Source organism: Gopherus evgoodei, chromosome 4 (genome assembly GCF_007399415.2).
Source record: "Gopherus evgoodei ecotype Sinaloan lineage chromosome 4, rGopEvg1_v1.p, whole genome shotgun sequence".
Classification (NCBI taxonomy): domain Eukaryota; kingdom Metazoa; phylum Chordata; order Testudines; family Testudinidae; genus Gopherus; species Gopherus evgoodei.
In genome coordinates this window covers 102,157,106-103,284,339 of record NC_044325.1, presented here as the reverse complement: position 1 = coordinate 103,284,339, position 1,127,234 = coordinate 102,157,106, and the positions used below count along the sequence as shown (strand labels likewise).

General features: G+C 42.1%; 8 protein-coding genes and 3 long non-coding RNA genes across 31 annotated transcripts; 5 read left to right on the top strand and 6 right to left on the bottom strand.

The window, feature by feature from the left end:
• Window positions 1-8,968: 8,968 nt before the first annotated feature.
• Window positions 8,969-31,019, top strand: WEE1 (WEE1 G2 checkpoint kinase). 2 transcript variants are annotated; one of them, XM_030560390.1, is made up of 11 exons: window positions 8,969-9,496; window positions 14,591-14,799; window positions 15,433-15,499; window positions 15,582-15,754; window positions 16,982-17,103; window positions 18,773-18,919; window positions 19,319-19,414; window positions 19,507-19,592; window positions 19,846-20,016; window positions 20,108-20,253; window positions 29,660-31,019. In XM_030560390.1, exons 1-11 carry the CDS (start codon window positions 8,969-8,971, stop codon window positions 29,808-29,810), a joined length of 1,896 nt encoding a protein of 631 aa, XP_030416250.1. In that variant the 3' UTR covers window positions 29,811-31,019. The 2 variants fall into 2 exon arrangements, with proteins under 2 accessions (XP_030416250.1, XP_030416251.1); XM_030560391.1 differs by lacking the exon at window positions 8,969-9,496 and adding an exon at window positions 11,168-12,443.
• Window positions 14,673-58,454, bottom strand: LOC115650429. The gene is made up of 3 exons (XR_004000092.1): window positions 58,374-58,454; window positions 17,132-17,244; window positions 14,673-14,759 (listed from the first exon to the last, which is right to left on the bottom strand). It is a non-coding gene; the product is annotated as an uncharacterized LOC115650429 (long non-coding RNA).
• On the top strand, window positions 54,096-115,259 carry SWAP70 (switching B cell complex subunit SWAP70). 2 transcript variants are annotated; one of them, XM_030560393.1, is made up of 12 exons: window positions 54,096-55,059; window positions 69,350-69,490; window positions 78,714-78,887; window positions 90,992-91,216; window positions 95,577-95,723; window positions 96,186-96,294; window positions 97,750-97,931; window positions 104,870-104,977; window positions 106,986-107,152; window positions 108,133-108,331; window positions 111,369-111,465; window positions 112,446-115,259. In XM_030560393.1, the coding sequence occupies exons 1-12, from the start codon at window positions 55,054-55,056 to the stop codon at window positions 112,553-112,555; spliced, it is 1,665 nt and encodes a 554-aa protein (XP_030416253.1). In that variant the 5' UTR covers window positions 54,096-55,053; the 3' UTR covers window positions 112,556-115,259. The 2 variants fall into 2 exon arrangements, with proteins under 2 accessions (XP_030416253.1, XP_030416252.1); XM_030560392.1 differs by lacking the exon at window positions 54,096-55,059 and adding an exon at window positions 58,569-58,868.
• A 105,491-nt stretch (window positions 115,260-220,750) lies between these two features.
• SBF2 (SET binding factor 2) lies at window positions 220,751-816,600 on the bottom strand. 6 transcript variants are annotated; one of them, XM_030560381.1, is made up of 42 exons: window positions 816,401-816,600; window positions 688,176-688,261; window positions 533,118-533,255; window positions 509,385-509,501; window positions 507,827-507,937; window positions 494,382-494,487; window positions 433,207-433,339; window positions 431,073-431,181; window positions 428,982-429,095; window positions 425,288-425,365; window positions 422,967-423,080; window positions 422,052-422,180; window positions 420,995-421,093; window positions 405,920-406,124; window positions 403,837-403,946; window positions 397,429-397,578; window positions 355,034-355,102; window positions 331,472-331,642; window positions 331,108-331,134; window positions 323,851-324,113; window positions 316,614-316,786; window positions 316,250-316,323; window positions 315,683-315,878; window positions 311,484-311,611; window positions 309,734-309,909; window positions 307,244-307,389; window positions 298,030-298,228; window positions 295,700-295,896; window positions 287,858-287,995; window positions 286,505-286,600; window positions 279,035-279,219; window positions 275,328-275,504; window positions 265,628-265,729; window positions 264,175-264,360; window positions 250,776-250,902; window positions 249,200-249,327; window positions 240,819-241,052; window positions 239,304-239,408; window positions 229,720-229,913; window positions 228,694-228,781; window positions 224,273-224,404; window positions 220,751-223,973 (listed from the first exon to the last, which is right to left on the bottom strand). In XM_030560381.1, exons 1-42 carry the CDS (start codon window positions 816,453-816,455, stop codon window positions 223,875-223,877), a joined length of 5,664 nt encoding a protein of 1,887 aa, XP_030416241.1. In that variant the 5' UTR covers window positions 816,456-816,600; the 3' UTR covers window positions 220,751-223,874. The 6 variants fall into 6 exon arrangements, with proteins under 6 accessions (XP_030416241.1, XP_030416243.1, XP_030416242.1 ...); XM_030560383.1 differs by lacking the exon at window positions 286,505-286,600; XM_030560382.1 differs by lacking the exon at window positions 331,108-331,134.
• LOC115650426 lies at window positions 678,333-679,488 on the bottom strand. The gene is made up of 2 exons (XR_004000091.1): window positions 679,428-679,488; window positions 678,333-679,347 (listed from the first exon to the last, which is right to left on the bottom strand). It is a non-coding gene; the product is annotated as an uncharacterized LOC115650426 (long non-coding RNA).
• A 5,666-nt stretch (window positions 816,601-822,266) lies between the features above and the next one.
• ADM (adrenomedullin) lies at window positions 822,267-825,923 on the top strand. The gene is made up of 4 exons (XM_030560380.1): window positions 822,267-823,262; window positions 823,819-823,929; window positions 824,186-824,326; window positions 824,810-825,923. Exons 2-4 carry the CDS (start codon window positions 823,832-823,834, stop codon window positions 825,156-825,158), a joined length of 588 nt encoding a protein of 195 aa, XP_030416240.1. The 5' UTR covers window positions 822,267-823,262; window positions 823,819-823,831; the 3' UTR covers window positions 825,159-825,923.
• A 50,623-nt stretch (window positions 825,924-876,546) lies between these two features.
• On the top strand, window positions 876,547-925,061 carry AMPD3 (adenosine monophosphate deaminase 3). 4 transcript variants are annotated; one of them, XM_030560377.1, is made up of 15 exons: window positions 876,547-876,667; window positions 887,396-887,618; window positions 890,466-890,661; window positions 892,038-892,203; window positions 895,653-895,872; window positions 900,647-900,776; window positions 909,848-910,042; window positions 910,375-910,506; window positions 911,609-911,772; window positions 915,087-915,213; window positions 916,105-916,268; window positions 918,403-918,523; window positions 920,277-920,450; window positions 921,497-921,607; window positions 923,126-925,061. In XM_030560377.1, the coding sequence occupies exons 2-15, from the start codon at window positions 887,398-887,400 to the stop codon at window positions 923,336-923,338; spliced, it is 2,334 nt and encodes a 777-aa protein (XP_030416237.1). In that variant the 5' UTR covers window positions 876,547-876,667; window positions 887,396-887,397; the 3' UTR covers window positions 923,339-925,061. The 4 variants fall into 4 exon arrangements, with proteins under 4 accessions (XP_030416237.1, XP_030416238.1, XP_030416239.1 ...); XM_030560378.1 differs by having other exon boundaries at window positions 887,393-887,618; XM_030560379.1 differs by lacking the exon at window positions 876,547-876,667 and adding an exon at window positions 877,023-877,182 and having other exon boundaries at window positions 887,393-887,618.
• A 15,447-nt stretch (window positions 925,062-940,508) lies between these two features.
• Window positions 940,509-964,182, bottom strand: RNF141 (ring finger protein 141). Of its 3 annotated transcripts, none has more exons than XM_030560373.1 (6): window positions 964,023-964,182; window positions 956,830-957,035; window positions 954,048-954,156; window positions 951,346-951,527; window positions 945,031-945,138; window positions 940,509-943,402 (listed from the first exon to the last, which is right to left on the bottom strand). In XM_030560373.1, the coding sequence occupies exons 2-6, from the start codon at window positions 956,970-956,972 to the stop codon at window positions 943,252-943,254; spliced, it is 693 nt and encodes a 230-aa protein (XP_030416233.1). In that variant the 5' UTR covers window positions 956,973-957,035; window positions 964,023-964,182; the 3' UTR covers window positions 940,509-943,251. The 3 variants fall into 3 exon arrangements, with proteins under 3 accessions (XP_030416233.1, XP_030416232.1, XP_030416234.1); XM_030560372.1 differs by having other exon boundaries at window positions 956,830-957,032; XM_030560374.1 differs by lacking the exon at window positions 964,023-964,182 and having other exon boundaries at window positions 954,048-954,218; window positions 956,830-956,916.
• A 7,467-nt stretch (window positions 964,183-971,649) lies between these two features.
• LYVE1 (lymphatic vessel endothelial hyaluronan receptor 1) lies at window positions 971,650-987,014 on the bottom strand. The gene is made up of 6 exons (XM_030560371.1): window positions 986,772-987,014; window positions 980,785-980,947; window positions 980,533-980,672; window positions 974,368-974,649; window positions 973,031-973,109; window positions 971,650-972,308 (listed from the first exon to the last, which is right to left on the bottom strand). The coding sequence occupies exons 1-6, from the start codon at window positions 986,854-986,856 to the stop codon at window positions 972,122-972,124; spliced, it is 936 nt and encodes a 311-aa protein (XP_030416231.1). The 5' UTR covers window positions 986,857-987,014; the 3' UTR covers window positions 971,650-972,121.
• Window positions 987,015-993,654: 6,640 nt separating this feature from the next.
• Window positions 993,655-1,126,784, bottom strand: MRVI1 (murine retrovirus integration site 1 homolog). Of its 9 annotated transcripts, none has more exons than XM_030560367.1 (22): window positions 1,126,618-1,126,784; window positions 1,103,306-1,103,426; window positions 1,074,108-1,074,210; window positions 1,066,753-1,066,826; window positions 1,051,668-1,051,768; window positions 1,048,629-1,048,699; window positions 1,045,900-1,046,073; window positions 1,044,419-1,044,496; window positions 1,043,717-1,043,766; window positions 1,040,838-1,041,440; window positions 1,037,684-1,037,762; window positions 1,032,609-1,032,729; window positions 1,028,040-1,028,070; window positions 1,025,009-1,025,149; window positions 1,022,114-1,022,245; window positions 1,019,873-1,020,014; window positions 1,016,968-1,017,017; window positions 1,013,699-1,013,806; window positions 1,011,614-1,011,678; window positions 999,941-1,000,060; window positions 997,921-998,049; window positions 993,655-994,828 (listed from the first exon to the last, which is right to left on the bottom strand). In XM_030560367.1, exons 4-22 carry the CDS (start codon window positions 1,066,819-1,066,821, stop codon window positions 994,588-994,590), a joined length of 2,505 nt encoding a protein of 834 aa, XP_030416227.1. In that variant the 5' UTR covers window positions 1,066,822-1,066,826; window positions 1,074,108-1,074,210; window positions 1,103,306-1,103,426; window positions 1,126,618-1,126,784; the 3' UTR covers window positions 993,655-994,587. The 9 variants fall into 9 exon arrangements, with proteins under 9 accessions (XP_030416227.1, XP_030416225.1, XP_030416226.1 ...); XM_030560365.1 differs by lacking the exon at window positions 1,126,618-1,126,784 and adding an exon at window positions 1,121,328-1,121,660; XM_030560366.1 differs by lacking the exon at window positions 1,126,618-1,126,784 and adding an exon at window positions 1,121,250-1,121,318.
• LOC115650418 lies at window positions 999,289-1,011,893 on the top strand. Its single transcript, XR_004000085.1, has 3 exons — window positions 999,289-999,446; window positions 1,008,399-1,008,552; window positions 1,009,365-1,011,893. It is a non-coding gene; the product is annotated as an uncharacterized LOC115650418 (long non-coding RNA).
• Window positions 1,126,785-1,127,234: the final 450 nt, after the last annotated feature.

The window sequence follows — 1,127,234 nt, the reverse complement described above, 5'->3', positions numbered from 1 at the left end:
CCCTGATCCTGCAAATAGATGCATTGGTGCAAACTCTTACACTACTGGAATCCTGTGAACTTCAGTGGGACACTGCATGAACATAAAGGTCAACACTAGTAGTGTATCTGTTTGCAGGATGGGGGCCTGAGACTGCAAGATCCGCAAGGCCAAAGAGCTCAGTTTATCTGAGGGTAATTTATTTAATTGGGTTCACTGAATTTGGGATCAGTTTGGTCCACTGAGCACAACACAGTGCAAGCTTCCCCAGCACTGCCTCCAGCTCACAATGACCTCTTCAGGAAATCTCCATGGTTTAGGCCAGTGGTTTTCAAACTGCGAGTTGCGACCCAGAATGTAAAGCGCTGGGTTGCGGCAGCCCTGGTCAGCACTGCCAACCGGGCAATTAAAAGTCCTGTTGGCGGTGCTGCCTGGCTAAGGCAGGCTAGTCCCTAAGTTTCTGACACTATGCTGAGCCCCAGAAGCATCCAGCAGCAGGTCTGGCCCCTAGGTGGCGGGGCCACGGGGCTCTGCGTGCTGCCCCCACCCCGAGCACTGTCTCCACTGGCCAATGGGAGCTGGGGTGGGGGGGGAGACTGTACCTGCAGGTGAGAGCGCAGGGAGCTGCTTGTGCACCTCCGCCTAGGAGCCAGATGTGCTGCTGGCTACTTCTGGGGTGCAGCGTGGTCTGTGGTGCCAGGACAGGCAGGAAGTCTGCCTTAGCACCCCCACTGTGCCGCTGACCAGGAGCTGCCTGAGCCCGTGCCCCAATCCCCTGACCCAGCCCTGAGCTCCCCCCAACCCTGAGCCCCTTCTTGCACCCCAAACCTTTCATCCCTAGCCCCACCCCAGAGCCTGCACCCCCAGCCCAGAGTCCTGACCCTCTCTTGCACTCCAACCCCCTGCCTCAGCCCTGAGCACCCCCAAACCCAGAGCCACCTCCTGCACCCCAAATCCCTCATCCCTGGTACCAGCCCAGAGCCCTGACCCCATCCCACACCCCAACCCTCTGCCCCAGACCTGAGCCCCTCCCATACCACAAACCCCTCATCCCTTGCTCCATTGGGTCATGGACATCAACAGTTTTCTTCAACTAGGTCACCAGAAAAAAAGTTTGAAAATCACTGGTTTAGGCCATTCACTCTATGGTGCCTTTGCTGAGGCTGTCAACAGGGGTGCAAACTGTTGTAGTAGCTTTTTTGATGTGGAATCTATCCACTAGGGCAAGAGTGTCAAAACGTATTCTGTGGAGATGGCCAAATTCCATTTTTAATTATGATTAATGGGACAAGGTATATAAATGTAGGACTACATAGTCTCCTGAGCCGCACTGGGAGGGGAGGTCTGCACAAAGTACAGAGTGTCTATATATGACTAACATGTAGTAACAAACCTTCCATTATCATTATTTGGTTAGTACATCATCTCATTCAGCCTCACTCAGTGGAAAAATAAGCTTACTTTTAGGACCACTGCTATTTTTCCCCTTTATTTATCTTCCTTTCTCACCATTCATTCTTTTCCCTCTCACTTATCCATATTTTTTTGGGTCTCCCTTCTATTTTTCCTGCAGCAATTTCCAATTATTCACCACATTCCCTCTGCTATTCAGCAATTAAATAGTTAATGCTTACATTAAAGTAAAAATACTTAAATGGGATTAATGGGGTATGAGACCATTTAAACCTCTACAAGCTATTATTCCAGACTGCCTGCAGACTCAGGAAGGCAACACTGTATTGGTTACACTTGGGCCAAATTTGGAAGGGGAACTTTGCAACTGTGAGGGCTATAAACTTATTTCTTATTTTAATCAAAAAGTTAAATTCTGCCAAATCTGAAAATGTCACGCAGGTAAGATCTGGCATATGAGCTAGGTGTTTGGCCTCTGCACGAAGATCTGCACTGAGCCTCCTATTTTTTATTTCTCCCTCAAAAAAGAGCCTACACGACTTGCCCTTTTGAGTCATGATAGTCAGACCTTTTCTGTAAAGTGAATTTGAATATCTTGTTCCAAGTTATTACAGTGTAATTTCAAACCATTTTAACACAATGCAAGAACAGTCTTTGTTGACTGAATAAAGAATGGGAAAGAAAAATACAAGACTTTTAATTTAACAAAGGTATCATATGGAGAAACAATGCTGTTCTATTCAAGAATGTTGTTGTTTCTTCACTCTGACGTCCAAAAATCCAAAAAGCTTGTGTTTACACCATTTGATGAACTCTTTGTTTGCTGTTACAGGTTTTTCTGCATTCTCTATGGGGGAAAATCTTAGAGCACAAGATCATGCTTGTGGCCTGAACTGTTAAAGTGGATGAACAAACCCATGATCTAGGAAGTATGCAGAGCAGAATTTACTAAGATGTTATTGTTTTTATCAATCTTTGTTTTATCCAGTATTGTGATGATTTAAAAGCTGTTTAATCCAATACTGCTAATGGTTTCTTAGCAGTTAATATAGATTATCTTTTAAAACCACCTTTTACTTTGAGAAGGTAATATTAACAGGATGGGAAACTGAAGCAAGGAGAAGTGTGTCGACTTTCAGTGTATTTTTTTAATTTGATCAAATGATTCTTAGTGAAACAGAACTTTGGAAAATGGTTACATTTCTCACAATTTACACACACAAAAAAAACATTCTCAGTGAAATTAGAAGATGAGATTCTTTGCTTGGCAAAGAAACAAATGAATAAGCAATTGCTTTCCAAAGAAATTATTAAAAGCATTCACTGGTCTACAGTCATAAAGGAATGTAAATATGTTGGGTTGGATCCTGGGATCTGGCTGAGGAACATGTGATACAAGTTAGGAGTTGGGGACAGTACACAGGTGGCTATAAACAACCTTTGAACTCCCCCAATCTTGGGACCATTAGCATACAATTTGCACCAGTGCCAGCAGCCCCAAAAGGACACTCCAGCAGCCAGGGATCATCAGGTCCCTTATGCTATCTACAGAAGGATGTGGCATAGGAGCTGTACGCAGGAAGGTAGACTGTTTTAAACACAAATATGGGCACACAATACCCCTCACATATCAAGAACAGATTAAACTAATGGCCTAATGAATGGAGACAATGTTACTTCACTTCCTAGTACAGGATTTGCCCTTTTAATAGTACTTAAAATATATATATTAACAGGCAATTTTTATTTTGTTGTTGAAAGTTTACCTTCATATTAGCCCAAAGTTTCCATATTTTAAAGATTGTCCTTTGGAGGCTCTCTGTGGTTTGACACCACTTGTACTTTGCCTTTTGGTAAATAAAAGGAGGACTTCAGCTCTAAGCACATTAAAGAACATGAGAGGTATGTAAAGGTTTGATATTTTATGGAAGTGTTCCTGTTTATGACTTACAAAAGGAATAATTACCCTCTCATATCCTAGTGGATTTATCTGCTCTGCTGGCAAAGGAGGCCTTGTCTACACACAATTTGTGCACCATTTAACTAAATCAGTTTCTAAAACTATTTAATTAAATTGAAGTGACTCCTTCCCTAATATGGACACACTTAAATTGGTTTAAATGTCTTAAATTGGTTTAGTTTATGTCAGTTACAAAATGGCATAAGATGAGCTGCTTTAAGATGCTCTAAAACTGATATAATGGTGCCCGGCACAAAGTTGCACCCATTTACCTAAACGGGTGAAAAAAAATCACCTTTAGTTTGACATGTGCAGCTCTGCATGGGAAAGAAAGAGTCCCACTTCCTGAGTTGGTTGATTGACAAACTGATGCTCCAATGGGAAGCCTCTGTTCTTGGAGTTGGCAGTTACTGGCAGTTGTTTTGGCCCAAAGGGGATAGAGGTTCAGAACATCTCTAGAGAGAAGAAAAAGTAATTGAAGGAAAAGAAGAAACAGAAGAAAGGAGTAAGCACTCTTAGAAAAGAGAAGGAGGAAAGAAGCCATGTACATTGACCAGCGCTGGTCCTAGGATACGCTGGCCTCACCACCGACTTTTGTGGGATCTCAGGCCTCCAAAATCACAGGTGATACTGAATAGAAGAGGAATAGGAGCTCAGACCCTACGCTGATAGGCGCCCAATGAGAACCTGGATATGGATAAATACATAGCATAGAAGGATAGGCCTTGTTTAGAAAAAAAGAGTTCTTGAGCCTTAGATATTTGCTGTTGTCCAATCATTTAAAGTCAGGGAATATACCATGTTCTTGGTTTTAAAAAGACACACTTTCTTTATGCTATATTTTATCACATAGTAAAGGGGAACCTTGGGGACAGAACTGCAGGGAAGAGGGAAATCTCAGGCTTTTAAATTTTTCACTGTGCGTAGGTGCATCCTTGGGGCATTCAAAGGTTGTGCTTGTATATGGTGCCTCCCTGGGCCTGCTGCCTACTGCTGAAGCAGCTTCTTGCAAAGCACCACTCCAGCCGGTAGTAGGTGCTATAGTAAATCTTCCCATCTCCCACTTGCTGGCTGCCTCTGCTGAGGTGGAAGCTGCGGGAAAGGCAGCAATACTTGCTGCACATAGTTTAGAGCTAATCCCCAAGCGTGGCTGCTTATCAAGCTCAGGTCATGCCAAACCAGGAGGGGTTGCAGTAGGAGAGGGGCCTGAGACAGCAAATGGCAGGCAATGTGAGTATGTCAATCCAAAAGTGGGAAGCCAAGCAGGGCAGGGGCAGGAGTCTAATAGGGGGCCTACTGAGGTGAAACTGAAACAGGTGGGACTAGACTACATGAAAGAGTGCATGGGGAAGGAGGGAGGGAAGCTGGCAGGTCTGTGGTAGAGGTATCTTGCTGTTAGAGCAGTGCTGAAAGTAACTAAAGACGCTCATGTACAGTTGGAGGAACTCACACCCTAAGGATATGTCTTCACTACCAACATTAAAGCGGTGCCGTGGCAGCGCTTTAATGTGACTGTGTAGTTGTGGCACCAGCGCTGTAAAAAACCCACCTCCACGAGGGGAGTAGCTCCCAGCACTGGTACACTGTCTACACTGCCACTTTACAGTGCTGAAACTTGCAATGCTCAGGGTGGGGAGGGGAGTTCAAACCCTGAAGCAAGAAAGTTGCAGCACTGTAAAGTGCGAGCGTAGACAAGGCCTAAGATCTTCCTCAAGCCACCTCACTCTATATCACCAGCTCCTAACCTAGTGAAAGGCAAAAATATTATAACTGGTAAAACAGAAAACTACTTACAAGTAATGTAATTGAATTCCCCAATTGCTGAAAAGAGTGGTGGTAAGAGATGTATTTAGGAGAATATTCCTATGTGCGTGTGAAGAGAGTGCCAAGAGTGACAGTCTCAGGAGAGGTGACAATGGCTATCCCATTTCTGTGAACAGACCCAGTAAAGATCATGGCAAGTGTTATCTGACTTTCAAGACCTTGTGAGGTAGTACAGCCTGCAGACAATCCGGTTCTTGCCGTGGCTCTTGTCTAGCAGATTAAACATTTGTTTACTTTCCTTTTACAGGGAAGCCAGGAGTAATGGTGGTGGCTTCCAGATGGGGAATTTGGGGCAAAGCCTTCCATTGCTCTCTCTGTTATGTCCCCACTTATATGGCAAAGCTAACAATGGCACCCCCAGTTGGTGTGGCAGAGGGAAGGGGAAACAGGACGAGGAGAGTTGTTATAGGAGCCGGCTCCAATGTACCATTGAAATGGCTCTTTGAGAGGAAGAGGGTAAGGACAGTATTCAGTTAGGCTTGTAGAAAAGTGTTTAAAGTTTATGGTTTTAAGTTAAGGTTTCTGTTACTAGGATCCACCATTGCCTGGAATCATATCAAACAGCAAACAACTGGAGCATCTGGATAAGTACACATTTTAATTTCCCTTTTCTCTGTAGGCTGGATCTGGTCTATTTAATTCATTGTCTCCTAAACTTTTAGAAGCAACTCCTGCCCCTTTTTCTCTGGGTGCAGAGGTCCCTCGTGCAGCAGAATAGGTTTGATTTTGCTCCTCCAGGGATAATGAAAGCAGGATATGCCGATGCCACTAAAGGTGTAAAAAAGCACAGACATTAGTTATAATGGGGGCTGTCTACATGCTATCATGTGGAACTAAATAAGGGCCAGAAGATCTGCTGCTAGATAAATTCTGTATGCTTTTCACCTTACCAGAAGGATGCAGGGGCACTAGGACTGTGACAGCTACTCTAGCCATTAGCATCAGCCACAGAATGACTCTTCAACCCAAAGGATGGGGGGAAGAGATGTGTATTGTCTTGAAAATAAGGAGAAGTTGATGATAGGTCATGGGACATAGACGGAGCCAGCACTGGATTATTCTAGCTTTCTCTGACTGGGAAAACAAAGTTGGTCAGTACAGCTTTGCTCAAAAGATTAGTTTTAGTTAATATAATTTGATTAACTGATAAAGGACAGATACTTGATTGCATTATCAGTCCAGCAAGGGCTGATAGAGATGAAGTGGAGGGCCAAAGTCAAAGCGGTCATAGAGAGGTCAGTTTCTGTCAAATGGAATGCAGAGTATATAACACGTTCATTGTGAGGTGATTTTCTAGTTTGCGTAAGAAGTTCTTACTAAATGAGAGCTGCCAGTCAACCAATCAGAATACTGTGCTTGATGTTCCGATGTTCTGAGAGGTTTGCAATATTTATAAATCAAAGTAATTTGCATTTCTTTCAATGGTTAAGTTTAAATACTTAAAAAATATATATATAATTTTAAATTGGGCTAAGAGCCACTAGCCCTCCATTATGCATCCTAAAAGAGCAAAACAGGGCCCAGGTCTAGCACTTTCCCTCCCTGATAGGCATCCTTAATTCAAAGGTTTACTTATGCCACACATGAAAATGGGTTGAGTGGCTCTTCTCTATTGCCAACCTCAAACGTTCAAAATTCATGAATCAGGTCTCAAATATCATGAGAATAGTTTACAAATCATTCATTTAAAAGGGTGCTGCTTTTTACTGCAAACTATTTATTTTTACATGAGATTGTTACATCTCACTTGCTCTCAGACCACACTCTAGTTTCACATCTTGTCTCATAGGACCATAAAACTGAGTATTTGTTTAACAGATCTGAAACGCATCTGACGAAGTGGGTATTCACCCAGGAAAGCTCATGCTCCAAAACATGTTAGTCTATAAGGTGCCACAGGACTCTTTGCTGCTTTTACGGATCCAGACTAACACGGCTACCCCTCTGATATTTAACAGATTATGTCTATTCCACTTGTACTTAAGCACTCTGTACCATTTTGCACAGCTGAACATTTAGCAATTATTTTTTTTAAATGTGGGGCATTTTGCTATAAAACAATAAACATACTTACTCTGTGCTGAAACTAAAAATAATAATAAAAAAAAATCAATCACTTTACTTCTGGACCTGAAATCCCCATCAGAAAAGTTAGCAATGTATATATACCAACCAAATATACCTATCTTGGGCATAGGGTGACCAGATGTCCTAACTTTATAAAGACAGTCCAGATTTTTAGGTCTTTTTCTTATATAGCCTCCTATTACCTCCCCACCCCATCCTGATTTTTCACATTTGCTGTCTGGTCACCCTACTTGGGCGGGGAGCTACTATATTGGATTTGTTGATTTCGAGTGTTAGTAGAAAAGATGATCTAGCATCAGGGTTCCATTTCTTCTTCTGGTATTAACAGAGTTCCCAAGCTATGAGAAGCATATAAAAAAAAATCTGCTTAGATTTGAGCTGCTCAACCCTCCCAGTCTTTACAAGCAATCTTGTAATGATAGACTTTAAACAAAGAATAAATACACTGTCTTTGTTCTTAAGGCGGCAAAGATGAAACTTCCCGCCGCTAACAGCTATCAGCAAAGTTGTATTTTACTTTGGGGGGTGGTGTCAGACTTTGACTTACGATCGTGCCACATGTGCACAGAGCTGAAAAGCTCACTTGGAAGCGATCTCCAGAAAAGGGGAGCGAGCACTCGATTTTTTTGTTTGCCTTCCTCTCGTGAGAGACATGCAGGTTTGGCTGGCTGGAGGCGACACCATTAAAGGTGTGCGCATCTCCCTCCTCCTTGCAACTGCGACGGGCTTAACTCGCTGCAGTGCAAACGGATTCCTTTAAACAGGGCGCCGGTGAGGAGGGCATAGCCCAGCCTCTGCTTACAGTGCACCACCGCAATGAACTGTGTGTGCTGCGGGGTTACGGGCATGAAGGCGGTCGGCCCGGGCTGTGCCCCGCCTCCAGCACGAGAGCAGAGCTGCGTTCCTCTCCCCGCGTGCTACGTGTCGTTCAGTTAAAGGGACAGTTCCCGCTTGATGCGCGGGGTTGTGAGCTGGAGAACTAGCGCAGTACCCCAGCGGCGCTGGAGGAGCACGGCAGCCTGCGCGGCCACCCTGCGCTCCCGCCCCCGGCAGCAAGCCCCTCTGCGCCTTTCCTACAGCCCGTCCCTCTCTCCTCCCGCAGCGCCCGAGCGGGGATGGCGCGGTCGGAAGAGCAGCTCTGGTGACTCGGTCCCGGGTCAGACCGCTGTTCGCTCTACCCCACAGCCATCCCCGCCTCCAGCTCTGGCTACCGCCTGGAGCGCCTCCGTGCCCGCGCAGCCGGCCACCAGCCTCCCTCGCCCCCACCCCACACACCCAACGGAAAGAGACTTCTCCAGCCCCGCCCTTTTCAGCTCCCCATTCGCGCCAAACGAACGTATGACGTATTTTGTGCGTGGCCCGGCCTCCGTCTTCCTTGTTTTCAAACTGAGTGGGCGTGCGTGATTGGCTGGCGTAGAGGCCACGAGACTAACGGTCGCGGGAAAGCCGCGGAGTCTGAACGGCAAGAGCTGGGCTACCCTGGGCAGCGCTAGCGAATAAGTCCGCGCGGAGCCTGCGTTGGTGCGGGGCCAGGAGCAGCCTGGAGTGGCGCCTACTCAGCGCCGATAGTGGCAGCACCGGGGAGCGGTCAGCGCGGGGCTTGCAGCGTGGGAGCGGCCGGCAGGGAGCCAGGGCGTTGGGGGGCGTCTCCCCGTGAGCGGGGCCCGTACGGAGCTGGGAGCGGCCCGGAGCTGCGGTCCCGCCATGAGCTCTGTGAGCCGGCTGCAGGCCGCGCCGCGCCGCCTCTCGGTCCGGCCGGCGGACGCCCCGATCCGACAGAAGCTGCTGTTCCCAGCCGGCAGCGACGAGGACGACGATGAGGAGGAAGGGGGTAGCAGCGGCAACAGCACCGGCGAGGACTCCGCCTTCCAGGAGGCGGACTCGCCGCTCTCGGCAGCCCGCACCCCGGCGCGGGGCGAGCCGCCGCCGCTGGAAGAGGAGGAGATGGAGCCGGCGGTGTCCGCGCTGCCCGGGGATGAGGAGGACTCATGGGAGGAGGAGGGCTTCGGCTCGTCCCCGGTCAAGTCGCCCGGAGCCTACTTCATGGCCGGCTCGCCCTCGCCGCCCCTCAAGGGCCGCCGGTGTTGCGGGGAGTCGCCGACGCATTTCACTGCCGGCGCGTACCGGGTCCGCAGCGAGGAGCCCCGCTCCCCCCTGCCCGAGTGCCCCGGCACCCCGCCCCACAAGACGTTCCGCAAGTTGCGCCTTTTCGACACCCCGCACACGCCCAAGGTGAGGAGCTGGACTCGGGATGGGGATGGTTCCCTCTGGAGGGGCTGGGGCTGCTCGTGGCACACTTCCCCTTTGGTTCTTGATCCCGTGAAGGGAGGCTGGTTGTAACTTGTAGCACGTGTGTGCCCCGTGCTCCATCACAGATCTTGGCGCGGCCTGTGCACAGGATTCCCGGAGGAGCTGGCTACAGTGCTGGGGCTCTCTTGGTCTTCCAGCTCATCAAAGCACTGTACATATAGGGACCCCTATATCCTTTGTTGTTGGGAAGGTCTGCAGTATCCACCCCCTTGGTTGTGGTGTCTGTACGATGTGGGGGAAGGGTAGTGAGGGGCTTGGCTTTGTGGCTGTTTGTACAGCAGGGTAGTCAGTAGGCCAGGGGTGGGCAAACTATGGCTCGGGGGCTGTATCTGGACCTTCAGGTCCCACTGGGGAGTAGGGTTCAGGGCTTGCCCTGCTGCAGCCAGGGAGCAGGGTCAGGGTCTTGCCCGGCTCTATATATGGGTTAGGGGTACAGGCTCTGGGTGGCGCTTACGTCAAGCAGCTCCGGGAAGCAGCGGCGTGTATCCCCTCCATAACCAATGCAGAGGAACAGCTAGGGCCTCTGCATGCTGCCCCTGCCCCAAGCGCTATCCCTGCAGCTCCTGTTGGCCTAGAATCATGGTGCGGGGCAAGTCTGGAACCATGGCCAATGAGAGCTGCAGGGGTGGCGCCTGCTGACCAGGCAGTGTGCAGAGCCACCTGGCTGCCCCTCTGCGTAGGATATGGAGGGAGGACATGCTGCTGCTTGAGGTAAGCACCATCTGGAGCCTGCACCCCTGACCCCCTCCATCTGCCCTCTGAACCCCTCAGTCCCAGCCCAGATCACTCTCCTGCACCTCAAACCGCTCATCCCCATGCCAGAGCCTGTACCCCCAGCCAGAGCTCTCACCCCCACCCATACACCCCAATCCTCAGCCTGGAACCCCCTCACATCCTGAGTTTCTTGTTTTTGGCCCTACCCTGGAGCCCTCACTTTGCTGCCCGCCCCCGCACCCTAATCTCATGACCATTTATGACCCGCCATACAGTTTTCATACCCAGATGTGGCCTTCGGGCCAGAAAGTTTGCCCACCCCTGCAGTAGGCAGACCATGGACGTGATTGCCAGATGCTTTGAAGTGAATGGGTTGTAAAACCTCTTTATTCACTTATTTTCATTGTGGTGTGAAAAATGTTTCTCTAGAGTCTGGATCTTGACTATACCTTGACCAAGAAATTTGGGTCTTGTATTACAGTAAGGATTCCTGCTTAATGTGGGCTGGAACCAGCCCACCTGTGCAAGAGAAAATACTGTAGGGCACTAGAACTCTCTTTACTGGAAGAGCAATGTTATTGGCAGGCACAAAATGTTGGATGTCAGGAGGGTGGTGGGTTAGAAGTATTAGTAGATTTGCATTACACTTCCACTTGTTTGGTAGATTTGCAACAAGGACTAACAATACTCACTACAGAGATAAGGTGGGCAAGGTAATGTCCTTTATTGGACCAACTTCTGTTGGTGAGAGAGAGAGAAGCTTTCTAGCCACACAAAGCTCCTCTTCAGGTCTGGAAAAGGTACTCTGAGCTACATGCAAGGTGGAAAGGATTGTTCAGAAGAACTATTCTACCTTGAATATGTGTTAACTACTTAAAGCTAAACAATCCTTTCCACCACCTTGCATTTAGCTGTGATGCTTAGAGTACCTTTCCCAGACCTGAAGAGGCATTCTGTGTAGTTGGAAAGCTTGGTGTGTCTCACCAATAAAAGTTAGTTCAATAAAAGACACTTCACCCACCTTTCTCTCTAATATCCTGGGACTGACCTGGCTACAACCACTCTGTATAATATAGTTTGTGTAAGGGAAATGATGGCTCTGTTTCCTTTTAAGTGTAAGGAGTGAACTGGAACAGAAAATGGTGCTTTACAAACTCTTCCAACAGCATCTGGCTCCTTAAATATAGAACTGCACCAACAGAGGATAGCTGATGCAGTTTGACAGGGAACCTAAACACAAACAAAACATAATAGCCCATTTCATTCCTCTGTGCCTGGGATTAAAAACAACGTTATCATCTGTGTTTCCAGCACCACTGCCCATTCTAGAGCAATCGTTACATAACATACTTGGTTTGCCTGTAACAAAAAAAAGTTGGCATCTTTTGTAGGTCCTGCCCACAAATTGTCCGTTAAGATTATGTAACAGATGAATCTGGTCTGTTTGGTACTTTTTTAAATTCATATTTTAAAATAGGTGATCAGCCTGTTGGTTTGCCACTATTTTATTAAACATCAGAAGAGTTTTCCAGTCTCACTTTTTGATCTTAAAATTGTAGTTCAGTAATTGAATTTTGTCAGCTTACTTTGATTCCATTGTCATTGTAAATATGTATGAGCTGTTAAATGGACCCAGTTTATCCATTGTGGAATTTTTAAAAAATTAGATTTTGTAAAACAAGTTGTAGGAGTAATAGGCATATTTTCAGTACTTCTAAACACTGCAGTGGACATGTATTTTGAAGACACACTCAACTTTTCAGTCATGGTTGTCTGAATTTTATCTGTTGATGTGTGTAAATGTTCTATCAGTTCGTCTGCATGTTTGTTTGACAGCACCATGTAGTTTATTTCCATTGTTTCTGTTTTGTGGGTATTTGACACCTGAACAAAACTTTGGGGGGTGAGGAGGAAAGACATAATAATTACAAACTACAAATGGCTAGAGGGACTTGGGACTGCTGAAATATGATCAGTTTCAAAGGAATATGTAAGCTGTTTCATGCTTTTAAAACAATTCCCATACTAGACTTCCAAACAAGCTGTTGCTGCTTGAATACATGGAAATCAGAAAACTGTATTTATTTGGAAACATACTATATAAGTATGGAATTGGCTAGTCTTTTTAAACTTTCTGTGCTGAAAACTAATGTATGTAAGTAATTAAAAGTAAATAGTCTTACTTGATTTATTAATTGTTGATAAAAGTACACTTTTTGAAAAATACTTTTACTCTGAAAATGTCTCTAATTACATGATTGATCTCCTGTTACCATTAATGTGATTACACAGCATGTAAGTGTGACTTAAATGTCAGTGCTTGCTTGTATCAAATACCACAGGAAACATGCTTTGTGGGTGGTGTATGCCATTGAACTCTGATGCATTTGAAAACTCAGAATGAGAGCGAGTGAGAGAGCATGTGCCTGCCCAGGTCAGTTCTAGGGATTGCAGGTCATGACAGGCGCTGGATGAAGCCCTGGCAGCTTGGCTATAATCTGTTGTTCAATCTTTCATTTTCCCAATTCTCCCCTCCAAAGGAGGCTTGATGAACATACATAATTGGGAGGTTGCCCTTGGCTTCCAGAAATAGTATGTTTGGGATTATGGCAAGAGTGGTTTTACTTCATTTTCAATAGATGACCTTTCTTCACTGTGGAAAACCTCTCTTGGATTGAAGTAAATTCCGTTACAGTATCTGTGTGTAATAGGAACTTTTCAATTCTGAATATTGAGAGGACACCCGTATATTTTGTGCATTTCTAGTGCTCCATCAGTGTGGAACTGAGCACTAGTACTGCTAATCTTCTATTTATAGAGACTAACTTTTTTACAGGAGGTAGAAGAATGCAAATTTTATAGGCAAGTCATAACAGCTTTATTGTGCTGCTGTGTAGCTGAGCCAATAATGTGTGGTAATTTAGTGTTTAGTAGCTCAGAGTTCAGCGTGTTTTTATATAGTCATGCTTCATGGTCTTTCTGTTGAAAGAGAATCGTGTTAATTGTTCCATCCTTATGTATGGTCTTTTCCTGACTAAAAAGTGACTACTTTTTCTTGCCAGACTTTTAAAAAATGATGAAAGTGTTAGTGTTTATCTTTATTCTGGCAATTGCTGTGTCATACTAAAGCATAAAAATTCATAGCCAAGTGATTTACATTGGACAAATTCATTCCTATTAAGGAGATCTTATGCTAATTTTATGCTGATTAAAAAGCAGTCATTATTAATAACAACTTTCTGGAAAATCTAGCCAAATGTGCCCAGTTATGAGTAGGGCCCTACCAAATTCACTGTCAATTGTGGTCAATTTCACAGACATAGGATTTAAAAAAAAGAAAAAAAATCATCAGGGCTTCAGATACTTAAATCTGAAATTTCAGTGTTATAACTGGGGGAGCGACCCAAAAGCGGATCATGAGGGGGGGTCACAGTTTTGCCACCCTTCTGTGCTGCTTCTGGCGGCGGCACTGTCTTCAGGGCTGGGTGGCCAGTGAACAGTGGCTGGTGGCCAGGCACCCAGCTCGGAAGGCAGCACTACCACCAGCAGCAGCGCGGAAGAGAGTTGGCATGGTATGGGAAGGCCTTGGGGTGGAGGGAGGGTAAGGCCGGCATTACGGGTGAGTGATCACCCAAGGTGCTATGGTTATGGGGGAGGTCTCTGTGGTCACACACACAGCAGCTCAAGGCCCCTTTAACTCCTGAGCGCCAGAACAATGGGCACAGAACCAGGGGATGGGCAATGCTGGTGGTGCCCTGGCCAAGGGCTCCTACTGTATGCCAGGCTCCAGCTGCTGGTCCTGGCTGGGTTGGTGAGGGAATGGACTTCCTCTTCTCCTGCATGGGCCACTCCCTGGGCTGGGTCAGATCCATCTCCAGGAACATCCCCTAGCTCCAGGAAGCTCTGTGGCCGCTGACTAGGACCCCAGCTCTGAAGGCAGTGCTGCCACCAGCAGCAGTTCAGACATGATATGGTATTGGCACCTTTATTTCTGCACTGCTGCTGGCTGTGATGCTGCCTTCAGAGCTGGGTTGGCGGCCAGCATATGTCTCCAGCTGCCCAGCTCTGAAGGCAGCACAGAAGTAAAGGAGGCAATCCTGTGACACCCCCCCCCCCAGCCTTGTGACCACCTAGTTTGAGAAATGCTAGTCTTCCCTGTGAAATCTGTATAGGATAAAAGACCAGATTTCATGTGGAGAGACCAGATTTCACAGTCCGTGACATGTTTTTCATGGCCATGAATTTGGTAGGGTCCTAGTTATGAGTATCTAAAGTACTGATGAGCCTTTTTGTTTTTTGTAGAGTTTGCTTTCCAAAGCTCAAGGAATGGGCTCCAGTTCAGTTAAACTCCGTGTAGGATCCCTCTTCATGAATGTTGGGAAGTCAGAAAAGCGGGATGCTGTTATGAGACGGACACCACACGTGAACATTAATCCCTTTACTCCAGACTCGCTGTTCCTTCAGACTTCATCTGGACAGTGTCGTAGAAGAAAGAGAACACATTGGAATGAGTAACTCATACTTCTTTATCAATCTTATTTTAACCATTTTTAATTGTTTACAAAAATATTGTATTGCTAAATTCTCTAGTTAATTATTTCCCTAAAATCAACAGATGCAAAATGTACATTCTGGATTTAATAGCAATAGGTATCTTCAAGGTGAATGACACCCAGAAATATATTTTCTGTGTTGCACTGGGGTACGGTGTGATGTGCATGACCATAATCTGCAGTGGGATTTTTGTCAAATGGAAGGTAAAATTGGTTTAGTGAATCCTTGGATTAGGACAGGAATTAAAAGGTGAACTATATTGTCCAGACATGGATTTGAGTTGGGATGGGAAACTCTTGATTCTGGTAGTTAGAAACCAGAAAGGGGAGGTGATAGGGTGGACATTTAGCAGTGGGCATCAGCTGCAGCGGTTTTTAATCTCCTAGAAACAACAAGAAAATATATGCAAGAGAGCTAAATTTTGTAGGTGGGTATTACTTTGTGTGATTTCACATTCTAGACTTTTTGGTTTGGTTTTCCATTAGCTTGGCCTTGGTAGAATGTAAGAATTGGAATTCTTATTGTCTGTCTTTAAGATCATCAAGACTTATTTATTCAATAAATGAATATATTATGAATGTAACTTTCAGCTCTTGTGGGGAGGACATGGAAGCAAGTGATGGAGAGCTTGAAGATGAAACTATTAGACCTGCCAAGGTAACACACTTACAGCTTAGTGTTTAATTAGTAGTGTGTATTTGCGACGTAAGTCTTACTTTCCCCTTTTTAATCACTGCAGCGGATCACAATAACAGAAAGTAATATGAAGTCACGGTATGAAACAGAATTTCATGAATTGGAGAAGATCGGGTCTGGAGAATTTGGTTCAGTGTTTAAATGTGTAAAAAGGCTCGATGGCTGTATCTATGCTATAAAACGGTCCAAGAAACCCTTAGCTGGCTCAGTTGATGAGTAAGTATGTGTTTTTTTACCTAAAAACTAGATACTGACTTTTGGTTGCCTTTTTGCTTCTCCTACATGAAGTGTTCTGTTGTACGCATTAAAATGAGACTTTCAAGATGAATCTAAGTTTGCACGTGTTTATCTGCTTTACAGCTAATACCTTAAAATAGAAATCTAAAACTAACTCTTCATAGCCTTTCTGAAGTTAAAGGGTAGTGTTGTGGTTTATGTGAAGTGGGAAGAGAGACTTGGGTTCTCTTCCCAGATCTGTCACAGGGATTCTGTATGATCTTGAGCAAATTGCTCTAGTCATCTGTAAAGTAGCAATAATACTTCCTTCCATTAATGGTACATATGTTACACTTATGTCTGTAAAGCCCTTTTGTGATCCCTGCTGGGAAGGCTTCACATAAGTATTGCTCCATGTCCAGTTTGAGTGAAGGATAAAGTCATTAAGCAGGCCAATTTCTTTTTCTGGTTCTTTTGCACTTGCACAATGCTATTTAGTTTACAACACTCCAAGGGAATGCTTAAATCCAAAATACTGAAGTCTTTGTGAACAAACACTACCATAATTTGTTTCAATCTTAACTTTTTCGTCGAATGCATAAATGTTTAGTTCCCTTTTAAACTTTCGACCAAAAGAAGGGTTCCACAATTGTATCATCAGGAGCCTTTTCTGAAACTGTTCAATGGCAGGCCTTTAGAAATGATGTCAATGGTGCTTTAAAAGCATAGTGGATTAGCAGCCCCTTCTCTAGCCTCTCTAGTCTCTACTGGTGGTGAAGGCTCAGTTGTTCTTGAAGTGGAACCATGCAACCTCATCTACAACAAAAACTTGTATTTTGTCAGTGGTTAATCTTTTTATAGTATAATATAAATATTTTAAAACTTAAATACTCAATCACTGACATCAATGCAAATATAACTCCAGATACTGCCCAATTAAATCTGTAAAAGACATCAGCCTTAAGTTTATAATAGCAAGGTGATTTTTTTCTTCTTTCCACTGATGAATGGTGTTAGATCAGCTGCTTGACAACAAAGTAGTATTGACATATGAATACCCGTTTTTCAGGCTCAGTGTTAACATGGCTACTGCCTTAAAGACATGTGACCATTGTATAAAGATTGCCTGTATGTGTAGCAACTTCCAGAAGACCTAAATTTAGATATTCTGAAATAAACTTAGACTACCACTAAATGTTTTGTTTATTTGTTTTTTATTTATAATAGGCAGAATGCTTTAAGAGAGGTCTATGCACATGCAGTTTTGGGGCAGCACTCTCATGTAGTCAGATACTACTCTGCCTGGGCAGAAGATGATCACATGCTTATACAGAATGAGTATTGTAATGGTAAGAAAAAAAAACTGTTATCAGTCACCTTGCTATGAACTGTAAGTCTTCTAAAGTTGCCTGTAGGGTTTGAACTGGCAGGTCTCTCATGGCATTAGCTTGGGGTGGATGGCACTGGTTGGTTGTAAGAGATACTCTTTTCTAAATGTGAAAGAGATGGAGTTACATGTATGTGCAGTCCCTTTTGTAGGAGAGAGCATTTTTTATATATCTAAAAACCAAATCAATAAATTTGATCAAACAAAATACTCCAGTAAAACAAAACTCTGTAAAAGAGAGGACACAGCAAAAGGTTCCTCCCCTGGCACATAACAATTGGTGAGCTATGGGGCTGTTTGACTACTCCCTGGTTGACAAAGTAAATATTGCAGTACATAGAAACTATTTTTTCTAAGCAAATTCATGCATTCCTTATGGGGGAAACATTTTTTTTAGTTTATATATAATTAACACACTTTGGACATTATAGCGGTAGGCCCATGCATGCTGAAGCACAATAAAACAATTGTGTTGCTGCTAAACAAAAAAGAAAATCCCTCTTCACCTCTCAGAATTCCGGTCACCCTTTATTTAAGGGTCAGGTGAGAAACAGGTGTTCTGTGGGCCACCTCCCATTTTAATTAATAGCTCAGCCTTCATCAGGATCAGCAGCTGGTTCTAAGTCACAAACTAGAAGTGACTTTGATTTTAAACTAACTTTCTGTATTGCTTTTCATGTTAATATCAAAGTATGTTGACTCTGAAATATTACTTGTGTATAAAGATTTGAGGAATATTCCTGTACAAAATTGTTTTGGGACCATGAGTAAATCACTTAATTTCTGTTTCCCGTTTTATAGATGGAGGGGTGGGGGAGGGAGAGAGAGAAATACTTATCAACTGAGATAGTTCTTCAAAAAGTGCTGCTAGTGCAAAGTGTATTAATCTTCCACTTACAAAAGCAGTGGAAGATTAATACACTTTTTGGCTCAGTGCCATGAGCTGGCCTAAATGTGAAAAAGCCAACTTAAAGAACTTTATCAGGAAAATTCTGTGGTGTCTTACCAAAGTCCCTTAGAGGAGTTTAAAACAAAAAAATTAGATTAAATGACTCCCATGCAAAGAAAAAGTGGAGTGTGTCCAAGAAAGGTCATGTTTAAGGAGGGCATACTCAGTTTTCCTTATTTGAATTTTATACTGTTCCCATGTGGGTCGTCTCACTAGCACAAACTAAATCTACACCTTTGTGGTTTAGGGTTAGATATTCAGTGCCTTTTGGTTTTCCTTTTGCACAGAACTCCTGTCCTCTCTGTAGCCTACATTCTAGTCCCAAAACAGGAGGTTCCAAAAATTGAGGCTTTCACCACAATAGTAACATGGCCATATCTTCCTAAACTCTTATGCTGTAGAAAACATTCTAATACAGATTATATGGGTGACATGGCCCCCAATTCATGGATGTTTGGAACAGTTTCTTCACGCTTGGGATCCCTGGCAACTACAGCGATTGCTTACATTACTTTACATGTATTTCAGTGTAGAAGCTGGGAATAAGGGGAAAGAGACCACCAGCAATGTTCAGTGCTCCACGAACCATGTTTTGGGAATCTCTGATACATGGGAAACCTCATTCATTTTACATAAAACGCTTGTGGAGGAAGGTAATTGACATATTTTGGCTTTGTTTTAGGTGGCAGTTTAGCTGATGTCATAAGTGAAAACTACAGAAATATGCGCTATTTTACTGAACCCGAGCTGAAAGATCTGTTACTTCAAGTGGCTCGTGGCTTAAAGTATATTCATTCAATGTCACTGGTACACATGGATATAAAGCCTAGTAAGTATATAAACTAGTGTACTCTATTGAAGTTATATTTACAATTTCTTTAAATGGTTTAGTCTGTTGCAGAAAAATAAGCAGTCAGCCACACCTCAATAACTGTAAATTATTTGTGTTGCTACTCAGACGATCAGAGAGATCAATTTTAAAATTGGCTAGCATAATTAAAGTTCCTTTAAGTTTATCTTGCATCATTTTCTGTGGAACCAAGTTTGTTGACTTGCCAAAAAACTGGCTTCTGTCCCATGAGGTGGTTTCTGCTTTCTAGTTTGTCTTACTCTAGGCAATGATGTATATAATGAAACCAGTTTCTTTATAAATACAGTTGTCTGAGAAATCAAACGAGGTAAAACTTAGATCTGGAATTGTGTTCCATACAGTTCTTCTTCTTTGCAGGTAATATCTTCATATCTAGGACATCAGTTCCAAGTATGACATCAGAGGAAGGTGATGATGATGACTGGTCTTCTGACAAAGTTGTATTTAAAATAGGTAAGGAAAATACTGCACGCTTAAAGATCAAATGATATCATTAATTTGGTTTCTGAAAAATAACTTTTTTTCCCCTTAACTATTCCATGTAGGTGATCTTGGCCATGTAACTAGAGTATCTAGTCCACAAGTAGAGGAAGGAGATAGCCGTTTTCTTGCAAATGAAGTTTTACAAGAGGTAACAGCATTGTTTTGCTAATTGAAGCTAAAATAAGGTTTAAGTCTGCGTGATGTGTTTGCAGTTTTTTTATTTAACCACCCCCAAGTTGAAATAACTTTCAAATTTGTAAAACATGAGTTGTTCTAAATGGCTCACCTTTTTGGAGTGCGAGAAGATAGATACTTCAGATGTCTCCATTTCCAAATCAGTCGTATGTCTGGTTTCTATTCTGGTGTGGATATTCACAGAAAGTTTAATTTTTTCTTTGCAGAACTATACTCACTTGCCGAAAGCTGATATTTTTGCTCTTGCTCTAACTGTTGTGTGTGCTGCTGGTGCTGAACCACTTCCGACTAATGGAGACCAATGGCATGAAATTCGACAAGGAAAACTGCCTAGAATACCACAAGTTCTTTCTCAAGAATTATTGGATTTGTTAAAAGTAAGAATTGTTGTTGTATGCAGATGGCTCCTTGCTTATTCTGATACTGTAAGTAGTTAGTATTTTTAAACATAAATCTCTTTTCTTCAAGGTTATGATTAGTCCAGATCCAGAGAGAAGACCTACAGCAGTAGCTCTGGGCAAGCATTCAGTGCTGCTGTCTGCTGCCAAAAAGAGTGCAGAACAACTTCGTATAGAATTGAATGCTGAGAAGTTCAAAAATTCACTGTTGCAAAAGTGAGTGCACAGGTTCCTTGAATATCAGATATAAATATATTTCTAATAATTTGTGTTTTAGGGTGATGAAATGCATACTCTTATTTCAAATTTTAAGATTATTAAAGATAGGACATAAGAGCACAGTAACTGTACTTGGACTAAACCTAAGTCTACTCTTTAAGGAAACTCTTTAAGGAAACTACTTTAAGGAAACTCTGAGAGGCCAAATATACCATAGAAACCTAAGAACAATAGCAATGTTTGCATAACGTCTAAAAAACTAATTGTTTTTTAAAGAAAAATTTCCTTTGCAATATTTTGATATAATTTTTGCAGTATTGAGAATCAACATAAAAGATACTCCATTTGTTTTGTTTTTCACTGATATAAACGTAAAATAGCATGAATAGTGGCTAGCACATTGGGCAAGTTTTCAATTGTAATAATCAAAGGGTTTTAGTAAAGTGTGGCTTAGAAACTGAGATTCCCTTTAGGAAGAGTATTAACCTCCTTAATCCCTTTGAGCTGGCTGTTAGGTCATTCTCTAAATTATAGGCAGGAGATGGAAGAATTATGGTGACTGTTAGCATTTGAACCTCTTATTTCTTTAATTTTGTGTGTTTGTGCCTAATGGCTGGAAAGCTTAAGGTGTGGGGTATTGCTGCGTTTCTGTGCATTTGCGATTAATATAGATGCCCTTAGTCATTTTTTCTCATGCCCTCCATTTTTCCACAACTGGTACAACTGGAGGCAGACTTGCTCTTCTGGTTGGTTACACTCATACAGTCTCCTGATGAATGACTCTGACTGCAGAAAGGAGGAAATAAATCTAGCAGTCTGCAGGCTTTTATTGAAAGAAATTCTAGGAACTGAGACTCCCCACTTGCCTGTATGCATGAGAGAGGATGTGTTCCAAACTTCTCTAAGTATTATCAGTAATAAGAAATATTAGCGGTCTTTCATATCCTTCCCTCACCCCTCCTGGAAGCAACTTTTTTTCTCAAAAGTCCCATGGTGTCCTTGATATTCTTTAAAGGTTTCTCTAAATGTTAACATAGCCATGACAAAATAACTAATAGCTATTGCAAGTATTGACGTGATGTCTGTGTATACTGTACATGGCTGCTCCCTCTGCAGCATGTAAGAAATCATCTGTCCACTATATGCGACATTGTCCTTTAGGATGTCCTGGGTCAAAGATATATGTCTGAAACAGCAGTCAAAGGGATCTGGCTGCTGAATGTATTCAATGATCTGTTTACAGTTCTTTGTGTCCTTAAGTAGATAAGAGTCGATTGACAATTTACTTGGACTTTTGGGGGAAAAAACCTTTGAACCTTTCATGAGGTTATTTTTTAAAAAAATGTATTAATAGGGTCAGAGGTAAAATACTGTTCTGGAGCAGAAACACAACAAAGAGTAGGAGTAAATAGCTAAGTTTTATCATAGTGATATGTGAAGAGTTGGGTATTCCAAAGGTCAATATTAGGACTCGTGAGCAGCAGCTAGTATACTAAATAGTTTGGAAAAGGGGTAAGCACTGAGGTGTGAAAATTACATATTTTAGGGTAGTTGATGAGAAGACACTGGGGAACTTAACAAAATGAAGTGGATGAATAACACAATGGCATTTGGAATGTAATTTTGACAAACAAGGTAATGCGTTTTGGGATTCCTAGTCTGAACTATTTGTACACAATACCGGATTACATTAACTAGAACAATTGGGGGAGAGAAAGTTCAGTCTTGATATACAATGTAATGAAAAAAGGAAACAATATCAAGATGTGTTAAGAATGGGTGGAGAATAATGGTGCAAATATCTGTGGTATGCCCTCTCCTGGAATGTGTTCATTTATTTAGACTTCAGAGTCATAGAGGATCATTACAATCACTCGAAGAATGATTGTATTCATGTCCATTCCAAGCAGGGGCTTGCGTGCCGTGTGCATGCCATCCAAAAGATTTTTTCCCCTTAGCAGTGTCCGTAGGTTCGGCCTTGGCACCTCCCCGTGGAGTGGCGCCTCCATGACGTCCTATATAGGGACCTGCCCACCCTCCATCCCCTCGTTCCTTCTTACTGCTGGTGATGGCTAGCTGGAACCTTGCTCGCTCTTACAGCAAGATTAGCAGTGTCCCGTTGTCAGTGTATATAGTTTAGTTTTAAATTAGAGTTAGTTGTACATAGTTGTGGGAGGGGGCTTCCCCCAAAGTATTTGTCGCCCCGCTGGAGCATGCCCGGGTCCTCAGGGTTTAAAATCTGCAGGGACTGCGGGAAGTTTATGCCGAAGAATGACCCACATTCTCCCTGCTTAAGTTGCCTCAGAGAGAGCCACCAAAGAGACCGGTGTGATGTCTGCAGGGGCTTCCATCCCACGACTCTTAAGGACAGAGAGCAGAGACTCCAAAGTGCTCCTGATGGAGGCAGCCTTGCGGCCATCTTGCAACCCGAGCCGGCCAACTCGGCGCCCAGCACCTCCTCTTCGGTGCACAGTGCCCCGGCACTGGTATCAAGACACGAGGCCCAGGCCAAAGTCTCCAAATCCTGGCACCAGAGGGAGTCGGGACACAGAAAATCGGCCTCAGTGAGGCATTGTTCACCTTCTCCAGAGCCCGCTAAAAAGAAGAGGCCGGTGAGGGAACGATCACCCCACCAGGACCTTAAAAAGATGACACTGTCCACAAGTGTGAGTGGACAAGCGGGGCCACAGACTCATCCTCCCATTGCTCCGTCGACTCCCGCAGCAGAGAGGGGGCGGTCGAGTCTGGATTGGCCAAGATCCCCGGACCTTAGCGAGGATGTGCGTCTCCCATCGACACCTGAGGTGTTCAAGGTGGCCTCTGACTTGTTGAGCCTCCTAATGCCGGCCTCTCCACACTGACGCAAGGAGCCGCTGTCCGTGGCCTGACCCCCGATGTCTCCTCGGTCCCTGCCCCGCGCCGCCCCGGCGGCACCAGTGCAGAGAGAGTGTTCTCTGGCACCGCTCCCCAGCAACAGTGGGTACTGCTCCCCCTAGGTTCTCCTATTCGGAGATCTCAGACTTGGAGGCGGAGTCCTACTGCTCCAGTAGATCAAGCAGCAGGAGGCTGGCTTCGCAGGCGATCCATCAACCTTACCCGCCGCAGTGGCAACCTCCCTCCCAGTAGCCGTTCTGGACTCCCTGGGCCTACCATCAGTCTGTGGGACAGGCGTTCGGGCCTCGCTCCAGGTCCACATTGGTATCCTTGATGTTGGTGGCTCTGGCGCAAATACCTCTACCACTGGCACCACCATCCAGCAGGAATGTGCCGCAACAAAGTCCAGCGCTCCCTAATCATACACTGGCACCGACGGGGGCCATGGTTCCGGCACGCCTCGTTGTTCGGTGTCAACCCCAGTACCAGCCGCAGTGCCACATCTCAAATTCGCACTGGCCACGCAACCGCAGTACCGTGTGCCACAAGCCCCTGAAGAGATGGACGGTACAGAGGAAGGCCCGCTGCAGGTGATCGCCTCCTCTTCCTCTCCACCTGAGGCGGTCACGGATACTGCAATGGCACCAGCCCTAGATGACAACCAGGTGCTCCAGCAGCTACTTAAGCGGGCAGCTAATCCAAACGGAGGAGATTGAGGTGGACGTGGACCTGATAGTGGATATCCTGGCCCCCTCGGGCCCATCCAGGGTAGCCCTACCATTGATCAAAACGATAGCTAACACGTCCTGCGTTTTGTGGCAGACACCAGCTTCATAGGCCCCTACGTCCAAAAAGACAGAGAGGCGCTACTTCATGCTCTCCAAGGGCCACGAGCACCTCTATGCCCACCCTCCCGTGGACTCTCTCTAGTAGTGGATGCAGCCAGCCAAAGGGAGTGTCAGGGGTTCCAAGGGTCTATACCTAAGAACAGAGAAGCCAAAAAGTTGGACCTGTTTGGCAGAAAGGTGTATTCAACAGTGGGGCTGCAATTATGTGTATCCAACCAACAGTCTATAGTGAGCCGGTATGGACACAATACATGCGTGGCATTGTCTAAGTTCGCTGAACTTCTTCCCCAGGAATCGCGAACAGAGTTTTCGGTCCTGGTTGAGGAGGGGAAGTTGATCTCCCGAGCATCCCTCCAGGCAGTCCTGGTCATGAGGTGAGGAGCCTGGCTTCAGGTCTCGGGCCTTCCTCATGAGGTGGAACAGACCATCCAGGACCTCCCCTTCAAGGGGCCCATGCTCTTCTCTGAAAAGATGGACAAGAGGTTACATAGCCTGAAGGACTCAGGGGCTACCCTTCGCTCCCTGGGCTTGCACACCCCAGTAACCCAGAGCAGGCAGTTCAGACTGCAGCTGGCCCCACGACCTTACCAGCCTCAGAACTGCACGGACTCCAGGCGTAGGCAAGGCAGGAATGGCAGAAGGAGGCACCAACATCAAGCCCTCTGGCCAGTCATCCAGCCAGACAAGGCCACCATCGGGGCCTAGGCCCCCAATTTGATGGTACGGTCGGGGACGACCTACTGGTCAGGACTCTGGATCCTCCCAGCCCTACCTTTTGGGTCATGTCTGTCCCCCCTTTTATCGTGCCTGGTCCCGAATCACATCGGACAGTTGGGTGCTTCGCATGGTAGAGAGAGGATATTCTATCCAGTTCTCCTCCCTCCTGCTCCTCCAGCCCCCCCTCCCCATCCCTCTTCAGGGACCCCTCTCACGAGCAGGGGCTTCTAACTCAGGAAGTGCAGTCCCTCCCCACAGCAGGGGCAGTGGAGGAAGTTCCTCAGGAACTCAGGGGCAGAGGCTTCTCCCGTTATTTCCTATTACCGAAGGCGAAAGGGGGGCCTCAGACCTATTCTGGTCTTGTGGCCTCTCAACAAGTTTGTAAAGAAGCTCAAGTTCCTCAAGATCTCCGTGTCCTCTACCATTCCCTCCATGGATCCAGGGGACTGGTATGCCACCCTCGACTTGAAGGACGCGTATTTTCATATTGCCATAATCCCCCAACACAGGCGTTACCTCAGATTCGTCGTGGGCAACGCCCATCTTTGGTTCACAGTTCTGCCTTTCGGCCTGTCAGCAGCCCCGAGGGTTTTCACAAAGTGCATGGCAGTCGTGGCAGCCTTCCTGCGCAAGCAGGTGATTCAGGTGTTCCCCTACCTGGACGATTGGCTCATCAAGGCACAGGGGGAGGCTCAGGTGGTCTTCATCAGACGGACCTTCCTCGAGCTCAGCCTCCTGCTGAATGAGGCCAAGTCCACCCTGTCTGCCACCCAGAGGATAGAATTTATAGGGGCAGTTCGGGACTCGACACACACACCAGAGTGTACCTACCGGAGTTCAGGTTCCGGTCCATATCCTAAATAATTCTCGGTCTCCAACACATCCTGACCACCACAGCAAGAAACTGCCTCAAGTTACTGAGTCGCATGGCAGTGTGCCCCTATGTGGTGAGTCACGGCAGGCTCAGGCTGTGCCCTCTCCAGTCCTGGTTGGTGACCGTGTACCGGCCAGCCAGGGACACCCTAGACTCTGTGGTGATGCGCCCCTGAATGGTGCTCGATTCCCTCCAGTGGTGGCTCGACCTGCAGGAGGTGGGCATGGGGATACTTTTCGCCAGCCCTCCCTATCCTTGGTAACAGATGCATTGGATCTGGGGTGGGGGGCACATCCTGGGGAATCTCAGGACCCAAGGCCTGTGGTCACCAGAGGACCTCTCCTTGCACATCAGCGTCAGGGAGCTGTGAGCGGTGCCTCTAGCATGCCTAACCTTCAAAGCTCACCTGGCAGGCAGGTGCGTTTCAGTCCTCACGGACAATATATCAGCGATGTTCTATATTAACAAACGGGGGTGCACGCTCCTCTCCTCTGTGCCGGGAAGCCCTCGCGTTATGGGACTCTTGCGTATGGAACACAATTCACCTGACAGCATCCTGCCTCCCGAGGGTGCAGAACGGGGTGGCGGATGCCCTCAGCCGCTCATTCCGTGGTCACGGGTGGTCCCTTCGCCGAGATGTAGTATGCTCAATTTTCCGTCTCTGGGGCTATCCCCAGATAGACCTGTTTGCCTCGAGAGAAAACAAGAAGTGTCAACATTTCTGCTCCCTTGTGGGCTGCAGTCCGGGGTCTCTGACGGACGCCTTCCTCCTCTCCTGGGAAGATGGTCTGCTTTACGCCGTTCCCCTGATTCCCATGCTTCACAGGGTACTCCTCAAGATCTGCAGGGATCGCACTTGTGTCATCCTGATAGCGCTAGTGTGGCCGTGCCAATACTGGTACACGTCGATCCTGCATATGTCCACTCGGGCGCCCCTCACGCTGCCCTTGCTCCCAGAGTTGATCACACAGGATCGGGGCCACCTCTGCCACTTGAATCTGGAGTCACTCCACCTCGCAGCCTGGATGCTCCATGGCTAAACCCTGTGGAGATGCAATGATCTCAACAGGTCAGGAAAGTCCATCTTGGTAGCAGAAAACCCTCTACCAGGGTCACTTACATAGCTAAGTGGAAACAGCAGGGACAGGCTCCATTGCTCACCCCAGTCCCTCTTATCCTGGACTACTTGCTTCATTTCAGACAGCTAGGACCTTCCCTCTCTTTCGTTCGGGTCCACTTGGCGGCCATCTCAGTGTTCCACCTAGGAGAGCAAGGTGCTTCCGTTTTCGCGAACCCACTGGTTGGTCGCTTCCTCAAGGGCCTGGACAGACTGCTTCCACATATTTGACAATCTAGCCCCCATACGCTGTCTTCCATAAAGACAAGGTCCAACTCAGGCCACATCCAGCGTTCCTTCCCGAAGGTAGTCTCTCAATTCCACATGGGTCAAGATATTTTGCTCCGTGTGTTCTATCCAAAGCCACACTCCTCTGGCACAGAGCGTAGACTGCATTCCCTAGATGTCCGCAGGGCCCTAGCATTCTATATTGAAAGAACGAAACCATTCAGGAAATCAACCCAGCTCTTTATTGCTGTGGCTGACAGGATGGGGGGACTCCCAGTCTTGTCACAGAGGACCTCCTCATGGATCTGAGAATGCTACCATCGGGCTAAGGTCCATGCCCCACCGATCACGGCCCACTCCACAAGGGCACAGGCCTCCTCCGCTGCGCTCCTGGCTCAGATCCCGACACAGGAAGTATGCGGAGCTGCCATGTGATCTTCAGTCCACACATTTACATCACACTATGCCATCACGCACCAGGCCAGAGACGATGCAGCCTTCGGCCGTGCAGTGCTTCAATCCGCAGTGAACTCTGACCCGACTGCCTAGGTTCAGGCTTGAGTCACCTGCTTGGAATGGACATGAACAATCACTCAAAGAAAAAACGGTTATCCACCTTTTTGTAACTCTTGTTCTTCAAGATGTGGTGTTCATGTTCATTCCAATACACACCCTCCTGCCCCTCTGTCGGAGTGCTGGCAAGAAGGAACTGAGGGGGTGGAGGGTTGCCAGGGGGCGCCAAGGCCGACCCTACGGACACTGCTAAGGGAAAAATCTTCCGGCTGGCATGCACGCGGCGCGAACACACCTGCTTGGAATGAACATGAACAACACATCTCAAAGAACAACAGTTACAAAAACGTGAGTATCCGTTTTTTGTGTGTGTGGTCTCCTATGTAATTTGAGCAATAGAAATTGTGCATAAAGAATATATCTTGTTTGAGCTCCAGCAGTTCTCAAAATTCATTGCACCGCCACCCTCTTCTGACAACAAAAATTACAATATGTCCCCAGGAGGGCTGACTGAAGCCTGAGCCTGCCCCAAGCCCTGCCACCTTCAGGGGGGCAAAGTCTATGCCCAAGGGCTTCAGCCCTGGGCAGGGACCATGTAAACAGCCCTGCTGTCCAGGGCTGAAGCCTGAGCCACACCACCCACGGCTGAAGCCTTCGGGCTTTGGCCTGGGGCTGCAGCAAATCTAACACCTGCCCTGGCGACCCCATTAAAACAGGGTCGTGACTCACTTTGGAGTCATGACTCACTGTTTGAGAATCGCTGAGCTAGAGCATTTGAGTTCTTTCCACCCTGTCTCAAAGAGGATATAGCAGAAATAGAGGAGAGTTGGCAGTGGTTGAAAGTAATGACTAGAGACGTGAAAATTTTGTATGAAAGATAATGATTAAACAAAGGAAATAAAAAAATATACAAAATAATAAATAGTATAGAAGAAGTAGATGGAGCACTGCTGCTATTTTTTTTCCTGCAATACAATAATATGAGGATATGCAGCAAAACTGATAAGTTCTTTCACACAATGCACAGTTAGCCTGTGGAACTCATTTAGGCTGAGAACATAGCAAGATTCAAAAGCGTTGGACATTTTATATGGATAGTGAAAAACACTCGTTATCTTTTTAGGAAGTTGGAAATCTTCATCCTTCATGGCATAGGCCAACCTCTAACTAATGTAATATAGAATTTTTTTTTTCCCTATGATCAGGTTATTCTTCAGCTACCTGTGGGGTGTATATGTGTATATTTTTTGTTTGTAACTTCTTCCAAAGCATTTGGTACTAGTCAGTGTCAGAGATGAGATATGAGACAGACTACCAGTCCTATCCAGCATAGCAGTTTCTGTTCTCTCTTCAACTCAGTCTTGCAGCCAACTCAAGTTGGACATGTTAAGCAAATGAGAGATCCAGGATATAGTGTGTATATGGGCACATAGAAGGAAAAGAACTTTGGTAGTATTCTTGTGCTGTTAGTCACTGATACCTTTCTTCTGGGGGGCAGTCTGTTGAAAAGAAAACACTTTGTGGTCTGAATTTTTCTGCAGAGGTTTCAAAGGTAGCTTAACAAGGTTAGCTAGTCTTGAGGATGAAGTCTCTACACTTAGCACTCTAAAAGTTGGCTAGTTGTGGACATTTTAAGGTCAGCTCATACTGGCAATTAACTGCTAGTCTGTATTATTTTAACTGGAGTACAAGGAAGAATTAGATATGTTCTTTATTCCATCAATCCAATTAACATTAGTATTATGGGTTTCTTTTGGTTACCCTTTTCCATAGTAAAATGAAGTAATTTGTTCTTAGTTATCCATTGGTTGAAATGACACACCTCATGAGGTTAATAAAAGGCCCTTATGTTAATTATTTAGCTTTTGTGAATGTAGTGGCACTTACTGTTACTGTCATAGCTATATTTGGGAGTGTTGGCATTTATAAAAATGTGTTTTAAAGGTTTTAACAGCTACTGATTTACAGCTGCATATAAATTTTTAAAAATCTGAGCATCAACAATATAGGTGGTTCTGGAACCTCCTTTCTGGTTTCTCCCTCCAAATAAGACAATTCAGATGTGATACACAACTGGATCCTGAACTTTCCCTGTTATCTCCTGAAATGAGTGAAGACATCAACTAGGTGGTTCTGCAAATTGCTTTCATGTTGCTTATGCAAATCCAGATAGGCTGTGGCCTGAGACTGAGTCTTATATTGGATGGACATTGCTTGATTCTTCTCTTTCAGAGAACTGAAGAAGGCACAAATGGCAAAAGCTGCAGCAGAAGAGAGGGCGCTGTTCAGTGATCGAATGGCAACTAGATCTACGACACAGAATAGAACATCTCGACTCATCGGAAAGAAAATGAACCGCTCAGTTAGTCTTACTATATACTGAAATATCCATTCCAAAAAAAACCCGGGGAGAGACTATGAAATCTTCTTAGTGGATTGAATTTTTGAGGAGTTGAAGGAAGAATTCAATTTCTGGTTTCTTGCCCAGTCTTCAATCAGTGTCTCTAGTTTTACAGAAATAACTTCTAGGATTTTTAATTGCAATATACAGCAAATTAGCTGTATTAACAATTGAGATATTGGACTTTAATATCTGGTCTATTGAAAACGGATGTTAATCCATAAGCCTTTCAGTTACACTGTTAAATGTTACACCATCCCCAAGTTAACCACTATAGGGGTGTGCTGCTTTTTAGTGTTACTACTTTGTAAACAAAAAATATTTCCTTATATAATCTTAAAAGATTTCCCTTGGAACAGGAAAGGAATGCTGAGGAGACTGGTTTAAGGCCATTCAATATACCTGGTGTCAGGAAACTTTTTTTATTGTGAATTTTACTTGCCTGTTCAACTGGGAGCACTTTGTAGGCATTACTTAAACCATGGATAAATAAGCCTGTGGAAGTATATGCCGTGTGAAACTGCTGCTATTTTAGTTTTTGTCCTTGCTGTAAACTGTAGCATTAAAACAATCATTGTGTTAATAGGCTTTCTGTTAAAACAATTATGTGAAAAATATCTAAGCTGCCTTTAGTGAAAGCAGCATTTTTCTTTAAAGCTAGTGCATTGTGAACTAAATGCACCAATTTTATATTTGAACTTTGTATTAGTGTAGTGCAATTGTTAAATGTCTCAGCTATTAATGTGTTTGTAATTTTTTAATAAAGTTCTCTGAATGTTGGGGATTTTCCTCTTCCCTCTCTCTCCCTTCAGTTTCATGTTTGTATGGCTATTGTATATTTTTGTTGGGTACCTGTACATAATTGTGCTGTTTAGTGTAAGTATTTTGGCTGTTCAGTGTTCATGTACATAACTGTTTGATCTTGCTCATAGTATACTATACTAAACTGTAGTCTGGGATGCCAGAAGACTGAGTTGACTCTGTTCCAGTATATGTTCTGAACTGAATACAATTTGGCTGTCTAATCACTTTTTCTGATACTAGTTAAAAGATGACAGATATTGCTGAAAATGGAATTTGTTTATTACTGGCATGTCTCTACTCATTAACTTTGATTTAAACAATGTTCCCCATTTGTGTTTCACTTATTTGTATTAGTATTTAATTGGAATATTAAAAGTGAAAGGTTGAGCTTAATACAGTGTCTAATACCTGTTTGGCTTTAAAGTTGTGTAAATACAATATCTATACTGTAGTACGTCATGGCTAGTCCTGATGTGGCCTGCCTACTCCAGTGGTTCTGCCTCACTTAAGGAGGGCACATGGCTATGGATGCTTACCACAGGGGAGGAGTAGAGCAATGCTGTCCACCTCTCTGCTACCTGCTATAATTTGAGAAATAGCATCTGTAAGCTGTGCAGCCAGGATGGATGGAGAGAGGCTGAGGTGGCTTTTATAGCTGTGAAGCTGGTCCAAGCAACAAGTGTTGAGGTAATTACTTCAATTTTTAAAAAGCTGCTTCTTAGGTAGTAGACCTAGTGGGGTAAGGATGAGAATTGATGATTTAGGGGGGAAGAATGAATAAGAATCATTCAGGTTAATTGGGTGGGGAGGATGGGGGAAGGGTAAGGGAATAGCTGAATGAAAGGTAGGATGGGATTCTTTGTGAGACAGGAGTCTCAATCCCAAGGGGTGTGTGGCAAGGAGGGGAGAGAAGAGGGTATTCTGTATGTGTATTGTTATGGGTAAGGTAATAGGCTTATCGCCCCATGCTAAGTCTTTCTGGACAACTCTGAAACTGCCTTAATTTTAAGGAGTTATGGGTGACAATTTTTAACAATCTTGTCTATTAGGTGTTTGGGTTAAATAGGTATTAACAAGGAAGAGTTCTTAAATCTGAGAGCTAATTAGCTTTACACAATCATATTTCACAGTCCTAGCAGCAAATGCTTGTATTTATTTAATTGTCTTTACCAAAACTAGCATACAGAAATCTTGACTTTCTAATGCAAAGAACAATAAGATGACAAGCCTTTGACAACTTTTGTCATTAAAAGGCACAAACATTATATTCATTTTATTTGAATTTAAGAGTAGGACCTGGAAAGTAGAAAAATATCAGCATACATATCCTGGATTATATCATGTGTGTCTTTAACAAATGAAGCTGTCTTTATATAAAACTCTGTAAAGTTCTATACAAACTTCGGTACTGGATTTTAAAACAATATTTGGATTGGTATTGGATTTTAAAACACAATAGTTAGATTATACACCTTTGCTTTATGCACTTTATAACATTCTGATTATAAAAGTACTTGGAATGAAATTTTTTTAATTAATGGCTTGTTGCAAGTGACTAACTTTTTAAAACAGAATTTTTACATTAGCACAAAAATGTGTAGTTCTTCTTCGAGTGCTTGCTCATATCCATTCCAGTTAGGTGTGCGCGCGCCGCGTGCACGCTCGTCGGAGACTTTTTACCCTAGCAACACTCGGTGGGCCAGCAGGTCGCCCCCTGGAGTGGCGCCGGCATGGCGCCTGATATATACCCCTGCTGGCCCATCCGCTCCTCAGTTCCTTCTTACCGCCCGTGTTGGTCATTGGAGCTGTGGAGCACGCCTAGCCGTTCTCCACCTCCCTAGCGTTTCACTCTTCTGTAGTTTAGTGTATATAGTTAGTTATTATAGTGTTAGTTGTAGTTATAAAGTTAAGTAAGTATAGTTGTAAATAATTATACTGAGGATTGGGGGTTCGCCCCTGTTTCTTCCCCGCGGTGCCGGGGCCCATGCCCGGTTCACCCGGCTTTAAGCCTTGTGCCGATGCCAACAGGAGACCCGCACGACTCTTGTCTGAGGTGCCTAGGCGAGTCCCACCTTGTGGACAAGTGTCGGATCTGCAAGGCGTTCAAGCCCCGAACTAAGAAAGAGCGGGACAGTCGCCTGAAGCAGATCCTGATGGAGGCAGCGCTGACTCTCCCACCGTCGGCACCGACTCCGGCACCGGGACCAAGTGTCGCCTCTGCTCCGGACCGCCCGGCGCCGGCGAGGGCTCCAACTTCCCGCTCGGCACCGGCCCGGCACCCTAGCCAGCACCGCTCCCTCTCCCCGAGGAGCAAAAAGCACAGGGCTCCTGCGGTGCCTGCAACTACACCACAGTCAGAGCGTGCCTCAAAATCTGACCGCCCGGCACCGTCATCTGCCGTGGCACCGAGCGTCGCCGCACTGTCGACTCCAGCCCCTCAGAGGCCGTTGAGTCCGGTGCCATTCAGCTCCCCGGTGAGGACAGGGGTCGAGCTCGTCGCGCCCTCCACGCCGGAGACCTTCTCAGCGGCACGCGACATCATCGCATTGACAGAGCCCGAGCTGCCCCAACCCCCGGCACCGCCGGTGCGGGTTATACAATCGCTGGGCAAGCCCGCCATGGTACGGCCGCATTCGCCATGCACTACCGAGCAGCGGTCCCGATCTAAAATCGAGGGACCACTCACAGATCACTCGAGATCTAGACGCTGCTCGCAGTCCCGGGACCGCTACCTGCGGCACCGGTCGTACTCGCGGCACCGTTCGAGATCCAGGTCGCCGTCGTACTACTCTCGGCAGCGGTCTAGATCGTGGCACCGACGTTCATACCGCAGCCGATCCCGGCACGGCAGCGGCCGGCACCGGTCGACCTCCCGGCACCGAGCCGGTAGCAGGTCCCGGTCTAGATCACGGTACTGCCATGACTCCCGGTACTGTTCACCGGCACCGCGCAGCGAAGTCAGGATGCGCAGAGGCCTGCCACAGTCATCGGCGGCTCCTCCCTGGCCTTCGAGGCACTCGTCCGCTTCGTCCCATATGGACAGCGCCTCTTACGGGGGTTCAGATGTGCATGCCCACACGGACCAGGGTCCACCTCAATGGTCCTTTTGGACGCCCTGGGCATACCACCAAGCCCAGGGCGAACCTTCGGGTCAAGCTCGCTCCAACCCACCGGAGCGTCGTGCACCAGAGGCCACAATCAGTCCGCCCCCCCCATAGGTACGGAGGAAGACCCCACGGATACCATGGGGCAGCAGGATTCCCGGGAAACGGAGGCCCCTCTGCACGAGGTTTCAGTGCAAGAACCGCTTCTCCCTGGGGTGTCTTCGTCCTCGTCCCCGGATGAGGCGGTAGCGGGCTCGTCTTCATCAGGGCCCCCGCCGATCGATCTCCGGGCACATCAGGACCTGTTGAGGCGAGTGGGCCAAAACATAAACCTTCCTGTAGAGGAAGTCCCGGAAGTAGAGGACCCGGTAGTAAGCATCCTCTCGGCGGAGGCACCGACCAGGGTAGCCCTCCCCTTCATTAAGTCGATCCAGGCAAAGGCGGACACCATCTGGCAGTCTCCGGCCTCCATTCCACCCACTGCCCGAGGCGTGGAAAGGAAGTATATGGTACCATCCAAGGGGTATGAGTACCTCTACGTACACCCCGCTCCCTGCTCCTTGGTGGTACAGTCAGTCAATGACCGGGAACGCCACGGCCAACAGGCTCCTACTCCAAAATCCAGGGAAGCCAGACGCATGGACTTGCTGGGACGTAAAATTTATTCTGCTGGAGGCCTTCAGCTCCGTGTGGCGAACCAGCAGGCCCTCCTGAGCCATTACAGCCACAACACCTGGGAGGCCGTTGGCAAATTTGCAGAGCTGCTCCCTCAGGACTCACGCCAGGAATTTCATCTCTCCTGGAAGAGGGCAGGAGGGTCACCAGAACCTCGCTACAGGCGTCCTTAGATGCCGCAGATTCAGCAGCGAGGACTCTGGCGTCGGGTGTAGCCATGCGCCGTATATCGTGGCTGCAGTCTTCTGGACTACCACCGGAGTTGCAATACACGATCCAGGACCTGCCATTCGACCAGCAGGGTCTCTTCTCTGAAAAGACGGATCCCAGGCTACAGAGCCTAAAAGATAACCGGGTCATCATGCATTCTCTGGGAATGCACACGCCCCAGACTCAGAGAAGGCCATTCCGCCCCTACCATCAGCGCACTTACCCCCCGCCTCGCCCCAGACAAGACTTCAACCGGAGGCGAGGCCGGCCAAATCACAGACGACAGTCAGGTCTTCAAAGGGGTAACACTTCCGGGTCCGAGAAGCCACCGCAGGGACCCAAGGCGAACTTTTGAAGGTGCGCCCGAGAGCAGCTTACCAATGCCCTCTCTGGATCCACTCCATTTCCTCAACCGCCTCCGCCACTTCCTACCGTCTTGGTCCCAGCTGACTTCGGATCGTTGGGTCCTGAGCACGGTGCAGTTTGGTTACCATCTTCAGTTTGTTTCTCCACCCCCCTCCCATCCTCCCTCCTCGTCCCTCTTCAGGGACCCCTCTCACGAGCAACTTATCGTCCAGGAGGTTCACAAGCTCCTGTCCATTGGGGCTATAGAGGAATGCCAAGGGAGCTAAGGGGCAAGGGGTTTTATTCCCGGTACTTCTTAATCCCCAAATCAAAAGGGGGCCTACGACCTATCCTGGACCTGCGAGGCCTGAACAAATTCATCAAAAAATTCAAGTTCCGCATGGTAACATTAGGAACCATCATTCCTTCCCTGGATTCAGGAGATTGGTACGCCGCTCTCGACATGAAGGATGCGTACTTCCACATTGCGATCTTCCCCCCGCACAGACGGTATCTCCGCTTTGTGGTGAATCAGGACCACTACCAGTTCACGGTCCTCCCCTTTGGGCTCTCATCGGCCCCCCGGGTGTTCACCAAATGTATGGCGGTCGTCGCTGCTGCCCTGCAAGGTCGTATCCATGTCTTCCCTTACCTCGACGACTGGCTCATCCGAGGCACGTCGGAAGAGCAGGTGACCGGACACATCGCCATAATCACGGAGCTGTTTGCGAGCCTAGGCCTGACCATCAATCCGGGCAAGTCCACTCTGGTGCCTACGCGGAGCATAGAATTCATAGGGGCAGTGCTGGACTCCAACCTCGCGACAGCCAGCCTCCCCCGGCACCAATTCCAAGCCATAGTGTCCATGGTCACAAGCCTGCGGGCCTTCCTGACCACATCTGCTCGAACGTGCCTCGCTCTCCTGGGGCACATGGCCGCATGCACCTTCGTCACCAGACACGCAAGACTCCGCATGCGCCCGTTGCAGACCTGGCTTGCGTCGGTCTATCGACCACGCAGGGATGCCATAGACACAATTGTAACGATTCCACCGAATGTTCTAGGCTCTCTAGGCTGGTGGACAATGCCTTCCCAAGTGTGTGCGGGCCTCCTGTTTCATGCCCCACAGCCATCAGCGTCTCTAACAACGGACGCATCATCGCTGGGCTGGGGGGCGCACCTGGGGACCCTGCGTACACAGGGCCTGTGGTCACAGAGAGAGTTGACTCTTCACATCAATGTGCGAGAGCTACGGGCCGTTCGCCTAGCATGCCAGACATTCCAATGCCATTTGCATGGTCGTTGTGTTGCGGTATCCATGGACAACACAACGGCCATGTATTACATCAACAAGCAGGGCGGGACTCGTTCCTCCCCGCTGTGTCAGGAAGCAATACGTCTGTGGTACTTTTGCATAGCCCACTCTATTCATCTAGTGGCCTCCTTTCTCCCGGGAGTGCGGAACACCCGGGCAGATCACCTGAGCAGATCCTTCCTGTCCCACGAATGGTCCATCCGTCCGGACGTCCTCTATATCATTTTCCAGAGGTGGGGGTTTCCCCAGATAGACCTGTTCGCCTCCAGATCGAACAGGAAATGCCAGGTGTTCTGCTCTCTGCAGGGCCACTGCCCAGGCTCCCTGTCGGACGCGTTTCTCATACCGTGGACGGGTCGCCTTTGCTACGCCTTCCCACCATTCCCTCTCGTCCATTGAGTCCTGATCAAGGTCCGGAGAGACAAGGCCCGCCTCATCCTGATCGCTCCGGCGTGGCCGCGGCAGCCTTGGTACACCATGCTGCTCAATCTCTCCCTGGCAAATCCGATTGCCCTACCTCTTTGGCCGGACCTGATCACGCAGGACTTCGGCAGGATGCACCATCCGGATCTACAGTCCCTCCATCTGTCTGCTTGGCTTCTGGCTGGTTAAGCTAAGCCGAGTTGCGCTGTTCCTATGCAGTACAACAAGTGTTGTTGGGCAGCAGGAAGCCTTCCACGCGTTTCACCTACCTAGCGAAATGGAAATGCTTCTGCTGCTGGTGCAGTCAACACGACCACGATCCACTCGCCGTACTAGTCCCCACCATCTTGGACTACGTGTGGTCTCTCAAGCAGCACGGCTTGGCGATCTCCTCTCTACGCGTCCACCTCGCGGCTATATCCACCTTCCACCCAGGCGAGGCTGGCAAGTCCGTCTTTTCTCACCCAATGGTGTCAAGATTTATCAAGGGCCTGGAGCGGCTCTACCCCCAGGTCAGACGGCCTACCCCTACTTGGGACCTGAACCTGGTTCTAACTAGGCTCATGGCGCTCCCCTTCGAGCCCTTAGCCACATGCTCGCTGCTGTATCTATCCTGGAAGGTGGCCTTCCTAGTCGCTATTACATCAGCCCAGCGAGTCTCGGAGCTTTGGGCTCTGACCGTGGACCCTCCGTACACGGTGTTCCATAAGGACAAGGTACAGCTGCGACCGCACCCGGCGTTCCTCCCTAAGGTCGTTTCCGCCTTCCATATTAACCAAGACGTCTTCCTGCCAGTCTTTTACCCAAAGCCGCATTCATCCCAAAGAGAGCAACAGCTCCACTCCTTGGACGTCCGAAGAGCTCTCGCGTTCTACATTGAGAGAACAAAATCCTTCCGGCGTTCACCACAATTGTTTGTGGCAGTAGCAGAGCGCATGAGAGGCATGGCAATCTCCTCCCAGCGTATCGCATCCTGGGTCACGTCCTGCATCAGGGCATGTTACGACTTTGCTAGTGTGCCAACGGGACCCCTGACCGCCCATTCTACCAGGGCTCAGGCTTCCTCGGCCGCGTTTTTGGCTCATGTCCCCATACAGGAAATCTGCCGTGCGGCCACATGGTCTTCTGTGCACACCTTCGCTTCACACTATGCGCTGGTACAGCAAGCTAGAGACGATGCCGCTTTTGGCACAGCGGTTTTGCAGTCCGCAACGTCTCGCTCCGACCCCACCGCCTAGGTAAGGCTTGGGAATCGCCTAACTGGAATGGATATGAGCAAGCACTCGAAGAAGAAAAGACGGTTACTCACCTTTGTAACTGTTGTTCTTCGAGATGTGTTGCTCATATCCATTCCAATTAGGTGTGCGCGCGCCGCGTGCACGCTCGGAGACTTTTTACCCTAGCAACACTCGGTGGGCCAGCAGATCGCGCCCTGGAGTGGCGCCGGCATGGCGCCTGATATATACCCCTGCTGGCCCATCCGCTCCTCAGTTCCTTCTTGCCGGCTACTCCAACAGTGGGGAAGGAGGGCGGGTGTGGAATGGATATGAGCAACACATCTCGAAGAACAACAGTTACAAAGGTGAGTAACCGTCTTTTATAAAAAGACATGCAGACACCAAGAAAACTGAGTGCTGGAGCCTGCAATGTGTAAAGTCTTAACATCATGTAATGTTTGTTTTTGTTTGGAATATTTTGCTGGCAACAAACAGTGCTGCTCTTCAGTATGATTCATTCGGAGATATTTAAGGAAGGAACACAGGTCACTTTAATGTGCACACTTGCCAAAGCACTGCACTGCAACTAGCTACCAGTACTTGTCTAAATTATTAATCTTACATATTGTTTACATTTAGGTAGAATTATCTAATTAAATAATACAGCTATTGGAGGGATGTGCCACTGGCTACTTTGTAAATCTTGCCTCAAACATCTTTTTGCTGGACAAAACTGTTGGGTGACTTCATGTCAAATATGTAAATAGTTTCAAGTTGATGGCACTGATTTCCCCCTCCCCCCCATGCACTTGTCTGACATAGAAGTGTCCTCTGCTCCCGGATCTCCACTGCTTGGCACCAGCTGCTCACCGGTACTGGACCAACTAGAATCTCCCACTGCTCCACCCTTTTGGAGTGATGAGGATGACAAGAAGGGAATTTTCTCATCTGGACATTCCTCCCCAGCAGGTAAGGAATCTCATTATAGACCCAGGGAACAGAGCACCAGGCACCAACCCCCATTGCTCACCAACCCATGGATGTGTGCTCCCATGACATTTCGTATTCCATGGCCACAATAGTACCTATGGGCAGCATCTATAGGTCTCAATTCCACAAACCTACTACTTCTCACAGAAAACCTATATACTTTGCAAGGACATCAGTACCCAAGCCTTCTGAGGTAATAGAGGAGGTGGAGGAAGACCAGGGATGAGACCACAGAACACAAAACATCCCCTGATGACACCACCTCTTCCCTGATGAGGCAGTAATGCCTCTGTCTCCCACCACCACCACCGATTATTTCAAACACTTTGAGGAGTTATTCTGGTGGCTGGCACAGAGCCAAAATATTCCTCTTGAGGTACCAGACACACAACACCAACTCCTCAAATCTGACACACTTTGTCCATGATAAAAATAGCTTTGCCCATAAATGACACCCCGGAACCTGCAGAAACTGTGTGGCAAACACCAACCAGTAAATGTCATTTACCTTTTAAAAGATTGGTATATTTTTTTTCGAGTCCTCTCGAAGTTCCCTGTTATCTGATTTGTTAACTATTAACATCAGTGTTTCAGATTGTTCCTCAGCCAGCTTTTTAAAAAAAACTTATGGTTACTGTTCTGTTCCTGCATATTTTAAAATGTTTAAATGTAATAGTCACTGTTAAACATTGTGCCTACTTCCGGTTGGAATATAAAGCATTTCATTATCACTATAAAATGTGAATACATCATCCAGGTTTTTCCCAATTGCAAGATAGAAATATTTATTGAACACGTCCCCCTTTTCTGCATTATTACTGACAACTTTATCATCCCTATCTTTGAATGGATCTATGTCATTGTCTGGATTTATTTTGTTCCTGATATATAGATGGAATTTTTAAAAAATAATTCTTACTCTATTGACCATACGTTTTTTCGCTACCTTTAATTTCCCTTATGGATTCTCTGCAATTCAAAGTTATTGCTACCAACTTTCCCCTTTTTTTTCTATTTGTTATGCATAAAAAATAATTATTTCAGATTTCATATCCATTCTTAACCCACTTTCTTTTTTATACTGAAGAAATCTTGTTTTGTGATTGCAGAATTGCAGTTTTTGGGGGGACATCTAGTAAAGAGTTTTGGAACAATTCTCTATTACCATTCACACTGTCTTGTAAAACTGATTCTGAGAACATTAATTCTCAGAATATTTTCATTTTTGTGAAACTGGTCCTGTGTGTGTGTGTGTGTATTTATACTTACAAAGTTATACTTAGAAAATGAAAACCAGCAGGATCTTATTCAGGAGATAAGGCAATATGCCGTGTTTATTGTAAATGCAGAAAGAATTAATCAGTTATAGCTGTAACATTACACAGAGAGAGAGAGAGAGAGTGTTCTCATGCCAAATCTCTGGCCTGGACACGAGGAGGGAGCCAAGTCTTGTCAGATGCGCATCCAGTGCTCCTGGAGGGTGGTTGCAGAACCAGACTCAAAGTTCTCAGTTTTTAGTCTGTCTTTATAGGAATTCATCCTCATTCAAATCCATAGGGTTTGCTTCGTCATGCTGTTTCCACATTTGAAGTGATAACCGGTCACTGTTCTCACATTTAAAATGATAGTCCATCATGCAGATGGCACAGCAGTGATGCCTTGTTATCATCTTGTTCTTCGGTTCTTTGGCCCCTCTGTCCTTGGGGTAGTTGCGGGTGGATTCCGGTTTGCCCTGTGGGGTCATCCAGTTATCTCCATTCTGTGCATTCTTTGGCCGAATGTTCCCGGGTAGTTATTTATTTATTAGGCTGGCACTTCAACCTTTTATTACTCATTCAAACACATTTTCAATCACACCCTATTTCATTTAACATAACTATTCTCAAATCGTTGGAGTCTGTTTTATGGGTCAAGACAGACTCCAGTGAATCTATCCATACCACTTGTCACACATGAACAGAAAATAAGCAAGGTAGGAATGTAAGAGTGGAGGAACAACAAATCTTGTTCTTGAATTCAGAAAAAAACTTTTGTAACATGTTATTTTATCACTTTTTGGACAAACCCTTTGTCTCTGAATGTTTTTCTACAGTTAGCACAGACCTTGCAAACTAACAGGCCTGCTTCACTTGGCACAAACTCAACAGGCTGAGAGACATATTTCTTTCCAATAATACAAGCCAAATCTGGGGTCTGTACTGGATCACATTTTCCTGAAAATAATTAATGTATTAATTATTACTTTTAATCCAACACACACACACACACACACACAGAGACAGAGACAGAGATTAGGTAGCCTGCAGCAACACCTGCTGGTCAAAAGACTGGAGGGCATTTGGGCTGAACTATAAAGTTTTTCTTTTTCTCTCTAAAGGAAACACTAAACAGAACTAATGGGCTTGAAACAGGAGACTTTCTATAGCATGTTGAAATGGTTTTGTCCTGTTTACAGTAGCAGATAAACTTTTTTCAGAACCAGGTTTGGGGACTCAATGACAAGGGGGTCAATTTCTAAGGTGAATACGGGGTAATGGGTAATATAAGATTACACCATTTATGTGGACTTGCATATAAACTAAATGTTTTATGGATTTTTTTTTCTCCCCAGAAATATTCCTATAACTACCCTTGATCTACAGCCACTGCTCAAAAGGAGAGTGAGGTCTGACTGGCAGGACTAAATCGAAGTCGACTGGCATGAGAGAAGTCCAGGTTAAAATACAGAACCCTCATTCTTGGCTCCAGCTGGCGTCTGGGGAGAGACAATCTTAAAATACCTTTCTACTTCCCTGATCTGGGGGCTAATTCAGTCTCAGGTGTAACTTAGGTCTGGTCTACACTTAAAATTTAGGTTGATATTGCTATGCACCCATCCACCCCTTGATGGCAGAACTATGACAATCTAACCCACTGTGTAGATGCAGCTAGGTCAACAGAAGAATGCTTTCATCAAGCTAGCTACCATCATTCAAGGAGGTGGAATTACTGCACCAATGGACAAACCCCTTTTGTTGCTGTAGTGTAGTCTGTGTCTACACTATAGAGGTTATGCTGGCACGCCATTATAGTCCCCATAGTGTCGACATGGTCTTAGAAACAGTCTAGGGTCCAGAGCAGTGGTTTTCAATCTGTGGTCTGCAGACCCCTGTGGTTCTGCAGACTATGCCTAAGGGGTCTGTGAAAGGTTGTCATTACCATAGAACAGTGGTTCTTCTTCGAGTACTTGTTCATGTCAATTCCAATCAGGTGTGCGCGTGCTGCGTGCATGACAGCAAGAAGATTTTTCCCCTAGCAGTATCCGTAGGGTTGGTGTATGTCCCCCCTGGAGTTGCGCCTACATGGCATCCAATATAAGGCCCAGCTGACCCTACCCCCCACCCCCCAGTTCCTTCTTACTGCCAGTGATGGCTAGCTGGAACTTCCCTCGCTGTTGTTTCAGCAAGCTCCTTTAGCAGTGTCCCATCATGATTTGTATATAGTTAATTAGTTTTAGTTAGTAGTAATGTTAGTAGTCCTTTCTAATAAGTTTCTATGATGGGGGCACCTCCACTTTCTTCCTTGATACCAGGGCATGCCCCAGTCTCGGGTTCAAATTTTGTGAGGACTGCAGCAATCTTATGCCCAAGAGTGACCGACACACTTCTTGCTTGAAGTGCTAGCAAAAAAGACAAGTACCTCATTTGTAAAGGGTTTCGGCCAAGAACCCTTAAGGATCATGAGCAGAGACTCAGAATTATCCTCATGGAGGTAGCCCTCTGCCTGCATTCCAACTCCGGGCACCAAGAAAGGAGGCCAAGGGCTCCCAGCTCTGACACATTGCCGAACATAAGACTTCTGGCAGGCACCCATCTTTATCCCTGGTACCACAGAAGGAAGGGAGGCAGGAGAGAGGACACTCTTTCCACCCCCCTCCAAGCCTAAGGAGCCAGTGGCAGGGAGATCTTAGCCCACCCAGCCTGCTTTGGGCCCGGTAGCTCCCAGGGGCTCGTCGACTCCTGCCCAGCAAGGGGTCCAATCGAGTCCTGCCCACTACCGTTCTCTGGATCATCATGGCCGGGACATTCAACTCCCCTCCACTCTGGAGACCTTTGAGGCAGCACAAGACCTTATTCACCTGATGGCATCGCCTTCTCCAAGGAGGGACGAAGTACTGGTGATAACCCAACTACCTATGCTATTTGGGGCAAGTGCCAGCCGCCCACGAGAGGGAACCGCACCATTCCCCAGAGGCTTCGCACCACTCATTGGCATCAAACAGTACTGCTCTTGTATGGTCATCTTTTTTGGAGTCCGAGACCAAGCCCTATTGCTCAGATAGCTCCAGCAGCATGATTTCTAGATCTAGGTGACGCTGCCAGTTTCCTCTGGCGCCATAGCCACCTCAGTGGCAACCACCAGTTCAGTGGCCCATTTAGACTCCTTGGCCTTACCATCAGGTCCAGGATCAGAGCCAGGCATCAAGATCCAGGTTTCGGCATCCTTTGCCCCTGCACAGCAGCTGGCTCCAGGACTATCTTCGGTGATGACACGGGGCCTCCACCTACCGCTCTGATCTCGGCACTGGCGATCTTAGCAGTGGCTACTTTGGCACCACAGGCACGCTGGCCCCACAAACAACCTAACCCGCTCGGCACTGAGGGCAGTGACCAAGGCCTTGTTCCAATGCTCTCATCCTTGTCCTCCCCAGATGAGGCCGTTGCAGGCACTTCAATGGCCCTGGCCTTGGAGGATAGCAGGGTCCTGCAACAGTTGTTGTGCAGGGTGACCCAGAATCTGGGGATCCAGGCAGAGGAAATGGTAGAAGATGCTGATCCATGGTGGACATCCTCGCCCCCTTGGGCCCTCACATATTGCACTGCCACTCGTTAAAACTATAAATGAGAAAACCACAAACTTTGGCAGACTCTGGCCTCTTTGCCCCCTATAGTGAAGAGATATGGGAGATGCTATTTCATTCCCTCAGAGGGGTATGAGAATTCCTTGGCGATAGATGCAGCAAACCAAAGAGAGATCCAGGGACTTCAGGGACCCTCCCCTAAAAGCCAGGAGGCGAGAAAGGAAGACGAGTTCAGCCGAAAAGTTTACTCCACCATTGGTTTGCGGCTCTGCATTGCACACCAACAGGCCATCATTCGTAGATACTCCTTTAACACCGGGGGGAGAAATGGACAAGTTTGCCGAGCTGCTACTACCAGACTCTCGCACTGAATTTACTGCCTTGTTGGAGGACCTAGCAAGGCAAACTTGCAAGGGCCTCCTTGCAGGTGGCTCTTGATGGTGCTGCTGCCCCAATCATAGCTACAGGAGTGTCCATGAGAGAGAACTTTTTGGCTCCAGGTCTCTCGACTACGTCACAAAGTCCAACAGACCATTCAAGACCAACTCTTTGAAGGTCTGGCCCTGTCCTATGAAAAGACGGACAGGAGACTGTACAGTTTAAAAGACTTGAGTCCCTCAAGTCCCTGGGCGCAAACGCCCCGCACGCAGCATAGGCATTTCAGGCCGCAACCTCCTCTGCAGTTTTACCAGCAAAACTGACAGGATGGTTCCCGGAGGAGGAATAGGAGTGGCAGGAAGAGGCCGCACCCGTCCTCAGGCCAGGGCTCTGGTCAGAGCAAGCCTTCCTCAGGGCAGAAACAAGCCTTTTTGAAGGTGCACACGAGGATGGTTCACCAACTTAGGAACTGGATCCACCCCATCTTATCTTCTCATCATGACTATCCCCTTTCTACCCTGCCTTGGCCCGTATTACTTGAACCGTTGGGTGTATGCATTGTAGAAAGGAGACACTCCTTCCAATTCTTGGCCCTCCCACCTTTTTACCTCCCTTTCCTGTCTCTCTTCAGGGACCCCTCTCCTGAGACACTCCTCATAAAGGGAGGTGCACTTGCTCCTATTGCTGGGAGCAGGGGAAGAGTCTCCTCAGAAGCTGAAGGGCAAGGGCTTCTATTCCTGGTATTTTCTAATATCGAAAACCAAAGGCAGGCTTAGGCCCATCCTAGACCTGCAAGAGCTCAACGAGTTCATGAACAAACTCAAGTTCTGCATGGTCTCTTTGGCCTCCATCATCCCTTCCTTGAATCCAGAGGACTGGTATGCTGCCCTCGATTTGAAGGATGCGTACTTCCATAAAGCAATAACTCCATCCCACAGAAAATACCTCATTGCCCCCAGGTGGAAGGCTGAAATGGCAGCCAGGTGTACCTTGAACGATGATATTGCCAACCCCTGCTGCTTGAGGTACAGTAAGTAGTCCAAAACAAGGAGAATTGACGCTTGCTGAGACCAGATGGAAAACCGCTTCCACTTTGCCTGGTATGTGGCATGAGTGGAGGGTTTCCTATTTCCCACCAGAACTTCCCTAACTGAGTCCGAACACTGAAGCTCAAGCGGGTTCCACAATGGAGATTCCATGCTGTGAGATGGAGGGACTCCAGGTTGGGGTGCTGTAGATAGCTGTGGTCCTGTGTGATGAGGGTTGGGCACACGGGAACGGCTACTGGTCTGTCCACTGAGAGGTTCAACATCATGGTGAACCACTGCTGGTGGGACCACACTGGCACTGAGGATAAAGGAAGCCCTCTCCTGGTGAGCATTGAGGAGGACTTTGTGTATGAGAGGGAAGGGCAGGAATGTGTATAGCAGGTGACTCGTCCAGGAAAGGTGAAAAGTGTTCACAATGGAGCCTGGGCTGTGGTTCAGAAATGAGCAGAACCACTGGCACTTCCTGTTGCTCTGCGTCATGAACAGGTCTATGTGGGGAAAATTGAGAGTGCGATGTCCCCTGAGGGACCATTCGTGACCGATAAACGAGCAGCTGAGGCGATTGGCTAGCTTATTTTGTGCTCCTGGAAGGTACGATGCCTCTAGATGTATCAAGTGGGCGATGTAAAAGTCCCACAGCCTGAGGGCTTCCTGGCACAGGGGAGAGGAATGAGCACCACCCTGTTTGTTTATATAGAACATTCCTGTGGTGTTGTCTGTCAGCACTGACACACATGCACCCTGAAGGCAGTCCTGGAACACTTGGCATGCCAGATGAATTTGATGTAGTACCTTTGAAGATGGTTCGATATTGATCTACTGATTCTTTGAGATTTTGGAGGGAGCCAGCTATAACTTAATGTCTGTTTAATGCCATTTTTTTTCTACCTAGACTACAAGCCTCATCTTACAAGATCACATGCTTAACTTTACACACTAGATTAACCTCATTGATGTGAGTGGGACTACTTGTGTATAGGGCCTAGGCTACACACTGATTTTGTACTGATTTGGCTTTTTTAGTTAAGGGACTAATTTTTTTTACTGAAATAATTAAACCAGTACAGCGCCTAGTATGGATGCAGTTATATTTGTACAAAGTAGGGCTGACAAGTGATTGAAAAAATTGATTGCGATTAATTGCACTGTTGAACAATAATATAATACTATTTATTTAAATATTTTTGGATGTTTTCTACATTTTCAAATATTGATTTCAATTACAACATAGAACACAAAGTTTACAGTGCTCACTTTATATTTTCGATTACAAATATTTGCACTGTAAAAACCAAAAGAAATAGTATTTTTCAGTTCACCTAATAGAAGTACTGTAGTGGAATCTCTTTCTACATTTGTAAGTTCAACTTTCATGATAATTATGTACAAAAAAATTAACTGCATTCAAAAATAAAACAATGTAAAACTTTAGAGTTTACAAGTCCACTCAGTCCTACTTTAGCCAGTCACTCAGACAAATAAGTTTGTTTACAATTTGCAGGAGATAATGCTGCCTGCTTCTTGTTTACAATGTCACCTGAAAGTGAAAACAGGTGTTTGCATGGTTGTAGCCGGCATAGCAAGATATTTACGTGCCCGATGCGCTAAAGATTCATGTGTCTTTTCATGCTTCAACCAGCATTCCAGAGAACATGCATCCATGCTGATAACAGGTTTTGCTCGATAACGATCCAAAACAGAGTGGACTGATGCATGTTCATTTTCATCATCTGAGTCAGATGCCACCAGGAGAAGGCTGATTTTCTTTTTTGGTGGTTTGGGTTCTGTAATTTCCGCCTCAGAGTGTTACTCTTTTAAGATTTCTGAAAGCATGCTACACACCTCATCCCTCTCAGATTTTGGACAGCACTTCAGATTCTTAAACTTTGTAGTACTGTAGCTATTTTTAGAAATCTCATTGTTACAACCTTTGTGTTTTGTCAAATCTGCAATGAAAGTGTTCTTACAATTAACATGTGCTGGGTCATCATCCGAGACTGCTATAACAGGAAATATATGGCAGAATGCGGGTAAAACAGAACAGGAGACATACAATTCTCCCCCAAGGAGTTCAGTCACAAATTTAATTAACGTATTATTTTTTTAACAAGCTTCATCTGCATGGAAGCATCCTCTCTGGAATGGTGGCTGAAGCATGAAGGGGTATATGAATGTTTAGCATATTTGGCACCCTGCAATGCCAGCTAGAAAAGTGTCATGCCAACACCTGTTCCCCTTTTCAGGTGACATTGTAAATAAGGAGGGAGCATTCTCTTCCGTAAATGTAAATAAACTAGTTTGTGTTAGCGATTGGCTCAACAAGGAGGACTGAGTGGACTTGTGGTTTTACATTGTTTTGGTTTTAAGTGCAGTTATGTAACAAAAAAAAATCTGCATTTGTAAGTTACACGTTCACGATAAAGACTGCACGACAGTACTTGTATGAAGTGAATTGAAAAATACTCTATCATTTTTACATTGCAAATATTTGTAATAAAAAATAATAAAGAGAGCACTGTACACTTTGTATTTTGTGTTGTAATAGAAATCAATATATTTGAAAATGTAGAGAAACATCCAAAAATACTTAATGAATTTCAATTGGTATTCTATTATTTAACAGTGTGATTAATCATAATTAATTTTTTTAGTTAATCGTGTGAGTTAACTGTGATTAAATGACAGCCCTAGTGTAAAGGTGTCTTGTACCCAGTGAAGCTTATTCCCCTAAATTTACTGGGGAAAATTTACCACTTCTAATGAATGTAATGTCCTATTTCTCTGATACTGTACATATTAAACACACAAATTGTTTCCTGATTCAAATGAAAGCTACCGCACCTAATCTTCAAGTCTTGTATGTTTCATTTTATTTCTGTTGTGGAGAGAGGAGGAAGCAGAGCTGAGGCAGTTAGGAGTTTGAGAAGGTTGTGTATGGGTGATATCCGTCTGGGACTCTTGAGTTGTTGGAGTGTCTGAATTCTTTCCTTGATGGCAATCTAACCAGCCAATGCCAATAAAGGGAGCTGCCTCACAAATATTTATTATTTGGTTAAACAAAGAGTAATTAAGCTTCTAAAACAAAGTAATTGTGACCTCCTATGGCTGAGCTCAGCAGGGTCTAGTCAGAGCTTCCTCCTGAAAGTCTGAGTCACTGTAAGAGACAATGAGCCAGTTTTCCCTCCCTGTACCCCTCTCCCCATCCCATTTTTAACCACTATGAGCAATCTTCTTCAGAATAAACACAATTTTTTAAAAACTCCTCAGAAACTGTCACAGAGCTTACTACATACATAACATTATAACAGCAGAGTAGTTTGTGGGCCAAAATTATTATTTTTAATTGTTTGCATGTGGAACTTTACAGACATTGTCAAATGGGCTTCAATGTTACCTCTAAAATTTTCACATCTAGATTTTTGGGTGCACCAAACAGATTAGTGAGCTCAAACTGAATTTGCATGAGCAAAACCTAAGTAAGAGTATGTGTACACTACAGGATAATTCTGATTTTACATAAACCAGTTTTATAAAACAGATTGTATAAAGTCGAGTGCACGCGGCCACACTAAGCACATTAATTCGGTGGTGTGCTTCCATGGTCCGAGGCTAGCGTCGATTTCCGGAGCGTTGCACTGTGGGTAGCTATTCCGTAGCTATCCCATAGTACCCGCAGTCTCCCCCGCCCCTTAGAATTCTGGGTTCAGAGCCCAGTGGCTGATGGGGCAGAAATCATTGTCACGGGTGGCTCTGGGTAAATGTCGTCAGTCATTCCTTCCTCCGGAAAAGCAACGGCAGACAATCATTTCGCGCCCTTTTTCCCACAGCACGGCAACCATGGAGCCAGTTCAGCTTTTTTTTTTTTTTTTTTTTTTTTTTTTTTACAGTCACCGTATGTGTACTGGATGCCACGGACAGAGGCGATACTCCAGTGCTACACAGCAGCATTCATTTGCTTTTGCATGATAGCAGAGACAGTTACCAGTCGTTCTGTACCGTCTGCTGCCAGTGTAATTTGGCAATGAGATGACGGTTATCTGTCCTTCTGTACTATCTGCTGCTATCATGGGTGCCCCAGGCTGAGATCGGGCACAAAAGCAAAACTGGGAATGACTCCCTGAGTCAATCCCTCCTTTATGGTTTCTAAAAATAGTCAGTCCTGCCTAGAATATGGGGCAAGTGTACTAGAGAAGCAGTGAATCAGAGAGCACAGATGCTCCGTGTCAGATCCCGCAGAAATGAGGAGCTGCATGCCATTCACGGGGGGGTGCCCCTGCAACAACCCCACCCATTGCTTCCCTTCTCCCCCAACCTTCCTGGGCTACCGTGGCAGTGTCCCCCCCATTTGTGTCATGAAGTTATAAAGAATGCAGGAATAAGAAACAGTGACTTGTTAGTGAGATAAAATGAGGGGGAGGCAGCCTCCCTGTGCTATGACAGTCCAGGCAGGACAGAATCTTTCCATTACACAGGAAAGGGAGGGGGCTGATGGAGCTCAGCCCCCAGTGGCTATGATGAAGACAGTTACCAGCCGTTCTGTACCATCTACTGGGAATGACCGAGAATCATTCCTATTTTCACCCAGGCGCCCCCTGCCAGCCTCACCTGAAGCCAGCCTGAGCACTCACGGGTTGATAAGGACAACGGTTACCAGTCCTACTGCACTGTCTGCCACCGGGCAGGGAGAGGAGCGGATACTGTTCTTCACTGCTGCAGCATCGCGTCTACCAGCAGCATTCAGTAGACATAGGGTGACATTGAAAGAAGTCAAGAAACGATTTCTTTCCCTTTTCTTTCACGTGGTGGTGGGGGAGTAAATTGACGAGCTATTCCCTGAACCATGCCAGACAATGTGTTTGAACCTACAGGCATTGGGAGCTCAGCCAAGAATGCAAATACTTTTCGGAGACTGCTAGGGACTGTGAGATAGCTGGAGTCCTCAGTACCCCCTCCCTCCCTCCATGAGCGTCCATTTGAGTCTCTGGCTTCCCGTTACGCTTGTCACGCAGCACTGTGTAGCCTGTAGATTTTTTTTTCAAACGCTTTGGCATTTCGTCTTCTGTAACGGAGCTTTGATAGAAGAGATTTGTTTCCCCATACAGCGATCAGATTCAGTATCTCCTGTACGGTCCATGCTGGAGCTCTTTGGGGATTTGGGACTGCATTCCACCCGTGCTGATCAGAGCTCCAGGCTGGGCAAACAGGAAATGAAAATCAAAATTTTGCGGGGCGTTTCCTGTTTACCTGGACACTGCATCCGAGTTGAGATTGCTGTCCAGAACAGTCACAGTGGTGCACTGTGGGATACTGCCCGGAGGCCAATACCGTCGATTTGTGGCCACACTAACCCTAATCCGATATGGTAATACCGATTTTAGCGCTACTCCTCTCGTCAGGGAGGAGTACAGAAACCGATTTAAAGAGCCCTTTATATCGATATAAAGGGCCTCATAGTGTGGACGGGTATAGCGTTAAATCGGTTTAACGCTGCTAAAATTGGTTTAAACGCGTAGTGTAGACCAGGCCTAATCTGTTTGCTCACAAATTGGGGTTTTAGCGTGCCAAATATTTAAATGCAAAAAGGGTCCTTGCAATTTTAGAGGCCTCTTTTGAAAATGTCTAAAGACTTTCTCTACTACAGACCTACACTGTTTTAACTAAATTTATTTTATTAAACTAGTGCAAGATTGGGTCAAGACATACTAATTTAATTTTAAGAGTGTCTTAGTTCAATCCTATAAAAAAGTGATCAACATAATTGAAGTAAACCACTCAACCTGAAAGTAGTGCATCCAGATGCAATCTTGTACCAGTTTTAATAGATTTAAAAATACACCTTTAGTTAAACCAGTGCAAGTTTGTGCAGACAAAACCTTAAGTATGCTATAGCCCAATTCAGCAAAGCACTTAAACATGGGCTTAAATGTAATCATATGAGAAGTCCCATTCAATGGGGTTATTTATGTTCTCAATGCTAAAGATTTGCTCAAATACTTTGCTGGATTAGGGCCTCTTTAGGTTACAGTTAAGGACAAAGAAGCCAATACAAAATTTTGGCACAGGCTGCAAAGATTTTCTCTAAACTGACTTTCTCTGGGGATTTTATTATTTCATTTTTTATTATATTGTTTGTTTTACATATACTATGCCAAAAATTACCTCACCTTTGTGCAAAACATGAAAAAAGATAAAGTTCATGCCATGAGGTGATTCCAGTCTAATTTAGATAAGGCAACCCACATTTCAAATGAAACACATAGCACAATACTATAAATTCAGATTAGATGAAGGGGAAATGCAATGGGCATAAGATCCTGGTGAGGAAATTGGGAAACACAAGAGCAGAGCTATGTTCACAATAACTTACAGCCATTTTTATATTTTAATACCAGGTGTGACAGTAATACTGAAGTAGAGTAATTCAGTAGATGTATTTGTTAGATTATTCATTGACCTGGCTTGGCTGCTCCTCGTGGGTCATCTTTGACAAAACCCACACTGTGGGAGTCTAACCTATTTTAGCTGATGGCACTGTAAACCTCATTTACCTATGTGCATTATCAGCAATCCAGTTAAGATTATTTCGGTAGACAATCTGCATATACAAAATTTGCAGCTTGATTCCTGTTTAAATAAGTAGAACAGCTGTGCTCAGCTACACTGGAGAAATACATTAACTAAAATCTAGTTACTAGAGGCTTCTGGTATCAGCAATTAACAGTGTTGGTATTTAAATTGTCATAATTAAATTAACCATTACTGTTAACACCTATTGAGATTCATAAAGAACTTCACACTAGTGATCCATCCATCCTGGGGGCAGAGCCTAATCACCAGAATTTGTGGATTCCAAGACCTTGGATAAAATAAGCAAAAAAGGTATTGCAAACAAACAAACAAAAAAAAATGTTTTATATTGCTTTTTGAAGGTATTAACCCCTGCATCATTTACCATGTTACAAAGAGAGAGACCATTGCATCTCCTATTTAGTTTAAAAACAAAACCCCCCCAGCAAAACATTAAACTGTACTTTGCTTTTAAACTGCAAAGCTAGTGAAGGACAAAATTCTCTTTTCAAATCCACATGGTGTATTTAGACGAGGGGAGAGCAAACTGCGGCCCATGGGATGGATCTGGACCATCAGGGCTTTCAATCCCACCCACAGGATTGCCAGCCCTGTAGCTCAGCAGGGCTAAGGCAAGCTCCATGCCTGCCTTAGCCCTGCGCTGCTCCCGGAAGCAGCCAGGACCAAGTCCCTGCGGCCCCTGTGCAGCTCCCACTGGCCAGGAACGGTGAACCATGGCCAATGGGAGCTTTGGGGATGGTACCTGCAAGTAAGGGCAGCTCGTGACAGAGCCACCTGCCCCACCTCACCCTCAGGAGCCACTGCTGGACATTCTGGCCACTTCCAGGAGGGGCGTGGGGCCAGGGCAGGCAGGGAGCCTGCCTTAGCCCTGCTGAGTGCTGCTGCCACCCTGGAGCCGCTCGAGGTAAGCAGTGCTGGGCCAGACCCCGCACCAAAACCCCTCCTCCCGTACCCTAATCCCCTGCCCTGAGACTCCTGCCCCCTTACCTTGAGCGCCCTGCTACACTCCCTCCTGCACCCCAACTCCCTGCCCAAAGCCCCCTCCTACACCCTGACCCCTTCCCTGAGCCCCATCCTACACACCAACCCCCCTCCCGCTGCCCCAGCCCTACATTCATGGCCCTGCATACAATTTGTCCATCGCTGATCTGGACTCTGACAGTTTGCTTTCCATTGTGATTAGAGTTAGCACATGCAAATCTTACCATGCTGGGAGTTACACCTCCCAGCTGCAGTGTCACCTCCCATAAGAAATGTGCCACTGTTGAGAATATTCAAGGTCATGCTTCCTTTAGTTTGAATGAGCATTTTTATGAGAGATCCTCCATCTGAAGACAAGCTCTGTATGGCTTAAAAGCTTGTCTCTCTCACCAACAGAAGTTGGTCCAATAAAATATATTCCCTCACCCACCTTGTCTCTCTAATCCTCAGTTACTGGAATAGGTGCAGGAATTCAACACAATAGTGGTATGCGTACAAATAAACCAAGGTCACTTTTAAATTCAAGTGAGTATTTATGACAATTTGTGTCCAATATTCATCCAGTTCTGATGTGATATTCCTCCTTTCATTTTGTTCTACTGTTGGTATCACGAGCCAGCCAAAAATTATTTGTTGGCTTTGATAACAGACTAAACTGCCCAGTAGGAAAATATACCCTATGGCTGATACTTCTTTTACCTTGCTGAATATAGCATTCATAGACTTTAAGGTCAGAAGGGACCTTATAACTCTTGCCTTCTAAAAAATATACAGATTAATTATGCAGATCTTGGTATCGTTAGTGACATTGCTTTCATCTGTACTAATGATGCACATAGCTTTTGTTCTTTCACTGGAAAATTCTTTTTTGTATAAACTGAATCTGGGAACATTACTTTGAGCTTTGTGAAATGATCAGTAAAACAAGTACGAATTTCATGTTTTGCCTAATGATGGCAACATGAAACTTCAGCGGCAGTATCTTTTTGGTTTACATATTGTTTAATGCTTTTTTAAAATCAGTTTAAGAAAGAAAAACCTGCTCCTGCTCCATGAAAGTCAATAGGAGTTTTGCCATTAACTTCAATTACATTAGGATTGGTCCCTCAGATTACACTGGAAAAATAATGGTACCACACATCGTGCAAGTTTTGTCATCTCCAATTGTTTTTTATGTGGGTGTCGACAGGATTATCGACATAAATATCTTGCTATCAGATTGGACAGAAACCATATTCTTCTACAGCTTTGTTCTTTTATTGCATGTACATTTCACAACAGTTCATCTTACTTTGTCAAAAATCAAGTACATTTTCAATTTGAAATGATACGTCTCATGTCTTTGCCACACTTGCGCAGGAAGGGGTGGGCACACAGATGTCATACATCTTTTCTATCTTCAAATTCAATTATACTTTATTGGCATGAAAAAAGAGACAGGCTTTCCCAAGTATCTGTCAGAAGTAAATTAGAACTGGTAGTGTTAGGGCTACTTGCTTGAGGTTTGATTCCCTGTGTCAATTTGTCAGCAAGGTCCATTCTGGATGTGTTGGCTGATTGCTACACACAGCAATGCCACCCCTGCCAGCACCCTGTGATCCGCACATACCTTGTTTTATAAGACATGGAGTCAATTTCTTAGGTACAATGAGCTTTTTTACAAGAACAAAACTGCCCCCATTGTAGATCTTTCCCCTGACTTTGTGGGAGAAGATTCAGTGTCTGTTTTGCCCCAGAAGTAGCTGCATTTTAGCTGTGGGAAAAGCAATAGCATGAGCCCTATTTACAGTTTGTATTTCAGTTTATTAGGTGGTTTTAGACCCTTTGGAGTGAAATACACTATCTCTATAAGTTGTTTGTTTATTTCTGTGAGAATGTTCTCGGCTGCGTTCATTAATTTCCAGCAAAGAAAGTGGTTCATTGTGTAAATATTTGGCAGAGGCCAAGTGCCATTAGAGAGGGTTCCTTAAATATACTCATGCATAGCCACAATGTAACAAATGGATAAACATAATAAATGAGTTCACAGAAATTATATAATAATGCTTTCCCCTATTCCTTTGAAGAAAATAAACAGAACCTCTGCCTTCTTCTTTGACTCACACTTTCTCAGCTGTCTATACCTTGGCATTATTCCAAACTCTCAGCATGCCTCATCCTTCTTTGTTTGCAGTTCTGCCTATCATCCCCTCAAACAACACTGCATTGTTGCCACAGAGCTTCATCTCCATCCATGCCTTCATTTCCTCCTGCCAGGATTATTGCAACCCCCTTCTCTTTAGCCTCTGCAAATCCAGTCTCTCCAGATGCCGGTAAGTGCAGAATGCTGCTACCTCTCCCTTTAGACATTACATTTTTTTTTTTAAACATCAAACAATGCTATTGGCTTCTTGTTTATTTCAGGATCCATGTAAAAAATGTCCTTATTTTAAAACCACCAATGGATTTATTTCAGCCTACCTCACTGACTTTGTCTCTTCCTACTGTCCCCTCCTTATACTCCATTTACCACTGGCTTCCTCAGACAATATCACTGTTGTCAATCCAAAAGCTTGTTTTGCTAAAGCTGCCTGGAACTGCCACCATATTTCTCATTGATTTGCAATCTCATTTCAAATGCCACTCAAGCCCATCTTCAATGACCACTCATGAGACTAGCAAAAATTGCATGCCCTATACAGATAGTCCGTATGTAAAGGTCAGACAAAGACATGTGGAATCATCAGGGCTGTTTTAAAATAGTAACTTAGGAGAGGGAGTTGCCTGTTGGGAGACGCACTGAAATCTGTATAAGGCCAATTTGAGACAGAGCATTAGGTGCTCATCACTTTTGTTAGAGGGACCCCGGTGCTAACATTACCATGATTTATTTTTAAATTCCACTGGAAACACTTAAAAAAATATAAAAATTCCTGAGAGTCAGGCCCCAAAATTATTATATTTCCCCTTATTAGCTTGAAGGCCTTACTCCTAAAAACACTTCCACATATGCTTAAATTTACTCTCTTAAAAAATCCTACCCCCCTACTAACAGTTACACATATTGGATCAGGTGCTTTGTTGGAGCAAGTGGACTAGGTGAGTAAGGATGAGTCCCTTTACTCCCTTCTCTGAAGAAGGGACTCCTTACCTTAAGTGACCAACTGAGGATCTCTGAGGCAACGGCCAGGGGCAGGGTTGCCTTGTTCAATTTTAAATTCTTAACCTCAAAATGTGCTGTCTTCTGTAAGCTAGAAAGAACATTTTAAAATACAGGTATATGCATGCACACAGGATCCATGCTTGTATGTGCTGCAGAGGGCATGAATGGAGGACACTGGAACACCTCCCTAAGGCCTGGTCTACACTATGCGTTTAAACCGATTTTAGTAGCGTTAAACCGATTTAACCCTGCACCCGTCCACACAACGAGGCCCTTTATATCGATATAAAGGGCTCTTAAAACCGGTTTCTGTACTCTTTCCCGACGAGAGGAGTAGCGCTGAAATCGGTGTTGCCATGTCAGATTAGGGTTAGTGTGGCTGCAAATCGACGGTATGCGCCTCTGGGCGGTATCCCCCAGTGGACCACTGTGACCGCTCTGGAAAGCAATCTGAACTCGGATGCACTGGCCAGGTAGAGAGGAAAAGCCCCGCGAGCTTTTGAATTACATTTCCTGTTTGCCCAGCATGGAGCTCTGATCAGCACGGGTGGCGATGCAGTCCCAAATCCAAAAAGAGCTCCAGCATGGACTGTACGGGAGATACTGGATCTGATCGCTGTATGGGGAGACAAATCTGTTCTATCAGAGCTCCGTTACAGAAGACAAAATGCCAAAGCATTTGAAAAAATCTCCAGGCTATGATACAGAGTGCACAGCACAGTGCTGTCTGACAAGCATAATGCAAAGCCAAAGAATCCAATGGATGCTCATGGAAGAAGGGAGGGGGGACTGAGGACTCCAGCTATCCCACAGTCCCCAAAAAATATTTACATTCTTGTCTGAGCTCCCAATGCCTGTAGGGTCAAACACATTGTCCGGGGTGGTTCAGGGTATATCTTGTCAATTTACACCCGACCCCTCCCCCCCCCCCGTGAAAGAAAAGGGAAAAAAATAGTTTATTGACTTTTTTCAATGTCACTCTATGTCTACTGCATGCTGCTGGTAGACGGGGTGCTGCAGCGCTGAACACCAGTATCCCCTTCCTGATGGCAGATGGTACAATATGACTGATATCCGTCTTCATCATCATCCCATGAGTGCTCGTGGCTGGCCTCAGGTGAGGTCGGCCGGGGGCGCCTGGGTAAAAATAGGAATGATTCCCAGTCATTCCTGGCAGATGGTACAAAACGGCTGGTAACCGTCCTCATCATAGCAACTGGGGGCTGAGTTCCATCCGCACCCCCCTTTTCATGTCTAAAGAAAAGATTCTGTATTGCCTGGACTATTACAGCAGTGGGATGCTGGGCTCCTCTTCCCCCCCCCCCACCGTTTAATGTCCTGCCTGGAGGCTGCCTCCCCCTCATTTTAGCTCACTAAAAAGTCAGTGTTTCTTATTCCTGCATTCTTTATTACTTCATCACACAAATGGGGGGACCCTGCAACAGTAGCCCAGGAGGGCTAGGGGAGGAGTGAAGCAACGGGTGGGGTTGTTGCAGGGGCACCCCCTAGAGTGGCATGCAGCTCATCATTTCTGCAGGTTCTGACACGGAGCGGCTGTGCTCTCTGGTACACTGGTTCTCTAGTACACTTGCCCCATATTCTAGGCAGGACTGACTCTATTTTTAGATACAACATAAAGGAGGGAATGACCCGGGGAGCCATTCCCATTTTTATTTTTGCACCCCCGGCCAACCTCAGCAAAGATTAGCCAGGAGCACCTATGACAGCAGTAACAGACAGTACAGAACGACTGATAACCATCATCTCATCACCAATTTACAATGGCATGGCAGACGGTACAGAACAACTGATCACCGTCTCTGCTATCTTGCAAAGGCAAATGAATGCTGCTGTGTAGCACTACAGTACCACCTCTGTCAGCGGCATCCGGTACACATACGGTGACAGTGACAAAAGGCAAAACGGGCTCCATGGTTGCCATGCTATGGCATCTGCCAGGGCAATCCAGGGAAAAAGGGCGCGAAATGATTGTCTGCCGTTGCTTTCACGGAGGAAGGAATGAGTGACAACATTTACCCAGAATCACCCCCGACACTGTTTTTGCACCATCATGCATTGGGATCTCAACCCAGAAATCCAATGGGCAGGGGAGACTGTGGGAACTATGGGATAGCTACAGGATAGCTACCCACAGTGCAACGCTCCAGAAATTGACGCGAGTCTCGGTACATGGACGCACACCACCGAATTAATGTGCTTTGTGTGGCCGCGTGCACTCGACTTTATACAATCTGTTTTACAAAACCGGTTTCTGTAAAATTGGAATAATCCTGTAGTGTAGACGTATCCTAAGGCACCTACTACCAGTCCCAGGAGACAAGGCAGAGTACTTGCAACGCAGGTACTTGTGCCCTAGGAGGGGTCAGTGTTAGACCCTGTAAAGCAATTGGGAACTACATGCTTCGTTTTAAAGACATTACAGAAAACAAGGCCCGGGGTCTCACGTTTCACTGTGATACTTACTGTGGGGCTGAGCCTGCCAGTGCGGCCCTGCGGGGAAGCTCGGGATCGGCGGGCAGGTGAGCAGGGCTAGGCGGGATTTCGCCTTTTGGGGAAGGTTCCAGCCCGCTGCCGGGGGCGGGGCGCTGGGAGCAGGGGCTGGCCCAACTCTGGGCTACTTTACGCGAGGGGTCAGTGAGAGGTGGAGCGAGGCGCGCACGATCCTCAGCCCGCGGCTGCCCAGGGCTCGGTCACTTCCTACTGCCCCGCGCCTGGTTGGCTGCCGGCGGCGGAGAGGGGTGGGGTGATGCGATGCGATGTGATGCGAGCTGCAGCAGGGGACAAGGCGGCTGGAGCGCAGCGGTGCTGGAGCTAGCGGAGCGTGCGGCTGGGGCGCAGCAGCCTGGGGGCAGGCTGGCCATGGTGGGGCTGAAAGAGGAGCTGCTCAAGACCATCTGGCACGCCTTCACCGCCCTGGACCTGGACCGGAGCGGCAAGGTCTCCAAATCGCAGCTCAAGGCAAGTGCGGGAGGGAGCCTGAGGGCATCAGCCTGGCTGGGGCCTGGGAGGCAAGTGTCCTCCGCCCCACCCCGAGCGCAGGGCTGCTGCTGGCGAGAGGCCCCGGGCTCGGGGCAGAAACGGGCTTTGCAGGCTCTTGCCCTGGGGCCTCCTGGCAGTGATCCCTTCCTTCTCTCTCCCCCCGCCGAGAGAGAGCAAGAGGAAGGAAGCACCTTGTGACTATCCCAGGGTTACCGCCGCTGGGGAAGCAAAATCAGCAGCCTCAGTCTTTTGTTCCTGCTCTTCACAGGGATTGCGGTGGAGAGCAGGAGCCTGTGAGCCTCCCACAAAGCCCTGGGACAGTTGTCTCTGGGAGGCTTGGTGTTTTGGCTCCATTGTGGCGCTGCAGGATATTCCAGTTAGGACAGCGGATACTCTCTTGGGAGGGCTCCAAAATGGTGGGGCTGACTTTTGTACACAGGGAGGGTCTTGAAACCTTATGTCCAGATACACACTTGGTCTGTCCTGGAGATAGTACTTTGGTGTCCATCTTTGCCACCATATAACTTTTTGTAATGTCACTGGAGACCCTGGGAATAAAGCTATTGATGCAGAATATTACCCCCCATGTCACCATCTTCTCTGTGAACCATCAGTTTCCATCCTATTCACTGGGCGAAACAAGGGTAGAGTAGAGCCCTTTCCAGATTGTTTGAAGTGCTATGTAATCCACAGTGCTGTTCCCTAGTCTGATGTGCAGTGCCCTGGGTCTTGAGTTGTTACACGTGTGCATGTGGGTCCTGAAGTTAAAGCAGTTCTCTTGTCATGGAGAAGGGTGCTGAAGCTTATTTGATTTCTGGCCTGTAGGTGCACTAACACAAACCCATACCTCCAGTCATTTGCCTTGAGTACCCTTTTCTGCATGGCTCTCTTGTAGACTAGATGCAAGGTCCCAGACAAAGGAATTGACCCCATTCAAGTGGAATTTAGAGTCTGCTAAAGGGAGAATGGGGTTTTACAGCGCTCTCTTACTGGAGTGTAAACAGGAGAAATAGTCAAGAGGCTCCAACTGTGTGATTCTTTTCCAGCTTATGCTCTGAAGTGATGTGTGTTCTTAATAGAACTCACACAGCTTGTGGAATCTGATTCCATTCTGGCCATGTTTCATAGGACTATCTTGGGCTGGGAATAATGGAAAGAATCTGCCTAAATATACATTTCAAATAGGACTCTTCACCTGTTGGCATTTCAGACAGTAGATCATTGTATTGATCACCAGGTCAACTTTAACCTCTGTAGTCACTGGAGAAAACTTGAGGACTGTCTCTCTTCTGAAGGACAGACTGTCTGTCTTTAGTACAGTGGGAAACCCACAGTCAGCTTGAGTAGGTTGGGGATACAAACATTGTAATTTATCAAGGCTCTCATTTAAAAAAAAAAATCTTGTTTGTTTTCCTGCCACCCTACCACTCCCTGCTATGTTATTTCTTGATTTGCAGGCCCTGTGCAGTCTCTATTTCGTTAGGTTTTGCAGTAATTGTTCCCCATTACTGTAATTACTCTGCCTTGAGGGTATGAGGAAAGGTTGACGCTTGAGAGGTTTATGAAAGAAATGGTTGGTGGTCAGCTTTGACAGTTCCCTTTAGTGTCCGTGTGTTTGCTGTGGCTTAAGTTAACTTTAATTCTCTGCTGTGTTACCCCTCAACCACACAAAAGATTTTCCTAAACCTTTTTGGTATTTGTAATACTTCTGGAATAATTTTTTTTTAATTATAATTTTAGTAGTTCGCTAGATCACTGTTTCCCAAACTTGGGATGCTGCTTGTGTAGGGAAAGCCCCTGGCAGGCTGGGCTGGTTTGTTTACCTGCCGCGTCCGCAGGTCTGCAGTTCACTGTTCCAGGCCAATGGGAGCTGCTGGAAGCGGCATAGAAGCGGCATAGCCCGAGGGACATGCTGACCCCCACTTCCAGCAGCTCCCATTGGCCTGGAGCAGCAAACCGCGACCGGACCTGGGGACGGGCCAGGTAAACCAGCCTGGCCCGCCAGGGGCTTTCCCTACACAAGCGGTGTCCCAAGTTTGGGAAACAGTGATCTAGATGATAGGAGCATAGCACTGATCTGCTGTTTTGATTGCAAGTGGATTACACCACCATTTCTGAAGAACTCAGGTTCTAATTTCTTTTCCCAGCTGGTCTGTTTGCTCCACAAAAGGGACATTTTTTTATTTTTTTCAAGGCAGTACAAACCTAAAAATAAACAAGCATAAGAATGAATGTGGCCCAATTCCAAAGGGATTTACTTTCTGTGCTGGTCTTAATTTAGCGGAAATAGAAAGTGATAGAGACAGGTATGTGGGTCCTTTCTTTCCCCTGTGCATCATTTTGGAGAGGAGTCAAGCCCCTGGGAAAAGCTGGGACCCATCAGGACAGAGGCAGTTGTGTGAGATATCCCTTATCCCTTTTGTCTTAATTGCTTAATTCCTTTGTACGATATCTGTACAGCCAACAGGTAAAGACCCTAGGAGTGAGTGGGGTTGATATGAGGAATAGCCACACTATATGGGTGCTACTGCCTAATTTAAGCGAAATCAGCCCTCTTTTGTATTTTAAAGTATTGTGCATTGATTTATTTGACCAATATTTTCTAGTATTTCTGCAGTTATATTGATTAACCCATTCTTTTACGCACATCAGCCAAAATTGTAAACATTTATGATGCTTGTCTGTTCATAAATTACACGTTAAATATAAACATTGCTCTTGTTTTGTTTATATATTGCACCACACTCTTTCAAATGCCACTATAGCAAAATTACAGTATAATTTTTGTGGAAGCAATTACAGCTTTATTTTACTACTGTGGTTTTAGTATGAGCTCCATGCAAGCATATGTTGCACTATTTTTAAATCTTCCTGTTGGTTTCACTTTTTTGTACTCTTCAGTTTCTAAATTTTTTTTATTTAAATGGTGTGTCTTGGTGGTGTGAATAGTAAAGATACTTTCCAAAAGTTTATTGTAGCCTTTGGACAAATATTACAAATGCTTACTATTGGATTTTTAGAAGACTGCTTACAGCGGTAAGCATTAAATGTGGTAGTATGTTTGAGAGATTGGAATCTTAGCGATTGTGCAGGCCAAACCCATTTTTACACAATATATGAAAACTTTTTTGTGTTTCTTCCTAATTTTCTCTGTTTGGTAGTGGACTTACTTAACTGTTGACTATTCACAGTTTTGCTGTTCTTCTTTGTTTGCTCCTTGCGGCCTACATTTTCAAAAGTGGTTTGGGCATCTCAATTCTTGTGTCCTCGACTTGACTCCTTAATAGGGCCTGATTTTTCCGAAGGTGGGATGATCGACACTCTTGGAAAATCTTGCTTTTTTTCAGGTGTGTCAAAGTGTGTGACCAAAAAGTGAGGCCACCAAAGTCTCTAGTCACTTTTGAAAACTTTGGCCAGTGTGCTGATCTGCAGGGTGATACAGGGTTAGGCTAACAGGGCAGAAACGAGAGAGGGAAATGTAAATTATATAACTTTAGTTTAATATCCAAGTGGAGAAGATAAAGGTGGCTCATCTAGAAAAAGTGAGCAGTATGTAGTCAGTCATTATAATGAGAAATTGTTACTTTATTATATTAACTGGAATGAATTACATTATTTATTTTGGTCTCCCTTGGCACTGGAAACATCACTGCAGCCATACCTCTACCAGTACAGAATACCCTTCTAAACTCAAGTCTCCGAACTGTCAGCATTATACTCTATATTGAAACATTTTTTTATAATATATTATTTGCATTAATATAGTACCTAAGAGCCCTAGTGTGCTGTACAAAACCAGAACAAGGAAGATAGACCCTGCCTCAAAGAGTTTGTTAGATTGTAATCTAAGAGACAACAGATGGAGACACAGACTGATGCCAAAATACAAGAAAACCATGAGACGTTTTTGGTCAATATGATAGGCAGTGACCTTACTGTTGTCAGTTGTTTTGTAGGCATCACAGAGTGCTTAGAAGGAAGATAATGAGTTAGTTTTGTCAATGTTTATGGAGTGCTTCTCCCAAGGATGAGATGCATCCTGGGAGAAAGTACAAAAGTGCTTGAAAATTTAACAAGTGGGTAGTGGAGGCTGTCTCATCATGGCCGATTGAAGGTGAGAGTTTGACATTTTGATAGTAAATGATAGATGATAGGTAAGGTGGTCATAGGCTGTGAAAAGCTTTGAATATGAAGACAAATAGCTTATGTTTGATAGAGAAGGGGGAGCCAACTTAGGGGTTAAAAGAGAGGGTGGAGTGGTCAAAGTGGAGAAAGTCATGGTTGCAGCGGCACTCTGAATGGATATGAGCAGGGCAAGATTGCGTTTGTCAAGGCCAAAGAAAAGTATGTTTCAGTAACTGAGACTGAAGATGATGTTCAAACTCTCAACAGTTGTAGCTGTATGGACAGGAAAGGCCGTATCTTAGAGATGTTATAGACTCTAGGACTGGAAGGGACCTCGAGAGGTCATCGAGTCCAGTCCCCTGCCCTCATGGCAGGACCAAATACTGTCTAGACCATCCCTAATAGACATTTATCTAACCTACTCTTAAATATCTCCAGTGATGGAGATTCCACAACTTCCCTAGGCAATCTATTCCAGTGTTTAACTACCCTGACAGTTAGGAACTTTTTCCTAATGTCCAACCTAAATCTCCCTTGCTGCAGTTTAAGCCCATTGCTTCTTGTTCTATCAGTGGAGGCTAAGGTGAACAAGTTTTCTCCCTCCTCCTGATGACACCCTTTTAGATACCTGAAAACTGCTATCATGTCCCCTCCCAGTCTTCTCTTTTCCAAACTAAACAAACCCAATTCCTTCAGCCTTCCTTCATAGGTCATGTTCTCAAGACCTTTAATCATTCTTGTTGCTCTTCTCTGGACCCTCTCCAATTTCTCCACATCTTTCTTGAAATGCGGTGCCCAGAACTGGACACAATACTCCAGTTGAGGCCTAACCAGCGCAGAGTAAAGCGGAAGAATGACTTCTCGTTTCTTGTTTACAACACACCTGTTAATGCATCCCAGAATCACGTTTGCTTTTTTTGCAACAGTATCACACTGTTGACTCATATTAAGCTTGTGGTCTACTATGACCCCTAGATCTCTTTCTGCCATACTCCTTCCTAGACAGTCTCGTCCCATTCTGTATGTGTGGTACTGATTGTTCCTTCCTAGGTGGAGCACTTTGCATTTATCTTTATTAAACTTCATCCTGTTTACCTCAGACCATTTCTCCAATTTGTCCAGATCATTTTGAATTTTGACCCTGTCCTCCAAAGCAGTTGCAATCCCTCCCAGTTTGGTATCGTCCGCAAACTTAACAAGCGTACTTTCTATGCCAACATCTAAATCGTTGATGAAGATATTGAACAGAACCGGTCCCAAAACAGACCCCTGCGGAACCCCACTTGTTATACCTTTCCAGCAGGATTGGGAGCCATTAACAACGACTCTCTGAGTACGGTTATCCAGCCAGTTATGCACCCACCTTATAGTAGCCCCATCTAAATTGTACTTTCCTAGTTTATCTATAAGAATATCATGCGAGACCGTATCAAATGCCTTACTAAAGTCTAGGTATATCACATCCACCGCTTCTCCCCTATCCACAAGGCTCATTATCCTATCAAAGAACGCTATCAGATTAGTTTGACACGATTTGTTCTTTACAAATCCATGCTGGCTATTCCCTATCACCTTACCACCTTCCAAGTGTTTGCAGATGATTTCTTTGATTACCTGCTCCATTATCTTCCCTGGCACAGAAGTTAAACTAACTGGTCTGTAGTTTCCTGGGTTGTTTTTATTTCCCTTTTTATAGATGGGCACTATATTTGCCCCCTTCCAGTCTTCTGGAATCTTCCCCCGTCTCCCATGATTTCCCAAAGATAATAGCTAGAGGCTCAGATACCTCTTCTATTAACTCCTTGAGTATTCTAGGATGCATTTCATCAGGCCCTGGTGACTTGCAGGCATCTAATTTTTCTAAGTGATTTTTTATGTTATGCGGAAAGAATCTGAAGGGAGGACCTAGAGGGAGAACTGCATTGAAGATGATGCCCAGGTTATGGGCCTGAGTGATGTCCAGGATGCTGGCCTTGTCAGTGATTAAGAAAGGAGACCGAGGGTGGGAGCATGTTGAGCTGGAGCTGATGGCAAGATGTCCATTAGGAGATGTCAGAGAAGCAGTCCAAGAATATCTCGAAGTGACTCTGTACAAGGCTAGTAAATGGAATTGTACAGTTCCATAACTGTTTTAAACTCTTAAAGAAAAAACCCAATCCCACCCTCTCCTAAAAGGTGAAACTAGTACTGAAGAAATTATCAATATCCTGTGCAGTGCAAGGTTGTTACTCTTAATGGTCCCATTATTATTTTGGCTGAAATATTCTTTTATACGGGGCAGTTAGTATCTGTTGAGTAACTTGCTGGAGTGTTCCTTCCCTTTCTGGGGGACCGGGCACTCTTATGCTTGCAGTTCAGCACATGTAAGGGTTTGTGGGATCAGGGGCTAAGTAATTCTAGGAGTTGGAGGAATAGCACAGACAGAGCCGTGTTAGAGACATAAATGCCAAGTAAAGCAACTTTAAAAATAAAAATATGATTCAGAAGCATCTAACAAAGTCTCATGAAGCTTTCAGAACCTTAGTGATCCAGCCTGTGGCTTGTGTCAGTTACTGCAGGGGTTTGCAGCTTGCTCCACAGCATAGCAGAAAGATGAGTTTCTGGCATAGAGCAAGAGACTGGTTCTGGCATGCAGGTGGATTGTTAATTGTGGCAACAAGAGCATAATAAATGCTGAAAGAAAAAGTTGCTTAGCAACCATATGGGCACTAGAAGAATGACCCTACTGGTGGAAATTTTCTTCATGGTTTAACTGAGATTCTGCAGTACAAGGGGCTTTTTAGTACCTTAAGCTTGTGCTCAGCTATTTTTTTACTACTGAGCGTCAAAGTGATGCTTTAGTGGATAGGCATTTTTTTTTTAAAAAAAGGAAGAACTCATTGCTGAGTTTTCCAAACTTACTCTAGATACCAAGAAAGGCAGTTGGCTCTCTGCCACTTCAAAGAATGGAAGACTTTGGAAGGCAGCAAGGAATTTCTTGAACTATGAAAAGAAGGAACTGAGCATAATAGAGTCTCAGATAAGGCAGATTTTCAAAAATGGTTGAAAGTAGAATTCTTTCGTGGTATCTGGTTCCAAGTTGTTGAAACCATCCAGGGTTTCCTTCAGCCTTTGGGCATCAATAAGCCTTCAAGGGGGAGAGCAGGAGTGCTAGACAGATGACAACAAAGTGCTGCTTTTATTGAATATTCTTTAGTTGTTCTTAATAGTAACCTTGTAAATGAGCAAATTTTTTTGGAATGTTCTGGTTAAGTGCCTTCTAGCTGAAAAATTCTGATCAATTTATTCCTTTCCCTTAACTGTCATAAATACATAGGTAACAGGAGGGAAGCCTTGATCAGGGGATGAAGGAGCGCTCGTCTCTTACACTGCATTAGCGGATGGGGGCTTTAGTGTTTGGAATAATTTGTTTGGTGAAGGTAATTTTTAAATTGGAGAACAAATGTGTCTCAGGTTTTGTTTTTGTTTTGTTTTTTACATCATCGTCCCAATTCATAGGGTGTGGTGAAAAGGGTAGAGTGAAAGGAAATGTTTTTGTTTTAAAACTTCTCATTACTGGAATGGGTGGGTATTTTAAGAAACTCCAGAGGGCCATAGCATCTTCCTTCCAGCATACTGTACTTCAGTACAGTATAGCCAGTGTGAGGCATTATGCTTAGAATAAAATTTTCAATAGGATCTCAACCTTTCAACCAAAACTATATCTCCGATATTTATTCATCTGAGTTCTTGTACATAATCTGAGACCTGGCTTTGCATGTGTATTTGCAACTTTTGCATGAATAGCTGAAAAATGGTACAAATCACAGTCTGAACACAAAACGTTGTATGTACAGTTTTATTACCTGCTTTGGAAAACTTGGCAGTTAATTAAAATGGCAGGCAATAGAGAGCAATACTTATTTCTGTTCTCCTTAGATGTCTTTGTTACCTGACTAGTCAGATTAAATTATTTTGTTTAATTTTAATGTACATGTGTGAATATTTTGTTTTCTTGGAAAAGTGTGCGTGTGTGCTTTTGTTAATTAAAAAGTGGTCTTGGTAGGATTTCATGATAATGCTGATACTTTGCTTTGTTTTTTATCATAAGAGCAATGGAGTGAATTTTAATATCATCGGATAGGAAAGAAAACAGAATGACTGACCATTGAATCTGCAACTTAGATACATTCTTCTCAGTTGTCAAGTCTGAAGACTTCAAACCTTTTTTCATTTATTCTAGTTTTGCAGCTACCCCATTTTCAACTGCTCTGTGCTAACACGGATATATTTAGCTGTCTATAAATAGCTGTACATAAATTTGCAGACTTTCTCCCTGTCTTGCTTTGTTCTGTTTTTTAGATGTTGTACTTGCCCAATGAACAAAGAGGACCATTACATACATACATACATCTCTCTCTCTCTCTCTCTTTGTATGTATATATTGTGTGTGTGTGTGAGAGACATCAAATAATTTCAGTTGCTATCTTTTCTCACAACTGGATGGTTAGCTTTCTTTTATGTAGGCAGGATGCATTTTTTTTTTTAAATGCAAGCTTTTTTTTTCTGTTTAATTCCTCTTCTTTCCTTTTGTCTTTATATTGTTTCTCCTAGAGGACACTGGGAAAAGAAATTTACAGTTGCAGTCCCTTCATAGATAAATAAGATTAAATGCTTAACCCAGTTTCTGTAACTGTATGGGGTACATAATCCTTAAGGGCTTGATGCTGTACTATATAAATCAATGGGAGTTTTCTCTTTTCACTTTAATGGGTGCAGGATCAAGCCCTAATAAGCCATGTTCAGGCATGTCTCCCCTAGCAACTTTAAAGTGCTGACATGGCAGCGCTGACTCATCAGCACTTTAATATGGCCATGTAGTTGTGGCACCAGTGCTGGGAGAGAAGTCTCCCAGTGCTATTAAAAAAACCCACTTCCATCAAACAAATAGCTACCAGCGCTGGTGCACCGTCTACACTGGCACTTTACAGCGCTGAAACTTGCTGCACTCCAGGGGGTGGGTATTTTTCAACACCCACAAGTGAAAAAGTTGCAGTGCTGTAAAGTGCCAGTGCTGTAAAGTGCCAGTGTAAGCTCTTAGATTAGCTGAGCAGCATGCTGTCTGGTGCTTGGGAAGGTATGTGAGAGAGAAGAGAAGGAAGAAACCACACTCTTTGTGGCTGGGAGATGCGTCACCTTTCACCAGGACTCTTGGGATATGCCTACAGTATGAGCTAGAGATGTGATTGCCTACATACGCTACTGCGAGTGTAAATAGCATCATAGCTGTGGTAGCAGAGGCAGCGGTGGCATGGCTGAACTGTGCTGCGTACAACCCTCTGGACCCCCATATGTATTTGGCATGGCTAAGCCAATTGCCATTGCCCATGCTACCATGGCTACACTCATGCTAGCAGGTGTACACAAGCTGAGAATCACACCCCTAATTTGTAGTGTAGATGTAGCCTTAATGCTACTGGTTTCATGGCATACAAGTAAAAATGATCTAGGTTCTTTGCTCCATAGTTGGTAACCAGGCATATGTTTTGCTTGTAAAATGCTGCATACAGCGGAGCGTTTTAGATGTATTTATTGCCACTTAGTTTTCATAAACTCTGTACTTCCTTAAAACTAATGAAGCATGTAGCCTCTCACTGAAGGTCATTTCTCTAGATAGGTTATGCGGGGGCTGAAACCGATGAAGTAATACATGCAAATGTGTTGTTTTAAAATAAAATAAAATAAAATAAAATGTTAAGAATTTCTTCTGAACTCTTCCCTTCCCTTCCCCCAGGGCCCTCTTGTAACATTACTTGCCTCTTACCAGTTGAAACCTATGGTAAATATAGAAAAGTAACGAAAAAACAAGCAGATGAAAGAAATTCGAAATCCATACCTTTATTTGACAGTTAGCATTTCCTATAAACTCAAGATGTATATTGAAATACGTTTCATGAGTCATGTTAGTCACATTGCTGAATTTTTATAACTGGAGCTGGTTATTGCTTATCATTTCCTCCCATTAACTAATTTCTTTACAGAAACATGAGTTTCGTGTTTCCACGGACCTTCCCTTACTTTCAAATACATGAGTTGAATTCTTTGTGTAGCTGTTTTTGTGTTTGTTTGATAACCACCACACTGTAACCATTTTATCTTTGTAATAGTGTTACCATTTGAAGGGTTTGAATCCCTGTAACTCAACTACTAGAACTGTATTTTCCTCCAACAAAAATCCCCAGTTTACAACTCACCCTGACATGAATATGTCACATTCTTTGCAGACTTGAGTGAATCACAGCACTGTCATTAAGGAAACTGACCTCTGATCTCATTGATTTGTTTTCCGTTTTTAGGTCCTTTCTCACAATTTGTGCACAGTGCTAAATGTTCCACATGACCCAGTGGCCTTGGAAGAGCATTTTCGGGATGATGATGAAGGACCAGTTTCCAATCAGGGTTACATGCCTTATTTAAACAAATTCATCTTGGAAAAGGTAGGTTTTTAGTTCTTGTGTTCTCCCTTCAAGTAAGCAGTTTTAGGATTAGATAATAAACTTAAATGTTCTACTGCAATGATAAATTCCTACACTGAGGGAAAGGAGAGGAGGGAGAGAGAGAAAGGGACAGGGAGGAAGGGAAATGAAGAAATGTTGATCCTGATTCTGTACATTGGGACATAATAGAGAAATGCTCTGCGCAGAGTTGTATGCCTTAAAATTGCAAGATGCAGTATTATGTTTTGTTTTTTGTTTTGTTTTTCCTTTTTACCCGACTGCCTGGGCCATACTTGTGCAAAGATATGTTCGTGTACATAGTGAATCGTGGTTAAAATTATTTTAAAACATTTGGAACTGTATATTGACCTGTATTCTATTATAGTACAATAGTGATATGTATACTCAGTTACAAACAGGAAGGGCAGAAATCCCTTATATTGAAAGAGGGTATTTTAATTTGAAAATCCACAAAAATAGTAGTCTAGTGGGAGTCAGTAGGTGGTACTGTTAGTTTTAAAAGTTCTTTCTCTTCGTGCACAAGTATTGTGTAGTCTTTGAAGAAATGCATTGTTAGTTTTGGGATGTATTTTCTTTTTTTGAGGAACTGTGGCAAGCAGCAGGGTTTACTCTCTACCTCAATCTACCTAACCAGTGGCAATTCTTGAGGCAGAGTTGCCTTCTGGGAACTGGGCATTAGTGTTTTGTCTGGAATTCCTAAAGAGGGAGTAGTCTGTGCCATTCGTGACCACCTCTGTTCAAGGCATGGTGTCTGAAAGTGTAAAGTAAACGGCAGTAAGACTATTCCCAGTTTCCTCATCACTGATTTCTACTTCAATGAGAAACCGACCTGCAAAGCTCCAAAATCTGCTAGTACTCTGCAGAGGGGTGACAATAGCTATGCAGATAGTGGCTCCTCTTTTATAGTATTAATGAGTTCCTTCTGATGGAGTCCTGTACCAAGGAATAGCTGAAAAGTTTTTTGTGCAGTATCATGTGTCACACTTTGTTTAAATTATGTAATGAACCAATTTGTCTTTAATGATAAACTTAAAAATAGCATATGCATTTAATACTGGTGAGTGTTACAGAGCTTTGAGGTGCATAACACCTGGCAGGTCTGGTTGAGGTATCATACCAGCAGTGAAGCTAGGCCTCATCAGGAATGCTGGAAGCTCCCTAAAAGTAAGGGGGCCACTGGTGCCCAAAGTGTGGCCCCGCTCTCTGTCCCTACCCTGGCCCTGTGCCCACTTCCCCTTTTCGCCGCCCCACCCCCAGCCACTTGCTCCTCGTTGCCTGCTCCCCCTTAAGGCAGGTAAAAAATGGGGAGGGCTCACTTTTAAAAGTGAGGGGCCATGGCCCTCTAGCCCCCCTCCCCGTTCTGGCACCACTGAGCCTCATCCCTTCCTTTAGTTTTAACCAGTCAGCCACATCTATCTCTCCTGACTTTGGTTCTCCCACAGATTTCACACTCTTCCCTCCTTTTGTGTGTGCGGCGGGTGGGGGTGGGTTTTTGGTGTGTAGCCATTAAAGCACATCAGGGTACATCATGATACTGATGTACCCGCTACTCTGTTGGCCATTCTGTGGTGAAGCATTCTGCTGTGTTAACTTGTAAATGTGAAGGCATTTTAGTTTAAAGAGACTGTTTGTTTGTTTATTCTGAAATACAAAAAATCCATCAATTTTTTCCTACCAAATCTTCCAAAGAGAGAGAGGGCCTTGTTTTTCCCAAAATGAAGAGTTGTAGGTGGAGAGCCTGAACTGTAGTGTCAACTTTTTACAAATGCCTTTCAAAGGCAGTGGGCTTGGCTGCACTCGAAACTCCAAAGCGCTGCTGTGGGAGCGCTGCCGTGGCAGCACTTTGAAGTGCGAGTGTGGTTGCGGCACCAGCGCTAGGAGAGAGCTCTCCCAGCACTGCAGGTACTCCACCTCCTCATGGAGATTAGCTTACAGTGCTGGGAGCCACGCTCCCAGCGCTGGGGCACTGTTTACACTGGCGCTTTGCAGCGCTGTAACTTGCAGGGCTCAGGGTTGTTGTTTTTTTTTCACACCCCTGAGCGACAAAGTTGCAGCGCTGTAAAGCGCCAGTGTAGCCAAGGCCAGTATGAAGTCATTAAGTCAGTTGTCATCTGCACAGAGAGACTAAAAAAAGGGAAATGGAAAGCCTCGTAAGTGCTTAAATGAAATATGCTTTCATTTTAAAAAAGTGTGCATAAGAGGAGTGGGCAATTTGGGGGAGGAGGGAAGGAGTAGCTGCACTATTACCATTTAATAGCACTTTAATTTGCAAAACCTTTTCATTTTAAAAGGAAAAAGTTGAGAAACCCGGGTTCAGTTGCCCAGAATCTCTTGCTTTGTAATGCTAATTAAATGTCAGATATTTGAAAATGTTTGTATCTTAGATACAAATTAAAAAGGGTTTTTTTGTGCTGCTCGAGAAACTTTTTTTTATTCCTTTTTTAAGATCTGAATTGTGCATTGCTGCATATACAAAGCTGTCTTTGTGGATAGTAAAAATCTTCATTGTAGTCTGTTTTCTTTGGCAGTTTAGGAGGTATGAACAAGTGTCAGAAGAGAAGAGAGATGCACTGGGTGAAGGCACAGATGCATGCTATTTCTCCCTTGGAAAAATGAATTTTTGCTTTTCCCCATTTCGGTAATTTGTGCCTTAGTCTGGATGATTTTAAAACAAGTGAACAAATACCTCTCCAGAATCCCCCCCCCCCCAAATCTGTATTCCTAAACGAAAAGTCACATATTAAAGACTGCACGGTCAAGTCCTTAGCACTCTATTTTTCCTTATGGTAAGGACACTTGATTTCCAGACATGCAGTTTCCTATGAATTCTTCTGGTGCGGTGATGGTAAAACTGTCCCTCCTGTTGTCTTCAATGAGAGCAAAAGCAGCCTGTTTCGAGGGAGTTCTTAAACTCACAGGGTATTTTGCTTTTTGAAAATTACCCAAACTTTCTCCCTTTATTTATTTAAAATAATAAATCCTTGCATTTGAATTTTAATAAGATTCAACATTTCTTAGAGAGTAAACATTGGTGTTAGTATATGGCATAGACACTCTTATGTTTTAGACGGCCTTCAGACTAAAATTAATTATCAGCTTATTTTTACTGGAAATTAGAAGCTTTTGCATTAGTTTTGTAGTGCAGTGTATTGTTTCTCAGTGTTCTCAAACTATCCAGATCATTTTATCATCAGCAAACATGCCAATCTGTATAGAGAAATCACTTTGAGGTGCCAAAGCAACAACTCATATTATCCTGCCTCACTTCTAGAGTAAATCTCATTAAGGCCACGTCCAGACTAGGTATTAAAATCGATTTTAGATACGCAACTTCAGCTACGGGAATAACGTAGTTGAAGTCGAATTTCTAAAATCGAGGTACTCACCCGTCTGGACGGCGCGGCATCGATGTCCGCGGCTCTCCGTGTCGATTCCGGAACTCCGTTCGGGTTGATGGAGTTCCGGAATCGATGTAAGCGCGCTCGGGGATCGATACATCGCGTCCAGACTAGACGCGATATATCGATCCCCGAGCAATCGATTTTAACCCGCCGATGCCGCGGGTTAGTCTGGACATGGGCTGAGAAAACTGTTCAAGCTTTTAAAATCTTTCGTCTTGTACTCCTGAATGTAAATGAATTATTCATCTAAAGTACTAGGGAATGAGTTGCCCTGCAACAAAGCCTCCATTGTTGAACCAGGGAAGCATGGAGAAATGCACAAATTGGCAATTTGATGAAGGAAGCGAGTAGCAACAAACTTTCTTTATTGGTATATGGAATTAGTATTACTAATACCTCCACTTATATTTTCATTATACCATCTTTATAATTTCCTGGCAGCTGTCTTGATGCTTTTGCATTTCAGACGCCTTCAGTTCAACATTCTTCCTCTTTAATTACACTTATTTCTGTTGCCTGAAAAATAAATAGAGAGAGAAAAATATGTATCTTGCCAGTCTGATTTTTTTCATACTGTGTTTTTATCTGCACTTATTATTGAGTTGTCAGTAATATCTCACATGGAAATCAGCCAAAATTATAATAGAAGAGTTACATAAAATTTTACCAAATCTCACTTCCTTTCACTTATGCTGGTGGTAGCATTTTACCCGCTTTTCGTATGTCTAAAGAACTATAAAAGATGCAAACCAGTGAAGAATCAGACCCATAAACTTTAAGTTCTTTCAGCTCCTTGGGGACTGTCTTTGTGTATTTGAATTTCTGTACTTAGTTGCACGTAAGGTTGTTTTGTTTGGTTGAATGGTGCTAGTGGGATATTATGGTGGCAGTTTTTTTGTTTTGTATACCAAGAAAACAAACAAACAATCCTACTGGATTCAGAGACTTAAATCTTTTGTAGTTAACAGTGTAAAATTTCTTTTGGAGGAGATGGAGGTGTTCTGTATTTTTGTGTTTTTTATTATACTTCATTGTTTTAAGTAAGAGAGAGTGCTTTTTCAACTTCTCTGTTAGTACATCTGGTATCTTCCTTTGCACAAAAGCACAAATAATAATCTGATAGTTTCTTTATGGTTAATAGCATAGAATACTACAGAAGTTTCTAAGCAAAATGGTGACTTTTGAAGTAGATTGCACACATTCTACAGAGAGTAGAGTAAAAAGCATATACTGGTGTATGGCATCATTTAGTTATTAAAACTAATGTTAATCTTTAAGTATCAGAGGGGTAGCCATGTTGGTCTGGATCTGTAAAAGCAGCAAAGAGTCCTGTGGCACCTTATAGACTAACAGATGTATTGGAGCATGAGCTTTCGTGGGTGACATGCATCCGACGAAGTGAGTATTCACCCACGAAAACTTATGCTCCAAATCATCCGTTAGTCTATAAGGTGCCACAGGACTCTTTTTTAATCTTTAAGAACATTATTCAGATAGGTCACAAGCTGGATGAGACTCCTATAAAATGTATGAATAAAATTCAAGATCAGACTCTGTCTGGGTTTAAAAATTCTTACAATATTTTGGAGTTCAATCAAGTCAGTATCTCTTAGTATTTTTAAAGCTAATTTTGCATCTTCTTTTAAATTAAAAATCCAAGATGGCCTCTGCTCCTATCTGATTTTATAAATGGTTATTTGTTTGTCACAACAAGAAGCTTGTGTGTGTATTTTACTGACTTTCTGTCCATTTGCCGACAGTTATTCCTATCCAGAAAGGTAGTTTTGAAAATTTTACAAATGCCTCTTAATCATTTTAAGCTCATCTTGTGTAAATATCTATAATTGTAACTTGAGATCCCATTCAACTGACTTGAACTGTAAACATTATTCAGAGGGCTTAAAATATGATAATGGTAATAGCTTGTTTATTACTTAACCACCTGGAGTGAAGCTTTGTTAACTGTGCATCCCAGATTAAAGCAGCCAAGATTTCCATGGTGTGGATTTAGCTCTAGAAAAATTAGCTGATGATTTGGGGACTTGGATTTTTTCCTTTGCAGTTTTATTTGAAGAATGTCCATATAAGAGAGGATTATGACATCAGCTATACAAAACTTGCAAGAAGGCTATTAGGCATTTGCTTTTTTGGTAAAAATGATCTGTTTAGTTTCTCTTTCCCTTGGATTTCGACATCATTGTGTTTGTTGTAATATGTGGACATTACATACCCTTTTAAGATCTTCATCCCTTTCTAACAATAGGCATAAGGGTTAAAAAATGTGACTCAAGATGACTTGCCTTTGGAAAAGGTTTGCGGGGGGGGAGAGCGGGGCTGTCCAGTCCACTCACCGCAGAATTATATACTAGCTGCTACATAGAGTTAGCAAAAGAGGACCTATTTTAGGGCCAAGTCAGAGTCCTGCAATAAACTCTGTATGGAGCTCATTACAGGATCAGGGCTTTAGTAACTATTTTTAATTGCAAATAAATAGAGCTTAGAATAATTAGCAAATTGATAAGACTGAGAAATTATTTTCTAAACTGTTTTGTACATCGCCATTTCCCCAGTAAAAATGTTAAGTTTCCTACACTTATTTGATTTGGATTTTATAAAATAAAATAAACAAAACCTGCTGTTTGAAAACAGGAGAAGGAAAATAACACCTGGATCTTCAGCTGCTATGAAAGTAAAGCTTTTTAAAAAGTGCCGTAGTATGTTGGTGAGCAAATGGGAAGTACTTTCCTGATCCAGCAACTTCAACATCCCAACTGTTTGAAGGATCTGGCTGAAAAAAGGAAGCCTTGTCCAGGACAAAGGGCTGGTCCAGACTAGGGGGAGGAAATCGATCTTAGTTACGCAACTTCAGCTACGTGAATAACGTAGCTGAAGTCGAATATCTAAGATCGGATTACTCACCCGTCCAGATGGCGCGGGATCGATGTCCGCGGCTCTCCGTGTCGATTCCGGAACTCCGTTCAGGTTGATGGAGTTCCGGAATCAATATAAGCGCGCTCGGGAATCGGTATATCGCGTCTAGATTAGATGCGATATATCGATCCCCGAGCAATTGATTTTAACCCGCCGATATGGCGGGTAGTCTGGACGTACCCAAAGGAATGGAAAACACCATCGATCTATGCTAAATCAGCTGTTTGAGAATCATTAACTAAATACCTGTATTATAATGGCAGTGTTACCTGCACCTATGGTGTCGCTTATACATTTATATAGTTAAATAGTGTCCTAGAGGGTGCTTAGCACTTTACACAACAGATTTAGGCAAGTCCCTGCCACAAAACGCTGTTTAGTCAAGGAAGACAAAAAACAGAGGAGGAATGGAGGACAGTAGCAAATGTACAAACAAAGGGATTGCAGTCATGTTTAGCATATGTCTTATTAGGGCCATGATTTGTGTAGACTTTGTTTTAGATATTTATTTTCTAAATGTTCTTTAACCTGTCTTTTGACCCCCTCCACCCTCCCATCTCCATTTGCATGATAGAGGTACTGTAACAGACTCGACAGGTTGTGGCCCTCTTTAATGATCCCCTCCTCCCCCAAACTTTAGTCCAGTATTTACTTTTTAGTATGTTGGGTTTTTTTGTTTTTGCTTAATCCCTGTGTGACCTGGGTCCTAGCGGGGAGCCAGTTGTGGTCACTCAAGTAGGGTGAACTGCAAAAAATGAGGCAGACAATCCCCCAAAAGCTCAGAAGTCCAAACACAGTTCCCTTAACGTGATCCAGCCTCAGGCCTCTATCCAGGTACCCATGTCAAATATGATGAAAATTTCTGTAAAGCTTATTTCATCATATAAAAGAAAAGGTTCTGCCAACCCCAAAGGATTGGACACATCATCTCCCAGGTTAATGACTGTTTCCCAAATATACGCTACAGGCAATTCTTATTAACTAAACTTTATTAAAAAGCAAAAGACAGAGTATGGTTAAAAGATCAATATACGTACAAACTTCCCCAATGAAGCCCAAGTAGATTTGAGATGACAGAATCAGGACCCAAGGATCTTTTATACAATTTCATGTCTTTTGACAGGGTGGCATTCAAAAGGTAATTAGGATGACTTTGAAGAAGATACTTAGCTATAGAATTAACATAAGGCCATTTTCTTGTTCCTCCACCATTCACAGTACATTTCAAAGTGAGATGAATACTGAGATATCGTGTGTTTACAATTCATTTAAATGCCAGGATCTTCTTTTGACCTCAGAATACAGCATAGACAGGGACTGTTGATTACATTGTCAGACCCTACTCATACATATGTAAATACACAGAAACACAAACATTATCTCCCCAGATATCTTTTGAGGGTTATTTATTTTGCAGGATGTTTAACCCTTTCTAGCCATATGTCACACCCTGATTCTCTATCCTAGTCAACTCACTCACTTTCTTGTTTTAGCCCTTAGCTGGCCGCTGTTTATAGTCATTTACTCCGGAGGGAACTTTGTACAAAACAATAAATAAATAATTCTGTGCACAATATTTTAAAATTCTTCAAATTTTATTTGTCAGTAAATGTGGAGGCTCCAGCATGGCAGTGGGGAGCACAGGCCTCTGGCTGCATGGAGGTGGGAGATCACCCTGTATCCCCCACCCCTCCCAGGACAGGGAGTGTGCAAGGGCCAAGCCTTCCCCAGAAACAGATTGGGGGGTGGTGGTGGTGAGAGGGTTCTGTGTGGGGTAATCTGGGTGTGGGCAGCTCTGGAAATCTGGATGCACACAGGCTCTTTTGGGGATTTCTGGGTGCAGGGTTAATGGGACTCTGCAGGCATATCCAGATGAAAGTGGTTGGGGCTCAGTGGGGTGTGTATGTCTGTATATGGGAGGATGGGCTCGATGAGGGACTCCCCACATCCATGTTCTGTACATACTACAAAAAAGCAAGTGAAATCCTGTTACAATGCAAAATGTGTCTTTAACTTCTGTGTAGGCAAAGAAACAGCATTACAAAGCCGTAGAGTTATGAGCGGTGAAGTAGGTTTTAAATCTAACATGAGTGAGTGCATAAAATTATTATGGTATGGGAAGATTCTTTGACATCTGGAAATCATTCACAAATTATATACACAGATAATAAAGATGGTACAGGACAATGAAGACGAAACTGGAAATTTTCAAAGTTATTTCAAAATAAGGAAAATGTATGAGTTTAGGAGGGAATTACAGGGGTATGTGAGGGTTGTGTGTTCAAAAATAAGTGATTGCATGTATTTATGAATGATTGTGATTTTGACTTTATTACAACAGCAGCACATGTAACATTATAAAATAGTAAAATATATTACCACAAACCTTTGACAGTTATCTTCTGTCTATCACTTTTAGGGTTTTCTTATATGATGATGTCTGGATTCACTCCATCTGAGTAACTCAGCGTAACATAAGGATCTTTGTCATTAAGAAGGTGATAGTTATAGAAGTTTAGCAGTGTGTTTAAACTAGACCACCGGAATAAATGTGAAATGTGGTGAATTCTCATTCACTGAAGCTTTTAAATCAAGATTTGGTGTCTTTCTAAAAAATGTGCTTTAGTTCAATCAGAAAGTGTGGGCTTGAAGCTGGTTGTACTGGATGAGAGTCCATGACCAGTGTTATGCAGGAGATCAGACTAGATGACCATACTGGTTCCTTTTGGGCCTTAAAGTTTCTGAACTTATTAATTAGAATTTCCTTGGTGCTTTAGTGTCATTTGATCAATACATTCTCACTTATGTTTATCTATACAATAGCCTGTGCTGTTTCATGTAGATTAATTTTTTTTTCCGTTTCTTTTTAGGTTCAAGGGAACTTTGACAAAGTTGAGTTCAATAGGATGTGCTGGACTCTCTGCTTCAAAAAGAACCTCACTAAAAGTCCTTTGTTCATTAGCGATGAAGATGCCTTTAAAGTTTGGGTTATTTTCAATTTTTTATCTGAGGACAAATACCCATTGGTCATTGTACCTGAGGAGGTAAGAAACAGTGATTTTTAAAATGCTTAACACGCTTTCCTTCAGTGTCCAAATTGACCTCTGTTGCTGGTACAGTAGAACCTCAGAGATACAAACACCTTGGGAACGGAGGTTGTTCGTAACTCTGAATAAAACGTTTTGGTTGTTCTTTCAACAGTTTACAACTGAACATTGACTTACTAACTCTGAAACCTTATTATGCAGAAGAAAAATGCTGCTTTCCCTTTATTATTATTATTATTATTATTATTATTATTATTTATTTATTTATTTATTTATTTATTTATTATTTTTAGTTTAATATAGAACTGGACTGTGTTTTTTTATTTGTTTATTTATTTATATATATTTATTTTGGTCTCTGCCGCTGACTGGTTGCATACTTCCAGTTCTAAATGAGGTGTGTAGTTGACTGATCAGTTTGTATCTCTGGTGTTCATAACTCTGAGGTTCTGCTGTATTTGGTGCTCTTTTGAAATGGTTAAGGAAAGTCTCTAGGACCTGTGGAAGAGAAAAATATCTTTTGACATGAATACAATTGTTTCCTTTTTTTTAATGACTGAGGTTTTTTTCTGAAACAAACTGCAGAGTCTGTCTTTAAAAGAGCATTTGTTGTGAGGAACTATGGTATGGCAGGAGTGCTGGCTGGTTCCTGGTAAACTGCTGAGGGACAGGCTATAAGAATGACTCCCTGACTCTGGACAGAGAGGAAAAAGTTGCTTTTGAAAAGGGAGGCTCCACCCCCAGGGCTCATGGTACTGGACTGAGCCCCTAGGTGTGAAGTTGCTTTATTCTGCTTCTGTTAACTTTTTTCTTCTTGCAAATACACATTCTAGCCCTCATAACATTTAAATCTTGAGGATCAGACCTTGTTTGTTTTGTGTGTGTGGTGTTTAACCAGTGCACCTGTTCACATGTGGTTAAGTTGAATTCCTCAGAACCACCCACACAGTCTCACTCTAAAGAAACTTCTCCTCTTATTTCTATCCCAGTGTTGTAATGTTTTAGAAGATTCCAATCTTTTCTTTCCCATGCCAGAGAGCAGAAGTTTGAAGATTTTCACTAACCACCTTGTTTTAGTAAAAGAAGAAGAGGAAGAAAAAAAAAAAAAGAAAAAAAATCTGCTTGAAACAGTGGCTGGTTGCTGTAGAAGCGAAGAGTTGTGCTGTGAATGAAGCACCAGAGATGAACTGTCTGTAATTTAAGAACTTGAATAAGTATAGGCAGGCGTCTCACTTAAACTAGAACAGAATTTTTAAAAGGTAAAAAGTAAGAGCTTATCGTATGGCGAAGAGGAAAGCCATAATGTGGCTGCTCCTGTATGATACTATATAAAATCCAGTTGAATGGACTGGTCAATATGACTCTTCAGCACTTTTGGGGCTTTGCCAATAAATGTTTAGAGTCAAAGATCAAAACAGGGTGATTCAAATTCCACAATATCACGAATAAAAATGAATGTAAATTGTTTATTATGCTAAGTGGATTGCATGTTTAAACAGTGCGATGAATGCTCCTTATTGGCTGACACATTTACTTCACACATATATCAATCAAAGACCATTTTATTCATAAAAATAATGGGCTTGATTGATTTTTCTCAGTTTTATCCTGAGGAGTGTGTTGGGTGTTTTTTGTTTTTGTGTTTTTTTTCACACTGGTGCAAACTTCAGTGATTCCAGTGGGAGGGTATTCCTGATTCTCACTGGTGTGAGATTAGAAGCCCCCTTTTCTATACATCACTCTGAATACAGCAATGTCACTTGGTGTAGTATGGGGGAGAGTCTTTGTGACTATTGTCGCTGGAGAAACATCTCCTCCATCAACATAAAATGAACCTCTGTGTTTTGCCAGGGCAGTTTATTTAGCCGCAGGGCACTTTCACCCTCTAACAGTGTTTTAACAGTGCTGGGATTGGTGGTGTCTGGGCTAGAACTAACGGGGTTCTTTCTCCATTTTTTTTCTCTATGTTTGGAGTACCTGACAGTGACTCTTCTGTAAGTCAAGAAGTGAGTCAGTATTGGCTAGGATCGCTCAAGAGCAACGTATGATTCTCTCCCTCCCCAGAAGGTGCCCTGAGCCCCTAATGAAGTGTAGAACTTGGGACAGAGATTCAGATCCCTTATCTAGTGGTTGATTGGGCTGGCTGCTAGACAGCCTGGCTGGCCTGAGAGTAAATATTTGGCATTTCGTTAGGTGTAGAATTTTTTTCTCCTCTGAAATCTCATGCTGCTACGAACATCTATTGCTGGGTGCATAATCACAATATTCCTGAGACTGCCAGACAGGCTGCATCATCAGCTCCAAAGCTAAAGTGCACACTACATACTCCAGATTTTGGGTCTCTTTCATAGACAGTCTTTGTTCATTTCCTCTCCCCACAGACATACATTTCATTCAGGAAAAAGTGCGGCATGTCAGTTAGTATCTCTCATTTTCACTCTTGATTTGATTTATCATCCTTTAGAGCAGACACCATCTGCATCTTCTTTGTTATTGCAAAGTGTTTAAGTTTCATATGGTCTAAAGAAAGTCTGTAAAGTTATTTGCAATGTTGTTGTAGCTATATTGGTCCCAGGATATTAGAGAGACAAGGTGGGTAAGATAAGCTTGAAAGTTTCTCCCTTTCGCCAATAGAAGTTGGTCCAGTAAAAGACATTACCTCACTCACCTTGTCTTTATTAAGTCATTTGGACTACTCAGTTCTTATGCACAATGCATGTATTCTGTCTTTAACTCTTCACTTTGGGTCAATACAAGTCATGTAATTTACCACAACCAGAGCAATAGAAGATAGAAGTGTTGTCTCCTATTTGACACTATATTTTGTGTTTGCTTTGGATCTATCAGTGTGGAGGTCTCTGTCTTCCTGAAAGACTTGTTTTAAAACCAGATGTATTCTGAACCAAGAAATAAAATTAAACAACTTTCAACTTATTTTAGAGTTTTTGTTTTGTTTTAGCTTTATGGACTTCTGATATTTTTACCTTTTAAATACTTACTGTCTAACTTTTTAATATCACATCAAAAATCCTGATGAGTTCTCCTAAGCATTCTTTAATACAAACTTGTTGATATCTCTTTGGGAAGGGAGGCTTTTTTGGGGGGGGTGGTGGTGAAGGAGGGGAGTTGGAAATCTCTCTAGCTATTTTAAGTAGCTTCTTTTAGTTCCATAGTAATATTTAACATAACAGCTAATCAAGCTGTTTGTCTGTTTTTTTGAAACCTATACTACCTCACTTTGCTTTAGGTTCCATTTTATAATGGAGAAGAATGATTAATCCATCAAGTACAATCTTTCCCCTATTTTTTGCTATTGAGTATAAGAAGAGGTTTGCTTGTCAGGCGTAGTGTGATACATAAAGTGCTTATTTGTAAGATACAGTGCAGTTTTGCAATCAAATGGATAGACTGTTGTGAACCTTCACAGCATTTCACTACAGCCTACCAGTGATTTATTTGTAAAAGGGTGATTTACCACTGTAATCATTCACTATAACTTCCCAGCGAGGGAATGATGTTTTTCCCCACCTCTCTGTTTCTATGGCTTGCATTATCATTTAAGTATAGTACAACACACTATCTACCACAGTCTCCAGCTCTGAGTCCTTTGTGTGACCTCCAGCTCTCTCTCCACACTCCAACTCCCACAGGAATTTCATAAATTGGTGGGGAAATTTAGCCTAGTGCCTATAGATAAGAATGCCCGTCACTTCAAAATTCCTGCTGTTCATCACACATTTTAGATCTTTCTACATTGTTGACGATCAGAAGATCTGACTGTTACAAAGGAATGGAAAGGAGCTTCTTGGATCTCTAATGACTGCAGTGGACTAGTTTTTGTCCAAAACCTGGGTGAATATGTAGAAAATATTTGCAGAGTCCTAGGTTCCATGTGAGCTAGCTGAATGTTGATGTTTCCATTCTCTGGTGTGTATGGATGCCCTCTCAGCTAATCTATTCTCTGCTGTTGCCCACTCTTCAGAAGTGGCACATTAGAGTAAAGAAGGACTGAAGTGCTCTAGAAGTAGTCCAGGGGATGAGTGGCAGGTCTGTCTAATATGTTTCCCCTTCCTGGGTCAGGAGGAGAATATTGGGTAGTGGGATGGAGCTGTTCAGCGTGGCATACTCCCCTCCACAACCAGTAGATTTCTGTGTAGTAGTGCTGGAAAAAAGTCATTTGTAGGCTCTTCTGCAGCTTTTAAACCCCCTCAGAGAGAGTGGATGAGTTAGTATACATCCATAGGACAGCTAGAAAGCAGCAGCATGTCTGCTTGGAGGGGAGATGCGTAAGGGGGGGTGCTCTTGTGGATGGCCCAGAATTCACAGGGATGGAGCATATTTTGCCACTGAAGTCTGAGCATAGTGCAGTTAAAGGGTTCTGCCCTCTGCCACTTCCACAAACTTTTCCTCCTGGTGAGGAGAATGGGTTTGGGTTTTGTGCAGCTTGAAAGCCACTGGCACTCCAGGGTACATTTCCCCTTCTTTTCGTGATGGTCTGTCCTAGGCCTAGGACTTGAGTTTGAAATTTTCTCACAGGGTGATTGAGCCTGTTTTATGCACTCAATAATTTTGCACCTATGTAATTCCATTGATTTAAATGGAGTTGCACCTCAGTTGCAACAATCTGAATGAAGAATCAGGACCACTAACTTCCTGGCTTGTTAATGTTTTGTACATTTATACTTATGCTGCTGTGTTGATCTATGATAATGGAAAGTGAATATGGCTTTAATGGACTTCTACTGGAGGATAGGAGAGGACATGGTCCCATGAAAGGATCTTTTACAAAGGGATTAGCAGAATAAATCTATTGAAGAACCACTTCCTTAATGTATTGTCTTGGAGACTGGGGAGGTTAGAAGCAGATACTAATTCTGGGAAAGTAGGCATTCTCTCATTTGACAGTAAGAATCTTTGTGGTACACAAAACAAAATGATCCTGTTACTGACATGCAAGCTTTTCCTGGAAGGGAAAGGATAAATCTGAGCAGAGTGGTTGTGCCAAACTTTGTCTTGCTGTTGTTGTCTCTGCCTGTTTTAAAGAGAGCTAGATTGGAAAGCGCAGCTCTCTGGATTAGTGAAAAAATTAGTCAGAAATAGCCTCGTCTTCTCTTATGGCAGGAAAACTTTGACAAGTAGGTAGGTATTGCAGGGTGCTCTGAAAATGGTCTAGCTATGTTGTATGGCATATTATGTCCTCCACTACCTCATTCCTGTTAGGCACCCAACAGCATTCTCTCCAGCTGTCACCAGGAGTGGTTCTGCTTTTTGCCGCCCCAAGCACAGCACTCAGACGGTCACGCAGATTCGGTGGCATTTCTGCGGGTGATCTGCCAGTCCCATGTCTTCTATGTACCTGCTGCTGAAGCTGTGGGACTGGCAGACCTCCCACGGGCATGCCGTCCTCACGGCAACCAGCACGCCGCCCCCCCACAGCAAGCCGCCCCAGGCACACACTTGCTGCACTGGTGCCTGGAGCGCCCCTGGCTCTCACAGATGTCTTCCTCGCTTTTATTAGGTGCCTAGTCGGATGGGGGAGGGATAACTGAAATAGAAGAGTGGAGGAGAGAATTGTAATCATAAGCAAAACATTTCCCGCTGCATCTCCAATTTTTAATGTTGCTTTCACTGCCCTTCTTATCTGTTAGACTTGGTGTATGTCTCACCGTTCTTTAACTGAAACGTGTCTTATCTTTAAAAAAGATTTCCAAATGTTTCCCCCTTCCTCTGTTTCAGCACATGTGGCTGTTACCTTGGAAATGCTTTATCATCTAAATCTATGGTGTGTGGTTAGTAAACAACCATATTCTTGGGCCAGCCTTAATAATGAAATGTGCAGAGCTATGTAATGCGAATCACTATATAATGTATTGTGTTATGTTCAATAAACATTTGAAAATTTTAAAAATAAGCAAATATACATTGTCTTTTTATTTATTTAAATGTTCCCAGACCCTGTTTGAGGCCAAATTGTGTAAGTAATTACATTTTTTAAGATAATTTTTTTTTTTCTAAATCTGCTTTGCTTCAGACCAAAAGTGTGGTGGTGATGCATGCAGTATGGCGAGTAGTACAATGAAGCACTATGCTCTGCTCTATCTCATATCAATACAAGTTGCAATGAAAAAGTCTGTTCTATAGCAACCAGGGGCGGCTTTAGCTTTTTTGCCACCCCAAGCACGGCAGTCAGGCAGCCTTCAGCAGCTTGCCTGCGGGAGGTACCCGGTCCCGTGGATTCAGTGGCTTGCCTGTGGGAGATTCACTGCTCCTGTGGCTTCTGAGTACCTGCCGCCGAATTGCCGCCAATTCCGCGGGACCGGTGGACCTCCTGCAGGCAAGCCGCCGAAGGCTGCCTGACTGCCGCCCTCACAGGGACTGGCAGGGTGTCCCCCCACAGTTTGCTGCCCCACCTGGATTAGTGAAACCCAACTTGGAGCGCTGGTGCCTGGAGCCACCGCTGACGGCAACTCTTCTTTGACAAGCTATTTCGGTAAACAGCAAAACAGAAATGGCTTCTTCTTTGTGTGTCCATGCCTCATTTTTCTTGTAAAAATGATATATTTTCATGACTGCACAAGGAGTGTGAATGGAGTTGCATGTTTGTGATTCTGAAAAATTGCTCGGAGAAAGCATTTTTGATTACCTGACTTGCACTAACTGTTAATGTAATGGCTGCTGTCTTGCCAGACATGCCAGGGGTTGAACCAGGGATCTCCAGAGCCAAAATCTTCAGATTCTACAGCTTGAGCTAAAGAGACAAGGCTCTTTAGTGGGGGCTGTAACAGACTGTCATGCCCTGTGTGTTGGGAACAGAGTGGAACTTGTATCAGTAGTAAGTTACATTAATTCTTCCATTTAGAAACCACAGATTTCTTGCTTCTTGAAAAGAACAAGGGTAAGGTTCAGAGTAGCAGATTTCTCATCTGGTTCTCCATATATATATAGGTCCTATCTTGACGTGCATCTTCACAATTTATATCAAATTATTAATTAAATTAGATTAATTTTGAAGAGAGTAGATAATGGTTTGCATTGTATGATAACCACAGTCTTTGTACTCTGTTTACCCAAATAGCTGTATGAGCTACAGTAACATAAATTTTTGTGTGGGGATTATTTTGTGGGTAGGAAGGAAGAATATTTGACTATAAAGGGGACTTAATTGCTTAGGAGATTTGTAGTGGAATATAGAGCTTTTCACCTGTTGGCTGACCGTTCAAACTCTGCCCAGGTATGTACCAGACTGGCAGTTTCATTTCAGGGCTCTTTGGTGGCATTTGTGAAATGAGTCCAATGATCAGATTCCACAAAAACCACCACTACAAGTGAAACCCTTGTTATCCGTCTCAGCAGAGAGGCCAAGGGTCTAATGGAAATGAAGCGTGAGCTATCCACCTAAACCCTGGGCAACCCTCTGTGGCAGGGTTGAGTCACTTTGAGCACTGGGGAAATGATGAGGTGATAGCACCATTGTCATAGGTCATAGCTGCTCTTGGGTACCTTACCAGTTGGCCTAGACATCGCATCTACTTCATATAAAATGATGGCACTGCAAGTCCTCTACATATCTACTGGTGGTCCACTGCAACCACTGTTTTGATAAGAGTGGACTTGGCAGAATAGCCTTGAACGTCTGAGGTGTGAGAGGCGCCATCTGGTGGGCATTATGGCTACCTTGATGTGTTTGTTAATTTTTTTTCATCCTTTACACACATGGGTTCATCCAGTTGTGATTGGCAAAAGGTCATGTAAAACTGATGTCAGTACTTTCATATGGAATGTGATAATATCCAAAAGGTTGAAACCAATACAGGAAAAACTGCTGATGAAATAAAATAGCATCAGAAAGGGAATAGGGAACTATTCCACTGAAAGAAGATGCTAAAGGCACTTTGTGTCTAGTATTAAAACAAAAAACTCTTTAATACCCATAAGTTCTTAAAAGTGACTCTTGGTGAAATCCTGGCCCCACCGAAGTCAATGGGAGTTATTCCACGGAGTTCAGTGGGTCACAATTTCACCTTCTTAGTAGAGCATTGATCATTGTTTAAAACAAGACAAACAATCCTTTAAAAGAAAATCTTACAACTTTATCACAGAGAATAATTGCACTCAAAGTAGAGCAAACATTGAGTCATAGTTACTTCTTAACTCTTTCAACTTATTAACCACAGGTATAAACTGTTTAAACCAGATTTAATTAGTCATTTATTTTGATGTGTTAACGTGTGGAGGGGTGGGGGAGGGGGAGAGAAGGGAAGTACTCTGTTCTCAGAAGTATCAAAAGTTCCTCATTTGAGCATGCAAATGAAGTGTTTACGTCCATATTTGACCAGATGGAACTATTGCATTACGTTGATCACTCATTGTTTTATGCTAATTTCCCCATCTCCACAGCTGTAATGCAGCTATTGTAGAAAATATTTGTATATGCCTGCCAGAGTAAGAAGAGTAAAGCCTGTAAAATTCTATTGTTTAAAAGTTTAACTAATACATAAGCCACTTTTCTTGTAAGAAAATATCTAAATATTGCTATTGATACACTTGAATGGACTTTTAGAGAGTGATAAGTGTAACTCATGGAGATTAGTGTACTTGTGGGCTTGTCTTAAGATTAAGTATTCATATATTTTAATCACACACACACACACACACACACAGAGTAATACTTGGTTTATATAGAACTAATGAAAGTAAATCCCCTCGTTTAGTGTCTCTTTTACTAAAACATCATTAACAGTTTTGATGTATTCCCTTCTCAGCCCATTAGTTTGATTTAAATTCATGATTGCATGCTGTGGGCAACAGTTAAAATCTGTTCAAATACGATTTCTAGTCCCTCTCTGTGTGAGCCCAATCTTGTAAAATGATTAGCAAAAGGGATTTGAAGGTGCTTCACACCTTTCTTTAAATAAATAAAAAGCCTAAAGTTAAATGCCAATAAGAATTCTTAATTCTTTTACTATCTTGTACTTTGGTAGGCTGAGATGACACATGACAAACAAAATGAAGTGAATGGTATGGCTTACATTAAGTGCAGAATATTGCAAAAGGGTAGCATTCTGCCCTGGTTATTTTAACTTCCCATCCTGCTAAGGGAAATACAGTGAGCTCTGTTCAGAGGAATTGAATTGATGGGCATAGTGCATTTTAAACCTGAAATGAGAGACTTACTCTTATCTTTTATTAAAGAAAGGATAGCCTGTCTTTAAAAGCCAGTGTTTGTTTATTTCAGGTCATTAAGGTGAGGCCTTCTGGAAATTTGTTTCTAAATTGGGGTCATCTAACATTGCAGTTCATGTACACTGAAGTAGCATTCTTTGTTGTTGGCAGTGAGACTTGCCTGCAAGTGGGAAGTAAGCTGCTTCCTGAATCTTACTGAATGCTGAGGATTTATGGTATCTGTTGTTGGAAAGCCCTGGCTGCACATGTTGTGTATAAGAGTTTGAAAAGTGGAAATAACAAACTTAGTTTTTGTGAATTATTTATATAAATTAAAATATTTTAATTATTTATTCAACATGAAATGTAAGTGATTATAGCTTTAAGAAGTGCTAGGAGCTGACGCTTCTTACCATCAGATTGGCTTAACCTGAATGACCTTAAAGTGAGTAATTCAGAGCCATGAACTGAACTTCTAAAATGCAAAGTCCAGGGGTGCATTCCTGCAAAAGCCTACTATTGGCCATACTGCTTACTCTTGTGAGTAGTCCTATTGAAATCACTGCACTAAAATCAGCAGGGCTACTCACAGGAGTAAGCACTATGGCTGGTAGTAAATGCTGGCAAAACTAGGGCCTTCAACTTAGCATTCAGAAGTACAGTCGTTGTACTGAGATCAATAGGAGTACTCTCAGTAATAGTCATGATATCCAGTTTGAAACGACATCTACTTAAACATTTTCTTCCCTAAAATTGGTTGGCTGTTAGTGCCATTTATGTATGAATACATCCCAACTAAATTCAATGTCAGTTACGTGTAGGGAAACAGAGGTAAAAAATACTTTACTGTTTTTTTTTTGCCCCCCTAAACCCATCTGCCCTGCAAGGCTAAATACATCTTTGCTTACAATAATCTTTAAGAGGACAATAAGTCTTTACAAAAGGCAAACATCACAGGAATGTAGAATTAGCTCAGAAGCATATGAATTGGGTACTTTTTCTTACGTGTGTGTTTTTTCTTTTTGAGACAAAGTGATTATAGTTTACTTCCTCATTTTTCCTTTAGCATTAATTCCCATTTAGTATTACTGAAAAGGAGACTATTTAATAACTAATCTCAGTGTTCCAGAAATCCCATTCCAGTGTTCCAGAAATCCCAGTAAAAATCCCATTTCTCTAAGGTTCAGCTCAGGTTCAGTAATTAACTGCTTTGTCAGACTTGTTATAGTCTGTCACAGATTTGCACGTATTTCATATTTATTTGCCACAGACTTGGATGCTTGCTCACATCAAGAAGAAGCCATAGAAGCCATATTAGCCAGAGTATTAACATACATACTGTGGCTAACATCAGATACTTGAGACCTGGTAGTCCTTGTAGGATGAATGTATGGAAGAACACTTCCTCATCCCCCTTTTCTCAAACCTCTGATGAGAGACGGGGATGGCTGCTCAAGAGCCTGCCAATTCAATCCCTTATATACACCAATCAAAAAGTGGCCCAGTACTCATGCTAAAAGGTTAGACTGGTCTGTAGTGAAGCCTCATTTGGCCCACACTGACTTTTCTGTAATCCATGGAAGAAATTACCTACTTCCTGGTTTCTCAGAAGCACTAGGGTAATGGAGATTGCACAGCATCAATGACATGGAGGGGGGAGATTTTCACAAGTGCTCAAATAAATGACTTTCATTTGAGGCAGTGAGGACCCTGTTGCTTTTGAACATGAGACGTTCTAAGTCACTTAGGTGCTTTTTGAAAATTGTACCTATAATTGGTCTACTTTACACAATTGTTCCAACCCTCCATCAGGACTGTCTACCGGGGAGAGCAGGCCTAAAAAATAGCTAATCCTGCATGTACTGAAAGGGGGATCTGAAAGGTACCTTGTAAGACTCAGTCTGATGATGTCCACCCCTAAGCCATTGTTGTAGCTTATGACCATCACGTGCCCTTTCAGCAACATCAGCTCTGCACACAAAGACATTCAGTGATTAAGAGGAACTGCATCTAAGAGCCCTTGGCTTGAGAGAGTTGATGCAACATCTGCCATAGGATGAAGGCCAGAGGCAGGATTCATATGCCTGCTTTTATAGTCACCAGAAAGATGGTGACTTTTATTGTATAGATGTGATTGTGGAAGTAGGAATTCACAAACTGCCATTGGTTAAAGATTTGTAGGGTTTTTTTTTTATTATTACTACCAGATGGATTCAGTTTGAAATAAATCTAGTATTAAATAAGTTCAATTAGTGATGTAAGACAGATAGTCAAGACTTAAGTCTTGACTAACCTCAGTAGAAGTTATAGTTATAGTTGTCTGACACATGATCTGGAAAGTATTAGGAAAAGGAGAATTTGTTTTAGGAATGAATACGTTTTCATCTTCACTTTCATTTCTTTTATGCCCATCCTGATATCATAATATCAGATTTGAGGGGGAGGTGTCAGGGCTCAGACATGTGACTAGCATGTGACTATTGCTAATGTCTTTCCTCATAAACGCTATTTCCTTTACTCTCTCTGCTATATTGTATTGCTTTACTTTTATAACATTGTAATGCTTTTGAAGCTTTCCTCTTTCTCATATTTAATTCTGCATAATCTTGATGCTATTAAAGAACAACTTCCATGTGTATCGTTCGTGGGCAGAAATCCCAAAACTGAGTGTCTGAAGTTAGAAGTCTAAATCCATATTTAGGCTTCTGAATCTGAGTAGTCAGATTTTCTAGGGATGATGAGCACACACAAACCCCGTTGTAGCAAATAAGAACAGTGGGAGCTTGGAATCTTTGAAATTGAAGCCATTTATCTTTAGGTGCCTAAATGTGAATTTAAGAGCCTAACTTTAGGCATGCAAATTTTGGCCTAGAGCTTTTAAGCATTTGAAAAAATTCTTTGTTAAAAGTGATGTAATTTTTGCTTCTATTTCTGTACAGATTGAGTACTTGCTTAAAAAACTCACTGAAGCAATGGGGGCAGGCTCGCATCAAGAACAGTTTGAACATAATAAGAACAGTCTCGGTGCCAATCAAGGTCTTTCTGCATGGGAATTGATTGAGCTTATTGGAAGTGGACAGTTTAGCAAAGGGATGGACCGACAGACTATATCAATGGCAGTTAACGAGGTCTTTAATGAGCTCATATTAGATGTACTGAAACAGGTAAGAATTGCATGGAATGAATGTTTGAAAATAGTAGGCTGTATGAGTTATTGGATAATGAGATCATTTGCCCATGAATTCTGCTGCCATGAATAACAGTTTCTTTAGCTGATGGCAGTGAACAAGCTTGAGGGGTCTCCTTAGTGCTCTGACAGTTGGTTTCTGTTAAGAGTTTGTGAATGTGGTTTATTTTTAAAAGAATATATTTTGTAAAAGGGAAGCTGTGCTATGTAAAAAGATCTATTTAACCTTTCTAGAACTGAAAAGGAGATACTTGTCCTTGGTGAGTTGTACTTAGGAACTGAAAGAAAAGTGGCCCTTGTGTTTCTGACTTAAAATAGGCCCTCTCTTTATACCAGTAATTCATTAGCTAATAGAATAGCTGCAAAATTTTATTTATTAATTCTTGAATTTGTGGTAAGTCTTTAATATGTTAATATATTAACATTTGCAGTTGGCTTACAGAAAAAAACCTCTGATAGGTATATATCAGTCTAACTGTGCCCACACAAGGGCAATGCACCGAGTTAACTATATCTGTTTCTAAATTGATACAGTTAAAACAGCATAAAAATTGTGTAGAAAATGCTATTTAACTCTGCATAGCAGACTATGGAGCATTAGTGATTTACTAAAATGAAGTCAAAGCTAAAAAGTAATGGTTTTATCTTAAAATTCATAGAATATTTGTCAACCTTCTTCTCATTTGGAGTTCCCGTAGAGGGCATGATTACCGTCAGGGGACTCCTCAGTTGTTCTAGATGTTTCAGAAAGTCCCAGAATGGCTTTAAAGGACTGTATATTTAAAATAGGAAAAATAAATCCATAAAACCCCAGTGAAGTGTTTTTATTCAGACAAACTGCACTTACCTAGGATTTTAATTCACACTCATATGTACTTTATGGGGAACTGTTAGTGGTTTTTAATTGTTTCTCCTTACGAAGAAAGCAAGCAAAGGCTTTTTTGGCTGCCCTTCCAAATCCATTCAGAAGTTATCAGAAAATCTTGGCACAGGAAGTTCTTTCAAAATAGCCAAAGAACAATGCAAAACATCAGTTTTTGTTAACTCATTGGCAGGATGAACAGTTGAGGACAAAATTTAAGCCATTCTGCTAATACCATTGAACATCATAACTGGTGTCAGCTCAGTCCATCCACTTGATGTTTGAAAGGAAATCTCTGATTTCTTTAGATGTTTCAAATGCTTTCTATCTGATGCTGTGTTGCCTCTCATAAAAGGATTGCTGCAGTGTCTTGACTGTCTCTTCTTTAGTGACTGTGACTTTGTTCGGGGATGTCTCCCTGCTTCTAAAAAGACGTTTTAAAAAGTTTTCAACCTGGCCTCCTCCCTCTTCTGGACAGTCACCTGTCTGTTGGAAAACAGAGTTCACACTTTAATTCAGATATAACTAGTATTGATGGAATTATTAATTTTTTTTGCAAATTTGAAAATATTGATTTTTATTTTTAATTTTGTGTGTGCAAATATTAACTTTTTATTTTTACAGTTGTGGGAAAGTAAGGGTGGGGTAGGGCTGGGGTTAGGGTGGGGCACCGAGGACAGCAGGACTGCAGGGTGCTCCAAGCAGCCCAAGAGACTTGGGTGGAAAGCGGTGGTCCTGGCACAATAGAGCACAGACCCCCAGCCAGGGCTGCAAGGAGGAAGACAAATCCCCAACTGAGGGGGAGACCATCCTGCTGCTGAACAATTACTGCCCACACACTCCTGGCTGGTGAGTGTGTGAGAGCCCCCAGCCATGGAGGAAGACACCCCACTGCTGAATGGCTGCTGCTTGACAGGATGGCAACAGGACCAAACAAAAAACAAACCCAAACCACCAAACAAACCCAAAGCACATAAGAGTTGGGGAAAATGAGATTATAGAAATTAGCAGAGGAAACGGTAACTTTTTAAACTAATTTTTTTAATTGACTAGCCAGTAAATTCAAATGTCTGATAGAACATTCAATCATTTCCATCTTTCAACATGCATCCTCTTTTTCTGTGAAGCATCCTTTTGACTAGCTCTAACCACACTGGATAAAACACTGTAGGTGGGTGCTTCTGTTAAAATTATTGTTTAATGCAGTAGTTAATATATCTAATTATGTTTTCATCATTAGATTTCAGTGTTAACAGCTAATTGAGATGAATGGGGGCACACGACTTCGCTTGAAGTCAAATTCTCCCCCCTTGTGCAGGAGTAAATAGGGTTTATATGGAGGACTAATAGAAAACAGAGGGATGGAATTCTCCCCATAACCTGGAAAGAATGCACCATGTAGCTGTGTAGCTATCTCATGGCGGCTGCTGCTGCCTCATGTTTATGGTGTTCTTGGGCAATAGGGAGCTTAAATTGGTCTTTCCCATTGGCTAACAGCAGTATTTATTAAAAATAATGTATTTGGTACTATAAGTGTACCTGGTGTGTTGTTTATGCATTATTGAAGTTTAGGGGAAGGCTGCACTATATTCTTCACTCACCCTATACTTGGGTACATTTGGAACTGATGAGAGAGGGACATGATAGTCCAGAATAAGGCTTGGGTAAAAGCCAACTATGGTTAGTCCTTTCTGTGTGGATGTGAAATGTAGAGGCTTAAGATCCTGGGGCCAGTCTACTGGACTCCACCACCAAAGACATGTAGCTAGAACAATTGTAGTTTTACATCTTTGACATTTTAATATTTCCTCTGTGTGAAATACAAGTTCTGTTTTGGACTGGGTACTTCTAGACCTCCTTCCCCCACAGAAAAGAAAAGGGAAGTGATCCTGATCTCATTCGGCTTCAAAGCAAAGAGAAATGTGGTATTTCTTTAATTCTATCAATTTTATTTATTTTCCACATAAACTGAACACAGTTTAAGCAAAGAACTATCTCCACATCCCCTGGCTCCTCCTCCTCTTCACCAAGAGACAAAGGATAGAAATACATTTCAAAGAAAGTTCACTAGCTATCTAAAAGGGGAAAAATATGTAAGAAATTCTGATTTATATCACAAAGGAACTTTCTTACTGCTGGCCTACATGGTGTTAGGTCTGCAGTAAATATAAATGATTAGATCTAAGATCCCACTAATAGTTCCACTTCCAGTTCAGCTGAGGACAAATTGATCAGACTAGTTCTTCTTCTGTGTGCGGATTGGAAAAGGCATGGATTGGAAAAGGAAGGAGAAGGGAGTTTGAAATCTTTCTGATGATAATTAAGGTGTGGTATTAGGACATGTCTGTATAGCTATTAGTGCACAGCAAACTGCTGTGCAAATCTAGCCTGCCCACTCACTGGCCATGCGGAACTGCTACAGGAGCTACAAGTGTCATAATGGGCTGTGATCTATGTGGTGGCACACTACTATAGATCAAAGCACACTACAGCACTTTTTAGTGTAGTAGCAGCATCCTTGCAGCCAGTTAGTGCCTGGCAGGCTAGAGCAGGATAGATTTACACTCAGCTTGCTGTGAGATAACTGTTTGTAGAAACAAGCCCTTGGAGACGCAATGTTTTTCTTTTATTTAAAGCAGATTAAGTAAATGTAAGGAAAACTAAAATACTATGGATGAAATCTTGGCCCCACTGAAATCAGTGGAAAAACAGCTGTTGACTTCAGTGGGGTCAGGATTTTGCCCTAAGCTCCCCAAATAGAGTATACTAGCCAGAAGTATAGTTTTCATTCTCCCTTTCTCAGTCCCGCTAACTGAAGTTTCTAGCACACTCTCATTGGGATCATTTCTTTAAAAAAGGCTTTGGACTTTTTTTGGGTGCAGCTAGAAGAGCAAGGCAACAGAAGATATTTTAGGAGACAAGAAGAACCGCTTCCAGGAGGTGGAAGTTTTATCCCCAGGGTTACGTGTACAGTAGGGAATGGAATATCTAGCTAGAATATCTGTTTAGCTCTAGGCCCTGCATATACCGCTGGGGTTCTTTGTTGTATGAGGTATTTTGTTGTTGACATTTCACAATGTGATTAAATTAATAAAATCTCTGTCATTACACACCATGGATGACATGTCCAGCAGAGTAGTATGGTAGCACTAATATTAATAATAAATAATAAAAAAAGGAAGAGGGGTAGTAAAATATTGTCAAATAGAATCCAGAGAGATTGCAGTATTATTTCTGTTTGTCATAAAGATGGTTTTATCATTTGCAAATCGGGAAAAAGGAATCACAAATTACTTTCATGAACTAAGTAACAGCTGATGGAATTGCAAGTTACGATGAACGGAAATGTGTAAGAATCAGCATTTAGAGCCTGGTCTATTAATCAGTCTTGGATCATAACCTTAGGGTACACAAGTAAAAGGCAGAGCAGTACAATCGAGGGGACGCAATTCAATGGGTCATCCTTTTTTTACAGGGGTACATGTTGAAAAAAGGTCACAGAAGGAAAAATTGGACAGAACGTTGGTTTGTGCTAAAACCAAATATTATTTCATATTACGCGAGTGAAGACTTAAAAGACAAAAAAGGAGACATCATCTTGGATGAAAACTGTTTTGTAGAGGTAAAAATAAATTCAACTCTCTAAATTATAGAAATTTTAATATCATCTTTTGTGGTGGACTCCCAGTGTCTATTCAGTGATGGTGAGATATTCTATTTTTTTCCTTTTTGCATCAGTGGGTCACTCTCTGTTGGGCTGTGTCTCTAGGTTTTATTTTCACGAAGATCATTTAATGAAAATATTGGATTTTGTACAAATATGTTAATGAGTGGAAAGCAGTAACAGTAAAAACTTAACTATTTTATAATGTTTCAATTTTCCGTAAACAGCAGTTTTGCACCTCTATGTAAAATGGCATTTATATCCCAAACTATAATATATGATAATGAAATATTATACAGTTGTATGTCTTCATAGCCTGTACATGTGACTGATTAGTGCATAGGTGGGATGCGATATGATGTGCTGTTCAGATGTGGTATTTAGGTTCACTGGAAACTAATATTTTGTTTTCCATTCCAGTCCTTGCCCGACAAAGATGGAAAGAAATGCCTTTTTCTTATCAAATGCTTAGATAAAAGCTTTGAGATTAGTGCCTCTGATAAAAAGAAGAAGCAGGAGTGGATTCAAGGTAAGGTGTCTTAAATCTTAGTGATGATGTGCAAGTTAAGTGCTTTGCAAAAGCGGAGCCTTAAACATGTGCTTAAGAACAAGATTTTCACAGTGACTAGTGATTTTGGGGTGGTTCCCCTTCGAGTTCCAAAATTGAGACATCTCAAAGGGGCCTGATTTTCAGAAAGAGATAAGCAACAAAACGCTGAAAAATGGGCTTCTTCAACGTGTCAAATTGAGGCACCCAAAATCACTAGTCACTTTTGAAAATCTGTGCTGATGAGCTTTCATAAATTTTATCTTGTAGGAAGAGCTCATATGGAACTCTGCCTACCAGCAGTTCACTTTCAGTAACCGATTTGCTGCATGTTGTGGGATGGCTAACACAAAACGAAAGATGATTTTTATTTGTTTACTTTTTGTTATTTCTTTCTTTACAAACTTGATCTGTGATACAGCCACATTTTTAGGAAGAAAATAAAATTGTTCAGTAGGTTTGATTTGTTTGTTTGTTTGTTTTTTGTTGGGGGTGGGCAAGCTTGTTCATCTTAAAACTGTTTTTTATTTTTGAGATAATATTGTCAAGTGGATACAGCAAAGGGCTGGAGACCAGGACCTCTTGTTCTCTAAACCTGGCTCTTCCACGGCAATGCTGTGTAGTGCGGAAAAGCCAATTAACATCTGTACAGTACTTTGAAAATGCAAAGTGCTAAGTATTGTTGTTCATACTTTCCTCCTAATTTACAGTATCTACTTAATTAGGCTGCACAAGGGACATGTGCTTAGCAATTACACAATGCTAAAGCTAGACATTTCACTCTTCTAAATAGTTTATTTCCTCTTTTGATAATATTTCTAGCACTTCACTGCTTTCCTTTCTGGGTGCTTCAATCACTCTAAATATATCCACTTTCTTGCTGAAAGAATTTACCTTTCTTTTACTAGTAAGATGTACAGGCCAGATAGAATGCTGGTCCTAGGAAATAAAATGTGAGGGTACTATTTTTGAAGTTCTATCCGTCAAAATGTCCCTGAGAAACAGCGTGGTTATTATCTGGATTAGAAACACTGAGAAAATTGTCTAAGGATGTGGAGAGAAATTTGCAATTGATTGTCGTTTCCTTAGACTTTATCTCTTTCAATAATTTATATTCACACCATCTTAATCTTGCCAATGCAGCACTAGAAATTGACGCTGGGTATGGAATAATCGCTCAGGGTATTAGAAGTACCTGACATTCCTCTCTTTGGGATACAGATGATATTGCAATGTGTAGAAATCCAGCACACTTACTTTTTTCATCTTATTAGTTAACGTAGTAAGAGAGAGTGGGGATGAAGAGAGACAGTTGTGTGCGATAACAGAATAGCTGTTTCTCACCTACCCAGGCTATCCAGACAGTCTAGCATTTCTCCTAACTGAAGTTCTCTTTTATTGTTGCTTTTCCTTTCCATCACATGGACTCCTTTACAGCCATTCAGACCACCGTAAGCCTGCTGAGGCTTGGCAGCCCTCCACCTCACAAAGAAGCGCGCCAGAAACGGAAAGAATTACGCCAGAAACAGCAAGCTGAGCAAGAGGAATTGGAGCGGCAGATGAAAGAACTCCAAATAGCCAATGAGAACAAGCAGGAGGAATTGGAGACAGTGAGAAAGGTGGGGACAGGTTGTTAGTCTTCAAGCTTTTACATTGCACTGATCAGACCAGAATTTTGCCTAGAGAAGTTTCAGTTTGGTTGAGATTGAGTTTCTTGAAATATTGATCAGTTTTACACGTGTGTGCTTTTTGTGCAGGGCCAGGACACACTGAGTCAGGCTGAGCTGTGCTTAGAGCAGGATCCTGGGTGAGCAGAGAGGATGGGAAAAGAGGCAGGCATGCAGCTGTTCCAACCAGGAGTTACTGGCAAGTGAGCTAGCCCCTAGTTAAGTTAGTGCTGTCTGCAACAGCTCTCCAGAGGCCGTTCTGCTGGAGGAACAGAAAGTGCTCTGGGTGTGCCTCCTGTGCCAGAGGGGGAGAGAGGTGTAGCACAAGGGAAATCACCAGCTGTCCACACAGGTTAGCTTTACAGCACTTTGTGCCATGGATGCTTCTCAGAGGGGCTGCACCATGGCCTGGGGATCTAGCCCCTTTAATTAATTATTAAAGGAGCAGGCTGGCGTTTAACAGAGTTTCCATTAGGGTTTTCTTAGTTTTAATGGATTACTAAAGTGACATAGGTCACAGGGACTGAGAAAGAGAGGAAAAAATCCTGCCCTAGCACACTTCCAACAGTATGCGTAAAGTTCAGTTTCCAGATACACATTGAAATATGCTGCAGAATCCTTGTGTGTGTTTGTAATCTAATGGGAGCAGTTTTGGGCAGATTCACAAAGGTATTGACCACATGTACTATGCTCAAACACGTTTTCTCATAAAATTTGCATCGACTTTGCAGAGCAACAGATTCAGACAGCTCGAGTGTGACTGTTGGAAGAAAAGCTTTAGAAATCAATTTATCTGAAAAGCTCTAAAGGTGTTTAAAACTTGGATTAAGGAAGCTTGGCAGAAGGTTTTATGAACAGCACTGAAGAGCATTGCCGTTAACTTGCTGATCACTGCAGATATTAGAGTTGCCTACATCTGTGTGATTGCTCCCCTGTGAGGCTTGGTGAAAGTTAAAAGATCCATTCTACCTAATTTAAGATTTATGTATCAAAAGCTCTAGCTGTTTTCATTGTAGAAAATGTTTTGTAATTTAAATGTTCTTGGACAAAACGTACAAACCTAGTGAACTTTTCCCTTAAATATCATGGGTTATTCTTGGATTTCAACCCCACCACTTGCCATACCATGTCTCAGCTGCAACCTAAAGTGCTTCCTGTCAGCAGCCGGCATCGCTTCCTTACCTCCTGACCCCCATGCTGTAAAATGGAGACAGCTGCCTTTTCTGTTTAAAAAAATAAAATAGGCCAGAGAAATATGTTCTTCATTTCCTCAGAAAAGAAGGAATTTCTGTCTCAAAACTACACTGGCCATTTCAGGACTAGTGATAGGCTTACACTGTGATTCTCTCATGATCCATCAGTGCTGAAAGCATCTTATGCTGCTAGAAAGGGGAGCGTCCCATCTCCTTAATGGGACACCATACTCTTCTGTAGTCCTGGTCAGTTCAGAGACAACAGAAGACCTTAAATTCATGATGATACCATGTACGTAAACTTCACTTTAGGTCATTTTCAGAGGTTTCAAAACATGTTAACCTTAACCTTATCTCCCTCTGAGAGCTGGCTTTCACAGGCAGAGATTAAAAAATAGTACCAATATAAAAAATATGTCTAAAGTAGTTTTCTAGATGATGTGTAGCATGTAGGGGAATGTGGGGTGTTGTATAATAGTTTTATTGGCATTCCTTTGGGAAGACATATATATCAAATGAACTCACTTGTGGATAGGCAACTCATGAGTAATTAAGCCATTCAGAACTCTCTTGGCTCTCCATCATCTGTTCTGTCCTTTCTTCCCTCCCTCCCTCTACGTTGTTCCTCCATTTTCCACTTCATGCTCCTATTAACTCCTCCCCTCCCCTTGCTCATACCATCTCCAACTACATATATTTATTTGTTAGTAATTTGTGTACTGTCAGTATATACCATGCCATACAACGTGTGGAAGGAGACTTGGTCCTTGCCTCACTGTGGTTGCAAGCTATTAAAATGACATTCTTTAGCCAAGTAACATGAAAAGCAGAACTGATCTGCTCGTAACCTTGTCTTAAATTTCAGTTGGGTTTGTGTTTCCCGTTAGAGCACACTTGTCTCACTGCTCATGCACCTTCATAAATAGAAAATATCTGATTTGTTACCTATTAAGCTCTAAGAGCAAGATTAGATCCAAATATAAAGTAAACTAGAGTGACTAGACGTGTACTGCAGAGAGTCACCCTGACTTTGAATCCATTACATGTATGCAGTCTGAGGCCCTGATCCTGCAAATACATAGAGAAGTTTAACTTTAAGCATGTGAGTAGTCCCATTAAGTAATGTGTTTAAATTAAGCTTGTCTGTGTTAGTAGAATATAATTGTTGTCAATTCTTGTGACTTTAAAAAACTCAAAATTTGAGACTTATAATAAAGTCCCAGCTCCTGGAATCACGTGAATATTTTAGAATCTCAGCTTTCATTTAAAAAGTGAATTTGCATCTCTCATGGTTGTGGAGAGAAGCCTAAAAATGTGATCTGAGTGCATGCTATAGGCATAGAAACTAGAAGGCAAATGTAAAGAACTTAAATGTATTACTTTTAAAATCTTGTAATTCTTGTGAGCCCGATTCTTGCTTTTTTTGAACACATCGGTTTGGTAATACTGGGATATGGGGTTTTAGTTTCCTTGCCTTGCTCTGAATCTGATAATAGAAGGTCTTGTTCTGATTTGATTCCTACCCTATAATTTTAAACATGGTAATGTGCCAAAATGCAATGCCTGCCTTAGCTCATATCTAGTACTACCTACTCATATCATTTGTATAACTTACCAGGCAGCAAAAATCCTGGGCGTTGACTTCTGTTTGCTATAACTTGAGGAGCAGGTGCACAAGAGGAAGAAACATGGGATTGTTCTCACAGAAGCTGTATGTTTACTGAATTGTAACAGATTTCTGTGACTCTTGTAGCAGAGATGGCAACTGGCAAGAGTGTTGAAGCAAGAAGCTCCTTTCAAATAGGTCTGGATGATTCCTTAATTTTAGAGGGTGAAAAGAGAACAATTTAGGCTAAAACATGAACTCCTGCATTTCTACCACATGAAAGTGTTGTGTATTTGGGGTAGAAGAATTAGCATCTTTTGATCAGTTAGGAAAATATGTTTAATGGAAGAAGCTACATAAACATTCCAGGAAACTGCATTGTGCCGGAAAGCTTGGAGCTCAGTTTGCATCAGGCTGAGAGCCAGCGTGAGTTCAGGGAGAGCTCAAGTACACTCTGGGAATGGCCTGGGTGCCAGGAAATCTTTAGAAGTGTGGGTGAGTTGTTGACATTTGTCTAAAATAACATTTTTTTATGGAATGTTGAGATTCCCCTTAATTTAATTAAAGGATGAAATTTACCCCCATAGTGAGGCCAAGCATAAGGCCTAGAACCTGTTAGGTCTGTGTTTTGAGGTCATAAGTGGGACTTAAGTGATGCAGAAGGCCAGGATGTGGTCTGGGTAACATGACATAAGTTTCACACAAAGACCCCCCATACTTTGTTTGCCTCAGTAACTTTTCTGATATCTAACGCCCTTCTGTAACTTCTTCAGACCAGGGTATTTATGCATATATTCTTGGACATGAGGGACAGAAAGCTCAATGTAAAAGTATCTATCCTCAATCTATAGCAGCGGGAACAGGATCCGATAGTTCAAGTGACTCGGCGTGGGTGGATCTTGTCCATCTGGAGCCCCCAGATGTCTACAGGGATCCACATGGATGCAGGGCTTAGCTGATGTGGACACTTGAAAAATTATGACCTTAGATTCCAATTTTTATCTTTCTGATTTGTATTTGGCCCCTACATTCATACTGGTGCTGCTTTATTTTTATTTAGCTTAATAAATGGGGGGAAGTGAACAGGTAAGGTGCCCTTAAATTAGCATATTGAATTTTGGATGTTTTTAAGATGTTGCTCCCATTCCCCCAGAACACTTTCCAAAGACGCTGTTGTAAAAACCTACATTTGAGGACTAAACCAAACACCAGACTTCTCTCGTGCTATTTAATACTGAAGTTATTCTTTTTTTTCCCACTTGTTGCTTCAGTGCTGGTCAGCTGGATCGTTTTTGTCAGTTACTTGTGTTTGTTGCTGGCTTGTAAAGAAATGAAAGCAATTTAAAATGAGCAGGTGTTTAACAGAGGAGGTGTTCGGTTAGTGAAGTTGTGGGAGAGAGAGAGGAAATAGAGCAGCAGTTCAAATTTGGGATTTTCAAAAGGCAGTAGAAGAGATAGGTGTCCCATCTCCCACTGAAAGGTTATGGGGGCCCTGTAACGGGGCGACAACTCACCGCTGCGGCGCCTCCTGATGGTTGTTCAGGGAATTAACTCTTTCCACTCACGAGCGCCCTCTGCAGGCCAATGTCTTGCCTTGCCGCTGGCTCCAGTGTCCCTCCCAGACCCTGCTGCCCTTACCTCGGGGTTCTGCCCCTGCAGTACCCCACAGTCTCACTGGGTCTCCCGTCCCTAGGGAACCCCCAGTCCCCACCTCGCCTCAGTCTTTGGCTACTGCCAGTCACTGTCTAGCCCCCATTCACTGGGGCAGACTGCAGTATAATGGCCACTCATCGCTGGCAAGGAGGGTTTGGACCTGCTGCCTACCCATGGGCTGCCCCTCTGCAACCCCAGTACCTTCTTGGCTTTTAACAAGGCCTGCAGCCTGAGGGTTTTCTAGGCCGGAGCTCCCTAGCTCCTCTGGCCTTTCCCCAGCCCTGCTCCACTCTAGGTTCTCTGTTCAGCTCCCTGGCAGCCAGACCCATCCCTCTCAACTCTCTAGCTTCTGGCCCACAGCCCTATTATAAGGGCCAGTTGGGCCCTGATTAAGCCAGCCACGCTTCCAGGGCCAGAGCGGGGTGATCACCCCACTACAGGCCCTAACTCCCTTCGGCACATTTGAATATTCCAGCCTAAAATGTCATTAAAATAGTCTTACTTTGACAAGATGCTAGTGTCTCAAGCTACAGATGGGTTTCCAAACAGGGGTAACGTGTGAATTAGCTCATTTGAAGGAATTATTGTTGCTTTTAAAAGAAATGGAGCAAAATTCCTAACTCTTCCCTGTACAGCACTATCGGAGCATTTTACAAACACCAATGCACGCACAGACCTTGTGAAGCGACTATCCTCCACATTTGTGGAACAGAGGTGAAGAGACTTGCAAAGGCCGTAGAGGGTGCTAGGGTCAGACTTGGCACTTGATTCTAATCTCTTTTGTCTCTCAGTGCTTTGCTCTGACCATGTCTCACTATTATCTTTTCCTTTATAATTTCAAGTGATGGTTATTGGCTCCATTCTTATAAACCCTGTATGATATAACCTGGTGGGCAGTCATGTGGATGTTAATGGGACACAGTCAAATTACATCAATCATTTTCATTTTTTTGCTGTTATACTCCATTATGTTTAATAATCTCGTAGAAAAAATCATTTTCTTCTTATCCTCTGAGACAACTTTGGCTTTGTCAGGCGCTGTGTGGAAATCCTCAGGCCCTTAGAGCTTCTCCCTCAAACCATCCACTGCTTCCTGCCCTCCACAAAGCCTATGACCTCCTGTCCTCTTCCTCTATGCATTGGTATTAGCAGCAGCCAGGAGGAACTGTCCTCCAGCCTCCTGACATCATCATTCACTCAACTCTGAAATCTAGATTTCAGATTTTTCTTTTTCATTTGCTCTGTCACTGACTTTTGGTCCCTTTCATCCCTCCCACAGGTCAAACCGCAGGGCAAATTCATTTAGTTATATGAAATTTTAGATCAAGGTGGTATTTTGGGGAATGCATATGGGCCCAAAGATGAGACTCTGCTTCTCAGTCAGTTTTTAATTATTGGAAAACTGATTATAAAACAGACATCCCTGTTAATATCTGTAAAATCACAAGAATTGTGTTGTACTCCTGTTGTCCACTCACTCACTGCTGCCTGTTGTTCAGTCCCCACACGTGCACTTGCTATTGCAGGAATCTGCATAGTTTTGCCCAGAGCTGGGGAGAAAATGGGTTTCCCACCCAGTGAGAATTTTCAAGAATTCATTTTAGGACAAAAAAAATTGTAAATTTTTGTGAATCAAAAATTGGCAACATTTTTGGATTGGGTTAATAGAAATAATTCATTTCAGTTTTTATCTCAATTGTTTTAAACTATAAATTAAATTTAAAAACAAGAAGCCATTTTGAAGTAAAAAAACTTTTTTGTTTTGAAACAAGACTTTTGGACAATTCTGAAAACTCACCTTTTCGTGCCAACAGTTTTGGGGCTGATGAATTGGCATTTACAAAAATAATTAATTTGAAAATATTCCCGACCAACTGTAGTGCGACCCACAGCTTTTTCAGTGAGATGTCCCATTTGTATGAATGGGAGCTGAGAACGTTGTATCCATCTAGTAAATGAGACTGGATGGGAGGAGGTTACATGGATGGTAACAGGTACACAGACTGACTGAAGGTAGGGTGACCAGATGTCACAATTTTATAGGGACAATCCAGATATTTGGGGCTTTGTCTTATATAGGGACCTATTACCCCCCCGCTCCCTGTCCCGATTTTTCACACTTGCTATCTGGTCACCCTAACTGAAGGTCATTGAACCACTTCTGGTCAGCATGTAATCCATGCATGTGTGAGATATATCGGGGTAGGGGTGTAATGCGACCCGATATAACACGAATTTGGATACAATGTGGTAAGGCAGCGCTCCGGTGGTGGGGGGGGAGCAGGGTTGCGCACTCCGGCAGATCAAAGCAAGTTCGATATAACGCGGTTTCACGTATAACGCGGTAAGATTTTTTTTTGGCTCCTGAGGACAGCGTTATATCAAGGTAGAGGTGTAACTGTCTCTCACACTGTTTTACATGGTGTCTTTCTTTACAGCAACTGGAAGAAGCAGCTGCTCGAGCCGCAGTAGAAGAGAAGAAACGTCTTCAGACTGAAATGGAACTGCAAGACCGATTCAGTATGGAGCTAGCAAGAGAGAAAATGGTGAGTGCTCGGATAGCCAAAAACATTTTGAATTTCCTCAGTGAGCTGTGTTTCCACCATGACAATCATAGGCTTTTGCTGAATAGATTCCAAACAGGTTTTGAATGGTAGCATACCAGAGTAGATGTACTGTATCCTTATTTGCAGTGCATTCATTTTGAGTAATCTATATATGATTGATGTTTGTACAATTCTGCGACGACATGAATTGTAGTATTTGAGTACAAAGTGTGTTTCTTTGTGCTTTAAAAATAATTTTATTAAAATTTTGAATTTTAGGAGCTTTGTGTGTGCATAGATTATAAATATAGTAGTGCTTCCCACTTATGTTGTAGTTTTAGCTGTAGATCTCAAAATCTTAAAGATGAGGAACCCATGGCTGACCGAGGTTCCTTGTTAAAGGTCACAAAAATGAGTCAGTGGCAAAGTTAGTACAGAACCCAGCTTTCCTGATTCCCATGCTGCTTTCCTTAAAATACATCTGCTATTCCTAAAGCCCTTATTATTATATAGCACATATCTACCTATTAAACTTTAGAAGCAGCATGTCTTACGTCGCAGCCTTGTAATGCGGACTCACAGTTAGTAAATCAGATCCCAGGATGAATTTTATCATAATTTTTCATCTGGGCTTTGTCTTGAATAAAATTGTATATTACTAAAGTTATCTACTGAAAATAAAGGACAAGTATTGACTGTCACTCTGGTACTTCATTGCATAAAATCTTGGGACATAAAGTTACTGTGCTAATCCAGTTGGGATGGCTGTGCATGTGGGGGGGGTGGGCTCTGTTTTGGAAAATGATCTTGTTTGCTGGAGCAACAGAGGCTTGAGATAGTTGTGGAAGTAGAATGCTTAATAGCTGCAGGAGAGGAAAAGCCCTCCTAGCTGGTTAAGGAATGACCGTAATGAGCATTGAAACATGTCCTACCTGGTCTTCAACAATGAGATTCAGGGTCATGACTTGGTGCCAAGAGTAAGACATAATAGCTTATCTTCAAACAGTGACTGGAGGGAAACTTAGATGTTTGTCTCCTGCTTTACCTTCCTTGCTCTCTTTCCTCAGCCTTTCACCTTGCCAAAGATGTGAGACAGCCTTCTACAACTGGCACTTACTTCTTCCCAGTCAGTCCAATGACCTTTGCTTCCAGCTCTGCCTGACACATTGTGAGAAAGGGGAGCCCAGCAGAGGAACAGCGGTACAGCAGTTCTGTCAATTCTGCTTGGTCCCCTGCTCTGGCCATGTGAGATCTGAAGGAGAGGGCGTGTGGAGCATTCCCATTCATCTGGCAGGCTGGAGGAGTGGCAGGCAGTTGTCGTCTTTGCCTCTCTCCTTGATTTCCATAATTCTTCTGCTTTCTTTTTGTTTCCACAGCCAACACCCTTTGCTGTAGCTTTCTCTCTGCTCCTTTGATTTCTCTGCTTTTCCAGCCTCACATCTGCCCCCATATCCACAACTGCCGCTCCACCACTATTCATTGCCTACCATACTGGATTTCACAGTGTGAAATTTATTACAGGGTTGTCTATACACTGCTGTTGAACCAGTTTAAACTTGTATGTGGACTCTTTTGTCTGTATAATACTGGTTCCAGCCGTTTAGCTTGTGCCTATAACTTGCCTGATCTGAGCCAGGTTTAAACCACTTTAAGCGCATCCCCACAAAGCTGTACCAATTTAATTAAGTCAATATGAAACCACACAGTTAGTTATAAAGCTACAACTCTGTGTGTAGACTAGGCCTAAGTTTAACTACAACGTCCTGCTGTGTGGACAGCACAGAGGGTGGAGAAGTTAAGCATCCTGGGAAGAGTACAAGCAGATGAGCAGGGGAAGTGAGCTGCATGTGAGAATCCTGCCTGAGGTGGGAAACTTGACAAGTATAGTGGAAAGGTTCTCTCTCTGAAAATTGGATATCCTTGAGGGCTCCATCCTGGGCTAAGAAAAGCCCACTACTGTCATGGGGATGCTGAGCTAAAGTGTGTCGTCTTCACTCTATGTTGTCAGGTAAGACAGCAAATGGAAGAGCAGGTTGCTCAGAAATCGTCTGAACTTAAACAGTATTTGCAGAGAGTATGTGAACTCGAAGAAATGTATAAAAAGCTACAGGAAGCCTTGGAGGATGAGAAACAGGCACGTCAAGATGAAGAGACCGTAAGGAAACTTCAAGCCAGGTGTGATTTTTAATCTTATGGTAGCAGTGGAAGTAAATCGATAAAACCATCCCTGACAGGCATGGTCTAAGGTTTACTTTGTCCTGCCTCAGTGCAGGGGATTGGACTTGATGACCTCCTGAGGTCTCTTCCAGCCCTGCATTTCTCTGATTCTAGGATATTGGAGAGGAGATTTAGGGGTGAAGTGAGGGACTGAGGTGCTGCTATTCACTGGGTTCTCTCAGATACTATAAGGTTGAGGAACTTATCACTACGATTATTAATCATTACTATGTATTTGTCTTTAATAAGATATCAAAGTTGAATGTAGTAGACACATTGGGGGTTGAGAATAGATTTGGATGTTTGAGTATCTGACACTTGTCTCTAAGGCCTAAACATTCAAAAGTGACTAATGCTTTTGGCTGTCTGTTTTTGGGTTCCCAGCATGACACCGTAAAGAGGCCTGATTTTCAGGTGTGGCGCTCTGCACTTTCAGAAAATCAGGCACCTTTTAGTATGTCAAATTTGGCACCAACAATGTCAAGTCACTTCTGAAAATGGAGGCCTACATGTGTACTATTTTGCTATTACATGTTTTCACAGAGCAATAATTATTCATATCAGCTTGTATTTTATCCCAAATTAATTTCATACTGATAATGAACTGCGCTTTCATTTTCTACTGTGGATTTCAATCCTCCCTGCTAGTGACAACTTTATGTGCCCATTTTTCGTGTGATTTCTCAGTGTTGGGCAGTTACACTACAGGCTGAAATAACTCCCTGACCTGCACTTTTTGTGACTGCGTTGTTTGTGCTCTTGAGTGACTGGGTATGGGTTCCACTGTTGTTAAAACTCCTCCCTTTCCCATACTTTCCAAGTTAATCATCAGAAAGTAATTTGCTTGATCTCCTTGCTTGTTAGCACATATGTGCTAGATAATGGATTAGACTTAGTTTTCAAATGCAGCACAAAAGTCATCACAATCTCCTCTCTAGGTTACTGGAGGAAGAGTCAGCAAAGAGAGCCGAACTGGAAAAATGGCACTTGCAGCAACAGCAGGCCATTCTGATGACAGAAGCAGAGAAGCAAGAGTTAGAGACCCAGAGGATCATAAAGGAACGGGCTCTTCAGGTTGCTATGCAACAATTGGAACAGCTTGAACTAGAAAGGAAGCAGGCACTTGAACAGTATGAGGTAACTTAATGTATGCCAGGTGTGTTCCTAATCTGCCTAATACCTATGCCAGGTGTTCAATGAGAGCCAAATTAAAACAAATGTAGAGGTTGGTAATGAGGATATTGTGCCATTTTAATTCATGTGTATGCATTTGAATCCAGCCAAGACAAGAAGTTATCTCCAGCTTTTTCAGTGGCCTCTGTGGCACATGTTATGGCCCCTGTGACTTCACAACTTAGACTTCACAATGTATTCATCTTCTCAGCAGCATGTGAAGAAGGGAACTGCGTTTATTCCCATTGTATGGATGGGGAACAGAGGCTCAGTGTCACACAGAGCAAGGAACTGAACCCATGTCTTCTGAGTCCCAGGCTAACAAGGACCATCCTGCCTCTCATGTGAGAGCTTCAGTCCAGTTCCCCAGGATAAGTGTTGATATTGCACAAACCACCAGCACAGCTAGCGCTAATCGAAAGCCTGTAAGCAGTCGGAGGATGACAAGTAATGATTATGGGGACTGGATTGTCCTCTGACACCTAGAACTGGCCTTTCTGTGCATAGCTGAGTGACACATAGTGGCCAACTTGCTTTCTTGATGGTGCTGCAGGGAATACATTAACATTGAATGTCCTGGCTTGCATGGTTTAAAGGCAAAGATGCAGTGGTTCTGCTCCCCTTATTGTGATTGCACCTCAGTCATACCCTGTTGTGTCTTGGAACGTTACAGAACATCTAATTGTTCTGGGGGGTTGCAGTTGAGTGAAACGATGTGTGCGCCCGCTCAGGAGGGGAAAGTGGAATTAAGTGCAATATCTTGAACAGATAATTCCCAAGGATCTCTTAGACTTGTATAATTGGTGCTAAGTGTGGCATTGAATGGGAGTTGCTTGATTTTCTGATAACACTTGAGCGATCTTTGATTACACATGCACATGTATGTACATCCATAAACAAGACCACATTCCTACTCCAAACAGCAGCCTCTCCAACCCAGATTTAAATCTAAAAACAACTCTAAACTTTAAGATACTTGTTATCCTTTTTAAAGTTAGTGCAAATATTTTAAATATTTAACAAAGTTTCTTTTAAATATTCAGATTTCTGATTATATAGTCTGACAAATGGGGCCTCTGGGAATTGTCTGGCATTGATTCAAAAGACCAGCTGAGATTAGCAGAAGGAAGGCCTGGTTTTTAGGCTTCCATTTCACCCATTCATTCTGATGCTCTCAATTTGTTCATGTTCCCCTAATGCCCTGACAAATGGTCCAGGATGCTTGAGCTGCTTTGCATGTGCCCAAGACGAACACTCTCCTCACAGTGTGTTGCTTTATGAAGTTACTGATTAGTGTAGATGGACTCTCAGTGGCATGGCCATCCAGTAATGGTCTTAGCCCACAAGCAGAAAACTCTTGCTATGTGGAAATTGTTCACCCTGCAAGTGTCACTTCAGCCTTACCTCTGCTAGTGCAGAATACCTTTCTGAACTCTGTTCCTGCAACTGACAGCATTATAGGCTAGACTAAAGCACTTTGTTATGTACTTCACTGTAATACCTGTGAGCTTTAGTCATGGACCAGGACCTCACTGTGCTGTGCACACTGTACAAACAACAAAAAGATGGTCCATCCCCCTGAGAAGCTTACCCTCTAAGGGTAAGATGTAAGGATTCCAAATGGAGACACAGACACATGGGGGAGTACATGGAAATAACGAGGCATATGGGGTCAGCATGCTAAGCAGTGTCGTAGCACATTGTAAAGTTTCTTTGTAGGCATCATGCAAAGCTGGATAACAAGATGGCTTTGCAAGTGTTTATGTGGAGCTCCTCCCCAGCATGAGGAGGAGTGTGTGTGAAAGTACAAAGGTGCTTGTTTGAAGATTCAGCATGTAGGCAGTGGAGGCTGGCTGGCCTCATGGGCTGACGAGAGGCCGGTGCTGACAGCTCAATAGCTAATTGGGGATAGGGTGTGAAGGGCCTGGAAAGTGAACACAAGCAGCTTTATGTTTGATGCGATGGATAACAGGGAGCCACTGGAGGCACACAAAGGGAAGGGTGATGTGGGTAGAATAACAGGTTAGGAAATTATCTTTGCTGCAATGTTCTGAATGGATATGAGTGGGGCAAGACTGCATTAGTCCAGGCTAGAAGGATGCTGTAGTAATCAGGACATGAGGTGATGGCTTGTATGGATAGGAAAGGACATAAGAGAGCAATATTAAGCAGAAAAAAAAATCAGCAAGATTTAGACATAGCCCAGCTGTGAAGACCTAGACAGAGGTGTGAATTGAAGATAATGTGCAGGCTATTGGCATGCAGAGTGGTGCTGTTGTCTCCAAAGTGATAGAGAAAAGAGGTAGCAAGGAGCGCTTGGTTGGGGAGGGAGAATATTAAGAGCTCTGATTTAACCATGTTCAGTCATCAGCTCAAGCTCGACATCCATGAAGAGATGTGGGGGAGAAAGGCTAAGACTTCAATTTGGACAGAAGGAGACCGGTCTGGAGCAGAGAGGTAGATCTATGAGTTGTCTGCAGGGAGATGGTAGTTGAATTTGTTTGCAGTAGGATTATTCGGAGATAAGGTGTAAGGGGAGAAGAGAAGGAGACCAAGGACAAAGCCCTGTGGAGAGGATGAAGCAAAGGACAGATTGGAAGAGCGATTAGCGAGGTGGGAGGAGAAGCAAGACAGAGTCAGGGAATCCAAAGGAGGACAAAAATTTCAAGATGAGTCTGGTTGACTGTGTCAAAGGCAGCTGACAGGTCAAGGAGGATGAGGATGGAGTAACGTTTGAGCTTTAGCTAGGAAGAGAGACATCATTTGAGACTCTGACTTGAGACTAATTGAGTTGATGATTAGTAAAGAATTGTTTTCAAAAAGTGAGTAGTCCTAGCTGAACTGACGACCAAGGATGCTTTAACTGGCTTTTGTGGGAGGTAATCAGTCTTTGAAAGATAATGTTTGAGAGGGAGTTTCATCTTCCTATATATTCTGTGTGTTGTATCTGGAACAGGCCAGACCCATTTAATTTTTTTAAATGTGCTGCATCTTGTTTCAGGGGGTCAAAAAGAAGTTGGAACTGGCAGCTAACAAGACTAAGAGCTGGAAAGATAAAGTAGCTCATCATGAAGGATTAATTCGATTAATAGAACCAGGTGCGTAATCAGTACAGAAAATACAAATTAACAGAGCTGATTGTGCCTTTATGATGTGTCCAAGAAAGGACTTGCAGCTCCTGCCTGACTTATCCAGGGCAGCCTTTCCCTTTACCTCATCAGGAATCACTGCAAAAACCACATTTTAAAATAAGCAATTTTAGTAAAGAGGTGACCCTGCAGAATCTAGGGACTGTGTTTTTTTCTGACTCAACATATAGTGGATTGTGCAAAATCTTTAAATTATTTTGAGAACAAAGATTATATCACAGTTTCATGTTATCCTCTGTTTCTTTGCTTCGGAGCCAAGTAAACAGTGTCATTATGACGTACTAGAGGGTACTGTCAGCAGTGACAGCCTTAGAGCAATCTGATCTCTCTGCCAGCTCCTTTTTTTGTGAAACCAAAATTTGAGTTAATAAGCTTCTGGCTCTCTGAGGTCCTACTCCTTCTCTAGCAAAAACATTATTTCTGTTATCCAACTGCCTAGGAGCCCTAGTCATGGTCCAGAAGTCATTGTACAGATACAGAACAGTAAGATTGTCCCTGCCCCCAAAAAGAGATTACACTAAGTGATTGGTCAGTTGTGCCGCAGGCATGGACAATTACAAAGAGATGGCTGGTGTCCTAAAGGAAGGGAGAAAATCTTCGAAAAGCTGACCGAAGTAAGTACTTGTGGGTTTTGGACACGTATGCAGATACACTTCTTGTAGTAGTAGGTACGTAAATTGCCTTTAAGTCATGACAGGTATTCTGAAAAAAGCAATTTGGTGAGTAGAATGGGATCATTTGTATTGTATCTCTGCAAGAAGTACATAAAGAAGGTAACCATGGATTTTTAAAAACTGGTTACCTTCCTCTAGCCAACATATGTTTGTTACCTCACTTCTAGCTGTGCTCCATCTAGCCTGATGTAGCCAACAGTAATTTTACCTATGGAAAAATGTCTATTTTATGTCAAATATTCTAATGTCTTCCAGGGTCTAAGAATCCTCACTTAATTACTAACTGGGGACCCGCAGCCTTCACTGAAGCTGAACTTGAGCAAAGAGAAAAGAACTGGAAGGGGAAAAAGGCAACTTCTGAGTAATGAAGGCTGCTGAAATCTCACTCCACAGCAATAAAATGTTTGATCATTCCATTTTATAGTTCAAATATGGCTTACTGCTTGTAATGATTGAGTATGTTCAAAGCAACATATTCTGCAAATGCTGTCTACAAAAGGATCTTTTATCACAACAGTATCCAGGAGCTGTCATGTCTGCAATTTTCCCTCCAACGCTTAGCTTTCAGAAACTGCTTTATTTATATGGAAAACATTAGATAATCTTTCAGCTGTAGATTTTTATTTAAAGAATAACTTTGGTCATAGGTTATGTCATAATTTTTTTCACAGGTTATTCTATCAAATGCAGTCACATTGTTAAGTGCTGTTATTTTGTGTTTCTAAAGTGACGGAACTGCTTGACACTGCCTACCTAAAGATATAGGCATTTAAAATAGGAGGTGGGACCCATATCAACCCTCCCCTCTCCTCCCACTGCCAATCATAATCACCTTTTGCCCTTCATTTCATGTCCTACATGACCAGTGGAGGAGATGTCTACAGTGCAGTAGGCTCAGACTCAAGCCTAACCCTCTACACACAAATCATACTACCCCAGGATCCCAACTTGAGTCAAGCTGGGACCTAGCCTTCAAACCCTGTTGCTTTGCAGTATAGATGCAGTCTCACTGAACTTGTGCTGAAGGAATCTGCCAAAAATATTCCTTGCGTCAATCAGGTGTTCCAACACTGCACCATGAACAAAGGGCTAAAGCAACCACATGTTAGGAAGTCTGGGATATGGGTAGTTAGACTCTGGATTGGATCAGGAAGTATCCAGAATGGGACCCAGGCTTCAACAATTCCTATTATGCACTCAAGCCCTAGAGTAACAAACCCAAAACTGGAGGATGAAATTTCTTCTAACCCTGAGCTTACATTGCAGTGGAGACACCCTTATTTTCCTCTTTGTGGCTCTGTGACAGTACAATGGCCCATTTCCTTCTGCAGCACTGGCCCCTGCTGAAGGCTGGCTTCTCTTTGCACTGATGCCTCTGAGCCAGCACTCTATTGACCTGACAGCTCTCTGTGCACCACCACTGTGTACTTCATAAATCACAGTTTGAGAAGCACTGGTCTAACACAATGGGGAAAAGCAGCACTTTAGGATTATGGTTATAGTGCAGTCTCTAGGTGGAAAAGCAGCTGCTGCCCCAGCTGTCTTAAAGCTTATGTCTTCAGTTCATGGACTGTGGTTAAAGTCTTTAAATCATAATTGGAGGTCTTTTAAAAAGCCATGCTATACTTCAAACAAACCATGGCCTTGATTCAGACATTACTGGATGAGGTTCTTTGGCCTGCATAATACTAGAAGTCATAGTAGTCCCTTTAAGCCTCAAAATCTGTATGGCATGTACAGGCCCCAGCTGAAGGAGACATACTCCCACCTGTGTACCTCTTGGCACTGACATCCTATGCTCAGGGCAGCTAGTTCCTCACACTGCTGCAGCCACATTCTGTTTTTAGTACACGAGGGAGTATGGCTCTGAGCTGGGAACAACAGCCCCCACTTGAAGTGTAGCCATGTTCTATGAGAACTATAATGAAATAGGTGAAATGTTAAAAACTCTTTATGGACCAGGTTCCACCAATTAAGGAAGCAGAAAAACTTATAGGATTAAAAGAACAAAAATCAAATTAATTGGGATGAAAACTTCATTAACCCAACATTCAGATGCCACCCCCTCACCTAGTATTATTCCCTTTAAATAATAACACAAACCTTTGTCACTGAACACTATGAATCCATTCAATTATACTAAAAACATTCCAAAGAACTCTAGAACACGGTGGGTCTCACAGCAGGGAAAGCCATTTGTTTCTAAAAGTAATATACTACATGGTTCTGCTTTGTAGACATTCTCCCACATAAGGGAAAGATGTCAGTCAATTCCTGAGAAATAGTTCCCCAAATGCCCCATACTCATGCATAGGGCCTGCTAGTCAACTTTTGTCTTGCACCGCTATGAAGCATACAACTCTCAACTTCAAATGTTTAGTGCAACTAAATGTTAAATTATTGCATAGTTAAATATGAAAGTGAATGTTTTATAACAAACCATATATTTGTGTACAGAACAGTATTACTAAGTGAGTCAGTAAAATAACAGAAGCAGAAACTGTACAATGCTGAACAAAAAACATCCTTCAGAACTGGAACGCTCCTGTTTTTATTGGCTGGAGAATAGAACACCAGGGGGATCTGAAATCAGACATTTTTATGGGTAGTTATATTTTTATACTAATTAATTGAACTCATAATGTTTCAATAAATGGGAGATACACATTTGAGTGCTAGCAAATCCTAGACTTTCATATTTGTAATTACTGTACAGTAAACTAATATTTCTTTTAGTTTACTAATAGGACTACAATTGTTTACATAAGAACCATGTGCTAATAGCAGAAATACTATCATAGCTATACATTGTTAAACGGGTAAAGGAAGAGCTGGAACAGTATAACTTACAACCATCTCCCCACCCCCACCCCCACTTTACTTTACTTTTTTTTTTTTTTTTTGCATGAACAGTGGAAGATGTATTGGGCCAACTAATTTTCTGCTGTCTTTTTTGTTTTTTAAACTTGTCCAAAATATTTTAAGGAAATACCAAATGATTCAGACCTTTTTTACTGTTCTTTAGAACTGGCTTTTTAATAAAATGCAAAAAAGTAATTTACACTTCTAGAGGAATGTGTACACTTTTCTTTGGCTTCTTGGAATGGGAAATTAGCTGTACCACAACAGCACATCTATTGTGCTGAGCAGATGAAAAACCAATTTAGTCAGCATGCTATTGACCACATTCAGAGACTATCCACACTAAGAGATCAGGTTACTTTGGGCTTTAAATCTTACTATAAGCAATAAAACAATTTTAGGGACATTGTATGAAATACATTTGTTGTAGCCCTTGTCTTTGTAGTGGTTTAACTTGTCAACACTACTCTGCACAAAGTGCTCTTTACAATAGTAGTTGTACCTCTGTATTCTCAGCTTCCAGGACCAACTCTCCCATTCTGCCTAGCAGTGTCGCTAGAAGTAGGGCCTTTAGATTAGCTTCCAAACACAAGGTGCAGCAATTTGGCAAGGAGTTCAGGCTAAGTGGATCACTGCAGCTATATTACTTTGTAGCTTCCTGCCACCCTAAGGAAAAAAATGCTGCCAAGTAGCTGAGCTCTGGTGGAGCTGAAGACTAGTGTTGCGAATATTCAGTGCAATCAGCTCTTAAAGGATTCCTGAGAGGGATGCAGGGGGATGCAAGGTATTGTATAGGGACTGTAACCTCAAACAAACAGTCTGCCCATCCCTCCATTGCAATGCTTCTTTGTCTAAGCACAGGGAAGACCAACATACTCCCAAGGCCTTTTCTACATTACAGCTGAAACTTGGTTAGTGAGAAAATGTTTTATAATAGGGTTGGTTCCCTGACCGGGGCCTTTTTTCTTAAGAACTCCACTCCCCCTCTGGAGAGCATTTACTAGGGTTGAAAACAGTTTGGCTGCTACTACAGCCCCATGGAGACCAATACCTGTTTCAGAAAATGAGGCAGTTGTTTTAAGTCATTTTCCTTGCAAGGAGTCTACTTCAGATGGATTTGGCACACTTTAAAAACAAACAAACAAAAAAAAAAACCCCACTATGGCTAACACCAGTATGGCACCACCATGGATAGCAGGAATTGGGGGCTCTAGCATAGATGAGGCTTCTCCTTCCACAAGCAATTTTTACCACCACATTTTCTAAGCAGTTTTAAATGCCACTGGCCACATACACTGTCGGCACCACTAATAGGAGCAAAACCAGTGGTAGCAACAGTGGGAAATGTCCCTCCTCGTTTGGGGAGGAAAAACCCTAGTGTAGATGTCTAGCAGGAAAGGCGTTACTATACAGCACAGTTCTCAGCATCACCGTGGATGGTAGTTTTATTCAGAATGAGGAGTAGGGCTAAAAAGAACTTGGGCCAGTTTCTTGGCTGCTGTAAATAAAACATAGCACCAAGGGATTTCTGCTTTGCATTTAGGTCACACATTTAATCTGTCTGGTGTGAATTTAGTCAGAAGGTGCCCCCCCCCTCTTCTTTCTTCTGCTCCCATCTTTTATAGACTCCTCCTTTCCAAGTCAGCTTCCCCATCCTACAGATTGCTTTGACTACACCATCTTTTTGTGCATCTCCCAGGAGCATCTCTAAACCCTTCCTGGGAGTTGGTTTGGCACAGCAGAAAGCCCTCAGAGTCCTTCAAAAGATGGGAAATTATGGCCAAATATCACAAATTTCATCTGTCCTGGAAGCTGTACCAAACATATTCTGATTCTAGCAAATACCTGTATCAACCCTCTTCATGGGGTTTTAAAATAAAATTACAATGTGGCATCTTTCTAAATAAAAAAAAAACTCTCATCAAATCAGATTTCTGTTTTGCTGCCCCAGTTGATGAATAGTCACTACATTACTTCATTGGCTTTGTCTGCTTTCAAATGTTAAATCTTGCGAAAGATACTGCATATTTTTAAAAGATCCCCACCCTCCCATTTCAAGCATACTGAATAGTTGCACTTTGAATCAAGTCCACTTAAGCTGCAACATCCACATTAAGGATATGTTTGAGTCAGTCAGTGTATTGGGTCATGAAACATTGCAGCCTGGAAAACCACACCAACCACCAACCCTGCTGTTTCCTGCAAGCCCCAGATTTACAGAAGATTATAAGAGAAAATGTTTATAAGGCAGTTCTTGGTGAAATGCTATATTGGGCAAGAGTCTGGTCTGGAGATCTCAGTTCAAACATTGCTAAGGAAACGACAGCCCTGCTCCCACTGAAGTCAATGGCAAAATGCCTGTGCCCTTCAATAGAAGCTGGCCTGCTGCCCTTACATGGTGCATTCCAGAGCACCCTGAGGGCGAGCTGAATGGGTGCCTTTCGGAGCAGCATTTAGATGCAGAAGTGAGCTTATTCACTAGTGTCTCCTTGATCCCTCTAGGCCTTAACACAGCATTGCTCCTTTCCCCCAGCCAAGCTGTAATACACAAATGTCCCTGTATAACTTGTGGGTGTCTCCCACTAGTATTCCTCCTCAGAGCTGGTTTGGCAGCCCTCAAAAGATGGAGAGGCATGGAACAACACTCACACTGCAACAACTTTGTCTTCCTTGGTAGCAGTCCCAACTCATTTGCCTATTACAGATTGAAGACGTCAGCCCTAACTCTTATTTCTCTTCCTTAAGCCCATATCTACCTGCAGTAACACACACATAGTTTCTACCTGCCAACTGTGAATAGATTTTTAACTTGGGTCCTGCCAATGTTACATACACAGGTGGGTCTCTGTTTTCCTAAGCAGACAGTTGCAGCGTTGAATCAAAAATCCACAGCAGCAAAACTAAATTTCTCTCATCAGTTCAGGCTTTGTAGCATGCAAAGCTTCCTTCCCCTAAGAGCTGTGGTGTGGCAGCAGGGTGAGAATGTTACAAACCGCAGCATTACAGCCACCAGAGTTACAAATTGACCAGTCAACCAAACACTTCATTTGGAACTGTAAGTATACAATCAGGCAGCAGTGAGACAAAGCAAATACAGCACAATACTGGGTTAAACATAAACTAAAGGGAAAGCAGCATTTTTCTTCTGCATAGCAATGTTTCAAAGCTATATTAAGTCAATGTCCAGTTGTAAACTTTTGAAAGAACAGTAACAGTTTGTTAATTGTTATGAACATCCTCTAGTCCCGAGGTGTTTGTAACGCTGAGGTTTTAATGTAAATGTGGCTGTGAGTTCTATACTGTCATTGATACAGAACAAGTGTGATCTTACCGTGCCATCTAGTGGTGATTTAGAATAGTGTCAGCAATGGGGAGAGCTTGCCCACGGTTCAACCTCAGTTGTAGCCAACACACCTCAGCGCAGGCTTTAAGCATGGTTTCCCAAAGACACTCCACATGGTTTGTCTATGCTAGACAAATAAGGTACAAATCATGAACAGGTTTGAAGCTAATAGCAATAAACTATTGACTGCAGGTTCAGTAATTCTTGAGATTGTGCACAACTAATTAAAATGGTCCATTTTAAGAAAGAGGGCCCAAAACTATGTAACCAAATCCAAACCTGCATCCAGAACCTAATTATAAAAGTGACTCTTCTCTCCATAAACCACAGCCTCCAAACTGCTCTGGTTCCAACACAGCCCCTATTTACCACTGTTCCCTCTGTGTCAGGAAGGAAAAATTAGCTTTTTGGATTGGAGTAGTTTACAGCTGAGACTTTTAGCTGCAGCTGGCTGCAAACTTCAGCTATTTTGTGAGATGAGGCGAAGAAATTACTTGGCTAACACAAGTGCTGAGGTTGTACAGACTATGTCCCTCCCCACAGGGACTATGGTGTGGGGTAACATATTTTACATCAGATTAATTTAAATTAATTATTAGGGTGGGTGTTGCTACAAACATAGATGTGAGGTTGATGGAAGAAGGGCAAGGAAGAATGAGGTGGATTCCAGCAGATACTGCCCACCTCCAAAAGAAAATTAAACTTGGAACAATATGGTCTGATACAAAAAATCAAAAGGCTGCTAACACCATTTTCTAAAGATAGGAGAGAGTGGTATTTAAAGGGATAGCTCTTCACACCCATGTGCTCTTCCAGGAGGTCTCTTTAAACCAAGACACCCCTCATTGTCTCTGAAAATGGATACAAGGACGTGGCCTGATCCCCAGGGATAAGGAAAAAGGCTTTATGTTAATAGCAGTGGGTCAAAAGGCAGTCCCATGACAGCTGTAACAACATGTTAATAAAAAGGCAGCAATGATTCCCACAAATACCAGATACTGTAGGAAAAACATTAAATATAATCAAGATTTTCACTGACACAACAGAGGCAAAACTACTCTCAGTTATGCATGGGCAACATTTTTTTTGACCAATGCTTTTTTTCTGCTATAAAATACAGACACAAAGATAAACTTTTTGTGAATGTGTGTCAATTTAATTTAATTCCAAAAATGCAAAACATTTTGTTTCAACATTTTAAATGAACTATTGCAATTCAAAATGACTTGGTTTTTTTGATTTGCTGAAAGAAGTTTTATTTTTAGGTTAACCCACAATAGTACCCAGCACACCCCGCCCCCCACCGCACATTGCCAACAAACTGAAATATTGCTTATACGCTCGACTCACTTACTCACCTTCTACTAGCCATTAAATCAAAGTTTTAGGTTGTGTGACAAAAATTGAGCCTGCCTCTTTGAATATGCCCACTACTTACTGAAAGTGCATATATTTTGCCTCTGCAAACCAGATAAGGCCGCCATTTTACAAAGACTTTCACAAATATTTTACTTTATGCACTTTGTGTAGTTCTTCTGATGTTAATGTGTCTACTCCCAAGTTAAGCACATGTGCAAATCTTTGCAGGATTGGGCTATAACCAAGCGTGCAACTGCCAGTCTGCACATATAGTATTCACATTTGCCTCTCATGTGCATGCCAAGGAGATGTGCTCATAAAATAGATTCCATTAGGGTGGCTCTATACTTGAATATTTAGTAAATGTTTGCACACACTATGATAAGATCTAATGTAGATAGGATACGTTTGTTGCTAGTTATGCTAAACCATGGCTTATATGACTAGCAACACATGCTTATATAGACAGGACATTACACTTTATACATCACGTTAGTGAATGTATTACTTAGCATTGTTTAAATTATTAAAAGTCAAGTGCAGACAGCTGCTTTTGCCCTAAGTGATATAAGAGCCTAATCTCCTATTTAAAAGTGGTTTAGGCACAAAGGCACAGATTTTTAAAGATATTCAGGCACCTAGAGTGCAGATAGGCTCCTACTGGGATCTGCAAAAGCACCTACCCACCAGGAATTAGGAATTTAAGTACTTTTGACAATCCCACTAGGGGGCCTAAAGAGCTTTAAAAATCTGGCATTAGGGAGCCTAAATTGCATTGAAAGTCATTGGAATTTAGGCTCCTAAGGGTGTGAATCCCTCTCCCCAAGAGCATAAGTCATGTTTGAAAATGGGATTTACTCTCATAAGGCTCTTTGGCATGGTTTGAAAATTCTAACCCGGCCCTTAAAGGATCCAAGTTGAAAATTCAGGTAAGAAGTGTTTGGAGTAAAACCTGGCAAACTGAGTCTTCTATTAAGGAAATTGTCTGGCTAGTTTCAAGAGTATCTTTTTCCATATAGAAGCCAATGGAGGCAGCCACCTGAAATGGAGGACAGCCCATAACCCTTTTCTTGGGAGCATGTTACATGCTCAGGAATTTCCAGCCTTTGCTGTGCGCATCCCCACGCCCAAATGGAATAGGCTAGGAACTGCGTTAGTGTGCCTGCATATAGACTGATGATGAATGTGTTTCTTTTACCCTGAAATCTAAGCAGCCTGCCAAAGACGTCTGCTGGGTGATTGTGTTCTGTGTGGGCCTGGGCCTATAAAGCAGCTTGTTTGTTTCCCAGTGGGACTCCAACACAGACTAAAGGGAGGCAAGCTTACGAATCTGCCTTTATTGAAATGGGTCCCATGAGAGAGAGCCCATAAATCTCCGTGACTGAGACAGAGAGCATCTCTCCGTTTGCTGTATTACTCTAAAAATGGCTCTAGCATGGCTACTTTAGCTCTCTCTTTCACTCTATTGTTCATGCTTGGCTGTGTTTGCCTTTCTGTGATTAGTAGCTTCATGATGTAAAGAATGCCATTCTCCAGTCAAACACAAACAGCAGCAAAGTCTCCCAGATCAGTGATCCTCAGAGGCAGTTAATTATGGAGCACATTCAGAAACTGGCAAGATTGACTCCCACTCTCTGGCTGCAGGGTGCAGAGCAGATCTGGGTAAAAGGGCAGCTGAGCTAACACGTTTGGCATGTTCCTTAGGAGGAGTCTAACAACAACATGTTTTCAAGTCATGTTCTTACTTCTCCCCTCAGCCATTAGGCTGACTCACTCTGGTAGATACACTCACATACTCACCAGAAAGCAACCACAAAGCTTTCTCGGGTGCATCTGTGAGCAGCCAAAAGAATAGTCAGGGGGACAACTTCATGTCTGACCATGAAATACACACAGAATAAACACTGGACTCTGCCCAGGCCACTATCCTTTTACATTGCTTCTGAGGAGTAAAAAGGAAGAAAGCAACCACTAGAGAGTTTGCCTAACTCAAGGATTCCCCTCCAGCACAGAGCCAAGAAAGTAGCTCTATGCAAAATTCCCTTTAGGTCTGGCATGGGATTATGTCAGGAGTGGGAGGGACCATCATCAGAGTGTAGTGTGCTCCAGCTCTTCTACACCAGGGAGTCTCCCCAATGCAGCATACCGCACCCTTGGAGCTGGGAGCAAGAGATTCTCCTTTGCCGCTCTGTGATCAGTGCAGAACGGGAAGAACAGAAAATCTGGCACTTGAAGGCTGCCATACTGTCAGACAAGTCAGTAACACCACTTACCACATCTATAGCAACTTGGTGAGCTCAAAGCACTTTACAGATATATTAATGAACTCAGCTTCTCAACATCCCTGAGAGGCAGATAAGTGGCATAAGCCACACTTTGCAGATGGGGAAACCGAAGGACACAAAGCATGAGGCACTTGCCCCTGGTCTCATGGCGAGTTCATGGCATAGCTAGGAATAAACCCTGCCTAGATCTTATATTGCTTCCATTACTGCAGAATCTCCTGTCATTCCTGTACGTTAGCCACAAACTCATCCTTCCGCCTCTGTTTTACAGTCACTCACCCCTGGGCTCCTGCACTTCTGCCTTCATGTGTGATGTCACTATCCATCCAGGTGGCCACTGTGAGCATCAGAATGCCAGTCTGTGCGGCTCACAGTGGGAAATCTTCCTGTTGAGCAAAATGGAGCAAGTGTTCCCCAGAATAATAAGTCAGCTGAAGGTGCTTCCAAGTGCAGGTCTCATGTCATGGGCATGGAAGAGAGAGAAGCAGGTATGCATACACACCAATGAGGTGATTTGCCTGCCATGACTCCTCTTAACGAGTAATGGTGTGAAAGCAATCGAAATGTAACCATGAATTAATTAAGCCATGTCTGTAACAAATATGAAGTAAAAAACCCAGCCAGTGTATTTGGCACTGGTGTGCCCACTGCTGGAATACTGTGTCCTGTTCTGGCGCTCACAATTAAATGAAGATGTTGAGAAATTGAATAGGGTTCAGAAGAGAGCCACAAGAACGAGTAAAGCATTAGAATCTTGCCTGCTCGTGTTAAACTAAATAGACTAAGCTCTGAGTCAAACAAAGAGAAGGTTAAGAGATGACTTGATTACAGTCTCTAAATACCTACACGGGGAACAAATATTTAAAAACGGGCTCCTCAGTCTACTAGAGCACAATCTAACGGCTGGAAGTTGAAGTTAGACAAATTCAGACTGGAAATAAGGTGTACATTTTTAATGATCAGAGTAATTAACCAGTGGACAATTTACCAAGGGTCGTGGTGGATTCTCCATCACTGGCAATTTTAAAAATTGCGATTGGATGTTTTTCTAAAAGATCTGCTCTAGGAATTGAAGTTCTGTGGGCTGTATCATACAGGAGATCAGACTAGAGGGTCACACTTGTCCCTTCTGGCCTTCTACTCTATAACGCTCACCTAGGAAGCTATTTTAATATCAGCTCTTGGGAAAGCGGAATAGTTAAAAGTTGCCGCCCTTCGAATGAGAACTATTTGTGCTGTTTTATGTGTAGTTCTGTGACAGGCAAGGTGATGATGTGCAGGGGCCAGTGTCTCATTTCTTGAGGACAGGTGGTTAGGAGATGTGCACCTGCCTCATGACTTGCCACTCTAGTAACTATGTGATACCCATTGACCTGACCCAGATGAGCCTGGCACAAAAACGTATTAAAAACACATCCAAATGGCTGCTATGATGATTGAGGCCATATAAGTATTCAGATAGACAGACAGAAATGAAACTCTGCATGTGGGCAATGGTATGACGGTACCAACAAATCTGGCTTTAACGCACTAACATCCCATTCATAGAGGCATCCTCTTCCAAGGGTATCATAAGGCACACACTCACCCCACCTAGAGAGGAGTACATACACTCATTTTTGATGAGTCATGCCATTTAAGATGCTATATGAGTACTACTCTCCTAGTTTTCTGCTTTCTTCCCGCCCATTATCTTCTCCCTCCCCGTCAGTCCTGAACCCCTACCTAGTGCCAGAGACGTGCCACAGTAAAACAGAGCAATTTAAGTGAAACATTCCTTAGCAGGGATTTAAACAATGCTTTGTGATTAACATACACTAGATGGCAGACTCGCACCATGGGACAAGCCCCAGACCAGCAATGCTGGGATGGGGGAGGGGGGTGGTGCGGACTTCTCAGCAGAGCCACAGTCAGGTTTTGAAAAGGAGAGCAATGAACACTTTCAGTAACTCATACTTTATTTTTTAAGGCTGCATTTGAGCAGCTTTTTGTTTGCGCTACGTACAGCATATTTTCACTTTACAAAAATCACTTATTAAGCAGCAAGGAGATACGTTCTATACTTTACATCAAGGTTTTCATTAGGGTACAGACTAAGTGATATAGCAAGGAACAGGTGAGAATGACCAATACGTCAGGATATTAAGGCCACAGGTAAAATCCAAGGTCACACTGAAAATCTAGAGAAAATTCACTTTCCATCGTGTTAAAGTTGGTACCTTAATATCCCAGTAGCCTGGAGACCCCTCCCCAGCATCCCTTTATTGGCACACCAAGATCCATGCTTATTTTAATCTAGCATCCAAAGAAATAGAGTTCTCAAAAATAAGTCAAAGCCACTATGATATCTGTAGGGAATTTACTCCTCTGCAGAAATGTGAAGCTACTCATATAGTTTAAAAGCAACCCAACATCATGGGCTTTCACATTTGCCACTTTCTTCTCTTTCTTGTTTGGGTTTGATCTGCTGTCCATAGATCAGTGGATTTGAACTGTTCCAGTCATGAAATCCTGTTACCACTGAGCTACTTTTGATTTAGGAAACTGTCATCTATTTGTTGAACAGCTGTATAATTCCAGAGGGTTCTGGCCATATATTAGCAGAACAGATACTGAATTGCAGGGCTGCCCAGAGAGAGGGGGCAAGTGGGCCAATTTGCCTCAGGCCCTTGGCCCTGGAGGGGCCCCCACAAGAATATAGTATTCTATGATATTGCAACTTTTTTTTAATGGAAGGAGCCCCTGAAATTGCTTTGCCCCAGGCCCCCTGAATCCTCTGGGCGGCCCTGCTGAATTGCGCTGTCATCTTGGTAAGTCACTTAACTTCTCTATGTCTCGGTTTGTCCATCAGTGACAGGGGGATGATGAGTTTCACCAATCCCACAGGGGAATTGTGAGGCTTAGTTAATGTTTTAAGTGTTTTGACAGCCGTGGAAGAAGAGTGCTGTTAGCAGCTACCATGGCCCGCTGGCATGCAGACCAGCCTTGTAATTGATGGAGCTGGCTGCTGGAAGGTTCTCCTACCACCATCAGGATTGCTGCCAGGGCTCTTTTACACCCAGCAGATCCCTGGCTGCCAGAAAGCCTCTGGGAGCTGCTTGGCAACCAGCTTCAATTACAGCAGTCTCCAGTTTGCTCTAATTAAACATGGTCTAATTAAACTAGGCCATCATGCAGACAGTCCTAGGAGCAGGGACTGCAAAAGGTAGCTTAAAGTCACCTATGCACACCTCGCCTTCTTAAGCTGGTGCTGAGCCTGCCTTGGCCATATCAGAGAATCAGGACCAGTAAGTGAGAGAGCACAGTGGGAGTGTGGAGAAAGTATTGCAGAATATAGAGCAGAGTTCTCTGGACTCAGTTTTCCAACTTGCCTGCTAAGTCAGAGCAACCAGTTCTGCAGCTGGGCATTCAAATCAGTAGTTAGATGCCCAAGATTCCATTTTAGGCATATCAGGGCAAATGTGAGCTTTCAGTTGTGCCCAGTTTTGAAAACTGATTTAACGCCCTGCATTTGTTAGTTCTTTTGTTCCTTGCAGTGTTACTTTTCACTGCTCTTTTCTTTAGTAGCAGGGTCATTTAGGATTTACCAGCTGTTCAAACACTTTAGAAGCACTAATATTTAAATGCTTCCTTGTGTTACAGAAGTTCCCTTAAATTGTCAAATATACTGTATTACAAAAGGGGAGAGTCATCCCTTCACAAGCAGTTTCTTGGTTTGCTGTGCTGGCAGAAAATGATCATTGGCAGCTTCAAATACATGGACAATACTTATTGCCCAGTTTCTGTAAACAGAGTCAAAGCTACTTTAGCAGCATGGTAAATAGGCCCTCTTAGCTCAGCAATAGGCATTTCCTGACAGCAATAGAGCTCACAGAACTGGAGCAATTTTATCTATATATTAAATTCCAGCCCTAAGTGTTAAGAGGTTCCTTAAATTGATCTGATAAAGATGCTTGAATCACTCAGAACATGGAATTCTTCTGATCCCACCTTACTAACATGTTCTAACCCCGTAAATGAGTGTTTCATAGAATCTCTCAAAAAGACACTTTGTGGAATCTGTCTTGCTCCTAGTGACTGTGAGCTCTCCCTGGTGAGCTGCACTTTCTTGGCTGGAGGCTTCTTTTAAAACCCAGCTCAGATTTTTCCCTACATTGCACAGAAGAAGCCTATGAAAAGAACATTCTTCTGCCCAGAGAAGTGTTCATGCAATTTGAACAGGTCTATAGCTTGCAACATGAGATGTCTCTGTTGTTTTCAGAAATACATTGTGGCTAGGGACACAGAAAATGTATTTTGGTTTAATAAGCTAATTTTTTAAATCACATTTGTAAATGGATTTTTAAATGAGCTTATTTCATTATCAGGCTGTATTCACTGCTCTATTTTATCTAGTTTTGCAGATACCATAGGTATGCTTACTTCTGCTATGTAAGCACAAAATGGTGGTGGGATGTGAATATAACGCTTTCCAATCAAGGTTCTCAATTGGTGAAGAGGTAAGGAAGTACCCCCACACCTCTGTCAGACAGCGAAAATTGTTGTTACATCCACCTTAAAGGTACAGATTATTTCCTCATGGTCACACAGCAAGCCAATGGGAGAGCTGTAATGAAACCCAGATTTCCTGATTTCTGGTCCCTTTCAGTGGCACTTGTGCTCATACATCACATTGGCATTACTGAAAATCCCACTGCTAATGAGAATTCCTTTAAAGCCAGATCCTGAAAAAACATGCTTATCATTAACCATGTGGGTAATACCACAGTCTTTGTATGTTTGGTGGGAGGGGGGTCTCACTTGGTCTACATGTCACTGTACATGTCACTAGCTGAGTTGCCATTCAAGGAAGCAAAGTATCAGGGAGGACAAGCTACTTGACCTATACTTGCTATTTTTATTTCCAGCATTGGGGCCTTGTTGAGACCTGTTAAGAATTAGCTGTGATATTACACCCCAGACGAGTTGAAACAACAGATCTCAGTGCAGACTGTCTACATGTAGCGCAATGATTTAGTTACTGCTTTCCTCCACCCAACCTCTTTCTTATTCCCATTAGCGACACGCTGGCTGTAGAGAAAACTTATTCATGCTCTAGAAATGTAATATTTACTCAAAACAATTTTTATTTGGTTTGGCTTCTTTCCAGTGCCATAAAGTGATAGCCAACCCCAAGTGCTTACATAGACAACATGTGCATCTGAGTCATATCTATTATCCCAGTTATAAAAAAAGCACACAGTTTTGTTGTTTGGTGCAATCGAATGGGACTCAAGGAAGCCGCACGTCTTGAGCATAGCTTTTCTCTGGAATCTGCAAAAATTTGCCATGCTCCAAATTTAGAACTTGTGGGTGGAAGCTAAGCAGGGAGCCAACTGTTTATACCATTACATCACAGGAATTGAGGGCTTTACTCTGAAGGATCCAAGAAAATTAATGAAGAGCAGAGGCTGTAAAATTCCCATCTGTTTAAATTTAAGTCATAGTAGAGAGGTAATTATTAATAAAAGTGGCTTTATTCTCAGCATGGTAATCTCATTGCTTAAATTAAACATATCCCTTTTCAAGTGCATTTTACTAGTCTGTTGGAACTTCTAAGGGTAATGGTTAAGGATTAACATTTGTAAAGGACAGGCTCAGTGAAGTTCTGAGATCATTCTAGTTAAAATCACACTCCACTGAAGAAGCTTTTAAAATATATCTATATCTATATCTATATTAAAAAAGCCCAAGTAGCGCACTTATCAAAATGGCAGCATTCTTCTCCTGGCTCAAGAGGGTGACTGGATGTGGCTCATACTTTTGCTGCAGAGAGACTAAGGATCTCAAATGGACACTGATCAACACTGCATGTAATTAATATGAAAAGTGTTTCAATTTGCTTGACCTTCCCGGTTTGGGGCAGCCAGTATAAACTTGAATGTCTGTATCAGTCTCTCCGGAGTAGACAGTGAAGCACTAGGGCAAGCTACCAACATGCAGGGGGTGTGCAGATTAAGTGTGCACAGATTGTCTGATTCCTTCCTCCTACTCACTGTGTATTCTCATAACTCCCACGGCAGACATGCTTTTATACACGCTACGGTCACAAGCTTCAGGAAAGATTGTAATTCAAACCAGTGCCTATACTGGGGAGGGATTGGTAAAGAGACACTGAGCTATGCAGCCACTCCCAATGGCATTGTGCCTGGAGCAGGCGTAATGCCGTCTGGGGCTTGGTGGTGGAGCATGGGTCTGGTGTCCTTGTCTCTCGATACTTCTCTCACAGGATACACTACACTCTCCATTCCAGATCCATCGGCAAATGGCAAGAGGGAGTCAGGGTTAAACTCACTTGGGAATGCAAAGACCGAGACTGTGGATGGAAAGAGAGACTTTGGGCCTAACCAATGCTATTATGTATCCCAAGGATTAGGCACCCTCATTTTGCCATAGGAAGTACAGCTAGAAAGATATACCAGTGTGCTTAAAACAAAAGAAAAAAAGATGGAAACTGCTCCCCATCTTAAACTACATAACTGTTTGCATGCCTAAGGACATGGTCTTTGAAGCATTATACTTTGCACCTTCCATCTGAGGGTCTTCAAGTACTTTACATACATTAATAATTTAGCTTCACAACCTCAAAGACAGTAGGTCCTATTATTCCTATTTGACAGGAAAGGAAATAGAAGCTGAAAGACAATAAAGACCTGCCATTTTCAAATGTACCTGTGTAGTTCTGGCAGATCAAGTAATGATCACTTGCATGTTTGGCTGGCTATTTGCATGTACAATTACCCCATTTGCACATGCATTCACCACAACAGAACACACATTCAGGAAAATCATGTTTGTGTTCACAGGGTCAGAACTAGAATCTAGATCTGCCACCCTCCATTCCTATGGACAAGCACAAGCTCAACCTTCTTATCCTAGGGGCAGTTTCTTAATTTCCCTGGAGAGCAAATAGTGTTTTTCTGGAAACTGGGACCCTCTGATCACCTTCCCACTATGTGGAGCAGTTGTAACTGTTGTAAAAACTTGTGGGGTGGGCTAGAAACCAAATATCATCCTCCATCTTGGAAGGTGGGTTTCCCACCTGCAGGGACATCACAGCACTTAATACTGCTCTAGACCCCAGGTTCTGGTTACTGTATTCTATCACCTTAAATAAAAATAATTTAATTGTTACATATAAGTTCCTTGTGCTTTATTGAGAAGAACATACCCACCAGAGAAGACTGGTGACCCTCTCAGGGTCCTTGGACAATAACTCAGACCTTCTACATTAGCACTAAGTTTTACCATACTTTTTCACTTTTGTTTTTCATTGTGTTGCTTGTTCATTGCAATGTGCTTTGTCTTTGCACTCTCCGCCTCTCCCCTCAGTGTGAAAAATAGGGACAGGGGATGGGGGGTAATAGGCACCTATATCAGAAATAGCCCTGAATATCGGGACTGTCCCTATAAAATCAGGACATCTGGTCACCCTACCTCAGTGAGCAGTTAGCACACACAAAGACTATCAGGGTTATTTAACTAACCATACCCCTAAGCTGTTACTGGTCACCTCAGAAAAGACAGTTTCGGGGGAGTTCCTATGTATGGGTAATTGGAAACACAAACTGAAAAGGACCATTGCACTATAGCATGACTGACAAAGGAGAACTAAAGCAGCACTGGGGAGCCCAAGGACCTTCTGAGATGAGAGCGACACACCTAGTTTTGATTCCTGGACCTGATTTGGTGCTCCTCCAACCAGCTAAGATTGAGAACACTGCAGAGGAATCACCTTATGTTTCTCTGCAGCTGAGCAAGTAATGGTACTCGTTGGCTGTGGAGGGAGTCCAATCCCAGGGGTAGCAGGTTTGTATAATTTTTGGTGGTGCCCAGAATGGGTCCAAGTTGCACCCCCCCATCTCCCTAAGGATCTGGAAGGAAGTTTGAGTGTAGGAGGGGGGGAGGGTGCTTGGATGTGGGCTCTAGGCTGGGGCAGGGAGTGGGCTCTGGGAAGCATTTGGGTGTGGTGGGTAGGCTCTGGGAGGGAGCTAGGGTGTGGGGTCTGGGCTGGGGCAAGCACTTGGGGTACAGGGGATGGGCTCTGGGAGGGAGTTAGGGTGTGGGGTCTGGGCTGGAGCAGGGGTGCAGGAAGGGGCTCAAGGCTGGGGCTGAGGGTTGGGGTGCAGGGGGCACAGGCTCTGGGGTGGGGCAGGGCTGGTGATGAGGAGCTTAGGGTGCAGACAGGCTGCCCCTGGCTTAGGGCCAGAGAGGCGGACTTCCTCTCGACCACTGCAGCTGCCCCTCACCGCAACCTCATTGAGGGTGGGGGATGAGGCTACCCCATGTCCAGTGTGGGGAAGAAGCAGTGACTGTGGGCGGCAGGGTGCAGGATGTCACTACACTCACCCAAGCCCCAGCTGCTCAGATCCAGGAAGCCTCCTCACCTCCCTGATGGTGGGTGGGTGCTGGAGGGAGCTGCCATCACATGTGGCTGCCTTCTCTGCTGCAGCCTGCTGCCCAGGTCCAGTGTAACCACTAAGTGAACTAGGTGGCCGCCTAGGGTGGCAAGATTTGGGGGCACCAAAAAGCGGTGTCCGGCGTCATGGGAGTCAGCTGAGCGAGGCAGGGCAGGGAGCCAGGCTTCCGTAACAAACCCACTCCCGCAGTGAGGGGCGCCGTGCAGGACGGTCAGTGGGAGCCTGTGGTGGAGCAAGGAGGAGATAGCCAGCTGGGCGCAGCGACCAGCATGGCCAAGGGACAGAGCCGTTGGGGGAGGCAGGACGCAGTCCTGAGCTCAGGTGAGCTTCGCCCTCCAACGTGATGTGGCTGAGGCCGGGCGCTGCCAACTCCTGGGGCGAGGGAAAGTGAAACTAAACCCTGCAGCATGACGGAAGGGAAAGGGCCGGTGCAGGTGCAGCTTCCAAACACTGCCCGCCCACCTCCGGTGACACTTGCTCCCTGGGAGAGCCCGGCTCTTCCTCCTTGCCCCTGGGTCCCCCCCGGAGGGTGAAGTACTCAGCCCCTGGGAACGTTTAGAGACTGGGGGCATTCTCAGCCTCCTCCTTGCTCATAGGTTCCCCTGGGCCAGAAGGGACTATTGTGATCATCTCCTCTGACCCCCTTGTATTAATTCTAATGAACAATGCCACATTATGCAGTATTCATTTTTGAGAGTTTATAATAAGCGATGCTCTGAGGGGAGGGAGGGGGGAGGAAAGGCGCAAGGTGGAAGTTTCGTCTAGGGCGCAAAATATCCTTGCACCAGCCCTACTGCTGCCCCATACCATAGCCTCATGGGGTGGGGAGGCAGAGGGGCTGTCCCTTGCTCCATGGCTGCAGGGGGTAGGATCACAGGGTCAGACACTCAAGGAAACCCCAGAAGTTGCTCAGGTGAGTGAGGTCCAGAGGTCTCTTCCAGCATCTTCTCCTGGTAGGTGCTGGGGGAGGGGAAGGCTGCCAATCATGTGTGCACCTCCTCCGGTGCAGCAGCAGCCAGCTGCCTCAGCCTGCTCTTGTGCTGTAGCCTAGCCTTAGGGAGCAGCACAGGCAAAGGAGAGCAGTGTGGAGCGTCAGGGCAGCCATCTGGTTTTAATCAGGCAGGGATGCTCTGGGGCCCAGGGGAGGCACACGGGGGGGGGCAGCAGGTGGGGGCCAGGGGATGCTCCAGGCCAGGGGAGAGACCTGGCTCCAACCATTGGTGGAGCTGGGCCCCCAGCTCTGAATATTGCTGGAGCCCGGGCACCATGGGCCCATGTTACCCACCAGCCTTGTCCAATCCAGACCTTCCTTGATTACAGCAAATCCCTAAAACATAGGGCTTAGCAGGAGGAGGTTATTTAGTATATAGAGACTTTTCAGAGTGACTGATTGCAACTGTTCAGAGCTGATATAGAGGAGTGCTTTGTATCCATGTAACTATCTCCAGATAGGTGACACGTTGTCAATGGTGGAACTTGAAGTTACGGTGGCAGCAAAGTCATCCAACAGAAAACAGGTTTATTATTTTATTATTTAAAATTTGGTTTACTCTGAAAAGACAAGCAGACATCCCAGAAACTATCTTCCTACTGTCATCCCATTTGCATTCAATGTGCAAGCATCCACTCTCTGTACAGTCAGTGTGTGTGTCTGTCAGAAGCATCAATGTGAGTCAAAAGGGGAAGAAGTTACAAGAAAGTGACAGGCATGGAATTATATAGTGACACTGGGGCCAACAAGCACAAAAACTCCTGCCTATCAGACCCAAGACAATAAGCCTGAGGTGCTCCTGTGAACATCTGCAAAGCGACCTCATTAGCCTTCTTACAAACTCTTCTTAAAACACCTTTCCCACTATGCATACAAAAAACATTGACAATGGTTATGCCACTGCTGTACTGAGACCACAACCTATCATGCTGACTCACCGCATGTCTGTACCATCTGTTGTCTCTTTTCTTACACTTACATTGGAAACTCTTTGGGGCAGGGACTGTCTTTTTGTTCTGCGTTTGTACAGTGCCTAGCACAATGGATTCTGGACCATGACTAGGGCTCCTAGGTGCTACAATAATGCAAATAATAAATAACCCAGCCCTATTGAAAGCTGCTACTCAGGCGATTACCTTCCAACAACAATGGGGGATTAAGTTTGTTTGCTTGGTTATTCGACCTACTAAGGAATTCAGAACCATGAGCAGACTACGTAAACTAGGATCGTTTTGAAGTTAGAGAAATAAAGGATCTGTTCTCCTTCCAACATCCTAGTCTTGTAAAACCAACTCAAACTAGTAGCACAGAGGTTAACATTATTATATAAAATAACAGGAACAATTTTATGAGAAGATGGGACTTTTAACTTTAGCTCCTCCTTCACTCCCCTGCCCCTGACCTACTTAAACCCTGAAATTAAGGAATATTGATGACAACTTCCCCTGCAGTTTCTTTAAGGATGGAACATTTGACAAGCATGGAGAGCATTACGGTCATAGCTTGGAAGTGTATAATAGAAATTTGGAATAGATTTGAAAAGAATGGCATCCTGAAGGGACTGGTACTATTAAAAACAACATGCTCAAAAAGCACAAGTCTTAACAGCGGGCTTTGGAACTTTTTCTGTTAAAGGCGTTTGCACAGCTAGATCCTAATGGGATCAGCAAACAAACACTTGTGTTTATTATAACAGAATGAACAGAATGTACTACACAGAATATGACTCACTTTTCCATAGGAGGCCTGTCTATTCTCTGGCTTTAAAATAATGAAATATTGTGTCTTTTTGCTGCAGTTTCTTGTACAAAGTTTTAATGAGTTCATCTCCAGGAGCTGCCTGCCACATAAAAGCTGATTCATTCGGTTGGTGAATAATCTGCCTTTTGATAGGACACTTTGTACTAGGTCTCACTAAATAGGCTGGAGGGCGCTCGAGTTTTCACAGGTGTTTTTAGTCTTGAGTGGTTTCAGGAAGTGAAATTTTGCAGGCAGTTGCAGTGAAATGTAGGCTGCTTTTGCTGAGTGACATGCTACCTTACTGTCTCTGGAATATCCTCTTCTTATCTTTATAGAGTTTAATTTTTAAAAGCTCTATTTTAAAGACTTTCTATCAGACAAGGCTTTATTTAAAAGCTGTTGGGGATATTTAACAAAATGTTTACTGTCATTTTTTTAAGATATGCAAAAAATTCAGTCAGTGAGCTTAATGGGTTGGAAATTCTGATTAGGTTCTGGGAAGGGTGGATTTTCTTACATGACCCTGAAAGTAGTTTCAAGTGAAAGAGGGATGGGGTTTGGAGAGGGAAGGCGAAGGTTTGAAGCAAAGAAGTAAAAAAAGAGCCAGGGAAATTATGAGCAAAGCAAGAATAGCTTTAGAGGGTTAAAAGACAAAAATATTCCTGGGCTCCTGCTGGTATTTATAATTGTCGTGAATTTGCCAAAGCCTTGCATCTCAAAGTGTTTGCAAACCCAAATTCTGCCTCCTACCACACCATCTAAACAAAAGAGCTGCTCAGGTATATAACTGAGGGCAGAATCAGGTCTAATAATTAGTTAAGCCTCACATCATCTCTGTGAGACAGATACATATTATTATATGCCAAAGGTAGTCTATTTCTTTGTCAAGATCCAGATTTCTTGATCAAGGTATAGCCAAGGTCCAGACTCCAGAGAAAATAATAATAAAAAACCCAACAAAAACATTAATAAGTAAATAAAAAGATTTTGGAGTGTATTCAAAAACATCTGGCAGTCCGAGTTTGGCCTGCAATCTGCCTACCGCTGTTATATGCAGTGTTGTTGTAGCCTGAAGAAGAGCTCTGTATAAGCTCAAAAGCTTGTCTCTCTCACCAACAGAAGTTGGCCCAAGAAAAGATATTACCTCACCCACCTTGTGTTTCACATATGATGTCCATTTTATAGAGAAGGAAACCAAAACAGAGGGAAGTAAAGTGACCTGCCCCAAAGTTACAGAGCTCAGGAATAAAAACTAAGAGTTCTGACTCAGTGACTTTCAATCACTAGATGAGAAGGAGCTTGCAAGTAACAGGTTTGGGAGATGGAAATCCCCAAACCTGGATTAGTTGCCATTAACATCATGAAATGTATTATTAAAAGGATGTGGGGGTGGTGGAATCTTGTGGTTTTCTGTGCTCATTCCTGCTGAGTCATGGTATAATGTGCACATTTATATGGCTGTACAGTGCACTATATCTGCCGTCACCCTGACAGGGGTTTATTGTGCAAAGTTTCTCCAAATTATTGAACTCTGCTAATAACTCAGTGTGTAACAGCTCATCATACAGTGAGGAACTATAAAATAATTTACTAACAAACATCTATTAGCACCAGAGTATAAGCCCAAGGATCTCATATTTTAAATCACACACACATCTTTAAATACTCTTGCTGGAAGTTATGACTTCATATGAATCTTAATATAGTCTTCACTCCAAGTTCTTAATAGCTGTAGTCCACTCATCCTGAGGGAATAATAGTGATTCTTAAAGGGACGTTCTCTTCATTTCTTTAACCTTCTAATTCTTCACGTTCCTGTTTTTAAAAAATCATGCCTATGTCACGTCTTAACTATATAAATTTTAACATTCCAATGTAAGCTAAGATTATCTTCTCTCTTGCCCATTGAGACATGTGGGTTTGGCTTTATAAACTCCATAACCGGCCTGCTTGAACCTTGTCCAGTAAGTTTTCATCTAAATTGATTAGGATTTGGAACGTACATTCTTGGACAAATTGTATTCTAATGAACAGAACACTCCCTTCACAGCTGTCCTGCCAGAAAGCCAAGATTTTTCTGTCTAGAAATCATCCCAAAGTGACCCTTAGATAAAGTTCAGAATCCAGTTTCATTTTTTAATTAAGAAAAGGTTTATCTAATCTCATTCCATGCATTTCAGCACCAAGCAGTCGCAGCATGATTTACCCCAAACATTTAACATTGAAGAATTTGCTTGTGATGTTGAAGAGTTTCAGATGCAATGTGTTTCTTTCAAAGTCATCTTTACAATAAGTGCAAGATACGAGGATGGCATTGAGGGGGGATGCCTCTCTTGCTCATTCAGATACCTGTAGATAGAAGGTACATGATCCCTCAGCCTGACTCACTCCCATGCCAGAACAACTCCAAATATACCTAATGAAGACAGCCAGGTGACGTGGACAACAATCCTACAGCCTGATCCAAAATCCACTGAAGTGAATGGAAATCTTGATTTGACTACACAGGGTTTTGGATCAAGCCCTCCCTCCTAATATCTCAAGAAACCAAGTTCCTAGTCCCTCCATTCTATGAGTAAACTGCCTGAAAAATCATATGTGCTAATTAATGTTGACTACATGTGGAAGGCATTTACTCCCAGTAAGAGCCTGTCTACTTCTTAGGATAAGAATTGTGCCAGCAGAATTGCAATATGGCTTCCCAGCTTGGCTTGAGATGGATGTATTATCTTAATACTCTGCCAGAATTTTCTCTCAGATGCCTGAGCCCCACACATTGTGTTTGCCCTCCTGATCTGTCTAGCAAGGATTTTAGGACTATGCCCATCCCAGTATCACAGGAAGATGCTATCTGATGCAGTCTGAAATATCTAATTGAGGCCCAGCTTTATACCACAGAGCTGCAAATCCTCTTTATACCACAAATCCAGCTTTATACCACAGAGCTGCAAATCCACCTAAAAGAAGGTGACCTCCTCAGAACTGGGGATCCAATTCAAACAAACATTATCCTGTTTGGCTCTGTCAATAAGGATCTGCCCATAGTGTGCATGTGTTAGTAACATGCCTACAAGGATGGTGTGAATAGTAAACTCTCTTGAAACAGTGCAGCAGAAATGAATGATGGCATTAATTTAAAATGACGACAAACATCTTTGCTCTGCTATGGCACCTTTTCTTAAGACATTTCCAAGTTCTTCATCCACCTTAGTTAATGAAGTCCCACAAGTTTCTTAGGAGGTAGGGAAGTATTATCATCACTGTTTAGCAGAGCAGAAGACTGAGGCAGAGACGTTAAAGGATTTGCCGAACACCACTCATTCAATGGTAGAGCAGGGAAGAACTTGAACCCCTCAATGACCAGGCTCATGCTTTAGCCAGGAGAGCAAGTTGTTTCTTTCTGATAATTACATGACTCCAAAACTACTTAAATGAATACAGTGGTAATGCTGGCACAAAACAGATTACAGGAAATAACGGAAGCTGGGCACTTAATGTCCTTGGGATCTTAGAGAATTTTCCCCAGGCAAAGAATTCAAACCACTGTCTTTGAGACGTCTTGGCTCTAAAGATTGTGGCATCTGGGGAAAATCAGGGCAAGCTTCCTTGCTGTTAATATACAATGCCCCCTGTACTCCATCCAAGTCAGATGTCTGTCAGGCTTTTCTGAATGGTTAAAGGGACCTCACCTTCAAATACACACCTTTGTCAGACTGACACAGATGGAAGAGTATCACTTAAGAATAAAAAAGGTCTTTATGATGAGGGTTCACCCCTTTGCGAGGTACTGTGTTAATTGCTTTTCATGAGCTTCAGCTTCCAGAAACTAAAAGACTCATTTATCCCTTCAGTGCAGTTAAATGGCTCATCTCAGCTCTTATGAAAAAGAAAATCTAAATATTAAAGAAGACAGGAAACAGAAACCGACCATCCTCTCACATCTTTGTTGCACTGTGTTCCAAACTCATGCTATTGTCTGGAAAACATGGTTCTAATAAGAAGACTGTAAGATACAAAATCGCTCTCCAAGCAGGTTAAGGAAATGGATAGCATCATGCTTGGAATGATTATCTTTAAATCCATTTGTGGGTAGCATGGTTTTCTGCTCAGTATAGAGAGAGGTAAATGGAATTATGGGCCCCAAGGCAAAACAATGATACAGTGCCAGGAAACGTCCTCTACTTCTTGGTCTTTATTGTTGTTTTTTAAAGAGCTATCCCTAAAATACAATTAGTTGGTAATATCCAGATGAGAAAATGGAACATGTGATGACATGGATGAAATTTTAAACACAGAAGGATCCCTTTCATCTCCTCCATGGGATGCTTTCATTGTAAAATAAAGAGGTAGACAGAGGAAAAAGTCATTTCAGGGTACATGTCTAGAATGAAAGAAGACTGTTGGAATTTTCTGGTAGTCACTTATGAAAGCTCTTTATTTACACTGTACATTTTACAGTACAGTCCGTTTCTCTGTTTGAAGCTCTGTCAGTCAATGAGATAAATTGCATTCTGACCAAGAAGTAGTGTGATTTTAGAACGTGATGGCATTTTCAGTTCAATATCCTAAATGACCAACTCATGTGCTCACTAAAGACAATGACATTTTCACTGAGTTAAAGGCTCACTCAGGTCCTAAGTCCACACAGGATTATTAGATGGAAGATGAAGGATAAGAGGGAAAAAAAAACAGCAGCAAAAAGTCAGGCTGAATAAAACAACCTACATATTAGGTGGTCTCTGTATGTAACAGAGTTAATTCACAACCTTTCAGTATCCTGTGGTAATCAAACTTGTTATATTCAACCAAGTTCCTCTTTTTGTTTATCTGGTTTATTATTGTGTGTATGTTCATTGTTATTGTAGAAAGTTACATAAAGCTTTTAACCAGGCAGCTAAAAGAAGTTCAGTGAAAGAAAGGCAAAGCTGAGACTTGAGCCAAAGAGGAGATTTCAGGTCAGATCCCAGATGACAGGCTAAGGCCCTCTCTGTGCAGTTCTAGCAGCAGAGAGGGGGTTTAACTAGAGCTGGGTGAGGTGTTCGCTGAAATCTGCAATTTTGGTCAACATGAACCTATATTTGAACCGAATACTTTTGGCTAATTTTTTCCCGAGACTTAGGCACCATGGAGATGGTGCTGCTCTCTGTCTTATAACATTTAGCCCAGTGGTTAAGGCACTCACATGGAAGGACAGGGTTCAATTCTTCCCCTGTGCCTGCCCTCATCACTGGGCTATTGGACATTATGATGTTGGTCTCCCTCCATCTCTCCTGTGGCAGTGCTTCCACTTTGTATAAAATACATGAATAGTCATTTGGCCATAGAGAGAGAATGATTCTCTAGCCTGGTGATAGGGCTCTCTCTCGGGAAGCTCAAGTTCATGTTGCTGCTCTGAGTATTATTTATACACAGTGGAATCAATGCTTAATTTGTGCCATGGCTGAGCCCTGGCACCCCTGGGCTTGGCAGTTCAGAGCCCCGGCACCACCAGGTGCGGCGGTTCAGAGCCCCAGCACCCCCAGGCCTGGCGGTTCAGAGCCCTGGCACCCCTGGGCCTGGCAGTTCAGAGCCCCGGCACCCCCGGGCCTGGCAGTTCAGAGCCCCGGCACTGCTGGGCTTGGCAATTCAGAGTCCCGGCACTCCCATGCACTTGCCATGTCAGTAATGAAAGAAAAAAAAATTGCTTGAGCTCCAGCACCTCTTTCATTACAAATTAATCACTCAGTGGAACAGTTTCAATGGAAGATATTGAGAAATAATCACCTCTCCACCCCCACCCCAAACAGCCCAGCAGTTAGAGCTCTCCATCCTAAGTTCAAACTCCTTCTTTGCATCACGCATCATTTGAACTACCACATAACAGGAGAGTGCCCGAACCACGAGACCAAAAGTTATAGAGGGTGGCACCACCATCGCCCCCATGTTTTTTGAATCTAGCCTTTCATTTCATTTATGTTCCACAGGCTTTTCGCAGACAAGACTCCCACTTGTAATTAATTGAAGTTTTGCCTGTGGGCTCAGTTAAGCAAAACATTAATCACCCTCAATGAGACTGGAAGTCACTAAACGTCTTGGAAGATCCATCCTCGCATGAGGGCTACAGGTTTATACCCTTAGTAGTTAAATCCAGGAGCAGAAGGGTTAGAGAAAAGAACGCCTGACCTCTGTAACCAGGCAGAGAGCTTTAGGAAAGGAGATAAAAGGTCAATGCTCAGAAGGAAGCATAACAGAAAACTGAAAAAACAAACCAACCCAAGAGAGGAGAAAAATCCAGGATTACAGAGACAAGACTAATGAATGGCAGTACTGGGACTGGGAACAATCTGTTGCCAGGGCATTATCTTCTATGGAGTACAAAGTCATAATTTCGGCTACTCTTTATACAAATCAACACAGGTAGTAATCTTGTGCACACTGCTTTAATTTAGGCTCTGACAATTAATCTAATTTTTCTGGTATTTATCATCTAGAATATCAGCTATAAAAACGTGATCCATACTGAACACTGGCCTCGGGTACAAGGTCTCAGCTCTAGAAAGGTTGCCTTTTAGCATTACGAGGCATTAGGGAGCGCCCTACTTACAGCCTTGATATCTTTAGCTAGCTGCTAAGAAACTAATTTACAGCCCAATACTGCCTTCCTTCCCAACCCAGTGCTCCCACTTTGCTTCCCTAACATATCCACCATTCCAGACAATATCCCAGCACACCCAATGCTGAAGAATATTGCTCTGCAACATAGGCAAATTCCTCTAGCCCTACATCACTGGTGGGTGACTTTTATGCTGGGGATATCCCTGGTGGTGCAGTCAAGAAGCTTTGCAGTTTCTGGATGCCAGCTATGCTATTTCAGTGGGCTGACTCCCAGAATAAGGTACTACTCACATTGAGTAAAGAATTAATTCTGACACCCTTAATGACTACAGTTAAATGCCCAACTCTCCCAGAAAATTCTCTGTTCTGCTGTCATTATAGCTTCATTAGTAAATGGAAAAAAGAGATCATAGATTTAGAATGTAATTCATCTTGATTGAATTAGCCTTCAGGAACAGTAAGGGAATTGCCAGAAAGTAGAATAATTGTTCAAATATTGTCTTCAAGACAGGATACACAATCCAAACCCCCTCTCCACTGTCCTCCTCCCGGTAAAGATAATAGTCAAATTCATCCTAGATCAGTCAACCAAGAAAAAAAAATCATCATAAGAGACACAAGGGGGGTGAGATGATGTATCTTTCATTGCACCAAGTTCTGTTGACGAAGGAGACAAGCTTTTGAACTTCACAGAGTTCTTCTTCAGGGCTAGGAAAGGTACTCCGAGTGTCACAGCCAAGCTAATCATCAGAAGCAAGCTTCCCACACACAAGTGGCACCAGGCCCTGCCAGAACAACAGATGCAAAACCTGCAGCCATATCTCCACTGCTACAATGCTCAATAACCCCCACAACACGCCTTTCAAGATCTACATATGCCTTTCGCCACATGTGGTGTACTATCCAGGGCATCAAATATCCCAACCTCTGTGTGGGTGGATTTTAGACAATCACTATGCTCTTAACTGAACTCTCACAGAAAAATTATAAAAGACCTCAAAACATTCTCTCTTGGGGTGGAGTGGTAGGAGTAGTGCCGTGGCCCCAGATGCCATGTGGAATGTGCGTGTAGGGAGGTCCTGGAATGCAGTTCTTTTTGGGCTGCAAAGGAAGGTCTGTTGAATGTGAAGGTCAAGAAGAGTCTCCAGCATGTCTGTTTGCTGCTTGAAAAGCACTAGCATCTCCTGCTGCACCTCTCTCTCCTTTTCCTGTGCTTTTCTCCTCTCCGCTCTACCCCTGTCCATTCTGTTTGTGAGGGTGATCCTTCAAGCACCGTGCTCAGTATCCAAAGCATCAGAGGCTTGCAAGACCTCATGGAACATATCACCCTGCATCCTCTTCCTTCTTCTTCTCATCAGGTTGAGTTGCTCCACTGGTCATATTTCCAGCAGCAAAAGATACAATGCACAGAGATAGTATTGTGAATATTCACAAAACAAATGAAAACTTGGTATACTGAACTCACTCCCCTTGGTCCACACAAGTTACAAGCACTACATTCTCACTGATTCTTGGGATTCATAGAGCATAGCAGCAGTCCCAGCCATGGTGAATATGGTCGGGGGCCAGGGAAGAGCTCATGGGCATGAGTATATGTGGATAGGACAAACATGGCCCACACCCACAGGGATGACCATGTTTTCCAAATCTTTGTAGTAGGAAGAATATTTCCTAGGGTCTGAGGTCAAATACTAGTATGTAATTCAGTCAATATGGGACAAATTCATCCATTGTGTTGCTACTCCATTGTGATCTTCCATATGAGAAACTTGAGCATGTGACAGTATTGACAGCATATCAATCCATAGTACTGGCCAAAGAAGCAGTAACTAACTTTAATTGTCAAAGTTTTGAGGAGTTTTGGTATAGAAAGAATATAGTATTGTCATAAACAGATAAGTAAGGGTTAATAGAACAGAAGTACTTTATATCTCTTTTGCCTGTAAAGGGTTAACAAAATCAGTGAGCTTGGCTGTCACCTGACCAGAGGACCAATCAGGGGATAGGATACTTTCAAATCTTGAGGGAGGGAAGTTTTTGTGTGTGCTGTTAGTTTTTGGTTGTTGTTCACTCTGGGGGCTCAGAGGGACCAGATGTGCAACCAGGTTTTTCTCCAGTCTCTCCGATACAGGCTCTTATAAGGTCAGAATAGTGAGTACTAGGTAGATAAAGCGAGTTAGGCTTATGGTTGTTTTCTTTATTTGCAAATGTGTATTTGGTTGGAAGGAGTTCAAATGTGTATTTGGCTGGAAAGAGTTCAGATTTATATTTTGCTGAAAGGATTTTAAATTGTACTTGAATACTTAGGCTGGGAGGGTATTCCCAGTGTCTATAGCTGAAAAGACCCTGTAACATATTCCATCTTAAATTTACAAAGATAATTTTTACCTTTGTTCTTTCTTTAATTAAAAGTTTTTCTTGTTTAAGAACCTGATTTTTTTTTATTCTGGGGTGAGACCCCAGGGAACAGGGTCTGGATTCACCAGGGAATTGGTGGGGAGAAAGGAGGGAAGGGGGGGAGAGAGGCTAATTTCTCTCTGTGTTAGGATTACTGTGTCTCTCAGGGAGAATCTGGGAGGGGAAGAGAGAAGGAGGGGGGAAGGTGCATTTTCCTCTCTGTTTTAAGATTCAAGGAGTTTGAATCACAGTGATCTTCCAGGGTAACCCAGGGAGGGGAAGCCTGGGAGAGGCAACGGTGAGGGAAAGGGTTTACTTTCCTTGTGTTAAGATCCAGAGGGTTTGGGTCTTGGGGGTCCCCGGGCAAGGTTTTGGGGGGACTAGAGTGTACCAGGCACTGGAATTCCTGGTTGGTGGCAGCGCTACAGGTTCTAAGCTGGTAATTGAGCTTAGAGGAATTCATGCTGGTACCCCATGTGTTGGACGCTAAGGTTCAGAGTGGGGAATTATACCATGACAAGTATATTTGTGTGATTCTTCTAAATGTGTTTAATTTAACACTGTTTGTTTGAATTCAAGCCTTGGTACTCAGTGAAATGTTTGCCTGTTCTCTTTTTTATTCATAGAATGCAGGTATGGAAGAAAGTGGATGGGACTTGCTCTGCACGCACAGTGGCTACTTTTAAACTTTAAAACCTGGGGTGTTAAAAAAACAACTTTGGAGCTGGCAAAGAGATTAGTCTCCTTTTGATTCACAAACCACTTGCAAAGTTGTGTGTTTAAAGATTAATATTCCTGCTGCTCTAAAGCAGCCTGAAACTCCTCCTCAAACCCAAGAATTACATGGTCAAAACTGATATAAATCATATATGGTAAAAACAAATATCTTGCATTTAAATTTTAATGCCAAATTTCAGCCTTGACATAGATGTAAAACAGCCAAATCACTCCTCCAAAACTGGAAATGTTGACAGACCCTTAACTGTAGAAGTGCTAACAGTAAAATATAGACATGTGTGATTTGGCTTCATAAAACAGATGTCATGAGATGCCACTATGGAATTATTTATGCTACACACAGCAAGCCTAATGGGAAGGTCATTAAAATCCTCTTAATGCTGTACACACCTGGCTGCTGTTATATACTGGAATGCAGAATTGGACTGGATGTCTCAGTAGTGACGCACTGTGCTGCCATGCAGAGGATCTCTCTTTGAACCTAATACCTAGTTCCCTGACCCCAGGAGCACTCTGGATGCTGTGCACACCACGCCTGACAGGAGGGAATGCTTCTCATTGCTCTTGAGCAACCACTTTTGAGCAGGCCAGGAGCAGAATCCAGATCAGCTTGGCTAGAAGGATGGGATGTCCCAACACGGGGCTTTTTAAAAGGGAAGGGAAAAAGAAGAGAACTCAGAGGACCGTCCCGATTCCAAAGGAAACAATATGAAGCAATGGGATAAATTCCTTGTGGTAAGTAGGTTACATGTTTTAACACAGCAAGACTCAGATGCCCCATGCCAGCATAGGCGATATTGGGCTTAGCTCTTCCTCAGATAGGCGCTGTCATCCCTGAGTACCTGGGTGACAGAGCCTTGGCTCAGATACTCTCCTCCTGGGATCTGATGGGACTGGATCAGGGCCGGCTCTAGGTTTTTTGCCACCCCAAGCTCCAAGAGCGGAACTGCCCAGAATGCTGCCCCTGGCATTGTGCTGCTCAAAGCACATGCTTGCTTTGCTGGTGCCTAGAGCTGGTCCTGGATTGGATCATCCCGAACGAGGCTCATAGGTCATCGAATCGTAGAAGACTAGGCTTGGAAGAGACCTCAGGAGGTTATCTAGTCCAATCCCCTGCTCAAAGCAGGACCAACCTCAACTACATCATCCCAGCCAGGGCTTTGTCAAGCCGGGCCTTAAAAACCTCTAAGGATGGAGATTCCACCACCTCCCTAGGTAACCCATTTCAGTACTTCACCACCCTCCTAGTGAAATAGTATTTCCTAATATCCAACCTAGACCTCCCCCAGTGCAACTGAAGACCATTACTCCTTGTTCTGTCATCTGCCACCACTGAGAACAGCCTAGCTCCATCCTCTTTGGAACCCCCTTTCAGGTAGTTGAAGGCTGCTATCAAATCCCCCCTCACTCTTCTCTTCTGCAGACTAAATAACCCCAATTCCCTCAGCCTTTCCTCGTAAGTCATGTGCCCCAGCCCGCTAATCATTTTCGTTGCCCTCTGCTGGACATCCCTTATGTAGTGGGGGGACCAAAACTGGACGCAACACTCCACCTGTGGCCTCACCAGTGCCAAATAGAGGGGAATAATCACTTTCCTCAATCTGCTGGCAGTGCTCCTACTAATACAGCTCAATATGCCGCTGGTCTTCTTCCTCCAATTTGTCTAGGTCACTCTGGACCCTATCCCCACTCTCCAGTGTATCTACCTCTCCCCCGAGCTTAGTGTGCTCACTGCACTTTGGGTCCCCACTGCACTTTGCTGGTTTCAGTTCCTCCCCACTGCTGCTTGGATCCTCTGGGCTCAGCTTCCGCTAGGCTTGGCTTAGATGCCTGTCTGGGCTCTGCTTGGTTTGATTCCTCCTCTGTAGATATCCTCTGGGCTTCTCTTCATCCTTGCTGTGCTGCAGGTGTTCCCTGGGCTTTGGTGGGCTCACCAGGTTTGCTGGCTTCCCCGGTGCTAGGACACTGGGTTGCATTGTGGCCTGTGCAGTTGTTCCCACTGACTGCTGGGGAGGCAGTCACTACTCTGCCACCTCTCTCAGACGGGCAGTGGCAACACTGCACTTGCAGCTATCCAGCAGTATGGCTCTGAGGCAGCTAGTGGAACCCTACCTTCCTGCCCACTGAACTGGGGCTGCAGGCAGCTGCTGGGGAGGGGAAGACTCAGTGGTAGCCAGGGGACTGGGGATACAGGGAGCAATGTAGGCAAGAGTCTGGAGCTGGAAGGGTTCTTGGTGGTGGCTGCTGTTTGTGGGAGGCAATGGGGATAGCTGGGAGAAACAGCCAGTATCTCTCTGGTCACCACTGGGACCCTCAGGTAGGTGACAGCCGGGATAACCATCAGGATTCTAAACACACTAACGTCACTTTGGTGATGCTGAACTGCCCTGAGTCCCTTAAAAAAGTTCTGAGCAGGTTTCCATGGTTATTTCCACTCTTGCCCTCTTCCCTCTTGAATTGCAGTGTGCAGGGAAAACCAACTGACAACACAAAGTGCTCTCAAATGCAGTCATTTCACATACTGAAATAATGGAGGAAAATTACCCCCCCATAGGTGCCAACTGAGCACCCACCGGCAGCCCCTTATCAGCAACTCCCACTCCCTCCCAGCACCTCAGCCTGCCCTACTGATCAGCGCCTCTCCGTCAGCTGTTCCTTGGTGTGCAGGAAGTGCTAGGAGGGAGGGTGGAGTGCAGGGGCAGGAAGAGGCAGGGTTAGGTTTGGGCAAAGCCCCCTGCCGGCACATTAGAAAGTCAGCACCTATGGCCCCACCCGATTTCTTCCTGTTCTAATCATCTTAAGTTTTGCTCTTTGACAGTAGAAAGTGCACAGTCTACAGCTGCAGCTTGATGTTTTCAGTTAGTGGCTGAACTTTAATTACAAATTGTGCATAGAATATCTGAATGGTGTGTTGGGACGTGTAACAATGAGTGGCATGCCCTCTCCTATGCTGTGCATGTAAAATTGCCCTCATTGATAATTCCCCCTTCCCCCTGAACACTTCTATCCACCCATTTCTCTTGCCATTCTCCTTCCTCTCACATCCCACCTGTACACAGATGGCATCACAGAGTGATTTAAGAAAAGCATTTTCTCTTTTGCCTCCCTCATCCCCTCTTCATATTGTTTCTTACTCTTGCCCCCTTCCCTCTCCCCCAGGTTTACTGCCATTGACAACAACTCCTTTGCCTCTGGTACTTTCCCAAACCATATAAGATATGCCACATTCTGTCCTTCCTGGACAGTCTACATGATTTTTGCCCTAACTCAAACCTTCCCTTTCTTCAAAAGGATATGTGCATCTCTTCAAGCTACTTTCACATGCACTATTATCCTTCATCATAGGTGCTGACTGCGTGGGTGCTCTCGAGATCAAGCACCTACCAAAAAAGAAAGAGTGCTCAGAACCTGCAGGGCCAGATTAATCTGTTGTGGGCCCCACAGCCCTGCCCACTTTTCGCATGGGGAGGGGGTACAGAGAGGAGCACCCACCGGCAAAAACGAGTCAGTGCCTGTGTTCTTAATCATTTTCAGCCTTGATTTCATTCTGGCCAAAACATGGAAGCTGTTCTCCTTCATGACCTCCTTTCTGCTAATGAAAGCTTCTTCTCCCTTTTTGTTCTACTAGACCTCTGGCCACCTTCAACTCTCTGGACTACTCAGTCCTCCTGAACCACTTTCATTGCTCGGCAGGCATTCCAAGTTCTGTCATGGTTCTACTTCTACCTATCAAAGTGCTCTTCAATTCCCAGATGATGGCTTCTTCTCATGGCATTTCAAGAGTTCCTGACCTTTTAGCCTCTTCTCACTGTGTCACCACATCATTACTTTTAATATTCTTAGCTCTGAAAGGGGTGAGGAAGCATTTCGGTCCCGACTTTCAGCCTGTGATGCAGGAGAAGCCAACCCCAGAAATTCTTCTATGTGCAGCTTCAGAACTTCTCCTCCCTCCTCTGTGGAACTGTAAGGGGGAGGTAAGAGCGCCACCAGCAAAAAAGACAGTGACTGAGGCAGCCAAAGGGAAGAGTGCAGTTTCCTTTTTGCTAGCTGCACACACAGGAAGGGGAAAGAAGAGTCCCTTTCCCACCAGCTGGTGGCATGCTGAAAAAGGCAGAAAGGATACCCACCAACTCCCTGTCCTGATGGAGCTAACATCAGCTAGGAACACGAGGAGACAGAAACCACAGCTGGGGAGAGAAGACCCAAAGAAGAGAAAAGAGCATTGAGTGTAGAAGCATATAGTGCAGGGAAGGCTGCAGGAAGACAGCACAACATACACCAGCATGAACATGCATGCACACCTGTATGGCACAGATGTAGGACATGGTACTACTGGAGGCTTTTTGAAGAAGGGGAATGGAGCTCACCTATGGAACCAGCTCCTTGCACCCTTCCTCCCAACTGTTGGTTCAAAACTATTCCCTTGTTAGCTACTGCAGAGTGAGCACAAACTCAAAGTTTTACCTTTAAAAAAACCGAAAACCTGCAGAGTAGCCATCAGCTCCCATTATTTTCACTGGGAATGAGGCCACAAACTACCCTCAGTTAAGATGATTGCCATTGTACTACAGCCTGTACAGATAGAAGTTTGGGCCATCCTTAGTAAAGGTGGCCACCACCTCGTATCGTTCCTAAGGATAGTGAACCGAAGCTGCTCTCAGGGAAGATGGCAGATCTATGTGGCAGGCTGGGAAGGTCACTATAAGGAGTAGGTGAATAAGGGCAGACAGGAAGGGACACTGTGGCAAAGCAGGTTAATACAAGGAGCAAGAGAAAAACATACTGAAGGCAGGAAATGTGGCAGAAGGGGAAGACAGGAACCTTGTGGAGGGCAAGAGTCTGCATAAGTGAATACATACGAATATAGTGGGTTACAGGAGGGAGTCTGAGGGGATTAGTGGAAAAATGTGAGAAGTACAAGATTGGGAGGCAAAAATAGATTAAATATGGGGGGAGGTGGAAGACAGGAGACTGGGTAAAAATGGAAGTAGTACAGAAGATTGGGTAGGACAGCCTGAACTGCTGTGCAACAATTTTGTTCATTACTACACCTAATAAGTCATTTAATATTGAACTTATTTTTGCGCTTTTGTGACCTAAGCATAAAGATGGCAAACAGTGCTGCTGCTCATGCTCCTCTCTGCTTGGTCACATTCCAGAGATCCAGATGCGCACCCATCCACCACCTGGAGTAAAATTTCATGCCCACCTCCTGGTTTCCCTTGCTCATCCCACCAGGATGGTATAGCTCCAGAAGCCCACAGTGGGCATAGCCTATTTTCAACTAGAATTGATTCCCACTTTTGACTAAACATTTCCATTATTGTTCGCAATCCTGAAAAGTAAATTTCACGCACACAGGAAGGGGGTTCTCAGTAAGAGTTCATCATATTTTCAAAGTCAGGTAAGTTCAGCAAAGCAGCAGTTGATAGTTTTGCTCTCTACTAGGGATGAGGTTAGAAACACTTGCCTATCTGGCAAAGAACAAATCTTTAATGGAGGAGTTGGTACTTGTTAGACTCCTGCAGAAAACTCCCCTCCCACCAACCCACTCCTTTCTCATGGTTTATCGTCATCTTCCTACACATGCCTGTGACTTGCTTGCCCCCAGAATCAAAGAAATTTAGAAGGCAAAAGTTTTCCTCCAGAGGTTGAACTTTGGGCTTTGTTTTGAAACCTTATCCTTTCTCCTACCTAATGTGGATCATGTGGTACAGTAATACCTTTCCTCACGCCAAAAGTATAGAAGATGCCTGTGATGTTCTGCCAAGACTTTAACATGGGCGTCCTAAGTATCCCACTCCAGCACATCACTGGAAGATAGCCCATACTAATGATCTTACTCTTACTTCTTGGAAGATGCTTGGAGAGCACATACTGATGTCAAAACTACAGAGTCTTGGAGGCAGAATGACAATATCCATGTAGCTTGAAAGCTTGCCTCTTTCATCAACAGAAATTGGTCCAGTATAAGATATTACCTCATCCACCTTGCCTCTCTAACATCCTGAGACCAACACGGCAAACAATATCCATATAGCCCGTTAGCCTGAAAGAGAAATGGACATTTTACTTGGTTGTCCCCAAGTCCTTAATGATCTCCTCAAATCAGTACTCCAAAGACTGTAAAGATGTTCATTTTAGCAAGAAAGAGGCTGGCCGTGTGTTGACATGAAATATTTTCATGCTCCATCTTGGTCTTCACACATGAGAGCTGCCACTTGTTTAGCGCTATAAATAATCCAAGTAAAATTTAACTGATTTTTTTCCAGATTTGTGGATATAGCACCTCATTTAAGAAAGCACTTAAGCACATCCTTACATGGTAAGTGCATGCTGAAATGACCTTTTTGATTATGGATGATTTCCTGAATTAGGGCCACAGTGGAAGTTTACAACGAATACATCCAGCTCTACAGACAAGAGCTCAGTTGGCATTGTACAGCGGACGCTCACCTGTTTCTTAGTGAACTAGTGGAACAGCTCTGAAAACCCATTTTACTTAGGACAGGCCAAAGACAGTGGACATGATTCATGCACTGTTTCCATACTCTACGAAAGAGGCCACAATTTTTCAAAATCCTGCTAAAATTCAAACTGTGCTTTTTGTTGGCTTACTTAGATCTGGAACAATGTCAATTTTTTGGCTACAATTCTTGACTGGGCTCCAACAGACTGTATGTATTTTTCAGTTGTTGTTTCCTAAAATTCTTATTGTAGCATTAATATTTCCCACATTCTTGCAAGCCTTGGGGAAAGAGTTGCGGCTAGTACATTTTCTATCTTGTCTTTTTCTGAATTATTTCATAGGCTATTAAGAGAAAGTCTGGGCCAAATTTTACAGTGCTTCTCAGGCAATACTCCTATTGACATCAATAGAGGTTTTGCTTGAGTAAGGACTTCTGGGTTTGGACTGGGGATTATAATGACTTGCACAGGAAGATCCACAATAGGCGATGGAGAGTGCAAGTATGAATTTAAGCCAGCTTGAAACTAGTGTTATCTGTGGATGTTGCAACAAAATACTTTGTGCATGACACATTTCCAAACTGCTGAAATTAGAGGCCAGAACAAATGAAATAAAAAACCCCAGGCTGCGTCAAGCCACTTCTGCACCTTGGTAAGCCAAAACCAGGTGCGTGTTGTTACATGAGTGAAGTGCACTGCCAGTTCATTACCAAATCAGTTCTTTGTTAGGAAGGCATTGAAGAAATCCTCATGCAGAGAGAAGAGCACTGACATAGGAAGGTGAAGAAAATACAGTTAAGTCTAAGAGAAAGGGAACAGTAAGGACTCTGTTTAGCTCTGGAACTTAACGCTACAATAATTTATTGCCAACTGGAGACAGATATGACATGACACAGCTTTTGTTCTTAGACTAGGTGTTATGTATTATGTGTGCAGACTGGAAAGATCTGGGATCCCCTCAGCTGTTCCAATCTATCAGTCTCAGTCTGGTTAATCTCGGTCAGCACTGAACTTGCCAACCCTCCTTTTCTGTCCCCCTCTAACCACTGCAAGCACAAACAAAGATCAGGATCTGAAAACAACAAACAAAACATTTCTTCCTTATGGTCAGAGAAGACAAGACTTCAGCATGTCTGACTATTCAGAGTGTGCATTCTCCAGTAAAAGGGCTGGATCATCAGTATCAGTTTGCATTTACATGGCAACTTTCACCCAATCTCAAAATGCTTTAGAAACAAGCCTCACATTAACCCTATGAGGCAGGGAAGCACCAGTATGGTCTCCATTTTACAGAATGGTAATCAGACACAGACATTGAGGGATTTGCCCAAGGTGTCATAGTCAGTGGTAAATCTAAGAGAAGAGAACTTCATGTTGCCTAGTAGATTGGATTTTCAGCTTAATACAAAGCTAGAACTCCAAGTTAACCTCAAGGTCTGTGATTCCAGAGAAGTAAACAAACCAGCATAATTTTACTAGCTCAATATAAAAACTGCCTAGTCAAGGATGTGTATATTCCTAGTTCTGACACAGACAGTATGTGACCTTGGCAATTCACTTAGTGACTCTTTGTTCTATCACTAGGTCTTTCCACCTGTTTAAAAAAAACATGAGCTACCCAGGCAAGCCTTAAACATTTAAAATAATTGCTTGGGTGCAGGAGAATTTGTACCCAGCAAATTCCAGCCCTGCCTTACTTATTTATATGGTAGGACAGTGTCTCTGCCGTTGACTATTTGGGTGTCCTGAAACAGTAACAGTCTAGATCCAAGGGTAAAAGCAGAGGCAGGCACTGCTTATAGAGGGCCCATTATTAGCATATGGCTATAGAATGAGAGACTTCCACCCCAAGCTCATACAAAGACTGTCCAGAATAGGAAGAGCTAAGTGCAACCTAAAGAACCATAGATTAGTAGCTGGGGATGTCTAGTCCTGTGGATTGCCAGGACATAAATTGCCCCTTAACAGGTAGATCACAGAATAGCATTTGCTTACTCCTGATAGTCAACAGTAGCACCATCATGCACTTTTCTGGTTGTGGGGAAAATGTGGGTAGGAGTGAGGAGAACTGGGAGATGAGAGAGCAGTCTTGGGATTTGCTGTGAAGTGTAGCAGGAAGAAATGGTATAGAAACAATAAGTAGCCAGAAGCACAGTGTAGGGGTGAGCAAAAACCCTCAAACTCAACTGTCCATCTCCGTTATCAGTTTATATGAATGACTTTTTTCTTTTGTAACTGCTACCACCATTAAATACTATTGATCTAGTTATGGGACATTCTGAGGTTGAGAGAAAAGGGACGGATCTTGCTTGCAGTAAACAAAGGATTCTGGAGTTTGAACACAATTTCCACACCTGCCATAACTAAGATGGATAGGTTGTATCAGGTGCTGCAGCAAGGCTCTGACACCAAAATCCTTGGTAGTCTTGGTGGCTTTGGAGAAGGTGAAGGGATCTCAGGCTTCTCACTGAGAGATAGAGTCATGGAGAATTACTATTCTGGGGAAAGAGTGATCACTTTTAGCACCTTAGCAATATCAATGTTGGACTGTCAAAACCCTTGGCTAAATATCAACAGCAGCATGTGAGAGCAGATCCTCCCTTTGTTACATCCTCTCCCACAGAGGCTGGAGTTTGTGTAGTGAACTTTTCCCTAGCACTAGAACCTGCTGCAGTTTCAGTGAAGAGGGGTAGTGTTAGGCCTGGTCTACACTATGCGTTTAAACCGATTTTAGCAGTGTTAAACCGATTTAACGCTATACCCGTCCACACTATGAGGCCCTTTATATCGACATAAAGGACTCTTTAAATCAGTTTCTGTACTCCTCCCCGACGAGAGGAGTAGCGCTAAAAGCGGTATTACCATATCAGATTAGGGTTAGCGTGGCTGCAAATCGACAGTATTGGCCTCCGGGCGGTATCCCACAGTGCACCACTGTGACCACTCTGGACAGCAATCTCAACTTGGATGCAGTGGTCAGGTAAACAGGAAGAGCCCCACAAAATTTTGATTTTCATTTCCTGTTTGCCCAGCCTGGAGCTCTGATCAGCACAGGTGGCAATGCAGTCCCAAATTCAAAAAGAGCTCCAGCATGGACCATACGGGAGATACTGGATCTGACCGCTGTATGGGGAGACAAATCTGTTCTATCAGAGCTCTGTTACAGAAAACGAAATGCCAAAGTGTTTGAAAAAAAAATCTACAGGCTACAAAGTGCTGTGTGTCAAGTGTAACGGGAAGCCAGAGACTCAAACGGACGCTCATGGAGGGAGGGAGGGCTTATTGAGGACTCCAGCTATCCCACAGTCCAGAGCAGTCTCCGAAAAGTATTTGCATTCTTGGCTGAGCTCCCAATGCCTGTATGTTCAAACACATTGTCCAGAGTGGTTCAGGGAATAGCTCGTCAATTTACTCCCTCCCCCCACCACATGAAAGAAAAGGGAAATAAATCGTTTCTTGACTTCTTTCAACGTCACCCTATGTCTACTGAATGCTGCTGGTAGACGCGATGCTGCAGCAGTGAAGAGCAGTATCTGCTCCTCTCCCCTCTGTGGTGGCAGACAGTGCAGTAGGATTGGTAACCATCCTTTTATGAACCTGTGAGTGCTCCTGCCTGGCTTCAGGTGAGGCTGGCCAGGGGCACCTGGGTGAAAATAGGAATGACTCACAGTCATTCCCAGTAGATGGTACAGAATGGCTGGTAACCGTCTTCATCATAGCAACTGGGGGCTGAGCTTCAATTAGCCCCCTCCCTTTCATGTGAAAAGAAAAGATTCTGTACTGCCTGGACTATCATAGAAGTGGGATGCTGGGCTGCTCTCCCTCACACTGCTTAATGTCCTGCCTGGACTATCATAGCACCGGGAGGCTGCCTCCTCCTCATTTTATGTCACTAAAAACTCAGTGTTTCTTATTCCTGCATTCTTTATTCATTCATGACACAAATGGGGGGGACACTGTCATGGTAACCCAGGAAGGTTGGGGGAGGAGGGAAGCAATGGGTGGGGTTGTTGCAAGGGCACCCCCCGTGAATGGCATGTAGCTCCTCATTTCTGCGGGATCTGACGCAGAGAAGCTGTGCTCTCTGATACACTGCTTCTCTAGTACATTTGCCCCATATTCTAGGCAGGACTGACTCTATTTTTAGAAACCATAAAGGAGGGATTGACTCGGAGAGTCATTCCCAGTTTTGCTTTTGCGCCCCCGGCCGATCTCAGCCAGGGGCACCCATGATAGCAGCAGACAGCACAGAAGGACAGATAACCATCATCTCATTGCCAAATTACACTGGCAGCAGATGGTACAGAACGATTGGTAACCATCTCTGCTATCATGCAAAAACAAATGAATGCTGCTGTGTAGCGCTGGAGTATGATGACTGTAAAAAAAAAGCTGAATGGGCTCTATGATTGCCGTGCTATGGCATCGGCCAGGGCAATCCAGGGCAAAAGGGCGCGAAATGATTGTCTGCCTTTGCTTTCCTGGAGAAAGGAATGACTGACGACATTTACCCAGAACCACTCGCGACAATGATTTTTGCCCCATCAGCCACTGGGCTCTCAATCCAGAATTCTAAGGGGCGTGGAAGACTGCGGGAACTATGGGATAGCTATGGAATAGCTACCCACAGTGCAATGCTCCGGAAATCGACGCTAGCCTCAGACCATGGAAGCACACAGCCGAATTAATGTGCTTAGTGTGGCCGCGTGCACTCGACTTTATACAATCTGTTTTATAAAACTGGTTTATGTAAAATTGGAATAATCCCGTAGTGTAGACGTACCCTTACAGTCTGCAGCTATGAAAGAGAGAGGCTAGGAGAGGGCAGCTTGAGCTTGGGAGGGGGCTTGGAGCTGCTAGAGAGGAGGCAGCTAGAAAGTGATTAAAGAGGATGGAAGCAAAAGAGGTGGTGCTGGGGGAAAAGAGGATTTGCTGGGAAGTGACGCTAGAGAAAACTTGACCTTGAAGAGCAGTGTGGAAGGAGTCCAGGCAGAAGGGGCATGGAGCGTATGAACAGTGAGATTGGACCATTCTGCTGCTGACAAAGGGAATACAGTTTGGGTGCTTGGGTCAACAGGTGTAGCTCTTCCAGTGAGACACTGTCATTGGCAGATGAACCTTTTGGAAAGAGGTGTGGTCACTGGAGCATCGAATCGTAGAAGCATCACAAACCAGAGAGAGGCAAAGGCAGGAGTACAGGGATGAAACTAGACTTTGCAGCCAGGCAGAGGAGGAATGGATTCCTTCTTGGAGATGAGACAACATGTTGAAGACAAAATTCCTTTCATTGTGATGGTAATTTACAGTTTTCCTAAATGAGTATTTTATGTTACCTTGTATTATTTATGCTCTTACCAAATTCTGGGTTTTCCTTTATAAAGTGCAAAAATGTAAGGTTATCTCCATTAGATTTGTTTGCCTGTCCCTCTCCTTACAGTAGGCATTGCTGTTACCTTTCTAATTGCTGGTAACTGGACCCTGAGGCCCCACTGCTGCCCTGCCTCTTCCCCCACCCAAAGTCCCTCCTTGGCTCCACCTCTTTCCCCATGGTTCCACCCCATCGCTTGCTCTTCTCCCCCATCCCTCCATTGCTCACTGGATCATCTCAAAGAGCCTACCTGAAACTAGGACGTGGCCCCAGCTAAGCTCGGGCTGGCATGGTTAATGACCCAGCACCTCCCCCAGCCCCTTGATAACCCGACTTTTGGTTCAGGTGCTATTTAGGGTTGCCAGATTCCCTTTTTGACTTGACTTTCCAGTCAAAAAACAGGCATCTGGCAACCCTAAATGGCACTCAGACGCAGAAGCCAAAAACTGGACGATCTGGGAAAAATCCCCTGGATGGCAACCATACATAGCCTAGCTGAGGTCTGGGTCACTGACATGGCAGCTAAGGACATTGATAACATTCAAGTAGTCTTCAGACACATTGTCTTGTGATGCCTCTGTGGCAAGAGCCCTGCTGTTGGGTATTCCACTAAGGAGATACTCCTGTTTCCATGCCTTGTGGTTCCAAAAAACTCAGCACTGGAGTTTCCCTACAGCGTGAATATGCAGAAGCAGCACTTTCAAAGAGCTAGAGTTATCAGTGAGTAACCTCTTTGTACTTGAAACTGGCCCCAAAAGAAAGGGTATCCAAAGACACCCTCCCCAACTCCTATAAACTTTTGAGATGAAATCCTACTTCCACTTTAAACAATAGCAAAACTCCCATTGATTTCACTGGGGCTTAAATTACACCCAGGTTTGATGAAAATATAAATCTTATCCAACTTCTACAAACAGCCCCCACATTTTTATAATGGGCCAAACTAAAGTTCTGGATCCAAAACACCCAGGAACTATGGAGGTCTTCAAAATCCACATTTTGTGGCTTGAGACTACCTCCAGCAGACACTTGAGAAGAAATGGGGAAGAAATGGAATTATCGGTAACTTAAAGCTAGAGAGAGAGCGCACACCTGGGAGATCAGAAATCAAGGGTTCACTCACTGATCTACTTCATCATAACTCTAAGAGACAGAAGTAAATAAAAGGAGAGAATTCATCATTCACTAGGATGTGCAGCAGTGAATCAAAGTTACTCAAAACCAAGTAGTTCTGGAATTACTCAGGTCAAGAACTGTTTGGAGTGAATAGCACCTGAGAAGGGTGGAACATAAGTATTCCAACTTCTTGGTCTTATGATCCTACAGTCTCAAAGTCAGAGAAGTTCCTAAGGATTTGGCTGTCCAGCAACACAAAGACCTATTTTGTGACAGAAGTCCCTTCTGCCTTGCACTGCTTTGAGAAGGTTGCGGACTATAATTAAATACAGAATGAGATCTTACGTCACTCCACAGCTTCTTTCCACAGTATCTCTCAGAGAAGCTATAGAAGGGAATAAACATGACCCTGACTGCAGAAGTGAGAGCTGCTGCAGTTGATGCCAATGGTATTGGGAAATAAAAACAAAACAATTAAATAAATATGGGACTACAGACCTGGGCCTAACCTATCCACATGGGCATTAGAGGAAAGAGCAGGGCTGGTTTTGTTTTTATTTTCAGCAACAGTAAGTGAATGAAACACAGAAATAAGCTGTACCAAAGCTTACCACAAACAAAAATGAGCTCAAGTATGTATTTTGCCTAAGGCAATAAATTTCCTGACAGATGATGATATCTGAATCCTCCTTCTTGTTGTTAATTCCATCTATTGAATAAATAAGGTACGTCAGGAATATTACCACTATGGACACCTTCCATCACAGCTGTACTAACACTGGGGTGCCTCTTCGCTTTTTTACTTGCCCATTCTCCAGTAGTGGCAATACTCATGATAGCTGCTGACACAGAGGTGGAAAGAGACATATTCAGGGCCTTGAGCTCGGTTATGAATGGCTTGGCATGCACATGCTGCAGTTGCACAGGAAGAAGAATGTGACACTCTGCTATTATTTTTGTACTATTGATTCTACTTTTACCTTGAACACATCTCATGTCACAGCAGGTATTAAAACACTACAGATTACAGCTACCTATGTATTCAAGACAGTTTGTTAAAATGACAAACATTGTCCAGTTAGTTCAAGAGCCCAAATCAGAAAAAGTGTCATCACTTAATCATGGAGGTTTTGTTTGGATTTTTTGTGGGTGTGGCTTTTAATGTTTCGCATTTTTTCCTCCCTAAAAAATTTGTTTACTGTATCAAAATGACTTCTATAATCATGGCACGACTGGCTTTTGTTTCCCTTATGTGAGTTGCCTCTCCTCAGTGACTGCTGCAGGAGTTTTGTTATTTGTATCTATAGCAGAGTAGCTGCAAACAACAACTAGAAATTGGTCTGAACTGCAAAATTCAGATTTAGACTGGAACTTTATCAAAGTCTGTGGGTGTTCAAATCAGCGGTTTTAAAATCGTTCTGTTATAGAGATAAGGAGGACAGCTGCAAGGATAAAAAACAAATCAAATGTCTCAGTTTCAAGAAGATGATCTAGGGGGTTTAAAATTGATAGATCTAGATTTGGGTTTGGTCTCATTTCTACAAACAAACAGTTTATAAATAGAACTGGAAAAAAAAAACCCCACCCAGAATTTCTGTCCTGTGGGAAATTCCATTATTTTAAAGTTATCTTTCATCCTAAATTGAGACAAAAGATTGAAATACTGATCTTTTTTTGCCAAGTGGAAAGTTTTAAATCAAAATAATTTGGAAATGTTTTGTTTCAACATTCTCAAACTGAGACATAGACAGAAAATTCTCAACCAGTTCTATTTATAAACATACGAAGAGAGACCATTCTTAAAAAGGCACGCGGAAGCACTGTTAAGGGCTTTCAGTCTTCTGTATCTCCTGACTGTTGTAAACTTCTCAATTGTAATTGTACTTCCAGGCTATTTTTAAGCATGGAGCAGGCATAATATTACTGAAACCCACGAAAGCCAAATTCATGACCCATAGCTACAGCATAGAGTGAATTTCTCCCCATGGCATAGGCCTGCACAAGACCTTCACACCACTTACACTCCAGTTAAGGTCATAATATTGGCCTTAAATCACGGTTCTACTATGGAAAGATACTATTACAATCGCATTGTGTGGTTCCATGCTTATTGCATCTCAGCAATTTCCATTTCAGTTTGCAAGTAGTATGTTTTTTTCCTTAAATGCCAGCCCTGCAAAATCAGCCTGAGATCTGAGAGTCAAGCTGGGTTCTTTCCTTTGGGGGTGGAAGGATAGCTCAGTGGTTTGCACATTGGCCTGCTATATCCAAAGTTGAGAATTCAATCCTTAAGGAGACCATTTAGGGAACTGGGGTAAAAATCTGTCTGAGGATTTGTCCTGCTTTGAGCAGGGGGGGTTAGAGTAGATGACCTCATGAGGTTCCTTCCAACCCTAATAGTCTATATAGGCAAAACTACGACCTCAGTGACATGTCTGTGCCTTCAAAAGGTTTGCACAGGCATCAGTGCCTGGAATTCAGTAATCAAGTCTGTTGATAATTCACAGGAAGGAGAAGAATGCAGCTTACTCTCAGCACTGCAGAGCTAACAGAAATAAAAAAGTAAACACTTATATTTGTCACTAATACACACATGGAACAGATCTACTGAGTTGGAAAGTCCCATTTTTACATAGTTCAGAGTAGAATTGCACCCATTTGGAATAATTAGATAAAGCTGCTCATGCGGAGAGCTTATCACATATGAATAGACTCACACCTCTGTGTCCCTCCTAGTCTCATACTATTAGTGAAATTTAGCCCACACAGATGGCACCGAGTCCTCCCCCGCCCATGGACAGAAAAGCAACACTGCCACCCTGTGGGATTTAGGGCAGGGCCTTTTGCATTCTTAATCCTCTTTTTGCAATCACCCTATGGAATACATGGTGATTTTGGAGATCTCCTTTATATTAAAAATTAACATATCTATATTAAAGAAAACCAAATAAGCTAACAACAAACAACATTTTTATTGAGAGCCAACAGAGTTCCTAGCACTGGATATAAATTAGAGCTCTCACCAATTCCTGATGAATTTTAAAAACAATAATTTCTTACTGATGCCCTGATGTGGGTTTCTCCTTTCTACATTCTTTTGTATGTGGTCAACATGTATATAGGTTTCAGATAAAACTAACATATAATGTAGCAAACTCTGACCTTTGAGCTCAAAAGCTTCTCCCTCGCCACTCTGATGCAGAAAGTGTGAACATACGCAGGGACGAAAAACAGGTTTCGTTTTGCTTGTTGCAAAATATGTCAGAGAAGTTGGCCATTAACCCCCAAATGTATCAAAGGCAAAATTTGCCAACTTACATGTTTGTACAATTCTGTTTGCATACATGTTCTGAAATTGGTATTGAACAGAATGTGTATTGAGCAATAGAAGAAAAAACACCCCAATCAATTCCTTATGGCATTTCATCATTTTTAATACATTTTTAGAGTTTAAATATTTTTTGTATAGCTGATTAAAATATAAAGTGTCTTGGTTTTTCCCAGCAGCATTTTAAATATATGCACAATGTATATGTTTCTACCAGTTTTTAATTTCCATGCCAATTTTCAAGCAAAACTGCCCATGCATAATTTGCCAAGTCTTACAGTATTTTGGTTTCTTTCAGTCTATGATTTTTATTTAATGGAGATCACATTTATTAACATTAGTGAAAAAAGTATTTTCTCAGATTGTCTTGCATTTCCAACAGAGGGAATATGATTAATTCATTTTGTAATTTATAACATATCATTTGAAAACAGGTTTCAGTTCCTCATAGTTATTTGCAGGTTTGTTTCTCTCAGTATGATCATCCTTATGCTTATCGTCAGACTGCCCATCCCCACTAAAATATATCCAGAAATAAACCTATTGCTTAATACTCAGTCCTATTTACTTACCAGAATTAATTTAGTGCTGTTATTTCTTATAAAAGTGTTCCCCACTTCCACATTTGATGTATCTCCCCATTTGGTTTAAAGTTTCAATTTGTATCAGTCAGCCCACCACAATTCAAATATTTGCATGACAGGAAATTCCAATAAAGCAGTAGGGATCAGTCAACTGTTAACAAAAATGCAGTTTGCAATGGTGCAGTTTATAAAAGCGTGTACTTAGTATGGCTCCAGCGACACAATTCATGTGACCATGGACTACTTGTGTGAATTAGGGTTTACACTTTAAAGGATCAAACCCTAAAGCTAAAGTTGGGTATATCTAGAACTCAAGTCCACAACAACTACTTATGACTAATCCTTGCTTACTTTGGGCCTGGATTCTGACCCACCTCCTCCCATACACATTGTGTAGTCTTTTACTATGCAAGTAGTCTCAGTGAAATCATTGTGAGGTAAGCCACAGTACCGCAAGCCCCACTTTAGAGTAGTGCAGCAAATGTACATTCAGGACAGCAAAACAGCATGGCCAAAGAAAAATGCCATTAGTGTCCTGGCCCTGAGAGGGGCCTGTAAAAGGGGAAAGTTGGGTAAAGTTCTCCAAAACACTGCAATTCACTTGTAACTTTTATTTTTTTAAAACTTTATTAGAGTTTTGATCATCTCTGATTATGAAATGCTTTGAAAGCTACATTGGACAGACACTATGTAAACAAAAACTTATTACAACATCAGCAGAAAATATGCACCTTGGCATTCTGTGGCTGAACAACTTGAGACAAAAAACAAAAACAATAACCATGCATCCATGATCAGTGTGATTTATAGCCTACAATAAACTCTGGGATGGATGAAGAGCACAAAAACTACAAAGAGAATGTTCCATACATGTCGCCAGTTTTGCAACCACTTTGAAGGGGGGAGGAGGAAAATTGGAGAGAGAAGGGAAAAGTCATGCTCGATTCCCCAAGGGTCTCGTCCAAAGCTCATTGAAGTTTATGGAAAGATGCCCCTTGTGGCTTCGATCAGGCCCCAAGAGATGATTACAAAGCTGCTGCACAAGGAAAACAAAAAATATTAAAGAAAAAAATGTGTTTTTCTGGAAGGAAAATGTTCCCCACAGGGCCCAAGACAAGATTAATAATTTGGTGCATCCAGCCACCAGCACTTCAGGGTGAATTAAAGGAACACTATCTACTATATATAAATAAAAACATCACATTTCTATTAATGTTTTTCCACTTACTGTTACCTGTCACATCTCAGAGGACTAGAAAAGAGAATTATATATATTTTTCCCAGGTTGTTTATTTTGCATGTTTGACAGCACGGTGTGTACAGTTAGGTCTACCATTTAGTCTGTTTCCCCTATTTGGCTGGGTTTTTCACACAACAGCAGGAGAAAAAATATTTTAAAGAGAAATATGGAAAATGCCAAAAGCTGGCAAGAGGTCTCAGAAGCAGGTGTGATACCTGGAACCATTCTTATCTAGTCCACTACAGAAAATGAGTTTTCAAGTTGATGATGACCCTTTAAGCTTGAGTTTTGCTTGAAGGATTCTACACATATGAGCAAGCGTTTGCAGGACTGTACCCAGAACACAGCTCTGAATGACAGTTGGAAACATTACCCTTTTGTGTTAGACAAACCATGAACAATTTCTTTCTTTGAAGGGCCAATCCAGTGAGGTATGCTGAACACCTTTAACTGGCATTACAATCAAAATCTTGCACTTGGAAGTGTTGTTCTGTTTTCTAATGCAAGAAGCGGGGAAGAGTTTGACTGCTTCCCCAAAATGAATTTACTGGGTCGTTACTTATACACACTTAGGTTCTTCTGCAAAGGCCCTTCTATATAACCCTTTTCATGAGAGCTTCTTATTGGTTTAGCTCTTTAATGCACTTCACTGCCCTTTTTTTTAGAAAACAAAACAAAACAGAGTAAAAGCAAGTGGAGAGGAATAAGGGAGAGGACACCAAAAACTTCTCTCTTCCCTTTCCAGGGGCAGCAGGTTTATATAATTATTGGTGGTGCCCAGAATGGGTCCAAATCCTGCCCCTCTATCTGCCTAAAGCTCTGGGAGGGAGTCTGGGTGTGGGAGGGGGCTTGGGGTGCAGGCTCTGGGAGAAAGTTTGGGTGTGGGAGGGATGTGGGCTCTGAGACAGAGTTTGGGTGCTGGGTGCAGGCTATGGGGCTGGCAGGGCCGGCTTTAGGAAATGCGGGGCCCAATTCGAACACTTTCGGCGGGGCCCTGGCAGGGATGACTTAAAAAGAAAAAAGTGTAAAAAAAAAAGCCTTCCATTTCTTCCATGTATTATTTACTTTCCATAACTATATAAATAATAAAATTGTATATTATGTACATTGCATCATACATGCTGATTGGTTATTAATGACTGCCGTTTCACATGTGTGGGTCTCCACCACTCCCTGGGGGCGTGCACGTGTGGGTTCCCGCTGCTTCCTGTCCCCCTCATTGAAGCAGGTGTGCAGGTTACTGACCTGGGAACTGCAGGGCAGCAGTGGACATGGGGCTGGTTCGAGGCAGGGCAGCGGCTGACTGGAGGTAGGGTCTGGCTGCAGGCAGGGCAAGGGGTGCGGGGATGGCTGGAGACAGGGGAGTGTGGAGCGGGCTGGCTTCAGGCAGGGCCACAGGGGGGTGCAACAGGGGTTGGCAGGTCTGGAGACAGGAGCATGGGACTGGCTGGCTTCATGCAGGGGGGTGCAGCAGGGGTTGGCTGGAGACAGGGCAGTGTGGGCAGTGCAAGGCTGGTGTGGGCAGGGGTGTGTGGCAGGGGTTGGCTGGAGACAGGGCAGGGCGTTTGGTAGGGGCTGGCTGTGGGCAGGGGGTGCAGAGCTGGCTGCAGGCAGCGGGGGGCGGGGCTGGTGAGGGCAGGGCAGGGGGTGCAGCAGAGGCAGCTGGAGCTCCGGCCCTTTAAAAAGCCCCCAAGCCCCCTGCTATCCCAGGGCTCTGGGGGCTATTTAAAGGGCCCAGGGCTCCCCTGCTTCTACCCCGACCCGGACCTTTTAAATAGCTGTGGGAGCCCTGGGGAATGCACGGGGTTGGCAGGGCTCCAGCGGCTATTTAAAGGACCGGGGTGGCAGAGGCAGCTGGAGCCGTGGCCCTTTAAATAGCCCCCAGAACCCCCTGCTACCCCAGGGCTCTGGGGGCTATTTAAAGGGCCCGGAGCTCCAGCCGGGGGCATGGGGCTTGCCGCGCTCCAGCCGGAGCTCCAGCCAGGAGAGCGGGGCCGCAGATAGAGCTTGCGGCGCTCCGGCCGGAGCTCCAGCCGGGGCCGCGGGGCTTGTTGCGCTCCGGCCAGAGCTCCAGCCGGGGCCACGGGGCTTGTCGCGCTCCGGCCAGAAGTCCAGCCAGGAGAGCGGGGCCATGGGGCTTGCAGCGCTCTGGTCAGAGCTCCAGCTGAGAGAGCGGGGCTGTGGGGCAGCTGCGCTCCCGCTGGCGCTTTGGTCAGGGGAGCGGGGCCATGGAAGACCCCGGAGCAGATCGCAGCCGGGGTAAAAAAATTTAAAAGGCGCCTAAAGCGCAGGGCCCTCTTAGGCGCGGGGCCCAATTCCCAGGAATTGGGCGAATCGGCCTAAAGCCGGCCCTGTGGGCTGGGGCAGAGGGTTGGAGTGCAGAAAGGGGTGCAGGCTCTGGGACGGAGTTTGAGTGTGGGAGGGGTGCAGGCTCTGGGAGTAAGTTTGAGTGCTGGGTGTGGGCTCTGTGCTGGGACAGAGGGTTGAGGTGCAGGAGGGGGCTTGGGGTGCTGGGTGTGGGAGGGGGTTTGGGTGCAGGCTCTGGGGGGGGTTTGAGTGCTGGGTGTGGGCTCTCTGCTGGGACAGAGAGTTGGGGTGTGGGAGAGGATGTGGGGCTGGGTTTGGGGTGCAACAGTCAGGCTGCCCCAGGGTAGTGCAGGGAGCCAGAGAGGACTCCCCCGGCCCTCTCCTCGCCAGCAGCAGCGAGCTCTGGGGGACGGAGGAGCGGGGGGCCTCTCTGGCCTCCCCAGCAGGACACTCACCTGGGCAACCCCAGGCTGCTGCTCAGGAGGTCCAGCCAGGATAACCCCTCTCCCCCTCAGAGTTGACTCGGAGTCACCTGCTGGGGGTGGGGGGGGCATGTGCGTCCTGCCCTCTTCCCTCCACAGGTGCAGCAGCCACCTCAGCCGGCCCCTGGCCTTTCTCCCTTGTAGCCGACTGCAGCAATGACCATCGAGGGAGTATAGCATGGAGTTGCAGGGGGCAGCTCCCCACTGCCCAGGATGGACAAGGATGCTTGGGGGAGGCACATAGGGGTGGCAGACAGGGCAGGAAGACATTCCAGGGGAGGCGTGCGGGGGTGGCAGGCAGGGCCAGGGGAGAGACCCAGCCCTGAACATTGGTGGAGCCAGGACCTGATGCCCTGAATTTGTTGGAACCCTGAGCACCACAGGCCCCTATAACTCACTCACCGTCTCTGTTCCTTTCTTCATGGGATGTAAAGTACTTAAACTAAGCAAATGGTATGCATAACAGGCAAGAGTCTCCCCTTTCTTACACAGTAAGTGTAAGTCTGCCAACTTCAGTGGAGTTACTCCTGATTTACAATGGTATTGGAAAGGGCTGAACCAGGTCCTTTGATCTCAGTTACACTAGCGGAAATCCAGAGTAATGTCACTGAGTTAAATGATGTTACTGCAGATTTACAAACGTGAAACGGAGATCAGTACCTCTGCCATTAAGCTGCACACTCTCTGTCTATTCCATGTGCATCCTAGAGCTTCCTAAATCAAGCTTGATCTCATTGTTGTCTGAATTCCGAGTATACCTACAAATAAGCATACAACTTTTCCACTTCTGTTGCCCAAATGCTGAGCAACACAACATCCCTCCGAGAGACAAACACAGCCAATGAATAGACTACAACATCCCCTGGGAGCCAGACACAGTCAATTAAAATAACTTACATTTTTGTTTTGTTGCTTTGTTATTTTGAGGAAGGGAAACTTCTCTCAAATTGTTTTTTTCCTTTTGGGGCTGGGGCATCCTGTCCTTCCTCTGATCTCGCCCCCACCCCTTGCCCCACTTTTCTTTTCCCCATATATAGGTGATTTATTTGGTCATTTTTGCAATACTTTTAGGACTGTTAAATTATCTTCTTCATCCTTTATGTGGTTATGAATGGCTTGAGTTGTAAAGGGCAAACCACACGTATACTCACAACCTGTTCTTAGAAACACTGACATTTATGGAGAGAAGGAACTGTCTGTTCATTTAGTCAATCCCCTGCCTCGCCGCTAGACAATCTATGCATCAGCAAGGAAAACCAGAGACCTTATCACTAAATCTTTTATTCCCTTTTGAATCCTAAACCTAGTGCTAATGCCCACTGTTCAGGCTCATCCTCCCTGTTCCATTTGGCCTGCCCCACAAAGAAACAGTTACTTACCTCACAGTAAGCCTGCCTCATGTGCTCGAGATTAGCCATCCAGGTCTACTGGGACTGCACCTATGTCCATGCCCTAATGGGTCCAATATCCAATACCAAGGGCATAAACAGCAGAGCAGGCCAGCCTATCCTTCAGTTCCTTCACTAATGCAGGTTCCAGGTGTTATTAGATTCCATAGCAGTGGGGAGGAAGGCGGATCATGGATTATACATTGACAATACATGTCACAGAACCACAGTTACTATAAGGTAACCATGTTATAGCACATCCTTACCAGAGCACTCCCTTGTGGCATTGTGCAGTATAAGAGCCACTCAGCCTCAGTTTCCCAGCTGGTCTTTCATTGCTCTGTCCAGCCTCTAACACTTCCTAGATTGCACAGACGTAGCCCAATAAATTAGATAACTCTTAACAGAGTCCAATACAGCTAGATACCCACGTTAAACATCTCTGGGTTGAAATAGCTTGTCCTTTCAATCAGTCTGCATACACTATAAAGAGTATCAGACTCTAAATGGTCTAGTTGTATGTAAATAGAATAATATTCCGAGGGCAACCAATATATGTCATCTAGCCTTTCCTCATTGGTATGTATGGGGTTTGAGAAAGACCGTACATTTCAAATGGAAATCAGTGACTATCTTCAGCAAAAGTTTGGGATGAGGCCTAAGAGTTACCTTAGTCTCATGAAAAAAATCATAGAGGGACTCAGACGAGAGCCTGTATTTACTCAGTTTTTCTGGTTGATATAATTGCTACTAAAATTCTGTTTCCTGTATAAATGCAGTAAAGAGCAAGTTGATATGTTCAAATGGGAATCTCTTTAAACCCACTAGGGCCAAATTATGATCCTAGGGAGACAGCTCCCTACATGGGAAAGCCATATGAAATACCATTTAGGAATCTAAGGGCTTTTCTATGTGAATTTGCGCTCCGTATGTTTTATGAAAATATGCTTATGAGTGTCAATATGATGTAACTGGAATATGTTTTATGCAAAAGGTCTCTTGTAAGGTATCATAAAGATGATAATCTACTGAATATATTCCTCCTATTTGTACGTATGTATCATTCTTGTATCTGAAGCTAAAAATATAAAGTATAACTCTGGGGTCCTATTGTAATTATGCAAAGTGTGGGCCATTGATGGTGGTTTAGAATCTTGATGGCTCCCATTGACTAGGACAATTGGTTGTAAATGGCTCTGTTTACTTGCAAACCTTCCTGTGTTCCTGTAAGCCAGCCCAGGAAGAATGGAGGCTGGGGATGGTCTCACAGAAATGTGACCGTGTCACATGATGCTGAAATCCATCTTAAATCTGATACTTTTCCATTTTGAAGGAGAGGTGGGGACCCAGAGAGACAAAAGATTCCCACCTTGGGCCAAAGCTATAAAAGGGACTGGAACAGAAGAAAGGTGGCTGCTAGTAATGAGAAATCCCTTAGCTACCACCTGAGCTGGAACTAACAAGGACTGTACTGGGGAAAGGATTGGGCCCAGACTAGGAAGAAGTTTAGTTTTTGAAAGAAGCGGATTGGAACATCTCTCAGGGTGAGATTTTATCTGTAAATAGTTTCTTAATATATTAGGCTTATACTTACGTGTTTTTGCATTATTTTGCTTGGTGACCTACTTTGTTCTGTCGTTCCTTGAAACCACTTAAATCCTACTTTTTATTCTTAATAAAATCACTTTTATTTATTATTGAACCCAGAGTAAGTGATTAATACCTGGGGGAGCAAACAGCTGTGCATCTCTCTCTATCAGTGTTATAGAGGGCGGACAATTTATGAGTTTACCCTCTATAAGCTTTATACAAAGTAAAACAGATTTATTTGGCGTTTGGATCCCATTGGGAGCTGGGTGTCTGGGTGCTGGAGAGAGGTGACCTGCTGAACAGCTTTTGGTTAAAGTCTGCAGCTTTGGGGGGGTGGTGGACCAGTCCTGGGTCTCTGTTGGAGCAGACTAGAGTGTCTGGCTCAACGAGGCAGGGTTCTGGAGTCCCAAGTTGGCAGGAAAGACAGGCTCAGAGGTAATTCCAGCATGTCAGGTGACAGTCCCAAGGTGGTCTCTGTGACTGAACCCGTCACAGTCTAAACTTCCACTTAAGTCGATGTAACTTATATTGCTCAGGGATGTGAAAAAACCACCACCCTGAGTGCACAAATTACATTGACTTAAAGCGGTAAGTGCTCTCCCACTGGCATAGTTGCCACCTCTCGGAGAGGAGGCATAATTATGCTGATGGGAAATCATGTTCCTGCCGGCATAGCGCAGTTTCACCAGATGCGCTACAGTGGCGCAGCTGCGCCAATGTAGCCTGTTAGTATAGACTAGCCCTAATTAGTTGGGTGAGAGAAGATTGTGTATCCCTGGATTGGGGGAACAGCATGTCAATATAGTTGCTAAGCGCACGTGAGCAGAACTAAGAGTTACTCCAGAATTCTTGAGTATTGGCATGTAATCTCGAACAGCTGGGAATTTGGTAACCATAGGAAATAACTGACAATGCTTAGTCCATACTGAGAACCTCCTCCATTTGGCAACAGAAGTTAGCCTAATGGAGTCTTTTCTATTTTGGAGTCAAATGTTTTAAAATGTCCAGGAGTCAGTCATCCAGCCAACATTCAGACTGTGAGGCGTGGATGAAGGAAGTTGCCATCATCCTGGGAGATAAAGTCTGATGAAAGAGGTAAGCGTTCTGGAGGACAAGTGGACAATTTTGTGAGGTCTGTATACCAAAACTGACTTGGCCAAGTGTGTGCTATATGGTGACTGTGGCAGAGTCTTGTCTGACCTTCCTTAATGCTCTCAGGATTTGGGGAGTGAGAGGGAAAGTGTAAGTCATCCCTAGAGACCATCGTATGAGGAATGCCTCTCTTACGGATCCTGGGGATAGGCTTCACCTGGAGCAGAAGACGGGCCATTTCTTGTTCCTGTCTATTGCAAAGAGGTCTGACTGTTGACCCCATTCTTGGAAGATGTCTCTTGTAATGAATTCCTTGTTAATCAACTTGTGGACCATGGAGAAATATCTGGCAGTCTGACAGGGTATTTTGAAGACCTGGGAGCTATACCGCTATAGCCAGACTCAAATGACAGATGCACCAGTTCCAGAACTAAACCGCCTCCTGAGACTGGGGTTGGAAGGGAACACCTCCTTATCTATTTACATAAAACAGTCATGTCTGTCATAAGCAATTTGTGTTACCACTCCTTGAATCATTGGGAGGCAAGCAGCACAGGCTCGACTGATTGCTCTGAGCTCAGGCACATTAACGTGAATGGAAATGCAAGTCCATAGCCCCTGTACTAGATAATAGTCAAGATGGGCTCCTCATTCTAAGAGAGTTGCATTGGTCACCAGTATCTTATGGGGAGAATAGTACTTTCTTGCATACTTTATCTCCATCAAAGTGCCTGATGTTAGCCAAGAGTTGAGAGTGGCTACGGGTATCTGTTGATTCATCAAGCTGCTGTGCAATGTCTGCTGATGTTATTAATGTGACTTATATTATCTGAAAGGGGAACTTTTGTGATTTCATTGACTGCATTTGCACCTAACATTACTCGCATCATTTCTTTGCATGCTAATAAAATTAATATTTCTGCAACTGTATGCGTTTTTTTGGCCTTCACTACAAGTTCAGCAGTGAAGTGGCTTACCTTCTATGGTTTATCAGAAACTGTTACATCATTTGCACTTGTTTTTTATTTTGATCCTTCACATGCTCAAAAAAATATTTGCCCTTGTTGGCAAGGGATGGATGTTTGCTTGTAAGGTATCATATTAACTTACTTGTCACCACTGCATGGTTTGAGAGATTCTCCCCACACAAAGACATCGAAGAGAGCCAGATGATTCACTTGTAAACAAAAATCAAAATTGCAAATAACTCTCACAGTAGCATTAACTTACCAGTTGGACTTCATGTTCAGCTTCATCACTGAAAGTAGATATGGCGGTGCCAGAATCTCTTTTCTTCAAATATGTGTCCATTTTTGGAGTCTTCAATTCAAAATTCACCACTGTAAATTAATGGATGATAAGAAAACACAGCTACCACGTGAACGGCAACATCATTGGAGTGTAGTTGTGTGACATCTGTCTTACACATGTACATCCGAAGAGCAACAGCACAAAAATGCAAATTAGTTAAGACACGAAAATAGAGAACAATTTCTTTTCTCATCAAAAGCAATTTTTCCAAAATTTCATAGCACATCTGTTCATGTCTGATGGCCTGTGCTCTGGCATGCTGGTCTCAAGGATGCCGGTTTGGTAGGTATGGAGAGTAAGGTACAGGTTCAGCCAGTCCTGCGTGCATCAAAGGTGAAGTCTGGCATGCTGCATGATGAACATGCAGGAAACCATATGTCTTAAAAGACTCAGGCAAGTTCTCACCAAAATGTGTGGTTGATAAGGGCGGTTCAGGATTCTAAACTGCCCTGGGGCAGAAACTCTGGCTCTATTCTCTGTGTTGGAGTCAACAATTTTTCTTTGTTCATTTCTTAGGCCCAGCTCAAGAAAAAAGATGGAGAATTTGATTAATAGACTTCTTCATCTGCTGAGGTGACTTTCCACAGATCAGCCACTCGAGTACATTGTTTCCTGTTTTCTAAGATAAGCTGCCACCACCACAAGTCATTTGATGAAAACTCTTGATGTTGTCAACAGTTCAAAAGACAGAACTCAGTATGTCCTACCTGAAACCTCAGATACTTCATGGGACAGAAACATAGACGCAAGCATCTTGTAGATCAAGAGCCACAAACCAGTCCTGTAGATCTAATAATAGAAATATGGGTACAAAAAGGGTTTACCATTCTGAATTTGAAGCTGTGAATGAAAGCTATTAGTCTCCTCAAATCCAGGATGGAGCACAACCTTTGCCGCCCATTTGGAATTAGGAAATGGTTTTTATTCCAACTATTTCCTCTGTATTGAAGCCAAACTTCTTCTATTACCCCTAGAGAGAAAAAGGTCTTCACTTCTTAAAGAAACAGTGTCATGACAGAGATCCCCGAACAGGGAAGGTATGGAACTGAAAATAAGATTTCACACAGACTCTCTCTAGAAGCAAATGGTTTGATATTATGAGGTTTCATGCTTCCCAAAAGAAATAGAAGAGGTGCCCAAGCAGAGAGGAGACGGGGTAAAGATCCTATAGACTCGAAATACTGTAACATGGACTTGACGGGTTGGGTGGCCAGGGTAGAGGTTGAAAGTCTTCTTCTTCAAAATACGGTCTCTTCCATGAAGGCTTCATGTGCCTTTTATAGTATAAGACAGTGGGTGAGGTTCTTTGTCTAGAATAGGATGTATTTTCCCTGCTTCCTTCTGGTGGATAATCCTAATGAACACAGAATAGCCCAGAAGTCCATTAACAAGAGATCCTACCGAGCCTGCCTGTTCTCAGCCTGGGCCTCCTTTTACTTGTCTTGCTGAGCCAGGCTCTTAAGCCTCCTCTAGCACAAACACAGGCAGGGCCATACCCTGCTGCAGAAACACATGGACACTGAGATCAGCTCTGGGAAGACTTAGCTTAAGGGACTTGCCCCAGCACTCAGGTGCCCACCTCCCTTGGAGTGCAGACCCAAAGGTATACTGTCTTGTGCTGCATGGAAAAATCTGCACAGCACAAGCTCATAAAAATTCGCCCTCTTCCTCGATGTGAAGAGAGAGATGCACAGTTTCTTGCCCCTACTCAGATATGAATTGCACAAACTGGGTAATATTATAAACAAAACAAATTGATTAACTATAAAAGGCAGATCTTAAGTGATTATAAGAGATAGCAAACAGAACAAAGCAGATTACTAAGCAAATAAAACAACACACACAAACTAAGCTTGATTCACTAAAGAAACAGGTTACAAAATATAATTTCTCACCCTAAATGCTGAATTAGGCAGGATGCAGATTTTCTGTAGCTCAGAGTTCCAGTTATTTCTTCTTACAGACTGGACTCCTGTCTTAGTCTGGACTCATCCCTGCCTTTCCCTTCAGGTTAGTTCCTTTGTCCCTTCAGGTTCTTCCAGTAGTCCTTTTCTTGGGTAAGCAATGGAGTAGAGTCCTGTTTGCCTTCCTCCCCACCCTTGAATAAGATTTACATAAAGCAGGAATCCTTTGTTTCCAAAACTTGACGCCCCCTCTCTCCTTTTAGTGGAAAGTTACAAGAAGTCCAAGATAATGTTTAGTATCAGGTGACAAGACCACCTGACCTAGTGGTGTCACAGTTACGTCCCAGGACGCCTCCCAGGAAGGAGAGAGATTAGTAGTCCCACCGTCTTCTTGTTTTTTCCTAAGGGCTCATCAAATCTGATGGCCTGTTGTCTGGTGGGTGTCTGCCCAATACAGACCCAGTTGTAATTGTTACATAGTCCATAATCCTAACTTTAGATACAGAAATGATACATACATACAAATTGGATAATCACATTCAGTAAATCATAACCTTTTTATTATATCTTACATGACTCATCTTACATAAAACATATCTTAGTTATGTCATATCCATATCATATTTCCATAAAGAATATGGAGTGTAACATCACAGCAGGGGTGAGATCACTGGCTCATCAAGTGCTGATGGAGAGACAGCAGCTAGTATAGCATGTTCCTCCCTGGGAGGATATTCTTCATCTGAAGATTAACCAGTCTGATGGGAAGTTGCTTGATCACCTGTCACTCCCCAAGAGGGAGGTGGGACGAATCCTGGACAGGGTGAAAAGCCTCTCTTGCATGATGAAATATCCCCACAGGTTCCTGTAAGGCCATGATAGCATATTGTATGCCTAGGGACCTGAAGGTCAATGTGGGGAAACGCTACAAGGTGCAACTATCCCTAGAAATCTTACCATGAGGTCTATAGGAGGCTCTCGATTCTCATCTGATTCAAAGGGCTCATCAGCATGGGATCTGAAGTCATAGGCAGGGGATCCCTCCATGGAGTTAGAGTCACATGAAGAGAAAGAACACATGTAATGGAGGTGCTGCCCTCACAGCTGCCCCAGGATTCACTGTTGTATGAGCCTTTATTAGTGATGCAGATGATCTCAATACTGATGAAGCTGAAGTTGGTGCCACTACTGAAGTTTTCAGCACCGTGGATAGTAACAGATTTTATTTCTGTTGTACTACAAAGGACTCCTGGCACCATGTATTACTGCAGCACCAAGAAATGCAATGTGGGGGTAGATTCTGCCAGAGCTGCCAGTGCCAAGTGAACTGTGCTGAGGAGCTTGGTGCCGGTACCATAGACTCAGTACTGGGGATTGTAGTACCACTGCCTGAGATACCAGACTTTCAGCACTACCTTGTCCTGAGGGCTTCAGAAGTACTCAATTTAGGCTGTGGCTCTAAAGAGACTCAGGATTTATGAGGTGATTTTGGTTCTTTCTTGCATCATTCAGCAAAGGTTGATCTGTCCCTGTGTTTCCCAGAGTGCTACTCTTTCTACCTCACTCCACACAAACTTAGAGCAGTTTTACTCTGTCCTACAAGAATCAGACAGACGACCCTTAGCCATAGAGAGAGTTGGGAGATGGAGATGCTGCTGAGATGGAGCTCATGTCAGGGCATTTCTGGACTTAGAACCCCCAGACCAGCAATGTCTTTCTTGCCTGAATCTGAGGCAGGACACATAGCCATATCCAAAAGAAATAACTTGAGGCAACTTTCTGTGGATTTGTCTTTTCTGAGAAGGACTTATGTAGTTACATCTATTGGGGATGTGCCCCTCCCTTAAAGGAATCTACTGTGTCCGCTGCTGAACAGCATACCCATTTCATAAGAGAGGCAGTTCTTGAACTCAGGAGACTTAGGTTTCATCGTGATCTAGTTCCAGCATCAGGGGAAAATTTTCCACAAAAAACCCCAATAGTTTTATCCTGCCAATGGGCACAAAGGAAAACTAGTCTAACTATACTAAGCCTGCTGCTCTCCAAATGAATAAATAGCTACAAAAATATTTGCTGTGTTGAAATGTAGACATTGCTGGTGTTCCATCTCATAGCCACAGGTGGTAAGAAGGAACTAAGGGTGGTTGGGACCACTCTGGTCATGGTACAGACCACAAGGACACTTAGGGCACAAGCACGGCCCCAACAGAGATCTCTGGCCAAAAGATTCTGATCTTGAGCATACACATCCCAGGAGTGGAACACGTATAGACAATCACTTGATATAGTGGCCTTGCTTTCTAATTGCTGTCACAATGGATCAGATAACTCACAGCCTTGGCTTGAAATCCCCTGTGCCTTATTTCTCATAGGGAGATTAATTATCTGAACATGCCTCATTTTTCTTCCCAAGGAAGTCTCACCCGTCTACCTTAACCAAGAGAAATTTTGCTAGACAAGGCTTGACTGGATCTGGTGGCATTCTGAGGCTGTGTGCTGAGCACTTAAAGCTTACATTTCTTGGACCAAACCCTTTAAGCAACTCCAGGTCCCTGTTTTCACTGTTCAAGTGGGAGAAGGAATCCAGAGAAGTAATTTCCTGCTGGATTCATGCCTGCATACTGCAATACTACTCCCTCACAAACTTCCACTCCAGAGAAACTCAGAGCTCTTTTTACCACTGAGAACAGTAATCATGTCCTGGGCAGAGCATAGAGAGGCATCTACGGATTAGCTCTGCTGGGCCAATGTCTGACAACAGCTTCTGGAGATGTTAACAACTGAATCTATATGTGGCCTTTGATGAGTTCTCAGAAGAGTTCTTACATGGCAACCTCAAGGTTGCTGTCCTTGAGAGGAAGTCTACTCACCTCAATGGCCTCCAACGAATCTCCCCTCTTGCTCTCAGTCTGCTCACCCTCCCAAATCTGGTCACTTCACCTTATAGTCTCCCTAACTATTCTTTCCCACTGTGGGTATAGTATCTGTAATCACACCCATACAGTCACATCACAGAAAAACAAGACTTCTTATACATTGTTAATTGTTTGTGATGCAAACCCACCAGTATGAGCAGGACACCCAGTAGAGGCACAGGGCTCAGGCAAAGGGACTAGACCAGGGGTCGACAACCTTTCAGAAGTGGTGTGCCGAGTCTTCATTTGTTCACTCTAATTTAATGTTTCGCGTGCTAGTAATACATTTTAACATTTTTAGAAGGTCTCTTTCTATAAGTCTATCATATATAACTAAACTATTGTTGTATGTAAAGTAAATAAGGTTTTAAAAATGTTTAAGAAACTTCATTTAAAATTAAATTAAAATGCAGAGCCCCTGGACCAGTGGCCAGGACCCAGGCAGTGTGAGTGCCATTAAAAATCAGCTTGTATGCCACCTTTCGCACCCATGCAATAGGTTGCCTACCCCTGGGCTAGACAGCCAGTGTAGCACTGACAAACAACAATTTTTTTTCCAGCTCTAGAAGTTCTGAGAGGGAGAAATCTGTCTGCACCCAAAGGAACTGTGGAGGAATTGGGCCCAAAAGTCCTATCACTTCCCTGACTGAGGACTCACCCGTTTTCCACCAGTATGGACATCCCTTCAATGCTTTTCCATGAAGTAAGTTATTATATCCACTCTCTTCCTCCTGTTTTTGGCTGTGAGCTGCTAATAATGGATGGACACTTCCCCTCCGGGGGCTCTGGTAAGCCCATGTGTTGGGATTTTTGAAAAGCGATTTAGGAAAACAAGTCCCATTGAAAAGTCAGTGATAAACTTGTGAAAAGTCCCACCTGTAGACTATGATCCAGTCCTGTCTATGTTGTCTGAGGTGTTACTGGTTACTTGTTCTGCACTTGGTTCTCCATTCTTTGAAAGTTCTGTACCTCAGGCAGTATTGATGTTGTTCAACACTAACGAATCCTACATTTTGTAAATTCACAAGGATGCTTGTCAGGTTCAGTGGAGAGATACTGTCCTATATTGCACTTACCAGTGTACTGATCTATGCAGAGGTTCTCAAACTATGGTAAATGGCAAAGAATCTATCATTCCTTAAAGTAGTGATGACAGTGTCTGCCACATGTCACCCTGTCCAGGCCACTTAGGAATTCCAGGGAGTTATTTTTTTTTTAAATAAACCAGTTAAACTAAACTGAAAAAACCCCAACCTCAAACCAACCACATTCCTTTTGTGACTTGTGTGTCTGCTTCCTTGTCAGTTGTTTCTTTGCTGTAAACACGAGCATGTTAGCAGATGACACTAATACCAGAGAAGTAGCAAACATATGAAAGGACTGAACCAAATTGCAAAGTAACTTCTAGAGTTTAGCACAGTAGTTTAGGGCAGTAGGGCATGCAAACAATGAATGGAAATTCCATACTACTAAAATGTGCAGTTCGGTGCAGAGAGGAAACAGATACAAAATGCACTAATGTAACCAAACAGCCTGACACACTTCATTAAAGCAAATTTATTTTCATCTACTTTCTTTAATAGTACCCCTACTTTTCCTTGAAGGCACTTAGTGACTTCAAGGAAGGGAACCCTGAACCCTCAGAGTTGGGAGTAAAATGTTTGAGATGCTCTCTCTCAACAGGCATTCCACTATATGATGATGTTTGAAAGCCACTCAATTTACATCTTCCCAAGAGCACAGTTGACAGAGTGGGTGACAAAGGGTACTTTGCCATAGATTGTGTGTTATGTATTAGTTGTGACATGCCCACCATTGCTGTTCCCTTACTAGGCTCCCACACGTAATAGCTGATCCATCTGATATTTTTGGATTTAGCCAGCATGCAATTTCCACCTCAAAAACGTTACGCAGATGCAATCAGGCAACCAGTCTCCATGGCCTATTTGTACTTTTTGCTTGCTTAAATCCCACTCACTTGCAGATAGAATTGCAGGGATGTATGGAAGCTGTATTTTAAAATTGCCCTGGGAATAAATTTCAAGTCCTGCATGGAAGTGGTCTGTCCAGCCACCAAAATAATTTTTATCAGCCAGATCTGATGTGCATTTCCTGTTAAATACATCTTGCATAATTAAGATTTAGGAATCTCCAGATTTCCTTTCGGTGTCACATGTGGGTGCTTGAGGGACAAGCAAAAGAAATACCTAAAAGCAAATGACACACAGAGACACTGTGATTGTTCACTCTGCCTTGAATTACAAAACAGCATTTTTCACATGGTTAGAGTCCTAGGTCATAAGAAATGTCACTTGAGAAGAATGCAGAGAGGAAAAGATGTAAAATGCTAGCAGTTTGTCCGATGGAACCTGGCTTTAGGAATGACTTCTCTGAAAGGAGAAAGGGCTTTAATAATAAGCAAGTGTATCAGATTTCTGAAAACACTGTCTTAAGGTCCATAGAGCAGCTGGCAATGATATGAATTCTGTGACCTGCCTCTGAACCCATCAAATTCATTTCCTGTCAAGCATCAGACCCAAGAGGACAAGCAAAAAGCTGTTAAATTATTTTCTAGAACAGTCTGAGATTAGAATTCCAGTAATGTTTTGAATTCCATTACAGTTGTCCTAAACTGGCCACTTCCAGTTCCTAAGATTGTTATGCGTATGGCAGTGCTCTCCTCCTTTGGAGGGAAGAAGTAGAGAGCAGGAGTGGAAGGGAGAAGGAAAATAGGTTGCAGCTTTTCAGAGACTGAAGAGAAGAGTCAGACACAAGATTATTGAAATAAATTATACAGACTTTTAGTAGATTAAACTGGACAGTGAAAGATTCATTTTGTCCTTAAGAGTGGAGGTCAACTTGATTGTAGTTTATTGAGTGAATGCCTCTGATCTCTTCTTACATCTGTGTGCTCCAAGATCAAGTGGAGGCTGGTGACATCTGAAAGTGGATAGGCAAAACCAACACACAACAGCACACCGATAGAGTAATTTACGGCAACAGAGAAAGACCTTGTGCCTCAAATCCATCTAGGGTAGGCAAGCCTTCTCCCTCTACCCCCATGATCCGCCACTGCCATAAGAAGTGATGGAGAAAGTTCAGAAAAGTACTCAACATTTTACATGCTTATCCGAAGTTGATGTGAGTCATGTAAGAGTTAAATCGGGATTGAAATTCTGCAAGACCTGACTCTCATGAGATAGCAGGAAATTCCCCTTTAGGTTTTTCCAATTTCCAGCCAAAACTTGATCTGAGTAATTCAGAACCATCCCAAAAAGCTAATTTAAGTTTTATTATAGAACTTGTTTTTCCTGCCCTGGTTCACCCACAGGGCCCAAGTTCACAAAAGTAGAGACAGAACCAAGCCTCTCATCCGAAACCCCTTTCCCTCTGAATGTTTGGACTTGGGGCCAGACTGTGCAGTGCTGGATCATCTTTACAGAGAGGTGAACCATGAAGCCAGGAGCTCCCTTTCTTCTCCAATTTAAGAAACCTGAAGGGAATCTTTTAAAGATTTCACTCTTTGCCTTTTTGTCAGCTCTCCTGTCAGCAACACAGACAGAGGGCTGCAAAATGGTTACTGTGAGGTCTAGAATAACAAAACGGGATGATGAAATGTGGTGTTGCTGCCTTTCAAAGCTAAAGAACACTAGGGATATGAAGGCAAATTCAGTAATGGTTAATGTATTTTTTCAGTAACTATCTTCTATTTCATCTATAATTGTTTCTAACTGGTTTTATTTTCATAAGCATATTACAACAGTAGAGCTAGATACATAGCAGATTGTTAATATTAAAACGTAAGTCTACTGTTAAAGGAAAAAGTTAAAGTAAACGAGAGAAGAAAACTTGCAGCAAATTAATCAAAACATTCTCTTTCAACAGGGATGAAAAGGTGCATAAATCATTACAGACACGTGCTTGTGATTTTGCTTTTCTTTCTTTTTATTATTCTCTCTATTACCCAGCTGTTTAAATTAGCCTCAGTGACTGATCCAAATTCCAGTAAAGCACTACTCCAGCAGGTGTATAAACTGAACAAATTCTATCATCAACAAAACCTTAAAGATGAAGATCCTGCCAAGCATGAAGTCTATTTCCTCTAATCACCTCATCTGACATTTCAGTTACACCCTCCCCCGCACCCAACTTCTAGTCATTGGCTTGTGACCCAAAGTCACAGTACACAACGGCCACCATCTGATCCTTTGTATCAAAAACTGACTGGAGAACGTTTCAGTGGGATTAGGCATATTTTCCAAGTCAAATTAATGGAAGTTCCTGGTAATACAAGAATGAATTAACAAACTAATGTTTTCTTGTGACTCTTTGAACTGGCCATTACAGCTGCTGGCTGAGCAGAAACTGACCCACAGCCAACCCAAAAATACCAGGCTAAACTATGAACAAATAGGAAAAATACCACCCCTTGAGTTTGAACTTTGGGCCCATCCAGACAAGCAATAACTTAATGAGAGAATCACCTTCCTAGTGAAAGGATAGAGCCAAACTGTACTTTGAAATCACTATGCCCTGGGGACTGTCACCCTGATCTTTTGTGGGAAGGCTATTGGACCCGTTGGAGGAAAAAAGATGTTAAACAACATATATGAAACAGGAGTGGGGTTTCCAGTTTCCTTTTTTTGAAAGTAAACAGAATGCCTTATTTAGGAGGAGAGATGTGACTTCTAATTGTACACACAACAAATAGAATAAAGGGAACAAGGTGAACACATTTGCTTTTCTTACATAGTCATTAATATTGAAGTCCAAACAGGAAATAATTCTGTATTCATGGTATTTATTATAGCTCCTATGAGATGGGCCTGACCTTTCAAAAGTTTGGATCTGGATCCAAACTTTGCAGCTGCCTCCTTTTGACAATGGACCAAACTTGAAGCCCTACATCTGAATGCTCCTGAACTTTGAAATAATTTGGGTCTAAATCTGGATCCAAAGTTTGCAGCTTGGGTGTATTTTGAACATTCATTGTAAGTGGCTTAAAGAGAAAGCTACAAATGTGATTGCTATTCCTGCTGAAAAAGATCTTTATAAGCAGATGTCTCCCTTTACGATTTACTCCTTTCAGCATTATTGTAATTAATGCATACAGGATGGTTATAAATCCTTGTCTCTCTGAGGTACTTTTAGCACACCAAGTATGTATTCTCTAGGTGCTAAACATAGCGAAGTAAGAGAGGCATAAAACCTCTAACAAAAATGAGCTCTGCTTTCACTTATCTGAGGTTCAGCTGCTCATAGTTGGGTTAGGATGTCTAGGTGTCCAGTTTTTGACTGGAATGCCCAGTCGAAAAGGGACCCTGGCAGCTCCGGTCAGCACCTCCGACCTTGCTGTTGAAAGTCTGGTCGGCAGTGCTGCAGCGCTAAGGCAAACTAGTCCCTACCTGTCCTGTCTCCATGCTGTGCCCTGGAAGTGGCCAGCGGACCTGCTCCTAGGCAGGGGGGCAAGGGGACTCAGCACCCTGCCCCCACCCCAAGCACTGGCTCTGCACTCCTATTGGCTGCCTTAGCCCCACTGCGCCGCTGACCAGGAGCTGCCTGAGGTAAGCCTATGCCCCTACCCCGAGCCCCCCAAACCCGGAGCCCCCTCTCCTGCACCCCAAGCCCCTCATTCCGAGCCCCAACCCAGAGCCTGTACCCCTAGCTGGAGCCCTCACCCCTCTGCCCTCCAACCCCCTACCCAGCCCAGAGTTCCCCTCCCACACCCTGAACTCCTTATCCCCAGCCCCAACCCAGAGCCGGTGTTCCAACCGCCTGCCTCAACTCACAGCCCCCTCTCACACTCCAAATCCCTCAGCCACACTCCCCAGCCTGAAGCCCCCTCCTGAACCCCAAACCACTCATCCCCGGCCCCACCCCAGAGCCTGCACCTCCTCCCACATCTCAACCCCCTGTCTCAATTCGCAGCCCCCTCCCACATTCTGAACCCCTTGGCCCCACCTCCCAGCCTGAAGCCCACTTCTGCACCCCAAACCTCTCATGCCCAGCCCCACCCCAGAGCCTGCACCCCCTCCCACACCCCAACATTCTGCCTCAACCCGCAGCCCCCTCCCACACTCTGAATCCCTCAGCCCCACATCCCAGCCTGGAGCCCCTCCTGAACCCCAAACCCCTCATGAACAGCTCCACCCCAGACCTTGCACCCCTAGCCGGAGCCCTCACCCATTCTCCCTGTCCCAGCCCATAGACTCCTCCCCACACCCTGAACCCCTCATTTCTGGCCCCACCCCAGAGCCCACACCCACAATTAGAGCCCTCACACCCTCCTGCACCCCATCCCTGCCCCATCCCAGTGAAAGTGAGTGAGGGTGGGGGATAGCGAGCCACTGAGGGAGGGGGAATGCAGTGAGCGGGGGAGGGAGGCTCGCGAATGGGTGGTGGGGGCTAGAACCACAAGGAGGGAACTGAGTCCTTCCCCCAGATACAACTTATTTTGAAATCAGAGTGAATTAATATTGAATATTAACAGTTGCAGAAAGCAACTACTGTCTCCCTTTATTTTATTTAAAACAAAACCAAAAAGCAAAAAACACACCACCACAAAACTACACATTGATTGAAGTAGTCTTGAAACTATTGAAAATGGTTATTTGAGCTTTCCTTAGAATTATTATAGCAGTGGGAGACTGTACCCTTTAGCACTAACAATTTTTAGTGAAATACTTTGAAGAACTATTGTGCACACAGTAACTGCATTATCCTCACAACACATCCATGATGTAGGGTATGGTAAGTATCATTATGCCCACTTTGCAGATGCAGATTTTCAAATGATGGGCATCTCAAAGCTTTTGGATGTGCAACTTGAGACCAAAGTTCTAATTTGCAGAGAGGCTGAGCATCTGCAGACACTAATGACTTCAAATTGAAGTTGTGGGGCTCCCCATCTCTAAAAAAGTTAGGCCTTAGCTGTCTCCTGTTGAGTAATCTAATAGGGAGGAACCCAGATCTAGTGGGCATGCATTTTAAAATATTGGCCTAAGTTATTTGTTCAAAGTCATACAGGGAGCGGTGGCAGACAAGGATTAGGAGTTCCTGGCTTCCTGTTCTGTATGTACCATTGTACTCAGAGTGGGTGCACATAGGTTCTGATGCAAGAAGCAAGCAGACTGGTTTGGGTGATTTGCCTTTAAACAAAAGATAAGGAAGAAATGTTTGTACCAAAGAGTTCCCTGAAAGTTGGAAGGGGCAATAAATTTGAGCAGTCAAGGAGATGTAGTAACAGCAACAGGGACCCAGAGAAGAGGAGCCTACTTAGAGCAGAGGTCCCAAAACTGTGGGGTGCACCCCCCAAGGGGTTGTGGAGGAACGTTCGGGGGGCACAGCAGGGCCAGGGCCAGTCCCCACTGAGGGCAGGGAAGGAGTGCTACCCACCCCTGCTCTGCTCCAGCCCCAGCCTCGGCCCCTGACAGCGGCTCTGCCAAGGCTTCTACCCCCAGCCTCGGCCCCATTCCTGGCACCAGCCCTGACATCCTCTTTATCCCATTCCCTCTTCCCCCTCAGAGCCATGGCCCCACTCTGGCTCCTGGGGGGGGCATGACCATGAAAAATTTGGGGACCAGTGGCTTAGAGGGTTTTGCCTGTGCACCTTGGATGTCAGTACAGAGGCACTATGATGAGCCTTCTCAGGCTTGTGGCCCTTACATGTAGGAGCTGAGATGAGTCACGTAGCTGATGATCTGTCTGTCTTTTGCCCAGTGCTGAAGACGGCAACTTTGGCAGTCTGGGCTCATTGGAGCAGTGCTCTTTCTGCTCATCACACATTGATGTCAGTGTAGCGGCTGATGACTGGGGCCTCTTTGAGCTGCTGGGCCATATCTACTGAGTGGAATCATGGCTCACCAGGGCACTGACAGAGCAACTGCCAGATGTCTGAGGCACCGGCATAGCTCCCTTCTCAGAGTCTGCCGAGGCTTGCATTGAGTTCTCTAACAGAGAAAGCTTCAGCCTTGCCTTCCCCCTAACTCTCTGGCTACTAATTGGAGTAAGAATGACAGGATTGTCCTGGAGTCTCCAGGAATTAAAGATTAATCTTTAATTAAATATTATGTCATGATGAAACCTTCAGGAATACATCCAACCAAAATTGGCAACTGTAAACATCACTCAGATATGTCCTTCTCTCAGACAAAGCAGGCACCAGGACTACTTGTTGTCAATGGGCATCCAAGTGTCATATGTGGAACAGGTCTTAAACCAGGTCTTTGCCAACAAGTGTAAAAAAACAAAAAAAACAACCAAAAAAAACCAAGCAGCCCAAAATCCCCAATACACTACACCATTATTTATAAGAAAATGAGACAGCATGCAGAGCAAGCAGACATTGTAGGGGTTCTATCTCACAACAAAGACTAAGAAGGAACTGAAGAATGGTTGGCTCTCACCTCATCCTATATGCCCTCAGCGGAGGGGGGGAGGAGGGCATCCAGAGCCAAAACACAGCCCCAAACATTGCTAGCCAAACAAATCCAGTCTCTCACATGTGGCACGTGTGTGCCAAGAGTGCAATCTGTCTGGACAGTCATTCAAAGAAAAAGGAAACTCACCGATTGTAGCTCTCTAGAATGTTGACAAAGTTAACTGAACAAAGTGTACTGAAAGGAGGTGAAAAGGAAAAGCATGGGGTTAGAACCTTGTGAAAATGAACTCTCTTCACTCTTCAATGTGTGAAGAAATAATTCCAGTACAAATTGAAAACAAAAAATGGAATTACACACAGACTGTTTGCTCCCAAATAAACTATGTTGGGAAAACTTTCACAAGGCACTGTTACATAAGAGAATATGGAGTTTGGACATTTATAGAACAGTCCACTGCATCTTTGGATGTTTTAATGAAATAAGAAAAAAAACCCAAACCCAGAAATAAGGCCTTTTACATGTGTTTAAAGAGGGTTGGCCCAGCATTACCTGGTCCAGATGAGAGCTAGATTAATTTTCCAAATCAGAAAAACAGGAATTGAGCCAAGTCAGCGACTCTATACATATAAGTAAGGCATTTGAAACAAATGAGATTTGTGTAGATTAGAGCATAAATCAAAGTTGAGAATAGAAACTAAAATGACACCAACATTTAGCCAGTGTTCTAGTCATTGAAAAATCCAACATGAGAAGAAATAGTTATGATAAAGAAGAAAAGAAATTCTGAGAAATTCAGTTACTTAAATTGAGGAGGCCAAACATCATCTATTTCTCAAACATGGGTTTCTGGAAATTCTAAATGACAAATCTGGAAATCTTTCAGTACCTGTGTCCAATAAACAGTGCTCTGCATTTATTAATTTCACTCTCTAGTATAAGTAGTATTGTTGGACATATTACAAAAAAAAGTGCATAAATGACATGGCCAAATAAGATTGTTCCTCAAATTTGACCTAATTAAAAATATTATAATGTTTGGCAAATATCTTCTAGTTTCCACAGTATTTAGAGAAACCCCAAATCCAACCACTCCTTAAAGTTAAAAACAAACACCCTCTCCCCGACCATTTGTGAGACACAATACCAACAAAGTTTGAGCAGCAGTAACAAGATTCTACAGAAGTCAAACAAAATGAAAACATTTCACTTAAAAACACCCCAACACAATAGAAACAGTTTCTTTAAGATGATTAACAACCAAGCCAAACAAAGCTGAATTCTGAATTCATGAAAATTAGGAAGTGAAACCCGATCAAAGAGGCAAAGCTGGCCAGTCTATTTCCCCAAACAACCAAAACACCACTAGATTAAAAAAATCATTTCATTGTCAATTGCCTGAGCTTGGAGTTGTCAGTAACAAAGGCAAGGTAGCGCATTAAAAAAAATAATGTAAGCTAAGTGTCTTCCTAAAGTTTAAAAAATTAACAGTTTAAAAAAATAAAATAATGGAAAAGTGTTTGGGCGTACTAGATACTTTGGGATTATTTTGTTATTCTCCATTTCAGTGGATACAATTACTACATGTTGACTCTCTTGTATTGAAAAATCTCAGCTGAAATAACCAGCTCCCACACAAACATGTTTTTAAATGGCCTATCTGGTATGTTTTCACATACACAAGAAGCTAAACATATTTTCAGATGAGAAAAAAAAAGTTCATATTAAGAAAAATACAAAGAAAGGACAAATATAAAGTCTCTTTGAGAGACAGAGTGAAGAGCAAGTCACTGTGTCTATGGCAGCTGCATTTTTAGCATTTAAAGTTGAAATATACAAGGAGGACACCATCTTCATTCAGATGCAGTTGTGCACAATGCTCTCTCATATTTTGGTTTTATTGTATGGGAAATTAGAAGGCCCACACCCAAGCCCTCCATGAACTATTTTGGTGTAATGTCAAGTCTGAAAGTTATGGAATCAGTCATACATTGTGTATATCAGAAAAATAAAAGGGCTACAGTATGTGTTTGCACATCAGTTAAATGGAGGACCTTACTGAGAAATGATGAGCAAATGGATTACGTGATTGTACCTCAAAATTAGGACACACGAGCCCAAATAATGAGGTAGTGATGAAGGATTTTTCTCCCAGAGGAACCTTTCTATGTGCAAGAATTAGTCATGTCAATAGCATGGAGATCCACAGACACCTTCTTCCAATCAAGCCAGGGAACTGGCAGCTCCTGGGACAACAGGATTTCAGATTCCAAAGATCATCAGTCATAGAAGCAGGGACCTTGCCCAAGCTGTGAGAACTATGCAACATAGTTTGTTATCTGAGGTCTCAGTTATCTTCATCTGTATTTAAGAAAAGGTGTAGACATTGCATGTACATCTTAAGAAGGCATCTGTCATCATACAGGCATTCCTACTGAGAAGTGTGTGTGACAATGGACAGCTACAGGCGCATATGTAAGGTGTGGCAAATCCTTCTTATTTACAAGCAAGTACTGTTGTGGTTTCAAATTCTTGGAATCTTAACTTGGGATACAGATGTTGTTGGTAACGGTAACTGTGTAAACATACTGAGACAAAAAATTGACACGATAAAAGGTGAAGGATACTTGACTATTTTGGATGCTCTGCTGTTTATGCCTCTTGATTTATAAGGTCTTTTCTTTAAATTGCATTATGGAGTATGTACTGTTTGCAAAACTCTAGTTTAGGATGAGTCAGCAGTTCCAAATCAACTTCCTTTTCAGGGGTTAAATAAGCACATATTTTAAAATATTTTCCAAGCTGAATCTTGGCAGAGGCATCCTCAGGGTTAGAGCGAATTCTTTAGAGAAGCCTGATGATGTGTTGTTTTCCTGTATCCCTATAAGTCTGGGGGTTTTATGTTTCTGTGTTGTTTTTTTTTTAACTCTATAAAGTTGACTCACGGTGCTTTTGGGTTTAAGTCTTTGGAGTGAAGTGCAAAACAGCTGGTTTATTTCTTCTAGAAGATCTAATTATTATAATTGTGCACTGAATTTCCCCCCACTCCCCCCTCATCTTGTTTCCAGGACTCAGAAAAGTATATGGATTTATTCTCTCTTTGGGAAGCAGATAGAGCTCTCATAGATGCTAGATGAAGGGGACAAGAAACTCTGACCTGTGGGCATATTTAGATAAGCTGTGAGTGATCATTGGTCTTCAGTGCATATCAATAGAATTTTTTTGTGAAAATCTGGAGGAAGCATTGTCTGCACGCTCAAAGATTTAAAGGATGCCAGAATACCAATTCACATGACAGACAATTTCCCATAGCCCTAGTTGTGCCACAGCTGCTTTGCACTGGCCCTCAAGCACAAAGCACTCTTTAAGACCAGTCTAACCAACCCAACAGGATCACTCATGCTACAGCAGAAGAGGTATAGCCAGGGTAATGGGTCATGTTTGTGAGACTCTACACTCTGCTGATCCTGACTATGACAGGCTCCCCATCTGGGAACGCTGACAGCCCATATAACATAGAAACATTTTAGGCAATCTAAAGGCGGCTGTATGTTTAAGAGCTTTGAAAGTTCTTCCAATGTTTATAAAACACGTGTTTCTTTTATGTAAGAGAATTTGAAATTTTATGCAAAAATGTGACTTCACATGCAAAAATCTTTCCGATGGGTAAAACCACAAATCCACTGGGGACAGTGTATGTCAACCTCAATAAAGACTGGGTTAAAAGCAGGAGGTGTAATCAGTCACTCAAGGAGGCGGTTTTATCATCTCCACTGAACAAACTATGGATGTTCAAAAGGAAAAACTGTAAGTTAAATACATACATCAGACACATAGAATATTGAAGCCAAACACAGAGGAACATTTTTGCATTGTCCTCATCACCACAACTTTATTTTGATGACACATTTATGAAGACAGACTAGATTTTAGTGGGACTGTAGGATTGACCAAAATAAATGCAAAACAGTTCCAGACCAGAACTGGAAGCCAGACTACAAGAATCTCTCTGTCCTTTTGGGCTGAGTTTAAGTTAGATATTGGCAAATTTGACTTGGGAAGCGTTATTTGCTGTTTAATTCCCATACTAGACACGCCATTGGCAAACCACATTATCAAAGTCTGAATCAGGACACATGATATTGTACAGACTATCTCAAAACTTATGTAAGCACTAACAAGCTTACTACAATATTTTGAATACTTATTTTCTGATGTAAAAGACGGTTACTCACCTTTGTAACTGTTGTTCTTTGAGATGTGTTGCTCATATCCATTCCAGTTAGGTGCGCGCGCACCGTGTGCACGTTCGTCGGAAGGTTTTTACCCTAGCAACACTCGGTGGGTCGGCTGGGTCGCTCCCTGGAGTGGCGTCGTTATGGCACCGGATATATACCCCTGCCGACCCAATGGCCCCTCAGTTCCTTCTTGCCGGCTACTCCGACAGAGGGGAAGGAGGGCGGGTTTGGAATGGATATGAGCAACACATCTCAAAGAACAACAGTTACAAAAGTGAGTAACCATCTTTTCTTCTTTGAGTGCTTGCTCATATCGATTCCAATTAGCTGACTCCCAAGCCTTACCTAGGTGGTGGGGTTGGAGTGAGATGTCGCAGAATGTAAAACTGCTGATCCAAATGCTGCATCATCTCTGGATTGTTGTACCAATGCGTAATGTGATGCAAAGGTGTGAATCGATGACCCGGTAGCTGCCCGACATATCTCATGGATGGGAACATGGGCCAGGAAGGCGGCAGATGAAGCTTGAGCGCGAGTAGAATGGGCGGTGAGGTGGCTAGTCAGAACGTGAGCCAAATCATAGCAGGCACGGATGCAAGATGTCACCCAAGATGAAATTCGCTGGAAGGAGACAGGCAGGACCTTCATCTGGTCTGCCATCACTACAAAGAGCTGAGACAACTTTCGAAAGGGCTTTGTTCTTTCGATATAAAAGGTGAGAGCCCTGCGGACATCAAGGGAGTGCAGCTGTTGTTCCCGATGCGACAAGTGCGGCTTCAGGAAGAAGACCGGAAGGAAGATGTCTTGATTGACATGAAAGGCGGACACCACCTTAGGGAGGAAGGCGGGGTGTGGTCGCAACTGCATCTTGTCCTTATGAAACACTGTATACGGGTCCGCTGTCAGGGCCCGAAGCTCGAATACTCGCCTTGCCGAAGTAATGGCGATGAGGAATGCTGTCTTCCAGGAGAGGTATAGCAGCGAGCAGGTGGCTAGCGGTTCGAAAGGAGCACCCATAAGCTTGGCTAGAACCAGACTGAGGTCTCAGGTAGGGGAAGGGCATCTAACCTGTGGGTACAAACATTCCAAGCCCTTGAGGAACCTTGAAACTATGAGCTAAGGGAAGACTGATCGTCCGTTCTCCCCTGGGTGGAAGGCGGAGATGACTGCCAGATGTACTTTTATGGAAGAGACTGCTAGGCCGTGTTCTTTCAGGGACCAGAGGTAGTCCAGGACAGTAGGAACTGGTACCTGCGTGGGGACAGTGTTACATTGAGCACACCAGCAGGAGAAATGCTTCCACTTGGCCAGATATGTCAACCTAGTGGAAGGCTTCCTACTGCCCAAGAGTACCTGTTGGACCGAGACAGAGCAACGTAACTCGGACCGGCTTAACCACACAGCAACCATGCTGTGAGGTGAAGAGATTGTAGGTCTGGATGGTGAAGTCTGCCCAAGTCCTGAGTTAAGAGATCCAGCCAGAGTGGTAGGGGAATTGGGTCTGCCACTGAGAGGTCGAACAACATGGTGTACCAGTGCTGCCTCGGCCACGCTGGAGTGATAATGATCAGGTGGGCCCTGTCCCTGCAGAGCTTGAGGAGGACCCTGTGGACCAACGGGAACGGTGGAAAGGCATACAGTAGAAGGTTCCTCCACGATATCAGGAATGTGTCTGAGAGGGAGCCCGGGGAGTGCCCCTGGAAGGAGCAGAACACTTGGCATTTTCTGTTCTCGTGGGAGGTGAAGAGGTCTATGTGGGGAAAACCCCACTTCCGGAAAACAGAATGGATAACATCCGGACTAAACGACCGCTTGTGAGACAGGAAGGATCTGCTGAGGTGATCTGCCAGAGTGTTCTGAACTCCTGGGAGAAAGAACACCACCAGATCGATTGAGTGGGCTATGCAAAAGTCCCAGAGCTAGATGGATTCCTGACAAAGGAGGGAGGAGCGTGCTCCGCCCTGCTTGTTTATGTAAAACATGGCCGTTGTGTTGTCCGTGAACACTAAAACACAACGGCCTTGGACAAGCTCTCGAAACACCTGGCACGCTAGACGAATCGCCCTCAGCTCCCGCACATTGATGTGTAAGGTTAGTTCTTGAGCTGACCAGAGGCCTGAGTGCGGCGGTCCTCGAGGTGGGCACCTCAACCCAGAGATGACGCGTCCGTGGTTAGGGCCATTGAAGGTTGCGGTGGAATGGCATCCCTACACAGACTAGAGTGGGGGTTAGCCACCAGGTTAGGGAGCCTAGAACATTCAGAGGAACAGTGAGTATTGAGTCCAGGCTGTCCTGGTCCGGCCGGTATACTGAGGCAAGCCAGGTTTGGAATGGATGGAGGCGTAGCCTGGCGTGTTTGGTCATGAAGGTGCAGGCAGCCATGTGACCTACTAGGCTGAGACAAGTGCGAGCCGACGTTGGGAAGGTTTGGAGGCCTTGAATAATTGTAGCCATCACTTGAAAACGAGGCTGCGGCAGGCAGGCTCTGGCCAGATTGGAATCCAGAATCGCCCCGATGAAGTCTATTCTCTGTGTGGGTATCAGAGTAGACTTCTCTATGTTGATCATCAGGCCTAGGCTCCTGAACAGGTCTTTGATGATGTACAGGCGATGTCTCACTTGTGACTCGGAGGTCCCTCGAATAAGCCAGTCGCCGAGATATGGTTAGACGTGCACCCGACGACACCTGAGGGAGGTGGCAACTACAGCCAAGCATTTTGTTTATACTCGCGGAGCCGTAGAAAGGCCAAATGGAAGGGCCGTGAACTGAAAATGTTGATGGTTGACCACAAAACAGAGGTACCGTCTGTGTGGTGGGTAAATTGCGATGTGGAAATACGCGTCCTTCGTATCGAGGGCAGCATACCAGTCTCCGGGATCCAAAGACGGGATAATAGTCCCCAGGGACACCATTAGGAACTTCAACTTTATCATGAATTTGTTGAGTCCTCGCAGGTCTAGGATCAGTCGTAGACCTCCCTTTGCCTTGGGGATTAGAAATAGCGGGAATAAAACCCCTTGCCCATTAGGTCTTTTGGTACCTCCTTTATGCCTCCAATGGTTAGGAGCTACTGGACCTCTTGTAAGAGGAATTGCTCGTGAGAGGGGTCCCTGAAGAGGGAGGAGGAGGGAGGGTGGGAAGGTGGGGTTGAAACAAATTGAAGGTGGTATCCCAACTCCACCATGTGCAGGACCAAACAATCTGAAGTTAGCTGGGACCACGCAGGGAGGAAATGGAAGAGGGGGTTGTAAAAGGGAGGGGAAGAATCCAGGAAAAAAACTGGTGGGCCATCCTCGGTCGTCCCATCAAAAGTTCTGTTTGGGCCCCACCGGTGGTTTAGGGGGAGCCTGATTTGGCCCCCCTGTAGGCCAGACTGCCTCCGTCGATTCCCTCGGCCACGCCTTCTGCTGAAGTCCTGTCGTGGCCTAGGTTGGGGGTAAGTACGATGAGGCTGGGGATGGAAGGTCCTGCGTTGGGTCACTGGTGTGTGGATCCCCAGTGAGCACATTATTATGCGAATATCCTTCAGACTTTGTAATCTGGGATCAGTCTTGTCTGAGAAGAGCCTCTGGCCTTCAAAGGGCAAGTCCTGAATGGTTTGTTGTAATTCAGGAGGAAGGACTGATACCTGGAGCCAGGAGATATGCCTCATCGTTACTCCTGATGCCAGAGTCCTGGCAGCAGAGTCCGCTGCATCCAGAGAGGCTTGGAGGGAGGTTCTCGCCACCTTCTTACCCTCCTCAAGCAGGGCCGTAAATTCTTGTCGGGACTTCTGGGGAAGAAGCTCTGTAAATTTCTCCAAGGATGTCCACATGTTATAGTTATACCTACTTAGGAGGGCTTGCTGGTTTGCCACCCTAAGTTGAAGGCCCCCAGCCGAATATATTTTGTGGCCTAGGAGGTCCATGCGCCTAGCCTCCTTTGACTTGGGAGCAGGAGCTTGCTGGACATGACGCTCCCTCTAGTTCACTGATTGAACTACTAGGGAATAAGGAGGTGGGTGTATGTAGAGATACTCTTACCCCTTGGAGGGAACCATGTATTTTCCCTCTACTCCCCTGGCTGTGGGGGGGATCGAGGCTGGGGATTGCCAAATAGTGTCCGCATTTGCCGGTATAGTGCGGATAAACGGCAGAGTCACTCTAGTAGGTGCGTCTGCAAATAGGATGTCCACTACTGGGTCCTCTATTTCAGGGACTTCCTCCACCTGCAGATTCATATTCTGCACCACTCGTCTCAAGAGGTCTTGATGGGCCCTTAGATCTATTGGGGGAGGGCCGGAGAGGATGTTCCTGCCACAGTCTTGTCTGGTGAGGAGGAAAAGGAGAGGCCAGGGACAAAAGGGTCCTGTGGGGGCTCCTGTTCTTGAGGAGCGGCGTCAGACTCAGCTAGGACCTGGGTGTCTGCAGGTGGTACCGAAGCCTCAGTCGTACCCACGGGGGAAGGGAGTTTACGGTTGTCTCTGGTGACCGGTGTTCTGACAGGGCAGACCATGGTGCAACTGAGGGAGCATTTTGGGCTTGGTGGTACGCCCACAATGTCCAGAAAGACCACTGATGGGGTCCTTGCTCATGGCCCTGGCTCTCAGGGAATACATGGCTGGGACATTGGAGTCATGATCCTGTGGATAGGAAACGCTACCAGCCTGTGATGACACCGAAGTGTGCCTCGACAGCCAAGGTGGTGCTGATAGACCCTGAAAGGGAGCCACATCTCGGGTTGGTCTTTCCCAGGACGGCACCGGGGAGCGGTACCAGGAACTGTAACGGTACCACAAGCGAGACCGGGACCTGCGACCGTAGCGGTGCCAGGAGGTCGACCGGGATCTCGAGTCCCTTCGCCTGAAGCAGCTGCGAGATGTGCAGTGCCATGGACGGTGCTGGGAGTTGGATCGGTACTGGGAGTATTTGCCAGGCGAACGGGAGGCCGAGCGGTGCCGCGAGTGCGACCGGTACTGCAATGGAGAGCGGTGCCGGGACTGCGAGTGGTGCCAGAAGTGGGATCGGCATGATTGAGAGCGTCAGTGAGACTGAGATCTTGAACGACATCTCTCTGTGGGTCCGACAGAGGGCGGCCTCACCAAGGCAGGTTTCCCAATGGATTAGATGACCCGCACCGATGGTACCAGGGGTTGAGGCCGTGCGGTCTCCATCATGGCTATCAGCTCTCTTGCCATGAAGAAGGTCTCCGGTGTAGATGGGAGAGGAAGCTCAACCACAGCGTGAGCTGGGGAAATTTCAGGCACCAGATTCAACGGCCCTTGCAGGACCAGAATCAACAGCGCCTCACTCAGCGGTGTCGCACTCGGCAGTACTGCAGCAGATGACGGTGCCGGGCGATCCGTCTTCGAAGGGCGCTCCTTTTGCGGTGCAGATGGTGCCAAAGCAGCTCAAGTGCTGTGTTGCTTCTTGGGCCATGGGGACAGAGAGTGATGCCGAGCAGATGTCGGTGCCGGTGAGGGTTGGTACCGTGGCTCCTTCGCAGCACTGGAGTGGTCCAGAGCCGAAGGAGCACTCCTCACCGATACAGGCTGCTGAGCGCTCGGTACCCACGTTGCAGGGCTAACTGCTGCCTCCATGAGGAGGCGTTTCAGTCGAAAGTCCCGCTCCTTCTTCGACCTCGGTTTAAAATGACTTACAGATGCGGCACTTGTCAGGAAGGTGGGATTCCCCTAAGCACTTGAGGCAGGAGTTTGAATCCCGGTGACCTGGGCATGAGCCAGGCACCAGGGTGGAGAAAAGGGGTTAATCACCGATCCCCTCTCAACTATATACACTAACTATATATACACAACAACTAACACTGACTATAACTGTAAACACAAACTATAAACACAACTAACAGGAAAGAACTACGAGTAGCTAGGGAAGTGGAGATCAGCAAAGCCGTGCTCCACAGCTCCAACGACCGTCACGGGCAGTAAGAAGGAACTGAGGGGCCGTTGGGTCGTCAGGGGTATATATCCGGCATCATAACGGGGCCACTCCAGGAGGCGACCCAGCCGACTCACCGAGTGTTGCCAGGGTAAAAATCTTCCGACAAATGTGCACGCGGCGCGCGCACACCTAAGAAATTTGTGTTTTATGGCACAGAAGCTTTGACTAGAATTAGGATTGAACCAGAACCCCAGAGCTGAACTCCCCTGCATGGGATCCAAACTGCACAATTGGTCCTTATCTCTAGAACAGGTTGAACCAAAAGCACAAACACCAGAACCTTGCCCCATACCAAATATGTGAAGAATTCAGACCCAGACCCATATTCTGTGCCTTGGGCCAATCTCTTGTTTTAACTAGTACACAGATGTTCATCTTATTAGAAAACATACGGTGGTTGTGATACCAATACTGGAATAGTGCAGCCAGCTCTGGTATCCACACTTAAAAATGGTATTGAAAAATTGGTGAGGATGCAGAAGACAGACACCAAATTGACATGGGGGTTGGAAAATTGCCTTTCAGCGAGAGACCTCAATCTGTTTAGCTTATAAAAAAAATTCAGAGGTGATTACAGTGTATAATTTATCTTAACTGGGAGAAAAATACCAGGTACCAAAGGACTCTAATCTAGTAGACAAAGGCATAACAAGAATTAATGGAAGGAAGCTGAAGCCAGTCAAATTCAAAATAGAAATAATAGTTTTTTTTTAACTGACAGAGATATTAACCATTGGAACAAACCACCAAGGTAAGTGATGGAGTTTCCATCTCTTGATTTTTTTCAGAGCAGGACTCCATGACTTTCTGAAAGACGTGCGTTAGTCAAACATACACTACTGGGCTTAATACAGAGCTAACTGGGTGACATTCTAAGGGCTGCAACATACAGAAGATCAGACTAGAATCACTAGATAATTTAATGTCTAAATTGCAACTAGGTGCCTGTGGCTGGCCTGTGCCAGCTGAGTCGGGCTTATGCTAAGGGGCTGTTAATTGCAGCATAGACATTCTGGATCAGGTTGCAGCACAAGCTCTGGGACCTTCCCACCTTGCAGGGTTCTAGAGCTCAAGCTCCTGCTCAAGCCCCAATGTCTACATCCCACTACATGCATCCTACGAAGTGGGTATTGACCCACGAAAGCTTATGCTCCATTAAGTCTGTTAGTCTATAAGGTGCCACAGGACTCTTTGCTGTAATGTCTACATTGCAATAAAACAGCCCTTAGCCTGACTGCCTGAGTCAGCTGGCACAGGCCAGCCATGGGTTTTTAACTGCAGTTTCTGAGTAAGGCTCAGTCCTGCAAAACTTTACTCATGTGAATTATGTCGGCTTAATTGAGTAAAGGCTTCACAATGACATCTTTGATTTGTGAAGTTTCTAAAGAAAGTTCAGAATCCTTTGGGTGGCAAAGCATTATATGCATAACTATTATTACATTCGACTATCATAATGTGTGGTAGGGGAGTACCACAATTTTCTATTGTGTTGTGGTATTAAGAAAGCAAAACATTAAGTGGATAATCTTGCAAGTAATTCCTATATATTACATTCATAATTTGCTCATATTTGTATGAAGTCACAGTAAAAATTCATAGGGTATAACAGATGGGCAGCAGTGAGATACAAAAAAAAATATGTTTGGTGAAATCACCATCCTGCAAAATTTATGGTTTATGATGTCTCTTACATCTCCAGATGCAATTTTCTCCATCATGGCACTGCTGTTAATATGTATTGTTTCTAATGAGAGAAAATGAAAAGATTTCTCTTCCTTGGAAGAAATTAATTTGGAGCTAGCTTTCCTCCTAGGTATCAGATTAAGATCACTTGATTTCTAATTGATAGTTATGCATATGCAGGTAGCAAAAGCCTTAATGGGGGATGATTTCCAAATGGGGGTTAGGTGCCCAGATGCCTTTGAAAATCTAACTGTCAATCACATTCCTGTAAAAGCTATGTATTCTGCTTATCACATACACCCACACAGTGGCGGCTCCAGGCACCAGCGCTCCAAGTGCATGTCTGGGGTGGCAAGCCATGGGGAGCGCACTGCCAGTTGCTGTGAGGGCGGCAGTCAGGCTGCCTTTGGTGGCTTGCCTGCGGGAGGTCCACCAGTCCCGTGGATTCGGTGGCGGGTACACCGAAGCTGCGGGACCGGCAGACCTCCCGCAGGCAAGCCCCCAAAGGCAGCCTGACTGCCGTGTTTGGGGCAGCCAAAAAGCTAAAGCCGCCCCTGCACCCACAGCAGAATATTTCTTATTGACCTACCAATCAAGTCTCTTTTCAGATGGCTTTCAGCTCAAACATGGATCATCAACAAGCAGAAAAAAAAAGTCAGCTAAAAACTATGTTCCCCTCTTCCTTCCCTCAAAAGACAGGGTAAATTATGAGCTTCCAAAATTTTCTAGTTTTCTTTTTCTATGTTCCTCTTAAAACAGCTTATCTGTTGGGGCTGGTCTTCCAAAACTAAGTGTCCTACTGCTAAGGATAGTAAAACTCAAGAGGCTGGAGGAATAGTTCCAAGATATATTGCTAAAAGGAACGCAACTACAATACGCCACTGGGCATTAGTTTTGAATGACCAGTTCTTATAACTAGACTTAACAAGTAATATTTCAGCAATCTTCAGAAAGAATTGGGGTGAAATCCCCACCCCACTAAAGTTAAGGGGAATTTTACCATGGACTTCAGCGATGTCAGGATTTTACCCAAGGTATGCAACAACTGAAGTTCATTAAGGAGAGTAATTAATAGAGGAAACCATTGTTCCCACGAGAATAACCTATTTCCTTGTCCCATTGGTAATTTGGCAAGTTGTTACTCAGCTTCCTGCATCTCTTTCCTGGATTTGCTACCAACAACAGAAAGCTTCAAGGAATGAAATGCAAAAGACAGCTGAGCAGCTCCTAACATTTTCAGCATCGACACCATCATGCGGAACTTAGTGATAAACCAACTCTAAAGCCTAATATATGAAGTATGTTGGTCATGTGCACGTAGTCACCAAGACACAGTCTAAATGGCTGCATAAAAGGGACCTATATTATTTGGGAGTTAAAGATCTGCTTCCTCACTTCATGGCAATACTTTTATATGCAGATGTTATTTGGGGCTCAGCCACATTTGAAACTCTTTTGCTACATCTACTAAGATATATTTACAATAGTGCAGACTCTCCCCCTCCACCCTGAGATTACCACAGTTTTACATGCTCCTGCTGCATTAAGGAGTAGTGGACCGAGCTCTGTGTTCTACCTCTACGCAGAACACAGCCCTGTCTTCTTGTTCTGCTGCTGCCATATAAAGAAACAGCTACAAACTGTACTTGGGAGTTACAAACACCAGAATTACGAATTGACCAGTCAACTGTACACCTCATTTGGAACCAGAAATACGCAACCAGGCAGCAGCAGAGATAAAAATAGACAGTAAAGACAGTACAGTTGTGATAAATGTAAACTACTAAAAAATAAAGGGAAAGCAGCATTTTTCTTCTGCATAGTTAAGTTTCAAAGCTGTATTAAGTCAATGTCCAGTTGTAAACTTTTGAAAGAGCCACCATAATGTTTTGTGCAGAGTTGCCAAACAGCCTCCATTTCTGAAGTGTTCGTAACTCTAAGGTTCTAGTGCAGCTAGCGAGCGAATAGTGGCATTGTGACTTGAGTGGCAAGTCAACCAGCCTTTCCAATTCAACTACATTAGAAATGAGTATACCCCAAAGTCTCCACATGTGAGTACTTTCCCCTGATGAATTCTGGGGAAGTTTGGATCTCTGGCTCCACTTTGTGGTTGGACTCAACTCCAAATTTGCATACCACAGTCCTATTTAGTGACATGAAGTAGAACCTTTTTTTGAGGTCACAAAACACCAATTCACTAAATTGCTAAAAAAACAAAAAACAAGACAGCAAGACCTTATTGTGCATCTTCTGGTCACTAGTTTTGCAATAAATCTATGGCCATCAAAAGAAGTGCAGAACTGATAGTACCTTTCTTCTGCAACACATACAACAGACAGACAGACTGACTTTGGGAAATAATACAGATAAAAATGCACCAAATCATATTATGGTTTTATTGCATGAGTAATTTGAGTGGACAGTAAGGTCCAAATATATAAATCCTTCAAATATGAAGACATCACCTTATGAATGTATTTAATATGTTACCCACTCTCAGATGATAGAAGTTAGAGATGAACAAAACCTACTAAAACATAGAGACCTTACCCCATGTGAGAGCCAGGGCCCTTTAATCACTCATGCAGACTGAGATTTTTCGAAGTAAACACTCTTAAATAAAAAATCTTTTCTGCAAAAAGACAAGAGGCAGTTGATTCTTTGGTTTACTAGCCATTTGAAAAGCTGAGTTCTTTTTTGGGGGGTTACTTATGAGGAAAGGCTGAGGGAATTGGGCTTATTTAGTCTGAAGAAGAGAAGAGTGAGGGGGGATTTGACAGCAGCCTTCAACTACCTGAAGGGAGGTTCCAAAGAGGATCGAGCTAGGCTGTTCTCGATGGTGGTAGATGACAAAACAAGAAGCAATGGTCTCAAGTTGCAGCAGGGGAGGTCTAGGTTGAATATTAGAAAACACTATTTCACTAGAAGGGTGGCGAAACACTGGAATGGGTTCCCAGGGAGATGGTGCAATCTCCATCCTTAGAGGTTTTTAAGGTCCATCTTGACAAAGCCCTAACTGGAGCCATGGCTACACTTACAGTTTTGCAGCGCTGGTAGTTACAGCTGTGTTCGTACAGCTGTGTAGGGCCAGCGCTGCAGTGTGGCCACACTGACAGCTACCAGCTCTGCAGTGTGGCCACATTTGCAGCACTTGCAGCGCTGTTGGGAGTGGTGCATTGTGGGCAGCTATCCCACAATGCACCTCGTCCCATTTTCGCGCTGTGGCTTGTGGGAAGGGGAAGGAAGTGTGTGGGTCTTTCCGCTTCCTGTTCCAACGTCCCGTGGTGCTTTGCTACACATTCCGAGCAGTTTGGTGGCATTGTGAGTCTGCAGCGCGATTTCTGAGATTTCTGTTACAAATGGAGCCTGAGCTGCTGAGGACCTTGCTGATGAATGTTGCCAGCACATCACGCACGGCAGTGGAGCTATTCCTTCAGCTGCAAAGTGACAGTGAGGAGTCAGACGATGATATTGAAACGCCTGACGCTCAAGACACTCAATTGCTTGTGGCAGTAACAGACGTGCTTAGCACCGTGGAACGGCGCCTTTGGGCTCGGGAAACCAGCACTGAGTGGTGGGATCACATCGTCCTGCAAGCCTGGGATGACGAGCAGTGGCTGCAGAACTTTCGGATGAGAAAAGCCACTTTCATGGGACTGTGTGCTGAGCTCGCCCCTACCCTGCGGCGCAGGGAACAAGATTGAGAGCTGCCCTGCCAGTGGAGAAGCGGGTGGCTATTGCAATCTGGAAGCTGGCAACTCCAGACAGCTACCGATGGGTGGCAAACCAGTTTGGAGTGGGAAAGTCCACCGTTGGAACGGTGCTGAGGCAAGTTTGCACAGCCATTAATCGCACCCTGCTAAGAAGAACTGTGACTCTGGGGAACGTGCAGGACATTGTGGATGGCTTTGCAGAAATGGGTTTCCCTAACTGTGGAGGGGCAATAGATGGGACGCATATTCCTATTCTGTCACCACCCCACCTGGCATCAGAGTACGTTAATCGCAAGGGGTATTTCTCCGTGGTTCCGCAAGCGCTTGTGGATCACCGTGGGCGTTTCACTGACATTTACTCAGGATGGCCTGGAAAGGTGCATGATGCATGCATCTTTCGGAACAGTGCCCTGTTCAGGAGGCTGAGGGCCGGGACTTTTTTCCCAGACCGCAAGATCACAGTAGGGGACATCGAAATGCCCACTGTGATCCTTGGAGACCCCGCTTACCCCTTAATGCCATGGCTCATGAAACCGTATACAGGGAAGCTTGACAGGAGCAAGGACCGGTTCAACTACAGGCTAAGCCGGTGCAGAATGACTGTGGAGTGTGCTTTTGGCCGTTTGAAAGCCCGCTGGAGGTGTCTTTATGGGAAGCTAGATTTGGGGGAAAGCAGCATCTCCGCTATTATATCTGCGTGCTGTACCCTCCATAATATTTGTGAAGGGAAGGGTGAAAGATTCAGTGAGGAATGGACCTCCGAGGTTCGACGCCTAGAGGATGAATTTGCACAGCCAGAGAGCAGGGCTGCTAGAGAGGCCCAGGAAAGGGCTTCAAGGATTAGAGATGCCTTAAGGGAGCAATTTGATGCTGAGAGCCAACAGTAATGTTTGGTGCCTTTGCTGTGCTCCTTTCTACCTTGGGGTACAATATTTACCACTTCCTGCAATAATAAAATGTATTGTAAAAGCCATAAAATCCTTTATTCAAAGTACAGTACATAAAAGGCCAGGGGGGTTAGGATAGTGGACTGTACATTCAGAGGTTTGAATATGTCCTGTTTGGATTACTGTTCAATGTCTGCTGCACTTCAGGATTACTATGCTGCAGGGTAATGGGGGTGGAGTGCACAGGGTAAGAATTGTAGTTATCAGGGCTGGTTGGTGATCGTACAGGTGTTGGGGGCAGCTGGGGGTAATAAGAAACTGGCTGCTGGAGAAAGGTGTTTTGTGCAAATACTGGGGAACAAGAAAGAGAGCTTTGGTAGGGGTGTGGGTTACCACGGTACAGATCTGCCTGCATGGCTACAAGAGACTCGAAAGACTCAGTTTGGCGAGCCAGGAGGCTTATCATCTGCTTTGAGGTTTTTTTGGTAGCCAATTCCTTTCTCCTGCTTTCTGTTTGCCTCCACTCATACATTTTCTCTCTCCATTTCTGCGTCTTCCTACTTTCTCTGTTGTAGTGAATCATAACTGCTTTGATCAATTCTTCTTTTGATTTTCGCGGATTTTTTCTCAAGTTCTGCAAGCGACGTGAGGCCGGTGATCCGGCTGCATTAGTCAAGGTCACTAAAAAAAACATAGATAGAAACATGTAATACACAGAGGCTACATTGTTTATTATCACACAGTGAAGGAGTTTTTAGACTTTTTGTAGCATCCTTCCCACATACCTAACATAACACAGAGAGGTCAGGGAAGCGAAGGCATGGTGAGCAATGGGGTGAGTGTTTCTGCCCCAACTGCACCTGGGAAGGGGAATTGACTGATGGGTCACTGGGGTTTATCTGCACTGGGTACAGGAGGTAGCTGGTGTCCCGCACAGGGGACAGTAGTGAACAGGAAGGTGGCGAGCTGCTGGCGGGGGGGGGCAGTCCGCGTAACTGCCGGCCTGCTGGTGGGGGGGGGAACGCACAGCTGCGCTGGCTGCCTGCTGGGAAGGGGGGGGAGAGACCGGAGCGCACCGTGGGGCTGGCAGCCTGCTGGGAAGGGGGGGAGAGACCGGAGGGCACCGCGGGGCTGGCTGCCTGCTGGGAAGGGAGGGGAGAGACTGGAGGGCACCGCAGGGCTGGCTGCCTGCTGGAAAGGGGGGGAGAGACCGGAGCGCACCGCGGGGCTGGCTACGTGCTGGGAAGGGCGGGGGGAGACCGGAGCGCACCGCGGGGCTGGCTGCCTGCTGGGAAGAGGGGGGAGAGACTGGAGCGCACCGCGGGGCTGGCTACGTGCTGGGAAGGTGGGGGGGGGAAGACCGGAGCGCATCGCGGGGCTGGCTACGTGCTGGGAAGGGGGGGGAAGACCGGAGCGAACCGCGGGGCTGGCTGCCTGCTGGAAAGGGGGGGGAGAGACCGGAGCGCATCGTGGGGCTGGCTACGTGCTGGAAGGGGGTGGGGAGACCGGAATGCACCGCGGGGCTGGGGGGGGGGACTGCGAACAAGGCGCCCTGCACTCAAGTATCCCTAAATTCTCAAAAGGTTTCCTACTGCCAGATATATCACTGCTGCGTGTTACCTGGGAAGAGCGGGAGGGTCTTCTACAGCAATGTGGATTCCACCCTGGCCCCTATGCAGCTTGCCTGTGTGCAGCCATGGTCCCCCCACCCTCGCTGCACAGTGGATCGGACGAGTTAGCCTGACCGGGACAAGGACCACGGTGGCTCTCCCTATAAACTTGCGAAAGCACATTGCCCACGCTCTGGCTGCAACTTTTCAAGAGATTACCGAGGCAGATTACAGAGACGTGATAGAGCAAATCAATGGGCTATTCCACGTTTAGGCATGCATGCAGGCAACCATAACCCAAACCCTCCTCTCCCAAAACATAAAAATCTGCTTACCCCGAGCACACTCCTTAGCTTCTTCCTCACCAGCAACTTCCAGCTGCTGTGACTGGCTAGCCTCCTCCTAGCTTGAGAAAAGCTCCTGGCTGCATGCCTCCTGGGACTCCGGCGTGTCTCCCTCCATGCCAGTAGCCTCACTGTTGGCTTCCTTTACACCCTCCCCCACTTCTCCCTGTTCTGAACTCTCCATCGTGCTCCTAGGATTGGCAGTGGGGTCACACCCAAGTATGGCATCCAGCTCCTTGTAAAAATGGCAGGTTGTGGGGGCAGCTCCTGAGTGGCGATTTCCCTCACGGGCTTTGCAGTAAGCACTCCTCAGCTCTTTTATTTTGACCCTGCACTGCAACGCGTCCCGTTCATGGCCCCTTCTCAGCAAGGACTGTGATATCTGTCCATAGGTATCATAATTTCTCCTTCTGGAGCGCAGCTGTGCTTGCACAGCTTCCTCACCCCAAACACTGATGAGGTCCTGCAGCTCGGAATTGTTCCATGCTGGGGTTCGTTTGGGGCGTGGAGGCATGGTCGCTGATTGATTGAATGATTGATTGCACTCCACACCTGGCTGAGCAAACAGAAAGGGGATTTTTAAAATTCCCGGGGCATTTAAAGGTGGGGTCAACTGAGCCCAGGGCAGTGGAGTGTGCATGATTACCAGAGAGGCTTCTAAGATATGCTGGGATACCTCCTTATACCCTGGAGGTCAATAAAAGCGCTGATGGGTGTCCACACTTGCTGACCAGCGCTGGATCACCAGCGCTGGAATCCCTACACATGAGGCTTGACCGGGTGTACAGCCAGCGCTGCAACCAGGGAGTTGCAGCACTGGCCGTGCTTTGCAAGTGTGGCCACATCCTAAGTTGCAGCGCTGTAACCCCCTCACCAGCGCTGCAACTCTCTAGTGTAGCCATGGCCTGGGATGAATTAGTTGGGGTTGGTCCTGCTTTTGAGTAGGGGTTGGATTAGATGACCTCCTGAGGTCTCTTCCAACCCTAATCTTCTATGATTCTATGATTTTAATGGAAGAGAAAAAGAATGGGGGGGGCATAGAGAAAAAACATATAGTACCTCTGAGCAGCCCTTTCCCCTTAGTGTCTCACACAGCAATTAGGATTCAGATGTGAATAGAGAGGCCATCTCGCTATTCACTATGATTTCGACTTGTGGCCTCAATTCCCATGCCAATATCTAAGATTGCTTCTGCTTTAACAATTTCAACTTGCTTGGCACATGCTGCTTTGCTGGTTTGGCTGTTTTACTTCTCAGGGCAGTGGAACTTTTATACAGAAAATAGTTAAGTGTACTTAAGAGTCTATATGAAACGGTCTGGGAAATTGGAAGCAAAAAAGAAGCACTGTTGTAATGCAGGAATTTGATGCAGAACTAGGTTTAGCTGTACTTCCTTTCCCCTGTTGACATAATTTCTGCTCTCTGCTTGTTTTGAAGCATCTCTTGTCCAGAGACACACAACAAAAATGGGCAATAGTGTGGTATACAACAGCTGCAGGAGCTTTTGGGTTACTTCTATTTCTACAGCACACATAGATTTTGTATTGAGTTTTGCTGGAACTTGGTCATCACTATGAAGATGAAATGCAAAAGAGCCCTTCACTTTTGTTTCAAAGCTGGATATTTAAGGGCCAGTTCCTGAGTACTCTCAACACCAACCTGACTCTCTAACAAACATTGTTTCCATGTTACTTGAGATATACAGCTGCACAGCTGATATCTGATCAGCCCCTTTAATAAGAAGCGGAGTCTACAGATATAGTCATGAGATCTTCCTGAAACAGTTGTTAGCTTTTCTATGGAAAAAAGGGAAATACAACACAGTATAGATAAAATGCTAGCTTAACTTCATGCATTCTTTACTGGACTGCATAAAGACAACATAACTCCAAAGACAACATAACTCCTGATCTCTCCAATTGCTTTCCCAAGAAGAGTCTGCTCCAGAACTTCTATTTTGAGTGAAGACTCTGACTTATTTTACACAATACATTGTCCATCTCTTTCCTTCACCCTGTTGAGCAGAATAAACAGCAAATTAAAAAAAGAAACCCATCAAGAGAGCCCTTAGCTTCCAGCCCGTAGGGCTCAATCTTGCAAGCATTTTAATGTCTCCTGATTGGTGCTCAGTACACTCAACTTCCATTGAACTCGATTGCTCATTTACCATAGTTACAGAAAAGAGAAGCAAGTTGAAAACAGAAATAGAAAATCCTTCAGTGACTGTTTCCAAATACACAATCGGCTGGCATCAGAGCCAGAGTAGAAAGCAACTACACTTTACAAAAGAATGTTACAGCAATGCACCATTTTTTGTACCAGCGCTGTTGCAGGCTATTAGTGTGTTGAACGACGGTCACAGAATGACATTTTCTAATGAGAGTCTCCAGGTAACTGTAATTCTGGGAATCATGTCACAGCATCAGACCTTCAAGTACTGCCCTCTGCTGGGGTTCCTTCCATATGATATTTGGTAACGGACATGCCCAAAAGTCAGTCAGAGAATGGACAAACATACACAAAAATTCACACACATGAAATTGCAGTCTCTACCCGCTTCTCAGGAAAGAGACACCAACAAGTTCTCACATCACTAAAGTTTCATCACTTTTACAAAATGTATTTCATTGCACCAATGTAATCATAGACAAGTCGTGTAGCAGCACCACTTACCCAGACTGCCTTCAGACCAGCTGGTGCCTCAGTTTCCCCTCACATTGGTTAGATATTCCAGCCTTCGTGCACAGTTTGGTTGCTGCAGGGACTTAGCCCTCTGGTTGTCAGAAAAGTCCACCTCTTCTAGGGTATCAAAGTTCAAATGGATTCCAAATCCACAAGAATTTTCTGCTCCCACCTGAAAGGTGGAGCCCTTCCTTCCTGAGAGGCTGTCTTCTTTTTCAAAATAGTCTTCCACTCCTCCCCAGGGCCGTGCTCAGTCTCTCCCACTCCTTTAGAGTGTGCTGACTCACAAGGCTGCTCTTTCTGGACTCAGTCTCCATCCAGCTCACACCCCCCCCCCCAAAGTTAACATAGGGAATTTCTGTCAGAGCCTTTCCATTTTCCCCTCCCTGGCCCTATTTGGAGTCAACATTCCATTTCACTGAGCTCTTGCTGGCCTTTATAAAAGCCAAGCGCTCTTCATCTGGCCCTACCGCTCAAATGGAATGCTGCTAATCAGTCATAGGTGGGGCTAGGTGCTGTGACCCCACGTGCCAGGTTCCAATGCCACTCCCTGAAATGTGGCCTGGCTGCCCCTCTCTCATAACAGAGGGGTGGCTGGGCGAAATCTGAATGGTGCTGTGATCCCATGTGCCAGGTCACAACACCTGGAGTGGGGAGTCTGGCCCAGTCCTGCAGGACAGGAGCTGCAGTTTCAGGGGGAAGTGCTGAGCAAACATGCCCTCCAGTCCCCCCCATGCTCTCCTCTGCACCAGGCCGGGATTAGGGTTGCGGTGCCAGAATGAAGGATGCTGCTGCAGGCGGTCAGCAGGGCAAGGAGGTGGCAGTGTAGTCTACAGCAGAGGCTCTCAACCTTTTTCTCTCTGAGGCTCCCGCAACGTGCTATAAAAACTCCATGGCCCACCTGTGCCACAACTGTTTTTCTGCATATAAAACTCAGGGCCAGCATTAGGGGATATCAAGCAGGGCAATTGCCCAGGGCCCCACACCACAGGGCCCTCAGTGAACCTAAGTTGCTCAGGCTTCAGCCTCAAGTGGCAGGGCTCAGGGGCCTGGGCTCCAGCCCCATGCAGTGGAGCTTCGACTTTCTGCCATGGGCCCCAGTGAGTAGGTGACCAGACAGCAACTGTGAAAAAGCAGGACAGGGGGTGGGGAGTAATAGGCGCCTATATAAGAAAAAGTCCCCAAAAACAGGACTGTCCCCTTAAAAATGGGACATCCGGTCACCCTATCGGTGAGTCTGATGCTGGCCTTGCTTAGTGGACCCCCAAAACCTGATAGCAGCCCCCCAGGGGGCCCCAGACCCTGGTTAGGAACCACTACAGCACCTATTGAGTAGGGAGGTACCATCAATGACCCATTGTTCCCCTGCAAAACCTTTTGTTGCAAAACCTTACTCCACTACTGGCTGGGCCTCACTTTAGCTTCTTCCTTCTAGCTGCAGCAGTCCCTGCTTTGGTTGCTTCTGTTCATAGGGCTGGAGTCTCTAACAGGCTCCACTGTGCAGTTTTGCTCCAACGCCACATGGTGAAGGGACAAAGGAAGGCAGCACCTGGGTCTTAGTGCCCCCAGAGTTTGTGGGTAAAGTCTCCCCTGTACAGCTCTGGATCCAGGAGAAGCTGGAGAGAGGCGTAGCCCCAGCTGAGCCTTGTTACACACACACACACACACACACACACACACACACACACACACACACACACACACACACACACACACACACACACACACACACACACCGCAGCAGTCCTACTGGCTGGATTCTCTGCCTGACTCCTTTCTGCAATGCACAGATACTGTGCTTCTTCAGATTCAGAATAAACACAAGTAGGTTTGATGTACTAGGACCTTAGGAGGTAGGATCTTGGATTCTAAAATGGGAGTAGTGCTGTAAAGTAGATATGATTCATTAAATGACTGCAGCTCCCTCCCCCATAGTCTATGATTAACCTGTATGTTTATAACAATATGCAAGCTAAATAATTGTAAATTTAAAGTAACATAATTAGTCCTCCAAAAAGAAAGATTACCCAGCAGGGTTTCATACTAACTTCTGACACTAGTTTATTTTATAGAATTTATAACTTCAAACACCCAATACAGTGTCTCTGTCTGGCTGAATCATACTGCAAATGCTCATGTGGGAGTGCAACAAGTGCAAAATCTAAACAGAACTCATGTGGCTGCTGACTCTGTTTGAACAGAGAAGGGGAGAAAGAACAAATGGTTCAGCAAAGCTTGATATCTGTCAACGTCAAGCTAAACTTCTCTAGCTTGCTTGCTAGCATATATATTTCTGCCCCCTGGATATTTCCACCACATGCATCTGAAGAAGTGGGTATTCACCCACGAAAGCTCATGCTCCAAAACGTCTGTTAGTCTATAAGGTGCCACAGGATTCTTTGCTGCTTTTACAGATGCAGACTAACACGGCTACCCCTCTGAAGCTAAACTTTGAATTTCCAAAAAGCCCTGTTACGTGAAACTCTGGAACATCCCCGGCTCTGATCTAATTGTCATTGAAAGATTCCCATTGACTACACAGAGCTGAGGGTGCTCATAGAAACTGAGAATCAGGTTAACATCAGCAGTATAATGGCGACTTCATGTAAATGAGAATGTGGCCCATAGCTCTGCTAAGTATCCCCATGATACATCAATGCACTATTGTTAAAAAAGCAAATAAAGATAAGAAAATGGGCCAAGTTTACCATTGGCATAAGCAGGCTTCAACAGAATTACCACCATTTATGCCAGTGGCTAAATATTTTTAAAGTAAAAGCAAAACAAATACACACCATAAATGCACTATACAATTGGATAGCTGTTTTGAAATACAGTGTAGATACTTACTTAAACTTCCGGCATGGTCAGCAGTCTAACTCAAATAACTCAAATCAGAGCATTTAGAAAGAAAACCATATTAGTAGAGTAAAATATTAATACTCCTTCCCAGGATTATAAATCCAGCCAACTGAGCCCATAAGTGTTTTTGACCATGTTAATACTATCTGTAAAAATGCATAAAGTAGTTAATTTATGTATAGAACTCCTTCCAAGAGATAGAAAGGTGAAATCCTTGTGTAATATTACTCTCATGGAGTGTTTTATTAAAGCAGAAGAGAGACAGAGAGATTTGGGCCCAATTGTTTTTTTTTAAAGTTATGGGTGCTTCTCTTTTCATTTTTGTTGCTTCCCTGGGTGTGTATTAGAACAGATCTATTGGCTGCATGGTTCATGGTTTGAAAAACATCCAAAATACACAATGGGAGGGGTTTGGTTCTAGGAAAACTTGAACGTGCATTTCAGACCCAACACTGGAATTTTCTTCGTAGCTACAGATAGGATTGGGAATAAATATTATGCACAAGACTGTAACATAGGCATTGCCATTCTAGATCAGATCATTAGCCTATTGTGACACAGAGGGCTCTTGGGCAAAGGGTCCCTTGTTCCACACAAGCTCATTACTAATGTCTCAGATCTAACAAATTCACTACACCAAATAAGTCTTGCAGGGTATTTATCTATAGGAAGTAATATGTAAGGAATTCACAGAAAGCTCATAACTATCGAGACTCAATCACTATGAGATGTACGTATGCGTAATATTTAAGGAAGAATATAAACTATACTGAAAATATATTTTTGATCTTGGAGTAAAAGTTAGTCACCGGGGGATTTTGGGAATGTCTACACAGCAAATAAAAACCCATGGCTGGGCCATGCCAGCTGACTCAGGCTGGAGGGCTATTTCTTGCTGTATAGACTTCTAGGCTCAGGCTGGCACCTGAGCTCTGGGACTCTCATCCCGCATAGTTCTAGAGCAGCATTTCTCAAATGCTACCACAAGGGTTTTTTCCTGCAGCTAGGACAGTCTCCTGGGCAGAGATGGAGGAGGGGCCAAAGCAGAGGCCCCTCACTGCAGCGCCCAGAAGCTCCAAGGGTGGGCTTCAGCCCTATCGCCACCTATCTTCAGCCACGGAGCTTCGGGGGTGGGCTTCAGACCTCCTCCCCTGGCTCAGCCAGAGGCTCTGGGGGTGGGTTTCAGCCCACTTCAGCCTTGGGGCTCTGTAGGTGGGCTCCATGCTCCAGCCCTCCTCCCCTGGCTCCAGCTGTAGATCTCTGACTCTGGGCTTCATTAGAACTGTCCTTACCGGGCGCCATTGTCAAAAGGCAGGGAGTGGGGTGAGCCTGGGGTGCGAGGCCGCAGAAGGGAGCTTAGGGCAATGGGGGAGGGAGGGAGGAGCAGTGGGGCCTAGGGGGTGGGGGAAGCAGCAGAGGCCAGGGCACCAAAATACAACCTTACACTATTTTTATTATTGAGTCTGCCAAAAAACCCCTTACATAAATAAATTACGATTTGGACATGGATTTGTGCATATTTATTTGTTTTTTCCTAAAGTTAATTAAGTATTTTAGGAAAATTTGTCAGAACAGCCACCAGGAAGAATTAGTGGCTGCACTCTGAGGCCACCCAACATTTTGTTGTGCGAACCCCTGTCCTACAGCCTGTGCTTCAGCTCGAGCCTGGAAGTCTACACAGCAATGAAACAGCCTTGCAGCCCAAGCCCTGCAAGCCCAGTTCAGCTGTGGATGTCTAGTTGCTGTGTAGACATACCCAATATGTCTTGGCAATGGCCCATTCAAACAGAAAGGTGCTGTCACTCTCTTCCCTGGTTACCCAGTCATGTAATGCAAGGCTCAATTGTTCAGTGTTACTCCATCCTAAGACTATCAGTGGAAAACCAGAAGAGACAACTGCAAACAATCAAAGCCATTAGGAGGTTAAAAAAAACAAAAACAAAAGAACAGGGGACAGGGATTGTCCTATTAATAGAAATGATAGACTGTTTCCGTATAACACTGAGTGGGAAGAGGCATTCTGCATCTATTCACTGAGGAAATATCTTGTGGAGAGGAGGTGTTTTTCATGAAAGTTTGGATGCTGGTTCCTGTGAAGCCAGACAGCTCTGCAACAGACTGAACTTAGGGAAAAAAAACTAATCTATTAGATAGGAAAGGTTTATTAATAAAATGCAGGCTCTAGTACACATTTTAGGATTTTGTTTTGTATTGTAACCATTTGTTCCCACCACTCTCTTTTTTCCTTGTAGAATCTTTCTTAAATAAATCTTTTATTGTAAGTGCTCACAATCGCTGTGTGATTTTACAGGAGCAGAGATTTAAGGTAAAATTAGTAAACTGGTACACTGGTCCTTTATGGGTACAGGGTCTGGGATTTCTGTGAGCAGCCAGTATCAGGGGCTAGATATCACAAGGGAATGCTTTAAAGGGACCCAGGGGCTGGGATAGGCCAGAGAAGAGTGTCTGAGTGGCTAACAGTCTGGCGGTGTTAGGGAGCTAACACTTAGGGCTGGTCTACACTATGGAGGAAAATCGATCTTAGATACGCAACTTCAGCTACGTGAATAACGTAGCTGAAGTCTAAGTATCTAAGATCGAATTACTCACCGTCCTCACGGCACGGGATCAATGTCCGCGGCTCCCCCTGTCGATTCCACAACTCCGTTCGGGATAGTGGAGTTACGGAATTGATATAAGCGCGTTCGGGGATCGATATATCGCGTCTAGATGAGACACGATATATCGATCCCCGAGCAATCGATTGCTACCCGCCGATACGGCGGGTACTGAAGACGTACCCTCAGACACCATGAGCAAAGCTACTTCTTGCTAGAGAGGCAAGAGGTAACGAGGTGACTCGCAGTCCTAGGTACCGTGAGAATGGTCATACTCATATAGCCCCGTATCCCTGTCCTTGACAGTGTCCCACACAAGCTAACGTGGAAGAAAGTGCAAGAAAGCCCATAGTGAAACTGCTATTGAGAAGGGCAATATTATTACTGTTAGACTTATTCTTAAGGCATCCACTATCCTGGAATATGGGTTCAATTACATATTACCAACTGACCCACATTTTGAGAAGGTGGAAGGAAGATTCCTATAACAGACACGCATGTAGCATCTTGGAAATAGCAGCTCCAAATTTGGAAATTAAAGTAGAAACTTGACAGTGTACCCACCTCTGAAATATAATATAGCTGAAAATAACTTGGCTGTGTCTGATAAAGGGAACTGTGATATTCAACTTGAAATACACTCAGAAATATTAACAATATTTTAAGTGGTTGGAGTTCAGCCTACCTTCTGTTGGTTTCCTGTTAACCTCTTTCCTCTAAACTGTTAATCTAGTTTCTAATAGAGATAATAATATGTCAAACCCTGAGAGTGTTTGAAATCCAGACTCAGATCCCAATTTTACAAAACAGCTCCTTATCTTTATAATAGACCAAACTAAAGCCCTTAATCCAAACATCCCTGATCTTTGTGTCACTTATGATTTGCAGCTTGAGCTGGCCACTCATTTCACAAAACTTTTTTAAAAAATTAATGACGAATATTACCTTTCAGCTTTTATTATGCCTGAACAGCTGAAAGTGTTTAGGCACCTTGCAGAAACAAGCCAAGGCAGCCCAAAGAATATAGAATCTAAATTCAGATATTACAAAACAAAGTCATAAACAAAACAAGGTGCAGACAAGGAAAGGAAGGAAAATGGTTACAGTAACAATAGGGTTACAGTAACAACATAATATAGTTACTCAGAGTGAAGCATGTACACATGAAATCATCATCACCTACAATCTGAGTAGATTAAGGCTAAACAGGCCCTAGATTCCTCAAAACTTGGTTAGACTTTTCCTCCCGGTCCACTCCAAGATATGTGTCAGGGTGGATGGGAAAAAACTCTCTCTCTCTCTCTCCAGTCTTTGATCATCTTCACAAGAGATGAGCCAGCTCAAAATCACTGGTTTGCTGTTCTGACACCTGCTTCATGCCAGCACTGACTCATTGTTCTGTTTGGGTGCTGATTATCAGAATCAAGGCTTAATCTGTCAGTGGCTATATGAATCTGTCTGCCTTTGATCTCCATTGTCCACTTTCACTCAGCAGTGTTGGTAAGAAGAAAAACAGACACAAAAAGTGAATTTAAACTCTGTTTCTAATATGGAATAACTGGGACCACCACATATGTGAAAACACAACAAATTAAAGCCTCCTCCCCAAATCCCCATGTTACTCTGACTGAAATTAGTAAAAATCAGGAGGGCTGTAGCCAACTGATAAATGGAAAGATCACTGTTTTCCCTGTAGCAAGTTTCAGAAGATGGAAGAGAAACTGTGTCTGAGACAGATGATATGTATTAAATATATATGTGTCACTATTTTTAAAAGTCATCAAGTGTTCCTGGCATTGTACAATCAGATAAGGAGACACTGTTCCTGCCTCAAGGATCTTATAAGTCTAATTCAGACAGACAAAACAATTCAGGCATGCAGAACACCGGAAGACATTTCACCATGAAGTACACGTCCTGGGAAAGGGGGGGAGGGCTGAGAGGGGGAGGAGAGGAAAGGAGGGAAAGTCCTAGGACAGAGGAAGTGCACATTTTCGAACTGACTCCTTTGTTATAATAGTTAATAAAGTTTTGTTGTTTGTAGTCTATAGGCGAATTGCTAGGGTATAGTTTACCTTATTGACTGTGACAATGTTCATTATCTTTGGTAGCAAAAATGGAAGAATTCACTGACATGACAAAAATCTGAGTACAAGTATTCTGTGGATTAAAACACATTAAATATCATAGGAAATAGCTGAAGCTTTTTTTTAAACTTACGCCAACAGAAATGTGTCTGATATACCAATATTTGATCAGCCATGTGGTAGCTAACAACAGTTGAAATAGCCATTGATGTTCTCTAATACCTTTTTAAAGTTAATTTTTCTAAGTCAATCACAGCCTGAGTACATGAACAAAAGTTTCAAATAAATATTTCCATCAATAAGGGAGTGAGTGGAAGGAAAAGCTATTTCAGGGTTAAACCAAATGTCTGACTACTCTAGCAACTGCATGTTACATTTTGAGATTGTTACATGACCTTTAGCCCATGTTGACACTGTCAATGTACATTACACACACAGTGGTCAATGACATGACTTTTACATACCATAACTAACTCTTCAGTTTGTTCTTGGCGCTGGTGCATTATCTCTTGATGGGATATTTTCCAGGTTTTCAGGCATTGATGCATACCCATACCACAAAAGGAGACAGACTGGAGGCTTTAATTTGAGTCAGGAGTCTGAAGTGTTAGATTAAAGTCAAGTTAATTTTGACAAATTTTATCAAACATTTTAGATAAGGAAGGGAAGTCAGCTGCTTTCGTGGTACTGAAACATGCTCCGATCTCTCTCTCCCCCTTGCTCCTACTTGCTGGGAGCCGATTAAAAAAAAAAAAAGCAACAAGTTACAACAAGCAAAAAACTACAAGCCAAAAACTAGCCAACAAGCAACTCACAAGCCAATTAAGCCAAAAACAAGCCTAATTTCCACATTTCTTCATGGATTTGGCATGTCTGGTGTGAATGTTTGCAGAATCGATGTGTATAAACTGCACGTTCCTTATAGGTGTTGAAATCCAAAGCAGCTCAGTCTTCCTATAAAAGCGTGATGCTGCATCCAGGAACAACTTGGGGGAGGGGGACGTTACTGTGGTGGAGAGGGGGGCTCTTAATACAGGTTCTGGAACAGTAAAATGCCAGGCAATACTGTTGAGTAGTCATTTAAGGAAGGTAGTGACTTAACGAAAGAGAGCTTTAAATAAAGGTTTTGCTGTGATAATATTGAGCTGAACAACAAGAAAGAGATCTGTTAAATAACAAAGCAGAATACAGTAGAATCTCAGAGTCATGACCTGATTGGTCAACTACACACCCAACTTGGAACTGGAAGTATGCAAGCAGGCAGCAGCAGAGACTTCCCCTGCTCCCAAAGGCAAATACCGACTGTGTTAAATGTAAACTACTAAAAAAAAAAAGAGAAAAATTAAAAAAAGATTTGACAAGGTAGGAAAACTGTTTCTGTGCTTGTTTCATTTAAATTAGGATGGTTAAAAGCAGCATTTTTCTTCTGCATCATAAAGTTTCAAAGCTGTATTAAGTCAATATTCAGTTGTAAACTTTTGAAAGAAAAAACGTAATGTTTTGTTTAAGAGTTACGAACATTTCAGAGTTATGAATAACCTCCACTCCCAAGGTGTTAGTAACTCTGAGGTTCTACTGTACCATTATACAATCTGGAATAGTTGTCTTGTCTTACATAAATCTTACTTTATTTGAGACTGTTCTTTTTGCTCTTTGGTGGGGTGGGAAGGGGGAATTCTACTGAAAGCATCACATGATGAATAGCCAAGTACAACTATATACTATAAAATCTCATCTCTTGCCAAACTGATATACTGTAGCCTTTTGATCACCATCAGTTTTTATCATGTCACTTCTTATTAAACTGACAAAAGGAAAGGAACTGAAATTGTCTCCTGGAGGACACACAAACAAGAAATATTGGCATCAAAGAGCAGGCACCAGAAAATAGCTCAAGGAACATATCACCTGTTCCCCTCAATGCAAGAACATTTTCAATATGCTCCAAGTAAAAGAAGGCATTATAACATAAGACTGGACAAAACATGACTTCAGATTAGAACCTGTCAGCAATTATTATTTTAGAACAAAGCTCAAGCTGCTGTCAGGGCACTGTTAAAACAAAAGAGCATGTGTGAGACTAATGCAGTGGCTAGAAATGTGGAATATTACTTCAGTTCTTAATAGTGCAAACGTCAAGTTGGGGGGTCTGCTTGGAGATCTAACTGTAAATTAAAGTGTCTATTATGTGGGTGAATCTGTATTTCAATCTCATCTTTAGTCCTTTGCTGCTATTCTATCAGGGTTTGGGAACTGTGTAGAGGCAGCGTACTTAGACCAAAGGTGAGAGAGTCTCTCACTGCTTTGGGAAGACTCTTCTGGGTTTCTCAGTAGTGGCAGTATTAGGGCTCAGCTGAGAGCCATGACCGTCAGCTGCAACGATAGTTTTCACATATTAATGGTTGCATATACATTGTGGTTGCCAGGTAAACCACAGATATGTGGAATCTAGGTCAGAACTTTGTTCCATTAGCTCCAAAGGGACAGGCCTTTAGCTTTCAGTAGTAAAAGACGGTTACTCACCTTTGTAACTGTTGTTCTTCGAGATGTGTTACTCATATCCATTCCAGTTAGGTGTGCGCGCACCACGTGCATGTTCATCGGAAGACTTTTACCCTAGCAACACTTGATGGGTCGGCTGGGCGCCCCCTGGAGTGGAGCCGGATATATACCCCAGCGGACCCAGCCACCTCTCCGTTCCTTCTTGCCGGCTACTCCGACAGTGGGGAAGGAGGGTGGGTTTGGAATGGATATGAGCAACACATCTCAAAGAACAACAGTTACAAAGATGAGTAATCGTCTTTTCTTCTTCGAGTGATTGCTCATATCCATTCCAGTTAGGTAATTCCTTACCTAGGTGGTGGGGTAGGAGTGAGATGTGGTAGAGAGCAGAACCACTGAGCCAAAGGCTGCATCATCTCTAGACTGGTGGACCAGAGCATAGTGCGAAGCAAAGGTGTGGACCGAGGACCAACAGGTAGCTGCGCGACATATTTCCTGGATTGCTACATGGGCCAGGAAGGCAGCTGATGAAGCCTGAGCTCTGGTAGAATGTGCAGTGAGATGGCCTGAGGGAACATGAGCCAAGTCATAGCATGTGCGGATGCGCGCCGTCACTCAAGACTAGGACTAGGCTGAGGTCCCAGGTAGGGGCAGGGTGGTGTACTTGGGAGTAGAGGCGCTCCAGGCCCTTGAGAAATCTAGTAACTAAAGGGTGAGAAAATACGGAATGGCCACTCTCTCCTGGATGGAATGTGGAGATGGCCACCAAGTGCACCCTCAAAGAAGATACTGCCAGGCCCTGCTGCTTAGGAGACCAGAAGTAGTCCAAGATAGTGGGGATCGGGACCACAGAGGGAGTAGCATTCTGTGTTTCACACCAGCAGGAGAAACGTTTCCACTTGGCCAGATATGTTGACCGAGTGGAAGGCTTTCTGCTACTCAGGAGTATATGTTGTACCGGAGCGGAGCAGCGTAACTCCAACTTGTTTAGCCATGCAGTAGCCACACAGTGAGGTGAAGGGTCTGCAGGTCCGGGTGGTGGAGATTGCCGTGGTCCTGCGTTAGGAGGTCTGGGTGGAGAGGCAGGGTAATTGGGCTGGCTATGGACACGTTGAGCAGTGTGGTGTACCAGTGCTGTCTGGGCCACGCTGGCGCGATCATGATTAGGTGCGCTCTGTCCCTGCGGAGTTTTATCAGGATCTTGTGAACCAGTGGGAACGGTGGGAAGGTATAGAGCAGTCGGTGCTTCCATGATATGAGGAATGCGTCCGAGATCGATCCCGGTGAAAGACCCTGGAAGAAGCAGAACGTTTGGCATTTCCTGTTCGTGCGAGAGGTGTATAGGTCTTTGTGGAGAAAGCCCCACTTCTGGAAGACCAAATGAATAACGTCTGGTCTTATCGACCATTCGTGACACAGGAAGGATCTGCTCAGCTGATCCGCCAGAGTGTTCCAAACCCCTGGGAGAAAGGACACTACCAGGTCTATCGAGTGTGCTATGCAGAAGTCCCAGAGTCGGATGGTCTCCTGACAGAGGGGGGAAGATCGAGTCCCTCCCTGTTTGTTTATATAATACATGGCCGTTGTGTTGTCTGTAAACGCTGAGACACAACGGCTGTGTAGATGCTGCTGGAATGTCTGGCATGCCAGGCGGACCGCTCTCAGCTCTCGGACATTTACGTGAAGGGCCAGTTCCTGCGATGACCAGAGGACCTGAGTATGAAGGTGTCCGAGGTGAGCCCCCCATCCGAGAGATGATGCATCTGTCATCACGGACAGTGAGGGTTGGGGCAGATGGAACGGTAACCCTGCACAAACCAGGGAGGGGGTTAGCTACCAGTCGAGGGAGCGTAGGGTGCTTGGGGGAATGGTGACTATTATGTCTATTGGGTCCCTGCCCGGACGGTATACCGAATTGAGCCACGTTTGGAGAGGTCGAAGGTGGAGCCTGGCATATTTGGTCACATATGTGCAGGCAGCCATGTGACCTAGGAGACTGAGACAGGTGTGAGCTGAGGTCGTCGGGAAGCTCTGCAGACCGCGGATTATTGTTGCCATTGCCTCGAACCGCGGCTGAGGTAGGTAGGCCTTGGCTAGAATGGAGTCCAGGGTAGTTCCTATGAAGTCTAGCCTTTGTGTGGGGACCAGTGTGGATTTCTCCGTATTGAGCATCAGGCCTAAGCGTGTGAATAGGTCCCTGACAATGCCTACATGCTGTGTGACTTGTGTCTCGAAGGTCCCTCTGATGAGCCAGTCGTCCGGATTCTTGTATCCAACGTCGGCGGAGGTGTGCGGTGACTACGGCCATATACTTTGTAAACACCCTTGCGACCATGGAGAGGCCAAAAGGAAGGACCGTAAATTGGAAATGCGGACGGTTGGCTACAAAGCGAAGATACCTCCTGTGCGGAGGAAAAATGGTGACGTGAAAGTACACGTCCTTCATATCGAGGGCAGCATATCAGTTTCCAGGATCCAAGGACGGGATAATGGTCCCCAGGGAGACCATGCGGAACTTCAACTTTATCATGAACTTGTTGAGGCCTCGCAGGTCCAGGATAGGCCTGAGGCCTTCTTTTGACTTGGGGATCAGAAAATAACAGGAATAAAACCCTCTGCTCTTCGTCCTTTGGTACCTCCTCTATCGCTCCTATGGCGAAGAGCGTCTGCACCTCTTGCAGGAGGAATTGCTCGTGAGAGGGGTCCCTGAAGAGGGACTGGGTTGGAGGGTGGGAAGGCGGGGTTGAAACAAATGGGAGGTAGTATCCTTGTTTCACCATGCGTAGGACCCAGAGGTCTGAGGTCAATTGGGACCATGCTGGGAGGAAGTAGGAGAGGTGGTTGGAGAAGGGAGGAAAAGAATCCTGTCCTGAAACTGGTACTCTGTCCTCGGGCGTACCTTCAAAAGGCAGACTTTGGTCCCGCTGGTGGTTTCGAGGGATCATAGTTTTGGCCCCCTTGGGGTCCTGACTGGAGTCTATGCCCACCCCGCCCACGCCGTTTGCTAAAGTCTTACCTGTGTCTGGGCACAAAGTACGGGCGGTGAGTCTGGGGACGGAAAGGTCTATGTTGGGTCACAGGTGTATGCATACCCAAAGAACGCATGATGACTCTATTGTCTTTCAGGCTTTGCAGCCTGGGGTCAGTTTTCTCCGAGAACAGACCCTTACCATCAAAGGGCAAGTCCTGGATGGTATATTGTAATTTCGGAGGGAGGTTGGAAACCTGTGGCCATGAGATGCGTCTCATGGTGATACCGGAGGCCAGAGTTCTGGCTGCTGTCGGCCGCATATAGTGAAGCCTGGAGGGAGGTTCTGGCCACCTTTCTCCCTTCCTCCAGGAAAGCAGCGAATTCCTGGCGGGAGTCCGGGGGGAATAGCTCTGTGAATCTACCCACCTCTGCCCAGGGGCTGTAGTTATATTGGCTCAGTAGGGCCTGCTGATTTGCCACCCGGAGCTGTAGGGCGCCTGCCGAATACACCTTGCGGCCTAGCCTCCTTGACTTTGGGGCTGGCGCCTGTTGGCCATGGCGCTCCCTCTCGTTGACCGATTGGACAACTAGCGAGCAGGGAGGAGGGTGGATATACAGATACTCGTACCCCCGAGAGGGTACCATGTATTTACGCTCTACCCCCTTTGCCGTAGGGGGGATGGAGGCTGGGGACTGCCATAAAGTGTCGGCATTGGCTTGGATGGTCCTGATGAAGGGCAAAGCCACTCCAGTGGGGGTATCTGCCGACAGGATGCTCACTACAGGGTCCTCGACCTCCGGGACCTCCTCCACCTGGAGATTCATGTTGAGTGCTATCCTCCTGAGGAGGTCCTGATGGGCTCTAAGGTCTATTGGACGCGGCCCCGAGGAGGAAGTCCCTGCCACTACCTCATCTGGAGAGGAAGAGGAAATGCCGGGGATGAGCAGGTCCTGTATGGCCTCTTGCTCTTGCACCGGTTCCTGCTCCAGTGGTACCAGGGAAACCGGTGGGTGGACTAGCGCTTCCTCTGTCCCAGGTGGAGGAGGACAGCTAACTGTAGCCTCTGGTGCTCGGTGCTCTGATGAAGTAGAGCGGGCCGGAACTAACGGAGCACCTTGGGCCTGGTGGTACGCCCAAGCTGTCCAAAAGAACCACTGATGAGGTCCTGGGTCCTGAGACTGGGCTTCTTGGAAAACTCCGGTGGGCACATCCGACTCGTGGTCTTGGGCATAGTAGCTGTCCACGTGGGACGATACCGAAGTGTGTCTGGATGGCCATGGAGGAGCGGAGAAGCCTTGGGCAGATGTTCCAACAGACCTCACTCCATTACATATCAGGGACCGGTGCTGGGAAAATATTGGTACTGGGAGCGAGATCGGGACCTGCGACCAGATCGGTACCGGGAGGTCGACCGAGATCTCGAATCCCTGCGTCGTGAACGGCTTCGGGAGGCACAGTGCCTGGAGCGGTGCCAAGATCTGGAGCAGTGCCGTGAATAGCAAGCCGGCGAACAGGATACCGACTGGTGCTGCGAATCTGACTGGTACCGCGTAGCGGAATGGTGCCGGGAGTGCGAGTGGCGTCGAGAGCGGGAGCGCCGTCTGGACCTGGAGCATCTGTGAGACCACGATCGTGAGCGGTGCCAGTCCGCTGTGCTGACGGAGGGTGGTCTAATCAAGGTCGGTTTGCCTATGGATTGAATTACCCGCACCGGCGGTGCTGGGGGTAGAGGCAGTGCCGAGTCTGTCAAGGCAATCAGGTCCCTTGCCGCTGAGAATGTCTCCGGTATGGACAGTATGGTGAGATCTACTGCGGCACGCGCCAGGGAGCTAATAGGCGCCGGACTCGACGGCCCTTGTGGGACCGGAATCGACGGTGCCGACTTAGTCGGTGCCGCGGTGGACATCGGTGCTAGGCGATCTGACTTAGGCGCACTCTCTGGCTGCGGTGCGGGCAGTGCTGAAGCAGCAGGAGTCTTGGCCTTCCTCAACCTCGGGGAGAGGGAGCATCGTGGAGCTGACTTCGGTGCCGGCAATGTCCGGTGCCGAGAGGCTTTGGCCGTACTGGTGCGGTCCGGTGCCGAGGAGGTGCTTATGCTAACCGACTGACCAGCGCGGAGGGGTGAGAGCTGCCTCCATGAGGAGCTGTTTAAGCCTGATGTCCCGCTCCTTTTTTGTTCGTGGCTTGAAAGCCTTGCAAATGGGGCACTTAGCTGTCAAGTGTGATTCCTCGAGGCACTTCAAACAGGAGTCGTGCAGATCTCCTGTCGGCATCGGCTTGTGGCAGGCTGAGCACGGTTTGAAACCTGGTGAGCCGGGCATGGGCCCCAGCACCGGGTGTGGGGTTATTTCTTATATATATATATATATATATATATATATATATATATAACGAACGAGAAACTACGAGTAGCTAGGGAAGTGGAGGTCAGCTAAGCCGCGCTCCACTGTTCCAACGACCGACACGGGCGGTAAAAAGGAACTGAGGGCTGGCTGGGTCGGCTGGGGTATATATCCGGTGCCATAGCGGCACCACTCCAGAGGGCGCCCAGCTGACCCACCGAGTGTTGCCAGGGTAAAAGTCTTCCGACGAACATGCACGCGGTGCGCACACACCTAACTGGAATGGATATGAGCAATCACTCGAAGAAGATGTAGGGCTTCTGTTTTTTGGTGGTCAGTCACTAAAGTGTAGTAGTGCACAGACACTAATCACACTATATTACAACCACATGATTGCTATGACAAAAAGGTTTTGGAAGTGAGGGAGTAAAAACAACAAAGGCTCTAGGGGAAGAAGGGGGAAAGTAAAATAGGGAGAAGGCAGAACCATGGTTTGTTGAAACACATGAACAAAATTAATGCTAAACGGAAATGCTCCATTTTTAATAGCATTTTGTTCTTTTCACATTCATTTACTGGAAAACATTTCCACAACTTCCTGTTCAATCTGCAAATGTGGATGAAAGCAACAAATCCTTCTCTACTATGCACAGTGTAGCTGCTCCACGGCCCTTATGCCTTTCTTGGATCCCTGCAACTATCCTGCCAACATCTTCAGTGCATACACCCAGGAAAAGTTATGGAGGAGCAGCTGCCATAGATCTGTCATCTCCCCCTTTAAACCACGGAGCCAGAATCCAAAGCTCAGAGTGAGTCTGAATGTGCAGTGACACAGAGGTGGTAGCTTCTGCCAGAGAGCAACCTAAACAGAGTTGCTAACTGCTTATCGCTTCAGCATGAGCGCTTTTTCTGTTGGGGTGAGATCCCTTAGCCTTTCTTCAACCAAGAAGTATCCTCAAGGCAGTGGAGGATGCAGTTTAACATCATGCCCAGGACTAGCATCCAAAGTAAGGGAGAAGTATTGGTGTCTGTACTGTTTGAAATCAAACATGAAGATATACTAATGTTTGAGCCACATGTATACCAATATTCTACCATCCTGGAAAATCAAATATAGAAAGGAATTAGGAAGAAGAAATTGTTACTTTGGAGGGTCTTTATTTGGCTGTTGAATTAAGGAAGAAATGCAGCACACAAACAAAACGATAATGTGCTGCCTGAGAACATGGACACCAAGTTAGATACTGGCTCACACAGTGGCCAAAATTCTGGAAATAGCCAACACCACATCGGCAACAGCCAGAAAGCAGGTGCAATAGTGATACTCAACATGAACTTTAGCATTAACTGGGGAACTGATGCATCCATGTGAGCAGTCTGATTCTTGAAAGCAACCTCAGGGTGATCATAAACAGCCAAATATTTGGATGATCATGGATGGGAAAAATGAGAGATATGGCTCAGAGTCCTTACACAGAGTCCAGGGACACTGAGAGAGGAAAAGGCAAGACAACCATATTTGGACAGAATCACAAGATTTGTGTGGTGTTGTTAAAGTATCAGATACAAATAATTAGGAGTGCAGAATGTGATGCCAGATTTTGAACATCTGGCCCTGCATCTGATAGTTGTTTATATTTTTATTACATAAGTACTGACCCAGAAGTTTGGGATTTCAAATATTGACCATAATTCTGAAGTTCCATAACATGGGACTGCTTATTTTTATTATTAAGGGTTTCTGTAACTCTATCCTCCAACCCCCATTGTGTTTTGGATATGAAGGAGAGGTTAGTAATATGAGAGAGACAAGGTGTATGTAGTAATATCTTTTATTGAACCAAAATATGACACTGGCAATATGACATTCAAGTATCAATGTTCACATGTTCTAAACATCTTTTTTTCAAAAAGCAAGTCATCCTATCATTTGTTATGGGAGATGGTGTCAGTAGAGAAGAAATGAGGGCAAGCTACCCTCTGCACTTTAAATATGACCCTTGATAATATGTCTCCCTTCTCCAATGGGCAGGGCTCTTATAGATCGTAGCAGGAGAGTACTGATGGTGCATAACAGAGGTGGTGCTCTTCCATAGGAAAGTGCTGTGAACTCTCTCCTCTTGCCTGGGTGGGTTTCTCTGTGCTGAGAATCCCCACAGAACAGTTAGGGATTCCCTCAGCAAAGGGAAGTTCTGCCCACTGTGGGGAGAGGCTTCCATAGCCTGTGTCACTGTGTCTCAACACTCCCTTTTGCCTACTCATCTCTGTTGCTAACCTCCACCAGCTCCATGGCTCCTAAATCTTATGCTACATCAACACCACCATATCTACCCTGCCCCCACCCCCAGTTCCTCTCTTTCTTGACTCTTGCTGAGGCTAACAACCTCATGGCTGTCCCATCAACCAACATCCGTTGACCCTGCCTCTTCTATGCTCCCATGCCTACCACCCTTCATGCCCTCCTCTTTAACCACATCCAACATTAAACTTGGAGATTTATACTTAAAACTTAGTGTGTTTTACTTAGAATTTTTTGATTTAAGTGCATTTTCCATCGATGCAGATGCTAAAAACTGAGATCACTTTAAGAAACCTTAATAGCCACACCAAACTCAATTTACAAACCTTACCTCCCAAGCTTCACAATACCCAACTAGAGTCACTGACTGCTCACCTCTATAACACTCCTTTTCCATTCCAATTCCTGCACAAATACATATGCATACAGTAAATAAGGACCAAATTCAGATGCACATTTTCAATTCTGACCATTTAATTTCTTATAAACAAGTTAATTTAAATATAAAATTGTATAAATAAGTAAGATATGGCTTTGACATATGGCAGAGCTGTGTTGAGAAACTGTGCAGTGAAGGTTCTGGTTTCTTTATACCTAATGTTAATATTTAATTACTAAGCGCAATAATTATGTATTTGGTCTCTGGGAAAGGTATGTAAATTGATACTGAATTACGGATGATACTGTTGCTTTAAATTCAAATTTCCTTGGTTTATAGCATTTTTGCTGATAGATGTTTAACTTTCAGCTAAGGTTTCTCAATGTGCATTTTTTGTATAGGAATATATACAAGTATACACAAATATCCACTCATTTTAATACCAGGTAATTTGGGATTTTGTGTTATGGTACAAGATATAAGAAGATCTTTATTCTGTGGGTATTGCACTACACTGATATCATCTTTCACAGTAAAGAAAGGATTTTTTTTTAAAAAGTGTATTTATTACAAGATGGTTAGCATACATAAGTCATGTAACATACATAAAATAGTTAAAATAACCTAGTTACAAAATAAGATGTGTTGTGTACATTTTCAAATGACCTTAAAAACAGTGGGATCAGTATTTTACAAAGTACATATAAAAGTACTTCATATACACAGAAAAATACAAATGTGCAAACACCATTTTCACAGGTGGAGATTTATCAATTGAAAATGCTAAAAAAAAAGGTCCTTCATTCCTTTAAAAAAATTCCATATGTAATAAAACAGCTGCATTTCCTATTCTGTGTGCAGTGTGAAATTGAATATTATTTAGTCAAAAAAATGAAAAGTGGTTAAAAAAAGGGGACAAACTATTTAATAATTGAAATCCTATAAATGAAGTCAGTTAGGTTAGTCTGATATTAATAATTATAAGAAGAATGCCCGGAAAAAATCAGAAAATACCAAATCATATATACAAACTCTATGAAATATTAGTTGGATATTTAACATATTAACATTAAAAAAACCTCACAATGTTTTTTATCTAAAGACTCTCCTCCATGTCATCACAAACTGTAGCAAATAAAACCTCTAGCAATTTTAGGCTATATACAAAAATAACCCAACAACATTCCTCAAAGATTTTAAGATGAACAAACACAATGTTACTAAATGTAAAAATCTAAAACAGTCTTCCAATTTATGTGCAAAAATGTTTTTAAAGTATCAAATCACATCAAACCAAATTATGTACATATTTAGTATCTGTAAAAGTTATCTAGCTAGCATTGTTCTGCTATAAATAACTTACCTCTGTCCCGCAAAAAGTCTGCATTTCAATGATTTCAGTGCAAGTGTTTGCTTTATTGTTTAGTGCATTTATCATTGTGTTTGTTATTTTTAACTTTACAGTGAGCAGAACAGAACATAAACAAACATACACAACTTTTCATACTCAGAGATTTTTCTCCTATAAATGTCTTAATTTGTGGCAAGTTTCTTCTTGTTATTATCAGCCAGTTTTCTTTCCATTATCCTATTATAATGGGCAAATAGAATACCCAAAAAGCATACTCTTTAGCTAAACAGTGGAAACTTGAAATGCCATACATTAACAGTAAAATTGCAGAAGCATGATTTAGAGTAAGAGGTTAGAGAGCAGCAAGTAGATTTGAGAAGAAACCTTTTTTTGAAAATTAAGGATTTGTTTTTCGGTCTTTAAAAATATTAAGTGACATTTGTCAATATGCTATGCATGTCACTGAATTCACAAACCTAAACTTTTCTTAGAAACTGTAGAAATGTTCTTCCACAACTAGCTTGAAAATTTGGACCACTTTGTTTAAATATTAAAACTCGATGAAAACAGAACACTATTTGAGGAAAAATGTCCACAATTCTAGCTAGACAGTTTTTCTGATGCAACTCTGATTAGAAAAAACAGTATTAGAAGGTAGCATATTTCAGGATCGTTTAGCTAGGAATCATATTGAAAAGATTTATATTTCAGGCTAAATAGATTACTAATTTGAAAAGTTCTCCTATCAGGAGAAAAGGAGTAGTTATAGTGGTTATAATACTTAAACAGAGAAGATGCTTCAGCATATATTGAGTATTTATGACTGAAATGAAAGGAAGGTTGCTTGTTCTGTAATAGCATTTCAAAATGTATCTTCTTGCAACATGAACTGCTGAAAGCATTTCTTTTCTGCAGTTGGCAGTGGAATGGTATTCTCTGTTACGCATCTGAAATACAGCTCTGGATCCTGTCCATCCATTGCTGTGCGCTCTGTGCATCTTGGGCACAGAAATTATACACACGCTTACTTGTCTTCAGCTGCAAAATGAAAACAGAAGTGTATACGATAGAAAAATAAACTTAGAAGATACAGCTCAGGAACTTTCAAACTAAGTTTTGATATCTGAAGCATTTCATTTTGCTTGAATATACTGATGTTCAGAATTTTCACTTTGGGCTGAGAATGTGGATCACCGGTTAGTTGTGCAACTGGCCTTGATAGTGAGTTAACTTGAAAACTCTCAAGTGACCGTCCAGCAGGAATGGCTGTGATAGGAAGAACATAACAAAGGAAGAAAAATCTCTAATGAAGGTCAGCAAAGAATAAGTATACTTACATCAAAGAATGCTTTTTCACTAGCATGCTTTGGTGCGCCAATTGTTGGAGATGCAGGAGTCACTGTTTCGACTTCTGCAAGATCAATGTGTCCCTTGCAGCTTGTGTCCTCACCAGAATCATAATACCTCAGCTAGAACACAAAAGGGAAAACAAACCAATCAAATGCAATATATAAACCAATACACAGACAAATGCACTATTTGGGGCCAGATCCTTGTGCTCGTCCTTTCAGTACCTGGCATAGCTTCTGGAATTTTGAGAATCAACAAAAACTTCTTTTAAGCCTCCTTGTGTGCCCTTATCATGGTGCATTGGATGTTGGGCTGGTTCTGAGGAGCCACTTGCAAAAGCCTGAGATCTGCTATAAACTGAACAAACTGCTTATGACTACAAATGGACAATGTAATAGCTGTTCATCAGGCAGTAGGCATGTCCAAGCAACAGCTTGTATTGGGAATGGGCACAGTGCCATCTTGTGATTGTCCAAACTGGGGGAATCCTCATGTGACCAGACTTGCTGCCTTTACGGCAGCTTTGCACTGTGGGACAAGTGTGAAACTGCCCCAGGGAACGACTTATGTGAGGATTCCGGCTATCCTGACATAATATTCCCCTGTCCATTGCTTGGAAACTAATGAACATGTTTTGCACCAAAGAGTTAACAAAAGTTTTTATTTCCTGTATTTTAAATTGAAAGCGATCAGCAAAAACTCAGGTATAATTTAGGTAATTACAGATTACATATAAAACTGACATTTTCCTATACTATACTTAGTGGTTTAATGCAGCTTTTCTACAAAGACACTCTGGTTTCAATGATAACCACTCCACTAAATTACTTTCAGTATTCAAACAATTCCATAAAAGAAAATCTGGTATTTGCATATTAAAAACAACAACCCACCCTTGCACACTGGATGCAAGAAGTAAAGACAAACCCTTTCTTAAAGGAAAGTAAAAATGGAGTCCTTCCAAATCAGATTTACTTTCTTCTGTTGTCCGCCCCATACTGTTTAAATGTCTACCTTTCATGAACAATGTTCCGTAGGAGATTTGGCTATAGAAACAATTTAGATATTAAAGAGGAAGACCTTGTACATACTGGGAGAAAGTATGTCTTCTTCTGCATGGAGGGACACCAGTTTTAATCACAATTAGTTAACATTTTAAAAGATGACTATCCTTGTCCACACTCAGGAGAAAATAATGTTTAACATTGTGTTAAGTAAAACCTGTTAACTAACATTTTCTATCACAATTTTCTTCTGTAGACAAGGCCCTACTGGCTATTTAAAAGCTAGTCCTTAGTTATGCACCCCTGAGGAAACTTATGTAAATAAGGTGTATTTGCATGAGTAAGGGCTTGTGTGATAATGACCAAAATTATTTAAAGTTCATTAGGCCATAATTGCCATCACTGGGTGTGCATTGCAAGCAGGGTTCAATGTCTAAAGCAGTAAATAGATTTTCTGTGCTTACCTCCTGTGCACTAATTTGTTAGTATATACATGAATGGTCATGCAACTCAAAGTACTGAAACCAGTAAAGACAGACTTCACTAAGGCCTTGGTGACACTGGCACTTTACAGCGCTGCAACTTTCGCGCTCAGGGGTGTGAAAAAACACACTCCTGAGTGCTGCAAGATACAGCGCTGTAAAGCCTCAGTGTAATCAGTGCCGCAGCGCTGGGAGCGTGGCTCCCAGCGCTGCAAGCTAAACCCGTAGAGGATGTGGTTTACGTGCAACTCCCTCCCACATTCTGAATCTCTTGGTCCCACTCTCCAGCCGGGAGCCCCCTCCTGCACTCCAAACCCCTCATCCACGGCCCCACTCCAGAGCCAGCACCCCAAGCTGGAGCCCTCACCCTCTCCCGCACCCCAACTCCCTGCCCCAGCCCGGAGCCCCCTCCTGCACCCTGAACCCCTCATTTCTGGCCCCACACTGGAGCCCACACCCCAAGCCCCTGACCCAGCCTAGTGAAATTGAGCGAGGGTGGGAGGGAGAGCGAGACACCGAGGGAGGGGGAATGTAGTGGGCGGCGCCTCAGGGAAGGGGTGGGGCTAGGGTGTTCGGTTTTGTGTGATTAGAAAGTTGGCAACCCTACTCCCAACTCCAAAATTATCCCTCAGAACTCTACTTGAATACTGGACAGTACTTTCTGGCTTTTTGGACTGTTCATATCTGAGAGCTCTCTCCCAGCGCTGGCGCTCCGACCACACACACACTTCAAAGCGCTGCGCGTGTAGCCATACCCTAAGACAGACCAAAGGTTTCCCATATACATCTGTCTGCAATGGCTATTATATCAAGAAACTGGAATTTCAGGGGACTTTAGAAATAAACTTTGTGGGTGAAATCTTGGCTTCACTGAAATCAGTGACAAAACTCCTATAACTTCAGTTGGGCCAGGATTTCACTTTTGGGTCTCGTGATCTGAAGATATTTAGGCCAAAAAATTCCACTGAAGTTATATCATACATGGGTTGTTGCATTATAAACATTGATAATAGGTTAATGGACCTTTGTATTATGGCAATCCAGATTGATAAATCTACAATGTATACTGGACTCCAATTTATCTGCATAGAATAGGCTTCGTGAAAATAAATATGAAAAGGAAGTGCTCCAAGAACGAATGAACGAGTGAAAAAATGCATGCTTGGAATGTATCATAACCACTACAGTTTGGACAGGGATGATTGAATTAACTCTATTCTCAACTAGGGTAACCAGGTGTCCAGTTTTCGACTGGAACACCCAGTCGAAAAGGGACCCTGCTGGCTCCATTAAAAGTCCGGCCGGCGGTGCTGCGGATCTAGGGCAGGCTAGTCCCTACCTATCCTAGCGCACCGCTGGTGCCCTGGAAGCTGCCAGCAGGTCCCGCTCCTAGGCTGGGGGGTGGGCCACGGGGCTCCAAACTCAAACTGGCAGAGCTAGGGGGGCAGTGCCTGCAGGTGAGAGCAGCACACGCTGCTGAGCCTCATGCCCTGCCCTGCCTAGGAGCCAGACTTGCTGACCGCTTCTGGGGGACAGCACAGAGCCAGGACAGGCAGGCAGCCTGCCTTAGCCCTGCTGCACTGCTGACTGGGAACTGTCCAAGGTAAGCCCACACACCAACCCCGAGCCCCAGCTCCCTTCCCAGCCCTGAGCCCTCCCAAACCTGGGGGGGGCAGTGCCTTCTGCACCCCTCTTGCACCCCAAACCCCTCATCCCCAGCCCGTCCCCAGAGCCAGCACCTCCAGCCCACAGCCCTCACCCCTCCCACACCCCAACCCCCTGCCTCAACCCACAGCTCCCTCCCACATTCTGAATCCCTCAGCCCCACCCTCCATCCTGGAGCCCCCTCCTACACCCCAAACCACTCATCCACGGCCCCACCCCAGAGCCAGCACCCCAAGCTGGAGCCCTCACCCCCTCCCACACCCCAACTCCCTGCCCCAGCCCGGAGCCCCCTCCTGCACCCTGAACCCCTCATTTCTGGCCCCACACTGGAGCCCACACCCCAAGCCCCTGACCCAGCCTAGTGAAAGTGAGCGAGGGTGGGAGGGAGAATGTAGTGGGCGGCACCTCAGGGAAGGGGTGGGGCTAGGGTGTTCGGTTTTGTGTGATTAGAAAGTTGGCAACCCTACTCCCAACTCCAAAATTATTCCTCAGATCTCTACTTGAATACTGGACAGTACTTTCTGGCTTTTTGGACTGTTCATATCTGAGATTGTTTGGTTTCTTAAACTGCTTTGACTGCTGAAGAGTTCACATGGCTCATATAGAAAGACTAGGTTAATGCCCAACACTGACCAACAGGCTAATGCCCTTCTGAAGACAGGAAGTTTTAATAAAATCACTTCTGAGTTGGCCAATATACTGCCATTTTCAACTGAAAACTCCTTGATGCTGGGACTGTCTTTCTCTATAAAGTATAAAGCAACAAACAGCGTTCGCACTCAACGAATACTAGATTACCACCAGGTCATGGAGTTTCTTTAAAATTATATACTAGATGATTATCTCTGTTTTAAAAAAAACAAAATGATTACCTTCACATTGACTATAAGGTATACCAGCCACACAGATAAATATCTGTATTGAAATACTATGTACAGCTGCATTTGCAAATAATCACTACTAATCATTTCTAACTATAAGGTCAGTTAAGGACTGGAATAGGTTACCAAGACAGGTTATGGAATCCTTGTCACTGAAGGTTTTTAAGAACAAGTTAGACAAATGCCTGCCGGGAGGGTCTAGGTATACTTGTCTTGCCTCAGAGTGGGGGGTTGGCCTTGATGACCTCTCAGGATCAAGACATTTCTATTGTTTTATGATTTCTTGTACTATTTGTCAAACTATTTCTATATGCGTATTAAGTAAAACTCTAGTAAGTTATTCACATAAAAATCCAGTTTGCTAAAAATGTTTTACCTGGTGTTTTGTCACGTCCAGTACAAACCAGCGAGGTTTCCAACCTTTTAACAAAGCTCCTCTTTTGTAAAGTGTACCTTCAAAAGACCTTGAACAGAAGGAGCATATGTATATCACCAAAAAGGTTTAGTACGTGCATGTTGATTTAATAGCCTTAATACCATGGCACATAAGGCATAGACTGGTCTATAACTATTTAGGAACCATTTTTACTACAGAATGAAAAATAAACTTTAAACACTTAGAAGATATATCACCTGGAGCTGTGGGACCATTGATCAGCACCATAATTTCCCACTGTATCCAGGCACTGAAGCAGACTTAACAATACTATGGCTGCCGCATTTCATATGCTTTGTTTTGTTTTTATGTATTAACGGTAAGATTATTCTGACTGTACACATTACAAGCTAAAGTTTCTTAATGACCAAGTGCTAAATTTTTTAATAATTGTTTAGATAGTACAGTGGTCTAATGCACTACCATACCACCTCTGGAAAACTGTTTTCAAATCTTGGATTAAGGCACAAATAAAAATGAATTTGATGATCTTATCCTAGCACCCATTTACCCATGTGACTAAACTGTCACTCAATTTGATATAAGGAGAAATGTCTGCACTCAAGGAAGGCCCAGGTCAGGACTGAGATAGCAGATCTAACGAGGAAGTTTGTGTGATATCTTCTCCCTTCATCCCTGATTCTCAGAAGCACTATTAACTCCTCACTTGTATGAACACCTAATTCACCCAAAATATTTTTAAGATAGAAGAATAAAAAGGCAACTAAGTAGAATTAAAAGCTTTGGAAGAAACAGTAAAAATGCAGTAGAGCGTTCCATGTCTAGGAAAATTCTACAGTACTTTTTACTTCTAGGGCAGATATATGCACCATTCTACTATATTCATCATTACTCTATCATCTGTTTGACTCCCTGGAATATGACACACAACAGTGATGCACTCTTGTAAATCACTTCCCTCCTGAAAATGAGGTTTCAGTAATACCCAGCAATTAGTCAGTTTACCTATTCTCATCATTCTTTGACGTGAACTGATTGTATAGTGTGGTTGCTCGTCTGTTCACTCCATTAGAGGGAGAGATGCTGGCACTCTGTTCTTCACCCAGACCACTGTCAGGTAAGTGCAGGAAAGACCTCTTCTGATAGGAATGTGGATTAGGAGACATTATCCTTGATGAGCCAGAAGGATGTCTTCGTGGCTAACAAGGAAGATAAATGACAAAGATTGAGTGAGAGGCTTAGCTAAGTTTAGAACTAAGAAATTTTCTAAAATGTGACTACCTGCTGAATTAAGTAGCAGAACTGCCAAAATTAATACATTGTAAATAGTATTACAGCAAAACAAACAAAAAGCCACAACCACAAAATTTATAACTCCCTCCACAGAATCCATAATGTAAAATGTTAATAGCAGAGAAAAGACGGTTACTCACCTTTGTAACTGTTGTTCTTCGAGATGTGTTGCTCATATCCATTCCAGTTAGGTGTACGCGCCGCGCGTGCACATTCGTCAGAAAACTTTTACCCTAGCAACTCAGTGGGCCGGCAGGTCGCCCCCTAGAGTGGCGCCACCATGGCGCTCCATATATACTCCTGCCGGCCCACCCGCTCCTCAGTTCCTTCTTGCCGGCTACTCCGACAGTGGGGAAGGAGGGCGGGTGCGGAATGGATATGAGCAACACATCTCGAAGAACAACAGTTACAAAGGTGAGTAACCGTCTTTTCTTCTTCGAGTGATTGCTCATATCCATTCCAGTTAGGTGAATCCCAAGCCTTACAAAGGCGGTGGGGTCGGAGTGAAAAGTGGCAGAATAAAACTGCTGAGCCAGAGGCTACAGCCTCTCTTGACTGCTGAACCAGGGCATACTGCGAAGCAAAGGTATGGACTGAGGACCAATGGAGCTTCGCGACAGATCTCGTGGGTAGAAACACGAGCCAGCAAGGCGGCAGATGAAGCCTGAGCCCTGGTAGAATGCACGGTGATGTGGCTTGGGGAAATATGAGCCAAATCATAACAAGTGGGGATGTCCGCCATCACCCCAGATGAGATCCTCTGAGAGGAAAACAAGCAAGCCCTCTCTTTGGCCCGCTACCGGGGCAGAGCTGGGGCACCTTAGGAAATGATTCTGTCAGCACAATATAATGCGAGCACTCCACAGATGTTCAAGGAGTGCAACGGTTATGCCCATTGCGTTGAGCTGTGGGTAACATGAAAGGCCAAAACACCTTAGGGAGGAAAGCCGGGTGCGGTCATAACTGCACCTTGTCTTTGCGGAACCTTCGTAAGAGCTCTGATCTCAGAGACTCGTCTGGCCAAGACTAGGTTGAGGTCCCAGGGCGGGGCTGGGCGGCGCACCCGAGGGTGCAAGCGCTCCAAGCCCTTGAGGGACCTCGAACCCATAGAGCGTGGGACACTGAACGTCCATTTTAGCCTGCTGGAAGGTAGGGATGGCTGCTGAGAGTATCCTCAGCGATGATACCGCCAGATCCTGCCGCTGAAGGCCAGAGGCAGGCCAAATAGAGGGATCGAGACCTCAGCAGGAGCAAGATCGAGCGTACTGCAGCTGTAAAGGAAACGCTTCCACCTGGCCCGGTACGTTGACCAGGTGGAAGGCTGCCTGTCACCCCGACTCAGGTACGCAGGAGCCACCGTGAGGCGAAGGGGCTGCAGGTCCGAGTGACGAAGCCTGTCATTGCCCTGAGTGATGGGGTCTGGGCTGACAGGCCGAGCAACGTGGTATGCCAGTGCTGCCTGGACCACTCTGGAGTGATCATGATGATGCGCACTCTGCCCCTGCGGAGTTTAAGCAGGACCTAACGAACCAGTGGGAACAGTGGGAAGGCATAATGCAGTTGGCCGTTCCACGGCATCAGGAATATGTCCAAGATCGATTCCGAGGAGAGACCTTGGAAGGAGCAGAACACCTGGCATTTCCTGCTCTCGCGGTGAGCGAATAGGTCTGTGTGAGGAACCATCTCCACTTCCGGAAAGCGGGACGCCTCACATGGGGCAGAGTGATGACTCGTAAGACATGAAAGACCTGCTGAGTCAAAGAGTTAAGACGTTCCGAACGCCTGGGAGAAAGGACGTCGCCAGCTCCATCGAGTGGGCCATGCAAAAGACCCGGAAATGGATGGCCTCCTGACAAAAAAGGGGGGAGGACTATGTCCCCCCTGAATGCTTATGAAGCACCTGGCCATTGTGTTGGCTGTAAACACCGAGATACAACGGCCTCGCAGCTGCCGCTGGAACCCCTGGCATGCCAGGCGGACTACTCTCATTTTTGGGGCATTAATGAGGAATGCCAGCTCCCTAGAAGACCGAAGGCCTTAAGCTCGGAGGTGACCATGAGCACTCGAGCAGAGAGATGATGCGTCCGCCGTCAGGGGCAGTGAGGGCTGGGGCGGATAAAACCGCATCCCTGTCCACACCAAGGAGGGAGTTAGTCACCACTCTAGGGAGCCTAAGGCGTTCGAGGGAACGGTGACTACCATGACCATTGGCTCCCTGTCCAAGCGGTACGCCGAGGTGGACTGGACTTGGAGAGGACGGAGGCGGAGCTTGGCGTGTTTGGTTACAAACTTGCGGGCAACCATGGACCCAGGAGACTGAGACAAGAACGAGCTGAGGTCGTTGGGAAAGCCTTCAGACCTCAGATGATTGTTGCCATCGCCTAAAACCGCAGTTGTGATAAGCAGGCTCCGGCTAGGTAGGAGACCAAGATAGCCCCTAGGAAGCCCAACCTCTGCGTGGGAACCAGAGTGGATTGCTCTATAGTAATCATCAGGCCTTGACCTGTGAATAAGACCGTGACGATGCCCACGGGCTGAGTGGTTTGTGTCTCAGAGTCTCCTCGGATAAGCGAATCGTCCCAATACGGAAAAACGCATATCCGACATCAGCGACGGTAGGCGGCGACTATGGCCGTAAACCGGGAATATTCACTGCTGGCTATAAAGCGGAGGCATCTCCCGTGCGGAGGGAAGATGGCATTGCGAAAGTACGCGTCCTTCCTATCCAGGGCGGCATAGTAGCCCCCAGGAGGCAAGGATGGAATAATGGTTCCCAGGGATACCCTGCAGAACTTCAACCTTATCCCAAACCGGTTGAGTCCATGCAGAACCAGGGAGGTCTGAGACCTGTGTTCGAGTGGGGGACTAGGGCATAACGGGAGTAAAACCCCTTGCCCCTTTCGTCCGCTGAAGGGGGACAGGGCTGGAGCAATTTAAAGGTGATACCTATGCTCCATCGTGCGCAGGGCCCAGCGATCTAAAAGTAACTGGGGCCATGCCAGGAGAAAGCGGGATCGGGATCCCGTCCTGCGACTGGTACGCCGCCCTCCGGCGAACCTTGGAAGGTCCGTCTTTGGTCCCAGTGGTAATTGCGAGGGACCTTGACTTTGGCTTTTTAGGGGGCCTGACGTTTGTCTGCGACCACCTTGGCCTTGCCGTTTTCCAGAGTTCTGTCTCTGGCTAGGCACAGAGTATGGCGGCTGGGGCCATAAAGGCCTACGTTTGGTCGCTGGCGTATACATGCTAAGACGCATTAGGACCCTATTGTCCAGCAGGCTTCGCAGTCTGGGGCTGTCTCTGCCGCGAAGATGCCTTTACCAACAAGGGGTAAATTCTTTCCCCCGTCCCCCAAGACGGCAGCGAACTCCAGGTGGGAGGTTTGAGGGAGAAACTCCTTCACCCAGGTGCTATAATTATCACAGCTAAGCAAGGCTTGTTGCTTTGCTACCCAGAGCTGCAGGGCCCCTGCAGAGTACACCTTGCATTCGCCAAGGCTCTTTCTGCGCCGGGGCTGGCGCCCGCTGGCCATCATATCAGGATCGTGGTCCTGAGCATAAAATCTGCGCATATGGGATGACACGGATGCGCGTCCGGACGGCCATGGAGGTACTAAAAGAAGGCACGGGCCGAGTCTCTGACTCACTCGGACCTTGCCCAACTCGGCACCGGGGACCGGCATCGGGAGGCGTATCGGTACCTGGAACGAGATCCAGACCCGCAACCAGAACGGTGTCGGGAGGTCGACCGAGATCTCGAGGCTCGGAGAAGAGCTACAGGAGTCAAGGTACCTGCCCCGGTGCCAGATGTCGGAACGGTGCCGATAGCGGGTCGGCGAACGGGATACCGACCGGTGCAGCGAGTGTGACCAGTACCGAGGAAAACAGCACCGGGACTGCCAGTGGTGTCCGGCGTGCCGACAGGACTTGGAGTGTCTGCGGGACCGTGATCATGAACGGTGCCGCTTTGCTATACTGACAGGGGACAGTCCCTTGAAGAGACTGTATTACCCGTACTGGCGGTGCCCGGGTCAGGCAGCACTGACTCTGTCATGGCACTGAGAGCCCTCGCCGTTGGTAACATCTCCGGCGTGCAGGGAACAGCAGGCTCAACCACAGTGCGTACTGGGGAGCTGTCAGGCACCGGATTCGACGGCCCTCGTGGGGCCGGGATCCACGGTACCGAGGTCGTCAGAGCTTCGGTAGGTGTCGGTGCCGGGCGAACCGAGTTAGATAAGCTGTCTGGCTGCGGTGCCGTCAGCACTGAAGCAGCGGGAGTAATACGCTCAACCACGGCGCGTGCCGGGGAGCCGTCGGGCACCGGATTCGATAGCCCTTGTGGGACTGGAATCGACGGTGCCGATGTTGTCGGTGCCTCAGAGGCTTCGGTTGGCATGGAAGCAGCCGGAGCAGGAGCTCAACCACGGCGCGTGCCGGGGAGCCGTCAGGCACCGGATTCTACGGCCCTTACGGGACCGGGATCGACGGTGCCGACGTCATCGGTGCCGCAGCAGGTGTCGGTGCCGGGCGCTCCGATTTAGACTAGCCCTCTGGCTGCGGTGCCGTTGGCACGGAAGCAGCCGGAGCCTTAGCTCGACCACGGCGCGTGCCGGGGAGCCGCCAGGCACCGGATCCTACGGCCCTTGCGGGACCGGGGATCGACGGTGCCGACGTCATCGGTGCCGCAGCAGGTGTCGGTGCCGGGCGATCCGACATAGACGAGCCCTCTGGCTGCGGTGCCGCTGGCACGGAAGCAGCAGGAGCAATACGCTCAACCACGGCGCGTGCCGGGGAGCCGTCAGGCACCGGATTCTACAGCCCTTGTGGGACCGGGATCGACGGTGACGACGTCATCGGTGCCGTAACAGGTGTCGGCGCCGGGCGATCCGACTTAGACGAGCTCTCTGGCTGCGGTGCCGCTGGCACGGAAGCAGCAGGAGCAATACGCTCAACCACGGCGCGTGCCGGGGAGCCGTCAGGCACCGGATTCTACGGCCCTTGTGGGACCGGGATCGACGGTGACGACGTCATCGGTGCCGTAGCAGGTGTCGGCGCCGGGCGATCCGACTTAGACGAGCTCTCTGGCTGCGGTGCCGCTGGCACGGAAGCAGCAGGAGCAATACGCTCAACCACGGCGCGTGCCGGGGAGCCGTCAGGCACCGGATTCTACGGCCCTTGTGGGACCGGGATCGACGGTGACGACGTCATCGGTGCCGTAGCAGGTGTCGGCGCCGGGCGATCCGACTTAGACGAGCTCTCTGGCTGCGGTGCCGCTGGCACGGAAGCAGCAGGAGCAGTAGCTCAACCACGGCGCGCGCTGGGGAGCCGTCAGGCACCGGATTCTACGGCCCTTGTGGGACCGGGATCGACGGTGACGACGTCATCGGTGCCGTAGCAGGTGTCGGCGCCGGGCGATCCGACTTAGACGAGCTCTCTGGCTGCGGTGCCGCTGGCACGGAAGCAGCAGGAGCAATACGCTCAACCACGGCGCGTGCCGGGGAGCCGTCAGGCACCGGATTCTACAGCCCTTGTGGGACCGGGATCGACGGTGACGACGTCATCGGTGCCGTAACAGGTGTCGGCGCCGGGCGATCCGACTTAGACGAGCTCTCTGGCTGCGGTGCCGCTGGCACGGAAGCAGCAGGAGCAATACGCTCAACCACGGCGTGTGCCGGGGAGCCGTCAGGCACCGGATTCTACGGCCCTTGTGGGACCGGGATCGACGGTGACGACGTCATCGGTGCCGTAGCAGGTGTCGGCGCCGGGCGATCCGACTTAGACGAGCTCTCTGGCTGCGGTGCCGCTGGCACGGAAGCAGCAGGAGCAATACGCTCAACCACGGCGCGTGCCGGGGAGCCGTCAGGCACCGGATTCTACGGCCCTTGTGGGACCGGGATCGACGGTGACGACGTCATCGGTGCCGTAGCAGGTGTCGGCGCCGGGCGATCCGACTTAGACGAGCTCTCTGGCTGCGGTGCCGCTGGCACGGAAGCAGCAGGAGCAGTAGCTCAACCACGGCGCGCGCCGGGGAGCCGTCAGGCACCGGATTCTACGGCCCTCGTGGGACCGGGATCGACGGTGCCGACGTCGTCGGTGCCGGGCGAGCCATCTTAGACGAGCTGTCTAGCTGTGGTGCAGCTGGCACAGAAGCAGCAGGAGCAGTAAGCTCTACCACGGCGCGAGCCGGGGAGCTGCCAGGCACCGGATTCCATGGTCCTGGGGGACTGGAATCGACGGAGCCGAAGTCATCGGTGCCTCTGCAGGTGACGGTGCCGGATACGCAACTTAGGCGAGCTCTCTGGCTGCGATGCAGGTGGCACGGAAGTAGCGGGAGCAGGGGGCTCAACCGCGGCGCGTGCCGGGGAGCCGCCAGGCACCAGCAGGAATCGTAGACTCTCTCGACCTCGGAAGAAGGGAGCGGTGCCGAGTCGACATTGGTGCCGGCGATCGGTCGGTGCCGAAAGGCCTTGGCGGTACCGGCGGGGTCCGGTGCCGAGGAGGCGCTTCTGCCTGCCGCTTGAACATCGCTCCGCGCCCAAGGTGGAGGGGTAAGTGAAAGTCCCGCACCTTTGTGTTCTCGGCTTAAAAGCCTTGCAAATGGGGCACTTATCTGTCAAGTGTGATTCCCTGAGGCACTTCAAACAGGAGTCATGTAGATCTCTCTTCGGCCGCGGCTTCTGGCAAGCCGGGCCCCTCTTAAAACCCGGTGAGCCATGCATGGCTCCGGCACTGGGCTCATGGAAGGGGCTACTTCCTGAACCCCGCTAACTAAACTAACCATGTTAGCAAAGGAAACACGTATAACTATACAAATATATATATATAAAAGTGTTATAACTGCATAATTATATACGAGAAAACGAGTAGCTAGGGAAGTGGAGGTCAGCTAAGCCGCGCTCCACTGTTCCAACGACCGACACGGGCGGTAAGAAGGAACTGAGGAGCGGGTGGGCCGGCAGGAGTATATATGGAGCGCCATGGTGGCGCCACTCTAGGGGGCGACCTGCCGGCCCACTGAGTTGCTAGGGTAAAAGTTTTCCGACGAATGTGCACGCGCGGCGCGTACACCTAACTGGAATGGATATGAGCAATCACTCGAAGAAGAACTGTAGTTTATCTCATCAGAAAGACTTCTTCATTTTTGCTAAATATAATAGAGAACATTTATTTATACATCCATATTGTGAAATATTAAAAAAATAAACTATCCATATAAAATAAATTAGCAAATTACATTTTGTAATGCCATTGCCTTTTTAAAAAATTGTGCTAACTAGGAAAAGTTGGTCATGAGCTTCCCAGTCATTAATCCAAATGAGTGAGAATCTATCGTTTATTCCTTCCATCATTCTCCACAGTGGTAACTCGAAAGTGGTCAGAAGAGTTCAGAGGCTGATGTTTAAATTTTAATTGCATAGTATTAGTTGGACTGCAAGTTTTAACACAGTTAATTGTGTTGATTATTGCATCATTTTAGAAATATGACTTAGTTTTACATAAATCTACATTTAAAAGTCATTGTACCCTAATATAATAGATCCTTCAGTTTAATTCTTAGATGGCAGCACCAGCAGCAGCTAGACAGTTGAGCACTTGAAAAATGAAGATTTGCTAAAATATTTGTTTTTATTCCTGATAAGGATAAAAATGACCACAAAAGGTATGGAGCTTTTTTGTTACTGATTTTTTTTACTTCACATAAACCACACATTAGAGATGACTCTGAATATAATTTAAAATAAAGAACTTGCTCTCAGAGATTTGGCTTTCTAAAAGAACTGTTTTTGCTGAATCTCCAAGTAAACATTTTAAGAGATAGGAAAATTACTTACACATAATTTTGCTTCTCTGATCTGACAGGTTTCTCTTGTTTGTGTTTTAGCTTCTTTGTGCAAGACTGGCAGAATGCCAGAAACTCTTAAAGAACTGACTCCCCTGAGGGCAGTAATAGTAGCAGAGTAGAGCACTAGCTAGGCCCCCTACTGGATGTTTTGTTCTGTCCCCTGAAGGATATAAATATTCCAGTCTGAGTATCCTGTGTGATGTCAAATAGGGGGCCTGGCATGTGCTCTGTTCTGTTCCAGCTGCCCTCAGGGAAAAATACTTTAGTGGATCTCCCACTGCTCTCAGTCTTGCACTGGAGATCTAAGAATGAAAACTGAGAATCTGGTGCATGGTATCTTTACAGAGAAAGATTTTGTGGTGTTATGCTTACGTGATGTGCTAAACATTATCTAAAGAAATAACCTGATTTTCAGATTAGGGTATGCTCCTGAACAGCAGATACGCAACATGAAATATAAGCAGTGATTGAAAGTAACAGTAGGTCTATAGTAAATGAAATTTTGTATGGTGGATAAAATGCTTCACTATCTACAATTTATATTTATAATCAATATTCCCACCCAAATATTCAACATTTCCACCTAAAATATATATTGCCACTGCTTGACCTGGCTTTTATTACTTGCAAAACTCTAAAAATATGCTCAGGAATGTATTCACAGAGGATCAGTTCCTCACCTCATGTAAACAACCAGTTGTAAAAGATTAGGCCCAGAGTATTGAAGGCCTGATTATAAAGTATGGATCCAAAATTGAATTTACACATCTGAATGATCCCATTGACGTCCAGGGAACTACTCCCATAAGCAAAGTTACTCACATGTGTAAATGTCTGCAGGATCAGGCCCCAAGAAGCTTTATAAATATCTAATTTTACACCATTGTGTATTACTAAAATACTTATCTTGCTCTATATTTATCAATCTACTTCAAGATACAAAAAAAGTAAATGTCATAGGAATACGTATTTTTCCACATGCAGCAATGCAAAGCCAATAGCATGGGTTAGAAAAACACATTCTGTTTTTTAGAAAGCAATACTTTATTCCAACAAATACAGTGATTTTGTCACTCTCCCAGATAGCCTATATATCTGAGATTGAATTATTATTAGACTCCTAGACTTTAACAGACCATCATGAACATCTAGTCTGACTACACATTGCAGGCCACAGAACATTGCCCACCCACTCGGTAATAGATTAGACCCAGAACGTCTCACTGAGTTACTGAAGCCCTTAAATCATGATTAGAAGACTTCAAGTTACAGAGGATCCACCATTTACTCTAATTTAAACCTGCAAGTGACCCATGCCCATTTTGCAGAGAAAGACAAAAAACCTCCAAGGACTCTGCCAATCTGACCTGGGGGAAAATTCCTTCCTGATGTCAAATATGGTGGTCAATTGGACTCTGAGCATATTAGGTGGTCAACTGAACCCTTCCACCACTTACATTGTCTTGTCTTGTGTCATCTTTAAGATTCACAGTGACCCTTTCCCACAGGAGCTGCCACCTTTCTGAGCTCTGATTTAATTTATTCTCCAGTCTTTCGATTTCCTGAAATCAATAAAAAAGTGTTTTCTTGAGGATATACATTTCAGGCTGGTTGCATCTAAACACATAAATTCCATTTTCACTTGCCATAAAAGAAATACGATAATGATAAGGATTGGATATATTTTATAAAACAATTTAAAAAGAGCAAATCCAATGCTGTGACATTAGCATTGAACATTGCCAACATTTACATAACATGGTTTATAAGAAGTGATAAAGTGATAAAAGGAGGAACTGAAACAAAGACTTATTTGATTTAGATTCCAAACTGTAATAACATGTTCTTGTCGTGAAATTTGGGAATATAACCTTTCTTGGTAGCTTCCAGTTAGGAGCCCCTTCCTAGCCCCACCCCAGAGCATGCACCCCTAGCCGAAGAACTCACCTCCCTCCCACACTCCAACCCCCTGCTCCAGCCTGTTGAAAGTGAGTAAGGGTGGGGGAGAGCGAGCGACAAAGGGAGGGGGGACGGAGCTATTGCGGGGCAGGGCTTCGGGACAGGGCAAGGGGTGGGACAGAGGTGTTCGGTTTTGTGTGATTAGAACGTTGGCAATCCTATTACTACTTCTGCTTGTTCTACCTTTTGTATTGTCTTCCTTATCAGTGCTGGGCTGGGGAAAGACAGAGAAGAGTTTGGGCCATTTGCACAAGGGGCTTGGCAATCTGTTGGTTATAATTTAAAACTTTTTGTTAAAAGCCCAATTCTGAGGGGTCTTCTCTGTTGTTGGAGGCAACCTTCTGGGAGCCAAAAGGAAGGGATGAGGCCTACTACACAGAATTACTAAACACCACTTTTTAGCTGCCTTCAGATTCTGTAAAGAGGAGACACACCCAGAAGCTGGGACTAATGGACATGCTATGAGCTAGGCATAAAGATTTGGACACCTTATACTTCATTTGCTTTAAACGATATGGTGAACAGGGACAAGAACAGGGGGGTAAAGTACTGCTGCAATCCAGAAAGAATCCAGAGTTTGCCCGAAATGAGATAACATTCCTTGCAAAATATGAGGTTACAATTTTGACAACTCTAGGAGAAGATAGTTAGAAAATCTATTATACAGGTTACTTTTTTATTTAAAAAGGAAAGTGAAAAAATGTATTAAGACTTTACTTTTAAGGAATAAAAGTAAGATATACCTAAATTGCCTCATTATCGGCTGCAGTTCACAATGTAAAATAGGTAAGTATTAAAACCTATTTACAGAATTGAATTAATTCAGAACAGCATAACCTTTTGTAAGATGTTTGACTGACTTTCTGACCCCATATTTCTTTGGAGAGTAAACCAATTATTTTTACCTAATATTTACTTTTATAGCACATCTATAAGGCAATGTCTTGAATGGCTATGAATTTGATAAGTGTAATAAATTGTGGTTTTCTGTCTTTGTTAGCATCCATACTTACATTTAAGAGGCTCGTGATTGCATCAGGTTGCACTTTGCTAACATCATCATAGCATGGCCACACTATTTTCCTCTTACTCTGGAGAAATGAACCATCCATTTGGTCAACTTCCTCTGAAGTATTGCATTTCACAGTAACCATGGTCCAATCATAGGAAGGGCCTGTGGCCAAGGTCTCTTCCATATAGTAATCCCATGTTTTCAGGCTGGACATATTTACACTTGGTTTTAATGCCTGTTTGAAACAAAGCCCAATAAATTAGTGTCACACGGAAATTTTCAGTTTCAGAGTTTTCCCCAACACAAATCCAATACTTTACATTTTACAGACTATCCTCCTGAATTTAATGTAGCACTGCTACTGGTGTGTGCTGATCTGGAATTACAATTTTCAGTGCATGACTGTGGGATAAAATAAAATATGTCAGATCAAGGGAAATAAATAGTTACTTACCTCACAGTAACTGTACTTCTTCAAAATATGCTGTCGATATATAAACCACCGGTGGTGTGCATATGCCCCATACTCTTGAATTCTGATTCTTTTGGCCAGCAGTGTCCATTGTGGCCAGGCCTGCACTCTGAGTGTTTTAGTGCCTCCGATCTGAGGGCATAAAGGGTGTGGCAACCCAAATGTCCCTCAGTTCCTTTGCCAAAACACAATTTAGATATTATAGGACAATGTAGTGGCAGAAAAGGAGGACTGGTTGTGGAGTATATGTGGACAACTCGTATCAAAGAACCACAGTCACTGTAAGATAAATAATCATTTCTTCTTCTTCAAGTGCTTGTCCACATACATATTCCACTATTGGTGACAAGCAAGCAGTGACCTAGATCATAGAGGTGGATGCTAGGAGTCTTACCTAAACAATGATTGTCAGACAACCTACTGAAATGGACATCTAGAGGGTTGACAATCATTGTTTAGGTTGCTGAAATGGACATCAGATATTGATGCTTCAACTGTGGGTAATGCTGTACTACTTGAGCGCTGTCGTGGAAAAAGCCACCCTGGCAATAATTTGATCAGAGACTCAAGCCTGAGGCCCGTTTACTGTATGCACACCAACGTGTTGGGAGGTAGCAGGTTGGATACTGTGCCCCCGATATGAAGCATCACCCAAGTATATAAAGCTCAAAACCGCAAATACACCATACATTTAAGTAATAATCGCCCTTATTTGGAATTAACATCTGACAGGGGTTAGAGTCTTTTTGGGTCTTTTTGGTACTTTCCAATGTGGTTGCTCGCATACCTTTTATGGAAGTAAAGAGGGTTAGGTCTCAGCTGGTACTTTTCAGTGTTTAGCAACCATTCCTTTTATGGGGTACCATTACACTAAGTAGGTCACGGGGTACAGCAATATCACGGGGCAGTTACACAACAGGCATAAGGGAGGGCATGGGTGATCATTATAAATGTTTCATACTTGTTACAATCTTATCTCACCCAAGCAGTTTTTATATTTCATAAGCATTAGGCACATATTACAAATAGTTCCTGCTTCTGGAACTTCTCATTTGCCCCCCCTCCCCCAGCAGCCAGGGGACACAGCTAGTTTGGTTCAGGCTTAGGGCCTGTTAGAAACAAGACAGGCCCATGTTAACAAATCAAGGCCTATGTAGTTGGGGGCGGGGGTGTCTTTTCCTCACAGTGCTAAGTTGGCTATTTCATAGCACAATGTATTTAGAAATGTGTCTGTATTGAGACTGCCGGACCTGTCATCTTAAACTACAAATAATCTGGGGATACCCTAAATGGCTTAGTCCTAGTCATGTAGAAGGACAATGCTCTGCATACATCTAGAGTGTGAAGCTGAGCCTCCCCTTTCCATAAATGGGCAGATGTATTATTTGGTTGAAATAGAAATCAAAGACTACCCTCAGCAAGAATTTTGGTGTAGGTCTCAAAGTGACTCCATTTTTATGAAAAACTGCATGAAGGTCTGGACATGCGAGCTGATAGCTCCCCTACCCTTTTAGCAAATATTATTGCAACTTAAAAAGGGATATACCCGCATAAGGTCATTCAGGAATCTAGCTACTGTAGGGTGTGAAAATGTCAAATAATTCTATGTTGGAGGTTGGACTGCTGAGATGGCTACTAAATGGATCCTCAGGGAGATCAGAGATAGTTCAGAGCTCTTTAAGGGCAGAAGGTAATCTAGTATGTCAGGTATTTGGGTGTTCAGTGGAGACAATTGGTACTGTTGAGCCCAGACAGTGAATCTCTTTCCTTGACTGAGCAGATAAGCCTCACAGAGTCCTTTCTACTGCGGATAAGATTGTTTTGTATCTCAGTTGAACAGGTTTTCTCTACTTACGTTAACCAGCCAGTATTTGTGCCATGCAGTGCAAGAAAGAGGGATCTGGATGGAGAATCTGTCCTCAGCTTTGGCATACCACATCTGGGGGCAGAGGCAACTGACTTGGAAGTTGAATGAAGAGATTCATTAGGTCTAAGAACTGGGACTGCCTTTGCCATGCTCGTGTTATTATGATGATCATCCTGGCTAAATCTTGCCTGAAGCTCCTGAGAACTCTTAGGATCAATGGAATTGGAGGATAAATATATATGAAGCCTGAGAACCAGTGGATCAGGAATGAGTGGGACAGATATCCCTGACTTTGCCCTCCTCTGGACAAGTGCTTTTTCTTTCATTGGTGGCAAAGAGGCCTATGGTTGGATGAACCTACTTGATTGATATGTCTTGGATAACAGTATCCTTTACTGACCACTCATGGTCCCTGGCAACTGTCTGCTGAGGTGGAGCCATCAGCATATTTTGCAACCCTGGTAGGTGTAAAGCTATTGGAGTAATCTTGTAATTCCATGGATTTGCTGTTTCTTGACACAGAGCAAGTCTACATTATCGCTTAAGTTGATCTAACTTACATTGCTCAGGTGTGAAAAAGATCCCCCCACTCCCGCCCCCTGAAGTGATGCAAGTTTCATGTTGTCCACGCTGGTGTTGTATCAGCAGGAGACTCTCTCACCAACATAGCTTCCCTTTCTCACCGAGGTGGAGTAATTATCTCGACAGAAGAGCTCTCTCCCGTTAGCACAACGCATCATCACCAGACGCATTACAGCGCCCCTTGTTTGTTTATGTAATACGCTGCTATGGCTTCATCTGTCATGACCTGAATTGTTAGACACTTCAGAACAGAAAGGAAAACTGTGTGTGCTATACAAATCTTAGTCCTCAAATGTTTATGTGAAGCTGGTTTTTTTGAGGAGTTGATAGGTTGAAAGTTGTCTAAATGGGCTTCCCTTCCCACCAGTGGAGGTATCTGCCATCAGAGTATTTGATGGCAATGATGGAGAGGGACCTAGTACAGGAGTCCTGGTGGGACCTGCATTCTCATATCCAAATGATGTTTGTTGGGCTGATGTACCAACTTTAACCATCCTTGCCTGCAACATAGGTGTAGTCTGGCATGCCGAGTTACATATGTGCAGGAGGCCATGTGCCCTAGGAGTCAGAAAAATTCTTACAGATATCTCGTGTTGAGCTAGCAGGTGGTTGCCCAGATCTCCTATGGCTTGGAATCCCTTGGGGCAGATAGATCATTGCTGTTGTGGAGTCCACAACTTCCCCTACTAATGCTATCATTTGAATAGAACTAATATGGGCATCTCTTTGCTTTCTTTTAGTCCTAAAGAGGCAGAAAGGTCCAGAGGTTGCTGTATGGAGTCAGTCATCTGTTCTTGAGACTTCCTGCAAATGAGCACGTCCTCTAAGTATGGATGAACCCAGACTCTGTTTCCTGAGATAAGCTGTCACTACTACTAGGAATGTTGGCCCAGATTTCTGAAGGTATTTAGGCATTGCAAGATCTGTCCGACTTAGAAACCTAAGTTTCATTTTCAAAAAAAGTTTCACATAGGCACTTAGGACCCTAAGTCTCATTGATGTTCAATGAAATTTAGGCTCCTAAGTCACTTAGGCATTGGAACACTGAGCAGACCAATGCTTAAATACTTTTTAAAATCTGGGCTTTCATGAATATGGCTTGCCACAGGTGCTGGCTTCCTCCTTGCCCCGGGGGTGCTCAACCCCTGCTCCACTCCAGGCCCTGCCCCCACCTCGCCTCTTCCTGCCCAATTCCACCCCCTCCCCTGAGCACACTCCATCCCCGCTCCTCCCCCCAAGCACCTTTTGCACGCTGTGGAACAGCTGAGCGTGGTGGGTGGGAAGCGCTGGGATGGAGGGGAAGGAGTTGATCAGTGGGGCTGCCGGCAGGTGGGAAGTGCTGAGGGAGAGGAGGTAGGAGCAGGCTACCAGTGGATGCAGGCCTGGAGCACCCACAGAATCAGCACTATGCTGCTGTCGCTCTTCATAGAGTGAATGATAGGACCCTGTATTGGTAATAGGAATTGCTTATCTGAAAACTTAGATATTTTCTGTAGGCAGGATGAATTAATATATGAAAATAAGCATCCTGGAAGTTGAGAGCTGAATACCAATCTGGTGGATGTAGGGTGGAAATTATCGAGGCCAGGGTTACCATCCTGAACTTGAGCTTGTGAATGAAGGTGTTCAATTGTCTCAAGTCCAGAATAAGATGCCCTCCACTCTTCTTCTCAAGAATTAGAAAGTAACGGGAATAAACCCTGCTACTCTCTGTATTCTGGAAGCACTATTTCCACTGTTCTGAGATTTGGGGTGTGTTTACACTGGAGCTGAAACCATAATGGCCAGCTAAGGAAGATATATCTATGGTAAGTGTGCCAAGCTAACATTCTAAAATAGCAACATAGCTGTGGCTGTATGAGCAGTGGGATGGGCTAGTTATCCCAAGTACAATTCTGTCTGAAACTCTAAGTAGGTACTTGGATCAGTTGGCTTGTCCTGCTGCCTGTGCAACCACGGCTACACTACTATTTTTAGAATGCTACCTTGATCAGAGCTAGCACAGGTATATATATACCTGAGCTCGAATTATATCTCCAGCACCAGGGTTGATATATCCTCAGAAGTGACTGCACCTCCAGATGTAGCATGCTCTCATGAGATGGGTCCCTGAAAAGTGATGGGAAAAATAGGTGGTGGGTGGGGAGTGTCTGGAATTGGATCGAAAGTCCACCTCTATGATTTCCATGACCCAGCAGTCTGTAATGAAATTCCAGACCACACAAAAATAAAATAAATGGAGGGGATATAAGTGGGAAATCCAAGAGAACTGTACACTACCCCCAACCAAGGAGCCTGCTGCTTTGATGAAGATCAGGGCTGGTGAGAAGATGTGATAGTAGAGGCACATGATTTCCATTTCTTACATTTCCGTTGCCTCTTGGGTGGTTCAGGCTGTCGATGATGAGTACAGTATTGGCTGCCTTCGATGCGGTTGAGGCTTAAAGAACTTTCTTTTTGGTGCACAAGTATAGACTCTCAGGAACTGCAGCGTCACTTGAGAGTCGTTCCACAGAGCATACAAGCCTCATCAATCTTTATATTAAAAAGTCTGCATCCTTCAAATGGAAGATCCTCAATTGTAACTTGTACCTCTCATTTGTAGCCTTGATGATAAATAATATTTGCAGCCAAATAAACTGAATTTCTTGCATCTGTCTTGAGGTGTAAATTTTTGCTGACTGTGTTTTTCATTAGCCATTGTGACAACCAGAGATCCTGTTGTAGGATGTATGTAAAATTGCTCAAAGCCTTAGGAAGGCACTTGGCAGCAATGATCTACTGATTTTGATGTTGGTGACAAAGAAGCAGGCATCTGCCAGAGTAACTGCCTGTTCTAAGAGCCTCTCATTCAAGGCATTACAAGACATCCAGGCCACAGAGGTGTATGGGATGCCCTTGAAGTTTGTGTGATGTCTTCCGGACAACTACCACTGGACTCTCCAGGGTATCAGCCAGCCTACAGAGCAAGTCATGGAATGCTTTGAACTTGTCTGGGAGTGAGGTAGATGTGGCTACCATAGCGTCATCCAGATACAACAATGAGATAGTCGCTTGTATGGGGGTGGGTCCTCTGCCAGCAAGTCCCCATCAAAGGTCTGACCAGTCTGTCCAGTCAGCAGCACTGTAGTCATGGTTGGCTGTAGGCCACTTTGTGAGGTGGGGGAGAAGGTGATCTAGCCCTGGACTAGGCTGCATCTCTCTCAGAGTTCTATGTCTAAGACATTAATAATGAGTCCTAGACTCCCTCTCTGAAGTGTATGGATTTGAATAGCTAGATCCCAGGGACTGAACTGGTAATGCCCCCTGCTATTCTCAGAGCCTGGGAAAGCGAAGAAGTGCTTCTTTTGCAGGGTTGCAGCAGTGCCAGATGGAATATTGGGAGCATCACCAGACTGCACTCTGATTCGTTCTGCTGATGTGCTCAGTACCAGAATGGGGGCAGCTGGTTGTGGAGGAAGTACCTTCTGTACTGATAATAATGGTGAGTCCAGTAATGAGGAAACCGTAAGGTCCCTTGGAACTGAGTATGCTGGAGCCATGGGTAAGTGTATGGACAGTATTGGTAAGGGGGCTATTGGCATTGGGGCCCTCAGGGACAAAGGGTTGGTAATGGGTAATTTTTGGAGTACTGAGGAACCTGGTCTTGATGCACAGTGATGGGTGCCAAGAAACCCTCTCTGGGCCTTGAGCTACCTTTTTCCAAGAAAATTTGAGGGGATTTCTGGTTTCTCACAGAAGGATCTGATAAAGGAGACCTGGATAATTTTCCTTTGTGGGCTTGGTGCTCTTTTCTCCCCTTATCCTCTTAGGTTTTACCAGTTAACAAATTGTGAAGTAGCTATCTGTTTACAATACAATGGGTAGATTGCACAGTGTGTGAGATGCTCCGATACTGCAAATTCCAACTTGTAGCCACAGGTGGTGAGAAGGAACAAGCAATCATAGAAGAAATGGTTACTTACCTTACAATAACTACGGTTCTTTGAGATCTATTGTCCATATGTATTCCATGATCTGCCCTTCTCACTACTGTGGAATCTTTTAACACCTGGATTTTTTACTGGTGAAGGATTTGAGGGACAGTTAGGGTCACCTTGCCCTTTATGTCCTCAGGTGGGAGACACAAGGATACTCAGGGCTAAGGTGCAGCTCCAATGGATGCTGCTGGCCAAAAGAATCTGAAATTGAGTGCATGGGACACATGCACATCAACAGTGGAATATACATGGAAAGAATGAGCCATTCTTATCTGTCCATCTTTTCAGTTAACAAGATAATAAAATGGAGGCACACTGTGTGTACGTACGTATATACTTACATACATACAATTCCTTTATGTCTCAGTTGGAACCCTGATAATCTCTCCCATTTCCCCTATTTTAAAAGAAATCTGCAGTCCAGGTTCTGCATCATGACTATGATTCATTTAGCTGAACAGGAGAAAATCTCCCTTTGTCAACACTAACTGATCAGAGGTGCTAATTTCATAATGATAGAACACATGTAGTGTCAATGAAACAGATATGGCTCACCTAACTGAAATATTTATACGTTTTGTTGATCAAAGATTAGACTAGTTTATAAATAGCATTAAATCACAGAATATCAGGGTTGGAAGGGACCTGAGGAGGTCAACTAGTCCAACCCCATGCTCAAAGCAGGGCCAATCCCCAGACAGATTTTTGCCCTAGATCCTAAGTGGCCCCCTCAAGGATTGAACTCCCAACCCTGGGTTTAGCAGGCCAATGCTCAAACCGCAGAGCTGAAAGCAATGCATCAATAGTATTAATCTGTGTGCTGCCATGCATACCTTTAATATTTTACTCAATGTTTTAATTTAAAATGGACAAGTATTGTTCATGACACAGTACTTTATACTTAGAAAATAATTCTAAGTAGAAGGGATATGGGTCATGGTACATGATAAATATTGACACTATAAAATTATTCAAGATACAGCTAAATGTGATCAATATATGTTCCTTTCAGGAAATGATATGACATGTAATGCAATGTATCAGGATCTTATGAAATGTGTCTCACTACCAATGTAATTTATATTTACTTTTAACTTGCTTCCTCATAATTTTTATTTAGATTTACTCTTTATGGTCATGTGCAAATGTTAACACTCCTCCTGCAATCATTACTCACATAATTAATCTTTTGTCATGCACCTAAGTAGTCTTCTTTATGTCAGTGGGACATACGTGGATGAGTAAATGTTCTAGGACTTGACCCTTTACAATTAATCAATATGAGTCATAAATAATTTGCATGACTAATGATATAAACTAGTGAGAAATTGCAATGATCTATTAATATTTCCTAACATTTCTTCAGCAGGGTTACTTAGAATAATAAATGTCTGAAACTGGTCTAGACCAATTCAACAAGTTGCAAACTAATTAGAGAATCATTCAGAATAACAAACAACATAAAAGTTTCTATATCATACCTCTGTTTCAACAGATGCATATAGGTAATTGAAGAAAATAGGGCTCCTTTTATGCATTTTTTCAATACATTCCCAAATACAGATTCCCTTTTTGGCATGTCTGTCTCCTTTATCTTCAAACAATGTCCCTATAGGAAAAAAAGGTAAAAGAAGGATTTATAGTGACACGTAACAAATGGTAAAGCATAATCAGAAGGATTTTGTTTTATGATATTTAGCAAGGAATGAAAACATTGCAAAAATGACCAATACTTATGAGGTCTGAATTGATGAAAATAACATTGAAGAATTTTGTGTGGTGCAGTGTAATTGCCATTCTTACTGCCTGAACACCAACTTGATATGAAAACAAACATTCTACAATGTGACATTTGCATTCTTATTCTGAAGCCTACTGCAGTACTTGAGGTGTTGCTAATGAGGTTTGTTCTAAATTTACTTTTTGTTTTCGCACTTCAGCTGCCACTTAGTGTACCATATATACACATTAAAAATGTTGTAATTATTCAATAACTTGTGATATATTGTTGTGCTATTGTGCAATATTACCACCTGAAATGTGGACTGGGAAGTACAAGTCTGAGAGCAGAGACTTGGGGTGAAATCCAGGCTCCATTGAAGTCAACGGTAGTTTTGTCATTGATTTCACTGAAGCCACTATTTCCTTCTTGGTGTGGTGATATTTGAAAGCATCACCACCCTGCTGGGAGTCTCATAAGTCATAACTATGATAAAATGACAATAGCTTACAAAATATACAAATCAGTATTTTGTGCAGAAATAGAATGTTTGCTCAGTGCCATGATTAGTTTCAGGGTGGTTTGGGCTTTTACAGAACGCGTTAAATTGACTGCTTGCCATGAGAAACCTGATTTCTCTGTGAAAACTGTTCATTTCAGAGTTTGCACTAGCGCTTTGCTTCTTGCATATGGTCAGGTACAAGCCTGAGAAAGGTGGATGTGACTGAGTGATCAGTCTGACAGAGGAAGGGCTGAGAATGCAGAAGGGAGGTGGGGCCTTAGATGAAGCAAGGTAGCCTGCAAGAGACAGAGGAAGAAAGTAAAACAAAAATACAGGCATTCATGAGGAAGGGGAAACAGACTCTCCTTTATGGAAATGCCATATAATCTCATGAATCCCAGGACCTCTTTTTTGTAATTAAAAAAAATATATATACAATAAAAAACAAAAGTTCTTTAGAGAACAGGCAGATGGAAGGGGAAATTGTATTAAGTGAATGGACTGGAAAGTAAAGCAAGGTTCTGGCAATTATAACTATTCTTTCCATTTCTCTTACCCTTTTATTCTTTCCCTTTTAGCATGGTTCAGGAACTATTCATTCACCAAATATAACTGTCAATGACTCTGTACGCAGAATTAATTCCAGCACACCTCTGGCACTTACATAGCACTTAGTAAGTTTTTCTATGTTTCTAGGTGGTTGCAATGTAATCATTAGCACCATCTCACAATGGAAAGACTCCTGTGAACTAAATATTAATTAAAGGCAAATGTGTAAAATAATAAAGAAATGAAAAAAAATGAAGGAGCATCAACCACATTCTTCTACACATACCATGTTCTAGTCTTTCATAGTCTGAATCCAGAAGAAATGTTTTAAATCTATTTGAAACGTAGTGGAAAGCTAAGAACTTCAAGAAATACTGATTGAATTCAAACTCTGTTGGATACTGGTTGTGAATCTACAAAATATATACAGAAGAGAAAAAAGATATTGACTACAGTAAAACAAGAATGTTTAAAGGACAGTAAGGTAAAATATAATGACAAAGTAATAACCCTGTGAATGCTGATAACAAATATGTACTTAAAAGCTACTGTCTTACCTACCCTCCTTATGGATCCATTTATGCAGGTTCTTTTCCTGGTATTTTTATTTAAGACATTTTGCAGCTGAGTTAAACCATAGAATGTCTGCTCCATCAAAATGCTAGAGTATAGATAGTGTGATCCTAATTTTCAATTTAAAAGCACAGAAGTTTTTCTGCATAAACAGTATAGCTATCTTTGGCTGCTTTAACAGACACCATTTTCACAAAAGCTATTTAATATTAGGCTTAGTCTCCATTTTCCGAAGTATTTGCAAAGTTTGATATATTTCCCCCTAATATCAAATTTGGTTCATCTGCAATGAGCATCTAGTATCCCACATCCAGCTATACTCACGTTAGGCCAAAGTTAACTTGGATAAATGTGACATTGCTTTATATTGGAATGATAGCTAAGTAAGTAATGATAGTTCAGCAGACCTGAAGAAGAGCCTGTATATCTTGAAAGCTTGTCTCTTTCACCAACAGAAGTAAGTCCAACAGGATATATTAACTTAAGAGACAAGTTGGATGAGGTAAATAAATAAGTTTTCAAAATATAGAAAGTTACAAGGACATTGTCACAGTATGTTTCATAATTTTGAAAATAATCCCCTTTTCATTCTGTACTGTTTATGATCACTGTGAATCTTGAGATGGAGATTTTCTTTAATGATATTTTCCTCTCTATCACATATGGTTTGTTTTTTAGACTTGCCTATGACTGCTAATATGCTAACAATTTATAAAGAATTACATGGGCTTTTCAAATAGACAAAACAGAAAAAAAATTGAAGCTCCAAATGTGCTAGGTCATCATCCAAGACTGCTATAACATGAAATATATGTCAGCTATCAGGTAAAACAGAGCAGGAGACATACTGTTCCCCCTCAAGGAGTTCAGTCACAAATTTAATTAACACAACATTTTTCTAACGAGCATCATCAGCTAATTTATATCTTACCTATCTAGCGTGTTAAGCTCAGTTTGCATTTTTTGTTTATTTATCGGCAATCTGCTTTGATCTGTTTGCTATCCCTTATAATCACTTAGAATTTATCTTTTGTAGTTAATAAACTTGTTTCTTGTTTATAAAATAACCCAGCTTGTGCAATTCATATCTGGGGGGGAAGGAGAGGGGAGAAGCTATTCATCTCTCTTTCCACATTGAGGGAGAGGGAGAATTTTTACAAGCTTGCGCTGTGCAGATCTTTCTATACAGCACAAGACAGTATTATTTAGGGTTTATCCCCCAAAGGGCCTGCGCACGTGAGTCCTGGGTGAGTCCTCTCACCCAGAGCTGACTTCAGTCTGTGTCTGCTCTACCTGTGTGTATGTGCTGCAAGAGGCCGGGGAGCCTAATTCAGCAAAACAGGGAGAGGGAATCGAGGCTGGTGGAGCAGCAGAGGGTCAGTGAAACCCCAGTACAACAGGTGGCATCCCGGACGGGGGAGGTCCAACCCATCACACAATCATCGGCATGGACACATGTCCTGGGGAATTATGGTTGAAGCATGAAGGGACATATGACTCTTTAGTGTATCTGGCACGTAAATATTTTGCAACACTGGCTACAACAGTGCCACGTGAATACCTGTTCTCACTTTCAGGTGATATTGTAAACAAGAAGCGGGCAGCATTATCTCCTGCAAATGTCAACAAACTTGTTTGTCTGAACGATTGACTGAACAAGAAGTAGGACTGAGAGGACTTGGCTCTGAAGTTTTACAGTTTTATTTTTAATGCAGTTTTTTTGTATACATAATTCTACATTTGTAAGTTCAACTTTCATGATAAAGAGATTGCACTACCGTACTTGTATGAGGTGAATTGAAAACTACAATTTCTTTTTGTTTTTTATAGCACAAATATTTGTAATAAAAAATAAATATAAAGTGAGCACTGTACACTTTGTGTTCTGTGTTGTAACTGAAATAAGTATATTTGAAGATGTAGAAAACATTCACAATATTTAAATAAATGTTATTCTATTATTGCTTAACATCGTGATTAATCATAATTAATCTTTTTAATCAATATTAATTTTTTTAATCGCTGACAGCCATAATATATATATATATATAAAAAAAATTGGAGAAATCTGATTCATGATATGCTGCTCTCTGGGCTAAACTCTCTCTATTAGTCATTATTTCACACTGGATGCGGGATATCTTTGTCACACACAATATCCGAGGATGCACCTTTTTGAAAAGGAAGCATAAAAACAGTTTCTTTTCAAAGTTGGCTGCTTACTCAGACCCCACCAATTTTGAGTATTATCCTAGTAGAAGCAGCAAAGAATCCTGTGGCACCTTATAGACTAACAGACGTTTTGGAGCATGAGCTTTTGTGGGTGAATACCCACTTCCTCAGATGCATGTAATGGAAATGTCTAGGGGCAGGTATATATATGTGTGCTAGCAAGCAAGCTAGAGATAACGAGGTCAGTTCAATGAGGGAGGATGAGGCCCTGTTCTAGCAGTTGAGGTGTGAAAACCAAGAGAGGAGAAACTGGTTCTGTAATTGGCAAGCCATTCACAGTCTTTGTTCAATCCTGAGCTGATGGTGTCAAATTTGCAGATGAACTGAAGCTCAGCAGTTTCCCTTTGAAGTCTGCTCCCGAAGTTTTTTTGCTGCAGGATGGCCACCTTAAGGTCTGCTACAGTGTGGCCAGGGAGGTTGAAGTTCTCTCCTACAGGTTTTTGTATATTGCCATTCCTAATGTCTGATTTGTGTCCATTTATCCTTTTCCGTAGAGACTGTCCAGTTTGGCCGATGTACATAGCAGAGGGGCATTGCTGGCATATGATGGCGTATATTACATTGGTGGATGTGCAGGTGAATGAACCAGTGATGGTGTGGCTGATCTGGTTAGGTCCTGTGATGGTGTCGCTGGTGTAGATATGTGGGCAGAGTTGGCATCGAGGTTTGTTGCATGGATTGGTTCCTGAGCAAGAGTTATTATGGTGTGGTGTGCAGTTACTGGTGAGAATATGTTTCAGGTTGGCAGGTTGTCTGTGGGCAAGGATTGGCCTGCCACCCACCAATGTAATATACGCCATCATAGGTCAGCAATGCCCCTCTGCTATGTACATCGGCCAAACTGGACAGTCTCTACGGAAAAGGATAAATGGACACAAATCAGACATTAGGAATGGCAATATACAAAAACCTGTAGGAGAGCACTTCAATCTCCCTGGCCACACTATAGCAGACCTTAAGGTGGCCATCCTGCAGCAAAAAAACTTCAGGAGCAGACTTCAAAGAGAAACTGCTGAGCTTCAGTTCATCTGCAAATTTGACACCATCAGCTCAGGATTGAACAAAGACTGTGAATGGCTTGCCAATTACAGAACCAGTTTCTCCTCTCTTGGTTTTCACACCTCAACTGCTAGAACAGGGCCTCATCCTCCCTGATTGAACTGACCTCGTTATCTCTAGCTTGCTTGCTAGCACACATATATATACCTGCCCCTAGACATTTCCATTACATGCATCTGAGGAAGTGGGTATTCACCCACGAAAGCTCATGCTCCAAAACGTCTGTTAGTCTATAAGGTACCACAGGATTCTTTGCTGCTTTTACAGATCCAGACTAACACGGCTACCCTCTGATACTTGACATCCTAGTAGAAATACACAAAGAGCGCAATGGCAAGTATTTTGCCGTAGGCCTTGCCTACACTACCATGGTAAGTCAACCTAAGTTATGCTACTTCAGTTACAAGAATAATGTAAGTACCAGAGTTGACAGGAGAGCACTTTGCCATCGACTTAGCAGGTCTTCACCAGACCTGCTAAATTGACACCACTGCATCAATTACAGCAGTGCCGATCTACTGGTTTGTTTGTTTTTCTCACTTTGAGTCATCAATGTTACAATTACATTAAGAAAGAAACATGTTAGAAAGTTGTCTTGCCATGACATATATATAATTCTATATGTTTACATGAATGAACATAATATAGACTCTCAATTAGGAACAGAAGATTTGCCATCATGGATCAGTCTAAAGGTCCATCTAGTTCAGTATCCTGTCTAACAGTGCCAGATGCTTAAGAGGAAGGTGCAAAAATTCCTCAGTAGACTGACGTGGGATAATCTGCCCCCGCGATAAAAAGTCTCATTCTGATCATTAATATTTAGAGACTAGCTTAAGCCCTTAAGCATGAGCTTTAATACCCCTTCCAAAATTTGTTAGCATTAATTATAACAACTCTGGATATACTTGTTATCCATTTCAATGTCTAACTCCTTTTAGCGCTTGCTAAGTTCTTGGCCTGAACAATGTCACATGGCAATTTCCTTTTATTACCTTTTAATTTCATTTTCAAAATTAAGAAAACTGTATGTAAACCTTCAGATGAAATGAAGATAAATACACTATTTTAAGAACACAAGCAGAGCTACCAATTAAATGGATCACTTGAAATATAAATCTCATGGGGCTTTGTCTATCATAACACTAACACCTCCATACTCATTTATTCTTGCAATATTCCCAATATTCTTGCATTTATTTCTCATTTCCTTCCTTTCTTTTTCATTTTACATCTCAACTTTTCTTTCTGCTCTTTGTTCCGCTATCTCCCTTCTTTCATCCACCTCAGGGAAGAAATGTTTATCATTAATCACTACAGTTACAATATATCAAACTAAATGGAAACCCCTGAAGATCATGGGAGTATGCTCAATTGGCATTAAATACTCAAATCTGCTTTTATGTGGTTCAGGTTTAGATTTTCAGAAATGCTAAAAATCTTGAGTGACAAGGTGGATGAGACAGTATCTTTTGCTGGACCAACTTCTGTGGGTGAAAGAGACCTGCTATTGAGCTACAGGGAGTCTTCTTCAGGTCTGGGAAAGGTATTGAGAGTGTCACAGCTAAATACAAGGTGAAACAGATTGTTTAGCAAAAGTAATTAACATATGTTTTAAGGGACCATTCAAAGTGAAGTGGCCAGTTAACCCCTCTGCAGTCATTCATAGGTCAAAAAAGGGATGTTACTAGGTTACAGATTGTTGCAATGTGCCATACATCCAATGTCTTTATTAAGACCATTATTTTTAGTGTCTAGAAAAGTTATGAATTTAAGCTCCCAGGCTTGCCTTTTGAAGGTGTGTAGGTTTCATTTGAGGACAAGGACTGAGAGGTCAGATACACTGCTTGAAAAACGTTTGTCCAAAGTGACATGCTGTTTGTCTATGATTGTTTTTCTGCGAGAGCTGATTTGGGAGCATAGTATCAGATGTGTTAGTTTAACAAATTTCTGAATCTGAATCCATCAAAAAGAAATTAGGTACCAATGTATAGCAGTGATGGATCGGAGTAATATAGGAAAAATCCCTATAGGAATAGATAGGCGCATATACAGTATTTCAGACAATGAATTCTCATTTGAATGTTAGCTACTGGGCATATATCTAAAATATTATGCCACCGTAAAAACTTCCAGTTCGGTGCATACTTCCTTATTCTGTCCCCTCTATTTCCATAATGAAGACTGCTAAACTCTCATAGCTTTTGTACTGATACAGATGTGTAAGACATAATTTTCAAAAATGTAATTTTCTCAATAAAAAAATTGTGGAAGACCAAGTTTATGAAGGAAAAAGCTTTTCAGATTTCTTTATAAAAAGGAGAAGAAAAAGATTGACAGAATTATAGTGGGATTACAATGCTTCTACTGGAATGCACAGATTTAAAAGTGGTCAAATACTTTAATTCTGGATAGCAATGCCATATGTAATAATAAACTGACAGATCACAAAAAGCTACATTTACAAATATACACACTATATGTAGTTTCATACATTTTTTCCATGTTAAGAATTTTTAGTGAATTGTACAAAGGATGGATATTTTTATAGATCAACAGATTTGCTGTTTGTCATGAATTTTACAGCATCCTAATTTCTGCCTAAGTGCCAATAAGTAGTTTACCAAATTTAAAGGGCAATAAAAATAAACTGTTGTTCAAATCCTGGCTGGGATGTATGTGTAGAGAATGAAATAATTTCTCAACCAGATCCCTTTTCTGAAACTTCTGGAGCTAAAGTAACTGTAGAAATTATTATAATGCAATTTACTTCTGCAGGAAAACAATTAGCTTGACGTCTGTAGTATGCAAGGTCTTGGAAAAAATGTTAAGGGAGAAAGTAGTCAAGGACATAGAGGTCAATGGTAATTGGGACGAATTGCAACACGGATTTAGTAAAGGTAGATCGTGCCAAACCAATCTGATCTCCTTCTTTGAGAAGGTGACTGATTACTTAGATAAAGGAAATGCGGTAGATATAATTTACCTAGATTTCAGTAAGGCGTTCGACACGGTTCCGCACGGGGAACTGTTAGTCAAATTGGAAAAGATGGGCATGAATATGAAAGTTGTAAGTTGGATAAGGAACTGGTTAAAGGGGAGACTCCAGAGGGTCGTATTGAAAGGTGAATTGTCAGGCTGGAAGGAGGTCACTAGTGGAGTCCCTCAAGGATCGGTTTTGGGACCGATCTTATTTAACCTTTTTATTACTGACCTTGGCACAAAGAGCGGGAATGTGCTAATAAAGTTTGCGGATGACACGAAGCTGGGGGGTATTGCTAACACGGAGAAGGACAGGGATACTATTCAGGAAGATCTGAACCACCTTGTAAACTGGAGTAATAGAAATAGGATGAAATACAATAGTGAAAAGTGCAAGGTTATGCATTTAGGAACTAATAATAAGAATTTTGGATATACGTTGGGGGTGCATCAGTTGGAAGCGACGGAGGAGGAGAAGGACCTTGGGGTGCTGGTTGATAGCAGGATGACTATGAGTCGCCAATGCGATACGGCTGTTAAAAAAGCAAATGCGATTTTGGGATGCATCAGGCGGGGTATTTCCTGCAAGGATAAGGAGGTGTTAGTACCGTTATACAAGGCGTTGGTGAGACCCCATCTGGAATACTGTGTGCAGTTCTGGTGTCCCATGTTCAAGAAGGATGAATTCAAACTGGAACAGGTTCAGAGACGGGCTACAAGGATGATCCGAGGAATGGAAAAACTGCCTTATGAAAGGAGACTCAAAGAGCTTGGCTTGTTTAGCCTGGCCAAAAGAAGGCTGCGGGGGGATATGCTTGCTCTATATAAATATATCAGGGGGGTTAACGTTAGGGAGGGAGAGGAATTATTTAAGTTTAGTACTAATGTAGGCACGAGGACGAATGGGTATAAACTGGATATTAGGAAGTTTAGACTTGAAATTAGACGAAGGTTTCTAACCATTAGGGGAGTGAAGTTCTGGAACAGCCTTCCGAGGGAAGTAGTGGGGGCAAAAGACTTTCCTGGCTTTAAGACAAAGCTTGATAAGTATATGGAGGGGATGTTATGATAGGATTGTTAATTTGGGCAATTGATCTTGGATTACCACCAGATAGGTCTGCTCAGTGATCTGCGGGGAGATGTTGGATGGCATGGGAACTGAGTTACTGCAGAGAATTCCTTCTTGGGTGCTGGCTGGTGACTCTTGCCCACATGCTCAGGGTTTAGCTGATCGCCATATTTGGGGTCGGGAAGGAATTTTCCTCCAGGGCGGATTGGCAGGGGCCCTGGAGGTTTTTCGCCTTCCCCTGCAGCGTGGGGCACGGGTCGCTTGCTGGTGGGTTCTCTGCAGCTTGAGGTCTTCAAACCGGTTTTGAAGATTTCAATAACTCGATCCTGGGATAGGGGTTGTTATAAAACTGGATGGGTGGGGTTCTGTGGCCTGCCTTGTGCAGGAGGTCAGACTAGATGATCAGATTGGTCCCTTCTGACCTATGAGTCTATGAGTCTATGAATGACATAGTTGCTATTATTTTGTGTTTTAAGAGTTGATTTCTGCATACTTGGATATGGGAGAGGTGCCAGAACTGGTTTAGGTGATCACTGCATTTATTTCTCCAACTACAGTACAATCTGCAAAGTTCAAATTAGTGGTGAGCTCCTGAGGTCAAAAGTCCCTGATAAAATGTAGCTCAGACAATCAGAAATGAGAGAATTGTGTGCCCTGGAAATCTACTGTAAGAGAAGGTAGTTGGGATTATTTAACTGATTACAAATAAACACAAAAAAGATGTCACTAGTCATTGCAGGTTACTTAACCCCATTAAAAGGTTAAGTATATTTAGTTATAATTTATCGGCTTTTGTCCCCCTTGCAGTCAATGGATTTGAAAGGGATCAGACCCTAAACTTGTATAAAAGGTTGTAATATTGGTTAACGATGCAATTTTCACATAAGCAACCCAGAAATGTAAATCAGGGAGTGAGTGTTTAGCACCATTAGATTCCTTTGAAATTCCTATCCTAAATGATAACACATATGTAATGGATACCTAAATTGGCTAAGTAAACATACAGATGTTTCTGATACTGTAACTAAAATAAAGACTAGAACAAAGACTCCTGAACAGGGCCGGCTCCAGGCACCAGCATTCCAAGCAGGTGCTTGGGGCAGCAATCTGCAAGGGGTGGCAGTCCGTGCATTTTTGCCCCCCGAACCTGCGTGCTGAATTGCCGCTGAGGACGACGGGGGCAGTTTGTGTGCTATGAGAGCGGCACGCATGTTTCTGCGGCGGCGGCAATTCAGTGGCAGCTTCTATGTTCAGCTGTCGGTGGTGGCGCAGCTTCTGTCTTCTGACTGAAGACAGAAGCTGCTGCTGAATGGCTGCCATCGCGGAAACGTGCGTGCCACCCTAACGGCGCACGAACTGCCCCTGCCATCCGTGGTGGCAATTCGGCTTGCTGCTTGTGGCAGCCAAAACAGGAGAGCCGGCCCTACTCCTGAAGTTCCAGAATTTATTCAGTTCTCTTCAGAATACTATTTGTAGATTTCCAGTTTTATAATATCTTTTAATTTTGTAATCCCAATGCAAATAAATATTAATTTGATTTAAATGAATCAAAAAAATTTCTAAATATTCTATAGAGTAACTAGTAATCGCCAAGAAGCTGTCGTTGCAAATGCATGAACAGCTGAATAACTTCATGGGAGTAGTCATACTGAGTTCATTGTAACTACTAATGTAACTAAAGTATTTCACATATGTAACTCTTTGCAGGATTGGACCCTAAAATTGATGGAGAATTTTATTTAAATTCTGGAGCATCATTTGTTCAGTATACAGTTGAGCTATATTTATCAAAATACCAAATAGATATAGCTGAAGTATAAAATAAGGGGAGCTTCCTGTAATGACATCATTTTAACTCATCCTATCTTCTTAGAAGCAATGAAACTATCTGCCAGATGTTTCTATTGTGAAACAGGATTTAGTATTAATAATTTAGCTGACACCTGGAGATACTGGCATAAACAATGACTTTTTAAAAGATGATGCAGTTCTAATTTAGGAATCACCGTTTCATATGTTTTCTTTGTAACTTTAGCTCAACGACTGACAAATTTATGCACATTGGCTCTAAAATTTTATTGCACTCAAGATGTTAAAACTGAAATGAATGGTTAAAAAAGAGATTTGAAGAGAGACCAAATGTTTCTCAGTGTTTATTTATGGGCTATTTGCATAATAGATTGTAATATATTAAATTTTAGGATCAAATTCCCATCTGATTATAATATGTAATAATAATAATAATAATAATAATAATATATCTAGCTGCACACAAACTAACATAGGGCACTACTCATAGAAACACCATGGTATAAATATTTAGGATCAGATTCTTCAAGACAAATTTCTATATAAGCATACATATTAACTTGGACGACTTTCAAAAATCATACCCTTGAAATCTGTAGCAATATTGTTAGAATTTGTTAAGTCAACAATATATCATAATGGACTAAAAGACTATCTTCAGAAAGTTTTATGAACTACTCCTAGATAATTTATTCATAATTATGAGTCTATATCATATACTTAGCCTACAACCATTGTGTAAAGTGTGTCTGTTCAAAATATTAATAATTTATATCACTTCCTAAACATAAAATAGATAAGAAAGAAATTCACAGTACCATATATGGGAAGCTGCTACTGTATTTTAAAAATACCCTCACATTAGTTATAAAGATAGTTTTTTCTAAATAAAAACAACGAGGAGTCCGGTAGCACCTAAAGACTATCTAAATGATACTCTTTAGCCCTAGCAAAAACAAATAGATAATTTACTCTTATTTTTTAAAGGACACTATAAAAATATTAATTCTGGTAAATGAATGGCTTATCCTAGAAAAAAATAAATAGCTGATTTTACAGAGAGAAATGTAGTTTGGAGTGTAATAGAAACACTTAAATTGGCCAAAAAAAGATGAGAGAAAAGGTGGGTGAGGTAATATCTTTTATTGGAACAACTTCTGTTGCTGAGAGAAATAAGCTTTAGAGAGATGAAGAAGAGCTCGCTGTAAGCTTGAAAGCTTGTCTCTCTCTCCAACAGAAGTTGAAGATATTACCTCACTCACCTTGTCTCTCTAATATTCTGGGTCAAGATGGCTACATCAACATTGCATTCGAAAAAGATGGGCAGAATAGGAAACTTTATCAATGCTTACCTGAAAATTTCCTTTTTTTGAGTAATAAGGTCCACAGATGCGTTACAATGGGTATTTCATCCTGCGTGCAGCTTGGGGCAGAACTAGACCTCTCAGTCACTGGCAACAGGAGAACATGAAGTTCCCTCCTGTTGAGACAACTTCCCTGGCCAGGATAATTCAAATCTAATTTCTTAAATTACAGATGATGTTACATATACTTGGAGGAAAAACATCTTTCTCCTACTGTAGAGCAGTCTACCTAATGATTATAAACTTAAATCCTTGGATATCAATTTCCATCTCTATTCTGGATGATCTGGTTTTCTGCAGGGTGAGACAGATCTGTGGACCTTATTACCAGAAGAAAGGAAATTTTCAGGTAAGCATGGATACATTTTCCTATTCTTTGTGCTAAGGTTCACAGATTCCTTACACTGGGATTTCATAGCAGTCTCTCTCCAAGGTGGGAAACAGGATCATTAAATATGGAAATTCAAAACAAGACACTTTATAATTACATAAATAAATACAAGAAGAACAGGAGTACTTGTGGCACCTTAGAGACTAACAAATTTGCGGATACAGACTAACATGCCTGCTACTCTGAAATAAATAAATATACACACTCTCTTAATAATAGCCAGTGTTACTGGCCCTGCCTGTAATATACATCTTCCTCTGGGCATTAAGGTGTGGAGAATATATCTGCCAAAAGAAAGGAAATGGCATTGGCTTAGATTGGATGACCAATATGCAGAATTTGGTGAACAAATGACCACCAAGCAGATCTCAGTACTGGAGTCCTGACTGCTCTGACCTGAGATTATTAGTGCACTTAAGTACTGCTTAACCAAAAGAGGAATATTTCTTAGATTTCCTTAGGGAATTAATGCTAACACAGTTGGGAGGAGTATGTGTCTGAATTAAAAGTACAACAATGGGTCATTTGAGAAGGCTCCCAACTTCAAATTTAAAAAGCTCATCTGATTGTAGATAGTAGCCACTGTGAACCAAATGAGAAACCGAGCAGAGGGGAAGGAGGGTGGGTCATGCAATACCCACAGGGGACACACACCTCAAGGAACTCCAGTTACTATAAGGTAAGTAACTTTCCTTCTTCAAGATCTGGTCCCTATAGGTATTCACTGTTGATGACTTCCCAGCAGTGTACGTTGAGGAGGAGGGGACAAGGAAGTGTTCTGCACACTGACTGTAGGATCACTGAAACAAAGAAGCATCCTTGGCAGAAACTCGAAGCAGGGCATAATGCTTAGTAAAAGTGTGAATGGTGCCCTAGTTGCTGCTCTGCAGATCTCTAAGAGGAGAATCTACTATGACCTTTGGTAAATTGTTCAAATGGTTAACTACCCTCCCTGATAAAAATGTATGTATCATTTCCAGGCTGACTTGGCTAGCTTTAACTTGCAGCCATTGGATTGTTTCATACCTTTCTATGCTAGACTGAAGATCCATTATCAAATATTTATTCTCCACATAGGTACTTGAAGACTGTAATCAAGTCATCCCTTAGCCTACTCTTTGTTACGCTAAATAGATCGAGCTCCTTGAGTCTATCACTGTAAGGCATGCTTTCTAATCCTTTAATCATTCTCATGGCTCTTCTCTGAACCCTCTCCAATTTATCAAAAAACATTCTTCAATTGTGGACACCAGAACTGGACACAGTATTCCAGCAGCAGCGGCACCAGTGCCAAATATAAAGGTAAAATAACCTCTCTACTCCTACTCAAAATTCCTATTTATGCATCCAAGGATTGTACTAGCTCTTTTGGCTACAGCATTGCACTGGGAGCTCATATTCAGCTGATTATCTACAATAGAGTTGCCCATCCTATAAATACGGCCTAAATTCTTGTTCCTATATGTATAATTTACATATTAAAACATGTTGTTTGCTTGTGCCCAACTTACCAAACAACTCAGACTGCTCTGTATCAGTGACCTATCCTCTTAATTTTTTTATCATTCCCCCAATTTTTGTGTCACGTGAATATTTTATCAGAGATTTTTCTGTTTTCTTACTGGTCATTGTTAAAAATGTGACATAGCACAGGGACAAAACAACTGATCCCTACAGGCCCCCACTAGAAACACACCCAATTCAATGATGATTCTCCATTTACAAATACACTTCAAGATCTATTGGTGAGCCAATTTTTATTCCAAAACCGACGGAGTGAAAAGTCTCCCCACAGTTACCTGCAAAGAGGAGAGCTGGCTGCCACATATAGGACAGCTGACATTCTCTTTGTAGAAAATGAATGTACTGTCTGCACCTGATCAGTAAAGCCTTCTTGTGATTTAAGCTCCTTTGTGTACTATGTGGAGCTTGCCTCTAACTCACAGAGCTTCTATTTGAAATCCCTCTAAATCACCTTACATGATACACAATACCAGCTACTACTATTTAGCATGGACAGTGTATGTTCTACCAATAGCTTCACTATTTTCCCTCCTTTTCCTGAAAAAAGGGAAATCTTATCTCATAAGAGTGAAAGGGAAGTCCCTATTTCTTTTTCAATGCATTATCTATTAATGGCTCTGAAATGATGGCCCTATGCATCCATTTTCCAAACACTGAATAGGCATAGATTTGTTACGCTTACCTGATGCACACAGTCCAGGAACTGTAAGAAAATGGGAGCAAATCCACTACCCTGACAATTGAGGGTCACATTACTACGCTGATTGAACTTATGACCAAAAGAGAGCCATTCTTTTTCCACTAACATTTGGAAGCCTTCAAGCGTCCTGTAGAATGGATCACTGAGTAATTGCACCAGAGACACTACCTAGATCACAAAACAGAGTGCGCTGGCATTAATATTAGATATATCATATTTAAATCTAGAGTTTTGTTCAACAAACTGAAATGTTCTAAACTTGTTTTTATGAAATACTGCAAGGCATGAAAAGCATTAAAATATATTAAGTTATTAATTAGGAAAGTTACTAGATAAGTGATTTACAATGGCAGAAATAATTCAAATTTGGATAAGAGCAAGTTTCATATAAGAGAGCTTCAACTAAAGTGAGGTTTTACTGAATTTGAGGGGAAACAGGCAAATTCGAGTGATTACAGAATTTGGAAATCACTACAATATTTTTAATTAAAAAAAAATTAAATTAAAATTAAAAACATTTTCTCAATAGACAAGAATGACAAACATTTAGAAAATGGGTGCTGGCCATCTCAGTTGGCAGAGGATTTCAGAAAAGGACCTGGAAGGTAGTGGACTATACCCTCTGGAGTAATGCCATGTACCTGCAGTCCTTCCTTTATCAGTTAGCAGGTAGTGGCTAAAAGGCAGTACTGGGTCTCTTCCTGCTCTGTCTATATCCCTCCACTCCTCCCTTATAATTTAAAAATGGCGGAGTGGACGGTGTTAAGTTTCATTTGTGCTTTTGTTTGTACAGAGCTATGAGTTATGTGTCAGGTTCTTAAATGATCTGACAGAATTACTGATTTGCTGCATGTACCTTTTGGATTATGATGCATTTACACAGGCACAATCTACTCACTGAATGAGCTCAGCTGTCGCTTTCCATTTAATGCATGATTTGTTTCACAAGATCTATACTTTAGTAATTTGTCCTGGCAGCAGATGCTACAGGGTCAGAACTGTGAGTGTGCATGGGAAAGAGTCTCTCGAACACATAATGGTAGAAATAAGGGTGTAATGCCCACCAACTCACCTTGTGTGCCAAAATGTGTTTCAGCCACAAAGTTAAGCAAGTTCTTGTGGGGAATTTTAGCCTTTCCTCATGCAGTAGTCTACACAGGGCTGCAAACCTTGGTTAGGCCCTTGAATTGTGCAGGGCCATCAAGACCTTGGGTGAAAGCATACTGTTTTGACTGCTTGTTTGGGATTTGAAAATCAAAATGGATGAAGAGTGGGGGCAGATCCAGGTAGCCCTTGCCTTTTCCCTGCTGCCACGACAAGCTGTGTTTAAGAATTTGTTGTTTAAAGTTGTAAGAAAATTACAGCTACTTGGCCAAAATCCAATGCTTGGTGTTTACTAGCTCCCACCATTCACAAATTTGTAATAGCAGCTTACCTGTGCAGTAATATCCCAACCATCTTCCAAACAAACCATAACTGAAGAACCATTCTCAAGGAGCTCTGATATCACCACACTCAATTGCATTATCCTGTGAAGCTACATAACATAAAAAAATAAGTAACATACTAAGAGTGCAGAATTAATCTGTTAATATTGCCAAATGCTTATAGATTCATATCATACCATACCATTCATGATTTAAACTATAAATATTAAATACATTTTATTTCTATCTGTCTATCTAAATATTAAACCATTTATTTTATTTAGGAAGTTTTAACAGGTTTACAAATCCTTGCCAGGTAAATAGAGACAAAACAATAATCATCATATCAGTGAAACACAGTAAGATAATCACCGTATCATTCTATTTAACAAGATGTTACTATATTATTAAGCATCTATATACTACCCATATCATATTTCCAGTGATTTTATTAAATTGTGTGAAATCTCTGATCACACATATTTAATAAATCCGCTGTCTGTCAAATGTTAATATTCAAAAAAGTTAGACACGTGTGCTGTTTTTTCTGCAGGTGAGTGTACTTTGTGTATTGAATAAATGGTAACCAAAAATTTAAGTATATATTTGTTGTCTGTCTGTTTTACTGGGTATGTAACTGATGAGTTAATTTTTCTTTAACCATATCTACAGAGAACGTCGATTGTTCAAACTCTTCAGAATTTTAAATTTATTCATTTAGAAAGCAAGTTTCTGTCTTATGGAAATAGATCAACTCTTTTTTCTCTTATATTTTGTTTTTGGCCAGGCTGGCTGGGATGTGGGCAAGTATATGTTCAAGTATTCATTATGGTACTAGCCCTACAAACACTTAAGCATAGTTGTAACTTTACCCTCATGAACAGTCCTATTGATTTCAGTGTGACTCTTTATGGGATTATATTTACATGTGTGCTGAAAAGTGTTTTGTAGGATTGGAGTCTCTTTCTTGTTATCAAGCTCATATTTTGTGAGCATCTTCCTGATTTATGTAATGAATAACAATTTTATTCCTAAAAATGAGAAAGTCTCTGTTTTTAGTTTCTACCATTTGTATGGTGTATGGTAATCCAAGATCAAATGTCACAGTAGAACACATTCATGTAAGCAACTTTAATGTAGGCCGAACATGGCTATTTCAGTTTTCAACAGTAGGAAGAAACCCATTGCGTGTTGTATTGGACACAATCCAAACAAGATTAAGATTAACAGTGAAAAGTCTCAAAGCTTGAAAGTGAGGAATGGAAAAGATGTTGACTATGTTACAGGAAAGAAAACAATGTAGGTGAAAAGACACAATATAGGACAAATCTAGGTTCATGGATGCAAAAAAATAAAAGAATCAGCTGCAAAAGGAGAGTACAAGAGAAAGGACTCAGGGAGAACAGATGGAAGGTGGAGAAAAAGTGAAAGACAGTCTGCCTTAGAGACTCCCAAACAAAACATAACTTTAGAAAATTCATCTTTCATATTCTGAGCCTTTATTAAATAGCATTTATTTTGTTACCAAAAGATGTGAAAGGGAAAAATACTTATACTACAGAAGTATTTAAAATACTTATGATACATAAATACAAAACTGTTACTTACCTCCTTGTAATTGTTGTTTGAGATGCATTGTATGTCTATTCCACTGTAAGTGTGTACGCATCTCATGCATGGGTGCTGGAGAGTTTTTCCTAGCAGTACCTGTAGGGGCAGCTACACACGCATCTTAGCTTCCCCCTGGTCGGACCCAGGGATATAATGGGTGGAACAGACCTACCCCTCCTTTCATTTTTTCATACCAGAATCTTAGAAGATAGAATCTGATGAGTTGGGGAAAAGGTTGGGTTGTGGAATGGACATATTCGAGAACAAGTTACGAGAAGGTAAGTAACCATTTTTCTTCTTTGAGTGATTGTGTATTCCACTGTAGCTCCAAGCTGTTTCTCAATGGAGGTGGGCCTAGGAGTCTCTTCTGAAGAAGGGCTGTAGGACTGCTTTCCCCACATTCACATCATCCTGTGATGCTGCAGTAGTTGCATAATGGCTAGCAAAGGTATGTACAGAGGACCACATCACCACTCTACAAATGTTAACAATAGGAACATTTAAAGAAAGGGGGAAAGGAGGAGCCAGGGAACTACAGACCACCTGACTTTGCTCTAGTAGCTTCCCAGGTATTAATGTATAAAATATTCAAGTTGTGAATACCTGGAGGATGAAGGGCTAATCACTAGCAGCCAGCACGGATTTACTAAGAACAATTCATGCCAAACCAACTTGATTTCCTTCTTTGACAGGGTAACTGGTTGGGTCAATACGGAGAATATGGTAGACATATTATACCTGGACTTCAGCAAGGCTTTTGACACAGTCCCGCATGACATGCCGATAAGTAAGCTGGAGAAATGCATGCAAGTCATGGGAGATGATAGAAACACTTTACTGGGCAGGCCTCAGCTGGAATACTATGTCCAATTTTGATCACCAATGTATATAAAGGATTCAGAGAATCTGGAAAGGATATAGAGGCAAGCAACAAAGATGATCAAAGGGATGGAATGTAAGCCATATGAGCAAATGCTGAAGGAACTGAGTAAGTTTTGTTTGGAAAAGAGGAGATTAAGAGGGGACATGACAGTGGTTCTCAAATACTTGAAAGGCTGCCATAAAAAAGATGGAGAAAAGTTGCTCTCTCTTGCCAGAGAAGGCAGGACAATAGGTTCAAATTACAGCATAGCAGATTTAGATTAAATCTCAGGAAAAACTTTCTACTGATCTTACATGAACCTAGGGAGGTTGTGGAAGCTCCTTCAATGGAGGTTTTCAAAAGGTGGCTGGAGAACCATCTGTTTTGGATGGTTTAGACACAACAAATCCTGCATCTTGGCAGAGGGTTAGACTAGATGACCCTTACAGTCCCTCCTAACCCTATGATTCTCATGACAGCAGAAGCCAAATGTGCCCTAATTCAATGTGCTGACAATTTCACAGGAGGCATCAAACTTCAGCAGTATAGACCATAGCAATGCAGCTGGCAATCCATTTAAAGAGTTATTGTGCCAGTACAATAGGATCTCTCATTCTTTCCACATAGGAAACAAAGAGTTGGGAAGAAAGGGCTTAGTGCTATTTAGGTAAATTTCGCATATATCCAGAGTATAGAGCTTTTGTTCATCTTTATGAGCACGTGACTTACGGTAAAAAAAGACCAGTAAGTATATTGGCTGATTTAGGAGACCGTCAGATAGTACGTTGGACAGGAATTTAGGATGAGGCCTAAGCTGCACCCACTTCTTGTATCTTATTTATAGCATTTCTTGTTTTGCTGAGCTGAAACCAGATCCGCTGTAGGAATTCCCTGCACCCAAAGTACTGATCTTACTACTTGGGTTGAAACACCACTCGTGATCAAGGCTGAATGATCTGCCTAGCTGGTCTGCCAGGTAAGTCTGAACTCCCTGCAGGTGTGAGGCCTAGAGTTCTATATACAAAACTTCCACAGCTTTAGAGCCCCCTGACAAAAGCTGTGTGACCTGATAACCTCTTGCTTGTTTATGTAAAACATAGCTGTGGTGTTGTCCGTGAGCACCTGTGTAATCTTGCCCTGATTGTATGGCAGGAACTGTTGATACTTTTGAAATATTGCATGCAATTCAAGAACATGTATGTGTAGTTTGACCTGATGAAGGGATCACATGCCCTGAGCTTGCAGATCCCACAAATGAGCTCTTCAGCCCAAAGAAGTAGTATCCATTACCAAAATCACAGAGGAGATAGTTGGTAAGAATAGGACCTCCCCTGCACACATTGTTCTGGTCCATCCATGAATCCAGAGATGACGACATTCTGGCTGTGATGCATACCAATTTGTTCAGATGGTGTATGTGAGGGCAGTAGCCTGACTTTAGCCATGTCTGCATACCCCAGAGATGGATCCCAGTATGCTGGGTCACATATGTAGAGGAAGACATGCACCATACAAGCTTGAGGCACCTCTGTATTGTGATTGTTCTTTGAATGCTGCACAGAGGTCCTGTGCAGCCAGAAACCTTGGTTGGGGAAGATCAGCCCAGACTGAAGTTGAGTCTAGGGCTGCAACAATAAACTCTTATTTGAAATGGAGATTAAACTGATTTTTCTGTTTATTATCAGGCCTAAGCAGCTGAACAAATGGAGGATTTGATATATGCTGCTTTCCCCCTGTTGACTGCAGCAGCCCTGTACCAACCAATGTCCAAGTACGGATACACCTGGACAACTCAATGGCAGAGATAAACTGCTGCTCCTACCATGCACTTGGTACAAACCATCAGTGCTGACAATAGGCCAAAGGGAATTATGGTGAACTGGTTATCTCCTCCTATTACCATGAACCTCAGAAACCTTCTGTGGCCAGGGTGGATTGCCAAACGGAAAAAGGCATCTGTAAGATGAGGGCAGCATACCAGTCACCTGGATATAGAGAAGTATAACTGACACAATGGAAACCATGTGGAACTTCAACTTTCTGATGTATCTATTCAGGTTTTGAAGGTCTAGACTAGGCCCAAGAACCCTCTTGCTTTGGGTATTAGGGAAATACCGGGAATAAAACTCCCTGCCTTGATGCAGACAAGGCACTTTCTCTGTAGCTCCAAATGAATGTAGAGTCTGAACTTGTTTTAGAACACACTCATGACATGGGTCCCTGAAAAGGGACAGATGGTGTGGGAGGAAATAGAAAGACATTGCAGGATATATATGCTGAGTCTATTGTGCTTAGTATCCAGTAGTCTGAAGTGATGGTGTCATAAACAGATGGTTAAGGGTTAATGCCTCTTTTACCTGTAAAGGGTTAAAAAGTTCACCTAGCCTAGCTAACACCTGACCAGAGGAACCAATGGTGGAACAAGATGTTTCAAAAGGAAGTAGGGAAGTTTTTCCTTTGTTTGAGAGTTTCAGTTTCAGCCAGAGTGAAAAAGATCAAAGAACCAGCCTCTTATCAGAGTAGTAAGTTTCAGAAAGGAATAAATAGGTTTAGGTTTATTTCTTTGTAACTTGTCTTACACAATTAGAGGTAGAATCAAATTGGGTATTTGGGTATTTTTTTGTGTAACTAAATTTGTGCCTAGGGGAACATCCTCTGTATTTTTAATCTGTTGTCTGAGAGAGTAGCTGGTATGCTAATCTCTCCCAGAAGGTTTTCCTTTACCTTTCTTTTCTTTAATTAAAAGCCTTTTTCTTAATATTTGATTGATTTTTTCCTTGTTTTTAGATCCAAGGGGGTTGGATCTGGATCCACCAGGAGTTGGTGGGAGAAAGGAGGGGGGATGGTTAATTTCTCCTTGTTTTAAGATCCAAGGGATTGGATCTGGACTCATCAGGGAATTGGTGAAGGAGTCTCTCAAGGCTACCCAGGGAGGGGAAGGTTTTGGGGGGAAAGGGAGTGATTCAGACACTGAAAATTCTGGATGGTGGCAGCGATACCAGATCTAAGCTAGTAATTAAGCTTAGAAGTGTCCATGCAGGTCCCCACATCTGTACCCTAAAGAAACCTTGACAGATGGTTTGCTATGCCTATAGGACATGGAATAACTTGCTCCCAAAGGAAGGGAAAGGAACAGTGAGATCCGAGATGGCAGATATGCTGTTCTTGACAGAGGACTAAAACATGTTGCTCCAAAGCCTGAGGTTGCCTGGAAAAAGCAACTGAGGAAGCAGTAGGTGGAGGGGCCTCCTCCTCTGTGCTCTGTGGTTGCATCTAGACTGTAACCATGATGAATGGTGCATAGTTACTGCCATCATCATGACCCTCAAAGCAGAGTCTTCTGTGTCCAAGGAGGCTTTCAGCGCCAATCGGGAGACCAGATGACCTTCCACTAAGATGGACTGGAATTCATCCCTAGAGTCTTCTGGCAACTTATTTATAAATTTAGACATTGCCTCCCAAGTCAACTGGGCATGGTGGCTGACAATTTTAAGTTGTAACCAGCAGCTGAATAAACCTTCCATCTAAAAAAGTCTAGCTTTTCTGCATCCTTTTCTTTTGGGGTAGCCTTAGCTTGACTTTGGTGATGCTTTTCAGCTACCATCAGTGAACCTGGTACAGGATGCGACTAAAATTGTTCAAAACCTTTGGACGGATCCTGATATTTCACTGGGTATACTTGGCTACAGGGGACACAGAGAATGAAGTTCGCAGGAGTGACTTAATGAGCTGCATTATTGTCTAGTTTACAGAGAGGGCTCCCTTCCCTGCTTGTACTTTGGTGTACAATACAAACAAGTTTGTGAAGATTTTCCTCCATCTGAATACCTAAAAGTGGGATCAAGATTCTCAATGACACCCTGGACTGTTTACAGTGGGAAGTGTAAGAACTCACTTCTGATTCTGATTAGGAGTACGAGTAGTCTGAAGGCCAGGGTGCAGCAGCACTGGGAAGAGTCACTGGAGACTGGTACCAAGATCTGCACCAGGACAACAGAACTGGTGGCAGCATTGATGTCTTCCTAGTTATTGGTACCAAATATTGCTGACTACATATTGGAGGCCTAGATACCATTGTTGACAATGCTGACAAGCCGGTACCATCCCTGAGACTAAGGGTATTGAAGCAGACACTAATGCCAGTGCCAAAGTCTACCCAGTTTGCACTGATACTGATAATGGACCTCCCCTTAGAGTAAATGGGAATCCAGTACTGAAAGACAGCTGCACAGGCCTCTGGCATTGTTGATACTAAGGGCAGGTCTGCCTTAGAAGCACTACATCGATACAACTGCGCCACTGTAGTGCGTCTAGTGAAGATGTTCTATGCCAATGGGAGAGTGCTCTCCTGTCAGCATAACTGCTCCACCTCCACGAGAGATGGAAGTGCATCTTCCGCTGACATAACACCGGTGTAAACAGTGCTTACATGCTGTAACTTGAATAGCTCGGGGGGTGGCTTTTTCACACCTATGAGTGACATAAGTTGCATCAACTCAAGCGGTAGCATAGACCTGCCCTAAGAGAGGAGGTTGTATGACACTCAGAAGAGATGCTGGATCCTTCACAGTCCCTGAAGACAGCAACCTATCTCCATGGCCCCATGGTAGGCACTGGAGCCAACAACTCCAGTCTATGACGGCCACGATGAGATGGTCCCAGGCTGAGGCTAGCCAGAGGGCACTTGTGCTTCCTTAGACACAGCTCTGGTGAAGATCTCTGTCAGATGGCAAGGCTCATTGAAGGAGTGCTGGATGAGCTCCTCTGCAGAGACCAAATGAGATCTGATGCCAGGCAAAGAGTGGATTCCATGCAATAGTGTTGAAGATGCACTTCTCTGCTTCTTTGTCCTTGATTTAAATCTGTGACAGACCGGACACTGGTCCCTTATGTGGTCCTCAGCCAAGCATCTCAAACAGTGAGAGTGAAGGTTATTAATGGGCATCACCTGTGACACTTGGACCAAGGTTTGAAGCCATGAGATCTTGGCATAAGCTCTCCTACTACCGAGACAACGTTTGCTTGCAAAACTAGTACAATTAGAATATTGAAACAAAATTAAATAAAATAAAGAAAAGTCCAAATGGATGAATGAGTACCACTAAATACTATGAACTATAACAAAGTATATGCAGGGCTTTTGTTTTCTTTAACGACACAAGGGCATACTAAATGCATAACAACAATGTCCAACCACCAACAGTAAGAAGGAACTGAGGGGGGCGGCTCCACCCTTTACACCTTGGCTCTGGGCACAAGGAAAGGCAAGATGCATGCATGACAGCCCCATAGGTACGCTAGGAAAAACTCTCCACACCAGTGCACATACCTACAGTGGAATAGGTGTATGGAATCACTCAAAGAGGATTAAAAAGTATATTCATCCTCATTATAAAATGCCCAACTTCTTTCAATGCTCACATAGTCATTAAGGATTTAGAAAATAATTGCAACTCAATTATAACTGTAATTGCAACTGAAAGGTGTAATAGATACAATTGAACAGCCCATCAAACAATAAGCAGTACGGTAGCTGTCTGGAAGCCTACGTTATCTTTGAATTAAAAGGAGCCACACAGAAAGCTGAATATATTTAAATGAAAGCACAACATTATTACTTTAAATTTCTTAATTTGAATCTAAAGTGCATTATGCTAACTTAATAAAATACTGCAGTACACTTAATTTTTTCTTATTCATGTACTTCCATTTAAAGAATCATTCAGCCTTTTTAAACAGGTTTAATACACAAACTGTGTAATTTATTTCTCTCTTCTCCGGCCGAGGAAAATCCTGTATACTAAAAACAAATCTACAGGATGAAGATCTGAGTTTTCTCATAGGCATGGTCTAAAAAATGGCAAATTAAATATAAACTCACACTAGCTTTCCAGTTTGTATTTATAACCATACTGTATATTATTTTAGTTTAGCACATGAAAATGTCTTAATACTGAATTATATGTGACATTATCATCTAGTCCAAAGCAAGAGAAGCACATCGTTGTTGTGCACCTGGAGCACTGCTGAAGGGACACTGTGACTCCCACAATCTCCCTATCTCCCTGTTTCCTCAAGGAGGGAACATCCTCTGACAAATCTATATCCAGTGCATATGCACCCCAACATGCTGGTGTAACTATGCTACTGAGCATGTTGGCAGGGTGGAGGAGTCAAGGCTCCACGCCACTCCCACATTTTCACCCATTTGAGCAAGGGGGTGGACACAGCAGCTCTATGAAGCCAACTATCTCCCATACATTGGAAGTGCTGGCATAGTGCAAAAACACAAGGGATTAGGGAGGTGTAAGGAATCCCCCCGTGCACTGCTACACAGGACAGGCAAAAATATGGGCCTTGGTGTTTAATTTCCAGTGAATTATTCACTCTTTTTCTGTTTAGTGCAAGTGTTCTCCTTGAGAGGCTATCATAACAAAAAGGATCTATCCTGTTTTACTATATTTTTAAGAGCATTTGTTCAACAACAGCTTCTTAACATAACATCTAGTTGTCCAAAAATGTTCATACTTATTATGATTTACAAAGAGCTTAATTTATCACAACCCCACTCACTTGAATCCTGCAAAAGACATCCCTAAACATATTTTTATTTGGCTAATCTCTGTGTGAATGTGTGTGGGAAGAGGAAGGAAAGGGAGAGATTAGTAGACAATTTCTCAAAATATCAGTTGCACTGAAGGACTTTTATAGGAGAACTTCTCAATGTTTGACTATTAATAGCTCACAGATAGACTAGTTTATCTATTAAATGAAGGTATATACAGAAATGCAGAATGGGTGTATGAGTTAAAATAAAATAGTCAATTTATTATTCACCTTGCATAGTTATTTCATTGTTCTACTTTTGTATTTTTATCTAACTTTAATGGGAAACAGAAGAATTAAAGTTTATGCAATCAAGGCCATAAAAATTAATATAGACAGTAAAAAAGCTAATTTGTATTCTGGCATTTTGTTCCACATTATAAGGGACAATGAATTACACTGTCTAGTTGTCAAATATATCTCACATCAGTAACTCCTAATGCTGTATTAAAATAATAGTTAATGTCTGTATAATGATATAACTGATTTAATGCAATCTAATTACAAGGAACAAAGAGAAAGGTTTGTTGGTTAGAACAACACATATTTCTCTGTCAGCAGAGATCAGAATTTATTCTGGGTAAACAGTATTACATATACATTTTAGAAGCATCTGCCATATGAATTACCTGTGGGAACCACTCTGATTCAGCAAGTGCCTTAAGGAACGTTACTTCAGAATCTGTAGGAATAGTACTGGGAACACAAACCCGCATCATCTTTTTAAAACTAGTTTTCACCTGTCGGATGTCACTGAACTCAACAGCCACAAATTCACAATTCAAAGCAAAATCAAGTTTGAAGCCCTGTGAACGAATAAGACAATGACACATTACTCATCGGACAAGCATATTCTTCATGCAAAACATCTATGTGAGAAAAGATGCTTTCAAAGATATTGCTTTAATGCTAAGAATTTCCAAACACAAATTACGTTTAATTTTTTCCATAAGAAACTGCCTAGTACAAAATGATTCTTACAACACTCTTGCAAAAGATACCAAAATATACTCCCTCCTTCACCACCCACAATAAAAATGGATGTTAAATACTTCTATTCTATTCTATGCGAATAGTAAAATAAAGTTGGCATTTAGTAGACCTTCCTAACTCTTTTGAAATGAGATTGGACTTCTGTGAACAGTTACAGTATCATTAAAAAATAAAATTATTTGATAAATATGAACTCAAGAGCTTGATGCTTGATTATACAGTAATTGTTTCAATCAGAATGGGCAATTAATACTTTTTATTTATTAAGTTCAATTGAAGGTTTTGACTTAAATCACCAAAGACAAGGGAATTTAATGGTAGATGATTGTCTGTTAGAATACCTAGACATTTCACTTCTAACTGATGGTATGCAATATTATCTACTCTTCTTGGACTCTTCTGATAGAAAAGCCCAAGACCTGCAGTGTGCGGGTACAGAGAACATCTGCAATAATAGTAATTGGTATTTACAATGCACTTTCCAGCTTCAAATTTTGATGGGGAATTTGAAGAAAAGATATTTTTTGTCAAAGGCTACAAAGAGACTAAGTATCCAAACCAGAATAAATATTCAGAAGTTCCTAGGTCCTAGTCCTGCCCTCACACCACAATTCTCTCTCAATATATAAACATTGAGTTTTATCTCAATCTGATCTGAAATGTGTGAGTAATAAAGTTTAGGGTTCGGGAGTGGGACATTTTGGTAAGAAGGCTGCCTCATTTTTTTAGCTCATCCCACACCAGTTCATTTGAAAACTTTTTTTTAAATAGACAAGAAAAGAAAGTTTCTGTCAAGCTAAAACTAACTTCCTGAATAAAGTAAGAAAAATTAGAGATGGATTCCTGTGGTTAAAAAAACAACAACAACAACAACAAAAGATACAGAGCAGCTGACTCACGTAAACAGTCATTGCAAGCTGAGGTAGCTACATCTATACAAAGCTTAGCTCAACACACAGCAGAACTGAGAGAATATCTGAAATTCGGACTTGATACAATTTCGGAAGATATATGTGGCCTTTTTAGAGGGATGCCTAATGTTAAATTTCACATACCATACATAGAAAATGAATTACCCAAAAGTGGTACTGAAACTAATGACTTTATGGGTGAAATTATCTCGCTGAAAAACAGATTGGAGAATTATGAAAAAAATCATGATGACCTGGAAAATACAACTAGAAGAAATAACTTTTACCAAATAGGCATTACTGAAGGCCTTGAAAGGAAAAGTCTGATTAATTTTCTTTAGAAGCTGCTCTGACATACCTAAAATAGGGCCTGGAACTCTCTACACTTGATAAATAGAGAGGTCTCACAGGGTGTCAGGCTGAAAAAGCTGGGACAATGAGAAACCCAGACCCATTAGGCTAGCTTATCAGATGGTGTAAATTGGTATAACTCCACTGTAAAGTCAATGGAATTTGGCTAATTTACACCATCTAAGGGTCTGGCTTGACTTTATGCTGCTAAAATGTAATGATAATATAATGATACTGAGAGGAAAGCAGGGAAAATGAGATCTACTGGCCATTTTTTCTCATTTTTCTGCTAACCTAATCAAACTAATGCTGTATTTAATGGAATAAAGCAGATTCTCAGGGGAACTAATATTAGAAATGGCATCTAGTACTTAACTTTACTATGGCCCTGGCAGCTTCTACAATATTTTGCAAGTAACCAACAAAAGCTTGGCAAACACTTGAAAGTCTAAGGCTAAATGTGACCAGCAGTAAAAGTATGTTTTTTTTTAAATTTAAAAGCCGAAGTCAAACAGCTCTCTACTCACAGAGACAGATAAATGACAGTTGGCCCACCATAATCTATTAATCACTGTAGGACATTAAAACCAGGACAACTGTTTCTATGAGTTCAATATCAAAAGAACATGTAGTGGATGTCCTAAAGATCCAAAATCTGAAGAAATATATGGCTCATGACATGTCTAAAAGATAATTCAACATAAATAATCTTTTAAGTTAAGTGATTTTATATATCATGGGATGTACTTTAGTTCTCCTCAGATTTACTTTAATATCATGCTATATTGATTCTTATAATAATTATATCTGTTTATGTATAATGTGTCACGACTGCTTACTATGGTCAACGGCCAGTCTATAATTTTCATGATTATGTCTTTTTAAAATGTACTTCTAAAAAAGAAAAAAAATTTAAAATCTCAATATCAGAACAGTAAAACTTTTTCCAAAGCTTAAAAAAAAAGGCTTTTCTCACTAGCATTAATCTTTTAGCTTTATTATTGAATGCACTGGATTGCATGCTGGTATACAAGTTAGATGAATGGAAAGTAGGGACAGTGCTATGGAAAGTGAATTGTCATCAAGGTGAAGGAGATGTAGAGTGGTATACCAGTATGTGTTTAAGTGAGGATACCTGAGTTATATTCATGATGAAAAGTATGGATGAAAAATATGCAGGTGGAGATTTATAGCTACCAGAAAGGTGACGCTACCTAGATCTTCCAAACATTACTGTTTGCCTCAAATTTCTGGGGATAGCAGTGGAATTTTCTGTTTTTTCATGCAAAGCTTTCCATTCCTCCAACATTGTGCATACTCCCAAAGCGGGCTATTTTGAAATCTATCAGCTTTCTTCTATGTCAGCTTTACTTTGTATTTCAAAATCTCTCAACTTGTCTGAGTTTGAGTCTTAACCTTAATGATTCTTAAATATAAATGAACACAAAGGGAAATGCGTTACTCTGATCCACTGCATCATTGACAATACACATTGGATTACCTTATCCTGTGCTGGGTTATATTGTATTAAATATTAATATATTGTACACAGCAACCTCGTACATAACAAGACAATAAAAATGTGGATGTGTGTCTACGTAGCCAATACTATTCTGAATCTCTATGAGAGTCTACACGTTAAGAAAAGTTACCTAGCTGTTGTATCTAGAACAGTGGTTCCCAAACTTGTTCCGCCACTTGTGCAGGGAAAGCCCCTGGCAGGCCAGGCCGGTTTGTGTACCTGCTGCGTCCACAGGTTCAGCCGATCGCAGCTCCCAGTGGCTGTGGTTCACTGCTCCAGGCCAATGGGAGCTGCTGGAAGCATCGAGGGCCGAGGGGCTTTCAGCAGCTCCCACTGGCCTGGAGCAGTGAATCGTGGCCACTAGGAGCTGCGATCAGCCGAACCTGCAGACACGGCAAGTACATAAACCAGCCTGGCCCACCAGGGGCTTTCCCTGTACAAACGGCGGAACAAGTTTGGCAACCACTGATCTAGAACATTATTTTGTTATTTATCTATAAAAAAAATTAAACCCAACGAAACAAAAATTCTTTTAAAGCATAAGGAAGATAGACATTACCCTTAACTGAGATTTTTCTCCAAATATGTAGAGGGCAGCTTGGCGTTTCAGAAGCTGGTTTTGCAAAAATGAACTGTTACTGTATGACGCTGTGTTATCTTTCCCTGCTAGTCTTGCACCGACATCAATGAATGGCGCCTGAGTGCTGATAAATCGATTGCTAGAACGAAGACTTGCCCATACACCTTCACAAAGATTAAAAATGTTACAAAACAATCTCTCTCTCATACAAATGAAGTTTTGTAGAATACACACACTGAAACATGCATACATAAGTATACTTTTTAAGGTAAGGTGTTTGCAGATATCATTTGGATTATTTATAGAATGGAACAAATATCATGCACTGGAAAGAAATAATCCCAAATTGGAATAATTTCACATTTAAAATTCTCCAAATTAAACTACAGTACAGTAATACAATGTGAGATCCTGATCAAACCTAGTCAAACATTTAATAGTCTACAGACTGATAAACATTGTGCTGTATTAATAGTGTTTGCTATAAAATCTATACATGCTTCTGAAATGAATTAGAATTTGCTAATAATTAATATGCATTTAATAAAAGTGCTAAGTGATCTTTTCAGTACTATGGACAAATTTCTATAGCTTTCCTTGCTTCAGGACTGTTATTTTGGGAGCTTATCTACTAGGAATAGCCTGATATCACATTAGGTTTTTCCTCAACAACTGAAAGTACCTCATATGAAATAATAGAGTGCCCCATTACTTCTTACTGTAATTAAAATTAATATCAGCACAAGCAATCAAAATATTAAACTTCATGATGTTATTTCGTATTTGAGCTTGAATAATAGTAATTACAGTATTTAAAGCCACAATCATGGATTATTTTATGAAGTTTAGTATTTAAATATTCATGCCTACATTGATTTTAAGCACGTCCTTTGTTTTGGCATATGCCCCACAATTACATTTTGACAGACGTTTGAATGGTCTAGTGCAGAGGTTCTCAATGTTTTTCTTCCGAGGCCCCCCCAACATGCTATAAAAACTCCATGGCCCACCTGTGCCACTATAACTGTTTTTTCTGAATCTAAAAGCCAAGGCTGGCAGTAGGGATAGCAAGCAAGGCAATTACTCGCGGCCCTATGCCACAGGGGCCCCCATGAAGCTAAATTGCTCAGGTTTCAGCTTCAGCCCCAGGCAGGTGGGCTCAGAGCCCCCGGCTGCAGTCCCATGCGGTGGAGCTTTGGCTTTCTGCCCTAGGCCCCAGTGAGTCTAATGCTGGCCCTGCTTGGTCCCCTGAAACCTGCTTGAGGCCCCATGGGGGCTCCGAACGCCTGGTTGAGAACCATTGGTCTAATGGTTAGGTGATGGTGGTGCCTAGAAGATCCTGGGATCATATTTCAATTCTCTCTCTAGTTCACTGTGGAGCCTTCAACGAGCCATATCACCTCCATATAAGAAAGCAGCAATAAATATACAGTAGTGATCAACCTTGCATTGGCAGAGAGAGGGACTAGATAATTTAATAAATATTTTCTCTCACTAATTTATGTGATTCTGTGCCTCAATGAACCAAGCTAGAAATCTGGGACAAGATTTTTAAAAAATGACTAGTAATTCTGAATGCCTTAATTTTTGCATGCCCAACCTGAGGTAACTTAAAGGCATCTAATTTTCAGAAGTTGGGTAACTCAGCACTTTCTGAATATTCAATCCCCTTCAAGCGTCTCAAGTGTCTTCAAGCGTCTGATGTTCAAGTTAACAAGTGAATTCTATGGCCTATGTTATGTAGTTGATCAGATTAGATGATCATAATGGTCCCTTCTTGCTTATAAATCTATGAAGCAGAACACCTATAAGCTGAGGAACTGAAAATATCTAGTCATCTTTGAAAATCTTGGTCCTGAGATACAAAGAATAAAAAAAGAAGGAAAAAAGTCCTTCCTGTATAAATAAAATGATAAAAACTGTATATAGTGGTGAGATCCCATTGAGATATCTGAAGCAGGTCAGAGTTTTTTTTAAAAATAGCACAGTATTTCTACTCAAACAATAATACTGTAGAGAAATCTCAGACAGGGACTTGCCTGTTTGTACAGCATAGTCTGTCTGTTTGTCTGGATCACAGCTTTAGATGTGAACAAACAGGTAGGAACAAATGAGAAGGGTTTGTTAGGAACTTAAAGTTGATAACAGTCACCCTTTAAACAGCTCCTCCTTCATAAAAAGCTAGTTGTATGAAGAATCTCGCCTATACAAAGATTATCTTTAATGTTAGCTTTTGTTCCATATCTAATATATCACTGAAGCAATAATAATGAGGTTTTCATTACTCAATAAAGAATCACAGCAGTCATTTAATAATAGAAATAAACTGTTGTTCATTTTTTGTATATAAGGTTGTAAATTCCTACAAAGAAGATGGACACAGAGACTATCTACTAGTAAAATCCCTTAGGATATCAGTCCTATTTTGCAAATGTCAAAGCAGGCCATGATTATAGCTTGTAGCACATCAAAAGCTAGAGCCAATTACAAATACATGCAGACTAGTACATTTACCAGTGATGGGTAACAGTGATTAAAAAGATAAAGTTAATGACTTTCTGTTCTATTTGCTATCTAATTTTTGTGCCTTATTATTTGTAGAAGATGTGTATCTTAGAAGATATGGGTTTCCTTATTTGGTATATATTATGTTTTTACGTATTTCTAGTTCAGCAGAAGCCATTGCTTCTCTGTTTACCAACATTATTCATGATGTTGGCAGGAAAGTTCATAGACTGGATAATAATATTTCTTAAGTTACCCTGCTACTGAGTAGTAAAAGTAGCAAATGCTATTTTGGGGAATGATTTTCTGCTATTTAATTTTCTGGCAAGGGATTTTTAAAATCTGGAGGCCATTCTTACTAGACAGTAAAAATGTTAATGCAAAATTTGCTAAATTGTGTGGCTAACCACAATCACAAAACTTTGCTAACGTAGTTAAGGTTGCCTAACATTGACACTTGAACATATATGAAAACATAGCACTAGCTATGGAGATGGTAGAATAGAATATACTGCCAGGATAGAGAATACAGTACCTTGATGGACTCTTCCCTTAGCTGCTGATTTGGAATTTAACTGAGTGAAACATTTATCTCTGTACCCAAGCACTGGTAGATAACAGTACAGACAGAAGGAGGAAGAATGGAATGCACATTGCAGCGAGACAGTCACAGCAAATTGAATAGGAGAGAAGAAAAAGGTTACTTGTCAGTTTCCACTGATGTAGGATTATATTCAAATAATTTCCAAAAGTACAAGATAACAGATAATGCATTTCTTAGCCATTACAAAACAGAAAACTAATACCAAATAGAAAAGCAGTACCTACTAATCAAAATAAATAATTTTCAAGGCATTGCAATAATTCCAAACATGCAGCATAAGAAGATATGTCATTATATGATAACTATATCAAATGGAAATTGAGCCATTCAATCAGATTGCTGGATACCTTATTGAAGAACATTACTATTAACATTACTCTGTCAGAAGCAAGTTTCATCATAAAGCAACAGGATATTTGTGTAATGCTGTGTATGTTCCTCTCTGACTGGCTTAAGCACATAATTATTCTGTTCTCCAGGTCTATCAGATGCAAGACAGCAGTCCTACCTACCTATCTACACTTCTAAAACATAGCATAAGGTGTATGCTGTTTAGGAAAATTATCACTCTAAACCACTAACATTCACCATATCAAGGGGCAAATTCTTCCTTCAAGTGCACACTCCTGACTTCCAGGGGGAGTCATACATATGCATCAAAGAGCAGGATTTGGCCCCAAGTGTTTTAATCTACACAAACCATTTGGTATAACAAAAATGTTATAACGGAACATAATTACAGTAACAACATCTCCTGCTTTTTCAATAAATGTCTTGGCTTTGACTCCACATTTATTTTCCATAAATACATCAGTATCTATCTAGTAGCAAGAGACCATTATCCTGTGACAACGTTCTATTCCACTCACATTGCCTCTTAACTGTTTAAATGCTTGGGGATAAAAACAGATGACAAACACTGTTTCATATTACTAATTATGCACCACACCATATCTGAGCCAAAGTTGAAGACAGTCTGAGACACAAAGGTCTGTACTTTGAGTAATACCATGTTTGTTCTGAAAGATATATAAAAAAGCCAAGTAAGCCCTCGTACTGAAAAATTACAGCAAAAATGTAACTGAATGTCCATCTACTTTACAACAGAATCACTCTGACTGGCTTTTATGTAAACACTTTGTTCTGATATATCTAGAGAACATGATATTGTACAGACAGTGGATGAGCACAGGTCTGACTTGCATAAATTCAGGAGGGCCTAATATTCATATTCAGAACTGTTCTGATTTCAAAAAGTGTGCAGAACATTAGGTTAACCCAGCTATATTTATTCATTTTGATTTAAATAACAAAAAGATTACTATACACGCTGACATGTAATTAATATTGTGTGCACATACACAGAAAATAAAGGAAACATTTCCTGCTGGGTCACATCATAGTAAAACTCAGCTTTTGGGTCCCATATGTATGATGTCCAGGAAAAATAAGGAAATGGAAGAGGGGACCAAGCTCAGAAAACTCAGCAATGCTGCTAATAACAGAAGTGTATTCACCTACAATTCTGGACAGTATACAGAATAATCTTATTATTAAATGGATGCTGCAGTGCTTGGGCTGTTGGCGGAGACAGACTGACTCACTGTTGACTAGTATTATATGATATTTATTATTGGGTTACCCAGTGGAACATAAGAGAGGAAAAGGGACAGAGATATTTGCTAACATTTGCCCCAAAGACTCTGGAGAGTTGTGTGCATATTATGGTGAATCTTAGTTTTATGTATTTTTAATTAAATGTCTTAATTATTAGCATCTCAAAAATACCACCGTTTTCTGACTGCCTTCCTAAGGTAGCCTGCTCTTTTAGTCAGCCAGAAGTCCACTGAATCTTACCAATCTCTGCCCCACACCCACATATTGCATTAGGACATTGCTTCACAATGGTGCAATCGTAACAAACCATGAAAGAGCATATAAAACTAGCAACAGCAAAATTACATACAAAATCACTAATGGGATAATTTGGATGTTTGTGTTATCTTGTGGGAGCACAGTAGCCTGCTATCTGGTATGCCTGTTTTTTAGTTCCTTATTAGGAGATATTCCCTTTCTCTCTCCAGAGCTTCCTGCCTTAACTGAGACAGTCATCATTTGACAAACTTGTCACACATTCCTGCATTTCAACTGGATTCCCATGTATCCTGCTGAGCTGTGAGCAGACTGCAGACACTGGCCTGCAGTTACACTTTCAGACCATATAGGTCAGCTGTTGTGCTTGTTGGGCAGTAGGGTGACCAGATGTCCCGATTTTATAGGGATAGTCCTGATTTTTGGGTCTTTTTCTTATAGAGGTTCCTATTACCCCCCACCCCATCCCGATTTTTCACATTTGCTGTCTGGTCACCCTATAGGGTAGACAGTCAGATGGCCCCTCTGTCTCCTCTCTGACTGTTCCCTCTGCTGGAACTCAGAAGAGAGAATAGCACAAGGTGTGTCCCAATACTGGCCTCACTGGCTCACATACCGTCTAGAGAGTAACCCCAGGCATACATCCCCACTTCCACATACATCAACCAGCAACCATCCTACCTTCCTGGTTATATCAGCAACTTTCTCACCTGTCCCCCTAACACTTCTCACGCATCCCAGTAACTGCAGACAACCAGCCAACTCCCCCTCAGCCATCCAAGACACCTCAGTTTCCACCCTTTAGGAGCCTTATGCAACCATCAAACAAGCACCCCCAGCTAACCCAACATCCCACCCTCGAGAACCTTATCTACTTAGACATCCTAGTGCACACTCATTTACCCAGCATCCTCAAACAGAAACCATCCCACACCCATCCATTGCAGAACCTCTAGATACTCTCCTACCTACCCCAATCTCGGCTGCCAGGTTCTGTGCAGCTCCATGTCCTACCACTGCTTGGGGCAGGATGTATTTACCAGAAGCAGAAGTTTATGGTTATATGAAAATCATTAGCAAATATGCAAATTCGCATCATACATATTTTACTATAAATGATCATGTATGGAGCTGCATAAAACGTCCTCTCCCTAATTTTCGTCCCATTCCTGTGAGGTTTCTTTTCCTAGTCTCTCCCTCTGCTTTTCTTTGCTGTGTCCCTCACATCACTTCCTGGTATACAGCTCCATGTTTCTTTTCCCCATGTAGGTTTCCCTTTTCCATTTACCACAGCACTGTGAGTCTCCTTCTTCTAATCTCTTCCTCTACCACTTTTGAGTATCTCTCTCTACTGAATTCTCTTTTCTTTCCCTACATAACGTCGTTATTTCCCTATACTACACCTTTGAAGTTCTTTCCTCTACCAGAGTCTGGTGCTTCCTCTCTCCTCACTCCTGCAAGAATGAGTTGAAGGAACTATTGAGTGGCTGTTTCACAGGCAGGTGACTGGGTGGCTATGGAGACTGGTAGAAGACACAAGGAAGAATAATACAAGAAAAGCATTCTCTGGTTTCCTAGCAGCAGTCTTTAGTGGCCACAGGTGGTAACTGAAACACAAACGTTTTTCCAATACCAGATACTTGGGATGGAATTGAGACTATTAGCAAATATCCTTGCATCCTTACCTCTATCCTAAAAACATAAAATGAATTTCAGTGCACTGATTTATGCAAGGGTTGTTCAAAATAAAATCATAACAATTGGCTCAAAGTAGAAAAGTCAAAAGGTCTGATTTCACTCCCGACAAATGAAAGAAGTCTGTCTCTGCCTCTTAGCGGCAGCCCAAGGCCAACTTCCAGACATGCAGACTCAGAAAGCACCAAATTAGTATGGCTTTTTATTGTACTGTATTAGTATTTTATTTAAACAAAGCTCTCTGCATATATACATCTCTCTTTCATACACTCATCCCACAAAGTAAAAATGGCAGCTGCAAGTAACTTCAGACTCAGTAAGCTCTCCTTCAACTCTACGTGGCCCATTTGTACAACCCTGTCCATTATTGGCTTTCCTGCTCTGTCCTTAATTTCCCTGGAGAAACATTCAGATGCATCTATTTGTATATTCATGAGGCATCAAATAATTTTCACCCAACTATTGTGTTGATCTGTAATGTTAGGATTCTAAAGAATTACTCATTCACAACTCTAATGCAAGCCTGAACTTGCTTGGATGCTAACAATATTCTGTTAACAATTAATGACCATTTACTTAATTAAGGAATATAAGATACATGTTTTAACTCCATCTGTGGCTGATGAATTAAAGAATTCTAATATGTGTTTTATTATTTTATAATGCAATTAGTTCATATATGAACTAATGGTTTTTATTTCACTACTAACATTTTATTATACACTTTATTTCAGATTACATCAATGCTTAGTCTTTGAGCTAGTCTTACTAACCTCCTCGAGCAAAGCTATTGGACAGATTTACATCCAAATGTCCTGGCACTACCTGCTTAACCACAGTGGACATTCTTGAAGCCCTCCTTTCAGTGCCTAAAGTCAGTCAAAAAGAATAAAAGATTAAAAACTACAATGTCATTCAGACTAACATTACTCAAATGACAAAAATGTTCTTTTCATGCTGAATGTTTTTAATTGCTGTCAATTTTTTACTTTCAAAGTTCCTTAAACTTGTTTTTAGAGATAATGCGTACATTTGCAATGTTATGGAGGGTTAGGTATGGCTAATGCAATCAAAGTATTTAATGATAAATGAAGCAAAAGCAGGCACAAATTTGGGATGTTGTTATTTTGCAAAAAAAAAAAAAAATTAAGACATTTAGATACACTAAGTCAGTTCCACCAACTGATTAAGCCAAGTAGACAAACTTTTCAAATTGCATGCTCCTGTTTCTAAGACATTATTTGAATTAACTTTACATGAAACCTATCAGGTTTCCTCACATGATAACTGAAATAGAATACTGACAAATTTCTTAGTGATTTTACTGAGATCTAGCTAAAGTAGAGTGTACTGCAAGAATTTTCAATGTAACTGAAATTTTACCTGGAAAAGAAATGAAAATTCATTCTGACTGTGTAAAAGATGGAAATAACCACTGCTTATGCACCTTCCACTACTTTTATAGATAAATACTGTATATGTTCATGTAGCATCAACTTCCAACAACCTTTACAAATTTTCACATAATATAAAATAAAGCAGTGTTTCTCAACCTTTTCAGATTGGCGACTCCTTATCTGAAGCAAAAATATTCTGCAACTTCCTTACATTTAATATAAAAAGAGCAAAAAATATATTAATGATAACTGTGATAAACTTGAATAATACAACTACTATTAATACATTGGACCTTACAAACTTTGAAGGCATTGGCCACCCTGAAATGAATTTGGAAAATTTATTTGCTTTGTTTTAGAACTGTAACAACATTTTGAATGCCTTGCAACTCTCCTGATTTCCTTCTGTGATCCCTCTGGTGCAACTTGTGGTTGAGAAACAGTGAAATAGTGTGCCAAATAAAAAAAAATTATGATGGTCCAAATTTAGCTACAAATTTGGCATGACTGAAACTGTTCTGGAGAATAATTTAGCTTTCACCATTCTTGACACTATGGAAAATTCATTTGCAAAAAATTGGAGTAAATTAGCTACCCAGAAGCTGTAATATTAAGAAGTCACACTGAAGGAGTAACAGAAATCAGACTGGGGAGTCTAAGACGCAGACAATCACAGTGGTTTTACTTTTCATCTTAGTTACCAAAAAGAATAGTGCAGCGTATTTTTACCTGGAGACAAAGCAATTGTTGGTCTTACAGTAAGAGTATTATTGCCATTCATTTTACAGTGGATGGAAATTGCATTCAGTAAGGCTTGCAGATATTTCTCCTGTTCTATGCTGCTTGAAGATTCTAAATTAGGAGGAACTATATAAATACAGAAAAGTACAAAACAGATTAAATTATTGCTATATTTACATAGATGTGTAAAACAAAAACAACATAGATAACAATCAGATGTAAAAAAGGTGACTGAGAATGAGAGCAGAGAACACTTTGCATTCTGTCTTTAATGCACATCAACTGACTTGCAACATTTCTTAGATTCATAGATCATCAAGCCAGAAGGGATCACTGTGATCATCAAGTCTAAGCTCCTGTATAACACAGAACTTCCCTAAATTTATTCTTGTTTACTAAAGCCTATCTTTTAGAAAAACACCCTATCTAGATTTAAAAACTGCCAGCGATAGAGAGTCCATCACAATCCTTGGTAAAGTTGTTGCAATGGTTAATTACCCTAATTGTTAAACATTCATGCCTTAATTCCAGTCTGAATTTATTTAGCTTCTCCTTCCAAACACTGGATCTTGTTATGCCTTTGTCTGCAAGACTGAAGAGTCCTCTATTATCAAATTTCTGTTCCCCAGCTAGGTACTTACAGACTGTGATCGAATCACCCGCTTCACCTTCTCTTTGTTAAATTGAACAGATTGAGCTTCTTGAGTCTATCACTATAAGGCATGTTTTCCATTCCTTTACTCAATCTTGTGGCTTTTCTCTGAACCCTTTCCAATTTATCTACATCTTTCTTGAATTGTGGACATCAGAACTGGACGCAGCATTCCACTAGTGGTGGCACAAGTGCCAAATACGGAGATAATACATTAATCATCCTACTACTCAAGATTCCTGTGTTTATACATTCAAAGTTTGTATTAGCCCTTTTGGTCACAGCATTGCACTGGGCGTTCATGTTCAGTTGATTTATCTTTCTCGGCATCACTGCTTCCTAGGACAGAGTTCCCTATCCTGTAAAAATGACCTACCTTCTTTGTTCCTAGATGTATAACTTTACATTTGTTTGTATTAAAATGCATATTGTTTGCTTGTGCTCAGATTACCAAGCAATCCAGATAATTCTGTATCGGTGATCTGCCCTCTTTATGATTTACCACTCTTCCGATCTTTGTGTCAGCTGCAAATTTTATCACTAATGATTGTATATTTTCTTCAAAGTCACTGATAAAAATGTTTTGTAGCACAGCACCAAGAACTGACCCCAAGGGGATCCTCTGAAAACACACCTGCTCAGTGCTGATTCCCCATTTACAATTACACTTTGAAACCTGTCACTTAACCAGTTTTTAAATCAATTTAATACATGCCATGTTAATTTTGTATTGTCTCAGATTTTTTACACAAAATATCGTGCAGTACCAAGTCAAATACCTTACAGAAGTTTAGATGTGTTACATCAACACTACTACTTTTATCAAACAGTTCATCTCGTCAAAAGGATATCAAATCATTTTTACAAATACCTGTTTTCCATAAACCCATTTGATATGCCTGAATTGCACCGCAGAAAAAAAATCAGTAGCTTTAAAAAGCAGCACAGTGTACATCAATTATTACTTTAAAAATCCCCATCTGCCAGTGGTCCCCAGTGATAGCAGATTAACATCAGTTTTCCCCTATACTCAGAATGGGAAATAGCACAATAACTTTGTAGTACCTGTTGGCAAATTTCAACTTTTTTTCTGATGACCTTTTTTAGTGACTGCTGAATGTACAGAATAATTTCTTTAACATATTCAATTTTTAAAAAATTCAAAAAGATTGACTACTTACTTTAAAGCAATTGGGGTTTTTTGAGATGTGTTATCCACACAGATTCCACTCTTGGTATGAATGCACCCTATGCATGAGTTCTGACTGATCTCATGAGTTGTATCCCTGCAGTGGCCTCAACCATCATTGAGACCTAGTTTACACTAGGAAATTGGGTTTGTATAACTATGTCATTCAGGAGTGCGAAAAATCCATACCCCGAGTGATGCAGTTAAACTGACCTAATCCCCAGTATAGACCACGCTAGGAGGATGGGAGAATTCTCTGTTGATCTAGCAACTGTGTCTCAGTGAGGTGAATTACCTATGCCAATGGGAAAACCCCTCCCACTGGCAAAGGTAGTATCTTCACTGAAGTGCTACAGTGGTGCAGGCTGGGCCACTCAGCGTTTTAAGTGTAGATAAACCCTTTTTGAAAGTCCAAGTACACTATATCAACTGGATCACCCGTGTCCACATGCTTGTTGACTCCCTCAAAGAATTCTAATAGATTGGTGAGGCATGATTTCCCTTTACAAAAGATGCATTGACTCTTTCCCAATATAACATGTTCATCTATATGTCTAACAATTCTGTTTTTTACTATAGTTTCAACCAATTTAGCTGAAATTAGGTTTACCCATCTGTAATTGCCGGGATTGTCTCTGGAATCTTTTTAAAAAATCAGTATTACATTAGCTATCCTCCAATGATTTGGTACAGGGGCTGATTTAAGCAATAGGTTAAATGCAACACTTAGTAGCCCTACTGTTTCATAATTTAGTTTTTTCAGAACTCTTGGGTGAATACCATCTGGTGACTCATTACTGTTTAATTTATTTGTTTGTTTCAAAACCTCCTCTATTGACACCTCAATCTGGGATAGTTCCTCAGAACTCTCACCTAAAAAGAATGGCTCGGCTGTGGGAATCTCAACAACCTTGTTTTCTTTGAGTGCGCCTTTAGCACCTTTATTGTCCAGAAGCCCCACTGATTGTTTGGCAGGCTTTCTGCTTCTGGTGTACTTAAAAAAAAATGCTGTTAGTTTTTGTGTCTTTTGCTAGTTGTTCTTCAAATTACTTTTTGACCTTCTTAATTATATCTTACATTTGACTTGCTAGAGTTTATGCTCCTTTCTATTTTCCTCAGTAGTATCTGACTTCTAATTTTTAGGATGCTTTTTTGACTATAATCGCCTCTTTTGCTCTGCTGTTTAGCCATGATAGTATTTTTTCGTTCTCTTGCTATTTGTTTTTAGTCGGGGTATACATTTAGTTTGAGCCTCTGTTATGCTGTTTTTAAACAGTCTCCATGCAGCTTATAGGCCCTTCACTCTCGTGACTGGTTTCAGTGGTAGCTGTGTTAGCCTATCAGCAAAAAAACAAACAAACAAGGAGTCCTTGTGGCATCTTAGAGACTAACAAATTTATTTGGGCATAAGATTTCGTGGGCGTAGAGCTCACTTCATCAGATGTATGAAGTAAAAAATACAGGAGCAGGTATAAAGAAATGAAAGGATGGGGGTAGCTTTACCAAGTGTTAGGTCAGTCTAACGAGATAAATCAATTAACAGCAGGATACCAAGGGAGGAAAAATAACTTTTGAAGGAGAGTGGCCCATTACAGACAGTTGACAAGAAGATGTGAGTAACAGAGGGAGAAATTATTATTGGGGAAATTAAGTTTAGGTTTTGTAATGATCCAACCACTCCCAGTCTTTATTCAGGACTAGTCTGATGGTATCTAGTTTGGAAATTAATTCCAGTTCTGCGGCTTCACGTTGGAGTCTGTTTTTGAAGTTTTTTTGTTGAAGAATTGCCACTTTGAGGACTGTTATTGAGTGACCAGAGAGATTGAAGTGTTCTCAGAGCCGGCTCCTGGCACCAGCAAACCAAGCAGGTGCTTAGGGCAGCACATTTTCAGGGGCGGCATTCCAGCCAGTCTTTTTTTTGTGTGTGTGTGTGCTTGTGGCGGCAAAAGCCTAGAGCCGGCCCTGGCAGCAGCAGCGCATCCTGCACGGGGGGCACCCTGAGGCTGCTGTAGTTTGTATCGGGGAGCAGCGCCCGCACCTTATGGCCTGGCAGGCTCCGAGGGCGGGACACTCGGGTTGGGGGCCGCCCCGCGGGGCGCACGGAGACGCCTGCAGGTGCCAAAGAGCAGCCGCCTCCCCGGTGCCACAGCCGGGGCTGGGCAAAGCAGCCCGAGCTATCCAGGGACTGTGGGAGCGGGAGCAGCAGCAGCAGGGCCATAGTGGGGACCACTGCCAGGGGTGCTGCCGTGCGGGGCCCGCGTCCCGCTCTCCAGGGCTCTGCTCCCCTTGGGGCTGCCCTTCCCCAGCTCCTCGGACCTCTGCCAGGCGGTCCCCTGGCTCTGCCGTCCCAGATCCCAGCCGGTCCTGGAGGCAGGAGCTCCAGCTGGAGGGACTCTGGGCTGAGGCGCAGCCCGCGAGCCCCGCTGCTTACCTCGACTCTGCCAGCACCGTACCGGCTGGAGGTGAGGGAGGAAGCAGGCGGAGTCAGCACTGGTGGGGGGACAGCCCAGTGCTGGGGCAGCAGGGAGTGCGGGTGGGGTGGGGGGGGGAGAGTCCAGGGCTGGGGCAGCAGGGGTTTGCGGGGGGAGAGCCCAGGGCTGGGGTGGGGGGCAGCCAAAAATATTTTTGCTTGAGGTGGCAAAACACCTAGAGCCGGCCCTGAGTGTTCTCCTACTAGTTTTTTAATGTTATGATTCCTGATGTCAGATTTGTGTCCATTTATTCTTTTGCGTAGAGACTGTCCGCTGTGGCCAATGTACACGGCAGAGGGCCATTGCTGGCACATGATGGCATATATCACATTGGTAGATGTGCAGGTGAACGAGTTGTGACTGTTCCTTTTAATGTCCATTTAACTAGTTTCCTCACTTTTGTGTCATTTCCCTCTTTGAAGTTAAATGAAACTGTGTTGGGTTTCTTTGGTATTCCCCCACACCCTTGGGATGTTTAATTACATTATGGTTGCTATTACCAAGCTGTACAACTATCTTCACCTCTTCAACCAGATCCTGTGCTCCACTTAGGACTAAATCAAGAACTGCCTCTCCAGTTGTGGATTCCAGGACAGCTGCTGCAAGAAGCAGTCATTTAATGTGCTCTACATCCCTTCGAGAGGTGACATGTACCCAGTTAATATGGGGATAGCTGAAATATCCCATTATTGTTGTGTTTTCTGATTTCGTAGTCTCTAATCTCCCTGAGCATTTCACAATCACTGTCACCAGCCTGGTCAGGTGGTCAGTGGCAAATTCCTATGGTTATTCTCTTATTATTCAAGCATGGACTTCATCCCTATGGGGTGTGAAAACGTGATGTGGTCCTGAATAGGAGATAGATTTCCAGAGTTCACTGCCAGTTGCACTCTTACTGAGCTGAGAGTCCTGATTGCTTCAGAGAAAGTAAATAGTCCAATATTGCTGAAACTAGAACTGTCAACACTGAACTGATGCTGAACTGCTCAGATAGAAAGCTTCTTCCATTTGGCCTCGTATGATTGAAGGTTTTCTGCGCTGAAGAGAGATGTTTTGGGCTGCAGCAGAGCAGCATTGCTCTGTCGATGTCATAAAGCCAGCATCCAGGCTGCAAGGTGTAATGAGGTCATCATTCTGAGAAACCAGGTTGGTTTCTGTATTGTTAGATTAATTAGATCTGAATACCTGCCTGGTTCCTTCTGGGACTATCATGATCATACAATCATCTTGCCTGAGTTTCCTTCAAATGTTGCGTATCACAGGTGTTGGTTGAAAGGCATACATTAAATTTGGAGCCCACAGGGTGAGATAGGCATCCATGAAGATGCCTCTTTTGGAGCAGAACATATGGCACTCGCTGCAAACAGTTCCAATTTTAGAAACCTCCATAAGCAAAAAATGACATGAAGGACTGAGCTCTTGAGGGATCATGTTTCTTTCAAATAAGTCTCTGCTGAATTGATCCGACAAAGTAGTCTGGAGGCCAGGTGTGGTATGATTACAGATACACCAATCCCAGAAATGCATGGCTTCCTGGCAGTGAAGAGGATCTGGCTCCTCCCCACCTTGCTTGTTGATATATTGTATTGCTGTGGTGTTGCCTATGAACATGTGGATAGTTAAGCCTTAAATAAGAGGTAGAAAAGCCAGCTGAAATGCCCTGACTTCTAGAATGTTTATATATAGGACCATCTCCTAAGGAGACCATCTCCCCATAATTTGTAATTGGTGGAGCTGAATGAATGTGGTGTAAGTGCATGCTGCCATGTGCCCTACGAGTTTGCGGTGGGTCCTCAGTGGTGTTTTTGGGTATTCCTGGAACCGTCTGATGAAGTCTGTCACTGTCTGAAATCTCTGAAGGAGCTATGCTCTTGCTGACCTAGAATTTAACATGGCTCTGATAAATTCTATGCTGTGATTTGGGATCTGTGTGGATTCTTTTTTTGACTTGGAATCCCAACGATGCAAAGAGATTTAGAATAATTTAAATGAGTTGGTCACTTGTTGTGGGAATTTCCCTTGCCTAAATGGTTTTCTAGATAGTGTTATACCTGGAGTCCTTGCTTTCTCTTATGGGCCTGGCACCATTGCCAGAACTTTGGTGAAAGGCCAAAGCACAGGACTCCATACTGATAGTATGATGTTCCTTCCTCCTGTGAGCTGGATGTATCAAAATGTGAAAATAGGCATTCTTTAAGTTGAGAGTCATGAACCAGCCCATAGGAGCCAAATCAGGGATTACAGAAATGTAGCAATACAGAATTTGAAACAATGGATAAAGGCATTGAGATGTCAAAGATCAAGGAACGGTTTCAAGCTTCTTTCTTCTATATTGTTAAGCAGTAAAAGCCCTTGCCATTGAACTCTAGGGGCATTCCCTCCGCTGCTCCTGGTTGTATGAGGGAATTTATCTCTTGCTTCAAAGTCTCTTGTGAGAAGGGTCCCCGAAGAGGGTCAAGAACGGGTTGGAACAGCTTGAAACCAGATGGGATACTTTTTGCTTATTATCTCAAGGACTGACTAATAAAAAAATAAAAAATATATGGAGATATACCTATCTCATAGAACTACAAGGGACCTTGAAAGGTCATTGAGTCCAGGCCCCTGCCTTCATTAGTAGGAACAAGTACTGTCCTTGACAGGTGTGTGTGTGTGTGTGTGTGTGTGTGTGTGTGTGTGTGTGTGTGTGTGTGCGCGCGCGCGCACCCCAGTTCCCTAAATGGCCCCCACGGCTCACAACCCTGGGTTTAGAAGGTCAACGCTCAAACCATTGAGCTATCCCTTGAATTCTACTTCTAACACTATATGCCTAAGAGATGCACCAGTCCTGTTTTCTTCATACAGTCACAAGTATTCCCAGTACTTAGACTTTCCTTATTGGTTAGCATCTTTGAGGTATTAACTTTATTCAGTGTCATTATCTTATCCTCAGAACAAATCGTCATATACAACTCACTCAGGCCCTCTCAAACGCATAAAACCAAGACAGTAACTATGAGAAAGAATAAGAATTAAAGACACACAATGCAGCTCATGTGGGAGGTGAAAGTTGAGAGTAATGTGTGCTTCATAATTCATTTCCTTCTAAACATGCAATTCACTTTCCTCCAATATTCTCTTCAAAGATACTCCATTATGACAGATCTTGCATTGTTCCAGTGGTGATCATGGGAAAGATGAACCTTTATCTCACCCAAAGAACCCAAGCATCACTCTGGAAATCTCTCAGGCCTTGGTTTTATAAAAAGTTCTCTCAAAGTAAAACTAAAATTATGCTCAAAGCCATCATAGAGTCAAATGGGTAGAATTTGCTCTAACTATTGCTAGATCCCATAAATCGTGTGTGATGCAAGAAAATAAGGTGCAACAACAAAACCAAATTAGAAGAATATTGTTTAAAGCAGGTGGAGTTGCTGTAAATTAAATAATTTATTCATGGGAACACCATATCTCTCTAAAGGAAAAGAACCTCTTTCACTGAAACAACACATGCAGGAAGTCCAGCAACATAAGCTCACCTGCAGTATGTGTGTTTTGAGATTTGAAGAGGCCAACAACTCCCTTTCCATGGAAGCTCCCAGCTCTTAGAAGCAGAGTACTGATTTTTGAGTTTTTCCAGCAGACAACTGGTAGGCGATTGTGACGATAACAACGAGCTACCCTCTGCAAACTGCTGTCCTGCACAGACTGAGGTACTACCAAAAGTCCAGGATAGCTATATTAATCAACAGAGAGAAAATTAAAAAGATAATCAGAATTATTTTCAAAAAGATTCTTCCTTTTCCTTTTAAAAACAGGATATGTATATTTCTTAATCTGCAGTTTTCACTGATATATGCACTTTTATTTATCTTGGAGTCATTGAATATTAGGGTTGGAGGAGGTCATCTAGTCCAATCCCCTGCTCAAAGCAGGACCAACACCAAGTAAATCCCATCACCCAACACCAAGCATCATCCCAGCCAGGGCTTTTAAAGAATAGCTAATTTTTGTAATGCAGTATAGTTCTGATTATTATTTTGATAGGATGAAAAGTATTAGAATTTTTAAAAAGCAAATTTCATTGGAGAAAATGTAAATGACTACTTCCTTTTTTTCCTTTCATTTACAGTCTTATTTGTTGATAAATCTCCTCGCTCCCCATTTATTCCTAAAATTCTCTCCTCAATCTGTTATTTGAACAGAGTCAGGTTTATGAGAATGCCATATAAAACAGATCACTGGGGCTCTTCAAAGGAAACAAACTTTATTTTTATATTTGACACCAGTGATTGTGTACAGGCGCTGACATTTTAAAGGCAAGAATGTTTAGACGCTTTGAATTAAAACACAGGACTTTGGCATTGACCATAACTGGCTCATGTCAAAATGCATTTAAATATTTTAGTAAGAAACAGTTTTGGAACAGCAGATTACAAATTGCTGGTTATATAATGTTAAAATAACAAAACAAAGACAGTTTGGAAACTTCCATGATATAACAGTTTTGAAAACGGAAAATCAAGCAAAAGTGTTGTCTCAGGTTATGTAAGTGGAAGAAAGATTCAAGGTGTTTGAAAGATTTCTTCTACCTCCTAGAAAGAGGATTCAATTAAAGTGTCGGTTTTATTTTGAGAGAAAACTAATTAAAGAGAGCACTCGGGAGATTTTACATTTTACTAAAGAACCCCTCTTCTTCTATAATGCACAGCATAGGATTGTTTGTGACACAATGTAAGTGAACTTATTTGACATTTACTGAACTTTATCTTTAGGGAATGAATGTCTAATCCATTCGATGGTCTACTTCCTAAAATACAGTACCTGAACCAAAATCACATGATATTAAATAACCACTCCTATCCCAAAATTTGAAAACCAATTGGATATTGACTACTTTTCTCAAAATAGTGACAAAAATTCAAACAGGTATTTTTTGGGTACGGATAAAGTATGAAAATAATTTTAAAAATATAGTGATTATGAGCAATTTAAAAGCATAGTTAATATAATGCAGTGATATCTTTGGTTCAATTTAACTAATATTTACGAGTGATTGAATAAAAGTATTCCTGTCACACTGGTGCTTTGGATAAGAGACAAACAGCCTGGATTTAATATTCTTTTGTGCTCTTTCCACGAAAGTGATGGTAATTTCATTTTTCCATAATGAAAACAACTTTTAGCTTGCAGTGTCTTTGTAGGATGTGAGTGCTTCAGTGATGAAACTTCTGCAGATTTGCTGTTGTGTTAAACAGCATTTTTGTAGGCACTGATAATAAATATCAGTGAACTTTCACAATAGAAAGGGCTTATGCATTAACTTCTGACTGACATCTAGGAGTTCACATATAGTATATGACAAACATTTAAAAGGAAGTGCTCCAACAACTGCTTCATGAGTTCTTATTTGCAGTTTCTGGCTTGAACTGTATTAATAAACATGCACGTCTGGGGCTTGTTTTCCTAGACACAAACAGAAGTTTTAGGTCTGTAACATCCAGCAACTTTAAAATGAATTGATTGTATGTAGCTCCCATGCACTGACAGGAGAATAGGCCTTTAGGAGCTTTCAAATTAGGATTTTATAACGTACAAAAAGGACATCATAGATCCAACTAAAATACAAGTCTTAGTGGCTGAATATACAGAGCTGCTAACAAATATGTTACAACAAAAAGAGAGAGAAAATCAGCACTGTTATGTTTTCTGTAAGTTCAGTGTTACTGGATTTGGGTTTATGACAAGTACCATTTTCTCAGAATACTTTGCTCTCTACATAGATGTGTTATATGTAATGGATGTTGTGGATGATGTATAATATGGCAGATACACATTTCTAAACATAAGAGTGAACTGATTAACTCACCTTCTACAAAGTGAATACATCCTGTTCAACGCAGTTATTCGGAAGTATTCTGTTTTGGAGCGAGAAGAGCTACTACTGATGGTCCCCAGACCCAAACGCTGATAGTCTCTAAAACAGGCTCTCTCTACTAACTGCTCCATTGTTGACTTTTCTGACGCTTTCAAAGTACCACTTGTGTGCAATTCACTGTCATCTGAAACTGAAGTTAAAATACTTTTCTAGCTTAGTATTTAGAAATGCACTAGTTATAAAAAGTAGACTGAGATGCTTCATTCTGAGCAAAACATTACATTTACCAAATCCAGCAATTGCTGATGGCAGGGACTAATGACAACTGATACCAATTTATACAAATTATATCCAACAGGTTACAAATTTTATTAAAGTAATTTAAGATAAAGGCTACAATATCCTGGAACTGATGGAAGGGAGCATATGTGATGCAGAAGCACTCTAAAGCTGTCACCAGCATCCCAGTGGCATGCAAATATTACTGATGACCTAAACAGTTCTATTTAAACCTAAGGCAAAGGTGAGCCCATATAATTCCAAAGCTAGTAGTTCAGCATAATCTATGCTGGCAAAGTTGATATGTGATCTTCAGTTACTTCCATGGATCTAACCCACATGGTCCAAAAAAGTTGGAATTATGAACATTCCACATGCCACCCACCACAGAAACATAGAAATTACCTCACTAGATCAGTATCTAGTTTAATATCCTGTCTCCAAAAGTAGCCAGCACCAGATGCTGCAGAGGAAAGTACAAGAACCCCCTAGTAGGGAGATACTGGATAATCTGTGCCCCACATTAAATAATTAACTGATCTCTAACAGTTAACATGAGACATGAAGTTTAATATCTCTTCTACAAAATTTATCATTAATTATGATCATTCTAGATCTCGTTATACATATAAATGTCCAATCCATTTTTGACCCTTTATACGTTCTTGGCCTCAACTTCCTTCGGCAGTAAGCTCCACAGTCCATCACGAGGTCAGGAGACCAACCCAACCCTTCTCTACCCACATCACCAAAACAATTTAAGCCTTGCCCAGAAGAATAATGTACCCTGTTGCATAGAACACAAATATTGCAATCACATGAAATATATTGGAGACCACACTGTGTTAAGTCTATGCATGGTTTTACATATCACTGTGGCCAGGGATTGTATGAAACTCCTAGGGGGCAGGGCTACAACAGTTACTCCAGGAACCAAAAACAGTGGAGGGTGATTAAGGTGAATCACTTAGGCTGTGAACACCTCCAGAGAGGTACCACCTGGGGGGGAAGGGCGGGGGTTATGCATATACTGGTTCAAAATGGGTTTTCCGGAGACCAACAGACAACAAAAGAGATTTTGGTATAAAAAGTCTGGGTATAAATTTCTTTTGACTCAGCAAACGGACAGCATCTTCTGTCCAATGGGGGCCCCAACCCTTGAGGAAGAGTTGAAAGGACTTTGGCTTACTAGATTCCATTAGACTGATGGGTACCTCTAATCCGCTTTCAGCATGTGCATAGAAATTTTATTTTTTTTAAATATATTTTCTCTGTAATGCTTTAACCCTAAGAATAAATGTATTTTGCTTTGTGCAGGCTGGGTGGTAACTGGTATACACTGGTATAGTCTCTGGAGAAATGTTAACCTCAGATGCTGGACACGTCAGATCTGTTGGAGAAACCACAGTGAGGTGTAGAGGAACTGCAAGCCTAAACCCTCAATGTACAGGGAGAGAGAAATGGGCCAATGACCCAGAGGGATGTTGTCTGGGAGCCTGAAATCTTACAAGGGTGCTCTCAAGGAAGATGGAGGGTGGAAGAGAGGGCAAAGATGCAGTTAATTCTGATATTGTGACACACATTTCCAAAAGTTGTAATCCTGTGAAAGGACAAGAAACAAAAATTTAACCTGGATATAATCCTATTCTTGTTTTCATAGTTTGTGGCTCAGAAGTGAGCTGGAATGATTGGCAACCCTTTTTACTGCTTTAAAGTTATTCTGTGTATTTAACTGAATTGATTGGTGGTAATCTTTTTTTACCAGCATATCTATTAGTGAAAAACTGTTATGTTTAGAACTACTTTACAAAAGGGGTACATAGTCTATTGATAATGGAAGATATATTTAAAAATTCCTCATATAGCCACAAGGAAATGGACTACACACTCTCTAACTACCTTAATAGGCTCTGTTCATCTATCTAAAATTTTAGTGCATAGAATTGTCTCTTATGTCACAGGTTAGCAACAGATAATGTTCTGAGTTTAATTTGTGCTTCAATATCAATATCAAACAGCCTTCTTCAGCAGAGTATTACTGTCAGTTGCACTTTCCCAAAGTAGAAAATATTTCAGTCATGAGAGATAAAAACCATGTCTCAAGTTCAAGCTACAGTGAAATTCAAGTAAGGCATGGCCTTTATACAAAACCAGCCACCCACCTGCTATCACCACTTTACTTCAGTTCTTCCCAAATATTTCTGAAGGCTATTGTTTTACTGTTCATGGTTTGTCAGTTCCCTGCTCCCCCATTATTTGGCCTTTATAAAATATGTGCATACGAAGAGAAGGAAATTATTTCTGCATGAATTTTTGGCTAAAGGCACTGGGACAAGTGCACATTTTGAAATTAAAAATAGTTTAGTACAGGTCAATTTTTTGTCTACCTTACAAAGCTTATACTCAACTTGACATCATTTCTCTCTTAATGTGTAATACATTCCATCTGTAATACAATAACTTATAATCAATTCAAAATTTCAGGACATGCTCGAGGCATCAATGCGCAGAACCCTATTAATGTTGAAGAAAACTGGAAAACTAAAAAGAGAAAAATTGGGGACATATGGAGCCTTTGCCATCTAATTCGCACAGCCACAGTTTCAAGCACCTCTGCAATTATCTACAGATCAAACAACTGGTTGATGGCATCCATTATGCTTTCCAGCATAACAATACTCCATCTCATCTCATCTCATCCTCCCCATGACACCCTGAATGTCTCACCTCCAGACAGAAAGACTGGGGGGGGGGGCGAGGATGGGGGAAGGGAGTAAGAGAGACAGGCACATAGCCCCTGGCATGGGGGAAGAGGGTAGTGGGCACACAGAATGCCTGGCCGGGAGTGGCGGGGAGAGGGTAGAGACTGGGGACCATGATCTGGGGGAGAAAGGAAGGAGCACACACAATCTCTGGCTAGCGGGGGAGGAGGTGGGAATTGGGGGCAGATAGATCCCCTGGCATCAAGGTGCACAGTGGGGGACTCTGGTTTGGGAGTAGGAGATATGGGGAGAAAACCTGAGAACCTGGAATGAGTGGAGGGTGGAATGGGGGCCATGCACATTCCCTGAAGGGAGAGAGGCTAGGGGTCCTGCTATTGGGAGGAATAGTGAGAGAGTGGGGAATGGGATGCGCACAGAGTCCTTGCCATTGGGGGAATCAGGGTGCACACAGAGCCACTGACATGGAGTGGGGAGAATAGGGAACCCTGGTATGGGAAGAGGGGCAAATGAGGGGAGGGACACAGAGTCCTTGGAATGGTGGAGGGGATGGGGGAACTACAGGAAGTCCCTGAAATAGAGAGGGGTGGGAGGGTGGCACACAGGGAGCTTGTGGACTGGAATGGAGGAAAGCAAGGAGCCCCTTGTAAGTGCAATATGGTCAATCTACACAAGCTATGAAGTATGCGACCCTCTTGTACGGAGAGAAGTAACTTATGGGACTAGACTCTAGATATCCTTTCCTTCAGGCACTTGTTCTAATATGGTTTGAAAAGGATTGTCTTATTAGGACCCCTACTGCACTTCAGGCTAAAATCAATCAATGTTATTCTTGGACAAACTCTAGACAGGTTACATTATGAACCTCTCACTTTTCTTTGTATGTTTATATGCTTCTCAGAGTGAGACAACTGACAAAGCAGGCTATGAGAGTTTTTTCTAGGTGATAAGAAAGGTATATTAAAAGCTACAAGCTATATAGGCTTTAGAAATAATTTTCATATTTTTTTTGACTATATCAATTCTATACTTAACATTTCTGAATGGAAATAAATGGTTACTTACCTACAATAACTGAGGTTCTTCGAAATATACTGTACATATGTGTTCTACTTCAGGTGCACATGCACCTCATGTGTTCAAGTTTGGATACTTTTGGCCAGCAGTGTCCACCAAGGCCACGGCTGTGGCCGGAGTGTTCTAGTGCCTGCCTTCCAAGGGCATAAAGGGTGAAGCAGGCCAAATTGTCCCTCACTTCCCTCATCAATATAGAATTTAGCTGTTATAGGACTCCACACTAGTGAGGAAAGATGTTGGACATGGAATACCTGTGGGCAACATATCCTGAAGTAACCATTTCTTCTTCTTCAAGTACTTGTCAGTATGTATTCCAATTTTGGTGACTCACCAGGAGAGATCTGCTCTCCTTTTCCTGCCAGTGGGGCCAATGCCACAGGAGTTGCATGCATACAGCTCAGCAAGGTAGCAGCAGCCAGCAGGGCATCCACCTGTGCCGATCCCGTGGGGCAAGAAGAGGTGAGCCAATCTGACCTGAGAAGGCTTGGTTGTTTTCACACCCAAATCAACTCGGACCCAACACTTGCAGTTGGGTCCCATCAGGTTTGGGTCAGATTGCAGCACACAGGCAGTGACCTGGCATATAAGAGAAGGGTGCTTGGAGTCTATCTGAAGAATGACTTGAAGAAGTGCTCTGCTAAAGTGGTATTCAGTTCTTGATACCTCTAACAAAGGAGTAATGTTGTGGAAATGTATGAACCCAATCCCAAATAGTTGCCCTACAGATCTCAGAGATTGGTACACTTTTTAAAGAAGCCATAGAATCTGCCTGGGTCCAGGTGGAGTGGGCACTGATCTAAACCAGCTAGCTCAGTATACTCTGATGCAACTGGAAATCCATTTAGATATTAACCTATCCAGATATACTTATGAAAACTATGAATAATCTTGAAGAATTCCTGAAAGTGAATGATAGTGCCCTAAGCACATGCAGGCTATGCAGTATGGCTTCCCCGTAGCTGGAGAGGGGCATAAGAAAAAAAGACAGTGCCACACTGGTACTAGACAATCAGGTATTACTTAGTTAGACAGAAGTCTGAGACTACTTTCAGCAAGATTTTAGAGTGAGGCCTAAAGGCCACCTTATCCTTATGTAATATATGTATATTGTGTAATATACTATATTGTGCATCAGTCATAGCAATAGTAATACGTGCCTATATTTCTATTTCTCTTTGAGTAGATGTTATTGCCACAAGGAAGGCTATCTTCATGGATAAATGATAAAGTGAGCACATAGCTAGAGATTCAAAAGGGTGGGCAATCAATCCCACTAGAACTATCTTAGAGATCTCAAGCAGGAGAAGGCTCCTTAACTGGATCAAACAGATGCATATGGCCCTTAAGGAATCTAGCTACTGTCAGTTGGGAGAATGCTGTATGACCCAGAATGAGAGGGATGGTTGGCTACCCAGTGTACTCTTAAAGAGCTTATAAACAGTCATGAATTTTCCAGCAATAAAAGGTAATTCAAAATAGCAGGTATCTCAGTGTCTAAGGGAGCTAATTGATGTTGCTAGGTCCAAATAGGAAATCTTTTCCACTTTGCCAAATATGTAAGTCTAGTAGAGTCTTTTCTATTGTGGATTAACATACATTGGATCACTGCAGAGCAACTCCTCTCAATGATGGTTTGCTAGTCTTCATCTAGGCTGTCAAGTGTAATGAATCAGAGTCTTGGAGATTATGTCTGGAAGAGAGAAGGGTACTGGATAGATTAATCAGGTCTGAGAACCAGAACTGTCTTGGCCAAGCCAGTACCAGCATGATCGTAACAGCTGCAGGCTTCCTTGGGACCTGTGCTCAAGAGTCCAAAGGTCTAGGGCCTGGAGATGGTCCAGGTGAAGTTCCAACTCGAGTGTGGAATCATTTGTCACTAGTGTCTTAGATGGCAACGGTGAGGAAAAGGATAGTCCTTCTACCAGTTTAATGACAACAGGACTTCTGGGGGACCTGCATCTTTATGACTATATCATCTTGTGGGAAGATACAAAGATTTCAACCATGTGACATAGGTGAAGACTGGCATACTGTATTATGTAAGTGCAGGAGGCCATGTGATCTAGAAGTCTGAGGTATGCTTGTCCTGAAGATTGAGGATGAGACTGTAAATGATTGTTGAGATCCATGATGGTGTTGAATCTGTCCTGAGGCAGATGAACCTTTGCTGTGGCAGATTATGAATTGTATCCTCTGGGTTGGTACTAATGCTGACTTTTATATGTTGACTTTGAGACCTCAGGCCTTGAAAAGCTGAAGTATTTGATGATTGGAGTTGGTCACATGTGGTGTGATTTCTCAAGAATAAACCAATCGCTGAGGTATGATACACCTGGATCTCTTGCTTTCTCAGGTGAGCCATCACCAGTGCCAAGCATTTTATGAATACTGTTGTTGCTGCTGGTAGTCCGAATGGAAGAACTCTATATTGATAATAGGAATTTCCCACTTGGAATCTCAGGTAATTCTAATGAGCTCGATCGATTGTTATGTGAAAGTAGTGAACTTGGAAGCTAAGAGCTGCAAACCACTCCTGGGGATCTAAGCAGGGGATTATAGGGACTAGTGTTACCATCCTGAACTTGGGACAGCTAAATGCCTTGCTCCAAATCCAAACTTGGGCACCAGCCTCCCTTTTTCTTTGGAATTAGAAAATAATGGGAGTAAACCCCATTCCCTCTGCATTCTACAAGCACTTCTTCCACTGCTTCAAGACTTAGAATTGATTCCACTTGTAGCTGTAACAGTCTCTCGTAGGAAAAGAGATGAGATGGGGGGTAGGAAGGGTCTGAAATTGTATGGAATATGATGATCGCTAAGACCCAATGGTCTGTGGTGCTGAGAAAATAAAGTAAATGGTTTCCAAAAGGAGAAGAGGAGTGAAAAAAGATCCTAGGTGTTATAAATGGCTCCTGACCAAGGCATCAGATCAGCTGCCTTGAAGCTGTTGCAGTGAGTGGCTGACAAAGAGGAGAGAAATGGCATCTCTTTTTTGGCACCTCTGCTGAATATAGGAGCTCTGCTTGGAGTAGATCTGGTGCAGATGTGGTTACTTCGCAAAGATCTTAAAGGTACTTGTGAGTTGGCTGAAACTCAGAATTTCTGGTTCATGGGAAATTCTGACATTTTGAAATTTGGTTTCAATCTGATTCTATGGCTGTTTGTACTTCTCCAGGTATGCCAGAAACATTAACCACAAGGACTTCCTCACAGCAATAGATGTGGCCATGGACTTAACTGTTGTGTCTGAGATACAGCCTCAGCTCTCCAGACTAGTACAGCATGGTAAGAAGGGTGTGCTGACTTCAGAGACTAATGACTTGCCTTAAACTGCAGCGAAGAGTGTAAGCCTTGCTGACGTTTTGCTTTCTTGAACAACCTGAAAATGCCCATCATTAAGTGGCATCACCACATCACAAGAAGACTGTTCCTAAAACCAGGAGACTCCAGTTCAGCCATAAGGGTTGGAACCCAGTACTGAGGAAGCCTCACAAATTAAAGAATTTTTTTACAATTTTTTTTTAAAGGGGTGGGTGGGGGGGGGGAAGACAATAATTAACCCATTAACACTAAACTTACTAACATTTCCTGCCTTTTATGCATTCCAGGCAGCAGGACATACAGGGTGCAAGCACAACCCCAAAGAATCCAAGCTTGAGCACAGGGAGTGGACACGGAAAACAAATCTACATGGACAAGGACCGAAGAAGAATCTGGATTTTCACACAAAGAGTTATTTCTGACTAATGTGAGGATATTTTTCCTCTAATTTCTTTTCCTTCTCCCTCAGATGAGTAACGAGCATTAGGTATTTTTAACCTTTTCCTCCAAGGCTTTGTTCATTCTTTTTGAGAGCACACAATGAGCCAAGCTTAAGAGTTCAGTAGGAATGAGCTTTATATACATCCACATATTTTGTCCCACTCACACTTACCAACCAGTCCAATAATTTTATTAATGAAAAAAGTATTTAAAAAATAAAACAAAAGAAAGGGGGGAAAAGATTAGTCTCCTTTTCCTACTTTTGTGTGTGTGTGTGTGTGTGTGTGTGTGTGTGTGTGTGTATATATAATCTCCAACACGAGTGCTGTGATAAATAGGAAATATTTGGCTTGTGTAATGTTTTGAAGAAATAATTAATTTTTGATACACTTCATTATCTGAAATAGTAAATAAAAAAAGTGAAGAATGGTGGGACAAAACAATACCTATTTAGGTATAGGAGAATCTGGTTCCCTCTAGTGGTATATTTTATAGTAGCATTGATCCAGATTAGGAAAAAATGGATGTAGTGACAGCAGTTGTATGCAGTGTTGTTGTAGCCATGTTGGTCCCAGGATACTGGAAATATAAGGTGGGTCAGATAATATATTTTATAGGACCAATTTCCATTGGTGAAAGAGACACGTTTTTGAACTTGTTTCCTTCACCAACAGAAGTTGGTCCAACAAAAGACATTACCTCACCCACTTTCTCTCTGTAATGAGAGCAGCACATTTTAGAAACTGAGATATTTAGGAAAAAAACAAAACAAAATGAACAGTTTTTTCTGCCTTCAGCACCAATACTTTCCATTGATGTCTGGAAGTGTGATATTTTCACATGTAATACTTTTTGTTAATTGAAGAAATCCCCTCATTTTATACTTTCACATCTGTTGATAGAACTTATGCTATTTGCTTCTTCTTTACACTTGCCTTTCTAGAATGAGAATCAACCATTCTAGATTAATGGCTCATGACAAACTGTTTAACAATACTGTACATGAATGCTGCTGAGTTTGCCTTAATGCTGTTAGCCAACGTTACTCTTGTCTACTCCAGGGTGTTATACACGGTGGTAAGCAAAGTTGTACTGAGCACAATTTGGTGATTAAAAAAAGGATCTGAAATTTGAAAATTTCCTCTGCAAATAAACTAAGTTAAAAGTTTGTGCTCCCCCTTATTTCCTACAAACCTGGGAAAGTAATAGAAGTTCAAAGTCTTCACCAAGTGATGACATTTGAAACCTTTCAATCTAATGTCTGAAATAGACCCTTTCTCCAATTAGTTACTGTTTGAGAATCTTTTGACAGGTCACTGTATTTGAATGGATGCATAAGATTATCTGACAATATGAATATATTTTACCTGAGATGTCATCATCTTCATTCCAGCCTGGACGATTCCCTCTTTCTTCCACTATTGTGCCTGTCTTCTTCTTTAATAAATATTGACGACCAATTGTCATCTTCCCTGCACGTTTGGCTCCTTTCACAAGTGTTTTTGAGAAGGTGCTAGAATTTAGAAATAAATAACAATGCCTGATCTCAAAATGTAGGTAAAATACAACAGTTATATTTAACTCTCACTAATATTCAGTATCTGTGTCGGTATACCAAATACACTTTTAGGATGTATCTTCTCACTCACACAAAGCATGCTTAACAATTTTTCATTTAATTTCAAGAAAGAAAAGTGAGGTCAGGACCTCAGAAAATGGGCTCCTAAAATTTTAAATTCCTAGTCCTAGGATTTAGGAGAATGTACTGTGGCTACACTATGCCAACTGTGTCCAATAGTAAAGAATAAACGACCATCTTCTGTTTGCAGGTTTTAATTTTGTTGGAAATATAACAAATAAATCTTCCTGGTTAACAGACTGAAGACATGAAAAAAGAAGCCCCCTAAAAATCTCTGTATTCCAGAATTATGTTGGGATTCTAGTCCACTGAGCCAACAAGACACTAATCAATAGAAGAACACATGAATTGCCACTCTGTAACAGACTAATAATCTACCTAGTCTAGTAAGGTTCCTAATAATGGAGTATAACATATTCATAGACTCCAAGTCCAGAAGGGACCATTGTGATAATCTAATCTGACCGCCTGTTTAACACAGATCAGAGAACTGCCTCAAAATAATTCCTAAATCGTATCTTTTAGAAAAAAACAAACAAACAATCTAAATTAAAAATTGTCAGTGATGAAGAATCCACCAGGATCCTTGGTAAATTGTTCCAGTGATTAATTACCCACACTGTTAAAACCTTACACCTTATTTCCAGTCTGATTTGTTGAGTTTCAGCTTTCTGCCATTGAACCATGTTTTATCTTTCTCTACTATATTGAAGAGCCCATTATTAAATATCTGTTCCCCATGTAGCCACATATAAACTCTGATCAAGTCAGCCCTTTATCTTCTCATTGTTAAGCTAAATAAATTCAGCTCCTTAAACCTATCACTATAAAGCATGTTTTCTAATGCTTTAATCATTCACGTGGCTCATCTTTGAACCCTCTTCAATTGATCAACACCCTTCTTGAACTGTGGACACCAAAACTGGATGCAGTATTCCAGCAGTTCTGAATTTTTTTTTCCCAGAGTCATTGCTTCCCAGGATAGAGTCCCCCATCCTGTAAATATGGCCTACATTCTTTGTTCTTACATGTGTATGTTTATATATAGCTGTAGTAAATATATATTATTTGCTTGCACCCAGCTTGCCAAGTGATCCAGATTGCTCTATTTTTGTGTTGCCTGTAATTTTCACCAGTGATAATTTTAGTTTTTTTCCAGGTCATTGATTAAAATTTTCAATAGAGTAGGGTCAAAAACTGATATATGTGGGATGACACTTGAAACACATACTCAATCACAATTTTCCATTTGCAGTTACACTTTGAGACCTAGCAGTTGGTCAGTTTTTAATCCATTTAGTGTTTGCCATGTCATTTTTACATCATTCTAGTTTTTCAACCAAAATGTTGTGTGGTACCAAGTCAAATGCCTTACAGAAGTCTAAGTATTAACACTATTACCTTTATCAGCCAAACTTGTAATCTCAAATTAGTTTGACAAGATTTATTTTCCATAAAATCAAGGCATTAATTATATTATCCCTCTTCAATTCTTTATTAATTGAGCCCTGTATCAGCTGCTCCATTATCATGCCTGGGCTTACAATTACCCAGGTCATACTTTCTATCTTTTAAAAATATTGGAACAACATTAGTTTTCTTCCAGTCTTCTGGAAATACAGCAGTATTCCAAGACTTACTGAAAATCAAAATGAATCAATCATTCAGTTTGCTCCTCAGCCAGCTCTCTCAGAACTCTTGAATGCTTTGAATGGACCTGCTTCAAAGGAAGACTAAAAAACCCAAACTCTACATTACAGATCTCTAGAACAACTGCATAATACCATCCCATGAGCATACATTTCTTTTTACCTATATTGGTAACCAATCCATACTCTGAAGTATGAGGAGCCTCTTTATATGTTGCCATAGAATTAATATAACTGCAGATGTTATTCATATAAATTCCCAACTGTATGCTTTGAATCTTATTACAGTAATTTCTTCCATAATTTCCTAAGGCAAGTATTTCAACAGGTTAATTATACATTTTTACTACCAAATTCATACATATTTTTACACTAGGTAGCTTTTGTTTGGCATACCTATGTACCATACTTGACAGAAACTACATAATTCAGCTTTATTGAGGACTACTTAAATGAACTTGCAATTTTGGAAAGCCATAAAAAATGACACAGAATTCAATGCACTGAACTAACAATAAACAAGAATATCAATAATAAATTCATATTAAAGAAAACAGATTATATCTTACCGAAAGGAAGTATTCTTTTCTTTTTGCTTTGGCAAGATTATCTGCGGTGCAGTTTGCCCAGCTGCAAAAGCAAAGGTGCTAAAGATGGACTGGGGATAACGGAACTTCATTAGCTGTTTCCTAAATATTTCTACCACTTCAGGACTCACTTCCTCATCAAATGCTACTTTAATTAACTGCAAATAAAAATATATAACATGTTAGAGACTGGAAATAATTTAATACGGCAACTTTTGAGATCAAAGAAAATGAAAACAATCCCACAAAGGAAGTAAAATAATATATTAATAAATAAACAGAAATATGTATATGTTACTGATTATGGCAATTCATTTTATCCATTTTTACTTTATTTTTAAAATTTTATATTCTAATGCCAAAATACTTCCACTTCAGGGTGTCTGGAATTCCCATAAAATTAAGACAAAACATCTGAGCAAATCTAAGTTGCAGCTTTTGCACTAACATTTATACACTAGTTAAAACACTACCCATATTTTCTTGCTACTGGGATGGCAAGGGCTGGAAGAGCTCTGGTGGGCCAGGTCCTTGAGGCTAGACAGGACGACACTGGTAAAAGATTGATACTCTAATTTAAAGACTCTTTCATTATACTATAAAATTCTAGCATTCAAAAATTGCCACAACTATCCTTCCATATTCCATTCGTTTCAATTCATTCCTTACCTTGCAAAGCCTAGAAAACTGTGCTAGTAGCAAAGCATGATAACCAAATCTGACCCTTGAAAAAGGAAGTGCTTTGCACTATCCACACCGATCTCTTTCCAGTCAAAATATGGCTTTTATACAGTTTAAAGGGAGCCCTGTCCCAAAATCCTTAGGCAGAGGGATGATGGGCAACTTTTATATCTTGAGGATGAGTAATAAAGGAGAGGGAAAATGAGGGTATGTAAAAGGAACAAAAATAACTTCAATGGTGGGGGTAAACAAAATAAACATTTCTGAGGTATTTGTTATTTTAAAAGTCACAAGATTAAGTTACTTTTTATATGTCTTTTGTTTGCCGTATGCAAGGCATATCTGGTCCTTCGTTTTCATTTCACTTACTTTAGTATTTTCTCTCCAAATGGCTAATAATTCTGTTGTTCTAGGACCTCCTTGAAATGAGGTCTTGAATATTCAGAGGTCACCCTGATATGACATTTTAAATACATTAAAATAATATAGCTGCAGCCATTCTCCCTCAATAGTCATAATTAATACACAAAGCAGAGAGGGGGTCTATTTCATATAATATTGAACACTGGCTGTTAGAAAAGGACAGAAAGTAAACCGTTTGCTGGTTGGTTTTGTTTTTATAACCTAAAATGAAACTATATTAAACAAAAGCAGAGATTATATTTGACCAGAGTCCAGAACCAGAAACTTTGAGTTGTGTCTGCATTTAGCATACTATTGAAGGGTGTTAGAAATTTTATTGTTACTGTTAGTCTCCAAAAAGAGCTTTGGAAAACAAAAGGCTTCACAGTTACTGATTTACTTGAAAGGCATATGAGAGTGACTCCTTAAATTGTTAATAAAATCCATTCATTTGTATAGGTTAATGTATATGAGAGGAATATTATGTTACACAGTGTCTTGAGACCCCTCCAATACCATGGACTTCACCAAGAACTGGGGACACTCAGCTGCTCCCAGGGGCTAGGATGCTAGTTGCAGCAGGTTATTTTGATGACATCATAATTTCAGGTGTTTTACAAAGCATAAAGAATAAAGCACTCCATCCTACCTGAAATGATGATGAGGTGATCTGCAGTCCTTCGTGCATATTCTGTTGCAGCTGGTTCTGTATAGTAATCTTCTTCTCCTTCATAATAGATGAAATGGGAAAGCTCCGGATCACTGTCTGTTCTCCAGCTAAGTACCATAGAATCATTTACAGACATATTAGGTCATGGAATCATATCTGATTTAGTTATATTTTACTTTGAACAGGTGTTAATGAATGGGTGCAAAGAAATGGAAAATAAGGAACATGATCTTGGCCAGAAGGCAATAACAATCCAGAATTTACTTTAGACAAAAGGCTCTAAAGCAGGTGATAAATTCCCAAAATATGACATACAACCCAACATTCAGTTAACTAACACTCGTTTTTCCTATTTGACATTAATTAGGATGATTGGAAAAATATTTTTTCATTCTCTCTCTTTCTAAATGGTGGAAATGACAGAAAAAACTATTTGGCTGCAGTCCAAAAATCTGTCTCTAACTACTAGTAATCTGTCATTACATTCTGAAGTTTATATATAATTGATATGCATTAGTTTTGTTATATAAAAACTATGAAATTTATGTATTTACATTTTTGCTTGATAAATGATTTTTTTTAATAAAGTAACTAAAACAGAGATTTTAAAACAAGAAAATCTGATCTTTAGAACTACTACACTTCCCATGACATAATTAAACACAATACTTAATCCAGTAATGATTGTTGATGGGAAAAAGTAAACTCCATTACACAGGGTTTTCAATATGTCCAAGATAATTGCTTTTTCAATTTCTACCATTCAGAGTCACTCCTTAGTTTTTGATTACTGCACTTTTATTAGTCTGTGCTATTTTTAAAAAAGTTTGAACATATGCAGACCTTTGAGTTCAGGAATTTATCTCCCCCTCACTGTTAAAGTCCTCAACTACAAGCCCCCATCCTGACATGGCTCATCACTTGACATATGACTCCACTAAACAAGATATTAATCTTTAGCCATTAATGATATTTTTGTACTTCTCTAGTACAGAGTACACTTCTGTAGGTTTCACAAATCCTCCATAAAATAGCATTTTACAAATGAGGATAGTGAGACACAGAGAAACTAAATGACTTGTCCAAACCAAACAGCAAGTCTGTGGGAGTGCCAGGAATATACCTAAGTGTCCTGACTGCCAATCTTCAGCTTTAACCACTATACAACATTCCCTCACTCTTGTGATAACACTACTGAACTGTTTCATCTTGTGCATGTGACACCGTAAATGACTGCTTCTGTCTGCTTCTTGGAGCAGCTAGTCATGGTACCCACAAGAGGAGAGGTAATTCTTGATTTAGTCCTAAGCGGAGCACAGGATCAGGTCCAAGAGGTGAATATAGCTGGATCGCTTGGTAATAGTGACCATAATATAATTAAATTTAACATCTCTGTGGCGGAGAAAACACCATAGCAGGCCAACACGGTAGCATTTAATTTCAGAAAGGGGAACTACACAAAAAATGAGGAGGGTAGTTAAATAGAAATTAAAAGGTACAGTACCAAAGATAATATCCCTGCAAGACACCATAATAGAGGTTCAACTTAAATGTACACCCCAAATTAAAAAACACAGTAATAGAACAAAAAAAGAGCCACCGTGTCTAAACAACAAAGTAAAAGAAGCAGTGAGAGACAAAAAGGCATCCTTTAAAAAGTGGAAGTTAAATCCTAGTGAGCAAAATAGAAAGGAGCATAACTCTGGCAAATGAAGTGTAAAAATAAAATTTGGAAGGACAAAAAAGAATTTGAAGTGCAGTTAGCCAAAGACTCAAAAAGTAATAACCATTTTTTTTTAAAGTACATCAGAAGCAGGAAGCCTGTTAAACAACCAGTGGGGCCACTGAATGATTGAGATGCTAAAGGACGATAAGGCCATTGTGGAGAAACTAAACGAATTCTTTGCATCAGTCTTCATGGCTGAGGATGTGAGGGAAATTCCCAAACCTGAGCCATTCTTTTTAGGCAACAAATCTGAGGAATTGTCTCAGATTGAGGAGTCATTAGAGGAGGTTTTAGAACAAACTGACAAACTAAACAGTAATAAGCACCAGGACCAGATGGTGTGAAACTGCAGGACTACTAACTGTAGTCTGTAACCTATCTTTTACATCAGCTTCTGTACAAATGACTGGAGCACAGCTAATGTGATGCTAATTTTTAAAAAGGGCTCCAGAGGTGACCATGGCAATTACAGGCTGGTAAGCCTGACTTCAATACCAGGCAAACTGGTTGAAACTATAGATTATTAGGGTTGGAAGGGACCTCAGGAGATCATCTAGTCCAACCCCCTGCTGAAAGCAAGACCAGTCCCCAAATGGCCCCCTCAAGGATTGAACTCACAACCCTGGGTTTAGCAGGCTAATGCTCAAACCACTGAGCTATCCCTCTGCCCTATAGTAGGAAACAAAATTGTCAGACACATAGATGAACATAATTTGTTGAGGAACAGTCAACATGCTTTTTGTGAAGAGAAATCATGCCTCACCAATCTACTAAAATTCTTTGAAGGGGTCAACAAGCATGTGGACAAGGGGGATCCAGTGGATATAGTATATTTAGATTTTCAGAAAGCCTTTGACAAGGGCCCTTCCCAAAGGCTCTTAAGCAAAGTAAGCAGCCATGAGATAAGAGGGAAGGTTCTCTCATGGATTGATAACTGGTTAAAAAATAGGAAACAAAGAGTAGGAATAAATGGTCAGTGTTCAGAATGGAGAGGTGTGTCCCCCAAGGGTCTGAACTAGGCCCAGTAGTATTTAACAGATTCATAAATGGTCTAGAAAAAGGGGTAAACAGTGAGGTGGCAAATTTTGCAGATGATACAAAACTACTCAAGATAGTTAAGTCCCAGGCAGAGTGCATAGAGCTACAAAAGGAGCTCTCAAAACTGGGTGACTGGGCAACAAAATGGCAGATAAAATTCAATGTTGATAAATGCAAAGTAATGCATACTGGAAGACATAATCCCAACAATACATACAAAATGATGGGGTCTAAATGAGCTGTTACCACTCAAGAAAGATCTTGGAGTCACTGTGGATAGTTCTATGAAAACATCCACTCAATGTGCAGCGGCAGTCAAAAAAGCAAACAGAATGTTGGGCATCATAGGAAAGAGATAGATAATAAGACAGAAGATATCATAGTGCCTCCATATAAATCCATTGTACATCCACATCTTAAATTCTGAGTGCAAATGTGGTCACCCTGTCTGAAAAAAGATATATTGATATTGGAAGATTCAGAAAAGAGCAACAAAAATGATTAGGGTATGGAATGGCTGCTGTATGAGGAGAGCTTAATAAGACTGGGACTTTTCAGCTTGGAAAAGAGATGACTAAGGGGGGATATGATAGAGATCTATAAAATTATGACTGGTGAGGAGAGAGTAAATAAGGAAGAGTTATTTATTCCTTCTCATAACACAAGAACTAGGAGCCACCGTATGAAATTAACAGGCAGCAGGTTTAAAACAACCAAAAGGAGGTATTTTTTCACACAGCGCACAGTCAACCTGCGGAACTCCTTACCTGAAGGCCAAGACTATAACAGGGTTCCAAAAAGAACTAGATAAATTCATGGAGAATACGTCTATCAAAGGCTATTTGCCAGGATGGGCAGGAATGGTGTCTCTAGCTTCTGTTGGCCAGAAGCTGGGAATGTGCGACGGGATGGATCACTTGATGACTACCTTTTCTGTTCAATCCCTCTGAGGCATCTGGCAATGGCCACTATCGGAAGACAGGATACTGGCTAGAGGGACCTTTGGTCTGACCCAGTATGGCTCTTCTTATCTTAGGTATGAACAGAAAACTCAAAGTATATTTTTATTGTATTTTAAGTAAATAGGACCCCAAAGGCCTACTGTAACATGGGAACAATGCTAAATTCAGTACCTAAAAACTCAGGTGGATATTTGAATTGCAGATAAATTAAAATGTAGCATCAAAAATAAATATAATTATATTTAGAGATAAAGTCAAGAATCTAGGCGCATGGTCTATTTCTGCATAGATGATCAACATGAATTAAATTAATACTTAACTGAATTCTTAGCAGTTTTTTGTTGGGTAGATCTGTTTTGATGATCTTGCTTAAATAAACTGCAGGGCCAGTTCAAGGTCTCATATACCTGCCAGACCATAAATTATTCTGATCTTAGTAAGAAAGCCCATACCTAATTGATCATGAGGAGTGCCTTTAAATATAATTCTGTATGTGGTAAGGAACAAGGCTCCTTCTGCTGGGAGAATGTTGGGACCTCCAAGCAATCCTCCTGTTGCTTCCTCTCTCCCATCAGGATCCAGCAGCACGCGGAGACCTTCACACACAAACTCTTCTCCTGGCAGCAAAGCAGGTCGCAGAATCTTAGGCTGAGGCCAAATATAAGAATTTTAAATGTAAGTGTAATGTACAGTATAACACTGGAATCTACCAAAGTGGTATTTGACATGAAAAATTTAAATTCAAAACTGTTATGAGACTGACTCTGCGAGAGGCTGAGTTTGGACTCAACTCAGTGAAATGGGTCTTAACAAGTAGTTGGCATGCAAACACTTTATGTTCATATTTCATGAGACCAAAGCCAATCAATTTATTTAACACTGGTGGAAAATTTCTTGATTATACTGTTCAGTGATCAGACGTCTCTTCATAATATTAGAAAAAGGAAGGTTGAAGCCATGCCAAACTGTGTATGATTCCAATACGTGTAACCAATACAAACACCTTTTATAATACTTACCTTCTGTATTGGTGGTAGTCTTCTACTCTCTCGATGGACGGCCTCCAGAGTCTCAATGTGCATTGCTACAATCCCTGGGAATCAGTGACACCATAAATTAAACCTCACACAATGTAAGAAAGAGTAAAACAAACTAAATATAACTCCACCATTTTGAAATCCTACAGTTAAACTGTCAAGGAAAAACAGCATAGATGTCATCAATGGCTATTTGGAATTCATCAATGATTACAGTCTAGGAAACAAACTCATAAATTATACTGAAAACAACAAACCAAAAATACACTTCCACTGGAAAATATCAGTTCCCAGAGAAAGAAGTGACAATTTTGCAAATTTACATTTTTTTTTAACCAGTTCTCACCTGGTATCATGCAATGAAGACTCTTGATGTGATCCTGTGTAACTCCACTCTCTGTACATACTTTGTCTATAAATCTGGTGATGAAGCGCACAACTGCATTGGCAATATCATTGTTCTCAGAGTCTTCAAACCCACTTTCGGTGTCATAGCTCTCCGCAACACTCCCGGCAATACTACAGAAAAGGAAAAAAACTGCTAGTGTAAAAAAATCCAGTTAGCTAACTATAATACACAGAGAATAACTACCATATAATTTTTGTCTGAGTCTGCTGTATTCAGTGTAGCTAAATATATAGCCCACTTTGCCTCTACACTTCAAGCACAGTTTCAGATACTAACAATATAAACACCAGTGTATGCTGGTGCCACGTCTACAATAGCACTCCCACTGCTGGAGCTGCACTAGTGAATAAATAAGGTAGAAAAAACTTTCCTAACAAGTCTAGTATAGAAAGGAATAGTTCCTCAAAAAGGAAAATCCTTTAAGTCTGGTCCCATGTCTCCTCTTCATTATACTTAGCATCACTCACAGTCTATAATCCATGCTCAACAAAGAGAAGGATACTAACCCTGTGCAGTAACTGTGGTTCTTCAAGACGTGCATCTCCATGTGTGCTCCATCCTAGCTGTGCATGGGTCTCATGAGCCTCAGATTGGAGATTTTAGTTAGAAGTGCCTGTTCAGCCCACACATGCAGCCCATACAGTCCCATGCTCTGCACCGTAGCCATACAGAGCTGTGCAGGTGAACTGCCCTCAGTTTCTTCTGTACTGCCAAATTCCATCACAAAGAACTCGGGAGCAGAGGAGATAAGGGCAAGTAGTGGAGCACCCATAGGGACAGTCTGCTTCTCGAGTGTTTCTTGCTCTTTCTTGGCTGTGTGTGATGCTCGAACACCAAAAAATACAGTGGTGTGTAATGGGCTCTATCTCCCATTTATGATCTTGTGAGGAGTGCCTACTGAGGGTGATGTTTTGCATGCCAGGAAAGTAAGCTGCTGAGATGCTGATCTGATTTAGAATGCACCAATTCCAAAGCCTCACTGCTCCAGAGCAAAGAGAGGATGATCTCGCTCCCCTCTTGATGGTTGATATAAAACATGCATGACATGTCTGTCATAATCTTCATGTATTTCCTCTGTTCAGTGGAAGAAAATGGAGACAGGCATTTCTGACTGTTCAGAGTTCCAGTAAGATGAAGTGTAGCATGGACTCAAGAGGTGACCACTTGCCTTGAGCAGTGAGTGTTTAGATGGGCTTTCCATCCCAAAAGGGATGTGCCCATTGTTATTATTGACATTGGAGATGACTGAGAAAAGGGGACCCATGCGAAAAATTTTGAGGGTCCTTCCACCAGTTAAAGGATTTTTTTCACGACTGAGGGCATCAAGAGTGTTTTGTTCAAACTCTATTTGATTGGTGAATAAACAGTTCTGAGCCACTCCTCAAGGCAGCACATACGCTTTATCACAAAGGTATCAGCTGCCACATGTTCCATGGAGAGAATCTCTAGATCATATCTGGGGGCTGATCTAGATTGTAGTGACTAAATTGGCTAGGGCTTTGAACCTGTGCGAAGGGAGGTATGTTTTGCCCACTACCACACTGAGGTAAGCTTCTATGAACTCCAGACTTTGCATTGGGGTTAATGTGGACTTTTGGATGTTTAACTGTAGTCCCAGTCTGAGAAATAGGTCTATGGCTCTCTGAGTGGCCAGTGAGACTTCATTGTAGGAGAATCCCTCGAGCAGCCAATTCATCAAGGTATGGGAAAATCAGAATTCCTTGTCTGTGAACAAGAGGAGCCATCACTGAGAGAAATTTTTAGAATACTTTGGGTGCAGAGGAGAGACCAAATGGGAAAGCCTTGTATTAAAAATACTCTTGACGGACAGCAAAGTGTAGGAAGCTTCTGCGGAAGGGGTGAATCACTGTATGAAAGGAAGTAGGTCAAGGGCCGAGAACCAATCTCCTTTCTCCAGTGATAGAATTATTGCTGCAAGAATTATCATCTTGAATTTTGAATCTTTGCAAATCTGTTGAGTGATCTTAGATCCACAAAAGGTTTCCAGCCACAATTCTTCTTTGGAACCAGTAAGTACCTGGAATAAAACCCCATCCCTCTGTGTTGAGTAGGAACTGGTTCTATAGCACCCAAATTCAGGAGGAAGTCTATTTCCTGTCATCGGAGGAGCTTGTGAGAGGAGTCCCTGAAGAGGGATGGGGAAGCGGGGTGGGATGGCTGGAGGGAAGTAAACTGAATGGAGTATTCTGTTGATATGATCTCCAAAGCCCTCATGCTCACAGGGATATGTTCCCAAGCTCAGTGGAAGTGAGAAAGATGGTCACTGAAGTGAGAGAGACGTACAGATTGCTGAAGTAGGTATGAGTGGGGATGGTAACTGAACACTTTGACCACCCTGTCAAAATTGGTGTGTCAAAATTGTGGGTTGTTAGATCAATGCCTGAGAAATAGGTGGACTCTTCTTTTGGAACTGTTGTCTGTTAAGGTACTTGGGAGGCAAGTAGGGTGACCAGATGTCCCGATCTTGTAGGGACAGTCCTGATTTGTGGCTTTTTCTTATAAATGCTCCTATTACCCCCCATCCTGTTTCCTCCTGTGGATTGGGCACCCTAGAGACAGGTTGGTGGGGATTATCTGCCCTTCTCCCAGCGAGAAACACTAGGGGCCCTGTAGAATTGTAGTTAAGCTGCTCAAGGGTCCCAGTATAGCCAATGAGATGGTGCAGATGGCGTGGGTGGGAGGTGCCCAAAGGTGTCCATGCCAGTGGGATGGAGTATGAGGATGTCTTTCAAGAAGATGTTCTGATTCCCTGTAGGTCTCAGGAAAGAAGGTCCCTGATAATGGAAAGAAGAGCCAAGGACAGAAATCTGAGAGACTGATGAAAAGTTCCTATCATCTTCCTCATTGTCACTTTGTCAGGGAGGGACACCCTTAGAGATAGGTGTAGACTTCACTGGTACCAGGCAAATGTCCAGAGAGCAAGAGGTCCTTGTGAAAGTAGAATGAATTATATTGTGAAAATAGAAAGGATTAAAGAAATGCTGTCTGTACCTTTAAGAAAAACTGTTGGAATGCTGCAATCCAGGTGTCAGGAATACAGACATTCACATAGAACAATTGCACCATTTAAGGGCAATTGGTGAAGTATTAGCCTCAGATCCATAAAGAGTTAGTAAGGAAGTAGGATATGCATGCTGTGCCCCAGGTGAATTTTACAGTTTTGCTTTCTTTGTTCTTTTGTCTGATTCCCGCTCTTTTATCTGTATAAATAAGACTGTTTTGGCCTTGTATGGCCGCTCACATATTCTGAATGTTATTGGCAGAGCGCTGTGCTAATAAAACAGAGTGGTCTGACAAATTGTGAGTCCTGATTCTAACTTTGACATCCTCAATATCAAGAATCGGTGGGTGCCGAACAAAGGAGGTTCAGATGTTTGTGTTACTGCCAGGTCCCCCAGGAATCAAAACTCTTGCAGTACTGAAACATTGGTTGGTGCCAAAAAGGCAGCCTAGGTAGAAGTAACTGTGGCAGAGGGAGTTAATGGTACTGAAGGTCTTATGCAGTATGATGACTGACCAGTAGGTGTTGTCTGGTTTTCTGCAGTGCCAAAATGCTAGATACTGAGGGCCTGGTAGACTCTGTCAGTACCAGAAGAGCTGATCATCATCTTCCTGCTGCTCCAGTCAACAGACAGTACTGATCTTCTGGAGCTAGAATCCTTAGAGTCCTTGGCCATGCTGGTGCTCATGGTACCTAAAGAACCTGCAGCCACGTGGAGCCTCCACCAAGCTGGAGACCGATAGGTGTCAAAATGGTTGTCTGAACCAGAGACAATTTCTTTGAGGTAGATTTTCTACCCAGAGAGCATGAAGACTGCTTCCTATAGTCCTTTTGAGACAATTCCAGAGACAACTTTTTTGATGCTCAAGGGGATGCACTGAGGAGGTTTAGGCAGCTGACTTGCTTGAAGTTCATTGTACAGGGCGGGGTCCCTTGGTTGGGGTCAGAAGCTGGCCAGAGAGCTCTCTCCGTCATGAGAAGACATAACTGAGGTTCCTGTTCTTTCTTGCTCTTAATTATAATGCCAAGCAGGAATTACACTTTTGGGGAATGCACAACTCCCCAAGGCAATGGACATGCTGGGGATGCCTGTCACTCACCAGAAACACCTTCCAGCATGAAAGACAGCATTTCCAACCAGGAGAACTGGGCATGCCCTCCAGTGTTTAAGTTCCCCTGAGAGGCAAAAAAAGCTAAAAGGACAACGATCCTTACACTTATAATTAACTCTCTCCCCTGCCCCCACACTCCCCTCTCTCTCTCTCTATAATATATATATATATTTTAAAATTATATAATTACAACTAACTAATACAAAGCTAACACTAAGGACTAATGTTAACTAACTAATAGATAAGAGAAAGGTAAGCTCAACTTGGACACTGTTGAGGTGCCATCACAGGCCGAGGTGGCTGAGAAGGAACTGAAGGTGGTTCACCTGCACAGCTGCATATATACATGGTGCAGAGCATGCGGCTGCATGGGCGCATGCATGGGCTGAATGGCACTGTTACCTAAAATCTCCAATCTGAGGTGCATGTGCACCTAGAGTGGAGCGCCCATACAGACACTACTTGAAGAACAATAATAAATTACATTAAAAAACCCCCTACCTTCAAAGAACAATTAGATTGCAAAGTCAAATATTCAGAAATTATTAAGTGCCAGAATGAAGGTGGAAACATAATTCACTTCCCTTGTAAATATAAATTACATTCTTTAATCATATAATGTTTTTTCTACTGGACTCCTGCTTCATTCAGTGCATAGAATGGATGGTGCTCAGATAATTCAGGGTTGTATAGTGAGTGAGGCTGTTTGTAGGACCTCAGATTCGGTTGTTGTGGAAGTTGGAAGGTGTGTACTGACTAAGGCAAGGGATTGCAGGAAGAGAAAGAATCATCTCCTGGAACAGTCAGTTGACTACTACCTTGGAGAATTGGATTCCACCTCTGACACTGCTCTACAGTTCCTGTGAGATGCTAGGCAAGACACTTACACCAAATGTTTCACTGGTGGTCTCAACTTGAGAGACAGCAGCGGCTTAATTTGCAGAAGGGCTGAGTACTCAAAACTGCAAGTGAAGATAATGTAATGGAAGCAGGTTTTCAATATATAAAGAACTCCTTTGTCTAGAATGATAATATTAAGTGTCCTAATTTACCAACAAGTCTGACTGCCCCTATGAAATGCATGTCATTTTAAGTGGCAGTAAATGATCTCTTATGTGTGAGAGGGTTGCCTTTCCCCAAGAAATGGCATGCAAAATAATAATTCAAATAATTTGCATTTCGTAGCTGTTCTAAGAAGTTAAGAAGAAAAGGAAGGTAGAGTAAGTGAAAAAATTAGAATGAAAATTGAACTTAAAATTTCTACGTAGACTGTAAGCAACTATGCAAATTTTAAAGTAAAACTACATTCTCTTCAGCAGCTACATGGAGTTGCCATTCAGGTTTATCTCCTTTAGTATCAAACCACCACATACTTACCACACAATTAGCAATCATTTAAACCATGCGCAAAGGACAAGTACTGCATACAGATTTAATTATTCTCATTGAAGTATGAGATGATTACACTGGAAAGACACTGTGAAATAACTACTTATGTTTCAGCCTTTGGATCATTCAAGATCTGTGACACTATCATCTCACTATCTCCAGTCATTAAACAAAAACATTTGATAGTGTTGTCATATTTATGGTGATACTTGAGAAGAGAACTTGGTTTTGTTGGTCTGGGCATTTTACAGAATAAACAACAGAGACACCAACAAATATTTCCAGACCGGATGATGAATGTGAAACTGATTGTGAATTTCTTAAATGATTGCAAGTTACATGATTTCTATAGCCAGCAAAACAACAATCTACATTTCTATTTCACTAGTATAGAAAATGTTACTGGTTTTCTCCTAGTCCTGTTGAAGACAATATGAATTTTGCCGATGACCTACTTCTTAAAGTCCATTTAAATGTATATGGAATAATTTTCAATATTTGCTAGCAAAAAGGCAATTTAATAATTATTACACTCTTTTGGTCAAATTTTGATCAATTCAAAGAAAGGAAGAAAAGAGAGTAAGGGTGAGAGCATTTTACCTAAATAAATACCTAAATAGGTATTTAATGTATTTTCAGTGTATATTTCAGTGTATTTCAGACTCCCTGTCACTAATGGCTACTCCTGACTCCAAAATCTATTATAACTAAGGAGCTAATTGCTACTTCTAAAGGATATGATTTTATGTTGGTACTAAAGTGCACAAAGAAGGAGCTTTCTTCCTTATTCCTCAATACAAATGAAAAAGTATCATGTTACATGAGAATGACCATGCTAAGCGTCTGGCCGCCTTAATATATTGCTCCTGAATCAGTTATCCCAGAAAGAAAAGATGCACACAATAGAATTTCTCTGATGCCTTTGAGATTATTTGAAAACAATGTTTTAGGTACTTGAGACAGGGCTGAGCCTTGTTATATCAAATTCCCTTTATTTCTTGCACAGTTTTATATGCTCTGTGAACATTTATTATAATATTTTACATAACACCTGTTACTGAAAAGGTAATAAAATGCTTTACAAATTTTGACCAGCAAGGTGCTCTGTGAAGGTGGACCCCTGTGCTTGCAAAGAACTTCACTTACTTCACCAGGACTTTGTGCATTTAGAGCAGTTTGCAGGATTAGAACCTTAGGCTAACGTACAAAATGCACAGAATGATCACATCATCCACTACTGAATTGACTTACAGCCTTAACTACTACCAAAGGAAATATTGCTTTGCGGGCATACAATTTTTAATAGCTCAATACTCTGGAACTGCTTAGAGAAGTAAGGATTTCTGTGCATTGCGTCAAAGGAGAAAATGGCACTTTTTGGAGGATATTAAAACATTATGTTGATATTACTGGTATTATGAATACAGAGCACTGCAAACTGAACATTAAGTTAGAAAGAATATCAGCAGGAATTACAATTTCAAAGGTCCTTACTTTTACATTGTTAAAAAGGTTGTTACCATAGGACATGAACTTCCATTACTGTAAAGTACTCCCGTGTTTAATTTTTATAATACAGTATTTTTACTAAAAGGACCGAGTTACATTTCACAATTGCTTACTACCAAACCATGTCTTTTCATTTACGCACCTATTTGTGACAATGCTATTGCTTCCACTCTCCCAGTCTCCTGTAGCTGATGTTCTCAATAGTTTGTTTTTACTTGTGTCCAGTGGCACTAGCAGATAGACCATGAGGTTAGCAAAATGAATTGCCTGACTGAAAACTGTACTTTCCTCATTCTGTATCAGCTCCTGCTGAGTTTCTTTACTGAGTGTTGGCCATAAACGCAACTGCTCAGCAGCCAGATCCATGGCTGTTTTATCCTGGTCCAGACCTACAGAATTTTTCTCCTAGAACAAATATTACCACAAACAATAGATGACAGAGTTATATTACTAACATTAAGAAAAGAGATATTAACATTAATTCCAAAGTGTTGAACTCTTCATTTCATTATATAAAACGTAAAAACAAACAAACAAACAAAAAACCCTAACACTTATATCCACTTACAATAGGACTTAAGGATTGCATCCTTAAGTGAATTAAGCTATTGTACTGAAATAATGCAAATAGCATAGTATAGCCAAGTTAAATTTAATAGTTTAATTCAGTTCTAGTGTTTTCTAGCCCATACCATCTTTGCGTAATCATTTTTTGCTGAGTTGGGTTTAACAGTCTATTATATAGCTTTTCCTTTCAGCTTGCAGAGTCTTAACTCAGGCAGAGATCAAGCTTGAATTGGATGGAGAAATAAGATGCAGCTAATTGCCTGACAGATAATTTTGTCCAAAGTCCTATGGCGTTTAGCTGAGCCTTGTGTAGATATAAATAAAAAATCGTTACTCGCCTTCCTGTAACTGTTGTTCTTCGAGATGTGTTGTTCATGTCCATTCCAACCAGGTGACTCACAAGCCAAAGTTCAGGAGGTGAGGTCAGAATCATCCACTGATTGGATCACAGCTCATCCAAAGGCCGCATCATCTCTGGCCTGCTGTGTGATAGCATAGTGTGTCATAAACGTGTATAGAGGACCACGTCGCCGCTCTGCAGATCTTCTGGGTGGGGACCTGTACCAGGAATGCAGCTGAGGAGGCCTGAGCCCTGGTGGAGTGAGCGGTGATCGGCGGAGCTGGCACTTTCGCCAGTCCTGAATGCAAGACGTGATTCACGACGAGATGCGCTGGGATGAGACGGGGAGGCCCTTCATCCTCTCCGCCACCACCATGAATAACTGGATGGACTTTTGGAATGGCTTAGTTCTCTCTATATAGAAGGCCAGCACTCTGTGAACATCCAATGAATGAAGCCTTCACTCCCTGTCACAGAAATGTGGATTAGGATAAAACACTGCGAGGAAGATGTCCTGGTTCATCTGAAACTGGGAGACAACTTTAGGGAGAAAGCCGGGTGTGGCTTGAGCTGAACCTTGTCCTTATGAAATACTGTGTAAGGGCGCTTGGATGTAAGTGCCCTGTGCTCCGACACTCTCCTAGCTGAGATTATCACCACCAGGAATGCCATCTTATAAGGAAGATAAAGCGAGGAGCATGTCGCCATTGGCTCAAATGGGGGTCCCATAAGTCTGCTGAGGACCAGGTTAAGGTCCTAGGCTGGGGCAGGCTGATGAGTTTGCGGGTAGACCCTGTCGAGGCCTGTGAGGAAACAGGTAACTATGCGGTTCGCAAAGACCAAGAAGCCATCTGTGCCCGGATGGAAGATGGAGATGGTGGCCTTGTTATTGACAACAAGGACAGCGCCTGTTGTTTAAGATGGAAGAGGTAGTCCACTAAGAAAGGGACGGGGGCGAGCGTTGGAGACTGATGCTGCTGCTGCTCCAACCAGAGAGAGAACCTCTTCCACTTGGCAAGATACGTTGCCTTTGTACAGAGCTTCCTACTGCCAAGGAGAACTTGTCTGACTTGATCATAACAGGACAGTTCCAGAGCATTTAGACATGGAACATCTAAGCTTTGAGGTGGAGGGACTCTAGGTCTGAGTGTCGGAGGCAGCTGTGATCCTGCATGATCAGGTCCGGGACCAACAGCAAGGTGAGTGGGGTCACCACAGACATTTCTGGGAGTGATGTGAACCAGTGCTGGCATGGCCATGCTGGAGCTATCAATATGACCTGGTCCCAGTCCCAGACCTTGAGGAGCACCTTGCAGACCAGCGGTATTGTTGAGAAAGCATAGAGCAGACGGTCCCCACACAGAAGGAGGAAGGAATCCACGATGGAACCTGGCCTGTGATTCATGAAGGAGAAAAATAGTTGACACTTCCTGTTGCTGCACGTGGTGAACAGGTCTATCTGGGGAAAGCCCCAGAGATGGAAAATTGAGCTCACTATGTCCGGCAAGAGAGACCACTCATGGCTGTGAAAAGTTCAGCTGAGGCTGTCCGCCAGCTCGTTCTGCACCCCGGGAAGGTATGAAGCCTGCAGGTGTATCGAGTGCTCTACACAAGTCCTACAGCATGAGGGCTTCCTGGCACAGAGGAGAGGAGCATGCACCCCCCTATTTGTTGATATAAAACATCACTGTGGTGTTGTCCATGAGGACTGATATTCTGAAAACCTGGCATGCCAGATGCACCACTCTCAGCTCTCTGATGTTGATATGCTGAGTGAGGTCTGCCTCAGACCAGAGGCCCTGAGTTCTGAGGTCTCCCAAATGTTTCCCCAGCCCAGATTCGAGGCATCTGTCACTAATGAAAGGGATGGCTGGGAGCTGGTGAACGGTACTCTCACACAAAACACTTGTGGGTCGAGCCACCAAAGGAGAGAGTCCAGTACAGGGTGGGGCAGGGTTACAATGCTGTCCAGAGAGTCCCGGGCCAGTCGATAAATTGACGTCAGCCATGATTGAAGTGGGCAAAGTCTGCATCTGGAATACTGTATTATGTAGGTGCACGCAGTCATGTGCCCCAGCAGTTTCAGGCAGTTCCTTGCTGTGGTTGTGGGAACTATCCGAGGCCCCATACGATGTCCCCTAGAGACTGAAACCTGGTTTCCGAGAGGTACGCCCTGGCTTGGGTCGAGTCCAGCACTGCACCTATAAACTCTATCCTCTGCACAGGGGACAGAGTAGATTTGGCATCGTTGAGAAGGAGACCTAGTTTGAGGAAGGTCCTTCTTATGCAGCCGACCTGGTCCTCCACTTGGGATTTGGAGTGGTCTTTGATCAGCCAGTTGCTGAGGTAAAGGAAAACCTGAATCCGGTGCTTGCTCAGGAACACTACGACAACTGCCATGCATTTGGTGAAAATGCGAGGTGCTGCTGAGAAGCCAAAAGGGAGGATGGTAAACTGACAGTGGCTGTTTACCACAAATCTGAGGTAGCGTCAGTGAGGAAGAATTATTGCTATGTGGAAATAAGTGTCTTTAAGTCAAGGGTGGAGTACCAGTCTCCTGGATCCAATGAGGGGATAATGGAAGTCAGCGAGACCATGACACTCTTAAGTTTCTTTATGAACTTGTTGAGTTGCTGCAGGTCCAGGATGGGTCTGAGGCCACCCTTGGCTTTCAGTATTAGGAAATACTGGGAGTAGAAACCCTTGCCCCTGAGGAGTCTCTCCCACTGTCCTTACCGAGAGGAGGGAGTTCACTTCCCGAATTAGAAGTTGCTTGTGAGAGGGGTCCCTGAAGAGGGATGGGGAAGAGGGATAGACGGCACAGAATTGGATGGAATATCCCCTCTCTAGTGTGCGGAGCACCCAACAGTCTGAGGTGATAAGGGACCAAGCATGGTAGAAAGGGGATAGATGGGATGAGAAGCTAAGAGGGGATAGATCCAGATTCTGAACTGGTGAGCTGTCCTTGACCACACCTTCAAAGGGAGAGTGGGTCTGGGGCTGGCCGAAGGCTTGGGCTGACCAGAGGCTCTGCCCCGAGGAGGGGTGCCTCCTCCTACTGCTCCTATTCCTCTTATGAGGAGCGTCCTGGCGGTTCTGAATCTGATAGAACCTAGGGATAGGCTGAGGTCTGAAATGCCTACACTGAGTAGCTGGTGGTGATCAGAGATCATAGGCTGGCCCTCGAGTCCTTCAGACTATGAAGTCTCTTGTCCATTTTATCAGAAAACAGGGGAGGGGAAGGGGAGGTCCTAGATCATTTGTTGGACCTCATGTGGTAATCCAGAGACCTGCAACCAGGAGATCTGCCTCATTACCACCCCGTTGCTAGTGTGCATGAGGCTGCATCCGCCGCGTCCAAAAGCCGCCATAGGAAAGCCTGGAAGATCAGCTTTCCCACCTCCACTAGTGCGGAGAACTCTGCGCAAGAGTCTTGTGGCAGGAGCTCCACAAATTTGGCCATCGCAGTGCAGGTATTGTGCGCATATTGTGCTTACAATGGCCTGCTGTTTTCCGATGTGGAGCTGTAGGTCCCCCGTTGAATAGACCTTTCTGCCAAACAGGTTGAGTTTCTTTGCCTCTCTATTTTTTGGGGTGGGACCTTAGAAGCCCTGAAGTTCCCGCTGATTGGCTGCATCAACCACCACCGAGTAGGGGGGTGAGTGGGTATATAAGTGTTCATATCGCATATATGGTACAAAATAGTGCCTTTTGTTTCTCTTGGCCGTAGGAGCCAGAGAAGGAGGGGTCTGTCACAGGGATTTAGTGGTATCGACTACTGTCTTTATCAGTGGCAGGGCTGCCTCCAATGGACCCGAGGGTGTGAGGATATCCACGACTGGGTCCGACTCCTCCATCACCACCTCCTCTGCCTGCATGCTCAGGGTTTGGGCAGCCCAGCGCAGGAGCTGCTGGAGAACCTGATTATCCTCCAGAGCTGATGATGTTGATGCCCCCACGACTGATTTATCTGGCAAGGATGATGAGGAGATAACTGGCAGTGGACCTTGTTCACTGCCTTCGGCACCCTTTGGGTCTCTTGGCATGCGGTATTCGATGAGATGCGGTACCAGGGTCACTGGAGGTGGGAATCTCGGTGCCACGGTTGGTGCAGGAGCTGCTAAATCCGGTGGTGCCAACCTCGTCGACACTGATAGAGTCAGAGCTGAAGCCATCGGAGCTGTTGTTGGTAACACTGGGGCCGGCACTTCGGTCGGCAGTGCCACTGCAGGTGGTGCCGGCATTGCTTGAGGTGGAACAAAGGATGCCGAAGACACCGACGCCAACCGGGATCTTGGACCTGACCTTGGTTCTGGTGGTACGCCCAGGGTGTCCAAAAGGGCCATTGGAATGATGCCTGCCACTGCTGCAGCCACAGTGCCAGGTAGGGCTGGTGGCTCCAGTAGGATCTGGATCTCCTGCTCCTGGACCTGTTGGAGTGATAGGAATCCACCTCCGACTCAAAGATCTCAGAGTAGGAAGACCACAGAAGAGCTGTACCTTGGGCTGCTGGCAAGCAGTGCTGAGAGGCCAGGGATTGGTGAAGCTCCCCTACGTGTATGAGCCGTGCCAGGGAGAGGTGTGCCGGAGATGGAGATCGGCACGGCATTAGCACTGTTTTGCCCCTAGATTGGAAGTAGGGCTGCAAAGTGACCGGTGACTTGTCCCTCCTCTCTGGGGAGGTCAGGACTGAGAAGCACATCAGGTCCTTGGCCGCCTCAAACACCTCCAGTGTCGATGGGAGCTGGAGGTGGTCGCCTTGGCAATCTGGGGACCGTGGGGGGTTCGGACTCAACTGGATCCCAGCGTATTCTTCTTTAGCAGAACTGGGGATTGAGAGTGGTGCCGCACTGTGGATGGCTTCTCATGACCTTAGCCGAGGCAGTGCTGAGGGGGCTTTGGGTCCTTAGGTGGCACCAGTTCACGCACCATCAGCACCGGAGTACTGCGTACCGACGAAGAGGTACTTGGCGCAGGTTTGGCGGATCCGGGGTCGGAGTGTGGTCGCAGCGCCGTCTCCATTAGCAGGATTTTAAGTTTCTGCTCCTGGTCTTTAAGGGTTCTGGGGTGGAATCTATTACAGATCCTGCACCCTTCTCTCTGGTGGCTCTCTCCGAGGCACCACAGACAGGAAGATTGAGGGTCACTCTTGGGCATAAACTTGCCACTCCTCACAGTGTTTAAACCCTGGAGGTTTGGGCATACCCCAGAGCTGGGAAAAAAGTTGTCGGGGGGAAAGCCTCCCAAACAAAGCTAAACTATTAAAACTGCATCTAATTACTAACCAACTAAAGAACTATTTACACCGTATGTATATAAAAGCTACAGAAGACACTGTCAAAACGCTTGCCACAAGAGCGAGCGATGTTCCAGCTAGCCATCACTAGTGGTAAGAAGGAACTGAGGAGGTAGGGGTCGGCAGGGTGCTATATTGGGCATCATGAAGGCGTGACTCCAGGGGGTGCCCAGGCCAACCCTACAGATGCTGCTAAGGGAAAAATCTTAAGGCTGGCGGGCACACGATGTACACACACCTGGTTGGAAAGGACGTGAACAAGCACTTGAAGAAGAATTTATAGTATAGCTTAAATGTTCATGTTTTCACACGCTGGATTCCAATTCAAGCATTTGCTCTCTGTAAACTCGGTAGATGGCACGTAGGCTAATTATATGATAGCCTGAGGAAATTCAAATAAAGACATCTGGTAGCTGATATCACACATCCTCATTTAGCTGAGGATAAAGAATTAAAATAGCAGGGATGTATTCTATGTGGAAAAATTTTTCCAAGTAATTTTCAGTACAATTATGCATTATTTGGGAATGTGAATATAGGTGTCTGCATGTGCCTCCCCCTCTACAGCACCTTCCTGCCCTCTGCAGCTTCCCACACACTGCAAGTGGACAAGCGACTTCCTCATTCAGCAGCTTTTCCCATCCCCCTGATAAACCACATGACTGAGGGTGCCTTCTCTGCATCTCATTCTTCCCAAGCCCATATGGTTATGTGGAGCTACACTCTGCAGCTCTCTCTCTTCTCATCATATGTCCCTGGTAGTACTTCTCTCTCAAATCACATGATTAGGAATAGTGGTTCTGGGAAGTTCACATAACAGAAGAGGATAGAGATGGCCCAGTAGGTCATACCTGGCATGCTGATACACAGCTTCGAGGAACATTCTTATTTTAGTATTTTCTGAATGCGCACATCATTCAGCCATTCTTCCACCCGCTTTCCCCCAGCTGGGGACAGTAAATTATGTTGTTTGGGAGATACAAATGATCTGAAGCTAAGGGAGCTGAGTATTGATCAACTGATAAGGCTAAAACCTTTTTCCTGCTTGGCAAAATGTCTCTGGAATACAATATAAAGTTTGCATACTATACATTCCCTAAAAAGGACCTTTTTTTGCTTAGGAAATTAAAGGAAAATATATGTTAGTGGAATGTTAAAGTTGAAACAGCAATGAAATTCAGAACTTTCCTTCATACCTGGGCAAAACTCCCTGTGATGGAGACCTTTGGGTATCAGGGAGTAAAAAAAAATATTAAAGTTTGATTATTTGTCATTAATATGCACATAAATCAAGGGCAATATACTGTAAAGTATGTCCACAAGTTATATTTCACAACTTTTTTTCCATAACTTAGATAAAATTCAGATGTAGATTACAGAACAAAGTTAATAACATATCTATTTAATGTGGCAATAGTAACAAGAAAACACTAGATTTGTAGAAGTGGTGAGAGCAATAAACTTACATTTTCATGACTTTTGTTGCATGTAAAATGGCAGCCATTATACTGCAGTAACGTTGGTTTTTTTGCACTTCATTTATTTTATATTTTCTCTTACCTTTTGCTTCAAACGTATTGTATGATTGTCTTCCCTAGCTGTGAGATAGAGGGAACGAACTTGATTTTGCACATCGCTATAAAATGTGGTTTCCCAAAACTGTTGGTTAGTCCATACAGAATGGTCTTGTACACAGGTGTAAGCAAACTGACTAACTCCAGGTGCCAGTTTCTGAAAGCACAGAAATAAGAATATCAGCTAAAATAACCATCAATGTGTATATTGATATATTTTTACAATAGTAGAATATGCAGGTTCAGTACACTTTATCTATCTTAGAGTTTTGTTTACTTTAAAAGTTGTAGTCAGATAAGATCCATTGCAATGTATCCCCCTTCAGATCTATAGTAATACGGGAAAAAAAAATTATTTACATGTAATTGTGCTTCTTTGAAAATATCATCTCAAAGGATGATTCTCACTCTAGAGTCTCGATCTGCCAGTACAAGACAGGGCCTGCTTGGGTTGCACTGGAGGCAAGACTCATGAGTGAAAATCCTGTGATGATGGTAGCTTTAAAGAATAATTTTTTAATATAAAATATAGCTTAATTGCCAAACAGTATGTAATCTTTCACTTTTTATTACTGATATTCTAAAGCCATACAGTATGAATAATGGATCAAAGAAGTGTTAGGACATTCCTTCATCCATGTAAAGTTTATTCTGTACTTTATGTATTTCAGAGTAAGAAATGCAATCATGTAATTTCAAAAAACAATACATTAGCAAAACATGAAATTTCCAAATAAAAATCATGGGTTTGACATTGAATCCTATTCTCCTGGAGTAATGTGATGAAGAGCATTTGGCCTTTAAGGCTCCATTCTGGGGGCCCTGTGGTACTTCCTCACTGTGCTCCAAGAAGCAACGGGTTGAGAGGAAAAGAGCAATGAAGATGGGTCCTCCAGATTTGATTAAAGAGGACTCTTTAGAGCAGGCATTTTGAAAACCACAAGAGACCTGGTCCTCAAAGGGCCAGAAGAGCTAGAAACACTTAAATCAGGGTCCTGCTGGACCATTAAAAAAAAAAGAGCTGCTTGGCCTTAGCAGTTCAGTTTCTGGCTGGGACCAGAGGAGTGAAGGAGGGTTCTCCTCTCGGTACAAAGGAGCCAACAATTAGACAGATTTATAGCTGGCTGAACTTACATAGCTAGGATTAGAGAGAGAGAAGAACCAGAAGACACTGGCCCTGAGAGAGGGCTGGAGTTAAAAGGGCCCGGTATGAAGCCCAAGGAAATATCAGCGAAGGATTTAAGTAAGCAGAATGTGGACTGCTGTGTATAGGATCCCTGGCTTGGAAACCGAAGTAGTGAGTGAGCCTCGATTCTCCTATCAACCATGGGTAAAGTGTCATAAACCCTAAGAAGGGGAGAGGGCTTATATGGGAGCCTGAACAAAAGGCTGAATTTAAAAGGCCTAAAACTGGGGTTAAAGACCATCGCAAGGCAAACAGACTAATACCCCAGAAGGGGTTCATTTGGACTTTGTGATTTAGCTGGCAGCCCCCAGGGTGGGACCAGGGTCAAGAAAAGGACTGTGATACAGCACCCAGCCGCTCAAGAGGTGAGTGCCCATTTACACGTAACTTGTCCATTTGCCACGAGGGACTGTTAGTTGGAAATTCTAAACTGGAGGCTGGTGGAAGTAAATATCTTTCTCACCATAAGGTCTAAACTCTTGGCTTCCTTATCTGCAAAGGTAGCTCTTGCATATTGTTGTCACAACTTTTCCGTGGCTGGTTGGATAACTAGGGAGTTTGGGACAGGATTGGAGAACAAGAACTCTGCTCCCTTAGCTGGGGCAAAATACCACTTTTCTGCCTTCTTAGGGGTAGAAGCAAAGGTTGTTGGTGTATTCCACACAATTCTTGTAGGTTCCGGTATGGCCTCGTTGACTGGGAGTGCTGTTTGGCTAGATCCCATAGGTGGTAGAATGTACACAAGCTTGTGTTGTGAGTCCTGGACCTCATCTAAAGGGATTTGGAGCTCTTCTGCTACTCTCTGAAGCAGCTCTTGAAATGGCCTGTGGTCATCTGAAGGAGATGGCGAGGCAGGAACAAATGCCCCTTTGGGGGAGAAAGGAGAAATACTTGCTGGTACTGATGGTACCAAGGATCCAGTTCATCTTTTTCCTTTTCTGTAGGCTCAGGAGGTTCTGACTGGCCTCTTGGAGAGGAGGTGGAAAGACTTCCTATTGGATCTCATGGATTCTGAATGCCATTCATACAGGTCCCTTAGTCCCCAGTAAGGCCAATTTGAGGGCTCAAATGTAAGTTGTGATTCGCAAGACATCGTTTCTGAGGATGAGGTCGCCACTTGGATGGATGAGACTGGTAGAAGATTTTCAATCCGCTTTCTGGGCTGAACTCCCTTGGTGGAGAGAAGATGGTTCCATCAGTTTGTCTGACTCTCCCGATGATGAGATGATCAGATCTGGTTCCATCAGTGGTGCTGTCAGTACTGATGTCGGGAAGCTGCAGCTAATGGACGGATTGGGAAATGGGTTTTTCCCTGGTCTTAGAATCTCCCTGTTGAAAGTTGGTCCTAACAACAGGGGAGATTGCGGCTCCAGGAGGATGAAGATATCACCTGGAGTGGTGTAGGATGCTGGAGCCTTGGAAGGCTGCAGCTTGTTGTTTTGTGCCACCAGAGTTGGTGTAAAGGGACTCTTAGTAATTGGTGGTTCTTTTTGGGGCTGTGAAGGTACTGCCTGCAATGGAGCCTCTGACTATGTGATCATGGTTGGTCCTTCAGCTCCTGGGGTTTAGTTTTAGTTGGTACCATATTCAGTGTCAATGGTGACGCACGGAACAGTACTGAAGGAGCCTTCTCCTATGCACCTTCTGATCACTGTCATGAAACTTAGGAGGACCTAAATCTGTATGTCCTGGGTGCAAGGCGTTGCCCAACCTGTATGGAGTGGGGAGCGATCTTTTCTCTTGGAAGATCTAGGAGGCGATCTATTTTTATGCTTTTGAGAGTGCCTCTTATACTAGTGAGAATGCCCAGACAAAGGGTCCTACACTCTAGTCCTTCCCACTCCTGAGTCAGACACTGAGCTAGAAGGTGTACTCATTGATGTTTCAGCTGATATGCAGGGGGCTCTCCCTGGCTTGGATTTGACTGCGGCCTCATGGAGCGTTCCATTTCTGAAGCTGGAATTCTCATGCCTGCCACATTTGGTTGGGAAAGGAGTGCAGATACTGCACTTATCAGAAATGTGAGCTTCTCTGAGGCAGTAGAGGTAGCGCTGGCAGTTGTCCCTGATGCATGAGATACAATTCTTAATGTCTGGAAGCCTGGGCATAATTAAGTCCTGCACTGGGGGGATCAGAGGATTATCTAAACTAATAAACTATTAACAATAGCCACTAACTTTATAAAACTCTGAAAAATAGTTATGGGAAAAAACACTGAAGAGTATCAGTTCTAGACATTGGAGATTCCGACTCAGGCTATGAGAAAGAACTGGAGAGGTGTCAGTCTTACAGCCTTGGCATGGCGCACGAGGAGAGCAGGGGTAGAGGCATGGACCAAAGCACAATACTTACTACAATTCTCCGGTGTCAGGTGCATGCATACCCACAGGGGAATATATATATAGGAACCGGCACTCAAAAAAGTTGTTATAGCTACAGCAGCAGTAAGTCTGGATGATGAAGGATAAGCTAATTTACATCTAGTTTAGTAGCATACCACACTAACCATTCTTAAACATCACATAAAAGATAATCTGCACCTGAAAGATATATTTTACATAAACTAATATATGTTGCAAACTACTTTCATTCATACTCAATTTGATATTTTTAACTATAAAAACATGCAGAACAGCCAGTGTAATGTTTCAATACCAGACAGAAAGGCCCTTCCATACCAAAGAGTAGCAAACTACTATTCAAATTTCTGAAAGATTAGTTTTGAAGTCCTCTGAACAATTCTGTTTCTACACTGTGTTTTCTTCCGAGAACAAGTAATGATGAACTAAAACTTCTGATCACTTTCCATGTATTTATGCACAATCACAGAACAGATATTTTGAAATGGAACACTCCAGAAAATGACTTGTAATGTTTTGCCATAATTTACCTTATTGAAGTATATGCTTGCGATTAACTCAAACAAACATTATTCTTGTTCTTATTCAGTTCTCAAGAATTTCACTAAAGCCTCTGAACTAATAAGTCTTAAAGGTAAAGCTGTTTGTCTGATGTCTTTTGAGCAGTAGGAACACTCATAACATGAGCTAACTTCTCCTGCAAGGTATGCTGTGATCTCTCAGCAGACTAATATTACTAAGAAGTATATATGTTACGTAAGAATCAAAACAAAGGCAGATTTTGAAATCACTATGGACCTCTTACCTGTAAATTCATTCATTCTCATGTATATTCTTACATACCTAGAATTTACTTCTCACATATCCTCTTACTGAAAATGAGTACAAGCAACTTTACATTTTAAAATAGTCATTAAAAATACTGATATTACAGAAAAAAATGTATTCTCACTTTCCACATCCAAAACTTTCCATGTGTGCACACGCACACACACACACACACACTCATTGTATGGCCCTGATTCTGCTCTAAGATCTGTACTGTGCCCACACAGAGTTCCATTATGTTCAGAGGGACTACATATAAGTCCTGTCATACAGATCAGATTGCAGGATCCTTAGTGTATGGGTGCACATGCATATTATATTGTGTGTACATATATCTCAAACATATATATATTTACTTGTGTTTATAGGTATAGTCTTCAATTCTATGGTGGGCTCTATATAGGCAAACCCTTGTGCTCTTGTGGAAGCTTGTTGACGTCAATGGAGGTCCTCCCATCTGGAGTTCACTGTAAGGTTGGGGCCACAGACATTTATATACACAAATGTAAAGGGATATAGTGCACGAATGAGAACTAGCTGTGTTGGCTCACTGCTGTTAGGAAAACTATTTATTTTTGCATTTACTCTTGGATACAAAATAAAAAACATATTACAAAATAAATAAAATTAAAACATTCAAGATTGTTTAGATTCTTATTCAATTTTAAATGTGAATCGTACACCGAGCCCTCATGTTGTTTGTCTACTGTTATTTCACCATGAAAGCCATAAAAGGTCATCAGATATTAGTCAGCATTACCAAATCACAACTGTTTACAGTGAACCAGTAGAGGGCAATAGAATTCCGCAGAAATTGTATGTAATCCTCCTAGGATTTATTTATCATATACATTTTCTGGCAGAAGAAACTCAGCATCTAAGTATGTATTTTCTTTTGTCCAACATTCTTGAAAAAAACTGTATACAGTACACTCTATTATACATTATTTTTGTATTGCATTAATTCCCATTAACACTCCCCCTCTCAGGATTGGGGGCTCTTAGAGCCGTACAAGCACATAGGAAAACACACAGTCCCTGCCCTGAAGAACTTATCATAAGAGTGGTCGGTGGTGACTAAAGACCTGAATCACCAAATCCTAAAATTTCATTTTCAGTTTCCTATTTCCCCTTAAAACTTTGCCCTTCTCAGTAACAGCTGCAATCCATTAACATTACAGCTGGCATGACAGGTAATCTTGATTTAGATTTAAACACTATTCATCATTCCCTGCTGGGGGAGAGATTGATAAAGCCTAATAAAGAATGCTGCCTTCTCCTGGATACTGAGAGCATCACCTGCTGAAAGGAAGGCATTCCCAAAATGTGTTGCCAAATACAAGCCTGCACTGTGGCTCCACAAAATAGTATTTACGTCAGTCAGAAAACTGCTGATGCCAAATGTTATTTCCCTCCCTCCACCCCCCGGAAAGAGAAATGAAATTATTACAGTTCAGCTTTTACATATGTTGTCATATATTAACAACAATTACCTTCTGGCACGAAATCTGATAAGGCAAGCACAATGACTGAAAAATTATGGCCAATTTGGATTATAATATTAAAAATCACATGTAGCACCATAAATTTACAGAATACTTTAAAATCAGAGAGCAAGATACTACTTGAGCAGGGAGATTGTCTTAATATTTATTTTTTGAGGTATCTAGCAGTACGAAACTATACAACATATTAAACAATGCATAATATTGAACCATATGATCCATTCCTTCCACAGAGAGTCTAATCCTGCAATGTGCTGAACACCTGAAAAGCACTGAAGTCAATGAGAGATGAGGGTGCTCAGTACCTGAAATGAGCTGACATGAAGTTACACAAGACAAACACAAACCAAGACACAGGACAAGAGTTCAGGCAAGGGAGAGAATGGAGATTACGGATGATGAATATAAGGTAAGAAGGATGGTTCAAAGAAGTGGGTAAGAAACACAGTGGTGCCTTTCCTTTACCTACAGTAAATTCATATGCTTGGTTACATTACAAAAGGTAAAGATGAAGAAAAATTAAAAAAAAAAAATCTAAATTCATAGCACAGCTTGTCATGTGTCCAACCGAAAAGAAGATCCAAGTCCTCCAGTTAAACACATATTTCACTGACCTTAAGTTTTGGATCATTTGACCCCTCCTCTTGCTGAGTTCCTGAGATTTTGACACTATTACTTTCAAAGAGCTTTTTTATCTTAGCCATTTAGTATCAAATGTCAAGATTTACAAAGCCAACTGTATTTGGGTGACTGTATGCACTATTAGTTTTTGGAAAATCCCAACTGCTTGCAGATAGGGATTAAAAATAATTTCACTTTTCCTTATGTAATGTGAATTCTGATCTTAATACTGATAATAGGGCAAAACCACAAAATATTTTAGGATAATTATCTCTAAAATTCCCCCTATTTTTGAAAGTACATTGGAATAAGGGAAATGAGATGTTATACTGCAAATTTTAAACTATTTATGGTCTGAATATTAAAACTAGATTCTGAGTAGTGATCGTTTATAGGCCAGCAATGAAATTCAGATCCAAATCTCCAGTGTTTTGTGTCCAGTTATTGGTTCAGGCTTGTCCCCAGTGCTGAGAAAAGAAATGTAAAGCCTGGTTAATATTGCATTTGGTATCTAAAGTGAAGACTGAAAAAATTAGGTAGTAATCCAGAAAAAGGTACGGAAATAAGTGAATGAAAATAAATATTAGATAATGTGACAGTAAGACTTTATACGAATAACTTTTTTTTTTGTTTTTTTGTTCTCTTTTGCTAACATCCTCCATCTTTGGTGGTGGAGTTCTCTTTGTACTCAACTTGTCAGGAGAGACTACTGAAATGAAGAAAAACTGGTAGCTTCAAATAGGTAGTCTTCAAATAAAAGAAGAGCAGAATTGTAATGAGTTTATTTGCGTATTACTTGGGATGGCCTCCTAAGACAGGAGATAGCCCAGTAAGGGTATTCTTTTGTATTGCACTAAAAGCTTTCTGAACATGAGAAGGCATGGTGCCAGCCAGAGACTCCAGCCAGTAGAAACAGAAGCAACCAAAGCAGGGACTGCTGCACTGAGGTGAGGGGGTAAAATTGGGCCCCAGCCAGGGCCAACCCTGCCCTCAGCACCTTGCTGAACCCAGAATGTGGTCTTGAGTGGGGGGAGGGGGAACTGCAGAGAGAAGTCAGTCATAGACACCAGCTGGTATGGGAAGAGATAGCCATGGCAGGGACCCTCTGGACATTCAGGGAACTTTCTAGTTTTGACTGGACTTTCTCTGCCCTGTGCTGATTGGCTGTTTGCTCCAACCCCCTCCCATCTGCTCCCTCACAGTCTCTTCACCTCTGCTTTACTACACACCTCTTCTCCCCTGCCCTGTTCCCCTCAACCCCCTTCTTGTCCCTTTTTTTTCCATTTAGCTTATCCCCTCCTAAGTAGACCAACTTCCTAAAAAAATCATGGAACTAACATGATGTTTGCTGCCGTAGTTCTTGATATACCCAGGACTGAGTCACGCTGCCTCCAGTGTGGGGGAGTCTTGCCTGTGAGTGGTTGGGTATCAGCTCCCTAACACCACCAGTCTTTCAGTCACTTAAGCACTCTCCTCTGAGCTGTGGAAGCCCTGTCTTCATCTTGCAGGTGAACAATAGGTGCACCCCAGTCCCTTTGAATCTCTTCCCTGTCATATCCAGCCCGACACTGGCTACTCACAGAAATCCCAGATCCTCTGCCCCCAAAGGAGTGGTATGCCCCAATTTATTATTTTGACCTGAAATCACTGCTCTTGTAAGAATCACACAGCACTTGGGAGCATGTATAATAATTAGTAAAACAAAAGTAGGTTTACTTATGTAAGACTAGAGATTCTACTAGAAACAAAAAGAGTGATGGAAACAAATGGTTACAATACAAAACAAAACTGTAAAATGCAAACCTGAGACTACACTTATTAACAGTTACCTTTCCTGAATAACAAAGTAGGTTCACCCACCCCCCCCCCGAGTTCAGTCTGTTGCAGAGCTGGCCGGCTTTCTGTGAACACCTTACACGTTACTCTTTATGAATAAATTTCCTGTAAGTCATGTGTTTGGTGTACAGGAGACCTTTTGCCTAGGAGCCTCTGCTTGTGTGTTATACCCTTTCCACCAGCCTCTGTCTATCTTGTTTATTTAGACTGTAAACTCTTTAGGGCATAGACCATCTACTATTCTAGATGTTAGAACAGTGCCAAGCACGATGGGGATATACTCCTAGTTGGCCCTCAGGCACTACAGTAATAAACATGATTAATAATAATAAGGGTCCCTGTTTCAAAGAGATCATAATTTAAAAGTGCTAAATCATTATAATCTGTGCTATGTTACATCATGATAATCTATGCCAACAGACTTTTTGAGGTCCACCGTAGTGGTGCTCCCCTCTTGCAGCTTTAGTGAGCCAAAAGGAGGGGTTCTAGAACAATTTTTATAGTGGGGGTGCCGAGAGCCATTGAAACAGACTGTAAAACTTGTATATAATGGAAACCACTTCAATCCAGGAGGTGCTGCACCACCCCCCACATCTCTAGTCCCAGCACCTATGATCCAAAGGAGAGCTGTGGAAATAGGAAGGAGTTATAGCTAAGTCAAATAAGGAGGTAGTGGACAGTACAGTGTAGCGGAAGGGGAGAGGCTCTTATCCACATTGAAACTTCAGGTGCTTAAAATTATATATCAAACTTCATACGTTTAAAGTTAAATAGATATAAAAGACTCAGCCATTCCTTAATATGCATCCTGGGACCCTATATCCATTATTCTTCTAATTGCTTCAGCCACCACTGAAATTCAGCTGTCTCTGGGGTTTTAACAGCATGCTACAACACTACATAACAGTTTAGATCAGGAAATGAAGAATACCATACCCAATTTATTGGACATAATAAAGTATACCTTTAAAGTATCTATATACATGTTTGCAGAAAACTTCATGTTTGGAAAAAGTTCTGGGGCAAGGGGACAGAATATGCATGTAATTTAACAACTCTGCTTTGTCCTGGAATAAAAACAACGTAAAGAAACATCATTTTCCTGTAATCCAATGCCGTGGGAGTAAATGTGAGTCTATTTACCTAAACAAACAGTGGACTGGGTTCTTAATTACAGAACCAACCATTACTGAAAATCTTCTCATTGCTTCCTATTCTATTATTTATTTTTCAACCAAGCACCTCCTTTCACAAGCCTCAGAGGGCTGGAACTGAAGAATGCAGGCTTTTCTCAGTGTCTTTCATGACTATCATTCTGGGAAATTATGCTACTTCTGAGAAAAGTTATTACCATAATCCTTCTCAAAGGTCCCTTTACGGGCAGAAGTTAATAAAATCCTCTCTTTTGTCTCTCCTTCTGATGTGTGAAAATATGTACGGTATATCTTTACTAGGTCTTGACTCCTTTCACTTTATAACACATAGCAATCAAAAATGCAAAACTGATGCTTTCCTGTAATGATGTTACCTGTGAATGACCAAATCCCTCTTTTAAACCCATATTGTTACTCTGATCCAATATAACTACACTAATCATCCAATAATTATTTTAAAAGCAGAAGTGAGCTGCACAGCACCTGCAAATTAAATGGAAACTAAACTGACATGTCCTGCATACTACATTCAAACATAAAATGCTGCTGGTAAATAATATTAAGGGACAGACTGTCATTTTGTTATCTGTTTTCCAGCACACTGGGGTCTGAGTGGGGCTTGCAGGTACTACCACAAAAAACCTACTACTACTGTTGAGCATCTGAGATTGGATTCCTAGTTTCATGCTCTAACCTTAGAACCACATCATCTTTCTGTACAAATAATTTGCAGGTTGAGTCTTTTTTCCAAGTCGATTTTTAAGGCCACAGTATAAGCCTTGAAATAAGGGGGGAAAAGTGGAAACACTGATAAAACTATCGCATTTTATTTTCTCCCATGCTGCCCCTCACTCTTGGAAGAGTTCTCCATTAACATCTTCAAAGCTACCTCACAGTATCTTCCTTCAAAACCCTCCTTAAAACTCTCTCTTTTTTTGTGATATCTAAAAAAAACTTGACAGTGGTAAGGCTTCAGCTGTGCTAAGGCCACTACTTATGCTGACCAAGATTGTCTGATTGTTTCCTTGTACTCTTGCATCTGTCTGTATGCATCTGTTGTTGTTATATTTTTCCATGATGCTTATAAAGAGCTTGAAATTGGCTAGGCCCTAAGTGTGCTGAGACTACAACCCAGCATGCTAACCAATGCTGTCTCATTGTTGCCTTGTACTTTTCTGTCTGTATCCATCTGTTGTCTCTTTTCTAATACTTAGACAGTAATTTTGGGAGGGCACAGACAGTCTATTTGTTCTGTGTTTGTACAGTGCCTAGCACAGTGGGGTCTACTGCATGAGTAGGGCTCCTAAGCATTGTAGTAATACAAATAAACAATAATAATATGTATAGTTAAGAATACAGGTAAATTACTTAATCATTTTTCCTGTGCCAATTTCAACAGGTTTAAAATGGGTAAAATCTCTAAATGGAAAATTACTACCTGAGACCCTACACACATACACAAAACATTTTTAATTAGGGCATTTAGAAAACCACTGTGATTTTCCAAAATATTGGGATTATGATGTGGATAAACATTTCTCATATTGTTGAGCTTGTGGTTACTCCTCTTAGGACTGACCTCAGTCTTAAGGATAAACAAATACCCAAGAGATTTTTTTTCCTGTAAAACCGAATATCCTCTGAAAGGATAACAAATTAAGAGCAACATTCAGCAGATATATTATGTCATCTTATCGCCTCTGCCCAAAACTACAAAAAATCTTTCTTTCCAAACCAGATTGATAGTCTATATTAAGATGCAGCTGAAACATAACAGTTTTTTCTAACATGAAGCAGCATCAGGTTTTGATAAACTAGACAGAGAGAGAACAGCAAAATCCAATAATGGAAATGCTAGTAGAAATCTTAGTAGTATTTTGCTAACACAGTGCTTATTTAATGGAAACACTTAAGCCGTAAATAATATTACTGTATACCGTAACTCCTCACTTAACATTGTAGTTATGTTCCTGAAAAATGCGACTTTAAGCGAAACGATGTTAAGTGAATCCAATTTCCCCATAAGAATTAATGTAAATGTACATATATACACACACACAGAGAATAGGTTTTAAACAATGTACTACTGGTACACAGTGATGATGATTGTGAAGCTTGGTTAAATTGTAGGAGTCAGAGGGTGGGATATTTTCCAGGGAATGCCTTACTGCTAAATGATGAACCAGCAATTGGCTGAGCCCTCAAGGGTTAGCTCTCACAGTCTACAAGGCAGCAGGAATGGAGGGAGGGGAGAGAGCATCGCAGACAGAGACAGAGACACACACTATGTGTGTGAGAGAGAGATGTGCATTTCCCTTTTAAGTATACCACTTTGTTAATTAGATCAGCTTGCTGAGACCACAGCTGCTGCTGCCAGCAAGCTCCCTCTGTCCTGAGCCCTGTTGTATGTCCCCCCTGCTCTATGGAAGATGGGGTAAGCGAGGTGCAGGAGCAGGGTGGAGGGGACACTCTGACATTAGAACCCATCTTCCTTTCCTCCCCGACCTCCACAGCAAGCAGAAGTCTCGGAGAGCAGCTCCAAGGCAGAGGGCAGAAGCAGCACATGGCAGTGGGGGGAGGGACAGCTGTAATTGCTAGCCTGCTGGGCAACTGCTGCACAGGGAACTTAGCGGAGCATGGGGCTGATACGGGGGCTGCCAGTCCACGCTGGTTCCAAGCCCTCACCAGCTAGCTGCAATGGGCTGCTCTTCCTGCAAGCAGTGGACAAAGTCGGTGGCTCTGAAACAGTGGCAGAAGAAAGCATTGCACAACTTTAAACCAGTATGTTCCCTAATTGATCAACAATGTAACAATATTAACCAGGATGACTTTAAGTGAGGAGTTACTGTATTTTAATAGATTATAAAGCCAAGAATTTATATAACAAATAGGTAGCATTAAAAGTTTGTCAACTTTTCAGGCCTACATAAATCCTCTTATCTTCGGTTCAGATTTTTTATATCCCACCCATTATGTGATTTGAGCACCTCTTATTACTGTTTTTCATTTTGTTGACACTAAGAGTGTCCACCATTGCAGAAATTGAGAATGGAAAACACTGGTACAAATGCCATAAAATGCAATATTATAATACCATGTAATTCATAAAAATCATCTCTGTGGAACAAAATGGGTTCAGAACTGGTAGGATGAAGTTATAAAGTCTTGGACTAAACAAAGATGCCGCAAAGATGACATAAAATTTTTTAACAGACATCTTTCATGATAGGGATGATGTGAACTTATGAAAGTGAGTAGGTGTGCCGCAGTACTCTGATTATCATAGAATTTGGATGTAAGTGATTTTGGTGGTCACAGAAGAGGGAGCTGCAATAATCAAAGCCTACACTGGAAAATGCTAGAGTAAATAAATTACCTAAGTGTCAAATCTGTGGCAAATGTGAACTATAATGGAGAGGCGATTGTAGGTGGACTTGCAGCGTACAGTATAATGAGGTATAAAACTCAACAGAAAATTGAAGACGACTCCAAGCAAAAGGATATTAGATGAGAAAGCGGATGATTAGATGGAGAGACACAATCACATATCAGATTGCTTACACAGAATAACCAACATCTTGGTTACATTAAAATCAAGAAAGACAAATATAGATGCCGATATGCTGATAGGGAGGGCTTAAAAGAGAGGCGGAACATTATAGAGTGAATGCTGAAATTAAATTGTGAAATAATATACTAGTTTTGATTTCCAAACTTACTGTACTCGTAATTAATTCTATATAACTGGCTGAGGTCATAAAAATTCTATAAATAAAGATGACTACAAACTATTCTGCATTTCATATTAATGGACAATGTGTTAGTTCCAAATCCTTCAGTCTTTTCTCAAGACTGATTCAAGAAAAACTCCCACTGACTCCAGCTGACGTTAACTGAAGTCACTTTGACTTTTGCCTGAATAAGTCTTGAGTAAGACTACAGGATGTCTCTAGTTTGTTCTCAGTTAACCCTTTACCCATCACCAGAGTATTCTAACATTCACATCCATTAGAAATTTAGCCTTTACTTTCCACAACAGGCCTTCATGCTTTTCAAATAGCAATTGATACAGATGAATAATTAATCTTTTATTTAATAGATTCTGTAAGAAAGAGATAACATACCAAATGGTTACATTCTGGTTCCTTGAGTGACTTGGAACTGGGTACCTCTTTGAGAAAGTGTCTAAGATGACAATATAGATATATGTTTAGAATGTGATATAGAGCCCTGGCTGTCCTGAACGTTATAATTTTTGAACTTCTTAGAGGTCCTATACCGTTATAACAAAAAGCTCCTCCGCCACAGCTGAATTGAACTGGTTATTTATTAAGGTCCATAAAGGAGATAAACTTTGTAAATTCTTTCAAGTTGTAAGGACTTCATGCCAAAGAAATGCTGTGTATAAGTCCTTACTGAAAGTCTTTAGTTCGGAAAAGTATATTCTTGTTCTCGTTTGGTCTAACAGATCCTATGCTATAAAGAATATGCTCTCTTCACTTTGAAAAACCAAAACCAAAACAGTATTGCTAATCTGTTATGTAACTATTGTTCTGGGAGATGTGTTGAACGTGTCCACTCCACTTCTGGTGTGGACATGCCCAGTGCACCAGAGTTGGAGATTTTTCCCTTAGCAGTACCCGCTAGGGCCTTTGCTGGCTCATGCTGCTGCATTATGGTAAAAAGGGTGAAGCCTCCCCAGGCCCTCCTCAGTTACTTCTTACCAGACATACTCCAATATAAAGGGATAGGGAGGTGGTTTGTGGAATAAACATGTGCAACACATCTAGAACAATAAGAGTTACAGAACAGGTTAATAATTTTTTTTCTTCGAGTGATTGCACAACGATTCCACTGCAGGTGACTCACAAGCAGTTCAATCCGGACATCAATTTTGGAGTCTACCTGAAAAATGAATGAAGTACTGCTCATCTGAACTTGCATTATCTTTGGAATGTTGAGCTATAGCATAGTGAGTTGTAAAGGCATGTATCAATGACCAAGTTGCAGCTCTACAAACGTCTATTATATGTACGTGAATCATAAGAGCTGTGGAAGTTGATTGAGAACTTGTAGCATATGCTACCACACTGTTTGGAGTAGGGACATTGACAATGTCATAGCACAGACATATGCAGGATGAAATCCAGAACAAAGTTCTGTGCATCAAGACTGGAAAGCCTTCCATCCTGTCTGCATCTGACATAAACACTTGGCCAGGGTACGAGTGCCAGAGTTGATGCTCCATTGCGTGATGAGATTGGTACTGAATACTCTACCTTGCCAGCAAATCCCCTTCTCTGATCTCCTCAGGGTATACGGGTATATGGTACCAGGAACCTCAATCATCTAGTGGAGCTAAGTCTCAGCTCCTTGGACTATTCCAGTCTCTTGTGTTTCTTCCTTGGCCTCAGGGGATCAGTGCTGATGTTCCCAGGCAGTGACTGGAGGGGCACTTCTCAGTGATGCTGAAGCACTTGTGTGCTCCTTGAACAGGAAGGCTCAGAAGGCAGATGCCTGGAAACCTCCATAAGGACGTAGCACGCTCTTGCCTCTCTTTCTTTGTTTGGGCTTAAAGTATCTATAATGTGACCCCCATCGAAGCAGCTTAGGCAGGTGGAAAGAGGTTGACTTACTGGTATCTCTTTTGCAGGTCTTTTGCAGCCATCACAAGGCTTAAACCCTCAAGACCAAGGCATATCCAGGTTCTGATTGTCAACACCCCACAACAAGAAGGAACCAATGCTCCAACAAAATAACAAAGAACAACAACAAATAAAACATATACTAAACAGTTAACATCTAACAAGAACCAACTATTCACAGAATGATAGGATAAATTCCCCATAAGGGGTGAGAATTTGCAGAAGCACAATGACATGCTCCGACTACCAATCATGGGCAGTAAGAGGAAACTGCAGGGTGGATGAGGTGGCTCTGCCCTTCATACCATCATACAGCAGCACAATGCCGCAGAGGGTGCAAATACTCCAACGGTACTTCTGAGGGAAAAATCTCTGACTCTCGTGTACCTGAAGTGGAACAGACTCAAAGAACAACCATCATAATTATTTATCTGGTGTCTCAGTATGCGTACTGTTTGTCCCATATCTAATAATTTATCACTACCCTTTTCTTCCTTCCAGCTCTCGTTTTACTTCTCACATTATGACTGATTTTGATAGAGCGATGTTTCTTTAAAATGCTTTCACTGAACTTTAATAGGCTACCCTTCTTGATCCAATAAGGAACCACCAGTAAATCCCTTCCTCAAATGCTCTGGAAAAAAGGATCCATGTTCTATAAAAGGTACCCACACATGCCAACCGAATACTTCTTTTGTACATTTTAAAAAGACTGTATCAGTGAAACAGGAAGTCTGTTTTACCCAATTCCATTACCAAAATACCAAAGTAAGCAACATCATGACAAAATACCTTGCCTGGGGACTCAATATAAAAATAAGAGTGGGTGGATGGGAATGTGGATGTACAAACAATGGTTCCAACTAAGAATTAACTTGCTAACACCAGTGTCCATCTTTGCAAAATATTTTTCCAATGTTTCACTATGAGATCTAGATTCAAAATTGTCATCAGTATCCAATTTAATTTTATTGGTGACTAGATGGCTCAAAAGTGGGAAAAAAATCAACAAAACTTAAAATGATACATTTGGATGAATCTGTTACAAGTAAACTTGTAGCTCTCTTGGCCAAGTGAACAATTGTTCAGGAGTGACACAAAATCTTGAACCACAAATGAGGTCAATTGCATAATTTAGTCATGTATTTCAATCTATGAAGTAATTAGTCACTGAAGTATCTAAATGTGTTACCTTAAATGGTATATGTTGATTTTTATGTAACATAGCCGAGACATGAGATAGCTTACTACATATCTCGTTTGCCAAAACAAGATAATCACTGACAAGTGCTTTAAATCAAGCCATTAAAAACATTAACTGATTCAGAATTCTAGATGGTACACTTGGGATACTGAATAGCAAGATCATCCTAGTCATCAACATTTACAAGAATACGCACTACAATGGAAAATTTAAAGCCCTAAATTTTCTATACAAAACAGATACATTTGGTTTTCTAAAGGGGAATGTTTTTCATTATGTTATTTTCTTTAATCATTTATGGGTGAATTAATATTCACTATTATGAATGCTGAATAATAAACTTCAAAATTAGGTCAATAATCTGTCATGTAATGTAATTTTCCATATATAGATGGTGCTATACAGGCTACTGCATATAATTCAAGATTAAATTATTTTAATTTAGAAGTCAAGCCTACATGAAATTCAAGCTTCTATTAAAAAAATTAAAAATCTGTTTTGTGGAAACTAGAAAATTCTTACTGGATTTTCATTGTCAGAATGTAGCATCAAAATGCCCCTGAGCCCCATCTCAGCAGGGGTAAGGGGTTGAGGGAGTAGGAGGATTGTTTGATCAGACTGCCAGGTGACAGACAAACCCTAAAGTGCTGAGAAAAATAGCCAAAGACAACATAGTATTTGCAATGGAACTTCTTACAGTACTTATGTTCCTAACTCATAGGAAGAAAACCCCATACAAATAGGAAAAGTATAACAGAAATGAGTTAATTACTTTATTAATCAATTGGGGCCTTATTCCTCTTGACTTCTATGGTTGCTTTGAGATCTTTTATGTTTGTAAGGAACTTTGAAGATAAGGTACCACACAATGTTAAGGATTATTATGAAAAAAGTAAAGGAAAATGTCCCATATACTGAAGCATTCTTCATGCAAGTCAGTTAAGAGAAATACTTCTTTGTATATCAACAAACATCTACCAGGAGAACACTACACCTTTTTTTGTTTTATACAACTCTATATTAGAAAACAAATAAAGAACAAATAACAGAGGGCATCTGCAAACCTTGGGCAATACATTTTTATCTTCAGGCATAAATAAGTTTTATTTATTTATATTGTTTAAAATTTAAACAAAATTCCGTAAGTATTACTAATGGTAAGTAAAAACCTTTTCTGACCCAGAGGCAAAAGATTTGTTTGCTTACATGACATTACAGTACACAGTGAAGAGGACTGCTGTCACAGATAAGTCACATTCTGTTAATAGCTTATGGTCTAGTGTGTTAAATGCTTTTTAAAAAGTATTGTGATTTTTTGTAGAAAAATGTTAAACCATTTTTCCAGCTCGCAAATATGTACTGACTTGTTGTCTATGAATTGAATACTATCACGTTTCACAATAGCTTAGTCTTTGGGCATTAGCTAGTGAAATTTTGGAATTTTACTGGACATCCCAAAAGCCAAAACCAAAGCCATAGCATGTTGCAAGTTGAAATTTTCTGTCTTATTATTTTAATTAAATACATGTAGTAACCCCCTAGAGTAAACGTCTCTTAGTAAGAGACATTAGGAGATTGAAAAGACCTAATAGATCACTCTGTTCACTCGATGCCAGGGCAAATTTGTTCTCTCCAATATATTTTTAATGCTTTTTTCAGTAGACTGTTAAATGTCTCAAAGGATGGAACTTTTAACACTTCATTGGAAAACATCCTATAGTCTAACAAATCACACCATTAAGTAAGTTTTGCGTGTTGGTCAGCTTAATTTTTCCTCTTCTTGTTTTCATTTATGATTCCAACACCTCTTTATGCCTATTTGGACTATCCTAAATAATGCTTCTTCTGCTGCAATATTTATATACTTTAAATACTTGTAGCTGTACAGCATTCATATATATACAGTAATGATTCCTGGAAAGTAAACAGAACAGTTACTGAGGAGTTGTCATCACTTCTGCTTTATGAACTAAACAAAGAGATAGCAAAGTAAACTTCTGGCACACTTCCAAGTAAATGCCTCTCCTGTAATAAGTTCAGCTCATCAGGTAATTCAAATGGATGCACATTATGAATCCTAATATTTCCTATGCACAGTACTTAAGATGTGGAATTGAGATGTTGGATTACTCCTTTTTACTGTTTGATCTGAAGGAAATGATGTTAATGATAAGATTATAATAGTTAAAGATGGAAAATTCCATTCCACTGCAATTTCAGGATATACTGGTATTATGGTCTCCAGATCCAGAGATAAATCAGATATTAAACTAGTACATTTGAGTTTTAGTTATAAGACTGAGAAGATATTTAGCAGTTTTGTAAATTTCATGTTTTTGAATTAAATTTTACAGCATCTCTAGATTTATTGTAGGGATTGTCTCACTGGTAATTCTTTTGGGATCCAGCCCCTTTGTGAACTAGTACAAATTGCACGAGACACAAAAGGGTACCTCTGGAACATGGCATAAAGTACAACAGATACCCATAATAAATCTAAGAATCCTGTTTACTCCTGGCCTCAGATTCTTCAACTATCATTAAGATTGTGCTGCTTGGATGGACAATTTCAAAGTGTATATAAAATACTTATTATATTTTATACTGAGGAGTGATAACAAAAACATTAAAAGAAGCAAAAAATTACAAGCACTACTATAACTTCCTTTATGGAAAATGTAAAAATAATCATAGTTCTTAATGGTAAACAGTGAACGTTCAGTTCAGGTATGGATTTTCAGCAAAATGTGTGCAACAGAATTAGAATGCTAATGGCCTCTGTATTAGTTTTTCCTGAAGAGAAATAAGATAATGAGAAAAAAAATCTATCCTATAAGAATAGTTAATAACACTGATTAGCAATATAGCAAGAAAAGCTATGACATATATTTGGTTTTAACAACAAATCTAGTATGTGTGTGCCAGGATACATTTTAATAAAAAAAAACAAAACCCTAAACAATTTTTCTAGCTTAGTTTGAATTTTGTACATCCCTTTGGGCTAATCACAGATAGCAACATGTCTAGCAGGAACCTGGAAAGCTTTTATTCTTCTAGCTAGGGCCACTATAAAGGGAAGTCCAGATGAAGAGAGGAGAGAATTTTTCAGCCTACCATCCATTAAGATATGAGGTCCTTGACAGGAAAACTCAGGTGAGGAAATAGGATGAGCAGCAGTATTTGTGAGCCAAACCTGCAGCCAAACCAGGGTTGCTTGCTCACCTGCCCCTCCAACAGAGCTCTGGGGAGTCACCACTCAAGCACGCAGCAATACCTTAGCTGCACTAATTTACTCTTCCTACAGAGCCTGTAATGACAGCCTTTAGGCATGCAGAAGCAGCCTATCCTGTAATACAGCATGGGTCAGATGACCTCCATTCCTAGTTATTTCCCAAACTCTGTCTGTCAGAGTTCCCACCCACTCTGAACTCTGGGGTGTGGGGACCCACATGAAACACCCCCTAAGCTTAATTCTACCAGTTTAGGTTAAAACCTGCCCAAGAAACAAATTCCTTTCCTTGTCCTTGGACTGGTATTGCTGCCACCACCAAGTGATTTACACAAAATTTTCAGGGAAGGGTCACTTGGAATCCCTATCCCCTCCAAACTATTCTTCCAAGCCCCTTTGCCCCCTTTAATGGGGAGGCTTGAGAATAATATACCAACCAATTGCCATAGTAATCTGAGCACAGACCGGACCCTTTGTCTTCAGGACACTGAAATCAATCAGGTTCTTAAAAAAGAGAATTGTATTTAAAAGAAAAAAAGTAAAAGATTCACACCTGCAAAATCAGGCTGGAAGGTAACTTTACAGGGTAATAAAAGATTTAAAACACAAAGGATTCCCCTCTGGGCTCAGCTTTACAGTTACATAAAATGGAATAAAACTACCTCTGTAGCATAGGAAAAATGTATACAAGCCAAAACATAATTTCTTGCCCTAATTACAATTTTTGTGGTTTGAGATGGATTATTCCAGGTATATTTTTAGATGTTGTATCTGCTTGGCTTCTCCCTCCGTTGGGAGAGGGAACAACAAAAGAGAACAAGAAACAAATCCTCCCCCACCCCAGATTTGAAAGTATCTTCTTTGGTCCTTGTCATAAACAGATAAGAAAAGTTAATAGCACAGAAGTACTTTATATCTCTTTGACTGTAAAGGGTTAACAAGAACAGTGAGCCTGGCTGTCACCTGACCCGAGGACCAATCAGAGAACAGGATACTTTCAAATCTTGAGGGAGGGAAGTTTTTGTGTGTGCTGTTAGTGTTTGGTTGTTGTTCACTCTGGGGGCTCAGAGGGAGCAGATGTGCAACCAGGTTTCTCTCCAATCTCTCCAATACAGGCTCTTATAAGTTCAGACTAGTGAGTACTAGGTAGATAAAGCGAGTTAGGCTTACGTTTGTTTTCCTTATTTGCAAATGTATATTTGGTTGGAAGAAGTTCAAATGTGCATTTGGCTGAAAATAGTTTAATTGTGTATTTGGCTGAAAGGAGTTCAAATTTGTATTTTTGCTGAAAGGATTTTAATTTGTACTTGTATACTTAGGCTGGGAGGGTGTTCCCAGTGTCTATAGCTGAAAGACCCTGTACCTATTCCATTTTTTTTAAATTTACAAAGATAATTTTTACTGTTTTTTCTTTCTTTAATTAAAAGCTTTTCTTGTTTAAGAACCTACTTGGTTTTTTATTCTGGTGAGACCCCAGGGGACTGGGTCTGGATTCACCAGGGAATTGGTGGGGAGAAAGGAGGGAAGGGGGAGAGAGAAGCTGATTTCTCTCTGTGCCAGGATTACTTTCTCTCAGGAAGAGTCGGGGAAGGGGAAAGAGAAGGAGGGAGGAAGGTGAATTGTCCTCTCTGTTTTGTGATTCAAGGAGTTTGAATCACACAGTGATCTTCCAGGGTAACCCAGGGAGGGGAAGCCTGGGAGAGGCAATGGTTAGGGAAAGGGTTTACTTTCCTTGTGTTAAGATCCAGAGGGTCTGGGTCTTGGGGATCCCCGGGCCAGGTTTTGGGGGGACCAGAGTGTACCAGGCACTGGAATTCCTGGTTGGTGGCATCGCTACAGGTTCCAAGCTGGTAATTGAGCTTAGAGGAATTCATGCTGGTACCCCATCTTTTGGACACTAAGGTTCAGAGTGGGGATTATACCATGACAGTCCTTCTGGTCAGGTGCCAACTAGGTTATTTGACTGTTTAACCCCTTACAGGTAAGGCAATTCAGTACAGCTGCCAAGGAGGGATTTTATGCTATTCATACATAAAGGTTGCTACCCTTCCCTCTATATTTATGACACCATCAGAGCTGCAGATCAGTTTGCACAACAATACTATACCACCAGGAACTCTCCTGCAGCCTCACAGTGCATCAGATGCTTGAGACTCCAAGCCTGCTCTTGATCCTTTTCCTCTTTATTCCCCAGCCTTGCCTGAGCTCATTCCAGTCTTGTCCTTGCCCTACTCTGATCTTGCTCCAGCCCTGTTACTGACCTGCTTACAGCCTTGCCTCTGCTTCCTGATTCTTCTTGGACGCTATCTGGCTTTGACCTTTGGCCTGCACATGGACCCCTGCTACAGTACTGTCCCTGGATTCTGATCACCTGGCTTTGACCCCTGGCTTGTACCTGATTTCCAGCTACAATACTGATCCTGATCTCGTTTCTGACCCTGACCTGTCCCCAGATCTTGATTCCAGTGCCACCCTTGGCACCGTCCCAACCCTACATACAGCTTTGACCTCCACTCCAAACACTAGGAATGGCTAGGAAGAGAAGCAGTGCCTGACAGTATTTGATGGTGTCCTCTCCTCAAAGTCAGAAATGGAGGACCACCACCAGGTTCCTGACACAGTGCAGCTCTCCAGAAACAGTATCAAACAAGTAATGGAGATGAGGAGGTTTTAAAAAATATATAGGTACCATTTTCCTAGGAAGAATGCCCATACACAGACCATGAGAGGTTAAGACCTATTTGTTCCAGTCCAGCACAAATTTTGAAAGACTCTAAAGAAATGGAAATATATTCTAAAAGTTCTATTAATCTTCCAACTCCAAATGGAATCCCTGTACTTAGACCCTCCAAAAGTTCCCCTGATGATCTGGCATACTAAACAACATTTTTAAAAAACAGATTAAATCTTAATTTTGTATAAAACATATAACCAAAATAAAAACTGCTTCTGCATTTTTGCCAAGGAATGTGGGTCTTACGAGGCATAAAACGGGGACAGTCACTTAACCTGAAGGTTAGATCTGGGAATAACAAAATTCTTTTTCTATTATGCAGCAACATCTGGTTTGTGCAAGTGACAGTCAGATTTCTTAGTTTTTCTCTTTAGGTCTGAAACATGGAAAATCATCATCCTTTCAACTTCCATACTCCGAAAGCTGGATAACTGTAGACCTATGCAATAAATATGACACTGACCAGAATAAAACTTTTTGTACAACCCAAAATAGATTTTTCCGATTTGCTGACAAATTCCACATAATTCTGGAAATGAACTGAATATTTTTTCTGATTTTTCAGTCATCTGGCAGAACTGAAAAATCAATTTGTTCTGCTCTAGTCAGAACCCCCATTACCAATCATCCCCCCTCATTCTTGGCCTGATGCACAGCCCGCTGAAGTTCACTGAAAGAGACTCATTGACTTCAATGGGCTTTTGCTTCCTACCTTTTAGGTTTTCTTCTGTTATCACTTCCATCCTTTTAGTGATCTAAATCAGTGGTTCTCAAACTTCATTGCACCACAACACCCTCCTGACAACAAAAATTACGACATGACCCCAGGACAAGGGACCAAAGCCTGAGCCTGCCCAAGCCTTTTCACTTGAGGCGGGGAGAAAGGCTTGAGCTCCAGGCGAGCGGCCTGTAACCTGATCCCCGCCACTCAGTACTGGAGCTGAAGCCTGAGCTCTGCCGTCCAGAGCTGAAGTCCTCGGCTTGGGCCCTAGCAATCCCATTAAAACAGGGTCCCAACTAGGGTGACCAGACAGCAAATGTGAAAAATCGGGGTGGGGGTGGGGGGTAATAGGAGCCTATATAAGAAAAAGACCCTAAAATCGGGACTGCCCTATAAAATCAGGACATCTGGTCACCCTAGCCCCAACCAACTTAGGGGTCCCGACCCAGAACTGCTGATCTAAAGAAATGAAAACATATATAAGAAAACAGTAATCAACTTAAATTAAGACCATTAAAAACTTACTCTGTAGAATGCAGTTGTCAGGGGCAGTAATGCTGCAGCAATGCTGTATTCTTCTGAAGTTGAACAATCCTTCAAGAAAAACATATAGAAAATAAGCAAAGTCATGATGACTAGCTGACAGCGTGAACCGCATTTATACATAATAGACAGACTGACCTTTTCCTTTTTGCTGGGGATGGGTGGATGCTCAGACTATTCTTTTCCAATTATATTAACTTTTGATTAGTCAGAGTTAAATAATTACTTTTACTTAATTTCGGCTTTTTTCTTATATATCCCTTTCTGCTCTTGTTGTTCCAACAGTGGTACCTTAACTGCTAGTCATAAGGGTAAGCCAATTCTACTCCACATATCAGCAACAAGGATGTGCTTTTAGAGATGGGTAGTCCACACATCCTTTTCTTAGGGGTTGAATATCATTCTTGTTGCACACTCCTGAGTAATAACAAGGCCATTAACTGACCTGAAGCATATTTATTAGGTTATTGCCAATGGTGAGTCTACAGCATAGTAGCATTAGGTTTCAACCACAACAAAGTCTGGTAATAATAACTGTAAACATACAGAAAAGCATTTCTATGAACTTTTGGTTTCAACTTAATTTTATATAATCATTTTGAAATTTTACATTGTAGAAATACAGTAAATAGGTGCATGTAACATACTTTAATTCAAAACTTACACAAGGAAATAAACAAGTACATTGTTCATAATCACTTTTATGGAATGAAAGTATGAGTCATTTTAGAGGGGGTTATTACTAGTCCATTGTAATTTAAATATTTTTCACACAGTTGATGAAAAGTTATTTCAAGAAACCACTATTTAAGCCAGCATTCATTTAACATGCTGGGACTGATTCTGATCTCACAACTATTTTATGCCAATATAATTCCACTAGCTTCAGTGGAGTTACACCTGACATACATCAGCATGAGAGATAAGAATAAGCCCTATCACATTTAAATCTATGACATTCAATTAACTATCATCATGGTGAGTCAAATGATAAATACTGAAGTACATTTACCAAAAACAAACTATACAAAAGAAAAATAGTAACTGTAAGTCTTCAAGGATGAGCGTCTTATATGTTCACATGTCCTGATGCCTTGATCCCATAAGTGGTGATATACAGAGGCTATGTGAAGAATAGTTTAAATTCTGAACTATGAAGCTTCAAGGACGCTTTATTTGAAAAAGGCTTATAACTACAGCAAAGATAGTTCACAGAATAAACACAATTAAGAACATAAGAATGGCCATACTGGCTCAAATCAAAGGTCCATCTAGCTCCGTAACCTGTCTTCCAACAGTGGCCAATGCCAGGTGCCCCAGAGGAAATGAACAGAACAGGTAATCATCATGTGATTCATCCTGTTGTCCATTCCCAGCTTCTGGCAAACAGAGATTAGGGACACCATCTCCAATAGCCATGATGGACCTATTCTCTATGAATTTATCTACTTTTTTGAACCCTGTTATAATCTTGGCCTTCACAACATCCTCCGGTAAAGAGTTCCACAAGCTGACTGTGCAATGTGTGAAAAAATACTTCCTTTTGTTTGTTTGAAACCTGTTACTTAGTAATTTGGTGATTCCTAGTTCTTGTGTTAAGAGAAGCAGTAAATAACACTTCCTTATTTACTTTCTCAACATCAGTCATGATTTTATAGACCTCTATCATTTCCCCCCTTAGTTGTCTCTTTTCCAAGCTGAAAAGTCCCAGTCTTATTGATCTCTCCTCACATGGAAGCCATTCCATATCCCTAATAATTTTTGTTGCCCTTTTCTGAACCTTTTCCAATTCCAACATATCTTTTCTGAGATGGGGTGGGCACATTTGCACAGAGTATTCGAGATGTGGGCGTACCATGGATTTATATAGCGATAATATGATATTTTCTGTCTTAGTTAATTGTATTTGATGGAGAAGAAACTCAAAAGATTTTTGTTTTGTAATGGAATTTGGATTTGTTTCTTTTGTTACCGCTAAGTTGTGGCAGAAGATGAAGACAATCCTTATGGATTGCATATTGTATTAACGAGAGAACATCATCTTTCACATGACAAGATCTTAGAAGATGAATGACACCACTGCAATGAATAGGGGCAAAGGTGGGAAGAAGGGTTTTTATAACTAAGTGTCAAATCCAACTCTCTTTACCTACACATGCAGAGCCAACAAAGTGAAACAGACTTTTGAGAGTAAGGTGAGCAGAATTTGTTTCAACCTCCAAAACCTCTTAACTTTCAGTAGAAATTTACTATGGAATAGCAGTATTGCCAACTTTCTGCTCAGTAGATTAGAAAAGGTAGGCAATTCTACTGCAGACTTCTACATGTGTAATGGCCACAAAACACTTTTAATGAATAGAGTCTTCTGGTACAGAATGTGATGCAAAGTCTTAACTCCCTTCACTACGCTTATGCCTGTGAATTGAAAAGGTCAGAAATTCTATTTTGTATAATACAATTAAATTAAATTGAAGCTCCTTATGTGAAACAATATAAGCAGACCTTATCCTGAACCCACTGGAGTGAATGGCTAAACTCATATTGACTTTAATGTGAGCAAGACTGGAACCAAGGAATTCTCTTTCATAAACTGTATTTTTAAGATATGCAAAAATTGACTTTAACCTTTAAGAAATTATTACCTCCAGGATTTTTCCAAAAGCTTTGAAATGACCTATTTTAAGAGAGGAAAAAACACTAACTGTATATAGTCTGAGAATGGCTGATTTAACAGTAAAATGTGACACTCAGATCTTTCAAAATAAGGATAAAGCAAAAGATGTCATGTCAAAGTAAATCAATCAGTGAGTGGACTGAAGAAAATAATGATCTTGTAATGGAAATCAACTTAAGGGAAACTAGAATTGATAGGTAGCTTAAGATTTAAAAAACAAACAATTTGACTTTTTAAGACTTTTTTTAAAAAATCATTAACAAACAACATTCAGTGAAAAAATAATGTGAAAGCAGTCCATGATACCCTCCCCAGTGCAATCTATTTCTGAAAGGGCTCTCTCTCTCTCTTTTTCAATTTTAAATGGACTGGATATTTTTCATTGGTCCTTTTTGCCAAAGTTGGAGAACCACGATAATACAACTATTTTTATAAGACAAATACACAGTTATATACTGGATAATGACTGGCATAAACATAACTTCCAGTAGCGCTATCTTTCTCAACTCGTTTCATGCTGACCATTACTGTTGAATACCTTCAATTCTATCCAAAGACCAGAGATCTGCTTATTTATTATTAATCTCTGATTAATCACCCGAATCCAAAATTATCTGAACTGTTCCTCTGCCAAATTTTTTATTTATACCTTCTTCCTGACACATTTCCTACCTTACAATTTGCTCTCAAATCAAACTTTTTGCAATTTAATCTGTACTACTAAATGCAGAATTTCAACTCTTCATCTGTATCCACAACTAGGAAAGCATTCTCCTCATCCCAGTAATCCTATTAACTTCATTGTGACCGCTTATGGGAATTGTTATGCACTTAATTGTTATACCTGACACGCACACATATCAACAGAGGACCGCTGTACACTGTTAAAGGGCCTTATCGTGCAGTTCTTTCTCACATAAGACATCGTAATTTAGTCAATGGGCCTATCAGTGTTAAGAACCACAGGACTGGGTCCAAAGTTGATAGAACCAAAAACTAATCTTTCAGGTAATTTTTTTCTAGTTGTTTGAAAAGTCCATGTGATTTTTAATACTTTTTTCATAACAAATACTTCAGTGCTATGTTCTCAATTCAAGAAGCCCAGTCATCCTGAGTAACACATCAATGTACACGCAGTTAAGAAAAAAAACAAAATTTGACAAAAGATTTAAGAGACAGATTTTAAAGGTGGTATATAAATGAATGCACACTTGTAAGCCTACATTTATGCACAGTTACCCGAGTTGTACTTGTAAATGAACTTCTAGTTGTCTAGATCTGTACCCTGTCTGAATGTGAACATGGCAACTGTGCATGGAAATATGGTTGTGTAAATATGTGCATTCTGCATACGCATCTCATACCAATTGAGAAAGTGGTCTTCATAGACTGAAAAAAAAAAAAGGATGCTGAAAAGCATGATAGATACTAAGATGAAGTCTTTCATTACTGTGATATGTGTCTGAGAACACTATGTAGTTGGTAAAATTATACACTGGTCCCACTCTTCCAGTGTCTAGACATAATGGAGTTCAGAAAGGAAAGTCTGGTGTGCCTTTCATTCTCAAACTGTGAATTATTTGCTATTTTGTTCTTGCACATACCTATAACCTTACTTTATCAGAATGTTTTGTGGTTTGACACACATATTTATGCAATGGTATGTGTATACGATACATGTCACATTTTTACCATTTCCAATTTAAGTTAATAAGATGACTCTACATTTAAAGTGAGACTATACATTTAAAAATTCTCAGTGCTTTACAAAGAAATACCTATTTTCCTTTTGTATATTTTATGGATGTGTGTCTAGATGCAAAATGATCTATGCTGATTGTTTCAAGTTGTCCATTTAATCTTTTGGCTCAAATTATTTTGTTGGAGTTTTGGCTTTTACCCAAAACATACACAAAAATATCTTTCTAAAACTGAGCAGTCTTAGAATACTCACCTAGAGAGCATTCAGTATTCCAAGAGCTAACATATGTCTAAAAGATATATATCACCACAGCACAGACAATATATGGTGCTTTATTTTTGCATTTTTACTTACAAACATGCAATTCCCCACATCTGGTATGTCAGCAGTACCCTCTACACTTCTCATGTAGTGGTATAATCAATATATATTTCCTTGTCCAGAATGTGATGAAAACATTAGACAATACAAGTAAAATGATCCCATTCCATGGTAAATTTTCCCCCCAGATACCTTCCTAACACTGCTGCTCCAAGTACTGTAAAATCCATTAACTATTCACTTGCTTTGTCGGAGCACATTAAAATGCCACAACTTAATGGAGATTATATTGGAAATTTTAGACACTCTTAATTACCTACATGCAGGTACTGTAAATGTCACCTAAGTACTGGTATTGTATGAAATGAATTCAGATTTGTGAGGGCCAGACCATCAGCAAAAAAATCTCCATGTGGTTTATCAGTGACAAAATATATGAAATGTTACTGATCATAGAATATTGCCTTTACCATCACTATATAAGGGGCTGACAAAAATTCCTGATGAGATGTTGCAAAGCAATGAAATTTTCTTTCTTAATTTTCATAGAATGAAGATGAGTGACATGGGGAATCAAGAATTATTCCTAGCACACAAATAGCCTTCCTATAAATAATGACAATTGATAATGAGATACGAACTCTTGTAGAAAACTGGTTTGATTCCATGCCCTGTTTAGTGAGAACCAAAAGTTCACTTTGTGGACCACAAATTTCTGAAGCTGCATCTTGACAGGAGGGTTAGAGTAGATGACCCTTGTGGTCCCTTCTAACCCTATGATTCTACGAAGCAAACTGGAAATTCAATGGCAGTTTCAAGTATATTAAAATGGAAGTCTTTATTGAATTAAATATGAAAATACTTAATAAAATCAGTACTGTATTCTTCCATTTACTTATTTTTTACATTAAATTTAATGTATTTTATGCTACCCTCAGATTTTCAATGTGCAGTACATTTTTTTAATGACACTATCTGTTTTGTAGAATTCACAGAGGGGAAGTTGGAGGTTTTGGCAACTTTCTGTAGGCAGCTGGAGCTTCTGAATCCGGAAGAAGGCAGGAGACAGTTTTGGCTTTTGGAACTTATTGGGAATTTTAGGCTTTTGGCGCTGGGATGGGGAGGCATCTCTTTTTCCCTCACCCTTATAGTTAGGGTCAGAGTTGACCTGCATTTTTGGGAGGCTTCAAATGCTACTTCCTCACTTCATCAGCCATTGACAACAACCTGCTAACCCCTCCTATTCTCAGTGGAGAACAGTTAATGAACAACCACAGGAAGGAAAGAGTTCCTGCTTGAGTTCAGGGGAAATACACACTCTAATTCAGCGAATCCTTTAAGCCTGTGAATAATCCTACTGACTTAAACAGGATAACTCATATTCTTAAGTGTTTTCCAGAACTTGGAGCCACAGTAAGCAACAATAAACTCCTAGGGATGTCAGTTCCCTTTCAGTCACATGACCTATAAAACTTAGGAGGGATATCTTCCATTGATTGGCCTATTCCTGTCTTTTTAAAATTCACTAACTCTATGAAGTTCTTCATTATCCAGCCATCTTAAAAAGTGTGGTGTTTTTAATAAAATAGGAAAATCTACACCACATTGAGATTTTCTATCACTGAAGGCAATTTTTGTCTCGTGTAACTATAAACTGTATCTACTTTAGACTGTATGCTCTTTGAACAGGAATTGTTTTCTCTACATTCTGTATAGAGCTGAGCACAATTTTGCTCAAAGTTCTGAAACAGTTTAAATAAATGCAATTAGCTGCAGTCTACATTGTTATATAACAGGGGCAGGTAACCTATGGCACGTGTGCCAATTTTCAGTGACACTCACACTGCCCGGGTCCTGGCCACTGGTCGGGGAGTTCTGTATTTTAATTTAATTTTAAATTCAGTTTCTTAAACATTTGAAAAACCTTATTTACTTTACATACAACAATAGTTTAGTTATATATTATAGACATAGAAAGAGACCTTCTAAAAATGTTAAAATGTATTACTGGCACTCGAAACCTTAAATCAGAGCGAATAAATGAAGACTCGGCTGAAAGGTTGCGACCCATTATATAATAAACATAACATATACAATATAAAGCCACACACTAATGAGCTACATGCCAGTTGTTGATATATGGTAAAATGTGTGTGTATAATAGTACAGTGTGTACACCTATACAAAATACTGGTACAGATCCTGCCGGGTGCTGATCACCTTTGTGATGTACCAAGTGCCTTGAATATCTATTGATTTTAATGAATGCCAAGAGTGTTCAGCACCTTGCAGGATTAGGCCCTTAATGCATAAAGACAGAAAAATGTGTGTAAGATTAAAGTGAGATATGTTAACCAAAGGAGTGAGGAAAGAACTGATAACTCACCATGAGTAGTGAAACCACAAGTGATGAGGACATACATTTCTGCAACATTGGCTATACATTCAGTCTGAAATCCTGGTCCTAATCAAGTAAATAAGCTCCCTCTAAGCTCCCCTCAATGATGTCAATGAAGTCAGGATTTCATTAGTCTGTACACTTTACATTGTTTAGCTTCTTATTGGTTTACAGCATTGATATTGTCAGTACAGTTTACTTTATGGGATTACTTTATATTGTCCAACACAAATTACTACAGTATTTTCTGTCTTTTCTTCCTCTAAAGTAATGACAGAGCTCATCAGGGTGGATTAGAAAGACTGCTTTATTTTATGAACTGGTACTATGTTATTAGAAAACAATGGGACTACAATTTTATTGATAAGTAATTTAGAAAATATTTTTAGTAAAATATTTCAAAACAGATTAACCCATTTTAATATTCCAAACTTTAGAAATATATTTTGCATCTACTATTATGAGATTGGTTAAATAGAGTTTCTATGTTCATTGGCACAGAAAGTGGTTTGTAAACAACAGGAAACATCTTTTATACAACAAGCAAGTAAGTGTAAGATGTAATTTAATTAAATCAAGCAATGAATATACATAAAACAGCCAACATTGTTACCTAAGAAAAATGTACTGCAGATTTACCCTTTTCTTAATTATATAGATTAGAAACTCTTCTAGTCACCCTACAAAAATATCTCTTATCCTCCTAAAATACAAAATATTATAAGATTTAATTATTTTAAATATAGACAGTCATGTTATCTATTTTACATGAAGCAATGCATCTAATGGATTGTATAATCTAAAACAGAAAGACTTGAATACACATTCAAGGCTATGATTCCTACGTTCCCCAGAGTTAAAAATATATTTCACATAAAATAACAATTTTATGAGACATTAACAATCATATAATATCTGTTATATCATCTATTCAGGTGCTGCCTCTAATGAAATGAAAAAGCATGTGTTCCTATATGGAATTTTATTACAAGAACCTTTAAAAACCCTTAAACATAGGTTTTTAACCCTATAGATAACCTAATCTGCTATCCTACTAGAATGATTGCACAGTATTAAACACTTGTAATTCCTATAACCCAAACTGTACAATAGACTTCAAAATACAGCATAGAATCTAACTTTTCTTAAATTAGAGTGAAATCCTAAGCCCCACTGAAATCACCAGCAAAACTCCAACTGATTTCAATGAGGACATGGTTTTCAGCCATTAGGTCTTTCAGGGAAAGCTAACTTCATGGTTACTTAATTTATAACCTTCAAATACAGATCGGTTTCACTTATGAACTCAGTACCAGACTCTGTGTTCCTCTCCTTCACAATGGGGTGAAGAAGAAGGAATTCTTCCTCTAGGTTGTAATAGTGTTTACATCCATTCCACTGAGGCTTCCTGGACATATTACCTCTGTGAGGCATAGAGGAAGACAATGACTGAATGATCCACACAGAGGACCTGTGCCCTCACCTCTTCAACTACAGGGCTATCAGAGTCGTTGTGAAGCCTCCAAGGAGCTGTCTTTTCTCACTGTTGTGGGGAAAATTGCCCTGAGTTGTTCTTAAAACCTTTGAATGTGGATATGACAAACACCCTTTTGCAAGGATACATTTTATTCTAAAAAAGTTTAAAATAATTCAAGGTTGTTTTTCATATAACAAATGTATAATTACAATATCTGCATGCAGCACTCTGTGTGTGTATTGCAATTTACCTGGGAAATCGAACGGTTTTGTTGTAGATGGGGTGGAAGGAAGACATGATGCAGGGTTAGAATGCATCACACAAAGGGGAAAAGGCAAAGAAACACAAAATAAAGTTGCATGATTTTGCACAATAAACACCACATGCCTGATAATGCAAAAATGCATCTACCTATCTTTACTAATGTGCTTCATTATTTGCGTATCAGGGCTTAAGTGAAATATGCATATTTGGCATTGTGTGCCATTTGTACTTCATGTATGACATTTCTGACACTAGATTTTTGGCAATATTGCAAGGTAGTTTTTCCCCACTATGGAAACTACTACTTCTGCCTGCAATCTCTCCCCAATTTATCTGGTGTAACCATATGTGGCCCAAGCTCTATAGGTGCAAACTCCCCACCCCAAAATGTCATATTTTATGAAGAGAAATTTTACTGAGGGGAGGGTGCAATTCATCAAGTCATGTCTTCACAAGTCCCCTTAAGTCCCCTTGAACATCTGTAGTTACACCTAATCAGGTGATACATACTTCTAGCTAGTGTTCTGTGCAGGATGGAGTTCCAACGACCTTCAATAACAACAAGTGAAGAGGTTACATTCTATTGCCACCTCTTGTGAGGTTGACCACTGGCTGGAAAGATGCTATGGGCTTGAACTACAGCTGTGTGCGCTCAGTACAATGCAAGTCAAGGGGCAAAGGTGGCTGCTGTGACTCCATGATCTTATGGATGATTCAAGGTAAGATGCAAATTAGACCAATCTCACCTCTGCCCTGAGATACACTAGGTGCAACACCCACAAGGGGACATTACACTATCCTGGGATCACTGGAACAAAAATATACTCCAACCATGCCCCATAATAGGCATTATTAGGGGGAAGACTTAGAGCTGTCTACCTCACCCCAGGAAAATCCCCATAGCTGGTTGGTGAAGATGAGTTTCTGGCCCCTCTACATCACTAAAGTGGTGTAAAGGAGCCAGGGCTGGAACCAAGAACAGGCCCTACAGATCATTTCGCTAGCCAATGAGAGAGCTGGGAGCCTACAAAACAGGCAAAACAGATCTCTGGTTTGAAAGGCTGCAGAATGCCATCCCAGATTATAGGAAGTTCTGCCAAGACTGTTTTAACTTTATAAACATTCTTACACTTGGCTGTACTAGGTTCTGGCCTCTCATAGGTTTGTGTGGACTTGTTGAGGGAGAGTGCAGGGGAGAGAATGTCATGAATGCAAGTTTCGATAGATGCATTCAAGCACCTAATTTTTATTAAATTTTAAAAAGTTTAACCCAGCTATACTCTGGATGCAGAACTTTTCCGCTTGTGGTCTCACAGCCCTTCTGGTCTAGCAGCAAACCAACACTAGCAACAGCAGTTTAGTAGAAAGAGAACTCTTGCGCGCCTATCTCACAATGCATGCATTTTTCACAATCTAAGGTTATGATTTGTTGTTCTATCCTTTTTTAATAACAAAAATATTTAGGGAACAAGGAAACAATTCCTACATGCAGAAGTAATAAATTCTTCAGTATTTTTACTGTACCCCATTATAGTTCTTTTGTAATGAGTGTAAAATTTGTTTTTAATTTTGCTGTTTAAGACACAGATAAATACAAGAATGCCATCCCTTGTGTTTGAACACATCTGAGTTTCTTTAACAAAAATGCCATGCATGTTTCTGAATACTGTCATGAGGCCCATGGCAATAAAGTTCAACATACTCAGGCTGTAATCTTCTCCCAAGGAAATGGTTGGGATGCCAAGATGCCTTTTGACTTTTATTTCACAGCAGGGCTTCATTCGCAGTGACTCTGTCCAAACCTTAAACGACACCAGCTGTGATATGAAGTCCTGCACAATAATTTCTAAAAGTATTTGACAAATATTTTTTTAATTAAACTATGGGATACATTACAATTCATGACAAAGTAGTGATCAATAGCCATTAAACATTCAGGCAAGAAGGGTTATTAATTTACAAGATGTTTATATACAGCAGAGCTTGTCTAAAATCTGTGGTGCAGTAAAACATTGCTGTAATGATTGCAAAACATAAATACAAAATACTTTGCAAACCACTTTACAGCCATTCTAGTTAATTGAGTTAAAAAACAATGGAAAAAAATCCCTAGCATAATGGAAGGGCTATTAAAATAGCTGCAACATTCCAGTCCCGTCCAGTTGTTATCTATTAGGGAATCAGTTCATAAATACACAATGTGTATTCTAATATCCCGTTGCTGTGCAGCAGCATCTCAGTTCCCAACATCCTGAAGAATTTACTAACTTTCAAAAGCATAAAAAGTATAACACATTGAAATTCCTTGAATAATTTATATTTCATTGTTTTTCTCTCAGTGAAATGGACCTTAATTTCCTACCAATATTTTATACACTTCATTTTTCTGTATTTGTATAGCACATCATAGTTGTCACTAGAATTTCCTGTGTTTTTTGTTTTTAAGAAAACCTGTCTCAGGGTCTTACTTTACATTACATTTCAAATTTAATTATCAGCTTCTATTTTGGTTAACTGAAAAGTTCATTCTTCACTTTTTCAAAAGATTTTTTTAAAATGTAGGATGGAGCAATTTTATATTTAAATATCAGTATTTGGCATTTATATGAAATAAAACTCATCAAAAGATTCTGGGCCTGATCCTGCAATCCCTACTTAAGCCCTGACTTTTGAAAAGAGTCTGCTTTCCACAAAAAAGTCAACTTTTTGTTAAAAAAACTGAATACCTAAAAGAATCCTCCCTCCCTCCATTTTTTGGCCAAAAAAATTTAAAATGTTGATTTGAAAATGTTGCAATTGTGCCTCATGCCCACTGGTTCCTCTATGGGCCACTGTTCCCACCCAGACTACATGTCCCATAATGAACCACAATCATCAACCATAATAAGGGAGGGATAGCTCAGTGGTTTGAGCACTAGCCTGCTAAACCCAGGGTTGTGAGTTCAATCCTTGAGGAGGCCACTTAGAGATCTGGGGCAGAAATCAGTACTTGGTCCTGCTAGTGAAGGCAGGAGGTTGGACTTGATGACCTTTTGAGGTCCCTTCCAGTTCTAGGAGATAGGTATATCTCCAATTATTAAATTAAACCACTCAGCGAGAGCCGGAAACTGTGGTGTATCACAAAAGATATAGTCAGACGACAGAGCTTGGCCACAGAGAAGACAGGGGCACGGTGCAAATATCTACTAGGGTGGCCAGGTGTCTGGTTTTCAACCAGAAAGCCCAGTTGAAAAGGGGACCCAAAAGTTTCCAGTCAGATCTACTGATCAGACACCCAATGTCTGGTTACTGCGGGGAAGGCAAGGAGGTGCCAGGTCATCATCTGTGCCAGCAGGGGCCACCTCCTACCTGTGTCAGGCATCTGTAGCTCTCAGCCCAGGTTCTGCAGATGAGTGCCTCCTGACCCAAGTAGGGGGGTAGGAGGAGAAAAGCAGCAAGTGATGGGGGGAGGGTGGCAGAGGAGTGGCTGGGGTGCGGGCCTTGGGGGAATTGGTGGGGTAGGGGTGAGGCCTCAGAGGGAAGAGGCAGTGCAGGAGAGGTTTCAGCACTTCTGCTGGAGAATCCGGTTTTTAAATATTACCAAGTTGGCAACCATACTATCTACAAGCTCATGAGGCTTTGTGGGCAGCATTTCCAAATCAAAATATTTGGTTTTCAGTTGAATGTTTTGATTTTTCACTGAAAACTCTACATTTTCTATTAAAAATCACATTTTTCTGACAGTTCTACATACATGATTAGGCACAATGTTTGAAGTTGATGTTTTAAGAGAGACTGAATGGTTTTTCACCACCAAAGCAGAGTAAGGATGGGAAAATCTGATAATTCAATTTTTAAAATTATTTTTTTTAAATTTTGTATGCATTTTATCTCTCATTCTCAACACCTAAGTTCTCTCCCCTTTCCATATCTTCCATCCTCCCAAAGGCTGTACTGTAGCCCTTAATCCATTTTGTTAGATTATACCTAGTGCAGAGGAACAATTTACACAGGGAAAAATGGAGCTTGGGAAAGGACTACTGGCCAAAATTCAATTCAAATAAAACAGAGAATGTTTCTAGAACAGAAGAGACAACCAACAGAAATGGTAGAGATAATGACCAACGTTTGCAGCTGTGCTATAACCACTTTTCTCTGATGTATAGCTGGCAGAGGCTACATAGCTGGCTCCTGTGCCAGTAGTCCCTCCACCTCTAGTGCAGGAGCCATTAGGGATGCATACTGGAGACAGGCTGTGGAAAGTGAAACTCTGCTACCCCTACCCTCCATTGGTGCATGGTCCCTTAAGGATCTTGTGCTAATGGTGTAAGTTAGAGCAGCTGCTCTAATTACATATACTGTATTCCAAGGCCAAAAGGGACCACTGTGATCCATCTAGTCTGACCTCCCACATAACTCAGACCAAAGAATTTCACTGAAATAATTCCTGTTTCAACTAGAACATATATCTTTTAAAAAACATCCAGTTCTTGATTAGATTTATGCTAAGACTAGGCAGCACAGATCAGGGAGTCACAACTAATTTCCTATTAGGTGCAGGGCTCACTTGCAGATGAAAATCTACTCCTATATTTGCACTCCTGATAAATGGATTTGTATGCTCTTTGTCTTTAAAGCTCACACCATGATGATATCTTATTCCCAAGAGTTTCTGAATATGACGATGCTGCAGTTGTCAAGATGCTTCTTATATGAACTTAGCAAGAAAGTTACATCCACTGCAGCTAATGTCATGGCAAACCTGGTGGCAGAACTTTGTGACTTTGTCCTCACCCGTAACTATTTCACATTTGGGGACAACATATACCTTCAAATCAGCGGCAGTGCTATGGGTACCCGCATGGCCCCACAGTATGCCAACATTTTTATGGCTGACTTAGAATCTTCCTTAGCTCTCGTCACCCAACGCCCCTGCTCTACTTGCACTACACTGATGACATCATCATCATCTGGACCCATGGAAAAGAAGCCCTTGAGGAATTCCATCAAGATTTCACCCCACCCCACCATCAACCTCAGCCTTGACCAGTCCACACAAGAGATCCACTTCCTTGACACTACAGTGCTAATAAGTGATGGTCACATAAACATCACCTTATACCAGAAACCTACTGACCGCTATACTTACCTACATACCTCCAGCTTTCATCCAGACCACACCACATGATCCATTGTCTACAGCCAAGCTCTATGGTACAATTGCATTTGCTCCAACCCCTCAGACAGAGACTAACACCTACAAGATCTCTATCAAGCATTCTTACAACTACAATACCCATCTGCTGAAGTGAAGAAACAGATTGACAAAGCCAGAAGAGTACCCAGAAGTCACCAACTACAGGACAGATCCAACAAAGAAAGTAACAGAACGCCACTAGCCGTCACCTTCAGCCCCGAACTAAAACATCTCCCGAGTATCATCAAGGATCTACAACCTATTCTGAGGGATGATCCATCACTCTCAGATCTTGGGAGACAGGCCAGTCCTGGCTTACAGACAGCCTCCCAACCTGAAGCAAATACTCACCAGCAACCACAGACCACAGAACAAAAACACTAACCCAGGAACCTATCCTTGCAACAAAGCCCGTTGCCAACTTTGTCCAAGTATCTATTCAGGGGACACCATCATAGGACCTAATCACATCAGCCACACTATCAGGGGCTCGTTCACCTGCACATCTACCAATGTGATATATGCCATCATATGCCAGAAATGTCCCTCTGCCATGTACATTGGCCAAACTGCACAGTCTCTACGTAAAAGAATAAATGGACACAAACCAGACGTCAAGAATTATAACATTCAAAAACCAGTCAGAGAACACTTCAATCTCCTTGGCCACTCGATTACAGACTTAACAGTCAAGCAAAGACTTCAAAAACAGACGCCAACGAGAGACTGCTGAATTGGAATTAATTTGCAAAATGGACACCATTAAATTAGGCTTAAATAAAGACTGGGAGTGGATGGGGTCATTACACAAAGTAAAACTATTTCCCCATGTTTATTCCCCCCCCCCCACACACACTGTTCCTCATAACTTCTTGTCAATTGCTGCAAATGGACCGTTTTGATTACCACTACAAAAAGTTTTTTCTCTCTCCTGCTGGTAATAGCTCACATTAACTGATCACTCTCATTAGAGTGTGTATGGTAACACCCATTGTTTCATGTTCTCTGTGTATATATATCTTCCTACTATATTTTCCACTGCATGCATCCAATGAAGTGGGCTGTAGCCCATGAAAGCTTATGCTCAAATAAATTAGTTAGTCTCTAAGGTGCCACAAGTACTCCTGTTCTTTTTGCGAATAAAGACTAACACGGCTGCTACTCTAAAACCTGTATTTATTCCGCTGCTGCAAATATTTTCAATGTTGTGACCTGTTCACATTATCTTTTTCCATTAATATAGTCAAGGACATGTATTTTCAATCACGAAATAGTGATCTTATTTTGAATATTCCTTTTCCTATTCCATCAGGCTGATAAAGGCCAAAGCTCTTATTGGGAGACCATATGCGTTGAGAGATGGACTATATTACAGAAATTCATCCTTCCAATTATATACAGGTAGTTGCTAACTCAAAAATGTTTGCACGGAACTTTGCAAATTACCGTATATTACTTTAACATACGGTTCTTAACTTTTTTTCCTAAAGTCATTTGGCACTACTATACAATACATCACTGTGACGTGGCACGGCCACGGTTTGTCCCGCAGCAGGGCTGTGGGATATCCCACTGCCTCGCTATCAGTAGCCTTAAGCCTGGGCCCTGGTCCGGGAGGGGCAACAACCAACATGACTCACTACGCTTGAGCCCTTAGGCAGGGCTGAGCAGCAAGCACCGTAAATCAATAGGCTAAGGCCCTTAGGCAGGGCTGAGCAGTAACAGTTCTAGGCCCGGCCCTTAGGTCAGGGCGGGGCAGCAAACACAGCAAGTCACTAGGTGGCTTTTGGCCTCCTCAGAGCAGGGGTTAAGGGGGAGCCTGCCACCCAAGAGTGGTGGCAGGCTCCCCCTTGCAGCGGCATGGAGTCGCTGCTGTCAGTGGGGATCCAAGCCTCAACACACTGACATTGGTTCTGGCAGTGTTGCAGCCAGACTGGGGTCGGCTACCCCCGGGCCACTTCCACTCTCCCCCTCATCAAGTACCTGAGTCGTCGTGGTGTCAGTAGAGAGGTCAACCACCATCGGCTCCTCGGGTTAAGTGTTCACGGGTGGGCTCAGTGGGTCCTCGGGGTAGCTGGAGCGGGTCAGTCCCGGCCAGTCCTCTGTGGGGTCGCTGGCATGGGGCACACTTGGCTCTTCCTCCGGGTAGCTGGAGTGGGGTGGTCCTGGCCAGTCCTCCTCGGGGTAGCTGGCATGGGGCAGGCTCGGCCAGTCCTCCTCAGGGTAGCGAGCGCAGGGCAGGCTCAGCTGGTCCTCCTCAGGGTAGCGAGCGCGGGGCAGGCTCAGCTGGTCCTCCTCAGAGTAGCGAGCGTGGGGCAGGCTCAGCTGGCCGGGCGTGAGCGTCGGCAAGCAGGGGCTGCAGGCCTCTGGCCGCTGCGGGAGCTGGGAGCCTACTGAGTTCTGCGGGTCAGCTTTTGTACTTCTGGGTCTGCGCCATGACCTCTGAGGGGCGGGCGCAGGCTCCGGTGGCCCCGCCCACAACTGGGTTGGGAAAGGTTTGTCCCACAGCGGGGCTGTGGGATATCCCACCGCCTTGCTACAATCACCCAGAAAACAATTTTCAAGAAGCATTCCTGAAAAGTCACTAATTGACTTTAAAAGAGACAATTAATGACATGGTGAATCAGATCATATACATCTTTGCTAGGTGTCAGCCAAAACCTAGCATGGCTTTAACACCACATTGGATTTCTCTGACAAATCCCTGGAAACTGGCTTCTTTCTAAATGTAGTATATGCATCCTCAAAGATCTTCAATGAGCTGAGCAGAAAGATAAACTATTTGTCTGTTTTTAGTTTTATTACTGTTGATAATGGTTTCATTTTATTGGCTGCACTAATAGGATAGGGATTTGTTTACTTAAACTACTACAATAGATAACTTCTATTTCTCTATTTTCTTCCATAAGTGTACTAGTGTTATCGCATAACTAAACCACTATGGGCTCACTTCAACCAGGCACATTTGCAAATAGTGTAAAAGGAAACTAAGATTGTTCGTTAAACCTAATGCATGGCAACTTACTAGTATACCAAAGACCACTGATGCAAGAGGAAAAGCAAACTGTACAACACACTGGATGACAATAGTAATGAGTTGTACTTTGCAATACCAAAACTCTCTTTGAATAGTATATAAAAATCCTGTAGCATTTGGAGAAACTCACTAAAGAGGTAAATGAAGAAATATTTATCCGTAATTAAGCAAGCACTCTGTGTTCCAATTCTCAGTAATAGTAAGAAATTTCAGAAATGACAATTTCTACATATGACTTATACAACAAATGCTAATTTTCCTAACATGGACAGAGACTCAACTGAATTTTGCAATGATGCTCGGTTAAGCTGGTTGTCTGTCATGATAAAACTATTTGAAAAATCACAACTTAGTCAAGGCCCCCCAAAAAAAGAAGAATTCCAGGAGAGGTATAGACAGTGTGGGCCCCTGTTTCAGCCTCACCCTTACTGAAGATGCTGGATATCTGGTGGTGCTGGGGGCCAGTCTGATCGCCAATTTGGAGCATTGGTGCCCTCTCCAAACCCGTTTCCCTTCCCATACTCTAAGCAGGAGGAAGGGAGTGTGAAGAGAGAAGCAACAGGGGGACAAAAGGGAAAAAAAGGGAGAGGAGCACAGTTGCTCCCAGTTAAGACCTCAAACCCAACCTATGGCCCAGAAGATGTCTCTGCTGCTCCTGGAGCTATCAAAGCTACAACTTGGCCAGTAAGGTGAGGATTTTCATGTGTTACCACTAACACTGATAGCTTCTTTCTACACATCAGACAATCCAAGACTAGTTTCTGTTAAAGTACTTAGCTTTTTATTACTTCAAAAAAGGTTGCATACTCATCTCAAATGTTCCAGTCATGTTTTCTGAAAGTTTCCCAAACCCTTCCCACAGAAGCTTTGAATTTAATTAAAATTGAAAATCAGTAACTGAACCTGAAAGTCTCCAGTATGTCAAGGAAACTAAACCTATCGACAAAAACAGAGTTGATTTAACCTGAATTAAATCAGGTTTAACTATATAGCCCAGGTGAATTGTGAAAACAGAAAATAAGTCAACTGTTATTGTCACATACTGAAACTGGCACTATTCATTGGTGTATCTGAAGATTATAATTAACATGATTCCGTCAGAAAGCACCAAATTTTCAGAGTAACTTGTGGGTTTTGCATAATTGTGGTGGGTGTCAATAGCAGATACAAACTCTGTCTGTTCACAGGAATGGCCTTCTCTCAGGTATCCCTGTGGAAAAGCATATCCACCAAAAAGTACAAAGATCTCCCCAATGCTCTCCACCTTGTTGCATCACTTCCATGTGGCCTCATATTTGACAAAAGCCAAGTGAGTTGTTGGTAAGTCTGACTTTTGATACAAGTGAATCAAAATATCTCATATGGTTGAGTATGGCTAAATCCTTCCTCACATGCATAGTATGATCCAGTCACCATATTTAGAGTCAGGAAGGAATTCTTCATCTACAGGATGCTGAATAAGTTTCAGTGGCGTTCTTTCACTCTGGATCATCCTTCAAGAATCACCCAATATGTTTGGCAGGGTTGATTTTAAGTGAATCAGTTCTGATGGCATATTGATTTCATGTTTGCCCCAAACTGACTTTAATTTTAGATGTTTGACAAGACAGTAGATGTAATTCACATCTTGGTTACAGAGTGGTTAGTTATACAGTCCGTTTATTATTGAAATTTTCCAGGAGCAGTTCCTTGCAGTGAGAGCGGTTGTCCCAAAATGAGATTGCGGATCTTATAATTGGTCACAGTCATAAGGCATACCCATGAGCGTACCTCATTTTCTTTAGAGGATTACTGACTCCGAATGGCATTGAGGCTAAATGGATAAAAAGTGGGGATGCAGGGTCATCTGTCATGATTAGGCACAGAGTCAAAGTCTGCTACATTAAGAATGAAGAGCCTGGGTAACAATTTGTGTTTATATTACTAAAGTTTGAGCCTGTTGCTTTTAAACTGAAACCTTGTGGTTAGAATTTCAGCTGCTTGTATTCTCAAATGGCAGTAACATTACACAATTATCCATTAATAACAATATCCTTCTTTATATGTATTTTATGGAAACAATTTACCTTTGAATAAATTATGTAAACACAATGGGCCTCATTCCAATGAAGTCAATAGAGCAACAATGTGGCTTGAATTTGGCCTGAGAACTGTAAATTGCCTGATTTTTGAGTTGTGGCTTCACAATTTTGACTTTAAGCCTGACATATATTTTCCTCCTTACAATTAAAAAGCAATTACCGGTAATTGTTCTGCCTAAGTTCTAATAGCTAAAAAATGTTTTTGATTAATTATCAAAATGGTCATTTACTATTAGCAGAACAGATTACTTGGCAGCCCACAATATATTTAAGTAAACTTAAACTTAAAATTTAAATTCACAAATTAAGTCATATCTACACTTCAGACAAACATAACAGGTTATAAATTAAACCACGGGTATGCTTCATAATTGGAATACCGTGACCTCAGCCTTTTCTGAGATCAAAAGGCTACACACTAGTGTCAATCTGGCAGGGTTTATACATTAACTTAACTCATGTCTAGATAATCAACCAATATTTTAATCAAAGCTCCTGGGGAACTTTTACATTTTGTAAATTAATTTTTGCAAGCAAGTACCTAGAGTGACTTTTATTCTAATCTCTTCAGAGGGGAAAAATTATTTATTCCAATACTTCATTAAACATCTCCTCTGGGTCACTAAAAGAGAGACACTAATAATTTTCTCCTGATGACTGTTGTGGCTAGACTTGGACAGCTCACTGTATGAAAACCTGAGGACTGTAAATGCTGGGATTTCCAGTGCAGTTTGTAAATAAACAGTAATCAACAGTCAAAATGTATTCATCTGCTTATATTCCCAAAGAACCAGAGTGCCCCTGACAGCTGGATTTCAAAGAAAAAAATACTGTTTCCCCCTGAAGCCTGGTCATGGCACTCAACAGGGCATGGAAGTGAGTAGGCTGAATTTAAGTGTAACTTTATCATAATATGGTACATGAGGATTTAATTTAGGCATCTCAGGTTAGGGTCTTAATTTAAGAGGACACACTTAAAAGAGCCACAGAGAAGGCAGATGGAGAAGGCTACACGAAGTTGAGGTAACAGTCAGAAGATGGTGGGGATTATGAAATGATTTCATAGTCTCTCTTTCTCTCCGTACTTTGTCTTGACAGCTGAAGTCAGGCTATTCAAGGTAACTGTCCTCAGAATTTGTAAAGGAGGGTGGAGCGCAGCACACACAGCATCTGCTGTGCCAAGCCATCATCTTTGGAACTGGATTCCTCAGTTGGACGAAAAGAAAAAAAATTTACTGACCTACAGGGCATGCTGCATGACTTATTTATTTACACACATCTTTCTGGAGAAGGTAGGTTGAATAAAAAGGGTTTCTCTTATTTTTCTTGAAGGATTTTGTATGGGGAAAAGTATTGTCATTGTTTTGGTGACATTTTTATATTTTTGTTGTCTTAATGCACCTAAACAATTGTGATAAGTATTACACACTGGAATAAGTCAGGGAAAGAAACTAACTATCCCCTCTCGACTTTTCATAACCTTTTTAATGGATGAATTTAGGATTTTCCTCTCCTCCATCCCCAGTGATAATGTTGCAGGCTCTGTTGAACAATGGTTGTGACATCATTAAAAAGGCCATCCAGCCATTAAGAAAACTGCTTACCTAGCCATATTCTAATTAACTTTCTATAATACCAACTTCCCTTCATCCATACATCTGGATATTGTGATTGAAAGTTGGTTGTATGCAACTTATTTTGGTAGGCCAGAGTGGGCCCAGTTCACTGAGTGTCTCATCTATCACTGAAAACAGTGAGTATGGAGGCTGCTCAGCACCTCAGAGGAATAAGCCCAATGGGGGGGAGGGTGGGGGTGGGGGGGCTACCATTAGTTCCTTCAGCATGCGTTGTTCTTTTTCTAAAGGTTAAAGAAGCCAGAGAGGAAGCTATTTCAGTTTGCAGTCTTGTTAAACGTACAGTCAGAAACACCATTCTGTGCTAGAGTTACTGCACCTAAAACACTGCTGTTCAGATAAAAATCAGTACCTAACAGTTGAGTACAGAAAAATCAGGAACTAGGTTCTTGAGCTATTGTGTGTTATAGGTACCAAGAAGGGATACAGAAGTAGTAAATCAAGTTTCTCTCTACTATTTTGTTGTATTAGCTACATTTAAGAACCTACCACTGTGATAAGGATTGCGGATAAGGCTGACATACTACCAAATCAATCATCAATATGGTGCACAAAGTGTTTTCCCCATGCAGCCTAGCAACCAATTAATAGAACTCTAAATCTGGGCTGTAGTAACAAAAACTGATGCCAGGAGTTCTATGAAATTATCACAACATACGCAGATTTTCAAGTAGGGGTTGTTTACACCCTTATTTTCTACAATTTGTTATAAAAAGTCATACGCCTCTTGCACAGCATTCTTTCCTTGAAAGGGCTAAATATAAGTCTGCCATTCTAATCAAAGTTATTTTTGGCTCATCACCTTAAAAATTTGTCTACCTTTATGGCTTTGTACAGGTTCATACAAAAAGTTGACAAAACCCAGAACTTGGCTGAATTCTTTATAATATTTATCTCAACACCACACTTTATTATCTTCAAAGACTATGTTGCCAAGATTTCAGCGGTTTGAACCAAAGGTTAACCAAATGTTATAGCAACCAAATGACTAAGCAACTATCATTCTGTTTCTGGGCTCTTTGTTGCCATTTTAGAGATGACAGCATGTGAAAGATTAATAAAGTACTTTATATTCTTGTGGCCATTCTACTACATCTTTCATGCAAACTCCCCAAATGAAATAAAACATTCAAAACACAGAGTCAACATTATACATTTCCTATCCAAAGAAACAACAATCCATGCTGCTATAAGGCACGATTCTTTTGGCATACTGGCCAGTCAGTCAATTATCATAGGACCAACCCCTGCCTTTACATTCATAGCAGAAAAGTATCCCCAAGCAGCTGACCTAGTGTGGTTGTGCTGCACAAGAAAAAGAGGGCAGGATTTGCAGGCAAATATGCAAAGGGTTCAGAGCGTGGGGCCTGAGGTGAAACAAAGGTAGCTGTTTCTTGTCTTCCCTTTCAGGATATGTCTACGTAAGAGATGGGAAGTTGCAAAGATCAAACCAATGCCCTAAAATTAGCAATCTAATCGTGGCTACATGGGCAGTGGCATGGGCTAGCCAACTAAGCACAATCCTGCCTAAGCTCCTGGTTACATACTGGACAGCTAGTCCAAGCTGCTGCAGCAACACTGCTCTCTTCAGGCACTAGGTTGAGCTGAGATGCATTTGTATGGCTATCCAAGCTGGGAATTACACTTCCCTGCTGCTGGTACCCAGACCCTGAAAGGTGGGAATCTGGGGTAAAGGCTGCATAAGCAGTCACAATGGTTCATTCACGAGATACATTACAGTGTACCAATACTGCAGCATACTATAATATACAGTGAATTCAGCAGAATCACATACACAGTATCAACTGGTTTGCCTTGTTTTTTTTATATTCTATATATATGATGACAAGAGTTTTTGTAAAAATAGACATTATTAGTTTCACATTCCTTTGCACTATTCTTAAAATAGTTTTTTGGTCCCCAAAGCCACAAAGATCTTATATTTTGCTTTTCCTTTTTATCAGCCATCTCAGTTCTTTAATGGATAAGATAGAGAGTAACTGCAGAGCAACATGACATGGCTTCTGAACCCAAGTTATTTTATTTACAGTCATGACTATTCTAATGCACGTCTGCTTTTCATCAAAATGGCCAAAAACCTATAGTACAGAGAGTTAAAGGGAATATTTGGCAACCGCCACAATGAATGATAAAAACACATACAGAGCAGTTACAGTCTACGCTGTCAATGATCCAAGAAGCCCTATACTTTCAATAAGAGATGTTTGTACGTACTGTGACAAAGTTCCTCCTCTACCTTGGTGGATCCTGCGCTTATTGGCAGAGTTTGCTCACCTCAGTGATCTTCCCCACAGTCTGGGTCAACTTCTACTGTGTCCGATCAGGAGTTGGGAGGTTTGGGGGGAACCCCCTGCCCTCTACTCTGGGTTCCAGCCCAGGGTCCTGTGGACTGCAGCTGTCTATATTGCCTCCTGTAACAGCTGCATGACAGCTACAGCTCCCTGGGTTACTTCCCCATGGCCTCCTCCAAACACCTTCTTTATCTTCACCACAGGACCTTCCTCCTGGTGTCTGATAATGCTTGTACTCCTCAGTCCTCCAGTAACACACCCTTTTACTCTCAGTTCCTTCCACCTCTTGCTCCCAGCTCCTCTCACACACTTCCTCTCCCCTCCCTGACTGGATTGAGCTCCTTTTTAAACCCAAGTGCCCTGATTAGCCTGCCTTGATTGGCTGCAGATGTTCCAATTAAGGCAGACAGGCTGATTAGTTCTAGCAGGTTTCTGATTACTCTAGTGCAGCCCCTGCTCTGGTCACTCAGGGAACAGAAAACTACTCATCCAGTGACCAGTATATTTGCCCTCTACCAGACTCCTGTACCCCACTGGCCTGGGTCTGTCACAGTACACACACAAAACACTATGCTAACAGCAATATTAAGGGGTGGACTGAGGCCAAAAAAAAAGGAAGGAAATTCAAAGTTAAGACTGCTCTTGTGCACAGATGTTAAAGTTTAGTGAGTCTAGTATGTTTGTGCTAATCACATTATTTCCTGCTACCAGGCAATTTAATATACCACATGAATTAGACATACTTTTTAGAAATAATTTTATTAGTTTGGTCCTATTAAGATACATACCAACCCACTGAACTCAAAGTATGACCATCCATCACGTACAATTCTGCATATTTGTATCCTGTAATGTCTTTTCTTTTGAAAGTACTTGTATACTTTATCTGTGGATATATTCACTCTAAGCTACTAATACAGCTTTAAGTACTCCCACTGTGTGAAGACATTTTTGTTAAATTCTCCTATGCTTTCCCTCTTAGTTTCTGTTCATTTATGGTCAATTACTGAAATAATTCAGATTATTATATAAAGAATATAGGTGCCACAAACTATTCAAGATAAGCAATGTTCCAGTGTGACTCTGATTATTACAAATTGCCTCTTTTGGAGTTCCACAACTATTATCCCTATAGCTCACCCTGTTGTACTCTTTACATATATTCCATTCATCTCCCCCACACCTTTTCACTATTTGCACCCTGTGAAAGAACATCCCTGCGTCCACACCTTATACACTATTATAATAATCTTTGTACAAAGTACACCTTTGTGAGATGTCATTTAAGAACTCAGTTTGCTGATCAATAATATCACGAAAAAATGCACATAGCAGCATTATATGTGAAATTATAAACATAAGCTGAGATCATGTCTAGAAGTATGTTTTCCAGAGAAGTCTGGGGACTGCCCAAACTGGTTCCTCAGATACAAAGAACAAACTGACGCTTCAGCTCGGTGTAAACAAGGCTGATGGACCATTACCTGCTAAGTGGCCATTCTTTGGAAGGAAAGGGAGCAGAAGCAAAAAATCTACAGCTTAGCAAAGAAACAGCATGGAGTTCCCTTCCACACAGACTGCTTGTCGCCTTGCTTCCAGCTGGAAATGTTTCTCAAAGGGGGCACAAGACTACAAAAAAAATGGGGGGGGGACACACTAAGGCACCCTCCTGTCTCTCTGCCCTATACATTCATCACACCAGAAGGGACAAAGGAAGCAGCCATTGAACTGGGGACCAAATCCCGACTTAAGAAGTTTGGTCAATGAGACTGCTGAAAGCATGGGGTGAGAAAACTTTGCTTTGAATTTAATGTAGTTTGTTAAGCTAGGCACCAATTGCATTTTATCTTTATTTTTCTTGTAACCATTTCTGACTTTTATGCCTCATTATGTGTACTCACTTAAAATCTCTCTCTTCATTGTTAATAAACTTATTTTACTGTTTTATCTAATCCAGTGTGTTTGAACTGAAGTTCCTGGGACACTCAATTTGGGGTGGCAAGTTAAGTGCATATTATGTCTATTAAAGTAACAACACACTTTATATAATTTGTATTGTCCAGGAAAGGGCTGGACAGTACAGGACATGCATTTCTGGGGGGAAATCTAGGACTGCGGGTATGTGGGGGTCACCTTGCAATATAACTAAGGCTGGTAAGGAGCCAAGATGTGGCTGGCTGCAGCACACACACAGCCATAGCTGGGAGTGACTTGAATGCTTGAGGCTGTTTGTGAGCAGTCCAGACTGAAGGCTAAAGCAGTGAAGCATTGCAAAGGGTACCCCAGGTTAGCAGGCAAGGTGACATATCAACTCATTACCCTGGATATGTCATGCATCTCATAGCAGATATCTCACCAGCCCTTTGCACATATTTATTATGAGCTCTTTTGATCTATGGTCAATTTTTGTACTCATACATCCTCAGTATCCTGTAATTTAACACTTATTTTTCACTTTTTGATACAAAGGAAACCGGGTGGCTTTTTTTGTTTTGTTTTTATTTTTCCCTGGATGTGTGGACTCATGAGCAGCTGAAGATATGTATTCAACAGCATCTCTTTCAGCAACAGAGATAGGAAAAGCAAAAAAGTAGCAACAGTAGTGTCTTTTAAGAGGGACTTTGCTAAGGTATTTTTCCCTGGAAGACATCAAGCAAGCAGAATTCAGGTTCAACATGAATTCAGAGAAAGAATATGTGGTCATTCAAATGTCTCAACTGTTTCTTGTGCAATAGATACTATAGCTGGATCAATGAGAAAGCAATATACTTTAGCAGAAGATTCAGGCCTCAATCCTGCAATTACATTGATTTCAGTGAGGCGTCATGATTTAACATGTTTATTCAGTATACTATAGATTAAACACCTGGCTCAGAATCTTTGAAATTTTCAATCTGGAGTTTCAGACCTTGAAATTAGGGCTGTCAAGCAACTAAAAAAATTAACTGCAATTAAACGTGCTGTTAAACAATAATAGAATACCATTTATTTAAATATTTTTGGATGTTTTCTACATTTTTTAATATATTGATTTTAATTACTACACAATACAAAGTGTACAGTGCTAACTTTATATTTTCTATTACAAATATTTGCACTGTAACAAAAAATTCACCTAATTCAAGTACCATAGTGCAATCTGTTTATCATGAAAGTTGAACTTACAAATGTCGAATTATGTACAAAAACACCCTGCATTAAAAAATAAAACATAAAGCTTTAGAGCCTACAAGTCCACTCAGTCCTACTTCAGCCAATTGCTCAGACAAACAAGTTTGGTTACAATTTGCAGGAGATGATGCTGCCTGCTTCTTGCTTACGATGTTACCTGAAAGTGAGAACAGGCGTTCGCATGGCACTATTGTAGCTGGTATCACGAGATATTTACGGGCCAGATGTACTAATGTAGGGCTTGGCAACCGTTCAGAAGTGATGTGCCTAGTCTTCATTTACTCACTCCAGTTTAAGGTTTCTCATGCCAGTAATACATTTTAATGTTTTTAGAAGGTCTCTTTCTATAGGTCTATAATATATAATGAAACTATTTTTGTATGTAAAGTAAATAAGGTTTTTAAAATTTTTAAGAAACTTCATTTAAAATTAAATAAAAAGGTAGAGCCCCTGGACCAGTGGCCAGGACCCGGGCAGTGTGAATGCCACTGAAAATCAGCTCACAGTAACAACAAATATATGTTTTTATTGCTTTTAGGGTAATATAAAGCTGCCCAGGTAGGGCAGCTGGAGTTTTCTTTACTAAAGGAAAATCTTTGGGTGGGGTAAAGCTGGCATGGCAAGCTCTATGTCACTTGCTACTGCCCCCTTCAGGTAGGAGGTAGCAGAATGGTCCCTAGTGAAATACTTCTGCTGGTGTCATTACAACAGCTGTTTAGTCTGATTTTAGTTACACTGGGGCCAAAGCAGACCTCCACTAGGCTTAGGACTGAGGAAGAGGAAAGGCAGTTTACACCTAGTTTTCACTCCATCAGGTCTTGCCCTGCGCTAGCTTGACTGGACTCAAGGATCCATTTATCAATGGCCCTAGTTGTTTTAGGACCTGTCTACACAGGCAAGTTTCTGCGCAGTAGAGCAGCTTTCTGTGCTGTAACTCCTGAGGTGTACACACTGCCAAGCCACTTAATGGCTTGGCAGTGCACAGAAATTGTGCAGTTGTAGCGCTTTAAAAAGGACCACCCTGGGGCTACAGCACTGCAGTGCCAGTGTATATACCATGGTCGATTATAGCACTGCAACTGGCCTCTGGGAGGTGTCCCACAATGCCTGTTCTTGCCTCTCTGGTCATCAGTTTGAACTCTACTGCCCTGATGTCAGGTGATCAGCGACCATCCTACCCCGAACATTCCTTTGGAATTTTGAAAGTCCCCTTCCAGTTTGCTTGGTGATTCTTGCAGTGGTCTCAGCACATCCTTCCAGGTGCCCATGCCTGCTCCATGCACCAGGCGATCCCCCACTTGGAGCAATGCTGAGCTGCTGGACCTCATCAGCATTTGGAGAGAGGAGGCTGTCCAGTCCCAGCTGCACTCCAGCCATAGGAATTATGATATCTATGGACAGATTTCATGATGCATGACAGAAAGGGGCCATGACCAGGACACACTGTAGTGCAGAGTCAAAGTGAAGGAGCTGTACAACGCCTACCACAAGGTGCGGGAGGCAAACTGCCACTCTGGTGCTGTGCCCACAAGCTGGCGCTTCTATAAAGAGCTGGACACGATACTCGTTGGTGACCCCACCTCCACTGCGAAGACCACTTGTGGATACTTTGGTGACTCGTGTGCCAGTTGAGAGTGGACTGAACCAGGAGGAGGAAATCTTGGACGAGGATGTGGAAGAGGAGAGCTACCCAGGCAGAGGATGACTTGGAGGTCAGATATGCATGCAGCCAGGAGCTCTTTTCTACCATGGAGGAGGTTAGCCACTCACCACTGTCGGATGTTGGCGAAACGCAAACAGGAGAGGAGGCTCCTGGTAAGTGGATTTGATTTTGGGAATCGCTGAAGAGAGTTGTTGGGGGCAGGAGGATTGTAGAAAGCAGGCTTGTCTCCCACCACATGCCTAGTGTGAGCAGCAGAACAGGCTGTTGATTGACTCCCTCACTTCAAGGGAATTTCCTGCAGAGATCTCCAGGAAACTTTCGTGGAGATACTGGGCAATCCACTGTGGCAAGTTCTTTGGAAGAGTTGTTTTGCCCCATTAAGGAGGGCTTTCTGCGTGATGTTATGATGTACTTCATCACCGAGAAACAGGAACTGAAGAAGTGGTGGGATAGCGAGAAGAGGGACTGAAAGGAGAATGTGGCATGCCAGAATGAAGCCACAGAATGACTCTTAAAGGTTATGGAGTGCCAAGCAGATATGCACCAGGTGATACTAGCCCTTCAAACCGAGCAGCTCCATGCCCAGCCTCCCCTGCAGCCGCTGTCGTAAAACTCTTTCCCATGCTCCCCCCAGATACCACCAACCCATTCTTATCAACCTCCTGGTTCCAGTCTATACCTGCGGCATTCCACTCCTCCCCCCTTACAGTCCAGCACTGCGGACTCCCACTGCACTCAACACCCATCCCTCTGCAGTTTGGCCCTGCTGAAGTACAGTACCAGCTGTACTGTACTCCAAAGGATATGAAGGTTGGATACAATCCCTGAACATACACAAGTTCTTGGCCGTCCTGGGACCCCTTCTCCTCCTGAGATCTTCCCTTCCCTCATCCCCCTCAATGCTGATGTTTTTTTTGTTTGACTCTCTCCTCCAGTTGTTTTTTTTTAATAAAAGAATTGTGTTGGTTTGAAAGCGATCTTTATTCTATTAACTGAAAGCAAAAAGAGCCCTGCAAAGCAACATACAATTATGTTAAACCCACATATTGCATCGTCTACACCAATTACCTCCTAGTATTACAAGCACTGCACTCCCGAGCATACCAACAAATATTAGTGTCTTTCAGCTTCAAAATGCTGTCTCAAAGCATCCCTGATCCTTATGGCAACACGTTGCGCCCCTCAGCCCTAGTCCCTGGCTGTTCAAACTCAGCCTCCAGGCATTGAGCCTCTGTGGTCCAGCCCTGAGTGAAGCTTTCACCCTTCCCTTCACAGATATTATGGAGCGTACAGCACGTGGCTATAAGCATAGGAATACTGTCATCGACCAAGCCCTGCTTCCCACAGAGGCAGCGCAGTGGGCTTTTAAATGGCTAAAAGCACACTCAACAGTCATTCTGCATTTGCTCAGCCTGCTGTTGAACCACTCCTTGCTGCTATCAAGTTGCCCTGTGTGTGTCTTCATAAGCCATGGCATTAAGGGGTAGGCGGAAGTCTCTCAGGATCACAATGGGCATTTCAACTTTCGCTACAGTGATGATCTGGTCTGGAAAGAAAGTACCTGTGTGCAGCTTCCTTAACAGGCCAGCGTTCCGAAAGATGCATGTGTCATGCACTTTTCTGGACCAGCCTGCGTTAATGTCTGTGAAAAACCCATGGTGATCCACAAGCGCCTGGAGAACCATTGAGAAATAACCCCTAGTGTACTCGGCAGTTAGGTGGTCTGGTGCCAGAATTGGAATATGTATGCCATCTATCGCCCCTCCGCAGTTAGGAAAGCCCACTTGTGCAAAGCCATTTACAATGTCAAGCACAGTGCCCAGAGTCATGGTCTTTCGGAGCAGGATGAGATTATTGGCCCAGCACACTTCCATCAACACGAGTCCAACACTAGACTTTTCCACTCCAAACTGGTTAGCGACCTATTGGTAGTAGTCTGGAGTAGCCAGCTTCCACAGTGCAATCGCCACATACTTCTCCAATGGCAGGCCAGCTCTCATTTGTGCGTCCTTGGGTAAGCTCATCATACAGTCCCATGAATGTGGCTTTCCTCATCTGAAAGTTCTGCAGCCACTGCTCATCATCCAAGACCTGCATCACGATGTGATCCCACCACTCAGTGCTCGTTTCCCAAGCCCAAAAGTGGAATTCCACTGTGGTCAGCACCTCCATGAATGCCACAAGCAATATCGTGTTGTAGCTACTATGTGTGGCGAGATCGATGTCACACTCCTCTTGCCTTTGTAGTTTAAGGAATAACTCCACTGCCACTTGTGATGTGCTGGTCAGAGCGAGCAGCATACTCGGGATCTATTCCTGCAGCTTGAAGAGGCAGGGCGTGCACTACGCAAACCATTGAAAGATGGTGTCAAATGCGGATGGAAGCACAGGGATTGCTGGGATGCGAAGCAATGCATTACAGGGCATTGGTACAGGACTCTGGAGGACCCGTGACCCCCTCCGCCTTCCCACAACTCTTAGTGGCAGAAGAGAAAAAGGTGCTCTGTGGGATAGCTGCCCAGAGTGCACTGCTCTGAAAAGTGTTGCAAGTGTGAACACACTATTGTGAACACAGGCAGCTGACAGTGTGAACACACAACACTGTTTCCCTTCATCTCTCTCTGAGTGGCGCTGTAACTCCTGGCGCAGTAACTCTGCCAGTGCAGACATGCCCTTAGTAACAATACTGTAAAGCAAACCCAACATACTACCAATTTACTATCAAAACAGATGAACAGTTAATCAGAAATAGCTAAGCAAGAAATAAAAAGACATGGAATGAAGGGACCCACTTATGTTACAACATACACAGATGTGAACTTACCAGTCCAATTTGTAAAGAAAACAAATTGCAAAGAAATTATGAAAGAATTCAACAAAGTTTAATTGGCTAGAGAGTAAAATAAATAACAAAGAAAAATGCATAAACTAACCATAACTTTCAAAACCTAAAATTTAACAAACAGAAGATGTGGAGTGCCTTGTTCTGATATAAACTCCATAAGACAGCCAAGAACTAGTAATGGGAATTAAATCAATTTGTGCTGTAAAATATAACAAAAGGCCCACTCCTGCCATCTTTTGAATGCAAAACTTCCACTGACTTCAGTGAAAATACATGAAACGGCTGCGAGCCTTTTACAGCTTTACAGTGCTTCACAAACATTAACAAAGCAAACCTCACAACTCACCCAGTACTAAGTAAGTATAGTTTCCCCAAATTACAGTTGGTGAAAACACTCAAAGGGATAAGTGACCATTCCTCAGGGATTCAGAGTGAGTAAACTGAAAAGCCAGGTTTAAAATTGAGACGTTCCTGCCTCTCAAACCTCTGCCTAGTCCATTAGCCCATACTGCTTTGTTAAGAGTGTCTTATTCATGAAGTTCATTTTTAAAATATTTTTAGACAGTCTCTTACTGTAGGTGTATATATAGAGATAAAAAAACCCATACTTCTGTGATTTGCCTATCTAACATACTCATCTCTCTCTTCTACCATAATATCTGAGCACCTCACAATTTTTAATGTATTTATCCTCACAACACCCCTGAGTGGCAGGGAAATACTATTATCCCCACTTTACAGATGGGGAACTGAGGCACAAAGGACCAGAGTTATCAAGGTATGTAGGTGTTGTTCTGCTCAATATTACAGAGCCTAGATGATTCAGAAGCCTGAAGGTACCTCTACACAGCCCTGCAGTTTGGACTACGCAAGTGTGACTTGCAGCATGTATTAGAGAGCTGCACTGTAACTCGCATATGGATGTTGCGGGTGTGAACTAAAAGGTAAGTGGTTCACATTAACATAATGCTCTACACTAAGTTAATGTGAACCATGTATCTTTTTGTGCCTGCACCATCTGCATGGCGGAGTTACAGTGCACATGGCAATTCTCACCCCTGTACTCTGAACTGTGCGGCCATGTGGACAAACCCTATGTCCCATTTTCAAAAGTGAAAAGTCAATGGGTCTTAAGCTCCGAAGTCAACCGGGCATTGCAATGGTGAGCAGAGCAACGCCTAAGTACCTTTAAAAATCTAGGCCAAAGAAACTGAATGACTTGACTAGAGTTTGTGGAAGAGCAGAAAATTAAACCTGGGTCTCCCACATCCCATGCTAATGTCCTAATCACTGGATGATCTGCCCTCCGACTCCTATCACATCATGATCATATCTAATAGCATAAGAAATGCTAGGAAAAATAGTTCAAGCTACTAAACACGACTACATTGCTCTCCTTGAGTGAGAGATTTTCATACTCTCTACAACAGTGGTTCTCAAACTTCTGTATTGGTGACCCCTTTCACATACCAAGCCTCTGAGTGTGACCCCCCCAATAAATTAAAAATACTTTTAAATATATTTAACACAATTAAAAATGCTGGAAGCAAAGCGGGGGTTGGGGTAGAGGCTGACAGCTTGCGACCCCTCAGGTAATAACCTGGCGACCCCCTGAGGGGTCCTGACCCCCAGTTTAAGAACCTCTGCTCTACAATCAATTATTTTCCACAATGAAAGTCCATGATACAGAAACTAATATTTTGCCTTCTCCTCTTCCCCACTCATTTCTTCTTTCACTTATTTTCTCAAGCGGTAGTACTGGAATAGTCAGTGGGCCCAGTAAACTTCCATAATCTTTCTTCAATATCTCTTCTACCTCTTAAAAATATGTTTAAATACTTCCTAGAATTGCAGCTGTCCAGCAGTACTTCCAAGAATCCTTGCTTACAGAACTGCTAATCAAGCTGAGCAACAGAGAGGTGAGCCAATGAAAAAGGTTGGAAGGACAAGCATTTCAAAGACATAACAACTTCCCAAAATAAAGACATCTGGCATACACTGCTTCCAATCTAAAATACGAAGAGTGCAGTTTCACTTATGTTTACTGTGCCCAATATTCTGAATCATATGGGCATAGTAGTTCTCACTCTTTTGGAAATAATAAAATCTTTCTAGTTATTAGACAGTATTCCCTGGACGCTTAGATTGTAAGAGTTGTTTGACAATTTTTAAGCTTTATGGTTGCAGAAGACAAATTTGATGGCACCAAAGAAAAATATTTGCATGAAGAAAATTGATTTAATTCTTATGTGCCTAATCTGGACAAAAATAAATGGTATTAATTATTATACAATCAACCCATTTCTACCTAACTCATTTGGTTGAATATTTAATAAAATGCCATTGCAAGGATGCTAAAATAATCTAACTCCGACAAAAAGCATCCTAATACAGAACAATCTTTCCTTATATGTGTTTTCCACATATAATTTTCCAGCCCCTGAAGGCTACGAACTTCATATTGGTTCCCATTTAAACTACCTGTCTTTTCCTTGTAAAAACTATTAATAAATCCTAAAAATGAAAACTAAGGACTTAATTCTTCAAATACTTATACCAGGCATAGTGCTTCCCACTGTGAGTAGACCCAAATAACTCAACAGGATTACTCAAATTTTAATTATATAGTTTTCAGCTCCTCCAACCTCAAAAAAAGCTAGACATAGTGCCTATACTATATATCTGAAGCAGAAAAAGCAGAAAAAAAAAAGCATCTCCTGCAAAACAGGATAAAGCATCATTTTAGGATTGCGTATTTATTTTAAGTCAATATTTTATGCACTCAGGTTTGTTTGAAATATATTCCCCACAATCAAAACTGCTAATTATTCTAAGTTATGATTAATCAAGGTATTGTACAGGTATATAACTTGGAGTACACATGCTTTTCAGATCCAATTATCTTTACAACTACTGTCAATCTTCACTTTCAAGGCAGAGAAAAATATTTCTTATGGAAAACTAAAGGGCTAGTTAAAGAAAAAACAGAAGAGAAAATAAAGAATGCTACCTATGGAATTTTACATGACTGTAAATGCTAGCCAAGCAACCATAGCAGCAGAAAATAAACATAATTGAAACAGTTTGTAAATGACGCTTGTACATGTTGTAGATTACAACAGTCCATATGGAGATATCATTTAAACTAATATACAAAATGTTATAAACACTGCAGAATACTATAAACAAAGTTATCTAATTAACCTAGGTAAAACGGATCATAATACCTATGATAGCAAAGCATCAAAGTATTAACCATTATTGTAATACTTTTGCTACTGATATACTTGACACTACTTTAAAATCTCTTAGGAGAAACACCCTTACTCAGGGAATGGAAAGAATGTTCTTAAGGAGTGTGGAGGAAAAGTATTCTTAAAGTCCATTCCCAAAAGACCACATGATGATGTGGGTAGATAGAGACAAGTATTTTGAGGATTTAGCTCTGATATGCCCCTCATTAAAAGATATCTGTCCTCCTGTCAATGTGTCCCACAATGTCCAGGCCCTTTTGGATTGCCGGCTATGAGTGGTGATTATATCTTTCATTTCTCTTTTAGCAGATTATGACATTACTTCTCAGATGCAGATACAGACACAGAAGCACATACTTTTGGCACTTCAAGACTGACCTACTGCACATTGCTCTATCATGACCTGACCCTGAAGGTAACCTAAAAACTACAACTGGATTCATCATGCAATTTCCTGCCTGTTAAGTAAGGCAGACAAGCATGACCAGTTCTCTATTCCATACATTGTCTGTCTATCCAATAAGGGGCCATTTCAAAATCCTTGACTCCTTTACTTCAAGCTCTAAATAGGCTAAGGCAAACCCTTCAGAGAGAGAGAGAAAGAGAGAGAGTTTTTTGCTTCACACACTGCCGCTGACAATGTTCTGACTGAGAGGCTGAGACAGACAGAGCCCAAAGATCCAGATAAGCACAAGTCTTGCCACTTTGAGAGAATGTTGTAAAATTTCTCTTTTCAGCAAAACTGAGTTGCAAAATGGCTTCAAGCTAGATACTCTAGTAAACAAACCTCTAACTTTGATTCTTTAAAAACATAACTGGCTTTAATCTATGGCAGGGATTCTCAAACTTCATTGCACAGCGACCCACTTCTGACAACAAAAATTACTACATCACCCAGGAGGGGGGACTGAAGCCTGAGCCCGTCTGATTCCCACCACCCCAGGTGGGGAGCCAAAGTCAAAGCTTGAGCCCCACTGCCCTGGACAGAGTAGGGGTCAAAGCCTAAGCCCAAGGGCTTCAGCCTCAGCCAGGGGACCTGTTCCCTGAGCCCAATCCCTCAGGCTTTGGCTTCAGCTGCAAGCCCCAGTTTGAGAATTGCTGATCTATGGAGAAGGGCATAGGGACTTTGTTCCTTTTCCTTGAGGGAACCGATGTATTCTGCAAATATTATTGTGATGGACACTTTAAAAATATGCCAAGTAATACTGGTGATAAAACATATAGGATTATTAACAGGATACTATACATCTGTTAGCTACAGCAACTCTTTAATGACCTATATAGCTGTTTTGGGAGTGCAAGATATGCAGTATGTGACCTAAATTCTTATGCAGTTAGAAATAAAAGGGAAGGAGTTATTTAGTAAAAGTGTGTTTTTCTGATGCCCTTAAATTATCTAGTGGGAAAGAATTTGGGAAGTGCTGGTGAGATTGAATATCACTTGTTGGAAACTAATGAAAACTCCTTCTGATTTCATTATACGTGTGGCATTTTTCACAGTTGAAGATCTTCTCATTTAACCTCATTAATGGAATTTCTTATTCAAAGAAGATCACTGGACACCTCTGTTAGAAACAAAATATAACCACTAAGAAGGAATTCTCAGGATCACTCCAATGATGCTGTGATGCACTGTAGCTCAACATAGCACCTTGTAATCCCCATATTCATCATTCATATGTGGTTGAGATACTTCAGACAAAGCATGCTTGTAACATAACATATGAAAGACCATGATCTGCTGAAACTCATTGCTCTGTTAAAATATGTATATCATTATTGAGTATGGAGTTATGAGATTTTGCTATATGGTTGTTGTTGAAATGTTGAGAGCTTGGGAAACACTCACTGGTAGCTCTCCAGTGACAATAAAGGTGGTGTGGGTGTGTTAAGTGACCATGAGCCATTGATCATCAGGGGAATTGTAAACAAGAGATTTAAAATTCTGTAAGAGACAGCTGAGCACCACACAATGGGGATTGCTCGATACTGTGACTCAGAATGGCTCAGCAGGACATACCTGGGCCATTATCTTTTCTGGGACATGAACTGAGAGTACAAAATAAGGAACAGTGGCATCATGAGTCCACCACTCTCCTCTTTCACCCATGCTGAAGGCAACAAGAACGCTGGAAAGACAAAGAGTTTGAACTGAGAAGACTGGTCCCAGGCTGAAAAGGAAATTCAGCCTGTGTATTAAGAACTGTAACCTGCCTGCAATATCCAGTGGTGTGATAAAAGCTGTTTGATTCAAATCTTGCTTAGTTTGAACATTTAGGATTTAAAATGCATGTTTACTTTTTATTTTCTTAGGTAACTATCTCTGATCTTTATGCCTACCACTAATAAACACTTAAAATCTATCTTTCTGTAGTTAATAAACTTGTTTTAATGTTTTATCCTTACCAGTGAGTTTGTCTAAATAGCTTGCGGAATCTGCTCTGATTACAAAGATTAGTAATCATGTCGACTATCCTTTGACGAAGTGACGCCATTTGGAACTACCATATATACTTGTTCATAAGCTGTATATCTTTGGTAGAACAGTGATGCATCAAAAAGAGCAGGGGTCGGCTTATAAACGGGTCTACACCAAAATTTGATGATTTTAAACTCTATGGAATCATTGAATTGAATATCTAATACATTGTCGTTTTGTTTTACCTGGAGTGTCTGCAGGCATGGAGCCCCTCAGCAACCTGTGGCTGTGGTTCGCCATTTCGAGCCAATGGGAGCTGCGGGAAGTGACGTGCCACTTCCCGCAACTCGCATTGGGTGGGAACGGTGAACTGCAGCCAGAGGGCACTGAGGGGCTCCATGCCTGCAGATGCTCCAAATAAACAAAACGTCCTAATCCATCAGCGGCTTACCCTGACGGGCCGGGAGCCAAAGTTCTCCAACCCCTGAAATATAAGGTTGGCTTATGAAAGGGTCATACAGTTTTTGCTATTTTCACCTATCCATTTTGGAGGGTCTCTTATAAACAAATGAGCTAATGAACAAGTATATACAGTAATTAATGAGCTTGCATTGTTCAAGAGATGATTCTGAGTGCTGGTGTTTCCCTGTGTATGATTCATGAGTGGCTTAGAGAACATTCATGTAACTAAGCTGGGTATGTCCCTGAATGATGCTGACTGAGTGACCACAGCACCTTGAGAGGTTTGCTTCTTGTCACTAGCAAAGCATCACGGTGGAGTGTTAAGAGGCACAGCGATCCCACAGTTCAATGTTGTACCACAGGAATCCTATCATAGATGCATCTATAAATGCTTTGGTGTGAAATCACTTTATACATCTTGATTTTATAGGTCCTTTGTATAAAGGAGTGTAACATGTCCTCTTAAAAAGTTATCCTTTCCACCCATTAGCTGATAAAGGAAATCAGTTAAATGCCACTATATATATTAAGAAAAAAAAGTTCCAAAACCCAAGGTGTGTGGACAAATAGAGAGACACTTAAATTATGAATTACCATTTATTATTTGTGTTAGCATAGCACTTTCGAGTCCTAGTCATGGACCAGATGCCATTATGCTAAGTGTTGTACAAACACAGAGCAAAAAGATGCTCTGCCCCAAGATGTCCCTGCCCCAAGATGTCTTCAGCTTGAAAAAATAATAGTAACTGTTTTCCACATGTGGAGCAACAAATGTTATCGATTACATCTCTAACTAACTGTATGAATGTCTGGGAAAGAATCAGAAAATCTTGCAAATTGGCCAAGCTTGCTACTAAGAAATGGATGGCTCCACTTTATGTTTTAAAAAAGTATGGAGATACTCAGAGATCTTCTTATTCAATATATCTTCTCCCTCTGCATATTCTAAGTTAGGTGTGCTCTACCTCGTTTTGAGAATTTGAGGAGAGGGCATTTACAACAACACTGTTCCTCTAGTCACTTCTGATTATTAAGCCCTGCTCCAAGGACTCAGAAAGGCCATGCGTCTTAATCCTCCCCTTGCTGACCGAATATCATAGCTCCAAACTAAGATGGCCTGTAAATACTGTCAAACTTTTGTCACCATGTTATTCTAGATAAGAAAAGTTCATGAAACCTTTACAGTATTTTAGCAATTAGTTCAGAAGACTTCAAAAAAAAGTTTACATTGAAAGGCTGCACCTGAATGCCTAGTATTTAACATCTACAGACTACATAGGATGAGCGCAAAAGTAATGATACTTTAAAAAAAAAAAAAAGGGTATTGGGTAACTCCAATCAGAAAAGGTTTAAGAATGCTACTAAAACGTGCAAGGTAGCTTCAAATGCTATTGCTCAAGAAGGCCAGACAAATTAAAATAAGTCCTAGCAGAAAACAGTGTGTGCGTAAAATAATTTCACTATTTACATAGTATGCCTTTTAAAAAAAAAAAGTTAATTTAGTCAGTGCCACTTGGAGTACTAACAATTTGTTTTGGTCAGCTCTGGACAGTTTTACTAGTTTTGTTTTTATTTCTGTAACAGCACATAAATAACTGGGCCAGGAATATTTCTGAAGGGCCAAACTCACGTCCCCAGCACAAAAGCTGGGTAAATGAATGTTACGAGGGGGATATACAGGGAAATGTGGGAAGAAAAGGAATCCTTCATAACTCAGAGATAGGGCATAAATCAGTTTTGTAGCCAGTTTGTGTCTGCTTCTGAAGCCTCTGAGTCACAGCACATTATGTTCCTCCTACAGAGACCACTGCCCCAGATCATTTGCATGGTTTGTCAGTGCACTGGCTATACCTTTTCCCCTTCCTCAGCCAGGAACTTGAGGTACGGATTCTCTTAGGCAATATTCTACATCCTGTCTCCCTCATGAAGCAGAACTGTGGTGGATTTGCTCTTGAGAACATATTTGCATGAGACTAAGACAGAGGTGGGCAAACTACAGCCCAGGGGCTGCATCCAGCCCTCTAGATTTTTAATGTGGCCCTTGAGCTCCCGCCAGGGAGTAATGGCATGTCCTCCCTCCAGCTACTATGGGTAGGGGCAGCCAGCCAGAGGACTCTGAATGCTGCCCTTGCCCCAAGCGCCACTCCCACAGTGGAAATGCGGCCAATAGGAGCTGCAGGGGCAGCACCTGCAGACAGGGCAGCACACAGAGCTGCCTGGCTACGCCTCTGCGTAAAAGCCGGAGTGGGGACATGCCGCTGCTTCTGGCAGTTGCTTTAGGTAAGTGCCACTTGGAGCCTGTACACTAGAACCCCTCCCACACCCCAACCCCCTGCCCCAGCCCTGATCCCCCTCCCGCCCTCCGAATCCCTCGGTCCCAGCCTAGGGCACCCACCTGCACCCCAAATCCCTCATCCCCAGCCCCATCCTAGAGCCCACATCCCCAGCTGGAGCCCTCACCTCCTCCCACACCCAACCCCCTATTTCATGAGCATTTATGTCCCACTATACAATTTCCATACCCAGATGTGGCCCTTGGGCCGAAAAGTTTGCCCACCCCTGGGCTAGGATGTCTACCAATGTGATATATGCCATCATGTGCCAGAAATGTCCCTCTGCCATGTACATTGGCTAAACTGAACAGTCTCTACGTAAAAGAATAAATGGACAGAAATCAGACGTCAAGAATTATAACATTGAAAAACAGTCAGAGAACACGTCAATCTCCCTGGCCATTCGATTACAGACCTAAAAGTCGCAAAAAAACTTCAGAAACAAACTCCAATGAGAGACTGCTGAATTGGAATTAATTTGCAAAATGGACACCATTAAATTAGGCTTAAATAAAGACTGGGAGTGGATGGGTCATTACACAAAGTAAAACTATTTCCCCATGTTTATTCTCCCCCACACACACTGTTCCTCAAAACTTCTTGTCAACTGCTGGAAATGGACCGTTTTGATTACCACTATAAAAAGTTTTCTCTCTCTCCTGCTGGTAATAGCTCACCTTAACTGATCACTCCCGTTAGAGTGTATATGCTAACACCCATTGTTTCATGCTCTTTGTGTATATTATATAATATATATAGATATATATAGATATATATAAATATATATCTCTTCCTATTGTATTTTCCACTGCATGTATCCGATGAAGTGGGCTGTAGCCCACGAAAGCTTATGCTCGAAGAAATTTGTTAGTCTCTAAGGTGCCACGAGTACTCCTGTTCTTTTTGCGGATACAGACTAACACGGCTGCTACGCTGACACCTAAAAACTCCTTATTTATATAAACAATGGGTGTTCTTACCGCTCTTGTGGCAGTTTTAATAAAGTCAGCATTACAGAAAAACAATGCGACAAAGTAGTTATTTACACTAAAATATGAATAAGCACAGTCCTACACATATACCTGTCATTTGAACAGACATCACCTCATAACTGCTTAAACAACCTCAATCTCTTCAAACTTGGAAAAAGTAATATTTCTCAAACACAGCTATTTTCATGTAATTACTTCCATATTCCAAGCAAATGGAACTATTTAGACAGGTTTATGAGCTGATCTTGCTTTTGAGTGACAGACAAATGGACAGGAGGAGGGCTATGTGTTTTGCCAACTACTTTTCACTGCGTCGGCATAAAAACTGCTTGATAAAGGAAATAAGCAATCTCATTGTGGTAATTATACTCTATCTTATGCATACTGGAAAAAAATCTTGCCATCTTATGTATAGGAAACAGAACTTCTCAAGGTTAGGAAAAGCAATAATAATTAATTATTTATTGATAAAATCACTGTTATCTAGATTTGGTTCATTTTGACCAATACTGCTTTTCTAAAATAACATTACTGATATTTGGACACATGGCCATGGAACTTTCATTGCTTTAAAAATGTTCAGACTTAACTTAGATCCTGAAAAGCACATAGGTCTAAGAAGAAATATGAATATTAATAAATCCCATGTTGACCATAAATAACAAATTCAAGGCTAGGCTTTCACCTTTGGGCCTATTTGGAACATTCAATATCAGCATGAGTCTAAGATGTGGTGAGTTTTTACTATGAAAGATACAATGCATCATATAGCCATGCACAGTTCATATTCAAATAATCAACGGACACATCTATGGCTATTTAAATTTATTACAAATTGAAGATAAAAGCCATACTACTTTTAGTGTAACAAATTATATACAACATTACAGAATGGTATCAAATTATGGGGCTGTATTCTTCATTATCTAAACGATTATGGGGCTGTATTCTAAATTATGAGGCTGTATTCTTCATTTTCTTCTAATCTGCATGACAATACAGATGCTATAATGATCTTTCTGAATTTCTTCTCATTACACCATAATGTACACTATACACCACAAAAAGTTAATATTAAAACACGGAGAAACATCTTTAAAACAACTAGCCAGATGTATTAAAATGAGTAAATTTGCTTGCCCCTTTGTTTTAAGAATGGAAATCCGTAAAGAGCTGATATTCAAAGATCTTTCTTTTATATTTTGCAACGTAATTCTTAGAACTTTAATGGTTTAAAGGAAAAAAGGTTAGAGGTACAAATTACCCACTGCAAACATTATCACACTCTAAAAATGTAAAATATTTTAAACATATTCATGTTAGGCTGAAACCCTGCAGATTTTTAGATCAGACCTCCAATTTCTGACAAGTACTTGCCAGTATATAGGCAGACCAAATAGTTCAAATGAAGGCCAAAATGATCTGCATGGTTTATTTTATTTTAGTTTGGCTGAATAGGCTGTTTAGACTTTGGCTACAGAAAGTAATTTTTTGCTATGTAACATACAATATCATTAATTAGATAAAATAAACTATTACTGTTAAAATTGTCTTTGGCACGTGAGACAAGTAAATCCATTTGTGTGTTGATGGTCTACAGTGAAAGGGGACTCTCTAACTGATATTGTACCAATCAATTGGCACCACTTACTGGATAATGGATGGTCTATGCTTTTGTCCATATTGGTGGCACTTCTCAGAACCATTGGATTTCATCGTGCAAAATGTCAGTAAAGAACTCTCAAGCTAAGTTTCTCAACAGAAATAGCATAAAATAAACAGATCCTGAGCTTCAACTCAATTGAAACAATTTTAAAAGGCAATTTCTTTAAGGATAGCAATATGCTCAATGGAATAATTAATATTTTTCAAAAGAAAACAAAAATTTGAACATCATATTACAATATGAATGGAAAGGAGATTTAACACTATGGTACTGAATAGATGTACTTGGTTGGCCAGAGCAACGTGGATCTTGGCTTGTTATCTTTTCAGCTCTAAAGAGCTCAGAACTCTATGGACAGGTAACACTTGCTTGTTTGATCGAGGACAGTGCATTGCCCCCGATCAAACTCTATTTTGTTTCCCCACCATCACCATCAATGCTGTTTTAAAATAACCAAGGAGGAATGGGAAAGGAGGCCAAAAGAAGCATAAATTACCTGTAAAGTACAGTTCATCATCCGCACTATGTAATCAAACTGCTGGTGATCCAGTATTGCCCGATTCTGCTGAACATGCAGGCTTAGTTCCTGTGTGAGGCACTGTCGAGCTGCCTTTCCTTTTAGCGCCCTCAATGCAGCGGGAAGGGTCTGCAGAGAAGAAATCCTAACCTCATTAAAATGATCTGAAATGCCACTTTGTCTTTAATTCTTTGTCAAGACACTTCAAATAAGAACAGTAAATTAAAAGTCCAAATGAATCCAGAGCCAGAACATCAAATTATCATGATAACTGATTTTTCATTAATCAGGCACTGACTTTCAAGCTCTGATTGTTCTTTTTATATACATCATTAATAAACTGCAGAAATTTTCTCCGAAATCCCAAAGTGGGAAAAATGAATACAGATAATGCAGAATACAGAAGGTTTGAAAGCTAGAAGCCTCTGGTAATTGGCCGAACCTTAACCAGTGGGCGGGGCATTCACTCAGGCCAGGGCTTTATAAAGCTGCGCACAAGCGACCAGGGAGCTTAGCGAACAGGAGCTGCTAACAGGGAGTTTTGCAAGGGAGTTTTGGAAGGAGGTAGGAAGGGAGGGGGGGGTCCCTTGTCGGTCTCATCTGTGACCCATTGGTCCCCTGAACCCATAACCTGAGCCACATCGAAAACCTTTCTGTTTACAGCAGAGAGGAGTGGATAGGGAGCTGTAGACAGGAATTTGAGAGTGTTTGACAGAGGGAGGCTTACAATGGTGAGGAGGACACCTGTGCCAGCACTGCTTCTGTCTCCTCCACCTGCGCCTGTAGCCAGACAGATCACCAAAGCATGGATGCTTTTACCCAGATTCTGGTGTGGGCTTGCAAAGACTGTAATTTGCAATTTCCACTTACTGATATCCAGGCTGGGGGTGGCATCCAATGTGAAAGGTGCCTACTGGTGGAATCTCTCATGCAGCAGGTGGGAGAGCTACAGGAGGAGGTGGCCAGGCTGAGGAACATCCATATCCATGAGCAATTCCTGGACAGTATCCATGTGGAGACAGCTGATGGTGCTGTCCCAGTTGACAGGACTACTGACACTCCAGTGGAGGAGGAGATGCCTCAGGGTGTGTCTGACACACCAGTGGAGGAGGAGGCTCAGGGTGGACACAGCCAGCTGGTTACTTCTAGCAGCAGGCAGTGCTCCACCGCTGCTGCGTACCCTCCTGTTGTGGTAAAAGATAACCGTTATGCTCTTCTTGATACAGGAGAGAAGAAATCACCCCCAACAGTTAAGGGGGTGAAGCCTCGTACCCCTAAGGCTGGGAGGTCTGCTGCCACCGATAAGAAACGTAGGGTAGTGGTGGTTGGAGACTCTCTGCTGAGGGGGACGGAGACACCCATCTGTCGCCCTGACCGTTCATCCCGGGAGGTATGCTGCCTGCCAGGGGCCCGTATCCGAGATGTTACAGAGGCTTTGTCGAGGATTATCCGGCCTTCTGACTACTACCCCATGCTACTCATCCATGTGGGCACAAATGATACTGCGAGGTGTGATGCTGAGCAGATCAAGAGTGACTACAGGGCTCTGGGAGCACGGGTTAAGGAGTTTGGAGCGCAGGTGGTATTCTCTTCGATTCTTCCTGTTGAAGGTAGGGGTCCGGGCAGAAACAGATGCATCGTGGAGGTGAATGCCTGGCTGCGAAGATGGTGTCGCCAGGAGGGCTTTGGCTTCCTCGACCACGGGATGCTATTTGAGGAAGGACTGCTAGGAACAGATGGCGTTCACCTTTCGAAGCGGGGAAAGGCCTTATTTGCGCACAGACTGGCTAACCTAGTAAGGAGGGCTTTAAACTAGGTTCGACGGGGACAGGTGAGCAAAGCCCACAGGTAAGTGGGGAACAAGACCTGGGAGATGGGTTGGAAACAGAAGGGAGCATGGGCTATAATAGCAGAGAGGAAGAAGGGTCAGGGCAAAGCTGGGAGGCAAGATCAAACCAGTATCTTAGATGCCTTTATACAAATGCACTAAGTATGGGTAATAAGCAGGAAGAACTGGAAGTGCTAATAAATAAATACAACTATGACATTATTGGCATTACTGAAACTTGGTGGGATAATACACACGACTGGAATGTTGGTGTGGATGGGTATAGTTTGCTCAGGAAGGATAGACAGGGGAAAAAGGGAGGAGGTGTTGCCTTATATATTAAAAATGTACACACTTGGACTGAGGTGGAGATGGACATAGGAGACGGAAGGGTGGAGAGTCTCTGGGTTAGGCTAAAAGGGGTAAAAAACACAGGTGATGTCGTGCTGGGAGTCTACAACAGGCCACCTAATCAGGCAGAAGAGGTGGATGAGGCTTTTTCAAACAACTAACAAAATCATCCAAAGCCCAAGATTTGGTGGTGATGGGGGACTTCAACTATCCAGATATATGTTGGGAAAATAACACCGCGGGGCACAGACTATCCAATAAGTTCCTGGACTGCATTGCAGACAACTTTTTATTTCAGAAAGTTGAAAAAGCTACTAGGGGGGAAGCTGTTCTAGACTTGATTTTAACCAATAGGGAGGAACTTGTTGAGAATTTAAAAGTAGGAGGAAGCTTGGGTGAAAGTGATCATGAAATCATAGAATTTGCAATTCTAAGGAAGAGTAGAAAGGAGTACAGCAGAATAGAGACAATGGATTTCAGGAAGGCGGATTTTGGTAAGCTCAGAGAGCTGATAGGCAAGGTCCCATGGGAATTAAGACTGAGGGGAAAAACAACTGAGGAAAGTTGGCAGTTTTTCAAAGGGACGCTATTAAGGGCCCAAAAGCAAGTTATTCCGATGGTTAGGAAAGATAGAAAATGTGGCAAAAGACCACCTTGGCTTACCCTTGAGATCTTGCGTGACCTACAAAATAAAAAGGCGGCATATAAAAAATGGAAACTAGGTCAGATCACGAAGGATGAATATAGGCAAATAACACAGGAATGCAGAGGCAAGATTAGAAAAGCAAAGGCACAAAATGAACTCAAACTAGCTATGGGAATAAAGGGAAACAAGAAGACTTTTTATCAATACATTAGAAGCAAGAGGAAGACTAAGGACAGGGTAGGCCCACTGCTCAATGAGGAGGGGGTAACAGTAACGGGAGACTTGGAAATGGCAGAGATGCTTAATGACTTCTTTGTTTCGGTCTTCACTGAGAAGTCTGAAGGAATGTCTAGTATAGTGAATGCTTACGGGAAGAGGGTAGGTTTAGAAGAGAAAATAAGGAAAGAGCAAGTAAAAAATCACTTAGAAAAGTTAGATGCCTGCAAGTCACCAGGGCCTGATGAAATGCATCCTAGAATACTCAAGGAGTTAATAGAAGAGGTATCTGAGCCTCTAGCTATTATCTTTGGGAAATCATGGGAGACGGGGGAGATTCCAGAAGACTGGAAGGGGGCAAATATAGTGCCCATCTATAAAAAGGGAAATAAAAACAACCCAGGAAACTACAGACCAGTTAGTTTAACTTCTGTGCCAGGGAAGATAACGGAGCAGGTAATCAAAGAAATCATCTGCAAACACTTGGAAGGTGGTAAGGTGATAGGGAATAACCAGCATGGATTTGTAAAGAACAAATCATGTCAAACTAATCTGATAGCGTTCTTTGATAGGATAACGAGCCTTGTGGATAAGTGAGAAGCAGTGGATGTGATATACCTAGACTTTAGTAAGGCATTTGATACAGTTTCGCATGATATTCTTATAGATAAGCTAGGAAAGTACAATTTAGATGGGGCTACTATAAGGTGGGTGCATAACTGGCTGGATAACCGTACTCAGAGAGTAGTTGTTAATGGCTCCCAATCCTGCTGGAAAGGTATAACAAGTGGGGTTCCGCAGGGGTCTGTTTTGGGACCGGTTCTGTTCAATATCTTCATCAACGATTTAGATGTTGGCATAGAAAGTACGCTTGTTAAGTTTGCGGACGATACCAAACTGGGAGGGATTGCAACTGCTCTGGAGGACAGGGTCAAAATTCAAAATGATCTGGACAAATTGGAGAAATGGTCTGAGGTAAACAGGATGAAGTTCAATAAAGATAAATGCAAAGTGCTCCACTTAGGAAGGAACAATCAGTTTCACACATACAGAATGGGAAGAGACTGTCTAGGAAGGAGTATGGCAGAAAGAGATCTAGGGGTCATAGTGGACCACAAGCTTAATATGAGTGAACAGTGTGATACTGTTGCAAAAAAAGCAAACATGATTCTGGGATGCATTAACAGGTGTGTTGTAAACAAGACACGAGAAGTCATTCTTCCGCTTTACTCTGCGCTGGTTAGGCCTCAACTGGAGTATTGTGTCCAGTTCTGGGCACCGCATTTCAAGAAAGATGTGGAGAAATTGGAGAGGGTCCAGAGAAGAGCAACAAGAATGATTAAAGGTCTTGAGAACATGACCTATGAAGGAAGGCTGAAGGAATTGGGTTTGTTTAGTTTGGAAAAGAGAAGACTGAGAGGGGACCTGATAGCAGTTTTCAGGTATCTAAAAGGGTGTCATCAGGAGGAGGGAGAAAACTTGTTCACCTTGGCCTCCAATGGTAGAACAAGAAGCAATGGACTTAAACTGCAGCAAGGGAGATTTAGGTTGGACATTAGGAAAAAGTTCCTAACTGTCAGGGTAGTTAAACACTGGAATAGATTGCCTAGGGAAGTTGTGGAATCTCCATCACTGGAGATATTTAAGAGTAGGTTAGATAAATGTCTATCAGGGATGGTCTAGACAGTATTTGGTCCTGCCATGAGGGCAGGGGACTGGACTCGATGACCTCTCGAGGTCCCTTCCAGTCCTAGAGTCTATGAGTCTATAAGTAACAAAACGAATATGAAATCAGTCAGAAGATTATTGTGCATGAGAGTGAGAGCTCTCTGACACTCTGGTAGAGACAGAACATATGATGGGCTAGTTATAGTGAATTATAAAATTTTTCAGCATGAGATTGGGATGGACATATTATTCACAAGCAGTGAAGCCACTAGTATGTTATGCAGATCATCCCAAACAAGTGCCAATAGAATCTTTATACCATGCCATGATGTATTCTAAATAAACTACATATTTTATGGAAAAACTGTTTTTAAAATGTTTGGAAAATTATTACTAATTTTAATGGGATTTTTTTTATACCCCTCCACTACTAAAGTCAAGTGATTTACTACATGAACTCATCTATACATGTCTCCATGGAGAGCAAATTTATAGCTAAATTTTAGAAATCTCCACAAATTTCCTAAAATAACTTTTCCAGACTTAATATCTAGAATTCACTTCTAATATATGTCATTTTACACCCTTGATGAGTTCTGACATAATTAAACTACATTCCTATTTCAGGATTGAATACTGTCTGGCATGAACCACAGATCTGTGAAATTTGAAAGACAACTTCCTCCAAATCTAATGAATGGCGGGCGAAATAACATTTCTGGATCAACTTTTCCCCCTCCCTTTAAATGTGGCCACTAGAAGTTGCTCAGAGGTTTGAAGTGTTGGAAATAGTCTCAAAAGAGGTGGATTTGTGGGCACAATGCAGGTGAGACAAAGACACTTAAGAATTCATTTTATCACATGGATTTCACCACTACATATGCGATATATGTACAAAACTGAAAAAATAGTAGAATTAAAGCTCTAATTTGTTTTCTGAATCAAGTTGACAATCCACTTGGTTTTCTGTCCTGAGCTTTTTGTTGTAAAAAGAATAAATAAATGATATGCTGTTGAATTAATAGTTGTAAAATTCCATGGACGGAGTCCACAAAAGCTGGCCATATCTGAAAGGCAGAAATAATAAAACTATCAAGGATAACAATTGTGGCAAGTTACCAGTGGATTTTACCAAAAATAAGTCAGTCAAACAGTTAAGCACTGTCCTGTGTTCTATACATTGTACTAAATTCTGTTATCACTTTTAAAACAGACAAGAATTAACTTAGTTGAAAAGTTCAATAGAGCATCTGTTGGCAAACAATGAGATTAAATGACTATGCCTATATTTTGTTTACATTCCTCACAACTGGAACAATTAGGCTGAAACTCTCAATGATCTTTTTTGTAAACCCATGTGGAAAATAATATGTGATGAATAATCTCTGGATGGTTAGCCAAAAATTGAATGATCAGACTGAACATTAAAAACAGGTCTTCAGAGGGAGCAATTGTGCACTACCATATGGTACTGTATTTAGACCATTTGGTGCTTATACTGCTTACCATTATCACTCATTTAAAGTGACGGAACAGATAATGAACATTAAAAAACATGACAAGAAATGTGACAGAGTTTGTGAGGAGGTCACTCAGTCACTTACCATGTGCTAGTTTAACTTGGAGGCAGTAAATGCTTATTTAGGAGAGTTAACTTTATTATTATTATTATTATTACCTTTTCAGTCTCCAAATTTTTATTTTCAAATATGAATGAGATGCAGTTTCTAACAACTTCCAGCCTCTGTGCACTGTTGAAAACTGTACTGGCCTTTTCCATTATGGAAACTAACAAAGAAAGAGAAGTACACACAGATGTGAAACAGTTTCTCTGTAAAAGCCACAAATAGTAATTACACAGTACTTTTAGAAAAATCCTAACATGACTTCAAGTTTGAATTTTATTTTGCTAAGTTGGTTGTCATTATTAGGCTTATACAAGAAGGAATTTACAAACTGTTAAGTAGCCTTTAAAAACAAGTTCTTGCTCAGTCTTGCTTTTCTTCAGTTACCCTTATGCAGGACAGCCTGCTGCTGGCTTGCTGGTGGCCGTGCTCTGAATTTTAAGTGGAGTCTTTATTTGCTTGTTTTGGTTGTCTCTTTCATATGGACAACCAGACTCCAACCTGTAAAACTAAATTAATAGTATTAACATACTAATTGAGTCTGGATTTCAAGATCACTATCTTAACCAATATGGCGTGAAAAAAGTGAATTCCATGATCCCTGTCATTTATTTTCATCTTACTGCACAGGGATGGAAATCACACTTACATGAGCACAACAGTTTAATTACTTCAACTTGTACTTCTTTTTTTTAAATTTCTGCCCTTCCTGGCTCCTCGTCTTAATCTCTCTTCTTTGGTTTGTCCACATGCACAGATTCATGTTGGAGTTGCTACCAGGCCAGTTGATAATGAACTAGTGGAGAACCTTTCTTCGGCTCCATCTCACAATGCTAACCATATCTTTTTTTTTTTTTTTTTTTTACACTCACCAAACTCAGTAATACAGAAACACATCAAATTTCTGTTGTAATTTCACTTTCCTAAGTTATACTCTCTCTCTGACAACCTCTTTGTTATGCATGTTTTGCATCTTTGTTTTGCCTTGCTGCAAAAGCATATAACCATATTGGTTATCTCTCCTAAGTTTTAAATCCAACAAACTGCAGTGGCTAATGAAAATAGGTCTTATTTTTTAGCCGGCTGTAGGTTAAACAGCTGAATAGTTTCATAATTGCCTGGTTTTTAAAGAAACAAAACACAAAGCATTTATTAAATAAATTGATAGTTCACTATCCATTACTTCTGTTATCATGTACGCTGAAACAAGTGTAATGCAGACACTCAAGTATTGCAACTTGATGTACCTCATTCTTCTACTAAAACAAAGGAGGTAATTCATCATTTTCCATGAGGAGTCTTACACTCAAAAATGTGCAAATCAATGAACCATGACAAATTTCAGGTAGCCAGATTTTTCTGTTGACAGTCCAATGAACATTGTATATATTGTGCTAAGAATCATCCTTTTTGATAACCTGATTAAATAATACATGGTTCCTTAAAGTAGACGAACCTAGAGCTGTTTCAAAGAATTTACAAAACTGGATCTTCTATAATAAAAATCCTCAGAAGAATCAAGTATTTAAATGATCTTCTGACTTGAAAAGCAAGTTTACAACTCAGTTCTCCTATCTAGAATTTGCTGAATTCTAGAGATTATTTGATAAAAGATTATTCTCTTGCTTTCTCTCTCCCCCTCCCCCTTATCAAAAACAGAGAGAACGCCACGGATGTGACAGCAGAATATGCCTTTCCCCCCTACACACACATAAGAGCTCCTATGTGTGCTGACATAGCCAACATGAGGAAGGGGAATTAATATTAAAAAGATGTACACTGGAAAATCTACAGTTCAATCAGATAAAGGCAAGTTCCTCATTACTTTGGGAAACTTTCTACCTGCATTTGTTCTGAGAAAGTTTATAATACCTAGCTCTTATAAAAAAAAGGTATTGAAATGGCACATTGATCTTACATTAATTCTGAAACCAACCCACTATATAAGTGCTGAATTGGGAACAACAAATTTGATACATTAATGATATGTTCAATTCATTATGATAGGAATTCCCTTCTTGCCTTCCCTCATCTCTCAGTAAAACGCCCCATTAAAACACATTTTAATTAAAGTAGATGTTTTCACTTATGCTAATGTGGATTCATAAATATACAGCAGATAACAATGCAACATACCAACAGGTGGACCAGCAGGAACCACACATTTTTTTTCTACTCGAGTAGCAGGTGGTGCACTTTGGTTCTTAGCCAGGCCTTCTTGAATTAGTTCCTGAACCCGACTATCCTTTATTTTGGGGAATGGAAGGATATGAACTCGTAAATGGGATCCCTCTGTGGGTCGTGGAACTTTCTGGAATGCCATGTGAGGATTTGGATTCTCCTGCAAACAAAAACCACAAATCTTACACTAATATAGTTATTTTATATTAAACACTTCATATAGAAGCAGCACAATATCTTGGAACACAGACAAAGAGTAATCACTGAATTGTCACTCAATAGGTGAAGTTGGCAGGTGCTCCTTGCTACTGAAAAAGGCCTTAGTCTTTGTAATAGCACCAGAACATTTTAGATTAAAATAATCTTTGCACAAGCCCAAAAAATTCTTCTACATTTTGCAGACATTGAATGTTTGGCTTGTTGAAAAAGCGTAAAGCCCAATTTCATGGACAATTTGTGTGCCCCTCATGCTTAAAGAATAAAAACTCTACATACTCAAAATGACACAATGTTATGTTCCAAATTCTCATCAATCCAATCCCCTTAACTGTGACTTTCTCAACTTCACTTCTATGATTTTGAAGGATTTTATGAACTGTTTAATTCCTGGGTAAGCTCACATGATGTTGAAATGACAGAGAAACGTCACAGTATGCTCCTCAGCCACACAATTTATAAAATGAGTTTTGTTGGCATTCAAAGCAACTCAGACCTGACTGGTGGCCAGGACTGAGCAGTGTGAGTGCCACTGAAAATCAGCTTGCGTGCCACAGGTTGCCTGCCCCGGGTTACACCACGGGAGGTTATGAAATCCCCATCGCTACTGGTTTTTACGAAAAGGTTGGACAAACAATTGTCAGGGATGGACTAGCTATACTTGGTCCTGCATAAGCATGTAGGGATGGACTAAATGACCTCTGAAGGTTGCTTCTAGCCCTACATTTCTAGGATTGTATGTGCCTCATGCCTTAGTGGTCACTAAGCAAGGTCCTACAAAAGACATCACGTGTCAACTCCTTTTAAACAGAGAGGATAAAGAGTACCAAGACCAATGACAGTCCTTCAACCAATAGACTGTGATGAAATTAAAATTATTTTTAAAGCCTAAGCTATAAAGTAATCAATTTAATTAGAAAAACATGCTTCAAAACATTAATTATTTCAAAATTGTATTAGAGCTTTTTATGGAACACTGCAACTTTTAAGAACTGTAGACATTTTTTATTCTAAAAACCTTTTAAGTTTTCCCCACTCTTGATCTGAAATGCTTTGATCTAAGAATTATTTGTCAAGTAAAACTAGTTTAAAGCATAACAAATTCATCCTCTCCATCTGAAGAAAACAGAAATTGGCCTAATCTTCCAAACATTAATTTGGATACTATGTAAGGTCCTTAAAGCAGTTCAGCTGAAGAATCACTGGGACTCAAGTGATTTTATTTTTATACAAAAGGTATCTAAATCGTCCCTCAGTTTGATAAGCGATACTTGCAGGAATGGTGATATGATATTAAGAAAAAAATGGTGAAAATGAGATTTGCAACCCTGGCTCAATGTAAATATTAATATTTCTGTATTAATAGTTTCTGCCTGGGTAAAAAGCCTTGTGCTAATATAGAGGCATTTAGATTGATCTGGAGCATTATGCATAGCTGCAAAGATTTCTGAATATACTCAGTCCCTGAAAAGAATGTTAAATTATTCAGGAATGCTGGACTCAGAAAAGGTAGTTAAAGACATGATAATTCACATCCATTCATATTTCATTCACCATTCTGTGTTCTTTATTACTTACTTTTTAGTCCAAAATACCCATTTGCCCCCACTGCAAATTGTAGGTAAAAGATCCTTTCTAAGTAAAAGAGAAAAAAATGTGCAACCTTAACTTCAGAGTGGGGCAAGACATTGATTTATTTGTTCTATTAGAATGATCTCTACATTAGCTGCTATGTAATCAGTATGAGGCTGGCTCAGTCTCAACACTTATGTGCTGTGCTGCAACGGAATCATGTAATAGGCTTCTATAACTGCTGGATCTACTCAGGATATCTGGTTGGTTTGCTGTGGCTCTGTAGGCTGTCTTGGGATCTCTCTGTACCACTATCAATGCAGTGCTTCTCTTACCTGCAGACGTGTGTGTTCTGCCTCTTAGTAAATGTAGCAGAAGCCTGCTTTTTTCAGGAAGACCTCTCCCATGGTTGGTATTAATAGCATTGTATCTCACTGCTACTGGGGGTGGTGTGAATGTCAATCAGATTGATAAGAGATTTACTCTTCAATCAGCTACTTTCTGGGATTCATTGTTAATCATGCCAGTAACATTCTTACATTATTTGTAGTGAGGTTCTGCCTAGGAGCCCAGTCACAGATCAGAGCTCCACTGTACCAGGTGCTGTGCAAACACAAAGAACTCGAAGTCTACATATAAGACAAGAGAGAACTGGTGGATACACCAAACGAACATGGGAGCACAAGGTAGTAACAAGACAATATTGCTGAGAAAGGGAAAAGCAGTCAAAACACACCAGTTGCCTAATTACTAACAAGTTCTTTGTAGACATCACAGCAGAGGAGAATTTTAAGATGGGATATTAAGGAGGGCAATGAGGTGACTTTATGAGTGTTTAAGAGGAGCTCCTTCCATTTATGGGGGAGCAGAGGAGAGAGAGGTAAATGCTTGTTTAAAATTTAAGAAATTGGCAATGAAGGCTGGCATCATTAGCAGAGCAGAGGTGGGGACTGATATCTCAATAGTGTATACAAAATAACTCGTGGTATGGGGAATAAGCCATGAAGGACTTAAAAATGAAAAAGACTACTTTGCATTTCATCCGATAGAGAAGGGGTGAGCCACTGTAGGGTTGCAAGAGAGGTGCGGAATGGTTGAAGTGATGAACCACGAAAATGAAGTTACAGCTGTTTTTAAATGGATACAAATATGCTAGAAGTTGCATTTCTCATGGACAGAGATGACAATGTTGCAGTAGTCAAGATGAGAAATGAGAAGGGTCTGGAGAGAGATTCAGCTATGTGGACAGAAAGAAAGGGCCACTATTACAGCCCTGGCTGAGTCCCCCTCTCATTGCATGGTCACCAGTCAGCTTTATTGAGCCTAACCCTTGATCGCCTGTGCTTTCAGCCACTTGGTCTGTGTAGACTCAGGATATAAGAGGGAAGGTCCTCTCTTGGATTATTAAAATATAGGACAAAAAGGTAAGAATAAAAGGTCAGTTTTCACAGTGGAGACAGGTTCCCCAAAGATCTATACTGGGACCAGTGCTGTTCAACAGATTCATAAATGATCTGGAAAATGGGGTAAACAGTGAGGTGGTAAAGTTTACAGATGATACTAAATTACTCAAGATAAATCCAAAGCTGACTGCAAATAGTTACAAAGAGATCTCATAAAACTGGGTGACTGGGCAACAAAATGGCCGATCAAATTCAATATTGGTAAATATTAAATAATGCACATAGGAAAACCTAACCTCAACTATATTCCTTGAAGAGTCAGAGCCAAACTCTACCTTCATGTATATGATATACAATCTCACTGAGTCCAATGGTGTTGAATGGGGCATGAGGAAAGAATTTGACCCTTTGCAGGGAAAACAATAAAATTCAGCCTTTAGCTTTATTGAGACAAATTCTCAATGAAATCAAACTAGGGAGTGTTGGGCAAGCCTGAGATGTCTAGAAGGTAATAAGCGATAACATGGAGCATATATGTGGGGGTATTCTAGCCAAATCCGAATCTCGCAGATACTTCCAAGAGAGGTTAATACTTACTATGTCAGCAGGAAAGTCAAAAGACAAATTTATATCCCATATCATTTTTTCAGAAGATGCCAGTGTATTTCATATCATATTAAAACAACATGTGTGTCATGTTATAACTCTGGTAAAGAAATGTTAAGAGAATAACATCATGAGGTCAGCCTTTAAAAATTTTAAGTTTTCACATTTCCAGCTAAGTTTATCAAACTTGGCTGCATTGAGAATATTGTTCCAGTGTAGTATCATTAGTCTTTCATTCCTATAGTCTTCTACAATTACCATGACAGAGGAGGTCCTGTTAAAAGCTGCAACAAAAAGTTTTTAAAAAATGAAGAAGCGGAACTAGATGGCTATGAATTTGGGAAGTGTGATATCCAGTTCAGTTGTTCACCGCTTATTCACTAGTTTTAAATTCATCCCAGATAAGTAGTAACCAAATGTCAACACAAGCTGATGTTTATGTATTTAATTTTACAAAAGATACAAGAAAGCTCTTCTGTTTTCTGGGTAACAAAATTCTATCTGTAAAGTTTGTCAATACAGCATCAGACTAAATGATTGAAGGTATTCTTCCCTAGCACTTCAATCCTGTAGCATGCACCTTGAAAAATTACATCTGAGATGGCTTTTCAAGCCACAGGTTTTGCTATTATGCAATGTGGAAAATCAGTGCCAGTGATTAATCACACTAATGCAGATTCTCTGCTTCTAAAAAATAAGTCCTGAATAGGACCTGCATGCTGATAAATGTAGATGATGTGCAGCACTTATTCTGTAGAAAAATGTTCCCATCTTTCTAGCTACTTAAAATCAAATAATCAAGATTTACATTATGACCCCCACTTAAATTATGGGGAAAATCAAGCCTTATACTACACAAATTCCTCAGAATAAGTGCCAGTATTATGCCATTCCAGGTGTGAAATCATCAGGAATGTAAGTCTAAACTGATCAACCTCACTACATAAAAATAGTAGGGAACAGTTGTCAAATTAACCCCTTCAATGTCTTGGGCGGTTAAGCATGATTACACCAGGAACCCTTTACATAACTTTTGGAATGCATGTTGTGCAGCATGATGCTCTTTATTTAAATAGATTCAGATTTTAATATATGTGGCTGTATGCATGACAGTCTGAGGAATATCACTTAATTGTTAACTATAATTTGTCACTGGTGGTAACTTAGTTTTCAAGTAATTTTATAAGGTCAGTGATTTAAAATATTTATGCTCTTAGACTAAAATGAATTAATATTGACTCTCCATTTTAAGAAACGTTAACAATATTGTCTAAATAGTCACATGCGCTTAGTGTTTCCCAAATGTGGCCACCATGGCCACATGTGGCCACCATGGGTTTTTCTTGTGGCCACAGCCTCCTGGGTAGTGATTGGGAGGTGGGGGAGCAGCAAAGCATTAACCCTTCCCTGAGGCCACCAGTAGGAGTTGGGCCCTGCCTGCCTCTGGAGCCACAAATGCCAGAGCAGCAGGCAGCCTGTGTGAGTTCCCCTCTTTCCCAGGGGCAATGGGGCTCAGGCTTCAGCCATGGGGATTCTGGTTCCGGCTGCGAGGCTTTGGGCTCTGGCCTCACCACCCTCCCCTCTATTGCCCATGGCCACCGCCTTCCCCAGCCCTCCATTGACCTGGCCTCTGCTGCCTCCCTACCCACCTCTCCATTCAGAGCTTGAATGGAGAATGAGTTACCAGGGATGAGTACGTCTGCTGTGAAAAGCGATATTAACAAATGTACAAATATCAGTTTTCACAGGAGCAGGCTAGCAAGTCTAAAAAACAAACAAACCAGCAACCAAAAACCCCAAAAGTAACAACAAAAAAGAAAAGAACTCGCAAAGCACCTTATTTTGTTTCTATTCTGTTTAGGTCCAGTAAAGAATAGTGACAACGGTACATTATTTTTATTATTGAGACTGAAAAAAAAATATAAATAAATTACAATGATTTGAACAAGGATATGAGCATCTTTATTTGTTTTTCCTAAAGTTAATTAAGTATTTTCGGAAAAATTGTCAGAGTGACCACCAACAAGGGTTGGTGGCCGCCCTCTAAGGCCACCAAAATTTTTCTTGTGAGAATCCCTGGCTTTGGGTTTATCTACGCAGGGGTTTAAAAGAGGATCAAATGCAGTGAATGCAGTCTGAAAATGGTTTGCATACACACAACATAATTCATCTCTGTGCAGTCACTCCAGATTTGCCATGAGCTCTGGAGTCCTCTTGCCAAGCAGACTAGGTTTTGCTGCAAATTGAATTAGTGTGGTCTAATGTTCATGTGGACAAAACTGCTGCATACCATTTTTTCCCCATGTTTCCAACAGTGCCTTGCAAGTCAACCATTACTGACCTGCCTGTCCACCAGTGTCCCTTCCCCGACTCTGATGTCAAGTTCCCAGGACATCTCCTCCTCCCCATAAAGGCTGGCACAGAACCAGAATTTACCTATTTGTTCCTGGATCTGAGTGTATCAGCATTCTTGTGATGCAACCACGATAGTGCTCCAGAGGTCCCACAACATACTTTGCCCAGCTGTTTAAAGCTGTGCTAGAACCTTGGATCTCATTGCTATCTGGGGAGAAGTATTGGGGAAGAAGCTCTTGTGGTCAGTCACCTGAATAAAAAATCTTTTTATGGACATTGCCAAGCAGATGTCTGAGAGGGGCCATGACTGGGATGCCAACCAATGCCAGATAAAGATCCAGCAACTTGGGAGTAAGTACATTGAAAGGGGGGACAAAAGGATACAATTCAGCAAGGGGCATGTGACCTGTCCATTTTATGAGCAGCTTGCAGGATCCTACACAATTATAGCACAACCTGTCCAAGACACCATGTGGAGCCTGCTGGCCACACTTTCCTGCCCACTATGGACAACCAGCAAGACCTGCTGGAGGATGAGTGGGAAAGGCTGCCAGAGAGGAGCTGTGCCCTGATAGACAATGATCTTTTTGGGACCCAGGACCCTGACACTGATCAACTGGAAATGCAGCCACAATAATATCCTGCTGCAAAGTACCCCAATTCTTGCTTTGCATTGGCTGAGGTTAGGTCCCAACCAGAAACCCAGTCCAGAGCTGAAAGGCCAGATTCTCTGGAGGGAACTTTGGAAGGGAAGTACCTATCCTTCCAATTTTTTTTACTATTATTGTGTTATATTGTTTTTCAACATTCTATTCTGGGGGCCCCATGGAGGTAGCCATTTCAGATGAACGTGAGCTAGGAGACCTTCCAAATATCCAGCCCTTGTGCCCTCCCTCCCTCCATCAGCCCACGCTGTTTGGCATACCCCCCACCAATGTTTCCAAAATGGCGGCTGTTCCACATGAGTGACTGGCCTCTGTCTCATGCTAAAGCCATGACTATTGACAGTTTTCAAGACCGTGGTATAGAAGGTGCTTGCTCATTTGCCTGTTTTCCTTTCCCATTCCCTTATCTGTCCTGCCCAGCAAATGCCCTTCCTGCCTTATTCGCCTCCTTGAAATGGCAGCAGACAGTATGGCACAGCTGCAGCCTCTGCCCCACCCTCTCTCCTGCAGCACATTCAAATAATTTGTGCGAAGTGCAACAGTTTATTGAGACAATATTTAGAGGGAAAGAAGTTTGATTGTGTTGTGTACATGAACATCACACACCCAGTAAAGGTGCAAACAGAACTCTTCCCTGATGAGATTTAAATGTCCTGTAATGTACATTCTAGCTGGCAATCACTGCAGGACTCTATCTATTTTTCTTTGCACTTTATGTCTGCAACGGAGATAAAGCAGAACTTAAGACTAAGAAACGACTCAATTTTGGTTCACACATTATAGGGAATTGGCTGCATGCTCATTCCCTCAATATAGTTCACAAGCCCCTTCCACTGTTGTAGCACTTCTGGGAAGACCATCCTGGTGAGCAACTTCAATGCATATCTTTCTGATTTGCCCTTTGGCTTTTTGAATAAGACTACTCTCTGCTTTCTAGTCACTCACCTCTGTGTAATGTCATCAAGAGTCAGGGCAACCTAAAGCAGATGCAGATGGGATTACTATCTGGCCTGACACCCCGATGCCCTCCATAACCCCTCCAAACCCACAGATGCAACTCAAATGCACAAACAAAACCGCAAAACCAAAACTGGAGCATAATTCCACCCGCCACGCCACTAAGGCACGGTGGCAAATTGCATATGCAGCAGAGAGTAAAGTCACATACACATACTTTAAAAAAAAAAAAAAAAGTCCTATCACAGCCTGTTTGGAATATGAACAATAAGTGACTGTTTCCCCCACGCACACACTACCACAGCACCTGCAATAGCCAGACCATTAAGGACAGGGACTCTATCTACTGTTGAGAAGCTGGCCCACCTGAGGGGGCAAAAAAAAGACTCAGGAAACGATGTTTGGTCAACTCATAGCAAAGTCCCGGAGAAAAACTGCATTGACTGAGAGGTGAAGGCAGTACATGATGACCCAGAAACAGAAAGAAATGTAGCTCTCCTAGGAGATTGTGGCAGTAGCCAAGGAAAACAATAGCCATGGCCAAAGAGAGCATGGAAAAAGACCAGCAGATATAGAGGCAACTCATAGACATTATCCAGTAGCCAGTATTGTCCAGAGGCTGAAGGACATGTTCCTGCTAGACCAGTAAGCCATGCAATCCCATAAACTGGGACCCAGCATGTCCTTCAGCCTTTGGACAATACTGACTACTGGGCCCAGCAGCAACTCCTCCCCATAAAACACAAACAACACATGTCCCAAATGCCATTCTCCTCTCAGGTCCATCATCTGCCCACCAAGAACACTGGCTCTTGGGAGCCAGCATTTTTGAGCCTTGTAACATACATGAAAATTTTGAGCAATAGTACTCAACCCCAGTGTCCTTGCATACAAGAAGAGGCAGAGGGAATATGAGCCTGCAATTTTAAACCCTTCTTCCAACCTTGTTATTTTTCTAGTTTGAATTGTTTGGTTTGCACTGTCATTTTATATAAAGGTTTTCTTTTTTATTGTTTTGGTAAATGTATTTTCAAATAAAAAAAGTATTATTTATCCATCAGTTCAATTAAAACTTTATTTTTGGCTTTGTTACTGTTGTTTCTAATAAAAATTGCTAAAAATCCATTTCTGGTCCACTATAACTCATCATGGTATGTAACACACAAAATCCTTTAAGTAAAGCTAAAATAATTCATTTGGTTTTACAAAAGTTTCTAGGCAATATCCCCCTTCCTCACTACTCACAGCTATCCCAACCTGACTCCACAGATTAGCAGCTGAATGTCCACACGTGTTCAACCTTGCAATTAAAACATGAACAAAGGGGGAGGGTTAGTTGGGTTTGCGTTGCATGTTAACCCGGAAACCACAGCCCCTCCTTTTAAATTGCCAACCCATTTTAAATGGCCCAACGGCTGCTTGGCATGGGAAACGAGGGCTGTTTGAAACCATTCCCACATGTTATGAAGGTTAAAGAAGCCAAAAGACTGCCTGCATGCCGAATTCTGTTGCCCGGCCCTGCGTGAGTGATCTCTCATACCAAACTTGCATACCCTCAATAAGAGGCAAAATGTGACCTTGTAAAGAAAGCACATGTGCTATGTAATGTTAACAGCAAGGTTTACCATGAAAGAGTGTACTCATTGTTCTATAAAATGCGTCTTTTTAACTACCACTCTCCCTTTTTTTTCCTCCACTAGCTGCATATATTTCTCCTTCGCAGAGGCTAGAGAAGATCAGAAGGCGAAAAAAATGCACTCGGGATGAAATGTTCTCTGAGCTCATGCTGTCCTCCCACACTGACAGAGCACAGCAGAATGTGTGGAGGCAGACAATCACAATATGAATGCGACGAGAGGTGGCGGACTGAAAAGAGTAAGCAGCAGCCTGAAGATGATTGGTGGGTCAGCTTGCTGACAGAAGGCAGAAGTCATTGCTCAGGCTGCTGGAGGATCAAACTCATATGCTCCAGCATACGGTTGAGCTGCAGGAAAGGCAGCAGGAGCACAGACCGCTGCTACAGCCCCTGTGTAACCAACCACCTTCCTCCCCAAGTTCCATAGCTTCCTCACCCAGACATCCAAGAACGCAGTGCAGGGGCCTCTGGCCACCCAGCCACTCCACCCCAGAGGACTGCCCAAGCAACAGAAGGCTGGCATTCAGTAAGTTTTAAAGCTTTTAAGTTTTAAAGTGCAGTGTGGCCTTGTCCTTCCCTCCTCCCCGACCCCACCCAGTGCTCCCCTCCTCCCCCACTCCTCCTGGGCTACCTTGGTAGTTATCCCCCTATTTGTGTGATAATTAATAAAGAATGCATGAATGTGAAAGAACAATGACTTTATTGCCTCTGCAAGCAGTGATTGAAGGGGGAGGGGAGGGTGGTTAGCTTACAGGGAAGTAGAGTGAACCAAGGGGAAGGGGGGTTCATCAAGGAGAAACAAACAGAACTTTCACACTGTAGCCTGGCCAGTCATGAAACTGGTTTTCAAAGCTTCTCTGATGCGCAGCACACCTTGCTGTGCTCTTCTAAACACCCTGGTGTCTGGCTGCGCATAATCAGTGGCCAGAAGATTTGCCTCAACCTCCCACCTCACCATAAATGTCTCCCCCTTACTCTCACAGAGATTGTGGTGCGCACAGCAAGCAGTAATAACAATGGGAATATTGGTTTCGCTGAGGTCTATCTGAGTCAGTAAACTGCACCAGCGCGCTTTTAAATGTTCAAATGCACATTCTATCACCATTCTGCACTTGCCCAGCCTATAGTTGAACAGCTCCTGACTACTGTCCAGGCTGCCTGTGTATGGCTTCATGAGCCATGGCATTAAGGGGCAGGCTGGGTCCCCAAGGATAACTATAGGCATTTCAACATCTGCAATGGTTATTTTCTGGTCTGGGAGGAAAGTCCCTTCCTGCAGCTTTTGAAACAGACCAGAGTTCCTGAAGATGCAAGCATCATGTACCTTTCCGGGCCATCCCATGTTGATGTTGGTGAAACGTTGGTCCATCAGTGCTTGCAGCACCATTGAAAAGTACCCCTTGAGGTTTATGTACTCACTGGCTTGGTGCTCCAGTGCCAAGATAGGGATATGGGTTCCGTCTATCGCCTCACCACAGATAGGAAATCCCATTGCAGCAAAGCCATCCGCTATGGCCTGCACATTTCCCAGAATCACTACCCTTGATTTCAGCAGCTCTTTGATTGCATTGGCTACTTGGATCACAGCAGCTCCCATAGTAGATTTTCCCATTCCAAATTGATGCCCAACTGACCGGTAGCTGTCTGGTGTTGCAAGCTTCCACAGAGCTATCACTACTCATGTCTCAACTGTGAGGGCTGCTCTCATCTTGGTATTCTGGTGCTTCAAGGCAGGGGAAATCAAGTCAACAAATTCCATGAAAGTGCCCTTACGCATTAGAAAGTTTCGCAGCCACTGGGAATCGTCCCAGATCTGCAAAACCCCAAGTTTAGCAGGCCGCTGATTTCGTGGAGGGAGGGAGGGAGGGAGATGGGGAGCAAATGAATACAAAACAAAATCTGGTCTATTTCTTGTTTTGATCCACTTCATCTATCTTACACATCTTAGGCTGGCAGCAGATGGTGCATTACGATTGCTAGCCATCGTCATCTCCTGGCTGCTCACCAGAAGACGGTGCAGTACGACTGCTGGCAGGACTAAGTCTCCATGAGGTGAAACTTGAAAAGGGAATGAACTGGCTGAGTCACTCCCATGTCAGCCAAGGCGCCCCTGATCGACCTCACTGAGGTCAGCTAAAAGAGCACCCAGGAGTATGACGACAATGGCTACCAACTGTAATGCGCCATCTGCTGCCAAAAGGCAATGAGCTGCTGCTGTGTAGCACTGCAGGACCACGTCTGCCAGCACCCAGTAGACATACGGTGATGGTGAGCTGAGCTGGCTCCATGCTTGCCGTGGTATGGTGTCTGCACAGGTAACCCAGGAAAAAAGACGTGAAACAACTGTTTGCCGTTGCTTTCATGGAGGGATGGGAGGCGGGGCCTGATGACCATTGTTTTGACCACCCGCAACACTGTGTTTGCCCCATCAGGCATTGGGATCTCAACCCAGAATTCCAATAGGTGGCAGAGACTGCAGGAACTGTGGGATAGCTATCCACAGTGCAATGCTCCGGAAGTCAATGCTAGCCTCAACACTGTGGACGCAGTCTGCCAACTTAATGCACTTAGAGCATTTTATGTGGGGACACACACAATCGACTGTATAAAAACCATTTCTAAAAAACCGACTGCTATAAATTCGACCTAATTTCATAGTGTTGACATACCCTAAGTTACTTTGTGTGAATTTCCATGTTTTAGAAAAAGTGTAAAAATGGAAAGTAATTCTGGGAAGGGGGATGTAAAGGAGATCATAGAATCATAGAATATCAGGGTTGGAAGGGACCTCAGGAGGTCATCTAGTCCAACTCCCTGCTCAAAGCAGGACCAACTCCCAACTAAATCATCCCAGCTAGGGCTTTGTCAAGCCTGACCTTAAAAATCTCTAAGGAAGGAAATTCCACCACCTCTCTAGGTAATCCATTCTAGTGCTTTACCACCCTCCTAGTGAAGAAGTTTTTCCTAATATTCAACCTAAACCTCCCCCACTGCAACTTGAGACCATTACTCCTTGTTCTGTCATCATGTACCACTGAGAACAGTCTAGATCCATCCTCTTTGGAACCTCCTTTCAGGTAGTTTAAAGCAGCTATCAAATCCCCCTTCATTCTTCTCTTCTGCAGACTAAACAATCCCAGTTCATAGATTCTAGGACTGGAAGGAACCTCGAGAGGTCATCGAGCCCAGTCCCCTGCCCTCTGGCAGGCCCAAATACTGTCTAGACCATCCCTGACAGACATTTATCTAACCTACTCTTAAATATCTCCAGAGATGGAGATTCCACAACCTCCCTAGGCAATTTATTTCACTGTTTAACCATGCTGACAGTTAGGAACTTTTTCCTAATGTCCAACCTTAACCTCCCTTGCTGCAGTTTAAGCCCATTGCTTCTTGTTCTATCCTTAGAGACTAAGGTGAACAAGTTTTCTTCCTCCTCCTGATGACACCTTTTTAGATACCTGAAAACTGCTATCACGTCCCCTCTCAGTCTTCTCTTTTCCAAACTAAACAAACCCAGTTCTTTCAGCCTTCCTTCATAGCTCATGTCCTCAAGACCTTTAATTATTCTTGTTGCTCTTCTCTGGACCCTTTCCAATTTCTCCACATCTTTCTTGAAATGCAGTGCCCAAAACTGGACACAATACCGCAGTTTTGGCCTAACCAGCGTAGAGTAGAGCGGAAGAATGACTTGTCGTGTCTTGCTCACAACACACCTGTTAATGCATCCCAGAATCATGTCACCTTCTCCCCATACTGTGCTGCCCAGCAAAGCAGTTTGGGAGCTGACCTTGTTTGTGAAGACAGTGGCAAAAAAATCACTGAGTACATTAGCTTTTTCCATATCCTCTGTCACTAGGTTGCCTCCCTTATTCAGTAAGGGTCCCACACTTTCCTGGACTTTCTTCTTCTTGCTAACATACCTGAAGAAACCCTTCTTGTTACTCTTAACATGTCTTGCTAGCTGCAACTCCAAGTGTGATTTGGCCTTCCTGATTTCACTCCTGCATGCCTGAGCAATATTTTTATACTCCTCCCTGGTCATTTGTCCAATCTTCCACTTCTTATAAGCTTCTTTTTTGCGTTTAAGATCAGCAAGGATTTCACTGTTAAATCAAGCTGGTCGCCTGCCATATTTACTATTCTTTCGACACATCAGGATTTTTTTTTCTGCAGCCTCAATAAGGAGTCTTTAAAATACAGCCAGCTCTCCTAGACTCCTTTCCCCCTCATGTTATTCTCCCAGGGGATCCTGCCCATCAGTTCCCTGAGGGAGTCAATGCCTGCTTTTCTGAGGTCCAGGGTCCGTATTCTGCTGCTCTCCTTTCTTCCTTATGTCAGGATCCTGAACTCGACCATCTCATGGTCACTGCCTCCCAGGTTCCCCTACTAATTCTTTCCGGTTTGTGAGCAGCAGATCTAGAAGAGCTCTGCCCTTAGTTGGTTCCTCCAGCACTTGCACCAGGAAATTGTCCCCTATACTTTCCAAAAACTTCCTGGATTGTCTGTGCACTGCTGTATTGCTCTCCCAGCAGATATCAGGGTGATTAAAGTCTCCCATGAGAACTAGGGCCTGCGATCTAGTAACTTCTGCTAGCTGCCGGAAGAAAGCCTCATCCACCTCATCCCCCTCGTCTGGTGGTCTATAGCAGACTCCCACCATGACATCACCCTTGTTGCTCACACTTTTAAACTTAATCCAGAGACTCTCAGGTTTTTCTGCAGTTTCATACCAGAGCTCTGAGCAGTCATACTGCTCTCTAACATACAATTCAACTCCCCTACTTTTCTGCCCTGCCTGTCCTTCCTGAACAGTTTATATCTATCCATGACAGTACTACAGTCATGTGAGTTATCCCACCAAGTAGGGACGGTAGAGCTGCTGGTTGAAAAAGACATGCTGGAGGCAGAGAAGACTGCAAAGCTGTCATGTGGTGGGTGGTTTGGAGGATCACAGGGTAAGCCAGAGACACTGGTGGCTAATGAAGAAGAGGATATGGGTAGTCTTGGGTGGGAGGTCATGAGATATATCAGACCAGCCAAAAGCATAGGATGTTAGGGCAGCAGCATGGAGGTGGAGTAAGAATTATGTAGTATAACGGAGGCAGGAGGCAATGGAGGATGGTGTCCTGAAAAACATACAAAGTGCATGGGACAGCTTGGGGTGGGAGTGAGAAATGGACTAGATAAGACTTGGTAGATGGATGCAAATTGGGAAGCAAGGTTCCCCTGGGGAAGCATACACTGAGAAGATAGAGATTGTGCTGAATGGGGGGCACAGGGTTAGAGGAGCATAGAGTTGTTGGGAGGCAGTGAGTTAGTGGGAGATGTGGAGATGCTATACTAGAGGTAACAAAAAGAAACCTTAAAAGCATTAAGTGATATACGTTAACTAAGAAGTGTGCTATAGTGCACCGGCTGAAGGGAAAGTTAACAATAATATTGAGCTACTTCAACATGTGTTGTAAATTGCTGGAGTATAATACAATTTAATGTTTCAAAGGCTTTAGCCACCAGGAGTCATTTGTTTCAGTTGTTCAGGCTATAAATCATGTTAGTATAGTGAAGAATTATTGAAGCATTCTATAGTACAGTACATACATGGCTACAATAAACTTACATTTTTGAACAGCTGTTCTGCAAGCTCTCTGACGTGCTTCATCATTTTTGGTGGATTACCTTCCTCAGCTTTAATTCTTTCCACTTCAAAAGCTACCAACTTAAAAAAAAGTATCAAAATGTTTAAAAATCAACTTAAAATAACTTTGCTAATATACAAAATACATAATATTAATCTTAAACTGAAAGATGCACAGAAAATTGGACACTGAAAAATCTCATATGCTTCTGGGAAGCAGTGTACCATTTCCTAGGTGAATTATCAGGAATATTCACTTTCCTCTGAAGCTTTAGGCATAGGGCAAATCACAGCTCCAGGGGCAAGACAGCAGACTTGATGGAGCTTAAGATTACTCTGGTGCAGTAAACTTCTGTTCCTGTAACACTGATTTAACATTTATAATGCAGCATGCTGTGTTTCTGAACTTTCCACATAAAAGTAATACAGAGCTATATCAGTATTGTATAAAAAATTCAAGTTTAAACAGCACAGCAAGTTTGGATGAAAAATTTACTGTATCTGGTCTTTTTAGACAAGAATTTAAAAACTGCAGCTCTAGCAGTGGCAACATTGACGATTCCATTACACTCTGCACAAGAGAAGATGTTTGCCTCAGTTTCGTTTGCCAAGTGTGTATTTAATTTATTAACATTTGTCAAAAATTTTATTTCTGCAAGGTATTTCTAAAAATATAATTAAATTATTCAAAATAATTCTATACTAGCAGGTATTATCAGTATACAGAATTCCAAATGGGACCATAAAACATCAGGCCACAATCTTACAATGACTTACATACATGGTTATTTAAGTAGGTGATTGTCCCAATAACTGTGTGTGTGTAAAGTTACGAATGTGCATCCTCATTAAAGCATCAGGGCTTAAAAGATCATATGCTGCTTGATAATTTATAAAATATGTTTGTAGCAATAATATTTATTTGAATATAGTAATATTCAGAAGTTTATCAATTACCATTCTTCTACATACAGAAGCATCTTATCTATATTTTAACTGTCTTTTGAATATAACGTATCTTACACAAGAGAATTTTTACCTCATCAAAGAGATCACAGGATCTGTAGGGAGGACCTCTCTCAGATACAAAACCAGCAAATGCCATTCCATTGAGAATTTTGGTGAGAAAGTCATTCTCAATTAAGCCTCGCTGGCCCAAAAAGGCCGCCTGCAATGAATGTAAAGAGAGATTGGTCACTGTATAATTGAAAAGTTATGGAAGCAAACAGAAAATTTAATCAACTCCAGGTATATTAATAGCTTAAGCCTTCTTCTGCTTATAATAAGTGCAAAGCGTTTTAAGACACAATAGCTGTAAATGATCATTGTTAAGTATAATAAAAGGTATTGGAACTGGAACATTCTTTCCCCTTCTCTCTCACACACACTTTTAAAAATCATTCAAAAATCTGTTTTCTTTGAGCAATAAAACTTCTGGGAGGCAAAATAGAAAATAATTCTAGTACTATTAAGTTGATTCTTTTAACTATAGGTAAACATTTCTTGAAATCCATTAATTACTTCCAAAATTGTATTTTTTTTAAACTTTATATATTAACATGTGGTCTTTGTTACAGATTTCATCTTAGACAAATCTGTTTGGAAATGCAACAGTAAATGAGCCTGTTAAACTGTACTGTACAGTACCACCTCAGTAATATCAGAATGATATGATTTTACCATATCATATATAAACTTTTGTATATCAGACACAAAATTACATTCCAAGATTGTACATTTGAAGCTTGTTCAGAAGCTATATGAGACTGATATGAATTCAAATCATATGTGAAATATTCATAGGGTGACCCGATTTTATAGTGACAGTCCCAATTTTTGGGTCTTTTTCTTATATAGGTTCCTATTACTTCCCACCTCTGTCCTGATTTTTCACATTTGCTGTCTGGTTATCCTAAATATTCACTAAATACAGACAACCTTTTTTCTCTTTTACCTTGTGAAAATGTATAACTGGCTCAGCATGAATTCTGATCAGCTGAAGGCATGACCTGTATCCTTGGAAAAGCTGTGCGAACAATCTCAGGAAAATTGCTCGTACTTCTTTATCCTGTAAATGATGATCAAATATGGAGTAAACAATTTTGCTTCTATAACTTCCTCCTCCCTCCATACCCCCTCACAAGTATAAAACTATGTCACAAACATTTGTAAAACAGAAAAATCAATTTTCTCAGACAATATCCAAAACAGTACAGCAGTGTAGCAGCCCAACTAGAAAGAGAGAGAGAGACAGAGAGACAGAGAGAGAGAGCGCGCTAGTAATTTAGTTTGAGCATTATGCTCATCACTACCGATCCCTTTTGTCACTTCAGATTACTACATTTTACCTCAGCTAAGACCAGACTCTCAGTACAATCACTTTTCTTGCAGTCAACCTGCAGGCTACTCTGGGACTTCAATTTTACAATAAGTCTCAAATGCACTTTCAAATATGACCTTTGATTTGCAAAATACAAGCATAAATGAACTCCAGGCCACAGTGAATCAAATTAAGCTATGACATCAAGATTTAATCTTTCAATAGATTGTTTTGGAAGCAGACTTTTATGTTTCACTAAAGATTCTATAAAGAACAACTATTTTTTAGATGATGGCCCTGAATTTCATTAAGAATGTGCTCAGTGTTGTTCTCTCCTCTTACAAATTAATTTAGGGTTTAATAAAAGCTACTCTTATTGGCAGATACACTATTTATTTCAGGGACAGGCTGCTCACCACAGTTAGTACCAAATAGTTCATAGCAACTTGTACAAATTATAGAAATCATATACACAGGTGTCCACCACAAAACATTTATCAATCTTCTTCTCTTATGTTAGACAAAAATTATACAGGATTGAAAGCAACCACATTCTAATATGCACTACACCAATTTAAGACTACCCACAGAGGGTGAAATCCTGGCTTCAATGTTCAATGGAGCCAGGATTTCACCTCGACTTCAGGACTGAAAAATCTTTTAAGGTGAAGCAAGAAATATAGAAAACCAGGAAAAATACTGCAGCATTTGAGTGAAGTTATGCTATTCTTATCTTTACTAAAGATTTCCATTTTGTGTCTTAGATAGCATTACATACTTCTCCCCACAAGTTTATGTTCACCAGAGCCCAAGGGAACATTAAGAAGCTAGAATTCTCTTTGCAGTGTATAAATATACCATGTGTATTCACAAACATAAAATATACTCCTAGTTTTATAATAAAAAAGGAAACTAACGAGTCCCATCTCCATTTCTCATACAGTCAGACCATTGCTGTAGCTGCTAGATAACCTACAGCATCATATTTTTTTTAGACACAGAATGGCTCTCTTAAAGAGTTGAGCTGACAGTGTTTTCCAAACAAAATTCTCTTTTATTCACTGTTCTAATTGTGTTTTTGTCTTGCAGTAATGGCTTCCTGAGATGGTGGTATCAAATTTCATAAGTGAGTACAAGTATGTTGATTTCCAGGTTTATTCCACCTCTTTCAGACCATCACTAGAAGCCTGCAATCTGGAGCACACTCAATCTCTTACTTCTCTCTTCTCCTCTATATTTAGTTCTCATTCACTTCCAACAGCACTGATTCTTCCTCTTTTTTCTTTCTTTCTTTTTATTTGTGAACTACTGGTCTTAGGAAATCTTAGTGATGCACAGTAATTTCTGGCTTGGCTCTCTCTCACTGGTTTAACACAGTCTCCAGCTCAAGCTGCCAAACCTGTGGTGAGTAGTTTATGGGTCTGTACAGTGCCCTCTCATGAACACCCTTCCCCCCACCACCTTATATTCTGTGGAATTTAAGTTTTCATTCAAAAAAATTCTAGTCTACAAAGTAATTCCATAACTGACAACTAGCCATTCTTTGCAGGTTTAACAAATGTTAAGTAGGGGAAAAACACTCTTTACCTCCCAAGCTTACATTTAAAGAGACCTAGTCTAGTTCAATAATAGTTATAATACTTTTCACTTCTATAGTACCCTCTACCTGGGCAACACTGATTTAACTCAGTAGATCATTTCTCTTTTAACCTACTGAAATAATGGAAAATAATAAATCTGTAGATTACTTTCTAACTTCTACTTCCTATCATTTCTGTTTAAGAGAAAGAAGTGAATATTTATAGTATTTCCTTGCTAAAGAACTTGTTCCTCCTCATATATACTGTAGAAGAATAGAGAAAAGTAACTACAGAAATCTAGCTTCTTAAAAAAAGCTTATTCTAAAAACTTCATATTTTTCTATTTATTACAAAGTCAGAAATAATGTGGCTTACCAGCATTTTTGAGTGTGATAAACCTGTTCGTGGTGGAGGGAATGCATAATCTGCCGTTTCCAAATCAGGGTGTAAAACCTATAACATTTTTTAATTAATGAAAATAATTGTTAAACTTGAGTATAAATTAAATTGTTAACAAAAAATAAATAAGACCAGGAAAAAAGTTAATACTCGTACTGTAAACACTTTAAAAATGATGCACACACAATTAAACCCTAAATACTACACAAAAATTAGGAATTTAGTAGGTGTTGAAAGCCAGGGTTGTCACCTTAAATGTCATAAGTAGCATTGTTAAAGTTTGTGCCATCACTATTATTTCTAACTGGTTTTGATTTACAACTCCTGTATTGCAGAGGCTTGTAACTGCAAAACATAAATACCTCTGGGATGAAAATCTGAAAAAATTCTAAACCCAGAAAGGAATTTTTTGGAGTATAATGTAGCAAGGAAAATGTTTTAGGTTTTTTTGTTTATTTTGCCTTTTTAAACGGTAATTCCTGATTTTTCTGTTCCTTTGTGTACAGCATTCTCTTTCATAGAATTCAACAGAAATTTTATATAAACACTTGCTGGTAGGGTCAGAACAGAACTGAAGGTACACTCATTTAAATTACTTTTGCACTTCTGTATCTAGAAAATGGATTACATTTTCAGTGAGATTTGTCAGGTCATTAGTCAATAAAGAAATTATTTTTATTAGTAACAACAACAACAACAACAACAACTACTACTACTACTACTTGCACTCCTAGAACATCTTTTGTCCAAACATCTCAAGCATTTAGTAAACATTAAGCAAGATTCCAAAGTCCTTGTGAAATAGGTACAAATTATTATCCTGATTTTACATTTGTTTAGCTGATGCAGAGAAGGTTAAGATATTTGCCTAAGGTCATACAGGGAGTCAGTGGCAGTCAAGAAAATAACTCAATTCTTCTGCAACTATATCTTATGGTACAAGCAATACATAAATTGACTCTCTACTGCAGAGTATAATCTAGATTTTCAAATGTGACTAGTGCTCAAACTGAGACCCACATTAAAGGGGCATGATTTTATACAATGCTGAGCAGCTGCTTTCTGAAAATCAGGCCCTTCCAAGGTGTTTTGAGTCAGAGCCCATAACCAATGATATTGGGTGCTTTGGTTATTCGAAAATCTTGGCCTATTTGCTTACTCTGTTTAAAAGTACTGATAATGAGGCTGTACCTTAGCCCTGGTAACTCCTCAGTTTACATTCTGGTGCTAAGCCACTACATTAAAAAAAAAAATCTATTGTCTCACACAATCTGTAACTCCATCCAATTTTCTTTCATTTGTTTTCCTTTCTTCTTAGGGTTAAAATTTTTGCCTGAACCACACAGCAAAGCATGCACATGAAATGACCATGGATGAGCTCCAGTGTGGTCAACCCTATAAAAGAGAAGAGAAAGGAAAGATGGACGGAATGAGGAAAGAAAAGTGAAATAACCCAACCATTATAAAAGCTGTGTCGGGAAATCAGTCACCATATGAGGTTGGCCCTACTGGTCAGACCAGAAATGTTTGAAACAGCATTTTTCAGTTTTTGATAATGCTGGATAAAGGCAGTTCCTTTGATGACAGGAAGCTTGTGGTGATTCCTCAATGTGGAATGATAATCAAGCATAAAAAAATATTTACTGCAAAACTGCAACTGGTCAACTCTTCTTTTACAATTCTTTTGCCAGGCATCACGGTAATTTAAAATTAAAATGGATTCTTGGAATTGTGCGTTCAGCTGAAAAGCCACCAAGGTAAATCATAATAAAGCAGATGAATTTATAGTAATAATTGTCAAAGCACAATATTAAAACTGAGATGTATTTCCAAATGTATTATTAGGGAGAAAAAGGTCACTTTCCCCTTTTCAGATGTTAAGAAGTCATAAATGAATGAAGTCGTAGGATATGTGATAAATGGAATTAGTTACAAATCAAGACAGATAATAGTTCTTTTAAAAAGAGTTTTGTTAACAGAGTATTGTGTGCAATTCTAGGCATAGAAAGGTGAAAGGCATTTTTCGAAAAAGAGCAGAGAGAAGCAAAGAGTTCTTTATGAGGGAAGGCTTAATGAAGTGAACATGCTGGGTTCAACTTAACCCTGGCATAAGCTTCAATGGCTTCAAAGAGTTGAGCCCAATTACACCAAGGTAGGTTTGTATGTAAATAAATTAGGGAAATACAATCTAGATGGAGCTACTATAAGGTGGGATCATAACTGGTTGGAAAACCATTCCCAGAGAGTAGTTATCAGTGGTTCACAGTCATGCTGGAAGAGCATAACAAGTGGGGTCCCACAGGGATCTGTTCTGGGTCCAGTTCTGTTCAATATCTTCATCAATGATTTAGATAATGGCATAGAGCAGTGGTGGGCAACCCGTGGCTCATCAGGGTAATCCGCTGGCAGGCCACCAGACGGTTTGTTTATATTTGCATGGCCACCCGCAGCTCCCAGTGGCCGCGGTTCATCGTTCCTGGCCAATGGGAGCTGCGGAAAGCAGTGCGGGATGCAGAGATGTGCCGGCAAGTAATTTGGAGGATAGGATTATAATTCTAAATGATTTCTACAAACTGGAGAAATGGTCTGAAGTAAACAGGATGAGTCAATAAGGAGAAATGCAAAGTACTCCATTTAGGAGGGAACAATCAGTTGCACACATACAAAATGGGAAATGACTGCCTAGGAAGGAGTATTGCAGACAAGGATCAGGAGTCATAGTGGACCACAAACTAAATATGAGTCAACAGTGTAACACTGTTGCAAAAAAAAAAAGTGAACATCATTCTGGGATGTATTAGCAGGAGTGTTGTAAGCAAGACATGAGAATTAATTCTTCTACTCTACTCTGCACTGATCAGGCCTCAACTGGAGTGTTGTGTCCAGTTCTGGGCACCACATTTCAGGAAAGATGTGGACAACTTGAAGAAAGTCCAGGGAAGAGCAGCAAAAATTATTTAAAGGTCTAGAAAACATGACCTCTGAGGGAAGATTGAAAAAATTGGGTTTGTTTAGTCTGGAAAAGAGAAGACTGAGGGGGGACATGATAACAGTTTTCAAGAACATAAAAGGTGGTTACAAGGATGAGGGAGAAAAATTGTTTTCCTTAACTTCTCAGGATAGGACAAGAAGCAATGGGCTTAAATTGCAGCAAGGGAGGTTTAAATGGACATTAGGAAAAACTTCCTAATTGTCAGGGTGGTTAAGCACTGGAATAAATTGCCCAGGGAGGCTGTGGAACCTCCATCATTGGAGATTTTTAGGAGCAGATTAGACAAACAACTGTCAGATAATAATTGTCCTGCCACGAGTGCAGGGGACTGGGCTAGATCACCTCTGAAGGCCCCTTCCAGTCCTATGATTCCAAATCTGAGATGATGTTTAAGAGAAAAATATATAAACCTCCAATATCATATCTGGGTACACTTGCATATAAAAAAATTGCTTGCCAAAGTGTAGACTGATGGGCCTTTAGGGCCCACTATAACCTCCATCTTTTAAATTCTAAATATTTATGGTATTCACATACAGTGCATTTAGGAGTTAATTCATCTTGCTTTTAAATCTTCATAAGTCATTTTCAAAATGTTTCATAATATTCAGTGATTTTATTTCTTCTTTTTACATTTTTGAAAAGATCTGGACAAGCTGATCAGGAAATGAGACGTACTAAAGAAAGAGCTGTTTGAGTTTGATGTAGCAGTGGCTCTGGGAGTTGAGATAGATGAATACATTCAGGAATTTTAATAGTGCCTCCATCCAGGTCTGCTATAATTACATCCAACTGAAAAAGAAAAACAAATATATTATATATAGTATATTCTGTGATGCACATAGTTAAAACACCAAACAGACATTTCAGATTTTACATATGATTTAACCCAGGGGTCAGCAACCTTTGAGAAGTGGTATGCTGAGTCTTCATTTATTCACTCTAATTTAAGGTTTCACATGACAGTAATACATTTTAACGTTTGTAGAAGGTCTCTTTCTATAAGTCTATAATATATAACAAAACTATTGTTGTAGGTAAAGTAAATAAGGTTTTTAAAATGTTTAAGAAGCTTCATTTAAAATTAAGTTAAAATGCAGAGCCCCCCAGACCAGTGGCCAGGACCCAGGCACTATGAGTGCCACTGAAAATCAGCTTGTGTGCCGCCTTCGGCACTCGTGCCATAGGTTGCCTCCCTTGATTTAACCTAAAATGAGTGAAGATAATATTACTTCACAATTCTATAGTGCCATTAATGAAGGAACTTGGGCACAAATAATATTAATGAATGTAACCTCAAAACACCTATGTGAATCAGAGAGAAAGGGACCAAACTTTCAAGAGTGGCCTCTAGTTCAGGGTGCCTCAGTTTTTGGATCTCCAACTTGAGATAGCTTATGACTGATTTTCAGAAATGCTGAGCAACCACAACTCCAAAAATAGAGGACCCCCAAAATTACCTTCGCAAATGTTGGCCTAATTGAATTGCTCAAAGTCACAACAGAAGTCTGAAGCAGAGTTGGAAATATATCCCTGTCTTGATTTCACATCCTGCATCGTAATTGCAAAATCATTCTTCTGAGTTTTTCCCTCTTTCACCCTATTTCTCTCTAACAGGTTATATTGGTATTTGTAGAAGAATTTACAACAGGTTCAATTAATTGGTGTGTAAGGGTTTTTTTGTTTTTGCCCATTACTGATTGTCCTGCTTTATCTACTGGTACTTTTATTCCTGGGGGAATTCTGTGTCAGTGTGTGTGCGCAGAATCCATGGCTCCTGCAGATTTCTTTGCTTCCCCACAGAAAAATGACTTCTGATGAGGAAGCAAAGGAAAGCTGCAAAAGCAGTCATGCACCCCCATCTGCTCTGTTTGGGCACCTGGTGCAGCCAATAGAGACATAAATCACCACTGGGATGGGAGGGCTGGGCAATCATGTGTTTGAGAGAGAGACAGAGAGAGATACTCTGTCCCCTCTCAATCGGCATGCTCGGTGTGGAAGGGCAGGGCTTTGGGGGTGTTTCTGAGGAGGTAGGAGTGTCTCCTCAGGCAGAGCAGAATATAGCAGCTTTCCTGCTTAGTGAAATGTTCCTATTGTTTTTAGTGAATTCCCCTAGGAGTATAAAACAGGTCTAAAATTTTTAAGGCTCCTTGCATAGTCAAAATGGTGTAAAGGAGTCTTACTGTAAAGGACAGTGTGTCCTTATAAATGCTTATAGTGCTTTAGTGATTAGAATTGTTCTAAGTTTTTGGACTGAAAAAATTTCCTATCAAAATGTGAATTGTTTGCTACTGATCTTTCTGGAGATGGTCAGTAGCCAATATAAATTGTGAGTTTGAGTCCCCAGCCCTCGCTTATTTTTCAGTTGCCTATGAAGTAACACTGAGTATATGGCTGCATATATATGTTGACTAATAACTAGCTGTAAAGGGTCAATACTAGTTACATTACTATTAAAGAGGAGGCTTGGGGGATTTCCTCTAGTGCACCCTACTCCCTTTCTTCATCTATTGTATTGTAGTTTAAATAAATTACCAAAATAATTTAAACCAGTGCGATTATATTTTATTTTTTAACAAATAAATATGCAGAATTTTAAAATATTGTGTGCAACATTTTTTATTTTTTGGGGGGCACAGATTTCCCCCAGGAGTATACTTTGTATGGCTATGAATAGCTTAAACTAATAATGCTTGAAGCACAAAAATTCTCTACACAAATAACATATTTGACACCATGACTGTACATATTCTTTTTAGGCATACTTACAAGCTCATGAATGTCAGAACAAAAGATGGAATGTACACCAATAATGAAAGGCGTTGGTGAACTGAGAACTTCTAGCAGCTGCGCAGGGAGAATTGGAATATAGGGATAACTGTGAAGAGAATTAATAAAAAGTTATGCTTTTTGTCTGCCCCATTACACAAAGTCTTTCTTCACCTTCCTGCCACCTATTATAACTACTTCATAATTTGTCAGTTAAAATTCTGGGGCATTCAGTACACCAATTATAAAGTGCCATACTCAAAGTTATGAAGACATTCTGTCATGAAAATATAAAGTAGTCCATTATCCATTATCCTTTATAAAAATCTATCACAAATAGATAAATTGTTTTTGAACATGCACATAAACTAAGAAAAGACAAAAAAGGATATTGATAGTGTGGAGGAAAAAGGGTCTAAGGCCTAAAACTTTGGTCAAGTGACCTGTATGTAGGGTCAGGTGAACTGTATGTGTGACCTGGAGGGAAAGGGGGAGGTAAAAGGAGAAAGGTAGACAGAAACTAAAGAAGCAGAAGTAACAATTTGTAATTAATCGCTGTCCGGGGGCAGAGCAAGGGACCGCAAAGGGCAAAACTATTGAAAAACAGGAAAAGGTTCCTTTGCTTTGTCCCTTATATGGATGTAAAATGTTAAGGAAGTATATGTAATTTTGTGGTTTTATCCTATATAAGCTCTTTTATTAAATCTCAAGTGGGGGGAGGGGTTCGGCTGCCTTGGATGACTCCCCCACGCATGCATGTTTGATTGATCAATAAAGGAGCCTCAGGCTGTCTGATCCAAAATCAATCACGTGGTTAATTTTCGACAACAAAAGCAATCTAGGTTCTTATATGTTGCCCATTAATGTGATAAATGGGTAAAAAGAAATTATTATTACGCTAGAAACATTAGATGTTATGGAGTGCACACCAAGTTTTTAAAACATAGCATGTTTGAAGCAAAGCATGCAGGACAATATACTAATTACTGCTTTTGTACAGTGTCACATAATAATGGAATTCCCAAATGCAGAGCTTAGTGATGCAGAAAATGTTTACTTAGGACCAAACTGAGAATACTGTACTCATGTTACCTGTCATCTGAGTCATATTTAAACATGATCTGAAGTAAAAAAAAATTGTAATATCACTGACACATGACTCCGAGGTTGATTTTCACATGGGAAATTTCACAAATATTTTAACATTAAGGAACAATATTTCAAAATCCACTTTCAATCTGTTACAAAATTTTTCTATTTTTGTATAAGATACAAACCTGTCTTTGAAAGATTTTGAACAAATACAAGAACTCTGCATACTCCAACTTAGAAGTATTTTTTGCAGACCCTTGCTTTAGAATTACACTTCTTTCATTTGTGCAACTAAGAATATATATACACTGCAGTTGGAGGTGGGTCTGCAAATCAGGTAGGCATACTCGCACTACCTTTGATCTACCTAATCTACCTAAAAATAGCAGTGAATATATGGTGGCACAGATCCCAGGATGGGCTAGCAATGCGAGTACATTATTGAGGGTTCCCAGTGAGCATGTACAGCCTGCACTGCTGCATCTTCACTGCTACTTTTAGCCATGCTAGGTAGATTAAAGCTAGCATGGATATGCCTACCCCAGCTGTGATGGCACCACTGACTGTTGCCCTCAGAGGCTGATACACTAGCTTTTGACCTAAAAAATTGGGTTCAAATGTGGCTTTTTGCACAAGGAATTAATTTGTTGATTGCAGTGTAGTCCATAGTGGACATTTGTACACCTTACAAAACTATTACACAAACTGGCATAAGTGTCAGCCTCTGCTCGTGGACCATGACTGCATTAGAAAAATAAATTTATAACCAGGTAGTATTGCTGGCAAGGTGCCTACACCATATTTTTGTTAAATTACATACAATTTACATTGAAACGGATTAAATGAGAGTCTGATCGATGAAGTACACAAACCGTAAGACCAAATGTTTGATCTGGAAAGCCTTTCCTCATGTGAGTAATCCTTATTCATGAAAACAGTTCATTAACTTCAATGGCACAAGTTGCATGAGTAAAGATAACTTGTATAAATACAGGTTTTCAGCATCAAGTCCAAAGTGTCAAAGTTGTCTAACAAAACTCACCTATATTTGAGAGGAAACATTAAAGACTCCAGTGCTCTACAGGCATCACTGAGCCTCTGAAAACTTGCAGAGTGAAAGAGAACCTTATTTTCCGTAAGGACCGCACAGAATAAGCTCAGCACATTTTGGATTCCTTTAAACAAAACAAAACAAAAAAAAGTGTGCTTTACAAATGATAAACCCATAGCCAAAACAGAACAAAGAATGAAAATGAAAAATTATTAAGAATTCTTGGAGTCACTGGAGGAAAATTTGCAATAAGTATGCAAATACCTTACCCTGTGATTTTTCTGCCTTTTCTTTGACTGTCAAGTTTTGTTTTCTATCAAGTTGGTATAACAGCCAGTGAATATTTTCCAGTAGTTCAAATATTTTCTATTACACCTTCTTTTCTATCCCATTTCCAAGGATTTTCTCTTCTGAAAACAATCCTAACAGTGCTTAACAATGACCTCAAATGGTAGTATACAAATGGTAAACATGATTCTAGAGCCCGTTATTGGTGGTGGATCCAGGCTCTACTTCTGAACCTTTATGTAATATCTCTGTGAGTATTGCTGATCATGGACAAAATGCTCATGAGGTTTATCTAGTAAACCATTCATACTTTTATCTGTAAAAGTGTTTTCTGTGAGTCATTAGGTTAAACAAAGGCCAGTAAGACCTAGACACTACATTTGTGATTGGAAGGAGTTAAAGAGGAGCTGACTGTCTAAACAAGCCCTGCAAGACTGAGGACAAGACACATGAATCTGATTAAACTGGTTTTGGTAAGATGGTATAATGAATAACCTGTTGCATATTACAAAGTAATGCATTCCTGGGGAAGACCAAAAAAATGCATTTCCTTTATAGCAAAACAGTCCCATCCTTTCAAATAAATGCATCTTTGAGATATGCCAGAAATAATAAAATTTCTTGAGAAATGCTGAAATTCATAGAATTGCCTGTTTCAGAGTAGCAGCTGTGTTAGTCTGTATTCGCAAAAAGAACAGGAGTATTGTAGCACCTTAGAGACTAACATTTATTTCAGCATAAGCTTTCGTGGGCTACCGCTCACTTCTTCAGATGCATAGAATGGAACACACAGACAGAAGATATTTATACATACAGAGAACATGAAAAGGTGGAAGTACCCATACCAACTAAGAGGCCAATCAACTGAGATGAGCTATTAGCAGACGAGAAAAAAAAACCTTTGAAGTGAAATCAAGATGACCCATAGAAGTGTGAGGAGAACTTAACATGGGGAAATAGATTCAATTAGTGTAATGACCCAACCATTCCCAGTCTCTGTTTAAACCGAAGTTAATTATATCTAATTTGCATATTAATTCAAGTTCAGCAGTCTCTCTTTGGAGTCTGTTTTTGAAGTTATTTTGTTGCAAAATTGCCACCTTCAAGTCTGAAGCTTGAAGTGTTCTCCCTCTGGTTTTTGAATGTTATGATTCCTGATGTCAGATTTGTGTCCATTTATTCTTTTGCATAGAGACTGTCTGGTTTGGCCAATGTACATGCCAAAATTTCCTGAGGACATAGACTGTGTTGTCACTAAGAGGGCTTGTATCACATATGTAGGATTTCTCGTTAACTTCCTAATAAAGATGGGGGGCTTGTTTACAGGCAATTTTCTGTAGTGATCTTCTAAAACACCATAGTTTTGCCTAACTAAATTTTATTTACGCTTCTTAAAATCAGTTTATATTTTTTGTACAGCCAGAAAAAATTAGTTTCTCTTTAAAAAACTGGGATTTGGAGCCTGTTACATTGGGGTTAAGAACTGTTGCGGTGTCTTGGAGAAAAAGAACTTCATTCTGACTTCTGAGAAGGCTGAGTCAAAAGTAACATAATGGTTTGTGGTTACAAACTCCATCCACGTAGTACCAAAAAGGGGCTAGCATAAGCCAGTGTAAACATGGAGAGATTCAAGCAACCTGAAGGATGGTAACGATTGTTGCAAATATGAGTGCAGAACAGTTTACTTTAAAACATGGGTTATACCCTCCAACTGTTTGTATCTAATGCGTGCACCAGCAATGTCATGATTATATTCTGAAGAGTTAGATCTACTACTTTTCTTTCATCTACCTCTCGGAAGTTAATCTACCATCTCACCCACTGAGAGATGGAAAAAAAGATTAGACAAATGACTGGGTTGGCTGGAAGTTTATATTGTCCTAGTTGAAGAAATAGTAAGTTATGAATCTGTAAGTCTTATTGGTACTAATTCTCCAAAGAGCTGTTTTATTCAGGTCTTCAAAATATTTTAATGACAATCTATAGCACTATAAAATAATAAGAACCCATTTATTAATTGTGCAGCACCTTTAACAGACCATGAAATCACTGGCTCAAAAAGTTCTGAATAAGCTACTGAACCCACGTCTTTTCTCAGGTGGTTCTACATCTGTAAGTGAAAGTTCAGACAGCATTCCTTAGAGAGAGCAAGTATAGACCAATATTCACACACTTCTAAAACTGTTTATAGGCTCCAGACTCCAGCACAATCACTAGCAATATCTAGGCCTTTATGATACATAAATATGAAAGGTTCTACAGAAAATCAATTTTTTTCATCTAGCTAAAGCAACTTCGAGCAAAAACCACTTTTTAGGAATAAACCTGAAGTGGATGATAACAGGCTGACCTGAAACTTCAAAATCCATCTTATTACAACAAAAGTTACAAATATATATATTTAGATAGCTTCATCATATTCTTGTAAGAATCTGACATAGCAGCTGACTATAAGTATATCTGACTCACAAACCATCCTATAAGAGCTTGTATAGTTCTACTAACTATGTTATAATAAAAAAAAAGGCTACCGTGCTCAAAGTATTCTAAAAGGACAGGAACATCCATATTCCCTTATTAGAAAGTTTTGGTGTACCAAAATTTTCTTAATGCTTATCTGATCAATATCGGTAAAGAAAGATTCATTAAAAAGGTAATTTTTCTCCTCCCAACCCCATGTCACAATATTTGCCTTCTAACATGAGAGATCACAATAGATCAAAGATTTTCCTGATAACATTGACTACAGCTGTGTGACAAATAGCAGGGGGTGGAGGGGGGGGTTAAACAAAGTACTCTGGTGAAATCAAGCTGTGTCAGACAAAAAGTCCTATTTTTTTCTAGCTGTGTGACACAAGGGGTTGCAGTGGATTATGATGAATGTAAAACTTTAAAAAGTATCTTAATTCAAATACCTTGGATACTCAGTAAACTATTACCTGGGATCAATTTTCTTTTCTTTATTTGGAAATCATTTTAAGTACATGTTCACAATTACATATCAAAGTAATACAGAGTTCTAAAAAGTACCAGCATAATTAAGCTACTGTTGACAAAAACATTAATAAGGAACAAAATTTGCTGTTATCATAAATTACAGGTATGTTCAATTTAACTAATAAAGGAAAAGGACTGCCATGTCTCAATATAAATTGCATATCTCTTTCAATATTTATACAATGTATCCATGCAGCTTATTTTAAGATATAATAAACTTCTTACTAACAGGATTATTTTGGAAGATTTCCAGTCTGAGGCTAGTTCTACAGTCGCTTTAGGAAGTCGCTTGAGTGATTAAAAGAATCAATGTTCAGGCCATCTTCACAAGCAGGTAAATATTTTAACGGATTACTTGTCCAGAACTAAATCTTAGGAAACTTTATTTCCTCTGAAACATTTGTATTTGTCTGTCAAACTCTTTCTAACCCTGGCAGGTCATTCTTGTTACAAATTCGCTGCACCCTTTTCCTCTCCTACCTTGAATCCTGTTACAAACAACCAGTATATCACAACTCTATGAAAAAGATCAAGGTCCCAATTTAAAATGTATTCACTATATATATGCACCCAGAGATATATATTTTTACACATATACCCACCTACTCCCCCACATATTTTGTATGTATATACAAACTGCATAAAAGTGGGTGTTTTAGCCCACTTCTGCCACATATACTATTATAGAAGTCTGAATACAAAATTAGGTGAGCACTAAACTCCAGCTTTTTAAAGAACTGGTCCTACCTAATATTTTATGTCATTAGAATGTTGTATTCCAAACAAGCAGACAGATACAGAAGCAGCTTGAGCCTCTAGTTCTAGTAACTGCCTAGAAAGCAGCAGAGAATCCTGTGGCACCTTATAGATTAACAGACGTTTTGGAGCATGAGCTTTCGTGGGTGAATACCCACTTCTTCAGATGCATGTGGTGGAAATTTCCAGGGGCAGGTATATATATGCTAGCAAGCAAGCTAGAGATAACGAGGTCAGTTCAATCAGGGAGGATGAGGCCCTGTTCTAGCAGTTGAGGTGTGCTACAGAACTAGTTTCTCCTCTCTTGGTTTTCACACCTCAACTGCTAGAACAGGGCCTCATCCTCCCTGATTGAACTGACCTCGTTATCTCTAGCTTGCTTGCTAGCATATATATACCTGTCCCTGGATATTTCCACCACATGCATCTGAAGAAGTGGGTATTCACCCACGAAAGCTCATGCTCCAAAATGTCTGTTAGTCTATAAGGTGCCACAGGATTCTCTGCTGCTTTTACAGATCCAGACTAACACGGCTACCCCTCTGATGCCTAGAAAGCAGTCATTAATTTGCTAGAACTCAAGTGGGAGAGGGGTGGCGGGGGGGAGAAAACAACACAGCAGTGAGAACAAAGTAGTTGCACAATACAATATTACACAGTGTGCCAAGGCAAACACCAAGAGTATACTGTTTTACAGTTGAGAATCACTGCTTGCCAGCTCACTTCTGATAGTTTATGATACCAGACTAAAAATGCTTTTTTTTCTTCTTTTTAATATATTGGTCCGGGACTGACTACAGGAAGTTTTGAACTTTGGGTCAGTGTAGTTTTCATTCCTTGATTGTTTTTCTGTTAGACACTCTCTTAAGAATATCAAGAATACAAGCATATTGGAAGCTAAACGGACTATAACCCTATGCTGAAGTTTAGATGAGTGAGCCCTTTTCTACCTGTTGAATGCAAAAATGTCCCATAAGTTTTTCATTTGCAAAAAAACCCTCTGAAACAAATGGTAGAATAAGTGATTAGGCATTTGAATTCAACTACACTGAGTCTGGAGTTCATCAGTTTTGTCTTCATCACTAGGTGCTACCATAGATAACAAAAATAATTTTTTAAAAAGGCCAAATATAATAGGATAAGATGTAAAGAAAGTATGAACGAATTAAATTATTTATTTGCAACGTTTTAAATTAAAAGAATGGGCAAAATCTCTCAAGAGCATCAAGCTGTATTGATTTTAAACACACAATGGAATCTGAATGTTGTGGTCAGTGTGTAAATATATACCATACATACAGAAAGCACACATTTATATATGTAGTACATATATATCTGTGATAAGTGTGTGTGTGTAGGTGGGGGTGAGGGGGGACGGTATGAACATCAAACCATCACCACCATTTCTCTTTGGAAAAGAAAACCTAGCCACATTTTTTTGATCAGACTACAGCAGTAACAGAAGAATGCAGTTTGAAACTTGGCTTATAAACAGAACTCAGTGAGGAGTCTTCTGTGCTTTATTAAAATTGGAAAAAAATGACTTTCAAAAAGGTCTTCAATTGTAAGATATGCACTCTATGCTATACTGGAAGAAGGACATGAGACACTGGATGTAGTTTAATTAGGCCACAATTTTATTATTAACTGTCTGGGGCTACCTAACAGAAAAAAAAGTGTACGGTGCAGGTAACTCCATGATCATTTCAATATTTACCGAGGGGGGCTTCCCACCCCTTTTCTATCCTGGTTCCCAACCAGCCCACTGCTGGGACTTTACAATCCCCCTCCACTCTCAAATGAGGATTAAGGTGGGTTATAAAGGAGAGGGAGGTTGGCTCTCTGCTGTGCCAGTCATAGGAGCCTCCGTTTTCTGCTCCTCCAGTTTCTGCTTCTTTAACAAACATCTCCTTAAAATCCTTCACCAAACCATTTATCTGATCACTGTATCACTTCCCTATGGAGTAACTAAACATCTGCTCAACACTTACATAATGAGTTGCGACACCATATGTTCACCTCAACTAAGTCCCCATCTCTGAAGCCTGTGGGGAAGGCAACTGGCCTCTCCAGTCTGCCTTGGTCAATCTGGCAGCAAGGGAAAAATTCCTTCCCAGCCCCCTAGTAAAGGAGTGGCTTGCACAGTGCTCACAGCAGATCCTGACCAAACCTGGTATTTTGTGACTTTCAAGGGTGGGAGAATGGGTGCTGCTCCACTTGGTCCAGGAGAAAGAGGGCTTCTCCCACCTAGCTGTGACCTCCTCTCTTTCCAGTCACACTGGAGGGATGAGTCAGCATCCCCATGCTGACCTCCTCTGCATCTGCAGCAACATCTGGGCCTTTCTGCCCTTAAAGTGGTATGCCCGTCATAAACAGATAGTTAAGGGTTAATGTCTCTTTACCTGTAAAGGGTTAACAAGCTCGGTGAACCTGGCTGACACTGACCAAAGGATCAATCGGGGGACAAGATACTTTCAATCTTGGTGGAGGGAAGTCTTTGTTTGTGCTTTTTGGGTTGTTCTTTGCTTTCTATCTCCATCTCTTTTTCTCTTATTTGTATCTTTTTGTTTTATCCCCATCTCTTTTTCTCTTATTTCTATCTCTTTTTGTTTCCTCTCCATGTCTTTCTGTGAGCAGCTTCTTTGGCTTGTTCTTCTGCATCTGGTCTTGCCTGTTCCTTGGAACTCATTGTTCCTGCTTTCTTGTGCTGGCTGTGCCTTCTGCAGCTTACTGCCTGGAATGCTGCAGCTCTGGCTGCTTCCTCAGGGTTGCTTGGTAACAGAGACTTCTAACTATTACTTTGCCCAAAGAGTTAGAAAGAAAAAAAAACAATTCATTTGCAAATGCCCTTTGCTGGTGTCTGCTAGCTCACAGCTTGAGCCTCCTTTTTAACAAAGACCTTTGTTAAAGAACTTAACACCTATGCCTCCAGGCTACCTTCCTCAGCCAGAAAGGAGAGAAGAAAAAAAAATTCCCTGGCTCTGGTTTTAAAACCCACTCCCCTCAGCCTCAAGCAGCTAGCAGGAGAGAAAAAAAAATCCTACTGGCTTTTGGTTTGAAACCCAATCCTTTCAGGCTGCATCCAAGCAGTTAGAAAGGACAGAAAAAAAAATCACTGGCTTTTGGGTACTTGACATCCCACTTCTCCCACCATGTCAAGGTCTTATTCCCACTTTGAACTTTAGCGTCCAGAAAGTGGGGACCTGCATTCACCCCTCTAAACTTAATTCCTAGCTTAGATCTGATAATGCTGCCACCAAACAAAATATAGTGTTTGGTACACTTGCTGTCCCCCAAAAGCCTTCTCTGGGGAACCCAAGACCCAAATCCCTTGGGTCTTAAAACAAAGAGGAATAAACCATTCCCCTTCCTTCCTTTCCCCCCACCTAGCACTGGTGAGTTTACTGTGATTCAAATTCCTTGAATCTTAAAACAGAGAGGAATTCACCTTCCCCCATCCTCCTTTCCCCCACCAATCCCTGGTGAGTTCAGACCCAGTCCCCTTGGGTCTTACACAAGGAAAAAATCAATCAGGTTCTTAAAAAGAAAAGCTTTTAATTAAAGAAAGAAAAAGTAAAAATTATCTCTGTAAAATCAAGATGGAAAATGTTTACAGGGTCTCAGCTTTACATAGACCAGAGGGACTCCCTCCCCCCAGCCTAAGTATAAATTACAGCAAACAGAGGTGGAGGGATGAGTCAGCATCCCCATGCTGACCTCCTCTGCATCTGCAGCAACATCTGGGCCTTTCTGCCCTTAAAGTGGTATGCCCCTTCCCCTGGAAAGCCAGACAACAGTCCTCTGCCCGCTTCCCTCCCCTCCCCTCGCTTAAGATGCAGTGCAGACATAATCTGTGCATACCTTTCAAAAGCCAGTTTAAAGACACATTTCCTAAGCTCTTTGGCTTTGCACTCCAGAATGAGACATTCAGAGTTTGGGAAATATGAAATCTATGCTTAGGGACAGGTTCTTCAAACAGTACGCAAGATGGGGAGTTGGTCCCCAGACATCTCTCGGAGCTTCCAGTTTTTTGGTTAGTGATACGGTCCTGAAGCTATCTCATGTCCCAGTGAGAAGCTGGTCCCCAGTCTAAACCCAAATTTCCTCAAAGGAGTGTGGTAGGTTTACTAAACCTACATCAGTAAACTTCTTGGACTAAACCTTCTTGGACTGATTTTGAAACCTGTGTGGCTCTGCTCTGAAATCTTCATATTGCATTATTTTATTTATTTGTTAAACAACCAATATAACACACAAAGCAAGATTTTAAAATTGGGTGTTTCAAGTTAGATTCCTAAGTCCATGTACAGACCCGAAGAAGAGATGAACAGCAGCTTAGTACAAAATTATGCGTTTATACATATATATTGCAGCATATCTTTACAATATATTTTTTCAAAGATATCATAAGTTCAGTATTATGTTTCTGAAATCAATCCATATCTGATATCACAGCACTAACTCTAAAATTTATTTTCTTATTTTTCTTCCTTTCTTAAATCATTTGACTAATCAGACAAACCACCAAAATGTCATTTCAAGCCCAGAGAGATATTATTGCAAACAAACACTGCAGAACAACAACTTTTGAGGACTTTTCATGCTACAAAGCATAACCATACTTGTTTGCAACCTTGAACTGCTTACTGACTTCAGACTTCACGGTACATCTGATATTAAACTGTCAGGACACAAACAGACAACACAAAAAACAACAAACAAGTTGATTTTCGCAGATTACTCATCTAACAATCCACAAGCAGACATACATCCTGTTGAATCTTACACATATACTGGAAAATTTTAAACAAGGCTTCCTGACCTTTGCTGTTTTCAAGATTTAAAGGATTTGTAATATGTACTAAAATATCTGACATCCTACCCTGACAAATGTATTAATCTGTTTCCTGTTGTTCTACAATACCAATTTAAGCCCTGTGCGTGTGCGCACACAGAGTTTGTCAAATGGTTAACTTTATTTCACAGTGCAATCTTTCATGAGATTAAATTACTACTGCTAACTTTTTAAAAACTTTTTTATAGTTAAGGTTTTAAACATAGGATTTGGAAATTTACCTAGCACTACAGACTCAAATCAATATACTGCAACAGGTTTCTGGCTCTTAGAATAGTGGGCAATAAGGAAATGCTTAACCGAAAAAAATCACACAATTTGGCCTGACTAATCCAGGAAATGGGTCAGCAATGACCAAAAAGCTTCTCTAAAGAACACTGGAGGTCGACGCAGCCTGTTACAAAGGTTTTACGATTTGTACAGTGCAAAATCTCAAGATGATTAGGAAACAAACACAGTTGAGAAAAAACACAGAAAACCTTTCATTTTTATTTTTAGATGTTACAGACCGTAACTACAGAGGCACTTTGCTGAAGTATTGCTAATGAGAAGATAGAAATGCTTGACTAATAAATAAAAGGCAACAACTTTACTCAAACCAACTCTCAAACAAGTAACCCTTGCCAAATCTAATTTATTTTCCCCAGCTATCATCATAAGATATGGCTATCATCAACCTCTAGGAACATTTATAATAAAACTAATAAAACTCTGTCACCCAATTCAATGTCAGTTCACACATGCAAAATTACTCAGTCCCTTCAGACAGAAAATGGGTGAATTGAGCATCCCTAAAGGTTAATTTATTTGGGCTTTGCCAGACTAAAGAGTAAAGGAGCAAACTCTAAATTCCAGAGCCTTCAACAGATCATCCTGACCAATCAAACATATCACAGGAATCAAGTGTCCCTGATGATTTCAACTACTGGGATAAAGCATAAAGAAGTGATATTCAAGATACATAGAACCCAAACCAAAAGGGGATTTATAGATAAAATCAAAACTTTGAATTGGACCTAGAAACGAACATGAAGCCAGTTTAGTCTTTGGAGCATAGGTGTAATGTGTTTCCTACAAGGAGCACCATACAGTAAGTGAGACATTGCCTTTTGAACTAATTGAAGTTTCTGAGAGAGGCCTTCAAGCGACAGCTCAACTGTTGTGTACTACTAGGATTCCAATACAGAGGTGACAAAAAGAATGCATCAGCAGTTGAGTGTCCAACAGGACATCAGGTTGTGAACCTGAGTCACCAACAGAGGCAAAACATCTTTATTTGAAGGGACAGATATCACCTCTGTTGATTCTTCATAACCTATTAGCATTACCTACATATATTTTATCCAGGTTGAGCTTCAGGCAGGTAGTTCTCACTCAACTTCAGTGTTGTCTAGTCACTAGGAAACAGTATCAGCAACAATATATGGCACAATTAGAGAGAAAGAAAGAGCTGACTGTAATCTTCATGCTGATGCCACTGCCACCCCAGTGATTCCATAAGCACATCAGCAATTGCCCAGCTATACTAAACAACTTGCAGTCTCCGACAGAGAAGACACTAAAGTGCACCTCTGCCAAAGTCCCCAGGGAACATCAACACAACACTATGTCCAGGCTACAGCAGGTACAGCTAAAAAAAACAATAATAAAATAATTAGATAAATCAGTCTTCATTCACTGCCAGATAGAGACCATTGATCAATGAGACCAGTACAATCTCTGTGCCATATTCAAACTTAAAACCAGAGATGAAGGTGTAAATCAGAGGGTGTGATGGAATACATCCCTCTGTTCACAGCCTACACACTATTGTAATAATCTTTGTACAAGTTTGCCTGTGAGATATCATTTGAAAACTCATAACTTGCTGGTCAGCATTGTCATGGTAAAATTTATGTAGCATCATTATGTGAAAAGTTATGAAATTCCCTATATATATCATAGCCCATGTTCAAAACCCCCATAGCCCTGTCCAGGCAGAAGTCGTCAAACAGATCTGTTTTGAAGAAAGGAGTGTTTGCTTGTCTTAATTTGCATTTAAGCAGTAAACAAAGTCTTCAAACAGGAACAGGGAGGAAGGGAAAACAAAGGAAGCTTACACAGAAAAAAACAAGCAGGGACATCCTTCCACACAGACACTGTCTCCCGGTTCTCAGCTGGAAATGATTTTCAAATGTTTTCATGATAATATGAGGTAACAGATAATGGGAGGCATTACAGAGAAATAATAGTCCAAGATACCTAAACTACACTGAGTATTCATGTGGAAAAAGTGTCAAACATACATTCCATAATATATCACCTTGAGGTATGTGCATTTAACTTACACTGGCAATTAAAGTCTTGTATGTATCAATTGTATGTTCTGCCCAAGATGATGTTTTATGAGGTATAGTACCATTTTAGTCTCAATTATATAAATTGTAAAAAGACATGTTTTATAGATACCGCTTAAAAAGAACAATTTAATTACTCTTATTGTAATAATATTTTCCAAGACTTTATTCTTTGTGTAGATTTTACTTTTAATCTCAAGACTATAAACTCTCCTTTGTTTCCTTTGAAAAGATAAATATCAAATTAAAAGAAATTAGACTACAGCAAAGAATAAATGCCAGAGGGATGTGAGGCAGTTAGGGCTGTATCTAAAAACTGAACCTCAAGATTGTGATTTTAGGAGGCAAAGACTTTTATTGTGACTACCTTTCTCCCAGCTGTAGAGCTCAACCAAAGTGTAAAATGGGAAGTAATAGGTATCTGTCAGTTTGTCCCCCTGTCTGCATGGCTCAATGAATGTGTAATTGCTATTTTCTTAAGATTTCAGTTCCAACATTTTGCTAGCCTTAAGTTTTTTAAATCGTTTTTGAGTCAGGAGTTTTACAGGATGGTTGAGATAATGTCTATGGACTCATGATCTCTGGACCTGCTGACAGACTGGATATATTTTTCGATCCATGGACTTCCTGAGTCTTAAATAATTGGAATGGTGAGATTCTGTATTAGCATAAAAGTGACCTTACTGGGCCCCGCTGTGTGATGTCAGTGACCTCAGAAGGAGAGTGCTCTATTCTGATTTGCCAAGGGACTTCTGAGGAGGAGTTCTCCAAGGGGAGGAACCAGACAGGGCCCTCCATGTTCAAAAACTAAAGGAAAGGAAGATAATGTCAGTTGTTGGCACTCTGGCTTGTTGGTCTACATTGCCTGATGCTGCAGCCACTGGCTTCTGGCCACACAACACTACCATGCCTGACCAAGAAGTCTGTAGTTCCTCACCCTCCCATTGGGCCAGTGAGGGATAAGAGTCCAGCAACATGCTAAATCTAAGATCTGACATCTACAAGTATGTAACCTTTAGTCAGCCAACAATTTCATCAATGTTAAAACATCTGAACCAATAAGACCACCAGCTAATCTTTTCAACCCTATGCCAATTTCCTGAAGCTGAATAAAATCACAAGAGTCATGAGAACCTTCCTGTATTGTGTCGGTATTTTTGTTTTCTTTTCTAATTTTTATCAGTAGGACACATTTGTATTCAACATTCTTCAACTTTTTTTTTAAAAGTCTTGAAGATGGCTGGCAGAGTGTGTGTGTGCGTGCGCGCATGTGTGCACGCATGCACAGAAATTGCAGACTCCGAAAAGGTCTTATGGAATAGCTCCTAAAATACCTAAAACAGCCCTAGGTTAAACAATCAGCTGTCTAAGAAATCACACATACATATATTTCTTGGGCTAGTAGTTATATCTTTAACCCTGAGTAATCATGCATTTTCACCTCAATTGTCATTTGAATATTAAATGTAACAAGATGTGTCATCTTGAATTGTATTAGAATGTTAAAAGTAACCTTATATTGGGAGTAAGAGACTGGCAACTACTACCTAACTACTGATAATTTGGGCATGCTGCCTTAATTAACATCAGCTGTAGTTTTAACATTAGCTTCAACCGGGAAGTGATTTGGCCCTTCCTGTATCAGCTATTTAGCTAGAACATAAATATAACTATTGGCACTGTGTTTGGTAATACCCTGTTATTTCTGAAGTTGATAGCTAAACAAATCATTACACAGAGCTTAAAAAGAATGGTTGGTCTTTTTGACTTGGTTTAATCAGCTGGCAATTAGACTAATCTGAGGTTTGATATTAACCTACTATGTCAAGGGTTGGCAACCTTTCAGAAGTGGTATGCCGAGTCTTCATTTATTCACTCTAATTTAAGGTTTCACGTGCCAGTAATACATTGTAACGTTTTTAGAAGGTCTCTTTCTAGAAGTCTATAATATATAATTAAACTATTTTGTATGTAAAGCAAATAAGGTTTTTAAAATGTTTAAGAAGCTTCATTTAAAATCAAATTAAAATGCAGAGCCCCTCAGGCCAGGACCTGGGCAGCGTGAGTGCTACTGAAAATCAGCTCAAGTGCCGCCTTTGGCACATGTGCCATAGGTTGCCTACCTCTGTACTATATTGTAATATGCTCTGTTTGTATGTATTTTATGATTTTGATTAGTTCACTGTAGTTTAGTTAAGCTAATAAAATATTGTGACCTCAGAACACCACAGTGCCGTGGCAAAGGGCTCCTTTGTATGTAACAATAAAACTTAGCTGGCCTGACCAGCTCAAAACACTCACACACTGTTGTCAAGATATTGATTTAAAAGGTGTCATGTAATATACCCTTTGAAAACAAGTAAAACATTTGTCATTAGTATCACTGTGAAACATTTGTAACACTGTACATGAAATTACAGATATTCTCTGATATTATGCTTTGGAGCCTGTAAACAGATAAAAGATGCAAAAGAGGTTTTTTCTAGATAACTGGGCAGGCAAACCGAGCCAGGTGTGACCAGAGATGTGGACAATGGACTATTCATTTGCATCAGAAATTACAGGAAAATTATTTGCATTGTAACGTCACAGGAAGCAGAGCCATCCATCTTGAATCATCAAAGCCATTTTGAACAATCCATACCCCTGAGCAACATAAGTAAGCTGGCATAACCCCTGGTGTAGACAGTGCTAGGTCGATGGAAGAATTCTTCCATTAACCTAGCTACCACCTCTCAGGGAGGTGGATTAACTACAGCGATGGCAGAATCCCTCCTCTTGCTGAAGTGCATGTTTGGGTCACCTTTCAAGAAGTAAAAAAGGCTGGTGGAAGCCACAGTAGGATTATTGTGCTGTGAGGTGGTCCACAGAACTTCCTTAGGGTCCTCCCATGCCTGGTGCCTGAACAAGAACATTCAGTTTTTGAGGGATTTTGTGTTGATAATTTCTTTCAATGTGGGTTAACCAAAGACTGACCACTTTCCAGTAACATGTGGTGAGAGGAAGAAAGAGAGTCTTTTATTAAAATATTTAAAATATGGAAATACTGAAGGCTTTGAGTTTCCTCTGTCACAAAATGTCATTTTGAGCAGTGCAAAATTACAGGTTTTGGCAAATATTTTGTCCTACAGTGTCAAAACTTCTGAAAAAATGGGCAACTGCTACAAAAATGATTTATGACAAGTTTAACCAGCCAAAACATTTCTTTATTCATTCTCATAGCAAATCTAAAATATTAATTTGATGTGAAGGAGGAATCTTAAGTGACTGCTCACCTGTTCATGCAACTCAAAAACAGACGCTGTAGCGTGCCAGCATGTCAAAATACTTTCAAACTGTTTGGTATGTCTGAATCAGACAATAATGGATTTCTATTCACCAAACAACAACTGATGTTTATAACTTTAGAAGTGTCCTTTTAAGAACCTTACAACCACTCGATTTTTTTTACAAAAATAATCATTACTATTTTAATATAGCACTCACTGACTTGGGGATTGATAGGAGCATATGGAACATTAAACTGCCTATGTTACAGTCTCAAATCAAAACTGGGTCAGTAGTGATATGAAGTAACTGGTTTGTGATCTGCTGGAAATTCGTTTTGAGGACTCAGGATTGTTGCTAGTAGGCGTGTGTTCACATCACAAAAACCATTACCACAGCTAGCATTCGTCAGCAACTGGACAAAGAAACTGCATAATCTTTTCACACCTATTGATAGCTTCCTCCAGATCAGGACTGAGGCACACTGACAGGATAGTGGGAGGAAGCTGGTACAGCATCTGCTTGTGTTGAATTTAATACATACAGAAATAAAAACTACAAGTCTCAAAAGGCCGGATTTTTAAAGTTTTAGGTACCTAAAGATGTAGACTGGAGTTAGGTGCTTATAGCCAAACCAGACTGAATGCATTCAATCTCATTTGATATGTTGGAAGTTAGACAGCACTACGCCTGGGAAGCACTGATATTGAAAAAGACGTGTGCATCGTGGTGGATAATCAACTCAACATGTGTTCTCAGTGAAACATGTCGTCCAAGAGAGCAAATACTATCCTTGGATGTATAAAGAGGGAATACTGAATAGGAATAGGGAAGTTATATTACCTTTGTACTTGGCACTGTTGCAGCCACTACTGGAATACTGTGCCGAGTTCTGGTGTTCACAATTCGAGAAGGATGTTGATAAATTACAGAGGTTTCAGAGGAAAGCCACAAGAATGGTTGAAGGATTTCAAAAAATGTCTAATAGAGAAAGGCTTAAGGAGCTCAATCTGTTTAATTTAACAAAGAGAAAGTTAAGGGATGACTTGATCCCAGTCTGTAAGTACCAACAGAGGAAACAGAAATTTTATAATTGAGGGCTCTTCAACTTAATAGACAAAGATAAAGTGAAGATTTAATGGCTATCAAAATTTACATTAGAAATAAGTAATTTTTTTTAGTAATTAAAAGTAATTAACCTTTTGAACAACTTACTAAGGGTTGTGTTGGATTTTGTATCACTGGCAATTTTTAAATCAAGACTGGATGTTTTTCTAAAAGATATGCTTTAGTTCAAACAAATTAATTCAAGGAAGTTGGATAGCCAGTGTTCATACAGAAGGTCAAACTAGATGATGACCATGATCTCTGCTGGCCTTATAATCTATGACTCTATTAAAACACCACTAGGTGGCTATTTGCATCTTTAGGTAGCCCAAATACCTTTATAAGTCTGGCCCCAAGGTTATAAGGTTTCAATAGCACAAAAGTCATAGAAAAAAATTAATTACTAATTACTTTGGTAATAGTTACTTTAGAAGTAAATCAGCCCTCTGTAAATTGGCATAGCTACAAAGACTTCAACAGAACTATATCAGTTACTCCAGCTGAGGATATGGCTCAATATGTGTGTGGATCAAATGTTACGCGTGAGTACTTTTCTTATAACTAAGAACTGGGGATCAAAGGATATTTGGCAAAAAGCTAAGTAAGATATCTCACAACTTGTAGGGTAATGCCAATATGAACACATAGTAGATCAATGCCTGAAAGAGATTCCTGCATATCTTGTATTGTACATATCCTCCCAGGAAAATAATAATAGAGAACGTCAGAAATAATCTGGTAATTTGATTGGGATACCCAAAGGCAAAAAAAAAAAAAGCTTCAATGAGGTGACAAGACAACCTATGACTGGGATACAATTTATGTTCTCTCTCTCAAATAATAGAAACAGAAACAAATTCAATGAAGAGAAAATTGTTATTAAGATCATAAATTATTTCTACAACATAAATTTTTTTAAAGAGGCACAAATATTTCACAATCACCAAGAGGCAGAAAAAGGCAAAATTAAAAAAATGAACAAGTGACAAGAAGATTAAGTTGAAAATATATTCCTGGGGAAGAAAATTTCAGAATTAACAAAATTAAGAGAACTCAGAAGTAGAAAACTAACAACATAAACCATGACTTTTATAAAGAAAATATCTAAGAATGAGAATAGCATTACTCTTGTATTGCATACAAGAAAGTATATGGTTACAAAAGAAACTGCAAACTTGTCTGCTTCCTGTCTACAGACTACAAAGTTTCCCTAGGGTACTTAACTAATGACAGAGTGTAATAATGGAATCAAACAAAAGCAAAACACACAAGAACAGAGACAGCTATCACTCTGCTCCTGGATAGGCTATCTTTATAGAGGTCCCAATTCAGCGAAGTACACAAACATAATTAATCTTAAACACTGCCCAAGTATTTTGCTGAACAGGGATTGACATAAGCACGTGGTTAAAGTTAAACGCCATCTTAAGTTTGTTGAATCAGGACAATATAATGAAATTATCATTGAGCAGATGGACAAAATATAATCTGTTTTTAGTTGATGTTCGTCAACATGAAAAAACAGTTGGTTCTGTTAAGAAAGAGATAAAGGTAAACCACTAAAATAAAAATGAAAATTGAGTAAAAGCTTAGTTAAGTGTGTTGTATATTTCCTCAAATAAGACTATGGGGTACTATGTTCAGAAACGCATTTTACCTATCTCTTAAACTATTCTTTTCCCTCATTATGAAATCCTCTTAGTACTTTATGGCTCATTGATGATATCCCAAAATAAGCAATAAAATCTAAAGAAAGCTAAATCCAACCTATATAATCTATAATATTTGTGACATCACAGAATGCTGTGTTTGGGGATACCTTAAGCGAACCATAAATTATCTAAGTAATTTTGAAATACTAATTTTAAAATATAATGTTTAAAAGGAATTTTTAAATGTTAGTACTATCTGTGTTTATTTAAGCTACAGTGTGAAGTCTATCTTTGCCATCTTAAAAGGCTAGGAACTTCATTAATTAAAATGGAAAATTAGAAAACTGGGCATACAGCAAAAGCCATATGAAGACGTCAATTCAGTGATTCTAATTTCATCTCTACTGGCCCAGTCAATGTCCCTGTTTAGTATGGTTATATAAAGAAAAGAAAAAATACTATTAATTAATACTATTAATTTAGTCATTATAAGATTATGTCATAGGCCCATCCTGCAAGGAGCTCTGGACAGGAGGACCACTGTGCCCAGGCAGAGCTGTTTGCAGGATCAGTGCCTTAAAAATTTTGAACATATTTTACAGCTTCTACAAAATAACTATAATCTGGCTAGAAGGGCATACATCATGCAAACAATTTAGTGTGACTCAGTACAGTGAAACGCCTATGAGTTAAAATATTTATAAATATATATATATTACATTAACACCTACAGGCCTCACTCAAGGACTCCACTGTGCTAGGTGCTATAAAGAGACAGTCCCTGACCTAAAAAGGTTACTAAGTTAATGATAAGACAAAAAAAGGGGTTGAAACAAAAAAGACTAGGGTGGGAAGGGGGAGGGATGAGGACTGCGGAACAATACCACCAAGTATATTTTCATGTCACTGTAGCGTAACACTGGCTAGCCATTGTAAACCAGTATTGCTCTGCTGGAATTATGGCAGAAGTGAGGTTGGATTTGTAGGGGGATAAGATGCTGGCTTCTGAAAGATTTCCAGTTTGATACCATGCACAAACGAAAGCATAAGATAAAACACTGAGGTACTTGAGGGAAAAATTACCCAATGAGTGGCAAAGACTAGGAACGCCAGTATGGCAAAGACAGTGGTTGACAATGCAAAGTAGTAATAAATCTGACAGGAAGGGCAGGGCTAAGTCATGAACTGCTCTAGAGGTGATATCTTGAGGCTTACATTTGATTGGATAGTGAAGGGCTCAAAGAGGGGAGCTTACATAATTAAAAGGAAGATAATTATGAGAAAGGAAGATAACACTGGTCTACAATTTTTGAGAAGTCATCTGCTTCAGAGATAAAATGTGATATTTATTATGTATTTTGATGTGCTGAATTTAAATATGACAATTAAAACAACTGATTGGCTACTGTTTCTAAGATATTTAAGTTTTTACATTTTATGTCTATGTATATTGTGTAGATAGAGTTTTAATCATAAATTGTAAACCTAGGTCTTTTCATGTGTTTATGGTTGCTTTACATGATAATATTTCACCTGTCCTGCTTATGTAACCCTTTAAAAATCAGCAAAAGGGTCATATAAATACAACTGATTATGAAACAAAAGGCAAAAAAACTATTATGTACATAGTTTAGTCCTATTCAGTGTCTACTCGGTGCTTCTTGGCTTGTCTCTTGTATTCATTAAATGGAGCATCTCTTGTCACTGTCCAGCAATAGTCTGCAAGCATTGATGGGCTCCATTTGCCCTGATAGCCTGCCAGGAGATTCCACTGCTGTAGTCTGGAGCCCAACAGCTCTGCCTTACTCTTGGGTAGTTCCAAATCCCTGACAATGTCATTCAGTTCACCTTGTGTTATGAGGTGTGGTTCAGAGGAGGAGGATGGGAGAAAATGTGGGTCCTGTGACATTGATGGTTCAGGACCAGAAGTTTCATCCTCTTCCTCGTCCAACTCAAGTGAGAATGATTCTGGTGCATCAGGAACCGGCAGTCCTTCTCCGTGGGGTACTGGGCATATAGCTGATGGAATGTTTGGATAATGCACAGTCCACTTTTTCTTCTTTGACACACCTTTCCCAACTGGAGGCACCATGCAGAAGTAACAATTGCTGGTATGATCTGTTGGCTCTCTCCAAATCATTGGCACTGCAAAAGGCATAGATTTCCTTTTCCTGTTCAACCACTGGCCAAGATTTCTTGCACAAGTGTTGCTGCATATGTGTGGGGCCCATCTCTTGTCCTGATCTCCAATTTTGCAGCCAAAATAAAGGTGATAGGCTTTCTTAACCATAGTGGTTATACTGCGCTTTTGGGATGCAAAAGTCACTTCACCACAAACATAGCAGAAGTTATCTCCACTGTTCAAACAAGTACGAGGCATCTCTGCTCACTTTGGCTAAACAGAAATGTGTCCCTTTGCAAAATCAAACACTGACAAAGAAGAGAGCACGACACTGTATGTTTCTAGAGCTGATATAGGGCAATTTGTTCAGCAGAGTGATGTAAGCTTCGTTATGATTGCATCATCCATGACTTCTAGGAATAACATGATGTAATTCATATCATGTATGACGCAATACCAGCTTCAGATTGCAGCATTCATTGTTTTGCCTAAAAAGCAAGTACTGTCCAAACCCAGTCAGATTTATTCATAGATCCAGTCAAAGATGTATTTTAGTCATTTCTGGTTTAAATTGAGATCCCTTCCCTTTATAACTATCTTAACCTCCACCATTCCCAAGTCAAGGGTCATATATACTGACCCAATACCATATCTTGAAAACTAGAGCCAATCAACAATTTTAAGCATCATTTTTGTTTTCAGTGACCCAGAATTAATAAAGTTGGACTATATTTATTTCAGAAGCATTTTGGCTGTAGAGCAGTGTAATTTTAGCAGCAGCTTTTTGAATGCGCTTGAGGGGTACAAGATGACAACAGCCAATGCCAGAGAGGAGCTGATTACAGTAATCAAAACATGAGCTGATAGAGACCTGGGTGAGAGTTTTGGCTATCTAGACAGAGAAAAAATGTTTGAGATGTTATGAAGGAAAAAGAGGTAAACATTACACAGCCTGAATGTATGGTTTCATGGAGAGGATAGAAACAAAAATTACTACCGATGATAGACCTGAGCAACTGGGAAGATGACAACGTTATCAATGGTTATAAAAATGGAAGCAGTGGAAAGGGCTTGAGAGGCAGACAAGATGCTCAGTTATACCAACATTTATTTTAAACTACAGGCAGTATATCCACAGGTTGATATCAGAAAGACAGTCTGAGATACAGGATTATATGTAGGAAGATATTTCAGCAGTTGTGATATAGAGTAATCAGTATAAACATGATATTCAAAGCTATGAAAGCAGATATAATCACCTAAAGATAGGGGAGGGAGAAGCGACCAATGAATAAACCTTATAGGACGCACGATGAAAGGAGAAGAGGTGAGGAGTTGGATCCACCAATCAAGACATTGACAAAATTATCAAAAAGGTACAAATAATGAGAGTACGGAGTTGTGAAAGTCAGTGGATGATAGGATTTTACCAGTATGGAGTGCTTGACATTGTTATAAGCTGCTGAGAAGTCAAGGAAAACAAGGATGCAATAGAAGCCATAGGAGTTAACTATTTGTTCTGTCTCTTGATAACATTTAATCAACAATTTTTAAATCAATTTTTGTTCTCTTTTTATGTAGAGCTTGCATATTTTTTATGTTTATTTTGTTTTGTTTTGTGAAGGGCCAAAATCCATTTGCTGTGGATGTAGGAGCTTAACTGCAGTTTCTGCGAAGAACTTTTCAGTGAGCGGAGTCACCATAACTCCAAACGTAACTGGGCGCCCTTATCGCGAGTTATAGACACATGAAGTGCTGAGGAAGGCCTCATGGTTACGCCCTAATGCGGGGAGGAGATAGTGGTACAATACCCATCAGATTCCAGACAGAGTTCAGGGAGAGGTCTAATATAACTGACATGAGTTATGACACCCTCCCCTCACAGATGTATGCCAATCCTAGCCCCAGAAATGCAAGGGTAAACTTATAAACAATTGCTATTGTTAGGTACTAATTACCTTTTTAATTAAAGCTTTTTTGCTTTAAATCTCCAGGAATGTACCTGTTGGTCAACTGGGAGAGCTGCTACCTCATTCCCCTGGACCTCAAAGTTAGGATTCAACCCATACACTTTAATAGACACAGTTTGGAGTAGTTACCTGTGTGTCAGCAATATGTTAATTTGAGCCTTGAGTGGAGCCATTATGTAATATTTTAGACCATTGGCTTATTGTGCTTATCTCATCTTGCTGCTAGAACCTATCCAGGGGCTTGGGAAACCCATCCCTGTTGCTTCTCTCTGCCCAATGAGCACCCTATATAATCTATTGTAATTAATTGTTCTGCAGTGTCTCTGAGCCTAATAAGCAAAGTGACGCTCCACCAGCGCTGTGTGTAATAAACTCCTGTGCTTGACTTTACATGGTGTGGATTACTGTTCCTTCAGATGGGGGCTTGTACAGGATTTTGCATTACTGACACTCCATCCTGCAGGATACTTAAATAAGCCATTACCTTAAAAAGAATGGATACTTACCTTGTAGTAACTGTGGTTCTTCAAAATATTGTAGTTAGTGTGGATTCCCACTGTAGGTGTGCATGCATGACTGGGGGTTCTTTTGAAGAGTAGTGTCTGTCAGGACCACACAGGTGCCCTATGCCTCCTCATACCCCCATATGAAGATATAAAGCATGGGGTGGCCACAACTCTCCCTCAGTTACTGTGCAATAAAAGCCCATGCTACAGAAGAATCTGAAAAGTAGGGATGCAGGGTAGATTAAGGAATCCACACTGATACAACATCAAAGAACCACAGTTGTTACAGGATAAGTAACAGTTCTTTCTTCGAGTACATTTCAGTGGGGATCCCGCTGGAGATGACTGGCAAGCAGTGTCCTCCGTGGATGGTGGGAATGAGGCTTTCCTGCAGTATCAAACAGTGACTGAATGCTGTTTTCCAAAATTTGGCATTGATCTGGCTTTCATGTCCAGTGCATAATTTTTAATGGAAGTTAGCGTGTTGCTCTGAGGCCTTGCAGATCTCAGAGACTGGAATGTTACTGAAGCAGTCAGAAGATGCTGCCTGTGCACTGGTGGAGTGTGCCTTGATGATCAGAGGGAGAGACTCACCAGCCATTTGATAGCAGGGGAAAATACATTGCATGAGCCACTTCAAGATTCTCTATAATGAAATAGCTTATCATTTGGATGAGCCAGATATGGCCACAAAGAGCTGGGAAGACAGACTGAAAGGCCTGGTCCTGTTGGTAATAGAGAAAAGCTCTGGATATGTCCAAATATGCAACTTCTTTTCTCCCAGCAGTGTGGCTTTGGGAAGTAGACTAGTAAAAAAACTGATTGGCTTAGGTGGAATTCTCAGACCACCTTAGGGATTGACATGAGGTGTGGCTTCACTACTATTCTGTCCCTGCAGAAGGATGTGTAAAGCGATCTGGCTGCAAGGTCTTGGAGTTCACTGACTCTCCAAGCTGAGCAATAGCCATGAGAAAGACCATCTTGACAGTAAACTATATTGAACACTGACACTGGTTCAAAGAGAAGCTTCATAAGCCTTAGAAGGATGATGTTGATGTCCCACATAGGAGTTGAGTCACTGACTGGGGGTCAAATATGAAGGAGGTCCCTTGAGGAAATTCGAAATGATAGATTGTGAAAAGAGGGTAAGATGATACCAGAGCATGACCACACCAATATTGTGGCAAGGGAGTTTTAATGCTGGACCACTGCACTTAAGGCGACAGCATATAATCCAGGGTCTTCTGTATCGAGCCTTGACAAGGGCAATATTAGCTGAGTTGCCCAAATATAGAGATAATTTCCATTTTTAGGAGTAAGTCAGTCTTCCTGTTCTGATAAAAATCGATTGACTGCAGGGAGCGTATCGTGTCAGTATTGCTCAGCCAGCCCACATCCAGCTGTCAGGTGCCACAACTGTAGGACTGGGGGGAGTATCTGATTTTGATTCCGAGATATTATATCTGGGCAAGCTGGGATGCTGTCTGGTTATCTGTAACTAGTACAACAGCCAAAAGTCTCTCTGCCAGTAAATGATTATCAAAGCCTTTTCTTGTCTGAGAGATATTATTCGGGGGATTAGAGAAATCAGCAGGAAAGCATATAGGAGTTGTTATAAACAGATAGTTAAGGGTTAATGCCTCTTTTACCTGTAAAGGGTTAAGAAGCTCAGTAAACTTGGCTGACACTTGACCAAAGGACCAATAAGGGGACAAGATACTTTCAAATCTTGGTGGAGGGAAGTCTTTGTTTGTGCTCTTTGTTTTGGGTGTTGTTCGCTCTTGGGACTAAGAGGGACCAGACGTCAGTCCAGGCTCTCCAAATCTTTCTAAACCAGTCTCTCATGTTTCAAAATTGTAAGTAATAGCTAGGCAAGGCAGATTAGTTTTATTTTTGTTTTCTCAACTTGTAAATGTCCTTTTTTGCTGAGAGGATTTTACCTCTGTTTGCTGTAACTTTGAACCTAAGGCTAGAGGGGGTTCCTCTGGGCTATAAGAATTTGATTACCCTGTAAAGCATTTTCCATCCTGATTTTACAGAGATGATTTTTACCTTTCTTCTTTAATTAAAAGCTTTCTTTTTAAGAACCTGATTGATTTTTCCTTGTTTTAAGATCCAAGGGGATTGGATCTGGACTCACCAGGGATTGGTGGGGGAAAGGAGGGGGAAGGTTAATTTATCCTTGTTTTAAGATCCAAGGGGTTTGGATCTGTGTTTACCAAGGAATTGGTGAAATCCCTCAAGGCAACCCAGGGAGGGGAAAGTTTTGGGGGGACAGAAAGTGCTCCAGATACTGAAATTTCTGGATGGTGGCAGAGTTACCAGATCTAAGCTAGTAATTAAGCTTAGAAGTGTCCATGCAGGTCCCCACATTTGTACCCTAAAGTTCAGAGTGGGGAAGGAACCTTAACAGGAGTCCTTGACACCACTGAAGGAAGAAAGTTTGGTTAGACACTCTATATCTGCTTAGGAAGTCTGCCAGGTTATCGCAGAACCCTGGAAGGCATAGAGCCAGTGGAGTTTCCCCATGTTGTTGACACCATACCTAGAGCTTGATAACTTCCCGACTAAAAAGAGATAACCGAGCCCTCAAACTGCACGTTTATGTAGTATACAGAGGAATGATCACGTCCCTCGATCTGCTGCCAGTGCCCCTACTTATATAGCCCAAAATGCCGTTAGCCTTCTTGGCAACAATGGCACACTGTTGACTCATATCCAGCTTCTCGTCCACTGTAACCCCTAGCTCCTTTTCTGCAGAACTGTTTCCTAGCGATTAGGTCCCTAGGCTGTAACAGCGAATGGGATTCTTCCGTCCTAAGTACAGGACTCTGTACTTGTCCTTGTTGAATCTGATCAGGTTTCTTTTGGCCCAATCCTCCAATTTGTCTAGGTTCCTCTGTATCCTATCCCTACCCTCCAGCATATCTACCACTCCTCCCAGGTTAGTGTCTTCTGCAAACTTGCTGAGAGTGCAGACCATGCCATCCTCCAGATCATTAATGAAGATACTCAACAAAACCAGCCCCAGGACCGACCCTTGGGGCACTCCACTTGAAACCAGCTGCCAACTAGACCTGGAGTCTTTGATCACTACCCATTGAGCCTGGTGATCTAGACAGCTTTCTATCCACCTTATAGTCCATTCATCCAGCCCATACTTCTTTAATTTGCAACAAGAATACTGTGGGAGATCATATCAAAAGCTGTGCTAAAGTCAAGAAAAAACACATCCACTCCTTTCCCTCATCACAGACCCATAGAAGGCAATTAGGTTAGTCAGGAATGACTTGCCCTTGATGAACTCATGCTGACCGTTCCTGATCACTTTCCTCTCCTCTAAGTGCTTCAGAATTGATTCCTGGAGGACCTGCTCCATGATTTTTCCATGGATTGAGGTGAGGCTGACTGGCTTGTAGTTCCTCAGATCCTCCTTCTTCCATTTTTTAAAGATGGGCACTACATTAGCCTTTTTCCAGTCATCCTGGACCTCGCTCGATTGCCATGAGTTTTCAAAGATAATGGCCAATGGCTCAGCAATCACATCTGCCAAATCCTTTAGCACCCCCGATGCGGTGCATCTGGTCCCATGGCTGTCAAACGCTTGTGAGATTCTCTGGAGATTGAGATGTTGGTCATATCAGAGTCCTGGCAATCCTGACAAGTTGTTCTCGAAATGCTGAAAGGGCATGTCCACACTGCCCTGCAGTTCAGACTAAAAGGATGTGAACAATAGCTCACACCAAAGTGCTGTGCTGTAACTCCTCCATGTGATGCTGTGGGTGCAAACTTAAAGGTCTTGAGTTTGCATTAAACATTTAAATTTGTGCCTGCAGCATCTACATGGGGGAGTTACAGCGCAGGACTTCAGCGTGCACTGATATTCACATCCCCTTACTCTGAACCATGGGGCAGTGAAACAAGACCAAACTCATCCAGTTCTGGTATCAGTGATGAAAGTCATCCCCAGTGATGAAAAGGCAAGACCTGCTGGTGATGAGGCAGGATGCTGTTGTGGCTCAGCCCCGGACCGAGTTCCTTCTGGTATTTTGGAGCTGGTGGCCTGGGGAAGAAGGGATGCCTCTGGGGAACGAGATCTCTTCCTTTTCCTCAGTGGTGAAGACTGACTTCTCAATGACTGCCATGCTGGGGCCCAGTATAACCAATAGACTATGGTGACACTGGTAGACTCACTGGGTGTTGGCCAGTCTTAACAGGCCATTAAGTGGTGCTGAGACTTGTAGAGAAGCCCATAGGTCTCTCAGTGGAGTTGATCACAGGGGAAAGGGTTCTTTATTCAATATGGGAAGAATGTATGCCCTAGTAATAGTGAGGAGTAAGCCTTTTCTAGGGGTGGTCTTTATGCGTAAAGCACTCTCAATATCGAGTCTGTACTGCAAATGTCTTGTCATCAACCGTGGACCTGAATCTGTCCTATCAAGTCAGTATTGATGCCAAGGGGCATCATTAGAGCCGGGATCAGTGCCAGCCAAGTCTGCTACACTGAAGGCTGTTTCTCTCTGGAGGTTTACAGTGTCTGTCCTTATAAGAGGACACTGAGCTCCTTCAACTTCTGCCTCCACGTTTGGAACAGCCTCTCTCAGTGCCTGACCAACACCACAGGTGTTGGTGCTGGCTTAGAATACTGAGATTGAACCTAAATTCTAAAGATTTTAAATTGTATGGGTATCCATTAAAAGACAGTTTTTTTTTCTAGTCTTGGCACAGAAATTAACACAAGTTATGACTGTTAAAGATTTGCAAGGACATATACTAGTAACGTTTGCAGGGTATAATAGGGAGAAAAAAACCCACAAACTTATTCCTAGATTCACCCCAATAAAAACACAAGGGAAGGCTATGTATTCAAATTAAATTGTATTTTTTAGTCTGCTTTATCACCAAAGACAAGACTACTTCATCTTTTCAAATGTTTTACAAGCTAATTTCTTGTTGGGAACTTAAACTGTTACACAGCTGGAGAACTTCATTGTAATTCTGACATGTATATTACTATAGTTCATTTATAAAATGGAAAGTCTAACATTCCAGTTTGGAATTCACCTGAAAACAGATGGCAAGCATTAGCTAAGAAAGTATGTACTAACTTCAGATTTCTCCAGTTGTTAATTAGCTTAGAAGAAATTATCTAAACTTTTCACATAACAGTCAGGAAGTGAATCTCAGATTAGACGTTTTATGCCTTTCCCATCATATTTGAAAGGTCACCTTCCTTTTAATAGAAAAATAACTTAGCTACAGGTATAGTACTTTATCACGTACGCAGCTTGCAGTTTATTTTCTTTAATGTCAGTATTTGTTTGTTCCGGATACCATTTCCTTGCATGCTTTGTATTTCACTTCCAGAATCATTGTGTCTCCTAGTCTACTAGAACCAACTCATCAGCTGGTAACAGGTTCACATTAGGTCATAGGTAAGTCAGCATCCTGTTACACGTGTTTCCTGATGCTATCATAATATAAAGGGTGACAATACTGGAAATCTTGATCATAACATCCTGACACATTTGAGAATGTAACATGTTAGCAGATGACACGACACAACTGGTATTATATGTACTGAAATCAGATCTCTCAGCGTAGCCATACATGCCAGAGAAGTGTGTGCCAGATAACAATTTTGCGAATGATCTTCTAAATCTAAACTGAACACAAGCAGCAACAATTGAGAGTCTGTCCACAAAGTGCTGTTATTTTATAACAAAAGAATAGCATTAAAGAAGCCTCTTGCACTGCTAAGACACTTGTTGCTGCAATACCCCTTTAGTTTTTCCTTTACTTCACAGGGCATCACAACCCCCTTTTTGTTCTGCTGCTCCAGCAGCAAATTCCAGTTAGCAGTAAATGCCAAATCAAATCTCTGGGGAATCTGTAGTAGTTCTTTTTACAGCCTACACAAATCTACTTGGAAAGCTTAAATAGCAGATTCTCTCTCTCTTTAGTCATTAAAGCTCATCACAGAACACTAGCCACTGAGATTTAACCTAAAACTACAATATACGTCTGCAGCTTTACTCATGCAAGATGTAGCATCAGTTTCCATAACTGAAAAGGATATAGTTCAGCAGGATCAAAGACTGATATGGGTTGACTTGAGCTTGCATACTGATATTACTGTCACTCCTGATCTCACTTCACTGGGCATACTTTTAAACTTCAACAAATTTCAAGTACAGATTTTGCCCAAAGTACAATAGGTCTATTGAGGTGAGGGGAAAAGGAGTGGTTTGTGGTGAAAAGTTTTCAAACAATTTAACAAACAGTTGAAAATATCCTAGTAAAACCGAAGTAAAAATTGCCAAAGGGTTTGTATCACTGCAGCTTCATGACAAACTTGAGGTTGAGCAATTCCAGACAAAGCCACGCACCAGGGATGTATTTAATGCATCCTGCAACTATGCACGTTATTGCATTCAAAACAGTGTGGCTGGCCATTTCATATAACATGGTTTGCAGATTAAAATGCACAGTTTAATTTCCTATAAATTATTTCTAAACAAAATAGAGTATTAAGGACAAATAATTCTTCTGATCTGTGTTGAAGACATTAGAATATTTTAGTCAGCAAGCTGAAGGTAGCTAACATACTGGCTGTGCAGTGAACCTTAAATAATGTTTCCCAGTAATACAAGTATGGATATATACATCAGGATTTTAGCTGGATGTCTTTTCCGTTTAATACTGTAATTTAATATAGACTTTTGGGTGCATAGGATATGTTATCTGGGAGTTTGAACATTATAATTTTCCCTTCCATAGCTGAATTAAAACAAAGAAAAAGAGAAATATTATATTATTAAAGATATTCCCCAAAATGTTAACAAACATACTCAGGAGCAAAAATTTATTTCTTTAAAAATATCCTTGCTAATTCAGTGGTAAGAGCCTGATTCTGCACCTAGAGCTCAATGAGTCTACTTACAGGAGTACTTACAAGCACACTCAGCTGTTTTAGTTATGCAACTTATTATAACATACAACTTTTGGAGTAATTTATGTGAAACATTTTCCTACATATTGAACTAGTTCAACAAAGCAGAAGGTTTCTTGGCAAGTATGTAGTGCAGTGCAAGTATATAAACACTCCTGATCTCAAAGCTGGCACTAGTTCTTCAACTTTTGGGGATATATATACTTCCTCCAAATGCTCTTAAACAATTACTGGGGAAAAAAAAGAGCCCCCTGAACTTCTATACAAACCAAAAATGCAAGAAAAGCTAAAGGGATTTTGAGGTTTACTAATGAACCTGTCACGATTCACTTTGCATAGGTTTCTCGAAGTGAAACTGTCACATTTGGCACAGCTCTAATGAGCATTTGTGTGGGCAAATTGAAAAGACGGTTACTCACCTTTGTAACTGTTGTTCTTCGAGATGTGTTGCTCACATCCATTCCAGTTAGGTGTGCGCGCCGCGCGTGCACGTTCGTCGGAAACTTTTTTACCCTAGCAACTCCAGTGGGCCGGCAGGTCGCCCCCTAGAGTGGCGCCGCCATGGCGCTCTATATATACCCCTGCCGGCCCGCCCGCTCCTCAGTTCCTTCTTGCCGGCTACTCCGACAGTGGGGAAGGAGGGCGGGTGTGGAATGGATGTGAGCAACACATCTCGAAGAACAACAGTTACAAAGGTGAGTAACCGTCTTTTCTTCTTCGAGTGATTGCTCACATCCATTCCAGTTAGGTGACTCCCAAGCCATACCTAGGCGGTGGGGTCGGAGTGAGAAGTCGCGGCCCGGAGCACCGCAGTTCCGAAGGCCGCATCCTCCCTCGACTGCTGGACCAGGGCGTAGTGGGAAGCAAAAGTGTGGACCGATGACCAGGTCGCTGCCCGACAGATTTCCTGGATGGGCACACGGGCTAGGAAAGCCAGCGATGACGCCTGCGCCCTGGTAGAATGCGCAGTCACACGGCCCGCAGGGACATGGGCCAAGTCATAACAAGTCCTGATACAGGACGTAACCCAAGAGGATATCCTCTGGGAGGAGATAGGAAGACCTTTCATACGATCTGCTACCGCCACGAAAAGCTGGGGGATTTTCGGAAGGGCTTAGTCCTGTCTATGTAGAACGCGAGAGCCCTACGGACATCCAGCGAGTGGAGCTGCTGCTCCCTGCCTGAGGAGTGAGGTTTTGGGAAAAAAACCGGAAGGAAAATCTCTTGGTTGACATGGAAGGCTGAGACCACCTTGGGCAGAAAAGCAGGGTGTGGTCTCAGCTGCACCTTGTCCTTGTGGAAGACCGTATATGGGGGGTCTACCACAAGAGCTCGGAGCTCCGACACCCGTCTAGCTGAGGTGACAGCCACTAGAAAGGCAGTTTTCCAAGAGAGGTAGAGCAGGGAGCAAGTAGCTAACGGCTCAAAGGGGGGCCCCATGAGTCGGGACAACACCAGGTTAAGATCCCAGGTGGGAGCAGGGGGACGGACGTTAGGGAATAAACGTTCCAGCCCTTTAAGGAATCTCGACACCGTCGGGTGAGAAAAAACGGAGCGACCGTCCGCACCCGGGTGAAAGGTGGAGATAGCAGCTAGGTGGACTCGCAACGACGATAAGGCCAGACCTTGCCCTTTGAGGGACAAAACGTAGTCTAATATTTCGGAAACCGAAACTTCCATAGGGCGGAGATTTCTCTCTACGCACCAACAGGAGAAGCGCTTCCATTTCGCTGAATACGTGGCTCTTGTGGACGGTTTCCTGCTACTCAAGAGCACCTCTCTCACAGGCGTGGAGCATCGCAGCTCTGGGCCAGTCAGCCACGCAGGAGCCACGCCGCTAGGTGCAGCGACTGCAGGTCTGGGTGACAAAGGGTCCCGTGGTCCTGGGTAATCAGGTCCGGATGAAGGGGCAGGGGAACTGGGTCGGCTATGGCCAAGTCCAGCAGCATGGTGTACCAGTGCTGCCTGGGCCACGCCGGGGCTACCATGATCACGAGCGCCTTGCCCCTGCGCACCTTCAGGAGGACCTTGTGGACCAGAGGGAACGGGGGAAATGCATAGTACAGGTGGGTCGACCACCGGATGAGGAAGGCGTCCCCTATCGACCCCGGTTCCCTGCCCTGAAAGGAGCAGAATGCTGGGCACTTCCTGTTCCCCCTGGACGCAAAGAGGTCCACCCGGGGATAACCCCACCTCCGGAAAATGGAGAGAGCGACATCCGGGCGAAGGGACCACTCGTGCGACAGGAAGGATCTGCTCAGTCGATCTGCCAGAGTGTTCCGTACTCCAGGGAGGAAGGAAGCCCTGAGGTGAACGGAGTGGGCTACGCAAAAGTCCCAGAGACGTATCGCCTCGTGGCACAGGGAGGAGGACCTGGTGCCGCCCTGCTTGTTGATATAGTACATCGTCGTCGTGTTGTCCGTAAACACGGCGACACAACGACCCTGAAGCTGATGACAAAACGCTTGACAAGCAAGGCGGACCGCTCTCAACTCCCGTATGTTGATGTGGAGCCCCACCTCCTCCTGGGACCACAGGCCCTGTGTCCGCAGGGTCCCCAGGTGGGCCCCCCAGCCCAGATCTGAGGCATCCGTTGTCAGGGATACCGATGGCTGAGAGGGGTGAAAGGGAAGACCCGCACATAACACGGACTGGTCCAACCACCAGCCGAGAGAGTCCAAGACCTTCTGGGGGATTGTGACTAACATGTCTAAAGGTTGCCTTTGCGGCCTGTAACGGCTGATAAGCCACAGCTGGAGAGGCCTCATGTGGAGCCGAGCGTAGCCGGTCACAAAAGTGCACGCTGCCATGTGGCCTAACAGGGTTAGACATGTCCTTACTGACGTCAACGGGGCTGACCGCAAACGCTGAACGATCGCCGCCATGGTCTGGAACCGTTGCAGAGGCAGCGAGGCCCTGCCCATCGTGGCGTCCAAGACCGCCCCGATAAATTCCACCTTTTGCGTGGGCCTCAGAGTGGATTTGTCTGTGTTTATCAGGAGGCCCAGACTTGCAAATACGGCGGTGATCAGGCGGACATGGCTGCTGACCTGCTGCTCCGACGTGCCCCGAATCAACCAGTCGTCCAGATAAGGGAACACGTGGACACGGTTGCGTCGAAGATGCGCCACGACAACTGCCATGCATTTTGTAAACACCCTTGGGGCCGTGGACAGGCCGAAAGGGAGGACTGCAAACTGATAATGAAGAGCCCCCACAACGAAGCGGAGAAAGCGTCTGTGGCGCGGCCAAATGGCAATATGAAAATACGCGTCCTGCATGTCGAGGGCGGCGTACCAGTCTCCCGGATCCAGGGATGGAATAATGGTCCCCAGGGATACCATGCGGAACTTCAACTTCACGAGGTATTTGTTGAGTTCTCGCAGGTCGAGGATAGGCCTGAGGCCCCCCTTGGCCTTGGGGATCAGAAAGTAGCGGGAATAAAACCCCTTGCCTTTCTCGTTTTCCGGAACCGCCTCTATGGCTCCTTTGCTGAGGAGCGTCTGCACCTCCTGAGCCTCTGATCTCTCTCCTTTTTTGTCCTCGGCTTGAAAGCCTTACAGATGCGGCACTTGTCAGACCTGTGCGATTCCCCGAGGCACTTCAGGCACGCTTCGTGGGGATCGCTGGTGGGCATGGGCTTCTTGCAGGCCGCACACTGCTTGAAGCCCGGCGAAACAGGCATGAGCCTGGCGCCGGGTGCCGGGAAGGGCTAAGCCCCCGGCCAAGAACTATTTAACAACTATTGACTAAACTATTTACTTAACAACACTAATTAACACTATATAGAACTAGAGATAAGCGATTGAAAACTAGGAGAGCTAGGGACGTGGAGGACAGCTAAGCCGCGCTCCACAGTTCCAACGACCGACACGGCGGTAAGAAGGAACTGAGGAGCGGGCGGGCCGGCAGGGGTATATATAGAGCGCCATGGCGGCGCCACTCTAGGGGGCGACCTGCCGGCCCACTGGAGTTGCTAGGGTAAAAAAGTTTCCGACGAACGTGCACGCGCGGCGCGCACACCTAACTGGAATGGATGTGAGCAATCACTCGAAGAAGAATAGTTGGTTGAGATATAGCTATTGGCTTGTGTTCTATCTTATAATACAATTTCTTTTTATTTATTTTGGTATAAGGAAATTATATATTGTATTTGTTTCCCCCCTGAAATATAGATGTATAAATTCTAGTGCCTTTATTCACTTTCACGGACAAGTATTACCATGCAAAAAAGTAAGTAAATATTTTTGAAGAATAGAAAATATCCTCAGAATCCTGAAAAACAACATTGCACATGTTAAATATGTTTAACTCAGACGTGCTAGAACAAAGACCTAGACACTCAGCTGGTCTAAATCAGCATAGTTTCCTTGAGTTCTAATATTTTATACAGGTTTTATATCGTTTCCCATGCAGTTTTTATAATGTCCAATTTTTTTCACTTCTGTTTTAGATCCATGTTCCACTACAAAGACAGACCCACCATCAAACTGATCCATCCACAATTGCCCTTCCTTCCTTCAATAAACTTGAGAATACTCACATTAGGGTGACCAGACGTCCTATAAAATCGGGACTGTCCTGATATTTAGGCGTTTGTCCCGCATCCTGACTAATGTTTGGGATGCAATTTGTCCCGATATTTCCCACTCCCATCTGGTCACTAACTCAAATGCAGAGGCAACAGTAACAGGATCATAAAATACAGGCCCTAGGGAAGGAGCTTCTCCTGGTCAAAGATGTGCCTTTAGAAAGGTCTTTTATATAATCTGTACTTCACAGTTCTCAGATATTGATTCCCTAGGATTCTTCTGATGTTTTACAGGAAACAGTTGAAAACAGAGTGAATGGAAATGGAAATATAATATAGAGAGGATTCTGTATGCAATGAAAAATGTTTTCAAAGGTTGCCAGGTATCAAATACTGAAGAATGCATGTGAACAATTGAGGAGTGCTAAGTTCTTCTTCGAGTGATTGCTCACATCCATTCCAGTTAGGTGTGCGCGCCGCGCGTGCACGTTCGTCGGAAACTTTTTTACCCTAGCAACTCCAGTGGGCCGGCAGGTCGCCCCCTAGAGTGGCGCCGCCATGGCGCTCTATATATACCCCTGCCGGCCCGCCCGCTCCTCAGTTCCTTCTTACCGCCGTGTCGGTCGTTGGAACTGTGGAGCGCGGCTTAGCTGTCCTCCACGTCCCTAGCTCTCCTAGTTTTCAATCGCTTATCTCTAGTTCTATATAGTGTTAATTAGTGTTGTTAAGTAAATAGTTTAGTCAATAGTAGTTAAATAGTTCTTGGCCGGGGGCTTAGCCCTTCCCGGCACCCGGCGCCAGGCTCATGCCTGTTTCGCCGGGCTTCAAGCAGTGTGCGGCCTGCAAGAAGCCCATGCCCACCAGCGATCCCCACGAAGCGTGCCTGAAGTGCCTCGGGGAATCGCACAGGTCTGACAAGTGCCGCATCTGTAAGGCTTTCAAGCCGAGGACAAAAAAGGAGAGAGATCAGAGGCTCCGAACTCTCCTAATGGAGGCGGCACTTGACCCGTCGACTTCGCGGACCGTGGTCTCGGCACCGGCACCGGATCGCTCCGGCACCGAGAAGACTCCTCGGCACCGACCTTCTCCGGCACCGGAATCACAGCCTAGGCCGTCGAAGTCTGCTACTCCGGCCAGGCAGACCCGGCTTGAGCGCCCGGCCTCGACATCGGCCGCGGCACCGCCGGCACCGTCAGCACCGTTGACTCCGGGCCTGGCGGGTCCGTTGAGTCCGGTGCCGCCGAGCTCCCCCATGAGATCTGGGGTTGAGATAGTGGTCCCGTCAACACCGGAGACCTTCGCCTCGGCTCGGGACCTTATTGCCCTGACGGAGCCCACTCGGCTGCCACCCCCGGTACCTCCGGTGCGGGTCGTGTCCAGGGGCAAGCCCATGATGTCGGCGCCGCCCAGAGACAGTCCTTCGCCATCTAGGTCCCGACGTCTTGGGCGCTCCAGATCCCGACGCCGCTCGCAGTCCCGGCACCGCTCCCCTCAGCGGCACCGGTCGCACTCGCGGCAACGGTCGACCTCCGGACGGTCGCGGTCAAGCTCCAGTCGGCGTCACCGGCACCGCGACTCCAGGAGCAGGTCCCATCGCTACTCGCCGCACCGGTCGACCTCCCGGCACCGAGCTGGTGGCAGGTCCCGGTCTCGGTCGACCTCCCGGCGCCGAGCCGGTGGTAGGTCCCGGTCGACCTCCCGGCACCGAGATGGTGGCAGGTCCCGGTCTCGGTCGACCTCCCGGCGCCGAGCCGGTGGTAGGTCCCGGTCGACCTCCCGGCACCGAGCCGGTGGCAGGTCCCGCTACCGAAGCGACACCCGGTACCGATCAGGATCCCGGCACCGTGACAGATCCCGGTCCCGATCCCGGCACCGATACGACTCCCGGCACCGGTCCCCGGCACCGAGACGATCCTCCGTGCCGGCCCGCGCCGGCCCGTACCATCCGGGGTCGGCCCCGCCGTGGCCCTCGAGACAGCCGTCCGTATCTTCGCAGGCGGACAGTGCGTATGCGCTCGGCACCGACCGGCAGGCGGCGCTCTTCGGGGATCCGCCGCTGGAAGACCAAGGCCCACCACAGTGGGGATTCTGGACACCCTGGGCATACCATCAGGCCCAGGGCCCCCAGCAGCTCCCTCCCACACCGGCGAATGCGGAGCGTAGGGCCCCTGAAGCCTCCTTGTCTCGCCCCCCTCCCTCCCCGGAGGCGGAGGAAGGGTCCAAACAGCAGGACTCCGCTGTGGCTCCGGAGGTAGAGGCGAGGGCTGAGGAAGACCCTCAGTTGGACACTATCGTGCCTGGGGTCTCCTCATCCTCCTCCCCGGATGAGGCGGTGGCGGGTACCTCCTCCAACAGTCCCCCCCCGCTGGATCTCAGGGCGCACCAGGACCTCCTCAGGCGGGTGGCCCAAAACCTGAGTCTGCAGGCAGAGGAGGTCTCGGAGATAGAGGACCCGATTGTTACCATCCTCTCTTCGGATGCTCCCACCAGGGTCGCCCTGCCCTTTGTACGGACCATTCAGGCCAATGCCAATACTATCTGGCAGTCCCCGGCCTCCATCCCTCCGACAGCGAAAGGAGTCGAGAGAAAGTACATGGCCCCTTCCAAGGGGTATGAATACTTGCACGTTCACCCGACTCCCGGTTCACTGGTGGTGCAGTCGGTGAACGATAGGGAGCGTCACGGCCAGGAGGCTCCGGCCCCCAAATCCAGAGAGGCCAGGCGGATGGACCTCCTTGGCCGTAAGGTATATTCGGCTGGGGCCCTGCAGCTCAGGGTCTCTAATCAGCAGGCCCTGCTGAGCAGGTACGCTTTTAACTCCTGGGTGGCAGTGGACAAATTTAAAGAGCTGCTGCCACAGGATGCTCGCCAGGAGTTTACGGCCATCCTGGACGAGGGCAAAAAGGTCGCGCGCACGGCCTTACAAGCATCCTTGGACGCTGCGGACTCGGCTGCCCGTACCCTCGCGTTGGGAGTTACGATGCGTCGCATCTCCTGGCTGCAGGTTTCCGGCCTTCCGCCAGAGCTCCAGCACACGATACAGGACCTTCCTTTCGAAGGCCAGGGCCTGTTTTCGGAAAAGACAGACCCCAGACTCAAGAGTCTGAAGGACAACCGGGTCATTGCGCGGTCCCTCGGGATGCACACCCCCGTGACGCAGCGTAGACCCTTTAGGCCACAGCAGCAGCCGTACCGTAGGCCGTTTTCCCAGTTCCGCCAGCGGCAGGACCCTTACAGGCGCCGCGGCAGGAACGGCAGGCGCAGGCAGTCTGGGAACCAAGGGGGGCAGAACCAAGGCTCCTCGAAACCCCCGCCTGGTCCTAAGCCTTCATTTTGAAGGTGCGCCCGAGGGCGCTGTAGCAGTTTCCCCTATGGATCCTTTCCCCCCGTTTTCAAACCGCCTTTCGTTTTTCCTCCCGGCGTGGTCCCAAATAACATCGGACCGCTGGGTCTTAAACCTGGTGCGGACGGGATACCGCCTGCAGTTTGTTTCGTTTCCTCCTTCCCGCCCTCCTTCCTCGTCCCTCTTCAGGGACCCCTCTCACGAGCAATTCCTTCGACAGGAGGTGCAGACGCTCCTCAGCAAAGGAGCCATAGAGGCGGTTCCGGAAAACGAGAAAGGCAAGGGGTTTTATTCCCGCTACTTTCTGATCCCCAAGGCCAAGGGGGGCCTCAGGCCTATCCTCGACCTGCGAGAACTCAACAAATACCTCGTGAAGTTGAAGTTCCGCATGGTATCCCTGGGGACCATTATTCCATCCCTGGATCCGGGAGACTGGTACGCCGCCCTCGACATGCAGGACGCGTATTTTCATATTGCCATTTGGCCGCGCCACAGACGCTTTCTCCGCTTCGTTGTGGGGGCTCTTCATTATCAGTTTGCAGTCCTCCCTTTCGGCCTGTCCACGGCCCCAAGGGTGTTTACAAAATGCATGGCAGTTGTCGTGGCGCATCTTCGACGCAACCGTGTCCACGTGTTCCCTTATCTGGACGACTGGTTGATTCGGGGCACGTCGGAGCAGCAGGTCAGCAGCCATGTCCGCCTGATCACCGCCGTATTTGCAAGTCTGGGCCTCCTGATAAACACAGACAAATCCACTCTGAGGCCCACGCAAAAGGTGGAATTTATCGGGGCGGTCTTGGACGCCACGATGGGCAGGGCCTCGCTGCCTCTGCAACGGTTCCAGACCATGGCGGCGATCGTTCAGCGTTTGCGGTCAGCCCCGTTGACGTCAGTAAGGACATGTCTAACCCTGTTAGGCCACATGGCAGCGTGCACTTTTGTGACCGGCTACGCTCGGCTCCACATGAGGCCTCTCCAGCTGTGGCTTATCAGCCGTTACAGGCCGCAAAGGCAACCTTTAGACATGTTAGTCACAATCCCCCAGAAGGTCTTGGACTCTCTCGGCTGGTGGTTGGACCAGTCCGTGTTATGTGCGGGTCTTCCCTTTCACCCCTCTCAGCCATCGGTATCCCTGACAACGGATGCCTCAGATCTGGGCTGGGGGGCCCACCTGGGGACCCTGCGGACACAGGGCCTGTGGTCCCAGGAGGAGGTGGGGCTCCACATCAACATACGGGAGTTGAGAGCGGTCCGCCTTGCTTGTCAAGCGTTTTGTCATCAGCTTCAGGGTCGTTGTGTCGCCGTGTTTACGGACAACACGACGACGATGTACTATATCAACAAGCAGGGCGGCACCAGGTCCTCCTCCCTGTGCCACGAGGCGATACGTCTCTGGGACTTTTGCGTAGCCCACTCCGTTCACCTCAGGGCTTCCTTCCTCCCTGGAGTACGGAACACTCTGGCAGATCGACTGAGCAGATCCTTCCTGTCGCACGAGTGGTCCCTTCGCCCGGATGTCGCTCTCTCCATTTTCCGGAGGTGGGGTTATCCCCGGGTGGACCTCTTTGCGTCCAGGGGGAACAGGAAGTGCCCAGCATTCTGCTCCTTTCAGGGCAGGGAACCGGGGTCGATAGGGGACGCCTTCCTCATCCGGTGGTCGACCCACCTGTACTATGCATTTCCCCCGTTCCCTCTGGTCCACAAGGTCCTCCTGAAGGTGCGCAGGGGCAAGGCGCTCGTGATCATGGTAGCCCCGGCGTGGCCCAGGCAGCACTGGTACACCATGCTGCTGGACTTGGCCATAGCCGACCCAGTTCCCCTGCCCCTTCATCCGGACCTGATTACCCAGGACCACGGGACCCTTTGTCACCCAGACCTGCAGTCGCTGCACCTAGCGGCGTGGCTCCTGCGTGGCTGACTGGCCCAGAGCTGCGATGCTCCACGCCTGTGAGAGAGGTGCTCTTGAGTAGCAGGAAACCGTCCACAAGAGCCACGTATTCAGCGAAATGGAAGCGCTTCTCCTGTTGGTGCGTAGAGAGAAATCTCCGCCCTATGGAAGTTTCGGTTTCCGAAATATTAGACTACGTTTTGTCCCTCAAAGGGCAAGGTCTGGCCTTATCGTCGTTGCGAGTCCACCTAGCTGCTATCTCCACCTTTCACCCGGGTGCGGACGGTCGCTCCGTTTTTTCTCACCCGACGGTGTCGAGATTCCTTAAAGGGCTGGAACGTTTATTCCCTAACGTCCGTCCCCCTGCTCCCACCTGGGATCTTAACCTGGTGTTGTCCCGACTCATGGGGCCCCCCTTTGAGCCGTTAGCTACTTGCTCCCTGCTCTACCTCTCTTGGAAAACTGCCTTTCTAGTGGCTGTCACCTCAGCTAGACGGGTGTCGGAGCTCCGAGCTCTTGTGGTAGACCCCCCATATACGGTCTTCCACAAGGACAAGGTGCAGCTGAGACCACACCCTGCTTTTCTGCCCAAGGTGGTCTCAGCCTTCCATGTCAACCAAGAGATTTTCCTTCCGGTTTTTTTCCCAAAACCTCACTCCTCAGGCAGGGAGCAGCAGCTCCACTCGCTGGATGTCCGTAGGGCTCTCGCATTCTACATAGACAGGACTAAGCCCTTCCGAAAATCCCCCCAGCTTTTCGTGGCGGTAGCAGATCGTATGAAAGGTCTTCCTATCTCCTCCCAGAGGATATCCTCTTGGGTTACGTCCTGTATCAGGACTTGTTATGACTTGGCCCATGTCCCTGCGGGCCGTGTGACTGCGCATTCTACCAGGGCGCAGGCGTCATCGCTGGCTTTCCTAGCCCGTGTGCCCATCCAGGAAATCTGTCGGGCAGCGACCTGGTCATCGGTCCACACTTTTGCTTCCCACTACGCCCTGGTCCAGCAGTCGAGGGAGGATGCGGCCTTCGGAACTGCGGTGCTCCGGGCCGCGACTTCTCACTCCGACCCCACCGCCTAGGTATGGCTTGGGAGTCACCTAACTGGAATGGATGTGAGCAATCACTCGAAGAAGAAAAGACGGTTACTCACCTTTGTAACTGTTGTTCTTCGAGATGTGTTGCTCACATCCATTCCACACCCGCCCTCCTTCCCCACTGTCGGAGTAGCCGGCAAGAAGGAACTGAGGAGCGGGCGGGCCGGCAGGGGTATATATAGAGCGCCATGGCGGCGCCACTCTAGGGGGCGACCTGCCGGCCCACTGGAGTTGCTAGGGTAAAAAAGTTTCCGACGAACGTGCACGCGCGGCGCGCACACCTAACTGGAATGGATGTGAGCAACACATCTCGAAGAACAACAGTTACAAAGGTGAGTAACCGTCTTTTACTACTTGTTAGTTAAAGCCCAACTCATGCAAAAAAATTAGATAAATCATCTTTGTTTCTTCTTTAGTAAGTTATCAAAAGTTCAAAATATGTTTACGGTACAGAGTAGGGTAGAATAACCAGAAAAGTTTTAATATACTTTAATAGCTTATCTACACACAAAAGTTGTAACTATACCAGTATCAAGTGGTTCAACTGCCCTAGAGCGGATGCAGCTATAGCATGATAAAGGTGCTATATATCAGTATGGCTATTCCCACATGGGAAGAGGAGTTAAGTCATACCAACATAAGGCACTGTGATACAGCATGGCCAGAGGGCAGCAGGAGAGGGTTAGAAGGGAGCCTTATTCCCTGTAAGGGGAAGAAAGTTTGCTATAGATTAACTAGAGCATCTGAAGCCAATTAGAGCACCTGAAGCCAGTCACATGATAAAAACCCCTGCTTCTACAGTGTGGGAGTTGAAGCACAGAACAGTTTGAAGGAGTTGGAGCAGAGAGGAATTGGTGTTGGAGCAGAGAACAGTTTGAAGGGAAGCAGAGGACAGTTTGGAGAAGTGCTGTGGTGAGCTAAGAAGTCCAAGACCCTAGGTAAAGGGGCGCCTGGCTTGTACAGAGGGAGGGCAGGAAGCACCCCCCCCAAGCTGAAGGGCAGGAGAGGGAAGTAGCCCAGGGGAAGGAACCATCAGTTCAAGTGGTTTCCACTATCCTCAGGGCCCCTAGGCTGAGACCTGGAGTAGAGGGCGGGCCTAGGTCCCTCCCTCTCCACTCCACTCCTCTAGGACACTAGTGGGGCAGTTAACATTCCACTGCAGGGAAAAAAAATGATGCCCTGAACACACCCGCCCCCCCGAAAGAAGAGAAAGCGCAAGACCCATCATAATAGTGCCGGCAATTTGCCACAGCACATTTATATCAATGTAACTGCATTCTCACAAGGGACTGTACTAGCAAAACTATTTTGGTCAAAAAAATCTGGTAAAAAAATCACCAAAACAGTTACACAAGTACAAAATCTGTATGTAGACTAGGCCTAAGACTATTTATTGTAAATCAGTGTTAAACTTGCAGTCTTCTGGAGACCTGTAGTCTATACTCACATTAAGTATACATTATTAGGATAGCTCCAAGATGGGAATGGAAAAAGTAGTGAATTACAGTCATGTATGGTAACTGTAAATGTGACCTGAAAGGGTACAGGAGCCACAAACTCTTTGAAAACCAAAATAAAGATGAAAATTAGATCTATCAAGATATTCCTAGCTCTTGCATTTGTTTGCCACATTTTTATATCTATTTATATCTATCTATATGCCAAATTTGTCAGACATTTTATTAATTTTAATTATTATAATAATTATCATCATCAGCATGTCTATTACAACAGTTCCAACCAGTAGTGGGACACCCACACATTCTCTATTGTAGCACAGTATTAGGTCCACAAATCCTCAAAGTGGGATTTTCTTATCAGTGAAAAAGTTCCTAGAGAGGGTACAAAATAATGCAATGAGAGAAAGGATTCCTCTACTCTAAGGAACCACCACAGCTTGCAGGACCCACCTGCCACAGGCTGCATCGGATGAAGAGTGAGTATTTTGTAAAACTCAGTAAATGTACACAGGGATGACCAAGCTGCAGCTTCACAGATTTCATTGTAAGGGACCTGCTCTTTCTCAGTCCATGGCATTGCCACTGTTCACACTGAGATAGTTCTTGCACCCACTGTATGATTGATAACCTTTTTCTTTACACCTCACAATTCAGACACTCTTTTTGCAATCAAAAAGGTCATTCTCGCACTCGAGTAGTACAATGAAGCTAATTTCACAGGTTCAAGGGCACCTGCATTAAGCTCAATGTCCAATCCCTACGACGGAGCCCTACACACCTTAAGAGGATGCAATAGCTGAACTGTTCTAATCAAGTGACATGTCCTGATGGTGGGAAACAGATGACTTGCTGGATATACTCAAAACTGCTGAAAGTACAGAAACATTCACTTTCCAGGTATGAACCTGCAAACTGAAATAAAAATCATCTTCTAAAAATTCCAGAACATGAGACATTTTGGCTACACAATGTTACATACTTCTCCCTCTGCAAAAAAGATCTGTTTGTCAATTTTATCCTAGGTGTCAACGAAGTTTCAACATGATCCTTTCATTCTTAGAAATTTCCTTTCAAATGTCAAGTTGCTAGATATAACTTGCTTGGATCTTGGTGAAGAACTGGTCCTTGGGATAACAAATCTGCTCTGGATTCAGGAAAAATGGTGACTCCACTGACATGTTCACAAGATTGGGAAAGCAAGGCCTTCTGGGTCAATAGGAGACTTCTAAGATCACTTTAACTTCGTCCTTCCTGATCTCCTGTATTACCCTAGTGATCACAGACACTGAAGGAAAGGTATAAGACGGTTACTCACCTTTGTAACTGTTGTTCTTCGAGATGTGTTGCTCACATCCATTCCAGTTAGGTGTGCGCGCCGCGTGTGCACGCTCGTCGGAAACTTTTTTTTACCCTAGCAACTCCAGTGGGCCGGCAGGTCGCCCCCTAGAGTGGCGCCGCCATGGCGCTCGATATATACCCCTGCCGGCCCACCCGCTCCTCAGTTCCTTCTTGCCGGCTACTCCGACAGTGGGGAAGGAGGGCGGGTGTGGAATGGATGTGAGCAACACATCTCGAAGAACAACAGTTACAAAGGTGAGTAACCGTCTTTTCTTCTTCGAGTGATTGCTCACATCCATTCCAGTTAGGTGAATCCCAAGCCATACCTAGGCGGTGGGGTCGGAGTGAGAAGTAGCGGCATGGAGCACTGCAGATCCGAAGGCTGCATCCTCTCTTGACTGCTGGACCAGGGCGTAGTGGGAAGCAAAGGTGTGGACCGATGACCAGGTCGCTGCCCGACAGATTTCCTGGATGGGCACACGGGCGAGGAAAGCCAGTGACGACGCCTGCGCCCTGGTAGAATGCGCAGTCACACGGCCCATAGGGACGTGGGCCAAGTCATAGCAGGTCCTGATACAGGACGTTACCCATGAGGATAACCTCTGCGAGGAGATAGGAAGCCCCTTCATGCGGTCCACTACTGCCACAAAAAGCTGGGGGGATTTGCGGAACGGTTTAGTCCTCTCCACATAGAACGCGAGAGCCCTACGGACATCAAGCGAGTGGAGCTGTCGCTCCCTGCCTGAAGAGTGAGGTTTCGGGAAAAAAACCGGGAGGAATATCTCTTGGTTGATGTGGAAGGCCGAGACCACCTTGGGGAGAAAGGTAGGGTGTGGCCTCAGCTGCACCTTATCTTTGTGGAAGACTGTATACGGAGGGTCTACCACGAGAGCCCGGAGTTCCGACACCCGTCTAGCTGAGGTGATAGCTACTAGAAAGGCAGTCTTCCAAGAGAGATAGAGTAGGGAGCAAGTATCTAACGGCTCAAAGGGGGGCCCCATGAGCCGAGACAACACCAGGTTAAGATCCCAGGTTGGAGCAGGGAGTCGGACGTTAGGGTATAAACGTTCCAGCCCCTTCAGGAATCTAGTCACCGTAGGGTGAGAAAAAACGGAGCGGCCATCCCCACCCGGGTGAAAGGTGGAGATAGCTGCCAGGTGGACCCGCAAAGACGATATCGCCAGGCCCTGTTGTTTGAGGGACCAAATATAGTCTAAAATATTGGCCACCGAAACTTCCATAGGGCGGAGACCTTTCTCCACGCACCAACAGGAGAAACGCTTCCACTTGGCCGAGTATGTCGCTCTAGTGGAAGGCTTCCTGCTGCCCAAAAGTACCTCCCGTATCAGGGTGGAGCAGCGCAGTTCAGAACTGGTCAGCCACGCAGGAACCACGCCGCTAGATGTAGCGACTGCAGGTCCGGGTGACAGAGAGTCCCGTGTTCCTGGGTGATCAGGTCCGGGTGAAGGGGCAGGGGAACTGGGTCGGCTATGGCCAGGTCCAGCTGCATGGGGTACCAATGCTGCCTGGGCCACGCCGGGGCTACCATGATCACGCGAGCCCTGTCGGTCCTGCCGTTGGCAGAATTGGGGGTATGGCCTGCGCTGCTGTTGCTGCTGTGGCCGGAAGGGTCTGCGCTGCATTCCCGGCGTGTGCATCCCGAGGGAGCGCATAATGACCCGATTGTCTTTGAGACTTTTAAGTCTGGGGTCTGTCTTTTCTGAAAACAGGCCCTGCCCTTCGAACGGGAGGTCCTGGATGGTGTATTGGAGCTCCGGTGGAAGGCCAGAGACCTGCAGCCAGGAGATACGGTGCATCGTTACCCCCGAGGCGAGGGTGCGGGCAGCCGAGTCTGCAGCGTCCAAAGAAGCTTGCAACGAGGTTCGTGCAACCTTCTTGCCCTCGTCCAGAATGGCCGCAAATTCTTGGCGGGCCTCCTGTGGCAGCAGCTCTTTGAATTTGTCCGCTGCCACCCACGAGTTAAAAACATATCTGCTGAGCAGGGCTTGTTGATTTGAAACCCTGAGCTGAAGGGCCCCAGCCGAATAGACCTCACGGCCGAGGAGGTCCATACGACTGGCCTCCTTGGATTTGGGGGCTGGAGCTTCCTGCCCGTGGCGCTCCCTCTCGTTCACCGACTGCACCACCAGGGAACACGGTGTCGGGTGGACGTGGAGGTACTCGTAGCCCTTGGAGGGGGCCATGTACTTCCTCTCGACGCCCCTCGCCGTAGGGGGGATGGAGGCCGGTGACTGCCAGATTGTATTGGCGTTGGCCTGGATCGTCCTAATGAAGGGTAGGGCGACCCTGGTGGGAGCATCAGATGAGAGGATGGTGACGATAGGGTCCTCGATCTCAGAGACCTCCTCGGCTTGCAGGCTCAGATTCTGAGCTACTCGCCTAAGGAGGTCTTGGTGCGCCCTGAGATCCAGCGGAGGAGGGCTACTGGAGGAGGTGCCAGCCACCGCTTCGTCGGGGGAGGAGGATGAGGAGACCCCCGGCAAGAAAGTGTCCAGTGGGGGGTCCCCCTCAGCCCTCGCCTCTGTCTCAGGAGCAAGAGCAGGGTCTTGCTGCTTTGATCCTTCCTCTCCATCCGGGGAGGGAGGGGGGCGAGACAACGAAGCCTCTGGCACCCTGTGCTCCGCCGTTGCAGGCCTAGCGGGAATCTGTTGGGGGCCCTGGGCTTGATGGTATGCCCAGGGGGTCCAAAACCCCCACTGCTGCGGACCCTGGTCTTGTTGTGGAGGGTCCTGAAACAATGCCGCCTGCCTGTCGGTGCCCAGCGCATACACGCTGTCCGCTTGAGACAACACCGACGGCTGCCTAGAAGGCCATGGCGGGGCCGACCCCGGCTGATAAGGGTCTGCGCGGTCCGGCACCGAAGATCTTCTTGATGCCGGGGATCGGTACCGGGAGTCAGGGCGGCGCCGGGATCAGGACCGGGTTCTGTCTCGGTGCCGGGATCTGGATCGGTACCGGCCGCTGCTTTGGTGCCGGGATCGGGACCGGGACCTGCCACCGACGCGGTGCCGGGAGGTCGACCGGGACCTACCAGCAGCTCGGTGCCGGGAGGTCGACCGGCGCGGTGAGTGACGGCGAGACTGGCTCCTCGAGTCACGGTGCCGGTATCGACGGCTGGAGTCAGACCGCGACCGTCTGGAGGTCGATCGGTGCCGCGAGTGCGACCGGTACCGCCGAGGGGAGCGGTGCCAAGACTGCGAGCGGCGGCGGGATCTCGAGCGACCGTGGCATCGGGACCTGGATCGCGAGCGCGAGTCCCGAGACGGTGCCATCATCATGGGCTTGCCCCTAGATGCTACCCGCACCGGAGGTACCGGGGGTGGCGGCTGAGTAGACTCAGTTAGGGCGATAAGGTCCCGTGCCGAGGCGAAGGTCTCCGGAGTGGATGGGACCAATAGCTCAACCCCAGATCTTATGGTGGAGCTTGGCGGCACCGGACTCGATGGACCCACGATGTCGATGCCGGGCGCTCCATTCGGGTCTGCCTGGCTGGAGTAGCAGACGTTGACGGTCTCGCCTCTGCACCCGGTGCCGGGGAAGGTCGGTGCCAGGGAGTCTTCCCGGTGCCGGTGAGATCCGGTGCCGGTGCCGAGATCACGGCCTGTGAAGCTGCCGGGTCAAGTGCCGCCTCCATTAGGAGAGTCCTGAGTCTCTGGTCTCTCTCCTTCTTTGTCCTGGGCTTAAAAGCCTTGCAAATGCGGCACTTGTCCGACCTGTGCGATTCCCCCAGGCACTTCAGACACTCATCGTGGGGGTCGCTGGTTGGCATAGGCTTTTTACAGGCCGCACACTGCTTAAAGCCCGGCAAACCAGGCATGAGCCCAGTGCCGGGAAGGGCTACAGCCCAGACCGGCGATACTTAACGACCTAACTAACAACTGTAATAATAACGGTAGTTAACAAGGAGAGCTAGGGACGTGGAGGACAGCTATGCCGCGCTCCACAGTTCCAACGACCGACATGGCGGTAAGAAGGAACTGAGGAGCGGGTGGGCCGGCAGGGGTATATATCGAGCGCCATGGCGGCGCCACTCTAGGGGGCGACCTGCCGGCCCACTGGAGTTGCTAGGGTAAAAAAAAGTTTCCGACGAGCGTGCACGCACGGCGCGCACACCTAACTGGAATGGATGTGAGCAATCACTCGAAGAAGAACAAGTAATTCCTTTGGCCACTTGAGTGACAGGGCATCTATGCCTACTGCTTCTGGCTTGCTGCTCTTTGCAAAGTATTGGCAAGCATTATGCTTTGCCTTGGATGCAAAAACATCCAGAATCAGCTTTCCAAAAATTTTGATGATCAAAAGGATTCATTGTGAAGACTCTACTCTGCCTGATCAATTTTCCTTCTGCTCAACTAGTCAGCCTTCATACTGCTTGTGCCTTTGATATGCAAGACCCTGAGAGACTGTAGATGGGGCTCTGCCTACTGCATCAGTGATATTGCTTCCTTCTATATATCCTTTGAACTTGTACCTCTCTGATGATTTACATACACTATTGCCGACATGTGGTCCATTGTTATAAGGATTTTACCATTCAGCAATGTGGGGGCCAGTTGTTGAAGACAATATTTAAATGCCCTCACTTCTAGAAAGAATTATGATTTTCTTTCGCTCAGAGAGGGACCATACCCCTTGAGTCACCAACTTCTTAGAGAACACTCCCCATTCTGCCAGACTTCCATCTGTTGTTATGACATACCTCTGTGTTTCCCCCATCTCCATCCCTCCCTAGAAACTCTCTGGACTTTTGTGAACACTTGAGGCGCAGGTAACAGCCCCAAAAGCAGCACTTTATATTGCAAATTATCAGTCCCATGAGTAAATTGCAGAAATCGCCTGTATTCCTGGTGAACTAGCAAATGAAAAGTAGGCCTCCTTCAAGTCCAATGATGTAAAGTAATCCCCCTGGCAGATGGCCACTGCTGTGGATTTCAAGGTCTCCATCTTGAACAAGATCCTCCATATGAACTTGTTCAAGTGTTTTACTTCCAACTCTGCTTTGTCCTCCTTGAATCTCCTGGGTACCAGAAACAAGGCTGAATAGTGGCTGGAAAACATCTCCACCTCAAGAACTCTTTCCATCATGCCGATTCTCAAAAGATGATCTATGGCCTTCTGCACATTTTGCATAGTTTGGGGATTTGAGAATAGTGGAGAAGGGAGAAAATGATGATTCAGAATCTTTGAAAATTCGTATACCTTCGTGGGCACGAAGTATTTGCGCTCTGCCTTTTTTGATATCAGGGTCAGGGCGGCCGGTGTTTGCCAGAGGGCATTGGAGATGTTGGCCACCCCTTCATGGAGCAGGAGGGCCACTCTGCCTGGTGCTGAAGAGAGCACATTAAACAGTGAGTCTGAAGGTCCCTCCATCTCCTCAGCTTGGAGATTCATAGATTCTAAGACCGGAAGGGACATCGAGAGGTCATCGAGTCCAGTTCCCTGCCCTCATGGCAGGACCAAATACTGTCTAAACCGTCCCGGATAGACATTTATCTAACCTACTCTTAAATATCTCCAGAGATGGAGATTCCACAAACTCCCCTGGGCAATTTATTCCACTGTTTAACCACTCTGACAGTTAGGAACTTTTTTCCTAATGTCCAACCTAAACCTCCCTTGCTGTAGTTTAAGCCCATTACTCTTGTTCTATCTTTAGAGGCTAAGGTGAACAAGTTTTCTCCCTCCTCCTTCTGACACCCTTTTAGATACCTGAAAACTGCTGTCATGTCCCCACTCAGTCTTCTCTTTTCCAGACTAAACAAACCCAATTTTTTCAGCCTTCCTTCATAGGTCATGTTCTCAAGACCTTTAATCATTCCTGTTGCTCTTCTCTGGACCCTCTGCAATTTCTCCACATCTTTCAAGAAATGTGGTGCCCAGAACTGGACACAATACTCCAGTTGAGGCCTAACCAGCACAGAGAAGAGCGGAAGAATGACTTCTCATATCTGGCTCACAACACACCTGTTAATGCATCCCAGAATCATGTTTGCTTTTTTTGCAAACAGGATCACACTGTTGACTCATATTTAGCTTGTGGTCCACTATAACCCCTAGATCCCTTTCTGCCATACTCCCTAGATCCCTTTCTGCCATACTCCTTCCTAGACAGACACTTCCCATTCTGTATGTGTGAAACTGACTGTTCCTTTCTAAGTGGAACACTTTGCATTTGTCTTTGTTAAACTTCATCCTGTTTACCTCAGACCATTTCTCCAATTTGTCCAGATCATTTTGAATTGATCCTATCCTCCAAAGCAGTTGCAATCCCTCTCAGTTTGGTATCATCTGCAAACTTAATAAGCATACGATCTATGTCAATATCTAAGCCGTTGATGAAGATATAGAACAGAGCCAGTCCCAAAACAGACCCCAGCAGAACCCCACTTGTTATACCTTTCCAGCAGGATTGGGAACCATTAATAACTACTCTGAGTATGGTTATCCAGCCAGTTATGCACCCACCTTATAGTAGCCCCATCGAAGTTGTATTTGCCTAGTTTATTGATAAGAATATCATGCGAGACCATATCAAATGCTTTACTAAAGTCTAGGTATACCACATCCACCGCTTCTGTCTTGTCCACAGGACTCATTATCCTAATCTTTAAACCATGATTTGAGGACTTCAATAACTCAGACATAGGTTGGGGGTTTGTTGCAGGGATGGGTGGGTGGGATTCTGTGGCCAGCGTTGTGCAGGAGGTCAGACTAGATGATCATAATGGTCCCTTCTGGCCTTAACGTCTATGAGTGTTTCAAAGAAAGCTATCAGATTTGTTTGACATGATTTGTTCATTACAAATCCATGCTGGCTATTCCCTATCACCGTACCACCTTCCAAATGTTTGCAGATGATTTCCTTAATTACCTGCTCCATTATCTTCCCTGGCACAGAAGTTAAACTAACTGGTTTGTAGTTTCCTGGGTTGTTTTTATTTCCCTTTTTATAGATGGGTACTATATTTGCCCTTTTCCAGTCTTCTGGAATCTCTCCTGTCTCTCATGATTTTCCAAAGATAACAGCTAAAGGCTCAGATACCTCCTCTATTAGCTCCTTGAGTATTCTAGATGGAGACTGGATGCTACTTGCTTTAGCAGCTCCTGATGGACCCTGACGTCCTCCTGCGGTACGGAGAGGGGTGGAGCTGCGATCTTATCATCCGGTGCGGGGGAGGGATCCAGTACCGGGCTCCGCACATTGGCCGGTGCCATGGGTCCACCCCTTGATCGGACTCCTCATGCAGTGCCAAGGAACTGTGACCCGCCAATCTATTCCTCGGAGGTTTGGATAGCACAACTGATGGAGCATCCAATACTTCCATTATCAACTGAGGGCCTTGCTGGGCGTGCACGGGGGTCCAGGGAGTTCACTGGCACCACTAGCTCTGCCACGGGGGTCCTTGCCATTGGCTGTGGTGCGGCACCAATGGCACCAGCTGGTTGGGTTGGCTGGTTGGAGCATAGGGCGCTGCATGTGGGTTGAGGTCTGGGTTACCAACGACCTGTCGGTGCCGTGTGAGCAGTACGCGCGGTGGTACCGAGCATGGCATCTGCTGCGGGACCCGGATTCTGATGTTGAGGAACAGTACTGCCTTGAGCTGCTACTCCTCGAGATGCTTCAACGCCTGGATCCATGATGACACGGAGCTGGTGATCCCTGCTGGGAGTGGTGGGGGCGGTGCCTCCACATGCGAGAGCTGGAGCGTGACCGGCGCCGGCATCTGTGCTGGGTGCGGCTCCAGTAACTGAGGCGAGAGCGGGAGCACCTACGGCGTCAGCGCCTGTCCTGCCGATATTCTGTACTCGTTGTGGAGTGGTGCCTAGAACTGCACTCCGATGGCACCCTACCAGACAACCTGGAGGGCGATGAGAATGGAGGCTGGGAGCTGTGTCCTGACAGAAAAGGGGGACGAGCGGTCCCAACAGCAATCTCCTGACTGGGATCTGTTCGGTTGGCATCGGCTGACGAGACTCCACCGGCGGCTTGCCTCTAGTGCGGGGTCTGGGTGCCGGCAGTGCCCCGGGCACCTGCAGGGCCATATCATCTTTGGCCACCTGCAGGGCCTCCAGTGTCGAAGGCATGTGGACTTCAGCCAGAGAGGTCTGGATCAATGCAACTGGGCTGCTCCGCTCGACCTGAGTCGGAACTCTAGAGCCCAGGGATGGAACTGGGGCTGCCCGACGTGGGTCTAGCCTCCCCCCGTGCCTTCTCTCTATACTTCTGAGACGATGAAGCCTTCCTCCACTTTTTCGACAGAGAGCGGTGCCAGCCACCGGAAGGTGCTGGGGGGATCACCATGCACTGAAGACAAAGTTTCTGGTGAAGATTCCACTCGGCACACCAGGGTAGGAGCTGGTGCCAACTTCATGAGAAGGGCCTGAAGTCTAACGTCTCTTTTTTCATTCTGGGTTTGAAGGACCTGCAGATTGTACAGAGGTCGCTGATGTGGGATTCGCCCAGGCAGCAGAATCAGTCTGTGTGCGGGTCACTCCTGGGCATCGAAAGCCAGCAAGACTCGCACGATTTAAATCCTGGGGCCCAGAGCATGCCCTGTCCCAAAGAATAACTAACTAAACTAGAACTTTTACTAACTAATTGATACAGGTACTACTGAACAACCAATGAGATTTGAGATGAGCTGCAGCAAAGCTGGAGCAAGTAGTTCCAATGCACCATCACTGGTGGCAAGAAGGAACTGAGCATGGGGGGGGATCATGCGGCTCCCCTTATAGCACACAATAGCGGTGCCACTCCAGGGGTTGCAGCAGTGCTCCCCCTATTGGTATTGCTGAGGGAAAAACTTCCGGCACCGATGTACGCACACTTACTGTGGAATGCACATGAGCAAGCACTCAAAGAACTGTCAGCCTGAATATTTTGAAGCTAACAACATCAGTTTGGCTTGTCACTGGAATACTTTTTGAGCCAAATAGTGTTATGCATGGGCACAGCCCTTCATCCCATTGAACTCCTTAGTAAGCCAGGCTGAGCTACAACAACCGCATGGCACAGTCTTTGTCTCACTTGATCCCTTGGTGAGTCAGTCATAGCTATATACTCGCTGCATGGCACAGCCCTTTTTCCTCAAGAGGCCCCTTTTAAGTGAGCCAGGCAATGCTATAGCAGAGTTGCATGGCACTGCCATGTCATCACATTGAATCCCAAAGTGGGGAAGGCAGGATTCCCTAAGGACAGACTCATGCCTTGTTAAAGTGGGCAGAGTAAGTTAGTCAGAAATAAGTGGTGGGCCAAGAGAACCCTTTTTCCTGCCTGTTTCTCCATCTGGGCTGCTCTCTCTCACAGCCTTGCAGGGTTCCATTAACCCCGCAGGTATGGTATGGCTGATGGGCAGCATGAGCACGGTTCAGTTAGCCCAACAGTTGTGACATGGCCGACTGCACTATAAATGATGTCTGGTTAGCTGAGGCATTTTGGCCTGCTTTTCTGTCAACTCCTCTATTCCTCTGATCACCTATGAGGTGTTCCACTAGAGAGACTTGCCCAGACATGTCATGCTGGAAGCTGTTGCAGCCAGTGACTTCTGTATCAGAAGTTTACAGTGGTCCTGATGCAGAGCCCCCCACAAGGCTAAGTAACAGCCCAGTCATTCTTACAATTCTTTTGGTTGTTTTGTATTCTTGTTGCTCTGAGCAGGAGGCCTGGTAACATCCTCCAGCAGTTGCTGGAGGGGAGTTGGGGATTGGGAGCCTCAGTTAGATGAGGAGTCCTGTGAACTCATCAGCTAACAGGCATCTTTCTTCCCTTGCCCTTGTGAGAGTGGATAGAATGCCTGTAGGTGGACACTGTAGCTACTGCCTGAGGTTCACAAGATGGCAGCTTCTGAGGGGAAGGTGTTTTTTTGCGCCAAATTCAGGAGCTCCCTAGCCCAAGAGAGGATTTCTTCCTTAGGGGGAGATTCCCTTCCTTTCACATCTGTGCACAATTCCTGACTTCCCCTGGGGCTAAGGGATCAAGACTCAACTGCCCAACAAGGAAAGGGAGGGGCAATGATGAGACCAGCAATGCGGAAGGGCTATAGGTGTGCATGCTGAAACAGTTTTACCAGCTGCTCCTTGCTCCATCTGTAATGGTTTTATCTGATCTTGCTTATAGTTTCCCTGCAACAAGTAACTCTCCTTTGATGAAACCTCCTCCAGAAGCCAAAACAGCTCTTTTCATTTTTCCTGTTGTCCTTCCAGGCACCAACAGTCTGGATGTCAAACTCTCCCTCGTTGGTGGGGAACTCTAGTGGAGCTGGCTCTTGGGTTGGAGAAGGGGGCCAAAAGCAAATCCTTTCCAACCCAGTCATATGAGGATACTGGAGTGCACAAGGCACAAACTGCTTCCTCTGCACTCTGTGGCTGGGGCATACAGCAGCACAAAACCTTGGTATCCTCTTCTTTGGACCCTTCTCTGCCATCCTCCCAGCCTGTTATCGGAGTAGTGAGTGTGAGTGTGTGTGTGTTGGAGTGGATGGGACTTCCCACTGAGGTAACTCCAGGAAGGAGACAAACCAGCTCTTCAAAAGTTCTCTCTCACACTAGGTGCTGCATTTCATCACCCTGCCATTAGCTATAGGAGGTAGAACAAACTATGGGGGTGCTTCTAAAGGTGTTAACTAGTCCCTCATCAGTTGTCCACTAAACTTTAATTCTAACCCCTAGACATACAGATAGGTGACGATCCACGCTGAGAATCCGTGGACCTAGCCCCGAGAGGGAATATACAGTCTCATGAGGTACTTTGGGTTGCCAATTCTGCCCTAGAGTACTTTAAAGTTTTTAAAAGGCAGACTAGTAGGAGCTAAGGAAAGGGACAGCTTCGTGTTGCTTTAAAGGGTATAAGATGGCCACCCTGACATCCCCTGGAACGGACTCTCCCTTGCAAGGTAGAAGGCGGCTGTCACCAGAACAGGACGCAATCCAGATGGAAGGCAAGTAAGAAACTCTTTCCTGGAGGAGTGCAGAGCCACTTCTTATAGGGAAAAGTTTCCTGATTTTCCTGAAACTTCTAAAACATTATTGTTCAGTTTGAGGGACAGGCAAGGTTTGGCTTAACATATACACTAGTGATATTAGTGATAATCTGTCAGTAATACAGACCAAACAATCAGTGCTCTGGTATGATGTGAGAGAATGGAGTCTTCTAAGGAAAAACTGAGTGTAATGTACTCATTTCTTCAAGATAACATGAATCTCTTTAGTAACAGTTGTAGGATTTCATCCTCTCTAAAAATGCTTGTAAATAAGCTGTTGCAGAAGATTACACAAATAAACAGGATAGCAATTCACTGGAGACAGGATGTAAATAAGTAAAAGATGTAAATAAAAAATTTAAATACATACCATTTATTTGATAAAGGTCTGTAATAACATGTTTTAGACTTGTTTAGATACAGAAAAGTACATCAGGAGTGGTCATTCTCAGTGCTTCCAAGACTGTGAAAGGTTCAATAACTAGAGCACCTACTTGTGTTTACTTAATGGTGAACACAAATATAAGAATCCATCAAAGTGCTCTGAAGTCAGTGAAATATATAAGTGACTATTTCAGGAACCAAACACAAGCAAACTTGCCTTTATTGATATTCTAATAAAGGAGGTGAAGAGTTTCACTCAAGGACCAGATCCTGGGATTCATTTGAACTGCCTTTAGTGCTGACATAAAAAGCTTACCTTGGTACTCTCCCCAAAACAAGGGTTGCTGTGCATAGGGATGATTCTGCAGCATATGTTAGGCTGACTACTGATGACCGCTCTGACCTATGCCTTTGCTAAGAGACCAAAATCACAGTGTGGCTGTATAGGAGGCTCTGTGGATCTCTGCACTGCTGGAAGATCCCCCTGCAGCTCAGATATTCTGCTCTAGAACTTGAATCTGCTGGCAGTAAGATGAAAAGCTGTTGCATCTCCCCAGAGATTCTGGTTCAGTATGTCTGAAGATAACTTTGGGGCAATCTGTTAATGTCAGAAGCTTCCTAATAAAGGTTGGTTAAAAAAAGTAAAACTGACATACGACACGACCAACAACTATATATAAAAGCCTTATGGTATTTTTTGTTGGGATTTCATTCTTCAGTGCCTACAAGTCAGCCTGCATTAATAGTAATTCTTTCTTCAGCCTTCTCTTTTTATTAGAATGAATTTCTTTCTATGGACTGACAAATATTTCTTATAGATTTTAAAAGAAGACGTCAATTTTGTCTATTTCACTTTACAAATGAAAATTGCCCAAGTAAATAAGGGGTATAAATGAAACTCTGCAAACCACTTAAACTCAGGGCTTAATAGAGAGGGGGGCCTTATACAGAGCCCTCTAGACTACTAAATTGTTACACTGGGAGAGATTTCAAACAACGTCATTAGTTTTGAATTTGTCGCAGGTCCACTGTGTATTAACAGCAAGACATTCTTTCACTTAGACTAATATATTGTTGTGGTTCAGAAAGAATGGTCAACATACTCATACTGCCTCCTCTACATAAGTACTTATAAATTCAACAAACACTGGCATGTCATGATCTATTACATATACAAAGAAAAACAAAAGGCTTAAATACAGGCTATTTAGTCTGAAAATCCAAGACCAGTTATTCAAGAAAATTGTATGACAAACAAAAGGCTATCACCACCAACTACACCACTGACCATTTATGCCTTCTTTTTTTAAAACAAAAAAAGAGTTGTTTTTTTTGGAGAAGGCATGTTTTCTGAAGTATTCTTTTTTTTTTTCTAGGCACTCTGTCTACTTTTTGTTTAATTCAGGGTAAGATTGTATGGCATCACAAATACTATATCAGAGTGCTTGTTTGTCTGAGTGATTGGCTGAACAAGAATTAGGACTGAGTGGACTTGTAAGTGCTAAAGTTTTATATTGTTATATTTTTGAACGCAGTTATTTTTGTACATAATTCTACATTTGTACATTGAACTTTCATGATAAAGAGGTTGCACTACAGTACTTATATTAGGTGAATTAAAAATACTATTTCTTTTGATTTTTTACAGTGCAAATACTTGTAATCAAAAATAAATATAAAGCGAGCACAGTACACTTTTAATTCTGTTTTGTAACTGAAATCAATATATTTGACAATGTAGAAAACATCCAAAAATATTTTAATAAATGGTATTCTCTTATTAACAGCATGATTAATTGCGATTTTTTAAACGCGTGATTAATTGTGATTGATTTTTTTTAATCGCTTGACAGCCCTAGAAATAACTGAACACCACACTGAAGACTGGACTACTTGAACAATATTACTTGTCCCCAGAGTGGGAGAGGAAGAAATACTGTATGCCTCTGCTAAGGGCATAGGACTGGAATAGGCCATTCTATGAGCACTGTTAACAGCTGCACAAAAGTCTTCAGCCAAGCTCAACTATGTACTCAAGGAGAGGATTAGATTTCAGCTTAGAAAAATAGTGGCCCTCTTCATCAGACTGCATAAGGGAGGATGAAGGAGAGAATTTATGGAAACGTTTAATTTTTTCCAGTGCTCTTTTATCATTCATATTCATTGTGAATACACAGACATAGCTATCATATTAACATCTGGGTTTTATTAAAAATAATCAAGAACTGAAAGTTAATGTTAGTATAAACAGATTATTATTGTAAAAATGGCATCAGAAATATGGATCTTTCCCTTGGCCATAAAAAGAAGATAACAGTTCTTACGATGAGAGACACAACCCACATTTGAATGGACAAGTTTACCTCATTTTAGAAAAAGTAATATGTCACATGATCTCAGAAATATAGAAAAAATGTGCATCTTCACATTATGTAAACTATAACCATCTCCCACCACAACCCTTCTGATGCTTAGAGACCAGCGAATAGGGAGAGGCCTCAGCTGAGCGCCAGAGTAACATACAGAGATAGGTATCGGGGGGGTAGCCGTGTTAGTCTTTATCCACAAAAACAACAAGGAGGCCAGTGGCACCTTAAAGACTAACAGATTTATTTGGGCGTAAGCTTTCATGAGTGAGGTTTTTTACTCAGAAAAGCTTATGCCCAAATAAATCTGTTAGTCTTTAAGGTGCCACCAGACTCCTTGTTGGTTATACAGAGACAAGGTGGATATCATTGTGCTTTGGGAAAAGGGTGTTGGGCTGAGACAGGAGGGGAGGAAAAAGTGAACTTTTCTTCCACAGAGCTGCAGCCACTGCTAGGGAATCTACCTGCAGCTTCTTCAACCTTCTGCCTCATTGTTTACTTCCCCTCTCACCCTACAGTAGGTAACAGTAGGAGCAGCTCTCTGTCCTCGGTACCACCTAAGGGCTTGTCTACATTACCCGCTGGATCGACGGGCAGCAATCGATCTAGCAGGGGTTGATTTCATGTTTAGTCTAGATGCGATAAATTGACAGCAAAGCACTCTCCCGTGGACTCCAGTACTCCACTAGGGCGAGAAGTGCAGGCAGAGTCAAGGGGAAAGCATCAGCCATCAACTTATCGCAGTGAAGACACTGCGATAAATAGATCTAGGTACGTCAACTTCAGCTACGCTATTCACGTAGCTGAAGTTGCGCAACTTTGATCGAGCCCCCTCTCCAGTGTAGACCAGGCCAAAGAATGGAAAGGAAGAGCAAGAGATGGAAACTACGTATTGAATGGGACTTTTAAAATTAGACTACACAACGTATTAGAAATTCTGTAGGATTAATCTTGCAGATTTTTTCCATCATTAATATCTCTGAATATATTATTTATTGTGGCTTATATAATATCAATTTCTCACGTACAAGTAAACAGCCTTGCTATACTATGCTTTATACTGGACAGTATACTATGCTTTATAAGTGGACAGTAAATGTTACAACAGTTACCATAGATCAATTATCATGGAAAATGGTAGTAATCACAGATGCCATTGTGTGGTAACTTGTTGGAAAATGATGAATTTTAAATTTGGACCATGGCACTACAAGCACACTACTTTATACTCTATACATAACTTGAGATTTTAAACTAGAGATAAAATAAGAATCTACCCCCAAACCTTTGCCAAAATAAATCATATCAGAAATGAGGGGTTTTTAATATTTAAAAAAAGAGATTTTTCTTTTTAGTACTATTTGTTACTGTTTCACACTTCCAAACCTTCTGGCTCCATCTAGGTGTGATAGTATTTCAGTATAAAAAAGAGATGTCTCTAGCTGTAACAAAAGTTTCAACTCATTCTTCCAAGAAGAACTGAAATATTGTAACTTCTGAGAAGTTATGAGAAATTCTCTTTTTTACTTTTCCTGCTGGCAAAAGGCCAAATTTTTCTTTATAGGGGCTCTTCTTGTGCAAGGGACTCCAAGTTCTTCAGCTTGTATTTCCAACTGATTGCTATCTAATGGGTAAGGTTCTCCACGTGGAACTGGCAAACTAGAGAAATGTTGGGAAGCTGCTGGTGGCATTCTGCATCCCACCATGCTCTCTGCACCCTCTATGGCAACAGGGTGCCCCTGTGGCAATAGGGTCCCCTGGCAGGAGTGCCACACATCTGCAGTGTCTCTGCCCTCACACCTGGGGATCACTCAACAGTAACTTGAGTAACAGTAATCTAAACTGAGACTCTCTATGGATCTGAAGAAAGGAATAGGTTGAGGGTGAGTAGGGGACTACAATTCAGAGTGGACAAAATCTTCAGGCTCATCCCTGCACCGTGTACTGTGCCTAGGGGTTTTCATAGGAGTATGCCCATATCCACAACATTTTGCTCCCACTTAATTCACACAAACAGAGTAAGAATTTGGCCTGAAGTTCTTGATGACCTTGCTATAGTCAAATTTATCAGCTATGCAATTTTCAGTGGCGATTAAAGCAAATCCAGTCAATTTTTCAACAGTCTCAGTCAATGTTAGGGGAATCATCCTGAGACATTACAGGTCCAAGATCTCTGCATTTCTGTAACAAGTCTTCCTTTCCACCACTTCTAAGTCCACAGATATTACAGTGAAACTTCAAATGGCCCATCTGATCAATGCATACCACCCTGCGTTTGTTCAGAACTGAGTCACTGTAACATTCTATACAATACCTTGTCTTTGGATGCTGAGGTGATAAACTGTCACGCTTATATGTGAATGCTGTTATTTCTTTACATACACCACACCTTGTTATACCCCTTATTGGAAACTTAAGAGTGGCATATAGCAGTGCATTATTTTTCTGTAGTATATTTGACCCATTGCCTGAACACTGCCCATAGTCATCTTAAAGGGATTCAAAGCTGACAAAACTACCCAATCACATCAGTAATGAGTGATGTCCGTGATATACAGGTCATCCAGAATATGGTTTGGAATTTAGACCAGCACTCCAGTGTCAACAAATTGTAGTTAACAATTACTCCTTCTGCAGGAAAGGGATAAAATGTAATATCATTGAACAGCAGGTAGAAATATATGTATCAGTGCCAATATTTTATATTTGACTTTCTGTGACATAAGAGCTATACATTCCTTCTGAATGTTTTACCTGGCATAATTGTCTGAAATTTCATAATAACTAGTGTATTTCCTGTGCTCTTAAATTACAAGGTCATGTGTGAAGTTCGATGAACTAGGTGACGAAAGTTGCCAAGCTTGTTTTGCTGCAATAATGTATCCAGAGAAGCATTATAAAAGAGGTTTCATTCAGCAAAACTGAACCATTGCAAAGAGTCTTGCCAAACACTTTAGAATATGGCTTCATACAACAGTCATTTTTGGTTCTCTTTGACAATGCTGTGATCTGAGCATAGCTAGTTTTCCAACTCCAACCACTTACATGCATTTTCTGTGGCTTGGGAAGCGTTCATGCTGGCTGAGAACATGTGTCATATTATTCCAGTCTTTCATTCCTGAATAAGTAAGGTTTATTTTAACATTTGAAAACAATCTGTAACAGAAGCAGAACGGCGAATCGGCTATGACAGAGTAAATTCAATATTTTCTGTAAATTTGGTTCCCATTACAAAGGATCTGCTTACAGTTCTTTAGCGTACACTAATTTGTCTATTATCACTATCCTTAGAATATCAAGGGCTATTATTCTTACCAGCCATACCCCAACCAAAGCACTGAACTTTATTATCAAATATCTCAGGACAATTAATGGGAATGGAAAGCATTTTTTTCACATATTGATTTATAAGGTGAGAACAATCTCGAGTTGAAAGTGCAGCAACAAAATCTCATGCATAATTCTGCAGTTGTCCCAATTCTTAATCTGACCTACATATGAGGCAGAATGCTAATCAGACTGTGAAATGGAACATTCTTCCTTCACAAATAATAGAATAGAACAGAATCCAGTGTCTTCAGTTTGTTAGTATTAATCAACACATTTTAATGGAGTTGAGTACTAGATAGATACAGAATCCCGTAGTGTATTTTTTTTTCAGGGTTAGTAGTTAACGCTTTTCGTACAAGTGGATTTCCCTTAAAGCTCTCGCTTTGATTATCCCTACACATATTTTTCCTTTTCAGTGGTATATCCCAAAGGGGGCAAGTGTCTCAGGCTGATTTGCCCAAATTCACAGGCTTTTCTTCCCCCTCCTCAGTAAAAATCTTTCTATTTTCATTCTACGTTTATGCTGTTGCCTCACTACCCACATGTATCCCTGGCCCTTTTATTGTTGAATACTTGCCCAGAGGCTCAGAAATTTAGAGAGCAGAATTTACTGATTCCTTCCAGCTCCCAAACCCACACCAAATTTAGGTAGGAGTTTTGCAGTTCATATTTCAGTAACGAAGACAGGGGAAGCTAAATGGTCAGAGTCAGGAGTGGTCTACTGGGTGAAGTGGGATTATAGTTAAAGATGCAGTGGTCTTCATCATTCAATTTGGAACCAAAATAAAGAGAATGGGCCAGCGGTTCTTTGCAATTACTATTGTAATAAGTTAGAGAGATATTAGCAGCAAGTACTATGGAATCCACTAAACTTTTTGATCGGAGTACGATGTGTGATTTTAAGTTATGCTAGTTTCAAAATTATCCTCCTTGGATATGTAGAGGGCTGCTATGGTGGCCAGGGAGGAAATTCTTTATATGATGCAGGTGTAATGAAACACAGCCAGGTTTAACTCTATCTACAACAGGCTTGCAAGTATTGCATAATGCCAGAGAAAAATTCCAAGAATGGGATTGCAGAAAAAAATCTTGTGGCACCTTATAGACTAACAGACGTTTTGGAGCATGAGCTTTCGTAGGTGAATACCCACTTCGTCAGATGCATCTGACGAAGTGGGTATTCATCCACGAAAGCTCATGCTCCAAAACATCTGTTAGTCTATAAGGTACCACAGGATTCTTTGCTGCTTTTACAGATCCAGCCTAACACGGCTACCCCTCTGATACAAGAATGGGATGTGGAGAAAGGAAGTTTATATGGTCAGATTAGGGTGACCAGATGTCTCGATTTTTAGAGACGGTCCTGATATTTGGGCCTTTGTCTTATATAGGCGCCTATTACCCCCACCCCCAACACTGATTTTTCACATTTGCCATCTGGTCACCCTAAGTCAGATATAAACGTAACAAAAGCATTATAGCTATTTCATTCAAAACAAATAATCACTATCATAGCATTAATGCAGGCTTTTTTGATCCCTGACCTAACTCAACTAAATTAAATGAGAATATTTCATTCTATAACATTTTGTAAAACACCATAAGAAACTAAGAACAGACTTACCCAATTGCTGAAAAAGAAGAGCCACACTGGTACTGGTAACAGGAAGGCTATCATGTAAAGGGGTTTGTATCAGTTGTCTGTCTCCTGCTCCCAATGAAAACAATTTCTGTAGATAGAGATATTTCAATACATACTTTAATCTCATTTGTACATAGTTTTACATATTTGCTATATATATTTAATCTCTTATTCAGACCAAGCACACAGTATAAAATGTTATATTGTTATTTACCTATTTCAATCTCAAAGACATTACTATTTCTATTACACACTAAAGTTTAAACTTATGTTGGAAATCAGTGTTCTCCGCAAAGGTTAGCAGTGACTTTAATGGGACAGCAGTTACGACCGAAGCATCTCCAGAAGAAGTACCACTCAACAATACTAGCATCTGACCAGCATTAATCTCTTCATTCAAGGATGGTGATGATTATTAACAATTATAACTAACTGTATCCCCTGGATGTAATTCTTTCAGCATTATTTAAACTAAAAGAACTCCTCACATTTTTCATGTTAATACACTTTTCATTTTATTAAAAAATAGTTTTGGTACATCATTTAACAAAAAGATGTCTGGAAAAGATGGAGAAGTAAAATAAGGGCAATGGAATGACAGTTTGAATGTGACAACTTCCTCCCTCAAGAAACATCTGAATTGAATTGTTCAAATAGTTATTAATTGGTTTCCATGAAGATATGCAACACCATGAAAAACATTAAAGAACTGCAAAGAACAGAGTAAAAATGGTTAAAAAAAGCACTGACGACAGAATAAGATGTTAGGTTAATAACAAAGAAGTGAAATAACTTTGAGACTGGGATTACCAGGTCATGAAGTTTGTGGAAATTATAAAATAAGGAAGGCTATAATAGCAGACTACTTTATCATCATCATGTTACAGAAATGGTTTAAGGTCTGCTACCAAATATTTTATTTACAAGTGTGTTTTAAAACTGTGATTAATTTTCTTCAGTAGTTTAAATAAGAAAAAATTAGAAAAAGATGACCTCGCTAATCTTAATGACTCTACTAATCACAGTAATAATTTTTCTTTCATATCATTCATCTTCTCTGCAATTTTCATGTGCACAACTACTGTGCAACAAAAATTGGTGCCACAATAAGGCTCAGTTTATGCCCAAGATCCTTTCTACAGAAAAAAATCACAGTCATGAGTGTCATTCAAAGTTCAACTGATACAGCAATGCTTACACCTGAACTTCTGAAATGTTAGTTTTAGTCAGAAGTCATAATAATAGACCTTACAATATCAAGCTGTTTATATCAGATCCCAGATAAAATACATCTGAAATACATTATCTGCTGTTCTGTTAAAATTTGTAACAATTATTCTGTTGGTATGCAAAGTAATTTATTGCTGGAATTCTACCTATTTTCCTGTCTACAATATTTAAAGCCTAGAAAAATAAATATGGCAAAGTGGAGTAAAGACATAATTCTGTCCTCGAAAGCTTAGCACAGCTTTCACTTACTGGTAGCTTTCATTTTCCTAACTAAAGACAGACTGCATTCATAACATACCATTTCAAAGATTCATATCACCAGCTCTGATACAAAATTCATATTATGTTAACCTAGTTGGCTTTTTAATTTACATCTGAGGTGCAATGCTACTTTGTTAAATCTAATAATACAAGAGTTAAAATCTGTTGTACAGCTAAGTCCACTTTTCTAGAGACTTCAATAGCCCTACAATAAAGTTTAGTGAGATTGTAGATTGTAGATAGTGGGAAAGATATTTGATTTTCTTCAAAGCAAACTGGTGGAAAGTCAACCATACACACCTGAATTCTCCTTGTTTTGTACTTGTGTTTAAAAATATTAGAGAACTCTACAGTAAATCCAAAAGTCTGGTTGAACCATATTATTGTACATAAAATCAAGAGGAGAATTCCTATGGTGAATAATTTCCTGAGAATTTACAGTGTGAACTTAATTATATTTCTGCTGCTTTCTAATTTGATATTTTTACTTCAAAGAGATTGTCATTTTACCTATCTGAAGAAGAGAACAAATGGTTACTTACCTATTCTGTAACTGTTCTTCTAAGTGTGGTTCATATGTGTATTCCACTCAGGTGTGCATGCACGCTCCTGTGACCTGGAGCCAGAGGGTTTCCATAGCAGTACCTGTCAGGGCATCACATGCGCCGCACACATCCTTGTAGCCCCTTATAAGGTTATTTAAGGACTGCACCACCTCAGCCTTCCAGAGTTCTTTTGTACCAGAATATATGGTGTGACAAAGTTCCTCCTCTACCTTGGTGGGTCCTGCGTTTATTGGCAGATTTGCTCACCTCAGTGATCTCCCCCACAGTCTGGATCAACTCCTCCTGTGTCTAATCAGGAGTTGGGAGGTTTGGGAGGAACCCGGGCCCGCCCTCTACTCCGGGTTCCAGCCCAGGGCCCTATGGATTTGCAGCTGTCTATAGTGCCTCTTGTAACAGCTCTGTGACAGCTACAACTCCCTGGGCTACTTCCCCAAGGCCTCCTCCAAACACCTTCTTTATCCTCATCACAGGACCTTCCTCCTGGTGTCTGATAACGCTTGTACTCCTTAGTCCTCTAGCAGCACACCCTCTCAGGGCTTGTCTACATCAGAAAGTTGCAGCGCTGGTGAGGGAGTTACAGCGCTGCAACTTTGAAGGTGTACACATCTGCAGGGCACCACCAGCGCTGCAACTCCCTGTTTGCAGCGCTGGCCGTACTCCCGTTTTGTCTCGGGTGTAGAGGATCCAGCGCTGGTGATCCAGCGCTGGTAATCCAATGTAGACAGTTACCAGCGCTTTTCTTGACCTCCGTGGAAGGAGGAAGCCTCTGGTAATCAAGCTGGTTTCCTTTCCCGGTTTGCTCTCTCGGTCCCGGAGCCACCCAGCAAACCGCAGGGAAGGAGACCTGCTTGCTCGGGGTTCCGGGACCGAGAGAGCAAACCGGGAAAGGAGACCAGCTTCGCCGCGGTTTGCTCTCACATTCCCGGAGCCACCCAGCAAACCGCAGGGAAGGAGACCTGCTTGCTCGGGGTTCCGGGACCGAGAGAGCAAACCGCGGCGAAGCTGGTTTCCTTTCCCGGTTTGCTCTCTCGGTCCCGGAACCCCGAGCAAGCAGGTCTCCTTCCCTGCGGTTTGCTGGGTGGCTCCGGGACCGAGAGAGCAAACCGCGGCGTTCCCGGTGTGCTCTCTCGGTCCCGGAACCCCGAGCAAGCAGGGCGCCGTCCCTGCGGTTTGCTGGCTGGCTCCGGGACCGAGAGAGCAAACCGCGGCGTTCCCGGTTTGCTCTCTCGGTCCCGGAACCCCGAGCAAGCAGGGCTCCTTCCCTGCGGTTTGCTGGCTGGCTCCGGGACCGAGAGAGCAAACCGCGGCGTTCCCGGTTTGCTCTCTCGGTCCCGGAACCCCGAGCAAGCAGGTCTCCTTCCCTGCGGTTTGCTGGGTGGCTCCGGGACCGAGAGAGCAAACCGCGGCGTTCCCGGTTTGCTCTCTCGGTCCCGGAACCCCGAGCAAGCAGGGCTCCTTCCCTGCGGTTTGCTGGCTGGCTCCGGGACCGAGAGAGCAAACCGCGGCGTTCCCGGTTTGCTCTCTCGGTCCCGGAACCCCGAGCAAGCAGGGCTCCTTCCCTGCGGTTTGCTGGCTGGCTCCGGGACCGAGAGAGCAAACCGCGGCGAAGCTGGTTTCCTTTGCCGGTTTGCTCTCTCGTCCCGGAACCCCCCTTGAAGCCGCCCAACAGCGCTGCAGTGTGGCCACATCTAACACCACTTGCAGCGCTGGTTGCTGTAAGTGTGGCCACTCTGCAGCGCTGGCCCTATACAGCTGTACTAATACAGCTGTAACAACCAGCGCTGCAAAATTTTAGATGTAGACATGGCCTTAGTCTCAGCTCCTTGTGTCTCTTGCTCCCAGCTCCTCACACGCACTTCCTCTCCTCTGGCTCCTCCCCATCTGACTGGAGAGAGCTCCTTTTAAAACCCAGGTGCCCTGATTCGCCTGCCTTGATTGGCTGCAGGTGTTCTAATCAGCCTGTCTGCCTTAATTGGTTCTAGCAAGTTCCTGACTACTTTAGTGCAGACCCTACTCTGGCCACTCAGGGAACAGAAAACTACTCACCCAGTGACCAGTGTATTTGCCTTCTACCAGACTCCTGCACCCCACTGGCCTGGGTCTGTCACAATGGCTCAAGACTCCAGTGCAAAGGGGACAGAAAGGGAGTCAAGGAATACATGTATAAACTACATCCTGAAGAACAATAGTTACAGAATAGGTAAGTAATAATTTTTTCTTCTTCACATCTGTATTCCACTCAAGTGACTTCCAAGCAGTTCAGGTAAGAGGTGAGGCCTGAAGTCTATTTGAAAAGAAACAGCAAGATTATTTTTCTAAAGTTTGCATCAGATCTGGGAAGCAGTTGTGATAGCATGATGCCAAGTAAAGGCCCACGCAACAGCATATATGCCCAGAATAGATATGTCTTGTAAGATGGCCACAGAGATAGCTTGGGCTCTTGTGGTATGAGCAAGGAGTCTTTCCAGTGTGGGAAAGGTTTGCTGCCCTGCAGGCTGTTGTAATGCAGGCTGTAATTCATCTAGAGATAATCTGCACTGAAACTGCCTGACCTTTCATTCTATCATGATAAGAAACAAAAAGGCAAGGAGAGATGCTTGAAATGGCTTCATTCTATCTAAACAGAATGCCAGTGCTCTTCGCACATCTAATGTATGAAGACACTGTTCATCCTTTCTGGACTGCAGCTTCTGAAAAGATACAGATAAGTATATCACTTGTTCTAGATTAAAGCCCTAATACAACTTTGGCCAAAAACTTTGGATGTGGTCTTAAGGTCACCTTATCTTTAAAGAACTCTGTAAATGGAGGGCCTGCCATCCAATATTGAAATTCTCCCACTTTTCTGGCTCACATTGTTGCAATGAAAAAAGCAATTTTCTGAGGAAGATGAGCTAGAGAGCAATTAGCTAGCAGCTCAAATGGGGGGCCCATAAGAGCTGCCAGCACTGTATTTAAGTCCCATATAGCAACTGCATTCTTTATAGGGGGATAGAGAGGAATAACACCTTTGAGAAATTACTCGGTCACCGGGCTGAAACTGACGAACCTTGGCTTGACGGTTGTAGTGGGTTTGCTGGGCCTCTTGGGCCTTCTCTAGGTATTCCCTCACTATGGGAGTGACCCAGGCTATCCGGTCCCTCATCTGTAGCACATGCTCTATTATATTCTTCCCCTCACTGGATTCCTCCTCTCAAATTTCCTTGGCTATGTCTAGGATGCCTCAGGGGTTGCGCTCAGCTCAAAGGGGGAGAATCCAGTTGAGGCCTGAGGTACCTATTGGATAGCGAACATAAGGTAAGGTAGGAAGGTGTCCCAGTCTTTCCCGTCCCGACTTAACACCTTCTTTATCATAGCCTTGAGGGTTTGGTTAATACTTTCTACCAACTCATCAGTCTGCGGATGACAGACTGAAGTTCTTAGGGTATGTATATGGAGCAGTGTACAGAGGTCCTTCATTAGCTTCGACATAAATGGGGTTCCTTGGTCTGTTAATATCTCCTTCGGTAGCCCCACTTGGGCAAGATTCCCACCAGCTCTTAGGCTATCGTTTTAGCATCTGTGTTCCACAAGGGGTAGCGAGTAGCTTCTCGGTAGCGAGTAGCATAGTCCAAAACAACAAGTATATATTCATGGCCCAGAGCTGTCTTCTCCAGGGGTCCCACTAGGTCCATCGCTATTCACTCAAAGGGGACCTCTGTGATGGGAAGCAGTACTAAAGGTGCCCTCAAGTGGGGACAGGGACTGCGCAGCTGACACTCTGGGCAGGATACACAGTACCTCCGCACTTCATGTACTCCGGGTCAGAAGAACCGTCGTAGGACCCATGCCAGGGTCTTCTTTACCCCCAAATGCCCCCGCCCCCAAAATGACTATGGACAAGACTTAATACAGTGTTCTGGTGTTTTTGAGTTACTAGGATCTGCTGTACCTTCTGCCCCTGTACTGGTGCACCAGATAAGAGATCCTTCTTCATTATGAAGTAGGGTCCTGGACCCTGGGTTTTCCCTTCCACGGGGACCCCATCCATCTATTTCAGTCACCTCCTTCCTGATGTTGTCATACCTTGGGTCTTCTGCCTGGTCCCATCCAAAATTTCCTCTCCCGGGGCTAATCTGCCTGAGATCTAGAGGCCCCGTCTCTGTCACCTCTACTGGTTCAGAGGCATTAGGGTAGGGGGTCAGACTCAGGTGCTTCTCCCTCCTGGGCAGCCTCCTTTTCAGCTGCTCGGGTCTGCCTACCTATGAGAGCGACCCTCTGGCTTTGGGTCAGTTTTCGGGTTCCCAAGGTCTTAGCTGCCCTCCTTTCCCTTTTCATCTTTCTACCCTGTCTGCGAGTGGAGAAAAAATCAGGGGATATTTCATAGAAGATTGCGGGTTGATAGTCTGCTGTGGATGTCTCACTAATTTCAGGGTTTCCATCTTTCTCAAATCCCCCTACTGGGAGTAAGTCTCCAAACCCTGGGAAGTCCCTCCCTATCAGCACTGAGTATGGGAGTTTAGGGACTACACCTGCTGCTACCTCAGTAGTGTTCCCTTGGATCTTGATATTTTACTGGGATGGTGGGGTAGTAACTAACTGTCCCATGGACGCCTGTTATCCCCGTACATTTAGCCTGCAGCAGCTGACTACGCTTCACTGAGATAAGCATGATAGCACTTCCCAAATCAACCAGTGCCATGGTCTCTACCCCATTTAGTTTCACTGGTCTGGTGTACATATGTGGGGTTAGTGAGCATGGGTCTGCCCACTGCATAGGCTCCTCAGCATTGGGACATTGTGCAGCTATATGTCCCCACTCCCCGCAGGCATAACATCTGTATGGAGCCCTAGGCGTTCTCAGGTCTCTTGGTTTGCGAAGTCTAATATCATGATTCTCTTCTCTCTCAGTGCTCTGATTCTTTGTGGTCTCTGGTGGGCCTTCAGCCCTTCTCTTTTTCCACCCAGGCACTCCTGGTGGCCCAGTCACCCGATCTTCAGGGCTTAGTGCTGCTGGTTTAACCCAAGGTGCCTTCCTTAACTGGTCGGGTCAGCTCCCTTGCTGTCCTTCGCCTCACTACCAGGGCGACAACCTCGTCATAGGTGGAGGGTTCGTTCTGGCTTACCCAGGCCAAAGGTCTGGCAGTAGTCCCCTCATGTACCGGTCGATGACCAGAATCTCTAGTATCTCTTCCGGACTCCAAGACTCCGTTCACAACCACTTTCATGCGAGATAGATGAGGTCATACAATTGGGACCGCGGGGTTTTGTCTTCCTGGTACCTCCACTCGTGATACCGCTGGGTCCGTGATACCTTCGGTCGTTACCCCAGTTCTGGCCAGGATCTCTGCTTTCATCTAGGGGTAGTCTGCTGCAGCCTCTTCAGGCAAATCATGGTAGGCCTTCTGGGCCTCCCCACACAGGAATGGGGCGAGGATGCCAGACCACTGATCTCGAGGCCAGGCCTCCCGTAGGGCTGTCCTCTCAAAGACCAGAAGGTATGCCTCTACGTCATCCTCCCACGTCATTTTCTGCAGCCAACGGCTGGCCCGTATGAACTGAATCCTATCATGGCCGCGGTTCAGCTCTGTAAGGGTCTTTACCTGGTTTACCAGTTCTCGCAACATAGCTTGGTCTTGAGAAGCCTTTGCTGCAGTCGCCCTGCTTCCTGTTGGGCGGCTGCCTGGACACAGGTAGGCTCCTGCTGGGCCGCCGTAACTTGTATCAATGCCTGTACTACGTCATCCATTGTGATGAAAAAAAAAAAAAAACCCTCTCCCTTTTTTTTTTTTTTTTTAAATATCTCTCTTTCTTCCACTGCGCTGTGCACACCAAATCCCACTCCTGATACCAATTGTGGCAAAGTTCCTCCTCTACCTTGTTGGGTTCTCTGCTTATTAGTGGATTTGCTCGCCTTACAGATTTACCCGGTCGGTCAGAAAACTGCCCAGAGACATTCCCCTCTGGTAGAAGCCACAGTCCAGGTCAATTCCTCCTGTGTTTGATCAGGAGTTGGGAGGTTAGGGGGGAACCTGGGCCTGCCCTCTACTCCAGGTTCCAGCCCAGGGCCCTGTGGACTGTAGCTGTCTAGAGTGCCTCCTGGAACAACTGCGCAACAGCTACAACTCCCTTGTCTACTTCCCCATGGCCTCCTCCCAACACCTTCTTTGTCCTCACTACCGGACCATCCTCCTGATGTCTGATAACGCTTGTACTTCTCAGTCCTTCAGCAGTATGCCTACTCACTCTCAGCTTCTTGCATGCCTCTTGCTCCCAGTTCCTCGCATGCACTTCCTCTCCTCTGGCTCCCTTTGGCTGACTGCAGTGAGCCCTTTTATAGCATCAGAGGGGCCTTAATTAGAGTCAGGTGCTTAACAGCCTCACCTGACTCTTAGCAGGTTAATTGGAGTCAGGTGCTCTAATTAGCCTGGAGCAGCACCTGCTCTGGTCACTCAGGGAACAGAAAACTAGTTATCCAGTGGCCAGTATTATCTCCCTTCTACTACTCTGCTGGCTGTTCCCAACTGGCCTGGGTCTATCACAGTGGGAATAGAAATACTCACAGCTATGCATGGAAACATGGTAGTGTTTTTCTGTATGTGGAGTTGTGGAAGCCAGCGTATTTCACAAGGTTTTAGTGGGTGCCAAAAGTGCTTTGTTCACTGGAAGAGCAACCCTCCCAGGGGCTGATGATTGCAAGGTGTCCAGAAGGTTATGCATACTTTCTTGGACACAGTCAGCCTGAATGCCAAATGCTGCTGCCATCTTCCTTAAAAGGTCCTGGTACAACTTAAATTCATCTGGTTTCAGAGTCCTCAGACAAAGACGACGACAATGGTACAGGAGGAATGGGCTCTTTCTGCGACACAACTGAAACCTGGGCCACAGGTTCAGGGTGATGTTGTGGAAGCTCAGTAGAAGGTGCCTATGAGTTCTGCTCTGAAACCAGCAGCACTTCAGAGTAGCTTATGGCTGGGGACTTTCCTATGGAACAGGTCTACAATCAAGGAACTCCTCAGAAGTGCCCATAGGTTCACAGATACAGTGGGTACGGAATTGGAGGCTAATATGGACTCAGCCAAAGCAGTCTGTTCCCAGTACCAAGGTGGTTCTGCTCTTAGTACTGATGCTCCCCTTCCACAAACGTGTCAGAGGCTCTTTTCACTTTTCACCTAAAAGGGGAAGGGGAAGAGGAGCATGATTCTGAGTCATAATTGGAGGAAAAAAACAGAGGGTAGTGGAGAAGCCATGCCTGGAGTGGCTAGCAGGTATCCTATTGACTCAACAGTCCAGAGGGAACTCAGCAACATCAGTACCAAGGTTGGTACAGTGGTTGGAATCCTAGATGCACCCCCATATGTTAAAGGGCCCCTCTCAAATTTTGGTGCAAGGAAGGGGCCTTTCAGGTGGCGCCAGTGTCATAGCAGATGAATAATTTGGTGCCAAAACTTGAGGTGCACAATAAACCATTGACACAGATTTCAAAGTCAAAGATTATACCAATCTGGTAGAGAGCAAGACTGAAGTCGGTATCAGGGGAACATCTTTACTGCCTCTCCGAATCACAAACCAGTACTGGTACAGTCATTGTATTCCATTCCATCCCAGAATGGCTGAAGGTATATCTTCAATTAAAGAGCCTTGTGCCATTGGGACAGAAAAGCTAAGGAGGTTAGACACTGCTTTAAAAGCCTGTAGCATTCATAGACTATCAGGGTTGGAAGGGACCTCATGAGGTCATCTAGTCCAACCCCCTGCTCAAAGCAGTACCAATCCCTAACTACATCCCCAAATGGCCCCCTCAAGAATTGAACTCTCAACCCTGGGTTTAGCAGGCCAATGCTCAAACCACTGAGCTATCTCTCCCCCAGCATTGATAGGTCCAAAACGACTGGTGTGTTGGCACTGAACTCAATGTACACCCTGCCATGGTGCTGAAGGCAACAGCACAATAGCAATACAATCTCATCTTTGTACCAGGGAGAGATAGGATGAAGGCCCAACTCTAAACTGCGTTCCAGACAAGTCCCAGAGAAGTCTGGAGTCCTTTTTGGATTTGGAATGTCTCTTGTTTGTTTTATGGGTTCTTATTCATAGTGGCTCTCTAGAGGAGGACCAACCTCTTCTCATCTGTTGAGAAGAGTGAGTTCAGAAACCTGTCTGAGACTGTGGTTACCTCAGAGCCCAGCTCTGGGGCTGGAGGATTGGGCAAAACAGGCTACCTCATCTGTTCCATACGGTGCTATCTGAGGCATAAATCTCTAGATATTTGTATTTTCTTTTTAAAAGAATGAAAAATACCACACTTCTCTTTGATGTGCCCCTCACGGAGGCATAAGAAATAGCATGTGTGGGGATAACTGTTTGGGAAATCTAACCCACACTAGGAACAATGTTTGAAGGCTGGTAATGGCAAGCCTTCAGACTCTATCCTAATCTACTAAAACTATCTAAACTATTGCTAATTGCTAGCTACTACTGCTAAACTACAACTAACTTCAGAAAGCTAAAAACAAAAGCACATATGGGAAAAATTTCCAACTGCATAGTAACCATGAGATACACCACAAGGAGACCTCTGACTCAGGCCCAGGTGCTGAGAATAAAGTGAGGAGAGTCGGGGCGCTGCCACCCTTAAATAGACTCAGGAGGGGCCAAAAGGAGGCATGTGGCATGTGCACTGCCCCACTGCGCACTGCATGGAAAAACTTTCCAGCTCTGCTTGTGCTGAACATGTACACACCTAAGTAGAATACAGGTGTGAACAAGTCGAAGAACACATTACATTAGTATATCTGAAAGGGAGGCACAAGAGTTTCTAGGCATGAGGAAAGAAATTAATCTGTATGGCAGTGCTGGTGGGGAAATCCTCACAGATATTGTTTGTAGTTTTCTGTTTGAGCCAATGTTAAAAGGGCTGTGAACAGGTATGAGGAAAAGACACTGAGTTTATGTCCTTTCCCCTTTAAACTAAGGAAAGTATCTAATAGTCTCCCAGACCTTTTTCTCCCACTGCAATAATAAAAAAAACTCTCATGGCTTAGCTCCAGCAACCTAGGTAGTGGTAGTTGTCTGCACTGTCATGTTAGAACAGAGGTCGGCAACCTTTCAGAAGTGGTGTGCCGAATCTTCATTTATTCACTCTAATTTAAAGTTTCACGTGCCAATAATACATTTTAACATTTTTAGAAGGTCTCTTTCTATAAGTCTATAATATATAACTAAACTATTGTTGTATGTAAAGTAAATAAGGCTTTTAAAATGTTTAAGAAGCTTCATTTAAAATTAAAATAAAATGCAGAGCCCCCTGGACTGGTGGCCAGGACCCAGGCAGCGTGAGTGCCACTGAAAATCAGCTTGTGTGCTGTCTTCGGCACCCGTGCCATAGGATGCGTACTCGTGTTAGAACCTAGGCTCCATAAGAATTCCTTAGTGTAGTCACTTGTCCCTACCAAGAAAGGAGAGAATGCTGGGCAAGCGCAGATCTCTACTGTTTTGAATTAAAGGAGAAGGGAGCATCTTACATCAACAGCGACCCTTTCATCTGATTAAGGAGTGGCGCTGGCAAACTGATGAAATTCCTATTTAATAGATGATGCCTACAAAGTGGAGCATGGAATTAAAACGGGAAAGAGCTGGGAGTCTCCAGGGTTGCTTCAAGGAAACTAAGGGCCCATAGGAGAGCAGAGGGGTAAAGTGTACAGAACATGCATTCTATATTCAATTTATAAAACTCTAATATGAAATTGATAATCTAATTTTCAGGGATGCCTCACTATTTAAGCTACTGAACAAAGACCTGGATTCTCACCCAAGGAAAACATATGTAGATTATAGCTTCTCCACTGTTCAAAAATGCCCATTTCTGCATATTAGAGAAATGTAACATCAATATTTGAAGATTTATTTTTTTTTAATTTCTAGATTTTATTTTGTGAGAGTGATTTTGGTGTGATGAAGGTTAAGGACCAAAAGCACTAACTGAAACAGGAACAGTACAGCCAGGATCAGCTGTAAGCTTCTCCACAATGATGCATATGAATTCTGACTTCCCACTTAAAGATGTGTGGCTAAAAAAAAAAAAGATCAAAGAGAGTTACTTTATTTGAATCAGACCTTGCAGTGCTTGTTAGCTTTTTGTAATTTTGTCAATAGTTTCAGATACTATAGTCAATATAATAAATGTTACTGAATGAGGTTATGTTAAATCTATAGGAAATTAGTATAACATCAAGAGAATTTTAGGTCCTGAAGAAACTCTAAAATAGTTAAAATAGTTAGACTGCAATTTTTCTTCATTTAGAAAAGTCCAAAAACCCTGAAAAAAACTTCCCAATTATCCTTGGTGAAACTAGAACTAGAAAAATGGACTATCCACTACTCTGTTTAGCTTATAGTGTACAGATCCCATTTCTGTAAAAACGATTAGAGATTTTTCGGTTAGTAGATACTGTAGATAACCAGGCCTGAGAATGTCAGTTATCAAGAATCTATAATCTTCATGGCAACCTGACTTCCAGCTACAATATATTACTCACCAATTACATTAATCAGCATAGGAGTTACTTGTAGTTCAATTCACATGAAGATTTATTTATTCTTCCAGTTAACTTTGATAATTCTATAGCGTTGTGCTTTGACAGAGAGAGATTGGTGGCACTCGTTATCTTGGCATAATATGCTATTCCTATTTTAACTGCATGTAAGAATGACTATCAAATAATTTATTTCTTCATTAAATAATTGTTGTTAGAGAATCACCACATATTACATTCCTGCAGTTTGGACAACATCTGTATTGAAAGTAACTTCTTCCTCTTTTTGTTAAGACTGCTGAGGACGAGGTAGATATACTTATGGACACCCCTTTGCTTATTCTGTAATTTTTAGTTTCTGGAGTACTTTGGACACCTTTAGTTGCATTTTAGAAATCTGAATAAATATATTGTTACTTCATAATCATGTTTGTATGTCATAAAAATGAGAGTCAGAAACAATTAGCACTGAAGTAGCAATTGTATTAAAGGGGCAATGGAATCTCGAACTATACCATCACACATACACAAAGTGAATGAAAAAGGAGGGCAACAGAGCCCCCAAGAAAAATAGCAAAAAACAAAATTATTTTTGAACACATAGTATTAAAAAAAAAGTTGAACTCATAACAAACTGCTTGATTTGTTACTATGCCTTGTAAAAAGCAAATCTAGTAACAAAATTAACCCTTTGACCTTAACCTGGAATGGAATTTTTTCTGTCTTTAGAAGGCAGGCTACAGGAACAACACTCAGCTGAACTATGATCCTTTTTTTCAATGAAAATATTTAAAGAATTTATTTTTTGTTTTCTTCATAAATTAAATTAACTGGAAAAATACTTTTTTCCACTTACCTGAGAGCCTCCAGCCGCAGGGACAAGGCATGAACAGAGATTTGCAATGAGACTCTCCAAGGACACATTCAGGCTGTCCACATGCACAGTGTAGATCAAGCCAAGGCAAGCCTAAAAAGTTGAATAATAAATATATAAAATTGTTATGTGGTAAAGACAAACAGTGATAATTGCTGACAAATATACAAATAACTTTAAAATAAACATGTCATAGGACAATCTTAATATGGTGAAGTACATTTCAAAAGGAGAAAAAGTAATTTTCTGCAAAAGAATTCACTCGGTTGAAGAAACGTCACATCAACCCCCCTGAATTCTTGTTGGACTTCCCAAACTCTACAGAGTGTGTGTATCCATATTTTAAAAAGAAATATAATGCTTAATCTGAGTTCCCTTGCTCAAGCACTGAGATCTCCTTCCATAAATCTCCATGTTTATGTAAAGTACCACTAAATCATTGGGAATTCACGTCAGTGCAGGGATCCATGCTCATAGAATCTGATTTTGGACTTATGCCTACAATTTTACCTCTATAATCCCAATATTGTTCTGAGCATCAGTGATTCACATTTGTATGTCTTCTCTATTTACAGTTTGTATTTTTGTTATTTCAGTAAAAAGACTATTGTAAAATAACCAGCACTGACATTTTAGCATTAGTATCTTTATTTTGCATCTCTTCAGTTTTGATTAAGGGTTCTCATCATAAGTTTGACAAAACTGATAAAGCTATTTGTTTAGCAATAGATGATACAATATTGGTTCCCAATAAGTCTTAGAGAAGGAAGGGATATAGTAAATTACACTGCTCAGTAATAGCACTTTGGCTGCCTTCTATTTTTAGCTGGCGAAAATATTGAAAATTCTGAAAAATGGATCAATTTGTTAGAAGTTATTCAGATACAAACAGTTTCAACACTATGGCAGCAACTTACTATTAAATAAATTATTCCTGCATTACTAGGCTGAACTATTTTTGCTTCAGTTAATATAATAATTTTTTTAAACACCTGAAAGTACAAGAGGCCTGATAAAAATTTAAGTTTTCTGTTTACTTCAGGTCAGTCACAATACCAACTGAAAGAAATCAGATTCCTTAGAATCTTTATGTAGCTTAAATTGATCTGGAAGAGTCACTAATTCACTCACTTTATAGGTAGGAAGATAATTCATATACTATAATCCTTGATACTTATTTAATTCTTAATATTCTTAAACAAATTGTATCAGTTGAGATTAATTTTACCTAAAAGAAGTGGTTTTGTCATGAAGATTTTTTTCATTAAGCTTTTAGCTGAGCTCAGTAAGACTTTATTTTGTGGTCTATGCAGATTTAAAACTAGGCCCTCTGTGAGTAAAAGAGCACTGCATTAACCCAGAGGGGCATTCTGTCTCCTAGACATTGATTTTTATTTAGTACAGTCTAATTCTACTTGTGCTGGTAAATTCCAAAACCAATGCGGAGATGTTTTAAATCAAAACTACTTGTCACTGCTGCTCATTAAAAACAGATTTGTACACTGACACATATTACAAATGGCAGCTGGGAGTTCTTTACCCTGAAAATTTCTGGATAATCTAGTCTGGACACCAACACCAGGCTTTTGGGAGCAAACACTTCAGCAGGCTGAATTAAACCAGACTCCTCTTCTTCACCTTCAGTCTCTTTTGTTCCCTTGAAAACAGATACACTTCAGTTAATTAATAGAAAGAAGCGACTCTTATAAATAAGGCTAGTATTCCTACAAAGAAATATTTTTAGAATGTTTAAGGACCAAGATCACTTAGAAATTTTTTTTAATGTATTGCATGGAATCTGTGAAAGAATAAAACACACATTATTTTTAGCTACCTATACGAAAATCCCAACAGCTGTATAGAAGACACTATATGCACAGACACTCTGATGATGTAATTATTAAAAAGGACCAAAATACTGACTAAAACCCCTCACATTGCCATGAAGAAGAATAACTGTTTCCTCATTTTCATATAAAAAATGTAGTGCTGTCAAACTGTATGAAAAATAAATAACAACTGGTTTCTGTTTAAAAGAAAAAAGGACCTGAACCTAAAGCTGTAAATGGGTACACTCCCTGAACACATACAGAGATCCTCTGAAGTCACCTGCAGGAGCAGGGCCAAAGTCTATTCAATATGGATAAATAGGATGCCAAACTAGCCATTTATCTTCTGCTTAGTCTTTCACAAAAATTATGCTACAGCACTTTAAAGAGACTGAAAACTGGTAAATACTTTTATTAATGCACTATTATACATATATTGTAGGTATGTTTGACTCCTTCTAGTATGTCAGAAGTCTGATGTCACTAATCACAAAGTTTTCTTAAACTAACTGTGGACCTGGCAGAAATGAATAGGATCACATGTGGTTCAATTAATACCTTTTAGTGAGATCTCAGTAATTGGTGTTGGGTGACTGTATCTGCTCTGAGGGTCTCACATACATCTAGCAGTGGCTAAACAGTAACTTTTTCATCCTTATTTAGCTCAACTATTCTCCTGAATGTGTATCTTGCTATTGTCACCCTTGGTTTTTTTGTGTCTAGATGAGAGTCCTGTAATACACTCTACATGGCATTACACCTGATGACTATGTAGAAGCTATACCTGCTGCTGAGTATAGCAACTCACCCACTTAATGAGGCTAGCCAAAGGGATCACATTACACCAGACTGCACTGGCTCCCTACATGCCTCCAGGTGTAATTCAATGTGCTGGTTTTTATTCTGAAAGTTTGGCAGCATGCCATTTGGATCTTAGTTACCTGAGAGACCAGATCTTCTTCATTTTCCAATGTAACAGAGTCAGCTGTTGTTCAACAGATCCTAGATTTAATTATTTGGAGACCCTGGAAGTCACATCCCCTGCATGACTAAAGTTTGTTGACCTTCAGAGCACAATGTATATCCCATCTGTTTTCTCAGACTTTTACCTGAATAGGTTAAAGCAGGAATTTAATTGGGATTACATATACTCTAGGTTTGAAGGATGAAATATAATGCATGTTTGAATAGCACCAGTTAACTAATTTGGTGGCATTTTTAAACTGTACATGCACCCAGACACATGAGAAGTGGATATATTTTTGTAAACCAGAAAAATAAATAAATAAAATATTTTTTATTTTATATGGAATTCTATTTAAATAAGTTTCCACTGTTGTAGGTACATTTGACTGTGATATAAAGGTATGCAGTCCAAGCCATCACTTTGCCAAAGTATTTAAACAAATCATTAAAAACATGCACAACATTGGAACGTGCCGTGCTTTAACAAATCATGCTGTCAGTCATACATTTTAATAAGACAGTATTTCATATTAATGTTCCCTGTGTACATCTGTAGATAAAGATAGGAAGACAGTCTATATCAAATGGAGCTTTTACAATCTGATAAAATACTTCATTAGTTAAAATAGTTTGGGTTTTCTGCATGGATTTACTACTATACATCTTCTATATACAGCAATACTATTGTAACTAAGGCAATTTTAGCAGTCTTTCATATTCAAACAAAAATGACCATATAATCTCAGACAAAGTTTCAATCCATTTTGCAGTTGAAAACCACAGGGTTGTTCACCACTTTCCCTAGAGAATCCAGGAACTACAGGAATTTCTTCACAAGGAAACCAGCTGGGATTTGCAAAAAAAACCTTATTAACCTATGGAATGCTGAATTTCTGGAGAAGAAATAGATCACTCAGATAAACCTTATAACCAATTACTCAGCACATTTCACAAGTAACCATACTAAAAAAAGACTCTATACGTAATAAAGAATAAGTATTGTTAATTCACAAAGATTAGTTTTGATCATGCCTGTTATTATTCTAACAAAACACTAAGCAGTCTTTCATTGGTGCCATTCTTCACATTCTTTGACAAATTCATTATCTGACATACTATAAACTGTAGAAAATGTGCTGTCTTTCCAGTTTTTGAGTACCGCCCCCAAACATGTCTAATCGCTTTCTTTGTGCCTCTGACCCAACATTCTTCTATGCAGATATCACAAGATCTCCTTAATTATGAGTGTGGGGAGGCTACTTCCTTTAGCTCTAACAGCATGAAACAGCAGCTTCTTACTGCTGGCATGTTTCTGAAAAATATAGAAATAGGTAATATATTCAGTCATCACTGTCCTACAAGGAAGGAGTCTAGGCACAAATTCTCTTAGTTGACAGGAATGCAGCCACTTCCATTTTGCTACTTTAATTCAGAATATATGGCTTCTCTAAACAAGCAGTAAATAACAATGCCACTAAACCTCAAGAGTTAATTTTATAAATGCATTAATTGGAAAACAATTGGTTTTTTTCTAATTCTAGGGAGAGTTTCACAACTGATGGAATTTACTTTGATTCAATATATAAGGACTGAACCTAAGGCTGAAAATATTTACAGAACTTATCACAGTAAAAACACCTGGGAACATCTTTCGGAAATCCTACAGATCCTGTCAAGCAAAGTTAAAAATAGCTTGGACTTTCATAGCAAACGACAGGGCCAGTTTCGCTCTCTTTAGGAATCTGTACCCAGCAAGTAGAACCACTCTTCTAGAGATATTTTAATTTTCAATATACCCTAAATACAAAACTTTGTTGCTATTTAGTTTCCGCATATTGGTACTGCTCCTTCTGAATACAAGAGACTACAGACTATTGTCCAGCTATACTGGAAGAAGGACAGAAGACACTGGATATGGCTTAGTCAGGCTACAACTTTATTATTAGATGTCTGGGACTATCCAACAGATAAAAGTGTACAGTGCAGGTAACTCCATGATCATTTCAGTATCTACCTGAGGGTTTCCGCCAGCCCCCACTTTTTACACCCTGTTCCCCAGCCAACCCATTGCTGGGACCTCACCATTCCTCCTCCCACCCCCAAATGAGGGTTAAGGTAGGCTATAAAGGAAGAGAGAAGTTGGCTCCCTACCAGGCCAGTCATAGGCAACCCAAACCACTCTCCCACATTCTGCTCCTTTAACACACACCTCCTTTAAGTCCCGTACCTAACTATTTATCAGATCACTGCATCCTTCCCTATGGAGTACCTGTACTGGAGGTCCACCCCACACTTACCTAATGAGTTGTGACATCATAGCCTAACTCCCTTCCCTAGTCACTGTAACAAAGCCTCCCCCCCCCAACCTGCTGTGGTGGAGACTAAGAAAACTCCACTCCACCTTGGCCAATCTGGTGGCAAGGGAAAAATTCCTCCCCTCAAGAAAGGAGTAGCTAGCACAACAACCACAGAGGGTCCTGACCAAAACCTGGTATTTTGCCATGGGTAGGAAGGTGGGTGCTGCTTCACTTGGTCCAGGGAAAAGGAGTTTCTCCAGCCAGGCTTGCCCTTTATCAACTTCCCATCTCCTCTAGTTCCTGGGGGATGAGTCAGTCTCACCACACTGACCCACTCTGCTTTTGCAGCAGCATCTGTGCCTCTCTCTTACCCCCACCCTTAAAGAAATATTCTCCTTTCCCCAGCAAGCCAGATAATGCCATCACCCTCCTTTAAGGTGCGATGCAGTCATTTTGTGGAGCAGCCAAAAGATTTGGGGAGGAGGAGGAGAGTCTCATTGTACAACTCTAATTTCAGATCATTCACTTTATGAAGATGTATTTTGAGAATTGGTTACACTCTGAATAACCTTGCAGATTATTTAAAATATTTATTTTATCTCAGTGTTCCAAGATGGTTTGTCTGGTTAGTAATTGCCACCTTTGGACTTACAAAAAAAAAGTCTTTCTACAAAATTGCTATCTGTCCCATTTTTAAACAAGACCATGATCATCTTTTGTTCTTTACCTTGCAGAAGAGTCTTATTCTTCATATGAAATGACAAGACAGAAAACTAGTGGTACAGGATTTTCATAAATGGAAAGCAGCAGCTGTTGAACATGTATTCAATTAAAAGGGGAAATCTCTGTACTTCAGTGATCCTGCTACTACTGAAATCAATGGAATTTTTGCCACTATCCTCATTGAAACAAGGAATAGGCACCAAGAATTAATGTGTAGCTAGAAAGGTGTAAAATGAAGGCCATAGCAATTCTTTTGCAGAACTGAAGCTGAAAAAGCTGATCAATTCTAGGGTTTTCAACAGAAGAACAAGCAATTTCTATTTGTCGGTCAGAGAAGATACAAATACTAAAAAATATTATGTTTTTTATATGCCAGCTAGGTTTGGTCCTGCAGCTCCTGGAAAACTGCCAACATGAACACTCATGGTGGAAATGTTAGGAAACACCATTTGATATCTATCCAGAATTTAGTGTTAGTGTAACTCATATAATTTAAAGTATTCAAAAATAAGCCCACAGATAAAAATTGAATAATATAAAAACCAATTGGTTTTGTGTTATTGTTATTGGATAGCTAACCTGATTTAATTTATTATAAAAGGGAATTATATTAAATATTTTAATACTACAGCACAAACACCTGCCACAGAGAAAAAACCTACTGCCATCTGCTGGACTGCTGCACATTGATTTTTGCTATAAGAAGAACAAATATGTAGGCAGTGCATACATGTCTAGTTTAATCAATCCATTTGTACATCTTATATTAGGGTGAAAAAGGTAATGATCCACAACTTGACAAAAAGACACAATGTTATGATCTTCTCTTTCATGATCAGTAACATATAGCATAAAGGTAAATTTATTCTCACTTTGTAATTTTTACATCAACAGTGGGTGAGAAAATTCATTGAGGACATGTTTAAATATAGTTTGACAGTTAAGAATTAGTTTCTTTCAAACAAAAATTTATTCTATCAACTAATCTAACCAGCAATCGCTAGTTTTAGTTTTAAGAGCACCAAATTCCAAATATCCGACAAGTTTTGTTCTGTCACACAATTAGAAAAAAGATCACTTAAAATGTATGTTTACAGTGACCTTGACGGCAAAAAGGACATGGAAGCTTGTATGGATTAACATGGTTTCTAACAAAGAAAATGGAGGTCATAATTTTTTTTTTTAAATGAACTATTTTAATTTATGTAATTGCATTAATTTTCTATATAAGCCTTCCATTGAAAAGAATTCACATCTACAGCTTATTTAAACTTTAAGAACCTGGCTAGCAACACAGCAATGAGTATATTTGTAATACACATATGTAATCATATACTTTGTAAGCATACTGCAATTTCAACTTAATAAAGTAACCATGGAAATTCTTAGAAGAAATAAAGCCAGTCATGATCTGACTAAAGATTTTGACAAACACACAGGCAATATTCTTAAATTCAGGTTCCTAGTTTTCACACTGAATGTGCTCCATAGCAAAACAATACATTGCACAGACTGAAATGTATTTGTGTTTGGGCCAACTAGAGGTGATACAATGGTGGTTTTGCTGCAGTTTATGCATTTTAAAAAGCCAAAATGATCACTGTATTTTTCCTGCTGCACAAGGGCTGTGAGGGTGGCCTGGGATACTACTGAGCACTCTCCTCACTGTCTTTCCTGACCCTTTTCAGCTACATTATTGCCTTTCAGCTTCCCTTTATACCATACAAGAGAAGAAAGCAAATCGGCCTTGACTTCAGTTCAATATTGAGGAAAAAGCATATAGATTCTTATGCCTAAATTTCCTCACATACAAACTTTGGTAACTGTAAAGATAGCAGAAAATATGCCATTCCAAGGTAAATTAGAATTTCAACTATTTAAAAAAGTGAAGTGTTCCTAAACTATTATTAGAACCTAAAAATAGATTCCAGTTTGGGAAATTTGTAAGTTTTCAGAACCAGAAATACAAAGGGAAAGCACACACGTAGGTACCTGCTGAATAGAAATGCATTTCAGCACAAGCTTAAGTGTTTTGCTGAATCAGTGTCTAAGTTTTGGGCAAGTCTCAAATGTAATTCATGTGAGCATCTGTAGTTGAACAAACTATCTAAAACTTGCAGTTATTCCACGTGATAAAGTTTCCATTACCTTCACCTATCAAGGTGAAATTTTGATAAAATCTTTTTATTTCACCATATGAAAACCCTATATAAACTAGTAATTTCTTATTTTTGATGGAAACCTACCCCCTCTCTATTCTCTGTACTCACAGTCACTATGTGGCCAGCCTCCTTTGGTTTTCTTTCTAAACCTGGATCTTCTAGGACCCAGGAGCCCAGTCAGGATGTAGAAACTCAATACCTAGCAGGGCAGCAAGGGATACTGTGCTGAATCTTGGATTTTTATGAAAGACAGAACATTTTCTCTGTATGTAAATACTTCCCAACCAGGCAAGAATCCTTCCTGACAAGGTAGTAAACGTACTATCTACCAGGAACATTTTTTCTAGCACAAGGCCCTGTTCTCAGTTGGTTCATAAGTATTATGGTAATAAACATAATAGTTACACTCATTATTGACCCTCTAGCCAATGCCCCTCCAGCAAAGAAAAAAATCTCTCCATAAACATGGCCTGCAACTCCTCCTCTTTTCTGCCCATAGAACTGTGAGGGTCTCCTGACAACACTTCCAGCCGTAGCCATTTTGTCTCAATCGTCTTAACAGGTGATAAATGAGAACACTTTTGTTGTTGTTGTTCAAAATACCATCTTTAACTTTTGTTTTTGTATCTTCCCACTGTAAGTAATTAAGCGGTGGTGCTGGAAAATTGTTAGACTATTCCTCAGTCTGTTCAAGACCCTAAGCTCACTTCATTTCCTGGCATACAAGCTGTGGCTTAAGTGCATCTCCATATATAAATATGATACCTGTAAGGGTGCATAGTGTGAGTGGTATTGCTGGTGTAAAATAAATTAGGTGCAGTGTTAAGTCATCCATGGGTACATGTGGCCTGATTTCTAAAATGTGTTCACACAGCTAAGGAATGTCTAGTGATCATTCTTCCACACATGACTGCAATTGTTAAGAGCTATACAAGAACAAGTGTCACATTTTCACTCTAAAGATGCATTTATAAAGCCAGAGAACATTTCTGTGCTGCTGCTTGCCAGCTGTGAACAACTAGTGGAGTCCAGTGGTGTCATATGGTGGGATCACTGATAATTTTGTCTATCCACTTTCACATTAATGCCCCAGCCCCTCATTTTGCATCATGTCCCTGTAATGGCTGTTGAGAGACAAGTGCAATGCTGCTTGCTGCAAATCTTTATATCTGACCTAGTGCAGACTGTATGCACCGCCTTGAAAGCAATGGACAAAGTATGCTGTGGAAAAGAATACTTTAGACTATACACTTAAATTGCATGAACACAACTGCCAAGACGTATTGATAAAGCTCTATTTGCCTTTGGCAGGAGTTATGGTCTTTTGCTTAAGAGTTAGGACATTACTACTTCCACTATTCTGCCCACGGAAAGTCACCCACTAATAAAGGCTAGATAGAGAAGCAATTAGGGATAGCTTATATTTAAAAATCTATGGCACTAACAAGGCACATGCTAAATTTCACTCTCCCTTTACGTGTATTTTAGACAGCAAGCTCTTTGCAGCAGAGAATTAATCTTTTTATATGTGTATACAATTAGCACATCGTGGGTGCTGATGCAATAAATTATTATTATTATTATTATTATACTATAAATAATACTATAAACAAAAAGCCTTTTCTGGACTTGCACTTTTCCATTCCTTCACCCTAATCCTGACTAAGGTTATTAGACTTGGATTACAAACTAGTAATGGGTTCCACCAGCATGCACATTACATTTTCATCTCACTTACATGTCCCAGGTGACTACTTTGCCCTTGTCTAAATTGTTGCAGCGCTCTTTACACTATCACTTAATCAAGCCCCTTATGTGTGTCACTCAACATGTCTGCCTTAGCAAAGTAGTATTAACTTAGATCAGTTTCCAGATACCAACTGTAGTGCACACGGAGCAGAAAATTCAAAGTTAAGATTGAAGAACAGAAGAGTTGGACTTTCAATGTGTTTGAACACTACAGACAATGAAAAAACCCACAGTTCTAAAGCAGTGTAATGCTTCAATGTCTAGACACCCAAAGGGCACAAACACACAAAAAAGAATTCAAACTGTGCTGGAAAATAAACTACATTAGACATTCATCACTGAACAAAAACAACCACCTTCAGAATATATTTTATACTATGTATTCAAAGGGTGGGAAAAAAAACCCCTCAGAAAATGGCAAAGTTCCTTTAGAGGGACTTTTGATGGAATTCACATCTTGTTCAGACTGTCTGCTGTAAGTTACCACACAGCCTGCATAATTTCTTGCTCATTATCCTCATATTATTATTATTTGTATCATCACAATGCCTAGTTCCCTTACTGGTTGTTCATAGCTACTGTGTCTTAAGTGGCTTTTTAATGTGGTTATAGTTCTCAACTGATTACTTTTGCTCTTGTATGAGAACAAGTAAATATACACATCTTTCTCAATACTTTTCATTATTTGTTATACTTTTGTCAAAACAAAAACCAGAATCCCTAAATATGTAGCACACATACAAAAGAAGTAACAAAGCTGCTAGTTTATTGTTGAGATTACAAATTTGGTTGATAAAGATAATTGTATTGACATACTTAGACTTCTGTAAAGCATTTGACACATGATATCCTGATAAAAATGAATACTATACAAAAATCAATGTAGCCTATATAAAATGGATTAAAACCTGGTTAATTGATAGATTGAAAAAAGTAATTGTAATGAGGAATCGTCATCAAATAGGGAGTTTCCAATGGGATTCTGCAGTGATCTGTCTCAGCCCAATTCTGGTTATATTTGCAGATGACACAAAAACTACTGGACTGGTGATGATGGAAATAGGTCAGTTATATAGACTGACCTGGCCTGCTTGGTAAGGTGGGGTCACTTGAACAACATGCATTTCAATACAGTCAAACGTAACATCAGACATTTAGAAATAAGAATGTAGGTCACATTTATAAGATGAGGGACTGCATCCTAGAAAGCAGCAACTCTGAAAAGGAATCGGGGTAATTGCAGATAACCAACTGAACATGAGCTCCTAGTGTGATGCTGTAGCTAACTAAAAACAGCGAATGCAATCCTTGGAGGTATGAGCACAGGAATACCTAGTAGGAGTAGAAGTAGAAGTAGAAGATAGATAGATAAAAAGCATTAGTGAGACCATAACTGGAAAACTGTGTCCAACTCTTGTGTCTGCACTTCAAAAAGAATGTTGAAAAATCTGAAAGGTTTTTAACACTGAGGATAATTAATCACTGAACCAAGAAAGGGCTGAATTCTCTATAACTTGCAGCAGAAGTCAAAACTGGATATCTTTCTCTAAATATTATATAGCTATAACTAGAACAGAAGTTATGAGCTTGATGCAAAAACTGTTAGGTGAAGTTCTATAGACCGTGTTCTGCATGAGTTCAGATTAGATGATCATAAGAGCCCCTTTAGGCCTTAAAATAAATAAATCCATGATGACATGCAAAGCCTGCTGTGCAAAGTTTACTGCACTTTATCAAGCAACAAATATTTTAATGAGATACTAGTACTGAATTTGGGGTTAGACTAAAGAGCATTTCAGAGGAGCAAACAACAACAAAATTATTTTTTAAAGTAAGTATATCAAGGGTTAATCAAATGAGCACATGTCGATAGGTCAAGAGACCACAACTTTCTTGAGACTGGCATTTATAGTATAATACATGTTTCATACATAACACATATGGCAATGATGTGCCTCCCTTGGAAAAATGTGTAATTAGGCTAATTCAACAAATGGACAGAGAAGAATCATTCATACAGCACACAAGCTTTAGTAGTTGTGCCAAGTGATCTGTGATGACATTAAAGAGATTGTTAGCAACCACTGGAAATCTATAAATACATTCAGTACATAGAGCCCCTGTTAGACAACTCGTGATGTGCAGCACTTCTAAACTATGTTGCAACCCTCTAATATTCCACTGTGTATTCAGCATACCACATAAGCCAAGGAATAACCTTCTGATACAGACAGAAGGGTAAATACCAAATTATTCCGCAATGATCTTTTTCCTCTAATACAATTTGTTTAGTTTATAGCACACATCTTGATCCACAGTTGAAAATCAGTATCGGGTTCAAATGCCAATTTACAAGTGTTAAGAAAAGTACAAATTACTGTTAGTATTTCTAGTTTCCCAGAAGGGTTATTTTTGTTATTTTCTGTTTGCCAAAGTAATAGTAAATATCTGATCTCCGTTGTACTCAGAGGCCAAAATGGAGTCAAATAGCTGAGAGGTTCTAATGACCAGATAACTTTCTTACTGCTCAGCTTCCAACTACTCTTTATAAAAAATATCACTGCAGAACCGAATAATCTCAGACAGAAAAACAGAAAACTGAAATGAGATTAGGCAGGTACTTTGTATCCAATTACATTAATTTTATTAACAATTTTTCTTCCACTACACCTAGGGCAGAAAAGAAAGATAATGGCAAATTGATTATGCTAACAAAAACATTTTATTGAACATAACTTACTAGTGAGATGGCTTCACTATATTTGTAGATTGGGCAACAGTGTCATGCATTCCAAATTTTTCCCTATATCGCACCATATCCCACCATAATATCTTGGATTTGCTAACAGGTTAGATCTCAGTTTCATGATCAGATTAATTTTCTACTGGGTGCTTTGTCCATAAAATTTTAAATAGTAATAAACGTGAGAATGAATGGAATAGTTTATTACATTCAAAAATACAAAGATTTTTCAAGCAGATGATTAGTTACAGACACATTTTGTGAGTTTGTTGGTTTCTTGTTTTTATATCTGTTTGATATAGTTTTTGAATAAATTAAGGGCACCCAAGATTTAAGGGCACCTATTTGTTATTTTTATAAATCTAAATAAATAAAATCAATCAACTTAATTTCATTTAAAGCTTGGGCTTTATTTATGATTGCCTCTCATAAAATAGTCTAAAATCTTCCACTGCCAAAACCAATCTTAATAGAAAGAATGATAGATTAGGTGCTCATCTGGTAAATTATAGTAACTGGTTGTAGACAACAGGTCAGACAGTGAAATGCGACAGTGAAACACACAACATTTAAACTCTTTCTCCTCATCATCCAACACAGATTCATTGTCCTGAGTTAGCCCTGGGACAGTAAGCTTTTTTTTTTTTTTTAAACTAGCATGTTCATTTGGAAGCATGCTACCATCAAACTATCTTTAGCAGTCAGACTTTCTGTTAAATATTCTTTCTGCCATTCATTTCAAAATGATATCAACATAGGCAAAATTTTCAACATTAGGAACTAAAGTCAATGATCAGACAAAGTAATTTTTAAATATAGTCTAATGTAAGTTAGTGATAGTCAAAGCAGGCGGAGTCACAGCAATTAAACAGCCCCACATCACAGTAAGATATGGTGGAACACCTGTTCAGTCTGAACGCAGTTAGATTTCATGGGGCCATGATTTTTTGCTCATATTGAGAACTTGAAAAGTTTTATCTGACACCTAAGAATTCAAGAAGTCGTTCTGATAAACTGGATTAAGAACATCTGCATTTCCACAGCCTTCCTGCAATTTAAAGGAATAAAACCAGTCACTCACATTAAGATCATACCTACAGCTTATGGGCAAGGAAAAGGGTTAAAGCATTAAAAAAGCTATGTATTAGAGGTTGAAAGAGGTTCTCTTGCTGAGGAAGTTGAGAGTGGAGGGGAGAGAGGACAGAGAAAGGGGTCAGAAAAGAAAGAGGGAAGAGGCAAAGGAGTTCATTCCTGCAGGAATTTAGAACAATATACCTCACTACTTTCTGGTCTAAATTTAAAAGTTCTCTCTTCAGTCTTGCTTTCCCACTAAGAAAAGCAAGCAAGCCAGTAAGCAAGCATGCATGCACACATGTGTACCCACCCACCCAATGTTATATACATATACATACACACGGACACATTTAAAAAAGGAAAATACATATGCAACTAGTCTCTCTGGTAGGGAGGAAAGGAAGGGAAACTTCACATGACAGCACTAGTATCTCTATTTATTCCTCACCCTGGAAAGTGCTCAAATACCATGAAAATGGCCATGACATAAAAGCCTTAGTAGAATCTACTTGAATGAGAAGAGGAAGAGAAAGAGCCTTGGGGAAGAGACAGAAAACCTGGAGCTCTTCACTGGTCCTGTCTCATTTAGTGTTTGAGCCCCAGATGGCCCAAAGCTCCCCTGCTGGTCTAGCTCTGGTTTTCAGCGCCTGGCCTACTTAATATTTTTGGAGCATGAGCTTTCGTGGGTGACATGCATCTGACGAAGTGGGTATTCACCCATGAAAGCTCATGCTCCAAAACGTCTATTAGTCTATAAGGTGCCACAGGACTCTTTGCTGCTTTTACAGATCCAGACTAACACGGCTACCCCTCTGATACTTAATATTTTTGCATTCCAATGCTAGCTCTTTAGACTGTGACAGTCTGTACCCTTATAGTATCAGAGGGGTAGCCATGTTAGTCTGGATCTGTAAAAGCAGCAAAGAATCCTGTGGCACCTTATAGACTAACAGACGTTTTGGAGCATGAGCTTTCGTGGGTGAATACCCACTTCGTCGGATGCTCATGCTCCAAAACGTCTGTTAGTCTATAAGGTGCCACAGGATTCTTTGCTGCTTGTACCCTTATATTCGTCCCATTTACAGGATTATGGTAAACGTTATACAAGTATGCCTTGTGGGATGCCATTTGAAAACTCATGATTTGCTGATCATTACCGTCCTGGTAAAATATGTGTGGCAATATTGCATATAAAGTTATAAGATCCCACTGTCTGATATTACTGGAACATGTTCCAACATATTGTGGAGGGCAGCCACAAACCAGTACCCTAGAGACAAAAGGTTAGCCCATGCCTCAGCCAGGTGTCAACAAAATCTAATGGACAATAACTTAATCAAGTGGCCACTCTTTGGCAGAAGAGGGTGGGGGGCAAAAATCTATATCTTGACCAAAGAAACAGTTTGAGGTTTCCATTCACACAGACTTTCTGCTTCTCGAACATCAGCTGGAGATTATTCTTGTACAAGAGAAAGGGTTATAAGAGGAAAGAAAAACACCTCAAATTATCTCTCCCTTTCTCTCTATTAATGACACCAATAACACTTGAAGAAGAAAGGAAGCAGCTTTGAATTCCCTTCGCTTATTCAGTTAGGTATTAGTTGAGTTTTACTTTTCATTTCTTTGTAACCAATTTTAATTTTTGTGCCTCAGTACTTGTGATTACTTAAAACCTATGTTTCCGGAATTATTAAACTCATTTTATTGTTTTATCTAAACCAGTATGTTTGGATTGTGCTTGTGAAACTCCATTTGGATAACAGGATTTGTACATATTATTTTCTGTTAATAAAATGACGGACTTTATATGAGCTTGTGTTGTCCAGGTAGGTGCTGGGCAGTACAAGATGCACATTTCTGGAGGAAATTTGAGACTGGTATTTGCTGCTGTTGCCCTGCAGTGTAATGTATGAGCGGCTGGCTATAGCACTCATACAGTACAACTGGGAGTGATTTAAATGCTGGAGGCTGTGCGTGAGCAGACAAGGAATGGTTGCTCACAGTGAAGCACCTCAGATTGGAGAACTGCACCCCAGATTGGAGAATTGAGGGGACACAGCTGTCTAGACACAGTTAAAGATTTCCTCTGTTATTGCCACCGCTTACATTTGGGCATGAGGACAACAAGGGTACACTTCAGCCTGATTCTCCTCTCATTACATCTTTTTACACTGATGTAATTCTATGAAAGTCAAAGTGGAGTTACTTCTGACTGACACCGATTTAAACCGAGTAAAAAAAATCATTAAAAACAGTTAAATACCATATGGCTCTGCAGAATTGAAGATGGAATCAAACACACACACATTTGGAATAAGGTCCCGCAATGAATCACGGTAATGGAAAACTGAATGTGCATCAACAGAACTCAAACATAGGTAGGAAGCAAAACTTTAATTGCATTGTTTACAATAAATGTTAATTGTCCAAGAAGAGAGAACATCTCTCATATACAAAATCTTTGAATTCCACTGAATACTATAAAAAAAATGTACAAGAACTCAGGGAGTAGCCATGTTAGCCTGGATCTGTAAAAAGTGACAGTCCTGTGGCACCTTATAAATTAACAGATGAAAGCTTATGCTCCAATATATCTGTTAGTCTGTAAGGTGCCACAGGACTCTTTGTCGCTTTGTACAAGAACTGTTTGACCATATGTAAGATTTTTCCTGAAACCTTTCCAAGGTTAGCAAGACCTTTGGTAATCTACTAATTGCCAGTAGACGCAGATTTAGAATCCACACCTGACTCCTTATTTTAAAATAAATGATCTAAGTTTTGCCTCAGTTAACTCATTCAGGCCAACTCTTTCTTTCCATGTTAATGTCTACTGGAGCTGAATACAGCCCAGTTCACACAGAACTGGTTTACCAATCAAAAACAAAGAAAACAGGCAGCAGTAATTCATTTTATTTATGTTTCAGTATCTAAAATTCCAATTCCAAATGCATGCAGTTTTTGTTTAACACAGTACTGTATTGTACTTTGTCTGCATACTTCTCATTCTGAATGAGGTGTGTGGTTGACCAGTCAGTTCGCAATTCTGGTGTTTGTAACTCTGGGTTCTACTATATTTAAGGTGCTTATGAGACAGATAGGTACCTAAGTTTAATTGATTTCCACGGGAGTTAGGCATCTGTATGTTTTTGAAAATCCCAGTAGGCACTTAGCTGCATTTTTAGGCACATAAATACCTTTAAAAATCTGGCTCTAGGAACTTTTGAAAATTTTACCCTCATGATCACCTCTTTGCTCCCAGTTCAGACATCTCACCCTAGGCCAATGGATATTTTCCTGCTGCCACTTTGGCTGTGTACATGTAGGGTGTTCTGCACAACTGACATGCAGAAACTTCCTGGGGTTGGAAGAATACTCAGAAAAGTTGGTACATAGGGAGCTCTGGGGAGCTACAGAATTATCAGTGCAGAGGGATAGTTCAGAAATTTTAACAGCAAGCCTCTACCTAAAGCTGTACTAAGCATATGCAAATGAGAGTTGTCAGAATTTTGCTTGCCAAATCCTCTTGCATTTTCAAGTAGGCAGGAAAAGGGATCTCCTTGGCCCAGGACTATTATCTTTTCAAGTTTCAACTCCTTGCTTCAAAGCACAGAGACGCCAGAGATCTTTAAAGAAATGGTTGGACTCAAAACAAGTTGCATGAACAGATGAACGTAAGAAGTAAAGATTTTATTTCACACACAAGTTGTTAGAAAAGAACAAAAATAGTATATACAGTACAGTAAGGTATATGAATAAATATGTTTAGATGGTGTCTTGCAAACTTTTTTCATAACATATAATCAGCTCTTTTAGAAAACAGGTATTAAATTCCTTTGAAATGTATGTTTAGGAAAACATTTTTAAAATGTTTGCAATAAAATGCAATATTGGAAACGTTTATGGTTGGAAAGTCAGCTATGTGGGGTCTACTGCCAGGATTAAAGTGTCTTCTAAAATTTGTAATCTCTTACATCCGCCGAGCCAAGAAAGCTTGGGGACATTAAACTCACAGACTTTAAGGCCAGAAGGGAACATTATAATCATCTAGTCCGACCTCCTGCACACTGCAAGTCACAGAATCATACCCACCCACTCCTACAATAGACCTATAACCTTTGACAGAGGTATTGAAGTCCTCAAATCATGATTTAAAGACTTCATATTGTGTAGGAAGCACACAGTACTGGAGTGACAGGAAAAAAGGAAGCAGTGCCTCCAGTTAGAAAATGGAATTGTTGGGACCTGAAGATAGTCCTGCCTAATCATTTTAGCTAGAAGGATCTTGGCTTCAACCATGAGAGGCAAGGAAGGGGAGCGAAGCTAGAAAAAAATAGCTGCACGTTCAAAATTCAACTGATGCTGAATTCCCTCCAATTTTCTCAGAAGGGGGAACATTTTAAAGTATGTTCTTGTATGGACATTTCAAAATCACATATTGTCCAACCCAGTATGATCACAGTACTTAAATAAAGAATGCAAGTGAGAGGCTTTACCACTAAATAATTTCACTAATTCCCTCATTTTTAAAATTCTGTATCAGTTTAAAAAAAGTTTTCTATTTTTGTTCTCTAACTTGTTTGTCATCAAGTAGCATAAATTATGGTAAAAACACTATTGGAACACCACTATTAGGAAGACAGAAATTTGTAATCTGTCTAGTTATTCTAAACTTAACCTTTAACCTTTGGTCTATAACAGACCTTCAGATTTATAATAAAAAGAAATAACTTTTTTTTCAATTTCAGGAGTTTAGAACATTAACTATAAAATCTTCCATTAATATAAGGAACTGAAAGGAACCAGGGCATTGTTCAATCATTGTATGACATTAGGCTATCTATTTTTCAGAATATTTAGAATGTGATGATAGAACACAGTAAACATTATGAAAAAGAACATTCTTCCAAAAGAAACATTTTGGGACAATACTTGTAAACCAACAAAGACACAAATGCATGTCACTTTCATGCCAAGTTTAACATTTGGGACATTCACAGCATACTTGAATGTCTTAAAAACAAAATACACATTAACATACTGCCCAAAAGATGTTCAGATGTCACGTTCCAAAAAGGTATCACTGATTGACCTCATTGTCTGCTAAAACAATACCACAGATAGTCATTCATTTTTTTCATGATATACATTTTAGCTCAGTAAGATTATAAACATTATGATCCAACCAAAGAAGATCAATTTTCTGAAGCCCAATGAAGTTTAATTGGTAGTATTACTTTGACTCAAGAAATATCAGTGAACGTTTTTCATTCGAAGTCATTTTGTGAAGTTTTTGGTTGTGATGTTTTCAGTCAGATGTATCTTCCAGAATTGGGATCTTTAACATATTTACAGACACTGGGCCTCCAATATTTTAAAATGTATTGTTCAGTGTAAATGCCTGGGCCGACATAAACATTTATGCATATGCACTCCTTCATGTTCAACCAAGTGCACACACATTTTTTAAAACAGATGTTTCAGATGTCATTGAATAAAGTTAGAGAGATTGCACAAATTCTACTTAATGAGGTAAAGTACAAAGAAAAAAAATCAAAAATTGAACTCTATTTGTTTTATTGCTTTGTTTTACTTGTCTCAAGGGTCGGGGTGGTTCTTCTTTTAAAGTATAAGAACACTGTAAAATTTTAACATTTATCTTTGACATTTGTCCCATTTGGGAACTTAACAAAAAGGATGCCATCTCCGGGCCCTCTTCAGCAATTGTCAGTGAAAATTCTAACCGAATAGTTGGTACAGAGCACTGTTGAAGTCAGCTGAAGTTTTGCATAAGTAAAGAGTGCGGATCAAATCTCCATGTATTCTTATTATTTGTATTATAGTGGTATTTAGAAGCCCCATTCAGGGATAGGGGTCTCATTGTGCTAGACACTGTATATACATTTAACAAAAGTGTTGTTTTTATTAAACCACCCCTTGCTTGGCTATCATATTAAAGTTACACAAGACAACAAATGGAGTTTTGAGAGTGAATTTTGTAGAATTAAATGATGAAGACTGCAAAGAAAATGAGGTGGAGGGGGATTGCTCAGTGGTTTGAGCATTAGCCTGCTAAACCCAGGGTTGTGAGTTTAATCCTTGAGGGGGCCACTCAGGGATCTGGGGCAAAATCAGTACTTGGTCCTGCTAGTGAAGGCAGGGGGCTGGACTCAATGACTTTCAGGGTCCCTTCCAGTTCTATGAGATAGATATATCTCCACATATTATTATATTATGATGAATGCATGGGAAGAAAATCTAAGGGGAAAAGAAGTTCAGGAGAGCTGGCAGTTCCTCAAGGAGACAATATTAAAGGCACAACAGCAAACTATTCTGAGGCATAAGAAAGATCGGAAGAATAGTGAGAAGCCAATATGACTCCATCTGGAGCTCTTTAATGACATGAAAATCAAAAAAGAATTCTACAAAATGTGGAAATATGGTCTAATTGATGAGTACAAAAGAGCAGCACAAGTATGTAGGGACAAAATCAGAAAGGCTAAAGCACAAAATGTGTTACATCCAGCAAGGGATATAAAAGGCAGTAAGAAGACATTATTTAAATACATTGGGAGCAATACAAAGACGAAGGAAAGTGTCAATCCTCTACTTTGCGGGGAAGGAGACCTAATAACTGATAAGTAAGTTGAGGTGCTTAATGTCTCTTTTGCTTCAATCTTCACTAAAAAGGTTAATGATGACCAGATGCTCAACACAACTAATATTAACAAGCAGGGGAAGGAATGAAAACTAAAATAAGAGAAGAACAGGTTAAATAATATTTAGATAAGTTAGATGTATTCAAGTTAGCAGGGCCTGATGAAATTCATTCTAGGGTACTTAAACTAGCTGAAGCAATCTCAGAGCCATTAGCAATTATCTTGAAGACTTCCTGGAAGATAGGAGAGGTTCCAGAAAATTGGAGAAGGGCAAACATATTATTTATCTTTAAATAGGGAACAAGGAGGAATAATAGACCAGTCAGTCTAACATCAATATCCAGAAACATACTTGAGCAAATTTTTAAACAATCAGTTTATAACCACCTGGAAGATAATAGGATTATAAGGAATAGTCAGCATGGATTTGTCAATAATTCATCATGGCAAACCAACTTATTTTCCTTCTTTGGTAAGATTACTGACCTAGTGGATGGGGAGCAGTAGATGTGATATACCTGGATTTCAGTAAGTTTTTTGAGACAGTTCCACATGACACTCTCATAAGCAAACTAGGGAAATGTGGTCTAGATGAATTTACAATGAGGTGGGTGCACAACTGGTTGAAAGACGGTACTCAAAGAGTAGTTCTCTATGGTTTTCTGTCCTACTGGGAGGGCGTATTAAGTGGGTCCCACAGAGGTCAGCCATGGGTCCAGTACTATTCAATATTTTAATTTATGACTTGCATAATGGAGAAAAGAGAATGCTTAAAAAATCTGTAGATGACACTAAGTTGGGAGGGGTTGCAAGCACTTTGCAGGACAGGTTTAAAATTCAAAATTACCTTGACAAATTGGAGAATTAGTCTGAATTCAACAAGATGAAATTCAATAAAGACAAGTGAAAAGTACTTCATTTAGGAAGAAAAAAACAAATGCACAACTACAAAATGGGGAATAAGTGTACTACGTGGTAGTACTACTGAAAAGGATTGGGAGCCATAATGGGTCGTCAATGTGCTGCTGCTGCTAAAAACACTAATATGATTCTGGGGTGTATTAACAAGACTTTCACATTAAGACACAGTAGGTAGTTGTTGGCACAGGTGAGCCCGAGCTGGAGTGCTGTGTCCAATTCTGGGTACCACAATTTAGGAAAGAAGTGGACAAATTGGAAAGAGTCAAGAGGAGAGCAACAACGATAAAACGTTTAGAAAACCTGACCTATGAGGAAAGATTTTAAAAACTTGGCATATTTAGCCTTAAGAAAAGAAGACTGAAGGGGGACCTGATAACAGTCTTCCAATATGTTAAGGGCTGTTAGACGATGGTGATCAATTGTTCTCCATGTACACTGAAGGTAAGAGAAGTAGTAATGGGCTTAATCTACAGCAACGGAGATTTAGGCTAGATATTAAAACTTTTTAATGATAGGGGGAGGTAAGTTCTAAATAGGCTTCCAAGTGAGGTTGTGCAGTCCCTGTCATTGGAAGCTTTTAAAAACAAGCTGAACAATACTTGTTATGAATCGTCTAGGTTTACTTGGTCCTGCTATAGTGCAGGGGTCTGGACTTGATGACTTGTCAAAGTCCCTTCCAGCCCTACATTTCTATGAATCTTCTGAATACTACTCTCAGGGCTTATCAACATATTCCAGTGACAGTGGCAGGGGAAAGGATAAGTTGAGTATTTTTTTTCCTCACAGACTTTAAGGTCTAGTCTGACCCCCTGCACATTTCAGGCCACAGAAACTCACTCATTCCTGAAATAGACCCCTACCCTCTGGCTTAGTTACTGAACTCCTCAAATCATAGTTCAAAGACTTCAAGTTACACAGAATTCACCATTTACACTACTTTAAGCCTCCAAGTAACCTGTGCCCTGTGCTGCAGAGGAAGGCAAAAACTCCCCAGGGTCTCCACCAATCTGACACAGGGAAAATTCCTTCTCAACTCCCAATATGGCAATTAGTTAGACCCTGAGCATGTGGGCAAGACCTGCCAGGAAAATACCTGGGAAAGAATTCTCTGTAGTAACTCAGAGCCTTCCCCATCTATTCTCTTACCTCTGTTTGGCTGAATGTGGAACATTCAACAATGAAGGGAAAAATTGCCCTTGTGTGTTGGATGGTCAAAGGGAAACAAGTTTTCTGCACGGTTGAGAAACTAATGGAATTCAGAAAGGGTTTTTAAGGAGTTGTATTTGAGGAGGAATCTGGGGTGTTTTAATACTTTTTTTTTTTAATCTGGTGCTAAGATCGCTTTTGTAGATGGCTGTGGAAACCCTTATTCCAGCACCCATTCCAGCAACAGTACACAAGGAGCTCTGACTTCCAGAAACGGAAGTGAAGAAACTGAGGGAGGTACAGGGGGCTTCATCCTTTGTACCTCCTGCTGGGTACAAGGAGACATGCTCCATCCCAAAAGGTACAAGTACAAAAAACTCTCCAGTTTGAATGCCCTAGGTACTCAAACATCTAAGTGGAATAGACATATGAAGTCATTTGAAGAATATATATATTCAACTAACTAAACAATCTGGTGGATATATGCTACCTATAAGTGGTCATGTAATTTAAAATGCAATCTATATTTTATATATTTTATATTGAATACATTTGGTCATACACAATGTTACCCTGGGAAACAAGGCTGAACGTGGACAATGGGAACTTACTTCACAAGGTTAAATTCAAGGTTCTCAGTTAATTTACCTCAGTATCTAGATGCAAGATTGTCTATTTTAGAGCCAATGAAAGGCTGACAAGTGAAATGTGAATTTATTTAATACTAGGTTCCTACTGTATTACAGCTGCTAAGCTTTTAGGTATAGTGTTCTGTTTCCACCGTTGAGTTACAAGGTATTTAGAAAAAATACTTGTTACTGGTCTCTATCTCACCGGGAAACAATGTACCATGAAACAATACAATACAGATTGCTGCTTTCAGTGTTTAAATAATCTTTTCATTGAATCAGCATTAGGTCCATGTAGACTTGAAAACATTATTTGCTTTTTCAACTAAGTATTTTAGAAACTCAACCCTTTTAAAGTCTTTTTGTGAGTTAGAACGGTAAATACAAATCTGCATAGTTCTCAAGACTATGACACAGAGGTTCACAGACTCATTTGTTTAATGAGGCATAAAGCTGATGGTCAAACCTATATTACTTAGTTACATAGTTCAATGCATCAACAAGATTATCTTTCATTAGAGTTGTATGTGTGTTGAATTCTTGTCTAATGACCATGTAACACAGCACGTCCACTTATTATCTTTGGGTTTCATAAAGAAACAGGAAGTTTGGCTATAAACAATGCAGTCATGGAAAAAGGTTCACCAAAGCAAGTTCATCTGAAAAATATGCATCCTTCAGAAGATGGGCAGGAACAACATTCTATGGACCAAGAACCTGTTATTTTTTTGCACGTGTCTAATTATTAAGCAATATTAGAAATAAAGTTTTTAGTTAATATGGGACCAGTTGTTTAATGAGTATTTCTTGCAAGAAGTTAATTAAAAGCAGCTGTTGGAAACTGGCCGTATTATGAAATCCACAATGATGATCAAGAGTACACGTTTGCAAGCTTTAATTAGCCATGGAAGAATTGCTATGGAATATTTCCTTCTATACTTTAAAACAAACGAAGAGTTGACAGACATAAGGCCTTTTTTCTTAGTTTAATCTATGAAAATCAGTACATCTTCAATGAACTGAACTGAAGTAAAGTCTATCCAGTTTTTTGGTTACATTTCTACAATTCAACTCCATTAGTTTATTTGACAGTAATTCATCCTAAAAAACTGTAGCATTTTAGAAATGGAGTGCCCCCTGCATTACTCCTGCTAGTCTTAAAATTCCAATTGTGTCTAAAAGGTACAATATAAAATTGCAACTATTCAGCAAACTTCCTTTTTTTTTTTTAATTATTCAGTAAAGTTTTCAACAGCAGTATACAGTAATATTTCAACTTCAGGAACATGGAAATCATACTAACAGAATATTTTTTTTAAAAAGTCAACTGAAATAACAGCAGTGTTTTTTCAATTAAATCTATCTGCTCTTAAGGAACAAACAATTTTAGATCACATGTAGTAGATGAGTAACTTTAGAAACACATTATTGACAAACAATACCAAGATTTATTTATTTGTGATAATTTATAGTGATATTATATGTTGGAAGGAAAGTTTTCAGACATAACTAAATTTTATAATTATGAATTGCTCTAAGTTTGTCCTTGGGTTCTTCCTACTAAGGATACAAAATAATATGTCACAGTATAGACCATTTGAAGTAATTTAGGCCAAATGGGAAATAAAGTGCCTTTTTTGAATTGATTAAAATTGTCCAAAAATTAATAAGAATTTTTAAAAGGATCACTGCCAAATAGTTAATACTCGAAAATCTAAAAAAAACTGCATAATTGGAGAACTATTCTTTCACTTCTAAAAATCTATTGTTTTATTAATCCATTAGTTTGCTAATAAATGTAATTAAACAAATGAGAATAACCATAAAAAGATATATACAGTACAGAGACACATAAAACTTAACATTTAAAACAACACTTAGATCTACGATATTTTGTTATTCTGAGAGAGACAGCCAGCAGAGGGAGCAAAAGTTAAACTCTATTCATGAAGCAGAGATGACAATCACTATGCTAATACACAAACAAGTAAGTAAATTAAAAAAAACACCTGGCTTGCCCTGCATAAAAAAATACACGCAAAAAATAATTGCTAGACAGAAAAAGAAAACAAAAGACATTATGGAGTAACACTTTTATTCTAATTCTTCTAAGTGATTTTTTCAAATAGTGGAGGGTAAAACAAACAAAAGGATCCCAAGTAAGTACTTTGAGGAGTCCTTTCAATTAAATAAAACAATACACAAAACAACACCCAAACCAAATGCAGACTTAACATACAAAAATCCCCTCATCTGAATATCAAGAATATAGGAACATTTTCTGTTCTAAAATTATTTAGTAACACTTTATTATGTGTATTTATTGTTTTCCAAATGCCTCTTTCCTTGCTCTTTATTTTTGGTTCCAAGAGATTTACCTGCAGGTTGATCTCTGCTTCATAGAAAGTTAAACATGAACAGAAGTGCCGTTCTGAGTCTATATCGGTCAAAACCACCACAAAGAATGTAGGCTGCTTTCTCTCTCTGGACAACTGCCATCCTCCAGGCTGACAAAACTAATTAAAGAAAACAAGAAAATGCAAAAATATAGTTTAATAGCAATAATACTATTTTAGAAAAGCATCAAATAGTTTCTAACAATATAGCAGAAGTTTTCTTAAAACATGAAATGTAAAAAATAAATACAAGAAATAAAAGTATCTGTGCCCAACACTATGTAGTGATACTCTGCCAAACAAGGACAGAGCTACATATCAGGTCTTAGGGCCAATCATCAGCTGGTGTAGACTGCCATAGCTTCTTAGATTTCAATGAAGTTATGACAATTTATACCAGCTGAGAATCTGCCCCCCCTCTTTAATTCAGTATTCGGGTCTTTCCAAGTGCATTGATCAAACACAGATGGCAACAGGACTTGTGCACATGTAGGAAGATAAAAATATCTCAGTCCAAATTCTAATGTGGACCTTACAAGAGATTTTGCACCCTAAAATTATTTTTATATTCCCCTGTAACATCTCTTAACAAAATAAATTGAGACTACAATCATATGAAAGATGAAACTGGTCTTGAAATTCTGGTAAAATACTTTTAACATTTTGCAGGTTGGTGCTTATTAATATAACTGGATAGATGTCTCCAGCAGTTTCCCTTCCTGTTGCCTATTACAGAGCATGAAAGTACCCTGAAGTCTGAAGATTATTCATCAAAAGAAATCCAAGCAGACTAACCAAAAAATATGACACACTTGCATAACAAGGACTATTTTGGCTGCCCCCAGCAGGTCCCAAGTTGGTACAGTGCATTTATAACATGTAAATTGCTAAAACAGATACTCTAATTGCTACTTTGACCAGAATTTTTGTCTTTTAAAACAGCCACAGTTTATTTTCTATACAATTCCTTATGAGTCTTGTAATTAAATATGAATGAAGTAGTCACACAAGTTGATCTTCTGAACTACAATGTAACATTATAAACTGAGAAATCTGAATAAATTAATTCATTTAAACAGAATACAAATTTATTTATTTTTTCTACAAGTAATTCAAATTCAAGCTGAGCCTTACTTATGCAAAATTAATTGTTAAAACTCTAACATGCAACTCATTTTTAATTAAAAGACATATTATCAATTACAAAGTATTTTTGCACATTAGCTTTCTGCAACAGTGAAAAAAAACCTTTCCAAGTGACACGGGCTGGAATGAATGGCACGGAGAAAGTGAAAATGGAAGTGTTATGTATTCCTTTATATAACACAAGAAACAGGGGTCACCCAATGAAATTAATAGGCAGCAGGTTTAAAGCAAAAGGAAGTACTTCACACACTGCACAGTCAACCTGAGGAACTTGTTGCCAGGGGATGTTGCGAAGGACAAAACTGCAATAGGATTTCAAAAAGAATTAGATAAGTTCATTGAGGATACGTCCACCAATTGCTATCAGTCAAAATAGTTAGGGCTGCAACCCCATGCTGTTAGTGCCTCTAGCCTCTGACTGCCAGAAGCTGGGAGCGGACAAGGGGAAAGACCATTCTATGATTGCCTGCTCTGTTCATTCTCTCTGAAGCACCTGGCATTGGCCACTGTTAGAAGACATGATACTGAGCTAGATGGACCAATAGTCTGACCCAGTATGGCCGTTCTTACATTCTAAACATTTAGGCTGAAGTATCCCATGCTGGATGCTTGTCGCAGGATGATGATGATGATTTTTTAATTTCAGTTAAAACAGTCCAAAATTTTTCAATAATGAGGTTAGGAAAAAGTACATGTTAAAAAATGTTTATACAGATGTTTCACGGGAAGCTTTGGAATCTCCCTGCTTCGAAGAAGGGATCTGAAATATGGCAAGGGGCTGTTGTGGTTTCAGGGACATATGCTTTGCCATCACTGTGAAAATCTGCCCAAGTTACAAGACTCTAAAAAAAATCACAGTTCATACATGCCCAGTACCTCCACAGAGCATGACTTTAAATGCAAATATCATGCTATTAGAGGAGGGATGCTGGGTTGGGGTATTTAATCCTGTCTCTGTCCCGGGTCAACCGGTCAGAGAAGAGCTAAATCCAGATGCATGGGTGCACAGATACCTGGAGAATATTCAGAAACAAGAACTACCTGGGCCACTTGGGAGCAATCAGGATCACCAACGTTCCCTTGTTTAATCTTCTTCAGAATACGGGGTAAGAGTGGGATGATTAAAAACTCATACATCAGCTGTCCAACACCCTCTGGAGTCATAGCCTTGAGCCGTTCTGGAGCAATAGATGAGACATTTCTTGTTCTCTTGACATGTAAAGATATCAACACTGGGTATCAACACTGTTGAAGGATGCTCCATACCACGGAATCATGTAATTTCCATTTGTGGTCTCTGGAAAAATGTCTGCTGAGGCTGTCTGCTAATACACAATGTACCCCTAGGAGGTGCATTGCCGAGAGGCTGGTCTAGTGCAAAATACACCAGTTCCAGATACTAATCACTTCTTTGCAAAGAGGGCTGGACCTTGCTCCCCTGTTTATTGATGTAGCAACGTTGTTCAACATGACTTGGACATGTAAGGATTGAATAAATGGTAGGACTGCTTGCAGGCTTCGTGTACTGCACCACAGTGACATCTGAATAATTTTTGTAGTGGGAATGCTGAAGGCCATTGAACAAAAGCGTAAACCCTGTATATAATGGAAACCACTTCAAGGCAGGGGATGCTGTCACATCCCCATCATCCCTAGTTTCAGTACTCCTGACTGCACACAGCACCAGAAGATTTATGTGTAACTGGAATTCTTGGTGATCCAGGTACCCGGTGCTACATGATCATCCCACCCTAGTAAGAAAGCATCTGTGATCAGTCTTTTGAACCCCAAAGCAGATCACCTCTCTGTTCTCCCACTGGGAAAGAATAACCCAGACCCCATGGGAGACTTTGTCCAAACATTGTTAGTTTGGCCTGAAAACTGCCATAACAGGCCTGTAGACATTGAAGGTGAAACCTTGCAGAGTGTCACATAGGTACAGGAGGCCATGTGACGTAGAAAATGAGGCAAGTTCAAACTATCATCATACGTCCTGTAAAGATTTGCCAGTGAATGGGGATTTCTCAGTTGTCAAGGTGAGGATACATTGGTTGAGCCCTGATCACTGAGACTAGTTGTCACTACAGACAGCTCCTTTGTGAACACTCTTGGTGCTGTCAAGAGGCTGAAAGAGAGCACTCCATATTGGTAGTGGCCTATGCCCACGCTGAATCTCAGAAATCTCCTGTGTTTAGGACAGATGTCTATGTGAAAATAAGCATCCTTTAAATCAAGGGCTGTGAACCTGTTTTCTTTGTTGAGTGAAGGAAAATAGAGGCCAAGGTGATCATTCTGAGCCTCGGGCAGCAGATAAACACATTCTGACGTCTGAGACCTAGTATGGCTTCCAGCCTCCTTTTTTCTTGGGGATGAGGAAATATCTTAAGTAAAATCCTTTCCCCTGTGTTGAAAGGGTTATCAGTTCTATGGCTCCCAGATGGAGCTGGGAGTCTACATCTTAACTGAGAATGCTCTCGTGAGAAGAGTTCTGAAGATAGATAGTGTTTTGAGTGAGGAGAGAGAGGAACTCCACTGGTGATTAGCTCCAGAACTGATCCTAACTGATGTTAACAAGTGATAAACCTGAGAAAAACAAACTAGGTGGTCACCAAATAAGGTACTGGAGTCCTGAACAGGTAGATGTGACCGAGGAACTGGTTTGCAGCTCTTGAACGTCCCATCAAAAGGATTTCTTTTTAGGTATCTGGGGCTGGAAGAAGAATGAAGATGAAAGATTATGCACAAAATGCTGCACTCTATGTCACTTCATTGGTGGCTCATACGACCTCTAGTGGTAGAATGGCAGAACAGCTGGCCACTATTTGTAGTATTGCAACTTGGGTTTTTTTCTCTGCGGTGAGGAGATATAGATAGCCAGTGAACAGAGGGTTGCTCTTGAGTCTTTTTAGGAAAGTAGTGACTCCTCTCTCTTTTTGTTGAACAGATTATTTCTCTTAGAAGCTCTATGGTGGATTGAATCTACTCAGAAAATCTGGACAACTGCTGCCACAATGCATGATTACAAAAAAGTCACCATTTAGTAGGAGGCTGTATTTGCTACATCTACTGAGGTTTGGGGTCTGATCTAGCCAACAATTTACCTTCATCAATAATTGCCAGGGACTGAAACCTATCCTCTTGTGAGAGTTTGTTGGTAAACTCCAAGAACTTATCATAATTAATAAAATAATATTTTAATATTAACACTTGGCAGTTTGCCATGCAGCACTGTAATCATGCCAAAGTAAAGTCTTCTTCCAAAGATCTAAAGATTTCACCTGTTTCTCAGAGGGTGCAGATTTAGGTTAGTGCTGCCTGTTTCTTTTAGCTACAGCTTGCACCAATAGCAAGTTAGAAGTGGGCTGTACGAGTAATTATTCTGCTCCCTTGCATGGTATGAAGTATTTCTCCTCCATTGTCTTTGGAGTGGGACCACAGGTAACTGTTGTATGCCAGAGACTGTCTTGGTCAGTCCTTGATAGTGCCACTTAGTGGGACCAGAACTCTGAAGAATGTCCAGTAGCTTGTGTGGACGGGTCCTGTCCTGTACTTGTTCCATGGGGATCTGGGGTGTATCTGCAATCCTCGTCAGGAGGTCCTAGAACTGCCTGCAGTTATCAGGTGGTGATGGCAAGGCTGGTGCGACTGCCTTGTCTGGAGACAAAGATGAGAATCCTATTGGTGCGGGCACTTCTGTCTCATCTGGTTTCTCCTCCTCCTCCTCCATTTGTCCTTGGAGTTGAGGTTCTTCCCTGCATGTAGAAGGTTTCCTTGATTCCAAATGTGATCTAGTGTATTCAGGGTGACTTATGTATGGACCCCTAATTTCCCAAGAACCCCAATAAGGCCAGTGCGAGGAGTCACAGGGAAATTAGGATAGTCCCCATAAGGGAGGATATGACTCATACTGAGTGGGATGGCACCCATGATATCCAGGAACCTCTATCTGAGGGTGATCCCTTGTGTAGAGAGGAGTGGTGAAGCTCTCCCGCTGACACCAGACTCGTCTGAGATGGTTTCAACATGAATAGGCAGTGCCAATGATACCAGGAGTCTTATTATGGCCCTGCTGGTCAATGGTACTGGTGAACAGCTTTGAGGACCTCTCTGGTTAGGTGTGAGAACCTGTCTGGTTAGGGTCAGATCCAACAGTATCGGAGATTCTGTACATGGTACAGAACACAATACATGTTAACGTCCCTAATGTGAGGGAGCGGGCAGGGCTTCTTTCCTTCGATGGTGTCAGTGGTGTTGGTCTTGCCGCAGTCTCCAGCACTGATAGTTCCTTTTCAGGCTGCATCAGTATCTACGCTGTAGGAGGCATCCACCACCTTCCATCCCTTTCTGATAATGAAGACAGCTGAACTCCTTCATTGTGGGCCAGCTTCAGGATGCTCTTGGTCTTTGGTGCTGCGAAGCCAGTACCGTGCTCCTTGCGAGTTTCTGATACCCCCGTATTGGGGGATGGAGTCTCAGCCTACTTGCAGATGTTAGAGAAGGGGTCCTCTTTTAGGATGACAATTTGGGAGGGGGATTTCTCATGTTTCTTGTAAGACTATTTGATCTTACCTTCTTCCTGCCTTTGTTGAAGAAATCCTTCATTGTACTCCATTCAACTCTGAACCGGAGACCACTGTGCTTGTAGGGACACTCTCGGGGACCTCAGCACAACGTACAGCAGGGTCTGACTGGCCAGGTTCAGACTGGGGCCTCATCGCATGGTCTATGAGGAAGCTTCAGAACCTGCACTTCTGGGCTCGACAGGTTCAGCTTGGAAAGGAATGGTAGATGCTGCACTGGGAGGAAAAGTGAGCTTCCCTGAGGCAATGGAGGCACTTGTTGTGGTCATCAGTGACCAGAAAGGCCCTGGGGCAAGATACACAATTCTTGAATTTGGGAGCCTCAGTACATTAGGCACTCTGTATGGGGGGGGGAAGGACCCCCAAATCATAACTATTAACAGTTACTAAAACTAAACTAACTATAAAACTAACAAATCTTAAAAGCTATTTACAGATAAGCACAAAGTTTGAACAAGAGGAATGTTAGCTACTGTGGATACTGAAGTTCTGGCTCAGATCAGGTGTGGCAGAGAGCAACTGGGGAAACAGTCCATCTGCTTTGCCCCTTATGCCCTCAGGTTGGAGCACATGGAGCTGAGGCACGCAGGTGCGGATCAATGGACACTGCGAGCAAAGTCTTCCGGTCTCAGGTGCATGGAGCACGTGCACATCCCAGAGTAGAATACACATGGAGACCATAGCCAATGTTCCTTCTAATTTTTCCCACCCATGTGCAGAATTAACTTTGTTACATGCACCGCTATGGAGTTGATGTGTGACACATCACTTCATATTGGTGCACATAATAAAATTCATGTGGTGGTGGGGGGCTGATGAGTTTGGAGTGTGGGAGGGGAATTAGGGCTGGGGCAGAGGATTGGGGTGCAGGGAGTGAGGGCTCTGCGGGGGGAGCTGGAGATGAGGGGTTTGGGGTGTAGGAAGGTGCTCAGGGGCATGGCAGGGGGCTAGGACTCCCTTCAGCTCTTTCCCCACATTGCAGCAGCTCTGAGGTTGGGAGGAGGAAGGGGAGAGGCGCCTCTCCCTGATGTGGCAGCTCTGGGGTTGGGGCTGCAGGATCGGTGCCCTTCCCCCAGCCACGGCAGATCCCTGGAAGGGTTCCTTGAGTGCCTGCACAGCACTAAACGGGCTGCTGCGCAGCCCTGCAGCTTACAGAGAATTTATGCCATAATCCAAAGAAGAAACACCTATTCTGTGTGCAAGGTCCAGCCTGTGCACTGATAAGACTGGGATCCTGTGGAAAACATAGTATATGATCATATAATTAAAGCCTGTATCATAACAAACAAGGGGGTTGAATTAAGTTTGCATTGGCAACCTTAATTCTGGCATTTCCCAACTTCTGAGTGCTTGAGTTTACAACCTTAATGTTCTTTTAATATAGTTTTTTGAATGTATATTAAAACAAGAGTTATTTATATGCTAATTGTATTAGTCTAACCTGAATAAACATTACCAGAGGGGCTACTATAAATGACTGATTAATGAAAATTACACCTAGATTATAATGTAAAGGGGAAAAGGATGCTGCATAGGCAAGTGCAAAGGAAATACAGTCTGCTAGGTTCAGAATATAACCAAAGGTGTGCAATGAACTGAGAGCAGTGAGCTATCAATGCCGATTTCACAGTCCTTATGTTTATTGAATTCCCAGTGATGTCAATAGGAACTTTGCCCAGGTTAAGATTAGAAGATCAGGAATATAATTTATTCCTTCTAGATCTGCTTATTTTACTAGCAACAAAAATACGTCATTTAGTAAAGAAAATGTCACAACCCTGGCTAAAATGTCAGAGCCCTACTGGCTGACAGGGAAATTCCATGTTTCCAAATAAACTGGAAAGGAAGTAAAAAAAATAAAAATTGAGGAAAATGCATGCTTCAAAGGAATTAAAATAATGAATGACATGCAGTTTCCATAAAAACACTAAGAGACTTTAGCGTAACATTTAGCAGTGAAAACAACACCGAAAGAAACTTTAAAAGTCAATACAAATATAACTTACTAGACAGTAATGAGAGGCTGATTAAGTCAGAACAGTAGAAAAATGTTTTCTTACTAAAATTCCACACTAGACAAAAATCACTATTAATAAGAATGTAATCGAAAGGTCATGTGGGTTCTTCTGTACAGTAAACAATGAGAAGCAGAAGTTTTAAAAATAAACATTTTCATATTGTTTCACTTATTTGCAGAATTCTTGGAACTAGAACATAGTTTCTATCAAATACCAAGCCAGACAAGATGGTTGTGTATTTATAACATTCTGAGTCTAATGGTAGGTGACTGCTTCATATACCCTACAATTTATGAAATAGAAAAGAACTTTATTCCTAACAATCCAACATGCATACTCCAGCAGCTGAGCTACAAGAACAGATAAATAAAGCTGCTCATATATTTCTAAAGCTATGGAATTACGTTCCATAATTTAACTAAGGAGGCAAATAAGTTTCCATTAATTACTCTCAACTGCTTTCTTAGGCCAGGTTTAAACTAGAAAAATGGGTAACTAAAAATGTATTAGCTACTACATTGTCTAGTGTAGAAGGGGTTTAATACCTTTAAAAATGTATTACCTGTTCATGCTCAACCCTAGATGCCCCTTTAGGGTTGAGCATGACCAGCTAACATGTTTTTAAAGGTGTTAAGCTTCATCTAAACTAATGTTTATAAACTGCTAGTTATAACTTGTTGCCTTACATGTTTTTAAAGATACAGCCATTTTCCCAACTCTGTCCCTGTATCTTTTTATGAACGCATATCTACTTGCATAGTTCAGTATAGCTCCAAATCTTAAAGGAACATTAAGCTTTGTCATATAATTTCTTTCCAGGAGTTACACCACTTGAGATAAAAATATTGTACTAGAATTAAACACCTAAACCTTTTCCAACATCCCTTTCAAATTCACAATGCTGAAATAAACAAACTGCAAATATTGCAGGGGACATTTATGTTTAAAAGTTGACTTGAAAAGACTACTTAAAAAACCGAGTTTGTACCTACTTTATTATTTATTTGTCCCTGTTCCAAAGAGTTTACAATCTAAATATAAGACAAGAGAATCAATAGATGGATACAGACAGATGGGAGAGCAGAAGGAAAAAGAAATGTGGTCAGCATCGTAGGCAGTGGTCTTAGCACACCAGCAGCCTACTTGTTTTTGTAGGCTTCACAATGGCAAAGCAGAGTCTTAAAGAAGATTTTGAAGGCCAAAAAGATTTTTCTCAATGACCACATAGTCCCATGGACTAATTTGGGTTTTATAGGAAAATATTAGGAAACCTAAATCTGATCCTCTCTGGTTTTGCTAGTGAACGTCTTGGGGATCTCAGGGCATATGTACTGTTTGCAACTTCTCACATCTTAAATGGAATTTGAAACTTTCACAAAGCCATCCTTTCTAGCAACACATTACGCATTGTTGTAAAGTAGGTATTACCAAACAAACACTAATTTTAAACAGGCTGCATAATATCCCTTCTCTAAATTGCCCTTTTTTCTGTCTCTCAACTCATCAGATCATCATTTCACTAGTTCTTCAGGTCAGACCACCATTATTACTATTTGTACTGCAGCAACAGCTAGAAGCCCCAAATAAGATCAAGACCATGTTGTCCTATATAGGGACAATCCCTGCCACAAATTACTCACAATCCACATATACACAAATGTGTATTCACATCTGATCCGCAAAAGTTATCTACACTGGGGGCCAGGCTAAGACTCCAAGGCACCCCCGCCCCGCCTAAGCCTGGTTGAGGTGAGCTTGCACGAAGTCGCAGACCCTCCACCTGCCCTCAGCTGGGTAGGGACATAGCCTGGTGGGGAGGGACATGGCCTGGGACTGTTCTCAGCCTCTCACCTGACCCCACAGGCAGATGGAGGGTCCACCGTGGCTCCCTACAGATGCCTGCCCAGCTCTTGTCCGTGGCCGGGCTGGAGCCGTGTCTAGGAGAGCTGCGCTGGCAGCTGTGGGGAGCCTGGGTCTCTGCACCTGCCCGGGGAGGGGGGCCCGAGCAGCCCCCAGACCATGTCCCTGCCCCCCAGTTGCCCCAGCTCCAGGCAGGTGGACAGATCCAGGCTCCCCACAGCCACCAGCGCTGGGCGGGAGGGATGGGGTTGAGAGAGAGCAGCTTGTGTTGGGTGAGGAGCCGTGGTGGACCCTCCACCTCCTCTGGGCATGCGGCCCAAGAAGCCCCCGCCCAGTGTCCCTCTCCCACAAGTCTCTCACCCAGGGCAGGTGGAGGATCTGTGGCACAGATCATCACAGCTGCTTGCCCGGCTCTTACCGTCAGATATCTGCACGGATACAAAAGTATGTGTACATACGCAGGTGAATCACACCCGTAGCTCATAGTGCAGACGTAGCCTTCGCTGCAAGCAAACACTGAGCTTTAGGAAGACATGCTGTGCTGATCTGAGTTTACGTTACAAAGGGTCTGTGTATAGCAGTAGCGGTCCCAAAACAGGGAACCGCGCGAGCAGCCCATGGGTTTGTTCTCTGTCGCATTCTCTATTTAAAGTCAGTTCTTAAGGCAGAGCTGCTCTCTGGAAACCTGGGCACTAGTGTGGAACTGAGATCCCTTGGAAAATGGGTTGCCCACATGCTGTTTGACCACTGCAGCACCAGGACTGGTATATGTTGTAACTTTCTTTATTTACATTTAGAGTATACCCTGATTGTACATCACTGATTTCTCTTCCAATGGGAAAGCGAATTGCAAGGACTTGCACATCCATTAGCACACAGCGCAGTGGCACTTCTGATGTAAGGGTGGGACACTGGTGTGGGAAGAAGGGGCAATATTACTTTAAAAATTAAATATTTACTATAGCTAATTTAACAAATGAAAACTGGTACTGTAGTATTTAAATTATGCACTGTTAAGTTATTTTGGAAAGTGGAATTGATTGCATTCATTCAGGCCTGTCATATGTATGCACGTATATTATACAGAATTTTAAATGATAATTTATCATTAGTTAATTAGTGTCAGGGTGCTTTAAAAGTTAGGAGTAAAAAGTTTAAGTTTAATTGAAAATCAGCTTCTGGCAGCATCAGCTAACATTAATTGCTGTGTTGCAACCATATTTTACTATATTGGTGATATATCTTTTTGGCAATGGCAGAGTTTAACTAAATCTGTATTAGTACGATTCCACCTTGCACAGTATTGTTGGCCCTTTCTGTGAAGCACATTCAATAATATTTTATATTCATTGGAGGAAAATCTTCACTGCTGTCAAACAAGCCAAACATTGGACTCATTCTTAACACAACACCATTTTAAACCCCTAATTTGTGTTATTTTTTGGTAGATGCTTTATAATGTCACTGTGAAAATGGAGAGTCACACTGTGGCCACCAGAATCAAGCACCAGATGTGGACTCTTTTACCATTTCACTATTAATGGAAAAAAAGGAATTTTGGCACAGCTTTTTATTTTCTTTAACTGCAAACTTCAACTTTAAAAAAGTTACTCTAATGCCCACTAGTATAATAAAACTGGATGTTATGAAGCTGTAAGTATGAGGAAATGTGTGAAGCTCCTGGGATACCTATGAATGCAAACACTGTACATAGAGTTTTATAGCATTTTAAAGCCTTTCAGCTTGTAACTAGTAACCTACATATTTACCTTTCAGTGATAGTAGTGCACAAAAAGAGGCTTAAATTGGATGCATGCGCACACACTTCCCTTGAACAAGTGAAAAGCTATTTTCAAAGTACTTTAGGCTAGCTTTGTGGGAGGGCTATGCTGACTATTTGTGAAATTATAACTGGTCAGGAAAAAGTATTTGTAATCATAACAGGAATTAAAATGTCTTTTTCCTGTTCCAGATTGCAAGTAAATAAAGGTTACTTAGAGCTTGTCTACATCACAAAGTTGCAGCGCTGGTGAGGGGGTTACAGCGCTGCAACTTAGGAGGTGTACACATCTGCAGGGCATCACCAGCGCTGCAACTCCCTGTTTGCAGCGCTGGCCGTACTCTCGTTTTGTCTCGGGTGTAGAGGATCCAGCGCTGGTGATCCAGCGCTGGTAATCAAGTGTAGACACTTACCAGCGCTTTTCTTGACCTCCGTGGAATAAGCAGGTATCCCAGCATACCTGAGGAAGCCTCTGGTAATCAAGCTGGTCTCCTTCCCCGGTTTGCTCTCGCGTTCCCCGAACCCCGAGCAAGCAGGTCTCCTTCCCTGCGGTTTGCAGGGTGGTTCGGGGAACGAGAGAGCAAACCGCGGCGAAGCTGGTCTCCTTCCCCGGTTTGCTCTCGCATTCCCCGAACCCCTGTGCAAGCAGGTCTCCTTCCCTGCGGTTTGCAGGGTGGTTCGGGGAACGCGAGAGAAAACCGCGGCAAAGCTGGTCTCCTTCCCCGGTTTGCTCTCGCGTTCCCCGAACCTCCGTGCAAGCAGGTCTCCTTCCCTGCGGTTTGCAGGGGGGTTTGGGGAACGCGAGAGCAAACCGCGGCGAAGCTGGTCTCCTTCCTTGGTTTGCTCTCGCGTTCCCCGAACCCCCCCTTGAAGCCGCCCAACAGCGCTGCAGTATGGCCACATCTAACACCACTTGCAGCGCTGGTTGCTGTAAGTGTGGCCACTCTGCAGCGCTGGCCCTATACAGCTGTACTAATACAGCTGTAACAACCAGCGCTGCAAAATTTTAGATGTAGACATACCCTTAGTTGTAATCAAAGTTCTTCATGATGAATTGTCACAATTGTAGGATCAAGATAACTGTGCCATGAGCTTAAGGGAATCTTATAAAAAACAGTGTCCATCTGAGCCACCCGCCTGTCCCTCTTCGTCAAATCCTGTATGGCTTCAATAGCAGAAAAGTGGGAGTTGGCCCCAAATGCCTTTTAGTTTCTTCTGTTAATCTGGGAATTTCTAGCCTCTGAAGAAACAAGGAAGATGTGCCGGAAGTGTGAATATGCAGAGGCTCATCTCAATGAATTCCCGGTTACATGTAACTTAATCTGAATCCTCCCCGTGCTGTCAGATGTTGCTTAGGGCATGAACAACACTCCATTATCCCTGTTTATCCTGGCCTGCTCTTTTCATTTCTCTATGTTGCTATGTCCCATAAGTTGGTTCTTTTTGCAAGTTTTTCCCAATGGCATGCCTGCCATGGCAGATGCTCTGCTTCATCTCCAAATATTTTCATCTTCTTTTCTGGATAAATTAAAAGGTAAGGAGTTAATGAATTGTCTGTCAGATCTCGGCATTTATTATAAATTCATTCCATTTAATACCTATTATTTCTCTAAAGCATTTGATTTGAAGGCATTTATATGTCTGTCTGTACCTTTAAAGGTGATAAATGTAGCTGCTGCCTTGCCAATTGTAACATTATTTCCTATTGAACATCCACCTTGGCTGGCATGTCACTGCCATGGTATGTAAATTGAGTCTAAAGTAATGCTTGAGTTCAGAGTTACTGGGGTTTTCAGATTTTTTTTTCCATAATTGATCATTAGCCCCATCTTTGGACAGTCTTTTGGTCTTTACTTGAATGTTGGTTGAGCTATTGGTTATATTTCCTGCAAAATCTACAATACCAAAACAGCAGAGGTGAAATAATGCATCCTTGTTTGACCCCAGAGTCTATACTGAACCAGTCTCTCAAGCCTGCCTTTATTTTAACTGTGCATGCTTCATCTTGACATAAAGCCTTGATGATAATTATTTTTGTTAGTATACCATAAAACTTCAAGATAATCCAATGAATCAAAATGGAGTGTTTCAAATGCTCTCTCAAATCTATTAAGTTTATGATGAGTGCTTTTTTCAATTCAATGTTCTCTTCAATTATTTATTATTACTGTGAAAATCTGGTTGAAACATGATCTTCCAGGTCAAAATCCAACCTCTACTTTCCCCTTAGCTTTGCCTCAACCATTTCCATAATTCTGCGTGAGATAAAACTGCAGAAGACTTTTTCTGTCACTGAAAGGAATGTAACATCTTGCCAATTTTTGCACAGAATGTACACACTTGTTCAATTCTTAGATCACAGAATCATAAAAATTTAAGTGTCGAAGGGATCTGGAGAAGTCACCTAGGCCATCCACCCTTACTGAGGCAGGATCAAGTATACCAAGCAGACCATCCTTGACAGATGTTTGTTTAACCTGTTCTTAAAATCCTCCAGTGATGGGGATTGCACAGCCTCTCTTGGTAACCTATTCCAGCATGTAACAGAGAACATGAAAAGGTGGAAGTATGCACACCAACAGGAAGAGTCACTTTTTTCATGTTCTCTGTATGTATAAATATCTCCTGTCTGTGTGTTCCATTCTATGCATCCGAAGAAGTGAGCTGTAGCTCACGAAAGCTCATGCTGAAATAAATCAGTTACTTTCTAAGGTGACACAAGTACTCCTCTTCTTTTTGCGGATACAGACTAACACGGCTGCTACACTGAAACCTATGATTAGAAAGTTTTTCTTAAATATCTAACCTAAATCACCATTGCTGCAGATTAAGCCCATTACTTCTCGCCCTATCTTCAGTGCACATGGAGAATAAGTGATCACCAGCCTCTTTAAAACACCTTTTTAACATATTTGAAAACTTGTGTGTCGTTATCCTCACCCCTACCCCAGTCTTCTTTTCTCAAGATTAAACATGCCCTATTCTTTTAATCTTCCCTCATAGGTCAGGTTTTCTAAACGTTTTATCAGTTTTGCTGGTCTCCTCTGGACTCTGTCTAATTTGTCCAGATGTTCTATAGTTGCCTGGCCAGATCTCCAGGTATGCTGCGGGCCTAGCCAAGTCACCTTCTTAGATTCAGAAAGGAATTTTTCAACTAGACAAGATGAGCAGATATCTAGTGGGGTTAATTTTCAATCTTCCCCACAGCATCTTGGAGGCCTGACCAGTTAGTAACCAGTAGATTAACAGGAAAATACTTTTAAAGACATTTTGTTACAACTTGCAGCAGGTGACCAGTGGAGACTAAATAGTAGTAAGTGCCCAATCCTGGAATGAATAGGACCAAAGAAGCTACAGGCACCAACTCAGATTGGTTTTAGTGTAGTGGATAGTCCTGAGGTCTCACACAGATTAAGCTACTCTTGTCTTCACTCTCATCCCCTGCACAAAGCGACAGTGCTAGGGATTCCATCCCCAGTGCTAAATCTGTTTGAGGACTATTAGGCTGAAGGTCAACCTTCCTTTCACTCTTATTCAGTTAACTGATCTTCCCCATACTGGATTCAAATAATTGCCTGGCAATTCAAGGAAGTAGTAAGGGGCCATTCTGTTTAAGAAAGTTGTAGCCTGCTGCTCTGTATCAATTTGTTGTGTCTGTATAATTTCCTGTGTACCCTGATCACAGTAGAAAGAGCAAAACAACTATCTGCAACTATATTAATGCTGCAGAACTTAACTACAATTCAATGCAGAAATACAGATATAAAGCCCATATTCCTTGCAAAGTTACTACCCTATCTGGTAGATCCAAAATTTTCCACTAATGCCCCAAAATCCACTACCAACTTTCAAAGGGTATATTACACATTATGTATAAATAACAAAAAAATAATAAAGAGTCATAATCCTTTATCCATAATCCAAGCATGTGAGAAGGAAAGGTGCTACTACATATATAGGAGGGAAGAGAGGAGAGATGCCATGTACATATGCTGTATGTTGAGGAGATTTTGGCAACATTTGAACCAACATGGCCTTCAATATGACCTGTGTCTCACAACAGGTTAACCCAAACAAGCTAGTTCCATCCCCACAGCAAGTCAATTAATGTCAGAAAGATGTATTTCTGACCATATTCTCTTTGCCACTTACTCTTCATCAAGAGACAAGCAAAACTTCAAAACAGTAGCATGACTACTAAGGCAACAGCGTTTAATGGCAGTTGAATGGAGGATGTGGTTGTATACATGCATGAATAGCCTACATTTTCCATAGAGCAGCAAAACAACCCTGGAATCTCTGCTGTGAGTAGAACTCAGGAAGTATAGCTTTCTGTATCTCAACAAGCTGAAGATTTCCAGGGATAATTCTCAACTAGACAAAATTTACTTCCATCACACATACACAGGCCTGTTTAATCCAACTGTATGTTACTGAAATTCATTGTAATAAGAAATCATCAATCTGCAAAAATCAGGGTACAGAAGAGAGAGAGAGAGAGAGAGAGAGAGAGAGAGAGAGAGAGAGAGAGAGAGAGAGAGAGAGTGTGTGTGTGTGTGTGTGTGTGTGTGTGTGTGTGTGTGTGTGTGTGTGTGTGTGTGTGTGTGTGTGTGTGTGAGATATTATTCTCACATAATTTTTTACAGACATTTGTTACCAAGTTTGAAGGCTAGAGTCACACATTCAAGTGTTATATGTTTCTGGACCTTGACAAGTAGAGCAACAACTTTGCTGAATACTTCTGGAGACTAAGGCAAGAGTCATTTGCCTTTCTGAGGAAACCTTAAAGTAGCAATTCAGATGTAATTAAAATTTTATGCATCATAAAAACCTGTTTCTTTTTCGAATGCCAGTAACATTCCATCCCATGTACCTTCAAAACATTTAATATCCATGCCAGTAACTTAGCAGCTTAATAGAAAAAATATTAAAACTAAAGTAATCATTAAAGTTACAGTTAAGAGATTGTCAGCAGGCCTGACAGACAAACATACATTTATATTTAGTTGTAGTGCAGTAACAGCACCATTCAGTAGGTGATCAATTCTAGCAGTCTAGAACAGGGGTTCTCAAACTGAGGGTCGGGAACCCTCAGGGGGGTGATGAGGTTATTACATGGGGGGTTGCGAGCTGTCAGCCTTCACCCCAAACCCAGCTTTGCCTCCTGCATTTATAAGGTGTTAAATATATTAAAAAAGTGGTTTTAATTTATAAGGGGAGAGTGTCACACTCAGAGACTTGCTATGTGAAAGGGGTCACCAGTACAAAAGTGTGAGATCCATTGTTGTGCTTTAAACACAACCACCAGATGTTATATGGTTTAGGACATTTTTGTTCTACAGAAGAGAAGGGTCAATTAAGACATTTAAATGGGGAAAAAAATGAACTAGATATACTTGTGAGGGTAATGAGTTTTCTTCTCCACATTGCCCTCTTTTTCTCATCTCTGCCCCCTTTACATATGAAAATACTCTTAAGGCAATGTTAAGAATCTGAGACCGGGAATCTTAAAAATAACTCTGTATAGCTTCAGATAAAGAGACTGGCACAACTATGGACAACAAGATCAAGATAACAAATCAAATTCAAATATGTTAAATGAGATGTCTGTGGCATTATGAATAAGATTTTCAAGTACAAGACATTTTCTTTAACATAGACAGTCAAAAAGATGTTTTAATACTTCCAAGACACCCAACTAAAAATCAAAACACAGCCTGCCTTCAAAATGTGTCTTACCAAGAGCTCTTTTCTGCTATTTACCAAAGCTTACAGATGAAGACTAAACTTAAAACAGAAAAAAATGGGAAGTAATATATACTGTAGACTCAGCAAGAGCTAACAAAATACAATTTGGAATATAACAACATGAATTTAAGTAAACTCCAACTCCTAGTAAATTATATTTGATTTCGTTCAGTAATACATGCCTTTCCCAATTAATTGCACTAATTTGGTGGCAGAAAAATCTAAAGCATTTTCACATACTGCATTTCATTGCGTAGATCATTTCTCAAACGAGCTTTTTTGAGTAAAAATGAAAAGGAGTTCACTGCTAAATATTGCAACTCTGCATTAACATTTTGGTTGTTTTAATTTAATATTAAGTGTTACAAAACTTTCTAGAACTACATTTTTTTAAAGCAGCAATTTAATCTGAAAATCTCTTCACCAATTTCCTTTCCTTCTTTCTTATACACCATTCTACAAATGATCAAGAAATATAATAAAACCCCCTGGGCTCTATTAAATATAAAATATTTTTACTATAAATAAATTAAAACCAATAGGCAGGATCTCTTGATAGGAGATATTTTCAAGGCAGATAATGTATTCATTCATAGTTTTAGTTCCACATTACAGTAGTACTGGTAGTTATTAAATTAGAGAGACAACAGAAAAGCTAATTTTTAAATCAAGGTTTCTAGCTGCTTGGACATCCATGTAAAAAAAACCAACAACCAAAAAAATCCCATCCCAAAATCTATAATCTGAAATATAAATTCCAAATAAAACTTGGATATAAGCATGGCCAAGCAAAGAAACAGCACCATCATCTCCAATGTTCAACTGACTTACAGATGGAAAAAGAGGAAGAGATATTGACCAGAGCTTATCATGAACAAGTAACTAAACTGGCATGACATGGATGCATGCCCAATGTTCTGAAATTTGTAAATGTTATGTAAATTTAATGTTCGTGAATTAGAGGTTCTTGAAGATGTGTAAGGGTTGGACAAACTTTCCTACGCAGCTTAAAAATACACCACTGTAATGAGAATCTGTGCCAGTACCAAGCATATCCTTGAAAGAGGACTCTAAACTGTGCTTATTTGTGACACTATGTGTTTGGGACAAATATGTCTGGGGGGAAAGAATGAATCTTGTAAATATTCATGTTATACATGTATTTGTTAAATAATTTGCATTTGAACACTTATATTTTGTGACACGAATGGAAGACATATGTGAGTTTTAGGGGTTTGGAACAGGTCCCATATAAGGAGAGATTCAAGAGGCTAGGACTTTTCAGCTTGGAAAAGAGGAAACTAAGGGGGGATATGATAGAGGTCTATAAAATCATGAGTGATGTGGAGAAAGTAGATAAGGAAAAGTTATTTACTTATTCCCATAATACAAGAACTAGGGGCCACCAAATGAAATTAATGGGCAGCAGGTTTAAAACAAATAAAAGGAAGTTCTTCCCACAGTGTACAATCAACTTGTGGAACTCCTTGCCTGAGGAGGTTGCAAAGGCTAGGATTACAACAGCATTTAAAAAGAGAACTGGATAAATTCATGGAGCTTAAGTCCATTAATGGCTATTAGCCACGATGGGTAAGGAACGGTGTTCCCTAGCCTCTGTTTGTCAGAGGGTGGAGATGGATGGCAGGAGACAAATCACTTGATCATTACCTGTTTGGTTCACTCCCTATGGAGCACCTGGCATTGGCCACTGTCAGCAGACAGGATATTGGGCTAGATGGACCTTTGGTCTGACCCAATATGACCATTCTTATCTTCTTCTGTGTGGATGCTTTGATGACCTACACTAGTTCCATTTTTCTTAACTCCCTTTATTTTCCATTTATAGTATCATCCCACTGAAGTTTAGTGGCGTTATTCAAAATGTCATGGCACATGGAACAGCTATGAATATAGAACATTTCTAAAGGACTAGAGGGAAGGTGATCCTGCCCATTTTTCCCCATACATTTTCCCCCAGCCCCAACTTCCCCTTTTTTGATTCCTACAGTAGTTTGCCTGGATAGTTTCCTAAAATAAGAGCTGTCCTTCAATTTATAGTATAATCCTGGCAGACTATACAAAAGAAAAGACAGTGTAATATTCAAGATTATGGGCATAAACATTCAAAGATTAGGATTCTTGTAAATTTAAATTACCTTGGCCTCACAAGAATAGAGCAGGCAGGCATTCCCACTCTGTGCTACAGGTATATAATTGTGTTATTATCAATCAAAACACAATTAACATAAGAGCTCAAGTTATTGGCAGTGACTGTCTCCCATTAGATGGCAGTAAATAGCATGTGTTCATTTTTTACCTCTCTTTCTTATATTCTGCATTATGTACATTACATCAATTACTGAATTGGCAAATAATGTGTGAATAAAAAAGAAAAGGAGAAGACATATACAACTACCTGTGAATAGCATCATGGTTTGTAATAGACCAGCAGACACACATCTAACTGCATGCTGAGATGCCTCTATTATCAATTTCCCCAAACTAGTAAAAATGGTTTCTACAATACTGTAATGCCACTTCTTAAAACAGCTATTAATTTTAACATTCAAATTATTATACACAATCTCACCTTTTTTTACTATGGTCTGGGCAGTCTGATATGAGTGAGCTAGTTATATTTTTGAAAAGTACATGGGAGCTGTATACAATTTCAGATTTTCAATCTGAGTAACAATCAGATTCAGCAGGGATATTGCACTGGTTCTCTTCCCCCCTACACCAGACTAGCTTCACGTTATGAAAGCAGCCATAAATTTATTTAGCTTATTCAGTCTGATGTTTCCTTCCAATTTATTTTTCACAAAGGCTATAAGTTATCTTTCAAAAACATCTATAGTGTGCACAAGTGTTTTTATCAAAATAGATAAATAAATGCAGAAATAAGTAAATATAGCAGAATTAAAATTAAACTAGATCACACAACTTTTACATTTAGCACACCGTAAACTCTATATTTAGTAGTAAATTTTGATTTGACATTTTAATGACTACAAATCCCTCCAGAGCAGCTGGTCAATCTCTTATAAAATACTACTGTAATTCATAAACTTTATTTATGGGATTTTAAAAACATATACCTCCACATCCAGACACTAAGCCACACTTTCAATATCCTGTCCGGGCAAGTTATGTTGGGTACATGTCTAGATATAAAATTAGTCAGTAAAGAGACAATAAAAAACCATATCCAACACATTTGTAGTACAGCTGTATGTTCATAATCTTGAAATGATGCCTTTCCTATAGGAGCTCAGTGACTCCCTACTATATATATAAACTTGTTAATAAACTGAATACTGAAAAAAATGTGCATTTGAATCAACAGAAGCCTCAGAGATGTGAATGCTGAAGCACAGTAAACAGAGAGATATTAAAGAGATGCCAGATAAAATGCAGAACAGGAAGTCAAGAAATCTGCAAGTGCAGAAAATTCATAGAATTTGGCCCCAAAATGCACAGAAATAGTGGAAATATACTATATAATTAAATTACAGCATATGTTGGTAGCAAAGTGCAAAGTATAAACAGTTTAACTAAGAGTACATACTTCATATGCTCAGTCCACCAAAAGACAACATGAGTTTTGTGCTTTCGCAGTCTAAGCTGATAAAAAGGTTATCTTGCCTTTTGGTTCCAAAGCAGTTTACCTTGCATGACAGAGGTTTCTGGCATAGTGTCCTGTGCCAGAAACCTTACTCACATAAAGGAATATTGTAATAAACACACTTCTGTCCGAATATTTTTATCTATGCTTAGTACCTGAAAGCCCATGCTGTTGCACACGTCATCTGTGAAGTTACACATGTAAAAAAGCTGAAAATGGCAGGGAACTTAAAACTGGATGGTAACAGACCTTGAATATCAGTGATGATAGAACCTGGTGATATTCTAAGCAAAAAGAGCTCTCACCCAGGCTTATAGCGGTTTACACTGCTTCACATTGACACAACAGACATTCTAGCTTCAGGGATGTTTGGGGTTATTGTGTTGTTCTGGTTGTGTTGCTGGTTGGGTGGTTTTATTGATCCGTGACTAGGGAGAGTTGTGCTGAGACATTTGTGTGAGTAGCAAATGAGGGGTGTCTGCTGTGAAGGCCCCTGTGTTTGAGGTTACTGTGTGTGCTGGTTGCTGTTGTGTGGGTGGTTTTGAAGAACTGCAATGTTTGAGCCAAGAAATCCACCATATGGGTGGTGATTGGCTGAGTTACCTCTTTTATCACAACGTTCTAATACTCTTGGCAAGGCATATATACATTCCTTTCTGTTACATACATGTAATTTGTGAAGTCAAAATGGCTGAGAACTTGAAAGTTGGACGATCACTAGCAAATATCAGTAATGACTGAACCTGGTGATATTCTGAATAAAAGAGCTCTCGGCTGTTCTCATCTCTTCACTATGACTCAGCAGACATTCTAGTCTTCAGAGTGATACACAGGCAATGACAATTCTGGAGTCTTATTATACAGATCGTTACAAGTAACATATAGGATTGTTATAACTAAAAAAAATATGGAAAAAAGTCACATTTTTATCTGTTCTTTTCATATGTTTGTTTGTTTTGTGTATCTGACAATACTTTGAGTACTTTTGGTGCAACTGTTTCCCATTTAGAGTCAGTTTCCCTTTTCGTTTGCAAAGAAAAAGAGGAAAAATATTTAAACATAGGAATTTTTAAAAAAATACAAACAAAAAAAATCCTTGCAGCTGAAGTATGAGTGTGATAAAACCAGAATTTACTTTTTTTTTTTTTAAATTCATTAGATTGTAATTTAAGGGTATCCCTTTAAAACAACAGAATTTTCTATACACTGAATCCTACTGTTAACTTGGGAAAAAAACAAGTGCATTTCATTTCAGCTCAAACACTGAGAATCAAGTAAATCACCACTTAAGGCAGCCTTAACATCCACCTCAACCTACATTTATATGTGTTGTCACCCAAATATTGTAATATCAAATACACTCACAGATTTCTCAGCTCTGCCACAAAACTTTTTTCAGTACAACATATATCCAACCACAGCCATCTAATTCTTCACAATCACAGTCAAATGCGCAACCTCAGTTCTGAGCTCAGATAGATTAAGATATACTGCCTACAGAAATATGAAGTGGAATATGTAGAGATAAATGTATATGTTATGTGCACATGAACAAGTGTCGGTACAGAGTTCAGGTTTATGTTGTTCCATTGAAAGAACATTGTCAATTTCCTCATCAAAACTAAATCCTCTTGGTTGAACGTTCTTTACATTCCAAGATGAAAAAAAATACGTTGAAGTGGAGTTAAGGTTGAGAGTACATATCAGTAACTTTAAGGTAAAAAATATTATAGACATATAATTATCCCAAAACCAAGAATTACAAACCAAGGACAATCAAAGTTAAGGTTATATTTGAAAGAAATCCGAACTTGTTTAGATATGGAAATGCACAGTTAAGGTATCCAAAGAACCTTAACTCTGCCCTCTACTGACATGATAAAGTGAAAAAAACATTGTTGGGGGGGGCCTTGAATGTGCCTTTAAAAATCATTTTAATCTATTCTGGGACCACAAAGATGAAAATGATATAATAATTGCAGAGTTACTACAGAACGAATCAATAATCATACAATGGATCTCAACAGGTCAGCTAGTCCAATCCCCTGCACTCATGGCAGGACTAAATATTATCTAGACCATCCCTGACAGGTGTTTGTCTAACCTGCTCTTAAAAAAATCTAACCTGCTCTTAAAAATCTCCAATGACAGAGATTCCACAATCTCCTTAGCCAATTTATTCCAGTGCTTAACCACCCTGACACTTGGGAGGTTTTTCCTAATATCCAACCTAAACCACCATTGCTGCAATTCAAGCCCATTGCTTCTCATCCTATCCTCGGAGGTTAAGGAGAATAATTTTCTCCCCTCTCCTTGTAACAACTTCTTATGTACTTGAAAACAGTTAATGTCCCCTCTCAGTCTTCTCTTCTCCAGACTAAACAAATCCAATTTTTTCAATCTTCTCTCAATAGGTCATGTTTTCTAGATCTTTAATCATTTTTGTTGCTCTTCTCTGGATTTTCTCCAATTTGTCCACATCGTTCCTGAAACATGGCACCCAGAACTGGACACAATACTACAGCTGAGGCCTAATCAGTGCAGAGTAGAATATTAGAATTACTTCTCATGTCTTGCTTCAAACACTCCTGCTAACATATCCCAGAATATTATTTCCTTTTTTGGCAACAGTGTTACATTGACAACTCATATTTAGCTTGTGATCCACTATGACTCCCAGATCCCTTTCTGCAAAACTCCTTGTAGGCAGTCATTTCCCATTTTGTATGCGTACAACTGATTGTTCCTTCCTAAATGGAGTACTTTGCATTCGTCCTTATTGAATTTCATCTTATTTATTTCAGACCATTTCTCCACTTTGTCCAGATCATTTTGAATTTTAATCTTATCCTCCCAGCTTGGTGTCATCCACAAACTTTGTAAGTGTACTCTCTATGCCATTACCTAAATCACTGATGAAGATATTGAACAGAACCAGACCCACAACTGATCCCTGTGACACCCCACTTGTTATGCCCTTCCAGCTTGACTGTAAACCATGGATAACTACTCGCTGGAAATGGTTTTCCAACCAGTTATGCAACCACCTTATAGTAGCTCCATCTAGGTTGTATTTCGCTAGTTTGTTTATGAGAAAGTCATGCGAGACAGTATCAGAACCCTTAATAAACTCAAGATGTAGTATATCTACCACTTCCCCCCATTCACAAGCTGGTTTGACACAATTGTTCTGGACAAATCCATGTTATTACTTATCACCTTATTATCTTGTAGGTGTCTGAAAACTGACTGCTTAATTAATTGCTCCATTATCTTTCTTGGTACTTATGTTATGCTGACTGGTCTATAATTCCCCTGGCTGTCTTTATTTCCCTTTTTATAGATTTTATAGATTTGCCCTTTTCCAGTACTCTGGAATCGCTCCCCTCTTCCATGACTTTTCAAAGATAACCGTTAACGGCTCAGATATCTTCTCAGATATAGAAGACAGATAGCTATAATACTATGGCACCCAGTGGTTTGAAATAACAAGATACTGATTTCATGCATGCTATTTTTGACTAATATATGCTGCTAGCACATATTTATATTATGCCAATAATACTATCTTCAAAATATATATTCTAAGCACGTAAGTACACATATTATTAAATACGAATATAGCTGTTATATAGCCCAAACCTTTGTCAAAAAGAAGCATTATCTCTGTTTGCTAAAGCCATCAACTTGCTGACAGCTAGAAATGGCCTTCGTATTTTTTGTCAAGGGAAACACTGAATAATGCATAAAATTGTACTAAAACTTTGTCATTTAAAAATATTGAATTGGAAGCCTAGAGAGTACTTCACTTCTGAAAAGTCACCAAAACATTACAACTAACATGAACTACTCAAACATGATTACGGGCAATTATATTTTAGATTTCTTGATTTTAGATTTCATGTGCCTGATGAAAAAAATATTTGGTATGAAATGCTAATGTTTTTGATAAGACCTATCTAATCAAGATTAATAGATTACCATAATGTATGAAAACTAGTTTTAGCATGATCTGGCCGATTCTACCATTTATTAATCATTCAGAGTATTCACTATTTATTTATTTAACACATCCTTTCTTGCAGAACAATCCTTGGCTACCAAATGTTATTGCAAAAAACTATTAACAACGATTGCTGTTTGTTTAAGCCATTTATTGTATAATATTTTCTGGGAGAAAGTGACAAAGAAATGCAGAAAGCATAATAAGTTCCAATGAAGAGGAACATTAAAATATGCGGTATACCAGCCTGTATGATTCATGACAACAGCAATTACTGGCGGTTTATAAAGAAAGCAGCATTAAATACACCTGCTGGAATTCCCGGATTTTAACTAGTAATATTAGCCAGAGGATTATCCAGGAAATTATATTTTAAAAATACGTGTAAGTTATGTGTCAAAGGACAAACAACATATGTTGTAAAGACAGCTGAAAAGTACGGTGCTTTCCACCAAGCTCTACAGCTTCCAGTGCAAAAAAATTCAGGAAACAATGCACGGTACTCTTATTCTCTATTGTTGCAAAACTTTATCGCAAACTACGGTCAGTGTTTTTCCAGCATAGCTATATTTATTGGGAGTGTGAAAAAAACACTCCACTAATTGACATTGCTATGCCAGCAAAAGCCACAATCCAGACACAGTTCTGTCAAAAAAGTCCTTTCGCTGGTATACCTTACTTCATAGGGGAAACTAGTATAATATGTACCAGGAAAAGAACTCTTGTCGGTATAAGCTGCATCTCCATTATGAGACTTTGCAGATAGTGTAGATGAGGCCTTTGAGTTTCTGATGCTTCCATCAAGATTAAGACTGCAAAGAGAGTTGACAATGAGAGAGTTTGAACCTTTTAGTTCCCATGCATCCTGGTGCACCAATCTTCTGTTGTGTGTGAGTGGTGGTGGGAAGGGGATGGAGGCAGCTTGGAGTGCTTCTAAAAATGGACCTCTTCACAATCTCCAGGGAATTGCAACTTGTACAGTTTACATTCTCCACTGTATGTGGAAATAGGCTAAAATAAAATATTTTTAAATTGCTAATTCATGGTCAACAAGCACCCTGTATGTGAGTAGCATCAAATTCTGCGGAATCAGAGTTCATGTTTAAAAAAAAAAAAAAAGCCTTTATAGTTACTACTATGAAGTAAACCTAGTGATGTGAACAGAGGGCTTGTCTACATATGAACGTTAGGGCATAGCAAACTAGGTTTGAGTTTTCAGTACACTAAACTCCCTATGCAAATACTCTTACTGACCAATAGAAGTGCCCTCAGGTGGTTTAGTTTAGTACACTTTAAAGTGTACACTGTTAGTGCTCAGCAAGAGAGTGCATACAGGGGGTGAGTGCAGAGGAGCTAGAAAGTTGTAAATTCCTACTCTAGCTTTCTGCACACCAACTTCCCATGTAAACAAGTCCCAAGAGAAATTAATGAAATGCTGAAGCATAGTGAAAGCTAAATGAAGGCTAGTTGTTTTTCACTACTATTATTCAGAACACTGAGGGCAGCCATGAATCTGACAGGAATTACATCAATTTAGTCTCTTACCACCATCTGAATAAGGCATGAGAAGCCACAGGCATTGGAGCAGTTCGCCACAGGAGGGCAAGCCAAAAGCAGGGGATGGGGAACAATATAAACAATGCCAATTGCAGCAGCCAAGAGGCTTACACTTAGGAGCATGGAAACAAATGAGAATGCTGCTCTCATCCAGAAACCAGAGTGAACTAGGTGTTGGCATCAAATTTATGTGCCTCTTAGCATCCCCAAATAGGGTCCCCTGGATGGCACCAGGATGCATTCTCCCCTTTCCAGCAGGAGAAATGCATTGGTTTAACTTCTGGGTAATAGCTCTGGAAGGGGTCACCCATGCTGTATATCAGTCTAACTGTTAAAGGTTTGGGAAAAGTTTCAAACCCTGACAACAAGGTGATGTGGGTAAGAGGATGTAGGTGCTAGAATGAGAAATGAGATGGGCAAAGAAGAGACTAAACGAAATCATGGGAAAAAGAGATTGTTGGGGAATGCTGAGATGTGAGAGAAGAGAGAAAGGTCAGAAAACATAGAGGAGCATGTATAGAACACAATCTAGGAAAAAGTCATAAAGAAGTAGAGAGTGAGAATAAACAGAGTAAACATACATCAGGAAGAGAGCTTATGATCTATGATAGCAAAGAAAAAAATGTGGAATGAAGCCAGGAAGGCTTAACAAAAGCAAGACACTAATAGCAAGATTTTTTTTAAAGTATATTAAAAAGATAGTTGAGTGACTGTGTTACTAATAGACATAGTATCACAAGTGTTTTAATGCTTCCTATTGCAGAAGCATAGTTGCTGAAGGGAGACTAGGAGGAGGAGGCATGGCAGAACAAGTATTTTTTCACTTGGATTATTAGGTGTCAGATACATCATAGAATCACAGAATCATAGTGCCTAATATTTTAATAAAACACAAAATTGATAATACATAGAACTTAAAGTGCTTTTCATCTTCAGGGTGCTTAACAAGCTTTAAATAATACATGCTATGTACGTACACTGAAGGAGGAGAGCAGCGATGAAGATGCATACTTAGATCTTAATGACTGAAACAATGTGAAAAGGTTCTTTTTCTTTTTGTTTTAATTAATGCAAAGAAAAACCCAGTATTTCTTTCTTTTCTCCTGGAAAAAAATAACCAACATGGGAAACTACATTCAAGAAACAAGCAGTCCCTCACAGAGAGGAGTTCTACTTCAAAGATTGAGCTTTCTGTTATTCTTTCACTGTTATGTTAATTATAATATATTTTCTGAATGAACTCTCTCAGGCCGCTCTTATAATCTAATTCAAATATTGTAGATAACAGTACCGAATATTACAAATAGCATCTTATAGGCTATGCAGTGTTGTAGCCATCTTGGTCCCAGGATATTAGAGAGACATGGTGGATGAGATAATATCTTTTATTGGACCAACTTCTATTGGTGAGAGAAAGAGAAGCTTTTGAGCTTACACAGAGTTCTTCTTTTGGTCGGGGAAATGTACTCAGAGGCCACGTCTACACATCTATCAGGGATCAATTTATCAAGTCTCGTATAGACACGATAAATCAATCCCCGAATTGACGCCCGCACTCCACTTTGGCAGGAGGAGTAAGCGGAGTCGACGGGGGAGCCACAGCGGTCAACTTGCCACTGTGAGGATGGCCAGGTATGTCAAACCAAGATACTTCGACTTCATCTACGCAAATAGCGTAGTGTCACAGCTAAATACAAGGTCGAACAGATTGTTTAGCATAAGTAGTTGCCATATTTCAAGGAACCATTCAAGGTGAAGTGAACAGTTAACACCTCTCCAGTCATAGAGGGGAAAGGATGGGGGGAGGAATGCTGGGGGGTGGAGGGGCTAATGGGTTATAGATTGTTGTAATAAGCCATAAATCTACTGTCTCTATTCAGTCCATGATTTTTTAATGTCTAACAAAGTTAGGAATTTAAGCTCTAAGCCTCATCTTTTGAAGATGTTGTACAAGTTTCCTTTGAGGATGAGGACTGATAGGTCAGATATAGAGGGATCGCTTTGTGAAAGAAGTCTTTACCTACAGGTGACATGGTGTTTGTCTTATTTTTCTGTGAGAGTTCATTTGAGAGTATAGTGATTGTCTCATTTAATCCACACAGTTCTGATTGGGTCATTTAGTGCACTGGTTGTGATAGGCATGTGTAGGCTTCTTTATATGCCAACCTCTTCACGGGCTATCTGAAGGAAGAACTTCCGAGCAAATTCACCATGAAACCAATGAAATACCTGGGATACATCTATGATATTTTCATCCTCAGAATGGATGATCTAAACTCCCTCACAGATTTCCACCACAACTACAACCACCACCCATCTGTTGAACTCTCTCTAGAGCTCTCCTATATGAGCATCAATTTCCTGGATACCACGATCAACTTCAATAATGAAATCCTACAGACAAATGTATACAAGAAACCCATGGATCACTGCATCTATTTTCACAGATCCAGTAACAACCCAAAACACCAAGAAATTTGTTATCTGTAGCCAGGTACTTAGTTATCAGAGAGTATGTTCTGAGGAGAACGTCTGGGATATACACCTTAACACTTAAAAATGTCTTCACCAACAAGGACACTACCAGAGAAGTGGAAGAAGAGGTCCTCAAACTTTTTACCTCACGCCCGCCTCCCTCAACCTCTATCTGCACCTCCTGCCCAGAGCCAGGGATGGGAGAGGGGATGTGGCTCCAGGAGGGGGAGATGCAGACGAGGTAAGGGGGTCGAGGCTGGGGCCACAGCTAGGGATGGGGCCAAGATCAGAGCTGAGACAAGGGGCTGGCGGCAGAGTCAAGGGTGTGGAGTGTCAGGAGCAGAGCTGGATGGCACTCCCTCCCCAACCCTCATGAGGGCTGGCCTGGGCCCCAGCCAGGTCCCTCTGAACATTCCTAGGGGGTGTGCCCCACAGTTTGGGGACCTTTGCTGTAGACATATCTCCACTGCTACTTTAATCAATATCCTCCACAACTCATCTTTCAAGATCCATGGGTCCTAGATATGTCTGTCACAACATATGGTGTGCTTCATCCAGAGCACTAAATGTCCCAACAACTATGTGGGTGAAATCAAAATCACTACACTCTCATATGAACTCTCACAGAAAAATTTTATAAAACAAAAACACCATATCACCTGTTGGTGAACACTTTTCACAAAGCAATCACTCTGTAGCTGACCTCTCAGTCCTCAACCTCAAAGGAAACCGTCACGAACACCTCCAAAAGACGAGCCTGGAAGTTTAAATTCCTAACTTTGCTAGACACTAAAAATCACGGACTGAATACAGACACTGCATTTATGGCTTATTACCACAATCTATAATCCACTTAACCACCCCCAGCTTCCTCCCCCACCTTTCCTTTCTATGACTGGAGAGGTGAACTCAGCTACTTCACCTTGAATGGTTCCTTGAAATATGTCTTAACTACTTAAGCCAAACACTTCATATTTAGCTGTGACACTAAGTAAATTTCTCAGACCTGAAGAAGTGCTCTGTGTAAGCTTGAAAACTTGTTTCTCTCACCAACAGAAGGTGGTCCAACAGAAAATATTATCTCACCATCTTGTTTATTTTATGGGATAGTTGGATTGTAAACAGGAACTATATCAAATTCTATGTCTTATAAAGCACAATATATGTTGATGGTGATATAGAAATAATAAATAATAAGAATATTCCCAAACAAACTACTAAGGAATGGAAGCTATTAATGATCAATTATTTCATGTACATTTAAAATAATAAGTCCACATTTTTTCTGGTTGAAAAAAGTCAAAAATAATTAAGATATGTCCTCTAAAAATGCCTCAGAAATTAGTAAAGTGCCTATTTGTAAAAAGTAGCAACATTAGTCAGCATGGGGGAGGGGGCTTTCTTCTTTTGTCCCGTAAGTTACAGAGGAAATAGAAATACTTCAGGACATTTGTAAAATCTTACATACTTTGAATACAATAAAGCAGACACAGTACTAAGTTCTGAAAAATCTTCCAAATTATACCCAAGAGGAAGCCAACTGCAGGAAAAGTGAGAAGTCAAGAAACAAGGAAACTTTTATATTGCATGTTATTTGTGCAATACAGCTTTCCAATGGACAACATGTTCTTATTAAAATAAATACTTTATACCTTTGACATGAAGCAACAGAAAATCACCTGGAAACGCTGTTTTTTAATAACAAAGTTTTAAAATGCTCATATCTAAAGTAACTAAAGCTGGATAGTTTACTTAACTAAACAAAGAGTATGTCTACACTACAAAATTAGGTCGATTTTATAGAAGTCGATTTTTAGAAATCAATTTTATACAGTCGATTGTGTATGTCCACACTAAGCGCATTAAGTCGGTGGACTGCGTCCTCACTACCAAGCCAAGCATCAACTTACAGAGCAGTGCACTGTGGGTAGCTATCCCACAGTTCCCGCAGTCTCTGCCGCCCACTGGAATTTGGGGTTAAGCTCCCAATGCCTGATAGGACAAAAAACATTGTCATGGGTGGTTTGGGGTACACTCTGTCAGTCGCCTCTCCCTCTGTGAAAGTAACGGCAGACAATAGTTTTGTGCCAGACACTAGGGCGATTAGAAGAGCACAGCAAGGCATGCTGTGCATCAGAGAGGTTTTGAAATCCAGTTTCATGATGGGCCAGGCTTCAGTGTGACAATTGTGTGTGTTTCTCCTTGATGCAAACCCACTCCCTTTGTTGATTTTAATTCCCTGTAAGCCAACCACCCTCCCCCCTTCGAAATAAAGTAACTATTATTTTGAAACCATTCATTCTTTCTTTATAATTAAAAAAAATGAGATAACGGACAAGGTAGCCCAGGTGGGGTGGGGGAAGAGGGAAGGATAAGGCCACATTACTTATTGTAGCCACACTAAAAATCAAATTGTTTGAATGACAGCCTTCTGTTGCTTTGGCCATCCTTTGCAGTGGAGTGACTGAGTGCCAGGAGCTTCTCCCTCTTTCCCCCACTTCCCCAAGTTCTTGGGGGTCTGGGTGAGGAGGCAATGGAATATGGAGATGAGGGTAGGCGGTTATATAGTGGATGCAGCAGGGGTCTGTGCTCTTGCTGGGTTTCCTGCAGCTCCAACAGACGCTTCATCATCATCTCCATTTGCTCCCCCCAACAGACGCTTCATCATGTCCTTTCCTGGCCCCTGCTACTGAATGCCTCCAGGCATTAAGCTGTGCCCTATCAATGCGGGAGGACTGCATGAACTCAGAAAACATGTCATCGCAAGTGAGTTTTTTTCACCTTCTAATCTGTAATAACCTCAGGGACAGAGATGATAGGGGGAGAGTAGAAACATTCTACACTCTACGATTCTGGGGGTACTGCATGGTCACCTGTGCTGCTGAGTTTGCCACGCTGACCAAACAGGAAATGAAATTCAAAAGTTCCTGGAGCTTTTCCTGTGTACTGGCTAGTGCATCAGAATTCAAAGTGCTGTCCAGAGAGGTCACAATGGAGCACTCTGGGATAGCTCTTGAAGGCCAAAACCGTCGATTTGCGTCCTCACTACCCCAAATTCGACCCCGCAAAATTGATTTTAGTGCTACTCCCCTCGCTGGGGAGGAGTACATAAGTCGATTTTAAGAGTCCTTTAGGTAGACAGAATGGGGTTGGTTGTGTGGATGCATTCATTTTTAAATTGACCTAGCATGGCTAAATTCGACCTAATCCCGTAGTGTAGACCAGGCCAAAGACATTACATAATTATTACCGATACAATGTCATAAGCAATCTCTCGACAGTAAAAGCATTGTCAGGTAATGTTTTCTCAGGCAGATGACAACATACAGTCTACATATAAACTGGTTGTAAACCTGCGATCAACTTTGCTACAAGAGCTAACTTTAAAAGTACTGCTTGAATTCATCAAATGTGTGTACATAAAATACTAACTACATAATGTGCATAACTCGTCATGCATTACTTTGAAACTTAGACATAATAGTTTTGTCTGAGCAAATCAAGGTATCAAGCATTGCAAAGCTGCTTACAAAAATATTCCACTTTGGTATTTCGTCTCAGAAGTAATGGTACAAGATGAATAGAAACACTCTCCTGCATATACCAATTTGTGATACAACATTTCCTAGATTTTCTTAAATATTTCAGAAGGTAACAGCCTAAATATCTCTTTATAGGAATTAAATATAAAACACAAAACAGATCAAGTAGGACAAAAGTCAAATGAAAAATATCTTCTACAAATCCAAAACAAATTAAATGAAAATTTGAAAAGAATTATGTAACACTGGAAAAACATGAAACAAATAATACAAGTGCTTCGACAAACTGTGGGGGGGGGTTACATTTAAGAAACATTCAAGTCACATACCAGAAACATATGTTGACCCATGACATTTGAAAAACTAACAATACTGTTACAAACTCTATCCACAACAGCACAAAGGAAGAGCAGGAGCTTTTTCAGAGCATTTGGAAAAAATGTTAAACACATTAGTAAATATGCAGAAAATAAAACATTTTCACTGACAATATGCAATTTTATCATCTTCTTTTTCTGAAGTTTTGTGCTGTACAAAATGCCTGAAGTTCTTAGCATGCATGCAGGTTTTCCTATATAAGCTCCAAAAACATTGTAAAATTGTATACATTATATAGATTTTCCATTTACACAACATACAGTAATTGATTGAAGAAACTGTTAGAGTGACTCTCATCAACACTCTCACACTTACATGGTCATGGCTATTTCCCCCCACTCTTGGCATCACAGTCAACTACCATATTGTACCAGACTACCCTCTCTCAGCTATTCAAGCTATGCATCCAATGTTTTCTCAACTCAGAAGTGTTTAGATCTCCACTTTCTACTCCTCCTATACCTATCACAGGCTGTAATCTAGCCAGGAAAATCCTCTCTCAGCTACTCATTCCACTCTGATTTCCATAGCTACCTCAGTCACTTCAGACAGCTCTCTTTGCTACTCCTTGCCACTTTTCTCCATTCTCTGAGTTTCTGATCGTCCCTCTGGTCCATCAGCATTTCTGAAATCTCTCTTCCCTTTCCAGATTGCGCTCTATTTCCTCCTCCTATCCCCACATGTGCTTCAAACTGTTTTTTCTTCCTTTTTGCTCTTCATGTTTTTTCCACTCTCTCTCACCAATCTCTTTGAGCTCTTTCAGATGTTCTCAGCTGCCTTCATGTTAGTCTCTGTTTTCCAACTCCTACTTGTATTTCTTAACTTCCTCCCTACAAGTCACCTTTAATTGTTTCTGTTGTGTCTGTCCAATTTAATTGGTCAACTCCTTCTCTATGTATTTTATAAAGTGAATTTATGGTACTATATAAATAAAAAAGAATAGCCCCAGTTCAGGAAAGCACTTAAGCATGTTCTTAAATACTACTGATTTCAACAGGACTTTGGCATATACTGAGGGCTGTCTGAACAGAGATGCTTTTCTGAATCTGGGCCAATAATAGCAATAGGTCCTGCACTGTTTCTGTAGACATAAGTAGGTTTCTACTGTAAGTGCCTGAATAAACTGGCTTCTAATTTTAGCACACAACCTTCTGTGACTATTTGTCAGTAAATTACTACAGCGGTTCTCAAACTGTGGGTTGGGACCCAAAGTGGGTCATAACCCATTTTAATGGTGTTGTCAGGGCTGGCATATTAAGTGCCCAAACCACCTCAGCGGGCTCCTCTCTTTCCAGAGGAGTAGCAGCTCTACTCCAAGGCTCTTCCAAATAGCCAAGCCTCTCACCCTACCTCAAAGAGTAAGCCCAGCCACGCTGTGGAGAAACATCTTTTCTGCCCCTTTATACCCCAATCTTGTCCTTTTGGTCATTATCCAAAATTCATGACCACAGGTGAGGTCCTTCACGGATCGGTACAGCGTCTGCATCACTGCCACCGCCGCACCAATCCGCCAGTCAATCTCACACTCCCACTTAACATCACTCATGAAGAAGACCCCTAGATACTTGGGCTTTTCCGCTAAGGGCAGCTGCTCCCCCTTCACTTGGAGAGAACAGTCCACTTTCTTCCAGGAAATGACCAGGGCTAATCTTGACTAAGAATCGTCTGATGTTGAAGATTAGTCAAAAAGATTGAAGTTGAAGATTAGAATAAAAAACAGCATGTGCACTGATTCTACTCTCTAACCCACAAAGGCTGATATTAGACCTCATCAAAAAGTTCAGGTGCTTGTCCAGATATAAGATTAACTGGAACAAGTCTGAGGCACTAGGATCAATTAAATATACATACTGGGCGTCACTCACTTACTGGAATTTCCAGTGCCAATTAACACCAGTAGAATATCCAGAAATTCTAATCCCTAGAGATTTAAAGCAAATAGTTAAAATCAATTCAGACTCAATTATCACACAAGTCATTAATGATCCGGATATTAAGTTATGCCCTTCAGTATCTGGGGAAAAATAAAGTCTGATAAAAATGAATGCACTACCCTGATTAATACATGCACTCAGGGGACTCCTACTCCAAATACTCCAGCACTATTTTCAGAAAGTCAGTGATAACCTTAAAACATTCTTATGAAGAATGGAGATCCATCCGTGTATCTCTTTTAAGAGACTCCAGCCATGAGTTGAGCTACATGGGAGTTTAGATTCTCAAATTTAAGGCAATACCATAAGGTCTTTGTAATAGCATATGTCCACTGCATGTCTAGTTCAGGGGTGGACAAACTTTTCAGCCTGAAGGCCACATTAGGTTTCAGAAATTGTATGGAGGGCTGGGTAGGGGAGGCTATGCCTCCCCGAACAGGCAGGTATGACTCGGCTCCCGTCCCTGCCCCCATTCGACCCCCCCTGCTTCTAGCCCCGATGGGCCCCCAGGACTCCTGCCCCATCCAACCCCACCATTCCCTGACAGCCCCCCCAACCCCCTGTCCCATCCATCCCCACTGCTGCCTGTCCCCTGACCGCCCTGGACCCCCCCCGTCATCCCATCCAACACCCCCTCTCCTTCCTGACTGCCACCCTGAGGACCCCTGCCCCTGACTGCCCCCCCACCCCATCCAATACCCTCTCTCCTTCCTGATTGCCCCCGGGACCCCTGCCCCATCCAACCACCCCGTCTCCCTGTTCCCTGACTACCCCTGGAAACCTTGTCCCTGACTGCCTCCCATCGCCTCATCCAACCCCTCCTCTCCTTCTTGACTGCACCCCCCCCCCCCAGATCTCGGCCCCATCCAACCACCCCTTCTCCCTGAGCACTCCTGGAACCCCTGCTCTCATTCAACCCCCCCATTCCCTGCCCTCTGACCGCCCTGACCCCTATCCACAGCCCTGGCCCCTGACCATCCCCTGAACTCCCCTGCCCTCTATCCAACATCCCTCCCCTGCTCCCTGTCCCCTTACAGAGCTGCCTGGAGCACTGATGGCTGGCAGTGCAGCTGCACCATGACAGGTAGCTGCGCCAAGCAGCTAAAGCCAGCCACGCACCACGCAGCACAAAGCACCGGGTCAGGCTGGTCCCTGCAGCTGCGCTGCCCCAGGAGCTCACTGCTCAGAGCATTGCACTGGTGTCTTCTCTCTCACTCCATTTTCGCTCTTAACTTTGTTTTCTTTAATTTTTTGTTTGTTTTGATGTGTCATAAAAATCCATATACTGGAAATATTGTTGTTAATATGCAGGACTTCAAGCATTGTGTACATATCTTGATCTTTTCTTGTTTCTCACGTAGAGTATTTTTGTATATATTCTATATGGTACCACCTAGAAAGTATGTGTTTTGTTATAAGAAAAAAGATTGAAAAAAATCAAATAATGTGTGTGTGTACATAACACACACACACACAAATATATATACTTGGCTGTCAAGCAATTAAAAATCATGATTAATTGCACAATTAAAAAAATTAATTGCAATTAGTTGCACTGTTAATAGAATACCATTTATTTAAATATTTTTTGATGTTTTCTACATTTTCAAATATATTGATTTCAATTACAACACAGAATACAAAGTGTACAGTGCTCGCTTTGTATTTATTTTTATTACAAATATTTGCATTGTAAAAAAAGAAGAAATAGTATTTTCAATTCACCTAAATACTGTAGTGCAATCTCTTTATCAGGAAAGTTGAACATACAGATGTCGAATTATGTACAAAAAAATAACTGCATTCAAAAAGAAAACAATGTAAAACTTTAGAGCCTACAAGTCCACTCAATTCTACTTCTGCCAATCGCTTAGACAAAAAGTTTGGCTACATTTGCAGGAGAAAATGGTGCCCACTTCTTGTTTACACTGTCACCTGAAAGTCAAAACAGGCATTGCATGGAACTGTTGTAGCCTGAGTTCCAAGATATTTACATGCCAGATGCACTAAAGATTCATATGTCCCTTGATGCTACAATCATCATTCTAGAGAACATGCATCTGTACTGATGCTGGGTTCTGCTTGATAACAATCCAAAGCAGTGCAGACCGATCATGTTCATTTGCATCATCTGAGTCAGTTGCCACCAGAAGAAGGTTGATTTTCTTTTTTGTTTGTTCGAGTTCTGTAGTTTCCACATCTGAGTGTTGTTCTTTTAAGATTTCTGAAAACATGTTCCACATCTCTTCCCTCTCGGATTTTGTACGGCACTTTAGATTCTTAAACCTTGGTTGGAGTGCTGTAGCTATTTTTAGAAATCTCACATTGGTACCTTCTTTGCATTATTGTCAACTCTGCAGTGACAGTGTTTGTAAATCAACCAATATGTGCTGGCTTATCATATAACATGAAATATACGGCATAATACAGAGCAGGGGACATACAATTCTCCCTCCAAGGAGTTCAGTCACAAATTTAATTAACGCACTTTTTTTTAACAAAAATCATCAGCATGGACGCATGTCCTCCAGAATGGTGGCTGAAACACAAAGGGACATACAAATGTTTAGCATATTGGCACATAAATACCTTGTAATGCCAGCTACAAAAGTGCCATGTGAACGCCTGTTCTCACTTTCAGATGACATTGTAAATAAGAAGCAGGCAGCAGTATCTCCCTTAAATGTAAACAAACTTGTTTGCTTAGCAATTGGCAGAACAAGAAGTAGGATTGAGTGGACTTGTAGGCTCTAAAGTTTTACATTGTTTTCTTTTTGAGTGCAATTATGTAACAAAAAATATCTACATTTGTAAATTACACTTTCACGCTAGGGACTGCACTACAATACTTGTTTGAGGTGAATTGAAAAATACAAATATTTGCACTGTAAAAATGAGTAATAAAAATAATAAAGTAAGCACTGTATACTTTGTACAGAAATCAATATATTTGAAAATGTAGAAAAGCATCCAAAATATTTAATAAATTTCAATTGGTATTCTATTGTTTAATGGTGCAATTAATCACAATGAATTTTTTTTAATTGCAGTTAATTTTTTTGAGTTAATCCTGTGAGTTAACTGCAATTAATCAACAGCCCTAATACACACACACACACACACACCCCTAACATAATGTAAAATCCTGGTGAAGATAAGACAGCTTTATCGGATCCCCACTACTGTTTACTTTAACCTGTGTGATAGACCCAGGTCAGTTGGGAACAGCAGAGTAGTAGAAGGGAGATATACTGGCCACTGGATAAGCAGTTTTCTGTTCTCTGAGTGACCAGTGCAGGGGCTGCTCCAGGCTAATGAGAACATCTGACTCCAATTAACCTGCTAAGAGTCAGGTGAGGCTATAACACACCTGACTAATTAAGGCCTCTCTGATGTTGTAAAAGGGCTTACTCCAGTCAGGCCAGAGGGAGACAGGGAGCCAGAGGAGAGGAAGTGCGTGCATGCGAGGAACTGGGAGCAAGAGGTGTGCAAGAAACTGAGAGTGAGTAGGCATACTGCTGGAGGACTGAGAAGTACAAGTGTTACCAGACAGACATCAGGAAGAAGGTCCAGTGGTGAGGACAAAGAAGGTGTTGGAAGGAGGCCATGGGGAAGTAGACCAGGGAGTTGTAGCTGTTGCGCAACTGTACCAGGAGGCACTCTAGACAGCCGCAGTCAACAGGGCACTGGGCTGGAACCTGGAGTAGAGGGCGGGCCTGGGTTCCCCCCTAACCTCTCAACTCCTGATCAAACACAGGAGGAATTAACCTGGACTGTGGCTTCTACCAGAGAGGAAGATCTCTGGGCTGTTTCCCAGCCCACAAGGTGAATCTGTGAGGCAAGCAAATCCGCCAATAAGCGCAGCACCCACCAAGGTAGAGGAGAAACTTTGTCACGCCTGTTAACATGTGAAAACTATAATCTGCATGTCCACACTAGGATTTTAATTTATTTTAGTTACTATGTGGTAACCAACACATGGTACTCACTCACTCTCTCATACACGCACACTTGCTTGGCAATTTTAAGATTTAAAGGAAAGTTGCACAGGGGCAGAAGCAAACATATCTTGTCACACAGAACAAAGAAAAGACCACAATGATTTTTTTACAATTATTATTATTTACTACTAAACTTAAAAAGCAGTAGTATATATTTAAACAAAATGTCCTGAAAAAAACTGCTTCTACAGAAAGAATAGAACTCTTAAATTAAAGATAACTTTATTATTGGTTGCCACTGGTCTCTCTTGACGTATTCAATCATTGTAAAGCAAATCTGGTTTAACTTCACAGAATTTCCTCTGCCTGTAAACAGTTACACAAATTCTAAGACACACCAGGAGACCTTCAAGTTTTTAAAGGGGAAAAGGGGTTCCTACATTTGTTCACTGAAACAGCAAGTTTTTCCAAGACACAGGCTGGACTATTTGTGAATTACAGATAAAATAAGGGATAATATATTTCCAATATATTTTGAAATTAAGTGTCATTAACCAGACATCCTATCTTAAAATTTAGGTAATAAGCAAAGATTTTATGATAATATGGTGCTTTGCAGATGAAGTGCTTTAGAAATGTAAAGCACTACATAAATGTTAAGTAGTGTATTATTATTAAAATTGTAACTTGACAACTAGTACTTTATTTCAAAAGTTTGTTTTGTTTTATTTCTCATCAGACCCTGCTCTGATGACATAGAAGGTGGAGCAGGGACGAGTTCAGAGAAAACAACAGACCCAGACCAGGCTATACTTAGACATAGTGGCCTCATCTACATTAGGAAAAAAGGTCTGCTTTGACTACATATTGGCTAACACCTGGTAACTAACATAAGGTAAAATCCTAGCGAAGACAAGACAGGATTTTAATTTGGGTTAGTTACCATGTGGTAACAAACACACAGTAAACACACCCCATTTTTCTCAGTGAAACTACCCACTTTGTGGTAATACTATTCTCTTCTGTGTGCCTTCCCTTTAAACAAGTCAGTGAGAGAGCAGAGGGACTGAAGCAGATCCTCAAAATACATGCAGAAGGAGAATATGTTTTGATACCCAAGTCAAAATTATTTCCAGGAAACAGCAAGAGTAGTTCTAATAGGATTTATATAGTAACATCTCATACTATACGTTTTAAGTGCTCCTTGGCTAGAGTTCTTTATTTGCAAGCCACGATATAAACAATATATCCATGTCACAGCAACCACCCTCAAACGTTTTACTTTTGGGAGACCAAAAGCCAAATGAACAATGAAAGTAATGAAACAGACACCACCACTGTTTCACACAGGTGATGTGCATGCCTGTCAGTAACAGAAAATGTGATGTCCCATTGTCACCAGTTCACCATATAAACCATGCACTTTTATGCTGCATGCATTAACTATACTTTTTGCCTCAACTTCAACTTAATTCAGTACATATGAGCTAAGCCAAAAAATAAATATAAATAATATAATATAAATATTTGAAGATATACCAGAGGGTGATATATAAATATGTGTATAGTAACTTGCAGACCAGAAATTGAATCATTATTCACAAAGTCCACATCTAAGATGCAATTTATTATCTTTCCACCACAACCCAGGAGACGATTCTTGCCTGCCACAGCTGACTAGCATTTCTGTCACCCATGTTCACAGCCATCTCAGCAGACTCTATAAATGGATAACAAAAACATGACTGCAGATGGAGACATTAGCTTAAACAGCAGCATACCTACATGAAGGGAACTTCCTCCCTTCTGTGGATCCAGCAGATACACATTTCCACATTTCTATACAAACATGCCACCACCAGATTTGCATACAGCATGGTCCACTACCAGTAACAAATACTCCCATCAGCCCACAGAGTCTTTACCAAGATGCTGATGGTAATAATAGCCAGACTCAGGGAACTCACCTGCACCTCTTCCTAGATGACATTTGGATCAGAACTCCAATCCAAGCACTCTGAACGAGTGCTACAATCCGATGGTTGACATGGGCATACTTTGCAGGGCAAGAGGGTGTTGCCTCTCCAAACTGCAAGCCTTGGGGAGGTGTGGAACTTTCCCACCCCCATGTGGCCCCATTGCTCTGACAGGAGCGTTCTTCCCCTCTCCTCCCCCAAATATAGACGTCATGATGGTAGATCAGCTTAAAGCACCCAGATTCACAGATTTGTGATCAATCAAGAAAAGCTCTTTGACTCCTTCCTCAAAGACAGGAAGTGGAAATAGACACTTCTGTGGCAAAGATCTATCCATCATTGGACAGATTCTACAAGATCCAGAACCTGATATCCATGTTGGTAAAGTGTACAAGGCTGACCATAGCTCAGTGTCTATAGTTACTGGGGCCCCTGTGTCCATGTGTAGGAATCATCCAATGAAGAGGTCCCATATTGGGTACCTTCTCTGGAACCACTGATCAGAATGCATGCCAGATCAGGTACTGGTTCTGTATTGACCTTTCTCAGACAGTGGACAATCTCACAGAATGCCTGCTAGGGATTTCGCACATGCCTTACACACCCACAGGCACTCACAACTGATACAAGCCTAATGGGATGGGGACTACATCTGGGGCACAGGACAGTGCAATATTCCTGAAACCTCAGGGAAAGGGACAAGAGCAACAACCTACTGGAGCTCAGAGCAGACAAGTTAACCTACAAAGGTTCCAGAACTACCCGAAAGGCAAATATGTTCTTGTCCAGCAGGACAACATGACCACTATAGTGTATATCAACAACCAAGGAGGAACAAGAGTGTAAAGAAGCAAGGAGATACTGGAATGGGAAAGAGGACTCTACTATCCATAAGAGCAATACACACAAAAGGAGAGTTGGATCAAAAAGCTGAATAGCTCAGCAGGTGCACAGTCTACAACTCAACCTAAATCAGAGACTTCACTTTGATTTTGCAGAAGTTTGGCCTTCTGGCAGTCAACCAGATCACCAGTCACAAGAACAAGAATGGCTGAAGTATTTCATCAGAAAAATCAGACTCCAAATCCTAGGAGACAGATGTTCTTTTGCAAAGAGACCCACAAGGACTGCTATATGCATTCCCACTCTTTCCACTTCTAGGAAAGGTGATCCAAAAGACAGCAAGAAACAGCACAGGTGACACTGCTAGCTCTGCACTGGCTAAAGAGACTGTGGTTCCACTGATCTGATAGAACTGAAACTAGGATCACCAGTGCTGCTACCAGGGAGAACAGACATTCTTTATCAAGATCCACTTCTCCATAGAGACTCAGACCATCTACAGCTGACAGCCTGGCTATTGACAGAGTAGCATTAGCCACACTAGGACTAGCCTCTAAAGTGATTTGAACTGTAGTCTTGTTCAGCTGAGCTTCAAACACTAAAGGCCTACTCTTCCATCTGGACTAGGTTTAGCTCATGTTGTCCAGAACACAACAAATATCCCAAGGAACCTGGTATTCCAGTTATCCAGGTCTTACTTCAGGAAGGCATAGATAAGAACTGTAGTACTGTTCAGCAATTCCAGCACTGTAAAGCACCAGGTGTCAGCAAAAGTAGTGTCCTCTTTGTTAGATCCTCTAGTTTCTTGACAAAGAACCATCAAGTGTTATCCAGGGTTTTCTGAAGTCAAAACTATGGTAACTAGTCTTGTTTTCAAGGCAGTTTCAGGACAAAACCAATGGGGACACAGCTCCTAGTCTGATAAATGATTGGTACACATGAGAGCTTTCACACAAACAAAAAATCCTTTACAGAGTCTAAAGCACATATCTAAAACAATAATAGTCTAGAGCAGATATAATTACCCAAAGTCTAACATGGTGTTGAGTTTAGCTGTAGGTTTCTGGTGGCTAGCCTGCCTCCTAGCCACTGGAGAAGTGTATGTCAGTCTCCTAAAAATTGTCCTCACATTAGCTATCCTCCAGTCATCGGTACCAAATCACTGGAGGATAGCTAATGTGATGCCAATTTTTAAAAAGGGCTCCAAAGGTGACACCGGCAATTACAGGCCGGTAAGCCTGACTTCAGTACCGAGCAAACTGGTTGAAACTATGGTGAAGAACAAAGTTGTCAGACACGTAGATGAACATAATTTGTTGGGGAAAAGTCAACATGGTTTTTGTAAAGGGAAATCATGCCTCGTCAATCTACTAGAATTCTTTGAGGGGGTCAACAAGCATGTGGACAAGAGGGATCTAGTGAATATAGTGTACTTAGATTTTCTGAAAGTCTTTGACAAGGTCCCTCACTAAAAGCTCTTAAGCAAAGTAAGCAGTCATGAGATAAGAAGGAAGGTTCTCTCATGGATTGGTAACTGGTTAAAAGATAGGAAACAAAGGGTAGGAATAAATGGTCAGTGTTCAGAATGGAGAGAAGTAAATAGTGGTGTGTCCCAGGGGTCTGTACTGGGCCCAGTCCTATTTAACATATTCACAAATGATCTGGAGAAAGGGGTAAACAGTGAGTGGCAAAATTTGCAGATAACGATCTTGAGTAGTTTTGTAAGTCCCAGCAGACTGCGAAGAGCTACTAAAATATCTCTCAAAACTGGGTGACGGGGCAACAAAATGGCAGATGAAATTCAATGTTGATAAATGCAAAGTAATGCACATTGGAAAGCATAATCCCAGCTATAAAACGATGGGATCTAAATTAGCTGTTATCACTCAAGAAAGATCTTGGAGTCATTGTGGATAGTTCTCTGAAAACATCCACACAATGTGCAGCAGCAGTCAAAAAAGCGAACAGAATGCAGGCAAACAAGTAAGAAAGGGCTAGATAATAAAGAAGAAAATATCATATTGCCTCTATATAAATCCATGGTACGCCCACATCTTTAATACTGAATGCAGAAGTGGTCTCCCCATCTCAAAAAAAGATATATTGGAATTGAAAAAGGTTCAGAAAAGGGCAACAAAAATTATTAGGAGTATGGAACAGCTGCCGTATGAGGAGAGATTAAAAAGACTGGGACTTTTCAGCTTGGAAAAGAGGTGACTGGGGGGATATGATTGAGGTCTATAAAATCATGACTGGTGTGGAGAAAGTAAATAAGGAAGTAGTATTTACTACTTCTCATAACACAAGAACTAGGGGTCACCAAATTAAATTAATAGGCAGCAGATTTAAAACAAATTAAAAAGTATTTTTTCACACAAAGTGAGATCAACCTGTGGAACTCCTTGCCGGAGAATGTTGTGAAGGCCAAGACAATAACAGGGTTCAAAAAAGAAAGTAGATAAGTTAATGGAGGATAGGTCTATCAATGGCTATTAGCCAGGATGGGCAGGGATGGTGTCCCTAGCTACTGTTTGCCAGAAGCTGGAAACAGGCAACAGGAGATAGATCACTTGATTACCTGTTCTGTTCATTCCCTGTGGAGCACCAGGTATTGGCCACTGTCAGAAGACAGGATACTGAGCTAGATGGACCTTTGATCTGACCCAGTATGGTTGTTCTTATGTTGTTCCTAGCTCATCAAAATCCATTCCGAACTTCTCTAAATTACACACTCCAACTAATCTTTTTATAGGTTTCTCAAAACAAAGCACATAATTCATAATAACCACCGTGAGCTAACAATTTCCCTAATATCTGCAAATGGTAACTCATAATTCTACTTATCAGCAAAGCAACTCCCAACAAAAACAGAAAAAAACCTCATGGTCATAGACACCTAGATCCAAGATCAGCTCTTCACACGTCCTCCCATTCTGATGAATAGGTCTTGTTATCTATCCTTATTAGCAATTCCACAGCTGTGCAGCTGTTTGCTCTGCTTAAGCAACGGCCAAATGATTCCTCACTACATGGTGTTCTCGCTTCTAGTTAATGGTGGCTAAGCACACAAAACAGCTGCTTATGTCAAGGCCAGTTCTTTCGTAACACTTATCTAGATTTCTCAGAGAAGTCAGATTGATTAAACCAGTGGTTAGACAATTCTTTCTTAAGTGGGACCAACCACTTCTGGAAAATCCTTAACCATACGCCTTTTTGAGCCATTGACATCAGTTTCTCCATTCTACTGATCCAATAAAATCTGTTTTCTGGTCGCTATCATGTCTGCTAGACAAGTTTCTCAGCTGACAGTTTTATTCATGCAGAAACCCCACTTTGTGTTCCTTGATGACAAAGTGGTGCTAAGAATTCTAGAAAAAAGGAGGAGGAATACTTGTGGTAACCTTAGAGACTCACATCTTCTTGTCAACTTTTGGAAATGGGCCATTCTGATTATCATTACGAAAATTTTTTTCTCCTGCTAATAATAGCTCACCTAATAGCTCACCCTAATTAATTACTCTCGTTACAGTTAGTATGGCAACACTCATTTTTTCATGTTCTCTGTGTATATAGATCTTCTTACTGTATTTTCCACTGCATGCATCTGATGGAGTGGGTTTTTGCCCACGAAAGCTTATGCTCAAATACATTTGTTAGTCTCTAAGGTGCCACAAGTACTCCTGTTCTTTTTGCTGATACAGACTAACACAGCTACCACTCTGAAAGAATTCTAGAGTCATTCATTCTAGAGGTTAATTCATCTCTTCATACCTCATAGAAGATTGTTCTCCCTTTAGTCTGTCCAAAGCCACTGCATCTGACATAAAAGCTGTGGCACACTCTAGATGTTCAAAGAGGACTAAAAATCTATATCAAGTACATTGAATCAACAAAAAGATTGGGCTCCTTATTTGTCTTCTTTCATCTGAAGTGCCAAGGGCTCACGTTATCCAAGATATCACTAGATAGATAGAATAAGCTCTGCATCATAGAGGCATACAAGATGTCAGCTGCTCCTGGTCCAGATGTCATCAAGGCACATTCCACAAGATCTATGGTGATTCTGTAGGTGGAAAGAGCTTGTGCTTCCACTACAGAGATCTTCAAGGCAGCGATGTAGTCATCAGTTAACACCTTTACTAAATACTATAAAATGGACATTCTGTCCTCAGCAGAGGCTTCCCTCTCATTCCGCACTCTATTGTAAAGGATATTTAACACTAAGGCCTCTAAAGGTAACAATCATAGTGAGACCTATTAATCCCTATTAGGCAGAAATTTTATCACCATCATTTTGTTACACATTTATGTAATCTTGATCAAATCAAGACACACCAACACAAGCAGTAGAAAAAGTAATATTTTTACTATTAACAGGTGGACAAGAAACTAAAATGTTCTATCATTCTCTAAACAGCATTTTTCTTAGCCACGGAGAAAGGATGAGTATTTTATTTCTAGGACAGCTTTTGGGACTGGTATCAGCATTTCTGTCACAGCATTACCAAAACTAATCACAGTAATTTCAGCAGCATACTATTCAGAAAATTGTGCTCCAAGTTGCAAACATAAATGCTGAAAATATTCAAGAGCCGCTGGAACGTCAGGTTATTGTTTCGATCAATTTACACGGGGTTGTGCTCAGCTGCTTCACTGCTGACAACAGAAGCAATATGACAAGAGTCAACTCTAGACATGCATTCATTGCTTCACCCATCATCTTAACTTGATCATATGTTTGGCATTTCCTTGACAGTTAATGGAAGGTATCAACTGTGCTTAAGTATGATAAACCAGGCTTGAATTCACATTAAGTACAATACAGAATAAAAGCTCATGACACTCTTGTCCAAATCCAGCACCGTAAAGAATCTTCAAGTGCAAGAAGATCATTGAGTACACACAAATTAGATGGCATTATTCCTAAAAAATGACTATGTATATTTGTCAAAACTTTTTCTGGTAGACACCTATTATAATTGTCACCAAATAAATCAGTGCTGAAGAGCACCCATAAGTTAGGTTCTCCCACTAGTAAAGAATAATATTCCTGTATTTTTTTAAATGTGTAGTGTTTTTCATCTAGAAAGTTTCAAAAGTCCGTTATAAACTAGGTCAAGGCACCTTATTTAAGCAAAACTCTAGGGGGTTATGTAGGCAGAATATAATTACTCAAAATTAGAATTTGCAAAAACACTGGCGGCTAACACGCCTACTCTCGTGCTACAGTTGCTTTAATAATCACCAGTGGTCAGGACATGGTTTTATGTCTCATCAAAGGATACCTAAAACACAATGCACCCCAAAAACCACACTGAGGCAATGGTTCACTTCTGACTCATTCATATATAAAGTCACCAACACTTCCCCTGTAACATCCTGAGTTTTTCTTGGATGTTTTCTTTCCACATATTGATGAGGATCTAACCCTGCATAACTTGTGCGATAAGACAAATTCCTAGACTGAAGTTGTATTTGCTGGAAACTGGAAACTGGTGGATTACAGAAAGCAACTCTAGGCTTTGTTTTACAATAAAATTCTCCATAACCTCTAGGTCAATGATGGAAACATGGTAGAGTTATGAAGAAAAAAAATGAACTGTATATTAGTGATATTTTTATACTCTGCATCAGTACATGCTTCTGGACAGTATTGACTCAAAAAATGAGTACAGTAAATTTTTAAGCTGATGAAGTTGAATTACAGCATACTCTCGACTATATGAATAGCACAGAAGACGTGGATTTTATTTGGATAATTGGGAGTTCGGACAATCAAGAGGATAGGAGTCATTCAAAAGCTGGGTAGTCTCCCCCGCAGCCAGGGACACATTCTCATCTTCCTTCTCCTTCTCACAGTCCTGGCCAGGAGTCTTTCCTATATTATCTGAACCTCTGCACTATCTAAATCCCTTCCTTGTCCCTCAGCATGAGATGCATGTATCTCATGCTGGAGGACAAGGAGGGATTCGGGTAATGTGATAAAAGGGTTTCAGATAAACAGGAGTATACTGTATTACTTTCCATGAACAAACTTTCTCCCCTTCTGCACCTATATCTGCACAAAGCCAACATAGTAACAACATCCTACCTATTGGTATGTTGTTTGAAGCATTGACCAAATCCCATAAATAACCCATCAGGCATTCTGAGAATGATTATAATAGACTATTATAATTTCTTGGATCATTTGACTCAGCGATGTAAACAGGTAAGTGTTTACTACTACTCTTTCAACTATCAGTATGGACATTTACTTAGGGCTAGTCTACATAACTGCACTACACTGGCACAGCTGCACTAATGTAGCTGCACCACTATAGCGCTTCTGATGATGACACTATGCAGACAGGAGCGCACTCTCCTGTTGGCATAATTACTCCACCTCAACAAGAGGCGGAAGCCACATAGCAGTGTGGACACCACTTTAAGTCCATGTAACTCGAGGCTGGCTGAGTGAAGTAAGTTACATCGACCCAAGCAGTAATGTAGACAAGCCCTTAGTAAGAAGTTAAACTAATGTAACAGCTTGCCATTTCAGTTTTTCAAGACGAGTATTTGGCCAATATTTGTGGCTAAGATAAATCAATATCTTGGTGGCTTATTCATTAGCGTCTGTTCTGAAAGTCTTTTTCATACCACAGGGGATGCAGTAAACAACAAAAAAGCACACAACACTAGCAACAAAAGGACTGACAACACAACGTGAAACACATACTTTCCTCTTATGTGAATTTATGGTTAGCAGTATGTCATCAGTGAATCAGACATCCAAACATGGAGGATTTATGTTCTCCTTTCCCATACATCAGGCTAATTTACTTCTCTGTATTACAATGTACATTTCTCTGTATCAAGATATGAAGACTGGTATAGGGACTGAAGGTTTGGATTTTTATATATATATATATATATATATATATATATATATATATATATATATATATATATATAGCTATCGATATCAATATCAATATCTATATCTCTATAGATATCTCTTAACATCTATAATCTTATCAGATTCCAAAACTTGAAGCTTTTCCATCACTAATTTCAAAACTATTTTTCTCCCTCTTCAACCACTTCATTACAGTCACAAGTGCAGCAGATACAGTCCATGCAACAAAATACAGCTTTGATTAAGCAGAGCTGGAAGTACAGTGAAAAGCAAGAAACAGGAATTAACCAGAGAACAAGTGTCTTCAGATAAGTGAAAAATAGCACATCACAGAAGTGACTCCTTTGATTTTCCAAGGATGGAAGTTGATGGTAACACAACAGACTACAGCAACCCATATGTGGAATTATATTTGGGAACATGAAAAGGTAGTTCAATGTATTGTCCCCTGGTAAGGAAAAATGTCCTGTACTGGGAAAAAGGATAATTGTTTAGAAAAGTGAACACAATTTGATACTGAGAATTTGATATGCCCAGAATAATTAAGTGACCAACATTAATTTATAATTTGCAACTCATGTTCCATTTTGTAATACATCTTGCTAGATGTAAAATAAAGTCCACAGACACAAATCCTGGATCGCATCCATATGATTCTATTAAGTGCATGACCTGTTAACATTTACAGACATCTGTAATTACAGGGCCTGCTACATAGAGAATATTAATGAAATGCAGATCTAATAATGTACTGTCTGTGATTCAGTGCCAATGTTCTCAGTATAAAAAAGTCTTCAAATGAAATTCTAGAATTGTTCTTTGCAGAGAATTCATAAACAAATTAGCCATTATCCCTGAAAAATATCTTGTCATCACAAAGGTAATGGCTACAATTTAAATAACCGTGAAGATACTCCCAAACAGAGAGTTAAGTGTAGAAGGAAAAAAGTATGCCATGATATTTTCACCTTAATATAATTGTTTAACCAATCAACTTTGTATGTAAAACATCATGGATCTATTATACCATTCCATTAAAACAGAGGGTTTGGAGGGAGAGCAGAGGTTAAAGTTGTTTTTAACTAGCATCCTGATTTTTTAAAGTAGGGATTTCAAATCATTACAAAAACATAGAATGTCACTGTCTCCAACATCTTTCTTTTTTAAACTGCAACACACCAAAATATGCTTTTATTGCTATTGAGTTTTGCTAGCATTCAAAGTCTGCTTGGAGTGGACAAGATGGACCCTTGCAACACCTCAAGAGATCCTCCAAAGAATTATCACAAAGCTAACCATATTTCCAAATTAATTTGGAAACAGATTCAGAAGAAGAAAACCCAGTTATAGACAGCAGTGTAAATTGGGACCGCTTTCCATAACTCACAAGGGAAGCAGAGACTGAAGAGGAGGAACTGGGATCTCATTAAACTATTGATTTGACTACACTCTGCACAGGCCTTTCCTACATAAACAACACAGGGCCCAGAGGAGGAGTGTTCAGCCAGGGCTGGCCCCAAGCAGCACGCCGAATTGCCACCGCGGATGGCAGGGGCAGTCCGTGTGCCATTAGGGCGGCATGCGTGTTTCCGTGGTGGTGGCAATTCGGCGGAAGCTTCTGTCTTCAGCCGGAAGATAGAAGCTGCACTGCCGCGGACAGCTGAACATAGAAGCTGCCGCTGAATTGCCACTGCCACAGAAACGAGCATGCCACCCTAACGGCCCACTGGATGATCTGAGCAACATTAAGAATATAGATCCAAACTATGCAGCTAAGGTTATCGTGATAATGAACAGATTAATGGCCATATTATTATTTATTGAATACAAGTCTGTTTGGTAATGCAAAACACATGCACAAAAACCTCAACAACCCAAAGGCACCCTGTAACAATCTCTGCTCTAAGGCATTTATGATCTAATTGTAAAACAGACTATAAACACACAACTTACACTTGGTGTTGTCATTTCAAGGTTCTTTTCTGCATTTCAGTCTTCATTAGATAAAAGCTTTGAAGAAAATTCATAATTTTTAAGAGGTAGGCTGTTTGGGCTAGTGGAAGAGGAAGATGATTCTAAGCAGAAGGGCAACTAAGGAACATGTTCACAGGTGCGACAATACCTTTGTCGCCAGAATCTTTGGGCCAGAATCTCAGATTATATGAACAGTAAAATCATCTCCTCAAAACGAATACAATTACATACAGTCAATGTTGAAAGAACATCAAAGTCAAGGTTTACTGCTCTGAATTCCAATCCCCAAACCTGGGATGGGCTGGAACAAATGGAAACTACAATTGCAGTGAAAGTCCTACTCATCCATAAGCTGGAGCATACTCAGTGCAGACAGTATCTTTGGTGAAATAAGCTCCAAAGCTCTAGGAAGTCTCTACTGAATAAGTGCAAATTCTTAATTTTTAAAGACTTATAACTTGACCAGATTTGGGCAAATTTTCATAGTGAAAGCACACAGCACATCCCTGACACAAAGGTTACACCCATGTCATAGTTCAAGTTCCTTCTCCAAAATATGGGAGCATTAGACAGTTAAAGGTCACCAGAAATTTTTTAACACAGAGAAAAAAAGACGGTTACTCACCTTTGTAACTGTTGTTCTTCGAGATGTGTTGCTCATATCCATTCCAGTTAGGTCTGCGCGCCGCGCGTGCACGTTCGTAGGAAACTTTTTTTACCCTAGCAACTCCAGTGGGCCGGCAGGTCGCCCCCTAGAATGGAGCCGCCATGGTGCCTGATATATACCCCTGCTGGCCCACTCGCTCCTCAGTTCCTTCTTGCCGGCTACTCCGACAGTGGGGAAGGAGGGCGGGTGTGGAATGGATACGAGCAACACATCTCGAAGAACAACAGTTACAAAGGTGAATAACGGTCTTTTCTTCTTCGAGTGATTGCTCATATCCATTCCAGTTAAGTGAATCCCAAGCCATACCTAGGCGGTGGGGTCGGAGTGAGAAGTCGCGGCATGGAGCACTGCAGATCCGAAGGCCGCGTCCTCTCTGGACTGCTGGACCAGGGCGTAGTGGGCAGCAAAGGTGTGGACCGATGACCAGGTCGCTGCCCGACAGATTTCCTGGATGGGCACACGGGCGAGGAAAGCCAACGACGACGCCTGCGCCCTGGTAGAGTACGCAGTCACACGGCCCGTAGGAACGTGAGCCAAGTCATAGCAGGTCCTGATACAGGACGTTACCCACGAGGATAACCTCTGCGAGGAAATAGGAAGCCCCTTAACGCAGTCCGCTACTGCCACGAAAAGCTGGGGGGATTTGAGGAAGGGTTTGGTCCTCTCCACATAAAACGCGAGAGCCCGACGGAGATCAAGCGAGTGGAGTTGTTGCTCCCTGCGTGAGGAATGAGGCTTCAGGAAAAAAACTGACGTGAAAGGCTGAGACCACCTTGGGGAGAAAGGCAGGGTGCGGTCTCAGCTGCACCTTATCTTTATGGAAGACCGAATACGGGGGATCTACCTTGAGCGCCCGGAGTTCCGACACCTGTCTAGCTGAGGTAATGGCTACTAGAAAGGCAGTCTTCCAAGAAAGATAGAGCAGGGAGCAAGTCGCTAATGGCTCAAAGGGGGGCCCCATGAGCAGAGTCAGAACCAGGTTAAGATCCCAGGTAGGGGCAGGGGGTCGGACGTTGGGGTATAGACGTTCCAGCCCCTTAAGGAATCTAGTCACAGTCGGGTGAGAGAAAAAGGAGCGGCCATCCCCACCCGGGTGAAAGGTGGAGATAGCCGCCAGGTGAACCCGAAGGGACGATATCGCCAGGCCCTGTTGCTTAAGGGACCAAATATAGTCCAATATATTGGCGACCGAAACTTCCATAGGGAGGAAACCCCTCTCCGTGCACCAACAGGAGAAACGCTTCCACTTGGCCGAGTACGTCGCTCTAGTGGAAGGCTTCCTGCTGCCCAAGAGTACTTCACATACCGGGGTAGAGCAGCGTAACTCGGATCCGATCAGCCACGCAGGAGCCACGACTAGGTGCAGCGACTGGAGGTCCGGGTGACAGAGAGTACCGTGGTCCTGGGTGATCGGGTCCGGGTGAAGGGGCAGGGGGACTGGGTTGGCTATGGCCAGGTCCAGCAACATGGAGTACCAATGCTGCCTGGGCCATGCCGGGGCTACCATAATCACGCGGGCCCTGTCCCTGCGCACCTTCAGAAGGACCTTGTGGACCAGTGGGAACGGAGGGAACGCATAGAACAAGTGGGTCGTCCACGGAATAAGGAAGTCGTCCACTATAGACCCGGGTTCCCGGCCCTGAAAGGAGCAGAACGTCTGGCATTTCCTGTTCCCCCCCAGACGTGAAGAGGTCCACACGGGGACAACCCCACCTCTGGAAGATCGAGAGGGCGACGTCTGGGCGGAGGGACCACTCGTGCGAGAGGAAGGATCTGCTCAGGCAGTCTGCCAGCGTGTTCCGTACTCCGGGGAGGAAGGAAGCCGTGAGGTGAATGGAGTGGGCTATACAAAAGTCCCAGAGTCGCATCGCCTCGTGACATAGGGGAGAGGATCTGGTGCCGCCCTGCTTGTTGATATAGTACATGGTCGTCGTGTTGTCGGTGCATACCGCGACACAACGACCTCGAAGCTGGTGACAGAACGTTTGACAAGCAAGGCGGACTGCTCTCAACTCCTGCATGTTGATGTGTAGATCCACCTCCTGCGGGGACCACAGGCCCTGTGTCCTCAGGGTTCCCAGGTGGGCCCCCCAGCCGAGATCTGAGGCATCCGTTGTTAGGGACACCGAGGGCTGGGGTGGGTGAAATGGGAGCCCCGCACACACGACGGACTGGTCTAGCCACCAGCCGAGGGAATCCAACACCCCCTGGGGGATTGTGACAAGTGTGTCTAGCGACTGTCTGGCCGGCCGGTATTGCGCGATGAGCCAAGATTGGAGGGGCCTCATGCGGAGCTGTGCATACCCTGTCACAAACGTGCAGGCCGCCATGTGGCCTAACAGGGTTAGGCATGTCCTTATAGAGGTCGGGGGGCCGCCAGCAAGTGCTGAACGATGGTCGACAGCGACTGGAACCTGGGCAACGGTAGAAGGGCCCTGGCCAAGGTGGAGTCCAGGACGGCCCCAATGAACTCTACCCTCTGCGAGGGGAGCAGAGTGGACTTGTCCACGTTGATCATGAGGCCCAAGGTAGTAAACAGGCCAGTGATCCTGCGGACGTGGCTGCGCATCTGCAGCTCTGAGGTGCCCCGAATCAGCCAATCGTCGAGGTAAGGGAACACGTAAATGCGACTGCGTTGAAGATGTGCGACAACGACAGCCATGCATTTGGTGAATACCCTCGGGGCCGTAGAGAGGCCAAACGGGAGGACCGCGAATTGGTAGTGATGGCGGTCGACCACGAACCAAAGGAAACGTCTGTGGTGTGGCTATATGGCGATATGAAAATAAGTGTCCTGCATGTCGAGGGCGGCATACCAGTCTCCAGGATCCAGAGATGGGATAATGGTCCCCAGGGATACAATGCGGAACTTCAACTTCATCAGATATTTGTTGAGTTCCCGCAGGTCGAGGATGGGTCTGAGGCCTCCCTTGGCCTTGGGGATCAGAAAGTAGCGGGAATAAAACCCCTTGCCCTTCTTGTTCTCCGGAACCGCCTCTATGGCTCCTTTGTCGAGGAGCGTCTGCACCTCCTGGCGGAGGAATTGCTCGTGAGAGGGGTCCCTGAAGAGGGACGAGGGTGGGGGGTGGGAGGGAGGAAAAGACAAACTGCAGACGGTATCCCGTCTGCACCATGCGTAAGAACCAGCGGTCCGATGTTATTTGGGTCCACGCCTGGAGGAAAAACGAAAGGTGGAAAAACGTGGGGGAAGGATCCGTGGGGGAAACTGGTACTACGCCCTCGGGCACACCTTCAAAACGAAGGTTTGGGTCCAGGTGGGGCTTTAGAGGAGCTTTGGTTCTGCCCCCCTTGATTCCCCGACTGTCTGCGCCTTTCATTTCTGCCGCGGCGCCTATTGAGGTCCTGCCGCTGGCGGAACTGGGGGTTCGGCCGGCGCTGCTGCAGTTGTTGCGGCCGGAAGGGTCTGCGTTGTGTCCCGGGCGTGTGCATCCCAAGGGAGCGTATAATAACCAGATTGTCCTTCAGACTTTTTAGTCTGAGGTCTGTCTTCTCCAAGAACAGGTCCTGGCCTTCGAACGGGAGGTCCTGGATGGTGTATTGGAGCTCTGGTGGAAGGCCAGAAACCTGAAGCCAGGAGATGCGGCGCATTGTCATCCCCGAGGCGAGGGTACGAGCAGCCGGGTCCGCAGCGTCCAAGGAGGCCTGCAACGAGGTTCTTGCAACCTTCTTGCCCTCGTCAATAATTGCCGCAAATTCTTGACGCGCCTCCTGTGGCAACAGCTCTTTAAACTTATCCGCTGCCACCCAAGAGTTAAAGGCGTAGCGGCTAAGAAGGGCTTGCTGGTTGGACACCCTGAGCTGAAGGGCCCCCGCCGAATAGACCTTGCGGCCGAGGAGGTCCATACGCCTCGCCTCCTTGGATTTGGGGGCTGGGGCTTCTTGTCCATGACGCTCCCTCTCGTTCACCGACTGCACCACGAGGGAGCACAGTGTCGGGTGAACGTGGAGGTACTCATAGCCCTTGGAGGGGGCCATGTACTTCCGCTCAACGCCCCGTGCAGTAGGGGGGATGGAAGCCGGCAATTGCCAGATCGTATTGGCGTTGGCCTGGATCGTCCGAATAAAGGGCAGGGCGACCCTGGTGGGAGCATCAGAGGAGAGGATGCTGACGACGGGATCCTCGATCTCGGAGACCTCCTCAGCTTGCAGGCTCAAGTTCTGCGCTACGTGCCTGAGGAGGTCCTGATGTGCCCTGAGATCTAGTGGAGGAGGGCTAGAGGAAGAGGTGCCTGCCACAGCCTCATTGGGAGAAGACGATGAGGAGACCCCTGGCAAGAGAGTGTCCAGCGGGGGGTCTGTCTGAGCCCTTGCCTCTGACTCCGGAGGGAGCTCAGGGTCTTGCTGTTTTGACCCGTCCTCTCCGTCGGGGGGGGGGGGAGACAGCGACGCCTCCGGCACCCTGTGCTCCGTCGTCGCAGGCCTAGGAGGAAGCTGTTGGGGGCCCTGGGCTTGGTGATACGCCTAGGGTGTCCAGAACCCCCACTGCTGCGGGCCCTGGTCCTGTTGAGGAGGGTCTTGAAAAAGGGCGCTTGCCTATCTGTGCCCAGTGCATAAACACTGTTCGCCTGCGACGACACAGACGGCTGTCTGGAAGGCCATGGAGGGGCCGACCGCGGCTGGTAAGAATCTCCTCGTCCTGGCGCCGAAGATGTTCTCGGTGCCGGGGACCGGTACCGGGAGTCATACTGGTGCCGGGAACGGGACCGGTACCAGCCGCTGACTCGGTGCCGGGATCGAAACCGGGACCTGCCACCGACGCGGTGCCGGGAGGTCGACCGGGACCGGGACCTGCCACCAGCTCGGTGCTGGGAGGTTGACTGGGGAGCTGATCGACGGCAGGAACGGCTCCTAGAGTCCCGGTGTCGGTATCAATGACTAGAGCCAGACCGGGACTGCCTGGAGGATGACCGGTGCCACGAGTGCGACCGGTACCGCCAAGGGGAGCGGTGCCGGGACTGCGAGCGGCGCTGGGATCTGGAGCGACCACGGTGACGGGACCTCAACAGCGAGCGTGAGTCCCGAGACGGCGCTCTCATCGTCGGTTTGCCTCTGGACACAACCCGCACCGGAGGTACCGGGGGTGGAGGCTGAGTTGGCTCAGTCAGGGCAATTAGGTCCCGTGCCGAGGCGAAGGTCTCCGGCGTCGATGGGACCAATAGCTCAACCCCAGATCTTATGGGGGAGCTAGGCGGGACCGGACTCGACGGACCCTCCGGGCCCGGAGTCGACGGGATCTCTGTCGGTGGTGCCGCGGCAGAGGCAGGTGCCGGGCGCTCCGCTCGAGTCTGCCTGGATGGAGTTGCAGACTTCGAGGGCCTTGTTTTGGGACCCGGTGCCGGGGAAGGTCGGTGCCGGGGAGTCTTTCCGGTGCCGGCGCGGTCCGGTGCCGGTGTAGAGGTGACGGTCTGTGAAGCTGCCGGGTCGAGTGCTGCTTCCATAAGGAGAGTCCTCAGTCTCTGGTCTCTCTCCTTCTTTGTCCTAGGCTTAAAAGCCTTACAAATGCGGCACTTGTCCGAGATGTGCGATTCCCCCAGGCACTTTAGGCACGCGTCGTGGGGATCGCTGGTCGGCATCGGCTTCTTACAGGCTGCGCATTGCTTGAAGCCCGGCGAACCAGGTATGGGCCCGGTGCCGGGTGCCGGGAAGGGCTATGGCCCAAACCGGCTAACAAATATTTACACTATTATTTACAACTATTTACTATATTACTACTTAACTAACTACACTTAACTACTAACTACAACTATAAACAGTACAACGAAGGAGAGCTAGGGACGTGGAAGACAGCAAAGCCGTGCTCCACAGTTCCAACGACCGACACGGCGGTAAAAAGGAACTGAGGAGCGGATGGGCCGGCAGGGGTATATATCAGGCGCCATGGCGGCACCACTCTAGGGGGTGACCTGCCGGCCCACTGGAGTTGCTAGGGTAAAAAAAGTTTCCGACGAACATGCACGCGCAACGCGCACACCTAACTGAAATGGATATGAGCAATCACTCGAAGAAGAATATGCATTTTACCCTAGCGTCATCTTTGGAAATGGCTCCCTCATTTTGGCTGAAAGTTTACAAACAAATTTAGCCTGTGGCAAACACCCAGCATGGGAACTCTCAGCCCTAACAGTTACAGTTCGGCAAAGCCATACACAACTGAAAACAGGATATTAAAATGGCAAGTGTTTGGCAACTTTAATTAATAGGAAATGCAATCAGCCCTGCCTATAACAAAGGTGAAGTGGAAGTAATAAAGGAAAAGCAGCAACAGCTTCGCTCAATAGTCTACTGCTTTTAACTGTATCCTGTAGCCCTTAGCATCACACTGGATCTCTAGCTCCTTTATTTATGCTCTAGCATAAGGACAAAATTTATTTGTAATCAATAGAAAATCAGAATTTCACTGACACACCTTTTCAGAAAAACATCCTTAAGACAGAATTATTATGGAGTGACAGCAATTATTTCCAGGACCAGACGAAGGCACAGACATGTGCCTATGTCCCCAGCTGCTCCAGTAATGATAACAACAACAGAATATTACCTTTCATTGAAACTGTTTCAAACCCTCAGGATTGTGAAGAAAACTGAAAATATGAGCCAAGTGTAACCGATGCAGTGATGCCTGCCTGAGTCTGCCGATAACCTGAAACAAGAGCTCTACAAGATATGAACCATCCTTCCATCTCAATTAATTATTAATTTTGAACCCAACTGTTCTGAGGGACCACACCTGTTCATATGATACTGGTACTGCTCCCCTCAGAGTCTGAGTCAGACAGTGAGCAGTTCCCTGGGGAGCATGGCGGTGCAGCAAGCCCAATGAGATGTGGTGGTGAGCCCCTTAGAAGATGAGAAGATGGCTCCAAAGCAGGACTGAGTCATTGGATCCCACATAGGTTGTGTCTAGTGCTCTGAATGACCTTAATCTGTTCCTCTTTGCTCTACAGTTGAGATCACAACTGATTTTCCATTATAAAACTAATTTTTTCCTCTCCTCTAAAATCCATACACAATCAAAAGGAGTAATTCATAGATTCCAAGGCCAGAAGGGACCCTTGTGCTCATTAGTCGACCTCCTTTATATCAGAAGCCATAGAACTTTCGCACAATAATTCCTAGATCATATTTTTTTAAAAATACATCCAATCTTGATTTTAAAATGGTCTGTGATGAAGATTTATAATAAGCCTTGGTAAATGCTTCCAATGGTTATATCTTCACGGTTAAATATTTACACCTTATTTCCAGACTAAATTTGTCAAGCTTCAACTTCCAGCTTTTGGATCATATTATACCTCTTTCTGCTAGACTGAAGAGACCATATTTAAATACACCTCTACCCAGATATAACGCGACCTGATATAAGGTGGGTTCGCATACAAGGCGGTAAAGCTCTGACATGCTGCTCTGAGCAGCGTGTTAAGGGAGCTGGGCCAGGCAGGGCTGAGGGGTTTGATAAGGGGCAGGGGGTCTTGGGGGAGGTCAGGAGCTCACCCCCCAGGGTCTGGGGGGCAGAAGCTGTGGGAGGGCACTTTTGGGGGCCCTGCAGTCCCAGAGTGGTCTGGGGGGATTAGCAGGAGGCCGAGAGCAGCCCGCTCTGCTTCCCTTGCCCCAGCCCTAGCCATGTCGCTTGGGGGAGGGGGCTTGTGGGAAGAGATCCCCCCACACTCACCAGCAGCAGCGGAACTGGAGCAGCCTGGGCAGAGCCCGCTCCACTCCATCAGCTCCCAGCCACAGTGCTCCACTTCCCGCCGCAGGTGAGCATGGGGGGGGGGAAGCTTCCTTTCCCCAACCTCTCTGCACTCACCTGCGGTAGGAAGCAGAGCGACGCAGCCCCAGCCCGCTCTGCTTTTCTTGTCCCAGCCCCAGTCATGTACCTGGGGGGCGGCTGGTAAAAGGTCCTGCACTCACCTGCCCAGCGGGTGATTAGGGACAGGGGTCTCTGGAGGGGGCGGTCAGGGAACAAGGGGAGCCAAAGCAAGTTTGATATAACGCGGTCTCACTTATAACAGTGAGATTTTTTGTCTCCCAAGGATCATGTTATATCGGGGTAGAGGTGTATTTGTTCTACAAATAGGTTCTCAAAGACTGTAATCAAGACAAGGTTAAGGGGTTTATGCATACCTCTTTTGGCCACAGTGTCATACTGGGAGCTCATATTCAACTGATTATCCACTATGACCCCCAAATTCTTTTCAGAGACGGTGCTTCTCTGGATAGTCTCCCATCCTGTAAATATGGCCTACATTATTTGTTCCTACATGTATATATTTATATGTTATTAAAATGCATATTTTGTGTACTTGAGCTCAGTTTACCAAATGTTCTAGATCTCTCTGTATCAGTTACCTGTCCTCTTCATTCCTTAGCACTCCCCCAATTTGTGTGTCATTTACAAACTTCAGCAGTGATGATTTTTTTTTTCCCAAGTCATTGATAAAAATGTTGAAAAGGTTAGGTCAAAAACTGATCTCTGGCGGATCCCATCAGAAACACACCCACTCAATCATAATTCCCCATGTACAACTACATTTTGAGACCTATCACTAAGCTCATTTTTAATGCATTTAATGGATGCCATGTTACTTTTATAACATTCTAGTTTTTTTAATCAAAATGTTGTGCAGTACCAAGTCAAACACTTTACAGAAGTCTAAATATATTACACCAACACTATTACCTTTATCGACCAAATATGTAATGTCATAAAAAAATACCAAATTAGTTTGATGAGATCTATTTTTCATACACCCATGTTGATTAACATTAATTATACTACCTTCCTTTAATTCTTTATTAATCAAGTCCTGTATCAGCTTCTCCATTATTTTGCCTGGGATTGATGTCAGACTGTCAGGCCTATAATAATCCAGGTCATACTGTTTGCTCTTTTAAATATTGGTGTAACATCAGCTGTTTTCCATTCTTCGGATGGAAGTGTTCCAAGACTTAGTGAAAATCAACATTAAAGTTACAGCAAGATCCTATGCCAGCTCTTTAAAAACTCTTGGATGCAAGTTATCTGGACCTGCTGATTTTAAAAAATGTCTAATTTTAGTACCTGCTGTTTAACACCCTCATGAGATACTAGTGGAATGGAAAAAGCGTTATACTGTATGACATCATTATCTTTTTCTCAAATACAAAACAAATATTTATTCAACACTGTTGCTTTTTCTGCATTATTATTGATAATTCTACCATTTTAACCCAGTAATGGACCAATATCACTGTTACGATTATTTTTGCTCTTAGTGTATTTTAAAAGGTCCTTCTTGATGTCCTTAACATTGCTGGTCATAGATTTTGCCTTCTATCCCTTGCTTCCATTATCAATTTTCTATAATTCCTAGCTTCTGATTTATATTCATTACCAGTTCTATCAATCACAAAACTGGTGATGTGACCTGAACAATCAATTGCAGAAATATGAAACTCCAGAAATACAGCTGTTAAGCACAATTACAAAAGTACATTAATTTTCTTTTTGTTACTATGTAGCAAACTCCATACTCTTCCCCCCCCCCTTCTCACCCCCAAAAAGTGGCAATGAGATAAAGGGGGGGTACCTTATTTTACTGGATTCCTCTGTCTTAACTCTATTGCCCAATACCAAAATTTGATCAATTAATAATATTATTTGCCATTTGACTTTTTGTTTAGTAATATTACTAGGGTATGTGGGTTCCTAGCATGCTCCAGGATATTAATGGCTGCTGGAGACTTAAGCTCTCATTTTTCAATTGGTTTAGTGGTTTTCCTTGCAGAGACAGACCTCGAATGATAACTCAAGCATAAAGAAGGAGTGTCAATGAAGAATTTTTTTCTATCAGAATGCTTCTGTGGTGGACCACCAAGTTGCCTAAGGCTCATGAAATCGTATGGGAGACCAAACAAGCCTCCTAAGCCTTGCTGAAAGTTCTTCCCCTCTTGCACAAGTGGGGATTTTCCATGTGACAAAACCAACTAACATTTGTGCAGTAGGGAAGACAGGAAAGCTAGTGCTTCCCTCCCTCACAATTTTAGCTTCTGTATCCCTTAGCAGCTCTTGAGTACCACCCTCCTTACTGGAACCTGTCTACTCCTGGCAGTCTCTTCATCACCTACAGCCACACATCTACTCTTCCATACTTTCATGCTTCTGCACCTCCTCTCCTATTCTACCCACAATATCCCCTTTTCCACTTTTCCCTCTCAAGACCCATGATGTTCACTCAGGAGCAACTCAGGGGAGCAAATGGAGAAAGGGTGAAGCACTATCACTTCTCCCCTCAGCAAACCTATAGAGTAAACAAATAATTGAATCCAGAGTCATTAAACGGATTTGGCAATCCAGATTGAGACCTTATCAAGTGCCCTGCCTAGTGACTGAGCATAACATGGAAGGAGTACTCAGGAGAATGGCCATCAATTCTTTAACAACACTTGCACATAACAATTAAACCTCTTAACTCTGATTTTTAAACACTTGGAACTGGTAGTAGAAGTTCCACTTGAACTTGGCATTTAAATTCCTGGCCAATAAATCGTTTACAACAAGCTGATGACAACTCAGTGAGTTCCTGCTGCAACCAAAGATGCTGAGATCTGGAACAAATGCCAGTTACTATTTAAGAGAAACAACGTGGATGAGGTAATATCTTTTATTGGACCTATTCCTGTTGGTGAGAGAGACAAGCTTTCGAGTGTGAACAGAGCTCTTCTGCAGGTCTGAGTAACAGACTGTCACAGCTAAATACAAGATGGAACAGATTGTTTAGCATAAGTAGTTAAGACATATTTCAAGGGGCTATTCAAGGTGAAGTGGTCCATTAATTCCCCTCCAGTCATTGGGTGGGGATGAGACTGCGGAGGGGAGTGGTTTGTGGGTTACAGATTGTTGCAATAAGCCATAAATCCAGTGTCTATATTCAGTCCATGATTTGTAGTGTGTAACTAAGTGAGAATTTAAGCTTCCAGGCCCATGTTTTGAAGGTGTTGTGCAGATTTCGTTTGACGATGAGGACTGAGAGGTCACATATAGAGTGACCACTTTGTGAAAAGTGTTCATCCACAGGTATTAGGTGAAACCAGACAATCACTACGCTCTCGAATGAACTTACACAGAAAAATGATAAAAAACAAACACATCATATGACCTGCGGGGGAACACTTTTCACAAAGCAGTCACTTTATATCCGATGGTTCAGACCTCATCTTCAAAGGAAACCTGCAAAACATGAGCCTGGGAGCATTACCCTGGATTTGATGGATGTGTGTACCCCAGATTTTGATCAAACAACCCATGTTATGTGCATTCAGACACCATAAATTAATAAAATAAAACAACACTTAGTTAAGGGTTAATTGCAATAAGCAGAATTTCTGAAGGCAAGGACAAATACACTTGCAGGCTTTCAGTCTCTGCTAAGCAGAATGGTGGGGGGGGGGAATCAACTATTCGAGACTGAAAGAACATAAGTGGACAGAAACCTTGAGTTTTGGTGCTTTTGATATAAAAGCTTATTATGACTAAGATTGTTAGGAAAGTTTGTTGATAAGTAGCTTATTGAAGCGAGGAGAAAAATGATGACCAAGTAGGGGTCACTATGCTTTGCGTGTTTTGTAAAAGTTAATTATAAAAAGGACTTGTAATACAGAGTATTTGGGAACTGTCCTCTGAAACTATCCTGAGAGATGTTTTTTCCGACATCTCACTCCCCAGCAGGGAAGCAACTGACCATTGCTGAACTGTAGAAATCTATTCAATATCATCCCAGGTTTTAGGTAAATATTTGGGGTGTTCTAACCCTATTGTTCGTGTCTGTGCATGCCTAAATCTAATAAATTGTAGTTTTAGATAAGAGCACACTTACTTGTATTAATCTTTCATCAGTTGGAGTGGTGTATTCCGCCACTGATTTATTCCTGACACCGCCTGGAGTGAAACAGTTAAGTTACCAATGCTGTGGGTTCTGAAAACCCTGGTAACGGAAGCTTAAATTCATAGCTTTGCTAGACACTAAAAATCACGGACTGAACACAAACACTGGATTTATGGCTTATTACAGCCAATTATAACACATAACCCTCCACTATGACTGAAAAGATGTCAATGGGCCACTTTACCTTGAATCATCCCTTGAAATATATCTGAACTACTTCTACCTTGTATTTAGCTGTGACACTGAGTACATTTCCCAGACCTGAAGACAAGCGCTGCATAAACTTGAAAGCTTGTGTCTCTCTCAGAGGTATTACCTCATCCGCCTTGTGTCTAAAATATCCTGGGTCCAACATGGCTATAACTACACTGCATAGTTACTATTTAACTAGGACAATTTAGAAACACTAAGATAAAACTATAGTTGGCCTTTACTTGATCCACAAATAAACAACATCCCTTTGAAATGCCTGATTCATCTCTAGAATCTCACTCTACAGGCCCACATTACGGTATAACAAAACTAATGGTGAACTAAAGAATTAAGTATTTTTAATAGGATCTGTATTCAATAGTTATCGGTTATTTCTTAACATATATGGTAAAACTGTGCGCCTTTTTATTTATACTGAAAGAAATCTCAACAGGAAGTCCTTCAAAGGAAGTCTGTGCTGTGATTATAAACCTATAAGGTTTAAATTATTGTAATCTAACTACAAATAAATTCAGCCAAGATGTTTTTCTGTGTCAATCTGATTGTGATATCACTACATGATGGCTAAAACTTATAATTAAATTTGTGCCCATCACTGTAAAGGACTTAAATTATGAAGCAAGAACTGTCGCAAGATATTACCGTTTAAGACAGACATACAAAACAAGAAGCATTGGAAAACCCAACATTACCATAGTTTGGATCAATGTAACAAGTGGGAAAAATATTTCGTATTTAAAATTAAAGGAATGAATATTAAGTTTGATGGGGTCTAGAGCTTTGAGGCTTCCTGAAAGAAGTAGGTATTTAAAACAGATTTGCATGAGGAGAGGGAGAGGAACAAAAGACTCTAAAAAATTAGCCAAGAATGTCATTCTAGCTCTGCAGGGAATTAAATGTTCTGCAGTGTTGGATTTTCATAAATCAGTTTGGATTTCCACATCAGTTTACATCAGCAAGCCATGTTTAAGTCATGTTATTTGTAGTCTGTGATTTAGCATTTAGTGTAAGTGCAAAACAAGGGATTCATAAAAGTTTGAAAGACAAGCAATTTTGAGCTTGCAAATGGCCTTTTATTGGGCATGCAATTTTTTTCTTTATCTTGCTCAAGAGACCTCTTTCAGATATAAATGCTTTTGTTAACCATTACTACAAAAGAAATTATTTACCAGATATGTACAAATTTAAAACAAATCAATAGTTGATATGTCCTAAGTACTGGAAATATACTTATCAAATTTTGAAATTCCATTCTTAATAAGTAACATTTTGACAGATGAGATGATCTCAACTAACTTGGCAACTTCTTTCAGATGAGAACCTTCTGTTATGAGGCACTCCAAAGAATGTTTTTTGTGTATTTCCACTATTTAAGCAAGTGCATTTTGAAATCCCAAGGTACAAAGTGAAGTATAACACATATTTTAAAATTAGAATACAGACAAAAAAATTTCAAAATTAGGACATGAACAAATACTTTTGAGATAACTGATTTGTCTACCACTCCCAAAACACAATACTTTGAATTCCAGTCCAATCCTGAAAACCCATAATGCTTACACAAGTCTTGACATTGAATTTGGAGTTTCTCCATGAAGGAAATCTGCCAGCCAGATGTGATTCATTCTAGCAGATTTATTTTGTGTTTTAGGAAAAAATAACTTTTTTTCCTCTGGTAAACACACTAAAACAGACTATAGAAATAAATCCTCTTCTTCATTCTGATTATATTTATGATTACAAACAAGCAAATTGATGGATAGATACAAATCAATAAACTAGCTATTCCTGAACCCATTATACAATACACTCAAAAATTTGGAAGGAACTGTAAGAAAACTAAAAATAATCTATTTCTAATGCTAGATTACTAATTTTATATTGCTACCTCACCCATGTAATTCTTCAAACTGATGACAACATCAAACACAAATAGCTCAGCTCAGTAAATCTATTAACCTACACGTTTAACCAGAAAACAGGAATAGAACATATTATGTAAGTTGTTTTATGAAAATAAGTGGCTTCATGTTGAAACCTGTGTTTCAGTTGCTTGGATCTAGGATTAGAATATCAAAGCCAGAGTTACAAAACTTGAGTTTTTGACTGAAGGTGTTCAACAGTCTCAAGTCCAAAATAGGGCTCAAGCCTCCCTTAACTTGAGTATAAGAAAGTAATGAAAATAAAACCGCTTTCCCTTGTATTCTTGAGGCACTTCTTCCACTGTTCTGAGATTTGAAAGTAACTGCACCTCCTGGTGTAGCATGATTTCATAGATCCAAGGCCAGAAAGGACCACTGTGATCATCTGACCTACTGCATAACACAGGACACAGAACTTCCCAGAAATTATTCAGCTTAACTTTTAGAAAAACACCCAGTCTTGATTTAAAACATTGTTACTGGTGAAGAATCTGGTAAATTGCTCCACTGATTAGTTGCCTTTAGTGTTAAAAATTCATGCCTTGTTTCTGAATTTGTCTACCTTCAACTTTCAGCCATTGCATCTTGTTACACCTTCGTCTGCTAGACTGCAGAGCCCTCTAATTATCACCTTTCTAGTCCCCATGTAGCTATTTATAGACAGAATGATCAAATCACCTCTTAATCTTTGCTTAATAAGCTAAACAGATGGAGCTCTTTGATACTTTCACTAGAAGGCATGTTTTCTAATCCTTCAATCATTCCCATGGCTTTTCTCCTATCAACATTCTTCCTGGACTATGGACACCAGAACTCAATGTGGTATTCCAGCAGAAGTTGCATCAGTGCCAAATATAGAGGAAATATAACCTATTTCCTCTGTTGAGATTCCTTTGTTTATGATGCATCCAAGTATCATATTAGCCCTCGTAGCCACAGTGGGAGCTCATGTTCAGCTGACTATCCATCATGACTTCCATGCTATTTTCAGAATTGCTGTTTCTCAGGATTGAGGCCCCCGTTTTGTAAGTATCACCTACATTCTTTTGCCCTAGATTTATACCATTACCTTTAGCCATATTAAAAACACACATTGTTTGCTTTTACCCAATTTATCAGGTGATCCAGATCATGCCATATTTGTAACCGGTCCTCTTCGTCATTTACCAATGCTCAATTTTTTGTGTCATCTGTAAACTTGATCAGTAATAATTTTTTGTTTTCTTTCAAGTCATTAATAAGAGGGTGTTGTAAGAGGGATCCCTGAAAAGGGACAGGGAAAGTGGGTGATGGTTGGGGAGGATCTGAAACTGGATGGAGTAACCCACCTTTACAATTTGAACAATCTGTAGTGATGGTTTTCTAGACCCCATGAGAATAAAATAAATTGGTCCCAAATAGAAGGGGATATCAAAACAGAGGTCCAGCAAATTATACCCTGCTCCTGACCCAGGAGTCAAACCTGCTGCCTTGATGATGAGGACGACTGGGGATAAAGACATGGTAGTTTTCTCCTCTGAAATCTCTGGCTCTTCCTGGGTGGGTCAAGCAGTCTATTATAGGTATAGTATGACTGCCTTTGGTATGGCTGGGGCTTAAAGACTTCTCACTGGTGCAGGACTCCTAGGATCCCCAGTGTCACTCAAGAGTTCTTTTAGAGAAGATAGCCTCATTGGTGTTTACATTAAAGAGTTAGCATCCTTCAAATGGAAGATCCTTAACTGTAATTTGTACCTCCTTTGGGTTTCCTGAGGATTAGAACCAAGAGGATGTCCTTTTGGCATTAAACGGGGAAGGTGATCCTGGCAGGCCCAGGAGTTGACAATACGACAAACAGTTTGTGAGACTTTTTTCCAACTCTCAACCTCCAGAGTATCAGTAATTGACACAAGAATCTCCTGGGATGCCTTAAATTTGACTGGTGCTGGTACATTGCCAAGGATACTGCTTCATCCAGCAATAATGAGGAAAGATCCCAAGGAAAAGAGAAACAGGGCACTGATGATGCTGTGGCTCTAGACCCTGCTCTTCTTCGTATACTACCATTTGTGGTCTAGTACACTAAGCTGCTGGAGAGGGAGGCCTCTTCATCTTAATTGATGGTGGAGAACAGCTTTTCATTCCTGTTAAAATAGGCCCAGTATCCCCAATGGGGCCATGTGGGCATCCCAAGTGCATATGGATGACTTGAGGCTGTTGAGTGGACCACTGCTAGTCTTGGAGAGTTTGTGATGGCTGGGGTTAATAGAACTCTGCAGGCCTCTCAGGAGCACCACTTGCAGACCTCAGAAGTAAGAGCTCCCTGCCCCTACTGGAAGATGGAGAAAAATTGAACCCTGGAGATGGTGAGGAAAAATAAATCTTCTCTAAGGGCTGTGCAGACAATTAAGGTGTTTCTAGTACTGGAGACAGTGCATAATGTTAGTTCTAGGAATCACAGAATCCTAGGACTGCAAGGGATCTCGAGAGTTCATAGTCCAGTCCCCTGCACTCATGGCAGGACTAAGTATTAGCTGGGCCATCCCTGACAAGTGTTTGTCTAACATGCTCTTAAAAATTTCCAGTGACAGAAATTCCACAACCTTCCTAGGAAATTTATTCCAGTGCTTAACTACCCTGACAGTTAGGAAGTTTTCCTAATGTCCAACCTATACCACCCTTGTTGCAATTTAAGCCCATTGTTTCTAGTCCTATCCTTAGAAGTCAAGGAAAACAATTTCTCTCCATCCTCCTTGTACCTTTTATGTACTTAAAAACTTATCTCTACCTCGGTCTTCTCTATTCCAGACTAAACAAACCCAATTTTTTCAATCTTCCCTCATAAGTCATGTTTTCTAGACTGTTAATCATTTTTGTTGATCTTCTCTGGACTTTCTCCAATTTTTCCACATCTTTCCTGAAATGTGACTCCCAGAACTGGACACAGTACTCCAGTTGAAGCCATATCAGCATAGAGTAAAGCAGAAGAATTACTTCTTGTGTCCTGCTTACAACACTACTGCTAAAAGATCCCAGAAAGATGTGCGCTCTCTTTGCAACAGCGTTACACTGTTGACTCGTATTTAGCTTGTGATCCACTATGACCTCCAGAAATCTCTTTCTACTGTACTCCTTCCTAGGCAGCCATTTCCCATTTTGTATGCATGCAACTGATTATTCTTTCCTAATTGGAGTACTTTGCATTTGTCCTTATTGAATTTCATCCTATTTACTTCAGACCATTTCTTCACTTTGTCCATGCCATTTTAAATTTCAATCTTATCCTGCAAAGCACTTGCAACCCTTCCCAGCTTGGTATCATCTGCAAACTTTATAAGTGTACTTTCTATGCCATTATCTAAATCATTGATGAACATACTGAATAGAACCAAACCCACAAGTGATCCCTGGAGGACTCCACATGACTTCCAGCTCGAATGTAAACCACTGATAACTACTCTCTGGGAATGGTTTTCCAACCAGTTATGCACTCATCTTATAGTAGCTCCATCGAGGTTGTATTTCCCTAGTCTGTTTATGAGAAGGTCATGTGAGACAGTATCAAAAGACTTCCTAAAGTCAAAATATACCACATCTACCACATTCCCCCCATCCACGAGGTTTGTTACCCTGTCAAAGAAAGCTATTACGTTGGTTTGTCACAATTTGTTCTTGTCAAATCCATGTTGTTACTTATCACACTGTTACTTTATTATCTTCTAAGTGTTTGCAAATTAATTGCTTAATTATTTGCTCCATTATCTTTCCAGGTACTGAAGTTAAGCTGACTGGTCTGTAATTCCCAGGTTGTCCCTATTTCTCTTTTTATAGATGGGCACTATATTTGGCCTTTTCCGGTCCTCTGGAATCTCCCATCTTCCATGACTTTTTAAAGATAATTGCTTACGGCTCAGATACCTCTTCAGTCAGTTCCTTGATTATTCTAGGATATATTTTATCAGGCCCTGGTGACTTGAAGACATCTAACTTGAAAGACCTAGTTCAGCCTGAGTCTCCTCCTGAGGTTAGGACTGATGCTGACCAGCGCTGGTGAAGTCTGCCACATTGCTATCTGCTCCCACCATCCACGAAGTGTCCATGTGGACTCTGCTAATGCACACTAACTTTTCCCCATTGCACTTTGATCTTCCCCACTTTGAAATGGGAGGACATCAAAGTGCACTAAGCAACTATTAGTGCACTTCACACGGGTGCACATGAATACTTAGCACAAGGTAGGGTAGTGCAGGCTAGATTCACACCCAGCTTCCTGTGAACTAAGCATTCATGGAGACAATCCCAAGGAAGAGGTGGGTTTCCCCTTCTCACACTCTGCCACAGAGACAAAAAGTTTAGGTGAAGATCTAAAAGATTCTGTTCTCTGTAAATAAAATGCTAAAGAGTTTCAGACATCCAACATATGAAGCATAGCTTCTGCTTTAAAAACATGTGCCTTAGGGAAAAATATAAGCAGATAAATCTTCTAGTCTAAATGGAAGCCTGTGACAGCCTTTGGTAAAAACTTAGAATGAGATCTAAGAGACACCTTGCCCAGACAGAGCACAGAATAAGGTGAGTGTGTCCACCACCAAAGTTTGAATTTCTTCAATCCTTCTTGCCAATGTGATTGAGACTAAAACGGATGTTTTCATAGACAAGAGTGGGCTCATTACACCAGAATAAATACACTGAGATCCCTTGCAGAGATTGGTTCTTTCATTAATGGAAAACACTTTGATGAGACCTTTCAAAAACTTTATCACAGTCAGGTGAGAAAAAACTGTGTCCACTCACTGGAAGCTGATGTGTAGAAATAGCAGTAAGGTGAACCCTGACTGAGCTAACAGAGAAGTTCAGAGGTTTCAAACAAGTAAAATTTGAAACAGAATAATGAATAAAAAAGTACCTTGTAGAGTTGAAGACTTCTGGAGACACCAAGAAGGAAAACTTGTCCATTTTGCTAGGTAAGTTTGTCTTGCAGAATCTTTTATACTGTTTAACAAGATATTTAGCACAGGAAAGAAGCATGAATTCTCTAAGTCTAACATCCACCTAACAGGCAGGGTGTGAGATGAAGGGACTTCAGATCTGGACGAAGATCTGGGCATAGCATCCTCTTATAAGGGGCAGTACTTAAACCCAAGGGAGCTCTCCCCCAATACCAGGGAGAAAATACCGAATTTCCTGGTAAAAAATGAAATTTACACTTAATTTTTTAAGTGCCAACAGGCAAACTATTTACAAATTTGAAAAGTGCAAGCAGTTCATTAAACGACATACAGCAAGCAGCTCTGTCTTGAAGCCAGAAGGCAATAAGACAAACTGAATGGTAGTTGGACCAATCCACCCTTTTCTGCAGCACGGGGCACAAGGACACTCAGGGTGCACACAACAGACACTGCTGACCAAAAGACTCAGAACTCAGGCACATGAGGTTCATGAGGACCAAAATGGAATATGCATATGGTCAATCACTTGAAGGAGAACTTTTGACACTACCAACAGAGGAGTGTGCTAGAATCTCTAGCAAAATGTGCCCATCTCAACTTTCCATATAGGAATGCTGAATTACTCGTGTGCTTATGGCCTGACCGAAAGCCCTTGAAGTTTTTCCACTGGTAACCATGTATAAAATGGGTTCCTACTAGATTACTAGTCTATAATGACAGATGCCCCATAAAACTGTGATCTCAACTGCCACAATGACAGTTTCCAGTATGCATAACAAAATATTTGCTCCTTGTGTTTCTTCAAGTTATAGCCCCTTACCTTAATTACCTTACATTAATGAAAAAAAGTTCTTTTACTACCATTAGCACTAAAGAGTTGGTACAGCTCTGAAAGACTCAAATGGACTGGATTATAACTCATTCATCAATAAAACTATGCAAAGTTCTGGTTTCAGAATCATTAAAATTGATGACAATGTAAGAAGTAGAAAATACTTCTAAATTTCAGGAGTGTGCAGGATTGACAGAAAAATAAACTGCGTTATAAACCGAGCAACTATATATGGAAGTAATTTAAAGAACCTGAAATATTCTGAACACTACAACACTACCTTTCCAGAGTCACTTTCCTGAGTACAGTCAAACTGAGGCAAATTGTATCTTCAAAAATGATGGAATCTCTTGTTCTCTAAGAACAGTTTATTAGGTAGTAATATGTTGCTTCTAGTCAAAAGTTCTTTCTGGAATATGTTGTAAATGAAATCAATCTTGGCAATCAGCACTTTACTAGCAACGTGCAATTCTACATGTCACTGCTGCTTGCTTACTCACTGAAACAACAGATTTCATTACAAAACAACTAAAAGAAACAAATACAGCCGTCTGAAGTTCCTGCTTTGGTTCATTATTAGCATTCACCTTTCCTTTCCTCTATCCCCACCATTGACTGCCAACAGCTTGTCTCATCACAAGACAGGAAAACAAGCGAATTAAAGAATTGCTAAACTGAATTCATTTATCCTTAGTCACTGAGTGATGACTCTATTCCTATTTGGGCATTTTTTATAAAATAACATTTAAGCACTTCCCGGAAGGTCATACTGCATTCCACATTACAACTGGGACTGCAATATAACAAAGAGAAAAGTTTAAAAAGTCAAGCAGTCTGACAGGCCAAGAACTCCATGCATAACTATCTATAACTAAGCCCAGGTCACATTTGCCCTGCAATCCCCATACAAAACAAGGAAACCACAATCTGATAGATTTCCAATAATATTTTATATAGATTCCAAATTAACCTTATTATACCTTACTTTTGTCTACCTCACATTTACAACTTTTAAGTCTTCGCTTCTGAAATTATACGTGTTCTCCAAAACAATTCCTTTCAAATATCCACTTCAAAACAATTGTTTTCTTCAGTTATTCTATTTTCCTTGTCTGAAAGCACAAAAGTCAATACTGACATATAGATTACGCCCTGAAGTGTCCAGATTTTGTTTATTGCTTCTTACAATAATTTTTTTCTGTATAGATTATGTTTTGTCTCTTTTTTCCAAATAGGGGAAAAATATCAAAATTCCCCAAAATGTGAGAAAACAAAATGCTGAAAAGTCACATCCTTAAAAAGCCTCTGAATTGTTCTATCATTTTTATTTTTTTTAATCTTCATTAAAATCCACATGAATCTTCTGTAACCAATTTGCTAACATACAAAAAAGACAGACCATCAATGGCCAAGAGAAGAGAATAAAAGGCACACAATTAAGTAGAAGTTATACTCACAAAGTCCATTTTTCCCTAATAGGCTAGGGGAGTGAAAATTCTGACACTTGAGTAATTAATGCACTTACTTAAGTCTTGAGTGTTCCTATTTGGTTGTATGAAAATGAGTTCTGTCACTAAAACAAAATTTATCTGAGTGTTAGTGGACAACTGAAAATTGATATTACTAGATCTGGAAGATATTTGTTGTCAAAAGAAAGAAGTATATACCCCCACCAAGAATATATTTTTAAAATCAATGCTTAGGAATCATTTGTTTATTAAAAAGTCTTGCATATATTCCATTTATTTTAAGAGTATCTTCCTTCATTTTTACCCCAACTACCTACACTCCTTTCAAGTAGTTTTCTAGCTCCAACCTGGCATTTTACAACTAGATATGAGATATTTTTGAAGGGGAAAACAAAACTAGTGTTTTTCCCCCCCATTGTAATTTGTTTTTCTAAAATATTTAAATTAATTTATTCTTGACTGGCTTTTGATAATAGAAACATCCAGCTCTAAATTCAACCTGTGATTGAAAAACTAATTAGTCTAAAAGGTTAAAAGGAAAAAATGAGAACATTTTGTTGTGCTTACTAGGCCTATTAGGAAACAATGTAGAACATATACAGAGCTATCTACAAGCCTGGATTATAGAACTGTCCAAATATTTGTGACTGGGGAGAGGAGTGTAGCTAATCAGTGGAATTCAGATGCCAATGGACACTGGCAGTGGGGTAGATTTCTAAATTGGTAGGGGGTTGATTTCCTAAAATCTAGATGTTTTTCTGAGACACTGAGGACATCATATAATATGATAGAGATGACTAACTTATCTCATTTTTCTAGACTTAATAGTGTTAAGTTCACTACTTAACTGTTTAAATTCTAATTGTAGTAAATATGACCAATAAGAGTGCAGATGATAGAACTTTCACAGGAGCTGGAGAAGACTATGACATTCACCCTCACAGGAGATTAAAATGCTAAAAGAACAATGTCTTTCAGAACAAAATTAATCTATTTAACTTTACTTTCACTCAGTTTCTTTACACAGCCACACATTCATGCACTCGCACATACAAAGAAAACAAACATACTTGTAACCTAAAGACTAATCAGACTACTTCTTCGACAATCACAGAAGGAAGAGAGAAGTATTGTTATTTTTTCTAATTTTAAACACTAAGGAAGTACTCAAACACTATGGTTTGAGGCAACACAGTCTTTCCACCTCCACATGTCTAAAGTCAGATTTCCTCCTCCGTTATGGTTTGTTTCCATGACACCAACAATTTTCTCAATGGTTTTATTTTATGTCATCTGTTGTACTCCTCTTTTCCATTTTTACAAGGTGGTATCCAAATCAAGGGCTTGTCTGGAAATACAGTTTTTTCACACCCATACAATATGTCCAAACCACTTCAGTCTTCTCTCTTGAATCATTGTTGGCCAGGCACTTGCAACACATCAGCATTGGTTACTTTTATTCCAACAGTGGACACCAAGTATTCTTCACAGCATCTCTGATGGAATGGATTAAATTTCCTGTTGTGGGTTTCCAGCAGTTGCCAAGTTTCAGAAGCATATACCAAAGTGGGCGTCACAATGGCATTGTGTATCTTTGGCTTCCTACTTGACTTCCCAGTTCTTGCTTCCACCCCTTATGGAGTTGGCCATCAGCATCAATTATGTTTCCAAGATATACAAACTCATTAACCATGCACTATGACATCACAGTCAGGGGGACAGATATGCTTAAAATTAAGATAAAATATAGCTGTTAATCAGTACTACAAGTGGGTGTTTTATGCCTCTTGTCCCAATTTGAAAGTGGTAGGACTGAATGGAGTGGTGAAATGAAATTGGATAGTTCTTCTAAAATACAATGTAAAGATAATATGAAGAGTATTAATAGAAGGATGGAAAGGACTTGTGCTTATTTTTTAAAAGTGCAGAATTACTTTTTCTTAATATCATTCAGTATCAAAAAATTACAATAAATGAAATGTTGTACAGCGTGGAAGAGCAGAACACTGGTCAGTTTAATGATTCTGCAAGTGAGACATTTTCGGGGCACCTTCGTCATTGAAATGTAGCTATGATGATAATTTAAGTCCTTGTTTCTAGTCTCTCAGCAGCTGTTCAATATCAGTTTCAGTGAGAAGGAGTCTCTGTCTTTAACAGACCAAAATGGCAAAGATTAATCAATGATCACAGCATAGAAACTACTGAGGGGCAAAAACTTGAGCTTGATAAGCAAGTTGCATTCTTCTTTTACACTGACATTACCCAGAATGTAGCAAAAAAAACAAAACAAAAAAACCTGAACAATTCAAAGAAATGATTGAATCATTTCACACTGGACATATCTCAAACAGATTTAAACTCAAATTCATTACCAGAGGTTGTAAATGAAGAACAAAGGAAAAATTAAAGGAATACCTAAAAGAATGACTGATGACATTAAAACAAGATAGTTAACCAAACAGGAGGAAAGACCTGAAAATGGTCGCAAACAAGCATACTGGGGAAAATACGCTCCTACTTAGTGCTAATGATTTGATATCTGAAAAGAAAGCTACAGAATTCCAGGTCCAAATTGCTGAAGGTGATATCCTAGAGGAAAGTATGACAAAGAGGTTTTTCTATATGCACAGACAATGAAAATAAAATTAAAAAAAAAAAAAGAGAACATCTGAGATGCAATCATCCTAAATGTATCTCTGGATGTTAACAATACACTATTTAAACCTTCCTGAGAAAGTAGTACACCAACATGCACCTAAAGAATATTGCAGATCTTGAAAAATTCTTCTGCAACAGCCTCAAAGACACTTGCACAGAAATTTCAGTATGGCTGAAGCTCTACACGGGCATCCAACTTATCATTAGTATGTTGAATTGCACTGAGCACAAGGAGAGCTAATCAAAACATCTAAATCTAGATGACACTAAGGTTACAAAAGCAATTTAGAAGGCTTGGAAGGAACTTGGCAGATTACTGCTGCTCAGTTAAGGCTGTTTGATCTAATAAGCAAAGAACTAGAACCACATATGGACAAAACTAAATAATGATTTATAGTGCTTAAGGAACCTTTCCATTATTTAGCAAACATGACTGACCCCAAATACAAAGGTTATGGGATGAATCCAGAACAGGAGGAAATGGCTGAAATGTGTCTAGTGGAATGAAATCCTGAGCTCCTTCCTTGTCTTCTGGCATTTACAATTAAATGATCAGATTTCTACCCAAAATATATGTCTGCGAAGCAGGATGTAATAGTTTGTTGCATCGAAGTGCTGGAAAAATGCAGAAACGAAATTATCAAAGACAGAACAGTTAAATTCAGAATTCTTTCAAATGTTTAAAAGACGTGCACTCTGTTCCAACAAATTCCTGTATTAACCAAGTGTATTTTCAGCGTAAATAAATTGGTCTTGTTGAAGCCGAGTGACAGGCAAGGTGTTGAAAAGTAAACACTGTAAAATTTGGGAAAGTGTAATATTAACTAATGGCAGATACAAAAGAGTGTCAGGTAACATTTGTTAATAAACTGAGGACTCCATTTATGTTGTATTGTGTTCATATTACAGAAAATCAAGCTTATTATTTTGGAAAATGTCTGCTTTTTTTAGTGTGACGGATAAATAAGTTTACAAAGTTAATCATGCAACATATGCTGCGTGTTTCACGTCATAAGATCTTCATTTCTGTGGGTGAGGGAGGTGTCAGGATCTTTCTCCATGCCCTCCCTCGCTGAAAAAAACTTGGTTCTAATGGGCTGAGAAAAAAACACTACAAACCTGGATGAAGACTAGAGAACTGCCACACTGCCAAAAAGAATAATTAACAACCATTTGCTAAATAATTCATTTTCCTTTTAGCTTCAAGTTACTTGTTGTGACAAAGCCAAGCAAAAAATAGCCTCTTCCTTTCTTTAACAGCAACATTTGCAGAAAAAACCTAACAAAAGAACAGCCTATAGTTCCATGTTAACATCCTACCAGTTGTCTTTTTCATTGCTTTTGACAAAACAAAAGAAATAATTTGATACACACAACACAGTGAGTAAAATTAAATTTAGAATTTGACAGAATTAATGTATTTAATAGAGATTATTAGCATGATTAATTCATTTAATTAAGAAATATATAGACATCATCCACTAAGCCCCCTGCTGTGGTTAGAATAGGAACATACAGTATAGTCACAGTCAGTCTACAAGCTTGACGTGGTTGTGTGTCAAAATTTCATGTTCCTCACTTATTAACTTCTAGGATTTAATAAGAAAGGAAATATATTAAAGTAGTTGCGTAGGAAAGTCTCAGATTCAAGCAAAAGTTAAAATAAAAAAAATCCATTTTCACACTTATTTGATCTTAGGAATCCCACTATTATAGACTATGTTGAAACTGCAAGAGTTGAAAATATATTGTTCAATTTCAAAACTTTCCGCACATAAGACAGCATTAATTACAAGTTCCTGAGAAAGCTTATAACTTTTTCTCCTAGCTAAGTTACTTCATTACCTAAGGCGTAAAACAGGCTAAAAGAACAGATATGTACATAGTGCAGTTTTGTTCAAAGACATCTGCATTAAACAAAATCAGAAAATCCATTATTTTCAAATTCAAGTTTAAAAACCTACATTCAATACTTACTACCAAGTATAGCATTTACAACTAGAGAGTTTTCCCTAACTACACTAGTGTTTGCACTTCACACATCAACTCAAATTTTAGTCTTAAATGTTGCTATTATGAGGTTAATCACTATGCATTTATTCAGAGCTTAATAAAGCACTGTACAGACATTAGCAAATGTGGACAGATTTTCACAGAGACGGCAAAAGTCATCTCCTTGTTCCCAGATTTCTAGTTCCTGCTTCAAAGTATAAAGGCAACAGAACTTTTCAAAGAAGTGGTCTGAAGAACTATTTAACATTGGCAAAACAATATATTTTTCCTTAACCTTTTCTCAGAAGTGGCTAAACCACTTTTGCTAAAAACTTCCAAAAATTTCAACCAGAGGCAGAGACCTAGCATGCAAAATTTCAAACCAAATGCTTAGAGCTTGGCAAAGTTCTATAACAATGGAAACTAGGTGCTTATAATGAAAACATCAGACAACCTTAGCTTTAAGCATTGTCACCAGCTCCATATGCGCAATAAAAACATATTACATACACAGACACACACACAGAGCTGAGAGTGTATGATAGTTGTCTATGAATTAGAGGGGGGAGTTTTCAGGTCATAGAAGGGCCTGGTGGTGTAGTACAAGGGGCCAGGAATGTTAGGCTAGGGATTTGGGGAGCCTGTTTAGGGAGGATTTGGGATGGAAAAAAGGATGGAGAATTAGGCCATGGGTGGGGGAGTTGCTATCTGAGGGTGGGGAGTCCCTAGGTTCTTTGATAAGCTGGGAGTTTCCCATGAATGAGAAATGTCTGACAATCTATGGGATATGGGCTTGTTGGGAGAAAATTCAAAAGGTGGAGTTAGCAAAGGGATATGAAAAATGTGAAGGAGTACCTAGGCACACCATAACAGGTTCCCAAGGGCTCCATCCCTCACTTGAAATTGTGGTGACAGAGGGAAAGCCTCATTTGGGGAAGAGAACAACAAGATCACCAAGATAGTATCCTCTTGCTCATCCTCCTCCTCATGCTAGGGTAGCATGTCTTGAGGAGGCTCTTCCTCTTCTCTAGGGGCCCTGGATCTCCTTAATCTCTTCTCTCACAAAGTGAGTACAGAGGGCAGTAGTCTCAGAGATCTTCCAGGCCCCAATCATTCTCCCTCAGTGCAAGGATGTATGGTGCTGGGAGTAATAGATGGGAACAGTGAAGGTACTTTCTCACATGGAAATAGTGAGATACTCTGGAGACTCCCAATGTTCTGTTTTGGCTAAATCCATGGTCCAGGATGGGTGCCAGCCATAGTCCTCCTCTGACTAAGGATTCAGAGGCCAGATCTAAAGGGGAAGCTTTCTGTACCAGAAGAGACAGCAATAACCTATCTCTACTGGTTGACAACACTGGCAAGGGGCTGGCTTGACTTCTGCCGGAGGACAGGCACCGAGAAGGATACCACAGGGAGATCAGCACTGGCTGAAGTACCAATACTGGGGGAGGGAGTCTGGAAAGCAGTGGAGCACAAAGCTCCCAATGACTTGAAATGGAATGTGGACTCCTGCCTCTTCTTAGAGGACTGGGGCAAGAAACCTCCCTTCTTGTCCTTCTCTGCTCTGGCTCTGCTTTCCTTAGTGTCTTAGAGCTGGAGGCAGGTCGTGGAACCACCTGGGACCAAAATAATTGCCATTTCTACTTTCTTCAGTTTGACATACCAGGGATATTCCCAGTTAGAGGTTGTTCCAACCATCGTTTCCACCATGAGGATCTTTCAAAACTGAAATTTGCTGAATTGCTTAGCTCTGCTCAGAAAACCTCTGCAGATACTGAACCTGGAAGGGTGTAGGTTCCCCCCAGGAACTATAAACAGTCATTGGGGAAGTCCATAACTGGAATGTGTTTATAGCAACTAATGTAGTTTTTAAGCCAGGGATCCTAGGCACACTCACTCGCAACCACTGGAAGGCCAATGTGTGTGCAGGGAAGGAAGGTATGTACAGGAACAGGACCCTGCCCCAGAGGGGGTTCCGAAATTAAGAAACCAAACTTGTAAAGTTAACTCCTCCTCACTAACTATACTATAAAAGTAGCAAATTATGAAAGCTTTTAAAAACTATTTTCAGAGAGAAGCTGAAGTAGTCAACACAAACACAAAAGCTCCAGTCCTAGAACACTGAGCAGTAAGAAAGAACTAAAAGACAGTTACTCACCTTTGTAACTGTTGTTCTTCGAGATGTGTTGCTCATATCCATTCCAATTAGGTGTGCACGCGCTGCGTGCACGTTCGGAGACTTTTTACCCTAGCAACACTCGGTGGGCCAGCAGGTCGCGCCCTGGAGTGGCACCGGTATGGCGCCTGATATATACCCCTGCTGGCCCGCCTGCTCCTCAGTTCCTTCTTGCCGGCTACTCCGACAGAGGGGAAGGAGGGCGGGTGTGGAATGGATATGAGCAACATCTCGAAGAACAACAGTTACAAAGGTGAGTAACCGTCTTTTCTTCTTCGAGTGCTTGCTCATATCCATTCCAATTGGGTGATTCCCAAGCCTTACCTAGGCGGTGGGGTCGGAGCGAGACGTTGCAGACTGTAAAACCGCTGCGCCGAAAGCGGCATCGTCTCTAGCTTGCTGGACCAGAGCATAGTGTGATGCGAAGGTGTGCACAGAAGACCAGGTGGCCGCACGGCAGATTTCCTGTATGGGGACATGAGCCAAAAATGCGGCCGACGAAGCCTGAGCCCTGGTAGAATGGGCAGTAAGGACCCCTGTTGGCACGCGGGCCAAGTCGTAACATGTCCTGATGCAGGACATGACCCAGGATGCGATACGCTGGGAGGAGATTGCCCTGCCTCTCATGCGTTCCGCTACTGCCACAAACAATTGTGGTGAGCGTCGGAAGGGTTTAGATCTCTCAATATAGAACGCGAGAGCCCTTCGGACATCCAAGGAATGGAGCTGCTGCTCTCTTCGGGATGAATGCGGCTTTGGGTAAAAGACTGGCAGGAAGACGTCTTGGTTAATATGGAAGGCGGAGACGACCTTAGGGAGAAACACCGGGTGCGGTCACAGCTGTACCTTGTCCTTATGGAAAACCGTATACGGAGGGTCCACGGTTAGAGCCCGAAGCTCCAAGACTCGCCGGGCCGACGTAATAGCGACTAGGAAGGCCACCATCCAGGACAGGTACAGTAGCGAGCATGTGGCTAAGGGTTCGAAGGGGGGCGCCATGAGCCTGGTCAGGACAAGGTTCAGGTCCCAAGTAGGGGTAGGCCGTTTGACCTGAGGGTATAGTCGCTCCAGGCCCTTGATAAACCTAGACACCATCGGGTGAGAAAACACAGACTTGCCAGCCTCGCCTGGATGGAAGGTGGATATAGCCGCGAGGTGGACACGCAGAGAGGAGATCGCCAAGCCCTGCTGCTTGAGAGACCACACGTAGTCCAGAATGGTGGGGACTAGCACGGCGAGTGGGTCGTGGCCGTGCTGGCTACACCAGCAGCAGAAGCGTTTCCATTTCGCTAGGTAGGTTGAACACGTGGAAGGCTTCCTGCTGCCCAACAGGAACTGCATCGGAACAGCGCAACTCGGACTGGCTTAGCCAGCCAGGAGCCATGCAGACAGATGGAGGGACTGTAGATCCGGATGGCGCATCCTGCCGAAGCCCTGTGTGATCAGATCTGGCCAAAGAGGTAGGGCAATTGGATTCGCCAGGGACAGATCGAGCAGCATGGTGTACCAAGGCTGCCGCGGCCAAGCCGGAGCGATCAGGATGAGGCGGGCCTTGTCTCTCCGGACCTTGATCAGGACTCGGCGGACAAGAGGGAAGGGTGGAAAGGTGTAGCAAAGACGTCCCGTCCACGGAATGAGGAACGCGTCCGACAGGGAGCCCGGGGAGTGACCCTGTAGAGAGCAAAACACCTGGCATTTCCTGTTCGATCTGGAGGCAAACAGATCTATCTGGGGAAACCCCCACCTCCGGAAAACAACATAGAGGACGTCCGGACGGATGGACCATTCATGGGACAGAAAGGATCTGCTCAGGTGATCCGCAAGGGTGTTTCGCACTCCCAGGAGAAAGGAGGCCACTAGATGAATAGAGTGGGCTATGCAAAAGTTCCACAGACGTATTGCTTCCTGACACAGCGGGGAGGACTGGGTCCCGCCCTGCTTGTTGATGTAATACATGGCCGTTGTGTTGTCCGTGAATACCGCGACACAACGGCCGTGCAAATGGCGTTGGAATGTCTGGCATGCTAGGCGAACTGCCCGCAGCTCCCTCACATTGATGTGAAGAGTCAAATCTCTCTGAGACCATAGACCCTGTGTACGCAGGGTCCTCAGGTGTGCACCCCAGCCCAGCGATGATGCTTCCGTCGTCAAGGACACTGAGGACTGAGGGGCGTGAAACGGCAGGCCCGCACACACTTGGGAGGGCGTTGTCCACCAGCCTAGGGAACCTAGAACAATTGGTGGAATCGTTACGATTGTGTCTATGGCATCCCTGCCTGGTCGATAGACCGACGCGAGCCAGGTCTGCAGCGGGCACATGCGGAGTCTTGCATGCTTGGTGACGAAGGGGCATGCGGCCATGTGTCCCAGGAGAGCGAGGCACGTTCGAGCAGACGTGGTCGGGAAGGCCTGTAGGCTTGTGACCATGGACACTATGGCTTGGAATCAGTGCCAGGGGAGGTTGGCCGTCGCGAGGTTGGAGTCCAGCACTGCCCCGATGAACTCTATGCTCTGCATAGGCACCAGAGTGGACTTGTCCGGGTTGATGGTTAAGCCTAGACTCGCAAACAGCTCCGTGATGATGGTGATGTGCCCAGTCACCTGCGCCTCCGACGTGCCTCGAATGAGCCAGTCGTCGAGGTAAGGGAAGACATGGATACGACGATGGCGCAGGGCAGCGGCGACAACCGCCACACACTTGGTAAACACCTGGGGGGCTGAGGAGAGCCCAAAGGGGAGGACCGTGAACTGGTAGTGGTCCTGATTCACCACAAAGCGAAGATACCGCCTGTGCGGGGGAAAGATCACAATGTGGAAGTATGCATCCTTCATGTCGAGAGCGGCGTACCAATCTCCAGGATCCAGGGAGGGAATGATGGTTCCTAAGGTTACCATGCGGAACTTGAACTTTTTGATGAATTTGTTCAGGCCTCGCAGGTCCAGGATGGGTCGAAGGCCCCCTTTTGACTTGGGGATTAAGAAGTACCGGGAATAAAACCCCTTGCCCCTTAGCTCCCTTGGCACTTCCTCTATAGCTCCAATGAGCAGGAGCTTGTGAACCTCCTGGACGATAAGTTGCTCGTGAGAGGGGTCCCTGAAGAGGAACGAGGAGGGAGAATGGGAGGGGGGTGGAGAAACAAACTGAAGATGGTAACCAAACTGCACCGTGCGCAGGACCCAACGATCCGAGGTTAGCTAGGACCATGATGGCAGGAAGGGGCGGAGGCGGTTGAGGAAATGAAGTGGATCCAGGGAAGGGATTGGTAAGCTGCTCTCGGGCGCACCTTCAAAAGTTCGCCTTAGGTCCCTGCGGTGGCTTGTCGGACCCGGAAGTATTACCCCTTTGAGGACCTGGTTGATGTCTACGGTTCGGCCGACCTCGCCTCCGGTTGAAATCTTGTCTGGGGCGAGGCGGGGGGTAAGTGCGCTGATGGTAGGGGCGGAATGGCCTTCTCTGAGTCTGGGGTGTGTGCATTCCCAGTGACCGCATGATGACTCAGTTATCCTTCAGGCTCTGTAGCCTGGGATCTGTCTTCTCAGAGAAAAGGCCCTGCCCATCAAATGGCAGGTCCTGAATCGTGTACTGTAGCTCCGGCGGTAGTCCGGAAGACTGCAGCCACGATATACGGCGCATGGCTACGCCCGATGCCAGTGTTCTTGCTGCTGAATCTGCGGCATCTAAGGACGCTTGTAGGGAGGTCCTAGAGACCCTCCTGCCCTCTTCCAGGAGAGATGAAAATTCCTGGCGTGAGTCCTGGGGAAGCAGCTCCGTAAATTTGCCGACAGCCTCCCAGGTGTTGTGGCTGTAACGGCTCAGGAGGGCTTGCTGGTTCGCCACACGGAGCTGAAGGCTTCCCGCGGAGTAAACCTTGCGGCCCAGCAAGTCCATGCGCCTGGCTTCCCTGGATTTTGGCGCCGGAGCTTGTTGGCCGTAGCATTCCCGCTCATTGACTGACTGTACCACCAAGGAGCAGGGAGCGGGGTGTACATAGAGGTACTCATACCCCTTGGATGGTACCATATATTTCCTTTCCATTCCGCGGGCAGTGGGTGGAATGGAGGCCGGAGACTACCAGATGGTGTCCGCCTTCGCCTGGATCGACTTGTTGAAGGGGAGGGCTACCCTGGTCGGTGCCTCCGCAGAAAGGATGCTGACCACCGGGTCCTCCACTTCCGGGACTTCCTCGACAGGAAGGTTTATGTTCTGGGCAACTCGCCTCAGAAGGTCCTGGTGTGCCCGGAGATCAATCGGCGGGGGCCCTGATGAAGATGTGCCCGCTACCGCCTCATCTGGGGACGAGGAAGAAGACACCCCAGGGAGGAGTGGTTCCTGAACTGAAGCCTCGTCCAGAGGGACCTCCACTTCCCGAGCATCCTGCTGTGCCAGGGGATCCATAGGGACTTCCTCCATACCTGGGGGGGGGGGCGGCTGACCGTGGCCTCCGGTGCACGATGCTCCGATTGGCCGGAGCGAGCGGGGCCCGAAGGTTCGCCCTGGGCTTGGTGGTATGCACAGGGCATCCAAAAGGACCATTGTGGTGGTCCCTGGTCCGGGTGGGCCTGCACATCTGAACCCCCGTAAGAGGCACTGTCCATTCGGGAAGAAGCGGACGAGTGCCTTGAAGGCCATGGAGGAGCCGTCGATGACTGCGTCAGGCCTCTGCGCACTCCGACGTCGCTGCACGGTGCCGGCGAGCGGTACCAGGAGTCATGGTGGTACCTCGATCTGGACCGGGATCTGCTACCAGCTCGGTGCCGGGAGGTCGACCGGTGCCGTACGCTGCCATGCCAGGATCGGCTGCGGTAGGAATGTCGGTGCCGCGATCTAGACCGGTGCCGAGAGTAGTACGACAGCGACCGGGATCTTGAACGGTGCCGCGAGTACGACTGGTGCCGCAGGTAGTGGTCTCGGGACTGCGAGCGGCGTCTGGATCTCGAGCGGCGTCGCTGAGAGTGGTCCCTCGATCTGGAATGGGACCGATGCCCAGTAGTGCCCGGCGAACGCGGCCGCGAATGGTGGGCTTGCCCATCGATTGGAGAACCCGCACCGGCGGTGCCGGGGGTTGGGGCAGCTTGGGCTCTGTCATGGCGATGAGGTCGCGTGCAACGGAGAAGGTCTCCGGCGTGGAGGGCGCGACGAGCTCAACCGCTGTTCTCACTCTGGAGCTGAGATGCACCGGACTCAACGGTCCCTGAGGAGCCGGAGTCAACGGTGCGACGACGCTCGGTGCCGCGGCGGATGACAGTGCCAGGCGGTCAGGTTTGGAGGCACGCTCAGACTGCGGTGCAGATTTAGGCACCGCAGGAGCCCTGTGCTTCTTGCTCCTCGGGGAGAGGGAGCGGTGCCGGCTAGGGTGCCGGGCTGGTGCCGAGCGGGAAGTTGAAGCCTTTGCCGGCGCCGGGCGGTCTGGAGCAGAGGCGACACTTGGCCCCGGTGCCGACGGTGGGGGAGTCATCGCTGCCTCCATCAGGATCTGCTTCAGGCGACTGTCCCGCTCCTTCTTCGTTCGGGGCTTGAACGCCTTGCAGATCCGGCACTTGTCCACAAGGTGGGACTCGCCAAGGCACCTCAGGCAGGAGTCGTGCGGATCTCCTGTGGGCATCGGCCGATGACAGGCCACACAAGGCTTAAAGCCGGGTGAACCGGGCATGGGCCCCGGCACCGCGGGGAGGAAAAGGGGCGAACCCCCGATCCTCTGTATAACTATTTACAACTACACTTAACTTACTTTATAACTACAACTATTACTATGATAACAGAACTATATACACTAAACTGCAGAAGAGTGAAACGCTAGGGAGGTGGAGAACGGCTAGCCGTGCTCCACAGTTCCAACGACCGACACGGGCGGTAAGAAGGAACTGAAAAGCGGGCGGGCCAGCAGGGGTATATATCAGGCGCCATACCGGTGCCACTCCAGGGGGCGACCTGCTGGCCCACCGAGTGTTGCTAGGGTAAAAAGTCTCCGACGAACATGCACGCAGAGCGCGCACACCTAATTGGAATGGATATGAGCAAGCACTCGAAGAAGAACATGGGGATCCAGCAGCCCCCTTTATTCCCTCAGTGCATAGCATGAGGCAAGTAAGGGCAATGAGCAAACCAGACAGATGTTGCTAGGAAAGAATCTCCAGTCCTAGTTGTATGCGCAATTTGAAATGCACTACACACAGAGACAATCACTCAAAGAAGAAATGAAAATTAGTGGGGCTTATTTTCAGAAGTACTGATCACTTAATAGCTTTATTTTTCCATAACTGAAGTTTTGGGTTCTCAGTACCTTTAAAAATTAAGCCCAACATCAGGAAAATAATACAATAGAGAGGAAAAATCTGGAAAATAAAGGTTTTCAGAAAGACTAGTTATGTTTACAGGCAGCAAATTAAATAGGAGTTGCCATAAAAAGAACAAGTTGTGGGTGCTGCATACTCAGAACTGTGAGGTGTTGTTACACCCTTATCAGTCCCAGGATATTAGAGAGACAAGTGGGCGAGGTAATATCTTTTATTCAACTAAGCTTTCTAGTTCTCTCACCAACAAAAGTTGTCTCTCTCACCAACAGAAATTGTTCCTACTCAGAGGTACACCACAAAGTATCCAGATAATAATCTCTATATTTATATAGAGACCTGGAATCTTTCACGCAATTCTGGATATCTCATTATCAAATAGGAACACATACTGGAGGAACTTCAGAGAAAAGCATAAAAAATTATCAGGGGGCTGGAAGAGGCAGACTTACAGGGAAAAGAATAAAAGGTAGCATGTTTAAGCACGATTATATGGTTTTTGAATGAATACAATGTAAAACCATCCAGACTGCTAAACTGTATAAAATCAAGGTTGATATTTTGGACTTCTAAATAAAATGCTTTAGGGAGCCCGCTGACCCAGTTCAAATGCTCTGTTATAGCTGCTTGTTGGCTCACTTATGAGTTACACACATTAAATAGGCCCCTTAACAGGAAAGCAATGTTCTCTCCAGAAATGATAATTTTTAGGAGATGGAAGGGAAGTGAAGTTTTAAAAAATTAAATGTGTTTAGCTTTCATCTGTGCCAAAAAGTACATTCTCGTGAACTAGTGCTCTCATTCCATTCATAACAATATTGGCTATTTCCCTGAAAACCCGGAACTCACAGTATAACATAGTGCCTCATTCATTTTCAACTTTTAAATTTTTTCAAAATAATTGCTTGTTTGCATGGAACAATATATATAATATAAATCACACTAATATTAGAATCTCTTCTATATCAACAACACAACTAAAATGATCCCTGACAGTGCAATAAGCAGGTGGACACCTAAGCCCATACTGAATCCCTCTGACTTCCATGCTGATAATGAAGTAAAAGTCCACCCACTAGGATCCCTTTGCAAGATTAGGACTTCTGCTACTTGCATACTGATGTACTCCTAACATAAGGTACATAGGCACTAAATATCTTCTCATGAAAGAGGTCTGACTGTTAATTTTCTTTCTAGAATCTTCTATGTCAAAGAATGTCTAATAGTGGAGAAATTCCTTTCACCCCAGCAACTGAAGGTAGACCACCCAAGGAAGAACTGTGCAAAATGATAGTATCTTTAAGCTTTACAATCTGACTATATACATGTTCGTATTCTTTAATTCAAAAGATTTGCAACTGATACTTGACAAGAAATTCAAGGATTTCTCTGAAATAGGACTGTTGAGAACAAAATTAATCAAGGAGCCAAAGCACATGAAGAGACAAAATTATTTAATTACCTATACATCAGTGCTAGGAATCTGGGTAACCAACAAGAAGAACTGGAATTGCACGTTTATGAGCATAAATTTTGATCTAGATTATTGAAACCTGGTGGGATGATTTCCATGACTGGAATGTTAAAATCAATGGTTATAATTGCTTTAGGAAATATCAAGTGGGCAAAAGGGGAGCGGGAGTGGCACTTAATGTCACATATGGCATTACCTATTTCTGAGCCACTGATAACTCAGAAGAAAATTATCTTGAATATTTATGGAACAATGTCCAAAAAGGGAGAAAAAAAAAAACAAGATGAGGTATTATTCATTGGTGTCTGCTACAGACCATTGAATCATACTAGGGAACAGGATGACCAGCTTCTTATGCATTTATCCATAATGTGCAGGAAATAAAAGCTGTGTGATCATGGGTGATTTCAATTTGAGTGACATATGCTGGAGGTCTCATGCTGCTAGTACTAAAACATTCTTAGAATTCCTAAACATTATAGATGACAACTTCCTAACTCAAAAAGTGTTGCATCCAACATGGGGGAATTCTATATTAGTCATCTTGACAGATAAAGAGGCAATCATCACAGAGGTACTAAAAACTAATGGTAACTTAGGTAAAAGTAACCATGACTTGTTCACATTTACAATGTGCAAAAAGAATAAAAGCCAGACCAGTGATAAATATACTGGATCCTTTAAAAGGACTAATTTCACTAAGCTGAAAACAATTATGAGAAATCAGCTGGGAGGAAGAATTTAATCAGAAGATTCTGGTTAGTTCTCTGAAAACATCTGCTCAATATTCATAGCAGTCAAAAAAGCTAACTGAATGTTAGGAACAATTAAGAAAGGGATAGATAATAAGACAGGAAAATATCATAATGGCACTACATAAATCCATGGTGCAGCCACACCTTGAATACTGTTTGTAGTTCTGGTTGCCCCATCTCTAAAAAGATATATTAGAATTGGAAAACATACAAAAACAAACAAAAATTAGTAGGGGTTTGGAAAAGCTTTCATATGAGGAGGGATTAAAAAGACTGGAATGTTCATCTTAGAAAGGAGATGACTAAGGGTGGATATGATAGCTGACTATAAAGTCATCAGTGATGTGAAGAAAGTGAAAGTGTTATTTACTCCTTCACATAGCACAAGAAATACGGGTCACCCAATGAAATTAACAGGCAGGAAGTTTAAAACAAACATCAGTAAATATTACTTCATGCAATACACAGTCAACCTGTGGAACTCATTGCCATGGGGCATTGTGAAGGCCAAAAGTATTACTGGGTTCAAAAAAAAATTAGATAAGATCATGGAGGATATGTCCATCAATAGTTATCAGCCAAGATCGTCAGGGATAGAATCGCATGCTCTCGGTATCCCTAAATTCCTGACTGCCAGAAGCTGGGACTGGATGGCAGGAGATGAATCACTTGATAACTGCCCTATTCTGTTTATTCCCTCTGAAGCATCTGGGTCTGGACAATGTAGGAAGACTGGATACTGGGCTTGATGGACCATTGGTCTAAGCCATTATGGCCATTCTTACGTCCTTGAGAATGATAACTGGCAATTGTTGAAGAATACTTTACTGGATATCTCAAAAACCACATTATCAACAGCTGAGGAAGAAGGCTGCACTGACTACAAAACCGACCTGGTTCACAGGGGAAGTGAAGGCAGCTATAAAAAAATAAAACTATTTAAAAAAAAAATGGAAGAATGGAGAAGTTGACAGACGTGAATATAAATCAGAGGCTAGATATTGGGAAAATTGATAAGGGAAGAAAAGGGACACAAGGAGAAATCTATGGTAAGCATAGACAATAAGGAGGTTTTTTTTAATATATCAGAAACAAAAAGAATCCTAACAATGGTACTAATCCATTACTAGATGGAAATGTTACAATTATTGAGAATAATGCAGAAAAGACAGTGGTAATTATAGACCTGACATTGATCATGAGCAACATAACAGAATGACTGATATGGGACTTTATTAATAAAGAACTAAAGGAGGGTAATAAAATTAATGACAGTCAATATGGGTTTATGAAAAATAGATTCTGTCAGACTAACTTCATTTTTTTAATGAGATTATAAATTTAGATGATAAAGATAATAGTGTCGATGTAATACATTTAAACTTCTGTAACGTATTCAAATTGGTACAAGACAACATTTTGATTAAAAATCTAGAAAGACTAAAATCAACATGGCACATGCTGAATGGATTAAAAACTAGCTAACTGATAGGTCTCAAAACATAATTGTAAATGGGGAATAATCATTAAGCAGGTGTGTTTCTAGTAGGGTCTGCAAGGATCGGTACTTTGCCTTATTCTATTTAACATTTTTATCAATGAGCTGGAACACAACACAACATTATCACTGATAAAGGTTGCAGATGACTAGGGCCCTACTTAATTCATGGTCCATTTTGGTCAATTTCATGATCATAGGATTTTAAAAATCATAAATTTCATGATTTCAGCTATTTTAATCTGAAATTCCACAGTGTTGTAATTGTAGGGGTCCTGACCCAAAAAGGAATTGTGTTTGGGGGGGGGGGGGAGAGGTCGAAGGGGAGGAGGTTGTGGTACTCTACCCTTAATTCTGTGCTGCTGCTGGTGGCAGCTCTGCCTTCAGAGCTGGACAGCTAGAGAGTTGTGGCTGCTAGCCAGAATCCCAGCTCTGAAGGCAGAGCCACCACCAACAGCAGCATCCAAGTAAGGATGGCATGGTATGGTATTGCCACCTTTACTTTTATGTTGTTGCCAGCAGAACTGAGCCCTCAATCAGCAGCTGCCACTCTCTAGCTGCCCTGCTCTAAAGGCAGTAGCGCAGAAGTAAGGGTGGCATGGTATGATATTGCCACCCTTACTTTTGCACTGCTGCTGACGGGGTGCTGCCTTCAGAGCTGGGTGCCTGGCCAATAGCCGCCACTCTCTGACCGCCCAGCTCTGAAGGCAGCACAGATGTAAGGGTGGCAATACCGCGACACCCCTCCCCAAAAAAAATATCCCTGCGACCCCCCTGCAACTTCCTTTAGGGTCAGGACCCCTAACTTGAGAAACACTGGTCTCCTCTGTGAAATCTGTATAGTAAGATAAAAACACAGAAAAAAACCCAGATTTCACGGGGGGGAGACCAGATTTCACGGTTTCTGACGCATTTTTCATGGTGGTGAATTTGGTATGGCCCTACAGATGACACAAAAGATGGAGGAGAAGGGATAAATAAGGAAGAGGACAGGTCACTGATACAGAATGATCTGGATCACTTCGTAAGCTGGGCCTAAGTAAACAATCTTCAAGATGTGTTGTCCATATATATTCCATTTCTGGTGCCTTACACGCGCTAGACCAGAATCTTTTTGAGCAGCATCATCCATCGGGGCCATGCCCTGCATCCTACACACCCTCCAGCACTCTGTAGCCGGAAGCATAAAGGGCAGGCTGTCTACAATTACTGTCCAGTTTCTTCACTAATCCAGCCCAGGAGATTTACTGAACGGCTTCGTTCAGTTTAAATACTAAGGGAAGCACCAGACAATGTCCAGAGTATGAAGTCTGACTTCCCCCAGATAATACGAGGCTTGGGGAACAAGACAGGTAGTTGAATTATTTGATTAAGATGAAAATCAGAAACCCCTCTAAGGTAAGAAGTTCAGGTTAGGCCTCAGAGTCACTTTGTCCTTACGGAATGCTGCGTAGGGAGGTCCTGTCATCACAGCTTGAATTTCCCTTATTGTTCTCGCCAAGGCAATGGCAGCTAAAAGAGGTGGTCACTATAGACAGGCAGTACAAAGAACAGGATAACAGTGTCTTGAAGGGAGTACCCATCAGACCTGCTAAAACAATACTGAGTTCCCCAGGAAGTGGGGCCTGAGACTGATGGCATGGCATGAATAAGTGCTTTGAGAAATCTAGTTATGGTGGGGTAGGAGAAGACTATGTGATCTTCCCCTGGAGTGTGGTAGCAGAGATAGCCACAAAGCATACTCTATTGATGCCAAGGGAAAGACCTGAATATTTGATGGTTAGTAAGTAATTGAAGAGATTGACAAACCTAAAGGACTATCCTGGAGTCTCCAGGAATTAAAGATTAACCTTTAATTAAGATGTCATATGATGAAACCTCCAGGAATATATCCAATCAAAACTGGCAATCCTACTGGAGATGGCAGCAAGTGGAGAGTCAAAGGCAATAACTGGCTCTCTACAGCCAAACAGAGAATCTCTTCCATTTAGTAGCATAGGTGAGTCTAGTGGAGTTCTTTCCTGCTGGAAAATAGAGTGTTTTGTACTGCTAAGGAACAAGATCCATCAATAGTTGTTAGCAAGCCGACATCCATGCAGTGAGATGCAGAGCAGCAGGGTCCAGCTGCAGAACTTATCCTTGTGATTGTGTGATCATGTCTGGGAAGGTCAGAAACATGACTGGAGGACATACTGACAGGTTCATGAGGTCAGAACTGCCTGGGCTATGCTGGAGCTATCAATATTACCTTGGTACCAACACCGTCACATACAGTTAAGAAGAAACTGTAAAGTGGTTGCATCCATCCTGCCCTTTATGCCCTCGGCAAAAGAGCATCAGAGAGCATGCGGTGTTCAGGCATAGCCCCAATGTGCACTGCTACTCAAAATAATTCCGGTCTTACATGCATGAGGGACATACGCATCAGAAGTGGAATGCATGTGTACAATCACTCAAAGAAGAATTTATGGGTTACTGACACAAGATGTTCTATAAAACCAATGTAGCAACTGCTGAACTGCTCTGTCTGCTAAAGTGAAAATGTTGATCTTCCAGAACAAAAAAAAAAAAAATTAAGATGGCACATTGAAGTTACAGAACTATTTTGGTTACCCAAATAACTAGAAGAAGGCCATTGAAATTCATAATTAGAGCTAATTTAATGAAAACCCAGACACTGGATTGCAAATAAATTCATTGCTGAAGGAACCCAACCTACTTTTAATTTAGTCTGGCTATGCAGACTCTCTCCTCAGGCCCTACGCTACCAGCACTCCCAGCTATCTTCGAGACACCACTGATTTCCTGAGGAAACTACAATCCATTGGTGATCTTCCAGAAAACACCACCCTAGCTGCTATGGATGTTGAAGACCTCTACACCAACATTCCACGGAAAGATGGACTACAAGTCATCAGGAAAAGCATCCCCCATACGATCACAGCAAACCTGATGGCTGAACTTTGTGACTTTGTCCTCACCCACAACTATTTCAGATTTGGGGACCATTTAACCTTCAAGTCAGCGGGACTGCTATGGATACCCGCATGGCCCCTTAGTATGCCAACATTTTTATGGCTGACTTAGAAGACGCTTCCTCGGCTATCGTCCCCTTATGCCCCTACTCTACTTGCGCTACACTGATGACATCTTCATCATCTGGACCCATGGGAAGGAGGCCCTTCAGGAATTCCACCAAGATTCCAACTATTTCCACCCTACCATCAACCAGTCCACACAAGAGGTCCACTTCCTAGACACTACAGTGCTAATAAGCGATGGTCACATAAACACCACCCTATAGTGGAAACCTACTGACTTCTATACTTACCTACATGCCTTCAGCTTTCATCCAGACCACATCACACGATCCATTGTCTACAGTCAAGCTTTAAGACGCAACCGCATTTGCTCCGATCCCTCAGCCAGAGACAAATACCTACAGAATCTCTATCAAGCATTCTTAAAACTGCAATACCCACCTAGTTAAGTGAAGAAACAGATTGACAGAGCCAGAAGGGTACCAAGAAGTCACCTACTACAAGACAGGCCTAACCAAGAAAGTAACAGAACACCACTAGCCATCACCTACAGCCCCCAACTAAAACCTCTCCACCGCATCATCAAGGATCTACAACCTATCCTGAAGGATGATCTCTCACTCTCACAGACTTTGGGAGACAGGCCAGTCCTCGCCTACAGACAGCCCCCCAAACTGAAACAAATACTCACCAGCAACTACACACCACAGAACAAAAACATCAACTCAGGAACCAAACCCTGCTACAAACCCCAGTGCCAACTCCACGTATATATTCAAGGGACACCATCATAGGACCTAATCACATCAGCACACCATCAGGGGCTCGTTCACCTGCACATTTACCAATGTGATATATGCTATCATGTGCCAGCAATGCCCCTCTACTACGTACATTGGCCAAACCAGTCAGTATGCAAAAGAATAAATGGACACAAATCTGACATCAGGAATCATAACATTCAAAAACCAGTAGGAGAACACTTCAATCTCTCTGGTCTCTCAGTAACAGACCTCAAAGTGGCAATTCTTCAATAAAAAAACTTCAAAAACAGACTAATGTGAAATTACAGAACTGGAATTAATTTGCAAACTGGATACCATCAGATTAGGCCTGAATAAAGACTGGGAGTGGATGGGTCATTACAACACTTAAAACTTAATTTCCTCATTACTATTTCTCCCTACTGTTACTCACACCTTCTTGTCAACTGTCAGTAATGGGCCACTCTCTTACCACTTCAGAAGAGATTTTTCCTCCCTTGGTATCCTGCTGTTAATTGATTTATCTCATTAGACTGACCTCACACTTACTAAAGCAACCTACCTGCTCTTGTATTTTTCACTTCATGCATCTGATGAAGTGGGCTCTAGCCCACAAAAGCTTATGCCCAAGTAAATTTGTTAGTCTCTAAGGTGCCACAAGGACTCCTCATTGTTTTTTCAATCCCCACAGTAACTCCAGCCTCCCATCTTCCCTCCTTGCAGTACCTACTGCAAGATATCTTATATTCTGATCAAGCATTTTTTTTTTAGGCAGTAAGAAATCCAAAGCAAGATTACATTTTGTGAGACTGGCTAACATTCAGAAGGGGATGGCTGTGATTTTTTTTCTACTTTCTGCAAGATCTTGAATTGATATATTTACATAATATATCTTGACGTGTGTGGCAGAGATTATCCCCCATTTTACAGACTAGTATCTGAGACACTGAAAACTTAAGTAACTTGCCTAAAAAAAAAAAAAAAAAAAAAAAAATCAACACAGCAATTTCGTCCTTAAAGCTACATAGAATGTAAATTACATAATAAATTTTCTGTCGTTGAGCACTTTCCAATTGGATGAATCTGGTGAAAAAAAACTATATTATGACACATTGTAAAATTAACTTTAAACAGTTAGCATTTTCTGTGACCAAATGTAATTCTTTGTATACTGGATTTTGGGGGGAGGAAGGGGTCCTTGGATTGACAATCTGGGTGACCAGAAGAGTTTTCATCAATAGAACATACAGGTACAAGCTATGCTCCTTAATCTGCTGGAAGGAAATTACACTGAAGCAGAAGATTTCTAGTTCTGCAGTGGAATCCACACGGGCAGATGCTTGTGCCCATAAAGAGACCCAAATATATCAATGAATGAAATAAATTCTGCAACGAGTGAACTGGGGCTAAAGAAGATCCCAAGCCAAATTTTAGGAAGGGTTCTAATTTCACAGGGTGCGGGGAAGAGAGAGAGAGACAGACAGACAGAGTGGAGGAGAGAGAGAATAGGTATTTAGAAAGCTCTTCTGAGAGAGAGATGGGAAACAGATGCTGTTTCATTGATAACAGACAGTAAACTGGTCACCAGGTGACATTACTGCACCGCTCCAGAAGGAGGAGCTGAAAGCAAAACAAATATGAATATAGACAAGCTTCTATCTTTCCATTAATGTACCTTCACTTTGAAACTAATGGTGAGAGAATAGCTCATTTTGCAGGTCTAGTCTACCCTTGGCTTCTCTGTGGAGGACAGCTGCATTTTCAGTTGTGCTTTATGTATATATTGCAGTTTGTTGAGCCTTTGAGATATTTAGAGGTGAAAAGCACTAAAAAGAAAGAATATTTAATAGTACATATATGCCTTCCTCACTTTCCAGTGGCTATCATTTGTAGCAATGGAGGTGATTTCTCTCTCTTTTTTTGGTGTTGAGGTGAAGATATGAGGGCTAGTTGGTGAAGGAGACAGGACATGGGAGTATGCATTACAGCAGGCCAACTGTTCTCCTGAACAGATTTACCTATTGCTTTCCTGGGATCAATGGACTTGCACAGGGGTGCTGGAACTAGGAGTGGGTATGCTATCTTGAAGTAGTTTCCATCATATATAGTGTTTACAGTTTTGTTCAATGGCTTTCAGCACCCCCCCGCCTCCATAAAAATTGTTCTAACACTACTGGGCTTGCATGGTTCAGAATCTGTGAAGGATTTTTAATTCATACAGCCCACAAATTTGTTTCAGAAAAGAAAAGGAAAAAGAGATAGAACTAGTCATTTTGCGTTTACTGATTTAAACTGATTACTCTGAAAATATGCTCTTACAAAACAGCATGTGTATTTTTAAAAATTATTTCTTTTAAAATGATAGCGCACTTAAATTATTCTATAAACAGTAGATATTATTTAGTTGCCCAAAACATAATACTACATACATTTGCTAAAAATAACGCATCTGACACTCAGAATGCTTCTGATTTCTCAGTGCTTTTTTTTTTCAAGTTAGTTTTTCAAAGGTAATCCACCTGACAAAACAATCTACAATACCACTACACTGATATTTTTGTGGTTCTGAAACAATGTTCTAGATCTGTATCTAATCAAACGTGCTTTTGCAATTTTGTCATAAATGCTGCCTTTTAAGTCACATAGACAGATGCTATGTTCTCTGTAAGACCCAGAGGGAATAGAACTCATTACAAATATCTTAACATTAACTATATCAGCAAAGTTCAGTTGTAAAAACAAAATCTAAACCAGTTGTTTTTTTGTTTTTTTAAATAAGAAAAACTATAAGTCAGCATAAAAAAACTTATAAATGGGTTGTCATCAAAATGTGCATAGAGAACAGTGGTGAAATAGAGTGGATTTTGTACACAGCCATGTGAAACAGAATGATTCCATTATTTTTAGTGAGTTTTAAACAGAAGACACTGGACCTGCATGCAAGAATATTTGCAATCAGAACATGACTTCGAAACAAAGCACAGTTAATATGTGAGAATGAATAGATTTTCTTTCTATGAATGCTAGTAAGAAAATGTACCTACATACAATAGCACCTTAATTACCAGTATAATTCAAAATCAAGTCTAAGAAAAAGACGGTTACTCACCTTTGTAACTGTTGTTCTTCGAGATGTGTTGCTCATATCCATTCCAATTAGGTGTGCGTGCGCCATGTGCATGTTCGTCGGAAGATTTTTACCCTAGCAACACTCGGTGGGTCAGCTAGGTCGCCCCCTAGAGTGGCGCCAGATATATACCCCTGCCAACCCAACAGCCCTTCAGTTCCTTCTTGCCGACTACTCCGACAGAGGGGAAGGAGGGAGGGTTTGGAATGGATATGAGCAACACATCTCGAAGAACAACAGTTACAAAGGTGAGTAACGTCTTTTCTTCTTCGAGTGCTTGCTCATATTGATTCCAATTAGGTGATTCCCAAGCCTTACCTAGGCAGTGGGGTCGGAGTGAGATGTTGCAGAATGCAGAACTGCTGAGCCAAAGGTTGCATCATCTCTGGACTGTTGAACCAGAGCATAATGTGGACGGTGGACCAGGTAGCTGCACGACATATCTCCTGGATGGGTACATGAGCCAGGAAAGCGGCAGATGAAGCCTGAGCCCTCATAGAATGTGCGGTGAGATGGCTCAAGGGGACATGAGCCAAGTCATAACAAGTATGGATGCATACCATCACCCAAGATGAGACCCTCTGGGAGGAGACAGACAGGCCCTTCATTCGGTCTGCCACCGCGATGAAGAGTTGGGGCGTTTTATGAAAGGGTTTTGTCTGCTCAATATAAAATGCCAGCGCTCTACGGACATCTAGGGAATGCAATTGTTGTTCCCGTCGTGACGAGTGTGGCTTCGGGAAGAAGACCAGAAGGAAGATATCCTGGTTGATATGAAAGGCCAATATCACTTTAGGGAGGAAAGCCGGGTGTGGTCGCAACTGCACCTTGTCCTTGTGAAACACAGTATACGGTGGGTCCATCGTGAGAGCCCTAAGCTTGGAGACTCGTCTGGCCGATGTAATGGCTACGAGGAAAGCTGTCTTCCAGGACAGGTATAGTAGTGAGCAGGTTGCTAACGGCTCGAATGGTGGAGACATAAGTCTGGTTAAGACCAGGTTGAGGTCCCAGGTAGGGGCAAGGCGGCGTACTTGGGGGTATAGGCGGTCCAAGCCCTTGAGGAACCTAGAAACCATAGGGTGTGAGAACATGGAGCGGCCACTTTCCCCTGGATGGAAGGTAGAGAGGACCGCCAAGTGCACCCTCAATGATGATACCACTAGGCACTGTTGTTTGAGAGACCAGAGGTAGTCCAAGATGGTGGGGATTGAGACTTCGGTGGGAGTAACATTATGCGTTTTGCACCAGCAGGAGAAACACTTCCACTTGGCCAGATCTGTTGACCGAGTGGAAGGTTTCCTACTATCCAGGAGTACTTGTTGTACTGAGGCAGAGCAACGTAACTCGGACTGGCTTAACCATGCTGTGAGGTGAAGGGACTGCAGGTCTGCGTGGTGAAGTCTGCCGTGGTCCTGAATTATGAGGTCTGGGCGAAGAGGCAGGGTAATTGGGTTGGCTATCAACAGGTCAAGCAGCATGGTGTACCAGTGCTGCCTGGGCCACGCTGGAGCGATCATGATCAAGTGAGCTCTGTTCCTGAGGAGCTTTATCAGGACCCTGTGAACCAGCGGGAACAGTGGAAAGGCATAAAACAGCTGGCTTGTCCACGGTATCAGGAAAGTGTCTGAGATCGAGCCCGCGGAGGGGCCTTGGAAGGAGCAGAACATCTGGCATTTCCTGTTCTCGCGGGAAGCGAAGAGGTCTATACGGGGAAAGCCCCATTTCCGGAAAACAGAATGAATAATGTCCGGACGAATCGATCACTTGTGAGACAGGAAGGATCTGCTGAGTCGATCTACCAGAGTGTTCCAAACCCCTGGGAGAAAAGACACTACCAAGTCTATCGAGTGGGCTATACAGAAGTCCCAAAGCTGGATGGCTTCCTGACAGAGGGGGGAGGACCGTGTCGTTCCCTGCTTGTTTATGTAATACATGGCCGTTGTGTTGTCTGTGAACACCGAGACACGACGGCCTTGCAAATGCTGTTGAAACGCCTGGCACTCAAGGCGGACTGCTCTCAGCTCTCGGACACTGATGTGCAAGGCCAGCTCCTAAGATGACCAAAGGCCTTGAGTGCAAAGATGGCTGAGGTGAACACCCCAGCCGAGAGATGACGCGTCCGTCGTCAGGGACATAGAAGGCTGAGGTGGATGGAACAGCATCCCTGCACACACCAGGGAAGGTGTCAACCACCAGTCGAGGGAGCATAGGATGCTCGGGGGAATCGTGACTATCATGTCTATGGTATCTCTGCCCGGGTGGTATACCGAGGTAAGCCAAGATTGGAGGGGACGGAGGCATAGCCTGGCGTGTCTGGTCACGAACGTGCAGGCAGCTATGTGACCCAGGAGACCGAGACAAGTGCGAGCCGAAGTTGTCGGGAAGTTCTGTAGGCCTCAGATAATTGTTACCATCACCTGAAACCGAGGATGTGGTAAGCAGGCTCGAGCGAGATTGGAGTCCAGGATGGCCCCAATGAAGTCTATCCTCTGTGTGGGAACCAGAGCGGATTTCTCTGTATTGATCATCAGGCCTAGACTCATGAATAGGTCCTTGACGATGTCCACACCATGGATGACTTGTGCCTTGGAGGTCCTTCGAATAAGCCAATCGTCGAGATACGGAAAAACGTGTATCCGACAGCGGCGGAGGGAGGCGGCGACTACAGCCATGTACTTTGTCAATACTCTTGGGGCTGCAGAGAGGCCGAACGGAAGGACCGTAAACTGGAAATGTTGACAGCTGGCTACAAACCGGAAGTATCGTCTTTGTGGAGAATAGATGGCGATGTGAAAATATGGATCCTTCATATCAAGGGCGGCATACCAGTCTCTGGGATCCAAGGATGGGATGATGGTTCCCAGGGACACCACGCAGAACTTCAACTTTATCATGAACTTGTTGAGTTCTCGCAGGTCTAGGATAGGTCTGAGTCCTCCCTTCGCCTTGGGGATTAGGAAATAGCGGGAGTAGAACCCCTTGCCCCTTTCATCCTTTGGTACCTCCTCTATGGCTCCTATGGCAAGGAGCATCTGCACCTCTTGTAAGAGGAGTTACTCGTGAGAGGGGTCCCTGAAGAGGGATGAGGATAGGGGGTGGGGGTGGGGCAAAATAAACTGGAGGTGGTACCCAAGTTCCACCGTGCGTAGGACCCAACGATCCGAAGTTAGCTGGGACCACGCAGGGAGGAAAAAGGAGAGGCGGTTGTAAAAGGGAGGGAAAGGATCCTGGAAAGTCACTGGTACGCTGTCCTTGGGCGCACCTTCAAAAGTTTGGCTTTGGCCCCGTAGGTGGCTTGAAGGGGCCCTGATTTTGGCCCCCTTGGGGTCCTGACTGCCATCTACGACTGGCTCGACCATGCCTTCTGCCAAAGTCCTGCCTCTGTCTAGGCAGAGGGTAAAGGCGGTGAGGCTGGGGACAGAAAGGCCAGTGCTGAGTCACAGGCGTGTGCATGCCGAGAGAGTGCATAATGACCCTGTTGTCCTTCAGGCTTTGCAGCCTAGGGTGTCTTTTCAGAAAAGAGGCCTCGACCATCGAAGGACAAGTCCTGTATGGTATGCTGTAGTTCCGGCGAGAGGCCTGACACTTGAAGCCATGAAATGAGTCTCATGGCAACTCCCAAGGCCAGAGTCCTGACTGCAGAGTCCTGACTGCAGAGTCTGCTGCATCCAGTGAGGCCTGGAGGGAGGTCCTCACCACTTTCTTTCCCTCCTCCAAGAGGGCAGCAAACTCTTGATGGGAGTCTTGAGGGACTAACTCTGTGAACTTGCCCACCGCCGCCCAGGTGTGGTAGTTGTAGCAGCTAAGTAGGGCTTGCTGGTTTGCCACCCAGAGTTGGAGGGCCCCTGCAGAGTATACTTTACAGCCCAGTAAGTCCATGCGCCTAGCCTCCTTCGATTTTGGAGCCGGAGCTTGCTGGTCATGGCATTCCCTCTCATTGACAGACTATACGACAAGGGAGCAGGCAGGAGGATGGACATACAGGTACTTGTATCCCTTAGAGGGCACCATGTACTTGTGCTCAATTCCCCTGGCATCGGGTAGAATAGAGGCTGGAGACTGCCAGATGGTATCAGCATCGGCCTGGATCGTCCAGATGAATGGTAAGGCCGCTCTTGTGGGGGCGTCAGCCGATAGAATATCCACCACCGGGTCCTCTATCTCCAGCACCTTCTTTACCTGGAGATTCATACTGAGTGCCACACGTCTCAGGAGGTCCTGATGGTACCTCAGGTCAATTGGAGGAGGGCCCGTGGAGGATGTCCCCGCCACCACCTCATCAGGAGAGGAGGAAGAGGAGAGGCCAGGGACAAGCGGGTCCTGTGTGGACTCTTGCTCTTGGACGACCTACGGCTCCAGTGGAATCTGGGAGTCTGGTGGCCGAACAGGGGCTTCCTTCGTACCGGTAGGAGGGGGGCAGCCAATAGTCACCTCCGGCACCCGGTGCTCTGATGGAGCAGAGCAAGATGGGACTGGAGGTACACCTTAGGCCTGGTGGTACGCCCAAGGTGTCCAGAATGATCACTGATGGGGGCCTTGACCTTGGGCCTGTGTCTCCTGGAAGATCCTGGCGGGCATATCGGAGTCACGGTTCTGTGCATAGGAACTGTCCGCATGAGAGGACACCAATGCGTGTCGGGATGGCCAAGGAGGGGCTGAAAACCCCTGGGAAGAGTCTTCCTCTACGACTGATTTCGGTCTGTGCGGCCCCGGGGATCGGTACCGGGAGCCATACCGGTACCGGGAACGAGATCGGGACCTACGACCGGAGTGGTGCTGGGAGGTCGACCGGGATCTCGAAGCTCGGTGTCTGGAGTGACTACGAGAGTCACGGTGCCTGGAGCGGTGCCGGGATCTGGTTCGCTGCCGAGAGTATTGGGCCAGTGAACAGGACACTGATCGGTGCCACGAGTGCGACCGGTGCCGAGAAGGGGATCGGTGCTGGGACTGCGATCAGCGTCAGGACCGAGAATGCCGGTGGGCAGTGCCGCTCTGCGGTGCCGACAGAGGGTGGTCTCATCAAGGTCGGCTTGTATACCGATTGTATGACCCGCACCAGCGGTGCCAGGAGTTGAGGCAGGGCAGACTCTGTCATTGCGATCAGCTCCTTCGCCATGGAAAATGTCTCCAGCGTGGAGGGAATAGTGAGCTCAACCACGGCTCTCGCTGGGGAGCTTTCAGGTATCAGACTCAATGGCCCTTGTGGGACCGGAATCGACGGTGCCAACGTTGTCGGTGCCACGGCAGGTGTAGGTGCTTGGTGGTCCGATCTAGCCTGGTGCTCTGGCTGCAGTGCAGGTGGCACAGAAGCAGCGTGAGTCTTATGACTCTTCACCTGCGGGGAGAGAGAACGGAGCCGAGCAGATGTCGGTGCTGGCGATGGTTGGTGCCGAGAGGCCTTAGGAGTACCAGTGCAATCCGGTGCCGAAGAAGCGCTTCTGCCAGTGGATTGACCAGCGCTCGGTGCCGAGGGAGGAGTAAGAGCTGCCTCCATCAGGAGCTGTTTGAGACGAAAGTCCCGCTCCTTTTTCATCCTCGGCTTGAAGGCCTTGCAGATCCGGCACTAATCGGCAAGGTGGGATTTCCCGAGCCACTTAGGGCAGGAGTCGTGGGGATCTCCTGTTGGCATTGGCTTGTGACAGGCTGAGCACGGTTTGAAACCCGGTGAATCGGGCATGGGCCCCGGCACCGGGTGCGGGCAAGGGGCAAATCCCCGAGCCCCTCTTAACTATATACACTAACAATGTTACAAAAACGAATAAGAATTAATTGCAACTATAGAAATTTCAACTATATACACAAGAATAACGAGAGAACTACGAGTAGCTAGGGAAGTGGAGATCAGCTAAGCCGCGCTCCACTGTTCCAACGACCAACACGGGTGGTAAGAAGGAATTGAAGGGCCGTTGGGTCGGCAGGGGTATATATCCGGCGCCATGGTAGCGTCACTCTAGGCGGCGACCCAGCCGACCCACTGAGTGTTGCTAGGGTAACAATCTTCCAACGAACGTGCATGCAACGCGCACACCTAATTGGAATCGATATGAGCAAGCACTCGAAGAAGAAAAGCCTACACCCCCCACTGTTGAGCTGCAATTTTTGTAGGAATAACAATTTGTGGTCTGGAGGTTAAATAGATGGGATTGTTTTCTAAAATAGGATTATTTTTGCAGGAATGTGCTCTCTTACACATAATAAAGATGGCTATGACAAAGTCAATATTACCATCCCACTTCAAAGCAATAGTATCTTCCCTGCATTTATAAACATATATATTTTTCTGTAGTTAAGTAGATGATGGTCCAAAGATTTGAAGACTATGAAAAAGGTTCACTTGCAAATCTTTACAGCATCAAACTCCTTATGCAATGTTCAGGCTTAGCCAGACAGACTTATACCTAAGAATATTGGAACGAAACAGAACACTTAACTTAAATGATGTTACGACAACGCTAACTGGTTAGTTATCCAATAGTACAGAGATCTTCTTTTCTGTCAATTCACTTCAAGGAATATTAGCATACAATGCAGCTCAGAAAGCAGGATTCTTTGAAAATGTCACTTTTTTGCTTGTGTACACAAAAAGGGCAGGCAAGTACAGCACAGAAAAATGCCAATTCCTAGAAAAATTATTACTACTAAATTTGTAAGCATCTAACGCATAACAGGGTTATAAGAATAACCAGCATGGATTTGTCAAGAACAAATTATGCCAAACCAACATAATTTCCTTCTTTGACAGGGTCACTGGCCTAGTGGACAGGGAGAAAGCAGTAGATTTTTTTATTTTAGTAAGACTTCTGACAGAATCCCACATGACATTCTCATAACCAAAGTAGGGAAATGTGGTCAAGATGAAATTTCTATAAGGTAAGTACATAGCTGGTTAAAAGAACATGGTCCAAGAGCAGCTATCATTGGTTTTTTTTCAAACTGGGAGGACATATCTAGTGGAGTCTTGTGGGATCAATCCTGGATCTGATAATATTTAATATTTTAATTAATGACTTGTATAATGAAGTACAGACAAGGCTTGTAAAATTTGCAGATGACACCAAGCTAGGAGCAGTTGCAAGCACTTGGAAGACAGGATTAGATTTCAAAACAATCTTGACCAATTGGAGAATTGGTCTGAAATCAACAAGATGAAATTCAGTAAAGACAAGTGCAAAGTATTTCACACAAGAAAAATCAAATGAACAGCTACAAAATGAGGAATAACTGGCTGGTGGTGATACTGCTGAAAAAGACATAGTGGTTACAGTGAATCACAAACTGAAGTAAATGGTATGAAATTCAATACGGACAAATACAAAGGAAGGAACAAATCAGTTGCACACATACAAAATGGAAAATGACTGCCTAGGAAGGAGTACTTGGAAAGGGATCTGGGGTCATAGTGGATCACAAGCTAAATATGAGTCAACACTGTAACACTGTTGCAAAAAAAAGCAAACATCATTCTGGCATGTATTAGCAGGAGTGTTATAAGATACAAGTAGTAATTATTCCACTCTACTCCATGCTGATTAGGCCTCAACTGGAGTACTGTGTCCAGTTCTGGAAGCCACATTTTAGGAAAGATTTGGACAAATTGGAGAAAGCCCAGAGAAGAGCAACAAATATGATTAACAGTCTAGAAAACATGACTTATGAGGGAAGATTGAAAAAATTGGGTTTGTTTAGTCTGAAGAAGAGAAGAAGATTGAGGGGGACATAAAAGTTTTCAAGTACATAAAAAGGTTGTTACAGGGAGGAGGAGAAAAATTGTTCTCCTTAACTTCTGAGGATACAACAAGAAGCAATGGGCTTAAATTGCAGCAAGGGTGATTTAGGTTGGACATTAGGAAAACTTCCTGCCAGGATAGTTAAGCACTGGAATAAATTGCCCACAGAGATTGTGGTATCTCCATCATTGGAAATTTTTAAGAGCAGGTTAGACAAACACCTGTCAGGGATGGTCTAGATCAGTAGTAGTCTATTTTTTGTCAAGATCTAAATTTCTATTTAGTCAAGGTCCTGACTTCAGAGAAAATAATGAACAAAAATAATAACAATGATAATAAATAAATAAAAAAATTTCCACTGTCTGTTCAAAAGTGTCTGGCAATCCAGAATTGGCCTGTGGTCCTCCTATTGACTACCTCGGTCCAGATAATGCTTAGTCCTGCCTTGAGGGTTGCCAGGTGACCAGACACCAAAAGTCCAGTTACCATGGTGCAGGAGGAGGCAACAGTCGTCCCCTGCTCAGCGGGGAGCTGCCACCTACCTACTACAGGCAGGTTCCTTGTCAGGCTGCAGCAGCTCTCATCCCAGCCCCAAAACACAGGGAGCAAGCTTGGGGGAGGGGGATAGGTGCTGGAATTAGGGGTGCTGGGGGTGCTGCCATACCTCCTTGGCTTGAAGTGATTTTCATCATATACAGGCTTTACAGTTTGGTCCAACTGCTCTCAGCAACCCCCACTATAAAAATTGTTCCAGCACCCCTAGGGCGGGGGAGGGGTGATGGGGATCCAGTGAGTGACAGGGGGAAGGGGAGAGGAGTGAGCTATGGGGGCAGGACCTTGGGGTGAAGAGGTGGGGAAGGGTCTCAGGAGTTCCATTACCAGCAATTGGAAAGGTGGCAACCCTAGCAGGGACTGGACTAGAAAACCTCTCAAAGTCCTTTCCAGTTAGAATCATAGAATATTAGGGTTGGAAGAGACTTCAGGAGATCATCTAGTTAAACCCCCTGTTCAAAGCAGGACCAACACCAACTAAATCATCCCAACCAGGGCTTTGTCAAGCCAGCCTTAAAAACCTCTAAGGATGGAAATTCCACCACCTCCCTAAGGAACCCATTCCAGTGCTTCACCACCACCCTCCTAGTGAAATAACGTTTCCTGATATCCAACCCAGACCTCCCCCACTGCAACTTGAGACTATTGCTTCTTGTTCTGTTACAAGCCACCACTGAGAACTGCCTACCTCCATCCTGTTTGGAACCTCCCCCCCTTCAGGTAGTTGAAGGCTACTATCCAATTCCCCCTCACTCTTCTGCAGGCTAAATAATCCCAGTTCCCTCAGCCTTTCCTCGTTAGTCATGTACCACAGCCCCCTAATAATTTTCGTTGCCCTTCACAGGACTCTCTCCAATTTGTCCACATCCCTTCTGTAATGGGGGAACCAAAACTGGACGCAACATTCCAGGTGTGGCCTCACCAGTGCTGAATAGAGGGAAATCATCATAGAATAGTTCTACGATTCTTTGAATAAGAGCCAACAATGTGATGCATTTGCAAAAAAGGCTAATACTCTGGGGTGTATTAACAGGAGGATCATACGTCATACACAAGAGTTAATTGTCCTGCTCTACTTGGAATCAGTGAGGGCTCAGCCGGAGTACTGCATCCTATTCTGAGTATCACAATTTGTGAAAGATGTGGGCAAATTGGAAAAAGTCCAAAGGAAAGCAACAGAAATGATAACAGGTTTCGAAAACCTGACCTATGAGGAAAGGTAAAAAAATGGGCATGTTTTGTCTTTGGATATGTTAAGGGTTGTTATAAAGAGGTCTGTGATCAATTGTTCTCCAGGTCCACTGGAAGTAACATAAGAAGTAACGGGCTTAGGATGCAGGAAGGGATATTTAGGTTACATATAAGGGGAAACGTCCTAACTATAAAGATAGTTAAGCTCTCAAATAGGTTTCCAAAGGAGGTTGTGAAATTCCCATCATAGGAGGTTTTGAAGAACAGGCTGGACAAACACCTGCCAGGGATGGTCTAGGTTTACTCAGCCGTTCGTTGGTCCTGGGGGCTGGACTTGATGTCTTGTTGAGGTCCCTTCCAGCCCTATATTACATGCATACGCACTCTCACTACATTCTGTACAAGAATTAAACCGTGACTGACTCTCACCTTGGCCTACCAGTCTAAAGAGTGTCTTGTTTAACATTTTGCTGAAATAATTTTGTATAGTACATCAAAATATTAAGTTATATGTTTATCAAGAGTGAAGGTTACTTTTTAAAAAAAGTTTCATAATTTCTATATGGTTCTAATGACTCATTTTGCATCATTTAACCTTAAAATAATCATTTCCAGAGACAAAATATTTTCACTATGAAAAAGGAAAAACTGACAAAATGACCTTCGAAATTAGCACCGGCATAGTAAAAGCAAAAAATGAACAAGTGACTATAATCTCAAGTATTGAATGAAATTTTATGAACAAAAATATTTTCTTAGTATTGGCAAAAACACCCATGAACCTATGTAGAAATAAATCACTGCTGACAGTGTAATTTTCCCATAGGTTATCACTGATTTAGATAACATACAAACAAGAGAAACTTTTTCAAAACCAAAAATGAATAGAATCCTTGGGCGCCTTGGATGTTTGATTTTTTTTTTTAAATTACAGGTTTTATCTGTTGCCCCAAAACTAAATATCAAAATATATTGCTGCACACGATCATGCTGTGTATGTCTGCATATAAGACACTAATTGACAATACGTTCACAATAAACTACATAAACTTGTATAAAAAGTCAACTACACTATTTTTCTTCAATGAAACTCATGATCCTCTGGCACAAGAAGTAGTCTCTAGAGACAGCAAGTATCCCACTGTGCATCTCTAACCTGCATTTACTATACAATAGAATATCCAAGCACTAGTTTATATATGCTTTAAATGGTGATAAGGCTGATGAAGCAATTGGGCTATCCAAAAGTCACACACTTTCACTATCCAAAAGTTCTACAAGGTTCAGGGCAAGTCAAGAACCATATAATAGGTTTCAATTGAATACATAGATGTTATCACTTAAATTTGACTCAGTAAATAAGGGCACATCATATTCCAACTGACGTTCAAAGGCCTCACTGGGACCAGATTCATGCTCTAAAGTATTAGTATTTTTTCCAGAACAAACTAAATATTAGTATTGCCTACTGAAACCAAAAATTTACCCTGTAAATTATAATATTGCACAAAATCTAGAGTGTCAGGGAGTGAAGTAAAATATGAGTGTGTACTTTCAAAAGGGAGTTAGTGCTCATTATGAACCAACATTTGATGCAATATTGTTACAGTTTATAATAATTTAGAATCTCATCATCTCTTATTATGTCAACTATAATAGGACTTACACAGTTTATTTAGCCACCTCTTTCAATGTTCAATCAACTTTTCACAAACTACTGTATTTTTAAAATATTATAGTAGAAACACTGTTTCCTAGGCAACAAGCCAACACAGAACACAACATGTGTCTACTGAGGCAGTTTCAATAAGGCACCCAGACACACTACACAACACATTGGAACACACATTGTTCTCTTTGATACATATGTATGTGGGAAATCAAATGTTAATCTGAGTCATATACATGCAAGTCAAGGAATAATAGAACCCTCTACTGATTAGTTAAAGATGAGTCAAAAAGGTGAAAGGACTTGCCTGATGCCATACAATGGCAAAGATATGATTAGGATTTAGGATATCCTGAGTTCCAATCCTGTGTTCATTCATCCTGACTACACAACCTAAAAACACCTTTTCTGCGCAACGTTAAAAGCTGCAGTGGTGCAAAAACACCTGTGCCCTGTTTACATTAGGGTTTCCACCTTTGTAGCACTGGTAGAGGTGCATCGGTACAAAGAAATGCTTACTCATTTTCCCAGTAAAGATGAATTCATGTATGACAGTCTGCAAAAAGTGAACAATCCTTTCCTATGAAATGACTCCCAATGCTGGCCACTAAATCAAGGCATTGGTGGTACAGAGAGAATGGGTAGCATCAGAAACCTGATCTCCTGCAAGCCTTCCTAAATCTTTTAGAATACATCTTCACTGTAGAGTTAGGCCTTGGCTAGCATAACACTGCTGGAGTATTCCCAATGCAAAGTGGGGCAAACTGACATTCCCTATGCCAAATACATTTAATTGTTTCCACAATGGTGCTGTACTAAGCCATGTGCTGGGACAGTCCATGATTTTTAGCAGTATATTAAATTGGGCTGCCACATGAATTAATTAATACAGTGCTCTCTCTCACCTAGAATTGAGCTCCTATCTGTAGCAGTGACATGAGGACAATACGTTATGTAAATAACTTCCAAGGGGAATTTATGTTATTAATGCGGACGGTTTTGACGGCGAAAGCATTTGGTAGCAAGAACTTTTAATGAGAATGTCATTAAGGAATTCAGTCTGAAAACAACAAAATGATTTGTAGCACACCTGATGACTTTTCTGCTTCTCCATTGCTTTCCCATTCACTAAGATAAAAATGTCATTTTGGGTACATTTCCTCAAACCGTGGGTCTTAGTGTTATTATACCACCAGTTTACCAGAAGGCTGGTGTAAGCTCCTGATAAACTGGCAGCAGGGGAGGAGGATTTCTTGGATGGCATCTCTGTTCAAATGCTGTGGAAACATAGCAGAAATGGAGCAGGCAAACATGGGGTTAAAATGCAGTGTAGAAGAAGGGACAAGAGTTGGACAAGAAAGAACAGCTGATATGGAATTATAGGATAGGACTGGAGGACTAACAACCATGGAAGGCATACACTTCTTCTTTTAAAACTAGAATTGGCATTTGGGAGCCATGTTCTGTTATACTCTCCAGGTACAATCAAGGAGCCTATCAGAATGTGTGCAATGTCCTTGAATCTTTCCGATTGCATGACAACGCAAAGATCATCTGGTTAAATGAATCTTCGCATTGGGGAATTCTGGCTGGCCATTTGTGTAAATATTAAACATCAAGGGTGACTGCACTGAACCTTGAGACAATCCATTTCATTGAGTACTCCATTGACTTTTCAGACCAAGACAGACACAGGTGTATTCCATCCCTCTGAAAGACTGCGAGGCCAAGCACAAACTCCAGATATCAGGAGATGGTAAAATCCTTAACCACTATGAACATTCAGTATACCCTGGGGTCACATAAGATCAAACACTGACAATCAAAGAGCACATCAAGAAGCTGGAAAAGAAAGTGAATACCAGGAATTGTGTACTCAAGAAACTGGCCAACACAAGAAGGGGAGCTGATCACAAAACACTCAGGAATCTGTCTCATCCTGTGTTACTCAGCTGCCCCAATATGGTCAAGTTCAGGCTGTGCACACAAAATCGATACTGAACTTAATCAGTCATGCAGGATCATCAGATGGATCTTGAAACCGATTCTCATGCTGTTGCTCTACCGCCTCACAGGGACTTCACCATCATTAGTGAGGAAGGATGTCTTCAGAAAAAAGGCGAGACGAAAACAGGTGCATGATCTAAGACACACAACCCATGGACACATTCCACCACCCAAGAAATGGATGTCCAGAAAGACCTTCGCCTCTGAAAATACCTATCCCCAAAATACCATTGGCAAAGGCTACAGAGTAACAAAACGGGAGGAAATGCCAAAGATATTGCAGAACCTGATTCCTTCATAACAATGCTCTTCAGGCATTGACTTTGAATGAAAACACTAGTGTACTCTAAATTGAATATTTGGGCAGCAAAGGCTGGTAACAATATGATTAAGTGCAGGGGTTCTCAGACTTTTGTACTGGGGACCCCTTTCACATACCAAGCCTCTGAGTGCGACCCCCCTAATAAACTAAAAATACTTTTGTATATATTTAACACCATTATAAATTGCTGGAGGCAAAGCAGGGTTTGAGGTGCACTCTGACAGCTCATGACCCCCCATGTAATAACCTCACAACCCCCTGAGGGGTCCCGATCCCCAGTTTGAGAAATCCTGATCAAGTGGAAGCTGAGGAATAACCCAGATGTGAATGTGGGGAGCTTAAGCAAACACTTGAACATGGATGCAGTACCCTCAGTCAATACTATACCCTACACTCCCAAGGAACTATTAGAAGCAAGTGATAAAACCAGATCTTGTCTACAGTTTTGGAGCAATAAGCCATAATGATGACAACATCCAAGCTCAATTAGCCTACCTTCTCACTGCAAAGTAGGCTGGCTGCCAACCTGGACTGAAATGAAACCTGAGTTCAAGCCTATACCCTCAGGATTAGAGGTTTTTCTGTGTGCATAGAAGGGAGATCAGGACAACACTTGGGCTACAGGTTAGGACAATTACGGGCTAATTCGGCAGTGAAGATATACCCTTACAGACTCTCAATCTTTTAATTAAAAAAAGGCTACATTTCCTTCAAAAGACTCCAAGTTTCACTAAAACAATTTGCAACTACTGAGTCCACTTTGGGGACGGACCACCAAAGTTTGTATTATTATTATTATTATTATAGGAACTTTTAAAGATTAGACGTGCAGGCAGGCAAGATAAATTCATTATAGGATGCCTATCAGAAATTGCTGAGTCGGGAAGAGAGGAGAGGAGGAAAAGACAGTTACCTTTTCCATAACTGGTGTTCCTCGAGATGTGTTGCTCATGTCCACTCAATGTTAGGTGTGTACTCGCCACATCACCAGTGCCAGAAGTTTTTCCCAAGTATATATAGGGGACCAGCTCTGGCATCCCCTGGTGTGGCACGCATATGCCGCGGTAAAAGTGGCCCGGCTGGCCCACACACACCCTTTGTTCGTTCTTGCCAGGAACTTCGACAGTGGGGAAGGAGGAAGGGTCATGGAATGGACATGAGCAACAAGTCTCGAAGAATACCAGTTAGGGAAAAGGTAACTGTCTTTTCTTCTTCGAGTGCTTGCTCATGTCCATTCTATTAGGTGATTTCTAAGCAGTACCAACAGAGGTGGGTAGGCGTTCATGGACATATAGCTTGTAACACAGCTCTGCCAAACCCAGCGTCGTCTCTGGCCTGCTGGGTGATGGTGTAGTGTGCTGTGAACCAAAGACCACATTGTGGCTCTGCAAACGTCCTAGATGGAGACATGCAGCAGAAAGGCCTCCAAGGACACTTGCATGGTGTCAAGTATCAGAGGGTAGCCGTGTAGTCTGGATCTGTAAAAACAGCAAAGAATCCTGTGGCACCTTATAGACTAACAGACGTTTTGGAGCATGAGCTTTCGTGGGTGAATACCCACTTCCTCAGATGCATGTAATGGAAATATCCAGGGGCAGGTATATATATGTGTGCTAGCAAGCAAGCTAGAGATAACGAGGTCAGTTCAATCAGGGAGGATGAGGCCCTGTTCTAGCAGTTGAGGTGTGAAAACCAAGAGAGGAGAAACTGGTTCTGTAATTGGCAAGCCATTCACAGTCTTTGTTCAATCCTGAGCTGATGGTGTCAAATTTGCAGATGAACTGAAGCTCAGCAGTTTCTCTTTGAAGTCTGCTCCTGAAGTTTTTTTGCTGCAGGATGGCCACCTTAAGGTCTGCTATAGTGTGGCCAGGGAGGTTGAAGTGCTCTCCTACAGGTTTTTGTATATTGCCATTCCTAATGTCTGATTTGTGTCCATTTATCCTTTTCCGTAGAGACTGTCCAGTTTGGCCGATGTACATAGCAGAGGGGCATTGCTGGCATATGATGGCGTATATTAAATTGGTGGATGTGCAGGTGAATGAACCAGTGATGGTGTGGCTGATCTGGTTAGGTCCTGTGATGGTGTCGCTGGTGTAGATATGTGGGCAGAGTTGGCATCGAGGTTTGTTGCATGATTGGTTCCTGAGCTAGAGTTATTATGGTGTGGTGTGCAGTTACTGGTGAGAATATATTTCAGGTTGGCAGGTTGTCTGTGGGCAAGGATTGGCCTGCCACCCAAGGTGGGCAATCGCTGCTGCCTGTAAAAACTGAGTCATGCATGAACACATGACTTGCCCATGTGACTCCAAAACACCATCTTGGAGCTGGACTTTGCATAGAAGAGAGGAGGGGGTCTCCACCCACAAGAGAAAGTCTATTTAAGCCAGTGGGAGATCCCTTTATTTTGTCTTCAGCTGGCTCAAGATATAGCCTCTCAACCCTCAAGCATACCTGAAAGAAACCGGAACAAAGGACAGTAACCACAGGGGGTGCGAGTGATTGCTGGACCCAAGCTAGGAGGAGACTAGTTTATAAAAGGAAGCTTACTAGAACACCTCTGAGGGTGAGGTTATATCTGTATTCAGTTTTTCCACTCTAATCAGACATAGGCTTGAGTGTTTTATTTTATTTTGCTTGGTAATTCACTTTGTTCTGTCTGTTATTACTTGGAACCACATAAATCCTACTTTCTGTATTTAATAAAATCATTTTTCACTTATTAATTAACCCAGAGTATGTATTAATATCGGGGGGGAGCCAAACAGCTGTGCATCTCTCTCTATCAGTGTTATAGAGGGTGAACAATTTATGAGTTTACCCTGTATAAGTTTATATAGGGTAAAACAGATTTATTTGAGGTTTGGACCCCATTGAGAGTTGGACATCTGAGTGTTAAAAACAGGAACACTTCTTAAGCTGCTTTCAATTAAGCTTGCAGTTTGTGGAATGTGGTTCAGAGCTGGGTCTGTGTTTGCGGCTGGCAAGAGTGTCTGGCACAGCTAGGCAGGGCTCTGGAGTCCCAAGCTGGCAGGGAAAGCAGGGGCAGAAGTAGTCTTGGCACACCAGCTGGCAGCCCCAAGGGGGTTTCTGTGATCCAACCTGTCACAGTGAAGTAGTCGAGAAGGATCTGTGCACAGCTGATTGCTTTGAGATACTTGTAGTGATTTTAAGTGAGTTTTGTATGTGGTGGCTGAAGACAAGAAAAAGTGGTTACTGGTTTGTTATCTTCTGTTTGCTTATTTCGGGGAAGGTAATAGAGGCATCTGGACCACTTCTGAGTGGAGTGACCACTCGTGGTGAAAAAAGCAGGACCTGCTGAGGTGATCTGCCAGAATGTTCCTGATGCCTGGAAGGTGATAGGCCTCCAGGTGGATCGCATGCTGGATGCTGAAATCCCACAGGCGGAGTGTCTCTTGACAGAGGGCCAATGAGCACACTTCCCCTGGCCTATTGATGTAAAACACTAAGGCCATGTTGTCCGTCAGGACTCGAACCACTTGGCCAAATAACCACCCTGAGTTCTTTGACATTTATAAGCAACGTCATCTCCTCTATGGACCACGTACCTTGTGTATGCATCGCACTGAGGTGCGCTCCCCAGCCAAGGTCCGAAGCATCCGACATCAGCGACACCGAATGACGCAGGCTGTCAAATGGGACTTCATCGAGGACTGTTCTGGAGTCAGTCCACCACTGCAACGTGGTGAGTACCTCTGGTGGGATGGTGATGACCTTGCCCAGGTGATCCCTGGATGGTGCATAGACCATAGCCAGCCACTGCTGGAGGGGTCACATCCGGAGCCTTGCATGGCAGACGATGTACTTGCACAATCCTGGCCATCATGAGAGGAAAGGCGGAGACTCCAGTGATGAGGTCCCTCATCATCTGGAACCTGTCATGCGGTAGAAATGCCTTTGACCTAGAGGAGTTGAGGACTACTTCAATAAACTCTATTCTGTTTACAGGGACTAATGTTGATTTTTCTCTCATTTATCAATAAGCCCAGTCTCCTGCACATGGTGAGCAGCATCGTGACAGCATCCTAGACCTGGGATGACCCTTGACCAGCCAGTCATCGAGGTACAGGTAGATCAGGATACTCTGGACAACTGAGGTAAGCCGCCGCCACCGACATGCATTTTGTAAGCACCCTCGGTGCCGTTGCCAAGCTGAAGGGGAGCACCATGAACTGGTAGTGCACGGATCCCACTGTGAAGTGGAGGAAGCGTCTGTGTCCTTGAAAGATCACTATATGTAAGTATGCATCCTTCAAGTTGAGGGCGGCACACTAGTCTCCCAGATCCAGGGAGATGGATGATGGAGGCCAGAGAGATCATGCAGAACCTCAACTTCTTGAGATACTCGTTGAGGTCTTGCAGGTCCAGGATGGGACTTACGCCCCCTTTGGCCGTTGGGATCAGAAAGTAATGGGAGTAGAACCCCTTGCCCCGAGGCCTAGGGTAACTTCTTCCACAGCCCCCATCTGTACCAGGCTTTGCACCCCCTGATGCAGTAGACACTCATGATAGGGATCCCTGAAGAAGGACGGAGAGGGAGGGTGGGATGAGAGGTAGCCTTGCGCCACAGTATTGAGAACCTAAGGGTTATAGACACCCAGGTCGGGAGAATAAAGAAAAGTGGTTGGAGAACGGGGGGTTTTGGGAGGGTAGCAGGATCCATTCACGAGTTTGGGGCAGGACGGGTATTCATACCCTCTTGTGGGCACTTGCACTCCACGTGCTTGGAAATTGGGGGTAATGATGAGGGGGTCTGCCAGAGGGCCTTGGTAAACTTTGCCACCCCTTCATGCACTGGCAGCACGACTCTAGCTGAGGCTGCCAAACTGAGGACATTGAAGAAGATGTCTGGGCTCCTCTAGCTCCTCAGTTTCGAGGCTACCCTCCTCAAAAGCTTCTGATGAGCTTTGGAAGCATCCTGGGAGACTATAAGCCTAGGCCCAGGATAGCCTCATCAAGGGATGAGGAGGACACCGCCTCTGGTGACCTGCTCGGCAAGGCCTTCTTCCCCCTCATCTGTTACATCTGGGGGGATTTCAGGCACTGTGGCCTCCGTCTCAGGTGGGCAGGAGACTGTGACCAAAGGCTTGTCGGAGCTTCCCAACACCAATATATGCCCTTGGGATGACTGTGGGAACCCCCAAGGTTCCCCGGGGTGCTTCGGCTCATGTCATTGGCCTTGGGGCCACGATAATCCTGGCGGTGCCGCAGGCAGGACCGGTCCTGTCAACAGAAGACCTTGACCCACCTGCAGGGGTTCTTGGTCTGACTCTGAGCCCTTTGCTGGAGGGCCATGTTCCAGAGACCAGGATTGTACCAAGGTCGACCAGGTGATCTGGTCCCGGCTGTGTCCACCGCCGTGCTCCAAAGGGGATCTGTAAATGGGTGATGATCCACTGCACTGAGATCCCAGTGACTGGCATTTGGCAGATCCGAGACAGTAACCCAATGATCTACGCTGAATGCTTCCTGACCAGTGCCAAATAGTAGAGCAGGAGTGGGAGCGAGAGCACAACCAACACTGGTGCAGCGACCTATGTCTGTAGGCCGGTGACCAGTACAGAGAGTCCCGGCAGACGCTTTCGCAGGATCAGCATCATACTGAAGGGGAGCGACTATGATGCTCCTGATACTGGGGTCACATGTGCCTCAGTAGATCTCTGCGATACTCCCAATGCATCAAACCCAAAGAGCGATGGCCTGAATCCACAGACCAATGCCGAGGGTCCAGACTATTAGGCAGCCATCCATCCAAGGCACGGTGGCTCTGAGCAGGTAAGCGCTGGTGGGACGTTCTCTGAGGTGGTGAGCGGAGTCGCACTGATGGGGACAGGAGGTGGTCCAAGGGCAGGCTTACCTCTTGATCTGGGAGCTGCCATCGCCGGTGTGGGCAGCAGCAGGGACAAGATATCCTGCACCACCTGCAGGGCCTTTGGGGTTGATGGTATCTCCAGGTGCTGGACTCCGGTGCTGCTGTCTGGGGTGGTGGACACATCCCGGGATGAGTCGCCCTTCATGGGTCTAGTCTCGCCTCCTGCCCTCTTGTTGCCCTTGCGAGCAGGAGATCGATCTCTCCCTCTCTCTTCCTCATCTCACTGGCCAGTGCCGGGGAGGTGGATTTTCACCTGTTCAATGATGGAACCAGCGGGGCGCTCTGCACTGAAGCCATGGTGCTGTGCCTCGAGTCTGACCATGGCTGCTCCGGCGCCAGTGTCGACTCCATAAGGAGCATTTTAAGTCGGATACCCACTCTTCTTTAGTGAGAGGCTTAAAGCTCTTGCAGATACGACACCTGTCACTAATATGCAACTCCCCTAAGCACCTTAAACAACTAGTGTGGGGCATCAGCTTTTTACACTGGTTACAGTTCTTAAAACACTGGGGAGTGGGGCATGTCTTATCCCGAGGCTAAGTCCTGTCTGGGACACTATAACTAACAACATACTAAGAGTACTAATATTAACTGATATAACTATTTACAACAGAAAGTTAGCAACAAACAGTTCTGGAGAAGGAAAGGTTTGCCGAAGCAAAGGAACATTCCAGCTCTGGCGGTAATAAGTAACTGGGGGCCGGGGGGGCATGACTGAAGCACCCATTATACCACAGCATATGTGTGCCACTCAACAGGGCACCAGAGCTGGTCCCCTACTGAGAGAAAAACTTCCGTCACATGCACTGGTGCATGCGGCGAGCACACACCCCTAATATGGAACGGACATATGCAAGCACTCGAAGTACCACCTTGTCTGGCAGCTCTTTTCAACTATCAAGAGAAGCTCACCAATTTGTTATTATAAGAGTCAGGGAACTGGCCAGAATCTGTGTGCTTATGGGAACGTACACTAGACTACAGAAAGTATACTAGTATAAAATGCTAGGGAATATCAGAATCAGCATCCTCTTCTGTAGTAATAGCAATGTACCTTCCTTGGTGACTGAGTAAAGGGGTTGGGATGTCTTTCCTCCCTCCCCTCCTCTACTTAGTGGGCTATGACAGAGTATTGTGAGACAACTTCCAACATTCTGAGTGATCTACACATTTCAGCCTCTCAAATTCAAAAATGTGATCTGCTGCCTTAACTGTCAGAAGCAGAGTGGAAAGCCCAATTTTCAAGAGAATGACTGGGCTATTGCTACTTGATACCAAAAATTATTCATGTTGCAGCTTGCCAATCAAGAATCAAAATCTTCCACTCATCAGTGCTGAATGTTGAAGTGAGTAATGTCAAGTAATTTGATAATCTGAAACTGATGTATCATCTTAAATTTTTAACTCCCATCCTTACTAGAAATGTTATGTCTTACTATTAATACTATTATGGGCAAAATTTGCCTTAAATACAGTTACAAAACTCCCATTTATGTCCATGGGAGTTGCACAAACATCTGAGGGCTGCATTTGTCTCTAAACAGAATACTATATCCAGGCTACCTGCATTTATTAAATATCTTATGGCATTTTTTGTAAGAGTATAAGAGGAAAGATGCCCTGCAGTTCAGGCACTGGAATGAGACTCAGGAAATTTGAGACACTGAAGCCTTGGAACACCTCTCAGGTCCATCATGCCTTAGTTCCCTATATGTAAAATGTTGATAACACATCCTTATTTCACAAAGGTATAGTAAGGATAGATTCATTTATATTGTGAGGAATACAGACATGTATTGAGGTAGGGACCACCAGAATTTAAAAAAATACTACTAATAAAAAAAAAATCTATAAATGAACCAAAAAACCCCTACAAGATGTGTTTTGATTTAAATATACTGGCCAACTTTCAATTCTACTAATGACACTTTGAGCAATAAACACGTCAAAATATACTTTAAGCTTTATTGTGTCTCCATTTCAGTGCACATGATAGTACTGTTAGGTGAGACAAGCTTTGTGAAACCATACAGAATCAAGTATCTGGCAAGCTTTGGTCAGAATGACCAGTCCCCTGAAACTGCAATATTTTACATGCTTCCCATGCCCTCCTAGCCAAACTAGACATTGTGTCAACAATAATGTAAATATTTTAGCCACACATTCAAATTTTTCAGCTACATATAAGCTATTAGATTTTTACTTTGTAAAAAAGTTGCCTCTAGACTTGGAGCTCTGTCTCATTTGAGAAATCAGTGTCTATCTCAACATGTTACTTAATCTAGAATGTAAGAGGAGGATAATGCTCAGACCTAACTATCTCCCAGACATGTTATAAGATTAACGGCTGTGCAGCGCTTGGAAAATGTAAATAGCTAACTGCAATTCTAGTTTGCAAAAAAAAAAAAAAAAATTAAAAAAAAATATTCCACTGTTTAAGAGTTTCATTTCTGCTCTCCAAAATATGGAGATAAAATCTGACATATTTCTTCTCGCTTTTGAACCCACAATATTTTAATAGTGAAAAAGGCTAACGCTTTAAATGTGTAGTCTTAATATAGTTTTCTTTTTTAAAAAACAATAAGAAATATTCAATCATATCCTGACCTACAGAAAAAGTAGTGATACAGTCTTATTTTGTGTTTCCTCACACGTTATTCTGGATGTTTACACAAAAGTGATATCTCAGAAATAATTTGTGCTCATTTTCAGAGTAAGATGCTGATAAACTTTAGCCTTTTCTTCTTACATAACAGCCCCATGCATAATATTCTTATGAACTTCAAGTTTGCATTGAATTTCTATCATATTCCTTTATATTTTTAAAGAAAAGATATAAGCAGAATTTACAGTTTGTGTTCAGTGCAATAGAAACTGTGACCTCCCCCACAAATTTATGAAGTATTTGAAAGAGTAAAGTAAATAAGTTGAACCAACAGAAGGTTAAATATGATTTCAGATTAGAATACAATTCTGGTTTGCACAAACTGTATACTGAGATTTTTTGCCCATTAAAAAGCCTAATTTAAAACAATAAATCATTTTTATTTTTATAACAGTGAAATGGACCTACTCTGCTCTCCATCTCACACAGAGGCCTAAAATGTCTAAAAAATATTTGGATCTACTTTCAAGTTGTATTTACACAGCCCTAAAGCCAGAATGCCTGCATTTTGCTGAAATCTGAAATAAAATAAGAGGCTTAAGAATGGGAATATATATTGTTTTAATATGAAATATTCTGTGTTCTAGTGGACTGAACACTGGCTGACTTCAAGGAAAACACTGGGTTTCATCATCCGCTTACTCAAACTGGAGTAAATCAAGAATAATTCCCCTAAAGTCAATGGTGTTACCCTGGTTGCTCAGGAGAACTGGTCTAAATGAAAGGAAAAAAAAATCAGGTTCGTTATCTTTAAGAAATTAAAATATTGGATGATTACAACTCAATTCAGCACAGTTAATTCACAGTCCTTTCGGTGCATCAAATCAACATTTTAGGTAACTAAACTTGAGAAGATGATGTTATTTGCTGCTGGAAAGACAGATTTTTTTGGTATATAGATTTGAGTACTCACAACTGGACCTTGTCATCCCTAAAATCTAATTAAGGCTGCAACAGCAGTTGCTTTCCTAACAACCAGTCAAGGAAAATATTGTCCACAACAGGTAATACAAATCATAAATCATGAATACTCTATGACTGCTATGTTACCCAAGTCATTATCTAATCTTTCCTTTTAAAGCATTATTTTAAACAAAACACCGTATTTAAGCAATAAGGTACAATAAGGTATGCATATGATATAATGACAACATGCCTTGCTGATTAATAATCCACAGGCATGTCATTATTAGCCCACAATAAACACACTGGAGTTTCTTATCAAGATATAAAATATGAATTAAAAAGGCAATATATATATGAGAAAAATTCTTCTAACACGTGTATATGTTCAAACAAAGATACACCTCAGCTATGACTAATCCACAAGGCATATTTTTATCAATCTGGAACACATACCTTAGAGCAAGGGTCCTCAATGCAGTGCCTGTGGGTGCCATGGCACCCGCCCCAAGGCATCCAGGTGCGCCCGCGTACTGGCCAGCAGACGAGCATCTGCTGAAATGCCACCCACAAGCAGCGACAACCAGAGGCTTCACCACCGAAATGCCCATTTTATTACTTAACGGGACAACAAAAATGTGGATTTGTACAACCTACCATCCTACACCACTGCATCTAACCTTTTAATCCATTTATTCAAGGACTCAGTAGTTAAGTGATTTTAGTTGAACTCTTGGATAGGAGCACTACATTTCTCTCAGTCTACAGCCAAAATCAGTACCATACCTAAAGGGCTCTTGACAAAAACAAGACACACAATGTTATATTTGCTTTATTATGGTTCATCTTGGGAATAACTGAAACAACTGGAAAAGTACAGAGGATAATTTACTTCAGTGCTGAGAATTGGCATGCAAACCCATCATTTATCCTTCACCACATGGAACTAAAGTGGAAGTATTCTAGTAGTAGCCAAGATCAAAAAATTAAACACAAAAATACCTTCATTTTCTATATTCAAATTCAATACAATGTGCAGGTTTATACAGCACAGAATTTGTGTGTTTTATTTTTGTGATCAAGAAACATTTATATTATTAGTCACTTTTGCCAGCACAAGGAAAACGACAGTATTTTACTGTTCCTCTACACATGATTCAGATTGTAGTGGTCTGATTATCACAGACAACTAACATTGCTGCTCTCATGACAACCAGCTTGATCAGACTAGTTTTTGGCAAAACAATTGTCATCTTAGATTTTCTTCTGAATCCTTCCAGTGTTTCAAAAGGTTATATGAACATTCCAGCCATTTAGATTGGGGAGAGGGGTGTTTAGTGGAGGTGGTTGTTATTTGAGCTGGAAGTGGTTTCCCAGTTCATGTTAGTTTTCACAATTCCATTGCCCAGGAAAATAGAAAATTCTAGATTTTATTAACTATTTGTATTACAATATGTTCCAGAAAAGTTTCCTGTTTATACTATACTGCAGCTGATCCCTTTTAGCTGCACCCCAAACCAGATAACCATGAAATTATGAAAACCAGTCATTTTAAATTGTTCCACTGCTGAAAATGAAATGCTTATAAGAAAAACAGAGTAAGATATCTTGATTTTCCAAGAATTATCTTCTGAAACATTAATGTTAATGGTTTAACTGCAGTCAAACAACTGATTTTTCAAACAAACAGGTCTTGTTACTCACTACAAATGTGACAACATACTTGAGATATTCAACAGCTTCTTCTATAGAAATTGTTGCTGTTAGAACACTGTCCCCATAAGGAAGATGTCTAAATATGGGGGAAAAAATGTACTACCTACTCCACCTCCTGAGCTGTCTTGCCAATTCTACTATTATTTGGAATGAGGAGCTCAAGTTTAATACAAGGGTCATGAAACAGATATGAACAGGGCCCAACCACAGATCCTGGAAACATATAAATGCCAGCAAGTCCCTGCAAGTACATTACACTGCCAGAATGAAGGAAAACCATTGTGAAGTAAGCTTTTCTAGTATATAGATATAGCAAACATTCATGAGGTAATGCTGAGAGCTAGACAAATCTGGCATTTGAGGAATGTTAAAAACAAACAACAGAGGCCACAAACTGTTTGTAACTCTAGTACCCACTTCTTGACCCATGATTATGCTGGTGAGAATATGTTCTTTAATTCATTGCCCAATTCTAAGTTTCCATTCCATCTTAGTGAGTGCCTGTTTTCCTTTTCTATGTACTATGATGCATGTATTAAAGAAGGCAACACTGTAAAAAAAAAAAAAATCAAAAGAAAGGATTGTTGATTTGGGTTTTTTTTTTGTTTTTTTTTTTAAAGGTAGCCATCTTATATCCTTTGGAGTAGTCTACACAAATATATGTTATGCCTCTCAGAAACACAAATTTCGCTCTATACAGTTTTAACATGGATTTGTGGCAGCGCACCCTTCACATTAAGGTACATATTTCTGATCTACAAGCAAACTATGGACACATGAGCAAAAATGTATGGCTCTGGCACCCATTCTAATCCTAAAAAACTTTCTCTCAGAATTGGCACCTATGTTATACAACACACTTTTTTGATGCGAGGATAGGTCAGAAGTTTTCAACCCAAGGCCCAATCAGCACACAGCTGTGGCCCATGTGACATCCTCAGGGCCACAAACGTGGTACATATAATGTGCAGATGAGGCCCACATAACACAGAGAACTGCATATGCGGCCCACAATGGTAAATAGGTTGAGAACCACTGGGGTAGGTGAACGAGAGTTCTCGCTTAAGATTTTTGTGTGGCTTGTTCTCTTATTCACATTTTCTTTTTGTTGGTATGAATGGGAAATGGCTTTCTCTGAGAAGATTATGCGACAGGTGAACTGCATGTTAGAGTGAGATGGGCAAAAGGGTTTCAAGACACCCATAAGAAGAACTCTGCAGGGGAAACTAGCTTCAGAGATGGCAGATGGCACATTTCTCTTAGGTTCATTTGGCAAATCCAAAAAGGTGAAATAAGTATCTCATATTTCTTCTGCTCAAGTTATTGGCTGGGTGACTCCAGATCTGTGGTAAATAAAGGTTACACTCTTCATGACTACGGCAGAAAATCATTTGATTTTGACACACATCACTGAGACTTCGCTGAATGACAATACAGGCCCTGTTTTAATATTAGTTTTTTCCGCAGTTTCTAGTGATAGCTTAATCTCATGCAAACAAAGTAGGGGAAGAACATTTTCATGCTGCTTGCAATATATGAACTGTGCAGAGACCTTTTTTAAAATAAAAAGACAGTTACCTTTTCCTTCCTTACTCGAAGGAAAGATCGTTACCTTTTCTGTAACTGGTGTTCTTTGAGATGTGTTGTTCATGTCCATTCCATATTAGATCCATTCAATATTAGGTGTGCGTGCTCGCTACATGTACCAGTGCCGGAAGTTTTTCCCTCAGCAAAATCTGTAGGGGACTGGATCTGGGGCCCAATGGAGTGGCACCCATAAGGTGCAGTATAAGGGGTGCCGCCAGCTCCCCACACCCTCAGTTCCTTCTTGCCAGAAACTCTGGCAGTGAGGAAGGAGGGCAGGTCATGGAAGGACATGAGCAACACATCTCAAAGAGCACCATTTACTGAAAAGGTAACGGTCTTTCCTTCGAGTGCTTGCTCAGGCCCACCCTGTATTAGGTGACTCCCAAGCAGTACCATCAGCGGTGGGTAGGAGTTCAAGGTTGTATAGCTTGTAACATAGCTCGGCGTCATCTCTGGCCTGCTGAGTGAAGGCATAATGCGCCATGAATGTGTGAACAGAGGATCACGTCACAGCTCTACAGATGTCCTGGAAAGGGATGTGCACCAGGAAGGCCACCAAGGACGCCTGAGCTCTAGTCGAGCAGGCTCTGACAATCTGAGACAGCAGGACCCCCACCAGGTCATAATAGGTCCTTATGCAAGAGGTAGTCCAACTGGAAATCCTCTGCAAGGACACCAGAAGGCCCTTCATCCTATCCGCTGTAGCAATGAAGAGCTGAGTCGATTTCTAGAAAAGGCTTGGTACGTTCTAGGTAAAAAGCCAAAGCCCTTTGGACATCCAGTGCATGAAGATGCCTCTTTTTGTTGGTCTTGCACAGTTTAGGGCAGAACACCAGAAGGAAAATGCCCTGGGTTTATATGAAAGGTAGACACCACCTTCAGCAGGAAGGCTGGGTGCAGCCACATCTGAACCTTGTCTTTTTTGAATACCGTGAATCTGATCTCATGTCTTTAATTTCAGAGACTCATCTTGCTGATCTCACCGCCCCCAGGAAAGCAACGTTCCATGGTGGGAAAGGGAGCAGGAGCCCAGCGGCTCAAAAGAGGCCCGTGAGCCTAGAGAGAACCAAGTTAAGATTCCACTGCGGGACAGGGATCCATATCTGTGGGAAGAGTCTCTCGAGACCTCTCAAGAATCCAACCAATCATGTCATGGGAAAACACCATCTGGCCCTGGATGAGCGGGTGAAAAGCAGAGATGGCCACGAGAAGCACTCTGATGGGAGAGTGTGAGGCCCTGGTTCCTCAAATGAAGCAGATAGTCTAAGACAGACTGTATGGAAGGCGAGGGAGAGATGTCACGCTCGGACACTCAGTAGGAAAACTTCGCCAGGTTGAGGGCTTCCTACTTCCTAGGAGGACCTGTTGGACCTCCTCCGAACAGGTACGCTCCTCCAGGTTCAGCCACGCAGCATTCTCACTGAGAGGTGGAGGGACATGAGCTTGGGGTGTAAGAGCCGATCGTGGTCCTGTGACAGCAGGTCCAGTCAGTTGGGCAGGGGCCAGGGAAGGGCCACTGTCAAGTTCATGAGCATGCCGAACCAGTTCTGACAAGGCCACGCCAGGGTGCTCATGATAACCTGCTCCCTGTCTCTCTTGATCTTTGCCAAGACCTCGCTGATAAGTGGAATCGGAGGGAATGTGTAAATCAGGCTCCCTGACCACAACAGGAGGAAGGCATCAGAGAGGGAGTCTTTGCTCAGACCTTGTTGAGAACAAAACCGATGACATTTTCTGTTTTGCCTAATGGCAAAAAGGTCCACTTAGGGAGTTCCCCATCTCTGGAAGATCAGGCACACTACCTCCAGATGAAGCGCCCACTCATGGTGAGAAGAGAAGGCCCTGCTGAGGTGATCTGCTAGCATGTTCTTGATGCCAGGGAGGTGACAAGCCTCCAGGTGGATCTCATGCTCAATGCACAAGTTCCAGAGATGGAGTGCCTCTTGGCCAGTGAGCGCGCTCCCACTTGCCTGTTGATGTAGACCATCAAGGCTGTGTTGTCCATCAGGAATCTCATGACCTTGCCCAACAGGTGAGGTAAGAAGACCCTGCATCAAGCGGACTGCTCTGAGTTCGATGTCTGTGTGTAGTGTCATCTTCTCCAGGGACCACATCCCCTGGATCTGAAGATCTCCAAGGTGTGCACCCCAGCCGAGGCCCAAGGTGTCCAAAACCAACTCGATGAAGTGAGGGAGGGTGTTGAACAGAACTCCCTCTAGGACCTTCTCACGTTTGGTCCACCATCACAGTGAGGTGAGTGTTGCCAGGGGAATGGTAACGATCTTTTCCAGGGGATCTCTGGACTGGGAATAGACCATTGTCAGCCATTGTTGCAGGGGCTGCATCCACTGCCTGGCATGGCAGACAATGTATGTGCAAGCTGCCATGTGGCCCAGCAGACGCAGGCAAACCCTAGCTGTAGTCAGGGGGAACACAGACACCCCCGCAATAAGGTGTGTCAATGTCCAAAACCTTTCCAGCAGCAGGAATTCTCTTGCACAGGTGGAGTTGAGCACCGCTCCGATTAATTCTATTCTCTGCATTGGAACTAACGTGGACTTTTTGTCATTCACCAGTAGGTCCAGGATGTGGCATGTGGCTTGCAGTACCATGACATCCTTTTGGATCTGAGACCTGGAGCAGGCTTTGACCAGCCAGTCGTCAAGGTATAGGTAGATCTGGATACCCTGGCGTGGGAGGTAAGCCGCCACCACCAACATGCACTTGGTAAACACCTTCAGTGCTGTCACCAGGCCAAACTGGAGGACCGTAAATTGGTTCTACAAAGTTCGCAAGAACAAAGAACAAAACAATACTAGCTGAAGCAGCAGACGTTCCAGCGCCATCACTGGCAGAAAGAAGGAACTGAAGGTCGGGGGAGCCGGTTGCACCCCTTATACCGCACCAGAAGATGGCAGAGCTGGTCCCTTATGGATACCACTGGGGAAAAAGCTTCCGGCACCAGTGCATGTGGCGAGCACACACACCTAATATGGAATGGACATGAACAAGCACTCAAAGAAGAACTGGAGGTTATTTTTGTGCTTGTGGAGCAAGTATCAAAATGATGATTCTGGTCTATAGATTACCAGATTATAAAGGGGATCTAACTTGTGAGTTCTGAGTTAACATCTGTGCTGCCATTGGAGTTTTTGCAGATTATTACCCTTAGGTATATACCTCTCTCCAACAAATGAGCAGATCAAATACTCAGATCACCCCAGTTTTGCTGAAATAAGTAATTATTTAGCATTTATACTGTGGCAGCACCTACAGACCACATCCAGGTTGGACCCTATTGTGCAAGGTACTTTACAAACACACAGAAAGTGACAGTCCCCGCCCCAAAGAGTTTACCATATAAAAGACAAGACATAACAGTGGATGAGACAAACAAGGGGTCACGTGGGTCAGAGACGGGGTAAATAAAACTAAGTTTGAGGTTCAGGGCATTTTAATCTGCAAAGAGAAATGAAATGAATCTCATCTCAAGGTTCTATCTTATCAATATCCTTCTTGTTCAATTTACATCACATGAAAAAAGCTTGCCATATCCTGTTACAGGAAGTGTCTCAGAGCCTGGAGTTCCAGTAAAATAGTATTAAATGAGTCTTGGCTGTGGATCAACCTTCTTTTGATTTGTTTATTTAGTTTCTTTCCATAACTGGGATTCATTGCAATTCTGACAGAGGAAGAACTAAAGATCTACCATGGAACGTCAATACAGAAATACTGAGACCATGAGGAGCTTAAAACTGAATTGTTTTTTATAACAAATCTGAAAAATGAAGAAAGCCAAGAAACAGACTCCCTCTAACTAGTTTAGGATACATGTATACCCAGTGAGCTCATCCAAATCTTTTTGATGTTTGTCATGTAACTAGCATTATGTGAGTTCACATCAACAGCATGCACATGGAATACCTGCTGTTTTACATTTGCATGATGTGAACACACAACAGTTTGCTGCAAACTGAGGGCATAGCATTCTCCAGGAGTATCCCCTGGTCCTTTTCATGGCTGGGGAATATGCATTACAGGATTGTTTTAGCTGTGAATTGTGGGAAGCTAAGTGGGTTCAATTTTTTTTTTAATCCCATGTTTCTGCTGACTCCATACCATACTTCCTCTTCACCTGCCAGCGTGCAGAATTTATAATTAGAAAGAGGTATTTCTCCATGAAATGGTCGACCGACTGGCAGGTTTACAGATATAATTTCAGGGTGGTCTGGAAAGGTCCATGATGCAAGGATCTTTCAGAATTCAGTTCTATTTAAATGAATGGGGAAAGGACTGTTTGTTCCCAGGACCACTGCAGACATGAACAGTGTGGAGGTGGTCCAGTTATTCTGAGAGATCCCACTTATCTTCTGATGCCCTCATTAATGAATACACAGGCCACTTGGACAGAAGGAAGGAACATTTTAACTATCATCTGAGTAGCTGCAGAACAGATGACAAGTGTGCATTTGGCCATTTGAGATTGTGCTGCTTATGGAATCGATTTGGAACCATCAGAAAAAAAAACTTTTGGCCATCATAGCTGCATTTGGTGTTCTGCATACTATTCGTGAGAACCAGGAAGAAAATCTTAACAATGGGTGGGAAGCTGAGGTTCAGAGACTTGCTTGACAATTTGAGCAGCCAACAAGGCACCCACAGAAAATGCTAACACCTGCAGAAATATTGTCAAGGTTGCCTATTGTTCATATTTTGAGTTTCATGCCTGAATATGTGCAGCTGTTAGCTTAGGGAGGAGTCTGTTAGGATAGATACATTGCAAGTACTGAGGTACTGTGTGTAGTTGGTCGAAATGGAGAGTTCCCTAAGCCCTTCTGTAAAACCATATGAATTATTACAGCTTTACTTAAAGGATTTTTGAATTAACTGCAATAATGTTTCATGATTATAAACAGTTATTATGAAAGAACAAAAAAACAAAAAAAAAGTTTTAATTGAACCAATGGAAAAAAATGTATTTTCAAACATAGAAACATTTAACTGAACAATTTACTACCTAATCAACTATAAACAAACCTTTAATTAAAGCAACAAAAGATGTAAACAAAAGGTGTAAACAGAACAAGATAGGGTGTGTGAGGGTGGGTTTAAAGTCCCAGGCAACTATATACCTTCCCAATTATATACTTGTCTCTTTTAGTCTGAGTGGGCTCTGGGGTTAAGTCCTTCAGCTCAAAATTGCTTCAGGGCTCAAAAGTGCTGGGCTCTTGATGCCCAGAAGTTAGTTCTTAAAGGGAATAGTCACTCGTAGCACTGCCGGAGGAGTTCCTGCTGATCTCAGTAGCCAGTATTGTCCAAGGGCCGAAGGCCTGTGGCTAGGTCACAAATTACAGGACTGCAGGGTCTGCTAGCCTAGCAGGAGTATGTTTTGGAGCAGAGCATTCTGGCTCAGGACAGCATCCAAAAGTTGCCTCTGCATCTCCTTCTCTTTCCATGCTCTCCTTGGCAATGGTGATATAGTCATTGGCCACTGTCACACTGTCTCTGGTCACTAGGACAGTGTGCTTGGCCACTGCCACAATCTCCTGTGAGAGCTGCATTTCTTACTCCCTCTGGGTCCTTATATACTCCCTCCACTTCCTAGCCAGTCTGATTTTTCTCTGAGACTCCGCCAAAAGTTCTGCAAACATCTCATCTGGGTCTTCCTTCTTCATCCCCTATGGTTGGCCTGCCTCTCAACAGTACACAGAGACCCCATCCTTGATGGTTTGACTGATGCAGATCTGTGGCTGTGGGACTATGGGGAAAAAGTGACTTATTGTTCATATTCCAAACAGGCAAATATATGCATATTTTAAAAATGATACAGTGCTTTACCTCCTTGCAACTCTTCCCAGTCTTGGGGGGAACGTGAGAGCTGCTAAGTGGTCCGAGTGTGAGAACTGTGCTAAGTGCATTGGGATTTCTGTCTGCTGTACATGCTGTTCAGGACGTTGCAAGGGTAGGGTGGGGTGGAATTATGTTTCCATTTTGGTTTTGCAGTATTGTTTGTACCTTTACCATTTATATCCGTATAATGAAACTTCTTTTCCTGTAACCATGTCTCAAACTGCTGAATTTCACACAAATAAATGCTATTGTTATAAAAATCTGCATCGGGAGGAGATGCAAGGTAGAGACTGCAACTGCACTATGCTGGAGGCTGCTATTTTGAGACGGCAAAAAGGGAGGAAAAGAGGGGTTTTGCTGGTCAGGATGATATGAGAATGGGAAAGAAAAACAGGCAGATGGGCAAATGCCCTCCATGCTGCAGTTCTAAAAACTGTCAGTAGTTGTGGCTTTAGCATGCCACAGAGGCCAACTGTCCAGGAAGAGTAGCCGTCATTTGTGGAAAAAAATAAAAGGGCCCAACAGATAGCATGGGCCAAGCAAGGAAAGAAGAGAGGTGAGGGCTGGATACTTGGAAGGGCTCCTAGCTCACATCCACCTACAACAACTGCAGCCACAGGAAGCCAGAATGTCAGTATAGCATGATGTTAATTAATTGTAAAGATAGGTACATACATGGTTAAGTTCCCTCCAAGAGATCTGACTCTTCAGTCCTGGCATTGGGTTTCTGTTTCATCTGACGCAGGACAGGAATTGGGAGTCTGTTGCAGCAGGCAAGACTGGGGTTGGTTTTCCAGGTGTCTGGAGTCAGAGTCCTGACTTCTCTTGGTTCCCAGGGGATTGCTCCTCTCCACCATTATCCAATAGGACTTGCCAGTCATCTTCAGTGAGGTGGAAAGTGCGAGCAGCAGGCTCCAAATGGTATCTACGATGGGTTGTGTTATAATTGTGCCATATCCTATCAGTTCATCATAAAATGGTCAGGTCACATATCCATTGCCAGATTGCCTCCTTTTCTCTCTTGTATCCATGTAGTTTCTCCTGAGCAGCTTTCTTTTTATTCGGTACTATTCACCATCCCAGGTGTAATCCTTCATGGGCATCTGCTCTGCAATGTACAAAAAAGATCTTTCTTCCAGTGGCTGGCCACAAGAGCTTCCTGAACTGACAATTCTCCCCAGATGGAAACAAAATGTAAGCTCACAGCACAACCCCAAGCAGCTGCATGAGGTATGTTGTGGGGCTTCTGGAGTGTTATCATGATTGTTAAGAATGCTAATATAGTGAGATCCAGGAGCAAGTGGGAAAAAATCTAGCTCTAGGCCAGCTTTTAAACGGAGGGAGGCATCATCCTGGAAACTTGATATCACAGCATGGGAGATCATGCAAGTCAATAGACAGGCTAGTAATGGTCAAGTCACAAAGAACTGTAGAATAGCCATTTGGAGCATGTAAAAAGCAGTGCTCAGCAACTGCATCCTCATGAACAATATACCATACTAATTAAATTCCAAGCAGACTTTGTCCACTTTGCAAGAAGACTCCAAACTTCATGATAAATGAGGAGACAGCGCACAGTGATGGACTGCATAATTTGTACACAAGCATTTTCAAACCAGATTACCTTGTAATCTTACCTTGTAAAAAAAAAAAAAAAAAAACCCCACACGCAGACAAGTCTTCAGTTTCATCTACCATGGTGTCCTCAAACAAAAACTACACTCTTGCAGGTTTATCCTGGCATGCATAACATATAAAGCTATGTATACACCCTAGCTTACACTGGTATAAATTATGTCCCTCAGGACTGTGAATAAGCCAGTCCCCTGAGCGACATAAATTATACGGACGTAGGCACCGGTGTGGACAGTGCTATGTCAATGGGAGAGCTTCTCCTGCTGACATAGCTATCGCCGCTCCTGAGGGTTGCAGTAATTAAGCCAACGGACAGCTCTCTCCCATCGGCTCAGAACATCTGCACTAGCAGCACGGCATCAATGCAGATACACCACTGTAAACTCTGTAATGTAGCCATAGCCCTAATCTCTCTTTAAAAGATCCTCTGAAAGCCTGACTACTTCCAAGGCAGTCAAGAAGTTTTCATTTAAAGACTCTTAACTGATCCGGAAAAAATCCATTATAACATTAAAGAATAAAGTTGTGTCCCTTGAAGGACTCAACATCTGTATAGAATTCTGTGTTCTTCTTTGGCAATGTATTAACTAGCAGGTCATCAATATAAGCATAAATCCTGTCATCCCCACACCATTTGCCTTTAACATAGAAATGAATTTTTGAGTTAAAACACCTAGTGACACATGAAAGCAAACTTCTCAGAGATATATCTTTCTGAAACTTTCCTTAATTCAGACTTCAGTGATTCTACACACATACTGGGCAAAAGCAGCAAAGAGTCCTGTGGCACCTTATAGACTAACAGACATATTGGAGCATGAGCTCTCATGGGTGAATACCCATTTCGTCGGATGCATGTAGTGGAAATTTCCAGGGGCAGGTAAATATATGCAAGCAAGAAGCAGGCTAGAGATAACAAGGTTAGTTCAATCAGGGAGGATGAGGTCCTCTTCTAGCAGTTGAGGTGTGAAAACCAAGGGAGGAGAAACTGCAGTGCCTGGTGCCGAGGGGGACAGCACATTGAACAGGGAGTCTGAGGGCTCTTCCATTTCCTCAGCTTGGAAATGGAGGCTCGCTGCCACCCTTTTTAGTAAGTCTTGATGGGCCCGGTAGTCCTCCAGCAGGATAGAGATGGGCGGGGCGGCAATCAGCTCCTCCCGGTGGGGCGAGGAGGTTGGTGCAGTGCTTTGGGTGTCAGCCAGCACTGGAGGATCCACTACCTTGTCGGACTCCGGGCATGACACTGAGGAAGTGGGGCCTGTTGACCTCTTTTCTTGGAGGTCTAGGGATGGATGCTGATGGTCCTTCCGATGCCCCTGCCACCAAGCGAGCTTCCACCGGAGGCTGCACTGGAGGCCACAGTGCCCAGTGGTACCACTGGGCTGGCCACAATGTACGGTGCCACTGCACTTGCTGAGGCACAGGCGGGGCTGGCCAATCAGGCTGGCTAGCCTGACCTGCAGATGGGTGACTGTGAGCGGAGGTCAGGCTGGCGTACGACAAGCTGCTGCCTCCGGACTGGGAGTGGTGGTGGTGCCGGGATCTAAGTCGACCATGGGACTGTGACCTCGAGGCGGGAGAACAGCACTGACGGTAGTAGTTGCTTCACAAGAGATCTCAATAGGCGGGCACACGACAGCGGGGAGCTGGCGATCGATGCCAGGAGCTACGGTACCATGGAGGAGACTTTGAACAGGATTCTGAGCGGGGACAGTGTTGATGGTCACGCTGCAACTGACTGCGGAAACCACCTTCAAGGCGAGGACCATTGCCAACGTCTGCCATGCCCCCGTCTGAATTCACTCCGTGAAGACGAGCAGTGCCAGGAGTCCTGATCGGATGGCACCCATCCAGGCAGTCTGGCCGGCGTTGAGGGCGATCCACATGGACTGAGCCCTGAACGGTCACTGGGCGGTGAGCAGTGTCAGGAATGTTCCCCGACCAAGACTAGTACCGAGCCAGTAGTGACTACAGCAATCCCAGCAGCGGATTGCCTCTTGAGCGTGGGGCCAACATCGGCAGTACTCCTGGCACTGGCACGGACATGACTCCTTAGCTGCCTTGAGGGCTTCGGGCAGAGATGGCACCTGGACATCCAGAAAGGCCTGCTCCAAAGGGGCCGGACTACTCCACTCCGCGTAAATCAGAGGCCTAGGGACCGATGAGGACTGAGGATTACCCGACATGGGTCTAGTCTCTGTCCCAGACTTCCCTCGGTGCCGTTGTGAAGAGGGAGTCTTTCCAGCCCTCTTGGCACGCCCTGTGGAAGGGGAGGGGTGCCGACTAGTCGAGGGTACCGAGAGTCTCTGTGCACCGACAACGCGGTGCCAGGTACTGGATCAGAGTGGCATGCTGTGGTCGGGGCCAGCACTGACTCCATCAGGATGGCCTGGAGTCTAATGTCTCTTTCTTTTTAAGTCTGGGGCTTGAACGACTGGCAGATCTTACACCTTTCGCTGATATGGGTTTCTCCCAAGCAGCACAGACAATCTGTATGCGAGTCACTCCTTGGCAAAGAATGCCTACAGGAGCCACAGGACTTAAATCCTGGGGCACAGGGCATGCCCCGGCCTGGGCTCACTAACTAACTAAACTTCACTGAAAACTAAACTGACTACTGGTACTACTGAATGAACAGTTCTGGGGACAAGCTGCAGCAAAGCTCGAGCTGAGCAGTTCCAACGCACCTTCAATGGCAGCAAGGAGGAACTGAAGGTGGGGGGAGCACGCAGCTCCCCTTATACTGCACCAGACAGGCGCCACTCCAGGGGTCGCGGGAGATGCTCTCTCCCTCTATGGGGAAAAACTTCCAGCACCGGTGCACGTGGCGAGCACACACACCTACTTTGGAATACACATGAGCAATAACTCGAAGAAGAATATATTATCAAGTGCATTCTTTTATCTGGAAGAAAATATGATTTAGCACCACAATAATTTTATATTTTTGTTAATCTACAATTTAATGTTTAATTGATATAAGCCATTTCAAGGGAAACTTGCAAATAAACCTGCATCAAGCCTGACAAAAAGAACATGAAAGTTCACACCAATTAAATTTAAAGTAGCAATATAGTTAATCCTAAAAGAAGACATTCAAGATTTATAACAGGAGTGCTGAAAAATCCATAAGAAAACACACACATACACAGACTGTTTATAACTTATAAAATTATTCAAGTTTATAAAAGCATAATTTAGTTGCACTTAATTTGCTTTTCCCTGAATTATTAGAAAACATTTCACACTAATTCATAATCATAGGAATTCACTTGCCACGTAAATCATTTCAGGATTCCCATGCTGCATATATTCCCCTGGTTCAATTTTCATAATCTTATGTTTAGGACAATAGACTACTAAATAAGAAACGAGTTATTCATTTCTCCTCCTCCTCCCATTCACACAGCCTTGAAGATTACAGCTTCTAATTTCTTTGACAACTGGATAAATAGCTATGGATTCAATAAACCAAAAAAGTCTCTCTCACTCTCTCTCTCAACCCCCCCAACACCTACCCTTAACTATAATAGAAATAACCAAGAAACAACAAACCAGCTCCTGAAACATTTAAATAAATTGCTTACATGCAGTGTATCATTAATAGCCTAGAACAGTTTAGTGTTTAATCCTTAGCTGAAAATGGATTACCTACTCTCTGTATATATAAAATATAAAATCCCACATCAAAGTTTAAAGGAACACCATCAACTTGAAATCTAGTCCATTTAAAAAAAAAAGGAGAGAGTTAAAAAATAATTTCAAGGTACTATATAGTATATATACTATATACCTCCCTAAGTCCACACCATTATGGTTACAATTTTCCTATTTTGTTTCTTATCTCTCTCTCTGTGGCTGTGTGAGAGACTCACACAAACAAGAGGGGAAATGACTATATAGGCAAAACCATGTAACTGTGTTTTTGACAGCACTGTGTATCCTCCCATACCTCTATCTCTCTCTAGGTTCTCAGATTGTGTCACGCCTCCTGCCTTTGCTTATCCCAGGATGGAATTTTGCATTTCTCCCACTGATGGACCAGAACAAAACAGCCTTCTTTAAAATAAAAGTATTATTTAGGAGTAGGAATAAAGCTTGCAGAGAAAAATTACAATTTAAAAACAATTTACCTACTAATTTAATGATATCATAGAGGCAGGCCTAACTTCTACCAACACGCCCAGCAGGAATCTGCATTTCACCCAGAGAACTACTGCCACTCTCTGGCAGGGTTGCCAACTCCCCAGGATTGTCCTGGAGTCTCCAATAATTAAAGATTTCTCTTTAAGTAGAGCTATTATATGATTAAACCTCCTGGAATTCATCCAACCAAACTTGGTAACCCCACTTTCTGGAGAGAGTGTACCTTTAAATTCTGCAAGAGAGCTTTTTTGTTTGTTTCTTGTTTTCTTTTGTTCTTGGCAGGTTCTTCGTCATTCTTCAATCTTGTCAGCTCAGAGCAGGAGACTGACCCAGAATCCTAAGAAACAATGGTTCTGACACTGTCTCTTACAACTCTGAAGACAGTCAGTTGATGGTTAGCTATCTGCAGCCATTTCCTCCTTCCTGTCTGCATTCCAGAGAAATCCCTATTGAGTTAAACCAATAGAGTCATACAAAAAACACCTCAATAACCAGTAGTAGCTCCAAATCCAGAGTGTGTAGAATCAAAGGCAAATGAACTGTAAAAATAGAGAAGAGATAATCACTCACTTGTAACACTGCTTCTCTGAAGACCCCATATCACCAGGATTCCTGCTCTTGGGTCTCAGCTCCCTAACACAAGACAGGCTGCAGCTTCCCAAGCTCTTAAAGATCTCTAGCCCTTGGAGACAGCCCCAACAGGAGACCCTCTGCTTATGCTTCAGTGGCCTTTCCTAGAGCATCCCAGAGCTCCTCCCATTCTAAATGTAGACCTAGCTCAGAATGAGAGCAAGATTAGCTCAAAAAAATTAACTACTGGCTTTAAAATTTGAGTCTATGAAAGATAATAGAAGTAGAACTATAGGTAAATTATCCCTTTTCTCAGAGTATCATATTTTCTGGACTTTTACCCTGTGAAACTAAAAAGCATAAGGAGTCTCCACAAACCCACATATTTTCCAATCTTTTCCTAATAAAAACAAAAAACCAAACAAGCACGCAGACTGCATAAGGCAATTTTATACAACAGGGAAGTGGCTACCCACAACAGGAAGATGTGAAGTTGTGAGAAACATTGGAGCAACTGTCAAGAGCCAAAGGGAGATGTGTCCAGAAGGAAAGAGGTATAAGATCATTCCTCAGTGAATGAGTGTCAATTGTTGATTCCAATCTGATTTTATGCACCAACTCGCTACTTAGCATACAAAGGATATATGCTATACTTTATTCAACAATTCCCTTCTGCTGCAGACAAAAACAGGGATGCAGTGAGTCACTGCAGTTGTTAGACACAAAACAGTGTAGAACAAGCAACGTGATATACCTAGAAAAATATATCTTTCAAAAATGCCATTAAGACTTTAAAGTTCCTTCTTCAATGAGCAACAATGAATGTTTAAAGCCAATTAAGACTTTAACAGGAGAGACGCAAAGCTGAACTTTAGATACTGGATCAAGCATCTGCCTCAAGGCAACTTCTACCCAATATGTAGACCAAACTGAAAGGAGTCTCATATGGAGGCTCCTGAAGTGGTATCTCCTGAAGTTCGTCCTAAGGAGGTTAGCCTGCCTGCACCTCAAATGGCCAAAAATCTTTGATAACTAGGGAAGTTCCAGACTGTTCTGTGCTAGGGAACAGTCTCAAGAGTAAGAATTCAGTCCATATAGTAAATTCAGAGTTTAAAATCATTTTCTTTCAGTTCTTTTAATGCTAGGTGTTATTTGTAGCAACTGTTGTATTGCAATCCTTACTGCAATTTAAATTTGTATTCTCAAAGTCTGAGATATAAACTGCCATAATGGTGCATACGAAAGTGATTATTTTCACTACAGATTGGAAGAGAGTGTTATAGTCTTTACAGTTCAACATGGTTTATAGGCTTGTTTATTTCATTGCCTGATTTGAAGCACAGGATCCCTGCCATTAAAGCAAAAGACTGAATATCAGCATTAGAAAACAACTGTAGAGCTATTGCATCATTCAGAATATCATGTTGGTTCCTTACAGTACTATAATCCTTTATATCATTTCTAAAACAAATATCCTGGCTGCTTTTGGAACATTGTTTCTAGTGAACACATGCCATAAGTAGTAGGCAACCCATAAAGAAGTGAAGGGACTTTTTCTAGTTTGTACTGTCTATTCATATTTCAAAGTAAGACAAAAGAAAAAAGGAATGCTATAGAAAATAAGATATACCACAATTACACATTAAAATCTCATTAATCTGTACTTTGCTTAAGTGCACACTTTGTAATCTGTACAAAAACATTGTTGCTTTTCTTCATCTCTCAGGAAAGATCTAAACCAGGGGTTCTCAATCTTTTTCTTACTGAGGCCCCCTCAACATGCTATAAAAATTCCACAGCCCACCTGTACCACAACTGCATATCCAGTAGATTAAAAGCCAGGGCCGGCATTAGGAAGTAGCAAGCAGGACAATTGTCCAGAACCCCATGCCACAGAGGGCCCGCAAAGCTTAGTTGCTCATGCTTTGGCTTTCTGCCCTGCACCCCAGGAAGTCTAACACTGGCCCCTCTCTGGCTTATTTTGGAAGACACCCTGAAACCTGCTTGCGGTCCACCAGGGGTCCCCAGACTTCTGGTTGAGAACCGCTCTTCTAAAAGAGTTTTCATGGTCATAAATGCTTCAGTATATTTACTTAATACACTACATTTAATAGTATATTATGAAGTATTCTAAATAATTTAAACCTGTGGTTCTCAAACTTCATTGCACCGTGACCCCCTTCTGACAACAAAAATTACTACATGACCCCATGCGTGGCGACCAAAGCCTGAGCTTACTGCCCGGGGTTGGGGGTCCAAAGCCCAAGCCCCACCACTCCAGGGGGAGGGACAGCTCAGTGGTTCAATCCTTGAGGGGGACACTTAGGGATTTGGGGCAAAAATCTGCCTGGGGATTGGCCCTGCTTTGAGCAGGGGGTTGGACTAGATGACCTCCTGAGGTCCCTTCTAACCTTGATATTCTGTGATTCTATGAATGTAACCTGAGCACTTAAGCTCTTGGGCTTCAGCTTCATCCTCAGGCAGTGAGGCTCGGGCTTCAGTTTCAGCCCCAGGTGGCAGGCTCGAGCTTCAGCTTCAGCCTTGGGCCCCAGCAAGTCTAATACCAGTCCTGGTGACCACATTAAAAGGGTGTCTCAACAGTTTGAGAATCCCTGATTTAAACTAAACCACAATTGACACAATAAGAGAACGAAGTACATTTTGTGGAGCATTACTTCTTCATTTATGGTTTAAGTCACTTAATCAAGTCTTGAGAAGTGCTAAGCACATGCAGTTACTATTGACATCAATGTAAATAGAAAGTGTTCAGTGCCTACGTACACACACAAACATACAAGGATAAATGAACTGCAAACATAAAACAGGAATTGTCCTCATGAAAAGGTACCATTTTAAACTCTATTTTCTACGGTTCTTTCAACACTTCAGTTGAAACTATGTAGCAGCAAATGCCTTATAACATGTTTAAGATACAACAGAATCTGCTGTAACATTATTATTTTCACATGGTTTCAACTTCAATGTAGAAAAAAAACTTACATGTATGGGTGTTCCCCACAATGTATTTATTTAAAACTCTTAACTATATTTATTTCCATTTTTTATAACTGGGTAAAATTTGGGAAGGGAGTTTCCTCAGAGACTGAACAAACTTGTCTGTAAAATAGCGATCTTTAAAAATTTGTTCATAAAGAAGGACTCGCTCAAATAAATCCAATTAGAAAGTTAAACGGCTACTAAATCTTCTTTCTACAATATCACATCAGCATTCTTGCTAGTGTTGTAATATATTAATGCTTTACCTTTTAAGGTATTTATTAAACAATGATATCACCTAAATTATTGAACTTGTCTAGAAACACGTGCATTTTTGTACTTGCACACACTTGATCTAACTGCAGATTACAAGTCCGTGACTGTAGTATAATTACACCCAGTTATTTTTCCCTACAGTACACACATATACCTGCACCTAGATTAAATTTAGAATAAGCTTCTATTTCAATGTGTGATTGACTCATTATGTGAATTCTCATTCATTTCTCAAATTAGTCATGCAGATGCCATGCAATTCAACTGAGTTAGCTCAAGGACAAAAATGAGTACCCAGTATAACATTAGGCATTAAAGCCTCCTTCTTTGATCCCTAACAAATGACACCGTCTGGGAAGATAAGAAGCAGAATTAAAATCTGTTTATAAATGATAAAAATATGCAGAGATGAGCAAAGCTAACTCGTCCTGTCTACATACTCTCCTTTTAAAAGTTCCTTCTACAAGCAAGAACAGTCAACTGGTTGTCTTGCAACTTTCCTAATACTAAACTGCTTTATATTGCTTCAGTGATCATTTATTTTATTTATTTATTTAACAGATGCCAGTCCCACAGATTTAGAGGGTCAAATTTTAACACAAGTCACTCCTGTTGGAGAAACTCCACTAAAGCTAACAAGATATTTACATAAGTGTCACAGCAGCATTTGATCAAAGGTACCCATTACAAATGTAAATAAGATTTTTATTTTTTTACGCTGCAAGATAAAAAAAATGTGACCACATGGTTAAGGAAATAAATTGAATATAAATTACACAGACACACACGGACACCTATTATCATCCAGAGTTTAAAAAACAGCTAAGAGAGTTGAATGAGATTTTCTAATGTTATCATCTACTTAGATTATTCTTTTTCTGCCAACAACTGAAAACAACATGGCGAAGAGCTGTGGAAGCCGAGCTGAAAACCTGGGGCACAGCTGGGGAACCACTGCAAGACTTGCCAGAAGCAGACAGGAGTGGAGGAGCTTCATCACTGCCCTAAATGCCAGATGATGATGATGATGATGATGATATTAAAATGTAATTTCATTCTGAAGATATTTTAAAGTGTACAAAATGCAATATATTCCATTGCAATGGCATGAAGCTCTTTGACTTTGGTTTATGTGGGTGCAGACGGCATCCTTCTTTTCAAAACTGGAGGCCCTGATTCAGCAAAGCATTTAAGTATGTGCTTAAATCCATTCCTTTTCAACAAAGCAATTGCACGTCCATGAAGCTTAGGCATATGCTTCAGTGATCTGTTGAACTGAGTTCTTACTGGACCAATGTAAATTTCCTGTTTTTAAGATTAGCTCACTCTCTCTGTATTATGTTTTATTTTGAAAGTTTTGAAGTTTCATAACACAGAAAAACAAAATATGGATTTGTCACAGTCAGAGCCAAAGGCAAAGCACTCTGGAATTTTGCTAGGCACTGTGTTGATGATCTGCTGATGCTGAGGTGTTGAAATAAAAAGCATTTCCAACTTTACCTTATGAGTAATTCAAATGAGGGTCTGGAAAACCTGAAAATAACACTGCAAATTTTTTAGTGCTCTTTGAAATAAATGAAAAAAGTCAACTCAGATGTATAATATTGGCAATTTTTATTCTATACCTTGTTTTCAGTTATGTTAAAACAAATAGCTTGCCAAATGGAGAAACCATCATGCTAGTAGTAGTGAGTAACGTTCTTAAGTACACAGAATATATTATTCAGGAAGGGAGGGAGGGAAGTTTTCAAGACTTTTCCCAATCATTTGCAGGGGGTTCACATTTTATAGTTTCTACATTCAACTACAAACAGCATGTGTGGTTAAATTCCATGCACCACTTAGGGTGGATGACTAGGGGAGTAAATAAGAAGAGGAAATTTCCCTGTTTCCCTTATAAGTAACATGAGAGATTTCAGATGCATAATTAGGTTAGAATTTGGTCCAATATGTCTACTATATAAAATATCTACTTGATAGGACATTTTAGCAGAGGTATGTATCATTCATTCCTCAGAGATTTCATGGCCTTTTTCATGCATTCTTCAGGCCCAGAAAACATATAATTCATTGCACATATAGAGAAATTCTGCTCTTAACTCAAACCCTTTTGATTTCAACCAGTATCTTTAACCTGGCTGAATTTGGTCCAATATATCTGCTATATATATGTACTAAATGTACATTAAAAAAAACAGTATACATAAAAGTAGAAACAATTTAAATAAACTTTCCAATCACATTTATATATAGCTCAACACCATGACGACACTGTATAATGTCCAAACCCTTTTCTAGCAGAGACTGGTAAAATCTTTTAAACAAGGAACACACCTCAAGGTGGTGACAAAGTTTCAGTATTGATGGACTAGGAGATGGATGATGAACTGTTGCAAATTAAGATACAATGTTAAACAAATTTGTGCCAATTAGTAAAACTATGACAGCAACAATAGCTGAAAATGAAAGTTGAATTAGCATCATCAACTTTCCTAAGTGAGTGGCTCTCCAAATCATCTTGGAATAGTTCCTTTTGCTCAGTAAAGTGTAAACTTATTACATAATTCTTTACATATTGGTCCATCATTTAAAACTAGACTGGGCAAGGCAAAGGGAAAAATATTATTGGTAACACACAAGATGACCTAACAGACATTTTCAAATTCAAAGTATTAGGACCCTCTTATGAAACAGGCATAGGTCTTTCCCATCTTTAAATTTCTGTTACTGTGTTTCATAAAATACCAATGGAATGGAAAAGACCTGTTAGGTCAGCTAGTTCATCCCTCACACAAAGCACAATTATTCACTGCAGTATATATTTTCTGGCTAAGCCATTCAGATTGTCTATAAAACATTGGATTTCAAGCTTAACTCAGATCTTCACATTTCTTTTTGCATAGAAAGAATTAAACCTAGTAAAGTTCTGCGGGTATTACTTTTGGGCTCAGTTTAATCAGTTTCAATTATCAGTATATGAAAGATAACATATAACACCATTTTGGGCAGGGTCACTATTTACATTGTCTATGTGTATTAAAATGCTGTAATATAGCCAAGAAAGTTAAATTTTAGGTTATGTACAAAATAAAGTACAAAGATAAGCAAAATATTACGGATGGGAGAGGAAGTGTGGGCATAATTCCTTTCCCTCCGACCAACAATCTAATTCATACTATTTGCTAAAGATATAATATATAATTGAGTTATATTAAGTATATACATAAAACTAGGTTATCATTCACCCTTTACGTCTCATCAGTTTTCCTGTCTATAGTCCTATCCTTTTTATCTTTTATCTCCTTCACACATTGTGATATAATTTTCTGTTCTGTAGTTACAGACAGTTTCTTCCAAGATCAATGCTGCCCTCAAGATAGTTACCAGAACATGTTAAAACAGCGTAATCTTATCCTTTCCCTTCAAAGAACTGCCAGTGCTGCTTCTTCACTGCTGACATGTTACACTAGACCAAGAACTGCAAAAACAATATTGTTCCCAAACCTGAGTTTCCTGGATGATGTACCAAAGACGTCACCTTCATGATAGCTCTAACTCTTCAATCCTAATAAGTTTCATATTTTTAATTTACCAAGTCTGGATGACAATCAGAATTCAGCTGATCTTTAAAGCTGTTTAAACTATTGTCCTTAATCCAACCTCTGAATAGCTGGTTTTTATAGTTTATTTTGGACGTTCAAACTTGAAATGGTTTAGCTTAATGGATCATTTGGAAAAAGAGAACATTTTGTTCAAGCACTAAATAGGCTTTCCTCCAGAAAAATAACATTTGTAGCACGAATATGTGAAAAATACCTACATTATTATTGTATATTTTAATTGAAATCTGTGTATTTAGTAGAGAATTCTAGTGTGCTTTTAAATCCATTTGTTGACTGTAATGGTTTAACTAAAATTCTAAATATAAATTAGAAATCAGATAGCGCCATTGTTTTGTCTGAAATATTTATTTACCTAAAAATAAGAAAACTTTTGGTGTGATAAATAGTACCCAAGTGTTACAATCTCCATTTCTTGAGACAAAATTAGATATAGCCCTACTGTTTGGCTCAGTAACAGACAACCTTTCCAGTTCAAATTATTCTATTCCCTCTCTTTGTACTGAGGCAAGAGAGTGACTTAAGATACGGTTTGTTCAGGAATAATTAAGGTATATCCCATGCAGAGGAAAGTATGACAAAGAAGTCCTTGCCATTTGTTCAGAAAACAAAAACAAAATTAAAAAGATGAGACCTCCACCAGTGTAATCATTCCAAACTGATGCATGGATGTTCAGCATACTAGTTAAACCTTGTTAAGGAAGAAGCAGCAATCACACATGTAAAGAGTATGGTTGTCATCTCTCCAGGATTGGCCTGGCGTCTTCAGGAAATAAATATTAATCTTTAATTAAAGATTATGTCATGTGATGAAATCTCCAGAAATACATCCAACCGAAATCGGCAACCCTACTAAAGAGCATTGTAGAAATTCAAAATTCTTCCATACTCATCAACCTCAAAGACACTTGACTGAAGACTCAGTAAGGTTGTATCTCTACATTTTCAATCAACTACCATAATTATCCCAAATTTGTATGGAGCAGGAAGATGGCTTTGTGGTTCCCATTCTTTATTGGTAATTAAATGAAGTAAAATTTCTTCTGATGCTGCATCAGTAGAGTTATCAGCTTGTAATCTGGCAATTCCTTGAAAACTCCTCCTTCAACTGCTTTTATGAATTTAGTGCCTCTGTAGAATCCCTTGTCCAAAACCTGTGCTGTGTTTTTTGATCAAAGCCATCATCAATCAATGTGTTCAGTATTCAAGATAAAAGGTCAGAAGAGACACTGATAAGCATATATACAAAGGCATATTTTTAAAAAGAAAATTAGCTGATTTAAGAAGAAAAGTTCAAATACTTATCTTACAGATGGTCACTAGTGTCCAGGCAGAGATGACATTGTTTCTTTAGAAACAGTTCAAAAACAAAAACCCAAATCCTTTAGAATTTCCAAGCAATTAATGTTTTTTGGAGGAAAAAATACTCTAGTACTACTTAACCTAATATTTACAGTATTTAAAACACTAATACAAGTATTCCCCATTTTCTTCAGTACCCTAATATAATATTACATTATGAGAAACACTTAACTCAAATGCCTATTTCAGTGGATCATGCAATATGGATTAGGAAGCTTGACTTCATTTCAGTGATTTTGGATTATTAGAAGTTATTCAAAGCAACCACTTAAAGAATAGCCATGGGAGAAAGGCAAAAAAAAAATGTATTTTTCAAAATGATATGTCTCTACAAAATACCTACATCACATCATTTAAAAAAAAATGTCAAGTCTTGGTTACTTCTCACAAACAAAATGTATTTTTTCCAAAAACAATATATTTTCTCTTTCAATGAGTAGGTGACAATGGGAAATATAGTATAAAATATAAATCAAAGCAATGGAGTAAACAAAAGCAAAAAGTTACACTGTATTGCATTTATGCATCTCCAGGTTTATCATCATGTAACATTAAAGAGGGCCACAGAATGACTTTGCAATATTATTCTTGTACTTTGTCAATAAAATTAACTCTGATTAATTTGTGTGGCTGTCTGTGGGTATCTCATTGGCCTATTATGTTAAAAAAACTGACAAAAATAACTATAATGAGTTCAAAGAAGAGTGATTGTGCCAAGCCTACTTTATTTTTCCATTTTATTTATTTCTAAATACTATCAACTGAATTTTCCTTTGCTGAACAACAGTGATATTTAAAAACAAACATATATCTTTTTTACTTGGGTAAAAAAAACAGAACCCAGTACTATGTTTCGTTATTCTTCATTAATTAAGCAGAAAATTACATAGAAATGTTTCATAGCAAATAAAATTTCTTCCAGTAGAACTCTCTAAATATCAACTAACCTTTCATCAAATAATTATCACCACTTAGTTTACCAAAACTGGTGTGTTAAAGTACAATATATATACTCCATTTGTACTTTATTATTGGATATACATCAAAAGACTAACCAGAATATAGTGTTTGTTGAGTTAAGGCCAAATCTTTGTTTCATGATCAAATTTAAAAAGAAAAGGCATTGCCTGTGGGGACAATTCAGAGAACTTTGAGGAGGGGAGGGAGGAACCTTCCCTTCCTTCAATACACAAATATTAGCAGGAGCATCCATACAGTTAGGTCATGGCCACTACAGACGCTCCCCGAGTTATGTAAACCCTACATACGCAAATCCGAGCTTATGGAAAAAGTTCTGTAAGCTAGAAATAGGAGGGCTTTGTTTTTTGTTTTGTTTTTTGGTGTAATGGTCGGAGATACGTTTCTGACTTATGCAAAATCCAAGTTACGGAACGCTTGCATAAATCAGGGAGTGTCTGTATTAAAAAATGAAGAGGAGCAACAAACTCAGCCTTCTCCCTCCCCTGTATGTAGGGCTTTGAATATGTTCGTGTCTATGGCTGTGCATGTGTCTGTGTTTTAAAGTGTTTTAGCAATCCTTGTCTTTTTCTCCTGAAAGCCTGACAGAAGTCTCACTAATTTTCCTCAATAAAATATAAATATCATTATACTTCATAATATATAAACTTTTTGGAGTGGACTATACTAGCACAGACCATAATGTATCCCAATCCTGAGGGTGGCCTCTGAGTGCTACAGCAATGTTAGATAGTAAAAAGCAGAAATATTTCCATCACTTAAATGCCAGCTTAAAGATCAGAGGCCTGAAGATGGCTTTAATAATCAAGATATGAGTTAACTTGCCTTTCTCTTTCAATGGACACCCAAGTATGGTTGTGCAAAAGGTGTTCCAGTAAAAAGCCAATCACTTCTCATTTATCTTAGCCTTCAGAAGAGGTAATCTTTTTCAAGCTTAGCTCTTTTTATATGTCATTGTCATATGCCTAACTTTTGTTTTCTTTATATACACTTTTGTACTTATACAGCACTTTTCACACACAGATGTTTAAGTCGTTTACAAAACTGAGAAAGTAAATTTTCTGTTTTCCGGAAGAAACTTATGCACAAAAAAGTTAAACATCTCAAAGATCACACAGCACATTAATGAGACAATTAGGAAAATAACTCAGTTCCCCTGATTTGTAGCCTTTTTGCTCAAGCCTCTACACAAATGATTGATGTTCTAGTCACTATTTCTTTCATTTAAATACTTAATTTAATAGGCTAGTGAAGAGGGGACTACATTATGTCACAATAAAAATAATTGTATATCAGCTTTTCTTTTAGGTTTTTTCCAAAACATTACAATAAAATTAGTTTCACTCATAAACACTTCGAAAAGATTAGAGTTGTCATCCACCCTAATTACATCAACAAATCCTTAAAAAACTTTTAGAACCCACATAGTCACACTGCAAAATCACATTGTGAGACACAAGCTTTCCCTATCAGACAAATTTATACAAGTGACAAACCCAAGAGAGACATTTTCAAGAGTTTTATTGCTACAAAAATCAGTCTACCTTGTAATTCCGAAATTACAAGATCAAGCTACTATGTCTAGTATCTACAGAAAAAAGACTTTTCATTCTACCCTAAACACAATATTCCTAAACCCGTTACTACTTACCTAATTCATCCAGCCTATACTTTTTCCATTACTGTCACAGTTCCAGGGCTAAATGCACCTCTGACCCCTTGCATAGTTTATGTTTAGAGGTCTCTGGCCTCAAGCCATCACCTCTCTGTGAGCAGGAATTTGCATCCCCCTTCTTCCAGATCAGAGATTTAGGCTTGTAGTCCCCCTGAAATTCACTGTGACTATACCAACAGGTATGACCTCAATATCTAGAGCCTGCTATTCTGTTCTCTCCCAAGTGTGGCTGGGTGGGTGGTTCTCTCCCAAGGGTGGTTACCAGATTTCACAAAGCACAGTAAGTTTATTTAGTACAAAAGCATTACCAAGAAAACATATAAATAAAACAATAAACATTCTACCCGGTTGCTAAGCTTACCAAGTGTCACTCATCTTCCACAGAGACACACTGGCAGCTTCCAGGTGCTTCAAACCCTTCCAGTAGGGTTTTTGGCCTCTTGGGTTACAATCTCATGTCAGTTTCTGGACCATGTGGGACTCTGAGTCAGTTTGTGATGACCCATTATACCAAAACATCCTTTCTTTGTCTCTTAGCCTTTTGAACCCTGTCTGAACCTGTATATGCAATTCTCCTAGGGGGTGGTACTGCTTTTGAATTGTTTATCTGTCCAGGAATTTGCAGGGGTTCACCAATGATTTTAGCAGTTGGGGGAAACTCGGTAACCTTCCCCCCATGGAGCTAGAATACAATCCCTAGCTCACAAGGATACCTATAACATTTAAAAGATACACATGCTTATGAAATAATCCTTTTGACTATAGCATCTGCATCTCTCAATATAACAGACTTCTGAAGTTTCCACGCTTCTCTCATCTGTCACAGTTATGTCAGTAACAATTCCTGCAATAAATGCAAAGAAAAATGTATTTGTTTGTCACTATTCCACAGTTGCTATCTAACCTCTTTTGGCCAAGACTTACCTGAAATTATATTTTCAGTCCTAGCTGTTTCATTCCCAACAAGAATCTTGGATTGTCTAAGGATTTATTTAAAAAGAAAAATATAAGAGGCAGAAAAAAGGTTGATCACTATGCAGAGTAAGTAGAAAGTCCATGGTTGAATGTATACTCCTCCCTTCCTCAGCCACTCTCCATACCCAGACATTAGTGGAGCAGCTAAGGCAGGAGAGGGAGAAGAGCAGAGTCAGCCAGAGTTAACATAGCCACATCACGGGCATCAACACTCTCTGAGCAGGGCAATGACAGAACAGCATCAAAACAGAAAAAACAGACAAATGGAAAGCAAAGATGAGATGGGGGAGAAATGGGAGAATTTCAGAAGGCAGAAAACAGTGGGAATGTCTACAGAGAAAAGAAAAAAGTAGGAAGAGGAGGAGAAAAGCTCTACATCATTCCCCCTTTCATAATGTCAGATGAAAGAGAAAGAGCCCTATACTCTTCAAAAGGGGAAGCTCATGTTATCACCCTAACACACTAATGAAGTCCGCACACCAAGAAGACAGCTACAGCTATAGAGAGAAAGTTCAAATAAAGCATTTTGGGAAGGATGGAAGGATGCTGAGCCTCATAAAGGGCTTCCAAAAATGTGGAGTTTTCAGACTTCTGGACATTTATCTAAACTCCAAATATCTTTTGAGGTCCTGAATAAATAAGGTATCCGTATTAAAATAACCCAAAATCACCAGCAGCACTCATGACCCTCCAGCAGCTGACTACCTATGTAAATAATGGCCAAGACAGACTGCAGAATAGTCCCTAGAAAATTTTCAAATATTGAAAACTATAAAAATCTGATTTAAACGAGAAGTCTTTTTTCCCCCCATATGTACTGTGTTTGCAGACTAGACTGTTTTTACTGTATTGTATTCTCATGAATTCAATACAATTTATGCTCAAGCCAAGTAATCATTAGACTAGATTCTTGGATCACATCTATGAAAATATTTTTCTGACAGTGTGACTTTTACAAGACACAGAAAATATGTTCTCAGAGAATATCATCTACTACATTCAAAAATAGTGGGTTATAGTTACACCACTGAAAGATACTTAAATTTGACACATTGCAGAAACAGACCATTGAGACTAAGTGCTCTTGACTATCATCAATGAACCAAGGAAAACATTTTCTTAGTTGTATTAACATGACCTCAAAAGCAGCATGTTACAATGGTGCCAGCTGTAGCTATATTGGTAAAATAAGGAACAGTCAATGGTGGTTCTTAGCCCTGATCTACACTACAAGGTTAGGTTTAATTTAGCCGCATTAGGTCAATTTTACAATGAATGCGTCCACACAAGCAACCCCGTTCCATCAACCTAAAGGGCTCTTAATATCGACTTCTGTACTCATCTGTGGTAAGGGGAGTAGCACTAAAATCAACCTTGCTGGGTCGAATTTGGGGTAGTGCGGTTCCAAATCGATGTTACTGGCCTCCGGGAGCTATCCCAGAGTGCTCCAATGTGACCTCTCTGGACAGCACTTTCAACTCCAATGCACTAGCCAGGTACATAGGAAAATCCCCGGGAACTTTCAAATTTCATTTCCTGTTTGATCAGTGTGCCGAGCTCAGCAGCACAGGTGACCATGCAGTCCCCCAAGAATAGCAAATGACCTCCAGCATGGAGCAAACGGGAGACACTGGATCTGATTGCTGTATGGGAAGAAGAATCTGTGCAGACAGAAGTCAGATTAAAAAGAAGAAATGCTAATATATATGCCAAAATCACACAGGGCATGATGAATAGAGGCTACAACAAGGACACTCAGCAGTGCTGCGTGACAGTCAAGGAGCTCAGGTAAGCCTACCAAAAGACAAAGGAAGCAAACGGTCGCTCTGGGTCAGAGCTCCACATATGCCACTTCTATGATCAACTGCATGGCATTCTAGGGGGGGACTGTACCACTACCCCACCACTATCCGTGGACACTTGCAAGGGGGGAGTCTCAGCAACACGGAGGAGGATTTTGTGGATGAGGAAGAGGAGGAGAACGCGCAGCGGGCAAGCAGTGAATCCATTCTCCCTGGCAGCCAGGACCTTTTCATCACCGTGGAGCCAATACCCTCCCAAGGCAGGATCTCCAACCCTGAAGCCAGAGAAGGCACCTCTGGTGAGTGCACATTTGTAACTACAGTACAGAGTTTAAAAACAACAGTGATTAAAGTCTGATTTGCCCTGAAGACTTGGGACGTATTCACAGCCAGTACAGCTACCGGAAAAGTCTATTAACATGTCTGGGGATGGAGCGGGAATCCTTTAGGGACATCTCCATGAAGCTCTCCTGGAGGTACTCTGAAAGCCTTTGCAGAAGGTTTCTGGGGAGGGCTGCCTTGTTTCTTCCTCCACAGTAGGCTACTTTACCACACCAAGCCAGTAGCAAGTAATCTGGAATCACTGCAGCACAAAGCATGTCAGCGAATGGTCCTGGGTTTGGTCGCATTCAAGCAACATTCAGTCTATATCTTTCTGTGTTAGCCTCGGGAGAGTGGTATCATTCACAGTCACCTGGCTGAAATAAGGGAATTTTTGTAAGGGAACAGTAAAAGGACCACATTCACGCTGAGCTGTTTGTGCTTGGCTAAAAGGGATCATTCCTGAGAACAGCCACATGGCAGGGGGGAACGGTGAAGGGATCATCCCAAAGCCACGCGGAGGGTGGTGGGAGGTGTGTGCTGCACATCCGCCTGAAAACTGCAGCCCCTCCTTTTAAATGGCAAACCCAACCGGCATTGCTTGCTATGGGAAAGAAGGATGATGCAGTTTGAAAACATTCCCACATGTTACGAAAGTATTAGAAGCCAAACCCGCATACCTTTTGGCTTACTATGGTTGCCTGGAAACTGAATTCTGTTGCCCAGCCGTGTGTGATGTGTCACCATACCGACAGGCACTCAATATAAAAGGCAAATGCAACCTTGTACCTAAAGCACATGTGCGGTCTACTGTGAATTGCTTGATTCACTGTGAAAGAATCTCCCTTTTGTTCTCAAATATATCACCTTAAATTTTACTCTCCATTTTTATCCCCCCCGCAGGTACAAATGTTTCTATGCTCCTCCATCATCTCCATCCCTGAGGTTATCGCAGATTAGAAGGCAAAAAAAACGCACTCGCAATGACATGTTTTCCAAGCTCATGCTATCCTCCCACACTGATAGGGTACAGCTGAATGCATGGAGGCATTCAGTGGCAGAGTCCAGGAAAGCACTAAGTGCCCGTGATGAGAAGAGACAGGATGTAATGCTGAGGCTAATGGGGGAGCAAACGGACATGCTCAGGCGTCTGGTGGAGCTGCAGGAAAGCCAACAAGAGCACACACCGCCGCTGCCTCCACTGTACAACCGCCTGCCCTCCTCCTCAAGTTCCATATCCTCCTCATCCAGACGCCCAAGAATGCAGGGGGGCAGGCTCCAGAGGATGGCCCAAGCAACAGGAAGCTGTCATTCAAACAGTTTTGATTTGTAGTGTGGCTACAATAAGCAATGTGGCCTTGTCCTACCCTCCTTTCCTCCTCTCTCACCTCACCCAGGCTACCTTATCAGTTATCTCCCTTTTTTTTTTTTTAATTAATAATGAAAAAATGCATGGTTTCAAAACAATAGTGACTTTATTTCCTTTGCCAGCTGTGATCGAAGAGGGGAGGGTGGCTGGCTTACAGAGAATTAAAATCAACAATGGGGGCAGGTTTGCATCAAAGAGAAAAATACACAACTGTCACACCGTAGTGTGGCCAGTTATGAAACTGGTTTTCAAAGCCTCTCTGATGTGCAGCACACCTATCTGCGCTTTTCTAATAGCCAGGCTATTTGCCTCAACTGCCAAGCCATAAAAATCTCCCCCTTACGCTCACAGATACTATGGAGCACACAGCAAGCAGTAATAACAATGGGAAAATTGGTTGTGCTGAGGTCTAACCTAGTCAGCAAAAAGCACCAGCGAACCTTTAAATGTCCAAGGGCATATTATACCACCATTCTGCACTTGCTCAGCCTATAGTTGAACTATTCTTTATTACTGTCCAGGCTGCCTGTGTATGGCTTCATGAGTCATGGAAGCAAGGGGTAGGCTGGGTCTCCAAGGATAACTATTGGCATTTCAACATCCCCAACAGTAATTTTCTGGTCTGGGAAGTAAGTCCCTTCTTGCAGCTTCTCAAATAGCCCAGAATTTCTGAAGATGCGAGCGTCATGCACCTTTACCGGCCATCCCGCTGATGTCAGTGAAACGTCCCTTGTGATCCACCAGTGCTTGCAGCACTATTGAGAAGTACCCCTTGCGGTTTATGTACTGGTTGGCAAGGTGGTCCAGTGCCACGATAGGGATAAGCATTCCATCTATCACTCCATCACAGTGAGGGAAACCCTTTGCAGCAAAGCTATCCACTATAACCTGCACATTTCCCAGAGTCACTATCCTTGATAGCAGAACGTCAGTGATTGCATTGGCTACTTGAATCACAGCAGTCCCCACAGTAGATCTTCCCACTCCAAATTGATTCCTGACTGAACGGTAGCAGTCAGGCACTGCTACCTTCCACAGGGCTATCGCCACTGGCTTCTCAACTGTCAGGGCAGCTCTCATCTTGGTATTCCAGGGTAGGGGAAAGCAACTCAGAGTTCCAGGAAAGTGACCTTACGCATTTGAAAGTTTCGCAGCCACTGGGAATCATCCCATACCTGCAACACTATGCGGTCCCACCAGTCTGTGCTTGTTTGCCAGGCCCAGAATCGACGTTGCACTGTATCAACCAGCCCCGCTGTCACCCTGATGTCCCAACTGCCACATCCCGTGCTTTCAGGAATGTCTGTGCTTTCAGGAATGTCTGTTCTCGTGCTGTCATCTCTTAGCTGGGTTCTGCACATACTGCAAGATAACGCGCAAGGTGTTTATAATGCTCACAACAGCGGCAGTGAGCTGAGCAGGTTCCATGCTTGCCGTGCTATGGCATCTGCACAGGTAACCCAGAAAAAAAGGCTTTCACAGAGGGAGGGAGGGGAGACTGACAACATGTACCCAAAACCACCTGTGACAATGTGTTTTCCCCATCAGGCTTTGCGAGCTTAACCCAGAATTCCAATGGGCAGCGGAGACTGTGGGATAGCTTCCCACAATGCACCACTCCATGAGTCGATGCTAGCCATGGTAGTGAGGATGCACTCTGCCGTTTAGTGGGGACATAGAGAAGCGACTGTATAAAATTGATTTTTTTAAATCAACTTCTACAAAATCAACCTAATTTCATAGTGTAGACATACCATTAAAAACGTGTGAATTGTCTTAGAAAATTAAATAAATATTTGCAAAATTTGGGGGGTTGGGGGAGATAGCTCAGTGGTTTGAGCATTGGTCTGCTAAACCCAGGGTTGTGAGTTCAATCCCTGAGGGGGTCATTTAGGGATCAGAGGCAAAAAAAAAAAAAAAAAAAAAAAAAAAGAAGAAAAAAAGTCAGACAGTACTTGGTCCTGCTAGGGAAGGCAGGGGACTGGACTCAAAGACCTTTCAAGGTCCCTTCCAGTTCTATGAGATAGGTATAGTTCCATATATTTACGGAAATATTGAAGACATCAAGGTAACCCTCTCTCTCAATCATCTGATAATGGAGAATTATACTGATATGGAATTAACCCAGTAATCAGAATACAGGGATATATTTGTTCAGCTCTCTTAGCTACACAATTCCCTGCACTGATTGGCTATTAGTCTCTTACTTGCATAATGACTGAATTGTTATTTCTCAGTAACTGTACAGTGATTATGCAAATCTGTACCTTGACTGACTACAGTCCATCAGCTCTGCCACTTGTACTCATAAATTTCAAGTTCTAGATCAGTAAAGGCAATTCCCTTCTCTGTTCAGCTGAAGCAGGTAAACTCCTAAATGTATATGAGACAGAACAGCAAAGAGGGGGAGAAGGAGAAAGGCAAAAAGTTTCTCTCATATTGGAAAAGAGAAAGTGTAATGTAGAAAGATAAGAGGGAGGGAAATTTAAACGTATGTTTTTAATACAGCCAACTGAAAAATTACACAGCCGGTCATACTTACAGGATTGAGAACTGCATATTAAAAGCACTGGCTCTGAAAAGGACCTGGTGAATATCCAGCTGAACATGAGGTCCCAGTGCAATGCTACAGGTAACAGGGCGAACACAATCTTTGGATGTATAATCAGGGAAATATCAAGTAGGAGTAGGGAGGTAGCAAAACATCCTTATGGAGCATTGGTGAGACCATTATTGGATTACTGAATACAATTCTGGCATCCACATTTCTGAAAGAATGTTGAAAAATAAGAAAGGATTCAAGAATGATTTCAGGTCTGGTAAATCTGCTTTACAAAGATAGATTTAAGAAGCTCAACCTATTTACCTTACCAAAAAGAAAGTATAGACTGTGATCAAGTCACCTCTTAAAAGTGCCTGTATGGGAAGAAGATTTCTGGTAATAGAGAGATTTTTAGTCAACAAACACATAACAATATCCAAAGCTGGAAACTGAAGCTAGACAAATTCAGACTGGAAATAAGGCACAAATTTTTAACCATCAGGATAATAAGCTATTGAAACAACTTACCTTCAAATGATGGAGAATCCACCACATTCAGAGTCTTTAAATAAAGACTTGGTGCCTATCTAAAAGATATGTTCTACCTCAAGAAAAAGTTATGGATTTGATGCAGGAATTACTGGGTGAAATTCTAGTATCTGTTCTGCAAGAGGGTCAGCCTAGGTGGTCATAATAATCCCCACTGGACTTAAAACCTAGTAGGGAGAAATCTATGAAATGAAAAGGAAGGAGGAAAATGGGTGGGCGGAGGAAGAAAGTACAAAAGAATTTAACTTTCTTGTATAAAAAAAATTTAATCTTTTGACAACTCATTTTGGTTTTTGTAGTTTCTTTATTCATTTAAAATGTACATGTATAATTAACATTTTCATTATAACCATAACTGAGGATGGCTCCTGTTAACTTTCCTTGGCCTTCAGTCTCAGAGTTTATTCACTTAAGATATAGTTATTACTTTATTTAGGAAACACATTCAAGTTTTAATTAAACAAACTGATGGGGAGGGGAGGAAATCTTAACATTTTTCACCATGTGAATGGCTAGAACCGAGTTAGTACAATGTTAATGAAGTTAGCTCTTCAAATTCCGAGCAGATATAAAATATCAATTAAATAGTAATACAACTAATGCTGAGTTGAAAGAAAAGAGAAGACAACTTTGCTGCAACTGCTGCTATTGGTATTCCAGGAGATGTGCGCAGAGACTAAGAGAAAGTGATTTGGGGGACATGTGATGCTAATAATAGAAAAGAGACTGTAGTCCAAGAATCATAGAAGAGACGGAAATTATACTACTACTCTAATAACCAATTTACAGAATATCATTTGGATTGCTTTACAGGGAAATTTTCAACACAATGAAAACAGCATAAAACCATTAATTTAAGATGTCTGAACACGGAAAGATATTACAGCCTTGCTTCTATGACTGAGCATTTTCATATCTATTTCAAATTTGGTTAGAAAGCTCATATTTCAGCCTATGATATTCCAGAATATGTATTTTTTACTCTCCTAAAATTTCTCATGATATAATACAGTTTTTATTCTGGTGAAGGTCTAAGGAGAGGAGGAGAGAGAGACTGCTTGGAAAAATATATCCATTATTTTATCTCAAGCTACAGTTCATCTATTAAACTTCTTAAGTACTTTATAGTGCACCAGTCTTAAATTTTATTGAATAAGATACCAATGTTCCATACCATCATGACCGCAAGAACTTCTCTTTTCTATTCCACAACAAAATTCCATGGATAACTTGCTTTCAGCGTATGCTCTAGCTCCAACAAAATCATAATACATTTATCAAATAATCTAACTCTCCATCTCCCCTTTCTTTCTGCCTCAAAAAACCCACACAAATACTTGTGTAATTGTCTATCTCTAGCTCTTAAAGCAATGCAGTATGTTTACATCTGGATTTCAATTGCATGTATGTACTGAATTTTAAATTAACAAATAACTTCTATCAGAAGTAGATATTAAAGTGTAAAAAAAGTCTGTACTGGTAAGCACTATCACAAGATAAGTCATGCAGTTAAGTCATGCAGTTATACTGGATAACTGTATGCCATGTTTGTTCAGCCACCATATAAAATGCAGTCATACAAATATCTTACTAATAAGTTTTTGTTGCATTTCAGAAATAATTTGCTAATAAGATCTCCCTGCACAGTTACATTGTACATCCTAAATTTGAATTTTAATTACTGAATGAACCTCTTTTAATAATTTTTTCATACATAAAAACAACAATGTTCTGCAATAGTTAAAGATGAAAATTATATCTAAAATTATTCATATTTTCTTCTGCATATTAAATACACTTTCATTTTACAAAAAATCCCCTGACATTTCTTATTAAATTTTCCAACTATTTTTTAAAATAAATTTGTTTTCAACTTTCAAGCAACCATATTTAGAAATTGTTTTTCTACTTCTCACATTTCAGTTACATCTGCGGAAAGAATATTTTTTCCTGTATCTTCTGCTAGCCAAAAACAAACTTCAAAGACATTATCTACATCCCACTAACATGATCTTGTTCAATACCATGTCAGGCTAGATGAATGCACCCAAGGAACTACATTTTCAGGCTCCTTCTCTAAGAAGCTTATAAAATACAGGTTAATATGAACTTACCAACTCTATTCCCTGGGGAAAGGGAGTGTCATGCCAATCCTTCAGAGGAAACCTCTGAATTATTTTCCCCAAACCTTCTGCTGAGCCTGTAGAAAGACAAAAAAAAAATCACAGCATGAAACTTTCTCCCATTCAACAAATTTACGAGTAAAAACACTGTAGCTTATGCTGTGAAAAATATCACAGTGTAAACTATTGCATTTACACATCAAGACAGACAAATCCTACAATGGTCTGAAGGAAACTTGTGAGTGGATTTCTATTTTTATTAAAATACAATAAAGACTCCCATATAATTAATAGCCAATTTCAAAATTTGTCAATTACATTAAAATGTTATAGATTATAAAATTCTTTTAAAAAAATTTGTAGTTTAGAAGTTTACTGGATTTGACTTAAAATAGCATTTTTGTTTTATCCAGGGCATAAATTACTAACTCAGTCTTCCTTGCCAGAATTCTTATTTCATTTCCTTGTATACCATAGTGAGACTCCTTAGGAAGCAGAATATGTATTTCATAGATGCAGGAATAATTAAAATGAAATAGGAGTAGTTTAATAATAAGCTATGTCCATGGCTTACTCTCAATCCTAAAAATTATTTTTGCCTGGTCATATTACTACACTCTACAAGCATCTTAAATCACCAGAGAAATTCCATTCCCTCAGCATGAAAAACTGAAAAACGTCTCAATTGGAGAGTCCATTATTTTCTTTCTTCGCCAATGATTCATACATAAAAACTCTTTGGCTTACAAGGCTTACTTGAGAACAGCTAGGACCATTCTGGAGTTAGCCACTACAGTGTTAAGAGCATAGTCAGTGTCTCCAGTTACCACCGTTCTTTGAGAAGACAGCAGTGCCATCATCTTGCAGTTGGAAAAAGGATCATCTGCAGTTTATGCACAGGACTCAGATGAAAAAGACTTTCCTGGATCTGCTACTGTCTTACTTGTTTGTACAAGTCGGTCAATTAGATTAAGGCAGCAATTTTGAAAGGGACCTAAAAGAAATAAAATTCAATTTTCATGGATATTGAGCACTGACCTCTTTTAGATCACTTTGAAAATCCCAACCTTAACTCATCTCTGCTTCTATCTCCCTAGCTGTAAAACAGGGATAATATTTTCCTATCTTGCAAGGGTATTCAGGGGCTTAATTTTTTTATTTCTATAAAGTGCATTTTATTTTCAGAAGCAAGATGCTGTAAGAATGCAAAGTATTTCATACGCACAAAGACTTTTCCAATATTCTTAACATATTAGCTTTACGACAGGAGATGTAAATCGCAGAACCATTTGACTCCTTTAACAGGGTCCAATACTGAAAAAATATTGATCTAAAATTCAATAGTTAGTTGTATTATACTTCCACACTGTACTCTTGACACTTAACACCTACCTGCAATGTTAAAACCATGCTAGTGTGAAAAGATTAAAGTATATCCTTGTAGAGTTTTCAGAGAATACATATAAACATTAAGAAATAAGAAGAAAGGTGTTAATATTGGAGAGAGTTAAGAGTGATGTTCTTTGTGTCTGATTCACTGCAGATACTCAAACAGCAACAGAGAAAAAATTATATTGTTTATACTCCTACAAAAATAATATTTAATTTGATACAGCTGATGTTTAATAGCATAAGTCAATTCACAATAATATTGTTTCACCTTTTATTGTGCAATCTAAACAGATGTGCCCTTTACACCACCACTGACTAATTTTTAGTTTGAATTTGCTTTAGTCCTCTGAAATCCATAATAAAAGCAGCTAAAAGTTGTTCTGAGGCAATCAGTATGGCAATTAACTTTGCTCTATTTAGTCTATTTTAAAATATTTACTCACAAAACTAGTTCTACCACTGGCCTTCTGTAATTTGTAATATTTCTTGAAAATAGCATGATATCAGAATATGTTATAATACAGCAGTGACTCTTTCCTATAGAGAACAACTTCACCCCTAAATAGGGCACATTGATTACTATTCTTAGCTTATAACTTTAATTAGTATTCACGTAAACACGGCAGCACATTGGAGAACTGCAATCAGATTAGGGCAGAACCAGGAAGGAGGAATGGGGTAAGAGATATAGCAGCCATGATGGCAAGTCAGGGGCTGGAGGAAGCTATAAAAGTGTATCTGGAAATACACCAGAATGAAACTGGAGAAAAGCCTGTTGAGTCTTTGGGTTATATTTAGAGACAAGAGCTACAATGGTGATGTTGTGGTGGGCATCTGCTATAGACCACCAGACCAGGTATATGAGGTAGATGAGGCTTTCTTCAGACAACTAAGAGAAGTTTCCAGATCACAGGCCCTGGTTCTCATGAGGGACTTCAAATCCCCCTGACATCTGCTGGGAGAGAAATACAGCAGTTCACAGACAATCCAAGAAGTTTTGGAGAGTGTTGGGGACAACTTCTTGGTACAAATGCTGGAGGAACCAATGAGGGGCCATGCTCCTATTGACCTGCTGCTCTCAAACGGGAAGAATTGGTAGGAGAAGTAGAAGTGGGTGGCAACCTGGGTAACAGTGACCCTGAGCTAGTCGAGTTCAGGATTCTGACAAAAGGAAGAAGGGTTACAGCAGAATATGGACCCTGGACTTCAGAAAACCAGACTTTGGCTCCCCCAGGGAATCGATGGGCAGGATTCCCTGGGAAGTTAATGTGAGGGGGAAAGGAGTCCAGAAGAGCTGGCTGTATCTTAAAGAAGACTTACTGAGAGTGCAGGAACAAACCAGCCCAACGTGCAGAAAGAATAGCAAATATGGCAGGAGACCAGCTTGGTTTAACAGAGAAATCTTCAGTGATATTAAACACAAAAAGGAAGCTTACAAGTGAAAACTTGGACAGATGACTAGGAAGGAATATAAAAATATTGCTCGAGCATGCAGGGGTATAATCAGGAAGACCAAAGCACAACTGGAGTTGCAGCTAGCATGGGGTCTGAAGGGTAACAAGAAGGGTTCCTACAGGTATGTTAGCAACAAGAAGGAGGTCAGGGAAAGTGTGGGATCCTTACTAAATAGAGGAGGCAAATAGTGACAGATCATGTGGAAAAAACTGAAGTACTCAATGCTTTTTTTTTGCCTCAGTCTTCACAGACAAGGTCAGCTCCCAGACTGCTCCACTAGACAGCATAGTATGGGGAGGTGGTGAGCAGCCCTCAGTGGTAAAAGAACAGGTTATGGACGATTTAGATGGACACACACAAGTCCATGCAGCCGGGTCTAGTGCATCCGAGGGCACAGAGGGAGTTGGCTTATGCGACTGCAGAGCCATTATCTTTGAAAACTCATGGTGATCAGAGGAGGTCCCTGATGATTGGAAAAAGGCAAAAAAAAAGTGCCCATCTTAAAAAAAAAAAAAAGTGAAGGAGAGTCCTGGGAACTACAGACAGGTCAGCCTCACCTCAGTCCCTGGAAAAATCATGGAACAGGTCCTAATTAATGAAGATGTTGAACAAAACGGACCATAGGACATTTTGAAGCTCTTGGAGGAGAGGAAAGTGATCAGGAACAGTCAACATGGATTCACCAAGGGCAAGTCATGCCTGATCAACCTGATTGCATTCTGTGATGAAATAACTGGCTCTGAGGCTATGGAGAAAGCAGTGGACATTATATACCTTGACTTTAGCAAAGCTTTTGATATGGTCTCCCACAGTATTCTCGCCAGCAAGTTAAAAAAGGATGGATTGGATGAATGGATTATAATGTGGATAGAAAACTGGCTAGATCGTCAGGCTCAAGAGATAGTGACCAACTGCTCGAAGTATAAGTGGCAGATGGTATCAAGCGGACTGCCCCAGGGGTCTGTCCTGAGGCCGGTTTTGTTCAACATCTTCATTAATGATCTAGATAATAGGACGGGTTGCGCCCTCAGCAAGTCCGCGGATGACATTAAGCTGGAGGGAGAGGGAGATCAGCTGGAGGGTAAGGATAGGGTCCAGAATGACATAGACAAACTGAAGGATTGAGCTAAAAGAAATCTGATGAGGTTCAAGAAGGACAAGTGCAGAGTCCTGCACTTAGGACAGAAGAATCCCATGCATTGCTACAGGCTAGGGATCGACTGCCTCAAGGGCAGTTCTACAGAAAAGGACCTAGGGATTACAGTGGATGAGAAGCTGGATATGAGTCAACAGTGTGCCAAGAAGGCTAATGGCATATTGGGCTGCAATAGTAGGAGCATTGCCAGCAGATCAAGAGAAGTGATTATTCCCCTCTATTTGGTACTAGTGAGGCCACATCCACTTTTGGGTCCCCCACTACAGAAAGGATGTGGAGAAATTGGAGAGAGTCCAGCAGAGGGCAACGAAAATGATTGGGAGCTGGGGCACATAATGTACGAGCAGAGGCTGAGGGAACTGAGGCTATTTAGTCTGCAGAAGAGAAGAGTGAAGGGAGATTTGATAGCAACCTACAACTACCTGAAAGGGGAGGGCGGCAAAGAGGATGGAGCTAGGCAGTTCTCAGTGGTGGCACATGACAGAAGAAGGAGCAATGGTCTCAAATTGTAGTGGGAGAGGTCTAGGTTGGATATTAGGAGGGTGATGAAGCACTAGAATGGGTTACCAAGGAGGGGGTGGAATCTCCATCCTTAGAGGTTTTTAAGGCCCGGCTTGACAAAGCCCTGGCTGGAATGATTTAGTTGGTGTTGGCCCTGCTTGGAGCAGGGGGTTGGACTAGATGACCTCCTGAGGTCTCTTCCAACCCTAATCTTCTCTGATTCTGTCTGTATAGGAAAGGAACTATATACCAGCCACTGAGTGGTAAGTGGCAGAAACAGTAGCATAACTATAACTGTGTAAGGAACAGAGCTCCAGATCCACTAATTAAAGTCAACCAGAATAAGAGGGGGTCCCCTTTATATTTTATTTAATTAACTTCCCTTTCTTAAGTCAAAATGTTGCCTGAATCAGCTCTTCTTAAGGCAGAAATTTCTGTCTGAGGTAATGTCTACACTGCAATCAGGAGATGCGATTGCAATACATGCAGATATACCCCAGGTTTGATCTAGCTAGATGAAAGCTAGCTTGAGTTACAACAGCTCCAGCTGCCTGGGACCCTGAGTACAAGGCAAGCCTGTGCTACCACCTGCACTGTTTCAGCTTCACTGCTGGTGTTATTTGAGTTCACTTGGACCTAGATACAACAAAGCTAGCTCAGGTATATCTATATGTGCTGCAAATCACACTTACATGTGCTGCAAATCACACAATTACAGTGCAGACTTAACCTGATTGACAAGAAGAATTCCATCAGTACCTCTTCTTTCTTCTCCTGTTGTCTCATCTTTCTTAGACGAGAGGGGGCAAGTACAACATTATCTGTTGAAAAATTACTGCTTCTTTTATCTCCTCTTCCTGTGAAGACCTCTAGCCATAGTTAAAGAGCACTGACACAGTTTATTCATGAAACTCTTTAAGATACAGAATCATTAGGAATCCAAGCAAGAAGTCGCCTGGAAAAGACCTTCAGGTAACCCTTCGAATTCGTTGAGAAATTAATTGAATCTGTAAATAACCATGCTCTGTCTTCTGTTCTGATCTAATACTAGGTTCAAAAGACACTAATAAAGAAGCAGCTAACAGGTAAATGAATGAATGAAAATCAGATCTGATTTTACCCTGTGGTAACTTTTTTATTTTAAATATTAGTATTTAGAAGGAAAAAAAAGTCTTTTTTTTTTAAATCTGCACAACCACTACTTGCTTGGTAACTCAAATGAAGGAGAGCAACTCAAAAGCTTCCCAGATAACTAAATTTAATTTCCTATTGACAGATGGGTTTAGAATAGCTTACTCAAATAAAAGCTACTTTTTCATAACTAAGGAAAGCTCGGATTGAAAAGGGGGAGTCCATCTCACAAGACAAAAGTTAAGATCACCCAGATCTCAAAAAATTGGAAGAGGAATGAAATCTGGCAGACTGACTTGCCTTCAGAGTTTCCAACATTTTTGTTGCAATAGCCATGCAGTGTTTCCAGAACATTTCTGAAGCCCCTGGCTGCAAAAGGAACAAAAGGGGAACCAAATAAGATGCCTGGCTACTTATTCCTTGTTCACCACTGGGTCTTACAATTTAATACATTTTATAAACATTGCTTCTGATGCCCATTCCCACAGTAATGTCATAATATCTTTGCCAGACAAAAGGATTACATTTACAACAACAAATAATACTCCAGACTAAAATCTGAAATACTGTTTCTCCTCCTATTTAACAAACAGATATAACTGGTAAGAGGCTAAAGTTGTATACACCTTCTAACTCAATCTGTAATGTTCTCTAGAAAAGGTAGGTTATACTTTCACAACTTGCTCCCAAAAGAAAACAGAATCACGTACAGGAAAAACTATCCAATTCACTAAAATAAAAGGATTTAGAAAACCTGGAAATCTGTAACAAATTGCCACATAGATGTTTTCTCCATCCTAGAGAAAGACATGCCTAAGCGAATCTTAACAGGAAACACAGGGAGCAAAAGAACAAATAAAAAAAGTTGGGAGAGTGGGAAAATATAACAGCATTCTTCAATACTTTATGAAGACAAACATAAAAAGTTCAAGAAACTATGACCAAGGCCTGGTTTACACTACAAGTTTAGGTTAAATTTAGCAGCATTAAATTGAATTAACCCTGCACCCACCCACACAACGAAGCCATTTACTTTGACATAAGGGGTTCTTAAAATCGATTTCTGTACTCCTCCCCGATGAGGGGAGTAGCGCTGAAATAGACATTGCCAGTTCAAATTAGGGTTAGTGTGGATGCAATTCGACGGTATTGGCCTCCGGGAGCTATCCCACAGTGCACCATTTTGACCGCACTGGACAGCAATCTGAACTTGGATGCACTGGCCAGGTAGACAGGAAAAGCCCCGCAAACTTTTGAATTTCATTTCCTATTTGCCCAGCGTGGAGAGCTGATCAGCACAGGTGACCATGCAGAGCTCAGCAGCACAGGTAGCCATGCCGAGAATCAAAAAACATCTCCAGCATGGACCGTATGAGAGGTACTGGATCTCATCACTGTATGGGGAGACAATTCTGTGCTGCAGAACTGTGTTTCAAAAGATGAAATGCCAAAGCATTTGAAAACAAGTCTCCAAGGGCATGATGGAGATAGGCCACAACAGGGATTCACTACAGTGACGCGTGAAAGTTAAGAAACTCAGACAAGCGTACCAGAAAACCAAAGCAGCAAATGGATGGTCCGGGGCAGAGATGCAGACATGCTGCTTCTATGCTGAGCTGCATGCAATTCTAGGGAGGGGGCGGCCACCACTACCCCACCCCTCACCGTGGATTCCGCCACCACTACCCCACCCCTCACCGTGCATGCCTGAGAATTTTGTGAACGGGGAAGATGAGGATGACGACGACGAGGAGGAGCTTGCGGAGAGCACACAGCACATCATTCTCCCCAACAGCCAGGATCTTATCACCCTGACTGAAATACCCTCCCAACCCTCCCAAGGCGGTATCCCGGACATGAAGCCGGAGAAGGAACCTCCGGTGAGTGTACCTTTGTAAATATAAAACATGGTTTAAAAGCAAGCATTTTTAATTAAGTATCAGAGGGTAGCCGTGTTAGTCTGGATCTGTAAAAGTAGCAAAGAATCCTGTGGCACCTTATAGACTAACAGACGTTTTGGAGCATGAGCTTTCATGGGTGAATACCCACTTCCTCAGATGCATGTAATGGAAATATCCAGGGGCAGGTATATATATGTGTGCTAGCAAGCAAGCTAAAGATAACGAGGTCAGTTCAATCAGGGAGGATGAGGCCCTGTTCTAGCAGTTGAGGTGTGAAAACCAAGAGAGGAGAAACTGGTTCTGTAATTGGCAAGCCATTCACAGTCTTTGTTCAATCCTGAGCTGATGGTGTCAAATTTGCAGATGAACTGAAGCTCACCAGTTTCTCTTTGAAGTCTGGTCCTGAAGTTTTTTTGCTGCAGGATGGCCACCTTAAGGTCTGCTATAGTGTGGCCAGGGAGGTTGAAGTGCTCTCCTACAGGTTTTTGTATATTGCCATTCCTAATATCTGATTTGTGTCCATTTATCCTTTTCCGTAGAGACTGTCCAGTTTGGCCGATGTACATAGCAGAGGGGCATTGCTGACATATATTACATTGGTAGATGTGCAGGTGAATGAACCAGTGATGGTGTGGCTGATCTGGTTAGGTCCTGTGATGGTGTCACTGGTGTAGATATGTGGGCAGAGTTGGCATTGGATTGGTTCCTGAGCAAGAGTTATTATGGTGTGGTGTGCAGTTACTGGTGAGAATATGTTTCAGGTTGGCAGGTTGTCTGTGGGCAAGGATTGGCCTGACACCCAAGGCCTGTGAAAGTGTGGGATCATTGTCCAGGATGGGTTGTAGATCCTTGATGAAGCGTTGGAGGGGTTTTAGTTGGGGGCTGTATGTGATGGCCAGTGGAGTCCTGTTGGTTTCTCTCTTGGGTTTGTCTTGCAGTAGGAGGCTTCTGGGTACACGTCTGGCTCTGTTGATCTGTTTCCTTATTTCCTCGTGTGGGTATTGTAGTTTTGAGAATGCTTGGTGGAGATTTTGTAGGTGTTGGTCTCTGTCTGAGGGATCTTATCCCTCAGAGAGAAACCAACAGGACTCCACTGGCCATCACATACAGCCCCCAGCTAAAACCCCTCCAACGCATCATCAAGGATCTAGATCCTGTTGGTACTGGCAGCAGATCCTGTTTAGGCTGGCAGCAGATGGTACAGTATGACTGCTACCCATCCTCATCTCCTGGGTGCTTAGCAGAAGATGCTGCATTATGACTGCTAGCCCTCATCTCCTGGGTGCTCGGCAGAAAATGGAAAACGATGTGGCCGAGTCACTCCCATCTCTGTATGATGAGGATGGCTTTCAGTCCTAACGCACCATCTGCTGCCAAAAGACAATGAGCTGCTGCTGTGTAGCAATGCAGTCCCACATCTGCCAGCACCCAGGAGACTTACGGTGAAGGTCAGCTGTGCGGGCTCCATGCTTGCCATGGTATGGTGTCTGCACAAGTAACCCAGGAAAAAAGGCGTGAAATGGTTGTCTGCCATTGCTTTCATGGAGGGAGGGAGAGGGAGGCCTGATGACATGTACCCAGAACCACCCACGACAATGTTTTTTGCCACATCAGGCACTGGGATCTCAACCCAGAATTCCAATGGGCGGGGGAGACTGCGAGAACTATGGGATAGCTACCCACAGTGCAATGCTCCAAAAGTCGATGCTAGCCTCGGTACTATGGACACACACTGCTGAATTAATGTGCTTAGTGTGGCTGCATGCACTCTACTTTATACAATCTGTTGCCAAAAAAATCAAATTCTGTAAAATCAGGAGTAATCTCATAATGTAGACATACCCCAAGACTTAATTATGAACACACATAAGGTGACTGTACAATACTTAAAATCCCACCACTATAGTGATTTTCAAGATAACAGACACTTAGGAAAGCCTGAAGCCAGAGACTGATGAATTGATAAATCAATTCATCAGTGGCAGATAAGAAACTTTCCCATGTGAATGGGGGCGTAGACATCAGTTTCCAAGGAAAAGACTCATTACTTACCATACAGTAAATGTTGTTCTTCAAGATGATGTAGTCTGTGTAGGTTCCACTATAGGTGTGTATGTGCTTCGTGTGTGCAATATCAGAATCTTCTGAATAACTATACCTATCAGCACCACACATGTGCCTGCGCCTCCTCACACGCTATACAAGAGCATAAAGGGCAGAGCCACCATGACCCTCCCTCAGTTCTCTTGCAATTCAAACCCTGTGTTACCTAAGGACTTTGAAAGACGTGAGGGAGCATGGGCTGTGGAATCCACACTGACTACAATATCTTGAAGAACCACAGTTACTACAGGGTAATCGTTTTTACTCAGCGAATGTGTCAGTGTGGATCCCACTGGAAGTGACTGGCAAGCAGCATGCTCTTCAGGATGGTGGGAATAAGGAGTATCAGCTGCATCACTCAAACAGAGACTGGGATATTGCTCTCCCAGATCTGGCATCTGATCTAGCAGCTAAGTCACATTCATAATGCTTTAGAAACATTAGCAGATTGCTCCACATAACAGCCTTGCAGATTTTGGATATCGGCATGTTTCAGTAACAAGCCAAGGATGCTGCTTGGGCTCTGGTGGAGCGAGTCCTAAAAGCTGGTAGGACAGGTACACCAGCCAGCTGGTAGCATAGTGAGATGCAATGTATTACCAAGTTTGATAGTATTTGCAATTAAATAAGCCTGGCCGTTGGAACAGTCGGCTACAGCCACAAATAGACGTGGGAGCCATCTGAAAGATTTGGTCCTGTTTTGATATAAGAGCTTCAGATATGTCCAGAACATGCAACTTCTTCTTCCCTTGTGTGGAATATAATTTTGGGAAAACTCACTAACTGGTTTAGGTGGAACTCAGAAACCACCTCGGGGATGAATTTTGCTTGAGGTCTTTGTTCCATAAGGAGAAAAGTGGTACTAAGTATATTGGGATTCTGGCTATTAGTGCTCACTCTTCCAGTCAAGGTGATGGCAACCAGAAAGACCATTCTTAAAATAAGATAGTGGATGGAGCACTCACAGAGGGCCTCAAAGTGGGAACTTCATAAGCTTCAGAAGGACAATGTTGAGGTTCCATGCTGGAGTAGGTTCTCGAAAGAGCAGGTAAGCATGAATCAGGCCCTTAAGGAATTTGGCTATCGTATGAGAGAAGACCAAAGAGTGACTACCTCAGTGAATATTGCTATCAGGTGAACATTTATTGAGCTCAATCAGAGTCCAAAATGCTTTAGCTGCAACAACTATTCCAAAATCTTTATTATGAGTGCTTGGACTGGGTCTAGGCCATGCTGGTCTGACCATAATCAAGAATATTTCCATTTGGAGGGGTATGTCTTTCTTGAGGATAGCTCCCTGCTTTGTGCCAGGATGCGACTCCTAAACTTGTGAGGAGCAGCCCCTTTCCATGGTGCTCAGCCAACAAGCATCTGGGCTACTGGTTGCAGCAACTTCGGATCTGGATGGAATACTTGTCCCTGTTCTTGCAACAACAGGTCTGGATGGTCTAGGAGCCTATTTGGGGAGTTGTGTGGACACTTGAAGCAGATCAGCAAGCCAAAACTGCCTTCGCCAGTAGGGAGTTAGGAGGATGAGCTTAGCCTAATTGCCTCAGACCTTGACAAACACCCTGGGGATCAGTGAGATCAGAGGAGAGGCATAAAGGATGTCCTGATTTCATTGCAGAAGAACGTATCTAGCAAGGATCCTGAGTTCATGCCTCCTCCAGAAGTTTGGGCACTTGGCATGATTCTCTACTCTCAGATTCCCTTGTTGATGGAATATTGATTCGGTGATGGATTTCAGCAGTGACACTTGTGGTTGCTGACAGACTGTCTGCTTAGAAATCCATCAAGTTGTTGCTAGCTCCTGGAGGTGTCAGGTTATCAGAGTTATGAGATGCACATGGCACCAGTTCCATAGTTTGACTGCCTCCCTGCAGAACTGAGGGGAAAAGCAAGCATCCCTTTGCTTGTTTCCATAGTACGCCACTGTCATCCTGTCTGTCTGTCAATATCTATACTAGAGTGTTATAGGATCAGGAGGGATGCCATGCACGCCAATCTGATGGCTTTGAGCTCCAAGATGTTCATGTCACTTGTACCTACAGGTGGTCCAGCTGGGCTCCCAGGCTGCCTCCGATGCATCTGGAACTAATACCCTAGATGGAGACAGTATAGGATCCCTTTTTAAGACTGCAAGATGCAGCTAAAAAGTCAGCGCTGCAAGAACATGAGATGGAATTAAATCTGTTTTGTTCATCTGATGCTCTGCAAGGAGTAGCCTGATCTGAGGCACTTGTAGGAGCCTCCCATGAAGTCTGGCAAGTACACATACCTGCACACAGACATGATGCGTAATGATGTGAGCAAAGTCCATACCATCAGAGCTGGGTGTGACAGCACCACATTCAGTTACAACTGAGGGAAGAGGAATCTGTCCTATGGTAAGTATGCACTCACTGTTTTGAAGAATCTATTCTGGCCCTTGTGAACTCTATTATATATGACGGGATGAGTAACAATTTTTCACAGGCTCATCAGGAGCCCGGCCAGGAGAATAGACGGTGGGCACAATTGAGACTTTCTAGTGTTTCTAAAGACGATCTGCCTCTAATCAGCCAGTTGTCTAGATATGGGTATAAATGGATGCTCTTTTCCTTGAGTATGTTGCTATCATGACAAGGCATTTCACAAACATACTCAGTGCTCTGGAGAACCTGAAGAGAAATACCATATGTTGGTAATGGTTTGGCCCCACCATAAATTTCAGGTGCTTCCTGTTGGCCGGATGGAGGGCAATATAAGTACACTGCAAGTCAAGAATCACAAGCCAGCCTAGAGTCTGAAGTGATGGAATAATGGATGCAAGGATTAGCATCCTAAATATGTATTTATCCAGTCTCTTCAGGTCTATGATAGGATCAAACTCTCCCTCCCTCACATACGCACACTTTTCTTCAAATGAAGAAGCTTCCTCCTCTGTCCTCCTGCAGAACCTTTTCTATGGCTCCTAGCTAGACAAAGCAACAAGGCTATTTCTTAAGCTCTTGTGAGAAGGGTCCCTGAAGGAGGTCAGGGAAGGGAATTGGATGAGGTAGCTATGGGTGACAATGACCAGCACCCATTTGTTGGCTGTAAGATTTCATCACCCCAATAGAAGGGGAGAGGCAGTTTCCAAAGGTTGTCTGTAGGATAGTTTTGGCATAGCTCTCGACTATCTTATCAAACCTGATACCTCTCGGAGACAGCAGCTGCGTGATGGAGGAGAAGGATGACAGTGTTGCTTTCTGGGCACATACTCCAACTGGTGAATGGAGGAAGAAGACGTTGCTCTGTTTTTGACTAGGCTAGTCCTAAAAGCAGTTATGGTACAGCACTGGAGCATAAATACCCAAGGACTTCAGCATCTCCTTGGAATCCTTCAGATATAAAAGTCAGGAACAAAAGGCCTACAATGACTGACACTCAAGTTTTTGAATATTAATCTTTATATTAAGATCAGAGTCAGAGGCAATACCTCACAGCAGTGTGACTTCCTTGCAGAAACATACTGTTAAATTATAATGAAAGAAGAGAAAATAGATCCATAGGACATCTGCAAGAGGCAAGCATAAGAAAATATTTTCCCACCAGATGAAAATGCAACATAAAGAGAAAGTTACTCACCTTGCAGTAACTGAAGTTCTTTGAGATGTGTGTCCCTGTGGGTGCTCCACTCTAGGTGACAGTGCGTCCCGGCGCTGTTGATCGGAGATTTTCGGTAGCAGTGCCTGGTTGGGGAGCACGCACCCAGATGGAATCTCCCATCTAGTTGGAATCTTCCTGAGTGCGTGCGCCCGACACCCTCCTCAGTTCCTTCTCTACTGTGGAGCATCATACCAGTACGCCAAAGTAGAGGGGAGGAGGGCGGGGAGAGGAGCACCCACAGGGACACACATCTCGAAGAACTTCAGTTACTGCAAGGTGAGTAACTTTCTCTTCTTCTTCGACTGCTGTCCGTGTGGGTGCTCCACTCTAGGTGAATGTGTAGCAGTACCCACTAAGGTTGGTGGGACTTTGGAGATGCGGCAGATAGTACTGAAGATAGTACTGTGTGGCCTACTATTGTGTCTGCTGTGGTGTCTTACGTGAGAGCATAGTGCTTTGCAAACGTGTGTTCAGATGACCATGTAGCCGCCTTGCAGATATCAGGAATGGGAACGTTGTGTAAGAAGGCAATGGATGCCGACATGGCTCTAGTGGAATGAGTTCTAATGTTATCGGGTGGTTGAAGATTCTTTGCACGGTAACAGGATCTGATGCAGTCAGAGATCCACTTGGATAGACGTTGTTTAGAGATAGCCATGCCCCTTGATCTTTCGGCAATGGAAATGAAGAGTCGTGGAGACTTGCGAAATGGTTTAGTCTGTTCTAAATAAAAGGCAATTGCTCTCCTCACGTCGAGAGTATGCAGGGTTGCTTCCTGCGGAGTTTTGTGAGGTTTGGGATAGAAAGTAGGTAAGTATATAGGTTGGTTGTGGTGGAAGGTTGACACCACCTTAGGAAGAAATTTAGGATGTGGTCTCAAAGTGACTTTATATTTGGAGAAGATTGTGTAGGGAGGGTGGGCCATGAGGGCATTCATTTCACCAACTTTCCTCGCTGATGTTATGGCAACTAGGAAAGCCACCTTCATGGACATATGGAGGTGAGAGGAGGTAGCCAACGGCTCAAATGAGGGCATGAAGTATGAGGTTAAAATTCCATGTAGCCACTGTTGGATGAATTTCAAGGTAAAGATTTTGCAGGCCAGCGAGAAAGCATTTAATGGTGGAGTGTGTAAAGAGTGAGTACCCATCCAATAGGTCATGGAAGGTGGTAAGCGCTGCCAGGTGCACTTTGATGGAGCTGATCGAGAGTCCATCTTGTTTTAGTTTCAGGAGGTAGTCTAGAATGTTAGGGAGGGACACATTATTGGGTGCTAAATGGTTATGCGAGCACCAAAGAGCGAAACACCTCCACTTCTGAAGGTAGGTTTTACGAGTTGAGTCTCTCCTACTGTGCAAGAGGACATGTTGGACCTGCTCGGAACAGGCTAGTTCATGGGTTTGGAATCATGAAGGAACCAGGCTGTGAGGTGGAGCTTTTGGAGCTGGGGGTGAAGGACTTGTCCGTTGTCCTAGTAAAGGAGGTCTGGTCTGTTGGGGAGAGCCCATGGGTGACGGGAGGACATGCGGAGAAGGCAGGGGTACCATGTCTGTCTTGGTCAAGCCGGGGCAATAAGGATGACCTGGGCCTTGTTGTCCGTAATCTTCCAAAGATCCCTGTGTAGCAGAGGGATAGGTGGGAAGGCGTACAGGAGGCAGTTGTTCCATGGGATGAGGAATGCATCCCCTAAGGATGCAATCCCGAGTCCCGCCCTGGAGCAAAACAGAGGGCATTTCCGATTTCGAGTCGTGGCAAAAAGATCTATGGACGGCGTGCCCCAGTGGGAGAAGAGCTGTTGGAGTACTGCAGGGTGCAGTTCCCATTCGTGTTCCATCGAGAAGTATCTGCTGAGTGCGTCGGCAGTCGTGTTGTGACAGCCTGGTAGATAGGAAGCGATGATCTGTATTCGATGTGGTATGCACCAATTCCATAATCGAATGGCTTCCATGCAGAGGGAATGTGATCATGCTCCCCCTTGTCTGTTTATGTAATACATACATGCTATGTTGTCTGTTAAGACTTGCAGGTATTTGTCCTTTATGAGGGGAAGAACCTGAAGACATGCTCTCCTCACTGCTCTGAGCTCTAAGAGATTTATGTGTAGATGTGTCTCTGATGCAGACCACCGGCCTTGTGCCCTGTGTTCCCCTAGATGCGCTCCCCAACCAATCAGGGAAGTGTCCGTGGTGAGCATGAGCATTGGGGATCGTTGCTGGAAGGAAACCCCTGTGCAGAGGTTTTCTGGACTTGTCCACCATTGTAGGGAAGCTATAACATGAGGTGGAGGAGTTAGCAGCATCCCTAAGGGATGTCTGCTGGGTTTGAAACTGGAGTTGAGCCAGCCCTGGAGGCATTGCATATGTAGCCTGGCGTGTTGAACCACGAAGGTGGTAGCTGCCATGTGACCAAGGAGCTGTAGGCAGATTCTCGCTTGCGTCCTGGGACGAATAGAGAGCGTACGTATGAGCTGCGTGATAGCGAGGAATCTGTTGTATGGGAGCGAGGCCCTGCTCTGGTTTGAGTCGAGATGAACTCCAATGAATTCTATCTGTTGCGTAGGTATCAGGGTAGATTTTTGAATGTTTATTTGGAGGCCTAGGTTGTGAAAAATGGAGATGGCGAAGCACGTGGCTTTAAGTGTCTCACCATAGGAGTCGCCCTTGATGAGGCAATCGTCCAGGTAGGGGAAAAGTGTGACCCCGTGTTTGCGGAGGTGAGCCACAACCACAGCTAGGGTCTTGGAAAAAACTCGTGGAGCTGTGGAGAGTCTGAAAGGGAGAACTCTGTACTGGAAGTGATCCTGACCGATTGTGAATCGTAGGAAGCGTCTGTGAGCTGGATGTTTTGATATATGGAAGTAAGCATCTTGTAGGTCGAGGGCTGTGAACCAGTCCCCTTGATCCAAGGCAGGCATTATTGTGCCCAATGTGATCATCTTGAATCTTTGTGTCCTCACAAATTTGTTCAGTCGGCGTAGGTCTAGTACAGGCCTCCATCCCCCGGTTATCTTCTGCGTTAGAAAGTAATGGGAGTAGAACCCTGTCCCTTGATGTTGCGCCGGCACAGGTTCCACTGCACCTAGTCGCAGAAGGTGTGCCAATTCTGTGCGAAGTAACTGTTCGTGAGAGGGGTCCCTTAAGAGGAACGGGGAAGGGGAAAGGGTAGGAGGGTAGGATATGAACGGGATGGAGTAACCAGTCCAAACTATTTCAAGGACTCAACGGTCCTGTGTAATCCGCTGCCAAGCATGTTGGAAATACTGGAGGTGGGGGCCAAATGGACAGGTAAGTGGTGGAATCAAGGGGTGGTCGTGAAGACCTCGACCAAAGCTTCAAAACTGTTGTTTATTGCCTGGTGGACGGAAGGTGGTGGTTTGATTCTGATTTTGTCTGCGTTTGGGAGGTCTAGTACGATTCCTAGTTGCGTCATATGGTCTGGATTGAGGGCGATAGTACTGATGTGTGCGTGGTCTTTGGTATGGTTGGTATCGTTGTCTCCTGGGAAGTGATGGGTGAATGCCCAGGGTGCGCAGTGTCGCTCTCGAATCTTTCATGGTGTGGAGAAGTTCATCAGGTTTTTTCGAAAAGAGTTTGTCTTTATCAAAGGGGAGGTCCTCCACTTTGGTCTGGAGCTCTTTAGGAATGCCTGACGCAGAGAGCCATGAGAATCTGCGCATAAACCACAGCAGTTGCAGTGGTATGGGCTGCTGTGTCCGCTGTGTCTAAGGACGCTTGTAGGGCCGTTCTGGAGATCAGTTGTCCCTCAGACAGGATTGATTTGAAGTCTGCTCTTCTGTCCTCTGGGATGTATGAGGCAAATTATCAAAATCATAGGTGGCAAGGAGAGCAGAATAGTTCCTGCAATCCTGAACTGTAGTGTAGAGGATGTATAAACCTTGCGGCCCAGGACATCAAGGCGTCTAAGCTTCTTGTCTTGTGGGTTTGGTCGATATTGTGACTGTTTAGTTCGCTGTGTAACTGCATCAATCACAAGAGGAGTTCAGTGGTGGATGAGAAAATAGGAAGTTTGCGTCCTTTGCAGGAACGTAATATTTACGTTCGATCTTCTTACAAGTTGGTACTAGAGAAGCTGGGGTTTGCCAGAGGGTGTCAGCTGGCTCCATGAGTGCTTCATTTATAGAGAGTGCGATTTTCAAGGGCGCAGACGGTTGAAGAATTTTGAGGAGTTTGCGCTGATTCTCCTGAACCTCTTCTAAGGGGATATCCTGACTGATTGCAACTCTCCTGAAAAGTTCTTGAAATTGTTTGCAGTCATCCACGGACTGTGGAGGTGGAGGGAGGATGGCTTCATCTGAGGCTAATGGAGAGTTAGGGTTAGGCGAGTCAGGATATGGTGCATAGCTCCGAGACTCTGGAGGGGGCTCAGGCATCCTGAAAGTGGACAGAGCAGGAGATTGAGGCACCGAAGGAAGATGATTGGTAGGAGGATTCTGCCACGGGTACCACTGAGGCCAAGGCATGGGGTAGGAGAACCCAGGCATCGCCCACGGGGGGGTAACGTAAGGAAACTGAGGCTGCTGGGCTTGAGCCGTACCCTGAGGTGGTAAAGGTGCCTGTGGAGAAGAAGCAGGAGGGGAGAACTCCGCTTGCTGCTGCAGCTCAAGGTCACCGTCGGTGAAAGCCAGTTCAGGTGGAGAAAGTGGCAGGTCAAGAAAGGAGTCCTCTGTGTCTAGGAGCAGAGAGTGAGGCTCAGGTGGCACTAGAAGGTCACTTTGAGTGAGAAGCTGTTGCTCCTGCTCTCTAGGCTGATCTAAGCCTGCTCTCTGCTCTGGTTCTTTAGTAGGAGAGAGTGGCAGAGAGTGTCCTGCTGTGTTGAGCCTAGAGGTGCCCTGCAGGGGGTCTGCCGCTGGTGTGCAGGCAGAAGAGTGTCTGGGTGCTGACCCTCTTCGCGGTGCCGAGGCTGATCGTGCTGTCGGCACCGCAGCTATTTTCGTCGCTGAGGCAGAGCGCGCTGGCGGCTCCGCGGCCGCTTTTAGCGCTGAAATTGACCAGGCTGTAAGTGCCACGGCCGTTCTGGGTGTCGGAGCCGAACGCACTGCTGGCACCACGGCCGGTGCCGGTGCCAAGGAATGTGGTGCCGGTGCTGTAGCCTTCCTCAGTGCCGAAGAGGAGTGAGGTGTTGGCGCCGCAGTCGTTTGCGGCGCTGAGGGGACGGAGTCAGTAGGTGCCTTCCCCGCGTGGGAGGTCTGGTCCCTGCCTCTAAGCTCTGTCAGAGCGGTTCCTGAGGCATTAGGAGAGGCTGAAACAGCTGTCTTTCGGGCTGTCAGCACAGGGGGTAGGGATCTCGCCAGAGACCCCCTACCCTTGTTAGCGTCTCGTTTGTAAGACTGCTGAGCTTCTTGCCTCCGTTCCAGGGAAGGTGAAGCAACACTCCCCACCGGTTCCGATCTGGCTGGGGAGCGTGTGGGAGCAGGTTCTACCTTTCCCGTCTCCGACAGCGGCTGCAGGGATTTTTCCATCATGATGATCTTGAGGCGCAGATCCCTGTCATGACGAGCTCTTGACTTGAGGCTCGCACAATGGAGGCACTTTGCAGGGATGTGGGTGCCCCCGAGGCACTTCACACAATGAGAATGGCCATCTGAGTGTGGCATGGAGTCCTGACAGGAGATGCATCTTTTGAAACCTGAAGGTCCTGGCATTATGAGTTAGAGAAGAGAGTCTCAATGGGAGACAAGCCTGAGGGTTTTGTTGTTTTTTTTTTAAACAAACTAACTAACTATGTAACTATACTAAAGGAAGGGAAACAACTGGGAAATAACTAATAATTATTTCTATGTTCTTTGTTACTGTTTCCTATAGAGATCAGGGAAGAGAAAGTAGCACTGCCCCGAGTCCCGTCTTCAGCCGAGGACGGTTGAGAAGGAACTGAGGAGGGTGTGGGGCGCACGCACTCAGGAAGATTCCAATTAGACGAGAGATACCATTGGGTGCGTGCGCTCCACCCAGGCACTGCAACTGAAAATATCCGATCAACAGCGCCGGGATGCACTGTCACCTAGAATGGAGCACCCACAGGGACAGCACTCGAAGAAGAACTGGTTAACTCTTCCACAGAAAATTGTCATGAAAAAGTTTTACAAGCCTACTTAAACTATGCAAAAAGTACATATCTATTCACAGAATGTAGACTAGAGTTGGTCAGGAAACAGTTTTCCCATCCCAAGAGAATCTGAGATTTTAAACATTTTTCCCATTCCAAATCAGAATGAAAAGTCAAAATCTCAAAATTTTTCATGAAAAAAAAAATAATTCAGATTGGGTCAAACAAATTGTTTTATTTCAATAATTTTGAAATATTTCAACCTTTTTTTTTAAACTTGAACTTAGAAATTAAATTTAAATTTCTAAACAGAACGTTGTTGTTTTAACCAGAAAAACAGAGTAAAAAATGTCAAAGTAAGACATATTGACAATTTCAAAAAAATAATTCAAATTTTTTTGGAATGGGAAATTAATCAAAATTGAACTTTACCCTCAAATCATTTCATGTCTGATGAAATGGCATTAAAAAACACTTTTTTAAAAAAATTCCCAACAAGCTCTAGTGTAGAGCTCGTACAAAGAGGCAAAAACATTATCTTGGTTCATTTTATGTCAGCATAAGTGAATTTGCCTAAAATACTATGCAGAATTATCACAATGCTGTGTGCAAAGCAAAATAAAATGAGAAATTAACAGTTCAAAAATGTAATAATATTTGGAGTTGCATCAAGGGGAATTTTATACTTTAAAATGAAAAGCAATAAGAATTTCTACATCACAAAATTACCACCATGAACATTCTAAGTGGACATGTTTTTAATTTGAAATTTCACTTCTTAAAATGTGTTTTGTACTAAGTATTTTTTAAAAGAATCCAGTCTAAGAGTGTCAATTTTCTCTAATTTCCAGTTTCACAGTTTATGTATAAGTTACCAGAGCAGGCCAACAAAACCCAAAACATTTCTTTTAAGAACAGGGACAATTTTTTGTGCAAATTTTCACAAAAAGTTCATCCCATTTTTTGACCACTTCACAAGTGAGAAATCTGGCAAAAAACTGTCACACAACAGGAATGCTATAGTACTAGACAGCAAGGAAACATTCACTGTCATACTAATCTACAAACATGCACTTATCGTGGGTTGGACCCCAAGCACAAGCTGCTCTATAGGAAACTATGCCCATAAACAATTTTTTTAAAAGTATCCTGCTAGCTACAGAGTGGCAGTCACCTAGACTTTTATAAATGAAATCACAGTCTTCTAACAGAAAGAAAACAATTCTTTTTAAACTCCAAACACAAATTAATGGACCTGATTCATTTACATGGGTGTAAATACAGAATCTCTCTAACTCCATGCAGTAAGACAGGAGTAAAACCCGGTTAAGAGAGAGGAGACTCAGACCCAATATCTGTGTTTCCATCAAAAAACAGAAACATATTAAATGAAAAACTTGAATGCAGTGTGCTTGCCAAATTCTTCTAATTCTTTGGTATAATTTCTGATGACCCTTGATTATTCTAATTTTTCAGATCCATTAGGCCCATTAAAACTGTAATAAAGTCCCCTAGTTCTCATAGTTTATTGGGTCAATGACTCTAACTAGCTTCAAGTGACTTTCATGAAGTCCTTCAATTACCAGCAGATCTCTTGTATTTAGAAATATCAGATAATTCATCTTTACGATGTGGTAGAAATTTTGTAAACACCTATGTGATTTCACATTCCTAAACTCGGCAGCCCTAAAGATGTTAGCAGAAAACTTTTATTAAAAGCATATGAAATTTTTTTAAAGATAAGCAAAACTGGTTACAATAGATGCTGATGGCAACTCATGACAACATTCCTAAACTATCAAGAGGCCACATTCCAAACAGTAATTCATTGTCGAATCAGTTTGCATTGACAGAATTATTTGTCCCTAGATTAAATGGTATATTTTAATGTGGTTTTAAAAACTTGCGGTTTTTTAGTTATAACACATTTTATTAATGAAACAAGTTTATCAAAATCAATTTAAGATTCTAACATTTAGTTATAAAATTCTGTTCAAAATCAGTCTTTTGTGACAAACAAAGGAGAATAAAAAAAGAACCCTGAAAATTTCGGCTCTACCATAAATTAAAAATAAAATATTTCTTATAAAGTTTCTATCCTCTCTCCTAAAATGAGGAAGTTGAATAGCAATGTTTCTGTAAAGACTGAATATGTTAAAAAGAATATGAACACCAAACAAAATTATATTTTAAAATAAAATTTTAAACTTTAACTACCATAAAGTTTAGAAAGTATAATTTTAAACGCTTGCAAAATGAATTTCCTATTTTGTCTTGTCTTGAATAGAACATTTTTGTACTATATTTTAATTTTATATTGGACTACAATGTATTAAAATTGTAAGAGATATGCTAAAATGTTATAAAACCTACTACTTGCGTAAAAACAGGCTTACATAATATACAAAGATCTAGATAATTCAAAGTTTCCTGGGGACCTCAGCAGCCCTATATATTTTGCCCTTCATTTAAAAACTTTTATCCTAGTTCAAACAATCAATATAAATTGTTTACTTTAGTAAGAATTCACTTTAAAAGCAGAGACTTAAAGAAGTCAACTGGACTAAAGAGTTCAAGGACTTAATACGGAGGAGGCTTGGAATTTCTATAAATCAACTATACAAAAACTATCTGCACTTTGCATCCCAAGCAAGGGGGAAAGACTTGTAGCAATAGGCTCCAGACCCAGCTGGATGAATAACCACCTCATAAAAGGTTATTAGGAGTAAGCACAGAGCCTATAGGGAATGGAAAAGGGGACTTGATAATCAAAGAAAGCTACATCTTGGAGGTTAGAACATGTAAAAATAAAGTGAGAACTGCTAAAAGTCAAGCTGAAGTAGCTCTTCCCAAGGAAATTAAAATAAATAAGAAGCTTTTAGTTATATAAACAAAACCAAAATAAGGAAGGATGAGGTTGGTCTGATATATGGTCTGTGTTGATGGGAGGAAATTAAAGTTAATCTAGGTAGGTCCAAAAACTAAGTAAATCCTTTGCCTTTGTTTTCAATAATGAGGAGAATACGGAACATGGGCATAAAGACAGGATGGCTGTTGGAAATAAGCATAGAGATGGTAACTACCACCTCTGAGGAGAAAGAAAAAACAGAGCTTAATGCACTCAAATCAGGGGACCAGATAATTTCTATCCCAGAATACGAAAACTGGCACATGAGATTGCTAACCTGGTAGCAAGGATTTTTAATAAATCTATCTATCCGGGGGGTAGCATTATATAACTGGAGAATAGCTAATATTATACTTTATATAAGAAATGGGGGGAAAGTGATCCAGGCAATTACAGACTTATTAGTCTAACCTCACTAGAATGCAAGGTTTTGGAACAAAGAGCGAAGGAAAGAATAATTATATTCATGGAAGTAAAGAGAAAAGGGGATGTAATGCAACATGGATTTATCCAAGTTATATTGTGCCTGACTAACCTCATATCCTTCCTTGAGAACAGAACTGATTTTGTAGAAAGGGAAAATTAAGTAGATCTAATATACTTGGGTTTCAGTAAAGTGTCTGATAGGGTACCATATGGGAAATTTATTAATGAAAACGGGAATTAATACAAGAATTGTAATGTAGATAAGGAGCTGGCTAAAGGAGAGAAGGCGACAGGTTGTGCTGAAAGGTGAACTATAGGACTGGAGTGATATTACTAGGGGAGTTCCTCAAGGATCAGGCCTGGGAATAATCCTATTCAATATTTTTATTAATGACCACGGCACAAAAAGTAGGAGTGTGCTAATGAAATTTGCTGATGCTACAAAGTTGAGAGGCATTGTCAATACAGACGATTGGAATGTTATACAGGAAGAGATGGATGACCTTCAAGGCTGGAGTAACAGAAATGTAATGGAACTCAATAGTACACATAGACTTAGGGTCTAACAATAAGAATTTCTGCTTCAATCTGGGGGGTCAGCAGTTGGAAGTCACAGAGAAGGTGAGAGACCACGGTGTGTTGGTTAATCACAGAATGACAATGACGTGATATGACTGTGAAAAAGGCAAATGCAATCCTACATGCATCAGGCAAGGAATTTCCAGTCATAGAATCATAGAATATCAGGGCTGGAAGGGACCTCAGGAGGTCATCTAGTACAACCCCATTCTCAAAGCAGGACCAATTCCCAATTAAATCATCCCAGCCAGGGTTTTGTCAAGCCTGACTAGTCAAGATAGAGAAGTATTAATGTCATTGTGCAAGGCACTGTTAAGACCTCATCTACAATACTGTGTACAGCTCTGTTTAACCATGTTCAAGAAATACTGGATTCAACTGGAACAGAGGCAGAAAAGAGTCATTTGGATGATCTGGGGAACAGAGGACTTTTTTTATGAGGAGACTGGACAAGCTTGGCTTCTTTTGCCTAGCAAAAAGAAGGCTGAGAGGGCATGATTACTGTATATATTGTGGGTATAAACACTAGGGAGGGTGAAAAACTATTTTAAGCTTACAGACCATACTGGTACAAGAACAAATGGGTATAAACTGGGCATGAACAAATTCAGATGAAGACTAGAAAAAGATTTCTAATCATAAGAGGAGTGAAGTTCTAGAGCAGCCTCCCAATACATGTTGTGAGGGGAAACAGCTTGATTAGTTTTGAGAGAGAACTGGACAAATTTATGAGTCAAACTGTATGATAAGATTGCTTGTAATGGTTGGGAACCCTAGATGTGGAGCAGAAATACACATAAAATATTTGAGCACCAATTACAAGAGTCATCTGAAGAGCTTTCCCTACCCATAAACTCAAAAATGGGATTGGAACTGCAGTTAGAGCAGATTATGCATTTGTCCACTCACCCCATTTCCAAAGGACATGCATTACAATCAAGAGTTGCAGGGTTGGGTCCTTAGTAGCCCAAAACTCTCTTCTATTATGAAGCTGAAGTTTCTGAAATTACTTAAGGCATTGAATCTTGCAGTCCCTTGATGTAATTGTGAGAGGGATGGAAGCAGTGCACTTCCAGTGTAATTTGCTTCCTCAGTTGGTTCACAATGCAATGTATTAACCCTTCAGTCATACTGCAAGGCCTGCTTTCCCTGGCTTCTTCCTAAGAAATAAGATGACATACCGGAGGAAGGATAGGTGGCAGAATATTTTTAGCTTTGGACGTACAGTTTTAATTTTTAGATACTGTTTCTGTTACATATATATAAATTTTTTTTAAAAAAAGACTACCCACATAAAGAACATTGTGGATAGGCATATTTTCAGTAAATCTAAATAAATAAAATTAACATGAGCGGGAGAGCAATAATCTGACATAAAAACAGACATCCATCTCATATACACATGCTTTCTATACAGAAAACCTTACAAATACTAATCTGTATGGCTCCATCATTGTAGACCATTGAATAAATAAATCAGATTGATCTATTGCAATTTATGCAGATGTCTAAGCAACCATCACTGTAATATCATAGAGCAGAATTGGACAAACTACAGCCTGCGGGCCACATCTGGCCTGCAGGCCATCCTGCCTGGCTTGTGAGCTTCCAGCTGGGGAGGCTAGCCCCCAGCCCCTTCCCCACTATCCTTCCTCCCCTGCAGTCACACCTCTGCGCGGGCAGCACTCTGGGCAGCAGGGTTGCGTGCTCCTGCCGAGCAGCATGGCAACGTGTCTGGGTCCATCTGGACGATGCAGCCGCAACACATGCTGCTCTGAGTGGCATGGTAAGGGGGCCAGGGGGTTGGATAAGGGACAGGAGGTCCTGGGGGGCAGTTGGATGGGGTGGAGGTTCTGTGGGGTGGTCACAGGAAGGGGATGTGGACAGGGGTCAGGGGATGGGGAACAGGGGGATTGGTTAGGCGTGGGGTCCCGGGGAGCCTTTCAAGGGGTGGAGGTGTGGATAGGGGTCAGAGAAATCAGGTGACTGGAAGTAGGGTGGTTAGGTGGGAGTGGGGTCTGGAGGTGGTTAGGGGTGGGGGGCCCAGGGAGGGGGTGTTTAGGGGATAGGGAGAAGGGAGGGTAGGATGGGGTGGAGGTTCCAAGGGGGGCAGTCAGGAGGCGGCAAGTGGGAGAGGTCAGATGAGACCAGGGGCCAGGCTGTTTGGGGAGGCACAGCCTTCCCTACTCGGCCCTCCATACAGTTTTGCAACCCCAATGTGGCCCTCAGACCAGAAAGTTTGCCCACCCCATCTTAAAGTAATAGCACTAGGTACAGAGATCAAAAGTTCTGTGGGTATGAAAGATTCTACCAAATCCTTACAATTAAAATAGAGAATTCCTTTAGAACCAATAGAAGCTTTCAAACTGATAGACTTCATAAATAGTTACGCTGTTTATAGCACTCTTTCTACAAGTTACCTTTTTTTTTTTTAATAAAATGGGGAATCTGTAAATTATTAAGTGGTAAGAATGTGTTGTTCTTAAAACCACCATTAGATTTATTATTCCATCAACATGCTGGGACATAGTGGGAATTCAAATGATCAATTACTGCCAAAACTAATTGTCTCTGGTATTAAGAGTTGCATATTTGTTTCTCTGTCTAGAAAGTTAGATTATCCACTAATGCAAGATTTTAGACTTTAAACACATAGTATAGGAACAAAGTCTTTCCCTACTCTTATAGTTTTGAAAATACCTGCACTGATGAATGTAATAGTTTTACTGTTATAATAAAACTATATTCTTACCCTGCTTATAAAAATCCTACAGTCATTCAGAAAACAATCACTTCACACCTACATCAGTGAATTACTATTTGATTCAGCTAAGACAACAAGAGGTTCTAAAATATTGAAATAGTATATTTGCCTTCTGGATCACTTTCTACTCAAGTCTTCAAAATGCAGATAAGGTATAATGAATATATAAAAATAGATTGTTCCTTCATAATTATTGTTGATTTTGTAGAGAAATGCCAGTGGACTTTGTACCTCTACAATATCATATACATATCTGTTGCTGCTTCAGAGTTAACAATGATAGTATATTAGAAGAATTTTGGAATCAACAATTTACATTTTAAGCAATTTAAAATGAAGAATTCACCCCGTCCCCCTAAACAATCCCAAGCCCTTCTTTTTCTTCTGAAAATAAGAACACACACTACATTAAAAAACTGGTAGAATTTGCTAGTATCTGAATCCTAGTCCCCTCAACTCCTTCTTGTATAAATCTTTCCCCATTAAAGGTCACATGCCATCTCTTGTTTGCCCTTTAAATTCCAGAAGCGAGCTGTTAATACAACTTACATTCCAAATTAATGAGAAATGTGATAAACTCTTGTCTTTTACTTGAAAACTACTAACAACAATAAGCACATTTTAAATGTATTGTTAACTATGTGTTGGGTACAAGTTGCTTGGCTATTTTTAAAGCAATGCAATAAAAGAAAGATTGTGTAAACGGTGTGCATTTAAAGAATTCACAGTGCAAATCACTGAATAGCAAGGAACTGCTGTAGCAATGTCACACAAATTCCACTTAAAGCTGCTTCAAAAGAGAATCTCTTTTTGGCTCAAGACATTTCAACAGTTTTAGAAAAATAGAATTGGTGTTACAGAAGAGGAACTTTGATCTTGTGAGGGGAAAAAAAACAACGAAGAACCTCAAGCTTTATCATCTTTGGGCATATCTATATACGTATTTGAATTAAAAAAAATGATACCAAGTACTTAATATTATGAACTGAAGGACTGATTCAAACTTTTTAACACATGCCCCTTTTTAAAACAAAAACAAAAAAAGCCACTTATCCATATAAACCATTTCCATACACGTTTGTAGTTGAGTGCCCACTGGAACTCAAGTTTTCAAAACACATGCATGCATTAGTGTTGTGTAGCAGCCTGTAGGATTAGAAGAATTTATATCAATATAACTACTGAATTAGGTAACACTATTATAATGTTACAACTAGTCAAAGCACAGGCTCAATTAAAATCAAGCTTCATTTCATGTCTATTGATTTAAAAGGTTCTTTCGCCAAAGCTTTAACATCTCTCTCTCTCAGTGTTCCCGCTAAATCAGTGGTTCTCAACAAGGGGTCTGGGGCCTCCTGGGGGGCCACCAGCAGGTTTCTGGGGGGTCCTCCAAGCAGGGCCAGTGTTAGACTTGCTGGGTCCAGGGCAGAAAGCCGAAGCCCCACCACATGGGGCTGAAGCCTGGGGCCCTGAGCCCTGCCACCTGAGGCTGAAGCCAAAGCTTGAGCAACTTAGCTTTGCGGGGGGCCCTGTGGCATGGAGCCCCAGGCAATTCCTATGCCCTAATACTGGCCCTTTTAAATACAGAAAACCAGTTGTTGTGGCACAGGTGGGCCATGGAGTTTTTATAGCACGTGTGAGAGCCTTAGAAAGAAAAAGGTTGAGAACTACTACTCTAAATAACCTGTTCTCTTAATGGCCCCAACCTTACAAATCTCTCCTCATACAGAAGTTTGAGTGCTTCTAATTTTCGACACAACAAAGAGTAACAACTGAGATGACCTAGGTTCTGTCTTTAGACATATTAATGATTTGGAAAACCAAGTAGCAGTTAGAGGTCAGAATCTATAGATTATACAGGTTAATTAAGACTGAAGAGGTCCATGGGAAATTTCAGAGGGACATAAGTTACTTGAATGGGCAGCACAATGGCAGATGAGTCCATACTTTGGAAATTTTTCCTAATGTGTTCTGGGATAGAAATTACTCGCCAGGACCTCTAGGAGATAGTGTCAAGCTTCCTGCATGCAACTTTCTCCATCCCATATCATTATCCGTATCTCTATTATTGCGCCTTTTTTAAAAAATCCCAAAAACCTACACAGCACTTTTCACTGTCTGCCATCTCTGACAAAAGCATGGAGTTAGCAGAGCTCTGCACTATCTTCATGACCATCCAACAATGGGGGACATGACTCTCTCTTCTAGGACAGTTTCCTGAGGAACATCACAAAACACAATTCAAGGGTGTTGGCAGCAGTCACAGAGCAGCAACAGATAGTGGAGAGCTGCTTCTCTGCCCAAGAAACAAGCACTGTAAGGTGGATTGCGTGTTTGGGACAATGAGTTATAACTGTAGAACTTTCAGACATGAAAGACCACATTCCTGCATTTGTATGCTGAGCTCATCCAAGCCTTCCAGCACACAGACACAAGAATGAGAGTTGTACTGACAGTATAGAAGCAAATTGCAATTGCTCTCTGGAAGCTTACAACGCTGGATTGCTACAGGTGAGTTAGAAATCACACTGGAGTTGGAAAATACACAATATAAGGCAGTTCATCGTATCTTCCTATCCAGGACTGTGATTCTTGGCAATGTGCTGAACATAGTGGATGGATCTGCAGCAATGGAAATCTTGAACTGCAATTGGACGACAGACAACACGCACATCCCTATTTTAACAACAGCCCACCTTGCCCAGAGTAATTCAACAGGAAGGGCTACTTTTCTATGGTTATGCAAGTATTGGTGGGTCAATCAGGACACTTCACCAATATAAGGGTACATCTACAATACCCACCAGATCGGCAGGTAGCGATCAATCTATCAGGGATTGATTTATCATATGTAGTGTAGACGCGATAAATCGATCCCCGATCGCTCTCCCATTGATTGCTGAACTCCAGCTCGGCGAGAAGCGGAATCAAAATCAACGGGGGAGCTGTGGCATGCTGCAAGGACACGAAGTAAGTAATTTTAATTTGATCTAAGGTACGTCGACTTCAGCTACGCTATTCTCGTAACTGAAGTTGCATATCTTAGATCGATCCCCCCCCCCAGTGTAGACCAGGCCTAACTGTTGTCTGCGCAGGAAAGGTGCATGATGCTTATCTCTTTAAGAACAAAGGACTGATCAGAAAGCTGCAAGCAGAGACATTCTATCCCAACCAGCAGATTACAACTGGCAATATAGAAGTACCAATAGTGATTCTGGGGGACCCAGCCTATGCCTTACTCTCCTGGCTCAAAGCCATACACTGGCCACCTGAACTGCACTAAAGAAAGATTCAACTGCCAGCTCAGCAGGTGCAGACTGACTGCTGGATGAGTGCTTGGTAGACTGATGGGATGCTGGCATCATTTGCTCACTAAACTGGAATATCTCAATGGTTATAGCTACCTATTGCGTCCTGCATAATATCTGTGAGCCACAGTGGGAAAAAACTGTAGCCAGAGTGGAGGGAGCGGTGAAGTGGCTGTCTGCTGATTTTGAACACAAGAGCCATTGCAAACCCCATGATGAGATCTTGTGGTTGAGGGAGCTTTGAAAGAGCACTTTAAGAGTCCGCTACAAAAGTGTTCTGTGCTAGACTGTTCTCTGGATTTGGAGCATCACATGCTGCTAGGAACTATATAGCGCTTGCTGGGCATTTATAAATATGGCTGTTTTTTTTTTCGTGATCCTATTAGTTTTGTGCTGCTTGCTGTAATTCACAAGTATCACGTGCCTTGACTAACACTGTGCGTTCTTGCAATGTGCGCTGTGAACTAACAAAGAAAATGTTATTCTCCAGAATAGAAATTTGCTGACTGGCAAAATCAGTGCAGAAAAATGATGTCCAAAAAACAAAAAGGAATTCAATACAAACTTTGAACATAAATTAACAGAATGGAACTTCTAAATTGGAGCAGCAAACATTTCTGTCCATTTCAGTAACAAATATAATCTCTTGTGGCTACACATATCCATGAGAACCAAAGTTGGTGTATGCAAAGCTGTGGTTTTCTTTGCTTTTCTCCGTCTTGGAGTGGTAAAGGTAAAGATGTGCCTGTTATACTATGTGCTATATTGGAAGGCATAGAGAAAGCTGTTACCATGGAGTTTTTCAAAGACTGCAAAGGGTGAGGAGTCCAGAATATTTTGCTACTGGCATCCCAAAGCCATCCAAATCCATATGCCACTAGCCTGCTTACTGCAATGGTCCCAGCCAAACTCACTGCAGAGTGGTACAGGAGAATGTCCTACAGAGTAGCAAAACATAAGGCAGCAATCCTAAGAACCTTCGGGAGAAGATTGCACAATATATCCATGAGTTTCCTGAAGATCTTTAAAAAGGACAAAAGGGACGCCCTTACTTACATTAACAAAGTGCTTCACATGCTCCTTGGCCCCATTCCCCATCGTCTAACCCAACAGGTGAATGGAAAGCATATGCCAACTCTACCTTTTTTGTTGTACCTCTTCTCATACGAGTAAAACAATGAAGAGGAAAGACAGTGCCTTGTTAATTTGAGATGGGCCAGTCACCATCTCTAAATTTAAACACTTGAAGGAAAAATGTGTGCACATGCTTACCCAACCAAGTTCCCTTCCCCTCCATCAGGCTCATCTGTGCTTGGCTAGTGGAACTGCCTAAACTGTCATCAAGTTTCAAATAGGTCTTAGCTCGTGGCTTGGCTATAGCCCTCCACTGCAACTCCCCCAATTCTCATCTTCCTAGCACTTCATGATAGAGGTCTGTCACAGGCTCCTCGAAGGTCTCCATGGTAGTTTGCACGGTGGTGGTGAGATTTCCACCACATATGCCATGCAGTTCATTGTAAAAGTGGCAGGTCTGCAGCTCAGACCAGATCAACCGTTTGCCATAGCCCCTCGGCCATCTCGTATGCCTGGTGAAGTTCCTTTGCTTTCACACAACACTGCTGCTCATCCCTGCCATGCCCCTTTACCTGCACCCCCATGCAATCTTTCCATAGATGTTCACATTTTTATGACTGGTTGGTAACTGTGCTACCCACAGGCCAAGGAGATCCAAATATCTCCTGTCTACTCCAGACAGGAGCATTCCAAGTGCACGGAATTAGCATGGTCAGTTGGGCAGTTGCACACAACAAGGGAGAGCTTCTAGGTGTGTTCGCCAAGATGAGCAAACAGGAAAAGGCATTTCAAAAATAGGACAAGAGGTTGGAGAAGCAAGAGAGTTTATAATTGTGAGCAGAACAGTCACTGTCAGAGGGAAGGATGTATTGTGGGACAGCTGCTGGAAGACTATTAGGGTCGACTCAGGTCATGCAGTGTCTATACTCACACTGTATCAACCTCAGTAGGTCAACCATGGCTCCACGCCATTCAGGCAGATGGTTTTACTGCACTTACATAATGAGACACTTATGTTAGCTGGAGACAAATTTGAGTCTAGATATGCACATAATAGGCCAATGCAGGTAACTTATGGTGCCCTAACTTTGTAGCACAGATCAGGCCATAGTTTTGTTTATGAGAAGGTTCATGTGAGACAGTATCAAAAGCTTTACTAAAGTCAAGCTATCTCCATCCCCCAAAAGAGAGAGAATTTTAAAGTACTGCTATGTTTGACTTCCAAAATCATAAATTTTCCATTTTAAATCTGCAGACTTTGTGTTCAAACTGCAAAAAGGTGATTCGAATTTTCAAACCCGGAAACAAAATATCATAGCTCCAAAATGCACACTTGCATAAAAAGGATTATTATGGAAACAGGGAGTTTTCCTCAAACATAATACTCCTACAAAGATTTTCAGACAAAACCTATTTTCAATTAAATGAACAAACTTCTTTCTTTAAATGTATGAAAGCCTTCTGTAAAATTGTTTCTTACACTACTTTTTAGAGTATGAATAGTCTTTCTTCTGGCTCTGCAAAATTAGACTATATAATTACAACTGCTAACAGCATTGGACTCCAAGTAGCTGAATACTGATTGTAACCCCATAAAACATGTTGATTTTATAAAAATAAAGCATAAACAAGGAGTTACAAACTTATATTTATGGAACAGTTTATTTACTGTGGTGTTTTTAGTGTACATTTTATCCTTATGAATGCTGAAGTGGTTTTTCATGCTGATGGAGTTCAAATAGATTGTTTTAGTATAAAAATATATGAATGTAAACTTATAATTTCCTATTATTTTATGTCAAAGAGAATTTATAAACAGTTCTAAATTGTAATTATTGGATTAAAGCATTTAGAATTAGAGTACCTCTTTTAGTTCTGGCTTTTCTCCTGGTCAGGAAAAAAAAATATCACTCCTCAAAAAAACCTGAAGGCTAGGGTGAGTTAAGGGCAAAACTTGGTTCTAACCCAAAAGTCCATACAGTGCGTGTGGGAGGGATTCTCTCAGAGTAGGTGAGCTGGCTGATTCTTAGGCCAAGAAATCTGAGGCAGCACAAACCACTTAAGTTTTCAGAGGACAGTTCTGATATCTTGATTAGATTTGTTTCCTTTGCAAGAATAAAAAGCCACAAAACAGTCAGAGAAGCACTGTTCAGTATAAAAAGATGTCAATTTTAATGATCCCTCACTGCTGGTTGGCAAGGGGTGTGTATCATCTGATCCATTATTGCCTTTTAAGACCTCTGCCAACCAACTTACGGTCCACCAAGAAAAAATGGAAAAAGATACCCTTTTTTGGGGAGGGCAGGGGGTGAGGGAGTACTCCCTATATTTGGAGGAAGTAAGGCTTTATTGGTCCAACCTTATATCTTAACTACATTCACCATACCGGTAGTTGACCAAGATATAATCATCTAGAATTTGGAATTTTGGCTATTGAAAGGTGAAGGATGAAATTGAAGGGTTCCTTCCCAGCAATGGTTGATGCTACCCTAGGCTCAAGGAAATAATTCTTTCAAAGAACATTCAGGAATATGGAACAATTTCTGATACTTGCTCTTGACCACTGTCTCAAAATGCAAGAACAAGGGGCCATTAATGAAATTAAGAAGGTGGTAAATTCAAAACCAATAAAAGGAAATCCTTTTTCATACAGCATTTAATTAAAATGTGGAACTGATTACCACAGGGTGTCACTGACGCCAAAGGCTTAGCAAGATAAAAAACGGGTTAGACATTTCTCCCATTAGTGACTATCCTGTTATATTTATCACTGACTGTAACAGGGTGGAACTCACCACCGAGGTGCCTCCTGCTGGTCGTTCTGGGAATTAGCTCAGTCTTTTCACAGGGCGCATCCCTCTGGTGGTGTCTCGCCACCACCACTCCTGCTCCGGACCTGTGTCATCTCAAGGATCCTGGTATCCTCTTCTGGACACAGCCCTCTGGCCGTGCCCCATTCTGTCCCATCCCCTACTTTCGGGGGACAGCAGTCCTCTGTCCAACAACTCACCTTCGTGGCCAACTGCAGCCCAAGATTCTAGCCACTTGCCTCAGTGGCAAACTGCAGCCCTTCATTGGTCACTCCCCTCAGTGGCAAGGGGGGGGAGGGGAGGAGACCTAGGCCCACCCACTATTCCGGGTCCCAACCCAGGGACCTTGTAGGCAGCAGCCATGCACTTGGTCTCCTTCAACCCCCACCATCCATTTCCCTGGGCCACTTCCCCGTAGCCTTAGCACCTTCGCTTCCCCAGTATCAGGGCCAGCAGCATAGCTGGGAGGGGAGTGCAGCAGCAGCCACTCTCCCACTGAGCACAAGTGGTGCCTTTTTAATTTTTACTCACCCGGAGGCACTTTTGCTGATGGGGCGACACTTCGGCGGTGGGTCCTTCACTCACTCCAGGTGTGTTCGGTGGCACTGAAGGACCCATCGCTGAAATGCTGCCGAAGACCCGCGGAGCGAGTGAAGGACCCGCCACTGAAGACCCAGAGTGCTTCCCCGTCAGTAAAAGTGTTGCCAGGTGAGTAAAAGCGCAGCAGCGGGTGGCACCCTTTTTTTGTGTGATCGCTCTCCCTGCTCATTCTACCTGGCTACGCCACTGATCAGGGCTTCAGTCTTTCAGCCAGTCAGGCAGGAGCTCCCTCTTGCTCCCCTGACCCAGCCCAGCACTGCTCTGTCCAGGGTGTTGGCAGTTCCCTCAGCCCTTCAGAGACCCAGTCCTTTCTCCCTGGGCTCCCAAGAGGGAACTCCCCCCTCTGCCCTGCAGCTCTCTTTATATATGGGCCAACTCTGCCCTGATTGGCTGACCATTGCAGTCCCTCTCTGACAGTCTGCTGCGCAGCCTCCCCAGGGCTGCTCTTAACTCTTTCTCCATCAGTGTGGGGCAGCCGGGGCAGGAGTGCTGGGGCACTAGGGCTCTGGACTTTAACCCTGTGGGGGGCGCCAGGGCTCAAAGCTCCAGGCTTTGGCCCCACATACTCCCTGAAACTGCTCACGGACCCCCAGTTGAGAAACACTGCTCTAGAAGGTGCTGGTATGGGTGTGGATGTGGATACATATAAAAGGTGGAGTGCAGATCACGGGTCAGATACAAGTTAATTATCCTGGATGCAGATTGGATGCGGATCCAAATTTTTGTATCCACACAGGGCTCTATAGGTTACCCTCTGATACTATTCTTTAAAAGGTGCTAAGGATGATCATGAACATTACAGAGCAGTGTTCCTTTCTTCATTACCAGGAAAACTAGATGAAAGGTAATTAAAAGTAGAAGAATAAAAGCCCACAGATTAATGTGATATGAAAGGGAATGCAACCTCTGTTAAGGAAAATTCTCCCTTAGAATAGAAATCTTTGAGTGCATAAATAAAATAGGGAAAATGCAATCTAGATGGAGCTACTATAAGGTGGGTGCATAACTGGTTGGAAAACTGTTCCCAGTGAGTAGTTATCAGTGGTTCACAATCATGCTGGAAGGGCATATCGAGTGAGGTCCTGCAAGGATCAGTTCTGGCTCCAGTTCTGTTCAATATCTTCATCAATAATTTAGATAACGGCATAGAGAGTACACTTCTAAAGTTTGTGGATGATACCAAGATGGAAGGGGTTGCAAGTGCTTTGAAGGATAATATTAAAATTCAAAATGATTTGGACAAAGTGAAGAAATGGTCTGAAGTAAATAGGATGAAAGTCAATAAGGACAAATGCAAAAAGTACTCCATTTAGGAAGGAACAATCAGTTTTTCACACACAAAACGGGAAACGACTGCCTAGGAAGGGATACTGCAGAAAGGGAACTGGGAGTCATAGTGAACCATAAGCTAAATATGAGTCAACAGTATAACACTTGCAAAAAACCAAACATCATTCTGGGATGTATTAGCAGGACTGTTGTAAGCAAGACACGAGAAGTAATTCTTCCACTCTACTCTGTGCTGATTAGGCTTCAATTGGAGTACTGTGGACATTTCAAGAAAGATGTGGACAAACTGGAGAAAGTCCAGAGAATAGCAACAACAATGATTAAAGGTCTAGAAAACATGATGTATGAGGGAGGATTGAAAAAAACTGGGTTTGTTTAGTCTGGAACAGAGAAGACTGAGAGGGGACTTCATAACAGTTTTCAAATACATAAAAGGTTGTTACAAGGAGGAGGGAGAAAAATTGTTCTTCTAAACCTCTGAAGATAGGACTAGAAGCAATGGGCTTAAATTGCAGCAAGAGAGATTTAGGTTGGACATTAGGAAAAACTTCCTAACTGTCAGGGTAGTTAAGCACTGGAATAAATTGCCTAGGAGGTTGTGGAATCTCCATCATTGGAGATTTTTAAGAGCAGGTTTAGATAACACCTGTCAGGAATGGTCTAGATAATACTCAGTCCTGCCATGAGTGCAGGGGACTGGACTAGATGACCTCTTGAGGTCCCTTCCAGTCCTATAATTCTATGGAAGGAGGAGTTAGATGGGAAAAAGTACTCCTAAGTTTATTTATTAAAAGGCTACTGTGCATATGCCTTAAGTCTCACTTGCAAACACCTTTTTAAAAAAAATTTTTTTTTAAAGTTTGGTCTAAGATTGATCAACGCAAGGAAAAGTTTACTACCATGCAGATGGTAACCCTTAACAAAATTCAGGCCTGGCAAAAAGAGGGTACAAATACCACTGAAATTAATAAACGAGAGCTTAGTTACACCATAGTTGAATATGGTCTAGTGTGCATAAACACTGAAAACAAAAAACTTTTAACCCAAACATTGAACAAAATAATATTTAGTATGCACATATGTTAAATTTCACATATATAGTTTAATTTTATATTTAGCCTCAATTCTATTCAAGCTTGTGAACTTTCAAAGTCAAAGTTAGGAAAGCATCAAAAGGAAACATTCCATCCTTCCCAGTGAGAAATGTATTCCTTTAGTCAGAGACCATATCCTGATATTTTTCAGAAAGACAAAATAAATATACACCTCTACCCTGCTATAATGGGTTGTGGGGAGCCAAAAAATCCCTACCACATTATAGTTGAAACCCCATTATATCGGGGTATGGGCGGCAGGGCTCCGGCGGTGATTTAAAGAGCTCCGGGCTCCAGCCGCTGAGGGGAGCCCCAGGCCCTTTAAATCACCGGTGGAGCCCCGCTGCTGGTGGTGTTCAAGCGATTGTGGACAAGACGGCCTCGAAAGAGAGGTAGGATAGCCTTTCATATTAATCACTCTGAGCTCCGGTATGTGCAAAAGGGCCTTCCACAGTGACCTTGAATCTGAAAGTTGTCAAAATGAGCTTCCTATCCTAGAGCAATGCCATCCCTTACCAGAATCTTAACAGGAAGAGATACAGAGAATGGGACTCTGCTGAACACTTGGAGCAGATCAGTGCACTGGCTTAAAGAGGACAAGACTTTCACAGAAATAGCCTCCACCAGGCCATGTTGTGTCTATTGGGTGGATACACTGATTTCAACCAACCTTGTAATAGCTGGAGTTGAAGTCTGTCACGCTGTGACACACATATGCACGCTACCATGTACTCCATGAGTTTGAGACATAACTTCACTGGTGTTCTGGAGCACTTGCAGAGCTGACTGATAAGGTCTACCATAGTCTGAAAACTCTGAGACATGTACACTCTTACTGATTTGGAGTCTAACAGGGATACAATGAAAACTATGGGCTGAGTTGGGATCAGAGCAGACTTGTCCCTGTTGATTTTGAGGCCCAAGAAAATGGAGACAAAGGTCAGTAACTTGCTGTGGGGATCACTACTGAACCTACCAGCTGTCCGGGTGGGGGGCGGAGTGTACATTTGTATTCCCATTCCCCGCATGTGGACAGCTACTAGGACATTGGTGACTAACCGGGGGGCAGTGAGAGATCAAAAAGGTAGGAAGTAACCGTATTGGTAGAGAGCAGTCCCTACCAGATTGACTGAAAATATCCCAGCTGTCATGTGAATGGAGATAAACAGAATACACATTTTGAAGAACAGGAGCTTGGAACTTGTCCACAAGATCCAGGAAGTGTACTATGGAGGCTGGAATGACCATACCAAATATTAAACCTCAGAAGAAAATGCTGAGACTCCTCTTCTTTGGAATCAGGAAATAGCAGGACTAGAAGCATCTTCCTCTGAATACTGAGGGTACTTCTTCTGCAAGCCAAACTACTTCCTGCTTTAAGAGACTCTCACAAGAGTGGTTCTTGAAAAGAGATAAGGAAGGTGAACACAACTGAAAATGAACTGGATAACCCTTGCTTGCTACCTGGAGAACTCACCAGTATGAAGTTATACTTATCCAATTTGCCACAAAGAAAGGAAGGCAGTTCGCAGAAGGGTACACAAGCATTGCCATAGGAAATATTGCCGCTAAGACCTGCACTTCTAGTAGGGCTGCTACTTTCTCTGCAATGTGGTGACTATAGACGAAAAGACTGAAAAGTTGGCTTAGCATTCTTGAGACTGTAGAGGGGGTCTCAAACACATGCTACTGAATATGTAAGTCCCCTCAAGCAAGAGGCCCTCTATGGTAGTCTATACCTCACACAGGATCTCACATGCCTGGAGCCAGGAAGCATGTCTCATGGTAACAGCGTATTCCATGGTCCTTACCGCTGTGCCAAAAACATCAGTGGTGGATAGCAAAGGAGATCCTAGAAGTCAGCTGATCCTCTGCCATCAAGATCTTCAGCTCCTAATATGTCAATTTGTCCATAATGTTGGAGCTTCCCAAAGCCTCACCCAAAGCACTTCGAAAACAAAGCTTGATAATTTGCCACCTTCATTTGAAAATTAGCAGAGGAACAGACCTTACAGCCAAACAGATCCATTGTTTTCAGATCATTTTCACGTTTGTTTTTTTTCCCTCAGACATTTGGAGAGCTAGAAAGATAGGGCTAGGTGCTGGAAAAAGTACTCTAATCCCTTTGCAGGAAACTGCAGTAGCCCCACCCTTTATGTCCTCGGCCACAGTGGCTGGGGGCACGAGGGCCTAGATGCAGCCACAAAAGGATGAAGCTATCCAAAAAGAATCCAATCTCGCGCACATGAGATGCATCTGAACCTAGAGTGGAATCAGTGTATATAATCACTCAAAAAATATTGTGATGGTCCTTAATAAACATAACTTTTGTATTAAAATCTTATAATTATGATGAAAATACAGATTAAAACGTTCTCTCTAATTTACTATACAATCTTTTTGCTAATGAAAGTACAAAGCTCTATATAACATGGTTTAAGACCTACTGTAAGATGACGAGTACAATCAATAAGCATGCAGGGAGCGTATGGGGATTCTGGGCACCTTATTCTATCCCCCTGTAAGGCAAGTCACACTGACAAACCTAGTTATTACCTGAGAATTCTACTGATGGTGAAAACTGAGTTTGTAAAATCTGTGTAAAACCAAATGTGTTTTTTCAGGCTGTGGGGGGTTTCAAAGGCACCAGTAAGTCGGATGTATCCAATTAGCAGGGAATGCAATATTGCACAAGAGTAAGCAAAAAAATCTTCCCAGAACTCGTTGATAAGTTCAACACAGGATTCATCAACAACATTTAACAGATACATGATAAATGAGCAAAAGTACATATTTTGTACTAGATATAGCATGAATCTTAGAGGATTCTGCACAAGTTTGTCATGCCATCAGGAGAAAAAAAATACATTGGTGGAACAGGACTCATCTACACCAAACTTAAGAATACTCAGCCGAAGTGCATAGTTTGGAGTCTATTTTTAGTAATATTTATCTTCTCTAGCACTCTAACATTATATGTTTTCAATCTCTTCCATGCAAAAATTTTGTACATCGCCTTTTTGGAAAATTCTGACATGCATAAAATCTTGGCTGTGATAAGACAGAGCGACATAAAATTATAACTATTAATGTTATAGCGTCTCTGACCCAAACAAAAAACAATTCATGTAGAAATAAACTATGTACTATAATAAACTGTTCTTCTGAATACTTAACAATGTCAACATTTTTACAGTTACGTGCATTAAACCCAGACCTTTGTCATATATAAAAATCTTTTTTAATGTATGCTAACTGAGCACTATGCAGTATACAGGTATTCCAGGTAAATAAGGAACAAAAGTTCCCTTCATTTCCTCCACTTCCTAAATAGAGCTAAGAAATTACTTGAAGATAAGCCTTATCTGCGAATCATCCTGCTGATAAAACTGACCTTGACAAGCTGAAGTTTCTAATATCTCTATTTGCATGTGTCATAACATATTCCCAGATTTGGACCTTAGCGTCCAAAATATGGGTGTTAGCATGAAAACCTCCAAGCTTAGTTACCAGTTTGGACCTGGTAAAGCTGCCACCACCCAAAAAATTAGAGTGTTTTGGGGCACTCTGGTCCCCCCAAAAACCTTCCCTGGGAACCCCAAGACCCAAATTCCTTGAATCTCACAACAAAGGGGAATAAACCATTTCCCTTCCCCCTCCTCCTTTCCAGGTGTTCCCTCCTTGGGTTCCTGGAGAGGTACACAGAAGCAAGCTCCGTGAATCTAAACAGAGGGACTCCACCCTCCCTATTTCCAGTCCTGGAAACACAAGTACTTCCCTCTTCACCCAGAGGGTATGCAAAGTCAGGCTTAGTAAATCTAACAAAGAGATTTTCCCCCTGACTTCTTCCTCCCACCAATTCCCTGGTGAGTTGCAGACTTAATTCCCTGGAATTCCCACCAAAGAAAAACTCCAACAGGTCTTAAAAAGAAAGCTTTATATAAAAAGAAAGAAAAAAAATACATAAACATGGTCTCTCTGTATTAAGGTGACAAATACAGGGTCAATTGCTTAAAAGAAATATGAATAAACAGCCTTATTCAAAAAGAATACAATTCAAACCACTCCAGCAACTACACACATGTAAATACAAAAAGAAAACAATATAAACCTATGGTTTTCCTATCTTTGTACTTACAACTTAGAAACAGAAGATTAGAAAGCCAGGAGATAGAAAAATCACTCTCAGAGCCAAGAGGGTCAGACACAAGACAAAGAACAAAGAACCCACACACAATCTTCCCTCCACCCAGATTTGAAAAAGTCTTGTTTCCTGATTGGTCCTCGGGTCAGGTGTTTCAGGTTACTCCTTTCCAGGTGAAAGAGACATTAACCCTTAGCTATCTGTTTATGACAGCATGAGGTTAATCTGAAACACAGTTGAGCAAATCAAGTGGGGTTACTGACGTAGAAGTAACCTGAAGTAACTTGACCAAATTCCTTTGTATCCCTGTCATATACCGGAGGATACTCCCATACGACATCCTTCAACTATCATCCTTGCACCAACTGTCACAGTTATTCTCTCTTGGGATATGGAAGACTGGACAGAATTCCACTCCGAGTACATCAACACCATTCAGTTTCTGCCCAGGAGTCATAGTTGAAAGACAAATTACACTCCCCCTCCTGCCCACAAAGGGAATAGAAATCACGATGCCTGTGCAGCACTCCAAATCTTGCAGGACAGAGAGCACCAAAGAGTCTTATATTAAAGTTATAAGGGAACAGAAAGAGTAATAAGTAAAAATAAAAGGTATGCAGTGTTATAGCTCAGACTGTATGTTTCCGAACCTGAAGAAGAGCTCTGTGTAAGCTCAAAACCTTGTCTCTCTCACCAACAGAAGTTGGTCCAGTGAAAGATATTACCTCACCCACCTTGTCTCTCTAAAAATAAAAAGGATAGACATAGTATAAAATACATCCTAAGACATTCTCAAATAAGGAGGAATTATAATTAAAACTCCAGGTTCCTCCATCCTCCTGGCTGATGCAGGTGCCATAAAAGAGGCAGTTTTCCCAAACTACCTGAGCTCATAGAACTTAATAGGCAGTCAAAGTCAAGAGCACATGCATCAAAAGAAAAGGCCCATACATACCCTTATTTATTCTCCCATGAGCTAATAACTGTGTACGGTTACAATATAAAGGAAGAATGTCTATCTAGATACTCCTATGGATTCCGTCAACATGGTAACTGTGCAAACATTAATCAATGTGACTTGAAGATAGGCCTGTAGAGATTAATATTTTGGCTGAGTCATTTTGCTATTATGGTGGAAAGTAAGCATTTGGGGCCATAACTTTAACAGAGGCTTGATTTGTTTGTTTTTAGCTTTCAAAGGTTCATATCAAAGACTGAAGCCCACTTGTTCCGTACAAAAACAGAATAGTTAGACTACAAAGACTATTTTATGACACCTGTCGTAATAAAAATAAGCACTTAAGACGCATTTCATCATAAGACCTTAAAGCCTTCTACAATGGGGAATATGATGCTCAGATACCATGATGATGGATGACCTTATTAAAAAGATAGATAATCTCCATTTTAGAGCTCGGGAAACTGAAGTCCAGAGATTAAATAACTTGCTCAAATCCACAGCAAGTCAGCAACAAAGCCAGAAATAAAACCCAATATTCTGGACATCCAGTGCACCATCCATTGCACAACACTGCTCCTAGTGTATATTAGGGGAGTACGTTGACGAGTGAATTTGACATTTTTACTACAATTGCTTGAATAACTGTTAAATTTCAGTCAACTCTAAACATCAAAAGGAAATGTGGATTCCACCACTCAGTTGGTAAGTAATAAATAAAGCTTCAGATTTCTCAGAAGCAGCAAAGGTACTGCTAGACATTTCAAATCCCAGAATAACTCTTAAGCAGCTTCAGTTGTAGTTACTTATTATAGTTAAAGGGACCAATTACTGACAAGCATTTTTGCTCTTTGGTTACAAAGGTTCATTCCAGAAGATATGATTGCATGAGGACAATTCACTGTTTTCTTCTACCTTCAAGGACTTCTGAAGTTATTTCATTGTGCTGCTCATGTTCATGGTTGTTCTAAGTTTGCTGAAAATTCAAATTAACTAAAGGTGTGACGTTACAGTATATTAATTCCCTGTGTGAACATTCTCATTCAGAAATATTTCATTTTAGCTTAAATAAGATCATCCACAAACGGTTTTAATGCACTTAATGTCACACCGTTCGTTAATGGTCTGAACCTTCCTGAGTGCCTTCATGTAGAAAACCCTTTATACAGACAACTGCAGTTTTATTAAACACTACTGTCCCATTAAAAAAACAGTTCTCAGCATATATTATGCTACCAGGCCACTGCGGAGAAGAGACATCCTTGTCCTCATCTTCACTAACTGTTCCCTTTTCTTCTGCATACTCTTACCTAATTCACATGTTGAAGAGTTTCTTTCACAATAACCAGTGGAAGAGTGGATCAACAGTTTAATGAAAAACACAAAAAATCATTCTCCAAGGGTGATTTGGGGCTGTACAACAGCTTTAATACAATTAATGTTTTCTCCAAAGAGTCAAAGACACACATTCTTTGTTCTTATCAAGACCATCAGGAGCTTAGCTGGGTGAACTAACATGTTCTAATTCACAAAAAGCCCTGCAATTCAATAACTTGAGAGCAAGAAGAGGGGGTAATCTCTGTGACATGCAGTATAGCTATTATACAGATATGCCACCTACAATAATAAAAGGAAAACCATCACAGGATTTTATTAAAATAGAACATAATCAACTCCAGGAATTTTGCAGTATCTTAACCGAAAGTGGCACAGAAAGATACTGAGAGCATTAAATATCCGTTATAATAAAACAATAAGTGGAGAGTGCAGCATGACCTTCCACTCATTGGAATGTATCAGAGGGGAATCAGGCAGAATTTCTCCTGTCCATGGACGCATGGCAGCGTACCATTTCTCGTAGTACTGAGGCTCCGTACAAATTCTCTCTTACTAGTGATCCCAGAAGGATTCTCACACCTATGGTTGTGCTTACCTGCCTTTGGCTCCAAGGAGCACTTTTTTTTGCACTGTGCTGGAGTCCTCCTTTACCTGCCTGATTATGTTCTTATTCTGGATGCTTCCAAGAATCTTAATAATGGACTAGAATCAGATGGTATCAGACTAAGTTAAGGTAATACCTGCTCATATATTAAAGTGTTGTTTCTCTCTTTTCTGCTTCTGACAGACACATTCTGGCAAAATCTGCTATGTACAACTAAATGCAGAGGCCAAAGCATATTAGTCAAGAGTTGCCCATCTGCCAGTGACATGCTGTAATCACGAAACAGACAGAACAGTTTTTAATAGCTTTTAAATAAACAGTCTAAGAATGAAACCCAGCCAACTCTCCACTCTGATGTCCCAAAAGACAAGGAATCAGAACTGTTTGCCATCTCAGAATTTACAGACTATAATACAAGGTCAAAAGGAAATCAGCCATTAAAGACTTGCACGTTGAAATACCTCAGGGAATGAATACCACCTGTACTACCTGTTTATTTGGGCTAGCATTTTTTTTTAAATCAAATTCTATGGCCTTACTTTAAGCACATATAAGATGTCTAGATAAAGTTAGAGAATTTATATACAATGCTTAATGACTACAAAAACTGAGAATTTGCTAGTCTTTTGTGTACATTATCAGCATGCATATTTCAAAAGAGTTACACAAGATGCTTGAAGAAAGATACCAAATATCAAGTCTGCAGTCAATTTTTTTTGTTAAATCCATGCTCTCTACAACAGCAAAAAAGCACTACATAAACTTTCATACCTATGAATTTTCTTGTCCTAAAAAGGTCATTGATATAACACTATTCTAGTTTCAAGTACTACACTAGAACTGAATGATCTCATGTCCTTTCCTGGATTGTTTTTCAACAGCAAAATTATTAAGCCTCAAAAGTATCCACATTTTAGTTGCCTTTAATCAAACTGTTTATACATTTTTTTAGAATAATCAGCATTTTACATCTCACTTATGATAAATTAAAGCTTTAGGCCTAGATTTTCAAGAACAGTTGTCTCAGATTAAGCACCTCAGTAAGTAGCTTGATTGTCAAGGGAGTTGAGAACCCAGCACCTCCCACTGACTTCTGTAGAAGCTACTTGCCCTTTTGGAAAATCAAGTTACTTATTTGGTTGGCTATATATGGACCTGGAACCCTGACTTTAACCTTAATTGCTGATGCAATTTGTAGTCCTAAATTGTTTAGGTGCCTTAACACCTAAAATCCCACCCAACATCATCTCAAACACACGTAATCAAACAAAGCATCAGTTGCTGCTACTGCTACTAATAGTGGCAACTCACCTCAAGAGACATCAATTCTTAGTCTTTTATCAAAGATACTTTAAATGTCACTGTTTGGTTACTACTGAAGAAAGGAGCATGATGTTCGGAAAGAACTACTTACAGAAAACTCGTTAGCCGTGTGGAGTCTCTGAACCAGAAGAGCTGCATTTGTGCCTCTTTCTAAAGCCTTGTATGTGCTTCTAACAGCTAATTACTATATTAGCCTTCAAGAACTATAGTGCCAAAACATTGTTCTAGGTAAGCTAATCTTACAGAATTTAATTCAAGCATTGAAAATATGACAAAACGTACCAAGAGGGCTCTCTGCTCAAACACGTAAAAAAATAATACGTCTTAAAAAATTAGGCAAGCTATTAGCAAAACAAACTTCCCCACCATTCCCCTGGGAAAAGTTTTAAATAGTAGCAATTAAAACTTTGCTCTAGTAGTTTGGTGGATAAATCAAAAATAAAACAAACACTAGACAATACAACGCAGTTGATCAAAACCGCATCGTAAGTCCTGAAAGAGTTTTGCACCATTGGTTTCCTAGCTGTTCACTTCTTTTTGGCAATAGAGGTTTACCTTGTAACATCCAAACTTCACTGGACCATCATATAAACAACACTCCTAACTCTTGCTAGTTCAGAGAGCAAGTAATGACCTCTTATCTCTGTAAGACCATACAAGGTTAAGGACTCGACTGTGCAAACGTGACTTTCCTATGAAAATACGGACATGGTCCTACATAAAGCTGTCAAACCAAAGTTCCTTCTCCAAACTAAGCATCCACTGCATACAATACACTGTACTACACTCCGATGGGACTTTACACAGTGGAACTATACAGTGAGGCACTAAAAAAGGTTTAATATGTCAGACAAAATAGAAGGGTTTCTCTGTTGATGCTTCTAAATAGCAGTACCAAGTTAAATTCCAAGGTTTTTATTACTGTGTTTATACATGTTTTAGACATTTTTTGTTGTACACAAGTGATGTACTGAAGTGAGAACTGACATTTTTTTCCCCACACATTTGCTTAGTACAGGTAATGTTTCCATTGTACCTAAGTCAAACAGACACAGTATTTAAACTGAAAACTGGGCTAGAAGATGTTTCCGAAAAAGAAACTAAGGAAAAGAAATTTAAGCTTGGGGAAGCTGGTTTCTCTGCTCTTGCTCAAAAACAAATGAAGGGAACTCAGGAATCTCTACTCTGAAAAATACAGGACCCTATCCTATTACACTAGTGGTAAGCAGAAGGACTTATCAAGCTTCTGTAATATAACCATTAGAGTGTGTGCTAGTCAAATATTTGACCAAAACTGATGCTATTTAACAGCAAAGAGAGCAGCATACACTAAACTCATCAACACATTAATCCCTACCAACTGTGGCCTAGGTTTAGCAAGCTGGTCAAGTGACCTTCTATTATTAGACCACAGTTAAATATTGTCAAATATTCCAGCAAGAATGTTCTGATGTAGGCATCAGCCTACCATGGTGCCATCTGTTAGCAAGCCTACTAATGTGTCTTGGGCCTGGTCTACACTACGTGTTTAAACCGATGTTAATAGTGTTAAACCAATTTAACCCTGCACCCATCCACACAATGAGGCCTTTTATATCGATATAAAGGGCTCTTAAAACCGGTTTCTGTACTCCTCCCCGACGAGAGGAGTAGCACTGAAATCAGTATTGCCATGTCGGATTAGGGTAAGCGTGGCCGCAAATCGACAGTATCGGCCTCTGGGTGGTATCCCACAGTGCACCACTGTGACCGCTCTGGAAAGCGATCTGAACTCAGATGCACTGGCCAGGTAGACAGGAAAAGCCCCGCGAACTTTTGAACTGCATTTCTTGTTTGCCCGGCATGGAGCTCTGATCAGTAAGGGTGGCGATGCAGTCCCAAATCCAAAAAGAGCTCCAGCATGGACTATATGGGAGATACTGGATCTCATCGTTGAATGGGGAGACAAATCTGTTCTATCTGAGCTCCGTTACAGAAGACGAAATGCCAAAGCATTTGAAAAAAATCTCCAGGCTACGATACAGAGTCCACAGCACAGTGTTGTGTGACAAGCGTGAAGCAAAGCCAAAGAATCCAATAGACGCTCATGGAGGAAGGGAGGGGGGACTGAGGACTCCAACTATGCCACAGTCCCCACAGCGTCTGAAAAGTATTTGCATTCTTGTCTGAGTTCCCAATGCCTGTAGGGTCAAACACATTGTCCGAGGTGGTTCAGGGTACATCTCGTCAATTTACACCTCTTCCCCCCCCCCATGAAAGAAAAGAGAAAAAAATCGTTTCATGACTTTTTTCAGTGTCACCCTATGTCTACTGCATGCTGCTGGTAGACGGGGTGCTGCAGCGCTGAACACCAGCATCCCCTTCCTGATGGCAGACGGTACAATATGACTGATATCCGTCTTCATCATCATCCCGTGAGTGCTCCTGGCTGGCCTCAGGTGAGGTCGGCTGGGGGCACCTGGGTAAAAATAGGAATGACTCCCAGTTATTCCCGGCAGATGGTACAGAAGGGCTGGTAACCGTCCTCATCATAGCAACTGGGGGCTGAGCTCCATCAGCCCCCCCATTTCATGTCTAAAGAAAAGATTCTGTCCTGCCTGGACTATCATAGCAGCTGGAGGCGGCCGCCTCCTCATTTTATCTCGTTAAAAAGTCAGTGTTTCTTATTCCTGCATTCTTTATTATTTCATCACACAAATGGGGGGACCCTGCAATGGTAGCCCAGGAGGATTGGGGGAGGAGGGAAGCAGCGGGTGGGGTTGTTGCAGGGGCACCCCCTAGAATGGCATGCAGCTCATCATTTCTGTGGGATCTGACATGGAGCGGCTGTGCTCTCTGGTACACTGGTTCTCTAGTACACTTGCCCCATATTCTAGGCAGGACTGACTATTTTTAGATACAACATAAAGGAGGAAATGACACGGGGAGTCATTCCCATTTTTGTCTTTGCGCCCCTGGCCGACCTCAGCGAAGGTCAGCCAGGAGCACCCATGACAGCAGTAGACGGTACAGAACGACTGATAACCCTCTCTACTACCTTGCAAAGGCAAATGAATGCTGCCGTGTAGCACTGCAGTACCGCCTCTGTCAGTGGCATCCGGTACACATACGATGACAGTGACAAAAGGCAAAACGGGCTCCATGGTTGCCATGCTATGGCGTCTGCCAGCGCAACCCAGGGAAAAAGGGTGCGAAATGATTGTTTGCCGTTGCTTTCACGGAGGAAGGAATGAGTGATGACATTTACCCAGAATCACCCGCGACACTGTTTTTGCACCATCATGCACTGGGATCTCAACCCAGAATTCCAGTGGGCGGGGGAGACTACGGGAACTATGGGATAGCTACCCACAGTGCAACGCTCCAGAAATCGACGCTAGCCTCGGTACATGGATGCACACCACCAGAATTATTGTGCTTTGTGTGGCTGCGTGCACTCGACTTTAGACAATCTGTTTTACAAAACCGGTTTATGTAAAATCGGAACAATTCTGTAGTGTAGACGTACCCTTGGTCACTCACTTTACTACATGCTAATGCCATCTGTTGGGAAAAGATGAACTAATCAAAAGTTGCAAAGAGTCCTGTGGTACCTTATAGACTAACAGACGTATTGGAGCATGAGCTTTCATGGGTAACATGCATGACATGCATCTGACGAAGTGGATATTCACCCACGAAAGCTCATGCTCCAATACGTCTGTTAGTCTATAAGGTGTCACAGGACTCTTTGCTGCTTTTACAGATCCAGACCAACACAGCTACCCCTCTGATACTAATCTAAAGTTGAGCATCTTGACGGGCTGGAATATTCTGAATATCAGATCATCAATGTACATGGCAAGTTACAAAGCACATTAAACAAGTTAAAAGACATGATCCCTGCCCGAAGAGCTTACAATCTAAACTGGACTGGACAAAGCAGACAGAAGTCAGTGGGAGAGGCAGAAGAGAGTTCACAGTTCTTAATCTCCTGTCAGAAAATAAAAGGAGAAAGATGTACAGCCCATACATTCCATTTAAATGAATGGAATGCCTAATATTGCTAAGAAAGATAATACTAATCATTTTTTCCCTTACGTCTTCATTTCATTGTTTTGCATTTTTCTGAGATAAAAAAGCTTAGTTAAGTAACCTGTTTTTTGGAATTAGGCATAACTATCTAAGATTAAACCTACTGGAAACCACAAAGTCTTTTTTTTTTTGGTAGTGTTCTAATAACTTTGTGCTTTAAAATATTTGACAATTGTTAGCATTTGAGCAATATTTGACTGGTCAACTTCCCCCAATTTTTATTACTGACAGACTAGCTCTAAAAAATAGTTTATTCTTACCTTGTCTAGAGACTTTGCTAACGTGTCTAGAGATTTGCTAACACACAATCCCATTTTTAAATGCACCATTTTGTCTTAATATAGAATCACTAAAAGTTACAAAAGCTTTCACCTTTGTACAAAAGCCTTCACAGAGATCTTTTTCTATATACTAGATTTGATATTTAAACCATGTTCCCTGACTCTTGTATAATCAAAACAGCAGCAGTATGTTGGTCAGCTGATCACAAGGGATTATTGTCCTGAATACCAGTGAGGCTAGTCTTAGTATTTAGTGCCAAAACTGAATGCCTAATAAAGACTTGCTCATAGAAGAAATCTACTAAACAGTTTAAATATTATTACAATTTAACATTGCACAAACAGCTAATTTGTCCCAACAGCTAACACATAATGACACATGGGAAAGACAATGATTTTTAACTTGTAAACACTATCTCAACCTTTCTGAAGTAAGATGTACTGGTTACAAAATTATGTAGTAACCGTGTCTTGTAGACAATAACTATTACCAGCAGCATATATGAAGTTGAATAAAAAGCTAATTGTATATTCTATTACAATATTCCTTATGAATGTATCTTCCAGATTTATAGAAACTTCAGGTTTTTTTGTAAAAGTACACAGTTCTGTGCATGTTGAAAATTAAAAGCTATAAAAGACAATGAATAATAAGAACCCCAGCCAAATGCAAATGCATAACTTTACTGACAATATTGGAAAAAGTAGGAAAAATACCTCCTTACAAAGTATTTTTACATTTTCAGTTTTGTCATAACTTAGTAGCCATGTATTGTCTAAGCAAATGAGTTAAGTATTATGGGCTTCTGTGGAATAAGGAGCTAAGAAGCTAACACATAGGAAATAATTTAATAGGGCTACATGTGCTGAATAGATAAAACACATTTTGCAAAAGATAGTACCTTTACTGACTAAAGAATAAACCTTTAACATCTCAGATTAATTACACAGTCACATTTAATATATTATAATAAAAAGTTTTTTCGCGCAGAGATTTTCACAACAGAACTGCAGGCCAGCAATGCTTTTTTGGGGGGTTAGGGATAGTGGGGATGTCAAACTGATGAATTAGATTTTCTGGAGATGAGTAAATATCATTTTTCCCAATGAGGTCTGTGCTTTAAGTACTCCATGTTCCGTACAACGTAATCTAATTCCTAGTTGTTCCCTATCACATATTTGTACTAGTTTGGAAATGCATTTCACTCAGACATTTGTTCTAAATTGTTTTTTCTATTTGTTCTCCAAAACACGAGCTGTAAATGATAGTGATATACTATTTAAAAGATGCAATCATGGTTTTTGTGTATTTCCATGGTATTCATGTCTAATCTCTTCCTATGTATATTTTACCAACTACTTTCATAGTCTTTAGTCTCTTAATTCTTCCTTACAAGTTGAATTACAAAAAAGAATCTGAGTATAGTTTTTGATGTAGGATTTTTACACAGAATTTTTCCTACTTTGACTATATATCACAGCCACCTGTAGAGTTTAGGATAACTCTAGATATTGTCCAAACACTTCCAAAAAGTTATGAACCAAAATCTAGCTTGCACTTGTTTTTGTTAAATCTTTTTTAAACAATGCCTGTATTCTACACTTTTCCAAGTTACATACCAAGTATTACTTTCCATGTATCAGCATCTACTTGTTGTTGTAGCCAGAATAAGCAGAAAGAAAATTTTACTTCTGCTGAATGTGATCAACTAATATGAATCGGGGCTCTAGAACTTCTTGAAGGTGCAAGATAAATCTTTAGCTTGATTAAATCTAGATGACTCTATAAGATAATCACTTTATGATGCTATCACACTTAAAATGAGAAAACCCACATCCTCTTTAATTATCTGAATAGAAAAAAATCCAGGAAAAATATTATCCATAACATCAGATATGCTCATCTGTATTAAAGAATAGCTAGAATCACCTCATTTGTTAGAGAACGGAGTACAGTGGTGCAGAAAACATCAAGCTTGGTTTTGGTTTGTTTTTTTGTTGTTTGTTTGTTTGTTAAGGCTCTAAGGATCGGTCACTCTCTACTAGGCAAAGAGTTCTAGCCCTATGCTGGGAGTTGCTTACTTTTCCATTAATAGAAGTAAGGGCAAGCAGCAGGAGAGGGCAGCAGAGGCTGCCTAAAGACATGGCATGCAGTAGCAACAGTAACCCCATGGACATTGGTTCTTAACATTTCTAAATCTGAGTACCTAGATTCTATCTAACCTGCCTGAAAAAAAATCAAGAGAGACTCTTATCACTGTACGTATTTAGCACTCTGTTTTCTTTCACAACACTTCAGATACAAAAGCCACTTACTAAACTGCTTAAAAAGAAACGTCCATAATAAAGTGAATACAGGTTGCTATGATGTAGCATTTGGACAGATGCGAGTGTGAACAGAACAGACACCTCCCCCTCCCGATCACAGACACACAGATAGACACTAGAAAAAATTCTGCTCTGCTCTCAATTTTGACTATGAATTTGAAATGTATTAGTTCTCTTCATATTATATTGTACAAATTTGATGGATAAGAGCAAGACTTACTAGAAATTTTCTACTATTCTTATTAACACAGCATTTCAAAACTTCTTGTTCATTCATCAAAAGTATATTTTTCTGACAGTGAGTAGGAGATGATGAGGATGATGGGTTTGAATTTTTTTATTTCATCATCAGAGCAAGTTGTACAAATATATGATGCGCCAGAATAATAAATTTTCATGACAAAATTTGCAAGTGTGCTAAAATGTACATTAAACAGAATGGATATCTCCAGACATACGGCAAACATTTTTGCTTCTTTATCCACTAAAGGATATTCCACAAGACCAAAGGTTTCTCTTATTTAACTTATGTTTTTTCTCTTCCGAAATAAAAACTGACGCACACACAAGGCAATACTAATAAGTTACTTAACGTTTTGCAGTTCTCAGAAGATAAGACGGTTACTCACCTTTGTAACTGTTGTTCTTCGAGATGTGTTGCTCATATCCATTCCAGTTAGGTGTACGCGCCGCGCGTGCACATTCGTCGGAAAACTTTTACCCTAGCAACTCAGTGGGCCGGCAGGTCGCCCCCTAGAGTGGCGCCACCATGGCGCTCCATATATACTCCTGCCGGCCCACCCGCTCCTCAGTTCCTTCTTGCCGGCTACTCCGACAGTGGGGAAGGAGGGCGGGTGCGGAATGGATATGAGCAACACATCTCGAAGAACAACAGTTACAAAGGTGAGTAACCGTCTTTTCTTCTTCGAGTGATTGCTCATATCCATTCCAGTTAGGTGAATCCCAAGCCTTACAAAGGCGGTGGGGTCGGAGTGAAATGTGGCAGAATAAAACTGCCGAGCCAGAGGCTACAGCCTCTCTTGACTGCTGAACCAGGGCATACTGCGAAGCAAAGGTAAGGACCGAGGACCAATGGAGCTTCGCGACAGGTCTCGTGGGTAGAAACACGAGCCAGCAAGGCGGCAGATGCAGCCTGAGCCCTGGTAGAATGCACGGTGATGTGGCTTGGGGAAATATGAGCCAAATCAGAACAAGTGGGGATGTCCGCCATCACCCAAGATGAGATCCTCTGAGAGGAAAACAAGCAAGCCCTCCCTTTGGCCCGCTACCGGGGCAGAGCTGGGGCACCTTAGGAAATGATTCTGTCAGCACAACATAATGCGAGCACTCCACAGATGTCCAAGGAGTGCAACGGTTATGCCCATTGCGTTGAGCTGTGGGTAACATGAAAGGCCAAAACACCTTAGGGAGGAAAGCCGGGTGCGGTCACAACTGCACCTTGTCTTTGTGGAACCTTCGTAAGAGCTCTGATCTCAGAGACCCGTCTGGCCAAGACTAGGTTGAGGCCCCAGGGCGGGGCTGGGCGGCGCACCCGAGGGTGCAAGCGCTCCAAGCCCTTAAGGGACCTCGAACCCATAGTGGGACACTGAACGTCCATCTTAGCCTGCTGGAAGGTAGGGATGGCTGCTGAGAGTATCCTCAGCGATGATACCGCCAGATCCTGCCGCTGAAGGCCAGAGGCAGGCCAAATAGAGGGGATCGAGACCTCAGCAGGAGCAAGATCGAGCGTACTGCAGCTGTAAAGGAAACGCTTCCACCTGGCTCGGTACGTTGACCAGGCGGAAGGCTGCCTGTCACCCCGACTCAGGTACGTGAGGCGAAGAGGCTGCAGGTCCAAGTGACGAAGCCTGTCATTGCCCTGAGTGATGAGGTCTGGGCTGACAGGCCGAACAACGTGGTATGTCAGTGTTGCCTGGACCACTTTGGAGTGATCATGATGATGATGCACGCTCCGCCCCTGCGGAATTTGAGCAGGACGTAACGAACCAGTGGGAACAGCGGGAAGGCATAATGCAGTTGGCCGTTCCACGGCATCAGGAATGCGACCAAGATCGATTCCGAGGAGAGACCTTGGAAGGAGCAGAACATCTGGCATTTCCTGCACTCGCGGTGAGCGAACAGGTCTGTGCGAGGAACCATTTCCACTTCCGGAAAGCGGGACGCCTCACGTGGGGCAGAGTGATGACTCGTAAGACAGGAAAGACCTGCTGAGTCAAAGAGATAAGACGTTCCGAACGCCTGGGAGAAAGGACGTCGCCAGCTCCATCGAGTGGGCCATGCAAAAGACCCGGAAATGGATGGCCTCCTGACAAAAAAGGGGGGAGGACTATGTCCCCCCTGAATGCTTATGAAGCACCTGGCCATTGTGTTGGCTGTAAACACCGAGATACAACGGCCTCGCAGCTGCCGATGGAACCCCTGGCATGCCAGGCGGACTACTCTCATTCTTGGGGCATTAATGAGGAATGCCAGCTCCCTAGAAGACCGAAGGCCTTAAGCTCGGAGGTGACCATGAGCACTCGAGCAGAGAGATGATGCGTCCGCCGTCAGGGGCAGTGAGGGCTGGGGCGGATGAAACCGCATCCTGTCCACACCAAGGAGGGAGTTAGCCACCACTCTAGGGAGCCTAAGGCGTTCGAGGGAACGGTGACTACCATGACCATTGGCTCCCTGTCCAAGCGGTACGCCGAGGTGGGCCGGACTTGGAGAGTACGGAGGCGGAGCTTGGCGCGTTTGGTTACAAACTTGCGGGCAACCATGGACCCAGGAGACTGAGACAAGAACGAGCTGAGGTCGTTGGGAAAGCCTTCAGACCTCAGATGATTGATGCCATCGCCTAAAACCGCAGTTGCGATAAGCAGGCTCCGGCTAGGTAGGAGACCAAGATAGCCCCTAGGAAGCCCAACCTCTGCGTGGGAACCAGAGCGGATTGCTCTATTAGTAATCATCAGGCCTTGATCTGTGAATAAGACCGTGCCGATGCCCACGGGCTGAGTGGTTTGTGTGTCAGAGTCTCCTCGGATAAGCGAATCGTCCCAATACGGAAAAACGCATATCCGACATAGCTACGGTAGGCGGCGACTATGGCCGTAAACCGGGAGTATTCACCGCTGGCTATAAAGCGGAGGCATCTCCCATGCGGAGGGAAGATGGCATTGCAAAAGTACGCGTCCTTCCTATCCAGGGCGGCATAGTAGCCCCCCGGAGGCAAGGATGGAATAATGGTTCCCAGGGATACCATGCAGAACTTCAACCTTATCCCAAACCGGTTGAGTCCATGCAGGACCAGGAAGGTCTGACCTGTGGTCGAGTGGGGGACTAGGGCATAACGGGAGTAAAACCCCTAGCCCCTTTCGTCCGCTGAAGGGGGACAGGGCTGGAGCAATTTTAAGGTGGTACCTATGCTCCATCGTGCGCAGGACCCAGCGACCTAAAAGTAACTGGGGCCATGCCAGGAGAAAGCGGGATCAGGATCCCGTCCTGCGACTGGTACACCGCCCTCCGGTGAACCTTGGAAGGTCCGTCTTTGGTCCCAGTGGTAATTGCGAGGGACCTCGACTTTGGCTTTTTAGGGGGCCTGACGTTTGTCTGCGACCACCTTGGCCTTGCCGTTTTCCAGAGTTCTGCCTCTGGCTAGGCACAGAGTATGGCGGCTGGGGCCATAAAGGCCTGCGTTTGGTCGCAGGCGTATACATGCTGAGACGCATTAGGACCCTATTGTCCAGCAGGCTTCGCAGTCTGGGGCTGTCTCTGCCGCGAAGATGCCTTTACCAACAAAGGGTAAATTCTTTCCCCCGTCCTCCAAGACGGCAGCGAACTCTAGGTGGGAGGTTCGAGGGAGAAACTCCTCCACCCAGGTGCTATAATTATCGCAGCTAAGCAAGGCTTGTTGCTTCGCTACCCAGAGGTGCAGGGCCCCTGCAGAGTACACCTTGCATTCGCCAAGGCTCTTTCCGCTTCGGGGCTGGCGCCCGCTGGCCATGATATCAGGATCGTGGTCCTGAGCATAAAATCCGCGCATATGGGGTGACACGGATGCGTGTCCGGACGGCCATAGAGGTACTAAAAGAGGGCACGGGCCGAGTCCCTGACTCACTCGGACCTTGCCCAACTCGGCACCGGGGACCGGCATCGGGAGGCGTATCGGTACCTGGAACGAGATCCAGACCCGCAACCAGAACGGTGTCGGGAGGTCGACCGAGATCTCGAGGCTCGGAGAAGAGCTACAGGAGTCAAGGTACCTGCCCCGGTGCCAGATGTCGGAACGGTGCCGATAGCGGGTCGGCGAACGGGATACCGACCGGTGCAGCGAGTGTGACCAGTACCGAGGAAAACAGTACCGGGACTGCCAGTGGTGTCCGGCGTGCCGACAGGACTTGGAGCGTCTGCGGGACCGTGATCATAGACGGTGCCGCTCTGCTGTACTGACAGGGGACAGTCCCTTGAAGAGACTGTATTACCCGTACCGGCGGTGCCCGGGTCAGGCAGCACTGACTCCGTCATGGCACTGAGAGCCCTCGCCGTTGGTAACATCTCCGGCGCGCAGGGAACAGCAGGCTCAACCACAGTGCGTACTGGGGAGCTGTCAGGCACCGGATTCGACGGCCCTCGGGGGGCCGGGATCCATGGTACCGAGGTCATCAGAGCTTCGGTAGGTGCCGGTGCCGGGAGAACCGAGTTAGATAAGCCGTCTGGCTGGGGTGCCGTCAGCACTGAAGCAGCGGGAGTAATACGCTCAACCACGGCGCGTGCCGGGGAGCCGTCGGGCACCGGATTCTACGGCCCTTGCGGGACCGGGATCGACGGTGCCGAAGCAGGTGTCGGTGCCGGGCGATCCGACTTAGACTAGCCCTCTGGCCGCGGTGCCGTGGGCACGGAAGCAGCCGGAGAAGTAGCTCGACCACGGCGCGTGCCGGGGAGCTGTCAGGCACCGGATATTATGGCCCTTGCGGGACCGGGATCGACGGTGCCGACGTCATCGGTGCCGCAGCAGGTGTCGGTGCCGGGCGATCCGACGTAGACGAGCTCTCTGGCTGCGGTGCCGTTGGCACGGAAGCAGCCGGAGCAATACGCTCAACCACGGCGCATGCCGGGGAGCCGTCAGGCACCGGATTCTACGGCCCGTGTGGGACCGGGATCGACGGTGCCGACGCCATCGGTGCCGCAGCAGGTGTCGGTGCCGGGCGATCCGACGTAGACGAGCCCTCAGGCTGCGGTGCCGTTGGCACGGAAGCAGCCGGAGCAAAACGCTCAACCACGGCGCGTGCCGGGGAGCCGTCAGGCACCGGATTCTACGGCCCGTGTGGGACCGGGATCGACGGTGCCGACGCCATCGGTGCCGCAGCAGGTGTCGGTGCCGGGCGATCCGACGTAGACGAGCCCTCTGGCTGCGGTGCCGCTGGCACGGAAGCAGCAGGAGCAATACGCTCAACCACGGCGCGTGCCGGGGAGCCGTCAGGCACCGGATTCCACGGCCCTTGTGGGACCGGGATCGACGGTGACGACGTCATCGGTGCCGTAGCAGGCGTCGGCGCCGGGCGATCCGACTAGACGAGCTCTCTGGCTGCGGTGCCGCTGGCACGGAAGCAGCAGGAGCAATACGCTCAACCACGGCGCGTGCCGGGGAGCCGTCAGGCACCGGATTCTACGGCCCTTATGGGACCGGGATCGACGGTGACGACGTCATCGGTGCCGTAGTAGGTGTCAGCGCCTGGCGATCCGACTAGACGAGCTCTCTGGCTGCGGTGCCGCTGGCACGGAAGCAGCAGGAGCAATACGCTCAACCACGGCGCGTGCCGGGGAGCCGTCAGGCACCGGATTCTACGGCCCTCGTGGGACCGGGATCGACGGTGCCGACATCGTCGGCGCCGGGCGAGCCATCTTAGACGAGCTGTCTAGCTGTGGTGCAGCTGACACAGAAGCAGCAGGAGCAGTAAGCTCTACCACGGCGCGAGCCGGGGAGCTGCCAGGCACCGGATTCCCTGGTCCTGGGGGACTGGAATCGACGGAGCCGAAGTCATCGGTGCCTCTGCAGGCCGGATAACGCAACTGAGGCGAGCTCTCTGGCTGCGATGCAGGTGGCACGGAAGTAGCGGGAGCAGGGGGCTCAACCACGGCGCGTGCCGGGGAGCCGCCAGGCACCAGCAGGAATCGTAGACTCTCTCGACCTCGGAAGAAGGGAACGGTGCCGAGTCGACATCGGTGCCGGCGACGGTCGGTGCCGGAAGGCCTTGGTGGTACCGGCGGGGTCCGGTGCCGAGAAGGCGCTTCTGCCCGCCGCTTGAACATCGCTCCGCGCCCAAGGTGGAGGGGCAAGTGAAAGTCCCGCACCTTTTTGTTCTCGGCTTAAAAGCCTTGCAAATGGGGCACTTATCTGTCAAGTGTGATTCTTCAAACAGGAGTCATGTAGATCTCTCTTCGGCCGCGGCTTCTGGTAAGCCGGGCCCCTTTTGAAAATCTGGTGAGCCATGCATGGCTCCGGCACTGGGCTCATGGAAGGGGCTACTTCCTGAACCCCGCTAACTAAACTAACCATGTTAGCAAAGGAAACACGTATAACCATACAAATATATATATATAAAAGTGTTATAACTGCATAATTATATACGAGAAAACGAGTAGCTAGGGAAGTGGAGGTCAGCTAAGCCGCGCTCCACTGTTCCAACGACCGACACGGGCGGTAAGAAGGAACTGAGGAGCGGGTGGGCCGGCAGGAGTATATATGGAGCGCCATGGTGGCGCCACTCTAGGGGGCGACCTGCCGGCCCACTGAGTTGCTAGGGTAAAAGTTTTCCGACGAATGTGCACGCGCGGCGCGTACACCTAACTGGAATGGATATGAGCAATCACTCGAAGAAGAACTAAAGTGCTATAGCAGTAAGTGCCTAGTATTATTTAAAGAATGTACTCTAGTCATTTAGTTGGAAAATCACCAGCCTCAAAAAATTGGAGTAGGACAACTGCAGTCTAAACTCACAGAACTTGTTCTGCTATAAATAGAAGATGTTATTGAGTTTTTGCTGCCAAGAATCAGATTAAACCAGAAATGGTCAGAGATGTTAAGTAGTTAGAAATGTTCTTAGTTGGGACTGTATTTTTAAAAAGATATACCTGAATACTTAAAATTTCTGATAAGTTATCTACATTTTGTTGGAAGCATTAAATAAACAGATCATAGAGTAAATGATGTTGACAATTTCACCATTACTGTTACCATCATTAAGAAAACATACTACACACAATGAAAGAGACTGAATCAGCAAGAGTAGAAAAATATTATGGATATCTCAGCACATATCAGATGTGCTTTGTGTTTAATATTAACACCTGGTACATATGTGAACTGATCAGATTGTATAAAGAAATGTGAACTAGAAGCTACCTGTGGAACTCAAATCAAATTTCAATGACAGTTTCACTCCAATACTGTACATCATTTCCAGACACTGAACAATATACTTTTGTTTTAAAGGAATCTGTAAGCAAATGTGTGCAATTTCAGTTAAGTTTACAATATAATATCCCATTTGAAAATCTTGTTTTGGATGGAGACCTGAAAGCCTAACCAGATTATCTTAATGTCATTAAAATATTTTAACATTCAATCTTATTTGTACCAAGTAGCAGCCATGACTTTTTTTTTAGGCTAGTCAACAGTGCACTTTGCTACTATATTAGGTTCTCAACCACAAAAATAAGGTTTGGCAGTAGCAGCATTTAAGAAAAAGAAATACAACATACACCTACGCACTAATTATCACCAGAAGTTGTCCTTTTGGGCAGACAAAAAAGGGATGCCTCAAGAGAGATGTGTCTGGGAATGTATACTACCACTGCTAAGCAAATTAGATGCAATTAAATATACCTCAATGTGCCTCTTCCAAAATCAGCAACTACTGTATATATTCGTTCATTAGACCATTCATTTATAAGCCGACACTCCAAAATGGATAGGTAAAAATAGCAAAAACTGTATGACTCTTTCATAAGCTGACCCTACATTTCAGGGGTTGGAAAACTTTGGCTCACAGCCAGTCAGGATAAGCTGCTGGTGGGTCAGGACATTTTGTTTACTTGGAGCATCTGCAGGCATGGATACCCTCGGCTCCCTGTGGCCACGGTTCGCCGTTCCCAGCCAATGGGAGCTGAGGGAAGTGCCAAAATGACAATATATTACATATTCAATTCAATGATTCTACAGAGTTTAAATGATCAAATTTTGGTGTAGACCTGTTTATAAGCCGACCCCCGCTCTTTGATGTGTCACTTTTTTTTTTACCGAAAATACTTGGCTCATGAACGAGTATATATGGTAGTTCCAAATGGCGTGATTAAATAGATGAATCATGTGACTCCAACACCAGAGCAGACGATTCCACATACTTGTAAATCTGTTAATTAACAACCTAGAGGAATGCTGCCACAGGGTTAGCAGTAAAACTTATTTTTAAAAAGGTCTTCATGTCCGACAAAAAAATAAATAAATAAATAAAAAGAGTCAGGTCATTTTTTTTCCTGCTTCGGTTAAATGATCTGAAAAAAGTCTCATAATGGCCACTAACACTGTAACACAGTTGATAATTTTTGCATTAAATAAACCCTGCTTAAAATTAAGATTTTCAAATATCCTCTTACACCCTTAGAGTGCATTTCAGAAGTGCCAATAATGAAACCTAATTAGCATAAAAGTAATAGTGTTAAGTTGCTTAACCAAATAATACCAACATAACTTTCTTTTTTCTAAAAGGTCTCTTTATAAGAAGATATTTTTAACATGGGTGCATAACTGCTTTTCGTTTGACTTTAAGCACCACTAAAGGGAAGGGAAAACACTAGTCTCTTGACTGCCTGCAAGATTTTGTTGAAAAAGGATGATGAAGAGGAAATGGTCAGTCACAGAGCTTAACTGGACATAGAAACCCAGAGAACGTGTGCATACACACACAAAATATATTTTAAGCATATGTGGATACAGAGCTTTTTTACAACAAAAAACCCTTCCATGAACCAGTACATCGGACGTAAAGGAAAATGGATCTGTTTTGACTGCACACAAAGTTTGAGAGGAGTTTGCTAGCTCATATTCTCCAGATTTTCTTGTTTCCCATGACCCTGCTCCTGCCTCAGGGTTTTTTTCCTGAGTCTTTTCCACCTGGATCAGACTTAGGCGTTGCTCCTGGTCAGCCTTTTAAACCTCCAGTATATCTCCATAGAATGCACAGGCAGTCATGACGACTGGTCAGAGCACAGACCTGGAAGACAGGAACTCCTGAGATCCAGGCAAACAAGCTTTGACACTAACTGACTGGGGAGAGTCACCCGACCTCTGCATATGTCTGATCCTGCCCCTTGACTATAAAATAATAAAATTTATTTATTTTTCAGAGGGTTAATATATATTAGTAGTAATCCTTTGTACTTCTACAAAACCCACCATCAGAGGATCCCCAAGTGTTGAACAAACAACCTTGTTGCAGAATTATACCCATTTTGCAGAAGAAAAACAATATTTAAAGTGCAAATAAAAATTTTTGTTTGTGCATGGAAAGTTAAATGACTTGACCAAGGTCACATAGGAAGCTGGTGGCAAAGCCAGGAATAGAACTCTGTTTCCTTGACTCCCATTCCCATGCTTTATCAACAAGGCCATTCCTTCTCTTTCATACAGTGCTTAGATAAATTATTCCTGGGGGAACTCTACACTACTGCACATATGCAGAATTCATGTGCCCTGCAGATTTTTTTTCCTCCACAGAATATAGATTCTGCTGAAAAGGCATGCAATTACATCTTTCGCCAACCAGGAGCTGCTGTGGTGCCAGAAGAGAGGGCAGCCAGCCAGCGGAGAGGGAGGAAGAAGAGATTACGTTCCTCACAGCAGGGCCTGGTGAGTAGGCATGGGAGGGACAGAATGGTGCACATGGAGCTGCTGGGGAGTCACAGACTGGGGCTCAGAAGGGCTAGTGGAGGGGACAGACTAAGGTACGGGCTCAGGAACTAGTGCGGTGACAGCACTGAGCCGGGGCCAAATGGGAAGGATGCTGCAGGGCTACACGGAGACAGAGGCGGGGGGGGGGGGCAGATACACACAGGGATGGGGGCAGATATGCCTGACTGAATGGGAAAGGCTAGGGGTCAACCAAGGTCTGCACTGGGGAGTCTCCCCAACTTCCTAACAATCCCCTCCCAAAAAAAAAACCTGTTCCATACTTCTCCCACCCACACCCAGCAATTCTGTGTGCAGAATTTTTAGGTTTTTTGGCACAGAATTGCCCCAGGAGTAGATAATGTAAACCTCTATAGAAGTGCAAAATCTCCTCCTACTACTACTACTACTACTACTACTACTACTACAACGCTTCTCTGCATTTCTGAAGGGCCATCCATCCTAGTTACACATGACAGCCAACCCCCCCACACACACACACCCCTTTATAAACATCTCCATACATAAACGATTAGTTAAGCATACAAATATGTGAGAATGAGTACCTTCATACTACAGAACTTTGTATATGGTACAAATCACATTCCTCTAAGTCTCACAACAATAATTAAAAAAATGTACAGGTTTTCCTAAAATTTCTAATGAGCAGCTATACTCACCTACATGAATGAGTACATCAGCCCTAGGCCCTCCCTTAGGGAACAAGTTCCCCATGCTTCAAGATTAAAACTAGTAAGCTGGTGACAAACACTAACTGTAAGGGTCATCAGTGCGGCTTCTCTCTCCTCCACGCACCTTAAGCACGGGAGAGAATGGGGGAGAACATGCTGGAAGAACTTCCCAATCCAGCATGGCAAATTTTCACACTCCTTGAATAAGTTTAAAAAAATACAAAATAACTTATTTTCTCAGACCATCTGACTAGATTCTTTTTCACTTTTGAGTATTTTTTCCCACAACTCTGAACTACAGAGAGGAAGAGAAACACTGAGACATTTATACCTTGACAAAGCTCCCTTATCCTAAGCCAAACTTATATTACAAGTATGACCTGCTCAAAGTTGTTCTTGAAGAGTATCCATCAAATGACATGCAGAGTCCGCTTCCACCTCCAAAATGACACATTGAGGCACCCTCTGGATATTGTGGTACGATTTCTAAGAAACAGGTTCGACCCCCGTACTATTTTAGGTAACAAGAGGACTGAAAGTGAAAAAGTTTCAGCAACTTGTGTGTTACAAACATGAAGATAACACTATAAAAAACAATTAAAAGAGAAGAGGGAAAACAGTTAAATACCTGAAAATAGTTACTAAGTGGATGTATTATGATCTGCCACACAAAACATTTTGCAGGTTAAAGCATAAAAGAGAAGAAAAGAAAGTTATGAAGACAGATGTGCTCAATCTGACAAAGAATCTTAGAAATTAAATAACATCTTATGTAAATGAACTGAGTGTTTAGGCCTCAAATTAACAATAAACAAAGAAAATAATACTTGGGGAAGTTGTTATGGTCCCAGAAAAGGGAAGGAGTGAAGAGAGATTTGCTACAAACCTGATGCTACAAACCAAAAGAGCTGAAATAAAGGCAGACCAACTCACAAGATCATAACTGATAAGTAGGGCTGTCAACTAATCGCAGTTAACTCTGATTGAGGGCAAGGCAGACCTTGTCAGGTACTCAGATGTTTAGTTTATGGATTATGCTAATGCCATTCCCACAGGATGTGAACTTCTTGGTTCTCAAAGCCGCCACCTCACAAGTAACAATCAGCAACACGTGATTAAAAAGAAGCTTCAAAATAGTACAAAAGCAAATTATCCTGCACACCATGAAAGCTAGTTAGCAGGTCTACGAGAGGTCATTTCTCGGGACCAAAATAACTCTTCTCTGATCTATTTTTTGAGGTGACAAGGACAGAATGATGGTTTGGGGAGGGAGGAATAAATATTCTTCTTGAAGCAGCTTTTGCACATTCCTATCTTTGAAGATAAGCATATAAAATCTGTGTCCTCTTCCTGCTCACAGAGATCAAGAATTTAAATGGGAGAGTACCCAGGTACTGATGGACAGCAAGCTTGGAGCACACTGTTATCTTGATTTTTCCCTTTGTTTTTACCGTTTTTCCTGCCATTTGTGAGCTAGTTTTGTTTATACAATCAGCTAGCCTTTTTTTTAACTTAAAAAGAAAGAAGAAAGAGGTATGGTACACTATATAAATTGTCTAGACCCGTAAAAGGCAGTTGGCTTAGAAGCTACATCCTGAAGAATGACGCAAGTCAGGTCCTTTCATCCAAGGCTGGTACCACATGTTCTGCATCAACTTTGGAGCTCCATCCACCCAGGTGACTCTACACCAGGGTCGGCAACCTTTCAGAAGTGCTGTGCCGAGTCTTCATTTATTCACTCTAATTTAAGGTTTCGTGTGCCTGGAATGCATTTTAATGTTTTTAGAAGGTCTCTCTCTATAATTCTGTATTATATAAACAAACAATTGTTGTATTTAAAGTAAATAAGTTTTTTAAAATATTTAAGAAGCTTCATTTAAAATAAAATTAAAAGGCCAATCCTATCAGTTTAGTGTGATCCTTTTCCTTGCTTAGTTTTCCAATGTGCACCACAGCAGGGAGTGGCTGAGGCCAGGAGCAGAGCCCCGAACTGGCTGCCGGTACCCCAGGCCAGCAGTGGGCTGAGTGGGGCTGGAAGTCTGGATACTGGCTGGCAGGGGGGCTGGTGGCTGGAACCTCAGACCGGCAGCGGGCTGAACCTCTCAGCCGGCCACTGGCCCCACTCAGTCCACTGCTGGTCTCGGGTTCTGGCAGGGGTAAAAGTAAAAGTAACTTAAATTTCTTACAGGTACTGTCGTATTACAACCTCCCTCAGGGGGGAGGAGCTCAGGGGCTGGGATGTGGGAGGGGAGCACTCAGAGAAAGGGGCTGGTGTGCGGGGGGATCAGGGCAGGGAGTGGGGATGTGGATGGTGCAGGAGTCAGGTCTGGGAGCATAGGGAGTGTAGGAGTCAGGGTTGGGTGGCGTGAGGGGTTCAGGGCAGGAGGTTGCAGGGTGTAGGGGGAAGTCTCGGGGGGATGAGGACTTGGGGATTGCCTGGGACAGTCTCGGTTGTGGCTGGGTTAATTGGATGGTGGATGGGTCCCTGCCCCATGCTGTTCCTGTTTCTGCCAAGGGAGCTGTGGGCCAACTGTGTGGGGGCACTGCATCTGCAGGCAAATGAGGGGCGGTGGCAGAAGACCAGGAGAGCAACCAACGGATGGGGGGCACGTCCAGCTCTTCACTGGCGGGTTCCTCATTGAGGGAAGGACGAGCTACTGAAAACTGAAGCGGCGGAGGTAGAGCTGCCGCAGATCGCGATCGCAGCTTTTTTTTTTCTTTTTCTTTTTCTTTTTCTCTGCTCTGGGCTGCAAAAACGCTGGAGCTGGCTCTGCAGAAGACCCTCCGGCCTGCCACTTCCTTCCCCCAGGGGCCACAGGGAGGGCACGTGCCTGCAGTGCCCTGGTGTCCAGCCACAGTGGCGAGAGAGGGGCAGCAGGACAGGCTGGGACGCGGACACCTCCACTGCACCTCCCGCCAGCCCCTGTCACTTGCCTGACTGCCTGCTGCTTCGGTCGCAGCAGAGTTCCGGCAGCCAGCAGCCCCCTAGTTGAGAGTGAGCCATGCGCTACGCCCCAGCATCGGCCGGTTTTATGTTTGGGCTGGGTTTCAGTTCTGGCTGCTGGCCCCTTGCCAGCCGGGGTCTCAGCCGCCAGCCTGCTCAGCCCACTGCCAGCCTGAGGTTCACCAGGCTGGCGGCAGGCTGAGTGGTCAGGCAGCTCGGACCTAGGCATGCCATTACAAATTGGCTCACGTGCCACTACTGGCATGCATGCCGTAGGTTGCCGATCCCTGCTCTACACCCACCTTAACAATATTTACGTCCCTGGCCTTATTTGACTGATCACGTCCAGTGTTGAGGATTTGCCGCCACCAGCTAGAAGCAAAGAACTGTTTGCTGAAATGCCTTTGTACCGGACATAAGCATCCCAGATATTAACGACTAGTACAGGTCAACTGAGTGCATGGTTGAGGAATCGGTTCAATCATCTGCAAATAAGTGCTTACAAACACAGTTCTATGACTGGCATAAGAGCCGCTGAGGATCTTGGACTCAATTCTGCCAAGTCTGGGATCAAACATCCAGCACTACTGTGAAAAGTTACTCAGTTTGACTATGCCAAGCATACATGGCATTTAGGTCTCTGGCTTCATCTGGGTGGCCAAGCTCAGTGCCAAGGGCTTGGCACCATCAGTGCAAAAATACCGCTAAGGTAGTTCTGCACCTGGGTCTCCACCCTCTTCCTGGTTGGTGGATTCTGAAGGTTATGAGGCACCACATCAAAGTGTTCATGCTAGGCGCTATTCATCTCCTCTTCAGGAATTTCTCCCATGCCTGCCCGAATTATGACAGACATCACTACAGTGATGTACGGCAACTGACACTGATGTATTTGATCTCACCTGCTGTGTCAAGAAGTGATCTTGTTCTGCAAGTGCCGTACCCACCATCAGATCACTCCAACGACTTCATCTGCCCAAGAATGTGTCAGAATTCTTTACTTATTGAACTTTTTACCTTTTTTTGACCTCTGGAAGATTCCACCTCCCAAGCAAGCCAAAACAAATCTAAAACATGTAGATCTCAAAACAATTCTACATAGTAAGATTTAGTGCTATTTTCAGTGGAAAAGAGGCTTTAAATGTAAACTGGTTTGAAGAGAAGAACTGACACACAATGCATAGTAGCTTGCTGAATGCCTTTATACATGCTACTTGTCCTATGATAAAGGCTTCATTATAGTGTTTTGTACTAACCTGTACAATATAGAGAGAATCTTTTAGGAAGAAAAGAAGAATTGACATTTTAAAAAAGTCTATTTGGCTAGATCTACATTAGTGATTTATTTTATGGATGAAAATGTAAAGTACACACTCTTACTTTGAAGTAACTTATGCATATTTCATTATATTCTGGAGAAGAGCTGGTGCTATTGCCCAACACACTAAAGGCAGCATGCTCTTTAAAAACGCAGTTTGAGTCCAAATGATACACACTGATACTCAAAGTAAGATTATAAAAATGCAATGGTGTCACTGATGTAACAGACCTCTGTAAAGCATTTGACTCAGTACCACGACATTTTGATTAAAAAACTAGAAAGATACAAAATTAACAGGCACACTTTCACTCATTAACAGAGATCTCAAAATGTAATTGCAAATGTGGAATCATCTTCAAGCAGGTGTGTTTCAAGTGGGGGTACCGCAGGTATTGGTTCTTGGCACTCCACTATTTAACATTTTTATCAATGACCTGGAAGAAAAAAAAAATCACCAGGAAAATTTTTGAAGACAAACACAAAAATTGTGGTAAATAATGAAGAGAACAAGTCACTGATAAAGAATGACCTGGATTGTTTGGTAAGCTAGGCACAAGGAAACAATATGCATTTTAATACAACTAAATTTAAGGTTATACACCTAAGAATAAAAAATGCGCACCATACTTACAGGATAGGGGACTCTATCCTGAGAAGCAGTGACTGAAAGAGACTTGGGGCATCAGGGTGCATAATTAGGTGAATGTGAGCTCCCAATACAACACCGTGGCCAAAAAGAGCCAATGGCCAAAAAGAGCCAATGTGATTCTCAAAAGGGAGTTCTAGCAGCTAAGCATCAGCAAGGTATAGTAATACCCTGGCCATTCCACCATGACAGCTATAAAGCATGCAAAGATTCCCCTTACAAAGGGGAAATCTACAGAGGGCAGGGATCCACCACCTTTATGGCTGCATTGTACCACCAGAGCAGCACAAAACTACTGGAGCAAGGGCCATGATCTAGCCCTACGTGTATTACACACTGCCAAACTAAAATAAGCAGCAAAGAATCCCGTGGCATCTTATAGACTAACAGACATTGTGAAGTATGAACTTTCGTGAGTGAATACCCACTTCGTCAGATGCACTGACGAAGTGGGTATTTACCCACGAAAGCTCATGCTCCAAAACGTCTGTCAGTCTATAAGGTGCCACAGGATTCTTTGCTGCTTTTACAAATCTAGACTGACATGGCTACCCCTCTGATACTAAACTAAAATAAGTACCTCTCTACCCTGATATATCGCGGTCCTCAGGAGACAAAAAAAAAAAATCTCACCGCGTTATAGGTGAGACCGCGTTATATCAAACTTGCTTTGCACCGCCCCTCCCCCCTGTTCCTTGTCTGCCCTCTCCAGAGACCCCCATCCCTCCGCTTCCTGCAGCAGGTGAGTGTGCAGGGCGTCCTTTCTCCAACCTCCCCGCAGTCACCGGCGGCAGGAAGCAGAGCAGCCCAGCCCCAGCCAGGTCCACTCCACCAGCTCCCAGCCATGGCACTCCACTTCCCGCCGCGCTGGTGAGTGCAGGACCTTTCCCCAGTGACACGGCTGGGGCCGGGGCAAGGAAAGCAGAGCAAGCTGGGGCTGCATTGCTCCACTTCCTGCTGCAAGTGAGTGTGGGGGGAAGCGGCGGGAAGCGGAGCGCTGTGGCTGAGAGCTCGCAGAGTGGAGCAGGCTAGAGCCGGGCTGCTACACTTCCGCCACTGCTGGTGAGTGCGGGGGGGGGGAATCCCTTCCCCCATGCCCCCTCTCCCGAGCAACACAGCTGGGGCAGCGAGGGAAGCAGAATAGGCTGCTCCCTGCCCCCCGCTAAGCCTCCAGGCCACTCAGGGGCTGCAGGACCCCCAAAAGTGCCCTCCCACAGCTCCTGCCCCCCAGACCCTGGGGGAGAAGCCCCTAACCACTCCCTGACCCTCTGCCCCTTATCTAACCCCTTGGCCCCAACACCCTTAACAAGCTGCTCAGAGCAGCGTGTCAGAACTTTACCTCCTTGTATGCGAACCCACCTTATATCGGGTTTCGTTATATCAGGATAGAGGTGTATTATATCCCATTACAGTACTAATATGCACCAAAGAGTTACAAATTGTATTATTGTTAAACTTTCCTTTTAAAGTTATTGAGATTTCTTTGGGGATGGTGGGAAAGTTGCACTCCTCCATTAAAAAAGTAACAGAAGTTATTGTTTTAGTCTGATGTAAAATAAAAAGAGTCTAACTTCTTCTCCTCAAACTACCCTGTCTCACGCGCACGCATACACACACACACACACACTCTCTCTCTCTCTCTCTCTCTCACATACACACCCCAAAAACAGTGATACTTAACTCCAATAGCCCTGTGAGATACCATTATAAATCTAGTTTTCTCATTAAGAAAGGAACTAATTTTTCAAGCTAAACAATGAGGAAAACCTGTCACAGATTTCTGCTGATACTGTTTAGATGCTAAACACACCATAATTGCCTTCCAAATGTAAGTGGATCATCGGCTGGGCAAGGGGGGAAAAAAATCGCACTCCATAATACAGATGAGTTATAGGCAGTATGTGTCTTCCTTTGGAGCACCTGGCAAGGGCAACCATCAGAAACAGGGTACCAGATTATGAACTACTGGTGTGTTCCAGTACAGCAAAATTCACTGTATGTTTAAGGGTTTTTTCCCCGCCAGGGGAAAACCATCTTAACTGGAAACATGTATGTAAAATTTCCTTAAATTCTTTGAAAAAAATCCTACAGATCCTTCTGTAAAAGGACAAATATTTTTCTACTTTCAACATTTAGATCACAGTATCCTACGATAAATCACTAAACTAAAAACTTTAGCTTTTCTTTAAATAGAAAATCTTTATACAGTACTTGGCTGAACAAACTATACAGCAAAGAAACAAACATTTTACTTTACCAGCATTTTACTGCTAGAACAAGTACAATGATTTTGTAAACTACTTAACTGATGTGCTTCTGTTAAAGAGCCATAAAACAGAAATAACTTCTACACTATGTAGAAGTTCTGCTTTCTAAAGGAATGAGCAGTGGTACAGATTGTAAGTTACAAATACCTGTGACACTGAAAGAAGAGTAAGGCAGGAAATTAATGTCCATGAGCCAGATGGCCTTCTCTTGTTCCTAATATTTCTTTGCTTACATACAGCATCACAATCTAACCAATCACACACTCAGCAAATACTCAAGACTAGTTTAGAAAACTGAACACAATATTATATATACACACACCTAACACTGAAAAATTTCTGTGGAGATACAACATGAATCTAGATCTTTCCTCTAGCATGGAAAAAGAAGACCTGACAATTGACAAAGGGAAAGATTTTTTTTATATACCGCATAGGTAAATCAGAATTTTCCTACAAATCATGGAAGCTTCCCAAGGTACAAATATACAGTAGAATTCAGGCAACAGATCCTACTGATCTCTCAGTTGGATCTATTCTTCTTCACTCCCCTTCTTCACTCCCCTCCTAACACTTAAAAACTGAGGTTGAACAGGTGATTTGATGTAGAAGCCCTAATTTCCTCATTCCAGTGTTTACTAAACAGGATCCAAATGTATTATTTCACTGCAACCGACAAATACAAAACAGAATTTCAGTTCTATTTTTTCAGTTCCATTTCTTTTCCTCTCACGAGTGTACCACCTAAAGACAAGTGTAACATTAAATTGGTTGGAATGAATTGTTTCTAAATCCACCTATACACCTATTAAAAATTCAAAAAGTAAAATACATTGAAACAAAGATAGAAGGAAACCAAACAGAGGGAAAGACTCATTAGTGACTTATTATGCAAGCTTGTTTTTAAACTAGGAAAACAAGATTAATAGTCTGACTTAATCTGCTCGCTACAGAACGAATAGATCATACTATAACAGTTAGTGTGACACACAAGAATCTAATATTGTATTTTAAGAGACTGGCCATCTGCCCTCAAACTGAACTAGCTGTCTACATATTATGATTGATTTAATATTGTGTTTGGTAAGAACAGCAACATAATCATCATATTTTCTCTTAAATGAATAGAGACAGGATAATCAAGCTAAGAAAGGTAGAATCAGTATAAAACAAAACAGAAACACACCTCGACATTTAAAACCACTCCAAGAGGCACAATCAGGACAATGTCTCCTACTGAATAATTTTGTTTCCATGCCTAGAAATGCTTTAAGTTCTTGAACTTAAATTCTCTACGTGCCTTGTTCAGTTCTGCATAATTTGAAATATTATTATTATACAGTGGTAAAGCATTTCCATTGTAAGCTAGATGTGGATCCACACTAACTTTCTCAAAAAGAATAAAGAAAGATAATAATTTTGGCTTGACACCTCTGTGATTAATCTGGAAGAAAATTATTCTAGGAAAGTTTGATGCAAATATGATGGATGGGCTGTTTCTGAGTTATTGAATTTATGATAGTGGCTCAATACATCTGTCTATAAATTATTTATTTTATAAAGCATAAATTAGTCAGAGCTGAGTGAGAAGTTGTACAATCACTTTTATGAATGACAGTGACAATTTTTGAAGTCATTGAAAACTAAACTAAAGTACCATGAGGTTCCCATACATAAGCCATGAAGCAACTTGTGAACTTTCTAGTGCCCAGATTCTGAACCCCTTTCTAACACGTCTGAAGAACTGCTCACCAAAAGTGGTCCTAAGTGAGGTTCACAACCTGGCCCTAAACATAGCAGGCACCTGACAGCCCTGGCATCATCAGATATACCTCTACTCCGTTATAACGTGATTGTGGGGAGCCAAAAATCCCTACCTTGTTACTGAAACCCCGTTATATCAAGGTAGGGGCGACAAGGGCTCTGGCGGTGATTTAAAGAGCTCTGGGCTCCGGCCGCGGTGGGGAGCCTGGGCCCTTTAAATCACCAGCAAGCCCCGCTGCCAAAGCCCTAGGGTAGCGGCAGAAGGGCTCCAGCGGGATTTAAAGGACCAGGGGCTCCTCGCAGCAGCTGGCGCCTTGGACCCTTTAAAGCGCCACCTGAGCCCCGCTGCTACCACACCATAACACGGGTTCATGTATATCAGGTCACGTTATAGCAGGGTAGAGGTGTATAATAATTGGCAAATGTTACATTGCTGACTACACTGGACTAGTCACAGTTATTTTACTCAATTCATGAGCTCCATAATACCCCTAGTGAGTATAAGATTAAGGCTGGAATTTTCAAAAGAGCAGAAGTGTGTTGGGTACTCAGACCCAATTTAAATTCAATGGGAGCTAGGTACCTAGCTCTATCAGAACCCTTTCAAAGTCCCTTTCTATATAACTAATACAGCATGTACAAACACTCTTAATTCCTTTGCAATTCCTTCTGAAAACCAAGTGTCACTAGCCAAGTAACTGGGTTAAGTGAAAACAAGTTTATTTATCTGTACTGAGGCTATTCGGGGAATACATATCAAGTCCCTCCAGGCAGCAAATTAAAGAGCAATCAGAAGAGAATTAGGAGAGGCAGAGCTGGACAGGCAGGCTTATCCATAAGTGGAGGGGGGGGGGGATGTAGCTTTACCACTTGAGTAATTCAACATTTCCTTAATCTTGATGCCAACCAGCATGGCTTCCCATGCCTCACCTCTTACAGTTGTAAGGAAAAGATAAGAAACCATCACACCTTTTTATGAATACCACCACCAAATAGTTAACATAGCGAAAAAGTTAAGGCCTCGCCCAAGCACCTTTGGCTATTAAAAACCAAATGAAAGGATTAGCAACATTATAATGGCCATCTCGTAAGTATGTAGTGTTCTAGAACAATTCCTTCAACTGGCTAACCTTAAAGGAGTGAGATTCTACCACTCACATATCAAATATACATCTTAAGGCGTTGGCAGGTGTTGTCTGTGCTGCTCAAGCATCCAAAAAGACGGTTACTCACCTTCGTAACTTTTGTTCTTCGAGATGTGTTGCTCATATCCATTCCAGTTAGGTGTGCGCGCGCCGCGTGCACGTTCGTCGGAAGATTTTTACCCTAGCAACACTCGGTGGGTCGGCTGGGCGCCCCCTGGAGTGGCGCCGCTATGGTGCCAGATATATACCCCTGCCGACCCAGCCACCCTTCAGTTCCTCCGGCTACTCCGACAGAGGGGAAGGAGGGTGGGTTTGGAATGGATATTAGCAACACATCTCGAAGAGCAACAGTTACAAAGGTGAGTAACCGTCTTTTCTTCTTCGAGTGCTTGCTCATATCCATTCCAGTTAGGTGATTCCCAAGCCTTATGTAGGCGGTGGGGTCAGAGTGAAATGTGGCAGAATGAAAACTGCTGAGCCAGAGGCTACAGCATCTCTTGACTGTTGAACCAGAGCATAATGTGAAGCAAAGGTATGGACCAAGGACCATGGACCTGCGCGACAGATCTCGATGGTAGGTACACGAGCCAGCAAGTCGGCAGATGAAGCCTGAGCCCTGGTAGAATGCACGGTGATGTGGCTTGGGGAAATATGAGCCAAATCCTAATAAGTGTGGATGCACGCCATCACCCAAGATGAGATCCTCTGAAAGGAAACAGGTAGGCCTTTCCTTCGGTCTGCTACTGCGACAGAGAGCTGGGCTGTTTTACTAAATGGTTCTGTCTGCGCAAAAAATGTGAGCGCTATACAGACGTCCAGGGTGTGCAATTGTTGCGCCCATTGCGTTGAGCGTGGGTAACATGAAAGGCCGAAACCACCTTAGGGAGGAAAGCCGGGTGTGGTCGTAACTGCACCCTGTCTTAGTGAAACATAGTGTATGGCGGAACCACCGTAAGAGCCCTGAGCTCGGAGACTCGTCTGGCCGATGTAATGGCTATGAGGAAAGCTGTCTTCCAAGACAGGTATAGCAGCGAGCAGGTCGCTAACGGCTCGAATGGGGGAGACATAAGTCTGGTTAAAACTAGGTTGAGGTTCCAGGTTGGGGCTGGGCGGCGTACTTGAGGGTGTAAGCGCTCCAAGCCCTTGAGGGACCTCGAACTCAGAGTGTGAGAACACGGAATGACCACCTTAGCCTGGGTGGAGGGTAGAGATGGCTGCCCAGTGTACCTTCAGCGATGACACCGTTAGGTCCTGCTGTTGAAGGCCAGAGGCAGGCCAAATAGAGGGGATCGAGACCTCAGTAGGAGTAAGATCGAGCGTTTCGCACCTCTCGGAGAAACGCTTCACTCGGCCAGGTACATTGACCAGGTGGAAGGCTTCCTGCCACCCAGGTTTAGTCACGCAGCAGCCACAGCGTGAGGTGAAGAGACTGCAGATCCGGGTGACGAAGCCTGCCGTGGCCCTGAGTTATGAGGTCTGAGTGGAGTGGCAGGGTAATTGGGTTGGTTATTTACAGGTTGAGCAACGTGGTGTATCAGTGCTGCCTGGACCACGCTGGAGTGATCATGATGATGCATGCTCTGCCCCTGCGGAGTTTGAGCAGGACCTAATGAACCAGCGGGAATAGTGGGAAGGTATAAAGGAGTTGGCCCTTCCACAGCATCAGGAATGCGTCCAAGATCGATCCCGAGGAGAGACCTTGGAAGGAGCAGAACATCTGGCATTTCCTGCTCTCGCGGTAAGTGAACAGGTCTATGTGGGGAAAAAAGTCTCCACTTCTGGAAAACAGAATGCATCACTTCGGGACAGAGCGACCACTCATGAGACAGGAAAGACCTGCTGAGTCGAAGCGCCAAGGCGTTACGAACGCCTGGGAGAAAGGACGCTACCAGATTCATCGAGTGGGCCATGCTAAAGTCCCAGAGATGGATGGCCTCCTGACAAAAGGGGGAGGACCATGTCCCTCCCTGGTTGTTTATGTAGCACATAGCCGTTGTGTTGGCTGTAAACACTGAGACACCATGACCTCGCAGCTGATGCTGGAACCCCTGGCATGCCAGGCAGACTGCTCTCATTTTTGGGCATTGATGTGGAATGCCAGCTCCCGAGAAGACCAAAGGCCTTAAGCTCGAAGGTGACCGAGGTGAGCACCCGAGCCGAGAGATGACGTGTCCGTCGTCAGAAACAGTGAGGGCTGGGGCGGATGGGACGGCATCCCTGCCCACACCAGGGAGGGAGTTAGCCACCATTCTAGGGAGCCTAGGGTGCTCGAGGGAACAGTGACTATCATGACCGGTCCCTGTCCGGGCAGTACGCCGAGGTGAGCCAGACTTGGAGAGGACGGAGGCAGAGCTTGGCGTGTTTGGTTACAAACTTGCAGGCAGCCATGGACCCAGGAGACTGAGACAAGTGCGAGCCGAGGTCGTTGGGAAAGTCTGCAGACCTCGGATGATTGTTGCCATCGCCTGAAACCGCGGCTGTGGTAAGCAGGCTCCGGCTAGGTCGGAGACCAGGATAGCCCCTAGGAAGTCCAACCTCTGCGTGGGAACCAGAGTGGATTGCTCTATAGTAATCATCAGGCGTAGACATGTGAATAGGCTCGTGACGATGCCCACGTGCTCAGTGATTTGTGTCTCGGAGTCTCCTCGGATAAGCCAATCGTCCAGATATGGAAAAACGCATATCCGACATAGGCGAAGGTAGGCGGCGAATACGGCCATACACTTGGACAATACCCGTGGGGCTGCAGAAAGGCCAAACAGCAGGACCGTAAACCAGAAGTACTGACGGTTGTCTAGAAAGCGGAGGTATGTCCTTTGAGGAGGGAAGATGGCGATGTGAAAGTACGCGTCCTTCATATCGAGGGCAGCATACCAGTCTCCAGGATCCAAGAACGGGATAATGGTTCCCAGGGATACCATGCGGAACTTCAACCTTATCATAAACTGATTGAGTCCTCACAGGTGTAGGAAGGTCCAAGACCTCCGTTGGAGTGGGGGACTAGGGCATAATGGGAGTAAAACCCCTTGCCCCTTTCGTCCATCGGCGTCTGCACCTCTTGTAAGAGGAATTGCTCGTGAGAGGGGTCCCTGAAGGGGGACAGGGTTGGAACAAATTCTAGGCAGTACCCATGCTCCACCATGCGCAGGACCCAGCGATCTGAAGTTAACTGGGGCCACGCCTGGAGAAAGTAGAAGTGGGATCCCGGCCTGTGACTGGTACACCGCCCTCGGGCGCACCTTGGAAGGTTCGTCTTTGGTCCCAGTGGTGATTGCGAGGGACCTTGACCCTCTAGGGGTCCTGACGTTTGTCTGCGACCATCTCGGCCGCGCCATCTGCCAAAGTCCTGTCTCTAGCTTGGCACAGAGTACAGCGGTGTGGCCGGGGACGGAAAGGCCTGTGTTTGGTCGCTGGTGTATGCACGTTGAGAGAGCGCATTAGGACCCTGTTGTCCTTCAGGCTTTGCAGCCTGGGGCTGTCTTTGCCGCGAAGAGGCCTTTACCATCAAATGGTAAGTCCTGAACGGCATACTGCAGCTCCGGCCGGAGGTTTGAAACCTGAAGCCATGAGATGCGCCTCATGGCAACACCCGAGGCCAGAGTCCTGGCTGCTGAGTCTGCTGCATCCAACGAGGCCTGGAGGGACGCTCTGGGCACCTTTTTCCCTTCCTCCAAGAGGGCAGCGAAATATTGGCGGGAGTCTTGAGGGAGAAATTCCATAAACTAAACTACCACCACTCAGGTGTTATAATTATAGCGGCTAAGCAAGGCTTGTTGCTTTGCCACCCAGAGCTGTAAGGCCTCTGCAGAGTACACATGGCAGCCGAGTAGGTTCATTTGCCTAGCCTCTTTCAATTTTGGGGCTGGCGTCTGCTAGCCATGCCGTTCCCTCTCCTTAACGGACTGAACAACTAGTGAGCAGAGAGGAGGACAGACAGACAAGTAGTCGTACCCCTTAGAGGGCACCATACTGGGTTCTCTGCCTCCAGGACCTTCTCCACCTGGAGGTCCATATGGCATGGTACCCTCCTTAGGAGGTCCTGATGGGCTCTCAGGTTACTGGTGGGCACATCAGAATCGCGGTCCTGAGCATAAGATCTGCCCGCGTGGGATGACACGGATGCGTGTCTGGATGGCCATGGAGGTGCTAAAAAAGCATGGGCAGTCTCTTACTCTATCGGACCTTGCCCAACTCGGCACCGGGGACTGGTACCAGGAGACTTATCGGTACCTGGAACGAGATCCAGACCTGCAACCAGAGTGGTGCCGGAAGGTCGACCGAGATCTCGAGGCTCAAGGTCGGGAGAGGCTACAGGAGACATGGTACCTGCAGCGGTGCCGGGAGTTGGAACGGTGCCAATAGTAGTGGGTCGGCGAACAGGATACGGATCTCCTGTCGGCATCGGCTTGTGGCAGGCCGAGCATGGTTTAAAACCCGGTGAGCCGGGCATGGGCTCCGGCACTAGGTGCAGGGAAGGGGCTACTTCCCGAACCCCGCTAACTATTACTAAACTAACTATGTTAATAAAGAAAACACATATAACTATACAAATATATATATATATAAAAGGATTATAACTACATAACTATATACACGAGAACTACGAGTAGCTAGGGAAGTGGAGGTCAGCTAAGCCGTGCTCCACTGTTCCAACGACCGACACGGGCGGTAAGAAGGAACTGAAGGGTGGCTGGGTCAGCAGGGGTATATATCCGGCGCCATAGCGGCGCCACTCCAGGGGGCGCCCAGCCGACCCACCGAGTGCTGCTAGGGTAAAAACCTTCCGATGAACGTGCACGCGGCGCACGCACACTTAACTGGAATGGATATGAGCAAGCACTCGAAGAAGAACTTGGGGTTTTGCTTAGACTCTCCCAACGAGACAACCTTTAGAAAATGGTACAGAACAGTAGAACTCTATTTAAAGTCAGACAACAGCAACAAAGAGTACACAAAAGTAAGGCCTGGTCTACGTTTATACCAATTTTAGCAGAGTTAAACTGATTTAACACTGCACCCGTCCACACAACGAGGTCCTTTATATCAATATAAAGGGCTCTTTAAACCGGTTTCTGTACTCCTCCCCGACGAGAGTAGCAGCGCTGAAATCGGTATTACCATATCGGATTAGGGTTAGTGTGGCCGCAAATCGACGGTATTGGCCTCTGGGCGGTATCCCACAGTGACCACTGTGACTGCTCTGGACAGCAATCCGAACTCTGATGCACTGGCCAGGTAGACAGGAAAAGCCCCGTAAACTTTTGAATTTCATTTCCTGTTTGGCCAGCGTGGAGAGCTCACCAGCACAGGTGACCATGCAGTGCTCATCAGCACAGGTAACAATGCAGTCTCCTGAGAATCGAAAAAGAGCTCCAGCATGGACCGCACGGGAAGTATTGGATCTGATCGTTATATGGGGAGGATATACTGTGCTAATAGAACTCCGTTACAAAAGACGAAATTAAAAAATATTTGAAAAAATTTCCAAGGTTATGATGGAGAAAGGGCACACCAGGGACTCAGTGCAGCGCAGAGAGAAAGTTAAGGAGCTTAGACAAGCCTACCAGAAAACCAAAGAAGCAAACGGAAGGTCCGGGGCAGGACCGAAAACATGCCGCTTCTGCGCTGAGCTGCATGCAATTCTAGGGGGGTCAGCCACCACTACCCCACCCCTGTCCGTGGATTCCGAGGTAGGGGTGATAATTTCAGCTACGGCTGAGGATTCTGCGGACGGGGAAAATGCGGAGGAGGAAGAGGACGAGGAGCTTGCAGAGAGCACACAGCACTCCGTTCTCCCCAACAGCCAGGAGCTTTTTCTCACCCAGACGGAATTACCCTCCCAGCCCTCCCAAGCCACTAGCCCAGACAATGAAGCCATGGAAGCAACCTCTAGTGAGTGTACCTTTGTAAATATAAAACATGGTTTAAAAGCAAGCGTTTTTTAATGATTGATTTGCCCTGAGGACTTGGGATGCATTCGCAGCCAGTACAGTTATTGGAAAAAGTTTGTTAACATGTCTGGGGATGGAGCGGAAATCCTCCAGGGACATCTCCATGAAGCTCTCCTCGAGGTACTCCAAAAAGCCTTTATAGAAGGTTTCTGGGCAAGGAAGCCTTATTCCGTCCACCATGGTAGGACACTTGACCACGCCATGCATGTAGCAAGTAATCTGGTATCACTGCATGACAAAGCCTAGCTGCGTATGGTCCCGGTGATTGCTGGCATTCAAGCAACATCCGTTCTTTATCTCGCTGTGTTATCCTCAGGAGAGTGATATCGTTCATGGTAACCTGGTTGAAATTCAGGAATTTAATTAAGGGGACAAAGATGGCCATTCCTACTGGCCTTTTTGCCTGTTGCTTAAAAGAAATCCTTCCTTGCAGGTAGTCAAGAGGGGAGATAGGAGAGGGGTTAATGGCGCTGAGCTTTTTCACATCTGGCTAGCAGGGATCTTCCATGATACCAGCCACGCGGTGGGGGGAGGGGTAAAGCGATCATCCCACAGAATTGGATGGGGGGGTGGTTTCTGCTGCTGCATGTTAACAGGAAAGAAGCAGCACTGAATGGGATTTGCTTGGTATTTGGGAAAGGAGGGCACTGTGTATATGAAGGCTGCAGAAGCCGAAAAACAATGGTTTACCATGGCCGCATGCAAGCTGAATTCTGATGCCCGGACCTGCATCTGTGAGATCTCTGACACCAGAGCCGCAGGCACTCAATATTCAGATGCAAAATGCGACCTTGTAGTGAAAACACATGTGCTATGTAAGGTGAATAGTGTTGTTCACTGTGAAAGAGTATAACCATTGTTCTGTAAAATGTATCTTTTTAAATACTTCTCTCCCTTTTTTACATCCCTCATGCAGCTGCAAATTTTTCAAGCCTCCCTACTCCTTCCCGAAGGCTATCTCAGATAAGGCGGAGGAAAAAAAAGACGCAAGACGAAATGTTCTCGGAAATCATGGAAGTAACCTGCAATGAAAGAGCTCATCTGAATGAATGGAAGGACGTGGTATCAAATTACAGGAAGGATGCCAGTGAACATGAGGACAGGAGGGATGCTCGAGATGAGAGGTGGCGGCAGGTAGATCAGAGGTGTAGGCAGGAAGATCAGCGGTGGCGGGATGCAATGCTGGGGCTGCTGCGTGATCAAACTGACATCCTCCAACATCTGGTGGAGCTTCAGGAACAGCAGCAGGGTCACAGAGTGCCGCTGCAGCCCCTGTGTAACCACCCTCACCACGTTCCATATCCTTCTCACCCAGACGTGTAAGAACATGTGGGGGAAGGCTTCATGCACCCACCCACTCCACCCCCATGGACAGCCCAACCAAAAGACTGTCATTACTTTGAAATATTTTTAGTGGCCTTTTCCTTCCCTCCCATCCTCCTCCCAAACCACACCCGGGATACCTTGTCAGTTCTCTCCCTCTTTTTATAATGACTTCTTAATAAAGAATACATGATTTTTAAACAATAATGACTTTATTTCCTTAAGCAAGCTGTAATCGAAGGGGAAGGGTGGGTTGCTTACAGGGAATGAGTCAAGGGGGGAGTTCATCAAGGGGAAACAAACACAACAGTCACACTGTACCCTGACCCGTGATGAAACTCGTTTTCAAAGCTTCTCTGATGCGCACCGCTTCGTGGTATGCTCTTCTAATCGCCCTGGTGTCTGGCTGCGCGTAAGCAGTGGCCAGGTGATTTGCCTCAGCCTCCCACCCCACCATAAAGGTCTCCCCCTTACTCTCACAGAGACTGTGGAGCACACAGCAAGCAGCAATAACAATGGGGACATTGGTTTGGCCGAGGTCTGAGCGAGTCAGTAATGTGTGCCAGCGCGCCTTTAAACGGCCAAATGCACATTCTACCACCATTCTGTACTTGCTCAGCCTGTAGTTGAACAGCTCCTGACTGCTGTCCAGGCTGCCTGTGTATGGCTTCATGAGCCATGGCATCAAGGGGCAGACTGGGTCCCCCAGGATAACTACAGGCATTTCAACATCCCCAACTGTTATTTTCTGGTCTGGGAAGTAATTCCCTTGCTGCAGCCGTTTAAACAGAGTAGTGTTCCTGAAGACACGAGTGTCATGAACCCTTCCTGGCTATCCCACGTGGATGTTGGTGAAACGTCCCTTGTGATCCACCAGCGCTTGCAGCACCATCGAAAAGTACCCATTGCGGTTTACGTACTGGGTGCCCTGGTGCCAAGATAGGGATATGGGTTGCATCTATCGCCCCACCACAGTTAGGGAATCCCATTGCAGCAAAGCCATCCACTATGACCTGCAAGTTTCCCAGAGTCACAACCTTTCATAGCAGCAGCTTAATGATTGCTTTGGCTACTTGCATCACAGCAGTCCCACAGTAGATTTGCCCACTCCAAATTGATTCTCGACTGACCGGTAGCTGTCTGGCATTGCAAGCTTCCAGAGGGCTATTGCCACTCGCTTCTCAACTGTGAGGGCTACTCTCATCTTGGTATTATGGCATTTCAGGGCAGGGGAAGGCAAGTCACAAACTTCCATGAAAGTGCCCTTACACATGCGAAAGTTTCGCAGCCACTGCGAATCGTCCCACACCTGCAAAGCTATGCGGTCCCACCTGTCTGTGCTTGTTTCCCGGGCCCAAAATCAGCGTTCAATGGCTAGAACCTGCCCCATTACCAGCAGGATCTCCAAAGCACAGGGGCCCACGGTTTCACAGAATTCTGTGTCCATGTCCTCATCATTCTCGTCGCCACTCTGCTGTAGCCGCCTCCTCCTCACATGGCTTTGCAGGTCCCGGTTCAGCATAGACTGCACGAGAATGCGCGAGGTGTTTACAACGTCCACGATTGTGGTCTTGATCTGAGCAGGGTCCATGCTTGCTGTGCTGTGGCGTTTGCACAGTTAATCCAGGGAAAAAGGCGCGAAATGGTTGTCTGCTGCTTTCACGGAGGGAGGGGTGAGACTGTACCCAGAACCACCCGCAACAATGTTTTTTGCCCCATCAGGCACTGGGATCTCAACCCAGAATTCCAAGGGGTGAGAGAGACTGCGGTAACTATGGGGTAGCTACGGGACAGCTACCCACAGTGCAACGCTCAGGAAATCAACGCTAGCCTTGGTACATGGACACACACCACCGAATTAATGTGCTTAGTGTGGCCGCGTGCACTCGACTTTATATAATCTGTTTTACAAAACCAGTTTATGTAAAATCGGAATAATCCCGTAGTGTAGACGTACCCTAAGCTACCAAAGTGGAGCGACATCAGGAATATAGCATGTCAGATTAGTCTTTCAGTCAAAGAGTTAAGAGAGGGAACTGGGTTACTGCATTCTAATGGATGTTGGTTCCAAAGCTCTTTCTCAGAATGGTAGTGTGAGCAGTTCAAACACCAAGATCACAACAGTGTCTGGTGCAAGCATTTTCTTGACCAATCTGACATGTGAATTGTCCACATGGAAGAAGCGGTAAGATGAAATTACACTTATTATATCGATCTGCCATTCACTTCTGGTCCTATTTTTGTGTGCCTCTAATAAGTCTCTATCAAACCAAATGACTGAACAATTTTGAGTTCGCCCAGTACAGTCCAAGTAAACCAGTAGCTCGTCTTACTGCTGACAGTATTCAGGGAAGTTCTTTACACTGATCATGCAAGCTGGCTTATTGTATGAAGCAGGCTACGCTACATTATCTATCTTGCAGAAGCCTTCTAAGAGCTAGTCTACACTACAAAATTAAGTCAACTTAAGTTACATCTACCTACAGCCACTGCAGTAATTAAATGGTTTTTTCATGTTCACACTACGTTCCTTGTGCTAGCAGTGCACATCCCCGCCAAGAGCGCTTGCACCAATTTAACTGTCAATATAGGACATTGTGGGATGGCTTCTGAAAGGAAGCAACAGTCGATGTAAGCAACGCAGTGTCTACACTGACACTGCATTGACCTAACTACATCGACCTAAGTGCTATGCCTCTCACGGTGGTGGAATTATTAAATCAGTGTAGTGAGCAAGGTGGGAGCTACATTTAAGTGCAGCTGCTTATAGAGAATTAGGTCAACTTAAACTGCCTTACGTTGACCTAACACGGTCGTGTAGGCCAGACCTTAGCTGTGATTTCAGGTGTCTTAACTACTGCAAATCTTTATCAAGAAAAGAAATATCATGAAAAGGAAGATCAGCAACAGAATTAAATTCATTAAATTATGCGTAACAATGACTAAACAGAAAGCTCTTCCAATGATTACTGTAGAGACAAATCTTTTTTGTGAAGAAGCACATGTTAGAGGATTCATCAGTGCAGATGGAAATTAGAGAAGGGAAGAAGCTGCTTGAGCTCAGGGTTAGTCTCCTTGAGGCTAGAGAAGGTTTGGTCAGCTTCTACCACTATCTGACTAGAGCTCTCAAAAGTACTAAGTACTATGGTATGTTCTAAGCTGTAATCATCTTTTCCTGCTGCACAGCTCAGGTCAGGCAGGAGCAGGGGGAACAGACATAGTAAGCACATGTGTGTACACACATTAATCCAGGAAAAGGAGCACTGAGGTTGGGAGCCAAGAGGCCATGAGTTCAAGTCACAAGTCTTCCATTGACCAGTGTTAGCAATTCTCTACACTACAAAACTATTATGCAGCAAGACCTCAACCCCAATCTAGAAAGCAGGCAACTGAGGAAAGCATAAAACTTCTTATTTTACATATGATTTAATGTATAGGTTGCACAAGCTCGCTTCTAATAAAGCTAGGAATTTCTGCCAAGTCTCTGATATGGCAGAAATAAGTTTTATCCGTTCCAGCATAGTGCCTTTCATACTGAATCCGCATTTAATTGAATATCCACTTTATATCCACTGCTCACACCAATAAACAATACTCCCTCTCCAGCCTATAAACAGAACATGGGAATCATGATTTCCTAACTGCCTACTACTGTCCAGCAATAGTTGTGTAACCCACTGACAAAGTGTGTTCCACATATAGAACAGACTATTACTCTTACCAATTACACTAATCATCCATATGGCATAAGTCTGTGGTACGGATGTGAAAGTTCTGTGTTCAACAACTTTTTAACAAACTATGTGGGATCAGCTCCTTATGGTTACACATAGAGGAATTACTGTTTTTCCCAGTCCGCTTTTAAAAAAGAAAAAAAGAAAAAACAGGAAATAACAAAAATACACTGATTGTGGCAGCTGGGACAGGGTGTTCTGAAAGTAACCTGATACTTTCCAAGAAAAATAGAAGCCTGACAATTAAATGGGGCAGCTTAAGAGATGGAGGAGGGGGATACAGATTTCCTACTGCCTAATGTTTGCAACTTCATGCTGTGCCCTTATCTTAACAAACCGGCTAAGAAACAACAGAGACCTTGACCTAGTGACCATTCCAAGCCTTTGGGCAAAGGCTACTTTCAAAAAGCAACTGCTGGAAGACTCAAAGGACTCAGGGATTAATCTCAATAGAGTTGTATCTTGCCATAGTGGAAGCAGAATAACCATTTCCAGGAATTACCAGAACACTATGGAACTAACTACAATTTTCAAATGCTACCAGTTTTTCCTCATTTGCCATTTGTTTTTTCTGGCTCTTCTGATTTCTTAACATTAAATTATGTCCTTTCATGCATGTGAGGTGTTCCTACTGATAGCCAAGGGAGCTGCTTACACACAAATGTATGGGTACCATTTTGTTACCTAGTTAACATCACATTATCCTTGTCACAGTTCAGGGCAACTGCACTTGTATATCCCTCATGGGTCCAGCACAGGCACCCTTTCTCAGGTTTCCAGTTCATCAGCCACTGCCCTTCTGAGTGGAGACCCAGGTCTCTCTCCCTTATGACCAGGTTTTTTCCACGTTGTCAAATTTCCAGTCTTCACTTTATTATTCCCAGCACAGATAGGTTGCCTAATGACACCTGTTTGCTTTCTCTTCAGAGACAGTTAATAGGTGTCAGTGCTACAGTTATAAGGACCACAAAGCACTACCTAGGCAAGTCTACTTTATTTTTAAGACAAAAAGCCCTACAAAGAAGACATTAAAAAAAATTAAAAAACCTGAACACCTGGTAATAAGCTTAATAGACATCATCCCAACATAAATGTTGGCAGAAGCAGTCCTCCAGCAGCCCACCCAAGGGGATTTCTTGTGGTTGCAAGATCACCATAGCTTCAGCTCAGAAGTAGCACACAGTTTTGTGAGACCTCAGTAGACCCAGTCCTTCCAAACATACCCTAAAGATTGGGGCCCTTTATGAGCTGGGGTCCTGTCCATTTGTTGGACCAGGAATGAGATCATGAACCAGTTTAAAACCATGATAGTTTGAACTATTTATGCACACCTCTCCAGGGGGGGTGGCTTCAGAAAGAGGAATTACATTAGCACTCTTTGTTCCAAACTATAGAGGGTACACACAATGCCACATAGACAACTGCATTTTAATACGATGTACCTGAAAGGTATTAAAACTAACTGAATAAGGTTTAACTTAATTCAATAAAAAGTTTATCTTAATTCCATAAGGTTTCTTCAGAACATTATAGGACAAGGTCAGTTGTCACAATCCTTGACCTATCATGGTTTTTAAACCTATTGTTTTGAGTGGAAAATTTAGCCCACTAAGTTTACTTCTGAGGGGGTAGATATGGGTGAAGAACTTATGAGGTACAGTACTCAGACTTCAAAACTGATGTACTTATATTGTACTTAAGAATTAAAAGATCTAAGACGTCACAATAATGGCAGCAGCGGATTACTTTTCAAGCAGTTTAAAAAATATTTATCTAATAATTTGGTTCAAAAGTACTGTAATGGGCAAATAATTTGACTTTTGGATATGTAAAATTATTAGAAATTGAAGTGAAGCGGCTAATAGGCTAGCTACAAACTCAATATAATAGATCTCTGAGGCCCAACAGCTACCTTAATTTGAAGGGAAGGGAAAGAAAAGATACCATGTTTTAGGAGCTAGAAATGCAGATGTTGAACACCTATAAAGTCCAGAGGTCACTTTAAGAATAGAATTTATAGAACAAACATAGCCAGGAAAGTAGCTGTCCAGGTGTCTAGAGAAAAGCTTTTGCAGGCTTCATCGTGCATTCCAATTTTTGTAGTAACTTTACTGGTGCACAACCACAGCAAGAGTTATACCAAATATCCAAAAGATTAAAAGATCCCGTTAACATCAAAAGAAATGTCAGAGCTTGTAGCCCAACATCATCATAATAACACCAAGTGTCTGAATCCTTTTTTTTTAAGAGCTCCCAGCCCCAAACAAAAATCCCACCCCATATATATCCATTTATCTGCATATCTATAAAGAACAATCTGCTTTTCCACATTAACCCTACTACTAACTCCCATCACTGTATTTCAAAGTAAATTATAGGAAACTCCTGCACATGTCTGGCCCCATTAACCCACATATAACAACTACAGATATGGCCTCCAAACCTCAAAAATCACACCTTCCCCTTCTAGGAGCAGAGCATCAGTTCAGTTCCATGAGACTTAGTAATACAACTCTTCAGAGAGAAAGGAGGAGTACTAGTCTGTGTCCAAATAGTAATACATTTTCTGACAGCATAAAACCCAAAAGGCATTAATCTGCGAACTGTTCTACCAACTGTGAACCCAATTAGCACTCCTCTCTTTGCATTGTAAATACAATAGCACAGGTCCAGCAACACATCTACAAAGGAGATCTGGGATAATAGATCATCAACTAGCTATTTTATATGGAGACTCTTGTACAACAGTTGACTCAAAGATTATATGTCCATTCTATACAAAATTCAGTCAGGTGGTTTCTCTCACTTCTTCCCCCCATAACCCCTCTTCCCCCCCCCCAAACTCTTCTAGGCTTTCCTGGCTCTCCCTCAAGGAGTTACAAGATGACTTTTTAATTCTTAATATAAATTATATCACTAATTGAACAAGGCATGTCTAAGATTATTTCCAGAGAAGACAAGCTTGTGAGTTCAATCCTTGAGGGGGCCATTTAGGGAACTAGGGTAAAAATCAATCTGGGGACTGGTCCTGCTTTGAGCAGGGGGCTGGACTAGATGACCTCCTGAGATCCCTTCCAACTCTGATATTCTATGAATTCCCTTTTAGTTTCACAAATTTGTGACTAAAACACCAAAGCCATACATAGGCAAAAATATGACAATGGTGGTGATTAAAAGCAAGCTGAAGGACTGTGAATTAATTCAGACCTTTCACATCAAAAAGAAAAGCAACGTATTTAATCCCTGCATAACATCATAGTTTACAGATAGGGCTGGTCAGACCCTAGGGAATTTGTTCATTCTAATACACATGAATAAGCCATATTTGTAGCCCTGGAAGCTAATTTCATATCCCCCTGCATAACAGGGAATCCCAGGACAATGCAGAGCTGGCACAGAAGATCTATACCACACTTGCATCCCATAGCAGGTGGGTCGTAGCCAGAGCATCTCTGCACACCAACTGTTCCTAGCTGCCAAAAAGGCCTGTTAGAGCTATGACAGCTGGGTGTAGATTAGAACACCCCCTAGCCTTCTGTATCTGATGCTAAGGGCCAAAGTATGGCCCAGCTGGCCCAAAAATTGGGAGATATAAGGGTGGCATGAAGCCAACTTTGCTCCTCACCCTGTTCCCTAGGTCCTGTGCTGACAACAGTGCCATTAGATCACAAAATCTGGCATTTTTTAAAAAATGTGCCTAAAAGTAAAGTGTGAGCCAGCTCTTGTACTGCAGTAATACTGTACTCAGTATGTAATAATAGGACATTATATTTCTTTAAATGCTAACAGCTGAATTCTTCTTACATGGTCCATAAGAAAAAAAAATTAAGTTCAAGAAGATTAAGAGAAAAACTCTCTCACAAGAAGAGAAACAATATCTGCACATATACTGTTTAAGAATATCTTGTCTAGCCTATTGCAAAGTCCCAGAAAAAAATTTTTACAAGTCAATCTCAATATAACTGTCAACTAACTCTCTTCAAAATTTAAAATGTATGATCATTTTTACAAGATTAAATAATTCAACTTGTTAAAGTACTTCACCTTGCCATTAAACTACCGTGGGAGAAGAACAGCTTCATAAAGGGCTGTACCAATGAAATTGGAAACCAGTAAAACAGAAATAAATTCATAAAACTGGAATGACAAGAATGGAATTTGCAAGAGGACACATTCCCATCTATTTAGATGAAAATGCACAGTCATCGAATGATTTTGAGCAGATATATATACCAAGGGTGGCCAAAATTACTGACTCTCGGAGCCACATACGATAATCTTCAGAAGTTTGAGAGCCGGGCACGCCTGCCAGGGCTCAGAGCTTCTACTCTGCAGTGGTGTGGTGGAACTACAGTCTTCTGCCCTGCAGGGATGGGGTATCGAGGCTTCAGCCCCTTGAGAGGCACTTGCCAGGGTTGGAGGCTTCAACCCCACTCCTGCTGAATTCCCCAGGATCAGCAGGTCTGACTTGCTGGGCTGAAGCCCCGATAGGCGTTTCCCATGGGGCTGAAGCCTCTAGTCCCACCACCCCGCTGCTGGGCAGAAGCCCCGAGTTCTTCCCACCCTTACCCCCAGTCTGGTAAGCAGAGAATGTGGGGACGGAAGGATGAGGGGCTCCACAGCCACACTTTAGCTGTAAAGATCCACATGCAGCTCTTGAGCCGTGGTTTAGCCCCCTGGTATATACAGTCAAAATGAAAAAAGACTGAAGTGCAGAAATTGGTAATGGACTTACTTGTGCTCCAACTGGAAACAAGGATAAATGAATTCATGAATAAAATAGTAACAACAACTTGACAGCTGTCTATTATAAGTTTATATAACATCTTAGTTTACCAAAAGAATTCTTATGTTTGAGTTATGTAAGATATTGCGCGCTGGTTTTGTAATCTAATCTTTAAAAATCTGCTTATGGCATTACAAATTCTTGAAATATGGGGTCTCCCAGTATCCAACCACCTAATTTTTTGTAACCTAAAAGGAAACTAGAACTGTGCTATTAGAATAGTATGACAGAGGAAAAATTTAATTTTAGGATGATCAATAGACCATAGAACACACAAGACAAGAAATAAGATAGCAATAACTATAGTATTTGTTTCCTAACTGCAAAATGAAGTTCCTTACCTCACCAGGGTGATACGAGGATAAAACCCATGAGTGATTGTGAGATGCTCACATACTGTGTTGATGAGGGTAACATAAGTTAGATTGAACAGAACATAGAATGTAAAGGATTCAAGATCCATCTGACTTAGCTTATAAGAATGCTCCACCAGTTGACTATTCTTCAGTGGCTACCTCAGAATTCAATGTGACAAAAGTCAACTAGTTCATTTAACATTTTTATATTACAGAAGAACCTCAGAGTTATGAACCAACCGGTCAACCACACACCTCATTTGAACTGGAAGTACGCTATCACACAGCAGCAGAGACACGCACAAAAAGCAAGTACTGTGTTAAACTACAAAAAAGAGAGAAAGTTTAAAAAAAGATTTTACAAGGTAAGGAAACTCTCTGTGCTTGTTTCATTTAAATCAAGGTGGTTAAAAGCAGCATTTTTCTTCTGTATAATAAAGTTTCAAAGCTGTATTAAGTCAATGTTCGGTGTAAACTTTTGAAAAAACAACCATAATACTTTGTTCAGAGTTACAAACAACCTCCATTCCCACAGTGTTCGTAACTCTTAGGTTCTACTGTAAAAAATGGCACTGTGGCTAGAGTAAGCACCCTAGAATCAGGGCTCCTGGATTTTATTACGAGCTCTACAATTGATTGCCTGTGACCTACAACATAAATAAAATGTTGAATTTCATTCATTATGTTATTACCACACATCAAACACTGTTATATAGACTAGCTGTTTCTGCCATTCATGAGTCCTAAACAGAAAAAAAGGTGAGAAACTTTAAGACAGGGTAGGGGTGGGGAGAGAATCACAGAACTCCTAGCTTCCATTAAGGTTAGGCTGAATTGGGACAGAGTCCTCCTATACTTGTAGACACTGCAACAAATCTGAGGAAAGTAGCTACTTGTTGCCTTGTTGAGGATACAGACTGTGTCACCAGGATATGCACCAGAGTAAGTGCAACCTACGGCTGCTAATCAGGGTGTCCACTGTGTGACCTTGTGGGTCTGCTTATGTGCAGAAGGGATTCCGGGCCTGAGAAGCTTGCTTATGGTTGTGATTCACATGAAAGGTACCTATTTACCCAACAACAGTTCTCGATCAGTTAATCAATTAGCCTAACAGCTCAGGCTATGTGTTGATTGGTTACTTTGTTTACATAATGATAGTTGGCCTGGCTCTCTGCTGATTGTATATATATTAACAAAGTAATCAAACACACTATGTTACAACCAGTTCTTTGGAGCCATCTGCTAGTCAGTTTACCCCACCATGACTCTACCTGAAGCAGAGCTCCCGGGGTCTACAGCCTCACATCTTTAATGAAGAATTTGTTAAATACTCGCCTGAGTTCCAAGTCAGTACTCAGACAACCAAGACGGTAGCAGGCAGAACCCAAGAGGATAACTACCACTCAGCATGGACTAAATCTCTTTGTCCCAGTTTTTAAAAAATAAATTCACTGGCTTGAATAATGGAAGAGAAGATTGAGATCTCTTTCATAAATCCCATCTGTCTGAAAAGGAACCAGTACAAAACAGAAGTGAAATGTTTATTTTTTCCCTTAACTAAGGGCTTGTCTACATCAGAAAGTTGCAGCGCTGGTGAGGGAGTTACAGCGCTGCAACTTTGAAGGTGTACACATCTGCAGGGCACCACCAGCGCTGCAACTCCCTGTTTGCAGCGCTGGCCGTACTCCCGTTTTGTCTCGGGTGTAGAGGATCCAGCGCTGGTGATCCAGCGCTGGTAATCCAATGTAGACAGTTACCAGCGCTTTTCTTGACCTCCGTGGAAGGAGGAAGCCTCTGGTAATCAAGCTGGTTTCCTTTCCCGGTTTGCTCTCTCGGTCCCGGAGCCAGCCAGCAAACCGCAGGGAAGGAGACCTGCTTGCTCGGGGTTCCGGGTTTGCTCTCTCGGTCCCGGAACCCCGAGCAAGCAGGTCTCCTTCCCTGCGGTTTGCTGGCTGGCTCCGGGACCGAGAGAGCAAACCGCGGCGTTCCCGGTTTGCTCTCTCGGTCCCGGAACCCCGAGCAAGCAGGTCTCCTTCCCTGCGGTTTGCTGGCTGGCTCCGGGACCGAGAGAGCAAACCGCGGCGAAGCTGGTTTCCTTTCCCGGTTTGCTCTCTCGTCCCGGAACCCCCCTTGAAGCCGCCCAACAGCGCTGCAGTGTGGCCACATCTAACACCACTTGCAGCGCTGGTTGCTGTAAGTGTGGCCACTCTGCAGCGCTGGCCCTATACAGCTGTACTAATACAGCTGTAACAACCAGCGCTGCAAAATTTTAGATGTAGACATGAGCTAAGAGTGTATGAGCCACCATATTTACATTACCTATTTTTACACTGAGTTGTTGAAGGAGGATCTGTGATTTATGGTCTGAGAAGTTGAAAACTTCCTCCCACCTCCACATAAAGTAGATGATCATAAGGAATGCCTGCCAGATCTGGCACAAGGAGTTCTGAATGTCTGTAGTTCCTGTAGAAAAGTCTTTTGTTCCCCACTAAAGAGTTGGACTGAGGAAGGGGGTTAAACTTATCTAAGAGATTCTCCAAATCATTTAATTCTATGGAAAAGGGTTCAAATGCAGGATCTGTCAAGCTAATTATACTTAGCTCATCATAGTATCTGGACATAGTACCTCAAACCAGGACTTCTACCTTTTTCGCATTCTCTTCACACCTTTCTCCTTCTAAAATAGGCAGATGATTTGGACTGTGACAAGGGCAGCTTTGGATGAGTTTATTCAGGACACTAATACAATGTCTAATCTCTGTTGTGAGAGACATGAGAAGCTTGAGACAAATTCCTAGTTGACTGATATGAAAGGGCAAGAAGTTAGTCTATCTGGTACCAACTGTGACATTACACCCTGTCATAAACATACAACTAAGAGTAGCATAAAATCCCTCTTTACCCTGTAAAGGGTTAAGAAGCTTAGGTAACATAACTGACACCTGACCAAAAGGACCAATAAGGGGACAAGATGCTTTCAGATCTGGGTAGGGAAGGCTTTTTTCTGTCTGTTCCATGCGGCTTTGGCCGCAGCAAGATCAAAAAAGCAAGCAATCCAACTCCTATAGAGTTAGTCAGTATTTAGCAAGGAAATGCATTAGATTTACTTTTATTTTGGATTGTGAATTTTCTCTGTGCTGAGACAGAGGGTATTCCTGGTTTTCTTTTTGTAACTTTAAAGTTTTGCCCAGAGGGAAACTCTCTGTGTTTTGAATCTGATGCTTGAGAGATTCTCTTTCCATTCTAATCTTACAGGGGTACTCCTTTCACTCTTTTTTCTTTAATTAAAATTCTTCTTTTAAGAACCTGATTGATTTTTCATTGTTTTAAGAGCCAAGGGTTTCGGTCTGTGTTCACCCGTACCAATTGGTGACGATATATTCTCAAGCCTCCCCAGGAAAGGGGGTGTAGGGGCTTGCAGGATTATTCTCAAATCTGCCAAGGAAAGGGGGTGTAGGAGCTTGGGGGGATATTTGGGGAAAGTAGGGTTCCAAGTGGCCCTCCCTAAATGTTTGTTTAAATCACTTGGTGGTGGCGCTGTTACCTAATCCAAGGTTAAAGGAGTGGTTTGTGCTTTGGGGAGTTTTTAACCTAAGCTGGTAGAAATAAGCTTACGGGGTCGTTCATGTGGGTCCCGTCTGTACCCTAGAGTTTACAGTGGGGTGGGAATATGGCATAACTAAGAAATGTTTTATGCAAGATGGGTCATGTAAGGCATCATTGGAAAGGTTATGATTTGCTGAATGTGATTATCCAATTTGTATACATGTATCCTTTCTGTATCTGAAGTTAGGAATATTGACTATGTAAATATTACAACTGTGTGTACACTTGGGGGAATGCCCATCAGACAGTAGGAAATCAGCCTGAATGAGCCATTTAAGGAGGACAGTAGAAGTTTGAAGATACTAATCTCCTACCGTTCTCAGGAGAAACCTGGGATGTTGCTTTGACACTGCAGGGTCATCTGATGATGTCACCTGGTGTGGAGTACCACCTTGGACACTGGAAACAAAGGGTTCCTGCCTTATGTAAATTCTATTTAAGGCTGGAGAGTAAGGCAATTAGGACTCTTCTCCATTGCCACCTCATCCAAGAAGGAAGATTGCTAAAAACAATGAAGGAAAAGGCAGGGGCTCAGTCCAGGCTGAGACAGGGGTCCAGTGTGTAAAGAGAAATAACGAACTACAAGCTACAGAAATCTGAAATCTGCCTAAGACAACATTTAGAGTGAGAAATTACATTTTGTAACCTGTTTCTTGAGTGTATTTAAGCTTAGTTTACGTGTTTTGTTTTATTTGCTCAGTAATCTGCTTTGTTCTGTTTGCTATCCCTTTAATCACTTAAAATTTACTTTTTGTAGTTAATCTTATTTTTTGGTTTATTACAAATCCTAGTTTGTACAACTCATATCTTGGGGGCAGGGGGCAAAAAGCTGTGCATCTCTCTCTCCACATTGAGGGAGGGGTCAATTTTTATGAGTCTGCGCTGTATCGCGCTCTCTATACAGCGCAAGACATCATTTTGGGTTTACATGCCAAAGGAGGTGTACACACAAGTGCTGAGTAAACTTCCTAGGTGAATCTTCCCACACAGAGTTGATTTCAGTCTGTGTCTGCAGCTCAGTGTGCTCTTACCTGTGCTAGAGAAGGCTTGAGGGCCTGGCACAGTTAGGACAGGGTGAGGAAATCCAGGCTGAGGAAATGGAAGGAACCAGTGGGACCACAGCACATCAGTTGGCACCCCAAATGGGAGGTCCAACCTGTCATACCAAGGTACTACCACCTCAGGTCTCAGAAAGCTAGAGTGTTTTGACCTTATTTGCCTCTCTAACTGTTGACTAATGACCTAGCCAATGACCATCTTCAAGAAACAGGGAGGAGTGTTCTTTGCCAAAGCAGAGATTAAAATTGTGGGAGACTATAAGACATGGGTAGGAGTACTGGTGTTTGGGAACCTTCTCATACTTTAAAATTCACTGGGCACAGACAGGCCCTTCTGAAGTAGCTTTAGAGCTACAACACTATTTTTAGCACTTTTCTTCCTTAGTGCTTACCTTTCGCTGAAGATTACGATTTGGGTGGTCCACTGATACTGGCAAGCTAGTTTTATGATCAGGGATCCTAGAAATCCCTTTGCCACGGAAAAACACAGAATCTGCATTTTTACAGAGAATTTTTAGTTTTTACATTTTGTGAAAAAAATAAAAACAATTAAATCTTACTGAAAGTAACAGTATCACTTATGCAATGCGAGCAACCTCCTCATCTCATAGTTCATTTTTTAATGCACTTTCAATTTACATATAGTAGAACCCTGTTAGTTTGACACTCCGTTACCCAGCTCTCTGCGTTAACTGAACCACTAATCAGACAGGGCTTACAGCACCAGTGCTCGGGTGGTCAGTCCCGGACGGCTGGTGGTTTCGTTAAAATGCAGAGCCAGATAATGGAGGCTCGGATAAATAAGGTTCCACTGTATCTCAATAAAAACACTGTGCTTAACTGATACCTATATAGGGGCTAAGGAAACTAAAGTTCAGTGTTTCATTTTAATCACAGAAAAATGCAGATTTTTATGGGTTTTTTAATCTGAGAATTTTGATTTTATCATCATGGTAAACTAGGACTCCTGATTATGACCTGCTAGAACACACTGTTACATTGCTGCATAAAGCAGGGGTTTTCAACCTTTTTCCTTCTGAACTCCCTCCAAAATGCTATAAGAACTCCATGGACCACCTGTGCCACAACAACTGGTTTTCTGCATATAAAAGTCAGGACCAGCATTAGGGGGTAGCAAGCAGGGCAATTGCCTAGGGCCCCATGCTGCAGGGGCCCCCGTGAATCTAAGTTGTTCAGGCTTCAGCTTCAGCCCCAAGTGGTGGGGCTCAGGTCAGTAGCGTAGCTAGTGGGGTGCAGAGGAACCAGCTGCTTCCACTTAGCACATTTTCAAAAGAGCTGTGCCTTAGACGGGGTTACCATGGTGCCAGGGGCAAGGCCCATGCTCCACTCTGAAGCTTGGCCTGCCGGCTTCCCCCGCATGCTGCATACCACATCCCTGCTGATCAGCTGTGTCTCCCAGCAGAGGGGAGACAGCTGATTGCGTGGTAGGGAGGTGAAGGGAAGAACTGAGCTCCAGCAAGCTGGGCTCCTGCAGGCAGGCAGGCTTTGCTGGCTTCCCCTAGTGTGCTACATAAACCCTGCCCCCTCCCTGCTTCACTGATTAGCTGTCTCCCTCCCTCCTGCTGGGAGACAGCTAATCAGCAAGGGGAGGGGGAAAGAACTGAGCTCCAGCAAGCTGGGTTCCTGGGGAGGAGGAGAGGCTGGAGCCTTGGGGAAGAAGGGGGTTGGTTGGGGCATGTCTCTATAGAGGGCAGGGGCACCTACCCACCAGTCAACTGTTTATGGGGCCCGTGGGGGCCCACAAGCCATCAGCTATTTGGCCAGGGTGGGGGCAGTAGGGTAGCTAGCTAGGGGAGTGCAAGTGCTCCCTGTTTAGCTGGTTTTTGGCCACTAGCCAATCAGCAAGGCAAACTGCTTCTGGAACAAGGGGCTGAGCAGCTGAGAGACCCCACCTCCATCTTCTACCTGCTTCCTGTGGCAATGTGGCAGGTGTGCTTTCTCTGGCTCTGCAGCAGCAGCCCTTAACCTCTCATCCAACTAAAGGTAGCCAGTAGCAGCAGCTGGTAAGTGTATTTCAAAGGGGGTCTTTCTTGTGATGAGGGTGGCTGGGGGGGGGGGACTGGAAACCCCCCAGCTGGCTGTAAAAGCCAGCACCTGGCTGCTAGTGGGATAGCTGTCTGCATGATAAGGGGCAGAGGACTCAGCAAGAGGCATCTCCAAAAACATCCCCTGCACCTGAGCAGCTGGACCAAGACAGGCATTGGAGGGGGAGTCCATCTCCTGGTCTCCTGTGGGGTTTGGTGTCCCTGCTTGCCCTCACTGCCCAGGCAGAGATGCCTGCCTCTCAGAGACAGTAGCCATGTAGTGTGCTTGGGTCCCCCTCCCTGTCATCTGGGTGACTGCCTCTTAGGAGGTGAGGGGTGGAAGGGAAGAGGCAGTGGGGAAGGGATGGGGAGGGTAGGAGAGGAAAACAGACTATCGGGGGAAATTTTCATAGCAGTACAATCTTTGCCTTGGGGGTGTGGATGGAATTGTCTCCCAAGGGAAGGTTGGAATGAACTATCTGCTGTTGCAGTATGTGTTTAGTCCATTTGCTCTGGCAAACACAAGTCCAGACACCATGTTGAGGGCCAGGGAGAGGTAGCCTGATTTTCAGATAATAATTGGAGATATACCTGTCTCCTAGAACTGGAAGGGACCTCAAAAGGTCATCGAGTCCAGCTCCCTGCCTTCACTAGCAGGACCAAGTACTGATTTTTGCCCCAGATTCCTAAGTGGCCCTCTCGAGGATTGAGCTCACAACCCTGAGTCTAGCAAGCCAATGCTCAAAACGACTGAGCTATCCCTCCCTCTCCTATCAGGGGAAACCTGAATTGTCTCCTAAGGGAAGGACTTGTGATCATGTTGGGAGGAGGGGGAGGCATTGCTGAGTCCCAGGGTTGAGTAATTCTCTGGTGATGGTGGTCATTAAGTTACTAACTGTCATTCACTTGCTGCACACAATGGCTGGTGATGGTTGTTTAACATCCACCCAGACATTTGGTCAATGCCTTTTTTCTTGGGAGTTGCCTTCTGTAACTTCTCTAACTTCATTCCACTCTCCTGTGAGTACAAATTCTGGTTCTAAGGACCTGGTGCCTGGATCCCATATTGCCTTGCACTGGGCTTGGGAATTAGTGCCCTGACATGCAACTCCTCCTATTGTGCCAGTGTAGATCCTGCTGTTAGTACAGCTATTTGCAGGTGCCCTTGTGTTTAGCTGAAACTTTGGACTTAGTTTAGTGGGGACGGACTCAGAGACTGAGAGCTAAACTGACACTACTATCCTGATGTGTGGATCCCAGTGCGCTTGTACTGTGAATTTTTGGCATGCACATGTGGCTGTATTTATCTCATTGTGCTGATAGTGCTACTTCCTTGGTGTGATGATGACATTTTACTAAGATGAATCGTGAAAATAGTGTCCTGGTGTGATGGTGGTCACTCTGCTGTTTATGTGAATCTTGCATTTTTGTATGCTGTGTTGGTGTAGCCCTGTTGTTCCCAGAAATTAGAGCCACAAGGTAGGTGAGGTAATATCTTTTATTGGAACAACTTTTGTTGGTGAGAGAGACAGACACAAGCTTTGGAGCTTTCATGGAGTTCCTTCTTCTTCCTGAAGAAGAGTTCTATGAAAGCTCAAAAGCTTGTCTCTCTCACCAACAGAAGCTGGTCCAATTAAAAAAATTTTACCTCGCCCACCTTGATGTATATTACACTCCCCTTCCCCATATTACCTCACCCAGCTTTCCAGGAGTGAGTTTTCATGATGACATGGGAAGCTCTCCGACTGGTCCTGACTTCTCTGAATCAGCCCCTCTAGCTTGCACTGCAGCCCTGTACCTGGGAGCTGGGTGCCTGCAGTGCTGAGACTCTGTGAGATCAGAGACACTCAGACGCAGCTGTGAGTGGAAGGGCACCTGCTTCTCAGCCTCTCTCTCTTGCTGCCTCCTTTTTCCTGAGTAGCCTCATGATGCACAGAGCCAGCGTGGCTAGGTGCTGCATTGGAGAGTCTCCCATGCGAACCCCCAACAGACCCTGCAAACCTGTCAGATTAACATAAGAACGGCCATATTGGGTCAGACCAAAGGTCCATCTAGCCTAGAATCTGTTTACTGACAGTGGCCCATGCCAGGTGCCCCACAGGGAGTGAAGCTAACAGGCAATGATCAAGTGATCTCTCTCCTGCCATCTGTCTCCATCCTCTGATGAACAGAGGCTAGGGACACCATTCTTTACCCTTCCCGGCTAATAACCATTTATGGACTTAGCCACCATGAATTTATCCAGTTCCCTTTTAAACATTGTTATAGTCCCAACCTTCACAACCTCCTCAGGTAAGGAGTTCTACAAGTTGACTGTGCGCTGTGTGAAGAAGAATTTCTTTTTATTTGTTTTAAACCTGCTACCTATTAATTTCATTTGGTGACCCTTAGTTCCTGTATTATGGGAATAAGTAAATAACTTTTCCTTATCCACTTTCTCCACATCACTCCTGATTTTATATACTTCTATCATATTCCCCATCTCCTCTTTTCCAAGCTGAAGAGGCCTAGCCTCTTTAATCTTCCTCATATGGGACCCTCTACAAATCCCTAATCATTTTAGTTGCCCTTTTCTGAACCTTTTCTAGTGCTAGAATATCTTTTTTGAGGTGAGGAGACAATATGTGTACACAGTATTCAAGATGTGGGCATACCATGGATTTATATAAGGGCAATAACTTATTCTCTATCCCCTTTTTAATGATTCCTAACATCCTGTTTGCTTTTTTGACCGCCTCTGCGCACTGCGTGGACATCTTCAGAGAACTATCCATGATGACTCCAAGATCTTTTTCCTGACTCGATTTAGCTAAATTAGCCCCCATCATATTGTATATATAGTTGGGGTTATTTTTTCCAATATGCATTACTTTACATTTATCCACATTAAATTTCATTTGCCATTTTGTTGCCCAATCACTTAGCTTTGTGAAATCTTTTTGAAGTTCTTCACAATCTGCTTTGGTCTTAACTATCTTGAGTAGTTTAGTATCATCTGCAAACTTTGCCACCTCACTGTTTACCCCTTTCTCCAGATCATTTATGAATAAATTGAATAGAATTGGTCCTAGGACTGACCCTTGGGGAACACAATTAGTTACCCCTCTCCATTCTGAGAATTTACCATTAATTCCTACCCTTTGTTCCCTGTCTTTTAACCAGTTCTCAGTCCATGAAAGGACCTTCCCTTTTATCCCATGACAGCTTAATTTACGTAAGAGCCTTTGGTGAGGGACCTTGTCAAAGGCTTTCTGGAAATCTAAATACACTATGTCCACTGGATCCCCCTTGTCCACATTTGTTGACCCCTTCTAAGAACTCTGATAGATTAGCAAGACACGATTTCCCTTTACAGAAACCATATTGACTATTGCTCAACAGTTTGTTTTTCTATGTGTCTGACAATTTTATTCTTAACTATTGTTTCGACTAATTTGCCCAGTACCGACGTTAGACTTACCAGTCTGTAATTGCCGAGATCATCTCTAGAGCCCTTTTTAAATATTGGTGTTACATTAGCTAACTTCCAGTCATTGGGTACCGAAGCCGACTTAAAGGACCTTAAACCTTAGTTAATAGCTCTGCAACTTCACATTTGAGTTCTTTCAGAACTCTTGGGTGAATGCCATCTGGTCCCAGTGACTTGTTAATGTTGAGTTTATCAATTAATTCCAAAACCTCCTCTAGTGACACTTCAATCTGTGACAGTTCCTCAGATTTGTCACCTACAAAAGCCGGCTCAGGTTTGGGAATCTCCCTAACATCCTCAGCCATGAAGACTGAAGCAAAGAATCCATTCAGTTTCTCCGCAATGACTTTATCATCTTCAAGTCTCCTTTTGTATCTCGATCATCAAGGGGCCCCACTGGTTGTTTGGCAGGCTTCCTGCTTCTGATGTACTTAAACATTTTGTTATTACCTTTTGGAGTTCTTGGCTAGCCGTTCTTCAAACTCCTCTTTGGCTTTTCTTATTACACTCTTGCACTTAAGCTGGCAGTGTTTGTGCTCCTTTCTATTTGCCTCACTAAGATTTGACTTCCACTTTTTAAAGGAAGTCTTTATCTCTCACTGCTTCTTTTACATGGTTGTTAAGCCACAGTGGATCTTTTTTAGTTCTTTTACTGTGTTTCTTAATTTGGGGTATACATTGAAGTTGGGCCTCTATTATGGTGTCTTTAAAAAGGGCCCATGAAACTTGCAGAGATTTCACTTTAGTCACTGTACCTTTTAACTTATGTTTAACTAACCCCCTCATTTTTGTATAGTTCCATCTTTTGAAATTAAATGCCACAGTGTTGGGCTGTTGAAGTGTTCTTCCCACCACAGGGATGTTGAATACTATTGTATTATGGTCACTATTTCCAAGCGGTCCTGCTATAATTACCTCTTGAACCAGCTCCTGCGCTCCACTCAGGATTAAATCTAGAGTTGCCTCTCCCCTTGTGGGTTCCCATACCAGCTGCTCCATGAAGCAGTCATTTAAACTATCGAGAAATTTTATCTCTGTATTTCGTCCTGAAGTGAAATGTTCCCAGTCAATCTGGGGATAATTTGAAATACTCCACTATTATTGGGTTCTTAATTTTGATAGCCTCTCTAATTTCCCTTAGCATATCATCACTATTACTGTCCTGGTCAGGGGGTCGATAATAGATCCCTAATGTTATATTTTTATTAGAGCACGAAATTTCTATCCATAGCGATTCTATGGAACATGTGGATTCACTTCAGATTTTTACTTCATTTGAACCTACATTTTCTTTCACATATAGTGCCACTCCTCCCCCTGCACGACCTGTTCCGTCCTTCCAATATATTTTGTACCCCGGAATGATTGTGTCCCATTGATTGCTCTCAGTCCATCAGGTTTCTGTGATGCCTATTATATCAATATCCTCCTTTATCACAAAGGAGCGACACCATCATATCACACCTAATCAGATCAGCCACACCATCACCGGTTCATTCACCTGCACCTCCACCAATGTAATATACGCTATCATATGCCAGCAGTGCCCCTCTACTATGTACACAGGCCAAACTGGACAGTCGCTACAGAAAAGGATAAATGGACACAAATCAGATATTAGGAATGGCAATATACAAAAACCTGTAGAACACTTCAACCTCCCTGGCCACACTATAGCAGACCTTAAGGTGGCCATCCTGCAGCAAAAAAACTTCAGGACCAGACTTCAAAGAGAAACTGCTGAGCTTCAGTTCATCTGCAAATTTGACACCATCAGCTCAGGACTAAACAAAGACTGTGACTGGCTTGCCAATTACAAAACCAGTTTCTCCTCCCTTGGTTTTCACACCTCAACTGCTAGAACAGGGCCTCATCCTCCCTGATTGAACTACCTCATTATCTCTAGCTTGCCTGCATATATATATACCTGCCCCTGGAAATTTCCACTACATGCATCTGAGGAAGTGGGTATTCACCCACAAAAGCTCATGCTCCAAAACGTCTGTTAGTCTATAAGGTGCCACAGGATTCTTTGCTGCTTTTACAGATCCAGACTAACATGGCTACCCCTCTGATCCTTTATCACAAGGCACTCTAGTTCACTCATCTTATTATTTAGACTTCTAGCATTTGCATACAAGCACTTTAAAAACTTGTCCCTGTTTATTTGTATGCCCTTTTCTGATGTGCCAGGTTCTTTTTTTATGTGACTGTTTATCATCTGATCCAGCCCTTACATTATCCTCTTCCATCCTCTGTTCCTGACTATAACCTGGAGATTCCCTATCATCAGACTCTCCCCTAAGAGAAGTCTGTGTCCGATCCACATGCTCCTCTGTAGCAGTCAGCTTTCCCCCATCTCCTAGTTTAAAAACTGCTCTACAACCTTTTTAATGTTTAGTGCCAGCAGTCTGGTTCCTCTTTGATTTAGGTGGAGCCCATTTCTCCTGTATAGGCTCCCCCCATCCCAAAAGCTTCCCCAGTTCCTAATGAACATAAAGTCCTCCTCTCTACACCATTGTCTCATCCACGCATTGAGACTCTGAAGCTCTGTCTGCCTACCTGGCCCTGCGTGTGGAACTGGGAGCATTTCTGAGAATGCCACCATAGAGGTCCTGGATTTCAGTCTCTTCCCTAGCAGCCTAAATTTGGCTTCCAGGACCTCTCTCCTACCCTTCCCTACGTCATAGGTACCTACATGTACCACGACCACCGGCTCCTCCCCAGCACTATACATAAGTCTGTCTAGATGCCTCAAGAGATCCACAACCTTCGCACCAGGCAGGCAAGTCACCATACGGTTCTTCCGGTCATCACAAACCCAGCTATCTATGTTTCTAATGATCGAATCTCCCATTACTAACACCTGCCTTTTCCTAGCAACTGGAGTTCCCTCCCCCGGAGAGGTAACCTCAGTGCGAGAGGCAACACCAGCACCATTTGGAAGGAGGGTCCCAACTATGGGAAGGTTTCCCTCTGCACCCATTGACTGCTCTGCTTCCATGAGCCTTTCTTCCTCCTCAACAGCACAGAGGCTGTCTGAGCGGAGGTGGGACAATTCTTCAGTGTCCCGGAAAGCCTCATCAACATACCTCTCTGAGCTCCTCCAGTTCCGCCACCCTGGCCTCCAAAGTCCGTACGTGGTCTCTGAGGGCCAGGAGCTCCTTGCACCGACTGCACACATATGCCACCCGCCCACAAGGCAGGTAGTCATACATGCTACACTCAGCACAATAAACTGGATAGCTCCCGCTCTGCTGCTGGGCTTCTGCCTGCATTGTCTCCTAGTTAATGAACGGGTGGTTTAAAGAAAGGGGTTTTGGAATATGGTTTGGATTTTAGGTTTTCAGGGGACTACAGGGGAACAGGTAGGACCGACAAGGGACGCCCCCCCTTCCCACTCCCCTTCAGAACTCCCTTGCAAAACTCCCTGTTAGCAGCCCCTGGTCGCTTGTGCGTGGCTTTATAAAGCCCTGGCCTGAGTTTATGCCCCATCTACTGATTAAGGCTCAGCCAATTACCAGAGGCTTCGAGCTTTCAAACCTTCTTTTGAAGCTCAAGGCCTCCAACTGCCAGCGACAGCACATGGTCCTTCAAACCACCAAACAGACTGACAAACACAAGCTCAGCACACAGCAAGTAATCCCCAGACACAACCACACACACACTACAGACAGTCACTTACCCCACAGATGCTGTATTTGCTCCTCCCTTCACCTGGAGAACTCCTTTGCAAAACTCCCTGTTAGCAGCCCCTGTTCACAAGCCTCTCTCGTGTGATTGTCTCTCTCATGTGGGGGACTGTGCCCCCTCTCTTGCTCCTGTGTGCTGCCTGCTTCAAGGGGCCACACAAGAATGATATTGTTTTATAAGTACGTGTGTTATTTTGCATTTAATATAAAAAAGTTATTTACTTATTTTATATTTCATACTGTAAACTTTATTTTAAATGCAAAATAACACGTACTTAAAATAAACAGAAGAATGATATTGTTTTATAAGTACAAAAATGTATATGACATTTAAAAGTATGTAACTAGTCATTTGATATGGCGGTGGGTGGCACCTTTTTTTATGTGTTCGCTCCCCCTGATGTTAGAACCTGGCTACGCCACTGGCTCAGTTCCCAGGTTACAGCCCCATGCGGTGGGGCTTTGGCATTCTGCCCTGAGCCCCAGCGAGTCTAATGCTGGCCCGGCTTAACAGCCCCCCTGAAACCTGCTCACAGCCCCCCAAGGGCCCCAGACCTCTGGTTGAGAACCACTAGCATAAAGAACAGTTTGCAAACCCTAAAATGGAGGCCAGCCTAGCCCACTCTACTGCGTACTTGGAAAGAAAAGAGAGCATAGGGTTTTCAGTGAGGTTTGTTTTTTTTTCCACTTTTATAATTCCAGCTATCTGGATGATCTGCTGACACTACAGTTTGAGGAAGACATTTCTGTTGCAGTACTAAATGAAACTAGTGATAAGTATGGCAAAATGGCAGGCTAAGCTCTTACATGTGCATATTTGGAAGTGAATTGGAAGAAATGCTGATTCAGCATTCAGGATCCCCAGGTTGCCCTTGAAGTCAATACATTCCAAGACTAAAAATCCCATTTATCCAGAGTTCTCTTTTCAAACTGTTGGGACCATCTCACATTTGCAAGCTCTCTGTTGTAGAGAGCAGTGAGTCTGAAGATGCTCTTTCAGACAGAGTCAGAGTCAACAGACTGGTGTCAGATCACAGTGCTGCAGCAATTCTGCAAGGGAGCTCTGAACAACAAGACAACTCAGGCCTTGTCTTCATCATCAGGGTAAATTGACCTAAGTTATGCTACTCCAGCTACATGAATAATGTAACTGGAGTCAACGTAGTTTAGGTCGACTTACCAGTCTCTTCACTGCACTGCATTGATGGGAGACACTCTGTCAACTTACTTTACTCTTCTCTGGGAGTTGAAGTACCAAAGTCAACCAGAGAGCGCTCTGCTGTCAATTTAGTGGGTCTTCACTAGACCCACTAAATCGACAGCCACTGCACTGACTGCAGCAGTGTCAATCTCCCTGGTAGTGAATAAAAGCTCTCAGTGTAAGCTCTCACATGCTGTGAAATCAGACCATCTAACCCAGCAGGCATGTCCACAACAGTTCTCTATATACTCACCGGGAGATCACTGGCTCGCAGTTTGGAAATTGAAGGTGAATTGAACAAATTCACTGAAGTGGACTCAAGTGTGGCTCTTATGAATATTCACTGGGATTTAATTACCATATTAATATCTGTTCACAACAGCATAGCTAGTTAGCCACAGGAAGTGGGTTTTGTTTCACTAACATTTCCTCTGGTTTGTTTAGTCTTCTCTTGTTCTGATATACACCACTTTAAATCGAAGCTATGTAAGACACATGGAGACTCATGCTTCTTAAACAACTACAGGTCTGTCGCATCTTAGGCGCATTTAACATGTGCGATTTCAGCTTTACGCAGTCGGCAAAAACAACAACAAAAAAATTTAAATACTGTTTCTGTAGTGCAGGCAATTCCACCTGTCATTACACTCAATGTAACTTTGACTATACATGATTTTCACTTTACGTGCTGACTGCGGAACGTAACCCCAGCGTAAGATGAAACAGACCTGTACTGCATAATATTTGGTATTTACATATTGACTCAAAACACCTCAAAGATTTTCACATAAGTAGGTAAATATCCCCGTAGGAAATAGCTAGCAATCAAACCCCAAGACCTGGTCATGCCTTTAGACCATGCAGATTGTGTATGTTCATAAAAAAATTAGTCTTAATTATGTGCTGAGTTCTATCAGCTCATCTCAAGAGGATTTCTGTATCTGGCAACAAAATCATTCCAATGAGAAAAGCTGATAGATCTGCCCTGCCCAGTGAAAGAGGAGTATCCTAATTATCTCACCAGCTCTGCTCTCCTTCCTGGGTCCCATGCAGGGTAACTGAGATTTGTGCAGAGCGGCAGAGCTGGAACAGAATGGGGCAGGAAGTGGGCTACCATTATCTCCTCTGCAAGGATTACCAAGTAAAGGTAGTATGACTGTAAACTTAGCCACTTCTCCACTCAAATTCAAGTCTTTGACTTTGATTTCCCCCACAGAAACATATGGTGTACACTTTACTGGAATGGCATAGGTCACATTTCTAACTTTGGTATTGATGCTTATTTCAAAGTCATGAGCACACTATAAGAACCTAAATATAACAGAATGTAGAACTGATGCAACTGAATAATTCTTGACAAGATTCTGTTTCCCTGTGTCTGACCTGGCTCTGAGCCTAATCAAGCAGTGAAAGATAGTTTTTAAAAAAAAAAAAAAAATCACACCACAACAAAAACAGGTTTGGTTAACTGTTAATAGTGTAGTATGACTAATCTGTGGCTGCAACATCTGGGTTATACAGATTGTAGTCAGATATATCTAACAGAGGAAGCATAGCTATTTCTAAAAGGAATACTCCAGCCAACATGGTTGCCACAGAACATTAAAGGAATTATTATACATCCAAAATTTAAGATACCATTGCCATAAGATTTTTTTGAAAATGCATTAAGGTGGAGAAAATAATACCCTATATGGATTGTTCTCTCTTCTGGGAATACTTGGGGTTTTTGCATCACCACCACCCCCGCCCCCGCCCCGAGATTCTCCCCACATGATGATTTTCTCAAGTTGTTTCCCTCTAAATCATCCTGTGGAAGGAGCAGGGTTTGCCTGAGCTGCAATTATATCAATTCTGCAGATCACCGTTGATCTGAATGAGACAAAGGCCATCTTTGCTCCCTGCCTGATCCCTGGGGCTGGAAGAAAAGATGGCCCGGTGGTTGGGACCTGGAACTTGGGAGAGACAGGTTAAATTCCCTGCTCTGCCATAGATTTCTTGGGTGGCCTTGGACAAGTCACTTAGGGAACTAATGCACAGAGAGGCTATCTGTAAAATGCGGGTCCTGGAGGAGAACAGACATGTCACCAGAATAAAACCCACCCATTAAAATGACGTGATACCCTGATGATTAAGTGAGTCTCAGGATACACACAGACGTGCAGGAGGTCAGATTAAGGCCAGAGGGTCATCTAAAATCTATGAAGCTATTGAAGTCATTGCACCAGGGTCGCCTCTGGCTGCATCTTCATCCAGGATCCCACTCTTTTTAATGTGGGCTACCATATAATGGAGATGGAAAAGATAATTCTTAGTTTCTGCAGGGCATAAACTCCATAGTCTTGAGCCATCTGCTGAGGAACTCCTGCCTCTTTCACATACAAGCTCCACCCTTGAGACAGACAGGCTCATCACTCTTAAGGAGCAAAGTTGTCAAGATCTTTAAACCTTTGACATGGATGTCAAACTTGATTCATTAAAGAATCAAGTTTATGAAAAAATAAGCTGGCTTTAGAACCTTCCCCTCAACTCTCATGCTTTCTACTTCAGTAACCTGCAACTTGCCAGCATCTGAAAAGGAGAAATGAACATACAAAATGGCTAAAAAACAGGCAATTATTTCTAAATCAGAGCATTTGAATTGACAATTCTGTGTTATAAATGAAGACCCTATTTGATATCCTGAATTATGCATACACTCAGTCACCCTACCATGATGATGCATTTCATCTTCATATCCTTCTGATATTATAACTATGCTACATATGTTCTGAAGACATTAAAGAATGATAGCCTATGAAATTGTATTTAATCTACTTCATAACTGATTTAGATTGCTAACTATATATTTAAAGCAGTTGGAACAATCCATTGAGCTTATTAGGGAAACCAATATCAAGCATCACTTCGTTTTTGTTTAGGAGAAAAAAAAATAAACTTAAGCTCTCTCAATCACTAAACGTGATTATCAGCTTACTGTTTCCTCACTTTTCCCACACAATAATATGATGCTTAACAACTGATTCACAGACTTCTTAATTCCTGTCTGATACCTTGACTAAAGAATAATTATGTACAACAGCACTGTGCTAATATATAAATTATGCTACAACAGTTGTGTCTATTTGGCTGTACCATACAGACTGATCCACACTAATCTTTCTGCTTTACTTATATCACAAAATGTAACTTGAATGCTTCTGCAAAAGATAGTTACTTGGGCCTCAATCTTGCAACTAGTACTGCGCAGGCAGAACCCTGAAACTACACAGAGCCCAGTGACTTCCATTGGACTTCATGCAGGTGCAGGATCCATCCACACAGTATATATTGTAAGACTGGGGACCTATTCACCAAGCCCCTTTACAATACAGCAAGACTGAAATTTTCCGCTGCAGTTTCAGTTACTGGCTAAAAGGCCAGAGTTTCGGGCCTACCTTGCCAAAGCTTCCCCTTTTTCTAATAAAAGTAATAGAACAAAAGAAAAGAATAGTCTTGAGAGACTCTGGAACATCTCTTGGTGCTTCTTCAGTAGTTCCTGATGATTTCGTGGTACACTTACATTTTGCAGTATCAGCTCAGAAGCAGTCAGCATCTACTGATGTACAGTGTGGAGCCTGGCCAGCATTTTGTCAGTTATTAAAAGTTCTTTGTTTCTTCTCACACACAGTGCAAACTGGACACCATCAAATTAGGCCTGAATAAAGACTGGGAGTGGATGGGTCATTACAAAAACTTATTTCCCCCTAGTGTTACTCAGACCTTGTCAACTGTTTGAAATGGGCCACACTACCACTACAAAAGTGATTTCCTCCCCCCCCTTGGTATTCTACTGTTAATTGAGTTGTCTTGTTAGCACTGACCCCCACTCCTTGGTAAGCCAACTCCCATCTTTTCATGTACTGTATATATATACACACACCTGCTACTGTGACTTCCACTCCATGCATCTGATGAAGTGGGTTCTAGCCCACGAAAGTTTATGCCCAAATAAATTAGTTAGTCTCTAAGGCGCCAAAAGGACTCCTCATTGTTAGTGCTAACACTGCACAGAGTCCATGTTCCAGAAATTATCTTGGATAGATTAGCTAAATATGCCGAAGGATCCTTCTCAGACCCAAAGTCTGACTTGGACCTCATTCTCAGTTGCTTCATCATACCAGTTAACAGCACCTTATACTAGTTTAAAGGACAAATACCTAATCTTTTGATACCAGTGAAAGTACCTTGTAGCATATGTTAACTGGGTTGTTTCTATACTGTTTTATATTCAAGCAAAATATATATCATACCAACCTGACTATTTAAGATTTAAAAACAGACTGAGACAATGATAAAGGCAGGTACCAAAATTTACATAAATTCTTTTGTAAAAAAATTATTTTGCAGTATTCTTTCTTGAAGTCAAATAAAGTGCATACTAAAATCAAAATTTGCTTGAAGTCCAATTTTCCAGTTCAGCTAAGCATCAACATATCTTAATGTTACTTTATACTGGCCCCATTAACTCAGTAACCTCCCAAGAATCATAGTTACTTCTGAATTATGTCTGCCAACTGTGTTAAAAGTTAATGTTTCTATAGGACATAAAAGCAATTTGCAATACAAAATAAGACCAATTGAAACTTTCAATAGACTTCTTGTGAACTGCAGGCACTAGAAATAGTCAATCATCATCTGGCTCCATTCATTACTTCCTTTAATTCCACATCACCAGAACAATCATCTTCCCACTTGAAAATAGGAATCTCCTCAGCCACATCTCTTGCTCATCCATCTCCTCTTTCAATTCCAAACTTTACAGAACCAGGTCGGTAAAACATGAAGTCATCCCCATCTACAGAGCCCTCTATTGGTACTCCTACATTACTCTAGTCTGAAAATCTGCATGAAATCTTTGCAGTACAATCTGTTTCTCCCACTACTTCTACCTCTGCTCTGCTAAATCACTTATTTATTCATCCATGTCAATTATCATCATACATTCTGAAAAATCTTCTTTCATATCCTCTGCAAAACCCTTTCTCCATCTTCCAGCCCTCTGTGGCAGCACCCCCATCCATGAAGGATTTCATCTCTCTACACTTTAATTTTCTTCCTAGGTATTGCCTATGTTCTCTGAGTCCCCCAGCCCCCGTCAACCCCCTCCACCTCTGGGAAGGAGCATCCTTTCTTGTTGCAGCATCAGCTAACTACTCTCCGCCTATGCTTCCTCTTGCTCCCTCCCCATCCATTTTAAAATGCCAGCTCTGTGATGTATTAAGGACTGTAAACATTTCTTGAATCAGAACGTCTAGTGACAGGAATTGAAATATGGCCTTGTTCAAGCTCATGGTGAGATATACAGTCACACAAACATAAAAGCTATATCATCTCACTGTGGAAACATGCTATCAAGCTTTTTGATGAAATATTCAAGTTAAATACTTGCAATCTTAATCCTTTTAGATATTTACCATATAGGAATGCTAAGCAGTCACTACACTCTTCATAAAGTAGGTTAGTATGAGGTCATCAATTTTCCCCCCTCCTTAGTAGCAGCCGCTTCATTCACTCATTGGATGGTGCACATTTGGTGCCAGCCCCCCTACCCTTCAATAAAAAACCCATACCTTTAAATCCAAGACTGAGACCTAGTAAGTACTGTCCAGTGCTTGACTCACTTAATCTTTAATCTCACTTTACAAGTATTATGACTAGGTCAGCTTTTTCCTGTCTGATGACAGATGCTGATATAATGAAGGATAACACTAAACATTTTTTCTTTACAATTCCAGAATCAACAGAGTGTGCACAATGAAAGAACAAAATTTTCCTGTTTTCCCAGAACTAAACAGCTGGATAGAATGGTTATAAACATGCCATTGGTAGCTTATGTCTAATGAAGAGCTGAGGGCCACCTGGGAGTTTCCCACCCTGCATACTTCCTGTGGTACCACTAAGATAAAACATTTCAAAAATATTTTGATCTTACAGAAATCTGATTTTTACAGAACAGCTGTAAAAACGTACATTAACAGTAAACCTACATTGGGTACTCACCATTTCTTATACACACGCCATATTTTCAGGATATAGAGAGAGAAATACATTTTACAAAGAATGATTCACATGTCTTGCTAGGACAAATATTTTGTCTGGACTGACTACAAAGAACAGCAAAACAACACATAATAGTATAACTAAGAATTTTCCACTAAGTCTGAATATTTCTTACAGCTCATATGTATTCAATAAAAACTGTTTACCCTTTTGCTGAACAAGTCATATTAATACATAAAAATCTAGCTGGTCCCTTCTATTACAGAGTAGGATGACACATTTCAAAGACTAATACACATCTGCAGAAATATACATTACTGAGTACCTCTATATGAGAGAGATAGATACACACACACACGCACACACACACACACCCCTGATATGCATAGGTAGCTTTGAAGTATCATCCCACAAGCATATATGCATCATGTACTGTAGCTAGAAGATGAGCTCCTTACTGTAACTTTAATAAATTAAGCACATCCTTTTCAATCACTTTGCATCAATCCTCTCTCTCTCTCTCTCTCTCTCTGGTGGTTCCTAATTTGGGCTGAGATCCATTCTTTTGGGAGTTTCACAAAATTTAACTCTCTGCACTCTGCTCTTCAGTGGGTTTCAATAAAGTTACTCTGGTGTAAAAAAACAAGAGTAACATGACAATTAATCCATATTTTCCATCTCTTTCCAAATCTCATTAAAAAAAGAAAAAACTTTTCTCCCTTGCCTTATATTTTAATTTCTTGCTCCTTCTCTTGTTAACACTGTGAAACTGACCCTCGGTTGCTTTAAAGTTACCACAGCTTCATTTAAATTAATGGAACTACAAAGACTGCTGCAGTGCCAGCCAGTGCCAATTTAACTCTAGATCAATTTGAGAAACAATTTGAATGGAAAATGCTATATGAAACTTGGTATAGTATATTCAAAGGAAATAAAGCCAATATTGCTTTCAGGAGGTCCAACAGAAAGTGGGACAATTTTATGCACAAGTTGTTTCCCTCTACTTTGATCATAAAGTTGTTACCCTCACTAATTTTTCACTGAAGATGACTTTTTAATCAAAGAAAATTTTAAAGCTTTTCATAATGATTTTTTTTTTTTGCATTTATGTTTTGTCCAACAGTCAACTCCCTGTACCAAATGTTTCTAGGTTTTTGTTATTTTGAGTGGTACTAAGGGGGACAGACCAAAGGCAAACTGATCTGGCACTAAGAAGTATTTAGTGTAAATAAATTTGTTCCACCTCAATCTTACCACAAAAATTCAGTTGCATTTCCCTTAACCAAATAATTGAGTGAAATAATCTAAACAGTTTCTCAACCTTTTTTAAGCTCTTCTGTTCAATAAGTCACACTTGTGAAGAGCTTTGAATATGGTAAAGAATTTAGGGGCGAATAGTTGTGTTAACAGCCTCTTTCAAACTTTGTTATGGTAGTATTAATTTAACAAAAAAATATTTTGCACTCCTGTCTTAGAAAACTGTTAATGAGGCATATATGCAGACAGAGAGAAATAAAATTTATCTCTAGGTGGTGATCATTAACCACATATCCCAAATGCAAGTTTCTGAATTATTTATAAAATTTCCTCCTCAGATCCCATCAAGAACAAGGTCTATAGATTAAAAAGTAAGGCTTCAAAAGACATGGTAAAAGGTGCAAAAATGTATTGGGTTTATGCCCTTCATATCTCTTTTATGATATAAGAAGGCAGCCTTCAAATATTTTTCCCCCACTTAAAGAAAGAAAAAACATTAGGAATATCGGGCATGAAATTCATCATTTGCATTTGATGGTCCAAGATTTGGGATGAAGTAGTAACATCACAATATGCTGACACTTGAGCTGTAGCTTTTCTAGCCCTCAAGAGAGGACAGTGGATATTGAGTCTGAAGGCCCATTTCTGCAGGCTTACATTAATACTTAACTCTGCACTTTTGAATGGGCCCTTTGATTTCAACATAGCTGCATGTGTGTAAATCTTCGCAGGATGAAGGTCTAAGGTTATAAGCCATCAAGGTCACTACAATCCAGTAAGGGTATATATTTTTGTAAATATTAGCGCAAGTCCAAAATAATTACTGGAAATAAGATTTTATAACTTCCCCAATGTCAAAATAAAAATTATAGGATTTTTGCATATCTCTTTTGCAAATTTTAGGGAACAAAGTTAATTTTGAGCAGGTAGTGCATATTGCATATGATGATAATAAGTAATTGGGGATTATGCAGGAGCAGAAATATGCTGTGCCCCTTAACTATTCATTGCTAGACTTAACATTTGGAGATTTTTGAAGTTAAACAAAAAATAAAATTTTAAAAGGTATACTTTGAGGGAGGAGGGTAACAGTGACACACACTTTCAACCTTAGCTCTTTCCAGTTAAGTGTTTTATGTGGTTAGTTGGTTTTTTGGTTGGTTTTGGAGGCCGGAAGTAGAGGTGGCAGCTTAAAAAGAAATCTAAGAATGGTGTGTATGTAGTTTCATAGGAAAGTATATAATGGTGCTGATGTATGGTAAAACTTACATACAGAAGTAAGCATGAGGATTTTTCTCTGAAGCTCCTTAATGTGTCTGGTGGCAAAGATTAACAGATTTATTTGGGTGTAAGCTTTTGTGGGTAAAAAAGCTCACTTCTTCAGATGCATGAAGTGAAAATTACAGATGCAGGCATTATATAATGACACATGAAGAGAAAGGAGTTACCTCACAAGTGGAGAATCAGTGTTGACAGGACCAATTCGATCAGAATGGAGGTAGTCCACTCCCAATAATAAATGGCAAGGTGTCAATTCCAGGAGAGAAAAAGCTGCTTTTGTAATGAGCTAGCCACTCTCAGTCCCTATTCAAGCCCACCTGAGGAAGTGAGGAAACAGACTGACAGAGCGAGATGGGTACCCAGAAATCACCTACTACAGGACAGGCCCAACAAGAAAAACAACAGAATACCACTAGCTATCACGTAAAGGCCCCAGCTAAAACCTCTCCAGCACATCATCAACGATCTACAACCTAGCCTGAAAAAGATTCCTCACTTTCACAGACCTTGGGAGGCAGGCCAGTCCTCACTTACAGACAGCCCTCCAACCTGAAGCAAATACACACCACATCACAGAAACAGTAACCAATCCCTGAATCAAATCTCATTGCCTAATCTGTCCCCATATCTACTCTAGCGACACTATGAGAGGACCCAACCACATCAGCCACACCATCAAGGGCTCATTCACCTGCACCTCTACTAATGTTATATATGCGATCATGTGCCAGCAATGCCCCTCTGCCATGTACATTGGCTAAACTGGACAGTCTCTATGTAAAAGAATAAATGGACACACATTGGACATCAGGAACCGTAACATACAAAAGCCACAAGGAGGACACTTCAATCTCCTTGGACATTCTATAAAAGATTTAAAAGTAGCTATACAGTAACTCCTCACTTTCAGTTATATTCCTGAAAAATGCGACTTTAAGCAAAACAATGTTAAGCGAATCCAATTTCCCCATAAGAATTAATGTAAATGAGGGGGTTAGGTTCCAGGGAATTTTTTTCACCAGACAAAAAGACTATATCTAACACACACAGAGTATAAGTTTTCAACAAACAATTTAATATTGGTACACAGTGATGATGATTGTGAAGCTTGGTTGAAGTGGAGGAGTCAGAAGGTGGGATATTTCCCAGGGAATGCCTTACTGTTAAATGACGAACTAGCAATTGGCTGAGCCCTCAAGGGTTAACTCCCACACTCTACAAGGCAGCAGGAATGGAGGGAGGGGAGACAGCATCGCAGACAGGGACGGAGAGACACATCATGTGTGTGAGAAAAAGAGATGCACATTTCCCCTTTAAGTATACTGCCTTGTTAATTAGATCAGCTTGCTGAGACCAACTGCTGCTGCCAGCAAGCTCCCTCCATCCTGAGCCCTGTTGTGTGTTCCCCCTGCTCTGTGGAAGATGGGGTGCAGGAGCAGGGGGGAGGGGACACCCTGACAGCCCCCTTCTTTCTCCCCTCTCCCCCGCACAGCAGGCAGAAGTCTCGGGGAGCAGCTCCAAGGCAGAGGGCAGGAGCAGCACATGGCAGTGGGGGAGGGATAGCTGCAATTGCTAGCCCGCTGGGCAGCTGGGAGCTGATAGGGGGAGCTAATGGGGGGCTGCTGGTCCAAGCCCCCACCAACTAGCTGCAACGGGCTGCTCTTCCTGCAAGCAGTGGACAAAGCAGACATCGGCCGAACGACATTAGAAGGGAGCATTGCACAACTTTAAATGAGCACATTCCCTAATTGATCAGAAATGTTACAACAAAATGTTAACCGGGATGACTAAGTGAGGAGTTATTGTACCTGAACAAAAAAAGTCAGAAAGAGAAACAGTAGAACTAAAATTCATTTGCAAATTTAACACCATTAATTTGGGCTTGAATAGGGACTGGCTGACATTACAAAAGCAGCTTTGCCTCTCCTGGAATTGACACCGCCTCATCTATTATTGGGAGTGCACTACATCTACCCTTATCAAATTGGCCCTGTCAACACTGGTTCTCCACTTGTGAGATAACTCCCTTCTCTTCATGTGTCATTCTATAAATGCCTGTATCTGTAATTTTCACTCCATGCATCTGAAGAAGTGAAGTTTTTTACCTACAAAACCTTACACCCAAATAAATCTGTTAGGCCATGGCTACACTGGTGTTTTATAGCACTGCAACTTTCGCACTCAGGGGTGTGGAAAAAAAAACACCCCCCTGAGCGCTGCAAGATACAGCGCTGTAAAGCCTGTGTAAGCAGTGCCACTCCCAGCGCTGCAATCTACAGCCATAGAGAATGTGGAGTACGTGCAGCGCGGGGAGAGCTCTCTCCCAGCGCTGGCGCTGCGACCATACTCGAAACTTCAAAGCGCTGCCGCGGCAGCGCTTTGAAGTGCAAGTGTAGCCATACCCTTAGTCTTTAAAGTGCCACCGGACTCCTTGTTGTTTTTGTGGATACAGACTAACACAGCTACCCCTGATCCTAATCTGTGTATGTCTGACCAATTTTTTTTTCCAAACACCACTGAAACGTTTACCTTTGCCTTCAGAACAAATCTGACAATATTTAGACCAAGCCATTTTTCCAACTCAAAGATACTGGGTGGTTAAAATAGAAGTTGGTTGCAATTTTAGAATAATACTTTGCTATTTGAGACAGTCTTCCATCCAAGGATGCCAAAAATCTTTGTTAACATTAAGGAATTATGTCTCACAACCACCCTTCGGCAGGGATACATAGCTTCTTCATATATAAGATCAGGATGGCAAAGTCACAGCAATATTAGATGACTTGACCAAAAGAACACACAACCTGCAGCAGAGATGGAACTAGAATACAGATGTACTGGTTTCCAGCCCTCTTCTTTAGCCATAAGACATTGTAAGTTCTTGGGGTAGAGAGTGTCTAATTATATATTTGTACAAGGCCTAGCAAAATAGCCTCTTCCCCACCCCCAAGTCCAATCTTCACTAGGGCCTTTAGGCATTACTGTAATACAAATCAATAATCATTCCTCTCCATTTTTGTAACTAACAATCATAAATAAGCAGAGATGTCAATATTAAAGAGAGGAAAACAGATGCTGAAGAGAAACAACAAGGAATTTAGTTTTAAAATTCTAACAGACCAAAAAAAAAAAAAAGACGGCAATAAATTACATTTTAAAATCCTGTTTTGTTTTGAGTTTTTTTGTTTGTTTTTGCTTCAACTGAACATGAATGTAAATGGAAATTTAGTTTATAAAAGTCTTCTCTCAGCCCTGCTTTCTGTTAGTCATAATTCTATTTCTTATTAAACTACTATTGTTCATTTCTGGACTCCTGGTCAGTAAGGGATTTTACTCCTCTAGTGTTAGAAAAATACTGCTCCTGTAGCAATTAGCAAGTTTTTTACTTGGCCACATCATTATCTCAAAAAAAAACATTAAAATTTGAAAAGCTGTTCCTTGGTGAAAAATACATATTCATACACAATACTACTAATTTAATGAAAACTCTGCAATGATCATATTGCCTATCATAAATAGCTACTATGGGGTACAAGTGCCAAAAAAGATGAATATATTAAAAATTACCTGCAGAAAAATTAATGTATAATCAATCTGTTCTAGTCTCACAAAAAACAGTTTATCAACGTGGCAACAAAATCAGGTTTTTTAAAGTATCATAACTTGAATCAACATTGTTTACTCAGCAACAGTATCATTATTTACCTAGATCACAGTCCAACAGGAAACACCATTTTGTAAAGAGTGCTGAATTCAGAATAGCTAATAAATGGTTCCACATGATTTTGTTTTCTTTTTCAATTCTACAGTATTGGAAAACATGTGACTCTTCTTTTGGTTGACACTCTGAACTGTAATGAAACACACTATAGCTACATAACACTGACGCTTACCTCTGCAATAAGTGTCTACAACAAGAAAACATATCAATATAGTTCTACTATACCTAATGACTGAAAAATAATGGTTCTGTAGGGCTTCTGTCATGTTTTAGAACCAATGGGAAGTTTTGAACATATTGGAACTACAAACTGTTGCCCTACTACCTCAAAGGCATAGTTTTTGCTCTCTACATTACACAAATATTTTATTTCAGTCTATAAATGCATCCATTCTAGGCTCTGGGACCCCTACTATCACTGATCTTATGAGAGACACACACAACCTAATCAGCTTCCCCCTTTACAAAAACTAGTCTGTCCCTTCTGGCCTTAAACTCTATGAAGTACATCTACATTTGATCTGAGAGGTGCGATTCCTGGTTGTGTAGATGTATCTGCACTCTCTCTGCTCGAGCTAGCATTTAAAAATAGCAGCGCGTCTGAAGCAACATGGATAGCAACTCAAGCTAGCTGCCTGAGTACAGACCCAGGGGTCAGGTGGTTGTACTCATGTCAGCTAATCCAAGTGACCACACTGCCACAAACACACTGCTATTTTTAGGCAGCTAATACGGGTACATCTACACAAGCCAGGAATCACACCTTCCAGATCAAAAGGTGTACCTTATAGAGTTTAAGGCACAGAAGGACCACTAGATCATCTAGTCTGACCTCCTGTATACCACAGGCCATCACCACCACCCAGAACCCACACACTAAACCCAACAACTGAAATGAGACCAAAGTAAATGAGACACACAAGAGACTAGATTATGTGCCACAAACAGAATAAGAAGGTGCACCTTAAAAATACAAAATACTCCCATTCTGTCTGAAACCTAATGTTCCCCAAAAGTCTTGCAGAATACCCTAAAGATCAGCAAGTTCAGGCTATTCTAGACCCAGGGGGAGTGAATCCCACATTCAAAGGACCTTCACAGAGAATGCTCTGCCAGCAGCTTCTCTCTTCTACTGAGAATCCTGTGGCACCTTATAGACTAACAGACGTTTTGGAGCATGAGCTTTCGTGGGTGAATACCCACTTCGTCAGATGCACTGATGAAGTGGGTATTCACCCACGAAAGCGCATGCTCCAAAACATCTGTTAGTCTATAAGGTGCCACAGGATTCTTTGCTGCTTTTACAGATCCAGACTAACACGGCTACTCCTCTGATACTCTTCTACTGAGGAAACTCCAGCTCAAGTGCCTCAGTTGACTGCAGCTGCAGCAGAGCTGCATAGGAAGAATGGCAGTCAGTCAGACAGGCAAATCCCGACAGGCAGATCCCAGGCTTTAAGGTCAAATTCTATGCAGAAGCCCACCAGCAACCATGCATATTATGGACTATAGGAGTCACACACAACCTCTCCACCACCACCACCACCACCCTCACAAAAAAAAACTCATTACCAACCAAGTGGGTACCCGTCTTCTGCACCACACCAAACCATTTTCGGGGTCGGTGAGCAATTTCCCCAATAGGATGCTTAGGGTCCTCCTGACTACTTTTGAAATGCTCCATTCTTTCCTAGTACCATCCACTTTTATTAGCCATATGCAGATTCAACACCATCTTGTGATCGACTGTATCAGAAGTTGCTAACAGCTAATATTAGCATGAATATCAGCTCACTGTCTACTCCTGGAGGAGATCAATGCATCAAATGTCATTTCTGTGCCAAAGAGATCTATCTGAAGGACTAGAGATTGTGAGAGTTGCTATGCAATAACCTTTTCAATCAACTTTCAAAAAAGGAAGACTGAAGAGAGGCTGGTAACTAGCCAGATTATCAGTGCCTATAAGAAGGGTAGGATGTTGGGCTGTCAGTCTCCACAGATGTTGGACCCAGGGCCCTCCCAACTTGCTTTCACTACTAGTTAGGCAGGCCATGAGTTTGAAATTCTTCCACTACCACTAGTAAAATTCAGTAATTCATTGTGTTAAACTAACTGCTTAAACTAATTGTTGGCTGTTAGTAGTCTAGTAATGTAGAGTCTCTGTCTTTATACTGAAGCTCACATGTATACTTGTGCTGGGACAGTTGCACGATGTGATTATGAACTAGGAACTGCTCTGCAGGTAATAACATGAGAATTTCTTAAGAAGGTTTATTTACATTTTTGAAGTGCAGAGGTAAGTCAAGTAGGATGCTGCTGGCTTTGAAGGATATTATTTTGTCTATGCTGTTTTCTCAAGAAACCCTAGCACACAGGGACTGATTTTTAAATTTAAAACAAAAAAAAAAACAACAACACAGAGCTAGCGTATGCAATAGTGTCACAGAATTACACAATAAGTAGGAATTCAGGTTAAATGAACAGTTTAAGTTTTAATAAATGGTGGTATTTACAGACGTGTGCTTTTCAACAGAGATCACTGACAGCCTCGTTTTGTGTCCTGTTAGTTAATAGTTAGATAGTTAATACTTTATAGTTGAGAGAATTATGCCTGTTTACATTAGCTGAGAATCTGGCCCTGAGAACACTCAAACTCTTTCAAAAAGCTGCCAAGAACTAAATCTTACTCCCCACTATTTTTTCCTCTAATACAAACTGGTAATCTGGAAGAAGTAAGTATTTAAAATATCCTTGTACTGTACAAAACTGAACATCATAAACCAAAGATAATTGCATAGGTCAATTTCATCACAACATTAAAAAGTGTGAAGATAGAATATATTACATATTAGTTGAACTTAGACTTTAGCTAAACAAAGATCATAGTATAATAAAGTAAGAAGGAACACCAATCAATGCTTTTTTTGAACACTGCCTCTTATAAAGACTGTTTTCGGTTGCTTATAACTTTTCCAAACTTTAACCATTTTGACTGAAGTTTCCCATGCTGTGACCTGCCTGTGGCTTTTTTTTTTAATTTCAGCTACCATGGGTCAGCCATTTCTGAGAACGAGGCCAAGGAAAAAGATATGGTTGTCTTCATATTAAAAAAATTCTAGTGACCTTTTGTTTGAAATGCTCTATCATCCCCATAGTTTGGGAAAGAGACCGAAATGTGGACAGGGCGCAGGAGGAGGCAACCTTTTTGCCAGTGATGTACCTTTTGCCATCCCCATGAAAATCCACCCAAATTTGGCCAAGTTATAAGCCTTTGGAGGAAAAAGTTGCAGTTCACATACACTCAATAGAGACTTCTTCAATTTTAATAGCTAAAATCTCCAAAGATTCCTTCCTCACTGACCACATTGGGGTCTCACACCACCTAATCCCTACACATACTATCCCCACAGAACATGCTCCATCCCCTCACAGTTCTTATGTGAGGGGACTGTGCATGCTCTATCCTCACTGAGCAAATGAACAAGACCTCAGAAGATTTTCCCCGTAACTGCTGCCCTGGGCTGAGATGGGACCAGGCACTGGAACTGACAGCCTGTCTCAAGGACACACGCATACCCCACTGGCACCCAGATGGCTTGGAGGAGGATGTGCTCTGATCTGAAAGCAAAGGGGACAAAAGCCAGACTAGGGGTGAGGGAAAGTAGTAGACTGGAGACTTGGACAGATGGAGAGACTGGGACTTGAGTAAGAAGCCTGAGAAGTGGAGATTAGGACTGGGTAGACAAGGAGAATGGGACTAGGACAAGGAGCCAGGAGCAGAGAAAAGAAAGGATAGGTTGGAGAGGATGGAATAGAAGACATCAGGCTTAAGAGACATGTGAAGACGATCCTGGCCACTAAAGAATACACCCCCCCAGATGCTGCAATGGAGCTCAAGAATCCTGAGTCTCACCATTCCTCTGCAGTCAGCAAATATCTGTGAATCCCGCTGGCAAAATGCATGTCTCATCCCCCTCTGCTGACTCCCATAGAAGATGACAAGCTACAATTGCCATCAGTTACTCCATTAGCTCAAGTGGCGAGGTCTGAAGAGTGGACCTAAAGGTTCCAACCCTGCTGATGACCTATGTGGATGTCAATATGATCCCACATGATGGAATTTATTTCAAATTTGCTTTTTTTTTAAAAAAAAAGATAGGAAATAATTAAGATTATTAAGATTGCAAAGTCAAGCACTGAAGTTAGGAAATCCCAGAACTAAGATTGTCAGTGGAACTGTAATTCAGCCTCTTTGGGTATATGCATTACGATACAATGTTTAATTATACGATTATTCACTATATTTTCCACAGGGTCCTTGCTTCGTTCAGTGCACAGAATGGAACTGCTCTGGGATTCATCATGGTGAAGGAGGTAGGGGCCTACAGAAAGATAAAGGATAGTCTCGTGGTTAAAGCAGTTGAATGCTGCCCTGGAGGAAATGGATTCTGTCCCTCCTCTCCCTCAGAATTCCTATGTGATGCTAATTAAGACAATGAAATCAAAATTTTCATAAGTGGTCACTAACTTCGTGCTTCTTGTTTTCTGGGGCCCATCTTGAGACCCTGATGAATGATATGCAGAAGTGTCAACAACTCTCAGCTGCAACTGAAGTCAATGGGAGATGAGTGTGAATCTGTAGTTCTATATATTGCTAAGTGCTCTCAAAAAACAAAATCAGGTCCCACCCATCTCAAATTGGACACAGAAAATTAGTGGATACTTTTGATCTTAACCTCTCTGTGCCTCAGCTCCCTATCTGTAAAATGGGGATTATAATATCCCTCCTCCTCACAGGGGTCTTGGGGGGAAAATTACTAATGTTTACAAAGCACTCAGATACTATAGTGATGAATGCCATAGAAAACCCAACAAGGAAATTAATAATTCCATTTTCAGAGCAAGGTAAGAACAGTGTGCAGAAAATAAGCATGGGGCCGCACAATGAGAATAAAACAAAATATTGATAGCGGCTCATTAATTAGGCATTGTCCACTGGGAGTACTGAATGAGACAGAAGTCTTGTATAAAAAAAATTGTATATAATCATTAATTACATGACTGACTATCTTAACACATTTGCACAGGGGCCTCATTAAGTTTGCACAGGCAAGTTTAATTCTAGCATTTCCTAACGTGAGTGCTTCACTTTGCAACCTTAATAATATTCTTTTAAATGTAATTGTGTGTATAATTATTCATAAAGGTTCAAGTGTCCTAAATAGTTTGTAGAATCTTCTTAACACCTGTGATCATTATGATCTTCAGAATTTGTACATTAGCATTTCCATCAACACCCAAACATGCAAAAAGGGCACTCAAGGTTCACTGATCCTGGCCAACTCTTTGTTTTGTCTACAGCATTAAGCATTTGGTATCTTTGTATATTTTAATAGAGATGTTGTATTTTCCATGCTTTATTGTATTTGCTGTGTTCCCAAGAAAATTGTGTTCTAAACTATATTACAGATTATTGTATGAGTTGGTTCCAGTGTTTGACCATATTGAAATTGCAGGAACAAGATTTGGAAAATGAACTTAGAAGCAATTTAAAAAGCCAAATAAAATCACTGTATCCCCAAGTCACTGACTAATAGATAAATAAGTCATATTCTAGTATGCAGGGATTTAGCAGTTAAATCCCAATTAACACTAAAAAGATTGTTCGTGACTTCAGAATAAGACGTTAACACTATAGGTGCAATTTATTCTTAAAAAAAAAGCAAGTAGTACACAAATTGACATAAATTATCCCAAAACAACAGAAATCAAACACCTTCAGTACAATCACGTTAATCTACTCATTCATCACAGTGGTCATTGTTAGATTAGCACTAACAACTTGCAAATCTTGCATTACTCTGCAAAGATGGAGTAGAAGGAGATCATCAGCAAGTTTTTCCCCCACAATTTATCAGTTTATATGGTACAGATTTTGGCAATATTTTTCAAAGCTGAACACTGCAACTACTGTTTCCTGTTTGAAAATTATGCCACAATTTCAGTTCCCCACTTTATGAGCTGCAGCTATTGGGAGTGAGTTGCTATCATACTGGTATTTTAAATTCATGTCAATGAAGCACCAGTGCAGTATAATTATCTTCACTAGTGTTATATGATAAGGCTACTATGTTTGTTATATTACGAGAGTTAAAAATGCAAGTCACCACTGTTTCCTACTGCACAATATGTTTGCAGTTATAGAAGCCTAGGGCTTTAGCAGTGTTCAAACTTGCACAATGTAATGTGCTGGCCAAGAAGAGAAGAATACACCGTGTCAAGTAGAAACATCCTTTAGTTAGATATGAAACTGCAGTATGTTAATTTAAGACTGCCACAGAATAAAAGAGCAATTATTTCTCTGTTGCAATTTAGTTTTACAATATCCCTGAAGATATAAAATGTTCATTATCTTTCCTTACTAAACAATGCCAGGACAAGTTAAACTAGTTTCTGGACATGCGTGCACAATAGGCATGTGTGCCTTCTGGCCATTAAATTTTAAACTGAAATAGCTGGGTGAAATGTTTCTCTGTTAAATTAATACTCTCTTTTCTTGCTATTATCACTATGAAAGGGAGATCCAGCAGACAAGGTTCAAAATCCAAGTTTTGAAGAAAGTGTCAGAACAAGAAGGTATAACTTCACTTTCAGAGTTGCAGTATTTTCTTAAATTATAAACTAGGTGATTCAGAGTAACCATTTTCAATTACAATGAACAGCTTAAATAAATAAATATGCTTATATTGGTAGCAAATCTTTGAATCTTAGTTTTTAGAGACCAGAGAATGTCAATGGAAAAGAACATGAGAAACATATTTCTGCTTTGCCTTAATGCCTACGTAACAGTGGATTATATTTTAATGAAGATTACACTACTCATGTGACAACCTTCTGTTACAACTTCATTTTTCCCTATACACCAAGTGACTGATATCAATCATGTATGATTACTAATATCTTATCCAATACACAGTATTGAGTAGCTGCATTCTGATTTAACTCAAAAGCAGAGTTTGTGCTTTGATGAAGCATTCATGCTCCTTTGCCACAAAAAGTATAGGACTTTTTTGTTTGTTTTGTTGGATTCTTTGTTTAGGTATATTGTACTTTTAGGACTAGATTGCAACGAGCCCTCATGCAGTTGTGGCACAAACAGGGGAGTCAAGTAATCTGATTTCCTACACTCCTCCTACTTCAGTATCTCTTTTTGTGGGGGGAAGGGGTTTATTTAAAAGAGGAAGTGACTTTCCTTAATTTATGGAGCAGCCAAACGCCTGTCCTGGGTACTATATGTGATACTACTTTAAATATGAAAAGACTACTTAGCGTTTATTATGAAGTTACACACCAGTTACATCATCTTCAAAAAGACTTAAAAAAAAAAGAAAACATTCTAATTCTAACTGGAGCTTGTTTTGTTTAAACTGAAATGGGCACAATATCATTCTTCTGTTTATAAGCAAACTGATCACAGAAAAGTTAAGGTGAATCAAAACAAAAATACCACATCTTAGGAATTTCTTCTGCCCACTTCACTTCATGCTCTCTTATCTAGCTTCACAATCTAACAAGATGTGAAGCTAGGTAAGAGAAAGTGATTTCTTTAAAATTAAACAAAATTATATAATTTTGAAAGTGAAGGTACAGGCAGTTTATTATGATCACTTGTCACATTAGAATTTATTAATCATTGTAATAGTCAATAAAAGTAAAGTACTGAAGCCTTATTCCATTTTTTAATACATAGAACCACTGAATACCAGGAGCAAGAGTAATGCAGACTAATTGTTGTTTAGTTTTAGAAAAAATATTTACAACAAACAGATTCTCTCTGTTTTGGCAATTTTTAGAGTTTACTTTATTGTATACATTATTGCATCTCAATTACATGCAAGTTCTTTTTCCAAAGTTTTAATTAAAGAAAAGCCATGGTGGGTGTATGGGCAAATTAAACTTGCCCAGTATTTAGCTTCTTTCTTTGCCACTACTACTTTGTTTCTGTTTTGGGAAAGCAATACAATCTTGTCTCTCTCACGTACCTTTTTGAATAAGGCCACATGTAAATTCCAACGATGAATTCGTGATTAGGGTTTATACCAGCAAAAAACAAAAACAAAAAAAACAAGAAGCAACATGTTTTCTCATGCCCTTGTGTGATCTTTGCAAACATCTGTGCACTTCCCTAAATCCCATCAACATTCCATTATGCAAAACACATTATATGGGAATTCTTGTTGTAAAGCACATCAAACACACTTCAAAACCCATGGGAAAAAAAAAAGTCATAGAATGCACATGAAGTGGTGTTTTTTGATTCATGGGGCCTACATTTCCAACTGCTACATTTTTTGCAAAGAAATCTCAATACGTGCCCTTTGGACTATTTCTGCAGCAACTCTCCATTACACTAATCGGTTGGATAACAAAAATTTTCTCCATCCCAGTTAAGAGCTCACATACGTAGATGAAGTCCTAGTTACAATGGACCTGAGCTTGCATTCCCTGTGCACCTAAAACTTCTTTTGAAGTCACTGATAATTCTGGGTGTGTAAGGGATACAGCAGTAGAAACTGAAGTCAGCAAGCATTTAATGTGACAAAAGTGAACAAGTCAGATTTAACATGTGTAGCTCTATAATTGTTAGTTCAGAATAAAAGTAAGAGCAGTAACTAACAATTATAGAGCAACATGTATTAAATCTGACTCCTTCACTTTTGTCACATTAAATGCTTGCTTATTTCACTTCCCACAAGGGCTGCTGCATCTCTTCACACCCAAAGTGACCAGTGACTTCAAAAGAAGTGTTGAGAGCACAAGGAATGCAAGCTCAATTCAACTGCAACTAAGACTCCAATCTGCATATGTGGGCTCTTACATCCATACAGAGTATATCTAAGATAAGTAGGGCTTGATCATGGTACAAGGGTCTACATGTGTGAATACAATTGCAGAACTGAGATTCAACTGTGCATGCATCACTCACATGTATGTATACTGACGGTTCTACGCATCACGGGGCAAGTCGACAAGAATAATTTTCCTTCTTGAAACTTTCAACAGTTAGTAAATGTGTGCACAAAAAAAGCCACATACTTATCATCAGAAAAGTTGCATGGAATTGTATACAATGCCTACACAAAATAATTTTGTTAGTTTTCAAGGTTGCTAGATTTTATAGCTCAATATTACAAACCATAAATAGCAGAGTAATAAGCAGTTGTACAGACACCCTCTCCCAATAAAAGCCACCACTCCAATTCCATATGATTATGCACAGGTACACTGTCCCATTGACTTCAGCAGAAGTTCGTGTAAGAGTGCACCTACAGACAGTCAAATGCAGGATCAGGACCCAAATACTTCTATACTTGCAATGTATTTTTTAAACCGATTCAGGATTAGATACAACATGCTACCTGCCAATTTGTGTCGGTGAATGTCTGCCATACTTCCAACTAACAAAGACTGAAAAATCTAATCAAAGGAGTTAGATTAATCCAGCAATTGTGTGCGACTGACACACTGATGGTAGCTCCAAGTCAAAGCTGATCACACTAACAGGGTGGCACAGGGAAGCTTATAATGCCACAGCTGTACACCTATTTCATGAATAAACATAGGATTAAATCAACAGAATTGTCAATACAGCACCTTTTCACCATCTTAAAAATCATTTCATAACAAGTTAAAATATCTTTTAAAAAGTGAAGAAAACATTATAAAGGCTTCACTAATTTTAAACTCTACATTCCTCATTTGGGGATTACCATGAAACTAAACTCAATAAGGAAGTACGAACCAATGAACCAGTAAATTGCTAAATGTTATAATTTTGAAACATCCAAGTATAAATAATCAACTAAGCGGGAAAATTGTCAGCACATGTTTGCTATGGCTAAAGTGCCAGGTGAAATAGATTTGCCTTTGTAATAAGAAGGATGGTCTTGTCATTGGGACACCGCACTGTGACTGAGGAAATGTGGGTTGAATTCTCAACTGTGGGTAAATCCATTCATCTCTCCTTGCCTGAATTCTTCATCTGTAGAGTAGGGATAATCCTTACCCACCTCATGGGAGTGCTGTGAGGATAAATTTGTTAGTGTTTGTGAGGCATCTGGACACTAAACTGATGAGGGCCATGTAAAAAATAAGACTATAACAAACAGTATCTTTCTCCCTTTTTCAGCCACAATTAAAAAACGCCTATTGGATCAGGAGTTGTAACACTGCTGTTGAGAGTACTTTCTGCCAATAAGAACTCTAGAAATAGTTTCTTAAACTACATGAATTATATTTCAAGATTTTAAAAATTTATACTGAGTCTATTTTAAATCATTTAGAAAAGCTGGTGTAATGGATTGTTTGCATTTTCATTAAATAAAAACATTTTTCTCTGCCATTAAAAGTTTAAACAATCTAATATATCAAAACAAGTGCCTTTTAAAAAGAGAAAGTGAAGAGAAAATGTCTATACACAATGATTTATTTAAAACCATCAAGAATAATTATACATTTATCTTAGAGAAATATTTTGGGCTCATCTATTTCATATAGAAGGAAATGGAATAAATACAACAAAAAGAACTTCAGAATTTCACAAAAGAAAAAAAAGTCAGTACTCTGCGTATTATGGAATTGCATGTGGGGGTGAAGGAATCTGGAATACAGTGCGTGCCTAGTCTTCTGGAGAATGTTGTTTTCTCTCAAAGATTTTGAACAGTAGGTGTTAAAACAGCAGCAAACCCATTCAATAACAACTTCTGATTTCTCTGTCAGGTCTAAACTAACTATTTCAGGACACGGACTCTTCAAATTAAGGTCCCCGTCCTGGAAGCTTTTATGCATGTGTATAACTTTACACAAGGGAGTAGTCCAGAAGTCAATGAGTGCTAAAGTGCTTGCAGGATCAGGGTCTTACAAATACAGACATTTGTCCAATTCTGATCTGTCAATTTACTTCATATAGTGAAGATGTCAAAGCTGACTGCACACCCTTAAAAAAGCAATCTCCATATTTGTCTCTTCCCCTTAATAGCCCTTGGCTTCTTGCACCCTACTTCCACTTCACAGTGCTTCACAAGTCCTATAATTTCACCATTGGAATTAGAAAAGACAATACATAGACAAAATGATGTGTGAATTCTAGAAGGAACACCAAAACTTTTATGGACAGATTTTTATCGAAGCCAAACAAACCTTCGAAATACAGTACTTAGATTTAATAGATTTTAGTTTTCTGTTAAAGGGTTAGTTTGGCATCTTTTTCTTTATTATGTATATTTTGACAATACATAAAGGAAGCTATGGAGTAACTATTACCTTCAGAGAGTCCACAAATGTACACGATTTAAATATGATTTGTTACATGTAGCCTTAGGTATTTAAAAAAGCATTTAATTATTTAAAATCCTGCATAATATCAATAGCTGATTAAACGCTCACCCTAAAATATCCACTGAAAAGCAAGTCTGTGTGTATTTGTGTACCAGTCAACAACTCAACTGAAAATTAAAATATATCAGTATGAGGGTTGAAAGTTTCTTCAGCAATATCCATAAACAAGTGATGTCATATCATCATTAACAAATATTATAGTCAGAGAATAAAAGAAATATTTCAATTTTTCTTTGCTTCTAAGGTTGCACACTGGACATAAATAATGTCTCCCCCTCTCATCTGACCAGCGGAGCAGAAACATTTTTGCTGTGTCAATTCCATAACAAAAGCAACCGTACAGAGCCTACAAAATGCCATATTGCTACCTATACTAAATCATCAACGGCACCTCAGTAAGGCGGTGATTAACAACTGTTTGTCCCCAAACAAAAGGACAATAACCCCAATTGGTTTCCAGGAAGATCCTACTTAATCTTTCTTTTAGCATTAAATTTACTATTCTGCTAAACAAAATATTTTGAAAAACTACATACATAAAGAGGTAGGAGAAAGGAATAACAAAAATATTATTCCTTACAGAGAAAACACCTCATAAAATAACAAACATGAATCCCCACCTGGGGATTCTTGTTAAGCTAACGTTTAAAGGCTCTTATAATGAATAATTTTTATGATATAAATGATGAGGCATTTAAAATCTCTCGTTCTTTTTTCACAATTGCCCTCCTTCAAATGATCAAAATGGCTCCTGGAAAGCACAACAGCCCACATCCAAGTGAAATTACCAATAAGTGACAGGATCAGAATGTCACCTCTTCTGCTGAAAATGACCACCACCACCCCCCCCCCCCGCCCGCATCGTTCATAACTCGCTCAGGATGTGACAGGCGCTTTAGTGCTGGGAGAGACAAGGGGGGGGGGCTTTACTAGTGTGTTTCTATTTTCACTGGCAGATTTTGAAAGCCACTCCACACATGCCCGTGCTCTGGGAAGGTCCTGGAGCAAACCTGCCCGCCTTCATCGCAGGAAGAGAATCCCCTTCTTCCCCCTCCAACCTATCCACCGTCCTGGGGAGGAAATTAACCCCCTGCTAAACTAGTCCCCTTCGTGAAAGCAACCCCCTGAGCCCCCACCAACCTGGGGAGAGGCAGTTACCCCATCTCCCCTGCCAACCCCTCCAGTCCTGAGGAGAAGTGCTCCCCTCTCCCCGCAGCAGCCTCTGGCACACAAAGTCCACACAGCCTCCACCTCCTCTTTCTGGGGGCCTGCGTGACACCAGGGGGCGGGGGGAGGGCGGCCAGACAGCACACAGCAGCATTACAGACAGCCACACCTACCTGTCTTCTCATGGTCATAGCCCACCACAATGAAATAGTCAGCCAGCCGAGCCATGGCTGAGAAGAGCCTGCCTCAGCCCCACCGCCCCTGCCAGGACTGAAGCTGCTGCTGGCTACTGGGGAACTCAGCATCCTGCCCCCTGCTCCAGCAGGAGAAGCAGCAACAGCAGCACCTCAGCCATGTTGGACACCCAGCCGCGCTCTGCGCTTGCGCGCCCCCTCGGCCGCTGTGCTGTGACCCCGCGGCGGTTGGGCGTGGGCTGCGGGGTTTACAAATAGCACGCGGAGCGGCGGCGCCAGGGGATGCTGTTGGGGCTATTGTCCGCTTTGCCCAGCACGCGATTGAATTCGGGACGGGCTCTCTTTTAGGTGCAAAGGCAGCGGCGGGGTGCAGCGTCCTCCCGCTTTATTTGCATTTCGCGATTGCACACCGCACGGGCAAACAAATAAATATGCGAAGATCTCTTCCAAAATAAACGTGCCTGTTTGCATTCTGCGCTTGAATTTGAGCCCTCCCTATTACAAAGGTTGCAGCAAGGTAGATTACCCATGCATATTAGTGCATGCAAAAAAAAAAAAAGTCTCAAAGATACCCACCCAAAGATCATTTTCTCCTTTAAAGGTTGCAGCAAGATGTATATTGTTCCTTCCTTGTATTTATAGCTTATTAACGCACTTTGAGTTTAACGCATGAAAACTAAAAAAAAAAAAACCCAACGAAAACTAAGTTGTTTCTAAAATCTCTTCCCCGACTTCATTAAGCACCTACACATGGGACCTTTTCTGTTGCAAAATTTGCAGTAAAGCACATCATCCTCTTGTTTTGTATAATATTTTGCTGATGCATTTATAGTTCAGTGCACACAAAATAAATGCCTTAATATGAAATATCAGAGTATCTAAAATAACTTCCCTCAGTTCCTTCTTAAGAATGGAATTTCAGTGGCCAGGAATTTCCAGGAAGTTTCCTGTTTACTTTTTCTTTTCGATGTTAGGAACATGCTAGGTGCAGAGGGAAGCAGGCTTTCCTAAACTGAGTGTGGTTATCATGGCACAGCATTCACCAAGTCCCTTAATTATTTTTAATAATTCTGTGACTCTTATAATGCTTGCACTGAGTTGTCTCTGGCAATAAAGTCAGCAGGAAAATCTGGGGCAGAAGGTGTGTATGAAAGAGAGAGAGAGAGAAGCAGGCTGCCTCTAGCCCAATTTTCTATTCATTTAAAATACTGTGATGAGATATGGTAACCGTATTAGTTGAAAGCTGGATGTGCCTGGAAACAGGTTTTCCAACTTTGCTTCCCACATTTAGGTTCCATGTGGAGTACAGCTTTGGCACTGGCACCCACGGAGGGCGAAAATCACAGGCTGGTGTCACTTTAAAATTCTCATCGGGAAGATTGTTGTTGTGACTCAAGTGTAGACTTCCAGTATCTCTTTTATTTAATATTGTTCGTCTTCTACTTACCCATTTGTGTGATATCCTAGCAAAATGCTATTCTTCAAGAGCCTGCAGAGCTCATTTACAGTTAAGTGGAAGATTTCAGGTTGCTATTTATAGTGTGTAAATAGGACTGAGCCTTTTACTCTTATGCCAAAACCTAAATGGCCTACTAGCTGCTGCGAAGATTATGCTGATCAGTGATATGTACTGTGTCTGACAAGACATTGCTTGATTAACTGGTTGAGTGTATGCCAAAAATAGTATAATAAGATAAAAAAACATTGCTTATATCCCAGACATGTTTTACAGCACAATAGTAAGAACTGCAGCAGTAAGTGTTATGAATCAGTGTTTAGTTCTAATGTTAGGTTACATCTGGATTTATTTCTTATCACTCCACCATCAGTTAGGATATGGAATACAGTAATAAACATGTTTTGTATAGGAATATTATTGTCCATATCTCAGATACTGAATAACTACACTCTAAATTCAGAACAGGAGTAATTAAAAACAACACTTTCCTAGTATAGATGGAGTGGACCATTATATGGATCATTAAAATCCTTTTGCTTGTTACTTTCCAGTAGAGGGCAGCAGCCCCCCCAAATCTCTTAACCTAGTCAACGTTTCTATACAGTATTATCAGGTAGCAAGATTTAGGCTTAATAAAATGCAGTATAAGCTTCAGTAGAAAAGATGAGAGCATAAGATTAATATAAAATACTGCATATTAGATTAGAGAAAAAGAAGAGCTGTAGAGGTTCTGATTAGATTAGTTTGGTTGCCCCTGAGTAATAGAGTAGCTAGAATAAGTTTAAGGGATACATTTTTAAAGCTGTGTGAAGGTTTTTGGCAGCATGGTTCTCAGATTTTTATGACTGAAACCTAAAAAGCTGCTTTGAAAATTTAGGATAAGAAGTCTATAAAATAGTATCATTTTACTACTTTGAGATCTTTGGATGAAAAGCAATGCTGAAATAGCAAAAAGGTATGCATTTGTTAATTAAGCTACACAGCACCTCTGTGAGGTGGGATCAATAGAGTTTGAAACACAGCAACTGTTTGACCATGCCCAGCAAGAGTACAGAGCAGTTTAGAACAGGGACTGAATAATATTATGTACAACTGAAACTGCAGGAGGAGTTCATATAGGCAGAATGTAATTACCTAATTTGGAATTTGACCAGGAGTTTAGGATTAACATCTCTACTTTTACAAAAAGTACCACTGAATTATTTAATCAAAACAAATCGCAGGTTCTCTTCTTTCGCACTTCTTTTGAGGGAGCACCTCTAGCAGAACAATGTTACATAGGACTTTGCTGGGTTATTAATTCAGTGTGCACTTAGGAGAAAAAAATATATCTGGTGTCTCACCAGCGCTGCTACCACCATTCCTGCCTCTTCCATCCAAACAGACATAGCTAAATCTTGATTAGATTGTAAAATCTAGTGGGATCACAGCATAGGGTGGCATGCCTTTAAAACAGTCAAGCAAAAGAAAAAGCACTTCTTAACTTGAATTCGCTTCTTAACTAAACTACCTATTTGGGTACCATATGGTCACCATCATCATAGTATCTGAGCATGTCCTAAATATTTATGGAGTTATCCTCTGTACATCTCTGTATCCCCATCTTACAAATGAGGACATGGAGGGAGAGAGAGAGAGAGAGAGAGAGACCCTTGCTTTAGGTCACAGAGGAAGTCTATGTTAGAGTGGAGAATTGAAACTAAATCCCTGTCCAATGCCTCAACAATGAGATCATATTTCCTCCCAGAGAGTGAGAGGAACTCATCCTGTTCTGCCTGGAAATTAAAAAAAAAATTCAGAACATTGAGTGAACTTATCTTGTAGGTGGAACATTCAAAATGTTGAGGACAAAGGACAAGTCCCAGAGCCTAGATTTTCAAAAGTGTCCAGGGATTATTGGGTGCTTCAATTTTTGGATTCTCACCACTTTCTGAAAATCAGATGCCATTAAGGCATCTTGTTGGGCACCCAAAAATCAAGGCTCCTAATATCACTAGTCACTTTTGAATATATTGGCCCAGATTAACTGAAAAGGAATAAAACTAAAAGCAAGAATTTGGCAGATTGACTTTGGCTGAGATTTTACACACTACATATTGTAGAATACTTATATTCATATATATAGTCCAACTTCAGATTGATTATAATATCTAGTATGACAATGTAAATTGCCTATAAATATCATTAAATTAATATCAATCCATACCTGAGGGCAAAATTCCATACTCCTTGCACAAGAAAATCTCTCTCTGACTTTAAGGAAAGATTTTCTTGCGTAAGTCATATGGAATTTGGCCAAAAATCTATTTTCCCATTGATGCACAGAGAGCTCAGACAAACTCTTGTGGCAGCAATAATACTTAGCACTTTGCCTATTCAAAGTGCTGTACAAACACTAACTAATCCTCACTATCTCCCTGCAAAGATGATACATACTGTTAATCCAATCTTATATATGGGATAACTGAGATACAGAGAGGTTGAAGTGATTTGCCCAAGGTCAACAGCAAGTCAACTTGTAACACATTAAAAATGCATACTTCATAACATCTAGCCTAGCACTCCATCCTCCAGAGCAGTGCGTTTCCCAATTAATGGGAGTCAGTAGCTATGGGAGAATGGACATCTCATAGGAGAAATATTTTCCATTATATTTAATTATGTTGCCTCAAAAATATATGATGAATAATACAAGGAACATTCTGTGTCTCTTTTTTTAAGTGTAAAAACTTGACTGTTTGAGAAATCATTTTCAAAATAAAAGAGGCAATATTACCCCATGTACAAACTCAGTGTTTATAGCTCATTTTTAAACTCTCTGTGTGTTTATGCTTAGGAAGGACAACAAACATCTGAATTCAGAAAGCAATGTTTTCATGTTAGACCTAAAATCAACTTTACCTTTTCAGAAACTACACCAGCAGGTTGATAAATTGAGTGCCAAGTTTCAATCTCAGGTTAGGTTAAAATGATTTATATATCACTGAAATGGTGTTTGTCATGAACAGACTTTTAAGCACGTCACTGTTAAGTGAAACAGAGCCATGAGTGGTTTATGACACATCTTAAATCCGCGTAGGACTCTTCCTGTATTATATTTCCTAAAAGTATAAAGAATGAAATTTCTCTTTTGGCCAAAAATTTTAATTACCTATTTTAATTATAAATTTTCCACATTTGAGGAAATGTATTCTTACTGAAACTGCAGAGGATTATAATAATATGAAACCAATGCAATGCCCATTACATTAAATCCTGCCTTCTCAGAAAACGAAGGGTCAGCTTCATCATGTATTTTTGCTGATTAAGGAAGGTTTTAAAGAGATGGTTAGTAGTCACTTGAGCTTTAGTTGCATAAATGACCATTTGAGGGTATGTTACTTTGTCAACTGTTTACTCTAGGTTTTGTCTATAAAATAAACCCCGTGAAAGATTTTTTTAATTATATATTAGTGATATATTCATTTAATTTCTTTTCTCCCTCACCTACTTCTTAATTGTTCCCTCCCTCCGCTGACCCTTTAACTATCACTACTGCATTATTTAACTCTGTTTTGGGACATAGTATGTATGAAAGGAAATGGAACTACCCAGTAAAGCTACCCAGATTCCTAAGTGTTTGCAGGATTAAGCCCTGAAGTTGTATTAAAATCACAACGTGGAAACGTCCCACTTTTTCTGGAGAAAGACAACGTGTGTTTGGCAGTGACTGCCCTGTCTGCCTCCATTGTAGCAGCCGCAATTTCAGGGAGAATAGTTAACCTGGAGAATGCATCTCTGTAATTCACCTGCAACGCCTCGCCACACCCCAACCACCTACCTTATTGCCACCAGCCTAGCAAAGTAGGTGTATACACTGGGGTTGCTGTGAGACCGTGAATGCTTCTGGACGCTGCTGGCAAGGGAGGGATCACCTGAGACTGAGTCAACTGTGCAGTCAGAAGAAAGTCTCTGTCATCTTCATACACATACCTTTCCAACGGTGATACACACGCCAAATTTACCAAAAAAAGACAGCATCACACACGTATACACACCTGATTTCCTAAATAATGTTTCTCTTGGCACGATTGTGAATTAAATGTCTCGGGAGTCTGAATCCAGTTTTTATCCTTCAATATTTCTCAACGGTAAAGGCAGCAAGAAACACAAGGGGATCGTCTGGAAAAATGTCAATGCAACTCTAAAGAATCTGCATTTTAACAGCGGATAAGTATGGTTCATTCTGGTACAGAGTAAAAATGTTCTCTAGTAAAAAGAATCCGAGGGGAAGAGAAAGAAAAAGAAACCTAAACGTCTGAAATGTTCATAGTAGAGATGTCACACTATTGTAGAACAAAGCTATATTTTATTGGCTATGGTGAATACTGACAAAGGCCCCGATCCGGCAAACACGCACGTTCTTAACTTTACTATCCTGACTAAAGTTAAACATATGTTTAACTGTTTGCAGGATCAGGGCTAAAACGGCCCATGACGGCTTGTCCCCTTACATTTTTTTAAAGAGTCTATAGATGTTAGTATGTTAGATGACCGTGTCTCTAGTTCCATATTAATACAGTTTCCTTTGTTTGAATCTTTAAATGTTTGTTCTAAACTTAATATTTTAACAATATCTAAATGTCAGGATACATTAAAAACGATCAACAACAGACAGAAATGCTCTAGGGTGTATAATAAATACCAATGCCGGATGATGTATTCATCTCCTGACTTACGTAACAAAGCCTGTTCTTCATTAAAATTATCCATTGCACTTCACGTTTTCCAAACATAAACTTTAAAAAAGTGTTGACTTGCTGCACTTTCATGATCAGGTCTAGCTACAATACATCTATAAATGTCTATCTATAGTGTTTATATTCTATGGGGGATCTATATATTATATACTGTATCTATACTCTATAGACCAACAGGTATTGAGTGTTCCGAGTATAAAACAGACTCATCAATACAGCAGATATTGTAAGTTGTAATGAACGTTGCAGCATGCAATGACTAAGAACCAACACCTAAAAATTCCTTTGATAAATAGCACAACGCCAACAAGCTTGTACGGGATATTTTTTGCTAATCTTCTTACTTTTTGCCCTAGTATTGGTTGCCCCCAATCCACGCTTATCGCAGCAGTATGATTAATGCTAGACGTGCCTGAGGCAGGCTGGGGGTCGGGGGCAGAAAGTGTCAGACCAGTCATACGAAGCTCCTCCCCCTCCCCAGCGGCGCTGCTCTATAAAAGTGTGAAGTGGAGCGCAGGATAGCCAGTGGTTACCTCAGTGACAGGGAGAAGGGTTTCTCGTGGCACAGCGACTCCGAGGGAAACTGCTACTTGGGATCGGTAATATACAAAGATTTTTCTCAGTGGATTATCATCATTATCAGGTACGGATCTTTTAAAAAGAGGAATTAGGTGGGAGTGGGGGCGAATAGTTACCAATCTGGTTTGTTTTTTAAAATGCGTGAAGTTATGCTGCTGGGTTTGCACTGGCTCTTGGTATCAGTTGCAGCTTGCAATGTAAATCATAGTTTTCTATGCGAGTTAAGAAAGCTGAGCTGTCAAGGGTTAAAACCAAATACAATTACATATAGGCTGGTAAGGGAATTCGTTGCATGCTTTTAAAAACTTAGTAGCAAGCTTTTCTAATAGCTTGAGTGAATGAAATCCTAATTTCACCCATTGCCACTGGGGTATTTTTGACAATAATTTTAGCCTTCAGCCATGTAAGCAAGTAAAATGTTTGACAAAAGCAAACTTTGGAAGGACTCTTATTTACTCTGCGATAACTTGCTAAGCCAATATTAGCGCTCAGTTTCGCACACACACCAAGTCCCCAGTGGCTGAGGACCATCCCGAGGCGTAGAGTTCACTGTAACCGAATACAACATCTCTATGTTAAATATACCCCCGATGACATTTCTTCTCGTCTTCCTCCACCAGGATTTCAGCCAGAATGAAACTGGTTCACGTAGCCCTCCTCTATCTCGGGTCCGCGACCTTCCTTGGAGTGCATGCTGCACGGCTAGACGTCGCTTCAGACTTCAAAAGAAAGTAAGTATCCAAATGTGCTTCACTGCCCAGGCTGAGGAATGGCTCTGAGACATGGCTAATAGTCCGAGCCGTCCGGGCGCGCTCCGTCCTAGGTTAGAAGGTGTAAACTCCTCTGGGAATAGCACCTACAACACCGCTGCGCTGGCAGAACCTCAACCTTTAGCCCCTTGCCTGTGCTTGGTTTGGCTCCTGCACTGTGGGCTCGCGCTAACAGCCCGTTTTCCCCCCCCCCCCCGCCCTTTGCTGCTCCTTTCAGATGGACCAAATGGGCACTGAGCCGGGCCAAGCGCGACGCGACACCTCCCGGCACGTTCAGCGGGCAAGTGGCAGCTGCGGACGTGCAGCCTCTCATACGGTCACAGGACGTGAAGGAGGATCCCCGAGTCTCGCATCCCAGGTAACTTCGCGGTCACACACGTATTGCAGGCGGGCCCTTGCACAAGCCGGTGGAAAGTTTTCAGTCTCCCTTGTTCGGGCTGGTTGAATCCTAGATATTCCCCAGCCGCGGGGAGGTCCCCTAGGGACCGTAGAACCTCTTGGGATCTGGCTCCGGCGTCCCCCATTGTAGCTGGCGGGAGACTAGCACGTTTGCTGTGGAAAGCCAAATATAAATGGGAATCTGAGTCCCGGATACACAGATATAGTATCAGCCACCAGACTGCGAGGTCACCTTCTCCTACAGCCAGCAAGCTTTGGGCTATGGCCTTTCCTCTGTACCCAGTGCAAACACTGCCCAGAGTCCCCTTTCCCTATACGCACTGCTAATCCCAGGCTTCCCCCGGCCCTGGAGCCCTCTTCCTCCTCCTCCAGGAGGGTCCCCTTGCTCGGCAACCCCGCTGCTCCTCTCTCACGTCCTCTTCCTCTCCCCTGTGTCTTGCAGCAGCCCGGAGGATGCCCGCATCCGCGTGAAGCGCTACCGCCAGAGCATGAACGGCTTCCCCCACTTCCAGGCTATGCGTCTGGGGTGCAGGTTCGGGACCTGCACGATCCAGCAGCTGGCCCACCAGATCTACCAGCTGACAGACAAGGACAAGGACGGCGCCGCCCCCGTGAACAAGATCAGCCCCCTGGGATACGGCCGCAGGCGGCGCTCAGTGCCAGTCCCTAGCCGGACGCAGTCTCAGAGGCTCGCCCTGCTCTCCAGCAGCCGGGACAGCACGAGCGCCGCAGCCCCAGGCCAGCCCGGCCGGCTGCAGGCGCAGCTCCGCGCCCCCTCTCTCAGGACTTAAGAGCTGCAGCCAAGCACCGAGCTGGCGCCACCTCGGATGGTGGCTTTCCCCGGCGCTTCAGCATCAGGGAGCCGGTGGGGCAAGGCAGCCTCGGAGACAGAGCAGGGCGCGCACCAGCATGGCCTCGGACTGAACACACAGAGTTGGGGGTACAGCAGCTGCCGGATCCCGGAGGCGCTCGGCACCAGCTGGGCCTGGCCAGCCAGCGGCGCAGCGCCCCTAGAAAGGGTCTGGAGTGCGCAGGGGAGAGCTCACAGCTAGCTCTCTTCTTTCTGGTGCCACATCACACGGGGCTGCAAAGTGAAATCGTGTGACCCCTGGATCTCGGACATACGGGGATTTATTCTCCCTGCCTGCCCTGGCCACTGGGCTGGGGGAAGCACCCTCTGCATTGTCTGCACCCGGCAGGGAATCGGACACTCACTAGTCCCTGCGGGGACTGCCTTATACTTGAATGTAATAGAGAGGAAAAGTGCAATTGTACGTGGTTTAATTAAAAGTGCTGTGTGTGTATAATAAGATAAATATCAATATTTAAGATGTTACTGTTTCCCGTCCTTTTTGCATCTGAAAAGAGTTATTTTTATACGTTATCTATTTTTGCATAAGGGCATTTTAAAAAGCATTGTATACCCTCTGTTTTTCATAGCGTGAACGTAAAATCTTGGTGTTTAACTTTCTTTGAGTCTTTTATCTTGTATTCTGGACTGATGACAAATGCAGAGAATGTATCCGCTATTCTCCATGGGTAACGTGTGAAATAAAATAAACACTATTACATAAAACAGTGCTGTTATGGTATCTCTGGAGAGGGTAGAGAAGATCAAAATTAGTCATTTCTGACCCTGTTCTCTCCGATCGTAACTAATTCTTGACACGGCACTACGCCAGTGCAATAACAGGGCTATCAAGCCATTAATCACAGGCAGTTTGTTAGCAGCCAGAGCAGCGACGAAAAGCCTCTAGCAAGTAAACACAATAAAAGCATAACCTGCGCTTTAAAATCTGGAGCAGGGCTATTCAGAAAGCTCCAAGGCCTTTCCTAAGCACATGATTCAACTCAGGCTGAAACGTCTCACAGGCAGGATTGATCGTGCAAATTTATTTTTTGCCATAATTAATCATAGAAACAACCGCAAAGTTCCAACGTTGCGCAACAAAGTAATAGATTTATTGAGGGAGCCTGTTCCAAAAAATGGTCATGGCAGTTTACAAGGTTACTTATGGTGAAGGATTTCCTGGGCCACAGTTCAGGTTAAAGTTAGACGCCGACCGGATCAATGTGGGCAGGACATCTTAGCGTTACTTAAAAATTCCCCAAACCACGGACCAGAAAACAAATTCAAGAGCCTACGGAGTTTGTTAATGGAGCTACAGCACCATCTCATGGTACCTATTACCAATGCTCTAAAGTTCAGCTCCTGCATAGATTCAATGCATTGAACCACCCAAGCAGGTAGAACCCCACCCGCTTGAAGCATACCATTGCTTTTATAGACTTTACAGGGGGTATCATTTTTAGGGTGTGTGTGGGGGAACAATTAGTGTCTCCTTTATCAGAGCTCCCCCTACAAGGAATCTGCAAAAGGTGGAGATGCCCCCAGCTGTTTGAACAAAACTTGCAGTTGTGTGCATCAGCTTCTTGTGTTGATTTGTGTACCCACAAGTTTTTATAGGCACATTTTAGAGAGGCCTTTAGTGTTAACCACCTCCCTAAAAAATTCTCAACTAAGACTCCTATAATCTAGAGCTGTGGGGATTTATACAGCTAGTTTTTTGGTTTAGGTTTTGTTTTTTTACAAACTGGCACTTACATATATGTACCAAACAGGTGGCAAGTAAAATTTACAAGAGAGTTTTCCCATTCCTGCTGCTGGCCTTTCTGATCCAAAGTTTGTGGAAAGCAGAGAGAGGATGGGTGAAAATAACATTTTTCAATCACATACCTAAAACATTATCCCTTATATGCTGATCAGGCTTCCATTTCCCACAGAAATGTGTTGTCTTAACGTGCAAATTTCTTCTGCTACAGGGCAACTACAAAGCCAGCAAGTAGCTACAATTACCTATATCAAGATCTTGAAATAAGGCTGGCTTCTGTAGTCAAAAAACAAACAAACAAAAGTAAGGTGTTATAAAGAGAGAAAATACAACGGATGAAATCCTGATGCCACTGAAGTCAACTGAACAACTCAGACTGACTTCAGAAGGGCTAGGATATCGCCCATATTCTCCTGCTGTGGGGAGCAATGATTTAGGAAGGCACTGTCTACAGTTACATAATTGTGCACCCTGTGTGACCCCAAAGTGGTAATGTGAGGCTATAACAGGTGACAGGTTCTGTGTTTGCTTTAGTAGATAATAATCTACAGTATGCACATTCCAGCTACCTGTTTTATTGTAGTTTTTTCCCCATATCTATTGCCAAAAAACAGTCCCTTGTTTAAAAGGGGATACTTTCTATATTTTTCTGCAGGGAAATACCAAAGCTGAGACCTGCAAGATCCATGGCCTACTTGGGCATGACTGAAGCCAGCAAAGTGGTTCTAGGTGGTATGGCACTGTTTTGATCTCCTAGGAGTTTAATAAATAGGCTTCAACTTAAAAGAATCAAGAGTGCCATCTGCTGCACCTGGAGGGAGCAGCAAAGCCCTATAAATGTAACAGGATGGTACCATGGAAAAGGATTAAACATTTAAAGAAAAGTAAACATCTGTTTTTCTTCTCTATTACTTTTTGAAAAGAAGGGGGTCTATTATGTGTAAAGAGAAATATTGCTGAACCCTACATGCCAGAAGATGTTGGAATGCCCTTTGCAAGAGAACAGGTATTGTTCTTTGGGTGTAAGGGAAAAGGGATGTACCCCCAGTAAACTCTTTGGGGCAAAGACATTTACTATATGACTTTATTCAGTGCCTAGCATCAGGTCCATGAACGGACTGAGGCATGTAGGCACTACTGTCATATAAATATTAAGCTTAGCTCTCCACTTCCAGCCAGGGTAGTTTGGACTTCTGAAGCAAATAGAGCTCTTCTGTAAAGCTCCTTGGGGCCATGGAACTAATTTTAGGCAGCAGAGGGAAGGAAACAGGTCATGTTAAGGGTAGCTGATGCCCTGCCATATATAATAATAATGGATTGAAATATTTCATTTTATGAGCGAGAATGGAGAGGCCTGACATCCATAACAATCACTGTTTGGAGTTCCCAATTGATTATCCTCTCAGGTGGGAAGGATGAGGGGTGCATGTGCAGAAGGGGATGGGTGCAACTTCCTAACTCCTCTGATTTTAGAAATTGTATAGGAAGGGGAGCTGCCTTCCTAATTAGATCCTCAACATACCATAACCCCTTCTGTGAGCAGGGCCGGCTTTAGGCCAATTCCACTAATTCCCCTGAATCGGGTCCCGCGCCTAAGAGGGCCCCGCGCCCAGTGTGAATCTCTTCCCTGGCTAGAGGTGCCTTTTTAATTTTTACTCACCTGGCGGCACTCCGGGTCTTCAGTGGCACTTCGGCGGCGGGTCCTTCAGTGCCGAAGACCTAGACCATGTTTTTTTACCTTTTTTTTTTTTGGTCATCCCTGCCAGGGCCCTGCCAAAACTGTTCGAATTGGGCCCCGGACTTCCTAAAGTCGGCCCTGTCTGTGAGGGTGTGGGGAAGTGGTGAGACAAGGATGCATGGAAAGAACTCAAAATGATGGTGCTGCTGTTTGCTGCCTCTGTGGGATAAGGGTAGATGAAAAAGCCAAGGGCACTAGCAACTTCTTCCCCTTCTGCCCCAGGGTCCATCTCCCAAAATATCACAGAATTGGATACCCATAGCACACCGAGTGGTTTTGCAGGGAGTAAAGCTGTAAAGGTAGCACTCTGTCCTCCTATACTTTTTTGCACCCCTCCCTTGGCAAGATCAAGTCAGCTAGGGTCCTCTCTGCTTCTTGAAGTAGAGGGCATGACTGGGTGTTTAAGGCTCTTCCCCACCATGGACATTCTAGGCACAAATACAGGCCATACATTAAAATATCAGGTACAAATAACAGTAAGACCAACCAGATACCAACTTACACCCATCCAAAGGCTAGGCCAAAAGCTCTGAGCAATACAAAGGCTTTAAAGCTCTGTCTAGGAGATCAATTCTGTGATCCTCCTAAAGATCAGTAATGAGAGTATTATCTAAATCTTTAGGCTGAAGATGCAAACACTCAAGCCAGATCTTCCTGTACAAGTCACAGGCTCTGACTTGCTCCCAAACCATCTGCCCCAAGAAGGTGAGATGGTACATAAAGTGCCAGAAATTCAATACGAGTTGTGTGCAAAGATCAAGGGCAGCATATGGTCCAGTGTGATTGGTGATAAGTGAAAGATGCCATCACATGTCTCCAAAATCAGCAGCATCTGTTTACATGGAGCCTCAAGTATCAATTTCAGGGGACAGTGTGGAGCATGGTAGGCCAGCACTGCAGAGGCAGCTTAAAAAACTGTTATAAGTTCCATATAGACAAGGGCCTAAGTTAAAAATTATTTTTGTGATTGGAACTATGTACTGGAATATGAGGTCTTCCTTGCCCACCAGCCATTCCAAGAATGTATGCCAAAAAAGTGATCCCCTTTCTGAACAGAATCTGAGTGGTGATGTGTCAGGTAATTGCTGCTTTCATTCATGGGATCTCCTTTCAGAGCTGTTACATTCATTATGCTATCTGGCTACTCCAGAGAGGGTAATATGGCAAAGATAAAGAATACCAAATTGTTCTAGCTTGTTTTTATTACCTAACTATATTTATTTAAAAAATGAAAAAATTTTGAGGTTGCATTATTACTGCTTTAGGGGCCTGCAAAATGGTGAAATCCCAGTGCCTTACCCATAAAAACTCAGAGCATCACTTCTACCCTGGGAGAGAGGCTTGCAGTTGTATTTGTCTCTCCAGTAAGGTAGCATATAAACATAGTTCTAGCAGCTATGTCACTTGGAGGGCTAAAAGGTATTCATAATTCGCATATAATAGAAGGAGATCAAAGAGTGTTTTGACTTTTACCAGATGATTATTAAAGCACCTGTACATATAAGTTATACCCAGAAGTATATTCTAAAAACTGATGATCACAAAAATCTGTGAAGCATCTAAGTCTCCACTAGTAAGAACTGCAACATGATGCCAGAAATAACTTTTTCTTCGAGAACAATGACAGAGAAGGGAATACTAATGAATATTTTGGCACATACGTAGAATTTTCTGGCTCATTCAGTACTCAAAAGACAGAAGATCATAATGAAAGCCAATAATGGCAACTCCAGACAATTGTCCAAATATTTCTCTTCTGTGGTCAATACAGCATTTTATATTATCTAATATCATAATTAAGTAGTGCAGAGCACACATGCATCAAGAGAAAAATAAATTCCAACAGGAATTAATGCAGTTAATAACAAAAAACAATTAAGTCTAATAGACTTTGTTTATTATGGTCAAATTGTTTACACGTTGCTTTTATTACCAAAATATTTTTAAAGAACTATTTATTTCACCAAATAATTTGTCTTAGCTTTGAAGTTTTGAACTTTTAAACACACAGTTCCTTGGAACAGAGTCATATATCCTGCGGTGAGGAAAAAGAACACTGTTTGTTCATGAGGTGAAGACCTTTGTTACGTAAAGGACCTTTTAATACACTCTACATTATTCGGTAACACTATAAGTGTCAAGTGTTTGAACAGTTTATAAAGATATACTAGTGTAAAAAAGATTATCCTTATGATTAGAAACGACAAAATTGCCTCCCCCCCACAAATTTCACACTAAAACTTCAGAAATGTCACAAAATACGTTTGAAATGTGAATACTTCCCCCTCATTTACACTGCAGTTAGCAAATTCAGTATTGCTTCCCAAAGCTGCCAGTTTGCAAAATGCATATAACTTTTTCAGCAATTGTATATAAAAAGTGAGTTTTTTTCTTAACGTTTTCCTCAGATGGTAAAAAAACATGTGGCTGGGTTTTACTCTCTGATGACCGGTAGTATAACAGGGAAAAAGAGAACGAACGAGGGATTTTATCTGTTAGTCTATGCTCTGTCTAGGTTAATAAAACAATTATTATTATCTTTTTAATAATTGGTTTTCTGTAACTGAACTCACCATGGTGCCTAGAAAATTTAAAACTAACTTGGGACCAGTTTGGAACTGGCCCTAACACAATTGTGCAGGTGGACAAGGGGTTGTCAGAGCTCTCCCCATCCTCTTAAATAGCCTAGTTGTGTTGCTTCTTTGTACTGGGGGAAAGCAGACAGTAGGCTCTGAGGGGCCACTATCCCTCTCTCTCTCCCCACTGCACATGTGATTGCAGAGGGCCAGGGACTGGGTGGAGCACAGGTGAACAGCATGCTGGAGGAGGAAGACAATTGCACCCTGTAAAGCCAATTATTCTCCCAGGAGCCAGTGAAGTATCAGTGGCTTTCTGAGTCATCATTCCTTGTCCTCGGCTTCTCCTGGGGCAGTGCAACTATGCACTGCTCCTTATATAGGATGAGATGTACATTCATAGTCTGTCCCTTTGATAATAGATAAAATAAAACACATGTAACAGAATATGATCATTGTGTCCCCCTCATTAACTATGTATAGGCAGCAGAATTTACAGGAGTTGGGGATGGTAATATGATGAACTGAAGATGAATTTCCCTATCAAATCTGGGGCCTGAGCCTGTCCCTACTTAAGTTAATGACAAAACTTCCATTGACTTCAATGGAGAAAATATGGGGCCCTGGACTCGAAGATTATTTATAAGGCTATGCTTACAGTGGAAGAGTGCATAATCAGTTTTAATCTCTGCCACAATCTTCCCCAGCAGCGTAAATCCTGCTGCTTCATGTGTTTTCCACATAAAGCCTTGTTTCTGAAAACTAAAGGAGTCGCTAATAACTGGAAATGATGGACAATTACTCTCTCAAAGGAAGTGACTTTGACCCAAAGCCTGGGATTGAATCCATGATGGGGTCTTTAACGTATGATCACTGCTGCTCCTGCATTATAATTATAGAGGGTTAAATGGAGGCACTACTGCCGGCAACCTTAGGCCTGTAAGAAACACCCGTATGTGAAGTGAAATGTTAAAAGAGTTCAGTGGTTTTTGAACTGAAGGCACCAAGTCTCCGCAGCTTCCAGTGTTGCTGTCCAGAACCAGCCCATCACTACGTATTTCATGAAGTGAGCTTTTGACTTCCTTTTCTATGGCATTTGTTTCAGGCATACTGCTCCTTCTCTTTTTTTAATCTAAGCACTCACTTTGAGGCCCTAGGTCCAGGGTTGTATCCAGGCAAACAACTCAAATAAGGAGGAAAGAGGCTTTTCTAGGGCCTGGGAGTCAGAACTCTTAGGATTGATCTGAGCACGTGCACAACCCGATGCTAGTATTCAAGGTAATATTTTTATAAAGGTAATGATCTGATTAATAATAAAAAAACAAGTGTTTATCAAAGTGCCTAAAATATATTTACACAATAGACTGAATCCTACAGAAATAATGGTATTTGGGAGTGACAAGGCATATCATCTTGCCCCAGTCTGATTGCACTATCTCCTAGCAATGCAGGAAATAACTTATATTACAAGTACATAAGGGCAATGAAGAATGATTTATTATGTTCACCACACTGCAAGACTGTTAGAAACAAATTATACAGTTTTTCCAAGGAATGATGTTAGAACTCACAGATTAAAGGATTTTTCTTCTTTTAACAATGTGGTGCATCTTTAAAACCTTGCTGCCACCTGCTGTCTACTGAAGAAAAAACTAACTCCCAATTTAAAACTATTCCTGGATACAGCACACTGCTACTGCCCCTGGGACACCTGAATTTAGAAGAGAATTCTGAATCTGGACTAGACTGGTTATTCAAGGCTGTTTAAGGCAGGGGATCCAATTCTCCATTCCTTCTCAACTCCACTCAGTATAAAAGCAGAAGGGGCTTTACAACATCTTTCCATATTCTGGGGCTGGGTGGGGTGAGACGGGGGTGAACTACTCTGCCCCTAGTGAAGATTAGAGCAACCTCACAGTTTACACTTGGCTGCAACAGTCCCCAAAGGCTCTCTGGTCATACTCGCCTCATTCTTCTGGCCCACATCCTATACATGGAGTTACAGGAAAGGCAGCATGGAACTCTGAGACACCCAGGGTACCTCTTCATCTCAGGGGTATTCCCAAGCCTCAGTTTCACTAGCTATATGTCATAAAAAGTGCCAATGTTGGCATGAAGAATCTGTCTCCTCTGCATGTTCTGAGTGTGATATATTTGGTTTATGAGGGAGGGGGCTAGAGTATTGATGGCCATGACAGCAAGTCCATGTATTTCCTTATCTTGCATCTATGAATGGAATAACATTAATGGCAGCCACAAGGAGAGTTTGCATGCCTTTTCACATGGATGACAAGTTACACAAAAGCAGGAATCAGAACAATATAATGGGGTAGAATTATCTATCTAAGGCATTACCAATGCAGTAGTATGTAGGTGCTATCTCAGTAGTATATAGGTGCCTGTTAGTAGCCTCTGTAATATCAGGGTGATGTTTTCCACTATCTGGAAAGGGTGAAGGGAATATGTTCTATAATTAATTTTTTTATTGGGTTGAAATGGTCATTAAAGGTTATTCTTTTTAACATAATTATTCAAATTTATTTTTACTCTTATATACAACCTGACTATAACTATAGAATCATAGATATATAGGGCTGGAAGGGATCTTGAAAGCTTATTCCAGTCTCCTGCACCGAGGCAGGACCAAGTGAACTTAGACTATTCCTGACAGGTGTCTGTCTAACCTGTTCTTAAAAATTTCCAATGCTGGGAATTCCACAACCTCCCTTGGAAGCCTATTTCAATGCTTAACTATTCGTATAGTTAAAAAGTTTTTCCTAATATGTAACCTAAATCTCCCTTGCTGCAGAAAATAAAAGGATTAATTTTTGTCTACCTTTAATGGACTCGGAGAACAATTGATCACCCTATCCTCTTTATAGCAGCCCTTAACATATTTGAAAACTGTTTTCAGGTCACCCCTCAGTCTTCTTTTTTCAAGACTAAACAGGCCTATTTTTTAAACTTTCCTCATCAGTCAGGTTTTCTAAAGGCTTTATAATTTTTATTGTTTTCCTCTGGACTCTCTACAGTTTGTCCACATCTTTCTTAAAATATGGTGCCCGGAACTGGACACAACACTAGATCTGAGGCCTTACCTATTCCAAGTAGAGTGGAACTATTACCTCTCATGTCTTACATATGACAACCCTCTTGATACACCCCAGAATGATATTAGCCTTTTTTACAACTGCACCTTAATGGTAACACATATTCATGATCCACTATAAAACCCAGATCATTTTCAGCAATACTATTGCCTTCCCAGTTATTCTTCATTTTGTAGTCTTCCATTTGATTTTTCCTTCCTAGGTGTAGTACTTTGCACTTATCTTTACAGAATTTTATCTTGTTGAATTCAGACCAATTCTTTACTTTGTCAAGATAATTTTGAATTCTTATCCAGTCCATCAAATTGCTTGCAACTCCTTCCATCTTGATGTTAACTGCACATTTTATAAGCATACTCTCCATTATCCAAGTCATTAATGAAAATATTGGCTAGTACTGGACCCAGGAGAGATGCTCTCCCAGTCTGAAGGTTAGCCACTGATAACGCAGTTTGAGTACAGGCTTGCAACCAGTTTTGCATCCAACCCAATTTAAAGTACTTTAATCTAGACTACATTTCCCTAGTTTACTCATGAGAATGCCATGTGGGACTGTGTCAAAAGCATCACTAAAATCAAGATATATCACATCTACTGATTCCCTCCTATTCATTAGGTCAGTAACTCTGCCAAAGAAAGAAATTAGGTAGGTTTGGCATGATTTGTTCTTGACAAATCCATGCTGGCTATTCCTTATAACCATATTATCCTCTAGGTGCTTACATATTGATTTTTAAATAATTTGTTCCATTATCTTTCCAGGCATCAAAGTTAGGCTGACTGGTCTATAATTTCCAGAGTTCTCTTGTTTTCCTTTTAAAGATAGGTACTATGTGTCCCTGCCTGCAGGTATATGGGATCTTGGGGAGCAATTACCACCAAGGCGGGGTGCCAATTAATTTCTTTATTAAAGGGAAAAGGAAGTGGTGGGAATTTAACAATGAAATGCGATGGGATGGGGTGTATAAGGGGTTTACAATAGACAATGATGGGGGGGTTCTTATTGAACAGTGTAGGGAGTTTTAACAGTGGGGTACAGTAAGTGGGGTTCAGCACAATGGGATACAGTACAGTCAATAAGCAACTTAACCTTATATAGGAACAACTCTAGATACAGTGTGGAATGCAAAACGTACCCAAAAGCAAATGCAAAATAAAATGGTAGCTTCTATATAAAAATGGTATACAAAGTATATTAGAAAAATGGAGGCAACTAATGGGGTGTTACAACCACAAGTAAAATGTGAGTCACAGTGCAATAATACAATATGGGTGATAAGTGAAATTATGCAATGTAGAAAATTACTGACTTAATTTGTGAGGCTGTGATAGCAAGAGTGTACCTAAAAGCTGGGTCAAGAAACAGGAGCGGGGAGGGGAGTGAGTGATTAGTGGTATCTGACGAGAGGAGAGTGCAGCTGCAAGCAGCGAGAGACGCTGAAGCCCTGTGGGGTGAAGCCCAGAACAGCAGTCTTCAGGAGCCTGGGGGCTGGAGGTACGGGAGACAAGAGCAGCTGGAGCGCACTTAAGGGGAGTCTGGGAGCAGCAAGAGGGAAGGGCGCTGAACGTGTAAGCGATGAGAAGGCACATGGAGAATGGGGGAGACGGCTGAGGGAAGAAACAGGCTGCAGCAGGGGAGAGCACTTCAGGGAAGTTGCGGAGCAGCGGGGTGAAGACAAACGGAGCAGTGTGATTGGGATCTTCGGTAGGGGAGGGGCAGTGGAGGAGCGGGGGCACAAACACAGGGGATACAGGGAGAGGCAGCAGAGAGGTGTAAAGAAGGGCTAGAGGGACACCCAAAAAAAAAAAAGAGAAAAGAAGTGGCAAAGGGTTAGGGAAGTTACATGGGGGGGGAAGCAGCAAGGGGTTACAACAGGAGACACGAAGAAGTACACAAAGGGGGAGATTGGTGAGGGGGAAAAACAGACACGGGAAAGTTCAGGGAGAGGTTGGGACAGCGGGAAGATGAATTCAAGCAGTAAAAACCTTATCTATCCTCTAACTTAATCAAACTTATATAAATTACAAGCAGCTTATACAAAGTAATAAAACAGGTACAGAATACAACCAGGCAATGGCTTTTTTAAATCTATCTTAATCAACGACTAGGCAAAACGACAAATATCACAATTCTAAGCAAACTATAACAAGCAACTATACAGAGCAACAAAACAGCAAGCTATAACAAGGCAGGTGGAACTTACAAGCTCTACAATCTTAGCAAACTATGACTTATTAAGCTAAAAAGCAAAACCTACAGTGCACCTTATGCTATGGGGAAGTCACAGAGGGCAGAGTGGTATGTGCCCAGGATACAGCTCCCAAGGAAGCCAAGGGATGGTGGCTGCAGCAGTGGGTACAGCTGAAAGCAGGGAGCAGAGCTTAGCAGCGGCACAAGCTTATTTTTAGCAGCAAAGCGCAGCGGAGTTTAAGAGAGGTTTTAAGACACAGACCAAGGTTTAGCTTGAGTCTGTGTGCTAGGGAAACAGAGCCAGCAGCTAAAGTAATAAAATAAAATAAAAATAAAATAAAAGTATGGAAAGTTTCACAGAGGGATTCTATTAGTCCCCAAGGCAGCAGCAAAGGCAGAAGCAGCAGCAACATCAGAAGAAGCAAGGAGGGCTTGGTAGGGTCTCGATAATCAGGAGATCTCTCAGGCAGCAATTCGTTCTTGGGGGGGGTGTTTAAAAATCAGGGGTACGCTCAAAAATAAAATGAGAGCTGAGAAAGGACCCCCCAAAACCCCTGGCTGATCAGACCAGGCAGCAATGTTTCAAAAATGTCTGTTTTTAAAGGCAAATTTAGGCAGTTTCCCACCCGTAATCCTGATAGGCTCCCTCTGTCACAGGGGAGGAGGCACAGGGAAAAAACTGCAGGTTAGCAGAGAGACATGCCTGGGCAGAGTCCTGTGCAATAGGTGACTCACAAGCACATGAGGCCTATGACTCATGCCCAGGATCTTAAAAACACAATAGGTCTTGCAGCTCTGGACATTGCCTGCCCTACACCAAGCCCAGGCTCAACAAGGTGATAATAGGACTAACCGTTTGAACAGGACAGGGCAGTGGTCCCACTTAGCACGCAGCACAAGTGGCCATCCCTTTGAGAAGGGCAATGGCTCTTGGTAAACAACTTAAGGGGCCCTCCCTTTGAGAAGGGCAGTGGCCCTGGTAAACAACTTAATAGCCAGGGAGGGGCGGCCACAGGAGGAGAACAAAAACAAAATGGAGTATGGGGACAGCTGTAAGAAACAAAATGGAATAGGGGGATAGCTGTAACAGACACTATGATTGCCTGTCTCCAATCCTCTGGAACTTCACCTGTCCTCAATGAGTTCTTCACTAACAGTTCTGAGATTATTTCAGCTAGTTCTTTAAGTATCCTAGAGTGAATTTCATCAGGCCCTGCCTACCTGTATACATCTAATTTAGCTAAATATTATTTTATCTGGTTTTCCCCTATTTTGGTTTGAGTTCCTTCCCCCTTACTGTTAGTAGTAATTGTGTTAAAATCTGGTCGCATTTAACCTTTTAGCAAAATAGGCATTATCCACCTCAGCCTTCTTGATGTTGTCTGTTACTAGCTCGCCTTCCTCGCCAAGTAGAGGACCTACATTTTCCTTCCTCTTTCTCTTGCTCCTAGTGTATTTATACTTTCTTCTTATTTCCTTTTCTGTCCCTTGCTAGTTGTAACTAATTTTGTGCCTTATCCTTTCTGATTTTGTCCCTGCAGCTTGTGCTGTTCTTTTGTACTCACCCATAGTAATGTATCCATGTTTCCACTTTTTGTATGATTCCTTTTTTCATTTTAGGTACTATATCTCTAAATCACAGACATCTCTGGTATATCTTATACCTGCTTTCCCAGGTACTTGTAATTACTTTCTAATTCTTTATACATTTCCAATGTATCATATCAATAGTATATTTAAAACATGCATTGATGTAAGTGGGACTTCTTGGTTCACGATGAACGCTGGATAGGACTCTGTTATAGGATGGTCTGGCCCTTTAGGATAGAGGCACTTGGGACCAGCCAACCCTGTTCAAAGATATTTAAGAACCCTGTAAGAACAGGTTGTTCTGGGGAAGGATACCAGGCTATGTTGGGAATGGAGCCAGGTGTTTAAATCAGCTGACTACTTGCTGAGGCTCATAAAGGCGAGCACTTAGCTCAGTCAGATAGGATCAGTGTAAATTAATCTGTAAAGTGGTACGTTGCTGCTGGCAACACTGCCTAGACTTAAGCACAGCCATAAGGAAGGCTGAGGAGACCCTGCCCCAAAGGAAGAAGGAATTTAAATCTAGGGACCAGGGCAAGGAAGAGACTTGTGGGGAATATGGGTGGATATCTCTTGAGAGGCCTAGGATGCAGAGTGGAACTGGTAGAGCTCCCTTGCTCAGAGGAAAGAAGAGTTTGAGGCTAGGAGTAACAAAGGAAGTGTTTATTTTCTGAACAGACTGGAGAACCAAGAGTGAGGAGCTAAGGCAGTGTGATTACAGTGCCGTACCATCTGGTAGTGTGATCAGGGCCTACACCCTTTAACAGACCCTTGATATTTAAAGGGTGTCTGTGCATATGTAGGACGAGATGCAATACTTACTGTAGGTCAAGCAATAATGTAATTAAACATTCCTAAAAGCATAGTTCTGAGGCCCTATTTTTGTACTAGTGTAGATGATTGCTCTTTATAAAAAATATAGTTAAATCCTTGTGTTGCAAATCAACACAGCTTCAGCGACTTCAAAGGGGTGACACCAGTTTTTCCATCAGCTAAATCCACGAACTGTAACTCTTCAATTTCTTTGACCTGCAAGTTCTAAACAGAGTCTCAGGAGAATATGAAATAGGACAATTGACAAAGATGATTGAGGCTCAGGAACCTACTTTTCCTTTTTAGAAACTACTTAAATAATAGAATATCCTTTCTTTACTCTTGAGTAATCTCTCTTTTTGTTCAGATAGCCTGAGCATATTCCACATTAAATATTATTAAAGTAATGTTTAACTTATCCAGCCTTTCTGTATGGCAGGCTGTTTGCAGATGCTGGTCTTAGAGGCACATGCATAGGATTTAGGGCCAAAGCATTTGCCAGCCAACTCTCTCTCTAAAGTTCTATCAATACAGTCCTTTTTGTGGGGCAGTGGGGCTGAGTGGGAGGGAATGGCCAGTAAGGGATCTTAGGCTGGCTTTGATTCTTAGTTTACAACTTTACTACAGAGAGCTACATTATCATTATTCATAATATCTAACAAGTGTGTCTATTGCTCTTGTACTTGTACGTGGACTCTCAACCTTATTTATCATTAAATAAAGCCTTTTAGTTATTGCAGTGCAGATTTGAGGTCCTTGATCTCTGATCCTAGAGTTCTACTTTGCAAAATGGAACCAGATGTACCAGTAAGAGAGGAGAAGCTGTTTTAGCTTCATCTATTTGGAAAAGGGAGTACTTCAATAATATAAAACATGACTCACCTCAAGTCAGGAGATGTAAAGAGTGCTGGAAAAGTATGGTAGTTTAGTTTTTGGCAATTAGTTCTATTTTTTCTAACTTATGAACACCTCAAAAATGTTTCCTTCTTTCTCCAAAATATTACATAGTTCCCAGGTGCCTACATACACTATTCAGTCCTGCATTTGTGAAATGTTTGAAGTCCAATAACTTGTGAATCATCAAGCCTAAAAATACTTGCTATAGTCCACAGGAGAGTAGCTTAATTTTACCTCTGGCAGCTCATAAGATAATCTAGTATGATTGGGAAAATAGAAGTCTCAGAGCTGGGATGGAGAAAAAAGAAGAAGGGCTTTGTGATTTAAGAGAAAAGATGCTTTAGGGCTCATGAGACATGCTGAGCAGGAGAACTTTAGGTTCATGAATGGGGACTCTGGGTTGAGAGGGGAGGGAAGAAGATATGATACACTCTCAACCTGCTAATGCCCAAGTGCAGGAGACAGTGAAAGACAGACTCAAATGAGGAACCAAAAAGTATAGTGCAAGAAATGTAAATGTCATAAGATTAACTATGTTAACATAAATAACATTGTCTGTGTAGAATTCACAATACAAAAAATGAGATGCCATAAGATCAGTGTGAGACAGGAAAGCTTTCGGTCAAATAGAAAGCCATCCCTCCAAATGAAAAGCAATTGAGAAGTATGGTTGGGTAGCCTTGTGAGTGAGAGGAAGAAACCAGGGAGTGCTGGGTGTCTTGAGGAGGCAGAGAAGGAGAAGAGAGTTGAGGAGGCTAACAAGGATGGGGCTGGGAGGGAGTGCTTGGGGCTGAGGCCAAAGGACCTGAGAAGACAAGGAAGGGTAAGAAGGAAGAGGAAGGTAGTTCAGGACTGTAGAGGAAAAGGGGATCAGAACAGGAGGAAGAGTCTCTTGGAGGGGGTATGTGAGATCAGCCTGGAGATAATGGGGCCCAAAAATTTGGTGGGCCAAAGCCCTAGTTTGCTTTAATTTGTCTCTGGATATGATATAGTTTTCTTTCTTTTGCTGACCTTCATTGCAAGGGAGAAACATTGATGAAAAGCTTGTGCTTTATTTTATATAGTTACAGGATTCTTATGGATTTAAGGATTTTTATAGCGGTTTTAATGACTTTCCTTCCTTCTCCTCTATTTCCCAGAAGATGAAGGAAGAAAAGGAAAATTGGTGGACTTTTACTATATGGTTCAGTTAATAAATGCGGTATCTATGCTCAGTTTGGATAAAACATAATCAGATGGATGCCGTATCCCAGATATTATGTTTGATAACTAAAAAGCTTTACAGTGTAGCATTGCTGAATGCAAAGGTATTAAAGCCAATTTTCAAAAGCAGTATAAAATGAGACTTTCATTCTTATAATATTTTTCTTCTGGAACAAATATACTTTTGTCTTGTAAAGCTGAGTTTAAAGAGGCTGTACAATGAGTCACTGAAAGCTAAGTAACTTCTCAATCCTAATTTTATCTGTGCCAGACTCAAATATTTGATCAAGCTGCTCACCTGTGGCTGATAATAGCCAAGTGGTCTGTCCAGCTACGCAGCTCTGTTGCTTTTTGTACATCCTAACACACTTCTGGTAGGTTTCAGAAAATCCAGGTGAGAGGTAATATCTGATGATTATATGATTTTCCACATATGAAGCCATTTAAGATAGAAATTGCTTTAGTTATTTGAGATGGTTCCAGTTGACCTTATTGTTCAGATGCCGAAGAGTGAGAACAATTACGTAAAAGCTAAAATGGTACTGTAGGCAACAGTGCCATGCAGCATAAAAGAAAGCAGAAATACACTGACCCTGGCAAAGTGCTGGAACTTCACACACTGACTTAATGAGCATATTCTCTATTTGCAGTACTTTATTGCAGCACACTGACAAAAAAAAATCCTTAAATCCATGCTGATGGGTTAGGGTAGAAATGTAAGCCATTAACCTAGACATCTTGTAGTTATTTAAAACCCATAATTTTATAGTTCTCACTTACATCAGAGTCGACAACTGCCATGTTTGCCAGAAAAAGGAAAAATACTACCATTAAAACTAGATGACAGAGATGTTAAAGATAGCACATTCCTATAACGCTGCTAAATAATACACCTCAGCCAACTGATCTATAATTATTTTCTTCTATAGGAACTTGATATGTGTTCAAAATTAGTGTGTCTCTTTCTAGGAAGGATGTGGTAAGGTATATAGAAATCTTATTTTATCAGACTTAGTTAATTTTATTAATTTAAGTGTTATAACCTGACATAATTGAAACCTCAAGAAGCCACAAATATAACACATTATTCTTCTATCTTTCTCACCCTCCTTATTGTAAAAGTATTACCATCAAAATGCCAGAGAAGCACAGCACGACAGAGTCCTGGAATATTCCTTGGCATCAGTTTAATGAGATTTTAAAGTTTTTCTTCTTAGTTTTGCTGGCAAAAACTTTTGTCTACAAATTCAGTTTTATATAAGTGAAACCAGAATGTCTTACAACTGCAAGATGTCCTCTTAAAAAGCTATTTTGTTATAGTTTACTTCGAGGTAATAAAATCTTTATGAACATTTTCATTGTGCTGACAAACATAGATTAGAATACAAGAGTGTGACATTGTTTTGGAACCCATAATTATATAACCCAAAGCTATTGCCTTGTCAAATGTCAGAAGATAATCAGAGAGAGAAACTAGGTGAGATAATATATTTTATGCGACCATCTTCTGTTGGTGGAAGAGACAGAGACAAGTGTTCAAGCCACACAGAGATCTTCAGGTCTAGGAAAGCTAATCAGAGCCAGAAGGGGTTGGGTACAGTCAAACAGGTGTTGTATGAAGTGGTGCTAATGCTTCAATAGTTGGTACATTTACCTCAGATTCCATACAAACCAATATGGTGGTGGTGGCAATGTGATGCTGGAGGTTCTTTCCCACTTGTCATTAATAAGGCTGTAAGGCAACTGTGGGCCAAAATTTTGTTGCAGAAACTGCAACTTTTAATACCCACCACAGCTTTCAAATACACACTCTAATGTTTTTGCAATGTTATTCACTCAAATTTGGTGCAGCCATGCTGTAGTGAGGTGAGACTCACTGGGGCAGTGCCTCCTGCTGGTCGTCCTGGGAATTAGCTCTTCACCAACTTTGGAGTGTCCCTACTGGCCAATGTCTCGCCTGCCGCTGGCCCCATGTCCCTCCCGGACCCTGGTGCCCTTTACCTCAGGGTGCTGACCTGTGCAGTACCCCTGCAGTCTGGGTCTCTCCTCCCAGGGGGGAAGCCCCAACCCTCTATCCCCACCTTGCCTCAGTGGTCACTGCCAGTCATCATCTAGCCCCCGGCTCACTGGGGCAGACTGCAGTCTATAAACTACTAAATCCTGGCAAGGAGTTTTTGGACCAGCTGCCTCTGCCTAACCCCAGTACCTTTCTTTAGGCCTTGCATAAGACCTGCAGTCTGGGGGTTTGCCAGGTTGGAGTTACCCTGCTCCCTTGCCCTATTCCCCAGCACTGTTTCAGTTCAGGTACCCTTTTGTCCCAGGCAGCCAGGTCCTTCTTTCTCTACAGCTAGAGAGAGCCTGACCCAGCCCCTGGCTCATAGCCCTTTTATAGGGCCCAGGGCTGGTGCAAGGATGTTTCATGCCCTAGGTGAAACTTCCACCTTGCGCCCCCCCGTGCCCCTGCCCTGAGGCACCCCCCACCACAGCAGCTCCCACCCTCCGCCCTGAGGCACCCCACCCACCCCAGCTCACCCCTGCTCCGTGCACGAGCATGAGCACCCCTAGCATGCTGTCGCTGCTTCACTTCTCCCGCCTCCTCCCAATCAGCTTAGGCGCCGCAAGCCTGGGAGGTGAGAGAATTGAAGCGGCCACGGCGTGCTCAGGGAGGAGGCGGGGCAGGGGTGAGCTGGGGCGGGGAGTTCCCCTGCATGCTGCCCTCCTCTTACTTGCTGCAGGCGGCCCTCCCTGCACTCCCCTGCCCCAGCTGCCTCCGCCTAAATGCCAGTGGAGACCGGGGCGGCCAAAGATCTGGCCGCAGCGGTCACTGCCAAAGAAAATGGTGCCCCCCAAATCCTAGTGCCCTAGGCAACTGCCTAGATCACCTAAATGGTTGCACCAGCCCTGATAGGGCCAGCTGTGATCTGATTGGGGCATAGCCCCACTGTGGCTGCCTTCCCAATCAGCCTTTTCTTCTTGGCTTTCAGCCCCAGTCCTCTCTCTAAGGGCTGGCTTTTAATCCTTTCACAGGAATGGGGTTACTGCCCTACTACACACCCCCAGTCACGACAGATGGGTTGCCAAGCCAAATTTGAGTGAATGGTATTGTGATCTGGCACACATGGTGGAGGTGGTGGTAGAGGCTGACGAGTAGGATAACCTCAAGAACTTCACCTTCTGTGGCTGCCGGGTTGTGCCAGGAGATGGGCTCAGGATGGCCCCAGTGTGTGGAGCTGTCCAGGGCCTGGGGCATGTGCCTCCCACAGGGTGCAGGGTTGGGACCGGGGAGCCCTGGTGGTGCAAGCAGCCTCCAAGGATCTCTGAGCTGGGGCTGGCTCTAGGGTTCAGGGGTTCACCTCTTGTTCAGCCCTGGGGACTGGAGAATGGAGGGGTGGGATGGGAGAGGGGAAAAACTGAGTTGTTCACACAAAAACAGATCTTTTCCTATGACAGAAGCAAGCAGGGAGCAGGCAATAGCACACTGCGTGGCACCCCATGAATTATTTTGTATCCCTTTAATTGCAGTGGCTGAAAGTTAGCTACTGAATTCAGCAAATATTGACTTGTACCAGATGACAGCTGAATGTCTCTAAAGATCTAACTGTGAATTAAACCCTGTGTGACAGGTCTGTCCTGGGGACTGGAGGAATTTTGAGTCCTTAGTAATCCAGACCCTGTTGAAGGGTAAAGAACACTGCTGCCAACTATATCCTGAAGTCCCCCTTACTCTGCAACCCCACCACACCTCTGCTTTGAGGGCACCTCTATGCACACCCTGTACCTGCCCATCATGACAGAAGGGAGACCGGGCCAAATTTGAGTGGTACTGCTACCTTGTGCAACCAATCACAATGCCACTCACTCAAATTTGGCTGGAGCTCATGCGTAGGTGTGCACACAAGGCTGGTAGTCCTTGTGAGAGTATGCAGAAGAGGTCTTTATTCCTCCTGGATTTTTTATGGTACGTGAATTGACCGCAACTTAAACAAACTGTGCCTGCAACTTTCCGCTACTTTAACAAGCTGTGGACGCAGCTTTTAGACCCAACCCCCCACAACTTTCTTACAGCCTTAGTCATGAAAGAGCCCATAGAATTTTTTGCACAAGAACTGTCCCTGTCAACTCCAACTTGGATAATGACAGGTTTCAGAGTAGCAGCCATGTTAGTCTGTATCTGCAAAAAGAACAGGAGTATTTGCGGCACCTTAGAGACTAACAAATTTATTTGAGCATAAGCTTTCGTGGGCTACCACCCACTTCATCGGATGCATAGAATGGAACATATAGTAAGGAGCTATATATACACATGCAGAGAACGTGAAAAGGTGGGAGTTGTCCTACCAACTCTAAGAGACTAATTAATTAAGAGAAAAAACTTTTCATGTTCTCTCTATGTGTATATATATCTCCTTACTATACGTTCCATTCTATGCATCCGATGAAGTGGGCTGTAGCCCACGAAAGCTTATACTCAAATAAATGTTAGTCTCTAACTTCGATAACGGCATTCTACCTACCTTAATTCCTACTATTATTTCAGTTGGATGGCATTCCTCACTTCCTCTCTCTCACTTCCCTTGCTGTTGCTGTGCAGTAGCTGCTGCATTTTAGTGGTGGAGGAAGTGATCTCTGTCTGTATAGAGATGGTAAATGGCTTTGGGTGCTAATGCTGTTGGTTGTGATGTATATTACTGTTATCTAGTAAATGAGAGTCTCCTCCCTCAGTAGGTGGGTTGCTGGTGTGTGTTTGAGAGGATGAGGAGATGGAAAGTGTTTTGGGAACTGAAGCCCTCTATTTTTGGCTCTGAGGGATGCAAACACTGGTATATGAAGTCTCTGACTCCATTCAAATTTTTGATTTATTTTTGGCAATGATCTTGCCTCATTTGCACCAGAAACTTTTCTCACTAATGTACTGTGAGAAAGTCATTTTATAATTAATGTTACTTTAAAATTATCAAAAACAAATATCAATTAATATCAGCATGGTAGTTACAGCAGCCCCAAATGTATTTTGCAACAGACAAGAATTTGTTTTGTTACATGTTATAAATTGATGATAGAGGAAAGTGAACATCATGCTTCAAATCACATAGCAGATGGCAGCAGGAGTTGGGAAAGAATTTTTTGTCTCCATCATGAATAAATACAGACAACTGGCCAACATTTTTTTCTCTCTCTCAAACCTCAGGTACTAAGACAGTACCAGAGATAGAATATTGGGCTGGGTAGTTCATTAGTTCTTCCAGTACACCACATCCTGTGTTTCCATAAACTAGAGATGGAACCAAATCAAAACCTTAGAGCTAAACCAACCAAAACTTTGGAAAGCTTTGATCTGAATCTGAAGTCTGTATACTATAAAACTTGCTTTCATGGACCGCATAAGTAATCTTGTGTTTTCTTTTTGTATGGAACCTACATAGCGTACCAGATTTCAACCAACAGCAATTTTAAAGATGTTTTATAGGCAACGGTCCACTTTGACTAAAGTTGTCATAGCCTTAAAAGACTCAGCCCAGTTTTAAGGTCATAGCCTCAATACCTCCTTTTCCAATTTATCTGATACAGCCAGCTGATACCTGTTGACAGCAGTACCCATCACGGACTAGGTTTTCCCATTTCTTATACGATATTGTATCTTTATATCCCAGACTTCCCACCAAGTTCAAAAGTCTATGAACTAATACTCTGAGTGAGTATAACCTGAGAGTCTTATTCTGAGGTGGATGCAGTTAAGTCTTCAGTCCTATACTATCAGAATCCTTCAACCTGTGCAGTGCTCATTCTCTCAGGGGGTCTGCCCTTGCAGCACTGGCTCTACTGTTATTACAGCAATCAGTAGGAGAACATTAGCACTTCTGCTGTGCAAACTTCGGGTGTTCATTAGCCCGGGTCTTTCTTCATTAGCATGCTCATTTTACAATCAATTCCTTGTGCTGAAGATTTGGCCACTATGGGGAACTGCCTTCCTAAATCGGATGTGTTGACAAGGCATCTGCTTTTCCAAGTTGTGTCCAGGTTGGTGTGAACTTATAATCGCTTCCCTGTAATTTCCGCAACTACTTGGCCAACCGTCCTCTGTGATTAATGAATTAAAAAGGCCACTGTAAAGATTATGGTCTGTCCTATACACAATTTTTCTCCAATTCCAATAATGGTTAAAATGGTCAACAGATTTAGTTATAACTTTTCCTGCCTAGGAATGCAGTAATTTCTTTCTACAGAATTTATACTTCTGCCACAATATGCTGCCACCCATTCCTGGGCTAAAAGCTCTTCCAAGCCCTAATTATTTTCATCTAACATGAAATGATTTTGAAACATTAGTAAGATAAAAAGGAAGCAGTCAGAAGTGCCATGCCAAACCACACCGATGACCACTAAAGGGATCTTTCTTTCTTACCTAACCTACAACATCATCTGGCTACACTGGTAAACCTGGAAACAAATGATCTCTAATAGGAACAGAGCCCCACATTACTCTGTATATCTATCTGTGATTGACTGTAGACTGGAAAACTGTAACCTGCCACAGTTTCCTTGAGTCTGTGGAAATTCCTTCCTCCTCTGACTGACTGAGTGGGTTGGTTGTTTTACAAACAGTTTGCTTTGGGTTCAATTGCATGTTGACATTCTTACAGTGTTGTCTATTCCTGATCATTGCCATGTAAAGAAAAGGCTTGGGGCCAGTAATTGCCCAATATGGACATATTTTAAAAACCACAGAATGATGGCAGATCAGTCTCTTCAACAGGAATAAGCACCTGCTCCCTCCTTTGTCTTACACATCACTGAAAGAGCAAGGAGCCCTCTCACAAAACTGGGCCAAAGAAATTTCCTGGGAAGGTTTTTCTTCTAAATGTGCCAGGGTAGGGACTCTGTTTACTATGTTAATACCATGTCTAGCAGCATGAGATCCTAATCTCAATGGTTATTTAAATTCTGGCAGTACCCAAAGGCCCCACCTGGGATTAGGCCCCCATGCTGTTGTGAATTACTTTAATTTAGTATCTAAACAAATTAAATATAAACCAATTTAAGTGTGACCAGGCAGGTTTTGCACCAGTTTAAATAAACAACACAAAACATAAAAACAATTCTAGTTAAGCCAGTGCAACTTTTGTGATAGACAAGGTCTAAATGTCAAGTATCAGAGGGGTAGCCGTGTTAGTCTGGATCTGTAAAAGCAGCAAAGAGTCCTGTGGCACCTTATAGACTAATAGACATATTGGAGCATGAGATTTCGTGGGTGAATACCCACTTCATCGGATGCACATGGGTATTCACTCACGAAAGCTCAAGGTCTAAATGGAAATTACAGACAGTGACTGCAAGGTGCTGATTTAGTGCTAGATCACCACTCTGATCTACTCTGAACAAGGGACAATATATAGTTATTTCTTGGTCTCCTCCACTCAGGGAGGAAGCAAACTGTACCAGTCCAATATTTGATTCAATTAAATCACCTGGTATGTCAGCACAGCTCTGCAGGTTGACACATTGTGGGGGGCGGAGCCAAGACCTCATCCTGGTCACCTGCCTGAGAGAGGGGGAAGTAGTTGCTCTGCAGAGCCCACTTCCCCTCTCATGCAGCACACTGTGGTAGGGATAATTTGCTCAAGGAAGTAGGGGGCACCTTATGCTCCCTTACTGCTATGGCTGTGTAGGACTTGTGATGGTCTAGTCCTTAAAGGATGGCCACATCATCATTGAGACATTGAGTCCTAAGGTGACTTTACGAAGGTCACACAGGAAGTCTGTTGTAGAGCTTGGAATAGCATGATCCAGGTCTCCCAATGCCCATTCCTGGAGCTTAAGCAGAAAATTAGCCTACCTATTCATCAGTTAGTTAAAATTTAAGGATCTGAGGCTTCATTGAATCAGAGTGGTGGAATCTCAGAGCTTTGCAAAGTCAATATAAGATGCCAGGCTGTAGAGAACTGGGACCTGACTGTTCACACAAATATTAAGAACTAGCAAATACAAAATTAAATAGTAAATAAAAATATGCAAAACTATAAAAATAAGTTAATAATTTCCTTCCGTTTTCATTCTAGTAAAGTCTGTATATTCATTTAGCATTCTGAAATAACAAAAAGAACAAAACCCCATTTGTCATGCAAGAATAATTTTTTAATCATTTCATGTAAGAAATAATATTTCATCAAAGAAACTGGGACAATTGTTGAGAACACAACCAACAATTTAAAATATATTATGGCTAGTCATATTATTTATGAATTAATTAAAATTGCCCCCATGACTCCTTAAGAGGGAGTACTCCTTAAATACCATACTGAGCCTCTAGGAGACTCACCCTGGACTACAGCAGCAATGGCTACAGGGGCTCAGGATTCCATTTCCCAGACTGTCTAGGGTCCAGGACAGAAAGAGAACTAGCTAGCAACACTTTCAGAACCAATCATAAGCCAGAATTCAAAGACAAAGGGTTTGGTTTAACATTCAGTTTTGGCTGGGTTTGGAGTGGTGCAGAGAGAGAAGCATCGCTGAGGCTCTTTCTACCCTCACATTCCTACCCAATGGGAGATTTTGAGCCCTTTTGGGGTTTCTGGGACACTGAACAATGTCATCTCATCAGAGACCACAAACCCAAGAAGTTAAGGAGAGAGAAATGGTACATTTGGATGCAGACCAGAGAGCCATCTGATGATCTCACCATCCTGGGTATGAATACTTTTTAAGAATACTCCTGTTTATTAATTTTGATATTGTTTTTTAAGCCAGTCACTGATTTCAGTGTTGTACCACCCATTAAAGACTGAGCATAGACTCACTATTTGCCTAGGCAGATGCTGGGATGGAGCACAGGGTGGTATGTATTTGCTGTGAATGTCAGGAGGGGTAGAATTTATGTATTGTTGTTTTGTCTTTTATTATCCTGTTCCATTTTTCCATTGCCCCTTTTCCTGAGTTCCCCATACCCAATAAAGCCCCAGCTACTGTTTTATTACTCTGGGAAGTGCAACAGCTATTTTATTTCTGTATGCTCTGATATTACTCTGTATGAGATATTGAATTTGGGTGTTGAATGTTTTCCCAAAGGACAGGCCCTCTGTGTAGTCTGCACTGAGAGGGCTTTCCTTGGGTGGAGGCACCAGGCACCCTTGTAGGTGAACCCAGGACCCAGAAGAGAAAAGAGAGAAGGCTGCAGCTTTGCCTCAGGGTGGGGCTAACATCCCATTTTCCTTAACTGATTATTAATGACTGATTAGAAACTTACAGAATTAGCATCCCTGTGGTCAACTGTAGCTTAACTGTCTCAGTGTTCTTTAAGGTCCCCATTGTGCAGAGACCTATGCATATGCTTAAAATTAAGCATATGAGTAGTCCTACTGATCTAGCCCATGTGAATACAGACTAGGTCCACAAGGTACTTAGGGGGACTCACTGCCTCTTCAGGTTCTCAAGTCCAACATTTAGGTGCCAATGACATCCCCAAAACCATCGCTCAGCTACAGTCTAACCCTATTGATGTGGAATAGTTCCAGCAAGAGAAATTGAGAGCCTCAGGCCAGAATACCCAAAAGCCTGGTGGTTAAGACAGTCTCCTAGGAGGTAGATGATCTGGTTTCAAGTCCCTGCTGCAAATCAGGCAGAGGAGGGATTTGAATATGAGTCTTCTGTATTGCAGGTGAGGGCCTTAACCGCTGGGCTATAATGGGGGGTCTCTTGCTCTTTGTGAGAAAAGGATGAACTAGGTGCTTAACTTCAGGGGAGGGTTTATGGCTGAGAATCCAGAGCAGAATGAGGTGCCTCCCTCCATCCTGTCGGTTAGATGCCTCAGGCCCAGATCAGTGAGAGGTGGTGCCTACGTACCGTTATGAATCTAGGCTCTAACCCCAATCTCTTTCCTGTGCATTTGGCTGTAGGTAACTCACTGCTTAGCTTGCTGGCTTCTGAGTATCCCATTCTTAGTGTTTAACTCTCTCTTGTATTGTATGATGATCCTGGGTTCCTAAATCAGGGCTGAGGATTCCACTAGGCTGCAGGGTGCGTAGGAGTTAGGCACTGCACTCCTAAACCCTTCTGTGGCTCTACACCTAAGTCTTTTCAGGATCAGGTCTAAAGTTCCAGAATATAATGCAGCGCCAGTGTTCTCTCTTGGTATCTGACATGTCTTTATGGAAATGAAGGAGTGAAGTGGCTTAGCTGATTCCATTTTAGTTCACCAGCCTTTTTATAATTTAATGTTTTACATTTCTGAAGTGCAAAATACTAGATTGGAGTTATTTTCTTCTGCAGTAAGAGGTACAAATTCTGTTAGTCTTCCTTCTTGGTTTCACTGGGACTAGTTGTGTAAGTAAAGCATGTTTGATTTAGCCCAAAACATCATTCCTGTGTTTGAATGTCTATAATCATTTAAAAAATTTGTGAACCTTATGAACTATAAAGGTATGTCAGAGGTGTAAATAGCAATGCAATGAAATTATAGAGGGGAAATTTTAGACTGCATGTCAGGAAAAACTTCCTACTGTGTAATTGGTTAGACTGTGGAATCATTTCCAAGGGGGATGGGTGGAAGCTCCATTGCTGCTACACTTAAAAGTAGACTGGACAGAGCACTTGAAAACTTAGTGTAGGGGGCAGCCCTGGTCATCAGAGACCAAAGTGTTCCCAACCCATGGTGCCAGGAATATTTGCTGATGGCCAGTCACATGCTGTTGGCATTCCTCCTTTGGTTCTAATTTCATTTAAAAAATGCTTAATTTTGTTAACACGGGTTTAACTAATTTACTGTTGAATGAAAGTAATTGTTGTAGTTGCTGCATTATATGATGACAAATCAGAGGAGACGTAGACTGCACGATGATGAATAGGAGGAGAAGCAGTTTCTGAGTCACTCCATTAAGATATGGTTCACCTTATAAAAAAGCTTGAGGATTCCTGGGTTATGTGACCAAAAAGTCCTATTCTATTTTTAATTTCTATAATTCAGTTATTATAGCTACATCTTCCCCCACAAATAGCTATTGCACTAGACTTGAACCCATATTTAACATCAATAGGCATAATTTTCTTCTCTTTTACACTGGCATAAATCAGGAGAGCTGTTCCATATCAGTCGATGGGATAAGACGGGTGTAAAACCAGTTTTAGGGAGAGGAAAATCAGGCCACATGACTTTAGGCTGGGAGTTTTTTAAGGAGTCTAAGGGAGTGAGATGCCCAAATCCTGTTGAAATTCAGCAGGAGTTAGGTCCTAGCCTTTAACCCTAGACTTTAATATCTTCTGCTATTTCACAGAACTGCTTTGCCTTTGCTCTGATGTGGTTGGATTGCTTCCTCCTCAACAACCCTATGCAGCTGTCTCTGAGATTTGTTAAATTTAATTTTAATCCTTTGTGGTTTTACATTGTTCTTTTTACAATTTTCCATGTGTTTTACATTGGTTTTAATTGCTGTAATGCACCTTCTCTCTAGTAGTGCTGTCATTGGACTTCCTATTTTGATTATAAAACATTTTGATATAATACTTCTGGAAGGTACACTATAAATCAGTGAATCAATATCAGTTTCTGCACTGAGACCTAGATCATCCATCCCTTCCTTCAAAGATACCCATCTGGAGGTGGAAAATCATGCAATATCCTCTGATACAAGTTCCCTCCACTAATTAATTAGAGGGCAGTAAAGGCAGCAATTCCACCCTCCTCACTTACAGATACCCAGGGAACCGTGAGGAACTTGGAAGATACAGAGATCTGTGTCCTCTGCATGTGAGGCCTGTGCCTCTGGGCTGGCTTTGGACTCTGTGTGCTATGTTGCCAGGGATGCCTGCACCTGTTGCTTTAACAGAGATTTCCCCAGCACAGAGGAGGCTGCAGGAAGGTCCCCAAATGCACTAAATCTGTGGTAGCTTTGCTGCAGGAATTGGAGAGCCTGCACAACACCCACGGAGCCCCATCCCTGGCCCTCCCTCATTGTCCAGCTCACTAGCCCCAAGAGAGAGGGATCCAGAGAGTCCAAGCTGAGAGTGGTGCCACAGAACTGGCTGACTCCCCTCTTGAAGAAAGGGAACATCCAAGTGGAGGGGATCCTCTACCCACTTCTATTGGTCTGAAGAATTGAGCCCTCATGACAAACTTTGTTTTTCTATCTTCTCTGGGAGGATTTCCCTCTAATCATTCCTTTCAAATAGTTATTTTCCCCGTCAAGGACTAAATCATTGCACTCTGCCTATGTCCTTGTCCAAATTTCAGTTAGAAAAATGCCTTTGCTTAAGAAAATAACATCATGGAACAGGCCATGGTAACACAAACACTTATTTTGCCAGAACACATTTACAGTGGGTGGGTGGATAGTTCAGATGGCCATGAACACTTAATAAAGTTAATTTTTCTAGGAATTCCCAGTGGCACATTCTTCCTCTTTACTAGTAAAAAGAGACTTTCACGCTGAGGGAAGCTTCCAGATTTAAACCAAATGTATTTTTTTTTCATATTTTTTCACCCCATTAATGATCTATGGAAGGTATTTGTGTTTAAACAAGCGTTTACTCATGTCCAGCCCTTCAATCATCATTTTTTAGAATTTATTTTTATATCCAAAACTCTAATAGAAATCTGTAACATATTTACATTCTAGCATTCTTGTCCCTGTTTTGTTGGGTACACAATATTCCTTCCTCGTTTTTGGAAACATAGTTGTCCTACTTTCCCCCCCCCCCCCACCACATTTTGACAAACAGAAATGTTTTCAGACTGTAGTTAATGCTTTAAAAAAAATTCTTCCCTCTGAGCATGCAATTAAAAACAGAAGAAAAAACAAATGCAGAAATAAAAAGAAGTTTGGAATCAAGGTTGAGAATTTCAAAGCAGCCTAAGGGAATTCGTAGAATTTAAGACAGAAGGGACCATTAGATCATCCTATCATTGGCCATTACATTTCACCCAGTTTCCACTATATTCAGCCCAACAATTTGTTTGACTAAAGCATATCTTCCAAAAAGGCATCTAGTCCTGCTATAAAGGCTTCAAGAGATGGAGAATCCACCATTTCCCCTGGGAATTTGTGCCCGTGGTTATTCACTCTCGCTGTTAAAAATATGTGCTTTGTTTTTAATTTGTCTAGCTTCAGCTTCCAGTCATTGCTTCTTGTTATGCCCTTCACTGCTGAACTGAAGAACCCTTTAATACCCAGCATTTTCTGCCCTGGTAGGTAATCAAGTCATGTCTCAGTCTTTTGTTGGTGATAAACTAAACAGATTAAGAGACTTAAAGAGCTCAGTTACAGCAGTGAAATCCCCATCCTTGCAGATCCCCATAGGAACACCCTATTCACAGAATGTCATGTATTATGAAGTCTCACTTGTCTAAGATAAGTTACCTTTATCAACCAAACAGTCTCAAAGATTGAAATCAGGTCTGTTTAGCAATACCTAATTTCCATAAAACCATGTTGCATTTGGCATTAGTTATGTGCCTATCCTTTCTTTATAAACTGAATCCCATATCAACTTTTCCGTTATTTTACACCTCTACCTCGATATAACGCTGTCCTCGGGACCCAAAAAAATCTTACTGCATTATAGGTGAAACTGCATTATATCGAACGTGCTTTGATCCACCGGAGTGCGCAGCCGCCTTCCCCGCACCACCCCAGAGCACTGCTTTACCGCGTTATATCCGAATTCATGTTATATTGGGTTGTGTTATATCAGGGTAGAAGTGTGCTTAGGACCGTTGTCAGACTACCCAGCCTATAGTTACCCAGATATTAAAAAAAAAAGAGTAAATTAGCATAATATTAGCACTCTTCCAGTCTTCTGGAAGTTCCCTTGTATTCCAAGATTTATTAAATATTAAGAACATAAGAAGAACATAAGAACAGCCATACTGGGTCAGACCAAAGGTCCATCAAGCCCAGTATTCTGTCCTCTGAAGTGGTCAATGGCAGGTGCTCCAAAGGGAATGAAATGACAGGTTATCATCAAGTGATCCATGCCCTGTCACCCAATCCCAGCTTCTGGCAAACAGAAGCTAGGGACACCATTCCTGCCCATCCTGGCTAATAGCCATTGATGTATTTATACTCCATGAATCTATGTTAATTCAATGAATTAACATCAGTGGGCAGGAGAGCTCCTCAGCCCACTTTTGGATACAAGTTATCTGGGTCTGCTGATTTAAAAATATTTATATTTTATTTATGTTAAATAAATATTTATGTTAAACATCCTCCGCATTACTAAGGGACTGGAAAGTACTTCATCATCTTCATGTGCTACGAGTATCATCCTAATTCTTTCCAAATACAGAACAGAAATATATATTAACAGTGCCTTTCCATCATTATTAGCAATTTTACCATCTACATCAAGTAAAGGGCCTTTAGCATTGCTAGATTTTCTTTTGTTCCTAATAGAACGAAATTCCTTCTTGTCCATAGCCTTGTCAGCTATGGATTTTCCCCTGATGTCTTTAGCTTCTCTTATACATTTTCTGCATTTCATAACTAAGTTATATAAATTGCTATTAGGGCTGTCAATTAATCACAGTTAATTCATGGGATTAACTCAAAAAATTAATCATGATTAATTGCAGTTTTAATCGCATTGTTAAACAGTAGAATACCAATTGAAATGTATTAAATATTTTTGGATATTTTTCTGCATTTTCAAATACATTGATTTAAATTAAAACACAGAATACAAAGTGTATGGTGCTCACTTTATATTATTTTTATTAGAAATATTTGAACTGTAAAAATGATAAATAAAAGAGACAGTATTTTTCAATTCATCTCATACAACACCTCATGTAGTGCCATCTCTTTGTTTTAAAAGTGCAACTTACAAAGGTAGATTTTTTTTGTTACATAAGTGCACAACTTTAGAGTCTACAAGTCCACTCAGTCCTATTTCTCATTCAGCCAATTGCTAAGACAAATACGTTTGTTGACATTTGCAGGAGATAATGCTGCCCACTCTTGTTCACAAAGTCACCTGAAAGTGAGAACAGGCATTTGCATGGAACTTTTGTAGCTGGCATTGCAAGGTATTTACATGCCAGATATGCTAAACATTCATATGTCCTTTCATGCTACAGCCACCATTCCAGAGGACATGCTTCCATGCTGATGACGTTAAAAAAATAACATGTTACTTAAATTTGTGACTGAACTCCTTGGGAGAGAATTTGTCTCCAGCTCTATTTTACCAGCGTTCTGCCATATATTTCATGTTATAGCAGTCTCAAACTATGTCTCAGCACACGTTCATTTTAAGAACACTTTCACTGCAGATCTGACAAAATGCAAAGGTACCAATGTGAGATTTCTAAAGATAGCTACACCACTCGACCCAAGGCTTAAGAATCTGAAGCGCCTTCCAAAATCTAAGCGGGATGAAGTGTGGAGCAAGCTTTCAGAAGTCTTAAAAGAGCAACACTCTGATGCAGAAACTGCAGAATCTGAATCACCGAAAAAGAGAATCAACCTTCTGCTGGTGACATCTGACTCAGATGATAAAAACGAACATGCATTGGTCCGCACTGCTTTGGATTGTTATTGAGCAGAACCTAACATCAGCATGGATGCATGTCCTCTGGAATGGTGGTTGAAGCATGAGGGACATATGAATCTTTAACGCACCTGGCGTGTAAATATCTTGCGACTCTGGCTACAACAGTGCCAATGCCTGTTCTCACTTTCAGGTGACATTGTGAACAAGAAGCAGGCAGCATTATCTCCTGCAAATGTAAACAAACTTGTTTGTCTTAGCAATTGGTTGAACAAGAAATAGGACTGAGTGGACTTATAGACTAAAGTTTGCATTGTTTTGTTTTTGAATGCAATTACTTTTTGTACATAATTCTACATTTGTAAGTTCAACGTTCATGATAAAGAGATTGCTCAGTCTACAGTACTTGTATTAGGTGAATTGAAAAATACTATTTCTTTTATTTTTTACAGTGCAAATATTTATAATCAAAAGTAAATATAAAGTGAGCACTGTACACTTTGTATTCTGTTATAATTGAAATCAATATATATGAAAATGTAGAAAACATCCAAAATATTTAAATAAATGGTATTCTATTATTGTTTAACAGTGCAATTAATCGCACGATTAATCACAATTAATCTTTTTAATTGTGCAATTAATCCTATTAATTTTTTTAATCGCTTGATAGCCCTAATTGCTATCTATTTTTCTTTTTTCCATTTATTATATATTGGTTTTTTATTTTATTTATTTCTAATTGCTGCCTTAACTTTGCTACTGAACCAGCATGTGCTTCCCCACCAAGTTGTCCTCTTTCTTGATTGTGGAATTTTTGCTTTTTGGCTATCTAATAAACTCTTCTTACAGAAATCCCAATTGTCATTCACATTTTTCTGTCTAAATTTTTCCTCCCAATCAATTTTGCTCATAATTTTTCACAGCTTTAGAAAATTATCCCTTTTGAAGCACCAACTATAGATCTGTATCTATCTATCTATATAGGATATATATTTTACTAATTGGGACTATCCTTTGTTTGTCCATATTGAATGTAATCAGATCATGGTTACTGGTCCCTAGGCAACTACCAATTTCCAAAGTAGCAATTAATTCACCTTTATCCATCATAATGAGGGCCACAATAGTTACCTCATGCTGGGCGAACACCTTTTGGGTTAGAAAATCATCTATATTTTTTAGAAAGTCTTGTGATGGTTTTACTACTGCATAAGGTCTCCAGCATATGTTCCCCAAATGGAAATCCCCCATTACAGTTTTTCTTTCCACATATTACATACTAGTATTTAAGAAGCAACTTACATTGTCTTCTGGTTTGATTTGGTGGTCTATAACAAACCTCTACCAGTATCCAACTCCTTGGTGGTGCCAGCGCACATGGATACCTGTGAATTCAAGATCCTGCGGTTCTGAGTTATTATTAACTCAGAAACAGGAAATGGCATCTTTACTATAGAGTGCCACCCCCGTCCTTTGTACACACTCTATCCTTCCTGAAGAGATTATAACCAGTGATTTTAACATTTCAGTAATGCAAATAGTTCCACCAAGTTTCATTAATGCCAGTTATGTCAAATTTCTTCTCATCAATGAGAATTTCCAATTCTTGCTTGTTACCGATGCTCCTAGACTTGGAATATAAGCAACTGAAAAATGTTTTCTCTTCACATTCTTTAATCACATCGGTTCAATTTTTTCATAACATGCTGAGCTTGAATTTGCTATCCTATCACCCCCTCCTCTACCTCTTGCATTATTAATTTAATTCCCTTCCAGATTGCTCCAGCTAGTCTCCAGTCAAGAAGATTAGCCATTAACTGAGACATTTACCTGCCATTAAAATTAAAGGAATATGTCTGATAAAATCCTATCTCCTAGACCAGCCATCTCCAAACTTTTTTGATCGCACATCCCTATCAGTAAAAAAATTTTGAGCACGCATCCCCTGCCACAAGGCCGTCTCTACCATTTTTGCCACTCAAGCAAAACTGCTGAAGCAAAAAAAAAAAAAAGAAAAAAAAAAGCCACTCAAACTGCCAAAGCAGCGCTGCTCTGGCGGCGCTCCTCCTGCCACGCACCCCAAAGGATCCTCTTGCGCACACCTTACTTTGGAGACCACTGCCCTAGGCTGCTTTGAAAATCAATTCTAATGTCTTTCCATCTTCTAGAGGGGCAGTCCGGACATGTTCATTTACTAGTATGTGGAGTACTAGAGCAAACAAATGATGATTTATGATGATTTGCCTTAGAGAGGAAAGATGGGCATGTGGTAAGGGACTGGATGAAGAGATCTATGTTCAGTTCCTGGCTGTGTCAAATTGGAACTGTCTGCGTGACCATAAAGATGTCACTTAATCTCTTTGTGCTTCAGTTCCCCACCTTTCCCCCTACCTTTTGTCTGTCTTCTCTATTTAAACTTCAAAACTCTCCAGGGTCGGGACACTTTTTTACCATGTTTATGAACAGTACCTAGCATGTTGGGGTCCCTAGGCACTACTGTAATATAATGGTGATGAAACTACCAGGATTAACTACCCTAAATTATCACATATGCCTAAAATCTACTCATTATCCACCTCAAAATAGATTAAAAATTGAATCATCAACTTATCATTCAGAGAAATGTACTGATATAAAGCCTGGGTAGTAGCAGAAATGGACTAATTTGCTTCAGAGAATTATTTCCTGGAGTCTTTGTCTATTCCACTTGTACATTCACCTTCTAAACAGCTTTCAGTAGTTTTATGACAAAGGCCACAGTTTAGAACAAGAGTTTTTCCTGGAGCTTTGCCAGGAAGATCAATGGTCAGACACCTTAATCAATGAAGCCTTCATAAACTGAGCTGCTGCTTCTCTCAACACACAAATGTTTAACAAATCTCTTATGAACTATGCTTCGTTCCACTCCATGAGCTTTTTCTTAAGTTACCCAGAGCATTCTGAGCAACAGCCTGTCTCCAGCCCAATGAATCCACACAGAGAGCTGGTCCCCACTTTCCTGATCATGCAAGCGTGTGCAAACATCACCCATGACTTCAGAAGGGTCTGGTATGGGTACAGATTATAGGACTGGAGTCAGAGCATCCCAGACACCATTTTGGGTTAGGGACAGGTACACTGCAGGCTCTGCTCCGATCTTTTGTGCTTATTGGCTTGTTTTAGTTGATATCTATGCTCATTCATTTCATCTTCTTTACACCATACGATGTATGCAAAGGTGGAAACAAAATATTTTTTCTTCAGTCTATCGTTGCCAGTAGTACATAATCCTGAGGGACATTAAAAATGTACAGTTATCTGCCATTTGTGACTGAAAAAAGCAGTACCTGGCCTCATGCCTCAGTCAAAGCAGAAACAGCCCTTTCAAAAGCCGCTCAGACTGAAGTGTCCTAGAATTTGACTTTCACCTACTTTGAATAACTAAAACAGTGAGTTACAATTTTGACTGATCAAACATTTGTATGTACTGGGGAGAATACTGCCCTGGCAGAGATATGGCCCATATGACTCTCTAGAGATGTGCAAAGTCACTCTGCAGAGACAGCCAAATTCCATTTTTAATGATTGTCCATCTAAATTTAGGACTATATAGTTCCCTTAATCTAGTTGGACGATTATAAAACAGTAACATATTGAGCCTTGGGAGGTGTTGCTGCAAGGATTGGTATCAAGTACTATCTTAAGGCTCTGATTCTGCAAACATTTGCATACATGCTTGGCTTTAAGCACACAAATAACCCTCCTGACTTCAATGGAAATACTCCTGTTAAAAGTCAAGTGTGTTGTTTTTTATCTCAAGGCTTTATTTAACTTCTTTGTTAGTGAACTGTAAGAGGGAGTAGTAAACAATGTTAATGACATTTGCAGAGGATGCTAAATACAGAGTTGTTAAGTGAGACAGAGAAATAATCTTCATCTTTTGCACCTCTCTAGTGCCTTCCATCAGAAGATTTCCATGCGCTTTGTAAACATTAGTTTAGCTTCACAACATTCCTATAGAGTAGATACATACCATCAATTCAATTTTACTGAGAAGGAAACTGACAGAGAAGTTAAGTGAATCCTATGTGATCTTAGGCCAAAGAGCTATGGCAGAGATAGGAGTAGAGCACAAACAACTTGGCTACTTAACCTGTGCTTTAATTACAAGATCATCTTTTCTTCCCTTCGGAGGCTATCAGTATGGGAAGAAAATATTTAGCTTGAAAAAAAATTCTACAAAAACAATCCTAAGCAGATACTCAAAAGCAGTAATGCTGAAAGAGACCACTGGTGAGAGGAGCCAAGAATTATTTTGCAATATGACGGGTTAAAAAAAAAAAGACACATAATTTTGGGCTGCACATATGCAGGCACCATATCTCAGAGCAGGGAGATAATAGCTATTGAAGTGGTAGAGACATGCTGAGATTTGAAGTTTCTGAAGTTTGAATATTCTGACCAAGTACACTAGTCATTCTTTCTACGGCTCTAGTGTGACCAGATCTAGAATACTGCATTCAGTTTTGTGTACCGGACTGCCAGAAAGATAGTGACAAACTGGAAGAGGTTCACTGAATAGCTGCAAAAATTGCTTGTGGGTTGCTGGAACTTACTTTTGAGGGAAGAACTAAATATGTATAGCTTGGTTAAACATTGAATAAGAAAGGAAACTTAGGCTATTTCTACATTACCGTGGTAAGCTGACCTATGCTACGCAACTCCAGCTATGTGAATAACATAGCTGGAGTCGATGTACCTTAGGTCGAGTTACTGTGGGGGGGTGGAGGAGGGGGTTGTCGGGGATAGAATACGGGGGGCCGACTGGAGAGCGATCTGCTGTTGATTTGGTAGGTCTTCACTAGACCCGCTCAATCGACCACCGGTGGATCGATCTCAGAGCATGCATCCTAGCTGTAGTGTAGACATAGCTGAATAGTGTTAGGCTATCTGAAGGGTTTAAATACAAAGCATGGAGAGGAGAGGATAATTTGGTTTGAACAGAGGGTATAACTAAGTGTCATATAATGCAATAAAAGAGATTAATATCGGAGAAAACTTCTTGACAGGTTCTGGAACGCTGTCTCAAGAAATGGTGGAAGCTCCATCAGATAAAACATTTAAAATTGAAAGTTATCAAAATCACTTATAAATGCACAATCTGGAGCTATCCTGTGTTGCCAGGGATTTCCATCAGAAGACTGAATAAATCTTTTTCTTCTCTAACTTGCATGGTTCCATCATGAACTTGTCCATGCATTTTTAAAAATAAAACATAGTGCACTTAATGAAGTGGGACATTTTTAATTTAAACAGTAGGTGGCTCCACAGGATTTATCATCACATGGGTAATTCTCCCAGGGCTAGCTAAACTGGCTTTAAGATAGCTTTGTGCTGGTTGATGGGTGCAACACAGCCCTAAGGCAGAAGAGAATCTGACTCATGTTGTCTAGCAGCAAAGTTAACTACCTATAACTGTCTAGGATAATAGTTTAGATTTTTTCTGATATCATCAGGCATGTAGGATCCTCTCTCCCCTGACCCTTCATCTACTTCTCCCATAATAACCCTAGAAGATTTAATATTGCAGCAACCCTCTACATGTGGAAGACAATTGAATGTAGCTCTGTCCACAGCCATGCACTGGCACTGTGGGCTGACATATTAGATCTTTAAACCTTTCTATGTAACAGGCTTTTAGGGGATGCATTCTTGGCTAGAGAGGGCATCACTTCAATATTCCTTGCAGATTATTGTTCCAGTAGCTGTTGCATTTTGTATGAGCATTTTCAGTAACCTGTAAATTATTAAAGCATATCTGGATGTGGCAAAGAGATGGAACATTTGCTAGATTTTACTGTTGCTTTGATAAAAAGATATGCCCAAAGGTGAACTTACAGTTCAGGACTGGTAAATGAGTGTTTGCACACATGCAAATACTCTTCCCCTATTTTTTTTGATAGGATACTATATAACCATTTAACATTTCAAAATGAAGATTCATTAATGTGCAACAAAATATTGGTTCTGGAGAGAGACAAAATTGATATGAAATGTTAATGCTAAAGAAATATCATCTATACGAGGGCTCTCATACTCAGTTTACCTTAGGGCCAGTGCCAGTCCTCAGATCCTTCCAGCGGGCCAATAATGTCACTGAAGATGGTGTTCAGAAAAGAAAATGGTTTTTATTGTATTTTTTATTTCGAATTTCTTAGAAATAATAAAACTGTCATACAACTTTATACGATTCCTCGCCTGCCAGAGAGTTTTTAGTGTTTGCAACACCTGGCAACGCTTCGGTTCTGTCAGTTTGTTTATGTTTGGCCTCAGTGACTGAGCAGTTGAAACCTTCAGGATTGCAGCAAGGTGTGCATCAGATAGTGGTGTTCAGTATTTTGACTTGTTTATATTAATTGTGGAAAAAAGTGACACTGCCTTGATGGCTGACTCTGCCTAGCAACTGGTGATGGTATCTCTGTCCCTCTCCTCCAGCCAATGGGAGTTGCGGGGGATGGTGCCTGCTGCAGACATTGCTGGCGGCGTGGCTGCATGCGTCTCTCCTCCGTGGGCCACAGTCAGTGGTGAGGTTCTCGGGCTGCAGATGGCCCATGGGCCGTGACTTTGAGACCCTGATCTATATAGTAACCTCCTCGTAATTTATTTGCCACTGACACTTCCATAAATTAAAAATTCCTGTCTGATTTGCAAACAAAATGTTCATAAGAATGAATTATTAGAATAGCTAGAATTATAAGACAGTGCCTAAAATAGTCCCAGTGCTGACATGAAGACTCGCCAGAAAAAGGACCACCACCACAGATTAAAAATATGATAGTTACATCTCCATATAGTTCATCTGTTATATTATAGAACTCCATCCTCGGGACATGTCACAAATCCACAGAACGATGCCCTAGGATTTAATTCTCTTTGGATCTGTGATTTACATGGCATAGTGGGGGAAATAAGAGGTATCATATGTATGTGGATAGCTCCTGAGTACCAAAGCATTATTTCAATGTCATCCTCTCCTAGAACAACAGCAGGTTTTAGCTCAGAGGTGGGCAAGCTTTTTGTGGGCCATGAATGCTCACAAAATTAGGTTTGGGGTGTAGGAGGGGGTGCGAGATCTGGGGTGGGGCTGGGGATGAGGAATTTGGGGTGTAGGACGGTGCTCTGGACTGGGACTGAGGGGTTTGGAGGGCGGGAAGGGGATCAGGGCTGGGGCAGGGGGTTGGGGTTTGGAGTGCCAGAGCAGGGCCAAGCTGTGTGATGTGGCTCATGGGCTGTAGTTTGCCCACCCTTTTCTTAGCTTCTTGGCAGCGGCAGCTCTAGGCACCAACACTCCAAGTGCGTGCCTTGGGCGGCAAGCTGTGGGGGGTGCCCTGCCGGTGCCTGCGAGGGCGGCAGTCAGGCAGCCTGCGGCGGCGCACCTGTAGGAGGTCCACCGCTCCTGCGGAATCAGCAATTTGGCAGCAGGTACGCCTAAGCCGCAGGATCGATGGACCTCATGCAGGCAAGCCATTGAAGGCTGCCTGACTGCCGTGCTTGGGGCGGCAAAAAAGCTAGAGCTGCCCCTGCTTATTGGTCTTCTGAATGTACAGGGCTAACACTTAGTGGCAAGAGGAATAAATGAACACAGCCCCTCTGAGCTCTATGACATAGATATATTTTCCAAGAGTCTCAAGGACCAACTGCTTGTCAGAAGAAACTAATGCTTTAGTAGGGTAAAGGATAGGTTTAAATTAAAAGAATGGATAAGAGTAGGAACCAGGGATAAGAGAAAAAGTCAGGAGAATGACAGGTAAAAATTGATGAATGATTAATCAATCCCACAACAATAATTAAACATTCTACCCCTGAAAATGACTAAATACAGTACAGCCACCCTCACACCAACTGAATATAAAAGCAAGTGGCTTCATCTCCAGCGCATACCCACAGGTCCTAATTGGTAAGTACATACCCATTATACCTTGCACTGCAGATTTTAGAAAGTTTAGTTTGTTTTAATGTTAAAGTCCTGTATCAGGCCTGGCCATTACTTGTGTGTGGTGTGGTGCTGACAGACCCTTACAACCCTATGAAAGCACACACAGCCTTTACTCTAAGAGCCCGTTCCTAGCTATCTATGTGCAGCATCCACTCACTCTTAAGGTATCCCAAAATCAGATAACAGAGATCACTCTCTAGGCTACTCAAGCCTTGGTGCCTTGACTTCTGGTGCAAGGGAGGCCTAACAGGTGGGGAGGGCGGCCAGTGGCAATTGATGGCTCCTTCTCTTCCACTTTGCCCGGGCCAGGCTGCCTGTCCTCTTCCCCTGCTGGTTCTGGCTAGACGACGCTGATTGTTTGGGTGAAGGGGCTGGCTACTCCACCTGCCCAATGCCATTAACAGGCAAGGTGTTTTAGGGACAGTTAGCAGAGCGGGAACCCCCAGTGAAGCTGAGAGCTTCTGGGGGCCTGGACTCCTTTGGCCAAGAAACAAAATGGAGCTCTTTCCTGTCCTGCAGAGAGCAACTCCTGCTGCTAGAAGAGGTCTCCCTCACACAAGTTTGAGCAGGACGCATGTTTGGGTGGTGCCAGCCTGGGCAGGTTATTCTGCTTATGCAGCCAGATCAGTGAGACTTCTGTCCCAATAACTCCTCTGCGTCACTCTCCCCTGGCTGTCTAGGTCTCAAACATTTACATTAGAAAGACCACTTCAGTTTTCTCTTCCCAGGCACTGCCTTTATGCTTTTGGCTGTCTGTGGAAACTGCTCCTCTCAAGCCACGCCTCCTGCCCCCCCCCAACAGTAAGGGAACTACATTATTTACAAAATTCTTCTTCACCTCCTCCCACAGTCCTCCATTTATGTTTCCCTAGTGGCACAATAAATCTTAATGTGGTATCCCACCTTCATCTGTCAGTCACACATTGCCCATACCCCAGTCTCGCATCAGTTAATTAACCACACCCTCCAGCCCTACATCAATTAACCTCCCCAGCTCCCATCTGTGCCCCAGACCCACATCAAGTCTGCCCATATCAGCCCCTTGCCTCCCAGCACACCTCTGGTGCTGTCAGGAGGTAGGGTGTGTGTGTAATAAAAAAAAGGCATGAACAACAATTTAATACTTTCGCCTGCTGCTGCAGAACCAGCCAACAGAGGGAACATAAATAACAATCTCTTCTTCTAGATATGTGCAATCATTACAGATAACATCAATGGTTGTTATGAAAAATATGGGGTTGGGAGAGAGAACAAGCATGGGCATGTTTGAAATAAAAAGATCTTTGCATTATAACTGTCAGACAACAATAGATAGACGTCGTCAGAATTGTTCCATGTGAAGCCTACATATTCACACTCAAATGTACATAAGATTTATATATACACTTGAATTATAATTTTCATGAAAGATGTTGGGTTTTAATCAGGCCTTCTCTTTGCCTACAGAATGACTATAGCACAAGGAACAGCTTCCCCAACAGAGTGCCACAACCTTGATTTGAAAAGACAACTTCTGTGGCCCCGGAATAAGTCATTCTCTATCTCCATCCAATATTGGCCTGTCTTCTGAGATCAGTAAAAAGGCTGTCAGTGAGAATGGACACTTGTCCACTAGATACAGGACCGAGGCCATGAATTCATTTCACACAGGAGCCCCAACAACCAAGAGAAACTTTTGATGCCTAAACTGACCTGTGATGGATTTGAGCTGGCAAGCTAGAGGTAAAAGGCTGACAGGTTTCAAAGTGGTAGCTGTGTTAGTCTGTATCAGCAAAAACAAGGAGGAGTCCTTGTTAGTCTCTATGGTAAAAGGCTGTGTCCTAGTCTATTATCAATCCTCTGAGCCAGCCCTCTTGAGATACAAGGTATTTAAACATCAAGGTCCCTGTTCTCCTCCACAGGAGTCCCATTGACTTCAACAGAATTTGCTTTATTGGATTAAATTCATCCCTGGGCAGAAAGCCTGTACAACAATTATGTGTCAGTTAATTCTCACTTACTTCTTCAAAAGAGAGTTAAGGTGTGTAGTCATTATGCTGGCCTTCTGCACAGGAATGAACTTCATCCATCCTGTGGGGGAGAATAGGGCTACATGACATTTCAGAAGTAAAATAAAACTGTGATGGCAAAAAGCTCTGACAGGCAGTCTTGAAGCTGGGATACATACCTCTAATAAAGTGAAGAGTGCTTCCCCCTCCCCTTTACTTCATGCGGAGTATTGGTAGGAATATAGAAAGCTCCAACAGCAGTAAACTGTGTTATGTAATCTAAAAATCTGTGGACACTGAGCAGCTTTCATTCCTTGCATAACTGCTGTTTACATAATACCAACAAGGTCGCAACAGACAAGGAGATACTAAAACAAAGATGTGCAGTAGGGACAGTAAGTGGTGCAACAGAACTTTCAGTCATGACATAAGGAGCCTGTTGACAAAATAAATGAACGTCTGGCAAAACGGAAGCAGTCCCTGTCTTGTAGGTGGGTGGCACATGCATATTTTATAATATTGGACTCAGTTTTCCCTCCTGGCAAAGAGTGTTCACAGTGTATAAAACAGCTTTTCCTTTGTTTCCATTATTTACATAATGGGAAATAATATGGAGAGAATTGGCAGGATACAGATCCCATTCCAAATATTTTAGGGAAGCTTTGAGGAAGTAAGACAGAACCTTGCGTCCTTATTCTGCATACAAGTATAGGCATAGCATTTTTCCTCCTAATCAGGCTAGAGACAAAATAATATAAAATAATATAAAATAAAAATAATTTTTCAGGTGAGAACTCAGACCCATTAATTTAAAACAAACATATTTGGGTGGATTCTCTGATCTGTTGTGGCTGCTTAGCATTGCTTGGGGGCATGCTAAGTGGCCATATTCTGTCTGTAGGTGGCCAGTAGAGAATTCCCCTTGTGTAGTGGAACTCTCTGTATCTGCCACTCCCCACACCCGAGGCATTCTGGGGATAAGGAAGAACAGAGCTCTGCTATGCAGAATCTTCAAATTGCCATAAGTTATTGAGAGACCTTATGCCAATGTCAAGTTATAGCTGCTTCTTAATTTCGTATTTCCAGTTTACTCTGGGGCTGGGTGGTGAAGGATCAGTGACCCATGAGTAGTTATGTGATGCTACCCATCCTCTCTGGGCCAGAGCTTTGTTCAGGTGCAACTGAGAATCTGTCCCTTTGAGTTTAGTTGGTGCAGGGGTGGGTGGGGAAAGGACAGATTTTGGGATTTTCTTGGCTTTAAATATTCTTGGAATGAGTAGATGTACATCAGCTGCATATTCACAGTTGTTCATATCGTTTTTTCCCCAGAGGTCCAGATGTAATGCAGAAAAGAGAAGGAGCAGCATGTCCAGAAAGTTAGTAGTCACTGCTGGCTGGTAAAAGACTGCAGTGAGTATCTAGATCGTCTAACTACCTACCTGCTTTAAAACATGAAATTGTCCAATCCGTACTCAAGGTGCCACTGACCTTGCAAACTACTTGCCAGTGTTCAGCATTGCTTTCCTGAAGAAGGTAATTAAGAAGATGACTATAAGCTGTTTCCAACATCACCTGAAGTCTTCCAATATCCTAGATTCTTCTCAATCATGCTTTAAATATGGGAACTCCGCTGGTTGCATTGCTGGATGATCTCCTGGCCAGGGATGATGGTAAAACATCTGTCCTCCTCCTTGTGGATCACAACGTGATGTTTGACACTGTTGATCGAGATGCTGCTGGTTCTCCCAGGAGAACTAGTAGTGGCAGCTCTAGATGGTTCTGCCCTTTCTGCACAAACTATGGATAGAAGGTCATGTTGGGCAACTTCACCTCTGCAGCCAGAGCTTTGACCCTTGAATGAGAAACATGGTTGATGCTAAACCCAGGAAAGCTGTAGTGATGCCCATGGGAGGAGACACACACTTTAGGCAGCTAGCTAATACCATCCCATCACATTCAACTGAGGGCATTTGCCATTTCATCAAGAAACACTATATGGCTTCCTTCATGATACTAGACACCCACACAGGAACATACCTTACTTTCTGAAAGTGCAAAAAGGAGTGTAAGAACAACACATCACATCAGACACATCCTTGCCTCCAGTCCAGACTTCCTTGAGCCCTTTCTGGCTCCATCAGGGAATCAGGGCTGATATCTATAATAAATGGATAGGCCAAATGCCTCTATAGCTGAACTCAAACCAACTTTACTGTCTCAGTTCTGGTTGGTGTGACAGAGATCACTCATTGCAGGTGCTGCCTTGTGGGCAGGCCTGGGCACAGCAGGCTCTCTTGTGTCTTGGCTCCGTTGACAGCCACTCCAGCCTTGTGACAGTCTGTCCCTCTCATGGCTCAGTGCTCTGGCCTGCTCATGCATCTAATGGCAGTAAGACCTTTTGGGGTATATAAAGACTTCAGCCCTATTGGTTAAGCAAGGGCTTCTGATCTGTCCTGGGACAAGATCTCAGGGTCTCAAGATTTTTGGCTTCAGGGCCTTCTCTCCCCCAGATTCCCCTTATCAGGAGTAGGTTTTCTGCATTCTGCACTGCCAAAAGGCTAGCAGAGGAGCCAAGGCCCACCCTCTCCACTGGCTTCTGGTCTAGGGCCATGTGATAAACATTAAGTCCTGCACTCAAACATGCCATACTGCTGCCTCTATGGATCACTTTCTACCAGTCCCCTTTTTTCCAGCAGATACAGTAAAAATATTTTTGTATAATTCCACCACAGCTGTACCCAACGCCAAATTTATTTTGTGGTTCTCATTTACATACAGCCAAAATAACTTGAGAACAACTTTCTGTGAAAATCTCATGAGGATATCTGATCTCAAAAGATATCTGCCATTTTAGAGCAAATCTCACAAGAGCAGTTTGTGAGACTTCAAAGAACCATGAAATCCAAACCCAAGCTGTAGATCTGGTTCATCACTAAATCTGAACCCTAGTTTAAATATAACACAAATCTAGAACTGCACATCACTTGTTGAGACTATCTGTAGTAAACAAACACTTCTGCAAGATTTATATTAAGTCTCCAATCCTGTTTATGCAGAAATCAAAAATCTCAGTATTCTCCATTTTTAGAACTATCATACTAAAGAAACTATTAGCTTTTCAGTATGGGTTTGGCATATGACTACATTGTTACATTATTTAGTATGCACTGGCAGTGTATACCTTATCAGATAGTTGCTAGCCAAATATTTTCCTTTGTGTGTATACTGGGTGAGGCTGATGATTGGGTGGCAGTACATCGAAATTTGGCAGGAAATTTGGATTAAAAAGATTATAAATGGATTTGAGATTTTATGACAACAGATGTGAAACTTAACTTCCTGGAAATCCTGCTTTGTTTGATCAGATTAAAAGATGATTCAAGCTCTAAACATGAGTGATCCATTGGTTTGCACAATAATGTGGCCAAATCTTTCCTGCTTAGGAAAGATTCAGAATTTCAGATATATAATTTATAACTTTAAAGAGAAACTTCCATTAAGAGTAAATGCTTGCAAAGCCCAAACTGAACAGATTTAAAATCAACTTATTTTGAAATGATATTTCACAAGAGCTGCTGTAACAAATACAATTTTACTAATAAGGCCTACAGGTAGATTCCATCTGGAAAGTTAACAGGTGGTTAGAAGAGAACACTTTCCAAATATCTTACTGAGAGCTTTCAAGACTAAAAGCTCCAAATCCTTTCATTTAGTTTTAAAAGTTTCCTGGTGCACTAAAGTGTTACAGTTTTTTCCATTTATAAATTGAAGGTAAACTATTGCTATGGTATTTGAGATTGAGATTATTATGAATACATTCTTATTTAGTTTTATTTTTTGAGTAGTGACTCAACACTCAGACCCTTGGTGTGGTTTATATGGTTCTCACTTCCATTTTAATTTTCCACATACGATACCTTTCAGATTTTGATTTATACAGTGTACTTATTTTAGGTTGTGGTAACATACTGCAGGAAAAATATTCTGAGACTCTTCTGGAAAGGCTAGACCTAAAGGATCAATATAAATAAGAACCCAGTTCTAATGTTAATGCAAGGAAGACTCTGACCCACGGATTGTATGTCAAATTCTCATGTCAGTTTTGTGGATGACAGTCTCAGCAAAGGCACTAAGACTAAAAAGAGTAGGAATTCAAATATTAGGTCTGAACCACACATAAGTGTTCCCAACATATGACTATGGGGGCTAAATTTCATTTTCACTTGAATCCGTGCTATTGTCAATGAAGTCACTGAGAATTACGTAGGATATCAAAGGTCTGGTCTACACTGGGTGGTGGTGGTGGTGAATCGGTCTAAGTTACGCAATTTCAGCTACTTGAATAACATAGCTGAAGTCAACGTAGCTGATGCTCTCCCGTCAACTTCACCGGCACCTCTCGCTCCTGTGGAGTACCAGAGTCCATGGGAGAGCGCTTGGTGGTTGATTTATCGCATCTAGACTAGACGCGATAAATCAACCCCCGCTGGATGGATCACTGCCTGTCGATCCAGCGGTAATATAGACAAGCCCTGAGAGCTGAAATGGGATCTATAGGTATAACATTTACTTTAGTCTGAGATCCAACTACCAAGAACACATGTTTTCCAAAGCTATATTCCAACTATTTCATGGGGAAAAGATCCATCTAGGATCTAAGGATATTCCAGTTACAATTTTGACTGATGCTGACAGCAAAAATATAATGGTTTTATTTCCTTACTCAACTATCTCTCTCATCCCCAAACCCCATTAACACACACTCCTTCTCCCTAGCTCCAGGAGAGGGTTAATGGTTGTAAATCCTCAGTGGAGATAGTCACCTAACACTGGGTTGGGGGAAACACCTAAGTCCCTTTGAGGGGCAGGGCGTCATTCCCAAACAGCCATCTACACACACCCACCCATGTCCTTGGCATTTCATACTGGCTAGCTTAGGCAGTTCCTTGCTCAGTACACTGGCTTCTGTGAATTTGTTTCTTAGGCACCTAACTCTCCCAATGCATAATATAGGATAATCATCATGGGAATTGTTTGTCTAGTGGCATATAAATATAGGGAAAACAAGACCTAGCCCAATAACATGAAAAACAATGGCAACAGTTATGGAAGTAGGGTAACATATCTATCCTATTCCATATTAGTCGTAGAATCATAGAAATGAAGGGCTGGAAGGGTCCTCAAGGCCAGCTCCCTGCACTGAGGAAGAACCAAGTAAACCTAGATCATCCTTAACAGTTGTTTGTCCAACCTGTTCTTAAAAACCTCCAGTTGATGGGATTTCACAACCACCCTTGGAAGCCTATTTCAGAACTTAACTAAAGTTATAGTTAGACCTTTTTCTGCATATCTAATCTAAGTCTACCTTGCAGCACATTAAACCTATTACTTCTTATCCTACCTTCAGTGGACATGGAGAACAATTTATCACCATCCTCTTTATAACAACAGCCCTTAACATATTTGAAGACTTATTAGGTCCCTTCCATTCAGTCTTCTTTTCTCAAGATTAAACATGTCCAGTTTTTTTTTAACCTTTCCTCATAGGTCAGGTTTTCTAAACCCTTTATCATTTCTGTTGCTCTCCTCTGGACTCTTTCCAATTTTTCCACATCTTTCCTAAAACGTGGAGCCCCAAATGGGACACGTTACTAAAGCTGAGGCCTCCCCAATACTTAGTAGAATGGAACAATTACCTTCCACGTCTTACATATGACCTTCCACACCTCCCAGAGTGATATTAATCTTTTAACCAACTGCATCACATTGTTGGTTCATACTCAATTTGAGATCCACTATAACCTGACAGATGCTTTTGAGCAGTACAATTACCTAGCCAGTTATTCCACATTTTGTAGTTGTGCCTTTGATTTTTCCTTTCTAGAGTGTAGCCCTTTTCTCTTGTCTTTATTGAATTTCATCTTGTTGATTTCAGATGAAGTCTCCGATTTGTCAAGGTCATTTTGAATTCTAATGCTGTCCTCCACAATGCTTGCAACCATGGATGGTGGGCATAATAGGCCAGGGGAGGCTAAGCCTCCTCTAAGGGAAGCCTTGGCCCCACCCATGCTCCACTCTCTCCCCCAAGCCAGCGGGAGCTCATTTTCAGCTGGAAGTCAGCAGACTGGAACTGGGACTGATGTGGGGGCTGGCAGGTGGCCCAGTGCTGGGGCCAGCTGGTGACCTGGTGCTGGGGATGGCTGGTGCTGGGGGTGACAGGTGACCTAGCACTGGGACCAGCCGGCATCCTGGGGCTGGCAGTGGCTAGTGGCCTGCAGCTGGTGCTGAAGTCAGGTGGTGGCCCAGGATAGTTCCTAGGGTGCCTCTGGCCTCGGGTGGAAGAGGCAGGGCTGCATGGCTAGCCTCCCCGAAGGGGAAGCTCACACTCTGCCCAGGCTTGCAAGCCCTGCTCAGCTGGGCAGGAATAGATGAATAATAAAGCCCAGGAGCTGACAACAGACAGGGCTGTTGGGGAAAGAGCAGTCATACAATGGGAGGAGGGAGTTGGTACTCCCAGGGATGGCGGGAGGGGAAGAGACCAGGAAGATTAGGAAGCAGTCTGGGCTGAGAGAGTAGAGCCCAGAACTGCTGAGCTGAGGGACCCTGGACTGGAACCCAGAGAAGAGGGTGGGCCAGGGTTCTCCTACTCGCCACTGGGGAAGTGGCACCATCATGGCAGCACAGGAGAAGACTGTCTGGGACTGTTTGCATAGAAAGACTTTGGGTAACCCCAGAAGGGCAAAAGATGGATGGTGACTTGGTTGGAGGTCTAAGTCATGAAGAGGGTCTGCAGAGTGAGAGGATGATAGGTGAGGCACCACCTGAAAAGAGCACAGCAATTGACAGAGCTAATCCCCAGGACAGTCAGCAGGAGGTGCCACTGTCATGAGTGGGCCCCATGACAGTATCTCATACAAAATAGAGCAGCTTCAACAGGAGAGATTGAGAGAGACCCATCTCAGAATACCTTATAGCCCACTATTTAGAGTACTCAGAGGGGATATCTAGTTTCACCTCTCTGCTCTAAATCAGGGAGGGAGTGATTTGAACCTGGGACTTTTACATCCTAGGTGAGTACTCTAACCCTGGCCTGTTGAGTTATTGCAATGCCTTTCCATAAGAGCTGGAATAGATTTGAAAGGTATACTGCCACCACTGTCAGGTTCCAAATTTAACCCATCTTAAAACAAAACAAAAATGGTTGTTTTTCATGCTCTCTCTTGATGACAAAAACAACCCTTCCACAACCTCCCTCCCAAACAAAACAAACCAGTCAGGGCAGGAGCAGCTAAAATCCCAGCTTCCTAACTAGTTTACTTACTTACATGCATGTCAATCAGTTACTTTGTCTTTTGGCTCCATTCTTGAAAGAGGCAAAACATAAGCCTACCCTTTTAATGCATGTACATACTGCACCTGCAGAGAAACCCAAGACCAGATTTCACTGTTGTATTTTACATCATCGCAAACCCTCCGTGGAATAATTTCCTTTCTTTGTAGTTCACTACAACTCTCATCTATGTTAATATGTCCTAAAAAAATTTTTAAAAAATTGCTGAATTTCATGTATCTTCTAGTAGAGAGAATATAATGAATAATTTAACATTTATATATATAATGCAATAACATTTTACATTTAATCCAACCTCCCCTCCCAGCTTTTCAAAACTATTCTTATCTATCATTTCTATTTCTAATGTTTCAGTATGATTAACTTCAACAGTTAAATATAAAGATACATATACTAATTACAACACTGATTAAAGACAAAGGCAAGAAAAGTATATAACATCATGCCTTTGGATACCATGAATGGGTCCATTACAAATATGGAGACATTTTGCTATCTGATCCATTAGTAAAGTACAAATCAATGCTATGAATGTACTTAAAAATATAAATCCATTAACTTCAAGGCACTTCAGGAGCTAAAGCAATATGTTTATAATTGAAAAAATCTCCAGTAAAAATGAGAAACTATTTCCTGATTTTGGTTAATGTGTGTTCCAGCTTAATCATCTCCTAGGTGAAAGCTATTGTCTCAAAGGATTGGTATTAGCACAAAATTCAGTATGTGACGATTGTGTATGTAATTTGCATTCTTCAGTGGATGTTGGCATGCAAACAAAACTACAGAACAACTTACTAAATTTCTGTTTGTCACATTAAAATGCTGATCTGACTCTCATAGAGTTCATATATCATGGAACTTCTGTGCTGGATTGTAGCTATACTAGTCATGTTTACTGTCACCAAGAGGTTAAATTCCAAATTAAGGGCTTGATCCTGCAAGTTATTATTCAGACAAATATTCCTACTTCAGTCACGATAGATATATACAAAGTTATGGATGATATGAAGAGGTAATTTGGGTGCTGCTGTATAGTATGTGAACAAGAGGATATTCAATTAAATTGAAAAATCAACAGAAATGCATTTTTACACAATGCAAAGTTAATTTGTGAGATTAGTTACCAAAAGATATCATTAAGGCCAAGAACTCAGTAGGTTTAAAAAGGATTAAAACATTTATATTTATTTAATAATGAGAATACCTACAGTTACATAAGATAGATTAAAACTTTTTTAAAAGAAAGGATAAACTCTCACGTGTTAGGGCATAAACCAACCCACTAACTGACAGAACTGGCAAAAACTTCCCCTATGGGCAGTGTAATAAATGTGTAACACACAGATGTGCTGCTAAAAGGCTGAACTTTATGGCCTGACATCAGTCATCTAACAAGATTCTGCATACAAAGTTTGATACCCCTGATGCTTTGCAGGCTCTGGAATGGAACCGGGGATGAGGCGTTTGGGGTGCAGGAGGGGGCTCAGGGTTGGGGCAGGGAGTTGGGGTGCGGGAGGGAATCAGGGCTCTGGGCTGGGGGTGCAGGCTCTCGGGTGCAGGAGGGAGCTTTGGGTTGGTGGGCTTAGGGACTAAGGACTGGGGTAGGGGATTGGGACATGGGTTACCTGCGGCAGCTCTTGGTCAGTGGCACTGTGGGAGTGCAAAGGCAGTATTCCTGCCTGTCCTGGCACCACAGACTGTGCTGCACCCCAGAAGTGGCCAGCAGCAGGTCCAGCTCCTAGACGGAGGCATGCAGATGGCTCCTCGGGGTTCTCACCCGCAGGCACCGCCCCCTAGCTCCCACTGAGTGTGGAGCTGGTGCTTGGGGTGCGGGCAGCCTTGTGCCCCCCCCCACCTATGAGCCGGACCTGCTGGCTGCTTCCGGGGTGCAGTGCGGGACAAGGCAGCACCACCAATGGGACTTTTAACGGCCCAGTCAGTCTGACCAAAGCCACCCTGAGCCAGTGCTTGACATGCTGCGACCTGCAGTTTGAAAAGTCTAGAGACTTTGGGGCTGATCCAGAGGCCACTGATGTCCACGAGAATCTTTCCATTGACCTCAGAAGGCTTTGGATCAGGTCCTACATTTTCCTTTTCTTTAAAGTATCAGAGGCGTAGCCGTGTTACTCTGGATTTGTAAAAGCAGCAGAGTCCTGTGGCACCTTATAGACTAATAGACGTTTTGGAGCATGAGCTTTCGTGGGTGAATACCCACTTCATCGGATGCATGACACCCACGAAAGCTCATGCGCCAATACGTCTGTTAGTCTAGAAGGTGCCACAGGACCATTCCCTGCTCTTCTTTAAAGTGCTCTTGAAATGTGTTTGACACAGGTGATTTGAGATGGCAGCATTTCCTGGCGCATTGGGCTGGGAACGTCCCCTTGGGAGCTCCTCCAGCCCCGCCGGCAGCCAAGCGGCTCGGGGTGAAGCACCAAGAGATGGTAACTCTCCCCCCCCCCCCAGCTTGGGAGGTGGAATTTGACAAGAGACCCTTGTCCTGAAGCCTCGGTAAGGAACCAGCGCGCACTGGCTGCTCTGAACGAACGGGTCCAGTCAGGCCCTGGCTCCCCTGCCACTGCCTGTGGGCGACTCTCCCAGCGCTCCGCGGCACTGCGGTGTGTTTCCACCAGGGGCACTTGAGGTGGAGCCCGCCTCCCCGAGCCTTCGCCTTGCAAGAAGCTCCCTGCTGCGCACAGTCATTCTGGCTGCCCCGCCTGCAGTTGCTGCGCCTAGCGCCGGGAGGCGAGACCGGCTCCCCCAGCCGCCTCAGGTAGGGAGCGGGGCTCGCCCTGCCGCCGCAGCGGGGCAGCTGGGGACACCACCCGCTGCCGGTCCCTTCACGCGGGCCGCTGGCGGCTCGGAGAGAGGCGGAACCCCGCGCACCCCGCCTCGGCCTTTGCAGCCGGGCTCCCCGGCGGGGCGCTGCTTCAGGTCTGCGGCGCGGGGCCAAGGTCAGGGCCGGGGGGGCCCCCGCACAGCCGCTCCCGCAGCTGGGCGGCGTCACGCGCGGAGCCCAGCTGACCCCCTGCAAGGCGGGGCTGGCGGGCTGCCCGCGGGGCGGGGCGGGGCATGCCGGGGCCGCCTGGCTGCTGAATGTAACACCCCGCGCCCTGGCGGGATGCTGCTGCGGAGCCTGCGGCCGGCGCCCCTGGGAGAGTCCCCGGCCGGCCAGGGGGCTGAGCGAGCCCCAGCGCTGCCTGCCCCTCGGCGCTGCAGGCTTCTTCCCAGGCCAGCGCCGCTTGCGTCCTGGCGCTGCCTCCAGCATGGCTTCCCCTGGGGCACTAGGTGAGTCCTTCTTCCCCAGGGGCTGGCACCGGGATCCGCTCACCTTGGGGCCGCTGCGCTGCAGCGGGCGGAGCAAATTGCAACACTCTAGCCTGAGCCTCCCCCGCCCGCTAGCTCCTGGCTGTCGTCGTCCGGCAGAAAGCGGCAGCATAGTCCTGGTTCGAGTCTCCTCCTTCAGAGCTGACCAGGGCCAGATTTCCCACTCGCCGCCCCTCAGCCCTATGCTCCTGGCGGTCCCAGGCTGAAGGCGCAGAACAGGATGCCTCATGGGGGCTGGGGCAGCTCTGAGTTTATAGTAGGCTTATAGAATATTGACGCCCTCAGAATCAGTAGTCTCGGAGCTTTCCAGACCACTGTACCCCTTTCAGGAGTCTGATTTGGTTTCCCTTTCTCAAGTTTCACCTCACTTAACTACTAGCTTACAAAATCAGATATAAAAATAAGTGTCACAACACCATATTCATGAAAAATTGTTTACTTTCTCGTTTTTACCAGGTAACTAAAAGAAATCAATTAGAATATAAATATTGTACATACATTTCAGTGTATAGTAAATAGAGCAGTATAAACAAGTCATGTGTATGAACTTTACTTTGTACTGACTATGCTAGTGCTTTTTATGTAGCCTGTTGTAAAACTAGACAAATATTTAGATGAGTTGGTGTAGCTCCTGGTTGAGAACCACTGCTTTAAACTTCCTGATCAATCATTGTCTTTTAAGTAATCATCTTGTCAGGTAGCGTCTAGCACAGTCCTCTCTTACCTTACAAGTTTAAGAGAAATAACACTCCCACACAAGTTAAATAAGACAACCACAGTAACCTTGGGATAGCAGGGAGGAAAAAATGGGTCAGGAAAGGACAGAGGGTTTTCTGAATACTGCATAATATTCAGCCTCTCCCCCCAGAGCGGATAAATGTTTCATCATTCCCTCTTCCCCAAAATCACAATAGGAGAGAGTCATTTTCATTTGGGGAAATTGAATTCCCCACTAGCCAATTTTATTTTAAAGGAATACAGTAAATATTGAAATGTATCAACTTACCAACTCAGCCAAAGGAGATTAGAAATTGCATAGTGAGTGAAGAGTCATTTTGCTATTTTTATGTTTACCAAGTTTTCTTCAGTGATATGAACTGACTTATTACAGTAAACAAAACAGCATATGTGGAAGACAAGAGATGCCTGCACCTCTCATTTTCCTGAAAAGGGAGTGCAGGAACCAGCGCTGTCCTGAAGAAAAATAGTTGGGTGTCAGTGGAGAATAGGGGTTTATGGATACATAGATAAAATGAAGTGAAAAGTTGACATTTGGTGTAATGATTTAAAATTCATTTCGTTAATCAGAATGGGCTAAGTACTGAAGTCTGTCATGCAAGAGGTTTCCTTCTGTACTTCAGTTTAATGGTTACGTAACTAAGACCATTTTTACACTAGAAAAGTGATCAGTCACTGACTGATTGTTCAGTAGTAGATCCCTCTCTAGGCGTACTCAGTCAGTGATGAAAACAGTTTAACTGCTGCTATAGATGGGACAAAACCATTTTTCAGCTCCATGTTCCACTAGGACTAGCAGAGGCGGTTTTAGAGCAAAACACAGGGTGTCCCAGGGCCAGGCAGCTGCGTGGGCAGAAGTTGGTCCTGCCAGCTCCTGGGGCTCCTGCTGTGGTCTCCACACCCACCCGCAGCCAAGCTCCCCCTCCCCCACCTCCTTCCCCAAGTGTGCCATGTTCTCACGCCTACCTCTCAGAGCCTCCCAGTGCTTCCCCTGCTGCCAAACAGCTGTTTGGAGGAGGGGGAGGAGCAGGGGCTGCAGCATGCTCAGGGAAGAAGGCGGAGAAGAGGCAGGGTGGAAGGGGAAGGGGGTGGAATCATGGCAGGGCAGAGAAAAGGCAGGGCTCCCGCACTACCTCACATGTACCCCCCCACCTCCCTGCCTTGAGCCACTCAGGGCAGGAGGCTGAAAGCACCCCCATGACCCCAGACTACACCCCTGTCCTGTACCCTGACTCCTGTGCCCCCTCACTCACCCCAGCACCCCCACACTGCATGCCCTGACTCCTGCACCCCCGCACCCTGAGCACCAAATGGGAGCTCCTGCACCCCCCCCACATGGGAGCTGCCCCAGGTAAGCGCTCCACACCACAACCCCCTGCCCCAGCTCTGAGCCCCCTCCCACACACTAAATCATGGCCAGACCCTGCACCCCAAATTTTTTTTTTTTTAAATAAAACCTCTTATCCAAAGCACTTTACAATAGTTAGCCAATGGTACAAACAATATCTGGAAAGATCATTAAGTGGTCCACCGAGCCCCTCAGCAATTTTTCAAGTGGTCTGTGGAAAAATAAAAGTTACCTCACTTTTTAATTAATTTCCTATTAATTACAGGAAGATGAAGGGAAAAAAAGAATGAAAAACAGGGGTGAGGGGAGATAAGGGAGAATGTTCTTTTTCTTGGCTGGGTCCCAAGGAGGGGCCCCAAAAATGAAGCTGAGCACAGGGCCCCACTAACTCTAAATCTGCCACTGAGGACTAGTCATACTATTTTTAACAGAGCTGATTTGGTCCTACATCCACTAGCTGTGAACTGTTTCCAACACCACCTGAGGCAGCCTAGGAAGTCCTTGTTACTGGCAGCTATATCTGGGTCTAACTATTATTAGAGAGACAAGGGGTGAGATAATATTTTTTATTGGACCAACTTCTGAAGTTTGTCTCACAAACAGAAGTTGGTCCAATAAAAGATATTACCTCACCTGCCTTGTCTTTCTGCTATCCTGGGATTGTCACAGCTGCAACAATACTGCATGCTATTGTTGCTGACAACAATGGCTACAGAGGTCAATAGAAAGATTCCTATGGGTATGGCTACACCTGCAGCCGTACAGCGCTGCCACGGGAGCGCTCCCGCAGCAGCGCTTTGAAGTGTGAGTGTGGTCATGGCGCCAGCGCTGGGAGAGAGCTCTCCTAGCGCTGCAGGTACTCCACCTCCCCATGGGGATTAGCTTGCAGCGCTAGGAGCTGCGCTCTCAGCGCTGGGGCACTGTTTACCCTGGCACTTTACAGCGCTGTAATTTGCTGTGCTCAGGGGTGTGGTTTTTTTTTCACACCTCTGAGCAAGAAAGTTACAGCACTGTAAAGCGCCAGTGTAGCAAGGCCTATGACTTTAATGAGACTTGAGAGTGAGAAACTGAAATTAGAAGCTCAATTTGGATACATATTGCATTCTCACTGCATTACTAGGCCAACCATGTGTATAGAAGTTGTTCTATGATTATACTTGATTTTGTGAAAGTTTAATATTTGGTGTTACCATATTGCTGCTAAACAGAAAAGCGTAAGGGTAGATCTGAAGTCAATGGGAGTCTTTCCATTGACTTCTCTGGACTTTGGATCAGATGCAAGATAAGAATAAAAATATCCAGTAAATCACCATTATTAACAGCTTTTTGGAAGAGCTAGTCCTGAAACCCACAAGGAGAGGGGCAATTCTTGATTTAGTACTAAATGGTGCACAAGATCTGGTCCAAGAGGTGAATATAGCTGAACTACTTGGTAGTAATGACCATAATGTATTTAAGTATAACATCCTTGTAGGGGGGGAAAATACCAAAGAAATCCACCACAGTAGCATTTACCTTCAAAAGGGGAACTACACAAAAGTGAGGAGGCTAGTTAAACTGAAATTGATATACCTGTGTGATAAATTAAGGTGGGGTAGCTTCTTTTGGTGGACACCCAGCCAACCAGTTAGCTGTAAAATCCCTCTTGATAGCTGTTCTTTACTTGCTTTACCTGTAAAGGGTTAAAAAGTCCCCCAGGTAAAGAAAAAAAAAGTGGGCACCTGACCAAAAGAGCCAATGGGAAGGTAGAACTTTTTAAAATTGGGAAAGAAACTTTCCCTTTATCTGTTGTTCTTTGGTCTGGAGGAACAGAGCAGCCATGCTATAAGCAGCTAAGCCAAGTATGATTATAAGTCGTCAGATCATGTCTAGAACTACTGATCTGAACTCCAAATGTGTAAGTAGATCAGAATGTTTAGCTAGACATGATTAGGGTTATTTCTTATTGGCTTGTGGGGAGGGATAGCTCAGTGGTTTGAGCATTGGCCTGCTAAACCCAAGGTTGTGAGTTCAGTCCTTGAGGGGGCCCATTAGGGAACTGGGATAAAAATCTGCCTGGGGATTGGTCCTGCTTTGAGCAGGAGGTTGGACTAGGTGATTTCCTGAGGTCCCTTCCATCCCTGGTATTCTATGATTCTACTACTCTGTACTAACCCCAGATGCTTTTGTTTGCTTGTAACCTGTAAGCTGAAACTCCAAGAAAGTTATTTTGGGTGCTTGAGTTTTGGAATTGCTCTTTTCAAATGTAGCAAAAGCTTAAGTTCCAGATGCATTGTCTTTCTTTTGGTTTTTAATAAAATTTACCTTTTTTAAGAACAGGATTGGATTTTTGGTGTCCTAAGAGGTTTGTGCTGCTTATTTGTTTGGCTGGTAGCCACAGCTAATCTCCTTTGTTTCCTTTCTCAGCTCCGAGGGAGGGTGAAAGGGGCTTGAGTGCACCCCACAAGGAAGCATTCCCAAGTGCTCCTTCCTGGGTTCAAAGGGGGTTTTGTTTCATTTGGGTGGTGGCAGAGTTTACCAAGCCAAGGTCAGAGAAAAACTGTAACCTTGGGAGTTTAATACAAACCTGGAGTGGCAAATATTAATTTTTAAAATCCTTGAGGGCCCCACTTCTGCACTCAGAGTGACAGAGTTGAGATTCAGCCTTGACAACCTTTTATTGTGGTATTTTTTAAGAGGCGTAAACTATATTTATACCCCTCTCCCCCCAGAAAAAAAAAATCAATCGGACCACCAAAAAAATGCCACCACAGTTAGAGTAAAAGAGGCAGTTAGAGACAAAAAGTCATCCTTTAAAAACTGGAAGTCAAATCCAACTAAGGAAAATCAAAAGGAGCACAAACTCTGTCAAGTCAAATGTAAAAGTTTCAGAAGGCAGGCCAAGTCAAAAACTAACAGCAATATTTTTTAAAGTATATCAGAAGAAGGAAGCCTGCCAAACAATCAGTGGGGCCACTGAACAATCCATGTGCAATCTCACATCCACTGCAGAGGATGAGAGAGAGATTCCCAGACCTGAGCCATTCTTTGAAGGTGACAAATCTGAGGAACTGTCCCAGAGTGAGGTGTCAGTAGAAGAGGTTCTGGAACAAACTGATCAATTAAAACAATAGTTAGTCACCAGAACCAGATTGTATTTACCCAAGAGTTCTGAAGGAACTTAACTATGAAATTGCGTAACTACAAATGTGGTCGGTGACCTGTCATTTAAATCAGCCTCTGTACCAGATGACTGGAGGATAGCTAAAGTAATGATGATTTTTTAAGAAAGGCTCCAGGGACAGTCCTGACAATTACAGGCCAATAAGCCTAACTTCAGTACCAGGCACATTGGTTGAAATAGAATTATTGGACACACAGATGAATACAACTTGTTGGAGAATAGTCAACATGGGTTTTGTAAAGAGAAATCATGCCTCACCAACCTGTTACAATTCTCTGAGGGTGTCGGCAGGCGTGTGGACAAGGGTGATCCAGTGGCTATAGTGTACAGTACTTAGATTTTCAGAAAGCCTTTGACAAGGTCCCTCTCCAAAGAGTCTTTATTAAACAAAGCAGTCCTGAGATAAGAGGGAAGGTCCTTTCATGGATCAGTAACTACACCTCTACCTCAATACAACGCTGTCCTCAGGAGCCAAAAAAAATCTTACCGCATTATAGGTGAAACCGCGTTATATCGAACTTGCTTTGATCCACCGAAGTGTGGATCCCTGCCCACCCGGAGCACTGCTTTACTGCGTTATATCTGAATTCGTGTTATATCGGGGTAGAAGTGTAGTTAAAAGATAGGAGACAGAAATGGTCAGTTCTCAAAGTGGAGGCAAGTAAATAGCAGGATCCCCAAGGATCTATACCATGACCAGTGCTGTTCACTATATACATGATCTGGGGAAAAAAAGGTAAAAAACAGTGAGATGGCAAAGTTTGTAGACAATACAAAATTACTCAAGAGTTAAGTCCAAAGCGAACTGCAATAAATGTTACAAGGGGATCTAACTAAACTGGGTGACTGAGCAATAAAATAGCAGATGAAATTCAAAGTAATACACTCTGGAAAAAACAATCCCAACTATATATATATATTATCTGTTACCGCTCAAGAAAGATCTTGACGTCATCATGAATAGTTCTCTGAAAGCATCTGCTCAATGTGCAGTGGCAGTCAAAAAAAAGCTAACAGAATGTTAGGCACTATTAGGAAAGGACAGACAAACAATGTCATAATGCCACTATATAAATCCACCTTGAATATTGTGTGTAATTCTGGTCATCACATCTTTAAGAAGATATATTAGAACTGGAAAAAGTACAGAGAAAGGCAATAAAAACTATTGGGGTATGGAACAGCTTCCATATGAAGAGAGATTAAAAAGACTGGGATTGGTCAGCTTTTCAGAGCCAGGCCATGTGCATGCCCAGCTTGACAGGTGAAGCCATCCCTGTGTCTAGGGGCACCAAGGCTAGGAAGACGGCATGGCATCAGGGGAGAACCTGAGTGAGCGTAGCCTGTCATTGCTCATCCATCCAAAAGTCGGAGCCCACACAAATTTTCACTTCTAGCTATGCCTCTGATGCACAATCAACCTGTGGAACTTGTTGCCAGCAGTAGCATAGCTGTGGGGCAATGGCCACTCCCCCACTGAACACAAGTGGCGCCTTATCAATTTCTTGGTGCCTTTTGAATTTTTACTCACCTGGAAGGAACAGGAGGAGTGATAAAAAAAAAAAAAAAAAAAAAAAAAAGGCGCCACCCGCTGTGGCGTTTTTACTCACCCAGGGGCGCTCTGGGTCTTTGGCGGCATTTCAGCAGTGGGTCCTTCACTGCCGCCGAAGACACCCGGAGCGAGGGACGGGTCCGCCGCTGAAGACCCGGAGTGCCGTTGGGTGAGTAAAAGTGCTGCAGCAGGTGGTGCTTTTTTTTTTTTTTGATTGCTCCCCCTGTTCCCTCCACCTGGGTACGCCACTGGTTGCTGGGGATGTTGTGAAGGCCAAAAGTGTGACTTGATTCCAAAAAGATTAGATACATTCATGGAGGATAGGTCCGTCAGTGGCTAATTACCAAGATAGAGACAACCCCATGCTCTGGGTATCCCTAAACCTCTGACTGCTCGAAGCTGGGACTGGACGATAGGAAATGGATCACTAGATAAATTGCCCTGTTCTTTTCATTTCTCCTGAAGCATCTGGCACTGACCACTGTTGGAAGACAGGATACTGGGCTAGATGGCCATTGGTCTGACCCAGTATGGCCATTCTTATGTTCTTATTTATAAATTCACTATTTTTGCAACCTACATCAGCTTTTAGACTAAAAGCAAATCTCAAAACGACAGTAGAAACAGGTGGATGTTAATTAGAAGAATCTTTTAGATTGAGAAAACAAGCGGACATATTAAAAGGATCACATATCAACATTTGAAGCCTGCAGCATGCCTGCAGAAATATTGTAATCTGGGCATTGACAAATCATGCCAAGTTGTCATGACCCAGACTGGTTTTTAGCATAAGACAAACTTTTAAAATGAACACCACAGTAACTGAATATGTATTTTTTAAAAAAATACAAAGAGGGGCCTGAAATAGAAAGGTCAGATCCAGACTTTCCAAAGGTTGGTGGTATTTGGATCCAGTTTTTTGGTCATGTTCACATCTATTTTTAAACCCAAATAAATAGAATGGAATCTGGCTTGAAATAGCTCCTATCATACCCAAAAGTATTTAAAAATGCTTTACAGACTAATACTGCTGGGCAATAATTTGCCCACAGTTTTCCCTGAATTGCTACCGTATGTATCAAGCTCCAGGCTGGGAATAGTGTGTGTAGAGTTCAACAAACAAAACTGTAGAGTTGCAGAAGAAACTCTAAAAGATCATCATCTATAGTGGTGCATCTGTAATAAAACAGAAGTCTTTTTATGATGGAAAGATATTAAAATAGAAACATGAAATATGAAAACAGCTTTAAAAGAAGATTAAAAACCCAATAGAAACTACAGTCTATACCCTGCCTCCCTCTCACATGCAGATCAAAGGCAAGTTATGAGCTGTTAGAAAACTAATTAAAAACCTTTGCCAAGATAAACACAGCATTTCAACTTCCGCCACATAGCCACCTCCACTTCACAAGAGCTCCGTGACAAACAAAAGGTAAAGAGATGCAAATATGACTGAATTTAAAATCAGTTTTCAACTTGCCTATGATTATGGAATTGATTTAAAGACAATGGAGTAGAATGGGAGGCAGGAAGCAAGAAAGAACTCTGCTAGTTGACTTCCCATGCTAGTATGGCTTCCCATTATTAATGTTCTGTTCAGAATGAATACTTGTAACTTTTCTTCATTGAATATATATTACACTACAAAAACTCACTGCTTTGGAAATGCAGGGCATTTGTATAATTTCTAGCACCAAGTCTCAACAGGTTCACATGTATATGTGTCTTGGGAATGCCCAATAATATGAGAATTTTGGTAACATTGTGACAGACTGACACTAATATACTGAACTAACTTTATGGAATTCAGAAACTTAAAATCAGTAAGGTTAAACTTTACTGAATTAGGGTTAACACGTTTGGTGTACGTTGTATAAAAAACGTCATTGCATGTGTGTTATCGTGGCATTGTATATACTTTCTCTAGCAGGGTAGGGGACGCTAATGTACTTCCTCTGTTATTGAGGTTCTGAAGCCACTCTCCTGGTTCTTTTGGATAAATAGCCTGGGTTTTAAACAGACCAGAGTTTTCCTGACCAAAAACCAGACAGGACCCTTGTGCATGTGTAACGCCAGCAAACCCCGGTTGTCGGTGGGTGGGATTGAACCAGGGACCTCTGGAGCTTAGTGCATGAGCCTCTACCGCATGAGCTAAAAGCCACCTGCCTGTTAGCAAAAGCTGTAGAGCAGACTCCTTTTATCTCACTACGTGGTCTTGGTGCTACTAGGTGGGATAGAGCACCACACCCTGGAGTTGTGAGAGTTACACATGGAGGGCCCTAATTCTTAAGAGGTGGAAGGATGGGACCTACTGAGGTCCCATAAAGCTGTTCTTGTTCTGAAATGAAGCTGTGATGAATTTGTAGTGACAAGAAAACCCATAGGGTGAGGTAGGACTGCTCCTGACAGAGCCCATATCAGAACTGGGTTGATGTCTGGGACGCTTATTAGCATGAATGTAGGTTATTTTACTGTTAAGTTTTCTTTGTAGTGTTTTTAACCTTAAAAATAAAATAGGTTTGCATAAAAAGAACGGTGTAGTCACTTATACCTGTTGACAATCTTTCTGCTATCAGTCTCTGAAATGAAAGCAAGCAGGTGTGCTTGGCAGCTTGTCTCTGTAGAGTCAGGAAACTGTGCAGCCTGGAAATACCCTGGTCAGAAGGGAGTGAGACACAGGTATCAGCCCACGAAAAGCAATGGCTAGAGGTCTGGAAGTTCGAGAGTGGGTGCCTTTGCTGGACCACTGTTGGGAAATACAGATGCAGTTGCCCTGAACCATGACACAAGGTTGTGAATCCCATTAAAAGATTAGTGCAAGTGAACATCCTTATAATCATAATATTTGCAGTCTCTATATCTTCACATAGAAGATGATAAATACAAGAGTATCCTTCAGCCCAAGCAGCGTTACTCAGCAATGAAAATCTCATGTTACCCTGTACCATATGATCATCTGGCACAGAGAATGGGCTTTCATTCAGTCTCCTTCTCTTCAACCAGCCTTAAGGCTGTGGTGTTTTTGTGCCTAAATCAATTTGTACCTTAGAAGTGTTACTTTCTGATGGAAGTAACAAAATTTATCCTTTAAGTTTAAAAAAAAGTCCTAATTCACAAATTAAACTGAGCTCCAAAACACATGTACTCAAAGGTTTCCCTTGATTCTTATGACAGATTGGATGTTACTTTATATACTATTGACTACTGTAAGCTAGTGTGCTTCATAGCTAGTGTGCTGTAAATTGTATGCATGCACACTTTCTCCCATTCTAAAAATTCTTATTTTAGTTTCAGTTGAAATGCCATGAAAAATAATTTTAATTCAAGTTTTAGTTACAATTCTGTGAACTGGCTTGTTTTTTCTTATTAGCAGAAATGCCTAGGCAATTTCCAAAGCTGAATATTTCTGAGGTTGATGAGCAGGTACGGCTTCTAGCAGAAAAGGTATTTGCTAAAGTTCTCCGAGAAGAAGACAGCAAAGATGCCTTGTCACTATTCACTGTGCCTGAAGACTGTCCTATTGGGCAGAAAGAGGCTAAAGAGAGGGAACTGGAGAAGGAGTTGGCAGAACAGCATTCTGTGGAGACAGCTAAGAGGTTTGTTCAGTACCATTGTTTTCCTGGAAAAATGTTTAAAGTGGGTTTTAGAATTACATACAGGAATACATCACAAATGGTATAATACTTGAACACAGAAGCAAGCTGTATGATTTAGAAAGTGCTGCTTTATTGCACATGTTCCTGGAAGTTGTAATACTGAATGATTTGATATATACAAAGGGTCAAACTCTGGCAGCTGCTTTGCAACAAACAGTGTCTTGAAAAGGCAAACATATGTTGCAAAGTTTTTTAGAATTTGCTTGCATTCAGAATGTGATGAACACAACGCACCTCACAAACATATTGCTATTGGACCAGATCCTGACAGGTGCTCTTCACCTGCAGTACTCTTTAAAATAAATTAAATTAGTGGGAAATTACAGGTTCTTAGCACCTGCTTGATCTGATGCATTAAGGATGGGAATAATCTGCCCCAGGATTGTTCGGAGAGACCATTTCAAGGTCAAGGAACATACACACATGAACAGGTGGCTTTCACACCCTTTGTGGCTCCTGTTGCAGATGACCTGGGGAGTGTCCTCTAACAGAGTTATAAAAGGATCCTGAATTGGTGAGGTCATTCCCTGACATGTACTCTCAGTAATACCATAGGTTCAACAAGTTCAACAAAACATAGCTGGTGAGAGGCGAATACAAACAGACTCTTTCAGTGTAAATAAAATCAGCAACACACTTAAGGAAGCTATGTGTGTTTTTTGACACATGATTTTCAGTGTCAGTGAGTTTTAACATCTAAACATTTACAGAAGTCAGCATTCAATGTTTTTGTTTTAGCTCTCTATAAAAATAGAGGACTGCAAATGCTTGATTTTTATCACTGAAGGAGAAACTGAGAAGTGTTGTGGGCTCAAATGGGTTATTATTAGGATCTCCTTAACTCAGAGATAAAGGTCATATGAGATCTAGTAATAGACTGCCATCTACTAAACAAATGAAGTTCTAAAAACACACTTTCATTTTATTTTCCTTTGGGCAGAAGATTACATCAATTACTTAAATATGGACTTTGTTTTTTATTATAAATGTAACAGGGAAGCAAGGTAGAAAAGTGATTTAATTCTGCTATCAACATGATATTTGCTGAGATATTTTGGAGATGAATCATGAAAGTTCAGTTAGTGGGATTCAGCAGTTGACATGGTCACAAAAATAAAATAATCTCTACCTTGTCTTTCCATGCATTCAAACAACAATTTGATACTTTTTTTCTTGTGGAAAAACTTCTAACAGGATATTTAAACAAAGCATATTTAGTGTGGGAAAATGCTTTATAAAAATAGCGTCAATCAAGCTGTGTTTGTGTCTAAGTAGTAGTACAGGCCTTATCCTGGTAAGTGGGATACTATATTTATGCTGTTTACTTGTGGGGATGGAACCAGTAATCACCCTTGCTCTCAATGATTGAAGGACACTTATGGCCCAGTTCTGCCTTCAGTTATACAAGTATAACTCCCACTGACTTCAGTTTGTATTGAGTGAAATTTTATGAGGAGCTTCAGTATTGACTTCAGGGTGTGGGGGTTACACTTATGTAAGTGAAGGTAGAATTTGGCTCGTGTATTATTTATACCACAAATTTGAGGAAGTAAATAAAGTGTCACAGAATTAATACAAATCTCCATACTTCAGTGTTCCTTCTGTTTAAGGGCTCTTACTGACACTGGATTGGAGAAGGAATCTTTAGAGGTTCTTGAAGTAGGTGCCAAGTTTTACCATTGGTCACTGTTACTAGGCAATGGTGGCTCTGTATTTGCATTACTATTCAAGTTTTCCTGTAAGGTCATTTTAAAGTTTTGGCACTTTTTCTGTAAAATTATGAAGTTGGAGAAGTTTGCAGCATGCAAGTCACAGGTAATTCATTATTTCAAGTATATTTTAAACGTTTAGAAAAATAAATTGCAAATAAGCATTATAAGGGAGATTTTATTTAAGTGGTATACAAATATATCTTTTACAAGACTGATTGCTAATCAGGACATTATGCATAGCCATCAGTCAGTTAAACTTGTCTTAAGCAAGGGATTAACAAACAGTTTGCCTGATGAGTTGGGAAACCTTTGTATGGGAGTTACCTTTGTCTGGGAAACCTCATGTGGTATTCTAGTGGCAATTTAAAACAGGGATTTGATTTTGTTACACAAGTCCATTCCTGCTTTCAGTGAAGCAAAAGGCCAAATTACCCTTGAATACTAAGGGCATGATCCTGTTGAAGTCAATCAACTGAAGCGAGTTTCCTCATATGGACAGAACATGCCTTTGCTACTTACAACACACCAGAAACACACCTGTCAACTTGATATGTTTCTAAAACCTGCAGCTGTCACAAAGAATCAGAAGCCTATGTAATAGCTTTTGGTGGTATATAACCACTTACCTTACACAGTACACACCCACTCACATTCCTAGCTGCCATTTTATTAAGTTCTAGTGCAACAATGTTTTAAGAGTCAGAAATTTCTCAACTCCTGTTATATTAAGCACAGGTGTAGTGAACATATTTTTCACCCATTACAGTGACATCAATCTCTCACTTGTAAGTGATGCTTCTGCAGCACCACAAAAAAGTAAAATCTGCACACCAGCTTTCAGTTATTTTCTAAATAATCAGGGCTTATTGTGTGTCTGTTGTACATAAATTGCATGTAGCATGCTACAAGTGTCAGAAATATCACTGGACTAAACATTTCAAAACTCATTTTTATAAACCAGAATTTTTGAATAATTTGAAATCTATCATACTGCAGAAAGCTTTCTAGAATGAAATACTTCTTTGCTATAAAGACAGGTTTCTGATATATAAATTTTGATGCCATGAATTCCTAGGAAGAAAAGTTTCAAGATGATTCGGTCCCAGTCCTTATCATTACAAATGCCAACCCAAGAGTGGAAGGCACCATCAGTCAGTTCACTTCCCTCTCCTGCAACTCCAGTTCTTCCAGGTGTTGGTCAGCCACTCCAAGTGTCATTTACGGTTCCAGAGTTTCAGAGAGTTACAATTGGTGGGGATTACTGTGCTGGGGTAAGAAATCTGTCAATTTTTTGTTTTAGTATTCTGAGTGGGAAAGGGGGCGGGTGAGGGGAGTGAAGAAAGAGAGAGCACTTGTGCAGTGTGGAATGATTGCCTGTTATGGCCCTCCTATTATACTTTGACATCTCACAATGAAGTCACTGGGGTTGTACAGGTCTGATGCGGCAGAATTTGCCCCAGGTTATTTATGACTGTATATTAATTGGTAGGAAAAAAAGATGTAAAATACAAGGCATTAAATATGTGCTTTAGCATACAGAGATGGGAGGAAGAATACTCTTGTGGTTAAGGCCTCAACTAGATTTGGACTCAACTATTGGTTTTAACTTCTGGCTCTTTCACCAACTTCTTCTGTGACCTTAGGCAAGGCACTTAAGTACCTTTGGGTCTTAAGTTTCAGACATAGGTGCCTAAGTCCCAGTTTTAGGGTCCCTTGGTAAATGGTGCATAAATACTTAGTCATTGGGCAACAGAGAAAATGACTAGTTCAGTGGTTAATGCATCCACTGCAGATGTGGGAGACCCAGAGTCCAGTCCCACTGCTCCACTCACTCCTTATTTATACACAGTGGAAGAGTTTTAGGAGGAGAGATTTCGGAAGCACCATATCAGAATATCCCATAGGCCAGTGATTAGAGCACTCTCCTGAGAGGTGAGACACCACTTTCAAATCCTCTCTATTTCTGCCAGAGAAGGGGGAATTGAACCTGGGTCTCCCATATCCCACATGAGTGCTCTAACCACTAGACTAAAAATTAGTGGGTGGGCAGCAGCGCAACCCCCCCCCATTTTGTGTAGAGTGAGGGCAGGTGCTTAACTCGTTGCCACAGGAAATGATTTAGCCACCTGATTCCAGGTGGTGAGTTCCCATTAATGGATTGCTAGCAGAGCTCGGTGCCTAGCTAGAGTGGCAGTGTTTAAGACATGCTTCTGTCATAGGCATCTCCCATTGGCTAGCTTAGAAGTTTCCCACATGATGTGCTGTCTTTTGTGAATCACATTCTGAGGCTCCTATCTCTCCCCTATCTCTGCTTTGAGCAGGGGGGTGGACTAGATGACCTCCTGAGGTCCCTTCCAGCCCTGATATTCTATGATTCAATGGGGAGCATAGGTACTTAGCTTGGCATTATGTATTACAGTGTTGTTCCTGTGATTTTCTAGACACCTAGAAATAGGCACTATACTGCTGAGCATTGCAATGTCGAAGTCAATTTGTGGATCCAGGCCTTAGACCAAATCCTATTAAGGCTTCCACTTCTGGAAATAAAAATCTTATTGCCCAAGTGGGTTCAAATGAATGACAAACTGACTTTTAATAGATGCTCCTCTTTCTCTTCCCTCAATATTTATACAGCTTCTCTTTTCAGGTTACAGTTGATGATTATGAACAGGCTGCGAAGGGCCTGGTGAAAGCTCTGCTAATTCGAGAGAAGTATTGTCGCCTTGCTTACCATCGCTTTCCAAGAACAACAGCACAGTATTTATGCAGTATGCAAGATGAAAAATGGAAGATGGAAGATGAAGTATGTCCAGGTACAATAGGTTTCCCTTAAAAAAAAAAGCTATCATACTGTAGAAATCATCATTTGGTTTCTGTGATTATTTCTATTTAGATTAAAAAGGCTACATTCTGAAATCTGTTTTCCAGTCTGAATAAGCAAACACTAGACAGAGACTCAAGCTTCAAAAGTTCATCCTGAATTTAAATTTTCCTGAAGTTCAGGGAGGTTTGAATGTGGGATTTTGGTCTGGAATAACCTCTAGTTTAAAAACCAACTAACCAAACCAACCAACCCCTGCATGCCCCTAAAGACACACTTGAATTCTGACATTAATATTTGCAGCAAACAAGAAACAAAGTAATGTAAATTACATTTTAACTACAATAATGAGGGAGAAAGGTGTAGGTTGTGAAGGAGGCCAAAGGTGTAGGTTGTGATTGTAGGGACCACATTTATTTTACATCCCTGGAAATATGAGAATATATTGTTAAATAGCCATAAACGTGAGAGGTTTAGTTTTTGTTCGACCTCAGCCATGAACTTGCTGGAAAGAGATATTATGGTTGTCCTCTCCTATAGTGGCAGGGAGGAGGAAGTTTATATGTCCTCAAGTAGAAGGTTTTATATTAAAAGAAATCTTTTCTGGTAGGTAGAAATATACTGACTATTCAAGAGAAGATGACATTTGTGAGAATTTCTAGACTAGTTGGTGAGACGACGTGGCTGTCTAGATGCAAGAGAAATCTTATTTGAAAACAAGTTTCACATTGTTATTTCTAAGGTATTAGTAATTAAATAAAAATATGATTTTAAGGTTGTGATTTAAGTTGTAAGTGCCTCTAAAGTATTTGAGTAAGATGTATCCAGGTGGTTGTGAATATGAATACCTATTTACTGTTGAGACACTTCTGATGTCAATTCACAGCACATATCTTCAGGTGCTGTAATTTCAAAAAGGAATGGCAAGGATGTGGTAACTTCCCTTTCTTACCTAGTCTGTTAAGCCAAGACTGAATGCATGATCTTGTTATCATTCAGACTACTTAGTATTAAGTCCAGGCATGGTTTAATTGGTTTAGGTCAGCTATAGCTGAGGTTGCAATATACTGTATGCTACAGTAAGAGAGGGTATGATCTAATCACTAATTAGTGATGGGTAAGGCTAAGATTTTGTCATGGATATTTTTAGTAAAAGTCATGAACAGGGCAAAACAGAAAAATTCACAGAAGCCCTGACCTGTCCCTAATTTTACTAAAAATATCCCTGATAGAGTGAGGATCTGCAGATCCCCACACTACTTCAAGTGGGGCAGTTACAGGGACTAGCAGCTGCCTGCAGCAGCTGGGGGCTGCAGGATACCCCTGCCACCTGCAGCTCTTGGTGTTTCCTGCTGCCAGTTCAGGGTTCCCCACCATACCCCACAGCCACAGCAGTTGGGAGCTCAGGGGTTCCTGCCACACCCCCTCACCCCAGGGCCCAGAGCTGCCTGGCGGTTCCCATTCTGGCAGCCGGTTGCTGCTGGGATGCCAGAGGCTGCACGGGTACCCCACAGGTTCCTGCCCCAGTGGGCGGCAGGGGACCCTGCAACTCCTGACCAACGCAAGTTGAAGTCACAGAGGCCACTGGAAGTCATGGATTCTGTGACTTCTGTGACCTCCGTAACTAAATCGCAGCCTTAGTGATGGGCAAAGGCTTTGGAGGTTCAATTTAGATAAGCACCCAAAAGTTTGCATAGCTGACTTGTATCCAAATTATTCAAACCTTGCGGAACTGTAAAGTGGGACTAAAAATCTCATTAAAACAGGTCTTCTCTCTACATTTCTGGTAATTCCTGATTCTAGTTATACTGGAATAACTACAGGGAAAACTATTGTCACTTTGATTTATGCATTTCCTGATTCTGGTCAAAAGCAGAGAAGCATGAAAATGAGTGTTTATGAAAATAAAAGCAGTTTTCTTTGAAGATGCGGAAGAGGTTTGGTCTATCGTGTAAAGTTTAAGAAACACTTGGGTCTTGGTTATTGCCTACCTTTGCCAAGTATGGAGCATATTCATCACAGGGTGAAAGTTTACTGCACCTACTCACTTCTCACTGTATGACATGATGAGGGAGGAGAGTGTATCCTATTCCTTTCTGACTGATGTATCAGTATTGGAACTGCTGATTCACTTGTGGTGAAACATGTCCAAAACCACTGTAAGAAAAAGGTGAAAGGGGACTAGTAGTCATGGAGAGATAGTCAGTACTCAAAGATCTCAACTGTACTTTCATCCCCAATCTCTTTTTTTGTTAAAGTTTCTGAAATTGTATTGAGACATAGGTATACCTTGAATTATAATATGGTGATGTTGATGCATACATTTGAAGTCCGTCTCTATATAGCATCAAAGTACATAAAATAGTGTACTGGAATTATGATAGAAACTTTAGTAGCTTATAAATAGGGTCCTACCAAATTCATAGCCATGAAAAACGAAATGTAAAATCTGGTCTCCTCTATGAAATCTGATTATTGTAAGGAGTTCATGTATTGCCACCCGTACTTCTGCACTGCCTTCATGGGTACCCAGCTGTGAAGGCATTGCTGTTGCCAGCAGCAGGGCAGAAGTGAAGGTGGCATGGTATGGGGGGCTGTCACTTTTGAGGGGGTATGGCTGGCCTTATGTCTGGGTGACCAGCTGCCCAGCATATTGTGGTTGTGGGGGAGAGGGGAGAATGCCGTGGTAGGGTCAGACAACCAACCCAAGGCCTCTTTAACCTCGAGTGCTGGGCCCAGAGCTGGGGAGGGGCTGGGGGCATCCCAGCCAGGGGCTTCTACCATGTGCCAGGCTCCAGCTGCTAGTCCTGGCTGGGCAGGGGAGGGAAGTGACTTCCTCTTCCCCAGCACAAGCTGTTCCAGGTGCTGGGTCAGACCCACATCCAGCAACCTCTCCTGGCTGCAGGAAGCCCTGCAGCTGCTGACTGGGAGCCCAGCTGTGAAGGCAGCACTGGCTCCAGCAACAGCACAGAAGTCAAAGTGGCCCAGCCAACAGCTGCCTCTGTGGCTGCCCAGCTCTGAAGGCAGCACCAGTGCCACAGATGTCAGGGTGGCAATACCATGCCTCCAGCAGTGCAGAAGTAATGGAAACAATATCCCACTCCACAATAGTCTTGTGGACCCCCCACCCCTAAACCCAACCCCATGAAATTTCGGATTTTAAAAATCCTAAGACTGAAATTTATCAAAATGGACCATGAATTTGGTAAGGCCCTACTTATTTAAAAAAAATAAATTTAATTTTAATGAAGCTGGTCAGAATAAAGCCAACTGTGCTATGACTATAGATCCTTTAGAGTACCTACCGACATGTTTTTAACAGATGAAAAATGGATTTGAAATCAATCTCTCTTTTTAGAGCAGAAACTAACAATATTAATTTTTCTGTAACTATTTTGCTTTTCAAAATGGGTTATTTCTGACATCAAGCTTGTTTCACAGATTTCCATCCACTCCCGGGAAAACTAGAGAATCCTTACAACCTTGATGATGCTCCAGGCAATTTGGATTATGTTGTCAAAATGCAAGGAGGCATTCTCTTTGTTTATGACAACAAAGAAACGATGAAACTCAATGAGCCCCGGAGTCTGCCATATCCTGATCTGGAGACCTACACAATTGACCTTAGCCATGTTCTTGCTCTGATTGCAGATGGTCCAACGTATGTATGTTTACTACCATGCTTTTCCAAAGAGCTGGTAATACAGATCAGCACCAATTTCTTGATAGACTGCTCATGTTCAAAGCATTTGTTTTACATCTGTTGAGTGTCTTACCATTCATGGGTAGGAAATACAGTGAAAAATGCCTTACAATGAACAGAAAAACCTAAGAAGTAAACCTCTAAAGGTGTCTTTAGCCTCTAGATCAGGGGTTGGCAACCTTTTAGAAGTGGTGTGCCGAGTCTTCATTTATTCACTGTAATTTAAGGTTTTGTATGCTGGTAATACATTAACGTTTTTAGAAGGTCTCTCGCTATAAGTCTGTAAACTATTGTTTAGTGCAGTGGTTCTTAACCTGGGGTGCACACACCCCGTTGGGCAGGGCCCTTGCAAGAATATTTTGCGCCCTAGGTGGTGGAACTTCCACTTTGCACTCCCCTACCCTCCCACATCAGTTCATTGAGGGGCAAATCCCAACAAGCCTTTATAGATCCCAGGAGCCAGCCTGTCCAGGGGCTGCTCCCCAGACCAGGTTTCCCCCTCCCCGCACTCCCTTGGAGGGTGCACAGCCCTTCCCACCCCATCCCAGTGGCCCCCACCCTGAGTCCACTCACTGGCTTTGCCGGGCTTGGGCCACTGCAGCAGCTCGGCAGGGAGGATCTGCCGTCCAGAGGTACTGGAGAGCCAGGCAGCAGCGAGCCCCAGCCATGGAGGAGCCGGCAGGGTGCAGGGGGCGCAGCTGCGCCCTCCCCCCCCGGCCCAGGCTGTGGCCTGGTGGCCCCCCCGGGGGCTTCTACAGCTTGCAGTGGATGTATGTGGACACCAGCCCCCGTGTGTCCCCCAGCTCTCCCCTCGTCTAGGGTTACCATATTTCAACAGTCAAAAAGAAGAGAGCCCTGCCCTAGCCCCGCCCCCATCCACTTCCTCCCACTTCCCACCCTGACTGCCCTTGTCAGAACCCCCAACCCTCCCCTGCTCCTTGTCCCCTGACTGCCCCCTCCTGAGACCCCCCCACCCTCACTGCCTTCCTAGGACCTTACCCCCTACCTGTCCCCTGACTGTCCCAACCATTATCCACACCCCCATCCCCAGACAGACCCCTGGGGACTCCCATGCCCCATCCAACCACTCCCCGCCCCCTGACAGGACCCCCAGAACTCCCAACCCATCCAGCCCTCCCTCTGCTCCCTGACTGCCCCCGGGACTCCCCTTACCAGGCCCATGCAGTCAGATACTGACTCCACATGGAGGCAAAACACGCTGCCGGGCTGCTGCATGCACAGCCCCTCCCCGCAGAGTGCTGTGGCAGCGGGACGGGGGGAGCTGCGGGATGGGCAGTGGCAGCAGTGGCTCATACTTCCGGGAGCCACAGAACCCAAGCATGGTGAGGGGAGAGCTGGGGGGGGGCACACGCTGGGTCAGGCTGCAGCCCAGTGCCCCCCTTCGGGGGGCTCCTGCAGTGGATGGGGGTGGTGGTCCCCATGTGCCCCCTGGCTCCCTGCTCGCCACGCTTGGGCTCTGCGGCTTCCGGGAGCGTGAGCTGCTGCCACCACCCCTCCTGCAGCAGGCTCAGGGCCCTGCTTCTTGGCGGCTCTCACTCCCGGGAGCTGCAGAACCCGACTGTGGTGAGAGGAGAGCTGGGGGGTCGCGCCTGCCATTGGTCTGGGGTCCTGGACACCGGCCTTGCTCAGCCTCCTGCTGGCCTGGGGGTTCCATTCTCTCAGCTGAGCAGGGCCGGCGGCTGGGACTCTGGCTGGCAGCCGCGTACCAGGCAAAATCAGCTTGTGTGCCAAAGGTGGCACATGTGCCGTAGGTTGCCAACCCCTGCTCTAGATGCTAGGCATAGTGAAGGGTGAACAAGTTTACATAAAACATGTTTCAGGCCAAATCTGACTTGAACCTTTAGAAATGTGGGAACCAGAACTGTGCATGTCACCACTACTATATAATTGGAATATCAGCTTTCTTACTGAATAATGAAGATTTGTGCATTTGATGTTAAGTACTGCATTTAATATTTTTTAAGTCTTCAGTCAGGAGGCAGGATAAGAGCACTTGAGCTCACATTAGCCTCAGTGCCCCAATATCAGGAAAAGAGGGGCACTACAGTGAATACTGCTCCCCGGAGTCTCAGATGTGGACCCTGAAACAGAACAATAGTCTGGATTATCCACCAAGCCATTTGCCTGCCTCACAACCACCACATGCCCTAGATCCTCTCCCTTTAAGGGAGGCCAAATCCTTCACTAGTGACAAGCTAGCCTAGCTTCTCAGAGAGATTTTCATGGAGTAGTAAAAAATTAAAATAAGAGCAGTTCTGAACCCTTTATTCTGGCAGGGTACATGTTGTCACTTTAAGCAAGCCAAAGAGAGAAACAATCCAAACCCTTTCTTCAGGCTAAATTTTAGAGTATGTTGAAACCCCCATTTACCAGACTGAAAACAGGAACAAGCTCCCCAGAGCCTTTTCACTTCTTCAGACTAGGCTTTTACCACTCTGACTCCCACCCCAGCCTGAACACAACCCAACCACAAGAAAGTCTTCACAGTAATCAGCATAAACTTTCCCTTAGCCTAACCACACCAAACTATCTTTGCATTGCAGGCATCTGCCTTGCTGGCACTTCTGTCCATTCCAGTTTGGGCTGCTGGCAGGATGACAAGCTCCAGTTGGCTGAGTGCCAGCCTTTAACCTTTGCCACCTTAAGTCTCCTCACCTACATTCCCGACTATCCCAGGCCCCTGATAGTGGGCAAACTTATTCTGTTTAATGTCAAATTCACTCAGACATTATGGATTCACTGACTACAACAGTATTCAATTTGTGTTCCATTGAGGAAAGACTTTGGCCTTGGCTACACTCACACTTTACAGTGCTGCAACTGGGGTGTGAAAAAACACCCCCGAGCGCTGCAAGATACAGCGCTGTAAAGCGTCAGTGTAATCAGGCCAGCAGCGCTGGGAGTGTGGCTCCCAGCGCTGCACGCTACACCCGTAAGGGATGTGGTTTACATGCAGCGCTGGGAGAGCTCTCTCCCAGCGCTGCTGCTCTGACTACACTCACACTTCAAAGCGCTGCCGGAGCAGCGCTTTGAAATTCCAAACGTAGCCATACCCTGAGAAGAGTAGCAAAAGAGAAAGTGTCTTGGAGCAAAGAGGGACTCCTGGACAGCGAGGGGGTTAAGGAGTCTGACAGGCTCCTCCCTGGTTGCAGGGCTGGCTCCAGGGTTTTTGCTGCCCCAAGCAGGAAAAAAAAAGCCACGGTTGCGATCTGTGGGAGCTGTACCACTGCCGCTTCAGTCTTCAGCAGCCGGTCCTTCCCTCCGAGAGGGACCAAGGGACCCACTGCTGCATTGCCGCTGAAGAGCCGGACAAGCCACCCCTTCCCCATGGCCGCCCCAAGCATCTGCTTGCTGGGCTGGTGCCTGGAGCCGGCCCTGCCTGGTAGGAAGGGTTTAAGAAAAGCTTGTGGACCCAGTTGACCCTGCTCCACTACACTTGCAGCAATGTGAGCTATGGAGAGGGAAGATAAGAGGAGAGGACCTAGCTCACTTCAAACCTGCCAAGGGAGAAGAACAGAGCTCTAGTTCTTTTGGTGGGAGAGAGGCCTGGGTGATCCTGAGATGGTGTTTGCCTGCCTGCTGGATCAGCTCTCCAGGAAGTGATGAACAGATCCTGGGAAGGGAATCTGTGGAAGCCCAGACTGGAAGCAGGGTCCCACTGAAAGGTTCAATGCCCTGAAAGGGGTAGGACTAAAGTGCTCTTTAGCTGTGAGGTCAAAGCCCCAATACCCTGACCTCAGAGACAGATACCTGCAGTGGGAGGGGGTTATGCTCTGAAGGCCATGAAGGGGGACTGTCCTGGCAATGGGGTTACAGAAGGGCTAGTTATTAAACAGACACTTTAGAAATACCATAGATTAGGCTTGACAAATGGTGCAGATAAAAAATTGGGGTAAACATAGAACAGAAAAAAAGTGGAGTAGAGAGGGTGAAAGTGAAGCAATTTGAGAGAGTGAAAAAAAGAATAAAACTCAAAAAGAAGCAAAAAAGACAGTGATAAAATACTGGTAAATACATGTACCACCTATAAAGGCACCCAAAACTTAAATCACATTCACAGTAGATCATATCCTGAGGTATAACTATTCTGGTTGAAAATAACTTACGTTTCCATGTTGTAATAGTTTTGTTTACCGGTTGCTTCTATTGTGTAAGAAGGTGATCTTTAGCATCTGAGTGGTAGCATTTGTTAGCTAATACAAAAAAGTAAAATGTAGCTCTCCCGCCCCCCCCAATCATGTATCAGACTGAAAGAACTAGAAATTCCACAGAGGTACAGTGATGAGATAAAATATTACAAGTTAAAAATAGCATGCAAAAAGGGGGTAAGTCATGGCCAGATACAATCCTTCAGTGTCCTTGTAGTTCTGTGCTGTTAAAAAAAACAAAAACCCAGAAAGCTTCCCAGCACATTGTTAGTATTTTATTAACTGGCTTCATATTTGGTATCAAATCAAATTTAGGGCCTACTTGGTAACCACAAAAACCAAGTTTCAGAGTGGTAACCGTGTTAGTCTATATCAGCAAAAAGAACAAGAAGTACTTGTGGCACTGATGATATCTAGCCGTTTTCATCCATAGATCTGATAAATCACGTCTGGGACTTATTAAAATATGGATAAATCTAATGGCTGTTTCACTCAAAGTAATTTACACTCAAACTTAATCTGAGTAGTCTGATCATAATTAAAACATCGTCTCTCTTTTGCAGAAAAACATATTGCCACAGACGGCTTAACTTTTTAGAATCTAAATTCAGTTTACATGAGATGCTAAATGAAATGTCTGAATTTAAAGAACTGAAGAGTAATCCCCATCGAGACTTTTATAACGTGAGAAAGGTTAGTGTGAAAGGGTTTATTGGCATGCTACTGTCTTTGTGATGGAATTTTCAGTTGTCTCCCTTTAGTCTATATCATTCACTTTTGTGTGAAATATAGATGGAATGAACAGGATGCTGTATAAATACCACACACACTAAACATTTAGATTACAGGCTAATATTCTAATATAGTAATTTTTTAAAAAAGCTAAACACATATCGTTTATAAGTTTAACTCTTCATTGCAGGCCCATTGCAGCCTCAGTTATTATAGATAGTTTAGGAACAAATTTAAGGCTTGGAATAAACTGAGTTTATTATCTGGTTGGAACAGACCATTTCACCAATCCCTCCCTTTGCAAGTCCAGACCCAGTTCTTATCTTCTCCACTGACAGATTGCACACCCCCTGTAGGACTGTTCACGGCAAAAGAAAATGAGCCAGCCTGGAAAAAAAAACTGATACCAGTAACGTTGCTCAGTTTCATAATATGTTTATTTCATACTGTGCTAGTGAAGTCCAGATGTGGCTAGCGTAGTCACGGCGTACGAGGAAGGAAAGCATATTGAAATGCAGAGATGTGGTTTGGGACTTACAGTTGAATTCTCTTAAATGAACGACTGAGAAACTGTGCCTGTAGCAAAGCATATCTTCCACTTTGTGTAATCAGGTGCATCAAAGATAAATGGCGGTTCACAAGTATGTTTGAACAAGGGATCAGCAGTAAACAGAAATGGGGATGATCTCTGCCAGAAGCAAGGAAATCTCCTCCTTTAAACCTCAAAAAGATTGCCAGTTGTATTTTTAGACAGCCTGGATGTATTTACAGAATGGTCTGTTAACTACTGAGCAGTAAGAAAGTGTTATGGATCTGTGCTAAGCAACAGAGTATCATTTTTCAAGTTCAGTAAATACGCTCAGTAGTCATCCTCAAATTTTATAAGTGGACTCTCCACTGCATTAGCCAAGTCATCAGTGAAAATATTGATGAATACCAGATACAGGACATCTCTCTGCAAGATCCCACCAGATACATCCTTCTAGTTTGACAGTGAACCATAACTACTCTTTTAATATGGTCTTTCAACCAGTTAAGCACGCCCCCCCATAGAAGTTTAATCTACACCACATTACCCTAATTTGCCTACAAGAATGCCATGTGGGACTATGTTAAAAGCCTTACTAAAAATCAAGATATCACATTTACAGTTTCCTCCCTATCCACTAGACTAGTAATAGTAAGTCTCATGTTTACCTTTAATTCTACCTACTGAGTTTTGTTGCTTTGGTTGTGATTTGTTCACATGAGTAAATAAATCCCAACCAAAGCAGCAAAACTCAGTAGGTGGAATTAAGAGTAAACAACATTGTAACAAATGGCTTTTCCCCTTCTCAGTAACAGAGGGAGCACTTCATCCCTTTTAAGTCTTCCGGTCCTGGGGTTAAATAATGTAAGCAAGTCCAACCAAGTTGTTAATCATGAACAATATTGCTATTAATTACCAATCTTAAAGAACATCTTTTTTATTCTAAAGTTTGCATATCAACTTGATACTCCGGAAGGGAGACACTAATACTAGTGGCTAGGGAAGAAAGTATAGCTTTAAAAATGTTATACAAATCCTATTGGGTGCTTTGCTAATGCACCTCACACCTTACATCCCAGAAACATATTCTAGCGCTGGCCTTATTTAAGGTGAGATTTTTCCATTATGTGGATGATATGAAAACATTTGAATTCAAGACTCTAGAGGTAATTCTGCAACTTGTTGCAGCCCTCTGAAGGAAGGCATAGGGATGTAGGGAAGACAAAGCACATGGTTATGGGAACTAGTAAAGGGACATGGAGACATTCCATGTGTTAAAGGTTAGCAGTGACCAGAAGTTGGTGGGGTTTTTGTAGCTCCCAGCTTATCAGTGTACACCTCACTAAAGCTAAGATAGCCAAAAGAGGAATCGCAGATGAACAATACATAGCCAACACCAGTACTATCTCTCAGCAGAAAATCCAAGGACAGATTTGACACAGAAGTTGAAGCAGCCCATAGAAGAAATCTTTCCAAATTAGGGTTGGTGCACAGCAGTGGTTTTGGGGAGAGGGGGAGCTTGCACTGCTACTTCTGCTCGAGTCCTTAAGTCTCCATAGCTGCCAGTTTCTTATTTAGTAGTTATAAGGCTGTAGCACAGTTATGAGGTTAATGAACGAAGCCATGTAAACCAGGTTTTATTTAATTCTATAACCCCCTGTCGATTGCAATTCCTATATACTCCATGTACTATATTTTTTGAGCCTACACTACACATTTCCTGTTGAGAGACAGTTGGTGAATAAGGACCCAATCCTAGAAAGTGCTGACCATCCTCATCTCTCATTGGTCTTAATGGAAGTTGCGGATGCTACCACCTTGTGGGATCCTATCCTAAGGTCTGCTTAGGTGAAGTTAATGTTAGATGTCTCATTGGTTTCACAGGAAGTAGTATGAAGCTCTTACCTAGGAAGGGTAGTAGTGTTTACAAGAGAAAGTGTATGTACCTAGAAAACCAAGTAGTTTACAGCTGAGAGTTTCACTGGCTTAAGTATTGGAAAGACATCACCATCAATAGACTGCTCAAGATACCTGTGACTATATTTATCATTAACTGTTCTAAATGTATAGCATCAACTTGGTGACAGTTGTTTTATATATGATATATGCACATAAGACTATCTGTATAGACTATCATGGGGTGCAGGTCTCCAGCATAGCCCTGTAGTATCATTGCACACCTGGCCCCCTCATGTTCTATCACTGTTACCCTAACTAAATTGGTTTAAGACATGTACCCCCCCCCATGTGGGGTCTAGGATTTTTTCCTTGAAGTCTTTAACACAGTGAGTCACACTTGGTAAAGTTGCCCCACTCTGGGTCCATGTAAGAGTTGCAGTCACTCTCTCCCCTTCAAGACAGGAATTCCCAGCTCTCTTCCTGGAACAGGGTATACTTCAGTTAAACAGTCATTGTCTCTCCTTAAGGCAGCAACCCCAGCCCTCCTCAGAGAGCTGGGTAATTCTGGGTTAAGGAGAGAGTTAATGACTGCTTGAAGTCCCCAGCTCTCCTTCTTGGAGCAGGGTTGTAATTTAGTCACCAGTACGGGCTTAGCCAGCTTATTCTTAGGTGACTCTTCCTTTCTGTTAGTCCTCAGGCTCAGAAGGTTTGTTTGACTGACACAGACCTCTCCTACTGGTGTCTGTCTTTTATGAGAGAGGAAGCAACATTTATGTTGGTCCCCTTCGCCCAGCTCATTCCCAGTTGGTTTGTTGAGGGGGGAGTCTGCCTCCCCCTCTCAGCTCCTGGCCCTGGGCCCTTAAAGGCACAGTGATGAGATTTCCACCTAAGCACTGCTTATTCCCAGAGTTGCTTCCTCTCTGTCCTTATCCCCTACATCCTTGTGTGTACATATATCTTACCTTTCAAAATCTGAAAGAGCAATGTCAAATCATAGCATGAGCTGACCACTAGGCCCTACTACCTTTAAGGGGGACAGACTGCCCCATCCCACACACTGCTTTATTGGTGACTTAGAAGGTGTTGAGACAGATTCAAGCCAAACAGTGTAGGTAAAAGCTTAGAGAAACAGTTAATCCCTTCATTTGTAACTTTTTGAAAATTCAGGAATGGGGACAGTAGGATGGAAATCAGTGAAAGATGGCTGGCTAGTGAGGGGGACTGTGTGCATAGTGTGTCAGCTGAGGAACATGCTTTGCTGAGGCAGAGGTAAAGGTGGTAGGGAAGAGAAGCAATGGAAGGTGGAATGAGGGAAGTGGACATAGGAGGTTAGGTGTGAGGGGGGCAGGAGGATGTGGTAAGTATGGGGACCCAAGCAGGATGAAGATGATATACAACTGCAGCTGTCCTGTCTGGTTGGTGGGAGGAACTATTATTTCATTCTCCCTGCTCTGACGGCAGAGGGTGGTCAAAAGGGTCCAGAGGCAGTCTTGTGACAAGAGGAGGAGAAGGGACCTGTGGGGAAAACCTTCAGTGCAAATTCAGTAGAGTTGGCTCTGACAGGAAGGGCTGCAGGGCAAATGGGAGTGCTGCAGTTCTTTGATCAGTGGCACACTGGAATGAAAGGTTAAAGGAAACATTTGGGGTGCAGTGGGTTTTGTTGAGTGAGACATTTAGTTCACATGAGGTGTAGTCCATATTCAAACAGAAGCTTCCATATATCATTAGGGTTATTGGTTTATTTGAATAAAGTAGTGAGATTAAGAAGATCATGGGCTACATGCTCTCTCTCATGGAAGGAAACCAGGAAACCCTGCAGTGAGTTTTCTGACTCTTCACCAAAAGGAAAAAAAGTTTTAGGAGATATCAAAGGAGACATGAGACAATGTCTGAAGACAGCGCAAATGACAAGAAACAGATCCAAAAAGGGTCAAATGGGAAAGGCTGGAAAACATAGGAAGAAAAAGCCTCAGTCTTATATTGAATCCATCCCCTCTCTCTATTGTCTGTATGTGATGTAATTAAGGTAGAACATAAGGTCTTTGGGGCAGGGACTTGTTAGATCTGTCTATAGTACCCTTAGCACACTCTGGGCACCATATCAAGAACTCTTAAAAAAGGAGCCTAGTTTTGCAATTTTTGCATACACACAGAGACCCCTATCTGAGTGAAAATATGCTTCCGTTTTTGAGCAAAGATGCATTTCATAACGGAAAAAGTAATGTACGTAGTTACATTTTCATATGCTTATGATAAAAATAGCCATTGTGATGAAATTTCAAATAAAGGCAAATTTGTGGAGGGGAAGGATGGGTTGGTCATACAGTACTTCAAAACAATTTATGCTGCATTCAAAGACAAACTCTTGCATAACTCCAGTCAAAAATCATATATGACGACATTTATTCAGATTTCTGTTTTTAGCTGGTTTATCCAAGTTGATTTTCATCTTCGGACTTTGAATTGTCAGTGTGTATAAACGTGTGCTAATAAATTATGCAGTACAATATACGGATCACTTTTCCAAGTACATTTCAGAAACTCAAGACTGCATTATACTCAAATAAATGTTGTTGTGTCGGTTTGCCACACTCATGGAGGTCAACATTCATTGGGTATATTTCAGGGAGGTAGCCAGAAAATCTGGAGTAGTCCGGCAGAAATAACGACAGAGGTGCCAGGAAAGTGATCACACTACCGGATAATGAATAGAGTCATATTTCCCTGGGAATAAGCTTCCTGATCTTAGCTCAGATATGGTGGCATCCATGGCAGAGTAGTGAGAACACCTTAGAGGCGTTACATGATCCTCTTGAATCACCCATGTATTGTTGAGAGAAAAAATTTTTTTCTGAGTAGAATGACTTTAAAGAAGCTGCAATTGCTGATCGGTCACCATCTTTGACAGCAAGTAAATAAGATTCCAGTCTTTTCCTTCAACAAAGGTGTGTTCGTTTTTGGGTTGAAAAGGAGGGAATGGTTATCTACAAGGTTTATGAATTACAAGAGGTTGAGTCCCTATAGTTCTACAGCATCTGGGAGTTGCGTTCTGCACTCTACTCAGGTTTGCTAAAGGTTGGATTTTATGTTTACTAACTGTTTTCCCTGGAAGTTAGGTCACATCTATTAACTGTACCTGAGGTGCTCAGTGAATCAGCCAAACCAACTAGTTTCTAGTATTTCATTGGGCAAGAGAATATTGACAGTGAACATGGTGCCTGTGTCCAGAATCAAAATCTTTCAACACCTTGAACATCTCTAAGGGCTGGTCTACACTATGAATTTATGTCCCTAAGAGAAATAGCTATGATGAACTGACCCTTGATGTAGACAGTGCTTCCCACAGAAAGAAAAGCAAAGGTTGAGATTGTGTAGACCTTGCCTGCTGATTGTAGGGTCCCAGGCTAGAACCTGGAGTAGCAGATGGGAGTGGCATAGGATTGTTAGAGATTGAGGTAGATAGCCAATCCAGAGAGACTGTGATATCCCAGAAGCAGGTTGGAGGGGGCAACTGTATAGTGGCCTAGCCAGAGAGCTGAATCACAGAGAGTATCCTGAGCCCCAGAGCACCCCCTTCTGTTGCTCTATATAGCATGAGGAGCTGATCCACAGACCTAGCCCCCAAGGGGGTGCCCTAGGTGAGTTCACCCCAACAGGGCTCTGATTACAATACATCTCTTCTGCAATCCTTCCAGCATGAGCCATGGTGTACACACACACACCCTTGTCTGGCCTGCCCACAGGCAGTCTGCAAATGCAGATGTATTTGCATAAACACACACTTACTTGTGCATGAAGATGTGGGGGGTTTTCATAGGCAAGTTGATGTGCCAGGAAATAATAGGGCAACTAAAGAAGCTAGATAGCAATTGGCCCTAGATGTGCAATGTAGTAATCAATATTGAACTAGGTGGTTACTTTATGTGGGTAATTGAGGTGATGCAGCATACAGGAGAAAGTTAGTTCCTAATCAGAGAGGTCTAGGATACACAACTAAATGCACAATAGACACCCTTGTATTTAAAGCAGTAAAAATAGCTATGTTGCTTACATCATTATGCTTGTCAGAGTATAAGCATATCTACTCAACAGCTCTGCACTTAACTTAGGGCATGTCTACACTTAAAATGCTATAGTGGCACTGCTCCAGAGCAGACATTACCTATGCTGACAGAAGAGGTGGTAGCTAGGTATGTTTACCTTCCATGGGCTTTCATTCCCACAACATCTCTGGGTAAACCTCTTCTGCCACAGACAGGATCCTATGGCTTGCGTGGGTGGATTGATTCCTTCCTTCCTTCACCCAGAGGACATCTAGATCCTCTCTTTGCAACTGCCTTCTGTACTCAATCTCATGGCTTTATAGAAGCCCAGCCTGCTCCTGACCAGCTGGGCTTCATCTTCAATTAGTGCTTATCAGCCAAGCCTGACTCCCCCACAGCTGCAGCCTGTAGGGTTAATTGACCCCTTCCATACCACCTTCACCCTAGCTGGGCTGGTGTAAGGTTAACACCTCCTCACAAGCCCCCAGGGAAATTTGGATTGAATCAACCGGAATTTCTCATGCAGGTTCACACCAAGTGCAACTTTGGAACAGCAACTCTGCCACTTCATTAATGGGGTGCAGCTCTGCTGGTGGGTTCAGTAGAGCTCTGACCCCACTCCTGCTCCACCTCTTTCAAGTACTGTGCCCAATTCCTGCCCAGGGAAACAAGGGGAGGGGGAAATTTGGGGAACACTCCTGATTCCCTTCCCTCTTCTGTGCTCCCTTGTACAGTTATGCACAAGTGAGCCCTAAGTGCAAGGGGAGTGGGTCATTGTGTGTACAAGTTGGATGCACCCCCACGTATTGCACATGCAGTTGAAGGAGAAAGCTGAAAAATAAAGTTCCCAGTTGTTACTTTGAATATGTTACGTTACATGTTGCAAAGTAGTCTTCCTAGAAGGCACTGTAGCAGTATGATCTCTTGGACAGAAGAATGTAAGTTACCTATTATTCCTGGGGTGCTGCAGGATAGGAGTGTCAGAAAGCTCAAGAAATCAAAATGCTTTTGGATGCCAGTATGCTTCACCTCCTACTGAATAATTTGTATTGTGTGAAAGGTATAAATGGCAGTGACATTAACTGTGAGTCTGTTCCACAGGAATTGCACAGTTTTTGAATGGACTGTCACTTTGCCTAATATTCATGATGAAGAGTAAAATAGATGGCCTTCCTGCAAGTTTACTTCTGAGCTAATTTTATTGCCAGTTTATTTTCCTTCTGAACAGAAAAACCCCAAATGGATTATTTTATGTCTATCAGTAAAGCTCTTGGGTCTGGTTGTCAGAAATGCTGAACACCTGATGCTCCAATGGGAGTGAAGGGGAGATGTGGCTGCTTAGCATCTCTGGAAAACAAACCCTTTGAGTGTATTTGTTTCTATAACCAAAACGAAGACATTCTGAAACTTCTAGGCAGAATTAGGGTCTCAAAATGGAGGGGGTATTCCCTGAAGCAAGCTCTGTGGCCCTCTGTATTTTCTCTCATTGCAAGAGGAGGTTAAAGAAGCTCTAAACTCTAGCCCTGCAGTTAGGCCAGCATCACTGCATTATAGTGAAACTTGGAAAACTACTGAGTAGTTTTCAATAAAGTGCTTGGCTTGTGTGTTTTCTCTCAAATGGCCTCAGCTATTTGTGTGTCGAAGAGGCATATCAGAGCTACTGTTTGTTTGCCACATAATAGCAAACAGCTAAGGACCATAAGTCTCTTCAAGTCAGAAAATATCCACAACCACCCTAGTAGTCTGCTCAAAGATATCAGTGATTCATAAATGGATCCAATAATATGGTGGTATATAAATTACAAAATAGGTCCTCAAAAGGTGAAGCCGTTTTCTTAATATCAGTTACGGGTCAAATCCCATCTCATGCCACGCTCTGCTGTGACTGTGAAGAAGAACCCTGACAACAGTAGAAGTGTTGTTCCACTGCATGGAGGGAAGGGATCACACAAGTGAAACACGCAACAGAGTCTGGGATGGTGTGGGAGAGGAACAGATGAGGAAGGAGGACACGCACAACTACACAGATCCAGCAGCTATTCTACAGCACAGTGAAGGATTACAGCACTGTACTGGCAGCAGTATGGCTGAGACTGCACAGAATGCCTGTGGAGTAGCAGTGCTCTCACTTTGCAGCATGAGGGGAAGGATTCTATTTAGCCCTGGAAAGAGATCATCTGTGTACAACCCTGTTACTCAACTTCTTTTCCATTGGGGATGGGGGGCAGGATGTTGTCCTAAGAGTTCCAGGTTTTTTATCATCTCTCTTTAGTTTAATCTATCAATGGTTTTTATGTTCTAGTTTAAAACTGTGGAAACTAAAATACCCTTTAAAAAAATATTAACTGGGCACTATGTTAATGTAATGTAACCCTTCCCCCTCTTCACCCCTTGAGACCCAGGAGCTGAAACATTTTGAGGGATGTAATATCCCATGCCATCTGATTCCCAAAGAGAAATATTGTGTGACATTTTTATAATTCTGTATGACACAGAGGTACTTGGCTAGATAAAGGGCATGTACTATCTGTTAAACAAGAGTAATCTGTTTTTTATTTCAGGTTGATACTCATATCCATGCTGCTGCCTGTATGAATCAGAAACATTTGCTGAAGTTCATTAAGCGCACTTACAAAACAGAGTCAAATCGGATTGTGGCAGAGAAAGAAGGCAAGAAGATGACTTTAAAGCAAGTGTTTGAGAGCCTTCACATGGATCCTTATGACCTCACTGTAGACTCTTTAGATGTCCATGCTGTAAGTCTATTCCCTCTACAAATAAAATAGAAAAAAATCAGCTCTCTATTAGTGCAAACTGCTTGGGGAGAAGGGAAAGGATGGGAAAGAGTTTTTTGCTGCATCCATTGAATGATATTTAAAAAAAAATACACCCCAAAAAAACAGTGCTTAAATTATTTGTCACTATGTTGTAAACAAGGATTTACTTAGGTTGTTTCTTTCCTAACAGTTTTGTGGCTAGAAAACAATCTTAGTAGAAAACAAATATATTAATTTGATTTATAACACGGTTAGGTATTTCCTAACCACTAGTATTTGGATATGTATACTGAGATGTTTTTTTCCTCCAGGGTCGCCAAACATTTCATCGGTTTGATAAATTTAACTCCAAGTACAATCCAGTTGGTGCCAGTGAGCTAAGGGACTTGTACCTGAAAACTGAGAACTACCTTGGTGGTGAATACTTTGCTCGTATGGTCAAGGTAAATAAAATTTGTACCAGGGATATCATTTCAGAAAAATTCTGGAGAAGAGAGAGGAAATTGTGTAAGCATATAGAAACATAAAAGGTGATTACATATCCTGCAAAGTCTGTGTGTGTGTGGTGTGTGTGAGAGGGAGAAAGACATAATAGAGTATATATACCTATGAAAAGTTGGGAGGGATGGGGATTGCCTACCTTGCTCCATAAGGGATGCCCCTTATTTGTATCTCTCCAGCTGTAATGGCACAGTATTTTGTAGAAGTAATTTACAGTATGTACAATGGTTTGGATATTCCCAAAGGCTTCAGGCTGCTGTACCAAGTTACCAGTCTGAGACCTCTGCCGAGCCAATTACTGCCTGCATAACTGCACATCCTGTATAATTGTACATGCTCTAACTTGCAGGGGAGCTTTAGCTTTCCTAAGCCTCCTCAATCTTGTGCAGTTACAAATTAATGGGAAGCAGCCAGCGATAGAACATTGTGGTTCAGGACATGATAGGGAGCCCTCAGCACTAGAAATTAAAGACTGAGGAGCTGGGAATGGTATACATACACAACTGCTGCAAAAGTCCTCTTGCAACAAAAATGTGTGGAGGAGAGGCCTCCTGCATATGCATTACTCAGTTTCTTTCCACACCTACACAGGTGTTTCACTAAAGCTAATAGCGTAACTTTTTCAGGAGGCAATTTACATACATATTCTGGGCCTGTTTCTCCATTGTCTTGCACACTGTGTAGTCATTTACAACAGTGTAAAGGGGGTTCAAAATGCTATCATTGTAGGATATTGTGGTATAAGTGACTCCACAAGGCAGAGGGAAGGCCCTCCGAAGCCAAAGATTGCATTTAAATCCACAGTGTTTTAAAGATTTCAAAGTTAGCCACTAAATGACATTCCTTCCTGCATGCTAAATGGGATAGTTTAGCAGGAATGACAAGAGATTCCTTTTACGTTTAACAGTTGCCAGACTCAGATCGGCTGCATTCCATTGTAGAGCAGGTCTGAGAAAAAAAGTGTGGTAGACAAAAACAACACTAACTATGCATGGTACGTTGTGTCCTTAAATAAGCAAACATTAATGAGTTGTTCTCCAATAGGAAGTAGCTCGTGAGCTAGAAGAAAATAAATACCAGTATATGGAACCTCGGTTATCCATTTATGGGCGGTCTCCAGATGAATGGAAGAATTTGGCAATATGGTTCATTGAACACAAGGTTTATTCACCCAACATACGCTGGATAATTCAGGTTCCCAGAATTTAGTAAGTAAGCAGGAGCTATTGGTAATGAGAACAGATTAAAATCTTGCAAAAGGATGCATTTTCTCTTCTGCTATCCCCTTAGCGTTACCAGCTGTTGTCAGATGCTCCCGGTGTGGTGCTCTGCTCTGTTCAATGTTGATATCAATCGGCTGTGTGCACGTGCTCCCTCTGTGTGCTGTCCCAGCTCTGCGCAGATAGCTGACACAGCAGACCCCGAGAGAACCCCCAATGTCCACAGACTCTAGTAAGGTATGAAGGCACTTTGGCCAGGTTTATTGTCAAACAAAGCACAATGATAGTTCCCTCTAGACTTTACTCTACAGGACATACTACGAATATGCGCCCCCTGGCAATGGACTCAGCTCAGTCAGTGGTGACACTTTCCACTACCCCCTAGGCTGGACAAAGACATCCACTCAGGGATGCATTCTTATACAGAGGTACAAACAAGTTACACATCACTCCTGACGTATTGAGGTGCAACTCCTCTATGTAGTAAGGTGTCGCCTCTCACCTTGTACATGTTGGTTCGAACAAAACAACTCTATCCATCATATTACCCTTTTGGCCCTGTCATTGGGATGGGTCAGCTTGTTCCTTGTTATCTGTGTGGAGTGTACAGGTATGCAAATGTTCTGATATCTGGTGTCCAGTACCTTTTAGGTATGTCTCTTTTTGCAGTATCAGCAAAAAGCCCTTTCCTTGCTAGCATCTGTGAGCAGGGCCTGCCTCTGGCTCACAGCTTAACTTTGCTTTAAGTCTTGACCAATACTGTAGTTCAGGCCTCAAGCCTCATACTGGGCCTTCGATAAGGGTTTATGTTTCAGGGCCTCATCTTACTACACCAGCTGTCCTGTACTTCTTTCTTTCTTTCTTTCTTTCTTTCAAATAAAAATGTCAGGGAATTTTCCTTGTGGCTAATTGCATGGCTGCTTCAATCTGCAGGCTTCCTTTGTGGGACTAAAATTTATTCTTCTTCAAGCTTTTCAAAACTAGTGACTTCCTCCAAAAATATTTACAAACATCTAACTCAAATGACTTTTTTTTTTAATGTTGAAAACATATTTTATCAAAAGCAGGTCAAAATATCACTTACAGTTTTGATTACTGAAACAGTGAGAATCTGATTCCAGAAATGGTGCATAAGGAGGGGGAAATGCTTTGCAAACTTTGTCAGAGGGTTTTCTACAAGATCATGGTACTTCAACCAAAACAAATTATAAATTACAAAATTAAATCAATATCAGTTTTCACCCAATCATTTAGCATCCTTGGGGACTACTATACTAAGCAATGTATGCTGTAACTTATGAGTTTTGCCATAGATTGTCATAGTAGATGGTGTCTGAATTGCATGTTTTGAATTTAGGCATCTGGAAAATTAGTATGAGTTGTCAGCATAGCACAGCTACCCCTGGGCATATTGGTTCTTCTCTTTTAACTTTCCCGCACAACATTATAAATCAGAGGATGACCATTGCAATAGTCATGCAGACTGGGACTATCAAAAGAGAAACTTCAGTATTACAAAGTGACAGAACATTTTACTTTCCTTTACAATAGCTTCATTTGGAAAACCGAATCACACAATTACCTCTCCTTTCCACTTTCAGTGCCTGGATTCCTTTAAGGAAATGGGTTACTTATTCTCACGATTGATACATTTCTCAGGATGGATACATGGCGCTAACATTTATTATTATTAAAACAATGAGTCTGATGGCACCTTAGAGACTAACAGATTTATTTGGGCATAAGATTTCGTGGGTAAAAAACCCACTTCCTCAGATGCATGGGGTGAAAATTACAGATACAGGCACAGATATAGACTCATAGACTCATAGACTCTAGGACTGGAAGGGACCTCGAGAGGTCATCGAGTGCAGTCCCCTGCCCTCATGGCAGGACCAAATACTGTCTAGACCATCCCTGATAGACATTTATCTAACCTACTCTTAAATATCTCCAGCGATGGAGATTCCACAACTTCCCTAGGCAATCTATTCCAGTGTTTAACTACCCTGACAGTTAGGAACTTTTTCCTAATGTCCAACCTAAATCTCCCTTGCTGCAGTTTAAGTCCATTGCTTCTTGTTCTACCATTGGAGGCCAAGGTGAACAAGTTTTCTCCCTCCTCCTGATGACACCCTTTTAGATACCTGAAAACTGCTATCAGGTCCCCTCTCAGTCTTCTCTTTTCCAAACTAAACAAACCCAATTCCTTCAGCCTTCCTTCATAGGTCATGTTCTCAAGACCTTTAATCATTCTTGTTGCTCTTCTCTGGACCCTCTCCAATTTCTCCACATCTTTCTTGAAATGCGGTGCCCAGAACTGGACACAATACTCCAGTTGAGGCCTAACCAGCGCAGAGTAAAGCGGAAGAATGACTTCTCGTGTCTTGTTTACAACACACCTGTTAATGCATCCCAGAATCATGTTTGCTTTTTTTGCAACAGTATCACACTGTTCACTCATATTAAGCTTGTGGTCCACTATGACCCCTAGATCTCTTTCTGCCATACTCCTTCCTAGACAGTCTCTTCCCATTCTGTATGTGTGAAACTGATTGTTCCTTCCTAAGTGGAGCACTTTGCATTTATCTTTATTGAACTTCATCCTGTTTACCTCAGACCATTTCTCCAATTTGTCCAGATCATTTTGAATTTTGACCCTGTCCTCCAGAGCAGTTGCAATCCCTCCCAGTTTGGTATCGTCTGCAAACTTAATAAGCGTACTTTCTATGCCAACATCTAAATCGTTGATGAAGATATTGAACAAAACCGGTCCCAAAACAGACCCCTGCGGAACCCCACTTGTTATACCTTTCCAGCAGGATTGGGAGCCATTAACAACTACTCTCTGAGTACTGTATATTTATGCCTGCATCTGTAATTTTCACGCCATACATCTGAAGAAGTGGGTTTTTTACCCATGAAAGCTTATGTCCAAATAAATCTGTTAGTCTCTAAGGTGCCACCAGACTCCTTGTTGTTTTTGTGGATACAGATGAGCATGGCTACCCCTCTGATATTTATTATTATTATTACTGACACTTGTATTTATTATTTCTATTGCAGTAGCATCTAGGACCCAATTGTGTTAGTGCTGTACAGACACAGAACAAAGGAAGAAAAAAAAAGGACAGCCTTGGTCCCAAAATATATATTTGTGTAGCACCAACCATGTGATAAATGCTTTGGATTTCTGAATCCAGACAGAATATGACCCTAAAATGTTTTCTGAGAATGTCAGGGAGGAAAAAGGTTGGCTGACAAATTAAAAGTAGTTACAGTTGTATATCTGCTTCTTTCAGTGACATATTTAGGTCAAAAAATCTTCTGGCTAATTTTGGGAAAATGTTAGAGAACATCTTCTTACCTCTGTTTGAGGCAACCATCAATCCCACAAATCACAGGGAGCTACACCTCTTCCTCAAATATGTAAGTATGTATGGCTCTCCTGTGCCTTACTCCAAATGGATCCTCTCTTCACAATTAGATTTTTAGTTTCTCTATCAGGGGAGATGATGAAAGCCCCTGACATTATTAATAAAAACCCTCCTGTGAAGATAGCAGTTAATATTTTTTAAACACTCATATGCCTCAGTATAAATATGGGTAAGAATGTGTTGACAAGCAACCACCATTTATTTAATCTGGAAGCAGCACAGGGCTCCTTCTAATAGTCCTGTCTGTAGAAGAGAGTAGTGAATCTACATTCATGCTAGTGCAGAGAGCAAGAACAAGCTCTGGTAAGCACCACAAAAGTCCCTTTTGCTGGCTGCCTGCAGAATAAAAAGTCATTTGAAAAAACTCAGTTCCTTAAACTATAAAGACTTCCATAGCGGTCATTCAACAATCAAAGAAAAATACTAATTGTGCTTCTTAATATATGTCCATATCACCTCATGCTCTTAATTTGTCCTGCCAGTTGCCTTCATGTTGAGAAAGGACTACTAAATCGATGATTGAGCTTTAATAAAGTATGCACAAAATGTTAATACTAATTTGGATTATGTAAAGCTACATAGTTACATTAGTTTAATTTTGAAAGCTGCAGCTGATCAGTTCCAAAATTTCCAGCAAATGTTCTAGCCATGGAGTAGAACTGCTGCTTCAGTTCCTATGACACACATCACAAAAGAACTGCCTTCTGCATCCCGTGCATCTTGGAACGATGCTCTAGAATAGCAGAGTGGCAGGATTACTGACTGAAGGAGGGCAAGTACTTACAGGTGGAGGTGGATATTTTAATATTCTAATAAAACTAGAATTGATAGTTCTGAAACTTGCTTATTAAAAAAAAAGGTTTCTATCAATCCCTTTTCATAGGTGACTGGCTTTGACAGTGTTGATGATGAGTCCAAACATACCGACCACATGTTCTCTAACAGAAGTCCTAACCCTGAGATCTGGACCAGTGAAAAGAATCCTCCATATAGTTATTATTTGTATTACATGTATGCCAACATCATGGTGCTCAACAACCTTAGAAAGTAAGTAGTAATTTTCCTCCATACCATTCTGTGTTGATCTTTGGTGGAAAAATGGGGTAGAGAGGATTACAGTAATCATCTTGGACCTAGTCTAAATTTATGCCCAGTTTTGATTTTGTTATTTTAAAACTCAGAACATTTTTAGGTACAGTTTTGAAGTCAAATATACTATTTGGGATTGTGTCTAGGATTGTTAGGTGACAGATAAATACTATAACTTAAATTATGGCACTCACACTTACCTCCACCAACAAAAAACAAAAGTATTTGTTTCAACCGAAAATATCCTTAAAACACAGTTGGCCCTCTGTGGCTTACCTTGCCTTTATTCAGGGTGTATTTCTGAGTTTAGGGTGCTTCAAATAGCTCATCTGTGGAGCAGTACCACAAGTTTGTCAGTTCTTTCTTGTTCTATAGTATGGTTCTCTACATATTTTCCACTCTACCTGTATTGTAAATTTTTACCACCAAATATTTCAGAGATACTATATTGTATTAAAATAAAAACATTGAAATCTTGACTCAACAACAGCTCTTTATCAAAGATACAGGAAATCCTAATTGTTGAATAATATGTAGCCAATTGATTAAATATTCTTATTGAACCACAAGCGTAGTAATAGGTCAACCACTTCTTATCTTATTAACCCTGGAATAAGGGAGAATCCTTTCTACATAGCTGGTCCAGATGTTGATCACACTGAGGATTGTGCAGCTTCTTTGCAAGTTCAGTCAATTTTTGGTCTTGTGACCCTGAATGAGGAGGAGAGAGGAGTTCAGTGAGATCTGCTTAGCACTCTACTGGAAAAACTCTGGAGTCCCATACAGTTACCTCAGTTTTGTATACCCTGATTTCAGGGCTCTTCGGAAAGGGCCACCCTTTGATTTCTGTTGGTCAGTTGTTCTGGGTCTCAGCTGTCTCCGTTTCTCTGATGCTTCCATTGATATGCAGTAGATGGCATCAGTGTATAACAAATTTCTTTAATGCTTCCTTCAGTCAGATGGTTTAATTCATTTAATAGATTGTATTTCATTATTTGTCCTGACTATTCATTGGGATCCCCCTCTTTAAGCAATTTCTCTTAATATTCTAAAATTAGACCTGGGCTGGATATCTTTCAACATTCCTTTTTCCTTCTAGTGCCATACAATTCTTACCACTTCTAGGGTGCAACCACCATTTTCAAAGAAACGAAATAAAATCCCTTACAATCTTTAAATCTATAAAACATCAGCCATACATTCTTTGATTATATCTAGGGCTGTCAAATGATAAAAATGCGATCAATTAATAGCAAGATTAAAAAATGGTTGCAATTAATCAAAGTTTTAATCACACAGTTAAACAATAATAGAATACACATTTAAATTTTATAAATGTTTTAGGATTTTTTTCTACATTTTCAAATATATTGATTTCAATTGCAACACAGAATACAAAGTTTACAGTGCTTACTTTATATTTATTTTATATTACAAATATTTGCACTGTAACCCCCCCCAAAGAAATAGTATTTTTCAATTCACCTTATACAAGCGCTGTAGTGCAATCTCTTTATCATGAAAGTGCAGCTTACAAATGTAGAATTTTTTTTTACATAAGTGCACTCAAAAAGTAAAGCTTTGGAGCCTACAAGTCCTATTTTTTGTTCAGCCAATTGCTAAGACAAACACTTTGTTAATCCAGTCTCAGCAGGCTCAGTGCTTTTGAAGCAAACATTGCTACCCCATTGCAAAACCATTTCATATTTTTAAGTAACCTGATAGCATATGCAAAGTCAACAAAGATGAAATACACCCTCAACTGATTCTATAAGTATGACTTGTAATTAAGATTACATCCCAGAACCTCTTTATACTCAGCCAATCCAAAAATGTATGCTTTTAATTTCAGTTTGTGCAGGGTTTGTTATGGTTTGTGGAAGAAATGGTACCAGGTTAAGACACAAAAAATTGTAATTTAAGCACATCTGAGTCTAGTGAAGTAAATAATTACTCTTAGATCTGTTTTCCCATTGATGTGTATAGTTATTTTTATGGATATTTTTCAATTGATATTAATGGGATTTACATTCAAAATGCATGAAAAGACACCAGTTATTCTTGGGGTAGGACTTATTTTTAATTTCTGCAGGGAAAGAGGCATGAGTACCTTCCTATTTCGCCCTCATTGTGGAGAAGCTGGGTCCATCACTCATCTGGTGTCAGCCTTTCTGACATCTGACAACATTTCTCATGGATTACTCCTGAAGAAGGTATTGCTTTTGTTGTTCATTTATCATAGTCTTAGTTTATTGAAAAAACTCAAACTCAGTGGGGGCCAGGCTTTCATCCATTAAGAAAATCTTTGTGAAAATAATTGGCCACCGGGTGGCAGATTTGTATCAACTCAGTAGTCATTCTGGTAAAAATACATGCTCCTTTATAAATGGTGATTTACTTAGGAAGACTCAAATAAGAATCGCTCCATAGTTCATGTGTAAATTCTTTGAATTAAAAATTAATCTCTTATGATTATTCTAAGATTAGGAAGAATTGCTTTCATCTCCCCACAAAATGGTTCCCTAAGGCTGGTTGAAAATTTTTGATTGAAATGGATTTTTGATGGAAAATTGGGTTTTTGACAAAACACATTTTTTTATGCAAAGCATAAGCTTTCCATGGATATTTCAATTTTTTGTTGAAAAAAACCAAGTTGATTTCAAGTTGGAACCACCACTCTAATGCTTCATGGAAGTTGTGGTTTGGGTGCCGCAGGCCCTGCAGTCTGTTTTGAGATAAGTTCCCAAGCCAAGCCACATCTCCCATGATGGCAGCCAGAGATTTTGGTGATGCCGTGCAATGGTTCAGCAAGATAGGAGCCATGGTGCAGCCTGGGAGATATAGTCTAGCCAGGGAACCTGGTCCATCTTGAAGAATGAAGGAATGAGGCACCATGGTGCAATATTTGAATCAAAATTTTTGATTTTGGCCAAAAATTCTAGAATTTTTGCTGAAATATTAACATTTTGGCATTGTGCCCCTCCCCTAGTCTAGTCCTCCTGTAATTTGGCATCTGAAACAAGTTATTTAAAAAATTCAGAACATAATTGAAGTCAGTGGGAACTGCTAGTACCTAAGTCCTGTGAAAATCAATCCACTAACTTAGATGCCTAAATATGGGTATAGATTTGGGTGTCTAATGTTAGGTACCCAAAACTGAAAATTTTGACCTGAAGTCATATCACTATTAAGTCTCTATTAAGACTGATAGTCCTAAAATTAAACCCAGGCAGTGTGCCATAGTTTGTACATACTCACTACATTATGCTGTTCTTCTCTTTAGCCTGTCAGCTCTAGTCTTGTACAACCAAGAATGGAATAAACCTGGCAGAGCTGATAAGTGTGGTGCAGGCTCGTGTCATGTACACTAGTTAGATTACAAGCCAAAAATAGTCATGAATACAGATGAGAATGAATCCCCTAGAGTCTGAATACATTACATGTGCACCCATATTTATACCCTCAGATAAATGAAAGCTCCTTACTTCGGTTCTTTAACACACACCCCCACTACCACCACCAAACTGATCTATTCTGTGGAGTGTTTTGGATATAACTAGTGTTCTCTAGTCTAATGTACTTGTGGGGCATCTGTATTTAAGTTCTTTTTGGTAGGGGCTCTGTTAGTATGGAACAGAGCTCTCCAACAGAATCATGTACAATCACTGGGCTTTGTAAATACTTAATAATTGTGTTTTAATGAGAATACTGTCTCAGTGCATCCAACATGTAGAATATTTGTTGCTTTTAAAAAAAGGAAAATAATGGCATTTAAAGTTGCATTTAGAAAATATTGAAAAAAATCTGTGCAAAAAGTCAGTTCAGTGAAGACTTCAGTTTTTCTGGTCATAGTCCTTCCACAATCATATTCAATTAGGCTGTTTCCATTTCCTCTGATTGAAAACCTCCTTTCCTGTTATCTCACAGGGCCATTAAATAATGAATATCTGTATTGTTTTTGTACAGAGTCCAGTTCTTCAATATCTTTATTATCTTGCACAAATTCCCATTGCCATGTCTCCACTTAGCAACAATAGCCTATTCCTTGAGTATTCAAAAAATCCACTGCGGGAATTTCTACATAAGGGACTTCACATTTCTCTCTCTACAGATGATCCTATGCAATTCCATTATACAAAGGTAAGCACAATGAAAATTTTTGTCTTTAAGGTGAATTTGTTAACAGTGCCAAAGTGGCCTGAAACACTTTATTTCTCATGGCATAGTATTTGACACCTCATGTCCTTACACACCTCTCAGTCAATGTCCCCCCTCATTCCTACTCTTCTGAAAACTGTTAGATTTCATGGGGAAATGACTAATTGCCAAATTACATTTTTTTTGTAATCCTGCCTCTTCCAGCCACTGGCTCCTCAAGTACAGAGGAAGCTCAAGAGGATGGAGAGCTCCCATGTTAGTGTTTTGATAAGCAATGATTTAGAGGTGGGGTGGCAGGGAAGATCTGTTTCCTTTTAATGAATGTGGTTGAAGCTTACTGAAAAAAATGTCATTTGAGATCTCTGAAGATAAACTACAAATTGTTCATTCGATGTACTGGGCTTGATGCTCTCCTGCTCCAAGTTCCACTCAGTGTAGCAGAGGAGAGAGTGCCTGGAAACTAGTTACAGTTCCCTGATTCTGTGGGCTGGTCTATGCTGACCTCAACCCCAGTGTGAATTGGAGCAGCCTATGGGCAGCTCTAACTTTTGCCATCTGAGGATCAGCAGTGCTCTAGTCTGCTTCACTCTGCCCTGTCCCTGCCCGTCTGCAATCTGCCTACAATAGGGAGCAGTTTGCGCAGGAGCTTGCTGCACAAACTTTGCACCAGTTGAGAGCTACCCACTGTTGGAGGAATTCTCAGGTGGCAAGTATCTGCCTCGTTGCATTCAAAAGTGTCATATCAGAAGAGAGAAACTTTCAGGGTGTATTCATTAAGCATTTAGACTGAAATTCGCAAAGCATCCTAAGGGATTTGGGTGCCAATTCCTATGAATTTGAATTAATCAATCTTCCTCAGGCATCTTGAAATAAACAAAACATTCAGTCTCCAGTAATTAAGATTAAAGCCTAAAAACTTGAAAATTGTGTCCATCTAACAAAATTGTTTAATAATTGGAAATGATTACATATCAAACACAATTACTAAATAGGGTATAGTCTAACAAATCATATTTTTGATGGTACAGGAAGCACTTATGGAGGAATATGCCATAGCAGCTCAAGTGTGGAAACTGAGCACGTGTGACTCGTGTGAACTAGCAAGAAACAGCGTACTACAAAGTGGATTATCACATAAGGTAAATTTGGTTTGTTGCAAGACACACGTTGTCATTGCTTGGACTTTTTGTGAATATAAAGGTATGCAAGGATTAAATGAATTTTTTTTGGACTATGAAATGACTGGTGTGTGTGAAATACCCATCACCATAGGTAACCAGATATATGATGACCATGGAGCAATCTTATTAGACTGGACATTGAGCTTGGTGGAATGTTGAGCCTAATAACTATTTTCTGTTCCATTGACAAAAGCAATAAATAGCAAGTCACTTACGGAACTGGTGATTAATTATCTCCAGCCAGATGCAGACAATAGTTATTCGTATTATCTGAAGGGCAAAGGACATAGCTTTAATTCTCCCCACCTTGAGGCATGAGTTCAGATACTATTTACTTGCTTTTTGCTATGCAGTCATTACCCCACAAAAGTATTAAACTGTCAGCTTACCAGCCTTGTTTTGAGATTCTCAAAGCAAACAAAGACACTGTGTCCATACATATATTCAGTCATTCCCTTTTCTTCTTTGAACCTTTCTTTTTACTGTTGCCTATCCTAATGTGAATGAAGTAGTTGATTCAGGTGGGGATTGTCTCTGTAAATCAAGACTGGATTCCTCTCTCGAAGACTTACTTTAATCAACAAAAGTTACTGGGGTCAATTGCAGGGGTAAGTGGGTGAAATTCTATGTCCTTTGTTTTATATAGGAAGTCAGACTAGATGATATAATAGTCCCTTCAAGCCTTAAATCTATGAATTTCTCTCCATAAAAGCTATTTTAGAGAAGCTACTTCATCTTTTCTAAGTAGGTATCTCTATCTCTTTGGACCATCCCTTTAAGAAGCTGGCACAGGAATGTCTCTGTGGTGCATATTCCACTGCCATTCTGGCTTGCATCCTCTGGTGGTCTGATGGGACCACTGTCATCCATTTTCCCCCAAGAAATAAAGAAATGGCAACTTGCCAAGGATATCTAAATCTCTCTCCTTAAACTCCTGAGGTGGTAAGTTCCTGATGCAAAGCCCAACAAAACCAGTGGGTCTTCCCATTAACTTCAGTGGGTTTTGGGTCAGGCTGTAACAGAGCAGCTTTACTATCACAACTAATAGAAGAAAGAAATACACACATGAGCATGTCATGTGTTCTGCTCCGATAGAAAGCTATTGTGAAAACCAGCTCATAAGACTGAAGAACTCTGCTGAGGCTAATAGCATTAACTTTTAAAAGGATTCTAACGTTAAGTAAAAGGTAATTCAGGAGAAATGGAAAAAACAGCTAGGAAAAAAGCATATCTTGGTTGAACCAACCAGCACTGAACTGCATTGGCAAAGCAACATAATACAAGCAAGCTACCTACATAAAAAGAAGGTGAATGGCTAAACATCATAAATTACATGTACAGCTCATTGTGGTTTCTTTTCACTTATCTTCAGTGCCACTCGCTTAAAAAGATGCTTTTACTTGCAGTAAAAAAAAAAAATCAAAGTAATTTAAGACTGACTTTTCCATAATGCTTTAAACTTTATTTTGTTCACAGGAAAAACAAAAATTCTTAGGGGTAAATTATTATAAAGAAGGGCCTGAAGGAAATGATATTCGAAAGACAAATGTGGCACAGATCCGAATGGCTTTCAGGTATGAGACACTATGTAATGAGCTCAGCTTCCTGTCTGACGCAATGAAATCAGAAGAGATTACAGCTCTATCTAAGGAGTCACACCACCAAGAAACAAGCCTGTCTTCCACCTGACCACATGCATTTACCATCTTCTTTTTAATAATGAATCTTCTGTGATTGACAGCTGCCTAGATACAACTGTTTGAATAATATGGAGAAAAGTATCTATGAGAGACAGAGTTAAAGAGTGTGCAAAATTATTTTCTGTTGCATTACATTCTTTAATGTAATAGTTTGTACATATATTAGGTTATGTAAGACTGCAGTAAACACGTCAGCTCAGAACTGCATCATTTATGCTGCATACTGCATTTTAACTGTGCTTTGCATTGTAGTTTTGAAACCAATCATAATATTAATAATGCTTGCATCTGTGATCTATAGTATTTTCCTGCAAACACAAGATGCATGACGACAGCAGATGCTGCTAGTACACATGCACCTGTTTTTTGTCACGACAGTTGTCAGTGGCAGTCATACCAAACAGCGTTTTTAAATTTAGCCCTTGGTTAATTAGCAGATTATATGATGCACAATTTAGTAGAGCTCACTTTCATTATGGAAAATATTTGGAGACACTTTCCAACCTTTACATTGAGTATTCAGCAATGATCTTAGAAACAAGATGTTACCAGATAATTATTGCATATCTTTTTCATCATTATGAATTGGTTAAAACAGTTCCATCAGGTCATTCTTATTACCCAGTATTTGGGTGGTGAGTGTGAAAAATAGATGCTAATATCTTTTTGCTAATGAAAACAGAAAATTGTGTGAAAATGACTACTGTACATGTAAACATATAATAAAATGACTTTTCAAAAGTTTTAGCTTCAGTATGAAAGCGCAGCTGTGAAAATGGAGAATGGATTTTGATTACATTATAACCAGAGAGAGGTGGACATGCTCAGACTAAATTATTTGGAAATTCATGTGAACAACTCTGGTCAAGTGTAAAGCAGAAACAATTGACCTGAACAAAGAAAATGTGCCTGTCCGTTACTGGTAGAATTTAAGTCTCATCTCTGACCACCTTCCACATTTTTGTTAATATTATTTTAGTCGGTTACAGTGGGCGATAGTAACGCCATCTGTGTACATTTATATAGAAATTATCCCACTTTGAGATATGCAGTTTTTTATTATATGCTAACAACTTTATTTATGAAAGAGGTGGATTAGAAAAATGTAATTACTGTAATATTTGAGATTCCTCTTCTTTTCTGCTTGGTCTTCTTTATGGCATAGCACTGATAGTCAAACTGAGATGATTAAACATACCAGTAGCACCTCATTCACTGTGAAAATTGTATGTGGTTTCATACAAAAAAAAATAATTTTTTTTAATTGAAAATTTGAGGTTCCCCATCTATGGTGAGATCTTGCACACCTGAAATTCCTATTGAAGGCTATATTATTAAGATAACGTATGTTTGAACGTATGTTAAGAAAATTGCACAAAGGCTGTGCTCCAACATTCCCAGCACCCTCATTCACTTTGTTAGGACTTTGGAGCATCCAAGCTTTTGGGTGCAATGTTTAGTCTGAACAAAGGGTTAGAACTGTATATTTTTGCACTGTCAGCAGCACAATTTTACATAATTTTAATTGTTTCTCGCTCTTAAAGATTGCTCTTATCGCTGTCTTCTGTCTAAGTCATTTAACTTACCTTTTATAATTAGTCAAAGCTGTTAATGGCCAATACCTTGTCAGCTCCTCTGATGCTGAATCTCTCAGCGAGATTCCAATCTATAGCACCAAGATGAGACTCTTAATAAAAATGGATTTCAGTGGATCATTTGGCTTGCTTCTTATTATTGGACAGTAATAACACATTGACTAACTGCTATTGCAAGGGACAACCAATTTTGCTTCCAGAGTCTGCATAGGTTCTACTGTAAATTACTGACAAATTGAGTTAATACAAAATGTTATGTCACAAATCACACCCACATCCTTTCAAGCTTCCACTAATGTTCTTTGTCTCTCTCTTATTTAAGTGGCAGGAGGCCCTTCATTCTCTGGTTCTGTTCTGAAACGGTGCTTTTTCTGCAGGGACTGACTTGTATTTGATCATAAATGAAACTTTAGTTCCTCACAAGAACCTCCTTCCCATTTTAGAATCACAGAACTGTAGGAGTGGAAGGGACCTCACAAAGTAATCTATTCCATGCCCCCCAACCCAAGACAGGACTAAACAGATCTTGCCCATCCCTGAAAGATGTTTGTCTAACCTGTTCTTAATAAGATCAGATGATGAGGATTCCACAGTCACCTTAGGTAGCCTGTTCCAGTACTTACCTTGTAGGTAGAAAGTTCTTCCTAATATGTAACCTGAATCTGACTTGCTTCAAAGGACCCTTTTAGTATATACCTGGTATGAGACAGCAGAAGTTGATACAAGCCACGCATCTGCATTACTATGTCCTTTATCTTTCCTTTCCATTGCACTCATACGTTAGTGGGGCAGGTCTTGCCTGGTTGCATCATCTCCAGTATAACAGTATAACAATGAGCTCTTTAGACTAGCAGAGAAAGGTATAACACAGTCCAATGGCTGGAAGTTGAAGCTAGACAAATTCAAATGGGAAATAAGGCATACTTTTTAAACAGTGAGAGTAAGTAACCATTGGAACAATTTCCCAAGATGCAGGGAGAGTGCGTAAAATATCAATGCAGAACACTTTTCTGGGTATCCCTTGATTGTTTTCAAGAATACTGTTGTTCCATTATTTTTATTGGTGCTACGAATAAACCATATTTATTATTTTCATCTGAAATTCCCTTGTCAATGCACCAAATCCTTTTATCATCTTACAAATGCTATTTATAATAAAATCATTAAATGAAGTAATTGTTTTTTACCAACTGGCTGATAAATCTCAAGAGTTCATAGAATTGTAGACATGTAGGGCTGGAAGGGACATCAAGAGGCCATAAAAGCCAGTCCCCTACACTGAGAAAGAACCAAGTGAACCTAGACAATCCCCTGACAGGTATTTGTCCTGCCTATTCTGAAAAATCTTTAGCGATAGGGATTTCATAACCGACCTTGTAGGCTTATTCTAGTATTTAACTACCCTTCTAATTAGAAAGGTTTTCCTAATATCGAATTGAAAGCTCCCTTGCTGCAGATTAAGCCCATTACTTCTTGTCCAATCTTCAGTGGACACGGAGAACAATGGATCACTCTATCCTCTTTGTAACAGCCCTCAGCATATTTAAAGACTGTTATCAGGTCCCCTCTCAGTCTTGCCTCAGGATTAAACATGCCCATTTTTTTAACCTTTTATAATAGCTAGGGTTACTAAACGTTTTATGACTTTTGTTGCTCTCTTCTGGACCCTCTTCTCAATTTGTTCACTTCTTTCCTAAAGAGCATCACCCAGAATTGCACACACGACTTCTTTTGAGACCTCACCAGAGCCACACAGAGTGGGACAATTACCTCCCCCTCTTACATATTACACTTCTATTAATACATCCCAGAATTATGTTAGCTTTTTTTGCAGCTGATTGCATTGTTGACTCATATTCAATTTGTGACTGACCGTAACCCCCAGATCCTTTTCAGTGGTACTGCCACCTTACCAGTTATTTCTATTTTGTAGTTGGGCATTTGATTTTTTTCCCTTCCCTGTACTTGTCTTTATTCAATATTATATTGATTTCAGACCAATTCTCCAACTTGTCAAGGTTGTTTTGAATCCTGTCCTCCCAAGTAATTGCACCCTCGCTAATGTTGGTGTCCTCTGCCAATTTTATAAGCACACTTTCCACATCGTTGTCCAAGCCATTAATGAAAATATTGAACAGCACTGGATCCAGGACTGATGCTGCAGGACCTCCCCCTAGATCAGGGTCGGACAAACTCTTTTGCTCCAGGGCCGCATCGGGTTTCGGAAATTGTACATCGGGCTAGTTAGGGGAGGCTGTGCCTTCCCAAAGAGCCAGGCGTGGCCTGGCCCCCGCTTCTTGCCCCCTGACACCTCCCCAGGACTCCTGATCTATCCAACACCCCCATTCCCTGACAGCTCCACAGGGACTCTTGCCCCATCCACCCCCTTGCTCCCTGTCCCCCAACCACCCCCAGAACCCCTGCCCCTAACTGCCCGCTGCTGCCCCATCCAACCCCTCTCATTCCTGACTGCCCCCCTGGAACCCCTGCCCCAGCCAACCACCCCTTCTCCCTGTCCCCAGAACCACTGGCCCTGACTGCTCCTTGCTGCCCCATCCAACCCCCTCTCCTTCCTGCTGCCCCCCTGGGACCTCTGCCCCCAATCAACCCCCCTGTTCTCCACCCTCTGACCATCCTCTCCGAACTCTGCTGCCCTCTAGCCAACCCCTCGCTCCCTGTCCCCTTATTGTGCTGCCTGGAGCACCTGTGGCTGGCAGCACTACAGCTGCGCCACCCAGCTGGAGCCAGCCACGCCACTGTGCAGCACAGAGCACCGGGTCAGGCCAGGCTCAGGAGCTGCACTGCCCCAGCAGCTCGCAGCCCCGCCGCCCAGAGCATTGTGCCAGTGGCGGAGTGAGCTGAGGCTGCGGGGGAGGGAGAAGAGCAAGGGAGGGGCCGGAGGGGAGCCTCCCAGGCCAGGAGCTCAGGGGCTGGGCAGGAGGGTCCCGCAGGCCGTAGTTGGCCCACCTCTGCCCTAGATATGCCCTCCCCATTTAACAGCAAATCCTTGCTCACTACTCTTTGATTATGATTCATAGATTCTAGGACTGGAAGGACCTCGAGAGGTCATTGAGTCCAGTCCCCTGCCCTCATGGCAGGACCAAATACTGTCTAGACCATCCCTGATAGACATTTATCTAACCTACTCTTAAATATCTCCAGAGATGGAGATTCAGCAACCTCCTTAGGCAATTTATTCCAGTGTTTAACTACCCTGACAGGAACTTTTACTTAATGTCCAACCTAAATCTCCCTTGCTGCAGTTTAAGCCCATTGCTTCTTGTTCTATACTTAGAGGCTAAGGTGAACAAGTTTTCTCCCTCTTCCTTCTGACACCCTTTTAGATACCTGAAAACTGCTATCATGTCCCCTCTCAGTCTTCTCTTTTCCAAACTAAACAAACCCAATTCTTTCAGCCTTCCTTCATAGGTCATGTTCTCAAGACCTTTAATCATTCTTGTTGCTCTTCTCGGGACCCTCTCCAATTTCTCCACATCTTTCTTGAAATGCGGTGCCCAGAACTTGACACAATACTCCAGTTGAGGCCTAACCAGCACAGAGTAGAGCAGAAGAATGACTTCTTGTGACTTGCTCACAACACACCTGTTAATGCATCCCAGAATCACGTTTGCTTTTTTTGCAACAGCATCACATTGTTGACTCATATTTAGCTTGTGGTCCACTATAATCCCTAGATCCCTTTCTGCCGTACTCCTTCCTGGACAGTCTCTTCCCATTTTGTATGTGTGAAACTGATTTTTCCTTCCTAAGTGGAGCACTTTGCATTTGTCTTTGTTTAACTTCATCCTGTTTACCTCAGACCATTTCTCCAATTTGTCCAGGTCATTTTGAATTATGACCCTGTCCTCCAAAGCAGTTGCAATCCCTCCCAATTTGGTATCATCTGCAAACTTAATAAATGTACTTTCTATGCCAATATCTAAGTCGTTGATGAAGATACTGAACAGAGCCGGTCCCAAAACAGATCCCTGCGGAACCCCATTTGTTATACCTTTCCAGCAGGATTGGGAACCTTTAATAACTACTCTCTGAGTATGGCTATTCAGCCAGTTATGTACCCACCTTATAGTAGCCCCATCTAAGTTGTATTTGCCTAGTTTATCGATAAGAATGTCATGCGATATTCTTACTAAAGTCTAAATATACCACATCCACCGCTTCTCCCTTATCCACAAGGCTCGTTATCCTATCAAAGAAAGCTATCAGATTGGTTTGACACGATTTGTTCTTTACAAATCCATGCTGGCTATTCTCTATCACCTTATCACCTTCCAAGTGTTTGCAGATGATTTCCTGAATTACTTGCACCATTATCTTCCCTGGCACAGAAGTTAAACTAACTGGTCTGTAGTTTCCTGGGTTATTTTCATTTCCCTTTTTATAGATGGGCACTATATTTGCCATTTTCCGGTCTTCTGGAATCTCTCTCATCTCCCATGTTTTTCCAAAGATAATAGCTAGAGGCTCAGATACCTCCTCTATTAGCTGCTTGTGTATTCTAGGATGCATTTCGTCAGGCCCTGGTAACTTGCAGGCATCTAACTTTTCTAAGTGATTTTTAACTTGTTCTTTTTTTTATTTTATCTTCTAAACCTACCCCCTTCCCATTAGCATTCACTATGTTAGGCATTCCTTCAGACTTCTTGGTGAAGACTGAAACAAAGAAGTCATTAAGCCTCTGCCATTTCCAAGTTTCCTGTTACTGTTTCTCCCTCCTCACTGAGCAGTGGGCCTTGGTCTTCCTCTTGCTTCTAATGTATTGATAAAAAGTCGTCTTGTTTCCCTTTATTCCCATAGCTAGTTTGAGCTCATTTTGTGCCTTTGCCTTTCTAATCTTGCCCCTGCATTCCTGTGTTGTTTGCCTATATTCGTCCTTTGTAATCTGACCTAGTTTACATTTTTTATATGACTCCTTTTTATTTTTTAGATCATGCAAGATCTCATGGTTAAGCCAAGGTGGTCTTTTGCCACATTTTCTATCTTTCCTACCCACGGAATAGCTTGCTTTTGGGCCTTTAGCAGTGTCCCTTTGAAAAACTGCCAACTCTCCTCAGTTGTTTTTCCCCTCAGTCTTAATTCCCATGCTCTCTGAGCTTACCAAAATCTGCCTTCCTGAAATCCATTGTCTCTATTTTGCTGTACTCCCTTCTACCCTTCCTTAGAATTGCAAACTCTATGATTTCATGATCACTTTCACCCAAGCTGCCTTCTACTTTCAAATTCTCAATGAGTTCCTCCCCATTTGTTAAAATCAAGTCTAGAACAGCTTCCCCCCAGTAGCCTTTTCAACCTTCTGAAATAAAAAGTTGTCTGCAATGCAGTCCAAGAGCTTGTTGGATAGTCTGTGCCCGGCTGTGCTATTTTCCCAACATATATCTGGATAATTGAAGTCCCCTATCACCACCAAATCTTGGGCTTTGGATGATTTTGTTAATTGTTTAAAAAAAGCCTCATCCACCTCTTCCACCTGGTTAGGGGCCTGTAGTAGACATCACCCTTGTTTTTTACCCCTTTTAGCCTAACCCAGAGACTCTCAACACTTCCGTCTCCTATGTCCATCTCCACCTCAGTCCAAGTGTGTACATTTTTAATATGTAAGGCAATATCTCCTCCCTTTTTCCCCTGTCTATCCTTCCTGAGCAAACTATACCCATCCACACCAACATTCCAATCACGTGTATTATCCCACCAAGTTTCAGTGATGCCAACAATGTAATAGTTGTATTTATTTATTAGCACTTCCAGTTCTTCCTTTTTATTACCCATACTTCTCGCATTTGTATATAGGCATCTAAGATACTAGTTTGATCTTGCCTCCCAGTTTTGCCCTGACCCTCCTTTCTCTCTGCCATTATAGCCCACACTCCCTCTTGTTTCTGACCCATCTCCCAGGTCTCCATGTTCCCCACTTACCTGTGGGTTTTGCTCACCTGTCCCTGTCGAACCTAGTTTAAAGCCCTCCTCACTAGGTTAGCCAGTCTGTGTCCAAATAGGGTCTTTCCCCTCCTGGAAAGGTGAACGCCATCTCTGCCTAGCAGTCCTTCCTCGAATAGCATCCCGTGGTCGAGGAAGCCAAAGCACACCATCTTCGCAGCCAGGCATTCACCTCCATGATGCATCTGTCTCTGCCCAGGCCCCTACCTTTGACAGGAAGAATCGAAGAGAATACCACTTGCTCTCCAAACTCCTTCACCCGTACTCCCAGAGCCCTATAGTCACACTTGATCCCCTCAGTGTCACACCTCGCAGTATCATTTGTGCCCACATGGATGAGTAGCATGGGGTAGTAGTCATAGGGCTGGATAATCCTCGACAATGCCTCTGTAACTTTTTGGATATGGGCCTCCGACAGGCAGCATACCTCCTGAGATGAAATGTCAGGGTGACAGATGGGCGCCTCCATCCCCCTCAGCAGAGAGTCTCCAACCACCACTACCCTACATTTCCTATTCGCAGTGGTGGCAGCAGACCTCCCAGCCTTAGGGGTATGAGGCTTCTCCTCCTTTACTGTAGGGGGTGATTCCTTCTCTCCTGTATCAAGAAGAGCATAACGGTTACCTATTACCATGGCGGGAGGGTTCAAAGCAGGGGTGGAGCACTGCCTGCTGCCAGAAGTAATCAGCTGCCAGTGTCCACCCTGAGCCATCTCCTCCTCCACCAGTGGTGTGTCAGCAGTCCTGTGTACTGGGACAGCTGCCTCAGCTGTCTCCACATGGACACTGTCCAGGAATTGCTTATGGATTCAGATGCTCCTCAACCTAGCCACTTCCTCCTGTAGCTCTCCCACCTGCTGCCTGAGAGATTCCACCAGTAGGCACCTTTCACATTGGATGCCCCACCCCAGGCTGGATATCGTTAAGTGGAAATTGCAAGTTACAGTCCCTGCAAAACCACACCAGGATCTGGGTAGAAGCATCCATGCTCAGGTGCTCTGTCTGGCTATAGGCGCAGGTGGAGGAGACAGAAGCAGTGCTGGCACAGGTGTTGCGGATCTTCCTAACCATCGTAAGCTTCCCTTTTAAACTCCCCGTCTGCAGCTCCCTGTCCTCTCTTCCAGTCAGTTTAGTAATTTCAGCTAGACACATTTCCCTAAGTTGCTTTTGAGATCATCATGTAGGACTGTATCAAAAGTCTTACTGAAATCAAGATGTTGCACATCTACAGTCCTCCCCACACAATCTGCTAGGCCAGTAACCCTGTCAAGGAAGGAAATTAGGTTGGTTTGGCATGACTCATGTTTGATGTCTTCATGCTGGCTTGTACTTATAACCTTATTAACCTCCAAATAGTTACAAAAGTATTATTTAATTTGTTCCAGTATCTTTCCAGGAACTGAAGTTAGGCTGACTGGTGTATAATTCTCTCGGGCCTTGTTGGTCCCCTTTTTAAAGATAAATACTATGTTTACCCTTCTCAAGTCTTCTGGGACCTCACCTGTCTGCCAGTTCTCAAAAATAATGGCTACAAGTTCTGAAATTGCTTCCGCTAGTTCTTTAAGTAGTTGTGATGGGTGGATTCCTCCACATTAGCCCTGCAAGAGCTGAATTAAGCCAGGTGGGCCTAATCAGCTAATCAGGCTGCAAGCAGGGGCAGTTTAAGCTGGAAGCAGTTAAGTAAGGAGAGGCTCATCTATGCAGGAAAAAGGGGCTGTTGCTGGGAAAGGCTGCAGGGAAGTAGGCTGCAGTCACTCTCTGAGTGAAGAGAGTTAGAGGTTCTGGCAAACCCAGAAAGTGGGGGAAGTCAGATATGTAGGAAGGAGCCCAGGGAAACAGCAGCAAGAGGTGGGACTGTGGCTGCTTGTTAGAGTCCCTGAGCTGCATCCCAGTGTATATGGTGGGCTTGGGTTCCCCTAAGCCACTAAGGAATGGCAAGGGCACTGGAGGTGTCAGCTGGAAAACAGATCTGGAAAGACTGCATTCCCCACAAGGGGAGGCCTCTTAATGACCTGGCAAGAGGGCCAAGCCATAGAGAGGAAGCTACAGACCTGGGAGCAAGCAGGGCAGCAGAGCAAGACAAGACAGGAGAAGACACTACTGGAGGGAGAGCACAAGCTGGTGGAGTTAATTCCCTCCAGGATGGCTAGCAGGAGGTGCCACTGGTGTTCTTCCTACATCACACTCAAATCATTTGTAAGAAGGTTCTCATACAAGCTACGAAGTGCGATAGGAGTACTTAAGGTCCACAGCATACATCTCTGATCTGGCTCTAGCAAAGCTTTCCCATTGTGTACTAGCTTTGTTTGACAGATTAAGGGTACTCACTCTGCTAACAGACAATAGATGAAGAGGTTGTCCTGGCCCAGGGTTATCTCCTCTTAGTTTAGTGCCACTGAAGTCAAATATGTTCATGTACCCTGCCTGAGAATCTAGCCTTTTCATTTAAAAGTGTGGTTTTTAACCAGGGATCTGGGGCCCTCTGGGGGGCTGTGAGCAGGTTTCAGGGGGTCCATCAAGTATGGCTGCCATTAGATTTGCTAGAGCCCAGGGCAGAAAGTTAAAGCCCCCCCCAGGTGGGACTGTAGCCTGAGGCCCCAAGCCCTGCCACCTGGAGCCAAAGCCTGAGCATCTAAGTTTGTGTTGCCCCCTATTGGGGGCAACACAAACTTGCCCTCCTTGAGACCCCCTATCAGCAGCCCTGGCTTTTATATGCAGAAAACAGTTGATCCACAGCTGGGCTGTGGATTTTTTTATAGCATGCTGGGGGAGGGGGAGCTCAGAAAGGAAAAAGATTGAGACCCCATGATTTAAAACTATCTTTCAAAGGATTGTACGAGACCCAAAGTTTGTATATTCATACAAAATATTTTAAATGAGTTAAGGTAATTGACAAAATAGCAAACTACTTTCTACATCTCATTCTACCTGAAGTAAAGAACATTGCTTAACTTAAAAGGATTTTGCTTACTTCAGTAGGAACAGGGCAAGAGTCTATCAAATAGATTAGAACAATAAAAATAAGTTCTCTGTAAACAAAATATTCCGTAACATTCCTTTGCTTCTCTACACAACAAGGAAACAAGAGGTTTTGGATTGGTTTGGCCTGGATCCATCAACCTAACTATGCTAAAATCATGCATCTAATTTCCACAAAAACTGTGCCCCCAAATAACCCATCATATAACAGTATACATGGGAGGATAATAGTACAATATAATACCCCTTTACATGGTCCCAAGTCATCTGAAGGTGGCAGACTCTCCTACAGGTGGATTTCCTTGTCTCCCTCAAAAAAGTCTAAGGGTGTATGTTGGAAGTGCAAGTCCCATCAGTGCAGGCTTGAGACACGTTGACAAGAACATATGGCAAAGCCTTAAGGAGTGCAGGTTTTGGGCCAAAAGTCCCTGCTTGTTTCTCAAGAGCGAGCTATGTACAACAGACCTGCATGAGATGACCTATCTGGCCTTATGAGATTAAATAAACCTTCAGCTAAGAGTCTTATTTCACATTTCATAATGGGTACATGAGGCAAATATGTATTTATCTGTAAGTCAGTTCTCTTATATTGCGTGCTCTCACAGATGAATGAGGGATAAAGCTCCATGTAAGGGTCTGAGCTGGCAAGTTATATGCTTCCACCCCTCCCCCGCCCCAAACTGGCAGTTCAATATTTTAACCTTTAGAACTTACTGGTAAGCCCGTAAGTGCATACAACATGCTAAAGAAGTGCACTTTAGAAAGGCTCGGAGCCTAGGTCAATTGACTTGGGCTTGCAGGGCTCCTGCTACAGCACTAAAAATAGCAGTGTAGATGTTTGGCCTGGAGCAGTCTCTGACACTTGGTGAGGGTCTCAGAGCCTGATCTGCAGCCCCTAGCCTGAACATCTGCATAGCTATTTTTAGCCCCATGGCATGAACCCCAGTCAACTCATCCAGGCTCTGAGACTTGCTGCCAGGGGATATTTTTTTTCAAATGCATGTAGAGGTCTCTGCAGTCGTATTATAGGGTACATTAACTAAGATCAGCTCCTTGATGGATGGAAGTAGATTCGGCTTCAAGGGACCTTAGTGGAGCTATGCTGATTTAGAGCAGTTGAAGAAGTGGCCCATAGTATTTGAATTGATGAAAGATGATATAATACTGGTAAGATTAAGCTCTGGTACAGGTAGCAACAGGAAAGAGTGTTCCATCTACAAAGCATATCTCATCATGCTAAATTCTAGACTTCAGAAGTTAAATTCCAGTAGCTGGAAGGAAAGTTGAATTGCAATTCCAAAATTATCTCCACCAATTTATAAGGAAACGGGTCCAAATATATCAACTTGCCCCCATTGCACAGACTGTGTATATAAGGGTATGTCTATTATTCTGATTTTACAGAAACCAGTTTTTTAAAACAGATTGTATAAAGTCGAGTGCACGCGGCCACAGTAAGCACATTAATTCGGCGGTGTGCGTCCATGTACCAAGGCTAGCATCGATTTCCTGAGCGTTGCACTGTGGGTAGCAATCCCATAGCTATCCCATAGTTCCCACAGTCTCCCCCGCCCATTGGAAGCTGGGTTGAGATCCCAGTGCCTGATGGGGCAAAAAACATTGCCGCTGGTGCTTCTGGGTACAGCCTCACCCCTCCCTCCGTGAAAGCAGCAGCAGCCAACCGTTTCGTGCCTTTTTTCCTAGTTGAACTGTGCAGACGCCATTCCACGGCAAGCATGGACCCTGCTGAGCTCAAGACAGCAATCATGGACATTTTAAACACCTCACACATTCTCGTGCAGTCAATGCTGAACCGGGATCTGCAAAGCCAGGCGAGGAGGCGGCGGCTACGGCAGAGTGGTGACGAGAGTGATGAAGACATGGACACAGAATTCTGTCAAACTGCGGGCCCCTGTGCTTTGGAGATCCTGCTGGTAATGGGGCAGGTTCTAGCCACTGAATGCCGATTTTGGGTCTGGGAAACAAGCACAGATTAGTGGGACCGCATAGTGTTGCGGGTGTGGGACGATTCCCAGTGGCTGCAAAACTTTCACATGCATAAGGGCACTTTCATGGAACTTTGTGACTTGCTTTCCCCTGCCCTGAAGCGCCAGAATACCAAGATGAGAGCAGCCCTCACAGTTGAGAAGCGAGTGGCAATAGCCCTCTGGAAGCTTGCAACGCCAGACAGCTACCGGTCAGTCGGGAATCAATTTGGAGTGGCCAAATCTACTGTGGGGCTGCTGTGATGCAAGTAGCCAAAGCAATCACTAAGCTGCTGCTACAAAAGGTTGTGACTCTGGGAAATGTGCAGGTCATAGTGGATGGCTTTGCTGTAATGGGATTCCCTAACTGTGGTGGGGCAATAGATGGAACCCATATCCCTATCTTGGCACCAGAGCACCAGGGCACCCAGTACATAAACTGCAAGGGGTACTTTTCCATGGTGCTGCAAGCACTGGTGGATCACAAGGGACGTTTCACCAACATCCACGTGAGATGGCTGGGAAGGGTTCATGACACTCACGTCTTCAGGAACACTACTCTGTTTAAACGGCTGCAGCAAGGGAATTACTTCCCGGACCAGAAAATAACAGTTGGGGATGTTGAAATGCCTGTAGTTATCCTGGGGGACCCAGCCTACCCCTTGATGCCATGGCTCATGAAGCCATACACAGGCAGCCTGGACAGTGAGGAGCTGTTCAACTACAGGCTGAGCAAGTACAGAATGGTGGTAGAATGTGCATTTGGCCGTTTAAAGGCGCGCTGGCGCACATTACTGACTCGCTCAGACCTCGGCCAAACCAATGTCCCCATTGTTATTGCTGCTTGCTGTGTGCTCCACAATCTCTGTGAGAGTAAGGGGGAGACCTTTATGGTGGGGTGGGAGGCTGAGGCAAATCACCTGGCCGCTGATTACACACAGCCAGACACCAGGGCGATTAGAAGAGCTCACCAGGTAGCGGTGCCCATTAGAGAAGCTTTGAAAACCACTTTCATCACTGGCCAGGGTACAGTGTGACTGTTGTGTTTGTTTCTCCTTGATGAAACCCACCCCCCTTGATTGACTCATTCCCTGTAAGCCACCTCCCCCTTCAATCACAGCTTGCTTTCTCAGGAAATAAAGTCACTCTCATTTAAAAATCATGTATTCTTTATTACTTAATTATAAAAAGAGGGAGAGAACTGACAAGGTAGCCCGGGTGTGGTTTGGGAAGAGGATAGTAGGGAAGGAAAAGGCCACTAAAAAAATTTCATAATAATGAGAGCCTTTTGGTTGGGCTGTCCACTGAGGTGGAGTGGGCGGGTGCATGGAGCCTACTCCCATGAGTTCTTACTTGTCTGGCAAGCGAGGAGGCTAAGGAACATGGTGAGGGGGGAGGGTGGTTATATAGGGGCTGCAGCGGCACTCTGTGATCCTGCTGCCATTCCTGAAGCTCCACCGTACGCCGGAGCATGTCAGTTTGATCACGCAGCAGCCCCAGACTTGCATCTCGCCACTGCTGATCTTCCTGCCGCCACCTCTCATCTCGAGCGTCCCTCGTGTCCTCACGTTCATCCCTCCTGTCCTCACAGTCACTGGCATCTTTCCTGTACTTTGCTACCATGTCCTTCCACTCATTCAGATGAGCTCTTTCATTGCGGGTCACTTCCATGATTTCTGAAAACATTTCTTCTCACGTCTTTTTTTTTTCCCCGCCACCTTATCTGAGATAGCCTTCAGGATGGAGTAGGGAGGCTTGAAAAATTTGCAGCTGCATGAGGGAGGGAAAAAAGGGAGAGAAGTATTTAAAAAGATACATTTTGGAGAAAAATGTTCATACTTTCACAGTGAACAACACTATTCACTTACATAGCACATGTGTTTTCATTACAAGGTCTCATTTTGCATTTTAATATTGAGTGCCTGCGGCTTTGGTGTTACAGATCAGACGCAGGTCCAGGGAGCAGAATTCGGCTTGCATGTGGCCATGGTAAGCCATTGTCTTTCGTCTTCTGCAGCCTTCATCTATCCAGCACCCTCCTTTCCCAAATAGCAAGCAAAGCCTGTTGAGTGCTGCTTCTTTCCTGTTAACATGCAGCAGCAGAAACCACCCCGTGGCTGGTATCATGAAAGATCACTGCTACACACCCTCCTTTCCCCACCCCCCAACCCTGTGGCTGGTAGCAGGAAAGATTCCTGCTAGCCAAACATGGAAAAGCTCAGCACTAATCGCCCCTCCCTTTCCCCCGCTTGGCTACCTGCAGGGAAGGATTTCTTTTAAGTCACAGGCAAACAGCCTAGTAGGAATGGCCATCTCTGTCCCCTTACTTAAATTCCTGAATTTCAACCAGGTTATCATTAACGATATCACTCTCCTGAGGATAACACAGCGAGATAAAGAACGGATGTTGCTTGAATGCCAGCAATCTCCGGGACCATACGCAGCTAGGCTTTGTCATGCAATGATACCAGATTACTTGCTACATGCATGGCGTGGTCAATTGTCCTACATGGAGGACGGAATAAAGCAGCGCTGCCCCGAAACGTTCTGCAAAGGCTTTTGGAGTACCTCGAGGAGAGCTTCATGGAGATGTCCCTGGAGGATTTCTGCTCCATCCTCAGACATGTTAACAGACTTTTCCAATAACTGTACTGGCTGCGAATGCATCCCAAGTCCTCAGGGCAAATTAATCATTAAAAAACACTTGCTTTTAAACCATGTCTTATATTTACAAGGTATACTCACCAGAGGTCCCTTCCATGGCTTCATTGTCTGGGATAGTTGCTTGGGAAGGCTGGGTGAGAAAAAGCTCCTGGCTGTTGGGGAGAACGGAGTGCTGCGTGCTCTCTACAAGCTCGTCCTCCGCTTCCTCCTCATCTTCCCCATCCGCAGAATCCTCAGCCATGACTGCGATTACCACCCCCACCTCAGAATCCATGGACAGGGGTGGGGTAGTGGTGGCAGACCCACCTGGAATTGCATGCAGCTCAGCATAGAAGCTGCTTTTTTTCGGCCCTACCCCAGACTTTCCATTTGCTTCTTTGGTTTTCTGGTAGGCTTGTCTGAGTTCCTTAACTTTCACATGGCACTGTACTGAGTCCCTGGTGTGGCCTCTCTGCATCATGGCCTTGGAAATTTTTTCAAATGTTTTTTCATTTCGTCTTTTGGAACAGAGTTCTGTTAGCACGGAATCCTCTCTCCATACAGCGATCAGATCCAATACCTCCCGTGCAGTCCATGCTGGAGCTCTTTTTCGATTCTCAGGAGACTGCATTGTTACTTGATGAGCTCTGCGTGGTCACCTGTGTTGATGCTCTCTCCACGCTGGGCGAACAGGAAATGAAATTCAAAAGGTTGTGGGGCTTTTCCTGTCTACCTGGCCAGTGCATCCGACTCCAGATTGCTGTCCAGAGCGGTCAAAATGGTGCACTGTGGGATAGCTCCTGGAGGCCAATACCGTCGATTTGCGGCCACACTAACCCTAATCCGACATGGCAATACCGATTTCAGCACGACTCCCCTCGTCGGGGAGGAGCACAGAAATCTGTTTAAAGAGCCCTTTATATCGATATAAAGTGCTTCATTGTGTGGATGGGTGCAGGGTTAAATCGGTTTAACGCTGCTAAATTCGGTTTAAACGCGTAGTGTAGACCAGGACTAAGAGTTTAATACAATTAATTATCTAATGTGCAATATAGATTAGTGTACAAGGGAATATTAACATGTTGGCCCCTGATTGTTATGTCTGCTTAACACACTTCAACTTATGCATATCTGTCCCTGGCCCCAAGGAGCTGTTCCAGCAGCCAGCACTGAGGGGCCACAGCTATGTCTCCATTTCCCTAAGGAATGGCCCCTGCCAGAGGGAAGCATAGCATTTCCATTGCCAATTCTACACCACTCAAGAATTGTATTGGTTGCTTTGTGTCTCAAACACGTAGATGCATTATATATGAACACTTCTATAACAGAAAGCAGCCAGTAGTCATTTGGCTGGCACCTTCAGAGAAACATTTTCAAATTTAGCAAGTTATTACATGTAGTTTTACATATTACTCTTGCCTCCCTGCCCTTTTGTGGCAGTGCACTCATTTTCCTCTTCACTTTTCTCCCTCTCTACCCCTCCCTTCCTCCCACTTGTTGGGCAAAAGGCCCACATCAACACAAACTGACTAGCGAGGGAAACAGTGACACTAATGATACATGCAAATCCTGTTTAAAAACACATCAGACCTAACAGGACAAGGAGGAAAAAATATTCTAATCTTTCCAGTATAGTAGTTTCAGGTGTTACTTTTGTAATATGAGTGGCTAAACTTTCTGAAAAGCCTGATTTTAAATTGACTACATCCCTTTAACAAGAAGTTTTTCAAAACACTTTGGTGCAAGAAACTCCAACTGCAATGTTTCTTTTATGGACTGGAGGTGGGAGATAAGCAACAGATTCCCCAGATATAGGGGTAACTTGCTTAGTCTCATTACACTTTTAAAGTTTAAACCACATCCTACTCATGAATAGCATATGTTCTTGTTAAGCATACCATCTGTATGAGGGAATTTAACTGAAATTAAAGCTTTATTTTTCAGTATATCATATTAGAGAAACTAGGAAGTCCCTTAAATTTGGAATTCCTTTAACATTTTCTTTCAGAGTGTATTTATTGCACAATTCATACACAAGTTACAATACATTGGAATGCCTTTAGCTACTAATACAATCAGTAGTGTATAAGTTGTATCCCCATATCAAACCTTTAAGAAATCTTCACTTTAATGCTAGAATACAGAGCATAAAATGGTAATTTCATATGGCCTCCACCAACAGCTATTTACACTAATTCACATTCAAACATCAGCCTTTTGAAACCCACTACCATGTTCAAGTTAACTTGAGCTTTTTCCTTTTCTAGTATTCATCTAAAGGTAGTATTTCAGACTATGAAATATTGCCACTGCTGAACTACATTTTCCAGTGCTAACATACTTTCCTTTTATAATATACAGTACATACAAGGCAAACATTTACAGTAACTACATCACAGTGTGCATTAGAGAAGCTTAATTTAAAAAGCTGTACAGAATATAAAGTTTACATTTTCACTTTTTAAACAAATTTAGTTTTTGCTTTAGTTAGTGCTGTGTGTCACTGTGTTGTGGTTAACCTATCTGCATTCACTACAAAGTCACATTTTAGTGAGTACATATAAGCACTCACCAGAGAATCAGTATACCAAAAAAAAAAAAATCATCTCACTCAGGGAGTTAATTTCTTTTAATGTTTGAAAAAATAAAATCAGTTGGAGGATTTAGTGATTTCAGATGCTTGCCTGTGGTTCAATATAAAAATAGCTTAAAAAATTAAAGGTTAAAATAACCTCCTGAATGCGGACTAATGCTGGGTAGAAAGGAATAAGAATAAAATGGTTTTGTTTAGAAATGTTACTATTTTAGTGGAGAAAAACCAAGAACATTATGCATTTTCAGCACAGGTTTTCATAGTATTTAGTGCAGCCAACTACTTCACAATATTTAGTGCAAACAAGTAATCCACAGTTTTTCTGAAGTATCCAGGAGTACTCACTGACATGATAGGAGTAAGAGGAGGAACTAGTTAATTGTTTTAGATCTGTAAACTCAGACAGATTTTTAAAGATGCCTAAATACAGATTTACACAATAAGCCATAATGGTTGTGAGGGTGAGTTGCACAGGATGTCAGTCTTACTTGGCTCATTCTAGCTTTGAGTCTGACTCCTCTGCCATAAGCCAAACTCAAATGTTTGTTGTATTCTGTACAAGTTCCAAGGAAAAAGGTTTGACAGGTACATAGGTAAGACCCCCAGGGTTTGGTCCCTGGGCATTGTTACTAGTCACTCTTCTGTACAAAATTTCACAAAAACTGTATATCTGTAAATGCAGAACCTCTCCATGACAGAGTTTTAGCCTGAGACAACACTTATGTTTTAACAGGTATGGCAAATGAAACTGAAATTTATACAAGAATTTGTTGCCATTTGTATTCAATGGAACAACTGCATGTAAGTGTATCTGTATGACTCCAAGTGTTGAGTCAAAACAGTTCAATTTCTTAATTGCAAAAAAGAAGAACAATTATATTAGCTCAATAAGTCATTTATGTATGAGATAATTCAGTCTGTTCCCTGTGCACTGGCAAACCTTTTTTTTTTTTTTTAAATATAAATTTAAATATTTCACTGCAAACACACTACAGAAGTATCTTGGTGAACTCTCATGACTTCCTTTTCACCAGATTTTCAGAGCTGTACATTCTATTGGAAGAAAAATGACACTATTGTTATCAAAGCAGAAGTTTCTGTGCTACAGAAAGGCATATTGCACTTGTAGAAATAAAGTACAGCACCAGTTTAGCTTATCACCTTTTTTTTTTTTTAAAGTATGCATAATGTTGTGACTCTGAAAACTCAGGAAAAATGGAGAAAGCCAAAAGCATCAGACTAAACAAAACCATGACAGCTACTGTACAGTGCTTTTCAGCAAAGTGAGTTCTTTTCAGATATGCTTAATGCATAAGACAATTTTTGGCTGTTGCTCATCAAAACGCTATGGAAATATATTGTTTTAATCTTAGGGCCTGTGTGTGAAGCTATTTAGCATAGTTTTGTTAGCTACGAAACTTTAGAGATCAGATAAAACAGCCTTCTAAAAGGTTTACTCTGATAGGAAAAAGGGAAAGCACACACGTTGACACGGCTGGTTTCTGTAATCTCTGAGAATAGATTTAAAACAGTTTTCTATGCTAAAAACTACTACTGGTTTAACTCAAAACATGTAAATACTAAACAGAAAAAATGACCACGGGTGAGGGAAGGGGCACAAGATGCATCTCAAATTTCAGCAATAAAACTTCACAGTTTAGTTATAATTGTGTAATCCTAACTCATGTTAACAATCTTTATTTCTGTAAATCATCCCACTGAAGTCAGTGGGACTGGCTGTGTGACAATGGATTACTTATGAGGAAAAAGGCTGCAGGGCAGGCCCTTTAATAATAAGACACTGCATCTTCTATAATAAAATTTCATGTGTGGTGTTCAAAAAGCTGGTGCACAATGCTATTATGTTATAACTAATACTAATAAAATTATTCCAGTGGCTCTTAATCTTGTCAGAAAAGACACTGTTAAAGTAAACGTTACAAGCGTTAGTGATTTAACAGTTTAGAGCATTTAATGAAGCTACATATTAAAAGTTAAGAATGCACCCAGACATATTAGCTCATATTCCCTGTTTTAAAAGAATAGTGTAGAGACACCTAAATGAAATGAAGTATGGATGAATGGGAATGAGAAGAAAAAGTAGATGTTCATGACAATGAACTTTCAAGTACTTCTACCAGTAGTCATCAACATCATGGTCTGTGAGGCTGGCCTGCCTCATCTACCATGTTGAGTATATAGCTAGCAATGTCATCTTCTGTAGGTGCATCTGACACCACCCAAGAATCATTTGTCCCAGTCACTTGTAGACGGCAGATAGGACAGTTCCTGTGGCGATCACTCCTGTTTAGGAAATCAGATAAACAGTTGGTTAAAAAAAAAGCAAAAAAAGCACACTTCTGAGATGCAAGTATTGCACAGCATCTGTTTTTACTGTCAGCCTTTGCATGCACTGCATATTAAGAGAGAGACTGCAGAATATAACGAGTAGATGACTGCAAGCATAACTGAAAACCCAATCACTTGAATAGTGCCTTTGTGTTGTCTTTGCAATCAACATTCGTCAACAATTCTGAGTGCAGCAATATTCTTAAAAGTGATAAAAATGGTGTAAAGGTTGTCTTAGTGGCTCAATCATATTTTCTCAGGTTAAATAAAAAGGTTTTTCCAGCTCTAACCATATAAGCTTAACTTGGGATCCAGATGTCAAACTTTGTTTTGACTCATACATCAAACAATAATAAAAGACTATGTAACTGGAATCTAGTTAACAATTCTGTCAATCAACCATCATCATGGAAACCAACTCATTCACGCAGCAGAGATTGTGCCTGTTAGCACTTCAGAACGCACGAAGTCCTACTTGTCCAAGGTAAGAAGATAAGTTTGATTATACACAGGGATCTAATTTCTTTGATTAAAGCTGTGTGAGTATTGCGTTAAAGACTTTCTCCTCATCAAGAATTTTAAACAACCACAGAGAATCAAATGTAGCCATGAGTAAATGGCCAACTCATTTAAATGAATATGGATTGGGCCTGCTGCCCAAGTAAACCAGAGCTGAATTTGGCTCTCTGATGTTTCCCCATGATTCTAAAGACTGGCATGTTAATCAATAGCACGACCTCAGCTCTAACTTTAGAGCAAAAGGAGAAGCTAAAAGGCAATCTGTTGGTGGTATTGTGTCTAACTTGATACTATATTGTAAAATAAAAGTTATGCATACATTTCAAAATACTATTTAGTATTAATTAAAAACAAACTTTTCCCCACAAAAATTATTGTACTGGAGTTTTACCAAATTTAAGGGAAAATTTAGAGTATTTGACTAGTGAAAAGGCTTCTCAATTTAATGCCTAAAAATATTCCCTTTGCAATACGTTTATTCACAAAAATAATTGGGCATTCCATTTTGCCTTATGCTTGTAACATTTAAAGAGGACTAGACTAGTTTTTAAAGAGAAAAATTTTCTGGAACTTCTGACCTGAACAGATCAAGAGGCCAGATTCAATGTGTTTCCCCTTTTCCTCCTTTTGAAAACTTCATGCATGTCTACAGTGTTTTCAGGAATTAAAAATAATATGGGCAACAAACTACAAAAAAGGTTTAAGATACTTCTCAATCTTCTTCATCGATTCAAAAGTTAATCAGTTCCCTTGTAATTGTTAGTTAACTTGCTTTACATCTAATTATAATTTATCAGCTACTTTCATTATTACAAGTGAATTCTCTGCTAGTCGTCATTAAGAATTAGAGCTTTTTCTGAATCAAGTTGTTAATCAAATGCTTGCAAATTCTGAAGTGACCCTTCATCGCTCTGCTGCAATCCTGGTATTTGCTAAAGAATCCTATCCATCACATGTACATTACTCAAAAGATCTCTTTAAACATCAGAGCATATTGGTACAGAGGAGTCCTCCATACTAAAACCAAACATGTTAGAAATGAGCTTCCTCGTTAAGCACTTTACCATTTATCAATGCATTTCTGACAAAAGCTGTGAGCACATGGTAGGATCAAATCAGCACGTCCATCCATGCAGATGCAACATTCCTCCTCCTCAGTCAGCTGTTTAACCCTGCAATAGACAAAACAGTATTATTCAGTCAAAACAAATTCAACGCTATTCTTCTATCTCAAAATATTCCCTTTGTCCATATGCAAACTAGTTATTTTTTGTAGATATAAACATTCAGATTGGTGATAAATAAGCGGAAGAGAGCTTAAGAACATCTCATCCATTATGCAGCCCATCTGTGGCAACAATTGTGGCCCAAAGTCATCAACAAAAAACTGCACAGGGAACTGGGGCTTCATTGGGATTATGCAACCTATTTTTGTATTACATGATTCCTCTTTTGGTCTCACAAAGGGTTATATACTCATCACTTTTCATACTGACCAGTGAGGTCTGCAAAGTTCTTATTCTAAACGATTGCATATTGCATCTTTTGACCACACAACTGACATATTTTACAATAAGGACAGGGACAGACTCTGCCTTCAATGGCCAAAATACTACCTTAAAGCAGATATAGCTTTTAATAAATTAAACTTTGACTTAAGGCAAATTTTTTGTTTACTGTCTGGAACAGTCAAGAGCTGATTTTTTTTAAAAAACAGGATCACTGACAGAATGCATTTTCCATAATATTGCAGTTGATGCTGATGTCAGAGACCAGCTGTTTAAACATCTCCTAGGGGGCACATTGAAGTCTCTCTTCAAAATACTGCAATGGAGTGCTGAACAGTGAGGGTAACATTGCAGAAAGTTTCATTTAGTGCCATTATATTTCTAGAATGACTGCCCTGGTTTGTGGCTATTTAACAAAAGTGAGACACTAATCTGGGTGGTCATTTGATTAGATGTTTTGTGAACTATTCTAATACAGAATGGATGCCAGCTAATGTAATGGCTAGTAGTTCAAGTGTTTTTGTTCTGTTCCTCAGCACTTCTTTCAGGGCCAAGTTTATGCCTGGGATTTCCTTTCCAAATTACTGATTCTCTTATTTCTGTAGTTTATTTCAGGCTGTTGTCAATAGAAAAGACATTCTTTACAAATATAAGTAGTGGTTAGGATATAGAAAAGGCCTGCTGCGAAATACATTGATAACCAAAGAAAGCATCTGAATGCATTTAAAAAAAAGAAAAAGTAGAGGTGGTTATTGACCACAGGTCTTCTAAACAACCTCCTCTCCGTTAAAAAAAACCAAAAAACAGGGATGGGCCTAGGATGGCCTTTTTAGTTTGCTATGCAAGGAACACTGAAAAATTTCCCCATCTCCATCAAGATGGGGCAAAAAAGGTTGAAAAACATATGTACTGCTACACAAATTAAAGGACTCCATTCTCTGTCTCTGGTAATAGCTGTACTTTTCTATGACCCTATTTCAAAGTATGAGGGATTTACTGGTACACCCATACTAGTGTACCTGCTTGATGCACCATTTTCAGCAAGTTTCAAGGGGCTGGTATTTAGTCATAGGACCAAGCCCTTCAAAATACATGCAGCCAATTTATAAGTAACCCAGAGAGTATTGGATATAGATGACATTCTGGAAGGTTTACAAGTTTGGATAGGCCAAAATGAGTTTTAAGACATAAGCATTTGCTTATTTTTCACTAGTATTAGATAAAGTTAGTAGAAACAATAAAGATATTTTAATATACTCTGGATAGGAAAGTGGATGCAACACAAGAATGGGACACTGTTTAACTGGAAGGGATTAAGATGAAAGGAAGAATTAAGTAGATAATATTCACTATTTTTGCTCAGTGACAGCTAGCTCTTGCAGAGCTAACAAAAATCTGAAAGGAAGCAGAGTTTAGCCAACTGAGTATTTCACACAAAAAACCAAACAGATTAAGTAGGCAGAAGAACACTTGAAGGGGCTTCACTGTTTGTTTTTCAGAGTCTTCAGATATAGAGGGACATGAAAAATTAGAAGACACTAGCTAAATTGACTCAAGCTCATTACAAATAGCATTTCAAAATCTTTACTTCCATTTGGCAGGTATGTTGCCCCAAGTGATCTGATTTACATCCATCAGCTCATTTAAATGGAGAGGATGTTGCTCTTGATCAGTCCCCAAACAAACAACAAAACATACCCACACTTAAAAAAAAAAAAAAAAAAAAAAAAAAAAAGATTCTCTTGTTCTCCATATATCCCATCCTTATTGCCTCACCTCATAATTGAAGACTAGTACAGTGTATCAAGCTTCCAAAGAAAAGCCTCTTACAGCAATTATGCAAATGGAAACACAGTGTCCATCTGTGAGTGTGTGACTAAAAAGCAGGAAAATACCTCCTTCCCAAATATGCCTACAATATATTTGTTAATGGTAGTGTTAGTGCGTCAATAAATCAGTAATAAATCAGTCAATATATCAGCCAAAAACGTAAGACTGAACGTTCCTATGCAAGACAAACAGGAAATTAAATCAGAGAAGAAGAGTGTCTTGCAAATCTGTCCCATCCCAGTTTAGTTTATCATTCTCTGTAAGATGAAGTTGCAGTCTCTCTCCTCACATTGGGAAAGTAGTATTAGCAGGAATTTCACATGCTGTTCTCCCCCCACCACAGCTATTTCTTATGCTTTTTGTGTTCCAGCTTATGGAACAGTGGTTCTCAACTTATTTACCATTGTGGGCCAGAATGTGTTACGTGGGCCGCATCCAATACTACCCGTTTGGCTCTTGGGGTTTCACATGGGCTGCAGCTGTGCGCTGATTGGGCCACAAGTTGAGAACCACTATTATAGAACATAATAACTGGTGAGATTTCCTTGAGTTCCTGACTGAAGTGGGAGCACAAATCCCACTGAATTTTCATAAGATTTGTGATAAGTTACTTAGATGCTCTTGAAATTTTGGCTCAATATTTCTTTTCAGTATTGCTGTGAGAACGCAGTTAAGAAAGCTCAATGAAGACTATCGAAGTGACAGCTTATCCCCAAAGTTTTCATCAGAGATGGAACAAGTTGGCAAGACAAATATTATATGGGAGTCATATTTGAATTTTTCCACTTTGAAAGATTCTACCACTGCAAAAGTATTCCGTACATTTAAGATGGGAAATGCTGCAGGACTAGAAAATGTCCCTCGAAACTGAAGAAAGAGTGCCTGCTGTAAACATAACTTAAACAGGGGTGTATTTGGGGTCAGGAAGGAATTTTCTCCAATGTCAGATTGCAAAAACCCGAGGGGTGGTTTTCGCCTTCCTCTGCGGTTTGAGGCATGGGTCACTTGCGGGTTTAAACTAGTGTAATGGTGGAGTCTCTGTAACTTGAAGTCTTTAAATCATGATTTGAGAACTTCAGTAACGCAGTCAGAGGTTACGGATCTATTACAGGAGTGTGTGGGTGAGGTTCTGTGCCTGCAATGTGCAGGAAGTCAGATTAGAACAGTGGTCACCAACCTGTCAATCACAAATTGACTGGTTGATCCTGGAGCCTCTGCCAGTTGATCATGATCTCCAGGCCGCTAAAAGTCTGGCAGCGCAACAGGGCTCAGACAGGCTGCCTGCCTGCTGTGACCCTATACTGCTCCCAGTGGCTGCTGGTAAGTCTCTGCAGCCCCTGGGGGGAATGGGAGGGAGGGACTGGCCAATGAGAGCTGTGGGGGTGGTGCTTGTGGGTGCAGGCAGCACACAGAGACCCGCTTCCCCCCCCCAGGGGCCACAGAGATGTGCCAGCCACTTACAGGAGTGGCATGGGGACACGGCAGGCAGGCAGCTTGCCTGAGCCCCTTGCGATGCTGACCGGGAGCCACTGGTGGTAAGCATCTCCTGGCCGGAGCCAACACCTCACACCCCTTCCTGCACCCCAATGCCTTGCGCCAGCCTGGAGCCCCCTCCTACACCCAAACTACACCTCCTACAAACTCCCTCCCAGAGCCCACGCCCCTCACCCTCTCCCACACCTCAACACACTACCCCCGCCAGGAGCCCCCTCCTGCACCCAAACTCCCTCCCAGAGCTTGCACCCCAACCCCCTGCCCCAGGCTCAACCAGTGCACACCCCACAGTTGAGAATGTCACAAATCAGTGTAACAATCTATAAACCACAAATGACACTAATAAAAAGTAACTCATGAAATGTCCAGTGGATTCTGTGAGATTGGGTGCAGTGTGACAATATGACCCCTGCACCCAAAATGCCTCCTAGAGCTTGCACTCCTCACTCCTGCACCCCAAACCCCTGCCCCAGGCTCAGCCCTGAGCCCCCTCCCATACTTTGAACCTCCCAACCCCAGCCCAGAGCAAGTTAGTGAGGGAGGGGGGAATGGAGTGAGTGGGGTGGGGCCTTGGGGAAGGGGCAGAGTAGATCAAATTTAAAAAGTGATCTTGTGCATAAAAAGGTTAGAGACCCCTGGATTAGATGATCATGATAGTCCTGTCTGACCTTAAAGTCTAAGTCTGACTAGCATTTTAATTTTCATACATCTTAAAACAGAGAAACAGATACTGCCCACAGTTATAGCCATGCAACTCCCATGTTGCATGGCTCGGTGTTTGGATGCTGCACACTTATCTGAGCTTCGGAGTTGCTAAATGCTATTTTTTTTAAAACATGCTGTCATGTATAATAAACCTCATAGTCATGATTTTATATTACAGATCAATTGAAAAAAGTCATTTTTCCTACTGGTGCTTTTTACAGCCACATCAAAAACCACTGGAAGTTTCACCCTACAAAACAAACTGTTTAAGACATTGAAGTGAACAGCAGATCAACAGTATAAGACTTCAGAAGCTTCATATCTGGTAGCCAGAACAACTAACTATCACAGAATCACGAAGAGCAAGCCACATGTTTAAATTTAATATATTCTTTCTTAAAGAATACAAACTACACTAAAGGAACCACATAACACTAACAGCTCAAAGAGACAAGGTCAAAATAACCCCCCGCTAAGGAGTCAAGAAGACGATAAGGGGGCCTTTTCTAGGCATTGATATAACTGTACTAGTGCAAGCCCTAATGTAGAGAAGCAAAGCCACTATTTGCCCCATAGGAGTTTAATGCTTCCTGAAATCAGGTTCAACTTCACTAACACAAACAGAGGTGCTTCCCCATTTACATTAGGAGTTTCATCAAATGTATCCACACCAGTGTCTGCTTTGGGAATTTTTCCTGTTCACAGCCAAAATTCCAGCAACTCTGTTATGTGGTTTCTAGGCAACAGGTGTTCTCCCTTCTTAAAAAAGACAGAACAATGACTTGTTTTGAAAGTGCAACAACTTTTTTTTTCATATTAGAATAAGTTCTGTGCACAAGTCCTCTGAAGTTGCTAAACCAACTCTTGTATGTCAGTTTAAAAACACTGTGCTATCTTTATTCTGAATAATCTCCCTTTCTCTTATGCCCTCAAACAACTGGAGCTTTCAGTCTTTAAAGACAGTTAAAACTGATTTAGTAACTTGCTTAGGATTTGCAAAATTCCTGACTGCCAGCTTTGCTATAGTTATTTCCTCACCCGTTACTCCGAAATAGCATTGTTTTACAGCAAATGATTCCATTTAGTTATCACTGTTTAAAACATCTCCCTACTTTACTTCAACTTTCACATTTAACTTTCAAGGTAATACAAAAACTTTACATTTAAACAGTTATCAGTAACAACTTTTCAACATGGAGATTTCACTACATTCACATTAACCATTTTATAAATTTTAATCTAAACTGATTTTAAACTAAAAGCTACTACATGTGCTGATCTCAGTCTGTTGCTTTTCCTCCTAGCTAACAAAGCAGGATGTCAACACCTATGAACTAGTACGTATTTTTTTCCAGACTTACAAGTTAAATTATGGTTATCATTGATGACTTTCAAATGACAACAGATGGGAATTTCCAAATGCCAAAATGTGAGGAAAAGAAAGTTTAAGTGGAACAATAACATTAAGTCTGTGTAAACAAACATAACTGAAAACAGTTTTGTAGCCACAGCTGATTTCATTTCCTTCTGTTTCCTCACTCAGAAGAGACAACATATACTAGGTTTATATTACACTATAATAACTAAAAAGACTATTCCAAACCTATTGTGTACAGGCACCAATGGTAATTCAGAGTCTACTACATGATTACAAGTATTTACACCACACCCCTTTTGGTAACATGCTCATTGTTTGGCAGACAAAATCTGTTCTACCCACATTTATTGTGTTGGATGGTAATAGTTCAGATTTAATATGATTTTGGAGGGTGTATAGTTATTACAAACAAACATATATACATATACACACACACACAAACAACCTGTAATATATTGGACTACCTTCCCATCCATAAGCTGGCCTGGCAAGATGACACAGCTGACAGACTTGCAGCAGTCCCTTCAGAGGCACTGCTCTGTGCAAGAACTCCTGCTGCTTGACTTGTGATGTCTTTATAAAGCTGAATAAACTGATATAAGTTCATAATTCTTGAAGCTTCTACAATGCCACTTGTTTTGTTTATCTAAAGATACAAAAGTTTATAAAATATATTTGTATTATGTAACAAATATTAAATTTATCTGCCATCATATCTGAACATAGGTAGTAGGTAGGTAAATATGATCAAATGCATTGGAAAATACAAGCTTATGTGTGATATTTGCATCACACTAGACTTATGGTATTCAACTATATTAAGCTATAATTAAGTAGAAGCGTTTATGTCTAGAAACTTTAAGCATAAACAAAACCTTGGACAGAAATCTATTGTTTCATTTTTAGGGCTTAATTTAGCCTAGCCAGTATCTAAATTATACAGTACCCACTATCATGATTACAATGATAGCTGTCTTGATAGAAGTCATCATGAAAATCTTGTTCTTCAAAGTACCTGTCCCTGCCCAATTTTTTATATAGAGGCTAAAAGTAAAAAATAAAGCTATATTAAAAATTGTTAGTCCCAGAGAATAGTCTTGAGCTATGCTGGATTTGAACTCTAACTGAAGGAATTCAAGAGCTTTATTAAGATTCTGGATGTCACTTGACAAGCTAAAGTAACGTGTAAAAACATTAAGAAAACAACTAAGAATGACAAAGTATTACAAAAAACACTATCAAGTGATCTGTTTAAAAATGCAGTAAATGTTGTCTTTAAAGAGACTAAAATAATAGATTTTATGGCCAGAAGAGATCATAATCATCTAGTCTGACTTCCTGCACTACACAAGCCACAGAATTTCACCCAACAATTCCCATTTCAAGGCAAATAGCTTCTGGATGAATTAGAACAGCGTTACTCAGACTGAGGCTCAGGAGCCAAAAGTTGCTCTTTAATGTGTCACCTGAAGTTCTTTGCAACACAAGATGTTAAAACACTGTGTGATTAAATATTAATCAAGCAAAGTTATTAGCCAACCAGGATGCTATTACTATGTTATTAGCATGTTATTAACCAATTGTAGTTGATAAAATAATACTTGGTCATTTATTTTGCTGTGAGAATTTTATTTTTTATACATATATAGAGAGAGAATAGTAAATGAAACAATGAATTCACACTACTGTGGCTCTTTAGGGTAATGCTGATGGCTAATTTGGTTCCTGAACTCCTGAGATCTGAGTATCACTGAACTAGAGCATCTCTTTTAGAAAGACATGAAATTTTGATTTAAAAAACTTTGAATGATGTAAAGTAATTAAAAACCTTGCGCCTTACTTGAATTTGCCTAGCTTCAATTTCTAGTCATTTGAATCTGTTATGCTTGTTTGCTAGATTAAATGGCTTTCATGTACCAGAAATCTCTTCCCCAAGTAGGTACTTACAAGCCATAATAAAGTCACCTCTGAACGGTCTCTATGAGATACATGGATTATATTATTAAATCTCACTGTAAAGCAGATTTTTAAGAACTCAAATTATTCTTGTAGCTTGTTTCTAAACCCTGACCAATTTTTTTCCAACATCCTTCTTGAAGCAGTGACACCAGAAATGGACACAATATACCAGTAACAGTCTCACCAATACCATATACAATCGTAATATTACTCCTTAATCCTACTTTATATTCTGCTGCAGTAGATTAACCCTGTTAGGCTCACACCAACAAGTTGATTTCACCTTTTAATCTTTTTCTGAGTCATCTCTATCCAGGATAACTGCAAGTTAGCTAGTTTTTATATCATTTAATAGCTGCCACATTGATTTTGTATACTGTTAGCTTTTGAATTTCAGTGTCAGCTTCGCTTTTGTGGGATGAATACCAATTGCAAAACTAACAATTCAGTATTCCAAAGTAGCACTATTTGCTTTCTTAGGATGAAGCATCATTGAACAAGTGTGTTAATTATAAGTTTCAGTAGGGCAGAGAGCCAAGATGAAGTCTTACAGTAAAAAAAAAAAATTAAATTGAAGTCATACACATTTATTGCTGCATGTTAAATGCAGCTATCAATTATGTACTTTTAACAGTGTCATGGAAACCTCTTTTGCTCCTAAAATTAACTAAAGTGTCACAATAAAGTCCTGATCCTGCAAGATGGTTGAACTGCTGTGAAGCCCCAATAAAAATGATTTGCCTACATGGTTCAGCTTGCAGGATCAGGCCTAAACTAATACTGTTAAAGGTCAAAGTTTCAAATTAAAGTAAGATTCACTTCATTTTTAAGGGTGTAGGAATTTCATCTTCCGGTGAAGTTCATTCTGAATGTCCTTTATTAATATGCAACCTCTGTCAAGCTTGGACTATAAAACTAAACTAATTTAGTCTCCAATTTGTTTCACTTTCTGTTTCTTATATATTAGAAAGATGTTTCAATGACTGGATTGCAAATCGTTTAAAAGTGGTCATGGAAATGTTACTGTTGATATTGACTTTTCAGGTAGACCTATATTTTAGGCCTAACTGTACTTAACAGTATAGGAATATCTCCAAATATTTTTGAAACATATTGTACTGAACAACAATTTGATTTTCACTGAAAAGCCATTTTTCTCAGTTACTTGCAGATTAAAAACCTGAGTCAAAGGTTCTGATAATCTTACCTTAGTACAGACTATCCGAACTACCACCTTCCAAAGAGCAGAGGAATCAGAACCTGGCTGTACTTCAAACAACAGATGTTTGTCCTGGCCAGAAGCCAACTTTGCGGTGCTGAAACACAGATGCATTAATCCGATATTATATATTAGGCAGGCAATGCTTGGTGAAGTCACCTTTGAAAGAAACAGACACTGGCATCATTTACCCATCCACATTTAAACCTGAACAGCATTTATATTAATTATCAGAGGGGTAGCTGTGTTAAGTCTGGATCTGTAAAAGCATCAAAAGAGTCCTGTGGCACCTTACAGACTAACAGACGTATTGGAGCATGAGCTTTCGTGGGTGACATGCGTCCGACGAAGTGGGTATTCACCCACGAAAGCTCATGCTCCAATACGTCTGTTAGTCTATAAGGTGCCATAGGACTCTTTGCTGCATTTATATTAATGCCGTACAAATCAATAGGGTGCTTATGTGCCTAAAATTACTCACATGCATATTTGCAGACTCAGGACCACAATAAATTGTATAATTGCTAAGTATTATATATACACACTCTTAAATATAAACAAACAGGGTGGATAAAAATATATTTTTTTAAACTGGATTTTTATTTAAATCAGATTTTTTTGATAAATTGCTTTTTGAGGAAAAAACCTATCTAAAGATAATTTTAATTAAGATATGATATCTTTGAGCTATAATGTATCATGGAATAGGGATTATAAATTCTAATTCTATAGTATGAGACAATATATTCATGTAATGTTTAAGAAAAGTTTTGTAAATGAGTTCCAATAGTTCATGGATTAGGAACCCAATCTTATGGGGTTTCAGGGGCTTCTGCATAGATTAACATAAATAATCTTTCTATCTACCCAATGGGATTCAGTGCTCAGTCTAGAAGATACCATCAGAGATGCTTAGTTTTATAGTTCTCAAACTGTGAATTTGTGTCTCCAGAGATAACATGCTTGTTAACAGCAAAAATGTTTTAAAAATAAATAAATATATAGAGGTGAGAAATAAAAGACCTCAACCCTATTGTCCCTCTGCAAATGTGTGTACATAGAATCAATTCCTTACCTCTCTCTAAAAATGCAAAGTTTCAAAAAGTTCAATGAATAGAAGATTGTTGGGGGCAGAATAGATCTGGACAAGGAGAACAAGTCTGGAGATAAATGTGAGAGGGGGAAGGACAGGCAGTAGAAACAAAAGTGAAACTGTATCAGAGGGTAGCCGTGTTAGTCTGGATCTGTAAAAGCAGCAAAGAATCCTGTGGCACCTTATAGACCTAACAGACGTTTTGGAGCATGAGCTTTTGTGGGTGAATACCCACTTCCTCAGATGCATGTAAAAAAGTGAAACTGAGCAGTATATTCCAGAAGTCTTAAGGTCTTTCTGAGCATAGCCTTCATTGATTTAAGATCTACCATACAATTCTCTCACTAGAAGGGAAAACCTATAATGGCAGCAGGCTATAAAACAGACCCAGTTGGGGAGTAAGAACCATTCAAGAAATATGTTTACTGATGTTTTAAAGAAAGTCACACCATTGAACTGGTGGAAGTCACTTAAGCACTTGGATTCAAGAGACTGTTGAAGTGATAATCTCACTTAACAGCAGTAACTTCTGCTGCCGGTGTAGAAAGAATTATTTTCTTCTTTTGGATTAATTCATACCAAATTGAGAAATCGTTTGGGACCTGAAAAGGCAGGAACGGTTGTTTTTCTTTTCCAGATTATGAACAAACAGGAAAATGAATGTGAAGATGACTGAGTTAACTGCAGAAGCCAATATTTTAAGTTTCTCATGTTGACCTGGCTGACGTAGTTGATTTGGGTTTTTTTAAATGTTTCATTTAACCATTTTAGTTAAAAACAATATTAAGAAAAACAAACTTGATTTTAAAAAATTTGACTGTTTAACTAAATTAAAAAATGCATATGCTTGTTTTGTTAAAATATTGTGTGTCTGCTGTTGAAGAAAAAAATCCAGAATACATAACGTCGTTGTTCTAGTTAAATCAAACAATTTAAATGTCTGTCTGGCGATGTTCTCCTAATACAGCATGGCAAGAAAATCCTCCAAATATTAATGATTACCTATTGAATTGGAGATATTTATGAAGTCACTGGGAAGTGAGCTATCTGCTTTAATTACCTTTGGTAAATGAAATAGCCAATCATTCATTTTCTGATATAGCTGTAAAACTAATCTGAAAAGTTTTCAAAATAAATCCCTTAAAAAATTTATAGTGTATACCTTCTAAAAATGAAACCTACATCTATCTCTGAGTTGTGAAGAATATGTATTAAGATTATCACAACCAACAAGAATGCACCTTTATGTAGAAATCCATGATTAAATCGAGTCTTCTTGACTAGTGATTAAATCAATTTGGATTTAAATCATGATTTAAATCCATTTTATTTAAATCAAATCCACCCTGTAAATAAATGAAACGTCAATAGATAACCTTACAATTTCAGACCTAATATTAACATTTTAAATATATTTTTCTTATACACAAATACTTTAAAAGGATAAAAAAGGGCCAACATGCTATAATAAAAACCATACACTGATATTTTTGTGAAATATTATACATTTGATTGATCCTATATAAATAAATTTCTATCTCAACGTGGACGTTGAGAATTTAAGGACACATTTGAAAACCTGGTAGTAGATTATGAATAAGTCTATCCAAGATACTCTTCTGTACAGTCTCTGTACAACACAACAATGGGAAAGGAATAAAGAACATGCAGTCTTACACATCATTAAGTTCAGCTACTCTCCCCAGAAACTCTTCATAAGTCAGAAAGCCACTTTCTCGAACCAAAGATGCATGTTTTATTACTTTTTCTGGCAACTTGTTAATAGCAGTGTGTGTCTGGTTTGAAATCTGTTGACCCATGATGAAATTCTTCGGCTCAATGTCCAGGCAGAAAGGAGGTTTCAGTCATTTGTGGAGCTTCTGCTAAATACATGTTTAAAAGTTTTATTAATATAAATTTAAGAGTCTCTGCTCCCTTTTCTCTCTTTCCTTTTAAGCATAGCAACTTATCTACTCACTAAGGAGTCTGGAAAATCACCCACTGATTACTAAAGACACAGCCTTGGATAAGGGACACATCCATAACATAACCCAGGAACAATGCAATAACATTTCTTGAAGTGTTACATTTTAAAGTAGCAACTTGTGAAAAGGCATTCTTTTGTTCATAAATTTATTCCCATTATATACAGAATGTACTGTTTGAAAAACTCCACATTGCAATGTTTTCAAACACAGGAATGCAACAAGAGGGAGAAAATTATGAAGTGAGGCTAATATGTCAGTTTAAGAAAGGATTTTTCTCTGCAAGTCAGAAGCTCTAAGAACTAATTGTATATTTAACTGTATAATTAAACTGATATGTACAGAACAAAAATGTGTTTCCCTATGCTTGTGTCGACAAAGAAGTTGGATGTAACTAAACTGGTTTCTAAGTTCTTAGTTTTATCAGTGCATTTCCCTTGGGTGAACACTCTTAAATTGATTTCAAAACATCCACTGTAGGGGGTTGCACTGACACAACTAAGTCAATTTAAAAACCATTTAATTAAATTGGTGCAATTTCTGTATGCATACAAGGCTTCTGAATATTAAACACAAGCCAAAGAAGATACAAACCAGAGATGATGTTACAGAACAGTAAAACATTAAGATTCATGATTACATTAAGGATTAAAAACTAGGCACACCCACACGATCCTCAGATATCTCTCTGGCTACCAATTTGTCTGATTCAAGTAAAAATGTTTCCCTCATTTAAACAACCTTGTATAGACTTGTTCCAGTTTCTCTTCCCATTTCCTCAATTCATCCAGCACAGGCTTCCTCTACATTCCTCCACACTTTCACCCCACTGGTGGTGCAGGATCATTCTCTACTGATTCTGATCCCAATATCCAGAAGATTCTTCATATCTTCATCTTATCTAAACTTCATTTCAAGTCAGTCAAATATTTGCTTCGCTTTACTATTTTTATTTATTTAAGAGTAACATCTAATAGGGAGACAAATCTGTAGGGACATAGGCTCAGATCCCACAGCCAGCGCCACTAGTACAGACCCGTGGAGCTCCATTGACTTTAATGGGGCTCTACCAGTCTGAGTTACCAGATTCAATTGAAGGATCTGAGTCTTAGGGCTTGGCTACACTGGAGAGTTGCAGTGCTGGTGGTGGGTTTACAGCGCTGCAACTTACTCACCATCCACACTTGCAAGGCACACACAGCGCTGCATCTCCCTGGCTGCAGCGCTGGCTGTACTCCTGCTCTGCCTGGAGTATAATGATTGCAGTGCTGCTCCGCCAGTGTGGCCACCAAAAGCGTTGCAATTGGCCTCCAGAGTTATTCGGAGGTATCCCAGAATGCCTGTTCAGCCACTCTGCTCAACAGTTCGCACTCTACTGCCCTGGCCTCAGGTGACCCGCCCTTTAAATGCTCCGGGAATTTTAAAAATCCCCTTCCTGTTTGCTCAGCCAGGTGTGGAGTGCAATCAGTGCATCTTTCCAGGTGACCATGCCTCCACGCGCCAAACGAGCCCCAGCATGGAGCAATGGCGAGTTGCTGGACCTCATCAGTGTTTGGGGTGAGGAAGCTGTGCAGTCACAGCTGCGCTCCAGCCATAGGAATTACGATACCTATGGGCAGATCTCAAGGGCCATGCTGGAAAGGGGCCATGACCGGTACGCGGTGCAGTGCAGGGTTAAAGTGAAGGAGCTGCGGAGTGCCTATTGCAAAGCCTGCGAGGGAAACTGCCGCTCTGGCACTGTCCCCACGACCTGCCGTTTTTACAGGGAGCTGGACGCGATACTTGGGGGTGACCCCACTGCCAATCCGACGATCACGATGGACACTTCAGAGCGGGGGGGAGAGGAGGAGGATGTGGAGGGGGGAAGGAAACAGAGACTGAGGGTACTGGGGTGGGGGGAGACACCCTGGAGTTCCAGGAGGCATGCAGCCAGGAGCTCTTCTCAAGCCAGGAGGAAGGTAGCCAGTTGCAGCAGCCGGTACTTGGTGAAGGACAAGCAGAGGAGCAGGTTCCTGGTAAACGGCTTTTATTTTCAGGATGGAAATATTTCAGGAGAGGAGGGGGGTTAGGGCTGCATGCATGCCTAGATCGGGAACAGCCCACTGATGTGGTCTGTCACGTTGCGGTAATCGGCCTCGGTAATCTCTTCAAAAGTTTCAGCCAGAGCGTGGGCAATGCACTTGCGCAAATTTATAGGGAGAGCCACTATGGTCCTTGTCCCAGTCAGACTAACGCGTCCGCGCCACTGTGCCGCGAGGGGTAGGGGGACTATTGCTGCACACAGGCAAGCTGCATAGGGGCCAGGGCGGAATCCGCATTACTGTAGAAGACCCTCCCGCTATTCTCAGGTGACCTGCAGCAGCGAGATATCTTCCAGGATTAACTCCTGTGGAAAATGTTGGGAGACTGTTCAGTGTAGATGCCCCCTGCAGCAGTTTGCTTTCCCCAATGCACAGAAACCTCTGCACATCCCTGAAGCAATCAGTCCCCCTTACTCACCATTTCGTGGCTCCTGTGGGTTATGTGCATTCTGTTTGGTATGGGAAAAGTATTATGCTAAAGTGAAGACTGCAAACTCCTTCACTGTGTGGGAATAACTGCCTGGGTGAGATTATAAACAATCCTGCCTCTGTTAACCGTTGCCATTTTTGCCTTTCAAAAAGTGTCCTTGACTACTCGACTGCCCGTATCACCGACTGCTCAGAGGCTACAAAACCTCAGGAAGAAGCCGCGAACAAGCAAAGACGACATGCTGAAAACAGTTATGGATCACTCTGCCAGAGAGAGTAAAAAACTGCAGGACTGGAGGGAAAGGGAAAGCAGGATCCGCCAGAGAAACGCAGTGGCTAAGAAGGAAAGCACAAAGCAGCTGATAAGCATCCTGGCGCGCCAAGCAGACTCTATCCAGTCACTCGTAGCCATGCAGGCAGAGCACTACTGTGTCCCCCCACCGTCCCAAAGCTCTTGTGCCCCAATGTCAGCTCCAAACCCCCTTCCCCAGCATCCAGCTTCTTACCACCACCAGCTGCCCCCAACACCTGTACATTCACCAACCAGCCCTGAGAACTACGACCCTTACCCTCTGCACTCAACCTCCATCACCATGCAGTATTTTCATCCTGAAGTGCAGCAGTCATTGCACAGCACTCCAGACAGGACATATTCAAACCTGTGACTGTACAGTTCACCACTCCACCCCCCTGCCCTTTTAGGTTCCCAAAATGTTGTGTGTCTGTCAAGAAAGTTATTTTCTTTTCAATAAATGAATCCTTGGCTTTGAAAACAGTCTTTATTATTGCAGAAAGTGAAAGATACCATAGCCCAGGAAAGAAACAGCCACTGCAAATCAGCTTAGGAAAAACAGATTCCTACTAACATTGTAACCACTGCACTTCACTCCCGTGCAAGGCACCAAACATTATTGTTGGTTTTCAGCCTCAAATTCCTCCCTAATCCTTGTAGCCCTGTGCTGGGCCTCTCTAGTAGCCCTGCTCTCTGACTGTGCAAATTCAGCCTCCAGGCGTTGAACCTCGCAGGTCCATTCCTGACTGAATGTTTCACTCTTCCCTTCACAAATATTATGGAGGGTACAGCACACGGATATAACCGCAGGGATGCTGCTTTCCCCCAAGTCTAGCTTCCCATACAGAGATCGCCAGCGCCCTTTTAAACCGCCAAAAGCACATTCCACAGTCATGCGGCACTGGCTCAGCCTGTAGTTGAACCGGTCCTTGCTCCTGTCAAGCTTCCCTGTATACGGTTTCATGAGCCAAGGCATTAATGGGTAAGCGGGGTCTCTAAGGATCACAACGGGCATTTCGACGTCCCCTACTGTGATCTTCCAGTCTGGGAAAAAAGTCCCGGCCTGCAGCTTCCTGAACAGTCCACTGTTCCAAAAGATGCATGCATCATGCACCTTTCCAGGCCAGCCTGTGTTAATGTCAATGAAACGCCCATGGTGATCCACAGGTGCCTGGAGAACCAAAGAGATATACCCCTTCCGATTAAGGTACTCGGATGCTAGGTGGGGTGGTGCTAGAATAGGAATATGCGTCCCATCTATCGCCCCTCCACAGTTAGGGAAATCCATTTGTGCAAAGCCATCCACAATGTCCTTCACATTCCCCAGAGTCATGGTTCTTCTTAGCAGGATGCGATTGATGGCCCTGCAAACTTGCATCAACACGATTCCAACGGTCGACTTTCCCACTCCAAACTGGTTTGCGACCGATCGGTAGCTGTCTGGAATTGCCAGCTTCCAGATTGCAATAGCCACCTGTTTCTCCACTGGCAGGGCAGCTCTCAATCTCGTGCCCTTGCGTCGCAGGGCGGGGGCGAGCTCAGCACACAGTCCCATGAAAGTGGCTTTTCTCATCCAAAAGTTCTGCAGCCACTGCTCGTCATCCCAGACTTCCATGACGATGTGATCCCACCACTCAGTGCTTGTTTCTCAAGCCCAAAAGCAGTATTCCACGGTGCTGAGCATTTCCGTGAATGCCACAAGCAATTTAGCATCACACGCGTCAGGCGACTCGATATCATCGTCAGACTCCTCACTGTCACTTTGGAGCTGAAGGAATAGCTCAACTGCCAAACGTGATGTGTTGGCGAGACTCATCAGCATACTCCTCAGCAGCTTGGGCTCCATTTCCCAGAGAAATCGCGCTGCACAGAAACTGTTGGGAGAGTCACAATGGCACCAAACATGGATGGAAAAACAGTGACTGCTGGGATGTGAAGCGATGCATCACGGGGCGTTGGGACAGGAAGCGGAATGACCCGCACCCTTCTGTCCCCTTCTCACAACGCCAAAATGGAACGAGGTGCTCTGTGGGATAGCTGCCCATAATGCACCACTCCCAACAGCGCTGCAAATGGCTGCAAATGTGGCCACAATGCAGCGCTGGTAGCTGTCAGTGTGGCCACACTGCAGCGCTTTCCCTACACAGCTGTAACTCCCAGCGCTGTACAGCTGCAAGTGTAGCCATACCCTCACTTTGTATCTGCAGTTGCGCTCTGAGTTTGGTACTAGCCACATTATAAACAGATTTACAGTGTCACTGTACAAGACCTTGGTCCAGCAAACATTTCTGCATAAACATTTGCAGGATCAAGGCTTATTGCTGTAAATAGCTGATTGCAACTATATAAAATTTTGGACAAGAAAAACAGACAAAATGTGTGTTACAGTTGTGAAAAGTATATTCTCCTCTGAAGGGTCTACTGTAAAATATCCAACTATACGTTATACATCAAGATAACAAAAATTTAAAACTTAATTGTAAAATTCAGGCCCAATTCTGTTCTCAGGTTCTCTGAACTCTCACTTAAATCACTCTCCAATGCCACTCTTTCCTGGCTCTTGCACTCAAATTTAGCTTTTAAAATAAATGCTAAAATGGATGCATCTATAACCACAATAAGTACCCAAGATCTTTCACTAGCATAACCTCCATCCCTCCCATACAACCTTCCTCTGCATCCTCTGTTTATTGTGCTTCTTTGTAAACTTGTGCCCCATTTAAACTATTAATTTCTTAGGGCCAATGCATCTTAATGGGGCTACAAAAATGACAAAAATATGCCAATCTATTAGTACCTAACAACACAACAAAACAGAGTTTGGAAATGAAAGAGCTGGCACACATGCAAAAAGTTGCCTTCTTAAACAACTGTTTGCCTTAATATTTTCTCCATAAAGACCAACATAATCCACATTTGGTTAGAAAAATTTTAGCTGAAGAAGTTAACAAATTGACTTAACAAATGATAAACTGCTTTCAAAGCTACAGAACTCTTGGATTGTTGTATGATAATTTAAAGGCCACACTAAAACCATGAGTAACTTTCAGTCTAGTCAATTTTACAGCCATGTTAAGCCAACCTGAAAATAAGGGTTTATAATGTAATAGCTGAAAGACCAAAATTATGGTGAGAGAATAGGTTACCTAACAGGTGTTTTCCCTCTTCAGTTACTCTGAAATTATATAGCTGTGACAATCACTAACACTATAATCAAGTGTGCAACTAAGCCTGCATCACTGATTCTCCATTTCTATTGTAAACATCCTTAATTTAAGTATTTGTATTTGAACTCGGTACTCCAGAGATGAACTAGTAAATTCTCTGCTTCAGTAAGCCACTATGCAACTTAGCCCTTAATATACTACATTGTCAACACACAAAAGTCTTTAGTTTATAAACAAGCAGGCATATCTATTCCATTCTACAGTTACTGGAGATTTAATAATGAATTACTCCTGTGCTTCACCCTTGGCATAGCCAGACCTGCAGATGGTAAGTAGGCGCTACCACTGTTTCCGGGGAGGGTTTGTGGTGCAAAGCGACAGAGTCCTGTTGTCATGCACATTACAGTGCACATGTACCATAATTTTACTGTATTGCCACTGATGTTTGCTATGCTTCGAGTACCGCTGCTGAGGCCCAGCCCGTAAACCTCGAGCACAACTCACTCCCCTCCCTTACAACACCTCTTGCCGTTACATAACTCGCACCACCTGGGACCCCTGTGATGGCATCAAAGCCAGAGCGCCTAGGTACAAACAGCCCTGGCGCTCGCACGGGCCGGGCACTGGCCTGAACGCCCAGGCAAGGTGCACTCTGGCTGGCGGGTTTAAGCCAAGCTTACAGAGACCCGCGGAAGGCGGCTCCCCGGGACTGCCGGGCCCCCACCGCTCACCCCTGCTGACCGCTACCCCGACGCCACAAGCAGCGGGCACGTGGCCGACCCCGCCCAGCTCCGGCCCCAGCTGCCCAGGACAAACGCCGCGTGCTCCACTCTCGCCGCAGCCTTTCCCCTGGGCCCGGGCCCTGCCCTGCCCGCCGCCCCGTCACTGCCGCGCCCGGCCCCAGCCGCAGCCTCACCCCACTCCCCCGGCATCCTGTCCCCGCCGGCCGGCCGGGCCCGCCACGGGCTGGTAACGGGACTGGGACGGGGAAGCCTCCCCGCGCGTCCCCTAAACCCAACCGCCAGCGCGAGGAATGGGGGCCGCCGTCACGCGCGGCGCCTCGCTGACGTGCTCCGTTGTGCGCGCGCGCCTCAGCCGCAGCGGCCAGGAGATCGAGAACGCGCCCCGCCCCCTCACCTGGAGGCTGGGGCTGAAACTGCGGGCGGGGGCGGGGGTTGCTGGTGGCCCAGCCATAGCGCCTGGCAGACCTGCTGCCCAGAGCAGAGCAGCGCTCATGGCCCAGAGTGTCTGTGGGGGCTGCACAGCAGGGGCAGGGTGACCAGATGTCCTGATTTTATAGGGACAGTCGTGATAGTTGGGGCTTTGTGTTAAATGGGGGCCCATTACCCCCCACCCCGTCCCGATTTTTCACCCTTTCTGTCTGGTCACCCTAGCCAGGGGAGATGCTGGGAGAAGGGGAATGGAGGGTGGAAAGTTTCTGGTGGGCTGGGGAGCCCCCCTCCTCGGAGATGCTAATGTGCCCTTTGGCTGGGGGTGCGCATCCTAGGGAGAGGTGGTGAGGACGCCAGGCAGGGATTTTCCATGTGTGGTTTCTGTGGCCCCACACATGGGGCGGCGGAGGTGTCCTGCTGTTGGGAGGCGCTGGCCGGACAGTAGCGATGGACAAGTTGCTTGTGCTCCCTCCAGCGTGGGGCTCGCATTGAACTACTGCCCTCCTGCCTTGTCCCCTACCTCACTGTCCCTGGTGCATACCTGGCCTTCACCATGCTGCTGTTACAGTGGGACCCAGCCACTTCAAGCCATGCTGGCACAGCTGCTTCACACGGAGTGCCATGGCTGGCACCAGGGAAGGGATTAAGAAAGTGACTGGTTGGTATGGCTCGTGGGTTGTAATTTGTTCCTCCTTGGCTGAATAATTATGGGGGTCAGGACTTCATGATGTAACATACTATTTCCTTTTAGTACTGACAGTGTGAATTCCAGCCCAATGGCCATTTGAAAAAGTAAAATAGATGGGAAATTTCTTCCAAAACATACCTTTCAGTGTACCAGTTTCTGAGGCCCAGAACCTCTACTATGTTGTGGCTATTTAGTGCCACATCACTGATTAATTTTGATAAAGCTATTTTAACAGGCAGTGTGAGGCTAAACAGAGTGAAGGAAGATCCTCTGCTAGAGAGAACAGGCAGACCCACTGCTCTTAGATATCCCTGGTGCTGACAGGAACCATTGGCAGCCTGTGTAGAGAATCGGTCCAGCCTTGGGGAAGATTAAAAGCCACATTGGCACTCACTGCCATAGCAGAAGATCTGGGCTTGAATGTTGGACATATGTGGAAAATATCAAAAGACACTGGGGATTAATTTTTACTATGAGAGAAACAACAACTTTACATAGAAATTATAGAATATTCTAGATCTTCCACCATCATAGCCTGGAAAGCTTTCACATGTAGTGTTTTTTGTTTAAAGAAGAGAAAGAAGGAGTTGCTGCCTCACTACAATATGTTCCATTAAAAAGAAATTCCTGTATTCCAAATAAGATTTGGCTTGGACTTGTGACATTTTACGTATTTCCTGCGGACAGTACATACACCTCCCTCCCTCTTTTATAAGGTCAGCAAACATCTGGAGCCTAAGTGTGGGAATCCAACTCATGTTACTTTTGAGTGAATAATACAAATTATTATTAGATGTTAGATGGAACCAATCATTCTTATAGGAAGCTCAAGCTGACTGCCATTTCTGAGACTTCCTGGAGGTGATTAACAAGGCGCACTATGCAGTGACTGAGCCTGACTATCTTCAACAGATAATAAAGTTTTGATCCTGTGATTGGGTTCAAAAGGCCCTGCACTGGGTTAAGACCTAATGAGAAGTTCCTTAAGCAACCTACAGTGGATGTAAAATCATCTGTTCCTTTCAGCAGAAACTGTGGACCAGATCCTCATTCCCCTTCTAACTGCTTTCCACTGCTCAAGGAGCACTCCAATGGGAATAGGAAGGGAGCATGTCATTTCTGTCTGAGGAGTTCAAGGACTGCAATTCTGCTTGGCCTTTATATAGGATGCAGAAAGGGTAGTGAAAGTTTCTTTGTGCCTACCCTACCACAGCACTTTTGCATATCAGCCAGGCAGAATCTTGTCCTGAGTCGGGAGTTTAGGATTTGGCCCGAGGATTCTATCCTGTAGTTGTTCTTAGAATTCCAGCACTTGCAACACTATTCAATAATGGTTAAAGGGCAAAGCGCTGTGAGCGTAGTAAGGATTTCACTCTTTTTTCATAATTCTCATATCCAGTCCTACCTACCAGAATAAATAGCTTTTAAAACTGCATTGGATACCCATGTAGTATGAATATATACATAATTCATGCATTGTTATTGGAAGGATACATTTTGAAGTTTGTGATCTTATGTGGGTGGTGTAGCCTTATTCATACATCTCTGGCGTTGCTTTATGAATATTTGTATTTGAGATATCACATTTCTAAGCTATTGATAGATCATTTTATAAGATGAACATCATTTTATTAAAATTGCATGTAAAACATTGTGTATCTTGCATTTTTGGTAATTCTTGTCAGATAACAGAGACTTTTAAAGATACAGTAGAACCTCAAAGTTGCGAACACCTCGGTAATGGAGGTTGTTCGTAACTCTGAAATATTTGTAACTCTAAACAAAACATTATGGTTATTCTTTCAAAATTTTACAACTGAACAATGCCTCTTTATTTTTTAGTAGTTTACATTTAACACCATACTGTACTTTATTTGGTTTTTTTTCTGTCTCTGCTGCTGCCTGATTGTGTACTTCCAGTTCAAAATGAGGTGTGTGGTTGACTGGTCAGTCTGTAACTCTGAAGTTCTGCAACATGCTTTTAACACTTACACTTTGATTTCAGGACAGTTGTATAACAGCTCATGATTGGGTGATGGAATTATGACATCACTGGTGGTAACACAGCCAGTCATTAGACAGTAGAATTTTGTTAACTTTCAGACTGCAATCCTAGGACCTGATAATCCCACTGAAGTTACTAGTTCTGTTCTCCTGAGTAATTGTTATTCACTTTAATAAAAGCTTGGGATCAGGCAAATGCCTTCAAAACCAGGTGGTGTTTTTCTTACTAGATGGGCAATTATAGCTAATATAGCGTATATAATTACATAATATATTTAATATATAATATTATTTATAAACTGTTCCCTCCCTTCTCCCACATGGGCTGGATTGTGATATTTTCACTGCTGTTGAATATCACCTTACACTGAGTAGTCTTGTTGAAGCAAATGGAGTTAGGTACCACTTAATGTAAGGCTGTCACATTCTGGTCCTTGGAGGGCTGTGCAATAATTATACAAATATTGCAACTGCTGTAATGTTTTTGTTAATCAAATATTTTAAAGAAAAAAGTACATACAGCTCAGTAAATGTATTTAGATTTGAGTTCAGCTTGTGATAATGACGGGCGTAACTGCTATTTGCGATATGAAGTTACATTGTTATAAGAATGCTTGGATTTTTCCTCACACTTGTTTCAGTAATAAAAGAAAGAGTAAGAATGTAAAAGAATAAAAAATGTTTAAAAAGTGGAGACAGCAATATATAGTTTATATATATATATTTTTTTTTTCAGTGAAATTATTTGTTGAGAGTTTGGTTGCTGAGATTAGCTCACATCCTGATCTTAATGCTCATCTTCCTGTTCGCTTTGTAGTGGAAAAACCCATTTGAATTCATTTAAACAATGTCCAAGAACATTTGCACGTTCTACTATATTTTACATCACTATCATACTTGTCTGTTATGGCACTTGCTGATTAATGTTTCTATCACTGTTGTCATTGCAGAGCTAGTCTCTCACTTTATGGAGAGCAATGAGCCAGATGCTTCTGTTCTATATGGCCTCTTTGTTTCACAGTGCTGGCATAATCTGTAAAACCATTTCTGGTCACTGCAGCTCCATTAAAATCAGATCTTTAGCTGTTCTAATAAACCCCAGGGGAAACTGCCATGCACAGAGCAAAACTAGAATTAGGGGAATGCCAAGTGTTTTAAACCATCTTTGCACCCATCCCTTTGATTCATGCTGTGTGTGTGTGTTTTGGCTGCATCTGAGAAATCAGGTCTCACATTTCTTAGATGTATTTCATATGATGAACAAAGAAGATCTTTTGTTATTTGAGTTCTGATCGTCACCCCAATATCCATATGTGCAGAGGACTCTGCCCCCAACTCAGTGTACTGTGTGTTCTCCCTTACCTGGAGACTGTGGGGGCTCTCCAGAATCTGTTCATGGAGAGGACTGGACTGAATTGAGGAGGATGGGCCTTCTCCCAGTCCACACATCCACCAGAAAGGTTACACAGCCTGTCCCATCCTATCAGTAGAGGTCGGTGCTTTTGCAGAGATGGAGAACATAGGACATAAGTCACCTTTGACTGCAAAATGCTTTATTTTAATGTTGCTCTTTGTTGTTAATTATGTATTCCTAGCCTCTAGGCCTGATGACTAAAATATACTACAGCAGGTATCAGGTACTCTGTAATAACACGTTTGCAGAATTCAGCTTTTTGCCAAACTGCTGCAGCTCCATGTTTGACATTTTGTTGTCTCTGCCTCTGCCTCTGTTCCCCCAGTGCGAAGCTACAACTGCCATTTTCTGTGCTGCTTTCACCACAATGGGGAGCGTATTATGTAACTAGCACATTCACCTGCCCTGCTCTCCATAAAAAGGGGGCTACTAGGGTGACCACGTAGCAAGTTTGAAAAATCAGAACAGGGGGTGGCGGGTAGTAGGAACCTATATATGAAAAAGACCCCAAAATCAGGACTGTCCCTATAAAATCGGGACATCTGGTCACCCTAAGGGCTACAAAGCAGGACATGAGAGCTTCTGGCTGTCAGGACCACCCTGACCTGTCTTTAAGATATATACCAAAAGGGGAAAATGTGGGAGCCAGGGATTAGTCTATGAGCATCACAGGCACCAGGTAGAATTCCATCCTGCCTGGGATGCAAAGTGCATGGTGTTGTGTTCCAAATGGGGCTGCAGATAGAGGGTTGTGTCAGCTGGAGGAGCCAAGCCAATGAGCTGCATTCTCTGGCTTGGGCTCCATCCTGCCCAGGATCTGAAGTGTGTACAGGTCTGGATTAAGTAAGGCTGCCACCTTAGGTAGAAGAAAAACAGGGCAGCCCATCAAACTTGACAGCTAGCAGGCAGTGTGTACTGAGCACTCAGATTTTCTGGGACAGCTGCCCCAAAAAAGGGACCAATCCTGGGAAAACCTGAACCTGTGGCAACCCTAAGGTTAAGGCAATCTAGGGCTCTAGGTACAAGATGACACAGAGCCTTCTGTGGCTTCCCCCCTTACAGCCCTGCCCCTGCATCATATCCTCACTCCCTATACAATGTGCTGGTGTTAAGGCCCTGCCTTCCCTTACAAAGAGGCAAGGACAAGGGCATGAGGTCCCCCCCCCAGTACTTAATCCAGGAGCCAAGCTGTATCTGCTTGGGTGAGTCAGGTTGGTTGCACTCTTTTGTTCCTGCCACATACATTGCCCTCTGCTGAGATGGTGTTGGTGGACTTCCCAGACAAGTAGGGTTTGGTGTTAACACCTCCTGGAGATGAATGGGGTATGCCACCTATCTCAGATCTATTGCTTCAAACTCTGCAGACTCAGGCCAATACTGCTCTATTAGTTACACTTGGGTCACACTGTCAATTTTCTTCACAACCATGAGGACTAGAAACATAATGTTCTTAAAATGAAAGTGGGGAGTCTGACATACTCACGTGACCCCATAAATTGAGGGTGTGATACTGGGATTTAGGAATGTATTCTGAAAAAATTAACAAATTAACCTAATTAGTACACTCAGACTTGAGTGTTCCCTACTGTAAAATAAAGAGTACCTGCCACAGAATTTGGTTCTGTTTCATGGAGGAGAGCCTGACAGAGCTACAGAGCACTTGTCTCTATTAAAATCATGGAATAAGTCACAACCTACATTGAAATTAGGAATAAATGTAATTACATGTGGATGAAATTCATGCTTGGGCCGAGAGCCAGCATTAAACCTATGTGCCACTTAAACCCGAATGGCTTAAGTGGAATTTAAGTGGTGCATAGCCCTTATGCTGGCACCCATATGTGGTAGAGTTCACGTTTGAGTGAGTAATGATAGTATTGCTTTAAAAGCTTAGATAAGCATCTAGACCATTATATAAGCACATTTAGCTACAAAGTGAGTGAGCTCAGGAAGATGGTAAGCCTGCCCAGAGTCTCACATGACATGGGCCTGAACTTCCTAAGTGACTTTGCCTCCCCAGTGGCAGTTGTGTTCACTCAGCACCTCACAGGATAAGGCCCCTTGTGATGAACACAAATCCTTCAGAAATGAAGAGGATATCCTGAATGGCAGCAGTGTTTTTATGCATTACCACTCCCTTACCGAACTAAGTAAGTCATATCCTGTGGCTTTCAAAGAGATGTGTTCTCACATCTTTTATTTCGACAGTTCCCATCTTGGCCAACACACTGGGGATTGAACTAGGGGATATCAAAAGCTGTAACTAAAAGCATGCACTAAAACTGTAACAGACGAATCTTTTTTGGCTTGGACACAGAAAGGAGACCCTTGACACTCATTAGTAAATTACATTAGTCCATACTTTAAATGCTGCTCTATTTTCATTGTGTTAACAACCTGGATTACCAGGAGAACTCATGTTATTTCCTTTCAGACAACATGGTGCTAATTTGGGTACTGGTTATAGCAGCTCTATGCTAAAATGGCTGCCATAGCGGAAGATATTTTGTGATATGTCTTTCAAACTAATCTGCCTACTGAAGGGCATTTTTAACATGTACAGCAAATGTTATCCAAAATGTTTGTTAATAGAGATATGTGGTACATTTGCTATTGTTATTGCAAATTCATGTTTAGATTATTCAACTTTTATAAATTAACATAACACCAGCCATGTGTTTCTGTCTCTTTTCCAAGTACAGCATAATATTGAGGCAATATGTACTGTTTGGATTTTCCTGGGAAGTAGTTTTCATGAGAATAATAAATAAAACAGATGTAACAAATAAATATATCTACTGTACTTTATTTTCTTATTAAATGCTGTAAACTTCCCATGCCACTGTTTCTTTTGAAAACACATTGAAATAGACATCAGAGACCTTTATGATACAGATTGTGAAACAGTTTTAAATTGTTTTTACTGTCAGTTATCTGAAGAATGATGCAGTCCTGAGTTTAATAAATAAAATTGTAAATTATGATACAGTGATATACTCAAGAAAATACTTCATTGTTGATTACATTATACTCAGTATAAATACCTTACTTATATTTATAGCAAATCTAAAAATCCCCTTGTTTGGGAACTTACAGGCTAGGAGGCTGATCCTGCAACCATTACTTGAGTAATCCTCACTCATGCCAGCAGTCCTTTTGAACTCAATGGGACTACTTGCCTGAATATGAATTGTCTGAACGAGCAAGGTTTGCAGGATCAGGTATTAACTGTGGATGCTATTACATTAACAGACAACCTCCAGGATAGAAAGAAACATACATTTTATTTTAGATGTGTTGATCTGAATTTTATGCAAACAATTATACACTGTATCTCAATCAACAAGGCATTCTTAGACTTAGTGACTTCTTGTTAAGATGGAAAATGTCGAGTTGTGAGATGGTTGTTTTATTTTATTTTTAATATTAATGTGAATAAGATACCATGCTTCTGCAAAAGAACATTTTATACCAAAGAGGAAGTGTAATTAATAATCATAGAATGCTGATTGTACAAGCATTTGAACTAAGAAATCTGCATTCACCTTGCCAGTATTTACAGTAATATAATACACTAGTTCTTATATAGTGCTTTTTCATCAGTAGATCTCCAAGCACTTTACAAAGATAGGTAGGTATCATTATTCCCTTTTTAAGATGGGGGAAACTTGCTAATGTTTTGCTAATTCTGCATTCTTCATTTTAAATCTGTAAAACTAGCTGTTATATTTATCCTTTCAAACTTCTGCTTCCACACATTTTACTGTGGCCTCCGACTTGGTTTGAGGCTCTTCTGCTTTTTTCCCATTATTCTTTGATTCCTTCTCAGGAGCACTGTCAATTGACTTAGCGTCTTTGATGACTTTAGCTTCAATCCTTTCTTTTTGGGGCTTCTTGTCTGAAAATGGGCAGGTTCTCTTGTACCTTTAAATAGAAATATTAAAGCAAGTTAGAACAGAAACATTACCAGGTAGCACACATATTATGAGCTCCGAATAATCACAGAATAGATGAAATACAAAGTATCTAGAATTATCAACTGATCCTGCAGGTCATGCTCAAGCAAAACTCCCACTAAAGTCATGGGGATGCTGAATTAGTTCCCCTCCAGTGGTCACATGGTTTTTAGACTTAGTTCTTAAATATTTTTAAATCAGACAACATATACCAGAAGTAGCAGTATATAATGATGAATCTAGATGGAATGCAATTTCAGACATATGTAGCTTTTAGATTGGATTTAACAAATCTTTGCCTTGAATGTCTGTCTGCATCACTATAAAAGCTTTACAAATGTTAATCTTTCTGAACACAATCATAATTCGAGAATAAGAATTCTTCTATCAGGACTGGGATGGTAGAAAGGTACAAGAAGAAAAATATACTAACACTACAGCAGATACTTAAATGTAGACAGATGAGCTGACATGCAGAAATCACACACCTGGCACATGATTAATTGATTAAGGTCCTTCCTATGACAGGCATTCAGCTACAACAGCAATAAAGTTTATCTGCAGAGCTACAGATACTCACATTTCACTCTTCTTTGTCATATGTTTTAATTACATTTGTACTATATACAAATATTAATATTTCATCAGCCGTAATCTAGGAGTAAATACATTATGAAAGAACAAACTTACTTTCTGATATAGCAGACTGCAAGAACAGCCGATGCCATAAAGAAGGTGAGTGCCAGTACAAGGAGTGCAATGGGTACACCTAAAGATAAAATGATATAGATAACTGATGTGTTTCTCTTGGTTTTTTTTGTTTTTTTTTAAAAATAGTCTTACTTCTAAAATCAGCCTTTCTGAAAATTCATGTGCCTAATGTCAGATTCTGCTAAAGGCAGCCTTGGTTAAGTGGCTCCAGTCCCCATGGAAATATCTAGTTCAAATTCACAATGACCTAAGCAGTGGCATCAATTACACTCATTTTGCACACCAGCGGAGTGTAAGTTACACTACTTTGCCATTTACACCCAGTACTTCTTCCATTAAAGTCAACAGTAGTTTTGCCATTGAGTTCAAGGGGAACCACTGCAGGCTTGTTTGATATTTAGACTATCGTTTTTGTCACTGGTGAATTTGAATTATAATCTCAAAATAATCTTTACTGTGTATTAAAGCAGGAGAATTTAGAGAAATACGTCACTACAATGATTTTGTTCAGGTATATGGCATGTTCTCATGTTCTTCAGGAAGACATCCTATGTAAATTGTATGTGATTGCATTCAAATATACATAGTCAAAGGAAAGCTTTTTTAAAAACACTTCAGTTAAGCATTGTCATCAGGATTATTAAACAGGAAACAAAGTATGAGCTGATGTTCTTTCCAGGCAGATAATGAATGCTGGATGAAAATTTCAGAGTCATTATTCATGGAAACACATGTATTGTAAAACCAAAGTGCCAGGGTTTGCCAAAGATTTGTATCCAGACTGCTCTGTTAGCTATATAATCTACACAGTCGCATACATGCATATATGAGTCTACAACATATTTTCCAAGTAATACAGTAAAAGTTGAGGATCAGAAAGATATAGTGATTATTGGCAAGTAAGAAAATGACACCGTTTTGCTTTTTTTGTTTAACACTAGGTTTTGTGTGGGTGTTTGATAGCTCTATCCTGGCAGGTGTGAGAACCAGTTAGGCTTTTCACTTGCACCAAGCATGGAGTGTGTGTTGGCAAAATTCTCATTGACTTCCTCAGAAGTAGGAACTTATGTGGTAAAATTCCACTGATTCCTATTAAAAAGCTAATTTAATCCTCCACAAATATACTAATTAATTTTCAAAAGAAAAGGTGTTTCCTTTGTGTTTATAGTTTTGGCTTTGCAAATCCTTATATTCTTCTTCGGCCCTCATACACTCATGCGTAACAATAGTTGATTTTGGTTCTAGCCATGCAAACTAACCCATTACAAAACACTATTTAATAACTAGGGTACATATAAAAAAGACATATGGTGTACCTCCAAATACAACACTATCATTTGTAAAGGCAGCTCGGTTTCCATTAGGCACTGCTATCTCCTCTTCACTTTCCAAAGTAGTCTGTACTGTTTGTAAAATGGTTTCCGTTACACATTTTATGCGAAAGGTCTTCCGAGGTATTTGGGGTTTTGGTGACTCAGTAGCAGTAAGCATCTCTGTGATGCCCTGAGATGAAGCTGTTGAAGATGAGTTTACTTCTGGATCTGTTGCAGATAACAGGGTTGTACCTGTTTCTGGTATGCATGAATCAATCCAAATATCTGCAAAGGGGAAAAGGAAGTGTAATGAGTTGCACTGGGCGCTATCGCAAAATTTTGCACATACCTGAGGCAAACCACACATTGATCTATGATGGATATTTTCAGAAGTTTTTCTGAGGGTTATGCACTGTGGTAATGAGATGACCACTACTCATACCTATTGATACTAGAGCGACAAGGTGGGTGAGTAATATCTTTTATTGGACCAATTTCTGTTGGTGAGAGAGAGGAGCTTTCAGAGCTTACACCGAGCTCTTCTTCAGGTCTCTGTGTAAACCTGAAGGCTCCTCTCTCTCACCAACAGAAGTTGGTCCCATAAAAGATATTGTCTTGTCTCTCTAATATCTTGGGACCAACACAACTAAAACAACTGTGGATACAACTATTGATACTGTTTATTACTATGTATTTATTCACAGAGGCTTACATTTAGCATGTCTAACTTTATGTATAAGAGTAGTTCCAGATTAGTCACCTGCTTAAAGTTAGGCACATGCTTAAGTACCTTTTTTAACAGGGAACAAAGCCCACAAGTGTGACAAAATTCCTTTTACAATGGCATACAAAAGACAAGATCCTTGCCAGAAAGAGCTTACAATATAATTTCCTGTGTTACACATGACAAGGAAACAAAACAAAATGGAGGGAAGAACTGAGTAAGAACACAGGTTACATTGTCATGTGGTTACCCAGCATTCTGAGGTTCATTTACATCATTACAAGTGGTGCTATGAGCCCTGCCTTATTAGCATGGTTATCCAACACTTCCCAGTATAAACCCCTGGTTTCACCTGCTTATAACTTTGCCAAACAGTAACCATTTGGACTGAAATTTTATGTGTCTGGTGTCGACCTCAGACTGATTATTTTTTTCCAGCCAAAGAAGTTTAGCACTTTCCAAGAACAAGATTAGGGGAAAATATGTTATTTTGTCCATGTCAAAACATTCAGGCAACCTTTTCTTTGAGAAGTTTTAATGCCTACATGCTTGGAACAGGGACTTCAAGTTTGGCAGTGGGGTTATATTTGTGTCAGGAATGTGTCTTTTTCTGTCCCCAAGAAAATCCATGCAAAATTGGCCACGCTATAAACCTTTGAAAATCTGCAGTTTGCACATTATCCTAATAGGGTTGCCAGGTGTCCAGTTTTTAACCAAAATGCCAAGTCAAAAAGGGATCCCAGTGGCTCTGGTCAGCACTGCTGACCAATCTGTTAAAAGTCCAGTCAGCAGCGCAGCAGGGTTAAGGCAGGTTCCCTACCTGCCCTGGTTCCGTGCAGCTCCTGGAAGCAGCAGCATGTCTCCTCTCCGGCTCCTATGTGTAGAGGCAGCCAGGAGGCTCCGCATGCTGTCCCCGCCTCAAGTGCTAGTTCTGCAGCTCCCATTGGCTGGAAACCATGGCCAATGGGAGCTGTGGGTGGGGATGCCTATGGACTGGGCAGTGTGCAGAGCCACCTGGCCGCACCTCTGCATAGGACTGGAGATGGAATGTGCTGCTGCTTCTGGGAGCTGCTTGAGATAAGTGCCACCCAGAGTCTGCAGCCCCTCCCGCACCCGAACCCCTGCCCCAGCCCTGATTCCCCTCCCCTCTGAACCCCCAGATCCCAGCCCAGAGCCCCCTCCTGCACCCAGAATCCCTCATGCTCAGCCCCACCCTAGAGCCTGCACCCCTGCTAGAGCCCCCCCACCGCATCCAACTCCCTGCACTAGCTCAGAGCCCCCTCCTTCACTCCAAGCCCCTCATCCCCAGCCCCACAGCAGAGCCTGCACCCCCAGCCGCAGCTGTCACTCCCCTGCACCCCAAGCCCTGCCCCAATTCCCCTCTTCCCCTACAAATCCCTTGATCCCAGCCCAAAGCCCTCTCCTGCACCCCAAAATCCCTCATCCCTGGCACCACCCCAGAGCCTGCACCCTCAGCAGGAGCCTTCACCCCCTACCACATCCCATCCCACTGCCTCAGTCTGGAGCTCCCTCCCGCATCCTGAACTCCTCATTTCTGGCTACACCCCGCAGCTCTCACTCCCTCCAGCACCCCAACCCCCTGAGCCAGCCTAGTGAAAATGAGCGAGTGAGTGAGGGTGGGGAGAGTGAGTGACAGAGGGAAGGGGGATGGAGTGAATGGGAGCAGGGCCTCAGAGAAGGAGCAGCACCTTGGAGTAGGGGTGGAGTAGGGGCAAGGGTGTTCAGTTTTGTGCAAGTAGAAAGTTGGCAACCCTGTATCCTAATGAGGGTTATATAAGCACCTGATCTGCAGGGACAGCCAGTAACTTACACAAATTGCATAAATGATGCCTGTAAAAAACTGCACCTTTAAAATTATAAGTGGAAAACTGGAATTCTGGTAAGGCTGGAGTGAAAATGTGACTAATGAGGAATTGGTCACTGGTTCTTGCTGGTACTCTTACATAATCTGGAAACTATAAAGTTATCACTATATTAACCAGCTGAATATGTTATAAAAATAATGGGCGGAAATGACTTATGTACAGTTCTTAATACGAGTCCCAGGTGGGAAGTCTGATGACGCATTTTCATTCACAAAGTAAGAGGATAGATGACATAGAGTTGTACTTTTTTCACTATGGCCTTTAAGTGACTCTACACACTGCAGCTGGAAGGTCAAAATGCAGCGAAATGAGCTCTTGCCAAAGACTTTTGTTACAAGAGTTCTAGCAAGTGACAATTTGGCCATTAGGATAAACAGTGATTCTTCATTCCCTAAGTTAAATAAAAATTGCTTCATAATAGCATTTAACAGGCTTAATTTGCTCTACTAAATAATATGATAACGATGTAAAATAGTGACAATTCTCTTTATTTAAACCTGCAAAAGTAAGGAATTCAGGGTTAAAATTGCCACTTTATCTTTACCCAGCTCATCTTATAGGTGTAGTACAATCCAAAATACTACACAGATTAAAAAAAAGCCACATTTTAAAAGAACAGTTCAAGCATACACAGACATGATACAGCACATACAAAATCAGCAACATTAAAAAAGTGTAGCTGTTTAAACAAGACACAGTCTTAGCTAACCTCCCACATAGGTTCATAAACCCACACATGAGAGTTCTGAACTTTAAAGAAGGATCAAGTTTACCCCAGTCACACCTTTTTAATTGGACTGTTTAAGTGGCTAATCATTTCTGACACTGTTGTTCCTATGGATATATCCAAGGTTGCCATGACTTGCTACTCTCCTGGCTTTCCCCTTGCTTTCCAGCCACTCTTTCATGTTTAGCCACTTTCCTCCACTGAAACCCTTCAGAGTTCCATACAATGTCTTCTGGTCTTCTCTCCTTACACATTGTGAAGGATGTGCGGCTGGTTTGTAATAATTTATGAATACTGTATATGATCTGGTTACTGGGGTAGTTACTGTATAATTATATTGGGTTACTGGAATATCTACTGCATGAATGTATTGATTTAATGTACTAGCAGGGCTGTTCAGACACTAGCAGGAAGGGAACACAATGTCTTTAGATACGTAACCTCTCGGTAAACATGGTGGATGTCGTTAAGAAACAATCCTGAGGAATTATGTTGCAAAGATGCTACATTATTTGCTCCAGCCCAAAGTTATGCTCTGTTTTGGCCAGGCTGGGAATGGACAGATCCAAAGGACTTGAAATGGTTAAAAAGTGAGTTGTTGGGAGAGGGGGAGCCAGTTGTCAAGGGCTGTTCCTGAGGAACAGGGTGACATAGACACCGGCCCAGCTGAGGAGGTATGAAGCAGTTGAGCCTTCCAAAGATTCCAGGGGGATGGTAAGCCTTCCATAAGAGAGCTAGGCATATTGATTGTTTATTATGTTAAAATCCTTTTTCTCTTCTGATTTGCTGTGTTTCTATTATTAAGATTAAACGTTATTTTGTTTTAAGATAGTTGGTTAGTCACTGTATTCAGTGCTGGCCACAAGCTCCCAAAGGGAAGAATTGCTGGGGCCAAACCAAGGAACTGTAGCCCAGGGCCTGGTCTATGGAGGGAAGAATTGTGGGATTCCACCTCAGAACAGGTAAGGATGTCAGGCCTAATACCTGAAGTGTGATCTCAGAGAGATCAAGGAAGTGGGTCAGAGGTGCAGGTAGACCTGTAACCATGACACTCATATTCTCCCATAACTTCAGTGAACATTTCTACGATGATGGCACTCCATTTCTCGCTCTACTCCTGTATTCCCTTCTTTTGTCCAGTCTCAACACATCTATTCTTTTCCTGGATGCACTGTCACAATCTCATGGTCAACAAGTCAGAGCAAAACTTATCTCTTTCCTCCTTATCCTTCTCTTTTACGTACCTTCTCTACTACTGTTGACAATATTACCATTCTTTCTATTACTTAAACCAACAATCCCTAGGCCCTGTTTAACTCCACTCCCTCTTTCTTCCTAAGACTCAGGCTCTAGCTAATCCTGATGTCTTTTTCACTGTAACAACTCCAAAATCTTGGGCAGCACGAGTATCGAAGGCTGAGCCTCCCCAAACAACCTTGCATGGCCCCGCCTGTGCTCTGCCTCCAGGCTCCTTCCTGCTTCCTGGCACTGTGCTGAAGGGTGTTCTGTCCTCCACCCTCCCCATAGCCCCAGGCTCGGGCTGGGGCTAATGGGGGCTCCTGTGCTCCGGGATTTGGGGGGGACTGTGCCACCCAACCACCCAGCACTCCAGGGCTGGGAAAGGGAGGCCATGCCACCTACCAACCCACCCAGTTTTCTGAGGCTGGGGAAGGGATGCTGCACTGCCCACCCAGCACATGGAGGGGCGGGCACGCCCCTCACCCAACTGCCCGGCACTCAAGGGCAGGGGGGGAGTCCCAGGACTGGGGACGGTGATGGTGGCCGTATGAGGGGGCTTTGGGCTCCAGCCAGGAGGGGTGGGACCTCAGGCAGAAGAAGCAGGCCGGGCCAGGGGCTAGCCTCCCTGAGCCCGGGGTTCATCCACTGCCCATCTCCAAAATCCATTGTTCCTTCTCCCCACAGCTACCTAGATATTATCCCATTTTCTAGTTTCTCTCTACTCTTTCATCTCTCTCATTCCAGGCCATTAAAAATGCTTCCATCAAAATCACTTGCCTTTATTGCTGTTTTTTCCACATTCCACCATTTCTTAGATCTAAAAAAGTTCAGACTCCTTCAATTTACATTCTAGGCTCTCCAAAATTTCTCTCTTTGCCCTGTGTCGTATCTTCAGTGGACACGTAGAGCAATCAATCACTGTTTTCTTTATAACAGCCTTTAATATATTTGAAGACTTATCAATTCCCCTCTCATCTTTTCCTTTAGCTTGGGTGGAGTCACTAATGTGACAATCTAATTTCTCCCCTTGTTACAGGTCAGTATGAAGTAAAATACAAGGCTGTATAAATGGGGATTCTGGGAATATGTGACAATGGTGGCTTTGGAGTTTACTACCTAGTGTGGACTTTAGCCAGAACAAATGTATTTAATTTAGGTATTTTTAGATTTAATTTAGTTTGTTGGGTCATTTTTAAATTTTTGCAGTAAAATAATATATATCATGAAACTTTGTTTTTACTGAAGGAGTATCAACTAGCTATGCATTTGCATGTGTTTGACACATTTTCACTGGCACAAGTATGACTGAGCATACCTAAGGGCTTCACATTGCTGGTTCCACATAACTGAATATAGTGAAGAAAGCTTTATTCAAGAACTAATTACAGCATCATTTTATTAATTTCAGTGAACTAAGTGGAACTTCTGTCCATCTAGCATCCTGCATTTAGCAACAGCTCTTTTTTTTCCCTAGAGGGGAAAGATTCAATCCACCATCTAAGATAGAAAAAAAAGCACTAACAACAGTTTTTCTATGAAGATTTGAAATAATAAAACTAAATGTAAGGACTCTAGGTTTCATGCCTACTTACCTGAAGAATTGAAGCAGAAACCATGAAATTTGCGGTTGAGAGGGACTTTCCAGTCTGCTACTCCAACTTTGTTCTGACCACATTTTGGATTTGGGATAACCCGAGAAATGACAAGCCATTTATCTGCCACCCATCCAAAGCTAGAATAAAAAGTATCAATCCCTTTAATGTTGGATGCGTTCACAAGCATATTATTGTATATAAGGAAATGGAGCTGCTAAAAGCTGCTAGTAACTTATAGACTTCACGTACCTGCATGTTTCAAAGCCATGATTCCGGGCATTCTCAACCTGGGTTTTGCTTGCCAGCTGTAACCCCAGCTGTCTACAGGCACTTTCTGCTTCTGAGAAATTCAGTTTTTTTGGATGAGAAATTAGGGTTATGCCTGCGATCCTGCATTCTTGAATGGTGAGATCTGTAAATTAAAACATAAATATTCAAGGTTATTACCTTAGAATTTATTCTTTTATTTTAAGTAAGTGCCTGTGTGTGTAGTGGTGCATATTGTTATTCACTTTTTAAGTTTTATGGGTATTAGGTCATTAGAGGAGTTACCTTCCAGTGGGAGAGTTAATTTAGCCTTTTATAAGAAAATAATCTGTTTTGTTCACCCCAACAGTCTAATAGTTCAGAGGGTAAGGAGGACTTGTCACCATGGCTAGACTATGAAAATGTATATTAAAAAAAATTAATTATAGATGGTAACTTTGAGCCTGTGCCTGGGGGCAGCCATCTTGCTAAAGAGGATGTCATTTGTGACACATGTGCATGAGAGCCCCATGGGTGGGCTGGAAACCAGTTTTCCCACCTGATTAATAATGTCTTAAAATAATAAAACTAGTGCTTATGATAAAACACCAATGACCTCAGCATAGTGAGCTTCACACAGTGACATGGTTACAAGGCCTGCCGTGGATGGCAAACATGGTTGGAAGCATGTGGAGTTTACTCACAAAAAGATGCCCATTAGAAGAATTTAGTAATTATTAATTACGTCACCTCCGCTCTGCTGAGCTGTAACTTTTTAGGCCATTGGAGAAACTCAGATACCTTTGATATCATTTTTAAAAAATGTAACAAGGTTCAAGCATGGGCCAAATTAAATTACTTACTATCTTTTACCAGAGGAACTGGAACACTGTGTATAGTGGGCGTGCTGAGAGCAGCTGAACCAATCTATAAACCCCAGATAGAATGGAAACCACTTTCATGTCAGGGGGTGGTTCAGCATGCTCCCCTCCTCTTGCACCTCTAGTTCCAGCACCTATGTCTTTTACACAGGTTGAGGTAGAACCCAATTTGTGCTGGGGCAGTGCTTGGCACAGCTGAGGGCTTGGCACAGCTTTACCCCACCTTTCTGTGCTCCTCCTGGGGCCAGCTAACTGCTTCAAATTTCACCATGTTACAACAGCCCCCAATGGGCAGACAACAATTGCTGGAGCACAGTGGCATTTTGGCCACATCCACTACATCAAGAACTGGGAAGGGGTGGGCTAAGGCTGGTTATATCAGCCCTACACTACATGGGGATTCTCTTGTGCTGGCTTTAGAGCCCAAAGCAACTTTAAGGGGACAGGGAGGGAGAGGGGGCAAGATTTGGCTCTTTAACTCCATGTACATTCTCCAGGGCCATAAGAAACAAAAAGCTGCATTTTTTATGTATAGTAGCAGACAAGCTATATGAACAAGGAATAAATACACTGTAGAACAAATAAGGAACATTGTAGAGACCAAACAGAATGAATATAAGGTGGCAACAAAAAACCCAATAAATAATCCAATAATTGCTTCTCAGATATCCCCTTCAGACTGTACTAGCCACCACCATGTATACATTTATGGTGGGAAGGGTGTGCCTGCGTACCATAGTGCTCAGCTCAGACAACGAGAGTGGTCTGATTGTGAAGAGAACGTAAATTTACCTTATAATGTCCTCTCGGTGGCCAATATATCCTCCATTTGGTCCGACTCCTCCTACTTCAGTCAGCACCTCCAGACCTAACCCACACTATTCTAGGCTGTTCTGTCTGCCCTTTTTCCTCCCTGTCAGACCCAGTCGTCTCTTGTAGGGCCTCTCCATGTCCCAGCTCCCACTCTGCACTCTTAGGCCTAGTCCATCCTGTCCTCTCCTGTCTCCAGGGTTTGCTCCACACTTTCTCTCCTTTCTTACTATTTACACGTGATCCTTTCCCACCCTTTCTGCATTCAGACACAGTCTCTCCTGTCCTTACCCTCTCTATTCCCAGTCCAGGGATTTGCTCAGCACCTGTTAAAATGTGGCTGAGTAGGCTTTTTAAAGTATAATAATGATGATAGAAGCTTCTTAATGACCAGTCATATTAACTACCAGCCTTAATTTTCCAATCCTCAGAAGGACTTTGAGAAGTACAATGCAGCTTTTCAAACTGAGTTGAGCTGCTGACTGAATGGAACTTCCTGACACTTGACAAGTTGGCTGGATACTTGTAAATGCCTGACTGATGCATAATATACTCAAAAGAAATATTTTCATACGAGAAAAGCAGTCAACTAGATGTTCACCCGATGAATGGGAAGAAGGAAGATTCAGTATCAGAAAATAAGGGCTCAGTCGGAGGAAGGAAAAGAAAATAGAGTGAATTGCAGATAGAGTGCAATTTTTAACCTGAAAAATACAAAAGAAGATAAAATGTAATATGTACTTGAAATTAACATGTTTGAAACAACATGGAGAAGTAAAAAGCACCTTCTTGGACAGTTATCAGCTTTATTGTGAACTATAAGTAGTTTTACAATGTAAGAAAAAGATTAGAAGCAAACAGCAACCACCCAATCATCCTACCATTTTCATGACTTCCTAAATCATCTCTCTGAGTCCTGTGATGAAGCAAACTGAATTTGGGTTGGCTACACAAGCTGCTCTTAGCTAGTCTCTGAGCTCTTCTGTACTTGGCTGGTCTAACAGCAAAAGGATATCTTCATCTTGAATCATATGTTGCACATTTGCAGGAGAAATCTACTTCATTAGAAGAACAGTGGAATTGACAAATTAGGAGAAATAAAATCTGAGAATAAGACAAAGATGGTGGGTGCAGAATAGAATAAAGGGACTTGAGCAGTTGTAAAGTGAGGGAGACGCTTCTGCTTTAATGTGATCTAGTCTCTTTGCTGTTTCGGGAAACTGCTGATGACGTCTCTGTGTTTTTCCCCAGATACTCAGTTCATATTGCAATGTCCTATCCATGAGGTGCTGGGTGGGTTCCTCTGTCTGCTGGTAGCAGAGAGGGACATTCTTAGGCTGCCATGGTGAGAAGGATCTTTGCCTGCTGGGATTTTTAAGGGAGGCTAAGACTGTTAGGTACACAAATCCCATTGAATTTCAACAGAAGTTGGGCATCTAATTTCTTTAGGTGTCTTTGAAAATCCCAGCCATAATTTGTTGTGTAGGATCCTTCTGTAGATAAGAAAAATAAATCCGTTTGACACTGAAATCTGGTTGTTTACACAGGTAAAAAGAAAATTTCCTCTTTGCAAAGTGTGACTAAGTTCACGTCTAGAGACTGATGAGCTCATCCCTGCCATGTTGCAGGAACCTGCATGCTAATAGCTATTGAGGACATAAACGAGAAGGTCGTCTTAGGCTGATTTTGAAGATGGAGGCTGAATCAGAGGATGTCTGAGTTTCATTTGACACATGGCAGAAAGATTGCAGCTGGCCCACAAGGCCTTTGGAAATGACACAAGCTAGTATTATAGCTAGCTGTGAAAGGTGTGCACCTAAAAGGATTGGTATGCGGTATTTATGACTAATACAGTGAGTTATGTAACAAGGTTCATTTAGCTCAAGTGTAGTTTTCTCTGTATGGCACATTCACTAGTGTTTTTTCCCATCTTCCCTACCTCTGACTTATGGGTTAAGAGTTGTATCGATCAAAAAAGACTTAGGATGTATTTTTCAAAAAGCACCAAAGTGACTTAGAAGCCTAAGCTCCATTTTCAAAAGTGACACAGGCACTTAAAAGCCCACATTTCACTGACAATCAACTTTGAAAACAAAACTTTGGCACTTTTGAAAATTGTACCGTTATACTTTCCTTTGCCTTGTTAAAGATAGATCTCATTTCTGATAGATTCTGCTCCCCCCCACAACTTACACATTTTTGGGGGAAATAGTCTTGCATTCGTTCTTGGAAATACCAAGTTTAGGAGTGTTAGGTGCCTCTATTTTATTTGATGCTGCAGTACAGCAATGTTTCATATCTTCGTCAGAATTAGCCTTTGGAGCTTCTGCGTAGCTCCTCCAGAGAGATCTTTCTGACAGCTGCCACGGGAGTTGGTGGCAGTCAGATTCTTATTCCACAAACAAATTTTCTATGTGCATTCCTGGAGCCACACAGGAAGTGAAAACGTCTGCTGGTGCTCTGAATCAGCAATTCTGTTTTCCTCTGGTGGAAAACTGGGATCCTTCCTCTATCTACAGTATGAAAAAGCCTGTAATTGATTTATCAGCATCATGACACTGTGTAATGTGACCAGCAGCATGAGCAGTAATTCACAAAGCTGCAGAGAAGAAACTGAAGCAGGAGCTAGTGCTTCCTATGAAATAAATTACAATGCTGACTCTCCCTTCTCACAGTTTGTCCGTCTCCCAACAGTCTTTCCCAATCATTATCTAAATATAAGGGAGTTGACTGCTGACAATTGCGTATGTATAGTCATTTGCTTGTATGTGATAGTCCCATCTTCTGCTTCCATCATTTTGTCTTTTAAATTTTGAGCCCACTGGAGCCAGGATTGACTTACTTGTGGCGCACATTCCCACTACTCCAGGGGTTCTCAGACTTTATTGCCCCGCAACCCCCTGCTGACACCAAAATTACTACATGACCTCAGAAGGGGAGGCTGATGCCTGAGCCCACCTGAGTCCCACTGCCCTAGGTGGGGGCGGGCAAAGCCCAAGCCCCACCACTCTGAGTGGGGAGGCCAAAGCTGAAGCCTATGGGCTTCAGCCCTGGGCAGGGGCTGTAACCTGAGCCCCGCTGCCAAGGGCTGAAGCCCTCAGGCTTTGGCTTTGGCCCTGGGTGGTGTGGCTTGGGCATGAGCCCTGGGCCCCAGCAAGTCTAAGTCAGCCCTGGCATCCTCATTAAAATGGGGTCGTGACCCACAGTTTGAGAACCCCTGCACTACACAATCCACCAACAACTAATCAGCAATCTCTTTGCCAGTTTTCTTGGAGCAGTTACTCTCCTCCTCCTTTGGCTTCCCTCTGACCTCTAATGGTAGTCCTGCCAAGGCAGGGCATCAAGTCATATTGGTGGAGGGGATATGTCCTTCTGTGTTGTACTTGTTTGGTAGCTGAAGAGCAGACTTCAGCTTTCATGGCTTGCAAACCAAGTCCCCAAGTACTTTCTTAGAAGAAGCATTAATTACAAAAAAATTAAACAAAAATATTTCAAAAGTAAATTATATGACTATTTGTTAATGGAATTATGATGCAACCATTGCATTTGAGAGCTATTTAAGGCAGATACTCCTTTATTAATTCCTGAAATACACTGTCTTCCAAAAATGGGAACTCCCAAGTGCTTGGGTTATTTTTTCCTTCCAATAATAACCAGAGGCAGACTTGATTACCCGTAAGCTGTACTTCAAGAATCATGCCTATGTCACTGAGAACTTTGTTGGAGACTCATATTCACTGTTACAATCTTTCAAAATCAAAACAAAGTTTACATTTAAAATAACATTTTTCTAAGGTACCCAATGACCAATTTCATGCATATTCTGCAATTAGATAACCGTTCAAAAGCTTTTGCTGTGGCATCTTCAAAAAAATTTGACATCTGGTCAGATTTTCACTTGCTACTAAAAATATCATCAACAATTAAACAAAGTCTTGTGACACATTTGGACATTATTAAAAATGATTCAAATATTTAAATTGGACATAAATATTCAGTGAAAGATATTCACAAGCAAGAATGTTACTGAAAAATATTTGCTTTTGCACTGATTTCTGAGAAATCTGTGGTTTCATATACCTACAAATTATAGGTCACTTTAAAATATATACACATTCAGAGTTATATATATTCACAGATATAATTATACACCTGCATATTTTATTTTCAAACACACTGATGTAGCAAATATCTTTTCTGGAAAAAAGAGAGAAAGAAAACCAATTTCCATCTATCTTGAACATATTTTTGGACATTGGGAAAAAGTTGCCCATACAGAAAAATTGTAAGAAAACATACCTTTCACGTTGAAAGAGCCTTGAGCAAGGAATTTCATAATCCAGATTGAGAACAAAACCAGGGTAACTCCAGAATAAGTTCCCATTATAATTAACACCAGTAACAAATGAAAAAACTCAGGGTGGGTTGTTGCCTACTTTAAAGACAATGGTGAATTGCCAGTCCCTTTGTTGTGGGCTTTGAGATGACTGTCTTGACAGCTCTGTAGATGCCACTGTACTGATTCACCAAAAGAATGTCAGCAAGTATTTGTTTCTCAGCTAAAAAGGCATTTACTGGTCAAGGGCACTAGCTGGAAATACATGACGTTCCCAGAACATTTCACAGTGGCTGGCTGGAAAATTCAGCTAATGCTGACTCAGAAAACATCCAGCTGAGGAAGGGAGATAATGCAGTGTTAGTCTGTCAGTCTTATAAACAGTTTGCAAAATATTTTTTTCTTTCTATTCCTTTTGTAACTGTTTCTGTTTAATTGGGTGTCAGCTCAGCACTCACATAGTGGATTCATTTGTTAATCAACAAGTCTTACCATTAGTACCGAGTGCTGGCAATCAGCATTCTTGGGTTACAGTCCCAGCTATGCTATTGATTTTATATGTGACTCTTGGGCAAGTCACGTAACCTCTCCATGGCTAACATTCTCAATGTATAAAATGGGTGTAATAATGCAGAGGTTGTTTGAGGCGTAGTTAAATAAGGCATAGATTTGTGGATGGCCTATCTTGGGCAGGGAATACGAGAATTTCTCTGGGCATTTTCCCTGGATTGTTCCATCAAGGCTGGTGGGGGAAGTTGAACATGTTACTGAATGAGTCCTTTGGCTCCCAAATGAAAACTCCCAACAAACCACCTGGCTCATGGAATGAAGGGGTCCTGCTGCCAAACCTTGGAGAGCTTGAAAGAGTCACAGCAGACATCAGCCTTCTTGCAGGGCCTTCCTGTGTTGAATCTAGATCCCTGGCATGAGCATGACATTGGTATGTCCCTTCATGCTTTGGCCACCATTCCAGAGGGCATGCTTCCATGCTGATGATGCTTGTTAAAAAAAAAAGTTAATTTAATTAGTGATTGAACTCCTAGAGGGAGAATTGTATGTCCCCTGCTCTGTTTTACCTGCATTCTGCCATATACTTCATGTGATAGCAGTCTTGAAGGATGACCCAGCATGTTGTTCATTTAAAGAATACTTTCATAGCAGATATGACAAAACACAAAGAAGATACCGATCTGAGATTTCTAAAAATAACCTCAGCATTTGACCCAAGGTTTAAGAATCTGAACTGCCTTCCAGAATCTGAGAGGGACGAGACATGGAACTTGCTGTCAGAAGTCTTAAAAGAGCAACACTCCAATGCAGAAACTACAGAACCCGAACCACCAAAGAAGAAAATCAATCTTCTGTTGGTGGCATCTGGCTCAGATGATGAAAATGAATGTGTGAAGGGCTGCATTGCCTTGGATTATCATTGAGCAGAACCTGTCATCAGCATGGAAGCATGTCCTCTGGAATAGTGGTCAAAGCATGAAGGGGCATACAAATGTTTAGCATATCTGGCACATAAATACCTTGCAATGCCGGCTATAACAGTGCCATGCAAACGCCTGTTCTCACTTTCAGGTGACATTGTAAATAAGAAGTGGGCAGCATTATCTCCTGTAAATATAAACAAACTTGTTTGTCTTAGTGATAGGCTAACAAGAAGTAGGACTGAGTGGACTTGTAGGCTCTAATGTTTTACATTGTTCTGTTTTTGAGTGCAGTTATGTAAAAAAATTCTACAATTGTAAGTTGCACATTCACAATAAAGAGATTGCACTACAGTACTTGCATGAGGTGAACTGAAAAATACTATCTTTTGTTTATCATTTTTACATTGCAAATATTTGTAATAAAAACTAATATAAAGTGAGCACTGTATACTTTGTATTCTGTGTTGTAATTGAAATCAATATATTTGAAAATGTAGAAAAACAAAAAAATATTTAAATAAATGGTATTCTATCATTATCAGTGTGATTAAAACTGCAATTAATCATGAATTTTTTATCTCATAAATAATTGCTATTACTTTTTTTAATCATTGACAGCCCTAATAATTAGATTAGCTAAATTCTGTCCAGATTTGTTGGCGTCTATGAGAGTTTTGCCTGACCAAATAGTGAGATCAAAAGGGTTTTAAACAAAAATATTTATTACTGAAGTATTAAGAACCTTTGTAACAGTATAGAGTGTTAAAATGTGTGATTTTTCACAAGCTTTTGGAACAGCTAAAATGGAAATTTGAGAGAAAGAAGCTACTCTTAGGACAGGGAAGCAAAATTAGAGTTTGTTCTTCATTTTAACTTATCTGGTATTAGGATCAGTGTTATGACAGACATGTTTATTAATGGACTTTAAACAAATAATTTATTAGAATATTTGGTCAGGAAAATTGTCAGCATCTGGTGCCAGATTTTTTAGAAGTGCTGAAGTTTCACAATAATATTTAGAAATGCTGACAAGCATTGCTAATCAGAGAACTTGTGATTTTTGTGAGATGACAATCTGAACATTCATTAGATTGTGTCAGAAGACTCCAAACAGGGTTCTGTGGTGCTTGGTAAAGGGACCATGTGGGATGCACAAGAGTGAGGAGCAGTAGAGAGTCTCAATTCAATACGATCTGTTTACAAATGTCAGGACCTTGTTTCAGGGTGCCAACACCACCTGAGGGGGAGATCAGTGTTTCTAGAATAACAAATGACCAAATAAAAAAGTCCAAACCCTTTACCCAGCTTCTCTCGCTGTATCACAGTTCTCTTGTGGCTTTGTCAGTCTTCACCCTTCTCAGAGGTATAATAGCCCCTCACCCTGTCTTTCTCTCTCTGGGAGTCCAAGTTCAGCTCTCGCCTAAAGATATGCCAATCTTCATTCTTTTCCCTTCTTTAGGGTACAACAGCATCCCCTCCCCACTAGCCCCTCAGAGTAAAAGGGGAGCTTGTGCCCTCCCTGTTCAACAAGTACCAGCCTTAGGTCCTTAACAATGAAGGAAGCATTAGGTCTGAATCTGACCCCCAACTCTCTCTTCTCCTTCAAAGCTACTTCCTTTGCCTTGCCACAACCTTCACCCCTCCTTGGAACTTCATGTAACTTTTCACTGGCTTTTCCCCCAGGCCTCTCTCTCTCTCTCTCTCTCTCTGTAGAGACACCCACACCAGGTCTTGCTTCCCTGGTCTCTCTTTCACACAGGAAAAAGAAGCACCTTATATCCATGCCCCCCTTTCATATCGTGCATTGATGCAAGGCATACATCTCTCATCAGTGTTGAGAACTAGACCTCCTAGAATTCCACTCATTCTGTCCTGAACATGACAACAGGCAGTGTCTTGCCTGTACCCTGACAGCGTGCCCTGTTTTACGGGAATGCCAGCAACACCCAATGCTTGTCAAAAGAAAGTTTAAAAACTCTTTTCCCATTGAGAAAGGAGTCTGCCACTGATATAACTAATCTTGAAAAATACCACTGCTTGCTGCTTCTGCATCAGGTGATAGTAGAAGTTGACAGTAATAAATATAAATCAGCTAAGAATTGTAGAAAACTGATAAGGGAAGCAAAAGAACAAAGGACAAATCTATGGCTAGTAGAGTTAAGGACAACAAGGAGGAGATTTTAAAGTTTATTAGGAACAAAGAGAATCCTAATAATGGCATTGGTCCATTACTGGCTGGAAATAGAATTGTCAATAGTAATTCAGAAAGGCAGAAGTAGTCAATAAATATTTCTGTATTATATCTGAGAAGAACAGTTAATGTAGTCAATATTGTATGATGACAGTGTAACATTTTCGATTTCAATAACAACTCCTCAGGAGGATGTTAGACAGCAGCCACTAAATTGCATCCAAGAGTATTAAAAGAGTTTGTAAAAATGTTGAAACAATGAGGACATTCCAAAAGACAGCAAGAAAGCTAAAATTGTGCCAATATTTAAAAAGGGTAAATGGGATGACCTGGTTATGTAACAGAATATTAAAAAGTGGCCAAAGCACTTTAAAAAGGCTACTTTCATCTTATTAGAAGGCTATGGTGCACACCTTCTTGGCGAATAATAGGTTTTACTTGAGATGTACCCAAAGTTCCAGAAGGGCATAGATTGCTCTTCCATCACTGGAATGAGAGTGAGAGGGGCACCAACACTTTATACTTCTATTCAGATTAAACAGTAAGCCAAGTGGAAGTAAGTGTGGAATGGAAACCTTAATTACTAGTTCATGGTTAAATTGTTGTTATGGTTCCTAGCAAAAACCTGTATAGGGGTAGGATTCAGCTTAACAAGTTCAGTCTTAGATATGTGCGCATGTCTTAAATAAAATAAGTCTTGTGCTGAGAACTGAAAGGACTTTGAAACCATATTTTTATTTCAAAACTCAAGTATGTGATACTATACAGTACAATACTAGCACACTTGTGCAAGGTCTTACAATGTTACAAATTTAAATAATATGATACACAAAAACAGTGCCCCTTTTCAATTCTTTCTAATAAAAACTTCAGTGCTGTGCATGATAAACAATAAACGTGTCTTGTTGAAGCAGAAAAATAAATATTGCACCCCAAGAAAACTATTTCAGTATAAATAATTGACCTATTGTTTGTAATTTGACATGCCTTATGAACACAGAGAAAATAAGTTTTCTTTTCAGATATAGTAAACTAAAATCAGACTGACAAAATTTGATTTTAGAATTTTCTGAGCACAACTCTAATTTTCACTAAACACAAAAGTATATTCATTAATTAGTTGAACAAGGTAAAGTATTTAATACGCTGTTACAGACACCGTGGTGCTATTATTTTAAGTGGGCAGCTTAATTACAGTAGGTATAAAAATAATCCCAAAATTATTTTTCACTTTATTTCATTTTCATCTTTTAATCTACTTAAAAACCCTTGTCCCTTTCCCCATCCTTTCCCCCAAGTCGCTAATAACTAAAGACTCTGGAGGCTAAATTCTGTGTATCTGACCCATGGGAGAAATTCTACTCAAACCAATGGAACAACTCATGGGTGAAATTCACCCTTGTGCAGTGAGCTCACAAAAGGCTGATGCACTAAGTAAGTCCCAGATGGGGTGTGCATGCCCTCTATACAGGGGCAAATTTCATCTTGTGGTTCAGATCCACCAAAGCACTTACGCATATACTTAATTTTAAACATGTGACTAGTCTCATTGAAGTCAGTAGGATTCCTCACACGCTTAAAGTTAGGCACAAGCATAAGTATTTTGCTGGATCAGGGCCCATGTGAGTAAGGGCAGAGAGATTTGGCCCTGGCTGAACCACAGGAATTATCAGTACCAATGCTTTGTTTTGTAAAGGACACCTAATAACAATAATGCTCAGGTCATCAAACATACTAATTTCATCATTTGAGTAAAGTCCATCTTTCGGAATGGAGGAGTCTGAAACTGTCAGGCTTTCTAGATGCACCCAAACTGATAGAAAATTTATAAAAACTCAATTGTTTATTTGATTCTTTGCTGTTTACAGAGAGAGAACAAATGGCATATTTCATTTAGCCTTATGGAGCTTCCTTAATCACTTTGATTCTTTTACTCCTCCAGAGGTTTTTGTTTTGTTTTTTTTAAGACACCAAGTGGTTAAATCAAGCACAATTTGTTTAGCAACAGTGGTGGCCATCTGATATTTTCCTGGAGCAATATCTGCCTGTAAATATCACGGTAAAACAACAAATTAGTTAACATTAAAGAGAAAAATCTCTCCAGAGAGTTTTAGTTGTTTTTTGGTGGGAGAAATCAGAGTTAAAACACTTTTTGAGTCAGTTAAAAACCTTTATTCTCCCAACTAGTTTCATTTGCTGAGCGTTTGGGGACTATATTGAAAGAAAACATCCTGCTACTGGCTGCAGATAAATCAGAATTAGGTACTGCACATAGCTTCCTTGTCCTTCCCAAGGAGAAACTGCCGTTAGTCACTCAGAAAACTAGATTCATAATCCCACAAAACACCGACATATCTGAGACCCAACAATACTCTCCAGGGTCACACTCACTTTGAAAGTTCAGCTGTATTCAAGTGCATAGCAATGGAAAGATGAACATATTTGACCAGAAATCCCAACTCAAGTTCTGCAGGTACATACAATATACTCTTAAGTGCCAGACATTTCAGTACCTTAGCCCATGGGTGAATTTTCTTCAAAAATGATTTGGCCATTTTGAAATTATACACGCACTAAAGCTTTGACTTTGGGTAAATATTTTCTTATCCTTCCATGAGCTTCGATAACTCCCAAATAATTGGATAATTAAAAATGATTAATCAGTAATGGCCTAATAACTTGCTGGAGTTTTGAAAATATATTAGACCCGCTAACACACACAGCATTTGATTCTAAATTGAGTTGCTGCATGTGCACAGTAACCTCTCTACATGAGGACATTAAATCAGTAAGCACTTTAAACACACACAGGGTTCAGCTCTGACCAGTGCTGGGGGATGGTGTGCAAGGGGATAAAGAGGACATAGGAAGTCTCAGTCTTCAGTGCACGCAGCTGGGCAGAATCCATCCACAGTTCAGCTGCTGGGCTTCACCCCTTCTCTTAGTGTGCTGTGGTCTGAAGCTTAGGGACTATGTCTAATCTGCCAAGCAGCAATTATTTTGCTACAGTCAGTTAGTAGGAGCGGCGCCAGGGTTTTTGGCGCCCTAGGCACAGGGCTGGCTCGCTGGTCCTGCGGCTCCGGTGGACCTCCCGCAGGTGTTCTTGCGGACGGTCTGCTGGTCCTGCAGCTCTGGTGGACCTACCTCAGGCGTGCCTGCGGATGCTCCACCGGAGCCGCAGGACCAGCGGACCCTCCACAAGCACACCTGTGGGAGGTCCACTGAAGCAGTCTGCTGCCCTCCCAAATCCTGGTGCCCTAGGCGCCTAGGTCGCCTGAATGGAAGCGCCAGCCCTGGTCAGTAGGAACTGCTAGTGGGGAGTGCATTGCACTCTTGTTCAGAAGAGCAGCAAAATGCACCGCACAGCATGTCCCTTTGACATACAAAGAGGCTCTAAGACACACTGGGCACTTGATCTGTTTGCCACACAGACCTGGATTTAATCCTTAACATAAACCCTATTCAAACAATAGAGTGGTTTCCCTCTTGCAATACATTATGAATAGCAATAGAAAACATGTATTTAGTCAGCATTCCATTTTGCATTGTTGTATGATTATTGGACCAACCTCATCCTTGGTGTAACTCATATTATGGAAATACACCAAGGATAAATTTGGCCTTGTATAATATTTTTAATCTTCAGCAGAAGGCCTTTCTTTCCCACCCACTCATTCTAAACAAGGACATTACATTTAAAAAAAAATCCTATATATAACTGCTGTGAAAGTTATGACATCAGTCAATAAAAGCCAAGAAATGCAAAGTTAAAGCAAATACTCTCTAACTGGTAGCTTTTATGGCTTTCCTCAAAAGTGCATGAATTAAGGTCTAACGTATCAGTCTTCCCTCTTAATATCCTGGCTATTGCTGGTGACTGTCACAACCTTGGCATGATTTAAATGTGACTTTATTTGTATGAAGTCATATTAGTCAGATACAATTATCAAGACAAAAAGACAGAAGTATTTATCAGATGGTCAATTTCACTAGGTAAATCACAATCCATTCCCACGCCTGATGGCATAGAATAACTAGTGTGGCTTACTGATCATATTTAGCAACAGGAAAATGACAAAGTGCTACCTTGCTTTAATAACCGTGTTTTAAAGTGTGTGCTTACTGATGTACCGTAAATATTTTATAATTTGTTTATTATTCTGTGCCTTGCTCATGCTGAAGTCCTGAGTTCCACCAGGAGTATTGCTGGACAGCAGAACAGGTGGCTTTCCCCTCGGGTCCATCTGATAATTCAACACAGGAGTTGTATGAATGGTAGATCCCCAACAGCGCAGCAAAAATGATTATCGCAGCTGCTACAATCCAGACCACATTCCAGTGTTTACACAGTTTTGGGTACAGTATATGTAAATAATTAATAACAACTTCAAGTTTGCTGTAAAATGGAAAAAAGATATAAGTGTTCTTCTATAATAAAGATATACAAGTCAATTAACTTAATACTTTGACTATTAATAACTTTGCAATTATATGCTGTGCCATCTTTCATACAAGGACCAACACTCTCTGCTAGTTAAAAACCATATCGTTATGTCCTTTTTACAAATACATAAACAGAAATGTAGATCAATATTAAATGAATTACTTTTCCAGAGTCCCCCACAGGGAGACACTTCCAGTCCTCTGCTTCCCTCTCTTTCAAAAAGGCAGTCCCATTACTAGACTCTGACAATATTTCAGATCCTATATAGCTCAGAATTTGTTTAATTTAAATAACTTTAGAGAAGTTCCTTTCCAATATAAGTCTCCATGAGTTGCCACTAGGGAGGCTGACATTCGGACCATGGGATGGCCCACATGTTTGCAGAGATTTAGAAGAAGGGTGAATTACAGGGCAAAATATAGTGGATCCCAGAATGAAGAGGTTTGGGATATTTGGGTTCCTCCTAGACCTGCCTCAGCTTCTGGTCAGATGTTCTACCTGCTTTGATCAATGTTCTGTAACGTACAAATGCCTGTTTTTTAAAATATAAGAATGTTTAGGTATAATCAAATAGAATGGGTACATCCACACAAGAACATCAAACTATCCGCAAGAGGAAAGGGCAATTAGCTGTAGCAAGCCTTGTAAATTATGCATCAAAGGCTTCAGGTCAGGTGTCCAGTACTGGACTCAAAAGTCCCATTAAACAATGTAAAAAGAAGAAGCTTCAGAACCTTTATTAAGTGTTCCTGTTCTTTTCAATACACATCCTAGAATTCTCATCACTTTTGCTCACGCTTAGCCCACCTGACAGTACAATTTCAATGTGGTCATATACTGAAACAATAGATGTTCACTATCACCAGCATAATGATCTTTAAAGCAATTTGTTTAAAAAAAACTTACAACAAAAACAAACAAACATAAAAATAAAGAAAACCAACCCCCCCCTAGCCCAAACAAAAACAAAAAACAAAACTCCCACCCTCTTCCATGCTGAACTGTAGAGTTGGTTGGGAACTTTCCATTAAATTTATTTTTTTCTCCAACAGAAAATGCAATTTCTATTAAATTGAAATTTTCCCTGTGAAAACCAAAACAAAATATTTTGGTTTGTTGAACTGACTTGAAGTTTTCTTTTGAGTTAGCTCAACATTAAAGAGTGTTTCCTTATTGTGCCATATTGTCTCATAGGAGTTTTAGTATGGGCCCTCATTTTCTCTTCAAGACTGTGCTCCCTTGCTAGACTACATCTCCTAGGATGAAACCGACAGTTTCTGACCAACGTGCCTGGTGCACCCTGGGAGATGTAGTCCAGCCAGGAAACCTGGTTCTCAGTGGTGAATAGTAGCATCAGGCACTTGAATTATAGCTCCAAGGAGGCAAATCATTGGGAGTTGCATATTAATAATGTGACTTGACACTCAGTATTTTGGGTCAGTTCAACAAACCAAATGAAACATTTTGATTTGGGAAAATAATGTTTGTTTTGCTCAAAAAAATGTCAAAAACGTTTAGACATTTCCCAGTTGAAATTTTTTGGAATAGTTTATTCTGTGAAAAATTTTGATATTTCAACATTGTGTCCCAATTTGGGACAAAAGCAAATGTTGATATATTAGATTTTCTCATGGCATTGAAATTCTGATTTTTGCTTGGCTGTATTGCACACACTGTAGAGATTTTTAACAGGGCTTTTTTGCCTTTGTGCAGACTTGGAAGGCAAAAGGAGCTAGATTTATTTTTGCTTAATTAATCTTTAAATATGTAACAGATACAGAAATACACATGGGAATGGATCTCTTAATTGCACATCTATCTGCTCACCTCTCAGTCAGTATTATCTTTTACAGGTGTTTACGTGATGCACATCTGTGAAATGTTGCTTTTACCTAAGCAAGAGACCCTTTGCCCATATGTGAGCTTTCTTGTGTGGTTTTCTTAAAGTACATTTTTTGTAATAGAGACCTGCCTTGATAGGCAGGAGTATGCTTTGGTGAAGGTATCTTGTGACAGAGTGCTAAGCAGAAAACTGCTTAGCCAACCCTCTGTCACTCCAGCTCCAATTAAGGGAGGTGAATTGGAGCTGGGTAGACCACCTGGCCCTGACTGGGGAAGCTTGAACAGCTGCTGACTCATCAGGCTGGGGCTGGATAAGAGCCCAAGGGGAAGGAAGTCAGAGGGAGCTGGAAAGAGGAAAGCTGCAGTCGAGGAAAGGCAGTGAGGGAAGCAGAGAGAGATAACTTGCCCTTTTGTCCTGCTGGCGGACTACGAGAAGGGGACTACTTGTATGGTGGAAAGGTGGTGGGAGCACAGCCTGTAAATAAAAGCACCAGGTGGGCACTGCACCTAAAGGTCTCTGACTTTCTCAGCCCAGTGGGAGCAGGAGCCAGGAGGGCCCTGCAGGGACGCTACTACATATCTACATATCCCTGAAAACACTAAGGGACAAATTTCTAAACACTGCTGCCTGTAACTCTCAGAGCTGAACAATGCCTGGTCTTTCAAATTCCCCTGGGGGAATATGGGTACACCCAAGAGGTCAAGCAGGGGTGGGAGGGAGGCAAGTCCATGCCTCCCCACCTTGCACTATTCTGCAGAATAGGACCTGTGGACAGTTAGAGTAAGCTGCACTCTCATGGGAGGTGAAGGAGAGAGGTTTGCACTGACACACCCCCAGAGGCAAAACATAGGGTTCTGTTTGCACATGCTCACCCATTGTGACTGCATATCACACATTTATGTCTGCAAATTCAGCATTTCCTGAAGCAATTGGTGCATGCACAAACTGAATCCCTGATCTTGAGAGGTGCTGAGCATCTGCAACTTCCAAAATTCATGGGAACTCCAGGTGCTCATTACCTTTCAGGACCTGGTGTTTGGAAAGTATAACTTAACTGCAACCTTCAAAAAGTATTCCTGGAGGTAAGCCAAAAAATACTGTGAGATGTGGATAACAGTGTGAAGTACTCAGCTGTACTGAATACTTTGTGTATCTCAAATTAAACTGGCCTCCTGACAGATGCACCACACTGGATTCTCACCTGTTTTTCATGTTATTTATCTCTTCACTTTCACCCTCTTCATGCTCATCAGGGATTTCATTTGTTTTCTCTTCATCGTCCTCTTTCAGCTCATGAAGTTCTTTGGTTTTCTTTAAGCCTTCCTGATAACTTTAAGCATAAAACATATTTCTGAGTCTAGAAGTGCCAAGTAAATACCTCTTTCTTGTTCAGTGAAGAACTGGCCATTTAGTGAACATACTAAATAAAATACAAATACTGCTTGTGGTGTGGTGCCTAGGCAACAGGAAAATATTGGCAGAGGCCACTAAGATACCACAGATTCCCACTGTCCCTTCGTCCTACATATTAGTTAGAAAAAAACTATCAGATCATTGAATCCATCACCTTGCAAATATGGGTTATAGTTCTCAGTTGATCACAACTGCTGTGGTGTCACATGGGAGGCATGGGTTTTGACTCATTTTGGACACTGGACTTTACCAGTTGCTTTCAGTCCCATCCCAAAAATAAAGATACTTTTATCATTAGCTTCTTTAGGATGAATTCACTGCCTTTCCTGATACTTGTCAGGGTGGTGGAGCTTTTTCTATGGTATGCACTTGAAGACAGTTAGACCCACTGTCCATTGATTACTCTAAGCTCTTGTGACTACAGGAGTGGGTGCACAAAGGGCAAGAAACTTATGTCTGTGTTGTGCAAAAGGCTATGTCAAGTCTTCAGTCTCACTCTGACCATATAAATTCTCTGCTCAACCTTGTGCTGGACCACAAACTCTGCTGTACCCTTTGCAGGATCAAGGCCTAGGGGAGATGTTTTGGGCAGTTCTATCCTTACAATGTTGATGACATTCAGCTTTGCATTTTCTTTTTACTGAGCCCAGATTCTATAGTCTTACTACTCTCCCAGTGTCTGACCAAGATTGGTATAGGGATTAAAGGTGACCAGCTGTGACTCAGTTCAGATAAAACAGAAGTGATTTGCTGGAAAACTGCCCAGCTTTCATCAACTGGGTTCACATCCTTGGAGCTATTGTAGAGCTCCTGATCTTGGAGAGCAGTAGGGGCCCATGAAGTCTTTCCTCAAGTAGAGATGTCTAGGAGGCTGCAAACATTTCTCTATATTGCTGACTTTGCAAGTTATTCAGGACTGTGTTACCTCCACTTTGGATTAATGCTAGACATTTCTTGTAGAGATACTGTTGAAGTTCATCCAGAACCTATAGCTGGTGCTGAATACAGCTTGGGATAAGTTGCTGTGGCCATGTTCACCTATGGATTCCTGTTCTTCTGGCTGCAGATTTAATGTTGCTGATGATCTCTGAAGCTCTGAGTGGTCTGGGATACAGTTATCTGAGATAAAACCTTTTACCCAGTATCCCACTGTAGCAGTAAACAAGAGCCACCCTGCTAGGTTTATCAGTTCCTAGTGAAAACGCTACAGGGCTGGAAGTAGAATTTTCTCAATTGAGAACTCCTGCCTTGGAAATTGCTCCATTTGGGAGTTTGCTGGAACCACAGCTAATGAGCTTCAAGGCGTGATGTATGGTAGGGCACAGCTACTTGGGTTAACTATTGCTTTAATTGTCAATTTTTATCTAGCTCTTGTTTGTTTGTATAGCTTTAATAAAATTAAGTTCCTTAGTTTCTCAAATAAGTGCTAGCTGCGCTGATGCTAGGGAAGCTATTATGCAGGACAATAAAACAAACATTAAACATATCAGCACATTGTATAGAGACATTAAAACTGTTGCATATTATCAGAATTATTTTAATTTACTCTTTTTATCCGGGGCAGTTATTCCTACATTATTTATTTACAGATTACAAATCAACGTATTATTGATAATAGGTTTTGTCATTTAAGGGGAATTCAGTAAATGTTGTTTCTATCATCCACTTATTTTGAAGTATTTGGCTCTCATCTTAATGGAGAAGTGAAAGTGGTGCACATACACTTACAGTTGCTTTATATCATTAAAGGATGTGTCTTAAACTTGTAAATCCCTAGTGGGGAATTCAGTTCACATAAACACTCTCACCCTTTGTTATAAGCTTCCTCTTCTATCTTGGCTTTTGTCTCAGGGTTGATCTCCTCTGAACAGCTCTGTGTCAGCAGAGAAGCAAGTGATTCACGGTCATGCTCTCCATTTGACTTTCCACTGATAAGATGAAAGAAGAAGAGAAAGGAAAAATAGCATTGGAAAGTGTTGTGGTTGGAATATGCAATTGGAGAACAATTGGATGCAATTTTTTTCATATTAATTCTGATCCTGTTACGATAAACTCAAATGTATCTTTGGGAGGCGGTCTGAATTCCTTCTTTTCAACTATCTTGTGGAAAAGCCTTGTAAAAGAGAAAACCAATAGTTCTGAGCAAGCTTTTAATTTAAAAGATCACTATCGAAAGAGCAGTAACTGACAGGTCTCTAAGGCATTAAATGTTGGATTTTTTTTTAGAGAGTTTTTTTTCCTCGCTCATATTCAGCATTAGTTTGTTCTCCATTTAACCCATTTCTCCCCTGGACTTTCTAAAAGACTTCCTAGAAATCGAAGCCTGTGATAATACAGATAAATACTGGCTATTCACTTAATATTTCTCCTCTTATTTTTCTTCTGCATATTAATCTATCTTCTCATGGGTTGCATATGCTGTATGCATACATATAGACACATGTACTTTCATTTTGACTTTAAGATCTTTGAATGTTTAGCTTTAATATAAGCCACTGCATATTGCTTAAATGTCTATATATCTGTGAATGATAGAAAGGAAGATGATAATTTATGTTGTGTGAAGAAAGTGTTTTTTTACTTGAAAGATTAAGGGTCAAATCTATATTTAGCCACACAATGAAAAAATTATTTGTCTCTGGATCATAAATCTTAACTCACTTGAAGAGTGTTGGAATCTAGAAAAATCAGGAAATAATCTCAGATGTGTGTCTCATCCAAACTTCAAGCAACTAGAACTCTTTAAATAGGCCTGATCTTATTGCCATTGAAGTGAGCGGCAAAACTTCCACTGCCTTCAACGGTGTGGGATCAGGTCCCATTAGAGGAGGACAGATTATCTGTGGTCAATTGATTCTTTTAAGATAATATTTATAGCAATTTGTCTTCCTCCCAGTTGGTGGCCAACTGGCCAACATCCCTTGAACAATCACAAGGCAAGGTTTCCTTATTTACTTCTTGAAATCCAGCACTTCATGGGCCAAATTTGGCACAGGGTAAATATGCATAACTCTACTGAAGTCAATAGAGCTGCACAAGCTTACGCCAGGGAGCCAGTTGGCCCCACATCTTCTACATACTTACAAGCCATTAACCTGGAATCTTCAAGACATGTGTCTGTTACTGAATAATATGGACTTAAAAAAATTTATTAATGAGCAGGACTGGCGCTAGGGTTTCTTGCGCCCTAGGTGCACAGCCATTTCGCCGCCCCCCGCGCTGATCCTGCGGCTCCGGTGGAGCTGCCGCAGTCATGCCTGTGGGAGGTCCACTGGAGCTGCATGAGAAGCCGACCATCCGCAGGCATGACTGCGGCAGTGTGGCAGCTCCACCGGAGCCGCGGACCAACGGACCCTCTGCAGGAATGCCTGCGACAGGTCAACTGGAGCCGCCTGCCGCCCCCCCCGGCAAAATGCCGCCCACCGAATAATCCTGGCGCCCAAGGCGATTGCCTAGACTGCCTAAACAGTAGCACTGGCCCTGTTGAGGAGAAAAGGTAGATTAGATTTCTGATCATTTTGGAATCTCTTTATTGTTTCAGGAGATGGGCCAAATTTAGGGAAAACTCTATTTGACAAGAATTTTGCTGAAGTGGGAATTTTCCCCAAGTAAGGACAGCATGATTGGACCAAAAATCAACAGCTGTATTACTGAATACCCATCCCTTTGTGTCATTCATATCTACTGTTTCCCCAGCTTTAGAATATTAGAACTTTCAGTAAAGCATAATGGGGATAAAACAAAACATATCTTCAGATTTAAAGCAAACTAAAAAGATGAAAGTTAACATACTTTACCTGAACGGGAACTGCATATTTTGACATTTTCAATTCTGCATAATGCCTAAAGCGTCTTAACACATTTTGGCTCAGATTAACATAATATAATGCAAATAATTTCAAATGATATTTAACATTGCCCAAGCTAAGACTGTTAAAAATACACAGTATACCAAGAAGGTTTTTAGCATTATCTTGTCCTTCAACAAGTTACTTATCTTTTAATTCTGAAATGTCAGCAAGCAACTTCCTTAGAATGTGCAATGTTTCCTGCAAGAGATAAGTGTTTTGCCATGGACAAGAGCCTGTCAATATGCTGTATACTTTCATACATTTGCATGCACACAGTTTTTAAGTGCAGCATATCCTGTGTCCACAATGGAAATCCTTTGTCAAAATCTGCACAAACAGCTTGGGTGTGTCTTCTGTTCCCATCTCAAAATATCATGTGTTTATTTTTCAGTCTGTTTCCATATTATAGTCATCTTTACCATCAAATTATTACAGAAGCTTTACATTTGTCACTATTTGAACAGGAAAGTGATCCAATGCAAGCCATAAATATACAAAATCTTAAAAAAAGTGTCGTGTACAACATAATTTGCATTCATAAGTTCAAGAAATTAGTTGCAATAAAACTCAACTAGGTATCAGGTTTCAGAATGGTAGCCATGTTAGTCTGTATCAGCAAAAAGAATGAGGAGTACTTGTGGCACCTTAGAGACTAACAAATTTATTTGGGCATGCTCTACCCAAATATTTTTATACTGTCTTCAGAAATTTCTATAGATGCATATATGTTTTTCAACAGAGCAGTTCTCTAGGGGCCCGAGACTTCCAGTCTTGCTCATGTTAAGCAGCACCTTATTTGATAAATAGGTAAAGTACATAAATCCATTTATTAATGTCTCAATATTGGTGACATAATAACAGAACTTTCAGAAGCCTTACACAATCCATTACTAACTTCAAGCACTCAGTAGGTGATCTTCCATTGATCTGCTGCACATCATCCATCCATCTCCTTGCTGGACATCCCCTATTATGATGATCCTGCACCATTCCTTCCCTACTAACTTTCTCAAGGCTATTTCCATCTCTGTGTCATTTATGACCAAAGTACATAAGTTTGTGTCTGTTGATTTCTGCAGTCAGAGTCTGTCTCTCTACAGTAATATTTCTAAAATAGCCATTAGTCTTTCCCCCCCCAATCGAGGAGATACACAGGATACTTTGCCATCACCACATTTCAAAAGCTTCAATTTTCTTTTTGTCACCAGCATTAACTTCCCACAATTCACATCCAAAATCGCTATGGAAAAAGTTAGGCTTTTCACCAGTCACCTGTGCTGATCAGAGCTCCATGCTGGGCAAACAGGAAATGCAATTTTCCTGTCTACCTTTGTACATTTCGAGATGCCATGGTTTTTCCACACTTTCTTAAGGGAGGGCATAGCCGAGTGAGCCATCCCTAGTCTTCTTCTGAATTCTTTGGAAACATCTTCTTGGTTAGGTATATATGATCTCAGATAATTAAAATCATTTACTGCCTTATAATTGGTCATTCATCATGACATCTGCTTGCGTCCTTATTTTGTTAGTTGCTTATAATACTCTTGGAGGTACCATTTGGGAGAATAGACAGAGAGGAGAAGTTAGGCTAGCTTGGGAACAGAGCTGGCTCCAGGGTTTTCGCCGCCCCAAGCAGCAAAGAAACCCAAAGCAGCGATTGCGATCAGCTCTACTGCCGCCACTTCAGTCTTCGGCAGCAATTTGGCAGCTGGTCCTTCACTCCGAGAGGGAGTGAGGGATCCGCCATCGAATTGCTGCCGAAGAGCCGGACGTGCCACCCCTCTCCGTTGGCTGCCCCAAGCACCTGCTTGCTGAGCTGGTGGCTGGAGCCAGCCCTGCCTGGGAAGCTTAAAAGAAACAACCAGATTCCAAACAAAAACAAAAGAAAAAATACAAACAAACAAACCCACAAAACAAACCAACCAACCAAAACCAAAATGACATTCCCCCCACAAAACCATAAAAAACTATAACAAACCAACACACAAAACTCACCAGTATTAAAAACAGAAGGAAAAGTGAATATAGGCAGTTGTAGGCTGCATGCTTGCATAGCAATAAAGGAAAATATAGAAAATATATAGTAATGGAAGGAAGACATGGCATGAAGAAAGGCTAAAGGAACGCTACTTAGTGCATATAACTGAAAGACATGAAGGTATGACAGAGCCATACAAATAACTGAGGCCTGTTCTACACTACACGTTGAAACCGAATTTAGCAGCGTTAAACCGATTTAACCCTGCACCCGTTCACACAACGAGGCCCTTAATATCGATATAAAGGGCTCTTTAAACTGGTTTCTGTACTCCTCCCTGACGAGAAGAGTAGCGCTGAAATTGGTATTGTCATGTCGGAATAGGGTTAGTGTGGCCGCAAATCGAAGGTATTGGCCTCCGGGCGGTATCACACAGTGCACCATTGTGACCGCTCTGGAAAGCTATCTGAACTCGGATGCACTGGCCAGGTAGACAGGAAAAGCCCCGCGAACTTTTGAATTGCATTTCCTGTTTGCCCAGTATGGAGCTCTGATCAGCACGGGTGGCCATGCAGTCCCGAATCCAAAAAGAGCTCCAGCATGGACCGTATGGGAGATACTGGATCTGATCGCTGTATGGGGAGACAAATCTGTTCTATCTGAGCTCCGTTACAGAAGACAAAATGCCAAAGCATTTGAAAAAAATCTCCAGACTATGATACAGAGTCCACAGCACAGTGCTGTGTGACAAGTGTAACGGAAAGCCAAAGAATGAAATGGACGCTCATGGAGGAAGGGAGGGGGGACTGAGGACTCCAGCTATCCCACAGTCCCCACAGTCTCCAAAAAGTATTTGCATTCTTGGCTGAGCTCCCAATGCCTGTAGGGTCAAACACATTGTCCGGGGTGGTTCAGGGTATAGCTCGTCAATTTACCCCCGCTCCGCCCCCATGAAAGAAAAGGGAAAAAAATCGTTTCTTGACTTTTTTCAGTGTCACCCTATGTCTACTGCATGATGCTGGTAGACACGGTGCTGCGGCACTGAACAGCAGCATCCTCTCTCCTCCCCTCCCTGGTAGCAGACGGTACAGTACAAAAGGACTGATAGCCGTCCTCGTCATCATCCCGTGAGTGCTTCTGGCCGGCCTCAGGTGAGGTCAGCCGGGGGTGCCTGGGTAAAAATAGAAATGACTCCTGGTTATTCCCGGCAGATGGTACAGAACGGCTGGTAACCATCCTCATCATAGCAACTGGGGGCTGAGCTCCATCAGCCCCCACCTTTCATGTCTAAAGAAAAGATTCTGTACTGCCTGGACTATCATAGCAGCGGAATGCTGGGCTCCTCTCCCCCCGACTGTTTAATGTCCTGCCTGGACTATCATAGCAGCTGGAGGCTGCCTCCCCCTCATTTTATCTCACTAAAAAGTCAGTGTTTCTTATTCCTGCATTCTTTATTACTTCATCACACAAATGGGGGGACACTGCTGCAGTAGCCCAGGAGGTTTGGGGGAGAAGGGAAGCAACAGGTGGGGTTGTTGCAGGGGCACCCCCGATGAATGGCATGTAGCTCATCATTTCTGCGGGATCTGACACGGAGCGGCTGTGCTGTCTGGTACACTGGCTCTCTAGTACACTTGCCCCATATTCTAGGCAGGACTGACTCTATTTTTAGACAAAACATAAAGGAGGGAATGACCCGGGAAGTCATTCCCATTTTTGTCTTTGCACCCCTGGCCGACCTCAGCGAGGCCAGCCAGGAGCACCCATGACAGCAGCAGATGGTACAGAACGACTGATAATCATCATCTCATCGCCAATTTACAGTGGCACGACAGATGGTACAGAACGATTGGTAACTGTCTCTGCTACCTTGGAAAGGCAAATGAATGCTGCTATGTAGCACTGCAGCACCGCCTCTGTCAGCGCCATCCAGTACACATATGGTGACAGTGACAAAAGGCAAAACGGGCTCCATGGTTGCCATGCTATGGCATCTGCCAGGGCAATCCAGCGAAAAAGGACGCAAAATGATTGTCTGCCGTTGCTTTCACGGAGGAAGGAATGAGTGATGACATTTATCCAGAATCACCCGCAACACTGTTTTTGCACCATCATGCATTGGGATCTCAACCCAGAAGTCCAATGGGCGGGGGAGACTGCAGGAACTATGAAATAGCTATGGGATAGCTACCCACAGTGCAACACTCCAGAAATTGACGCTAGCCATACATGGTACATGGACGCACACTGCCGAATTATTGTGCTTTGTGTGGCCACATGCACTCGACTTTATACAATCTGTTTTACAAAACTGGTTTATGTAAAATCGGAATAATCCTGTAGTGTAGAATTACTCTGAGAGGACACAACATGAAGGAGGAAGGCTTATCTGAGGCAGGGCCATTCAATCACTTACCTATGAGGAACCTATGGATTTTCTTCCCAGGGCTTGATTCCTAAGAAGGCAGCTGGCAAATATTGCTTGATTCACCATTTGTCATCTCCACAGGGCAATTCAGTTAATGACTCACAATTATGTTCAATATTCTATTCTTCCTGTGTGCATGGTTAGGACTTGTTTGTGGGGGCAATGTTTTCAAAATGTGACATCAAGATGGCTCATCAATTGCTGCCAGTGCAGCCTTCTGATATTAATCTTTTAGGTTTCTTTTTTGAAGGTCAGTTTTATTTTGATAAGTCCCTCCTGATGGGATTACCCATCTCATACTCAGAGTTTGAAAAATTCAGCACTCTGCTGGAATGGGAAGTGGCACAGGAGTCTTATTTATAGTAGGAGGTACATTCATTGGATGAGTTTTTGTGTGCAGGCAGGGCAGATTCTGAGGAGCAAGTCAGCCCAGGGCCACATTCCAGGCTTTGACCAGTAGGTTTGGGGTACCTCTGGCTGATAGAAAAAAACCAGAGGGACTCCTCTCCTTAACTGACCCATCTGGGGGTTGAGTTAGATATGCGGGCTGGTATATCTAGACTCCCCCAGGATAAACTGGGGGAACTTCTGGAATTGATCATCAAGGCTAGAGCAGCCAGGAAGTTTATACTGCGGGAGCTGCAATCTATTATCGGACTTTTAAATGTTGCATGTCAATTGGTGGCACCAGGGTGGATATTTTGCACTGGAGTGTCAGCTGCCGCCTTGGGAATATCGAAGCCCATCCATTTTCAAATTGTTAATAAAGAGATGGAGGAGGGTTTAGGAATCATGGAACAGTTTCTGAATCCTTTTAATAGAGTGTCTTGGAGGGAGGAATGGATGATAGAGGCAGAGTTAAAGATTCATTACAATGCATTGGGAGGAATAGGTTTGGGGTATTTTACCAAGGCAGGTGCTGTGCCGAGAAATGGCCCTTAGATTGGATACTAAAAGGTATAATAAAGGATATAACATTTCTGGAATTCTTTCCCATTTTGATAGCAGAGACTATTTGGGGAATGGATTTTGCAAACAAAAGCAAGGGTTTTTGGACTGACAACATAGCCGTAGCACATTTTATCAATTGCCAGTCCTCCAGATTGCCAGGGTCATAAAGTTGGTAAGTGAATTTTTACTACAGTGTTTAACACTTAAAATGTTTCTCTGCCAGATATGTACCTGGGATTGATAATAGTGTAGCTGATGCATTCTCTCAATTTTAATTGGACAAATTTGGGGATCTGGCACCAGGAACCAACGAGGAACCAGAATGGATACCCATAATGCTCTGGGACTAGGGCACATGAAGGATCTCAGGGTATTAAAGAGATCAGGAACAGCATGAACATCTAGGTCTATGACAGGAGGTTCAATGATTTTGTGCATTTTCAGAGATGGGGCTCTGTGGATGACCTGACCTATTCCAGAAGACCAGATACTTCAATACACAGGGTCACTGGCCCTCTGTGGGCTGGCATCATCTGCCATTTCTGGTCACCTATTGGGCGTTACATTTGTCAGTCAAATCTCCTTGTAGCAGATTCTGAGTCTGGAGGTTTTTAGTAGGTTTTGGGACAGAGGCCCTAGCAAGGATCCCCATTGTCTCATCACTGTTCAGACACTTAGGGCTTTGATGCAAGTTCTCTACCAAAAACGCAGAAGCGGACAGGAGGTGGCCTTGTTCAAAACTGCAGTCCAGGTTGTGTTTTTTGGAGCTTTCAGAGTCAGCGAACCAGTGCCTGTGGGAGCGAGGGATACACCAGGAAGGGCTTTGGAGTGGTGACAGTGAGATTTACAATGGAAGGAATGGTCAGTCCTCTTGACCCTGAGGATCTTTAAAACAGATGGGGTGGGGTGGGGACAAGGTTAGTCCACCATGGAAAGGGGTGAGGCCAGGATTTACCCAATGGGGGCGTTAAGGACTTATATAGCAATGAGACTGGTTGGGGATGGAAGAACAGGGATGGAAGAATCCTCATAACATGTACATTTGTTGCAATTTTCAGAAAGGGGCTTACAAAGTTGGAGCTACCAGTGGATGAATTTAATTCCTGCTCATTCCAAATCGGGGCTACGAAAGCTTCGGCCCAACTTGGATGAGGGGCCACAGTGATGCAGGCAATTGGGTGATGGCATTCAAATGAATACAGGAGACCTCAGGTAGAGAATCAAAGCTAATTCTCCTGCGCTTCCAATTTCAGAATGATGCAAACAGGCCAAGGGAGCGGTGGTGTTGGATCTGAGAGCGCAGCATTGTATACTGGGTGCTTAGGTGGCCTTCCAGGTTGCCTGGAGAAAACAGCTGGGTCTTGGTAGTGAGGCAATTCTGAGCTGGCATGGAAGGAGAAGCTTGCTCATTGTAATGCCCCATGTATACTCTTTGAAGGCCCAGGAGCAGGCACTGGATGCGGTTATTGTTCACCTTGGTGAAAATGATTTGGGAAGGTGTAGGGGAGCTGAATTGATGATCAGAGCTAAGATGGATTTGGGGCAAATCCAGGATTTTTGCCCTGGAATGACAATTATTTGGTCTGACATATTACAGTGCAGGGTGTGGCAGGAAGCTGTGAAGCCATGGATTGATATGACTGGGTGATATGTGAATAGGGATGTGGCTAAATTCATAGGTAATGAAATGGCTTTGGAAATTCTTCATCCGGACATATTTTACAGGGCATCCAAGTTATTTAGGGAGGATGGGGTACACCAATGCAACTAGAGACATTTTTGTCAGCTATTAAGGAAGGAATCAGTAACTATTTTGGAAACTTGCGGGGGATGGGCCAGAGGCAGCCAAGCTCATTGTGGCAGATGTCCAGTGTAGGTACTCCGTATGGAAGGGATATGGTTATCAGATCAAATGAATTCAAAGGGGCTTTGAAGAAAAGCATCCCTTGAGGGAGCCGAAGAAGGGGGGACGGGGGGCTCCTATGTCTGGCACAGCAGAGAGATAACTCTTTTTTCTTTTGCAGCCCCCCCTCAATGATGGCGAAGAAGGGCAGCACTGCCCCGGCAGCAGGATGGCTGGGACCTAGCTGGAGATTATGTGGAAATGATGATGATCTGCACTGTACAATTTATTGCTGGCTACTCCCAGATATTTTAAGTGAATAAATTTGTGGCCTAATTAAACCACATCCATTACATCCTGCCTTTCTGCTGGTGTGATCAGATGACAAAGCACTTGTCAGCAGAGGTCATTGTACCATCATCAATGCAGATGTTCGAGATTATATAACATAACAAGGGGAATACTGGGAAAGGACTGTTAGATGCAAGGGTTGGACAGAGACCTTTTAATTTTGCATTAATGGTTCAAAAGAAGGGAGCAGAAAGAGGGGAAACTGGTACAGGGAAACCCCACTATAACGCACCCCGCAATAACACGAATTTGGATATAAAGCGATCATAAGATGGCTCTGGCCGCCCCAAGCAAAAAAAACAATAAAAAAAGTGCTGGAGCGCTGCAGAAGTGAAAAAAAGAAAGAAAGAAAAGAAAGAAATGGCCAGAGCACCGCCGAAGCGCACAAAAAAAAAAAAAAAAAAAAGGCAGCCAGAGCGCCGCCGAAGCACAAAAAAGGAAAAAAGAAAAAAAAGAGGATGGAGCGCAGCCAAAAAAAAAAAAATGGAATGTGCCTTCCCCACTGCCTGTTCCTCCCCCTACCCCTGCTTCTTCTTTTGGTGAGAAGAGCCGTTCTCCTCCCGAGGTGCTCCTCGCTCTTCCTCTGCCCCTTGCATGTCTCCCCTGCTCTCCCCAAGGGGTTCCCTCTCCCGCTGCACGGCTGAAAGCCCCCGCTGCTGGAGCTGCACCCTTTCAGTTACTGTTATGGGCAGTTTGCAAACGCAAGTTGTTTTCTGCCCAAGAGAAACTGACCAGCTTGAAACTGACCAGCTTGAAATGGTAAACCTCGCTATACCGCTACCCCGCATTTATTGTGATCCAATTTTTTGGACCCCAATCATCGTGTGATAGTGGGGTTTCACTGTATTAAAGAGTACACTAAAGTGTAAAATGAATGAAAATTAAGAAGCAGAATAAGTTGATAAAGAACACTGTGGGCAGACAGTCTGCAGTATGAACAAAATATGTGCCCAGACAAGCAAAAATGAGGAATGTTTAAAAAAAGGAAGGATTATTATTTCACAAACTGAAGAATTAAAGAAACAGAGCTCTCTCTATGGGCTAGTTTGCTGGACCTTTGTAGGGCTGTACAGGTGCACACAGCTTTACAGACTACACTTAGAACCAACAGCTTGAACTCAGATCTAAGGCTGAAAAAAAGAAAAAATGAGGAACACAGTGGGGGAAAAGAACAGAGACAGGGAAGAAAGAAAGAGTTTTTAAGGCTGATAGATACATCAGCACTGTGATATGATGAAAAAGGTCCAGAGAGATAGTTTCCGAGACAATATAGCAGACAAAAGCTTTGGAAAGCATGTTAGGGAGCTGTTCTATTGCGTGCTGAAATTTTTCTGGATGTACCCATTTCCGCTTTCATCTTGCTTAAAAGCAGCATGAAACATATACTATATGGGTGCAATAAAGACCTGAAATCTAAAAACATGTCTAAATTTAAATCCAAACCATTGAAAGATTTGCATAGCATTATAATGAGGGTCAACTAAATTAAGCAGCAATTTTTGTTAAATGTGGCACTAAATAAATCACGACCTCTCAAATCTCAGAGCACAGAACCACTCTATACTATTGAGTACAGTTCATGCACTGTAGGGAGGAGAAAAAGCTGGTGGGATTTTGAGTTTTGTGAAACCTCTAGAACTTTTGTAAAAATGATGGGTTTCTGAAGCTTTGTAGAGTTTCAAGAAACATTTTTATTGTACTTTGAATCCTTTATTTTCCAAGGGAAATTTAATTTTTAAAAGTAAGTGTTTCTAGTGGGGCCTGGGCTAACCAAACAGATGACTGCCTGTGTAGATCAGAGCCTAGTTTTGTAGAAATGGAATTGCTGATTTTCTAAGAAAGTTACATTGCTTCATTAAGTTACAACTTCATACATGAAACAGGAAATGCAAAACATGATCACTCAGTAATAGAATAATAGGGTCAGATCCTCAGCTGGTGTATATCAGTATAGCTTCATTGACATCAAGGTCCATAATCCTATCATTTTAGTTCCCTTACAGAAATTGTTGCATTTTTATATCAAATACATTCATTGTCTAATAAATCTAATATGAAAAACAACCTAAGAACACTCACTTCTCTAGAAGGGCTGGTAGGGCAGGAGTACATGTCAGACTGCTTCTTCCGTTGGGTGATTCAGACTGTGAATTGAAAACATGATAAGTAAATGTTAGATTCCATGCAATGTTAAGTTTCATGAATTGATTTCTAATGCAATTTCAGTATGATGATAAAATTAATGGGTTTCTTATCTGAAGTTTTTCTGCCCAAATACATCACACAAAATCTGAAAATTGAGCTCTCAAACTACTTCTGTAAACAATGGACATTAAAGATTACGAGTAGCTATTTTTACCACTTTTGTGCCTCTCTTTCTACCTTGCTTCCTTTATGTATGTGTTGTTTAGTCTCTTCCTTTTGTTGTGCACTGACTACTGTGTAGTATGTTGATTATTTTCTAGTCTCTTCCTTTTCTGTAAATTGTGCTTCCTCTTTTGGGTTTTCAACGAGAAATTTTAACAATGTAATGTTCACCTCCATTCATGCCTTTAAACAATTCTTGTGGGCACATAATGACATAACATAGTCATGCAATCATGTTGTTTTTAAAATTTAATTCAATTTAAAGATAAAATTCATTTTAACTCTCACCCAGCTAAAAATACTGCCCCTCTGAAGACATTTCTGTCAGACGTGCTGCTCTTCAGCTGCTTGTCTGCAATAATCCCCACTAAAGAAGCTTTGGCCTTCCAGTAGAGAGCCTTGACCATACAACTTTAAAAGTTTTAGATCTGTCATCTCGGATCTGTTAGTCTGTCTTTGAAGCTAGGAGTACCTGGTAGATTTGTTAGGCTCACGTTTTATTTGGTTCTTCTTTAAAGAACAATATGTAGTACCAGATTATGCCACTGTACACAAAAAAGGCAACACAGGAGCTGAATATGCTACTCATCCCAGGCTATCGTGGGAGTTAAACATTTCTGTTGTATGAGTTTTTCAGTTTGGGTTCATAATGAAGACTTTTGTGACAGTTGATTAGAAGCTGTCACACTAACAGAGCAGTAAATGACTGAAATTATCATCCCCGCTGGGTTGTACTGTGGAGATAATTTTTACTTTTTTATGCATAGTACATTACCACTGAATAAACAGAAACTATAATGTAGAATCTGATTATACTTTGAGCTGCCTAGAGGCCCCAGTCAGCTGACATACAGCGTCACTGCAGGGCCGGTGCAAGGATGTTTCACGCCCTAGGCGAAACTTCTGTCTTGCACCCCCTACCGCGCACCCGCCCTGTGGCGCCCCCCTTGTGGCAGCACCCCACCCTGCCCCAGCTCACCCCTGCTCCGCCTCCTCCCCAAGCACGCCGTGGCCGCCTCGCTTCTCCCGCCTCCCATGCTTGTGGCGCCAATCAGCTTAGGCGCCGCAAGCCTGGGAGGCAGGAGAAGTGAAGAGGCCACGGTGTGCTCGCGGAGGAAGCAGGGCAGGGGTGAGCTGGGGCGGGAAGTTCCCCTGCATGCCACTCCCCCCCCTTACTTGCTGCAGGCGGCCCTCCCCACGCTCCCCTGCCCCAGCTCCCTCCGCCTAAATGCCGGTGGTGACTGGAGTGGCCGAAGATTGCCATTGCGGTCGCTGCCAAAAAAAATGGCGCCCCCCAAATACCAGTGCCCTAAGCGACTGCCTAGGTCACCTAAATGGTTGCACTGGCCCTGCATCACTGGGTTCCTAAGGTAAGCAGACAAGGAAACTGATTTGGAGGGGGGTACTTCCTTTATGCAGCATGGGCTACATAGCCACCTATCACTATCCCCATCACAAAGGTTGGGTTACAGATTCCACTCAGGCTCATGGCACTGGGAAATTCCCTGTGTGTCCTAATGAAGCCCTAATCAATTTAGGTAGGCTTGGGGGCGTGAGGCTTCTTAGAAGCGTTTCCTCAAGCTTGGGGGGTCTCATAAATTTTTGTCCTGAGAAAAGGTGAGGAGAGAATAGCATGGATATTCCCAATTTAAACCATATACTTGAGTTCAGTTTGAATCACTCAAATTTGCAATGTCAAATGGGCTCAGATTTTTCAGAAATGTTTGCTCAGTCCTATATGAAATGGGTTTAAGAAACATGTTAATTTCTTCAAATTATAGATTTATTTTTACTTACCAGGGATGGCATTGAAGGTATGGGTGACGTAGTAGGTGACTGTCCAGGAATGTGTAATGAGTTAAACTTAGGAACAACAGCAACACTGACTCTCCTCCGAGGCATATTCTGTCATTAAACAACAAACTTTATTATACAAGAAGCTCAACTTAAGGATAATTCCCTATAGTTGGTAGGTATTGTAAAGAAGCAGATTCATACAATCCATACAACAGAAATATTTTAACCTATAACTAGCATCAGCAAACATAATTATCTATTTTGGATAAGACATACATAAAACTATACTAAGAGAATGTTACTATTGCAAAAGTCAGGAAGTGGTGGCATGTGCAACCTTAACTCTGCCCCCCTTTGGGTGTATCCATCATGATATAATCTTTAAGTGCATGATCACATACTGCTTCTTAAATAACACAATATAGTATTATACACTTTTTTCTACAAAATTAGACAAATATCTAGCATTCTGTAGTACTGTGTTTCACTCCATATATACCAGACAAAGACATGACCATCCTTTATAAGAAAAGTACACAGTAAATGTACACATTATATTACAATATATACAATATATTACAGATTAAATGTAACAGAGTAAGAGTGATTTTTTGCTGGTAAATATAGGTCAGATAAGTTGGCAGATAAATTAATTTAGTAGTTAAGTGCCTCATTCCTTGATATGCACCTAAGCGAGTTGGCACTTCCTATTGCTTGAAAAGAAAAGGTCTGATAATGGCTGCTGACGACGGTCCTGATTCAGAAATGTATCTATTCAGAAAAACACTTGAGCACCTGCTTAACTGTGAAGTAAATGGGACTTAAGTGCTAACTTCAAAAAGTTAAGCACGTGCTTAAGTGCTTTCCTGAATTGGGGTCTAAAGTATTAAAGCATAAAGTTGTAGTCTAACACAAAAACATTACAACAGTTTAAGTATAGATTAGAAGATGATAAAGATAAGGTAGTAGGAAAATGTATACAATATTATAAATTTGAGAAACAGTATGTAATCGTGTAATTAAAGACAATCAGCCTTCAACTTCTCCCGCTGGCAGGAAGGCTGAGTTCAGCCCATTAGTCTTTTAATCATAAAATGTCCCCATAAATATTAACAACCAAATAAACATGGGCCAGTTTGGCTAAAAATATTAAATTCCATCCCTTCTCACACATTGATGCTGTACTTTGAGCAGCCCATTGTTGAAAATAAATCAGAAACCATTAATGTGGAGAGACTGGATGGACAAGGGGATAATTTGGTCTCTCAGTTGAGGAACAAGTTTCTTCTTTCCCAAGTACTTCAACTACAATACTATTAGCCTGGTCCAGTGGCATGGTATTACCCACAGCGTAAGCATTTCTTGAAGGACATATTTGGTCCCAACGCTCCGGGAGCAGCAGAGGTGCCAGAATTATAGTCGATGTGGAGGGAGCTCCATCTGTAGGTACACCCAATCAATTACAGCCTGACTTCCTGGCCCAAAAGACCTTCCTAATTCAGATTGCCTGTGACAGGCCTGAAACAAAGATTTATGTACATTTTTGAGCCCTAGACAATAGGGAAATGCCTTGCAAAAACACTGGTCCCCGCATAGATTACAGCGCATGGATCTTGCCAAAGCAGACTGCTGTTGCAGATGTGGGTCTCCTGGAACCACACTGGTTCACATGTTTTGGGACTGTTCCAGGATACAATTGTTTCAGCTAGAGTAAGTAGTAAGGTTAGTATGATAGATACCTCCTTAAAAATTACTTCCCAGAACTATGTTTTGGGATATAGCTCATCATCTTGAAAACTCTCCAACTCATGGAAAGCTTAGTTATTCCATAGTGGATGGAAACCAAGATGTCAGTCTCCTTTCCCTCTTTTCCCATTCCTTTACATTGTTTGGTCTTTTGTCTTTTCTTCAATCCCCCCACTCCCCCTTTTTTTGGTTGGTTATAAATAAATAAGTAAATAAAATGTAAACCAAGAAAGACTATCAAAATGCATATAGAGATGAAGAGGAGTTAAAATGGTACGTGCAACCTTAGCTTGGTAGTTCCTGACTTCTGAGTATTTAACTCTGCAAACTTAAGATTCTCTTAACACAATTTTTGGTATGGAATTTCCCAGGCTGATGCTGCTTTTTTTTTCCCCCCCAAAAGAAAAAGCATGGGGGTGGGATGGAATTTGAACCTTCCTACTCAGTTAATATGCCTCCCAGACATGCTGGGTGAGTGCATGCCTGAATGTACACTGTGACAATCTTTATCCAAGTACAGTGCTCTATGCTCCCCAAATGCCAGCTGAGCTTTACTTGCTGGTATGGAAGGGTAGAAGGAGGACAGCCCTACCATTTCTGGAAAGTCTAGCACTGCTGCAGATACTCAAGTCTCTTGGTCTTTGTGTGCAAAGAGTGCAAGGAATGAGAGTATGGGTGGCACCTGGACAGAGAGGGAAAATAAAGGAGGCGTCTTGTTCCCTATCTCTTCCTACTGAGTATCTGCATGGGGCTGGGAACAATCTGGACCTAACTATTACAAATGATGGAATATAAATATGAAATAAAGCATGCAGAAGTTGAACAACATATACACATCAAATTTCCTATTAGATGAATAGGTTCTCAGCTGTATTAATTAGTGAATTTATGGAGCTGCCTTATAGCTGGATCTCCAAAGCCTAGGATTCTCCACATAGTTAAAACTAGCTTTGTTAAAGCTATTAAAAAGTCAGGCTACAATATCAAGCATGGAGAATCTCTCTGTTATGAATGCTTTAACAAAACAATAAAAAAAGATTTTCCTGTGCTGACTGGATCAGTGAGCCACACCTTAAAAACTACTGGATTATGACTATGGTGTTGTGGAAATAATGTGGTTGCTAAGAATGACAATTTCAGAACCTAAGAGACTGATCCTGCAACCCCTATTCATAATAGTCATTCTTGGCCTGATACTCAACTTGTGAAAGTCACAGCTGAGGAACTGGCCATGGACTGTAAAGCAGGATTGTGCTCTAAAACAGTATTATTCTGAAACAAATTAATGAGGTCCCTTTATAAATTTTCAATTAATTCCAAGAATTACTATTTATTACTGTATACAGTTATTCTCAGTTTTACAAAATTCCAAAATATTTGAATTGTCCACCACACAAACTGTACTGCAGATTTATCAGGACTGGAGTATGCAATAAAATTCCATATATTTAGATGGTGATTGAACTTTTGTTATGTAAAATCTTTACTTAACAGTTTAATTTCTGTTAATATTGTAAGAATACCTTTCCAACAGTAAGAGACATGGATCTAGATGAACGAGGCACTCCATCTTCTGCATGGAAGACAGTAGATAAAGAACAATGTTAGACTATATGGCGTCAAGTATCAGAGGGGTAGCTGTGTTAGTCTGGATCTGTAAAAGCAGCAAAGAATCCTGTGGCACCTTATAGACTAACAGACGTTTTGGAGCATGAGCTTTCGTGGGTGAATACCCACTTTGTCAGATGCATGTCATGTTTGACATGCATCTGACAAAGTGGGTATTCACCCACGAAAGCTCATGCTCCAAAACGTCTGTTAGACTATATGGCTAAATCCCTATAAATAAAATTGATATATGAACTAGATTTGATCTCAGTTACCCCAATGGAAATTTGTAAGGACTCCACTTATTTCAACTGACTTCAGTTGCCATTGAGATCAGAATCTGGCCTGTGGACTGTTCCTACATGCTGATTTTTCAGAAGAAAGTTTTAATACTTAAACTTCCAGTAGGCTACATAGGCAAAAGCAACGAAGAAATGACAGCAAAGAAGTACCAATGATTTCTTTTAAAATATTGCCTACTGGAATAAATCCCTTTTCATCACATCTTACTTCTGAGATAGTTCTATAGAAAACAGGTAAAAATAAGCATACATGCAAGTAATGCAATTAAATATAAAAATTTGGGCCTATGGTATTTGGATAACTAACAATCATCTAGAATAACTGTACTTAGTAAATGTAGTTGATAAAATATAAAATGTATTATATAGGCATTGCACAAAAGCTTTCATAATCTATTTTAAGGAGACATAGCAGCTTTGCAGAACGGATGTCTGCTGAAAACAAACTCTAAACACATGCAAGAGCATGTCCAATGAGTATTTAACAAACAGCCAAACTTGTGATCCTAGAGACAACCATAAAACAACTCTATACATACAAAATTTTATAAAGATATTAAATATCCAATGTTTTGTTTTTAAAAAGTGACTGATGTCTTTTGGAAACTATGAAAAATGTTCCATTTAGAAATAATATTGCTTCTATCATGGACTTCCTGTATTTCTTTTTCTCATGCTCTTTATATTGAAAACCATTTACATGAGCTCTCTCAAGAAACAAAGATCCTGTTTTCATGCAAATATTCTTAGTAGTAAAGAATGCTCAGATAAAATGTTTAATATAGACAGTAGAAACAAGAATTGTTTCCAAACAGAATGTTTTTAAGTTTCCCATGCATCATCAGTTGTTCTTCAAGTAGTTAAATTTATTTCAATGTAGTCAGTGTCTATTTACTTCTTAAACTAGTTCAGCTCCACACACTATACATATTGCACCACTGTTGAAGCTGATTGTGGTGTCCAGGAAGTTGGAGTGTTGGAGAAAGTTTAATGGACAGGTGGTTGCTGGTGTGGAACACTCCCACACTAGCATCAATTTCCTGAACACTATAATCAGCTTCAGCAATGGAACCCTACAGACAACCATGTACAAGAAACCCACAGATCACCACACCTTCCTTCATAGATCCAGTAATCACCCCCAAAACACTAAGAAATATGTAATCCACAGGCAGATAACTCAGATGCCATGAAATATACTATGAGGACAAAGTTCAGGAGGGATATACACCTTTAACACACCTAAAACCACCTTCACCAAACAATGACACTCCACCAGAGAAGTAGATAGCATTGTGGAATGGGCCACCCAAGTACCCTGAGAGAATCTGCTTCAATAGAAAAATAAAACTCCCTCCAACCACACCCATAGCTGTCACCTTCCATCCCAAACTGTGTATCATAAAGCAAATACAACCCATACAGGATGGGGACCCCTTCCTGAAAGAAATCTTTCCTGAGCTCCCACCTCACTTCTGGCCTTCAAACAGCCCCCATTTCCAAGCCCATCATCAGAAGCAAGCTCTTCACAGACCAGGACCACCAACTCGAAGTGGCACCAGACCCTGCCAGAACAACAGATGCAAAACATGCAGACATATTTCCACTGCTACAATGATCAACACCCACCGACCCCCGACAACTTTCAAGATCCATGGTCCTACACATGTTTATCACAACATGTGGTGTACATCTCCAGCACACTAAATGTCCCAGTAACAACTATGTGTGTGAAACAAGACAATCCTTGCACTCTGGAAGGAACTCACACAGGAAAATGATAAAAGCCAAAATCACCCTATCACCTGTGAGAGAACACTTCACAAAGCGATCAGTATGTCTGAAATATCAGTCCTCATCCTCAAAGAAAACCTGCACAACACTTTCAAAAGACAAGCCTCGGAGCTTAAATTCATAACTCTGCTAGATACTAAAAATCATGGGCTGAACAGAGACATTGGATTTACAGCTTATTACAACAATCCATAACCCACTAACCTCCTCTTTTGTCTTATGACTGCAGAGCGGTTAACTGACCAGTCTACCTTGAATGGTCCCTTACAATATGTGCTAATACTTATGCTAAACCATCTGCTCCACCTTGCATTTTGCTGTGACGCTGGGAGCACCTTTTTGAGCCCCAAAGAGGAGCTCTGTGTGGCTGAAAAGCTTGTCTCTCTCACCAACAGAAGTTGGTGCAATAAAAGCTATTACCTTACTCACATTATCTCTCAAATTTCCATTGACTTTCATGGGAGATGGTGTGCACTTGACAACTGCAGGGTTAGATAAAATAGTTTTGGTCATATACAAGGGAAATTCAAAAAGATACTCTTAAAATAGGGAAATCCAACCAGGCCTGAAACCTCTTGCAGATACTATACCACAAATCTGTGTTGAGAGATGCCTTGTAAAATCTGCTTCTGTATCTGAGAAGGTTCACAATACCTAATTTTACAAGATAAATAGCATTATAAACCCATGTGATTAAAGGTAAGCCTTTAAACACTATTATTACCAGATGCACTGTAACTTCTGCTAGAATTCTGATTGGCCAGTTTCTTAAACTCCATTAGCTCAGCATGATCCTTTTCATATGTTCTCTTCAAATTCTCCACATACTGCATCATTACTTCTGTGGCCTTTGACATACGTTTCTCCTAAAGTGAGAGAAATACAGAGGTAACTCCTATACTATTTAAACAAATCATTCATCTCTTTGGAAAGTCATGGGAGACGGGAGAGATTCCAGAAGACTGGAAAAGGGCAAATATAATGCCCATCTATAAAAAGGGAAATAAAAATAACCCAGGAAACTACAGACCAGTTAGTTTAACTTCTGTGCCAGGGAAGATAATGGAGCAAGTAATTAAAGAAATCATCTGCAAACACTTGGAAGGTGGTAAGGTGATAGGGAATAGCCAGCATGGATTTGTAAAGAACAAATCGTGTCAGACCAATCTGATAGCTTTCTTTGATAGGATAACGAGTCTTGTGGATAAGCGAGAAGCAGTGGATGTGGTATACCTAGACTTTAGTAAGGCATTTGATACGGTCTCTCATGATATCCTTATCGATAAACTAGGCAAATACAATTTAGATGGGGCTACTATAAGGTGGGTGCATAACTGGCTGGATAACCATACTCAGAGAGTAGTTACTAATGGCTCCCAATCCTGCTGGAAAGGTATAACAAGTGGGGTTCCGCAGGGGTCTGTTTTGGGATCGGCTCTGTTCAATATCTTCATCAACGACTTAGATGTTGGCATAGAAAGTACACTTATTAATTTTGCAGATGATACCAAACTGGGAGGGACTGCAACTCCTTTGGAGGACCGGGTCAAAATTCAAAATGATTTGGACAAACTGAAGAAATGGTCTGAGGTAAACCAGATGAAGTTCAAAAAAGACAAATGCAAAGTGCTCCACTTAGGAAGGAACAATCAGTTTCAAACATACAGAATGGGAAGAGACTGTCTAGGAAGGAGTATGGCAGAAAGAGATCTCAGGGTCATAGTGGACCACAAGCTAAATATGAGTCAACAGTGTGATACTGTTGCAAAAAAAGCAAACGTGATTCTGGGATGCATTAACAGGTATGTTGTAAACAAGACACGAGAAGTCATTCTTCAGCTCTACTCTGCGCTGGTTAGGCCTCAACTGGAGTATTGTGACCAGTTCTGGGCACCGCATTTCAAGAAAGATGTGGAGAAATTGGAGAAGGTCCAGAGAAGAGCAACAAGAATGATTAAAGGTCTTGAGAACATGACCTATGAAGGAAGGCTGAAAGAATTGGGTTTATTTAGTTTGGAAAAGAGAAGACTGAGAGGGGACATGATAGCAGTTTTCAGGTATCTAAAAGGGTGTCATCAGGAGGAAGGAGAAAACTTGTTCACCTTAGCCTCTAAGTATAGAACAAGAAGCAATGGGCTTAAACTGCAGCAAGGGAGATTTAGGTTGGACATTAGGAAAAAGTTCCTAACTGTCAGGGTAGTTAAACACTGGAATAAATTGCCTAGGGAGGTTGTGGAATCTCCATCTCTGGAGATATTTAAGAGTAGGTTAGATAAATGTCTATCAGGGATGGTGTAGATAGTATTTGGTCCTGCCACGAGGGCAGGGGACTGGACTCGATGACCTCTCGAGGTCCCTTCCAGTCCTAGAGTCTATGAGTCTATGTCTGCCAAGTTCTGCCAGAGCTGAGTATGGAACAGTTGTTCTAAAAGGACTTTCAAGACTGGCAACTCCTCAGGCTAAATAGAATTATCTCCCACACCTGAATCCCAGCACATACATGGATATATACTGACCATATTGATATTTATGATGATCAGATCATACATTTATACACAAACTCTCATACACAAAATGTTACTATAATTACTTGGTTTGTATGAGAAATATCTATGATTTAAAATTATATGTATCATACAAATCTTGAGTGGCTTCAAGGGTAGTTTCCCTCTGTGTCCATTCTATTACTTACACATGACATATTGAGGGCAATAGCATGGTATCTGATGTTACATTAATTGCTTTAAACCAGTCACAATGACAGATAAATTCCAAAGGATTAATATTAACTACAGAAAAATTTGGTGTGTGTAAATGCATCGCATGATGAGAGACATAATATATTTACACATGTGCATACATGTGCAACTATGTGAAACATTAACTTTTTTCATTAAGATCTAAAATGTGATAGCTAAAGTAGAGAAATCAAGGAACATGCTGGAGATTTTTAAAATAGTCTTACCTGGCGAACAGCTCCAACCATTTCAGCACGACTGGAGAGTCTAGCAGCCAAACGATGTAGTACAGCAATATCCTCCAATAGCTTCTGGCAAGTTTCTCTGTGTTCATAGTGATGCCATAAGGCAGCTGAAGACTGAAGTGAAAGAATGCACCAAAACATCAAAGCATGGGATAAGAATTTTAGAGGCAAATATTCAGAGGGTGCACATTTGAAGTGCTGTTCCCACTGAAGTCAATGGAAGTCTCATTGCTAAAGGCCATGTACAACTTTAGAAACGTAACCTTTATAGTAATAACCATTTACAAATCTGTTTCCAAAACCCAAAGAATTCTTGAATTTGCAAGTGTAGTAGATGTCAACAAGTCTCTTCAGCTTTTCTAATTTCCATGATACATTCACATTTTGATAAGCTATCAACCCTTAACTTTTCAAGAACTCAGAAAGAAAAAAAGAGCAATAGCAAGCAGCATGACTTTCTCTAGTATTCCCTGCAAAAAACAGATAATCCCGTGGATAGGTGAGAAATGAATCAGAAATATCTGTATATACTAACTCAAATCACTTTGGTAATTTAGGCCCCAATTCAGGAAAGCATGTAAGTACATGATTTCAATGGGATTACTCACATAGTTAAGTTAAGCATGTGTTCATATGCTTTGCTGAATCAGGACCTTAATGAACAACTCTTTTCCTAATTCGTGACTGCTGTTCTCTGTAATATTTAGTTCTTTGTCACTTTATTTAAAAAAGAATGGCTCAAATCCCCCAAATTTCTATGTTCTATAGCATGTTTCAATGTCAAAGGGCTGCAGTAACTTCAAAGGGACACTTGAATCAGAAATAAACATGGATATCTGTGATTCAGATTTTATTTGTTTATGTAAATATACCTGAAAGAAAAACCTACATCTGTCATCATGAATATGACTTTTACACTATTACAGACCCCAAATATTCAAAAATCATGAAGTCAGGGGACTCCTAAATATCATGAGATCTATTTTTTAAGTCTCATGACATTAAACAAATGTGTGTGGGGGTTTTATGCACCATCTGGTCTTTGAGACTTTAGGTTACATTTTCAAGCTTTTTTATGCAACCATGTGGACTAAAACCTTTTTAAAAAATGAAAGCTGAGATTCTCATGTTATCAGTTGTCTTCGAGAGCTGGGGCTTTAAATAAAACATCAATATCATGAAGCTCCTGAAAGAATCATGGGAGTTGGCAACACTGTTCAATGGGCCTGCTCCTACAGAAATGAACAAGCAATGTTCCATTGAGTTCCAAAGGTGTAGACATAGGCCCTAATATGATCCATGTGTAATACAGGAACTCCCCTGGGCTAATTTGCCCCTTTGTCAAGGATCAAAACATTTGGAATAAAACTCTGCTTAGTAAAAATTAGACACATCATCTCAGGTTATATAAAGTAGCCATTTAAGTCCAAATTGTTCAGTGTGAACCGGAATGAGGAGGGGAAGTTAGCTACTTTTCTCCCGTGTTGTTAACATGATCCTTACTGTATCTCTCTCGAGTAAATGATTCTAAACTGAAATATTTGTATTACTACAAATGACTAATAGGCTGCATTTCAAAGCACCCTTATGCATTAGCTATAAAAATGTGTATGTACACAAAGGATTACTATAAATGAAGACATGAGATTTAATAGATCATCTCTGCTTACTTAAAGCTCTCTAAACAGCCAAGAACAGGGGAGAAAGCAGCAATACAACCCCCACATTTTTAGGTACAGATAATCCTCAAATGCAGTTTTGAAATCCCAATGAAAAAATGTAAACATCATAATCCTTGTTTAATTGTATCCTTCTTCAGTTTCATAACTTTGTGTGCCCTGCTTGCCAAATATAATAGGTGAATCTTGCCTTATGCTTTTTAACTATTTATCAACCCCAGATCAGTACATCATTCTGTCTACCTAATACTGTAGCTATCACCATGGTACCTAGGTCTCTGCTGCTTTTGCTGCACAAGGAATTTTGCAGTGTATTGTAATTTGACATATTTTGAAATAATTTGGCATTTCAGTTACAAAATCCAGGGAAAGCTGGAAAGTTGGACAAGAAAGGTAACTGCTGATAGCTGACAAACTTTTATTAGAAGCAGAAAACAGCCACCTTGGAAGCTATGTAAGAAGTGGAAAAGAGTCCAGGAACAACATATATTTTTACTGAGGGGGTTTCATTGACCCGAAAGGGGTCCTGTGGAAGCTCACTATTCCATTTCCCATGCCTCTTTTTAACACCTTCAGTAAGGCTTTACATCAAGCCATGAGCTTCAAGATATTGAAGAGTGAGCTGTCTTCAACACCTTTCAATATCATACCTAAACTGTCCATTTAGGTTTATTACCAAATGACAATAAGATCCCACCCCTGCTCTCCATGGCTAAATGCTCCATTGCAGTCCCAGAAATACTTCATTCCTGCAGTGTTCCCAGTCATGTCAGAATTTACATTGTGCCCTGCCCCCTTCTCTCACACTAGGGCTGAGCACAATTACAGGTCTTTTACTCCCCAAAGAGTGTGTGCGCGGTGGGGAGGGACAGTGCAATGCTCTCTACACTGCTGGCTTAAAGGGTGCCACAATAGCTGCAGTTCCTCTGCAGACTGGGGAGCTCCGGGAGGAAGTATGTCTATAAAAGCCACAGTCTTGCTCTAAGTCTGGAGGTTATCAAGCCTGGATATCTTTCTCTGATACCTACTTACAAGCTTTGATTGGTTGCCTTGTCATGGTGAAAGTAGTAAAGTAAAAGCGATAGAAAATGAAGTCTGTGAATCAAATTCACATCTGGTATTAGCAGGTGTATCTGCATAGACATCAGTGGAGTTTTACTGGTTTAAATGAGAAGAGAATTTATCCCTGTTTTCTTACCATAATGGCTGCTTTAAAGTTGTCCAGTTCCTTTTCAGTGTTCTCCTCAGTAAGATTTCTCTCCCTCTCCGCCTGGTTAATTCTAGATTCCAAGGTGTAACTATCATTTCTGAAGGCCAAGGAAAGTTGTACAAACACAGTCTGTTGGGGGGAGGGAAACAAAGGGCTTTTGTAATAAAGCGATTGTATACTAGAACTTTCTATTCTGGTAAAGAAATTACTGGTAAGATATGACTTGTCTGACTTCACTGGCAGTTTTGCCTAAGTAAGGACCACAGGATCAGCCCCCTCACATACAATACAATTAAATATTACATTATCTTTTGGAGATTATATTATTTTATTTTCAACTTCCTCTTTGAGATTAGTTATTATGTGTGCTGCAGTGTATCTTTTCCTCAATGTTTTCGGAAATACCAGCATAGTGTGACTGACGTGTAATGAAGGAATTAGACTACCTAACAGCATTATGTATCAGAATCACAAATGTCTGTTATTCAGCTGGACTGTCCCCAAAGGTCCCTAAGTTTTTTAAACAGGCAGTCTGTGCAAAGGAAATTCAGGTTTAAGCTCATGATTTACTAGAAATGTTTCTCTAGGACATAAACATCTGCTATAGCAGGCAGCAAAAGATTATCAACTGACATTTTCTTGAACCTGCTTTTGAGAGTATTTTCTTCTTTAAAAGATATTATTGCTTGTCACAAATCTAAAGCTTTTAGGCATATTCTTAAAAATAGCCTCAATTTTTTGGACGTTTAAAGTTTAGACCCATTACGGCTGACTTTGTGAAGTGCTGAGATCTCACGCTTCCAGCTGGCTGATCAGCACCCTCTCTAAGGTAGACTAAAAGGAACTTGGGACAGATCTTAGAACTTTTCCCTGAAGTAAAAATTATGTGGTTGGCCATGCTGCAACACAGGATGTGGCAGAGAGCTGTGAAGCCCCCTGGGGTTGACAAGGCTAGGAGGTATGTAAATAGGGAGGGATGATAAGATCCCAGCATCGGGAGGGATGATGGAAGGCCCCTGGTACATACTGAAATATTGTTATTACCTGCACTGCACAGGTACTCTGTAGGGAAGTGAATCAGTGATCAGATAAATTGACTGGTAAAGGATTTAAAGGACGTAGCAGAAAGGAAAGATTCGGGGCTCCTGTAACTGGCATGGCAGGGTGCCAGTTCCCCTCCTTTATAGACCACCTTACCCCTCATTTGAGGGGGAGGATGGTAAGGTCCCAAAAGCAGGTGGCCTGGGGACCAGGATGGGAAAGGGGGAGGGCTGATGGAAGCCCCCCATGGGCAACGGGTGAACCCCCACTTTGAGGAGGCTACTACTAGCCTGCCGGCCCTGCCCCTCCCACCCCAGACCCTGCCCCTTCCCCCTGCACGCTGCAGCCCCAAACCCCGCCCCCATAACAGGAGGAGCCCTGAGCACCCCCACCCTGCCCCGCAATCAGAGGAGCCCTGGCTTGCCCACCCCAGCAACCCTGGCTGGCCCCAGCGTCAGGTCAAGCTGCCCTCGAGCCAGCCCCAATGCCGGGCTGAGTCAAGCTGTCCCTCCCCCCACCAAGCGCTGAGCCACTCCCACCTGAGCACCAGGCCGAACCACTCCTATCCGCCCCCTGCCCGAGCCGCTCTCCCCCACCCCCTGCCTGAGTGCCAGTCCAAGCTGGCAGCCCCAGTGCCCGGCCGAGCTGCCTCACTCCCCCACTAGACCCCCATGCCTGCCGTTTGCTCACAGCGTCCCTCTTCAATCCCCTGCCCTCGAGGAGAAGTGATGCGGTGAGCAGTGGGACTTGGGGATAGGGCAAGTGAAGTGCAGGCAGGTAGGCAGGCAGCAACAGAAGCTGGTGGGTGGAGGGGCTTCAGGAAAGGGGCAGGGCCACCGTGGCCCAGGTGTCTTTTAGACTGCCCTGGCCTATTATAGCCACTGCCCATGCCTATAGATATATGTTGAAATGATCATGGAATTGCCTGTACTGAACACTTTTTATCTGCCACGTACTCCAAGACAGTCGTTAATAAAGTTGAGAACTAATAAAACCACATCCAGGGTTTCCTGTTCTCCTTCCCACATAGTTGGACGACAGCTGATTAGAGTTGTAAGTGATCTGCATCCTCTCTAAGTTACAATGTCCAAAGTTAGGTACTTTAAAATTGAAGCACTGTAAAAGCAGTGGTCATTCTTGAAAAACTGGGACTTTATATTTCACATAGATGTGACAAGAAGGTGTCACAATACCCCCAGTCAATACTATCCTTGTGCTGGTGGGTATTCCTGTTCACAACCATTCACATTCATGGCAGTTAACTGAGCACAGATAATTGCTAAATTATTCTGTAACAGACCAGCTATCCTTTCACTTCACAAAATTGACAGCATACTACAAAAGATACAAACCAACTCAGCAGAGAAAACACAGTAGTACCATGATAACTGAATTTTTAAATAAAAAATAAAATATAGAATTAAGAGCATAATCTGAATTATACATAACCAAGAACTTTCATGACAAATTCAAACTGGAAATAAGGCACTTAAACCCCTTCCCCCTCACCCCCCGCACCCCCAGCCCGGGAAAGGTGAGTAACCATTGGAGCAGTGTTTCTCAAACTTTTGTACTAGTGACCCCTTTCACATAGCAAACCTCTGAGCGCCACTCCCCTTATAAATTAAAAACACCTTTTTATATATTTAACACTATTATAAATGCTGGAGGCAAAGTGGGATTTGGGCTGCAGGCTGACAGCTCGTGACCTCCCCATGTAATAACCTCGGGACCCCCTGAGGGGTCCCGACTCCCAGTTTGAGAACCCATGCATTGGAGCAATTTACTAAAGGACCTGCTTGATTCTCCTTCACCTGAAGTTTTTAAATTGAGATTGAATATCTTTCTGTAACGAATGTTCTTATTCAACATAGAAGTTATGGTTTGTGTTATGCAGAGGTCAGGCCAGAGGATCACAGTGGTTGCTTCTGGCCTTGAAAAAAAAATCTATGAAGCTTGAGTTTTCTAAATTGCTTACCTCAACTTCTTTTTCAGTAAGTGGAGGAGAGCTGAAACAAACACACAGCATTTATTACATATTTTTTAAAAATGACTCATTTTTGGTAAAATTAAATTATAACTGCTTTAAATTTCAGGACAGTAATACTTAGGTACTGACAGAAATGTATTGTAACTGAGCTGTGCAGGTGGTACAGCAACATTACATTGTATCACCATGAGCATGCAAATTAAAATCGAGGGAGATGCTGCTGGGACAACTGACGGTTGAATGTATTATGTCTGGAATCAGTATCCCCAACCATCCTCCTCCTGTTAAGTGCTCAGGCAGCATGGTGATGAACACAGTATAAAAGCTTAGACAGATCAGCAGACAGAATTAGTTTCAAAGCACTTAAGCTGTACTGTGATCATTGGCTGATACTGTAGAATACATGTATCTCACAGAGTCTTGGAAGAATGACTGTTCTTACTGGATTTCATCTGCATCCAGATTGGAACCAGAAAATGAACCAGTGCTGGTTTGGGAGCTCACCTGATAACGTGAGATCATAACAGCTGCCATACTGGTATCCTGTCTCCAACAGTGGCCTGTATCAAAGCTTCAGGGGGAGTGTATAGAAGAGGGCAATTATGGAGGTTATGGAAGCTCCTTCACTGGAAGTTTTCAAAAGGAGGCTGGATAGCCATCTGTCTTGGATGGTTTGGACAACAAATCCTGTATCTTGGCAAGGGGTTAGACTATATGATCCTTGTATAAAAAAATAAAAATAAAAATGTATATGGAGATATACCTATCTCAGAGAACTGGAAGGGACCCTGAAAGGTCATTGAGTCCAGCCCCCTGCCTTCACTAACAGGACCAAGTACTGATTTTGCCCCAGATCTCTAAGTGGCCCCCTCAAGTATTAAACTCACAACCCTGGATTTAGTAGGCCAATGCTCAAATCACTGAGCTATCTCTCCCCCCCAATAAACCCACACGAAGAAAAATGGTGCAAATATGAACATTTCATGTAGTAAGATGCTGAGATACAGTCTGTTGTAACTGGCTAGGAGGCAACTGCAGCACAATAAAGCAGAGTTTGCTACAAGGATGATGAATATCAGCATGAGAAGTAGGAAGTGATACCAAATTTGATTCCACAAAATGCTACAGAGGAGCAGATTTAGGTAAGCCTGTTAGATTATAGGTGGGCATGACTAGTGACTGTGTCCACATTACCAGCGAGTTACAGAATTTTAATCCCCTGCAATTGTTTTGATACTTTTGAATGCTACCCAGAGTGTTTACATAAGTGAACAAACAAAGGCAATATCTGAAAGGAGTGGCAGTACTTCTTTCACCTACAGGTTGGGATGCTAATGATGGAAGAAGTGGTTGGCATGTGTAGTTGGTACTGTATGGGCAATATGTTTCTCAGCACATTGGAATGTTATTCACATTTTGTATGGAGTGTTAATCCCAAAGAGAAGTTAGCCTGTCTGTCATTTATGAGCAAGAGATTTTCTTGGTGAAGTGGAGCAGCATTAATATCTGGAATTGATAGCTATTCCCAAAAGGGGAGACCAGCACATCAATCATATGGGAAAAGACATTTCCTGCTGGAGGGCAAAGTGTTCATATTAGGGTTTGTTATTTTGGACAGATGTCTACTTCTTGGCAAGCTCAATAGTATTAAGCTCTTTGATTTGCAGTAGTATATGCAAGTAAAGTTCATTTATTGTTTTATCACTGTACTTTGTAAACAAATCATTTTCTTCGCTGATGTGGAGTTAGTTAATTTTGGAAAGAAGGAGTAAAAAGTGTGAGCATCTGCCAGTGTTACAGAACTGTTACAATGACCAGGAAATATCACTTCCTTAATTTGGACATGGAGACTCCAGCAAACATGCAGTACGGGTGCAAGGTCATTTATGAATTCATTCAATGGATTGGTTTTATTTAGTGGTTAAATTCTATTTTTCTGAATCTTGTTAGGTGTTTACCTCAGTACAACTCTAAATTATTTTGTCTTTGGCTACTCAATTGCCTTTGTCTTTACTAAGATCTTGCAGCTAAATAAATATTCTCTTACATGAAGTTTGTGTTACAGTGCATGTTTGCTGCACTGATCACAATGAATATTTTGCATGATTACAAATATGCTATAAAAATGCACAGAAGTATCTAGGAATGGTTTTGGTAAAATATTGGTTTTACATTACACACATTTTAGGTTTTCACTACTCAAAGCTGTAAAAACTTATGCAAAAACTCTGAGGCCAAATTCATTCTCTGTTGACCCCAAATGAGTTAAATGATGTATCCACTGGTTCGCAAGTATTGTGTTGGATTCTCCACCACCAATTTAAAAATCAATATTGAATATTTCTCTAAAAGATATACTTTAGGAATTACTTTGAGGAAGCCTCATACAGAAGGTCAGACTAGATGATCACAATTGGTCCTTTCTGGCCTTGAAATCTATGGATTAAAGGATGAAATTGGCCCAAGAGGTATTCTATTTGTAGGATGGAGAGTGTATGTAATGCTTAAAACAGGGAACTGGCAGTTAGGACTACTGCCTTTGTGTTTTTGACTCAGTGTGACCGTGGGCAAGTCACCTGGCACCGCACTATGCCTCATCTTACCTTAATGTAAAATGGGGACAATACTTAGTTACCTTACAGAGATGTTCTGTGACTCAATTCATATCAAGTTTATATAAAGCACTTCGAGATTCAACTGATTATGTGCTCAGTATCTAAAGATTTCAATTGTTTACAGTATACATTTCTGTGGAACTCTTGTGCCATAGAGCAAGACAGGTGGTGAATGAGAGCCTCACAATAGCTCTTTCTTCACTAAGCATCCACACTGCTTGGGACAGGACAATAGGTTTTAGCCAGATTGTTCCAGATTATGGAAACTGCATTAAAAATTATATAAAAGAGAATGTTAAGGTTGCTCGGTGAAGTGCTCAAAAATCAGGAAATCCAGTGTCAAGGCTATCCATATAACCTTATCTTTACCCACTTGTATATATGAATTAAAATATGGTTTTAAATACTAGGCCACATACTACAGAATTTGGCCATAATAATATTAACTTTGCCATTCTTTCTCCCACTGTGCAACGTGTATCTTGCCATATAGGCCATGAACGAGGCAAGAACTCTACAGATATTCCTTCTTAATTCACTGTACATCTTGTGCATACATGACTTTTATTGATTTGGTCTGGAATATACAGAGTACGTGCTACCTGTATGTACCAAAAGTAGTAGAAAAATGTATGGAATTCTACTATAGTATCTGAGAAACATTATATGATGATGCAATTAATGACTATTGTGGTACATAAGGAGAGCAGAATTAAGGTAAAGAGATACCTTTTACATTTTTGAGTGCCTAACTATGCAACTTTCAGGTTTTCTTAACATAGGGCCAGGTGTCCAATGATGTCTGCACAAATCTCCACGTTCCCATGTGGAAAGCATTTGTAGTAGTGTCTCCTGCTCTTGTCTCAGAACCCACAGGGAGTACACTGTGGGCTTGGGATCTGTGCAAGAAGGCTAGAAGTGGGACAAACTGGGGACAGGGTCATCTAGTCCCGTGTTGAGTGCAGATGGGGTAGACACAATATCCTCTTCCGATGGTGCTGCATACAGATTACCTCTGACAAGTAAGACAAGCTGTTATCTTTCCCATGGAGCTCCCTATGTGGTGGGGGAACTTCTTGCCCTTTAAAGGGGATCCTGGGTCAGCAATGACAAGAAGAGGTAGGATGGAAGGAGAATGAGACTCTAGAGTTGTGGCAGAGGGACAGAATCTCTGCATCAATGTCTCAGGCTGCTTGTAGATCCCCTGGGATCTGTGGAATTTGTGGGCAGGTCCTCCATCTAAATCTGCAGAGATTTAGCATTAATGCTGCCAAAGCAATGATCTTGGAGAAACTGGCAGAAGGGATTCCTTGCAGAGTTTTCCTTCCCCAGGTTTTATTAGGGCAAGGAGAGATCTGGCCCAAAAATATTGTTTCATTTTTTTGATGGAGGAAATACAAACATTTCCAATACCTACATTCAGGTCTGCCCGGGGGGCGCAAGTGGGGCAATTTGCCCCAGGCCCCACAGGGGCCCCCAAGAGAATATAGTATTCTATAGTATTGCAACTTTTTTTTAGGGAAGGGGCCCCTGAAATTGCTTTGCACCCTGAATCCTCTGGGTGGCCCTGCCTACATTTGCAGCAGCATCCTGGAAAACTAGGAGCTGTCAGACCATGAACAATCTGGTAAGGAATAAACATGAGGTGCAAGGTACAAATATAAGACATTTACAGAACTATGATTTTTTAATTATTTTTAAAATGGGTTCTCTTTTTTGTCATTTTAAGTGTTTGAGAAATGCATATATTTTCATAAGACTCTGCTGAGTAAATTTTAAGATATAACTTCAATCCCCCTTCCAAAAATCCTGATTCAGAAATCTCTACATACGGATTTCAGATGAGAGCAGAATTACATAATGTTAGTTCAGTTGAATCAACTATTTCTTTGATAGCAGACTTCCAACGGATGCTGGACCAATATCCTTAGTTAGCTTTTACCTTCCTGGCAGAGATTTATGCACACGGAGTTTTCGTAGCAGTACATCAGGAATATTAGGCATGACATCAGAGCTATTCTTTGACTCCTCTTCTTCAGCGGTGCACGGTATAGGTGAAGGCCCTGAGGACAATTTCATACAACACAATTAAGTCACTGTAAGAAGTCATGTGTTAATACAGAAATCAGCCTCCCATAGACATTTGGGGAGGGTTTTAAAAAAATATCCCATGTCAACGGAATTCTGCTGTTATTGAAGTCAGTGGAACTTTTACCATTGGCTTCAACGGGAATAGAGTTAGGTGAAAAGCTGAGTGCTTTTAAAACCCCATCCTTTTGTCTCCACAGTCTGAAACATGTACCTTATTTATCCCAATCATCAATTTATAACCCACCTTTGCCTCTGAACATATTGGAAAAGAGCAAATACTCTATTTTTCTAGGTGAGCATTTTCCTAGGAACCCCAGAAGTTGAACCAGAATAGACTGTTGGAACATCAAGTCCAGTGCCTTTGAGCTTTGTTAGTTGATCATAGCATTTTAGAATTTTGCATTAGATGTTTTATAACAAGGAACTGTCATTTATCAGATGATTTAAGTGCTATCTGGCCAAGATTATTGCTGGTGTAGAAAGTATACTATACTATATGGCTTCACTGTTCCCCCAAGTTGTGATGGATATATGATATCTAACTGATTTATATTACATGTTCATTTGCTACAAATGTGATAGAATAGTGATACTGAACTGTAGTCTTAACTTCTCTCATCTTCACTAGGACCAGTGGCTCTCAGTGTATTTCAGTCACTTTTTCTCATCCAACACAGGGTCTCACCCTTTTCCGTACCAGAAGCCCCCTACTACCTCTTTCCCATCTAGTGGTTAGCAATATGAAAAAGACAAGGTAATTACACTGCCCTGACAGCTGGTTGTGACCACCATGGACAAGACTCATTTCTAGAACATGAACACTTATAAATGAAGCTGGAAAGCCTATGAATACGCATGTTCACTTTATCTAGATAAATCCTCCCTGTTTAACTAACTCTTGGACTTGGGAAAAATGTAAGAGGTAGTAAGAAAAACTTCTGACCCTTTCAAAATGTGAATGATAGTAGTCGGAGTTGGCGAAGCTTAGTGGAGGCAGATTCTCTTCTAATTATACAACTAAATTTGTATTTCCTGTTTTCTGTACCTTTTTAATACTTAAAAATTGTCCAGCACCCACCTCAGCACTGTTGTGTATATGCCCTTAAGAATAACAAGCCTGCCTAATAAGTGTCTCCAATTTACTAGGTCTACTAATTTATTTAAAAGTCTATAGTTTTAAAGTAGTGTTTATCCCAAGATGACCAAGACAGACAACTTGACACTGATAAGATAAGATGGAGCCAAACTGTGTGATTCATAACAAAGGAAACTGTTGGCACCTTGGTTTTTACTATATGTTTTAGTAAAACATTATGCCACTTGGAAACATTACGTTAATTTCATTTCAATGTGAGGTAGTAAGAGGCTCTTTAATAAGTAAACTAAGGGTTCTGCTCTTCGTTGCTCTTGCTAGTGAGGTGAAGGAATTGATTTTTAAGGCTCTGGCTAGAGATTCTGATGTGTGGTTGGCTTCTAATTGTCCCTGCTATGCCTTAGACTTTGTGTGACACCTTAGACTTGCAGTACTATGTAAAATAATATGTAGAATTTCAGAACGTTTTCTTCTCAAAAGTTCTAGGTCTGCCAAATCTACATGTGTGAATTTTGAAAGGTAGCAATTATTCCAGCCCTGCAAACTTAGGTTTGCTGAAAATGACTATTTAAAGGTATATTAACAGGACTAAGAGACTACATCCACTAACTATCACTGCAACCAAGATCCCCTTAAAATAATTGTAGGGAAGGGGATTGTGTGTGTGTGGGGGGTGTGGATGGCAAGTTGTGTCTTTTATTCAGGCTGTGATACTATGATGTGATTTTCTGTGATGCTACAGTTGAAATCTCAACTGTTTTCCTGTGAAATTGAACCTTCAGGTTTTGACAGTGTCTTACTTAAGGAGTGCAAAGCAACAAAATGTATTTCACCTCCACTGCACTGTGCCTTCCTTCACCTGTCTCTACCCTTTGTGTAAGCCTCTTGATGTAGTCCAAGGTCTGCATGGGGAAAGGAGTAGAAACAGGGCAGGTGGGGTATGGGATTCATCATTCCCCTCTCCAGCACTGTGGAACTTAGTGAAAGAGATAATATAGCCTGGGTGTGCATTTATCTTCTCTACAGAGCATACCCCACTCTGAGGATCCTAAGAGCAGTAGCCACCTGGAGGAATCCATGGTACTGAAACGCCAATGGAATCATGTTGCTGGAGATCCCAAGTGGGTCTGGTGGGGAGAGGGAAGAAGTGGAGTCTCTGCTCACCCAGCCCTAACCTCCTGCAGGATCCAGGATAGCTGCCAGGTTTGGAGGTGAGTCCCACAACCTATTTTGCATATTATCCAGCACCCCTGACAGGATAATGTAGGAGAAGGGATGTTTGTCAGAGAATCCTTGCAGAAGTTTCCTTTCCCAGAGCCTTCTTCCCTGTTGGAAGGGATATTTACCACAGTTTGTTTTTCTCTTGTAATGATATTTAAAACTGAACTACAGAGTGCAGAAATATTTCGGATATTTAGAAATATTTCCTAACTGGGTGACTGAAGTTAGTAATGTCAATCCTTATTTAAAGCCACTATGTAAAAGGTGGCCTCTTTTTCAAAGGTGCTGAGCACCCAAAACTCCCATCCAAATAAATGGAAATTGTGAATGCGGAGCACCTCTGAAAAACCAGGCCACCTTTATGTTAGAGTTTTAAACACAGATTTAGATGACTGATTATAGGCACACAGGTTTGAAAACATTGGCCTCATCCTTTACAGTCCTGTCACTAATATTACTTTTACTCATTGGAACACATGTCACAGAGCAACATGGAACTCTCTTGAGGAAAGGGAAGGTCATTTGTTCATTTGAATGGTAGCCCCACATAAGGTAGTACATCTGATCACACAAAAAATCATGATACAGGAGATTAGTATAAGCATGTTGGTTCATCTATGCTACTGCCATCCACTTCCAAGGTGAAATCCTGGCTCATGTCAATAGGAGTTTTGCTGTTAACTTTGTTTGAGCCAGGATATCATGCCTTGTCTCCACCCTTCAAAAAGGATGTTGAAAAATTGGAAAGGATTCAGAAAATATCCACAAGATACTGCGAGAGAGATAAGAAGCTCAATCTAGTTTATCCAAGAAAAGGTTAAGGGTGACTTGATCACAGTCTATAAATGTCTACATGGGGAACAGAAATTTGGTAATCTAGCAAAGAGAAGCTATGGCTGTTTAATCTAGCATACAGAAGCATAACAAGGTCCAATGTCTGGAAGCTTAATCTAGACAAATTCTGGCTAGAAAGAAGGTGTATATTTTTAAACATGAGAATTATTAACCTTTAGAAGAACTTACTGGGAACATGATGGATTCTCCATTGCTTGAATTATTTAAATCAAGATTTGAGGTCTTTGTAAAAGATAAGAGCTAGTTCAACTAGAAGTTATGTGCTTGAAGAAAGAATTATTGGTCTGCATTTTGTAGGAGGTTGGACTAGATGTTCATAATGGTAGCTCTGGCCTGAAAACTTATGAATTAATGATGTTAATAGGAATCTTTGCATTTATTTCAATGGGCTTTGGATCACACCCGAAATGATTATGAGTCAAGCTTCGCTCACCTTCACTCTTACACAGATTCATCGATTATAAGATCAGAAGGAACAACTGTGATCATCTAATCTGACCTCCTGTATAACAAAGGCCATAGAGTTTCCCTGAATTAATTCCTGTTCAAACTAGAGGAAAATCATCTTTTATTTAAAATTGCCAGTGATGGAGAATCCACCGCCCCTCTTGGTAAATTGTTCCAATGGTTAAAATTTTGTACCTTATTTCTAGTCTAAATTTCTGTAGTTTCAACTTCCAGCAATTGGATTTTGTTATACCTTTGTCTGCTAGACTGAAAAGCGCATTTCTGATCCCCATGTAGGTACTTATAGATGGTGACCAAGTCACCCCTTAACCTTCTCTTGATAGCTAAACAGATTGGGATCCTTGGATTCTGCCACTATAAAGCATGTTGTTCAATCTTTTAATCATTCTCCTGGCTCTTCTCTGAATCCTCTCATAGAATCATAGAACTGGAAGGGACCCAAGAGGTCATCTAGTCCAATCCCTTGCACTCATGGCAGGACTAAGTACTAAGTGGCCAACCTGAGCCTGAGAAGGAGCCAGAATTTACCAATGTACATTGCCAAAGAGCCACAGTAATAAGTTAGCAGCCCCCCATCAGCTCCCACCCTCCCGCCCCCAGTGCCTCCTGCCCCATCAGCTCCCTCCTCCTTGTAATAACCTTTTATGTACTTGAACACTGTTATCTCCCCTCTCAGTCTTTCTAATTTTTCACCAGTGCCATAATACAGAGGCAATATAATCTACCCTCCTCTACTCAATACATCCCAGTTTATATATCCAGGGATTGCATTACGGCCACAGAATCACACTGGCAGCTCACATTCAGCAAGTTATACACCATGACCTCAAAATCCTTTTCAGAGTCACTGCTTCCTAGAAAACAGTCCCACATCCTGTAAATATAGCCTGAATTCTTTGTTCCTAGATGTATGATTTTACATTTGGCCGTATTGAAATGCATATTGTTTGCTTGTGCCCAGTTTATGAAGCATTTTGGATTGCTCTGTATCAGTGACTTGTCCTCTTAATTATTTACACTACATTTGTGTCATTTGTAAACTTTGTCAGCAATTATTTTGTGTTTTCCTCCAGATCATTGATAAAAAAATTAAATAGCATAGGACCACTAAATGATCCTGGAGAGACCCCATTAGAAACACACCACTTAGATGATGATTCCCCATTTACTGTTACTGTACTTTCAGTACATTCTCAAAACGTAACTAAACAACATTTCCTTGTATGTTATTTGGATAAAAAGACTGTGTGAAATAAACAAGTATTCCTTCCAGCTTGATGACATTGCACCTCTTTCCTGTTCAGCTGCTTCACTGAGTTCAGGCAGTTTAAGTCCAACTAAGTTTTGATTTCGCATCAGAATATGCTCCTGTTGAAAAAAATTGAAATATTTCTAAACAGAATAGTTAGATGTCTCAATTTAAATATCACAGCACTGGAAAACTAAGGTCAACATTATATTTCTGAAATACACGTATGTACATATTTATGAAGTATGCAAAAGGAATTAATTGTAGTCACGTATTAAATTGTATTAAATTGTATGACTCAATAACTCAGGTATAAAACACTTCAACCCATTTTATTTAGTAAAATTTCCAAACTAACGAATCTTCAATGTAGATTTATGGTCACAACTGTAGTTGCTCAATGCCTATAGAGATATGCAAAAGGCATTTATTTCTCTCATTCACTGAAGGTCAATTTCTCTCTATGCAAGTGGAAGAAAATAAAAAGTTCTAGATGTTGTTACTGCTACAATAATTCAGTGTAAAACTGATCCCAGGAAGGAGAGAGGGAAAAATGCAGAAAAGGACATTCAAGTGACTGTCACTTAGCCCAGTTGTCCACAATTCTTCACAATGAATTCTTCACAAAACCCGTTTTATGTTATTCCTGCAGGCTAGTGCTTCTCAGAGTTATTGCAGTCTATGGTGCCACTATGCTCCCAAGCAGAGGGGATTAAATTTTTCAAAAAATGAATTTAAATAACATTCTTCTCAAGTGTATTTATAAGTCATAAACACTGTCCTTTGCTAAAAAAGGTTCTTTGTTAAACCTAAAGATTAATCTCTTTTAACTTGAGTTTTGCCACATATCTAAGTGCAAATTTCCTGATTTCAGGTACTGATTCTGTTGCTTATAAATTTAATTTTATTTATTTTTAGGAATCTCTATGGCATTCACATGATCTGAGTACTTATTGAAAGAAATTGGTTTTCCAGTACATAATTCTACATCTTAAAATATGTAAACAACAAAAAGATGACTAATGGTCTGTCAGTTCTCAGTAATACTATGGAGTTAAATAACCTACTTTAAAATCTGATGTTCTTTCTTGTTTCCGTGCTGTGTTAACCTCGCATATAAACAGCTGGAGGTTTGCAAGAAGATACCTTGGTTATGTCATTGTAATTAAGAATCAGTGAAGGGTTTCTTTCAGCTCTAATGAAAGATTTACTGCAATTTAATTCTTCTTTGCAATACATATGTATCAGTTTGCTACTGTTCGTGGGTGGATTATCTTTTAAATTTCATGCATCTCTAACAATCACTTTAAAAAGCATGTACTTTGATGCTAAGATACCTACAATTATTAAGGAGATTAATTTTTAGACTTAAAAGACCAAATTAATCCTTTGTGTAGTTCCATTGTAGTCAGATTTACACCATTAAAGAAATTTGGCACAGCAGCTCTTGCACTGTCCCCATATGTATTTTGTCTGGGACACTTTTGCGTTAATGCACCAGACACTTTGAGAGTTTATCTGAGAAAGTGCAATTTCTTTTCTTTTCTTTTTTTTTTTTTAATCTTCATTATATCTTGTAAGCCAAGGTTTGGATCAAAGGCCAAAACCCTTTAAAATTACATTCTTTTATTTTTTACAGAAACACTCAAATGTGTTCAACACAGCTAAACAAAAGTGATCTTTTTAAAAAAGGGGTGTCTACAATAAGGACAAATAAGATACCATTGACTCCAGTGACAGACATGTAGGGGTATACCAGGGCAGAGTCAGACTTTAACAAAGTACAGTAACCAGGTATAAACTTTAGTTGAACCTTTGGATCCATATACAGTTCTCAGTCCACACACACCAAATTCTATTAACATATAAAGTCAGAGAATGTCTCGTTTTGAGGGAGAAATTCTGGAAGGAACAGAAAAATATAGCATATTGAAGAAAATGAAGTGCATAAGCAGAAGTTACATTCTTAAAGAACTTTTTTTTTTTACATAAGGTTTGTTGATATATCCTCAGGAAGGACAGCTTTTCACATCTAAATCTCTCTTTAGAGATTAAAATAGATTATTTCACTCCCAAGTATTACTTACAATGACAAGACAGTTAATCAGCTTCTTCCTGTTTACACGTAATGCACTATATCTAAAACTGAAATACCACTGTACTATGTGTTATGTTCACCTTTATATTAAAATAGAGGGAAACAACTAATGTTTCCCACACAGCCATGTGATAATTTTTTTTCCCATAAGACAGTTTCTGGGAACCAAGAAATGTGTATGTAACAGCAGCATGTGCGTTGTGAAGAGATTGCAGTTTCTATGGCACTGAGAATAAGAATACACTAGTTGAAAGGAATTTTAAAGCTACTCATTCAATAAATAGGAACCAAAAAATAAAAACATAATACTATGTTAACTTTGCTGTAATTCTTTCCATCTTTTAAGCATAAACTTTCTTGTAATTATAAAAATAGTGATAAAATAAGAAAATGTGACTGTTTCCTAGAGAACACACCAAGCCTAAAATGTAACAAAATGCTGCTTTTTTGTAGTTTGATTTTTATGTCCAAATGATAAACATTGTGTGCAGTGCATTGAAGCCGCTTTTTCAGAAGAACTATTTAGGAGTACCACTAACAGTATTCTCAATAAGGGCCTGATCCAAAGTCCACTGAAGTAAAGGAGACTTTTCATTGACTTCAGATGGACTTCAGATTAGGACCCAATTTTCTAAATATAACAGCTAAAGTTTTAGCTACGCATGTTCCATTAGTACTGAACTGTGTTTCGCATCCAATGACTTTTGTATCCAATCAAGAACATAAACCTCAGAGTGCTCAGAGTCCAGAATAATAACTGTATATTTTTTAATAAGTTCTTACTATGTAAGACCTAGAAAATGCACAGTTAGATGAATAATAATAGAATCAAAAGATTCTAGTCTGCATGGTCTCTTATGAGAAACAAAAAATGAAAAAAAATCTGTTTTCTTATATTTCACTATCCAATCTCCTCAATTCCATCTCTAAACGGCACAAAATTATTTTTTGCCGAGTCTATTACAGTGTAGAACTTTAATAAGTATTAATTATATAGTTTTGTGATGTACAAACACAGTAGGTCACATATAGGATATTGCAACATTATGTAACTTAGTGTAACAGTACATAATACTATTTATGTCCAGAAACTCACCTCTCTGAGCTTTGTCAATTTCTGCATTCGAACTGGTTGAACTTGTATTTGGAGATCTTTGAACGTTAATGTTTTAGTCAACTGATTGCTGGATTTATTACTAATGGCAAAGCTTTTATCTTCTTCAGGTGGTAATTTAAAAGGTGCCTTTTCTTGATGTCCAGGTTCTATGCTATCCCATGATACAGCTCGTACTAGAGGAGGGCGTGTTCCAGATGCTTTAAGTTCTGTTTTACAGGTAACTTTAGGGTCCATCAGTTCTGGGACAGAACTTTTAAATTTTGGGTCCATAGTACCTATGCCTGGTCCTTGTCGATACATTCTTAAAGGAAAGTCGTTTTCTTTTGATTTCTTAAGTAATGGTTTTCCATGTTCATTTTCACAGCTGTTTGTGCTTGTGTTAAGAGAAGTTTTGCCAGCATCACTGCCTGAAGGAGAGGATTTGGGTAAATTATCCATATGTGTAAGTGGATCAAAGTTTTCTTTTTGTGCAGAGAGTTTCTCTTTGGAGTTTTCAAAACTAGTGGAACGAGGAACCAACCTTCCCTGAGAAACCTTCCTCTGATCATTCTGCTTTCGATCGGTTAAACCTTTTGTGACATTCTGAAAGAAAAGGATATGTATAAAAGGTATGGAAACACTGTGTGTGTGTGTGTGTGTGTGAGAGAGAGAGAGAGAGAAAAAAGCTGGATTGCATTGTAAAGGAACACTTCTGTTTTCACTGCCATTTGCTTATAAATGCTTCATTGTAGGGAGTAGGGAGATTTTGAAAGACCCAGAAAGCAAGTAGGTGCTTGGAGGCACGTTGATGATCAATGGGAGATGGGTGCCTCTCATTTGTGCCTTTGAAAAAAAAAATCACACCCCCACTTCCAGGGTTCAATGCAGCTAACCTTACATCAGGCAAAACTCCCTACTGACTTCAGTGTAAGATTTGCCTGAGTAAGGGCTGCAGGATGAGGTCCATAAATGTGTCAAACAAGTAACCTTATACTGAAGCAGAAGATATATTATTGGCATGTCAATCTATCTGGTTTACAATGAATGATATTTTCACAAGAAATTTGTTGGAGCTCTCTGTAAGGAGAGCCTAAACAAGTTTAACCAGTTAAACCATGTCTGGTTTAACAGTACTTTAAGGGGCAGACTTCTTTATGTGTTTGAAAAGTGCCTACCACACACACACAAAATAAGGAAACAGAGTGAGCAAGGTGGGGTATTTAATTGTGAAGGTCCACTTCCCCTTTCACCACCATTTGCTTCTGTGAAATGACATATTATTACATTTTTAATTGATTACCATCACCATTTTTATTACTATTATTCTATCAGAGGATATCAAAGTGCTTATATGCATTTACCCCTACATCTCTCAGCATGATAACTTTCCATTATTCCCCCACCACCAATATATGAGCCTTCATATTTCCAGAGTTAAATCACATTATCTCATTTTCTCCCCATGTTTCTAATTTCTCTGGGTCCCTTTCTGTTATTTCTCTGTTTACTGATAATTGCAACTCCACCTAATTGAATATTATTGGAAAATTTCTTTAACATGGTGTTTACTCTCGCCTTCTGATTGCCAAAGGCTAGACTGGGCCTTTGCCCAATGCTCTAGTTGATGCATGAGAAGGAACTGTCGCAGTAAACACAGATTCTTCCTTACTCACCTATAGTTCACAGGAAGAAATGATCTGCACCACTCCTTTACTGGGTGCACATTACTTCCCCACCCCTCCCAGCATCTGCCAGCTCTGCTGTGGCCTGTGTGTTGGGGGTCAGAGCCAGGAATCTGCCTATTCCTTACTCACATGCCTGTAGGAGAAGAAGGGATGGAGGAAGTATGGGGCATGCACCCCATCCTCTCTTTACTGTGGTAAGGAGCACTATTGCTGAAATGCAGGGAACACAAATGCAGATGTTCAGGGTCATGTGTATTTGTGGAGGTGGGAATCTTCTTTCCTTTTATTCTCTTGCATGGCTGCATTAGATTGGGTTACAATATTGTTCTAAATGTTAACTATGACCCTGATTCTGCAACACTCAAGTCACATATATTCTAAATTTTCCTCACGTAAGTAGCTCAGTTAAAAACAATGGAACTATTCATGTGTATAAACAGGAACATAAATGTTCACACAATTAGATCCTAAGGCTGGAAGCAATTTTTTCCCTTTAGTACTGCAGTAGACCCCTCCTGGCCTACTGGTTCAGTGCTGCATCTCATTTCACTTTGATTACAGTACAGTCTTTCAAAGCCACACAACAGTATTCTTATCTGAGCCAACCTGAGTTTAATTTCAAGGGTAAGAGTTTGTAAGACACTATTATCAAATGCATACTTCTGCTGCTTGCCCTTCATCCTTTTTTATAATTTTGTTATTCTAGCAAAAAATAAAAAAATAAGTAATTTGTCTTGCAAGACTTTTTTTGGGGGGGGACAGACACATGACACCTATTGCATTTAATTCTGCTGTCTGCTAGATGTTCAGGGACGATATTTTAATCTCATAATATTTGTTGCATTACTTTACTTGAAGTAGAAATTAGATTTATGGACTGGTAACTGCCAAGATTATGGCTCTGTCCTTTTTTCTAAATCAGGAACACATGAGATCTTTTCTAATCTTCCAGTGGCTCTCCAGGATGTTTCAGAGAACTGTCATTATGCTATGTGCAATTGGCTTTCAGAGTCAGCTCATTAAGCTGACCATAACCTAAATAAAAGATGTATCTTTAACCCTAACTTTTGCTACTTTTGGTACAGAGACTGCTATTGAAAGCTTCACATTATTCTTAGAGATCAATAGAACAGTGTAAAGTGGTATTATTATAATTACAGTATACCACAGCCAGCACCTGTAACTCAGTCTTACCTGCAGTGGAGACACTGACCCAGCACCCGTGGCTGTACATACATCAGACCCTAGAATAGTAAAAAATATATGATCAATCTCCTGATCTTTTATATTTTGTTTATTATATTTCAGCAACACCCAGACCCACAAGATAATTGAGGTGGAGAGTTTCAAAGGCACAACACTGAAAATTTCCCATTTAGATATTAGAATTCATAAAGTTGTATCTTAAAGTGGAAATAAATAAAATAATAATAATAATAGTAGTAATAATAAACAAATGCCCATTCTACTGCAGTAGGAACAGAACATTAATTATTATAGCAAAGCTTCACAGTTGAGAAGGACAATAAAATACAGGACATATAACCTAGGAATAAGCACAAAATAACTGTCTTAATATATCAGTTCCATCTTGTATTTAGCTGTGACACTCTGAGTAAGTTTCCCACACCTGAAGAAGAGCTCTGTCTGAGCTTGAAAGCTTGTCTCTCCATCCACCTTGTCTCTCTAGTATCCTGGGACTGACATGGCTACAACAACACTGCATACTTACTAATTTATTGTGGGTATTCACAAAAGTCATCATTTTCAAGGAGAGAGACTTGTGAATTTATGAATCCTGGCTACTTTTCAATGGATGGAAGTGTAGCCTAATGTGCATTTTCCCCCGGGGCTTTGTAAAATAGTTTATATTTTAACATCTACAGATAACTTTACCTGTTGGGATTGGAAGAGTGAGAGAGTTGTTCGGAGATGGTACAGGTGAAACTCTTGGACTAAGTGTAGGAGAAACAGCTTCATTAAATTGGAAAAGAGAAAAGAAAGCATTAGGTAATTTTTTTTTAACTTGGCTTGTGGTTTCCAAGGTTCCTGCTCAGATTAAAACATCCCAACAGACAGTAGTAGCATAGTCATCTGATGGTAATGTTCATGGCCAGAGCATTTACAAATCTCAACAAATTATTTCAGATTGCTAAAAACGTTTTGGGGAAATGGAAACTAGTTTCTAAAAATATAAACAAATTGTACTGACAAACATTCCTACTTCCTGAATGGGCTAAATATGATCCTCTGATGCTGCATTTCTACTGCATTTATGGGTCATCTGTAGTGGCTGTTTGCACTGCAACGCAGGGAAGTGGATGTACAGGAGTGAGGGCATGGGAATTTGTACACAGTGTGAATTGAAAAGGGCCAGAACCCACAATGGAAGCGAGCAGCAAGCTGCTTCTGTGACTTTTAGTTATATCTTGCAATAGTTTGTGGATCACAGACTGGTTGGGTTTTAAAGCCCCTGCAGAACATTTTGTGACAAAATATTTGACCTTATCCCCATTGTGCTACAGCATATTTTTCTAAGACCAATCCCCTTACATGTGCCCACCTGTTTGCAGCATCAGACCGATAAGAAAAAACAGCTAAACTAATGGCAACAATAATGGTTCTGGCTTCAATGAACCCCCCCTCCCAAACAGACAGGCAATTCCAAAAAAAATGATGGTAAAAGGGGTATCAGGAATATTATCTTACATATACAATAAACCCACAAAGGAAACTAGTGAAAAAAAATCACACTGCGCTCACAGTTGATCAGAAAACAAAAATGTTGCCAACAGGAATTTTGAATGAAAAAAAAAATCTTGTTTTTTCCCAGAAAGTTTCAAACAATTCTAAACAAAATGTTTGGTTTCAAATTGACATTTCAAAATGAAACGACAATTTTTACTTTGTCATTTTGTTTCGGTTTTTCAAAAAATTTTAAGTTGGGAAAAAAAGTGTCATTTCAAATCGACATTCCAGCATAAAATGTCATTATGTTCATTTTTTTAAAACCAAAAAATGAAATAAAACAGCTTTTTAAGTCAACACAATTTTAATTTAGTTTAGAACTATGGATTGAAAAACAAATTTTCATTTACATATTTCCTGTGGGGAAAAAATCAAATTAAAATTGACATCTTCCCATGTAGAATTTCATATTTTGAGTAGGAAAACTCTCTGCCAATAAATGTGTGCCAGCTCTAGATTATAAGGCCTTTCTAGTCAGCTACTCAGTTTTCAAGACAATTAGAGAGAAATATCCTCAGGGAGATTAACAACAACAAACTATGTGCATTGATCATGTTGAACATGTGCCTTATACATTTGCAAACTTCTGGATTTCTATGTTGTATGTTATTTTCACATCTTGCACCTACCTGTGGGAGACTCTGGAAGACTGCTTCTTGATTTTCTGCCTCTGCGCATTAGGAACCTCTCACTCACTCTCTTTGCTTCTTCTAGTAACTCAAGATTCTTCTTTTTATCTTCATCTGAGATTTTGACATCTGGCAGTTGGCCATTTACCAGATCAATCACCTGACCTGTATTGTCTCAGTAGCAAAGCATGTGACTTAGATCTGTATAGTATAATCCTGTCTCTAGATAATTTGTTGCATATTTTTAAAAAAATCATGTGCACATATCACATGGTTTAAAATAGACCTATAATTGAGCTATCAACTCATATTCACTAATCAATCACATTGAACATCACTTTCCAGTGGTGCTGTGCCCCCAGATTCAGGAACCAATCCTAAAAGATACTGATGATCTGCAAAACGAAATCACTGGAGGTGAAGCTGCTCATCACCGCGTTAAATAGCTGTCTTAAGATAAAACTTGGTTTTCTATATAGCACCCATCCTTTTATTTATTTCTAAGATTTATTTTCCTTATTTATAAAAATGAGCATGGCACTATCCCTACGTCAGCTAGTACTGTCGGCATTTCTGTTACAAATGATTTTTTGTGAAAGTTTCTGCCCATAAAATTTTTCAAGCACAAAGTCCCACAAACATCCTTGGCAAAGAAAGTGCATACTTAACTTCAAGCACATGAGTAGCTCTATTGGCAGGTTTGCAGATTGGGGCCCAGAGTTTTGCATGTGCAAATATTTGACCATCTGTAACTGTGACTGTAATTCTAGACGCTGGTTTTGAAAATTTGATCAACAGGGTCTACAATTTTCTTCTTCTATTTAAAAGTTGGCTTTTCATGTAGCTTTATATTAAATTCTCAAACCACTTGGTAACTTAGAAATTTAAGTCCCATTTTCAAAGTGACTTAAGGCATCTAGGAGCCTAAGTCACTTTTGGAACTAAGTGGTAAGTCACTTAGGAGCTTTTGAACATTTTATCCTAAGGGTCTTGTCAAAAATCCACCTCAGTGGGCCTGATCCAAAGTCCATTATGGTAAGTGAAAAGACTCCCATTGACTTGCTATAGATCAGGCCCTCAGTTATCTTTTTAAAAGAGTCTAAGGGAACTGACTTCTCACCAAACAATTCTCATTTTCTTAGTTCAGCATTCTCATTTTCTCACCAAACAATGGCATCTCACAGTGTATGCATGACTTGAGTGCCGCTGTTGATCTAGCTAGCATGTAGGTATTAATATGGTACAGGGTTTTCCAGTCCACTTAGATCGCTAGGCATTTTAAAGTTTAATTTCAGTAGTGCCATAGTTTGCTTGCTTTCTCACATATTTGATTATGTATGACTTCACATGTCTTGAGCCACCACATACCATATACCATGCTATTTTAAAAACAGCTCCAAATAGTTTTGGAAAAACAAATCTGCCTAAATAAATTGCTAGGATTTTTATTAATGAAATCATATACTCATCATTTTAATATAATCTATCAAATAAACTGAAAACATCAAACCAGAATCTTGACTATTAAAGTATAATAAGAAACAAAACATTTCTAATGTATTTCAATATCTAAACTTAATTTTACATGCACCATTTTATCTGTTGTGTAATCGGGCCTGGACTTCTGAGGTTTGTTTTTCTTTCTTTCCTTCTTTAGGTAATAGCTCATGTCTGTTCATTCCTTTATCTTTTTATACTTTAGTGTAATCATGCCTATAATTCCGTACATTTTGTACTGGTAAAGGAAGGATGTTGTAACTAGAGATGGGTCTGCAGCAACAATCCAGATACAAACACACATGGGATGAAATCCTGGTCCTATTGAAGTCAATGGGAGTTTTGCCAACATTTCATTTCCAAACGCTGGGAAGTTTTCCAAATGCATATACGTATAATAATGGTCAGATTATATCACCTTTATTCCTATTGAGTAATACATTATTCCATAAGTAGCCACACTGAAGTCAATGATACTCTTCATGAAGTAAGGTACTCATTGCGAGGAAGGGCATCAAAATCTCGCCCTAAAGAACATGCTAATTTTCATTAGATATTTAAGTTGCTGGTATCTTAATTGACCCAAATATTTTGACAGATACCGGATCATGAAGTTTTTTTCTTTTAATTAGATATCTGATTCTGCACAAAGAATGAAAAAATAGAACTACTGTACAATAATTTTCACAAAACAGGAGTTTCTAAGAAGATATATTGCCAGCCTTATAAAAAAAAGGGAGTAAGATCTATTATTTTATTACTGTATTTTGGCGCTAGAAGATATGTATTTCCCTAGCTCTGCTCATGTGTGTATTCTGTGTATTATTCAGCACTTGTAAACAGGGTGATAATTTATCCTGCTATACTATCAAGTATTTTCTGTACACACTGTACTCAGTTTTCAGAGTGGTAGCTGTGTTAGTCTGTATCAGCAAAAACAACAAGAAGTCTTTGTGGCACCTTAGAGACTAACAAATTTATTTGGGCATAAGCTTTCATGAGCTAAAACCCACTTCAGCAGTGTGTACAGAAGAGGGCATTATACAGTCATTCTAATTTCTGTGGGCCAGATTATCCACTGATGTATATTGGTGTGGTTCCACTGAGGTCAATCGACTATGCTATTCCAGTTGAGATCTATTTAAATCTTATTTGCACATGTCAGATTTTTTTGGGGGGAAAAATTAACATTAACATAAATTAATTTGACTATTAACAGAATTATTTCTTACCAACAGAAGTCAATGAATTAACGGAAGTCCTAGTGTGTCGGTTAGAATGTCTCAGATGAGGACTACGAGGTCTAGGGAAAGAAAAAGAAAACATAGCAGTAAACAACAACGAAGAAATTAAAATACTGCTTTTATCATATATATTCATTGACACACAAAAGTTTCTACAAAAATAACATGTTTTCTAATTTACTGGTATGCTTTTTGGAAAAACACAATATAAAAATAACTAACTCTCTCTCTCCCCCCAAATCACAATTTGATATCCAATTAACTATTGTCTTAGAATGAAAAAAAAAAGAAAGACAGAAAAAAGAAACAGTATGCTCAAGCTGATAAAGGTTTGTATTAGTTTCCCCATAAAAGTGAATTATGCAAATTTTGTTTTAGACATTTTAAGTTTTCCAAAATCTGGGGAAAATAGGCAAGCATCCTCTTTTCAAAGTTCTGAATTTGCTTTATTGAAAAGTGTTTACATAGCTGGTTCTTTTCACTACAGGATGATCCAATTAAAAATGAATGAAAAGATTCCCTTTGACTTCAATGGGAGTTGGGTCAGACCCTAAAAAAAGAAAAGAAAAGGTGTGTTTTGCTGAGATATCTCTGATGCAAGGGAGAAATCAAGGAAGCAGTGTATTGCAATCATCACTCTCAAGTGGTGGAAGTTTTGACTTTTACTGATAACCTTGAATTTCATAAATGGATCCACTATTTTTCAACAAAAGCTGCACCTTTTAAGTTCAGTGTCGTGATCTAAGACTGATGTAAATGTGATTCATGGCAAGAAAAACTTTCCAATGTGTGTAAACTGATAATTTGTTATGATTATTTGTTCTCTCTGAGATAAAAAAAATGCATTTATTTTAAATAGATATTAAGCTACATCAGGATGAGGAACTGGGTAGCTCGAAGGACCGATAATAATGGTCCCAAATCAGCAAAGATGTAAACACATACTTAATTTTAATCATATTGATAATCCTATCCCTGTTCAACAAAGTATTTAAGCATATGCTTAACTTTAAGATAGTACTTACATCCCATTGACCTCAATGTTTAAGTGTTTTGCTGAATAGTGATGGTATTATTAATGTGTTTAAAGTTTAGCATGAACATGTGTTGAACTGGGGCCAGAATCTGGAATATCTCTCTTCCATTTCATTAATTCAAAGATCTGTTACATAGAGCTATTACCATTTGCTAACTGTTAGATGGTTATTTTGAAATGAATGTGGTCTCACACAGGTTACCAGCCAGCTCAAATTCTTTAAAAGAAAACTCAAAATGTTTTTGCCAGTATTCTGAAGATTTCCCACTCTTTGGGAAACAGAACATTTCCTTTATTGCCACCACAAGTTTACTAAATAATGGCTTGACTGGGGAATCTGCAGTGATACAAGCTTTCCCACAATGCATGTGATAATGAAATGATACACAATAGCAGTTATTGATGTTGATAGTTATAATGGTGTAAGTTTTAATAATTTATTCAATACTGAAGATAATGTACACAAGACTGGAAATAAGAGGGCATATAACAGATGTGTCATCAACTAAATATGCCAAGAGAAATCATAACCATTTTCAACAATGCATGAAAACATAAAATGCAAAATAAAAGAATAAAATTAAATATAGTATTTGCAAAGGCTGTTAGTACATGTTGCAAAGAAAGCATTTTTAGTTTACTCAATTTCCTTCGGTAATTACTTTCCATTACAGTTAAGCCTTGTTGCTATATTGTTCTTACATACTATAAATAAGACTTCTGTTTAAATTGGTACTTTCCTTTTTTAGTTAATTTATTGGTTTTGAATTCTTTACTAATTTAAGCTTCAGATAAATGGAATGTTCTTGATTTTTCTAAGTACAAATTATTGTGTTGATACATAGTTCTTGCAAAGTAGGTTACAGGTTCTATTTAATATGAATGACTGCTAATATATATAAACTTTTCTGCATGGTACTAGGATATAATAGTAGCAGGCATAATTTAAAACAACATTCTAAGAGGTGGGTAACAAAAAAGGAGTGGTATAATCAGATTCAAACTATGCATTCTGTACACACTTATTAAGCTACATGAGTATAACCTAACGAAGAAGGAACGATATATATTAAGGATTTTAACAAAATTTTTTTTCCATTTTGGACCAAATTCTCTTCACCTTACATATGCCAATATTCACTTGTGTGAATAAAATCAGCAGAATCTGACCCCACAACTACAATTAGTGGACTAGAAGGTGGGATTTAGCCATTGAACTGACTAGGGGTATACTGCCCCATGAGGCACTCAGGGAAGAATTGTGCCTTCCTCCTGAGGTACAATCCCTTCCCAAACTGCCCAACTTGTGCTCCACTGGTGGTCATACAGGAAGCTGATGTGGGGTCAAAGAGCTTGGGATACTGTGCATGGAGTAAAGTGTGTCAAAGGAATACTCCTTGCACAATTGTTACAGGTCCCTGCATGCCCTACACAAGGGCAGAGGGCTCCAGGACACTCCATCACATGCCAAAGAAACAGAGGCAGCAACCTTTACTCACAAGGTTACAGTGAATTTACTCACATGAGGAAGGCCTGCTCCCATGAGTAATAGTTGTCAGACTGGGTCCAAATTATGTGAAAAATCTATTTTCATAGTTGTTTTAATCTCACATTTGCTCAAAATTTAAATTGTGTTAATCTGGAAGATTAGCAAATTTATGTAAACTTCATGCATGCATTTTGCAGTCCTTATTCATGTCAAACTCCTACAGATTTCATTTGGGATTATTCCCAGAGTTAGGTCACAGGACTGAGTGGTGTAAAAAACCTATTCCTTTGGTACCAATTATGATATCTCTATAATTCTACCTCCTTATGTTAAAAATAGTCAGAGAACGGTAAAGACAATATATCGAGTTACAAATAAAAATAAAATGCTGATTTCTTTAAAACGAAGTACATTTCAAACCCACAGATTCTCTGAAATGTATATCTTGGAATTATTATACCAGTTATGTATAATCTGATAACACATGTATTATATGCAGTACCTGTTAACCAGATTTTTATCAATTTCTACATCTGGCGTTACAGCATTCTCTGGAAGAACAATAGAAGGTGTACTGCATGTTGTCCCCTCAATAGTAGCATCCTGAATGGTTTGTGACAAATAAAAATGTAGTTAAACAAAAATTTAAAACACTGAAAAATGATGCTGTATATGGAATATAAAATGTATTTCTCTGTCAATTTACCTGGAGAAAAGATCAACATGGTTCAATAATATAAGAGTTAAATCTCCTTCAAACACAACAGATAATGAAACCAATCCTTAACTCCAACTATTGAGGAGAAATGATGACTAGCCATTGACATGCAATTTCTTCACATAGGGCCTGATGTTAGCAGTCCTTGCACAAAGTAAAAATCAGTAAAAGGTTGGTTTTTACAAGGACTCTCAGGATTAGTCCCACAGAGGTGCTGAGGCACATTGTGAGTAATTTGTGTATTCCCCTTGAAGCTCAAGTGTAAATCCCACTGACGTTAATAAGAATGGCATGTAAGAAAAGGGGAAGAATGGATCCTTTACAATGGTGGGTTAAATTCGATGCAAAACTCCAATTAGTAGCAACAACAGTTTGTTTCAGCATACAGAAACTATTATTTTAATGTTGTTTATTGCTTGCTTTCTATTTCCCTATCTCACATCAACATGAATTAGCAGTGCTTGTTGTAACCAAATATAGTGGGACTTATTATCAGATTTTACAACAATCAGATATTTTAATAAAATACAATATGTCATTTTTAAAAGTTTACATGACAGTCTGTGTCAGTTTGCAGTGTTGTTGTAGTGGTATTGGTTCCACGATATTAGAAAGAGAAGGTGGATCCTGGAAACAAGGTTTTGAGCTTCATAGAGCTCTTCTTCAGGTCTGGGAAAGGTACACATGGATCTTGAAAGCTATGTTGTGGGAGTCACCATAGCAGTGGAGTTATGTTTTGCATTTGTTATGGAGAGGTCTGATGCTGCTTTGAATTGCTACTTCCACGTCTGTGGGGAGCTTGTTCCAATAAAGAGCTTGGCAAGGTTGGGGGTTGTTTGAAGGCCAGAAAAGGGGGTTCAGGAAAAATTTCTTTCAGGATGCTGTCTCCATAGAGTATGAGTTATAACTGTTTAATGATAACCCATATGGGTTCCAGCGCAGGGTGATAAGGATGTGTGGGAGGCGGGTAGCTTCTATATTGAAGCAGGTTCTCTTGGAGTATTTGGGTGGCCCATTCCATTATGTGATCTATTTCTCTGGTGGAGTGTATTTGTTTTATGAAGGCGGTTTTAAATGTGTTAAGGTGTGTATTTCGGACTTTCTCCTCAGAGCATATTCTGTGGTATCTGAATGCTGTAGATAGATTTCTTGATATGTTTGGGGTGGTTACTGGATCTGTGAAGGTAAGGGTGCTGATCCATGGGTTTCTTGTATATAGTTGTCTGTAGGATTCCATTGCTGAAGCTGATTGTGTCCAGGAAGTTGATGCTGGTGTGGGAGTGTTCTAAGAGAGTCTGATGGATGGGTAGCTATTGTTGAAGGCCAAGCTCATAATCAGAAGCAAGCTCCCCACAGGTCAGGACACACCAACTCAAAGTGGTACCAGGCCCTGCCATAACAAAAGATGTAAAACCTGCAACCATATCTCCACTGCTATGGTGATCAAAACCTCCCACAACAGATCCCTGGATCCTATACATGGCTTTCGCTACATGTGGTATACCTCCTCCAGTGCACTGTATGCCCTAGTAACAACTATGGGTGAAACCAATCACTATGCTCTAGAATTAACTCGCATAGAAAAATGATAAGAGACAAAATGCCATTTTCCCGGAGTGTGAACACTTTTCACAAAGTGATCCTTTTATATCTGATCTCTCAGTTCTCATTCTCATCAGACTCCTGCACAATATCTCATTCAAAAGACAAGCTTTGGAGCTTAAATTCATAAGTTTGCTAGACACTGAAAATCATGGTCTAAATAAAGACTCTGGATTTATGGATTATTCTGATAATCTGTAACCACTAACCCTAACTGCAGAACTGTTTACAGACCACTTCACCTTGAATGGTCTTTTAGAATGTGTTAACTAACCACTTTTGCTAAACAATCTGTTTCACCTTGTATTTAGCTGAGTACCCTTCCCAGACTGGAAGAACAGCTCTCTGTGGCTGAAAAGCTTTTCTCTTTCATCAACAGAAATTGGCCTAATAAAATATATTACCTCACTCACCTTGTCTCTCTAGTAGGTGTTACTGTTGAAGGTCAAATTTTTAAAGCTTTGTACAATGTGACAGATGTGCACTCACTGCATGTATATAGTAATCACAACATCCTGCATTTGGGCGTTTAAACTAGCCTTTGTTCATCAAATCAGGCAATTATACAGCCCCCATTTCTAAATGTATTCTGGACTGCACCTACAAAAGTGGGTGTATGATGAATCACTTGCAGAAAACAGGTGAGCACTCATTTTTATGAGGGTGCAAAATGAGATGCTCGTTTGTGGCTGCATGAAAATTTTGCCCTAGGGGAAAAAATCTTTCTTTCAAATCAGTACAGAAATATTTCTGAGACACAGATTTCATACTAAAATATTTTATAAGGAACTGCCAATAAATAGAGGTGGTGGCTGCAGTTTTGAAGAAAGTTAGTTAAGGTTAGCCATAACTAACAAATGGGAAATCTGTTGATGTTTTGTATGGATTTTGGAGGAAAATGAGAAATATATTATAAAGCTTTCTTCTCCATAAAAAAACCAAATTCCTCCACATTCTAGTTAATTCTGTTAAAAAAAAAAGGTTAGGATAGTAATTTTTTTGTTTTTTGTTTTTTTTTTAAAACATGAACCTACTAAATTAGTACAGTTAATTTTTTATTTGATTACAAAAATTGCATGGGTCTTATAAATCAATACCAGAACTGAATCCAGCTGTCCTAACTTGCTGCTTCATTCCCTTTATCAGTTCTTTAATATGTACATAATGACAGCAGTTTCTATGGAATATCTTTTTAAACAAATGAAACAGCACAGTATCTGTCGGCACTGGACATATGTATCTGCTGGATAACATGTACCTGTTATGTGAATTAATAATGGTCGTAAGTAACCTTGAAGGCTGATACACTATGATGATATATGAAGAAAATTCACAAGTCTCTGGGTGCAATATAATTTCCATCTGTTGTCTGCAGATTAAAGAAGACAACATTGCACTGGTTTGCACTGTGAAGTTTTCTGCACAGTCCGAAAGGCCAGATACACCATTTTTAGAAATGACACCTTAGATGCTAGAAGTAGAGGTGTCAACCCCCCCAGTTTACTTAATATCCTATTCCAGCCCCATAATAGATTCAGATCCCACAGAACGCTTTCATTTTCATACAAATGGATTTTTTTTTTAGAAAATGGGTTTTGATTCTGATATCCAGTAGTTATATTTTAAGGTCCCAATTTCCAAAGAAGTTAAACATGGGACTGCACAACTAATATACATGCAAGTTGCATAACTGAACTTGCAAATAGCCATAGAAAACAATGGCAGAAATAATAATGGTCTCAGCAGTGCCCTTCATAAGCTTTTTTTTTAAATTAGCAATGCAGAATATAGCATTAGTTGTATTACAGAAGGACTACATTCTGTCACCTTTAAGTCATGTTGAATAGTGCCTTCACAAGTGTTTTTATTGATTTCAATACTTTGTTCCACAAGTCTCTTTCAATTGACTTCAATAGGGGTAATTCCAGTTCTCCCCATCCCCCCAAAATGAGTAAATGTGTCATTATCTTTATTATATAAAAGTCATATTTACACTCAATCATGGGGAAAAAGTCCCATTGTCATCTGTTGAAGATCTACTATGAATCAAGGTAATGCATGATCCTAACACTGTAGCTTTGGTCCAAGGTCAATAATTAAAAATCTAATTGAGTCATCCTGGTACTATGATTTTGACACTTCTCTTTAGAAAAATATGGTAAGAACTGTTAGAGGAACCTATATCCACAACTTTTAGCAACTGTAAATTTCTATTGTCTCTGCCCATGACCTGTACTGGAGAGCTGGGAATAATGCCAAAAGTTGAGAAGTGGATACTGGAGTTTACTGGAGGCCGTTTCCTGTGTATGATCTACTGATGATGATATTACTAGAAAAAGTGCAAAGAATACATTTGGAATTAAGACCTGTGGATTTCCAATACATAGTCAAAAAGAGTATGCCCTTGACCCATATTTAAATAACTGTCAAGTACATTATGTTGTCAGCCAAATATCATCTATATACTGTTAGATGGTTATGTATTTCTGAAGTTCTTTTTTCCTGATCGAGGACAATTGAAAGACTTATTCTGTTCAATATTAAGGAGGAAGATTGCTTCAAATTAGCAAAAATTGTATCATTTAAAAAAATACAAAACAATCATTTACACATGGAAAAGAATGATGCTAGAAGAAATATTCAGCATAAACATATGCACATACAAGTAGAGCCAAATGAAGATGGAGGATAAGCATAGTAACTCAGAGCATAGGGATGAGCATTAAAAACCACATGAAGTCTAATTACAACTCTTTAGACAATCCACTTAACATCTGACTCAGTTTCTCTATCTGGGAAATTCAGGTACTACTTTCCTCCCTAATTGGGAAGTTACAAAGATTAATTCATGTTTGTAAAATGCTTTGAAGATAAAAAGTCATTATGTAAATGATAAGTAGTGTTATATTCTATGCAAATATAACGAGAAAAAAGGAAGAATTCACTGCACATTTTAAGTATTTTCATAAACAAATGGATTATTGTTACTCCTTGACACTAATCAAGTAAATAAGTTTGAAAAGCCTCAATTCACAGAAAACTATACTGATAAAAGAGAGTGTAGGCCCATTTTGAAAGATTTATTTGTATTTTAGGAAAAAATGAATGGAACACATCACTCTGCAATACTGTTAGTATTCCTGGCTGGAGTTAAAGTTGCTCACAGGTGAATGGCACTTTCTTCTCTGTATTCTGAAGGAACAAATCTACTGGAGCAATAGGATAACTTGTTGTATCTCCACTTTTCAGCAGAAATGATTAGGAGATTAATTCGGGGAACTTCTACCAAGAAGACACCGATAAGAATTAAGCAGAGAAAGCATTTGCCATAAATTACCACTCTAATGAGTCTCAATTTAAAGAGTTAAGAACCAAGACAATTCTAATGAAATACTTTATGAACTAATTAAAATAGGATTTCTATAGCATAGTTACAATACAATACAGCTATATAATATGTAAGTTTTTGAGGGACAAATTTCCCCTCAATTGCACCCCAGTAACTGAAAGCCTGACCCAAAGGAGACTTACTATTGACTTCAATGAGCAATGGATTCAGCAGAATTTGGCTCTCAATATGGCAGAGATTCACATGTGCTTTTCCATTCTGTAAATTCAAACTGGCTCTGAGTGAAATGTTGTATTTGTTCCAACTGTGCTCAAGGAAGTAATCTTAATTTATAACAAAGACATATGACTAATCAGAAGATAGGTTTAAATCTGTAAAATTTAGGGTTAAAATATTAGAACTACTTCATCAGTGTCTACTCAAAATACGTAGATTAATGGAAGTCCTCCTGACAAAACTGATTTGTGTATTTAGAAGATGTGGTATTCAGTTTCACGGAGCTGAAAATCCATGCTCCAAAATTAGGAGTATTGTCACAATAAAACAAAAAAGTTTCTGACATTCAGGCTACAAAATGACTACTTCTTCATTTGAAACAATTAAAAATAATTTTCAAAAGACTATTTTGATACCTTTCATTCAATCATTTCTCCATTTGAGGTTATCTTAAAAATGCAATGTAGTAAACAAAGTCATTACAAACATATTTACCCAGTGGGCAAGAGTACAACTAACATGGAATAAAATATACTCTGATCTCAACAATTCTAAAGTTGTTTTCCATTAAGTACGCCACTTATCAATTTTTTATAAATAAATTTTCCTCAAGGGTCACATTTTGTTCTTGTTGAATACATGTATTCATCTGATAAATTCAAATGAATAGACAATAGCTTCAAAATAGTTTAAAACTAAAATACGTGGCACTATTGCAAGTGAACCGATAAAACCCTCCCTCCCAAATGACATATGATTAAAATCAAGATGACAAATGTAAATTGATAAAATAAATTTTGGCTAAGGCTTCCATTTTAAGTTCAAAGTAATTACTTAAAAACAGGCACCAAATTTTTGACCTGCTGGTAAACAGAAGTTTTTACTCAAAAAAAAAAAAAATGTACACAGCTCCTCATCTCCATGACCATAACTCTCATTTAGATGTCACATTCAGGATATTCCATGTTAGTGATCATTGGGAAGTAAGAATTAAGAAAAATAAAAACATGCTAAGAAAATTTTGTGAAGATTTAAACTTAAAGAAATATATTGCCTGAATATTTGGAAAAATAAATGCCAAAACCTAGAAACCCTAATTATTGTAATATGAGACTGTAAAGGCAATGCTGATGTTGCTTTGAAACTATTATGATCAGATATAGAACCCTGTTTATTTACATTTTTGAAAGAGCTATCTTCCTGCCCTGTTTACTGGATGAATAGCACATGCCTATAACAATCAGGTTTCAGGTCTAATTCTACTTACCTGGAAGTCAATGACAATTGTGACCATTAACTTCAGTGTGAGCAGGATCAGGCCTCCTACACAGGCACACCTTAGTGATCTTTATAAAGCTGGTATAAACAAAGGGTTAAACCTTTTGGACTATGTCAGGATTGCAACTGAGATTTTTAAAAACATGTGACTAAAATTAGGTGACTAAATCCATATTTAGGAACTTAAATAAGAGGCTTCAATTATTTTTCAAAAACAACTGAATTCAAGATTAGGTCAGATTAAAGTAACCTAATCTAGGTCATCATATATATTCTCAAGTATAATTCAGACAGCACACCCTTTAAGGTGCTGCAAAGCTCTTGCCCTACCCTGTGCAATACATGGTTGCATGTATGGGAAGGAGTCACAGAGCCCTTTGTCACAGAGCCAAATACTATTAATCAAGAGCAGTCTTTGTACTCAAATGAGCAACTGTGGTTGGACCCTGTTGGGTCTTACCAAAATACTCAGGGCCCAGCTGACTGCCATATTCGGAAGTGGGAAGGAATTTTCCCCTGCATCAGATTGGCAGAGACCCTGTGGGTATTTTGCCTTCTTCTGCAGCATGAGGCACAGGTCACTTTCAGGTTGAAACTATTGTAAATGGTGGATTCTCTGTAACTTTAAATCATGAAGTCTTTAAATCGTGATTGAGGATATTACATAACCTCTGGCTGAGTTACTGTCTATTACAGGAGAGGGTGAGTGAGGTTCTGTGGTCTGTAATGTGCAGGCTGTCAGTCTAGATGACCATGATGGTCCCTTCTGACCTTAAAATCTATGAGTCTTTGAATGATTAAAGTGGGAAGCTCCTCATGCCCCGTCCCTTATGCACTTGCACAAGGAATGGCTATAATTCAGCCATTAGACAATAATACTCAGTATTCTAATGCATTTTAACAGTACAAACAAAATGGTATCTCAAACAAAACTGCCTCAAAAAGGATTTATGTGCTGTGACTAATTTGAAGCACATGATATGAATTCTCTTCTCCTTCCTTTAAGCTAGAAAACTCACCCACTATTAAAAATTAAATAAAAATAAACCTGAGTAACTCAAACACATGATGTACTATCAGAGATAAAGAACAACAGTAAATTCCCAGATCAAACTTAGCAAAATAATCTTTCTAACCAGCCTCAAACTAAGAAACTGTACAGTACGCTAACTGCCCTTTTCCCACGTTCTCTGATTCACCGCTCTCTTTATGATGTGCCCCACCTATCCTCTTTCTCAGGAAGTTTTAACAGAAACAATAATAATAACAGATTACTTCTGAAATAAAATGAACTTCATCCTGTGTGTGTTCTAGAGATCCTGTCTCACACTATACATAAACATTTGTTTTCAAGTTCAAAGGAAGTTTCATTTTCATTGTTTCAGTAATTTTGCATTGCTTATCCAGGTACAATCCAAATCTAGGCAAGAAGAATAGAACTCATTTAAAATGCAGTTTGAGAACTGTAAAAATATTTGTATATTTACATGTCAGAAAGGAAACATCATTTATAACTCTGATAAAATACGTATAAATGCATATTTGCTAAAATGACACCAATTTGTTTCTAGCTCCAAGTTCAACATAAGAATGGCCACAGTGGCCACAGACCAATGGCCCTTCTAGCCCAGTATCCCATCTTCTGGCAGTGGCCAGTGCCAGATCTTCAGACAGATAAACAGAACAGAGCAATTATCCAGTGATCAAACCCCTACTGTTCAGTCCTGCTTCTTGCAATGAGTGAGGTAGAGACATCCAGCGCTAAATCAAGGGACTGGTCCTGCTTTGAGCAGGGGGTTGGACTAGATAATCTCTTGAGGTCCCTTCCAAACCTGATATTCTATGATTCCATTTTTGCTAATACATGCTTCCATTGTAAGCATCTTTGCTTAAAACACTTGTCTTTGCTAATACTCATTGAAGGACCTGTCCTCCAGGAACGTATCTAAGCTGGGCCCAGGTGGGGAGCAGAAGAGGTAGGACCAGCCACTTCTCACATGAGCTGCTCTGGGTCACTGCTCTGTGCGGTGCAGTGGCTGTCAGAGAGAGTGGCAAGGGAGGTGGTGGTGGCAGCTGACTGCCCCCTGCCCAGGCCCAGCTGCTGGAGATGGGCTGAGCGAGTCAGATTTCCCCATCCCACCCGGCAAGTTTCCGGCTCGCCCGGCCCCTGTCCCCAGCAGTCAGGCCTGGGAATGAGAGAGGTGTGGCCTGCCACCACCATCATCCTAGCCAGGCTCCCTCTCTTTTAGATTATGCCTCACCCCAGTATGGGGAGGCATAAGTCGTCTAAAACAAAAATTGCACGTAGTATTCTAGAGGTGGATGGACCATGGTTTTATATAGTGGTATTATGATATTTTCTGTCTTATTATCTATCCCTTTCCTAATGTTTCCTAACATTGTCAGCTTTTTCAACTGCTGCTGCACGTTGAGCTGATGTTTTCACTGCACTAGCCACTATGACTCCAAGATCTTTTTCTTGAGTGGTAACAGGCAATTGATGCCATCATTTTGTTTGTAGTGTTGGGATAATTTTTTCCATGGTGCATTACTTTGCACTTACCAAGGGAAGGGTATCTCAGTGGTTTGAGCAGTGGCCTGCTAAACCCAGGGTTGTGAGTTCAATCCTTGAGGAGGCCACTTAGGGATCTGGGGCAAAATCAGTACTTTGTCCTGCTAGTGAAGGCAGGGGCTGGACTTAACGACCTTTCAAGGCAGGGCTAGCCCCAGGCACCAGCTCAGCAAGCAGGTGCTTGGGACAGCCAAGGGGAAGGGGCAGCAAGTCAGGCTCTTCAGCAGCAATTCAGCAGGGGGTCCCTCACTCACTCTTGGAGGGAAGGACCTGCCGCCGAATTACCACTGAAGAAGAAAGCAGCGCGGTGGAGCTGCCACCAATTGCAATCGTGATTTGGTGGCTTTTCCCCCCCCACTGCTTGGGGCAGCAAAAACCCTGGAGCTGGCCCTGTTTCAAGGTCCCTTCCAGTTCTATGAGACAGATATATCTCCATATATTCTTTTTTTCCCCTTTTTTATTAACACTGAATTTCATCTGCCATTTTATTGCCCAGTCACCCAGGTTAACGAGATCCCTTTGTAACTCTTTGCAGTCAGCTTTGGACTTAACTATCTTGAGTCATTTAGTATTGTCTGCAAACTTTGCCACCTCACTTTTTACCCCCTTTTCCAGATAATTTATGAATAAGTTGAACAACAGTGGTCCTAGGACAGAGCCTTAGGGGCTCTGCTATTTACTTGTGATAACTAATTTAATTACACTAAGAAACCAATCTTACATTTCCTATCTGTAGAAGTCAATTTTTGCATTGACAACCCAATATTTACATTATCTATCTTTTACATTAGAGTCTGATCCTGCAATATTGGGACAGATTGAAAACTCATTGATGTCAATAGGAGTTTTGAGTACATGAGAAATGGAGGACAATACAGGTACCTAGATAACAAATATTTAGTTTAGTTGACCAGATTATCCTTAAAATAAAACCATCAACCAAATCCTATTTTAGTTAAATGGATTCTTGTTTTAAGTAACTAATGTAACACAAGGATTGACCATTGTTATCATAGAATGTTCTGACAACTAAAATGTTCTTTTTCCTTTCCTGCTTAAGCCCCAATTCTACAAGATATTTAAGCATGCAGATAAATTTTAAGCATATGCTTAAATCCATTCCTATTCAGCAAAAGCACTTAGTCACATGCTTAACTTAACCTTGATTTCAAAAGGGCTTAAGCTCATGTTTAAACATATACTTAAATGATTTGCTGAATTGGAGGCATAAAGAGGGCAGTAGGGTATTGAGATTCACAGTTGTAGCTCTCTTGACAGGAGAGCAAGACAGAATAAAAATGAGAGGCTTTTTTCCCCTTTCAAAATAAAGCAGATAATATCCAGCAATTTAAAAGAAAATCAATGTCTGATACAAATTGGAATAAGAAACAGTCGAAGGAGCAATATCAAGATTTGGATGATGGAATAAAATAAATGGTCTAAAAGAAAAGTTAAAAATATAATGGGATGATATGACATCAGAACTCAGGAGAGCTAGTAAAATCAGATTATAGTTGAAGAGGAGGAGGCTTGAAGATGATAAAGGGACTCTCTATACTAAAAAGAGGGAAAGAGAGAGCTTCCATTGGACCCTGATAACATGTAGGTGGAAAAGAATACAGAAGGCTTGAGATAGCCAGTTTCTAATCCCAGATGAGAATTACACACAGTCTCAAAACTCTACTATCACATATCCCCAGATAATTTCTTAGTCTCTAGCTTCTTAACGCAAATGTAGGAAACTATTCAATTTGTTTTTTTTAATTCTAAAACTCTATGATCAACAGATTCTGGTTGTTATTGCAGGTCAGTTCATTCTAAGAAAGTGAATTTATAAAAGGACACAACATCAAAGTCAGAAAAAGGGATACAATTTGTATCCTGAGCAATCATTCTGTATAAACCATTTCCGTGTTGAACAAATGGTCTTGTAAAAAAAATAAAAAAATAAAAAAAAAACTGTTTAATGTTCTATGGGGGCAGGACACACACAAGACCTATCCTGCACTCCCGATTCAGGCAGCATTCCTATTCAGTGTCAGGGTTTACACTGCATCAGAATAGGAGAGGGTGCTCATGCTTGCCAATTTTGGTGTCCGTTATTATAGATCTCAGTGTTGCATCATGCTGTAGAGACAGGATGCAGCAGGAGGAAGAGAGCAGGGAGAAGAGAAGAGAAGAGAAGAGGAGAAATGTATCTGTAAGGCATACATGTCCACAAGCAGACCCTTAGTCAACCAAGCAACAGTGTGCATGCGTGTGGGCAGTGTGTAGAGCTGGGTAGATGCACATCCCTAATATTTGCCCATCCATTTTCCTAAAAACCACTGAGTGAGATTTTCAAAAGCCTTCAGCGTTGGCCTAACTCCTTTCCCTCTAAAGTCAATGGGAGCAGAGTTAGGCCAGTGCTGAGTGCTTTTTTAATTCCTACCTAATATTATTGTTTTGACTTGGGCAAGTTGGAGAATCTGTATTGATGTAAAAATAAATTAAAAACACGGACCCAAGGTTTCTTCCTTAAATTTTGGACAAACCCAATGCAATTTTCTGCAGTTTAAATATCTTCTTAAAAATTCCTAGAAAGAGGTTCTGCATAAAGGAATCTGGTAGGATTGAGTTTACCTCCTTAAGAGAATGAGGGCTTGCTAGAGGACAAATATTACTATTTGAAAAGAGGAAGGGTAGGAAGACTCCAAGTTGGGCCATCTCTTCTCCCAGCAGGTACTATTGCTGGTCTATTTAGTAGCAGGAAAGGATCAGAGCCCCAGATATTCCTCAATCAGTCACTAGCTTCTCCGATTTTAGATTCCCCTGCTGGGCAAGTCCTCATTTCACCAACCTAACAGGGAGCTGTGTTCCTCCTTACTTAAAACCCTGCTTCTATTGACTTCAGTGGGAATTTTTCAAGCTAGTGAAAAACAGAACGACTTTATTTATCATTATTTTAAGCTAATACCTAGATTATGCTGTAGGACTCAGGCTATAGTACGGCCCACTGGTGGTGACAGGAACATACATGTTAAACTCCTAGCCCAGACATTTGCCAGTTGTAATCCTTGTTCCAAACATTTAGATAGGATTAAAAGTAGCTTGCTGCTTAAATTCCTTCTTCTGTTTTCTTACCCCTTAAAATTACATTCCTCTGAAAAGCAAGTGTTTTGCCTAGTAAACAAAGATTTATAATCTATCATTTACTGTAGTTCATTTTAAACTTGTTTTTAGAACAAAAGGCTATGATGTTATATCCATCCAGATTAACAAGATTTAGATCTAGATGTTTGTTTCTCTCATACTAGCCCTCTTCTGGCGTGCTGTGCCTAGCAAGCTCAGAATGAGTATCTAGTACACTCAAATACAATTTGCACATGACAGATAATAGTAATCTGCTTGACCTACTGTATGTTCCCAACTAATGGTTTGCTAAACTTGAATCCAACTGGGGTGTTTATCTTAAACCAGGAAACTAACCCTCAGCAAAATGTGCATGACAAATCAATGCAGGGTTCATTGCTGACAATATTTTCCTATGATGTTAAAAGAAAAGAAGCGGATGTTTTTATCCAAAGTGTAGAATACAGTGTCCTAGCTCCAGTGACAATGATATATTTTAACTGAAAACATGCCAGAATATAAATCCTCTCTACGTTTTCACCAGGTTGCATAAAACAGGATAACCAGTCTGGGCTGTGATTCTTTAATTGTTATATGGAATGATGTTGTTTTGTTCAGCTAGAAATTCATACATATCTCAGGAAAGAATAAGCTTTTTATTAAAAAAAATAATTGGTTGAGAAATTAAAAAAAATCTTTAAAGGAACATACAAATTATTTGAAGGCCAAACGTATTTTATTGGTTATTTTATTTATCTAAAATTACAAAATTGCATGTAGATTTCTATGTAGAAATCTTGACTTTATATAATTTTGGTACATGTTCAGATACCATTGTGATGATTGAAGCACTGATAGATACTGTACACAGAATTGATTTCCATCATGTATCAACAAGATAACATCTTCAGAAACAAGCTCTGTAGCTCTGAGGACAACAGTGCTTCTAGTTTTAGCTTAAAGCATCTACAAGACTCAGTCCTTTCCTCAGATGTTAAGTTATTGTATATTATACTGCAATTTAGTTTTGAAAATGCAAAGAAATTACTCCAATTCCTTGTTACAATAAAACAGACAGTATGTATATGTTTTCATAATTCTTTTTTATTCATGGTCGCTGAAGAACATGACGTTTTTGGGCAGCTTTGGAATAAAGAGCACAGAATGTTATAATAAGTAATATAAGTTTCCAAAACAAACCGAGGATATTATACTTGAAAAAGTACAGCTCTCATCCCTCATGTATACAAGTCATTTGATGTAATGGAAGAACCCTACATATACAAATAATGATCAACAGGGTCAGATCAATGGTTCAGCTAGCCCAATCTCCTGTCTTCTGACAGTAATTGGTGTCAGATACGTCAGAGGGAATGAACAGAAGAGGGCAATCTATCTAGTGATCCATCCCCAGTCATCCAGTCCCAGCTTCTGGCAGACAAAAGCTTAGGGATACCCAGAGCATGGGGTTGCATCCCTGACCATCTTGGCTAATAGCCACTGATGGACCTATCATCCAATTCTTTTTAGAACCAACTTATACTTTGGCCTTCATACCATTCCCTGCCAGTGAGTTCCACAGGTTGAGTGGCTGTTATGTGAAGAAGTACTTCCTCTCTATTTGTTTTAAACCTATTGCCTATTAATTTCAATGGATCCCTGGTTTTGTGTTATGTGAAGGAGTGAATAATACTTCCCTATTCACTTTCTCCACACCATTGATGATTTTATAGACTTCTGTTATATCCTCCCTTAATCATCGCTTTTCTAACCAGAACAGCCCCAGTCTTTTTAATTTCTCTTCATAAGGAAGCTGTTCCATACTCCTAGTCATTTCTGTTGCCCTTCTCTGTGCTTTTTCCAGTTCTAAAATATCTTTTTTGAGATTGGACAACCAGAACTGCATGCAGTATTCATGGATTAATATAGTGGCATTATATTTTCAGTCTTATTATCTCTCCCTTTCCTTAGGGTTCCTAACATTCTGCTAGCTTTTCTTGACTGCCATTGCACACTGAACCAATATTTTCAGAGAAATCTCCACGATGACTCCAAGATCTCTTTCTTGAGTGGTAACAGCCAATTTAGATGCCATCATTTTGTATGTATAGTTGGGACAGTTTTTTCCAAGGTGAATTACTTTGCACTTATCAATGTTGAATTTCATCCGTCATATTATTGCACAGTCACTCAGGTTAGAGAGATCCCTTTGTAACCCTTCACAGTCAGTTTTGGACTTGAGTTTCTATCCTGAGTAATTTAATATCATCTGCAAACTTGGCCACCTCACTGTTTACCCCCTTTTCCAGATAATTTACTAATAAGTTGAACAGCACTGGTCCCACTACAGAGCTTTGGGGAACTCTGCTATTTACCTATCCCCATTGTAACAACTGACAATTCCTTTGTTTCCCATCTTTTAACCAGTTACTGATCCATGAGAAGACCTTCCCTCTCATCCCATGACCACCTATTTTGCCTAGGAGCTTTTGGTGAGGGATCATGTCAAAGGCTTTCTGAAAGTTCAAGTACACTATATCCACTGGATCAACTTAGTTCACATATTTGTTGACACCTTCAAAGCATTCTAATAGATTGCTGAGGCACGATTTTCCTTTATAAAAGCCATGTGCAAAAACCGTATACAATTTTACAAACTTCAGAAAGTATACAAAGTGACAGGGTTCAGTCTTAGATTTGTGCAGCATAATATCAATAGAAAGATTTTTAAGATTGCTTACTTTGATTGGAGGAGAACTGGTGCGTTGTGCTTCTGGTGGCTGTCCCTCGTCTTCAGGTACGGTTGGCATGGTAGCTGGTGAGAGACACGATGGACTGCAATGTGGACTAAAAAGACCATGCACTGCTGGGAATGTCTGTTTCAAGTTAACCTCAAGGGACAAGCACTGAGATGCCTTGTGATCCACAGACTATAGTGTATGCCAAAAATACAAATCAAATCCATTTAAAATCTATGTTCAAACACTGGGGATCACTTTATAACAACAAACAGAAATAAAGTTTAAAATTAAAACCGATGTGTCTTCTTGCATTTTATTAACTAAAATTTCAAAGATCAAATATAACATGATAAAATATTTAAAGGAACAATCTTCCTTATTTTACTTGATTTTTTTTCTGTTTCCTAGGAGATTTTTCAGACCTTCTGCATCTGATTTGCATGTGACTATGAACTGCCCTTTCCAAAAATTCTTTAGAAAGGGAGAGCATGCAATGGATACCTACAATATATCCCTGAGCAAACACTGCAACCTTACTACTGCAGAGTGTGATCTCAGATCTGATATGCTGAGGAGGATGAGAAAGGAAAATCTCCAAGACAAAATGTTGCTGATTCCGGAGGTGCCACTTTTCCTCTGAGCTAGTATTGAATAGGTCTATGTGTACCTTGCACAGTTTGGTTAGCAAAGGGTTTTCACAAATTGGTCCCTGGAGGCTCACTGCTGCAGTTACAATTGAATCAAACCTCTGCACAATTTTTTTTAGTGGTTTGGGTTTAACAAACTGGAATCTCCTAAGAACAAGCCTCAGCCAGCTTTCTAACCCTCTCACGCTCATCAGACCCCTCCTTCTTACTTTAGATGCCTTTAGGGTTGTTGGGCGAAAGAAGGAGGGAGGCTGATTTCAGGAATGGAGGCTTACTGGCTTCCAAACTATGCAGACATTCAGTCTATGTTCACCTAACATTCAGAGGACTAGAACAAAGCTGATGAACACATTGAATCTTGAATGCCTGGCTGAGTTCAAGTAGTTTTGAGATTCAGTGCCATTATTTTGCACTAGGTAATACATCAATAGCTAACACTAGTGTTAAGGGCTCCGTCCTGTCTGAGATGTTGTCTTTTAGGGTATGTCTACACTACCCACTGGATCGGTGGGCAGTGATTGATCTATCAGGGATCGATTTATCGCATCTAGTGTAGACGTGATAAAAATCGATTCCCAATCACTCTGCCATTGACTCTTGCCACTGTGGCGAGAGGCAGAAGCGGGGTCGATGGGGGAGCGGCAGCAGTCGACTCTCCACTGTCCTCACAGGCAGGTAAATCGATCTAAGATACGCCGACTTCAGCTACGCTATTCGCGTAGCTAAAGTTGCATATCTTAGGTCAATTCCCCCCTCCCCCGCAAGTGTAGACCTAGCCTTAGATAAGGCATAAAATATAACTCCTGATCAAATGCAGCCATTGTAAATCCTATAGCCGTTTTTACAAAACCCAAAGATGTTAACTCTTGTCCTGACCAAGTTTCAACTCTGGAAATTATATATGCCTACCTAAATTCTCCATGCACTTTCAACGGGAGGAAGTATTCTTCACTTCCTGTCTTAAACTATTGGGCAGTGTTGCTGAGCACACAAACACTCACCATATTTAACCCCAAGAGTAGCTGAATTTCAGAGGTGGTTACTGTAATTCTTATGGAAATCATTTGTACAGCACTTTGGATCCATTTGGGTGACAAGGACTGTATAATAACCAAGATCATATATTCCAACTTTTGCTTCAAAGAAAAGATTGCCTGATGGACTTATTAAGGCAATACAGTCATCACATTCCAAGAACATATTTCCTGGGGATGCTTTCTTACCTGTACTTTTCAAGAGGATTTTTTCTGCTTTTAAGAACGTCGAAAAAACGTGGGACATGTCTTTTTAGCAATCTTAGAGTTTTGAGGTTTCTGTGGAAAGTTACTAACTTCCCATAGCTATTAGGTCTCTTCCTATGAATCCAGATCAGCCTGGGGCATCTCTTTTCCAGTGAGAGTTATGCAAAGTGAAAAAAACAATTATGTCTAAGAAAGGCTGGAAGGAATTTTATGGCTCCATTTGCATAGCATCTATTGGCAACAAGGGGGAAAGAAAGCAACTGCTACTTTATTACAGGAACAGAGGTAAACTGCACAATACTATACTTTTAAATTGTATTATATAAATTTGTTACGGTAATTAAAGATAGAAAAATATTAGCACTGCATAGCACTGACAGAGCCTGGTCACTGATGGACAGGATTGAATCTGGCACCTCTGGAGCTTAGTTCATGAGCCTCCACTGCATGAGCTAAAAGCCATGTGGCCCTTAGCTAAGGCTGTAGAGCAGACTCCTTATTCTCTCTCTCTAAATGGTCTCGGTGCCACTGGATGGGACAGAACACTACACCCAGGAGTGTGGGTTACAACTGCAGTCCTGTAAGTATATGTACACACCTTCAATGCTTTCACTGTGTACTATCTATGCTCAGACTAAGAGCCTGGTTTAGTGGTGTGAGCACAGAACTGGGAGCCAGTAACTTCTGAATACTAGTCCTGTCTCAGACATCAACTCTGTGGATTTGAACTTGGAACCAAATTTTCAAAAACTTCCACTAATTTTGGATGCCTAAACTAGAGGTGTTAGAACTATTACTTTACCTTAGAAACTCTGTTCAGAGGTGTGAAGCAGCTACAACTCCAATGGAAATCAGTGGAAGCTGTAGGTACATGATGCCTCTAAAAAACAAACCAGACCCTTGGTGTCTCAAACTGGATACCTCAAAACTGAGGTACCTCAGATTAATGGATGCTTAAAAATGTTGTCCCCTTAACCTCCCTTACTTAGCTTTTCCATCGAATAGGGGATGATAATACCCACTTCATGTGTGTATTGTAAGGGTTAATTAGTTAATGTCTATAAAGCAAGTTGAAGAGGAAAAATACTATATAACATGAAGAATTATTTTAAGTGGTGTTCACTGTATATTATATTGCAGTCACTAAGCACTAAAACCTTACTGTGACCCCTGGTGGATAGTTTATGAACATGGTTAGTAAACACATAAGAGAGTTTAATCTACTCGGTGGCTGGCTTTTGGTAATTGCCTGCTTTAGATAGGCTTCCCTGGACAGAATGAAGGACTACAGTGACCCCACCACAAAAGCAAATAAACACTATTTTACTGAAAAGAGGTATTGGTTAGAGAGAATGCAAACTAGATTGGGTTTGACGTCAGTGCATGGGTGTGTATACTCACCTATACAGCAGTCAGACAAATTTCTACAGCTAAATCAAAACAACTTACTGAGTGAACAAGTCAGATTTGTTGATGTATGATTTAATGAGAGTATCAAAATAGCAAAGACCGATCAACTGCTTAGTCATTCTGGTTCCATTAAAGTAGGGCAAATCTGTCTTGCATACTAACTACCTTCTTATTGTTCATGTCACTATGAAACTCTAATTGACAACAGCTTGTTGGTACACTACTGTAAGAGTCTTAATTTTTTAGTTTAAACTTCAACTAGAAATTGGACAAAATAGAAACTGTACCTACTAGGCAGATGGGTAATTAACATTCTCTCTTGTTTCAATTTATCTCCCGAAGTATCAGCTACCTGCTAAAGTTTATTCACTGGTGAAAATTGGAGAAACATTGTGGCTTGAATTTACATTTATTGTTTTGTTAGCTCTCAGTATCACTGATAGGAGGTACAAGACAAAAGAAATGAAGAACACTTATGTGTATTATTTAATGTCCTCTTAAAACACCCTAAGTAAATCACGGAATGAAGTGGATATCAGAGGCAGAACTCACTGCTCAGTTTACCATGAAGGCAAATGTTAACTATATTAATTTTCTGGCTGGTGAAGAGCAGGTACATTAGGTCTGTGTGTGCAGGGAAGAATAATCACCACCTACAGTTGTTGGTTGATAAAGGATAGAGTAGCCTACCAGTCCTGAACAGATTCAACACTTGAACCCTATGATTTTCTCCCAACTCTGAATCACTGCATCATTCCTAGTCTTGAAGGAGCAGAGTTTTATTGGTACATGTCAATAAACATGGATTTCGTTACACACATACACACTAAACTGATAGATTATAATTAAAATTTACAGATAAGCAAAGGAAGAAAAATGCTGCTTGAGCACTTATTAGAGTTTAATGTAAGGTTATTTATTTTATATATGTTAACATAGGATATTGACAATTTGGATTTTAACAGTTGTAAGTTTTAACTTTTTGAATCTCAATGTCTACTACCATTAAATAACTGTTATCTGACACTCCACCCTTAATTTCCCACAACTGTGAAAGTTTAAATTGATAAAAATAGAAAAAAATGCTCAAAAATAAATATTAGCATTATCAGTCAAAAATGATAATAAATATAGAATTCTACAAAGTCGACTCATTCTTTACTCTTGAGTGAGATATTGTTTTGTCTGGAGGAGGAAGAGGCACAGATAATTTAATATTCAATGCCTTTTACAAGAACCGTTAATTGTAAACTGTCTTTACTAATTTAAAAAGTTTTGATCTAACTGTTTCATGAAAGAACAGGAAGAATTTGTTCAGCAACAGTTTGATTTTACCAGACTGACATTTAAAACTGTTGCCATGCTTGCTTTGGTGAATTACGCTAGTGACACCAGTCACAGGAGTCATAGCAGCAGCTACAAAAGTGTTGTGACCCTGCTGGTGTAATTTAATGTAGTGCTCTTTCAAACAGTACTAGAGTAAAGCACACTACAGAACCTTTAGTGCACATGGACCAATTAGTGCACAACATGGTTAGTGTCCTTTAGAAGTCACTAAAGGGTGTTACCCTGTAATATAAACAAACTCTTACTTTTCATCTCCGGATACATAGGATTGAACAAAATCCTGCGATCTGAGCAATCTCTGAACTTGGTGAAAATTTAGATCCAAAACAGCTTTAAAGCTTGAGCACACAACTACATAAAAGGTCCTTTCTTAGATCACAAAGGAAAATGAATTTGGTTGTTTTACCTAATTCTCAGCAGACACAGAAACACACCACCATATAATTTGGCACAATTGACAGACAAGTACTCAAGAGAACCCTGGGACTGAAATATCAGGAATTATTTGAGGTCAAGACAGAGTTGTGCCTGCTATACTGCTAAATGTAAAATCTTTCATTCTATCAGCTACCTACTTAGCCTAATATGTCTTACTTTGATGATCACCTAATTCAAATTAAAAAAAGACAACAATGCACTGTGCGATGAGGTTAACCATTAAGCACCTTAAGTTTCAGTCCCTTGTTTTGATTAAAAACAAAACAACAAATCCCACCCACTTTTGCATATAGTGCAGAGGAACAGATTCTGTGCTGTGCCTCTCAGAAAGTATAGCCTAAGGGGCTGGTGGAATACAGGTTAATTTAAGCCACCATGGCAGTGCCTGGATCCTGGGTGACGGGGGCTTGGAACAGCCTCTGGCATAATATTAGAGCCTTACTCAGGCTGCCGATGGGCTACTTTGGAGCCAGGTGCAGCCAAGAATCTCTGTATTGCTGAGCACTAAGAAAACTCCCTCACCTGACCCTGTGACATCTCTTTTGGTGCTCAACCCCATCTCTAGAAAACACTATGCCTGGGATATTCTCCCCTGGCTAACTGAGGTGCCTTTGTGTCTCCTATACACTGCCACAGTGTCTTAGAGGGCCTAGTATCATCCAGGATTTTAGCAAAATATAAGCATATACTTTCCTTCCTAATAAAGACGTATACATTAGCATTGCAGTTTTTTTATTTAGACACTTTAAACTGTAAAACTTAAAGGGTCAGATTCTCTGGTACACTAAGACAGAGGTGTTACATAAGCAACAAATTAGCCTTAAACTGACTGGAGATATCCAGTGGAGAATTTACCCTGTGCAGGGGGCTTCTGTGACACTTCCTGCATCCTCCCTTCCCTCTCATGTAAGGGGGAAAAAGGGGCATGTTGGGTCATGGGTGGGAAGGAGAGGAAAGGTGTGGTGAACCAGAGCTCTGTCACACCAGATCATTCACTGGAGTGACCTTACATCACTGGCATCAATTGGGGTTGCTCCTATGGCCCCATAAGCAGAGCTTGGATGGAATGAAGACTCAAGCTCAGTGTCAAAGAACAGACAATCACCAGCAATGAGCTATAGCAAGAATGGTAGGATCTGATCTGCCCTCCCACAAAAAACCAGCAGAGGGAAAATAATCATTAGAAACTCTTCAGAGTTCACCACCATTCCCCCATTAAGGTAAAGTGACTTTTGTTTTGGGATATTGGGAGACAGGGTGAACCTTGAAATCACCAGGGCTCAAAACCTCCATTTGGAAACCAGGTAACAGTCCCAGGGTTGTAGTGTTGAGTGCCAGATGCTCCCTGGTCTGACACGAGCCAGCTGGTTAGCTTTGGATTTCTACTGCCATTATAGCTCAGTACTGCTGGCTTTACCTCTCTAAGTTAAAGATTAGAAACCTCTTTATAAAAACATACACAAAATAAGCTTCCAAGGGATGCTGTGGAATAACCATCACTGGAGATATCCAACGCTGGACAAGGCAGCCATCGATGGTTTAGGAATAAGAAAATTAGCCCTGCCATGTTTCATAAGGATGCACTATGGGCCTGATCAGATGTCCGTTCAAGTCAGTGGAAGTATCTCCAGCAACATCAACAGGCATTGGATCAGGCTCTGTATGACCTTCTTCCATCCTAAAGGATTCTATCATTATGTTATTGTTACTATTTTTATTAAAGCAAATGATCCACAAAACCATTTCAAAACCAACCATGGAGTAACAGAAACAGCTTCAAAATAATCAGTTCCAAATAAATATCTCTAAAAATTATTTTTTAACTCAATGCCACAAGCAAAGTGGAAAAGGATGGAGGATTAGAAAATCGGTTTGGTTAAACCACTTCGTGGACTATAAGAGAAAAAATTTAGCTGTTTTAAACAAAGCAAACACCCTATCCACTAGATTCTACTTATTCTCACACTGAGTGACACGCAGTATAAATAAGTTTTGTTTAGTTCTTGTCTGTTATTGTACACCCTCTGCTTAAAATAGTTAGGTTAAAAAGGATCCCCTTAGGGTTCAAATTTGTTGTCAGATATAGATCAGTGGATACAGAGAACTTTCTTCTATCACTGGGTAGCTTAGAACACAGTCTCCAGGAAATGATGATATAGGAACAGTATTCCATAAAAGGAAAAAGTATTCAGAAATGTTTGGCTTTTGATCGGTTCCCTCTGCAACCCATTTCACCACAGTAGAGAAAGCAGAGTATAATCAGTAAACTTACCCTCTCTGTCTGAGTCACAGCTGAAAACTGTGTTAGCAAGGGTTTAGAATAAAGATGCTTTACTCCATCTCCACTGCTAGTCTGACAGCTGACCTCAAATGCTCTGTCAAATCACAGCAAATATATAAGAAAAAGAGCAAAAATATAAACACAAAGTTTAGAAATTGTTTTCTTAAGATTCCCTGGTTCATATACTGCCCCCAATCAAGGCAAGCAACTCCCATTGGCAGCAGTGGGAGTTCCATATTCTTATCAAGGATAGTATCTGGGTTTCTGAATGAAATATTTTTGAATTGCTCCGTGTGGGCTCAATTTTCCATTGCCCTGCACTTGTGCAGTCATTTGCACAAGTGCAAAGTAAATGACAGGTGAGTGTAAATTGCTATCAAATCAGAAAAGGAGCATTTTACATTCACTTCACATTTGTGTAAAAGAACACAGGGCACAGGGCATTTGTGAATCAGATTCTCTGACCTTAAACCTCTTAACACTGAGGGTATGTCTACATTGCAATAAAACATTTGTGGCTGGCCCATGTCAGCTGACCTGTGCTCAAGCTGCAGGGCTATAAAATTGCAGTGTAGGCATTCTGGTTTGGGAGCCCGAGCCCTTATCAGCTGAGATGGGACACCCATGAATGTTTTATTGCAATGCAGACATACCCTCCATGTTAAGAAGTTTAAGGTCAGAGGATTTGATTCACAGATGTGCTGCACAGTGTGTTCTTTTACACAAGTGGGAAGTGAATGTAAAATGCTCCTTTCCTGGAGCCTGAATGTTTACCCTGCAATTTGATAGCCCTGCAGTTTGAGCCCTGTAAGCCCAAGTCAGCAGCCATGGGCCAGCCACAGATGTCTTATTGCAGTGTAGACAGGTTATAGCTCTATTTCATTCTGTGAAAATTAATGCAAGACAGAAATACAATTTTCCTGCCAATTTATTTGTACTGCATGATATGCCTTGCAGTCATAAAGCACTATTAATCATAATTATTACTCCACTAAGAAAAAGTGTAATTTGTTAACATTTGTTGGCAATTTAAATCTTTAGATATAGATATATAGAGAGAGGTCATGGACATTGACAGAAGATGCTTATTTACTGCATGTAATTTTTTAAAAGTTATAAAGTTGATTTTTCACTTGAAGCAGTGCTTAAATGTGTAAGTTATTCTAAAACTGCTTTAGCCATCATTGATCTGCACAGATAATTAACTCCATAGACACTGTATAATACCAATGTATTCTGCAATAACGTTTAATGAACCAAATTCTGCCCCCATTAATATCCATTCAACCCCATTGGGTAGGACCGAGAAGTTTTTTAGGCCGTTACAGTGTTGTTCCTCCTGACGAGATACTGAACAATACTTTTCTAGGCTGTGCAGATTGTGTGCAGTTAGAATGTTAATGCAAGGTTTATTCCCTCTCACATATAGGATTTGATCCTGCCAAGTCTGAGAGCATTCTCATTGGCTTAAATGGGAGTTGAGGGCATCCATCACCTTGTAGGATTGAACACCATATGCAGATGAAATTCAAATAATTGTGCCATAATAATATTTAACATGAATAATTTCTACATATATTGACTTTTAACTTCTTAATCCTTTTTTATTCTTGTATCTTCTTATCCCTTACAAATACAGGGAGGTAAAAATCAAAAAAGAACCCAAAAAAGGAGACTGACCAAGCAATAGCATGCATATAGCAAAAAAGAAGGCCCCTAGCCTCTACAGATCTTTCAATTATCATATAATCTCATGGCTATAAAATCTTTCTTAAAATAATAAGGATTGCATACAGTTACCTGTCCCCCAGGTCTCACTTTACATAAACATACCAGAGGAAATGACACTTTTCTACTTTGTAGTTTCCTCATGGTCCAAGAATATCTGAAACTCAATACAGTAAAAGCTTTGTTATCCCGCATGTTGAGGGAATGGAGGGTGCCAGTAAGTAAAAAATTCCTGTTAACTAAGAGTGAGGGGTTTTGGTTATAGGAGGGGAATCAAGGCTGGGATGTGGGAGGGGGCGCAGGATGCAGGCTCTGGGAGGGAGTGTGGATGAGTGAGTGATTTTGGGATGTCGGATCCTGGCATTGTGCACCTCGGGCAGCTCCCTGGAAGCGGCGACCTGTCCCTGCTGCTCCTGGGCAGAGGCATGGCTAGGCGGCTCTGTGCACTGCCTCTGCCCGCAGGCTCTGCCCCTGCAAATCCCACTGCCAGGGAACCGTGGCCAATGGGAGCTGCAGAGCCAGTGCGGAGCCAGTGCTCGGGGCCGGGGCAACACACAGAGCCCCCGTGGCCGTTCCTTCACCTAGGAGCAGCGGGAACATGTCGTCGCTTCCGGGGAGTCAGGTAGTGAGCCTGCCAGCCCTATAAACTCAATTTTCAATGAAGATCAGAAATGTCAGTTTATTGAGCTTTGGGTTGGTAAAGTGCTGGATAGCACAACTTTTACAGTACTATTTAATAAAATCAGCTTGTAAGCATCTGTTTTAGAAATAAACTGAAAAGGTTCAACTCTGTGCAGAGGCCCACAGCTGGAATAGTTATTTTTGTTCATCATACTATGTACAAATTAGACTATGCCACCATCTTGTTATTGAACAAAGAAGAAATAACTAATTAGGTAGGCAGCAAAGTATTCTGATTCTCCAGAGCATCTAAAAATATCATTCTTTGGAGACCGTACTTTCAAAAAATGAGGTAAAGAGTAGCCTGCCCTAGGCTGAAAAATTTGTAGATATGGTGGATTGTTTGGAGAGCAATATTACAGGCATTAGTACTTTAAAAAATAGTTCTGGTGAAAAGTGATGCATTCAATTTGATGGAAAATGGAGTTTTTCATTTGTCTACCAAGTAAATACAGCAAAGGATAGTGAGAGTTTAATGTTCCCAAAATGCTTCTCCAATGTACCTCCATTCTAGTTTGCAGGGAATACCTCCAGTTACCAAGACCCTCAGAGTCTGTGCTGAAATTGCCAACACCGCACAAAATAGAACTAAATGTAGTGGCTTTTTTTGTAGTACGTACAGCTGTAAAATAGCAACTAAATTAGCAGGTAGGCACTTGGCCATTTAGACTGAGATTTTCATAAGTGCCTAAGGGGGTTAGGCACCCACTGAATTTCAGTAACATAAACTTATTCTGCAACAATATTTTATGGCCAAAATTCAAGGGGAATTAGGTTTGTACTGCTTTAGGCACCTATGAAAATCCCAACTTTAATATTTGCCCTAATCTAATGTTCTATATTGATTCTACTACACACACAAAATAGTTTTAACATAGACCCATCATACAGGGTTATGGCTCGTTAGTTACACCTGCAGAATAGGAATTCTCCATAAAATATTGTCAGCCAAGTTCCATTCTGTTTTAACACTAGTTTATCAGAAGAAAACTATATGAATATTGCCACTTCTACTCAAGTATCAAACATGAAAACTTAGGTTTGTTCATTTAAGTAGCACTAAATCAGTTTTGAACCTGGTCTGTAGCCTCTTGTATTAGGATCCCATTTTGCTGCTACTAACAGGAGACTCAACTGGCAAATGCAGTTAATATATATTTTAAAAAGCATTAGTAATAGTGAGGAATATTCTTAAAATTTTAGAACAATGTGCTCAGGAAAATGGATGCAGTTTTCTTTTAAAGAAGGAATCTCTAGGTCCATTTACAAAAATGTCTCTGGAAGAATTCAGGGCCCCTTTGCTTTGGGTAGTAAGGAGTTAATATTGCATGACTTGACCTTTTATGAAAGAGTCACAAATCCTGGAACCAAAGTTTTCCATTTCCATTTTTTTGTGTTTTATTTAGTTATACAAAGAATTTGAAGAAGATTAGGCTACTATTAATGTCACTGGCATATCCCTCTACTAATGAGTGTAGGAATTGTGTGTATGATTTTGCATAAATCATTTTTAATAGCAGTCTGCTACATTTCTATTAATTCTGCCTATTCTTTTTGACTCATCAGTTCATGACAAAGATCCAGTGAGATACTTTATCATTCAGCATGGACATGTCCAAACACTGGACCAAATTTGGAGGTCCTTACTCAAGGTCTGATCATATCTTTGTGTGTGAAAACTGGCCCAGAGGGAGTTGAGAGGGGAAATGTTTGCAGAGATTTCTCCTTAATCATTCCATTGTGGGAGTTCAGGGTCCTATCCCCTGCTCACTGTGGGCACAATGGGTCCCCAGTGACTGTCTCCATCTGCCTGCATTCACAAGACTGCTAAACTGGCAGCTGTCCCAAGGACTACCCTTAAGAAAGGATACCCACAGTAGATGGGTGCTATGGAACTAATATAGTAACAATCGCCACTCGGCAAAACAGGAAACAACAGACATTTGCATCCTCCCACTCCGGCAAACCCAGTCTGCCTTATTCTCTCATTGTCCTCCAAGTACCTGTGTAGATCACACAATCTAACAGCGAGTCCAAGGAAAGAAAAGGTGTAGGAATGTTGCCATGGAGCCAAGTGAGAAGAGGGTGATCATGCAGAAGAAGATCAACTTATAGATTTTGGGGCCACAACAAAACTCTCAATTATTACTGTTACTCAAACAAACTCATATTAGCTTCAGTGGGAGTTTGCTGAAGAATGGATTGAGTCAAAACTGACTAAGGACCTCAAGATTTGGGCCACTCTAGATGAAGTACCTCATAAATAATTATATTTTCTCTTTTACATCCACCAGAACAAACTTGTGCACATGTGAGAAAACATGTGCATGCAAGTACTTCCAATGCAGGATTAGGACCTTAGGTTGCTACTATGCCATAGCCTCATAGGTTGTGCTGTCGGGAAGCTCATTCAGATATTCATGCAGAATTTTCCTCCTCCTCTTAGGTTCAACCTATCCTAGTCATACATCATCAGTTCTTCTCCCTGCTTCATGTGTTACACCATTCTAAAGCTGGAGATATTACGTGCTCCTGTGCTGTTTTATCCTCGCCATATGACCATTAATCCATTTACGCTCATCTCACTTTTTACTGCAGGAGTGGGCAAACTATGGCCCAGGCACTGCATGCCGTCCTTCAGACATTTTAGTCCAGCCCTCAAACTCCTGCTGGGGAGTGGGGTCAGGGGCTTGCTGTGCATGGCTCCCAGAAACAGCGGCATGTGCCACCTCTAGCTCTTTTGTGTAGAGGCAGCCAGGGGGCTCTGTGTGCTGCCCCAAGCACCACCCCCGCAGCTCCCATTGGCCAGCAAATGGGACCAATGGGAGCTGCAGGGGCGGTGCCTGTGAATGGGGCAGTGCACAGAACTGCCTGGCCACGCCTCCACGTAGAAAGCGGAGAAAGGGACATGCCGCTGCTTCCAGGAGCTGCTTGAGGTAAGTGCACCCTGACCCCCTCCTGTGCCCCAGCCCTCCCGCCCTCTGAACCCCTCAGTCCTACTCTCCTGTATCCCAGAGCCTGCACCCCCAGCCAGAGCCCTCAACCCCCAACTCACACCCCAACCTCCTGCCCCAGCCTGGAGCCCCCTCCCACACCCTGAACGCCTCACTTCTGGCCCCACCCCAGATGGAGCCCTTACCCCCTCCCTCACCTAACCCTCAATTTCAAGAGCATTCATGGCCCCTTGGATCAAAAAGTTTGTCCACCTTTGTTTTATTTCCATTATATTTTCCCTGCAAACTTTAATTGATGATTTTGTGTACTCTTTGATCTTTTAGTCATTCTAGTTCTAAGAAACAGACCTTGGACAAAAAGTATCATCAAGTGATACTTTGGCGGGTGCCTTGGGAGGAATCTAGCTCTAGGGGTGATCATAAGTAAGGCTATGTTTTAGTCATGGGTATTTTTAGTAAACGTCATGGACAGGTCATGGGTCCGTGAATTTTTGTTTACGGCCCATGACCTGTCCATGATGTTTACTAAAAATACCCTCAATGACTAAAACTTGGGTGGAGGTGGTCTGAGGCCACCACAGGTGCTGGGGAAGGTGACCTGGGACCCCCATTTCTACTGGTGGAGGAGGGGGGCCAGGCCGCAGTGCATGGCCTGGGACCTCCACTGGTACTGGGGGAAGGGGTTGGCAGGGCTTCCTATCGACTCCATCCCTGCAGTTCCTAGGCAGTGGAGGCAGGGACCAGGGCAGGGGCTCCTCTGCTGCTCCCGTCACAAGTGCCAGCTACCAAAGCTCCTATTGGCTGGGAATCGCAGCCAATGGGAGCTGCGGGAGGCAGGGCCTGCAGGTGCGGGTAGCACGGAGACCCTCGAAGCCCTCCACCACCTAGGAGCTGCAGGGGGGTCCCCCCACTCCAGGTAAGTGCACCCCCCACACCCCAGCCCCTAACCTCCTTGCCCACACCCAAACTGCTGCTGCTGGCCCAAGGGCTGTCCAGGGCCAGCACCAGCCACTGCAGAAGTCATGCAAAGTCACTGAATCCATAACTTACGTAACAGACTCACAGCCTTAATCATAAGAAAACCTGCCCAAGACAAAGATATTGTCTTGCGGCAAATGGAGCTTACCCGTGTGAACATTTAAAAAATAGAAAGAAGCTTGAAAAGGACCAATTGGTGAAGAAAGAGATAGTGGTTCCTCTCTTTTTCTAGCTAACATATTTTGTACAGCGATACAAGGGGGGAGAGGTAATATCATTTATTGGACCAACTTCTGTTGGTGATCTGTAGAGCTCGAAAGCTTGTCTCTTTCACCAACCAAAGTTGGTCTAATAACAGCTATTACCTCACCCACCTCATCTCTCAATATTTCAGGACCAACACAGCTACAACAACACTGCAAACATATTTTGTATAGAAACTGGCTAATTTATGTAGGAGGGCAACATCAGTCTTTATTCCCTATATATCCCAGGAGCAATGATAAAATGAAAAATGAAAAACATTCTTAATGTTCTCAAAAATGAGATACTATGAACTGATTTCTTCCAGGTTACACATGTGTCTGATAAGGAAGACCCTGCATTGGAAAAAAAAAAGAGAGGTGTATTGGATGTCTGTATGAGAATGGTAAATATTAATTCAAAAAGACAATTAAAACAAACTATTCAGTATGGTTTCTGAATTATGATGAAGGAAACAAATGGATAGAGAATTGCTTGTGAAAATGCATATACTCACCTACCTGTTATGAAAATGATTTCTACGTTTGCCCAATAGTTAAGTTCACTACTATTTCCCAAAGTGAGCTGATAATAGATGTCACTTTCAAATGTCGTGGACAAACTCCTCTTAGCATCAACATCATTGCATTCTAAGGAAAAGGATTTTAACACCACTATCAAACAACATGCATATCGAAGCTATGTCTACACCACAAACTAGGGGTGTGACTCTCGTGCCTGTGTACACACATTTGTGCTGTCAACATGCTAGCGTGAGTATAAACAGCAGTGCAGCTGCGATAGCACAGGGAGCGGCAGCAGAGGCATTGCCCAGCTGTGCCAAGTACAAACCTGCCTGAAACCAGCAGGTATGTACTCAGCATAGCTAAGCCAGGCCTCTGCTGCCGCTACCAGTGCTACTGAGGTTATACTGCTATTTATATTTGTGCTAGATCGATGAGCGCTAGCATGATTATGCGTACATGGCAGGGAATTCACATCTCTAGCTTACAGTGTAGTGTAGATGTAGCCTTACACTGTAAGGTCTTTGGGGAAAGGGCCATCCTGATCTGTGACTAGGCCCCTACATATTACCATAATACAAATATATGTCTGCAGACACCTTTGCTGACTGAGTGTCACCGATACAGTAACCAATTTTTTTGCCACCTCTCCTCTCAACCTGGAGAAGCCTAGGAGATGTTACTACTCTCAAAACTATTTCAGATCACATCTTTACTTTAGGCTAGCATGTAAGTTGAGTTGGGAAGATCAGCAGAGATGAGATCTGAAATGGCAATTTGATAAGTTTCTTAGCAAATAGAAAAGAACAAATTGACATTTTCTTTGAGAAAAATATCCCATGTCCTCTCATGTCAATTCATTCCATTTTGGGGAATCATTTAAAGTTACACTACATGGAGCCACAATTTCAAACACTTTATATATATATATTAAAAAATCATATAAGCATCAGTGGAGCTGGAAAACAAATTATATAATTTGGAAAAAATATTAGAACAGACTTAATTTGGCAACATTAAATAAGTTTAAGACAACTAAGGCAGAACAGAATTGGTTAGTGACCCAATAAGCTAAACACAGCTTGTTCTTATTCAAGCAAAAAGTCTACCAAGTGAAGAAATAAATGCAACAAAACTTCTTTTTGTCATTATTTAAAAAAGGGGATAGGAAAGAACACATTCTCTTAACTAAAACCACCATAAACAGGTTACTTTGGGATCCTAAGAGGTATTTGCAGTCCTTTAGGCAGACACAAATTACATTAAACTCCACAGCTCATCTAAGCAAGTGTCAAATGTAGCTAGTTAAATTTTGCATTGCCAGAGTGATAAAAACAGAGCAATTACTAGTAATGTACAAAAAGGTTACTCTTATGGCTCAGATTTTAGAAAGCCTTATTCAGCAAACAAGATCAACTATTTCATGACCTAACTGGCAGTTCAAAGTGCGGTTCCACTCTGAAAAATGACTACATAAAAAAGAGCACCCTTATTCAGCAGATCTGATCTCTGAGGATATTCAGAGTCTGATCTGCTTACTTTAGTGATGAATTTGTTTTTACTGCTTATTAGTTTTGTTAGCATGGCAAAGTCAACATAGGGAAGGAGAAGAGAGTTGGTTGCTTTTCCTGTTTATGAATCTGAGTGATATCTTAAAGTGTTGCCTTACACTAAAAATGGCACATTCTTAAGCAATCCTCTTGCGGTGAGGATTCAGAGTCCAATATGTTATTTTACTGAAAAGTTAAAACTAATTTTTACTCCTGTTGATGATAGTATTGGCTCTGCAGTTGTATGTTCTGACTGGAACTTCTGTATGAATCAGAAAAACCACAACTTCACTTCCAGGTTGAGTTTGCAGGGTTGGCAATTTGAGGGAAAAACCATACCATCTTTTCATTTGTGACCATCATGATCCAGAAGTCACAAACAATAAACATGAAACCCCATTTTGCCATATTTCAGAGTCTCAGAGCAGAAAAACATTGCAAGCAGATATCGACCTTACTTTGCCATACATGTTTCTGGCTTCAGAAACAGCCAACCTCTCATCATCTCTTTTTTTGTATTATGATGGCAGGATGAAGGATTCTCACTATCCCCACTGTTATTCCAAATTGATCCTTACAAAGGCACCAATCCATTGCAGGATTGGTGCCTAAAGCACTGCTCCTGTTCCCATTAAAGTCAGCTACAGAACTCCCATTAATTTCAATGAAATAAAAGGTTTGCAAAGCATATTTTCCAGTAAGTCTTTTGCTTGCACTGCACAGTTACCCAATTGTTTCACCTGAAATTCATTCATCCTAGCTGTTGACAGCAAGACTCTCAGAAGCATTAGTAATAATATGCTGTGAAGTATCTTTTGGTTCAATCTGACCTAGTTTAATTTCAATATTGGAAAGAAAGAGTTCTTGTATTAAAACACTGCCCTTATTTTTTTCCCTAGTCAATAATTTTGTCTAAAGGAGTCTATTGTGAATAGGCAGCTCCTCTACTGTTTACTGACTGGACTCTTTTATGCTGCATATTTTATTATTTATGCATTATTTTCAGTGGGTGAAACTTTTTTTTTTAACCATTTGATTGAGAGAGACTATTTCAAGTGTGTTGAAGAAACCTGATTGAGGCCTCAGTCAAAGAGGACAGAGTGAGGCCATAATAGGAAGTCATGAGACTCTTTGTAGTTTATCCCTTAGAAATAATTGGAGACAATTTTTTTTTACTGGGATTTAAAAACAAAAGATCCTCTCTGCCATCTATGGGCAGGAAGGCCATCCTATTTCTTCTGTCTCTTGCCAAGAAATTCAACAGGAATCTCACTGGTCAAGATAGCAATGATTTGGCTGCCTCTCAAAAGAGTTTATGTATTAGCTGAGATTGTGATGAAATGCCCCAAAGCTGGATTTATATTTAAAAGGATTTTGCTTAACTCAGGCAATGATGCAATTCCAAGGTAAACCACTAAAGGGTATTTGATTTAAAACACAGGGTCCAAAACTGTGCCACTCCTCCCAGGATAAAATAAATAAAATCAATCATCTCAATTCAGTGCATCATCTATAGTTGTTATATTAGCAAAATAACTCTTCCATGAAAGATCCATTTGACAACAGATGCTCCAGTACCACAGTACATATTTGTAAACTTCAAGAGGGGGCTCCACAAAACAGCAGCAGCACTGGCGCGCATCCCAAATGTAATCAACAAAGAGAATCATGTGTACCAGTGAAGGTTACTCCAGATACAAAGATAAGTAAGCTCCACCAGCGCAGAATGCAGCTTTCTTTTCTAACATTAAGACAGTGGTTATTAACCTGGGGTGCATGTACCCCCTGGGGGTGTGAGATGCCCTTTCTGGGGGTGCAACACATGCCAGATTTTTTTAGAAGGTAAACTTTCAAAAACACAAATTAAGCACAGGCACATATGTATTCATGTATTCTTAATTTTACTGCAAAATTAAAATAAATGTATAATTCTCTCTTTCATTCTATAGTTATGATATATCTAGGTTTAAAGAACTGACCTACTTCAACTATTTTTGATAAGGGGTGCAAGAACATATTTTGAGAGCCAAAGGGGTGCAGGCTGCAGTAAAAGTTAAGAACCACTGCTTTAAGGTGTGCACTGATGCAGCTATATCAGTGGCTGGAAACTAGAAAATTTTCCAATTCTAAGGCACATGAGGCCTTAACTGAAAACAAGGAGGTCACAGAGATGTTGGCCATAATTCAAATGTCTAACAGATTGGTTAATTATTATGGTAATACAACTCATCTACTATAAAGCTCTAAATCAACTAGCCTTACCTAAGATGAAGTGCTGCCTACTGTACTCAGTCTTAGAATTTCCATAACCACCCTCAAAAGATGGAAGGAAAAGAAAGAAGTATGATGTAGAAAAAGTGGGAGACTACAACAAGCCACCTTACAAGAGAAATAATTTCCCATGTTTGCATTCTGTTAAGGTTGGCAAGCAGGCAACATAGATTCTGGGGAAAAAAAATCAAAAGTGTTTTTAATACAAGTGCAGATTGGCAGCTGTAGGGGAGGAGGAAATCAGCACATTGTCAGTTGAGAAAGACAGGAAGAGAATTGGTTTTCTGGCCAGCAGAAAGGTCAGGACAGATAGAAAATGAGGTAGAGCGGTTAGTAATTCACTTTTCTTCAGTAGCCACAAAACCATCTTATATTAAACAAATACACCCAGGAAAGGAAAATATACCTCCCAATTCCCCGTCTTCTGAGAGCTCTGCTCTTATGGCTCCACTAGGATTCTTACAACAATGAAGACAAGAAAAGTCTCTCCTTCCCCTAGAGTTACAGCACAAAAATAAAAACTCCAGAGTTCCTCACCCTCAAAATCCAGACCTTTGCCTCCTAATTCCCTACTTATAGTATCCCAGGACCGGAATGATGTTCCAACTCTCTCACAGTGACAATTATCTAATACAGTGAGTGGTTCGATGTTTTTATTCTGCAGGTTACTTGGTAAGATTAAGAACTTTCATGGATCAATCTCCCAGTTCAGCAGCCCACTTCCCTTTCTGCTTGGCTCTGAAAACATGTAAAGATGAGCTCTCCAGGAAGAACTCCATGCACTGCTGGTGGTCCTGAGACCACAGTCTGAGAAGCACAGATCTAACGTATGCATATACACAAAGATCAATATTTTTAAAATTGGGTGCTTAAAGTTAGCTCCTAAAACTATTTTTTAACTACCTAGATAAATGTGTCCTGATCTTTAAAAACAATGGGACTTGAGAGTGCTCAGCATTTCTGAAAAATCAAGCCATTTATTTAGGTGTCTAAATATGGATTTAAGTGCCTATATGTTATATACCCAAGTTTGAAAATTTTGTTCTGAAAAGCTGAAATTTTGGGTAAATGGGGATGAGGGAGAAATGAGTGGGGAGATTCTTGCTCTTCTTTATGAAGCAGACAACTGAAAAAACTGAACAAGTTGTTATGGACAGATGGTTTGTAAACCTATTCCCTGTGTTGCCCAAAAGATTGTCCTCCAAAAATAGAACCAAGGAAGATGGCAATAACATACTAATCCTATCAGAGTAAGTTAAGAAAAAGGAAAATGCAGATTGAATGGCTTTATGTACAGTGAAAAATCAACCTTTTTTTTTTCTTTTTAATGTGATGGGGCCTAGACATTTAAGAACAGCAACTTAGGAGAAGAGCAGTAAGACAATTAATAGTTTTATTTCTTTGTAATAGTTTAATTGTAGTGCAGGAGGCAAAATGTTCCCTATGTCTGATTTGTAAAAATTAGGGCTGTCAAGCGTTTAAAAAAAATTAATTGTGATAAAAAAATCAATCATGATTAATTGCACTGTTAAGCAATAATAGAATACATTTATTTAAATATTTTTGGATGTTTTCTACATTTTCAATTATATTGATTTCAGTTACAACACAGAATACAAAGTGTACGGTGCTCACTTTATATTTATTTTTGATTACAAGTATTTGCACTGTAAAAAACCAAAATAAATAGTATTTTTCAATTCACCTAATACAAGTACTGTAGTTCAATCTCTTTATCATGAAAGTTGAACTTACAAATGCAGAATCAGGTAGAAAAATACTGCCTTCAAAAATAAAACAATGTAAAATTTTAAAGTCTGCAAGTCCATTCAGTCCTACTTCTTGTTCAGCCAATTGCTCAGACAAACAAGTTTGTTTATATTTGCAGGAGATAATTCTGCCCGCTTCTTGTTTACAATGTCACCTGAAAGTGAGAATAGGCATTCTCATGCCACTGTTGTAGCTGGCATTGCAAGATATTTAGGTGCCAGATGCACTAAAGATTCCTATGTTCCTTCATATTTCAATCACCATTCCAGGGAACATGTGTCCATGCTGATGATGGATTCTAACTGATAACAATCCAAAGCAGTGCAGACCAATGCATGTTCATTTTTATTATTTGAGTCAGATGTCACCAGCAGAATACTGATTTTCTTTTTTACTGGTTCAGGTTCTGCGGTTTCCATATTGGAATGTTGCTCTTTTAAGTCTTCTGAAAGCATGCTCCACACCTCATCCCTCTCAGATTTTGGAAGGTACTTCAGGTTCTTAAACCTTGGATCGGGTGCTGTAGCTATGTCATAAACAGATAGCTAAGGGTTAACGTCTCTTTCATCTGGAAAGAATAATCTGAACCACCTGATCAGAGGACCAATCAGGAAACAGGATTTTTTTCAACTCTGGGTGGAGGGAATTGTGTGTCTGAGTTCTTTGTCTTCTTCCTGTATGCTCTCTCGGATGAGAAGTTTTTCTATTTCCTGCTTTCTAATCTTCTGTTTCCCAGTTGTGAGTACCAAAGATCAGATAAGGGTTTATATGTTCTTTTGTATTTACATGTCTATAATTGCTGAAGTGCTTTGAATTGTATTCTTTTTAAATAAGGCTGTTTATTCATATTTCTTTTAAGCAATTGACCCTGTATTTGTCACCTTAATACAGAGAGACCATTTGTATGTATTTTTCTTTCTTTTTCTATAAAGCTTTCTTTTAAGACCTGTTGGAGTTTTTCTTTAGTGGGGAACTTCAGGGAATTGGGTCTGCAGCTCACCAGGGAATTGGTGGGAGGAAGAAGTCAGGGGGAGGTCTGTGTGTGTTAGATTTACTAGCCTGATTTTGCATTCCCTCTGGGTGAAGAGGAAAGTGCTTTTGTTTCCAGGACTGGAATTACAGAGGGTGGACTCCCTCTGCTTAGATTCATGGAGGTTGCTTCTGTGTATCTCTCCAGGAGCACCTGGAGGGGGGAAGGGAAAAGTTTTATTTCCCTTTGTTGTGAGACTCAAGGGTTTGGGTCTTGGGGTCCCCAGGGAAGGGTTTCAGGGGGGCCAGAGTGCCCCAAAACACTCTAATTTTTTGGGTGGTGGCAGCAGTACCAGGTCCAAGATGGTAACTAAGCTTGGAGGTTTTTCATGCTAACCCCCATATTTTGGACGCTAAGGTCCAAATCTGGGACTAGGTTATGACATGGTGGCAGTGGTGGGATCTTTAGAAATCTCACATTGGTACCATCTTTGCATTTTGTGAAATCTGTAGTGAAAGCATTCTGAAAATGAACAACATGTGCTGGGTCATCATCTGAGACAGCTATAACATGAAATATATGGCAGAATGCAGGTAAAACAGAGCAGAAGACATACAATTCTCCCCCTAGGAGTTCAATCACAAATTTAATTAACACATTTTTTTTTAATGAGCATCATCTGCATGGAAGCATGTCCTCTGGAATGGTGGCTGAAGCATAATGGGGCATATGAATGTTTAGCATATCTGGCATGTAAGTTCCTTGCAATGCCGGCTACAAAAGTGCCAGGCAAATGTCTGTTTTCACTTTCTGATGACATTGTAAATAAGAGGGCAGCATTATCTCCTGTAAATATGAACAAACTTGTTTGTCTTAGTGTTTGGCTGAACAAGAAGTAGGACTGAGTGGACTTGTAGGCTCTCAACTTTAACATTGTTTTATTTTTTAATGCAGTAGTTGTTTATTTTTTTGTGAGAACAGCAAGGCCAGTTTCCTTGCTGTGAGAACAGCAAGGTCAGTTTCCATGAATTTTGGCCTATCTATCCTGCAGCTCTTCAATGTTCTGAAAAAGCAAAAAGAAATTCTACAAAAAGTGGAAACATAGATGCATTACGAAGGAGGAGCATAAAAGAATAACATGAGAATGTAGGAATAAAATCAGAAAAGGTAAGGCACAAAATGAGTTACACCTAGCAAGGTACATAAAAGGCAATCAGAGGTTCTTTAAATACGTTAGGAGCAAGAGAAAGATGAAGGAAAGTGTAGGTCCTCCTCTACTTAGGGTGAAGTGAGCATTACTGAGCAAAGTATTATATTTAGGAAGGAAAAATCAAATGCATAACTACCAAACGGGGAACAGCTGGCTAGGTGGTAGTACTGCTGAAAAGGATCTGAGGGTTGTAGCAGATCACAACTGAATGAGCCAATGTAAAGCAGCTGTGAAAACAGCAAATATTCTGGGAGGTATTAACATATGTAAAAAAGGAGAGGTAATTGTCCTACTATACTCTGCACTGGTGAGGCCCTAGCTGGGAGTATTACGTCCAGTTCTGGGTGCCACGTTTTGGGAAAGATGTGGACAAATTGGAGAGAGTCCAGCCGAGAGCAACCAAAATGATAAAAGGGTTTAGAAAACCTGATTTATCAGGAAATGTTAAAAAAAGGGCATGTTTAGTCTTGAGAAAAGACAACTGGGGGGGGGGGGGGGGCTTGAAAACAGTCTTCAAATATATTAAAGGCTGTTATAAAGAGAATAGTGATCAATTGTTCTCCACATCCATTGAAGGTCAGACAAGAAGTAATCAGCTTAATTTGCAATATGGGAGGTTTAGGTTAGATATTAGGAAAATCTTTCTAACCATTAGGATAGTTAAGCACTGGAATAGACTTCCAAAGGGGACTGTGGAATCCCTGTCACTGAATGTTTATAAGAAGTGGTGAGACAAACCTGTCAGGGATGGTCAAGTTTACTTGGTCTTTACTCAGTACAGGGAGCTGGACTAGATGACCTCTCAAGATCCCTTCTAGCTCTACATCTCTGATTCTATGCCACACAGAATGGAATTTTCTCAGACTCCTCGCCCTTTGGCTATTCCCCCCTGCCTTAGATTTCCAGTAGAGTCCTAAAATGTGTCCTCATCTGCCAAGACAAAGATGACTATGAAACTGACAGACTGGTCAACTTGTGTATGACCCATAACAACAGGAGGCACTGAAATGGTAAACAGGGCCATTCCTCATAGATAGTTATCAATGCCACGTTAAGTAGACTCAAATCTTTAACATGTTTCCCTGTATGGTTAGAAAATCACGAGTAGATGCTAAGTGTATTTGTCTGTGTTTACCTATATCTTGTTAGAAGTTGAACAATGTGATCTAATTAGCTTATGGATGAAAAATCCTGTTCCTGTCTTTTGATGCTTCATTACTGTATTCTATTAATTCAAAAGATGTACGAAAGTGTAGGAACTAATATTTACATTGACTTCAGCTTAATTATTTGATATAATGAACTGTCTTAGTAATTTGAATGGCTATTGCCTAATGTATTGTCTAAGAAAGGACTCATTGAATAAAAGATCAGACAGTTGGCTCGCTTTCATCAAAGCCTCTTGGTAGGATTACCTGTCAGTACCCCGCTTGCTTCAATATAAAGGAAGCTTTAGGCTTGGTCCCTTTTATCTCAGGTCTGCTTCAACTTTGAAGGGAAGGTCTAAGCCACAAGACTGAGGTCTCCAGGTTTACTCTGGATTCACCCTGGAATTCTCATGGAAGAATTTGAACAAACTCTACATCTGAACAGCCTATTGGACTACAACCTTTAAAATTGATTCAGCAGCCTCACCATCTCTGCTATGAAACTGACCTAAGGACTTTACACACATTTGTATATATATTGCTCTCACCATATATAACGCTCTCTTTTCTTTTATTAATAAATTTTAGATTTAGTTAATAAAGGATTGGCTGTAAGCATGTATTTGGGGTGAGATCTGAAATATTCATTGACCTGATGGGCAGTGTGTCTAATCTTTTGGAATTGGGAGAACTTTAAGTATAGTGAATAAGGTTTTCAATAATCCCTCACTATATTAGACTTGGCAGTCTGGATGGGAGCCAAAGGCTGGATTGCTTAAAGGGGACTGTGTTTGACTTCTTGTTAACCAGTGTGACACTGCAGAAGCTCTTTTATTACTGGCTCAGTGAATCTAATTATAGAATAAACCACCAGTTTTGGGGATTGTCTGCCTATTTCTTGAAGTCTGCCATGAGTGTGGCATTCTCAGTGTGGCCCCTCCTGGCACCATAGTCACAAGGACCCTAGCTAATTCTCTCTCCATCATAGCCCTCTGTTCCATATCTGATTTCATGAGCTCTCCTCTATCCCAGACAATGGTGAATAGCACACAGACCTTAACACTCACTATTTGCTGCCTTAGGATGGCATTGCATTAGAGAGCTAACATGCAGACCTCCTAGAGTGCAGAAAGCAGCGCATGGTTCAGATGCAGACATCCCATAGAGATGAATTTATTAAAGGGAGAACACTATATCCTAATAAAGAAGACAGGAAAGAAGTTGGTAAAATACAAGTAGGAGCTAGTCCAATGTAAAGGATTCCTATTTAAATATAACACATGAAGGCAAAGAACTCATAGATTCATAGCTTCTAAAGCCAGAAGGGACACGTATGATCATTTAGTTTGACCTCTGGTATGGCACAGGTCACACAACTTCCATAAAATAATTCCTAATTGTGTGACCTGTGCCATACCAGAGGTCAAACTAAATGATCATACGTGTCCCTTCTGGCTTTAGAAGCTATGAAAGATATCCAATTTTGACTTAAAAAATTGTCATTGATGGAGACTCTACCATGCCCCTTGGTAAATGGTTCCAAATGGTTAATTACTCTCACTATTAACAATTTATGTCTTATTTCTAGTCTGAATATTGATAAACTGAAATTTTGAAAATATGCAGTTGGGTACATACAAGTACTAGAAGTCTAAATATTAAGATGGGTGAACTAGAGTGCCTAGAATTAAATGAGGTTTTTATATAATAGGCATCATGGAAACATGGTGGAATGAGGATAGTCAACGGGACACGGTAATACCAAAGTATGTAGAAATGACAGAATAGGTCGTGTTGGTGGGCCAGTGGCTCTATATGTGAAAGAGTCAAATAAAGTAAACATTTTAAATGAATCAAGCTGTACGAATTGCTATAGAATCACTATAGAGATTTCATGCTTGAACAATAGGAATATAGCAATAAGAATAGACTATCAACCACCTGACCAGCATGGCAACAATGCTCGGGGAAATTTGAGAGGCTACAAAGGTAGAACACATAGTAATAATGGGTGTGGGTATATGTCCTGAGTGGGCATACTGAATGGTTTATGTCCCTCAGGAAGGGATGCAGTTAGAAAATTTCTAGACACCATAAATGACTGCTTTTTAGAACAGCTTTTCCTGGAACCCACAAGGGGAGAGGCAATTTATTGATTTTGTCCTCAGCAGAGCACAGGAGCTGGTCCAAGAGGTGAACACACAGTAATAGCAACCATAACATAATTAAATTTAACAACCTTGTGGGAGGAAAATGCCGAAAAAACCCATCACAGTAGCATTTAACTTCAAAAAGGGGAACTACACAAAAATGAGGAAGCTATTTAAACAAATTAAAAGGAACAGTCACATGGGTGAAATGCTTGCAAACGGCACAAAGACCATTTAAAAACACCATAATAGAGCCTCCAACTACATATATACCCCAATTAAAAAAAAGTAAGAAGAACAAAAAAATGCACCCATTGCTAAACAACAGAGTAAAAGAGGCAAAAGGCATCCTTTAAAAATTGGAAGTCAGATCTTAGTAGGGAAAATAGAAAGGAGCATAAACCCTGGCAATTCAAGTATAAGGCAGGGCAAGAAAGAATTTGAAGAGCAAACAGAAAAAGACAGAAAAACTAACCACAAATTTTCTTTAAGTACACCCAAAGCAGGAAGCCTGCCAAACAATCAGTGGGGTCACTGGACAATGGAGGTATTAAAAGAGAACTTAAGGGGGGAAGGCCATTGCAGAGAAGCTAAGTGAATTCTTTGCATTGGTCTTTATTGTAGAGGACATGGGGGAAATCCCTGCACCCAAGCCATTCTTTTTCAGTGATGAATCTAAGGAACTGTCCCAAAGTGAGGTGCCAGAGAAGGTGGGAACAAATTTTTAATTTAACAGTAATAAGTCACTAGGACCAGACAGTGTTCTGAAAGAACTCAAGTATGAAACTGCAGAACAACTAACTGTGCTGTGTGACTGTCATGGTATAATTCCCCACTCTGAACCTTAGCGTCCAAAAGATGGGGTACCAGCATGAATTCCTCTAAGCTCAATTACCAGCTTAGTACTTGTAGCGCTGCCACCAACCAGGAATTCTAGTGCCTGGTACACTCTGGTCCCCCCACAACGTTGCCCGGGGACCCCCAAGACCCAGTCCCTCTGGATCTTAACACAAGGAAAGTAAACCCTTTCCCTCACCGTTGCCTCTCCCAGGCTTCCCCTCCCTGGGTTACCCTGGAAGATTACTGTGATTCAAACTCCTTGAATCTTAAAACAGAGAGGAAAATCCACCTTCCTCCCTCCTTCTCTCTCCCCCTCCCAGACTTTCCCTGAGAGAGAAAGTAATCCTAACACAGGGAGAAAATTAACCTCTCTCTCCCCCTTCCCTCCTTTCTCCCCACCAATTCCCTGGTGGATCCAGATCCAGTCCCCGTGGTCTCACCAGAATAAAAAACAATCAGGTTCTTAACAAGAAAAACTTTTAATTAAAGAAAGAAAAAACAGTAAAAGTTATCTTTGTAAATTTAAGACGGAATATGTTACAGGGTCTTTCAGCTATAGACACTGGGAATACCCTCCCAGCCTAAGTATACAAGTACAAATTAAAATCCTTTCGGCAAAATACAAATTTGAACTCCTTCCAGCCAAATATACATTTGCAAATAAAGCAAACAAACATAAGCCTAACTCGCCTTATCTACCTAGTACTCACTATTTTGGACATATAAGAGACTATATCAAAGAGATTGGAGAGAAACCTGGTTGCACGTCTGGTCCCTCTGAGCCCTCAGAGTGAACAACAACCAAACACTAACAGCACACACAAAAACTTCCCTCCCTCAAGATTTGAAAGTATCCTGTCCCCTGATTGATCCTCTGGTCAGGTGACAGCCAGGCCCACTGAACTTGTTAACCCTTTACAGGTAAAAGAGACATGAAGTACTCCTGTTCTATTAACCCTTAACTATCTGTTTATGATAGTGACCTATCACTTAAAATAGACTCTGTAGCAGATGTCTGGAAGGTAGATAATGTAACTTCAATATTTTAAAAAAGACTCCTGGCAATTATAGGCTGGTAAGCCTAACCTCAGTACCAAGCAAATTGGTTGAAACTATAACTAAGAACAAAATTATTAGACACGCAGATAAACACGATATGTTGGGGAAGACTCAATGCGGCTTCTGTAATGGGAAATCGTGCCTCATCTATCTATTAGAATGCTTTGAGGGTGTCAACAAATATGTGGACAAGGGTGATCCAATTGATATGGTGTTCTTGGACTTTCAGAAAGCCTTTAACAAGGTCCATCACCAAAGGCTCTTAAGCCAAGTAAACAGTCCTGGGATAAGAGGGAAGGTCCCCTCATGGTCAGTAACCGTTTAAAAGGATAGGAAACAAAGGATAAGAATAAATGGTCAGTTTTCACAATGGAAAGAGGTAAATAGCAGGGTCCCCAACAGATCAGTACTGGAACCTGTGCTATTCAATATATTAATAAATAATCAGGAAAAGGGGTGAACAGTGAGATGGCAAAATTTGCAAATTATATTAAATTACTCAAATTAGTTAAGTCCAAAGCTGACTGTGAAGAGTTACAAAGGGATCTCACTAAACTGGGTGACTGGGCAACAAAATGGCAGATTAAATTCAATGTTGATAAATGCAAAGTAATATGCATTGGAAAAAATAATTCTAACTATACATACACAATGATGAGGTCTAAATTAGCTTTTACCACTCAAGAAAGAGATCTTGGAGTCATTGTGGATAGTTTTCTGAAAACACTGTTCAAAGTGCAGCAGCAGTCAAAAAAGCTAACGGAATAGTAGGAACCATTAGGAAAGGGATAGATAATAAGACAGAAAATATAATAATGCCATTATTTAAATCCATGTTATACCCACCCCTTGAATACTGCATGTGGCTCCAGTTGCCCCATCTTAAAAAAAAAAATTAGAATTGGAAAAGGTACAGAGAGGTATGGCACAGCTTCCATATGAGAAGAGATTAAAAAAGACTCTTACAAAAGGGGTGACTCAGTGAGGATATGGTAGAGGTCTATAAAAATCATGAATGGAGAAAGTAAATGCAGAAGTGTTATTTACTCCTTCAAGAACACAAGAACTAGAGGTCACCCAATTAAATTAATAGGCAGCAGGTTTAAAGCAAACAAAAGGAAGTACTTTTTCACATAATGCATAGTTAACCTGTGTGATTTGTTTCCAGGGGATGTTGTGAAGGCCAAAACTATAACAAAGCATTCAACAAAGAATTAGATACATTCCTGGACGATAGGTCCATCAATGCTATTAGCCAAGATGGTCAGGGACGCAACCCAATACTCGAGGTGTCCATAAACCTCTGACTGCCAATAGCTGGGACTGGATGACAAGGGATTTAAAATTGCCCTGTTCTGTTAATTCCCTCTGAAGCATCTGGCACTGACCTCTGTTGGAAGACAGGGCTAGGTGGACCTTTGATCTGACCTAGTGTGGTCAATCTATTATTCGAGACAGTAAAAACATCCCAGGTTGGAGAATGCCTGGAATCTCCCTGCTCTGTCTGTTTGGATTTTTGAATGTGGTCATCATTAAATATTTTTAGAAGGCATATAGATGCCAGGCTACCAGATATATTTCTAGTACTGCAAAAGGGTGTTCATCAGTGCAGAGGAACTGGATATGCTAGGTAAATGATACAGACCCAAACTTTTTTGACCTTTAGTGCCAAATTAAAAAAAATAAATCTGATTTCTCAAGGACTTGACTTCCAGGTTTCTTTTATTTTTCATCCCAGGGGAGAGCCTTCGCTCTCCAATTTTACACCCTCCATAGTGAAAGTTCCATGTGATGATTTTACTCTGCACAGAATTGCTGAATGGAATCTCTTTTTGAGCCCCAGCATACTTTCTTCTGTATCAGCCAGGTGGGTCACTGCAAAGCAACATGGGGTGCTCCATACTTGCTTGGTGACCAGTGACTGGGCAAGGAAATCAAATTCTATTCTTGCCCCTTCAATTACCAGACTTAATTACTATCTACCTCACTCTAATCCCCTGGGTTTCTTTTTCTTTTCCTTTCTTTACTTCTTTACTGTCTACTCATCTCTCAAATTTCTGCTCCGTCACTTCATCACACACACTCAACTGCACAAACTTCCTTCCATCCCATCTTGCACACACACACTCCCCATCTCACTTGGAGATGAGACACTTAAGCCATTCCCAATACTGGCCCAACTTCCTAAAATTAACAGTACAAATAAATGTCAGTCAATTTGAGTGTCTCAAACATGCTATTTCCCACTGGCTCTGTTCCCCCAGGATCCATCATGTCAGTGTGCTGTGAAAGAGATCACCATCTCTAATCTAGGTAGTAAAAGAGTTTATTCTATATCTCTAAGTTTTATTTCCTCAGTTCACTGACATGTACCACTCATTAGTCCATCAGGCACAGATCCTCAATCAGATCTGTGTAGAGGCTCAAACCAAGCAAAGCTATTGGTCTCAGACATGATAAATAGTCTTTCTTCCTGAGGCTAATCAAGTTCTGAAAACAAAGATCATTTAGAGATTCACATGGCTGATAGAATGTAATCACTCTATCTCTCCAAACAATATAATACTGTAAACAAATTTTGCCCAATGTATCTATTGAACAGAATTTGGAAGAAAAGTTACACCAGACTGTAACAATGATATTGCTTTAACGTGCCACCAGAGTAATTCTACTGCAACTGCTAGATACACTATCACAGGGGAAACAAGTAAACAACACAACACACTTCCTGCATAAAATCATACTATCCATGCTAAATGACAAATCTGAGCTATTGAACCTCTGGGGTCCCTGGAATTCCTTCCCGCTTAAACAAAGCATTAGAGAAATATAATCTGTTGTAGAAAAGTTTTGCATAGATGTACTGAATGTTCTATAGCTCTCTGTGTCCTATTAATTTCCCAGTCAGCTAAGTTGACAAAGGGCCATAGTAATCTCATGGCCATATTCTATCTTGCCACTGCAAAGACTGTTGGACAAAACAGAGGAAGTCCACGGCCATCAAATCTTGTGAATACTGGGGATCTATTGAGAAAGGAAGTTCTGACCTCTACTATTCAGGTATTTATATGGGCCCTGTTACTGTGGAATCAGAGCACCTCCTTCATGAATATCTCTTCAACAAAGACAGCCTGGAGCTGTGTTGCCAGTGTGCAGAAAGTGTTGTGCATTCAATTTCTGGAAAAAAAAAATCACGCTCTTTTAAATTGTCACAAGTGGGGCAACCAAAACCTGAGATACTCTAACTAGTTACTTTTGAAAATTTAGGCCAAAGTTCTCACTCTTCAACGTCAATGGGAGCTTTGCTTGAGTAAGGGCTTTGGCCCATTGGTTTTAAAACTGAAACAAGCCTAGGCTATTAGACAGCAGTGATTTTATGATGCCAGTTTTGATACTACATTGGCAAACAGTTGGAATTTATTCTCCTTTTCTGCAAAACAATTTTCATGAAAAATTGTCAGATTTTCTGGAGATGTAAATTATTTTCCACATCTTTTCCAAGTACTCTTGTTTCCAGATTAAAATAAATACTTTGCTCTTCTACAAAAAGAACAGGAGTACTTGTGGCACCTTAGAGACCAACAAATTTATTTGAGCATAAGCTTTTGTGGGAAAGTCTCTCCTGCACAAGGATCTCAAGCTACTTTACAGATATTGGGCTGTACCTTGAAAAAGAGGAACTGAAGCACAGAAAGACTGAGGGAAAGAATCCTCAGTTCCAACAGGTGGCTCAGGACCTTTACCATGTGGAAAGTGGAGTAATGGACACACAATGAGGCATTAGTTTGGTAGGAAAATTTACTGTTCATGCCCATGTCTGCCCCTGCTGTTGTGGTGCAGAGACACTTCATGGTATGCAGAGTGCATAGAGCCTCAGGCATAAGATGTCTACTGTCTGGCCTATTAGCATAAGCAGATATAAATGTAGCATTTCTAATGCAATGTTAGGTGGGTGCACAAACAAGTATTTGCCCCAAGAACTTCATTTGTACATACATTCCTTTGAAAGGCTCCCAAACAGAAGTTGTAAGTGAATATCTGAAGGCAGAATTTGACCCTATATTAGTAATTGGTTACATCAGAATTATTGGTTACATTGAACAATGCTTTAATGAAAGCTTTCCCCTTTTTTGGCTTTACTGTTAAAACAGTTTTAGGAATAGTCTTATCTAATAAAAATTTTGCTGGGAAATAGTTTCAACTTTTGACTTTGCAAATCATAATTTTATTAATAGGTTCATCATAAATGACAACTGAAATAGGTTCACTCTACCTTTTATGATTATTCCCATGTTCTGTTTTATAGGCATGCCTTTTCTTATTTAAAACATTTTCTTCTGATCCTTTGATGGAAGAGTGTGTTACAAAATGTTTTCTGGCATCTTTCCTGAGTACAAATACATTCTAAATTCAAAGCTTCTGTGATTCAAAACACAATATTTGATCATAAAAAGCTTTGGAATTAAGATTATTTCATGTCATTTTGTAAATGCTTTTTTAAAATCAAGATTAAAACTATAATGAAAAATACATCCATTACCATTTACTAAAGTAGAAACAAAATTCAATTTGAGTCTGTAACTTGAAGTTTCTGAAGTGAAGAACAGTGACTCTTTCAAGGTGATACAGAAAAGGAACAACAATGTGTTTGTGCCCTTGTTTATTTTTTTATTTATTTTTATTTTGCTTCTTTATGATGTATGAAAAAGACAGGAAAGGACTTGAAAAATGTTTAGGTATTTATTATTTTTGTTGTCTTTAATTTCAGAAATTAAGTTCCTGTCAATCCTGTCAAACTCTAAATTTACATACCATTTCTTTGTATTGGTATAACTGCTTCAGTGCCATGGGAGATTGCACCAATTTAAATTATTTTCTCTATCAATTTAGTTAAATTGGTGCAAGCCCCATTATGGTCAACATAAGAAATAGTATTATGATGACACTAGAGATACCATCATGCAAGTGAAACCTGATAAACTGAGAAGGGAAATTATTTTGATTTAGAACTACTTAAAATATTTTGGTTTTGTCACCACCTATTTATCTCAAAAACCAGATTAAAAAATTGTCAGAAAAGCTTTCTTTGTTAAAATGTTCAGCACTTCCTAACCCATTCATTTATGGATGGATAAAGCTCCTAATACTCATCTGAAACTTCTCACTAATGTCACTTCCAAAACCAGGGAGCAGCACACTTTGAATTCCCAATATTTCCAAGGTAAAGGAGAAGCAGAAAAAAACTTATTTTTTCTTGTTGCAAGTCATCTTTAAAAAAAAGAGAAAAAAGGGTGGTGTTTACTGTAAGCTGTTATCATAAAATATATACCTACCAGCTATTAAGTAAATAGCTGTTGGTAAAATCCTGAAAACCGTTTTTTGAGTGAAAACTTTCACTGAGGCTACGTCTAGACTACCCGCCGTATAGGCGGGTTAAAATCGATTGCTCAGGGATCGATATATCGCGTCTCATCTAGATGCGATATATTGATCCCTGAGCGCGCTTATATCGATTCCGGAACTCCACCAACCCCAGCGGAGTTGCGGAATCGACAGGGGGAGCCGTGGACATTGATCCCGTGCAGTGAGGACGGGTGAGTAATCTGATCTTAGATATTCGACTTCAGCTACATTATTCATGTAGCTGAAGTTGCGTATCTAAGATCGATTTCCCCCGTAGTGTAGACCAACCCTAAGTGAGAGTTTGATTGAATAAACTGAGTTGGGACATCAAGATCTGTCTCATTAACAGCAGTTTTAGTTTTATTGTTCCTTTCATCCAAAGATCTCAAACCACTTTGCAAAGATTAAACATCAAAACCACCCATATTACATATTATATTACAAAGAAATAAAGGCCTAAATTTTCAAAAGTGGTCTCTGATTTTGGAAATGTCAAATGCCTAGTAACTGATTTTGAGAAATAGGGAGCAACTACAACTCCAGAAAAAGTCACTGGGAACTGTGAGTGCTCACTTAGAACCTTTAAAAGTCATGTCCTAGGTAAATTAAGTTGAGCAACCAAAAACTGAGTTACCCAAAATCAGTAGAAACTTCAGGAAAAAAAATAAGCATAAATTAACTTGGGTTAGGTCACTCTATTAATTAGTGTTGAGGGGAAGATAAAAACCAGATCCCATTTTTCTCACCTCTTTGCTCCGTCCATTAGACAACCTTTGTCCCAATCTGCTCTTTTCTTTTTTACTTTTTTTCCCCAAGGATCAGCTGGAATGAACTGGAATTTCAGCCAAACAATACAGTCTAATAAAGTTATAAGCAACTGAAAATTAGATCTTATAATGGGAAGTGTTGGACAACCTTAATAGGTGGTCCTACCAACCCCAACCATAATATATAAAAACACCTCTTTTTATCCCATCTGATTACAATTGCCACACACGACAGAATAGCTGGATCTCTAGGCATGAAGGACACTCAATAATTGTGTTGGAAAAAAAATCTCAAACACATTCAACACAATTTAAAAAAAAATAAAGTTTCCTAAATAGAACTATGTTTGTTTTAGTTGCCATGGCATTTAATGGCAACATGCAAATTCATTTTAAAGAGTTTTTGGCTCTAGTGTATTTTCTGTTGCTCTCTTAAACAGAAAAGCATATTTTATAACATAAAAAGGATAAAGTAACACTGAATATACTATTTTTTCTTTTTATTATAGGAAATATTTTAATTTAAAAGCTAGCTCTGACTATAAAGTTTCCTCCAAATTCCTTATAGTCAATTAATTCAAAGAAAAATGGCTTCAAACCTTGATTAGAGAAGTCAGAAACATATTGGGTTGATAAACAAAGAGTGGGACAGTAAAATTCTTACCATATCAAGTCAGTTTTGCATTTGCTAAATCTGAGTAGCACTGCATTCTTCTATTGCCAGCACTGAGATCAAGAGTACTTTGTATTCTAGGTGTGCATGGCAACACTTTTGTGTTGAGGTGAGCCAAAAAAGAAGTAGCAATTAAGAAGCTCATTTTAAATTACAACTGACAACTTTAATGGAAAAGTGTGCTGTACAGTCTCATGAATATTCAAAGACAATACATACCTCTGCATAACATAACTGGTTTAAGTATTAAGGATTACATTTTCTCCTTCATTTTTGCAGCAGGGAGGCATCTAGAATTTGAGTGAAGGTCTCTTAAACAATCTCATTGGGATAGCTTTAGAGCAGGGGTGGGCACACTATGGCCCCTGGGCCACAGCCGGCCCGCCAGCCAATTTAATCTAGCCCTCAAACTCCTGCTGGGGCGCAGGGTCTGGGGTCTCCTGGCAAATGGGAGTGCAGAGCCCCTTGGCTGCCCCTAAACGTAGAAGCCGGAGGGGGAACATGCCGCTGCTTCCAGGAGCTGATTCAGATAAGCGCCGCCCAGAGCCTGAACCCCTGACCCTCTCTCATGCCCTAACCCCCTGCCCCAGCCCTGATCCCCCTCCCACCCTCCGAACCCCTTGATCCCAGCCTGGAGCACCCTCCTGCACCCCAAATCCCTCATTCCCAGCCCAGAACCCGCACCCCCAGTAAGAGCCCTCACACCCTTGTGCACCCAACCCCAATTCTGTGATCATTCATGGCCTGCTATACAATTTCCATAATCAGATGTGGCCCTTGGGCCAAAAAGTTTGCTCACCTCTGCTTTAGAGGGCCAAAGTCATCCTTCATTCATACTCACACAGCCTCACCAAACCAAATTCACCACAGACATCAGCTGTTGCAAAACCGTTTGTAGTCAGTAGAGCTGTGCACACACACACCAGCAGCAACTTTGTCTCAGTTACTTCAGTGAGGTTACATGGACATAACTGAGGGCAGATTTTGGTTCATAAGGTTTTAATATTCCTTAGGCAGCGAATGGAAGGTTTGTATTTTCAAAGAGGTAGGGAGGGTGTTATGCAAAGGTATTGTCACAAATTGTTGAATTGTCTTCATAAATGTCTGTGCAATACTTTGAAAATTTATCCATTAGCATTAATGTTTCAGAGCACAAATGCAACAGGAAACACTGGAATTGTTTGTTGCAGGGCCTGGTGAGAATATAGTTCAATGCTAATATGTTCAGATAGTTTGGCTGTTTTCTTCACTGTGCTGCAATCTACAACTATTCTGGGAGAGTGTAAAACAGCTGACCCATTAAACAATTTCAGAATATGCAAAAATATTAGTTACAACATGTAATTTAAACTATTTAAAAAACAACAACTTTTGCTACCATGGATTTAAGACTCTTGATAGGATACTTGTTTCAAGTAGAAATGGTCCTTGCAAGCACTTAGGGTTAAATTTATCATACTCACTCACTCTTTCAGGCAGAACATTTAGCAGCTATTTATTTAATGAGACAGGACACATTGCTAATCATACAATGATTTTGTTCGGTGGCACTAGAAAAATAGCATCTGGCTGTTTCCTGGCAAATTCTCAACCCAATCCTGCATTCCTTATATATCCCAATCTCAATAGGTATTTGACTGCAAATCAGCAGACATTTTCAATGCAGAAGACGTGCAGAAGTAATTAATATTAAGAGACAAATTAATAGGAGCTGTACTTAGACAACTAATGGCAGAATTTGGCTCTGGACCATTAGTTACTTGAGTCAAAGTCCTCCTCACCCAGCCCAATTAAATTAACTAGTTCCTCACAACATCTAGTTCAGACTTCAAGGGCTAAATTCTGTCCTTTAATGAATATAAGCCACTCCCACTGGCTGCAACAGAAGCCATTCATGTGAGTGCATCTGAAAGCAGAAACTGTTTCCAAATACTTTTGTTTTATTATTGCTCCATAATAATCTATCACAGTTGTAGTCTCAGCAACAGATTTCTCCATCCTATAATTACTTTACTTACAATAAGTAAAAAACAATAACTCCTCTACCTTTATATAAGAGAGAATCTACGTTATGACTGCTAACAAATAGCCTGTATTCTTAAGAAAACAAAAAGAAAATATTAAAACTCTAGCTGATGCCACTGGATGTTGTATGTATAAGTTGTAGGATCAGACCCCAAATGAAACATCACCATAGCCCAGCCCAAGAAATGAGCAAAGGTAAGGTTGAAAAGTAATACAAATATAAAATAAACTGATATTTCCATTACCTAACAGTGGAGTCTGAAGTCTGGAACTGCCATGGTCAGGATAATGCCCGGTATTGTAGGTGAAGAAGGGATAATGAAATGGCAATGGGCTTTTGGATTGAACACAGTAAGCAGGACCCTCCTGTTATAAGAGAAAAAAAAAATCTTAATAGCAAACCTGAAGGTTTTTCAAAAAGTAGGATGTTGCCTAGCTGTATTTGGAGGCACTAAAAATGATCAAGCAACATGCATCATTCTCTCCAAAAGTAAGATAATGACACGTATTGTACCTATTTAAAAACATACTGAAAAAGCTCATGCTCTATGCAGTGTGACTGTAGCCATGTCAGTCCCAGAATATTAGAAGAGACGAGGTGGATGAGGTAATAACTTTTATTGGACGAACTTCTGTTGGTGAGAGAGAGAGCCAAGCTTTCAAGCCACCCAGAGCTCAAAAGTTTGTCTCTCTGACCAACAGAAGTTGGTCCAATAAAAGATATTACCTTACCCACCTTGTCTCTCTAAAATCTTGTTCTGTTATTTTGAGCTAAATTAACCTCCATACAAAGGACCCATAGAAGGCCCCTAAGCACCACTTAAGCCCTTTATACAGGGTTTAAGTAGTTGGGTATGTGTGTGGAGGGGAGAGCAGGTCCTCTGCACTAGCATGAATTTTATAAGTTACAAATGTATTATTATTAAAAGTTAACAAGTGAAAAACAGAAAAAAAAATCAAGTACTTATGATCTGATCCAGAAAAATGATATTCATGTACCCTGGGTCTCACATGTTCCCATACAGGCTCTGTGATAGTTCAGATCAATCTATTCAGATGAATGGTCAGTACTCTGCTGCTGTAGCTCCCAAAGAGAAGAATTCCAGCCCTACAACAGGGGATTATAGGGAAACCTACTGGAACAGCACTCTGCTTCTTGGCAGCTTGCAGCTCCCAATTCACTTTACTGAGCTCTCTTCTCAAACTTGGACCCCTAATGGAGTTTCTACTGCCTTAGCCCTGGTCTACACTACGAGTTTAGTTGAATTTAGCAGAGTTAGATGGATTTAACCCTGCATCTGTCCACACGACGAAGCCATTTTTGTCTACTTATAGGGCTCTTAAAATGGATTTCTGTACTCCTCCCTGACAAGGGGATTAGCACTGAAATCGACATTGACGGGTCAAATTTGGGATAGTGTGGATGCAATTTGATGGTATTGGCCTCCGGGAGCTATCCCAAAGTGCTCCATTGTGACCACTCTGGACAGCGCTTTCAACTCAGATGCACTAGCCAGGTACACAGCAGAAGCCCTGGGAACTTTTCAATTTCATTTCCTGTTTGGCTAGCATAGCGAGCTCATCAGCACAGGTGACCATGCAGTCCCAGAATCTCAAAAGAGCTCCAGCATGGACCGAACAGGAGGTACTGGATCTGATCGCTGTATGGGGAGATGAATCCGTGCTATCAGAACTCCATTCCAAAAGACGAAATGCCAAAATATTTGAAAAAAATCTCCAAGGGCATGATGGACAGAGGCTACAACAGGGACCTGCAGCAGTGTCACATGAAAATTAAGGTGCTAAGGCAAGCCTACTAACAAACCAAAGAGGCAAACAGCTGCTCTGGTTCAGAGCCCCAGACATGTCGTTTCTATGATGAGGTGCATGCAATTCTAGGGGGGCCCTACCACTACCCCACCCCTGTCCATGGACACCTGCAAGGGGGGAGACTCATGCAACAGGGATGAGGATTTAGGGGGCAAGGAAGATGAGGAGATGGAGGAGGATGAGGATAGCGCACAGCACACAAGCGGAGAAACCATTCTCCCCAACAGCCAGGAATTGTATCACCCTGGAGCCAATAATCTCCCAACCCTCCCAAGGCGGGATCACGGACCATGAAGCCGGAGAAGACACCTCTGGTTAGTGTACCTTTGTAAATATAATGCATGGTCTAAAAGCAAGAGTGTTTAATGATTAATTTGCCCTGAAGACTTGGGATGCATTTATGGCCAGTACAGCCACTCCTTTTAAATGGCCAACCCAATGGGTGCTTGGTATGGGAAAGGAGGGTGCTGCTGTTTGAAACCATTCCCGCATGTTATCAAGGTTGAAGAAGCTGAAAGACTGTGGCTCACCATGGCTGCCTGCAAGCTGGATTCTGTTGCCTGGCCCTGCATATGTGATCTCTCACACCAAACTGGCAGGCCCTCAATATAAGAGGCAAAATGCGACCTTGTACCAAAAGCACATGTCCTATGTAATTTTAACAGCTTGGTTCACCATGAAAGAATCTACCCATTGTTCTCTAAAATGTGTCTTTTTAAATACTACTCTCCCTTTTTTTCCTCCCGCATCTGCAAATGTTTCAATGGTCCCCCATCATCTCCATCCCAGAGGCTAGCGCAAATAAGGAAAAAGAAAAAAATGCACTCACGATTAAATGTTCTCTGAGCTCATGCAGTCCTCCCGCACTGAAAGAGCTCAGCAGAATGCGTGGAGGCAAACAATGTCAGAGTCCAGGAAGCAGAAAATGAATGCGACGACAGGAGGGACGAATGAGATGAGAGGTGGCGGGAGCAAGATAAGAGATGGCGGCAGCATGATGAGAAGAGGCAGGAGCAATGCTGAGGCTACTGGGGGATCAAATTGATATGCTCCAGTGTATGGCTGAGCTGCAGGAAAGGCAGCAGGAGCACAGACCGCCACTGCTGTGCCTGTATAACCGCCTGCTCTTCTCCTCAAGTTCCAAGGGCCTCCTCACCCAGATGCCCAAGAACACGGGGGGGGGCACGCTCTGGGCACCCAACCACTCCACCCCAGAGGACTGCCCAAGCTTGATGAGCCAGGGGAGCAAGAGGTGGGCTGGGATCCCCCAAGATCACCACTGGCATTTCAACATTGCCAGTGGCCATGCACTGGTTGGGAAAAAGTCTCTGCTTGTAACTTTCTGAACAGTCCTGTGTTCTTAAATATGCACGCATCATACACCTTCCCTGACCAGCTAAGATTGATATTAATGAACCATCCCCAGTGATCTACCAATGCTTGCATAATAACAATAGAGAAGTAGCCCTATTTGCTGATGTACTCTGGGGCAAAGTGGGCTGCAGCCAAGCTAAGGATACTCATGCCATCTATTGCTCCACTGTAGTTCAGGATCCCCACTGCTGCAGATCCATCCACTATGTCCTGCCCACTGCCAAGAGCCATAGTCCTGCACAGCAGAAGACTATTAATGGCTCTGCACTCTTGCATGACAACAGCCCCCACAGTGGATTTTCCAGCTCCAAAATGATTTGCCATGGACAGTTAGCAAGCCACCATTGCAAGTTTACACAGTGTGATTGCCACTTGTTTCTCCACTGTCAGTGCAGCTCTCATTCTGGTGTCTCAAGGCTGGAGGGTGGGTGTGAGCTCAGCACACAGATCCAGGAACATGGCCTTTTGCATCTGAATGTGCTGCAGTCATTGCTCATCTTCCCAAGAACACATTACATTACAATCCCACCAGTCAGTGCTTGTTTCTCAGGCCCAGAGGCAGTGCTCCATTATCTGCAGCTGCTCTGTGAATACCAAAAACAACCTTGAATTGGTTTTTGCTACATCCCACAGCAATCAATCCTCCATGAAATTGTCATGTTCCCCGCTGATGACGTTCTTCTTGCTGCTCTGTAAATACCAAAGCTTGCAATACTAATGCAGAACTGTGCACATTCCAAGCTTCTGTCAGAGATTGTGGACAGCGAGAAGGACCATATGCAGGTTCATGGGATTTTTTTTAAGGTGTGAAAATTATGGGATATGAATGACATTATTGGATGGAGAAGTTGCATGATGGGAACGTGAGTCCTAGCTTCCAGTCACCCTTGCGTGGCTCGTTTCTGTTCCACCTTGCATTGTCAAAACTTGGCAAAAGATAACAAGCTGGATGGTGGTGAGTTGCACGCTTGGATAACTTCCCATAGTGCACCACACTGTGCATTGAAGAAAGCACTCCTGGTGAGTGCATGCAGCACTGATGCAAAAAGTCAAATATGCATGTGTATGAGCAGTATACTAAGTGTGGCAGCTTATATGCTAATGTAACTTTTGTCAGCCAAAGTCTGTAGCATAGACATGGCATTAACTTATTTCAGACCACTAGTTTCAAACCCATTCTCTGCTCTCTTTTCAGTTTGCTTCCTCCAGGAACCACATACTGAGTCAGCATCAAGTTGCATGCTGAGAAATCCAGGTTATTAAACATGGAAGAGATACATGCTAAATCCAAAGGTCAGTCTGAGGGGATGTTTAAGCTGGCCAGCTTCCCCTGTGGTTGGACACTGGAGTACACCAAAGGAAATTTTTCAACATTTATCAAAAATGGATTATTATGAGGGACATCAAATTCTAGTTCATCCAAGAGTTCTGTCTGATCAAAATCCAGCCCTATTATCCAATATTTAAGAATTAGGCTATTTGCAAGACAGTGGTCAAGTCCCCCCTGCACAAAAGAACTGCAGGTTCAGAAGGAAAGCATTCAAGAAATCCATGCAAAGTGTGAAGATTACTTTTGTTTTCATGCCCATATAACTGGTCCCACATCATATAGTAATGAAGTTGCATGTTATTTTCTCAATTTAATCATTTCTCTGCCATTACTGGGGCCCAGGCATTGGGCCTCCTCAATCCATCCTATTCTGTCCCTGCAACACATAACAGTCTGTTCTCCTGTGAGCTGTAATACTTTGGTCTAATTTCAGTTGTTGGGTTTAGTGTGAAGGTGCTGGGAGGTGTTGGTGGCCTGCAATATGCAGAAGGTCAGATTAGATATCTGGTAGTATATTCTGGCCTTAAACTCTATAACTCTAGAGGTAGCCAACAAATACTAGGAAGTTCACAGTTTACTACATAACAGACTTGGTACTTAATGATACTAATTACAGAGTATCTCTAAATTACAGACATGAGTAATAGGTGCCATGAGTGCCTACTTTTTAATCCATATAATTTTAAAACTCCCATTCTGAGAAAATACATACACATTAGGCTGGGTTCAGGCTTGCCTTATATCAATTTTGCTTAGTGCTCCAAATGTACATATATAGATTTGTTACAGTTACTACTAGACACTGAATGTGTTATAACCATTGGGTCCTAAGGGTGAGCTCAACTATAAAAAGCAAGTGGAAGTTCATAAAATATCACAATAGCCTCTAAGAACAAATGTTTTTGGGAAAAGGCTCAAAAAGTGGGACAGACAGGCTGATTAGTCTAATCAAAAAGGCCTATTGATATAATTCAAGGACTGTGTCAAGATCATTCTTGGTAAACAACAAAAGCACGAAACCAGAATACAAGAAACCAAAATTGGTGTGTTGGAAATCAGGCCTCAAAATAATGAGGGGATGGGTTATTCCACCCACCACTCCTTTTTTGGGTCCTTATAAAAAAAGACTTTGGGGAGAAAAACTGGCTACTGAGCAATCATCACCATCACGGCTGCCATGCCACCCCCTCGACCTAGTCTCCTTAGATTCCAGACCTTCTTCATCCTAATCCTAAGAGAAGTTCTGATCAGACTGGGCCAGAGAGAGGGACCCAGATGACATCTTCACCTCTACCAGCTCTGGATGAATCCCAACCACCACCTGGGGCGTGAGACTTTGTCTCTCTCTCTCTCTCACTCACACACACACCCCCCTCCCTTTGTGTGTTCTTTTCCTTCCCCACCTTATTTCTTCTCTTTCCAATCACACAACTTTTTCTTTCTGTCTCGTAAGAGTCTGGCCTAGTCAACGAAGGATATATCTAACCTAGCAGAGTTACAGTGACGCTCAGAGAGCACTGAAGGGAAACGGTAGTTCTGTGGTCACACTCTCAGCTGCCTGTGCAATAGTGTGTTCACACTTGTGGCACTTGCCAGAGGTCTTTGGAGCGGTACACTCTGGGCAGCATCTCTTCCTCTTCTGCCATTATGAGTTGTGGGAAGGCGGAGGGGGTTGCGGGGCATCCTGGGTCCTGTTCCAATGCCTCATGATGCATTGCTTCGCATCCCAGCAACCCCTCTGCTTCCGTCTGCATTTGGTGCCATCTTTCAACGGTTTGTGTACTGTGCACTCTGCAGGTCTGCAGGAATGGATCCCACACTGTTGACCAATATGCTGCTCGCTCTCACCAACATGTCACGAGTGGCAGTGGAGTTATTCCTTAAACTACAAAGGCAAGAGGAGTATGACATTGATCTCACCATGCACAGTTGCTACGACACGAGATTGCTTATAGCATTCACAAAGGTGCTGACCACAGTGGAACGCCACTTTTGGGGTTGGGAAACCAGCACTGAGCAGTGGGATCACATTGTCATGCACGTCTGGGATGATGAGCAGCGGCTGCAGAACTTTCGGATGAGGAAAGCCACGTTCATGGGACTGCGTGATGAGCTCATCTCAGCCCTGTGGCGCAAAGACACAAGAATGAAAGCTGCCCTGTTACTGAAGAAGCTCATGGTGATTGCACTGTGGAAGCTGGCTACTCCAGGCTGCTACTGATTAGTCACTAACCAGTTCAGAGTGGGAAAGTAGACCATTGGACTTGTGTTGACAGAAGTGTGCAGGGCCATTAATTGCATTCTGCTTTGAAAGACCATGACTCTGAGCAACATGCATGACACTGTGGATGGCTTTGCACAAATGGGCCTCCCTAACTGCAGACAGGGGATAGATGGCACACATATTCCAATTTTGGCACCAGACCACCTAGCCACTAAGTACATTAATCAGAAGGGGTATTTCTCAATGGTTCTTCAGGCACTTGTGGATCACTGTGGGCATTTCACGGATATTAACACAGGCTGGTCCAGAAAGGTGCATGATGCACGCATCTTTGGGAACACTGGCCTGTTCAGGAAGCTGCAAGCAGGGACTTTCTTCCCAGAGCAGAAGATCACCATAGGGGAATTCAAAATGCCTGTTTAAAGGCCCGCTGGCACTGTCTATATGGAGGCTGGACCTGGCCAATGATAATATTCCTATGCTTATAGCCATGTGCTGTACGCTCCATAATATCTGTAAAGGGAAGGATGAAAGTTTCACTCAGGGCTGGACCGCTGAGGCTCAGTGCCTGGAGGCTGAATTTGAACAGCCAGAGACCAGGGCTATTAGAGGGGCATAGTGTGGGGCCATAAGGATCAGGGATGCCTTGAGGCAGCAATTTGAAGCTGAAAGCCACTAATGTTTGTTGCAATGCTTGGGAGTGCAGTGGTTGTAATGCTAGGAGGTGATTGAGATTGGTGCAGATGATGCACTATGAAGGTGTAAGAAAATCGCTTGTTGTTTTGCAGGGCTCCGTTTGCTTTCAATTAATGGAATAAATATCACTTTCAAACCAACACAATACTTTTGTTAAAAAACAACAACTGGAGGAGAGAGACAAACAAAAACCACATTAGCATTGTGGAGGATAGGAGAAGGGAAAAGGTGGGGTCCCAGGTCAGTTAAACATTTGTGTATGTCCAGATATTATATCCAACCTTCTCCTTTGGAATACCGTGCAGCAGGTACACAAGCCTTCTTTCTGCAACCCTACTGCCGCCAACAACTCGCTTTAGCTATTCCCAAAAATCAAAGCCACTTACCAGGGGCCTCCTCTCCTGTTTGCACTTTGCCAAGCTCTGACATCTATGACTGGTTAGCCTTCTCTGGGGTAGAGAAGAGCTCCTGGCTGCTTGCATCTCTGATCTCCAAGTGGTCTTCTGCCTCTGGGTCCCCCCCGCTCCACATCCTCGTCCAAGATTTCATCCTCCTGGCTCTGTCCACTCTCAACTGGCACATAAGCCATCAAAGTATACATGGTGGTCTTTGCAGTGGAGGTGGTGTTGCCGCCGAGTATTGCGTCCAGCTCTTTGTAGAACTGGCAGCTTGTGGGCACAGCACCGGAGCAGCGATTTGCCTACGGCACCTTGTGGTAGACGTTCCCAGGGCCACCCAGAGGATTCAGAGGGCCTGGGAAAAAGCAATTTCGGGGGCCCCTTCCATTAAAAAAAAGTTGCAATTCCATAGAATACTATATTCTTGTGGGGCCCCGCCTGGAGCCTGGGGCAAATTGCCCCACTTGCCCCACCCCCTCTGGGCAGCCCTGGGCGTTCCACAGTGCCTTCACTTTGACCCTTGCACTGAAGTGTGTCCCGGTCATGCATCATGAAATTTGTCCATAGGTATCATCATTCCTACAGCTGGAGCACAGCAGGGACTGGACAGCCTTCTCTCTCCAAATGCTGATGAGGTCCAGCAGCTCAGCATTGCTCCAAGCAGGGATCACATGGTGCATGGAGCAGGCATGGCTACCTGGAAAGATGTGCTGAGACCACTGCAGGGGTCACCGAGCAAACAGGAAGGGGACTTTCAAAATTCCCAAGGACTGTATGGGGTCGGGATGACGATTGGTCACCTGATGTCAGGCAGTAGAGTTCAAACCGCTGACCAGAGAGGCGAGAATAGGCATTGTGGTACGCCTCTGTCATAACTTTCCTATTCAGATCTGAACCTTAGAGTTCAGAACATGAGAAGCTAGCATGAAACCTCCAAACTTAATTACCAGCTTGGATCTGATATCGCTGCCACCAGCCAGAGAATTCCAGTGTCTGGCTCACTCTGATCTCCCCAAAACCTTCCCTGGGGGACCCCAAGACTCAAATGCCCTGAGTCTCACCACAAAGGGAAATAACCCACTTCCCTTCCCCCTCTTTACCTTCTCCCAGATTTCCCCGCCCTGGGTACTCTAGGATATTTCCTGCTTCAAGTCCTTGAAACACAAGTACCGAGAGATCAAATCTCTCTCTCCCCTCACCCAAAGGGTATGCAAAGTCAGGCTTAGTAGATCTAACACAAAGAGATTTTTCCCCTCCCTTCGTTTCTTAGCCTTAACCAGTGAAAAAACTCAAACAGGTCTTAAAAAGAAAGCTTTATATAAAAAGAAAGAAAAAGACATAAAAATGGGCTCTGTATCAAGGTGACAATATACAGGGTCAATTGCTTAAAAGAAAAAAAATGAATAAACAGCCTTATCCAAAAAGAATACAATTTAAAACATTCCAGCAACTACACACATGTAAATACAAAAAAACAATATAAACCTATTGTCTTACTATCCTTGTACTTTCAACTTGGAAACAGAAGATTAGAAAGCCTGGAGATTCCTGTAGTCATTCTCAGAGCCCAGAAAAAGAACAGACCAAGAACAAAGGACTCACACCCAAAACTTCCCTCCACCCAGATTTGAAAAAGTCTTGTTTCCTGATTGGTCCTCTGATCAGGTGTTGTTTGTTATCCCTTTCCAGGTGAAAGAGACATTAACCCTTAGCTGTCTGTTTATGACAGCCTCTTGGAAGCCAATCATAGTGCAGTAATTGTCCAGGGTGTCTACACTGGCACCGCAGTGCTATAACCCCAGCACAGAAAGCTCTACACCTCTCATTGGAGTAGTTTTTTTACAGCGCTGCAACTGTGCAGTTTCTGCGCAAAAAGTGGCTTGGGTATACCTCAGGAGTTACAACGCGGAAAGCTGCTTTACTGTGTAGAAACTTGCCAGTGTAGACAAGGCCTACGACTGTATATTTGGTAAGCCTGTAACCAGAGACGCAGTTCATTGCAATACCCTAACCAGCCACTGGTACAAATTTGCCAGGTCTTGGCATGGCTGATAAGACTGTTTGCTGTGCCTGTGTTTTTTGAGCAGTGAGGTTGCAAATAAAAGTCAACATCAGACACAGAAGTTGCATTTTCTGTCTTTGCTGTTCTTTTCTTCTTCCCTCTTGCATGCGTGTTTGACTTGTTTTGGTCTTCTAGGACACAGGAATGGACTTTAACAACAACTCCAGCCCATCTGAACTAGCTTCTTTTCTCCCCCGGAAAAGGACAATTACCATATTTAACATCATCTAAAAGAGTGTCAGATAAGGGGGTTTTCCTTCTAAAAACTCTCTCCAGCTAAAGGGAAGGGGAGCAAGGGGCAATGCTAAAATGAAATCCTTACTTAATACATTTCAAATGCTCTAACTGTTTTTCCTTCTTTTCTGTATCTTTAATACAGGGTTAAAAGGATATTTAATGGTGTGTTTGTCATGGTGCTAAGCAGGCTAAGGTCTTCATATACTAAACACTGAACATTGTTTAATACTGGACAGCTAAGGTCATGATTCTTTGGATCCATATATTCTATCTAAATAAATACAACAGAGAATACTATAGCACCTACAAGATCAATTTTATCAGGAGGCTAATCAGTAGATTGAACCTTGAATAGAAGTATTTTTGTTCAGTACTTGGCAACTTTAAGAACACAGATTGCCAACTCTGATGCATTCTTATTATCATCTCTCTCAACTGTACTTCATCGAAAGGTACCTTACTCAAATTTTTCTTTGTTCTTTAATGTATCTGTGTGCTACAGACTTTGGACACCACATTTCAGCTAAACAGCACATGTTGGGATATAATATAGGACTCTGAAGGGGTCTTTGAAGAATCATCATTAGTGGTCAGTAAGACAGACACAGTGGAGGTGATGAAAGTCACTATACACTTGCCCAGTACTTTGCATACTGCTCCCAGATAAATAAAGCTAGTCCTGACTTTCTCTGACTTACTTTCATCTAATATGTTGCTCGATGGAAGAAATAACATGAAGGGTTGTAGCAAATCCTACAGAGCTGACAATTCTACATCAAGCGTTTCATCATAGTTTCTAGTATAACTATTAGGATTTGCATGTTTAATTCCTCATGCATAATGAAAATTGTTCCTAATTCTCCCATGAGAAATAGGATTTACTGCCCTTCTCAGAAGCAGCTGGAAGCTCCACCTACCCAAACCCACAGACCTTGAGGCATTCACAACTTTCATCCACCTTCCTCCCTCCCATCTTTTTATAGCATGGTTACAGTGTTCCATGGGGCAGACAGGGAACCCACACACGTTACTGTAAAAACGTATGCAGTGACTTGCAATACTTCGTTTCATTAAAAAAAAATGGAGATATACCTATCTCTTAGAACTGGAAGGGACCTTGAAAGCTCATTGAGTCCAGCCCCCTGCCTTCATTAGCAGGACCAAGTACTGATTTTTGGCCCAGATCCCTAAGTGGCCCCCTCAAGGATTGAGCTCACAACCCTGGGTGTAAGCAGGCCAATGCTCAAACCACTGAGCTATCCTTCCCCCTTCCATGGAGGAGGGGGAATTGTGGAGAATGGCTGACATCTCCATCCCCTCCTTACCAATACAAATCTTGAAAAGGGGTTTCCATTAAATCAGGAAAGAGAAGAATGCTACATTCTCTTCCATGTGTCCTCCCCAGCTAGGGTCTGTGGGTTTAGGCTGCCTTTTGCTTACCAGAGTGGAGCATAGGGCACCTAAAACTATATAAGGGAGCTCTGTCCTAATTCATTGACTGCCTTCATCTCCTCAGTCCAACAAGTTTCCTGTCCCAGAAAGGACTGGCAATGAGCTGTGTCAATTCTTAAATCATTCTGAGAATTTTATTGCCATAGCAACTGTATGTAGGCATTTAAACATAGCAACAGACTTTTTATAGAACTTTCTTGGTTGTCAAAGTCACATATTCTTTTATTTTCTTAGCAGATGCTCACAAGATAAATATAAAAAGATGATAGTGCAGTATCTAACCTACAGGAGGGAAAAACCTCTTGTAACTGCATGAAATACTTTTGTAACCTTTGAATCATATAAACTGGCAGTGCACGTTGTGAATTTCTGTACATTTTTATGGATCATTGGAGCAGAAGTTAAAAATCAGGGTAGCTGAGTACTGTATCTATAGCTAATAGTTACAGTAACAAGATATGGTTAATAAAGGCAAAAGTTATTAAGCTTAAAGGTCCAGCTACAATTAATTTTAGAAAGAGGAAGGAAATTCCATCGACTCTGACATTTACTTATGAAACAGTAGGAGCGTCTTCCTCCTTAGTAACAGAAGGGGTACTACTTTAATATCTTCTGGGGAAGGTGGATGGGGCAGTGGATTTACCCTCTCTTCTGAGTGGCAATCAAAATTCATTGGGCCAGACCCTTAGCTGATGTCAATTGGCATAGCTCTACTGATTTCAATGGAGATACACTGATTTACAAGATTTGCCCTACTGTATCTTAAAGACCAAACTGCATCTCATCACTTACCAATATACAATTTAAAAAGTTACTCTTCTTTGATATGGTATTTTTCGTTCAGGTTCTCAGACATTGTGCCATTTCTGCAACTGGTGAGTGAAAAATACTGATCAGTTTAATATAATGCAACTTCTGAACCCATTCCAACACATGGAAATATCAAGAAGCATAATTGCAGATTTCCTGAGAAGTCCTGTGGTATTATTCACCTTTCTGTTATGATTTTATGTCAGTCTTGTATAAACTGGGGTAGTTGATGTTTGCCATTTTACTGACAAACACCATGCTAGATCCATTAAACAGGAAATGTAAAAGGCCTTTAAAAAAAGTCAAATTCAACAGGAAATGTCAAAAGCATCTTACAAGTGCAAGGTTTTTAATATTGCAGCAAGTCCTTCCCATCGGTGTACAGTATGTGAATTTCAGAACAAACATTTTAGTGCAGTGCTGTATTCAAAAAGTTTGTCACAAAAGTTTAGCATAGAGGTGTGATATGTACAACTCAGATAATACATCCCATTATGTCCACGGCAAGTCTTCCTACCACACAATGATTACTCTTTTGTTGCCATGCTTCTTTAGTACTGCTGGAAATAGGTACAGTATCAGTGGTATGTGACTGAGACAGTACAAGTTCCAAAACTCCTAGTATGCCATGCTGAATATACCCTATATCCAAAGATTAGCATTTGACAAATCAAGACATGCAAATATTTCATTTTCCTCATTCTGCTTTACTGACCACTGTTATTTGTAAGACCTAAATCTACCTCCATCTAAAACAGCAGGCAAAGCAATTATGACAACTATCATTCCAGAAAGCAAGTTCTGCAGGAAGTTTGTTAAAATGTAATCATCATTCAGAAGTGTCAAGATGATGAGCACTAGTAGAGCTACTATGTGGGGAAGCTTTCATTAAGAACAGTATTTATCCCAGTGTAGAGATCTGCACAAGGAAGGTCTTATACCCCAATTAAAACCATAACATGGTGCCTAAGCATTGTACAGACCCTGTGCAGGCCTTCTGCAATAATATACATTTCACCATCTATACTTATTGCCACTAGATTTAGCTGCAACCAGCCACATCATGCCATTTCCATGAGTACTGAAGGTAACTACATTCATTCACTCTTGAAAAAGAAAAATAAGAGCAGTACAGTGGCTAAAATGTCTTCAGCTCTTGTCAAATAAGTCAAAGCCGTGTGTGTATTTTTATACTTTGTTAAAATATTTCCCTTCCCCCTCCACAAATTCTTCTTTGAGTTATGGTTGAACATTTTATTTTAATTTCTGCGTACAGCAGTTAGGGCACAGTTCACCATTACTGAACATGCTGCTAAATTTCCCAAACAGGAAATGTTAATAATTTATGTCTCTCATTTTATGCTACCCTGTTGAGTACACTCCACTGTCCCAGTTAGCCTGTATCACAAGTCAAAAGAAACTGCTAGAACACTCAGAGAAGGGAACCAGTTTGCTTTTTCATTGCAGGGCTTGTTTTTTAAGATTTGAAACAGATGCCACTCTACACACCTTGCTATTTATTGGTGCATGGGTACAAAGCAAGATGGGTTAAAAATCAATTTGTTCTTGGCCAGATTCACAGATTTCAGACTCTTATTTCCTCTGAACTATCATAACCTTCCTCTGTGGTATTCATTAAGGGCTTGTTGCTGCTCCATTGAAGTCAACAGCAGTTTTGCTGTTGAATTCAATAGTATAGGATTGGAGCCACAGAGTCCACATATAATGTCAGCATTGCAGAACACTTTGCATTATTACATAAGCACTAACAACTTTATTCTTCTGACAACCCCCTGACCCAAAGCATACATACTTGTCCTCCTAGACACAGGAGTACAAAACATACTGTACCTGCATATTTCAGTATGCAAGCTTTGCAACCAATGAAACTAACAACGTGAATTCTCCAAGAAAGACAGCCTCTTTATCGCTAGATATGTAACTACTCAAAACTCCTATTGACTGAAGAACAACAACAAGGATCTGGATGTTATGACACAAGGATAACAGTCAAAAACCATATTCCCTCTTCACTTGCAAGATGAGTATTTCAGATATGTATGTAATTTGGATGAATATGTTATGTAATGTAGTTCTACCATGCAACTTTCTGGACTGACAAGCCACAACAGGACATGCATTTGTAGGTTACTGGTGAACTGTGAGGTATAAAATCTTTGGACCTTGTGCCTACAGCCCCGCCCCCAAAGTGGACAAATAGCCTACTAACACATATACTGGCATGCTTTCTTCAGCTTATTACATTTCAATTTTTATTTCTTTGAATAAAATTTCAATCTTTTGGGGGGTAGGGAGTTATATAATATATCATTCTACAATGGAAAGACTTCACAGAAGAAGGGTAAGATAAATCAGTAGAGAAAGACCTCTGGCTGCCTCACTCTACTGCAGGAGCAAATTTTGTCTATTTGTCGGCCTGGATTAAGCAAACCAAATCCTGTCAAATCTCTGCCCCTCAGTTATATGCTTTCCCTGACAGACACTTATTCCCATCTTTACTGTCCTCTTCTCCTCAAATCTCAAGATCCTCCTCCCTTCCTCCACAGAAATGAACCCTGCTTCTCAGGAGCTGACTGTTGAATGGAAGCAAGTCAGGCAATATTTCAAAACTCTGTCTTCATAATCATAGTTCCCCTTAACTTATCAAATGCATAATTAATGTAATTAACACAGAGAGACACTATCACTGGTTACTGGACCTCTCTCCACTCATAAACCCCCATCACTGGCTTCTGAGTCTCCTCTCCATCACTGATACCTAGTTTCCAAACAGTCTCTCTCAGACCCACTTCCACAAGGGAGCAGGTGTAAAGGCACCAGCAGGAGTTCCTTATCCCCAATCCCCATAGAGGGTCTGAAGGTCAGGATAGGGGAAGGGAGCTGTGAGATTCCTCTCTTTTTCTGTTCCACAAACCTAAGGAAGAGGCAGCCAGCCCACTAGATGGCTAGTCTCTCTCTCCCCCTCAAAAAGGTTATGGATGTACTTTCCTTTGCCTGGAACTGCAGCAGGTTCTTTCTTTCTTTCTCACATGCCTGAAACCAGGAGTGGGCAGAGAGCAGTGATGAAAAGTGGTTGCAGCCCTTGACTATCTGAACCAGCTGATCAGGGCCCAACTTGCTCTGCCTGTCTAAGCACTCTGATACTATAGTGGTGGGCAGCATACTACCTAGATAGATGCACAAGACAGATAGATGGAGTGAAGTTATAGTGGACAGGTAGAGTGAGATATATTCGTATGCTGTATTTTCTCAGTCACTCAGCCCCAGCTCTCTATCAGCAGCTGCTGGGTTAGCAGAGACATCTCCCCTGGCAATCTGGGGCTAAAGGAGTATCACACAACCTTCATATGTAGAGGACATGACCCTAGAAAATAGACGCTGCCACCTCTTTGGACCAATTTTCATCACCAGCTCCCTAATTCCCATTCCCACTAGCTACCAGCTGCTTCAGGTGTTCTGCAGTATTAGTTGAAAAGTGACTAGTACTAGCAGGTTGGCAAGAGGCAGAGAGTCCAGTGGCCCCAACCCTTGGCATCAGTTGCCTCCTGCAGTGACAGTATACTGGACCACTTTCTCTCACCAACACCCTCAAATCCTTGGATCTATAGATCCAGCCACTGAGTAGCCATTGGTCCCCTCTCTGGTTGGTGCCTGGATCCATGGACTGGGACTTAGGCTATCACTGACCCCCCTCCTAAAAAAATGGACAAAATGAAAGGTAATGAGATACATAGATACATGCAGACACCACAGAATTCTCGGAAGTTTTCTAGAAGGGATACTATCAGCGCCTATAAGTTAGCTCTAAAAGTGATTAAATAATGTGGTAAGCTTAGCTACTATATCACAGCCCCCAATTAAAAAGAATTATTGTGAATACAGATCCAGAGCCTTAGGTATCAGTGCATGAGTGCTACCTGTATTTTTTATACTAAGTATGATTGTTTTTAATGATAGAGTTATAACAACTATAACTCTGGGTATTACATTCTTTACATTATATTCTTTCTTTCTTGGTTTAACACAACAATTGACAAGTTGCTGTTAAATGCGATATTAACAAAAGATACCTCTGCCCTAGGGGCAAGCATGAGAAGATGTTTAAACTGAAAGGAAGAAGTTAGTCCAGTCTACATATGAAGTTATAAATAAAATATGCAATGGTCCAAATTCCTTCTACGTATGATCAACAACTGGGAATCATCATGCACACTGAAAGGACATAGATAATGTCACAAGTGAAGATACATGCAAGTCCAGTAGATCAGAGTAATGCCCTTAGATACTGGAATGGAAATTGGAGTTCCCTATAGTACATCATTTACTTTTTCTAATGTATTGGATTGTTTCTTACTTTGTGTCACTCACAAATCTGAGCTGAATTTTGCAGGCTGTATTTTGTCATTTCCATTCATCTAGGTGGCCCAATTATAAAGCCTAATAAAAGTATTAATTTACAGTTACAGGATATTTATTATTAGGGTACTAATAGATGCAAGGTCAACCTTATCAATGATTTAAAGAATGATCAACTAGTGTAGTGTACTAAAAATAGCCACTAATGAAAGACTCAAATTTTAGAGAAAAATAGAAGTGAAGTAAATCATGTTTGTAACTGGATCTGAATGTTAAAACAATTAAGAAATATTTGCCATATTCTCTTGAAACTAGATGTAGTGATCTTTCACTTACAGTGTACACAACACCTACGAATGTCAAACATAAATGAAGTAACTATTTGCAGGAACTCTGTCTAGATTCAAAACAAAAATGCTTCTTCTAAAGAGCATGCAGCATAAACTAATGTAGGTGTCTATTCTCTCCATGTGTACTTAGTTGCACAGGAATTTTTCACCAATTGAAACCAAGCTATTTTTTAGAAGCTTGAAATCTAACTCACTAATGAACATTTATATTATTAACATGATGGCTGGCCTAAACTTTCATGATCTTGATCTGAATTCTCATTTACATAATATATTATTGCAACATATTACGTTTACATATTTCTATCTGAAAAGATGCTTAGCGTGCATATTTTTAATCACAAGAAGTATTTTTAAAATTTTAAATTACCAAGAAAATGTAACTATCAATAGCTTCAGCATAGACTTACATTGAAATTTGAAATATCAGAAACCTCAAATACTGTTTTAAAAAAAATATTTACTTAGAATTTTAATATATTTCAATGTGTTGAGTGGGGGAGACTATTTTCAATAGATATTGAAGAATTACAGCAGCTAAGTTAGTTGTAACTTATCAGCATTCATTTACCCTTACTGGCATTAAAAGCAAAGATGTACTATATAAAGAAAAGGTTCCGGAAATGTCTTGTAAAAGACAGGTTCCAGAGACAAGTAGGTAATCCATCAAAATGAGCAACTCTGGTGCATACACTGTTAAAAGAGTGCATGCAAGGAAGACGACCATACAACTGTGTGCTAAATATAATGAACTCATTTTAAACATATTTATCTATAAACATTTCAGGATACTATCTAATTATCTCACACAGCACAATACAGTTTCCGACAATTCTGAATCAGGGTTGCATTTAATTACTGATTACCTACCTTTCTTTAGCAAACTTCTGTCTAACCAGCACAGACTTTTCTTTACCATACTTGTCTGTTCCCAAAACAGAATGCAAGAAGAATGGGTCGTGCTACACTCATTTTTTTTTAAGACAGTCAATTTAATGGAAAAAAATCTACCCAAGTAAGTTAAGTATCACAACAATGAGGTACTGTACCTTTAAGGAGGAAAAATGGTTCCGTTCTGGTTCACAGCTGAAGGAGACAGCTTATTCTTGGTTACACAGATTACTTACCTAAAACTGAGTTATTCCTCTTTTTCCCCTCAGGCGAGCCTCTCTCTCACTCTTGGGAGCTTTTACCATTTAAGGTCAATGTTACATCTGGCTCTATTAACTAAGCTGAAGCAGTTTCTAACTCAAGAGACCCAAGACGGTCAGCAGACTAACATTAGAAGAGAGTTTCAATTTAAAGTAACTCTTCAGAAAGCCCCCTTCTTCTGACTCCGAGAGAGTGGTAGAATAAAAGGCTTTCCCTATTCTGGCATAAGCCTCTGAGAACAAAAAGACGCAGATACCCCATTAGCATTCTCTGAGTTCACTGCATGTGAGGATCTACTTACTCATTTCTGAATAACAGATTAAAAATGGGCAAGTGGGAAGAACAGATGAAATACGATTTTCATCGTAATGTGTTAACCCTTACTATGAAATTGTACAGAAATAAACGTCATTATTTGAAGAAGTTTTTCCTTTGGTTGGTCAGAGGCAGCCTAAATTAAATGACCCACTCAAAAGGCATGTGAACTTGTAAAGAACATTGGCCTCTTTCCAATATTGGGCCTTATTCTTCCCTCACAGAGTATGAGTAACTCCCATCAAAGTCAAGGGGGATTGCTCACATCCTGCAGGGAGAGAATTCTGCCATTTCAATAAGATAATAAATAGTTTTCTTTTCAATGTTTTATATATAAAGAATTGAGATTTAAAAATCCTAACTCTGTGACAGCCAACTGTTGAGCTCCTAATTTTTATATTTTATTTTATTTTATTTTATATTACAGTAGCACCCAGATCAGGACCCCATTATATGAGGTGCTGTAAAAAAAAAATGGGGGCAAGTTGCATAGAACACAACAGAGGAGCAGGTGGTGAGTGGGGAGATAAGTGTGACAGAAATAACAGCACAAGATTGTACATACTAGCTTGATGTAAAATTTGAAGACTGTATAATTGGAGTTGGTTTAAGTGAACAAGAGATAATAATGAATCACTATTAGGCCACCTTCCAAGCCATTATCGTGCAGTAGATGACCATGACCATCATGGCAGAAGTGGGTCATAAAGAAGGGATTTGAAGGAAAACAAGGGCCTTTGTGAATTTTCCCCATGCTGTCCTCTGGCTTTTCTGATCCTGTCCATATCTAAAGCCCCTATAAACATCTCATTACAAATCCACTAGGTCATACAATACATTCCTTACTAGTGTATGTTTCTTATGGTACAGTGGTTTTCAACCTTTTCCATACTGGGACTTCCTGTCTACACAGGACCCTAGTCCCATTTAGCAATATGAGAAGGGGAGTGTGGTTGTGAGCCCTTGACTTTCGTTGGGCAATGACCCCCAGGATGAGAACATACACTATAGTACATTCTACATCGCTTGTAAGTTTAGTTCTAAATTAGTCAAGTGATGAGGCTTCCCGACAGTGGTGTTGGAACAGTTTTTATAGTGGGGGTGCTGTAAGCCATTGAACAAAACTGTAAACCCTGTTTGTGATTGAAACCCCTTCAAGCCAGGAGGTGCTGCTGCACCCCCAGCACCCCTAGTTCCAGCACCCCTGCTTCCTGAGACTATTCCCTAATATTTAGCTTAAACTTACATTTGCTTAATTTCATACCACTCCATTGCCATCTTCAGATTAAAGTCACTCTATAAGTACAAAATACTGTTATTACTCCTAATTATATCCCATCAACCATATCAACTTATTTCTCTCCCTCCTTACTGTTCACATCAGTTTTTTAACTGTTATTCAATTTTTTTAACATTCAAAAACAGTTTCTTTGGAATAAAAAAAATATCCTGGTCTAGTTTGTGCCATGGCAGACCTGGACTTTTCAGTGGTCATTCTATTATTCTGCTTAATACTACGTTGATTTAGGGCAAAATTTCTACACCTGCTCAATAGTGCTCTGAAAGACATAAAACATGTCAGGTCAGTTGCTATATCACTGTTCTAGCTCTGGTCTTTGAGCCTGACCCAAAGTTCATTGAAGTTAATGAGAGTTTTTCCATTGACTTCAACAGGTTTTGGATTAGGCCCTAAATCCTTTGGGCTCCTGGATGGCTCTCAACCAATCTTTTCTTGCTCTCCCTTGGATAACTATTTTGTTACCCACAAATGCAAGTGAGGCATGGTGTTGTGTTCTCCATAAATATAATTTTACATACAGGTTTTCTTCAAGGAAGAGTGATACCAGCCTCTTTTGGAATATTTGAGAGGAGATATCTGACCACACTCAGCAACCTGGATGAACCTGTTGTGTCTTATTTCTCTGGATTACTCTACTTAGAATGTTCTCATAGCAGCCTTCTCAGCAGCAATAATAATGTCATTAACACTAATGTATTCTCTATTAATATCACCAAATGCTTCATTATCCTTATTCTGAGATATTTCATTGGCTTGTTCAGTGCTTCTTCACATGTGGGGCCTGACCTGCAAGTCAGTCATTATGTGCTCATTCCAATTGGTGCCCTAGAAGATAAGGATTCGGTGACCTATGACTCTGCCATTATGGAAGCTTTGCAGTGTGACCAAGTGCATCAGGTTTAAACAAAACAAAAAGCTAAAAAACAGGTACTTCTTTATAAAGTCAAGGGTCATCAATTTAAGATTTGTGTGCCTTATGAGGAGATGGAGCATGAACACTGATAACTCACATTTCATCCCAATGTAAGATGCCTATAGAGAGGAAAAGCTTAGAGCCAATGGTCTGAATTTAGAAACAAGGGTGAAATCCTGGCTCTGGAGTATGTCAGTGTGAGTTGCACCATAGACCTCAGTAGAGCCAAGATTTCACCCAAGGTCTTTACTTCGTGGAAGCAAGTCTAGACACAAAATTATTTTCTGACCAACAATGACTAAGTAATCTGGCATAATTACTGATAAATTTGAGTCTTAAATTTGTCACTATAGTGATCTGCTGTTCAAAAAAACTAAACTTATTGGGAGATGGGAAGAGGGAACAGTAGAAAGCAATTATATAAATTCATCTGAACATTTGATTTACTTGTGTAGAGATGGAAATTCCTCAGTCAAGTCTGAAAGAAACAGTTCTTAGGAAAAGTTACAAATAAATTCTTGTACTATTTTCAAGAGTCTAAGAATAAGTATGCTGGGATTGTATGAAATACGAAATATGTTACTTACTACCTTTTGGCTTGACCTATTTTTCTGAAGCTTTTCTGTGTAATGCCTAGGAGAGGGGGGGAACACCAGACATAAAAACTGTTTACATCTTGAGAAAGACTTGATCCTATGTTTTGCAAGCACAGAACTGAGAATAGAGAAATCTTGCAAACAAGCTCAAGTATTGCAGTAGTGTAAAATTCCGATGTTAAATTGAGATTCTATTAAATGAATTTTAGAATTTGATGTTAGCAATATCTGTTCCCTAGGGACCACTTATAAAGTTCTAGGACCTTTGCCTTACCATGGCTACTTGCATGTCCTTGGACATCAGAAATACTCCAGATAGCTTCAGAACCTCTGGTCCCCCTGTTTGTTTTTTTTTACTTTCTCAATGAGACTGCCAATCACCATTAATATTTTGGTTATTTGAACTGCTCCAGAAATTGTCTTATTCTTGTTTTTTCTAAGTTCTTCTTTCTTATTAGGATAGTTCACTTTCTTTCAAACATCATACTATGCTTTACTTGGGTGCAACAAAAATCAGGATAGCTAAGGGCTAGTCACTTCAAACAATATAAATGACATAGCAGTAAAAAAACCTAACTGGAACTTCACTGAGATGCACATTGGAGCCCATAACTAAAACCACATAGAAGAGCCACAGGAATTGTGTGTACCTGGAAGACATTCAGAGATCCTTCAGGTGTCAGAGATCATATTGCTCACTTCTTAATAATTCTAGTACATCCAAATATGTAAAACAGGGAGAGAGAGTCTGTAAAGGCCAGTGTAAAACAATATAGTGTCAGAAATCAGTTGGGAAAGCCATGAGCAGCATAAAGAAAGGCCAAGGACAGTCAAATATCCACTAACAGTATAGAGGAAAGCAAGGGATAATCAGGCATAGAAAGCACAAAAAGAGCAGAGATAGCCCAGAGGGCGTAAACAGTATAAAGGAGAATGGAAGAACGTTTTATAGGTTCAGAAATCAAGGACAGCAATTCAGGAAGAGTACAAAAAGTTAGAACATTATGTAGGAAGGCTAGGGACAGCCAATGATCCAGACTGTTTAAGAGTGTCAGTTTCAGTCCACAAAAAGACACAAATAATAGGGAGACGAGCCAAGCACAGTATGAAAGAGTCATGGAGTCATGCAAAAGAACAGACAGGTATAGCCAGAAAGAATAGTCAGTCAGTTCAAAGACTCCATATGCTCTCCCCAAAAAGTCCTGCCCCCAAACAAAAATTCAAACCCCTGTCCCTCAATCTGAATGCTGCATGAAACAAACAGTACATGAACAGAGAGATTCATATATTTCTTCATATATATGCTTCCTTGACTTTTAAACTTTGAAAAACCAAGAGCAATCAATGTTATATTTAATCAGTCCCTTGTGCTACAGAAGGTTTCATCTTTGGGTTGTTTTATTTTTAAGTTTCCTATAATACAACAGTCTTCACTCTAAACAAATCATCATTTACTTCAACCACGGGCAATCATTTCTATTAAACATAAAAGCTATGGAAACTTATAAATAAATTCTCCTCAGTAACAATGTGACTGTCAACGTCATTTTGGCAGTCAGCCCTGAGACTTAGTGTGAGGAGTTTTGATCAGAAAACATTTCACACATTCCAAGTTTTTTTTTAAAGTGTTCAGTCATAAACATAAAAAGTTCAGTGCAGATCTACTCAGAAAAGTGACTTCAAATCTGGCAAAACTGAGGTCCACGTTTACTGTCTCCCCCTGAACAAATTTACTCAGTTACAAGAAAAAATATTTTTTGTTTTAAAGTAACTGCCAGATTTGCATCAGCTTAGGATTTGTATGTCTTTTTGTTTCTGGTTTGGATATTATCATTACGATGGCCTCACTACAGTGTGGATCTGACCATATCTCATTTTTCCATGCAGCTCTTAAACACTAAGGGGCCAAATACTCTGGTTTGCTCAGTTCAGGCAGAACTCACATGTGATATAGAATCAAGCCCTATGGTACTTGAAGCTATATATTAAAAAAAAACTCCACAAGGATAGCTAGATAATAAAGCTTCCTCATTTGCAACTTAGGCCTCGTCTACATGGGGGCTGTGGTGGTGGGGGAAGAGGGGGTCGATCTAAGTTACGTGACTAAGGTAGCTGAAATCGACGTACTTAGATCTACTTACCGCGGTGTTGTCACTGTGGTAAGTCGATGGCTGACACGCCCCAGTCGACTCTGCCTATGCTTCTCTGGGAGTCGATGGGAGAGCGCTCAGCGGTCAATTTATCATGTCTAGACTAGTTGCGATAAATCGACCCCCCCGGATTGATCGCTACCTGTCGATCCAGCACATAATGTAGACATGCCCTTAGTTAACAAGTCTGTTGCTGATGTGTAATTCAGCTCACTCATCAATAGGTGTTTTGGCTCTACAAGGATAAGACAAAGAGACAAAATTTAAGTCAGCTAGGCAGATGTGAGGAGTAAAGGTGTTATTTAACACACTTAATTTTCTGTCCTTAACCACCTTTTAGATAAAGTTAAAAAAAAACAAAAAAACCAGACAATTAAGATTAATTACGCAACTACCTAATGGTTCATATACCCACTCATGGGAACTATGAATGTAAGGAAGAATGAGAAAGCCCCAGTTATGTCTTGTTTAGTTTAACTACTTAAATTTGATTGTGTTAACATGGCTGTTTTTCTAGATATATCTTTTATATGATTTTATCATTTTTTCCAACTTGGCTTTTCTTGTGCATATGAATTTTATTTATTTGTTTGTTTAGAAAGGTGGAA

Coding starts and splice junctions, on each gene's coding strand:
- WEE1 (XM_030560390.1), top strand. CDS start 8,969: ATGAGCTCTGTGAGCCGGCTGCAGGCCGCGCCGCGCCGCCTCTCGGTC. Junction 17,104..18,772: donor ACAGAATGAGTATTGTAATG/GTAAGAAAAAAA, acceptor GCTTTGTTTTAG/GTGGCAGTTTAGCTGATGTC. Junction 19,415..19,506: donor CAAAGTTGTATTTAAAATAG/GTAAGGAAAATA, acceptor TATTCCATGTAG/GTGATCTTGGCCATGTAACT.
- SWAP70 (XM_030560392.1), top strand. CDS start 58,662: ATGCGATGTGATGCGAGCTGCAGCAGGGGACAAGGCGGCTGGAGCGCA. Junction 78,888..90,991: donor TGGTCATTGTACCTGAGGAG/GTAAGAAACAGT, acceptor ATTTCTGTACAG/ATTGAGTACTTGCTTAAAAA. Junction 91,217..95,576: donor TATTAGATGTACTGAAACAG/GTAAGAATTGCA, acceptor CTTTTTTTACAG/GGGTACATGTTGAAAAAAGG.
- SBF2 (XM_030560381.1), bottom strand. CDS start 816,455: ATGGCTCGGCTGGCTGACTATTTCATTGTGGTGGGCTATGACCATGAG. Junction 250,903..264,174: donor TCCTGGACTGTGTGCATCAG/GTAAGCGTAACA, acceptor TATATTTTGTAG/ATTCACAACCAGTATCCAAC. Junction 228,782..229,719: donor TCAAAGAATGATGAGAATAG/GTAAACTGACTA, acceptor CTTCTGTTCAAG/GTCTTTTGAAGGTACACTTT.
- ADM (XM_030560380.1), top strand. CDS start 823,832: ATGAAACTGGTTCACGTAGCCCTCCTCTATCTCGGGTCCGCGACCTTC. Junction 823,930..824,185: donor GCTTCAGACTTCAAAAGAAA/GTAAGTATCCAA, acceptor TGCTCCTTTCAG/ATGGACCAAATGGGCACTGA. Junction 824,327..824,809: donor CCCCGAGTCTCGCATCCCAG/GTAACTTCGCGG, acceptor TGTGTCTTGCAG/CAGCCCGGAGGATGCCCGCA.
- AMPD3 (XM_030560379.1), top strand. CDS start 877,161: ATGGCTTCCCCTGGGGCACTAG. Junction 900,777..909,847: donor ACTTTTATAACGTGAGAAAG/GTTAGTGTGAAA, acceptor TTTTTATTTCAG/GTTGATACTCATATCCATGC. Junction 910,043..910,374: donor ACTCTTTAGATGTCCATGCT/GTAAGTCTATTC, acceptor TTTTTCCTCCAG/GGTCGCCAAACATTTCATCG.
- RNF141 (XM_030560373.1), bottom strand. CDS start 956,972: ATGGGTCAACAGATTTCAAACCAGACACACACTGCTATTAACAAGTTG. Junction 951,528..954,047: donor TTCGGATAGTCTGTACTAAG/GTAAGATTATCA, acceptor TTGTATCTTTAG/ATAAACAAAACAAGTGGCAT. Junction 945,139..951,345: donor GCCAGCTTATGGATGGGAAG/GTAGTCCAATAT, acceptor TGTCTATTGCAG/GGTTAAACAGCTGACTGAGG.
- LYVE1 (XM_030560371.1), bottom strand. CDS start 986,856: ATGGGAACTTATTCTGGAGTTACCCTGGTTTTGTTCTCAATCTGGATT. Junction 980,948..986,771: donor AGGCTCTTTCAACGTGAAAG/GTATGTTTTCTT, acceptor TTTAATTTACAG/ATCTCACCATTCAAGAATGC. Junction 973,110..974,367: donor TGATAGTGTTGTATTTGGAG/GTACACCATATG, acceptor TTTTATCTTTAG/GTGTACCCATTGCACTCCTT.
- MRVI1 (XM_030560361.1), bottom strand. Junction 1,022,246..1,025,008: donor ACTTTAAAGCAGCCATTATG/GTAAGAAAACAG, acceptor CTTTCACTTCAG/TCTTCAGCTGCCTTATGGCA. Junction 994,829..997,920: donor ATAAATAACATGAAAAACAG/GTGAGAATCCAG, acceptor TCCATTTTACAG/CAAACTTGAAGTTGTTATTA.